Source organism: Callospermophilus lateralis, chromosome 15 (assembly GCF_048772815.1).
Source record: "Callospermophilus lateralis isolate mCalLat2 chromosome 15, mCalLat2.hap1, whole genome shotgun sequence".
Taxonomy (NCBI): Eukaryota; Metazoa; Chordata; class Mammalia; order Rodentia; family Sciuridae; genus Callospermophilus; species Callospermophilus lateralis.
This window is the reverse complement of record NC_135319.1, coordinates 65,382,871-66,500,000: the sequence shown is the minus strand read 5'-3', so window position 1 is coordinate 66,500,000 and position 1,117,130 is coordinate 65,382,871. Positions and strand designations below refer to the sequence as shown.

Below are 1,117,130 nucleotides of genomic sequence, written 5' to 3'. Positions count from 1 at the left end.
TGGTATATTATGCCTTCTTTGTCCCTTTAATAACAACAGTATCAACAAACTGGGAAATAATGAAATATTAGGGCAAAAGGGAAATGTGTAAAAATGCAAGGACAGTCTGTTAAGATATTAGAAGAGGAGAAAGTAGACAAAGCAGGCTTAAGATAAAACTTTAACAAGACACCTGCAAAATAAAGAACCAGAAGATTAATGGGATACAAGGTACTACAACTTTTCAATTTAGATCAGATCCAAGTTAAGCAAGACAACCCAAGGAGAACATCACCTAAAAAAAAGTATATATTTCAGCAAAAATGCTACTATTCTACATTAATCAGAAGTATCAAAACTTGGTCTTGAGTTTTCATTTTTTTTAATGGTGACTTTTTTTTATAACACCCTACAAAATCCTCACAAGTTTGACAGAAGCATATTACCCCAATGGCAAGACTCTGAAGCTAGCATTTAATGTAAAAGCTTAATTTTGGAGAAGTTTTTAAAAAACTTTGTTGTAGTTGTAGATGGACAGAATACCATTATTTTATTTGTTCATTTATATGTGGTGCTAAGAATCGAACTCAGTGTCTCACACATGCTAGGCAAGCACTCTGCCAGTGGGCTATAGCCCCAGCCCTGAAACATCCATTGCTACTTCCTACCCTAATTCTTAATTCCAGCTGAAATGAAGTTGTATCACATACCAGAGCAAAAAGGAAAATTTAGACACTAGTTCTGAACTAGTTTGAAAAGAAGTTTACCAGGGCTAGGGATGTGGCTCAAGTGGTAGCGCGCTCGCCTGGCATGCGTGCGGCCCGGGTTTGATCCTCAGCACCACATACAAACAAAGATGTTGTGTCCGCCAATAAGTAAATATTAAAATTTAAAAAAATGTGTATAATAAAATAAAAACCACCCAGCCCTATGTTCTTTGTTCCATAAGGAAGTCTGGAAACTGCCCAAGAATTACAACCAAGTTCTTAATGAGGTAGATTTGGTAGGCATTTATATCTTCATTTGGATTGTAATCATCATATTAAATGCTTGGATGATGTGGTTAACAAAATTGTGCAAAGTAATCAATTTTTTTAAAAGAAACATCTAAATTTTAAAATATTTAAAGAAAACTAAAAATATATGCAGTGGAAACTTGGCACTATTTCTTTGAAAGTATATTTCTGAGAGTGAGCAAAGAAGTAAAAAATGAGTATCAGAAGCCTTTATAAAGATCTGGCACAGTTAGTTGCAGCCAGCTGTACTAAAATAGGTTCTATTAAAATTCATTTGCAGAGGGCTGGGGATGCAGCTCAGTAGTAGAGCACTTGCCTAACACATGCAAGGCATTGTGCAAGGTGCCCAGAACCGGGGCAGCAGTAAGACCGACTGCTGAAAGATTCCATCAGTGAGCATTCTTTTGTACCTGTCAAAATGATTGGCAGAGAAAGAATGGAGAAACTTGGTATCTAAGAGGCTACACACTGTGACTTTACCCATGACTGTTGTGGGCCTCAATTTAATCATCAAAAAATCAACGGGGGTTGCCCAGAAGACCTCTGAAATCCCAGCTTCATCGTACTTATCATCTGATGCCTCTGCCATGTTATGATGCAACAAAAAAACAGCAGATGTTGGTACCATGCTCTTGTACTGCCCAGCTTCCAGAACTGTGAGCTAAGTAAATCTCTATTCTTTGTAAATTAAAAAACAAAAACAAAAAAGCCTTTCATCTGTCATTTATTTATAATGACTACTACTGGAAGTCCCATTCCCATCAACCTTAACGTCAGGGCTATGGGTAAAATGGGATGCTCTTTAGAACAGCCTGGTCCTCTAAACCAAAGGCCAAAATCCTCTTCCTGAAGTCATGTGACTTTTTTAAAGCCTTGTCTCCTGACTAGTTCTTTATCTTGTCACCTTGTTTTATGAATGAAAACTGAACCAGAGAAAGCAAGTGAAATTGCCTGGAGTAATCTGTGAAAGTAAACTAAAGATAGGAGTAGCATCCAAACTGGCTATTCATTAAATACAATGTTCCTTCCCTTAAATCACGCTGTCCATTTGTCTCTCACCCAACAGAAAACAAAACACAAAACTAGGAGACTGTGGGTTAGTGGGAGGCATCTGTTCAGGTAATACCAGTACGAAGCAAATATGGATGTGACAGCAAATGTTAATGTCATAGGTCAGTCATTTCAATAATTACTACCTAAGACTTAAACGTTAAAGGAAGCTCTTAGGGAACAGGGAGGGGTAGAATACTTCAGATGACATTTGGAGAAAATAGATATGTTAGTAGAAAGTGAATAAGATTTTCTAGGTCAAGGAAAAGCAATTCAAGGAGATGAAGTACAGAGAGAGGGTATAATTTGCCTTAGAGTTAACTGCAACTAAATGTAATGCCACAGAAGTGGGTATTAAACACATTTTCAATATGTTCTAATGACAATTCATGGAAAAGTGATGGGTTATTCCATCATAAGACAAATAAAACATCAATACAATAAGCCACTGACTCCAAAGTTGACATCTGTGACCTGTCTCAGTAATAACAAAAGTTCTAAAACAGCTCAAGTTCATTGTTGCTATTACAAAGAGCAACTGTAAGATTCAAAGGAAACACTGGAATATGAGGTTTATGACACCTTAATTATCTTCACAAGGAAACCACTCAAACATGCAGAAGTACAAATAAGAATCCTGAAAGAGTGCAGGTTAAAAGAAGATAAAGGGTATGTATGGCAAGATCAACTTCTGCTCCTATGAGCAAGAATATTTCACTGTGAGGAAGCAGTATATAAGTAATTGGCCTTCAGCAAAGAATAAATGGCTTCTGTTTCTAGCTAATGGATTTCATTTAAAATCTACTAATTGGGAGCAATGGAAGAAGAATAGGAACCAATACCAAAAGCAAATACTCAGTTCTTCTGAAGTATAATATAATAATTTTTTCTTCTTATTTTTGTACTATGGAATTTCAGGAAGTCTTACTCATGGTAATAAGGATAAGCCTAGATCCCATAATTTTAAAATAAAAAACAGGCTATAACGCACTGAACAAAACTAATAGAAATAAATTAAGAATAAGAAATATTTTTATATTCAAAAAAAGATAAATGTAGGTATCCTGAGATTCTCAACTATAAAAAGAATATAGTAATATCAATCTGTGAGGTTATGGTAATGATTAAAAAACATACATAAAATTTCTTAAGAGTGTCTTGTAATATTAAGTGCTTAATAAATGGCAGCTGCTTATTTTTACAACCAAGATGAAGAATAATCTCACTATTAAGAGCTTTAAGGGCTTGGGATGTGGCTCAAGCGGTAGCGCGCTCTCCTGGCATGTGTGCGACCCGGGTTTGATCCTTAGCACCACATACAAACAAAGATGTTGTGTCCACCGATAACTAAAAAATAAATATTAAATAAAAAAGAGCTTTAAAATCGGACTAGTCCCGATGTTCCTGTTTCAACTTCAGTTTGAGCACACAAATATGATTATTGTTCAATCGCATAGATTTTAAATATATCATTGACTAGATCTCCCAAGAAAACCAAAAGTAGTATTTGGAATCAAGGTGGAGTTACAGTTAACCTAAATAGGCACTGGCTAGCAAAAACATTTTGACATGATTTTTAAGGAGCATTCGTAAGGCAAGGGCTCATTCACAGGGCATAAAAATAAGAAATAAAGAAAATCAAGGCAATTAAGAATTCTTAAAAATTAAAGGAAATTGCTGTGACATAAGCCCAAATGAAAGGAAAAAGATATTTTCAAAGGAAATGGTCTTTGCTAGATTCATGTTTATCTAATTAGAAAACAATTCAAGACTTACCACCCTTTCACCTACCTATCAATCATAGTATACTTATTTGTAGGAGAATCTTAATTTCATCTTCTCTGTTCTGTGAAGCACCTAATTCCTTACTACTCCCAGTAGGGAATTTAGTTTAAGAGATCCATTTCCATTCTTTAAAGTCAGAGACCATTTTTTTTTTCTCTTCATTTAATTCTAGAAATCAAAGGCAATGAAAAGAAAGTTTCTTTAACCCCAGGAGCATATTTGTGGACTAGACACTTAACAGCTAAATATAGAAGGTAAAGCATAAAGAAGACTCAGTAGGGAAAGGCAGGAGGTGGTGAAAAAGAAATGTTCCTGCAACTGAAAGGCTAAACATGGAGGAGAAGCAAAGCTCCTAAAGGATAGTGGATGGAAATGGAATTGTATGGCTTTCCCTCTCACTAATGGAAATTTTATTTGTGACTGAGCTACTCTTAACAGAGGTTCTGCAAGCTGCCATGTGGCTTCTGAGCAGATTAATCTATTTTTCCCAAAGTGTAGAATTTGCTTTCTTTCAGATATTCTGAGTCAGGAATTGGGAAAATTTCTATTAAAAAAAAAAAAAAACAGTAAGAGCTTTGAGTTTATTGCCTTTGCCCACTCACATGATGACAACCTCAATACATTCCTTTCCAAACTAGATATTGATCTGAGTAATAAAATGAAGGAACTCTTGAATTCTCCCTATACATAAAAATATACCTAGGGGCAATGACTCATGAAACCAGTCAAATTCAGGTCCTCATACCCCACTAGTTTCTCCATCTTAGAAACACACTTAAGACTCAAAAAATAAAATTAATGCCCAAACAGCCTGTGAGGCACATAGACACAAGAAAAAAAAATTTCTATCCTGGTCAGACCAGCCATCAGATAAAATATTATAAAATCTTCAATGGGCCATCCATTTAGAAGAGGTTCCAACCCTTTAAAGTCATATTCTAACATCAGCAACATTGTCAGGAATCTTGGATCATATCCACAATGGCTTCTTTGTCAAGTAAGCAAGGAAGTTGTATCATTTTGGTTGCCTGGAAATTCATATCTGGTCCATTAAATTGCAAAGATCTTGGATCCATATTAAAGGTTGTGGATCTCCACATAAACAATATCTCTGTTACAGAGAAAGAAGGGGCTGCTGCACTTGCTAGAATGTCCCAGCTTTGTATCAGATGCTCCAAGTTTGGTTTCAACCAGGCTTCCAGTGTGCCCAATGCCAAACTCATGCTTTAGCAAGGGGAAAAATGGCTAGATCCAGGAACACACCAGACCTCTGAGAGCATGCTTGGTCCCCTTGTTAGCACCAATGTCTTGTCACTTAGTTCCTCACAGACTAAATAACAACTTCTCTCTGAGAAGAGGACCTGGGTACTAAGAAGGAATTAAAGTGGAAATTAAAGTAGAAATTCCAAGGTCAAAGCAGCATCTGAGACCAGTACAAAAAAAGTGAAGAAATTCAATGAGCAGCAACTCTGGGGTACTCAAGTTTCTCCAGTCCTGGTCCATCCTCATGGCCCCACCTGTACCCCAATCATCGGCACCACCTCTTCAATCCACAGCAAGTCCAATGGAGCTGAGGCTCGAGTTTGTCGGTGGTGAATTCGGCGGAGTCGTAGAAGGTACAGGATGATGGCCAGTAGCACCACCAAGATACAGGCAAAGAAGAGATAGTGATTATAGACAAAGGAGAGACGGAACCAGCTACCATGGGTTTGTCGGACACCTTCCTGCCGAAGATCCCTAAGGAAAGGTGGAAAAAACTGTTAGTTTCAAAGAAAAATGTTTGTTCTGATCTGAAGGTGTTACCCCATTTATTCCATCCACAGAAACATTCTAAGACAATCCAACCAAGGAACCAGAGTGTCTAGATCTTTTTTAAAAAAGTTGCTACATTTCCTTAGGAGCTAGCGTACCTAAAGAAAGCTGTTTCCTGACTATTATATTATAACCTGGGGGAAAAAAGAGATACGTAAGCCAAAGTACAGTAGTCTAGTGGCCTGGCCAGAATAGAAGCCACTCTTTGGTCATTCAGATACTAGATCCACTTTTTTTGTTTTGTTTACCCTGTAGTGTTCTTCTGTTTGTTTTGTCTTTTAATGTGAATCTCCAAACTGAAAGACTTCATATACAATATGGATATCTGCCTTTTATGGACAAAAGAGACCAGGCAAATGCTCAGGTAGCAATTCTGCATGACAGTCACCAGCACTTTAGTTGGAGCACAACATCTGGTTCCCACAACCCCCATGCAACCCTCTTCCTTCAATTCTATTAACTGCCTGGTTCTTCATGGCATTGAATTTAGAGGAACAAGCACCAAAGATTAAGAATTTATCTAAATAGTCCAAGGGAAAGAGTACCTAAAAATTGTCCTTACAGGACATAAAGGCAAGGCACTGAAATGCCTGCCACAGCTTGAAGAAAATATACCTCTTAAAGACACAGCATGTCCTTTGTTCTAATTCTGAACCACCAAATATCCAATAACACACTCTCTGGAGTGATTCTTACTCATTATGGAAGCTTGCTCTGGCCAGACAGCCTCCCCACCTTCTCTAGTCATATGTTTTTCAAAGTAACTCGAGTAACATTCTGGTTCATCAGTGAGCATCTTAGAAATGCTAAAGACTGATTTGTTATTGGTGAACTAATAAAGCTGACTTTCTGAAATGGCAAAGATAGGAACGGACTCTAGCCCAATAATTTCCAATCTTTCTGTTTCAAATGCCTGATTAGAATAAGAAAGTGGGGGGGTGTAGTTTTGGGGATGTGAAAGTTGGGGGAGGGTCACTGAAGAAATTTATCCTAAGCCAACAACAAACATTGTCTCTAAGCTCAAGGTACTAGCTTGGTTGGTCTCTTTACCTGAGTGGTAAGAATCGAGTTTTATACAGAATGGCTCCCAGTGTCCACTGAACCTCTCGGTCATATACCAGCTGGGCTGTCCGCAGGTTTGAGTAGTCGTAGGGAAAGTGGAATCCTTCATGCAGGACTTGGTACATCCAAGCTGACTTAAAACACTGGTATCTGAGTTGTGATAAAAAACATTAAATAAATAAATAAAAAGAATTCTAACGCTTTCCTTTACGATAAGCCATGTATGCCCACTGGATGTCAACAGATCTACCTCTCCCAGATCCACCTTCCTCACCTCTAGGTGAATCCAAATTTTAATTTATCTTACTACAAATGATGTTGTAGCTGGGTTTCTCTTTGTTTGTCTTCCTACCTTTCCTCCTTCCTTTCTTCCTTCTTCCCTTCCTCCCTTCCTTCCCACCTTCATTTTTTCTTTCCTTCCATTCCCATCTTCAGAGAAGATGTTGAAATATCTACAAATTTTACTGTATGCTCTCTAGGATTTGCTTCAAAATAATTCAGTTGTAAGAAGCAGGTAGAGGAAGGAAGACAACATTGGCCAGGAGTTAATAACTGTTAGTAAAGAAGTGGGATGATAGGTGCATGGGAATTCATTGTACTATTCTATTTTTGTTTGCATTTAAAAGTTTTGAACATTTATAAAATGGGAATACCAAATGAGTCAAATTGGCACAATGCTGAGAGTTATTAAAGCTGGGTGAAAGCAACATGTTACTATTCTAATTTTCTGCATGTTTGATAGTTTCTATGAAAAATGTTTAGAATAAAAAGAACTACCCTTTTTATATCAAATCACTTGGAGAAAACTCTTTATTTTTTACTTTTACTTACTTAGCTATTAATTAAGTTATTTAGCAGAACTGTGCATTAAACTGAGGGGTTCTCTACCACTGAGCTACTTCTCCATCCCTTTTTCTTTTTTATGTTGAGGGGCTCACTAATTTGCTGAGGCTGGCCTTGAACTTAAAATTCTCCTGCTTTCATCTCCCAAGTTGCTGGGATTATATACATGCACCACTACACACTGACAGAACTCTATTTAGTAACCCCTGGTTGCCTTTGGCTTTGCCCTAAAACCTCAGAAAATCAAAATCTGAAATAATCAAATTCTCCTTCAACATAAAATCCAATCTATACTATTGTTTGATAGCTCTCCATTATAATCTGCCATTCATATTCTAAGCCATATCTAAGATGAAATAAAAAATTACTTACTTGAGTCGATGCTCATCTGCATGTGAAGAAAAGAGGCCATTCTTGAACCTCTGAGTTAGTACTGACCAAGCCATGCCACAGTAATCCTGGAACAACCACAGAGAAACAGTATAGCATGAAATAGGAGGCAGACTCCCTAATGTCCCCAGGCACCATTGCTCTACTCCTGGAGTTACCTGTGAGCTACTAGCTGACCCAGGAAATGGCATATTCATTCACTGAACACTGTGCCAAACCTCTCTTTATTCCCATTGCCTCCAAGTCTAGTATAAAAACAGTTTGAACTGGATCCTGAGCCTCTTAGGCTTCATAGAGAGTTAAGGTTAGGAGAAGAAAGAGCAACATCAAAAGCCAAAGGGAGCTTCATTCTACTCTGCAGAGCTGACATGAGGAAGGAAGACAGCTGGAGCAGAATGGTCAGAAACCTATCACTGGCCTGCCTCCACATTGTGATTCTCACCAAAAGAATTATTTCTTTTGGTTTGTTCAGGGAACAAACATTTGCTGAATGTCTACTCTGTGTTATGTGCTATCCTAGGTGCCAAGGGATTGAGCAGTGAAAAAAAGAATTCCTGTCCTCATGAAGCTTACCTTTTAATAGTAAGAGACAAAAAACAAACATAAATATATACATGCACGCATACATACAGTATGTAAGATGACATAAATGCTCAGGGGACAAACAAAGCCGGAAAGGGCAGAGAGTCATATGGGAAGAGTTGTAATTTTGGAAAGGGTGGCCAGGAAATTTGGGACTGTAACATCTAAGAGTAAAAAATGTCAAGGAAAAAAACAAAAAACCCAATCAATAAATGGGCCAAGGAACTAACAAACATTTCTCAGAAGATGATACATAATCAATCAACAAATATATGAAAAAATGTTCAGCATCTCTAGCAATTAGAGAAATGCAAATAAATACAGAGTTACTCTAAGATTTCATCTCACTCCAGTCAGAATGGCAGCTATTAAGAATACAAACAAGAATAAGTGTTGGTGAGGATGTGGGGGAAAAGGCACACTCATGCATTGCTGGTGGGACTGTAAATTGGTGCAGCCAATATGGAAAGCAGTATGAGATTCCTTGGAAAACTGGGAATGGAACCACCATTTGACCCATCTATCCAACTCCTTGGTCTATACCCAAAGAACTTAAAAACAGCATACTACAGGGACACAGCCACATCAATGTTTATAGCAGCACAATTCACAATAGCTAAATTGTGGAAGCAACCTAAATGCCCTTCAGTAGATGAATGGATAAATATGTGGTATATATACACAATGGAATATTATTCAGCATTAAAAGAGAATAAAATCATGGCATTTACAGGTAAATTGATGGAGCTGGAGAATATAATGCTACGTGAAGTAAGCCAATCCCCAAAAAACAAATGCTGAATGTTTTCTCTGATATAAGGTTGTTGATTCATGTTGGGATTTCGGGGAGCACTGAAGGATTAGACAAACAGTAGATAGGGCAAAGGGGTGGGAGGGGAAGGGAAGGGGAATGGGAGTAGGAACGATAAAGGAATTAGATGGACATTATTACCCTAAATACATGTATGAAGAAACGAATGGTGTGACTCTACTTTGTGTACAACCTGAGATATGAAAAATTGTGCTCTATATGTGTAATATGAATTGTAATGCATTCTGCTGTCATATATAACAAATTAGAATAAATAAATTTTTTAAATGTCAAGGAAGCAAAATCTTCCCTTTTACCTTGGGAAGGTAACTTATTGACATTAGCAACTTGGGTAAGAAATGACTTGAGTCCTATGGTGTTCAAGAGAATAGGATTTGAAGAAGTTTTGAGATAAGAGAAAGACTTAGGTCATGGACAATCAGGGACTCTTTAGCTCTGGAAAGGGAAGGTAAAAGAGTGTAGTCACAGGGTCTAGAAAGGAAAGAGAAATACAAACCAAGTGTTCCACAATATTCCTTGGGAACTCTCTTTTGGGGATATAATAGCACAGATAACTGCAGATATTATTATTTTGGAAGTCTTTTACCAAGATAATCCTTGAGAATTTTAAGAAAGCAGAAAGAATACAATGTACAAGAAGATGGATTCTTCTCATATATTTCTCTGACAACAGAGATAAAGCAGAGTTATACAAAAATCAAAAATAGGATTCTACTAGTTTGGATGTAGAATGTCTCCCAAAGGTCTATATGTTAAAGGCTTGGCCCTCAGGGTGGCACTTCTGGGAGGTGTTGGAATCTTTAAGAGGTGGGGCCGAGTGGAGGTCTTTAGATCACTGGAGGAATGTCCTTAAAGGAGACTGTGGGACCCTGGATCCCTTCTTGCTCTCTCAGCTCCCTGGCTCATGATGCAAACAGTTCTACTCCTTCACATGTTCCTTCCATGATGTGCTATCTCACCCCAGGCTCAAAGCAAAGTGGCCAGTTGATCTTGGACTGGAACTTAGAAAACTGAGCCAAAACAAACCTGTTCTCTTTATAAATTATCTCAGGTAGTTAGTTATAATGAAGTTCACTAACAAAGACTCTAAACTAAGGCAGCGACCTACAGAAAGTTGGCTTTTACCTACCCACGTATCTAATGATTTAAGCCTATAAGATGCTTATTAAATCCTATATATGTGCATTTAAAATCTGAATAATACTTCTATCATCATTGCTTTTCACATCTTTCTAATAGTCTCTAAGTGACCCCATACCAATCTGTCCTCTTAATAATTCCAACCAAGAAAAAGAAAATGGACCTGCCCTGGATCCAGTATGACACCATCTCCGAAAGCACATTGTATCTGAGATACTCAGCAAAGGGAAAAATAAATACAATGAAACTTTCTGGTCACAGGCATTAACAAGACCATTAGAAAGTTGGAAGAAAAATCATTAGCAATCACAACAATTTTATATCTGGCTGATAAAATGTCCATGGAAACTCAAACTCAACTAATTAATTAATATTAATTTTACAGTGTTGCAGACTGAACGCAAGGCCTTCTGTATGCTAGACAAGTATTAGAAGGCTATTTAGCATAGCAGGTCCTTAACTTCTCTGAGTCTATCTTTTCCTCTAAAACAAGGGCTCATGGGGCCCCACCTAAGAATCAAATAAGCTTTCGCATACAAAGCCCTTTGCACAGTGCCTGGCACAAAGTTAGACGCCCAATGCATGGCTGCTGCCAACATGAGTCATTTTATCATTAATGATCTACCTGAGCAGCCTTGGCAAATGTTGGCCCATGGTAGCGGCCACCAATGCGCAACACATCCTCTGTACAGTAAAAAAATTCGGAGAAGCCGTAGAACTCGCTGTTGTTGAAATCAATTGGTGACTGGTAAATGCCATTCAGGGAGGCTTTGCTGGTGTTGGAGCGAGCCAGCAGGGGGCTCAGCATGGCCCCACAAGTGGCCCAGTCCCCTTTTCCTCGGATGTGTAGGACCTGGTTATTTCTTTCCACCACGTCAGTGAGTCCCACAGGCAGGCAGGGATCCAGAAATGGATTGTCAGGACTCAGGCCCGTCTTCTGGCCGAGCAGCCTGTCCACAAGACAAAAACAAAGCATAAGACTGCTGAGCTCAAACACTCTAAGAAACAACACATCACGTACATCTCAGGACTGTTTTTCATGCCATCCCTAGAAATAAGGATGCAGTGGACTATTACCATGCAGGAACATCATATGTAAATTTAATATAAACAAAGTAAATTCAGAAAAAGAAGAAGGAAAAAATATGCCAGTGATCAATTTTAGTCAAGCCTGTCATCAGCATGTCTCATTCCCAGTGCACAGAAAAACTGGAGATAGGAATCTGCTGTCCTCCAGCTGGACTTCATTTTCACATGCCTCCCCCAAATACAAGGATCTTTCCATGCTGAGTGTGGTTCTCATGTTTAAAAATACAACTACAAGGGGGAAAAGTGGGAAGAGCTGGGGAGGGTTTCTGAGGAGAGGAACACAGCAATGGGATCATGGCAATCCCTGGCTTGGAATGAGCAGTGCTGGAACAGAACAGAACACGGGCTCCGGAGAGCAACCTGCAGGTCTGGGAGCCTCTGTGTGAACAGTGGAGGGACAGGATTTGATTCCCTCCATAACCATTACATGGTTCTAGTTCTTTGATCTATGCTTATCTAGTAACTGTATTATCAATTACTATAGAGATTAACAGGCAGAGCTGTCCAAGGATGGAAATTTCATGGAGACCAAATAAATTTTCCCAGTGCAGTTAATTTTTCATTAGTTCCTAAACAGGCAGATGTGAAAGAATGAGTTTCCTGGAATGAAGATGCACCCACAAGTATAAAGATTGAAGGAGAGACTGGGAAGGCGGCAACATAACAGAATACTTAGGAACATATGGAATTTATTTTAAGACATATCACCAACTGAAATAAAACTCAGAAAATTTTTATTCAGAAGACAGAACCATTAAGTTTCACCATCCCAGGATGCATAGGTTTCTCTAGTAGATTGGCAGCCACAACAATATATACCTTTTACTCCTCAATCTCACATGACTTAAGACACTTGACCAGAAAATAACAATGCATGAAAAGAAGAGGCAGGCTGGCAAGAAGTTCTGAGGCAGCAGAGAACAGCAAACAGGAAAAAAGAACAACAAAGCAGGGGGTGGGGGCACAGTGGCTACTGAAGTAGGAACAAATCAAAATGGGTATGAAACCTTCATAACAAATATTCTTGAAATGTGATAGTGCCCAGAGGAGCAATCAGCACCACAACCTACGCAACACCTGTGTGGACCTAAGAGCACATTCAGAACAAAACACACTGCCTGATGTGACTGCAGTCATCAACCATCCTGGGCACCCCAAACTCTTGCTGACTGAAACGCAGAAAATTTAGAAAGACTTAGGAGACAATATTTTCTTCAACATGCTCTAAATATAAGATAATTGGTTGTTATGGATAAATTATTACAAATGGGATACTACAGTAGTTTTTCAAGCTAGTTTTTCTAGCTACATAAATTAGTGTAAATAATTTTATGGTGGAAAAGAACTCTGCTGTATGCTTTCCTTCAATATGCATAATAATAAGTAATTTTTAAATACTCCAAACAATCACTTCATAATTGTTTACTATGGTCTAATTGGTTCATCTGGTACTCAAAAGAAGAACTGGTGATCTGTCCAATGCTAAAAGAAAAACTGGCTATTTTGGGACTTAACAAGAAATCATTTAAAAGTTAATTGTAATTATATATGCTTTTTACATTTTGTGCACACTATAAACCTGACTCTCATATGAGATGACTTACTTCACTGTAAGTTAACAATCATGTTTTGAGCACCAGCATGTAAAAGGAACTGCTGGGAGGTACATTATACTACACATCTTAAATTAGACCTTTATTAGCCTCACTTATCCCATGATACCATGTCTGGATGTAGAATACAGCAAGAAACCATAACAAGCTATTGTACCTTTTTATGAGTTCTAATAACAAAGAACACAGTGCACCCTGGAACAGGCCAGGTGGGGCTGCTGATAAAAGGTGTCTTAGTGAGAGATCTAGCTCCCTGGCAGGTATGATTGGAAAGGAGAAGAAAGAAAGGATGTGAATATTCTTCCTGATATTTTTGGCCTGATGACATTGTTTTAGAAACTTGGATCTCATGTCCAGTGTACCTGTTTTTGCTAAGAGTTTCATTCAGCACAAGGTCTTCATAGCGCTGCCGGGCAAAGTTGCCTCCAAAACCCAGAAAGGTTGTGACATAAACCCTATACACATGTTCGGTGTGTTGTACATCACAGCCCAGGTTGAACTCAGCCAGCAGAATCTTGGCAGCTTCTTCCTATAATACAATGTTCAAAGAAAAAAGGGAATTTTAGTTTTCATTGCTTTCTAATTTAGACAAAGACATAAAATGATAAGACTGCACCAAAAAGTACAAATTAGAGGCCAAGTTGGAGACTAAACACCAAATTTAGAGATTAAAATACTATCTCCAGGAGATAGAATTATTACAGTGGATGTCATTTTCTGATATGTACTTTGTATTTTCTAATTCTCCACAATGGCAATGGGCTATTTTCATAATAAGAAAAAATCCTTTAATAAAAAAGGAATTTAGAGAATCATCATGAGATTTATTCTATGGTCTTTTCTAAACTATTCAAGAAGACCTAATATTCTTTGTGACAAGTTTAGGCACTGGAAAATTTCAATCTTATTTTACCTCCAAAGAAAAAGAGTACCCTTCTTCCTCTCCCTCCCCACAACCCCTCTCTCAACCTCAAGTGTAGAGGTTAACTTAATCACATACCTCAGCAGATGGCACATTATCATGGCAAAGCCTCTCTTCTGCTTTATTTGATCCCATTTATGCTCATATCCATTCCTATTCCTACTCCCTGTAATAGGCAACCATTCTAATGTGCTTAATGTGTAATTTTTGTTTGTGTATTATTGAAAAATGGAGATTAATGATTCTGATTGTATTTTATTGTGAAAATGCTACTATACCCAGCAATTCTGCTCCTAAATATATACTGAAGTGATCTGAAAAGTATGTCTACATAAAAATGTGTACATAAATGTTCACAGCAGTATTACTGATAATAACCAAAAAGTGGAAGCAACTCAATGTCCATCAGCTGATGAATGGATAAACAAAACACGGCATGGGTGTACAACAGAATGTTATTCAGCCACATAAAAGCAATAAAGCACTGACACATGCACAACATAGATGAACCTTGGAAACGTTCTGCTAAGTAAGAAGCAGACCCAAATGGCCATAGTGTGTGATATTATTTATATGAAAGACCCAGAATAGGCAGATCCACAGGACACAGGAAGTAGACTAGTGGTTGTTGGAGATAGGGAATAGGGAGAATGGAAAATGAGTGCTAAGGAATATGGGGTTTCTTTGTGGAATCCAAAATGATGATTGAACAACTTTGTGAATGTGAATAACTTTGTGAATTGAACTGTTATAGTTTGGATCTGAAATGTCCCCCAAAATCTCTTGTGCTTTTTCCTTCTTTTTTAACTAAGCACTACAATTCATCTTTAAGAGCCATTATATTTCTATGCATACATCTAATTCATTGCTTGCTATACTTTATGTACTAGTATTACTTTCTAAACATGCACAAGAAAAGTCATTTGTTTAAGACTTTGTTTCAGTGCCACTTGTTACCTATTCCTTAAATCAGAACAATGTATTCATTTTACCTATAGAATACATACTAACAAATACAGACTAAACAGTTTCTTAACCAAGTTAGTTCCCCAATCTCCAACCCTAGCAAAGAATATCTCCGTGGACTCACATTTCCAATAGTCCTATGGAAATTCTGACATGCATGTTTCTTGTATATCTCACACTCAACACACCCAGAAATAAACTCATTGGTCTTAGTACCAAATAGCTAGAAGACCAGACAGATGCTCTCACCCACACCTCTCCTGACTTTACTGTTGGTTCAGCATTGACCCTGCCCTTTCCACTTGTGCCTTCTCTCAGTAGTGGAGTTCCTCAGCCTTATTATTTATCTAGGACCCTCAGAATCACTGGCCTCCTTTAGTCACACACCACCACAACCCGTCACCCAATTACACTAGTTTTTCACTCCTTGAAATCCGTCTCCTCCCTTCCATTTCTACTTATACTGCTTAGTTCAACCACTTACCACTTCGCACTTAAGGGTCCCTGACCTACATTTCTTTCTCCTACTCACACCAAAATTATTTTCCTAAAAATCAGATCAAATCAGTCAACATGGTTGCAAAACTCAGAGCTCAGATGAACCCCCAGAATTTGTTTCATGATGAAACAGGCCTATATGACTGCTCTATTCAAAAGTCTTGCTAGTTCCCCACTATCTACAGAAATAAAAACCAAGTCCCTAGGATGACACCCAAGACTCCTCATGGTATAATCCATCTTATCTTCCCATTATCACACCTGAAATCCCATGCTGCAGCAGGCTAGTCACCATTCCCTGAACATTCTGGTTCTTTGCTGCCTTGTCTGCCTTTGTACATACTGTTCTATCCATGCAGATGGCCTTCCCTCAACCTCCATTATGCAAAAGCCTACTATCATGCTATACCCATCCCTCACCTTTCATGTGGCCAACATGGCTCCATTCAAGCCTTGAAAATGGGGCTGACCCTGCCAGTCCCCATATGGTCACAGCTCTGTTTAAACCAGCAGATCTCAACCAGGGGTAATTTCCACTTCACCCTCTCAAGTAGACATGTGGGAATGTTAGGAGACACTTCTGACGGTCACAACTGAAGGAGCAAGGGTTGTTACTGGCATTTGGTAGGGGCCATGAATGCTGCTAAACATTCTAGGACACACAGCCACCCACAACAAAGAATTATCAGCCCTAAATGTTAAATCGTGTCATGGATGAGAAGTCCTGGTTTGGCTGAGATCATTGGTTGTCTCCAATGACAAATTCAAAGTTTTAGAGGGAAGTATAACAAAGATATCCTATTTCTTACACATAATAGATGCTCAAAAAAAGAAACTGTGTTCTCTTTTCTATGATGAAACATCTCCCCAAAATACATTCTCTGCATTCTAAATTGGGTAAGGAATAAAAAAGGACAGGACTAGAATCATTAGTAAGAAGAAAGGAGATAGCATTTACTGAACAACAGACATGTATCAAATATTGTCTCTAGGATTTACATGCATTGCATTTACTCCTCAGGCAGCCTTGGAAGATGCTTAATGGTAATTGCTAAAATGTATCAAACACTTATCATAAGCTGGGCAGTTTGCTAAGTGCTTCACACATTCTTACAACTTTATGAGGGAGATACTATTTTCATGCCTTCTTATACATGAGGACACTGAGGCTCAGGGAGGTAACTTACTCAAGATAACCAAGCTAGCAAGTATATGAACAAGTATTTGGACCCAGGCAGGTTGGCTTAAGTCCAAAGACAGTGTTCTTCATTTTCAAATATTGGCATTTCTAACTGAATTTCCATTAAATGCAAAATACCTGTTTTGGAGGAAGGACAGAGGTTGAGGTAGGAACTTCATAAGCAATTTGAAGAGAGGCTCCTCCCATATCTAGTATCCCTACAGTCCTTCTGCGTCCTACTGCTGATTCCTGGGAAGCATCAGCATCTAATTCTGAAATAATAAGAGAACAGTTACAAAAACCCAAACTTAAGTTGAAAAGGAAGAGAACCCCTCAACATAGCATTCACTTAAAAATTTTAAAGCAAACTAAAATAAATTAATCTATCAACTACATATTACAAGAGAAGAGATATTTCAAGTGACTTAAAAATATTTGGACTCTTTTTACGTAGTAGATTATACCCTAAAAACAAGACATAAACATCTTAAACTGCATTCTAGTAGTCCTTATTATTGGTATTATTATTTGAAAACTATTAAATCCATACTATAGAATAAAGCAATATGTTACTATCATCAGGGACAAAAATTTAGCATATGAGAAAAAAAGAATACAAAGAAATTAAATACATTAAATATTTATTTTAAGTATAAAATCAAATGAAATAACCTTATAATTTTAAATATGAGTTGGAAATATCACTATGAATTCATGATTTATTTTTGTCTTTCTTAAAAAAATAGGTATTTCCTACCTCTATTCACTGAAAAGTTTATAAGTAATGATTAACCAAGAGCAATAAGCACTTCTGGTATCTAAACCAAAATCTTCAAATATCATTTTCTATCTAAAAGAAACCAGATTTCCTCAAAAAATTGCCAATGCCAGATCTAGGGTAGAAAGTATACAAAACAATCATGGAAAGCTTGTTAGTAAGGGAAATACTAGAGTGTTGGAATCATGTTAAAAGGATACAGGAGGTTGGGGATCTAGCTCAGTGGTACAGGCAAGTGCTAGCATAGGCAGGGTCCTAGGTTCAATCCCTGAAACCAAAAAAAAAAAAAAAAAGGAGATACGGGAACCTGGGTCCAGCAGTGCACAACTGTAACTGTAATCAGTGACAACGGAAGTCGAAACAGGAGGATCACAAGTCCAAGGTCAGCCTCGGCAATTTAGCAAGACTCTCAAAATTTAAAAAAAAAAAATTATAAAGGGTTGGGGATGGAACTCCATGGTAGATTGACCCTGGGTTTAATCCCTAGTAACTAACTAACACACACACACACACACACACACACACAACACACACCCCGTACAGAAGCCAACCTAAAGATGCTTTTAAGGAGAACAATGACGTGATGGGCTCTCTTTCTTCATTTATTTATTTTGGTGGTGCTGGGGACTGAACCCAGGGCCTCACATGGACTTCCATCACTGACCCACCACACTTCCAGATCTGAGGTGATGGGCTCTAATAGATCAGATACATTGAAATCCATAGTTTATGACAATTAAGACTAAGGATAGAGCTCAGTTGGTAGAGCTCTTGCTTAGCATGTGTGAAGCCCTGGGTTTAATCCCCAACACCAAAGAAAAATATGACAGTGAAAAAAAATTCATTGATTACCTTTAGAAGTTGATAGAACTCCAAATCATTATTCAAAAACTTTATAAATAAAGGAAAGGAATCAAAAATTTACTCTAACTTTCCCATAAAACTGTATTTCAAGATAATGAAAAGATATTGATGAAAAAAAGTTCATCATGTTAAAATCTCAAAATAAAACCACTATTTTGCAACCTCTAATGAAAACACTTATATAAGCAATGGATACAATTGGCTACAACAATCATTAGGTGAAAGGCAGACGAGGAATTTCTATAACAGATCAGGCTGACAATATCTCATCAGTCTGAATGAGATGAACGGTGGAAGAACCAGTCATGATGAAATTCCTGATGTGATGTTGTAGGAAGCACAGCACCATCTTTGATTTTTTTTTCTCTGATTTATTCTTAGTCTAATCAAGCTTCTGTACCTAACCACCAATAGACAGGACAGACATAGCAGGGGTGAGAAACATTTCACAAAGATGCAGTTAACCAATCCAGACGTGGAAATTCATTCCATCAAGTGATCCAATTTTGTTTTGTTTTTAATGAATGGTTTGCAAAAAGGTGGAGGAGTGGATGATAAGGTTAATTGTTATAGATTAAAAGAGACTACAGAAGCATATTAATCAAATGCAATATTTGACCCTTGATCAGATTCTGATTTAAGAGGTCAAATTACAAATAAACATTCTTGAGAAAATCAGTAAAATCTACCTGGGTATTAGATGGGTACTGCACCCTATCAGGAATTGTTACTTCTGTTATGTTTTAAAATGGCATTGTGGATATGTGTTTTTGTTTTGTTTTGAAACTTTTTCTGTTAGACATACTGACATATGTGAAGACAAAATGATGGCTAGGGTTTGCTTTTTAAAAACACAATGAGGGGGCTGGGGTTGTAGCTCAGTGGTAGAGCACTCGCCTAGCATGTATGAGGCACTGGGTTCGATCTTCAGCACCACATAAAAATAAGTAAATAAAATAAAGTAATTGTAGCCATCTACAACTAAAGAAAAATATTTTTTAAAAAATGAGGGAGAAAATGTGTTATGTGGAAGAAGAATGGAAACAACAAACGATAAAATTTTAGTAACTATTGTCTGGGTCATGGGTCCATGGAAGTTCATTTTATCATTCACTCTCCTTTTTATGAATATTTGAAACATTTTATATTAAAAATGTTTTACATGGGCTGTGGTTGTAGTTCAGTGGTAGAGCACTTGCTTCAAATGTGTGAAGCACTGGGTTTGATCCTCAGCACCACATAAAAATAAACAAATAAAATAAAGGTATTGTATCCATTTACAACTAAAAAATTTTTTTAAACATTTTACATTAAAAAGAAATGAAAGAAGGAAAATTAGGACTGGAAAATAAAGCACCTTAAGTTTTAAAAAAGAAACACAACTGAAAATTAGTACTTACAAACAACTGACAGATTATGACTTAAAACCTTCAGCCCTTAATGAATTATGCTAAGAAGAGAATTTTACTCACCATCCTCATGGTCAAATCTTCCCAAAACAAAGTTGATTCCAATCCATGCATAAACCCCTAAGTAAAAAATACAAAAACTTAATTCTCTACTGCTACATCATGTATACACCTCTCCTTAGGGCAGCTCTTTCCCCGTTTTCTTAGGAAAAAAAAGTAATCACAATATTTTATTCCATATTCTCAGTGCATGAATCTTAAACCTTTTGCTTTGTGATTTCCCCCACTTTTTAAAGTATCTTCCAAATTCCTATAATTAATAAGAATTAACTATAAAAATAAGTGTTGAAAATGTAAATCCTGGAGTTCTGAATCTGGGCAAGATGGAGTAAGCACACTTCATCCTATCTCTCCACTGGATGCAAATATACACTCTGGATGGAGTCGATGGAGCAGCTTTTTGAGAACTCTGAAGGTAAAAGATAGTGGGTACAATGAGAAAGAGACCAGAATTTAAAGTACCCCAAACCAGTAGTGGGTCTCCCATCTTTTTTCTCCTTAGATATTGCTTGACCTGGACTCAAAAGCAGCTTGAAACATGAAAGTATGTACCAGGTGTGGACAAAAAGAACTTTAAAAAGCAGAAAAGGGGATTCCATAGGTTCAGAGAAAGTAGGGAAAATCTGTTTTGTTTTTTTTTTTTTTTTCTTTTACTGTGTCTCTCCTAACTCAGGCAATTCCTAACTCATATTGCTTATTTTTCTCTCTGTGTCCTCCCATCACTTTGCCCTGGAAGCACATGCAATCACAGGAAGTGCTTCACAGAGTGGACAAATTAAAAGCCTGATTTTCTGACAGAGGATCATGAAAATGAGCTCCAACGAAGCATAAAGTGTCAGGGACATTGTGAGAGTAGCAAGTAAAGTTGTGTATGAAATCCCGGGCTCCCCTACAAGGTACATGTGCATGAATCTAACCCTAAACAATACACCAAAGGCTTTCAGAACTAAACCACAGGATAGGCCACTGCGCTAGACTGCTGCTGGCTGACAACCATGGGACAAATCCAAATAGCAGTGTCAAAGCTCTGAATATTGAACTAATTGGGTCACAGCCCATAGAAGGTAAAAAAAGAATTTGAGCTTGAACTTACCAAGTTGACTGCCTATTAAAATTAACAAAAAAAAATCAATGTTTTCATTAGGATTTAAACAGGACTCAGAGTCTCATAATATTCAAAATGCCCAAAATACAATTGAAAAATAAGTTGGCATAAAAAGACCCAAGAGGGCTGGGGTTGTAGTTCAGTGGTCAAGCGCTTTCCTCACATGCGTGAGGCGCTGGGTTTGATCCTAAGTACCACATACAAATAAGTAAATAAAATAAAGATATTGTGTCCATCTACAACTAAAAAAAAAAATAAAAATAAATAAAAAGATCCAAGAAAGTCTCAACTCTTAAGGGAAAGAAGAGTCCAACGATGCCAACCCTGACATGACATGTGCACTGGAATTATCAGCCAAAAGCATTAAGGCAGCTAGATAAACAAGAAATATGAGTAGTCTTACAATGAAGAGAAAGACAGAATGTCTCAGAAAATAATAGAATATTAAGAAGAAAATGTAAATTTTAGGACTGTAAAATGTCAACTCTGAATTTTAAAAAGGAAAATCTTTTCCCTCCTCCTTGTTAAGAAATGAAGACAATTCATCATACTGCCCACATCTGGACAATTTTGCCCCAAAGTACAAACCAAATAACATAAGTATATAGGGTAGTATAAAAATTGCACAGTAACTTCAAATAAGGGAAAGTCTATAACAAAACAAAAGTAACTCATCCTGATCTTTCTCTGAAATTAAAATCCTCCCTTACTTTAGTCTAATAATTTGCTTTCCATCTGGATTTGGAAAACTCAATACAACTCCCAGAACTATATATGTTTTCACAAGTACAGTTAGTTAACCAAAGATTCATTTGGAATTATCATTAAATACTAATAAAGTCTAAGCACAGTGCTTAGTACTAAATTAAAACCAGATATAAAGCCATGATTTTGAGAAACAGCGGTCTAAAACAGATACCGATGTAGAATATAAAAAAAACTGTATAGCACAATAAGAAAATTCTTGACAGGAAGATAAAAATCAGATATATAAAGCAGTCCTAAACACCATCAGGAGAGCCTTGGCTATGAGTGGCTGAGAAGTGACGCAGCTGTACTCCTTGAGGACCCTACCTTCCTGTTTCCCAGAGATCACTTCCGCCTGAGACTGCGAAAAGAGGAAGTCAAACTCCAGTGGTAAATCTTTCACTAGGTCAGCCAAGATAGCCAACTGCTTCCTGCAAAAAAGAACAAAAATCCAAAAGTTAATCATTAATTCTATTCTCATGAGGCTGAGGTAGGAGGATCACTTTAAGATTTCTGAGCCCAGGAGTTTGGGGTCAAGCCTGAGCAACATGAGAAGATTTCATCTCTTAAAGAAAAAACAAAACAATAAAATCTCTCTTCCACACATTGCCTCAACTTGTCCTTCTACTTAGTCTTGTATGATGTCGCTGTTCACCCATCTCATCCATAGCCCTGCTTCTTTTTGGTACCTCCTTGATTTCAAAAATTTAAACTGCATCCTAAGCTAGCCCTCACATTAAAGGCAATATAGAAATAGTAATACCTTCTCCTTATTTAACATTACATATAACATTAAATGGTGCTAAAAGATGAGACTATGGATCTCTGCCCTGGAGAGGGTGAGTATAAATAAGCTATAGGAAACTGTGGCAGTTTCATGTGGAACCAACTTAGATGCCTGCCAGTAGATGCATGAAGAAAGAAAATGTGGTATTTATACACAATGGAATATTACTCAGCAATAAAAGAATAAAATCCTGACATTTGCAGGTAAATGGATGGAGTTGGAGGAATATAATGCTAACTGAAGTTAGCCAATCCCAAAAAACTAAATGCTGAATGTTTTGTCTGATATAAGGAGGCTGATTCATAGTGAGGTTGGAAGGGGGAGCATGTGAAGATTAGACAAACTCTAGATAGGGCAAAGGGGAGGGAAGGGGAAGAGATGGGGCAAGGGTTGTAAAAAAAATGGTGAAATGATGGACATTATTTCCCTAAGTATCTGTATGAAGACACGAATAGTATGAATATACTTTGTGTACAACCAGAAATACAAAAAAGTGTGCTCTATAGGTGTAATATGAATTTTAATGCATTTTGCTGTCATATATAACAAATTAGAATAAAAAATAAAATTTTAAAAAATAGATGTAATTACATTATTCCTAACTATTATGAAATATATTAAGGACCAGCCTCAGATCTGACACAATACAGAAATAAGGCTCACACTACTACCCAAGAAGTACTGTTAGTTCCATAGGTTTTTATATAATCCTTAATATATTAACTTTTTAATCTCCTTTTCCATATTTCATCGATTTTTTTTTTCTTTATAAAAATCTAATCACTGGAAAACATAGATCAGGTTCAAAATACAAAGTTCATAATATTTCCAATTGGAGGATGACATTTGAAACAGTATCTATAAGGTTGTTTTTCCTCTCTTAAGAATGTTATCATTGTTATAAGGCAAAGAAAAGCAAAGAAACAAAGCAGATAATAATAATGTGAACATAGGGAAACTGCTAGTGAAAAAAATGAGACCAATATCTTGGGTTTTCAAAATTATTCATTACAAAAATATTCTAGACTCAGATAGTGAAGGATGCTGTGAGCACTGAAGTGTGCAGAATTATACTTGAGTTAATAATCATCTAATATAATTCATTTATAATTTCTTTAAAAAGTTCACTGTTAAAATATGTTAAATTCTTTTTTTAAAATTAATTAATTTTTTACATACATGACAATAGTGGAATGCATTACACTCATTATTACCCAAAATATGTTAAATTCTTATAAGAAATTCACATGGGAAACAAGAGGAATTATTTGTCCCTCCCTATTAAATATGTTTCTAAACTAACCAAGAGGGAGGACTTGCTGGGTTTGGTACTGATATGAAGAATAGGCACCAACCCACACTGCTGTTTGGAATGTAAATTACCAACACCACCTTTCTTTTTTTTTTTTTTTTAATGTGGTGCTGAGGATCGAACCCCATGCCTCATGCACAACCCAGTCCCCCAACACCACCTTTCTAAAGAGCAATCTAAGACTGTTCCAAAATTTTACATGTGCTTAACCTTTGATCCAGCTGTTACACTTTTAGAAATTTATCCCAAGAAATAAAGATAAGAATATAGCAGCATTATTTGTTTGTAGCAATGACTAACTGGAAATAGCATAATAACATAGGTGTTGGTTAAATAACTTATGGCACATCCTTACAATGTAATACTATACAAATGTTAGAAGAAATGAGATCAATATATATCTATACATATTAACATTAAAGGAAGTTCAATATATTTTGTTGAATTCTACTAGGGTACAAAATAGTACATATTATGTAATCCCATTTACATTAAAAACAAAAAACACTCTTCCTATATTGTATAGAAATAGAACTCTCATTTTCTAAAATTCAATATTGTGTTTGCTATTTAAAAAACTTAATAGCAAAATGTTGGTAACTGTTGAAGTTGGGTGATAGGTAAAATGGACTTATTGTACTGTTCTCTCTACTCTTATATGCATTTGAAATTTCCTATAATGTTTTTAGTAAGCCCTGTATTACCTTTGTAATTTTATTATGGGTATTTCTACTAGAAAATAAAAGGGAAGTAGAAAAAATTCTATTAGGTACTTAGCAAAGAAATAAAACCAAGTGCTAATAAATTTAAAATAGTCCTCGTGATTCAACTCCGCATTGAATATTACCCACAAATGCTAATAAAATAGCAAAACATTAATCATACAAAACAGGTTCTTGCAGTGATATCCATACTTGTGTCAACAACTAGCTTGACCTTACAGGCAGCAATGATCTCATTAATCCCAAAACAAATGTATGCATTATTGAGAAAAGTGATCAGAAAACAACAACAAACAAAAAGACAATTTTTTTTAAGTTCTTAAAAGAAAATAAATATTAAAATTCAGAACTTTCACACTGATAGCTAGACAGACGGTAAAGTTTAGCTACACTGTGAGTTTTGTCTCAAGGAAATTTCTTTGACCAAGGCAATGCTGATGCCAGGAGAAGAGGCAATTGTTTCCTTTGCTCCAGACTTACAAAAGGTGGCCAAACCACCCACTACTTTCCGCTACCTAGCCCTGCTGGCTCTGCCTTTTTGATCTCTGAGTCAGCATTTTTCTCTGGCTTTCCTCCTACTTCTTTGGTTGTGAGACCTCTGGTCATTTCAGATTCTGTGATGTGGCATTACCATTTTGTGTCACCTATACTCTTTTCACGGTTTCTAAATTTTTAAACAATGTTAATATTACCTGTGTCAAAAACAAACATTCTAAATTGCATGCACAGGATAATTACAGCTTCATAGGAATTACATATAGAAGTACAAAGAAATTGGGACAAAATGAAATAGTTTTGACAGTAAGATTGTAAAGTTTTTGTTTGGTTTGATTTACTTTAAAGATTTCCTTTAGTGATGTAAGGTTGTAGCTACAATATTTAAAGTTTATTTTTTTTCAGGCCTGGGGATATGGCTCAAGCGGTAGCGCGCTCGCCTGTCATGCGTGCGGCCCGGGTTCGATCCTCAGCACCACATACAAACAAAGATGTTGTGTCCACCAAAAACTAAAAATAAATATTAAAAATAATAAATATTAAAAAAAAAATTCTCTCTCTCTTTCTCTCCTCTCGCTCTCTCTTAAAAAAATAATAAAAATAAAAAAATAAAGTTTATTTTTATTTAAAATTAAATAAAATAAGATGAATCTTTTAAAAGACCAAGATATATGGTGAAATCTACAAGGAACCAGAAGATCTCTTGTGTTGACAAACAGTTATATAAATAATCTGCTTCTCAACAGTAAATCAGACAGCAAACCTCTTATTATGAGTCTAAACAAAAGGAAAGAAGTCTACCCCAAGGAGTATTGACACATGTTATGTAACCTGGCAGGTCCAACATAAGCAGCATGAGCCTTACATGTATGCTGAGGTTTTGTTGTTGTTGTTGTTTTTAGAAAAGAAAGGCCAAGTACAAAATTGAAATTTGTGGAAAAGGGAATCGCTATTTACAAACAGAAAATATTTAAGCTAATGATAAAAGTCTGCCATCCATGAGACTACAAATATTCTTGGACCCTGGGTCCTAAAGTTAAGACTGGCAATGATGGCATTAGTATGACACCAAAAGCACAGGCAACAAAGCCAAAATAAATAAGCAAGACTATGTCAAATTAAAAAGCTTTTGCACAACAAAGTAAACAATAAACAGAATGGAAAAATACTTGCAAACTACATATCTGGTAAGGGGTTAATCTTTATTAAAGTGCTCTTAAAACTCAATAGCAAACAAAACAAAACCAACTAATAACCTGATTTTAAAATGAGCTAAGGACCTGATCAGACATTTCCACAAAGACAAATGAATGAATAACTGGCATAAGAAAAAATGTTCCAAGTCACTACTCAGCAGGGAAACACAATTAATACCACAATATGACAATCACTTCACACCTGTCAGGACAGCTATTATCAAAAAGCAAGACAACAAGTGTTGGTGAGGACATAGAGAGACTGGAACCCTCGTACTGTTAGTGGGAATGCAAAGTGGTGCAATAGTCATGGGAAACAACATGAGGTTCCTCCAAAGATGTAAGAAGTGGGGGTGCTTCATGATTCCGATTTATCACCGTCACCACCACGCCCAACTCTCAATCCAAATTAAGAATCACTATGGCCCTCTCAGACACTGATCCCAAATAAGCAAATGACATGAAGATGTAAACAGCTGATCATCAACAACCCGCCTTTCATCAAAACTGGGTATAGGGTGGTTCTGTTCTATTTCTGAGCAATGAATCTTCTCGTGCCACCTGTCAATTCTGTGTGTGGTATCCACATCCATCTCCAAACCAGAAACCAAAGGGCAGTGAGTGGAACTGGCCTTTCATCCCTTTCATCACCCATTTTTCTGTGTCTCTCCAGACTCAGCATCGCACCTCTCAGGGAGAAGCCTCATGCCTGCTGTGCAGAGGATGTAAAGGGGGGTCTCCTTGTGCTTCGTCACAGGCACATGAGCAGCAGCAAAGCTCAGCAGAGGACGAAGGTAGTCACTGGCATGTTCTGGAGTGTCTGCCATTGCAGAGATTCCTTAAGTAAAAAAACAAAAACAAAAACAAAAACAAAAAAACACTTTCTTTAAAAAGCAGATCACATTAGCTTCAGAAAACTGATACCCCATAAGGTTCTGCTTAAGACCCCATGTTTTTATTTATTTGAAAGGAGGGCAACGATGACTCCCACAATAAAAGGGGGAGATTTTCTCCCCCTCTTCTCTTCTCTTTCATGCCTACAATAGATAAAAGAGATCAACAAAAGATATTCTGATTAGTACCTGGCTTGATTTTTTTAACCACAGGTTGGCTATTGCGGTCTCTCATCTGTTTGATATCCAGCAAGTCATGGGGGTTCCCATTATGTCTTGGCCAGAAATAAACAAAAATCCGGGAGCCACTGCTACCACAGTCCACCACAAGTCCATAATTCAGATTTGGATCTTCAGTATCTGTAGCTTCAAGTTCCCCTACCCGAGCCAAATACCTAAACAAGTCAAAAAGAGAGAGTAGCCAGGTCCATGAGAAGCATCACCATCTGTTCAAGAGTCTTCATTAATTGCCTAAATGAGCTAAGCACACAGGACTATAAGTCCTAATGAAACAATGAAACAATACTGGCCATATTTACTATTGCATATTCAGCGACAGCTGGTTGACTTGCCTAGAGGCCAATAAAATTAGATAACTAATGCTACTCCCCACCCCACATGTTTAGGGCAGTTCTACAATTGGCTGGGCTAACAAATCTTTTACCAAGCACTAAAGAATTTGTAGGTCAGAATAAACTATTGAGTTTTGTTGTTAAAAGCCACTAAATTTGGAGGTGATTTGTTGTACGCTTTAGATAACTATGTTAATCATTTCTTTTCTATTTATCTTTTGAATATATAACCACTATTTATCTTTTGAATTTATAACCATCTATAAAATAAGAAGAACTAAAAGGATCTATCAGGGGCTGGGAGTGTAGCTCAGTGGTACAGTGTATGCTTAGCAAGTGTGAGACCGTGTTTGATCCCCAGCACTGCAAAAGAAGAAAAAAAAAATAGCATCTATCTTCAGAACACATACCAAGCAGCTAGGCAGTGGTTTGCTGCACAGCTGCTGCTATTGTGACTGACTGGATAAATATTAGGAGAGCAAACAGCAGAAGACTCCCTGGAGAAAAGGGCTGAAAAGTCCAGAAAGAAAAGAAGAATTGATAAAATGCTTCTGAGCACTGAGGCTTTGATTAATACTAAAATTCCCTCAGAACCTGAATGCCTGAAAACTATAAGTATAGCTAACTCTCGTTCAAAGGCTTCAAATGACAAAGATGACATACTGTGCGGGTACACAGATCATAATTTTGAATAAGTATTACTATGCATTGAGCTAATAATTGTCTGAATACATCCCCTGAGAATTAGGCTGCATATTCTTCCAAGTATTATACCTAAACTCCCTTCCTTATCTATGCCCTGCTCATCTAACATTGTCTTTGGAGTTAACTCCAAATATATAGATCCCTAACAAATATATTTTGCAAAGCTTTAAGGGGAAAAAAAAAAAAGATTCAAAGTTATAAACACAAAAGGGGTCCATGCAAGTGACTGGCTTGAAGTGTAGGTATCATTAGCTTCATTGTAAATCCACTCCTAATCAGAACATATCACATCCCTCAGATCAATCTAGCTTGTGTTTATTGGTGAGTCCACATTGCTTTTCAGACCATATAGATTCCTTGTTGTTGAAATAAAGCAAACTTAAGGGGGAAAAAAGAGCATCTAGAGATAGTTCTATAATCAAAAATAGATACTGAGCACCTATTCTATCCTATAATGCAAAATACATATTTTAAAAATGAGAATGTACATTTGTGCTTTACGATAATGCCATAAATTACTGCATAAGGCAAGGCAAGGTAGAAGTTTTATCTGGATCTAAAATAGGAATTTCTGGAAATAAAGCAGGTGGTACAAATCTGTTACACACAAGAAAGTTTACAATCCTCAAGTTCCCATTTCACCAAGAACCTACCCAAACTAATCAAATTACTGGGCTTGTCCTAGGTTCAGAATCCAATGATCAGTTCACAACTCACTCCTGTCACATGAAAGCTGGTCGAAGTCTAGACTCAAGTTACAGAACTCCTGCAAGTGCTGACCGTAGAATTATTTTAGATTGAAATAAAAACAGAAAAGATAATGCACCTCCATCCCAAAGTAGCTTCTTATTTCCCATCACAGTGGTCTTTTTACTTCACATGTTTCACAGGTCTTTGCTTTCCTCCTATGAATACCACCCTCTCTATCTCCCTTTGCCAAGATTCTAGATCCTACCTCTTCCTGTTACTGAATTACTTTTCTGTAGAACATTGGTTCTCAAACTTTAGAGTATCAGGACTCCTTTATATTCTTAAAAATCATTGGACACCCAAGAGCTTTTGTGTACATCTATCTGCATTTGATATATTATAAAATAAAACAGAATTTTTTTAAACATTTGTTCATTTAGATAAAACAAAAACTTCATTACATATTAACACTTCTATGTAAATAGGCTACATTTTCTAAAAAAGCATTTGCAAGATTAGAAGAGTGTTATTATATCACAGTTTTACAAATGTATTAAAGCCTAGATTAAGAGATAATAGCTAGATTCTCATATTTGCTTCTGTATTCAATCTGCTAAAATATATTGTTTTGGTTAAGTATTTGAGAGAAAATCCAGCCTCCCATATGTTGTTGGAAAAGAGAGGAGTACTAAAAAAAAAAAAAAAAAGTTTAATGCTGGGGCCTTTAGGCAAGTACTCTACCATTAAGCTACATCCCAGACCAAGGAGGAGTATTTTAATATTTTAATATCACTGGGGATATTCTTTTGTTACTACCCTATAACTCAAAACAGGTAGAATTTCTTAAAGATTAGTTGCAGTGGGAATCTAAAACCCTATTCAAGAACTTTTCATTTGATTTTCAATCTCTTGGTTTATTGGGGCACAGTGTCTCAAGATTGCAAGTTCAAAGCCAGCCTCAGCAACTCAATGAAATTCTGTCTCAAAAAAAAAAAAAAAAAATTAAAATAAAAAGAACTGGAGATGGATCCCAGTGGCAAAGTGTCTCTAAGTTCAATCCTCAGTACCAGGGGGAAAAAAATCTACTGTTTTATTTTGCACTTTGTTTTTGTTTTAAATATTTATTTAGTTGCCAATGGACATAATACCTTTATTTACTTATTTATGTGGTACTGAGGATTGAACCCACATGCTAGGCAAATGCTCTACCACTGAGCCACAAACCCAGTCCCTTAACTTGCACCTTGCGTGGCTTTTCCCCAAGCATGATTTGTAACATCCTATACTGGAAAACATTAGTTCACCAAATTATGCAAATCTTCCTAATGTTGACACATAGCATTCTGTAGTATCATAAACTACATTTATTAATATAAGCACCAATCTTGCTCAAACATTTTTTTTAACTATTGGAAAGTTACCAAATTCAAAACTGCAGCCATAAGTTTTCCAAAATTCTAATTTTTCCTTGGAAGTTCAAATTTTATCATTGGCAATAAATTCTGACAGTTGTTTTCATTTCGATAAAAGATTTACTTCATATACGTTCTTTCCCTCCCCTTCCTCCCTCCCCCTCCCCACCTCTCTCTTTGGTACTAGGGTTTTAATTCAGGGGCAATTTACCACTGAGCTATATCCCCAGTCCTTTCTATTTTTTATATTGAGACAGGGTTTCACTAAGTTGCTGAGGCTGACCATCTCACTCCAGTAAGATTGGCAGCCATTATGAAGTCAAACAACAAGTGCTGGCGAGGATGTGGGGAAAAGGGTACTCTTGTACATTGCTGGTGGGACTGCAAATTGGTGCGGCCAATATGGAAAGCAGTATGGAGATTCCTGGGAAAGCTGGGAATGGAACCACCATTTGACCCAGCTATTGCCCTTCTCGGACTATTCCCTGAAGACCTTAAAAGAGCGTACTATAGGGATACTGCCACATCGATGTTCATAGCAACACAATTCACAATAGCTAGACTGTGGAACCAACCCCGATGCCCCTCAATAGATGAATGGATAAAAAAAAAAATGTGGCATTTATACACAATGGAGTACTACGCAGCACTAAGAAATGACAAAATCATTAAATTTGCAGGGAAATGGATGGCATTAGAGCAGATTATGCTAAGTGAAGCTAGCCAATCCCTAAAAAACAAATGCCAAATGTCTTCTTTGATATAATGAGAGCAACTAAGAACAGAGCAGGGAGGAAGAACAGGAGGAAAAGATTAACATTAAACAGAGACATGAGGTGGGAGGGAAAGGGAGAGAAAAGGGAAACTGCATGGAAATGGAGGGAGACCCTCATTGTTATACAAAATTACATATAAGAGGTTGTGAGGGGAATGGGAAAAAAATAAGGAGAGAAATGAATTACAGTAGATGGGGTAGAGAGAGAAGATGGGAGGGGAGGGGAGGGGGGATAGTAGAGGATAGGAAAGGTAGCAGGATACAACAGTTACTATTATGGCATTATGTAAAAATGTGGATGTGTAACCGATGTGATTCTGCAATCTTTGTAATGTTTTGAATAACCAATAAAAAATTTAAAAAATTAAAAAAAAGAACACCTAGGAAGAATGACGGGAGAGGACTTGCCTTACCTGATTTTAAGACATACTGTAGAGTTACAGAAAGTAAACCAACACAGACAATCCTGTCACTGGAATGAAACATCAATATAAAAAGCAGAAATATGAAAATTATTTGATAAAAGTGGCATTTCAAAGAAGTAGGTGCCACTATAACATTAAGTGTGTCTGGACAACTACGATCTCTGGACATGTGATTTGATTTTAATCTCCTCTACTTAATTCTGACTTCTAAATTCTGTAAGGTGAACTCATTTACTTTCATAATAATAAAAGTCATGAAAAGTTAAAAAAAAACAAATATCTGAGATAAATAATATTATAAAGTGAAAAAAAAAAAGTTGCTGAGGCTGACCTCAAACTTGCAATCTTCCTGCTCCAGCCCCTGAGTCACTAGGATTACAGGCATGCATGCACCCATGCCCAATTACTTCATTTTCAAGAAAATGTCTAGGAAACCTCCAAGTCTGAGAACTTTAATTTTTCTGACATTCCTTCTTTCAAGTATAAATTGTGTTCCATAATAAAAGCAACTAGGCTTAGCTCATAACCAATTGCATAAGTGATTTTCATCAAGACAACTATTGTATGCAAAACTGCTTAATACCTACTCTCATCTCATCCCAAAAAGTACTACATGGAAGTGGATTTTTCCATTATTATTGTATGACAATGAAGAATACAATAACTACTAGTATGATTTGGTGCCTCTACCTTGATTTTACTCACCACTGCTTTTATACCCTCAGAACAGATGCCAGTTGAAAAAGGCAAATATAATGGCAATGGTCAAGGGGTGGAAGCAACCCAAGTGTCCAGCAAAAGATGAACAGATAAATAAAATGTGGTATGAACATACAAAGGAATGTTATTCATCTTTAAAAAGGAAGGAAATCCTTTCATAAACCAACGGATGAAGCTTTAGGACATTATGCCAAGGGAAATATGCTAGTCATGAAAAGATAAATACTGTACGATTCCACTTACATGATGTATCTAAAGTAGTACAATTAATAGAAACAGAAAGTAAAATGGTAGAGACAAGTGGCTGGCAGGAAGGAGAAAAGGGAAGTTGTTTAATAGTGTAAAGTTCCAGATTTGCAAGATGAAAAAGTTCTGGGAACTGTTTCACCACAATGTAAACATACTTAACTCTGCTGAACTGCACACTTAAAAATGGTTAAGATGAGCAGGGCATGGTGGTGATTAAGAGGCTGAGGATGTGGTGCAGTGGTAAAGTGCCACTGCATTCAATCCTCAATACAAAAAAAAAAAAAAAAAGGTTAAGATGTTAAATTGTATGTTTTTTACCACAATAAAAAAGTAAATAAGATCTTAATATTATTATGGAAATAGTTTTGGCCTCACAAGCTCCTTGAAAGGGTCTCAAGTACCCCCAGGGGTCGATAAACACTTGGCAATTTTATTTTTCTCCTTAACATCCATCAGCTTTTCTACCTATTCCTTCCCCCTTTCCCAGTCCTAAGGCACTTCTGTTTAACAATGCTGACTCTTAATATCCACAACAATTTGAAAAGGCCTGTTTCTTCTGTTCAAAATGGTAGCATGTCATTATTCCCTTTTAGTAGTCAGTTTATATTGCTGTATGAGCCCCGAAGATTTCTTTCACATTTGTTAGACCCTCTCCTAGAGGTTTCTCAAGAGCAAGTACCTTATCTGCAGAATCTTGATATTTGCCACAGTGCTCCTCACATTTTTCTGCCTAAGACTTATCAATCAATACTCATTGTGTCCTAGAGCTCAGAACATGATGCTGTTGGTTTCTTGGTAACTCCTCCCTGTCTTTGTACAGCTGGTATATTCAAAATCAATTGGTCTTTTAGAACATTTCAGTGACTTTCCAAAGTATCCTGTTACACTTTCTGATTTTTGCCAAAATAAGCAACTTTATACCTCTAATTTTGGTGCAACTTAACTTTGCTTTCTCTTCCCTTAGAAGTCTTCAAGTATAATGGAAAAAAAAAATTCAGCTGACATTAGATCACAAGGTAAATAGAAAGGACCAGATGGCATTTCTGCTGTGTCTCAGATGATTCTTTTGATAAGTCACTGCAGGAAGCAGAAAGTCTCCATTTTTCTTGTTTTGTATACAAATGAATAACTGAAGAACAATTTTCCCCTTTGGGGAGTTAACAGAATTACTTCTTTCTGGAACTCTGCCCTCTTTAGACCCTCATCAGTCTTCATCTCTGTATGGATCACTTGTCCTTTCCTGGATTTTTCTATTTATGATTTGCAGCCCACAACTTGGCCATTATAGTCAATTATTTGAACTGCTGGACCCTCTTGCTTTCCTAATGCTGCACTAAACCAATCTATAAAGAAGACTTATAGCCCAGGAGAAAAGTTCCAAAAGCTTTGCAATCCCTCACATCCACTTTCCAAAGAAAGGTCTGATTCTCCATCATACACTCACCCTCCCCCATGTCATGTACATATACACACATGCACTCTTTCCCTTTGAGAAACACAATTTTCCATTAGTCACTGCTGAGTAAATTAAAAGAAAGTTATCCATCCACAAATAATCACCCCAAGTAGAACTGGAAAACAAAAGCTTTTCACTGCCATTATCCTAAAAACATTAACAGCATTAGTGTTGTAACTGACCAAACCATTATCTAGCTTACAAAATCAACATTAATTATATCACTTTCAGCGTTCCAATAGAACTCAGTGATGTACCAAAAGTCAATAAATGGGTACTCCATCAGTGTGGGTCTACCAGCTCTTTGTTAAATGTTATACTTTTCAACCACTATTCAGGACTTAGAACCAAATATAATGACATTATTACTAAAGTAACTGCACATGAATGATGACAGTAATACACATCCAGAAAAACATCTTGTAAGGTTACTGCTTACCTCCTAACAAGATTAATCAGAGCAGACAGGAACATTTATAATTTAAAGCCCTGCTTATAAACTCTAAAAACACCATTAAGATCAAGTAAATGAATGAATGTGAACAGATGCTTTCAGTCATGCCAGCAAAAATCTCTAAATTGCTCTACATAAGAACACTTCCAGGTGCAGTGGTGCATGCCTGGAATCTCAGCAACCCAGGAGGCCAAGGCAGGATTATCCAAGGCCAGCCTCAGCAACTTAGTGAGACCCTATCTCTAAATAGAAAAATAAAAAAGGCTGGGGATAGGGATGTAGCTTGGATGTTAGAGAACCCCTGGGTTCAATCTCCAGTACACACACACACCAAAAAAATCTTAATTTTATCTGCGTATCTTAAGCTTATCATTTTTATCCTAACCAAAAGTAATGCCCCTTTCTGACTTTTTTTTAAACAAAATTAAAGAAGGTTGGTACTGAGCCAATCACAGACATAGAACCTCTCACTCAGTTATTCTCAGATAGATAGCAAAGGAAGATGAAGGTACAATTTTTCCACAGCTACAAAAGAAAGTCTTCAGACCAATAGTTCAACCAGATAAAATTTTACTCTCTAATGAAGATAGTAGTGAGGCTACTGAAAAGTAAACAATATTAAACATTAAGGCTTAAAAAATGTGCTAAATATACAGAATATTTGGTAAGAATAATTTACTATTTATTTAATATATATTACATGTGTGTTGTATATAATATCACTATATATGTATGTAATATATATTTATACACACACTAAAAGTGCCCCTTACACTAAAAATAAATTTTAACAATTAACCCAGCACCTAGGGCAGTGCCTTAAATATGGTAGACCTAGCACTGTCCAACAGAACTTGCTGATATGATGGGAATATTACACTGTCCAATAGGATAGCCACTAGCTTCATGTAGTCACTGAGCACTTGAAATGTGTTTAATGCAAGTAAACTGAATTTTTTGTTTATTTCAAATTCAATAATCACTTGTAGGTAATGACTACTTATTAGATAACCACAGCATAGCTATTTAAGAATATCTGTTGATTAAGTGAATAAATGAATGAATGTACAAATATAAATACATATTAAGTCTGAATATATCATTGGATCATGTCTGGATTAATCTATGACACATGCTAAATAAATAATTGATTTAAATACACATTAACACAAGAAAATCTTTTTTTTTTAATTTTTTTCTTTTAATATTTTTTTAAGTGTCAATGGACCTTTATTTTATTTATTTATATGCAGTGCTGAGAATCGAACCCAGGGCCTCATACATGTTAGGCAAGCACTCTACCACTGATCCACAACCCCAGCCAACACACACACAAAAAATCTTAAAAACATAACACTCCTACTTATATGGGGGACAGGGCATGTATGAGAAATCTTTGTACTTTCAGCTTCAAGAAGCTGTAAAACTAAAACTGTTCTAAAAAGTAAAATCTATTAAAAATACAAAACAAAAAACAGCTTTAGATTTCCAGGCTTACTGATGCCCCACACTCTCTAAGTTTACCTTTTCCAAATTGCAATTCTGATGCAAATCTCTTGTTTTCTTCTTCAGAAGCAATGTGGCTTGCGTTCACAATTAAAAATATATATATATATATGATTTTGAAACTACTAAAGGAAAAAACACACAGGCTTCTAAAGTCATGAGTCATATTACCTGAGAAGAGATTTGCTAAATGTCACCAATATCTGAAAAGAATTCAAATAAAAATGTTTTTAATACAAAAATAATTAAATTAAAATATTTTTAAAACATTAACTTCTTTCACACATATTAAAATACAAAAATGCAATGTGCAAGAGAAACTATCACATCTAACTAAATAAATGCCTTATTTATCGAAACCACAGAAGAATGAATGCAAAATTCCTCTGGGCACATTTTCATGATCTAAGGTTTTCAAACTTGCGTCTGTGAAGATATTTGTAAGCGTGTTTCTGGAAGCATAGCACATTCCGTGCATCACCACAAAATACTGATAAAAATTTAATCATGTGAATTCAGAAACAGTTTAAGTAGGAAAAAATATGGTTATATTTGTAGTAATACAAAAATCAAAACTACAAGCACCTGCCTTAAAAATATTTTAAGCTGTTGAACTAAGGTGATAGGTATTTCCATTGATTCCTAGTTACCTGCTTGATCATTTGATCATAAGCTAGTGTTCCCAGTGCTTAAGCAATAGCAGATGCCACAAAAAATAAATTAGTCTATAGACAGTCCTAGATGTTATCCTCTTTTAAAAGTACAAATGACAGGAGTACGAAGCAGCTATTTTTACTCCAACTTCATACATAAAGAAAATGAGATTCCAGAACTTGTAAGGAGCCTGCCCCTGTCACCAGACTAGCAAATGTTAGGGCTAATTAGTTCTAAACCAATCTTCTTTCCCCTACACCACAATACCTCCTCCTTACAGCAAATGGTTCTCAACCTAGGCTGCATATTAGAATTCCCTCAACAAAATGCCCTATTATTTTCATTTGGTAATGGTCCCCAAATGATTTAGATATGCAAAGATTAAAAATCAATTATTTAATATCAATATTAACATAAATTATTAGACTATGTTTAACTGAATACATACAACTACTTACCGCTATAGAAAATGTCTGTAGAAATTGGGTTTCCTCACCCTCAGGATATCAGATATTACTAATTGTTACCATCATTGTGCCTACAGCTATTGACATACCTCACCTCACCTGCATATTCCAATGTGATATTATTCTGTTACATTGAGAGAACCATATGAATAAAACTGTGTGTACAAGAAAAGCAAGCAGGTTTTATGTAATATAGTCTATCTTATCAGTAAAATACATCACTTTTAGGACATGAGCTTAGTGATATCAAGTTTAGTTCCTCATGGGCCTCTTCTGACAAATTTCTGATTCTTAACTTTGTTCCCGATTCCTACCTATGTACAGTTTCTAATTCTTTGCTCCTGATTCTACACAGCTGCATATAAACTATTATCTCACTGGGAAATAATTATTCCTTCAAGTCTGTCTCTGTAATTAGATCATGAACTATGAGTTCAGAAGCCACGTTTTATTCATCTTTGTACCCCAGTGCCTAACAATTTCATGCATATCAAGCTGTCAGCAAATGTTTACCTCCTACATGATTCATGAGTGAAGTTTAATGAGATATGGTAATCTGTGACAATATGTACATGCTGGCTGCTGGCTGCTGTGCAAGAGCCTTACAGGATATTAACACTTGGATAACGTCTTTACAATGTGCAGTCTGTGTGCTCCTCAGCTCTGCAGCTGTTTCAGTTAATTCAACCTAATAAGTATTTATTGAATCTGGTCACTTGGCATACTGTGGAAAATAATAACTATTGGATCAGGGTCCAGTGGCATGGCTCAGCAGTGTAGTGTCAGCCTAGAATGCACAAGGCCCTGGGTTTGGTCCCCAGTACCACACACACAAAACAAACAAAAAAAACTACTGAATCACTCCTCCTCCCACTTGTGGTTCAAATGTTTTTACTTCTCTCAATCCATGTTTCTGCCACCCAAGTTCTGGCCACCATCATCTCTATTGAAGTACTCCAATTAGTCTCTCTGCTTTATCTTTTATTCCCCTCCAATTCATTCTTCACAATGCCACCAAAGTGAGCTTTCTTCAAAAAGCAAGTCAGATCCAAATACTCTCAAAAATCTTTTAGAGCCTCCCCTCTATCCTTAGGATGATATCTAACCCCCTAAAATGGCTTAGGAGACCCAGCCTGATCTACATCTCCATTTATACAGCTCACTACTCACTCCCTAATTGTCTCTCTGGCCATATAAACTAATCTATATGGAATTCCATAATTAGACCATGTTGTTTTCCTGTGAGAAAATGTACTTAGGTTTGTCAAGAAAATCCCAATAAGCATTAAAGAAACTAAACTTATGGATTTAGGTCTCCAATGTTAACAGGTTTCTTAAAGCCAACTGTAGAGTACTATAGTCACCCAAACAGTGCTTCCTCTTCAGGAAAGGAAGATTCAGACAATACAAATGAATAGAGCTGCTACAGAAGGAAAGGTGGGAAACATAAGCTTCTTGAGGAAAGGTACCAAAGTCTCCCTGTCCTCATGTCTATTATCACCTCCACATAGTGGCTGCTCAATAAAGTTTTATTTAATGAATTAATGACAAGAATTAATAGAAAACACATACTGGGGACAGATTCACCCAAAAATGAAAAGAAGAGTAGGCATGTGTCTCAATTCTGACCAAAAGAGATTCAAGGAAAGGGTTGCTCGAGGTTTACGGGAAGGTAGTTCATTCTCAGAAGAGGGCCATGGAGCACCTGTTCCTCTCTCCCACAGGACATGAAAGAGGATGCATGTTGCTTTGCTTGCTACTGACTGCTATTTTGCAACCATTAAACTAGCTGACTTTGTGGAAAATGGAGAGGAGACAGAGATTCCCATCTTGCTAGCCAGTGTTGAACTTGTGGTCCCTCTATCCCTGAACTTCTGGTTTTGTAAGCCAATAAACATTTTTATTATTTAAGTCAGTTTTGGCTGTTACTTGCTGCCTGAAGTCTCCTGATACATATCTGAGGAGCAATAAGGAAAAGAAAATTCTAAAATAAATTAGAAAATCATTTTGAAGATGATGAACACAACATGCCATCATTTAATTTTGTAGCTTCTGCAGAAACTAACCACACAAAAAAAGAAAAATAATCAAATGAATCACTGTAATAAAAGAATGCAGATCTTCTGTGCAATTAGTATGGCACTGAAAGAATGTCAAGTAACTCAGATGAGTTTTCCATGAAAAAAGGTTTTCAGTTTTCACCAGGTAGAATTAACAGTAGATTAGATACTACAGAAGAAAGTGCTAATGAACTTGAAAACACAGCAATAAAATATCCAAATCAAACACAAGGAAAAAAAAAAAACCTACTGGGGGGAAAAAAGATAATCAGTGAGCTGTGGAAAATATTACATGGCTCCATATATATGCAACTGGAGTCCCCAAAGGAGAACTGGGGAGGACAGAAAAATATATTTAGAAATAACTGGCAAACTTTTTCCAAATTTGATTAAAAACTGCAAATCCGTAGATCCAAAAACCCAAGGACCACACTATATCTTTGTATCGCCATGCTTATCACAATGTCATGCACACAGCAAGTTCTCAGCAAATGTTTCTCCCAAATAAGAATCACAAATTATTTAGGAAACTATAACAAAGCAAATCATGATCAAATTGCTTAAAACCAGTGATAAAAAGAAAATCTTAGCCGGTCACAGTGGTGTACACCTGTAATCCCAGCAGCTTGGGAAACTGAGACAAGAGGATCACAAGTTCTAGGTGAGCCTCGGCAACTTAGTGGGGCACTAAGCAATGTAGCGAGATCCTGTCTCAAAATAAAAAAGGGCTGAGGATATGGCTCAGTGGTTAAGTGCCTTGAGTTTAATCTCTGGTGCCTATAGAAAGAAAAGAAAATCTTAAAAGACTGGGCACAGTGGTGTACACACATGTATCCCAGTGACTTAGGAGGCTGGAGCAGGAGGATAGCAAGCTCAAGGCCAGTCTCAGCAACTTAGTGTCTCAATGTAAAAAAAATTAAAAGGACTGGGGATGTAGCTCAGTGGTAAAGCACCCCTGGGTTCAATCCCCAGTCAAAAGAAAGATGGAAAAGAAAGAAGAAATAAAGGGAAGGAAAAGAAAGAAAATCTAAAATGCTGTCAGAGGAAAAAAACACATTATATACAGAAAGATGAAAGATAAAAATGACAGCAGACTTCTCCACAAGAAGAATGCCAGCCAAAAGTCAAGAGAGCATCATCTTTAAAATAATCAAAGAAAAAAACCAATTGACCTAGAATTCTACAACCAATGAATATTTCTTTTAAAAGGAAAACAAAATAAGGATTTCTTCTGTCATACAAAAATTGAAGAAATTCATCACCTGCAGACTTGCTCTGCTAGAAATTGAGAAAATTCTTTAGAAAAAAAGGGAAATGACACCAGATGGAAATAAAGATCTGTACAAAAAAAAAATAAAGAACCCAGAAATAGTAAATACATGGGTAAATATACAAGTCTTTTTTTTTTCTTATTTTTAAAAATCTCTTTAAAAGATAATTGACTGTTTAAAGCAAAGATAATAACAACATTATGTGGAAGTTATATGTAAGAAATACAATGTATGACAACTATAGCACAGAGACCCAGGGGAATGGAGGAATGAAAGTATACTACTGTTAGGTTGTTATAATATTTGTGAAGAGGTGTGATATTACTTTAATAGACTCTGGTAAGTTCAAGATGTATACTATAAAACCTAAAGCAATCACTTTAAAAAAGAGTTATATCTTTTAAGCAAAGAAAAGAGATAAAATGTAATCAGAAAAAAAAAATATATACTCAATTTAAAAAAAAGAAAAGAGGAAAGGGCTGGGGCTGGGGCTCAGTGGTAGAGCATTTGCCTGGCATGTGTGAGGCCCTGGGTTGGTTCTCAGCACCACATATAAATAAATAAAATAAAGGTCTATCAACAACTAAAAGAAAATTGGAAAAAAAAAAAAAAAAAGAGGGAACATGAAAAAAATGTGACAAATAGAAACAAACAGCAATATAGATTAAACTCAATTAATAATTAAGTGTAAGTGGCCTAAACACCCCAATTAAAAAGCAGAGATTGGGGCTGGGGTTGTGGCTCAGTGGTACAGCGCTTGCCTAGCACATGTGAGGCCCTGGGTTCGATCCTCAGCATCATATAAAAATAAATAAATAAAATAAAGGTACTATGTCCAACTACAACTAATAAATAAATATTTTTTTAAAAAGCAGAGATTGTCAGACTGGATAAAAAGTGAGGCTTAACTAAACAGTAACTAGGAGCAGCCCACTTTAAATACTAAGACAAAAATAGGCTAAAACTAAGAGCACAAACTAAAGATCAATCATGCTAACGTTAATCAAAAGAAAGCTGAAGCAGTTGTAATAATACCAGATTAGTAGCTTTCAGAGCAAACAATATAATCAAGGACAAAGAGAATCATTTAACAGTACAGGGATCAATTCATCAAGGATGCACAAAAATCCTAAACATTTATGCACCCAGTAAGTCAGCCCACCAAAACAAGAAAATAGAAAGATGCCTTTCATGATTAAAAGGCAGTATCAGCATTTCTGAATCAAAATTGAACACAGCAAAATGGAGCTTAAGATTTTTCTTAAGTAATAAATAACATGCAATCTTTACTATTAAAAGTACAATATCCCCACAAAGGGCCAAAGGTAGTAGTACGTTAAACAACTTATCAAAATGTCAATGACAAAAAAAAAAAAAAAAAAGTCAATGACTTCAGTGCCAAAGCAGCTCAGTGATCTAAAGCTGACTCACCTTTCATACTGCCTATCTCTTGGTAATGATGCACCCCAATGTCGAAAGTCCATGATTAACATAAGTAAAATGAGACAGGATATGAAGAAGAGCCCCAGGAATGCTACCCGCTGACGGAGAAATGGGCTCACTGTGGGCACAGTGAAGTACCAGGAAGCTGGGCAGAGGTAGGAAAAACTGATCCTGAAATGAGACAAACATAAATTAAGCCTGAAAAGTCTCCAAGATTGAGTGCTTAAAGTGGGTTTTAAATTGGATAAAAGCCCTCCTAATAAAGACAAAAAAAAAAAAAATGCCAAGAAAAAGTCTATTGTTTTAATCTCAAATTTTAAAAAAGCACCTATATTGTTCATGGTGCTTCTATGCAAATCAAAAAAGTCTTATCTGCTCTTTCCAAACTCTGTACTTTTGTGTGCAATTCAAAGAATTAATCTCATATTAATGAAAAGATCACCAAGCTCCTGTAGGAACTTATAACACTGGAGAATCAGACCAACTACAACATTACCACCAGGAACGCTGACAAGAAACTGGATAGTCAGAAAAATTACTCAACTTACTTTTTAAAATGTTTTAATAAGTTATATATTCACGTGGTAAATAAATAAATAAAACAGTTCAAAATTTAGTGAAAAGTGCATTTTTTGATCTGACCCCACCACCTCTCTAAGAGGTAACCACTGCTACCAACTTTCAATGTATCTTTCCAGGAATAGTCTATGGCTATACAGGCATAAATACATAACAATACATGTGGTAATATCTGTGTGTGTGTGTGCCCATTCCCGTGGTCTTACAAAAATGGTAGCACAAAAAATGGTTCTGCTTCTTTCCTTCGCTCTCTTTTGCAACCGTCCCATATTGGGTTATGTAGATCTACATTTATCTTTAAAAAAAAAAAAAAAGTTTCAGAGAATTATAATATATGGATAACTGTATTCAATTGTGAAGTTCACTTTCTATAGTGATTCAAAAAATAATTCCAGTTTAACTTCCTCAAGGGACATTTAGCTTCACTCAGATGGAAATCTGAAAGAATATTACAATCTAGCACTTTTCAGAGCTGAGTGAACAAACTCCCTCTACAATCCTAGGGTCACTGGATGAAAAATTCTTTATTGCACCTGCCTTCAAAAAAACACAGCTTTGACCATCTTTGCATACTCCTGGACAGGAAGCAAAGTCCAGGTGCAGCCTTAGGGCAGACCTCATAGATAATAGTCTCAGGATCCCCTCCCCACGGTCCTCCTGCCATCCTCCATTGAAGTCCCCAATCTGGGAGAAAGTGTGCAGCCTTACCTAGCCATGGGTTCCCTTCAGTGGTCTGTCACCTCCTTTTTCTTTTGACCTGAGAAGGTGGATTCCTTGTCCCAGGCATCTCCTAAGTCTGCAGCCTGGAAAGAGTTGGCTGGGTTTCAGGCTTACCTCCAGCAGTGCCCACGAGACTAGACCTTCACGAGAATTCCACATCTCCCACCCATTCCCCGGCTCCCACTCCGTGTCTGTCCTCTCATTCCTCAGGCCCAGAGGACCCCCTATCCGGGTAGATCTGGAAGTGGAGCGTTCCCGTGGGCCAGCTCCGTCTTCGAGGAATCTGCAATCCCCAGGTAGAGAGGGTCCCCATTTCCTCTCCCGTCTCCCCCGGTCCCGCAGCTCTCCCGCATTCCCACTCACGGGATCGAGCGGCCCGCCGGTCCCTCTGCACCGCTCGGATCCGCCGTGTCCACAGCTGCTCCTACAGCCTCCAGCCCAGCCGGAAGGAGGGCCCGTGCCGGCGGCGGCGCCACGTCCCCAAGGAAACCGCACGGAGCCAATGAGTGACATGGGACCCGGGAGAGGGGCCCGCCCCCTACGCAGCCAGAGCGAAGGGCGAACCCGCTGCGCCGGCAGCACGTCCATCCGCCAGAATGGCCAATCCCCAAGAGCGCACAGCATCTAATGCCCGCCCCGGGATTTCCAGCCACGTCCAATCGGAAAGGCGTGGTGTCGAGTCTCCGCCTGGAAGGGAGGACGATGGGCGCACAGGTGAAAGATGCGCGGAGACGCTGTGTGGGCTGACCTCACGGTGGCGCGAGTTCACTACGGGTCACTCTCCGCAGCTGTTCCTAGGACTAGTGCTCGGGTTGATGGATCTCAGGGTGTTCGTGACAGAAGTGCATCCCATGCCCACAACCCATTGGAGGTTTCGTGCCCACCATCCTTCCCTGACAGAATGGCAGTTCTCTCAAACCTTCCCTATAGCCCACCAAAAGTGATGTCATGTCCCATGAGAAAAACATAAATCCTAGACGATGTCTTCATTAAAGTACTTATGGTCATCCATTCAAAATGCTTTGAATACGTGTGCCACCCATTACGAGCTTTTGGGTCTCTGCCCTCCTGGAGCTTAAGAATCTAAATGTTTTTAGTCTTCTTTGCTTTCCCCAGTCCTCTCTTATTTCCCCGAGGGAGTCGCTTGGACAACATAAAGGCTTAAGATTTTCGCAACCTGTCACGTTTATCATCGTTCCGTGACCCGCCCCTATCGCATCTTCTGCAACCCGTCGCCTACCTTCAATAACTCTCTCCACGCACCCCTTCTCTGCCTGTTAGCCAGACCAACTCAGCTTATCCCTTGTCATTTGTCTTAAGGGTCATCTTCTAAAAGACTTACCTGACCTACACTTCTTTTATACATCCCTATGGTTCCCCTTACCACTTTGAATTATATCTATGTGTCTGTTTGTCCCACTAGCCAGAATATCCTTAGGGGCAGGACTGTCTGCCTCTTCATGTTCCCAAAGCTGGCCACTGTCTGGCACATACAACAGGACTAATGTATGATAAATGAAGAAATGAATGTTTTGAGGGGTGAAGAGCACTCAAATGAGAACAAAGGGTATTTTACTCAAAATTGGCCATAATCAGGAGTCTGTCACTGTCACTTGCATTTGGCAGAGACTCAAAGGCTATCAGGAAAGTGAGGGAGCTTAATAGAGAAGGACAGGTGGAGGGAGGTGTTCATGTATAACCTGACTTGGGAGCATTAGTATGGGGAAGCTGAAAGCTAACTAGGAGCAGGCATCTTTGTGATTGGTTTGGGGGAGCATATTTGGCTGTCTCTAGTTGGTCCTAAGTTAGAGGTGAGAATGGCAAAAAAAAAAAAAAAAAAATAGAGAAGCTGACAGTCATTGATCAGGTTCTGCTGCCAAGTGTGTGGGGCAGGTTCTAGTTGCTATTTATAATCTGCCAGTTTTCTAATTTGTAGATTCAGTCTCTCATGACTATTGCTTTTTCCCTCCACTACTGTCTTAATATAAGTGGTTTGCTAACTTGTCACTTCTTCTTCTTCTATTCTCATTTCTGTTTTTTCTCTGTCTCTAAATCTTCACACTACTTCAAGTTGGGATTGACCACAAAATTATACAAATATCAGATATTTTTATTATTTGAGAGCCCTGCTCAATGATTAAAATAAGGTAGAAATGGAAAGAACTCAACAAACATTTTGGAATTTTTTAAAAAACTTCTTGAAGTTGTCTTCTGAGAGTTCTAAATCTATGTATATTTCAAACTTTGATGTTCTCCAAAAATGTGTGCTTTTGAGCAGAAATAGAATTACTACTATCACTATTTCATAAACTAATAGTTTATGAACTATATTACAACTTATAATTATAACTAATTATAACTTAAAACTCAAAGGTTCATTGAAATAATCTCTAAAATTAGAGGATGTAAATAACTACTGTCATAAAACAGAAAAGAAATCTACATTTTAACCCCCAAACTTTCTCATTGGTCTTTTCTTATAAAACTTTCTTTTGAATTGTGCCCAGCCAGACTGCGGCATTTGGTGGCCCGTACGGGGAGCGACTGAGGGTAAGTAAACCGCTCGCCCCTGAGGGCAGGGTGAGAGGATGGGGAGCCATTTTAAGATTCCTCTTTTGTTTTGCTTCATTTTTGTTTTAAGTTGCCTGTCCCTGGAGATGAGTGAGACGGAAGAAAAACCGCTCACTTCTGAGGAAAAACTATTTACGTCTGAGGAACAGATAGGGAGAAAGGACGGATGCACATGTAAGGAGGATAGAAAGGTTATAATGATTTTGTGTGGTTCCATTTTTATTTCATTCTGTCTCGGTTTTGTTTGGCGTCATCTTGTTGGGTTGTATTATAGTAGAAATACGGGATCAGAAACTAGTAAAAAACAAACTGAAAGAGTGTTAAGTAAATTGTTAGAGGAAGAAGGCATCCCAGTAAAATCAAGAGCAGTCAGGGCATACGTTGATACAATGCAAAAATGTAGCCCATGGCTTTTTAAGGAGGAGTTATTAAATATATCACAATGGAACCATCATGGTGAAGATTTAAAAAGAATAGAAAAGAACAGCCCAGGAACTCTGCCAGCTGGCACATTGGCATTGTGGGCGTTGGTATCTGGTTTTCTTAGTCCAAAACCTTCAATTCAGACAAAGGTAGAGGAAGGAGAAGACATATTGATTCAAGTAAATGAGGAGGTCTCTCAAGTTAGTCAGAAAGAGGAAAAGATTCAAGGAAAAGAGAAGGTCTTTCGAGCTAATCAGACAGAGAAAGAAAGTTTAGAGCAGAAAAAGCCATCAGGGGGAAAGTTACAAAAGGAGACTGCTACTAAAACCTTTCTATCACCAGAGGGCTTACGTGTCCAACCAACAGCACCACCTCTACAGGAGACTGCTACTAACACCTTTCTATCACCAGAGGACGTAAGTGTCCAACTGACAAGGCCACCTTCATATGCTGAGAGGCCCCCAACCCCCGCAGTGGATAGTTCAGATCCTGAGACAGGATCTCAAGTATTAACATGCCCTGTATTTGAGGTAGGAGGGCAGCGAGTTTACCATACTTTAAATTTCAAAACAGTGAAGCAGCTAAAAGAGGCTGTGACAACCTATGGTCCTCAAGCACCCTTCACTGTAAGCTTGGTCGAATCTATTACCAACTTGAACATGACGCCAGCAGATTGGGCTAATATGTGTAAAGCTGTGCTAAATGGAGGACAATACCTGTTATGGAAGGTTGCCAATGAGGAATTTTGCAAGGAGACAGCTAGGCGAAATGCAGCAGCTGGTTATCCTCAGAGAAATCTAGATATGTTGTTAGGAAAGGGACCTTATGAGGATCAGCAGCATCAAATTGCATATGATCCTGGTGTATATTTACAAATTGCTGTAGATGCAGTTAAGGCATGGAAGACTTTACAAGGACATGGAGGTTTACAAGGTCAATTATCTAAGATAATACAAGGAACTAATGAATCTTATGCTGAATTTGTAGATAGGCTTATTCAAATAGCTACCAGAGTTTTTGGGAATACAGAACAAGCAATGCCATTAATAAAACAACTGGCTTATGACCAAGCGAATCGTTGGTGCAGAGATATCATTAGACCATGGAAACATGAAGATTTAAACACATATATTAAATTATGTAGAGACATTAATGAACAAGAGCAAGTCATGGCAGCTGCAGTAAAACAGGCTTTAGATGCCAGAGACATTAATGAACAAGGGAAAATTGTGGCAGCTGCAGTAAAACAGGCTTTAGATGCCAGAGACATTAATGAACAAGGGCAAATTGTGGCAGCTGCAGTAAAACAGGCTTTAGATTCCAGGCCAAGAACATGCTACAATTGTGAACAAACAGGACATTTTAAAAGGAATTGCCCCATAGGAGGAGGGTTTAACAAAACTAGGTATCAAAGGAGTAGAATACCGGGTATTTGCCCACGATGCCGTAGAGGGAGACATTGGGCTAATGAATGCCGTTCTCAAACCACCATAGAGGGTACTCCATTATCAAAAAACGAACAAGGACCAAGTGTTTATCCACGATATCGTGGAGAAAGGTACTGGGCTCCATTGCCAAAAAATGGACAGGGGGGCCCAATGCTCCGGGGCCCAAAACCACAAATATACGGAGCACTGGAGGAACCCAGCAACCCCATCAGGGTAGTGCCCAGGACACATTGTCCATCAGATCCCTCATCAGACAAACCAGAGGGAGCGCAGGGTTGGACATCTGCGCCTCCGCCAGATCAGTACTAACTCCAGAGATGGGAGTTCAAATCATTCCCACAGGGGTGAAAGGACCTCTTCCCAAAGGAACAGTAGGCTTATTATTGGGACGCAGCTCTTCTACTCTAAAAGGACTTATGATAAGTCCTGGGGTAATTGATCCTGATTATGAAGGTGAAATAAAAATTATAGCCAGTTCTCCAAATGGTATATCAGTAATTTCACCAGGAGATAGAATAGCACAGTTACTAATAATACCAAGCCTACATGATAAATTTTCCAGTCGTGCTATAGAAAGAGGTTCCAAGGGATTAGGCTCCACAGGTGTAGATTGGGCTATGCTGTCTTTAAATTTAGATTCTCGCCCCATGCTAAAACTAAATATTCAAGGACATGAATTTAATGGGCTACTGGATACAGGTGCAGACCTTAGCATCATCTCTCGTCAAGAATGGCCAAAACATTGGCCATTACAACAAGCCACTCAAACGCTTCGAGGCCTAGGAGTGGCGACTAATCCCCATAGAAGTGCAATGGTATTAGATTGGAAGGATCCTGAAGGATGTGAAGGAACTATACAGCCATATGTATTGGATTATCTTCCTATAAATTTATGGGGACGAGATGTCCTAGATCAATTAGGTTTGACATTAACAAATAACATCAACCAAAATGCACCCACTATTATGACTAGACAAGGTTTTAGGAAAGGAAAAAGATTAGGAAAACAAGAACAAGGTATAGCAGCACCAATACAAATAGATCAAGGAACAGACAGACATGGGTTGGATTTTCAGAAAGGGCCACTGAGACAATAAAAATTACTTGGAAATCAGAAAGACCAGTATGGGTTCCTCAGTGGCCCCTGACTAAAGAAAAGATACTAGCAGCCCATGATCTGGTCAAACAACAATTAGCAGAAGGACATATACAACCTTCTGTATCTCCCCATAATACTCCCATTTTTGTCATCAAAAAGAAATCTGGTAAATGGAGATTATTGCAAGATTTAAGAGCCATTAATAATGAGATGGTTATTATGGGACCTGCTCAATCGGGGATTCCTCAATTGTCTGCTTTGCCAAAAACTTGGTATGTTTTAGTTATAGATATTAAAGATTGTTTTTTTTCAATTCCAATTCATCCTGAGGATAGTCCACGTTTTGCATTTACTATCCCTGCACTGAATCATGAAGGTCCTGATCAGAGATATGAATGGAAAGTACTCCCTCAAGGGATGGCTAACAGCCCAACTACGTGTCAAATTTATGTTGACAAAGCAATCCAGCCACTTAGAAATCAAAATCCTGAACTACAAATATTTCACTATATGGATGATGTATTATTAGCACACAAAGCTAAAAACACATTGCTAGACTGTTATGCCACACTTACAAACTTATTAAAAAATTATAATCTAGAGATAGCAATAGATAAAGTACAATTAAATTTTCCAATTAATTATTTAGGAGTTCTATTATCCTCAACCATGGTCTGTCCACCAAAAATTCAAATACGAGTAGATCAACTCAAATCACTTAATGACTTTCAAAAGTTATTAGGAGACATAAACTGGATAAGGCCTTATCTAGGTATACCAACAGGAGAGTTGGGACCTTTATTTGATATCCTAAAAGGTCCATCAGATCCAAATTCACCCCGAATGTTAACGCCTGAAGCAAGAAAGGCATTAAAAATCATTGAAACATATATGGAAAATATGCATTTGGATAGAATTGATATAAGTTTGCCTTTATTATTTATTGTACTACCAACAAAAAATATTCCTACAGGAGTATTTTGGCAAGAAGGCCCATTATTATGGATACATTTATCTTATTCTCCTAACACTATTCTTACTAGGTATCCTGAGGCTGTAGGACAATTAATACTCAAAGGAATAAAAGCAGCAAAGGGAGTGTTTGGAATTTCTCCCAATAAAATTATTACTCCATATACTATGAATCAAATTGATGAGTTAGCTAATGAGTTAAATACTTGGGCAATAATCATGTGCAAATCTAATGTTTCATTTGATAACCACTTACCATCTAATCCTTTATTGTCTTTTTGGTCATCGCATCCTGTAATTTTTCCAAAAATGACAAGAAAAACACCTATTGGGAATGCTCCAAATATATTCACTGATGGATCAAATAATGGTACAGCAGCAATAGTTACACCTGATCAAACTTTTACATTTTTAGTACCCAAACAATCAGCTCAAAAGGTAGAGCTTAAGGCAGTATTACAGGCTTTTGTGATGTTTAAAAATTATGTATTTAATTTATTTTCCGATAGTCAGTATATAGTTAATGCTATAGTATCCCTTGAAGATGCTGGTAGGATTTCCCCTTCCTCTACTATTTTCTTTTTGCTTTCCACTATACAAAGTCTAATCTGGGACAGAAAAGATCCATTCTTTATAGGACATATCAGGGCACATACAGGATTGCCTGGAGCCCTTAGTTTGGGCAATGATTTAGCAGATAAAACTACACATGACATACATATTTTCTCTACACTAGAAGAAGCTATAAATTTTCATAAAAAGTTCCATGTCAATGCTAATACTTTACAAAAGCGTTTTAAAATAACTAAGGAACAAGCTAGACAAATAATAAAACAATGTCAAAATTGTGTGACCTTTTTACCACAAGTTAATCTTGGAGTCAATCCTAAAGGATTGATACCTAACCATATTTGGCAGATGGACGTCACACACTTGCCAGAATTTGGAAAATTAAAATATTTGCATGTTACAGTTGATACTTCTTCTGGATTTTTGATGGGCTCCCTTCATGCCGGAGAAAAAACTAAAGATGTTATAGCTCATTGCTTACAAAATTTTGCCACTGTGGGCATTCCAAAACAGTTAAAAACAGATAATGCCCCTGGTTATACTTCTACCTCTTTTAAACAATTTTGCTCATCATTTGGCATTACTCATATAACAGGAATCCCATACAATCCACAGGGACAAGGCATAGTTGAAAGAGCTCATCAAACTATTAAAATGTACTTATTAAAGCAAAAAGAAGGAATTGGGAAGGGGTATATATTCCCCAAAGATAAACTTAAAATAACCCTTTTTACTCTAAACTTTTTAAATTTGGATTCATCAGGGCTTAGTGCTGCGGAAAGGCATATGTGTCCAAAAAATGTATATAAGCCCAAGGTACTTTGGAAGGATATTCTAACAGGACAATGGAAAGGTCCTGACCCAGTAATTGTCTGGAGTCGGGGGTCTGTTTGTGTGTTTCCACAGGGAGAACAGCAGCCGATTTGGATTCCAGAGAGATTAACTAAGGTCCTGACCCAGTGATTGCCTGGAGTCGGGGGTCTGTTTATGTGTTTCCACAGGGAGAACAGCAGCTAATTTGGATTCCAGACAGATTAACTAAAGCGATTTCTACAGACCAAAAAGAAGATGTGATATCCAGAACTCCAGTTTGGCTATTCTTACATCTGCGACAGAACCAGAATGCTTTTTTCAATATCTATTTTATTATTGCCCTTTCCCATATTTTTTTTTTTTGAGCTCATACAGACCTAGGTTAATGTTTTGCTGATCAGTCCTATTTTTTGACTATAGAGTTTTTAAACATTGCAATGGAGATTTCACCTGTAAAAAGTTATAAGGCCTTTACTATTATGTTATGTGTCGTATGTATTATGTGTGCACACTTGTGTTTTGTGTTTGAATGTACGTATGTCCATATGTCATATATGATGAGCGCTCATGAAAAAATGGATCCAAATAATTTTTTTTTTATTCACGTGATTTAAATGGTTTAATTTAAATTGGGTAAACAGCTGTTGAAGATTGTTTTAAAATGTGAACAAAAAAGGAGGTTAACAGATCTGTTTGTTTACTTTCACCTTTCCTTTTCATTATATTTAATAATTCTCTTAAAGATAATGTAAATTGTTAAGAAAATTGTTTTCTTTTAGTGTCTTCTGGAATGTTATATAATGTTATATAATTTTTCTTTAGCCATTATTGTCAGAATTCCTATCTTCATCCCAGTGCATGAAGACAAAGATAAAACCAATCTACAGCTTCTGCTATAGCCATCACTGAACTGCTTGCAGAACTTGCCTGGACTATGTATCACTTATATGCATTGTGAACTCACTTGTATGCATTGTGAACTATCTGTTGGTGCAGCAACTTCTGGTAGTGTTGGGGTATTTATGCTGATGGTGTCATCGGTGGTACAATTTTTCCAAAAGGAGCCGTCAGCTGGCTTGGTGTATCTTCCTCCCTTCTGTTTGTCATGATCGTTCAGCTAAAATTTGGGGGCCAACAGAGGTGAGGCAAAGAACCTCACCCCCCCGCTGGTACGAAGACCTCTACACAGGTGTGGCTGTATACTGGACTGGTAGTCAATGACGGGTAAGATCCAATTACTATGGTACCAACCTAAGACAGGAGTCTGACGCCTTGAGGTCAGCTCATCCAATAACGGGTAAGGACCATATGTACTATTGGACAACCTAAGGCAGACACGGTCCCTAAGCCACATGCTTCTTGTTTAAGCAGAGAGGGGGAGATGTTGAGAGCCACAGCCGAAGGGGCTCCAGCAAACTTTCAGACTGCCAGCTGATGATTGGCTCACAGCGGCCCCAGCAACACCTAGCTGATTGGCTCCTCTGTGGAGATGCTCATTGAGCTGTTTCCCTGCCCTTTCAGACTACCAGCTGATGATTGGCTCACAGCAGCCCCAGCAACATCTAGCAACATCTAGCTGATTGGCTCCTCTGCGGTGATGCTCATTGGGCTGTTTCCCTGCCCTTTCAGACCACGGAGCTGCTCATTGGGGGACTTTTTTGGCTCCGCCCATGCGACCCAGCCAATCGGCCTCAAGAGCAGGAGGATTGTGGGAGGAAGTTGTTGTTGGGTGTGTGTGGCTTGTGGGAAGCCGGTGGTGGCAGTTGGGCTCTGAGGGTTTTTTCCTGAGGAGCTGTTTTGTTTATCTTGTGTGGCTCTAAAAATAAAGTTAGTTTCTTTTGACAAGTGGCTCCTGAATTGTGCCCAGCCAGACTGCGGCATCCTTTAATAAACCCATATGCCCTCAGGCATTTGTTAAGCAGGATTCTTTACAAAAACTTGCAATGCTTATCTGATTAATAGCTCACAGGGCTAAGTTCTGAGGTTTTCAGTCAGCCGGTCAAATTGAGACCATTTCTCTCTTTTTATTTGCTATATCTCAATTTCATGTTGAAACAAATATAGAAGTCCATATTCCAAAAAACGTTTTAACTGCTCTTTAAATGCTGTCTACAATTACATTCAAATTTTTCTCCAGATGCACTTGATGCACAACCCTGAGCAAAATCAGCCAAACCTGTTCATACTAGGTTTCAGTAACATGCATTACTTCATTTCCCCTTATCAATGCTCCTTCCTCCTACACTTCAAGTAAGATGATCTTCACTCTTTCACGCTTACTTGTCTCCATGTGTTTTTAAGACATCTCATTATTTAAAACTAAACTTATTCTCTCTTCATTCCCACCACATCCATCCAAACCCCCTCCATCCATATTTCCATCTTTGACAAAATATCTTGTGATTCACCCAATCAGAAACCTGTTTGAGAGTTATTCTGGAATCCCTTCCTTCTACTTTCTTTCCCCATTTCCATCCAGTTGGTCACTAAGTGTTCTTAATCAAGTTCCTGAAATCTTTTTCAATGTCTTCTGATGAAGTCTTCCAACCCATGTCCCCCTAAGTGCCCCTCCATTCATGGAAATCCATTCATGCTGTTTCTTGACTAAAAATCCTTCAGTGGTTCCTTATTATAATAGGATATAGTCCAAATTCCTTAGAATGGTGTAATAGATTTTGCTGACTGCCTGCCCCCAAAACCAGTACTCTCCCTTCTACCCTGCTGATTTATCAAATAACTACTTTCTTATGCATGGCTGTGTGTTTGAAGAATGCTGAGGCTCAACTCCAGACCCAGGGAATAAGCTATGATGGATATAAGTCAATCATGGTGGGCCCATACCCTAATCAAATATTAGTTTAAACATGAGCATATGGTGGAATTTTAGCTATTGATACTGAATGGAAGTCATCTTTTGCAGGGAATGATGGAGGGGAAGGAAACTTTATAGGAAAGTTTTTTTCTATCTTAAAAAAGAGATACAAGTCAATAAAATTTCTACAAAATGAGAGAGAAATAGAGAAGTCTTCTTTTCTTTCTTCCTGGTATAATCTTAAGGATATTGGGCCTAAAGCTGCTATAACCATCTTACAATCGTGGGAAGACAAGCCCGGGAATAACAGAACACAAACACTGTACAGACTGAAAACTTAGGTCCTTGATTACATCATGGATTAAAGTTAGCAAAAGCTGAAGTGTTTAATAGTACAGCACACACTGCTAAAAGGTAAAAAGCACTTCATTCTTTCAGATGCTGAGGCCCAGAATCTTGGATTCATCCTCTCTTCCTCTCAGGCCCTCCTCACTTCCTCTCACACCCACATTCAGTCCATCAACAAAGCCTACTGGCATTAAAATGTATCCAGAATCCAGCTATTTCTCACTAACCTCATTGCTACCATCCTGGTCCAAACTGCTACCATTTCTTCCCTGGATTATTGCAGTAGCCTCTGAACTGGTCTTGTCCCCTCTGCAGTCTGTTCAGAATTTTGTGATCAATATGAATCTTTCAAGTCCAAGCCAGATCATGTTGTTCTTCCAAACCCTCCAGGAGTTTCTCATCTCACTCAAAGTAAAAGTCCTCATGATCTACAACCAGCAAGGTGCTATGTCATCTGCTGACCACATGAACTCTTACCTCTCTGACCTTATTTCCTACTGTTATTTCCTTCTCTCAATTTACTCCAGTCACACAGGCTTCCTTCCTCACTTACTTCCAGAACATGGCAGAACTTCTTGCCTGAAATCTTTTGTGCTTTTCTTTCCTTCCCCAGAGACTCTATGTGTCTGTTCTCCCTACTTGATTCCAGGTTCCTTGCCAAGAATGTGGTACCATGTGCTATCACATCATGAGGATGCTTAGGCAGCTCCCTGGAGAGATCAACATGGAGAGGAACAGAGACTTCCTGCCAATAACCAGCATCAACCGCCAGTCATGTGAGTGAGCCCCAGTTGAGCCTTCAGGTGACTGTAACCCCAATCAACTGTATCAAATTTTTCACCCACAGAAAGGATAAAAAATGTTTGTTGGTGGGGGTAGTGTTCATGATAATAAATATTAATATCTATTTTTAAGTCATCATGTTTTATGGTAATTTGTTATGGAACAATAGATAACAAATGTGCAATCATGCAGGATTAAACAGAATAATGTGTAAATGTGGCTGGCAATATAAAGCCCTTCAAAATAATTAGCCGTTAGTTACGGTTGTTGCATAATGCATGCGTGTCTTTTTTCACCAAAGATTGCAAGTCTCTTGAAAAGGAGGACTGCAACCCATTCCTTCCTTTTGTTGTACTCTCTGCCTCTTCTCATCCCTCTTTTCTACTTAGCACAGTGCTGGGCACACATAACTGAAGCCTCAATCGGTAATTCTTAAGTTGGCTGAATTAAATCTAAAGGTGATTTTTTTTTTTTTTGTCTTGTAACTGTGAGGATAACTTCCCACTTCCTAAAATATTTGATGATCTCTTTTTGTGTAATTGATGTGTTTCTGGGCTTTCATGTGCTAGTTTGTAATGAGGAAGCTGTAAAGGCAAGGAAGATGAAGTGGTAAATAGGAAAGAACTAGAGAAGGCAATGAAGAAGTGAACGGTGAACAGAACAGAAGACCAAGCAAGAGGGGCAGGGATGTGTCTGTAACTAAAACGTAGTAAAAAAATTGGAATGGGGGTTGGGAGTGTAGCTCATTGGTAGAACTCTTGCATATCATGCGTGTGGCCCTGACCACCACAGAGGGGTGAGGGGGTGGGGGAAGGACTGTGACCTGCAGAATAGCCAGAAAAATCACAGAGATAACATGGGGATTCAAGACTCATGGGTTTGAGACCCACATGTGCTGACATAATTAGTTTTTTGTTCAGATGGTGGTGTTGTGATTGTTGATGTCCATGACCCTGGCTAGTTGCTTTGATTATAAACATGTCCCATGTTTATAAAGGATTTAATACCACAAAGTATTAAAAGCATAACCAAACCAAACATCATCCCCTGCTGATAGCTTATCTTCTTTGTATGTCAAGGACAACAGACCATTACATTCTTTGATAACACTCTAGGAAAGATTTGTAATTCTAGCCTTTTTATTTAAGCATTTATTCTGTTCTTTATGATACAAATTTCATAGAATCATGAAGGCCCCACACAACATGGGCCTGGAGTTCAAGGATGTTATTGATAGGAGAAAAGTCCACTTATTTGTGAGATATTGAAAATTTGGAGTTCAGCAACAAGATAATTGTGTAAAAAAGCAGAGGACAGTAACCAGTCATGGTCATTTTGGTTTCTTGCTTGGGAATAAAATATGCTGACACCATTGATTTCTGTGATGGCAGATGAGCATTCAAAATGGAAAATAACTACAAATAATAATCAACATTAGTTGAGTTCTAACTATATGCTGGAATGTACTAAGCACTTAACATTCTTTTCCTAATTAATCCTCAAACAATCCAATTAGGTACCTGCTATTATTATTATAAACACCATTTTACAGGTCAAGCTAGGGAATCTCAGCTACCCTGGGCTATCCTCTTCACTCCCATTTTCTGATGGAGAGTCATGAACTCAAGCTAGGATGGAATGAGTTACATAAGGCTTTCTCCTTCTTTCTTTTCTTTAGTGTTTTTTTTTTTTAAATAATTTGGACTAACTCTCTTGGCAGTTGATTACAAACCTGATCCAAGAGATAAGAGACTGTGTATCAAAGAGTTCATCCTCTGGAGTCAGGCAGACCAGTGAGTGAAACCTGGCTCCATCACTTCCTAGCTATGTGACCTTGAGGAAGTTATGTTTCCTACAGCTCATTTTCTTATCTTAAAATAAGAATGATGGCCCAACTTGTAGGGTTGCTTTCCTCAATCTTTTTCCACAGGAACCTAAATGACCTTTTCAAAATGCGAAACTGACCAAGTTGCCCAACTCCAACTTAAAATTTCACCATGAGATCTCATTGTTCTTAAAGATATAAACTGATCCCCTTCAAGTGACTTTCAAAGCTTTTCCTGGTATGGCCCCTCTCACCTCCCAGAACTCATCTTCAGTGGTACTTCCCCTGGGCCCTAAACACTAGCCTATCCTGTCATTACAGGACTTTTGCCACATAGTGTTCTTTTTGTCCAAAAAGTTCTGCCTCCCTTCCTGGTCCACCACCCCTCCATCTCTCATAGCCTAAATACATGCTCCCTTCATTGCACACATCCCACTTATAATTTTACACGTTAATGTCTCTCTTCCCCAACAGACCCAAAGCCTCACCAGGGGAGAGACTATGGCTCTGATGGCTCATCTTTGTATCCCAGCTCCTAGATTAGGGCCTGGCACATAACATTTAGAACAATTAATGAATTGGCTACTAGCACTGTTAAGCTTTGCTGCTTCTACTGGGTCATAAATTTTAGCCTATGAAACAAGAAAGTGTTTGGACTATATGGAGATAACATAACAGAATTTCTCAATGACCACCATGTCAGAATAACCTACTATTTAAATGTAGTTTCCCATGCTTCACTCCCAGAGATAAGATTTGTTAGGTCTGGGATAGGTTCCAAAATTTTACATGTCTAATAATCTCACCTGAGTAATTTGAGAATCACTGGTAAGGAAAGAAGAGGAAGAAACCTATTTATAGTCTCACTACCGTTTAATAAGCTCTCACAGGTAGTGGTAGGGGCTCCATTTCCAGTGCTGGCTCCTGTACTCACTGTAGAGCCTATTGCTTCCAAGAGAATTTCTTAGAATTAAGGCCAAGATTAGGAAAGAAATGACTTTTTTCCCAGCTCTCTGCTGGGTGATGTTCCTGGCTACAACTATAAGATACCTAGGATGTTAGACCTAGGACTGAGGGGAGAGGGTAAAGAAACTGGAATTCAGTAGACAAGCTATTGAGCCACATGGTGTTCTCTTTTTCCAGAAGGTTCTGCCTCCTTTACCCCTTCCACCACCTCCCCAACCAAAATAGCTTAATTATGCCTAATTATGGAGGTCCAGGATCCAGGAGTGTCTCATTCATTATTTTTCAATTCAAATAAACTCTACTTCAAATATTTCAAGTACCATGCTCTTCTAAAGATACAATGGTGCAGGCGGAAAGAAAGAAAGTTAAATGGATGCTTCCAGGAGTTACCATCTATTGGCAAAATAGATATTAGCGAAATAATTTTATAAACATATGCACAATTTTAACTGTCTAAATCCTACAAAAGACAAGACCTGCCGGGCGCGGTGGTGCATGCCTGTAATCCTAGCAGCTCAGGAGGTTGCAGCAAGAGGATTGCAAGTTCAAAGCCAGCCTCAGCAAAAGCAAGGTGCTAAGTAACTCAGTGAGACCCTGTCTCTAAATAAAATAAAAAATAGGACTGGGGATATGGCTCAGTGCTTGAGTGCCCCTGAGTTAAACCCCCGGTATCCAAAAATAAAAAGGCCAGATCTGAGGCATGTGATAGGGGAACTGAACAATTGGGATATGAAGACAATGTAACTATAAATAAGATTTTGATAAAGAATTACCTACATAAAAAGTAAAATTGTGATACACTGCACTCTTAATATATGGGTGGAGCTTTTAAAAACATTTAAAATTATATACATCACAAATTATTAGATTATTATTATATTTTGCTAAAGTGATATAGAGTTCATCACCAGTTCTATTCCTATTTTTTGTTATAAATGTAAGTGTCAGGGCTTTTTCACAACTAAGTGAATAGATGAGATTTTTGTCAAATCATCATCACTCAATTTTTCCATCTCCTTACATTTTGTGAGAGGGTCAAAAACCCTCTCATTTGCCAAAAGATGTGCTACTCATGAAGTAATTACTTTATCTCTGAAAACATCACCACAAAGATTTTACCAAATTTATCAAGTGCTGATTAATTGTTCTTTTTACTTTTTCACTTAGACACATCTTTATTATGGAGCTAAATTAGATGAAATTGTATTTTAAAACTCCATAAAAGTTGAATTTATGCATTTCATTACAGTTTTTCTTTTTCCTTTTCTTTTCTCTGTGTGTGTTGCTGGGGACGGAGGGTGGGGTGTGTGCTGGGATTGAACCCAGAGGTGTTTTACCACTGGACTACATCCCCAGCTCCCTTTATTTTTATTTTTGAGACATGGTCCTGAAAACTTGCCCAGGCTAGCCTCAATCTTGCAACCCTCCTGCCTCAGCCTCCTAAATTGCTGGGATTACAGGTGTGTGCCACGACACCTGGCTACAATTTTTCTTCTTGATTGAAAACAAAGTCCTATTTCAATTATTTAGACCATTTTAAGTACCTTAAGAAAATATTACAGATAAGCGGAAACTGGTATTATAAAATATGCAAATTTGTAATTTCATTTCAAGATTAAGCAATAAATTTACAATTTTATGTTGTAAATTGATAGAATTAACTGAACCTATCAACATCTGAGAAAGAGAAATTAACTCTAATGAAAAGAAATGGTTTCCTAAAGTCCATAGCAATATATCTCAGATTACATTTTGGGAACACTTTGTTTTTCCAGGTACAAAAATGAATGTTTTTAAGACAGCAAATTTATCTTCTTTATAAAGCAAACAGCAAAAAGAAGATAATGTATTATATGATTAATAGTTGTAGGACTTACAAAGGTATAAAAATAACTGAGGGCATTATTTATAGAATTCATGATATAGTTCTATCAAGGCAACAAGGATATGATAGAAATGAAAAATGAACAAAATGAGTGTCAGTGAGATTCATGCCTAAAGAATGAACATGGATTTCCTATAGCATTATTGCTCCTAACTATATCTGTTTCAGCTTAACTTGAGTGTGGTTATGAAGTGAACTGAAACTTCCTACTGAACAACAACCAGCGAAACTAATTTTCCTGGATTTTTTATTCTGTGAGCCCAAGATAACATCAGACTTGTTTCTCAGACCAAAACTGATAATTTTTCTTGTGACTTTTTCTTTTTTGAAATAAGATCTTCTAGGAGAAAACTTTTAAAAAGAAGGTGGTGGTGGTGGTATGATTGCAGTAACCCTCTCCTCAGCAAAAAAAAAAAAAAAAAAAAAAAAAAAAAAAAAGATGTGCAAAAGGAAACAGTTTGTTGCTTAAAAAATAATGAAACTAATGTTTCAAGAGAGATACTTTCAACGTATCCCAAATAGACCTTTGCTTTAAAAAAAAAACAGCTTTATTTAATTTTAATTCGCATAACATAAAATTCATCCAATTCAATAGTTTTCTTTAGTATGTTCACAGGCTTGTACACTACAATATAACTTTAAAACATTTTCACCCACAAAAAAAAAAAAAAAAATTAGCAAATTTTTCCCAGTCTTTCACTTTTGTCCAGGGTAGATTTCCGTGGAGTCTATGTGAGGCAACCCTGAGCTATATAATGACTGGTTAGAGCTGTTCTTTGGAGTTACAGAGGCATCAATGTTTGAGAGGATAATGAGATTCTAGCCTATTCAGCTTATCTGTTTAGTGCTAGCCAATCTTTTCTTTTTTTAAATAGAGGTACAATTCACAAAGCATAAAATTAGCCATTCTAAAGTTGATAATTCAGTGGCATTTAGTACATCTATAATGTGCAACTATTATTGCTACCTAGTTCCAATATATTTCATCACCCCAGAAGGAAACCTTTTACCCATTCAACAGTTATTCTGTTGATGCCCTTGGATCACCAATCTGCAATCTTATAGAGCTACCTATTCTGGATATTTCTGATAAGTGGAATTATATGTAACCTTTTGTATCTGGCTTGCTTTACCTAACATAAGATTTTTCAGGTTCATTCACATTATAGTATATATCAGTACCTACTTTATTCTTTTTATAACTAAATTATTTCATATATATTCAACTTGTTTATCCATTTATCTGTTGATGTACTATTTCCATTCTCTCCCTCCTTTTCCTTACACACACTCAGCACTGAGAGCCTAGCACAGTTTCATGACCTATTTTTTTTAATTTTTTAATTTGTTATATATGACAGTAGAATGCATTACAATTCATATTACACATATAGAGCACATTTTTTCACATCTCTGGTTGTACACAAAATAGAGTCATACCATCAAGTCTTCATACAGGTACTTAGGGTAATAATGTCCATCTCATTCCACCATCTTTTTTACCCCCTTCCTCCCTTTCCTTCCCTTTGCCCTATCTAGAGTTTGTCTAATCTTCCCATGCTCCCCCTCCCAACCTCACTATGAATCAGCCTCCTTATATCAGAGAAAACACTCAGCATTTGTTTTTTGGGATTTTGGCTAACTTTATTTAGCATTATATTCTCCAACTCCATCCATTTACCTGCAAATGCCAAGATTTTATTCTCTTTTATTTATTGCTGAATAATATTCCATTGTGTATATATACAACATTTTATTTATTAATTCATCTACTGAAGGGCATCTAGGTTGCTTCCACAGCTTAGCTATTGTGAATTGTGCTGCAATAAACATTGATGTGCTGTGCCCTCTAGTATACTGTTTTTAAGTCCTTTGGGTATAGACCAAGGACTGGGATAGCTGGGTCAAATGGTGGTTCCATTCCCAGTATTCCAAGGAATCTCCATACTGCTTTCCATACTGGCTGCACCATTTTGCAGTCTACCAGCAATGTACGAGTGTACCTTTTCCCCAACATTCTCGCCAACTCTTGTTTGTATTCTTAATAGCTGCCATTCTGACTAGAGTGAGATGAAAAAGAGTAGTTTTGATTTACATTTTTCTAGTTGCTAGAGATGTTGAACATTTTTTCATATATTTGTTGATTGATTGTATATCACCTTCTGAGAAGTATCTGTTCAGTTCCTTGGCCCATTTGTTGATTGGGTTATTATTTTTTTGTTTGTTTTTGGTGTTTAGCTTTTTGAGTTCTTTATATACCCTAAAGATTAGTGCTCTATCTGATATACAAGTAGTAAAAATTTGCTCCCAAGCTGTAGGCTCTCCATTCACCTCACTGATTGTTTCTTTTGCTAAGACAGTTTCATGATCTATAATAGAGTGAAGGAAAAACAATTGAGAAGCCAGTCAGGAAACTTTTTTTTTTCTTTTGTACTGATGATTGAACCCATGGCAATCTACCACTGAGCTACATCCTCAGCTCTTTTTATTCTGAGACAAGTCTTGCTAAATTGCTGAGGCTGGCCTTGAACTTATGATCTTGATGCTTAGAGTTGCTGGACTACAGGCCTGTGCCATAGCACCTGGCTTATGATTAACTTTTTCATTATTTTTTTAAAATATAGATGGACACAATACCTTTATTTTATTTATTTATTTTAATGTAGTGCTCAGGATGAAACCCAGTGCCTCACATGTAAGGCAAGTGCTCTACCACTGAACTACAACCCCAGCCCCTTATGTTTAACTTTCTGAGGATGCACTAAACTGTTTTCTATAGTGGCTGAACAATTTTATATTACCATCAGCAATGTATGAGAGTTCCGATTTCTCTACATCCTCACTAATGGTTGTTATTTTCAACTATGATTGTGTTTTTTATTATAGCCATCCAAGTAGGTATGAAATGGTATAGTCAATAATCTTTTGGCAAAGGAAAAATGAAAATTTTTACAAGCCTGAATAAACCTTCATTAAAGCTAGGCACAGCAGTACACACCTATAATCCCAGCAACTTGGCTGGCTGAGGTAGCAAGATCTGAAGTTTGAGGCCAGCTCAGCAACTTAGTGAGACCGTCTCAAAATGAAAAATGAAAAGGGCCAGGGATATCTAGAGATAGAGTGCTCAAATACAAAATAAATATTCAATAAAATGTAAAATGCAAATTTTCTTTTGACATATTTTCTTGAAGGTGTGTTAATCTCTGAAAATATATAAACATGTGCTTTCCCTATGCTTTTCCTAGCAATAATACAAAATATAAAATTGAGACCTAAGGTGAAGTTTGAGTAGATGAAGAGTGCTACAGAACTCTTTCTGACCAAAGAAGAGCACTGACTTCTTGCCCATTATTATTTTACTCAAAAATAAAAATGATAAATATTTAATATCCTAGCCCAAAATAAGGTAAGCACAGAAATAATGAAATAAGGTACTACCACCTTTAATATTTCACATTGCACTCTTTGATTTCAGGGATTACAGCAATGGATTCTTTGACAATAAACAGAGATTGGAATAGGTGACATAGTTAAATTAAAAACCCATGGCTCTGCTGTATAAAGTATACAGAATATCCGACAAGGGCCAAAATAGCTATTCTTAAAGGCATGGCTTGCCTTTAACAGAAATATATGTAAACTAGGAAAGACAATCTACAAGTGCATCTTGATTAAAAGAGGCCTTGCCAATCAATACTAGGATTGTTTGACAACCTGGTTTTTATGCACCTGGGGAATGAATCATAGCAAGATGAAGGGTGGGTGAGGTCAGGAGTACAGATTGAGAAAAGAGGGGAAGAAAACTGCCTCAACTGTTTTTTTCAGGAAGGTAAGTTTTAAAAAAGAATACATGTAGATGAGAAATGATAATTGATTCCCTTGAAATTTCATTTTCCACATATTCCCTGGAAAATCTTCCTGTGTTCATTCTCCAATTTGAAAACTGCTGAAATATGTAATGCTAGTTCTTCATCCCTTTAATCCACTGATTGCCTATAAATCCCTACAGCTCTCATGGTCTGTTCTTCATTTAGGAATCAGTTTCTCCTTAAGTGACTACAAAGCAGTCAATTTTATTTTCATGTGTGGCTGCTGGAATTTATCTCATTTTATACTACTGCACTCATACTTCATGCCAGGTACAATAGCATTTCAGGAAAAGAGGGTAATGAAAATTTTAAACCATTAAGAATAAGAATTTTGATTTTTTAAAAAAGGAGAAGAGCATATGTTTTTAGGGAAGAGCATATGTTTATTAGGCTATAAGTTCAGCTGTTGTAACCAAAATTGTTTAAACAAGTCCCTTTGGCCTTCTTTCCCTTCCTTAACATGCTTACCTTGTTCTCACCTGAGGGTTGTTGTACCTGTTTCTTCTGCTGGAATGCTTTTCACCTGGTCTGTCCTGACTGGCTCCTGCTTGTCATTCAGAACTCACAAGGTCATCTCCTCAGGAAGGCTTTCCTTGACCAGGCAAAAGTAGCCACCCAGTCATATTTTACCACATAACAGTGCTTGTCTTAGCCTGCATGAAGCCCTAAGTCCCATTCCCAGCACAGCCAACAACAACAATAAAAAAGTATGCAGAAAGGAATAGGGTGCCAATGAGGAAACCAGGTTTGACATGGCAGAGTTCCTCAAAGTGGGGGGTAGAGACAGATAAGAAGCATCAAATCTTTATGAATGTCCCACCTAAGTGGTTAGAGAAGTGTAAAAGACCTTATAAGGAATCTAAAAGGTTCCTGATAGGAAAAAGTTTCAGTGAAGGATGGGTCATTGGGGAGCAAGTGTTCTCTCTCAGGAAAAATGGGAATAAGAAAAAGGCAATTGAATTTAGAAAGATTATTTGTGATCACTGAATAAAGGAGTGAAAATGTAAAGCTTAAGGAAAGGACACAGTATGTATAGGTCATTGCTGGAGGAATTTGGCAGTAAAGGGAATTTGTAAATATTCTAGTGGGATTGAATGTGTTTCTTTTTTTGAGACCTATTCATGTCTTAAGGGAAATGAGCTATAGAACAGAGAAGACTGAACCATGCTGTAGCTCGAAATTAATGGACCTCTAGGGAGTGCAAGAGTCACCTTCTGGGACTTTGAAACTCAGAAGTTATATGCAAAATTTTGTGCATGCATCAGGGGTTATAGAAACGGATTTGTAGCGTTACCATTTTCCAAAAGGTGGCGACCCAAAGGTTATTAACCACTACTGTACAGGAAGAGAACAGGCGAGTTGCGGGAGCGAGGGGGGCGCCCAGAGAAACCTAAGCTTTAAGAGAAAATGGAAAACCTCTTCCTGAACTAAGGAAATGCTATAAACAGATGGAAGGTTAGTTCATAATTACTTCATCATCTCATTAAAACAGGTAGTAAAGACTGAGCTGGAAACTGGGGAAACTTGTGCAAACACACTCCAGCAAAGGAATACTGAGGAAGCCGGGCAGACGGAGTGAAAACGGGGCCTGTGCTGCACTAAGGCGCAAGGAAACAACTCTGTGCAACTTTTTGGCGCTGGAGTAGTCCTGAGGGCTGGGCATCACTAACTTTGTTCTACAACCAGTACACGCCACTCTCAAGACTAGCCGACCCCGACTGGGAGCAAGAGCGGTCTTATCACAAAAGGCAATCAACACGGTCCCTGAGGTTTGTCAGTGAGTCAGCTCGAGGGCAAGAAGCTGATGTTTCATACTCGGTACAAGCTGTATGTCCGAACTTCATAATTGCCATACTTTCTTTGCTTTAAACGCTGCCTCCAGTCGACCTCTCCACCTGTCATCATCTCTGAATCATCCCGCCCTATTTCGACATCTCCTTCCCCAGCCTTCGGCTCTCGGCCTGGCGCAGAACCCAGCCACTGCCGAGGCCCTGGAGAATTCATTCATTCAACCACTGCAGGGTTTACTGAGACTGTGTGTAAGGCTCAGTGCTAGAGATTGGGGTCTCCGACCCAACGGGTTATCCAGACCCTTCACCCCCGCGGCCGGACAGTCCAGAATCGACCCAGGCCTAACGGGCCGCCGCGGTCTTCCCTGGCAGTGGGGAGGGCCCCTGTCCACATGTCGCAATAACTTCCCAGACTAGCACGCCGGCACTGCCAGGGTGATGCAGGGTACAGGCTGGCTCCGCCTCCCGCCCTGCACAAGATCCCGCGGGAACAGAGCTCTCGGTGCCGGGAACGCACGTCTAGGAGCTGCGCGTTGGGCACTCGGGTCGCGCGCTCCAGCGCCTACCGTAACGGCACCCGTCAGCGGTTGGACCTTGAAGGCCTGGCACCGCCCCCACCCTACGTTCCCGCCCGCAGTGCTTGCAGCCCCTTAGGTGCCAGTCTGGGCCCCAAAGTCGGTCCCTATCCTCTCCCAGCGCTTCGCTCTCTTTCTTTAGCCAATCGGAGACAGAAGTGGTGCGAGCCAATGGCCACAGCCAAAGTATCTAGAGTGGTGGAGCCTATCAAAGTTCTACCTTAAGTTTCTCCCGCCCCTAAAAAGTCAGAGGCGGGCTGATCTTACATATCGGCCAATCAGTGAGCAATAAACAAGAAGCTTCCAAGATCAAAGGGGAAGGGGTGGGAACTAGTCGGCAGCAACGCCTCGGGGAAGAGGAATGACAGGCAACTTCGCGAATACCGCAGACATATTTCCCCTACGTGAGGAAAGGGGTGGGGCTAGGGTGGCGCCTTCACCAATGGTTGGTTGGGGGGCGTATCCGCGGGCCAAGCGGGAGCCGGAGGCCCGGGGCTCTCTGGGCCGCGCCTGAGGCGGAGGCAACGGGGCCGGGGGGCGGCGGCAGTAGTGGCGGCAGCGGCGCGGGTGTGCGCCGCGGCTGGCCCGGGTGGATGGAGTTGGAGGGGCGGAGTGCAGGCGGTGTGGCTGGGGGGCCGGCGGCTGGGCCCGGGCGGAGCCCCGGGGAGTCTGCGCTGCTGGACGGGTGGCTGCAGCGGGGCGTGGGACGGGGGGCCGGCGGTGGGGAGGCCGGGGCCTGCAGGCCCCCGGTACGGCAGGATCCGGACTCCGGCCCGGACTACGAGGCGCTGCCGGCTGGAGCCACTGTCACCACGCACATGGTGGCGGGCGCCGTCGCAGGGATCCTGGAGCATTGCGTGATGTACCCCATCGACTGCGTCAAGGTGAGACCTGGACCGGGCTCGGAACCCGACCTGGGGCTGACCCACCTTAGACCGGTCTAGAGCCAGGATCCTAGCTGAGAGCTGGAGTCGACGGGGTTCCTTCTTGGCTCCAGGCACTTCACACGATTCGAACCGGTACTCCGTGCAAGCAAGGTCCGGGCTGGGAGTTGAGCCCACTCAGGAGCCAGGACTTATTTCTAACCGTCAGTGAGATCTGAATCGGGACTCATGATCAAAAATCTGTCAGCCAAAGTCGGAGATCCCACCTGGGACTAAACAGGAATAGGGTGGGATTGGGGATCCCGAAGCCCAGGTAAGTGCTACTAACTCGATTAAGGTGAAGCCAACTGGCGTGAATCAGGTGGTTAACTGGATCTGATGGCTTGAGATGTTCTTCGGGTAGGTGCTTTTACCAGCTTCGTGCTGTGTCTTTCCTTAGAAGTGACGAGGCAGGAACCGGAATCTGGGATCTCTCAGCTAGATAAAGGACGTATTAAATCTTATCCCGTGAGTGATTGGAAGTCGTTGTGCAGTCAGAAGTCAGAGTTTCAGACTGAAAGTAATATGGGAAAGATCGTGTTCAGGAAAAGGTTTCGATTTCTCTCTGAAGAAAGCATGATATCCCACCCATTTCCTGAACATGAAAATTGAACTGGGATTAAGATTGTGTATGTGCAGGGAGCACATCAGCCCCCACACAAGAGGGGAAACTTAGTGTATTTCTTTGGGAGCTTGAAGTTGACAAAAAGGGGAAAGTTGCCTAGAAGGGAAGTGTGATGGTATTAGTAAGTGGATGTAAGTGTGAAGAACATGGAACAAGATCGACATAATTAGTGTGAAAGTAAAACTAATTGCATCCACAACCAAGCAGGACGATTAATGGATCCAGAAGTGAGGTCCTTCTGAAGAAAGCTGAATCTCCCGTCTGAAGATGGGAAAGATTGTTTTTACAGTTTTTATTCTCCACCCTTAGTAAAGATGCAAACCACTAAACTTGAGGTCTAAATTGAGGGGGAAGTAAATCCGAGGAGACTGTTAAAAAATATGATCGAGCCTTGTGCTTCCTTTACATGTTAAGGTTAATAGTCAACAATATCCTGGCAGTTCTTTGTATGTTTTCTCCTCAAATTAGGAAAATGTTGTGTATTCAAAAGGAGGAGAGTGTCAATTTGGGCAATGCAAAGCAACCCTTTTCTGCTTGCTGCTGGTTCCAGTTACCATTTCATGTTTTCATAGTAATATGGGTGTTAACATGATTAGAATTTTAAATGCCCTTGTTGATTGAGAGAAATAAACCAGTAAATTCCATGAAAAAGAAATATAACCATTGAAATGTAAAATGAATAAATACTAATAAAAAAGATCCAACATTTATGTAGTGGACTGTAGGTTGAATGGGAGTTGACAAAAAGGGGAAAGTTGGATATGCTACATATCCAAAAGTTAATATGATCTGGCTGCAGAGTAACCTCATTCTACTCAATCATGAGTAGAGTGCAGGATTTATGTGCTATTTCAGGATGAGTATCAAATGGGAAACAGATAAGTGAAAGCAATGAAAATTATTTAATGGCTTGAAAAATACAGTGTAATAATGTGACAAAAATATTACTACAGCTTTCACCATTATGCCATTACAACATAATGGAAGACTGTCTCCTTACACTGTATATTTTCTTTTTTTTTTTTTTACACTGTATATTTTCATAATGCTATTGTTGCTTTGAACATTTTATAAATTCCCCTGTTAGAAATGCCTCCAGAATCTTTGTATGCATATCCTTAAAGATGGCAAATATTTTTTCTATACACACACACACACACACACACACACACACACACACATCTCAAAAGATTGATTTAGGGGCTGGGGCTGTAGCTCAGTGGCAGAGCACTTGCCTAGTGTGTGTGAGGCACTGAGTTTGATCCTTAGCACCACATGAAAATAAATAAAGGCATTCTGTCCATACACAACTACAATTTTTTTAAATAATTGATTTAGTAGAAACAGAGACCACTCAAAATCATATACTGTGAATAGGTGAGAGCTCACAATGGGAAGTACCTCTTGGGGTACTTAAAGATTAGGTGGAGCTGGAAAGCCAGGAGATTGATTTACTCCTTGAGACCTGTGTAAAAAACTGAAGGAACGGTTGTGAAAGAGGAGTTCGAGAAATGCTTTGCATAACCACAGCAATACTGGAATAAGTCATTTCTAGCCTTCCAAGGCAGCTATTTGGAAGAACAGTTTTTATTCATTTACATGAACTTTGGAATTTTTGTTTTTGAAAAATTAGTCATGCAGGGATGGGGATGTAGCTCAGTGGAAGAACCCTTGCCTAATTTGCACAAGGCCCAGGGTTCAATCCCTAACAACGCAAAAAAGAAAAAATTAGTCATGCAACATTATAGTCACGCCTCAAAACCATACATCAAGGAAGTAATAATTTAATCTGAATGAAAAATATTCAGGAGTCTTCAAAAATACCAAGTCTTGTCTTTGAAGAAGACAAGACTTGGTATTTTTTTTGCCATTAATGCTGGGATTTAAATGATTAGAGGGGAGACCAATATGAGTTAGTGTCCGTATGTCAAATGCTGTTGTGCTTGCATGAAAGTAAAATTCAAATCCCGGCCTGCCCGGTTCACTTGTCTCCTGGCAGTTTTTCTTTTTACCATAATGCATGGTGGAGAGGAAAAGCAGGTCAATTTTACCACAAGACTGGAGGCAGGTATCCATGTTGCAGTCAGGAGGGCAACCACAGTGTTTGCAAATGAAAGCTAGTGTTGCTTCTTGGCATGCAAACCTGTGTATCCCCACTCACTTATCAGGGTCAAGTTGACTTAAAATATCCTTGGGAGGGACTATGGGAAGTCAACACAGCCTTGCTAGACCATGGCTATCCACCCATCTATTTCTGTGGTCATAATAGGGAGGTTTGGGAACCCAGATAAATCCCAGTTTCCTTTTCTAGGCCTCAGAAGCAAGCATCAGACTTTTTCTATAGGGATAGGCTCTGCAACCCAAAGCAGTGAGAACCCTTCTCAGAACCATCTGGCTAAGTCCCCACCTGCTTCCAAGGTACTGTTTTTGGTTCTGCCGTGGTGAAACAAGTTATCAACTTACATAACTAAGAGGGAAAGAGCAGAGGGAGAGAAATCTTTTCCATTATAGATGTAAATTGATATCTATACACCAGTGAAAGGTTAGGAAATAGAAACAATGACATTTGATTTTCTTGCGTCTAATACTGATCAGTTAAGCGTTCAATAAATGCAAATTGCTTGTGCCAAGTACTATCTCTTGTGTCCCACATACATTTAATCTTTGAAACAACTTCATGAAGTAGACACCATTTTCATTATTTTATAGATGAAGAAAGGAGACTTAGAGGGCAGTTAAGTAACTTGTCCAACATGGTAGAATGTAAGAGGCAGGGACATCATTTGAATCCAGTCTGTGTGACTCACAAACCTCCCTTATAGCCTCTCAAAAGCAGATTTAAAGACCCAAGCAAAGCAAACAATCTCACAATAGAGCTCATCTCTGAATATGTGACCTTCAGATTAGCAGCTGAACACGTAAGTCATTATAGCCACATAAAAACTTTAAAATAAATTTTTAAAAATGCAGAATTAAACCAGACTTATTAGGTTTAGGACCAATTGTCAATGCCTATTTCTGAAAGCTTTATACAAGAAACAATGCTGCCATAATCTGTAAATTCTTGGGTATAAGTAAATATACCTTAGCATATTACTTTAAAATAATAAAAGCCTTTACAGCACATTGTGAAAATTACCAGTTGTTTACATGTCTTATTTTTTTTTAATTCCTCCAGCGGTCCCAAGAGCCAGCCATTCTTGACCTCATGTTACAAATGACAGTTTTGAAGCTCAGAAAAAAAGGTTAATACTTGGGACAACACATTTGGCAAACTGGGACTCAAACTCAGGCTTGCTTTTTTTTTTTTTTTGTACTAAGGATTGAACTCAGGGGTGCTTAACCACTGAGCCACATCCCCAGCCCTTTTTTGTTTGAGACAGGGTCTCACCAAGTTGCTTAGATCCTCAGTAAGTTGCTGAGGCTGGCTTTGAACTCTTTATTCTCCTGCCTCAGCCTCCCAAGCTGCTGGGATTCCAGATGTGCACCACCACACCCTGCCAAACTCAAGCTTTTGTCTTTTACCAAACCACTTAGCTCCCTACTAGTTTGTTTTTCTTCAAAGTAAAGCATTCATAAATTCTTAAGAGATTTTATCTTTCTAAGAAAAGTAGATTTACTGGCTCCCAAATTTGGGCATCCATATTCATTTTTATATTTAACATACCTTATACCCAGGTCCTCTCCTTAAGGGAGAAGCATTGAGTAGAACCATTGTGTTAGATCTAGATGTGTATGTAAAATGTTCAGTGTAACTTACCCACAGTCTAGTTTTCCTCTGTCTCTCACTGGGGATTGAACCCAGGGCCTAGCATGTGCTTAGCAAGAACTCTACTACTGAGCTACACTCCCAGTCTTTTAGGTTTTTTTTTTTTTTTTTAATCTTTATTTTTACTTATTTATTCTTATGTGGTGCTGAGGATCAAACCCAGGGCCTCACACATGCAAGATAGGTGCTCTACCATTGAGCTACAATCCCAGCCCCAGCATTTTAGTTTTGAGACAGAATCTAAATTGCCCAGACTGGCCTTGAACTTGTAATCCTCCTGCCTCAGTCTCAAAAGTGGCTGCATTTCCAGGCATTCACCTCCTGGCCTGGCCTAGGTTGTTTTTTTTTTTTTTCCTTCGGTGGGGGCGGGGGGTGTAAAGAGTTCCAGGTTTCTGAGATCAGACCTTTCAGGACTGGCTGCCAAATAAGCCAATGACTGAAGCAGAGCAATGTGATTTCTAAATGTCCCTCCTGTACAAGGTCAGTTTTACACAAATTTTTGGAAACACATAATTGTTAAGCTGCCAGGCCAATTTTAAAACACCCTTTGAATAAAGCACACCCTTTATTGGAGATTCATGGGGTCTTTTGGGGAAGTGGGAAAGAATGTGTCCTTTGTGATATCTGTATTTCTGATTGAACACCAGTAATTAGCCTTTTAAAAAAATATATTTTTAGTTGTTGATAGACCTTTATTTATTACTTTATATGTGGTGCTGAGAATTGAACCCAGTGCCCCACACATGCTAGGCAAGCGCTCTACCACTGAGCCACAACCCCAGCCCTAACCTTTGAAGTGTGAAGTTTTTTTGTTGTTTGTTTTGTTGTTGATGGTGATGACAATAGGAGGCAGGAAAAAATAACTCCAGGAATGTGGTTTACTTGTGGTTAACCAGGACCTGTTAATCTGGTTAATTTCTTTTTCCCATGCTCTTGAGAAAAGGCATTACTCTTGGATTCCAGATGACCAACAGGAAACTTCAAGCTTTTAAATCCAGACTGAATCTAGTGATTGGAATGAAGCAAGATTTTAAATTGTACTTGGATATCAGTTACACCTTGTTGGTTCACCAGTGGCTATACTCATTACTTTCTGACCTGGTGCAGACATGGCTATGTGACAAAAGATTCATTCAGCAAACAAATCTTAAGTGCATTCTGTATGTCAGGCACTAGACATTAATTTTATTAACTTATTTTGAGGTACTGGGAATTGAACCCAGAGGTATACACCAACCACTCAGTTATATTCTTAACCTTTTTAATTTCTTTCTTTCTTTCTTTCTTTCTTTTTTTAATTTTCAGCCAGGATCTCACTAAGTTGCCCAGGCTAGCATTGAACTTGGATCCTCCTGCCTCAGCCTCCTGAGTTACATACATGTGCCACCATACCCAGCTAGACTGATTTTAAACTGTTAGTCTCCATGCTACTTTAACCTGAAATGGTTCATAGACAAAAGAGATTTTTGTGGGAAGGCACACAATTCAGAGAAGGTCTGATTTGAGGGAGTGTTTCAGATGAGATTAATTGCCCAAATTTCAATAAAACTGTCCAAGAACATTATGCAAGTGTTTATAATACACTTTTCATGCCAATCATTGAATCTTTTTAGAAATTCCAACGATTGTGTCGCAGAAACTAATTTGTATTTGCTGATGCCGATTTGGGGATTCAGTCAATTTAGATCAGAAATCTGAAAGACTCTTGAGTTTTAGAGACTAGGTTGGCATCCAGCTGGAGTCTCCCCACTTTCATAGTTTCAGGGCAAACTCTTTCCCAGGGAGTTGCCGCAGCCTCTCTTAGGAATGCTCATTCTGCCAAAACTAACTTGTACACCCAGTTGCCCATGCCAAATAGTCTGAAAAGGTATCAAAAGATGAGCAGTGTGTTTGGGTCAATAAGCAGCACCAGGATAGGTCTTTAGAAATAAATGCAGTAAATACTGAATTTAGAATTCATTTGTAAAACTGTTAGCCTGAATTTATTAAGGCACAAAAACAACTTCTGAATCAGAGGCTTGATATTTATTGCTGGGGCAATGAATCACCTTGGAGTTCTGGGAAATTACCAAGTGACCATGTCCTTGGGGAAAGCCATGATGTTCCACTCTTGGGGTCATCAATGACTAGAAGAGGAAAGGTTCAAGACTTGGAGAGATGGGACACAGATTTGGAAAGAAGTAAAGCAGGGAGCTATGTATTGCCTCCACAAATTGGCATGGTTGCCTATAGAAGACCAGTTCAGTGCCCAAAGCCTGGGTGTTGATGTGGGGCAGGATGTTGGCCTCGCTGACATTGCACTTCTGCTTGCTGTAATTTCAGACCCGGATGCAGAGTCTACAGCCTGACCCAGCTGCCCGTTATCGCAATGTGTTGGAGGCCCTCAGGAGGATTATAAGAACGGAGGGCCTCTGGAGGCCCATGCGGGGGCTGAACGTCACAGCAACAGGCGCAGGCCCTGCTCACGCCCTCTATTTTGCCTGCTACGAAAAGTTGAAAAAGACATTGAGTGATATAATCCACCCAGGGGGCAATAGCCATATTGCCAATGGTATTGAGCCTTCATGTGCCGGTTCCCCCATTTTCCCAACTCTTTGCACTTTGCTGCTTCAATGCTTTCCAGAATCAGCTTGGTTTGGAGCTGCAGCTTTGGGCTGGGGTAGGCCAGATTATAGGGGAGGGACTTCTAAACCTGATGTTCTCAGACAACGGGCTGCTGCAACCCCACCCCTCCTCTGGGGCACCTCAACAAAGGGTTACAGCATCCTCCCTTACCTACCAGCTTGACTTTTTCCTCTCATCTTCTCCCTGGCATCAACTTCTAATGCCTGGTATGGAGACACACACTGAACTACCCCTACTGTATACTTCTTGATAGTTGGGTGGTGTATTGCTCCTCAGGACGGGATTGGAGGTGGAGGTGACCCAGCTACCCAAGGAAGACACTAATGGAGCCCCAGCTCTTCGCCTCACCTTTTCAAGATCCCAATTGACCACAGGCAGTTTGTGTCATTGAGGACACGACACAGCCTTGACAAGTGAAGGGGGGAAGGGCGAAGGGTCTGTGGAGAATCCAGAAGGTTGGAGATTGGGTGGAATTAAAGGAAGCGATAATAGCCCAGGGTTTCAAGATTGTCTGAAGACCAAGTTGAGTGTGGAGAGGGTGGGGGATATAGTAGTTCAGGAATGAAAGAGAGGTCTGGATGGACAAATGTTGGGATCTGGAGATGGGCGAGCGGCACAGGGGCAGCAGGATGGAAGGCAGGATTCTGTGGTGAAGATCTGACTACCTGGCACCACATCTCCCTGCACTGGTGGCAGTCAATATGCTGGCATCCCTTGGCAGCAGAGGGTTTGCTTCCTAGCTGGGGCATAAGCTGAGGTTTTTCTTTGGCCCATCTGTATTGATAAAAACTGGGCTGTTTTTGCCTTTCTGAGATAGATGTGGAATGTACATTGATGACCTTTCCTAAGTTCGTGGGAACAAATATCTTTGTTGAAGCTGAAGTTTAGGAGCAGCGGGTGCCCTTTTGGACTGGCTCCTAACATTCCCTTTCCTCACTGCTTTAGCACAGCCACTCGCCTTCACTTGGGCCTCAGTGAATTGGTCAGCCTCTCCTGGCCTTAAATGTGGCAGTTGTTCTCTAATTTGCAGGTGCAGCCGGGTGTGTGGCAACATTACTTCATGATGCAGCCATGAATCCGGTGGAAGGTAATGATTCCTCAACCTATCTCTCTGGGTAGCTGCAGCTGCCTGTCTGGGTTTTTTCTTTATTTCTGTTGGCAGAAAAAAGCAAGACAGCATTTCAATTTTGGTGGGAAGTCTTCCCATGTTACTTTATTTTACCACCAGAGGGCGCTAACTCCATATTTTTAGGAAACATTCATTGGGATTTAATCCATCTTTGGGGCTTCCCTGCAAAAGAGATACCTCTCTATATGCTTATCCCTGGGCTTTTCTGGAAGTCCCTTTTGTAGTAAATTTGATCTCTTCTGAAAGTTTAGCAGATTATTTAATTTTTCTTCAAAGAGGTGAAGATGGATTCTGACATTTAAAATTCTTACCTTCTTGGAAGGAAGAACATAGTTGAGATAAAAATGAAAGATTAAATTGTAGAGCTCAGTCTCTGCATTTCTACCTGGCTCTTGGCTTCTCAGTTTGAGGGAAATTCTCCAAAAACTGTGCACTGAGAGCAAGAGGTAATCAGATAAATAAGAGAGGATAGCATAGTCCAGTTCTTTGTTTGGGCAAGGCCATGCGTAGGTAAGGGCCAAACCTAAGCTGGAGACTGACAGAACTCATACCATGTTGTCCACTTGAGGAAGTGGAAGATGTCTGGAAACTAAATCCTGACTCTTTTTGGCTAAAAATCTTGGGTTTTTTGTTTGTTTGTTTGTTTGTTTTGTTTTTGTTTTTGTTTTTGTTGTTGTTTTTTAAGAGAGGGAGAGAGAGAGAGAATTTTAATATTTATTTTTTAGTTTTCGGCGGACATAACATCTTTGTTTGTATGTGGTGCTGAGGATCGAACCTGGGCCGCACGCATGCCAGGCGAGCGCGCTACTACTTGAGCCACATCCCCAGCCCTTGTTTTCTTTTTGGTAGTACTTTTCCTTCCTCCCCTCAGGGAGAGTAACCATTCTCATGTTTAAAGAGTAAGGTGCTCCTCATACCTGAGGATTAGTATTGTTGGTGTTCTGTGTTCATCATTACATCACTGCCACTGAGGTCAAGGTTCTGATAGATACATACCCATTCCAAGGAGACCCTCTAGAGGTATTAAGCCGTAGATATATCCTGTGTTCTAACTGGCTGGTTTTAAAGAAATCCTGCTGGGAGTGGGCTCATTATTTTTTGACCCTTTACCAAGGCTTTGCCTACCTCCTGGCCTCAAGAGGGAAATGTGAACTTATCCTGTTAACTGGTAGTTAGTTCATTTATACTGTCTTCTCTCTCCATTCCATTGGCTGATCTGCTGATTTGGGACCCTGAATCTGGATACTCTCGGTCATTGGCTGTTTGCTGTCTCCATTTTCCTCCTTGTTGATGGCACTCTCAGTGATCAAGCAGAGGATGCAGATGTACAACTCACCATACCACCGGGTGACAGACTGTGTACGGGCAGTGTGGCAAAATGAAGGGGCTGGAGCCTTTTACCGCAGCTACACCACCCAGCTAGCCATGAACGTTCCCTTCCAAGCCATCCACTTCATGACCTATGAATTCCTGCAGGAGCACTTTAACCCCCAGAGACGGTACAACCCCAGCTCCCATGTCCTTTCCGGAGCCTGTGCAGGAGCTGTAGCTGCCGCTGCCACAACCCCACTGGACGTTTGCAAAACACTGCTCAACACCCAGGAATCCCTGGCTTTGAACTCAAACATTACAGGACACATCACAGGCATGGCTAGTGCCTTCAGGACGGTATATCAAGTAGGCGGGGTGACCGCATACTTCCGAGGGGTGCAGGCACGAGTAATTTACCAGATCCCCTCCACGGCCATCGCATGGTCTGTGTATGAGTTCTTCAAATACCTGATCACTAAACGGCAAGAAGAGTGGAGAGCCAGCAAGTGAAGGAGCACTGTGTGCAGCCAGGGGTAGACGGCACCGCTGCGGCCTACCCCCTCCAGCCGTGTTCTGCCTCCTGGCACACTCCAGCCCTGAGTGGAGTTGGGAGGAAGGGAGAAGGCTCTCCCTGGGCTCTCAGTGTTGTGGCTAACACCAGTTCCCACCAGCCTTGTTGCCTCACCACCTCTCCTCCCAGGCCTTGGGCGAGTGCTGCAGAGCACCCCTCAGCACTTCTGTCAACCTCCATCATGGGCCTGGTGACCCGCTCTAGACTGTTACAGAGGGCTAAGCAGCACATTCCCCTGGGTCCTAATAAAAAGCCTTTAAATCAAATGGTTTTGTTGGGTTTGTCTTGCCAAAGGGGAAGTGAAATGCTGTCAGCTGTTCTTTACTTGGCTTGAAGCATAAATCAGGGAACGCAAAAGGTTTATTGAGGATGGCTGTAAGTTTTTGTTTCTGCTGATGTTCATGATGGTTTCAGTCTCCCCATCACCTTGAACACTGGGCCTCTGACAGACCCTAACTCGGCATGAGTGCCTCGTGTTCCCACCAGTGCCTCTTCCCTTGGGCAGCAGTGGGCACAGCAGAGTTGATTTTTCTGCTCCAATTCTGAGCTCTGCCTGAGCAGTGGAACTTTGCTTTCTGATGTAGATTTGAAATTAAAATTATTCAGTGAAACTGCAAGTCCTGAAGATTGTGTGAGCAATAACACATTTTGTTTGACTTTAAGGTTTTTACCAAGTACTAGAACACATGTGATTACATCTGGTTCTCACGAATTAGTGAAGCAGGTGGTGCAATTGTCATGTCTGCATTATGGGATGGAAGCACTGAAAAGCTGTGACTTCCCTGAGACCTCACAGTAAATGTAGAACAGAGGCCCTGGCCATTTTTTTTTTTTTTTTTTGGCCCCAGAATTGAACCCAACTGTGGAAGATAGGAAGTGAGCTGAGGCGTGATCCCCAACATGCAGGTTACTGAAGAAGCTTCCTGCTGATGTCCACCAGGGCTCTTCCTGGAGACCTTCAGAAGTGGGGCTTTCACAGTTACGTGAGTCAGGCTGTCCCTTTTCTGGCTACCATAGTTACTAGCAAGTTCTTCAGGACACAGAACAGGCATCTAGCCCCTGAAACTCCCACCTATCCTCCTTGTTATGTCATCTGCTCACTCATTCAGTAACTACTGAGGGTCTTTGGGTCAGGTACTAGAGTTGGGGATACAATGATAAATAAAGCAATCCTGGCCCCCAGGGAGCTTATTGTCTGGAAAGAAAGATACATGTATCGGGTGGGGATGTGGCTCAAGTGGTAGCGCGCTCGCCTGGCATGCGTGCGGCCTGGGTTTGGTCCTCAGCACCACATACAAACAAAGATGTTGTGTTCGCCGAAAACTAAAAAAAAATTAATATTAAAAAATTTTTAAAAAAAGAAATGCCCATAGGTGGAAAAGGGAAACTAAAAGAAAAAAGAAAGATACATGTAAACAGGCAGTTATAAGATCAAACGATGAGACAAATGATGGGATAGACCTAGGACACACTTAGAGGGGGATACTAACCCAGCCTTGGGTGACAGCTTTTGGAAGAGGTGACATTTCTGGTGACATCCAATGAGATGAAGAGGGGAGGAGAGATGTTCTAGTAAACGACCTAGAAGTGGGACAATAAGAAGTGTTCGAGGTTCTGTGGGCAAGTGGTTCAGTAAGACTGAAACAATGTGGGCAAGGCTTGCAGCAAGACAGCTAAGCAGGTGCTGGGTCTTAAAGCAATGCTAAGGAGTTCAGGGTTTATCCTGAAGGCAATGCAGAAGCATTACAGGGGTTTAAGCAGAGGCAGGGTGTGATCAGATTTGCCATTTAAACAGATCACTTAGGCTCTCTGGAGAAAGGATTAGAGGAGCAAGACTGGGCAGGCAGGTTAAGAGGCTGCTGCACTAATCCAGGCAACTGCATGGTGGTCTGGGCCAGGACTGGCAAGGAGACTGGAGCCGTGTTAGGGTTGTAGGAGCAATAGGATTTGGTTACAGAATAAATCTTGTCCTCCTTCCATCTGACAGCCCTTCAAGTATCTATGGAGAATCATGTCTGAAAGCACTTAAAAAAAAAAAAAAGTGTCAAGGAAACTGCAGGGGCTTCTATTCTCAACTTTATTCCAGTAAGCTAGGCTGCCCATCTGATTTGGTGATGGAAAGGAAAGACGTTAATAATGTTGAACGGTGATACTGGAGTTTGGATCCCTGTGGAGAAAAAAAAAAAAAAGTGTGATACCACTGTAGAGGCAATTTCAAAGGGTCTGCAAGTAAAAAATGTAAGTGGGAAGCTGCCTCCGGGTGTGGACTAGGCAGGAGAACAAAGGATGATTCTCCAGACCATGTTCTTGCAGTCGACTTCACAGAACTACTGTTTGGCTTAGTATCCAGCACAAAATAGGCACCATGGCAATAAAGTTCATTTTTCAAAAGGAGGATGGGGAGAAATTTTTTTTTTTTTTTGTACTAGGGATTAAACCCAGGGGCACTGAATCAATAAGCCACATCCCCAGCCTTTTTTGTATTTTATTAGATACAGGGTCTCACTGAGTTGCTTAGGGCCTCGCTAAATTGTTGAGGGTAGCTTTGAACTTGAGATCCTTCTGCCTCAGCCTCCCGAGCCTCTGGGATTACAGGCATGTACCACTGTGCCTAGCATGGGGTAATTTTTGAAAGAATGGTAGCTGTTGAAGACCCCCTCAGGCTCTGCACAGTAGTTCACACCTGTAATCCTAGCAACTCAGGAAGCTGAGGCAGGAGGATCAAAAGTTCAAGGCCAGTCCCCACAATTTAGCAAGGCCCTATGCGCCTTAGTGAGACTGTCTCAAAAAAAAAAAAAAAAAAAAAAGGCTGGGGATGAAGCTCAGTGGTAAAGCCCCCCTAGATTAAATTTACAGTACTAAATAAATAAATACCCACTCAGCCCTACCCCTGCTCACAAATGAGAAAAGACTCCAGAGTGACCTTCCAACCTCCAATTATGCTCTAGCCACCAGAGGACATCTAGTTTGGAATGGGGGTGAGGAAGGAGGAGGCATTAGGTTCTGCAGGTCTCTTAGTCCAAGTCATTAGAGGAGATAGATGCAGAACACTTGACAGGGCTGCAGTCTAGAGTGCCAGTGACTGGATACCTGGGTCACTTTGTGGGGGCTCACCATACCCAGGAGAGCTGTGGGTGTTTGGTGGCCTCCTAGAGCCAGAGCCTTTCCAGAAAGCCAGGTAGCTTGTTGTTACCTTGAGGATCCAGTACCAAGATACCAGCTTTTGGAAGAGGGCCAATTTAAAGAAAATGAGAAAATAACTTACGGTTTCCCAGGAGAAAGCTCTTTTTAGTGAATGAAACAATCTCATAACAACACAAGACAGTACCTGGCTGTATGCTGGATTATACAGAAACAACAATGAATTTTAGAGACAGAAAAGGAAAAGTGTAGATCAGATGAACAGAGAAGAGGGTGATTTTGATGAATAGCAGAATAAAAAATACCTTTGCAAAAGTAAAGTTGAATCATGTTAATTTTACAAAATTTCAGAAAATATAGATGAAAAGAAAACACTTCCAACCCCATCACCCAGAGAATATGACTTTTTTTTTTGCAGATTGCAGATTTTTTTTTTTTTTGAGATTGAACCCAGGAACTTGCACATATTAGACAAGTGCTCTACCACTGAGCCATATCCTCAGCCTAGACAGGACATTTTTGATGTACACATCATCTGGTATTTTTATGCATAAGTACTTTCTGTTAATTTTCAAAAATAAGATCTCACTGTAACCTGCTTTTTTCACATAATAAACTGTGGTGTTCATCTTTCCACATTGCTAAATTTCCTTCTACCACTTTAATTGTAAATGGCCATACCACATCCCATGATATGAATGTTTGATGATACATTATTCTCTCAAATTCCCTGGTGCACCTTTATAATAATTTATTATCAGACACATTGCTGTGGTAGGTAGGATCTGAATAATCAAAGAAGAGTATTAAATTTAGACAAAAGGTTCAGAGTAGGGAGATGATTTGGCTGAAGAGATCTTACCTGAGACCAGGATACAGGTAATAGGTTGGTGGGGCTGAGCCTGGCCAATGAGAATGTCAGGGCTGGGAGACACCTTAAATGTCATCTGGCTTCCCATGCTTTCTGGAGCCCTGCTTCGATTCTATAGCAACCCTGACAGGTTCACCAGCCCCTGCTCCAGCGTTTGGGAACCCACTGTTATGTAAGGCCATCTACATCATTGCTACCATCTCTTAGAAAGTCCATGGAGTCCTGCTTTACTCGGGGCTCATGCCACTAGCCTGCTTCTGTTGCCTTGGGGAAAAGAGCCAAATTCTTCATCATGGCCCAAAGGACTTTATATAAGGAGGCCGTAGCCTCTCCAACCCCAACCTGCCACCTAATGGTGAGGCATTAAACACAAACACCTATTTTCTCCAAGATCAAAGTCCTTCCTTCTGTTATCTTCATTCATTAATTTAGGAGACTTGCTAGGTCTGTCTAAACTGTCAGAAACTTCACACAAGACGTTTAGACTGGTCGTGCATTATCGTGCTATTTCCTACTACTTTAGACTATTCATGGAGAACACGTCTCACAGGAGCTGTACGGTATTTCAAGCATTGTCAGAGCCCCATAAACACAACCTGACACCCCCATCACCATCACCACCCCTGCCACCCACCTTCACTTCACACACTTAAAATCAAGGAGAATGTTTCTTTATAAATTGAGGCACTTAAGAGTGTCTGTAATTTCCATCTCTGATGGCACCTTCTGCCTGCCGGGGCAGTGCAGAAGCAGAGTAATCCTTCTTCTCTCTGACAGCCCTTCAAAAATATTAAGATGGCTGTCATGTCCCTAGGGAGGGGTCAGAGCACAGAGCACAGACAAAGGAGTTTAGACTTGACTTGGCAACTCATGAGAGCTCTCGTGGTTCCTGAGCAGGGAGAGACTTAATGTCTGAGGATGATTCAACCTACAGCCCAGACACAGGACAGTCGGAGACATTTACTCGTCTGAGGAGCTGTTGTCAACATCAAGACAAAGATGAACCTGAGGAAAAAATATTACAAGATAAAAGTCACTTGCTGATTTAGAAGCTACCAGTTGGTTGTCTAGCACTCATCTGGCTGTGTTTTGCCTTCTTGGTTAGACTGGGGCCCAGAATCCTGCCTTTCTGGTATGACCTTCAGATGGAATGGTCACAGTCTGGTATGACCACAGTCCTCACAACAGGTACTGATAACTACTTTCTCACCATGGACTGGTTGTGGCCAGACACCAAGATTTGTCTGCGAAAATGATGATACTGAGCTAGGCGTGAGCCATATCACTTCACAAACATGTATTGAACAGAGACGGCCATTGGGGTAAATGCTGGGCCTATGTCAATTTTATATGTTAACATGGAGAGGCTATTGTGAGGCTCTTATCTCCAGTTATTCAGACACAATCTAGGTGTTGTGTCACTTTGATGAAGAAACCCAAGCAGAAATGAGGGACACCTAAACAAGGACAGCGAGGATAAGAGGAGGAAGAGACAGAGTGGAGGGATATTTAGGAGATAGAATCAACCAAACTTGAAAGTCAGATGTATTCAGGGTTATAGAGAAGTAGGGTTTTTTTCTTGTAATTTTCTAGGAAAGAAAGCAAGTTTTCCAGGGGGGACTAATAAACATAGTTATGAACTGGGTTTGAAGCTGGGACAGATTTTCAGGATCTGCAATATGGATGTAGGAGTCAACCATGTAGAGGTTAAACCTAAACTGTACAGTGAATGGAAAAGGTTAGCATTTAGAATAAGTACTCTTTCTTTTTTTTAACCCCTTTAAAAAGTAACATGCATAACTGTACACCTAGGTGAAATCTTACACATATTTGTACCTGCAGAACTGCTATGCAGATACACAATGCTTTCAAAACTCCAGAAGGCTCCTTTTTGTCCTCTCATAGTTAATACCACCCCTGCAAAGGTAACCACTATTGTGACTTTTGCCATTATAGATTACTCTTGCCTGATTCTGAATTTCATAAAAATATATTAATAGAGTATGTACTCTTTGTCTCGGCATGACACCTATAAGATTGATTGATATTGAAGCATAGAGCAGTTGGTTGTTACTATGTATCAGTTATGTATTTATGGGTTATGTGTCAGTCATGCTTCTCTGGAGAAACAGAACCACTATCAATAAGATATATAGATAGGAGAGAGAGAGATCCTTCTTAAAAAGGAATTAGCTCATGTTATTGGGGGATGCTGGCAAGTTCGAAACCTGTAGGGTAGTCCAGCAGCCTGGAAACTCAGGCAGGGTTTCTGTGTTAGTCTTAAGGCAGGCTCCTTCTCTGGGGAACCTCGATTTTATTTTATTTTTTTAATGCTTTAAGCTGATTGGATGAGACCCACCTACGTTATGAATAACCCTGTTATGTGAAGTTAAATAATTTTAAATGTTAATCACTTCTACAAACTACCTTCACAGCAACATCTAGATTAGAGTTTGACAATAAAACCAAGTTGACATAAAATTAACTTTCACAGGTTGCTTCCAGTTTTATGTTATTGCCAGTTTTTAACAGAAGCACTCTTTTCTGTTGGGCAAATATAAAAGTAGACTTGCTAGGTCATAGGGATGTATGTGTTCAGTCTTAGTAGACATTACCAAAGTTCTAATATGGTTATATCAGCTTATACTCCTTCTGGTAATGTAATTACAGTTTAAAGTGAGCATTCTTTGTGCCACTTTTTTGTTTAATATTATTTTAGTTGTAGATGAACACACAGTATCTTTATTTATTTTTATACAGTGCTGAGGATCAAACCCAGTGCCTCACACATGTGAGGCAAGTGCTTTACCACCAAGCTACAGCCCCAGCCCCTTTGTGCCACTTTTTAAATTTTAATTTTTATATAATTTCACACTTGCAGAAAAGTTGCTGAAACAGTATAAAGAATCCCCATACATTATTTACTTAAATTCACTAATTGCCAACATTCTGCCCCATTTGGTCTATCATTTTATCCATCTATCCATCCATCTACACTCACATGTGGACACACACATGCACATATACATGTACATATACATCCTTTTTCTAAATTTTGCCTCTATATCCTTTTTCAGTGCATATTTCCTAAGGACAAGAACTTTCTCTTACATAATCACAACACATTCATCAAAACCAAGAGATGTAACATTGATACAAGATTCTTATCTGATCTATAGCCCATATTTAAATCTCACCAATAGCTCCAAGAATGCCTTTTATAGCTTTTTTTTTCTGACCCAGTATCTAGTCTAATATTATACATTATATTTGCTGTTTATTTTTCTGTACTCTTGATCAAGTACTAGCCTTCCCTTTTTTTTTTCTTATCTTACATGAACTTGTTTTTTTTTTTTTTTAGATGACAGGCCAATCATTACATCAAGTGCCCCTCAGTTTGGTCTGTTATGCAGTTGTTCATGAGAATGACATTGATTCCTTTACAGAGTCCTTCTGCCATAGCAGAAGGCACAGGGGTCAGTATCTTCCTCCCCGGGCCCCATGCTGGAGATTAAACCCAGACCTTACACATGTGAGCAAGGGCTCTACCACTGAGCTACATCTCTAGACCTTAAAAAAAATAAATAAATAAAATTGTATTTTGAGATGGAGTCTTGCTAAACTGCAGTGGCACATGCCTGTAATTCCAGCTACACAGGAGGCTGAAACAGGGTGATGGCAACTTCAAGGCCAATCTGGGCAACTTAGTGAGACCCTTCTTGAAATTAAAAACAGAACTCAGTGGTAGAGCATTTGTCTGGCATGTATGAGACCTTCCTTGGGTTCCATCCCCAGCATTTCCATTTGTTCCATCCTCCCAAAAAAGAAAGAAAGGAAGGAAGGAAGGAAGGAGGGAGGGAAGGAAGGAAGGAAGGAAGGAAGGAAAAAAGGAAGGAAGGAAGGAAGGACAAATGAACAAGATCTGGATGCTGGGTGTGCTTAATGCTCCTGCCAAGTCTACCTCTAAGCCCTTTAGTAAACAAAACTAAGGAATATGGATATTTGTATCTTCATTTCTTTCTATGTCTATTAGTATACATGCACACACACAGACACACCACACACACACACACACACACACACACACACACACAGATACATAGATACCTCCAATTCCAATCTAGCACCTTGAAATTCATTTTAGTCTTCCCTGTCTCCATATTCTGAAGCCTGTTTTCCAACAGCAAGAACTGGGCTCCCATTATTCCCTGCATATTTACTTATTTGCTCAGTTTTATAGCACATAGAAAAGTATTTCAGCTTGTTAACCCATCACTACAGGGAAAACTCCTTCTAACCAAAATTCAGTGTTTATTTGGTTCACTTGTTTGTTCTAACATTCACTTTGTTTGTTTATGAGTGATAATGCTACCTATTAGAACTAGAGTTAAATTTATTAGTTTCTATTTAAGGACTCCTCTATCCTTTTGACTTAAAAAAAAAAATCTATTCCTCTACTGGGGCCTATGTGTTTAGGGATAGGCTCCATGGTATTCATAACCATAATCCTCTGGAGTTTATGCCAAATATTAGGGATGTCTGCATGGGGGTGGTTATGGAGAATTCATAATTTTTACAAGATTCTCAGTGGTCTTTAACCTAAAACATTTAGTAGAACTAGAGAAAAGAGCAGGATCCAGGGACCCCTCCAGAGACCTAGGGATGGGAAGTTCTGCCAGACTGGAAGATTCTCAGAGCAGGCAGAATCTTATTTATTTTATATTTTCAGTGCTGAGTACAGTATTAATATGGAGGGGAAAGAAACCAATAAAGGGAAGAGAAACTTGGGAGCAAATCTGTACCCTGAAGCAAACTCAAGATAGCTTTCTTAAGCATCTCTCCACCAGTGACAATGTGGCATCTTAGATTCCAGGCCCCCTGGGGCAGGCCTAGAACTAAACTGAGCAGGTAGTGGGGGTGGGAGCAGAGTACTGGCTGGACATCTGTCTGCAGGTGCACACTGAAACTAGAGGAAAAAATCCAGTTTGCACAGGAGACACTGACCCGAGGCCTTGATTTAACCCCTCATAGGTTTTGTGAGGCAGCAAGGTCCCTCCCAGCCAAACTGGAGAACAGGCCAGAATAAGAAGGAAGCTGAGAGTGAAAAAAGGCTCTACCCCCTGTAGGCACCAACCGAGAAAACTTTCCCCCAGGCATAGGGAATTAGGGACCCACCAGGCAGCTGAAACAAACTGTTTCATCAAAGGGCAGCACTGCTCTCCAGGAACTCCGGTGCAGAAGGAAGACCTGGGAAGGCAGAAAATGAGGGGAGGGGCTCAAGGTCAAAGGACAGAGTTCCCTGAGTGCCTGCTCTGCAGGGTGCATTCTGCTAAGTGCAGGTGAGTAATCCAAAAGGAGTAGAGGACTGGATCCCTGCCACTGGCTTAAAGAATGTTTAGCAGATCAGGTGTGTGCCAAAGCGAAACCATACAAACAGAACCCATACTGGCCCAGGCCTCTGTGGCGCATGGTAAATCAAGAAGCTCCTTAAAGGAAAAGCTGATAAGAATTTTGAAGAAGGGTTGGGAATGAAGAAAGAAGAAAAGAGACAAGGTGTTCCATCTGTCAGTGATGGTTCGGAAATAAGCAGAGGTGTGGAGAGAAGATGGCTTAACCCCAAGAGCAGAGAAGGAAGGGTGTTTCAAAGACCCAGCTGGTGGGTGCTGAGGTTTCAGGCCCATAGGAAGCCCTGATCTGCAGGAAGGTCATGATGAAAACGGTGTTTGAGAAGAAGACTGAGTCCAGGGCTGAACTGGGGGTGGGGGGGTTGCCGAAAGCAAGGAGGATGGCAGAGGATAACTGAGGTCCCTTGGATGAAAGAAATTTGCCAGGCTGGAACAGCTGACAGTGGATCCTGGGTTAACCCTACGCACTAGCCAACAAAAGCAAAACTAAGAATTTTCATGTTACATTATTCTGCAACTTAAAATCACATTTGTACATGGAGAGTTTTATAAGCAATAATAATTATTTATGATTACCGTACTGAGCATCTATTGTGTGTCGATCATGTATATAACTCCTCAGAGAACCTCTCAGCCATCTCTGAGGGAGAGACATGTACTATCAGTTTTGATATCATACATTATAAATTTGCTCAAGCAAATGGGGGTCTCATGAGAACCCCGAGTAAAGTATAGCAGGAATTATTATCCCTATTTTATAGATGAAAAAACTGATAGTAAGAAAGCTAAGGCTCTTGCCCTCTGTCAAACAGCCACAGACTGTCAGCCAGCAATTTGGACCTTTAGCCTGGGGTCCTTGCACCCGACTTTCATTCTGATTTTCTGTGCACAGTGTTAATAGAGACCTCTGGGTTTTAGTACAGCACTACTTTGGCCTACATCTGTTGCCCACTTCAGTTACATGCTCTGAATTCCTGGCAATGACATACCAAAAGTTTGTTACTCTGTTCATTCAGGGTCACTCAGCTGAGTCTGGTTGGCTTGGACAAAGTGTGCAAGGAAAAAAAGTAGGGATGAGGACAAGGGGATTAGCCCTGTCATCTCTCCATCTTTCAGAAGTGAACACTTCCTTTTTCCTCAACTGCCAATTTAGGGACTAGATTGCCAGAAGGCAGAAGACATGTTGGATCTGTGGGGGTCAGGTTGTGCAACAAGATAAAGGCAGAGAGAATGAGGACAAGTTCTCAAGGTCACATTATTGCTGCATGCCACGGTTGGATTTCAAGAAAGCAAACAAAATACTGACAGGTGGTTGCTTAGAATCAGAGCAAGCAAGGAGACCCCCGGGAAGGTGCCTTCTCAATCTTGTCCGTCATAATCTTTCCCAATCCTGCCAGCCACATGGAATCCACTCCCCTCCCCTCCCCATCTGCTTCTGTCCCTGAGCCTACTGTCAGAATTATTTTGTAGCCAGGCAAGCACCAAGTTCTCTTGAAGAACTTTGAGGTGTCCGCCCCTTGTCCTTAACACTCCCCTTTGCCGGACTGTGAGTTTCTTGTCTCTACTTTTCTAACCCACACAATTAAATGGCCAAGAAGGTTCTCAGTGGTCTCACCTTCAGAACACATGAACTTCAGGTGTATTTTGTATCTGGCTACATCCTGAGATCCCCACTTTGTCTGCTACCCAGCTCACCCTGTTCTTTACACAACTGAGGTGGGGGCAAGGGAGTCCAAGGCCCACACACAGCTGGAGAGAGAGGGCTGGTGGGAGACCCTGTTCTCAGGAGCTGGAAGTCAGCCAAGCCTGGGCAGCTGGCTAGTGCACTGCTTCTTAGCTTCAGGCAAAGATCAGGCACTGTATTTGTGTATATCAAGTGAATGCCCTGACATGGCTTCCATCTGAGAACAAGACATTAAAACAGCTTGGGAGCAAGGAGTTAGATTAGGGATTTAGCTTGTCTCACAGGTGTTCCAAGACAGATGGCTCTATCCCTCTCAGGGGCATTCTCCAGGTAAGCTCATCTCTCCCCTTAGCATCAACTCTAGGTATGAAACACTCCAGCATTTTCTTACACCAGACTTCATATGTCACAAATTTGTTGAGCACTTACTCTCCACCAGGCATCCAGAATTTGGCTAGTGAGAATAATTTATACTCTTGATCCTACTAAGTGCTGGGCCCTGTTCTTTCTCACAACAGTCCCAGGAGTTAGCTCTGAAAATGCTCCTGTTTTACTGATGAAATAATGAAGCTCTAAAGGTAAGGAATGTACCTGAACTCACATGGCAAGAACTCAGCAGAACCAGAAGTCCAATTCAGGATTCCAGAGGCTGTGTGACTCATCACTGCCCCACAGGGACCCTGGGGAATGAGAGACAGTCCTGCCTTCAGAAGTCCATGACCCACGGGAAAGACTGTCCAAACAGGCCACAAATTGTAGGTGCTCCTGGCTCTGACAGAGGCATGAAGAAAGCGTCATTTTCTTTTTCTTTCTGCCTGCTCCCAACTAGTGCTCATAGGTGAGATCTGGGGACCTTTGGAAATGCCAAGTATCACACTTAAAAAAAAAATTCTAATTAATTACTTATTTATTTTTGGTACTGAAGATTGAATCCAGGGGCACTTAACCATTGAGCTATATTTCCAGTCTTTTTTATTTTGATTTTGATACAGGGTCTGGCTAAGTAGCTGAGGATGGCCTGGAACTTGTAACCCTCCAGCCTCAGGCTCCCCATTGCTGGCATTCCAGGCATGCACCACCACGCCCAGCTGCATACTTATCTTTCTGTAGCTGGTCACTTTGCTATCTGTCAGAAGATCAAGAACCTAGTGAGGGGTGGCTATCTGGGAGGGTCTTTCTGTTCAGATAGGACTGATCAGGGCTGTCACATCAACTATCTCACTTAAACTTCTCTCACTGCACTTGCTACTCCCCAGAGGCCACCTGGCTTACTCTCACTTTTTCCAGGTCTTGGCTCTGGTCTTGTCTCCCTAGAGAGGTTTTCCCAAATTCCTTATCTAATATAGCCTTCGCTATCCCTCCATCCCTTTCACTTGGCTTTATTGCTCCTATTGTATCCGTGTCCAAAGTTTTATCATACATTTATTGTTTATCATCTGTCTCCCCTCCATGAAGCTTAATGCCTTTTGGTCACAGCCCTATCCCCAGCACACAGAATGGGACTTGGAAGACAACAGATGCTCAATAGGCAATTTGTTGGGTAAGTAAATTAATTTAAACTTTACAATGGTCCTTCAAGGTAGATATTGTTAAACCGTTGGCCTCATCCCCAGTTTAGAAAAGGAAACAGGCTTAGAGGGGTCATCTGGCAAGTCCAGGTCACACAAAATGTGCACATCAGCCCGAATGCATGCCCGGGCCCCTCTCTTTCCCACACCACCCCCTTCACCCAGCACAGCGCCCTCTCCTCTGACTCAAACGTTCAATAGTCCTGTGGTCCAGAGACTGTTGGCTCATTGTAGAAAGGAAAGAAAGGAAAGAAAGTCAACAATACCCGGGAGAGCCATTTATAATCCCTGGGCAGGGCAGGGTCGTGTCCTCTGAGAAACATAACATAGCAAGGGTGTCACCAGCTCTTAAAGGACTGCCCTTCCAGTTTCTGCCTGGTGTCCAGCAGTGGGCCATTCCTCAAGAGCACTCCAGATTGCAAGAGCAGCTCAACTCACCCCTTTTGTAAGGGACGCTTGCCTTCTCGCACCCCCCCTTTCCCTAAGAGCCCTAGACCAGTGCCCCAGTACTATGTCTCAGCAGGCTCAGAACAGCAAAACTACACTCATGTCACACACGTGCATATACACATGGCCCATGTGGGCAGCACACACTGGCCCAACACAGAGCAGTCTTAGGACCCATGAAGACTGACCCTGGATTCCTTCGCGTGTGGGTGACCAGGACTGTGCTACCGAGAGGCCACGCAGAGAGAATGGCAAGGGAGAGTGAGGGCGAGGCTTCAGATGTGTAGGTGAGGGGTTGGCAAATGCTCCCCAGTACGCATGTGCATGTGCAAAGTCTTAAAGCGGGAAGAAACAGTCAGAAGACCTGGGTTTATGTCAAAGCCCACCTCATATAAACTGTTAGGGAAGTGATTTCCTCTGTTAAATGGGGATAATAAAGTAACACCTGCTCAGAGTACTTTCTATGATTTTTTTTGGTGGGGGGTGGGGTACTGGGGATTAAACCCAGGTGCATTTAACCACTGAGCTACATCGTCAGCTTTTTTTTAGAGACAGAGTCTCCCTGAGTTGCTTAATACCTCTATAAATTGCTGAGGCTGGCTTTGAACTCATGATCTTCCTTCCTTAGCCTCCTGAGCTGCTGGGATTACAGGTGTGTGCCACCATGCCCTGCTAGAGTACATTCTATGATTTAAGAATATAATCTAGTAACAAAAATGTGAAAACATCTTAGAAGTCATAAAGTATCTATAAGCACAGAGAAGTGTTACATGCATATCTTTTCTGATTAAGAAAAGATACATTATAGAAAATATAATCAATATATAAAAGGCTTAAAGAGAGTAAAAATATGTAGAATTACATATTTTTATGTAATTTATGCTCATAATTACTGTTGCCATTTTGTATATCTCCTCCCATCATATATCCAAAGCACATATGTGCAAAAAGACATATTACATATGCTCAGCTCACTTACCACAAGACTGGATTATACAGACCAACCCCAGGAATTTTCAGATTTTTTTTTTTTTTTTTCAGTTCTGGGGATGCAATCCAGGGCATTGCACATGTTAGGCAAGTGTTTTGCCACTAAGCCACACCCCTAGTGTAGAATTTTGCCATTAATTTCATTAGAGTGATGATAACCTCAGTCTACACGGGAACTTTTTCATTGCTCTAGATAAATATGAATTTTTAGAAACTTGCTGTTAATAATTCCTCAGTCCTTGAGTTTAATAAATCTGTAGTTAACTGCAACATGGCACAACAGGGAAAAGGGGATGTGAGCTCTTTTTCTGCATCTGCCAATAAAGAGCAGCAGATGCTCTGATGAGAAACTTCTGTGGCTCAGTTTCATCGTCTGCAAATGAGGGTGATAGTCTCTGCCTTGAGGGTCAGATGAGATCAGGCTTGGGAAAGTGCTTAGAAACAGTAAAGAAACACCCACAGATGGGTACAGATAGTATCCATCTGCACACAAGTACAGCTAGAGAGACATAACACCAGAATTAATCCCAATTCCATTCAACAAGTCCCAACAACCTAAGGCAACCTGAGACTGCTGGTTCCTAAAAATGCTAATATGCCATTCCCTTTACATCCAGCACTTAATAATGAGTCATTCCACCTAAACGGAGCTAAAGTGGCTCCCAAAGTGGTTTACTGTTAACTCAGCAACAGTAAATCCGACTTAGAAGGGTAGGATCTGTGGGCCAAGTGTCACATAGAGTGTTTCTATTTGCAGACTGGCCACATCCTTGGTTCAAGAACAGAATCCAGGCTGGGGAAGGAAGGAGATTCATCTTCCCTCTCAGAGCATCATTCAGCCAGCATGCTGGGAACACCAGAGAGTCAACACCTGGTATCCTTTGACAGCCTGGCAGCCTTAGTAGGACATGCAGAGCCATAAAACGTCATCTCCCTGGATTTTAATGAGGTTTTGAATGGGTTCCCACTTAAGTAGTCCTTGAGAAACTTGGAGAATCTGGCTGAGTGTGAATGTTTTATTAAGCAGGACGTTGGGGGAAATTGGTGGTGCCATTTAGCACCCCCCAAAATCTTTGCTGGCATTAATTGGCTTTGCCCTAGGTGGTCTACAAGCCTCCCTTATCTTATTTCCCTTCTGGTCTTTTCCTAATCTCAATTGCCCTTTAAAATCATATGCCATCCTTCAAAGCACTTGTACAACTTGAAACAGAGTTGTAAACCAGGGTTTGCGTAAAAACTGGGGTCAAGGGACCTATACCAGAATGATTTAAGCAAACAAAGCCCACTTTATGTTTCAACCTAAGTGTCTAAAACATAAAACAATTCTTCAATATATGCCAACTGAGTATGGAGAGAATAAAACTTCCCTTTGAAAATAAACTTTGTCTTCTACGGTCAGTTCATTTGTATATCACAGCAAAAGTGTGTGGGGGCAGAAGGAAGACATTGCAAAGGCAAATTTTCAAAGGCAGGAATTGTCCAGTGGGTTCAGAGTCCAGGAAAGCCATGGTGGCTGCATCTTAAGGATATGAGGTGGCCAAAAGCTGAGAAATTGCTGTTTCTCTTCCTGGACAGTGAACCCCGTAAATTCACAGCTATCCACTTGTAAGCCCATGATACAGAATGAAGAAAATAATAACTATAGGTATTTACAACCTCAGTTTACTGGGTATCTCTGAAAGGCAGAGGGCTGTGCTGAGATTTCTGCATGTGCTGTCACTTGACTTCTCCAGAAATTAAGCAAGGGAGGTATTATTCCCTACTTTACATGATCATCCAGCTAAGGTGGGATTAAACACAGCCTCAATACCACCACTCCAAAGTTCATATCTCTCTCTCCTTTTTTTTTTTTTTTTTTTTTAGTAAACTCCTTGATAGAGAAGATGCACATAAGGGCTGTAATGGTGTTGACCTCGGCATTTCTCATGGTTTCGCACATTTATTGGTGTATTTTGTTTTTTAAAAACCATTTTGTTAAAAATATTTTTTAGTTGTTGCTGGACCTTTATTTTATTTATTTGTATGTGGTGCTGAGAATTGAACCCAGTGCCATCCACATGCTAGGCAAGTGTACTACCACTGAGCCCCAGCCCCAGCCCCTGAAAAAACATTTTTTAAGAAAATATATAAGTAACACACATTCAGTGCATTCTTAGAAAAGCCAAACGATTCTGAGTGAACAGAATGAAAAGTAAGAATTCTCCTTAATGTTCTCTGCAATTACAAGTGTACTCATAGAGGCTAGGAATGTGACTCAGTGGTAGAGCATGTGCCTAACATGTACAAGGCCCTGGGTTCCATTCCCAGCACCAGAATTAAAGGGTAAAAAATCATATAATAAAAGCATATTGGAGAAAAAAAAATTTTAATGGGAAAAGAAGAAAAATCTATAGTCCCTCCAAAAACTACTTTCCTCTGATCATGTCATCTGCCTGCTCTTCTCAGTCTTTGGAGTTAATGACTGGGTAACAGTTAATTGACAACCACAGTGTGCTTAGTCACCCACCCCCCTATTGCTGGCCATTTAGATTGTTTCTAATATTTGCTGTTATAAAGTGTGTTGTGATTAAGATCTCCATGCATTTTTTTTTTCTTTCTCTAGTTTGGACGATTTCCCTAGCATTCCCAGAAGTGGAATTACTGGGTCAAAGGGCGTGACCATTCTTGAGGATCTCAATCCATAGTGCCAAATTGTTTTCCAAAATGATTGAAGCAATTTTCACTATTTGGAAGCTTGCAGCTTACTCTGTGTGAGATGTTCTGGGGAAAGGCTTTGTTTGGGGCTTATTGTTCTGCTGCTTAGCTGGAATCCTACACTTTAATTTTGCTTTTTCGTAGAGCCTCTGTCAAAGTCTGTTGATGATGTTTGGCCATCTGATTCCTGGGTGGAAGATTTATATTGGTCTCCCTGTCTCCAGGCTCTTCCTGCCTTCAGTCTGTTTTGCACATTTGGGCCACATTAGCTCTTTTTGAAGCATCCCTTGCCTCCTCTCACTGCTTCACTCAGAAGCTTTACTCTCTGTTCCCTTCAGGATTAAGTCCAGCTCCTCTGCTAGGCCTTGAAGACCCTCTACAACAGGGTCCCACCCTCTTCCCCATTCAATCTGATCTCCTACCACTGCCTCAGCCACTTCCCCTCTAGTCCCCAAATTGTGTTCCTTCTGCTTCCCCTTTGACTTATGTTTTCACCCACCTGGAATGCTTCCCCTTCCTTTCCACCTAATCCAAACTCTCTGCTTTCAGGGTGGTTCAGTCCCACCCAGGCAGTGTCAGAACTCTGCAAAGAGAGGAATGAAAGTGTGAAATCAGGAATGCAGACAGAGCTGAAACTTGCCAGGGAAAGCAGAGGGGATGCCGTGCATGTCACTGGGGCTGGAGGACACAGGTGACCCCCTACCAAACAAACATTAGAGGCCTGAATGGATTTGCAGCAGAGATCAGAACAAGGCAAGGCTCTTTGCCCTATTGGTGACATTCAGGTTGTTTCTAATGGGCGTAAAGATGGGATCTGGGAGAGAATAGGATTGTGGGCTAATAAGATAATGATGACAATAATAATTATAGTATATTAGATATGATTAGCTTCACTTTGAGAAATTAAGACCTGAAAAACAATGGCTTAAATAAAAGAAAAATTCATTTACAATTAATGAAAAAATATCTTCAGGAAGTCCAGAGCTGGAATAGCAGCTTCCTGCTTATCAAGAATCTGAGCTCTTTAGTTTTTTGTAATGCCATCCCTAAGGTGTGGCCCTCTTCCTCATGTTCCAAAATAGCAGCTGGGGCACAAGCCATCATATTTGGAATCCAAATCAATAACAGGCAGAAGGATGATAAAGAAAATGTCCTCAATTTGGGGAGACTTCTTGGAAATCCCATGTAACGACATGTTCAAAACCCATTGCCCTTCTACAAGGCTGCACCTTGTTCCAAGGAAGTGCCTATGTCCAAATAAAAATCTGGACTATATTACTGAAAAAAAGAAGGGAATAGATATCAGTATATACAGCTAACAGTCTCTACTTTCACTTATTGAGGTTCTCTGGGAATTGATTTATAATCTATCATATCTTTTAATTTTTATGCCAATTCTATAACCAAGTACTTAGTGGAAGGCAGTGTAAGACCTGGAGACTGGGCTTTTTTCTTTTTCTTTCTTTTTTTTTAGGCTGCATGGAAAATTACTTTTCATAATATAGAAACACAAGAATAATTGGTAAACATCTTTTTTTTTCATTGACCAAACACGCATAAATCCACCTTTCAGAAATTAAGTCTTACACTTGAATATCTTACTATGCAGAATTCACTCAGGGTGCTCCTTTAATATGTGCTTAATTATATTTTTGGCATATGGTGGATCTTATCTGTGAGAAATATACAAGACTTTTTCAAGCTGGAGGTGTAGTTCCGTGGAGAGCACTTGCCCAGCATGCATAAGGCCTGGCTTGGATACCTAGCACTAAAAAAAACCCAAAATCTTTCTTTCTAAGTTGTAAGACACAAGCAGTTCTCAATAATTAATATTAAAACAATATCCTAAAGAGAAAAATAACTTATTTTCCTTGAGAACAGTCTTCATAAGTGGGAGATTCACTAAAATAGTTATGAACATGAACAAGGATAAGACAGATGAAGCTCTAGCTGGGTGTGGTAGTGCATGCCTGTAATCATGGTGACCCAGGAAGCTGACGCAGGAGGACCGAAAGTTCGAGACTAACCTGGGCAACTCAGCAAGACCCTATCTCAAAATAATAAAATAAAATAAAAAGGGCTGGGATGTAGCTCAGTGGTAGAGCACCCTTGGGTTTGATCCCAGTTACTACGGGTGTTGGGAGAGATGAAGTTCTTCACACCTTGGTTTATGTTTAGATTGTTACCCCAGTTTTCCTGTAAAACAAATGACCAGGAAAAATCTCCACATACAGATTGGGCAGTGCTATGATGATAATTCTGTGATTGCCTGGACATCTGGATTCTCGGAAGGTTGGACAAGTATCTCGGACCCCACTGCAGAGGCATGGGAGCAAGGGGCAGTGTGGGAGTGAGGGGACAAAAGGCATATTCAAGTAGGAAAGGAAAACTGTTTAAAAAAGACAACCACAGCAGGAGCTGTGGTTGTAGCTCAGTGGCTGAGCACTTGCCTTGTGTGTGTGAGGCACTGGGTTCCATCCTCAGCACATAAAAATAAATAAATAGAATAAAGGTATTGGGTCCACCTACATCTTAAAAAAAGAAAGAAAGAAAAAGGCATTTAGGGCAAAGATTACAAACAGTGAACAAAACTGTTTTAGCAGAGAATAGTTATAAAAGTGTGTGTGGAATGGGAGGTGGGTGGCCTACTGGAGATGAAGTGTTTGCAGATAAGGCAGCTACAGCTTGGTACTACTGATACCTTAGAACCTCCCAAGGCCAAATTTTACCCAAAGACTACAGCAGAAGAATGATCAGGCCACCATAACTGCCAACCTCTTGTCCTTGTGCCCTGGTCTGTGACTGTGTGACCCTGAGTTATCTGCATACTGCAGGAAAGGGGTTTTTGTATCTGGAGGAATGAGTGAGCCTGGGGTTACAGAGCAGGAGGGAAGCTGGAGAAAACCACAGCGAAAGGCTAGTTCTCAGGATGTAAGCACTGAAGGGCCAGGACCGGTCATGGTTCCATGATGTTCCACACGTCAAGTGCAGTGCCTGCCCCACGGTTCCCTTTCCCCTCACCCACTGAAGAGCTGTTGGATGAATGAACAAAAAGAGGACTGTGGCCCCAAGGTTTCAAACTAAGTCATATCCATACCCTCCTGCAGTCCCTTAAGATAACCAGTTGGGAATGTCAGGAAGCCACCTAAGGGCGGCAGCCCTGGCCTATATCATCACAAGAACAACTGAAGGTCCAAGCCAGGGACTGTTTATGTCAGTGTGGTGAGTCTCTGGTGCAGGGTTAGGGACCCTCCATGGCAAAGACTGAGACATCACAGGGATTGGACAGAGGAGGATTTTGTCTTTTCTGTCTCTCTTTGTCCTCTTTCTACCATTTACGGAGACTTTACTATGTCCCAGGCATCGTCCCAAGTGCCAGACATGGATTACCTCATCTCATTTGATGTCCCATCCATCCTCCCCATTTTTCAGATGAAGAAACTAAATAACCTGTCCAAGTTATGAGAGCTCCTAAGTGGGAAAGCTAGATGCCAACCCAGCTCTCCCTGACTCTGCAGCCCTCCTCTTAACTACATCCTTCCTTCCCTCTCTCTGTTCCATGCTGTCCCTCAGGTCCTTAGTTACCTGGTTGTGAAACATATTGTATGTGTCTATGTAACATTTTATTTTGAGATATTTTCAGAATAACAGAAATTTTTCAGAGAACAAATCCCCATATGTCCTTCATCTACTTTCCCCAAATGTTGGCATTTTTCTGCTGGGAATAAACATTGATTACATTTTCTGACTGTGTTTTTATATTCCCTTGGATTTAAATTTTCATTTGTTTTTTCAACAACCACAGACCTTGCCAAGGGCAAGGAAAAGAAGCAACGTGGCGCTGGCTCGTGGGCAGCAGGCTCCACTCTCCACATGGGAATCCTGAGCTACTAGAACAGATGGGCTGACTCCCAGCATTCCCCTAAAGGACAGGAGGGTCATCCAGTGACTCGCCTCATGGGAAGGCTTCTAAGGAATGTCCCAGAGGCCAAGCCTTGAGAGATTCATTAGCTTCATAAGATGTCTAAGCAAGAGAAACATCATCCATGACAGTCCCTCCGAATAATTCTGCCTCTTCCTCCCTTGTGCTGTCAATTCAGAGCAGAAAGTCTTTCTGTGAACCTACTATGCGTTGGGCACTGGATTAAGTACTGAGGCAAATGATAGTAATGGTGCTGCCTGCATCAGAGAAAAAAACCAGGTGACTGACTAGAATAGAGATAAGAGAGCATCAGTAGGAATTTCCTTCAGGGATCCTGGGCTGGGAAAATACTTCACAAGTATTTTGGAAACAGAAATTAGGAGAGAGAGAGAAAGGGAGAGAGAGGAAGGCAGGAAAAGATACAACAAGTTCTTGCATGAGAACAACACTATCCAGATCTGCTTCCTGCCTGCCGCTGGTGGTCTTCGGAAGAGGTGGGGAGGGCTCCTGGGGAAGGAGGCCCTGAAGTGTGGCAAGAGAAACAGGGGGCCAGAGACTGCAGTTCTAAGTGTGAAGCCCATTCAGGACACAGGAAGAGCCCCCAAGCAAATCTATAAACCCTGCAGAGAAGCGGGGATCTGGTTAAAGTTTCTGGGATGATGTCTGCATATGCAGCAGAGGACAGAGCCAATGGAGAGTCAGAAAGAGGCTCTGTCCTCAGGATTAATCACTGTGCACATAAGCCTTCCTGGTCCTTTTTCCTGTGATGTCCTCTGTGCCTCCCTCACATCCAGTCTCATTCCAACTTTCATCAATCTGAAAAAGTCCAGTGGAGACCTATTGAGGCGCTCAAGTGAGACAGACCTGGATTCAAGTCCAGCTGTGTGGGGTGGGGGAGAGGGGGTCATTTAACCTCCTTGAGCCTCAGTCCATCATCTGTTAACCAGAGGTGCTAAAACTCTGCTCATGAGATTGATGCAAAGAATGGAGGAGACGAAGTACCCAACATAGCTCCAGAGGTCCTGTCTGGGATTTCACAGGCCACTCTTCCCAACCGCCTGCTTTCTCTTCATTTTTGCTACATTGGTGCCAGCCGGCTGCTCTCTCCTGTCCCATCTTTTCCACGTTACAGTAGGAAGCAGCACTAGACCAAGGAGCCTGAGGATCTTGGTTTGACCCCTCATCCTCCAATGAACCAATGGTGTGACCTTGGACAGGTCAGTTTACCTCTCTGCGTTTCACGTTCCCCACTTGCAAAGTGGAAATAACACCTACCTTGAATGAGATCGTATAGGGAAGTGCTTTGTGTTAAAACAATTTATGAGAGTCAGTTGAATTTTTGATACACTTCCCACCTCTCTCCCCAATAGTCCCCTCCATCCCCACCCACCTCCCCACCAAACCCAACCATGGTGGGAAGGAGCACCAGATAGGGAGTTAGGTGCTCTGATCGGAGATCCCAGTACCATCATCAATTTGGGATCCTTAGGCAAATTATGATCCTCCCAGGGCCTCCATTTCCTCATGCGTAAATTTAAAGTGTTTGCTCAGAATGTCTTTCATGGCCTTGTCTATTGTAAGGTTCCACACATAGTCATTGTTGAAGGGGTCAAGAGTTCATTTTCCAACAGGAATACAGTTGGGTTGTGAGGGCGTCACTACATCTGTGCTCAAATATGCTCCTATTGGATTCTTTCTATTAATATGGCCATCATGCACTTCTTGGTCGTGTGTGAGCCTGAGGGTGTCTCCAATACTCCGTTTAGGAAAATTAGTCTTTTTGACCCTTAGCAGGGGAAATGTTTCCAGTTGGGGGGGAAATGAAGTTGTCAAACATAGTCCTTAAGAAAAGGGAGATTTATAGGGGATCACATACAAAAGCACAGGAATTAAACAAACAAACAGGGAAAGAGCACTTAAGAGCTCAGACCAAACAATATATACAGCACGCTATGTTCAGGCGGGTCAAGCAGTGGACTGAGGTCTCCCCAAGCACCACCCAAGCATAACAGCCCAGACAATTGTTCATCTTCCAAGAAGCCCTTCCCAGAAGCCATAGGGTTGCAGGAAGGTAAAGCCAATGACTTCACTGAGGGGAAGAAACAGAGGCAGTCAGTACAACCCACTGGTGACCATTCTGTTTCCTAAAACTGGTTTTTGTGTAGCTCAAGCTTTGGGCCCTGCCATCTCTCCTAGGCCTCCTCATGGCACTCGGCTCCCTGTACCCTAGTCACACTGCCCCTTCTTGTGTCCTTCCAGCTCTGCTCCCCCATTTGATCCTCTTACAGGTAGGATCCAAATACAAAAAACAAAACATCTAGTTAAATCCAAATATCAGCTAAACCACAACATTATGCAATACTTGGGATATTTATATTAAAAAATGTCTATGGTTTCACTGAAATTTAAATATAAGTGGGCATTCCATATTTGTATTTGCTAAGGCTTTACTTTCTGTTACCTCTGTCCCCAATACCCTCACACCTTCTCTTGGCTGGTTCCATGTTATTCAAACTCCACTCAAGCATCCTTCCCTTAAGAGGCACTCTGACTCACCCCCCACCTTCCCAATATAAAGGGAAGGGGAAGGGCCATATGGAGCAGCCCAGGACACATTAACAACATAAAGTGGCTGTCCTGGCCCATGGTTCCTCTCTAGCACATTTCCCCATCTTACTGATATGCCAGTTATCGGTGACAGTTCTGCTCCCTCACCTGTTGAAGTATAACATTAGAGAAGCATGACGAGGCAAGCATAAAAAGCAGGATTTATTTAAAAGGGGTTGCATAGGCTTTTCCTGGGAGGGAGAAAAGGGACACTTTTGCTGGTATCCTGGTATCCTCAAAAGAGAGGGTGCTTTGCCTTTTTATATGTCCTAGGCCTCCTTTGTTCTCCTGCTCTCTTCCCCTTATCTTTCTCCTCCTTGCATACATGACTAGGTCCAGGAGATGCTCTGTGGGATGGTCAAAAGGTGAGAAGCAGATGGACAGAGGAAGGGGGGGGGCATATGGAGCAGCTCAGGACACATTAATTAACAACTTTTACAATTCCCTGTAGGGAGAGGCAATTCCTGGGACAGTTACCTTAGCAACAGTTTGGAGCAGGGACAGGTTATCTTGATAGGGTGGAAGAAGGGCTCTGAAGTCATTTCAATCCCTCAGGGACAGTCTCCAACTTCCCTCCTTAATCTGACCTGAGTTGATTTACTACCTATCCTGACTGTCTGTCTAATTCTGGCTTCATTGCTGCCTCTCTGAAATGAGTTTGTTTGTTTCTTGCTTACCATCTGTTCCCTCTAGCTAGAATGACAGACCTTGCCATTTTTTTTTTCTCTGACCCCTCTCCATCACCTGTGTATACCTGGCACACACCAGGCGTTTAATAATAGGTAAACGAATGACTCAACCAATCAATAGTCTATAAATTTTTTAGCAGGACTTCCCAAACTTTAATGAAAAACTGTATATATTTTGTTCAATTTTACTTAAATTCAGATTCTGGGTCTGACCCCCAGCACCACAAAACTAAAAGCACTTAATCCTTACAACAACCCCAACAGGTAGATACAAATATTATTCTCATTCTACCTATAGGGAAACTGACTGAAGACATAGAGGTTGAGTCACCTGCCCAAAGCCACACTTGGACAGTAGACACAGAGATACCTGGTGTTCATGCCTGCAATATATTGCCATTAAGGTGGGTAGGGGTGTAGCAGTATAGTACTTGCCTAGCACACGTGAGGCCCTGGGTTTCATTCCCAGTACCAGGAAACAAAAAAAGATACTGCCATTAAGACCATCCAAATAACACCCACTGTTCAAGCTCATGCTCTCCAAGTTTTCCTCAAAGGCAATGCTGGTCAAGAATCAGCCAACTGGAGTTCAAATCTTGGTTCTGTCCCAGTTAAGTTTCTTAACCTTTTCCTATGCCACTCTTTGAAATGGAGAGAATAACACCTGCCTTGCAGGGTGGTGAGAATAAAATGACAATATACTCAAAGCACATGGCAGAGAGCACTGTTTGGGAAACCCTCCTCGCTACTCATGATTACTGACCAGCTTAGTCTCCCCTCCCGTAAATCTTAAGAAGCCTCAGAGTAGCTATGGCTCCTGTTCCCTGCGGGCTTCCCCGAGCCACACATTTTGCTAAGAGGATATCCTCTCATTTACAAGGCAGGTAAGTGTTAGCATCCCAATTGAAAACATCTGACTTGTGGTTTATGCATTTGCTCCTTGTGAGTGTAACCATTTCCCCGGAAACAAATCTCTTCTGGGTAGAGAAACCAAACAGCACTTCGGAGCCTACAAAGAGGAGGCCCAGATACCAGAGGGCTCTGCGGGGGTGCCCCAGCTGGCCCCTTCAGGTACCAGCCATGGATTTAGGGAGCTGCTTTATACATTGCCACAGGATCTACCTTGGACACCGGATGTTACTAATTCTAATGTCGTTACTGCCTTTTTCCTTGACAGATTTTCTTTCCTTTAACAAAATTGGTACTGAATAATAGTTATGGATAATCACAAACTTTTAACATCAGTGTCTGTTCACTGTGTGGCCTTCTATATCTTTTCATATGTATATGTACATGTATTTTTTAAAAAAATTTTGTAGTTGTAGATGGACAGCATGCCTTTATTTTATTTGCTTATTTTATGTAGTGCTGAGGATCGAACTCAGTACTTCACATGTGCTAGACAAGTGCTCTGCCACTCAGCTACAGCCCCAGCCTGTACATGTTTTTTTAAAACAAAAAATGGGATCTTAGCTGGGCATGGTGGTGCAGTCTTATAATCCCAGTGACTCCAGAGGCCAAGACAAGTGGATCACAAGTTCCAGGTCAGCTTCAGCAATTTAGCAGACCCTAAGCAATTTAGTGAGACCCTGTCTCAAAATAAAAAATAAAAAGGGCTGGAGTGGAGTTCAATGGTAAAGCTCCACTGGGTTCAATCCCTAGTACAAAAAAAAAAAAAAAAAAAAATCTTATTTTAGGTACTGTTCTTGCTTTTTCACTTAACAAATGATATAAAACTTTCCATGTCAGAATAGATAGCTCTATATCATTTTGCCAGTGTTTTGTAATGCTTCAATCCTGAAAATACATTACCTAAGTTAAAAAGAGATCATAAAAAAATGCTTTTTAAAAATGAAATCAGTATTGCAAAGGTAAAACCATAAAAGTAAACAGTTTCATTTTTGTTAAATTTTTTTACAGTTCTTGTCCATATATAAAAATTAGAACAGACTTTTGTTCTTAATTTTTTTTTTTCCTGCAGTTCTGGGGATTGACTCCAGGGCCTTGTGCATGTGAGGCAAGCACTCTACCAACTGAGCTATATCTCCAGCCCCTTGTTTTTAATTTTTACCTAGCTTTAACTATGCTGAAAGACTCCCTTGTCACACTGCATTTGAAACGTCTGTCCATGTTTCTATAGAATTTCCTTAATGACCTATACAGAGTAGTGGAGAGCACAGGGGTGGGAAAGGTGATGGATTCTTCAGGGATGGATCCATCAGCAGTCAAGTGTGCCCCTGGACCCTTGTCAATGTGTAAAATGAAATATGTAGGGTTTCCTACATATTTTATATATCCCTTCTCACTACTTTGATTGCATAAAATAGACTATGTAAGATTAGAAAAGAAAACAATTCCACTGAAATATAATTATCAAAATAAAAATGTCTAACCAGGTATTATGGTGCATATCTGTAATCCCAACCAGTCAAGAAGCTAAAGTAGGAGCCCTGCAAGCTCAAAGGCAGCCTGGACAACTTAGCAAGATCCTGACTCAAAATAAAAAATAAGGTCTGAGGATGTAGTTTAGTAGTAGGATGCTCCTTTATTCAATCCCCAGTGTGCAAAAATCAAACAAATAAAAATAAAACGTGTGGGCTGGGGTTGTGGCTCAGTGGTAGAGCACTTGCCTGGCACATGTGAGGAACTAGGTTCGATCCTCAGCACCACATAAAAATGAATAAATAAAGGTATTCTGTCCATCTACAACTAAATATGTATATATAAAAATAAAATGTGTGATATGGTAATACTATATGTGCTTCTTTATGCATTAAGTAACTAGGTCTTGCAGTAGGTCTAATATCTATCATAATTTCAAAGTTGTCACATACATCTGATGATAGCTATTACACATGATTTGAAAATGTGTGATTTCTACTGGTGACAAGTCTCAGGTTCACTAATACAACTATGGTCCTGGCATTCACTGATAATTAAAGAAAACGCTACACTTCATCTGAAATTAGCGGAAATATCATTGCCCCCCATGCACTCTGACTCAAGTTCATAGACCTTCTAGATTCTAGCCTCACAGAAATATAGTCAGGAAGTTCTAGGTCAACAGAGCCCTGTGATGGAGAATTTCTACACAAATTAAGGTGAAGGGAGAGAATTATTTCCAAACTTTCTTTTCCCCTTCATTATTTTCCCCATTCTTTCCACCCAAGCCATCAGTCTCTCCCACAGCTCCCACAACTATGGATCATTCAGAGTTAATTCTGGGCGTTCTCCCAGCTCTCACCATCTGCCTGCTCCCCACCCACTGCACTCCCTGCACATACATAGGAAGAAACCTGGCTTGCCATCTTCCAGCGCAGTTCACATTTGCACTAGATCTAACATGCACTCACCACCTCCTTCCTTCCTGATGGTTATGAAGTTGTCCAACAAGTCCAGTCAGTTACGAACCAAGGAAGCTGGGTAATCCATCTACTTATTGGAGGCTGCCTAATCCAAATAGATGTTTTTCATCACTAAAGGTATTTCCCAGGACCCTGCAAATCCAGAGGATCAGTCTCCTTCCTTCACACAAGCATCGGCACTGGATTCATTTCTGAAATCATTGGCACCAACCAGACTGTGGTTCTTAGCCAATGTTTCAGAAATGATCTGAGATTGTGCTCTCTTTTCCTTTTGCAAATAATTATAAGAATATTGCACTTGTATGGCACCTTATGTTCCTCAGAAGTAAAAATACTCTTATCCCAAAGCCAGGATGTGAACCCAGAGCTCAGGATTCCTAACCCAGTGGATATCCCAATACACCATGATTCTATTATTACTCTTTCCATTAACACAGGATTCCCTACATGTGTTCCTTTTAGCTAAACACGAAAACCTCATGTTCTTAACTTAAAATTGGTTGAGGGCGTAGCTCAGGGGGTAGAGCCTGTGCTCAGCATGCCCAAGGCCCTGGATTTGACTTCCAGTAAATAATAACAATAACAATAATAATAATAATAATACTTAATATATTGTGGCTAGAACCATATCAAAATCAATGGGAATTGAAAGAAACACTCTTTGGTTGATTTTTAATAATGATATAATTTAACTTTCAATCATAAAATCCCAGAATAGTGAAGTTTTCTCAATTTGCCTGGACTGTTCCAGTTTTAAGACTGAAAATCCTATATTTCATAAACTTCATAGTCTCAGGAAATTCTCAGTCCTGGGCAAAAATGTCAGTCCCCGGTATTTTTAATAAAAAGAGCTGGGGATGTAGTTTAATGATAGTATGCCCCTTGGTTCAATTCCCAGTGTGGCAAAAATTAAACAAATAAAAATAAAACGTGTGATATAGTAATAATATATGTGCCTCTTTATGCATTAGGTAACAAAGTCTTGTGGTAGGTCTAACATCTATCATAATTTCAAAGGAGTCTTGAAATCAAATTTTGAGATTGCTTTTCTGACAAATTCTAATTCAGATCAAACACAGCACAACAGGGTTGATTTCTCTGCCATAGCTGTACTGCTTCACAAACATAAGAATATTTCTTTTTAACTAATTTTAAAAACATGAATTGAACGACTCTTTCATTTTGAGATAACCTGAGGACCTAACCACTATTTTCAATAAAATTTCTTTTTTTCTTCTTCTTTTTCTTTCTTTCTTTTTTTAGATGGTGTCTTGCTGTGTTGTTCTGGCTGTCCTTGAACTGCAGTTCCTCCTACCTCAGCCTCCTGAATAGCTGAGAGTATAGGTGTGTGCCACCATGCCTAGATACAAAGGAATTTCTATGAAAAAAATATATATTTAAATGCTAAAAAGTTAGGCTTCTCTAGTTGTAAACAATGGAAGCCAACTCACTCTAACTTAAGCAAAACAAGGAATTTCTCCAATTTAATAATTTATATCAATAGACTGAGGGAGCTTTGGCTATTAAATACATTAGTAATTAAATAACAAGATTTTTTTCTTCAAATTAAGTACAACTATGTACAAACTAAAAAAAAAATAAGAATTTCTTAGGAAAGTATAGAGTGGCTCAGAGAATCCAAGGAAACCTTGAAAAAATGACTTTGAAATAAATAGGAACAAGATGCCTTCTGGGATCAAAGCAGCAGAATTAATTTAATGGGTGATCCTTTTAGGGCAAAGACAAGCAAACTTTCTCTGTAAGGCCAAGATAGTAAAACATTTTAGGTTTGGTTGGGCAGATAGACTTTTTTTTTTTTTTTTTTTTTTTAGTTGTAGGTGGAAGCAATACCTTTATTTTAATTTTATGTGATGCTGAGGATTGAACCCAGTGCCTCATGCATGCTAGGCGACTGCTCTTCCCTTGAGCCCTAGCCCCAGCCCCATAACTACTTAACTTTGCCATTATAGCATGAGAGCAGCCATAGACAATACATGAACAAAAGATTGTGGCTATGTTTCCATAAAACTTTATTTACAAAAAGAGCCAGAGGGCCAGATTCCATCTGAGCCACAGTTTGCAACACCTGTTTTAGGGTATCTCCTTTGGCATGGATCTGCTCTATTTCCCATCTTCACATCACTTGGCTCAAAATTCAAATTTAAGGCAAAGAGCGTGTGATAGGAAGAAAGAACTTGGGTTGCTCACATGCTCTTTGGCCAGCGAGGGTGACCACTTTGCCTGGGCAGACTCTTAACCAATCTAGAATTTACTCTCCCAAATTCTGAAGAAGCGGGAGTGGGTGCAGGCCCCGTTGAAACGATGGGTGCTCCCCACATCGTCTGACTTCCTTCTGCATCTTGTTATTTCTCTACCACTATACTCTCTAAGGAAGGAATCAAAGAAACCCCTGGGGGCACGAGCATCAGAATGCAGTTTTCCCAACTACTTAACTACTCCCAGGTCAGTGACTAGAATTGCACCATAGAAATGTTAAGAATGGTAAAGGATATCATTACATTTAGTCCTTCATTTTACAGAGGAAGAGGTGGAGTGCCTGAGAGGAGGTGGCAGTCCCAATATTGTCAGCTGCAAGGGGAAGTGTTGGCACTTCACTGAATGACAGCTCTTAGAGTCACACGGAGAGGCTCTGGGAGAGGTGCCTGGCTTAGGGTTAATCCACAAAGGGATGGGATGAGAGTTTTGTTTTCTGACTTAATTCAGACCTCTTTCCATTGCAAGGTTACATCAAGTCTGAGTAAGCCCATGGCTTGATTTCTCCAACCCACACAATCTTCTCTCCCCTCCCCTCTAAGTGGCAAAGGCCTGGCATTTTTGTCCTTGTGGATTTGGAGCCTGCTCCACACCTCAGCAGAAGAAGCCCAGTTTCAGTGCCAGGGTTTGAGCCTTACCTCCCAAGCCATATATCCTCACTAGTCATTGAAGAGTCTAAAGTGAGAAGGATTAGTGGGTGAGGAAGGCAGGGCTCTTTTACATTCTAGCAAGAAAGTCCTGGAGAGATTGCTTTGTGGATTTTTGTTTTGTTTTAGTTCTAGAAGCAACTAACCCCAGACTCCAACGTCTTGGAGTCACTCTGCCTTCTGTTTTTGTGGGGCCCTATTCTGACCCCCACCCTTATGCCTCCTCCCCCAACACCTCCCCTGCTTGGGGATGGGGCTCTTTGATCCTGGCTCAGGGAGAAGCCAGAGGAAATCCTAGATTAGGCTCTGATGGCCAAAGAATGTCTCCCAGCCCTGGGGAAGGGCACTCTATTGGAATGAGATAACAGCATGGATTTTATGTTTATGAAAAAACATGTATTTTGTGATATTTCTGTAAAAGTTGAGTTAAGTAATGTAGGAACTGAGGTATGGTTTGTTGATTTGTTTTTGGTCCTGGGAATTGAACCTTTATCACTGAGTCACATCTCCAATTCTTTTTATTTTGAGACAGGGTCTCTCTAAGTTGCTAAGGCTGGGCTTGAACTTGCGATCCTCTGCCCCAGCCTCTGGTATTAGAGGTGTGTGAGTAGTATGGTTTTGATAGAGGAAAAACAAACACAGATTCTTTTTTTTCTCTCTCTTTTTAAAATATTTATTTATTTATTTATTTATTTTTAACTGTAGTTAGACACAAACCTTTATTTATTTATTCACTTTTTATGTGGTGCTGAGGATTGAACCCAGGGCCTCACACATGCTAGGTGAGTACTCTACCTCTGAGCCACAACTCCAGCTCCCAAACACAGATTCTTAATGATTGCACATGGCACCAAGGTTTAGGGTGACCAAATGCCCTGGTTTGCTCAGAACTGAGGAATTTCCCAGGACTTAGGGCTTTCAGTGATACAATGGGGAAAGTCCAGACAACAGGGATAAGTTGGTTACACTAGAATTAAATCATAATAGCAATGAATCAATAGCAGTCATTTATCATATATCAGGCACATTATAAGCACTTTGCAGTCATTTACTTCTCAATCCACTCATTGAGACAGGGTCTATATTTATTTCTGTTTTATGAAGAAACGGAAGATTGGGTAAGACAGCTCACTCACCCAAGGCCCCACAGCTGAGTGTGGATTTGAGACTGAAACCCAGGTCTGTCTGATTCCAAATCCATGTTCTTAACCATCATGATAATTTTCCCCCTCAGATATATGTAAAAGGATTTCAAGGATTATTGTATTGAATTTGTTGCTCTATACAAGTCATATCTATGACCATTTCCAAGTTGGGAAGAGGTTTAGAAAATCTTTTTCTTTTTTATACCCATGTTTAAACATTCTAATAAATGAAACAGACTGTTCAGAAACATAAATACACACATGAAATAGAATGTTCAGAAAAATAAATAGAATTTACTATCTGATAAAAATGGAACTTCAAATCAGTGGCGGAAGTGAATTATTTAATAAATATTTCTGGGACAATTAGGTAGCCAGTTTGGGAAAAAAATAAAGATAAATCTCTATTTCATACATTATGCTAAAATAAATTCCAAATGGAGCAAAGGTTTATGTGTGAGAATGAAATCAAGAAATTCTGTAAGGAAACATGGGAATGAATATCTTTCAGCCAAATTCAGAAGCCATAAGAGGAAAATTGATAAATTCAAATACATTAAAAAATATTCTATATGTCAAAATGAAGATAAGAAGAGGAAACATATTGGGGAGAATTGCAAAGATTAAAAAAAGGTGTGAAAATTCTGTATTGCTAGGGTTATAAATTAAGGCAATTGCCTTAGAGGGCAATTGGCAACTTCTATCAAAATTTATAACAAACTGTAACCTTTAACTTGACAGTTTCACAGAAATACTCTCACAAGCAGAAAAATGACCTGCTTGGATTTTTGTGGCAGCATTTTGGTAACTGGAAGAAATATCTATATCCACCAAAGGGAATTGGCAAAATAAATTGTGTTATGTCTGAACAGTGGCATGCTATGTAGCCATGGAAAAGAATAAGGGGACACTCTCTATTGGGATAAAGAATGATCTCCAAGACATATTGTTAAGAACAAAATGCAGAACAATTTGTAAAGTATGTTATTGTTATGTATATGTCCTGAAGGAAGGCAGATAATGCATTATATATGCATGGTCATTATTGAATGAAAATCTCTGGAAAGATACACAAGAAACTGGTAACAGTGGTTCTATAGAAAAGGAAGCTAAAGGGCTGGGATTGTGGCTCAGCAGTAGAGCGCTCCCCTAGCATGGGCAGGATCAGATTCCATCCTCAGCACCACATACAAATAAAGGCATTGTGTTGTGTCCATCTACACCTAATAAATAAATAAATAAATAAATAAATAAATAAATAAATAAAAGGAAGCTAAAGATTTATTTTTCAACCTTTTAAATTTTGGCCAGGCATGGTGGTGCATGACTATAATCCCAACGGCTCAGGAGGCTGAGTCAGGAGGATGGGCAAATTCAAAGTCTTCCTCAGCAATTCATCAAGGCTTGAGGCAACTTAGTGAAACCCTGTCTCAAAATAAAACATAAAAATGTGACTCAATGGTTAAGTGCTCCTGGGTTCAATCCCTGGTTGAAATCAATCAATCAATCAATCAATCAATCAATTTTGTAAGAGGTAAGCATCTTATTTCAATCAAGCAATACATAGGATAAAAAAAATTAAAACATAAGAGAGACCAGGGCCATCATGGGCATGAAAACTATGCACTTTCAAAGGGCCCTGCCCTTGCTTTAAATGCTCTGATGTTGTCATATTGAAATTTCTTTTCAATGCTAGGGATGGGACCCAGGGCCTCTGCATGCTAGGCAAGCACTCTACCATTGAGCCACTTCCCCAACCCTTTGAAAAGCTTAGCTTTTGAATAAGGGTCCCTTCACTTTCATCTTGTACTGGATCCTATAAATTACTCAGCCAGTCCAGGAGAGACCCCTGCTTTACAAATGCTGTGTGAGACTGAGTACTTATTCAAAAGGAGATACTTGTAAAATTCAAACCCATTTTCATTTTCTTGAGGTTACTAATGACAATAATTGGAAAATAAATATCCAAATAAATCTTTGCAATTGCAGTGCAAACAAGGAAAGTCATCAGTATTTACCTGATGGATGAAAGATACACATTTGCTGGCAGGAACATCTACTGGCAAATGATGGAGTACACTTGCCCCAACTAGAACAGCTAGTCACAGCTCTTCAAAAACTACCTGACTTTTTAGTTTTCTGTAAAAGGAAGCTCTACTCGATAACAATCTTGCATTGTTTCTGCCTGTCAAGCCGACTAAAGAAAAGCATGGTTCTGTTAAAAATATATTCATGAACTATTTTGCTTTTAGGAATTTTGTTATGATAATCTTGGGAGGCAAACAAACAGAGCAACACTGGCTCTTAGTTGGCCAGGACTGTGCTGATCTCAAATTCAAAGCACACTTCTAATTTGGGCAGTTTCAACTAAGGATGCTTATCCACAAATGAATGAATTATACATATATCTTATTCCAGGACTAGAACAACTCTCAAGGGATAAGGCAATAAAAAAGATACAGTCTAGACAACACTAATGTGCATTTCTTGTGCATTAGTCTCTGGGCTGTAAAGTAGATAAGATGCTACCTGCTTCACAAAAGCATGCCATGGATTAAATGAGATAATGCATGTGAGCATGCTATGCAAATTACTAGTTACTAAGTTACCATTATCCATATTATTCCAGGAGGACATTATTTGAGGTGAGTATCTGAGTTTTTACTGCTGGTGCCATTTTGAATGGGAGGAGATAGCCACATATAATATTTACATTAACAACAACACACACACAAATACTTTTCTAAGTTACAAAAGTAACACAGGATCTCACAGTATGCAATAAACAGCCCAGAAGTAAATAGAGAGGAAAATGAAAATCCCCTTTACCTTCTGACATAAACCCTACTCCTCTTCTGGCATAGTGTGAATTTTCCCAGGGGGTTCTTTTTAAAACATGCATCTGAATAATTTAAAATAAAACCTTGAGAATATTATGAGACATACAACAATAGCCTTCTCAACTTTAGAGCTCCATTGTGGGACAAGATCCTCACTGCTGAACTCTTTGCAGAAGCAGAAATGCCTGCGGAACCCCTAATCTTGCCTTGCTAAGCTAGTTGCCATTGAAAATATTCAGAAGTAATTATTTTAAAAAGCAGACTCTTCCATTAGAATAATCACTTGACTGATTACTGGAAATATACTTAGGGCATGAAGTCTGGGGGGAGCAGACCCTTGGGTAACCCTAACCATCCAGGAAAGTCATAATCTAGAATCGCCTGTTGGTATAAGAATTTAACATTTTACAAAGCACTTTAATATACTGCCTCTTCGATTTTCATGAAGACCCTATTAGGTGGAAAGCATGATCGATCCCATTGCAGAGATGAAGAATCTGAAGCACAGGTAGGTCCTGGGGCTTGTCACACGCTGGGAGTGGCAGTCTATACTTAAAGTTCCTGCCAGTGAAGGAGCCTCCTGTAGCAGGGCTTTTGGAAAGCATGAATAGCCCCCACCACAGAAGATCGATGTTTTTCTAAGACAACCTGCCCTCAAACCCCAGGGGCTTAAAAATGCAAATCATAGGTCTACATCTCAAACCTACGGAATCAGTAGTATGGGACCCAGGAAGTCACACTTGAGACTTTCTCTCTCTCTCTCTCTCTCTCTCTCTCTCTCTCTCTCTACTTTATTATGGTAAAATATACATAACATGAAAATTTACCACTTGTTTGATTCAGTGGTGGTAAGTACATTCACTTTGCCATCAACCATTGTCACCATCCAACTCAAAAAAAAAAAAAGATTTTTTTGAATCATCTTATTACCACCAACTTAAATAGTCTGAAGTTTAAGCCAATTGTCTTAGGTCTACCAAATGAGAAGTTGGTAGCTTAAGAAAGAGAAACAAGGGAGTTTTGTCTCTGATCTTGGGTAGCCACTCAGAGTTCCCCATAAATGGGGAACCTGGAGCTGTGACCTTGGGATTCCCTCTGCCTAAAGCTTCCCTGATGCTTAGGTTTGCATTCACACTCTGGAAAAAAAAAGAGGCAGGCTTTCAAGTGATGATAGTGTGCCCCCTAGTGGCTGCACTTTGAAACATTCAAGACATCTAAATTCCCAGACCCCTGCAGAGTAGACTGTGGAGAAGGTCGCAGGCTTAGTGGTAATTTATCTCAGTTGGTGGAATGGGGAGAATTTAGAAAACACTCTCCTCAACCCTGTTTCCTGTGGTAACTTGGATGCTGGCAGTACTGCCAAGCAGCGTGATATCAGCTGCATTCCTTCCCTCCCTCCCTCCCTCCCTCCCTTCCTTCCTTCCTTCCTCTCTCTCCTCGCTTGCTCCCACCTTCTTTCTTTCTTGTACCAGGGATTGAACCCAGGGGTGCTTAGCCACTGAGTAACAGCCAAAGCCCTTTTTATATTTTATTTAGAGACAGGGTCTCACTAAGTTGCTGAGGCTGGCTTTGAACTTGAAATCCTCCTGAGTTGCTGGGATTACAGGCGTATGCCACCACACATTGTACCAGGCTCCTCCGCACCACACCAAGGGGTGGATTTTATTACTACACCAGGGGTGGATTTTATTACTGTTGTTTTCATTCCTATTCTCACTTAACGGGTGAAGACATGGAGGCTCAGAGAGATTAATGGACTTTTCCAAGGCTCTGGGCTGTGCTTTTGAACTGCATAGCCCCTCTCCAAATGGAAGCACATAGTAACATATTGGAGAGGAAACTGTGAGATTACGGGAGGAAGATCACACCTCCTTACCTGAGTTCTCTGACAAAAGGAAAGCAGAGATATGCTTGAAAATAACTTTGTGCCCTTTGTCCTATACAGAAGTGTAACCACCTTGTGAAGAATTAAGCAACATATACCTAATCTCTAGAATCTGATGTAGCCCAGAATAACTCCTCTGTCCATTAGGTGTCCCTGGAGGCCACATCAGAGATGCTCAAAAGATGGACCACAGCCCAGCCCTGTCTGCCATTTCCGTGTCTACGGCACTTCTCTCTGGGGCCTTCAACCCTGCAGGGCCCAGCAGTGAGGTCTAGGGGCTGCCTGAGCTGTGCAGTCATTCCTCTTTCTCCCTGATACAACACTGCTTTGGGCTCTGAGTATAACCTTTAAATCTAAGGCCGTGTGTACTCTCTCCACGTCTAAAGGGCAGGACTCTCCCGCCTGCAATATACAATTTAATATTTTTCAACCAGGGGTTATCTTACAATCAATATCAACAGAAACCTGTCTGCTACCACTTCCCAGGGCCTGGCCCTCTGAAGTGCTATTATATTGGTAGCATCTTTGATTGAAGAAATCATTGAGCCCCTCAAGGCAGGGATAAGAAGAAAAAAGAATTGCTGGGGGAAGCAGCCGAGGCTTTCTAAATGATTTGGATCCTGTGACCCTGTGATTGGTGAAGTGATTAATCCTTGATTAAGGTACTGACCTCCCCTGGCACACAGTTTAAATGAACATCAACTCACTGTCACACCATAAACTACAGACATTCAAGAGCTGACTGCACTTCTCCAGGGCTCTGGTACCTCCAAATAAAAACTTAAAACAAAATATATATAGGAGCCAAACATCTAAATCCAGAGTCCACTAACATTACAGAAAACCTCTCATGAACCAGTCACTCCTTAAATCCTTCTGCTCATTTAAGTTCTCACAACAGGCCTTTGGGGTATGGATTATGACTCATTTTGTCCCGAGGAAACTGAGGTTCAGAGAGACTGTTACCCATCTCAGAGCCACAGAGCTGTAAGAAAGTAAAGAGAAAAAGAAATGCAGGTCTCCTATAACGTGCTGTCTCACTGTAGGTGAGGAGCAAAAAGAGACCAAGTATGGCCATTAAGCCGGACCCCGTCCCCTGTGGAGATCCTTCCCTTAGCAGAGTCGCTTATCCTCTCACATCATCCCAGCACATCTAATTTATCTCCATTTGAGCATTAATTTCATACTTTAAAATGACCACAGAGAGATGCACTCTCTTCCCGCGATCGGGCTGAGGACCTCTCGACCTGTGCATGCTGTCCCGTCCACGCCCAGCCCCAGACCACCTCCATCTAGTGTTGCAGCGAGCCGAGGGCTAGGGTTACTACACTTAGCACTGAAAGGCCCCTCACTCCAGCCTTTTAGAGCCAGGAGGCTAATCACTCATCGCTTGACAGTTGGCGGGTGTATTTTAGGCTTGTTTGTTTCTGCCAGGGCTGAAGACAAGCAAAGGGTGAGGGCCCACGGGGGCAGAACAGGCTGAGCAGGGCTGGAGGATGGGGAATTCAGAGAACCAGCATTCCCGGGTGTCAGGGCTGTGGACAGGTGCAAGGGTCTCCACAAGTGCATTGTGCCGTGAATTACTGAATGGCTCTTGTGCACTGTCCCCAACTGGGACTATGGGGGCGGGGCTACTAGGTGCTAGGCAGTTTAAATGTGAACTTCAACGCAGTCCCTGCCTTTGAAGGGAGCCTGGTAGTAGGGGATGTTAGGTGTCCTTCTAGTTTACTTCCAACACACCCAATCAACCTGTCCTCCCTTCTCCCCTCTTCTGCTTGGCTTCATGTATTTCTAATCTCCATGAAAGATACACTTGTTCTCCCTCTCACCTAGTCCAGGAACCTGGGGACCACCCTAGTGTGTGACCTCTCCTTCACCTGTTCTGATCAACTATCACATTCTACAAAGGTTACCTTTTTTTTTTTTTTTTTTTCAGTGCTGGGGATTGAACCCAGGGCCTTGTACATGTGAGGCAAACACTCTACCAACTGAGCTATATCCCCAGCCCCCCAAAAGGTTACCTCTTTTCCTTTCCCATTTCTATGACCCAGGCTCAACTTAATCATCTCTCACTTGGACTCCTGCAATAGCCTCCTCACCAATATCCCTGATCTAGGATCAGCCCCTCCAGCCACCCCTCTGCATCGCAGCGGAGGCGATCTCTCCTAAACGTATACTTGAGGGGCTGGGGATGTGGCTCAAGCGGTAGCGCGCTCGCCTGGCATGGGTGCAGCCCGGGTTCGATCCTCAGCACCACATACAAACAAAGATGTTGTGTCCGCCGAAAACTAAAATGTAAATAAAATATTAAAAAAAAAAGATTACAAAATAAAATAAAATGCATACTTGACCATGCTAGAAATCCTCCTGCACATGTCCGTCACCCACAGAACAAAGCCCAAGCCCCCCATTCATTCTGTCTCTCCAGTAAGTATTTGATGAGCACTTTATTCTCAGAGCAAGCCTACAGAACAAAAGACACATAATCACTGCCTTTGGGAAGTTTGTAGTGGAGCAGACAAACAGAACTGATTAAAAAAACATAATACAATATTAAATTAAGGTTAGAGCTGCCAAGTAAAGGCTCTGGGGGCTAGGATGGAGAAAAATGGGGTACCTGCCTAAGATCAGACATTCAGGGAAGAAATCTTTTGAGAACTTAAAAATGAGGAGGAGGTAGCCAGGTGAGGACTGGGCAGAGCATAACAGAGATTCATACAGTTTGAAGAAAGTAAAAAAAAGTGGTGAGAATGGGGAGGTATGGAGGGTTTGGGGAGGAAGATAGGGTCAGACCATGCCTTGCAGGCCCTGGGAAAGAGTTTGGATTTCTAAGCACATGCAGAAGTCACTGAAGGCTTCTAAGCAGATAACATGGTCTGACTTATTAGATCACTTGGCTGCATGAAGAATGGTTCAGAGGGATGCAAGAGTAGAAGTCAAGTTATATCCTAGATCATGTCCCTGAAAAAATCATATGTTGAAGTCCATGCCTAGAACCTCAGAATGGGATGGTATTTGGAGAAAGAGAGTCTTTAAAAAGCCAGCACACCTACAATGCCAGTAACTTTGGAGGCTAAGGTGGGAGGATTACAAGTTTAAGGCCAGCCTCAGCCACTTAGGAAGAATTGACTTATTTTTTTTTTTTAATTTTGTTTAAAGGTGTGGGTGGAACTAGGGATGTAGCTCAGTGGTAGAGTGCCCCTGGGTTCAAGACACAGTAAGAAGACAGCCACCTACAACCCAAGCAAGAGGCCTCAGAAGAGGCTGACATGGTACGGACGTCTTGATCTCAGACTTTCAGACTCCAGATTTGTGAAAATTTAAATTTCTGCTGTTCAAGTCACCCCACCATGGCACTTCACTGTGGTAGACCTAGCACACTAATATAAGTGGCATGTCCAGCTAAGGGGACTCTAAGAAACTGAGCTGGAGAAGACCATTGTTCTGGAAGGAGGCAAGGAGGTGGAGTCCAGGGGTACAGAAAGCACAAGCTACAGGACAGGGCAATGGACGAGACGTGGGGTGAGGGAGACAGAGGGATCCAGGATGACTTAGGTTTCTGACCTCTGCAAACAGGGGATAGTGTGCCCGTCACAGACACGGGAAGGATCAGGGGGATGCAGGTGGGAGTGAGAGCGGTCCCACGTCCTGACCTCCATGATGTCATGTTCTCAAGGACAACTGAGATAACTTTGGCTACTCTCCCAAAATAAATAACTTAACACCCCAACATAAGTTTTCTTAAAAATCAGTGTATTTTATTTTTAGAATTTTTAGAGATAGAAAACCGAGCTGATCACAATTCACAATAGCTAGACTGTGGAACCAACCCCGATGCCCCTCAATAGATGAATGGATAAAAAAAATGTGGCATTTATACACAATGGAGTACTACGCAGCACTAAGAAATGACAAAATCATGGAATTTGCAGGGAAATGGATGGCACTAGAGCAGATTATGCTAAGTGAAGCTAGCCAATCCCTAAAAAACAAATGCCAAATGTCTTCTTTGATATAATGAGAGCAACCAAGAACAGAGCAGGGAGGAAGAGCAGGAGGAAAAGATTAACATTAAGCAGAGTCATGAAGTGGGAGGGAAAGGGAGAGAAAAGGGAAATTGCTTGGAAATGAAAGGAGACCCTCATTGTTATGCAAAATTACATATAAGAGTTTGTGAGGGGAATGGGAAAAAAATAAGAAGAGAAATGAATTACAGTAGATGGGGTAGAGAGAGAAGATGGGAGGGGAGGGGAGGGGGGATAGTAGAGGATAGGAAAGGTAGCAGAATACAACAGTTACTATTATGGTATTATGTAAAAATGTGGATGTGTAACCGATGTGATTCTGAAATCTTTGTAATGTTTTGAATAAAAAAATAAAATAAAATAAAATAAAAATAAATAAAAAAAAAAAGAAAACCGAGCTGAAAGCATAGAGAGGTCTCCTGTGCTACTCTCCCTGGCAGCCCCCCTATTATTCTGACAAAAGGATCTTTTAAAATTATTGTTTTAATTGGCAAATAAAACTGCTTCTATTTATGGTGTGCAACATGATGTTTTCATGCATGTATAAATTGTGGAATAGCTAAATGATGCCAGTTAACAAATTCATTACCTCACATATCTTTTTTTGTGGTGAGAACATTTAAAATCCAAGCTCTTGGTAATTTTCAAGAGCATAGTATATTGTTAAAAACTATACTGTGGAGTAACAGACTCTCTAGAACTTACGCCTCTTGTCTGCTATTTTATGTCCTTTGACCGACAGACGTCAATGTGACTCTGACCTGTCCAATGACCCTCACCTGCTCTCCAGTAACCACCAGTCCACTCTCCACTCTGGGAGCTGGACTTTTTCAGAGACCACATATGAGTGAAATCACATATATATGTCTCTTTAATGTATGTTATAAAGTCAAAGGAAATTGTTTCTAGAGTAAGCACAAAACCTGTGCATCTCTACTTGCTTCTCCTCAACACAGAAATGGTGTCCACATGGAAAACTCAGCACTGGCCCAGCAAGTGAGCACAACTGCCTGAGCTCCCTCCTCTGCTTTCTCTCCTGCCAGCATTCTACCTTTCCTCTTACAGAACTAGTTTTCTTCTCTTCACTAGTCTGTGCATACTCCTTCCTTATTCCTCAAAATCTGGCTCAAATGTTACCTCCTCCCAGGAGTCTGTCCTGATCCACCCTATTGGGCCAACAGCACCCTGTGCAACCCACAGATCACCTCTTCCAATTGCAGAGGGAAGCAAATATTCTTTGTGACTCTGTCCTGTGCCCCCCTCTTGATTCCCAGTGACATTCTAACCCCCTGGAGTGCAGGGAGCCTGGCTTACTGCATCGGTATCCCCAGTGCCCAGCACAGTTCTTGGCTTTCATAAACACCCCATAAATATTTTTTTGCAACTGAACAAAAATGGACAGGTGCCATTGAACAACTACAAGAACAACCAAAGTGCTTTGGGAATCCGGAACTCAATAAATAAACTCAAAGCCACTGAGGAAGACTGCCTGCTAACTGCAGATCTACGCCTTCCCCGGGAAGAGGAATCACATGGCTTATTGCGGGAGAAGGTTCTTCGTGGGCATGGAGGGCACACAGTAACAGGACTATGAACTTGTGGAGAGCTGCTGTCAGGCACTTCAGTGAGCAAGACCCTGGGCATCCGTGAGAGTTGAAAGGAAAGCAGAACCTCCTCTGTATGGACGTGCATATCCCTGACCCTCCATTAGAGTGACCGATGGTGTGGATGTGAATTTGACATATAATCTATAGACTTTAGGGTTGAATCTGATTTTGTCCACCTGGTAAATGAGTGTGAGTTAAATGACCTACTTTCTCCCCAGAGGTCATAAATTGCCCTTAAGTGGTGACTGGGTCTGACTGAGCGAGTCCAGCTCTGTTAGCTCCTACAGAGGAGAGCATAACATACCCCATGTTGTGTATTTTGTTACATGAAGCCAATAGGTTCTTCGGAAGGTTTTACTGTGCCTTGGCTGGGTGAGTGGAGAAATCAGGTTACTCCTCTGGGCTTCCACTCTGTCTAGGGTAGGATGGAGGAAGAGCCCAGTTCCAACCTTGCATCACCTGCGTGGGCTCTCTCTCGTCCAGCGAGGAGGTCCACTGAACAGGGTAGAGGAGAGTGTGGCTGTGGAGTTGCTAACCAAGACCTCCAGAGACCAAGCAGGAAGCAGGTCTGATCTTATTGCACAGTTAGTGTATACACACACACACACACACACACACACCCACACTCAGGCAGTAGCTAAGCTACTTGCAGTCACCAGTGCAATTTTTGCTAACTGCTCTTCCAGCGACCAATCAAGGAGTGGGCCGTGGAGCAAGCACAGGGACTGCAACACATGGCCTCACACCTAGGGCTGTGCCTACGGGGTAAGCAGCCTGCTGCTCACTCGCCTAGCATGAAGGGAGAGGCCTGCCACTCAGACGTCCTTAATGTATGCCATGTATGCAGTACTCCATGTACATGTCCTCACAATCACCCTAAAACTGTCCTGATGCTGGCATCCTAGGGATCTTCCTTGGATACCATTAGATGAGTGCCTCCTTGTTAGCTTCCCTGTCTTCCTTTGTATCATACAAAACGTGGTGAGGAGCATTTCTCTACCAGAAATCATTAGCCAGGCGTGGTGTTGCATGCCAATAATCCCAGAAGCTTGGGAGGCTGAGGCAGGAGGATCACAAGTTCAAAGCCAGCAACATACCAAGACCCTAAGCAACTTAATAAGACCCTGTGTCAAAATACAAAATAAAAGGGCTAGGGATGTGGCTCAGTGGTTAAGCACCCCTGGGTTTAATCCCCAGTACAAAAAAAAAAAATTGATGTTCAGAAAAAAAGTGCTTGTGACTTATATATAAATAAAAGGTATTTAACATACCTGCCATTTTTATGAGAGAATTATGACTTAGTCAAGTTGTCCAACTTTTAAAACATAATTTATACAATTTATAAAACTGTTGAATATTCTTTCATTCCATCTGTGATAAGTAAGTTAGTGGATAAATAGAGAACCCATGGATGCTTTACCACTGGGCTACATCGCCAGTCCTTTTTATTTATTTATTTTTATTTTTGAGATAGGGCCTTGCTAAGTTGCTGAGACTGGCCTTGCACTTGCGATCCTCCTATCTGTCTCAGCCTCCAGAGTCACTGGCATTACAGGTGTGTGCCATCATGCCTAACTACATGGAGAGGCTTTAAGAGGAATGTAAATATTTAGAGAAGGTGGCAGAGAGGAAAGAGAGAGAAGAGATGGGGGACGAGTCACAAAGGGGAGGAAAGAGAGAAGTGGAAGAAGAGAGAGATGACACTAGGGGAGAGAAGAAAATAGAGTCTAACATGCCCCGTAGGCCTTGGCCCTCGCCAGGGCTGCCGTCTTTCCTGGGTGGTGGTGCTCTCACTCATCCTCAGACCTCGAATCCATCGCCGTCCACAGCCCACATCTTCATCTATAAGTCACTTATCTCGGTGACTAGGAATTATGGTCGGTTAAGAGAGAAACTCTTCTTTAGGCCACAGGACCAGTGACAGGAACAATATTTTTCCCATGACTGAGAAAACATCAAGCAAACCCAGTCAGAGGACTGGACTTTTCCTCTCCCTAAAGAGAGTCAAGCCACCTACTTATTGCTCAGTTTTTCCTAAAACAGTGTTTGTTTAGTGTCATGTCAATGTGATCAGCAAACCCATTTAGGGCTGTGTTAGGGAACTGAGAAAGGAATTTATAGAGGCATGTGACACCAAAACCACCATGTTCAGTCGTATGCATTGTTCACTGAATAAGAGGCTTTGCCCCAAAGAAACTCATATCTACCCACAAAGCCAAGCACCTGGCAAAAGCTGTGTCCATTTGGGGGAAGTGATGCTGTTTTCTAATTTCCCAAAGGTACCAGGAGTCCTATATGAGCCAGGGGCCCATCAGAGCTGTTGGTTTGTTTATCTGAAGGAAGACTGTGATCTTGTGGACAGCTCTGGAGGCTGGATCTGCAGTCGGGCTCTGTTTCCCCAAGACAGCAATGGAAGAGGAGGGCAAACCTCCTTAACCCTCACAACTGCTCCGTATTTTCCCTCTAGCTTGATCCTCATCATACCCCAATTGGGAGGATGAGGCAGGATTTGCATTCTGTTTTCAGATGAGGGCACTATTCCAGGTCTGACAATTAATTCTGGAACTTATCACAATGCTAGGCTTAGTGCATGTCCACAGAGGACTTGGGAGTTAAGAATAGACCTCAGCTACACAGATACCCTTGCTGACTCCTTAGATGGGAATTTGGGGCTGTTGCCAAGTTCCTTCCTTATCCGACTTTGGTCACTGTCAGGCATGGGTGGGTCTTCCTTAAGGGACTAGCAGAAGTGGGAACCCAGAGAATCTAGGACCTTCTTCAAAAAGGCCCTGGAGAGACTGGCCTCAGGTCCCTGGCTAACACCAGAGGGTGCTGACAGGTCCTCAGAGACAGTGCCTCGAAGAGCCAAGCATCCCCTTGTGACCACCAGAGGGCGCAGGCAAGGCACTGCCTCTGAGAACTTGGGGATCCTAAACAGAGGGGACTATTGATGGAACCAACGTATGGGAGCAGTTTTTAGCTGAGACAACACCAAGAGGAGCTATTGAGGAGGAAATGGGCATCCCATTGAAGTGACCAACAGAGTTTTGTGGAGAAAGCAAATAGATCAGTTCAATTTCCTGTTCTGATACTAGCTGGGTGACCTTGAGCAGGTTGCTTCACCTTTCTGATCCTCAGTTTTCCCAATTATAACATGAAACTACTGGGCTGGGGATGTGGCTCAAGCGGTAGCGCACTTGCCTGGTGTGCGTGCGGCCCAGGTTCGATCCTCAGTACCACATATAAACAAAGATGTTGTGTCCGCCGAAAACTAAAAATAAATAAATAAATAAATATTAAAAAAAAAATTGTTTAAAAAAAAAACACATGAAACTACTATGATTTGGGGTGTTGTAGAGTCGATGTAAGCCTTCTAGGATGCCTCCTATACTTCCTGGCATTTTAAGCAGTTGGACTATTGTTTATTATTATAAGAACCCCACTGTTTCTAGATAGAGGGAAATTCTGAGAGAGTATTTGAGTCCTGGAGGTAGCCCCTGAAAGAGATCCTGAATGGTAAATTCCTGGTGGAGGTTGTGTTCCTTCCAAAAATAGTCACATGTTATTAAAATGTGGATGTTCACAACCTCAAGGGTATTTTTTGCTTACATTCCCATCAGCACTGTGTACAACATTAAACACAAACTGGGGGTGTGTGGAATACAGAGCTGGGAGAGGGGATGTGGGAGAGGAAACTTTCCAGAGAGGAAGATGGGCTCGGGGTAGGTACAGGGACAGAAATTTGGAGGAAAAAAAGGCAGGTAGTGAAATGCAGTGGGGGAAACATTGGCTTGAACTTGTGAAGAAACAGGACTCTCAGGCCAGGTGGCCCAGGGACAGATGTTCTTCTCTCTCAGGTCATTTCCTCATCTTTAAAGGAAGGTTGGCCTGGTTCCTCCATCTCTGACACTCTCTCATTCCAAAGGGAAGAAGGAAGAGAACCCCAAAGGAATTGGAAACGTGGGACAAGGTCAACCTCTGCTCCAGGTCCTACCTCCAGTTCTTCTCATTCTTCCCTCAACACAAATCAAACATCCAGAAGGTGCAGGGCCCTGTACTAAGGTGCCTCTCCTTTCATATGTTCCGTCTGAGGGGGGCCGAGGGCACAGAGGAGGAGTAAATAGGAGGAGGAGGAACCCTGGCCTGTATTCTTTTCCTGTCCCTCCAGTTTCTGTGTTGGCTGAACCTGTACCTAATCCCAACCAAGACAAAAAGTTCTGCCAATGCTTAACACGTTAGTAATATTAAGACTGACACACTTTATTATTTATGTACTTTGCCAACATTATATTATACTGATATTTACTTTGCACTTGATTTTTTTCTAAAGCTTTTAATCCTAAATTATTTCACTTATATTCATCTCTGTATGACAAAGGAAGCATAAAGCAAGAGCCTAACCCTCAAGAAGTTTATTTCCTAACTAAGGATAGAAATATAAGATAATAAACAAAACTATTTGGATTAATTTTGCAGGTTAAGTCCATTTCATCTATATTCAGAGAACACAGAATTGCTGTGGACTGTGGTGGCTGGAAGACTTCATAATTGGAAGGAATAGACTTAAAGTCAGTAGGAGGTGTGTAGGGGTGGGTGGGTGGGTTTTGTTTTGGTCCTAGGGATTGAACCCAGGACCTCACACATGCTAGGCAAGCATTCTACCACTCACCTACATTCCTAGCCCCTTTTGTTTTATTTTGAGACAGGGCCTCACTAAGTCGCTCAGGCTGGCCTCAAATTTGAAATCCTCCTGCCTCAGTCTCCCAGTAACTGGTATTACAGGCAGGTGCCACCATGCTTAGCTGTTAGGAGGAATTTGACTAGAAAGAGCTGAGAGGCTCCTCCAGGAATAAGCATGGCAGGTGAAGATGTGAAGGTAAAGGAGCATTAAAGAGAGTATGTAAATCATCAAAAAATAAAGGAGAGAGAGAGAGAAATTTGATTGTGAGGCAAGGAAATAGAGGTTCACTAATGGTCTTAATGGATATTTGGTCTTGGGTGAGGACCACAGTACGGCTGAGAAAATATAAATGCCTTTAAGTAAGATGCATTTGGGGCCAGGTACAGTGGCACACACCTGTAATCCCAGTGATTTGAGAGTCTGAGGCAGGAGGATTGCAAGTTCAAAACTAGCCTCAGCAATTTAGTGAGACCCTGTCTCAAAATTAAAAAAATAAAAAGGGCTGGAGATGTAGCCCAGTGGTTCAGTGCCTCTGGGTTCAACCCCAGTGCCAAATTCAAACATATCTACATTTGGAGAAAGTGAATCTGGTGCCTGTGTGAGGCTGGGGCTTATGAGTGACATAGCCAATTCAAGGGAACAAGTGCTTAGAATTCAGAATCAGAAAGACCTGGATTTGAACCCTGGATTCTGTCATTTCAGGGCAGGGTGTCATTCACAAAGTGTTCATGTTCTCACATTTTGATTTCTTAATCCATAACATGTGAATAATGGCACTTACTTTTCAGGTGGGTCTAGCATGCAAAGGATCAGGCTATGCAGAGCCCCAGGGCTTGACAGGTATTAGGGTCTCTGCCAACTTTAGTTCTCCCACTCTTTCTGCTCAAGGGGCAGGGAGACTCTGGAGGAAAATATATGTTGACTGATTAGCTTCAGACAAAGGGAACAGAACAAGGAAAGGCCAGGCCATTGGCAGAAGTTGAGATGTGAGCAGTTTGGGGATGGTGATTGCCTCAAGATAACAATAGTATGTATGTGTAGGATTATCCCATGGGAATGCAGAAGTAGGACAACAGAGGGGGACCAAGGCCAAAGCTGTAGACAAAGGGACTCTTCATGTAGAAATGACAGCTGACACTGTGCAATGACAAGCTTTAGGACAAGGAGGGTGCAGAACATCTGCTAAGACTTGGAGAGTTCTAGTTAGAGGGGCGGAAGGAGGAAGAGTCAGGAAAATACAAGATGTCAAACTCGTGATACAACTTTCCAGAAAAAAAAAGTCATTATGCCAAACATTGGAAAGAAGTAACGAAGAAGCCAGGTATGGTTGCACACACCTGTGATCCCAGTGGCTCCGGAGGCTGAGGAAGGAGGAATGCAAGTTCAAAGCCAGCTTCAGCAAAAGCAAGGCACTAAGCAACTCAGTGAGACCCTGTCTCTAAATAAAATATAAAATAGGGCTGGGGATGTGGCTCAGTGGTCAAGTGTTCCTGAGTTCAATCCCTAGTACCCCACCCTTGAAAAAAAAATGGGAAACTTGACTAAGGCTGATATCAAAGGCTCAGACAATTAAAGACAATTAAAGTGGTAGGATACTAACTTCCCAGGGATACTGCAGAGGGAACCCAGGCACTGGGGAGAGAGTTCAACCACAAGACCATAAAGGTACCTTCCAACTGGGCATCAGTATTCACCACTTGGGGGGTGAGCCTTGTAAGGCTTAGAGAAAGAGGAGAGTTAATGAGCATATAAATCCTATAATCCAACAGAAAAGGCGAGGAAAGATACATGAGGAAGAAGCACCAATGTTAAGAGAAGATAACGGAGATACTGTTACATGTTCAACGGTGATAGTATACAGGTAGAGAATACTGAATTACAGGATGGTCTCAAATTCAAAATTAGAAGCATTATTCCTGGAAGTAGAAAAGAAATTCTATCTAGACGTTAAGGGTAGGTGTAACTTTGAGAGAGAATGGAAATATTCCTTTGAAGTCGAAGGAACAAGGACATAAAATGAGAGCTTGGGGTATAGTCCAGTGGTAAAGCCTTCACGTAGCATGTGCAAAGCCCTGGGTTTGATCTCAACCACCAAAAATAAAATAAATTGAGGAGAATTAGGACCTTGAGGCAGTCTCCCAGTTGGCCTCAGCCTTCTCAGAAAACTGGAATATAGCTTACGAAGGGGAAACTACTGTGGGACAGTTTCTTGTCTAGAAAGCTGCAGACATAATCTGGCATCAGAGAAGAGTTGGATTTTGGTGATTTCTTACTGAACTTCATAGCTGAATCTATAGGCATGTAACAAAAAAGTAATCTCAGGGTTGGAAGCAATCATAATGGTCATGTCATCTGATAATCTATTTGACTCTTGAGGTCCCTCTGTGAGAGCCTTGCCAAGTGACCAGAGATGAAGAAACACCGAAAATTAGTGGAGATCATTAATAGAGGTGGTCTCCACCACCAAAAATGATAAGGAAGATGATTCCTCATGTTTCTTAGTTGTGATGACAAAGTTTGTGCAGAATGTCTCCCAAGTAGGATGACCAGTCCTCCCAATTTTCTTGGAATATCCAGGTTTTAGAACTGAAAATCCAACCCAGGAAACCCCCAACAGTCAAACCAGGGCAGTTGGCACTGTACTCCAGATTTTTTTTTTTTTTTTTTTGTACCAGTGATTGAACTCAGAGGCACTCAACCACTGAGCCATATCCCCAGCCCTATTTTTGTATCTTATTTAGAGACAGGGTCTCGCTGAATTGCTTAGTGCCTTGCTTTTGCTGAGGCTGGCTTTGAACTTGCATTCTTCCTGCTTCAGCCTCCTGAGCCACTGGGATTACAGGCATGTGCCATCATGCCCAGATACTCCAGATCTTATCAGTTGTGATTGAAGAACTCTAAAATTCCATAAGCATAGAGGTCAATGTACACACATGACTAAAATTTTACCAGTCGGGCTATGTGGTTATGTTCTCATTTCTCATTTCTATGAGATGGCCAGCTCTGAGGTTCTCTCTATCACTGTTAAGCACACCCAATCTAAGTCTGAATCCACTAGTAGCCACTGGAGACAATGGGTTTCTAGTTAACTTATCATGGAGTTTGAGAACTAATCTGAGTACCTCCCTGAGAACTTACTCCCCAGATGGTCCAGGGGAAGTTTTCATAACCTTTCTCTGCAAACAAGGAAATACGTATGAGATGTTGATGAAATTTTTTTTAAAATTTTGAGTTGCTCAGTTGTTTATGACTTGGAACCCTAAACTTATAAAACACATGCTGACTTATTCATATTTCAAAGGGATCCATCACGTCACAAAATAATTCACTTTGGGACACTTTTAGTGACAAATTCCAGTAATAAGCTTAAAATATACTCAGTTTTCCTCTCTATCCCCAAGTGAAAAGCCCTTTGCTCAAAACTTTCCAAGAATTCATGTGCTGTACAAAGTGAATTCCACTGGTAACAAATTCATCTGCTTAATTGTCAATACACAATTAGTCAATGATCAGTCTAAGTCCATCCAAAGGCAGGCTTAGTAGAGAGCATCTGCTTTAATCTAGAATTTCAAGATCTCTTCCTGTAGGGCTGAGGCAGAAAATGAAGAGAAATAGAAAATGTCACTCATGTTCTCAATGGCATTGAATCAGAAGTAATACTGGGTCATTGTTATTACTTACTAGATGTGGGTGTTGGGAGGTGTAACTTACCCTCTTGGAGCCTCAGTTACTACATGTGCAAGCAAGAAATTCTTAACTCACATGTTCATTTTGATAGGAGAGGACATCTATAAAGCAACGCACCAACCTGACACTTGGTGGGACATCCCTCTGTTCCCTCCCCAGGTCTTACTTTGCTTTCCAATATGTCAGTGAGGTAGTGTACCCAAGGACTGTTAAACTGAAACTGCAGCCAGAACAAAGCCTGGCTTCTCTGCCCAACTGCAGCTTGTCGGCAATCTCACCATCTCCTCTGGTGAGATATTCTAATAGGTAGTAGTAAAGGAAGAGGGGGCACTGACGTTAGGAAAGCTGATGATGCCCTGGATTCCCTTCCTAGAGGAGAAGGCTGATGGGTGAAGGCCTAACTGCAGGGGTGTGGTGGTAGAAAGGATACACTTTAGAAGTGTAGAAGGTCTCTCAGCTTCCAAGAAACCCTCCAACCACCACCACCAACAACACCACCATCTTTACTATAGCTACATGGCAACTTCATTCATAAAAGTGAATGAATGAAAGCCTCTTTTAATTCCACGACAACCAAAATGACTAAAATGAAAGAGGAAGGAAAATGAAAATATTAAATATTAAAGACCACATGTGCTACTGGGAGTGCAAATTGATACAACCAACTGTAGAAATGGTGGACTCTACCAAAGCTGAGGTTCCCACTCTGTGACATAGCAGTTTCACTCCCAGGTATATTCTGAATAGAGATGTGTTTTACAATCACCAAAAGATGGACTAGAACTGTGCTGTCCAATACAGAAACCCTAACCACATGTAGCTATTTTAAATATAAATTTAATTAGAATTAAACTATAATTTTAGAAAATTAAAAATTCAATCTTCAGTCACACTTGTTACATTTCCAATGCTCAAAAGCCACACTGTGGCTAGAGAACATATTGAACAGCACGAATACAGAATATTTCCATTATCACAGAAAAGTCTATTAGACGTTGTTCTAGAATGTTCTGAGAATGTTCCAACCACAGCACAAACTATCCCAATGTCTAGCAACAGAAGGATGAATAAAAATGGCCTGGTGCTGAATGGATGGATCAGCACATCTCATTCCATTTTTTCAAAACTAAGGTAATGATTGGTATGTGAGTGCTTATACATACAAACATTCACACCATTAGTACCACATGGTGACTTCACTACACAATGGATACTGAAAATGAACTGCATCCAGCTGCACACAGCAATATGCAGGAATCTTCAAACGAAAGAAGCCAGGCATGTAAGAATAGATGCAATATGATTCCATTTATAGAATGTTCCTCAAACGCGTAAAACTAATCCATGGTTTTAGAAGCCGAGACAGTGATTACCCTGGGGGTGGGGGCTGTAGCAGTGACAATCGAGAAACGTGGACTGGGGTTGATAACGCTTTCTCCACCAGGATGTCGGTTGCACGGGAGTGTTCCGTTAGTGAAGACTGAGCGACCCTGATACGACTGTTACGCTTTTCTAGGTGTACTGCATACTTCAGAAAAATTATTTAGGCGCCCCTTAAGAAAACATTGCTATTATTAATCTCTTGCAACCTACAGTCCAGTTTGGGGGGACAGAGAGAAGGAGTTGAAATTTGCTATTTCAACATACCAAATGTGCTTTTGAGATCAGTGCTGGCTCCCCCAGACTTCCTACAGAGACCCTGTGGAGGCACCAAACCGCATCCCGGATGTCCTACCTCCGCGCAGTGCTGGGTCTGGCTCAGCGCCCAGGTTGGGATGGCCAGGACGGCTGGCTCTTCCAGTTCGGGAGCTCACGCCAGCAAAGGGTCAGGCTCTCCCGGGGCTAGCTGGTGCGCTCCTTGCCCAGCCGGCTTTGGCCGCCTGGGGCCTGCCTGGGAGGCGTTGCCTGGCGCCTGAGCCGCGCATCCGGCGGCACCTGCGCAGCCCCTGGAGGTCGCGAGGGTACTTCGGCTGCTCTCGGAGCCAGGCTGTGGCTGGTCACTGAACTTTGTCGACTCTCCGTCTCACCGACAGCTCGGGCCCCAGGAGTTGGGAGAAGGCGCCCGGAAAATCCGCTCTGGGACCCTGACCCTTTACAGCGGAGGAGGAGGAGGAATGAAACCTTGAACCACCCCGCCTCCCGCACGCGCATTTCTCCAGGGAAGCCCCCCGCCCACCCGACCCCACCCTGGAGGTGATGCGCGGCCCCAGATCAACCCGCGGTGCAGGTCCTGGAGAAACCCTTTCTGGGTCTGGTTTCCCTCCTGACCCTATGCTCGCTGCAGTTATGGGCTAGCGGGGATTCATGGCCCCGCCAGCAAGGCCTTTCACCTTTCCCTTCAGTCGAATTCCTGATGAATAGTCAAGGTCCAAGCCTCTGCTAAGCGTTCCTGGACCTGCAGGCAATCACGCTGAATGCCGCTAGCCCAGTTCTGCCAGTGTGACACTGCTGGGTCTCTGTCATGAGCATCTCTGCAGTGTTGGGGTTCTGAATCCTTAGGATTGGCCCACTGCTCCAGGGCATCACGCGGACTTGGCTTTCAACATACATACAGCGCCAGCCCGCCGGATGAGTACTAGACTGCCTAAGCTTGTATATGGATCATCTCATTAATATTTTCAAAGCCAAAGTAATTGGCACATGAGTATTTATATACCTAAACATTTGATTAATTGTACATTTAATATCTGTGCATTTTATTGTAGGTTTTAAAAAATCCTGAGATGCACTTAGAAGGATACCCATTTTATAGAGGGGGAAACTAATGTTCAGAATGCTCCTAAATTACTCCAGGCACATACTGCTGCAGCCGGTGGTGGTGTTGAGATTAGAATGGAGGCAGTTCCTAACCTCTCAAAATCAGTCTCTTCAGGAAAAAAAAAAAAAAACTCTTGCGATCTGGAACCTATTCCATCTCTCCCACCAGTCCAGCCTGCCCACCTCCTGAGCTGGTATGACACAAGTCAGCTTAATCTGAGAAGGAAGGAGGGCTTGAGCCAGAAGTGACCTCTGAAATCATAGACTTCACCCTTCCCCTCTGCCTTAAAGCTCAGAAAGCAGAGCCCAGAAAGGTGACTTACTTTACTTGCTCTAAATCTCATGGAATTTTAGAAGGACTGCTTGATTCTTGCTGGCTCAAAGGACAATCCCATGAAAAAAGCAGTTTGGACTTAGGAGGGGGTAACTAGGGAGGGAGCTCAGGGAAGATAGAGCTGTGCTGGTTAAAGGTTTCCACTCTATAATGTTCCTGGCCCTGGAACCCCAGCATTGACCAGTGCGGAAATCCTTGGACAAAGTGATGGGAGCTATTTATACCCAGAAACTGCAGGCTCCAGAGCAGAGTAGAGAACAGGGAGGGGGCTGGTCCAGGCTGGCTTTAAGTATCTTAAGACACGCAAACCACAAGGAAGCCAGTCCACAGAACCAGCTGTGTTTCCTCTATGAGGGTCACACGCTTCTTCCAGAACAGGAGAGGATGCAGAGTGAAGGAAGAACTAATGTGGGCCAGGAGGAAACCTGGCAGGGAAGGTGAGGGTCCGATGCTGGGAGCACTGAGAGGCCAAGGCCCTGCAGGATACAGGACTGGATTGGAGGAAAAAGTAGTTGCTTACTTACAAAAACCTAGGGTTGTCAGAGACTTCTGCTCCTATAGTTAAGGCACTGAAATTTGGCCTTGGGAATCATATGGCTGGGTACTGATGACCTCCTATTCTCAGCACCTAGTGAATGTAGAAGAAGCCCAGTTGGGTCCCAGACCCTATCTCCAAGTCCTCCCCAAACCCCAAACTGTGTGTCCTGGTATCAAGGTCTTAACCAAGGTCTTATTCAGCTTCTTTTCCTCGATTTTGAGCTGTAGGGTGAAGTGTAACATCTGTGGGAAGGGAGGAGAAACTATTTCATCTTGTGGATACAGAATGTAGGACCTGGTTCTGAGATTAGGATGGGTTGCCAAGAGTCCTGTTCAGCATCTCACTTATAGCTGGTGCCCAGTTCCACACCACTGGGGCCACCTAAAAGGCTCTGGAAAACCACTGAAGGGAACAACTGAAGGAGCCTGGAAGGAATCCCCCAACCCGCTTAGCTCCATGAGCTCCTACTGTGATATCTGTCTCAGAGGGAACAGATGCCAGCCAGGTCCTCCATGACTTTACATGGAGGGAAAGAGACAAATAAATCTTTGTATTACATTATGTCATGATATTGGAAAATACCTAAGGCTCCAGTGGTCCAAATGAAGGAGTGATTTCCTCTACTTGGGTGGTTCAGGAAAAAAGCTGGGCTTTGAAGCAGGAGCAGGAGTTCATCAGAAAGATGAAGGTAGAGGACATTCCAGACCACAGAAAGTTGTGCACAGACATGGAGACACAAAGAAAGCTGTTTTAGATTGGCTTCCTTTTTGTCATTCAGGTAGAACTTAAATGTCATCTTTTCAACAGGCTTTCCCTGACCACCTACCTACTCTCAAGGGTCCCCAGCTCTCAGCATTTGGTTCAATTTCCTTTTTAAAGTGTATCTAGATTTTTACACTTATTTAGTTGTCACACCTCACCCCACACACCTGAAAACAAGCTCCATGAATCTAGAAACACTAGATTTCCCCACTCTCCACCATTCCCAGCATCCAGAACAGTACAAAGAAATATGTGCCCAGTATATATCATTCAGTGAATTGATGGATGAATGACGTTCGCAGCCAGAGGCAATGAAGAGCCTCGCTAACGCTTACACTAAGCAACCCTTGGGAAGATGACTCCAGGAGAGGGAGCTTTGGAAGAGGGGGGGTTTGGGATATCTTGGGGTAGGATAGTGGGAGGCTCTGTCCCAGCTCCAGCGCGGAGTGAGGGAGGAGGAAAACTGGCCTCGAGGAGCTGTGGGACAGGCAGTCTGGTGCACTAACTCACGCCCAGTCCGAGGTCTTTCTGCCGCTGGAGAGAAGAGGGAAGGGAGGGTCTTCGCCCCCCAAACACCGCTTCTGCAGTCTCCCGCTAGGCTCTTTTGGACTTGTCCAAGTCGCATCCTGGGCGGTCAGAGGGTTTCGAAGGGCTCCCTAGCCTGCCTCCCGGTCTCCCTCCCTCCCCTCCTCCTTTTTCTTCCAGCTCCTCGCGTCTCTCCAGCTCCCCAGCCGGGCGGCCCCGCAGCAGCTAGCAGCCCCCACCCCCTCCTGTAAGGGCGAAATTGCTAAACTTGTAGCAATAATGACCCTGCATTCAAGCCGCCGACTCCCGCTGAAAGTCTCCGCGCCCTGGCCGGCGTGGCCTAATCAGCGCGCCCCTCCCTGCTGCCCGCCCAGCCCCCGTCCCCTTGCCGCCCCTTCCCCCAGCGCACAAAAAATGGGGAACAAAACCCCCACGCATTTCTCTGTCCCTCTGTTGAGCAGACTGCTGCACAAAGCCCCCGCTCTGAGAAGCAATGGGGAGCTCGGGGGGGACGTCAATCCGACGCGCTGGGGTTTTTGTTCGCGCAGGGGACCTCGCCTTCCTACCACACCTTTTGTTCGGGACTCCAATAAAAAGCCATTCTTTCCGCACCTTCCCGGCCCGGAGCCTCCTTTCAGCGAGGCCCGGCCCCACAATGGCGCGGCGCTCTGAGGCCTCCCCATTCACCCGCCTTGGCACGCTCACAATCGGCCGTGTGGCAGCACAGGCCTCGCACAGGCATTCTCCGCAAGTGACAAGGAGCCGCATAAAGCCGCGGCCGCCGGGGGAGAAGGGAGGGAGGCCGAGGGGGAGAGATCGGCCTCGGCGGGGCGCAGTGCAGCGCCCCCGGGCGCGCTGGAAGCCCTGGCGGCGGCCAAGGAAGGAGCCGCCTTCGCGCCGCCGGAGGCTGGGCCTGGAGTCGAGGTTTCCTCGTTCCTTGGCGACCCTCGGCGACCCTCGGCGACCCTCGAGGTGGGGCCGTCTAAACCTTGACCGAGGAGAGGAAGGTCCAGACAGTTATTTCAAGCATGTGGGTAAAACTGGGGGCAATACAAAGCAGGGACCTCAAAAGGCTCTGAGTCTGTGGCGGGTCCTAGCCACAACAGTAAAGATAAATTAATGAACAAAGCCCTGAAGAGAAACTTGCAGCCTGGGGCCTGGCTCGGAAGGGACCAGGCCTCCCATTGCCCAGGGTACTGCTTTCTTTACCACCTTTTCCTTCCCTTCCCTCCCGGTTTAAGAGATCCCTCCCCACATTTTTTGGCTAAAGAGTCTGTAGCCGGCCAATAGTTTGTAAGTATTGCACCTTGTTTATTGACTCCTGTAGTGTATGGCAGCGGGTGTGTACACGGCGTGTGGATATAGTTATATATAGAAATAATATGTGCTGAATACAGAATACGAAACAGAAAGGGAACCTGGTAACATCTCCAATGGGCCACCAGGTCCTGGATTAGCTCAGCGCCCCCTCCCCCAACTTTTGATCTCACTTGGCTGGTTTTCTTCGCGGAGTCCTGAGTCCCCTGACAATCTCTGGAGATCTGGGCCAAAGTCTCCGCTACGGAGGGGAGGCAGTTGGAAAACGAAAATTCACTGTAGTGTGGAGCTCTGAGCCCCGCAAAGGGGACAGAGGGTCGGTAAAGCCTGATGTTTCTCAAGCCACGATCCCCATTTTTCTCTTTCATGCCTTCCTGTTTTCTTTTTCTTTTAGGTCCAGGTTCCCCGCCAACGCTTTGCGGAGGCCACAAGAAGATGGAGGGAGAGAAACCCTTCTTGTTTTGGGGAGAACAAACGGCAGCCAGAGTCCCAGCCTCCTGCATTCCCCTCGGGGCCAGGGTAGGGGTTAGAGTCCTCCCTGGCGCCCAGGCAGGGAGTTTCTGACTCGAAAACGGTTTTGGCAACCGGACTCGGGCATCCTCCTTGCCCCTGAGTCGCCATCCCCAGGCCTCGAGTGGGCTGCGATTCTGAGCCCTGGGGAGCGAGACATATGTATACATATATATTTTAACGAGGGGACCTGGCCCTTGGGTCTGGCCTTTCTCGCGCTTCATTCCCGCGGCTCCAGGCTGCGGTAGGCGCCCGCCGCGTGATCCGACTGGTCCTTACCAGGCCCGTATGCCCTGTAAGGTACCCTGTGCACACGCGGTCCCGGCTGTAGCACCCTGGTGCAATGGCTGTGAGCCGCCACCGCCGCCGAAGCTTCCCAGGTTGCTCACGTTCATGAAGGGGCCGCCTCCGGTCGCGCTACAGGCGGGTTGCATGGTGGTGGCCGCGGCAGAAGCCCCCCCACCGCCACTGCCGCCTGCGGGGTAGGCACAGCCGTAGCTGCCGCTGTAGGCCGCGGCAGCGGCAGCCGCTGCGGCGGCGGCGGCGGCGGCCGCGGCGGCGGAGTTCCCATAGCCGTACGCAGGGAAGCTGTTGTACGAGTAAGCGCCAGCGCCCACACTGTACGGTGCACCGTAGGCCGGAGCGCTGGGCGTGACGCACGGTTTGCCATCCCGCACCAGCACCGGTACCGCCACACGGCGCGGCGGCTGCGGCGGAGCATGTGCTCCCAGCTCCAGAGACTTGTCCTGCCGCTGTCTCTTGCATTTGTACCTGCGATTCTGGAACCAGATTTTCACCTGCGTGGACGTAAGCTTCAGGCTGCTGGCGAGGTGCTCGCGCTCGGGCGCCGACAGGTACCTCTGCTGCTTGAACCTGCGTTCTAGCTCAAAGACTTGGGCTTGTGAGAAGAGGACTCGGGGCTTCCGGCGGCTGCGTGGCTTTGGCCTCTCGCTCTCCTCCGCCGTCTTACAGTCTCCGGTCGTCTCTAGAGGCTTCTTTAGCTGACAGTTTTCTGCGAGAGAAGCAAAACAACAGCATCCATTAGCTATTCCTGGTCTCTCCCGGGCTTCCCCTTATTTGGTGGCAGCTCAGAGCATATGGTAGTAAATGCCTGGACTTTTTAGAAAGTTTGTGGCTCCTGGTGCCATGACACACTGAGGCGACAACCCGAGTACCCAAAGAACACCCTCAGCGGGCGGGCGGAGGCACTTTTGGTGGGATAGAGTAGTTAGTGTGCATTTATTAAAACTTGAGCATCTGCAAAAGAAGAGATTACCCTGTATTAAGTGTGCGACTCAACATGCTAATGACTATTTTCAGAATGAAAGCTACAAATAATACAGTATTTGCAAACTCGTTTGCCTTCCACAACACCATGCATAGCTGAAGGTGTGAGACATGCTGGTATTAGGTGACCTAGGTGCATGGGTTGCCCGAAAATCTTTCTTTTGGGAAATGCATTGCTCAAGGACAGTTCTTTGCTTATAAAAGACTACATGCAAATGTGTGTTGTGTGTTACCTTAGAGAGAAAAAGAAGTTTGATTAACTGATTTTAGACAGTTTCATGTCTATTTTAGGCTAGGGTGAGCTGTCAGAGCACAGGCCGTGGCCTCAGCCACATCAAACTTCCTCTTGGAGAAAGAGATTCTTTAACTCTGTCCCCTCGGAAACAATTCTTTGGGAGCTTTGTTCAGTTATCTGATCACCCCTCCTAATTCTCTTCTGGTTAGATATGAACGGCTAGATCTGGCACTAAGTTCGGTGTGTTCTCTATTGGGCCTACAGTCTGAGACACAAAGCAAACGTTCCCAGGGGCCCCAGGGGTGTGAGAGCTACAGATCACACGGAATGAACTGTATTCCCATGAACTCTAAGACTATCCCCTTCTCTCTGCAGCCGTGAGAATGTTGATCTTCAAGCAGAGAAGTCAGAAAACCACCTAGGTGGTCTCTACCAAAATTCCTGCACCCTTAGGACACTTGAGACACAACCTGCTTGTTCTGTTTTTTTGGAGAAGGGTGGACACCTGGCCTCAGAGAATTCATGTTGGAGGGGAAGTGAAAAACTAGGTCAGGCTCCTTTTTTTTTTTTTTTTTTTTTTGAGAAGAGCCTTTGGGATGGGGGTCAGGGGTGGGAGGAGAGAAAAAATATTTCTAGATGTTGGGACTCAACAGTTAAGCCTGTGTTGCTTATCAACATCAGGGCAGCAATAACCACTTTCCCTTCCCTAGGGGCTGCATCGTTTCTGCCCCCATCTGTAATTGTCAGGGCCACCAAGTCCTTCTTCCTCCCCAGCGCGCTCGCTCTCTCTCTCTCTCTCTCTCTCTCTCTCTCTCTCTCTCAGGTATCTGTGCTTTATTGAGCTGCTGTTGACCAGGACCCCAGGCGTGACCCCAGCCAAAGGTTAAAGGGGCTCGTAACCTGCCTGGTAAGGTTTGTGGGCTGATTGTGGGCGCTGTGCCATTGCTTCAGGTGTGCCGGTGCGTTTCTTTTCCCCCTCTACTCACTTTGGTTCCGATCTCTCACGACCTCCTCTTCATGTTCCTTGGGCCGGCTGCACGAGTCTCGAAGGACCGAGTGGACATAGCCCTGGTGACAGAGACCCGAATCCCCCTGGCCGTCGGCTGTGGCTAGTGAGTTCAAATAGGACAGTTTCTCCCTTTCTTCTTCCTCGTCCTCCTCCCCTCCGTCAGAAAATTGCGTTCCCTCAGCTGCGGCCAGCATACAGGGCACGGAGTGGAAGTGGTGCTCCAAGTCTGTCTGCAAGTGCGCCCCGTGTAAGTGCTGCTGCTCCAGATTCAAAATGTCTTTGACTGAGAAAGGGGTGGAGGTGACCGGGCTTGGTAACATCATCAGGGCCACTTAATTGTCCAGTCCAAATACTCAATAAATCCCGGCGGGGGCGGGGAGGCAGCGCGGCGACTCCAGCTCTCCTTCTCGACTCTGCGGTTGCTGCCCAGTCGGGTTTTTGACAGACGCGGTCCCGCTCCAGTCTAAATCGCCTCCATTGGCCGGGATCTGGGGGTCTGGGTTTTGTTACAGCCACTGCAGGGACTGGGGCCGGGGCTGAGAAGCCTCTGTCCGAGGGCCTTGCGTCACGTCGGAGGCGGGGCCGGCACTCCGGCCTCCCTCCTCATTGGCTGTGGCTCACTCGGGCCACGCCCCCGCATTCACCAAGTGGATTCTGGCAGCGCTAACCAGAAATAGACTAGGACTGTATAGGGCCTTAAGTCCAAGTGGCTGCAGGAGAGGTTGCACCACCGACTCGAGTGTCCGAACCACCGATTCTCACTCCGCCCGACTGCACCTTCCCGACCTGGGCCAGTTGTGGGAGGCCTGCTGTCCACGGGAAGGATGCCACAACAGTGCGGTTTTTTCAGGTGCTGCGAGGACAAGAAGACTTCCTGGCTGGTAAATACCCGGCGCTGCATCAACAACCAGTGTTTCATCTATCTCTGAGCGACGTGTCAATTTCCTACTTCTTGTCTTTGCTCAAGAGATTCTTCCACATGGAACGTCTTTCCCGCCCTTGTCTCCAAGAGTGGAAAGCTGTTCTTCAAGGCTCTACTCAAATACTACCTCCTCCAAGGAAGCAGTCCCTGTTCGCCGGGCCGGAAGTCCTCTTTCCCGCCTCTGAACTTGCAGCTTCTGTTAGCAAAGGACATTCGTGTCACTTATCATTTTTCATTTAGTTTATAGCTTTATGTGTCTGGTTGCCACAGACTGTGAGCCTCCTGAGGGCCGGGTCCGGGTTGCACTTGCCCAGGGTCCAGGGTTGCCTTTGCCCTTGTAGCCCTTAGTTGCTGTACAGAGCAGGTATGTGAAAGATAGGATGATGGAGTTCTTGACTACATTTTGGTGTCCGAGTGCTCTTGCTTTGAATCTGGCCTCCATCAGTCTGTGGTCTTGGATATTTGTTTCATCAGTTTCTTCATCTTTAAAAGGAGACAGTAATACTCGCTTTGGGTTATTGTTCTGATTAAGTAAGGTAAAACATTCCAGGAGCTTAGTGCAGTTTCCCAATGTTAATTTCTCAGTATATGTCATTACCGCTATTCTGCATCCGAGGTCAGCGCAGTGTTTGTTGACTGCCTTAGTGGTGAGGTGGCTGGAGTGCTGTACACACTGGATGGCTTCATGTGGTTTTGAGAGCAGGATTTGTCCTCAGAAGGGAGTCTGAGTCTAGGCCTTGAATCTTGGACACTTGTTTCTATTCTCTATCCACGGAGCTTCTGGCGCCCTCCTGAGATTCTGTTGTTTTCTGGGTAAATCTGTAGACTCCCCAGAGATTTTGGATTGTTCCACTGGGTGGGAACCCCTCCCCCCATAGGCTTTCACCCATTGCCAGCACAGTCCAGTGAGTAGGCCCGGGTGCTGCTATGAGCCCACAGAAGCACGCGTGGGCAACGCTGGCCTTGAAAAAATTGGAACCGGTTCAATTCCAACCGTGGCGTCCTTCATCTGGTGGCTCCAAACTTTTTTTTCCCCCCTTTTTGGACCTGAATAGCTAAGTTGGGAGAAGCTGGCCTCAGCTAGAAGGAACAGGTGGAACGTGTGGGGGCTGTGGACAACGTTCCCGGGAAGGGGCAGGCACCGAGTTCGAGTGGGAGGAATGAGGATTGAAAGTTGCCTTGCCGGGAACCGGTAATGCAGAGGAGTCGGTGCCCTTGGCCGGGGAATGAAAGTACAGCCCGTTGGGAGGGGAGAGAGGCGGGGCTGTTCAGGAGAGAGCGGAAATGTTGAGGGGAGGCAGCCCCTGGGGGCGCCTGGGGAGTTGAGCTGCCGCCTGGGCCACAGCTCCGGGGAGTACCCTTAGGACCAGAGCGGTGGGCAGAGACCATCTGTGGGCAGGGCTCTCCTCCCCGAAGGCCATCCCTCAGCCGCAGGACAGCCGGTTAACTTTTGCTTAAATCCTGAAACTGTTGAAGCCTCAGGCGGAGGCTGGTGTCTCCTAAACCGGCCGCGAATCTGCAGAGGGAAGAAGGCGCCCGGTTTTGCAGCGGATCCCGAGCTCTTGGGCTCAAAGATACCGAGAGAGGTGGGGGTGAGTGCGCGGCACTGCAGGGTGGGGGACCTTGGTGTATGTGCGCCACCGCGGCAGGCTGGTAGAAAGAAGGACGCTGCGTTCCAGTCTAAGCCCTTTACTCCCACTCACCAAGGCAAAACCATTGAGGGGAAATGTTTCTGGTCCCTCTGTACCCACTTTTCTTAGCTTCTTAGGTGATTTCAAAATTTAGACAAAAGAAAAAAACAAAACCCACCGAAATGATTTTTCTTTCATCAGTTTCCCACAGAAATCTGCTTTTTTTTTTTTTTTCTTTTTCTACATTCCTTGCTTCTCAGCGCGCTTCCCTCCTAGGCTTTACCCAAACTTGGTCCCAAGAACCCGTGTCTTAGAACTGTGATCTGGACAAAGCGCAACTCCAGCGCCCAGAATACGGTGACACGCCCACACACCCGCTGCTGTCCCCCGAGCCCACCAGATCGCCCTCTCTCTGCACGTGCAGAAGACAGCCTCCTCCCCTCCCACGCGGGCGGGTCTCCACTGCCGCTCCTGACACCCTCCTATCAGGCCTCGGTTCTCTCTCGTGGATCCTAAACCAGTGTCTTCTAGGCAGACCGCTGCGGGACGCAGTCACACCCCTTGTTATTCAATTACCGATTAGGCCGAGTGAGTTAGAGGCCTGAGAGGCTCCCTGTGGAGAGCCACAACCCAGGGGCCTAGCCTGATGCTTCTATGACTATCCGGTTTTCTTTCTCCATCTTCAGACCTGAGCAGGGCTGATCCAAACCGTAGGAGGTTTGGACTCTCTATCCAGTCCTTAGGGTTGATCTTTGTTTTATGGCCAGAGCAGGGATTCCAGTTATCTCCAGCTACCCTTTCCGGATTGTCCAGGCTCCCTTTAGTCCGCCAGTAGCGGGGCTTCCCAGCATGGATCCCAGCCAGGCCAATCCCATCTAGGTGGCTTCCCTTTCCCGCTCAGGTAGCTTGTCCCCTGACGAAGGTGGGCCAGTGAGCAGCTGTCGGGGAGAAAAACTCAAGTGCGATGGATAGTTCTACAGCGGTGGTCGCTTCGCAGGAGTAGCTTATCAGCGTGTGGAATCTGGTTCGAACGCATATCCAGTTACTACCGTTCTGGGGCATTTACATTCTCTTGTCTGAAAAGGGAATCTTTGAAACCCCGGAGCTGTACTCAACTAATATTAGGTCTTCCTTCCAGACAGTTTAGCTAATTGCCGTCAGGTAAAGTAAATATGGCTGCATCCACAGAAGCGTTTCCTTTTATTTTAATCGGGTGTATCTGCACTGGTAGCTTTCGTCACATTATACATTTTATACACACACCCTATCACGTATTTGATTAAGGATCATAGTTAAATGGTGGCAAATTCCAGGAGGGGAATGAGCTATATAGGTGCATAAACAATAAATAAAATTATACCTTTAAGAAAATCCGTGTGCTCACCAATACAATAAATACATTATCAAGTGAAAATGTAATAACTATTCAAAAACTGTAACGTGGTCCTATGTTATTCTTTATACATTGCTTAATTAACGTTTTAAAATATAGGCAGTTAATAGTTTTAGTTCTGTATGCCACTGTTTATCTTGTTGCATAAATAGTCATTTAATTATGTAACCAAGGCCACAAAGAAGTTGAAAGTTATTGTGACCTCCTAATTTAAATATAGCACCACAGTCAGAAGTGATTTTCTATTAAAGCAGGAAAAATCATCCTGTGATGAACTCAACTATCCAAAATTATATCACATTTCAGGTGAATTTTTCACAGTTTCTTAAAGCTGTCCCAGAAATTTCATTTTCATTGTATCTAACCAAAAAAGAAAAAGAAAAAAGAAAGAAAGAAAAATATCCTTGTTAGCAACAGCACTAAATAGGTTTTTGTTAACGGCGGAGTGTGTATTTGTGGATTTTGTTCTTAATTGAGGGATGTCAGAAAACTATCCAGAAGTTCTGGGCAATCTGAGGCTATAGAGTTTTAATTGTGAGAAGGCTGAATACACTTCCTACTTTTAAAGACATGTCAACTGTGTTGGTCAGTTCTAGAAAGCATTAAACTGATCTAATTTCTTGGAAGTATTTTTTCTTTGTTGAAGTAATTTCCTCTGAGGGATTCTTAAATGCCGCCGGGAGCTCGTAGCTTGTTTTGCATATGTTTGCATACTTGCCAGATTTTTCTAGATTTTTGTTTGGAGTTGAGTCTGCTAAATGACCCACCGCTTCATTTTTCTGGAAGAAAAATCAGTCCAAATTCAGCGAATCTCATAGTTCTGAGTAAATTACAGGCCCTTCCTAAGAAAGCAAGTTTCGATTTCTCAGCGAGAGGACTTTTCACGTCTACCTACGCATGTCTGGTCCCTTCCAACGATTTTAAAGATAAAAATATAAATTTAAAATGTCTCACCAAACCAATTCTGTTGCCAATAAAGCACTTAACCCAGAAAGACTAACTATATGTTTGTTGAATGAACATCAATTCAATATTTTTTCCAAACATAAATGCCTAAATAAAGGATGCTTGTATTATACAGGCATGTATTTGTACTGATGTGTGTGCTATTTGGGAATGCAGCGAGAAGTTTTAACTAGGGGATTAAATTGGAATTCTGAACACATTCCTAACTTTTTAAAGAATAAGCGTCAGTTTAACTTCCTGTAGAGAATTTCAACGTCTGTAGACCTTTTAAAGTATAATCTTAACTTCAGAAGAACTGTTACAGTCTTCTGCAGAATTAATTCACTGAAACCAGAGCGCCTGCCTGCTCTGTGCGGGTGGCTGAGCAGAAGAGGGGAAAGAGAAATGTGTGTATCGTGTTCCAAGAAGCAGAGATTCTTCGTGTCTCTTCCTATCGCTATCTTCTCAGTGTTGTCTACTCAACCTCAAGCCAGCTCCGAGAGACCTCGGACTCCTGGAATGTAGAAATCTTTCCCTAAGTTTCTCTGGGGGTTACTTTGGAACGAATATCTTCAAACTATTTGAGAACGAAAAAGAACTTTCTTACTTGGAAATAAACGTTTGCCAGAGTTCTGTGGTCTAAATAATATTTTATCTGGCCCTCTCTGTGTTCAGGCTGGAGGTCCGGGACTTTGGTCTGCACCGGGAGAGAAATTGCCAAGGTTAGGCAATACTTTTGCTGTCAGTAGACAATGGACAACAGGGAGGGCATAGCCACCCACGGGCTCTCGGCTCCTGAAGTTTTAGGGGCACACAACACTTACTATTGCTCTGAGGCAGCCCCCGCTCGCCCGACAGGGCGCGGGTGTGTGGGGTGGAGTACAGCGGTGAGCTATGGGCTTCGCTAGGAATTGGCTGGGGACCCGACAAACAGAGGGCCGAGTCCCCAGTTGCGCACGGCGCAGCGCAGCCAAGGGCACGCTCCCAGGGGTTAAAAGGGGCAAAGCGGCCCAAGAACCAGGTTCAGACCTGCAACTCGGGGGCCATCCGCGTCCTACAGAGATTTCGGTATGTCAAGTCCAAGGACAGGGGTTTTCGGAGTACAGGCTTCGGGAACTGAAGGCCTTTCTCCCTGGAGCCGCTCACTAAGCCGGTGACTTTATCCACGCCGACTGGGGTTGCGAGTGCTGGACTTCCTGCCGGGCAGGTCTCTTTCCACTATCCGCCCAGGTCTAGCTAACAGGGCGGGGGAGACCTGGCTAGCCCGCGCGGGCAGCGTCTTTGTCCTTCCTTGAACATTCCTCTAGATTCCCGAACTCCCCTTCTCCCGACCTACCTGCGCCCGTGCCATCCCGTGGGAAGGATCTTACCTCTCCGAGGCTAGCTTCATCCAGAGACCTGGCACGGCATCTGAGCAGGTACCTCAGCACTTCAGTGGCTTTCCTCCTCACAGACCTCCTCCTCCTGCTCTGGGTCAATCTCAACCCTTTCAGCCCCCTCCTCTTTCACTGAGTCCATCTCTTTCCCGCCACCCCTTCCCTTCCTCACTCCCCCTTTTCCTCACTGCCCTACCCCCACTTCCTTTCTGTCTCACCTCCTCTCCCAACTCTCAGGCTTCCATTTTCACTTGGTCTCCTCCCTACCTGCTGCTTCTTCCTTTTCTCACCCCCACCCCATCTTTAGTTCATTCCCTCACTTCTTAACCTCCTGTACTCTGATGCTATCAGGTTTTTTGATCCTGGTCCCCACAGGTGTTGAATAAAAAGAATCTGGGGTTGCGGAGTAGGGCTGCATGGGTCACACTAGTTGAGCAAGGTCCCACTCCTGAGCCCATCATTCCTTTCTACCATCCTCCCTGTGCCCTTGAGGCTGCTCATGACCACACCAGTGCATCCTTGGACATGTGAAAGGAATGTTACTCTCTGCACTGCTTTAGCTCCTTAAACATTCCCTACCTCCCAGTCCCCTGACCCTCAGTAAGGGGCCCTAGCTGGTCTGTGGGGCTCCAGGTGGCAGGTTGGACCACTCTCCTCATGGAAATCCCCACTTCAGGCAGATCCTGAGGAGCCCTGTTTCCTCCTATTGTGGCAGTTTAGAGTAGACCAGAGCAGAGCTGGAGGTGAGCAGGAGGCCCTGGCCCCAGGCATCCCTTGAGAGCAAATGGGGGCTCCGATACCAGTGACCACCCTCCTCCCCTACCACACACAGTGAGAGCAGATTGACCTTCCCTTCTTTCCTGCCAGTCTTATTTTAGATTGAGTGTTGTTTAGCCTTGAGATTTTACTCCTGCTAGGAGGTGACTCCTTGAAATGCCTGGGCTAAATCAGGGAGAGGAGAGTGCAGTCCTCAGCTTCTTACTTCAGCCATGGGGAGTAAGAATTAAGCATTCTGTAGCTGTTCCAGGCCCAGCCACAATCTCCTATTTCTCATAGATGCCAGGGATGTGGCCACTGTGTCACTGGCCTCCACAGAGATTGGCTTCGGCTGTCCTTTCTTCACTGAGTGGGGCTCCCCAATTGCATGCTAGACCACTGGCCACCCACTACTCCACCCTTTTATCTTGCATCTGCAACAATGTTCCTGAGGTTGATGGCAGTTGCATCACTCTGAGAAATATGGGTTTCCAATAGATGCATACAAACCTGACATACCTGTTTCTACAGACTTGACTCTCTCTTCCTAGAATAAAAAGAAAGATCCTTTCCTGTGTGAACATAGTGTGTGCACATGTGGATATGTGTGGGGAAGCATATATTTAGAATTCATAAACATAGACTGTAATCTGGTGCCTTGTTCTTTCAGAGGGCATGGTCATTATAGGAAGGCTGAGCCAACACTCATTTTCAGCCCCCGTTCCTCCTTTTTATTCCCCCACAGTAATGTGAATTACTGGTAGTGACATGAGATTTGGAGGGAAATGTTTACATGATCTGGCTTTCATGGCTATCAGATGCACTATTTCCATATAGGCTATTGATGGGATCCTTACAATTAATCTCGAACAAAGTAATCACATAACCTGTCTAAGCTGTAGTTAGAGAAAAAGGAATAGGTTTTATTGCCAGAGTTGTAATGACTGTAGGTGTTCTTAAAAGTAATAAAATCACATTGAAATATTCTATTCCATGTGGCATGACCCAGCATTAGTATAGTAGAGAGGGTGGCCTGTGTTTTATCTATGCATTTATATTTAGTGCCCCTAACTGAATGAATATGTACCTGGACATGTATGAATATTTTACACCTCTTTCAATTCATGATCTAGTAAACATGTTTGTGGATGGATGCACAAAGACCTTAGGAGCATGCATGTGTAAAGGCTGAGCCCTGAGATACTCTCCCCTACATGCGGATCCCAGAGTGAGGAGGCTAAGTGTGGGATGGGGAGACTTGACATTCTCCAAACCATAATCAGAGCCCATGGGTCTGTATTGGGACAGAGCACTAGCTCTGGAGTCCACTAAACTTAGGTTTTAATTGGAATGCAGTCAGTTTTATAGTCTTGTGACCTTGATCCAGTTCCCCAACCTTACCAAGCAGCAGTTTTTTCATCTATTAAAAAAAAAAAAGATAATAATGGTGTGGATTTTATAGGCCTGCAGTAAGATTAAAGAAATGATGGTAGAAAGGCATTTACAGAATGCTTTACAGAAAAAACACTAGGAAATGGAGATGCTCTTGTGTGATGGCTGGGGTGAACATGAGGGGTGGTTGTTAGACACAGTCAGGGAAGCAATGAATCAGTCCTTGGTAGGGCAGAGAGCAGAAAGTAGGATTCCCAGGCCCTCCATTTCCCTCCCCGCCATAAAAAAGCATTATTTATCAATCACATTGTGTGCTTATGTGTGCTTTTATTATTATTTTTTTTTACTTGCTGAGATACCAGCAGCCTCCTTTGGTCTCTTCTCTCCCTATTCCTGTCACCCCCACCTTCCAAAGCCCCAGCAAACAAGTCCTGAACTCCCGACTGAGTTTCCAGCTCCCACAAATGCATCATCTTCAGCTGCTGTAAACACATCCCCAGAGTCTCATGTCATTGTTATCGTGTTTAGATAAAAATCTGACCAATTAGTGTTTTTGCTGGAATGCAAATAAATCAGCTGTCCTGGACCTACCCCAGAGGTGGGCATCTCTCTCCCACCAGGTCTCCAGCCTCCTGGTCTCATAAAGCATTCTGTTGCTTCTTTTCTCCTTTTAACTCTGATTTTGGACAAAAATGTCTGGTTTTGGATTCATTCTGTTTGCAATTTCTCCACCATGCCTCAGACTGACTGTGTGACTTTAGGCTGTCTCTTCCCTTCTCTGAGCCTGTTTCCTTTTCCACAAGAGACTTAATGATGACTATCTCTTAGGATTGGTAGAAATCATAGAGTAATAGAAATGATACAGCTGACAACAAGAACAACAATAATCCTTCCACCACCAGTGACCATATGGATAATACTAGCTACTGTTCATGGCCTTCCTACAAGCGCCATATGGCTCAGTGGTTAAGAGCCTCCCCTTCCCCCATCTCCCAGATAAACTGGGCTTGCTGCCTCCACAGAGCTAGGAGAATGAACTGACTCATGGGTATGAAGCTCCTAAGATACCACCAGGCTGCTGTAAACTCCTGCTAAGTGTCCACCATTGTTAGTGTTTCTGCTTCTTGCAACCGCTCTTGTCTTTGGCCCTATTAATATAACCATGTCACCGAGGAGGAAACAGGATTGGAGAGGCAAAGGTTGTTAAAATTCCTAGCTTTGCACACCCAGCTTCCTCTCTGCCCTTCCCTCCCTCCCCTCAGCAGCTCCCCAGGAACCAGGCTGTGCCCCACTCTGGGACTGCCTTCCAAGGCTACTGTTTTCTCTGCCTGCTTCTGTGATTCCTGCTCTGTACTGGAAGCCCTCCACTCCCTCAAATCATCCTGCCAGGACCAGACAGAGGTTCACAGCACCCAAGAAGAATGTGCTCTAGGGACAGGATTGACTGGAGTCTGCCTTGAAAATAAACACTGCGCAGGGTGGGTGAAGCCTCCTAAAGACCCCTCCAGGTCTTTGCCTTCCCCCAGCTGCTTCCTTCCTCCCCACCTGGTTCTCCTTCACTATCTTCAGTCTGCTTCTTGTCGTCTGAGGAGTCTACCATCAAGTTAATATTAATCATAATAATACATTTCCCACTAGCCAAGCATTTCAAATGTGTCATCTTTTCTGATTGTTACAACATCCTTATGAGACAAATATCATTGCCCCTCAGTAGTTTAGAGCCATGGAAATTTAGGCCCACAGAAGTGAAATTATTCTCTAAGATCAGGAAGCAAATGGGTTGGTGAAAGACTTGCAGGCCAGAGCAGCCACTCCACACCCGGGTGGTTGAAGAGAGCATCTTGCCCCAGCCAGATTCCATAAACCAGGTGTCCACTGTCAGCGGATCCCAGGGAGACCTTTCCCAGTGTGTGGACCTCTGCAGCTCCCACGATATGGCTTGGCCCAGAGAATTGTCTGCAAGCATCGCACAGCGGACTCTCTGGGAATAGGTCACGGGGCTTTTTGAGGCTGCTCCCCTCCTGCTTTACCTCTACCTCTCACACCACTCTGCCCATGCCCTCGGGAGAAGTGGGGACATTCCACCGGCGATCAAACCTTGGGAACCCGGCATGTCGGAACCTCCGCCAGTGCTTATATCTCAGGTATGCACCACGCGCTCCTTGGAGCAGAGTTATGAGTTCAAGTCCTGTCTCCAGTTGCTTTCCGGACAATTCCTTAAACTCTCTGAGCCCCGTTTTTCTAATTTGTAGAACTGGGAATACTAAAAGAACCTACCTCATAGGTTGCCTGAGGCTTAAAGGAGATTACCTCTGAAGCATTTAAGGCAATAGTTGCCACAATAAACGCACAATAAATATTAGTTTATTGTTATTAACTCCGGGACAAGTGGAGACTAACTTTTTCGTTTCAGGGTGTGAGCTCTGGATCCCTGTGCGCGCTGAAGCTGCGGATGGGACCAGGTGGCGCCCTTGGGAGGAAGTTTTTGAAGAGCGGGGTTAACCCGGGTTGGGCTGTGTTTTGGGCAGGCTCGAGCAGTTCCATTAAGTTGAGTTGCGGCCGCGTGGCGACCTCGGTGTGTGCGTCTGTCCTAAGCTGCGTGCGTGTCGCTGCCTGCGCGGGTCAGGAGCAGGGGCAACGCTGACGCGCTTGCGGGGTCCTCACCTGCGTTGGATTTAGATTTCGGCCTCGACAAGAATTTCTGTTTCACCTGACGGATGCGTGGTGTCCACGCTGTGTACACAAACCCGAGCGAGGCTGGGGTACCGGGTGCTCAGTCTCCGGCTCATCGAACAATTTGCGCTATTAATGGTTATTTTATTTATATCGTTAGAATTGTCCCTCTGGGTCTGTTTACACCAACGTCTGGCTGTCCGGGCCGCAGTGTTTGGACAGGGGATTACACTAATGGATGGCGAGCTGGGAGGGGAGAAAGAGGTGCGGCTGGAAACGGGGGCTCCTGGACTCCGCGCGGGGTGGGCCTGGGAAGGGGGAGCAGACCGCTCCCGGGCTCGACCTCTGACCTTAGAAGGGAAGGAAACGTGTCTGTTCGCGATAGGAAGCGAGGGTGGTGGTGGAGGCTGGAGATGGCTGCTCCCCGGGGCCCCTACCCCTCTTCTCAAAAGGCCGACGCCAAACTCTAGGCTGTCCAGTGTGGGAGCACACAGGTCAATAAGTAAACAAGACCCGGAGCTACAACGTTGGCGGGCGCTTTGATTCCCCCCTGTAGGTGGCGGCCGGCTTAGTGCTTCGGCCTCCAAATCCGGATTATGGCCGAGCCCCAGGCGCCTGGAGGCCGGCTGGGTTAGAGCCACCTTCAAAGGGAGGCTGTCCCGCGAGTTTGCAGCTTCCGAAATTGGGCAGGTCCTGTAGCGCCTGGCCCTAGGTGCGCACCCGCACACCCTTGCACACGCAGGAGTAAAATCTGGCTAGTGCAACCGATTAGACAATGGAAGGGCTGCCAGAGCAGGTGGCTCATTGGTGCCCAAGGCCAATGGAGGGAAGGTTGCCGGGTCTTGGCAGCTTGCAGCAGAAAAAGACTAGGCCTGATTTTTTTTTTTTTTCTGTTTTTGGAGGCAAGCATCTTTGCTTACAGGGCTAGGGGCTGATGGGGAAAAATAACTAACGTTTAATTAGCATTTATTACGTGTCATACACCTAGAACTGTATGTGAGTGTACTTTCCTCAAAGATCCTAGGAACTGTTTTTCTCTCCTTTTACAGAAGCGGAAACAGGACATCAGAAACTTGAACAACATCTCAGTTAGTCAGTGGCAGAGCAAGAACTCTAACCATGCACTATGAACTCGTTGTCTTGGATTTGGAGTACTGGTTTGGGATCTTGGCTATAAACCATGAACCCTCTCCTCCAAAGAATGAACACAGGAACATGCATCCTATGGCAACAATTCCAGGGGCTTCTTGGAACTCCCAAGACCTATCCACAGACCTCTGGTTAATAAATTTGGATTTGCAGGCTATATAAGTGGCCTTTGATTTAACGTTAATTTTAAACACAGAGTAGAAAAGTGGTATTTTTATATCGTATTAAACTATGATTCTTGAAGCTCAGGGAGGTAAAGTCACTTGCTGGAAATCACACAGCTGGGAAAGGTGGAAGAGGGCTTTGGACTCCAGTTTCCTGACTACCATTTCTCCAGGGTCCCAGATCCTGAATTCTCCTTTTCCTCCTCTTGGCTCCATCTCACCCCTCTTGCGGGAGGAGAGGGGCCAGTCCTTCTGAGGATCTGGAGGTTTCTTGGGGGAGGGGAGAATTTGAAGGTGATTTGTTGGCAGGAGCACAGCGCCAGGCCTGGGTTGCCCTGTGCTCTGAAGACCCCACTGCCAGGACGCACGCTTCGGTAAACCGTTTATCTAAAGACAACTTCTGTTTCTCGTTGGCTGTCTGGAGTTGCCCTGCAGCCAGCAATGAAAAATGCCTCTTTTCCCGAGACTCTGGCGCTGGTGATTTATGTGGGAACCTTGCTGGCCCGTGAGGCCTGGGCTGCTGAACCCTGCCTAGCGGTTGGAGGGCTGGGGCCTCCTGGAAGAGAACCTGGTACCTCCGCCCATCCAACGCCCGCTTTCAGGGCGCCCCCTTCCACTTCTAACCCCAGAACATTTTACAGGCGCTCCCCCAGGAAGCTGAGCGCTTTATCGCGGTCAAGTAAACACCATTATCCCAGGTCCATTAACACGGAGATTTTGGTGTTGTAAATAGACCTCGAAAGGGACAAGAGCAACCCTCGTGAACTCCTTGTAAATCGGTGAAGGGTCTCTAAGATTTATGGTCGCTGATTGGCCCCCCAACCTTCTAAGAAATCCCAGTCTTAGCCAAAGCCAGAGGTGGAGCATTAGCCCTAGCCTAGAAATCTTGCCCCCTGTCAGTACTGCAAGGGTGGGGAGTCCTCAGGTCGCGTCTGACCTAGTCATTAATTTTCTTTAAGTCACAACCCAGGAATGCTGATTCCTTTCCGGCTGTGGATGCCTAGATAAACTCTTAGCGGGGAGCAGGCAGTGTAGATGGTGCCCACACCCTCCCCCTGCCCCTGCGCTGGGACCAGGATGCCTGTGTTCCAGGCTCCTTCCTCATTTGTAAATTGGATAGTGCTTTCGGCAGCAGCTTAGGCATCTTTAAAGCGCAAGGGCTTGTAGTTGGTGAGCACCGCCCAAGTACCCTGTGACCTAGGGCAGGCATTTGGCCAGCTTGCATGCCCTTGCTTCTTTTGCTTCTCTTTCCGAAAGGATATGCCCAACCTATTTACTCTCAGGCCGCTCTATTAATATGAAATCAAGTAAGGATGATGGTGTTGGCTCTCAACAGAGTGGGCAGTTCTAGTTCACCTCTCTCAGTTTCTATTTCTGATGAATATTGAGCGATCTATTCCAGGAAGTTTCTGGTCATCTGGAGTGTGGTTTTCTTAACCCCTCAAATCAGTGTTCATATCAAAAAGTGGATTTTGAAGGGTGACTCAGTTTGACTGGTAAAACAAAGGCACATGTTCTCCAGGTCAAGGAAAGCAGGAGAACCCAGATTCTCCTAACCCTTGCCAAGGTTACTTTTAGGACACAGTTTACTAGGGAGGTAACTCAGTCTTTAGCCCTGAAAATTCAGCAATTCTTGGGGAAGAGGTGAACCACCAACAGGCAGAAAGGGTGCTTTTGGGATGGGACAAGAAAAACAGGGAGCAGAAGGGTGCTGGAAATTTTTTTTTATTATTCTTTGGCATACTCATTTTTCGAGAACAGTGTCTTTTAAACTGTGCATGCATGCTCACACATGTATGTACACACTCACCAAGGACCCCTTTGGCAGTTTGGTGAGGGCTATAGGCTCCCCTTTCAGGATAGAAGCAAGATCTGGTGGTAGATCTAACAACCATAATTTCAAAATATGGGGAGTGTAAATGGAATTTTGAGGTATTGTAGCAGCAATAATCACACTCATACAAAGCAGGTGGGTCTGTGCATGGAATTCAGAGTTTAGTGAAAATGTAGAGTGAAGAGTAGAAAGGGAGTAGGGCTTAGAGTCATATCTGGGTTTCAATTCTGTATCTATAACTGAAGAACTTTGTGACTGGAGCAGGTGTGTTGTTTGAGTTTGGTTTTTATTGATAATAAAGGCACAAATAGTATTAATAGTCCTGGGCTAGTTGCTTACATTCAGAAGGCATTCAAAATTATAAATTCACTCAAAATATGAGAATTACTGCATCTGGACTTCACAAATTAGCATCTGCATTTGAATGGGCTGCTTGGATGATGAAAGAAGGAAGACCCCCTTAAGAGCTGGGCAGTGGAGTGGGGAAGCAGGGATTCTGGACAGAAGCTCTTCTGCTGAGACTGCTTGGAAATGGTATACATGAACTTGGTGGGTGCAGCAGGGTGGAGCATGCAAGAATACCAGTAAAGAAAGCTGGAATAGGGCATCGTGGTAAAGTGTTCCATGGTACTGCAAGAAGCTTCAGAAATTAACTGGTTCCCCTATCCTCATCTATATTTGTACATAAGAAGGGAAACTTGTTGACTACCACATTGTTAGTGGCAGAGGTAGTCCACTTTACTGAAATGTCAAGTTTAATTCTCACACTTGCTGACGGTGAGTTCGGGACATAACCATGTGGTCAGTGGCAAGCCACATATGTAATTTCTCTCTATACTCTAAGTACCACTTTCTTTTTCACTCTCAGGTGCTTCTGGGTTCTAAGGTCTTTCTGATAAAAAGAGTTGGCACATTTGGGGATTTTATTCATTCATTCACTCAGTGAGTAACTGCTTGTAATTGACCCAGCTTGTCCCTTAATATTATGAAGGATAAAAGAAATGAATAAACTGGGCATAGTGGCACATGCCTCTAATTCTAGCAATTCAGGAGGTTGAGGCATAAGGATTGCACATTTGAAGCCAACCTCAGCAACTTAGAGAGGCCTTAAAGATTTAATGAGGCTCTGTCTCAAAATAAAACATAAAAAAGGGCTGGGGATGGGACTCAGTGGTTAAGCAACCTTGGATTCATTTCCTGGTACAAAAAAAGAAAGAAAGAAAAATAAATAAAGTGATCACTACCCTTAAGAATTTTCACCAATGTCTTTTCTCATTTCTACCAATTTTAAGTAATCCTGATATCCACCAAACTTTCCTTAACAAAGTTCTGATTTGATGTTTGTGCCTTTACCAAAAGGCACAGGCATCTTATTGGAAGGGAGGAAGAGTGTTTAGAATATTAATTGGGGACCTGTCTTTTCTAGTGTAAAAGGTAACTAGTTAGACACTTTGATAAGTATCATTATAATGTTAAGGTGCTAAGCAAAATAGGGCTTGTGCCAAATGTTAAGAAATGTGCAAGACACACCCAACATGAATTTGCTAGTCCTAGATTAAGCAAGTGATTATAATTGACAGTGCAGAGTAAACACGGCTCTAATAAATTTTCACCTGGCATGAGCCTCTAACTCTAGCATCACTGTTTGCCTTGCCTCCCAGGTGTCTTCATGGGGACTTAGATCACACTCATACAAAGCAGGTGGGTCTGTCTGTGGAATTCAGAGTTTAGTGAAAATGTAGAGTGAAGGGTGAAAAGGGAGTAGGGCTTAGAGTCATATCTGGGTTTCAATTCTGTTTCTATTACTGAAGAACTTTGTGACTTGAGCAGGTGTGTTGTTTGAGTTTGGTTTTCAGTACAACTAGTATAGTAATGCCTATTTCAAAAACTTATAGCTGGAGTAAGGTAATATATGATAAAAGTACTTTGTGGGGCTGGGGATGTGGCTCAAGGGGTAGCGCGCTCGCCTGGCATGCATGCGGCCCGGGTTCGATCCTCAGCACCACATACAAACGAAGATGTTGTGTCCGCCAAATACTAAAAAATAAATATTAAAATTCTCTCTCTCTCTCTCTCTCTCTCTCTCCCTCTTTTTAAAAAAAAAGTACTTTGTAAACTATATCGCTATATAATGTGCATAGTTATTACATGCTTTTGGAGCCAGACAGACCCTAGACTCTATGTCTACCAAGAACAACTTACTTGCCATTTGTTTAAATCATTTAACTTTATTTGCTTTAGTTTTATTGTTCATAAAATGGGACCCATTTCTCTGGATCATTGTTCTAATATTTAAATGAGATTATTGTGTATAAAAATATCCATCACATTGTAAGGCACTCAACAGCCATTCCTAGGCTATCAAGGTTGGGGTGGCAATGACCTTGTCCAGTTTACTGTTGTGTTCTTAGAACATGTCAGAGACTGCTGTACACAGTAGGTTCTCAATTTTGGTGAGTGAATGGCTAAGGAAGTTTGTATATGAATTCTCATGCACAGCATAAGTTATGCTTACAGAAAGTCCTCCTTGGCCAAGAAGAGCTACTCCCAGGTTTATTTCAACCTCCACTTTACCTGGTGGGCCTACTGCATGCATCCATCTCCTTGGAGGAAGATGGGGGTATGATGAGACTCAGTGTCTATAGTAGGAAAGAACTCCAGCATATGGCTTTGAGAAAAAGATACAAGTTCTAAAGTACCATTCATCAATCAAGCAGTCAATCAACAAATGTTCATTGAGCTACAACTGCATGTAGGAGGCACTATTCATCAAGATAGAGAAGATTTCTGTCACCGGTTCCTTTAGCCAGTACAAAGAATGATTCTAAAAATTTCTGTTTCTTTTGGAGATGAGTGGATTTGAAGATCTGAAGGGTGAATCATAGGGAATTTGCTGCAGTCACTGAGATGGCCTCTGTTTGAGAAATTCAAGGATGTATAAACAGCTGGAGTGTCAAACATACAGTAGTCACATACATTAGTTAGTAAGGACAGAATTCACACATGCAGAAAAGGAGAGAAGGAGGGAGAGTAGGAGAAGAAGAAGGAGAGAAAGGAAGTGGAGAAGGGAGAAAGGAGAAATGTTTGCCAGGTGTCTTTCCCAGAAAAATAGACTTCTAATAACTGCATGTTTAAGACTTAAAGGTTGACATTTGAACACAGCTAAAGGTTGACATTTCCTAGTAAATTACATTTTACTCTTTGCTACACACTCAGCAGTTGTAGACATAACATAAGACACTCGGGGCATAAGCCGATGCTATTAACTTCTGCCCTCTCTTCTCATCCAGGAGTCTCCTGCTACAGGCAAGTTATTTTTGAGTGTACAGGAAATCAGCTCCTTGTTAACGGCACTTTAATCTTTGTTATATTTTCAGGTTTCCAAATGATGCAAGATGAGCCCCAGGCCAAGCTGTGGAATAGCTGAAGTTTGTCTTTGGTGCTACATATGTCTTTACCTTACCACTGAGCAGACCCTTCTACTTTTACACCTTACACACATGCACACATATTCTTCTTTTCTCTTTAAAGTTACATATAGAGAAAGACTGGAGGAGAGTACTCTAAAATGACAATATTTGTTAGGTGGAAAAATTATGGATTTCTTTACTATTTCTCTTCAAATATTAATTAATGTTCTTTGGTATGTATCAATAAATATGTATACTCACAAGTGTTAGCTATTTGATGAAAAATTAGTTTTGCTGAGAGTTGGAGGTCAACACTTAGGTTTTTTACTTTTGTTTCTGAGGATGTAGGCTCGCTCAAAAAAAGTGAAGAATATAAGAATCAGGCACATCTGGGTTGGAATTCTAATTCCATATGCAACCTGATTGTCTCTGGGCAAATGACTTAGTTTTCCTTAGCTGTGAAGTGAGGAAATTAAATAATTTTTAATTCATAGTGTTATTGTGAGAATTAAAGTAGAGATGCATGTGAACTTCTTGGCAGACTGTAGGCCCTCAATACACATTATTTTTATAGCTTAAACATTCCTAAGACCATCCATTAAAATGATGTCAAATCTATTCTCAGAAATAGCAGGGTAGTCAGGTTTTCAATTTTTGAATGTGTCAATTATGCACAAATTGGGTGTTTTCATTTGAGAATCTTCAATTTGGATAAAAGCCTGATGTGACTTAGTCATACAGACAAACTATTTGTAATGAAGAATATTAAAGCAAAGAGTTAAAAAGTAGTCTTTCAAACTTATTTACCTATTACTTATGGAGAACTTGGAATTTTTTAGGTTCTTTAGAGACAAATCTCTTTCCCTAAGAACTTTAGCATAGGAAAGAAATGAACACACATAGCTCTAAATAGAGGCATAATAAGCTAGACAAAGTGGTGCACATCTATAATTCCAGCCTTTCGGGAGGCTGAGGCAGGAGGATTGCAAGTTCAAAGCCAGCTTCAGCTTTAGCAAGTTAGTGAGGCTCTGAGTAACTTAGCAAGACCTCATCTCAAAAAAAAAAAAAAAAAAAAAAAAAAAAAAGAAAGAAAGAAAGAAAGATTGGGCTGGAGATGTGGTTCAGTGGTTAAGTGTTCCTGGGTTCAGTCTCTGATAATAACTAACTAACCAACTAAATAAATAAATACAAAATAGAGCAAGTGCTCTGTAAGCCTGAAAAAGTTTTTTTATTAATTAATTTTGATTCATTGTACATAATTGCAGCACAACTTTTCATTTCTCTGGTTGTACACAATGTAGCATGGCACCACAGGTGGAGTCATACATGTACCTAGTGTAATGATGTTCATCTCATTCCACCATCTTTCCTGCCCCTATGCTCCCTCCCCAGCTCTCCCTCCCCTTTGCTCAATCAAAGTCCCCTCACTTCCCTCGTTATGGATCAGCATCCACTTATCAGAGAGAACATTCGGCCTTTGGTTTGGGGATTGGCTTACTTCACTTATCACGATATTCTCCAACTCTATCCATTTACCTGCAAATGCCATAATTTTACTGCCCCCGCTGACCTGCTGAAGAAGTTTTTTTTTTCTGAAGGTGGCCAGGGAAGGTGGTCATAGAGGAGATGGGGTTTGAGTGGACCTTGAAGGAAGGTGGGGTTTGGACAGGTGATGGGTGGTTGGAGGACATTCTGAATTATTTCACAAGCATCCTCAGATAAAAGCTTCTATCAGCACAAAGATTCAGTCCATACTGTTCTCAAGAGTTATGCCCTTTGAAACAGGAAAAATTTCAATGCAATCAGCTAGAGGTGGTGGCATGTGCTGCAGTCCCAACTATTCAGTTTGCTGAGGCAGAGGGATCACTTGAACCCCTAAGTTTGAAATCAGCCAGAGCAATGTAGCAAGACCCCGTCTCAAAAAAATTAAAGAGAAAGAAGGAACAAAAGACCAATGGAATCTTACAGGATTCTTAAATGATAAATATGTGAAGAATTCAATAAAAGATGCTTATGTTAAACAGGCTCTCAAAAAATAAGTATATCAAAAACGAATGCACAGTTTGACCTCGGTTCTATAAACTGCACAGAAAAAAGATGAAATGTTAACATTCATTCATTACTAGGTGTTAGAATTACAGACTTCTCCTTCTGTATAGTTGCTGTGTGTATGTGAAGTAAATACTCAGAAAGGAGTATATAAAACATATGCTCAGTTTTAACAATGATGGCAACAACAACAAACATAAAAACCTATGAACTCACCAACGAAGCAAAGAGATAAAACATTGTTGGGACTTAGCAGTCTCCTTCCCTCATTGTTATATCTTCCTTTCACTTTCCTCTAGATATTATTGTGTCAACTATTTCCTTATTTTTTCCCCCTAGGCACAACCTATGTGTGCCTCCCTAAACACCCTGTAGCTTAGTTTCATGGGAAAACTTAAGTAGGAAACACAAAACCAGTTGTGGAAATAAAGAACAATAGTTTCCAGCGACTCAGGAGGCTGAGACAGGAGGATTGCAAGTTCAAGGCCCAGTCTCAGTAACTTAGCAAGGCCCTAAGCAACTTTAGGAGACTCTGTCTCAAGATTAAAAAGTAAAAAAAAAATTTTAAAGGACTGGAAATGTAACTCAGTGGTAAAGCACCCCTGTGTTCCCCAGTACAAAAAGAAAAAAGATAAAGTCTCCCAGGAGGAGGTAAGGTGACCAGCTAGGATCTGGGTCATAGTTTAACTGCAGATTTTACCTGAACTATCTTGGAGATGTCAGTGGGCAAGCTCATAGCTGAGTTGAAGCTGAGGGTACTAGACCAAGGCAATCTAGTGTTTCTGTAGATTGGGATAAGATTTGTATGTTCAGTAGACATATAAGTATAGGGAGTAGACTGCTTTGCATGGTTTATTTCTGGGCATCCACAGACTCCCGCTAATCCCCAAATAAAATCAAAGAAGACTTCTGTAGGGTGAAATGAGTATCTCCAGCTGGCCCCGTTAACTGGCATGGAATAGAATGGCTAGAATCCGGTCCCTATATTATCAGGGCAAAATAAGAATAGACAAGATCTGAGCCAGGGTCACCTGTGTACTGTCTTCAGGTTAAAAGATGGTGCAAGGACAGAGGAAATTCTGGTGACAACAGTGCTCAGAACAACTAATCCTTGAATCCTACTGCCTCAGTGTCTACTGAACGTCCTCTTCAATGGGGGCAAACTGTTCTCTGGAGATCTCTATCACTGTCACAGGGATTGCCTTCACCCCTGAGTTGGCATGTTAGTTTCCTGTATCCCATGCCCTCTCGTGGTTACTGACTTATTTTGTAGGAATACCACTTCCAAGTTTTTGAAAAAAGAAGGTATATGGGAACAATTTGAGACCTTGAGTATCTGAAAATTTTGTTGACTTCTTTGTCTGGATCTAGAATTCTTGCTTGGAAAATAATTTTCCTTCAGAATTTAGGAAACATTGCTCCGTTTCCTTTTAGCTTTCCGTGTTAGTTTCAAGAAATCTTAATAATCTCTAAATCACATGTGTTTTCTCAGGAATTTTATAGAACAACCCCTTACCTCTCTGCACTTCCCTCCAATGGTGTGAATTTCCACAATAATATGCTTTATTGTGGGTCTGTTTTCATTCATATGTGCTAAACACTTGGTGGTCCCTTTCGGTCCTTCAATTCATGTCCTTTAGTTTTGTAATTTTCTTGGATTATTTCATTGATTTTTCCCTCTAGTTTCTTCTTTCTTCTGATATTAAATATTGGGGGATCTTTTGGACTATTATTTTTCTAATCTTTTTACCTGTGACCTTTTCTTTTTCTTCTTTCTTTCTTTCTTTTTCTTTTCTTTTCTTTTTCTTTTTTTTGGTACCAGGGATTGAACCCAGGATGCTTAACCATTGAGCCACATCCCCAGGGTTTTTTATTTTTTGTTTTGAGACAGGGTCTCACTAAGATTAGGGCTTTACTAAATTGCTGAGCCAGGATTAGAACTTGTGATCCTCCTTCCTCAGCCTCCCAAACAGCTGGGATTATAGATATGTGCCACCGTGTCCAGCTCCCTCTGACTTTTTGCTCAACTTTCTGGGAGATTTCCTGAACAGTAAACACTTAATCAAAAGCTGAATTTTTAAATTATTGTTTTCATAAGCTCCTTTTTATTTTGTTCTCTGAACGTTACTTTGTTGAAATTCAGCATTCTGTTCATTTCATGACTGTAATATCTTCTGTTACTTCTCTGAAAGTAATATTGGTAATTTTGTTTTGTTCTATCTGTAAATTTGTTGTATTATTTTTATCATAATTTTTTTTTTTTTGCCACACAGGAGACTGAACCCAGGAGTGCTCTTCCACTGAGCTACATCCCCAACCCATTTTGTTTTTTCATTTTGAGATGGGGTTTTGCTCAGTAGCCCAGGCTGGTCTTGAATTCATGATTCTCCTGCCTCAGCCTCTAGAGTTGCTGAGATTACAGGCTAGCACCAACATGCCTGGCTTATTTGCCCTATCTTCTAAGTTTTTTTTTTTTTTTTCTTTCAAGGCCTAGCACATACTAGGCAAACATTCTACTACTGAGCTACTCCCTCAGACCTGCAAATTTAATTCTCTCGGTGTAGGTGACTGTGTGTGTGAGTGTGGGGATTGAACACAGGGCTTGATTCGTGTTAAGCATATTCTATACCACTGAGCTACATTCCAGCCCCTCTTTCTCTTTTTAATAATTGTATTTTGTGATAATGGTTTTCCTCAGATGTCTGATGATAGTTTAAGATCAGATCTAAATAAATGCTGAGCTCAGGAGTGATCTGAGAGCAGGAGTGATGCTTTTGACTCTGAGCTTCACTGCATTATGATTTGAGTAAACTGTTGGTTTCAGAATCTTTGATGTCAGAACCTTTAGGTATTTCTGCTTATGCCAGTCAAATTCTCAGGGAAGAATCTTCTAGGTGCTGCTCCTTCTGAGCTTTAGGAGTCCGTGGTATAAATCTGAGTGGTTCTTAGCTTTCCCTTTTACTAGCTAATGATTCCGCTTTCTTCATTCTGCTACCACTCCCTATCCTATAGCTTGGAAGTGAAAGAACTAAACAACAAACAAACGAGTAAACCTTTGTTTAAAGGTAGGGCTACTGTGCAAGGTTAAATTCAGGATCCTAATGTCAAACCTTTATTTCAGAAAGGAGTCAGACCTAGATAAGAGTATCCAAAAACCAAGTCAATTGTGCGTATCATAGATTTTCAGCTAACTCTGTAATCCCTTGGGTAATGGAAGGAATCTGATTCCAAGAATATCAGAATGTAGGAATTGAAAGGCACATTAAACCTAATTCAAGCCTGATACACATGCAGAGAGCCCTCAAGACTTTGTCCTGTATCTTTTCCAGAAGGCCTTCTCTGTGCTCTGGGTTTGCTATCCTAATACACAGATCATTCCAGATCCCTAAGAATACATCCCACCCACCCAGGGAGGGGAGAGAGCTCGAAGTCTGGCTCTGGAGGGAAAGGAAACTTGTAAAGGCAATATTCCCAGCAAATTATATAATCAAAGATACACCAAAGCAAATTGTATAAGAGGTGCCTCCTTGGATTTTGCTATCTTTGACAAAGCTCTGAACACCTGGAAAAAGCATGGTCTTGGAGGAGAGAGTCAAAGAATGATGAAGAATGATGAAGGAACACCTCACCTCTTGTCCTACAAGGGGCAATGCAGGACTAGAACCCAAATTTCCAACCCCATTGTTTAAACCCTTGCCATGGGGCAAGTCAATAAAAAGCATTGTTCTTCGCAGCCTCAGTTGGCAGAATTGTAGTAAAAATCAAGAACCAGTGGTGTTTGAGGTGTTCTTAGATGTTATTCTGGTTGTTCTTTCTTTTGCAATTTCCAACTGTGATTCCATTTATTTGCTTGAATAGGTGTTACATTCACATTTTTCAAATTTCAAAGGGTGTAAATATTCTCCTCCCAGGTGTCCAGCCCTTATCTTTCTTTCAGAGGTAACCAATGTTATAAATTTTAAAATGTAACTTTCAGAAACATTTTATGCACATGCAAATAAATAAGTACATATTTTTCTTTTGGGGCAGATGGTAGCATTCTGTGCAAGGTTTCTGCACCTATCACAGGATAGCACTTGTTGATGTTGAGCACAGTGCTGCAGAGCCTGTATGGATGAACCATGAATTTAAACAATTCACTGTCCTGAACCCTTGGGTCATTTCACACTCCCTCCTTTTTTGGATGGTTTTATTTCCTAGTATTCTTTCTCCACTCTTTTTTTTATCCTAAAAAAATGGGGCATAAACATTTAGAATTTTAATAGATATTGCCAAATTTAGAGTAAAAGACTTTGACTTAAATAGGTATAATAGTGTTTGTTTGGGGGTAACTTTACTAATATATATTATTCTCACCTCTGAAATATTCATCCATCTAATAAGTATTTTAAAAATTTATTGGTGTGGGGATTGAACCCAGGGACCTTGCATGCTAAACTGTTCTACCACAGAGCTAAACCCTTACACAATTCACAGGCTTATATATTTAAGTAGCATTTTCCACAGTCTGATTACACAAAAGGTAAGTAATTTTCCTTGGTAAAATCATTGGCATTTGGTAAAATTTACAAAATACAGTAAAACAAAATAACATGATTTTTTTTTTTTTTTTTTGTTTTGTTGTGCTGGGGATTGAACCCATGGCCTTGTGCATGCAAGACAAGCACTCTACCAACTGAGCTATGTCCCCAGCCCAAAGTAACATAATTTTAAAAATAATCATAAGCATACACAGCAATAACCAATTTTACAATTTTGGGCATATTTACTGTCAATGTCAAATTTATATTCATTTTCTTCCTTTTTTGGGGAGTACAAATATAGTAACATCTCATATGTATTATTTCATAACTCACTTTTCTCACCTTTGAGGTTAATAACATGATGCACATTTTATATATTAGTCACTATTTCTTTAATATATTTAAATTCTTATTATAAAAATGTTGAAACATGTAAAAGTAGATAGAATTTCATAGTGAACATCCATATACAAACTGCATAGGTTTAAAAGTCATTAACATTTTCCACATCTCACTTCATCTATTTCTTTTTCTTTACTAAGTACATACTTTGGGGGCTATCATGACCTTTTACTCTAAATATATTTTTCTAGATTGTAGTAGAACCAGTCTCTTCAATCATCTCCTCATCTGGTATATATGGTGATCGTGTGTGTGTGTGTGTGTGTGTGTGTGTATGTGTGTGTGTGTATCAAATAAGCACTTATATGATAGAATTATATAAATGCTTATTTGATACATTTGTCCTGAGGCAAAAACAGAGGGAGCAGGTAGATATCCATTCATGTCCTTCAGTGTCTGGCATTGTTGCCTTTTCTCTTAAGAAACCTAAAAAAGGCATTCACATGTGCCGCAGTCTGGCTGGGCACAATTCACTAGCCACTTATCAAGCACAAACTTTATTTTTAGAACACATGCTGTACCAAGGGAGCTCTTCAGGAATTCCCTCAGAGCCCAACTGCCACCACAGGCTCTTGGAGGGAGCACCTCAATCGGCACTCTTCCTGCCCTTGAGGCCGATTGGCTGGGTCGAATGGGCAGAGCCAAAAGAATCCTCCAATGAGCAGCTCCGTGGTCTGAAAAGGCGGGGGAAACAGCCCAATGAGCCTCACCCACAGAGGAGCCAATCAGCTGGAAGTTTGCTGGGGCCTCTGGGGCTGCTTTGGCTGTGGCTCTCAACACACGTGAAGTTGCTGAGAATATAAAGCAATACTTACTGAAGAGCGCATAAGTTTATAAATTTCTCTTTAAAGCACCATTAGTTACAAGCTAGCTAAGGGAGAGTTGAATATCTTTGTTTCAAAGACTAGAAAACCAAATTAGGGACTTGCTATAGGTTATACACTAATGAATAGACTTGAGATTCAGACTTGTCTTCTTACTTTAAAACTAAGTATTCTTCCTCCCAGGAGTTTTGCATCTTAAAAAAGGATTGCAGGAGATAGTGATGCTTTACATGAAGTGATGAATTGGTGGTGTAGTATTCGGGCTTTGAAGGAAGGCATTCAGTGAACTACCTTTCCTTAGACTCTGGTCTCCTTGCCTGCTCTACTGGAAGTCTCAGATGAGCTGATGAGAGTCTGCCTTGGAGAAGGATTGAGTTGGGGGAGATTTTGCAAAGGAAGATATGATGAGACTTAGGGATTTATGGATGCTGGAAAAGAGGAAGAGACAGCAGGGAAGATGCCAATGTTTGAGCTTGGAGTTGATTATTGGGAAAGGATGACAAGATCCATCCAATTTAACATATAGCCTTTGGAAAAACTTCTAGGTAAAGATCTTAAGTGGTTATTTGGAGATTCAGGATCATAGTTTATAAAAGGAATCTGTAAGGCTGTAGAGTAAGGAATCGTTGAGGCAGAAGTGATGTTGGGTAAAGACTATGGGCAGGAAATGGAGACAGAGAATGGAGAGTTAGTTGTGAAGAGGGCCAGGGCCAGGGATGAGTTCTTGAAATTACTCCCATTCAAGGCCACCAGGAGAAGGAAATGACATAAATAAAGGAAAAAGAAAAGAGGAGAGAGGGAGAGGGAGAGAGAGAGGGAGGGGAGAGGGAGAGGAGAGGAGAGGAGAGAGAGAGAGAGAGAGAGAGAGAGAGAGAGAGAGAGAGATATGAATATTAGAATATTAGAGGAAGATAATGTCATACCAAAGACTAATGAAGAACCCCTCCAAAGGAGGCAGGGTTGCTCAACAGATAAGAGGTTGCAGGATGTCAAGAAGGATGATCACTGAGAAAAGACTATTGGATGTGATGAAAACTTAGAGCATGTTCTGAATTGAGAAGGTGGGGGAAAAATCAGGTTGAAGGAATGTGAATTGGGTGAAAAGGTAAAAAGAATGAGGTACACTCTCCTCTTTCCGTGCTGCTCCAAGTCCCAGCTTCCATTCTCTCACAAGTACACATTACATCAAATCTACTGTTGCTCATTTAAACCATATTCTTCCTAAATACTGTCAAGTGGGCGGGGTATGGTCCGGTAGTAGAGTGCATGCTGAGCATGTGCAAGACCCTGAGTTTGATCCCCAGCACCAAAAGAGAAAAAGATAACTGACAGGAGGTTATAATACAAGGTTCTTTGCCCTCAGTTCCCCTGTGCCTTACCTAGCTGTGATGCAAAACACTCATATTTAGGGTCCTGATAATAATGGTAGGGTCGGGGTGGGAGAGAGAGAGAGAGAGAGAGAGAGAGAGAGAGAGAGAGAGAGAGAGATAGATAGATAGATTAATATAAGGTAAGGAAGGTGTCCATATCTTAAGTGTACAGGATGATGGAGTTTTATACATCATAGGGTATGTAATCACTATCCTGCCCTGATGCAGAATATTTCCAGTATTCTAAAAAACTCCCTCAGTGGCTCTGGCTTGACTATAGAAAACAGATTGAAGTCCAGAAAGAGCTCATGATGGGAAAGGGAAAGGGGAAATCCTTCGGAATAGTAGAGGGAATGATTTTTTAAATATACATTTACCTTTCTGAATTGATAGTCCTGAATTCAATGTTTTGGTTGCTCCTAAGGTGTAGGGTAGTATGATGGTACACTGTGGACACTGGGTCACTACCTGAATTTGAATATCTGTTTTCATTTCCTGGCTCTGTGACTTTCTGTGGTTTACTTTACATTTCCCTACCCCCATTTCCTCATCTGCAAATTGGAGCAATAAAGGTACCTGCTTTACAGGATGGTGAAGATTAAATGAGGCACTGAGAACAGTGCCTGGCAAATAATAAGCACTCAATAAATGTCAGATCTTGTAAAGCAATTAGTGAGAATCCCAGTTGCACTACCAGAGCCAATGGAGCATATATTTGGGATGAATCATGTTAACCCTTTACATCCCATCCTCAGCTCTATCCATTTTGCTTACAAGAACCAGGCTTCCCATTACATCTCCCCTTTTCTTACATATATACTCCTTTCAGAATTCAGTTCCTCCACATTATCTCTGTCTGTCCCATCTCTAGTCCCTGCACACACAGCTGAGGGAGTAGAAAGGCCACACCTAGCTCTGGTGGTGATTTTATCGAGACTTTTCCACCACACTGGCTGGGTCATCGGAAACCCTTGCTTAGTGTACATGTCAGCCAGTTCCCAAGAAATTCATCAGTGAGCTGAAGCTGAGGTGTATGTGTGACCCTCAGCTGCTCCCAGGGTTTGTGCCTTCCTTCTCCCACCCTGAGCTCACCTCAGGAGTTGGATCAGTTCTCCATAATCACAGCCCGGAGTGACAGCAAGGTGTGATGGATGGATAAGGAGCCACGGAGTGACACGGTGCTTGGTCAGGAACCCAAGGCTGTGTTTATGAGAAGGAAGAGGCTGTTTCCTGGAGCAAGCATAATGCAGCTCTAAAAAAGGCAGGGGAAATACATCATGCAAGGGAGCACAACCCTGGGAGGGCCGCTGGGAATCCGAGTACCCCAGCAGCCCTGGCGGGTCAAGGTGCCTCCGACAAGGCCTTTTTTTATAGGCCATTTGCGTGAGGGTTTGCTGCTGTTCCCTGCCCAGCTGACAGCCACTCAAGGTCTCAGTGGGGAGCTGGGAAACTAATCTTAGCTATTGCTTTCCAGGTCTTCTCCACTGGTCCTGCTGAAGCATTCAGTAAAGAAAGAAACTCTATTGTTTAAAAAAAAAACTGCAAAAACGACAATTTTGGCTGTTGGCTCTTGAATTGATGCAAATAGATGGAGACCATCAGCTTCTTCCTTTCCCTCTGGACTCAGGGGGAAAACAGTTTAACTGGATTTTCCCAGTGGCACCAAAATGTGTTTTCTCCAGAGTATTAATATATCCGCTTAAAGCCTAGCTTGGTGGTACTTGCCAGTTATCCCATCAACTTGGAGGTTGAGGCAGGGGACTCTTAAGTTTGAGGCCAGCCTCAGCAACTTGGTAAGACTCTCAGCAACTTATTGAGGCATCATATAAAAAAATAAAACAAAAAGGACTGGGGATGTAACTCAGTGGATGCAATCCTTAGTACCTCTCAGGAATCTATATTTATATATCCATAACTATTTATCCCTAAGGATTCTTTTTCCTCTGACTTCTTGAAGGTCCTGCTATGCTATGAAGGGGACTCAGGATAAAATGAGCACTCAGTATTAGCTTCACATGGCTACAGTAATAAAAGACCACAAGCTTAGTGGCTCTTCACACAGAAATCTTCTTACAGTTTTGGAAACGAGAAGTCTAAGCTGAGTTTTATGAGGTTGAAGTCAAGGTGCTAGTTGGGCTAGTTCCTTCCAAAGGCTTTAGTCTGCTCCTTGACTCTTCTGGCTTCTGGTGGCTGCTGGCATTTCTTGGCTTGCAGACCCTACCTTCTTTTTCAAAGCCATTAATAGTGTCCTCTATCTCTAAATGTGCACCCCCCTGCTTCTGTCATGTGGTCTTCTTTTTTATAGTCCAATTTCCTTCTGCTTCCCTCTTATAGGACATTGTGGCTAATTTAGGGCCACCTGGATAATCCAGACTATTCTCTCCATCTCCTGGTGCTGCAAAGTCCCTTTTGCCATATAAGGTAACATCCACACGTTCCAGGGCTAGAACATGGATATCTTTGAGGGCTGTGTTGTTTAATTATATGTGTCAACTTGACTGCACTTAGGTATGACCAGATAACTGGTAAAAATTATTTCTGAATATGTCTGTGCAGATGATTCAGTAGACTGAATCAAGAAGATCTACCCTCACCCATGGTGGGGGCACATCATTCAATCTGTTGGGTGGCTGAATAGGACAAAAATGTGGAGGGAGGGGGAATTTGGTCTTTCTGCTTGAGCTGAGACACTCAGCTCCTGTCCTTGAACATTGGACATCAGCACTCCTGGTTCTGGACTTTAGGACTCAGATCAGTACTTATACCAGTGACCTTTGATTCACAGACCTTCATTCTTGGACTGATTTCATGCCAGTGGGTTTCCTAGGTCTCCAGCTTGCAAATGGCGAGTTATGGAACTACTTGCATAGTTGAATGAACAAATTCCTGTAATGTATCTCCGTGTGTACACAGAGTGTGTGTGTATGGAGAGAGATAGGAGAGAGAGAAAGAGAGAAGCAGGGTACTTCTCATTCTCAGACAATAACAAATAATGCTTATTTCATTCTTGATTTGTGCTGCCTTCTCATCTTGGACCTTAGATGCCTTAACTCTTTTAACTTTTACAGCAACCTACAAGATAGGTACCATTATTATCCCCATCTTAGAGCTGGAGAAATAGAAGCATAAATAGGTTAAGTAACTTGCTCAAGATTTCTAGCAAGAAGCAAAACTGGAATGTGAACCCAAACACATAGCTATGGAGCTTTCTGCCAGTTCCTCTCTGTTCTTCCTACATCCTAGCAGTAGAAGGTTTATATGGCTTGTGATAGTCCTTGTCTCACTGATAAGGTGAAAGCGATACTGTGAACTAAGGGTCATCTAGAAGGTCTGTTGGCCAAATATTAGTTGTTTTTTTGTTTTTTCATTGTCTAGGTGTGTTCTTTTGTGCTCAGTATTACTCTTTGAAACTGAACAATCTTGGAGGCATAAGTGCTGTTGCTGACACCATTGTGTGAATAGGTTGACTAAGTAGTTTTTGTAATAGAAAGAGAAGCATGAAATTGGAGAGTTAAGAAAGAGAAAGCTGAGATGTCAGGGTCAAAAATCATGAAGCAGGTAGAAGGTTAGGGAATTAAACACTCAGGTTCAGCTCTGGAAAAAAGAGGTCATGGTGAAAACAAGGGTGAGATAGGGGAGGAGAAATAGAAAGGAAAGGAGAGGGAGAGGGAGAAGAAGTGGGAGGAGAGAGAGAGAGAGAGAGGGAGAGAGAGAGAGAGAGAGATAGTAGGGCAGGTTTGAAAAGTGAGAACTGAGGGTTTCAAGCCCACTGAAGTTTACTTCGAAGTAACCAAGCTGTAAATGTGGGAATGAATGAACAGCCAGGCATTGGAGTGGGCACTTATTGGGATGCAAGGTGGGGAAATAAGATGATGAAAGGGACTTACTCCACTGATTTTTGAGCTCAATAAAACACCAGTCCTTTACCATAATCCATTGATTTAGGAAGTGGCCATTGAATTACTGTATGCTCAGAACTTTTCTAAGAGCCACTGCTGGAGAGACACTGACCATAAAGAGTACAATCAAACATGATGCCTGGGTCCCAAATTGGCAACCCAAGGTACTAATTCTGAAAGTAATACTTTTGCCAGCAAAACATTTAAAATCTTGAACTAGAATATTTATGTTTGTTTAAGCATGTACTTTCCAGTTCACCACACTTCTCACATTCTATATTGACATATTCCCAACCCACTTCATTATTGCTTATACAACTCCTGAATAAAAAATGTTTGCAAAATTGGAGGTAAGGTCTTTTGCCCTGGAGTGGAGGCTGCCAAACTTTCAGAATGAAAGCTGTTAAGCCAAGGAAAACCATACTTATAACCATCTTAGTAACTCTAGAAGGTCACATGCCCGACCTTTTAGCCTCATTTGCCCACTAAGTGTACCTCATTAGAAGATCTGTGTGTCATGAATTTTACTACCACAAATTATAGGGTCAGATCCTTCCCATTTTTCCCTATACCCCTGGCTCTCCTGGGAGCCTTGAGGCTTTTCTTATTTTGAGTAAATGGGAAGTATATGTCTCACTGGTTTTAACGGGTGTGCAAGACTAATCTTTTTGCCTCCACATGGATGTAGGTTGTATGGCAGAGAGGGTGGTTTAGATCAGGACTCACTGGGTCCTGGCAGGGGCTGAGGAACTAATATTAAATCAGATGATTCTTCCCCAGCCTGGGGAAGTAGCTCAGTGACAGAGCACTTGCCTAGTACTTGATAATTGAGACCTTGGGTTCAATCCCCAACACCAGGGTAAACAAACAAGCAAACAAACAAATAAAAGAAGCCAAAACAAAATCAAAAAACTGTCCATGTAGATGATTCTACCTCAAGTGATAGATAACAGGCATAGGAAAGAGCTTAAACTCATTTACTAATTCAACAAACATTTATTGAATGCTAATATTTTGGTAAATACTTGTGTCACAGCAGTAAAAGACAGTCTCTGCCTTTATGAAAGATCTAACAAAGCAGCTACTCAGAAATCGAGTACGTAGTTCAAGGCATTTATTACAAAGATAAGGAAACTAGGACCATATTGAGCACATAGAACTTGAAAATGATAAAACCAGGACTGAACATACTTCTGGCCTCACATCCTCCTGAGTGATTTTAAATATGTTTTCATCTTCCACGATGATCCATCCATCCTACTGAAGTTGATCTTATTGTGGTACCTTAGCCTTGATTGTCTATTGTTTCTCCTATTTTCAAGGATGAACAATTTATCCAGTATTTGTAGAGCAACTTCTCTCCCTCATTTCTACTCCTTCCTCTATTTACGTTACATCCAAAGTCTTCATCTTCGTTGCTTTCTATACTAATGGATTAAATCCATAGGTGATGGAAATATTCCATCTCTTGAATGTGGAGATTAAATAGGCATATAAATTTGTCAAACTTGTCAACCTGTACACTTAAAATGGGTGTGGGGAGTGCCTGTAATCTCTGCTACCTGAGAGACTGAGGCAGAAGAGTCTTTAGTTCAAGGGCAGTCCAGGCAACATAGTGAAAACCCATCTAAAAAAAAAGTGTGTCTAATTGTGGGTTATACATCAATAAAGTAATTTTTTGAAAAGGTATCTTTTGAAATAAAATTGCCTCTGCAAAGAGGCAGATAGGATCTAAATAGCACAAGTCAGGGCTTAAAATGCACAGACTTAATGCGTGAGAAGAATTGCAAAGGAAGATGGTCTCATTTGCCATGTGTCTGTTATGATTCTAGTGTTTAAATATTTGTTTTATTTTTGTGTATTTTCTGGAAGGAGGAGAAAGAGGGGGACAGGAAACAACATAGTCTTTAATATTAAAGCCCAATATTCTATTAATCTATAAACTAAGCACTGTTACTTTATAAACTAAGCACTGTTCTTGACCTGGAGGAAAAACTAGCTAGCATGACTTATGGAGGTGGCATCAGAGAGGCATGTAAATACAAGCACATCTATTCTATTTTATAGCTGATTTAAAGACTTTTCAAGCATAGCTTTAATTAAACATGATTTTCACAATCTGAGCTGACTTAAAACTTAATGATCCCAAATGAAAATCAACTCCACTATTTGCAGCATGATTGGGGTCTAAAGGACAGAAATGGAATTTTAGGTCCACCACAGTCTAATTTCGTTCTGGGACATTTGTTAAGATATTTTTCTGGGGTCCTGACTCAGTTTATCAACCTGCAAGTAAGTTTGGCACTTTCCACATCTCTGAATATGACATGTGTGTGCATGTGTGCCTGAAGTTGGCAGTCTCCTTATCTCTTCTGTCAACTAAGAAGCATCTTCAAACTCCTGGAAATGAGACATTACATTCATTTTTACAATAGTATAAGTATGTACCATGGCTTCTGTGGTTACCTGATAAATCTTATTTCCTTTTCCTTTTCTAACTTCAAATTATAATTGAAATTTTATGTATAAGGGGCTCAGTTAAATACCCTTGGTGTGCCCCCGTGGAAGCACCATAGAGCTGGTGAACTCTTGACAGGGGGTCCAAATAATAACTAGTTCACTGAAGTCACCCAGTTTTTCTCCAGCCTCACCCCAGTCTCAGGATGATGGACATTGCATTTTGGGGAATGATTCATACAGGACTTAATCCTAATAATACCCTAGATTTGCTGGGCACTTTATGCATTTCATGGTACTTTCACATACATTATCCTCATAACCAGTCTGGGAAGTATATTGGACAGATTTTTATCCCCATTTAATTGATAAAAAACCCAGACTCAGAGAATACTTGAGATTTGCCCAAGGTCATATAGTGAGTCAGCAGCAGAATTGGAACAAGGACCAGGAGCCATGGATGATTAACTAGACAAGAATGGAATAGAAAACCTTTATAATTATCTTATAAGGATTAAGCAGACAAACACCTAAGTAGGGAAGCCCAGTACCTACTCTGGGCCCAGCATTATAAGAGGTGCTTTATCAATGTTATCATATTTATGATCATAGAGAGTAGGTGGGGTTGTGGTTATGTAGGTAAAATGAATTTTTATTATTCCATTTTGCAGGAGAGGAAAATAAGGGTCCCAAAGGATGAGTAACTTGTTTAAGGTACTAGAAGGAAATCCACTCACTCTGCTCTTCCTTTTATTTTTTATTTATTTGACAATTAAAAATTATCTTATATTTGTATATATTTATGGTGTACAACATGATATATATATATATATATATATATATATATATATATATATATATATACATATATATATACACACACGCACACACATACATACATACATATATACACATACATGCATATGCACATTGTGGAATGACTAAATTAATCTAATTAACATATTCATTTACTCAGATGCTTGTTTTTTGGTGGGGAGATCACTTAAAAATCTACAAGCAGTCTTCAAGTATACAATGTGTTGTTAACTGTAGTCACCATGTTGTACAATAGATCTTTGTCCCTCCTATCTAACTGAAATTTTGTATCCTTTGACTGACATCTGCACCTCTTCACTCCAGCCCCTGGTTATACCATCATTCCATTCTCTGCTTCTGGTAAGACTTTTTAGATGACACATATAAATGAGATCATGTGGTATATGTCTTTCTGTGCCTGGAATGTTTCACTTAGCATAATGACCTCCAGGTTCATCCATGTTGTCACAAATGATAGGGTTTCCTTCTTCTTAAAGACTAAATAGTACTCTATTTTGTACATATACTATATCCATTTATCTGTTGATGAACACTTAGGATTCCATATCTTGACTATTGCAATGAACATGGAAATGCAAACATCTCTTTACACACTGAGTTGACTTCTTTTGGATATATACCCAGAGGTGGGATTGCTGGATCATCTGGTATTTTAATTTTCAAGTGTTTTGTTTGTTTGTTTGTTTTTGAGGAATGTCCCTACTGTTTTCCATAATGGTTGTACTAATTACATTTCCACCAACTATGGACAAGGATTTCCTTTTTTTCTACATTCTCTCCCATACTTATTTTTTATCTTTTTTATGATAATCATACTAACAGGTGTGAAGTGATTTCTCATTGTGGCTTTTATTTGCATTTCCCCAGTGATTAATAATGTTGAACATTTTTTTAAATGCCTTCTTTTGAGAAATGTCTATGCATATCCTTTGCCCATTTTAAAATTGGGTTTTGTTTTCTTGCTATTGAGTTGCTTAGGTTCTTTATGTCTTTGGGGTACTAATCCTTCATCAGATTTATAATTTGCAAATATTTTCTCAAATTCTGTTGGTGTTTCTTCACTCTGTTGATTATCATCCCTTTAATAAAAATATCCTCCAAATGCACAGATAACCAAGTCCTAGTCATTCCTTAAGCATAGCTTCAGCCTCTACTTCCTTCTCCTTAGCCTCTACCATCATTCTATATCTTCATGTTTACCTCATCTTCAACTTTATCCTCAATCTCAACCTCGCTCATAGTCTTCATTTTATCTACATGATCAGATAGAGTCAGTATCAATAAATAGTATTGGACAATAAGGAATTTTATGTTTTCTGCATAACCCCACCTATTCTCCAAAATGATAACACTGTTTCTGATACACCATCTTTCTCAGGCCAGTCTGTATATAATTGTTTTAAAACATTTTTGTTGAATAAACATGTGTGTTGTTTTCTTCATTAATTTTTAGGCTCCCTCAGTATTGGAATTATGGTTAGACTTTATTATCCAGCTAAGAAGCTATCATAGTTATTTTTGCATTGTGAAAGGTTAATCTATGTTTGTTCCTGATAATGACATGATTAAACTCAATTGGATACACAGGATTTCTTAATGACTATATTAATTTGCTTTTTGTATTGAATCCAGAAGTTTATCATCTTTTCTTATTTTCACAATATATTATGTACTATTTTAATTAGATTTCACTCAATGCATTTACTTACTCAAGAAACATTTACCATGCTGCATTACAGAAATACAAAAAGAACAAGACTCGATTTCAGATTTAAGTCTAAAGGCATTGACAAAACTTTTTCCATTTTAAGTGAATTTATTTATTTTGGTTTTGTAAGTAGTAATTTGACTTGAAAGAATAGCCATAATTCTGTGAAAAATTGTTCGATTCTTCTTGCAAGAACTGGTAGGTTTTTTTTGTTGTTGTTGCTGTTGTTGTTTGTTTTTTGGTGCTGGGGATTGAATCCAGGGTCTTGTGCATACGAGGCAAGCACTCTACCAACTGAGCTATATCCCCAACCTGAGAACAGCAACTTTTGAAGTCTTATATGATTCTTTTCAAATGGTCCTTTAATCGTGATATGGCTTAATTTTCTCCTATATTTGGTATGCTTTGCATTTCTCTAGCATTCAATTAGATTCCCCTACTTCTTTTTCATGAAGAGGAAGATTAGGTTAAAAAAAGTAGCCCATTAAAAGAGTAAGTTGCCAAAGAAAGATTAGGAACAACTACATAGAAAGAAAGAAAAAAAGAAAAAAGGAGAACCTTTCAGGATTCATGGTCTTTATCCTATAGAGAGACTGATTTCCTACCTTGGAATACCAAGGTAGACAGTTGCAAGGTGCCCATGGTAGGAGAAGAGTTGTGGTGTTCTGGCCAGAGTGAATCTTGGTAAAGGACTGTGTAGAGATGCGTGCTGCCCTTTCCTTTCAGTGTACTGATTTAGAACCAGGGTAGATCAGTGTGTGAAAGAAGAGAGGCTTTCTTTCCTAGAGTCTTCTAATTAGGAAAATGCTTTGTTGCATCTTTTAGAAAATATCCAACAGAATAAACATTGTTTTGTTTCTGAGAGCATAAAGACTAAATCTCAAAGTATCCTTGCCTACATATTGAATCTACCAATATAACTGATGATATTATTGTTACTGTAATTTCCATTGTTCCACATTGTTCACTATGGTGGTCTTACAGCATATAGACCACAGTGATTAATATTTTCAAAGAATGAAGGTATTGGATATATTCTGTGATAATGAGCAGATAAGATGTTGAAACATATCCTTTACCAAATATCTTATCCTGTCCTACACTTTTTTTCTAGATCCCTCATAATTAGGGGCTCCCTTATCTCCCTAAACTTATTTTCCATGTGGTTCCTCAATCAAAACTCCTCTCACAGGTTAGGTCAAGTTTCCTTACTTTTGTCCCTCCCCCACAGGATACAAATCCCTCTCTCAGTTCCCCTTGGGAGAAATGCCTTTTCTGCCTTTCCCAATCCTTTCCTTCCTCCAAGGTCCACTTTAGACCAACGTCCTCCATCAAGCCCTCCCTGACAGCTCCTGCCCAGTTCCCTCTTCCTTCTCTGGCCTCCTAGCACAATGGTATGTGATAATAATAGACTTCATTAGCCCAGTGGTTGACAAAACACTGTACTTACTTTTGACTTTTGCAAGCTCCTGAGATTGGTAAAGAGGATTTTCTTGTCCCCTCAGAGAGAAACAAAAAGCAGACCAAGGCCACATTGCAAGTAAATGGCCAGTTTGCAACTGGTCCTTGAAGCCCAGAGCTTTTTGACTACAGTCTTTTGCCTCCAGTCTTGTATCTTTATACTTCAACAGTGCCTAGTTCAGTGTTGGGAAAAATTAGATGCTCCAGTAACTATTTGTGGGTTGCTCTACTGACCTTGCAGATCTTTGTTTTCCTTCCTATGTGCTACCTACTCCTAACTCCAAGTGGCTGCTTCTACACGTCATGAACCATGAGTGCGTGTGAGTGAGAGTCTGCAAAGCACCAAAGGTGGAAGGTCTGCTTCTCCAGACAGCAGCTGTGAGGGAAACTGTCGTTGGGGTGGGACTGGCATCTGTTCTCCAGGGACGTTGTCTATGAGGGGCATCGTCTCCCTAAAGGGCTGAAGAGGAGCATCTCTCTAAAGCACAGCAGAATGCGGACATGATTTCACTTGTTTGTTATGAGGGTTTTTTTTTTTTTTTTTTTTTGAATTGAACCAAAGCAAAAGGATATTTTAAAAAAACCACTAGTAGAGAAAATCTCTTTCCTTTGACTGAGTGACATTTCATGTCTGTTCCTATCGTTATGTCAGTCTTTGAAAATGAAGAATTAAAACAGTCTCTTTTCTCACTAGACAAAAGTAAAAACTGGGTGTTTCCCTAGTAGGAGACCCAGATGTGATGAGTGAAGCGTTCAGATTGAAGCTGAGTCACTGGCAGTAGGAGGGGGTGGGTCCCAGCTTTCTCCAGAGCTTTCAAAGCCAGCAAATGCACTTAGGGCCCCGTTACACACATCTGCTGGCTGCAGCCAGTGCTGGTATTGTCAGCATTGGGGACATGGCTCAGGGAATATCTCTAGCTGCCTTTAGCTCTTTCAAAATGTGGGTTTTGTTGTTGTTTTTTAACTTAAAAACATTTAAAATTCACAAGAAGTTGTAAATTTTTTTATATTACAAAAGACATTAATGATGATATCGTTATAACTATATGATAACTATTGTTATATAGTTGTTTGTTTGGGGTGTGGCATGTAAGCACACATAATTTATTATTATTATCTCTTATGGTTCTGAGTGTTAATGGACTCCCTTGGGTCATTCTTACATGGGGTCTATCAGTTGGCATAGTTGCTATCAGATCTATCTCTACTCAGGTGAGGCTGGACTGGTCAAGCATCTCTTTTTCCATGTGGCCTGTCCAGGTGAGAAGCTCAAGCTTCCTAACAGCAAGGCAGTCTCAGAGTGATCAGATTTCTTACCTGGTAGCTGGCTTACTCAAAAGTGATTGCTCCGAAAGGCCTCAGTGGAAGCTTTAAAGCTCTAATGACCTAGTCTTGAAAGTCTCGAATCACTTCCACCACAATTCTATTGGTGAAGAAAGTCACTAAGGCCAGCCAGCCTCAAGGAAAGAGGAATTAGATGCCACATCAGAACAGGAGACATTAGGACTAAGGATTTAGCTCAGTGGTAGAGCCCTTGCCTAGCCTGCATGAGGCCCTGCATATCTCTGTCTCTGATTCTGTTTCTGTCTCTCTCTCTCTCTCTCTCTCTCTCTCTCTCTCTCACACACACACACACACACACACACACACAATGGATCCACAGAAGAAGTAAGAAAAAATCAACAACTATCTGCAGTCTACCACAATTTCCCTGCAGTTGGTTGGTTACCAAATGGGTTACCAAGAATGCTAAGGAAGAGATTAGAGCTGTTCAGGTCACTAGTAGGCTAATCCTTATGTCTGATTAGTCCTCTAAGAACTTTCATCCAGTCACAGTGTCACAATACTATGTCGTCTGGCAGAGCAATCAAATTACTTTCTCAACCTACATATAGTAAGTGGAAATAAGCAGGAAAGGAGTAATATCTCTGTGGACTTTAGGGTTCACCCTGGAATTGGCCTTGCACTGCCACAGCTCCCATTCTCTAAATAGGCTGGAATCCATTCTAAATATATATTTTGCTGTATTTGTGTCTGGTACAGAGGAATTTGCCTGGAATAGATAAGGCATGGTGCTATGTGGACTCCCCAAGATGACTTAAGTATGGTTCCTGCTTTCAGGAATGCTGATGACAAAGCTCCTCACCTTTTCACTAGGTTGTTCTTTTCTAGTCTAGACAATAAACATGACCAGAAAAAATAGAGGGACCCTAGGAGGTGAGGGGAAGTGGTTAGGATAACCAGTTGAGCAATTGCCACAGTTACAGTGGTTAAAAAACAACAACAACAACAGATGTGTAATTATTCCAAGAAGGAATCAGCAGCTTGTTCCTGAAGAGTAGCCACCACATGACCCGTCTGCAAAGAACTATCTTTTCTGGTTTGTTTATAGGTGGAGAGCAGGGTATGGGGTTGGCATGCTAGATCCTGAATTTTTTTTTTTCCTCCCCTGAGAGACTATCCTTGTCTCTGGTCCAGATATCAAATCATCTGGGGAACAATTCTTTGAACACGCATTGCCTGTGTGGAAGGAAATCTTCACTGAGAGGTGGGAAACATCCAGCCTATGGTGAGTGGAGTTGAGGAAGCCTTTTAGGCAGGAGCACAGTGAACTTCAGTGGGAGCTGGAAAAGCCAGGAGAGAGCCAAGAGGAACTGTGGGTTGCCTGGGGGAGGGAAGGACTCAAGGTGACCAACTAACAGGTTCGTGTATTGAACATGCTTCCTGTGATCCTTTTCCTCAGATTAAATATGATTCTAGATCCAGTCCTGAGGTTTGTGGGTGGAAATTCAGAGGAGAGGAAATTATGGAGGAAACATAAAATGGGCGTGTCTCACAATAGCTACAAAGAATTGGGTGAAAGGGCTCCACCTGCAGGCCCTTTCTGGCCGTGGGAGGGAAAGGGAACCCAGGTGTGTCTGGGCAGTGGTCTTCTAGCACCACCTATTTATTTTGGTCTTAGGTTTCTCTCAACATGGCTTTGCAGCTTAGTGTACAGTACTTTCACATTTTTGTCCAATTTTTGTCTGAGTACTTCATTTCTTTTGATGCTTTTGTAAATGGTATTTAAAAAAATCCTACTTTCCAATTATTCATTGCCATTGTATAGAAATACCATTTTTTTTTTTTTGCAGTTTTGTTCTTGTATCAGGCAGTCTTGCTGAACTTACTAGTTCTAGAATTTTGTGGTGTGTGTGTGTGTGTGTGTGTGTGTGCACACGCATGCACGCACAGTTGCTTTTTGTTTGTTTTGTAGATTCTGTAGGGATTTTCTACTTAGAGAACCATGTCATCTGTGAACAAAAATAGTTTCACTTCTTTCTTTCCGATTTGAATCCTTGTTGGATATGCTAGATCCTCAGTGCAGTGTTGAATAGGAGTGGTAAGAGTACATATTCTTGTCACATTCCTGATTGTAGGGAGAAAGCATTCAGCCTTTCATCATTAGTATAATGTTATTTGTAGATATTTCAGAAATGTTTAAAATATCAGGTTGATGATGTGCCTGACTATTCCTGGTTTGTTTAACTAAAAAAAACCAAACAAATCAGAAATGAACATTGGATTTTGTTCAATGATTTCTTTGCATTTCTGAGGATTGTATTTTCTTTCATTGTTTATTAATATGCTGAATTAAATTCATTTTTGAATGTTACAGCAATCTTGTATTCCTAGATTGAACAACTTGCTCATGATATATTATTCTTTTTATATATTGTTGGGTTCATTGATAAAAGTTTGTTCAGAATTTTTGTACCTATGTTTATAAGGAACAATGGTCTGTAATTTTTGTTTCACCCCTAATCTCTCTAATTTATCTATAAGGTCTATCTGGTTTTGGTATTAGGGTAATGCTGACCTCATAGAATGACTTGTGAGATGGTTCTAATGTTTCAATTTTCTGGAAGAGTCAGTGAAGAATTGGTATTATTTCTTCCTTAAATGATTTGTAGCATTCACCAGTAAGACCAATTAGGCCTGGGGTTTTCTTTGTGGAAAGGGTATTAACTACAAATTCAATTTATTTCATAGGTAAAGGCTGTTTAGATTGCCTATTTCTCTATCTTTTTCAATAGTGTTGGGAATCGAACTGGAGTCCTGTACACACTAGGGAAGCACTCTACCACTGAGCTATACCCCTAGCCCAGGTTGTCTTATTTCTTGTTGAATGAATTTTGATAGTTTATGTGCTTGTCTAGCTCATGAGAGCCATTGGGTTCAATATTTAGTACCACATAAAAATAAACAAATAAGGGCTGGGGTTGTGGCTCAGCGGTAGAGTGTTTGCCTACCATGTGCGAGGCCCTGGGTTTGATCCTCAGCATGGCATAAAAATAAATAAATAAAATAGAGGTATTGTGTCCTACTACAACTAAAAAATAAATATAAAAAAAAACAAATAAAATAAATGCATGCTGTCCATCTACAACTACAAAAAAATTTTAAAAGAAATTTGTCCATTTCATATAAGTTGTTACATTTATTTGCATTAAGTTTTCGTAAAATGCCTTTTTAAAAAATTTTTTAGTAGTACTGGGGATTGAACCCAGTGCCTCATGCCCCCTCCATCATTCTTTTAATATAGGTAAGATCTGTAGTAATGTCACCTGTTTCTTCATTACTTATATTAGCAATTTTATCTTCTCTTTCCCTGAATAGTTTATGTAGTTTTATTAATTTTATGACCATTTCAAAGAATCAGATTTTGTTTTTATTGATTTTCTCTATTGTTCTGTTTTCTATTTTCTGTTTATATGTAAATATATTTCTATTTTGTATTTTACATTTCTATAATATTTTATAGCTTCCACTTATTTTAAATTTAATTTGCTTTAATTTTTCTAGTTTCTCGAGGTAGAAGCTGATGTCCACTGATAATTCCATGCATTAAGACTTATTATTTTCTAATATAGACACTTTAGTGCTACAGCTTTCCACCTAAATGCTGCTTTGGCACCATCCAATTTTTTTTTAATCCAACAAATTCTGATATGTCTTCATTTTTTTTCAGTTAAGAATATTTTCTAATCTTTCTTTTCATTTCTTATTTAGTTCATGAGTTATTTAGAAGTTGCCATTTAATTTCCAAATGGTTTTCCAGAGATTTTTCTAGAGATCCTTTTTTTCTTTGTTTCTACCTTAATTCTAGTATGGTCAGTAAACCTAGTTTGTGTGATTTGAATTACGTTAAATTTATTTAGACTGGTATGTGGGTGAACAAACTTGGTAAATCATTCACGTTCACATGACAAGTGTATGAATTCTGCTGTTGTGTGGAGTATTTTGTGAATGTCAGTTAGGTCAGGTTGATTGATAGTGTTGTTGAACTTAACTATATTCTGATTTTCTTTCTCCTTATTCTATGAATTGTTGAGAGAGGGGTATTTAAACATCCGACAATATTGTGGATTATAAATTTCTTCTTGCAGTTCTAACAATTTTTGCTTCATGCATTTTGAGGTTCTGTTATTATATATATTAATATCTAGGATTATTATGTTCTTTTGATGACTTGATGCTTTGTCCCTGATAATAGCCTTTTCTCGGGAATCTATCCTGTCTTATATTAACAGAGCCACTCCAGCCTTCTTTTGCTGAATGTTAGCATGGCATATTTTTCTTATCTTTTTATTCTTAACCTATTTGTTTATATTTGAAGTGCATTTATTATAGACAGCGTATAGTTGGGTCTTGGGTTTTTTTTTTTAAGTCCAATCTGACAATTGAAGTAGTTAGACTATTTACATTTAATGTTGTTATTTATATAATTAGATTTAAGTCTACAATCTTGTTCTTTGTTATCTATTTGTCCCATCTGTCCTTCATATTCCTACCCTTTTTCCTGCCTTTTCTTTTTGATTTAATTTTTTAAAAAAATATTTATTTTTTAGTTTTAGGTGGACACAATATCTTTATTTTACATTTATGTGGTGCTGAGGATCGAACCCAGTGCCTCATGCATGCATGCTAGGCAGGCACTCTATCACTAAGCCACAATCCCAGCCCCTTGATTTAATTTTTTATGGTTCCATGTTGTCTCTCGTGCTGGCTCTTTTATTTTAGTGTTTGCTTTAGGCTTTTAATACACATCTCTAATATATTACAGTGTATTTTCAGGTGATGCTGGGCCACTTCATGTTCATTACAAGATCTTTAGAATGGTATACTTTCATTTCTCCCCTCCTGACTTTTGCACAGATGTTATATGCCTTATACTAGTGTTATTATATTTGTTTAGTCATTTAACTTTAAAGAGGCTCTAAAAATGACACAGTAAAACATATATTTACCCATGCAGTTACCATTTCCATCTTTTTAAATTTTTTTCTGTAGGTTTATATTTCCATTTGTCATTTTAAAAATAATTCTCTTAGTGTGGATCTGCTGGTGGTGAATTATTTCAGCCTTTTTTAAAAATTTTTTTATTTGTTCTAATTAGTTATACATGATAGCATAATGCATTTTGATTCATTATACACAAATGGAGCACAACTTTTCATTTCTCTGGTTGTACACAACGTAGAGTCGCAACACATGTGCAGTCCAACATGTACTTAGGGTAATGATGTTCATCTCATTCCACCATCATTCCTGTCCCCATGTCCTCTCTCATCTCTGCTCTACCCTTTGCACAAATTTCCTCCATTCTCCCCACCTCTCCCCCACATTATGGATCAGTATCTACTTATCAGAGAGAACTTTCAGCCTTTGGTTTTGGGGGATTGGCTTATTTCACTTAGCATGCTATCATCAACTCCATCCATTTACCTGCAAATGCCATAATTTTATTCTTTTTTAATGCTGAGTAATATTCCACTGTGTATATGTACCATAGTTTGTTTATCCATTCATCTGTTGAAAGGCATCTAGGTTGGTTCCACAGTTTACCTATTGTGAATTGAGCTGCTATGAACATTGATGTGTCTGCATCACTATATGCTGATTTAAAGTCCTTTGGGTATAAACCGAGGAGTGGGATAGCAGGGTCAAATGGTGGTACCATTCCAAGTTTTTTAAGGAATCTCCATACTGCTTTCCATAGTGGTTGACTAATTTTCAGTACCACCAGCAGTGTATGCGTGTATCTTTTTCTCCACACCCTTGATAACACTTATTATTGCTTGTGTTCTTGATAATTGACATTCTGACTAGAGTTTAGCTTTTATTTTTTAAAAAATTTCATAGTATATAGAATTCATGACTGATAACACCCCTGATAGTTTAGTGATAGTAATCCACTGTTTTCTCATTTGCATTATTTTTTTAAAAAAATCTGCTAGCAACTGTCTTTGTTCCTTGAATGCAGTGTCTGTCTGTCCATCCTTTGTTTCTTCTTTCTTTCCTTCCTCCCTCCTCTTGCTTCTCCCTACTTCCCTCTTTCCTTTTTCTGGCTACTTTTAACATTTTCTCTTTATTCTTGCTTTTAATTAATTTGTTTATAATGTGCTTTGGTGTAGTTTTCACTTTCTTTATGACTGGGATTCATTAAGATTCTTGGATCTCTGGGTTTTCACAATGTGGAATTTGGGGGCCATTATTAATTATGTGTTTTTTGGCCCTTCCTTTTCTCCTTTCTTTTGAAGATCCCAATTGCATGTATATTGGGTACCTTGATAATATCCTAGGTACCAATGATTCTCTGTGTTTGTTTTTAATTGCTATATTTTCTCTGGATTGTTTTATTGCTATATTTTCAAGATCATTAATATATTCTTCTTGTGTCTAATTTACCATTAATTTCATTCAGTGTATTTTTCATCTTACACATTGTTTTCACATCTACAAATGTGACTTGGATCTTTTAAAAAATATATATCTTCTCTCTACAACTCAACAACATAACTAGCCCCAGATAATCCAATTTTAAAGTGGGCAAAGGAGACCCTGGGTGTAGCTCAATGAGGCCCTTGGTTCAATCCTGCACCTCCCCCCACCAAAAACAAAAACAAAAACAAAAACAAAAGGGAAAAAACAAAAGTGGAAAAAAAGTTGGATGGACATTTCTCCAAAGATGTTATACACATAGCCAACAAGCACATGGAAAGAGGTAAATATCAATGATCATTAGGGAAATGCAAATCAAAACCAGTAAGGCAGCCAGGCATGGTGGTGCATGCCTGTAATCCCAGCAACTCTGAAGGCTGAGACAGGAGTTCAAAGCCAGCCTCAGCAACTTAGCAAGGTCCTAAGCAACTGAGACCCTGTATCAAAAGATAGTGTAAAAAAGGGCTGAGGATATGGCTTAGTGGTTAAGCACATCTGGGTTCAATCCCCAGTAACCCCCGCCCCCTGAAATAAAAAAACCCAATAAGGTATCATCACACAGCCATTAGGATGGGTACTAAAAAAATGAACAATACCAAGTGTTAGCAAGGATGTGGAGAAATTAGAATCTTTGTGTACTGTTGGTACAAATGTAACATGGTGCAGCTACTATGAAAAACAATATGGTGATTTCCCCAAAATTTGAAAATAGAAATATCATATAGTACAGAAATTCCACTTCATGGTGTACATCTTAAACAATTAAAATAAGGGTCTTAAAGACTCTTATTTATAGCAGCACTATTCACAACAAAGAGGTGGAAGTAATCCAAGTGTCCATTGAAGAATGAATAGATAGGCAAAAATGGATATATATATATCATTCATTCTTGAAATGAAATTATGACCCAGGGTGTAATATGGATGAACATTAAGAATATTATGTGAAGTGAAATAAGCCAGTTATAAAATATAAATAATGTATATTCAAAGTAGCCTGAATAGTCAAATTCATAGAAATAGAAAGTAAAATGATATTTTTCAGTGGTTGAGGAGAAAAGGGTATGAAGAGTTGTTATTTAATGGATAGAGTTTCAATTTTTCAAGATGAAAAAGTTCTGGAGATTGTGTCTGAAACCATGTGAATATATTTAACAATTCTGAATTGTACACTTAGAATTGTGAAGATGGTAAATTTTATGTTATGCATTTTTACCACAACCAAGAAATCCATAGCAAAACACAAAATACATTATAATACAAAAAGATAATAAACAAGAAATCTATTAACATAATTCCAAATATTTTTGGGAAAAGAAACACATTATTCTTCTAAGAAAGTCTGCTTTTCAAACATATTTTTTTCCTAATCATATAATCAGAAACAAAATGATATTTAAAAAAAATTCTATGTCTCTACTTAAATTTTACAACATATGTAATAGATGTAAAAAATATTTGAAGTTTTCCTCTGCCAAATCTAACATCTGTATCTGTTTGATGTCAGTTTCAATACATTGTTTTATCTCCTAGCTATGGATTGTACTTTACCTTTTTTTTTTTTGATGCTTGGTAATTTTTAAAACTTGATTCTAGGCATTTGAGTTTCATTTTGTTTGGTTCTTGGTGTTTCTGTGTTCTTATAAATATTCTAGAGCTTTGTCCTAAGCAATTTGCCTAAGCCACTTGGAAAGAATTTGAACACTTTGGGACTTTGTTTTTTAAGATTCATTAGGCAGGAGTAGAATAATTTTTGGTGGTGGGGGGGGAGTAGAATAATATTCAGTCTAGGACTCATTTGTCCTTATTACTGAGGCCACACTCTGTTGCATGTTCTACCTCTCATAAAGCTTGAGATCTCCAAGTCTGGCTGGTGGGAACAGAGACTATCCCCAGTCCATTATCATTTGGATCATTTTGGATGGTCTTTCCTTATAGGTAAATGCTGACCAATCCTCACCTGAATACTCAAGTAGAACCTCCCTGCATGCCTCTAGAATGTTCTCTCTCTATGCGGATCTCTCCTTTTTTTTTTTTTGTACTCTGCCCTAAGAATTCCAGCAGCCTTGGTCTCCCCACACTCTGTATTCTCAAATCATGGAATTTGCCTGGCTCTTTATGGGCTCCCTCTTTTTGTGCCTATGTCCTAGAAACTTTCTCAAAGCCATAAACCTGGGGAAATTGTGGTACTTGCTTAGTTTGTTTCACATATCTCAGGGAGCACTGTCTTTCTTCTGATATCCCGTGTCTTTCAAACTGTTTTTAAAATATGTTTTCTCAATTTTTTGATTTGTTTTAGGTGGGAGAGTAAAGCAATACCTGCTACTCCGTCTTGGCCTGAAATAGAAGTTTGTATTTAAACTTTAAATCATGCTTCTATCATAAAAGCTATTTATGTGTTTTATAAAATTAAAATAATCAATTTATGTTTTGAATAAAACCATCATCTGTTCACCTGAAAATTGTTTCTGACCCTGTGAATTGCCCTTTGCTTTAGTAGCAACCCCATCGCTTACTCTGAGATGTTAGAGCAGAACTGCATCTGAATGTAAACCAAGCTGCATTAAATCACTGTGTGTGTACTTCACCATGACTGCTAAAACACAACTGTAGTTCTAGGTATAGCCACTTAAACCAGAGCAGCAGCATTAAATCTTTGCCTCACTCAAGTGTGGCCATTCTGTGGTTTGGTTTACAACTGACACGTCAAAGACATTATGAGGAAGAAGATGAAACTCAAAGGTAAGATTTATAAACACATGCTCCCTGCTCTTAGATTAAGTGTCCCTGAAGACTTCAACCTAAAGTGGATCTCTCTAAGTCAAAATCCTGATATGCACATGCTGATGTCTTCTGCTTGGATCCCAGCGGGAACCATTAAGTGACTATGTAAATCTGACGACAGTGAAGCACAAGCATTTATTGGATAGTGTTGAGTGGAGGGAAGTACAAAATGTGAAGTAATAACAAATAGAAACTTCCTGTTAGACAGAGAGGAGTGATGAGGCGATTTCAGGCATGTCCTGCAAAAGTAATTTAGACTCTGGAGACTGGATTCAAATCCTGTGACAATAATTGGAGGAATCTTGGGGAGGTCATTTAGCTTTCCTGTCTTAGTTTCCAATGGATTACCTCACAGGGTTGTTGGAAGAATTAAATAAAATGATTTGTGTGAAACATGTAGAACATTAGCAAGAATTCAATAAGATGATGTATGTGGACATAGTGAGCTTGATGTAAATGGTGGTTATTCATATTTTCATATCACTCTTCTTATTATGGAGAATTACATGTACAAGGGCAAGAAGGGACATAGAATGTGTGGAGCATCAACAGGAAGGTCTCCCTGAGAAGGTAGAATTTGAGCTGGGTTTTGAAGCATAGAAAGGATTTCAGATGATGGAAATGGGCAGTGATTCAGTGTGGAGGAAATAGAATGAGCCAAGTCGGAAGGGGGAAAAAAAGTTTGAGATCTGCTTTTGGTAAAAGTAGGTAGTCTGGCTAGAGCATCTGATTTGCTGGGCAGTAGAGAGGGATACGGCTACAAGGGGGGAATTACAGGATTTGATATTGTGATACAGCAAATGAGAAGAAGGTGTTATGCATAACCCAAATATAAGCTGGCCATCCATGTGGCTCAGTCTCAATGCAGCAATGAACCAAAAAATGTCTAATGACCAAAGGTATTCTAAAATGAATTCAAAATTTTACTTGCCATTGTCCAAAACATTAAAAAAGTATTCAATTCTTAACTTTCCTTTACTCTCCTCATCAATTCTTAGATATCCTCAACTCTAGAGCTTTTCTCCCTTGACCTCTCACTTTCCAGTTCTCCTGCTTTGAAACTCTCCTGAAGCCTCACCCCCCACCCCAGGTCCTTGTGCTATTTCCCTCCTCCTTTCCATCTGCCTCTTCAGTCTTGTCTTTGTTTATTTATTCTCTTAATTTTGAATCATGAAGCCTAGGGATTGTCTTGAAATAGTCAGAACACTCCTAGGAGGGCAGGTTTAGTCAAGTCATTGAAGATGATATTCTCTTTATGGATGGGCGGTAGGGAGCTTGGGAACACTCTCATGCTGATACATTTTTTCTTTTTTTTTAATTGGTGCATTATAATTGCACATGTGGTGGGATTCTTTGATACCCTGCACTGAAAAGAAAAAGAAACAAGAAAAGAAAAAAGTTAAAGAGCTTCTGTTGCTGGCCTTGCTGGCAGAATCCTGAGGGAGCGCAGGGCATCACAGGCCCAGGGGCAGGAAGCATGTCCTCATGTGTCCAGTTTGGTCTCGCTCCCTATTCTTATAAATTTGCCAGTTCTAAATCATGGGGATTCTACCCTGATGACCTTACATAATCCAAATTACCATAATCTAAATACCATAGTCAGATTACGTTTTCACCCTTTCAAAAAATACTAATGGATATTCAACATGAGTTTTGTAGGAGATAAACCATACAGCTGTCTTTTCATTTCTCTTCTTTCACTCCACTCCTCTTTGCCCCAGCCCAAGACCTCTATTGCTCTTGTCCCAGGGCTTCCCTGCCTCATTTTCCAAAGCCATACAGTCCTTCCAAGGGACATAACTAGCCTAGAGTAGACTCTTAGAACTGGTCCTGATTCCACTCTCAAGTAAGCCCAGGAGTGCTGGGAGCCATCAGCCATGCCCAGCCAGAGACTGCGGCACAGGAGGAAGGGTAGCCTCTCCAAGAAAAAGGGAGGGGGCATCCTGTATTTTGAGGTGCTAGAGGTGATGATGTTCTGACTTCTAGCACAGCCCCTCCCAGGACTCCAGCAGCTCCCTCCATACTGTTTACAAAGTGGCGTCGAAGTCTGGGCTGTGGTGAAGAGTCCTGCCAGAGCTGACGGGGACACAGCATTTGTGGGAATTCTGTGACTCAAGAGGCGAAAGGTCAGTTTCTTTTCATTGACAGTATTCTTGCTGCCTGAGGGTTTATCTCTGGGAATCTTGACTGGTTTCCAGGGTCAGGCTTCACCTCCATTGTTATCGGGAAACACAGGAACAGCCCTTTTGTCGCGCCAGACCGGGTTAGACATTGGACCCCATTCCTCATGCCCTCCCCCCACAAGTAAATTTCTACACCCTTCAAAACATCTGGAAGAGTCTTTTTTTTTTTTTTTTAAACTTTTTCTTTTTTTTTTTTTTTTTTTAATTAAGGAAGAGTCTTTTTAAAAACACAACACTGCTCATACTCTCGCCTACACATGCATTTCTGCCTGATTTATCCTCCCTTCTGTATTTTATTTTCTCTCTGATGCCACAGAATTATCCTTGAATGTGATCTAACATTGGAATGCACCCTGGAGCTTGTGGACATGCCTGGAATCCCCTGCAAACACTTGTCTTTCACTCATTGCCATACACATAAAGGAAACACACATATCCCCCCTGAACCCACACAGGGCTCAGCCAGCCCGCAGTCACACACAGAGTGGGTTCAAGTGGCACATGTGCTGCTTATATGTTGGCTTTCACTCTCCCACCTGGAGGATTGTGTGCACAGGGCCTGTTCACTCCCAGCAGAGCCAGCGTGTGTACTCCCAGCTGCAGTAAACTCACACTTTTAGATTTCTAAGAAACAAATGGCATCATAGAAAGGAACTAAGGCAACTCAAAGAACGATGCTGTCTCTTTAATCCTGAAGCAAAGCAACCAGGATCTTTTGAGCTAACTTGGTATGCTGGGTTCTAGTGGAGACTCTTACAACAGGCTCTGATTCAACTCCAAGGCCAAGAACAGTAACCTCCTCCCCAACAGTGTCTGCTGGGTTCCTCCAGCTGTCTCCAGGGCAGTTCTCCCTAAATGCAAACTATTAGCATTTCCTGTTAAAACATTTCTAATAAATAAATGAATACATCATCTTCCTAACCCAAAGCAGGTCTGCAAGCAGCCTAGGAGCTACTCTGAACTGAGGACCGACATGGACCACCCAGCACCAGCCCACTGGACCGGAGCCAAGGCTGCTTTTGTTTGAATTCCTGTATGAGTAACTGCTCAAGCTGACGCCAGCCAAACTCAGTGAAATATTATTTTTAATATTAAATAAATAGATGGCGGGGTGTGTTGATCTTTTTCTTTCCTTGGTAAATTGCAGCATCACAATCCAGAAGCTGGCTCTTGTGTCCAGATTTCCTCAGATAGCAGAGGGAAGGTTGACATTCTCTTTGACCTTCCTCATGGAGCACTTATCCCCTTAGAGACAGAGAAGTCCCAGTTGGTGTTGACAGGACCCTATTTGGAGTAAGATGGAACTTCAAATGGTAACAAAACTTGTAAAGGATCACCAACCATTTTTTGTTAATTTTTCCTAACTGTTTCCTTTCAATATACAAAAAACACATGCTCTTTATATAAAAATCAGAAAGCACAGATAAACAAGAAGTTGAAATAAACTACCCAGTAAGAGATGATACTGCCAAATTTTGGTGAATACTCTTCCCAGCTTTTACATGTTTATATGAATATTTCATACTCAGTATATATTGGTTTGATGAAAATGCACTCATATTTTACATATGGTATTTTGGGGCATCTGTTGTGTGCCATTAAATACTCTATTAGAACTCTAATCTGAAGGGCTGCATAATACCCTGCCATCAGACTATGCCACAGTGTACTCCACCAATCTTCTCTTGTTGGACTCTAAGGTTGTTTCCAAGTTTTGGCATTATAAACAAAGACTCGAGGGGGGAAAATCCTGTAGCTAAATCTTTGCTTACCTCCTTAATTATTTTCTCCAGATGAGAAAGGCAGACACACACACACACACACACACACACACACACACACACATAATCTTCTTTAAAATTTTTGTTGTTGTTGTTCTTTTTAGACAGAGAAAGGCAGAATTTTAAGGCTTTGGTCACATAGTGCCAAATTGCCTTCTGGAATGATAATACCAATTCACATCACCACCAGTAGGGAATAAAAATATTTCCTATTGTACCTCTGCCACTCTGCACACTATTTTCAAGAACCATCTTTGATACTCTGTTAAGGAACAACAACAACAACAACCACAAAAAGATGGCTCAACTTCAAATATTTAACAGGAGACCCTTTAAAACCAGGTGAAACCAGTGCTACCATGGAATTTCCCAAAGTGCAACCTCAATGCCATTCATTTATCTGGAGGGAGAAGACACTGAGGTCAAGACAGTTTGGGGAACCCTGGAATAAGCCAAGTTTGACCAGTTTCTTCACTGAAGAATTTCTCAAACCCTGTGGAATGCTAATGGACATGCCACAGCTTCAGGAGGGGGGTGTGGTCTGCAATGTTTCCTGAGCTCACTTAAATCCAGTCCCCCTCCCCCATGTTCTTTATTTTCCACAAAACATCTCATGAATCTATTGCCGGGTGGAGCACTCTTTGCGAAATGTAGTCTGATGCCGTAAAGGAGAGATTTTTTTTATAGAAAGAGAAGAGAATGGAAGAGAGGACAGAAAAGAAGGGATAGGGGAAAGAAGAAAATAAGGGGTGGGGAGAAGCAGGAGAATGGAAGAGAAATTAGAAAAAAAAAGTCACAGGAAAAAAAAACACTAGGGGGAAAGGAAAGGAGAGAGATGCAAAGAGAGGGAGGAAAATTTTAAGACAACAAGGAAAAATATCCCTAGAGAGGCTGCTTATTATTTACCATATCCTCATTGCTTTTAGGAGAGGCCTGGGTCTTGCGATCTCTCCCATGCTCATCTCCCATGCTCCCCTGCAGGCCACCCCAAACCCCAACATGTCACTCTCCAAGGTGCCTTTGTTTGTTTGTTTTACTGAAATGTTCCCATTTCATGGTTGTTACTTAAAATGCAAGAATTCATTTGCAAGGGAAGCTCAGAACAGAGAAATAAATGATGGACCTTCAAGAAAACCCAGAATAACAAAACATAGAATAAGAAATTGCAAAATATTTAATCACCATGTCTTTTCTTGCTGTGTGTAGCTTTCTGTGGAGCACAATAGGATAAGACTGACATGACGAACTCGACACAAATACCCCCTCTCAGCCTGAGGACCGCCTGGCAAATGGTCAGTGTTTAAATGCCAGCTCTACCTTTCACCCACAAGGATCTGCTTTCCAGTAAACTGAAAGCACCAGAGTGATCAAATAAATTTAAATTTAAATGCAGCTTGCATACCCTTCAGAATTCCACAACAAAGTGACACTTAATTATTTAATAGAAGCTATTTGTTATTTTAGAAACATCTCAAGTAATGCATACTGCAGTCGAAGGAGGCATTTTTTTTAAAGTTAACTCATGTCACATTCATCGAAATCTGAAACCCCTAGAATTTTCAGAAATGTGGGGTGGGATTTGAAGCTTTTATATTAGGATTCACATCAGATTTCATTAGACCATTGATTTCCAACCTCTTAAGCCACCAAGATTCTTTTATTAAGTCTTGTTCCCTTACAGCTGGTCACTTATCATAGGTCATCGCTCTGTATTCACGTCCACAATTGTTCATGGATTCAATTGGCATACTGAACTGTCAAGTCAACCAATAACATTCCAGGGATTTCTGTGATTTCAACAAATATAAATCATAGTGACTAGCATGATACACCCAGGGTTAGTGACTAAAGTTGATAGTATTCAATCCAAAAGGAAAGAAACTTGACGTTTAGTTAACCTAGTCAACACTATAACAGATAAGAAGTTGGGCTTTCATATCACAAAACTAAGACCTAAGTTGTTATTAATTGACTTTGTGAATGTCATCAGGGTCCAAGATCTCAAGGATAGAAACCCCTGTGTTTGACATTTTCATGAAGACCTTCTTTAGCTTTCAATTATTGCTGCATTTTTCGAGTAGACTCATCTTGGTCCTCTAAACCAGGTAGCACAAGTGCTGCTGTTCTTATCCTGTGCCCGGGACAAACATCACTAACTGATCACTACAGTCTTTCCCATCAAGTGGGCTTTTGTTTTTGTTTTTGTTTTGGGGCACCAGGAATTGAATTCAGGGGCACTCAACCACTGAGCCACATCCCCAGCCCTATTTTTTTGTATTTTATTTAGAGATCTCACTTAGTTGCTTAGTGCCTTAACATTGCTGAGGCTGGCTTTGAACTCAGGATCCTCCTGTCTTAGCCTCCGGAGCCTCTGGGATTACAGGAGTGCACCACTGCGCCCAGCTCCCACCAAGTGGTTTTAACTTCCTAAAACAGTGCTATAAGCAACCAATGAATCTGTGCTGAAGATGAAGCCAACCTACTTTCTTGCTCTGCCTTTATTGTAGGTGTTTTGTTCATAAGGTTAGTATGAATAATAGGCTTGGATTCCCCTTAGTAGGCAGCTTGAGATCCCTAACAAAAATATAAGATGTTGAAATGAGGGGAATGAAAAGATGTAGAAATACATGAGACTAAGAACTTGGGTTCTCTCCCATTCTCATTGACAAGTGGTTGTTGATACAAATCCTCATTCTTTTGCCTCCTATCCTCCTCTTCCTAGCACAAGTACAGGGTTGGACAAAAAGGCATCAGAGTACCTAGGGTAGGTGAGTGCAAGCATGGATTATTTGGGCTGGAGAAACATCCAGTGATCTTGAGATAATACTGATGTCACCCTATATGGCCACAGGGTCAGGGTTTCCTGGTCTCCCAGGTTCTTTTTCTCACATTAGCCCCTTGGAGCTTGACAGCCCTATAAGAAAGACAGAGGAGTTGTCATTCTTCCTTAAAGAATAAGATAAAAGATAAGCTTAAAGAATGCAAGTAAGTTTTCAAGGTCAAACATCCAGGAAGGGATAGAATTGGAAAAAGAACCTGGATTTAAGACTGTGAGTCTAGTGCTCTTTCTGATGTGCTTCTGCTTCTTGTCTTGGAGTGTGACCACCCCAAGGCAGTCAAGGTGGGACTAAGAAATTATTTCAAAAGTTTGGAAAAGGCCAGGTGTGGCAGCACATGCCTATAATCTGAGCGGCTTGGGAAGCTGAGGCAGGAGGATCACAAGTTTAGAGCCAGCCTCAGCAACTCAGTGAGACACTGTCTCTAAATAAGACATAAAAAGAGCTGAGGATGTGGCTCAGTGGTAAGAGCTCAGTTGAACCCAGTTCAATCCCTGGAACAACAAAAAATAAAAAATTAAAAAAAAAAATAAGAGTTTGCGAAAAAAATGAACCTTCTCAAAGATTTTCAAGGAAAAAAGTCATGTGAAGGCACATTATGAAATTCAACACATAATTTGTATGACTTTTTACAATAAAATACAAGATCTCAAAGACCTTGGCACTAACAGCAGTGGCCTTTCTGGCCAGACTCCCAGCCTTTCAGATGTGTGCTTTCTCTTTTCCCCTGTTGCTCTGGTGAGAGTGGGTGACAGATACTGCTCTTCTCCATCCTACCTCTCACCTCTTCTTTCCTTCTCCTCGTTCTTTTTTGTCTTCATTTATTTAGATGGTGCTGTAATTCTCCCAGCACCCAAAGGCCACTTGTTTGTGCAATCTTTTCAGAGGCACGGAGCTGCTGTCAGGACTGCAGTTATGGGAGGAGCTGACTTTCCCAGGGGTGATGCAGACAGGGCTGGGGAGAGATTGAGTCATGCTCCAGGCTCAGTCACCCTCATTGGGTAAAGGTGGACCTTCATCTGAACCACTCTGCTGCACTATGTATCCTAAGATGTCTGTGTTATATATTAGTTAGTGCCAGCCACCATAACAAAATGCCATAGAAGCAGATGTAGAAATGAAGGGTGGCTCAAATGATGGAATTTGTTTTCTGTTATGAAGGATGAAAGTCTGAGATTAAGATGTTAGCATGATCAGATTCTGATGAGGGCTCGCTTCCTGGTTTGTAGACTGCTACTTTCTTGCTGTGTCTTGACCTGGCAGAGAGAGTTTTCTAGTGTCTCTTCTTTTTTAAAAAATTTATTTTAGTTGTAGATGGGCACAATACCTTTATTTATTTTTATGTAGTGCCGAGGACTGAACTCAGTGCCTCACACACACAAGGCAAGGCTCTACCACTGAGCCACAACCCCAGCCCCTAGTGCCTCTTATAAGGATACTAATCTCATCGTGAGGGCTGAATCCTCATGACTTCATCTAAACTTAATTACCTCCCAATGGCCCCCTCTCCAAATACCAACATATTGGGGTTAGAGCTTCGACATAAATTTTTTTGGGGGAGGGTCACAATTCAGAACATAGCAATTAGGATCATTTAAGTAATAAGTAACAGAAGACCCATCTCAAAGGGGATTAAATAAAAAAGGGCATCTTTTGGCCCAGATAACTAGAGGCAAATGAAGGTGGACCTTAGGATCTGTTGATCTTGAACAGGATCAGGAACAACCTGAATTATGTCTTCAAAGGACTCTGACATTCATAATATTGTTTTCATACTAAGACTACATACTCTTTAATGCAGATTTTGTGCTTCCTAGTTTACCTCCAAAGGACTTGTCCCATCAGTTGGAATTATGTGTGGGTCCATTCTCAAATCAGTCACTGTGGTCATGGTGATGAGCCTTACTGATTCATTTAAGACAATTGAAGTTTTAAACTAAAGGCTCAACCCCTCCAAATCTCATAGTTGCTTCATAATCTAGGAAAGAAAAGAATAGAGATGATGGGAAATGATTATGTTGTCCACTACAATTTCCTCTTTAAAACTCTCACTTTAAATTGTTGACTTTGTCTTTATTTATTTTTGAATCTGCACACAGCAGATTCTCAGGAAATATGAGTTTTCTAATTCCCTGCCTGCCTAAGTATTATGAGCTACTGTGAATGTTCTGGGAAGGGGAAATAATGGAGTGAGCCCTACAGAAAACATAAAGGGGAATGCTGTCAATCCTAAGGTCTATTATCTGGTGAACTCATGTTGTGGCAACACAAAGGAATTCAAGAACAGGGCAGAAGTCCCTGGTTCTGAAAGCTGCATTTAGTTTCTTGTTGGGACCATATTACATCCATACCCCTCCCTCTTTCAGATTTGGGAAAAGCCTTCTTCATTCTTCTTCCATGTGGAAATTGGCATTGGGTCATGCCAACCTGGTAGCATCTGGGTTTTCACTTTACTTAAAACATTTACTATGACTAATATCCATAAATCACTTTGCAAATGACTTTGGAATATATCTAGTTTAAAAGCTGGGAGTCCACAATGCTGAGTGAAATAAACCAGTCACAAAAAGATAAATACTGTATGAGTCCACTTATACGAAGCATCCAGAGTAGTTGAATTCATAGAGAAGGGAAGTAGAATGGTGGAACTGGGGCTGGGAGGCCTGAATGGGGAGTTACGGGTGGTTTCAGTTTAGCAAGAGAGATGGATGGATTGCAAAACAATGTGAATGTATTTAACTTAAAATACACTTAAAAATGGTTGAGATGGTAAGTTTTATGTCATGTGTAATTTACTACAATTTAAAAGGTATTAGAAGCCATGTGTGGTATTTCCTTTATTACCTTACTTTTACCATCATATTTTAAAAAGTTCTTTTCTATTCCTATTATAAACATCTTACTTTTGACACTCAGCAAACAAGATGATTTTTTTTTTCACCCCCGGGCACCAAGATTTTTTTTTTTTTTAAGATTAAATTTAGACTTTATGTTGAAGCCTTCTAGATTACTTCCCAGATTTGCTGTGTGTTGTTTTTCTTCTTAAATCTTCATTTCCATTTTTGCCTACTTTGATAATGGAATTCTTTTGTAGTTCCTCTTTCTTTTCCCCAAGTGGACTAACTTTAGTGGCTGTTAGAGTTATCATCACCACATATTTTCTATTCAGAGTAGCCCAGCCAAGTTTTGGGTAAGATACAGCAAAATCTAAATTCTAGCACCTAGTGGGCTGAGTGTCACATCCTTCCCCAGGTGTTCAGGCCACCTACTCTGCAAGGTCATTTATGAACAAGATTCTGTTGGCACAGCTTTCCTGCTAGGTGTGTATAGCATCCCCATCCCACCCCATCCCACAGGGGGACACTCAGAGAGGTTAAGAAACTTACTCAGATCTCACAGCTGGTGTTCTTGGTTCCAAAGCTTGGCCATGTCTTCCTATGCTACCTGCCTCCACCCAGTCCTTCAGAAGGCATGGCATCTTTGACCTCCCTGCACACTGCCTGCCTTTTGTGGGAAACTGGAAAACCTTCTGGGCAGAGCTGGTGGTGGGATCCCCTGTGGTGAGAGATGACTCTTCACAGCTTCCTGACTTGCTTTCACCTTCTCCTGCTCCATGCCTGGATCCTCTGCTTTCCCCAGTTCCCCAGCTGACACCACCGCACCTCACCCAAAGGCCCCGTTGGTCCTCCTCTTGAGCCAGTCTGGGTAAAGACAAACCCCTTCTTTTCTTTGCTTGGTAGAAACAAGGATTAGCACTACTCAAAAACAAAGTAATATTTACTACAAAAGTGAGATGAAACCAAACCACGCTGGAATCAGAAAAGACAAAGGCATCAGAGTAGAAGTCCTGACAGGGAGGATCCTCTTCATCATTGCACTGGAGTCCTGCCAGGGTGGCTACAGGTTGATTTGGCTGCATTTCTACCAACCATCTGCACCCCCAGATGCAGAGGGAAGCAGAATCCTCATTCCTTCATCCTTCCTGGGCACGAGTTTATCTGAGACCATTGTCCCTCAGGGGGTAAACTTTGTGTTTCTCCAGAGTTAAAGTGACTTGACTGATTTCCATAACTGAAACTTAGTTTCCTTCTCTCTCACTGAAGGGATTGAAGGGAACACATATTGAGCACTTAGTGTGAGAGGAACTTAACAGAAGTTTAGCTTTCAAAGCTTCTCTCTCTCTCTCTCTCTCTCTCTCTCTCTCTCTCTCTCTCACACACACACACACACACACACACACACACACACAAAAGGTCTTGTAAGGAAGTGCTAGGGATGTGTTCAAATTCCAGCACTGTCTGCACTAGCTGTGAGACCTCAGCCCCTCCAAATCCCACTTCCCTCCTATGTAGAATAGCAGAGAGATCAAGAATGTCAGCACACACAGCCCCTAAAAAGTTATTAGTGCCTCTCAGAGCGAGGTGGCAGCATCCATGAGGCAGGCTTTGAACCGGGTCTGACAAGGTCAAGGTTCATGTGCTTTCCATTTCCCTATTGCTGCAGCCCCCAACTGAACCCTTGTTCCCACACTGTCTTACACCGTTAGCAGGCTGGGCATCTGTGAAGGCCCTGATAGCCCTAAGTAAACAACTGTTTGAATTGAATGCATGAATGCTCATGTGAGCAAAAGGAAAGGAAAGGATTTGAATTTGAGAGACAGCAAAAGTACAATACCAGAGGCTAAGAGATTAATTCATTTAGAAAGTTAGTTAATATTTACTGAGTATTCCTAGAGTATTTGGCCTTATTCATATAGAGTTCACCATTTTGGATGCCTGGAGGGAGTGGGAAAGGCAAAGAAGGGGTACTGGAAGAATGGGGAAGTTGGTTTAAAAATTAAGTCTGAATTGTAACTTTTAATATATTTTATTATTTTTCTCATAATTATAATCCTCAAATTGGGCTAAAAAGTGTTGATAGATTAGGTAAAAATAATAATATAATTTTAACAACATATTAGTTGTTATTGTGTGAAAGCATTTCTATCCTCTTCTATCCCAAATCCTGGTTTTAAAAATAATATGCATCTCATAAAATTAATGATTTTAAATTCTAAGTTTTAGTGGACAGTCTAAGTGTCTAAGAGAAAGGTTTTTGTTTTGTTTTGTTTGGTACCAGGGAATGAACTCAGGGGCACTCAACCACTGAGCCACATCCCCAGTCCTATTTTGTATTTTATTTAGAGACAGGGTCTCACTGAGTTGCCAAGCACTCACCATTGCTGAGGCTAGCTTTGAACTTGCCATCCTCCTATCCCAGCTTCCTGAGCCACTGGGATTACAGTAGTGCGCCACCAAGTCTGGCTCAAGAGAAGGTTTTTATTGGATTATTGGTTTGGACAGAAAGTAGTTCAAAAGAAGATATTGTGCCTGAGATTGAAAGACAGTATTCCAGAGAGAAGAACTTCCTATCTCAAAGATGTTTTCTGCACCTTGACATAGCAATTCATTTGATTTAAGAAGGGGACAAACAAAACAGGTAGGAATCCCCAAAGTCAGGGGCATTTGCTATTAGTAGGGATAACATCACCATTGCTGGATAAAGCTTGATGTACAGTCAGGGCTGTAGATAGATTGGTAGAGAGAGGGGAAGAGAGGGGGAGGATCTCAGGGCCAAGAATCCCTTAGTGTGGGCATCTGCAGGTTGAGACAGGTAAGAGAACAGACAGGTTAAAGCAGGTTGGATCAAAGTTGACATGGTGAGAAAGAGCTCACAGGAGCAGCTCCTGAGCACTAGTTCTTAAAATCAATGTTAAAGCAGGAGTGAGATGAATCTGGGAATCTCATTCTTGAGTCATTTAATGGATTCAATCTTGCAGTCAGTCTTCAGTCATTAAGTGGATTCTGGTTGGTGCAGAGAGGGGACCTGTGAAGGAAGCCTAGTAGTAAGGTGCCTCCACACATATTTGAATCCCAGGCTGTCACAAACTGAGTGATCTTGGTAAAATATTTAAATTTGGGGCTTTCACTACCTCAGCTGCAAAGTGAGGATAAGATAACAGTATCTGGCTCATTGGGATGTTATGAGAATTATATAATTTGATGCCAGGCTTGTTTTTCTTATCCTCATTCCCTGGACATTAACATTCCCTTTACATTGTATCCAGCACCTAAAAGGTGCTCCATACCAGGTAGAGGTGATTATTATTGAACATGTAGCGTCTAGAACTGCCACATTTGGTTTGTGAGCTCAAGGACAGGTTCTATGGTCTTATCTTTAAGTACTCCTAAGTGACTTAGTTCATCATGGTTATTGTTGTTAATAAAATAACGCTCAGCTATTTTGAAATATGGCTTCTGTTTCCAGTGGTGACTAATGCCTGATGCCAAGCAACCTCTCTGTGGACCTGGAAACAACTCTTCCAGGTTTTTTCCATCAGCAAAGAGACAAGTCAGCCTTTAAGCTGTCACACGCATCATCCCTGTGCTCATCACATATAGTTACACTATTCCTTGGTCCTCAGACCCCAGTAAAGGAGTCAGCAAAGAAAGAAAGAAAATATAAATGTGAAGACAGATGTAGATAAATGTTGACTCAGAGGGTTGGAAGTGACCCTGAAGGTCCTTTAGACCCAAATACTCCACTGAAACAATAAAGGTAATACCAGGCTTGCAGAGAAGGAAAGGGAAGACAAAGGGGTCATCCAAGAAAAGGCAGGTGCGAAAGTCCAAGGTGGTTCATCAGAAGCTTTGCTTCTGACTACAATGTGGCCAAAGGGTCTCCTTCTGTTTGGATGGGTAGGAACCTGGCGAATAGATGGGATAGTCTCCAAGTACTAAGGTCTCTGACCCAGAATCTCTTTTGCAAAGAGGCAGCTATCATCTCTTGTATTCTTGTGAGATGACTTGTTGAATTACAAATTGCAGTTGACTTCCTTTTTGCACCCTAATTGCTCTTTCGTGGATCTTTCTTAGAAAGAAGTTAACTTCTTTCTTTGCAATCCTCTCCTTTTGTTTAAAGTCTCTCTGCATCTCTCTTGCATTGAGTATAAACTTTTTCTTAAAAAGTACCCTTCATTTTCTTTTCTCCCCTACGGCCTCTCCAGTTCTCCATCTTCTACCCTTTTGCTCTTCTGTTCTTTTTTATTATTTATTTCCTTTTCTGTCTTACTTGCCATTCATCTTGCTTCAGCACTGCATGAAGTTTCTAATTATAGTCAAGTCTCCATCTTTGGCCTAAGAGTACTTAATTTTTTCATAGGGAGGAGAAATCAGAGATTTCGCCCTGAAATGGAAACCACAGTTCTGGATTCTGGCCCTTCCCTTATTTGTGTGTCTCTTCTGTTCCTTTAGTGCTTTCAATCCTTAGGTCTCAGATTTGAAGAGAGAGGGAATTAGTGCATTGCTCAGTAATGCACTCCATGAATCACCTTTCGACTGAGGCTTAGAAGACGTAGCTTCACCATTTAAGGTGCAAGATGACTCGAGTTAAAATTATGCCATGATATTATGGCAGGCTGACATTATGCTCTTACAAGCCTAGGTGTTCTGGCCACAGTCCACTCTCTGATGTTCTATAGCCCACTATAGAACACTTTGCAATGCTGGGGACACTTTGCAATGCTGGCAAGGCTTTGCTTTGGATCAGAGGCTTTGGGAGAAAAATTCATCCTTTAAAGTCATGTGGTCCATCCAGCTATCTGACAACTGAATCTCTGAATCCATGGAAGGGAAACTCAGTGCTTGCCAAGGCAGCCCAAACCTTCCCATGGCCAAATAATAAGCTGAATTTCCAAAGAAAACACTCCTCTTTGGTCATGATGGTTGCTTGTTTAATAAACTCTCCTTCCATGAATGATAGTTACATTTACAATTTTTTGGGTTGACATGCTCATTCCTTTTCTATCAAGGTTTTTGCAAGAGAAAGGGCCTTAAAGTTACCAGAATACTGGATTACTTTTTAAAAATTTTTTTGTAGTTGTGTATGGACAGCAGGACTTCATTTTATTTGTTTATTTCCATGTGGTGCTGAGGATCGAACCCAGTGCCTCAGACATGCTAGGCAAGTGCTCTGCAACTGAGCTACAGCCCCAGCCCATTTCTTTTTTTAAACTGCCAGATATGGAGGTAAAAATATGTTGGTAGTGTATGGATCTATCCTTGTGACCTGTATCATCATGTCAATGATAATAATAGCTTGATTCTAATTAGGAGCACAGAATATGATGCACACCATGAAAGAAGGAATCTAGATGTCATCTTGTCCAATCCCCAACTTCCCAGATAAGTCCCAGAGAGGGTATGTACCTTACTGAAAGCCACACAGCTGTTAGTCATATCTCCTAGGCTCTGGCCCAGGAAACATCATGAGTACTTCAAATATCTTAACAAGAATAAACTGACCATTCATAGCTAGGATCACATAAGGTATTTTAGGAACCTGAAAATCATTTTGTTCTACATGAACACATTTCTTCCAGATATGCCAAGATTAAATTTTCAATTTTCCTACTTTTTTATCTTTAAAAGTAGGCCCTTCTTTGAATTTCCTTTTAGACACTTCCATCATCTCTCTTTCCATTTCCCAGGTTCATTTGTTTTCATTTTGACAGGGCCTTGCTATGTTGCCCAGGCTGGTCTGAAACTCCTGGGCTCAAGCAATCACACTATCTACACCTCCAGAGTAGCTGGGACCCCGGGTATGTGACACCATGCCTGGCTCCCAGCCTCTTTAAAACTTTCCTAATGCAGCCAAGTAAATACTCTTCATGTTGGAATGGGCTTTCTGGAGGAGGAAGTCATTTGAACTTCTCTGTCATTGACCCTCTTATTAGAACACTGACAAAGAGATTCAAACTCTTTGAGACCTGTTGAGTCTCACTCCTGTGTGGTTTGTGGTAAGGGATGTAAGAAGCAGAAGGAAGGAAAGTGCCAGGAGGAGGGGAACTCTGGGTGGAAGGGATGCAGACAGCTTCTTAGTTGGCTACAGGATAAACAGAACACCTCTCCAGCAGGTGAGAAGAGCTGGCTGCATGGTTGTTTGCTTCCAAGAAAATCCATCTGAATTCTGTTTCTGGGGTAGTCCCTAACCTATTCTGGTACTGAACGGATCTTCCCAAGAACCCTGTATCCCACCCACATTTGGAACTGGGTCTGACAACAAAAGAGGAAAGACTTTGGTCAGATGTTTGGGGAATAGATGGGATAGTCTCCAGATATTAAGGTCTCTGACCAAGAATATGCCCATGTTTCATAGGGAGGAAAAATCAGAGGTTCCACCCTGGATTGGAAACCACAGTTCTGGATTCTGGCCCTCCCTTATATGTGTGCCTCTTCTATTCCTTTAATGTTTTCAATCCTTAGGGCATATTATAAGTCAGTACATCTTTTCAGTAGGGATTTGGATTACATAGAATACTTGAAAAATTATATTTGCCTTTAAGCAGACAGATTCATAAACGGCACAGACATGGAAAAGCTGCATCAAATTTAACTTAACATGATGCTAACACAATAGCAAAACTAAATAAATAATGAAATTTTGTTCAGAATTTGTTAATTGGATTTGAGCTTTTTACAAAATTACAAAGAAATTATAGCTCTATTTGTGGGGAAAATTGTTGAAAAGAGATTGGTTTTTAAATTAAGTATTGGGTGAAAAGTATGTTTCCACTAATTGTCTGAACTTTCCTCCACATTAATAGCTAGAAATATGGGATTTATATGGGTTTTAGAGTTATACACACCTGGGCTCAATCTTTGGTATCACTTAGAATCGTGGGAGCTTGTTCACGCTATTTTACTCTCCCAGTTTCTGCTTCTTAACATGTGATGGCACTTATCTCACAAGCCCTGATAGGTTTCAAATAAGATGGTAAGTGTGGAATAAGTTTGAACAGTGCTAGGTATATAGACACTCAGTGAGTGTCAGTTGCCTTCTCTCTCTCTCTCTCTCTCTGTGTGTGTGTGTGTGTGTGTGTGTGTGTCTCCTTGGAGTGAAGAGGAGTTGAGTTGCTAAATATTGAAGCACTCTTCCAAAAAATAAAAGATCTGTAGACAATCATACTAAAAACCAAATACCAAGCCAGAAATGATCAGAGGAAAGAAATAGAAAAAGAACTTTAGAAAAAAATGTTATCAACAACAAATACTTATTAAACACTTCCTATTTGGTGAGCCCTGTCAGGTAACCAGTGTATGGGACTCTAGGACAGTTCTTGTCCTCAAAGAGCCTGCAGTCCATTTGAGGACACATTGTTATTGCTACAGTCAAGCAGAGAGAGAAATCTGTATTGTGTCTTTGGAGACCAAGCAGAAGTTCAGAGGTGCCGCAGGTAGGAGGAAAAGGCAGATGAGGACATCCTGAAATTGAAAGGTCAGCCATCTGAGCATGATGGCAGACTTGTAAGCATCCACATAAGGGAAGACTGTTGGCATTGTTCAAACAGCAGTGGTGAAAATTTATCTTAACATTCTCGGAAACAACAGAAAAATCCCCAAAGCTAAATGAGGACCAGTAGCCATGTTGTGTGTATGCCAAGGGGGAAGGGGATGGGTGAAAAGCCGAAGTCATCCAGCAGCATGCTTCTGAGTCCCTTATTGGGCCTAAGAGACACTGATACCCTTTGTGGAGTTACTTATCCAGATCCTGCTTAAGCTCCATTTCTTTCTTTCCCCAGCAGATCCCTAGGGAGATGCCCTTTCAACCCTTCCTCTCTGCTGAATGCCTGTTGGATCCCAGCAGCGGAGCAGAGCACATTGGATGGCTGGATTTACTTAGAACAGACTCTTAGGAAGGACTGAGAAGTATTGGCACAAAGAATTCTAGCCAGACCTTCCAGGTTAGAAGAGACTTGACAGCTCTTCCCAGAGGAATTCCCGTGACCAAGCACAGCAACCATCCTACACAGGGTTAATATCCCCCCCTGCACTGCCCCCCAACTTGCCGCCAGAGATCAGCTAATCTGATAATTACGGCAACAAACACAGTTTAGACAAACAAGACCTGACCCTGAAGGTTTGGAATGAAAACATTTACTCTCTCCCTCCCCAGAGAGACGGTGCCTGGAGCATACACACAGAGAGACACTGGGAAAATACCCTGTGCTGGAGCAACAGGGTGAAAACATCTGTGCTCCTGCTTGTGTAGAAGATAAAGCTAATGGGGAGAAGGCAGCGTGGGGGAGGGGGCGGGGCCAAGAACCCTGCCGTCCAAGGACGTGCATGTTTGGAGCAGATGGAAAATGTACCCATCCCCGGAGATGTAAGCGAATTGCAATTGATTTTGCAACAGAGACAAGAGTGAGAGGAAAGGTACAGAGGAGACCGATGCAGGATCCAAGTGAAAAACCTGTAAAGTGGCTAAAGGAGGAGAACCAGCTTAAAACACCAATGACAGATTTATTCCTGAGAGCCAGAGGTGGTTCGTGATTCGAAGAGAATTTAATATGCGCCTGCTGAGGGGAGACCCAAGTTCTAATAGTCTAAGTTGGTTGGTCACCCTTTTCCCCCAGTTTTGCTTGTAAACTAAACAACATGCTTCCCCCCACCCTGCCCACCTTGCCTGCCTAAGATTTGTTAAAACTATTTTCCTCCTTCACTTCTAAAGTGTGGTTTCCTAGATAAACCTTTTTTAGTTCCTTAAACCAGAGACTCTGAGTTGGGCCTGCCTCAACCTGGAATTCCAACACTTAACTTCGTTTCCACCAAGACCCTCAGGTTTTGCCCCAAGTATCCATATCCTAATGCCAAACATCTTTTCTTTTTCAAACACATGGCTGGTGGTGTGTCACCTAGTAAACACTCAGTGTCCTTTAGAACTCTGTAAATTTCCTCCAAGCAACCATACTCTTGGGGGTATTTGCAGATCATGTGTATGGATGGCACCAAGCTAAGAGGAATAACTGCTGTGATTGATGATAGGATCAAGGTTTAAAATGAATCCCATAAGCGGGAAGATGGTCTTAAATCAATAAGAGGATGCACGAGAAATTAACATAAAGCACTGCATTTAGGTCCAATAATCAATAGCATGAGTATGTTTTACATAAATAACAATTTATGTAAAAACAAAGCAGTTTGAGTTTAGCAATTGGTACAATATGAGGCAGCAATGAATCTGTGAATACGATCACAGTAGGTATTAATAAAAATATTATGATCACATTAATATCTCTTCTTAACAAGAGAAAGTTAGGGTAGAATTGAATAAATATATTCATAAAAAACTATCGACTGAACAAGCACATGGTCAAGTTGGCAATACAGAACAATTTTCTTTCTTTGTGTTTTAACTTAATTTCACATTCAAATTCTGTATTAGCTGAGGGCAGCTCTCTAACACCTTCTTCAGTTGGTTCCACTTGCCTCTGTGTTTTGAATCTCATTAGGACCACTTGGCTGCCCCTGGGCTGGTCTGTTAGTGTGTCCCACACTAAGGAAGGGAGGCACCTCTTCCCAAACAGACCAGTCTTCCCACTGTTCTCACTGCATGATCATTTGTTCTTTCATTCATTCAGCCACTGAATAGCCACTATGTGCAGGCATTGGTCAGGAACTGGGGATTCACTAGTGAACAGAATTGGTCTCTGCCCTCATCAAGCTTACCCTCCCATGGAGGTAGGCACACCCTAAAAAAAAATTTATATTTTTTAATGTCAGTTAATAAGAAGGTAAGAAAATCCTACCATAGTTACCAGGCACTTGCAATACATTCTGCATTCTGCCTACCCTTCTCAGAATGTTACCTCCTGCTTCCTAACCCAGCTCTAGTTCCACTTTCCCCTTGGAGGCAGAGCTCCTGTCTTCCCTCACTGTTGCCCAGGGGCTTGGAGCACATAATTGAGCACTCAACTGCTTTCTAATTGCTTCCCTAATGCTCATTTTGCCTCCCCAACAGACTGCGGGAGACTGTTAGCCCTTTGAGGCTATAGGATATGCCTTCAATTTACATATATTCAGTCAATCTCTAGCTAGGATGCTCTTTAAAGGGAAATGAAAAGCACAATTCAAACATGACTTGAGGTTTTTAAGCCGATTCCCAGATAACAAGAGAACTTCTTGCAGGGCCTCTGAAATCCTCTGAACTGAGAATATAAAGTTAGGACAATAGTTTGTTTATTTGCTGAGCTTACATCCTCCAAAGAGTCCTAGACTCTGTAAGAGGATCTTTAAAACAACAAACATAACTTAAACTGAATGGTGGCGAGATTAGAGGGAGCAGTAGCGAGGAAACAGCCAAGGAACTCAAAGAGGGAGGAAAGGTAAGGACAAACAACGGCAAATCCAGAAAGACGCTTAGGCCAAAATGTAGCCCAAACAACATTCTTTTGGACCCCTCATAATCTGCAGAATAAAAGCAGGCCAAGAAAACCCAGAAACAATACAGATGGGCCTCCATAGAGGATCCGTTAAAGAAATAATGGCTCATCTATACGTGGATTTATATGTGGAAAGAATAAAGTACATAAAGCCACATTCACCAAGGTAAAATGATAGGTCACCACAGAGCCAGGAAGCAAGCCTCAGAACAGCACAGATAATATGACCCGTTTCATTAAAAAACTTTATTTAGATATTTATATGAGGGCTAGGGATATAGCTCAGTTGGTAGAGTGTTTGTCTTGCATGCACAAAGCCCTAGGTTCAATCCCCAGCAGCACTATATATATATATTTATACGTGTAGAAAAATGTTTATAAGGGCTGGGGCTGTGGCTTAGTGGTAGCACACTTGCCGGGCATGTGTAAGGCATTGGGTTCGATTCTCAGCACCGCATATAAATAAATAAAATAAAGGTCTATCTATAACTAAAAAAAAAGAAAAAAGAAAAAGAAAAATGCATATGAGAAAATATTGTTAACAAGAAATATTTCTGGGGATGAGGTTATAAGTAATGAATGGGGTAGGGAGACTGAAAGAGGAATTTAATAATTTCTTTTTACTTAATACACTTCTGAAATGTTTTATATCCTGCATTTAATTATATATATACATTATTTTAGAAAGAATATTTATTGTTTTAATAAAATAACAAAAAATCAATAGAGCAACCAGTGGTCATTAATTTGCTTTATGGAGAAGACACTCTTTTTTTTTTTTTTTTTTTTTTTTTTTTTAAGGAGAAAGATCAATACGGTTGTTTGGTTTGCTCCTTGGAGAACTGTGGATACCCAAGAGTGGCTCCTGGATCTGCATAGATGTCCTTGTGCTATAGGGCAGGACTTCTGAAGATAAATTTTGAATATTTGTCCCTGGACTATATCCCCTGGGGGATGGTCCTCGATAAAGAGAGAACATATCCAAACTCAAGACATGGCAGAGGACACAAGGAGAGAGATGAGGTGGCAGTTGGAAGCACGGTTTCACAAATTTCTTCTTAATGCAACTCAAGAATGCACATAATAAATTCCTTGACAACTTTTAAAAAAATTGTACTGGAAAAATACATATAAGTAACATTTTTATGTTGGTCATGATTTTAGACACTAAGGAAAAACAATATTTATGAGATACTGAGAGGTCAAGAGTGTGGTTTTGGAATATCAGAGACATTTTGAATTTTATGTTTTCTACTCACTAGCTGTATGATCTTGGAGGATTTATATCACCTATCATTTCCTCCTCTCTTTTGGTCTCCTTCAGGGGCTCCTCCTTCCCTTTCCATCTCCAAAATGCTGATGCTCCTCAGGCTGTCTTCTGTCTTCTCTGGGTATTGCTATCTTCCCACTGCATGCCCATGACATACAAGTCTCTGGATCTTGGCTACATGCTTTGCCTAATTCTTAATAGCTCTCCACTGACCACACACTAAAGCTCTGGAACATGTTTTACAGGGTCCTTGGAAACCTGGTTCCAGTGTATCTTTCCAATTTTATTACTCACTCCTTTCCCTCTTCCCTCTCTTCTCCAGGCATAGCAAGCCACTATTCAGTTCTTAGACTAATATGCTATATATTTTCTTACTGCTTTTGATAGGATACGATGGTATCCTTAACTCTGAGCCCCTTTTCTCTTTCTCTTTCCTTGGCTAATTCACACACATCCTTAAGTTTCAGCTTAGACCTCACCAAACCTCTTGATCCTTGTTCAGGCTATCATGTTAGCACCAGACCTAGCATTTTCCTTCAACTGTGCCCTTGCTCTGCTTTGAATGGCTCACTTACACATTTGAATTGCTAACTATATCATGAGCCCCATGAAAACAGTATTTTCTTGTTTGCCACTGTACATTTAGAACAGAACCCCTAATATATTAAGCAAAAAAAAAAAAAAATCTCACAATAGATACTTGTTGAATGAAGTACTATTACTACTAATATGAGCAAGGTGACATAATGTTTAAGCATTGGGCACTGGGTTCATATCTTGCCCTGTTTAACAGCTGTATAAATCTTGGCAAGTAAATGAACTTCTCTGTGTCTCAGTTTCTTCATCTTAATCTGTCTAAAGCACTTATAAAATCAATAAAATTTTATTATAGTTTCTATAATTTTAATAATGATAAAATAGCTCTAATTAATTTTAAGAGTTTAGGTTTTTGAATATAGATTTTTTAAAAACCACTCAGCAGCATATTTGCACTGGGTAAGTCAGGTAGTCTAATGCCTTTTCCACCTCAAAAAGTGTAGGAATTCCAGGGTAGAAAACTATTGAGCAACTGAAGAGGGCAAATGATGGTGTTTAGTGTTAATAATGTTTTAGATTTTAGTTTTTTCAATACAGTGGTTGGGCTTTTAAAATGATATTGTTTCTTTGATATATGCTTTTGTTTTAGAAGGCAATTCTCAAACTTTGGTGTATATGAGCACCCTCTGGTAGCTTATAAAATTATTGATCAATAGCTTCTGTCTTGGAGGTGGTTCTGAGGTGGGGCTTGTATCTGTGGACATTTTACTCAACTCTCTTTGTGATTCTGACGCATACCAAGGTTTAAGAACTTAAGGGTTTTAATAAAAGATGATTGGTTAAAATTAGTAACAACTATGACAAAATCACATGGTGGCATCAGGCTTAGCAGGAACTTCATTTTGGTGGTTGCCTTTTAGAGGGGGCTCTGAGAGGTTGATACTGAGTGGTCTCTAGGAGGTCTCTGCTGCTGGGGTGGCCTCTGGGGACTGTTGTTACCTTCAGGGGAATCCAGGAGATGAAATGGCTCTACTTTAAGTGGGAACCAGCTCTGGGTTTGGCAGGTGAGGAAGAGAGAGAGAGACTCCTAGCTAAGAGGTGCTACTAGAAGTGTCACTAGGGGGTCCTGCTAGAAGTACTGCCCGGAGCAGCAGCAGGCAGGAGCAGTCCTTCTAGGAGGGCCCAGAAACCTCATCCAGAATCAGCTAGAGAGTCTGTTGAAATGCAGATTCCTTGGCCCTCCTCAAGACTTGAATCAGGATCTGCATTTTAAACAGCTTTCGCTGATTTTTCTGGTGTATGTTAAAGTTGAGAACGAGAGAAGGTTGAGTTGAGAAAACCTTGAGATACCAGTATGTCCCAACCTCTGCTCTCTGGAGTGGACAGGTGTTTTTATTTTTCTACATTCTGCTTTCTGGGAGTGTGGCAAAATTGGAGGCTCAGACCCTCTGTGTGGACCTCCAGATTGACTTCTTAGACCTTTAATAGTCACTAGTCCTCAAAAACAAGCTGGAGAGTATAACCTAGAAAATATTTTTTTGTAAATGAAAGTATCATTTTGTTCAAGTTATTCAGTGTGATAGGCACTTTTCTGAGGACAGCCAGAATGGACACTTGGTTTTCAGGAATTGCCTGGTTAAAGTTGATTTTCTTTTGCAAGAAATCTCATCTGTAGATGAGCTTTGGTCTGGATTCTTCCTGTTGAGTCCTGTGAGGGTGACAGGGTCATTCTGGCACACTTGGTTCCAGTGAGTGAAGCATTTTGTAGGTGACATGGACTCTCCTTATCTGTCAAACAAAGAGATGAGGCGGGGATTGGCCGTGCTGCAGGGAACGTCGCTGCCTTGGTTTTCCGTCAAACACTGTCAGACACTGTAACTTGAAGAAATAAAAGGGGAGCTGGAGAAGGACAGTTTCTAATGAGCTGTCGAACGTGGTGGGGGCTCCACCGTTGGCTGGAAGCCTCCCGCTGCCAGCCTGCCTCAGCCTTGACTGTTCCAATGCTATTAAGATAAAATCCTTGAGTTTCTCTCAGAGAAGAAGAAGTGGCCTGGGGCTGAGAGGCACAGACTCCTAAGTAATTTCTCTTATTATATACTTCCAGTGCTTAATCACCATTTCACAGAGGAAGAGCCATCACAGCAGACTCCAAAATTTTGCCCTAGACAGGACGCAGATCCCTGGCACTACAGCTTCATTAGTGCCTTTTCCTGGTTTGCCTAAGTCAAGGAGACCTGACTCAGCCAGACTGAGTGGTAGGTGGCCTTCTGTTCCCAGCGATGTTTAAGACTGAACCGAGGGAGACTTTACAAAGTACTAATGCAGAGATCCTTCTAGAAGTGGTCTGCTTGCATAGGTGAGTTATCTTGGGAACTAGAGAGGTTGGCGGAATTGATGCCAAGTATAAAGTTGCATGGGGGCGGGGAGACCTAGAAACCAGAGCACCCGCTTCCAGTGATCCCTGGTGGAGAAGCTGACAGGTTAATAACAACAGCCACGAGTGCCCTGCAGCTTTTGTTTAGAATAGATACAATAGATTTGTTTTATTTTTGTCAGCCTACCATGCTTTTCACTATAAAATTATGCATTTAAGATTATAATAATTAGTTTAAATAGTTGATTATTTAGGATTACAGATGGTATGACAGGCAAATGGTCCTGGAAACTTCCTTTGATGAGTTTCCCTATAGCTCATGAATATGTTCTTGTAGAATATTTAGAAGTTTATACAGCAAAATGTTCCTTTCCCTCCTATTCCTTTTCCCAGAGGTAACTAGTGTCAACAGTTTGGTGGCCATCCTTCAGTGATCTTTCTAAACATTTACATACTTATGTATGTATACAAATATAAACATACACACACTTTTTTTCCATAAATGAGATCATATATCATGTATTGTTATGTAACTGTGCTTTGTTTTGTTATGCTTCATAGTAAATATCTCAGAGATATTCCATGGCAGTATTTACAGGACTGCTTCACTCATTTTAACTCAGCACAGAATTGCATTGTATGGATGTGTCCTGGTTGTGAAATCACTCACTCATTGGTAGACAGTAAAAACATTCTCATTATGTTTGCTATCACAGTGTTGCAATGAGACTTCAGGATATACATCTTTGTAAACATACTTTGGAAGGATAGATTTTTAGAGCTAGAATTGCAGAGGCGATGGCAAAACTCAAGCCATTTTTTAGTTCATTACCATCTCTACATTTGTTTATTGCATGATGTGTCTAACTCGGCTCATCTCCCGATTGATCTCTATCAATGGATCTCAACCCTGGCAGTATGTTAGATTCACCTGAGGAACTTTCAAAATTACATATGCCCAAGCGGCACCCAAGCCATTGAATCAGAATATTTAGGAGTGGAAATAGCTCAGGTTTTTAGATGTTCAGAAAAAATTTCTAAAAATTTTAATATGCAGCAAGGATTGAGAATCATTGTCCTGAACATTAAATAAAACAGAACTCTAGAGCATTTCCAGATTTTAGTATAATTAATTATTGTGGAAAAAGAATCAGTTAATAGTTACTGGTTAATCGTTATTTGCTTACTCTGAAAATAGCTTGAGTAAATAAAATTGTGCAGGTGAAATTAAATGTGATGTTTAATAACTGCATAGCATTTCATCTTTTGAAAAAACTGTCCTTTTTATGCCCCTCCCTTTAAAAAAAAAATCTCAGATCATCTTCAAAGCTGTAAGGAAGGTGGACCAGGAATGACCTTGACCAGAAAGCTGATTGAGGATTTACTGTGTCTCAGAAAAATCTGAGGAGCTTCTTAAAATTCAGATTTTGATTTAGTAGGTCTGGGGAGGGACTTGAGATTTTTGCATTTCTAACGAGCCCATAGGTGGCATTATGCTGTTGGACTGTGATTAGTAAGCACCTAGATAAGAGGTAGTGAATTCAGTACAATGGAGATCCAAATTCCATAGGAAAAAAACTAGGTGTCATTGAAATGATAAACACTCTGTGTTTGAAATGATAAATACTTTGAGGAGCAAAAAAAGAAGATAATAAAGGGTAGGGAAGAAAGAGGCACTTCCTCTACATCAGCTACATGGGGATGCCCTTCATCCTCCAGACCCATGTCCTAAACTGGGGCACCTCCTAAAGGGCATGAACAGCATTGCAAGGCTGCTGACATTATACCCTCTCTATATAAACCTAGAGCTTCCCCAGGATTGTTTCTTGCTTTTGATTATAACCTTCCATTCTTGGGGGCCCCGATGGGAGCCCTTGGACCCCTTAAATTCATCCCACTGTCTTCTCTGCCTCAGCAACAATCTGGTTTCACCCTGGGGAACCAGTTTCCCACCCTGAACTTGACCTGTTTCTGCCCATCACCCCCTCCATTGGTACAGTGGTCTCCCAGAGAAGATTTTGTGGCCCAGCTTGGCTCCCATGTCATCACACACCGAGGAAATGCTGTCCTTTGTTGATGTCCACTTACCATCAATGGCAGGCTGTCCTCTTTGGGCAGTGGCAGTCACCAGATTTCCCTTCAAAATTGTATCATTTTTATCCATGTAGGGGTTCTTGTCCTACATGGATAAAAATAATACAAATAAATGTTTCCGGTTTCCTCTTTTGTTAATATTTGTATCTTTCTTTAACTTAGCAAATAACTTTGTTACACAGAGTATATCTCTTATTCTCTTCACATTTCTTAACTAGATAAAAATACCTATGTCTTACTAAATGCAAATTTAGATTTTTTTTAAAGTGAAGTTTTGCACTTTTGGAACAAAGAGTTACAAGCAATTATAGAGTAAAACAAAATAAGTTAAAGATATTATTTTTAATGGGCCAATTTCTCTTGAAAACATTGGCTGTCAAAATGGATTTCAGAAATTTAGAATTAACGCTTCTAATGAGAAGGGTCTAAGAGGTGTGGCTAGGGTAGAAATTAGAACTGCAATCCTATCCCTGCTGGAGGGAACATTCTAAGGGGAAAAGAACTGGCCTCAACTAGATTAATTCCTTGTAAAAAATGCTGCCCTAGACCTTAGTTATGAAGATTTGTAGCATGTAGCATGGCTGTATCTTAGTGATTTCATTTGTGCAATGTTCTTCTTATCTTATTCCCTATTAGATTATAGAATATGTTACTGTGTTATTCTTAGCACCTAGCATTCTTAGCACATGGTGATTGGTCAATAAATATTAATGGAATTAATGACTAAATCATAAAGATAAAGAAGCGCTGGTATTAATTTATGAGATGAAGTTAAACTAAGGTTAAAACTAAAATTGAACAAAAACCAAACAAAAAGCAACATAAGCTCTCAAGAATCTTTAAAGCTTAGGAACAGAAGAAAGAGACCTGATCGGAACAACTGGAGAATCATTGCTCTAGTTATATGGAAGATTAATACACACACACACACATACACACACACACACACACACACACACACACACACCACCTTACCTCTTTAAGCAAGTTTGTCATGTAATTCTCCATATGCCTTCACTCCTCTTCCATTTACAGAACAAGATGTTTCTCTGTTCCAAACATGGTTTCCATGACTGTTGTCATGGAAATTAACATGATATCATAAGAACATCATATGTATGTCATGGAAATTAATGTGACCTCATAGGAACAGGACCTCCGCATTATTTTTAAGCACAATTAGTAACTTGATGATTTACTCTAAAGTTTTTTTTTTTTTTTTGTAAATATGTTGTATCTGAAAAGGAGATTATGGGAATGATTGTCAAGCACAATTTGATATAAAATATTCTGAGTTCTCTGGGACAAAAGCAAAATATAAATTCATAAAACATTACCATCTCATTCGTTCTATATTTATTTTAATTTTTTTTTCTGGTACTGAGAATAGAACCCAGGGGTGCTTTTCCATTGAGCTACATCCATCCCGTTTTATTTTTCAGTTTGAGATAAGAGTCTGGCCAAGTAGCTGAGGCTGGCCTTCCTCAACCTCCTAGTAGCTGGAATTACGGGTGTGTACCACCAATCCCTGAACTCTTCATTTCTTTCATTCAATAAATTCTTGTCACATGGGAGGTACAGTGAAGAAGAGACTCTGGTGTCCGACCACCTGTGCTCCTATCCCTTTATTGAGTGTGTCACCTTAGCAAACTGCTTAACTGATTTTTGCCTCAGTTGCCTCATCTGTTAAATGAAATCACATGACTGCTGACTTTAGTTGTTACATAATTTGAATGAATTAGTGTTTGCAAAGCACTTAAAACAGTACCTGGAAGGTAGTAAGCACTGTATAAAAGGTGTTAAAATAAAGCCCAGTAATATTCAAGGCAGGTATTAAACACTAATAGTTTCCCAGAAAAATAGTGGACAGGTATCATTTGAACACTTGCTACATATTAAGCCTAATCATAGGCAGTTTTGCATCAACTCTGATATAGATGTCATCCTTATTAATTTCTGCAGTCAATATTTACTGAGTACTCGGTGTCAGGAGATATTTGAGGTCCTTGGAATTCATATTTTTAAAAATCACTATTTTACTAACAAGTGATTTTCAATAGATCCCTAAATTTCCAGATCAGCTCTTAACTGTAGCATTATTCGTATCAAAAACACCTTCTTATAACTTCTGAAGTTTTAAATTGCTACATGTACAGTGCTTTGAAAAACTAAGTTTTCCTTCCTTCTATTTATTGCTGTGAGCAGATATCTTAATTTTGTATTCTTGTGAAGTTTCTTTCAAATCTGTTTATTTTTAATAAAAACTTGATTTTTAGTTTATAAAAAGAATAGTTGTCTATTATTTTTCTATTAAAGCGATTCCACAATGCATAACTATATACCTATATATCTTTGTAAACTTGTACAAATTTCTTTAGGATGGATTCTTAGGGTAGAAATTCCTTGTTTAAATGGCATATGCATTTTGACTGATATTGTCAAAATGCACTCTAAGAAAAGGCTTTACCAATTGTCATTCTTCCCAAAAATGTGTATCAGTATTCTTTTCCTTAAATACAATTTTTATCAATATTTAAAATATTTGCCAGTCTGGTGGGAAAATTGATACATTGGTATGATTTCAATTTAATAATGAGGATGATTTTGAGCACATTTATTGCCCAGTTGTATTTATGATTGATTCATTTATATCCTTAATTCGTTTTTCTAACAATACAATGATGCTACTATATAACAGATGTGACTGATAAGAATGTTGAAAGTACTTTCCCAAATTATTGTTATTTGCAAATTTTTATTTATGATGTCTATCATAAAATACAAAGTCAATTCTTTTTCTTTATGGTTTCTGAGATTGAGTCATGATTAGAAAAGTCTATTCTAACTTAATACCATGTCTAAAAAAATCTCCATTACTTTCTGTATTTTGTTTGTAAGTTAAAGTATTTAAATCTTCTGTCCATCTAGAGTTTATTCTTGTGCTTGTTGCAAAGGACAAGCCAGTTTTTTAAAAATCTCAAATGAATTTGACATAATTCATAGTTATACTATTAGAAGAAGGCCTGTGTTGAAAAGGGACATTGTTTCTAAAAACACTTATTGAAAGTTAAATATGGTCATGCCATACTCAAAAAAATTCCAAAAACACATATATCTATAGCCAGTGCATCTTTTTTTGAGGCAAGGGAAGTTTCTCTCTGCAATCCAGTCCTCATACACACTAGCTAAATAAAAATACTGCTTTGATAGCAGTAATGATTTTTAAAAATCCATTGTTTTCAGTAATTAACAGAAGTCAGATATTATGAAAATCAAATGATTGGCAAGCAAGTTTATATTTCAAACCTAATGGTTTCCTTCTCATAAATGTTTAATTGTATGCTAGACATAAATAGTCCATGAAAGCATTTTATAGTGGCACCTCCTTTCCTGAGATCCCAAGAGTACTCTCTTCTCTGTAGTCTGGAGGTGGGCAGAACCTCTATGAAGGGAGAAGGAATTAAAAGAGTGAAAGTGTTTTGATGACCTAGCTCCACATATCCCCTGCTACCCAGTAAAAGTCCTATATTCTTTTCTTGTTTTGTTCCATCAGTGAAACTCTTTGGAAAGCAGGGACTAGTGATGTGGAAGGCAGTGGTCCAGTTACTGAAGAGTTAATTCTGGATGAAAAAGTTCTAGAGATCTGATACACAACAATGTGCATATGATTAACACTCCTATACTGTATACTTAAAGTGGGTACGATGGTAAATATGTGTTTTTTACTACAATTTTTAAAAAAAGTTAAATATGCATTATAGTGCTTTTTTGTTGTTGTTTGTTTTGTACTGGGGATTGAACCCAGGGGCACTTAAACACTGAGCCACATCGCCATCCTTTTTTTTTTTTTTTTTTTTTTTTTTTTTACTTTTGAGGTAGGGTCTAGCTAAGTTGCTCAGAGCCTTGCTAAGTTGCTGAGGTTGGCCTTGAGCTTGTGATACTCCTACCTCGGCCTCCAAGTTTCTGGGATTACAGGTGTGCACCATCATGCTGGGCTGCACTGTTGTCTGTTTTTAAATCAGTCCACAAATTTTTGAGTTCTATTATGTATCTTGTTACTGGATACCAAGAAATGTAGCTGATGATTTTAGGTCTTAAGAAACTAGCAATTAAGTTGAAAGAAAAGTTAAGTACACACAACAAGTAACTGACAACCGCAGGCAACATAATGATACCAAACAAGGGGGAATTTAGGAGTAGACAGGACTCTCTTTGGGCTATAATGATAGAAATATCTGTTAGTTATTTAAATGGCCTTTGAAGCATTTTAATATGCATTTTCTAAAGGGATCCTTTTAATACATTTAGGAGATATTATCTTTGTTTAACAGAGTAGCAAACAAAGGCTCAGAGATAGTCATTTATTCAAGTTTACACAGTAGAACCGGGAACTAGTCTCATTGTTTTTCAGCTCTTATTCCTGGTGATATTTGTTTAAATTGGCATTGAAGTTTTGCTGCCAGAAACATTTTCAGGGCTAGTATAGAACCCAAATGCACTGGGAATATTTCGTTATATATTTGCTACAATTAGAATAATTTATTCTTCTCTATCTTCCTGCCTTAGAGCATGGAGTGACTTTTAGTACAAAAATCACAAATTATTTTTTTTCTCCAATCACACTGTTATAGAGTGAGGACTAGCATAAAAGTATTCAATTCCACTGCTTTACACGTAGCCCTTTTGTTGTTAGATGTTCCTTACTCATAATGTCTGACATCATTTTTCAAAATCATAACATATGTGCTATTTTTGAGATAGTTCTGATCTGACCCAGGTATGTCAGAAAGGAACACATGGATCAGAATAAAGATAGTAGGAATTCAGAAGCAGTCATTGGGGCTAAGCCCACATGCCTTACACACATTTAAAAAAACCACATCCTGATACTTCATAGGTTGACTTCTATCCAGAAAGTACAGGAACATTAGGTGTGTTCACACAATAACCCTATCTGATTACCCAGGGTCAAGCTTCTGTTTACCTTTGTAGAAACCATATCCAGAGCTAGCGGGACAACTAAAACCTGTGCTTTTCACCAATTACCTTTTCTACCACTTCAAGGCAATATAAGCTCTGAAATTATTTCTACAATATCACCCAAACAATAAGAAAAAGCCTCTGTTCCTCCTCACTCCCAACCCTACCCCCAAAGTGTGTCCGGTTGAAGCTAACACACAGATACAGCTGTCAGGGGCTTAGCATTTTGAAAAAGATGGACAGTGCTGCCCTCTACTGCTGGATGTTAAAAGTGTTAGAAATAAATCCCGCTGGTTTGGGGCAAGATTGACACTATGCTATATTGTTCTAAACCATTTTTCACATGTTTTAAAGACAGTGTGATCTTGGCAAACACATTGAATTTGCTTCTTTCCTTAGTTCTTCATTTTTATTAATCTTGTACCAAATCCAGGGATTTCAGGACAGCCCTTCCCCTGCAAAGGACATCAAAACTTAGGGGGATAAAGCTTAAGACTTTGCTTTAGCACCAAGACACTATCTGTGATAGATGGTTTAAGGAGCAGGGTAAGGAGGGGAAGATATTTTCTGACTTTAAGATCCATAGTCTTCCCATTCTTTTGTGAATTGGAGTGTATTCATTTACTTTTTGCTCAGGTAATCCATTTCTTTCTTTTTTTTTTAATATTTATTTTTTAGTTGGACACAATATCTTTGTTTATTTATTTTTATGTGGTGCTGAGAATCAAACCCAGGGCCTCACATGTGCTAGGTGAGCTCTCTACCGCTGAGCCATAACCCCAGCCCTCCATTCTTTCTTTGTGTTTTTTGTTTGTTTTTATTTTTGAGTAGAGATGACAGCTACTCTGCTGTTCTGAGTGTAGTGGAATTGTGTTTCAAAAACACTTTTTCTCCCCCACTGGAAAACAACTTTTATTAAGATCCTGCTAACTGTACAACCTGTCCCTGACATTAAGCATCTTTCTTCCTTCTCAATCCTGTCTTTTTAAAGTGGTCCCATGAACACTTTTTTCCGCCTCCATTGTCTAGAATTGGCCATGGCCAAACTTGGAATTGGTGACCATGAACTTAAGGTTGATCTTCTTTAGCTTTGTGCCTTATCAGCAAGGACATGGAGAAGGTGAGCAACTGCTTCTTGGATCCCACCACACAGACTTTCAGGATGACAAAGTCATCGGGTCACTTCACCATTGTGGATAAAACCACCCAGAGGGTTGACGCTCTTTTCAGACAGGTATTGTCAGTGGAGGCATTGTTCTTGATCAGTTTGCTGTCCTTGATAAGGTAGCCTTGATCATTCTTGTAGATCTTGTTGATCTCAGTGTGGTGATGGTTGCCTTCTGTCCAACCTTTGCCATAGAGAAGGCCATATGGGCAGGGTGTCATGCTCCAATAAGGCAATCTTGCACAACCTTCAGTGGGTCTTATGGGGCAGTTTCTTGATGTGCCAGCGACTGGTGACTCCTTTGTAGCGTTTGCCTTTGGTCACCCCAGTGACTGATTATCTTATCCTGCCCAAGCACCTGGTTCATGGGGACATGCTGCTCCAGCCTCTCCTGAAATCAGTCAAGTTTATGGGCCACAATATCCCTTAATCACCTGGATCTCCATCAGGTGGGCCTTCTGGCATATAGTAAGCAGGTGCATCTGAGGGTGGGCAATAATGCAGATGATCTGGCAGTACTTCAAGCTGCTAAAGTCCTTCTTTAGCTGCTTCTTGTCCCTGTCATCCTGCCATTTCTTGCAGAATTTGGTGAAGGCCTTCTTCTTAGGTCTATGCCAGTTCTTATATAAGCGATCGTGTGCACTAATGTACTCTGCAAAGATGGGTCTTGAAGGTCCTGAGGCCTCCAGAGGTTTCCAAAGAACACACAGTTCCTACAATTGCCCCACATGGCATCTCCACAGTGGTCACAGCCTTTACAGCTTCCTTCTTGTTCACTTTGGATCCTGGCATACAATGTGAGTCATGCCAACCTTCTCTGCTTTCTTTTTCATTTAAAAAATATTTTGGAGTGCATGCCTGCAGGAGGCCAAACCAGATAGATTTCAAAGAGCGTTAGCCTATTACCCCACAGTTAGGCAGTAAATGTAATATCTGTGACAATAATCGTAGTTTCTACAACTATGTGTATATCCCCCTGTCTACAAATACATGTGTATTACACACACACACACACACACATGTATATACATATAAACAGGTGTATTTTATATATATATATATATGCATATATACATGTGTATTACATATATATACATATATATATATATATTACATATATATATACATACATATATTACAATTTACAGGTAGGAATACCAAAACTGACATATAAGTAATTTACTCAGAGTTTCAAAACTAGCAAGAAGCAAAGTTACAATTTTATTTCAGGCCCAACCCTATGTGGCTTATCATTCATTTAAAAAAATAAATAAGTATCAAAGCCAAGTGCTTGGAAACAATATCCATGATGATGATGAGGATAAGAAGGAAGAGAAGGAGGAGGAGAAGTGGGAAGCTCAAATACTTATTGAAGTTTTATTAAGTATCGGATACAATTTAAAGAGTTTTACATGAAATCATTTAATTATATGAATTCATTTAATCTTCATGACAAAACCATGGTGTAGAATTATTATCCTCATGTTATAGATGAGGAAACTGAGGCATACAGAAGAAATTCAGTTCCAGAGGCCATACTTTTAACCATTATGCTATACTGTTTCTAAAGTAAAGTACAAAAACTCTACAGCACAACACTTTCTAAATGATGCCCTGGAAATTAATTGCAATCGTCACTTAGGTGAAACCATCACAAGTTCTGAGTCCTGTTGATATCTGTTAAAAATCTCAGCACCTCCCCCTACCACCCATCCTTAGGAAATGTGAACCCAGAAACGCTTTACCACTGATTTAAATCCCGGTTCTTTTTATTTTGAGACAAGGTCTCACTAAGTTGTTGAGGCTGGCCTTTAATCTTGTGATCCTCCTGCCTCAGGCTCCCCAGTAGCTGGGAATTTATAGACACACATCACCATGCCCAGCTCAGTAGCTTTAAATAAAGTTATGCATAGGTGGGTTCCCAATTCAAGAACTAACCTTAGACTTCGTCCATTCCAGGACTCAGATATGCCTTTCTATGAGGCAGGAAGCAAGAATCCTCATTTGGTCCAGTCCATGTGTGTAGGTCGGGAAAGGGGTCATACATAAGGGAGGGAGGTAGAGAATCAAGGAGATAGGATTTCATCGGAACTCACCCAGGATATAAGCTAGTTAATTTTGGCATAGAGGTTGATCAGCAAACAGGTTCATCATCAAGAGAATCCTTATTAAGTGGGAGAAAAATAACCCCTGAGTGGGGCTCTTACCGCCCACTATTTAGCCACACTATGACTCTTCTTTTCTTTCCTTTTGATACCGGGGATTGAATCCAGGGGCACTTAACCACTGAGTTACATCCTAGCTCTTTTGTTATATCTTATATAGAGATGGGGTCTCATTGAGTTGCTTAGAGCCTTGCTAAGATGCTAAGGCTGGCTTTGAACTTGGCATCCTACTACCTTAGCCTCCTGAGCCAGTGGGATTAGAGGCATGTATCACCACACCTGGCCACATTATAACGCTTGAGTGGATTTCTTTCTTTTTTAAAAAAAATTTATATGTATTTTTAGTTATTGATGGGCCTTTATTTATTTATTTATATGCAGTGCTGAGAATTGGACCCAGTGCCTCACACATGCTAGGCAAGCACTCTACCACTGAGCCACAAATCCAGCCCCTTGAACAGATCTTTTATAGTATTTTTCCCCCAGAACTGAACTTGAACCCAGGACATCACACATGCAAGACAAGCATTCTACCGCTGAGCTACAACCCAGCCCCCCCCCTTTTTTTAGAAATTGACAGTCATTTATCAATTATATTACAAAGTTTGTTGGGAAAGACCTATTTTTCTCCAGAATTAAAATAATTCAGTAAAGAAAAGTGTTTTGTCCATAAGATTAATGTAAAAAGAAAATTCTACAAAAATGGAAAAATAATTATTTTTATTTTTAGACAGGGTCTCACTAAATCACCAAGGCTGACCTCCAATTTTTGATCCTCCTGCTTCAGCTTCCTGAGTAGCTGGGATTAGAGACATGGACCACCATACTCAGCCATAGCTTTATTTTTTAAAAGAAATATTTGTTCAGCCTACAACTCAGTTTCCAAATAATACCCTACCCTTAGTGACAGCATAGGCCCAAATATAACCATCCCCAAAGCATTATGTACTTGAGTGCAAAAAGAGTAAACTCCTCCCTCCCCTTACTTGTTCCTAAGTTTAGTAGACCTCCTGGGTATTCCTAGGGGCAAGACTGAGTAAAATAAGCTGGTGTGAATTTGCTTAGAGGACCAGGCAGTGCCCACTGCTGTCCTGCCTCTTATGTTCTGGAACAGCCCTGAAGGTTTCAGATTTCCAAGAGTGTATATCTAAGGAAATTCATTACAGATACAGCTGTTGCTATGTGGGCTCTTAGTTCCTGTTTTCCAGTTCTTGTGAGAAGAGGGAAACAAGTCAGAAGGAATATAGTAGGCAGAATGCTTGAACAGATCGTTTTAAGGAAGTCAGGAATCAATGAGAATGCCAGCCCCTTTCTCTTCTGACCCTTAACTGCCCATTCCCTAGCCACTTTACCAGGCTGCCTACCTGATTGTGTGGTATTAGACTCTGTGAGTCTTTTGTTTCAGCAAGGAGGCAGTGTTGAGTCAATTCTAAGTGTTAAATTTAGCCATGACCTAGAAGGCATTTTGTTTATTTTAAGATTGGTATTTTACTTAAGGGGGCAGTCTACAGGGCTCAAGACAGAACAGTACTAAACTTAATTTCTAAAATCCTTTCATTCCTGAGGAAAAGAGTTGGAGACTTGGATCCCATATGATATATAGGATTCTCTCCTTGTCCCTACCCATCCTCAGTTACTGTCCTTTCTAAAATTCAGAGTGGATATTATGGGGACATGAAAAAAAAAAAAAAAAAAAAAAAAACTTCATATGACACTTTGTCCTTATCAGCATTGGCTTGATTATGGAGTTGATTACTCTGTCAATAAGTTTTATTTAGTCTTAGCACAACTGATAGTATTTAGGCAAGCTCGGCTTGTTTTTCTTGCTGGGAATGACGCAGAGAGTGACCAGGATATTGTTGGCCAATACTGTGAAGATCATACTTATAAATCAAATTCTGGGAGGGCAAGGTTGTGGAACACCCCTCTCAGCAGTTGCCCTCTGCCTCTGCCTTTGGAGGCACCAAAAGTTCATTGTCATTTGACCTTCAGTGCTACCTTGCAATCTGTGGAGGAAACTGTTATTAATGAAACACTGAGGGCAGTTACCTTTAGAACCAGAGGCAAAGTTTCCAAAAGAGAAGTAGATGATATAAAAGGTCAGCAGGTGTTACACTAAGTACTTTGGCTTATATTTTGAATGGAAAATTCATTTTAAGATTTGTCATATTATCTGATGATTAGAGTCTATAACATTGTTTTCTTCAGAGACAACAAGAGAACTAACTCCAGCATTTGTTGTTAGTAAGTATAAGAAACGGAGGGGGACTTATACAGGTTAAATCCCTGGCCAAAAAGCATCTACATGGGGTGAGGCAGATGTGCAATAACAATAGTTAACATTTGTAGGGTGCTTATTATATGCAACTAAACACTTAATGTGTATTAACTCACATAATTCCCACAACAACCCTGAGGAAAATATTATTATTTCCACTTCACACAGCTGGAACAAAGAGGTTAAATAACTTGCCTAAACTTGCTTGAGTTAGTAAGAGATAACTAGAATGCAAACTCAGGCAGTCTGGCTCTGGAGCCAGGTTCCTCACCATAAGGATATTTCCTAAAATTGTAATATGGCCAACAAAGCACAGAAGCACAGGAAAACAATTTTGACTAGAATGAGGGTTAAGGGGAGGCTTGACATTTGGTGTTGGTCTTCAAGGTCACACAATAGGTGCAGAAGGAGACTGGCATGGAAAGACTCTCAGGGAAAGGAATAGCCTGACAAAATGACAGCAATATCTGGCCCAGTGCATGAGTGGGAATACAGCTGCCGAGGGAGGGTTTTTTTGGAAACATTTTTTTTTTTTTTAGTTGTAGATGGACACAACTGAGGATGGAACCCAGTGCCTCACGTGTGCTAGGCACGCCCTCTGCCGCTGAGCCAGGACTCCAGCCCCTTCCTTAGGGTTCCTGAAGGTCCTTGAGGACCAAGACCCTCTCTGTAAGGAACTGCGGAGCAAAATTCTCAAACTAGAAGAGCCGCAGAAAGGGATTCGTAATCATCGCTCATTTTTAGAAAGATCTTCCTGTCAGCAACCAAGGCAGGGAGCACGTCCACATTTCTTTCTGGGGGAAACACCCGGCGGGGACGGTCAAGGTCGCCCGCGTGGCCTCCCGAGCTGCACGTCTTGGCTGTAGACGCCCATCCCATGTACAAACGCCAGGGATTTGGCTGCCAGCCCGGCCCGGTCGGGTCAGGAACGTGCGCGCGGCCAGGCCTGGCAGTGACAACATCTGCCCAGCGGGTACAGAAGGACCCGTCCTTTGGAATTCCCGCTGGCCACCTCCCCCTCGTCTTCTGGTCCTGGAAGGTCAAGGAGGATGCCCCGTGGGGACTCGGGCCGCTGGGTTCCTCCTCTCAGCCCCCAAGGAATAAAAGCCTCAGTGATTGGAACACGCTCTGCCAATCAACCCTAGTCTCCCCCCCCCTTCTCCGTAGCGTAAATAGCATTGGTTGCATCATTACCGGCCTCCAATAAGATTCTCCTCTTGGATTGGCTAATAGCACCCCCTCCTTCCTCTCTGGTTTAGTCAGGAGCTTGTGATTGGTTATTCGCGTTGCCAAGCTCCGGACGCGGCTCGACTATTGGAGGCCGGGAGCCCGCCTCCGCCAGCTAGTGAAGGTGAGCGTCTCCTCCAGTCGCTGAATCGAGACCCAGTCGAGCTGCTAGCTCCAGGTGCCCTGTCAAGGCTCTCCGCAGATTCCTGCTCTGTGTCCATGGCGCCTCCGTCAGTCTTTGCCGAGGTTCCGCAGGCCCAGCCCGTCCTTGTCTTTAAGCTCACGGCTGACTTCCGGGAGGATCCAGACCCCCGCAAGGTCAATTTGGGAGTAGGAGGTAAGGATGCTGTGCCCTGGAATGTGAGCAGCGTGGGAGCGGACCCAACCCCGGCCTGGAGTCTAAGGCCCGGCTGGACACTGCCTGGAGAGAGGCACCCTGGAGAGGAGGCAGGATCACAGAGTTTCGTTCAACTTGCCCATTTTACAGATGGGGATATGGAGGCCCTGGAAATGGGAGATGTGTTCAAGGTCACTCAAAATAGGTATAGTAGCCAGAACACAAATGCATTCTTTCTGATTCCCCATCCTGTGTTCTTTATACTACATCAAAGGATTGTAAAGAGAGGGAGGAAAATAGGCTTGGAAAATAGGGGGTGGAAATAAGCTTCGTGGGCTTGGGGTCCTAGTAGCTGGAGAGTGTGTAAAGGAGAACTGTTAGCCTTAGGGAACTTTGGTCTGGTAAATATTTGAGTGATCACCAAGTGTTGAATATACCCTATTAAACTTTGTGGGGAAGACTGAGGCTTGGTTTTGTTTTCAAGTATTTCAAAATCAGCAAGTGTTGCACACCAGAGATCTGAAATGCTTCTGAGATGTGTTAATACTGCCTGGAGGGATCTAGGAAGATGGTTCTGACCCTCACAGATGTGGTAGGAATGGGTAGATACGGTGGAGTAGATCTTACTTTCCACACATCCTTGTCTTCATTTCTTTTTTCTTTTTGTTTTTAATTAGTGGATTATAGTTATACACAGCCATATTCATACACACACATAATTTGATCATTCTTATTCCCAAGTACCTTTCCTTCCCTTGTCTTCATTTTTTTATTGTATTTCTTGGGCCTTGAACAACTCAGAGCATTGGCCTCAGTTTACCCATCTGCCAAGAAAAATATTTGTATTTCAAAGCCTCTGAAATTCCTTTTAACTCTAACCTTTTCTGGTGAATTTGTTATTCCAATCATTCTCATTTGTATATTTGAAATGCCACAGACACTTTATTGATTTGTTTTTTTGCCACATAAAAAGGCCAGCCAGGAATATGAAAATGAGTAGGCTGATGTCCCGTGGGAGGAAATAGGCTTAGAATAAGAGGATTAGAAATTTTGGAAAGAAAAATTGAAATTATTTTGTAGTATAGGGTGACGTGAGGGATATTCAGAATTGTGCTTCCCATAGAGAGTGTTTGTGTCTGTACAGAGTACTTGTTTAAAAACGAAACAAACACAACAACAAAACTCCAAAGAGCAAAAGCTTCACCAAGGAGTAAAGGAGGAGGGGTGAGGGTAGAAAAATCATTAAAAAGTAATGGTTTTTTGAAGTTGGGTGGTAGGCACATGGCAGACATGATATTATTCTCTCAACTTTTGTATATGTTTGAAACCTTTCATAATAAAGCATTTTTTAAAAAGTCAATATTGCATTGTCTGCCCATAGAAGGAATGTGATGTTTTTAGCAGACTTCAGACTGGGAGAAATAGTACAAGATTGTTTCAAATTAAATTTGAATGGGTACCATTCAAGCTTTTAATCCTGAACCTACCAGTATTTCTTTACTGATTAGTATCAATCTAAATATGTCTTTTTAAAATCTCTGATTTTATTATCTTAATCTCCTTTGAACAATCTTACAGTTTTTCCCCCCTTTCCACATTTTTTTACTAGTGCATTATAGTTTTACATAATGATGGGATTCATTTACATATTTGTACATGCACACACTATAACAATATCATTTGGTCACTATCACTCTCCGTACTTTCCCTTTCCCTCCCCTCTTCCCACTCTCCTCCCTTTCTCCTATTGATCTCCCTTTGATTTTCATGAGATTCCCCACCCCTTCCCACCTTTCTTTTTCCTCTCTAGCTTCCATACATGAGAGAAAGCATATGACCCTTGACCTTTTTACAGGGTTTTTGTGAAGATTAAATGTATTTAAAGTATTTAGAACCATGTCTGGCACAGAAGTGAAGGTTATATAAATGTTCACTATTGTTGTTTTGGCATTTCTTTGAATGGATCTTATAAAAGATGTTGAGTAAATATTTTCAGCACAAGAATTGAAAAATGAAATATGACATTGGTTCAGAAATAAACTGCTTATGCAGAGAAAAAGCTCCCAGTTCAGCCAGAAGTGATTGGCTTGGAATCCATCTTTAGCTCAGATGGCCACCTCATCTATTATTTTCCAGGAACCCAGGAACTGTGAACAAATGAGTAATGCATGTGATGTCATTTAATGCTCATAGCAAACCTGGAAGGTTGTTTATAACCATTACTCCTTTTTTTTTTTTTTAACATTTAAAAAAATTTATTTATTTATTTTAATTAGGTATATATGAAAGCAGAATGCATTTTGATTCATTGTTCACAATTGCAGCACAACTTTTCATTTCTCTGGTTGTACACAATGTAGCGTTGCACCATATGTGCAGTCACAGTGTACTGAGGGTAATGATGTCCATCTCATTCTGCCATCTTCTTACCATTTACTCTTTAGAAGTAAGGAAGCTGAAGCCTAGAAAGAAGAAAAGATTTTCCTGAGGTCATGTGACCACTAAGTAGAAGAGCTGGAATTCCAGCCAGGTCTCTTAGGCCCAGTCCTCTATTTAGGTTCCTTTAGATGGTCTGGGGACAGCCAGTGGACTATAGTGGGAAAAGCCAGGAGACCTAGGCCCAGCTCTGTGGTCCAGTGACATGACCTTGGGAGGATTATTTAACATCCTTCCAATTCAGTCTGTAAAATGAGAAGCCAGAAGTGAATGAGCTGTCTCTAAAATTTTACTCTCAAGATTCAACTCTACCATAAGTCTACTCCAAGATCCACTGACATTCTGTGACTGTACTGTAAGATGTTAATTTTGGTGACCTCATCAGTTAGTTGAGAAGGAAATGAATGAGGTTAGGTGTGAAATTTGATATGTAAATGAAAGATGTTATATCTAAATGTTTTTAATCGTTACTGTGAACCATCTTTTTATGAATGGTAGGTGCTCAGATAAGGATCTAATTGAAATAGAGTAGAATAAAGTTCTCTTTCCAGCTTTGGTATGTCCCAGCTTTACTTACACACATCCCCAAGTATATCCTTTTTGAAGGAAATGTAATTAATTGCCGACTTTGGGAAAGATGCTCCCCTTCCTCCAAGTTAAGATGAAACCTAACAAAGGTTATTTAGCTGAGGTTCTAGCAATGTTGGACATTTTTGACAAAGTACAACTATAATCTCATTAGATAGTTCCTATTTGCAGATAGTTTCCCCAGGGAGTTTCTTCTTGCTGTGATGAGTTCAGTAGTTTCCTTATACTTAAACAGAGCAGAGTATCATATTTTCCACTGTAGCACAAGGCTTTCTTTCTGAGTGGATCATTTTAGTGCTTTGCAAAACTGAAGACTGAAGTAGCTTTAAGGGTAGGGAGACAAGGATCTAATCTGATGCAGCCTGCAGCAGAAAATTTCTTCGAAGACTCTAGTCCATTTTTTTCATGTAAATTTAGCTTCCTTTTGGCCCAGATAAACTGTGTTTGCTTTAATAGTTGTTTTCAGTGTGGTTGTCTTAGTATCTTCAAATAAAATTGTTGGAAAGATGTACTTCAAACAAAATTGCTGGAAAGAGGTACTATCTCAGGTGTTTCTTAGGATCCCTGGTCCCCTCCTAGTTGGAGAAGGGTCTTGGAGGTGTACTTGCATAGGCTCTTGGGTGGGGATGTGTGAGGGAAGTGGAGAACTGGGGAGGAGGATGAGGGTGGTAGTTGGATCATTTAGTTTTCTGTGTTCTTCTTTTCTTTCCTTCTGCAAAACAAGACTGCCAGGCCCACGTGTAAGCTGTGTGAAACCTCTGAAAGGCCAGGAAGAAGGGCATTAGTGCATGGAGCTGGGAAGTATGTTGATAAGAAGATTCCTGATACAGTTCCCTGGGGGCTGCTTGCTTCATCTCTTGCTCTTAAAAAAAAAAAGTTCTTATATGCCTTCTTGCTTCTTGGATACTATTGCAGTCTAATTTTTATTATCCTTATGATCTTGGGGAAATTAATTTTTTTGCCAAATAGATATTTTTGGGGTATTTTAAGAATTAAATGAGAGTCGAGAAATGCAAAGTATTAGTACCATGCCTAGTCTGTAGAAAGTAATTCGGAAGTCCTTGTTCTATTACTGTGGCTTCAGCCACATCAGTGTCTATAATGATGGTATCTTCCCGTCCCAGCCCTTTTCTCTGAATGACCTTCATCTTTTCTTTTTATTCCCCTGTGTTCTGTGTTCTAGATCTTCATTAACTCTATCACCACTATCTACTTGTTATCCAGACTACCTGGGGACTTTGGAACCATTAGCAACCCTTTCCCCAGTTCCACATTTATGTGTTTGGTCATCGGGTTCTGATTTTTCTACCTCATAAGTCTGTTTTGAATATCTTCCCTTCTCTTTGTCCCCCTCTGCCTCTACCTTAATTCAAGACTTCATGATTCCCCGTCCGGATTGTTGCAGGAGCCTTCTGACTTAGCTACCTGGCTCTGTCCTCTTCAGTTTGCTTTCTGTGGTGTCACTGAAGTGATCCTGTCAAAATAGACAGCTGTTCACATCACGGTCTTGCTTCACTGCCTTTAGTGGTTTCCCCATAGATAGAGAAGTTCCTTAGAAGTGACTCCTTGAGCCACTCCCTGCTGTTCCTCCATGGACACTACTTCCAAGCCATGAAAATGCACAACCTCAAAAACCCTGTGTTCTCCAAGCCTCTGGGACTTTGCACAGGTGTTCCCTTTGTCGGGAATACCCCTCTTCCCTTGCCTGTCTTTTAACCTGTCATCTTTCATACTTCATCTTCTGTAAAATCATCTCTGACCCTTCAAAGAAGAATTAAAGACTTAATGTACTGTACTTCTTGGAAGGCAGACAGTACCTTATTTTATCTTTTCCATCTCTGTGTAGCTTTTCCTGATGTGTCTGGCTTATGGTAGATTTAGTAATTCTTTGTCAAGTGAATGAGTAAAGGAAAGAATGAGAAACTCATGGGTTCAACAGGAACGAACCTCCCAGGAGAGGAAAATAGTGATTGTTGATAATATAATACAGGTGTTGGACCTCCCTGCTCCAGTCACCCCAGAGGAATCTGTGATTCTGTCTCCCTAGGGCAGTTAGGTGAGGAATTGGGAACATATCCAGAACTGAATCTGGGAGGAACTGGGCAATGACAAAGGATTGGAGGACTGAATTGGCTAATTTGTCTGTTGTCATGGTACAGAACCAATGCCTCTCCCCTCATCCCCACCCTCAGATGGTATTAGAGTTTTCTTGAGGATTTCACAGAGTGTATGGTGGTGCTGAGAACAGCAGTACTATGTTCTTTTCTTCCTCTTTCGTATCTTATTTATTTAGAATATATTATGTATGAATAATATTACCAAAACATATAGCATAATTGTATTACATAATGTATAAACAACCAAATACAGACCCTAATCATAATAGAACTGGTTTTTCTATGCACATTTAAAATTTTGTACATCAAAATAATATCCTTTCTAGGTAGTCCAGATGTGCAGCTATTGCTAAAGATTTCTGGAAATTCTCTTTTGGAATGGCCTTTGAAGCAGTAAGACTCCCACGAGAAACCATCTCTTCATTATATCAGGCAGTTTGTTCACCCACCCTCTATGCTGGAGATAATGCAAGTTTCACTTCCAAAAATTAAATCAATGTTCAAAGAATGATTTGGCACTACTGAGGGTGTTGCCAGTATTGAGATGCTGCCTCTAAAAACAATTCCACCAAAGAGCACCCAGAATACTTTGAACAGTGGTAACATTGTGTTCAGATAGGGCGATCTGCTTCAGGGACAGCTGTTACTGGAAGTAGTTATTTTGGTATGTATTTAAAGAAACCAGCTCAAATCCTACCTGGTAAAGGAGACTATGGGAACTTGTAGCAAGGGAGTTAGTTTGGTGGGTTGAGGGTAAATATGAGTGGTACGACAGTATTGTGAATTAGATTCATCAACCCAGGGACTGACTTTGGTTGTTTAGAGGTGTGTCAGTCTGGAGCTCTGCCCATGTTTTTATTGTTAGCTTGATATATTTCCCAGAGTTGCAGATGTCACAGTTCTGGAGGGTAGATTAGCTGAGAGAAGACAGACACAAGATTAAAATGATCCCACAAGGTCTTTCATGTGTTGTATACCTTCTGACCTAGTAGTTTTACGTTTAGAAATATTTTTCCTATGAAGCCACTTATGAGTATGCATAGTAACAGCATTCACCATGATGTTCATAATAGCAAATAATTAAAAGCAACATGATTAATTATGATGGAAAAGTACATTATCTTGCTACTAAAATATGTTGTAAATGGCTTATATGTATGAAAAATGTACAATTACATTCATAATAAGTAAAATGCTAATTACTCATGAGATATCATTTGCATTTTCATACTGGTAAAATTTCACTTAGTGGGTGAGGCTGTGGGGAAGCAGACACCTTTTTGTATTGCTGGTAGGAATGCAAACTGATATATTCCTATGGAGAATAATTCAGAAATAGCTGTTCCAATTACAAATATACTTACCTCTTAGCCAACTCTTCCATTTTCAATCCTGTAACTTATAGATAGGTTTGCATACATGTAAGATAGCATACCTACAGGGTTGTTCACTGAAGTATTGTTTTAATAGCCAACACTTATAACTCAATGTTTAACAAGAGACTGGCAAATAAAATATGATTCATCAGTTAAGGAGCTATAAAAAAGAAGCAAAATATAAAAAAGACCTTTAGGTGGAAAAAGTATGAATAAAACAGTGTACAGTATATTATACACTACCTTTGTATAAAAAGACAGATATAAGAAACTGTATTTGCTTGTGTATATGTAGGAAGATTCTGGAAGGATACATATGAAACTGACAACAGTTGTTATTTATGGAGGGAGGAACTAGGAGAAAAAGAAGGATGGGCTGGGCATGGTAGAATATGCCTGTAATCCCAGTGGCTCAAGAGGCTGAGGCAGGAGGAACGCAAGTTCAAAGCCAGCCTCAGAAAAAGTGAGGCACTAAGTAACCCTGTCTCTAAATAAAATACAAAATAGGGCTGGGGATGTGGCTCAGTGGTTGAGTGCCCCTGAGTTCAATTCCCGGTAACACCCCCTCTCCCCCCAAAAAGAAAAAGAAGGATGGCATGGGAGTATGCAAGCATATCGCCTTTCAGAATAGTTGGTGAAAGTTTTTTTTTTTTTTTTTTTAAAGAGAGAGAGAGAGAGAGAGAGAGAGAATTTTTAATATTTATTTTTTAGTTTTCGGCTGACACAACATCTTTGTTTGTATGTGGTGCTGAGGATCGAACCCGGCCGCACGCATGCCAGGAGAGCGCGCTACCACTTGAGCCACATCCCCAGCCCGAAAGATATTTATAATATAAATATAAATGGAAAAATGTATGGAAAATCCTGTGTACCGTAGGATTCGTATTTTTATAAAAGAATATATCCATGGGGGAGGGGGAAATCCAGGATGGTTTCATGCCACATTTGCATGCCTTTGTCTGAGTGCTGGGATTACATATTAATTTTTTTACTTTTGGATTTTTCTAAATTTATTACCATTAACATGTGTTGTTCAGTAAATATTAACAATACCTAAAATGTGATATTTTAAAAAGTCAGGGGTTAGTGTTGAACAGAAATCATCAAGATAAACTTCATCAGAATTACTCTAAAATTTTAGCCAGGTGGTGCATTCCTGTAATCCTAGCAACTCAGGAGGCTGAGACAGGAGGATCATGAGATTGAAGGCTACCCTAAGCAATTTAGTTTAGACCCTATCTCAAAAAGTATAAAGGGTCGGGGTTATAGCTCAGTGGTAAAGTGTTCTTGGCTTCAATGCCCTGTGCTGAAAAAACATTTATATAGTTATATATTATGTTTCAGTTTTCCAAATACCACACCTTCCATGTAGGTGTAGTATTGTTAGAGACATATACATCCAAGCAGAGAGGCAAATGATCTCTCAGGAATTCTACTCAGTCGATTTGCTTGATGCAAGGTCAGAGCAGCTGCCTCCTAAAGCTATAATCCCAGCACATCCATAGAATAGTGTAGGGTCAAAATCAGTGGATAGGATAACTCAAAGTGCCCTAAAAATACTTTCATTGTGGAGGAAATGTTTAGACATTTCCTATAAAATAAGATTAAATATTGTGAAATAGAGAAGTTTAGATCAATGGAAGGGTGAGGCAGATGACGTGGATAAACAGTCAAAATGCAGAGAGGGGACAAAGATGTGTTTGAGTGGGTCCTTGGGTGATTGTGTAACCGGTTATCAAACTTCAGTCCAGAGCATTTGTTCACTGTCCATCCTGTTTCTGCTTTTTTGAGACAAGAGGAAGAGATGGGCCTTCTCCCACCCTGTCTTTCTCCATGTTTAGGTTTGAAGGTGCATAGTTGTTGTGAAGCGTACTTTCCTGAAACTCTTTTAGGGATATGAAGAAGGAAGAAGATTGCAGGGCCAGTGTCTGTAGAGACCGCAGTGCGCTGGCAACAGGAACAGCATTTCCAAGACATTTTTTGCAAAGTGCTTTTTCCCTTCCACTTTCTCACTTGATCAGACTCTGTGTTGTCCCAGTTTAGTTCAGCATTCTACTTTTTGGAAGACACACATTTCCAAGAGTTGTAAGTTCTGTAAGGAGAACCACCATGATTGTCTTTCCATTTGCCCAGCACCTAGCCCAGGGCTTGGCCCAAAGCAGGTACTCAGCAAGTGAAGGTGCTTTACTTCAGTTTTGGTCACTCTTCTGACTGGAGGGTGCTGAATTCTGTTCACAGTTTTAGATTCTGACTTGAGTGAAGCCTGAAACTCCTCTGTCTGTATCTCTTTTCTGTGCTCAGCTTATCGCACAGATGATTGCCAGCCCTGGGTTTTGCCAGTAGTGAGGAAAGTGGAACAGAAGATCGCTAATGACAGTAGCCTCAACCACGAGTATCTGCCCATCCTGGGCCTGGCAGAGTTCCGGACCTGTGCTTCTCGTCTTGTCCTTGGAGATGACAGTCCAGCTCTCCAGGAGAAGCGGGTGAGTTTGGGGTGAGGATATATTTTCTCTTGAGAAATCATGAAAGTGAGAAGAGGTTGAAATTTTAATTTGTTGTAAAGTATTAGATATTATGCCTAGTGAGCTGTCAATAAGTGTCTAAGTAGTGTGAGTTCAGAAACCTGAGGGTGCAGATAACTTGGCCATATCCAAAGCACAGTTTTTTATTTGTTCAGTTTTGTCCAGTTGATCATCAGATTTCAGCTGCCAGGTTTGAGCCAGTCAATGAAGGTGCCAAGCAAAGGAAATTTAATGAAATCCTAAGAGACTGGAGTTCTAGACCCCCAACTCTGCCACTATTTTTGGCTACAGAAATATCATTTACCTCCTGGTCCCTACATCTATATGTTAGAAAAAAATTTATGGCTCCTGGTCTCATAAGGAGTACTTGAATAGGGGATCATTTAAAGGGCTTTTCCTGAAATTATATGCAGAATTTTTTTCTGTGTACTTATTTCTGGGGAGTAGGTTTACAAGCTTTTTTATAAGATTTTCAAAAGATATCTGTGGCTTCTAAAAGTTTAAGAACCACTAGTCTAGATGCTGTTTGAAGTCCCTGCCAGTTCTAATATTCCTTAATACTTCTAGTCTTGATCTCAGCATATCTCATTTAAGGGTTTATGTATATAACTAGAGACAGATGGAATGAGAACATGTTTGGAACCAGACACAGCAAAATAGGCTGTATGTAGCAGGAAGTGGTATGGGATAGGTACTTGATGTTGTAAGAAGCCAAGGGGAGAAGGAGACCCTTGAGGACCGCAGGTGGTTCTTGAACTGAGCCTTGGAGAATGTGTGAACATGGCTAGGACACCCACTCTCAACTCTGTCATTTAGTAACACCTGGAGAGTTTGTAACATGGACCCCGGGGACCTCACACCAAGGCAGTTAAATCAGAATCTTGGAGGGTACCACCTTCTACCTTTCTGTTTCTATTTCCTCTTTCCCTGCCCTCTATGGAAATATTTTTTTAAGTTCCCCAGATAATTCCAATTTGAGAACCACAAAATACAGAGAAGGGGAAAACTGAGGGGTATTCCTCGAGAGGGGGGAGTCCAGGGATAGAGGTGGATGATAATCAAGTCTAGGTTGTAAAGAGACCTGCCTGATTAGAACTGGGAACCTGCTGGACAGACAAGGCAGGCCAATTTTGGCAGCCAGGGCAGGGGAAGCTGACTGAAGGTTTGAACAGAGAAATCACCCAATGAAAGTGTTGTTTGAAGAAGATAAGCCTGGCTGAATGGGTGGGAAAGGGAAGAGATCAGGTTTTTGCAATAGTCCAGTTAGGTGTGGTGCAATTTAAACCAGCTGCCCTTGTTGTCCTCCCAGGCCATGTTGTAGTCCATCGTGCAGTTCATGCATTGAAGGGACCACATCTTGGAGGCCTTTGAAGTATTCTTCACATGTTGCTTACAGCAGGTTTTTTTCTTTTGTGTATCATGTTCCCCAGATGCTCTGCTAAGTGGAGAGGTAGGATAAAATAAAGGCTCTGGTGGAGAAACTGGAACTCAGGTCAGTGATTAGGCAAGTAACTAACTTAATTAGGGTTTTGAATGGATTGGTGTGCAAGACTGTCACTTATCTCGAGGAACTGAAGACATGTGGGTAGAAATATTAGAGATTAGGTGTCACATGGGGAAGTTGCTCTGAAAAATCCAGTGTTTCCCCAGAGAGAGAGAGATTGGAAAGTTGTAATGAAGTTGGAAGGTGGGGAACTTTGGTAACTGGGGACCTGTTTTCCCAGATACTAGATAAATTAGTTGGAATTAAGTTGTTGACAAATGAAAACAGATTCCATGTTGGGGAACTGCTTGCTTTAAGACTGTGCATTTCATACATAGTAACTATGTTGGCAGAGGCTTGTTTTTCTGCTCATTGATTCCTATTTTGACCTCTTCACATTATAAGACTTGGGGCTATTGCTTGTGTTCTTGACCTGGGAACCCAGCCCTCCTTCGAAGTCCTATTCATCCTGTGCAGCGTTTTTTGATCATAGGATGCCAGTCTTCACCAGTATTCACATGGATGCCAGTGAATATCTGAAGATCTTTGGACTGATTTAGGATACTCTGTATCTCCTTCTCCCGGGCACCAATTGCTCCTGAGCTCTGAGCCTTTCTTCTTTCCCTGGAAGTCCTTACTATTCCGAAACTACTTAGTTCAGCCCTCCATCATCTCATGTAGATCCTTCTATCAGCCTCCTCATTGATCTTCCTGTCTTTAGTCTCCTTCTCATTTTAGTATATTCTGCAAACTGCAGATAAGTGATCTTCCTTAGAAGAAAAGCTAATCGTGACACACGCCCTTTCTCCTGTAGTGGCTCTCCCATTTCCTGCAGGGTAGAATCCAGACTTTGAACTTGGCAGTGAATTTAATCAATAGTCTTTATCCTGTTCTTCCAGTTGCTTACTCCTCATCCCCACCTGTCATTCTAAGTGCCTTGCTGTTTTTCAGACCCACCCAGCCTTGTCATGACTTAGAGCCTTGTCATGATTAGAGTCTTATCATGACTTAGAGCCTTTGCCTGGCTTAGATTCCCCCTGCTCCAGATTCCCTCTCTCACTTCTCCAACTCCCTAGGCCCCATTTCCAAGTTCTTTAAGACCTGATCAAGTGTCAACTCTATGTTGAATCCTTAACTTTCTCAGGCAGGGCCAGTTGTGTGTGTCCTCTGACTTATTCCAGCTTGGAAATAACAGTACTTACCATGTATAATTATTATAATAATGTATAGTTTTATAAGACTTTCTCTCCCACAAGACCATAACTTCCCCCCAGGGTGAGGATAATGGCTTGCTCGTTTACCTGGCAGGTCTTCAGCATCTGGCTCCTATCCTGGGACCTTCCAAGATTCCTGGATGTTTGGATTCATCATTCTTCTGTTTAGTAAATGCTTGCCACAAGAGCCGGGCTCTCTGCTAGATTCTATAGTGAGCCTAGTAGAGATCAACATACAGAATCCCCTGCTCCTGCTCTTAGTTTTATGGAGACAGGCTATAAACACAACAAAGTGATCTATTATATTAAAATGAAAATGCTATTAAGAGAATCAGGATTGGGGTATGTGGGAATAAGAGTGGATTCAGTTTTAACTACGGTGGTTCAGGATAGAAATACAAATGATATTTGAGCCAAAACTTGGAGAGGAGGCATAAATGAAAGAATAAATGAACCAGAAGACAAACAATAATGATGTCTTCCCTTAGATCATTCTTCTCAAGGTTTTAACATTACCAGGTCCTTTATCCATTTTGAGGAGACCTATTTTCTAGATTCCTCACTGCTTCTTATACTTTCCCATTTTCAGACTTTGGAATCTAGATGAAGTTTCCATTCTTCATCTCTCACCTAGTCATTTTCAGGTTCTAAAGTTTTGGAGCCATTGTAGGTAGCCATTGTAGGGCTCATGGGCCATAAATCCTTGTCATGTAATGACAGGCCAGTCTCTTGCTTTGACCATTGCCTCTGGGAGACCTGGGCCTTGCTGTGGTTCCATTCCAGTCTTTTCCACATCACCTTTCTTCAGCTAGGTGAGCACATGTTTATGTAGTATGTAGTACCATATACCAGAAACTGCCACAGGCACCCAGATGAACACAGCATAGCCTTGGCCATGAGTAACCAGTCAACTCCCACAGTGAAGTCATAACATCAGCAAATTGTGATTCAGAAAAGGTTCTAGAGTCCAGCAGTTCTGTACTGTGTGTAGTAAACACAAAGTCCTGCCTTAGCTGGCTTCACACCAGGAAATCTGACTGGATTTCCCTTGTTCTTGTTACCCCTCTTTAGCCATTCAGTTCCAGTGGAGAAGTCTGGACTTATTTACTTTGATATTAATGATTTTAGGACTTTGTTGGGCTCTAGATTAATTTATCAAAATTAGTTCCTAGAATGACCAAATTGCTGCATTACTGATCCCAAACTTGTTTCTGTTAATTGCTGACATTTAGAGCAACTTGTATTTTGCTGAAACTAACCAGTGTTTAATACATTTTTAGGGAATGAGAATTTTTTTGAGAATTTGATATTTCATATGTCATATATGTTATAAATGTCAAGGAGTAATACTGTTAGTGGAGTATCTGTTTCAAGCACTTTTTCAATCTTGTCTACTGACTTTCTGGCTTTTAATGAATTTACTTTCTGGATTAGGCAGAAGGTGGGGTTAAACATAAGGAGCCAGGTCTCTCACTTTTTTCCTTTGTCAACTTTTGACATCAATGTTAGGTTTTCAAAAAGACTTGAGAAGCTTCTCTAGGAAGATTTTTAAAAACCTTTTTATTATGTAAAAATTCAAATTTTTTTCTTGTGAAAGTAAGAAAAACAGTGTAATAAACAAATCCCATGTGTCTCTCACCTAGCTTCAACATCATTTGTATGCATCAGTCTTGTATAAGACTGACCCACTGTCAAAGCTGGATTATTTTACAGCAAGTTCCAGAATGAATGGTTTTAAAAATTACTATAAAACTTTACAAATAGTACTTGCACATATTCTTCTCATTAAAAAGAAAAATTTATAGATTTGACTACTCTTCCTACATCCTAGACCCCTCTTAAGAGTTTCCCCTATTAGAAGATTGGTATATACCCCTCTTATTTAAAGGTTTTCATAGGATCTTTTCCATTCTCCTTATTCTCAGATACATTAGGTAACATGTCATTTATAACATTTGTCTACTGAGAGAATTATCCTGAAAATGAGAATTTTATTTTATTTTATTTTATTTTTTTTTTATGATTCCATTTATTTATTTTTTAAGAGATTTTAAGTATTATTTTAGTTGTAGACGGACACAATATCTTTATCTTATTCATTTATTTTTATGTGGTGCCGAGGATCAAACACAGTGCCTCATGCGTGAGAGACAAGTGCTCTACCACTGAGCAACAACCCCAACCCCATTATGATTCCATTTATATGAGGTACCTAGAATAGTCAAATTCAAAGATGGATGATGATAATTATACACTATGAAAGTACTCAATGCCACTGAATTGTACATTTTAAATTACTTAAATAATTCTATTTTATATACATATATATGTCTATATACACACATGTGTATGTGTGTAAACACCCAAATATATATATATATATACATAAATATATAAAATTTTAGTGTGTGGCACTGGGGGTTGAAGCCATTTCACAAAATGCTAACCAAGTGCTCTACCACTAAAATACATCCTCCGTCTCCCCATCCACTCTGGTGTTGAGAATTGAACACTGAGCTTCATCCCCAGTCCTTTTCATTTTATTTTTGAGACAGGATTTTGCTAAGTTGGTTAGGGCCTCACTAAATTGCTAAGGCTGTCCTCAAACTTGCAATCCGAAAATGAGAATTTTAAAGGGGCAGAATTAAAAGATAGATAGGCAGAATGACATACACAGGACATAGTGACCAGATGTGGAGGGTGGGTGGGAAGACCTGGATTTATTCTCAGTCCTGCCACTCACCACCTGTGTATCCTTTGGTAAACCATGTCTTTAGATCAGTCCTTATGTTTAAATGGGATATAGAATATACAGGGTGTGTGAGGATTAAATGTAAATGCCTGCAAAAACATTTAATAGTGGTAAAACAGGGCTTTTATTATTATCCATATTAGGTCACTTTTAAGATGAGAGAAGCTAAAGAGAGGAAAGTAGCATTCACATAGGGCCTTTGTTTCGTTAGAACGTATCTCTATGGATTCATAAGCCTGAGTTCTAGACATGAGAGGGAGCACTACAGACTATGTCAGTGGCAGCTAGAAACACTGTTTTACAGGCTTCTGCTGGAGGGAAATCTTGATCTTGAGATGGGTGCTGAAGACATGGGGTTTGCCATCCAAGGCACGCAGTAGCATGGCTTAAGTCTGCCCTTAGCCTCTGTGTTCAGAAGGGAAGCTCCCTCCTAGAGTCAGACCTTTGTGTAAAAGACATGGTCCTTCTGCTCAGTAGCTGGTGCCTTTGCACAAGGTGTTCCATCTCTTTTAGCCTCAAATTTCCTCATTTGCAAACACAGAGGACCTTCAAATAGTAGTTGTGAGATTTTGTTTTATCTGCCCCCACCTCCCATTCGGGGGATTTGACCCAGGGCCTTACACATGCTAGGTGATTGCTCTACCACTGTGCTACATTCCCAGCCCCCTGTTGTGAGGTTTTGATAAGACAATATAATTAAAGGATTAATTTAATTATAAGTGCTTATCATTACCTTATTTTGCTAATATTATTTGACCTCACCATTATCTGCTTTTTTTTTTCAGGTGGGAGGTGTCCAGTCTTTGGGGGGAACAGGTGCACTTCGAATTGGAGCTGAGTTCTTAGCGCGATGGTACAATGGAACGAACAACAAGGATACACCTGTCTATGTATCGTCACCAACCTGGGGTGAGTCTTTTAGTTGTGGTTAAGAGGAGAAGCTGAGAAGCCAGAGAGAATTATCCTCCTGATGCTCACTGGTTACAGAGAAATCATAATCCAGTCCTGGAATAGCTGACTTGGTAGTAGTTGAGCAGTGGATTATGGTAGGACTTGAGAAACCTGGTAAGCTCAAATTCAGATTAGGGACACTTTTTCCCAAGACTCTTGGTAGACTTGTATTTTAGTCTATGTTGAAACTTCCCAGAGGAGACATAAAATACAGATGTAAATGATATAAGTTTGGCATTCATGTAACTGGTTGAACTTGTTCTTGTTTACAATCATTTATGTCTTAATGCCTACTGTCCATGATGCCAACTGAGCATGAGCCTGGGAGGGCTCTGGAAGCTGATTTGTATTTTTTCTAATTATGTCTCCTAGTGTTTGTGAAAGCACTTAACATTTTACCCCTTTGCCTGCAGAGAACCATAATGCTGTATTTTCTGCTGCTGGTTTTAAAGACATTCGATCTTACCACTACTGGGATGCAGAGAAGAGAGGACTTGACCTTCAGGGTTTCCTGAATGATCTAGAGGTGGGTGATTTAGAACAAAAATTAAAGAGACTTATTGGTGTCAGGTATAGAGGGAAAAATCTTTGGATGGAATGATAAGTGAGAATCTGAGGCATTGTCCCCAAACCAGATAGTAGATTCTGAAAGAGCATGTAAGAGAGGGATTGCTCAAAAGAAAACCATGCATAGGGATATGGTTGCCTTTTGCTCTTCATTGCTGTGTCTCCTGATGTCACTGCTGGTGCCAAAGCTGATGTAGCTTCCTTTTCCTCAGAATGCTCCCGAGTTCTCCATCTTTGTCCTCCATGCCTGTGCACACAACCCAACTGGGACTGATCCAACTCCAGAGCAGTGGAAGCAGATCGCTTCTGTCATGAAGGTAAACTCCTCCTGCAGAGCATCTCTTTTAAAAAAAAGCATGTATAATTGAATGTATTCAAAAGCAAAATCTGTTTACTGAAGAATTTGGAAAATGGAGAAAATTTCAAAGAAGATGATAAATATTAATTGTAAATTCTATTACTCAAAAAAAGGTAGTATTAATGTTTTTGTAGTGGAATGCCAGACTTTGTGTGTGTTTTACAGGTGGGACCATTTGCCTGTAATGTTTTGTAACACATTTTGTTTTTCACTTGAAATTCTATTTTTATATTCCATTTAATGTTTTTACAGCATTATTTTTCATAGCTTTCATGGATATGTTGTCTTAGGGATTGGGTAAATGGGTCCATTTAAGGGATGGACATTTAGTTTCATTTCAGATTTCTTGGTATTATGAATAATAATGTAATAAAACTTCTTTTTATTTATTTGAGATAACTTTCTAAATTTGAATTTCTAGATCAAAGTGTAAATGTTCTCCATTAATGTGCTTATAGATTGCTTTTTGAGGAACTGTTAGTAACTGGTACCATGGGAATATAGTAGTGAACAAAACAGAAATGTTCCCAGCTGTCAAAGAGCATGTAGCCTACCTGAGGAGACTGATGAGTTCTAGGGCAGCTTCAATACTGTGAGATGCTGGGTTAATGGGGTAAAGAGCCCAAATTCTGGGCATTGTATGGAGGTGGTACTGGTGGTGGCAGAGTCTTCCTGAAGAAGTGGTTTCCATGTGAGTCTTGGGAGAGAAGGAGTTAACAAGGCATTGGTAGGTAGGGGCTTGCAGGAGCAGAGGGCAGACCATGGTCAGAAACCCGAGGCAGAGATCATGGCCTATTTAAGGAAGTGACCATTCTTGTTATGGTCTAAAGTCCTGGGGACGTAGGGGAGCACAAGTGATGCAGCTGGAGAGTAAGTTAGGCCTTTCCCTGTGCTGAAGGCTTGGACTTCATTCTGAGGCCAGCAGTGAGCCACTGAGATCTGTGATGTCGGGGAGTACTGTAAATGCCCATCATTGTCTTAAGTCACTCTGACTATACAGCAGGGAATGGATCAGAGGGAGGCAACATTAGATGGGCCAAAGAGCATTAGGAAGCTACTGTCACAATCCAGGTAAAAGATGGTGACCTGAACGTAGGTGGCAGTGGGGATAATGAGATGCAAAAGGATCCTTGAGCTCTCAAGAAGCAGGATGGAGTGGACTTGGGGTGTGGTTGGATGTGGGGTCGAGCTGCAGAGGTCAGAGTCAAGAAATACCCTGGTCTCTGATTTGGATATTTTGGGGGAGGGAAGTGGTGTCCACTCAGAGAACGCAGCTAACAGTAGGAGCAGATTCAGTGTTGGGAGCTGTTTGAGGCAATAAGGGTGCTTAAGGTAGAGACCAGTCTGCTTGTTTCATCTTGAGTACCTGTTAGCGTAGCCCTGAGGTTGATGCAGCCCTGGGGATGCTGAGCCTTACTTAACCCCAGGAATTCATGGAGAAGAATCCATTAACATAGGAGAGTACCTCCACACCTCAAAAATAAGCCTTGTTTACAAAGCTGCATCTTGACATTTCAGAATGGTATACTGTTAAAAAGTGAAGTTTACTCAAATCGTGATGTTTATTGGTTGGTGTATAGCTGAACAGAGGAACAGATATAAAACAGTGGGGATTGAGTGCATATAGACAATAAATAGGAGAAAGGTTAAGGGTCAGAAATTCCTTCCAGGCACCAGTTGAGAAAGGAAGGCCCGTGTCTGAGGTTGGCTCCAGAAGAATTTCCTGCCTTGACTTGCTTTCCTTCCTCGCAGCGCCGGTTTCTGTTCCCCTTCTTTGACTCAGCCTATCAGGGCTTTGCATCTGGAGATCTAGAGAAAGACGCCTGGGCCATTCGCTATTTTGTGTCTGAAGGCTTCGAGCTCTTCTGTGCCCAGTCCTTCTCCAAGAACTTCGGGCTCTACAGTGAGTGCTCTCCAGCGTTGTAGTCCTACTTCCCCTTCCTGCCTCCAACAGCAGCCAAGCCTGATTCTCGCCCACTCTCTCTTTAGATGAGCGAGTGGGTAATCTGACCGTGGTTGGAAAAGAATCTGAGAGCATCCTGCGAGTGCTTTCCCAGATGGAGAAGATTGTGCGGATTACATGGTCCAATCCCCCTGCTCAGGGAGCACGAATTGTGGCCTCTACCCTTTCTAACCCTGAACTCTTTAAAGAATGGTAAGGGGCTCAAAGCCTGATGGGTAAGGGTGGGAAGGCAGAAATTAACTGTCTTGTTACATCTAACTAGGTCTCTTCCTTTTAGTTTGGCAGAGCCAGGACGCAATTACCTCTTTGAAGCTCAGATATTTTGTAAAGTAGGGCTTATCCCTATTTACACGTGTGCAACACAACATCTGCAGCAGAGGAAGAGGAGGCATTCAATAAATGGCAGTTTTCCCACTTCTCTGCCACCCTGTCTTCTCCTTAAAGTTGGAAAACGCAGGATAGAATTCCTGACTGGATAAAATACCAAACTTCAGGAAGTCTGCCATTTTGGGGGTTCCTCATTCTTATCTGTAATTCATTTATACAGTCGTTCCCCTCTCCCCTCTTAGCCTAGTGGATGCTTGCAACCACATATAGCACCAAACCCTGTCTGTGCTGTTTTTCCTGACATACATGCCTGTGATTTAGTCTAATTTATAAATTAGGCATAGTGAAAGATTAATGATAATAACTAATAATAAAATAGAACAATTAAAACAAAGGTAATAAAGGTTTTTTATAACTTATGAATTAGTTCTAGAATGTCACATTTAATAGTTTCAGGCTCTTATTGACCATGGATAACAATCCCTAGATGGGGAGTGGAGAGTCCTCTGGACTTTATCTTATTTTAAAGCAGAGTAATTTTTTGTAGACCAAATCTGCAATCTCTACTTAATTAGGTCTGATAAACCATCTTATTCTAAATATATCAGCATCTCATTGAAGGCTGAGTTGAAACATTAGTGGCATTACAGCCGTGTACCTAAGTCTAGCACTAGACTCCATCAGTATATACAGTCCTTGCCTTCTGCCTGCTAAGTCTATCACTCTGGTCTGCTTATTTGCCCAAACATACTATATTAGGCAGGTTGTGATACCACTTTCTGCTTATAGCTTAAATTACAGTTTTTTAACCCTTGTGTTTTCATATACTATCTCCCCTTGATTGATGTTTATATCACTGTCTACACTTCAGGACAGGCAATGTGAAGACAATGGCTGACCGGATTCTGACCATGCGGTCTGAACTCAGGGCCCGATTAGAAGCCCTCAAGACTCCTGGGACCTGGACTCACATCACTGAGCAGATTGGCATGTTCAGCTTCACTGGGTTGAACCGTAAGTGGTACCTACTGCTTGGAGTACGCATGTGTGCATGTAGATGCAGCACTCCTCTTAGTTACCAGTCAGGAACTCACCTCTGTTAGCTGTTACCCAATTGGTCTGTCAGTGCTTTGGGCCAGGACAAGTTAGGTTTCCTCAGTGTGTCTCACCATCTCCTGAATCCCTTGGGACTCAGAAGAGCATTGTTGTGGTCTTTTGTACTGATCCATAACCAAGATATTTTCATTACTGTGGGCTGAGGCTCAGAGCCAGCTGGGAAGTAACAGGACTTGTAGCTTAGAGACTTGCTTTATGAAAGGTTTCTTATAAATCTTCAGGTAATTTTTGGCTTTACCTTAATCCTAAGTATAAATATTACATATAATTATTCATCCTTCTGTTACTGTAACAAATACTGAGACAGTCAGTTTATGAAGAGAAGAAGTTTATTTTAGCTCACAGCTTTGGGGGTTTCAGTCTGTGGTCAGTTGGCCCTGTTGCTTTCAGGCCTGTGGTAAGACAGCACATCATGGTGGGAAATGTGGTGGAGAAAAACCACTTACCTCATAACCAGGATTTGAAAGAGACAAAGGAAGAGACCAGGGTCCCTTCAAGTCCTCTTCAAGGGCATGTCTCCAGTGTCCAGAAGACTTCCCACTATTTCCTACCTCTTAAAATTTCTACCATCTCCCAACAATGCCAAGCTGCGGACTAAACTTTGACCATTGGGCCTTTGGGAGACATTCTGGATCCAAACTATAGCATTCAGGGGCCTAACTTCTTAACAGGTCTTTCCTGACTGCCAGGCATTTCTCTCAAGAGGTTACAAGCTGGGGGCTATGGTACGCGCCTATGGTCCCAGCTACTCAGGAAGCTGAGGTGGGTGTAACACTTGAGTCCACAAGTTTTGAGACTAACCTGGGCAACATAGTGAGATCCCACATCAAAAAAAAAAAAAAAAGAAGTAAGAAAGTTGTCTTTTTATTTCATAAATAAATAAGAATTTAGATTATGAATAGTTGAAATTAATAGCTGATTGCAAATCTTGTAGGTAAACATGCATGATTTTGATCAGCCATCAGTAGGGCATATCAGTGAGCAGCAGTTCCTCCTGAGGATTCATGTATTTAATTAAGTGATGCCAAGTACCTACTGGTCAAGCCACCAGTTGAATGATGCAGATGTGGCCATTTACTGGTGTCCTGGGGACTGTACAGGGATGTGCACTGGTTTGGGCTAGAGGTGGAACAGCAGAGGGGCCAGGAGGTATGATAGCAAGTGGCAGTTTGAAACAGGCTCAGAAAAAGCTAAAGGAAATAAATATAAATTAGAGAGGTGGTAAGAGATTATATTGTAGACCCCTCAGAATACTTTGGGTAAAATAAGGCTATTCAAGAAAGTAAAAGGAATAACTTAATTGTATGTGTCCCTGGGACTGTGGAATTTAGAATTAGTTCACTAGAATAAGAAAAGCCATCTTTATATAATTGTAAAAATATCAAGTGTAATAGAAATGGTCTTTAGTAGTAATATTCTAAAAGCTCACATGACGGGGATGTCTCCCCACAAAACAGCCTTGTCCTCCTGCTGTCCAGGATTGGAAACTAGTTTTGTCATGAATTGAGAGGTGATGAGAATAGACCTGTGCTGATAACATTGAAGTTAAATGGTTGGCACTTCTTGACATCATTTGTCCTTTTACAAAAACAGCATTTTCCCCCTCCTTCTCTTCCCAATCTTTTATTAGGAAAACATATAGAAAAATTAGAGGACTTATATAGTGAGTCCCCATGTGCCCACCCCAGTTTCTGCAGTTTTCATGGTATTCCTTTGTTACCCTTCACCTGTCAGAACAGGGCTTTGTACCTAGTCTGTGGATATACTTTAGGAGATCTTTGAAGCCCCTGGAATTACAGTATCCAAATTGCATGTGTGGATATTGGCTATTTTTTTTTTGGGAAAGAGCTTATTACTATTTATCAACTTCTCACAAAACAAACAAAACCAGGATGGGAGGAGCCCTGTAACAACACCTGCCTCCAGGGCTCTGGTTTTATAAACAGGGGTAAGCCTGTGGCTCTCTTTGCCCTGAGATTTGGCTTTATCTCCTTGGATGACTATCATTCACACGGTTAAAGTGAGTCAGATGACTTCTGAAGCTCGCTTTGTTTGTTCGTTTGGAGGGGCATGTGGCAACACTGAGTCCATGATTCCTCTTCTACAGAGAGGCAGTGGAGAGCCCAGACTCAGCCTTAAAGTCACACATCCACACTTACCAGCTGCCTTGAGAAGGACATTTAACTTCTCTGTGCCTCATCTATAAAATGGGGATGACCAAGTTATCAGAGTTGAAGTGCCTAGAAACTGCTTAGCACATAGTATTTGCCCTTTTGATTATCAGAGTTGAAGTGCCTAGAAACTGCTTAGCACATAGTATTTGCCCTTTTGATTATATTATGATTTTATTATTATTACCCTCTTCACTTAGATTGGTGGTGTCTTCAATGTGCTAATTAGGCAAAATGGCTAGGGTTTCTATCATGGATCTGCAGTAAAGGAAAACCATTCTAAGGCATCATAGCATCAAGGCTGTCCCTTCCTATTTCACACATGTGGCATTTCTACAAAATGGAACCCCCTTCTGCATCTGAGAGGAAGGACTGAGAAATGAGGAGCTGGGGGTGCCAGAGGTGTAGCTTTCCGGCTTGTTGGTTCCTTCACACAGCATTTATCAAGTACCCAATGCATGGTGCCTTGTCTAACGTACTGTAAAAATGAAATGTCAAAGAGAAGTTGCTGCTAGGTGCCCAGGAGCAGCCAGAGGTTAGGGAAGTGGTAAAGGGAGCACCATATAACCAGTTTTTCACGTCAGCGGAGTATTTTTAAGTCTGGTGGTTGTTTTAGTTTATGGGGGCTTGGTGGATGTTTGGTGGTGTAGTTCCAGGTTAAAATGCCATCAGTAGTAGTCATGTTGAACTTTCTGGGGACTAGGAAGTCAACTAATAGGAGTGTTTTCCAGAATCTGACAAGTATATTTTTGTTTGTGATTTGGACAAAATAGCTCCTTTTGTCTTGCTTCCTTATGTTAAGAGCAAAGAAGGAAAATTGTCCTATAGTTACCGAACCTCCACTGGGTAATGATCCCTATGACTCTGATTCTGTCTTCTTTTGGTTCTCAACAGCCAAGCAGGTTGAGTATCTAATCAACGAGAAGCACATTTATCTACTGCCAAGTGGTCGGATCAACATGTGCGGCTTAACCACCAAAAATATAGATTATGTGGCTACCTCCATCCATGAAGCAGTTACCAAAATCCAGTGAAGAAACACCATCCAGTCCACACCACCAAAGCTGCTGTGTCACGTGTGTTCCCTGCCTGCGCAAACCTAGTTGTACATATCATGGATTAGAGATGACTGAAGAACTGAAAGGTTGCCCTGGTGAGGCCACCTCGATTTAAGTTGGCCCCACGTGAAGAGAACATCCTTGAAAATAATTGGGGGCTTGAGATTAGAACCTTTTGAAGGCCAGAGAAAATTAAGGTTTTTATTTAAGAATAAATATTTTGATCATGAGACGTAGATACCTTGCCCCCTTGCTAGAAGTGGGAGTGCTGTTTGTGTGCTTCTGCTGCGTGTTATCTGACTCTGAACAAAGTCTAGTCCCAAAAGAACATGTTGTCTGAAGGAGCCACGTGTGATTGATGGCTGTGGCATTAAAACTCATCATCTCCACCCTGTGTCTTGTCTCCCTGCTCCTTCTGCATGGTCGTGTTGCTAATCTGCAACTAGTTCCATAGGATGACTATGGAAAGAAGTGTATTTACATCATGACACAGATACATACTTGCGCTTAACTGAAAAAAGTTTCACGACACAGTATCAACCCTTGCCATGTGTAGTGTATTCTAAGTTTTTCTATTCTATTCAATTGTGTTCTGTTTCATTGGAAAAATAAAAATGCTGATCAAGACCCATGGAATTGATTTTGTGATCCATTAATGGGTTGTGATGCACAGTTGAAAATGAAGACTTTAGAGGGATTCACTAGTGGTTAAAGGAAAAACGAAAATGTATTTTCAAAATACAAGTCCCTTTTGGGGCTGGGGCTATAGCTCAGTGGCAGAGCATTTGCCTAGCACATGTGAGTCACTGGGTTCGATCCTTAGCACCTCATAAAAATAAACAAAATAAAGGCATACTGTTCATCTACAACTACAAAGAAATTTTTTTAAAAATCCCTTTAGTGAAATCACCTTATCCTCAAAAGTCTGTGTTGGCATCATGTACAACCACTAAGATGAGAAGTTATATTTCATGTATATCTGATATGTCAAAATACATTCTACTGTCATGTATAACTAAAAAGAACAAATTAAAAAAAAAGTGTGTCAGTTTTGTGGGCTCGTCATTCAGAAACCAGCTGTCTTCTTGTATTAAGAAGTTGGACTTCATGGCTCATGGGAAGGATAGCTTCACTCTGGGTGATTCTAGAATACTAGCCCCTTCTATTGAAGTTGGAAGGATTATCTGCTCTATCAGAAGGATTACAGCCAGTTGAACATAGATCACAATTTCCATGTGCCAGAAATCTCCAACTGGTGGTTTTGTAGAATTTGGTGGGGTTGTTTCTTAAGAGGTTTAGTACTTAGGAGTTTCAAAATAGTATTTTAATAGGATCTGCTCCTTTCTAGGACTCCTATGAGTTATAAATTCCTAGCCTTGAAGGGTGATTGATATTTTAGGAGTCACCAAGTCTAGCCTTTGTTCCCCTGTGAAATATTCTCTTCTGTATTGTCCCTGACTCATCATTCCACCTGGGGGGGTGGATTCCTTCCATACTTGGTGAGGCATCCTGTTCTGTTGATGGAGCCCTTGGTTAAAAGGATCTTTTGCCTTGAACCAGAATTTGATTTATATTTGTCCTATTCCCCTGCTTTTAACCACAGTGAGTCTACTGGCATTTGTAATGGATGACGTTTCAAGTATGTGAAAGTAGCATTCATTCCTTGTTTCTGCTTTTACACATGAGCCCCCTCTCCCCTCATTCTTCGGCGTTTCTCAGCAGGCTATAGTTTCTGGATCCTTCAGCATCTGTCTGGCATCACCCTGCAGGTGTGTGACTGGCCTGGGGATATGGATGGACTGAAAGTGATCAGATGCTGTCATCTTCATGTGTTCAGTTCTCATTTCCCTTTTACCAACATTTGTTCTTCCACTTTAAAGATGCTTATCATTTGTAGGGGAAGGAGCCAAAATAGAAGTTGAATGAGTCTACCTTCTGTCAGTCTTCTATCATTTTCCCCAAATGTGGCTTTAACCCATCCTGCATGGGGATGACAGTACAGGCAGAACTTGGTTCTTGGGAGCAAGGAAAGTTGATATTAAAATCATTTGTGGCCCTCCAGAATACAGTCCTACCCAACCAAATCTTAGTGTTTAATTTCTCTTGTTCAAATCATTAAAAATCATTAAGAAACTGCTTTAAGCCTAAGTGTCTGTACCAAAGTGCTAAAATGTTATTATTAAAAAAAATTTTTTAAAAGCCCAGTCTCAATGGGAGTTTGGCTTTCTTAATTCTAACGTATATTTTGGTCAGTATATCCCCCACTCTGTCCAGGGCTCTGTGTAAGTCTGGGGAAAGCTGCGGCACTTCTCAGGGCTGTGTGTGGTGAGGGTCAGAGGCAGGACTACTAAGCAGATGGTCCCTGTACATGAGCAGGGCACTCAGACCTCTGAGTCATCCAATCTCTCAGGAGCACCATGGAGAAAGAAGTGAGGCAATGGATACCTAAAGCCCAAAGTGAAATAGTTGATACTGTAATTCATCATTACTCTTAATGAAATGAAGAGCCTTCATTAAGGTTCCTGGCGTAGGCCAAGCTTGTTCGGGCACAGGTCATCCATTGTCTTTTTGCTGGTTGAAAAAATGAACAGATTTCAGCTTTCCATTCAGTGCCCAGGGACATCTCTTCTGGCCTCTTGCCTTCCTGCACTGATTTACAACTCACTGACAGGTCTAGCCCGCTGCTCCCCTGGTCCTTCCCCCAGTCTTGGGCTGGAAATGGCTGGAGTTGTGCCACTTTGACTCCTTCCTGAAGGGTCTGCAGAGGCAAGCCAGGATGACCAGTGCATAGCCTGGAGGTTGTCTGCATCTGCACCCAGGACCTTGAATTTGGAGAGCTCCCACCACAATGCCTCACCACCACATGCCAGCTCTCCTCATCCTTTTAGTGCTCCTTTCTTGTCTGGGTTTTACTTCCTCTATCTGCCATTTGCTCCTGTAAAATCATCTACCTGCTTCTCAGAGTAGAGCACCAGGGCTTCCCAGTGACCTTCCTCAGCCTCACTCCTGGCCTTGAGAGGTGCCCTTGTCAGCAGGTAGCCAGAGGTAGAGTTAGTTACACTTGTGCACCATCCAACCTGCAGCTCAAGTGAAGCCACTTTGAACTCCACTTCCAGGGGCAAAGAAAACAGCCACATTCCAGGAAATGCATTTTCATTTTATTTAAAAATTATTTACAATTTATTGAGCCATTCATAAATGCTTTACTTTAAAATCTTCTTTTTTTTTTTTTAACCTGAAGAAAATACTTGGGGGTGGGGATAGGGAGAGGAGTGGTGACAAGCTCCTCAGGGGTTCTGCCAAGGGATAGGTACAAAGCAATAGGAGTGGGCTGAGCCTGGTGGAAGTCTGGCCAGGTAGGCCCCTGTGGGCCAGTGGCCAGCTGGGCAAGAAGATGGCAGTTCTTGCTCAAAACTCACTATAAACAGTCTGGGTCTGAGGCAGTACTGAGGGCTTACCCTCTCTGTTCCAACCAGGCAAGAGCAGGTGAGGAGTAGGTGGCTATGGAGTTAGCAAGAGAACACATGCATGTTGAGCCTCCAGCCAGGCCAGGCCAGGCAAGGGGTGTGTCAAAGTCAATAATGCTTTGCTGGAAGAGGCAACTCCAGCTCAATTCTTTACTCCCACATGCTGTGGTCCTCCTTCTGCAATACCTGTTCTGGTTTGGTGGGGAGTGATAGGCCAAAGTTAGTGGGATGGAGGTTGTATAATACTTTAGGGTGTGAATTTTTGAGGACTCTTGCTTCTTGGTAGATGCCAGCCTTTCCCATCAATTGAGGGACACTGGAGAAGACCACTTATAATTAAAAATGAACTGCCCAGTATTCACTCTGCATTGCAGAAAGGCTGGGCTGAAAGTTCCACTATTGAAAATAGTTTTTTAATTTTTATTTTTTAACCCTTGTGGGTTTGAGAACTTTGAGAAGTTTAAGCTTATGAAAACTTTCAACTCTCTGGAAAACACGAGAACACATACACTAAATTCTGACAGTTTTAAGACCTTCTGAAGGTTTCAGGAACCTTCTGAAGTCCAGCAATGGACCCCCCTGGGGTGATGGACCCCAGGTTAAGAACTCCTGAGTCAAAGGTTCCTGTGGGTAAGCATTTTCCTTTGAGATGCAAATAACCCAGAGGAATTGCTGGTCTCCTACTTCCCAGGAAACTGATTGACTGGGTATGGAGAGGGAGTGGTGGTTTGGAGAAAGGGGAGGGAGGCTTGAATGGTGTGCAACAGGGAAATGCTTGGGAATGGTTTGAATATTCATCAGGCAGCACAAGATCATTGGGCCCTAACTAAGGGCTTTCGAATGGGTGGGAAATAGATTGGAAAGGCAGACAGGTGCCCCACGGACAAACTGCACTTACTTCCAAGATTTTCCTAAGCTTGTGGTGGTTCCTGATCACAACTTGGAAGTGGGTATGTGCAGTCATTCTTTCACCTTGTGGTTCTCCTTAGAACTGCACGTGCCCCAACATTCAGGAGAAAACCCAGGTGTAGTTAAGTTCTTGGAATAAAGTACACTTAGCTGACCTGCCGGTGTTTAGTAAGGGGTGGGGGAAATGGATGAAGAAGAAAAGTGATTTTTCAACATTCCTGTGTAATGCACACTGAAGTCCCATGCGCACATACATCCTTCTTGGCTGACCTGGGCACTCTTTGGTTTGTCATGGCTAAACTTGCTTTAATAGCTTAGAACTTTTCCATATAAGTTTTCTGTTTCGTTTTTCTTTTTTTTCACTTAAAACCTGAAATTCCATCTCTGGCTCCCAATTGGCTTTCTCCATTCACTGCTCCTCCTCTTTCAGAGCAGATTCATTGATCGATTAATGCCTGTGGATTGGGAGCCAAAACAGATGTGTCCCTGGGAAAAACAGTGACTTGAGATTCCATCTTACATTCTTTCCAGTCCAGCTGAGACACATGTCTCCAGGCTGTGAAGCTGCTATCTAATAGGAACAGTCACTGACAATTTTCTGTGCTGTAACATTAATTACAGCCCAACACAGCTTAGTCCCATTCTCCAAAGTTCTGGAGAAATTCTTGGTCCATTCCCTGAACTAATCTTCATACTTGCTACTCCAGCCTCCTATGTGCCTATCTGCCAGTGGCACCTTCTGAGTTAAGCTAAGCATGAGATATGGCACGAAGTTATTTTTTTCTGGAGGAAAGAATGGTGAACCCCAAGACATAGGTCTGCTATGGCACAGGGGATCCCAAAGAACAAAGAAGAATGTCAGGGGTCCCAGAGTGGCATTGTCAGCTTGGAGGTCATCTCCCAGACTGTGCTATGGACAAGACCATTTCTAGCATGTTCCATTAGAGGCACCTTCTTCTGTCAAGGCTCTGAGTCAAACTGGAGGCAACAAGGAAAAATCTGCCCCCCCCCCCAAAAAAAAAAACAACAGCTGGAGTGAAGAGGTGGAAAGGAAGGCAGAAATGCTCTGTCACCTGCGGGAGGCCCTGGGGGAAGCAGATGATGGGCGGGGCCGGCCTTCCCCCAAAGCCCTGGAATCTCACGCATCCAGCAAACGCTCTTTGTCTGGTCATGTGATCAGAGGTGTTAAATTGGAGTTTTCCTCAGAGGTTCTCTCCCCATCTGCTGACCTCTTCCTTTTTCGACCACCTGAAAAACACAGTCTGTGAGTCTGAATCTGCAGGCCCGGAGGGCATTCGTTCTCCCTCAGTGGTCTGAGCTTTCTTCAAAATAGAAGCAGAAATGGAGATAAAGCCCTTGAAGTTTGGCTGACACTCATCTGCATTCCTGGTGCTGATATCAGTATATTTAAGTCTTGAAGAATTAGGATGTACCTTCCACATAAAGTGACATTTCTGAAAAGCCACAAGCCCACCTATTGTCCACAATGGACATTTCCTGGAGGGGACTGGGTGAATGAAGCCCATGTAACACCTTGACATTGTGCCTTTCTTCCCCAGAAACTCCAGCCCTAGTTACTGACAGACACCCGCTGAGAGAGGACTGGTCACACAGTAGGACATCCCAGGAGCCCTGGTTGGTGGGCACAACTGGGAGTCATCCCCCAGGAACTCTAGTTCAGCACTGGGGAAGGTGGGTGTAATTACATAATCAATCTCCCTCAAGGATGGACGAATCATCTGTTCCCAGCTCTGTTGTTTTTGGAAGGATTATTTTCACGTTGTTCTCTCTGCCTTGATGTTCACTTATGGAGGATAAGAAATTCTTGGTCAATTCCCTGAACTAATCTTCATACCTGCTACTCCTTTTATGGAATCTCTTGAACACAAAGTTTTTCTTTAAAGGATTACACGGTAATTATTATAGACTTTGTGAACCGAACCTTATAGACTCCTGTCACAGCTACTCAACCTTCAACCTTGCCACAGTGGCCACTAAAAACAATGGGTCTATGATCCAACGAGTCTTTTTTTTTTTTTTTTAAACAAATGAAAGCGGGAGGTCAGAATTGAACCCAGGGGCCTGGTCTGCAGACTCCTGACCTAGAGAACCACCAACTAAATGGGATGGATTCCTACACTACCAAGGTACAATACTGACCTGAGCCCTATTATGGATTTCCACAACTGTACTGCCTTGGAGTCAATGGCTTCTTTGGGAGGGAGATCCCAGTATGTTTTCCTACCAAACTGCAGCATGGTTTAGGTCTGGGGTGGAGATACTCACTTAAGGTTCTCAGCAGCTTCTTGCCCATGGTTTCCTCAAAGTCACTACTGCAAGGGCTGGTCTCTGTGTCCAGGTTGATATTACAACATTCATTATCTGATGCTGAGAGAAAAGAAAGGAGAGTGAACTCAAGTCAACCTCCACATTCAGGGATCAAGGCTGGGGGATTCTGGGTAATGTCCCTCAGCTTTAAGACAAGAACCAAGACCAGGTAGGTATGACAAAGGAGGGATCCCTAGAAAGGTACTGGCTCTGTTAGTTAGCAAGAGGCTTTTCAGTGCCACAAAGGGAGCAAAGAGATGGAGAATAGGCACAGGAATCCAACATTCCATGTCAAGTCAGAAATTATTCCCTCCTCAAACACATTTGAAGACAGGACAACCTCCTCCACTTGCACAAACCCTAAACAACTACAGAGCTCACTAACAACTGGACACATGCCCCTGGATTCTCCCTCATAACCAGTGGCTATTCAGAGAGCCACAGGATCCCAGAGCAGGGAAGAGGTCCAAGCCTTCCTATCAATGCAATAGGAATGGAGCTGGGGAAGTTGGGTGCTGTGTTGGCAACTGCACTGTACCCGAAGTTGTGGGGCTGATGGTGCAGCATGTGGACAGGTGTGAGTCATTCCCTTCACCTGGGCCTCAGGGGTTCTCATGTGTCACCCCAGGATGGTGGACTAGATGTTCTCCAAACCCTCCATTGCCTCCATACTTATTTCTTTGCTACGTTTTCTAGCTACATGCTTTAGCTAGTAAATTTGATGTTTGGGGGAGAAAAAGAACAACAGTTCTAAATTCAGGTCCTAGACTGGTAACTAGGTATGTCCCAGATTTTCCAGGTTAGTGTTCATGATCTCATTGACCTTAAAAACTGATATGCCTTTTCAGGTCATTGCTTTGGACTGATAGGTCTCTAGCACTGCAAACTGGGGTAGTCTCAAAGAGCAGGAGAGGAACGGTGGGCCTGGGGTAGGGAGGGGATGCTGCAAACTTGGTGAGGCAAGCACAGAAGGATCACAGGACTGCTGGGACACTGGGAGCTTGTCAAAGGGAGGTGGTAGGATCGGAAACCTCAGGGACAAAGGAAGGGAAGAGTCCGCTCAGCAAGGCTGATGACTAATGTCATTTCCTAATCTGTAAGACGGGTCTAATTACAACAACCTAATATTTATGGAAACACCCTGGTGTGCTCTTTAGATATGTTCATTATCTCATTTTTACAAAGCTACTTTATGAAATAGCTACTATAATTTATATCTACTATGATAAAAAAGGAATCTTTTATAACTTGCCTAAAATTGCAAAGTTCCAAAATGAAGGAGGCAGGGTCTGAGTCCAGGCAGAAACACAGCTCCTCACACCTGCCCTACGTGGTTTTCCTGGGAGAATGAATTAGGCCAGGCTGGCATGGCAGGTGCTCTGTGTTAGTGTTTCCTTCATGGTTGTGTAAGGAGGAGAGAGTTTGGCTCAGGGGCTGGGGTCCTAGAGCTCCCCTCACCCAGCTTGCCCCTGGTCATCCTAGTCCCCTGGGGGCAGAGGCAGCGATCCCCCTTGCTCCTGGGGGCCCCTCCCTGACCTGCTGTTGTGGGAACGGCTGCAGGAGACAGGGAGAGTTGCTGTGTCCTCTGCTCCTCGAAGTCAGTCATTTCTTCTTGGGTGAAGGACATCTCCTCCATCCTCAGGTACACCACCTCGCCAGGGCTTCTCAGCCCATCAGAGCGGCTGCCTGGGGAATACAGTGAGCATATCACCTCTCTGCCTTGGAGGGCACCTGGGGCTTCGGGAGGCAGAAGATGGCAGCCCTGAGCAGGCCTAAGGGATGGAAGGCAGGGCCATCCTCACCCCACAGAAGCCCGGGCCATCCGCCCGATTGACTTACATGGCAGGCTGGTCCTGTGGTTCAGGAGCGTGAGGGCAGGGTCATCCTTGGGGGTTTGGGGTGTGCCCCGGGTTGTGGGAGCCTTGGTGGAGTCTCCGTCAGTGAAGGCCTCCATGTCTGGAGACTGGGGCGAGCTGTCCATGTGGCAGGCTGTGAGCGCGTTCTGGTATTGCTGTCGTGTGACCTGGGAGGAAGCAAGCAGAAGCTCAGGAGAACTGAACAGAGTACTTCCTTGGATGCAGCCAGCTTTCCTGAGCTCACAAGTTACTCCTTTGGGGTACTTGGAACTCCTGAGATATGTGAACTAGGGGTCTTACCAAAGCTATACCAGCTGAGCAGCTGCAACATGGGGCTCTTTGTTTGCCACCAGTCCCCACTGTTCATTTTTATTAGCTTCACACTTTATAGTGCATCTGAAGAAGCCTGAGTTTATTTTGTGTTGCTATAATAGAATACCTAAGTCTGGATACTTTATAAAGAAAAGAGGTTTATTTAGTTCAGTGTTCTGGTGGTTGGAAAGTCCAAACAGCATGGTGCTGGCATCTAGCAAGGGATTCCCTGGCTATTTCACAATTTGGTAGAGAAGCAGAAAGGAAAATGGCTGAGTACACAAGGGGCCAAGCACATGTGTGTGACCTTGCCTTAATACAACAGAAAATAACCCAGTCCTGAGAGAGTCCTACATTAATCCCTTCCATGGGTGGTAACCCCATTTCCTGATCACTTTCCACTAGGCCCCACCTTTTAAAAAATCCACCATCTCTCAATACATTACACTGGGGACCAAGGTTCCAGCACATGAAGCTTTGAGGGATACCCCAAGCCATACCCAAATCATAGTACACAGTTTATGTAAAACTGTCCAAAATCAGTGACTCTCAAACTTCAGCATCAGAACCACTTGAAGGGCTTGTTAAATAAGATTGCTGTGCCTAACAGTTTCTAATTCCCTTGGGTCTGAGATAGAAACAGAATTTGCATTTCAAGCAAAGATCCCCGTGATGCTAATGCTGCTGGAGATAGAAACCATGGACTTGAGACCTACTTAAAATCAGACACAGGTCCCACTCAAGTTTTTTGTTTTTTCCCTCTGAGGAATTTAAAGGATAAAGTAGCAGAATATTAGTAACTGGTGTTGATATTTTTCAGTTCAAAACTGTAGGTTCTATGCTTTATAAACACTGGCATTTGTCCAAAGTCTTCAACAGGTTGGTTCAGTGTTCTTTTTTTTTTTTTTTTTTTTTTAGTTGTATATGGACACAATACCTTTATTTTATTTGTTTTGATTTTTATGTGGTGCTGGGGATCGAACCCAGTGCCTCACACATGCTAGGTAAGCGCTCTACCATTGAGCCACAATGCCAGCCCCCAGTGTTCTTTTTTAAAAAAATATGTATGTGTGTGTGTGTGTGTGTGTGTGTGTGTGTGTATTTTTAGTGGTAGGTGGACACAATACCTTTATTTAGTATTTTTCATGTGGCATGAGGGATCGAACCCAGTGCCTCACGTGAGTTAGGCAAGCGCTTTACCCCTGAGCCACAAACCCAGCCCAGTTCAGTGTTCTTGAGGACACCTCACATGTGTGAGGCACTGGTTTGATCCTCAGCACCACACAAAAATACATAAATATATAAATAAAGTAAAATTATGGTGTCCATCTACAACTAAAAAAAAATTTTTCTTGAAGCAAGCTCTAAATTACAAAGGAAAAGTAGGTCTGCTTATCTAGAAATTAACAAAAAATAAGGTTAACCTTTTTGAACATTTTGACTTGGCAGCCAAGTTGCTGGAGAAGTTAACCTTGAGGCTAGTGTGTGATGTCTCCTGACATTTTAGGATGTTTTGTTTGAACTTTCAACTTTCACGTGGTTTATTTCTCCCTCTAAATACACTCCTGCAATATAGGGATCCCGCCACCAGATGGTGATGGGGTATTTCGGTCAAATTACACAATCCAGACTGTAAGACAACTGCCAAATATTCTTAGTTTATAATAATACTTACACTATATTATATATATATATATATATATATATCCTCATAAGGTTTCTTTGGTACCTTCATAACTTCATCAACAGAGGCAGGACCACCACCCCAGATTAAAACACCAGACTGAAGCTTCTTTTTTTTGTTTTTGGCTGCCTGATTGGAAGGCCCCACTCACACACGGATGCCCAGACATTTGTTGCTGCCCCAGGCTTCCTACACTACCCTAACATTAGTCAACTCCAAAGAGTTGTTTTGAACCCAAGTAATTCTTTTGTTTTAAGGAACAAATACAGGACAAACTCAGCTTAACAAACACATTAGATCATCACATTATGGGAACAAGAAATTAAAATTGTACACTTTTGATTGAGTCAGAGAAAGAGAACAATCAACTCCCCAATGAAAGATTAGTTCCTCACCAAAACACTATAAAGCCCCCAGGCAGAAAGTCCCCAACAGTACTCTCAGAGGGACCTCTTCCATGCTGTGGGACCTTTCCTTGTTTGTTTCTAATAAATGTGCTACTGAATTCTCACCCTCAGACTTTTGCGTACTTCATTCTTTGAATGTATGAGGTAAGAACCCTCCATTGAGCAACGTCAGCTCATTAATTACTATTAGTCATGGTTGTGTTTAAAACTTTTCCCAGATAATCACTAGATGCACCTTTCTATTTAATTTTGTAACTTATCTTGAAATCAAATCACTCCTGGGATTTTGACACTTCTGGAATTTCAGTTCATTGGACTCAGAGAGGCCCCATGGACCCTTCCAGCAGGGGCTTGGGCAGGGAAAACACTTCTCAAAACTCTTCTTGGATTACAAAAGGAGGAAGCCTAAACAATGGCCCTGACAAAGCCAATTAAATCAGAGGAGGTGATTTGCATCTTTATATAAGGTATCTTTTATTAAAAATCAAAAGAGAAAAATCAAACCAAAACAAACACATGGTTAAAACAAGAGCTCTGAACTCACAAAGTTCCCCTATGTAGGACTACAATTATAGTCAAAGTTTTTAAGGGAAGGAAGCCACAAGTTTGAAGAGGTTTTTGAATATGCTTTAATTGGCTAATCTTCTCAACTTCAAGATGCCTGGGTAGGCTCAGATCACAGCAAGGCCCTTTGATCTAACAAAAGGACAAACACCTAATCGAGAAGGGCCCTCGATTTGAGGTTTCCCAATACTACTGCTGTCTCACATCCTTGTTATTTGTAGAATATTCCTTTTCTTATGTTCTAGGGTGGAAATACAAGGTCATTTGTAAGTGTTACGAAAATCCTTACAGCTTCTTGCAAGGTATTTGTTATAGCACATTCCTCCCTGAGGAGGGGCCAAATCCAACCTCCCCAAAGTACTCTCCAACCTATGCAAGTCTAGTAATGTCTTGGAAAATCATATAACTTTCTGAACTTAGGATGTAAATGATGTTATGGTCTGGATGTTTGTGTCTTCTCCTACTCCAAAAAGAAGGTCTCTGTTGAAACCCAATTTCCCATGGGAGAGTAGTTGGAAGTGGGGCCGTTGAGAGGTAACTAGGTCCTGAGGTGGAGCCTCATGGGTAGGATGAGTGCCCTCTAAGAAGAAGGTGGCTCCTTCCCTTTCTCTGCTTCCCATCACGTGAGGACACAGTGAGAAGGCTAGGTCTGCTGGCACCTTGGTCTGGGACTTCCCAGCCTCCAGAACAGTGAGACAAAAAAATTTTTTTGTTGTTCTTTAAGCATACTGACATGACTGTGTCAACTGGAAAGACTCAAGAAATAAAGTTAACAAAATTCCCAACGCACTTGCTCACCACGGGCCAGCTCTCAGATCTTCGACCTATGAAACTTCTCCCTGTCTCTTTTTTTTTTGTTTGTCTATTATTAATTATTGATTTTACAATGAATCTGTTTGAGACTGTGAGTACCTTAGCTTAGCTTAAGCCTGAAATATATACTAGGAAGGAGATGCATTATATATAATAATCAATAAACCCTAGCTATTATTACTATTATTATTTTTTTATTGGTTGTTCAAAACATTACAAAGCTCTTGACATATCATATTTCATACATTAGATTCAAGTGGGTTATGAACTCCCATTTTTCCCCCGTATACAGATTGCAGAATCACATCGGTTACACATCCACATTTTTACATAATGCCCTATTAGTAACTGTTGTATTCTGCTACCTTTCCTATCCTCTACTGTCCCCCCTCCCCTCCCCTCCCATCTTCTCTCTCTACCCCATCTACTGTAATTAATTTCTCTCCTTGTTTTTTCCCCCATTCCCCTCACAACCTCTTATATGTAATTTTGTATAACAATGAGGGTCTCCTTCCATTTCCATGCAATTTCCCTTTTCTCTCCCTTTCCCTCCCACCTCATGTCTCTGTTTAATGTTAATCTTTTCCTTCTGCTCTGTTCTTAGTTGCTCTCATTATATCAAAGAAGACATTTTCATCTTGAACATTCTCCTCACCTCCCTTGTCAAGTCCCAGCAAAAGTGTCCTTTTCTCAGCCTGCTCTGATAGCCATTTCAAAAGAGGCCTCCTCTGTTATCTGGTCTCCCCTGACGATCACTGTTTACCCACAACCCTATTTCCTTCATGGCTTTTATTATGACCTGAACTCCCCTAGGTTATTTATGGGGTCCCTGTCTATCATCTTCTTCCCCTATTGTCACATAAGCTCAAGAATGGCAGCCACTTGCTGTCTTTGCCAGTTTCTCAGTGATAAGTGCAGAGAGGACATTGATTAGATATTTATTGAATCACATCCTTATATTTGGCTTTCCCTTCCTTTTCCTACAAGCCATGTGCCCCATAGAAACCAATAAAAGCTGGCACATTAAGAATTCCCTTCTTCCATTTCCCCTACTTCACCTCCAAGGACTGTCTGCAGTAACTATGAAAAGCCTTCAAGCCTGGAAGCCACTGGGAGGAGAGTCAGGAGCTATGGCTTTTTAAGGTTTAACCTGCTAGTCTCATTAGACTGCACCTGAGAGTACTGCGCAGCTGGTTCTCCGTCACTTCTCTCTGCCTCTGATTTCCTATAATTCTCCTTAAAGCCATAGGATCTTATGCTCCTCAAGCCTCAACTTCCTCATCAGTAAGTGGGAGTGACAGGAGTCTCTACCTCATAGGATAATTCAAAGGACTCAGTGAAGTTTCTTGCACCCCCCCACCCCACACACAATAGTTAATATCCCAACCCCTTCTCCACTAGTCACTGCCCATGGGTACTTCTTTTCATGGCTATGTTTATCTGCTGATATGTTAGTTCAGGGTGTTGGCAGAGTTCCGGAACCCAGCTAGCCAGCCAGCACACACCATTCCAAATAATCAGGGTGGGTGTTCTGGACACTCGGAAAGGAACTTCTCCCACTCGTGTGACTTCAGTACCCTTCCCATCCAGCCCAACACTGGGACAACATTACCAAGTGGACTCACTGAGTGTTTTGTTGGACTGGGATAAGTGGGACTTTAGCCAAGATCTCAGTCCAAAGTTTGTAATTGTTTGCTGAATGCTAGAAAAACAAAACAATAAAACCTAGTGAAGCAAGAGAAAGGAGGATAATTTAAAAGACTTCTGTATAGTACCAACCCCCACGAAAGGTATGAAGAAATAGCTCCCTCCTCTTAACTGCACGGCAACGAGCATGACTGCCTCACCCCGCAGCCTGTGCAGAGGGGGGTTTCTTAATAGCTCAGTGAAGCTAAGCAGATGTTAATTGTTCTTACAAGGGATTTCCCGTTAACACACACTTTAAATATTTAGTTGCAAAAATATACTATCATACCTATAAATATATTATCATATAAAAACAGCACAGTTTCTTCTAAACACTTGGCTTATAAATCACCTAATTGATCTTGAAAAAAAAATGAGTGAAATTAACCTGGTGTCAGTGGTAGGGGATCCAAAGGAAATAAGATCTGTCTCAAGCAAAGCTAATTTCGCATCGCTTTGTGCCTCAGTTTCTCCATATGAAAAACAGGGATCAGGAGATCTTTCAAAAGTGACAACCACAATAAAGCTCCCTGAGAGCAGGGTCTTTATAAAGCCAAGGAGCTGCCACGCAGCATTATGCTGGAATAGGGAGACTGGAATGCATATTATGCCTGGGCCTGGGGGACTCCTGGTCCAGCTCCCCCAGCTGACCCCCTGCCCACTGGGAGAGGGACGGGTACTGCCCCCCCAGGGGAAGTTACCTTCACAAACTGCACATCGCTGAGGATGTGGACGGAGTAGTCGGGCGTGTACAGGTTGTTACTGCTGCTGTACAGCTGGGTGTTGCTCCCACCAAAGTCACTGCGCTCTCGATTTGGAGACTCAGAGCGATTCAAGCCGCTGCAGCGAGAAGGGGACCGGTTTACTGCAGATGGTGAGGAAGGAGGAGAGGAGAGAAAAGACAAGGAGGGGTGGGTGGGTGGGAAGAAAGGAGAAGGAATGGAAAGAGGGAGAGAGAGAAAGGTGCTGTTCACTGAGGTCCCATGGGACTATCAGGCAAATGGTAATTCCGGGTGGTGGGAAGGTGCTCTCACTTTCCCATCAGTCCAGGATGGAGCTGAGCTGCTTTGCTGGTGTGGGTTCCTGGGAGGAACAAATCCTACCCCTGTGACCTCTTGAATGAAGAGCTGGGACATTTGTTTCCCTGAGCAGCAGGCAGATGGGGGTCTACTGCCTTTCCTAGGTCTTGTTTTCAGGGCAGGGCCAGGAGGACCCCCAAATGCATGAAGTGCTGTAAGCATCATTTGCTGTCCCAGCCCATGAGCCCCTCTACTGTGGTGAGATCCTGTATGTAATCCCTTATTTAGGAAAGGCTGAGGCCTTAGATTTGCCCTCAAACCATCTGTCACAGCATGGACAGCCACTTCTTCTTGTGCGGATACATTTTATGGGGTTAACTCAAGGTCTGCCCCAACATTAGCAGGGCCTAGGACAAGAGTACAGAGGCCCACAAACAAATTATAAGACACATGACTAAACTGTTGAAATGTTGTATCCTTGTCCTTGACAAATGTTCATAGCAATCTGTAAGGCCAGTTTGTCTCCTTGGAGTTTTATAGTTGAATAGAGGGAGAGCCTGCCCCTGGCCCTAGGGCTTCTGGACCTACTCACTATCCCCAGGACTGTTTGGGTGGGGAATTCTGGGATCCTGGGTATCTGAAACTTGGAAGCAGGAAGAACATAGGCTCTGTGTGGCACATCCTTAGCCTGTGAACTCCTTGCCTCCCTAGAGGGACAAGATTGATAAGGGCCAAAGTGGGGCCCTTGAAAGTGTGGGTCTGGACAAGGCTTGTTGTTGCACAGGCCTGTGTGTGGATTGGGATAATCCACAGGCTTTCTAGCCAAGACCTTAATATTCAATCAGCTTGTTTTTACATTCTTAAGAAATACTTTTTGGGAAAGTTCAATGAATACCATGTCACTTGGTTTCAAAATGGACTCTGTGAGCTACCCTCCCCAGGATCAATGGAAGAGAATGCCGAAGGTGACCCTAGCATTACCTCAAACATGGAACAACCCCAGTGACAGACTGTGAAGCACCCGCCTCCACTTCCCAACTAATCACTGTGTACTTCTTTCAAAAATGGGGAACAGGAAGCTGTACGTCTCTTCTAAGATAGATTTAGTTCAGGGGGTCTCAAATGAAGAACCAAATTCTTCATAGATTTTGGTCCTAGCTATTTCAGGTAGAACTGGGGGATTTAATTCTGTCTCTTGAAACAATGCTGCTATCAATCAAAATACTTGATTAGAACCTATTTGGAGTGAGTCACGGCAGCTGACAATCTATTTAGCTGCTAAACTGTTATTGTCTGGCAAACTATGTAGCAGGAAGATTAAAATAACAATAGGTTGATCATTTTCTTGTTAGAACCATAATAATTACTGCCTTAGTATGACTTAGAATGAAGGATTCCACTTCCATCTTACAATTCTCAGTGAATGTCATTCACTTATGTGCTTTTGTTAACTCAGAAACCTGGGAGTCACCCCTGACTCCTGCCATCTTCATTTCCAAGTCCATCTCATTAATCTCTCTCCAGTAAAGCCCAGTTTCCAACACCTTCACCTGGACCACACTCTCATCTCCCCACTTATCATCTTTTACAGTCATCCCCCTTATCTGAGGGGGATACATCCCAAGACCTCCAGTGGATGCCTGAAACTACCAATGGTACCAAACCTGAAAAATGCCATGTTTTGTCCTATATATACACACTCATGATAAAGTTTAATTTATAAATTAGATTCAATAAGAGATTAGCAGTTATCTCCATTTATTAACCCATAAAATAGAACAATTATAATAATAGTCTATGATGAAAGTTATTTAAAACTTGTGAATTGTTTATTTCTAGAATTTTCCATTTAATATTTATGAACTGAGTAAACGAAATGGTGCACAAGGAAACTGCAGATGAAAGGGACCACTGGGTTCTGTTTTCACCTTAGCTGTCAGAATCATATTTTTTAAAACACAAATTAGCTTCCTATTTTATCTGAATAAACCCAAACTTCTCGCTGTGGCACCTGAAGACCCCAGACCTGGTCCTTGCTTTCCTGCCTGGTCTCCTCTCGGCAGCCCTTCCCCTTCCCTGCTTGGCTCTAGCCCCTGGTCTTTGGGCCGCTTCAACCATGCAAGCTTCTCCCACCTCTGCAGATCCCCCTGTCCCCCCACCCACTGCCAAGGCTGCTTGCTTCTCTGGCCCTGGCTGTCACTGAGACGCCGCCTTCTCTGAAGACCTTGTCTGGCCACCCTTTGAAGATTCCCGTTTTCTTCTTTCACTGCCCTGTCATTCCTTCAAGCATTTAGTTAATTACACATTTATACTTATACATCAGGTCTGCTTAGCTCTCGATTCTGTGAGTGCAGAGATCCTGTCCTTTCTGATCAGGAACAGTGTAGTACCTACCTAGCCCGGTGCCAGGCCTGGGGGAGATATTCAAGGAAAATTTATGGAATGAACAAATCTGTTTCTTTGAGGAGTCTTAATTTAGAATAAAAATTTTGCTTTGTTTTTAAAAAAGATTTCAGAGTTCTCAAGTCATCCTGGAGTCGGAAAGCCTTTTCTCTGAAGAATAGAGTCATTCTGGGGAAACTGACCTTTCCAGGAAGCTGGGGTGGGAGCAGGACACCAGGAACACAGCTGTACAGAGTTAAATTGTGTGTAACCAGAATCCAAGAAGCCTCAGGCGTTGGCCCAGTTACTTGAGGGGGAGGCAACAGGGGGAGGACTCTGTTTGTTTGTCTGTTTAAGAGCAGCTTGTAAATCAAGAGTCCTGAGTTGATGTAAAGGGCCTGCTTATCCACTGGGTGAGGGGCACCAGGCCCTCCTTCAGAGGGCCGGAGGACTGACAGGACAGACCCAGTGCCACAGCGTACACAGTGAAGCACCAAGAAGGATAGGTGGTGATAGTGTTAGGCAGACACTGGGGCACTCCATTCCTGGTCCTGGTGCCTTGAAAACAAATTGATGAGTTCTGGCTTGGCTAGACACATTTTTGGGTGTTCAGAGTGATGGCTGGCTAAGAAAGTCAGTGTTCTCTCCTCCAGGGTAGCTATGGAAGTGGGCAGGCAGCCTCCCAGGAGAGCAGTTTCTTTGGCTTATGAGTGGAGTCTGGAAAATTGGACCCTGACCCAGTGAATTTTGGCCTCAACTCAGTTTGGTCATGACCTAGGGGAGAGGACATGAGAAGGGCCTATGGTTTCAGTTATCTGAGAAAGCCCAATCTCACCTTCATCCTCCACTTTGCCTGGCTGGACACGGGACTCACATACACCACGCCTATTGCTCCATACCTATGTCCCTTCTGTCATGATTCAAGATGTACTCGGGGAGGATGGCGGGGAAACTGCCCTGTTTTATCTACTACGCTCTTTCCATCCACAGAAGCTTCTGCATGATCACTTCCACTTCTAGTTGGAAACCGAGGTGACAACTACATCCCAGTTCCCCATAAAGCTCTCATCGTCTCCTGGGCACCCTGAAAAGATAGGCCATTTTGCTGCCACTCATGGGAACTCATAAATCAAAAACACAAGCTACCTCCCTGTTGTGTTAGAAGGAGAAACCTCTCTCTCTCTCTCTCTCTCTCTCTCTCTCTCTCTCTCTCTCTCTCTCTCTTTTAAGTAAATACAAAATACACTATTGAAGATTCATTCATAAAATCCCAAAGGGTTTCCAATACAAAAAATACAACTGTCTTATGAAGGTCAGCTTTATATAAGAAAATTTTAAAAGAAAAAGGAATCTTCGTTCCATGACAAAGAACGTCTCGGCTCACCCGAGTGTTTTGCAAGATCAATGTTTCGTGTCCCAAAGCCTGACATTCCTCAATAGGTAGGATGCTGATGACTCGGCAGTTTGTAATTGTGCACATACACTCAGAGGTCTCTGAGCAAGGGAAATGGAAATGGAAATGCTTTTAATAAAAACAGAGAAGAAATCAGTAACAGACGAGTGTCCCAGCAGCATGGCAAACTAGTTCAAGTTGTATAATTCCCCTTGGCATTTTCGAAGAGCATGGAGGCACAGCTTGGGGAATGAAGTAACAAGGAAAATCCTAAGTACAGTGCAAGGATTTCTGAAAGAAGACGGATGGAACAGCAATGCATAAAACCCACCACAGGACCTTTCAATGGAAGGTAAGCCAGGCAGCCAACATGTCCCTGGCGTGCCCTTGCTCTTACAATATACCTTCAATATACACTCTGGTGTGACTGGATGGTAGGTGGGCAGGATTTTCTGCTCTGGACCCCCAACTGCTGTGGAGGTTTGGCAGATCACATTCTTGTAGCCTTTAAGTAGTTAGTCTTCAAGAGATAGGTGTCCAGGCTGGCAGCTTGAAGTTACTGAGGTTAGGTAAAGACACTGGGGTAAAATTGGGGGAGGAGAGGAGGTGGGATGGAAAAGGGTTTCACACTGGAATTGAGGCCAGATGGAATCTCACTCTGCACTAATATGCAGGGGCCCCAAAACTTAAAGCTCTTGGACTCTTGTTTTACTTGTGACACCTTATTCAGGGAGCCTTCACAACCCTCTCCAGGAAACAGGACCCAAGACACAGAATTAGAATGCCCGACTGTTCCTTTAGGTATGAGGATCTGAGGTGAAAGAAGGGCCCAATGGCTGCCTGTTTACTTCTTTTGAAACATCAGTGAGGGATCGGGGGCACAGCTTCCTTTGGTCATGGTCACTGTGCCATGGGCCATCTGTGTTCTCCGAATCGGAAGGGGTATTTAATTACATAGGCTTATAAGAGAACAAACTGTGATTATTAAAATTCATCATCCTGTGGTAGTATTCAACATCAGACAACCAAATGCCCAAAGCCAGGCCTCTGTCAAAGCTCAATGTGAACTCAGCAAGTCGGCCCAAGTTACGATCCAAGATGAACTCGCTCACGTTACACAGAGTTTAATGGTTCCCAAATGTTTACTATGCAAGAGCCAACCCAAAGGAATATTTCCACTTGCCACATTTTGAAAAGTAGAAAGATTATTTTTAGGAAGTCCCTGTATATTCATGAAGAAAACTCCATCATTTTTGATCTCAGAGTGTGTTATCGATGGACAACTGAACATTGAAAAAGAGCCCTTGGTTCCCACATCTCTTCTGTATCTGTGATTGTGAGTTTGAAAAGACTATAGTGGGGAACTCAACATTATCACTACTACCAGGAGAAGAAATAAGAAATAAATCTGGGGCTGGGGATGTGGCTCAGGCAGTGGTGCGCTCGCCTGGCATGCGTGCGGCCCGGGGTTCGATCCTCAGCACCACATACAAAACAGGGATGTTGTGTCCGCTGATTACTAAAAAATGAATATTAAAGTTCTCTCTCTCTCTCTCTCACTCTCTCTAAAAAGGGGGAAAAAAAAGAAATAAATCTGGGGAAAAGGAACAACAACCAATCAGAAGTTTCATTTTAAAATGAAAGCACTTTCAAAGTTGGCTAATTACACGACACTCTGGAGGTAATTCACAAACCACTTGGCTCTCCTTCTTCAAACTGAGACTCAAATAGAAAAGAATGCCCTATTGGTAATGATTTGCAATCATACACTCGTTAGTTTTGCAATATTTGGTGTGAGAACCCCTGGTCTCCATCCAGTGTGAGCAGCTTGTTCCTTAGCATAGCTAAAGCAAATACGTCACAGCCCTCCAGGGGGAGCAAAATGTCTACATTCAGAGGAGCAAGGGTCCCTGGCAATAGGAGTTCTGAGACTAGGGTTTCAGTCTTCACCCCTCTTTGTGCTTATTACACATACAAAACTAACTCAATGGCTTAATTTCTGAGTCTCTTTCCTTAGTTACTATTTTCCAGTAATAATTCTTGCATATCTCTCAAGGTGACTGTGGGGATCAAATAAAATAAAAATAGATTTTATTTTAAAAACTTTTAAATCTTACTAATTTCTAGGATATATTCTTTTTCCTGTGTAGATGGGGTTAAGGCCTTTCTTCTTCTTCTTCTTTTTTTTTTCCTGCTGCACCCAGCACCCTGCAGAGCTGAACCAAGAACAGAGAAAGGTTGACCTTGTTCTCATCTCTGTACCAGTGGGTTGCCTACTGGTTTGAATACCCACAGTTACAGAAAATGGGGGGAAGGTTGAAAGTCACAGAGGATGGGGGGAAAGTTTGACTTTGTCCCCAGCCAGAATCAAAGACGACTCAGTCCCTCCTGGGGGAGACTGCACAGCAAGAATGAGTCATTTTTAATCTCTTTCTGACTAGGTTGCCATGAAGTTCGTCATAATAAATATTGATGAATTTGAATTAACCTTTCTTAAACTGAGAAATTATAATTAACAGGATACTGGTTAACGGAATTTAATTTAAAAAGAAAATACAGACAGGTGGGGTGTAGCACACCTGTAATCCCAGCTACTCATGGGGCAGAGATAGGAAGATTATAAGTTTAAGGACAGCCTGTGCAATTTGGAGAGATCTTGTCTCAAACTAAAAAATAAAAGGTACTAGGGGATATACCTCAGTGGTTAAGTGCCCCTGGGTCCAAACCCCAGTGCCATGAAAAAAAAATGAGAAAAAAATGAGAAAATTTAAAAAAGGGAAATATGCCGCTGCTTTGATACTTTCAGTAGAAAATCTTTTAAAAATGTGTCCCCTGCAGAACATTCACAGCATACTCTTGGCATTCTCTGAGATTCACCGCATGTTAAGGATCTTGACGGTCCATGATGTGGTCATTTCTAATTTTGAGGCATGCAGGAATAGACCACTTAGCTGGTAAGGGTGCCAGACTGGCATCTCACATTGACTGTACTACCTGGTATTCATCATGAAGGCATGAGCATGGAAAACTTTATTTCTTAGTGGAAAATCACCATCAAGTGAGAGAGAAAACTTTGGTGAAATTTGAGAAGGTGGTTAACTTGTCTTGAACAGATAAACATGGGAACCAGATGGTTTTGGATGGAAAATGTGATTTAGGAGAAAAAAGAAGTCAACATAAATACTTCTGAAGTTGCAGACAGCGGGGTTTAAGGTCTCAGGACATAGCCCTTTTCAATGTTGAGGGTCTACGATCCAGACAGCAAAACACAACTGGATTCTTCATGATTGAGGGTCTGATGGCACATTGGGATAAGGGACACAGATGTAGAGGCTATAAGAAATTGGACTGCTTACTAACAGCAAGGCAATTGAACAAATAAATTCCTGCTTTGGTCATTACTTGCTCTGTGGGCCTAAGAGAATAACCTCTGGAGAAGAAAACAATACAAACAGCTATTTGTTCAGATTCATTACATTCTATTCAGCCACTAAGTTCCTGTGTAGCTCTATGAGGTTTTACTTGATTAAAAACAAATCAGCAATCTTAATTAACATGAGAGGTTAAACCTAATGAAAAAATGTTTTGTGATTTTTACATATAGCATCCTATGAGCAGAGTCTGAGGGAATATGACTATTCTATGGTACATTACTAGTAAAAGAGGGATGGGTTAGCTCAAGGCAGAGATCTATCCCTCCAATCTGCAATCAGAAAAATGATAAAGAAAAACTCTATCCTCACCTCCACCACTTCCCATATGTATACACAGATACATGCGGGGAGGGAAATTCATAAATAATGCCATTGAACCAGAAATGCCTGGACTGTGTGTGCACTATGCTGTAGACATGGGAGTGCCTGTTGGGAGAGACAAGATCTCATGCAGGACAGGGACAGAGACCAAAGGCCTCCTGCAAACTACATTGAATCTGAAGATCTGAGATGCCATGCATGTTTACCTGGGGAGCCTGCCAGAGAGTCCCCTCTGCTGAAGGCGAAGGTACGAGACACAGAGACGGGCACTAAAGAGTCAGGGGCCAAGGATGTGTGAGAGGTGAAGGGGAAGATAAACAAAAGGAGAGAGACAAAGAGCAAAGTGAGTGAGACAGTCAGTTCCTGGATCTTCACAACATCACATTTCTCTGCAAAAAGGAATCTTGCCTCTGAAAACATGGGATCTGCATCTGCTTACAAAGCCACTCTCCAGAAAGACAAGAAAATAAAATGGACTTTGCTAAAGTTCTTCTGAAAAAATGCACAATAATCTCAGAGAGAACCAGAGATGTCAATGACAAGCATTGACAGCCCCCGTGGGGAGTGCGTAGGCAGCATTCTCTCTCCGGTGCCCACCTTGCATTCCAGCACTGCATTCCCATGGGGCTTCCCAGCTGCCTTGTGTGTCCTGCACAGCATTCATAAGCCTGAAAGCCAAGTGCATACTCCTGCTAGGGCAGCCCTGGAGGAAGCTTCACACTCCCTCTGTGGTCATGGTGCAGATAAGCAATGGTGCATTGCTTGCTAGAGGATGGGGACAAGGGAAGGGCAGCATTCTACTGGTTTCAAAGTGAATCAACTTGATGAATTAAATCACAGTCACTTCTTAGCAAATAGAAGTGCTCTGAAACACCCGTCTATCTCTTTTTTCTTCTCTCTTTTCCTAGTTTCAGAAATGGTTCTTGCTGGCTATCATATCACATGGTCCTTGGGTGGGAGGTGGAGCTTGTAGCAACTTCTAGTCTTTTCCCCACCTTGAGAAGAAACTCCCCATCAAGAGGATCTGCCTTTACCTGTCTTATCTGATAGCTCCCAGAGTTCCTTCCAAGGAGCCAAACAAAGTCAGTCTGCAGGTGGAGGCACACAGAAACAGCTTCTGTGGCCTTATTTCCTGCACCACAGGATTTTATTTGAAATTACTTACCCATGCAGGGCAGTGGGAAATGGGGCTTTATGATCCCAGATAATCATTAATTCTAATGTGAAGTGTTAGTTAGACACACTGGAGTAAGAAACCCCATAGACTCAAGAAGTACCATAGTTCTTGAGTTAAATATATACACCACCAAATAGATAGGAGATGTGTTCTCTGCCCCCCACACCTGTCCTGCTGCCCTGAGCTCAGGTAAGATTCCTTCAGATTCAGGCTCACCATGGTCTCCTGGATTGTCAGAAATCAGAATGAAGATAAAGGAGACAGTGTGGGTTGTGTTCCCTTCACCCCACCCAGGAAAACCAGAGAGGCTTCCTTGTAATCTCAGTTCAACTTCAATGCATAGTCACAGGGCCAATGATCTGGCAAATTCTATTTTACTTCTCACCCTGAAAGGCTATTTAAGCTGCAAGTTTGCTAGGCCAAGACCTTGCAAGAGTTTACTGCTCTGCAGCTTAGGATCATGTTGTCCTTCAACCTATCAACTAAGGTTCTGGGCCAGCGAAAGATATTGCTGGTGGCTGGGAGAACAACCCTGGGCATGGGTAGCTTTTGCAATTATTTCACACACCATGCACCTAGTAGGGAGGTCTTGGGGGAGGATGGAAAAATCTCTCTCTTTACCCCTATTGGCTAATATAATATCTTTCTATCTTTCTTTTTGTGGTGCTGGGGATTGAACCCAGGGCCTTGTGTATAGGCAGTAAGCACTCTACCAACTGAGCTATATCCCCAGCCCTATCATTTGGTTTTTGCTCTGGAAGATTTATGAAGGTACTCAGAAGCATAGGGAGGGAGTTTAATGCTTCCCTTTAGTAAAGGAGGGAGCAGTGCGAGTTTACTCCTGTCTCACTGATAAGACTGAAGGATTTGACAGAAAGAATTAGAATCAGGAGGTAAGGAAATAAGGAAAAAAAGATAAGATCTTCCTATTAATTTTTTTCTTTTTCTTGGCAGTGTCAGAGGACTTTTTTTTTATTTGTTTTCTTAAAGACAGGTCATTTAAATTGGGTAGGTGGGTTGAGAAGCCCCATGAAACTCTTTTTTTCCTCAGAGTTCCTATCTCTTTTTTCTTATAGAAGAGCAAGAACAGGGCCAACATTTCTAGGAACATATTAGAGTTCCAAGAGCAGTCCCTAATGTGATGGATGGTAGAAATTGCCTTTTGAGAAAGCAACCTGTTCCTCACCCATCTGGTATTCTTATGTTGAGTACTTGCTTCCTTCATCAACCTTGATTGAGAGTTGTTGGCTTTCATAAGTATAATTATGTACCTTTTTTAAAAAAATAGATCTTTAATTCGAGTTCTTTGGTGTGGCAGATACATAGACTTCACTTTAGCCATCTGCTGGGCTGGAAAGTGAAATTACATGGCCAATTGTTCCACTGTTTCCACAATGCAATTACATTCTGGAACATGATAGATCTAAAATCTGTATTTCATCGTGCTTCATGAGCTAGTCTGGACACCAGGATGCATCTAGGTAAGTCACCAACTCGCTGGGTAATCTGGAGCCAGTCATTTCTTTAGTTTCTCTCATTCTAAAATGGCATTTACCTTTCTGTGTTCTGGGGACTATGATATCAAACTCTGGGACCCTCTAATAAATCCCAATAGAAGGCATATGCAAAATCTTTGTTATGATGAGAGAAAACAAACACCCCATTTTGTATTTAAGTGGCCATCGTAAACACTAACAGCTGAATGCAATGCAAAACTCAGACCAGTGAATCAAAAGGAAATCTAGAGAAAGAATTCTTTCTGAATCATTGCTATTACAATAAATGCCATGCTCTCTAAACACATGTGCAATAATTGTACACAGGAAACAGCAAGAAGATACAGCACAGAAGGTGCAGAGCAAACCAGCCATTAGCCCTGTGCCAGCTTCCCCCGCCTCCTGCCCCAGCAGCATGCATGGCCAGCTGGTAGCCATCTTGTCACCAGCTGAGAGGTGGTGAGCAAGGAGAGAGAAGCAGATAAGCAACATATTGCACCAGCCTGAGATTTACATCCCCAAATCTCACAGTCACTTTTTACTGAGGACAAATATCACAAGACACAACAATAGCACATGAGGGTTTTCAAGTAAAGGCCAGGGCGAATTATCATTGCGGAGAAGGAAAGATTGACCTCCACCAAAGCACACAAGTCACTCGCCTGCAATGCCTGGCAGGTGGCAATAAATGGTACCTCCATCACAAACCTATCCCCTACCACCATTCATTACTTGCATGTGAGCAGAGAAGCCACAGAAAACATTCCAGACACTCAGAACCTGAGCCCCTGTGGTCTGTGGGTACCTGGCAGGAGGCAGTGTTCCTGGCAGAGTATTACAAAGAGGCTGCCAGCATTTGTGTTAGCCCAGCCCAGGCTCAAAGTGCTTGGTCCAGGTCCCCAGAGTAGGCTGAGGCAGGACCACGATGGGAAGGACGAGGAAGGGGTTTGAGAGATACATACGAAAGACAGAGGATCCAGCCAGACTTCCAACCTTCCGCACGTCATTATCTAAGGACAGAAGGATGCAGTGGGTTTCAGAGGACATTCAGAAAACACACCTTCTTCTGGGAATCTCTACTTCCATTCCGCCCCCCACTACCAATTAACCCTGTAAAAACCAGGCAAGCAAAGGGAAGGTAGGAAACAAGTATAAAAAAGCAAAATAAACTTGTCTTTCACACTGAGAAATGCCACTCTCCATCCCCAACACTTGTTAATGTGATTGCCTTTTCCAACTTCATTTTTCCTTCCTTATTTTTTTAAGCATGAACAAAGTGAATGAAAAGTGATTTTTATGCCCATTTTTCAGAGAGGAAACTGAAGCCGAGGAAGTTGAGTGGCTTGTCCAGATTCCGAGACAGGAGTCAAAAGAGGAGTCAAGACTTGAGCCTAGATGATTTTTCTATGACATTCCATTGCTTCCCCAACAAGCCATGGCTTGGAAAATGGAATACCTGAGCAAGCAGTAGTCATGATGGCTGGGACACCATAGTAGGTAAAGGCTCCATTCTCAAAGCGAAGGCCTTCCTTACCGACCTCCACTTCCACTTTACCCTGGAGAAAGAAGGAGGGTACTGAGGGCGTTGTGTGTATAAGCAATTCCAGGTCTATTATCAATTATGACCCTAAGGACTTTGGCTTGGATGACAAGTAGATTTTTGTTTTTATCACAGGGCAATATTAATTCTATCCAGATCTAAGCTGCAAAAACAGCAGCTTCAGCTTTGGTAGTTCTTCACAGTAAACTCATTGCTTCATTACTCATAAAGCAGCACCCAGTCATGAATAACCAAGCTCTCCTTGCATACAGTAATGGTCCTCCCATGACACAGGATCAAGAACCAGCTAAAAGTCAGAGCCCCATAAATAAACATTCCCCCAACTGGGTTAGTCTGAGATTAGACCATTAAAAAAAAAAAAAAAAAAAAGGTCTGGCTGAGATAAAATCTAATCATGGGGCTGAGGTTGTGGCTCAGTGTTAGAGTGTTAGAGTGTTAGAGTGTTAGAGTGTAGAGAGGCACCGGGTTCGATCCTCAGCACCACATAAAAATAAATAAATAAAATAAAGGTATTTATTGTGTTCATCTACAACTAAAAAAATATAATCATGTGTAAAGCTTTTTGAATTATGTATGATAGTTATGGCTAGTGTACAGTGTGTTGATGGATCTGATACTGGTTATATGCAAACATGGATTCTTTTTCAACTGACCCCACAGTCCCATGGGATCTATACCATTTTTATCCCTAGTTTACATGCATCAATTTTGAGGCTCAGAGAAGTTAAGTAACAGTCAAGTTAGTTAGAAAATGGCAACATTGGAATTTTAAAGGCATATCTTTCCAATTTCTGAGCCTACCCTTTGGCTATAAATTTTGTTCCCTTCACATTTTATATGAGAACCAAGATTTTTTTGATTAGTATAAGGCAAAGGTTGTATGTGGTATTATGTTTTATAAATACTGTAACAGGACTCATCTCAATTGCCAACACTAAAGAATGTGACTCCATTTTTGAAGAAGAAAGGTCCTTTTTTTTTTTTTTTTGAGGCTATCTAGAAAGATATTTGTGAGGCAAATGACAGTGTCAGAGCAGAGAGGCTAAGGTGGACCACAACAAAGAGAGGTAATTTCTAAGTTCATTGAGCTTTATCAAGTTCTCAAGACCATCATTTTTTTAGGGTTCATATGATTCTGTTGGGAAGAGACAGAGAATCAGAGACTGAGCTCATGGTGGGGCCAGGACAGGGCACTAACAGTGTTCCAGTAGAACCACACTTGACACTTATTCAAGTCAGGCCTGCCCAGGGCAGAAAGTGATCATCCTTGAATGATACTGGGAAGATGCTGCACTTATTTTACTTAGTCATCTTCTCCCTTCCTGCTCCTCTGAAGGGGAGAAGATGCAAAGGTTGAATGTGGCATAGACAACAAATGCGTCCCATGTGCCTCCAGGGAGCACAATGAGGACCAATGTGGAAGTCAGAGACAGTGAGATATCAGCTTGACAGAGGAAAGGGTTTAAATAAGAATTGTCTAAAGTTTACGAGGCAGTGGACAGTTTCACTTTGGGGGATAAAGCAGAGATAAGGAGATCCCTGGGATTGTGCAGGGTAGCAGTTTCAGAAGTTCAGAAGCAAAGTCCCACCTGAAATATCACTGAGGGGTCAGACTAAAGGTCAAAGATCTCGCCTCTCTCAGGACACCAGTCTTCTCTGCCTTGGCCCCTCCTGTAGGTCACACAGAAATGACTTCCCCAGTGGCCTTGCTCTCATGGCAGCCAGCCAAGGCTTGGCACCTAGCATGGAGGAAGGCATGCCATTCCCCTTTGCTCTGCAGATGCCTTCCTCTTGTCCTTACAAGTTCCCTGATTTTGCTACTCACCTGTAGGAGCAGCACAAAGTAGTCCACAGGGCGGTTGCGCTGGTAGAGGTAGTGTTCTGGGGCCTTCTTGTTCTTCTCGTCAAATTTCAGCTCCTGGATCACGTTGGGATGTTTCAGGAGACGGAGTAGGATCTTCTCCGAAAGGTACACAGACTTAAAAGGCTCCACTTCTAGGAGACAGTGGGAGGTAGAGAGGAGTGAGCGCCTCCCATGCCCGGCCCACTTCAGCAATGGTAGCTGGGAGGAGTCAGAGTGGGTGCAGCTGAGTTCATGTAGAACACCCCTTTCAAACCCCTGTGTACTGGGCTGGTGGGCTTCTGTGATTCCTTGGGGATGAGGGATTCTAAATCCAAGTGTGCATTTTGGGGCCTTCCTCATGCCCTCTGGGGACTTGTGTCTCTGCAACAGCATCTCTGGAGAAGTAGGTCACCAGTCTGGAACTGTCAGTTTGTTATTAATTTTCTCTTTGATTTTTATTTAAAGTTGGTCATGAATAACTAAGCCATATAGAGAACAAAGACTTTAACACTATCATAGAATGAAATACAGAGAATTTTTTCTGACTTATCTGCATGACATTTGTCTGATGAATGCAATGTAACCCAAAGTTTATTGAGACAGGTACTTATTTAAATGATAAGTTGTCAATAATGTGAAGCATCATTGTATCACATTTATTTATTAATAGATATTATTATATATTTATACTTTAGCATATTATTAGATTACATTAAACAGGTAGAACTGCTTTGTTCTGGGAAATGAGCCTGTGGTTGAAAGAAATCTGTATTCAGAACTGGATCACATGTTGAAAACCTGACTTTAAAAAAGCTCTAATTTAAAATTTTCTACTTTTCAGCACATGGAATGGTGCTTCCTAGCACTCACTGTATACTCAATAAATACATGCTGTCTTAATAAAACACTGAATTTAAGAGATGGACATTCTCATTCTAGTTCAGCACATTGATTAAGTGTGGCTGAGAAGGTCAGAGCGTTCAAAGACAATTTTTACCTTCCTCATAAGGAGTTTATTTTTAGCTTCTCACCTCAGGACAGGGAGAGGCACTCTGTCACCCTGCAGAAGGCAACTTTCTTCCTAGAATAGTGGTTTCTTGGTGCCTCCACATGTGGAGGTGAAGTTGGAAGGTATTACAGTGGGTGGTGCCTGGTCCCATCCTAGATTCTGCTGGGGCTGCTCTAGGCTGGAGACCAGGGTGGGGTCTTACCTGTGGCCATGAATCGGTGCGTGGCCAGCAGAAGCTGTGGCGAGATCTTCACTCTGATTTCTGAGTCGGAAAGCTTAAATAAGGAGAAGTCATGCCGCTTCCTCTCCCGGTGTGGGACCCTCTGCTTTTTCCGATTGTCAGCTGCAGGGTCACAGGGGACAGATTTCAACTATCTCAGAATCATTATTGATCTTTAGAGATTTAACAAGAGTCACAGGGGACACAGACACATCCTTTGGGACCACGCACATTTCTTCAGGGCCAACTACTGTCTTCTGTTCTAGGACATCATAATGCCTCTTTGCCAGAAGAGAGGTGGCCAACATGGGGTAGCAGGTGGGAGATGGCTCTCAACTTCTCAGTGTGATCTACTCTTAGGTGTAGAAGTAGCAAAGGGGAAAAGGCTGGCGTGGGGTTCCCAAGTCTGGGATTCTGGCGCTGGCTCCTCTACTTACCAGGTGTGCAGCCTCTCTAAGCACCAGAGTTTCTGTTTGCTTTAATCTATACAAGGAGGCAAGCATATTCAAACATGGCACTTCTACTTATCTAATGTAGTTATTATGAAACATTAACAGGAGACCACACGTGAAAGGGCTTATACAGTCATACAAACCTGAAGGACTGACATTCTTGGGGTTGGTGGGGCCCTGGGCATTTCTGCTTCTGACCCCCTCCTTTCCCCCAAACTGAGTTCATCTTCCTGCTGATTTAAACCATGCTCTGAGCAATAGCAGAGGCATGCCACTTTCGTACCAGCCAGAGTTCTTATGCTTCAACCCCAGCCCCTCTACTGGGAAAAAATCAGGGAAAATACAATAAAAAAGAAAGGAGAAGAAACAGAGTGGATCCATAATCTATAAATGCAGGGGACTTAGGCAGGTCCTGGAGCCTCCAAAAGCCTGTATACTGGGCATGTGATTAGAGGTTGTGAAAATTTGCTTCCCCCAATTTACTTTTTTTTTTCTTAATTTTTAAGATTGTCTTTGAAAAAAAATAGAGCTGTACATTTAGTGGGGATGTTTTCTGGTCATTTCTCTTGCTTTCCCTGAGCTTTGAAAACATTTTGAAACTGCTAGTCTATCTCATCTGTGCTAAGGGGAACAGGAAAGGGACCTGGGTTCTCTCTCCAAATTTGACCTGAAAAACAACAAGGCTACAGGGAACTTATTGTGCAAGTGGACTGGAGGCAGTAGAAATGGAAGGGGGTGAACCCGGGCAGGAAACAGGACTCCAGAATCTGACTCCCTCTTCTTTTGGAGCCTGCTTCTTTTGGATCCTTTAAATTTCCTTCTAGAAGGGAGAAAGTGCCCTTCCACCCACTTTTGTGGGTCTTTGTAGTCATTGGGTCCCTTCTTTAACAATACTTCTTCTGTTTAGGTGTGGAGATGCAGGTGTCCAGATCACATAAGAAGTTAGGGTCATGTACGAAGAAACACAATATTCCTGGCTCATTGGTCTTTTCATAGTTCCTAAAGAATTGCACCAGAATTTTTATTTAAGGGTAGAAAATCCCTGACCCTCTTCTGTAGAAAGAGGATCATTCAACATATGAGTAGCAAGTCAAGGTTCAGGACCTTCTGATTTGTATGACACGTTTGCTTACGTATCACTCCCTCTCCCCCATCAAAATGGCACTCCATATTTAGTCATTAGAGAAACAATCCTCTGATCTCTCCCTTCATTTCTTTAATTAGAAATGAAACATTAAGGTTGTTTAAACAAATACACTGAGAGGACCTTACTCATTTAAACAACTCTTAGACACTAATACCCCAATGTGATGTTTTCACAATTGTCTCTAATGAGACACTTGGGAGTTCCAGAGCAAGGGTGTGGGCACAGGTGGAAAAGGGAGCTGGAATGGAGATGGAGAGGCCATTTCTGAGCTCAATCCCTGTTCAAAAAGTCTGGCCAGCACAGCACAGAAGAAAGCAGGTCCCTGGAGGGAGGCACTGTGACACTCCCCCTAGATTTTGTCAAGTCCTGGCCCAGCTTTCAGGTTTGATCTCATGTAGATCCAGAAGGGAGGCTCCTTTTCTGCACCATATGGAACCAATGCTTTTCCTCCCAGGAGCATTTCTCAAAGGCTACTTCTAGCAAACTAAGGACAGAGGTCTGAACTGAGATATCTGACGGGAGGGAAAGGGATGTCTGTCCCATGAGATGAAATTCTGAGGAGGAAACACTTCCTGGCCCAGTGACTTCTCTGGATTTAGAAAACATTTCCATCCCAGAGACAGCACGCCTTCGTAATGTTTGCAAGCAGAGCTTTGTTAAGGCTTGGAATTCAAAGAAGTGTCTGCAGAGAGGAGTCCATTTTGTTCCTGAGGTGGTAGGGTAGGAGGGTGAGGGGAGTAGGGGTAGGAGCCAGGCAGGCACTTGCTTCAGGGGCGAGCGGGGACAATGAGGAACCCAGGGTGGTGATGTCAAAAGGGGTAGGGGAGGAGAGCAGCATCCAAGAAGGGACAATTTAAGCTTTTGGCTTAGGTGTGGAGAGGGCAATGCCACGACAGTCCCCCTGCAGTCCCACTGGTGGTCTGGTGTAAGTGGAACTCCAAGGGGTCCTGGGATCTGCCTCCAAGTGTACAAAAAGGCAATTCAGGAACAACACGGGGAAGGACAGAAAGGTTCCAGCCACCCTGAAGTGTACACCATGTCTCTTTTTCATCCAAAGGCTGGGAGGTCTCCTTTCCCTAGTCTAGGCTTAGTTCCTGTGTCTCCTGATTCACACTTTGCTAGCACATGCCCAGTGACTCAGGTTGATTCAGGCCATGGCATCTTGCTGTGCCAGCACCAGGCAGAGGTGGCTGTCACACATCAGTGCATAGGGCTTGCCCTGACATTTTTACACTGTACACGTCAAGCTAATTGTGAGGAAAATAAGATGACCTCAGAGAGACAGCCGAGGCCCTGAACTTACTGTAGAGGTCAGTTTCATCCAGGATCTCTGACTTGATGATCTCCTCTATGATGTCCTCCAGTGTGACGATGCCCATCACCTCATAAAAAGGGTCCCCTTCTCCCTCGTTATTCACCCGCTGGACAATGGCCAGGTGAGATTTTCCTGGAGAACAAATGAAATCATAGTTCAGTTTCCAGGACATTTTCAGAGAATTTTCCTCATAAGAAAATGATGCCAAGTTGCTGCCTGAAGAATTCGAGGACTGAACTCATCCTTGGACTTCCTTAAAATATAAAATTTGTGTACAAGCTTTTATATGTACAAGCTTTTTTATGCAAACCTCATACTTTTTAAAGAAATATACACTTTGTGTGTTGCTTAAAGATAGGGGCATGTTCTGAGACATGCTTTGCTAGGCAATTCCAGACCTAGTGGGTATGTGAAAGGGTTTTGTAAATACTAATGTGTCATGGCCAGACAATTCATTTTTATTAGCTAGCAATGAAATAACAACTCTTTACATTTATTGAGCTCTTATTATGGTCCAGGCACTGTTTGGAGCACTTTCCATATGTCAATTTTTTTTAATCCTCATAACAATGCCTGAGGATAACTACTGTTACCCGTATCTTACAGATGAAAGAACTGAGGCACGGATTGCTTAAGTAACATGCCTAAGGTTGCACAGCTGATGAGAGGCACAGCTGGAGTGCAAATCTAGTAACTGATTTCAGTCCTAGCCTAGAGACTGAAGTCTTATCTAACTGTCCTGCTTCATGTCAATTCTACTTTCTTCTGTAATATAGACCCATTTCCTTGTCCTGTTCCTAAAATGTAAAACTGAGTGCTGGTTCTTTCTCTTGGCTATGAGATATTTAAGGAGAAAATCTGGCGTACTGACTCAGATGTTATTCTTGCAAAAAAATAAAAATAAAAAAGGAAGTTCATCCTTTATCAGCTCTTGCTGTTAAAAGTACAAGAGTAGAGAAGTAGTCAGTTTGACAGATGCAAAATTAACTATTAAAATTGAAACACATAGCCACTCCTTGGGATTTTTAAATGAAATAAAATTGGAAAGATGATATTTTCATCATCTAACAATGGTCTTTAATTCTTTCCCCCACCTTCAACTTAATCTTTGACCTCCTTCTATACTGGTCATGCCATAGTCCTACACAAAAATCCTCCATGGCTCCCTAGTGGTACAGAATCAAGTCCAAACTCATTAGTTAGACAATTTGAAGCTGCACACTGGTTTGATCCTGTCCTTCTTGCTGCATGCCCTACTACATTCCTTCCTCAGTTTCCCCTGCATACCTTCTCTGTGCTCACACGGTGGCCTTCCTGGACCCTATCTCTGCTGGCTCTTCAGGCTCCAGATCACATGCCAGCTCTTTGGGAAAACGCTTCCAGATTGGCCCCATTCGGAATCTGGACCAACCATTGCTTGCTTTGTGCTTCTAAGCCTTTGATAACTTCATGAGAGCAGGTATCAAAATTTACTGCTTCTTGTAACTAGCAATGTATGTGTCCTACACTGGCCACTGTCTCTCCTACAAATCATGAGCTCCTTCAGGACAAGGAATCACACCCTTGAACAGGGTGTGATCTTTCCGTGTATCTGGCAGCTGATACATGCCTGATGGACTGAACTAAGATGACAACTGAATGAAAATCCATAGCTGGTAGATAAATGACATAAAAATCAGATACATTAATTTTTGTACCAGAGATTGAACCCAGGAGCCCTTAATCATTGAGCCACGTCTCTAGCCCTTTTTATTTTTTTATTTTGAGACAGGGTCTCCCTAAGTTGACTAGGGCCTTACTAAGTTGCTGAGGCTGGTCTTGAACTTGAAATCCTCCTGCTTCAGCCTCCTGAGCCACTGGGATTACAGGTATGCACCACCATGTGTAGCAAAACCTTCATTTTTTTTTTGACAGAATACTATGTGTTTAAATTAAGATCTAAGCCCTGCATCAGCAGTTCTAAAATTATCCTTTAAAACAACTGCATCCTACCCAACCAGACTAAAGTGTTTTGTAGCTTAAATTAAATTATGTTAATTTTTAGAATGTGTGTGGTTTAAGGTTTCTTAAAAAATCTCCAACACATTTTTCTTAAACTTATGGCACCTGTTCTCACTTCTTTGCTAACATGTGCTAGAAGATGACAAAACAAATGACCAATATGGTAGAAAAACTATTTCTTAAAATCATCTTTTTGGGCTGGGGATGTAGCTCAGTTGTTAGAGTGCTTGCCTCACAAGCACAAGGCCCTAGGTTCAATCCCCAGCACCTCCCCCCCCCCCCAAATTATAATGGGTTATTTTTGGAATGTGGAGCCCAAATGCAATCTAGTAATACTTTCCACTATTAGTAATGATTGAGTCATATGATAGAATTATATAAATTAATACCTTTTGCTATTTTACAAAGAGTGCTATAATTTTTACATGAAAAAGTCACCTTTGCTCTATAATTTATGAGGTCAGTCATCAAGGAATAGAGATTTTTAGGACCGATTTATATGATATTCAAGACAAGACAACATACTTATGTAATCTATTTAGAAACATTTCATAATTTACAATTAGCCTTTACAATTCCCTTCAAAATCTGTACAGAGCTATGAACAAATAGAGGTGGATGTCCCTTCCTAGGTACAGAGTGGGACAGAAATCAACAATCACATAGCCAAGTTCTGATATGACACTCAACCAGGGCAAGAAAACCAACTGCTTACAAGATACACACACCTGAGGTCCATCCTCTCTCAAATGCCCTGCAACCCTCCTCTTCCTGGGCCCCAGAAGTGTTTGTGAGTGACACAATCTGAAGACATGGAAAAGTCAGTCACCCCTTCCTCCACAACACTTCGTGCATACTTCAGGATTAAAATTTATAATAATAATGGCCATTAATAACACTATTACCAGAGAAGGCACCATTTACTATACACACTCTAGGGGCCAAGCACAGGGCCAGAATCATACACACACTGTTTCATCATGTTATTTGCTATTTCTATTTAATTCCCCACACCACAAGGGTTAGATCTAAGAAGAGCAACAGCTATGAATTATTTATCTGTTTTCCCAGAATCAAGAATAGTACCTGGTATGTTATCATAAAAAAGTCAGCAAAGGGCCAGGCATGATGACAGGTACCTGTAGTCCCAGCTACTTGGGAGGCTAAGGTGGAAGGATCACTTGAGCTCAGGAGATTGAGACCAGCCTGGGAAACATAGCAAGACCTTGTCCTGACTCTCACAAAATATATGTGACCAAGTATTCAAAATGATATTTCTTCAGGAAAATATACAACTGGTCCATGCAAATGAAGGGATACTTAACACCATGAACTCAATAATAAATAGCTGGTAACTGAATAGCCACATGCAAAAGAATGAAGTTGAATAGAACCTGGAATCATACACAAAAATCATGTCAAAATGGATCAGACACGTAAAAGTGAAAATTATAGAACTCTCAGAAGAAAACACAGGAATAAGCTTTGTGACCATAGAGTAAACATGGGTTTCTTAGATAGGACATCAAAAGAACAATCAAAGAAAGGAAAAATAAAACAGACAAATATGATTTCACCAAAATTTTTGTCTATACCCCAAAGGATGCCATCAAGGAAGTGAAAAGAATGAAAAACTCATAGAACAGAAGAAAATATTTATAGATAAAGAACTTATATCCAGATTATACAAAGATACTACAACTCAGGAGAAAATAACTCAATTAAAAAGTTAACAAATAATTTGAAATGATGTTTCTCTAAGAAAGATATGTAATTAGAGAAGATGCTTAACATTATCATGATTAGGGAAATTCAATTTGAAATGTGAATGAGACACCACTTCATACCATGAAGATGGCTATAATAAAAAAGACACCCAATGACAAATGTTGGGGAACATGTGAAAAAATTGAAAGTCTCAGTCATTGCTGGTGATATTCTGGTAGTTTTTCAAAATGTCACACTCAAAAGTACCATATGATTCAGCCATTCCACTCCTACAGGAATGGAAACATACGTCCACACAAACACATGTAGTAGGGCATGCAGCAAGAAAGACAGGATCAAACAAATATTTTAGAGCAGCATTATTCCTATTTTAAAAAGTGCAAGCAACTCAAATGCTCCCAAATAAATGAAATTTGGTGTAGCCATACAATGGAACACAGTGGACTTTTATCTGGTCATAAAAAGGAATAAGGTAAGATTTTAACATAAGTGAACCTTGAAAACATTATGCTAAGTGAAGGAAGCCAGACACAAAAGGCCACATGTTATATGATTCAATTTATGTGCAATTTCCAAAATAGGCAAATCTACAAAGGAAGAAAGTAGATTAGTGGCTGTCAGGAATTGGGGAAAGAAGGGAATAGGGAGTGATGCTGATGATTTCAGGGTTTTCTGGGAGGTGAAGAAATGTCTGGAATTAGCTAGTAGTGATGGTTGCACAACTAAATGCAAATCAAAACTACTCTAAGATATCATTTCACTCCAGTCAGAAGGTCAGCTATTATGAAGACAACAATAAGTGTTGGAGAGGATGTGGGGAAAAAGGCACACTCATACATTGCTGGTGGGACTGCAAATTGATGCAGCCAATATGGAAAGCAGTATGGAGATTCCTTGGAAATCTGGGAATGGAACCACCATTTGACCCAACTATCCTATCTCTCTCCTGGGTCTATACCCAAAGGACTTAAAATCAGCATACTACAGGGACACAGTCACATTAATGTTTATAGCAGAACAATTCACAATAGCTAAACTGTGGAGCCAACCTAGAGGCCCTTCAGTAGATGAATGGATAAAAAAATGTGGCATATATACACAATGGAATTTTACTCAGCAATAAAAGAGAATAAAATCATGGCATTTGCAGGTAAATAGAAGGAGTTGGAGAAGATAATGCTAAGTGAAGTTAGCCAATCCCAAGAAAACAAATGCTGAATGTTTTCTCTGATATAAGGAATCTGACTCTTAGTGGGGTAGGGAGGGGGAGCATGGGAGGAATAGACAAACCCTAGACAGGGCAGAGGGGTGGAAGGGGAAGGGGAGGAGGCAGGGGGATAGCAAGGATGGTAGAATGTGATAGACATTATTATCCAAAGTACATGTATGAAGACATGAATTAGTGCCAACGTACTTAATATACAACCAGAGATATGAAAAATTGTGCTGTATATGTGTAATAAAAATTGTAATGCATTCTGCTGTCATTTTAAAAAAATCAATTAAAAAAGAATAGATTAAAAACATAAATTATGCATTTTAAAAGGTTAAATTTTATGGTGTGAGTTTTAGGACCTATTTATATGATATTCAAGACAACATGACTATGTAATCTACTTAGAAACATTTCATAATTTACAATTAGTCTTTACAGTTCCCTTCAGAGTCTGTAGGGAGCTATGGGACTGCTTCATAAGGGGAACAGGTTGAAATGAAAGAGCAGATCTGGTTTGATTAGGGATAATAGTATAGTATAAAATATTGCTTGAGAGCATACATCATTGTTTTGTGTTCTAGTATGTGGGGACCAAAAGGGGACACAGATTAGGCCATTGGGAGACCATAAATGGGGGAGGGGGCACATGTTTTCCTTTTCTGTGGAGGTGGAAGTGATGTACAGGGAAGAGGGCTTGGCCACAGAGGGGAGGGGGGAATTTGAGGACAAACAGCTGTAAGGCTGAGCATAGGAGTTTCCTATCTTTTATTAGAGGTCTCATCAGTTCTCAGGAATGCAGCATTTAAGATTCACAATCTGGGGCAAATTTGGAGCAGTAGGGGCTCTAATTTCCCCAGTGTTTCTATCTTTTTCTGATTTTCAAACTTTAGCCTGCATTAAAGCCACCTGTCAATGCTGGTTTCTAACCCGCATTCTTTCCCCTCCCATGGATGAGTGTGGTGCTTAGTTCCTAATGGCATACTTGAGTGAGTGGCTTAAGTTTCAGCTATTTCCCTCTTCTGCCTTCCTATGAGATTCTGCGAATGGGAACTGTGGTCTTTCCTGTTGAGCCATCCCTTTGTGGACTATCATAAATTTTGAAATGCCTCCATATTATTCCATTAATTTGTTTTCCTCCAACTTTCTAGACAAGTGAACATTTTAGGCCAATATTGATGAATATCATTACCATTAATATAGAACTTCACAATTTTCCAGGAGGCTTTATACAGAGTACAGAGGAAGAGTCATGGAATTTGTGAGAGGATGTTCTTGAGAACTTCCTGTATCCCTCATCGTGTGAATTAGAAATAATTCCCAGGCCCCCAGCTTGCTCTAGAATCTACTGAGACACATGCGTCTTATGCATATTCTTAAACAAGTTAACTTCTTTTTCAACTTAAATGGTCCTCTCTCATGTGGGGGCCATTTTCCTTGAGGGGGGATGTTCCTTTTGGCCCATCTCTGGGAGAAAGATGACATGTGCAGAACAGCAGAGCCACCCTAAGTTGCACATATGGAGCAGTAACCTAAGAGAAGTGGTTTGCTCTGCACACCATCAGCCAAGTCCAGAGCAACGGGACCCTGGCAGAATTAACCTTTCCAGTTCTAAAATAGTCAAGACTGCTAAGTCCATGGACCTTATGATCTCACTAAGATAGACCAGAGGCAAGAAATAATTATTTGGATAGAAACTTCTTGAATGCATTTTTCATGGGCATTTTTATATGTCCCTTGAGCATACTACTGTGGCACCAAACACCAATAGATGAGAAACATTGGGCTGAGTTGAAAGGTAAACAGTGGATTTTATGACAAGGCATTTCCTAAAAATGAAGGCTACATCTGTCTCTGAGTTGTAAAAAGCACCATTTCCTCTGGGATCACCCGTGTCCCAGTTCTAAACTAGCAACTACAGACTCTCTGACATCTAGTTGGAATCCCTGACATGCTCCTACTATCCAGCCTCCACAGAAGCCCAGCCCTGTCCTGATGGCTTGGCTTGCTGACAGCTGTCTTTTCCTGATTTCTAGCAGCTATTGACTCCTTAACCCTCCTTGAGAGTTTGCTTCCCTCAAGCCTTGACTACTTCCTCCCACTCTCTAATTTATAATTCAATGCTGCCCACATCCTAATGAGACACAAAGTGGAGAATATGCACCTATGGCTTGAACCTTGCTTAGAATATAGAGTTAGGATGGTTTCAGTTGGAACTGGAGAAGTAATCCTCAAGGAATCATCAGGGGTCTGAGTCATACCTCTCAAGGATTAAGCGATACTTACGTTGATCCATCTTTCCTCTATTAAATAGCACCATCTGGTAAGACTCTGCACTCCAAATGCTTTGGAATGTATTTCATGTAGCTCAGTGGTTCTCAATGCTGGCTGTACATTAGGATCATGTGTGTAGCTTTACATACATTTTACTGACTGAATCCCACACTCAGAAGTTCCTATTTCATTGGTTTGGAATGGGGTCATGGCGTGAGTGGTTTAAAAATTTCCCCCAAGTGATTCTGATATATAGTCAAAGTTGAGAACAATTATTTTGGTTTATGGAAATGGTTCTCAAAGTGTGGTCCTTGGACCAGCAGCAATAGCATCACTGAAGAACTAGCTAGAAATGAAAATTCCCAGGCCCCATCCGAGGCCTAGTGAATCAGAGTCTCTGGGGGTGCAGCCCAGTGATTTGTGGTTTAATAAGCTTTACAGCTAGTTTTGATGCAGGCTAAAGTTTAAAAACCACTGGCTTATGAGTAAGCTTCATGTCATTCTAGTTATTTGTCTTATGATCTATGAGAAAGGGAAATAAGTACTGAGATGTCTAGTAAATCCTAGCCCCTCAGGTGCACTGGTTAAGGCTCACAGGATGTTAAATATTCACAAAAAGACAGAAAAGAAACTTAAAGAAAAAAGGATAGCTATCACAGCAAAGTGATTAAATGCTTTCTCCCAAATGATGTGGGTGGTTATGGTATTTTTGTAGACATGGGCAGAAAGTAGTTGATATTAAAGCTGGGCTTTGGAAGGGGTCTCTTGTGACTTTTATACCAAGCACCTTTGAGATAGGCTTGAGGTACTGCACTGCAGTACTGCACTATTAGGCTTTGGAGTGTCTGAGGTTGGCCACATTTCTCAATTTCCCACTGCTAAAAGGTAAACTCTTTTTTTTTTTTTTTCCTGTTACCACAGAATCTTAGTACTGGTTACTGGTAACTGTCTATGTAAAGTTCTGTCACAGCTCCATCTAGCATCAACCTATCTAAAATTAGATTTCTTAGAAGGGTGATTACATTCTTAAAAATATTTTTTAAAAATTATTGATGGACCTTTATTTTTTATTTATGTAAATGCAGTGCTGAGAATTGAAGCCAGTGCCTCACACATGCTAGGGAAGCACTCTACCATTGAGCTACAACCCCAGCCCAAGGGTGACTACATTTTATTATTGCTTTTAAAGAGTAGTTCTCAACTGGGGGTGATTTTACCCCTCCAGGAAACATTTGGCAATGTCTGTAGACAATTTTGGTTGTCACAACTTGGGGCTAGTGTTTAGTTGGAAGAAACCAGGGTTGAGCTTAAACATCCTAAAATTATAGCCTCCCTCTATCCCAACAAGAACTTGTCCAGGCCCAGATGTTAATACTGCTGAGGTTGGAAAGCCTGTTTTAAAGATACAGAAAATCAGGCAGTGACAGCAACATCACACTGTATTTAAAATTGTATTTGGACAAATTGAAATATCCTTCAAGGCTCTTTAATAAATATAGCCTCATGTGCTCTAGATGGGTTAGGTATATCTCACAGAGAGCTCTCAAGGACCCTGTTGGCATATTTCTTATGCCTTGGGAAAAAAATCAAATAATTGATTTGATTCCTCTCTTTCAAAAATAGCTACAGCACTTTGGTAAGGTAATTGTTTCCAAGGTAAAATATAGAAGCAAGGAGGGCATATTGCCTAGAAATAGAGAACTAAGGAAAGCAGAAATCGTTTGATGGTATCTGCCTCACTTATGACCTTCACCTTATAAAGTGTAGTGGCTTTGCTATGCTCTTCCTGGTGTCTCTGCAGCATCTTTGATTCGTTTGGTGGATAGTACAAGTACCTTTTTTTTCTTACCTTGGATTTTGTGACTTGCTATCATTTCAAGCGTGTTCCTTGGAGCAGCAGCATGAACATCACCTGGGCACTTGTTCTGGGACCCCATTTCTGACCTACTGAATCAGGATCTTGGGGGTGAGGAGGTCACAGACAGGCTGAAATACTGAGTTCTCTAGGTGAGTCTTATGCACATTAAAGTTTGAGAAGCATTGCTCTTAACACTTGCTACTCAAAGCATGGTTGGACCACAAGCATTCTCATTACTGGGAGCTGTGAGAGATGCATCAGTTCAGGCCCTAACCTAACCCCCTGGACCAGAATCTGCATTTCATAAAGATCTCCAAGTGATTCTTATACAAATTTGAGGTTGAGATGAACTGGCTTAGACTACCTTCTTAATTTTCTTCCTATCCTTATAATAGCTACTTTTCTTTTTCCATTGTGGATTCTTTTATTTTATCCTCACTTACAGATAAATATATATATTAAAGACCCTACCTTAGTGACTCTCAATGCTGTTGCATTGAGAATCACCTGGGGAGCTTTCTAACCTATTAATAACCATCATCTGATCTTATTGATCTATACTTGGTGGGGGCATTGGTATGAGGTGTTCAAAACTTTAGGTGATTCCAATGAGATGTTGCAGTAAAAACCTCTGCTCCAGCTCTTGATCCCCTATTCTTCTCTTTCTTTTGATTAAAGCTCTCAGCAGAGCCCATCATTTTGAATTTCAACATCACCATTCCCCTAAGAACTAGATTTCTAACTCAACATCAGTGTCTATTTTGAACTCTCATCCTATTTTAGACATTTGCCTGAGCTGTCCCCTTATCTTGTCCAAATCACTTACCAACTAGGACCTGATGTTCGAGACTGTCTCTACTCTTCTTCCTCTTCACTACAGTAAATGACACCACCAACCTTCTATTTGCCCCCAGTCAGAACACAGGATCATCTTGTATCTTCTTTTCTTTTGCTTCAATTTTGCAAAAATCTCTACATTTTCCCAATTCTTCTTCTCTCACTCTCTTAGTAAGCATTTATCAGATGCTTAATACATGCCCAATACTCTTCTAGGTACTAAAAATGCACCCATGAACACAGTAGGTAATATAATTTTTCTCCTGCAACTAATACTCTTGCAAGTGGAGATGACAGATTATAAACCAGATAAACATGTAGGATAAACAGCCCAGTGCTAAGGGGAATGCAAAGCAGGGAAGAACAATGAGAGAGAGAGTGAAGGAGTATATGAGATCATCTTGGGTGTATGGGAGACCTGGACAAACTCCTAGAAAAGGTGATGTTTGAATAAAGATCTAAAGTTGCTGATATCTTTGTAGTACAAGATGCAAAGTCCCTGAGTTCAGAGTGTAACTGATGTGTTTATGGAAGGGCAAGGAGTGGGAAAGGACAGTGGTAGGTATCAAGGTCAAGAAGGATGGGCAGGTGTAGGTGTAACTGAGCCTGAGAGGCCTTTGTAAAGGTGTTGGTTTTTATCATGTCAGAAAAATCCACTGTGGACTTTGTGTTTTTATTTTTCTTTGCAAAAAAAAGTGACATGGTCTGACTTATGTTTTAAAAGAAACTCTTTAGCTTTTGTGTTAAAAATAAACACAATGTAGGCAGAGGAGGAAGGAGAGAGACCTGATAGATATAGCTCTGGCAATAATCCAAAAATGAGGTAACTGGTGACTTGGACTGAGATGGCTGCAGGGGCAATGGAGAGATGTCAGATTCTCTAGTCATGTTTAAAAGCAGAGCCTATACGAAGGGCTGGATAGGGGGTGAAATAGAAAAGAGAAGTTTTGACCTGAATAACCAGAAGAATGGAACTATAGCTAATGGAGTTCAGGAATACTGTATGAAGGGTAGGTATTATGATTTAGATCTGGAATGTTCTCCAAGGGCTCATGTGTTGAAGACTTGGTTCCCAAGGCAGCAATGTTCAGAGGTGGAATTCCTGGAAAGTAACTGGAGCTCAAGGACTCTGATGTCATCAATGGATTAACCCAGGGATAGATTAAAAATGTGATGATATTATTGAGAAGTGGTGGAAACTTTAGGAGATGAGATCTAGTTGCAGAAAGTAGGTCACTGAAGCCATGCCCTAGAAGGGTACATCTTGTCCTCAGCCCCTTTCTCCCTTTCTCTGCTTCCTGGCCACCTTGCAGTGAGCAGCTATTTTCCCTCTCTGCCAGGATGCTCTGCTCATCACAGGTCACTGCAGTGGAGCCACTGGATGATGGTCTGAAATCTCTGAAAGCATGAACCAAAATAAATATTTCTTCCTTTATGTCATTCTTTTTTCATTTTTAAAAAATATTTAGTTTTTAGTTGTAGGTGGACTCAATATCTTTATTTCATTTTTATGTGGTGCCGAGGATTGAACCCAGGGCCTCACACATGCTAAGTGAGCGCTCTACCACTGAGCCACAACCCCAGCCCCAGCCTGTGCGTGTTCTAATGTAATAGGGATTCCACATTTCAAGCCAAATCTCAGGTATGCTCATCTGATTTTTTAAGAGCAATGGGCACATATTCTGTAAATGCCCAGAGTGTACCGGAAAACATACAGACTAATGCCCAGCACTCACAAGTGAGTTTACAGTGATGAAAAGAGCTTTGAATGGGCAAAAGGAGTCAGAGTCCCACTTTCCAATGCTTTCAGGTCCAACCTTTCCCATGTTTAGACTGATATTTTATTTTAGTGGACTGCTTAGAGTTTTGAATGGTTTTATTTGTAAGGATATGATATTTATTTATATTGTCATTTTTTTAAGCTTAAAAGCTATCTGAGGAAGGATAGAGAGATGGGAGAGGAAACCTATTCTAACTGATGACAGGATAAAAGAAATATAAGGAACCCGCCACAATGCAATTGTGGTCTCCTGGGCCTTATCCAGAGTCAAGCTCTCAATTTTATTTTCTTCTTATATATTGTGAGTTTTACATGGGTTAGATCAGAAAAAGGATTCATTATACTCGTGACTAACTAGTTATAATTCAGTTAACTAGATCAGGGAGGTACAAGGCAAATGGTAGAGTGCTGTACCAGAATTCTCTTTCCCTTCACAGTGAACTTTCAATGTAGTATCATGATTCTCCTTTCAAGAAGAAATAAAAACAGCCTCTGTGGCAGAGGGTCCTGCCTTAATCACACAGCTAGGAAACAGAGAGACTGGGGCCAGAACTCAGGCCTCCAGGACTCTCCATCTGTGTCTGTGTCTCCATGGACCGGAGCAGCGAGTCACAGATGAGGGTGCTGATTCTATCTCCTCGACAGATGAACATCCGGCAGGACACTGGAGTCTGGATCCCAGGTGTCTCACATACAAAGTGGGGTGGAAAATGCTGCTCTTGCAGTCACACTGAGTACAAAATGAGTTACTCTTTTGAAAAGATATTTGAAAATGTGAGGGCTTTGTAACTATGAGGGGTAATTGTTGCTGTTTTGATTATTGGTCTTTTCAGGGCCTCAGTTTCCTCCTCCTTAGAAGTAAAGATTGGGACCAGATGCTTTCCAAAGTTCCTTTTCTGGTTCTAAAGTTCTACATTTTTATAAGTCTAAATAGTCCCAGGCTATAAAAACAGTTTGGCTTTATAGGGTGGGTTTTTTTTGTGTGTGTATGAAATATCATATATCAGAATTTTAACAGTGCCTCAGTGTTTATGGAAGAACTCCTCTGGAATAAGATGAGATAAAGCTAACCTAACAAGTTCTAGGTGTGTGTGTGTGTGTGTGTGTTTTAAATCTATATGACCATTTTCTACCAAATCAGGAGGAGAAACACAAAAATATTATCCTACCAATCCACCCTGACTTGGAAAAACAAAACTGTCTCTTTCTCTGGTTAAAAATAAAAAAAGAATGGCACGTTGTCATCACTGTCTCACTTTACTTTTTCGTAAATGGAGTAATTTACACCTTTATCACCAAAAAAAAAAAAAAAAAAAAAAAAATTCTTGAGCTACTAAAAAGCAATTATAAAAAAGCCAACTGTGTCAGCCAGAGAACCATGGTAACCAACATCACTAGGGCATGAAAATATGGTTGTTAGTCACTAGAATCTAAGCCAGTTGGCAATTTGGCTTGCTAAGCAACACTGCAAAAATAGCAGACTAACGACCCATTATCTGGAGGTCTGACTCTGCACCGCTTTGAATCTGGTCCCAGAAGGAACTGTCCCAGGTTCCTCCCTCAACTTCATGCCTTATGCTCCCAATCAAAGCCGAAGTAATCATTCATTCAATCACCATTTATTGAAGCTTACTGTATACCAGGTACATAATTCTCAACGTGTATGCTTACTTGGTTTCTCAGTAAAATAGAACTCATAAGTGAGATGGACAAAGTGGCCACTAAAGAGTATGGTGAGGCAAGGATTTGCCCGAGGCAAATGCAGACAGAACAGCTGATAGAGGACAGAAAAGGTTAAAAAGTGGACAGAGAACTGCTTTACAATACAGCATAAAATAAGTACATTCTCATGACCATGATCCTGTGTCATTAAGAAAAGAGGAAGTTATATTTAGGGTCCTTTATAAAGGAAAGCAGGAATGGGTATAAAACATTTTAGAAATAGCACTACCAAAAATGGTTAAAATATACTGCTTTGGCACTTGAAGGGAATAAAAATTATGTTCGAAAAGTACTTCATTCTGCTTGGTTCCACATTTTGCTGGAAGAAAAGCAACATTATGATAATTGCTTTACCAGCATTCAAATATAGTGTCGGCTCCACTCTGCCTTTATTTTTCCAGCTCAGACTCCTGCCTCAGCTGGATCGCTCTTTCCCTTCATAATTGCTGATCACGGTCCCTCTCCTTTAAAGGCCAAACTGAAATTCTACTTCCTCAGAGAAGTTATCCTAGGTCAACCAGGGAATGATTTCCCCTTTCTGGCTGTCCTTGTGTGTACCCCAGGCTGCTTTGGATCAGCCTTTTCACCAGGGCCTCTCCTCCCTTCATGTTCCCATATTTACATCCCTGTCTGTCTGCTAGAGACTAGGTGTGCAGTAATGTTACAGAACTGAACTGCCCAGAAGGTCACAGAGGGGAGAGGAAAGTTTGGTTGGTGGAGAAGACTATCCCTAATGGATATACCACAGCCCAGGAATCCAACATGGCACCCACACTGGCCTTCCTTCCTCAGAGCCTTTGCATGTCTGCTCTCTTTTGGAGAGCTCCTGATCTGACAAACTCCTTCTCACTACCCTTTCGAATTCAGACTTGGGGAGGGAGAATCAACCCTCACCCACAAGACCAGTTCAGTATCCCCATTATGTTCTCAGAGCTCCATATACTTTCTTCAAACTACGTATCACAGTTTGTTGGTTAGTGACACTCTCCCTCGTAGACTGCAAGCCCCAGGAAGGCAGGAAGGATATCTGTCTGGTCCACACTATCTCCCCAGTGCCAAGCACAGGCCTCACATAGAATATTGACCTGTCAATATACAGAAAGAAGGAAAAAAGGAAGGAAGGAAAGAAAGGGAGAATGAATGAGGACAGGAAGAATGGAAAAGATTCTCAAATTGGAAAGGAGCATGCAACAGAAAATAAAGAGCATTGAGAGTTGTTTATTGGAAGTTCAGATGTCCCTAAACACCAACCTGGAGATAAACCAGCTTAGGAAAGCAGGGACACTCCCAGACCCTCCCCCAGAAAAACCCAAATGCTTTAAGGAAGGTAGAAACACAGCTAAATGCACATGGGGGTTAAAACATGGAAACAAGGTGAGTGACAGTAGTCTTCAGATAAAAAGGAACCCAGGAAAGATGCTAAAAAGAGAAAATAGAATTTAACTACAGATTGCAGGATTTAGATTAGATAAAAAGAAAGTCTGGCAATGAAGGCTGGTACGCCTGAAAAGAAGGCTAAATCTAAAAATAAGGAAGCTTGAGTTACATATTTTCCCCCCCTGAGGTTTTTGTTCCCCTTCTATTTGCTCAGATTCTATTGTTATCTAGCATTTCTTTTGCCAGGCTAGAGAGGAGAAATAAAAAGATATTACATAACAACATTATAACAATCATAATGAAAAAATTTTAAAGAGAAGTAAACTTACAATTTTACCATCTTGTATAATTATTTTCATCTTTTGTTTCCTTTTGTTTTCTCCCTGTATATGAGAGACTATGCTTTGTCTACAGTTTGTCCTCCTGTGTAGAAGGTAAACATCTCATTCTAAATATTACTAATTACTTAGCAATGTTTCACACACCTTAAGGCATATTACATCTAATTTTACCAGTGAAATGTAACTTTGAGTAAAAACAACTTTTTATTTTCTTTTATGGGTGACAAAGAAGATAAATAGTTCGATCAGAATTTGGAGTATACAATAAAACACTGACTTTTTCAACCAGATTATTCTTTGGTGGAAAGGTTACAGTGTGCATCTGGGCCGGGAGCACTTATTGGCTGGTTTGATATACTTTAGGTAACAGATCCCTTGCAGGAAGATCTAACATGGAAGAGAGTACCTTTTAGCTCCAAAATGGCTGGCCAATGTCTGTCGGGCTGACTACTGTATTCCCAGGCTCAGGTTAGTGCCTAGTCCAAAGTGGAGTTTAAAAATATCTGAATGAATCAATAAATGAGCAAAGACTGAATATGAAAACTGCAATTGGCATTTTACAGCCAGCTAGTCTACAGGAAAGAGCAACCACGCACATGTGGGTTGAGCTGTGTTCAGTTTAGGAGGATGATACTAACTCAGCAGAGCTAGGTTATCTGAGTTACCTACCAGTTCTGTAGTTCCTTGGGCTTCAGAAAACAGACTATTCCTTTCCCCTGTTGTCTATACAGGGCTGTTTCTCCTAAAAATAATCTATTAAAAAAGTAAATTTTAGAAGTATAATAAGTCCCCAAAGGTTCCATTTTATAATTTAGGCTTCTCCAATTATAGAGCTCAACCCTGAGGAAACTGTAGTGAAAATAATCCTAACGTACAGGATGATTACTCCAGGGGTTAGAATGGGACATTCGATTTGTGGAGGATGATAGGATCATGAGTTTTCTTTTTACTTTCTTTTTAAGAATTTGATTAAGGTGGTTGTTCTATGTAATATATTTTTAATACAACAAATATTAAGGGTTATTATTTCATGATAGTGGTATGATTATTACTTCTTTTATCTACTGTTCTATATTTAAAACTTTTCTATATGAAGAATAGAAACTTATAAACTGCAATAAAAATTTTATAAAAGCAAAATATGTCACTTAAACATAGTTACTCTGTCCTCCACATTCCCACTGCATTTTACATTTCTTTTGTTTTAATGTGTAGGTACAGGTCTGTCTTACCCACAGGCTCAAACATTAAGATTTTGAATTGCCATATCATTGGAAGTCATGGAGAAAAATGAGTCCTGCTCTAGGGGAGCAGTTTTTTTTTGGGTCTCATATGCCCAACTTTAGCACAATGCTTTGAACACACACACAAAAAGAATTATTACAATATATGAATGTACCTAAAGAGGCAGAAAAATAATACATGCAGCACTTTTCTTCAAACATCTAAAGTTTGAAAGTTTGATTTGTTCTGCTGCATAGTCCAAAACAATTGGACTAGAGATAATAAATGATTCATTTACTGGAGCTCTGAAGATCCCTTTCAAGTTATTACAGTTTAACTCCTTCAGTTAGCTGTTCATAATTTATTGAAAATTCACTGAGTGTCATATTCATTAGGTGCTGGGGCTAGAGCTACAAAGAGATGGGACAGGCTTGCACTGCAGATGCTCATTACATGGGGGCGGGGACATTTGTAAACATACTGATAGAACAGCTTATTAGTTCAGTAATAGATACAAATATACTGAACAAGGAGGTTGGCCAAAATTGAGGTCTACAAAGAAGTTTCCCTGAGCTGAGCGTTAAAGGAGGGGCTAAGGATGGATTAGTCAGGCAAAGCATGTTCCTGACAGAGGGACAAAAACAAGAAAACAGCACTGTGCAGCTGCAGAATGGAGGGTTTCCGGAGCCTTACACTGGACAGGAGCACATCATGAAGGCATCGCCAACCCCATTCCCAGCTTAACTTTATCCTGTGGTTGGTGGAAGCTACACAAGGGTTTTAAACTGGGGACGTCATTACGAGAGATTATTTTAGTCGTACTGAAGAAGATGGATTTGAGGGAGATGAAGATTTGAAGAAGAATAACTTCTTAGGAGGCACTTGCACAAATGAGTAATAAAATTGTATTTATATTTAATAATCATGGCTAACATTTACTTAGCACTTAGAGGATGGCAGGTACTAAATATGCATTTTAATGTAATAGTCTTAATGAACAATCTTATGAGTAAATACTACTACTATCTTCATTTTACAGATAACAAGATACACATAGAGTTAAGTAATTTGTTCAACGCCAGTATCAATCCAGGTAAACTGCAACTAAAGCTTAGGCTCTTACTCACCATCCCATTTGTTTAATTACTTCTTTTTGTATTAGAATGAAACCTCCAGACAGACAGGAACCACACTAGTGTCTTTCCCTCTATGCTTACACAGGAGGTACCCAGTAACTATTTGTTGAATAAAATTATTGAATAACCCATGTGGAGAAAATAGTGTACTAAATTATGTATAGGTTCCAGAAACAGGTTGGATGCAATACTGATAATTGCTATGATTTGAATGCCAGGACTTTGGTGAGTATTATGGAGTGAAAGCTTGGGTTCCCAATGAATTCAAATGTAGAAGCCCTAACCCCCAGGGGAGCCTGTAAGGAAGCAATCAAGGTTAAATGAGGTAATAAATTGGCCCTAATCCAATAGGATGGATGGCTTTCTAAGAAGAGAGATCAGGGCTCTCTTGTTGTCTGCATATGCCCTCAGGGAAGGCCATGTGAGGATACAGAGAGAAGAAAGTCATTTGCAAGCCAGGAAAAAAGCCCTTACCAGAAACTGATTTGTCTAGAACCTCCATCTGTAACTTCTAGACTTTAAACTGTGAGAAAATACATTTCTGTTGTTAAGCCACCCAGTGCATGGTATTTTGTTACGGCAGCTTCAGCAGATGAAGACAATCATTAGGATGAGGGTGGGTAGTGAAGGAGAGGTTTCTAGCCCAGGGAACTGAAGGGACAATGACACCACTAACATAGATAGAAACCTTGGGAGAAGAAGAGGTGATATTTGCTGTAGTCAGCGAGACAAAACTAATTATTCTGTATCTAGGGTTTACTCACTCAAACAGAAATATAGAAGTTAGCTATTCAAGAAATATATTTATGAATGCATTCCCTCACCATGGTGAACCCTGTGCTTGTCCTAAGAACACAAACTAAATAAGATTCACTCTCGGGCTGGGGATGTGGCTCAAGTGGTAGCGCGCTCGCCTGGCATGCGTGCGGCCCGGGTTCGATCCTCAGCACCACATACAAACAAAGATGTTGTGTCCGCTGATAACTAAAAAATAAATATTAAAATTCTTTCTCTCCCTCTCTCACTCTCTCTTTAAAAAAAAAAAAAAGATTCATTCTCTGCCCTCAAGGAACTCACAGTCCCGTGGGGGAGAAATATAGTTCCCAACTTGAAAGGCCATTTTCCTTTTCCCTATTTCTAAAGACCTACAACTCATAAGACGTAGAGAAAATCCTATATGAGCAAAGAGCTTTGGAGTAATGTAATCTGGTTTAGAATCTGGGTCTTGAAATATACAGGCTGGGTGATTATCTCAGGCAGGCCAAATAACCCTCTGGGTCTTAGGGTCATCTGCTATTTTAAGGATCAGACAAGAAAAGGGAGATAGAAATATTTTGTAAAGTTCAATGTGCATATTAGCAATTACTGTAATTATTATTAAACTATTTGGTACTGAGGATTGAACCCAAGGGTGCTTTATCACCAAGCTACATCCCTGGTCCATTTTCCGAGGCAGGGTCTTGCTAAATTGTCAAGACTGATCTTGAATCTGTGATCCTCATGTCTCAGCCTCCCAAATTATGGGGACTACAGGTGTATGCCATCACATCTAGCAATTGTTGTAATTATTAAAGCTATATTTCTAACCCACAAATACTGAAGATGAATCAGCCATAGTCAGCAAGTCAGAGGCAAGGTCAGCTGAACCTTGTGGGTGGCAGGGATTCCAGATTGGAGGAATAAGACTGAAGTAGTCAGGAAAAAAGAACAGGCACTGGGGCTTTACAGACCTCGCTCAATCACAATCCAGTCAGTTATTAGTTACAGAAAGCTGAACAAGTCATATTATTGATCTGAGCTTTAGTTTCTTCATCTGTAAAATGGAGTTAATAATACCTACCCAGGAGAGTTGTTCTGAGTATGCAAAAGGCTTGGCATGGTGCCTGGCAGAGTGGTCCTTCAATTAATGTTAACTGTTGTTCCTATTAATATAATCATTTTCCTCTTCTGCCTCCTAAGGGGTTTGTGTAGGTGTTTAAGTTACTGAGATGCAAGGAAGTAAGCAAAATGGAAGAGCTATTAAAGACTTACTTTAAAAGTTATTTTTAAAGGCAAAGAAAACCAGTTCAACTCGGTTTTCCTCTCCTAATCTATGGTACAGACTCTTACAGAAATTGACCACTGTATTATATAGCTTGGAGCCTGACACAACTTGGTTCATTATTCCTTGTCTTCCATCCTAAATAGATCTACCAAGCACAATGAATAAAGGTCCTCTGAATGGAATGCTTCTCAAATTTTAATAGACACATGAGCCACCTGAGGGCTTGTTAAAATGCAGACTTTCATGCAATTGCTTTGGGGTGGGGCATGAAGTTCTGCATTTCTAATAAGTTCTCATTGAGATTAATGCTGGTTCATGGACCACACTGAAGAAACTGGCAAGGTCAGGCTCTGAAAGGATGTGGAAATATCTTCCTTGGCCTGGTATTCACCTTAATGGACAGCTACTCTACACTGATCCACTAACCATAGAGTACTAACAGACACTAACAAGCTTGTTTCACCAGATTCAGAAGGTTCTGCACAGCCACTCATTTCAGATCAATGTCAACCTTTCTTAACAGATTATTAAAATACAGGTACCGGGGATGCAGGGTTAATAAGATAACTCCTGCTTACAGAGATGGTTCTTATTGTCATTGTAAGTTCCACAGACTGTTAACTTACTGAGGGCAGTCTTGTCTCCATTGTTGTCTAAAATCATATAGATGCTCAATTAGTACTAACGGAAGGAATGAAGGGGTTCAAAAAGAACTGCATTAAAAAATGTCTTCTGGCAGTACTTTAACCACTATCTTACCTATCACAGTGGTTAAGTTAAAATGAGGCCATTAGATTGCATCCTAATCTAAACTAGTGAGAAGAGGAAACTTAGACACACAAGAAGACAACAAGGATGCAGTATACAGAGGAAAGACCAAGTCAAGAAGTAAGAAGGTGGCCAGCTGTCTGCAAACCAAGGAGAGAGGCCTCAGAAGAAACCAAACATAGTGATACCTTGGTCTTGGACTTCCAGACCCCTGATCTGTGAGAAAATAAATTTCTGTTGTTCAAGTCACCCAGTCTGTGGCATTTTGTTATGGCAGCTCTAGTAAATAAATACAGATTTTTTTCCATAGCTGTTATGCCCAGTTTCAAGACTCTACTTCTGCAGGAAATACAAAATGTAAGCATAGTTCTACAAACTGATGGATGGACCACAGTGTGCCGTGGAAGCCAGTACTGCAAGGATTCAGGGAGACAGATGGGAGAAAGGGAGGCATTAGCCCAGACTGGGCTAAAATAGCTGCCATATTCACATTTCCCTCCCCTTCTCCTAATAACAACACAAAGTCTAGGGCTCCCACCAAATCTGAGACTAAAAATAGCTTTTAGATTTTTTCCCCCTCCCTAGGATATGTTTTGATTTTTAACATAACTTAAAAATACTGTGGCAGGAGGAAGACCCCTGATTTTTCTTTATACTCAAAAGTCCTAGAGAATATACCTGTGATGATAAGGTTGAATTTTTGACAGAAAAAAATGTATAAAAAATACAATCAAATGAGAGATCTTCTAGCCACGGGAAAGCTACATTTGAAGTCTGATTCTAAAGTCAGGGGATTGACTTTTGTTTGTTTATTTTTAGTAAGTATTACAAATGAGTGTGTCCTTCAAAACAGTTATTCTGTAAGGTTCTAAATTTATTCTAACCATGTAACTGTTGTTAAACCATAGCTGGAGTTGTTTTCAGGGTCTGTGAGATAGGCTTAAATGCTCTCAATGTGAATCCTCCAGGTAGATTTGATTTTCAAAAACAACCAGGGGCTCTTCTGGGCCCAATCTGGTAAACTGGGGTGGGAGGAGGGGGGGCAGACAAACATAATCCCAAGGGGACTGACTCAAGTATCCAGGCTGACCTCTCTTGAGTGAACTGGTACTCAGTCTCAGATGGTAGTTTCTAAAGACAAACCCCAGCATGGAATCAACATGTCATATAGCTTGGTTTGACACCAAGCTTATGGTAAAGAGGTGAGGGAGGAATGGTGGCTGTGCTGAAGGAAACCCCTCTCATTTGGATATGCAAGTTTCTAAGGTCTCCTTTCTGCCGAATAATTCCTCAATTCAGATCTACTATGGGGCTGGAGTTTCCAGAAGTACAAGAATTCAACAGCTTTAGCCAACATCTAATTCCAACTCGAGTATTGTTTGGGTCCAATAAATGGTAGATGCTAAGTTAAATATGGAGGAAGAACGTTTAAGGTGCCTGAGGCTTACTCTACCCCATATAACTAGAAGACTTTGGAGGCAGACATTTCTGCTCTGTGTAAGGAAGACATTGTCAGCAACTGGAGCTGTCCAGCAATGGAGTTAGGTGAGCTTCCAGTGCTGAAGGGAGTTTAACGCAAAGGGTGTTTGCTATGGGAACCTGTAGAGGTGCCCCTGTTATGAGTGGGAAAATATGCAGTGACCTCCAATTCCAGGGGACACAATATCTGGCATTTGGTAGGCACTGAAAAAATACTGGTGGAATGGAAAGAATGAAGAATATGGTGCACCTGGTGAGCCTAGTAGAGGGGATGAGATCTGGGGCTCAGTGGGCTGCAAGGAAGGCTGGGAGAAGTGAGATGCAAACAGCCAGGGAAGTATGAGGTATGGCCTTCCTTGAGTTTGGGGATAGCGTTGAGTACCTGAAGCCCTTCATTTTTATGAAAGTGCAATACCTTTGAAGGGGAGAGGGATTAGGGGGAGGAGAAGATCACTGCTCACCCTTCTTAAACTCCTCCAGCACCGTGTCCAGCCGGGTATCATTGAAGACGCAGTGCAGAGGCCTGTTGTAGAAGCGGGTGACAGTGAGAAGTGGGGTGCAGTCGTCGGGGTCCACGAAGGCCAAGTCCTTGACAAATAGAATGTCCACAATATTGTGGCGCTGGTCGCCCTCGTACACCGGGATGCGAGTGTAGCCGCTTCGAAGTATCTCGGAGACAGTGGCAAAGTCCAGCACCGCGTCCGAGCGCAGCATGAAACAGTCCCCGAGGGGGGTCAACACCTCCTCCACCACCTTGGTGCGCAACTCCAGGGCGCCCTGGATGATGTTGAGTTCCTCTTTCACCAGGTCGTTGTAGGGGTCCGCTGCCCGCAGCGTTTCCAGCAGTTTCTCCCGCGTGTAGAAGGTGCTGATCTCCTGGCGCAGCGCCCAGTCCAGCAGGCGGCCCAACGGGTAGCACACTGGGAAGGCGGCCGCCATCAGGAGTCGGGTCAGGCACACGCTGTGCGAGGCGATGGCCAGCCCATGCCGCGAACACACAGAGTAGGGGCAGATCTCTGCCCCCAGGAACACCGCGCCAGTGCACACCAGCGCGGGCAGCCACGGGAAGTGAATGCCCGCCTCGCTGTAGTCTTCCCCCGACCCCCCGATGCCCGGCGGCAGCGAGGCATACAGCCAACCCGCCAGGGCGGCATTGGCTCCGGCTTGGCCCAGGAGCAGGGTGCAGAGCAGATGGGTCCCCCTGCCGCGCACGGCCTGCACGCGGCGCGCCTGCTCCTGCTCGGCGGCCGAGCCACTGTTCCGCAGCACCCGTAACTCCACCGGGTCCAGCGAGAGCAGGCTCAGGCGCAGGCCGCTGAACAGGGCGGACAGGGCCAGCAGCAGGAGCGCCCCGAGCGCCCGCAGCCAAGCGGGCGGCAGCAGGTCCCCACCTGGGCCATAGAGCCGCGGGCGGACGCGAAGCAGGAAGCCGCCGGCGGCGCCGTGGTGGTGCCAAGCGCGCCCGTCCCAGGCGCACAGCGAGAAGAGCTTCCCGCCACCGCCCGCGCCGCCCCGCTCTGCCTCGCCCTTGCGCAGCTCTCGCACCCGCACCTGGACCAGGGCCGAGCCCGCCACGCCCCCGGGGCGCAGGGGCCCCAAGACCTCCACATCTGACGCCCAGTCGCTCTGCTCGCGGCAGCGCTGCGGTCCCGGGGGACGCGTGGGGACTGCGCTGGGCGCCACGCCGCTCCCGCTCGGGGGCTCCTCAATAAACACAAGCCGTGGGGCCCAATCGCCCGTGCCGTTCTCCCCGGGAAAAAGGGTGGGTGCGGGCACCGGCGCAGCAGGGGTCGCGGCACCAGGCTGGAAATAGACTCGCAAGAGGAAGCTGGTGCCTTCAGCAGCGCGCAGGGTACCCCCCTCCAGGGACACACGGCCTCCAGCAGTGTCCTCAGGCCGCAGGCCAAGCAGCCAAGCGGCGGCGGCCGGGGGCCTTGGAGACAGAGAAAAGAAAAGCAGGAGTACAGCGCCCCGGCTGCAGCAGTCCCGGAGCCTGACACCCACCGCTGCTGCTGCTGCTGCCGCGGCCGCCGCCATCCTGCACCGGGCGAGGCTGCACGTGATACTGCAGAAAGCCGAGCGAGAGCTGGAGGGAGGAGGAGCTGGAGCTGGGAACCCGGCCCCAGGCAGGTCACCTCGTGTGCTGCCCTTGCGCGTGGGCCGGAGGCTGTGGGGGTTCAGAATCCGCCAGGGAGGAGGATCTCCGCGGGAGGGTGGAGGTGGCCAAGCATCACCGCACCCTGCATAGCGGGACACACTTTAGTAATGTCTGAGCTGCAGCCTGGGGAAGGTTTGGCTTGGAGTGGCCTTCTACTCAAGCAGTAAGACACCCCTCCTAGAACTGCTACCCGGCAGTAATTCCCTGCCGGCCTCACCACTTCCCTATTGGCTCAGGAATTTTCCCACTGTCTCCCTTGTCTTGCTGCCACTTGAATTTGTCTCTTTCGTGAGAAGATAACCTGGAAGCAAGCTACTTTTGAATCTGTGAAAACTTTTAAGATTTGTTCTCAACTCCAGCTGACCTTTGATATTGTAAAAATGTCCAAATTATTAAAGTTTAATTCCTTTTTAAGATACGAATATCCATCCTTAAGAAACTTGAAATACATTGATACCATTATGTAATGGAATACTATGCTGCAAGAAAAAAGAATGCAATGGATCCAATGTATTTGTGATATGAAAAAGTCTCTAAAGTAACAGCAGAAAAATATCAAGGTGCAGAATAATGCACGGAATTTGCTACCTTTTGTGTTCAACATCTTTATGAATAAATTTATATGTATACATATACACCCATGCATATATGTAAATATTAGATTTAAAATGTAGAGGATACACAAGAAATGGAATAGTGTTTACCTCTAGGGAGCAGGATTAGGCTCTGGAAGTTCCGTTGACAGAGACTTTTAAAAACTTATAGGACTAAGGTTATAGCTCCGTGGTAGAGTTCTTGCATAGCATATTGGAGGCAATGAGTTGGATTCCTAGAACTGAGAGGGGGGAGGTTTATCATCTCTTCTCCCCTATAGTTTCCCTCTCCATAAATTGAATAATACAATATGTAGTCTTTTTGGATCTGGCATCCCCTACTAAATTAGCATAATACATTTAAGATTCATCCCTATTGTTGTGCTTATCAGTACTTTTTAAAAAATATGGCTGTGTAGCATTCCATTTTATAATGTGTCACAGTTTATTAAAGGAAATTTGAGTTATTCTCCATTTTTGGCAATTATAAATCAAGCAGCTCTAAACAATTATGTGCAAGTTTTTGTGTGAACATGTGTTTTCATTTCTCTTGGGTGAATTTACTAGAGGTCATTATTTATTTATTTATAATGAAGTCATTTTTTAAAATTTATTATTTTTTTACTTGTTCCATTTAGTTGTACATGACAGCAGAATGCATTTCAATTCATTGTACACAAATGGAGTGCATCATTAAAGTCATGGTTTTTATAAGTTTCATTTTATTTTGGTGCTGGGGATTAAACCCAGGGCCTCATGCATGCTAAGCACTGCACTCTACCAGTGAGTTATAACTCCACCCCCTTATTTTTGACATAATAATTTTGTATATTTATGTGGTACAATGTGATGTTTTGTTCCATTGTGGAATGGTGAAATCAGGAAAATTGTCATATCACCTCACATATGTATCTTTTCTTTGTGATGAAAATATTTGAAATCCACTTTTTAGCTATTTTAAAATTCACAGTACATCATGATTAATGTCAACTTATTCCTCTCATCTAGCTGTAGCTTTATAGGCATTGGCCAGCTTCTCCCATTTCCCAGGCTACCCTACTCTCCAACCTGTGGTAAACATCAACCTACTCTACTTCCACCATTTCAACTTTTTAGATTCCACATATGATGTGAGGTGATATGGCATTTGTCTCTGTACCTGGCTTATTTCACTTAACATACTATACTCTGGGTTTATCCTTGCTATCACAAATAACAGTTATTTCCTGTGGTTTGAATTTTATTCATCTGTTGATGGACATAGCTTGGGTCCTTCTCTTGGCAATTGTGAGTAAGGCTGCAAGGAACCCAGGAATACAGGCATCTCTTTGGCATTCTGATTTCAAATCCTTTCAGTATATTCCCTGCGGTGAGATTGCTGGGTCATATGGCAATTCTGTTTTTAGTTTTCTATGGTACTTCCATTACAGTTTTCCAAGATGACCATACTAACTTACATGGATGACATTTAAATATGTAAAAGTAACAACACATACTACCTTTGGCACCTCTGGACAATGAAAATAATCATTGCTATGTGTTAAATTTTATTTTCTGTAGCATTTGTGAGCCTGCAAAAAATTGGCCAAGAAAGTTTTGCAAAGAATAAAGCCTAATACACACGATCCTTGAAAAGATTACCTCTTTTATTTTTTAGTTGTCAATGGACCTTTATTTATTTATTTTTTTTAGGGGTGCTGAGAACCAAACCCAGGGCCTCACATATGCTAGCAAGCGCTCTGCCACTGAGCCACCTCAGCCCAAGAGCAACCTCTTTTCATCACAAATTTTTATAACCCACAGTGGAAATAGCTTCTTCTCTGTTTGGCATTAGATAGGCCTTAGCAAGTGTTGGTCATATCCTATAGTTTGCCTTTCACATTCTGCAGGGAATGGGCCATAAACCTGCCATGACCTTTAAATACAGTAGATCCTGTCAGTTTTCTCAACTGTTGTGAAGATTAAAAGGAATAATGTATGTGGCATAGAGTAAGCCCTTCATATAGGAAAAAGGGGCAGAAGACACAAAATATAATATTTTTCATGTAATGGAATACTATAAGAACTTATACTATAAGTATAAGAACTTATATTTCCTAATGTATAAGTTCTTCTATCTTCATTGCATCTCATTTTGGGGGTTTTTCAGACCCTTCTCTCTAGATGGTCCCTAAGTTGTATATCCTCACTAAAAACTCCTACTTCTCTCCTGATCTTAGATTTCTCTTCCCTCCCAACCTAAACCCCTCAGCACAAAGACACTGGTTATGCTAAGGATTCTTGCCCCTCTTTTAGACCACAGGATTTTATCACCACAACAATAACATTTAACACTTTTATCAAAAATGAAGAGTTACAAAGAAATTTTACATTTTATTATCTTACACACATAAGGCCCTGAGTAGATGTTATTATGTCTACTATCCAGGTCAGGTTAAATGACTACTAAAATGTCCTTGAAACTTTAGGTTGATATTCCTTAAAACCCTGTAGGTACCAAAATAAAATATTTCAAAAATAACACAAAGAAAAAACATAAATGAATTATGAAACTATGAATTAGAGGTAAACACATATTTTGGTTTACTTCTTTTTATTTTCTACATAGATTAAATAATTAAGAAACCTACACAATGCTCTCCATATATTTATATATTTTATAATTGAATATATTTTGTGCACAATTCTAGTCTTCTGCCTCTTAACATGCCAAGAGTTTTACCCCTGGTGTAATAAAAACTTCTTTGATAAACATAATTTTATAATGAGAAGAGAAAGAGAACAGTAAAAATGGTCTGATTTATATTGGTTGTATTATTAAGTGTTAGATTTATGAACACCAATTTTCATTTCTAAGTCCAGTTCCTCACCTGTGAACTGAAAGACATTTTTTTTTTTTTTGTCTCTATTCCGTCATGATTAAGGACTTACGTACCCCGAGTGAAAATCATCTAGAGAGACAAGTACTTTTCCTTTTGCTGAACAGGAGGTACTGGAAAAGTACTGGGTTCCCAGAGCCCTGCTGCAACTGAAGGATTCCCAGGGACAGGTTCAGCCAGTCTGAATCTCCTAAGGAAGAGCTGCCAAAAATAGCTCCCCAGAATCTGAATGTTCTCTATTTTCCTAGTTTTATAAGATGAGCAATTTCTCAATTCTTAGATGGAGGAAATAATATTTGCCTCTACTATCATGAGTATGCTGTTTCAGAATGTATATGTTAAAATGCTTTTATTTCACTACTTATTCATCCATCCAATAAATATTTGTTAGTTGATAAAGTGCCAGCCCCTATGCTGGATTTTGGTGTATCTGATGCCATCCAGGATGAAGCTTAGATTTTATAGAGGAAGACAGATATGAACCCGAAATTGCTCGCTCCCTCCTGTGAAGGCTATGTTCAAAGTGCTATCAGGGGTGCATACCTGTAATCCCAGTGGCTCCACAGGCTGAGGCAGAAAGATTATGAGTTCAAAGCCAGCCTCAGCAATTTAGCTGAGGCCCTAAGCAAATCAGCAAGACCCTGTCTCTACATAAAATATAAACAAAGACTGGGGATGTGGCTCAGTGGTTAACTGCCCTGGGTTCAATTCCTGGTAGGAAAAAAAAAAAAAAGGTTTTTATCAGGTTGTATAACTTGGGACTCATCTAGATAGAGGGATCTGGATAAACTATTCCCCCAAATCAGTGTAATGAAAATAGTGTACACATTAGGAAGAACATGAAAAATGTGTTTTGTCTTCTATTCACTTTTTGTACTACCTTACAATTATTATAGTATGTTATTTTTCCTAATAGTATTACTTAACATGTATTGAGGGCTTACTACCCACCAAGTATGTTATCCCTTTAATCCTCACAATAGTTAGGAAAACTGAGGTTCTGATTGTGACTGTGAAAATCAATGATTAATGGGTAGTTGAGACCAAACAGATAAACAGTCTGAGTCAGACTATGATTTTAAAAGTTAGAAATATAACAATACCAGGTAGCCCTTACAGAAAGCTTATCAGGCATAAATGAACTCATTTAATTCTCAGAAAAACCTTTGGAAGTACGTATTATCATTTCCATTTTACACGAGGAAGCCAAACTACAAAGAGATTAAATACTTTGGTGGCCTGTAGCAGGGACACTGTCAATGAACGGCACTATTTTATATAAACACTACTTTAATAGATGCTTGCTGTACTTTTGATCATTTGTGTACATTCTTTTACATAATTGCACTTCCCATGTTCCTACACTTATAGTATTCTGTTTCTTTCTTTTCTTTTTTCATTTTTATAGTCCTAGAGATCTAACCCAGGACCTTGCACATGCCAAGTAAACTCTCTACCACTGAATACACCCCCAGCTATTTTTTTATTCATCATTGTAGCATAAATATTTTGCTTCATCAAAACAATTTATAAACATGTTTTTCCTCTTTCTTTTCCTCACCCCCATCCCCAGTTGATGTTGTTTACTTGTTGATTTTACCACAGGCACAGAAGATTGAGTTGGTTGCCTTTCTTGGTTGTGGGTTGGTGGTGTACTATCACTGTAGGCGGTTAAAGGCCTACTCCAGCCCATCATAATGCCCAATCTCATCTCTTCTCTTTTTTGGCAGCCACTCCAAATGTGAAATGACATATTAAGATATGTCCCCAAATGTGTATTTATCCTTGTAAAACCCAAGTATTGGTTTGTCTTTTAATTAGTAATTCTCAGACCATAAAATTCACCCCAACTTTTTTTTTGAAGTAATGGGGACTGAACCGAGGGCACTCCATCTCGTACTCTAATCCATCCCCTTTTTAAATTTAATTTTGAGATAGAGTCTTGGTAAGTTGCCCAGACTGGCCTTAAAATTGCCATCCTCCTGCCTCAGCCTCTTGAGCATCTAGGGTTACATGCATGCACCATTACACCCAGTAAAGTCCATCCCTTTAAAGTATACAATTCTGTGAATTTTGGTATATTGGCAAAATTGTGTAACCTTCATCGCTATCTAATTCTGGTACATTTCATCATCCCTAAAAGAAACCCTAGACCCATTGACAGTCACTTCCCATCTTTTGTCCCAGGCTCTAGCAAGAACTAATTTATTCTCTAGCTATATATGTTTTTATATTTTCACAAAATGTGCCATAGAACTTATTCTCTTTCTTACATGTTCACTCAACACCGTGTTTGTAAGATCTGTCCATGTTGCTAAATGTACTCTTGGTTTGGTGTTTCTAAACGCTGCATGGTATACCACTGTGATGGACACTTAGGTTACTATCAACTTCCCATTATTACCAACAGAGCCACAGTGAAGTCTTTCATGGTGATCCCAGTGGACTTTGGGGGAATTCTTCTAGGATGTACTCACTGAGGAACTGTTGGGTCATAATGTGTACATTCAGTACTACCAGATTACTCCCCACCTTTAGTGCCTCTTTTCCTACATCCTAGCCTACACTTGCCCAGGCAGATGGATAGCTATGATTCCTAGTAACTTTTCATCTCTTCACATTTGTTAGCCTTTCATATATGAAATCAGAGGCTAAAGTTTTGGGTTGGCATTTCAGATACATCTGGTTTCTTTTATAGGATATTCCACAAATTCATATTTTACTCAGCTTGAATGCCTGGACCAAATCAGAAAGAAGATGGAAGAGAGTTTTCATCCCATGGTGTAGAGATGGTTGCTTCTATACCTGTCAGCAGAGGAGGTGTAAAGCAGTCTAGACTTATTAATGTATACAACAAACAATTAATTCTGTGCACTATATTTTTGAGATACAGATATTTCTATCAGACAACAAGAAAAACTTCCAGTCTAGTATAGGAAGGAGTTTTGCTTTGCCCCAAAAGATCCAAGTTTGTTTTTTTTTAAACACCTGAATCAGGTAATCCAGTGTAGAAGCCCAGACTGGGTCACAGAGAGCTGGAAGCAGAGGTGATAACCTTTAGCCAAACAGAGAAAGAAGAAAAAAAGACGTTTTCTTTACTGAGAAGAGATGGAAAAGTTGAAAGTTATTCATATGTGATTGACTTGAGTCAATGTTTTTTAGGATAATTGGATTCTTAAAAGGGTGGTGGCGGGGGGAGTCACTTTGATTGAGGTAGCCTTTAATGCAAGTACTTATTCTTTTTCTTTATAGAACAATGATTACCATTTTTTTTTCTTTACAGATTCTAGAATAATACAGGGAAAACTGATAACAAAGTTTTCTTCTTTGAAGAGAAACTGATAGCTGGGGAACAGGGACAGAACAGTTTACTTTTCTGAACTTATAAGTTTGGTACAATTAGCACACATTACCTATTAAAATAACTAATATTTAATTGTAAAATACATAGTCCTATCTCCATTTCTGTCCATGTATCAGGAATAGGACCCCAAATCTGTATCTTAATAAGTAACTCATGTGATTCTAATAAAACTAATCATTGGTTCATTCTTTGAGAAATATGTTATCAAATGGTGATTGTTAATTGTGTAAACTTACTGGGTTTACACACTCCCATGAGATTCTAATGAGAATTATGGGCTTTTTCCCCAGAAAAATCTCACATTTACTCAAGGACACAATGATGTGAATATATTATAAATACAATTGCAGAAGGTTCAGGGGAACCTCAGTGGTATCATGTTTGCAATCCTCATGTTAGGGACTTCCAAAATAGAGGTTTTGCTTATGGCAAGAAGCTTTTTTGTTTTGGTTGTTTATTTTTTGTTTCATATTTTTAAAGAGAGAGGTTTAGAGAATTGAAAACAGTGTGTGTGTGTGTGTGTGTGTGTGTGTGTAAAAAGCAGAGGTGAAGTCTGTTTTTTTTTAAAATTTTTTTATATATGGTGCTGAGGCTCAAACCCAGTGCCTCACATGTGCGAGGCTAGCGCCCCACCACTGAGCCACAACCCCAGCCCGTGAATTCTGTTTTTGATGAAGGGGTTCCTTCTCCATTTCTACCAGTACCTAACTAATAAACAAACAGAAGATAGGTCCCTCAACAATTCCTGTCTAGCTACATCCTGTCCATAAACATGTTAATGAAATTTTCAGATGATACTAACAGAAGACATGCTGCAAACAGGAAAGCCAAAGAAATTATATAAAACATTAGCAATATGGCAAAGCGAATGACACTCAACTTGGAAAAAATTCAAGAGGTATCTGGGGGAAAGTAATTGGAAAGAAATTTTTTCATGCGGAGGGCAACACCTGGAAAATAATAATGGCTGTAAGAGGCCCAGGGGTGACACTAAACAGCAAATTAGCTACATGTCTGCTGTATAATATTTCAAGAAAAATATGACACTGGTCTCTTGTCATAAAGCAGGGAGATAATGGCTCTTTCTGTTTGGCCCTAGTGACAGATAGCACCTGGGATGCTGTTTTTAGTTTTGGACACTTCATTAGCAGAAAATCACTGATTAGCATTTGGGAATTTGAAGGCAAGAAACAAGAACAATTAAAAGCATTTATTTAACGTGACTCATCCATTCAAAACTGATGGTGCAGAGGGAAAAAGGAATAAGGAAGCTCTGTACTTTGTGTTGCTGTGAAATCAAAAATCTCTTCACTTCAGTTTCAGCAAAGAACCACTGATTGTTGAAGCTGGGAGGGACTTTGGTGATGAATTTTAATGACCTTTTTATGTTCCTAGGCAGAGCTAAAATTTTGTTATTTTGGGCAGTTTGCTTTTGGGCTGCATTGTACAGGGATTTAGAAAAGCTCTTCTTAAAATATAGATCTAGTAATATTATTGATCCACTTAAAAATCTTCAATGATTTCTTATGACATTTTGAATAAATCTAGTTTCTTATTAAAGGCCCACAAAGTTCTACAGGAACTGGCTCTCACCTTTAGCTTTTGTAACTCTCCCCGGAGCTCACCAATCTTCAGCCACACCACTCTCTAGAATCCTTCAAGCTTCTTCCCGTCTTGGTTTTTGCAACTGCTGTTTATTCCTCTGGTTCCTTGTGTTGTTGATTCCTTCTCACCTTTCTTCCTTTTGTGACCATCTTATCTGAAGTCTCTATCCTCAGCTCATCATCCTATTTATAGCATTATCACAATCTGTAATTATCTTTATTTACTTACTTCTTTATTACCTTTCCTCTTATTAGGTTATAAGATCCAGAAGAGCAAAGACCTTTTCTGTATCACTCATTCCTATGATTCCAGTGCTTAGCATGTAGTAATAGCTAACACACTGAGTTCTTACTATATTCCTGACGCTATTCAGTGTTTTACATATATTTAATCCTCATAGAAATCCTATGAGATAGAACAATCTTTTCCACCTTACATCAACTATATGGGTAAAGTGAAGTGCAAAGACACTAAATGTAACTAGCCCAAGGATATATAGGAAGTAAGTGGCAGAGCCAGGATTTAATCTTGACAGTTCAAGTTGCCCAGGTTATGGAGGACGGGCAATGGATCAATTACTTGAGTAGTTGTGTGTTGTCTTTTCCCCTTTGAGAAATTCTAGTAAAGAAGAATTTACCTCCATATTTGAGAATGTGTGATCTTAAGTCATTCCTTTTGGGGATAATCAGGAAAAGAAGAAAATTTAAGGAGAGTAATAGGAATAAAAACATGAGTTAGAACATATGGTAAGTCAAATTTTGAGTTTTTTGTGATACAATCTTGGGAGAGGCAAAAAAAAAAAAAAAGCTAAGAGGATCTATTAGGATACAAAGAATTTGGCTGTTGTTAGAGGTATCGAGGACACATGCCTTGGTATGAATTTATTTATCAAGGGTCAAAATATGACATATCTATAACTCTGTATTTTAAAAAGAGGTTTGAGAAATACCTGTTTAATTAGGCAACAGACTTAAGTGTGTCTAAGAGATTTTTTTCAGGGTGGGGGATTGGGGATTGAATCTGGAGTTTTGAGTATGCTAAGCATGTGCTCTACCACTGAGTTACAGTATCAGCCTCTCCAAGGTCTTCTTTATTGAGTATCCAAGTGACTGTGTCTGTGAATCTATGGAACCAAGGATATGGGAGTCAGTGACAACTCTGTATTATAAAATCTGAAACATCTATTTGGATAAAGGAGTCAACAGATATACCATCTTAGTTTGCATGTTATCTGCAGCCAAACAAATCAAATTTCCAAGTACCTTGTCAAAACTGAAAGGTTTTTTTTTTAGGAAGTAAAGGATGATAAATTGAAATTATTTGGACAAACCATTATTAGTCATGTAGGCAAATGCTAACATTACTGCCTTTGCTTTTTTATTAGATAAAATGAAAATGTATCTGTAAAGGACATTGTTAGTTCACTCATAGTGACCTTGATTTTTCAAGCCTATGTTTCCTGACTCCACTCTTGTTCTGTTCTTTCCTTTTTTTCCCAAGGCAGAGAGGATTTTTTTTAACATGATGCCAAGGAATTGAACCCAGTGCCACAGGCATTTCAGGCATGCTAGGCAAGCGCTCTACCCCTGAGCCATGACACCAGACCTGCAGAGAGGATCTTTATGAAACATAAATCCAGCTAGTTAATCCCCTGTTTAAGCCCTATCAAAGGTTTTCTATTGCAGGGATGAAGTGGGAACCTCTTAACATGGCTTATTAAAGTCCTTCTCAAGCTGCTTCCTTCAGCCTTTTGCTTCATTACTGTTTCTCAATGGTAGTAAGTGGCAGAGCTGGCTGCCCCCAGAGCCTTTATTCTTAACTACTTCCTTGCATTTTCCCAGCAGTCAGTCATCTTGAATTTCTTTTTGCATCTCCCATGAGTCACTCTGTTATGTCATTGGGTGTCACTACAGGATGCTGTCTCTGCCTGGAATTTTCTCTGCTCATTCTCCTGGCTTAGAAAATACCTCCGCATTTGTCTTGCAGACCTCAGCTTTGAAGTTTCTCCAAGAAGGTTCCATGGTCCTCCAAGTCTGGGTCAGAAGCCCCTGCTGTTAATGTTCCCACAGGTTCTTCACCTTCTGATATTTACTTCATCCGTTATACAGGTGGCCTCTGACTCACAATGGTTCAACTTACTTTCTTTGACCTTAGGATAATGAGAAAGCGATACATCTAGTGGAAACTGGACTTCGAAGGCCCTTGCTTGCTGGAGTATATGGGTATTTTGGCTGTGGGGCACAGCACCATACTCTTCCCACCCTCTTCACAGACCTGGAACCAAATTGTTGGTTCGCCTTCAGGCAGTTTCCCTGGGTCTCGGAGAGTTCGGGAACTTCCTCTGTAGGTCACAGGCTGGGCAGCAGTCCTGAATGTTGTCTTCCTCTGCCGTAACTTTCGCCGGCTAGAACCCAGGACCTGAGCTGACAGAGCCCTGTGACAGGATGGTGGTCTCCAGGGCGCAGCCCTGAGGGGAGGACCACCAGGGCACCCGCAGCGGCCTTGGGAGGAGGAAGGAGAACTGAAGACTGACCTGTGGAGGCGGGGGGGGGGGGGGGGGGGGGGAGCTGCTAACCAGACAACTGGGACCCAGAGGGCATCTTTACCCTGTTCTCAGGCCCTGGGCTGGGTGGATAGAGGAGGCTGCAGGCAGCGAGCAGCCATCATGTGAATCCTGAGTTCCCAGGGACCCGGAGCAGCAGGTGGTAGCTGAGAACGCAGGTGAGTACCACCCTACTCCGAGGATCCTTAGAGGACTAATCCGCAAGGACCAACCTCAGAAAATAAGCAGTCTGCTAATTAAGTGGCTGGGGACGAAGAGCACAGGATTTGGGATGTGGCTGTGAAAGTATCAAATTTATACTGGCCCTTGGGGAAGCTGGAGGGAAATACTGATTGTCTTTGGACCTGCAGGTGCTGCAACCTGGTGACCCTTTATGGAAATGAGGAAGAGAACGGAGTTGTTATAACCATAGAAATGCTGACCTCAGTGGTAATGAATCTCCAAGTTTTTTTTTTTTTTTTTTTTTTTTCCCCCTCTGAGCCTGAGCTCAGATTGAGATTCTTGATTGCCCTCATTCTATTCCTTCTTCTCCCTCTCCTCAGTGCCCCTCTCCTGGCTGCTTCTTTTCTTCCTCATTCCCCCCATCTTTCCATTAACCCAGGAGTTCCTAACCTGGAGTTCTGGTGGTCCCTGAACTAGGATGGAAAGAAATAACATTTAATACTATTTCACTTTAAATAAATAAATAAATTACAGACACACACACACACACACACACACACACACACGGAGGAAAGGGTGGGGGAGAGGGATGGGTTCTCACTGTGTTGCCCAGACTAGTGTTGAGTTCCTGGGCTCAGTCCTGATGAGGAAAAGACTGAAGGTTTGAGGTCTCTCAAGACCAGTTTTGGTTTCTCTGTTCTCTAGAAGTGACTTTCTAGCAAACCTGGATTCTCAACCTCCAACTCTGCCCATATTGGCAAATGCCACAAAGAAAAACGTGGTAGTTACCCTCCACATTTTTACCTCTCACTTGGTTCTTTTCTTTAGCTAGCTTTTGTTGCCTGAGTAGTCATAGATTCTAGGAAATTCTACTCTACTTTTCTGAAGTTTTGGCTTATCTTTAGTGAAAGAACCACCGGACAAGGCTCGTTGTGGGAGAAGTGCCCATTTATTGAGGAACAGCTCTGCATATTTATAGAGGGGGAGGGGCGGTTTGACAGTTATGACAGTTTAACGGTTTAACGGTTTGACAGTTGGCACAGGCGCTTTCTGATTGGAGGATAAGGATCACGTGAGTCAGCAGGGCTCACCATTGGATGGCTCTTCTGGGGGATGAGGAAGTTAGTAGTCTGATTGGTGGGTAAGGATCATGGGAGTCAGTGCAGCTCACCATTAGGAGGCTCTCTTGGGGGATGGGGAAGTTGGTCTTTGGAGCCTGGGAGACTCCCAACATTTAGAATTCAGAAAATACTTTGAGAAGGAAAATTTTATTTGAGGCTTTCCAAAGCTCCAATTTTGTCACTCAAACCCAGGTAACTGTCAAGTTTTATTCATTTTTCTGTCCTATAGTAGCACTCCTGTGCTTGCTTCAATTCCAGAACTCAATCACTAGCTTGTGTTCAGAAAGGCAAGTTACCCCCAAACACTGTGGACTCTTACCCTAACTCTGGAGGCTTCTCTACTCTCTAGAACTTTGTTCCTTGTATTTTTTTTAACTGACTTTGCAGATCTTTGAAGCCTTTAAACGTATGATTTTTGCCATCTATCCAGTTTTAGTTGTAAATGATGATGTTTTCCTGTGTCGGACTTCATCATTCTACATGGAAACATATATGTTGAGAGATGCCTGTTTTTAGAAAAAGTCTTTTGGAGGGTTGTGTGAGCCCCCTCCCCCAACAGAAAGCAGTTAAACAGACAATACCACAGTGTGGTCAAGTGTTGTGTTTAGTGGGGGTTAAAGACTATGAAAGCCAAGGTTAAAGAAACTAGATCTGGGAAGTTAGGGGGATGCTTTTTAGAGCAGTGTTATATAAGATGATAACTTAGAAGTTATTCTGGCCCACACTGGGAAATTGTTCTAAGTTGCTTTCCAATTTATTTTCACATGAATCATTTTATTTGATCTTCACAGTAATTGTGGGATTTGTTTGTATCCACATTTTACAGATAAGGATAGATCTTCCTTAAAGAGGTAAAGTTGTGTGTTTCAGGTTTTTCAGCCTTAGGTTTTCATTCCACAACCATAATATTTATCTGCTCTACCTTCTTGCCTTATTATTTTTTTCATAAATAAGTTTTTGAAAACAAAGTTTATCTTTGGGATTTATTGTTAGGAAAAGTATGGCTGTACTCTCCAGTTGTCTCTTGTGTAAAATAAAAGTTTAACTCAAGTATTATAAAGGTTTTGGAAAACGTGGAAAAGAAAAAGGAAAGGAAAATAATCATCTTTAATTCAGAATTTTCTTGTTAATTTGTTTTACATAGTTGAACTAATAACTGTATTTATGTCTAATTTGGGTTTTGCTTTTTTAAATTAAACTTTATATAAGCATTTTCAAAGTTTCATAAACCCAATTTAATGACTATTTAATAGTTTATTGTATAGTAAACCATACCCTAATTCTATTCTACTGAGAGGTGTTATAGTATGATGGCTAATAACACTGACTCTAAATTATTTGTATATTATTTGTGTTCTAATCCTGGTTTGAGCATCTCCTACCTGTATGATTTTTGAACAACAATTTCTCCATTTAAAAATTTTATAGTACCCTGTGATGATAGGATTAAATGAGTCAACATTTTACCTAATAGGAGCTAAATGCTGTTTAATTAAAGGCTATTATTACTGTTCATTTTTCCACTGATAAATGTTTAGTTTTTTTTTCACTTTATAATTTGATAAAATTCTTAGAAACATCTCTGTTATAGATTTTGTGGGGATTTGGTTGCTTACTTAAAATAGATTTCTAGGAATGAAATTGCTGAGTCAAAATATATTTATTAAAGTCCTGAAGCATCTCTCAAAATTGTTTTCCAAATGGGTTGTTAATTTACAACGTACCCTCCCACTTTGCTGGGAGCCATTAGCCAAGTAGGTATGACAATTTCCTTCCCAGCGTACCCCATGTTGCTTAGTGGAAGGACTCGTGGAAATAGGACATTTTGCAGTAACATTGCATGTAAGGTGACCTTGCTCAAGGACCAGGGTGGATCCGGGTTTAGGGCGGTTCCAGGTTTAAGATTATTCCTGCTGGGAATAGGGCGTATCCTGCTGCCTGAGTTCCCCTTGAGTCTCTCCCGGGATTCAGAGAGTTTTGGTGAGGCAGAGGAGGTGGATTTGGGCAGAGAACTTGGATTTCCCCAGAACGTGATTGTAGAGTGTCGGTGTGAGATCGGGAATAAAGAATTGCTGTTTGAATCTACAAGGCTGTGAGTGGCTCGTGATTTGGTGCCCAGCCAGACTGTGGCACCACTTACAGTATATAGAGTGATTATTGCTCTGTCCTGTGAGTGCTATTGGTAAAGTATAACAAATGCAGCGTAGCTTTTCATAAGTAAATAAATTATATATATAATTTATTTATTTGGGATGTGGCTGTGAAAATATCAAATATATATATATATATATATATATATATATATATATACATATATACACACACACACACACACACACATATATATATATATATATATATATATATATAAAATAATTTTAAATCAGAAGATTATGGGCAGGGGGTATAGCTCAGTGGTAGAGCATGTGCTTAGCATGCGCTTAGCCTGTGCAAGGCCCTGGTTTCAATCCCTAGCACCACAACAAAGCAAACAAAACCCAAAAAAACTTCATCAGAGTGGGGATTAAACCATGGCAGTCAAAGTATGCACTCTTTACCATACTCAGTTGTGGAAATGGTAAGCTGTTAGTTATGGTGCAGACTTATTGAATTTAATTTTTTTGGTACTGTGGATTAGATCCAGGGGTGCTCTACCACAGAGCTATATTCCCAGCCCTTTAAAATTTTTTTTAAATTGTCAATGGACCGTTTCAATTTTATTTATTTATATTTGGTGATGAGAATTGAATCCAGTGCTAGGCAGGTGCTCATACATGCTAGGCAAGTGCTCTACCACTGAGCTATAACCCCAGCCCCCTTTTTACTTTTATTTTTGAAACAGGGGCTTGTTGAGTTGCTGAGGCTAGCTTTGAATTGGTGATCTTCCTGCCTCAGCCTTCCTAGTTGCTGGGTTTATAGGTTTTGTTATCATACCCTGCTTCAATATAATTTAAAAAATTCTACTGATTGACTAGACAATACTGTGGTATTCACCCGAGATGAATATTTTGAGGAAGAGGTATTCTTGCCTTAAGTAGTTTTTGCCAGGAGGTGATAACTGAGGAGGAAACATGATCCTGGTTTGGAGTTTACGGTGTTAGGTTAGGCATGTCAATCAGCGCTGGACCCGGACAAGCCTTTGCCCAGGCATTTGCCAGGGATTCAGGCTGGTGGAAAGTCACAAAAGTAACCAGGATTTGGACTAAAAGAGACATTTATACTTTTATTTGTAGGTCTTGCTCTGTACATATTTTCTTTTCCTTTCCCTCTTCTATAATTGTCTATAATCTGAGATTGAAGTTTTGAAAAAGTATAATTGTTGTACTGTATTAAGTTGTAATATTGTTTTCTTCAATGATTTTTCAGTAACTTTCCTGTGGCTACATGCTATTTAAAATTGTTTTTAAGATTTTTCAGAAATCATACTTTTCTAGTGACCGTGTTTTCTTTTACAACTGACAAAGTTGTTTTTCACCTGAGCCTTCCTAGTTGCTGGGATTATAGGTTTGTGTTTCATACCCTGCTTCAATATAATTAAAAAAAATTCTACTGACTGACTAGACAATACTGCTTAACTGACTGCCCTCTCCATTTTTATAGGAAGTACAAGATGTTCCTATCCCCTTCCCTAAGACTTATTCTAGGACTGGGTGTACAGTCTTGTTAGACAAATTTAAAAATGTATTTTAAGCCATGACTCACGCAGGTTTCAAATTCTTATTTTTATATGACAAATGCAAAGTATTTTAAATTTTATTTCAATGTGCGTTATTCATCCTTCAAGATGCAGTTCAAGTCCCATTCGCATGATAAACGATGTAGTTAAATACATTTGTTGAAATAATATTTTGGATATATTGGGTTAAATAAAATATATTGGGTTAAATAAAATGCAGTTAAATAAAAAAAAAAATGCAGTTCAAGTCCTATTCCCTGACTGTTCTAGCCTGTCTAATATTTTTCAGTCCTAACCCAGAGCATTTGCTATATGATCATGACAGCTTTGTGAAATAGCTTATAGACGTGGCTTTTTTATTTTTGTTATTTACCTTCTATGTTACGATTTTATTTTATATTTTATTCATCTTTAGATTTAATGGAAATTCTCAAATAGGTATTTGTTTAGTTGTGGGGCTGGGGTAGTTAAATACATATTAGAACATACAGGAAAAGAGAGTCACGTGTGCCTTGGAAAAGAATAGAACTTGCACATGCCTGTAATCCCAATAGCTTTGTGTTAAGGTCTGTAAACAAGTCAGGATGGCAAGTGTGGAGATTCTTTATTGGTTGACTGCTGTATCTATTTTATGCTAATTAGATAAGCTGTGTAAAATGTATAAATATCGCTCAGATCCTACAATAAACGGCTCCTATTCCTGCTGCATCAACGTACACAAGTTATTCGTCACCCCCCCGGCTATTTTGCTGCAGCCGGACTGCGGCAGCTTTGGGGGCTGAGACAGGAGGATTGTGAGTTCAAAGTCAGCCTCAGCAAAGGCAAGGGCATTTAGCAATGGCAAGGCACTTAGCAACTCAGTCAGCCCCTGTCTCTAAATAAAATATAAAATAGGGCTGTGGATATGGCTCAGTGGTTGAGTACCCCTGGATTCAATTCCTGTTAAGTTCTAAAGCATAGAACTTTTGGCCCTCTGCAAAGTAAAGATTACCACCTGGGTGGGGATAGAATGGGAGAGGTGACAATGGAGGGGGAATTACTGCTTGAACAAAAGTTGAAGGGGGAGAAAGCTGGGAAAATATATACCAGAAATTTCAGAGGTGGGTAACATTTAGGTTTATCAAAAGAGATTTGAGAAGGTTTGCTCTAGATCTGTACTCTAGAGTAGGCAGCCACCAGCCAAGTGGGGATTTTAAACTCTTGAAATGTGACTAGAGTGAATTGAGATGTGCAAATACACACTGGGTTTCAAATTTATATGGAGAAAGAATGTAAAATATAAAATATCTCAATTACTTTTTTTAAAAAATATTTTGTTTTAGTTGTAGTTGGACACAATACCTTTGTTTGATTTTTATGTGGTGCTGAGGATTGAACCCTGAGCCCTGCATGCATTAGGCAAGCACTGTACCTATGAGTCACACCCCTAGCCCCTCAGTTACTTTTTATGTTAGTTACATGTTGAAATAATATTTTGGATATATTGGATTAAATAAAATATATTACTAAAATTAATCATATCCATTCTTTTTACCCTTTTTGATGTGGCTACTAGATAGAATTTTAAATTACCTGTGGTTCTTATTTGTGGTTCTCATATCTTTGTTGGTTAGTACTGCTCTAGAATTTGAGTTCCCTGAGGGTCTCATTCATTTCTGTAATACCAAGTATGGGGCTAAACACTCCATGAATGCTCATTTAATCATATGTCTTCTCCTCCAATTAGATTACAAGTTCCCAATTTCTTGGGACTTCATTTTAATGTTTTGAGTGTCTCCCCCTAGGCTTCATAGAGTGACAAACTCATAGTTAGAACATATTTATTAGATGAATGAATAAAAGAAGAATGCTTCTCATGGAAATTTTCATCTAACTTCCTAACTGTTTAATTCCTCTGTTATTATCCAGTTTCCAGCTAGTTTTCCAACATTTCCAGTGTGAAATGCCTGGATACTTGCCTCTTTCCTTTCTTTCCATCTCCTTTCTCTTTTCTCTTTCTCTAAACTTTTATTTCTTGGACACCTTCAAATCAATGTGATATGCAGGCCCTGACAACCTTTTATTTATTATTTCAAAGCCATTTTGTCAGCCTCCTCTGACTTCTAACATTTTGTTCATCCTTATAAATTTCAATTAAATTTCACTGAAGGGGAATGGAGCTTGCCAAGGGCTGAGTAGAAGAATCTAGATTTCCTCTCCTTACTTTGACACCTGCACAGGCCTTTCTCAGTGGAGCTCACTACAGTGTGATTTACTTGGCAGATTGGAACCCTCTATAGACCATTATCTTTTATAATTAAATAACTAAATGAGAGTGAGAACAAGAGAGAGATATGAGCCAAGGAAGAAAAAGTACACAGATCCACAGACAATCTAAAGATCTGGGCTATGGTCTCAGCCCTAACACTTACAAAGAGCGTGACTTGGGGCAAATCTCTTGAGGCCTCAGGTGGGGGAAAAGAAATAGGACACCATATGTTTTCTATGGTCACTTCCAGAAAGAACACTAAGTGATTCTATAAGCAATAACTAGAGAGGGCAAAAAGGAGAACCAAAGGAAGATCAGACCATTGTGAATTCAAGCTGGAAACTCCATTGGTTTTGATCTACCCCTTGTGACACTGTGTGCTAATTCATATTATTCTAACATTGGCCTTGTTAATTCTCGTACCCTTTAATCCTACTTGTGATTATTTCCTCCCTTCTATTACTTCTGGGAACAGAATACTCATAAACAAGAGCTCACTTAGTTCTAATTACTTTTGGTTGTTTAACAGTTGCTTTTAGCTTTTTCACTTACATCAGGCCCCAAACACTTTTTTTTTTTGATGATTGCTAAAAGCTGTAAGTATCTTCAAGACTTAATTTTTTTGATTAGGAATGTTGACTAAATCCCCAAATATCCTTAGAAAACTTCAGGTCTGTTGATTTGGCAGCTCAAGAAAGTTCTGGGACAACAGGGCATATGTCTACATTCTAACCCTAACTGGTCAGGATCATTGAGGGTCATGGAATGTTAGAGTTGGATGAGATCTTTGAAATTATTTGGTGGAAGAATGAATGGATATCAACACAAAGGCTTGGAGAAATTGTTTTTTCTTGACATACATAGTTTATGGGAGGTTCATAACTAGAAATCAACTGTTCTTTTCCTTAACAACTCAGTGCCCCAACCCACTGGGATAACAGACCATAAATGAAGCAGTGACTAGAGGGAAACACTGATTTGATGTGAGAACTTCATTCAGATTGGGTGCTTCACTGACAACTGTTATTTAAAAAATCCTTTATATGCAGATTCCTGGGAAAGCTGGGAATGGAACCACCATTTGACCCAGCTATTGCCCTTCTCGGACTATTCCCTGAAGACCTTAAAAGAGCGTACTACAGAGATACTGCCACATCGATGTTCATAGCAGCACAATTCACAATTGCTAGACTGTGGAACCAACCTAGATGCCCTTCAATAGATGAATGGATAAAAAAAAATGTGGCATTTATACACCATGAAGTATTATGCAGCACTAAAAAATGACAAAATCATGGAATTTGCAGGGAAATGGATGGCACTAGAGCAGATTATGCTAAGTGAAGCTAGCCAATCCCTAAAAAACAAATGCCAACTGTCTTCTTTGATATAATGAGAGCAACTAAGAACAGAGCAGGGAGGAAGAGCAGGAGGAAAAGATTAACATTAAACAGAGACATGGGGTGGGAGGGAAAGGGAGAGAAAAGGGAAATTCCATGGAAATGGAAGGAGACCCTCATTGTTACACAAAATTACATATAAGAGGTTGTGAGGGGAATGGGAAAATAAACAAGGAGAGAAATGAATTACAGTAGATGGAGTAGAGAGAGAAGATGGGAGGGGAGGGGAAGGGGGATAGTTGAGGATAGGAAAGGTAGCAGAATACAACAGTCACTAATATGGCATTATGTAAAAATGTGAATGTGTAACCGATGTGATTCTGCAATCTGTATTTGGGGTAAAAATGGGAGTTCCTAACCCACTTGAATCTAATGTATGAAATATGATATGTCAAGAGCTTTGTAATGTTTTGAACAACCAATAATAAAAAAAAGAAATAGATCAACAAATAAAAAAAAAAAGAAATCATTTAATCATCTCTTCAGTGAAGAGATGGATCCAGCAATAATGAGTTGCTCTGTTGTCATTTGAGCTTGAGTGGCAACTTCTGCCCAGGCAGGAGGAATGCCGAAAGAATTTTAAAATTCTTACAAGATATCAGGCATAGTGCTGAACAGTAGGGATGCGTAGATGAATGCCACAGAATCCTGAGGTCTCTGCTCTTGGGAGTTCAGAATCTTTTTCACTCTAGGATTTGAGTTACTTAATTGTTTTTGCTGTGAACCCAAATAAAGGAAACAAGGCTTTAAGATGACGGCCTTCCCCTGCTCTCTGCTCTTACACTGTTGTGTAAGATGTTAGCTCTGAGTTTTTCATATATGGCATTTATCATTTGAGGAATTTCTTCTATTTCTAGTTTATTGAGTTTTTTTTTTTTTTTTTTTGTAAATCATGAGAGGGTGTTAGATTTTGTCAGTTACTTTTGGGCATCAATTGAGGTGATTATAGGATTTTTTCTTCATTTCATTGATATCATTATAATATTTTATTTATATTATAACATGATTGACTTTTGTGTGTTGAAGCATACTTGCATTCCTGGGATAGATCTCCCTTTTATCATGGGGAGTAATCCTTTTAATATGCTGCTGAATTCAGCTTGCTTGTAGTTTGTTGAGGAGTTTTACATTTATTTTCTTAAGGGGTATTGGTCTGTGGTTTTCTTTTCTTATAGTGTGTTTGACTCTAGAAACAGGTTATTCCTGATTTTACAGAATAAGTAAGTATTTCTTCTTCAGGTTTTTGGAATTGTTTGAGAAGATTAGTGTTGATTCTTCTTTAAGTGGTAAGAGTTGGTAGAATTTACCAGTGAAGCCATCTGATTCTGCATTTTTCTTTGTTGAGAGTTTTTTGATTACTAATCAAATTTCCTTGCTTATTTCAGATCTATTTTGAAGTTCTATTTCTTTAGTTAATTTGATCCTTTGTATGTTTCTAGGGAATTATCCGTTTAATCTAGATTATCAAATTTGTTGGTGGTTTTATAGTATAAGCCTTTTTATTTATATTATAACATAATATTTTTTTTATTTTTGTAAAGCCAGTAGAAATGTCTCCTCTTTAGTTTCTGATTTGAGTAACTTGAGTCTTCTCTTTTCATAGTCAATCTAGCTAAAATTGAGTCAATTTTATTAATGTTTTCAAAGAACCAATTTTTAATTTGTCGACTTTCTCTTCTTATTTTTATTTCATTTACCTTTATCTTAATATTATTATTTTCTCCTTCAGATAGTTTCAGGTTTTATTTTACTCTTTTTAATTCTTTTTTTTTAGTATTTTTTAGTTATAGGTAGACACAATATTTTTATTTTATTTTTATGTGGTGCTGAGGATCGAACACGGTGCCTCACACACGGTAGGCCAGCGCTCCACCTCTGAGCCACAACCTCAGCCCTCTTTTTAATTCTTTAAGGTGTATTAGTAGATTATTGATTTGAAGCTACAGGAGACTGAACTGAGGGGCACTCCACTACTTAGCCACATCCCCATCCCTATTTGGTATTTTATTCAGAGACAGGGTCTCACTGAGTTGCTTAGTGCCTTGCCATTGCTGAGGCTGGCTTTGAACTCATGATCCTTCTGCCTAAACCTCCTGAGCTGAGACTGGAAGACTGCAAATTCAAGGTCAGCCTGGGCAACACTGTGAGACATTGTCTCAAAACAAAATAAAAAAAGGGCTGGCAATGTGTCTCAGAGTACTTGAGTAGTATGTATGAGGTCCTGAGTTCAATTCCCAGTACCACACATACACACACCCACACACAGCCACAAGTATGTGTCATTAGTGATTTAGCTCCTTAAGAATTTGTTTAGCAGGTTTTCTGGTTTTTGCTGGAAAATTCTCCTATAGGACAAAGAGAAGAGTACTACTTACTTTCCTCATATTTGTGAATTTCTAGTTTTCTTATGTTGTTGACTTCTGTTTTTTTTCTCTTGTGATTGGAAAGCATATTTGGTATAAATTCAATTTTTTTTTTTTGCAATTTGTTCTGTGCCTTAACATATGGTCTGTCCTGGAGAATGTTCCTGTGTACTTGAGGAGAATGTGTTCTGTTGTTGTTGGGGAAGATGTTCTGTATAATTTTATTAGTTTATAGTATTGTTCAAGTTCTTTTCTTCCTTATTGATCTTCTGTTTGGTTGTTTTATCCATTACCAAATGCAGGATATTGAAGTCTCCAATATTATCATAGAACTGTCTATTTTTTAAAAATGTTTATTTTTTAGTTGTAGTTGGACACAATACCTTTATTTTAGCTATTTGTATGAGCTACCGCTTGCTTTTCATTCTTTAGTCTCCTCACAGGCCTCAAATTCTGAAGGAAATGAAAGAATCGTGATTTTAATACTTAACACTGAAATGAAAAATTTATATGAATTAATACTTATAAAATGTTAATCTTTAAGAGAAGCAGAAATTTTTTAAAAAATGAAGTTTCTAAGCATTAATTTTTCCTTTTTTAAAAATATTAATCTGTCATATATAAGGTTTTAATATATAGTCAGTGCACATTGTAACAGTTTGTGTTAAATGTCAGTCAAGTTTATCTAAAATGTAAACCTGGCTTCATAGCACATTTGAAGTTAATGTTTACATGAAAGAAAAACAAATGGATTTACAATAACTTTTGGATGTTTGATTCTTAACATTTCCATATACCTGCTCTTTAAAACAAAATACATCTTAAAAACATGTTTTCAGAGCATTAGATGTTTTCAGCATCTAGTATTTACAAAGTACAGTCTTGTCTCTGCAGAGATATAAAATAAAATAATACTAATAGATATCACTGTTTGTTGAGCAAAGACAAGCATAATGTTAAGTCATTTCAAACGTCAGTTTAGTCATTACAAAAACCCTGTATGTTAAGTAGTGTTATTATTCTATTGTTCCCTGATTCCATCACCAATCTTCTTGGCTCCATTTCCAGAATATATATTACTTCAGATCACTTTTTGGCATGATTGCTTCTATTACTCTAGTTCAAACCCCATAATTTCTTGTGTGATATACTGATCTCCCCATTTGCATTCTTTTCTTCGAGTGATCTACTTTCCAAATATCACCAGCAAAAACTTAAAAAAAAAAAGGCAAAAAGATTATGCCATTTTTCTTCATAAAATCTGTAAGTAACTTTCTGGTACATTTAGAGTAAAGTCCAAACTCTTTACACAATCTGTTCCTTGCTTACCAATTTTAATTTAAATGTGGAAAGCCTTTTTTAAAAAAAAAAAATCAGTTTAAAGTTAGTGGATTTAAGAAGTTGATTATAATTTTGTGAACACTTAGAAAAGTAATAGCATCACATTTGCAAATACCGAGGTTCTGAACACAGAAGGATAACAAGACAGAAAAGTTTTACTATTTCTGATTGACTTGGTTTTTGTTGTTGTTGTTTTTGATATTTGGGGGGCGGGTACCAGAGATTTAACTCAGGGGCACTTGACCACTGAGCCACATCCCTAGCTTTAGTTTGTATTGTAGAGACAGGGTCTTCCTGAGTTGCTTATCACTTTGCTTTTGCTGAGGCTGGCTTTGAACTCGAGATTCTCCTGCCTCAGCCTCCTGAGCCACTGGGATTACAGACATGCACCACTGTGCCTGGTTGTAACTTGTTTCTTTTAAAATAAAAATAATTATTATAATTTTATTAATTATGGAAAATAGGTAATTTGGTGGGAGAGAGCAGGAAAACAAGAAAAAGTAAAATACTTTTGAGTACACATTATCAGGAATTTCTCTTCTGTTTGTCAACAGCTTACCATTGTGCAAGTAAGTATTTCATTAGTAACAAGGCAAATACTTGATTTCTAGAGTATTTTAATCATTGTGATGTTAAAGTCAATGGAAACAAAATGATCTTCACTAAGATTCTGCATTCGTATTCTATCTCTTCATTTTTCAACATGGAAGTAAAACTTTGATCTAACACTGGACAGTAATAACCAGATGAGATTCATTTACTCAGACTGAATTTTACCAATGGATTTGTTATTTGATGCAAACAGATAGTAGTAGAGATAGATTAAGCTTTGCTTTGTGCTTTCTAACCTTGGTCCTGAATTGGGGAAGGTGATGTTTCTTCACCTAGAACAGGCAGGCATCCCTACAATCTTGGTCAGCCATTGAATGTCTTGGTTTATTTGTGCTCATTAAAGAAAAACTGGACTGACTTTTATCTGAAAAATTCTTTTTCTTTCTTTTTATGAGTGCATTTCAATTCTGCAGAATAATGCGTTTCATTGTGATATATTCATACATGTGAATAACATACTTTGGCCATAATCACCTACATTATCCTCCCCTACCTTTCCTTCTCACTTCCCCTGATTCATTTACTCTTCTCTACTAATCTCCCTGCTACTTTCATGTCTTTTCCCCCACTAAACGTGCAGTACCTATATTCTCTGACTGACTTATTTCATTCATTGAACACTGTGATCTTCAATTCTATCTATTTTCCTGCAACTGACATGATTTCATTCTTCTTTGTGGCTGAATAATACTCCATTTTATACCACATTTTCTTTATCCATTCATCCATTAATGGATACCTGGGCTGATTCTATAGCTTGGATATTGTGAATTTTAGTGTGATAAATATGGGTATGCAGGTATCCCTAGAGTATGCTGACTTTAATTCTCTTGGATATGTATTGAGGAGTGATACAGCTGGATAATATAGTATTTCTATTTTTAGTCTTTTGAATAATCTCCATAGTGATTTCCATAGTGGTTTAAAAATTTACATTCTCTCTAGAAGTGTCTAAGGATTTTTTTCCTCTTGCATCCTTACCAGCATTTTGTTATTGTTGTTGCTGTAGAATTCTTGATGATAGGGGTGAGTTGGAATATCAGTGTAGTTTAGATTTATATTTCCCTGATGGCTTAACAGGTTAAACATTGTTTCCTATAACTGTTGGCCATTCCTGCTTCATCTCTTTAAATTTTTTTTAAGTTTTAGATGGACAAATACCTTTATTTTGTTGATTTCGTTTTATGTGGTGCTGAGGATTGAACCCAGTGCCTCACACGTGTGAGGCATGCGCTCTACCACTGAGGCACAATCCCAGGCCCTTCTGCTTCATCTTTGTAGAAATATCTGTTTTGTTCATTTGCCCATTTATTGATTGGGTTTTGTTGTTGTTGTTGTTGTTTGTTTGTTTTAGATTTTAAGATATTCTGGATATTAGTCTTCTTTGAGAAGATATGGCAAAGATTTTCTTCCGTTCTATAGGCTGTCTTTTCACTTTGTTAATTGTTTCTTTTGCTGTGCAGAAGCTTTTTAATTTGATGCAACTCTACTTGTTTCTTACTCTTATTTCCTGAACTCTTGAAATCCTATTCAGGAAATTGTTGCCTGTGCCTTTATTTTGAAGTATTTCTCCTATGTTTTCCTCTAGTTGTTTCAAAGTTTTGGGTCTTTTAGGTCTTTGATCCATTTTGAGTTGATTTTTGTGGTGGTTGAGAGATAGGGATCTAGTTTCAATCTTCTACACATGGATATGCAGTTTTTCCAGCACCATTTGTTAAAGAAGCTGTCCTTTTTCCATTGTTTGTTTTTGGCACCTTTGCCGAGAATCAGATGGCGGCATGGGTTTGTCTCTGTGTCCTCTATTCTATTCCATTGGTTTATGTGTCTGTTTTTAAGCCAGACCCATGATGATGTTGTTAGTTTGTTTCTGTGGTATAGTTTGAAAACTTCGCATTATTCATTTTGCTTGGGATTATTTTATTTATTCAGGGTCTGTGTTAGTTTTTTGTCACTGTGACCAAAATACCTGACAAGAACAATTTAGAGGAGGAAAAATTTATTTTGGCTCACAGTTTTAGAGGTTTCAGAGGTTCAGTCCATGGTGGTTCTGTTTTATGGGCCTGAGGTGAGGCAGAATACCATGGTGGAAGGGCAGTGGTGGAGAAGTTGCCCATCTCATAGTGGGTGGGAAGCAGATAGATGGAGGAGCCAGGGGGACACCATACAATCCCCAAGGGCATGCCCCTAGTGACCTGCTTCCTCTGGCTGTGCCCCACCTGCCCATAGTTACCACCCAACACAGTAATCCTTTCAAATTAAGATGGACCAATTAGCTTATAACTCTCATAATCTAATCATTTCACCTCTGAAAATTCTTGCATTGACATAGGAGCTTTTTTGGGATACCTCATATCCAAACCATAACAGGATCTTTTTCTGCTTCCATGAATTTTAGATTTCCCCTTGTTTTATGAAGAATGTCATTGTTATTTTGATGGGAATTGCATTGAATCTGTAGATTGGTTTTGGTAATATGGCCAAAATATTATGTTAATTTGTGAATATGGAAAGTCTTTCTAGCTTTTAGTATCTTCTTCAATTTCTTGACTGTTCTGTCATTTTCACTCTAGAAGTCTTTAACTTCCTTAATTGGGTTTATTCCTAGTTTTTTTACTTGAAGTTATTGCGAATTGAATTGTTTTCTTGATTTATTTCTCAGCAGGCTCATTATTAGTTTTGGTTTTTGTATAATTATTTTTTTATCTTATTACTTTGCTGAATTTGTTTATCAGATCCAAACATCTTCTGGTGTGTCTTTAGGGTCTTCTAAGGATAGGATTATATCATCTGCAAATAGGGATAATTTGTCTTCTTTTTTTAAGGTACTAAATGTTATTAATTTTGAAATTTTTCCCACATTTTAGGTGCATTATAGTTGTACATAATGATGGGATTCATTATTACATATTTGTTTGTGCACACAATATAACAATATAGTTTGGCCAAAATCATTCCCCAGTATTTCCCATTTTCCTCCCCTCCTCTTTTTCCCTGGTTGCTTTCCTCTACTCATACTCCTTCAATAATTTGACTTCTTCCTTTCCTATTTATATCCCTTTTATTTCTCTGTTGTTTAATTGCTCTGGCTAAAATTCAGATGGTGAAAGTGGACATACTTGTCTCAGAGAGACAGTCTCTTTTAATAAGGGATCCAATGGAATCTCAAGATTTATTATAAACATAACAATAGAGGGAAGGAAAATTTCAAAGATGGCTTTTCTTATTTAACAAAGAAACTTCCCCAGTATGATACTTTTCAAAGAATAGATAACAACTCAATTATTATAAGAGCAATAGTTATTAAGTGAAACAATCAATCATAAATAGAAAAATTTAGGAGTTATAGGTTCATAGGACAAAGCAATAAGTACTGATTTCTTGTGTTTTTACAAATAACACTTTTATAATAATAGAAAACAAATACTGTGTTTTCAAATGTCTTTACAGTAGGTAGCACAGTAAGTGGGATAGTTTTGAATCTTCTCAATCTAATGCTTTATTCAATATAGTGATTATAAAATTATAGGTAAACTTACATTATGTGGTATTATTCTGATTTCTTTCTCCCCCTCCTCCTCCTCCTCCTCCTCCTCCTCCTTCTTCTTCTTTTTGGTACCAGGGTCTAAACCCAGGAGTATTTTACCACTGAGCCACATCCCCAGTCCTTTTTAATTCTTATTTTGAGACAGGGTTTCATTAAGTTGCTTATAGCCTAGCTAAATTTCTGGGCTGGCTTTGAACCTGCAATCCTCCTGCCTCAGCTTCCTGAGCCACTGGAATTATAGGTGTGTGTCACCATGCCCAGCTTTATTTCTTTGTATTTATTAACTCTTAATTCTCTGTAAGTTCATGAGATAGGTATTATTATTATCATCATCATTTTACAGATGATGAACTGAGGTACAGAAAGGGTAAGTAATATGCCCTAAAACACATATTTTAAAGGGGCAGGGCAGGATTTGAATCCAGGCTGTTTGGTTCTAAAGTACACCTTTTTCACAATATAGTACATTGTTCTCCAAACATAGTACACTATATAGCTTTTTGTTTTAGAATAGAACCTTCTTTACTTGCAACTGTAAGGTTGAGACAATACTTTTCTTTGCACTGTGAAATTTCTTTTTCAAGTAGTTTTTTTTTTTTTTTTTAGGACTAGAGTTTTGAGGATGAACACTGTAATCCATTAGAATTTGGGGAAAAGGGGTTGGGGTTGTGGCTCAGCGGTAAAGTATTCACCTAGTACAGTGCAAGGCCCTGGTTCGATCCTCAGCATCACATAAAAATAAACAAACAAGTAAATAAATAAAATAAAGGTATTGTGTCCAATTACAACTAAAAATAAATAAATAAATATTTAAAAAAAGAATTGGGGGAAAAGAGCAGATCTGAGAATCTTAAATTTGATACAGAAAAGGATAGACTCATAAGAAATGGGAGTATGAGACATGCAATATTTTATTCTCTTTTCTAATCTCTCTTTGAATTCCTCAGCCTCTGGTATGGTGACCTTTTGGTTCTTTCCAGCACACCAAACGGTGACTGCCTTAAGGCCTTTGCACTTGTTCTGATGTTTCCATTTTTTTCCAGTTCTTCCAATTATGGACTTCTTGACATTTTGTTCTTTATTTGAATGTCACCTCGTTACCATCCCATCTAAAGTAGCTCTCTCTCCTTCACTCTATGTCACTTGGCTTTGTTTTGTTTTCCTTATATCATTGGTTTATTTGTTTATCTTTTTCTTGCTGGTCGCTTCAATATAGTACCACTTTCTTGAGGGCAGGGACTTTGTAGTTTTCATTATTTGCTATTGTACCATCAGTATATGGGACTTTACTTCTCACATATATGCTCTCGGTTAATATTTGTTGGGTGAATGAATGAAATTCCACTTAATAAAGAATCTGAGGCTCAGGGAATTTAAGTGTCTAGTTCAAAGTCACAGAGCTATTAAATGTAGAAGTCTGGATTTGAATTCAGAGCTAGAATTTTAAGAACTAGCTGTAGAGCCTTGCTTGTGAGACAAAGACATACTTAATGGGGAACTACAACATAGGGTGGCTGAAAGTGGGAGGCTATGTTACATTATGCAGGAAGGCAGTCATGATAGTGAATGTTTCTGAATTTGGCTAAAGGTGCTTTTATTGTGGTTGTTTCACTGTCCCCCAGAGTCTGGAAAAGGGAAGTAGAAAATTTGTGTTTATTTAATTGCTTCAGTGAAAGGTGTGAAAGAGAAGCTGATGTAATTATTTGGCAAATGGAGATTTGGGAACTCATATTAATATCAAACGTCCATTTTGATCCTTTTCTATATAGCTGAGGACGTTTGAGGCTTTATTGTACTTCTGTTGTTAGATAAGTATAGGTGTGTTTTAAAAGATGCCTTAGTGGGGTGGGGATGTGGCTCAAGCGGTAGTGCACTCGCCTGGCATGCACAGGGTGCTGGGTTCCATCCTCAGCAAAAACAAAATAAAGATGTTGTGTCCACCGAAAACTAAAAAATAAATATTAAAAAGTTCTCTCTCTCTTTCTCACTCTTTAAAAAAAAAAAAAGATGTGTTAGTGTTCCTATCCCTTCATTTTCTGGATAGACTTTCCCTTTCAACTTTTCCTCCCATACCAAGTCCTTCTTTAGATGATCTGATTCATTCATTGTCCCTTTAACAGACATTTCACTCTTCTTTTCCTCAGTGTTTGCCTAATGAGGCCTATACCTGTTCTTGTGATAAATCTGGGCTAGTCACAAATTAACCATTTTGGAGTTGGAAAAGACTTTGTAGAAGGTCTACTCCAGAAATCTGAAGAGACTTGGCTAAAGTCATACCACAGTTAGTGTCAAATTCAGTCAAGAACTCAGTTCTCCTGGATTTGTAGTTACAGGCTCTGTACACAGCCCCACTCTAGCCTTTACATTGCTAGAAGCAGTCTTTAAAGAATATGCTGAGAGGGCCTCTGGATCTCCTCTGACATCAACTTCAAAATATGTGCCAGCGTGAATTTTCATATACAGAGTGTGGGATTTTTCGAGAAAGTCACGTCTGTTTTATTTACTCTGTGTAGTCCCTGACAGAAATATGCAAATATAGAATTTATTTAGTCTGCCTCCTCTGGTGACTTGCCAGTGTCTGGGGGTGGGAGAGGAACACAATTTTTGTTTCCCATGGGTTTTGTTTGTCATAGTTTGATTTCCCCTAATGAAAAAGAGCCCTGGGTAGCACCATATGGGACAAAGCTGAAGGTTATTAAATGCTTCTGTCTTATGTACATTGGGCATTCATATGTACTTATGCATTAAATTTAAAACTTGCCAAAACCTACCACTCAAAAATTGGTTTCTTTCTTTTATTTATATGTTTTTTAAAATTTTTTATTTTTAGTTATAGATGGATACTGTATCTTTATTTTACTTTTTTACTATTTTAAAAGATATATTTATTTTTTAATTGTAGTTGGACACAATACCTTTATTTAATTTATTTATTTTTATGTGGAGCTGAGGATCAAACCTATGGCCTTCCCCATGCTAGATGAGTGCTCTACTGCTGAGCCACAATCCCAGCTCTTTACTATTATTTTTTATGTGGTGCTGAGGATTGAACCCAGTGCCTCACACGTGCTAGGCAAGCACTCTACCACTGAGCTATGACCCTAGCCCCAAAATTGGTTTCTTGAATATTCTGATGAAGCACAATATTTGACAAAGGAATGCTAGTCTTTTACTTACAGTTTAGAAATTGGAACCTAAATTTTATTTATAAATTCGAATCTCTTAGCTAAGTGTAATCTTTAATTAAAGAATTAAAGCCTTGATTCTTAGAACTGTAAACTTTTTTCAGCTTCCTTTTTCCTGTGCAACATGTTCTTTATCAGAATGGGTATTCTTGATCCAAGAATACAGCATCATATTGCTTTCCTGTATATCATTTTCTTATAGAATTTTTCTGCGTATAGCTTATTTATGTGCTATCATTTTCCAAAGAACAATGTAACTTTTTCAGGAAAAGAAGCTGTTTTCTTCTTCCTTCCTAATTGGTTCTGTCATCTATCAAAAAGAACAATTATAGGTCTATTGTTCTGAAATAATGTTTCTTTTTTTTCCTGATAATAAATGGAGATTAGGAAATTCATATGAGCTTAGTAACTAGGAGAGTAATATAGTTTTGTAAATTGCTATTTTGATGACTCAACAGTTATCTTTGGTAGTATGAAGTCTAGAATCTAAGCAGGTATTTACTCTTATAAGAATTTCACTATTACTCTTTTTTAAAAAATTATATATGACAGGAAAATGCATAAAATTCTTATTACACATATAGAGCACAATTTTTCATATCTCTGGTTTTGTACAAAGTATATTCACACCAATTTGTGTCTTTATGCACGTACTTTGGATAATAATGTCCATCACATTCCATCATCAATAACCCTGTGCCCCCTCCCTTCCCCTTCAATCCCTCTGCTCTACCTAGAGTTTCACTATTACTCTTATTCCATATTGCAGAATGCCCTCTTTGTACTTTCAGAAAAGGAATGAGCTGAATCTTTTATTTATTGGACATCTATTATGTGACAACTATTTTTCATACTTTAACTTATTTAATTGCCTTAAAAACTTTAAGAAGTGGCTATTTTAACACTAATTTTACTGATGGAGTGATAGAAGTTCAGAGATCCTAAGTAATTTGCCTAAGATCACATTTTTAGTGAAGTGGAGCTAGAATTTAAACTCAGATTTGGTGACTTCTATAGCTGTAAAGGCCAACTGCCTACCAAATGTTCATTCTATTTTCCTTCTTACATGTAGAACTCCAATTTTTTTTGAGACCGCAAAAGATGTACTTTCTAGCCTCCTTTTTGGCTAGGAGAGTACATAAAATATAAGTGGAAATTGTTCCTAGTGGAAAGTGGCTCCAAGTTAAACTTTTAAGAACCATTCTACATTTATTACACTAGCTCAATACTGTGGTCTACCTTCCTTTTTCTGAATGGTTAAGTGGCTAACTTTGTTTGTCTTGCTGGGAACTGAATCCAGGGCTTTGCACATGCTGAATAGGTGCTCGAGAGCTGAGCTACATCCAACTAGTTAAGTTCTTTATAATTAGTGTTCTTACTATTTTAAGTGTAGTGAGTAGACCAGAAGTATTAGCAACATCTGGGATTAGATCCTGCATTTTAATAAAATCCCCAGTGATTGTGTGACTACTGAAGTTTGAGAAGCACTGGTTACCTTATAGTCACAACAAGTTCTTGACTGAAGGTGATTGAATTCTACAAAGTGTACTTTAAGATATGCCTTGCTTTATGTAATAGCTGTATTTATGATAAATAGCAGAGCAAAGTTGTATAAATTAATTCATATTAAAAATACCAAGATAGAGGGACAGTTCCATTTTTTGGGGGGGAGGGTGACATCTATGTGCCAGGCATTGCACTGAGCATTGTATTTGCCTTATTTCTATTTACTTATTTTTGGTACTGGGTATTGAACCCAGGGGTACTTAACTTAGCAATATCCCAACCTTTTTTAGTTTTTATTTTGAGACAGGGTCTTGCTAAGTTGCTTAGGACCTCACTAAATTACCGAGGCTAGACTCAAACTTGCAATCCTCCTGCCTCAGCCTTCTGAGTCACTTGGATTCCCAATGCTCCTGGCTGCCTTATTTTTTATTTTATATATTTTTTAGTTATAGTTGGACACAATATCTTTATTTTGCTTATTTATGTGGTGCTGAGTATTGAACCCAGTGCCTCACACATGTGAGGCAAGCACTCCCACCACTGAGCTACAACCCCAGCTTCCTGGCTGCCTTATTTCTTAAAACAATCCAGTGGATAGATGTAAATTATTGTTGCTATTATCATTGCCATTTTATGAGTGAAGAAACTGGTAAAGGAATGACTTAATCTTTCATTTATTAAACACCTATTCTGTGACAACTACTTTTACATACTTTAACGTCTAATCTCCTGAACAAATTTATGAAGTGGTTATTTTAATACTAATTTTTACTAATGGAGTAATAGAAGGTCAGAGACTTCTTTGTAAGTAACTTGTACACTGTCAAACAGTTAGTGTATATCAGAGCTGGGACTTGACATCTGTCACACTCTAGAACCTACATTCTTAAGCATTTGAAGAACTCTTATGGGAGGAGTTAAGACAGCAAATTAGAGGAATGCTGCATTTCTAGTTCTGTGGCTCAGGATTCAAGCAGCAGGAGTACCACTTCTCAATAAGGTGGGTGAAAGAGGGAATTCACTGAAATTCAATATCAGAGTCAGAGTCTCTTAGAGAACTCAGAAATTTGGTTGAATTGAACAAAGAACAAGAAAGAGTACATTGGGGCTGGGGATATAGCTCAGTTGGTAGAGTGCTTGCCTAGCATGCACAAGACCCTGGGTTCAATCCCCAGCCCCACAAAAAAAAAAAAAAAAGAAAGAAAGAAAAAAAAAGAAAGAAAGAGTACATTGGAGCCCAGCTGGTTGTGACAGTGACTGCGGTAGCAGCAGTGGCATTGTTTGACCACAGAGGTGAAGGATAACACACAGAGAGAAAAACACAATTGACAAATTTGGCATGGAAGAACCTATAGATTAGAAAAACAGTATGAACTTAGCTGATCTGGAGGCTGTTCACTGAATTGGTATTTGAAAAGGGCTCTGAGTTTTGCAATCAGCAAGGGGAGAGCTGAGGCTGGGAGCCATCTTGAGGAGGCCACGCCATAGCCTGCTGCTTTGGAAGCCTGGGAGATCATAGGAAATACTGCCATACTATCCCAGGAAACATCTACTGTGTGGCCTAGAGTGTACTTACTAGAATGAGTGAAACTGGAACAAAAGAAGATTATACTCAAGGGTTTCAAGTCAGAAATATGGAGGGAAGTGCAACTTTCTTTCCCTTTCTCTGGAGGCATAGCTGAAGATGGTTGGGAAACTGAGCAGGTGGGCATGAATACATTCAGGGATTAAGCCTGGGAAGGCGTATTTGTGGGCATTGGAGTGTGTGAGACCTGTGAAGAATTGGTTCCTATGTCCCATGAGTACAATTCTTGGCAGGTTCCTGAGATCCTGACTCCATCAGAAATTGGCATCTTCCAGGCCCTAGGGGTATGTTGATTTAATCTCTCCAAAGCAGATACCACCCAACAAAAGTCCCTAAGGCTTAGATCTAAGTCCTAGCTGCTGGAACTCCCCTTTTAGAACCTGCAGCATCCTGGGAGTGCATTGATCTGGACTGTCTGGACAGAACTCCAATTGACAGTAATCCCCATTTTGTCCTACCTCAGTATGGTAACAAGTGAAGCTGAGAGCTGTTCCAACCAACTTCAGTTTGAGGCCACTCCAGCTAGCAGTTTGGTGAGGAACACAAAAAGAGGAATGTGTTAACAACCCCCAGCTCTTGCATGCACATGCACATGGTGCTCTGTCTCTTTCTCTGGGTACATAGCCCAAGAAGAAAATGGAAAGAAGGACAGTCAGGCATAGGCAGTGTATCCTTGTTGACAGTTTGAGCACCTCAGTGGCGAAGATTCTTTCATTTTTCATCAAGAATATTTTTTCCTCTTTTTAGTTTAATTTTTTATTGGTATTCTTGCTGTGATGATTTGTACACACACATATTTAGAGGAAAGCCAATCAGAATTACTTCTGATTTCTTAGCACAAACTCTAAAATACAGGAGGCTTGGAATGATGTGGTCCTAGGCCTGAAACAAAATAACTGTTAACTAAGATTGCTATATCCAGAAAAAGTATCCTTCATAATCAAAGAAAAAATAAAACCTTTCAAGATAAGCAGAAACTTAAAGAATTCATGACTACTAAGCTGGCATTGCAAAAAAATACTTAAATATTTAACACAGTAACACAGAATACAACAAAAACAAAACCCAAGAGTTCACAAATGAACAAATCTCATTTGAAGTGTAATTAGGCAATTGAGAAACAGAACCAAAAATTAAACATTAGAAATAATCAAAATGTCAAGAATCAATAAACATTTCCCTATAATATTGAATGTACACATCATCTCAATGCTCCTGTTAAAACACACAGACTGTAAGGCTTGATTAAAAAACATGACCCAAGGATACATTGTTTGCAAGAGACTCACCTTGTTGGCAAAGATAGACACAGGCAGAAAGTGAGAGGATAGAAATTGATATGCCAAGCAAACAGAGCCTAAAAACAAGAAGGCATAGCTTCAAGCCAAAATGGATCAGAAGAGACAAAGAAGGTCACTTCACACAGGAAAAGGGAACAATACAACAAGAAAATATAATGATAGTAAATACTTATGCCCCAAATGTTGGTGAACCTAATTTCATACACACAATACTCAAAAACTCATATAAATTCCATTACAATAATACTGGGTGATTTCAACACACCACTCTCACCAATAGATGGGTCTTCCAGACATAAATTCGGCAAGTACTCTTTGGACCTAAAATACTGTGAATCAAAGGGACTTAATAGACATCTAGAGAATATTTCATCCAACAACAGCTGAATACACTTTTTTTCTTAGCTACTCATGGAACCTTTTCCAAAATAGACCATATTTTAGGCCACAAAGCAAATCTTAGCAGATACAAAAAAGTTGATATGTTCCTTGCATCTTATCTGGTCATTATGGAATAAAATTAGAAAGCAACTCTGAAAAACACATACAGAAATATGGATATTGAAAATGCACTTTTGAATGATGACAGGGTAATACAAGAAACCAGGGGAGAAATGAAAAAGTTCTTAGAATCAAGTGAGAGTGTTGATATAGTATACCAAAACCTCTGGGACACTGTGAAGATGATTCTAAGAGCAAAATGTATAGCTATGAGTGCCTTACACGAGGAAATCCAAGTAAACAACTTAATGACACATCTCAAGGACTTTGAAAAACAAGAACAAACCAATTCCAAAACCATTAGAAGGAAGGAAATAATTAAGATCAGAGCAAAAAAGAAAAAGAAGACTGAAATTAATAAAATTAATGATGAAAAAGCAGAAATCACCACAGATACCACAGAAATCCAGAGGATCACTGGGGACCATTTTGAACAGTTATACTCTAATAAATTGGAAAATCTAGAAGAAATGGATACATTTCTGGACACATACAACCTGCCAAAATGGAATCAAGAGGACAGAAAACCTAAACAGACCAATAGCTAGCAGTGAAATAGAAGCAGTAATAAAAAGCCTTTCAATAAAGAAAAGCCCAGAACAAGATAGATTTTTAGCTGAATTCCACCAGACATTTAAAGAAGAACAAATGCAAGTGCTTCTCAAATTATTCCATGAAACAGAAAGGGATGGAACACTTGCAGATTTATCCTCTGAAGCTAGTATTACCCTTGTACTAAAACCAGATAAGGACACATCAATGAAAGAAAACTACTGACTAATACTCTAATGAAAATAGATGCAAAAATCCTTAATAAAATATTAGCAAGTATTAATAAGATTATATATCACGACAAAGTTGGTTTTAGTCCCAGATATACAAGGATGGTTTAACAGTTGCAAATCAATAAATTTATTCACTTCATAAATAAAATTAAGGACAAAAATCATTTAGTCATATCAATAAATGTGGTGAAAGCCTTTGAAAAAATTCAGCATGTATTTGTGATAAAAATACTGAAGAAACTACTGATGGAAGGAACTTTCTTCAATATCATTAAGGGTATATATGACAAATCTAAAACCAATATCATAGTGAATAGGGAAAAACTGAAAGTATTTCCTTTACAATCTGGAACAAGACAAGAATGACCACTTTTACCATTCCTATTGTATATAGTACTAGAAATTTGAGGCAGAACAATTGGGTAAGGGAAAGAAATAAAAGGGATAAAAGTAGGAAAGAAGAAGTCAAATTATCACTATTTGCAGATGATATGATCCCATACTTAGATGACCTAAAAAGCTCCATCAGAAGACTTCTAGAATTAATAAATAAATTCAGTGAATAAGCAAATTACAAAAAAAATCAACATACAAAAATCATAGCTTTCTAATACACCAGTAATGTATCTGCTAAGAATGAAATCAGGAAAATAGTCTCATTCACAATAACATAAAACAACAACAACAAACAACCTAGGAATAAATCTAAGCAAGGAGGTAAAAGACCTGTACAATGAAAACTATAGAACATTGAAGGAAGAAATTGAAGAAGATTAAAGATGAAAGACCACCCATGTTCATGGATAGGCAGAATTGATATTGTTAAAATGGCTAAACTACCAAAAATGATGTACATATTAAATGCAGTTCCCTTTAAAATACCAATGACATTTTTGCAGAACAAGAAAAACAGTCCTAAAATTTATTTGGAAGAATAATAGCCAAAGCAATTCTACTCCACAAAAGCAATGCTGGAGGCACCACAATACCTGACTTCAAATGATATTACAGAGGTATTAGTAACAACAATTGCTTGATACTGGCATAAAATAAGACACATAAGCCAATGGTACACTAGTAGACACAGAGACAAACCCACACAGATAGAGTCAGTTGATTCTAACAAAGGTGCAAAAACCATACATTGGAGAAAAGACAGCTTTTTAAACAAATGGTGCTGGAAAACTGGTTATCCATATGTAGAAGAATGAAACTAGATCCTTATCTCTCATCTTGCACAAAAGTCAACTCAAAATGGATCAAAGACCTAGGAATTAGACCATAAACATTCAACTCCTAGAAAAAAAATAGGGTTAACACTTCAACCTATAGGCACAGGCAAAGAGTTTCTTGGTAAGACCTAAAGGCTCAGAAAGTAATACAAAAGTTAATAAATGAGATGTCATTAAATTTAAAAGCTCCTGCACAACAAAGAAAACAATTAAGAATGTGAGGAGAAGAACCTATAGAATAGGAGAAAATCTTTGCTAGCTACTCTTCTGACAGAGGATTAATATCTAGAACATATAAAGAATTTTAAAAAACTGAACACCAAAAAACCCAAATAATCCAGTTAATAAATGGGAAAATGAACTAAAAAGAAATTTCTCAAAAGAGGAAATATAAATGGTCAACAAATATATGAAAAAATGTTCAACATTGTTAACAATTAGGGAAATGCAAATCAGAAGTACACTGATATTTCATCTCCAGTCAGAATGACAGTCATCAAGAATGCAAACAATAATAAATGCTGTAGAGATGTGGAGAAAAAGAAACACTCTTACACTGATGGTGGCATTGTAAATTAGTACAACCACTCTGGAAATCAGTATGGAGTTTCCTCAAAAGATTAGGAATGGAATCACCACATGACCCAGCTATACCACACAGCAGTATTTATCCTAAAGAAATAAAGTCAGTATACTACTTTATGTATAAGTTCTCTCTTCTTTTTAATAAAATGCCTCGTGGTCTTTTTATTTATTTATTTATTTTTGATAGAGTGAAACAACCTATATAATAGATGTAAGAATCTAATAATTCCAAGCTATTAAGTATGAAGCTATTGTCATTAATAGCATTATTACTAGTAGAACTCTAATTAAACTTACATAAAGTAATAATGATAATACTCAGAAAAATTTCATTTTGAAAGTTCCTAATTACCTTTCTTTGACCTTTTAATTTATTTTTTAAAAGTGTTACAGTACTTTTATGATTCTATAAGTAATGTTTTTATAGAACACATTGTAAATACAGAAAAGTGTAAAGATTACATAAAAAACACTTATAAACCTAGAAATAGCTATGTATATTTTAAATACTTTTTTCTTACTGGAGATGAAATATCAGTGTACTTTCATATTCATTGTCAAAGTATTGGGAAGAGTCCTCTGTCCCTAATTTATTAAGTTTGGAGTTTTGCATATTAGTTTTTATAAGTGAGGTGCACACTTATAAAACTGTTATGGCTACATAAAAGTGATCTTTATGTTTCCATCCTTTTTAAAGGCATTTGTGAATTTATATTTCATTATATTGGATATATGGCATTTATACTATTAAGAAATCCACCAGTGTTCACAAATACTATATAGTTCTATTATTAAAAGCCTTGTAATATGGAGGGCAGGAATGGTATCTAAATGAACCTCAGAGGTAGAAGGGCTCATAGACCTCTCACCTGGTGAAGAATCAAGCCTCTTCTGTCATACTTATCTTTTCATAGCTTCATCTAGTAGGACTGCACTCATTCATAAGGGATCCATTTCATCTTTGTCAAACAGCTTTATTTGGTAGATTTTTCCTTAAACAGAGTCCAAAACATCATTTTCCTTTTACTTTTTACTGTTGGTCCCAGCTTTGCTGTCTATAAAATCAAGCAAAATAAAATCAAGCAAAATACTTCAGCTCTTTTGGGTTTTCTCAAAGTGGAGTGCAAGCATTTCAGGAGACTAAATCAGGTAATCTTATTTTTTGACATTTTTGTGCATTAAGATGTTCATTATTTTGTGAAGTGGTAAATGTATGTAATCCACACAATATGATCTGTAAAAATGTTTGGGACCATTCTTATATGTGATAATCTTTCCAATTATTGAAAGACTCTCTTTTTATATTTCCTTTTCCAGCTAAGAAATCTGGATCTTTCTTCATGTGGCCTTTATTAGATATTTTCAGATTTCTATTAAATAAGGCCTTCATTAGATGTTTTCAAATTTTTCTCCTCCTAAGGCCTCTAGTTTATCAGTGTTCTTCTAGATATAGGCTACCCAAGCAGAGCAAAATTTTATGATGAAGATTCTGACATTATGGACACATACTATGAGTTATTTAACTCTCATTTTATTGTAAGACATACAAATAATGTCCCAGGCTCATGTTGGTGTGCGATCAATGATATACTTCATGTGTATCATTCTGATTGTTTCCTTAGAAAAACATCCTAATAGGAAGTTAATAAATATGAGTGTTTCTAAGGTTTCTCCCTGTCTCTGTCTCTCTCTGTCTCTGTCTCTGTCTCTCTTTCTCTCTCTCTCTCTCTCTCTCTCTCTCTTACACACACACACACACACACACACACACACATGCAAATGTATTACATTACTGTTTCCTCCTAGAAAGATTGTATGACTTTATTTTCTTATAAGAAATAGTATCCCTCTTATTATTTGCTTGGCAAAAATTAGTTATATTACTGGGCATTATTATTTTATTTTACTCCTTTGTAATTAGATGGACAAAAATGAAATTCATCATTGCCTTAATTTTGCTTTCTTTGATTCTTGATATTCTAATGTTGTATAATTCATTTATATGCACTGACTGTTGTCTACTCTGCATGTTACTGAAGTGTCCCCCTTTATCTACACTTTGACTTTCTGTGGTTTCAGTTACAGGTGGTCAAGCAAGGTACAAAAATACTAAGTGAAAAATTCCCAAAACCCTCTTTATAAGTTTTAAAGTGCATGCTGTTCTGAGTAGCACTGTGCCATCCAGCTGTATCCAGCATGGGATATGAATCATTCCTTGGTCTAGCATATCCATGCTGTATATGCTATGTGCCTGTTAATTACTTAGCTATTTGAGGTATCAGAGTTATTTCATGGTATCCTAGTGCTTATGTTCACCTTTATTTTACTTAACATGATCACAGAGTTCAAGTGTAGTGATGCTGACAATTCAGATATACCAAAGAGAAGCCATAAAGTGCTCCCTTTAATAAAATGAAAGTGCTCAACTTTCAAGAAAAAGAAAAAGAAAAAGAAACTTATATGCTGAGGCTGTTATGGTAGAACGAGTCTCCTGTCTCCCTATTTTTCCTTTCCTCCTTGTTCTCCCTATTCTCCTTCCTCTACTGATCTTCCATTCCTTCTTTTATTTATTTCTGATTGCTTTCCACATCTACATAAAGGTGAAATTTCCTGTGATATATTTATGCATATAATATGGTTTTATTAAATTCATTCTGCATTTTCTCCCCTTTCCAGTTTCTTCTACCTCCCACTGGAGTACCTTCCTCTACTCCACTGATCATCCCTATGGCTCTGTCCCTATAGCTTTATGATATTTGACTCCCCACTCCTTTCCTTTATTTTGCTCTAGCTTAATATGAGAGAAAGGACTGGACTCTTGATTTTTCTGTTATTTCACTTAACATGATGTTCTCTATTTTCATCCATTTGCTGGCAAATGCTGTAATTTCATTGTTCTTTACTTGCACATTCCTTTTAAATCAGTACCATTATCTTTGGTTTAAAATTATTTATTTTTAACTAACGGAATGTTTTTAACTCTATGACCATCGTTAAGTAAAAGAAAGTGTTTAATTTTAATTCATCTCTTAGCTTTGAACCTTAAACCTACCTTTCTGTAGTTTTTCAAAGTGGCTGCATCCTTAACCTTTCAGTTTATTAAGAAATGCATTGTAACATTTCCTATAAATTGAAAGAAACTTGAAACAATAGAATCCCTTTTAGCCCCCAAACTAAAAATACATATTTTTGTGTTAATGATCTTCTGTATTCGATAATTAGAATGGCAGCTTTGTTGACAAAAAATGAGTCTTCTACCCATTAATTTATGAAAGAGGAAAAAGAAATTTGTGCTAGTTTTACTGTTGCACCTCAGACTGTAAAAGCTATTGCAACAGTGGGTGATAAGTGATTTATTAAGATATAAAAATCATTAAATTTGTATGTGTATGTATAGGAGAAAATATAGTATACATAGGAGTTAGTATTCTCTCTGGGTACAGGTATCTGTTGGGAATCTTAGAACATATCCCTTGCAGATAACAAGGGGGCTCTGGATTAGTTATGAACATTATATGTTCACTGTTTGCTAAATAGCTTTATTCTTGATTTAATTTTGGGGCCAACAAATAAATAAATGGAAAAATATTAAGTAAGACCTTCCATAAGAGGTAGATTTTGTCTCTGGAGGAATAAGTTAAAGAAGTCTAATATTTATAAGTTTGAGTTAGTGTACTCATGCTTTTAAAATGCAGATCAGCATATTTTCTGAAGAGAAGTACAAAAACATTTTGATGGTTTAAAATTAAGGTCTAGATTCTTCCAGGATCCTAGCAAGATGTTTTTTCCCTCTGTCACAATATGTTGTTTCTCTCCCTCTCTCTTTTTAATGATTCAAGTTGCTCTGTACACCTTGGGGTAGGTGGATGTGTATGTGGACACGTGTGCACATTTGAACTTTATAAAGCCATAAAATGATGGAGCTGATTGTGTTTGTGTTATTTCGACCCCTGGGGAATATCTTGATGTATACTACATGAATGGAGATAAATGAACCCCCAGCAGTTTTCCAACATTTAAATATTTTCCCTGTAATTAGATAAAACCCCACAAGAGGGCAGTCTCTGCCCATTAGCTCCTCTTCATTCCATTGTTTCAGAATTTATCAGGTAATTTAAAAATTTGACTCCGTAATATAGCACCAAAATTTTTATTTTTATTCTGGGGGTGAGGCTGTAGCTCAGTGGCTGAGCGCTTACCTAGCACATGTGAAGCACTGGGTTTAATCCTTAGCACCACATAAAAATAAGTATTTAAAATAAAGGTATTCTGTCCATCTACAATTTTTTAAAATTTATATTTTAAATATGTTGTAGTCAAAGTTTTTGCTTTATTTTAAATTTACAAATTTTTTTGCTATTTATGGTAGGATTATATTTTTATGTTACAATATCCTTTCTAGTACCTAAGTCACTTCTCTGCTATCTAATTTAGTATTAAGATACTTCTACAGAACTAAATGACACTCCTGTGGCTTGAAAAAATGAATTTTTCTCTCGTACTTGTCTCACCATCCTGATTTAATAACCTCTGCAGAGAACAGAATTCAATATGGTTCTTGTCTGCCGTTACTAATAACAGCTTATCCTCTTTGCCAGTTATGGGATTTTCAAGACTCTAAGCACAGATTTGAAAAAAGATAACACCGAGTTTTTAAAAAACTCTGGAATGCATAAAACCATTATAAGTATAATTTGGATGAGGCTACAAAAGCTTGAAAGCATCAGAAAAAAATAAGGGGACAATAGGTTATCTCTGACATATATATGAAAGAGATCAGTGTGTAGTGAAAAACACTGGACTGGAAGCAAAATTAAAAAGTTACATATGTACCTGACTAGGCAATGTTAACACTTCTTAATTGGGCTTTGTTTTATAATGAAATAAAGATATTTAGTGACACATGGAGTATTTCTTGGGATGTAGGGTGAATAACCATTAATAGAGAACATATATATATATATGAAACACTGAATTTAGCATCTGGCTCAATGTACTTATTGCTAAATGAGCTATTAAGACTATTGTTCCAACTAATAATATTTTTCTATATGTGATAAATAGTTCAAAAATTAATTTTATTCATTTTAATGAATTTTTTTGGCACTTACTATAGGCAAAGTACTATTTGTGCCAATAAAATACTATTGTTTTGGGTATATAAGGTATCATTATTAAAGGTTACTAATAAAACAAAAACTATTAGTATCTATATTTTGCTGAATTTTTTCATACTTGCATCCAATGTACCATTAACTTTTCTTTTTCTTTTTTTTCCTGTTTTTGATGGTGCTCATGCACCATGCATGTTATGCAAGCACTCTATCACTGAGCCACATCCTCAATCCAATACCATGTACTTTTAATCAGTCATTAATATTACCAGGATTTCATCATACCTCATAATCATCATGTAATGGACTTTTCCCTTCACTCCTAGTAGAAAGATTCTATTATAGTTCCATGTCCTAGATATTTTGGTCTCAGGGAGCCTAGTCTGGATTGGTATCTGAGATTATGTTGACTGCCCTAGTGCCAATATCTTGCTGGAGAGAAAGGATGGAGAAGACCCAGTAAGGATGCTACCCTTGGAAAAAAGGAGGATTCAAAGAGAATGGGTTTTACATATGCCTGGAATGGAGCCTAGGATTGGGCAGATGCAATAAAATGGGTAAGGAGGGAGGATTGTTGCTGGGATTTTTCTGGCCCAGACAGCTGAAGCAGAGTGACCATAATAACATTCCAGTTTGTCTAGGAGAATCCAGGTTATTTCTTGGTCATTATGCACTTATTAATAACATTCCCTTGAGCTCTCAGAAGTGTCCCAGTTTGTATGATAAATTATATGATCACCCCTACTCTATGGTGCTAAGGTGTAGTGGTCAAGAAAGATTTCCTGGCTCTATGCCATTTACATGATTACCTACAGAGAGAACAGGGATGTGCTGAGGGGAAATGATAACAAAAAGGGTTAATGTTATACAGTAAAATGAATTTTAAAGATATCACCTCATCTTGTCTTAATTTTAATAGAGAAAAAGAGAAAAATTAGAAACGGAATAAAAAACTACTATAATTCTCTAAAGAGCCATTGCTTCCCAGACTTTTTTGAAGGGATTAATACTGGGTTTTGGAGGAACTGAATTCTAGATATACCTGAGTCACTAACTTGCTATATTACTTTTCCTCTTTTGCCCTGCAAGAGCCCAGGTGTCTACATCTATAAAAAGAAGGACAGAATTAAATTATTTCTTACGTCTTTTGCAGTTTTGGTATTAAATGGTTATTTTTTTCATGAGAAATGGATTGGTAGGGAGCACCCTTGCAGAATTTTGTTCTAGTAAGAAGTCATACCAATGTTAATAAGATATTGAAGTCTGTTACTGGTTTAGTATATTTTCCAGCTGAGTCTTGTGTGGTTTGATTTTATACTTTGTAAAAATTTGCTCAAGTTTTCTCAGTGGAAATTGAAAAAAAAAAGTTTTTCGGACAGTGGCAGTGCCATTCTTGTTAGAGAATCTCATTATCTGCATTTAGCCGCCTAAGAAATGAGACAGAATGAGAATCTCTGAAAGCATCCAGTTTTTTTCCTGCCATGAGAGATGTTATCTCTTACCTAGCAGTTCTGATGCAGGAGTTCAAAGTCCCCTTTCTGTTTCTGTCATTGATTGATAGATTGCAGTGAAAGAACTCCAAGCATAATTCTTACTTTTTGTTCCTGTCTGTCTGAACTCTTCCCTTAATAGGAATTTAGCTAGTTTTTATTTACGCAGATCTCATCAGAGAAGTTCTGTGTCAAGGGCTCGCTTCAGATTGTATTGTAGTGCACATATTCTCACTGGCCAGAGAACATCATGGCTTTTGTTGCTGTTCCCCACTGGGAAATTGGCTACTCCCTCCCTCCGGTAGGGCTCATTTTTTAAAGGGTTCTGTCAATCACTGGATCATATTATCTGTCCCTCCCTCCATCTGCCTGTCCATCCATCATCCATCCATCTGTCCATCTGCCCATTTTATATGTGCCTTCACTAAATCTCAGTATTAAGCAACTCTAGAAGTAACGCTTTTGTTTCTCTTGGTAATTAGTACCATAACTGTAGAGGGGTTTTTGTCTTGGAACTGATTCTTCCAAATTTTAGTGCCAAGATTTAGAACCCTGTTTTCTCAGATCCCATTTTCCTTGTCTGTCATTTGTCTGTTTTAACATTTAGGCTAAAAGCAGAGAAGGGAGGAAAACTCTCAAACCTTGATTGACTGACTGACTTTTGTTAGAAGCTCTCCATGGGTTGCATGTGGGTCACTGCACATGGAAGTCTCTTGGATGGAGACATCTGGTGTCTGGAAATGACCAGCGGACATTTCCTCTGGTCAGTTGCCCAGGGAGAATGTGAATCTCTATCCAGCTCTGTGGTGACCCACACAGCACCTGACATGGGCATGACCTGCCAAGATGTCAATCAACCTGCTGATTGCTAGACATCATGGAGTGAGACTCCACCTTTGAAATATTATCTCTGCTTTTGATGTACCTCCTTAAATAAACCACCAGAGCACTTTGTCTTTGTCTACTTCGAGAACCCTTGTGGACTAGGTCTAACAGGGGCTTCGCCTTTTGTAAATATACTTCTGAATGTTTGTGCTTTCTTATTCACTAATTATTTGAGATTTTAAGTTTTAGGGTGGTTTTACACCATCCTGGGCAGGAAAAAGAAGCCCCCCAATGAGATGCTGGCCATTGACCCTCCACCCCCATAGCCTTTCTTTCTTTCTTTCTTTCTTTCTTTCTTTCTTTCTTTTTTTTTTTTTTTGTGTGTGTGATACTGGAGATTAAACACAGGGGTGCTTTACAACTGAGCTCCATCCTTAGTCCTTTTAAATTTTTGAATTTTGAGATAAGGTCTCAAGTTACCAAGTTACCAAGGCTGGCCTTGAACTTGCCATCCTCCCACCCCAGCCTCTCAAGTCACAGGGATTACAGGCATGTGCAAATGCTCCCGACTAACCTTTCTTTTCTTTCTTTCTTTTTTAACCATTAAAAACCTTTGTATTTAATTATGAGTATTTTCAAAAGACACCCCCCCAAATAGAGTTGTCTACTAATCCCTGTGTATCTATCACCCATATTAAATAATTATAATTATTTTGAGAATCTTTTTTCACTTGTCCTACCTTCCTCTCACTTCTTTTTCCTAGAGTATTCTAAAGCAAATTCTAACATATGGATTAGAATAATTTATGAATAGTTTTGGATGAATCTCTTATCAAGTCTTTATTATTTTTTTTAAATAAGAACTATGACAGCATGAGTTTTGTTTCATCTTTGATGACTTAGTTTTTGCTTAAAGGGAATTTTCACGATAGGAAGATTTTAAGAAATGAAAGTTGAAGTGTGTAGATTGGAGCATGGGAACCTATTAATGAAGGTCAGTGTTGTTGTTAAAGGGAATTTTAGTCCTTTTAAAATCAGATATAGGTAATCAGATGATCAAAACTCTGATTACTCCTTATATTGCCATATTATGTTTAATTTCTCTTACATGTAAATAGTCTTCTGGGCCTCCCCATCATTGGTCTAGGGCTTGAGGACATTTTCATAAGACCTACTGGCCTGGTGATTGTTCCTAGGGTATTTCACTGCATAAAACTAGGAAATGTGATTTTATTATATATAATTATTATTATTATTATTATTATTACCAGGGATTGAACTCAGGAGCACTCAACCACTGAGCCACATCTTTAGTCCTTTTTTGAATTTTTGCTTAGCACCTCACTAAGTTGCTGAGGCTGGCTCAATATACTCCTGCCTCACCCTCCGGAACCCCTGGGATTACAGTTGTGTGCTACCCTACCCAGCTCAGGAATTTGATTTTTTAAAAAGTTAAATACATTTTGAATACTTAGTATTAGAATTTCTGAAGTCTTTGTTTTACTCCCCATTCAATTTCAGAACTATAGGATTTTAACTTGACCTCATCTGTCTGATCTTTTTTTTTTTTTTTTTTTTTTTTTTTGGTGGTACTGGAAATTGAACCCAGGGCCTCCCACATCCTAGGCAAGCCACTCTACCATTGAGCCACATCTCAAACCTGTTTGTTTGATTTGTTTTGTTTTTGTTTTTTGTTTTTTTTAGATGTAGATGGACACAATATCTTTATTTTATTTATTTTTATGCGGCGCTGAGGATCAAACCCAGTGCCTCAGGCGTATGAGGAAAGCGTTCTACCACTAAGCTCCAGCCCCAGCCCTATGTTTGTTTGATCTTTAATATTAGGTGTCGTTCTAATTATATTTCCTTTCTTATATGCTGAGGATCCTAGTTTTGTGAATGCTGAATATGATAGAATAAAATAGAATGTCTCAAGGCAGAGGTTGTGGCTCAGTGGTAGAGTGCTTGCCTCGCATTTGTGAGACCCTCAGTCAATCCTCAGCACCATATAAAAATACATATGTGAAATAAAGGTATTGTGTCCAACTACAACTACAAAATAGATATTAAAAAATAGAATGTTGCTTTAAAATTAATTTGCTTTATCCCACATTTTACATGTACATGTACCAGTTTAAGAATAATACCAATACTACCACTAACAATTTTGATTACTAGACATGTATAATACCGGGCTTCACAACCACTTGTAATAGTTCTTCTCTGTGTGGTTATACCCTACCTGCATACACATTTGGGTTGCTTTATTTCATTTTATTTTCAACTTTTAGGGCTTACTTTAAAATTTAGTTTTCTTTCATATTTAAGCAAAATATTTATATGGTTCTAAAGTCAGTAAAAAAGCTACATTTAAAATTTCAATATTTTTATTTAATTTCTTAGTCTACTTGTACTTTGCTTTTTCTCAGTTGGCTTCCTAATATAAGTAATATTAAATCAGCTGGTAACTTGCATTCTCTCATTTCTTTTCTCTCAGCATCTCATGTGAAGTACTGTCTTTTTGCTCCTGGTTAATGATTATGAGCCAGTCAGCAGATTTACTCTGTATTTTTTCACTCTCTTTTCATTTTTTGATAGTTGTTTTGGATCTTCATTATTAGAGCATATAGCTGTTATCTACTATGTTCTATCTCATAACCATTTTAATTCTCTAAAGTAGATATATAACTGATGCTTACAATCAGTTCTTAGAAGTCTGTAAAGTCATTTGAGTTGACTAGAGTTTATTTTCTAATATATTTCCCTGGAAGGGCTCATGGGAACATTCTCTGAGTTCTTACATGTCCCTAATAGTTTTTCTGTGGCCTTTATACTTGAAAGTCACTTTGGCTTTGATGTAAAATCCTTGACTTACTTTTTTTTTTTTTTTTTGGTCCTGGAGTATCTGTGTTATTTTATTATCTTCCAGAATAAAACATGTTTGTTGAGACCTGATGATGAATTTGATTTTTTCCCCTCAGAAGTAATTTGGTCTTTTTCCTATCCCTGAAGGACATTTTCTTTTTGTCTTTATCCAGTACTTTATTAGAATATATTTAGCTATTGGATATTTTGTGATATAGTGTCCTTTCTATCTGATGTTTAATTTTTTTGTGAGGAGTTTTATTTAATTATCATTTCCATATTTATTTTGTTCTTGGTTTTATATTTTAGCAACTTCCTTTATGCTTATGTTAGATCTTTTTAAATCTGTTTTCTTTACTTCTCTGAAATTCTTTTTTTTCAGAATCATAAGCTACTTTATCTCTTTTTATTGGTTCTTTTTAGTTATACATGACAGTAGAATCCATTTTAATACAATTATACAAGCATGGAATATATCTTGTTCTAATTAGGCCCCCAGTCTTGTGGATGTACATGATGCTGAGATTCACTGTATTCATATATGTACATAGAAAAATTATATCAGATTCATTGCACTGTCTTTCCTTTTCCTATTCCCCTCCCTTCCCTTCATTTGAAATTCTTTTTATCTTTTACTTTTCATTTTCATGTCTTTTTCTTTTTATCTATTTCTTTTAAGGCAATATATTTTTTATTGATTCAGTTCTTTTGAACTTCATTTCTGAAATGATGTTTTTCTTTTACTTCTAAATCTTTTCTGAGTAATTATGATTTATGCTTTTTCATATATTTCATAATTTTCTTTTGTGTTTTAAAATATTAGTTTTAAGTCTTCATAGTTTTCATGGGCATGTATTTTCTGACATGATTTTATAATTTTTGGGAGATTATAAACTTCTGTTTTCTTTTTCTTATTTTTTTTTATGAGACTGATTATGATTCTTTTTATTATTCATTTTTATGCAAAATTAGATTCTCTGAATAAAAATTTAGAGAATCTTCCTAAAAGGAAGGAGTGGTGGAGACCCGTTCTAGTTTTATAACTCTAGGGCTTCCTCATTTGTGTGTGTATGTTTAAAAAGTTTGGCCTTTGGCCTAATGATTTTGTTTCCCTTCTCCAGTTTTATCTGAGCTTTCTATTTCCTTTGCTTCAGTTCTCTATGTACTGCCCAATATAGACTCTATTCTTAAATGTTTCTCAGTATGTTTAATTTGTGGAAGTTTTAGCATAGAATACTTACTATGACAAAGACAAAAAATAACAAGTGCTGGTGAGCATATGGAGAAAAAGAAACCATTAAACACTGCTGGTGGAAATGTAAATTAGAATAGCTACTATGAAAACAGTATGGAAGTTCCTCAAAAAACTGAAAATGCAACTACCATATGATCCAGGTATATTACTCCATGGGTAAATATCTGAATGAAACAACAGACAAAGGAAATACTTGTATACCCATGTTTATTGCAGCACTATTCACAATAGCTATGATATAGCATCAGGATAGATGCCTGTCAACAGATGAATGGATAAAGAAGATATGAGATGTATACACAATGAAGTATTATGCAGTCATAAAGAAGTAGTGAAATCATGTCATTTTCGGGAAGACAGATGGAACTGGAGGACATCTTGTTAGGTGAAATAAGCCAGACACAGAACAAGTATCACATGTTCTCTCTCACATGTGGGGGAAAAAAGAATGCCTGAAAGTAGAAGAGAAATTACTAGGGGCTATAATGAGTGTTGGGGGGGTGGGACTGGTGGAAGGAAAAGGGGAAAAGGGGAAAGGGAAACAAGGTTAGAAGAAGGGAGGATTGATATCACCAATGCAAAAATGTATGCATGTATGGAAATCTCACAGTGAATCACATTATTTTGTACAATTAATATGTGTTGATAATTATAAAGAAGGGAAATAAAATTTGCTTTGTGCAGATGAGTCAAGTGTCATTTAGATATGGAAAGAAAGCTTAATAAAAATGTTAAAAAGTGAATTTCAACATTGTGTACATTGACAAGACTGGAATCCTAATTAGAATAAGGTATATAAGATATATTTTCATGTTTGTATAAATATATAAAAATAGAATCTAGTGTCAGGTACAACTGAAAAGAACAAATAAAAATTTTTAAAAATGTTGCTGGGTGCAGTGGCACATGCCTATAATCCCACCAGCTTGGGAGGCTGAAACAGGAGGATTGCAGTTTCAAAGCCAGCCTCAGCAACAGTGAGGCGCTAAGCATTTCGGTGAGACCTGTCTCTAAATAAAATACAAAATAGGGCTAGGGATGTGGCTCACTTGGTTGAATGTCCCTGAGTTCAATTCCCAGTAACCCCCCCCCCCCAATATTTTAAATGGTAAAAAGACATGCTACATTTATTTAAATGTTGATTAACTCTAAATATAATCAGAATATCCCAGTGATTAAGAGCCTAGCCCCTGAAATAACAGACCTTGATTTGAATCCCCAAGTTTCTACTTACTAATCATTGACTTTCATTGACTTAATTAATAGATCCAGTTAGTTCCTTTTTTTCCTTTTAAAATTAGGCAATTAGAACCCATTTATGTTTTTATAAGGATTAAATAAGGTAATGCATTAAAATGCTTTGCATAGTATCTATACTTAATATGTGCTTTAAAAAGTTGAATAAGATGGGCCAGGTGGTACATGCCTGTAATCCCAGCGGCTGAGGAGGCTGAGGCAGGAGAATTGGTGAGGTAGAAAAACTGCAAATTCAAAGCTAGCCTCAGCAATTTAGGGAGGCCCTAAGCAACTCAGTGAGACCCTGTCTCAAAATAAAATACAAAAAAGGGCTGGGGATGTGGCTTAGTGGTCAAGTGCCCCTGAATTCAATTCCTTATACCAAAAAATTAAAAAAATAAATAAATAATAAAATTGAATAAATATTATCATTAGTCTGTTGGCTGGAGATGTATTTCCTATCTGAGATGATGTAAGAAGGGCTTATAGTGACATCAACTTTATTTTCATGTTGAATTTTCCTTCAGCAATAATAGTTTTTTTGCCTGCTTGCATGGTATTATACATATGTACGCTTTCTTCCTTTCTTTTCTTCTTCTTCTTTTTTTTTTTTTTTTTTTTGTGTGTGTGTGTGTGGATACCGGGAATTGAACTCAGGGGCACTCAACCACTGAGCCCTATTTTGTAATTTATTTAGAGCCAGGGTCTCACTGAGTTGCTTAGTGCCTCGCTGTTGCTGAGTCTGACTTTGAACTTGAGATCCTCCTGTCTCAGCCTCCTGGTATGCTTTCTCTTTAATAATGACTTTGTTTTGATTTTATCATGCCTTGTACAGAGTAGGTACTAAATATTTGGTAAATGTTCTTTCTTTACAGAATATGAGTAGCACATTACATGTCTTAAAATAATTTTGTTCTGGTGAAAATTTGGTTCTGGTGGGCCGTGCCCAATATTGTCTTTGTGAAGCTCATGCTTTTTCATCACCATAACTTTAGGACTTTCAGCATCTAGGATGGCTACTGCTCAATTTGAGATTGCTGCTTCATCTACCAGTATGTTTCACAAAGACACATACGCACATCTGTAAGCCTTGATTTTCTTTTTATTTATATATGCAGCCGAATGCATTACAATTCTTATTACACATATAGAGCACAATTTTTCATAACTCTGGTTGTATACAAAGTATATTTACACCAATTCGTGTCTTCATACATGGACTTTGGATAATAATGATCATCACATTCCACCATCATTTGTAATCCCATGCCCCTCCCTTCCCCTCCAACTCCTCTGCCCTATCTAGAGTTCGTCTATTTCTCCCATGCTCCCTCTCCTTATCCCATTATGTATCAGCCTCCTTATATCAGAGAAAACATTTGGCATTCGTTTTTTTGGGGGGGATTGTGTAGGCCTTGATTTTTATATTTCTGGTTAATCTATTCTATATTTTACAAATGCTTATTTACCATCAGTAACAGAAACCCTGTAATTCCTTATTCTTAGAAGTCTTCATCAATTTCTTTTTTCTTTTGGCTTTGGAAGATCATCTTGTTGATATATTGGTATTGCATATTTCTGTCTTCTTTCTGTGGGGCTGTATTAAGTGCTGTGTGAAATAAAAAGATGAGTTTCAGTGGAATTTTAAAGAAATGAAGAAGTTACAGTACTTAATTACTAAAACTTAGTTAAATTTAGCTTAGAGAAGCAGAACAAAGATAGTTTTGTAAGGTCTTGTAAAATAATGGAGCTAGGTTCTGTTCAGCATCCGGATGATTCTGATTCTACTGGGTCTGTGGATGGAACTTAAATATGAAGACCTTAGAGCAAAATTATGATTTGCTGAGGTGTGTAATATGCTGTTAAAATACGTTTTGACTTCTACCAACACTTTTTATATGACTCACTTTTATAAAATGTCTCAGATCTGGCAAATTATTTGTATTAAATACAAAGATTAAAGAAATCTGGTATCGCTATACCACCTGATTCACACTTCCTGCTTAGAGTTGCTTTTGCTATTCTGGGTCTTTTATTTTTCCATATGAATTTCATGATTGCTTTATCTATTTCTACAAGAAATGCCATTGGGATTTTGATTGGCATTGCATTAAACCTATAGAGAACTTTTGGTAATATCGACATTTTGATGATGTTAGTTCTGCCTATCCATGAACAGGGTATATTTTTCCATCTTCTAAGATCTTCTTCTATTTCTCTCTTTAGGGTTCTGTAGTTTTCATTGTATAAATCTTTCACCTCTTCTGTTAGGTTGATTCCCAAGTATTTAATTTTTTTTGAGGATATTGTGAATGGGGTCTTTTTCCTCATTTCCATTGCAGAAGTTTTGTCACTGATATACAGGAATGCCTTTGATTTATGCATGTTGATTTTATATCCTGCCACTTTGATGAATTCTTTTATTAGTTCTAGTAGTTTCTTTGCAGACCCTTTTGGGTCTTCTAGTATAGAATCATATCATCCGCCAATAGTGATAATTTAAGTTCTTCTTTTCCTATATTTATGCCTTTAATTTCTTTTGTCTGTCTAATTGCTCTGGCCAGTACTTCGAGAACTATATTGAATAGAAGTGGTGATAGAGGGCATCCCTGTCTTGTTCCAGATTTTAGAGGGAATGCCTTCAATTTTTCTCAACTCAGAATGATGCTAGCCTGAGGCTTAGCATAGATAGCTTTTACAATGTTGAGGTAATTTCCTGTTATCCCTAGTTTTTCTAGTGTTTTGAACATAAAGGGATGCTGTACTTTGTGGAATGCTTTTTCTGCGTCTATCGAGATGATCATATGGTTCTTATCTTTAACTCTATTGATGTGGCGAATAACATTTATTGATTTCCGTGTATTGAACTATCCTTGCATCCCAGGGATTGCAAATTGTTGCAGCCAATTTGGAAAGCAGTACGGAGATTCCTTGGAAAGCTGGGAATGGAATCACCATTTGACCCAGCTATTCCCCTTCTTGGACTATTCCCTAAAGACCTTAAAAGAGCGTACTATAGGGATACTGCTACAACGATGTTCATAGCAGCACAATTCACAATAGCTAGACTGTGGAACCAACCTAGATGCCCTTCAGTAGATGAATGGATAAAAAAAATGTGGCATTTATACACAATGGAGTACTACTCAGCACTAAAAAATGACAAAATCATGGCATTTGCAGGGAAATGGATGGCACTAGAGCAGATTATGCTAAGTGAAGCTAGCCAATCCCTAAAAACAAATGCCAAATGTAATCTTTGATATAAGGAGAGCAACTAAGAACAGAGCAGGGAGGAAGAGCATGAGAAGAACACCATTAAACAGGGACCAGAGGGGGGAGGGAAAGGGAGAGAGAAGGGAAATTGCATGGTAAAGGAAGGAGACCCTCATTGTTATACACAATTATATATAAGAGGAAGTGAGGGGAAAGGGAAAAAAAAAACAAGAGAGAGAAATGAATTACAGTAGATGGGGTAGAGAGAGAAGATGGGGGGGAGGGGGGATAGTAGAGGATAGGAAAGGCAGCAGAATACAACATACACCAGTATGGCAGTATGTAAAAAAAGTGGATGTGTAACCGATGTGAATCTGCAATATGTATATGGGGTAAAAATGGGAGTTCATAATCCGCTTGAATCAAATGTATGAAATATGATATGTCAAGAGCTTTGTAATGTTTTGAACAACTAATATTAAAAAAAATTAAAAAAAAAAGATTAAAGAAAAATGAGAACAAGATTTATTTCCAGTTTTTAGCTTCATTGAGGATAGATTAGGAAGCATGTTTCAATTTCTTATTAAGGCTTTAGTTTATAATAACGATGTTCCTAAACATTTAAAGAATTTGGATTCAGAAAATTAAAAAATCAGAGCTTCTTAATACATAGGATGACTGAGATGAACTTATATCTGACCTGAGAGCTGCTTCTTTTTCACTGGAGTAAACTTCCTTCCAAGATTGTTTTCCTGATAAATGGTGTTTATTTAAAGGTTTTAAAATGCTTTCTGTAACCCTTTAAAGGAGTTCTTTGGTGCCTACAGTGGTGATTGAATGTAGCATGTGCAAGTGTGAGAGCATGTTCAGGTGTGCTTCCTTTCCTTAACTGAGACAAAATCTTATTAGGAAATATTTCCTAATCTCTAAGACCAGGGGTCTGAACTTGATGATTTATAAAATTCCTTCAAGTCAAAATATTCTTCTATGGATAATGTATTTAAAAAAAACAGATTGTGAAATAGGTGAAGAAGAACTCAAACTATCACTATTTGCTGATGACATGATTCTATATCTAGAAGATCCAAAAAATTCCACCAGAAAACTTCTAGAACTAATAAATGAATTCAAGTAGCAGGATATAAAATCAACACCATAAATCAAATGCATTCCTATACATCAGCGATGAATCTTCTGAAAGAGAAATTAGAAAAACTACCCAATTCACAATAGCCTCAAAAACAAAACAAAACAAAACAAAACAAAACCTGGGAACAAAAGAGGTAGAAGACCTCTACAATGAAAACTACAGAATTCTAAAGCAAGAAATTGAAGAAAACCTCAGAAGATGGAAAGATCTCCCATGTTCTTGGATAGGCAGAGTCAATATTTTCAAAATGGCCATACTACCAAAAGTGTTATACAGATTTAATGCAATTAATATTAGAATCCCATTGACATTTTTCATAGAACTAGAAAAAACAATCATGAAATTTATTTGGAAAAATGAGAGACCCAAAAAAGTCAAAGCAATCTTTAGCAAGAAAGTGAAGCAGGAGGCACCACAATACCAGACCTTAAACTATACAGAGCTATAGTAACAAAGATGGCATGGTATTGGCACCAAAATAGACTTGTAGACCAGTGGTATAGAATAGATGACACAGAGACAAACCCACATAAATACAGTTATCTCATACTAGACAAGGGTGCCAAAAATTCACTGGGGAAAAGATAGCTTATTCAACTAACGGTGCTGGGAAAACTAGAAATCCATATGTAGCAAAATGAAATTAAACCTCTTTCACCTTGCACAAAAATCAACTCAAAGTAGATCAAAGACTTAGGCACTAGAACAGAGACCCTGTGCCTAATAGAAGAAAAAGTAGACCCAAATGTTCATCATGTCAGCCTAGGATCTGATTTCCTTAACAAGACCCCTAAAGTGCAAGAAGTAAATTCAAGAATCAATAAATGGGATGAATTCAAGTTAAAAAGCTTCTTCTCAGCAAAGGAAACAATCAGTAATGTGTAGAGAGAGCCTACAGATTGGGAAAAAATCTTTACCACATGTACTTCTGATAAAGAATTAATCTCTAGGACTTATAAAGAACTCAAAAAACTTAACACAAAAAAACAAATAACTTAATCAATAAATGGACCAAGGAACTGAATAGATACTTCACAGAAGAAGAAATGCGATCAATCAACAAATATATAAAAAAGTGTTTAACACTTTAGCAGTTAGAGAAATGAAAATCAAAACTACACTAAGATTTCTTCTCATTCGGGTCAGAATGGCAATCATCAAGAATACAGGCAACAATAAATGTTGGTGAGGATGTGGTGAAAAAGGTACACTCATACATTGCTGGTGGGACTACAAATTGGTACAACCACTATGGAACTCAGTATGGAGATTCCTCAGAACACTTGGAATGAAACCATAGTTTGACCCAGCCATCTCAATCCTTGAGTTATATACCCAAAGGACTTAAAATTAACATCCTACAGTGATACAGCCTCATCAATGTTTATAGCAGCTCAATTCACAATAGCTAAGCTATGGAACCAAACTAGGTGCTCTTCAATAATGAATGTATAAAGAAAATGTGGTATATATACTCAATGGAATATTACTCAGCAATAAAAGAGAATAAAATCATGGCATTTGAAGGAAAATGGATGGAGTTGGAGAATGTCATGCTAAGCAAAATAAGCCAATCCCACAAAACCAAAGGCTTAATGTTTTCTCTAATATGTGGATGATAATTCACAATAAGTGGGGGAACTAGAGAGGAATAGAGTTACCTTATATTAGGTAGAGGGAAGTGAGGGGAGAGGAGGGAAGGAGATGTGGAGATAGGAAGAATAGTGGAACGAAAGAGACATTATTACTTTGTGTATATATATATGACTGCATGACTAATGTGATTCTACAATATATACCCTCAGAAAAATGAGAAATTATATCCCATATATGTATTATGCATCAAAGTGCATAAATGTATTCTAGTGTCATGTATAACTAATTAAAGCAAATTTAAAAAATAAAAAATTTAAAAAAAAGATTGTGAGGTTGATGGGTGGGGAAGAGATGGTGGTGGCAGAATGTAAAACATTTCGCCAGCAGATGGCACTCTAACATTTCTACAGCAGGCAATCCTTAACTAGTCCCAAATAAGAAAGTAGGCAAAACTGTACACAAAGCATGAAACACTCCAGCCATTATTGTATGCAGAATTACATATTTATCAATTAATAGACAAATTGATATTATTTCATAACCATATGTGATTCATACATTTTCCACCAAACCATTAATAGCACTTATTAAATGGATATATATTTTTTAACATGATCATTTTTCCATCCAAACTGTGAAGTTAAGAGAAAGAATGCTCTTATATATCTTTAGATCTTAATGGCAAAAGGGAAAAGACACAATATTTGGCTTACAGTTAGCACTCAATAAACATTTCTTTCCAGAAAATTTGTTAAGTATTGCCTTGAATGCAGAATAAAGTTTATGAACATTGGTCCATGAAAAGCATTTAAAAAATTGTTTCCGTCTCACAGTTACATCATAGGCATAAGCTCTAATATATTTGATGTATGTATGTCTTTTGATATTTTTGTTTCATTATAAAAGATGTTTTGTATGTGTATTTAATTTGCATTAACATTATTGTGCTGTAGATGCTGGGTTATTTTTGTGTTCCTCATGAATCATTGTATTTAAATCCTATCCATATTGTTGTATGTACATTAAGTTTATTGCTTTTAACAGCTACCATTCTCATTTTGCCTATCCATTTCTCTTATGCTATACAGCTAGGTACCTTCAGTTCTCAACTATTCAACTCAGTGCTTTACTGATCGTTCTCATTCAAGTCCTATACGAGCCTTTTGTGAGTTGCTTTGAGTTATGCACAGTAGTGGGATTTCTGGGTCTTACGGAGCACACATACTTAATTTCATGAAATACTGTAAAATCTCACTCTTCAGAATGGCCTAGCCAGTCTACATTCCCCTTAATCTTCCTTTATCCAGAATTAGGCTTTATCTGATATTTCAAATTTTACCAATCAGGTGTTGTAACATGAAATTCTTGGGTGAAAATTATCTGTTGAAAATCTATTAAAACTAAAGGGATATTTCACATTTACTTTCTTATTTCTTCCCCTTTGAGAATGGTTCCTCACTATCTAAGCTTTCACTGTGTAAATTTAGGAATGAAATAGATTTGAATATTTTTTAATACATTCCTTAGAATTTGAACTCTTTCTCTTCATTATCTTCTCAAAAACTAGGAATCAAATAGATTTAAATAACATGTATCCCTTGCCATCTAAATTTGCTGAAGGAAAGCAGAAACTAAATTGAGTTGAATAGTGAGGGATCTAGGATATGCTCAGGTCCCATTCAAATCAGCTTTAAGAAAACCTCAGGTGGGCTGGGGTTGTGGCTTAGTAGTAGAGCACTTGCCTAGCACAGGTGAGGCATTGGATTCAATCCTCAGCACCACATAAAAACCAAATAAGGTTAAAATAAATCTCCTCAGGTGATTTTAATGTGCAGCCAGGACCTCCTGACCTAGACTCTCACTTTATTTTCTTATCCACCTCAAAGGGAAAAAGATGATGATGATGTTGATGATGATGATGATGATTTTTGGATACTGGGGGTTGGATTCTCAGGGGTACTGAAACACTGAACCACATCCCCAGCCCTATTTTGTATTTTTATTTAGAGACAGGGTCTCACTGAGTTGCTTAGTGCCTTAGTTGTTGAGGCTGTCTTTGAACTTGAGATCCTCCAGTTTCAACCTCCCGAGGTGCTGGAATTACAGGCATGTGCCCCGGCGCCTGGCAAGATTATTTTTTAAGTAGCACATAAAATACTATTTTAATGTTTTGACTAGGCTTCACAAAATTAGAAGAGGAACTTAAAATTTAAGTGTGTGAAATTAAACATACTTTCTAAGAGTCATCAGCATGTCATTGTTTCTAGGTGACTGAAAGGCCTAGAAGAATTGGAAAATTTTGGTGAGAGTTAGGACTAGTAAGGTTTACTATAACTGGCATTGAATTAAGGAAAGATTTGGATCTGCTTATGTGAGGACCTAATGACTCCAAAGAATTAGGAATATAGATGTTAATTCAGGTAAATTAGTCAAAATGAGTAAGTATGTAACAGTAGAGTCTATCACCAGTTTTGATCATTGAGGAGAGGACAGGAGAAGTGGCAAGCCTGCTGTTATCAAAATTTGTTTAACTCTCATTATGAACATGGTGTTATAAAATGTCAAAGTATGCCATTTACCCAGGGAACCAAAGAAAATACAATCACAGCTAGTCAACACAATTATGTTCCTGGCAAACATTTTATTTATACGTCCAATTTCTAAATTTTGAGACTTGATATATATCTATATATCTTTATAAATATTCATGATTTATATATTTCACCTTCTTAGAAGTCATCTGTACCATTAATTAATACTTAATTGATTAGGAACGTGGTATGAATAAATAATGAAGCTATAAGAAATGTGAAAGACCATCTGAATTTGTTTCTCTGGGACATTAAATATAAAAATGCTCAAATATTTTCAATAATAAACATAACAAAAACAGTAGTCATCAGGAGAGCTGACTTTAGTTTTAAATTCTTCAAGAAATAGCCTGAACTTTTTGACTCTATTTTATTACCTGAATTATGAGGATTAAAACCTGTCCTAAGTACTATGAAAATAAAATTAAATAGTAGTCATGTAATAAATAAGTAGTATGCATGTAAGTTATTACAATAATTGGGGCTTAGCGAAGATAAATTACTTGTTTATAAAAGTCATGCTAGCAGATAGTAAATTGTGAAATAGATTTTAATCCAAGTCTGTCAGCCTCCACTTTCATGCTTTTTCCAGTATGTGATGCATTTTCAAAACTGAACGGGTTAAGAAGAATATGATTGACTCTTCAATGGTCTTGACCAAGACGTAAGTAATTTTAATCTGTATTCCTGTTTATTGGTTTTTATACATACAGCAGTCCTTCAAATAACTGTCATTCCTACCCTCAAACCTGTTAAGGGATTCCAAACAGAGCTTATTATTATTATTTTTTGCAGATGTCTTCCTTCACATATTTATTTTCATTTTCTTTTTTTAAAATTTTTATTTATTTTTTTTAGTCATACATGACAGTAGAATACATTTTGACATATAATACATACATGGAATATACATACATCAATCATATTGTCTATTCTATTCTGCTGCCCTTCCTATCCTCCCTACTCCTCCCCTCCTCTCCCATCCTTTCTCAAACAGAGCTTATTAGAGTCAACTACATTTATTATGGTTATGATCTTCCCTACAAAAGTTTACTGCTTAATGGCAGTGATGGGATGAAAGATCATACAGCCTATTGGCTTATATGATGAGGTGGAACAGCCGTGGAGTTATAAATTCCTTTCTCCTTCAACTTGCCATATGAAGCAAGTGGTGTCATTCCTTGCTCTTTCAGACAAGATGGAGGCAGTCTCTGATGATAACATAACACACTTTGTAACCAGTACTGTCCTTACCTATTCCTGTCCCTTTCTTAGTGGAAAATTGAAGAAGGCATGTAGAACCTATTTACCTTTTTTTTTTTTTTTTTTTTTTCCTTTTAGGTACAAATCATTGGAAGAGTCTGTGTGGTTAAAATGTGTGGTATTGTCTTGTTTTAACTGCTGCCTTCACTGACAATGAAAGTTGACCTTTCATTTTAAGCTTACCATTAAAGATACATACGTATTACTTTATTCTCACCCCAGTCATCAATTAAGGTGATATTTTTGTGGCAAGTGTGGGAAATAGGTAATAAGAACCAACAATCATCAAGTAGCACAATCGCATAACATATTAGAAATTATAAAGCACTTTCTTCCTACATAACCTTACTCCATTCTTATCCTGCTCTTGGATATTATATGAATTTTATGGAGCAGAGGGCTGAGGCTTAGAATGGTTTAAAAATTTACCCAAGACCACAAAGTCAGATTTGATAAAATCAGGACTTAAATTTAGGTTTTCCAACTCCTAGTTCAAGGCCCCCCCATACACTGATAAGTAGAGTGTGGTGATTATGAACACAATATAGGCTTTGGAGTGAGGCAACCTTGGCTTTCAATTCTTTGTTGCCACTTACTTGCTACCATGAGAACATTGCATAACATCTGAGTCTTGATTTCTTTGTATGTATTCTGTATGTAATAAGGAATTATATCGACCTCTCAGAGCTTTTGAAGAAGATTAACGAGATGGTAAATGTATAGGCCTGAGTGCCATGATTGACCCTAGGGTTCTGATAACAGTCATCATGGACATGTAGAAAGGCAGGTGAATGATGAGACACTGAACTGATGCTGTATCTTCATGCTTTCTAGTCCTGGTTACAGTGGCACATAATTTTTCTTGGTATTTAACAGCTAAGTACAATTCTTTCAGAAGGAGAAAATAGACAGAAATAACTAGGCTTTGATTGTTTAGAATGAAAGGGAGATGGCATATAGAATCAATTAGTGTGACAGGCTGAAATTGAGAAAAAGAGGAAAAAATCAGAAGAAATCATTTTAGTCAAGATGACCATTATTAAAAAGCACTTACATCTTGGAAAAACACTGGATGTTACCAAGTAGAATTAAGTCATAAACACAAGATACACTGGTAGTTCCAGTTACCAGTCCTATTACCCATGTTGGTCACTGTTTTAGTTCCGCTTGCCAGATAAAATGATAATATAGTGATTTTTTGAATAAAGCTAAATTTGTTTGGTTTTAACACTTGCTCTCTATTTGGATGTAGCTTTTCAGCTTTTTTTAAAAATATAAACTGTTTTTTTTTTTTGGAAAGTGATAGTGATAAGTAGTTGATAAATTTTTTTAAGGTCCTTACTAGACAAAATAAAAAGTTGGCAAACTAGTATGTTTCTCCCATTAACTAATACTTATTTTGAAGCCCCAGAATCTAGAAAACAGTGAAGCAGTTAATCTTAAAGTTTTCTTTCAGTTCTGAGAATCTAGTCTCCTAGATGTCAAAGCAACCTATACAAATCATTAAAAAATTAAGCAGACTGTCTCTAAGGAGATATCAACATATCTATTTCTTAACAGTTCATATTTTATACAGACATTATATTCTTGTCCCCTAGGAAATTATGTAAGATAGAACAGAGAAGCAGATTGTTGTTATCCAACACACAGAAGATAGGGTAAACACACTAATCTAATATATAGATGACTAACAATCATTAATTTAGGGCTAGATGACAGACAAAAACCATGATGGGGGAGAAGTAGATGCAAAGAGTAGCTGGGAGATCTATACCCAAAGTAGACTAAAGGCCCAATCAAATCATCTTGAAATCAACCAGGTTATCTGGAACTCCTTAAATCATCCCCTGATGTATTGAGGTTGGATATGACTATGGAATTTCAGTGGTTAGACTAGAGATGGTTTTCATCAGTAATTAAGAAAACAAACATTTTGTTTTGTTGGTTTTGACTTCAATCCCATATACAGGTTCTGATGTAAACATTAAATACAGGTTAAAATAACTAGGCACCAAAATATTCTAGAGTAGTTGAGTCAGTAAAATTGTGAATATTTGTAATTAAGCAGGTTCTTATATATTCAAGTTCATCCTTAGTCACAGAAGTAAGTATTTTTGAGAGGAGCATTTGTTATAGACATCTAGTGGGCAAGTGATTTATTTCATTCTAATGATCTCTGCTGGTCTCAATTAATGTGGCTTGTAAAATTGCATTCACTTGTAAGCCAGGGAGTGTTTTGGCCTTTGGAAAATCTGGCTCATTGTTAAAAATATGTAATTTGTTTCAATTCTGAACATAGCAAATGAACTAATGGCCTTACAAAATAAGTATTTCTGAAGTAGATGGCCAGGAAAATGCTAATAACTGGGAAAACAAATTACCAGAGTCCCAAAACAATTTACTGACTTAGTATTTTTTTTCATATTCTTAAGAGCAGTATATGACTTCAGTATGTTGAACATGAGTTGATTGCCCATTAATATATTTTACAGATATTCACTGAGTCCCTATTAAGTGCCCAGCTTTGTTTGATACAAAAATAAAGGTTATTTATTACTCATCAGGCTGTCACTGTCTCTGGGAGGTTCTCAATAATCATTTAAAAATTAGCAAGTTTCTACTGGAACTTACACCAAATACCACACCTACAGACACACACATACACATATCTTAAAGGATCTGAGCATGTTCGAAATTTTCAGGAACTGAAGGAAGCAGGCATTAGAACTGGAGCCAACATCTAATACATGTTGTTAAAGCTTGGTTTTAAAAATCATTTTTAAGTTATGACTTGGAGCTTCTTTCTCCTTTAACCTCATTTCATGTGGTCATGCTTCTGGAAGGTTCTCATGGCACAATAAAACATTAACTTCTAGATTTCGTGGTTACTTGGGTTGGTAGAGGTTTCTCGGGGAGTAAGCTGAAGGTCATCTACTTCAGCCCTTTTCAGGTTTGATTATACTATCTAGTTGAGGGAAAACGGAGACAGGTTGGTATTACAGTGTTTGCTGAACTCTGAGACTGCCCTTTGAACACCCACCTCTGGGGAAAACCTATCGAATTTGTTTGTGTGTTTGATACCAAGGAGACCCTGGGATGCTTCTGTGTACTCATAACTGCATAGAGTAATTCTCTTCATCTGCCAAGTAGAAGGCCTATTGTTTTCCAGAAAGAAGCTGAAAGTGGGGCCCACCTACCACAAACTCTGCCTGGCCTTTTGCCCACGTTGCAGGATGGACCTAGAGTGCAATCTGCTGTTGTGGATGGGAGTTCCGCGCTGAGGGGGAACCACGCTGTTCAGGGCTGGTCTCTGGCATCTGGGAGTTGCCTGTGGACCAGCTTTGACTAGGGGCTGAGTTGAAAGCCTCTGTAGCAGCGTCTTTCTGTTCCTCTCTGGCACCATACAGACTCACTTCCCTGCGAAAAGGCAAAACCCAAGGGTCGTCCTTAAGGAGGGGCAGATATGCCTGTGCAGCGAAATAGCATGGCGAGAGAGCGTCTCAAACGTATGCAGAGCTGCCCTGTTTTAGTGCAGTCCAGGTCGCTTTGACTTAATCAAAGCCAGAGTTTATTGAAGGCCTTAAAACCGTTAGTTCTTGGTGGCTGCAGGAAGAGCCCAGCAGAGCTATGGCACAGATTGGGCGTTTTTCTTTCTCTTTTTCCTTCCCTTCTCCGAACAGAGAATCCCTTTGACTTGGATATTCTGTTTTTACTCTCTGGCCATCCTTTGCTATATCAAGGTTAGAGGATGCTTCTGTGGGGCTGCCCCGTGCGTCGCGGAGGTCCCGGCTCCTAGTCACCGAGTTTCCCTCTGTGCTCTGTAATTTGACAGGAATCACAGTCGCCTCCCCCAAATCCTTGCAACTTAACAACCCTTGCGTTTGCTGCTTCAGCCCAGAGAGAAGGGCCCGATCGGATGCTATGCCTGATGCTGTCAGGACAAACAGACGTGCAGTCTGTGCGAACTCTTTGCGCGGTAGGAGCTTATGCTTAAACCGCTTTCTCCAAAGCCTCCCAGCAAGGGAAGTAAAGAGACGTCCCGGCCATGCCCAAGACGTACTACTGTAATGCATCGGTCCCACCGTCCTCTTTCCTGACCCTGGAGGGTTAAATCAGGAGGGTACAACGCCACCCCTTCCTCCTACTTCCCGCCTCCCCCCACCCCTCACCTTTAAAAAGTTAAAAAATGTCTGCAGTCGAAATCTCTTAAAGGGGCGGTGCTGGTGAACGAGTACTCTTGGCACGAGTTGCTGAGAAGGCTGGCTAGGGGCGTGAGTTCGCTCCACCAGCACCAAAACACTGAAGGAAAAAAAAAAAAAAAAAAAGAAAAAGAGAGAAAGAGAGAGAGAAAGCGCGAAAGAGAATGGGGGGGGGGGGAGGAAGGGAAAAGAGGGGGGAGGCAGACAGACACACACTTTAGATAAGGACAATTAGTCACCAGCGAGACCCAGTAGGGAGAGAGGTTTAAATCAGAGGGATTTAATGAGGGTGCTCTGTGCCTTCCCTGAAGACATGCCCTCCAGCAACTCCCGCCCCCCCTCGTGCCTAGCCCCGGTGGCTCTCTACTTGGCTCTGTTGCTCCATCTCTCTCTTTCCTCCCAAGCTGGAGACAGGAGACCCTTGCCTGTAGACAGAGCTCCAGGTTTGAAGGAAAAGACCCTGATTCTTCTTGATGTGAGCACCAAGAACCCAGTCAGGACAGTCAATGAAAACTTCCTCTCTCTCCAGCTGGATCCCTCCATCATTCATGATGGCTGGCTCGATTTCTTAAGGTAAGGCAGGGGCTTCGATGGATCATTTTTAAGTAACCCCCACCCCCATTCTCTTTCTATCCTCCACTTCAAAGGGGGAAGAAGAAGAAGAAAAAAAAAAAGAAGAAGAAGAAGAAGGAGAAAATAAGTCAAGCGGATCTCTCTCAGAAGAGAAAAAAGGAGGTTTTCCTCCTCCTGGAATATTTGCTGTGAGGCTGTAACTAGTGATTGAGAAAAGCAGTGTTTTCTATTAAGATGCACATGTTTGCAATGCAGAAGGCATTTCAGAAACTTATCAGTTATGACTGAAAAAATGTTGTGCTTACATATATCCACAATTAGCCTCCCCTTCTCCTTCTGAAAAAGAAACAAGAGGTTCAGGGCAGTTACAAAAGCGAGGAAAAGATCTGGAGTAACAAAGACCTGAGAGGAATGGGTGTGTGTGTGTGTGTGTGTGTGTGTGAGAGAGAGAGAGAGAGAGAGAGAGAGAGAGAGAGAGAGAGAGAGAGAGAGTTTTTTTTCCCCAAGCCGGAATTGCACGAAAGTGGAATTTTCCACGGAAAGATCTTCGTCAGTTGTCTCCCATTCCCAGAAAGAAAATGAATTTAAGGAGAGGCTTGAGCAATTGCAAGTTGGATAATAGCTTTAAAATTTTATTTTATATCCTTCACTGTCATCTCCAGACTTCAGGATTTTGCAAGGCGCTTTTTATAGACAGAATACACACCCCACCCCCGATACCCCTCCTTCAGTCTCCTGCAGTAACTTCATAGTTTAAAAAAAAATCCTCTCGTGGGTCCTAGCGTACATAAGAAGGGCGATAAGGGTCCTAGAAATACTCGGGGTAAGTTTCGGAGGTTTGAACCCGGCACCGGCACCAGCACCAGCGGGTTAGCCGACAAGGGAGAGTGTGATCCCCTTGGAATCTAACTGGGCTCTCCCTCTTCCCGGTTATTACTATTAAGCAGTTAGGCAACCGCAGTCGTTTCCCATCAGGGACAAAGTTGCAGTGTTAAAAAGAAAAGAAAAGAAAAATAGAATAAATAAATCATCTAAAATACCAAATCCAAGTGTTGATTTTTTAAAAAATTCCCTCCAAATTGGAGCCTCAGCTGTGGGCTCCACCAGAGTCCTGAGAGCTCTCCGTGCCATTCCTCTGCCTCAGGGCCGCGTCCGCTGCCGGTCTTTCGTGAGTATTTTTCACTCCTTCGGAAATTCGAGTTTTGTTTCTCCGGATGCGTCCGCCCCTCAGCTTTCGGGCGTCTTCCTCTGGCCTCGGCGGGGTCTGCGGACGCGGCAGGTAGCTGGAGCCGCCACGTGGAGCGCTCCTTTCACGTGGGGGGAGCTTAGCCAGATGACTGAGTGGATGTTGCCTCCGCAGCGGAGGCCGTTTCGGTCCTGCGGGTGCTTACGGTGGGAGGGCGGGAACAGCTCTGCCCCGCCAGGCTTCCTCCTCAAAAGCTCTTGTGCTGTAGAGCGTGTATCATCAGAATATGGGGTGCAGCAGGGTTTCCGAAATGCACGCCCCACTTGCATTGCGCTCCTCCAGCTGCGCAAACTCCTCCGGGTTTCCTTTTCTTCCTTCTTTTTTTCTTTAAAAAATATTAGCCCGTTCTCCCCAAGTACTTGCCCACTGTAGAAAAACTAGTGGAAGGCAGCTTTTCCGGGAAGAAACACGGACGGGAGGGGCGCGTTTGCATTGGTAGAACAGGCTTCTTAGTGGAAGGTGGTTGGAAATGCCGCGTTTCCTTGGGGCCGGACTGGCGCGTACTTCTGCTCTGCCCGCAGCGGGTTCACGCGACGCCCTAACTGCGCGCGCCCTGGAACTGGATCCTGGAGTCCACTGCCAAATCGTCCTTCTTGCCACCGAAACTCTCAGGCTAGTTACGTCTCTTCTCAAAAATTCTCTATAAGCCGACTCTCCGTTTAGTCTTTCCTGTGTCCACCTCCTTTATCATGCTCTTTAATTTCTGCATTTTGATTTGGAGTTTTCAGAACCGTAGCCAGCAAAGCGTTAAAAATAATTTACAGACCTGGAACTCTCGTTAATAGCATCTGCATGGTTCCTCACCTACTCTTTCTCAAAATAGCAGCGTTTAGTTTCTAAAAACCTGTTGGTGGAAATCCTGAACTTAAATAGATGTAAATGTTGATTTGGTGGTGCCCCACCGAATTCCCCCCACCGGCAGTTCCACTTTTCTGCAAACTTCTTTACTCAACACTCCCAAACTGACCAAGTGGGAAGGAAAAAAAGAGCCCAAATTAGGGTGTTTGAAGAAAAATGTTACCTTTCTTGCAGGCTGTGCTATCTCATGGACCAAAAAGACATTGCTTTTACTGTGTGTGCGCGCGCTCGTGTTCTGGAAAGGCAAGGATTTACTCAGAGAATCTCTCCGCCCCGGGATTTGGGAAACAATGAAGTTGTTATAATGTAAAAGGAAAATAAAAATTTTCACTTAAAAAAGTCGGAATCCTCTTGACCTCAGGTGCTAGGCCTTCTCCGAGAGAAAAAAGTCAAGGTTTCACCTTAAGAGATTCCCGTGCTCCAGGGGCCGGGGAGGCGACCCCAGGCTTGCTGTGTGAAAGTTTGGCAAAGGTCGGGGGCTGGCGTTTGGTGGGTTGCGCGTCTAGGTCTGGAGCGCTTTCCTGGCAGTGGCAGAAGCCAGGCGACTGCGCGTTGGCCCCATGTTCTCAGTACAGGCAAGTGTCCCTCTAGGCACATAAACACACTGTAAGCAAACGTAATCTAACCCTTTGGAAATCAGTACCGTGGGCATCCAGGTGTCGGGTGGGAAGGGACCATAGTGGACAGCCGGGCACCGGAGGCATAGCATGGGGAAGTTGTGAGGCCGAGGGCAAAGTGGACTAGGGCGCCTGGCGCATGCAAAAGACGCGGAGCAGCCCCTGGCCGTGTGACCCTGAGCTGGGGCGGGCAGAAAAAAACCGCCAGGTCTCCCTCAGGGAATGAGAAGAGGGCCTTGCTGGTGCCATGCCCGCTCTAGCCTTCTCCTGGGATCCTTTCCTTTCTTTCTCTACCCTTGCAGCTCCAAGCGTCTGGTGACCCTGGCCCGGGGACTTTCACCCGCCTTTCTGCGCTTCGGGGGCAAACGGACGGACTTCCTGCACTTCCAGAACCTGAGGAACCCGGCGAAAAGCCGCGGGGGCCCGGGCCCGGATTACTATCTCAAAAACTATGAGGATGGTGAGAAACTTGGTCCCCATTCTTGCAGGGTGGGAGAAATTTGGGAGTCGGAATTGAGCACCCGGGGTGTGTGTCTGTGGTGGGGAGGGATGTAGGGGGCATATTTGGAGGACGGCCTGTCCCCTGAAAAACTGGAAGTCGAAGGCCAGGGACACCCACAATGTGAGAATCCTAACTGTGCAAAGGAGGATCTCCAGGTCATCCTAGTACCAGCTGCCTAGCTTTTGCTGGGCGCAATCTCCAAGGCCAGGAGCTGATAAATAAAATTTAAGGCAGGCTCTGGATCTGGGGGGAGAAAGTGCAGCAGCCTTCTTAAGAAAATTCAGACAGGTTCACAGATTACTGAATCGTCAGAGTCATATTTCATTCCCTAAATTCTAGGCACACGTGCCTTTTTGTTTTTCTTATTTCTTGCCTTTCTGGAATGAGGATACAGAGATTTAGTCTTTTTAGAACGCACTCTAAAGTTTTCTGGAGCAATGCTTTGCCTTTTACACTCACCCCTTTTTGAGGAAGGTTTGAAAACCTCAGTACTGGATTATTCTCTGCCCTTCAAAGAGCCTAATCTTAGAGTCCTATTTTCTCCCTTAGCTGAAAAAAACCACACCGCAAATGTCAGCCTTCTTTCCTGCCAGAGTCAGATGAGTTAGGTGTTAGAAGGGCTTTGAAAACTACAAATTCTATTCCATCTGAGAGGCCGGTCTTTTTAGGTTTGAGCAGTCTCATTTTTTACTAAGGGAAAGATGAAAATGGTACTTAAATTTTTTGTTTAGAAGGTTTGGTGTTAATATCTATCAGCATTCTGTGTGACTAGTGGGACATTCTTTCAAAGAGGTGTGATGGGAATCCATGTGTCCAGCCACTGATGCTGTTAAAATTGGATGGAAGATGCATTAGTGTTGGTTCTTGGAGGGTTCTTTCCTGCTGTCCCTTCTCAAAATTATGTAAGCCACAGTTTTATTTTTTAAGGGTAGAGGATCAGGTTTTCAGTTTTGTAAAAATCTGTCCTTACACACCAGCTACAAGGAAATATCATTGTGTTTCTAGGATTTTACTGATTGGGACTTCTGGAGAAATATTGGAATCAATTTAAAGAGTGGCTGAGAAACATTTTATAAAAGTTCAGAATAGAGACAGAGCAAGGCTGAGGCTTCTTGAGTTTGAAGCATGAGTAGTACTTAGTGTATTTTTTTAAAAAAATAACATTTGCCAAAGAGTGGAGGTGTTTAAGGCTACATCTTTTCAAAGGAAAAAGTCATTGCCATAAAAATGTGGATTGCAAGTAGATTTTGCTGTCACTCAGCATAAAATTCTGAAAGGAAAAAAGATAACCCTGAACAGCAGCTCTAATGGTAATTTGACCCAGAGCCTTATAGCTCCCAGGGTCACTGTCAGCTCAATATCAGACAGACACAAGAAAGGCTATATTAATGATTTTCCTGATGGGATAGTTTTTCCTTGAATTCATTTAAACTACTTTCCCCTTTAGTTTGTGGAAAATCTTGTAAGAGCCTCTGGGATTGCTGTGGGGAAAAACAACTTCGTAAATTAGAAATTGGCCTTTTTCTCCCAACTTCATACCTAAGATTATATTACCAATTCATTGAGAACAATGAAATTTGCTTAAAATGAAGGATACAATTTATTTCCCTTTGTAGAAGTAGAAAGTGGGCATTATGAGGAGAAAAAAAAATTGGCAGTAGGCTGTGCCACAAAAAACTTCATGGAATTAAAGCAAGCAAACAAACCAGGAATAGAAAACATCTAATAGGCCATCTTCTGTCTTCTTGCAACTTCAAGGTCTAATGCAGGATCATTTCTTATTAAATCTTTTTTTAAATTTTTTTTTTTTTATCTAACCTCATATTAAATATCTCTAAGAATGTAGTTTTCACCACTCCTTGAGGAGAGAGTTCTGTCCCATAAATTTTTGCCTGGAATTTCTCCCGAATTTTCTTTTAATAAATATTCTCCCAAATATTTACAGTGATTCATTTGCATGTTTTAGACATCTATCTTCAAAATATTTTTTGTCTTTGGTGTGAATGTTAGCTTCAAATAAAGATTTCCTGTTAGCTGATTTTTAAAAAATCTAGACTACCTGGATTTAATTCTTAAAACTTTCTTTAAAGTCAGTCCTTCCAGACACTAATCTGTTTTATTGCTCCTTGCTGAACTCCTTTTGATTTATGTCTCCCTGGTAATAAGATGCTCTGAACTATATCAGTATTTGAGGCCTTAGCAGAGTTAAAGACTAGGAATGCCCTACTTCTGCCCTTTGATGCTCACATATCTTTAAGTCACCCATGTTGTCTTTGTTGTTGCATTGCAGAAATCAAGGCAAAAATGTTTTTGGTATAATCTCAACAATTTTGCAAGCATTATATTTTCTTTTGACTTTTTATCCACTGGTAATTCTCATCATGAGCATCTAAAAATAATTTGGTTGTCTTAGTAAGTGGCCCTGTAATAGGCACTTTGGGCATCAAGGCACCTTATTAAAAACGTGTGTACTTATACATAATACAGAATAACAGTGTACATTTTGAGTAGTAAGATACACCTGCTGGTACATTATGAAATTCAGTGATAGAACAAAGAGAATATGGAATTTGGGCTTAGTAAGTTTGCACTACAGGCCTGGCTCCATCATTTATGAATGTATGGCCCTCAGCTTGTTTGCTTCTCTGTAACATATGGATGATGATAATACCTGTTGTGCAGTGCTTCTGTGAGGGTTCCAAGAGATAATGTGTGTAATGTGTTGACTGCAAAACACAAGGTGAAGGATTCTTACTTAATTAAAGACAACTTCTGGAAATTTGTAACATATCATTAATGTTTTAAAGTGGGATTAAGAAGTGAAAAAGATTAGGTAAGACTGAAATTTATACAGAATGAAGCTGGTTGATTTAGTGAATCATTTGAGAAAATTAAGACAATAATAAATAGGAAGACTTTAAGGCATGGAGGTAAGAATATCAAGTGGCCTTTTTTGTGGAGATGAGAGAAGAGATTACTTTTTAATTTTATATATTGAAATTGAAAGGAAGTGATAGTTTTAGCTTGGGCAAAAACCATTTTTTTTCTCTCTTTAATTCATTCATATTGCTTTCCTAATGTGATTTTTTTTGTTGTTTTCTCCTGAATTAATAGTGCAATTAATGACATGTGGCTTCCATTTTCCAAATACTTTTTGAGCACATTAAAGCAATTGCATTTTCTCTAACTTTGTAAGGCCACTGTTTATATATCACTTTGGCAGTTTCTCTGGTTACACCTTTAATTCAATTACTTATTCCACTCTATGCTTAGGCACTTTGGATTTCATACAAACATGGTGATGATCATAAAGGAAGTAAAAATAGGGTAGTTCTTCATACCCTGGGAGTTGTGCCTTTGCCTGACTTTCTGTCTTTTCTGTGGTATGTTATGCTTTACTTTTTCCCAACAAAGAAATCTTGGGCTAATTTTTTGTTCTTAAGTTTATTTTGCTCCATCTGACCCTGCTTATAATATAATCAGTATGCTTCATTTGTATGCTTGTCTCTTTATGGCCATAACCACATACCTAATTAAGATGTATAGCATTTATTATATGCATCAACAACCAGCTTAATATTTCTAAAATTTTGTATCGTGTCACTCTTTTGCTCAAAAACCTTTTGGATTGCTTATAAAAAATTTTCAAATTCTTTTATGTGGCATTCACACCTTTCACATTTCACTCTTGGCTTACTTTGTTTTGCTCTATTTTTTCATTACTTTTTAATATAGGCCTCCATCATTAATCACTGTCTCCTTATAACACTTTCACTATCCCAACCCCCTACTTAGGATAGCCTATGTATTTCTGCGTTTAATGACATTCTCTTGACTCTTTTCAAATCTCAGCCTCAACCCACCAATTCTTAAAGGCCCATTGCAAATGTTTCTTATTTACATAAATTCTTTCATGAATAGGGTGCTCCAAGTAATCTTTTTCCCTCTGGACTGTTGAAGGATTTGCTCTGTGATATTCATTTGGACCTTTCTGTGTTGTTTTGATATTTAACTTCTCATATTTATATTTATTTTGCCTTTCTAAATAATGTAAATTCGTCATGGTAAGGGACCACAACTAATTATTTATAAGTGTCTGGCATTATATATGATACATGGTAGGTCTTCAGTAAATAGTCTTGGGTACATGGTAGTTTAAGAGTACAGTGGAAGGCCCTGGGAAAATGGAGGTAACCAATAAAGAAATGAAAGAAAATACATGAAGATCCCATTCATTTTTTGCATTGAGGGTATATTCCCATGAAGTCCATTGTTGATGTTTATTTTAATAACATTCTTTGTTCTTCTTTTTTAAAAAAATATTTATTTTTTAGTTGTAGTTGGACTCAATATCTTTATTTATTTATTTTTATGTGGTGCTGAGGATCGAACCCGGGGTTAGTAATGTGCTTGGCGAGTGCTCTACTGCTGAGCCACAACCCTAGCCCTGGCATTCTTCATTCTTTTAATCATATATTTTTATCTTTGATTGTCAAAGTTGTCTTCGTTTTGGGCTATACATTAAATCAACTTTACCATTCTATTTAAAGCTTTGCATTGGAACCACAGGCTTTAAAATTTTTTCTTTTATTTATTTATTTTATTAAAGCTTTATAGTTACACATAGTAGTTGGATTTGTCCTGACAGACTCATACATGCATGGAAATTGATTTAGTTCATGATCCTCCCTTTTCCCTCCCATCCTCCCTCCGAGGTCCCCTCCTTCCACCACTCTATAAGGCTTCCTTTCCTTCATGTATTAATTTGTATTTGATTGGTTCTTTTGTAATCTTATCCTTCCCTCTCCCTTTTCTTTATTTTACTCTAGCTTCTGCATATGAGAGAAAACTTCAGGTTTGTTTTTGATTGTATCTGTTTTTGTTTTTGCCTTTACTTTTGCTTTTCTCTGTTAGCCTTCTGTGCCAGATTTTCCAATTCTTGATGTAACAGTGCTTTCCCACAATTTTCTAGTTTTTAAAAATCTTCATCTGAAGACTTTGTCTTGAAAGAGCTTCTGAAATGCTGAATGATGAATGTGAGTATACTTTGCAAACTTTAAAGTTTAACAACCATTATTATCGTTCTCTTTTCTTCAGGAAGTTTTCATGAAGGTGAAGTAATTAACTTTTTCTTTCTATTCCCATTTTATCAATCAAGACACGTCACATAAGAATAGCACAACTGCTGTCTTACGTATTTGCTTTGAATTTATTCAACTTTCTTTATCTTATTTCATTTCACATGTTTCTTGAGATTCAGTTACATTTAAACATGTTTATATATCATCTATTCTTTATTTAGTTTTTATGCAGGACAGAGAATGGCAGAATATGAAATAAATAAAAGATATTGTCTCAAATCACCATTAGAACACAACAGTAATAATTATTTTAAACAAAATCTGCAAATCATTGTTGAAATTAGTATTTGAAATGTCAGAGAAGAACAGAATATTTGCATAATCTCAAAGCATATCCCCCGTGATATTTATTAATTAATTACTCTGATAGTTTTAGTACATGTTCATAAATTTTCTTCTTTGGTGAAGAAGAGTAACACAAAGAATGTATGGGATGAAAATAAGTGGAATACAATAGTTTATTACAGTATAACAAGAGATAAATCCTGTCAGATTAGGTGGAAGTTAGGTTAGGCTTATGAAAGATGAATAGATTTGAAGAGGTAGAGACTGAAAGAGAGGACATTTAACTCAAGAGAAAGCCTGGGGCAAAGCCTGATATGTGTTTGTGCAGCAAAATGCCCCCCCCTGCACGTGTTAGAAATCATCTTTAGTTCATGTGCTAGAACCACATTAAATTCTTTTCTGTGGAAGCCTATTTGCATATTTTTGTTCATTCAGAAATATTTGTAATTAAAGAAAAATATGGAAAGTAAACTACATGTTAAAATTTTCCCAAGCAAAATTCATATTGCTAAAATTATGTCTTAATTAGGTTTTAAAATGTTCTAATATATATTTTATATATATAATATATATTATATATATATTTAAAATACTTTGTTAGTTGTTAATGGACCTTTATTTATTTCTATGTGGTGCTGAGAATTGAACCCAGTGCCTCATACATGCTAGGCAAGCACTCTATCACTGACCCATAATTCCAGCCCCTCTAATATATTTTTGTTAGCTTTAAAATATGTAATTAAAAAAGGAGAGTCTGGCCTGGTGGCACAATCCTATAATCCCCTTGATGTGGGAGGCTGAGGTAAAAGGATCACAAGTTGGGGGCCAGACTTGGCAATTTAGCAAGACCCTGTCTCAAAAAAAAGAGTTGGGGAGCCTTGGGGTGAAGCTCTGTGGTAGAGCACCCCAGAGTTCAATTTGCAATACCCCTCAAAATGAGGTGGGTGAGAGAGGGAGGGGGAGGGGGAGGGGGGAGGGGGAGGGGGGAGGGGGGAGGGGGAGGGGGAGGGGGGAGGGGGGAGGGGGAGGGGGAGGGAGAGGGAGAGGGAGAGGGAGAGGGAGAGAAAGTAAGTACATGTGTGAGTGAAAAAAGTTGGTTGGGTAAATTCAAATCCAATTTTAGGAATCTAGATTTTAGGCATAGAAAAATAGAATTGATTCTACAGCAAAAAAATTGTGTTATGACTTATTTTACTTCACTGAAGAAGGGAAAGGCACATTTTCAACATGAGCTTTCAACGTTGCTTGCCTTCCCATATCTTCCCTTTCCCATTGCATGTCCTCTAGCTAAAGGGTGTTATAATAACTGTACTTGAAAAGATTTAAGTTATGAAGCAATCTTAAAATATAGATAATTTAAAATTGAATCATTAATTAGATTTTTATAATGCAGGGTTTATAAAATAAAGGTTTTGGAATTTACTTGATACTTTTAATGTTATGCTTCCTTCTTTTGTACAGTTAAAACAGATTTGTACCAGGTACAGTGGCACATGCCTGTAATCCTAGTGGCTTGGGAGGCTAAAGTAGGAGGATTGGGAGTTCAAAGCCAGCCTCAGCCAAAGCAAGGTACTAAGCAACTCAGTGAGACCCTGTCTCTGAATAAAATACAAAATAGGGCTGGGGATGTGGCTCAGTGGTCCAGTGCCCCTGAGTTCAATACTGGGCATCCCATATCAAAAAAAAAAAAACAAAACAAACAAACAAACAAAAAAAAAAACCCAAAAAAACAAAAAAACAAAAACACAAAAAACCCACCAAAAACCCAAAACCCCTGATTTGTGTTTTCTAATATTCATTCATTCACTCACTGAGTAAGCATCTATTTCTGAGCTTCTACTTGATACTGAGTCAGGCATGATAAATGAGGTCTGGGTATCATTGTCATATCATTTACTACCAACCTCTTATCACTTTATTTGGTACCAGCCAAAATTAGTTTTAGAGACTTTTAGACCTAAGAAAATCTTCAACTCCATTTGGCATTTCATGATTTTTCTGAGAGTAACTTTTAAAGAATTTGACATAATTCAATACTGTGTTTATGGGTGATAGTAATTACCTGAAGTTTTATTGTATGCTGGAAACAAGATGGATGCATTTTCTGAAATATCATTGAAATTTGGTACCTGGGTCCTGAATATGAGTTGCAGTTTATTGTGCTACTGTGAATCTGAATGTGGTATCTAACTTAATTATCATGTCATTTAGTTATGTCATTTACTCATAATTTAGTCATTGTGGTCATGTAGTGCTAGAAGTGGCAGGGACAAGGAAACATTAGGCTTTAGTTTTTTTGGGTGGCTTAATTTATTCCAATGAATCAAAAAAGCCAGCAAATAACCCTTCAAACACAAACTATGCTATTTTCATCAGTATCAATATCATTATTGATATTGATAAATAAATATCATTATTTCTCCTGCTAAATTCATTTAAATTCTCTCTCTTCCCAAGCACTACTGATGGTATGGGGATCTTTTGGTAAAAGCAGTTTCTTTCAAAATTTCCTGGGCCTATTTAGCCTGCTAGTCTCATGGTCTGGGCTCCTGGAGTCAGGCGGCTTTTCTGAGACTCTTTAATCAAAATAGATTAGATGTTAACAACCTTAGCTTCAGTCCTTCTTCATGCCTTAGTTAATCTCTCAGCTGTCTCAATGGATTGGAACTTTGTGCACTGTGTGTACATGTATTTGGTGACAGGGAGAGGGAGAGAAAGGGCAAGAGAGACAAAGCAGGCAGGGGAAGTATGGGAATGAGAGAATCTGGCATTTTATTCTTCTGTCCTTGTGTGTGGATGGTGACTTAGACAAAATGAATACAAATTTCCAGACAAGTGGCTAGTGTGTTTAAGGTATAAATATCCTGTACAAGTTTGTTGAATTCCTTTCTTCTTTCACTTTCATCATCTAATTGAACTGGGTCAAATTCTATTCAGTTTTCTTCACTTTAATACAGTGAAAAATAATAGTTTTGCTCAATTCAATAGAAGTTTTTTGATTATCAATGATATGCCAAGATTGTGCTAGATATTGGGGCTACCAACAGTAATAAAATGTGAACTGTATTCTTAAAGTGCTGTGGTCTTACATGCACAACCTAATTTCCTAGTACTTTCCAGGATCATCTTTCCACCTCACTCAGACTACTCTTGGCTTAGTCTGTTCACTCTGCACTTTGTAAATGCTGTATCCCTCACCTTGAAACATACATCTTCCCTTCTCGAATTCAATTTTATTTTTGTCTTTCACAGGTCTAAGTACCCTTTGTGAAAATATGTTAATCTCTTCCTTTTCCTCTGTATTTCTCTGGAGTTCTTCTATAAATATGCAATTTTTGAGTTCAAGTGCTCCAGAATTTATGTTTGACTCACTTAAGCACATGAATTTTGTCTTTAGAAATTTATAATGCAAACATGCTGGCATTGATAAACATGAAAATTCAGATAGACATAACCATCATCACACTGCCTGGAACAGATACAATAAGTCAAAAAAAGTATTTATGTTATTTACATAGTTAATCCATTTGTTTTGTTTTTTTTGTGGGGCAAATAATGAAGAGTGAAAGACAGGAGACTGCATATTTAGAAAAAATGAGGTGCATGTACCATGTGATAAGATGGTTTGAGAGAGAGACACAGTATTCACATAACTTTTATTATAATGTATTGTTATAATGGTTCTATTTTATTATTAGTTATTGTTGTTAATATCACTACTCCTAATTTATAAATAAAACTTTTTTGCTGGTGTATATGTGTAGGAAAAAAATAATATATGTAGAGTTCCATACTGCCCATAGTTTCATGCATCTGCTGGGGATCTTGTAATGTATCCCCTTCAGATAAGAGGGAATAAGAATGTGTCTAGTTTGTGTTAAGGGAATTGGGGATTAAACTAGCACTTTATTTTCACTGCGTCTGGAAAGACAAAAGTGCCTTAAAGGATGAAAAATGAGGTTGGAAGGTTGTGAAAAGGCAAATTATCTAAATTTATGGCATTATTTCTGAAATAGTGTGAAAGAATGGATATTTCTCAGCAGCTTAATAATAGTAATAGTATAATAATTATATTCAACTTTATGAGTGCTTATTTTGTGCTAGGTAGTCTTAATTTATATACATTAACACATCTACTCTTCCCTTCAGTCCTATAAGAAATATCTTGTTTATTTCATTTTACAGGTGGGGGAACTGAGGCACAGAGCAGTTAAGTAAATTGCCCAAGGCCACCTATCTAATGAGTTGTGGGGCAGGGATTCAATGGTGTTGGCCATTAAATAGCAGGCTTAAATGTTGCTTATGGTATGAGCTTTACAAGGAGACTTCAGTACTAATCTCGATTCAGCTGTATGTCATTGGGCTAGTTGTTAACTTTCCTAAATTCCTAAATGAAGAAAAATGATAACATTTTCTATACATAATGTCTAATTCTGATATTCTGTAAATTACAGATGTCAGAATCATAAGACACATAGGAAGTAATGGTGATGAGACCAACATAGGAGATATTCAAAGGCTAGAGGATGTAGAAAAAGCTATAATGGATGTGGAAATTCAGAGAAGGGGGCTAAGTGAGACCTATGCTAGTCAGGAGAGGAATCTTGGGAGAGGGATCTGGGCTGGCCTTAGGGAGGAATAATGATAATGCTAGTAATAGCTACTGTTTGTTGAGATATTCTTATTTTACATTTGTTTTCTCATTTCTCATTTCTCTTTTTTTTTTTGGGAGGGGGTACTGGGTTCAATAACTCAGGGGCACTCAACCACTGAGCAACACCCCCAGCTCTATTTTGTATTTTATTTAGAGATAGGGTCTCAGTGAGTTGCTTAGTGTGTCGCTGTTGCAGAGGCTGGGCTTTGAACTTGTGATCCTCCTGTCTCAGCCTCTTGAGCTGGGATTACAGGCATGTGTCACTGTGCCTGGCTCATTTAATGCTTAATCTATAGGAAATTTTTTTTTGTGTGTGTGTGTGTGTGAGAGAGAGAGAGAGAGAGAGAGAGAGAGAGAGAGAGAGAGAAAGAGAGAGTGAGACACGTACACAGACATAGAATAAACAGATACACAGAAAAGACATAGGATTTTGATAGATGAGTATATACTGTGCTTAGATAAGAGAGGGATCCAGTGTTTTATTCATGTATTGTTTGTATTGTTTAACTTATTCATCCACTCATTTATCTGGAACCCAAAAGTCGTGTGAAGCAAAAAAAGAAAAAAAAATAGTGCTTTAGTTTGGTTTTCCCTTCAATATATTCGAAGGTCTTACAGGATAGGACACAAAATCATTTTTAGATAAAACAGTGAAAGAATAATTATAAGGAGACACAAAAATAATTGAAAGAAGTGGCTGTCGCATTTTTAAACTTTATTAGAGTGGCATAATAACTGGCAATATGAGTTGAATAGAACTTATAGTTTCTTTTGGAAGGAGGTGTATTTTGGAAGTACACACATTGAAGGGGATTATAAAAATGGGTCAACAGTGTGATTGATGTAAGGAGATTGGTGGGAAAAAACAGAAATAAGAATTTTTGAAAAAATTTTGGGGAAACTGAAAATATTTAAAAAATTTCTGGGTAATTTTAGAATTAAGTTATCTTGTATTTACTTACTGGAACCATATTCTACTTTTCTATTCCTTCAATTTCTAAGCCTAGTGATGCCTTATGGAAGGATAGGGGAGCTGATAAAGGTGATATTTCAAGAAGGCCCTTCCTTCATACTTCCTCCAAGTTCTTGAAGTCTTTGTCTTAAGATTTTGTTAAATTTAAGCAAAGAAAATGAAGTAAATTAAAGAACAAAGAGGTTATATATTCTGCACCAAGTCTCAGGGGTTAAGTAAATGTGCTAGTAATCGACTGAGTTGTCAGTGAATCCAGGACCATCACATTCCTAAGTTTGTAATTTTCACAGTTTCTGTTATAGCACAGTAACACACTGTTCCTTATTTCTCTACTAAGACAGATTCAAAGGCCTTTACTTTAGGTGAAATGCTTTTGTGTTTGCCTCAGTTTGATTTGAATATCTCTTTTAAAAAAGGGCTAAATGATAATTATTGTTGATTTCCCTGTGGCTGTTTCCATGTGGTTTGGACACTTATCATCGCAAACCTATTCTGTAGCCTCTCATCTGGGTCTCTATCTTCATATTCTCTCCACCTTACTGTCCGGTTAGTCTCTGAAGCTCTGCTTTCCTTCTGTCATTGCCTAGAGTGAAAACTTCAGGGTCATACATTCCTTGTCTACTAGATCAAGGCCTCCTTAACTGTCCACCATCTTTCGAGGCTCTCTGCAGTCAAGCCCACCCTCCTTGACCAGCTTCTTCCTTCAGTTTTTCCATAGGAACCTGAGTCCATTCATAAGCTGATGGTGTTGCTTTGTGTTAGTGTTCCTACCTCTCTGCCATTCTCTTCATCTCTAACCTGCTGAATCCCCTGCCCAATCATCTCTATGCCACTTTCTAGCTATTTCTATATATCACCTACTTTCAAAATCCTGCTTAAGTTTGTCTTCTTTCTCTCTGATTCTTCATTATCTCAGTTCAAGTAATTCTAATTATTTTTTTTTAATTCTTAAAACTTTTTTGGGGGGCCTGAATGCTTAAAGCATTTATTGCATAAAAATAATTCCTGTAGTTATTATAATATTCTATCTTTTGCTCTCAGGTTTTTTTTTTTTTTGGTGTATTTTTATGTAGACTTGTCTCTGTCCCTGGTTTATTGACCATTTGAGCAAAACAATTATATCAATTTCAGCAGTTTCTACAACATCTATATATACCTTTTGCTTAGTAGCTATTCAGTGAATACTTATTGACTGGTTATTTCCCACTTACTTGGCAGCTTAACATACTGAAGGAAGCAACATCTCTTTCATTCATTGTTCCTGCTTTTATTTATTTATTTTTTAATTCATAGGATTTTTCTGGTTGATGTTTAACTTCTTTATTCATTTCTTTTTAAAGATTTATACTTTTTTATTCATTCTATTACTTACCAATGCAATGTATGCTCATTAATACAAACTCAAGAATACATACATCAAATAAAAAGTGAAAGTCTCTCTTTTGTATTCTACTCCCAGATCCACTTCAGAGATATAATCATTTTTAATAGTTTGGCATATTTATTTTCAGATCTTTTGTTCTTCATACAGAAGTATATAGATTTTTAAATATACACATGGTATCATATTGTGTTATCTAGAAAAAATTTTTAAAAAGTTTTATTGGCACATTATAATTATACAGAATAGTGGACTTCATGGTAACATATTCATACATGAACACAAGATAACAATATAATTTGGTTAATTTCCATCTTCAATACCTTCCCTTTTTTCTCCCCCTTCCCTTTTCTGGTCTCTTTGTTTATTCTACTGGTCTATCTTCCATTAGAAAACTCTTAGCTGGTAATTTTGGTCCATTTTTCATTGGCTAAAGAATAATCTGAATGTGAATGAGCTTTATTTAATTATTCTCTTTCATTGGCACTTTTTTGTTTTTAAGAATTTATCTGTTTGCTATTTGTAGTGTCTAACAAAACGATGCTGAAGTATTACATCTCTCTTCAAATTAGAACTTGATCTAAAAATTTCCCCCTAACATCTCTTCATATACCCTTATCCATCTTAATCCTTTTGCTATAATACATTCTTTGGGTAAATGAAAATGGCTAGAGCAAAACTAACCCTACCCATCAAAATATGTTTTCTTTTAATAAAACAAGTGCTTTGTAAAGTTATGGATGCAGATGGAAAGTGACACTAAAAATGTTTTGACCTCTTGTTCAAGTAGTATATCACTATGTGATTTGAAAGAAATCCTGGCTGGGGAGTTTTTGATTCTCTTTGAATGTCACTCATCTCATTAAAACTGTTTCATAAATTTGAATACTACTCAGCCCATGAAGAGAGATTTATAAAGAGCTGGCATGTTTAATTAGAAACAGACTAAAGAAGACAGAAGGCAACTATTTTTGAATAGTTCTGATCAGTCATTTGCATGAGAAAAATAATTATACTTTACATTTGTAATATTCCTTAAAGGTTAAAAAAAAGAACTCCTTACATCCTCACAGCAACTATATATGGTAATCTTATTTCACATAGACAGCTCCATTTAATAAATGAGAAAATAGACTCATTGAAGTTGTTCATAATAACATGGTTTTAAGTATCAGTGCTGGGATTAGAACTTCTACCTTCAGGCCTGACACTCTTTTAAGTATCACAGCTAAATCATCACAGAACACAAGTACCTATTCCCATTCAGTGGCCATAGGTATTTATGTTCTGTGGTGGTTGATCCAATGTGAAACAGCTTATCTGGAAGGCTAGAATGGGTCTGTGGTTTCTGTGAAAGGTCACGTCTGCTTGTAGGAAAGCTGGGGTTCATTTTAATCATGGCTTCTTGCATGGTTTTGAACTATTCTCCATTAACAAATTCCTAAACAGTTTGTAGAATGCTATTCCTGGAGACCTAGAACTTGAACCCCAGACCTTCTTTAGACTGGGGCCCAAACCTAAGATATTGTTAGAATCAGTCCACAGCATGTAACAGAGGAGAATTTGAGAGTACTCTGTGGGATGCCAATATCACTGCTGAGACCTCCAACAAAGAAAAGATGTAAATGTAGACATTCATTAGCTATTACAATGCACTCAGTGAAAGTATGGAATTGTCTGTTTGACTGCTACAAAGGAGGCCCATAGTGAGTAAGCAGAGGAGCTGGAAATAGATCTTGAGCTTTCTGGTGACAGTCACTAAACCATGCACACTTGTAAAAATGCATATAGTCACTATTGAGATAAGTCTGTATATTTTTTCAGTGATCTTGATAGGCATGCTATTCTTGGCTGGGTGTTTATTTCCTTGTAATTTTTTGGAAAACCATATTGTGGACTTATTTGCCTGACCATTGTGAACTGCCTGGGAAAAGTAGACTCAAGGTAAAATCAGTGAGATGTAGATTCAAAAGGAACTATGGTCCCAGGCTTAGCCAAGTTAAAATCCTTAGGTGAAATTAAACACGTAACCTAAAACCATTGAACAAATAAATGCTATTGTTTCATAGAACATTTGTAGACGCAAATGAATGGCACCCCAGTCCAAAGGTCAGGATTTTCAACAACTTGCAGCAGAAAACTTACACTTATTAAATGTCTTCACTAGGGGTTTTGTGTTAGTAGATGACTGAGGTCTTTTGTTTCTTATGTTTTCCTCATGGCAATTAAGTTGAAATTTAGCAAGCTTTCAAAATGAAATTTCTCATAGAAGTTATAACCACAAGTTTTAAGTTTTCATCACCTAAATGTGGAACACAACAATTGAAAACTTTGGGGGAGGGGAAAAGAGTTGATGACACATGTGGTGTGTATCAAGGACCAGTGTAAATCAGGAAGGTGTGGTAAGGGGGATTTCCTGTGTTACAGAACTGCTGAAATAAGGCTTGCCTACCCTCCACCAATAAATTCCAAATGAAGGTGTTGGCCTTTCAGACACCATGTAGACGTGGTTTGCCCCTTACCTGACACTCTGTTTCCTTGAAGCTGGGATCAACAGTTTGTAGCTAGGAAGAATTTGTCGTTGGGGATAATGTGTTCTTTGATTGTGGCAGGTACCTACCTGTAGGATGGAGCCAGACCAGTACATTGGAGCCTGTTTTAAAAATTATTTTTGTTCTTTTTTTTTTTTAAGTCCTTGCTATAGGAATATTCATTTCTAGATTTCCAGGCATGATAATAATAATTACCATTTATTGAGTACTTATATGTCTCTATTGCTAGACCTAGAGCTTTTTAAAGGTGATAGGATTTAGTTCCCAGAACCCCATTAAGTTGTACCATTTGATAGATGCTTAGAGTTGTTCCCAATTCTGGCCGCCCATTAGAATTAGCTAGGGGAATTTTAAAACATATTGGGTTCTATCCCAAAGCGCAGGAAATAATGCCAAGAGTTAATAAATAGAATAGCATCAAATTTAAAAACTTAGACATAGCAAAGGAAATAAGAATGTGGAGAAGCTACAGAATAGAAGAATCTTTGCTAACTACTCTTCTTACAGAGGATTAATACCCAAGATATATGAAGAACTCAAAAAAATACCTAAAAAATAAACAACCCAATTAATAAATAGGTGAATGAACTAAATAGACATTTCTCAAAAGAGAAATGCACATGGCCAACAAATAAAAGAAACAATGTTTAACATCATTAGCAATTAAAACTACACTGAGATTTTCTTATTCCTGTCAGAATCATAGCCATCAAGAATATGAACAATAATAAATGCTGGAGAGGACATGGAGAAAAAAGGAACATACTTACACTGTTGGTGGGATTGTAAATCAGTACAACTGCTATGAAAATCTGTACAGAGATTCCTCAGAAGGCTAGAGGAACCATATGACCCAGCTATACCACTTGTTGGGATTAATCCTAACAAATCAGATACATGGATACCTATGTTTACAGCAACACAATCCACAATAGTCAAACTATGAAACCAACATTGGTGTCCACCATTGGATGTATAGATAAAGAAAATGTGGTATATTTACCCAATGGAGTTTTATTCAGCCATAAAAGAATAATGACATTATGTCATTTGTAGGAAAATGAATGGAATTTGAGAATATTACGTTATGCAAAATAAGCTAAACTCAGAAAGTCAAGGGTCCTATGTTTTCTGTCATATATGAAATCTAGAGAGGAAAAGGAAAAGAATGGTGTGGGGAGATCTCATGAAAATTTAAGGGAAATCAGTAGACTAGATGAAAGGGACCAGGAGAAGGAAGAGGGGCGGGAAAGGGGAAATACTAGGGAATGATACTGACCAAATTATACTGTTATATTGTTTGCATATTAAGAATATGTAACAATAGATCCCACCATTATGTACAACTGTAATATACTAATAAAAATATGGAGAAAAAATATATTTGGGTCCTAGACTAGTTAAATATATCTCTAGTATCAGCATTTCAATTAAAAAAAACCTTCCCAGGTAACCCTAAAGTGCACACCAGAATAAGAACCTCTGGGTGAAGTGATTTGCCTGAGGCACCCTACCTGGTCTATGGTGGCATTTGGAGCTAGAGCCCAGGCATCAAGTATTTTAGTGATGCCTACACTTTTAATGTACATATGTATTATATGGTGATCTAGTAAAAATGAGATGCTGTATTTCTGACAAACTTCTAGGTGATGTCTATGTTGCTGGCAAAGAGGAGCAGCAAAGCTTTGCTACTGGTTACTAATATTAGCATTTATGGGAGCCCAAAGGAAAAAATGTTCACTGGAAGACATTAGCAAAATGGGGAGCTGGGAGAGAATTCTCATTCATTTGGCTTTAGTGATGATGGCAGGCCAATTAAATAAACATCCCAGCATTTTCCTAGGGCCATCCTAGACTTTTCTAGAGCTAAATAATCTGTTGCAGGTAGTTTTTGCGTTCTTGAAAACCCTTTTAAATGTCAAGACTGTAAGATTTCATTTTTTTTGCTAAGATTTCATTTGTTTATTTGTCAGGTAAGAGATGTGGTTGTAATTGTTAAATGGATCAGTTGTCAAACTTTTCCTCTTCTTGTTAAAGGGGGCTGAAACAGGAGTTCAGATGGATGAGAAATTTCAAGAAAGCCGTACATTTTCACAATTAAATGTTACTTTCCTTAATTGCCTACTATGTAATCAGCACTTTACTATGTTTCCCTTCTAAGGATACAAAAATGAATAAGACACAGTCCTTGTCCTGATACAACTTAGATTTTAGTGAGAAAATGACATAAAATAGATAATGATATTGTAGGAATATGAACAGACAAATTACTGAGGAAGAAGCAGTAATTGTAAGAAATATTTGAGGAATATTTTGTAGGTGTCCCAGATGAATTTATTGCTGATATTGTTTTTGATTATTGTAAACATTGGTTAGTGTTTAGATTATTAGAACATTGTTGATATTTCTAAAGCTTTCTTCTGTGTTTAGAATGGTTTTATAATTTTGAGATTAAAGATCCAGGTGATTCTTATAAGTTACATGCATAACTTTTTAAAAAATTAAATGTATTTCTTATGGAATATCAGTAACACCATCAGTTTGAATTTATTGAATAATTCCAAGGAGCTTGGCATTATGCTAAAAAATTTAAAAGCATTGGCTCATTTAAATTTTTTAACAAACAGCTTTATTGAGATATGATTCATATTCTATATAATTCACATGCCATTTAAAATTTACAGTTCAGTGAATTTTAGTATCTTAACAGAGTTGTGCAACAATATACCACAATTTTAGAGCATTTTCATCACCCTGAAAGGAAATTTTGTACCCCTTAGCCATTTTCTCATAATTTGTCTTTCCCTATGACAATAGACAATCACTAATCTACCTTTTGTCTGTCTGGATATTTCATGTGAATGTAATCATACAATATGTGGTCCTTTGTTTTTGACTTCTTTTACTTAGCATGATGTTTTCAAGGTGCATCCTAGTTGTAGTATGTACCAGTACTTAGGTTCCTTATTGCTGAATTACATTCCACCATATGGATACACCACATTTTGTTTATCCATTTATCAGTTTAATGAACATTTGGGTTTCTACTTTTTGGCTCTTATGAATAATGCTGTTATGAACATTTGTGTAAGCTTTTGTGTAGACATGTTTAACTTTCTCTTGAGTCTATACCAAAGAGTGGAAATATATGCAGGGTCTATGGTAATTCTGTGTTTTGAGGAACTGACAAACTTGTCCATTGCCTGTACCAGTTTATGTTTGAACCAGCGAGGTATGAGGATTCCAATTTTTCTACATCTTTCCAACACTTGTTATTGTCTCTTTTTGATTCTGACCATCTTAGAGGGGGACATGAAATAGTATCTCATTATGGTTTTCATTTATATTTCTAAAGATGGGTAATGTTGAGCATCTTTTCCTTTGCTTTTTGGTCATTTGTATGTCTTTGCCAAAATATTTATTTAAATTCTTTGCTTAAATTGTTATTTGTCTTTTTATTATTGAGTTGTTAGAGTATATATATATATATATATATATGTGTGTGTGTGTGTGTGTGTGTGTGTGTGTGTGTGTGTGTATTCCAGCTGTAAGTCCCTTATGAGATATATGACTTGCATACATTTATTTCCATTCCATGGGTTATTTTTCACTTTCTTGATTATGCCCTTTGAAGCATGATTTTTTAAAAACATTTTTTGATAATGTTTCATTTAGTTATTATGATATTCCCATTTTATAGAAGAGGAATTCAAGACTTGGGAATGTTAAGTCTCTGCCTAAAGCTCACGTAGAAGCCAAGTGAGTGATATATACATGTAATCCCAGGGCTGGGGAGGCCAAGGCAGGAGGATGGCAAATTCTAAGACAGCCTCAGCAATTTAGCAGTTACCCTGTCTCAAAATAAAATATAAAGAAAAGGCTGGGGATGTAGCTCAGTGATATAGCACTCCTGGGTTCAATCCCTAGTGAGGGAGAGGTGGGAAAAGCCCTTTATAGACAGTAGCAGAGCCAGGATATTATGTCCTCCCCTAACCCTGCCTATCCCAGCCATCTCAGGCAGTTTAACTTTAGCACTTAGTTCCTTATGCCTCCTTCAGATTACTTTTTCTAAAAATGTGAACCCAGGGGACAAATGCTCATGGGAAAACATAAGCCTTCTAGGCCTCTTTTATTGGCTTTGCTTGTTGACAATGACATTGAATACAACATTTACCTCAATTTGAAAGTTGTGTTTGTGAGTACCTCCAAGGGAATTTTTTTCTCTTGCTGAAACTCAGGGAAATATGATGTTTTCCTTTGACCATGGACTTCCTGTCTTGTGCAGCAGAAGACCAAGGCCAGAAGTGGTCTATTTCATCATTGTATGATTATTTATCAGAGATTATTTAAAAAGGAATTCAGTGCTAGAGACTTCTTTTTTTTTATTTTAAACATCAGAAATTTATTGGTTGCTCAAAGCATTACATTGATCTTGACATATCATATATTATACATTTGTTTCAAATGGGGTATGAATTCTTATTATTCCCCTGTGTACAGATTGCAGGATCACGTTGATTATACAGCCACGTTTATACATACTACCAAACAAGTGTCTGTTGTATTCTGCTGCCCTTCCTATCCCCTTCCTATACCCCCTCCCCTCCCCTCCCCTCCCCTCCCTCTACCCCATCTACCATAACTCATTTCTCTCACTCTCTCTTATTTTTTTCCTCCCCTTCACCTCACATCCTCTTATATGTATTTTTATATAACAATGCGGGTCTCCTTCCCTCTTCAGGGCAGTTCCCCCTCTCTTTCCCATTCCCTCCCACCTCTCGTTGTTGTTTGATGGTAATCTTCTCATACTCTTCCTCCCTGCTCTGTTTTGAGTCACCCCCCTTATATCAAAGAAGACATTCGGCATTTGTTTTTAAGGGATTGGCTCACTTCACTTAGCATAATCTGTTCTAATGCCATCCATTTCCCTGAAAATGCCGTGATTTTGTTGTTCTTTAGTGCTGAGTAATATTCCATTGTGTATATATGCCACATTTTTTTAATCCATTCATCTATTGCAGGGCATCTAGGTTGGTTCCACAGTCTAGCTATTGTGAATTGTGCTGCTATGAACATTGATGACGCTGTATCCCTGTAGTATGCTCTTTTTAGGTCTTTTGGGAATAGTCCGAGAAGGGGAATAGCTGGGTTGAATGGTGGTTCCATTCCCAGCTTTCCGAGGAATCTCCATTCTGATTTCCAAAATGGTTGCACCAGCTTGCAGTCCCACCAGCAATTCACAAGTGTACCCTTTTCCCCACATCCTCGCCAGCACTTGTTGTTGTTTGACTTCATAATTGCTGCCTTTCTTACTGGGGTGAGATGGTACCTTAGAGTGGTTTTAATTTGCATTTCTCTGATTGCTAAAGATGGTGAGCTTTTTTTCATGTATTTATTGATTGATTGTATATCCTCCTCTGAGAAGTGTCTTTCAGATCCTTGGCCCATTTGTTGATTGGGTTATTTGTTTTCTTATTGTTTATTTTTTTGAGTTCTTTGTATATTCTGGAGATTAGGGCTCTATCTGAAGTGTGAGGGGTAAAAATTTATTCCTAGGAAGTAGGCTCCCTATTTACCTCTCTTATTGTTTCTCTTGCTGAGAAAAAACTTTTTAGTTTGAGTAAGTCCCATTTGTTGATTCTTGATTTTAACTCTTGAGCTACAGGTGTCCTATTAAGGAATTTGGAGTCCGACCCCACGAGGTGGAGATTAGAGCCAACTTTTTCTTCTATTAGACGCAGAGTTTCTGGTTTGATTCCTAGCTCCTTGATCCATTTTGAATTAACTTTTGTGCATGATGAGAGACAGGGATTCAATTTCATTTTGTTGCATATGGCTTTCCAGTTCTCCCAGCATCATTTGTTGAAGATGCTATCCTTTCTCCATTGCATGCTTTTATCACCTTTGTCTAATATAAGGTAGTTGTAATTTTGTGGATTGGTTTTTGTGTCCTCTATTCTGTACCATTGGTCTACCCGCCTGTTTTGGTACCAGTACCATGCTGTTTTTGTTACTGTTGCTCTGTAGTATAGTTTAAAATCTGGTATCGCTATACCGCCTGTTTCACTCTTCCTGCTTAGGATTGCTTTTGCTATTCTGGGTCTCCTATTTCTCCAGATGAATTTCATGATTGCATTTTCTATTTCTGTGAGAAATACCATTGGGATTGGATTGGCATTGCATTAAACCTGTAGAGTACTTTTGGTAATATCACCATTTTAATGATGTTAGTTCTGCCTATCCATGAACAAGGTATATCTTTCCATCTTCTAAGGTCTTCTTCTATTTCTCTCTTTAGGGTTCTGTAGTTTTCATTGTATAGGTCCTTCACCTCTTTTGTTAGGTTGATTCCCAAGTATTTCATTTTTTTTTTGGAGGATATTGTGAATGGGGTGGTTGTCCTCATTTCCATTTCAGTGGAGAGACTTCTTCAGTGATTTTTTTTCTTTTTTCTTACTGAAGGCTAATGATATTTTACTTCAGGGTATCTTTTTCTCTTCTCTGCCTTTTGGATTTTCCTTAGAAGTCTCATTTTGCTTAAGGTGGGGGAAAAATCCTATTTTGATATCCAGTATTTTCCCTAAAAGAATGTTTCTTTTAGTTAGTTCATGAATATAATAAAGACTTTTTGATGCAGCACCAACTTTCTTTCCTGCTTCTTTAGCTCCTTTGTTATTTTCTACTTCGACTACCTGTTATTGTCCTGTTCCAGACTTACTAAAATGGTAACCTCCTAAAATGACTCAGTGGCACTAACTTCTTTGAAAGGAAAGGAATAAACACTTTTTGAGCATCTACCTCTGCAAGGAAATTTATATATTATTTTTAATTGGGCAATTAGAAATTGTTTGTATTTATCATATACAACATGATGTTTCAAGATGTACATTGTAGAATGTTTCATTTGAGCCAATTAACATATGGGTTACCTCACACACTTATTTTTTGTGGTGAGAACACTTAACATCTGCTCTCTCAGAGATTTTAAAGAGTATAATACATTGGTAGTGACTATAGTCATCTTGTATGATAGATATGTTGAATTTTTTCTTATTCTAATAAAAATTTTCTATCTTTTGATCAACATCTCTCCACCCTACTACCCTTCATGTCACTCCTGGTAACCAAATTCCTGCTTTCTGTTTCTATGAGTTCAACTATTTTTAGATTCCACTTGTAAATGAGATCATGTTGTATTTGTTTCCCTTGTCTCGCTCATTTCACTTATACCGTGTCCTCTAGGTTCATCCATGTTATCACAAATGACAGGATTTTCTTTTTTTTTAAGGCTGAAAAATATCCATGTATATGTATATGAGATATATTTATATATATATCTATATCTCTCTCTCACATTTTCTTTTATTTATCCATTGATGTATACTCAGGTTGAGTCTGTACCTTGACTATTATGAATAATGCTGTAATGAACATGAGTCAAGGTGTCTCTTCAAAATACTAATTTAATTTTCTTTCACTTTATACCCTGTTGTGGAATTACTGGCTCTTATGATAGTTCTATTTTTAATATTTTGAGGACATTTTATATTGTTTTATATATACGTCTGTGCTAATTTACATTCCCACCAACAACGTACAAGGGTTTCCTTGTCTCCATATCCTTGCTAACACTTATCTTTGTGTTTTTTTTTTTTTTTGGTGGTATTGGGAATTGAATCAGGGGCTTGCACATGCTAGACCAGTGTTTTACCACTGAGCTATACTCTTTTTGTTGTTGTTTTAGTACAGAAGTTGGTTCCTGTATCAATATGTTGGAGTGATAGGCCTACGTTTTCTTATAGTAGTTGTAGAGTTTCAGGTCTAATTCCTGTTTGATACATTTTAGGTTGACTTTTGTTCAGGATGAGAGATAGAAGTCAAGTTTCATTCTTGTACATATAGATTTCTAGTTTTCCCAGTACTATTAATTAAAAAGGTTATCTCTTCCCTAATGAATGTTTTTGGCACCTTTGTCTAGTATCAGATATTTGTATTTATGTGGATTTATTTCTGTGTCTTCTATTCTGTTCTATTGGTCATTGTGTCTGTTTCGGTGCCAGTACCATTCTGTGTGATGCCTAAAGCATCAATTTTTTTTTTTTTTTTTTGCTCAGGATTGCTTTGGCTAGTCTAGGTCTCTTATTTTTTCAAATGAATTTTAGAATTGCTTTTTTTAGTTCTGTAAAGAATGTCATTGGTAATTTGATGGGGATTACAGTGAATCTATATAATACTTTCGGTAGTATGGCCATTTTAATAATATTGGTTTGGCTTATCCAAGAACATGGGAGATCTTTTCATCTTCCAAGGTTTTCTTCAGTTTTTTTTTCTTTAGTGTTCTATAGTTTTCATTGTAGAGGTCCTTGACATCTTTCATTAGATTAATTCCCAAGTATTATACTTTTTTTGAGGTTACTGTTAATGGACTTAGTTTTCCTAATTTCTTTCTTTTAATATTTTTGGTTGAGGATGGACACAATGCCTTTATTTTATTTGTTTTTATGTGGTGCTGAGGACCGAACCCAGTGCCTCACACATGTGAGGCAAGTGCTCTACCACTGCGGTATGACCCCAGCCCTTCCTAATTTCTTTTTCAGCAGACTGTTGGAAAACTGGATGGCCATATGCAAAAGAATGGTATTATATCCTTATCTTAAACTATACACAAAAATCAACTCAAAATGTACTGAAGACTTACATCTAATACCTGAAACTGTATTATTTATAGAATAAAACATAGGGTAAAATCTCTGTGACATTGATTTTGGCAATGATTTCTTTGTTACACCACAGAAAGTATAAGCAACAAAAGGAAAATTAGACAAATGTGCCTACATCAAACAAAATTTCTTGCACAAAAATGATACAACATCATGAAGTGGCAACCTATGGAAGTGGAGAAAATATTTGTAAACCATATATCTGAGAAGGGAATAGTATCTGAAACATAAAAGAAACTCCTTAAACTCAAAAGCAAAAAACAAATAACCTGATTGAAAAAAATTGGTAGAAGGCGTGCATAGACATATTATCAAAGAAAACATACTTATGGCCAAGTACATGAAAAGATATTCAACATCAGGGAAGTGAAAATTAAACCATGATGAGCTATCACATCATACCTGTTATAATGACTACTATAAAAAGATGATAATAAGTGTTGGTAAGGATGTAGCAGAATTGTAACACTACACTGTTGGTGGGAATGTAAGATGGTGTAGTTCTTTAGGGGAAATAGGAAGACTCCTTAAAAAATTACAAATAAAACACCATATGATCCAGCAATCCTGGTTTTTTTATCCAGGGTATTTATCCAAAACATCCTTGGTACTTATCCAAGAAAATTGAAATCAAGATCTGAAGAAAAATTTGCAATATCATGTTCTTTGTAACAGTATTCACAATAGTCAAGATGTGGAAACAACCTTAGTATCCATTGATTGATGAGTTGGTAAAGAAAATGTAGTGTATACATATAATTAAATATTATTCAGTCTTAAAAAGGAGGAAGTTCTACCATATGTGATAACATGGATGAACATGGAGTATATTATGCTAAGAGTAATAAACCAGTCACTGAACAATATTTAAAGATTTTACTGACAAGGTATTTAAGATAGTTAAAGTCATAGAAGCAGGGTATCAGGGACTGGGAGGAAGGGGAAAATAGGAAGTGCTATTCAGAATAAAATTTTATTTATGCTCTCTGTTTCAAAGTTCTAGAGATCTGTTATACAACATTGTACATATAGCTAACAACATAGTATTCTATACTTAAATTTTTGTTTATAAGGTAGCTCTCATGTTAAGTGTTTTCACCACAATAATATAAAAAAGGTTTCAATTATAATAATATTATAAAATGCTAAATTTTATTAAATGTATATGTTAGGGATTGAAAGTGTTGTTCCCTGTAACTGTTTTTGGCCTCCTAAATTGTAAGCACTATGAAAATAGAGTCCACGTCTGTCGTTTCTTCCATACCCCATCTTCTAAAAATGGTGAACCATATAGTGGATAGTTGATACTTTTGATTAATAGATGGATCTATAATTTACGAAAAATAAGGACCTTAAAACTACACAGTGGAACTGATATTTTTAGTACTTTCTGTGTACCAGATACTGTGCTAAAGGTTTAATATCATTTGTTTCATTTAAATATTTATAGAACCCTGAAAGTTATTTCTCACCTTTTAATGATAAGGTATCTTTTTTCTTTTTATTTATTCTTTTTAGTTATACATGGCAGTAGAATGTATTCTGACATATCACACATACATGGAGTATAACTTCCCATTCTCGTGGTTGTACATGATGTGGAGTTACACTGGTTGTGTATTCATATATGAACATGGGAAAGTTATGTCTGATTCATTCCACTGTCTTTCCCATTCCCATCTCCTCTCACTTCTTCCCATTACCTTCCATCTCCCTTCTCAAATCTGGTGAGTGTCCATTTCCTCCCAACCCCCATCATGAGTCAGCATTCACAAAACAGAAAGAACATTTGGCCTTTATTTTTTTGGGATTGGCTTATTTCACTTAACATACTGGCAAATGCCATAATTTCATTCTTCTTTATGGCTGAGTATGCCCTTGTGTAGATATACCACATTTTCTTTATCCATTTATCTGCTGAAAAGTATGAATTGAGCTGCATTGAACATTGATGTGGCTGTGTCACGGTGGTATACTGATTTTAAGTCCTTTGTGTGTATGCTGAGACATGGTATAACTGGATCAAATGGTGATTCCATCCCAAGTTTTCTGAAGACTCTCCATACTGCTTGCCAGAGTGGTTGCAACAATTTGCTTTCCTACTGACAATGTATGAGTGTAACTTTTCCCCCACATTCTTGTCAAAATTAATTGTTACTTGTATTCTTATAATTGTCATTCTGCCTGGAGTGAGATGAAATCTGTGTAGTTTGAATTTGGATTTCTGTAATTGCTAGAGATTTGAACCTTTTTTTAAAAAAATATATTTGTTGACCATTTGTATTTCTGTGAAGTGCCTGTTCAGTTTTTTTGCTCACTATTTATTGGGTTATTTTTTTTTTTTTTGGTGTGAAGTTTATTGAGTTCTTTATATATCCTGGAGATAAATGTTTTATCTGAAGTGTAGATGGCAAAGATTTTCTCTCATTCTGTAGGCTTCTCTCTTCATGTTCTTGATTGTTTCCTTTGCTGTAAAGAAGCATTTTAGCATTTTAGTTTGATACAAATTCATTTTAGTTTGATACAATTCCATTTATTGATTCTTGATTTTACTTCTTGTACTTTAGGAGTCATGTTGAGGAATTTGGTTCCTATGCTGACATTATGGAGACCTGGGCCTACAATTTCTTCTAGTAGGTGCAGGGTCTCTGGTCTAATGCCTAGGTCCTTGATACTCTTTGAATTGAGTTTTTTGCAGAGTGAGAGAGAGGGATCTAATTTCATTCTACTACATTATGGATTTCCAGTTTTCCCAGCACCATTTGTTGACGAGCCTTTCTTTTTTGGCACTTTTGTCTAGTATGGGATAACTGAATTTGTGGGTTTGTCTCTGTGTCTTTTATTCTGTACCATTGGCCTTTGTGTCTATTTTGGTGCCAATGCCATGCCTTTTTTGTTACTGTAGCTCTATATATAATTTAAGGTCTGGTATTGTGATGCCTCCTTGCTTCACTTTTTATTTTTATTTTTTAGCTTTTTTAGCTTTATTTTTATATCTTCAATATATGTATTTAATTCCATACAGATTACTTTCAAACCTTTTTAAAAGAACTGAGGCTTATCTACTTGTTTCAACAGCATTGCCACCATTCTTTTCCCACTTGAATTATGGGATAATGATGATTTTACAATACTCTGCCTAGGATATTTGGGATTTAATTTCCTCAAGTAATTGACTTTAGGATCCAAAGAGGAGAAAACAAATAGCCAGAAGCAATATAAACAAAGCCTTATACTTTGGGTATAGATGGATCTGCGTGGTTCTCAAGTACTGACACTTCTCGAAACATCAGTGAGTTCAAATTAAATCATATCCATTCTTATTATCACATTCAGTAGTGCAAGCGTGGGATATGCTGATACCTAAGATAAAAAGAAAAATTAGGCCTTTTATACTTTTTGTCTTGTACTTACTTCCCACAGACCTAAAAAAAAAGTCCTATGAGTAAAGCAAAACCACAAAATTACTCTATGAGGCATTTCCAGTGACCACTGGCTCCAAGAGAAGCTCCATCGGGAGGAAGACCTCAACCTGTTTCACTTTTCTTGCTGAGGATTACTTTGGCTATTCTGGGTCTTTTATTTTTCCAAGTGAATCTCATGACTGCTTTTTCTATTTCTATGAAGAACGTCATCAGAATCTTAATAGGAATTGCATGAAGTCTGTATAGCACTTTTGGTAGTATGGTCATTTTGACAATATTAATTTTGTCTGTCCAAGAACAGGGGAGATCTTTCCAATTTCTAAGGTCTTCTTCAATTTCTTTCTTTGGTGATCTGTAGTTTTCATTGTACAGGTCCTTCACTTCTTTTGTTAGAATGATTCCCAAATATTTTATTTATTTGAGGTTATTGTGAATGGGATAGTTTTCCTAATTTCTCTTAGTTGATTCATCACTGACATGCAGGAATGCAATTGATTTATGGGTGTTAATTTTATATCCTGCTACTTTTAGGAATTCATTTATGAGTTCTAGAAGTTTTCTGGTCTTCTAAATATAGAATCATGCCATCAGCAAATAGAAATAGTTTGAGTTCTTCTTTTCCTATTTGTAATGATGAAGTATCTTAGTTTCAGAAATAAGTGAGTTGTATGAGGTGTCATTAGTAAGATTTGATTATTTTTTATTACTCCAGAAATATATTTCTTCAGCCTCCATAAATTGTTGTTAACCTGGAAAAAATTTACAATAGTGAGCATTTTAAATGTATAATTTAGTGGTGGCATGCCTAGGTAGTATTGAATCTAAGAAGAGGATATGTCCTATCTTTTTTTGCTTTTGTCAGATTAATACTTTACATTAGTATTTCTAAATTGTATTTACATGATATTTCACTGTTGGCTAAATACTTGGAATATACATCCATTCCTCTATATCCATGGGAATTGGTTTTAGGACCTTTTGCAGGTACCAAAATTTGAAGATGCTTAAATTCCTTATAGAAAAACAGGGTAATGTTTGCATATAACCTGTGAACATCATCCTGTATACTTTAAATCATCTCTAGATTACTTATAATACCTAATATAAGTATATAATTCTTATATTAAGAAACAATGGCAAGGGAGTGTGTATGTTTTCAGCACAGATACATTGTTTGAAAATATTTTCACTCAGAGGTTTGTTCAATCCGTGGATGTAGAGGTATGTGTCATCTAATCTTCAAAGAATTCTATTGTGTGGGTTCTCTTAGTATTTCAACAAAGAAGAAACCCACTTAGAAATCAAATGGCGTACCCAGGTTCACACTGCTATTAGTTCAGTCAGAGAGAAATTTGAACTTGTACTTTAAACACCATGTTTAGTACTCTTTCTCTTGTAAGGAAGATAGATTGTGCATAGACATGGAATGCAATGCTAATTAATGTTAACCAGAAAACATGAACATATTCTTGTGGTATAAAGTAGACTTGAAGAACTAACTCATTTTCAGCCAGAAAACAAATTTTCATCTCTTTTAATATATTTGTAGAGCAGTGTATCCCTAACTTTCTGATGACTCCTGCAGAATTGTGTGTGTGTGAATGTTTTTTTTTAATTGTCTAGGATTTTTTTTTTACTAGAATTTTATAACTGTGTGTTTCATTTTGGTAATAATCTAATGTTATACATTCTGATTCATCTGAATGAACACTTGTGTTATGGGATTTTATTATCTATATTATTGGCATTGGGATTGTGTTGGTGCCAAGTTATACTCCTTTAATTGTTTCGTGTTCATGGGAAAACAGCAGGGGCAGACTTAACACATGGACAGTATAATTAGATTGGAGCCTATGAAGGCAAAATCATGTCAGAGAAGGCTCTAGGAATGAAAGTTTAAAATAGTTCATATAAAGAAAAAAATAGTAGAGTAATTGAGTGATTCGTGCAGGTCACTCCAGATTGATGATGATGATGGTGATGATGATATGATTATGGTGAAGTTAATACTTATTGGTTACTTGCTTTGTTTTAGTTACTATTCTGTTCAGTTTATAAATATTAGCTCATTAAGTTATAATAGCCCTATGAACTAAGAAAAATAATTTTTGTTTCCCAATTTTCTATGAGGAAACAGGCATAACTTGTGTCACAAGTCTTAGTTATAGTTAGATTACAAGTGGTGATTTATTAATAAAATGGCACCATCTGCCATGTTAAATTGCTGCTGATAATTTAAATGTTATGAGTTTTTCCCTAACTTGTTTCTATTGAACTTACAAATTTGTTTGGTTTTTGGAGTTGCTTAAGAACTCTAGGTAAAGGCTGGATTTTATGTTTTTTAAATTCTTAAGAAATATGATGATGAGAATAATTTATTTCCATCTTCAGGGCAGTCCATGAGAATTTCTTTTTTCTTTATTCATCTTTAAAAAGGGGATCTGATTCTTTGGTTTGGAAGACATTGCTGGGGCATACCATAACTACTCTATTCTACTCTGCCCTCTGTTGTCCTCTATCATAGTGGCATGCTACTTCTTAGATCTAGAGACTGAAATAGTGGACTCTACACTTAAATTTTTTTTTTTAGTTATTGATGGACCTTTATTTTATTTGTTTATTTATATGTGGTGCTGGGAATCGAATGCAGTGCCTCACACAAACGAGACAAGTGCTGTACCTCTGAGTTACAACTCCAGGCCCTGGACTCTATACTTTTTGATAATGTCTTTCTGTTAGTGAAATCCTTTTGAGCATATTCATAAATTTTTATTTGTATATTTATTTGTAAATTGTGTACTTACATTAGAATACTAATTATAATGTATATTCAAAATCAGAAATTATAACATATTAAGCCATCTAAATAGATATTACATTTTTTCCTTTTCAGATTTCCCTGTGCACACATAATTCATTTTGGAGACTGCTACTATAGAAGACAGAGTTAGTTTAAGTCAGAAGATTAGATTTTGTTTCTGATGCCAGTGGATAGGCCAAGTCATTTCTTGTACCTGAGTCTGTCTATTTTTAAAATTTGAATTCCATAGGCTATTTTTTTTTTCTGGTAAACAACTTAAAAACTTTGCTCTTTCTTAAAATACTAGGATTTTAGGCAATGACTAGTGTAAATATTAATTGTAGAAATTAGGCACTTGGACATAATCCTAGCCAACACTACCCACATTTTACTTGTGATGGATTAACTCCTTGGAGTTTTTAGCAAATGATGTTTCTGCAATTCTGATTATCTATGGAATTGTCAAATTGTGAAACACTGGGATAAATGAAGTTAAATAGACTTCTTCAAGGAGGTTTTAATATATTAACATGTAGTGCAAATCTCCAAGGGAGAGATAAAAGTATGTAATTTCATGAAATCAGAGTTCTACAGAACATTTTTTGAGAAAGTCTTTTTCTTAGATTTTTTTTGGGGGGGTCATAGTGGTATAGCAGTTGAGGACTTTGACTTTAAGGTTAGGCCTGTATTTGAACTCTGCTGTATTTTAACTAGCTTGGACAAGTCATTTAAGCTTTCTAGGCCTTAATTTGTTTGTTTTTTTAACCTGTAAAGCAAAAATGATATATGCTGATATTTACTGAGTATTTCACTTCACCTTCAGAGAAAGTTTATGAAATAGATTTTCTCATTATTTTCATTTTATAGATAGATGTGGGAAGTAAGGAACAAAGATTATGCAGCTTTTCCAGTGTCATTCAGCTTATAAGTAGCAAAGTAAAAACTCTAATTCAGGCTGGGCGTGGTAGCACATGCCTGTAATCCCAGCGGTTCAGGAGGCTGAGGCAGGAGGATTGGGAGCTCAAAGCCAGCCTCAGCAACAGTGAGGTGCTAAGCAACTCAGTGAGACCTGTCTCTAAATAAAATACAACATAGGGCGGGGCTGTGGCTCAGTGTCTGAGGGCCCCCTGAGTTCAATTCTTGATGCTCCCCTCCCACCACCAAAAAACAATCCAGTTCAGGTAGTCTGACTCTAGAACCTGTGCTCGTAAGTATTGCTCTATAAAACTGTCATGTTGTGTTATTGTAGAGTTATGTCATGTAAGTATTAACACAGTGCCCAATGAATAGTAGGTACTTAATAAATGGTAGTTATTGTGTCCTTTTAGATGAGTCTCCACTTTTTTATCCTGTAAAGTGATCCTTGACACAAATGACTCTGTATTGAATAAAGTTGGAAAAACTTCACAGGGAGACAGACACTGGGGGAAGGGTAACAGAAGGATAGCAGAAGGTAGGGCAGCAGAAGCATCAACCCAGGCTAGTTCTCAGGATTGGAAGTACTCTTTCTGCTCCTGAAGCTGACCTCACTGACTCGTAGGCGCTGTTCTGTTAAGGAAGCAAGAACACTGTCAGGCAGAAGTGGCCAGTTATTCAAAGGAAGGTGATATGTTCTAGGATCTTTCTACTGTCTCAAAAATGATCCATGTGAGATGTACTGCCCCCTAGAACCAGTCAGAGCCCATTCAGAAGATAATATTCTACTTAAACAAAAACAGGCATACAGGCAAATAAAACAACAGAAAAGCCTTTGCCTAACATGGCATTGATTATCTGTGCCATGCAGTCAAGTAGGTTCTTTCAAGAACTTTGCTTTGGTACTTCCATAATTTAGGGTTAAGATATGGGTCTGATATCATTTTTGTATAGCTCACACAAGGGAATCATCAAACTTTGCAACAGAGAGCACTTTATTAAAATTTCCATACAACTACAAAATGACAAAAATTAAGTTTGTGCTTTTTAATGACGCCTTCTCCTATTCTCCCAAACTTACTCTTTTGCTCCTCTATTGTCTGCTCTGACATGTGGAAAAGGAAAAAGGTAGGTGCTTTTGCCATTTGCGGGAAGTGTGGGATCTTTCGTTTAAAATTGCTCTTATGTGTGTTTTGCTTTTTTGGCCTGTTTATATAACTGTAAGAAGCCAGAAGCCAGTGAAAACAAAAATCATGAAAATATCCATGAGACGTGCAGAAGCAGCCTCCTTGAACGATAAACAAGCTCAGCTGCAGGAAGATCTGTGGTCTGATACTCATTACTGAAAAACTTCCACTGGGTGGACAGTTTGTCCCTTTGAGTTAATTAACTTTAAGAGTTCTCTGTCCTCTTAGAAATATACCATTCCAGATTGGCTGAAAGCATGTTTATTTTGAACATTCATCAGTAATTCTGGGTCAGCTACATCACAGCTTGGTTTGCTTTGGTGCCAGCTGCATGTGGCAGAAGTTAATTAGATATCTTTGTGGTGTTAAAACGGGGAAAAGTCATGTGGTGGGAATAGGACTCTTGTAGAGAGAAGTGAGTGTGGAATTTCCAGCTTTCCTCAGGCCTGAGAAGTCATGAGCACACAAACTAGTCCATATGGGTCCACGAGAAATTCAAAGGCTTTTTCCAAAAATAAGTTTCTCATCTCTGCAAATGAATTTCCATTTCAATATTCTAAAAATATTTAAACAAATCATTTTTCTTGTCCTAAGATTCTTTTTCTAATCCAGAATGACTCTGTTTTTCAACTTCTATTTGAGTTCTACCTTTGCTCTAAAATGGTCTCTTTGCAGTGGCTCTGCTAAGCTTTCTCTTGTCTGGGGCTCCCCCATCCCCACCATGTATTATACTCTTTGTGCTTTTTCAAGTGTATTTGGTATGTGTCTCAATTAGATTTAGGTGAGAAATTACCTTGTGAGTAGATAGAACAGGTGACAGCTTTTGCAAATGATTTGAAAAAAAATTCTTCCTCCTCCTCACTTTTGGTCAGCATTATTCTGGTAAAATTTGCCTAATTTTAAGCATATACTTTGGTGAATTTTGACAGATATAGTCATTTGTTGACTCCTGCTCCAATCATGATGATACATGATTCAGGAAGATTTCTATTCCTCAAAAGTATCTTCTATGCTTTTCACAGTTATTCCTCTGCCTGACTCCTGGACTTTTTTTTTTTTTTCTTTTCCACTTTGTATGATGCTTTGGAGATTCATCAGTGTTGTTGCAGTTATCAGAAATTTGTTCCTTTTTATTGTTAAATAGTATTTCATTTGTTGGATATACTATAAATACTTATTCATTTACCACTTGATGAACATTTGAGTTCTTTCCAGTTTTTGACTATTTCAAATAGAACTGCTGTGAACTTCATATCTTTTCATGAACATGTGTTTTTTTTTTAATTTCTTTGGGATAAATACACAGGAGTGGAATTGTTAGATTCTGTGGTGGGGTTTATGTTTAACTTTTAAAGAAATTAACAAACTTTTCCCCAAAGTTCTTGGATTGTTTTGCATTTCCCCAACAACATTTGAGAGTTCTGATTGCTCCACATCCTAATCACAGTTTTTTTTTAATATTTATTTTTTAGTTGTAGTAGGACACAGTACTTTTATCTATTTATTTTTATGTGGTGCTGAGGTTTGAACCCAGATTGGGCTAGGAGAGTGATCTATCGCTGAGCCACAACCCCAGCCCTAATCACAGCTTTTTGTAGAGTCTTTTTAATTTTAAAAAGTACTCTAGTGAGTGTACAGTGGAACCTCATGTTTTCATTTGCATTTTTCTAATAATTGATGATGTTGAGCATTGAATTATTTACTCATTTCCCCCTACTTGTGTTCTTTGGTGAAATTGCTGTTCAAATCCTTTCTTAATTGTAAATTGGGTTGTTTATCTTATTATCGAGTTGTGAAAGTTTTTAATGGATTTCAGATACAAGTTCTTCATTAGATATTTATTTTATAACTTCTTCTTTTGTATCTATTTTGTCTTTTTGTTTTCTTAAAGAATTTTTTTTAGTTGTAGATGTACACAATACCTTTATTTTATTTATTTATTTTTTTATGTGGTGCTAAGGATCAAACCCAGTGCCTCACATATGCTAGGTGAGTGCCCTACCACTGAGTCACAACCCCAGTCGTCCTCGACCCCTGTAAAAGTTTTAAATTTTGATGATGTCCAATTCATCATTAAAAAATAATTTGTGCCTTTTGTATCCAAGGACTTATAAATAATCAGAGCCAACTTTCAAATACTGTTTTACTGCTTAATGCATAGTGTAAATTTATTTCTTTTTCTACCCCTCATGCTGTTGATATAATTTTACCTAAACATATGCTATATGTTTTTATTTTGTATTCAGTTATCTCTTAGAGTAATTAAAAAGAAGAAAAATTACTTTGTTTTACCTTAATTTATTCCCCTATGAGTCCTATTTTCTTTCATATTTAGGTTTTTGATATACATCATATTTCTTTTGCCTGAAGATCTTTTCTTTAATATTTCTGAAAGAGTCGGTATGTTGGCAAGGAATTTGTTTGGGGAAGCTTGTCTTCACTCTTGAAGGATAATGGAATTCTGGGCTAACATTTTTTTATTTTAATTTTTACTCCATTTCCGCACACTCCTTTTTTTCTGGATTTGACTATGATAGGCCTACGGGGTGTGTGTGTGTGTGTGTGTGTGTGTGTGTGTGTGTTGTAATTGTTTTTGTGGTATTTATCCTGCTTAGTGTTATTTGAGTTTATTGAATCTGGCTATGGCTTATTGTTTGTCATTAGTTTTAAAAAATTCTCTGCCATAATTTCTTTAGGACTGTTCCAGTTATGCATTTAACATCCCATTTAATATTGGTCTGTCCTTGGGATATTTTGTTCTGTTTTTGGACTTCTTTTTCTCTTTGCATTTTATTAATTAATCTCTATAGACCTATCTTCTCTTACTTGCATAGTTCTAATAAAATATCTACTCTTCTTATATATATTTTCTATACTTAATGTATACTTTGACTACTTTAAATATTTTCCTCTTTACCTCTAGTTTTTCAGCTGTTTGATTTTGAAGTGACTCAGTGTTGTTTTCTTTCTGTTTCTTCATCCTGGGACTCTCTGGGTTTATAGTTTCCACGTAATTTAGAAGGTTTTGACCATATTTTTTCAAGTATCCTTTCCTTCTATTCTCCCATCCCTTTTTTTTTTTTTGTTGTGGGCACCAATTATTTGTATGTTAGGCCCATTAGTTTTGGGCCTAACATACAAATAATTGTGATGCTCTATTAAAGATTTTCCAGTATTTATTTCTCTCTCATATTTTGGATAGTTTGTGTTGCTATGTCTTCAACACCATTGATATTTTCTTCTGTAATAGCTAAATTGTTGTTAATCCATTTAGCATACCTTTCATTTCTCTCATTTATGTTTGTTTTTGAAATTCAGTTTTTTATATCGTTTAGAATATTCATCTTTACTCTTGTATTTTATTTTCTTCTTGAGCATACATATTAAATATAATTTTAAAGCTTTTTTGTATATTTGTCTACCACTTCCATCATTTGTGTCATTTCTATGTCTGTTTATATTTCAATTTCTCTCCTCTGTGGCTAATATTTTCCTGCTGCTTTTATGGCTTGTAATTTTAAATTAAATATCACATTTGTACTTAATGTATTTAGATGCTGGATTTTCTGACAGTTCTTTTAAAATGTCTGTGGGTTATGAGGTCTTTTCAGTTGGCTGTTCAGACTGTGTACTGTGGTATGAACATGAACTATTCCTAGTCCTGTGTTAACTGTGATGATTGTTGTACTTAATCCTGCCTGGTATTTCTTTTCCTTAACTTGGCAGTTTTCTCACATACATGTATAGGTTACCTAAAGATGTGAAGGGACTCTTCTGCAGATCTCTGGAGGCTAGAAGTTCAAGATCAAGGTGTCAGTCAGTTTGGTTTCTTTTGAGCCTGTCTCTTTGGCTTGTAGATGGCTTCTACCTTTTCATTATCTTATTACATAGTCTTTCTTCTGTGTGTGCATGTGTCTTTGGCATGTGTCCTAATCTTTTCCTTCTTCTAAGGAAACCATTTGGATTGAATTGGATTAAGACTCACCCTAAGGGCCTCATTTAAACTTAATTAACTCTTTGTGGCTTGGTTTCCAAATACAACCATGTTCTTCTGAAGTACAAGGATTAGGGCTTCAATATATGAATTTGTCAGGAGGCACAGTTCTTCCTATAATAGCTAGTGTTTCCATAAACACAGCAATGACACACATCCATTTATTTACTACAAATATTAATTTCTGTGATTTGATTTATAAATGTTACCAATATGGGACTGGAGTTATTCTTGTTTTTGTGTGTTTCCATAAGAGGCTATGATTTCCATGGAGGAGGGACAAGTGTTTATTCAACTTTTTATTCCTCTGTCTAATATAGTACACTGTAGGAGCTGATATGTTTATTTGAATTGATCACTAGCATATATAACTAATATTTTCGCTTGAAAGCCTAGTCCAAGCTTGCCCTGTAGGTCCCCCGAGGCTGCCACTAGGAGGCTCCAAAACCATCCACATGAAGAAATTTGATTTGCCTCCAGGTTAGTCAAGGAACTGATAATGCTTGACAAATTTTATCAAAAGTTCAGATGTCTTATATCTACACCTGTTGTTTTAACTTTTTAGAATTCTGTTTTTTTTGGTTGACTTTGGCATTGGTAACTTTCAATGACAATATCCCTTTGTATAATTTACAACTAGATGTTGATAAAAAGTAATATGAACATTCTACTCCTAGCCAGTCTATTCATGCTATGGAATGAAATGCAATTCTCAAAGAGGCTAAGTGGGATATTTTTTCTGGCACAGAACAAAGACAAGGGATACTTATTTCATAATCCAGGACCTAAATATTTCTTGTCTTCTTCATCAAGAAGGATGTATTAAGGTTCTTTTCTATGCCTATCATTCATTTAACTTCCAAAGAATTTCAATATATAGAGTCCAACAGAAATTACCATCTAGGATTACTGCTTGCTCAGTCACCAGAGATGTCAAGCTGTTGTCTGTAAGTGGCATTCATGACTGCTGTTTTGGTGTAGCCAATTTTAAATCATTTTTAAAAAGATTGTCTATGTAGTATACGCAATGGAATATTACTCAGCATTAAAAGAGAATAAAATTATGGCATTTGCAGATAAATGAATGGAATTGGAGAATATCATGCTAAGTGAAATAAGCCAATCCCCCAAACCAGGAGCTGAGTGTTTTCTCTGATAAGTGGCTGCTAATTCGAAATGGAGGGATGGGGCATGGGATGAGTGGAGGAACTTTGGATTGGGCAAAGGGGATGGGGGAGGGGGTAAGGGGATAGGAACGATGATGGAATGAGATGGATGTCATTACCATAGGTACATGTATGATTGCATGAATGGTGTGACTATACTTCATGTACAACCAGAGAAATGAAAAATTCTGCTCCATTTGTGTACAAAGAATTGAAGAGCTTTCTACTGTCATGTATAACTGATTAGAACTAGTAAAATAAAAATATGTATTAGATGAATTAAAAAAAAGATTGTCTATGTAGGGTGCCATTGATATTGAGATAATTGAAAAACTTTTGAGTGATTTTTACTGTAGGAGGTGAACTTTCAGAGTTACAGCAATATCTTCACATACATTTGTTTTTTCTTTCCAGATCTAAATTAAAGACTTAATGGAGGAGCTCATCTTCCTTGAGGGTTTCCCCAGATTATAACAGCCACTCTTTTTTTTTTCTAAATTTATAATAAGTAAATCTTAGGATTGAAAGATCTTTAATTCATGTAGTTCAGTCTTCCACCCAATGTGTGAATTTTTCCAAATATGGTTTAAAATGGCCTGGGTACACTGAGTGAACCAGGAAATGTCTTGGTTTTGGCCTAAGCAGGTTATGTAAGGTATTCTTGTTTGAGCCCAGTATTCTTATAAGAACTAATTCTTTGCTTCAGGCTTTATATATCAGTGCTGACAGTAATTTATGGTTACTCTCAATTCTTTTATTTAACACTATTGTGAAGAATCAGTTAGGCCAAACAAAATAACTTTGTGGATGGAATCTCAGCAATTGCAGATGAAATAAATGAAGTAGATGTGATGCATACTGATCCTTTGCTTACATTAGTATTAGATTCAGTTCTGAAAAGACTTTCACTTGAAAACAGACTTCAAGTTGATTGGGTATAAGTTCTTGTATACAGATGAAAAAATCAGAGTTGTGGTCAATACTGTGAGGAGGGCCTTCAAAATATTTAGCAGATGAATGATTTATGCTGATTAGTTGTGGGAAGGCTCTGCTGCTGGGTTCAGCCTCAAACCCAATTGTATTATATGTTTTCATGAACATTCTTGAGATGTAACTGTGATGTCTTCATCTGGGAATGATGCAAAACTAGAGAAGTAATGCAGACCACAGAGGAGGGAGCTGGAGCAGAGACTTGAATATTCATGGACATCTGCCAAGTATCCATATATATTTGCATACATTTAGTTGAAGTGGATAAAAATACTTGCTGAGGCAGATCCTGCCAGAGTGTCATTTGTTCTTCTGGGTGATGTAATGGGAAGAGCACCAGCAGTCAGGAAGCCTGGGTTCCAATCTTTGGTACAAAAGCAATGAAACCTCAGGCAGAGCTCTTCATCCCTAGTCCCAGTTTTTTATTTGTGAAATTTAAATATATTTTACTACCTACTTTTTAGTCTAGTAGGGGAATCAGCAAAGTATAACTTGAAGACCAAATTTTGTCACCACCTGTTTGTAAAAAGCTTTATTAGAATGCAACCATGCCTATTTACTTATATATCATCTGTGGCTGCTTTTACATATCAATAGCAGAGCTCAGTTATTGTAAACAGAGAGTTGAGGGCCTAAAATATCTAAAATATCTACTGTCTGACTCTTGTAGAAAAATGTCTGCCTGCCTGTGTTCTAGAGAACATTTGAAAAAATTGGGGAGTTTTCAAACATTAAGACTGAGGATACTATTGGTATTGGGTTGGTGGGGGCTGTCTTGGTCAGCTTTTTTTGTCATGGTGACAAAATACTTGAGAAAAGCAACTTTAAAGAGGAATGTTTATTTTGGCTCATGGTTCCCTAGGTTCATATTTGACTGATTCCATTGCTTTTAGGCCTATGGCAGAATATCATGGTTTGGGTTGTGGTAGGGCATGGTGGAGAAAAGCAGTTCATCTCATAGAGCACACACTCAGATGTGTGAGCAAAAACATGTGAGCCACACAGACAGATTTGGGGATAAGATATATTCTTAAATGGCATGTCCCCAAAGAACCATTCCCTTCAATTAGGTCTCACTTCCTATAGTTTCCACCATCTCTCAATAATCCATTTAAGAGCCCTCATGATTCAATAACTTACTGAAAGCTGCACCTTTTGAACATTGCTGCTTTGGGGACCAAGTCTTCAACACATGGGCCTTCTTTGGGGGTCATTATAGATCTAAAGCATAACAGAGGCCAAGAATGTCAAATATCCTGTAGGACAGGGAATAATGAAGAGCTGAATTGCCTGAAATTCCAGTAAGTCCCTCATAAAGATTCCTTCTTCCATTTGATTCTAAGGAGAGGCACTTTGGAAAGCTACAACTCTTAGGCCACTAAAACAATTTATTATATCACTCTCAACCTGAGATAAGGTATCTACCTGGGAACTTAATAATTTAGTTGTAAAATGTTATAAGCATTACATTTATAATCAGGATGAAGCCAATGATGACTTCAGGTTATTTTTAGTTGGAGATTCTAGCCTGCACAAAAATGTTATCAATTGTGAAGGGTCTGAAATTTTACCTTACTTATAAGCTAACAGAGATAATTTGCCAGAATTTCATGTGTGTTGGCAAGAGAGATGAGACTCCTATGTCAGAGAAAAAATAATTTCTTTTTTTTTCTTTTTTTTATTGGTTGTTCAAAATATTACAAAGCTCTTGACATCTCATATTACATATATTAGATTCAAGTGGATTATGAACTCCCATTTTTACCCCCAATACAGATTGCAGAATCACATCGGTTACACATCCACATTTTTACATAATGCCATAATAGTAACTGTTGTATTCTGCTACCTTTCCTATCCTCTACTATCCTCCCTCCCCTCCCCTCCCCTCCCCTCCCATCTTCTCTCTCTACCCCATCGACTGTAATTCATTTCCCTCCTTGTTTATTTTCCCCTTCCCCTCACAACTTCTTATATGTAATTTTGTATAATATTGAGGGTCTCCCTCCATTTCCATGCAATTTCCCTTTTCTCTCCCTTTCCCTCTCACCTCATGTCTCTGATTAATGTTAATCTTTTCTTCCTGCTCTTCCTCCCTGCTCTGTTCTTAGTTGCTCTCATTATATCAAAGAAGACATTTGGTATTTGTATTTTCACAAGAGCAAAGATCAGAGTATCAGCATTTGTTGTGCACTGGTTTCTTGAGTTCCAATTCCCACAGTGCAACAAGAAGAGGCTAGGTGATTGTCTTAGTCCATTTTGTGCTGCTATAACAACACCATAAGCTTGGTAATTTTAATGAACAGAAATTTGTTTGTTAACAGATTTGGAGGCTGGGACATTCAAATCAATGTACCAGCCTCTGGTAAAGACCTTTTTGCTGTATGAGAACATGGTGGAAGTCATCCTATGGTGGAAGGGCAAATAGAGGGTTAGAGAGGGAGTAAACTCACTCCTGTGATAATACCATTAGTTGATTCACGAGGGTGGTGGCCTTTGTAACCTATATGTCTTTTAAAGGTCTCACTTCCAAATACCATCAGAATGGCAGTTGAATTTCATCATGAGTTGGGGGCATCAGATATTCAAATAATTGCTGCAATGGATTGTATTACAGGAGGAGAACCTGGGTTTAGAGAATACAAATCTTTCATAATGGGTAGTAAACAGACCTTTCCTTTAAGGGAAACTTATCTGTATTGTATTGGACAGTAAGCATGTCTACTACCATTTTCCTGGAGGGAGACACTATGTTTATCTTGCAAGGCTGTTTACTATGCAGATATACCTCAATAGATAATCTGAGACAAAAGTAGTTGGTGTCTCTGGTTGTAAGATTAGGGTTCTATGTCTTCCAAGAAATAAGAAAAGTAAATAAAATATATAAAAATATACGAGGAAAAAACCAAATTGTTATTGTTATCCAGATATATTGCCTGGATCATGCCTGTAATCCCAGCAATTTGGGAGGCTGAGAGAAGAAGATTGCAAGTTCAAGGCTAGTCTCAGCAACTTAATGAGGTCCTAAGCAACTTAGTGAGATCCTGTCTTAAAAAACAAAATAAAACAAAATAAAAACCAAAAAGGGCTGGGTATGTAGTTCAGTGGTAAAGTGCCCCTGGGTTAAATCTACAGTACCCCCAAACCCCCAGAAAACAACAAAAATTATGTTCCTTCCCCACAGTGAATTTATGAACATTTAGAGACAAATAGCTGGAAATCAGAGTTTACCAAGATTGCTGGATTCCATCTCTATATACCCAAATTAGTTGATTTTTTTGTAAAGTAGGGACAGAAATTTAGATCATATATTATAAAAGTTACACCATTTATAAAGGCAGCAAAAGCCAAAGTGCACATGAATAAATCTAACAAAAATTTCACCAAGTTTTAATAGAGGAAATTGCAAAACTTTGTTGAATAATATAAAAAGAACACTTACTTAGAGATACATCATGTCATGGATAGAAAGACTAAGTATCTTGAAATTCTCTCCAACTTAATTTATAAACTGAATACAGTTAAATCTCCTAAAAGCTAGGTGTATGTATGTTTGTGTGTTTGTAATGTATTTAATAAGCAGACCATCTTAATAGATATAGAGAAAGCATTTGATAAAATTCACCACATCGGAAGAGTAAGGAAGTTCCCTAACCTGATAGAAAGTCTCTACCAAAAGTTTACAGTTCTCTGTGCCTTCACTTTCCAAGTGGGCAACTAGGAATCCCTGCAGTTTACCTTTGTTTTTAATATTTCACTTTTTTCTTTTTCTTTTTTGTCTTATTATTGGTACACTGAGATTTTTAAATACCCCAGACCAAATTGCCACTTATAATCTACTTTTCACTTGATTTGTGGATACTCTGTGAGTCATTCTGGGTATAGGAGTGAGACTGCAACACAGACTGGGGAGAAACTCAGGGTGATCGTGGCAGTTGCCGTTCTTATCAGTCTTTAGAACTGAGATTAAAGTTGGACAGGACACTTTTATTGGAAAATGGTGATCTGATCTTTGGGATAAAGAGCATGGCTGTTGGAGTGGGGTGGAACTGGACAGATCAGAGTCAGGTGGAAAGCAGTGAACTTTGTGCATCACCTCCCCCATGCCCAGAAGAAGCTGGAGGATAGATTGATATGTTCCACAAACCTCCCTACAGCACACAGACTTGAGGTTCTCTGAAGACTTGATTCAGATTGGTCTACAGGTGGAGCCAGTGAAGGCTGACCAGCAGCCCTACCAAACTTATGCTCCAACCCCTACACACAATCACAAAGTCTTATAGAGGGTAGAGGCTACTTTGAATGAATCAACACTCCCTCACTAGAGGCTACCAGACAAGGACAGGGTAGAATTCATCATTCAGATTCCCCTAACAAGTTTGGCTAATTTGGGTCAGAGCTGAGAATAAATAGCATGATAATTTATACACAAACATTCTCACGGTTGAAAGATTTTAAAATTGCACTCTTGGGAAAAAAGGTCTGCATTTCAAAAACCCTCAGCAGGAAGAAAATGAAATCTCTGTAAGACAGCTAATGCATTAACTGCTTGATATTAACTACTTGACTTTCAGTGTCTGCCCAAAGTTTATCATAGTTTATCTAATTTTATGTTTGGTCAAGCAATTAATTCCTTTCTCAGTACCTCTTTTCTTCTCTTCCATCTCCTCTGTTCCCTTCTCATTCATCCTTTATACTTTTCTCATTTTAGCTTCTCTCTTCTTTCTCTGACCCTTTTCCTTTATTTTTTCTTTATTTTTATCCATTATTCCAATTCAATTTAGCATACTGTCATTAATCTTTCATTCCATATTATTTCTCACATATCTCTTTGGTTAATAGAGTTGTAAAGATCATTAGTGATAACTTTTATAGTACATGTTGATGTATGGTTGCTCTCAAATTATTATCGTTACTGGTGGTTAGTCATTCCTTTCAAAGTGACACTGATAGTCAAAATTGATTACATTGGTCAGATATGTTGAAGCTAATATATATCTTCATCCCAGGACTTATTGTAAGAGATAACTACTTATTAAGGGACCTCAATAGTTAGTAGGGTTAGGGTTAATGATTGTCAATGATACAACATGAAAATTCAGGGAATAGCCCTATGAGCATGTGTTATAGAAATGTACTACAAAATGCCTTCCTAAGCAATGTAATGAAATAAATACTTCCCAAATAAAAAAAAAAGAGGAGAAGAAATTCATCTCAACATACACACAGATATAGACCCTCTCCAAAATATGAGGAAACAGACCAACAAGACACCTCTAAAAATTTATAACCTCCTGTAAGTGAATCTACAGATATTCATGTGGATGAAACCTAAGAAAATTATAAAAGTTGATTTTTATGATGATCAGCCAACTAATAGAAGATCTAAGGAATGAACTAAGAATAAGAGAAAGTTGCAGGATGTGAAAGAATATTGCAATTAAGAGAGATTCTAAAAAAGAACCAAATAGAAATCCTGGAAATAAAAGACTGAATAAATAAAATAAAAATTCAGTTGAAAGTCTCACCAATATATTAGATCATGAAGAAGAGAGAATTTTAGTCCCTAAAGAAAAGTATATGAGCTTGAATGCTCAGCAATAAAGAAAAAAATCATTTTCAGAATGTACAGAAATTCTGGGGCAACATTAGGAAACTAAACATAAGAATCAATGGAATCTAGGAGGGAATTGATCTAATAACAATGATCACTTTTCATTGAAATAGTAGAAAAATTTCCCAACCTTGTGAATGAGATGGACATTTTATATACATAACTCAAGAAAATCATGAACAGTGAGCTAGCATTGCAAAGGATACTTAAGGGAATACTATACACAGAATATAAAAACAAAGAGCAGAGCTTGGGAAAGCATAAATCTCATTAGAAGAGTAGATAAGCAAATGAGATTTAGGATCAAATTAAATGTTAGAAATAAACCAAAATGACAGGAAATAAGAAACACCTCTAGAATACAATGATTATAAATGGTCTCAACTCTTCAATTAAAGAACATCAGCTGGCAGAATATACTAGGAAATAAGACAACTATATGTTGTCTTATATCTTCTCAGGCCAAGATATCCATAGACTGAAAGTGAACAACATATACCAAAGTCTGAAAGAAGATAGATGCCAATCAAGCATCTTATATCCAGCACAATTAAGCTTCAGATTTGATGATGAAATAAAAACCTTCCACGATAAACACAAATTAAAAGAATTTACAATGAGAAAGCCCACACTACAGAATATCCTCTGCAAAATATTCCATGAGGAGAAAATGAAGAACAACAATGAAAATTAGCAAAGAGAGGAGCTACACTAAAGGAGAATCCAATCAAAGGAGAAAATAAGTCAAGTTAAAAACCAAAAATAAATCAAAGATGACCAGGAATACAAACAATATCTCAATAATAATCATGGCATTTGCAGGTAAATGGATGGAGTTAGAGAAGATAATGCTAAGTGAAGTAAACTAATCCCAAAAAACCAAATGCCGAATGTTTTCTTTGATATAAGGGCTGATTCATAATGGGATAGGGAGAGGGAGCATGGGAGGAATAGACGAACTATAGATAGGGCGGAAGGGTTGGAGGGGAAGGGAGGGGGCATGGGGTAATTAATGATGGTGGAATGTGATGATCATTATTATCCAAAGTACAGGTATGAAGACGCAAATTGGTGTGAATATACTATGTATACAACCAGAGATATGAAAAATTGTGCTCTATATATGTAATAAGAATTGTAATGCATTCTGCTGTCATATATAAATTTAAAAAAATATGCTATATACACCGCCCCCCCCCAAAAAAAAAGAACTCAAAAAACTTAATGCCAAAAAAATCCAATCAATAAATGGGCTAAATGGGCTAAGGAACTGAACAGACACTTCTCAGAAGAAGATATATAAGCAATCAACAAATATGTTAAAAAGTGTTCAACATCATTAGTAATTGGATAAATGCAAATAAAAACTATGCTATTATTTCATCTTACCCTAGTCAGAATGGCAGTTATCAAGAATACAAGCAGTAATAAGTGTTGGAGAAGATGTGGGGAAAAAGGTACCCTCATACATTCCTGGTGGGACTACAAATTGGTTCAGCCAATATGGAAAGCAGTGTGGAGATTCCTCAGAAAACTTGGAATGGAACCAGCATTTGATCCAGCTATCCTACTCCTTGATCTATACCCAAAGGACTTAAAGTCAGCATACTATAGTGACATACCACACCAATGTTTATAGTAGCTGAATTCACAATAGCTAAACTGTGGAATCAACCTAGATGCCCATCAATAGATGGATGGATAAAGAAACTGTGGTATATATACACAATGGAATATTACTCAGCATTAAAAGAAAAGAAAATTATGGCATTTGCAGGTAAATGGATTGAGGTGGAAAATATTACGCTAAGTGAAGTAAGACAATCCTCAAAAACTGAAGGCCAAATATTTTCTCTGATTAAGAATGCTGATCTATGATGAGAGGGGATGGAAAGAATGGGGGAACTTTGGATTGGTAAAGGGGAGGGGAGGGAGGAGTTATGGGGGTAGGAAAGATGGTGGAATGAGATGGACATCATTACCCTAGGTACATGTATGATTGCACGAATGGTGTGTCTCTACATCCTGTACCAGAAGAGAATTGAAATGTTGTGTTCTATTTGCGTATGATGAATTGAAATGCGTTCTGATGTTATGTACAACTAAGTAGAACAAATAAAAAAAAGAAAAATATGATCTATAAAATAAGACATTGATAAATTAGACTTTGAAAAAATTGTTCTGCCAAAAAGACTTCTTAAGAGAATGAAAATTTGAAGTCACAGACTGGGAATGAATATTGAAAAATCACAAACTGATAAGGGATTTGTGTCTAGAACACATGAAGAACTTTTAAAATTGAAAAGATTAGAACATAAATAACAAAATAAAAATGAACAAGAGGTATGAACAGGTAATTTACCAAATAATGTATATGGATGGGAAAATATATACATGAAAATAATGCTTAACATTATTGTCATTAAGAACATGGTAATTAAATCCACACTGAGATACCACTACAAATCTATTAGAATGTCAAACAGATAAGCAAAACTGAAAATTCCAAATGCTTTTGTGGAAGTTGAGGAACCCAAAGTGAACTACATATTTGATAAATTAATCTAATCATATTGTGATCACCAACACAACCACATTAAAAGCTTGGAGAAGAAAGGATGTTACTTAAGTAACTATTTTGACTGGATATTTTATATTATACAAAAATTCTGTACTATAGTTGGTAAATTTATTTCTTGGGGAGTATGGGTTAGCAATTCTAAAACTATTTCCCATGTATACTGCTGTTGAATAAATAAGCAAATACAGTTGATGAGAACTAGGTCTCTCATTTCCAGAAGAAGAAATTACAAATAAGCTAATAGTAAGGCTTGAATGAACCTGTTACTAATGAATTGGAGTTCGAGGCATTATGTTTTTTTTTAATTTTAGTAGATATACAGATACATTGATTCAGAGGTACAGATACATACATCTGTGTATCAGCATACATAGATGCATGTACGTATCATTTAGTAAACATATAAACCTTTTTTAGCTGTCTCTATTTGAGAGTCCTAGAGGTAATTACAATTGTAATAGCAGTGAATACATGTTTTCCCTTGATCTTGTTTACTATATACCATTCTCCAACAAAAGAAACCATTCTTAGAGAAGTGGATGATTCTAGGGTGGACTGAGAAAATACAAGATAAGCCTGAGACATTTGTAGTGCCAGGAAGTGCTTTACAAATTAAAATGAAGGGCAGGCACAGTGGTGCATGGCTATAATTCCAGCTACTTGGAAGGTAGAGGCAGGAAGATTGCAAGTTTGAGGCCAACCTTGGCAACTTAGCAAGACTCTGTCTAAAATGAGATAAGATAAAATAAAATGAAATAGATTTGAGATGCACCGCTGTTGTCAAGTGCCTCTGGATTCAATCCCCAGTATACTAAAAAAAAAAAAAAAAAAAAAAAAAAAAAAAAAAAAAAAAAAAGATACATGTTAAAGGTCACAGAAACCAATCTGAAAGAACTCCGAGTAACTAAAGCTAGAAAGATAATGTAGATATATAAGTATACTATTTGATATATGAGTATACTAATTGAAGAACTTGGGATGGTGGTTATCTTTTTGAGTGAAGAGAAAGGAAGGTAGACTGTTATTGCAGAGGTAAGCAGAGTCGGGATGGGGGTGTAGCTTAGTAGTATAGCAGTTTGCCTAGCATGCATGAGGCCCTGTGTTTGATTCTCAGTTCTGCAACCAAACAAAAGAACAAAACTAGAGAGGTAAACAGAAGACTTCAAATGTTTCTGGACTACTTTATTTCTTTAAACAAACCTGAAGCATATATGGCAAAATATTTTGTAAGGGAATAGCTGAGTATGAGGGTATATGAATGTATTGGGCATTCTTTGTACATCACTCTGCTTGGAACACTTTGTAATTCAAACTATGTAAAAATGATTTTTTTCTAAAGATGTTATGATGAATGCCTCAGGGATCCATTGATCTGGGTTTATGGATACTGTGCTGGACTCTCTTAATCATCCAGATATGAAGTAGATAGTAATAATTGGAGCTGAAAGGAAGGAGACAAATTTAGAGAAATTTCAAAACCAAAGTAAGTAAACTTAGTGACCTAGAGAAAGAGAAAAGAATCAGAAATTATCAGGAATTAGAGACTGGGAAACTGGAGAAATTCAAAGACAGGGCAACTAGATGGAGGAGAATGGTATATAATGAGGACTTGAGTGTGGGCCTGCAGGAGCTCTGGATTCTTCCAGAATCTTTTAGTGGTCTGAGGCTTCCCCAGGATCTCCCACATCCTGCAGTTGTCAGAGTGGCTTCATTGAGGCCTGGAGAGAATGGAGTGGTTTTAGTCTCAACCTCTGTCAGTTTGTGTGAGGGCAGTCAACAAACACATTTTCTCTCAAGCCTGAATCTCATTTTTCTGGATTCAGTACTGCAATAGCAGCATAAAATATTATTTCAAAGTGGCAATAGTTAATTTCATATACTCTGAAGAGAAAACAGAATGTGCACTGTGTAACAATGGTATTGTGGTTCCAAGGTTGAAGATGATTTGTTTTATTTTATTTTTTTGAGGCAGTTTCTTGTTATGTTGCCCTGACTGGTCTTGAACTTCTGGGCTCAAGCAATACTACCTCAGCCTCCTGAGTAACTGAGACTCCAAATGCATGCCACCATATCTGACTTAACTGGGGATTGAACCCAGGAGTGCTTTACTCACTGAGCTGTATCCCCATTCTTTTTTATGTTTTATATTGAGACAGGATCTTGCTAAATTGCTGAGATTGGCCTTCAGTTTGTGATCAGCTTGCCTCAGCTTCTGGAATATCTGCGGTTCCAGGCATGCACCACTGTGTTGGGTTGCAGCTTGTTTTAATATTTGAAAAGTTCTATTATTTTTGTTATTTAATTTTTTAAAAATTATGGTAAAATGTATATAGTGAAATTTACTATCTTAACCATTTTTAGGTATATGGTTCAGTGTTATTAAATAGATTTATAACATTGTGTGATCATAACATCATCCATATTTAGAATTCTTTTTATCATGCAAAACTGAAACTCTGTACCCAATAACATAACACTCCTGTGCCCCACCCCAACCCCTGGCAACTACCATTTTACTTTTTGTATAAATTGAACCTCCTCTATGAAACTCATATAAGTAGAATCATAGTTTTTTTTTTTGTGGGTGTGTGTGCATGACTGGATTACTTAATTTAGCATAATGTTTTCAATGTCATTCATTCATGCTGCAGCATGTGTCAGAATGTCTTTCCATATAAGGCCGAATAATGTTCTGTTGACTATATATACCACGTTTGGTTTATCAGTTTTTTTGTTGATGGACTCTTGGGTTGTTTTTATTTTTTGACTATTGTGGATAGTGCTTATATGAATATATTATTTTATTTTTGTTTAAACAGTTTTTTGAGGTACAACATAATACCAAAAAGTTTACCCATCTTAAGTGTATAGTTGAATTGTTTCCATGAAACATATCGTTTTATAACATTCTTATGCCTGTTTGTAATCACTCCGTAGTCCTGTACTAATCCTAGGAAACTTCTGATATGATTCTGTCTTTAATGATTTGCCTTTTCTAGAAATTTTACATAAATGGATTCATATAATACATAATCCTTTGTGTTTGGCTTCTTTTACTTAGCCTAATGTTGAGGTTATCCCAATCTAGAATTTGTCAATAATTTGTTTCTTTTTATTGCTGAATATTATTCCATTTTGTGAATCTACCACTTTTGTTTATCCATTTACCAGTTGATGGACATTTAAATTGTTTCCAGTTTGGGCTATAATGCACAATGCCATTATGAGCATTCATGTATGAATCTTCATGTGGATATGTTTCATTTCTCCTGGGTGGGTTCCTAGGAGTGGATTTATTGAGTTGTACAGTAAGTTTTTTTTTTTTCCATAAAAAACTTCCAGAGTGCTTTCCAATGTAGTTGTTCCATTTTACATGTTTCTCAGCAGTGTATGAAGGCTTTACTTCTTAACACCCTTGACAGCACTTGGTATTGTCAGATTTTTGGATGATAGCCATTGTAGTGACTGTATAGTGGTACCTCATTGTGGTTTTAATTTGCATTTTCCTAATGATTAATAATGATGTGAATATTTTCATGTGTTTATTAACCATCTGCATATCTTTTTTCCTAAATGTCTATTCAGGTCTTTTGCCTTATTTTAATTATTGTCTTTTTATTACATTATAAAACTTTATATACTTTTGTGTTTACCACATAATATAATTTTCAAATATTTTCTCTCTGGGGCTTGTCTTTTCATTTTATTAATGATATCCTTATTTTGTTTTAATAATATATTTTATTTAACCAAATATCTCCAAAACAGTATCATTTTAACATATAAGGAATATAAAATTTATTAATTACATATTTTGCATTTTTTCATATGAAATCTCCTGAATTCGGTATGAATAAACTTGCAACATATTTTAATTCAAGCTACAAATTTAATCAGAAAAACTATATCTGTATTTATATTTCACACAATACATAGTTGAAAAAGTTGTTTCAAACCCAATTAATAAATGGGCAAAAGAACTAAATAGACATTTCTCAAAAGAAGAAACACAATGGCCTATAAATATAGGGAAAATATTCAATATCTCTAACAAGCAGAGACATGCAAATCAAAACTACACTGAAATTTCATCTAACTCTAGTCAGAATGGCAATGATCAAAAATATAAACAATAATAATGCTGGTGAGGTTGTGGGGGGAAAGGTACACTTGTATATTATTGGTGGAATTGCAGACTAGTACAATCACTCTGGATTATGGAGATTTCTTAAAAAACTGGGGATGGAACCACCATATGACCCAGCTATTCTACTCCTTGGTATTTTCCCCAAAGATCTAAAATTGCTATACTTGAAATAGTCATCTCAATGTTTATAGCAGCCCAGTTCACAATAGCTAAATTATGGAATCAACTCAGATGCTCGTCAGTAGATGAATGGATTAAGAAATTGTGACACACACACACACACACACACACACACACACACACACAATGAAGTTCTACTTAGCCATAAAAAAGAATGAAATTATGGTATTTTCTGGTAAATGGATGGAAATGAATAATATCATGCTAAGTGAAATAAGTCCAACACAGAAATTCAAAGATTGACTGTTTCTTTCATATGTAAAATAAAGGAAAGGGATGGGAAAGGAAAGGATAACATAAAGAACCAATGAAATATAAAGTAATAGATGATTGAAAGGAAGTCTAGTTGAGTAGAGGAAGGAGAATGGGAGAGGAGAGGGAAAATGGGGAGGGAAAATGGGGGAAATTAAGAACTTGAAATTGGTTTCCATGCATGTATGAGTTGTCGGGATGAACCCAACTACTATGTATAACTCTAAAACTCAAAAAAAAAAAAAAGAAAGAAAAATAAAAAGTAGTTTTACATACCCAATTTATTTCTGACATACTTTATAAAGTTTTCCAATAATTGAGTTGAGAGAACTACTTCTGAGTTGATAATTTTCTTTTCTTTTTAAAAATATTTACATCCACATTGTCAAATTTAGTTTTTACTTTATTTTAGAATTGATGTAACTTCAAAGCAAAACCCCATCAGTTTCAAAATTTTCAGTTTGAGTAATTCACTAGCTTTTGTATCAATTCAGTAATTTTTTTTTTTTTTTTTTGTAGTATTGGGGATTGAACCCAGGGCCTCACACACACTAGGGACAAATGCTAGTTTGTCTGAGTTATGCTTCCATCCCTTCTTTTTTATTTAGCTATTTATATTTATTTATTTTAACTTTTTGTTGGTACATTATTATGCATAATAATAGGATTTCATTGTGGTATATTTGTACATGCACAGAGCATAACTTGGTTTATTTCATCCCCTGTATCTCCCCTTTCCCTTGCTTTGTCCCTTTCTCTACTCTACTCATCTTCTATTTTCCTTAGTTAATTTTTCTTTCCTTTTTTTCCTCTCTAGTTTCCACATGTGAAAGAAAACATATGGCCTTTCACTTTCTGATTTTGGCTTATCTTACTTATCTTACTTATTTATCTCCAGTTCTGTCCATTTTTCCTGCAAATGCTATAGTTTCATTTTTTATGGCTGAGTAAAACTAATAAATGCTGGTGAGGATGTGGGGAGAAAGGAACATTTGTACCCTGTTACTGGGATTGTAAATTAGTACAACCACTAATTTACAGGCTAGTGTGGAGGTTCCTCACAATACTCAGAATGGAACCATCATATGACCCAGCTTTGGGTCAACTACTCTCCCAACCCCTAACAACCAATATTTTATTTTTCTGGTTGAATGAATTTCACTACCCTAGATGATTCATGTAAGTGGAATCACAATTTTTTTCTTTTATTTTGAGACTGGATTATTTCACTTAGTATAATGTCCTCAATGTTCATCCACTCTTATTGTGGCATGTGTCAGAATTTCCTTCCTTTTAAGGTTGAAAATATTCTATACTGAGTTTATACTCGACATTTGGATTCGTTTATCTGTCAATAGACCCTTTGGTTGTTTCTGTATCTTTTGACTGTTATGAATAGTGCTGCTAAAAAGAATTAAACTTGGCAAACTATACCAAGATATGCGTAGTTCATAATGGTCAAGTTATAGAACCAATGTCCATTAACTGTTGAATGAATAAAGAAAAAGAATATCTATCTCTCAATATACAAGATGGAATTTGTTTTATTTGTTCTTTTTAGTTGTACATAGCATTAGGATTCATTTTGAAATAATTATAAAAGCATGGAATATAATTTGCTTGAATTCAGTCCCTAGTACTTCTCCTTTCCCTCCTCTCCCTTCCTCTGTTCCCTTCTCTCTACTGATCTTTCTGCTATTTACATATAAATACATATTTATATTCATTTATTTATATATTATATATATTTAGGTAGTGTCTTGGGGATATACATGATGAAATTCACTGTGTTCTATTCATATATGTACATAAGAAAGTTAGATCAGATTTGATCCACTCTTCTTTCCTTATCCTATCTTTCCTCCCTCTTCCTCAAACCCCTTCCTCTACTACATTGATATTTCTTCTATTTTGATGGAATTGCTCCCCATTATCTTCTCTCTTTCTCTTTTTGGATTAGCTTCTACATGTCAGAGAAAACATTCAACCTGTGACTTTTTGGGGGGTGGCTTATTTTTATTAAGCATGTTAGTCTCTAGTTGCATCTATTTGCCAGCAAATGCCATACTTTCATTCCACAATGGAGTTTTTAATGGTATTTTTTAAAGAGTAAAACCTTTTACTTTTTAAGTTCACTTTCCTTTTCCCCCATTAGGACTTACATTTTTGTTTTCACAACTATGGAATATTTATCTAACTTTTAAGAATACAAAAGTTTTTCTCTTATGTTTTTTTTTCTAGAAAATTTATAGCCTTTGTTCTTGTATTTATCTTTCTGATTCTTTTTTTTTTTTTTTTTAAAGGACAGGGCAGAAAGCTTTTCAATAACTCAACAGGTGGAAGTTTATTTTTTTATTTATTTTATTTTATTTTTTTTTAAAGAGAGAGTGAGAGAGGAGAGAGAGGAGAGAGAGAGAATTTTAATATTTATTTTTTAGTTATCGGCAGGCACAACATCTTTGTTTGTATGTGGTGCTGAGGATCGAACCCGGGCCGCACGCATGCCAGGCAAGCGCGCTACCGCTTGAGCCACATCCTCAGCCCCTATCTTTCTGATTCTTTTTGAGTTAATTTTTTGTTTATATTATGAGATAAAGGTCTAAATTCTTTAAAAATATTCTGTTATTTAACAAAATATTTAATAAATATTTTGAAATTATATTAGATTATAATCTTATAAAACAGTTTTTACATGCACTAATTTCTTCTATGGGTATTCATATATATTTCTATGAAATTTTGTTGGATATATGAATTTGTATAACCAATATAACTCAGAATACAGAACTCTTCTACCACAAAAAAGCAACCTCTCCTATCTGTATTTTGAAAATCTTATGTAAATGGTATCATACCCTATTTTATATAATCTTGTGAAATTATTCTTTTCTCCTGGTTTTGATAATTTGAGATTTATTTGTCATTTTAACTCAAGATTTTTCAATTATTTTGAATTTCTCAAGAGAAAGAAAAATTTCATTTTTCCCCATTTTTTTCTGTTTTGTTTCACTGATTTCCAATCTGATCGTTATTATTTTCTTTCTTTGATTATTGTGTTTATTTCTCACAGTGTTCTAATTTATAATAGGAGCTTAGCTTATTAGTTGGTTAGATTGGTTATTGATATGAAAGCTTTATTCTTTTTTTTACTTATTTACCTTAATTTTACTTATCTATTTTTATGTGGTGCTGAGGATTGAACACAGTGTCTCACACATGCTAGGCAAGTGCTCTGCCACTGAGCCACAACCCCAGCCCAGCTTTCTTTTTTTCTAGTATAATGCTATAAATTTCTCTCATAGCACTATTTAAGCTGTGTCCCATACATTTTTTGAAATTACATATGACAATCTATGTTTTTTGATTAGAGTGTCTATTTTATTGACGTTTAATGCGATAATTGATACAGTAGGATTTTGTCTATAATTTTGATATTTTCTGCATGTCTTTTTATTGTTGCTTTGTTTCTATTAAATAAATGATTTAGATTTCCAAAAAGATTTTTAAAGATTACTTAATTATGCTGTTAATTTCTATCTGTATTATTTTTAGTTATTTTCTTATTGATTGCTCAGGATAACACCCTGCATCCTATCACAGTCAAATTTAGAAATTTATGTCTTAAGTATGTTGTATTTTTTTCATACTTAAACTATTTTTAAAACTATGTTTTAAACTATTTTTCAGTTGTTTGTTGATAATATATAGAAATATAAATGATTTTTACAGTTGACCTTTTGCAACTGATTATATGCAATTGATCTTAATAAATTGACTTATTAGTTCTAAAAAAAGATTAATATAATTTTATAAACTATAGCAATTTTGCTCCAATATAGCTGTCTCTTCTATTCCTCTATTGTGATACTTTTTTGGTATATTCCATCTGCATATACTACAGCATTATTTATTTCTAATATAATCTCTTCTCATATTTTAAAGAAATTGAGAGTATAAAAGATAAATGCTTTTTTATATTTGCCTACATGTTTACCATTTCTAGTGTATTTCATTTCTTCCTCTGATTACCTGGTATCATTTTGTTTCAGCCTGAAGATCTTCTTTCTTTATTTCTTGTTTTGTAGGACTTACTGGCAAAAAATTCTGTCAGTCTTTTTTATATAAGAATTATTTTATTTTGTCTTCCATTTTAAAATGATAGTTTTACTAGATATAGGATTCTTAGTTATCAGAATTATTTTCTTTAAGCACTTTGAACATGTCATTCTACTGCTTTTTGGCCTTCATTGTTTCACAGTAGAATTCAGTTGTGAATTTTATTGCTGGTACCTTTTATGTTTTTTTCCTTTCTGCTCTTAAGATTAACCTTTTTATGTTGGTCTTTCAACAGTTTTAATATAATGTGTCCTGGTGTGGCTCTCTTTGTGATGAAACTACTTGGGGTTTGTTTTACGTCTTGGATCTGTGAATTAATAATCTTCATCAAATTTGGGACATTTTGATCATTATTTCTCCCAGTGTTTCACTTTGTTGTCTCTGGGACTTTGTGTATATGTGTATGCATGTTCCCAGAGAGGACAAAAAAGAGTTATTTAAAGAAATAATACATATATGCATATACACACAATCTAATATATATGTATACATGTATGTATGTATAACACATGTATATACACAATCTCATGTATTTGTCATATATTTTAGTGAGACCTTAGCTTATTAGTTGATTAGATTGTTCATTGATTTGATTATACATGATTATTTAATTATTCATGTTGATTACATATGATGTATATATTAGATTGCTTCATATAGTTCCATAATTATCCAAGGCTCTGTTATTTTTTTACCTTGATCTTTTTATTCTGTGTTTTTTTTTAGGTTAGGTCACTTTAATTCATCTATCTTTGTCTATAGTCAAGTTCTCTGATTGTTTTTCTTTTTTTTAAAAAATTATTCTTTTTAGATATACATGACAGTAAAGAATATTTTTACATATTATACATACAAAGAGTTTAACTTATTCTAATTAGGATCCCATTCTTGAGGTTGTATGTGATGTGGAGTTTCACTGGTTGTGTATTCGTATATTAACATAGGAAAGTCAATTCCAATTCATTCTACTGTCTTTCCTATTTCCTTGCCTCTCCCTTCCCTTTATTTTCTTTTGTGTAATCTAATAAACTTCTGTTCTTCCCCCCCACCCATCTCTGAATCCACATGCAGAGAGAATATTGGCTTTTGTTCTTTTGGAATTGGCTTATTTTGCTTGGCATGATATTCTCCATTTTCACCCATTTACCAGCAAATGCAATAATCTCATTATTTATGGCCAAGTAATATTCCATTGTGTATATGTACCAAATTTTCTTATCCATTTATCTGTTGAAGGGCACCTAGATTGGTTCTCTATCTCAGCTGTTGTGAAATGAGCTGCTCTAAACATTTATGTGGCTGCCTCACTATAATTTTTTGATTTTTAAGTCCTTTGGGTATTTACTGAAGAGTGGGATACCTGGGTCAAATGGTGGTTCCATTCCATGTTTTCTGAGGAGTTTCCATACTGCTTTTCATAGTGGTTGCACCAGTTTGCATTCCTAGGAGCAATGGATGAGTGTATCTTTTTCTTCATATGCTCAACAACATTTATTGTTACTTGTATTATTGATAATTGCCATTCTGACTGAAATGAGATGGAATCTTAATGTAGTTTTAATTTGCAATTTTCTAATTGCAGAGATGTTGAACATTTTTTCATATGTTTGTTGGTCAATTGTATTTCTTCTTCTGTGAAGTACCTGTTCAGTTTTTTTAACCTATTATTGATTGGATTATTCATTTTTTTGGTGTGAAGTATTTTTTGCATTCTTTATATATCCTGGAGATTAATGCTGTATGTGTGGTGCAGGTGGTAAAGATTTTCTTCTGTTCTGTAGGCTTCTTTCTTCATGTTCATGATTGGTTTCCTCTGCTGTGAAGAAGCATCTTAGTTTGGTACCATCCCATTTATTAATTCTTGATTTTACTTCTTGTACTTTAGGAGCCTTGTTGAGGAATTCAGTTCCTAAGCTGACATGTTGGAGAGTTTGGCCTACAATTTCTTCTAGTATGTGCAGGATCTCTGGTCTAATGCCTAGGTCCTTGATCTACTTTGAGTTGAGTTTTCTGCAGAGTGAGAGATAGGGCTCTAATTTCATTCTACTTATATAGATTTCCAGTCTTCCCAGAACCACTTGTTGAAGAGACTATCTTTTCTCTAGCGTATGTTTATGGTGCCTTTGTCTAGTATGAGATAACTGTATTTTTGTGGGTTTGTCACTGTATCTTCTATTCTGTATCATTGGTCTTTGTGTTTGTTTTGATGCCAATGCCATGCCATTTTTGTTACTGTAGCTATGTAGTATAATTTAAGGTCTGGATTTGTGATGCCTCCTGCTTCACTTTTCTTGCTGAGAATTGCTTTGGCTGTTCTGGGTCTCATATTTTCCCAAGTGAATTTCATAACTGTTTTTTCTGTTTCTATGAAGGAATGTCATCAGAACCTTGATAGGAATTACATTGAGTCTGTATAGTACTTTTGGTAGTATGGCCATTTTGACAATATTAATTCTGCCTAACCAAGAACATGGGAGATCTTTCCACGTTCTAGGGTCTTCTTCAATTTCTTTATTTAGATTTCTGTAGTTTTCATTGTACAGGTCCTTCACTTCTTTTGTTAGATTGATTCCCAATTTTTTTTTCCAACAGCATTGTGAATGGGACAGTTTTCCTGATTTCTCTTTCAGCTGATTCATCCTTTGTGTATAGGAACATCATTGATTTATGGGTGTTAATTTTGTATCCTGCTACCTTGCTGTATTAGTTTATGAATTCTAGAATCTTTCTGGTAGAGTGTTTTGGGCTTATAAATATAGAATCATGCTGTTGGCAAATAGGGATATTTTCATAGTTTGAGCTTTTTTCTTTTCATATCCCTTTATTTTATTTCTCTCTCTCTCTCTCTCTCTCTCTCTCTCTCTCTCTCTCTCTTTTGTCTAATTGCTCTGACTAGAGTTTCAAGCGCTATGTGGAATAGAATTGGTGAAAGAGAGCATTCCTGTCCTGTTCCAGTTTTTAGAGAGAATGCTTTCATTTTTTCCCCATTTAGAATGATGTTGATTTTCCTATGTTGAACCAACCTTGCATCCTGGGAATGAACCCCACTTGATCATGGCACACTATATTTTTAATGTGCTTTGCATGTGATCTTTCAATATTTTGTTAAGAATTTTTGCATCTATGTTCATCATTGATATTTGTCTGAAGTTTTCTTTCCTTGATATGTCTTTGTCTGGTTTTGATATCAGGGTGATACTAACTTCATAGAATGAGTTTGGAAGGGTTCCTTTTCATTTCATGGAATAATTTGAGGAGGACTGTTGTTAGTTTTCCTTTGAAGGTCTGGTAGAACTCGGCTGAGAATTCATCTGGTCCTGGGATTTTCTTTTTGGAAGTATTTTGATTATGTCTTCAATATTTTTGCTTGAAATTTATCTGTTTAAATTTTCTATGTCCTCCTGATTTAATTTGCATAGGTCATATGTCTATAGACCTATAGAAATTTGTCTGTGTCTTCAAGATTTTCTATTTTACTGGAGTATAGATTTTCAAAATAGTTTCTGATTATCATCTGTATTTCAGTAGTGTTCATGGTGATATTTCCTTTTTCATCATGAATTTTAGTAATTTGAGTTTTTAAATTTTTTAAGTTGAAAATGGATTTTATTTTGTTTATTATCAATGGACTTTATTTGTTTATTGTCAATGGACTTTATTTTGTTTATTTGGCTGAGAATCGAACCCACTGCCACACCTGCTAGGCAAGGACTTTACGACTGAGTCACAATCCCTGCCCAGTAATTTGAGTTTTTCTCTTTTTCTTCATTAGCTTGACTAAAGGTTTATCAATTTTGTTTTTTCAAAGAACCAATTTTTTGTTTCACTGTTGTTTTGACTTATTTCTGGGTTTTGTTTCAACATCATCTTTGATTTAATTATTTCCTTTTTTCTACTGCTTTTGGTGTTGATTTGGTTTTCTTTTTAGGGCTTTGAGATGTAAAGTTAGGTTATTTATCTGGTGACTTTTTATTCTTTTAATGAATAAGTTAAATGCAAAGAACTTTTCTCTTAGAATTTTGATATGTCACTTTTCTCATGTACCTCTGAGTATTTTTAAATTTCATCCCTGATTTCTTCAGCTATCAATTAGTTATTCAGTAGCATATTACTAGTAACCAGGTATTAGAGTAGCTTCTATTTTTATTTTATCTTTCATTTCTAATGTTATTCCATTATGATCTGATAGAATGCAAGATATTATCTCTTTTTTTGTATTTGCTAAGTGTTGCTTTGTGGCCTAAGATGTGTTATATTTTATTTATTTATTTTAAAAAAATAAGTACTTTTATTTTTGACCTTTGTTTTATTTATTTATATGTGGTACTGAGAATAAAATCCACTGCCTCACATATTAGGCAAGTGCTCTACCACAGAGCTACAATCTTAGCTCATATATTGTCTATTTTAGAGAAGTATTCTTGTGCTGCTGAGTAGAAAGTGTATTCAGTCATTGGTGAATGAAATATTCTATATATGTCTGTTAATACTAAATTATTAATTGCATTTTAAAATTTTTTAGTCTTTATTTAATTTTTGTTTGGAAGATCTATCCAGTGATGAGAGGCATATTGAATTCACCCAGTATTACTATGTTGTGATCTATTTGATTCTTGAAAATATGAAAGGTTTTTTTTTAATGTATGTATATGTTCCATTGTTTGGGGCATAAATATTTAAGATTGTTTTGTTTTATTGATGTATAATTCTGTTAAGCAGTATGAAATGTCCTTCTCTGTCTCCTCTGATTAACTTTGCCTTGATATCCACTTTATCTGACATGAAGATAGAAAAACCCTTGCTTGTTTACGAGTTCCATGTGAATTATATATTTTTCCCCATCCTTTTACCTTCAGTCTCTTGATGTCTTTGCCTGTAAGGTGAGTCTCTTGGAGACAGCATATTATTGGGTCTGGTTATTTAATACAATTTGTCAGTTTTTGTGTTTTTTAGTTATGAGTTTAGGCCATTTACATTCAGTTTTATTATTGAGAAACGATTTTTATTCCATGTTGTTTTGACTTATATCTGGGTTTTAATTTGAATTTGTTTCTCCTTTGATGGGCATTTCTTCTAGTGTAGTTTCTCCCTTTTCTGGTTTTCATTTTTATTTTTCATTTCTTCTTCATGAAATATTTTATTGAGTCTGTTTTCTAGAGTAGGCTTCTAGTTGTGAATTCTTTTAACCTTTGCTTATCATGGAAGGTTTTTATTTCATTGTCAATTCTGAAGCTTAATTTTTTCAGGGTTTAGTATTCTTGGTTGGCATAAATTTTCTTTCTTTTGGTACTATTCCAAGAAGTCCTAGCTTTGAGGGTCTGGGTTATGAAATGATCTGAGATATGGATTGGTTTCCCTCTAAATGTGACCTGTCATTTTTCTCTGCATTTACTCTCTTATCTCTTTGTTGGAGTGATCAATTATTGCCTGTAATTGCTCTCTTATATTATTTAGTACTTTGCAGATCATTTTAATTATATACTTTCTGAACTCCTTCTCTGACATTTCTTCTACTGTACTGTCAATGAATTCTATTATTGTAGCATCTTGGTTTTGGGGGGGCATTTTCTTCCCTTGTTTTTTCAAGTTGTTCATGTGTCTTCATCTCTAGCAGTATGGATCTGAGGTATTAGTTTCTATACTATTATCTTGTAGTGTCCCTGTAGATTACCAATACCTCACCTGTGATGTAGTAAGACCTGCAGGGACCTTGGTGATGGTCTTCCCAGTCCTGGCTGTTGTCTCTAGATGGAAGTGGGCAGGGACAGCCACAAGTTGGTAAGTGGATGGCTGCAGCACTGTCGGTTTTCTCCTCCATGCTTAGGGCCAGGGTTGGTCTCCTCCACCTCCTCCACGCATTGGGCTGGGGTTGGTCTCTTGTCATCCTTTAAAATTCTGTACTTATGGGTTGAGGTTGTAGCTCAGTGGTTGAGCACTTGCCTTGCATGTGTGAGGCACTGGGTTTGATCCTCAGCACCACATTAAAAAAATAAATAAATAAAACAAAGATATCATGTCCATTTACAATTAAAAAAATGTTTAAAAAATTTTATTCTTATTCTATATGTTAGGTGTTTTCATAGTAACATGCCTTGGTGTAGGTTGCTGTAGTTTTGTATATTTGGGGTCCTGTATGCCTCCTATATTTGATTTTCCATTTCATTCTTAAGGTTTGGGAAATTTTCAGATATTATTTGTTTGAAAAGACTTTGCATTTCTTTGTTTTCTATCTATCTCCAAGACTTCATCTACCCTGATAAATCTTATGTTTGTTCTTTTCATGTTATCCCATATTTCTTGGAAGTTCTGTTTATGGTCTCTTAACATCTATCTCCATGGTCAACTTTATTCTTAAGATTATATATTTTGTAATCATTTTTTGAAAGTCTGTCTTCCAAGTGGTCTAGTCTGGTGGTGATACTTTCCAATGAGTTTTTAATTTGGTTTATTGATTCTTTCATTTTGAGGATTTCTGCTTGATTTTTTTTTTCAGAATCTCTATCTCTACTTCCTGTATTTTCTCCCTTACATATATATATTTTTTTACCTTGCAGATAAATTTAATTATGAACATTCTAAACTCCTCTCTGACAATTATTTCACTATGGTGTCAGTGTTAATGAAGTATTTTGGTTTGTTTGGGGTGATTTGTTCCCTTGCTTTTTCATGGCCTCAAAACCATCTAACAGTTGGTTTTGAGGCCATAGAGTTACTACCCTGTGGACTTACAGTGTCCTTGAAGATTTTCAGTATTTCATAGTTTAGGGGGAGAGAGATAATAACAACAACCAGCACAAACAGTTTACATCATTAAGCCAAATAGTTCTTGCTTTGACATCTACAACATTGATTATCACAATAATCAGAAATTATATGATCAGTTATTGCTCATGGTAAAAACAGTAAGTTTATAAAAGGGTTTACAATTTCCAGTGGTGAACAGGGATATAACCGAAGTGATGTAGGATGTGATAATTACGAGAGAGGAGAGAAAGTAGAAGTGAAAAGTTAAAGGAAGAGTGAAAGAGACATCAATAGATTGATTGTTAGCAGAGGAAAAGAGAGAAAGAGAGTTGAGGAAACATAAGTGAGAGAAAACAATGTATAAAATAAAAATTAAAAAATAAAAAATAAATAAAAGAATTTAAGAACAAAATTGATATAAATTTATATCTTAGTCTTAAAAATACTGATTCATGAAAAATAATTGCCTTCAAAAAATGTTATACATGGGAAAAAATAAACAGATCTGAATATGTATATGTATCCAGTTAAAGATAGACTTCATTAAAAGGATAGAAGAAGAGATCGGGGGATAGAAATGGGTTTGTAGATTCAAGAGGTGAGTAGGGCAAATGCAGAGGTGACATAGAATGTGTTTATGAGGGTAGAGAAGAAAAAATAGAAGTAAAAGAATTTAAAGGAGGAGTGTATGGGAGAACAATAGAGTTTGGCTGTTAGCAAGAAAAAAGAAAGACATAGAAGCAAAGGAAAACAGGGTTGTAAAAGAAACAAAACAATAGAAAAACAATCCAAAATATACTAATTAAAAACCCTAGGCCTCAAAAAACAGAGCTCAGAAAAATAAGTACCTTCAAAAAATGCTAAAAATGAAAAAGCAGAAACAAACATATATGTGTACAAATGTATAAGCGCCCATTACGTATCAATCAGTACATTCAAAAGCAAAACAAAACAAAATCAAATAACAGAATAGTCAATGAGAGTATGAGCATGTTGTCTGTGCCAAACCATCTTTCCATGTCTCAGCTTCCCTTCTCAGCAGGATGGTGTGAGGAGCTGTGGAAGATACTTCTGGCTTCACTTCCTGGGTATAGTTGTGGCGGGTTTGTAGGAGATGAGTTTCTGCAAATGAATCTTCCAGGGGTGGGGATTAGATCTGGTATTGCCCCTGGTGTTTTTATTGTGTGGGGAGTTTTCAGGCTGTTGTTGAATCAATGTACTTCTAGCCCTGGACCCCACTACTCTCCCCAGGGCATCATTTGTGGGAAGGAGGAGTTGGTCCTTCCCTGGTTCTGTTGTTTGGGAATACTGCCCTTTTTGCCCTCCCAAGGACTGTTTCCAAGCACTGAGCTCAGTCACTCCATCCATTCAGATTCTTCTCACAGAGTAGTAGTTTTCTCATTGTTTGAGTCCCAAGTCACAGAGCTGTAAGAAAAGCCATTTCCACCTAATCCACCAGCCTGCCCTGAATCTCTCTTTTTCTTGGCATCTCAAATCTACTTCTTAGCCCATCTGGTGCATTTTTCATTTCAGTTATTCTACTTTTCAACTATAGAATATCCATTTGATTCTTTTTAAAAAGTTTATATTTTTAAATTTTGGTTTTCTATTTATTGAATCATTTTTAATTTTTCCCCATTAGTTAGTTAAGCATGGTTTATTTTATTTTAAAAAATATTTTAGTTGTAGATGGGCACAATATCTTTATGTATTTTTCATTTAATTTTATGTGGTACTGAGAATTGAACCCAGTGCCTCACATGTGAGGCTAGTGCTCTACCACTGAGCTACAACCCCAGCCCTATTAGTTTTTAAAAATATATTTATAATATCTTCTTTGAAGTCTTTATCTACTGGACTCACCTAGAATTAGTTCTATTAAATGTATCTGTTCTTAAGCATGGGTCACCCCCTGACTTTAAAAAAATTTTTTTTGGCATGGATTGTAATATTTTAACTGAACATGTTGAAAATGTCATAGGCAACCCATTGTCTATTTTTTTCCTATCCCATTGTTGTTGTTTTGCTTTTTCTTTAGTGAATTACTTGGATTTAGTATGTCTTTTCCATATTTTTTTTTTTTTGTGGTTTTAGAATTGTAAGACTGAACAAGAGTTGTAAACTGTATTCTTTACATATTTTAAAAATTCTTAATTTTACTTTAAGCTTGGCTTCCTATGGTTTGTTACTGAGTCTACAAGCTTAGTGATAAACAAATGAGTGTTCATATATTCTATTTCAAACACTTTGAGCCCAGAAGGCTTCTACTCTCTACTGATGAATATCTGTGTGGTGAATACATTCAGTTTTATGGGGAATTTTATCTCTTCTTCAATTTTTACCTTAGTCCTGGCTTCTTGGGTTTCCCCTGTTTGTATAAAGTCTTTCTGTTAGTCAGTTATGTGTGAAAAACTTAGGTTAATCTTCCCAGTGTGCACATAGTCTTCTAATCATAGTCTTCTAATCATCCAAGGTTGTATGGAAAGTTTATATAGCTTCAATACCTTTCAGAAAGTCCCTATTAAAATGTTTGGCAGGCCTGCCAGTTTGTTGATTGTCCCAAGTAGAACTACAACCTTAGGCTTGCACAAGTGTGGGATACTAACTGTGGCATAACTCATGGAAAGATTTATGGAAGAAATAATAGAGAATGAAAATATAAATATTTTCATACTTATATGACCAGAAGTATTTATAGACACTAACTTGATTCTAGGACATCAACTTTGGTGCAAGATACTCTCTTCCTTGTTGTCTCCATCTGGGTATATGTCAAGTCTTTTGGCATCCTTGGATTATATATCAGGGGTGAGATCACAGAGAGAGAGGGAGAAAGGAGTATGGATAGCTTTATATTTGGGCCAAAATGTAGAAGTACTTTGATTACAACAAATAATATCAGCAAGAGGGGAGAAGTGGTAGGGCGAACTATTAGAAGGTTAGTGATAATCCTGGTAATCAGCTTCCCGGTTTGATAGGCCAGGAAAGGAACTGAGGCTCAGTTTTAAATGTTGAGTCTGTAGTTTTATTTCTATTTGGTAAATTGGTTAAATTCATACCTAGGTCTTCTGGTTTTGAGTCTTTATTCTTTATTTTATATCTAGTAAAGAACACAAGAAAAGCACAGATTTTCATGGAGACATAAAACAAGAGTTAAAAATGACCTATAAGAATAATCATATATACCAATAATTTTTGATATTATAATTATAGTAATATAGTATTGTTAACAACAACTAAAGCATGCTTAATATGTTTTTGCTACTATGATAAGTTTGCTACAAAAAGTCATTTAAATTTTTTAAAATCAGGAAAGGCATTGAGAGAGAGACTCAGCTCGTGTTGTACAACTGAGGTCCAAACTTTGTCTGAATTCAAAACTTTACCTTTTTAAATTTTTTTAAGTTGTAGATGCACATATACCTTTATTTAATTAATTTATTTTTATGTGGTGCCAAGGATCAAACCCAGAGCCTCACACTTGCTAGGCAATCACTCTGCCACTGGGCCACAACCCCAGCCCCAAAACCTTACCTTTAAACATCGTGCTATCTTGCCTCACATAATAGTACCTAACCCTATACCTGGCAGGCATGTATGCATGTATTTATTTACTTATTTATGGTACTAGGGATTGAACCCAGGGGCACTTCACCACTGAGATACACTCCCACCCCCTCTTATTTTTTATTTTGATACAGGGTCTTGCTAAGTTGCTTAGTCCCTTGCTAAGTTGCTGAGGCTGGTCTTGAACTTGTGATCTTTCTGCCTGAGCTTTCCGAATTGCTGGGAATATGGGCATGTGCCACCTTTCCTGGCCCTGGCAGGTTTTAATGTCTGTTGTAGAATCATTTTATTGTACTTGTGTTACCTAATCTCTGCTTGAATATCTCTGTGAATGGAAAACTCTCACGTAGCCCTTTTCCTTATCTGATTGTGTCTTTTATAAGATTTTCTCATGTGGAAATAAAGAGCCTGTTTATTCTTGTGTGTTTGGTTGTCTGGATATACAATCAATTGAATTACCCCTTCTGAATGAAACAAATTACCTTTCCCCCCCCTTGATCAGGATCAACACTTGGTTTTTTCACCATTTTAAAAATCAAATTTATTTCCCATGTTTATGATTTTCTTTCAGTGCACTTGAGATAATCATTCTCTTTTTGAGACTATACAGCTAGAAATAGATATAATTCCACAAGTAGAATTAAAAAATATTTTGTTTTAGTTGTAGTTGGACACAATACCTTTGTTTTATTTTTATGTGGTGCTGAGGATCAAACCCAGCCCCCGCATGTGCTAGGCAAGTGCTCTACTTCTGAGCCACAACCCCAGCCCCCCCTTCCACAAGTAGAATCATAATAACAAAAATAATAGCTACCCTTTATTGGTTCTTAATATATGGGATGAATAGTGCAAAATTCTTTGTGTTTTTACAGTAATTTATATGAAGAATTTGAGGCTTAGAGAGATGTTTTAATCTACCCTTTCTATGATAAATAAGTGACCACAAAGACAGAATCTGAAGCAAGTTCTGCTTGCAATTGAAACTCTTCACTATGTTGCAGTTGGCTTGCATTGAATGCAGTACCACTATGTTGCCTCTGGTATTCTGAATGTTCTATTAACTATTTCTATTAACTTATATTAAGACTGTGTCAATCATTTTGGTGATAGTACCATAGTACAGACATATTAAGCTCATATACAACTAAATCCTACAATCTTAATAAGATCCTAAATATATGAGCTTCTATTTTTTCTGACCTTCCCATCTTATCTTTATATTTAATTTTCAATATAAACACAGTGCTTTATTCCATATTTTTTATTGGTGGGATTTGTTGTTATGTGTTTGTACATACACATAATATAACAATATAATTTGGCCAATATCATTCCCCAGTATTTTCCCTTTTCCTCTCTTTCTTCCTTTCTCTGGTATCTACTCTACTAATCTCCCTTTTATTTTCAGAAGATTACCCCAACTTTCTTTTCCTTTTTTCTCTCTAGCTTCCACATATAAGAGAAAACATATAATCCTTGACTTTCTGAGTTTGACTTATTTGATTTAGCATAATGGTCTCAGTTTCACTTATTTTCCTGCAAATGACATAATGTCCTTTATGACTGAATAAAACTATATTGTATATATATACCACATTTTCTTTATCCATTCACCCATTGATGGACACAGCTGATTCCATAGCTTGGTTATTGTGAATTATGCTGCTAACATGGGTATGCATGTATCCTATAGTATGATGACTTTAATTCTTCAGGATAAAGACTAAGGGGTATTATAGCTAGATATATGTTGGTTCCATTCATAGTTTTTTGAAGAACTTCCATAATGATTTCCGTAGTGGTTATGCTAGTTTATAGTCCCACTAACAGTGTTAAAGTGGTCCTTTTTCTCCATGTCCTCTCCAGCATTTATTATTGTTCATATTCTTGATGACTGCCATTCTGACTAGAATAAGAAAGTCAGTTCCTGAATAAACAGCTAAATGATGCATCTCAAGGCCCTTGAAAAATAAGAACAAATTCCAAAACCAGTAGAAGGAAGGAAATAATTCAGATCAAAAACAAAAATCAATGAAATTGAGAATTTAAAAACCACGAAAGATCAAGGAAACAAAGAGTTGTTTCTTTGAAAAGATAAACCAAATTGAAAGCCCTTAGCCAAACTAACAAAATGAAAAGGAGAGACAGCTCAAATTAATAAATTTGAGTGTAGTTTTAATTTGCATTTCCCTAATTGCTCATGATCTATTGAATTTTGTTAGACTTTCTCTACATCTGTTGAGATGATTATGTGATTTTTGTCCTTAATTCTATTTATGAGATTAATTACCTATACTGATTTGCATATGTTAAACCATTCTTGCCCTCTTGTGATAAAACCAACTTGGTTGTGATGTAAAATATTCTTATATATTGTTGGATATGATTTGTTAATATTTTATTAAGGATTTTTACATCTAACTTCATCAGGGATATTTGTCTGTAATTTTCATTCATTGACGTGTCCTTATCTGGTTTTGGTTATTAGTTTGGTACTAGCTTCATAGAAGTGTTCCATCCCTTTCTATTTCATGGAATAATTTAAGGATAATTGGCATTATTTCTTCTTTAAAGGGCTGATAGAATTCAGCTGAGGATCCATCTGGTGTTGGATTTTTCTTTTTTGGAAAAAGAATTATTACTGCTTCTATGTTAGTGCTACTTGTTGGTCTGTCTAGGTTTTCTGTTCTCTTAATTCCATTTTAACAGATCATATGTGTTTATATATATCTATTTCTACTAGGTTTTCCAATTTGTTAGACTACGAGTTTTCAAAATAGTCCTCAATGATCTTTTAGATTTGTGTGATGTCTGTGGTGATTTTTTCATTTTCATCTCTAATTTTATTAACTTGAGCTCTTAGCAGTAGAAGAAAGGAGAAAAAGAGAAATAGAAGTCAAGCCAAACAAAAATATACAAACCCAAACTCCTAACCCTCCAGACAAGGAAGAAAATAATAACTTTTGTAAAAAAAGAAAAGCTAAAAATTAAAAAAGAAACATATATGTTTATATGTATTTATGAACAATTTAGCACAGCAAGAACACACACACACATACACACCAAAAAGAAAAGAAAAGGAAAAAAAAAAGATTATTAATGAAAAATTAAGAAATAGTCTCCACAGAGATGGTCAAAAACAGTCAGTGAGAATAGATGGTCACTATCTGTACCCAACTGTGTTTTCCATTTCTTGGGCTACTGCGAGAGAGAGAAAGAGAGAGAGAGAGAGAGAGAGAGAGAGAGAGAGAGAGAGAGAGAGAGAGCCCCCCCCCCCCACCAAGGGCTGGTGGTTGTTAAACTCTTCTTCTGTTTGTGTTGCTCACTGAGCTGCCAGCTGGAATAGCCCCCAAACTGAAGCTGGTTGAAATAATTATCAGGTTCTCTCTTACCAGTATAAAGTAGCATGGAATGGGAAATACTGTGGATTGAAGTTTTGTCTGCATGGATGAGATAGATGTACTCCCTTCGTGGGGTTGTTGCAGAATTCTATAAGGGGAGTTCTGGAGCCTGGAGCTTAGATCTAATCTGGCTTTAGGGACTTTGTTGGGTGGTATTTGCTCTGGAGAGACTATAGCAACACATTTCTAGGGACAGGTAGGTTCTGATCTTTGCTGGGAGTGTGAATCTAAGGGGTGTCCCAATAATTCTCCTTGAGGGGCAGGTGAATCAGTCTTTCACAAGCTCTGCTGTTGATGCATGCAGCCTCCCCAGACTTTGTCCCTCAGTGGATTCACACTTACCTCCTCATTTTTCCTACCCTTTTTGGGTGATCATGTGAACTGTCAAACTTTAGAGGGAAAACAAGTTATTCTTTTCTCTTATTTGAATCCGACTGGGTTCTCTGTGCCTGTTTCACTCATGTTTTCCTGGGTATACCCTAGGCCACATGGTATGCGCTTGCTGGGAGACTATGGCAATGTTTGCTATGACCTCCCAGGTTTTCTGCAGTAGTAGTCTGCAGTGTGGCTTCCTCAAGATGGCTCCTGCTGTTGTGGGATAATTGAGGCTGGACATTGAGGAATTAGCAGAAATCAGGTTTATTGGCTGCAGCCAGGTCCAGAGGGGAAAAAGGCTTTTGCTACAGTCAATCAGTCTCCCTGAACTCTGAGTTCAGAAAGTTTCAGAACTTTATATCCAGTGTACAGGGTGAAGGCCTCAGAGTCTCACAATCTACAGATGTTTACTCCAAAGCAGCTTTTTCCCCACTGTTCAGGGTATTGAACCCAGCCTGGAAACAAGAATGCAAATGCCTCTGTGGAAGCCTTGGGTTAGTCTTTCTTATCATGTCCTGCTTCAGCAATACACTTCCCACCTGAAAACTCTATTGCAGAAATTCTTGCTGACAGTCTAAGAACAACAGTTATGGTGAGGGTCTCTGGAGAAGCTTAATTAAGATTTTCTGGGGAGAAAGGGATGCCACTACACTTTCTTATCTGTTTGCTTGCCATTTGAGAAATAGAGGGCTTTTCAAACACCTGATTGCTATACAGCCCCTGGATCAGCTAAATTTTGGCTATTTTTCTGATCTACAGATTTTTCTGTACCAAATCTGTTCATTGTATTTCTCTCTCTGTGTTCTCTCTTCCCTCTGTGGTGAATGAGTACCACTCCTGCTGTCTCAGCTGCTGTTGCAGTGACTTAGCTCCAGAAACTCTTTAGTGTTCACTCAGTGCATCTGAATTTCTGAGTCTCTAAGGCACTCTGTCCAATATTGAATTTTAGTGAAATTCCTCTTTCATCCACTTTTCTGAGAAGCAGTAGTCCTGTTGCTTGAATTTGAAGCCACAGAACAACTGAAAATGCAGGCTTCCTCTAATCCACCATCTTGAATCTATAAATGCAGCAGTTTGTATTCATATCTTCACCTTCATTTTGAAGATTTCATCCCAAGGTTCAAGGTTACCAAGATAATTTTGAATTTTGAGTCTTTCATCTATGATATTAAGTCTTCTTTGATAAATATCCTTGCTTTGTGTTTATGTATTCTTTGATACAATTTCAAACAGGTAAGGTTTAATAAAGAATTTATACAGCATATCTGTTTTCTTCCCAAATGTTTTTGAAAGGTACTTTTCTTAGATCTAGAATATATCTTTGACCATTTTAGTAATTTTCTTTTCTTAATATTAATGGTATGATAATATTGGCACTTTATTCAAGATTCTGGTTGGAATGATGGTGAGATCAGTTACAATTGTTGCTTTCTATGTGCTCTGAGCAATACATTTTTTAGATGGGAAATAGAGTTTAGATTTCTATCAGAAGATACAAGGATAAATGATATTCTTCTTCACCCTTTATGATTTAGTGTAATTTTTGTACCTTTTCTAAGAAACATCATATACATTTCTTCCCAGATAGTCTGATATACTTTTATGATAATATAATTCAACTTTTCTTTTTAGTTCATCACTTTTGTTGTTTAATATGATTCCAATATTAAGCTCATGAACTATTAAAAAGGAGTAATTTCTTTTTTCCATTTTTTATTGGTATATTATAATCATGTACAATAGTGAGATTTATTATTTCATATTAAAAAATGTACATAACATAGTTAAGCAATTTTATTCCTTAAAGCCTTCCCTTTCCCTCTCCTCTATCTCCCCCATCTGCTTGCACTACTCTACCATTCTCCTATTGTTGTTGTTATTTTAATTTGTGTATTATAATCATATATATGTATGGTATGTTCATACATAGATACAGCATAATTTGGTAGATTTCATTCCCCAGTACTTCTCAATGCCCTCTCCTCTTCCCTCCCTCTTGTTCCCCTTCCTCTACTCTATTGGTCCTCAGAAAGGAGTTACTTCTAAAAGAGCACTGGACTTCTAAAATTCCCATATTTGGTTATTGACCAGACTGTGTGGATTTGAACAAGTTACTTAAGGTTTATGGATCTGTTTCCTCATATATAAAATAGGTCTATTATTATTATTATTTATTGTTCAGGATTACAAAAACAGGTGAGGATTTACAAAGCAGGTAACTGACTATTAGTGGCTTATGTGAATAGTGTTTGTCTCATATAAAAAGAAATCAAGAGATGTACAGTCTATTTAATATAGAGATTAAAGAATTTAGGCTCTTTTTAATGTATATATTTTTAGTTGTATATGGACACAATGCTTTTACTTTATTTATTTATTTTTATGTGGTGCTGAGGGTCGAACCCAGTGTCTCTCAAGTGCTAGACAAGAGCTCTACCACTTAGCTACAACTCTAGCCTCAACTGTAGGCTCTTTTAATTTTCCTGTTCAACATCTGTTTTAGTCAGCTTTTTTTTGAGTTTCTGGGGCCAATGAACCTGATGAAAACAATTTTAAGGAGAGAAAGTTTATTTTGAAACTTAAGGTTTTAGAGATTTCAGTTCAAAGACAGATGGCTCCATTCCATGGGTCTTGAGTTGAGGCATCATGGCAGAAGAGTGTGGTAGAGGAAAGTGGCTCAGGATATGATCAGGAAACAGAAAGATGGTCTGCTCAACTAAGATAACATATATACCTCTAAGGCATGCCTTCAGGACTACCTCCTCCAACCACCCTACCTGCTTATCGATTCCACTATCCCTATCAGGGGATTAATTCACTTATAGGGTTAAGGCTCTCATAACCCAATCATTTCAACTCTAAACATTCTTGCATTGTCTTACACATGAGCTTTTGGGGGATACCTCACATATAAGCCATAAAAACATCCTTAGCATGTAGTTTTTTGGGTTCTAGCTTCTTGAATCATGGGCACAAAATGTCTAGTAAAACCCTGGTCCTTATGTCTATGTTTCATGTATAAAGAATAGGAAGAACTAAAAAACTAAAAGACTTTTTCTTAGTGAGGCTCTGACTCTTAATTTGGCAAGGGGAGTTCCTCTTTAAGATGTCTTTCTATAACTCATTGGCCAGAACCATGTAGCATAGGCACACTTTATTTCAAGGAAAACTAGGAAATTGTACACTATACTTTTTAGTGTCTAGACTAGAAGAAGGCAAGGAAGAAGGGATTGTGTTTACAGTTTGGGTCAGACAATCAGCAATGTCTGTCACTTTCATAATATTTTGATGATGAATATGATGAGACAATCTAATTAAAAAGTTTTATAAAGGTATAATCTAAATACACTATTCCTTTTGCCTTCTGTTGGGAGGAAATGACCTTCATAGTCACTAGTATTCAAAGTTGTATTATTATTCTCCATGGAAAAAATGGGAAATGATATTAAGAAAAGGGCCCTGGAGATAAATAAGTCTTGGAGGTGAACTAAGAAGGAGAATATCTGAGTAGACTCTTTAATGAGGTCAGAGAGAGCTAAGAAACAGAAATCTCCAAAGAATTTGTAAATAACCAGAGGAACTTTGAGAATGTGTCATGGAGTTGAAAACCCTGCAGGGTTAATACTTCTGCATTTCTTTAGTTTGATGAAAACTCTTGTAGCTTACAAATTGTGTTATTTGGGGTAAAATAAACCTTTGATATATATATATATATATATATATATATATATATATATATATTTTTTTTTTTTTTGTTTGTTTTGTTTTGTTTTGTTTTGTTTTATTTTAGATTTTGCTTTTGTTGCCAGTCTTCTTTCTTTCTTTTTGTAGACATTGTTCGAAGTGATGTTGCTTTGGATAAACAGAAAGGCTGCAAAATTGCTCAGCACCCTGATATTATGCTGGAGCTCCAAAGAGAGAAGGCAGCTCAGATGCATCTAGTTCTTCTAAAGGAGCAATTCTCCAATACTTACAGTAATCTCATATTAACAGGTAAGGCAACTGGAATCAGCTAGAATCTTAGAGCTTTATATATTGATGATCTTCATCAGTTAGCAAGTTGATGCTTGGGGATACTAGTGTGGGATTCAGATGAGCCTACATCTGTCTCCACCCACTATATCACATTTTTAATTGTGGTGATTCTTGTCTTTCTAAAACAAATAGTTCTTATAGTTTTCAGATGTATTTTGGCTTGAAGTTATGGACGATTCAGCATGTGTTTTCTCAAAAGACAGAACCAATGACAACCTTGAAGCCTTATAAAAATATGACTTTCTAGATGTGTGCCAGTAGATTTGAGAGAATTACTAAATTTGGTATCTTATAAGAAGCAGTTATTTTCCTCTTTCTGTGCATGCCCTTTCTATGAACCCAGTGAATATAAAGATGAAATGTTAAAGAGATAATAATCTTTAGGCAGAGCTGGGAATGTTCTATTCCTGATGGTGTTTGAAAATATTTGGGGAATTTGATTTTTTTTTTTTTAACGAGTAAAGAGGCTATGAGACTGAGTCATATTCCCTTACTTCTTAGTTCTAGGACAGAAGTGCCTATGTATCAGAGCTGCAAGGAGAATCAACTTTTGGTAGGGTTGTCTGCAAACTTTGCTAGTAAAGAACATGCTTAGTTGCATGTCTTTATTAGGCTTTGGAGAAGACTATAGTAACATATTTGAATGTGAGAATCATTAAGAATTTGAGATAAACTAAGAAGAGCAGTCCAAGTTACCTCCATCTTTTTTTTTTTTTTTTTTTGAGAACATGCAAGGCAGATCTACATATTGATCTGAATGAACTTTAACAGGTCAAAGGCATGTGTTTTGCCTTGTTTATGAATAGTTTGAAAACAAAACAAAAATAGAATGTCTGATAGGCTATAAACATTCACACTTACTTGATTTGTGAACTCTAAGTTAGGAAAATTTTAACTTTTTTTACAGGCTTCCTGGCATTTCACCAGGAATTGCTGAGTGGCAACCAAATTGTTTTGCTTTTGAAAAAGCCCAAGACTCTTCCAACTTTTCATCTTGTACCTGGTGGAAAACCCAACAGCATGAGATGAAAGCCAGATTTAAATGTGGCTTTGGTGAGCAGAGAAGAGGATTATGGATTTCATAAGTATAGGCCCTGTTTTTGCTCGTTGATAAATCATTAAGGAGGGCAAACTTTAAAGTGATTTATGGCCAATGCATATATTTACCTAAATTGGTTAGTGAAACTGAGTTTAAGTTTAGATGTTTGGGAAGAACAGATTTTTCTCCAAGATTCTTTACTCTACCTCAAATGTATACATGTATATATATTTACTATTCACCAATTCAGGGATTGGAAATGACACATTTTATTCCACTCTCGTTTTAATATTTTTTGACATGTATTAGAGGGGTCATACCCTGTGTTCTTTAATGTGGCATATAAAGAGCTTAGGGTAATTCTAACCCTAAACTGTGGATCCAGAGTATGGCTTGAAGGCATATTATCTTTGAAAACACAAGTGTTCTATTGAGTTCAATGGAATCTTTTCTAATTCTCAGTAACATAATCCCTTTGGATGTTTATTCACAATTCAAACTGTTGGAATCAACATTGTCAACTTTTACCCTGACAACTTGCTTACTTTCTACTAAACAAACTTACCCTAGAGAAGAGCCTCTTTCCTGCTCTTACTTCTCCCAAGCTGCTTCAAAGAGTCCTCAGGCGTTTTCCACATTTTTCACCCAAATGCCTGTGCAGAGTGGTACCTTGCAGCAGACAGAGCATTTGGTATGCCCTGGTTTGTTTACATGAAAGTTCAAAAGGTTTTGTTTCCAGGTGTTGGGAAGACATGGAGTCATTTCAGTGCAGCACCAATGGTAAAACTATTTTAATGTCCTTTAACTAAGTCTTTGATTTTACACAGTGTGGTTTTCTAATTGTTATGAAGTTTAATCCTTGATTTCTTGTATAAATCTTGAGAACATGGTCTCCAGACAGCTAAACATAATATTTAAACATAACTAAACTAAGTTTTGTAAATATTTCCCTTTTCGGTGATGAATGTATATTGGTAAGGAGGGTGAGGTTGAAGGGGCAGGGACCTCAAACGAAGTGACTTTCTTTACCAACACATTTAGAACACCTATTCTAGGATTTCTACTTGGTGATGATCTACTTATTTTGTGTAAGTCTGGTATAATGTGTGAAATATTTGCAATGAAAGTATTTATATGGGAATATGATGAGGAAACTGGGCCACTAAAATCTAAGAAAATATGAGGTTTTCAAACTCTTCTTCCCCCCTAACCTAGGTATTTACGGAATTTCATATATATGAGGAGAAGTGTGTGATTGTTTCCTGGTCAGCTTGGGGCATATTCTTTATTTTTAAGATGGGCCAACCAAGATTCCAATATAGTAAAAAAATTAATAATGTGTTTGCAATGTCAGATGGTTAAAAGCATATCCTCCACCTCACAAGCAAGTCCTCACTGTTAGGTGTCCCACCCTCAGCTGACATGACTCTCAGCTGCTGAGGTCAGAAGCATGTGTTCAATTCTACATTTTAAGTAATAATTCCTTTTAAACAGATAAGGGCAAGTGATATTCCAGCTTTAAAATTCTTCTAACCACTTACAAAAAGGAGACAATTCTATAGTCCTTGGTGATAACCTAGTTAATAGAAAGTAATAAAAAAATCCCAAACTTTATCTTATTGAAATATTTCTTTTTACATCATATTTTTTTAGAAAAGTAGATTGTTTTTATGTGTTTCTACATGGTTTTAGATTTGTTTTAATGTTCTCATGTGAATTATTTACCTGGTTTTGAAAATAATATTAGATTCGCCTAACTTAGGGAGTTTTTGAAATAAACTCTAAGGTTATTGGAAGGTGATGGAACTACTGGAATTATTTTAAATGGCTATGAGCCATGTGCTGCACTTTTCACACTGACTTGATGGCATGGATTGTATGCTTGTCCTGTAGATCCCTGAGTATGAGAGTGTTGTCCCTGTGCATGTCATTAAAAGAGTGACTAATGAAAGGGAGAACTGGTGAAAGCCTTTAAGAAAGAGCAGGGATCAGATGTCACACACTTCTTCATGTTATCATGATTCTTAATATAGGAATGCTCTATAAATTTTCTGAATATGTTACATACATAATGAGTGAATTCACTTCTTTTTAAGGGATAGTGTTGATTTTTTTTATAACTTTTACAGATTCAGATTCAGTTATTTGACTCCCCTCCTCCTCCCTCTTTTTCCCTTTTTGAAGGTATACATTGATTTTTTTATGAGTGATCCCTGTACCATAATCAAAGGGAAAAGATAAAAGTTAAGTCAGCCTTAAGGGGAATTAAATTTTCTAGGATTTTTGCTTAGAAATTCTAGAAATTTAGAAATTATATTCCTGGAGGGCAAGGAATATCATATTCTTTAGTATTCTGGATAATATGTAGAGCATCTTAGTGAATTACCATGAAATGAGTTTTTTTTTTAAATATTTTTTTCTCTGTGAAGTTATCTAGTTAGCCTCTGTATCCAGGCAACTTGAAGCCAGTCATTATAAATGAGTGACATTATTCAAGACACATTTTATTTTGTCATGTTATTGGTTGCCACTTTTGGTTTTATACCTTTCTTCAGTCATTAAACCCTCAACTAAAGTGATATTCCGAAAGTTGGCTTTCTGTGTAACTGTAGCATATGAATTGAATAAGAGATTGCACTTCCCTGTTGTGGCCCATTCTGTTAACTTCAGTGAAGCAAAGGAGCTCTCATTGTGTAAAAACTGTTCTTTCAGTTTGCACAAAACAAATGCTCAGGGAACTAACTATTTCTAGCCATGCCTAAAGCTGCAGTAGCCAACCAAGGACAAAAACCTATTTTTTTACTTAAATTCCTTCTTGGTAGCATCTTGTGTGATTATCCCAAACTGAAGAGCTCTTTTCTTCATTTTCACTGCATTTACCAATTGTTTATGCCATTATGGGCAATTGGTAGAAGTGTAAAATAATTTGTCAATGCATTTTAATTATGTTTCAGAATTAATTTTGTTAATGGTTTGAAAAACATCACTTCCCTTCTTTGATTGACTCTTATTAAAATGAGTTCAGTTACTGTTCTTGAGATCTTGGGAGATCCATCTGCCTCTATATTTTACTAATTTCCCTACTTAAGTGAATCTACTGTAAACTTATCTGCCCAAATTATATCATTAAATATTCTCTATTTTTTTCCACTCTACCCCATATGCTTGGAGCAGTTTCATGTCTCCCATTTGCCAAGTTTTCTTTTAGGGTCATTGAAAGCCATTTTAAAATCCCTTCATATAGTAACATCACATCTTAAATTCACTTGAGAGGACAAGGAAAGAAAGTATATTTGCCTATCAACATGAAGCCAGGTGGGTGTGACTGGATGTGTAGCAAAACCAAAACCTGAGGATAGCAGAGTTTTTAATATGAGGTTTTTCCCCCCATGGCATTTACTGCCAACTTTATCAAATAAAATAAAATAATGTTTAAAAATGACCTTGAAAAGTGATTAGTCTGTAGCACTGTGGGCATTTATTTGCATGTTTATCAACATTTTATAGAGGGATGTGAAGTAAAGTACCAAAGAAAATCTTCTACAGGTATTATATGATATATATCATACATGTATATACATTATATATACCATATACACTGGGAACTATTGATGTAAGTTCTGAAGTTCAATGGTTGGAGAATCGGAGCTCTGATGTCCAAGGACAGGAAAAGAGGAATATCCCAGCTCCAGAAGAGTTAAAGAACAGAAATTGCCTTTCTCTGCTTTCTTCATTCTCTCGAGGCCCCCAGCTAATTAAATGGTGCCTGCCCACGTTGAGGGCAGACCTTCCCCACTTAGTCTAGTCATACTTACACACCAGTCTCCTCTGGAAACACCCTCAAAAACATACCTTTACGAGTTCTCTAGTTACTTCTTAATCCAGTCAAATTGACACATAAAACTTAACCATCACATCCTCTATAATGTGATATATTTTATAAGTAACTTAATAAACAAAATCTTTGTATTAACACATTCTTTATAAGAACTAAAAATAATCATCCTAACTCTTCAAGCACACTTGATGGGAATTTGTACTTTTGAAGTAATGTATACATATATTCAGTCTCTCTGAATTCCTGATTGTGGTTCTGATTTCACAATTCTTGAATAAAATTAGAGATTTCATTTTAAAGTCTGGTTAAATATAAGTGAATTTTCAGGATCTTTATCCAAAACAGTGATTCTCAGGTTTGGGAGGATAAAGGCTTCTTCATTAGGGATCAGGAGAAGGAGCTTATTTGTGTAATGAAGAGGCTTTTTTTGCTGCTCATTTTCTGCCTGGCTGGGGAATGAGTAATCAAAAAAACTGGATTTAATTTGCAACAGTATTTACTAAGTGCTTACTGTATACCACTATTTCCTGCTACCACTTACAAGTCAACCTTTGGGTACTTCCTCTTCAGACTTCCTAATGCTATTTCCAGGTCAGTTGTCCCCTTCCATCAGACCCAAGCCCCAGCAAGTCTACCCACTTTTGGATATTGGCTTATCTTCTCCAGGCCAAGCAGTTATAATCAGCGTGTCACTGGCTCTGACATCCAGATTCTTCTTTATCTTGATAATTTGTTTCTTTACTTACTTTTCTCATAAGTAGGAGTTGAAAGGAATGGAAAACTGAAAGGAATTCTCTTATCCAAACTCTTCTGTACTAAGTATTTAATTAAACCTGTAGAATTATAAGCATGAGACTGATTTTACAAAGCAAATGATCTTCCTGTTCTCTTTTTCTTTGTTATAGAAAAAAAATTCCCCCAAAGTATATGTCACTGAATTTACCTGAGAAGTGCCTTTGTCTTAGAAATTAACTTTTATCCCCAGTCATTAAAGTAATACATGCTCATTGATGAAAACTCTGAAATACTCAAACTTAGAGATAACAAATGATGTTCAATCCTCTATAGCAATAGGTTCCATATCCACAGATTTAACCAACTGTGAACTGAAAATATTTAAAAAAATTTTGTCTATACTGAAAAGGTGCAGATTTTTCTTGTCATTATTCTGGAAACAATATAATGTAATAATTATTTACATAGGGCTTGTGATGTATCAGGCATTAGAAATGTACTAATCAGCTTTCAGTTACTATAACAATATGCCTTACACAAGGTACTTAAAAGAACTTTATTTAGCTCATAGTTCTGGAAGTTTAAAATTTGGAATTTTGCAGGCACAATGGTAAGGGTTGCCCCTTGGCTGAGTGACCTCATGGTGGATAGCAATGGCAGGAGCATATGCAAAGCAATAATATTACATATCAAGTTAGGAAGCCAGGCAAGGGGTGGGGGAGAAGTGAGTGGGGCTACCCTTGCTTGCTTTATCATACTCCTCTCACAAGAACTACCTTTATTAGGGCAGGTCCCTCACTCCATGGCCTAAGAACCACTCACAAGACTCCACTTGTAAAGATTCTACTACTTCCCAACATTGTTTACTCTGGGGTACACTTGAATCATAGCAATAAGTAATACAGAGATGATTTAAAGTTTTTAGGATATTGTATATAGGGTATATTCCATTTTCTATAAAGGTCTTGGGTGTCTATGATTTTGGTATCCAAAAGATATCCTGAAAACCGATATCTCATGAATACTGAGGAATGAGTAAATATGTATTTTTATATATTTAAAATATAATTGAAATATTATATATCTAATTCCTAATTAAAATTCTGTGTTGAGAAATCCCCATCTTAGAATTCTTTATAAATGCTCTGAAGGCCATGTGATATTCTTTGTTATTATGCTAAGTGTATTTTTAAATGATATGGGTTTTTAATAGTTTACTTGTATGATATATAAAAGTTATGTAAATTCATTGCATAAATCAAAAAAATATAAATCATCCAAAATCCCATTACTGAGTATGACTGGCATACTTTATGTATCAATTTTAGCATACTATAACCTGTTTATTAAAGGATAACTAATTTACATGTATTTAAATTATATACAGTCATATACCACATAACAACATTTCAGCTGATGATGGATCACATATATGATGGCAGCTATACCACATAGCTGAGGTATTATAGGCTGAACCACCTAGATTTATGTAAGTACACTCTGATGTTTGTTCAATGTGAAATTACTTGATCCATTTCTCAGAAAATATTCTCCTCATAAATGATACAGGCCTGTACATATTTAAAATATAAATACAGTTTCAAAATTTAAATTATTCCATGTGGAGAGTTTTAAAAAAATTTATTATATAGTTATCCTAATTTGTTATACATGACAGTAGAATGCATTTCAATTAATAGTACATATATAGAGCATAATTTTCCATTTCTCTGGTTGTATACAAAAAGTAGTCACACCATTTGTGATGTGAATAGTTTTTGATGGTTAAATAGCATATACTGGGTCTTATTTTTACTTTATCAAATGTTTTAAAACTATTAAAGTCATAAATATTTAGTTTTAGTAGTTAAATAAATAATCAGAGATAGAGAAAGTAAAATAATTTCTTTCCCTAGACTTCAGTTTCTACTTCTAAAAGCCAACCATTTTTTGATGTTTATATGTCCACACTTTAAAAATATTATAATATCAATATAATATAATTATATTATGTTTTCATGTAATGATTTAAAATTGTTCTTAGTGAAAAGGATCCAAATATAACCATTATTTTATAATATTTTTCCCCACATATATCATGGCATATCATAGGCATCTATCTAGGTCAATTCATATAGTTCTAACTGCCCCCCACCTTTTATTTTGTAGTACTGGGGATTGGATCTATGGTTTCTCTGTCAGTGAGCTGTATCCCAGCTCTTTTAATAATATTTTGAGACATGTTATTGCTGAGTTTCCGAGGCTGATCTCAAACTTGCGATCCTGTTGCATCAGCCTCCTGAGTTGCTGGGGTTACAATCATGTACTGCCATGTCCAGCTAACTCATTATTTTTAATGATTTACATTATATTCTATATAGTTGAATATAACAATTTATTTAACCATTTACCTATTATATACATTAGTACATTATTCTCTTCCTTACTCTTCACACATTTATGTACATGCTTATTTTAGTAAATTTCTCACAGTGGGATGTTTGATTCAAAAAAGTGTATATTTGAAAATTTTATAAAGTCATATTTACTGAGGCATAATTCACATGCTGCAAAAAGTAATTTTGACATATGTATATCCTATATAGTTATGTAACCCACCACCACCACCATAAAGAAATAGATTTGTTACCCTAAAATGTTCTCATGTTTCTCTTTGCAGTCTCCTCTTCTCATCCCCAGTTCTTTCCTGCATCTGAACTAACATCTGTTCCTAAATGTTATGTAAATGGAATGAAAAAGCAATGGTCATGTGTCGCTGATTTCTTTCATTTAGCATGATATTTTTTGAGGTTCATTCATTTTTGCATATGTCAAGATTTCATTCCTCTTTTTTACTGAGTAATATTTTATTTTATGGATATTCTATAATTTGTTTATCCTTTTACCTACAATGAGCACATGGCTTGTGTCTAATTTTTAGCGATTATGAATAAAGACACTATAAACATTTTTCTCAGATCTTTGTGCTGGAATGTATTCATTTCTCTTGGGTAATACCTAGGAGTAGGATTGCTTGGTTTTATATTAAGTTGCTTTTTAACTTTTTAAAAAATTTGTTCTTATTGGTTATACATGACAGTCGAATGTATTTTGATATATTACACATATGTGGGATATAACATCTCATTCTTCTGGTTCTACATGATATAGAATTATATTGGTTGTGTAATCATATTTGCAAACAGGACAGTAATGGCCAATTCATTCTATTATCTTTCCTATTCCCATATCCCCTACTTTCCCTTCATTCCCCTTTGTCTAATCCATAGTACTTCTATTCTTCTCTAACCTTATTCTAAGTTAGTATCTGCATATCAGAGAGAACATTTAGACTTTGGGTTTTGAGGATTGACTTATTTCACTTAGCATGATAGTCTCCAGTTCCATCCAAATGCTGTGATTTCCAAATTATGACAAATGCCATAATTTGATTTCTCTTTATGGCTGAGTAGTATTCCATTGTGTATATCTATCACATTTTCTTTATCCGTTCATGTGTTGAAGGGCATCTAGGCTGATTCCATGGTTCAGCTATTGTGAATTGAGGCGTTATAAACATTGACTTGGCTGCCTCACTGTAGTATGATTTTAAGTCTTTTGGGCATAAACCAAGTCAAATGGTGGTTCTATTCCATATTTTCTGAGGAATCTCCATACTGCTTTCCATAGTGGTTGGACCAGTTTGCGTTCCTACCAGCTATGTTTGAGTGAATCTTTTCCCCCACATCCTCATCAACATTTATTGTTACTTGTATTCTTGATAATTGCCATTCTGACAGCAGTGAGATGGAATCTCAGTGTAGTTTTAATTTGCATTTCCCTAATTGCTAGAGATGTTGATGTTTTTCATATCTTCCTTGACCAGTTGTATTTCTTCTTTGAAGTGTGTTCAGTTCCTTTGCCCATTAATTGATTGGGCTATTTGTTCTTTTTTGGTGTTAAGTGTTTTGAGTCCTTTATATATCCTGGAGGTTAATGTTCTATCTGAGGTATAGGTAGCAAAGATTTTCCCATTCTGTAGGCTCTCTCTTCACATTCTGGCTTGTTTCCTTTGCTGTAAAGAAGCATTTTAGTTTGTTTCCATCCAATTTGTTGATTATTGACTTTCTTCTTGTGCTTTAGGAAGTCTTGTTGAGGAATTCAGTTTCTAAGCCAACATGATGGAGAGTTGGACCTACTTTTTCGTCTGGTAGGCAGGGTCTCTCGTCTAATGCCTAGGTCCTTGATCCACTTAGATTTGAGTTTTGGAAATCCATACGTAGCAAAATAAAATTAAACTTCTATCTCTCACATTTCACAAAACTTTTTAACTTTAAAAGTGTCAGCAGTATGTGTTAGTTCTAGTTCCTCCACATCCTGCTCATAGTTGGTATTGACTGTCTTTTGAATTTAATAGTTCTTTAGTGTAGGTAAAGGTATGTCCTTGTGATTTTAATTAATTAGCATTTCTCCCTTATGATTAATGAGATTGGGCATCTCTTCATGTCATTATGATCCGTGTGTCTTCTTTGTTGAATTGCTTGTTCATGTCTTTTATGCATTTTTTAAAAATTAATAATGAGTTTTGTTATTTCTGGGATAGAAGTCCTTTAACAAACATGTGATGTAGGGCTGGGGATGTTGTTCAAGCGGTAGCGCGCTCACCTGGCATGTGTGCGGCCCGGGTTTGATCCTCAGCACCACATACAAACAAAGATGTTGTGTATGCCAAAAACTGAAAAATAAATATTAAAATTCCTCTCTCTCTCCCTCCCTCTCTCTCCCTCTCTCGCTCTCTCTAAAAAAAATATGTGATGTATAAATGTTTTACCTGGTCTATGATTTGTATTTTTATTTTTTAACAGTTTCTTTGAATCAGCAAAGCTTTTAACAGTGCTCAAATATAAAATTATGAATTTTTCTTTAATGGTTCACAATTAAAATTTTAATTCCTCTTGCCAGTTTTCAGAAAAGATTGTGGCAATTCCTGTTCCCATTATTCGTGTGTGAGAGCAGTGGTTTCCCAGCATTCTCATTAGCACTGGATATTAGTGCTCTTTTTAATTTGTTCCAGTCCTACAAGTTAAAGCCATCTCAGTGTTGTGGTTTTATGACTATAGCTGGTGAATTTATTTTCACATATTTATCTGTGATTTACATTTCCTCTTTGGTGAGTTACCTATTCATTTTCTTTGCATTTTTTATTGGGTGTTGAATTTTTCTCATAGATTTATAATTGGTCTTAGTGAATTAAAAATGTTAATGTATTGCAAACCATTTTCTTCCCCTAGGTAATACTTATTTTTGTGTTCAATTTAGAACTTTCAATTTTTTTTCTATTACTGGAATTTGTTTGTATACAATGCAATGTAGATAACATAGTTTTCTTCCAAATGGCTATAACCACTTTTGTTTATACCATTTTGCTGATATTTTTTGAAACTGAATTGAAACACTATATATGTTACATATATATTTATACATAATTATGAACTTTCTTTTCAGTTATTTTGTATTCATTATTTCTGTGTTAATGCTATACTACTTTGATAAGGCTTATAAACCTTTTCTTTTTCAAGGTTTCTTGGCTATTCTCATATAATTATTTTTAAAAATGAATTTATGATTTTTCTCTAGCTCAAAAAAATTTATCACTGGATTTTGATTAGAATTTCCATCAGTTTATATCCTAATTTGGACCTTTGTTTTTTATTTATTTACTTATATGAGGTGCTGAGAATTAAACCCAGTGCCTCACACATGCTAGGTGAGTGCTCTACCACTGAGCTACAACCCCAGCTTTAATCCTAATTTGGAAAGATTAATATTTTAGAATGCTATATTCCATTTAACTACATGTTATTCTTTCTGTTTGTTCAGTTCTTGTTTTAGACCATGTGATAATAATCTGTAATTTTATTTGTATGCCTTTCTTATTAAATTTATTTATTCTTTAATGTATTATGGTTTTATTGATAGTAAGAGTGAATTTCTTTCTTTTTAGAATTTTTCCATATTATGTATTTATCTTATATATTTTCTTCACCACATTTTATTATTAGTTTAGGTATATGAGTCTTTTGTGTATTTTATTTTTGTTATTGTTTTTGGTTTTGGGTATTGAACCCAGGGCCTTGTGCATGCTAGGCAAGCACTCTACCAACTGAGCTACATCTCCAGCCCAAGTCTCTTGTGTTCTATAGGTACACAAAAGTAGTTCTATTTCTTTTCTAAATTTTAACCAATTATTTTCCTTTTAATATCTTAAAACCTCTAAAGCCTCTATTGAAAAATAGCACTTATGGTTGCTTTTCACATGATTTTAATGAAAATTGAATCATTATTTTGTTTGTATAGACTTCTGAATGTTTTCCCCTTAAACCCAATATGTTAAAGTCAAAATAAGTTTATATATTTATTTAAAAAATAGAAATGGTTTCTGTTACTTCTGATTATAATAGGTATAAAATATTTTATTAATATATTCCAGACTATGTTTATTCATACTTACATACAAATGCATATATAAGTCATAAACATAGAAACTCATGCGTACATGTACTTTTATACATATCAAAGTAATTAAATATGCCTGTTATTTTGTAACCATTTTCTCAGTAATATTTTGTGGATATCTTTCTGTCAATAATTATAGGTACATATTATTGTTATTTTTTTATTAGAGCATTATAGTTAAACATAATGGTTGGGTTTATTGTCACAAAATTATACATGCATTTACTGCATTTTAGTCCCCAGTGTTCCCTACTTTCCCTCTCACTCAATCCTCCTCCTGTTATCATTCCTTTCCTGATCTTTCTTTCACTAATTTATTTGATTGTTATTGGTGCTTTATACATATACATAAATGTAAAATTCACTGTGGTATATTTGTACATTCACATAGTGTGATTTTGTTAAATTCATTCCTCATGTCCTCCTCCCTCCCTCTTTTTTTTCTGGCTTTATTTATTTATCTTTAAAATAGTTTTTAGTTGTCAATGGACCTTTATTTTATTTATTTATGTGTGGTTCTAAGAATCAAACCCAGTACCTCACACATGATAGGCAAATGCTCCTCCATTGAGCCATAACCCCAGCTCTTGATCTTCTTCTACTCCACTGATCTTCTCTGTATCTTTTTTTTCTACTTTTACTTGAAAAATATTTTATTTTATTTTATTTTTTTTATTAGTTGTTCAAAACATTACTTAGCTCTTGACATATCATATTACATACATTTGATTCAAGTGGGTTATGAACTCCCATTTTTCCCCTGTATACAGATTGCAGAATCACATCGGTTACACATCCACGTTTTTAGATACTAGTGTCTGTTGTATTCTGCTGTCTTTCCTATCCTCTACTATCCCCCTCCCCTCCCCTCCCCTCCCATCTTCTTTCTCTACCCCATCTACTGTACTTCATTTCTCTCCCTTGTTTTTTTCCCCCTTTCCTTTCAGCTCCTCTTATATGTAATATTGTATAACGATGAAGGTCTCCTTCCATTTTCATGCAATTTCCCTTCTCTCTCCCTTTCCCTCCCACCTCTCGTCCCTGTTTAATGTTAATCTTCTTCTCATGCTCTTCCTCCCTGCCCTGTTCTTAGTTGCTCTCCTTATATCAAAAAGACATTTGGCATTTGTTTTTTAGGGATTGGCTAGCTTCACTTAGCATTATCTGCTCTAATGCCATCCATTTGTCATTTTTTTAGTGCTGAGTAGTACTCGATTGTGTATAAATGCCACATTTTTTTTAATCCATTCATCTATTGAAGGGCATCTAGGTTGGTTCCACAGTCTAGATATTGAAATTGTGCTGCTATGAACATTGATGTAGCAGTATCCCTATAGTTCGCTCTTTTAATGTCTTTAGGGAATAGTCCAAGAAGGGCAATAGCTGGGTCAAATGGTGGTTCTATTCCCAGCTTTCCAAGGAATCTCCATACTGCTTTCCAAACTGGCCGCACCAATTTGCAGCCCCACCAGCAATGTACAAGTGTGCCCTTTTCCCCACATCCTCGCCAGCACTTGTTGTTGTTTGACTTCATAATGGCTGCCAATCTTACTGGAGTGAGGTGGTATCTTAGGGTGGTTTTGATTTGCATTTCTCTGACTGCTAGAGATGGTGAACATTTTTTCATATACTTGTTGATTGATTGTATGTCCTCCTCTGAGAAGTTTCTGTTCAGGTCCTTGGCCCATTTGTTGATTGGGTTATTTGTTATCTTATTCTTTAATTTTTTTGAGTTCTTTGTATACTCTGGATATTAGGGCTCTATTTGAAGTGTGAGGAGTAAAAATTTGTTCCCAGGATGTAGGCTCCCTATTTACCTCTCTTATTGTTTCTCTTGCTGAGAAAAAACTTTTTAGTTTAAGTAAGTCCCATTTGTTGATTATTGTTATTATCTCTTGTGCTATGGGTGTCCTATTAAGGAATTTGGAGCCCGACCCCACAATATGTAGATCGGAGCCAACTTTTTCTTCTATCTGATGCAGAGTCTCTGATTTGATATCAAGCTTCTTGATCCATTTTGAGTTAACTTTTGTGCATGGTGAAAGAAAGGGATTCAGTTTCATTTTGTTGCATATGGATTTCCAGTTTTCCCAGCACCATTTGTTGAAGATGCTATCCTTCCTCCATTGCGTGCTTTTAGTCCCTTTATCAAATATAAGATAGTTGTAATTTTGTGGATTGGTCTCTGTGTCCTGTATTGTGTACCATTGGTCCACCCACCTGTTTTGGTACCAGTACCATGCTGTTTTTGTTACTATTGCTCTGTAGTATAGTTTGAAATCTGGTATCGCTATACCGCCTGATTCACACTTCCTGCTTAGAATTGCTTTTGCTATTCTGGGTCTTTTATTTTTCCATATGAATTTCATGATTGCTTTATCTATTTCTACAAGAAATGCCATTTGGATTTTGATTGGCATTGCATTAAACCTATAGAGAACTTTTGGTAATTTCGCCATTTTGATGATGTTAGTTCTGCCTATCCATGAACAGAGTACATTTTTCCATCTTCTAAGGTCTTCTTCTATTTCTCTCTTTAGGGTTCTGCAGTTTTCATTGTATAAATCTTTCACCTCTTTTGTTAGGTTGATTCCCAAGTATTTTATTTTTTTTGAGGATATCGTGAATGGTGTGGTTATCCTCATTTCCATTTCAGAAGATTTGTCGCTGATATACAGGAATGCCTTTGATTTATGTGTGTTGATTTTATATCCTGCCACTTTGCTGAATTCATTTATTAGTTCTAGTAGTTTCTTTGTAGACCCTTTTGGGTCTTCTAGGTATAGGATCATGTCGTCCGCAAATAGTGATATTTTAAGTTCTTCTTTTCCTATTTTTATGCCTTTAATTTCTTTTGTCTGTCTAATTGCTCTGGCTAGTATTTCAAGGACTAAATTAAATAGAAGTGGTGAGAGAGGGCATCCCTGTCTTGTTCCAGATTTTGGAGGGAATGCCTTCAGTCTTTCTCCATTTAGAATGATGCTAGCCTGAGGCTTAGCATAGATAGCTTTTACAATGTTGAGGTAAGTTCCTGTTATCCCTAGTTTTTCTAGTGTTTTGAACATAAAGGGATGCTGTACTTTGTCGAATGCTTTTTCTGCATCTATCAAGATGGATCATGTGGTTCTTATCTTTACGTCTACTGATGTGGTGAATAACATTTATTGATTTCCATATATTGAACCAGCTTTGCATCCCAGGGATGAATCCTACTTGATCATGGTACACAATTTTTTTTGATATGCTTTTGTATCCTATTTGCCAGAATTTTATTGCGGATTTTTGCATCTATGTTCATTAGAGATATTGGTCTGTAGTTTTCTTTCTTTGAAGTGTCTTTGTCTGGTTTCAGGATCAGGGTGATGTTGACCTCATAGAATGAATTTGGAAGAGCTCCTTTTTTTTTTCTATTTCCTGAAATAACTTGAAAAGTATTGGTATTAATTCCTCTTTAAAGGTTTTGTAAAACTCTGCTGTATACCCATCTGGTCCAGGGCTTTTCTTGGTTGGTAGTCTTTTGATGGCTTCTTCTATTTCCTCCTTTGTTATTGGTCTATTTAAATTGTGTGTATCTTCCTGACTCAATCTGGCAGATCATATGACTTAAGAAATTTATCGATATCTTCACTATCTTCTATTTTATTGGAATATAGGGTTTCAAAATAATTTCTAATTATCTTCTGTATTTCTGTAATTTCTGTTGTGATATTGTCTTTTTCATCCCGTGTATTAGTAATTTGAGTTCTCTCTCTTCTTCTCTTCATTAGCATGGCTTAGGGTCTGTCGATCTTATTTATTTTTTCAAAGAACCAACTTTTAGTTTTATCAATTTTTTCAGTGGTTTCTTTTGTTTCAATTTCGTTGATTTCTGCTCTGATTTTAATTATTTCTTGCCTTCTGCTACATTTGCTGTTGTTTTGCTCTTCTTTTTCTAGGGTTTGAGATGAAGTGTGAGCTCATTTTTTTTTTTTTTGAGGAATGAACTCCAGGCAATAAATTTCCCTCTTAAAACTGCTTTCATTGTGTCCCATAGATTCTGATATGTTGTGTCTTTATTTTCATTTATCTCTAAGAATTTTTTGATTTACTCCTTTATGTCTTCTGTAACCCATTGATCATTCAGTAACATATTGTTCATTTTCCAGGTGAAGCAGGATTTTTCCTTCCTTCTTTTATCATTGATTTCCAGTTTCATTCCATTATGATCAGATAAGATGCATGGTATTATCTCCACACCTTTATATTTACTAAGGGTTGCCCTATGGCATAATATATGGTCTTTCTTTGAGAAGGATCCATGTGCTGCTGAGAAGAATGTATATCCACTTGATGATGGTTGATATATTCTATATATATTGGTTAAGTCTAGTTTATTGATTGTCTTATTGAGTTCTATAGTTTCTTTATTTAGCTTTTGTCTGGAGGATCTGTCCAATGGTGAGAGCGGTGTGTTGAAGTCATCCATAATTATTGTGTTGTGGTCTATTTGATTCTTGAACTTGAGGAGAATTTGTTTTATGAACATTGCAGCACCATTATTTGGTGCATACTTATTGATAATTGTTATGTCTTGTTGGTGAATGGTTCCTTTTAACAGTATATAGTGTCCTTCTTTATCCCTTTTGATTAACTTAGGTTTGAAGTCGATTTTATTTGATATGAGTATGGCCACTCCTGCTTGCTTCCGAGGACCATATGAGTGGTATGATTTTTCCCAACCTTTCACCTTCAGCCTATGTATGTCTTTTCCTATCATATGAGTCTCCTGAAGGCAGCATAATGTTGGATCTGTTTTTTTAATCCAAGTTACTAGCCTGTGTCGCTTGATTGGTGAGTTTAAGCCATTAACGTTTAGGGTTACTACTGATATGTGGTTTGTACTTCAGTCATGTTTATTTATTTATTTATTTTAATTTGGCTTGTTTTTCCTCTTTGGTTATTTCCCCCCCCCTTTACTGAGTTACCTCCCACTGTTAGTTTTGGGCGCTGTTTTTCATTTCCTCTTCTTGTAGTGTTTTGCTCAAAATGCTTTGCAGTGCTGGTTTTCTGGCTGCGAATTCTTTTAACTTTTGTTTATCATGAAATATTTTAATTTCATTGTCAAACTTGAAGCTTAATTTTGCTGGATACAGTATTCTTGGTTGGAATTCATTATTTTTCAGTGTTTGAAATACGTTGTTCCAGGATCTTCTCACTTTCAAAGTCTGTGATGAAAAATCAGCCGTTAACCTAATTGGTTTACCCCTGAATGTAATCTGCCTCCTTTCTCTTGTAGCTTTTACTATTATCCTTGTTCTGTATGTTGGATATCTTCATAATAATGTGTTTTGGAGTTGGTCTATTATAGTTTTGTATGTTTGGGGTCCTGTAGGCTTCCAGGATTTGGCAATCCATTCCATCTTTCATATCTGGAAAGTTTTCTAAGATTATTTCATTCAACAGATTGTTCATTCCTTTGGTTAGACCTCTATACCTTCTTCTATCCCAATGACTCTTAAGTTTGGTTTTTTAATGACATTCCATATCTCTTGGATGTTTTGCTCATGGTTTCTTACCAGCCTTTCTGCATTGTCTATATTCTTTTTGAGTTGATAAACTTTGTCTTCATTATCTGATGTTCTGACTTCTATTTGATCTAGTCTATTTGTAATATTCTCATTTGAGTTTTTGATTTGGTTTATGGTTTCCTGCATTTCTAGGATTACTGTTTGATTTTTAAAAAAATCTCTATCTCCTGGTAAAGTTCATTTTTTGCTTCTTGAATCTGCTTATGCAATTCATTTTCAAAATATTCTTTCATTGTTTGGACTTGCTATCTAATGACTTCTTTAAGATTCCACTCCATCTGAGTCAGGTATGCCTTGAGTTCTTTCTCTGACCATTTTTCTGATGCCTCTAGGTTCTCCTGTAAATTTAAGTTGTCCTGCATTGTTTGTAATCCTTTTTTCCCTTGTTTTTTTTTTTATGTTGTTCACGTTAGTTTCCAACTCTGTTTAACTGCTGTGTTTCTCTTTTCTTCTATAAATTTGTTTTGTTTTGTATATTTCTTTGGTCTCTCCTTTGTGGTGGGAAACTATGCCTAGAGATGTTAGGCTTTATTGTAATTTAAAGCTGATTCATTCGATTCATAAAAGGCTTACGGATTCTGTAGGCATATAGTGATCTGTTGTTTGGTCTTAGGACTTTATGTTTAGGTTGGGTGCTATGATGGTATGAAGGTTAGTATATCTTGACTACTTGGAAGATTGCTCTACTGAAGGGGGATATTAACAGGCGAATGGATCAGGGTATTTGGTAATAGCTAGGTATTTAGGAGCCCTATAGACAGCCTCAAAACAATCACCTATTTGCATTTAGAAAATTATACGTAATGAAAGTCGTAATGCTTGGGATGAAAGTTAGGGCGAAGGGGAAGGAAGGAGTCCTTAAAGAGAAAGAGGGATAGAAAGATAGGTAGAATAGAGGAGAATGGAAAGAACAATAAAAATTGAAAAGGAAAAAGAAAGAAAGAAAGAAAAAGATAAACGAAGTTTTAGAATTCTATTTTCTTCTCTTCCAGTAGGCGAAGCTGTGCCCTCTGAGCCGAGCTTCTGCTCTCTGTGTGCCCGCAGCAATCCCCGTAAGGCGACTCCTCTTCCCCTACTGGTCGTCTCTCTAATCCTGTTAGTCCAGAGCTGTTTCTCTTCTCCATCCCCTCCCCACCTTCCTCCTGCCAGCCAGCCAGGCCCCACTCACCGGAGGCGATCTCCAAAGATCTGGTTACACTTGCAGCCCCACTGCATGCCCTATTTCCCGAACGACTGAGCACTCTCTCTGTCATTATCCAGAACCCAGGGTTATGGAGTGGTGATCTGGGAACCAACAGTTTAATTTGTTCGGACCCCTTTGGTGGCCACGCCTCTGGGAACTGGCGGCTAAGTCCTTGGGTGTCACCGCTGGTGGTAGGGTGAGTTGGGGATCAGGAGTCCCCTCTGCTTCCCTTGGCCCCTACAGTCATGTCCACACTGCTGGCGGTAGGAGGAGTTGGGGGTCGGGAGTCCCCTCTGCGTCCCTCGGCCCCTACAGTCATGCCCACGGAGCTCTGGGGCAAGATTTTTGAGGTTTCCCAGCTGTATGTATCTGGTGGGGGTGGGAGTCACACATCTGCTAAAGCCGATTCTGCTGGGAAGGGATCCCCTCCGCAGAACTCTGGTGACGTCAGCTCTTTGCTATGGCGGGCCCCGGACTCCTTGCTGGAGTGTCCATGGGAGGGGTGGGTCTGGCCTGTCTCTCGTCTGTCCCAGTCTCGGATTCAGTTCTGGTTCGCTTTTTCATGAAGGCTTGGTTAGCAACCTCTTCATAGGGTCTCTCCACCGCGCAGTGCTGAACCGCCTCCTACTGAGCTGGTCGCCAGGCAGCGGCGGTGCGGAGCGGCCCAGACCTCCCCGCTGTGTGGCCGAAATTCACCCGTCTGGGGCAAGCTGTCACCTCCAATAATCCCAAATTCCCCAGCAGGCCTTACTTCAGCAGAATTTTGCTGGGAGTTTCTCAGCAGGTAGAATCTAAACGTTCTAATGTGTCTCTCTGTCCACGTGGTTGAGGAGGTACTGAAAGCGCTGCTTCCCCGCCTGCTGTCATGTTGAGTCCCTCCTTCTCTGTATCTTTTTGATATCCAGTTCCCACTTTCTTTTCTCTTATTTTTCTCTAGATTCTGCATATGAGATAAAACATTTGACCCTTAATTTTCTGATTCTGGTTTGTTATTCAATGGCTAAATTTGAACTACATTATGTGTATGTATCATAATAATTTAATTGTTCTGTTGACATATACCATAACTGCCTTTAATTTTTTATGACTATAAATAATGTTATGATGTACATCATTGCAAATATGTCTTTGCACAATTCCTAAATGTGTGATAGCTTTGTCAAAGGAGTGTTCAATTAAAATTGTAATATATTTAGCGAGTGGACTTCCATAAAGGTCATGCCAGTTTATACTCAACCAGCAATGCACAAGAGAGATCATTTATTTTGTCTCTTGATAATATTGATTATTTTCCAGTCTTTCATTTATGTCAATATGGTAGACAATAATTTATCTGACATTATTGCTTTTGATTATATATCTTTCGATAGTAGTGAGATTAGCCGTCTTTTTACATTCTTTGTTATTTTTATTTCTTTTATGAATTTTCTATTTCTTTAGGTCACTTTTTTATTGAGGCATTTATCATGTCTTCCAGAATTATGAGATCTTTTTCTGTATTAAGGATAATAATTTTTTGTCATGTTATTACCAAAAAAATACTCTTGAATTTTAAATTTTGTTTTTGCTGTATGTACTCTATGTATCATTTCAAAGCCTTTATGTTCCCCCACCCACTGCCCTTTTCTTCTTTCTTTACCTTTGCCTTGCTGCAGTTTGGGGATGGTCCTGCCATGTCCTTTGTGTATGTGATCCAGAATTAGGTTTCACAGTGGTGTTTTGGGCTCCTGCTCTGTGGTGATCTTTGAGAGTTGCACACTTGTACACTGTCCCTGAGTCGCATGGCTCCTTGCCTTGTAGGTTGCAAGGCTATATATTTATCCTCCTGTCCTGCAGTTCTGCTCTCCCATTATCCCTGCCACTTCCTGTCAATGTCGACTTTGGAAGCAACCCAGCTGTACTTCCCCCTCCTCCATGTTTTCCAATTAGTGAGTCTGACTCTAGTTTTCCATTTCTCACAGGGAACTTTTATCTACATTATCTCTTAGCAGTCAAACTACTGGCTGTTACTGTGACAGTGATGAGTTTGGCAAGTCTGGAGAAGGGACAGGTTTAGTTATGGCAGTCAGGCAAGACCCTAAATGAGACTTTCCAGCTACATAATCATTAGTATATTTTGAATTTCAACATCTCCATCATTAATAGTTAGGGAGTAATATTTGCCTAACTTTTATCTTGGGGTTATTTTTGGGAATTATCATTTTAGAGGGTGTCAAAACTGAATGAATAGTGTACAATTTTATTTGAATAAAAAGATGATGAAAGTGAAAATACTTCATAAAAGGTAAAAATATGCTTCATCACTTTATAAATGAAAGAATCATAGTGGTTACTTGGTGAAGAAATGTGCAGGTGGTTGCTAGCTTTAATTCCACATAGCATGCTAGTTTAACATGTGAGTTTTGGAGTTAGACTGTCTTGACTTTGAATCTAAATCAGCCACTTATTAGCTCTGTAAGGAAAGCTATGGAAAATTTTTTTTTCAACCTCTCTGGCTTTAATTTCCTCAGGAGTGAAATGGTGATTGTATTAGTACCTACCTAGAAAATTTCTTGAGGATTAAATGGGGGTTATTTAATACATTTAGCACACTGTTTGGCACACAGTAAGTATTCAATACATGAGAGATTTTATTATGGTTAATCTTAACCATGCTTCCAAATGTAAGTATTGCCCTTGGGTAGCTTAGCTGTTTTTCTAGTGCTAAAATCTCTCTGCTTTTAAAATCACAGTTGACACTGTGTGCTCAAGTGGAGCCAGTCAGAAACATTTTGAGTTCTGCTATTATCTTGTAATTTCATGATAGATAAATCTCCCACTACTCTGAGCCTTGGGTTTCTCAGTAATCTGGGATGTTTGTAGGGATTCATGTAATAAAGCACGAAGAATCATCCAGTCTCCTGGAAAACAAAGATCTGAAAAATGTGTCATGTGGAAGCACTGTTTATCAATCTTTTGGCTAAGCATTTTGAATTTCATGAGGGCATAATACCAACTAGATGAACATGAGTACTGGAATTTTTTGGCTTACCTAAAATGAAGCTGAGAACAGAAATTAAGTGGTATTTTACAAATTTAGAATGAGCATATTGCTGTTATTAGCAAATGAAGTGTCTTCCCAAGTTAGTGGCCAGTCACAAATGCATAGTCATAAGTTAGAAATTACATGGTTAGAAGTTTCTATTTTCTGTATCCACTTTATTGTTTTTAGGTAAAAATATATACATTTTTGCTTGAAAGCCCTTTTACAAACCATCACATAACAATAATTTCAAAAAATATTTTTATTTATTTATTTATTTATTTTTTGAGTGGGGCTGAGGATTGAACCCAGTATCTCACAAGGGTGAAGCAAGTGCTCTACTGCTGAGCTATAACACCAGGCCCTGAATAATTTTTTAAAAGATCAAATTCTTATTAGATTTTAACCTTCATACAACTACATTTTATAAATATGTTCAGAAAAAAACAACTTAGGAGCAAAAGATATATAAGAACAATAACTGCAAGTTGTACATTAAAAGCATTGTGTGGGCAATTAATATAGAAAATCACTGAAGGATACATTTTTTTAAAAAGTGCTCTTGTTCTGCTTTTCTTAAAATTAAACTTGTGAGCATTGATTGATTTATCTCCTAAGTTGATATAAAAAAAGTTTGTCTTTATGAATTCCAGAATGAGCTTCTTTGTTTATAAGAGCATTGGTTTGTTGGAGATGTTTTACTTCTCCCTTTCTACCTTAGTTTGTAAAAGATGATGTAGGAGGGAAGGAGTCCTTTGAGTTCACTTTTAACCTTAGCTTTCATGTTCCCAGGCTGAGAAGCAGTTTCTTGCAGGTTTCTTCATTTAGTATGATGGCATTGTTTCAAAGCACCATTAAACAAAGTCAGCAAATTAAACGCAGACAGGTTTGGCTGAATCCAGAGGTGAATTTCAGAGTATTTAGGTCATTGCTTTCCAAGGTCAGGGTGTGGGTGGGAGAGGATTTAGAGGCACTCCACAAAATATGCAAGGAAGTTCACTGGGAATGGGAATTTTGTTAATAATTATGCAAATTTTCAGAATATTACTAGTTTTGTATATTTCTATTTTATTCTGAGAATAGAGTGGGAATTTCCTAAGTCTCTACTTTCCAATGTAGTTCAGCATACAGCAGTCCACATTGCCCAGCTAAATGGATTTAAAGGGATTTTTGAAAAGAAATTGGATTAAATGTAGTACTAATAATGTCAGCACAAGGAATAAGAAAATTGCAAATTTGATGGTTTGCTTTTTTATATGAACTCTATGTAAGTCACATAATTGAATAAAAATAATCTGACAAGGAGATGATCAAAAAATGTCTATATTATCAAAAAGACCATTTGAGATTTGGATTTACATAAGCTGCTTTTAATGAGTCTTCCTGAATGCTTTTATAATGCCCAGAACATAATTATTACTACTATTAAAATATAGGAACAAAAGAAGCTTTTGAACTTATTAAAATAAAACATGAAAAATGTAAAATATTGCATAATTTTAGCTGATTAATTTAAAATTTCTTTTTTTTAAAATTTTTATTATTAGTTGTTCAAAACATTACATAGTTCTTGACATATCATATTTCATACATTTGATTGAAGTGGGTTATGAACTCCCATTTTTATCCTGTATACAGATTGCAGAATCACATCGGATACACATTCACTTTTTTACATATTGCCATACTAGTGTCTGTTGTGTTCTGTTGCCTTTCCTATCCTCTACTATCCCCCCTCCCCTCCCCTCCCATCTTCTCTCTCTACCCCATCTGCTATACTTCATTTCTCTCCCTTGTTTTTTCCCCCTTTCCCTTCAGCTCCTCTTATATGTAATTTTGTATAACAATGAGGGTCTCCTTCCATTTCCATGTAATTTCCCTTCTCTCTCCCTTTCCCTCCCACCTCTTGTCCCTGTTTAATGTTAATCTTCTCATGCTCTCCCTCCCTGCTCTGTTCTTAGTTGCTCTCCTTATATCAAAGAAGGCATTTGGCATTTGTTTTTTAGGGATTGGCTAGCTTCACTTAGCATAATCTGCTCTAATGCCATCCATTTCCCCGCAAATGCCATGATTTTGTCATTTTTTAGTGCTGAGTAATACTCCATTGTGTATAAATGCCACATTTTTTTAATCCATTCATCTATTGAAGGCATCTAGGTTGGTTCCACAGTCTAGATATTGTGAATTGTGCTGCTATGAACATCGTTGTAGCAGTATCCCTATAGTACGCTCTTTTAAGGTTTTTACGGAATAGTCCGAGAAGGGGAATAGCTGGGTCAAATGGTGGTTCCATTCCCAGTTTTCCAAGGAATCTCCATATTGCTTTCCAAATTGGCCACACCAATTTGCAGTCCCACCAGCAATGTACAAGTGTACCCTTTTCCCCACATCCTCACCAGCACTTGTTGTTGTTTGACTTCATAATGGCTGCCAGTCTTACTGGAGTGAGTTGGTATCTTAGGGTGGTTTTGATTTGCATTTCTCTGACTTCTAGAGATGGTGAGCATTTTTTCATGTACTTGTTGATTGTATTTTGACTTGTTTATAATGTAATTATATAGTAACATAATTGGTGCCTGAATAGTGTGTGTTTATATGCCTGTTATATATGAATGATTTCTGCTCAAAAATATTTTACTGATAAGTATATGCAAGCAAACATATTAAGAGGCCCTCTAAACAATCTGTGAGGTCCTTTGTTTTTCAAAGCAACATAGGAGACTGACTATGAGCAAATTTGGGTTTGGATCCTGTACTTACCATGTACTAGTTGGGTGAGCCTTGGGCAAACTACTTAATCTCACTTCCATTTTTAAAATAGGGAAAATAATATAAGATTTTTAGGATGAGTTTAAGTAATATTATCTAGTGATTACTATAAAGCCATACACTCAATGAGTGGTAGTTGTTACTGTCATTATTATTATTAATATAATGTTTGCTCATACTTTAGGAAATCATCTATCATGTCTCAGATACTATCATAAAACAAAGTCAAAAAGAATTGATTGAATTCCAAAAGATGTTAAGTCCTTAAGTTTTGTGGTTGTCAGAGCTATTTATATGTATTCTGAATGGTGTGTGTGTCTCTCAGTGTCAGGATCTAGGCTTTATAGGAAATTTCATTATAGAGACTGTGTGACTCTGGGCACATGAACATAATGTTCTACACTTCTCCTGAGCAATTTTAGTCTCTGCTAAGGTTCTTAAGAAGAGAAATGCAGTCATTATACAATTGGCTTTTTTAGTATTTTTCCTGTTCCTTTTGAGTGTAATGGATTTAGCTGTTCTATTTTTCCTGTTCATTTTCTTAGTCTGAAGAAAATTTACAGATCTGCAGATAAATCTTCACATATAATCTGAGGGGAGAGTGGAAATTGATTGGAGTCAAAGTGATAAATTGTACTATGCAGCAGGGAAAAATAATTTTTCTTTATTTGGAATAGCCATCTTATACTTCTGTGGCTTATGTTATAAAATACTTTATTACAGTATTACTGTAGTAGGGAGAAATTGTTGGAATTGAGAGACCTGGATTTCAACTTTTTTGTTTGCTTCATGTGTATTCTGCAGCAAGCCTCAGCTTCCTCATTTATAAACTTGGAATAATAATATCTGCCTTTTGTGATGTTTATTCAACCCATGTTTGAGTACCTGACTTGTGCTAGCACTGTACCACTCACTAGGGACATATTAATAAGACTTGATCTAGTCCCTGTCCTAATGAAGGTGTAGTCCAATATGGAGATAAATGTGCAAATGGTTCAAGTTCACTGTAATTTTGGCTGTCTTGAAGGGCCAGGAGTGTGAGTTGGCCTAGAGGAATTTGAAGGAAGTAGTGCTTAAAATTTCCCACTGTTACAATGAAATATTCTGGTTGGTAGCCATTTTGAAAATTAAGAAAAGTTTTTGATAGTCTCTTATACCTTCAAATAAAAAAGTAGTTTACAGGTATTACATTTTTTTTTTTCAAAATTTTCAATTATTTAATTTGATTTTTTATAGCTTTTTTTTACCATACGATTTATTTTTATTTTTTTTAGTCATACATGACAGCAGAATGTATTTTGACATATAATACATACATGGAATGTACATACATCAATCATATTGTCTATTCTATTCTGCTGCCCTTCCTATCCCTCCTACTCCTCCCCTCTTCTCCCATCCTTTCTCTTTATCCAATCTAATGTATCACACTTTTTTTTTCTCATCACAACATCATATATGTATTCTGTATAATAATGAGGTTCTCCTTCCATCTTCCATGCAACTCCCCTTCTCCCTCTTTTTCTTCCCACCTCTCTTCCCTATTTAGTGGTAGTCTTTTTCTCATGCTCTTCCTCCCTATCCCATTTTGAGTTACCCCTCTTATATCAGAGAAGACATTCAGCATTTGTTTTTTAGGGATTGGGTAACTTCACTTAGCATAATCTGCTCTAATGCCATCCATTTGCCTGCAAATGCCATGATCTTGTTATTTTTTTAGTGTTGAGTCATATTCCATTGTGTATAAATGCCACGTTTTTAAAATTCATTCATCTATTGAAGGGCATCTAGGTTGGTTCCACATTCTAGCTATTGTGAATTGTGCTGCTATAAACATTGATGTGACTGTGTCCCTGTAGTATGCTCTTTTTAGGTCTTTTGGGTATAGTCCGAGAAGGGTAATAGCTGGGTCAAATGGTGGTTCCATTCCCAGCTTTCCAAGGAATCTCCATACTGCTTTCCAAATTGGCTGCACCAATTTGACGTCCCACCAGCAATATATGTGTGTACCCTTTTCCCCACTTTATTGTTTGACTTCATAATGGCTGCCATTCTTATTGGAGTTCGATGGTATCTTAGAGTAGTTTTAATTTGCATTTCTCTGATTGCTAGAGATGGTGAGCAGTTTTTCATGTATTTGTTGATTGATTGTATATCCTCTTCTGAGAAGTTTCTGTTCATGTCCTTGGCCCATTTGTTGATTGGGTTATTTGTTTTTTGTTGTTAACTTTTTGAGTTCTTTGTATACTCTAGAGATTAGAGCTCTATCTGATGTTTGAGGGGTAAAAATTTGTTCCCAGGATGTAGGCTCCCTATTCTCCTCACATATTATTTCTTTTGCTGAGAAAAAACTTTTTAGTTTGAATTCATCCCATTTGTTGATTCTACATTTTTTTATCACACTGAATTAGAAGTACTATATATATAAGTACCTTCAAATATGATTTGGAATTAGTGTTGTTGAACGACTATCTTTTCTTCTTCTTTGTGCTCCTTTGCTTCATTTTTAAACAAACTTATTTATTCTTTTTAGTTGTGCATGATATTATAATTTCTTTGATATATTTATACAAGCATGGAATATATATTATTGTAATTAGGATCCCAGGTGTGTGGATGCACACAATGTTGATATTCTCTGTGGTGTATTCATATATGTACATAAAAACTTATGTCAGGTTCATTCCATTGTCTTTTCTATTCTATGCCTCCCCCTTCCCTTCATTCTCCTTTGTCTAATCCACTGAACTTTTCTTCTCCCCCCTACTCTTACTGTATGTTAACATCCACACAAAAGGAGAAAGAACATTTGAATTTTGGTTGTTTGGGATGGGCTTATTTCACTTAGCCTAATAGTCTCTAGATCCATTCATTTGCTGGCAAATGTCATAAAGTCATTCTTCTTTATGGTTGAGTAATACTCCATTGTGTATATATATTCATTCATCTGTTGATAGCATCTGGGTTGGTTCCATAGCTTAGTCATTGTGAATCATGCTGCTATAAACATTGATGTGCTGCATCAATGTAGTATGTTGATTTTAATTCTTTTGGATATATACCAAGGAGTGGGATAGCTGGGCAAAATGGTGGTTCAACTTCAGGGATCCCCATATTGCTTTCTGGAGTGGTTGCACCAATTTTTAATCTCACCAACAATGTATGTGTGTACCCTTTTCCCCACATCTTTTCCAATGTTTATTGTTACTTTTATTCTTGATAATTGCCATTCTGTTGGATGAGGTGAAATCTCAGTATAGTTTTAATTTGCATTTCTCTAATTGCTAGATATGTTGAACATTTTTCCATATATTGTGGATTGTTCATATTTCTTCCTTTGAGAAGTGTTTGTTTAGTTCCTTTGCCCATTTATTGATTGGGTTATTTATTTATTTATTTTTGTTTGTTTGTTTTGGTGTTAAGCTTTTTGAGTTCTGTATATCCTAGAAATTAACACCTTATCTGAGATGCAGATGGTAAAGATTTTCTCCCATTCTGTAGGCTCTCTCTTCATGTTCTTAATTGTTTCCTTTTCTGTGAAAAAGCTTTTAGTTTTATACCATCCCATTTATTGACTCTTGATTTTACTTCTTGTGCTTTAGGAGTCTTGTTGAGCAAGTCTGCTCCTAAGCCAACATGTTGGAGTGTTGGGTCTATAATAGTCTCAAAAACAAAACAAAACATACACACATAAAACCTTGGGAATCAATATAACAAAAGAGGTGAAAGATTGCTACAGTGAGAACTACAGAACACTAAAGATAGAAATTGAAGAAGACCCTAGAACATGAACGATCTCCCATGTTCTTGGTTAGGCAGAATTAATATTGTCAAAATGGAAATACTACAAAAAATGCTATAGAGACTCAATGTAATTCCTATTAAGGTTCCGATAATATTTTTCATAGAAATAGAAAAAGACGTTATGAAATTCATTTGTCAAAATAGGAAACCCAGAATAGCCAAAGCAATCCTCAGCAAGAAAAGTAATGCAGGAGGCATCATAAGATAGGATCTTAAATTTTATCACAGAGCTATTATAACAAAAGCTAGCATTGTATTGGCACCAAAACAGACATGAAGACCAATGGTACAGAATAGAAGACACAGAGACAAACCCATATAAATACAGTTATGTCATACTAGATAAAGGTACCATAAGCATACATTTTAGAAAAGATTGCCTTTCAACAGATGATGCTGAGAAAACTGGAAATACATATATAGCAAAATGAAATTGAACCCTTATCTCTAGCCCTGCAAAAAACTCAAAGTGGATTAAAGACCTACATATTTTTCTTTATTTTTTTCTTTTGTCTCTGTGAGGAGATTCATTAGAGTCTCAGCCCTCATCCTTCTTAGATGTTAATCCATACTGTTATTCATTACTTGAAGTGTCATACAGAGGTGGTTCTGGTTTTGTGAGATCTGTAGCTTACAGAACTTTTGAGGTTCTCTGTAAGAAAAAGCATACAAAATAATGAAAAAAAATATGAAAGCATATAGAAAGATCTTGATTACTGTAAAACAATAGTAATCAAGATTGTGTGTTAATGTGTGAAAAAATAGACAAATGGACCAATGAATCAGAATGAAGAGGCCAGGAAAAAAAATTATAATTAGCTGATCTTTGACAAAGGAGCAAAAACAAATACATGAAGAAAGGATAGTCTTTTAAACAAATGGTCTTGGACAAGCAGGCATCCACTATGAAAAAAAAAAAAAAGTTCGGAAACAGATCCTGTAACTTTTGTAAAAGTAACTCAACACAGATCATAAACCAAGGTGTCAAAGGCTAAATTATGAAACTTTTAGAAAATAATATAGTAAAAAAATCTAGATGACCTTGTGTTTGATAATGAGTATTTAGACACTCGTGATTCATGATGGAAAAACATTGATAAGTTGGACTTCATCAAAAGTTAAATCCTCTGCTGTATGAAAGACACTGTTAAAGAGAATGACTAGTTAGGTCCAAAAATTCTTTATTTTTTGAATAAAGAATTCTGAATTCTATATTTTATTATTATTATTTTTATTGCTGTTGTTGTTTTAGTACTGGGGATTAAACCCAAGGACACTCTGCCTCTGAGCTAGACCATCAGCCCTTTTTACTTTTTATGTTGAGACAGGGGCTCACTAAGTTGCTGAGGCTAGCCTCAAACTTGTAATCCTCCTGCTTCAGCCTCCCCAGTTTCTGGGATCAATTATTTATTTTTAATTTGGAATAAAATAATATTTTATGTTTGACTTTATAAAAAATGATCTTTCCTTTCTTTAAACTATAGTATATATTTCAAAAGTGAATTTATTTATCTTTTGTAAACTTATCAGAAATTTGTTTTATGAAAGGGATAATGATCAATAATGATAATTTGAATGATGCTTTTGTGAATATTCTTGGTTCAATTTTTATATTTTCTAATTTTAGGTTTTCTAGTCAATTTTTGGATTTCCTAATCCATTTTGGATTTTTCTAATCTGTTTATAAAAAGAGATGACTTTATACATTCTCATATAGATGAATCTTCCTTTTCCTTGAATCTTTACCTTTCCAATGCATAGAAATCATAACTGAAGAGAGGAGGATGCTTATTATTCTGTTCTTCTAAGGCAAGGAGGACATGGTATACCTTTCAAGGGTGGGACATTTGCATATACCCTGAAGAACAATTTTCACATTTGTGATATGGCTGCTGCTCCATTCTCTTTAGAGGGCTCTTAGAACTGAAAAACCAAACAGGAGCTGAGAATGCAACCTCATTTTCAAGTGGACTGAGCCAAAGAAGAGTATATACTATGTAAGAAACAGTACAGTAAGCTAATGGTAATGAGCAGGCGTTCTTTTTAAAATAGCTTTAAATTTATATTCCCTTAGGAGAAAACACCCCCAGACTAACATCCTTATGTTCTGGAATCAGATAATCCTGTTTATGTCATAGACAGATGTTTATTTTGGATACAAATTTATTTCCTTTTATAATGATTTTTGGAAAACAAATTTATCTGTCTTTTCCTAAAAGAGTTTAAAATGTATGCTTTCATAAGCTTTATTGCATCACAGATTCCAGGCCTACACTTTTTGATCCTCCATTTGAGTAGATTCACAGAATCTGATTTTCATGGGACCTCACACAACTAAATAGTATCATACTCAATAGTGATGTTTACTGCTTTTATGTCTTCCAACTTAAATTTTGTATTTGTAATAACTCTTATGATTTTTCTTTATGAACTAGAAGTGCCTAACCTAGTGTTTCAGTTTTATTTTTAATTATTCATGGCATCTTCAAACTCTTTGTAGAAGGAAAAATGTAAAAGGAGAACAGGGCCCACATTGGTTATACAGCTAAAAAACAGTTTGAGATATTAGGTGGGTAGTGAATGCTGCCATTTTTGTTTTTGAGAAGAACACTTTTCATGGGAAAAGGCAGTAAAGGGACAACCCCATATAGCACAAGAGCTTCCTGTTTAGCATTATTATTCCATTATTGGAGTTGCCCCAGTTTCAGCTGGAAAATAATCTATTCCACCCCGTGTTGTTGGGAATGACCCTTGTTTGCCTGGATGAAGTTCTCATTTCAGCAGTTAGTACTTTGGGGAAGAATTTCAAGAAATTCATTAAAAAAAAAAAACTAAACAGATTAAAAAATCTTCCAAATTAAGTAAAATTTGTAGCTGAAAGAGTTATTAGAAATTAAGTCCAACAATGCCATATTATGGTAAATAAACTGAGACTCCTTGTTCAAGATCAAACAGCTAGTTGCTTAGGCCAGACTAAAATCCAGTCTTTGATTTCATGAGTTCATAATTCTTACTAGTATACTGCAAAATGCTTTCTCTTCTGCATATGAAATATTATTTTTTCCCAACTGAAAAAGAATTACAAACTTAATTTGTATATGTATTCTTAAAGTTTTGAGTCACCATTCTATTGGATGCAGAGGTACATACTCATAATACATACTCATAACATACTCTCTCATATGTTAGTGTTCAGCCTTAGATGAGCCTACTTTATGGACAGGCAGATTCAAGACAATACACATATTAAAAGTGTCTTATTTTCAAGAGTAGGGAAAATATGCTGTGGGACTCAAAGTAATTCATTCTGGAGGATATGGAAGAACTCCACTAAAAGGGTATCTAACCTATTGTAAAATTTATGAGAGGATACAGTTTAATTTTATTGAAAATGTGGCATACTTAATCTTTTAGGGCCTCTTGAAAATTTCAAATTTGTATAGTAAAAGTATCACTTATAAGAGTTTTTAGTAGAATTGTTCACCTAGGTGGTAATACATTTTACCCATGAAATCTTAGGTATAGGGATTGGAAGAAACAGATTTCCAAATATGAGGGATATACTGTATGTGTTAGCTTTTTGTCACTGTGAAAAATACCTGAGAAAGTCAAATTTCAGGAGGAAAGATTTATTTTTGACTCAGTTTCAGAGGTTTAAGTCCATGGTCCTTTGGCCTCATTATTTTCTGCCTTTCTTGAAGTAGAATGTGATGACTGGGAGCATGCAGTGGAGCAGAGCTGCTCACTTCATGGCAGCCAGGAAACAGGAGAGAGAAATCAAGGAAAGGTCTGGAGACAAAATATCCCCTTTCAGGGCATATCTTCAGTAACCTACTTCCTCCACCTAGGCCTTTCTGCTAAGGTTTCCACCACCTCCATTAGTCTATTCAATTATGAACCCAGTAATTCATTGATGAGGTGAGATCCCTCATGATTTAATCACTTTCCCAAAGCCCACCTCTGAACATTGCTGCATTAGGGACCAACCCTTTAATGAATGAGGCTTTGGGGAGTATTCAAGATCTAAACTAAGATACAGTGTTACTAAAATAAACTGTTTTTATTTGTCTGAATAATGTCTTTTCTCTCTTTTTAACCCAGCCCTCATAGGTAACTTAGTATGCCTTCTTGGTGTAGTTTATGCCTATTAGTTTGAAGTCACAGAATACCTGGTCAATACTTTTTTTTTTTTGTTATTGTTATCCTCTCAGAGTACACTAAGCTTTTTTTAAACTGATTTTTTAAAAAATAAATGATAGTGGAATGCATTACAATTCTTATTACACATATAGAACACAATTTTTCATATCTCTGGTTGTATATAAAGTATGTTGACACCAATTCGGGTCTTCATACATGTACTTTGGATAATGATGTCTATCACATTCCACCATCCTTGCTAATCCCCTGGCCCCTTCCTTTCCTTCCCACCCCTCTGCCCTATCTAGAATTAATTTATTCCTTCCATGGTCCTCATTCCTATCCCACGAAGAGTCAGCCTCCTTATATCAGAGAAAACATTCAGCATTTGTTTTTGGGGATTGGCTAACTTCACTTAGCATTATCTTCTCCGATGCCAGCCATTTACCTGCAAATGCTATAATTTTATTCTCTTTTATTGCTAAGTAAAATTTCATTGTGTATATATGCCACATTTTTTTTATCTGTTCATCCACTGAGGGGCATCTAGGTTGGCTCCACAGTTTAACTATTGTGAATTGTGCTGCTATAAACACTGATGTGGCTGTGTCTCTGTAGAATGCTGTTTTTGAGTCTTTTGATATAGACCAAGGAGAGGGATAGTAATCTTCATCATGTGGGATTAGGCCCCAATTTCCTGATTAAGACTCCTATAGCTCAAGAATTAAAACCAAGAATCAATAAAGGAAATGGAATCAAACTAAAAAGTTTCTTCTTAGCAAAAGAAACAATCTATGAGGTGAACAGAGAGCCTACATCCTGGGAGCAAGTTTTTACCCCTCACACATCAGATAGAGCACTAATCTTAGGGTATATAAAAAACTCAAAAATCTAAGTATCAAAAAACCAAATAATTCAATCAAAAATTGGCCAAGGACCTGAACAGACACTTCTTAGAAGAGGATATACAATCAGTCAACAAATATATGAAAAAAATGTTCATTATCTCTAGCAATTAGAGAAATGCAAATCAAAACTACTCTAAGATAGTATCTCACTCCAGTCAGAATGGCAGCTATTATGAAGACAAACAACAATAAGTGTTGGTGAGGATGTGGGGAAAAAGGCATACTCATACATTGCTGGTGGAACTGCAAATTGGTGCAACCAATATGGAAAGCAATATGGAGATCCCTGGGAAATCTAGGAATACATTAAGCTTTTAATGGATGCTAAAATTCATTTCAGGTAGGTTTCCAACTTCCTGTTTTTTTTTTTGTCTTTGTATTTCTTTGTTTTTATTTGTCTTCATTCTAGTAGCTAAAAATAGCATGTCTTTTTTTCTTTTTTTAAACTCTACAGTAACTCTGAACTTTCTTTGGAAAATCCTTCATCTAGAGAAAAAGATAGCCTGTTTTATTTTATAGGAGTTAGATCTGTGTTTTTTATATCCTGCTTGAAAAAGAGAAACAGATTTAAGCTGCTAAAAAGATCTCCTTACAGTTACTGTCCTCTCACTTCTCAGTGGAATGTTAATATTTACAGAAGACTAATAGGATGCTCTCTTAGAATGAAAAATCCAGGAGATACGTACTGTTTACTTTGTCCTCTTTCTTATTTAGAGAAAACCAAATATGCTAAATGAGCAAATCCTTGGGAGGTACATCTAGAAGTTTATGAGCTCCCATAAAAATTTCAATAATATGCGATTGTTATTTTGAATAGTTTTTTAAAAATCATCCATTTATTAACTGAAATGCAAAGTATGTAAAGTAAAATGCTAGGTGCCTTAGAGAAAAAGAAGTTGAATATATGTTCTTGATTTTCAGGGTAGCTACAATAAAGCATTAAATATTGATCTAAAAATAAATGCCCACTTAAAAATATTACTTAAGATTCAAAGTTAATAGATAAATGTGAAATTAAATTATAATTTTACTTAGGGTTGGTTAGCAAGCTTGTGAGTTTTCCTAGGACTATTGGTTTTAAAGAAATATTTAATGTCATTGATAAAAATGTTGGTCTGTAATCATATTTCTGAAGGATTATTAGCATAAAAAGAAAATATAGTAGCTTTTAGTGCTTTAAAATCCATAGTTAGGATAAAATCCAGTTCTTGATTTAGAAGATTATTTAGACCTAGGGAGAGCCCTGTGGAAAGGAGACATGGACAGAGATGGCTCTGGGGGGTTTGAGGACTGATGGACTAAAGCAATAGTTCGCAAACTTAAGTAAGAATCTCCTGGGGAACTCATTAGAAAAATGGAAATAAGTAGACCATGGTCTCAGAGTTCTTGATTGGAGGCAGAAAATTCCATTTTTACTAATAAGGACCTCAAATATTTGTGAATGCAGATAGGTCTTTGATAATATTGTGAAAAATTTGTGCTATAACCTATATAAAGTTAACATCATAATAATAGAATATGACATACAGAAGAAAGCATGTTTTTTAGAAAGTTTATTAATAATTTAAATACTTGGGTTGGGGCTATAGCTCATTAGCACTGGGTTTGATCCTTAGCACCACATAAAAATAAATAAAATAAAGGCATTCTGTCCATTTGCAACAACAACAACAAAAAATTAAAAAATATAATTTGAAATATTTTATCACTATGTTAAAAATATTCTTTAAAGTATCTTTCTTATTTATACATTTACTGATTGGCTTATATATTTCTCACTTGAACATTTACACTTCAATTTGACTTAGCATTTATAGATTAATATTAAATTTGTAAAAGTAGAGTATTCTGATTATGAATTGCTGCTCTCCAAAAGCTTTGTTGCAGAAGAATGTCCCTAATGCTCTATGTTCTTCTTAGGTGTATTCCCCTTATTTATCCTGAATGTATTTATTGAGGATCTGCTATGTGCCATGCAATGTTTTAAATGCTGTAGAATATAATAATGACCTTTTTAGAAGAAAAGAGAAAATGTACTAAACAAACAAAACACATATTCTGTTAAATGATGATGATTGCTTTGAAAAAGTAAAGTAGGAAGGAGAGCTAGGGAATGCTGGGTAATTGTTCAGTTTTAAATAGGCTGTTGAGGGAAGAGCTCACTGAGAAAGTGACATTTGAAGAATACCTAAAATAGTTGGGGAGCAGATCATAAAAGGTAATAGGGAGAAGTGTACCAGGATGATAGAGAATCATGGGCAAACACTCTGAGCCATGAGCATGTGTACTGTGTTCCAGGAACATATAAGAGCCCAATGTGCTTGGAGGGATGTAAACAAATAAAGTGTAGTTGGGGGATATGTTCAGAGAGTTAATGAGAAGAATTTGGGAATTTGGGAATGGGAGGGAACAGGTGGTTTATGGTCTTGGGAATTTTTCAAGTGAGAATAATGATCTTAAAAATCACCAGAAGGCATCACAGCATTCTGAGTTGAGTTTTAATAGCCTGGTTAAGAATTTCCATATAGGACTATTGATGTAATAAAATAGTTTTTGAGGGTAAAGGTCATATCTTATTCCTCTTTGAAAAAATCCAGGGCCTGCTGAGTAAGCATTTAATACACATCAGTTGAGCCACATTTCAAATGAACTGCCAGAAATAGGGTTTAAAGTTGAATCTCAATAAGAATTTTTAGAAGAAATTAAATTGATTTTGATAATAAATGCCATAGTTCAACCAAGTTTTGGTAATCCATTCTTGATATAAACTCCTGTCCTCAAATTAAAGTTCAAGGCCTAACTAGTCACAAAACATTCCTTTTGGATAAAAGATATGTCTTTTTGTTAGTAATTTTGAAAACTGAAATAGTGCATGTTTTAGTTTTTTATTTTGCACTGCACATATTGCATTAAATAGCATGTTTATTGTCATTAAGAGATGTCTATGCATTAAAAACTTACAAGGAATCAGGGCTTAATTTAGCACTTCTTAATCTTATTGAACTCGATGGATAGGTTGGTAGAGGGATATAGATAACTATTGAATTTGCAGTTTGGGTGAGATCAGATAATGGGTTATCAGGTATTTCCCGAAGACAATGAGAAGCACTTGCATTTTATTAATGAGAGTTTCATTATCAGATTTAGAGTTTAAAAGGATCACTCTGCCATGTGTATGGAGGCTGCAGAGTATTCAAGTTAGGGAGACAGAAGACCAGAGTAGTAAGAGACAATTGCAGCTGTCTAGGGAAAAATAAACAGATCTAAAAGATTGTTGAACTCAAGAATAAGGAAAGAACCCAAGATATATTAAGGAGATAGATATGAGAAGTCTTGGTAACTGAATGCATACATGTATTTGTGTATATGTATGTGGTCAAGATCAGATGGAGATCAGGCCAGGAAGAATGAAGAGCCTAGGATATGTCTCAGGTTTCTGAGCAGTTTCAGATTGCCATTCTATCTTTTTCTTCCATTTGTATTCAGGTGTACAAATGTCCTGGAATTACTAGAGTTTGCAGTAAAATTCAGAAAGTAATAAAAAACAAGAGAAAGCACAACAATTTAGTGGCTAAAGACTAACAGTCAAGTTTTAGAGTTGAGTATAGTTTTCATTCTAATACTATTAACTATTTTCAAGATTATCAACATCAATTGAAATATCAGTTTTATTTTTTCTTTAACTAGAAGATGGTTTTATATATTAAAAAATCTCATTTGGTGTTGGTCACTGGGAATATTAGCAGACCCAGGAACTTAAAAGACGTAAAATCTCATTCTTTGCTTAGATTGAAAGGCCACATGGGATGTTACTCAAAGTAGTTCTTCATTTAATCATAGCCTTCCTGCATCACTTCTAGTATTGTGTGCACATTTAAGAGAAAGAAAGCCAAAAATCAAACCAGTCTTAACAAATAGAATTTCAGCAGTCAGTTTAGGAATATGCAGAGGATGGTAGTCTGCCCTCACATGCATATCCAGAATTTCCATTGACGTCAATACTTATTGCTCACACGTATCCAAGGGCAAAATCTGGCCCTTAGAAATTAAATTAAATAATTCCCTCTGTGGGATGCCAGAAAGTATCACAGATCTGCTGAGAGGGACAAGCTACTAACCATGAAAGGGAAGTTTTTCTATGGTAATGTCAACAATGACAAATTAAAATGACCCAGGGATGCAAAATAATGGGCCCTCCCTATTACTGTGTAAGTTTACAAATATTATGATCTGCAAATGTGTTTTCAAGATACACAGAATTTTTCAAATATGCAGGAGATGGTTTCAGTGATGTTTTTATCCTTTGCCTGTTGTGTGTATTTAAATGTAATGATATTAAAATCTAACCCCTAAAATTCCCAAATCACTTTTGTTCTATAATTTTTGACTTGGAGTAATACAGAGAAGATCAAACATTCTCTAAACTAGTGCAGTATTTCATACACTGGTGGATGCATTTTACATTATGGATGTATCTGGAGTTTAAGAACGACTGGGGATCTTAAAATAAGAAAATAAAATTCTGCAAGATTTTCTGATTTGCTGGTTAGATGGAGGAAAGTGCTTGTTAATACTTAGAAGGACAGAAATGGTAAATGGGAGAGAGTCATCATTTATGTCACAAAATATGGCAAACACATTTGCTTTTTGATTGAAAGATGGAGTTAGGATAATATGTTTTATATATGAAATCCAATTAAAATATATTAAGAGGTCATCAGTTAAGTTCTTTAGATAAAGTACTCTTCTTTATTATCATATATAGGATTTCTAATGCTGATTAATAATTTGTCCTTTCCCCTAAACCTTCTATTAACAGTTACAGTCTAATGTCTAACTCTTTTAGGCTAGTTTTAGGGATGGCACCCTCAGCTAAAAACCAGTCCCTACTGGGAAGTCAGCATCTGTTGAGGAGTCAGACATACTATACTCTGTAAAGAAGACAGAGTATTGTAAGTTCTGTGAAAAGACATATAAACAAAATTCTGGGAAAGAATGAAGTGGGGAAAAGAGCTCAAATTTATCAACTGTTTTGCAAAGTTCTAAAGTAATCTGGATCATCTTTGAAGAGCTTTGGAAATGAATGAGGTTCTGATTGGTAACAGAGGTATAGCCCAGATAATCTAAACTTACCAGTATCTTGGGAGGCTGAGGCAAGGGGATCACAAGTTCAAAGCCAGCATCAGCAAGAGTGAGGTTCTAAGCAACTCAGTGAAATCGTGTCTCTAAATAAAATACAAAACAGGGCTGGGGATGTGGCTCAGTGGTTGAGTGCCCTTGAGTTCAATCCCCGGTCCCCTCCACAATATAAAAAAAATAAACTTAATCCATCAGGATGCAATTCCAGTCATTTTGTAAAAAAAATGGTCTCACAGATATTACCTCCAAGCCTCTTATACTCACACTTGATTTTTTTTTCATCTTCTATTTACACTTTTAGTTAATATGACCCTCCACCCATCAAGTAAACTGGTTTATGAACCATATGATGGATATCATAGAAGGGATTTATGTGAAAAGGCTGATATAAAAGTTCTTTGGATGAGAAAAAGACAAATGAAGGAGGAATAGCTTTCAGCTTGATCTTCTTGTTGGTGTTTTTTCTGCTTAGATATGATGTAGGTTTCTAGCACAGGCAAGTAGCTAGTTCCAATCTGGCAAACTTTAGTGCTGGGAAATAAGCTTGGGCCTTGGTGTTAGTCCCAAATACATAGTCTTGAACAAATTACTTCTTTGGACTTTATTTTCTCTACTTTGAAAATGAGGAGTTGGTGTAAATAAGTTCCAGACTCCCTTCCTCTTTCATGATTCAATACTGAGCAATCATGGCTATACCTAGGAAGAGGTTTTTTCTTTGCAGCTGCTGGGATGCATCTCACCATGCATCTACTGCTTGTGACATGCCCTCCTCCTTCCTTTTGTCTCACACCTCCCAGCCAAGTAAAGGCTGTTGGAGAAAGGTAGTAGAATTAAAGGGAATGAGAGTTGCTAGAGGTAGGGGGAAATTTGTTAGTCGAAGGTGTACTTTGAACTGGAGGTTTGATAGATAATAGGCCAGGAGAGGAAGAATGACAAAATAGGCAGGGCTGATCCTTCTCACTGCTGAGTTGCTTTTTCTTTCTTTATGTACATTACCTTTGTCAGGCAGTGTTGACCAGGGCGAGTTGGTCCATTGGTTTTGTGTGTGTGTGTGTGTGTGTGTGTGTGTGTGTGTGTTTCTACTCTATTAACTTCTTTAGATGCAATCACACTGCTGGCAACTAAAGGCACATATTTATTTATTTATTTTTATTTTTTTTATTGGTTGTTCAAAACATTACAAAGCTCATGACATATCATCTTCCATACATTTGATTCAAGTGGGTCATGAACTCCCATTTTTACCCCAAATACAAGTTGCAGAATCACATCGGTTACACATCCACATTTTTACATAATACCATATTAATGACTGTTGTATTCTGCTACCCTTCCTATCCCCCACTATCCCCCCTCCCCTTCCCTCTCATCTTCCCTCTCTACCCCATCTGCTATTGTTTAATTCTCTCCCTTGTTTTTGTTTTTTGTTTTTTTCCCTTTCCCCTCACAAACTCTTATATGTAATTTTGTGTAACATTGAGGGTCTCCTTCCATTTCCATATAGTTTCCCTTCTCTCTCCCTCTCTCCCACCCCACTCGTCTCTGTTAAATGTTAATCTTTTCCTCATGCTCTTCTTCCCTGTTCTGATCTTAGTTGCTCTCTTTATATCAAAGAAGACATTTGGCATTTGTTTTTAAGGATTGGCTAGCTTCACTTAGCATTATCTGCTCTAATGCCATCCATTTCCCTGAAAAATCCATGATTTTGTCGTTTTTTAGTGCTGCGTAATACTCCATTGTGTATAGATGAAAGGCACATATTTAGAAGGGGTGCTATCTCTGTTTTACTAGGTTTTTGCTTTTATTTTTTGTTTCTGTTTTTCAAAGTTTTGTCCCTTGAGAAGAAGAAATTTGAACTATTGACCTGTAAAAATCCATTTCTAACTAGTGAAGTCAACCTCTACAGTAGAAGTGGGTGGTGCCCAGAGAGGTTCAGCATTGGGGTTACTTGCTGAAGTGTCTAACTTTAAAAATAATCCTTTGAGTATAAGGGAAAACCCACATCCTGAGAAGGTTTGGATTCTTCCTCTGTGAGGAACTTTGATCTACCTAAGAACTAATGTGCACCTGGGGGTTGATTAGTGAAAGAAGCAATGCATAAACAAAAGGCCATTTTACATCTTAGTTTTTCTCCAGAACTTTTTGTAGGGGAATAAATGCATGACATCATTGTTTTTCCCTAAATTCTCTGAAACTGAAAATATGGACTTCAGTGCCCTTAAATACACTGGTTACCAAGAAAAGCAAATGCTTCTCTGTGGCATTCTGTTGACATTCTGAAGCATTACTCTGCTTAGCATTTATTTCAGGATGGGGAGGAATTGAATTTTATGATCTTCATTGCAAAGGGCACAACAAATAAATCCTAGACTTCTGACCTGGCTGTGAATGGCAGCCTTTTTTTCAATATCTGCATCTTTTTTTTTTTTTTTTTTTAGTCACAGGTTTATTTTTTTTTCTTTAATTTTTATTGTTGGTTGTTCAAAACATTACATAGTTCTTGACATATCATATTTCACACTTTGATTCAAGTGGGTTATGAACTCCCATTTTTACCCCGTATACAGATTGCAGCATCACATCGGTTACACATCCAATGTTTTACATATTGCTATACTAGTGTCTGTTGTATTCTGCTGCCTTTCCTATCCTCTACTATCCACCTCAATATCTGCATCTTTCATCACATTAAAAATGGGGTAACTAGGTCTGAAGTGACTCTTGGGAGAAAATATTTGAGCAGTTACTTAAAAAAAGACTTTCACACATTCCCATAAAGCTTTGTGGGTCTTTAGTTCAAATTTGCATATAAATAATGCTCTCTGGCTCATAGACATTTTCACCCTTTTTCAAAATTCACATTTGTCTTCTTTGATTTTTGTTCTTCTTTCAAGGTATTTTCTTTCTATTATTGACACCCAAAGCATATTTATTGGAGGAAAAGCATGTCTCTCTTAAACTTTTTTTCTTAGAAAAATAAATGAAAAGATAGTGGAAACAGGATGGATAACTTGGTTAATTTAAAACCACTTCTGATCTGTACTCCTCCTTTTTAATCCTTTAACCTTAGGCAGAAAATCTTGGGTATGGCATTACTTAAAAGAGGTAAAATACAGAAGGCTGGCTGCAAATTGTGAAATGCTATCTACCTGTAAGATTTTATAAAAATAAAAAGGGTAGGGCCTTAAAATACCTCCTAAACTTTCTATGTGATTTACTTTGGGTACTTGAAAATGCCCTATTTTTCACAGACATTTTTGATTTAAAAAATTGTGGTTTAGTGTCCTTGAGATATCTAGTTGACATTTTCCTTTGGGCAGAAATTCACTTAAATCATCTTAGAAAGATACTTCTGTTTTAATGAAAATCTGCTATTATTTTCTATGTAGTGTCTGTTCTCTAAAACATTATTCCTATAAATGTCTTCTAAATTCCCCAAATAATGTTTTAGTTGTAGAACTCAAAGTAGAAATTTCTATTTAAGGCTTGTTTTAGTGCTGTAAGTTGAATTTGTACCTCTTTGTTATTCTTTTCTTTTATGTATTTCTCTGTAATTTTTCTTGCTATCAAATGACATAATTTACTTTTAGACGTTCAGGTATTTTAAAATTTTGTATATTAAGGCCCTAGGACTTAAATTAGGATCTGGGTAAATATGAACTCCAAGGTTTTTAGAATGTGGGGTGAAAATAATAGCAGAACCAATAATATTTTTGTTCACTGTGAATCCATTTTTTAATTCATCCAACAAATAATGTGTTTATAGTATGTGCCAGGTACTAGAGAGTTAACAGTAAGCATAGAGAATAAAAACATCTGCCCTCCTCTAGCCAACATTCTAGTCAAGAATTTCTTATTTTCAAATGTTTTTGTTGAGACTTATGAGGTCTAAGATTATAAGTAAGGCTACATATGTAAGGTGGGTGATGATAGCATATCTGTGCAGCATACCTCTCTCAGTAATAGAGTTAAGTGGACCCTTAGCTATTAGTTTCAGAGAAAGCAATAGCAGCAGGCTGATTGCCCAATATTCAGGAGTTTGACTGTGTTGCTCAACCTCAGCAAAAACATGGAGCAGGCTGAGTGACAACTTTTTTCCCTTTATGTCTCATTTTTGTGTTCATGAATTATTCCATTGTAATTGTCTCTACTGTAATTGTCTTTTGGGAAGTTTCCAGGTGCTATACAAAATACTTGAAATCTATTTGATTTTCTAGTATGTGTGCATTTTATTTTTCTTTATTTATTTACTTTTTATTTTATTCATTTTTTTTTGTCACTGAAGATTGAACCCAGAGGCATTTAAATTCTGAGCCATATCCCCAGCCCATTTTTGTATTTTATTTAGAGAAGAGTCTCACTGAGTTGCTTAGGACCTCGCTAAGTTTTGTAGGTGAGGACTGAGACTTAGAGAGGTTTTGAGTTCTCAATTCAGCATCTAGACTAGATGACAGATGGTTATGTTGTAAGAGAAAGAAGCACTGCATGGAAGAAGTTGGGCTGCCATTAGTCTTTATCTTGTGTAATGCAAAGTTTTAAATACAAATAGAAGAGCATTAAACCTGTATGCAGAACCACAGGAATTAAATGACTTGTATTGTGGTTTGTGTATGCATATATATTTTGTTTCTTTACCGGGGATATGCTGTACAAGTTTTTTTTAAATCATTTGATTTTTTTTTTTTGATGTGTGCATACTTTTAGCTTACCAGTGAATAAGAGGCCTGAATGGATAAGAAACTTGGGGATATACTATCTTTCACCTTTTTATGTCATCGTTTTCATTGCAAGTGCTTGGCTAATACAGGGAAGGATTTTAAATAAAAAAGGATCTGATAGGGTTCCTTGATTGTTTATGTTTCTTAGAATGCCACTGCTTTCTTTCTGTGCTTGAAGAAAATTCCAGTTTGAATGAAAAGTGAGACCATTCATGCTTATTCAGTCATAGATGTTACATGTTTATTTTGGACTCTGATTCTTACTACATATCATCATATTGTGGATCTGTTGAGATTCAGTGCTCACAAAAGATCATGAAGACCATATGTGAAAGGGTTAGAAAGGAATGGCAGAATATATGCGTATTGTACATATCTCCTCTACTCATATTCATACTTTACTGTTGGATCTCACAAGACAAAAGTTCAAAGATACCATTATTAAGAATTTCAAGATGACAACAGCAGAGCATTAAACCAAGAATGGAGCCCATTTAAGCACAGGGCCTTGAGTATAAGGTAAGCATGTTATGGAAACTGCAGAGTGTATGGCATATGCTATATACTGATGGGCCAGCAAGAAAAAGTGGAAAACATACATATCATGTGCATCCATTCTGTTCACATGCATGTTCTGTTGTCATATCAGTCATCACTTACAAAAGCTTAAAATATAAAAATATTGTGAATTTTAAGATAGAAACAATAGAGAATTAAACAAAACATGAGGTATTTTTGAGATAAGTCCCTGTGTGACTGCACGTGTTGCACGACTATGAAAATTTTCCTAGTGTATTCATTAGCATTTCTGATGCTTGGAATGATATGACTCAAAGGTTGAATTTAGTTGGGACTATTGACTTGTGCACCTATACCTGGCCTTTCAGTGTGACTTGGGCTTTTTCAGTGTGGTGGTTTGGTTCCTTGTGATCTCTCCATTAAAGTGACCTTTCTGAGAGTAAGTATTCCAAACAACCAGGTGGAAGCTTTTTGGCTTTTAATTACCTAATTTTGATATTATACAACCTCATTTTTACTATACTGGAAGTATGGTGGCTAATAATCAACTCAGATTCATGATTATGCACATTTCAGATTTAAGAGAAAGAGACATGGAGCCCAATTATTGATGGAAGAATGTCAAAACATTTAGAATCATGTCAAAACATTAGGCACATAAGTTTAATGCCTAAACTTATTAGGTGCTCAGGTGACTTAACACTCCTCTTTATTCTTATTTCCATTCTAGTTTCTCTCATCTCTTCTTTCTTCCTCCTCCTCTTGGCATGCAACATTTTTTATGCATGTTGAATAGGAGAAAATATTTAGAGATTTGGAGAGAGACAGGAAGATGAGTAGACATTAAGAAAGGGAAAGAGAGGGCTGGGATTGTGGCTCAGTAGTAGAGTGCTCGCTTAGCATGGGCAGGATCCGGGTTTGATTCTCAGCACCACATTAAAAAAAAATAAAATAAAGGCCTCTCTCTCTCTCTCTCTCTCTCTCTCTCTCTCTGTCTCTCTCTCCTTTAAAAAAAAGAAAGGGAAAGAGAGAAAGGGTGAGATTGGTACTCATGTCCTTATTTTACTGTGTCAAGTTATGGCAGTAGTTAAGAACTCCCGACATGTAGATTATAGACATGACAACCCAACCTTCATTTTGTGACATATTCATGATTATTCACATTTCCATTTCTTCTTGTTTATTTTCATCTACATGTCTCTGAATATATAAATACTTCTATTAACTCTGTTCTTATGTTCTGTGCTCTTTCTTCACTTCTCTACCAACCCTACTACGTTTCCTGTCTTCTAGAATTTAAGCAACACACCTTCAGATATTATATAACCAACATTTTATAAGAGATAGAAACTTATTCAAAATAAACTAAACCAGGATGTGGCTGTAAGAAGAATTTTTGTCTATGTGAAAAAAATCTGATTGTATATGCTAAGAGAATGCATTTGGCAAAAGCATGGGCTTCAGGGGAAACTGATAGAGCTGATATGTATAAAGCATCTTTAACCCATCTGTTACTTGAATGATGACTTCTGACTCAGTCTCCTTATTTCAAAGGATATCATTTGAATGTTGCCCTGAATCTCAAATAACACTTACAAAACAGCACTTTGATTTCTTGAGTGGAACTAAATCAGAAATATGTAGACTTGGAATCACTCAGTTTACAAGATGACTGAGCATTGTCAGGGTTGATATGATGGATTCTAAATATTATTTTCCCACATACCTAAGACTACACAGTTCTAGGAATGTTACTGTCAATACCAAAGATGCCCCGACCCTAATAAGGCTTATGTCATTAAGAATCAATGTATACTGGTTTTGTATTCGAAGCAATTATTTCCCACATGCCATAGTCTCAGTTATATTATTTACTACATAGGAGGCAACAAACACATTTCATATTGCTGTTATTGGGGTTTTGGACAAGATAATTCAAACTAGTACATTAAAGAAGTTTCTCACAATGACTATTAAGCTAACAACTTAAAAAAATAAACAAAATCTCTTTAAAATAAAGAATTATTGATCAGTGGAAATGAAGGTTAGGAGGGTCTGGATTCTTTTTCTTTTTTTCTTTTTTTTCTTTTTTTGCTGTGAACACATCAATTCAATAACAAAAGATGAAGACATCCAGAAAGTAGTTGAGAGGCTATCATAACCTGTGAGAGCACGAAGCTAGCCACATTAAAATGGTAGAGAAATTCAGGAAACCCTCTTACCAAAACTCTATGATGGCAGAACACCAAACAATTGAAAGGAAATTAACCCTGCCCCTCAAATCCCAGTTTGTCCTTGAGGAAGGAAAAAGTTGGATGGTATGTTCAGTATCCAAGCTTGTCTAGGTCTGTCCAAAGCACTAGCTTCTGTCTTGAATTTCCCAGGACACTAATAGAATCTGGTATACTCTTGCTGCCCAAGGCCCAGTGTGAACAAAGACAGCATTTTGAACTAGCAGCCACCATATCCATTCACCTCATTCAGCACAGAGCAACAACCAAAAATACACATCCTAACTTCTCCCTGTAAAGGAAATAATTGGACAATCCATCCAATGATCTAGCTTTTATAGAGGCTGTGTAAGAGACTGGCTTCAATATTGAATGCTGACTGAACCCAACATACTCTTATTTGTGGTGTCTTCTAAGAACAAAGAAAGCAGTTTGGATTAGCACAAAGATTTGAAAATCCCCCAAATCTCTGGCTAAGCTGATTGGTGAGGCCATTCTCTATACAAGGTCAATTCATAATGACTGGGGAAGGTAACTGTTTCCTCTAATGCACAGATACCATTACCAAAAAATAAAACAAAGAAACAGGGATTATGTTCCAAACAAATAAGCTAGATAAGTCTTGTGAAACAAATCTCAAATATATATATATATATATATATATATATATATATACACACACACACACACACACACACACACATTCATTTTATATATATATATATATATATATAAAATTAGGATTTGTTATATATATTTGTGTATGTATATATGTGTATGTGTGTATATATATATAAAATCTGACAAAGAATTCAAGATAGTCATGAAGAAGATCAATGGAATAAAGAAAACAACACATAAACAAAGTGAGAATTTCAACAAAGAGATTCTACATACAGAGCTCTTGGAGCTGAAGAATACAATAAATAAACTGAAAAATACACTAGAGAGCTTTATCAGCAGATTGGATAATGCAGAAGAAAGGACAAGCAAACTTGAAGACAAAAAATTGGAAATTATCCAGTCAGAGAAACAAAAAAGAAAATTGAGTGGATAAGATTGGACAAAGCTTAAGAGACTTATGGGACATTATGAAGAGGACCAATATACACATTATGAGTGTCCTAGAAGGAGGGGAAGATGGAGAAAGAATGGGACAGAAAACTTATTCAGAGTAATAATGATCAGAAATTTCACAAATTAAGTGTAGAAAATGGATATCCAGATCCAAGACTCCCAGTGGGCCTCATATTAGATGCATGCAACCAAATCCATACTGCGACATAATTTATCCAAATTGTTGAAATTCAAAGACAAAGCATGAAGAAAAACAGCAAGATAAAAATAACATGGCACATAAAAAGGAATCAACAGAAGACTATTAAAGATTACCAGTATATTTTCTAACAGAAACCTTGCAGGCCAGAAGGGAGTGATAGAATACAAAGTGTGTGGCGGGGGTGGGGTCGGGGGGAAGCCACTGGGTTCCATGGTGCATGCCTATAATCCCAGTGGCTCAGGAGGCTGAGACAGGAGGACTGTAAATTCAAAGCCAGCCTCAGTAACTTAGTGAGGCCCTAAGCAACTCAGTAAGTCACTGTATTCTAAATAAAATACAAAATAAGGTTTGGGATGTGGCTCAGTGGGAGAGCCCCCCTGGGTTAAACCCCAGTCCAAAAAAAAAAAAAAAAAGACCAATTCTAAATAATGTAACTGATGAAACTATCCTTCAGAAATGAAACAAAGACTTTCCTGACAAAGAAAAGCTGAGAGTACATCACCACCAGAACTTCCCTTAAGAAATGTTAAGTGTTTTTTTATTCATCTTAAAACAAAAGAGTGCTAAACAGTAATAGGCATGCATATGAAAGTATAGAACCTGATGGAAAAGGTAAATGTAAGACAAACACAGAACAATGTAACACTATAATAGTACGGTTATAGTGCTTTTAATTCTGTAAAGATTAAAATATAAAAGCATGAAAAAAGTATAAATATAAAATCCATGAATAGTCATGCAAAATTAAAAGATATAAATTGGGTCATCAATAATGTAAAGTATGGAGGAAAGAGAAGAGAAAGTTGAGCTTTTTATATGTGATTGAAGTTAAATTATCAGCTTAAAACAATTATATGTATAAGATATTTTATGTGTGCACCATGGTAAGCACAAAGAAAACACCTATAGAATATTTATAAGAGAAAGAAAAAGAAAAGCAACCAAAGTGTATCAATAAAAAAAAAAAAGAAAAGAGGAAAAAAGAAAAACTAAGACAACAAGAAGAGGGACAAAAGAACTACATTCCAGAAAACAACAAACAGATTGGTAATAATAAGACATTTCATGTAAATAATATATATGCAAATGGATTAAATTTCCCAGTCAAAATATATAATGTAGTTGAATGGATTAAAAAAAACAGATCCAACTATATGTTATTTATAAGAGACCCACTTTAATTTAAGGATACATATAGGGTCCAAGTGAATAATCTATGTAAATGACAACTAAAAGAGCAGTGGTGGCTACACATATATCAGACAAAATAGACCATTAGTTATAAACCATATCAAGAAACAAAGGACATTATATAAAAATTAAAGGGTCAATTTACCAGGAAGTTATGAGAGTAATAAGTGTGTATGCACCCAACATTAGAACACCTAAGTATTTAAAGCAAGCATTGACAGAACTGAAGGGAGAAATAGATGGCATTATACTATACTATAATATAGGAGACTTCAATATCCTACTTCTAATAATTGATAGTGGAAGGAGAAAGGGAGATGGGGCGGGGTTGGGGGCCAAGTTTAAAAACACTATAGACCAAATGAATCTAATGTACATATATGGAACATTTGATCCAACAGCAGAATACACATTCTTGTTAAGTACACATTAAACATTCTCTAATAAGCATTTACAAATATAAGAATATTGAAATCATACCAGTATCTTTTCTTACCATTGTGGAACTAAACTGGAAATCAATAATAGATGGAAACTTTGTGATAATTAAACAACACACTCTTGAACTAGTATGTTGAAAAAGAAATCAAAAGTTAGAAAATACCTCCAGACAAATGCAACATGTCAAAACTTATAATTTGAAGAAAAAGTAGCAAAAAAGGGAAGTTTATGTCTACATTGAGGGAAAAGAATGATGTCAAATAAACAACCTAAATTACTTTTCAAGAACTAGAAAAAGAAGAATAACCTAAGCTAAAAGTTAGGAAAGGGGGAAATAAAGGCAGAGCAGAAGTAGAGAGTAGGAAAGCAATAGAAAAGATAATCAAAATTGACAAAACTTTGACTGGATTAACCAAGGAAAAAAGAAGACTCAAATGAAATTATGAAAAGACAACATTACAACTGATACCACAGAGATTATAAAGGATTGTAAGAGACCATTCTGAACAATTATATGATAACTAGTTTCATAATCTAGAAGAAATGGATAAATTCCTAGCAACATCAATGTATCGAGACTTATTCATGAAGAAATGGAAATGGAGCAATAATGAATCAGAGGATTGAACTATAATCAAAAGCCTCTCAATAAAGATCAGATGGTTTCACTTTTGAATTCTACCAAACATGTACAGAGAATTAATGTCAGTTTTTCTCAGACTCTTTCAAAAAATTGAAGAGGAGGGATCACTTCCAAGCCCATTTTCTGAGACTAGCATTACTTTGATACCAAAGAGATACAAGCACACTATAAAAAGCCTACAAGATAACATTCCTGATGAACATAGATGCAAAAAATCACCAACAAGCCAGGAGGGGTGGTGCATGCCTGTAATCACAATGGCTTGAGAGGCTGAGGGAGGAGGATCTTCAGTTCAAAGCCAGCCTCAGCAACAGCCAGGTGCTAAGTAACTCAGTGAGACTCTGTTTCTAAGTAAAATAGAAAAAAAAAGGGTTGGGATGTGACTCAGTGGTTGAGTGCCCCTGAGTTCATTCCCTGGTACCAAAAAAAATTATCAACAAAATACTAGCAAACCAAATTAAATAGCACATGAGTAATATCATACACTGTAAGCCAGTAGGTTTTGTATATGGACTCTATGGATGATTCATCATACAATAATCAATTTATGTGATCCGCTAGGTTAATAGAATGAAGGATAAAAATCACACAGTCATTTCAATAGATGCAGAGAAAGCATTTGACAAAAATCATCACCCTTTCATGATAAAAATTCTCAACAAACTAAAAAAGAAGGAAATTATCTTAACATTATAAATGACATGTATGAAAAGCCAACATCTAATATCTTGTTTAACGGTGAAAAAAAATGACTGCTTTTTCTCTAAGACTGGGGACAAGGTATAACCTCTGTTCTCATCACTTCAATTTCACACAGTACTGGAAATGCCAGCCAAAGTAATTAGGAGAAAGTCATAAAGGGCATCCAAATCAGAAAGGAAAAATTTACAATTATATGTTTTTATATTACATGCTCTTACACATTGAAAACCTGAGGGACTCCTCAGAAACTTTAGAATTAATAAGTGAATTCAGTAAAGTGGTAGGATGCAAAATCATTGTACTAAAATATGCTTTGTTTCTTATATTTTAACAATGAATTATATGACAAGGAAATTAAGAAAATAATTACATTTATGAAGCATCAGAAAGAATAAGAAATTTAGAAGTAGACTTCCCTAAGGAGAAGATTTTCACACTGCATATTAAAAACATTGATGGAATAAATTAGACACAAGTAAATGAAGATATCCCATGTTCATATACTGGAAGATTTAATATTGAAATGTCCCTATTACCCAAAGAAGTCTATAGATTCAATAACATCTCTACCAAAGTCCCAATGTCATTTTGACATTTTTTATAGAAATAGAAAAAAACAGTTCTAAAATATGTAATTTACCACAAAGGACCCTGAAGAGCAAAAACAATCTTAAGAAATACAAATAAAATTGGAGACATATCACTTCCCAATATCAAACTATATTACAATGCAGCTGTGATTAAAACACTATGGTAGGGCTGGGGACATAGCTCAGTTGGTAGTCCTTGCCTCACATGCACAAGGCCCTGGGCACTACAAAAACAACAAAACAAAACAAAACAAAAAACCCCACTATGGTATTGGCATAAAGGCAGACATATATGTCAGTGAAACACATTTAAGAACCCTGAAATAAACCCTGTCAACCCATACCCGATCATCTGAACTTCACCACCTATGCCAAGAATATATAAAAGGGATATAATATATAAATATAATATATATATTATATTTATATAATATATAATATATAAACCGTATATTAACCAATGGTGTTAGGAAAACTGTATAACCATATATGGAATAATGAAATTTAATCTTTTACTACATACACAAAAATCAACTCAGAAAGTAGATTGAAGATCTGAAACTGTGTAATAAATAGTAGAATACAGAAGGAAACCTTTGTGGCAATGGCCTTGTCATTGATATCATGGATAGCACACCAAAACACAGGCAACAAATGCAAAAAGAAATAAATGGGACTACATTAAGCTGAAAAACTTATGCACAACAAAGGAATTATAGAGTAAAATGTCAGCCTATGGGATGGGAGAAAATATTTGCAAACCTTATATTTTGATAAGTGGTTAATACCGAAAATATATAAAGAAGTCAACTTTGTAGCAAAACAAAAACAAGCAACAAAACTGGATTAAAAGATGAACAAAGGACATGATTACATTTCTGAAAAGAATACAAGTGACCCACAGATATATGAAAAGGTGCTCAATGTCACTAATCATCAAGGAAATGCAAATCAAACTACAATGAAGTGTCACCTCATTCCTGGTAGGATGGTCATTATAAAAGAAAGAAAACAAAAGATTAACAAATTTTGGTGAGGATATGTAGACATTGAAACTCTTATACTCTTTGGACAGGAATGCAAAATGATTGCAAGCCAATATTATATTTCCTCAGAATATTAAAAAATAGAAATATGTTATCCAGTAGTCCTGCTTCTGGGTATATATACAAAAATTGAAATCACGATATTAAAGAGATATTTTTACTGCCATATTTGTTGCAACATTATTTACAATAGTAAATAGGGAAACAATCTAAATACCCCAAAACTGTGGGGACAAATGCATGGAGTACTGCATACATGGCATACGTTAAGGGCGTCTGAGTGGCAAACCACTCCCCCGTGCTAGGCATGTGAGCAGCAGCCCCACTTCTCAATTGGTCTCTGCAAGGACAGTTAGCAGAAATTGTATTGGTGGCTCCCTGTAATCTGCGTAGCTACTTCCTGAGTATATATACATGGTAACTGCGCGATAAAATCAGACCCACTTCCTGCTTAGTCTCTGGAGGTCTTGATTAGTGACTCCACAGTCACACACTCCTCTACCTACTTCCGTGGACCTCCTTGCTGGATGAGAGAGTGCCCCCACCACAACAGATGAATGAATAAAGGAAATGTGGTAAATATATTCAATGGAATATTATTCTGCCTGAGAAAAGAATAAAGCACTGTAAGGTGCAACAATGTGGATGAACCTGGAGGACATTATGTGAAGTAAGCCAGTTATAGAAGGAAAAATACATACGATTCCACCTATATGAAGTATCTAAAATAGTTAAACTCATGGAAGTGAAAGAATAGAATGGTGTTTGGCAAGGAGTAGAAAAGAAAGGGAAATAAGGATCTACTTTACAATGAGTGTAAGATGTGATTTATGCAAGGTGAATAAGCTCTAGAGATCTGATATTTAATATTGTGTCTATAGTTAAAAATTCTATATTATGTGGCCCCTTCCAGTCAACTGATATTGAACAGATTTTTAAAAAGACTGAATTCATAGCAAATATTCTTATTACAATCAAAAAGAAATAATTTTTTTTATCTCAATAGCCTAAGGCAGTATTTTCATTTTTGTTCTTTTTAGTTAATTACAATATTAATACCATTTTATCTTTCACTTTTCCCACGGACTGTAACAGAGTGTGAAGAACATGGCTTTCAGAGCCAGAAAGGTGTGGAATTAAATCTTGGTACTATCATATGTAATTTCTGTGGTTTAGGTCAAGAAGGTTACCTAGCATGGCTTTCAGTTTTGATTGTCTGTAAAGTGAGAATGACAACCGACACCCAAATATCCTTATATCAGAGAAGACATTCAGCATTTGTTTTTTTTTGGGGGGGGGGGGATTGGCTTACTTCACTTAGCATTATATTCTCCAAATCCATCTATTTACCTGCAAATGCCATGATTTTATTCTCTTTTAATGCTGAGTAATATTCCATTGTGTATATATGCCACATTTTCTTTATCTGTTCACCTACTGAAGGGTATCTAGGTTGGACCCACAGTTTAGCTATTGTGAATTGTGCTGCTATAAACATTGATGTGGTTGTACCCTGTAGTATGCTGTTTTTAAGTCCTTCGGGTATAGAATGAGGAGTAGGATAGCTGGGTCAGATGGTGGTTCCATTCCCAGTTTTCCAGGAATCTCCATACTGATTTCCATATTGGCTGCACCAATTTGCAGTTCTACCAGCAATGTATGAGTGTGCCTTTTCTCCACATCTTCATCAATACTTATTATTGTTTGTGTTCTTAATAGCTGCCATTCTGACTGAATGAAATCTTAGAGTAGTTTTGATTTGCATATCTCTAATTGCTAGAGATGTTGAACATTTTTACATATATTTATTGATTGATTGTATAGCATCTTCTGTGAGGTGTCTGTTCAGTTCCTTGGCCCATTTATTAATTGGGTTGTTTGTTTTTTTGGTGTTAAGATTTTTGAGTTCTTTATATATCCTAGAGATTGGTGCTCTATCTGATGTGATGTGGTAAAAATTTGCTTCCATTCTGTAGGATCTCTGTTCACTTCACTGATTTTTTCTTTTGCTGAGAAGAAGTGTTTTAGTTTGAATCCATCCCATTTATTGATTCTTGATTTTAATTCTTGTTCTATAGAAGTCTTATTAAGGAAGTGGCATCTAATTTGACATGATGGATATTTGGGCCTACTTTTTCTTCTATTACGTGCAGGGTCTCTGGTTTAATTCCTAGGTCCTTGATTCACTTTGAGTTGAGTTTTGTGCATGGTGAGAGCTTGGGGTTTAATTTCATTTAGTTGCATATGGATTTCCAGTTTTCCCACCACCATTTGTTGAAGAGTCTGTCTTTTCTCCAATGTATTTTTTGGCACCTTTATCTAATATAAGATAATTTTAATTATGTGGGTTAGTCTCTGTGTCCTCTATTCTTTACCATTGGTCTACAAATCTATTTTGGTGCCAATACCATGCTCTTTTTGTTACTATTGTTCTGTAGTATAGTTTAAGGTCTGGTATAGTGATGCACCTGCTTCACTCTTCCTACTAAGGATTGCTTTAACTATTCTGGGTCTCTTATTTCTCCAGATAAATTTAATAAGTGATTTTTCTATTTCTTTGAGGAATGTCATTCGGATTTACTTGGAATTGCATTAAATCTGTATAGTGCTTTTGATAGTATGGTCATTTTGACAATATTAATTCTGCCTATTCTAGAACAAGGGAGATCTTTTCATATTCTAAGGTCTTCTTTAATTTCTTTCTTTAGTGTTCTACAGTTTTTGTTGTAGAGGTCTTTCACATCTTTCATTAGGTTGATTCCCAAGTATTTTATTTTTTTGAGGCTATTGTAAATGGGGCAGTCTTCCTTGTTTCCCTTTCAGAGGATTTGTCAGTGATACACAGAAATGCCTTTGATTTATGGGTGTTGATTTTGTATCCTGCTACTTTGCTGAATTCATTTACTAGTTCTAAAAGTTTTCTGGTGGAATTTTTTTTGAATCTTATAGGTGTAGAATCATGTCATTGGCAAATAATGCTAATTTGAGTTTTTCTTTTCCTATTTGTATCCCTTTAATTTCTTTCATCTGTCTAATTGCTCTGGCCAGTGTTTCATGAACTATGTTAAATAGAAGTGGTGAAAGAGGGCATCCCTGTCTTTTTCTGGTTTTTAGAGGGAATGCTTTCAACTTTTCTCCATTTAGAATGATGTTGTTCTGGGGCTTAGCATAGGGAGCTTTTATGATGTTGACATATGTTCTTGTTATTCCTAGTATTTCTAGTGTTTTGAACACGTATGGGTACTGTATTTTGTTGAATGCTTTTTCTGCATCAATTGAGATGATCATATGATTCATATCTTTAAGTCTATTGATGTGATGAATTATGTTTATTGATTTCCATGTGTTGAATCAAACTTGCATCCTTGGGATGAACCCCACTTGATTGTGGTGTACTATCTTTTTGATGTTTTTGTATTTGATTTGCCAGAATTTCATTGAAAATTTTTGCATCTATGTTCATTAGCAATATTGGTCTGAAGTTTTCTTTTTTTCATGTGTGTTGTCTGGTTTTGGAGTCAGGGTGATATTGGCCTCATAGAATGAGCTTGGAAGTTTTCCCTCTTTTTCTGTTTCACTAAATAATTTGTAGAATATAGGTATTAGTTCTTCTTTATAGGTCTTATAGAAATCAGCTATGTATCCATCTGGTTCTGGGCTTTTCTTGGTTGGTAAGCTTCTGATGGCATCTTCCTTGCTTGAAATTAATCTGTTTAAATTGTATATATCATCCTGATTCAATTTGGACAACTTATATACCTCTAGAAATTTGTTGATGTATTCAATATTCTTTATTTTATTAGAGTACAAGTTTTCAAAATAATTTCTAATTATTTTCTGTGTCTCTGTAGGGCCAGTTGTGATATTTCCTTTTTCATCATGTATGTTAGTGTCTGATTTTTCTCTCTCCTTGTCTTTATTAGCATGGCTAAGAGTTTGTCAATTTTGTTTATTTTTTTTCAAATAACCAACTTTTTGTTTTGTCAACTTTTTCAATTGTTTCTTTCATTTCAATTTCATTGATTTTAGCTCTGGTCTTAATTATTTTCTGCCTTCTACTGCTTTTGGTGTTGATTTGTTCTTCTTTTTTTAGGGCTTTGAGATGTAGTGTTAGGTCATTTATTTGTTGACCTTTTTCTTCTTTTAAGGGATGAACTCCATGTGATGAATTTTCCTCTTAGTACTGCCTTCATAGTGTCCCAGAGATTTTAATATGTTGTATCAGTGTTCTCATTTACCTCTAAGAATTTTTTAATCTCTTCTTTGATGTGTTTTACAACCCATTATTAATTCAATAGCATGCTATGTAGTCTCCAGATGTTGGAGTACCTTTTATTTTTTATTTTATCATTGATTTCTAATTTCATTCATTATGATCTGACAGAATGTAGGGTGGTATCTCTACATTTTTTGTATTTGATAAGAGTTTCTTTGTGGCATAATATATGGTCTATTTTAGAGAAGGATTCATGTGCTGCTGAGAAGAAAATGTATTCACTCGTTGATGGATGAAATATTGTATATTTGTTAGTTAAGTCTAAGTTATTGATTATATTATTGAGTTGTATAGTTTCTTTGTTCAGCTTTTATTTGGAAGATCTAACTGTTGGTGAAAGAGGTGTGTTAAAGTCACTCAGAGTTATTGTGTTTTGGTCTATTTGACTCTTAAAGTTGACCAGAGTTTGTTTGATGAATGTAGATGCTCCATTGTGTGGGGGTGAATCTATTTATAATTGTTATGTCTTGTTGATGTATGGTTCCCTTGAGCAGTATGAATGTCCTTCTTTATCCCTTTTGATTAACTTTTGATTGAAGTTTACTTTATTTTATATGAGGATGGAAATCCATGCTTATTTCTGCAGTCCATGTGATTGGTATGTTTTTTCCCAACCTTTCACCTTCAGTCTGTGTATGTCTTTTCCTGTGAGATGAGTCTCTTGGAGGCAGCATTTTGTTGGGTCTTTTTTTTTTTTTTTTTTTTTTAAATCCAATCTGCCAGTCTATGTCTTTAGATTTGTGAGTTTAGGCCATTAACATTCAGGGTTTGTACTTCCAGCCATTCTTTCTTATTTTTGGTATTTAACTGACTTGGTTTCTCCTTTGATTATTTTTCCCTTTAGTGTAACACCTCCCTCTGCTGATTTTCATTGTTGTTTTTCATTTCCTCCTCATGGAATATTTTGCTGAGGATGTTTTGTAGTGTAGGCTTTCTAGTTGTAAATTTTTTTTTAACCCATGTTTATCATGGAAGGTTTTTATTTCATCATCAAATCTAAAGTTTAATTTTGCTGGATATAAGATTCTTGGTTGATATCCATTTTCTTTCAGAGCTTGGAATATGTTTTTCCGGGATCTTCTAGCTTTCAGGGTCTGGGTTGAAAAATTTGCAGATATTCTAATTGGTTTCCCCCCTCTATGTAATCTAATTCCTTTTTCTCATGGCTTTTAAGATTCTTTCCTTATTCTGTATGTTGGACATTTTCAGTATAATGTGCCTTGGTGTGGATCTGTTGTGATTTTGTACATTTGGTGTCCTGTAAACCTTTTGAATTTGGTTTTCCAGTTCATTCTTCATGTTTGGAAAATTTTCTGATATTATTTCATTGAATAGATTGCTCATTCCTTTGGTTTGGAACTCTATGCCTTCCTCTATCCAAATAACTCTTAAAGTTGGTCTTTTTTTGTTATCCAATATTTCTTGAATATTCTGCTCATGGTTTCTTACCATCTTAACTGTGTGATCTATATTCTTTTCGAGATTATATATTTTGTCTTTATTGTCTGAGGTTCTGTCTTCCAAGTGCATTAATCTCTCAGTGATGCTTCAATTGAGCTTTTAATTTGATTTATTGTTTTTTTTCATTTGAAGGATTTCTGTTTGGTTCTTCTTTAGAATCCCTCTCCTTATTGAAATAATCTTTTGCTTCCTGTATTTGCTTATGTAGCTCTTTATTGAAATGATCTTTTGCTGCCTGTGTTTGTTCTATTATGTCATTCTTTAATTCACAGAAGATTCAAATTTTGTACATTCTGAACTCCTTCTCTGTAATTTCTTCTGTTGTGCTAGCCATAGATTCTAACAGTGTAATATCTTCATTTGTTAGGGGCACTTTTTTCCCTTGTTTTTAAATTTTGTTTGTATGTCTTTTCTTCTAGCACTGCAGATCCCGGAGTTATGATTTTTTAATGCTTTAACCTTATAGTGCCCCTGTAGGATTCCAATACCTCTCCTTTGAGGGGAAGTACAATGTTAACAGAGCCCAATACAACCTTAAAACAAATGGTGGCTATTAAGGTATTTACAGTTTTGTCACAATATACAGAAATATTGAGTTCAATTAATTTCTATAGTATAAACAGTAGGTTTGCAAAAGTTTTTTTTTATGCTATCCAATATTTCTTGAATATTCTGCTCATTGTTTCTTACTATCTTAACTATGTGATCTATATTCTTTTGCAGTAGGTTTCTGATGGTGGACAAAGAACTGAGGATGAGGTGTAAGATGAGATATTGAGGAGGTAGAAGGTGAGGATATAGAGTTGTTAGATCTTGGGAAGTGTTAAAAAGGAATCTAAAGAAGATGTTTAATAGTAGAGGAAGAGAGATGAAGTGATTTTGGGGAGACAAGTAAATGGGAGAATGATAGAGCACACAAAACAAACACACACAAATATTAAGAAAAATGTAAAAATAAGAGATAAAAGAATGTACAACACAACTGTATAAACTATTTAGACATTCCAATCCTCAGTATCCTAATTCATGCAAAGTACTTGGTTTCACAAATACTGGGGGTGTGAGTGCAGGAGAATAGAGAGGGAGGGAAAATATGTCTTGAAGGAAGAAATAAGGATTGTTTTGGCTGGAGTTCAGTATGTTTTCTGCTTTCCTTCTCATCCAATAGGTGATGTTTTCTGATATTTGCTGGTAACTCCACCCTCAGGATGTTGAAGGTTACCAAGGTGGGAGGGTTGGTCTTAGGTGCAGGGCATCTGGAAGTGGAGTATGGCATCAGCCAGTCCCCGATAAAAGACTGCACCCCAAGGATCTCCTTTAGGCCTGTTTGTGTAATATGGCCTTATCTACTTATATCGCCTATAGACCTCACCGTTCCTGGTCTCTAATTTAGTCTCTAAATTGTATCTCTCTCACTCTCTCCATTTCTGCTTCCTAATTGGGGACCCTTCTCTCAGGAGGTCTTGTGGATTATACTCTGGGGGCTGCAAACCTGTCTTGGAGAGCCATTTTGTATTGGGTAATCACTGTGCGGGGTTAGTGCCTGCTTGGAAGAGGAGGGAGTTGGGGATTATGGATACCTGCCCAACTGGTGTTCCAATCTGGGACTTGCCACAACTAATGATGGCCACGAAGGTGTCCCTAGATAGAGACTGCTACTTTCAGCGATGGAGTGTCAGGTTGGATTGTGAGGGGCAGGGCAGTAGCATTGGGTGATGTGTTCAAAGATGCACCTCAGACCCAGTGTAGGCTCTGCGGATGTAGGCAGGGCTGTCCTGGGCCTGCCTGAGCTCTGTGCTGGCTCAGTGGGGGCTCCCCAGCCTCTTTTTATATGTTATTTTTAGACAGAATCTTGCTAACTTGCTCAGGGCCTTATTCAGTTGCTGAGGCTGGCTTTGAATTTACAATTCTCCTGTCTCAGCCTCCCAAGCCACTAGGATTACAGGCATGTGCCACCACACCCTGCAATAGTTTCTTTTTATTGCTGAATAATAGTCTGTTGTATCAATGAATTACAATTGGTTTATTCATTTACCTGTTTATGAACACGTGGGTTGTTTCCAGTTTTTGATTATCAAAGATGAAATTGTAATGAATATTCTTATATAGATATTTGTATGAACATATGCTTTTATTTTTGGGCAAATATCTGGGATTGAGTTGACTAAGTTTTGGTCTAACTTTTTAAGAAACTGAGAAACTATTTTCTGAAGTGCTTGTAGTCATTTTACATTCTGCTAGTTCATATGGGAAATCTAGTTGTTTCACATTCCCACTAATACTTTATATGACCAGTCTTTGTAATTTTAGCCAGTCTAACAGATAAGTAGTGGTATCTCATTGTGGTTTTAATTTTCATTTCTCTAATAAGCAATTGTGGTGCACACTGTATCATTTTTTTACAGAGCTGGAGCCTTCTGAAAAATTGAGGCAGCGTGAAAACCTCCTCTTTAGATCCTGATTTTTGTGATCAAGTCAGAAAGATTCCAGATATGTTGCTCAGAGTAACAGGCATGAGCTTATTGACAGGATAGAAAAAAAAAGGGGGAAACTCTTAAGGGAGAGAATGGGTCCTCTTAGAGAGTAGAAGAACAGTGTGGTCCTCCTGCACTCTACTAATGGGAATCCCAGAGAAGTTGCAGAGAGCCTCACCCAGGAACACCTCTTGACTGAAAGCAGGATGACATCAGACTTTAACTGTCATGACAACTCTAGGTCACTTTGGTCGAGTGCTAGTATGATTCTTAACCATAAATTCTTCTAGATTTTATGATTAGGAGGAATAATCCTTATCTCTTTGAGTTTCAGGATCTGGTCTATGAAAAGGGCCACAAAAACTCCCCCTTGAGGATAACTTGGGTTCCTCTTATTTATCTATCTATTTATTTATTTATTTTAATGGATATTTGGGTACCTCTCATCAACATTATTTTGGACCTGCATTTCTCCTACAGATAACAGATAGTTTACTAAGGAATGTAACATATCCTGTCCACTTAGGCCAGGTAGGGTTGAAGGTAAATTTCTTCTTGGAAAAGAAAGCAAGTGGAGGTCAGTACAGTGGGCTCATTTATATATATATATATAACTTTATAGAATTATTCCCTTAACCTCATCCTTCTACCACTTGCATTTGTCTGTCCTTTGTCAACATTATTCACCATTAGTAAGCTTCTTTGGTTTAGTACATATTCTCAGTTTTGATGAAGTTCAGTTTTTAAATATTTTTTTTTGTGTGTGCATAATGCCTTTGGTGTTTTTACATTCTTAATTCTTAATTAGAGAGAGAGAGAGAGAATTTTTTAATATTTATTTTTTAGTTTTCGGCGGACACAGCATCTTTGTTTGTATGTGGTGCTGAGGATCGAACCCGGGCCGTACGCATGCCAGGCGAGCGCGCTACTGCTTGAGCCACATCCCCAGCCCCACATTCTTACTTCTTTTAAAAATATTTTTAGGCATCTTTCTCTAAATTGCTCTGGATAATAGTAATACAAAAACTTGCTGTACACTTTCCCCATATCTCCAATACCTAGATATACAGACTGTCCTTTCCCTACCTCTGTCCTACTTTTCCTCTTTGTTATAGACAAAATATCCCAATTTTGTTTCTTCAAGGAAGCATTTTTTTCAGGTTACTAAAAAAAAAAGCTGCTATACTGATAGTAGTTATAATGTCTATAGTAACCCTCTTTAAATGAGAATAGAAATGACCAGTGTGAGTATAAAATCAGATGATACATGAAAACACTAAATACTAAGTAAAGGCTGGATTTTGCTATGATCACCATTGCCATTTCATGCTGACTTAATCACTTTGTAGCATCACTCATATCTGAATAAAATTGAGCATTGGTGTTTTATAAACATAATTAAAATGAGGATATAATTAATGTAAGCATATAAGAGGGAAGAAGAGAGGGAAGAAAAAGTACCTTTATGTGATATACTCTTAAATATGTATTTTTTTAAAACTGGAAAATAACTTCTCTTCCATAGAGATAATAACCTAACATACGAGTCACCTAAACCAATAAGGATGTCCAAATGTCCAAAATATGTAAAATAACTTGAGAATTGAGAGATCTTTTATGATTTGATCCCAATATTGCCCTGTAAGCCAAAAAGTATCCCATCTTTTCAGACCTTATAGCCTTTTCAGGTATTTCTTCTTAATTTCCCTGTGAGATGGTCTTAAATAGATAAAGGACTTCTGAGATTAAGGTTGGTTTTACAAATTTCTTCTTTTTTTTCCATGTTTTTTTTTTTGTTGTTGGTGAATTGCATTTGTACATAATGGTGGGATTTGTTGTTACATATTTAGACACACACACATTATAACAATATAATTTGGCCAATATCATTCCCCAGTATTTCTTCTTTCCCTCCTGTCTTCCCTCCCTCTCTATTCTTATCTTCCTTGGATTTTATGAAATCCCTTTTATTTTTTTCTTCTTTAACTTTCACATATGAGAGAAAACCTATGATTCTTGACCTTCTGAGTTTGGCTTATTTCACTTACCACAGTATTCTCAAGTTACATCCATTTTCCTGCAAATGACATAATTTCATTTTTTTAGTGACTGAATAAAATTCCTGTGTGTGTGTGTGTGTGTGTGTGTGTGTGTATGTGTGTCTGTGTGTGTATATACACACACATACTATATATTCCATAGTAGCCAAACTATGGAACCAGCCTAGAATGAATCAATCTATCTATCTATCTATCTATCTATCTATCTATCTATCTACCTATGTAGATAGATAGATAGATAGATATATCACCTTTTAAAAAATCCATTCTAGGCTGGTTCCATAGTTTGGCTACTATGAATTGTGCTGCTGTAAACATGGCTATGCATGTATCCCTATAGTATGATGACTTCTTTAGGCTACACACCTAGGAGTGATATGTTCCATTCCTAGACTTTTGAGGAATCTCCATTCAGTTTTCATAATGGTTGTACTAATTTACAATCCCACCAACAGTATAAAAGTGTTCCTTTTCCTCTAAGTCCTCTCCAGCATTTATTAATGTTTGTATTCTTGATGTCTAGCATGTAAAACTTTCTTAAGATGTATTAGGACAACTTTTTAAGCTTCTTTGTTGGCCTTACTAATCCATTTGGAGCTGGGTATGGGGCACACTCCTGTAATCCCAGTGACTGAGGAGGCTGTAGCAGGAGAATCTCAAGTTCAAGACCAGCCTTGGCAATTTACCAAGACTCTGTTTTTTTTTTTTTTTTGAAAAAAGAAAGAAAGAAAGAAAGAAAAAAAAAAACGAAAGGGACTAGTGATATAGCTCAGTGATAAAATTACGCTGGGTTCAGTCCCCATTAATCTCCTCCCCATTAACTCACCAACCAACCAACAAACCAACCAACCAACCATCTGGAACCCTATGGTTCTAGATTTTGTTCAGAACAAGTATAGAGAGTATTCTCAGGGATCATAGAATGAGTAGGGATACATTTCCTCCTTCTCCATTTAGTGAAAGAGTTTATGAAGTATTGGCATTATTTCTACCTAAATGTTTAATAAAAGTTTGCCAGTAAAGCCAGTTGGGTCTGGGCTTTTCTTTAAATGAAGATTTTAATTACTAATTTAGGCTTTATTAAGTATTGGCCTGTTCAAATTTTCTGTATCTTCTTGAGTCAGTTTTGTTAATTTTTGTCTAAGGAATTTGTCCATTTCTTCCAAATTGTCTAACTTGTTTATATAAACTGTTCAAATATTCCCTTGTTATATTAATAATTCTGTAGGCTCAGTGGTGATGTGTTCTTTTTAATTCCCGATTCTGGTGCTTGCTTACTTGTTCTCCTCTGACCTGATCACTAGCTCTTGTCAAAAAACTGAAAAATTTTGGACCATTCAGCAGCATTTTTTGGTTTTATTTATTTTTTCGTTTCTGTCTTGTTTTCTGTTTAATTATTTTCCACTCCAGTCTTTATTATCTCCTTTCTCTGCTTTGGGTTGAATTTACTCCTCATTTTCTGGGTTCCTAAGGAGGAAACTTAGGTTAATTTTGTGAGATTATTTTCCTTTTCTAATAGTGGCACTTAAAGCCATAAATTCCCCTTTAAGTACTGCTTAGCTAAAAATGGATAAATTTACTGCTGATTATTTTTACCTCAGAAGATATAGTAGTAGTTTCTAATCTTGGTTTGGCAGAGACTATCCAGATATTTATTCTGTTTGGACACTGGTGTTGAATATTTACTGCCCTGCCAAAGCTACAATCTTCAGTGGCATACACACTGTTGCTAGGAATTCCATTTTGTCCCAAACATTTGTCCTCTAGAGGAAAATCTTAGAAAACCATTTCTCCAGCTGTCTGTTTATACTTATCCACTTTCTGACCTGCATTCAGGGTTTTCTATGACTTCTTATTTTAATAGTTGAATTATTTTCCATGATCACTTGAAGCTGAAGAGAAGTAAAGAAGTGAGGGAAATAATATTCCAAATGATGAAAGAAATGGAAGTTACAAAGGTTGGATTTTGTTTCCAACTTTACTACTCATTAGTTTTGTTAAATTTTGTCTAAGAAATTTATCATTCATCCAAATTATCTAATTTATTATTATATTATATTATATTGTATTATATTATATTAATTGGTGGGGAAGAGGTTAATGAGGATTAAGTTCAGAGGAACTTTACCACTAAGCTACATCCCTAGTCCTTTTATTTTTGTATTTTGAGACATGGTCTTGGTAAATTGCTAAGGCTGGCCTTGAACTTGAGATCCTCCTGCCTGACATTTGGATTAAGAGGGTAATGTGAATTCAGAGGTGTCTGGAAGTTATTTGTCATACTTCCTTCCTCCACCTCCCACACTTTTGTCTGGTTAATGCCCATTCAATTTTGAAGACTTGGCTTGTATAATTCTTCTAGAATTCTAAGAGCCTTTACACTTTACTAGAACTCCTCTCTTATAACACCCTTTCTTAAACCCATCATGGCAATTACCATACTTCATTATACTACTTGTTTTTTTATTTGTTCTCCATGTTCTTTGAGGACAGGGTCTATCAATTTGGTTTTCATTAAACCCAATATTGAGTATTAAATAAAATAATTTTCTAAAATTTAGCTTTATTCCTTTGTATATATTTTACTCATCAATGTAAATTTATTTTTTACAAGCTTTCCCCCAAGCAGATTTTGTTGGGAGGGAGTTAGGGGTACCAAATTGAACTGGGCACAGAAAGAGGAAATGGGCACACTGAAGGTAAACTTCACTCCCCTGAGTATGAACTAGTGCTGCTTCATTTACCTCCAAACTGAACATGATTTTTCATAATTCTTGTTCTTTGATAAAATTGTAACTTTTTTATTATTTTCAGTGACAAAGTTGAAATAATATATGTTTAATTTGCTGATTTCATAAAATTGAACTTGTAATTGAACTTGTATCTGAGAGAAATATGTTTAAATTTAATATGATGTCAAAGATGGGTTTATGTTCTAGGAATAACATTAATATCCATTATGTGCTTTAAAAATGATAATAATAATAGAAAAAAGGTTTATAAGGAAATTCTCTCATTATATTTGCTGTGTTTGGATCTGGAATATTCCTCCAAAGGCCCATATATCAAAGGCCTGGTTCCTAGTGTGTGTGGTGCTAGTGGAAGGTGAGGCCTAACAGATCTTCAGGTGAGTTTGGGCATGCTGTTGAGGGGATAATGGGATTCTGGCCTTTTTCTCTTTCATTTTTTGCTCTGGAAAATGAAGTGAGCAGTTTTGCTGTGCCACATACTTTTTCCATGATGTACTGCCTTGCCACAGGCCCCAAACAACTGAGCCAATCAATCATGGAATGAAATCTCCCAAACTATAAGCCAAGAGAAAAACTTTCTCTTTAAGTTGATTATCAAACTATTTGTTATAGTAATGGAAAGCTGACTAATATTCTTCCTAAAGAAAGCTGTAATTCTATCTTTTAGACTGGAATTACCATACCATATTCTTATGCAAAATGAAACATTGTAATAACATTTTTAAAAATTTTATGGACTCTTAAATAATTTAAGTAAGAAAATCTGGTGCAAAACAATACTTCACATTTGTATATCATCTTAAATTTATTTCAGTTGCTAGGTATAACTTTAGAATAATAACATCTGTAGTATGTTTTATAATCAGCAAACATTTTTTAATTTAAAAATTATGATAGAAATCTATGTTGGTTGGAGGAAACCATAGGACATACTGTATACATAGTATATCCTGATTGATTTTCCCCCTATTCTCTGCCTTTTTCCTCAGTTGTATTTACCTGGAATAGATGTCATTAAGAGTTGTATAAACATTTATACCTTTAACTTACCTGTTAACTTATAAACATATTTATGTGTATGTATGTATATGAATGTGTGTGTGTGTGTGTGTGTGTAATGTTATAGAAAAACTGACCATATATATATAAAGTTATAGGCAAACTTCCTACCTAAATGGTTTTTGCTCCCTCCCACTCTGAATGTATAATTTTCCCTTATATCCTTTATATTATTATTATTAGCTTTTCAACTTCTGCCAAGCCAAAGAATGGTATCTCCCTATCTCCCTGTTTAGTGAATCTTTTTTTCATATTGATCTGAAGAAGTTTTTGAATTGTTAGGTATAGGAAAGTTTTTGTTAAATATTTTCTCTCAGTCTAATATTTATCTTTTTACTTCTGTAGTATATTGTTCGAAAATCATTTTTATTTTTTCAGTTCTCTAAGATATTCACACATATTCTTTTATTCTTAAAGAAAATCTGTGAGAGTAAGAATTATCATAATCATCACAGGGTTGAAGGAGATGAGGTTCACAAAGTTTCAGTGACTTACCCAAGGAGGAATGGCTCACATCTAGACCTACATTGCTAGAAATGCACACTCCATCAGGTGAATAAGACTAGGTGAATAGAAATAAGAAGCCACAGAACTCAAAAGGCTTTAGTACCACCCTTGCTTCTTCCCAGATTGACTGCTCCTCTGGGCCCAGCCATTGGTCAGCAGTATTTAAGGACTGTGTGTCTAAAGCAGCAATAATAGTTTTACAGTGGCCTCTAGGTGATTCTGTTGATATTAGGTGTTTGTAACTCCTTTGGCTTCCATTTGACACCCATTTCCCTTCCTTGCCTCTTCCTGCCAACTTTGTTTTATGGCTCTTGGCACAGATCTTGGATATTAACTTTGCTTACTTCAAAACTTCTGGCTCTGACCATTGGCTATTCCTATGGACAGATTATTGGCTGAAATCTCAGTGGATCCTCTGATTCCAAATCTAAGGTTTTGGCACTGGTTGAAGGCCATAGTGCTGATACTGGTCTCTGAGGTCTTTGTATAAGTGGGTGACAGAGATGGAAAATTGGGAAAGAGAAAAATTAACTATTTTAAAATACTCTCAAAGTGTTCTAATGAGAAGATTTAGCTACTGGATACCAGATATCTATGAGCAAGTAGGTTAGGGCTGGAAGAGTCATATATTTCATTATTTTTTTGATTTAAAAGAACTAATTATAGGCAGTTTGTTTTCAACATGGATTGAAGTCATATAAATTCTCCTTAGTCATTCTGATACCTGTGGTTGAAGAGGAACAGGGAGACTAGAAGCCAATGTGAAATTTAGAAGGCAAAGTAAGGCCCATGTGATTATCATCAAATAAAAAGAAAAAGAAAAAGAAAAGGTAAGCTATTAGACATCATGGATGGTACAATACTATTGTTGTAAAATAAAAAACACTACCCTAGAATATTATATTTGTGAGGATTCTTACTTATAAGCAATAAAAACTAACTCTAGCTAATTGAAGGAGAAAACCTCTTTATAGGGATTTTGGAGGCAAATTTTTAGAGCAGTTGTATTTTGTTTGTTTGTTTGTTTTCCCTCTGCTCATTCCTCCCTCTTCCATATTCCCTCTTTTATATTCCCCATCTACCACCATGAGTTTATTGTTAGGCATATATTACTCACTGTCTCTTTCCAAAGTCAAAATGTTCTCCCCAATAGTGTTTAGGAACTTTTTTTTTTTTAATTATTACCAAACACTTGTATTTTAAAGCACATTATGCAAAATATCTCATTTAATTCTTAGGACAACCCTATTTGTGGATAGAAAACAAGACAGAGAGAACTTAAGTATGTTGTCTAAGCTCTGACAGTAAGCATCAGAGCAGGGGGTTCCAGAGCCTATGCTCTCAACCTTTTTAACCATTATTCTAGGTTGTCCCTTTTAGGTGAAAATATGGGAGAAAGTGGATGTTTTCTTCAACAATAGCTAGTTAACATGTATTATAGCTAATAGCTACTGAGTGTTTTTGTATTTCAGGACATGTACTATGTACTTTGCTTATAAAATGTTACTTAGTATTCATGATAGTTCTTTATGGGAGCCGCCATTATTATCTCTATTTTATATATGTAAAACGAGAGTTAGAGAGGTACAGTAGGTTACTCAAGCCCTTATACTCAGTACTGGCTGTGCTGGAATTCAAGCATACATCATTCTGATGCCTAGAACCTGTATTAATTATTCTGTGTGCTTATTTAAGAACAAAATTCAGCTGTATTTAGTCTTCCAAGTAAGCCTGTAGTTATAAATTCGGATGTAAAAAAGAACCTTTAAGATATTTCTGAGATAGTAAAAACAGGAATGAAAACATATCACTTGAAGACTTGGTGTGGAACTAGTGTGTTTCAGTGATCATCAAATTGGGCCATCTGGGAGACAATACACTAGGATAGAGTACTAGACCTGCCACCAATTCATTATGTGACCTTTTGCAAGTTAGCTCCCTCTCTGAACCAATATAAAATTAGTGCATAGGATTATATCTTCTTAAAGGAACTTTCTGATTGTAATGTTCATTGATTAATACCATAGAACAATTACATGAAGGAGATGTCCGCTATTTCAGAGTTTGACTTTGCCTGATTATCCAGTCTGACTTTGTGTTGTTGCTCTTTTTGGATTCTTTTTCCATTTGGTGGATTACCAAATGGATACACTTCCTGCCCAAGTTTTCCCTAACATCCTCATTCTGTCTCTGATATGTCATCCTTTTCTTTCAATATCTGGATTTCTTCTCTCTAGGCCTCTGTACATGGGACCATGCCATTTTGTAAACCACTACTCCAGTCTACAGCAGTCTTTGATTTCTTTGAATTGTTATCTATACCTGTCACTAGATACTTAGTTACCTTTATTCTTTATTGTTGCCCTTTTAAGTTTTTTTTCTGTAGAATTTTAAATACTATAAGTTTAACTTTTTAATACTCAGTTGACTTTAAACATAAAGATATATCCCTCAGTACATGCATCATGGGCATTCTTTATGGCTATATTATTTATTATATCCTTTGTGATTTAGTTCTCTTGTTTTCATATTTTTGTAATATCATTCTGCAATACACTTTTTTTTAAAAGATACTCTTATATCTGTATGCTTGTTTTGTTTTGTGGAGGGGGAGGAAAAGAGAGGGTGGCATTTCATTATATTATTGCTTTTTCTAACCTTTTCCCAATTTTCTTCTAATTAGACAGGAAATTAAGTTTTCTCACAAATTTCTCCAAGCTTTCATTTTTATTGTATTAATATGGGATTCCATATTGTCATAAATTTTATATATGTTGAATTATGTGAACAATTTGTAGTTATTCTGTTACTCTTTAATGTGTGTCTTATTCCTCCAAGACTGATAAGTAAGTTTGTTGAAGGCAGGATCATATCTATAGTAGCAGTTCCTGGTCTGGTGTCTTTATCTACGTATGGCTTCCTCAGGAAAAACTGAAAAGCATTTGCCTGCCATGGCAAAGGGAACCCACTAAATTGGAAAAGAATCCAAGAAGAGGCCAAACAGCATAACGTTAGACGGGAGAATCAGGCAAAGCCAGCAGTTACATCCAACTGTATTTTCTTTTAAAATGACATATGAGCCAAGGTGCCGTGGCACACACCAGAAATCCCGGTGGTTTGGGATGCTGAGGCAGGAGGATCACGAGTTCAAAGCCAGTTTAGCAACTTTACAAGGCCCTACGCAATTCAGCAAGGCCCTATCTCTAAATAAAATACAAAAAAGGGCTGAGGATGTGGCTCAATGGTTGAGTGCACCTGGGTTCAATTCCTGGTACCAAAAAAGAAAAAAAGACAAATGAATTCATTGTCCTGGAAAATAGGTCTATCAAGATAGAGATGCTCGTTTATTTTGGTGGATGTATTAGTTTTTTAATTAAAAAAGAGTGAGTGAGAGAATAGAAAGGTACTGATACCCGTATTATCCTTTATCATCACCAAAGTAAAGCATTTCCAAATACTTAAGAATGTTTATGCTCATCAAGAAACTACCCTTTCTTGATAACAATGAGAATATAAAAGATATATGAAAAGGATAGGCAAGTAGAAAATTCTTGAAAGTTTTAAAGTGAGAAAGGTATTTATTTCATATACATCTATTTATTTAGACCTCTGGGCATCTGTTGCTCCTGAGAATGAAGTTTACTAGTCCCTCACAGTTCAATGAAACACTTCAATTTTTTTTTTTTTTAAATCTATCCTGAGCAAGGTACCATGTGACTCTTGCTGCAACCATTGTGCAGTTCTGGAAGTGAAACTTGGATAATGGTCTTTGCTGGTATAAAACAGAGATTGGTAAACTATGACTCAATCTGATCCATTGTCTGTTATTGTACAGTCTGCAAGCTAAAACTGATTTTAACATTTTTTTTAAAAAAGAATATTTAACGACATGAAAATAATATGAAATTCAAATTTCAGTATCTGTAAATTGGCATACAGCTACACTCATTTATTTACATATTATCTATCATTGCTTTTATGCTACAACTACAGATTTGAGCAGTTGTAACAGCCTCTATGGGCCCACATAGCCTAAAGTAATTATTAACTGGCCTTTTAAATATAAAGAGAGGAGACAAAAAATAGGGAAAAAATGAAGAAGAAGGTAGGGGGCATAAATGTGGATAGAGGCTAAATTCCTTTCCTGGTATCTTTTATTTCTTCCCTTGCTCCTGTTACCCAGTAAACTTTGTCCTCTTTTCTTTGTCACCCACACCCACTCAACTCCACCTTCATGATCACAAACTTTTGATTTTAGGTTTTGTGAAAGAAAACCAAAGTCTTCATTATTATGCAGGTTTGTGCTTGCTCTTAATTTTTAAATTATATTTTCCTTTATTGCTTTAAATCTGGAATTTAGACCATCTGGGAAAGAAAACTGAGGATCTTCCTATATAGGTTCTTCATTTGGCAACAGCTAAAAGTAGCACTAAGCCTAGTTAAGAGAAGTGAGACTGAAAATGAAGTTTTGCTGGCCTGAACTGAGAATTTTGGATCAGCTCCGACAGTTTAGAGCCTTTTTGACTACCATGCTGGGAATCCTATTTTGTTCCACTGTAAGAAAACTTGTAGAGCTCAAACTCCAAACATGCAATTCTCTGTGAGAAAACAATACAAAACTAGAGACTCAGTTTAGAGGAGAAGCTGAAACTGATTCAAATAAGATTTCAGTAACTAATTTGGGGAGCATTTGAAGCTACTCTGAACTATACCTCCCCCTCCTTTTCTCATCTCCACTGGCACTCTGAGAATCAGATCACCTGGGGAAAGCAGATTTAAAAAATTCCAGATGGTGTGTGTGCTGCTCCAGCTGTGTAGAATCTCTCCCAGTCAGGCAATCTGCCTCTCTGCCGGAACCCTCTAAAACTGTGCTGCCCATTTGTCATGCTTCTCCAATTGCAGCCTTCTGGATAGCTTCTCTTTGCCTTGTCTGACTCTTCCTTTCCAGTTTTTATCATCCCCCTCCATGAGCTAATGTAGTAACATCTCTTCATCGGCTATAAATTCATAGAAGAACCTGATATAAAATATAGTTTCATGAAGCGAAATTGGAAAACATCTGTTTTTTTACCCATAAGATTCAGTGTTCACTTGTCTCATATGACGACGTGACTGTGCATGTGTGAAAAAGAAAAGAAACAGGAAGAGGGGAGGGAAAAGCTAGTATGAGTATGAGTAAGAAAGAATTCATGCAGGTTTTTACAGCCAGCTGGACAAAATAAGTTCATCTCTATGTCAGAGTCCTAGGTTAACATCAGAAGGTCAATTTTATTCGCTTGAATGAACTTGCTGGGACTATCAAAGAAACATTTGCTTCTGGGTAGGTCCTGGCCATTGCCTTGATGACAGGCTTTGTCTGGAGTTATTCCCAGCTTATGGTGCAAAAGCCTGAAAGGTTATAGTCTTTTTTTTTTCTGGTCTTCAGAGGATTCAGGTTGATGTTCCCTAGAAGCTAAGAACTGTGTAGATGAACAGGGAATAAGCGATTGGTAGATGAAACTCCCTGTGCTATTGGCTGCCTGCTGCCCTCATTGTGTCTTTCAGTTGTAAATATACCTTTCCTAATCTGTAGAAAAATAAATGAATTTTGGAAACTTTTGTTTAAATGAATGTTGGAATACTCCATTTTAGCTATGTTATGATCTATAATTAGGTTCAGGGAAGGCATATGGGTCACTAGAATTTTATTTAACTTAATACTTGGTATCTTTTGAAATTTAGATGGAAAATTACATAAATTGGTAGGAACTGAAATTTCTTTTCCCATATTTTCCCTTAAAAAATTGAAGTACAATTTATATGTACTAAAACAATATTAAAGATTGAAGTACAGTTTAAATAGGACAATTGGATATCTTGAATGTACAACTTGATCAATTTTGATAAAAGTATACACCTATGTTACTCACATCTCAATTAATATCTAAAACCTTTCTATCATCTAAAAAAGTTCCCTGTTATTCTATTCCAGTAAATTGTAAGCGTCCAAAGACAACCACAGTTCCACACATTATTTTGCCTGTACTTAAACTACATTTGTACTCTTTGTATCTGGCTTTTTAAGGTTATGATAATGTTCAATATTCATCCATTTTATTATGTGTATCAGCAGTTCGTTTAAAAATTTTTTCTAAGTTGTTTTTTATTGTATGAATATTCCAAAATAGTATATGTTTTTTTATGTTAATTTATAATGTGTTTTCAGTTTTGTAGAGTAAAGGTTTTCATTATGATAAAGAACAGTTTATCAAAATCTTCTTTTATGGTTCTGTGTCACATATAAGAAATCTTTGTCTACTACCCAAGGGCACAAAAGTTTTTCTCCTCTGTTTTCTTTGAGACAATTTTATAGGTTGAACTTTCACACTGAGGGCTATGATCCATTTCACATAAATTATACTGAGGTCTATGATTTAGATTAACTTTTCCAGGGAGAGATTAATGTTTATTTTTGCAAATGTTTATTCAGTTGTTCCAGCAATATTTGTTGAAAAGACTATTCTTTGCTGATTTAGTTATGTAGTTGAGGATTTAGGCTATTGGTCATTAGCATTTTTTCCCCTCTAATGTCCTTATCAAATTTTGGTAAGAACATAAGGTTTACAAATGAGATGTAAGCATTAGTTTTTTTCTTTATTTTCTCAAAACTATTTTTTAAAAATTGATGTTATGTTTTCTTTGAAGGCATAGAATTCAGTAGTGAACCCAATTGTGTCTTAACAGGTTTGTGGGAAATTTTTATATAATTTAGTTTCTTGAACACATATAGGGTTATTCAGTTTTCTACTTTTTTTAGTTAATTTTGTTAAGTTATACATTTTTAAAAGTAGTTTTCTCATTTTACTTAAGTTGCCAAATTTATTGGCAAAGAGTTGCTCATAGCCTACTCTTAGGATTCTCTTAATGTCTGTAGAATCTGTAGTGATGTTTAAAAGAAACCATTAAAAAATTATTTTTTTCAGGCACCAATCAAATACTCAAGTTTTTAAAAATTTTATAGACATTCAAATTGAGCATCAGGAGGTATTTTCAGTGCAATGGTGTTATTAAGAATACACACCTATTCAATTTGGTGGATTGAAAGACTTTGCTTTGAGAAGAGAGTATGAGGGTACTCTGCTCCCAGAGGGCTTCCTAGGGCATTGTTTTCCCAGGATTCCTTTCATCATATTCAGCCATCTAGGTACTGAGGTCATGCAGCTATGGTCTAATGGGGACTGGCTCCTGTTCCTGCTAGCAGCAGACCTTGGTATATTGCATATGGTGCTGGTATTGCGGCATGAGAAATTCACAGATATAGGGTTATAGAAATTTCTGCCAAGATTTCAGAGGAATCCCTAGGAGGATAGGAAATGTGTCAGGGTCTGAATCCTTGTATATAGTCCCTGGGAGGGCAGAGTGTGAAGTTTTAAGAGGGAAGCCAAGACTGGAATAATGACTCCTGAAATGTAGAGATGCCAGAAATATGGAACATCTACCAAGGAATGCATCAAGCAGGAAGAAGTACAAACCCAAGTGGTAAGACATGTGGGCTTCAACCAGCAAACCAATAATGGCAAGGCCACTCAAGCCCTTTGTATTTCACATTTTGCTATGTGCCCTTGTTGTAAGACATGGAACTACTACAGGATTTAAAGTTTTCCCACTGCTTTGGTTTGATCCTTCCTTCCTATCCCTCTATTCCTCTCTTTTGGATGAAAATGTTAACCCTGTTCCTGTCACACCTTGTATACTGGAAGTATGTAACTTGTTTTTGGCTTTTACAGGGGCTCACAACTTGTTTTGAGTCTTAGGAGACTTCAGACTTGGACTTTTGGATAATGTAGGAACTCTTGAGACTTATGAGACTATTGGAGATGGACCAAATGTATTCTGCATTGTGAGATGGACATAAGCCTTTGAGGATTGGAAGCTATTATGGTTTGAATCTGGAATGTCCCCCAAAGGCTCAGATGTTGAAGGCTTGGTCCTCATTGCAGCAATGTTCAGAGGTGGAGCTTTTAGGAAGTAATTGAATTACGAGGGCTCTGACTCATCAGTAGGTTAATCCATTGAGGGATTCATCATTTGAAGGTTTCATTGGGAAGGAGTGAAAACTGTAGGATGTGGGGCCTAGTTGGAGAAAATCAGTCACTTCGGGCATGCCCTGAAAGTGAATAGCTTGCACCTGGTCCCTCTCTGGTTCCCTACTTTCCTTTATTTCTTCCTTCCTTTTTTTCTGTTTCCTGGCCTCCATGAAGTGAGCAACTCTGCTCTGTAATGTGCTTTCTACCATGATGTTCTGTTTTAACACAGTTGCAGAATCAATCTAGTCAAGTGACCATGGACTGAAAACTATGAAACCATGAGCTGAAATGAGTCTTTTCTCCTCTAAGTTCATTTTATTAGATATGTTGTCACAATGATGGAAATCTGACTCACACAGTTGTAAATGTATGAATGCATTTCTGGGCTTTCGGTTCTCTTTCACGGGTCTGTGTGTCAAATTTTAAGCAAGTACCATACTACTGCTTTGTAGTATATTTTAAAGTAGTGTGACTCCTGTAGATCTCTCTCTCTCTCTTTTTTTTTTTTTGCTCAAGATTGCTATGGGTATTTTGGGTCTTTTGTGGTTTCATGAAAATATTAGGGTTTGAAATTTTTTTTTCTTATTTCTGTGAAACACATCATTAGTATTTTGATAAACTTTGCATTGAATCCATAGGTAGCTTTGATATGGACATTTTTAACAATATTCACTCTTCCATGAACATGAGATGTCTTTGCATTCTTTTGTTCTTCTTCAATTTCTTTGATCAGTGTTTAATAATTTTTACTGTATAGATTTTTTACCTCCATGGTTACATTTATTTTTAGGCATTTTCTTTGTTTCAATTTCATTAATTTGCCTCTGATTTTAATTTTTTTCCAGTCTTCTAATGCTTTTGTTCTTCTTTTTGAGCTCTGAGATATAATGTTAGGTTATTTATTTGTTGATTTTCTATTCATTTAATGAATGAACTCAATGCAATAAACTTTTCTCTTAGCACTGCCTTCATAGTGTCCCAGAGATTCTCATAGGTTGTCTTGTAAATGTCTTCTCATTTACCTCTAAGTATTTTTTAATTTCATCCCTGATTTCTTCTGCTATCCATTGGTCATTCAGTAGTGTAATATTTAGTTTTCAAGTGTTAGAGTAGCTTATACTTTTTATTTTATCATAGATTTCCAATTTCATTCCATTATGATCTGATAGAACTCAAGGTATTATCTGTGTGTGTGTGTGTGTGTGTGTGTGTGTGTGTGTGTGTTTGTATTTGCTATGAGTTGTTTTATGGCATAAGATATGGCCTATTGTGGAGATAGATTCATGTGCTTCTGAGAAGAAAGTGTATTTAATCATTGATGGATGAAATCTTCTATATATGTCTGTTAGGTCTGAATTATTTTATTTTTTATTTCTATGGCTTCTTTATTTATTTTTTGGTTGGAGGATCTATCCAGTTGTAAGAGTTGTGTTAAAGTCACCCAATATTATTGTGCTGTGGTCTACTTGATTATTGAAATTGAGAAGGGTTTGTTTGATGTATATAGATGCATACATTATTTGGGGGCATAAATGTATACTATTCTTATGTCTTGTTGATGTATAATTTCCTTAAGCATTTTGTAATTCCCTTCTCTTTCCCTTATGATTAATTTTGGCTTGAAGTCCACTTTATCTAATATGAGGATAGAAACCCCTGCATGTTTACGTGATCCATGTGATTGATATGTTCTTTTCAATTCCTTTTACTTTCAAACTGTAGATGTCTTTGTTTATTAGGTGACTCTCTTGGAAACAGCATATTGCTGGGTCTTATTTTTTAAATCCAGTCTGCCAATATATTTCTTTTTAGTGATGAGTTTAGATCATTTACATTCAATGTTATTATTAAATGATTTTTTTTATTCCCTGTCATTTTGATTTATTTCTGTTTTTAAATATCAATTAGATTCTTTTTTGATTGACTATTCTTCTAATGTTGTTTCTCCCTTTGCTGGTTTTTAGTTTTATTTTTTACTTCTTTTTTATGAAATATTTTGCTGAGAATGTTCTGTAGAGCAGGACTTTTAGATGCAAATTCTTTTAACTTTTGTGTATTATGGAAGATTTTTATTTCATCCTCAATTCTGAAGCTTAATTTTTCTGGGTGTAGTATTCTTGGTTGGCAACCATTTTCTTTCAGAGCTTGGTATATATTATTCCAAGATCTCCTAGTTTTGAGAATCTGAGTTGAGAAATCAGCTGAGATCTGGATTGGTTTCCCTCTAAATGTAACCTGTCATTTTTCTCTGGGAGGCTTTAAATTCTATTCTTATTCTGTATGCTGGATATTTTCATAATAATGTGCCTTGGTGTGGGTCTGATATAATTTTGTATGGTTGAGTTCTTGTTAGACTCCTGTATTTGATTTTCCATTTCATTCTTAAGTTTGGGAAATTATCTAATATTATTTATTTGAAAAGATTTTACATTTCTTTGGTTTATATCCCTGAACTTTCATCTATACCAATAAATCTTAAGTTTGGTCTTTTCATTTTGTCCTATATTTCATCGAAGTTCTGTTCATGGTCTCTTGACATCCTTTCTCCAAGAAAAGATGTCAAGATTTTATATATATACAGATATATATATATCTGTATATATATATATATTTTGTCTTCATTGCCTGAAATTCTGTCTTCTAAGGAGTCTAGTCTGCTGATGATGCTTTCCAATGAATTTTTAATTTGGTTCATTGATTCCTTCATTTTGAGTATTTCTGCTTCCCCCTCACCCCCGAATCTCCATGTCTTTGTTGAAGTGATCTTTTGTTTCATGTATTTTCTCCCTGAAGTCACCCCATACTTCTTTTTTTTTATCTTTTCAATCAACTTAACTATAATCATTCTAAACTCTTTCTCTGACATTTCTTCCACTGTAGTATTGTTGGATTCTATTATTGAATTATATTAGTTTGTTTGGGGTAATTTGTTCTCTTGCTTTTTCATCTTGTTTGTGTGTCTGCCCATTTAACAGTGTGGTTTTGAAGCAACAGAGTTTATATCCTGTGGATTTACAACGTCCCTGAGGTTTCTAGTACCTCACAGTTTAGTTTAGGGGGAGACAGATAATACCTACAACCAATGCGAACAGTTTACAGCTTTAAATCAAATAGTTCCTGCTTTGGCATCTACTATGTTAATTGTCACAATAAAACAGAAATGATATGATCAGTTATTGCCAATAGTAAAAACAGCAAGTTTACATATATTTTTTTTTAATTTTAAGTTTTGAACAGGGATAGAAAGAATTGATGTAGGATGTCATGGTTGTGAGGGAAGAGGAAAGAAAATAGAAGTAAAAAAATAAAGGAAGAGTAATAGGGAGATTAATAAAGATTGGCTTTTAGCAGAGGAAAAGAGAAAGAATCAAGGGAGACACATAAGTGTGATAAAAACTGTATAAAGTAAAAAGTTTTTAAATAATAAAAATAAAAGTAAAATAATACAAGAACCAAACTGATATTTTCTAATCAAACATCTTAGTTTTAAAATACTGATATCTGAGAAATAACTACCTTCAAAAAATGCTGGGAATGAGAAAAAAGAAACAGGTATAAATATTTATAAGTGTCCATGAACCGTTCAGATCACAATTGAACAGAGAGTAGAAAAAGAAAGAAAGGAAGAAAAAAGAAGAAGAAGAAGGATATTGATGAAAAGTTAAAGAATTGTTATTATTGAATTTCAAGAGATTCTCAGCTTCCTTTCTTAAGTGTTTTAGGTGGATTTGCTGGTGTGTGAAGGTAAATCCTGTAGGCAGGACTCCTGGGGTTGGGATTTAAGCTTAAGTGTCCTCCAGGATTTTCCTTGAATGGCAGATTGGGCTGTTTTTAAATCAGCACACCTCCTGGGCTGGGCAGTTGCTGGTCCACATTAGGAGATGTCCTGCAGGAAATCCCCTGGATTTCACTCATGCAATGGAGGGGCCAATTCTTTTTCCTCTTAGTCACTCATCAACTTGGTGTTTTGTGGACTCTTGGGTTCAGACTTCAAATGCAATCAATTTCTCCTCTGCTCTTTTGAATTTTCAGCCAGCTGCATCTCTCCCAGCTAGGCACAACTCTCTCAGCCAATCTTCCTAGTGGCCATTCTGGAGAGGGATGAGACAAGCCTGGTGTCTTTCCCTGACCAGTATTCCCCTTGTATAAACCCCTTTCCACATTTGATTTTCTCCTGGTCTCTTAGGCACACACTATGCTGTGTGGTGTGGGTTTGCCAAACCTGTTTTTTTTTTTTTTTTTTAGGTTAAGCACAGTTGTGAAGATTTGGTTCCCCATCTGTCATTTCCCTCTGGTGGCACTTCAGAATGGTTCCTTTGATTTTTCTGGTAGCTGGGAGAAATGCAGCTTATTTCCCACACAATAATGCTGTTCAGGACAAGTTTTGGATTTGTCAGGTGTCTTTTATCTCTGATCTCTTTGTATCCAGACAAAGCTCAGACCTCCTAAAAATGTGGGTTTCTGCCAGGCGTGGTGGTGCACACCAGTAATCCCAGTGGCTTGTGAGGCTGAGACAGGAGAATTGCAAATTCAAAGCCAGCCCCGGCAACATCGGCAACATCGAGGTGCTAAACAACTCAGTGAGACCCTGTCTCTAAATAAAATACAAGATAGGGCTGGGGATGTGGCTCAGTGGTGGAGTATCCCCTGAGTTCAATTCCCGGTACCAACCAAAAAAAAAAAAAAAAAATTGGGTTCCTTTAATTGACGTATTGCTCTACTATTTATCATAAGGGAGATCACATCTGCTGACACTATTTCAGATGGTGGCAGTGCTGAGTATCTCTTCTTTATTTTGTTATATACAACCTGAGTCTGAGATCTGCTTTGAATTTTCAAAACTAATTTCCAGAAAAGTTCCCCTTTCTCATCTTGCTGAGAAGCTGCATGTCTGAATTCTTGGTTCTGTGCCATGGAGCAATCAGGAAAGTGATCTTCTCTAATCCACCATTCTCAGTTGGATTTCTTAATTGCTTTTCATTTTTTTCCTTTTTACTCTTGGGGATAATTTCAAATGTCCCATATTTGAGATTATTTGAGTTTTTTTTTTTTTTAATAGAACCTCCTGTCTCCTGTGGAAACTTTCTATTGGATTTTTCATATTAGTCATTGTGTTCTTCCTCTCTAGAATTTAAAAATTGTTTTTTTTTGGTCATTTTTCTCTCTTGTTTGTATATTGCTTTTTAAATTTAATTTTATTCATATATTCTTGTAATTCATTGGACTTCTTTAATAGGATTCCTCTGAAAACATTGTCATTTCATAGATCTCCTTTTCCTTATTGTCCATTGTTATATCTTTACTAGTTTGTTTTGGAGATGTCATGCTTCCATGCTTCTTTTTATTCCTTGTGTCTTCTCATTGATGTCTGAATATTTGATGATACAATCACTTTTTCTGGTTTTTACAAGTGTTCTTTAGCAGGGAGGGACATTTACTAGTTTTACTTGTGATTCTGTATGGGCCAGCTGTTAATGACCTCTTGTATGAGAGGGCCTATGACTGAATTATTCTGCTCAGGAAGACCACTGGCCTATCTCTGTAATTGTGTAGAACTGCTGCTTTCTTGGGTACTGCAATCACCTATGATTGGTTCAGACTACAGGGTGTATTTCTGGCCAGGTGGTACCGTCATTTGAGTTCTTTGATTGGGTAGAGTAGTTGCAGGCTGGGTCCCACATTTAGGCAGTGTTGTTGTTTGTGGGGGATGGGACCAACTGCTATCTAGGTAGAAAGGGATGATTGTTGCCTCCCTGTGAAGGTGGAGAATTGTAGGTTTTTAGGTTGAGCTAAATGTTGTTTAAACTCCAGGATAGGCTGAACTAGCCCATACTCTTTGATGAAGTGTGTTGTGTTGGTTGTTCTGGGTAGAATGTCATTTTAACTCCTGGGAGTGGCAGAATTAGCTTCTGTTTTTTTTTATTTTCTTTTTTCCTTTTTTGCCAGATTGCACTGTGGTTGGTCTCTGTTTCTCCTGGTGAGAACCTAGGGTAGATTCTTAGAGTATGAGGCTAGGTAGGCCTGTAAGATGACTACTAGGGATTCAACCATTTAAAACTTCCAAACACTTCTGGGAGTGACCACCTTGACTTTGTAGTTGGGTTGTCCTGTTGGCTGATGCCTCTAATCAGGTGCCACTGTTGCCAAGTACAGAAAGTTATCACCAAGATTCGCATGCTGGTCATTGAGAGTTCCCCTTCCTTGGTGTTTCCATCTGACTTCAGGTGTTCTATCCATGCTTAACCTCCTGTGTTTCCTGTGAGATTAGATTAGATTTGGCTTCCTGAAAAGTATTCTAGAATGCTGGGAAACCTGGATTTCTGCCTCAAATTGTCTTTGCTCACTGTAGAAATCATGAGCCCTAAGATTGTCTTGGAATGGCATACTCACTTGAGGGAACTCTTCTAATGTGACTTTATTCCAGATTATGCAACTGGCATGCAGGTATCTGTCTTATTCTTAAGTTTTAGAGTTTTCACAGGGTATTCTTGTCTGTGGTTAGTTATTAGTTGAACTTTTTGTGGACACAGAGAAGCCTGGTACATTCTATTCCTCCATTTTATTCATGACACTTCTCCAGTTTTGACCTTTGGAATATATACATTTGTGTGTATCCATGTATGTGTGCACACATGTGTGCATGTGTATGTATACACTTAGAATGAATAAAAAGTTTATTCCTTACATTGTGCCTGTTTCTCAAGAACCACCCCTAGGACATCAAAATTCTCTGGAAACTTTATAGTAATGCTTATTTCAAGTGTACCAGTTCTACATCATGAACACTAGGAAAGTGACATTAGAGTTATTGAAATAACATTTGAAAATTAGGGCACCAGTTATAGACTGGTCAGAGATAGACTGATTTTAAAGTGAGAATTATGGCACCTGGTTAAGATGTGTTTGTTACTTTTATAAACATCTTCATTTTCCTTTTTTTTTTTTCTTTTTACATTCTCAGGTGTTTTGTCTCTGGTGTTCTCTGAGTTATAGCTATCCTAATAGGGTTTTTGGGAGAATACTATTTACTATAATGTAAGTTAAATAAGAATAGTTTTTGGAAAATCTGGAAATTTAATTACTACATATATTATTTATATGTGTGTGTGTGTGCATATAAACTATCTACTTACAAGTTGGAGTGACTCATTGTCATTAAATTTAGTCCACAAATTTTATGTCTATATAAAGTAGAATTATGTTGGGGGATTCTACATATGTCAATCTTGTATGATTATAAAAAGATACAAGTGTGTGCATGCACATACATCTATATAGGGGTACTATTTACCCTCATTTTATGGAGAAGAATTTGACAAATAAAAATTCATGAATATTCCTTAATAAAAGACTTAAATAAGATCTTTAGCACTTACATACTCTTTTGATATCTGACTTAAATATCAGCATTCATTTTTTAAACTTCCATTCCATCTGCCATAAAAATAAGAATTATAATAATCTTACCTTTATTATAATTATTTTAAGTAAAGTGATGCTGACTGACATTGTTTCTGACCAGCATTATCTAAGAGAACAACATTTATAGAAGTGGAAGATATAGATTCTCCTGTCAGAGGGATCTCAGTCTCGGTGAAAAAAAATAGTAATCTAGAAAACAGATAGTAACACAATACAGATAGCAACACAATTCAGAGTGCCTGATTTTGTTGTTGTTGTTCTTCAGTGTTATGACAGTACCTTTACCTAATTATTTTAAATTATTCTTAGTCCATATTTACTTTACTTATAGAATACCTCTTTTTTGGACTATACTCCAGTCAAACCCAAAGAAACCTTAATAGTAAATGAATGGGTAAACACATGAAAATAGCCTCCTCAGAAAACACCTGTAGCAAACAGCAGAGGAATAGTAGACAACTTAATTAGCCTATTCACCTGACTTCCAAGGTTTAGTGATTCTAGTAAGATAAAACTCAAAAATCCATTGATAAAACTCATCTCTGAATAAAACTCACAGACCTCTCTCAGAAATGACCTGTCAGTCTCCCAGCAGAACAAAATGCTCTTATCACTTTCTGTCTTTCTTTGAATCCTACTTTATGGATTGGATTGGGGCCAATTGATGTCCTTTTCTCAAATCAGAATCGGCTACTACACTTTTTGAAATTTCAAAGCTCAACTCTTAAAAAAAATGCTACTAATTTAAGTTTTAAAAATGTGCTTCTTGGGTGATCTCAGAAGTGTTTGCCAACAACTGAGTTATTAGATAAAATTGAGATAGTCATCAGGTGAGCAACAGCTTATTTTGTATATTTTTTGGTAAAAAAATTAATAGTTCCCAATTAATGGGACACACATAGGAAAAGAAGAACTCAAATTGGCTCTGTTTGCTGATGATATGATTCTATACCTGGAAGACCCTAAAACTTCCACCAGAAAATTCCTAGAACTAGTAAATGAATTCAACAAAGTAGCAGGATATAAAATCAACACCCATAAATCAAAGGCATTTCTGTATAACAGTGACAAATCATGAGAAAGGGAAATGAAGAAAACTACCCCATTCTCAATAGCCTCAAAAAAAAAAAAAAAAAACACCTTGGGAATCAACTTAACAAAAGACCACATTTCCAAAAGTACTATACAGATTTAATGCAATTCCAATCAAAATTCCAATGACATTCCTCATAGAAATAGAAAAAGCAATCATGAAATACATCTGGAAAAATAAGAGACCCAGAATAGCTAAAGCAATCCTTAACAGGAAGAGTGAAACAGGTGGCATCACTATACCAGACCTTAAACTGTATTACAGAGCAATAGTAACAAAAACAGCATGGTATTGGCACCAAAACAGACTGGTAGACCAATGGTACAGAATAGAGGACACAGAGACCAACCCACAAAACTCCAATTATCTTATATTAGACAAAGGCACCAAAAAACCTGCATTGGAGAAAAGATAGCCTTTTCAACAAATGGTGCTGGGAAAACTGGAAGTCTATATGCAACAAAATGAAATTAAACCCCTATCTCTCATCATGCACAAAACTCAACTCAAAATGGATCAAGGACTTATGAATACAACCAGAGACCCTTCGTGTAATAGAAGAAAAAGTAGGCCCTAATCTATCATTTGGGATTAGGCCCCAACTTCCTTAATAAGACTCCTGTGGCACAAGAATTAAAATCAAGAATCAATAAATGGGATGGACTCAAACTAAAAAGCTTCTCCTCAGCAAAAGAAACAATCTGTGAGGTGAATAGAGAGCCTACATCTTTGGAGCAAACCTTTACCCCTCACACATCAGATAGTGCACTAATCATTAGGGTATATAAAGAACTCAAAAAGCTAAGCAACAAAAAACCCAAATAATCCAATCAATAAATGGGCCAAGGACCCGAAGAGACACTTCTCAGAAGATGATGTACAATTAATCAACAAATACATGAAAAAATATTCATCATCACTAGCAATTAGAGAAATGCAAATCAAACCACTCTGAGATTTCATCTCACTCCAGTCAGAATGGCAGCTATTATGCATACAAACAACAATAAGTGTTGGCAAGGATGTGGGGGAAAAGGTACACTCATACACTGCTGGTGGGACTGCAAATTGGTGCAGCCAATATGGAAAGCCGTATGGAGATTTCTTGGAAATTTGGGAATGGAACCACCATTTGACCCAGCTCTCTCTCTGCTCGGTCTATACCAAAGGACTTAAAAACAGCATACTACAAGGCACAGCCACATCAATGTTTATAGTAGCACAATTCACAATAGATAAACTGTGTAACCAACCTAGATGCCCTTCAATTGATGAATGGATAAAAAAATGTGGCATATATACACAATGGAATATTACTCAGCAATAAAAGAGAATAAAATAATGGCATTTGCAGGTCAATGGATGGAGTTGGAGAAGATAATGCTAAGTGAAGTAAGCCAATCCCAAAAAACCAAATACTGAATGTTTTCTTTGATATAAGGAGGCTGATTCATAGCAGGATAGGGAGCGGGAGCATGGGAGGAATAGACAAACTCTATATAGGGCAGAGGGGTTCAAGGGGAAGGGAGGGGACATGGGGTAATTAATAATGGTGGAATGTGATGATTATTATTATCCAAAGTACACGTATAAAGACATGAACTGGTGTAAATATACTATGTATACAACCAGAGATAAGAAAAATTGTGCTTTATATATGTAATAAGAATTGTAATGCATTCTGCTGTCATATATAAATAAAAAATTACATAAAAATTAATAGTTTCCCACATTCTAATGTTGATTGGTGCCTTGACCTTTCCAAATATTTAACCCGTGAAGATATTTGAGAAGACTAGGACTTGCTTGCTCTTTCCCTTTCTTAAAAATGCTAGCTTCCACTTGAATTTACCAATGGAAACTCACAACTCTCCATAGCTGCAAAGGAGCAGCTGTCTTAGCAAGTCCACAAACTTTTGGGACTTCCTATTATCTGGATGTTTTTAAGGTCTTGAAATTTGTAGAGAAAATGAAATTTTTGTTTATTTGTTTTTAAATGAAGAGTCTATATTATGATAATTGGCTTCACCTGTTTGGAATCAGCCCTTCCCATTTTTCACTTAACATGTTGCTGCACATGTTTGTTTAATTCCTCACAGAAATGTGAATGTCATCAAATAAGAAATGTATAATATTACCATTTAAAAATAAATAAGCAGTTGGCATTTTCAGAAGAATCATTTCCATGAAATTCCAAACTTTATGAACTAATTTTAAATGTTTTCAAACCAATTGTTTCAAGGATTTGAAAAAAATATTGCTATTAAATCTTGGTTAGATGACTAATGGTAAAAGATTGTGTAGTTTCAAAAATTTTGTTTTGGATCATCAGAGATTAAGCACAGAAGAGTATTTTCTGTGAAATTGGAAGGAAGGCCAGCGCAGTATAATAAATGTATATAAATGTTAGCAGTTCTAAAAGAGGTTGGTGTTTTGGAAAGATCTCATCAGAAATAGGAGAACAGATAATACCACTAAAATAGTGTGAGGCAAGTATTTCCTCCAAATGACAATTATAGAATTCTGCCATTTATGACCATAAATTACCAAATAATGACCATTGATCTCTAGTCAACCAGCTCCTGGGTAAAGATATGGAAAGAAAGAGCCAAATTGTTCAGGTTTCCTTGAGAACTTGTCTGGAATTTCTAGCAGGGCAGCATAGCTACTCCTATACCCTTGAATGAAGAATAGTCCTCCTGTATCTGGGAAGGTCATCTTCTTCCACCAAGTGCATAGCTTCAGGAGGGGCGCTCATAGAGAGATGAGGGAGGAAGGGGACACCTGCCTACCCAGCCAGATCAACAAAATCAACACTGGCAATCAATGGGGTGACAGATGTCATAGACAGATCGCCCTTAATCTTGTCCAGGTTTCTTTAAAGCTGCTTCATATAATGATGATTCAGTAGAAGACCTGTCCTATGGACTCTTAGAATTATATGAAGATTTTTCATGAAAACTCTATAAGTAAGAATAACAACATGTTAAATTGGGGGTTGCTACTAAGGCAACAATATACAATACATATTGCATATTAAAGCAAAATACCAGTCCAAGATGCAGAAGGATATGCTTGGAAACCAGTCATAGAATCTTTCTCTTCACCCTTATGAAGGATATTATAGTTAAATATTTGAATAAAAATTTAAAGGAAGTTTTATTTGAAAAAAAGAGTATTGTGAATCTTTCTCCACATCTCTTTCCTAGGGGTGAGGTGAGAATGCTATTCTCTTCATGTAAGGTCAAGAGAGAAGGGCTGTTTGAAGTCATTGATATGAATTGCCTCCCATTGTGTGGGGGAGAGGGACTTAGTGAACTCACTTCTTGGTAGGAAATTTAGATAATAAAAACTAGGTAGGCTTTCTTTATTCATGGTGGGTTAAAGGAAAATTGTTAATGTATTGTGATTGGCTTGCATTCCCAGAGTATTTGTTGGGGAAGAATACAGAGTGTTTCTTGTGGATCCAATGTGTGGTTATAGGAACAGGAGCTAGTGTAGAGACATACAGTTCATCAGAAAGTCCCAGAGTGTCAAATAAGAGCAAATAGCAGAGGTGGACTACTGTTTTCCTAGAGCTTGAGGAGGGAGCAAAGGATTTCCAAGGTAGACTGCATTCTTCTAAGTCAAGGATATTTTGCAGGGGAGGAGAGAGAGGAAGTTTTAAGCCAAATAACAATGATGATGATAATAATAATAATAATAATTATTATTATTATTATTAGTATTATTAAACAAGAATTTTCTTTCTTACCCTACTTCTCCTTACCCTTGTGCAATTATTTGGACAGAAGATAGATATAATTTTGAGTGAAATTTAAAAGTTTCATTATTACCTGGGATCAGACATATTTGTAAATTTTGAGATTGTGATTGAATATTTAAAATGACCATAGATTATTTTATTACCTGAGAGTGAGAGTCAAAAGCCATGAAACATCTCAAGATTCTATCCAGGACATAGGAAATGCTTGTCCCATGAAATGTATTTGAAAGGGATATGAAAGACAAAAGTTAGGATATTATCCTATTATCTCTCAAGCCTGATTGTTCTGTTGGATGGTTTTAGAAAGTTTTTTTTTCTCCTTCAAAGTTTGAAAATCATGGCACAGAATCAATTTAGAAGAGAATAGTGTGATAACTAAGTGCATAGGTTCTTGAATTAGACTAGGTTCAAATCCTGGCTTTGTCACTCTTTAGCTTTGTGATTTTGGGTGAGTTACTTAACTTTCTTAGAACTGTTTTACTTGTGGGCAAAATGAGGATAGTAGTAGTAGCTACTGCAAAAGGTTGTTGCTAGATTTAGATTAGATAATGCAAGTGAAATCCATTCCCTGTTGTCTAGCTCAAAATGTTAGCAGTATAATAAGTTTAGACTTGGAAGAGATTAAATTTTGCAGTGAGGGCATTTGGTCTTATAGATTTTAAAGTAATAGCCAATTGTGGACTACACTATTTAAAAAACTTTTTGCTGTCAAAACTATTGTCAAGGGCCTGGGGTTGTGGCTCAGTGGTAGAGTGCTTGCCTAGCATGTGTGAGGCACTGGGTTCAATCCCCAGCACCACAAAAAACAAAACAAACTAAATAAACAAAATAAAGTTATTGTGTCCATCTACAACTAAAAATAAAAACAAACAAACAAAAAACTATTGTCAAAGTATTTTTTCAATATAAATTATGAAGGATTATTATTTGTATTATGTTTTTAAATTTGTCCATGAAAACCATTTGTGTGCATATACACATATATGTATATCCTTGTTTACTGATGCATTTATTTTTGTAGATTTCTCAAGTGGGATGTCTGGTTAAAAGGTTATATGTATTTTTAAGTGCTATCAATGTTATAAAGTCAGATTTATTTAGATATACTTTACATGCAGCAAAAATGATGTTGACAAATTATAATATAGTTAATAGTCATGTACTACATCCACCATCAAGATATACAAGATTTTATTACCCTGAAAAGTTCTCTTTTCTACCTTTGCAGCCACATTTGTAGCCATGTTGTTTTTTTGTGTGTAAGAATGACAACTTGGTTTGTTAAAAAAGCATTGTGGTAATAGTCATTTACCCTTAAATTCTATAATATGCAATTGTTTTTCATTTGGTATTATAGAGAAGAACTATGACTTTGTTCCTTTATATATAATTTTTTTTTGTTTCTTGAATGATTCAAAGTAATTTTGTCTAAAATTTAAATAAATTTAACCAGAAATACATGAAATCTAAACAAATTTTGTCTAAAATTTAAATAAATTTAACCAGAAAGACATGAAATCTAAACAAATCTCCTTAAACTAAATCTGAATAAATAGAGCAACATTTCATGTTTCTTGTGATAAAAACTATCATTTATTCCCAAATGCTATGTATTTCATCTTTTATCATATCACGAGAAATATACTTAGTTGCTGTAACATTAATAATACAATTCTAATTTGAATCCCAGAAAGTTTTCAGGGGATGAAATTTGGCAAGTTGATTTTAAAGTTCATTTTAAAAAATAAATACATGAGAGTAGCTAGAAAATGTTTAAAAAATAAAATGCTAAGGTCTTTAAAATACTAGAATACTTAAGATTGGTGGGATAGAATATGGAAAAGGAAGCATATGTAGGGATTTAATTTATAAAAATGGATTATAACATTTCAGATTCATGAGGAAATGTAAGTGCTAAATATTTGATTATGCAGCTTATATTTTATTTTCTACTTCACATCTTACACAAAAATCCCAGACATTTTCAACTCTAAATTGAACTGCTCTTCTAATTAAAGAAATGTAATAAAAACATGGAAGTATATTTTTAAACTTGTATAAATATGTACATCATAAAACTTAGAAATGATGAATGAAATGAGTAGCAGATTTGACTATATAAAACTGTTTTATAAAATGTTTATAAAAATGAATAAAAGATTAGAAAGAAAATGCATGCAAATATAGAATACAAAATATTGGTGAGGATGTGTAAAAATGGTCACTTCTGGTGGGAATAGGAATTGGCATAAAAAATTAAGATTTTTAATAATCCTTACTCTAGTACTCTATGGAAATACTATACCAGTTAACAGATACTAGAAATAATTATATATGCATTGATAGAGGAATGATTAGATAAATTTGTACATCCATTCAGTTGAAATAAATATAACTGTTAAAAGGAATGTGGTAGAAATCTATGTGCTGATATGGAAAGATACCTATGATGTACTTGAAAATAAGCCCATGCCTGCCACCGCTGTCCTCACCAGCAGCGTGCATGTGCTCTGGCCTTCCCAGAGCTGCTCCTGCCTGGATCCCTGGGTCCTTGTCCCAGGGTGTCCCAGGCCCCTGCCTTGCCAGCCCACTTTCCTGTCAGTGAGGTACAAGTGAGTTTCTTTTCATAAAGAGGGAGAAGAATTATCTCTTGGCTGTTGACTCTGTGTGGTAGCCCATTGTCCAGGTGATTGTGCTCAGCTTCATTGCTCATTGTTTCTATATGAAAGAAGATTTTTAACAAAGGGAAAAACAAAGGCATTTTCATTCATATCTATGGAGCAGCTAACCTGTCCCTACCCTGGCTTTGCTACAGAAATAGCCAGTGTAGAGCAGCTGACATGTAAATACTGTCTCATTTTACACCATTGTATTATACCCGTATATGGTGGATTCTTTTTCAGAAAATTTTCTTACCTGTTAGTTGTCTTATTTTCTGGGTTGTTTTTTATCTGAGGCAAAAAATGCTCATCTGCTAGCTTCTGCCTCTGGCCAGCTCTCCTGGCTCCCTGGGACCCAGGTCAATGGGGCTTTTGCCACCCACCCTCACCTCCTGGGTGGGGGAAGCACCCCTTCTCTCACTCTGTCAGGGTTCCCTTGTTTTTGATTAAGGAAGCAGACCCCACGTCTACCTTTATAACCTGTAACCCTCACCCCTGTGTCCTATGCTGCTGCTAATGACAATACAATGGCTTACTCTGCTATTGGAAAAACATTTTTTTAATGTAATTAATGTGTGCTTTCTTGTTTATAAATGCCTGATTTTAAAAGGAAAAAAAATGAAGTTTGGAGAAATATCTTTATGTCATGACCCAATTTTTAGAAAAAGGAAAACTATTTGTATGAAGATCTATGTATATATAGATGTATGTATATAATCTATAATCTACTTATATAATCATATAATTATGGAATCATACATATTAAAAAGTCAACAGCAGTTAGATCTAGTATATGGTTTTTAAGGTATAGAGATATTTGTGGTTGAAAATAATCTTTGAAGAAAAATTAAGGGTAAGTAAACATATAGTCCTGACTTAAGTTATTTTAGTTTGGCCAAGTCTAATGTGAGCTAGTCAGATCAAAGAGCTGATTTCTTGTCTTTCCCATCACTCTTAGCATTAATACTAATTAGTGTTAATACTAATTAATACTAATATTGCTTGATTCCACAACTTTCAGAGACTGTTTCCATTGAACTTTCTGCCTTTCACTTTTTCTTAGATTATCGTTCAATATTATTATTATTATTTTTTCTCAAATTGCCCCTGCTTTGATCTTTGGGAGCACCTTCAGGTTGACTCTTGCAACCTTTGACATGTCATTTTTTTTTTTTAGCACAAATTGTCTTTCTAGCAACATAAGATGCCCCAGGCTCATCTGTATTTCCCCTACTCTTATTTTGTTGGTATTAACTACAGTATATTTTTCTAATGTTTCCCTGGTTTCTTTTATTGAAGAATAGTATTTAGAGACCACTAACTGGATGCTAAGTGTGCTCATTGCTACTGGGATGTCACTGCTTCTAGTTCTGTTATTAAACAAAGCTTGGAAAATGTATGTCTGCCCACTAATGCATAAATGTGCACACATATACTCATATCTATGTTTATTTTTGTATCACATTCGTGTACACACACATGCACACACATACACATATAATTCCCTTGGAAGTATTTGTCACAGTTTACATTCGATCTTCCTCTGACATTCTGTTTTTTTTTTTTTTTAACGATTGGAATCAATAAAATTTACTCTTGATGGAATACAATTTTATGGATTTAGGTGAGGAATGCATACAGTCAGTATCCCACCATCACGACACAATTCAGAATAGTTCCATTACCCACTGAATTCCCTCATACTGCCTGTTTATAGTTAATCTCTCTTCTACTCTTAACCCCTCGCAATTACAGATCTGCTTTTTTATTCCTATAGTTTGACTTTTTCCAGAATGTCATATAAATAGAATCATGCAATTATATAGCCTTTTGGATCTGGTTTCTTTCACTCAACAACATGCATTTATGATTTATCCAGTCTGTTGCATTAATCATAGTTTGTTCCTTTTAATTGCTAAATAATGTTGTATTTTATAGAAGTATCATAGTTTGTGTATTCAGTTTATCTAGTGAAGAGTATTCAGGTCATTTCCAATTTGGGCAATGATGAATAAAGTTGTTATAACCATGCACATTTAGATATTTTGGTGAACATTTAAAAATTCATTGGCATTTGATTCAGTTAGTGGAGTAGGATTTATGGGTCAAATGATAAGTGTGTGTTTACCTATGTAGGAAATTGTTTTCTAATCTGATTATACTATTTGCCTTTATACCTGCAGTTTTGAGAATTCCATTTACTCTGTTTCCCTGCTAGCACTTTCTTTTTTTTTATTGGTTGTTCAAAACCTTACAAATCTCTTGACATATCATATTCATACATTAGCATACATTAGCTTCAAGTGATTCATGAACTCCCATTTTTACCCCAGATACAGATTGCAGAATCACATCGGTTACACATCCCCATTTTTACATAACGCCATACTAGTAATTGTAGTATTCTGCTACCTTTCCTATCCTCTACTATCCCCCCTTCCCTCCCCTCCCATCTTCTCTCTCTACCCCATCTACTGTAATTCATTTCTCACCTTGTTTATTTTCCCATTCCATTCACAACCTCTTATATGTAATTTAGTATAACAATGAGGGTCTCCCTCCATTTCCATGCAATTCCCCTTTTCTCTCCATTTCCCTCCCACCTCATGTCTCTGTTTAATATTAATCTTTTCTTCCTGCTCTTCCTCCCTGCTCTATTCTTAGTTGCTCTCATTATATCAAAGAAGACATTTGGTATTTGTTTTTTAGGGATTGGCTAGCTTCACTAAGCATAATCTGCTCTAGTGCCATCCATTTCCCTGAAAATTCCATGATTTTATCATTTTTTAGTGCTGCGTAATACTCCATGGTGTATAGATGCCACAATTTTTTAATCCATTCATCCATTGAAGGGCATCTGGGTTGGTTCCACACTCTAGCTATTGGGAATTGTGCTGCTATGAACATCGATGTGGCAGTATCCCTGTAGTACGCTCTTTTAAGGTCTTCAGGGAATAGTCCGAGAAGGGCAATAGCTGGATCAAATGGTGGTTCCATTCCCAGCTTTCCCAGGAATCTCCATACTGCTTTTCAAATTGGCCGAACCAATTTGCAGTCCCACCAGCAATGTACAAGAGTACCCTTTTCCCCACATCCTCGCCAGCACTTATTGTTGTTTGACTTCATAATGGCTGCCAATCTTACTGGAGTGAGATGGTATCTTAGGGTGGTTTTGATTTGTATTTCTCTGACTGATAGAGATGGTGAGCATTTTTTCATGTACTTGTTGATTGATTGTATGTCCTCCTCTGAGAAGTTTCTGTTCAGGTCCTTGGCCCATTTGTTGATTGGGTTATTTGTTATCTTATTGTCTACTTTTTTGAGTTCTTTGTATATTCTGAATATTAGGGCTCTATCTGAAGTGTGAGGAGTAAATATTTGTTCCCATGGTGTAGGCTCCCTATTTACCTCTCTTATTGTTTCTCTTGCTGTGAAAAAACTTTTTAGTTTAAGTAAGTCCCATTTGTTGATTCTTGCTATTAACTCTTGTGCTATGGGTGTCCTATTAAGGAATTTGGAGCCCGACCCCACTATATGTAGATCGGAGCCAACTTTTTCTTCTATCAGACGCAGAGTCTCTGATTTGATATCAAGGTCCTTGATCCATTTTGAGTTAACTTTTGTGCATGGTGAGAGGAGGGGGTTCAGTTTCATTTTGTTGCATATGGATTTCCAGTTTTCCCAGCACCATTTGTTGAAGATGCTATCCTTCCTCCATTGCATGCTTTTAGACCCTTTATCAAATATAAGATAGTTGTAACTTTGTGGATTGGTCTCTGTGTCCTCTATTCTGTACCATTGGTCCACCCGCCTGTTTTGGTACCAGTACCACGCTGTTTTTGTTACTATTGCTCTGTAATATAGTTTGAAATCTGGTATCGCTATACCGCCTGATTCACACTTCCTGCTTAGAATTGCTTTTGCTATTCTGGGTCTTTTATTTTTCCATATGAATTTCATGATTGCTTTTTCTATTTCTACAAGTAATGCCTTTGGGATTTTGATTGGCATTGCATTAAACCTATAGAGGACTTTTGGTAATATCGCCATTTTGATGATGTTAGTTCTGCCTATCCATGAACAGGGTATATTTTCCCATCTTCTAAGATCTTCTTCTACTTCTCTCTTTAGGGTTCTGTAGTTTTCATTGTATAAATCTTTCACCTCTTTTGTTAGGTTGATTCCCAAGTATTTTATTTTTTGGGGGGATATTGTGAATGGAGTGTTTTTCCTCATTTCTGTTTCAGAAGTTTTGTCGCTGATGTACAGGAATGCCTTTGATTTATACAGAATTCTTGGTTGGCATCCATTGTCTTTCAGTGTTTGAAATACGTTGTTCCAGGATCTTCTCGCTTTCAGCGTCTGTGATGAAAAATCCGTTGTTAACCTTATTGGTTTACCCCTGAATGTAATCTGCCTCCTTTCTCTTGTAGCTTTTAATATTTTCTCTTTGTTCTGTATATTGGCTATCTTCATAACAATGTGTCTTGGCGTTGGTCTACTTTGATTTTGTATGCTCGGTGTCCTGTATGCATCTACAATTTGTATATCCGTTTCCTTTTTTATTTCTGCAAAGTTTTCTGTAATTATTTCATGTAGCAAGTTACTCATTCCCTTGGTTTGAATCTCTGTACCTTCTTCTATCCCGATGACTCTTAAAGTTGGTTTTTTAATGTTATCACATATCTCTTGGATGTTTCTCTCGTGATTTTTAACCAGCCTATCAGAGTTGGCTCGACTCTTTTCAAGATGATATATTTTGTCTTCATTATCTGACGTTCTGGCTTCTATTTGCTCCACTCTATTAGTGATGCTCTCGTTTGAGTTTTTAATTTGGTTTATGATTTCCTTCATTTCTAGGATTATTGTTTGGTTCTTTTTAATAATCTCTATCTCCTGATAAAGATGCTTAACTTCTTCTTTTATCTGTTTTTGTAGTTCATTCTCAATGTGTTCTTTCGCTGCTTGAATTTGCTGTCTCGTATCCTCTTTAAGGTTCCATTCCATCTGTCTAAGGTATTCCTTGAGTTCTTTATATGACCATTTTTCTGATGAATCTATATCCTCCTGAATATTTAGACTGTCCTGCATTGTTTGTACACCTTTTCTTCCTTGCTTTTTCATGTTGCTCATATTGCTTCTTGTTCTGTTTGACTGCTGGGTTACTGTTTACTCCTATAAATTTATTTGATGCTTGGGAGGAAAGGTATTATAGGGGAAGGGAAGAAGTCACCAAAGAGAATGAGAGTGAGCAGGTAGAATTCAAGGGAAGGGGGAATACGAGAATTGAAAAGAAATGAAAAGACAGAAGAAAAGAAGAAGGAGAGAAAAGAAACAGAAAATTAAAAAGAATTAAAAAGAAATCATAATAGCAATAATAAAAATGAAAATTAGTATTAAAAAATAAAATAAAATAAAATGAATTAAAAAAAAAATTTGATAAATGCAGTCTTAGAGTTCGATTCACTATTCTTCCAGGAGGTGGAGCTGTGCCCACCAGGCCAAGCTTCTCCTTTCAGTAGGTGGGAGCCAGTCACTGTGCAGCAGCTCTTCCTCCCGGACTGGGCGGGTCTCTAATCCTGAGTGCACCTGTGATGCTCACCACAATATTGGCTACACGTCAAGTCTGCTGCTCCTGTGAGCCCTGTTTTCATGAATGCCTGGGCACATTCTCCCTGTCTGCCATTCCCTTGGACCCTAAGTTTGTAGAGCTTGAGGCTGAGAACCCCCAGCGAATTTGCTTGCCCTCTGGTAGCCACGTCCCTGGAAGCTGGTGCAAGAGACCTCAGTTTTCAGCACTGGTGGTAGCGGTAGCCGGGATTTCCGCGCAGCGGGTCCTGCGCCACTCCTGATTCCTTTCGTATGCTTGCTGCAATGTGTGTTCAGCTGCAGTTCGATGGCAGCCGGCGGGACTGTGTCTCCGGGGGAGCTGTTCACAGGAGCGCGGGGTGGGGGGTGTGGGGTGGTCCTTTGCAGCGCCGAACCACCCAAGGCGGTTCACAGGGCTGGGCAGGCAGGGCTCATCCAGTCAGCGGCCTTTCGTATGCTTGCTGCAATGTGTGAGCAGCTGCAGTTCGATGGCAGCCGGCAGGACAGTGTCTCCGCGGGAGCTGTTCACAGGAGCGCCGGGGTGTGGGGGTTGGGGTGGTCGTTTGAAGCGCCAAACCGCCAAAGGCGGTTCACAGGGCCGGGCAGGCAAGGCTCAGCCGGGCAGCGGCCTTTCGTATGCTCGCTGCAATGTGTGAGCAGCAGAAGTTCCGTGGCGGCAGGCGGGACTGTGCCCCCCCGGGAGCTGTTCACACAAGCACGGGGGTGGGGGGGTCGGGGTCGTCGTTCACAGTGCCGAGCTGGCGGGGGGGGGGGTGGGGCGCGGGGAGGTGGGCGTTTGCAGCGCCGAACCGCCTCTGAGCCAGGCCTGCCGGGGCCCAAGCAGGCTGGAGCCGTTTGTAAGTTCGCTGCAATGTGTGGGCAGCGGAGTTCGGCGTTGGCCGGCGGGATCCGCATTGCCGAGATTCACTCGTCTGGGACAACCTGATCCCTCCAATATACTTACTAATTCCCGGCAGGTCTCCTTTCAGTGGAATTTTGCTAGAAGTCCATCTGCAGGTCGCATGTAGGTGTATTAATGGGCCTCTCTGCTCCCGTTACTGCGGAGGAATTGAAAGTGCTGCCTCTTCGCCGGCGGCCATGTTGGGTCCCCCTGCTAGCACTTTCTATTGCCACTTGTTTTAAGATTTTAAAATACGTTTACAGTGATATATCATTGTTTTATTTTGCATATTTCTAATGACTAAAGATGCTGTCTTATCATGTATTTATTTATTATCTATATATTCTTTTTGGTGATGTGTCTATCAAGACTTGGGATTTTAAATTGGAAATAATATTTTTCTTTATTTAAAAGTAATAAAAATTTGTTGAATAAAAATTAGCGGATATATTTAACCCTCCAAAAGTAAATAGAAAGCACCATTCTACTACCTGGTAATAATCATATTTTTGCACTTTTCTGTAACTTTTGCTGTTCATATAGGTGCAATATATATGTATTTAATCAAATTCATACAGTGTCTATATGTCTATTGTTTTCTAATATGCCTTTTTGAAACTTAAGTGTTAAATAGGTTTAATAATGTCCCCCTCCCAGGATATCCATATCTCAATCCCCAGAAACCATAAATATGTCACCTTTCATGAAAAGGGGAATTTAGATTGTGAATGAATTAAGGTTTTAATAGTTGATCATAAAATAGGGGGATTGTTTTGGATCATGTAGGTAGACATAGTGTAATCACACAGATCCTTAAAAGTGGAAGACCAAAGCAGAAGTATAAATCAGAGAGATTTTATATGTCTCATGAAAAGGACTTTATTTGTTGCTGGCTTTGAAGATGAAGAAAGGAATTCATGGGCCAAGGCATGTAAACAGCTTCTAGATGCTGAAAAAGGCAAGGAAATGGATTCTTTCTTAGGGGTTCCAGAAAGGACTGAAATCATCACAATATCTTAATTTTAGTCCAGCAAAACTCACTTCACACTTTTTGTTTCCATTAAGGTAATAAAAAGTTCGTTTAAGCCACTCTTTAGGGGGGAGTGCCCCTCTACCATGGGTGCGGGGGGGAGCCCCCCCCCCGGCACCCAGGGTAGAGGGGCAATTTTTTTATAACAGTAATAGGAAGAAAATCAATATAAGTATCAGATAATTCTTCTACATCAATTTTTCACCTACTATTGATTTTTTTAAAATTGCAATATCAGAAGCACAACTAAATATTAAAATAGATAACATGAACTTGAAAGGAAATAGAGAAAGAGATTGTATGTGAGGATTCTGAGGTACTTCAGTGGAATCCTTAGAGTTCCATAGAATTCACTTTGAAAATGATTGATTTTTTAAATGATTGAATAGTAGTGTAATTTTCTACTTTTACGGACCAGTACTTTCATATGTGATGATGTTTTTCTCTATCTATTTCTTCAAGCAGTAGGTGTCAAGAGGGGGCCTCATGGTCTCAAGAAGTGATAGCACAGGTTGAAGACATTTTCTAAACATTGTGCCATGTGCAAATATGTGTATGCTAAACCTAGATACAACAGCTGTTTCTCACTTTCTTACAGATGTGCTCCAAACATTTAGCAGCATCTATGAAAAACACTTCTAAAATTTCATATTTATGATGTAGAAAGTGGAGATTAAGATTTTTGTGCCTATACTTGAGTGAGATATATGTGCTGTGATTCATTCAAACAAAAAGCAGAAACATAGATTGATTTGTGAATATTTTGTGAATGTTGTCATTGCTCTTTTATTTAATAAAACAGTGGGAATCCTGGGAACTGAAGTCAATAACAGCTTTCCATATTTGATCTCCTGGCATTTTCTATATAAGCCTAGAAAGTTCTGAGCCAGTTTTTTTCATTGCTAATGTGTCACATTTAGATGGACCTATCAACTTAGCTTAAAACTATTTATCATTGAATTGTAGGACTTTTATGGCCTTACCTGTTTGTTTCTCAATATTGCCCTGTAAATAATCCAGATATTATAAAAACCAGTTATTTTCCTGTTTCTATAGGTTTCCATGATTCTACTTAGAATTCTCTCCCATCCTACCTCCTTCTTAATATACTGAAGGCCTCAGCATTTTTTAAGTCCTAGTTCAAATTCTGTCTCTTTATATTAAACATCTTATTTTCTCTGAATAGGAAGGAAATTGTCTGTTTAATGGATAGGACAGTACCATGTATTATGGAACTTTGAGTATATATATACTCTTTGAGAGGAAACTTCTAAATTATTTATTTTCATTCTTTTAGGACCTAATATAAATTTTAGGTTCTGAAGAGATATTGCATAGGGTTACATGAGGTTAATATTGGAGTAGAAAAACTAGGACCATTTACATGGATCCTCACACAGAAAAGTTTTTACATTTGAAATATTTTGGCATCTTAGTTTCAGTTTTCATATATATGCCTTTTATTTTTATTAATATATTTTATATTTTTACCATACCAGTTTTAGTATTTCATATTGAAGTATAAATGCAGTAGACTGTGTAGAGAAAAATAGTACATCAGTCTCCTTGGTCAATTTAGAACAAAGAATGACAAAATTTAAATGTACCAGTTATGACCTCATTGTATAATTGAAGAACATCTCAAAAAATTATTGTTCTCTTAAGTCTTGAAAAGCTAAGGAAGAAATGAAGATTCTTCCAATGTTTCTTGTTATACTATGGACAAATTCTTTCTTGTTAAACACATTTCTGTTTCTCCCTTCAGCTGCTCAACATAAGCAAGAACTGACTTTCAAATGAAACCAGATGGGACTTTCACATATAACTTTCATCCCCACATTTCCACTTATTCATGGGGAATAAGGGATTGGCATTAGCTATATTCATTCATTAAGTCATTCAACAAATGTTTGTTGAGCACTCAGTATAATGTCTTATCCATATATCAGTAACTAATGCAAAATCCTTGTCTTCCCTGAGCAACCACTGTGTTGGGGACTTTTCCAGATCATTAATCTATTATTTTCTCATTGAAAGTTCGTGCTTTCTTGTCGACTCCGACCAGCAGAGTCGAACAAAAGAAAGACAAGGACCCGGCGGAACTGTGACAGGTTTTATTGAAGGCGCAACAAGAGGAACCCGGTACCAAGGAAGTGCGTAGTATATATAGGACATAGGAGCCAATCACAGAGGAGGTCACATCTCAACCTTGTGGACACATAATAGGAAAGACAGGAAGCATTTACTGGGCCCGAGCTCTTGTGGTTTCTACCGGCCAATGGGGTGGACTTCCTGGTACAGGCACAAACTTGTTTACGCCAAAGGCGGCTGATTTGGCCCAAAACCAAGCCCCATCTTTCCTTGGGCAGGGGACAGCCCTAGGCCACAGGAACTGTCCCTGACACGTTCTTATCTTCTTTTCTTCCCAAATCTTTGCTGACCTCAGCTACCATATTTTATTTACTTCTACCTTTCTTTGTAACTCCACCTCCTTTTTTCCTGTACATTGTACTTTAGAACCCATGTTTTCTGGATGCCTAACATTTTTGATTCATTCAAGTGTTATTCTTTGTCTCCATCTACGCATTGCCATTTCTCATCAGAATTTGGAGGTTGGTATCAAGAGATTGGAGACTTTTGATTCCATCCAAGATGGAGTAATATCTACAATACCAGAAACTACCTGAAGCATCCAGAATACCAGACAAAATACATGGGATAATGGTTTCAAAGATAGCACATCATGTAATATGGAATAATGACCTATGAGAGAGGGGTAAAAAATGAGATAAATCCTATAGTTGTGCTAGCTTATTGCTTGGAGAGTTTAAATTTCAGTGCAGGGAGCAGGAAACAAGGTTTAGTCCAGTGCTTCTCCTAAGGTGAGAAAATTACTCTAGAAGTCCAGGAAAACCAAGGTAGCTAAGTTCACAGGTGAAGAGAGAGAGAGAGAGAGAGAGAGAGAGAGAGAGAGAGAGAGAGAGAGAGAGAGAGAAGGGAAGGGAGAGAAGAGAAGAGAAGAGAAGAAAGAGAAATGATGGGGCGGGGGAGGGAGAGAGCTTCATAGATTTTGGAGAGTCCTCACTGTGTCTTTATCTAATTACTGACCAGTATGTGTGTGTGCTAAAACTGTCTGAAACCAGGGAATTTCCTCCCGAAGACGTAGAGGGAACAATCTTCAGGGTTTGAGATAATAATATTAATAACTAGTTTATATTCTCACCAGCTAGAGTTAAAAACCTCATAATTATTGAGACATGGAATATTACTCGGCAGGGTGTTCCCTCATTGGTGGGGAAAATCATTATTAGACCAAAGTTTGTTCTGATGCTTCTTAAAACTAAAACTCAAGTTTTGAAAGAATCAAACTGATTACAGCAAGAAGGAACTCATGAAAGTTGTTGAGTTATTTAAGCACTCTGGGGACTCATTTCTGAGCTAGGCATGCACGATCTAATTCTAAACACTATATGAAAAACTTCAAGAATCCAATTAAGTGATAGATTACTGATCTTTCTAATTCAACTAAGAGATAGACCATTGATCCAATATGATTGGTTGGGGGTACAACCCAGAAATATTAAAACAGCACTTAAATGTTTTGAAAGCAGAACTATCATTGAAACCCTATCAAAGGAGAGCTGGTTTGAATTTATGGCCTTAACTCACTTTTTTAGATTGTCTACTAAATCAAAAAATATCAATATTATCCATAAGATTAAATAAGATCCAGAATTTTCATACTATTCAAAATTTCCAGGATATTATCCAAAATTACATGGCATACAAATTACTAAAACAATCTCATCTTGTGTTGGAAAAAAAACCCAATCAATAGATGCAAATGACAAGATGTGAACACATGTTGCAATTATTTGGTAAAGACTCCAAGGTGGCTCTTACAATAACACTGTAACAAATAAAGTAATCATTCTTAAAACAAATGGAAATATAGATTGTCATAAAGTTTAAGAAATGTAAAATATAAAGTAGAGGCAAATAAAAAATTTCAGAATTAAAAAATACAGTAATTGAAAATTTAAAAACATACTGTTGAAGCTTATTAGAAGAGTGGAGATGACAAAAGTGTCAGTAAATGTTAAGATAAATCAAGAGAAACTGTCCAATTCAAACAATAGAGTAGAAGGACTGAAAAATAATTTGACAGAGCATCAGGAATGTGGGGGTCAATATAAAAACATCTATTATTTGTGTTATTGGAGTCCCAGAGGGAGAGGAGCCAAAGTGCAGTGTAAACAAATATTTAAAGTACTAGTGTCTGAACCTCATCATAAACCTGCAGATTCATAAAGCTCAGAGAACCCCAAACAGTATAAACTCAAAGAAATCTGCACCAGATACATCATATCAATCTGTTGAAAGCTTAAAGCAATAAGGAAATCTTGAAAGTAGTCAGAATAACATGATGTATTTTTATGAGGGAGCTACAATTTAAGTAACTGCAGATTTCTCATTTGAAACCATGGTGGTCAAAAGGAAGTAGAACACCATTTTTAAAGTACTGAGAGAGAACTGTCAACTGAAAATCCTATATCAAGTAAAAGTATCCTTCAGAACAAAGATAAAATAAAGATATTCCCAGACTAATGAATAATTCATTGTCAGGAGATAACTATATTTATGTGGGTATGTTTCTTTGCCTTCTATTCTGTTCCTTTGGTCTTCATGTCTTTTTTTTTTTTTTTTTGTAACAATACTATGCTGCTTTTCTTACCATAGCTTTGTTGTATAATTTAAAGTTTGGTATTGTAATGTTTCCTACTCTACTTTTCTTGCTGAGGATTGCTTTATCTATTATGGGCCTTTTATTTTTCCAAATGAATTTCCTAACTACTTTTTCTATTTCTATGAAGAATGTCATCAGAACATTAATAGGAATTGCACTAAATCTGTATAGCACTTTTGATAATATGGCTATTTTGACAATATTGATCCTGCTTATCCAAGAACTTGGGAGATCTTTCCATATTCTAAGATCTTCAATTTCTCTCTTTAGAGTTCTGTAGTTTTCATTGTAGAGGTCTTTCACCTCTTTTGTTAGATTGATTTCCAGGTATTTTATATTTTTTGACGCTCTTAATTGATTTATCACTGAGGCATAGGAATGATATTGATTTGTGGGTGTTAATTTTGTATCCTGCTACTTTGCTGAATTCATTTATTAGTTCTAGAAGTTTTCTAGTGAAGTTTTTTTAATCTTTAAAATATAGAATCACCAAATAGTGATAGTTTGAGTTCCTCTTTCCCTACTCATATTCCTTTAATTTCTGTCTTCTAATTGCTCTGGCTAGAGTTTCCAGGACTGGGTTGAACAGGAAGTAGTAAAAGAGGGCATCCCTGCCTTGTTCCAGTGTTTAGAGGGAATTCTTTCAATTTTTCTCCATTTAGGATGATGTTGGCCTTGGGTATATACAGCTTTTAAAATATTGAGGAATGTTTTCATCATCTCTAGTTTTTATAGTGTTTTGAAAATGAATGGATGCTGTATTTTGCCAAATACTTTTTCTGTATCTATGAGATACTCATGTGATTCTTGTATTTAAGTCTATTGATGTGATGAATTATGTTTGTGGATTTCTGCATGTTGAACCAACCTTGCATCCCTGGAATAAACACCACTTGATCATGGCATACTATATTTTAAATGTGTTTTTGTATGTAATTTTCCAGAATTTTATTAAGAATTTTTGCACCTTTGTTTAATAGAAATATTGCTTTGGAATTTTTTCATGTTTTCTTTGTGGTTGTGGTATCAGGGTGATACTAGCATCATAGAATGAGTTTTGATGGATTCTCTCCTTTTTTATTTCTTAGAATAATTTGAGGAGGATTGATGTTAGTTCTTCTTTGAAGGTCTGGAAGGACTCTGCTGAGAATATGTGTGGTCCTGGGCTTTTCTTTGTCCGTATCCTTTTAATGGCATCTTCTATTTCATTGCTTGAAATTGATCTGTTTAAATTTTCTATGTTCTCCTCATTCAATTCTGGTAGGTCATATGTCTTTAGAAATTTATTGATGTTTTCAAGCTTTTCTATTTTATTGGAGTATAAATTTTCAAAATAGCTTTGGAGTATCATCTGCATTTCAGTAGTGTCTATTGTGATATTTCCTTTTTCATCATGAACTTTAGTAATTTGAGTTTTCTTTATCTTTCTCTTCATTAGCTTGATTAAGGGTTTATCAATTTTATTTATGTTTTCAAAGAAACAACTTTTTCTTTGTTGATTTTTAAAATTTTTTTTGTTTCAATTTATTAATTTTGATTCTGATTTTAACTATTTCTTGTCTTATACTACTTTTGGTATTGATTTGTTCTTCTTTTTCTAGGGCTTTGAGATGTAATATTAGGTTCTTTCTTTTTTAAATATTTTTTTAGTTGTAGGTGGACACAATACCTTTTTATTTTATTTATGTGGTGCTTAGGATTGAACCCAGGGCCTCACACATGCGAGATGAGTACTCTACTGCTGAGCCCCAGCCCTAGCCCCTAGGTTATTTCTTTGGTGATTTTCTGTTATTTTAATGAATGAGCTCAGTGAACTTTCCTCTTAGAACTGCTTTCAAAGTGTCCCAGAGATTTTGATATGTTGTCTTGTTAATCTCATTTAACTCTAAGTATTTTTTAATTGCATCACTGATTTCTTCTGCTATCCATTGGTCATTAAATAGTATATTATTTAGTCTCCAGATGTTAGAGTAGCTTCTATTTTGTATTTTATTGTTTATTTCTAAATTTTATCCATTATGATACAATAGAATGCAAGATATTATCTCTAGTTTTTGTATTTGCCAAGAGTTGCTTTGTGGTGTAAGATATGGTCTCTTTTAGATGGATGGTGGTGATGGTTGTATGACAGTGAGCGTACTTAATACAACTAAACTGTATGCCAAAACATGGTTAAAATTATACATTTTATGCTATGTATATTTTATCACCATTTAAAAAAAACTTTGATCAAAACTGTTATGCTCTGAAATAGTTTTGGTAGGCCTAGCTCATTACCAGACTGTATTCTTTGAAATAATCTGATAATGAACTAGAAGTCTTTAATCCTTTGATTTGTACTGTGATGACCAATATATTTATTTCACAGCCAGGAAAAAAAATAGAGTTGGTCACAATTTGTGTTATGTCCAGATACCAAAAATAAAAAAATTACTTGGTTTCACATTAAAAAAAAAAAAGACATGGTCTCTTTTAAAGAAAGATCCATGTGCTTCTGGGAAGAATGTATATTCGCTCATTGATAGATGAAATATTCTATATATGTCTGTTAAGTCTAAATTATTAATTGTATTTTTTAATTCTGTAGGGTCTTTAATTTAGCTTTTGGTTGGAGGATTTATCCTATCATGAGAGAACCATGTTTAAGCTATCCAGTATTACGTTGTAGTCTGTTTTATTCTTGAAGTTGAGAAGGGTTTGTTTGATGTACATAGATGTTCCACTGTTTGGTGCATAAATATTCATTATTATTATGACTTATTGTTGTATGATTCCCTTAAGCAGTATGAAATGACCTTCTTTGTCCCTTCTGATTAACTTTGGTTTGAAAGTTAATCTGAAAGTTAATCTACTTTATCTGATATGAGGATAGGAACTCCTGCTTGATTTCCAAGATCCATGTGAATGAAATGCTTTTTCCCATTCTTTCCCTTTAGTCTGTAGATGTCTTTGCCTATGAGGTGAGTCTCTTAGAGAAAATATATTGTTGGGTTTTATTTTTTTGATCCAATTTGCCAGTATGTGTCTTTTGAGTGATGAGTTTTGACCATTTACATTCAGTGTTATTATTGAGATAGAATTTTTATTTCCCATCATTTTGATTTATCTGGTTTTTAATTTGAATTAGTTTCTCCTTTGACTGACTATTCTTCTAGTGTAGTTTCTCCCTTTGCTGATTTTCACTTTTATTTTTCACTTCTTCTTCATGAAATATTTTATTGAATGTTTTGTACAGCAGGCTTTCTCGATGCATATTCTTTTAACTTTTGTTTATATCGTGGAAGGTTTTTATTTCATTGTCATTCTAAAGCTTAATCATGCTGGGTATAATATTCTTGGTTGGCATGCATTTTCTTTCATTGCTTGATATATATTTTTTCAAACCACCTAGCTTTGAGGGTCTGGGTTGAGAAATTATCTGATATATGGATTGGTTTTCCTCTAAAAGTGACTTTTCCTCCCCTCTGCCACCCTTTAAAATCCCATCCTTATTCTGTATGTTAGGCATTTTCATTATAATGTGCCTTGGTGTGGGTCTGTTTTAATTTTGTATATTTGGAGTTCTGTAAGTCTCCTATATCTGATTTTCCATTTTATTCTTTAGGTTTGGGAAGTTTTCTGATATTATTTCATTGAAAAGATTATGCATTCCTTTGGTTTCTATTGCTGAGCCTTCATCTATCCCAGTAAATCTTAAATTTGGACTTTTCATGTTATTCCATATTTCTTGGAAGTTATGTTCATGGTCTCAACATATTTTCTCTGTGGTCAACTCTAGTTTTAAGATTATATATTTTGTCTTCATTGCCCAAGGTTCTGTCTTCCAAGTGGTCTAGTCTGTTGGTGTTGCTTTCCATTGAACTTTTAATTTGGTTGATTGATTTTTTCATTTTGAAGATTTCTGCTTTTTTTCTTCCCAGAATCTCTAGCTCTATATTGAAGTGATTTTTCACTTCCTGTATTTTCTTTCTGATATCACTCCTTACATTGTTCCTTACCTTGCAGATTATTTTAACTATGCACATTCTAAACTCCTCTCTGAAATGTCTCCACTGTGGTGGTGATGGATTCTGTTATTGGAGTATCTTGGTTTGTTTGGGGCAATTTGTTACCTTGTTTTATGTTATTTTTGAGTCTGCCTATCTAACAGTATGGATCTGAAACAGTAGAGTTTCTACCTTGTAGACTTATAGTCCCTGAAGTTTTCTAGTACCTCACTGTTTAGGAGGAGTCAAATAATAACAAAACCAATGCAAACAATTATACAGTATTATACCAAATAGTTCTTGCTGTGATGTCTACAAAATCGTCACAATAAACAGAAATGATATGTTCAGTTATTACAAACAATAAAAATAGTGAATTGTTTACAATTTTGAATGGTGAACTGGAAGAGAACAGAAGTAATGTAGGATGTCATAATTATGATCGGGGAGGAAAAATGATAGAAGTAAAAATTTAAAGAAGAGTGAAAAAGAGAACAATACAATTTAGCTGTTAGCAGAAGAAAAGAGAGAACAAGATTCAAGGGAAACTGATAATTGAGACAAAATATATATAAAGTAAAAAGTTTAAAAAATAAGAATAAAAAATAAAAGAATACAAAACAAAACTGAAATATACTAATTAAACTTCCTAGTCCTCAAAAAACTGATCCATGAAAAATAACTGGTTTCAAAAATGCTAGAAATGAGAAAAGGAAAAAAAACAAAAATGAACATGTATAAATTTCCATGAGCCATTAAGTTCACAATTAAGCAGAGAAAAAGAAAAGATCTTGATGAAAAGTTTAAAAATTGCTTCCTTTGGAGTTCAGAATATTCTCACCTTCCCTTCTCAGCAGTTGGGTGGGGTTGTCTGTAGTATGATGTTTTCTCTACCCTCTGGGTGGGGTTACTAGGGAGGTAATCCTATAGGTGGAACATTTGGAGGGGGTGTTTATGCTTAGGTAGGCTCTACTGTGGGGGTAATGGTCTGGAGATTCTAAATCATCGCACCTCCAGGGTTCAGCAATTGCCAGTCTATGCTGGAAGACTGCACTCCAGGATCTTGCCTGGGTTCCACTCATGTGAGAGGGGCCAGTTCTTAGTTCACTGTGTCACCTGCAGATCCCAAGTTTCCTAGTCTTGGCTTCAGTCTCCAAGCTGTCTTTCCTGCCCCCGTTCTTCCGAATTCCAGGCCTGGTGCCTCTCTCAATGCTAAGCAATTGGATTAGAGAGGGAAGGGGTGAGCTGAGCAGATTTCCTTGACCAGTTGTCCCCTGTTTAATTTTCTCTCCATGTTTAATTTTCTCCTGGTCACCTAAGTACACTCTATGTTGTGCAGTGTGGGTTTGCTAGGCCTGTATTTTGAGCCAGGTTCGGGTTTGCCAAGAATTGTCTCCTGCACAAGGGCTGCAAAATTGTTTCTTCCTCTGTCTTCAGCATGTCACAGGTAGAGATGCAGTTTCTTTCCCATACAAGGATATTGTGCAGCACACCTTTCATTTTAATCAAGCAGTATCTTTGATCTCTAAACTCTTCATACCCAGACATGCATTAGTACTACTACTACTGCTTCCTTTAATTTTGTTTTCCCTCCATTGTGCTGGTGGAGGGATCACTCTGGATGATGCCTCTGGCTGCGGCAGTGGCTGTGTTGCTGGAGATTTCTTCCTTATTTTATTATATACAGCCTCATGAGTCTCTAATCTGCTTGAGTGTCCAATATTAAATTCCAGAAAAGCCCCCCCCCCATAGCAACTTTATTTTTATTCACCCACCTTGCAAAAGAAGCTACCAGTCTGCTTTCTTGGTTTCACACCATGGAGAAGCCAGGAAAGCAACCTGCTCTATTCCGTCATCTTGAAACCGCCCCCTTCACCTTTGAAATCACCAGAATTTAAATTTTTTTCACTTAATGGTTTCCCATAAATCTCAGAGGCTGTCTTAATTCATTTTTTCCCTCTACTCCAATTGCTTCTTCTTTTTCCTTTTGTTCTGGTTTGTATATTTCGAAAGACTTGTCTTCAAGAAGTTCAGAAATTCTTTTTTTTCTGTTTTAGTCTGTTTTTCAGGATTTTAAGTATATTTTTACTTGACTTACTTTATTCCAACATTTATTATTCTTTATTTCAACATTTCTTTGTGATGATTTTGTCATACTCTCTCTCTGCTGAGTTTTTTATTTTTATCATGATTTGTTTTTCTAATCTCATCATATTATTTTTCTGTATTCTCTTGAATCTCATTGAGTTTTTTCATAACCATTATTCTGAATTCTTTATCAGGCAATTTCATCGGTATCATTTTCCTTGGCATCTCTTGCTAAGGAGTAATTGTGTTCTTTTGAAGGTGACATATTTTCTTGTTTCCTACATTGTGTTCCTACACTGAGATTTGCACATTGGTCAATTAGTTGTTTCTATGAGTTTCATAATGTGGATTTCATAGTAAATGCCTTTTGCCCTTAGGTCCAACTGGGAGTAGGGTTGATTGAGGGACACAGCCTAGTGTCACCCACTACACTGCAGCATTGAGCATTTTGGGCTTTAGAAGTTGGTGGCAGAACATATAAATTCCTTTTTTGAAGCAAAGCTACAGGGTAGAGCCTAACTGGGCTCCAAGCCTATGATAACTCAGAAACTCTCCTATCACTAGGCTGCTTGTCTAAAATGATGAGGTCCATTTAGAGTCTTGTCTTCACCCTTTCCCCTGCAATAGGGTGCCTCCTTGCCTGTGGAGCAGGGGTTTCAGTTTGCATTGTGCTTTACTACACTCTCTATGCTGCTATCCCAGGACTCTGTGTCTTAAAAGTTCTTGTCCTCCCCTTTCTGGATTCCAGTGCCCCTTTCCTCAAAATGAAACTATTCATTTGATGTTCTGGTTCTTCTTTGTAGAGGAGAAGGTGAGTTCTGGGCATCTGTATTCAGCCACCTTGCCAGTGCCTCCCTTAGAACTTTTGAAGTTCAAAACAAACACTTGTTCCCCCACCCCCAATCCTTTTAGCATAAAGAAACAATTATAAAGGAAATATTGTTTTGAAAGAGTGAAAATAATACTGAGCCAGACAACTTTGAGGCTTGGAAATGAGCCTTTCAGCATCTGAGGCATAGAGTTAGTGGAGAGACCATTGTGTGTACACCATAATGAACATAATATCAGATATAGAGATTTTGAGATAAAAAAGCTACTGGGGAACCATGAACTCATTTATATGAATGACGTGATACTCATATTCATTCTTTATGTAAACCTTAGGGGTTCTCAGCATATGTTTACTCATTAATAAGATAGAGAATAATGGTAATAGCTATCTCAAATAGCTTTTCTGAGGATGTAAAAAGATGATAATATAGATCACTATCAGACCTGATATAGTAAAGGAATTATAAATATTAGCTATTAAATTTAATACATTAAAGAAAGCGATTATGTATACTGGTAGCAGAAAATCTTTTAGAAAACATTTGGAAGTTGGGGCTGGGAAGGCAAAAAGTGTACCTTTAGGTGGATATAAAGGACTTGGGGAAAAGAAAGATTTACTCATGGAAATTTATATGAAATGATATTAGGACTGCCAGAAGCACAGTCTGGTCTGCACCAAAAGATAGGTCTTGGAAGAATGAGAGGAAATTTCTATATTCCTACATAATCATGAAAGTAATGAGGTAGAGTATTCCCTGGATTTGGGAACAGAGACATGAAATGGTAACCCTATGTCAACAACCTTTAGGGATCAATGGCAGGAATGGTTTCCACCTCTGAAACAGAAGTGAAATCTTGAGCCCTAGTTACAGCAAGCAGTTCTTTGTCTTCTGCTAATGGGCAGGGAGTTCTGGAGAATCACCTCTGTGTATTTCTGGGCTCTAGACTCATGGAGAAACCATGATTTTCTTCCTTTGATTTCAGATGAGTAGAAAATTGATTACTTTGGTTGCTTTAACAATGTACTCACTTCTAAAGTCTAGAAGATTGAAGATGATTATTCCTTTGCCTTTGAACGTAACTAGATTTGAAAGCATTTGTCAAATTCTATTTGGAAGTGGCTAGGCAATGCCTCAGTTGATACAGTTTCTAGTTTTACTTATGATTTTGTTAGGATGTGTGGCAGTTACTATTAGTTTTCTACTTAACAATTATTCCTGCCCTTCTTTATTTTATTTTTTGGTATTGTGGAATGAACCCAGGGGCACTTAACAACTAAGCCACATTCCCAGCCCCTTTTTTATATTTAGAAACAGGGTCTTGCTGAGTTGCTTAGGGCCTCACTAAGTTGCTGAGGCTGGCTTTGAACTTGAGGTCCTCCTGCTTCAGCCTCCTGAGCTGCTGGGTGTGAGCCACCATGTCCAGCCCCGCCCTTCTTTTCTTCTAAAATCACCTTAGTTTTGCTCAGGAACAGGCAGCTGTGAGTTTCAGAGGATGCTTATTCCTTTCTAACCTTAGGTAGGTAGATCTTGATCACTTTAAGTGAACCATGATTAGTTCTAATATCTTTATCAATGATTGGTTTGGAAACAGACAAAAATTTTTTAAAACAAAGAAGGATAGTGTAGGGCTTCTGGGAATGGGTTCTTTCTTTTAAAAATAAATACAAGGGGATATATAGTTCATATTCTGCATCTAGACACACTGTGTGAGGAGGTGATGACTGCAATTGTGGTAGGCATTCCGCTGTTATTAAGGGACAAGCCTGAGGACAAAAGTCAACACTCTAAGAACAGTACAACAAAAATTGGAAATTTGTAACATTGAAGATATCACTGAACTACTCAATAATGATCCCCAAAAGTGCCTTACCTCATCTTCTCTTTTTATATAAGACACTGCAATTTGTTATATCATTCTTCTCTGTTATTTTATTCTGAAAGTACACACATTACTTCAGAGTAGGACCCTTTAGTGAAATGCTCTACATCTTACCCTGTTTAGACCTCCAAGGAAGCAATAAATATGGTGCTCAGGAGTATGAGATTTGAAGTGAATCAGACCTATGTTTAAATCTTTGCTCTTGTCTTTTGTTAGCTGAATAAATTTAGATAAGTAACTAAATCTCTTTAAGCTTTTATTTTTCTCACCTAAGAAATGGAAATAATAATAATAGATATCTTACAATGTTATAGTGATTAAGTACAGGAATGTATTCACAGCCTTAATATATTATCTGTCACAAACTAAGTTCTTTAGAATTATCATTATTAATGTTCAAAGATGCAGATTGATGCTATAGTCCATGCCATTTTTGCATTCAGGAAATATTGATTAGGTATGTAATTTGTAGTTTGAATATTGAGAACAGCTTTCTTTTCTTGTCTTTTTTCCTGTAGGGACAGCAATCTGAGTTGTAAGTTGTCTTTATGGGAGAAAGTTTTACAGGAAGTTATAAAGCTTTTAGTGGAGGGATCAGGTAACTGACAGTTCTTTACTTCTGTCTCCTCCAAGATCTGTAGAGGAAAAAGGGTAATACCTGGTTCTGCAACTTTACTTTTGAGATAATGCTTAAGAGGCCCCTGACTCTACTCTTGAAGCCATCAATCATCCTTCTCTGCCATAAATGATTATTCTAGTTTGCCAAGTCATATCCTTGACCTCTGAATTCCCTAGCCCTTAAGCTATTGATTCATCATTTTAAACCAGTAGTACACACAAACACACAAAAATAAACACACCCTGTCTTTTTCTTAGGTATACTTCAGCAAAGAGCAAACAATTTATAGTTGTGATAGGAGGTAAAAAAAAAAACTTGGAAAGCCCTGTGTGGGGAAGCTTCTATAAGACCACCTTGGAAATAGAAAATCAGATCATTTTTCAGTCCAGGCAAAGCACACTGAAATGCACTAGAGAACACAGTAAAAGAGCTTGGCTGGGAGCCAGGTGACCAGTATTCTGTAATTGACTTACTCTAGAACCTTCGAAAGTCACTTTACATTTCTATGTCTACTTACTTATTCCTAATTAATGACTATACATTCATTGAAAAATTACTTGATTTATTTAACATTTTTGAACATTTAATGCATGGATTATATAGTCATTTGAATAATTATTTTAGTTAATATTTTGATTATTTAATTACATATTGCCAAGAGATCAGGGACTGTGTCTGGTTCTATTCACTATTGTTACTGCTTAGTGCAATGCCTAACAGAAAAAGTGCTCTAAAAATAATTATGGAAAAAAATTATGAAAAGTAATGAATCTGTAATATGATTTGGCTCTGGGAGAGGATTACTAAAGTCCTTTCTTGTTATATAAATAAAGAGAATGTTATATCTCCTCATGCCCTCCTTAGTGTAAAACTGAATAATATCTTTTTTTTTTCCTGATAAGGATACAAGTAACATTTTATTTGAGAAAGGGGCAGACCACCTCAAGATAGTAAGGCACTAAGCCTGGTGCAGTAACCTGTAATCTCAATGGCTTAGAAGGCTGAGTCAGGAGGATCTGGAATTTAAAGTAACTTCATCAATAGTGAGGTACTAAGCAGCTCAGCAACACCCTGTCTCTAAATAAAATACAAAATAGGGCTGGGGATGTGGCTCAGTGGTTGAGTGCCCCTGAGTTCAATCCCTGGTACCCACTCCGCCCCTTATATGTGTGTGTGTGTGTATGTGTGTGTGTGTGTGTGTGTGTCCGCCCGCACGTGTGCGTGTCTGCCCGCACATGTGTATATGTGTGTATATATAGAGAGACAGAGGGAGAGAAAGAGAGGATAAGGTACTAGAAAGAAATTTTGAGAAATCTGGCTATTTTAACCTGACAAGAATGAATTTGGCAAGGCTTGAAAGTACCTGCATACGTGCACTTATCTTAGACTAAAGTAGGATCATATAAAGAAAGGTGAGGCCATTAAACTGGACTATTTGTTCTCAACAAGGAGTAAGAAAACGTTCAATTCTTTATGTGTTGAAATAAATTTGGGGATTTCTGTAAAGGACTATAGGGAAACTGAAGGATTCTGTAGGAGAAATCAATTCCTATATGTGAGATGCCTCTGATGCAGAGTACATCTTGAAGTAATATGCAACTCTTGATGACACCTCTTCAACACTTAGTAAATCTGACCCTTCCTTTCATCTGTCATTATACTGAATCACATGGCCCAGCAAGCAACTAACACATTGCAACCAAACTTTAGAATTGCAGACTAGGAACATGTGCTCCCTCAAATTGATTAGTGATATTACCAGTGTTTAAACCCCATTTCCTGTCACCTTGGAGGAAGAAGGTTACTTGACAGAAAGTCATTCTGCTGTCATCCAGCCAGGCTGCCAATGCAACTCTTTAAACTTGCTGGTGAGTAGAGAGGCAGCCAGCTTTACTCTGGTCTAAAGCTTTTTACACATGTTGAGTATTGCAGATTTTAGTGTATCATGGAAGTACCTAATTTTGATACTAATGGAATGTGTATTTCCTTGTGATTTCTAAATTCCCAAAGGTTTTAGCAAATGTTGACATGGAAACTGCTTTAGTTAAAAATGAGCTTATTTTATACTTAAAGGGTCATTTTGCATTAGCTGTGTCTTCAAGTTGATTTTGAAAAATTACCACTTTGGGGAGTGGGCAAAAAGAAACCCCAAGAGGCAGCACATTTCCTCTAATAAATTCAAACAACTTTTTCTTTGTATTGAAGATATTATTTGTCATACATTTTCCTTGTCATATTGAGCATTCCCAGACCATCATTTAAAACAGATTGGTAATTTGGCCCTTAATTTTGGCACCTGTACATCTTTTAAAGCTCTGAGCTGTGTTTGGAGACTTTACTATTCTGTAAGTTAATACCCTTTTAGGGCCTAAACACCACCATTAACAGCAAATTGGCCTCTTAGGATGTTGGATAGAACCATTTTTTATATTTATTTGTTTAATCTTTATTAGCCAAAGGTTGTCCTGCAGCTCTAAGGGAATGATTTGCCCATGAGACTTAGAGGCATGTTTAAATCTTTCCTTATAACTTCAGGGTTAGGAGAGAGTTTGATCACTGTAAGTACTTTAGGCTGCTTGTGACTTCAACCTCTGTTTCTAGGCAGCCTTGAAAATCCAGCCTTAAACTGCTCCCATTCCTGGCCTACAGGCCTAATGAGTCCTAGATTTTCATAGCTAGAGAGGACCATAGAGATCATCTCATCAAAGCTACTTATTTTACAGGTGGGGAAACTGAAATCCAAAGAGAGGAAATGATTAATCTGCTAGAGTTTTAAGTTATTTCTCTTCCCAAAGGTTTATTTCCTCCTTTTTAAAAAAATAGTGCTAGGGATCAAACCCAAGGCCTTGTACATGTTAGGCAAATGATCTACCACTGAACTATACCCCCAGCTCAATATTTCTTCTTCTTCCTCCTCCTCCTCTTCTTCCTTCTGAGATTTAACCCAGAGGCATCCTTATCCCATTTTGTTTTTAGTTTGAGATAGGGCATCCATAAGTTGCTAAAACTGGCTTTGAACTTGTAATCCTACTGTCTCAGCCTCTAGAGCCACTAGGATTACAGGCATGCCCCACCAAGCCCAGCAATATTTGCTTCTTAATAGAAATCTTCCAACAAGTTTTAAGAACCAATAGAAAGAAGTCCTAAGAGAAAAGATTGCTATTTATGAGGTTTCATGAACTGTTAGTAGGGAGAAACTATTCATAGACAGGGAAGCTCTTAAGTAGGTACCTATTTTTTCTACTTTTCCTTCTTATTAGTATTAAGTATTCTTCTGATTATGTAGTTAGATTCCTTAATATTGAAGGTATTTCTTTTCACATAAGTCTGGTGTGTTTACTTCAGAACAACTCCTGAGCACATTGTCTGGCAAGAAGTAGATGCTCAAAATGTGTATCGAAATATGCACCAAAGTGGCTTTAAAGAAACATCCAATGAAAGGTAGTATTCTATTGAAAGAAGAAGGTTATACTGAGAAGTCTAGATTCTCAACTCCTGATAGTGACTCAGTCAAGCTTGATGCTTGCAAAGTTAGTTATCAGTATTCTGTAATTGTGCAACTAAGACTCATCCTCTGTGGGGTTAAAGGTACACTCATACATTGTTGGTCGGACTGCAAATTGGTGCAACCACTCTGGAAAGGAGTATGGAGATTCCTCAAAAAGCTAGGAATAGAACCACCATTTGACCCAGCTATCCTACTCCTCAGTATATATCCAAAGGATTTAAAACCAGCATATTACAATGATGCAGCCATATCAATGTTTATAGCAGCACAATTCACAATAGCTAAGCTATGGATCCAACCTGGGTGCCTTCCAGAAGAAGAATGGGTTAAGAAACTGTGGTATACATAAACAATGGGGTTTTATTTTGCCATAAAGAAGAATGACTTTATGGCATTGCCAGTAAATGGATGGACCTGGAGACTATCAAGTGAAATAAGCTTGTCTTCAAAAGTCAAAAGTCAAATATTTTCTCTGATATGCTGAAGCTAGTCCAAAATAATGTGTGGGGGGAGACATAAAAAAGAAAAGAATAGAAAAAAGATCAGTGGAGTTGACAAAGGGGAGGAAGGGAAGGGAGGAGGGATGGGATTGGTAAAGGCCGTGGAATGAATCTGACCTAACATTTCTCTGTACCTATATGAATATACCACGATGAATCTCACCATCTTGTACACATACAAGATCCTACAACTATACGTAAATAGTAGAAAGATCAGTAAATTAGAAGGAGGGGAACAGGTAGCGGGAGGAAAAGAAAGGAAAGGGAAATAGTGGGGACTGAATTAGAAAAAAATTCCATTCCATACTTCTATAACTATATCAAAATAAATCCTAAAAAGAACCAATAAAAATGAATAAACATTATCAGATAAGCAAACCGTTTGAGAAAGTAAAAAAAGAACAGGCCATAAAGCAAAGTAATATTTTAAAAGTATAAAATGCTATTTTACTTTTAAATATATACACAGTTGTACTTCACAGGGAAAATGCTACAAAATTTAAACTTTTGTGAATTTAACATAAAAGCCAATAAAAAATTAAAATCTTCCAATTTATCTAGGGAAAACATCAACTGAAAATAGTATAAAGTCCTTTGTATAGTCATTCTTTTAATTTCATCTTATGAAATCTATAGATCAATGATTTCTAAAATTTCACATGTAAAGTGTTGTAAGATCAGGGCTGGGTGTGGTAGTGCACAACTGTAATCCCAGCAGCTCAGGAGGCTGGGGCAGGAGGATCATGAGTTTAAAGTCACCCTCAGCAATTTAGAAAAGGATTAAGCAGCTCAGCAAGACCTTGTATCTAATAAAATACAAAATAGGGCTAGGGATGTGGCTCAGTGTTGCATGCCCATGAGTTCAAACCCCAGTACCCCCAAAAAGAAAAAAAAAGTGGTATAAGATCAATATAAATGAACCCCAAATTTTATATATTTAAAATTGAATTCAATATCTTCTCAAATTAAGTTCATATTTCTGCTGTCTCTTCTGAATATCTTTTCCTAGCCTGGTCAAACGTTGACCATCCTCCCAGTCCAGGTCAAATATTACCTTGTGTAACATGCTTTTGGTAGTCTCCAAAAATAAAACTCAGAGAGAGAAAAAAAGACTCATCCTCCTGAGGGCTTTGTTTCTATCCTGAACTATTTGACTAATCTTTTGCTGACTCCTGACTGACAGGGAATGGAATGGACTAGGAAAGGAATTCTACGATTCTTAGATGTAGATGTTTTTTTTTTTAAGAAGTAGTCTAGGCCCATCTACTCTTTGACCTTTTCTTGATTTCCTTTTGTAGTAAACCTACCAAACTGTTAGCCTGGCTTTGCTTAAACATTTCCATGCTAGTGTGGCTTCCCATAGGATGAAGTCGCCAACTCTTTTTTTTTTTTTTTTTTTTTATATAGGGTTTTGACATTGAACTTGCAATCCTGCCTCAGCCTCCTAAATAGCTGGAATTACAGGCATGCATCACAGTGTACAGCTGCCCAGTCATCTTTGAACTGACTTAGAAAGTTATGCCTTTAAAAGCGAGTTCTTATCTTTAGCTATGTACTGCTTCCTTTAACATTTCTACCCATTTTTGGTAGTTTTGATTTCTGGAATTATAGGAGTCATGTCTGAACCCTATTCTGAAATATTGCAAGTTAATGAGCCTGTTTTTTCCCAAGCTTGGTAGGGTTATTATTAACAGAATTACTGCTTCTAAGGGAAGATGATTTCTGAACAGGCTGATTCCATGTTCAATTTTCTTCCCAAGTATGTTTTATTTATCTCTTATAATGTTTTATGCTAAAAGATTTTTAAAAGAGGTAGCCAATAAATACATTTGGATTTCTTCCTGGTCTTTTGGCTTTTCAAAACAATAATTGCTTTATGTCTTGGTTTGTGACTTTGAATTACAGACAATTTTCATTTGATGTCCTCTTCTAGTAAAGAATCTCATTCCCTAAAGAATCTCACTTGAGTTTTGAATTTTTTTTTTATTGGATGACAGTTGTGGTCACAATAGAAAGGATTCTAAGGGTCTGTTACTAAAAATTGGTCTGTAGGTAATTCCACTTTTCAGTTCAAAATAATGAATAAATAGACAGTGATATAGAGTACAAATTCCCACCTGAACCTTTTTGGTGACCACAACTGGCTAAAATTCTTGTCTAAATGTTAGTAAAGGTTACAATGCTACTCAGAGTGTGGCACATAGATTGGTAGCATTAGTAGTATCATCTAGGAACTTGTTAGAAATGAATTCCCAGGGTCTACCCTAAACCTACTGGATCAGAATATTTGGAGAGAGGCCCAAAAATTTGTATTCTAATAACTTTTCAGGGGATTCTTAGTCACATGAAACATTGGAATGAATTAGTGTAAACTTTGTAGATCAACATTCAACATTCACTGAAATGCCCAACAATCATTTTTGTTCTTTCCTGATTATTCTTTAGCTTTGTCAAAATTCAAATACTTGATACTCCATCAGATGCTAAACTTAATTTTCTACTGAATTTTGCTCACAAAATTCACTGTATTATGAATACTACTTTTTTTCTGTAAGACTCAGCTCAAATGAGGCTTTTCTAAAGAAGACGTCATGAAGTCCTCTGCTGTAAGTGGCTCTTTCTTCCTCTGAAACTGTCATAATATTTGTATTTCCCTACATATTACATTCATTTTTACTTGTCTTTTCTATAAATCTATATCCACCTCCTTACATCCCTCATCTCAATAATATGTTTTTGTTTTGCTTTGCAGTGTTCGGGATCAAACCCAGGGACTTATAAATGCTAAGCAAACACTCTACCACTGAGCTACATCTCCAGCTTCTAACTATAGTTCTAAAGGAGAGATCTTTTCTATAAGTATGTAGTTAGAGATCAAGAAATGTTTGTAAATCAAATGAAATGAAATAATCTATATGGACGGCAACACAAAATTTAGAGATCTGGGTTTTGGTGTAAGCTCAGCCATAATTCAGTTTGATTTCTTTATGTTAGTCTCTTCATCTCTCAGGAAGTCAGTGTTTTATCAATAAAGTAAAAGAGTTGAACTAGTTGCTTGTTCTCAAACAATGGTCTATAAATGAATGCTAGTCTGTGGTGGAATTTTCAGCAACTTAGGATGAAATAAGAGTGAGGTTAAAGATATGTAATTTTCAAGTTTCAACTTTATGCTCTTTGTGTATGTTGTTGTTTTAAAATGTCATAACATTGTGATAATTGATGGTAGTTACCATTTTAAATGGCTTTACCTTACAAAAGTAAATGACAGAAATAGCAACCTTATTTTAGTTTCTCCCCAAATATCTGTATTTTAAAATATTACTGGTGCATGAAATCCATAGTATATGAATTTCTAGCTTCTGTGTTCTTCAAGTCTCCTCCCAAGGTTAACATAACCCCCATGTAGAACCAGCTACTATAGGAACTTAAGATGAAAATTCTTTAACAGACTGGCTGCCTCATTTCTCTGATCCACTGATGAATTTGTACTTCTGGGTGACAGAAAATCATGCAGCTGCCAGTAACTCTGCTCTGGGGGAGATTCAAAACTGGGCCTGATGCTTAATTTTCTAAGAGCGTTCAAAAGAGCTATAAAGGCTCATTTTCACTGGAAAATTACATAATTGAACCATAATGAATATTTTTCATAATTCCTTATAGTTTTTGGCTCATATTTAACAGGGCAATTGGAATTTTCAGGTGTAAATTAAGAAAGTGGTGTTAATAGTAAATGACAGTTCTAAAATGGTGCATGTTTTCAGATACAGGGCTGACTTCTATTGTAACAATAAAGGGATCATTTAAGAAATGCATATCAAACTCTCCTCAAGATTGCTTCATTCAGTTTCTATTTCAGTCCCTGTATTCATTCCAGTCTCCCAATATTGCTTTAGTATTCAAACAGCCTCAGGCTTTCAAGGAACTTTCTGTATCTAATTTTACAGTAGCATATCTCTCGGTTATTAACACATTAAAGGCAATATGCTTCTAACCTAGAAATCTGATGCTAATGGGCTTTGGAATATTTTATTTAAAAAACATTTTCCAAATGGGGCTGGGAATTTTTCAGTTTCTTTATTCAGAACTAAAGAAAACATTAATTCTTCCAGGAAAAGACTGTATGGTGTGGCAGAAACATTAGAGTTTTGGAGTTTACCTGTCAATCTTGTATTTTCATGTCTTTTGTCCAAACAAGCCTACAAACTAATTGACTTCTGTTCCTTTCCTCTTGGCCTCTTATTTTTCAGAACATAGAAACTCAAATTAAAACAAAGATAAAATTCCAGGAGAAGCTGGTATTGATCAAGGTTTGGATTAAATTAAATTAAGTGCTTTTTATTGAACTCAGCAGGATTAGTTATTAAATCCAGAAGGCTTTACCCTTGCTAGTGTAAAAAAAGAAAACAATGACTCATACTGTGGCACAGATTTTATTGGGAAATTAAAGCACTCGTTTTCTCTTATTCTATTAAAACTTTTGCAGACAAACTCATGTAAACAAGATTAGGAGATGTAAAGCAGTGAGGAGTCCTTCTGGGCTCTGGTGTTTCTTGGGTTCTACCTTTCCCTTGAGAGAATTTGGGGAAAACATATTATCTGGGAAGAAAACAGGAAGGTATACTAAGATTGTTTTTTCTTTGTTGTTGTTGTTGTTGTGTTGTTTTATTTTTTGTATTTTGAGGATGCAAGTTGCCAAAGTGCTTCTTTGTTTATGAAGGACTTTGTATTATGCATACAGAGAAAAGGAGGGAGCATCAGTATAGTGTAGTATAAAGAGCATTAGCCAGGAAGTTGGAATCTCAACTTTAGGCTCACCACTTAAACATTTGGCCTTGAAAAAGACACTTACCTTCATTGCTTCTGCTTTCTTGGCTGTAAAATAAGAGGCTAGACTAGATAGGCTTGAAAGGTTCTGCTCTCATTTTGTTATCTATTTCTGGTTCTGTTTTGTGCCTATGGGAAAACATCATGATCTCTAGTGTCTCTAGTAAATATGGCAGTTAACCCAGTTACCCAGACTGGAATGAGAAAACTATGATCTTTGGGTATCTTGAGATGTGTGTGTGTGTGTGTGTGTGTGTGTGTGTATGTGTGTGTGTGTGTGTGTGTACATACACATACACATATATATAAATAGATACATACATGTACACACATATATGTATGCATATTATATATAAGTACACATACATATATACATATTTTTTTTCAAAACTGAATTGAAGTCCAGGCTGATATCAACAACAGGACAGAATAGGACTTATCAGTGTTCATTCTTCCACAGAAACATCAATTTGAGTAACTATCCATGCATGAAAATACCTTCACAAGACTAAGGAAACCAGGTAAGAGATTACAGCACCTAGATATACCACAGAATAAGAAAAGATGCATTGAAGAGGATAGAAAGAACAGTTTTATATTACCTGTGTCTCCTCATCTCCAAATCCAGTCAATACAACATAAAGACAAATATCTTCCCTTTGAGGGAAGGACAGAAAAACGAGTACTAGATGATGCCTCAGACTCTAACATCAGGCCTCCCCAGTATAATTTGCCACACAGTTCCAGTCTCCATAGTAGTATTTACAGACTGAGCTTCTGGGCCCATCCTGGTGCTAAACTGGTACCTGTTGACCGAGCCTTTATGGATATCTGCTATGCTTCAAGCCTAAACTAGCACCGGGCCAGCCCCATGGAACCCTAAACATCAAGCTGGCACTTCTAGATCCAGTCTCCAAACTACCTATGGACACAGGCTCCAAGACCATTTATTAACAGGCCAGACTCTGAGGCTGATATCAGGCCAGTTCTCCCGGACTCAAATCAGATCATCACCTATGGACATAGGCTACAAGTCTGTCCATTGCCAGATCAGTCCCTGTAACCCCATTCTTCAGTTTAGCCCCTATGGTCCCATATTCCAGCAGACCCAGAGTTTAGGACTGCTCTAGCAAACCTTGGTGGCAGTCCATCTGCCACAAGGCACAAGGACCATCCCTGTAGACTCAGAACCTAGGAATGCCCCATGGATTTAGGCCTCAGCCTCACCCTGGTGCTAGGCCAGCTTCTATAGATTCTTATTCCAGGTTTATTCAAGTGGACCTATACTCTTCACAGTAACTTGCTGATTCCTGCTGACTTAGGCTTAAGGCCCATCCCAGTTGCCAGGATCCAGTTTTCAGGCCATCCCTCAAGAATAAAAGCTTCAGATCTACTCTTAAGGACCTAGGTTGTAGATCTATCCCTGAGGATCCAGGCCCAATCCCATGGATCTCTAAACCAAGCCTATCTAGAGGATGACTCAATTACTAGTCCAATCTGTCCAAAGACTTTAGCAGTAAGCCCACCCTTGGACTGATAAAGGATTTTCCCATACAAAGTCAGTCTGCAAAGAACAAGGGAACAAGTCCCTAGTTCTTCAAATGCACAGACATCAACATAAGATAACAAGAAACACAAAATACCAAGGAGGTATAACACAGCCAGAAGAATACAATCATCTTCCCATAGCTGACCCCAAGTAATGGTTTTAAACTGCCTGAAAAGGATTCAAAATAATCAAGTAAACTCAGCAAACTTTAAGAATATACAGAGAAGTATTTCAATAAAATCAGTAAAGCAATAACTAAAATGAGAAATTTAATAGATTAAAATTATTAAAAAATTAAGCAAAACTGCTAATATGATGAATAAAATGAAAAAATGCAATATAGAATATCAGTAGCAGGCATAATCAAGCAGAAGAGAGAGTATGAATGTGAAAAAAGGCTGTTTAAAGATAAATAGTCAAAGAAGAAAGAGAAAGGGAATTAAAAGAAATGAAGAAAGCTGGGATTTATAGGACAGCATCAAAAGAGCCATTTTTTTTTTTTGAGTTAAGGAGGTTTAAGAAGGAGAAGAGAGACACAAAGGAATAAACATTATTTAAAAAAATACAGAAAATTTTCCAAATTTGGCGGCAGATATAAATAATCAGATTCAACCCAAACAAGAATTCATCAAGACATTATAATTAGGGCTGGGGTTGTAGCACATTGGTAGAGCTCCTGCCTAGCATGTGTGAGGTACTGGGTTCAATCCTCAGAACCACATAAAAATAAATAAAATAAAATAAAATAAAATAAACAACTAAAAAAAAAAGGACATTATAATCAAACTGTTAAAACTCAGTGACAAAGAGGGGCTCCTGAAAGTAGCAAAAAGAGAAGCAGATGACATATAAGGGAATTTCAATAATGGACAGCAGACTTCTCAGCAAAATCCTTATAGTCTGGGAGAGACTGAAATGTTGTATTCAAAGTACCAGAGGGGTGGAGAGAAAACTGCAAACCAAGAATACTGTACCTGTTAAAGCTGTCCTCCAGAAATGAAGGACTAATAAAGACTTCCAAGCAAACAAAAGCTGAGGGAACTCATCACCAAGTTCCATCTTAAAAGAAATGCTTAAAGGAAGTTCTTCAATATGAAAGAAAAGCACTCTAATTAGTGATATAAAAAACAAATGAAGGTATAAAGTCCACTTGTAAAAGTAATATACAGATTCTGGATACTATGCTACTATAAAAGGGATGTATAAATCATATCTTTAATATGAGGCTTAAATGACAAAACTAATCAATAATAGAGTAATTTTAAAGGATACAAAATACAAAAGTTTGTGATATCTAGAACATTAAATAGGGCAGATAAAAGTGTTGAGTGTTTTTAAGTGATCAAAATTAAGTTATCAGGGGTTGGGGTTGTGGCTTAGTGGTAGAGCACTCGCCTAGCTCATGTGAGACCCTGGGTTCGATCCTCAGCACCACATAAAAATAAATAAATAAAGGTCTTGTGTCCAACTACAACTAAAAAATAAATATTTAAAAATTAAGTTATCAGTTTAACCTTACCTGTTATAACTATGAAATGTCTCATTTAAGCCTCAGGTTAGTCACAAAGCAAAACCTACAGTTTATATACAAATGACCAAAAGTAAGGAAACAAAGCACAGCACTAGAGAAAAATCACTTAATCACAAAGCAAGATAGAGAGGAAAGGAACAAGGAATCTCCAAAATAGCCAGAAAAAAACTAGCAAAATGGCAGTAGTAATTCTTTATCTATCAATAATTACCTTGAATGTAAATGGATTAGATTATTGAATCAAAAGACATAGGATGGATGAATGGATTAAAATGAATGAACAAAGCAACAACAACAACAACAACAAAAAAAAACAAGATCCAAGTATACGCTATCTGTATATCTGCAGATATCAAGTGTATCTGCAGGAGACTCACTTCACCTCAGAAAGTATATGGCTGAAAATGAAGGAATGGAAAGATATTCTGTGCAAATGGAAACCAAAAGAAGCAGAGGTCACATCAGATAAAATAGACTTTAACTCAAAAATTATAAAAAGAGAAAAAGTAATTAGATACAGGGGAAGGGGTCAGTTCACCAAGAGGTTATACTGGTAAAATATATGCAGTTAACACTGGAGCTGCTAAATATATAAAGCAATATTAAAGAATCTGAAGGGAGAGATAGACTACAAGTATAAACAGGGAACTTTAATATCCCTGTACTGCAATAAACAGATTAAGACAGAACATCAATAAGGAAGCATTGGACTTGAATAACATAATAAACCAAATATACCTAACATATAAATAACATTATCTTCACCAATAACAGAAAACACATTCTCAAGTTCACATGTATCCTTGTCCATTATAAATGATTGTTAGAGTACAAAGTAAGCTAGAGATTGAGTAAAAAGATTAAAATCATACCAAATATCTTTTCCAGCCACAATGATATTTAAGTAGAAATCAATTAACAAGAGAAATGTCAGGAAATTCACAAACACAAAAATTGATAGCATGTTTTTGAACAACCAATGGATCAATGAAAAAAATTGAGAAATTAGAAAATATCTTGAGTCCAATGAAAAAAGACACACCTAATATCAAAACTTATAGGATGAAACAAGTTAGTTGAGTGAAGGAAGTTTACAGCAATTAAAAAAAATATCTCAACCTAATACAACATTTAAAGAGAACAGAAAAGAAAAGATATGCCCAAAATTAATAGAAGGAAGGAAATAATAGTCTAGAGAAACAATAGAAAATATCAACCAAAAGTAAAAGTTGGTTTTTGGAAAGATAAATAGACAAACCCATAGCTAGACTAAGAAGAAAGAGAGAAGACTCAAATTAGTGAAAAAGAGACATTACAACTGATACCTCAGACATACTAAGCATTCTAAGAGGCTATTATAAACAATATACACCAAAAATATTGCATCACTTAGAAGAAATGGATAAATTTCTAGACAATACAACACACTAAGACTTAATTATGAAGAAGTAGGACATCCAAACAGACCAATAACTAGTAAGGATATCTGGTCAATAATAAAAAATAGACTCCTGTTAAAAAAATGCCCAGGACTTGATGATGTCACTAAGGAATTCTGTCACATTTAAAGGCCAACTAATACCAATACATTTCAAACTCTTCCAAAAAATTGCAAAAGAAGTAATACTTCCAAACTCATTTCAGGAGGCCAACCATTTCCCTGATATCAAAGGCAAACAAGGGTACCATAATAAAAGATAATTATAGGCCAATATCCTTTATAAAGATAGATGCAAATATCCTCAATGAAATAATAGCAAACCAAGTTGAACAGCACATTAAAAGGATCATTCTCCATAATCAAGTAGGATTTATCCCAGGGATGCAGGTTTTGTTTAATATATACAAATCTCTAAGTATGCCATGCCACATTATTTGAATGAAGATAAAAGATATAATTTCAATAGAGTCTGAAAGAGCATATTACAAGATTTCAACATCTTTCATGATAAAACTCTCAACATATTAGATATGGAAGGAATTTACCTCAACATAATAAATATATGATAAACCCACAGCTAACATCATAACCCATGGTGAAAAGTTCCTTTGAAAGCTAAGTAGATGAAGATGCCTACTCTTGTCTCTTCTATTCAGCAAAGTTTTGGAAGGCCTAGTCATATCAGTTAAACAAGAGGAAAAAAAAATGAAGGACATCCAAATTAGAAAGGAAGAGATTAAATTGTCCTGTTTGCAGATGACATGATCTTATATATAGAAACCCCTAATGATTCTATCAAAAAGTTATCAAAACCAATAAAGGAATTTAGTAAGGTTGCTGGATACAAAAATCAATATATAAAAATCTGGGCTACTTCAGTACTTCAACAAAGAAATCTGAAACAGAATCAAGAAAATAATTCCATTCATAATATTACCAAAAAATTAGAAATAAATTTTACCTTAGAGTTAAAAGACCTATACACTGAAAACTATAAAACATTGATAAAAGAAACAGAAGACACAAATAAATGGAAAGATAGAATTGATAGAATAAATATTGTCAAAATGTCCATATTACTCACAGTGATTCACAGATTCAATATGATCTCTGTTGAAATTTCAAGACCTTTTTCTGTTGTTTTTTGCTGAAATAGAAAAAGCAGTCCCAAAATTCATATGGAACCACAAAAAACCCTGAATTGCCAAAGTAATCTTGAGCAAAAAGACAAATTCTTCAGGCATCACACTATCTGACTGAAAAGACTATAAAGCTACAGTAATCAAAACATCATGGGGTTAGTATAAAAGCAGACCAATGGAATAAAATAAAGAGCTCAAAAATAAATCATGTAATTATGACTGATTGATTTTTGACTAAGGTGTCCAGAACATAATGAGGAAAGGACAGTTTTTTTCAATAAATAGTGTTGGGAAAACTAGATATCAACATGCAGAAGGATGAAATGAAACCCACTTCTCATACCATATTCAAAAAATCAATTCAAAATGGATTAAATAATTGACCTAGCTGGGCATGGTGGTGCATATTTGTGATCCCAGAGATTGGAAGGCTAAGGCAGGAGGATCTAAAGGAAGCCAACCTCAACAATTTAGAAATACCTTGTCTCAAAAATAAAAAAAAATAATAAAAATAAAAAGGGCTGGAGATGTAGCTCAGTGGTGAAGTATCCCTGGGTTCATTCCCCTGTATTAAAAAAATAATTATTAAACTAACTAATGATTTTAAAATGAGAAAAGGACCTGAATAAATAGTTCTTAAAAGAAGATGTAAGATGTCTCTAAGGTATACAAAACAGTGTTTAACATCACTAATCAGAAAAATGCACGTTAAAACCACATTGAGATATCACCTCAGACCTGTTAGAATGGATATTATTAAAAAAGTGAAAGGTAATGAGTGTTGGCAAGGATGCGGAGTCAGGGGAATTCTTGCATAGTGTTGGTGAGAATATAAATTAGTGTAGTAGAGCCATTTTGGAAAACAGTATGGAGGTTTATTAACAAATTAAAAGTAGAACTACCATTTGATTTAGCGATCTCACTACTGGGAATATATCCAAAGAAAATAAAATTAGTGTGTTAAGGAGGTGACTTCACACTCACTGCCATTGCAGCACTATTCACAATGGCCAGGATACAGAATTAACCTAAGTGTTTACCATTGGTTGAATGGATAAAGAAATTGTGTTAATATGAACAATGGAATCCTTTTTAGCCTTTAAAAAAAGAATATCCTGTCATTTGCAACTGCATGAACTTTTAAATTTATTTAATTACTTATTAATATCAGTATGGACTATGAGTATTTATTTATTTTGGGTACTGGGGATTAAACCCAGAGGTGCTTTACCACTGAGCCATATCACTAGTCCTTTTTATTTTGAGACAGGGTCTCTCCAAAGTTTCTCTAAGAGGCTGGTCTTCAGTTTCTCCTACCTTGGCCTCCAGAGTTGCTGGGATTACAAGTGTGTAGAGGTGTGCCCAACAGGATATTTATTTTATATTTTGAGTTTTTAATCACTATTAATTTACATATTTTATTGTCTAAATTGTTTCAGCTTTGATTATGTGATACTTTTCCAGTTAGTTTCTCTAATTGGAAGTTTTTGTTGTAGACCATATGGCCTGTAAAGTCTCAAATATTTTACTTATCTGATCCTTTACAGAAAAAGTTTATGAACTTTTTATCCAGACTCTTCTGTTTTTTAGGAAGACACTGTAGCTATAACTTGATACAGTATAAATTTCCAAGATTTTCATATTTAAATTCATGTTATGCTTTATCACTCAGACCTTGAACTTAACCCTGAATTATAATAACCAATGATACCTCAACAAGCCTTTCTTAAACAATCATGGATTTGGATGACTATGTTCCTTTGGTTGGCTGTTTCTTCACCTAAGTACTTGATTAGTTTTAAAGCACCTTTTCTGTCCACAGTTTTTTTTCATTGAAAGGAAACATTTTAAAATTTAGATGCATCTTGTCTTTATTTCTTTTACTAATTTGAACTAAAAGAATTTATACAATAACAGCCTAAGTTGTTTAAAAGTTATGTACTTGAGAAATTTTTTGTTGATAGCACCAGGTCCACCATATAGAAGGAATTAGGTAGAAAGTTTAACATGAAGCTAAACATGTTGTCTATAGAGTTCTGCACAAGTCCATCAAGCTTATTTCCTTGGTAAATTTAGTAAAATTGGAAATAAAGTTTCCAGTAGTGAAATGTGAGTACTTTAACCCTCTTCTCCTAAGTGTTTTCTAAGCCATATGTATGCTGTGACCTGCAGTGAGAGAAAATAAATATCAGGCTCCATGGTGGTTTCATATGTCTCAACATCTGGGTTTAGGCACAAATCTTATTTTAAAATGGTTTTCACACTCCAACATGATCATCCTACCAAATTAGTAAAATTGTCAATAGAGAGTGATTAGAGAAATGGAGTGATTTATTTCAAATAATAAACATATTAAAGTCCCAATGAAGCAACATTAGTTTTATAAGTTCAAATTGTAGTTCACCCCTATAATGTCACAGATAGGTGGTGTGGATAAGGCTGACACTCATATACTTTCTCTGGTATATTGAGACCAATATTCTATATAATGCCATGTGCACAGGGGACTGGATTTGACCCACAGTATAATCTAATTCATATTACAGCATAGTGGTGCTATATAATAGAATTTTACTATAAAATAAATTTTTAAATAATGGACTGAAAAGGTTAAGGTTCTCTCAGGTACATTAAGCTTAGCACATAATATAAAGTTTTATTTTTTTTTCTTGCATTGCCAATCTTTTCAAATGAGTAGTTTGTCCCTTGACTTGCCCTTTCGATCTACACTCTCATTAGCTCTCTAAAATATGCCTCCCCTGTCATTACTTGCATAAATCTGAACTTTGAAGTTACTACGAACTCCTAACTGCCAAATCCAGTTTTCTTTCCCTAGTTGCAGTTTTCTTGATTTGTCTACACCATTTGTTACTGTTTCACACCTCTGAGTGTGTATTTTGTTTTGTATTTACATCTTAAAGTATTTTTTATTTCTTAAGTTTGGTTCTTGTCTCCTTAATGTCTTACTTCTATTAAGGAGCCTATTATCATCAGGGTTAGTAGAGTCCAACATTTGATTCACCTTTTCTCCTATTTTCGATAGCCAGTAAGTGAAAAAGTTCTAATGATTCTTTTCTTCCACTGCGTTTTTATTGTGTGCTCTGTATTTTTGTAAGTATTAAGTGCTGTCCATTGTGTGTCAGGGATGTTTTATTTTTCTCTTCTCCTCCATTCTCTACTACTTTATTGTTCCGCATCTGCACTGCTACGACAACCACCTCAGACTCTTTTCTCTGCTTTATTCTTTCTCCATTAATCTATTTATCATAACCTAGGACAAATGAATTTTCTTTTTGGGGATGGGGTGAGGGTGGTACCAGGGATTGAACTCAGGAACACTCAACCATTGAGCCACATCCCAGCCATATGTGGCTCAAGCGGTAATGCGCTCGCCTGGCATGCGCGGGGCGCTGGGCTCAACCCTCAGCACCACATAAAAATAAAATAAAGATGTTGTGTCCACCGAAAACTAAAAAATAAATATTAAAAATTCTCTCTCTCTCTCTTAAAAAAAAAGAGAGAGGGTCTTACTGAGTTGCTTAGTGCCTTGCTTATGCTGAAGCTGACTTTGAACTCACAATCCTCCTGCCTCAGCCTTCAGAGCCACTGGGATTATAGGCTGTGCCACTGCACCCAGCCCTATATGACATTTCTTAAAAGTGAATTTCATGACATACAAGGAACTGTAGTGGCTCCCCTCTATTGAGAGAATAAAGTATAACTCGTAAACTTAACAGTGGAGTAATTCCATGATCTGGTCTAAGCCTGTCTTTAGTGTTAACTTTATCCTTCCTATTTAATTCCATTTTGTTCATAGAACTCACCTTTTGTTTGGCATTCTCTGATTGAAAATCATGGTAAAGTCTAGTTGAATTATTTAAAATGCCTTCCCTATTCCATTCCACTGCACATCCTTCAAGTCCCAGGTCACATCTCACTTCCAGTGAAATTGCTTCAGTAGAGAGTAGCCCATGAAAAGGCAGCACATTGTACAGGAAAAAAATTAAGAGATTTAGAGATTTGAACTCAGGGGACTTATCTCTGCTGGTCATCTTATGAGTGACTTTGAATGAATCACTTAAGACTATACAATTACCATCATATGGATGTTAGGAAGATTAAACAAATAGAAACATGTAAACTCGCCAGGTATTGCATCCTGGCACCTGGTAATTGCCCACAAATGTTTGTTACATCTGAATCTTTAAGAGTCAAATTGTTTGCATGATTGTTTGCATGTTTTTCCTTTGTATTTTTACTGCCTACTATGGTGAATGATCTCTTCATGATCTCTGCTTGCCTCACTCCAATCTCTATACTATAAAGAAGAGTACTTTGGTTACATCATGTGGCCAGTGATTGATAGACTTTTTTACATGATGACATAGGCTTTAAATATAACCATTTTTCTCCTTTTCCCTCAACTTTATCATCCTCAAAGGTCCCCATATATACACACCCATGTATTTAGAGTTGAGCAGTAATAGATAAATCTATTAACTTGCATTATCTGGAATTCTCTCTCTGACTTGTCTTGCCCTTTGGGCAGAACCGAAGGGAATAAAAACTTGTTCATCAGGCTGGGGATATAGCTCAGCTGGTAGTGCTTGTCTCACATGCATAAGGCCCTGGGTTCAATCCCCAGCACCACACACACAAAAAAATTGTTCACTGATAATGACAAAAGGGTTTTCAATGTTGGAATCACTCTAGTATTCTCTGGTATTCAGGAGATATCACTACAACCTTAAAGGCCTTGTGATTGGGTAGAGCTTACCTTTCACACGGGTTTTCTCTTACTGTGGTACAGAACTCTGAGTATTGGGTTATCCTTACTTGACCTTTCATATAATAAGTGCATGACTACCAAGGGAGAGGTATTGAAATTTAACACACAAAATCTTATGTAATTCTGAGACTGATGGGGGAATTAATGGAAGGCTGAGTGATCTCATTCAATTACTTTGTTCAGAAAAAAATGATTTGAGGTCTAGCATCCAGAAGAGTTTGGAGCTAAATGAGGGAGGATCTATGTTTTCAAGCAGTTAAAGCCAAGGTGTGATGATTATTTACAGGTGTGTTCATGCCTTTTTTATAAAAAGCTTTCACAGGCAGATAATACTGGCCCATATGTGAAGAATCTGTGGTGTTCTTTCATGTCTTCAACACTTAGAATTTCCCTCTAGGCTCAACAAAAACTAGGTGAGCCTCCATTAGGAAGATAATTTAGGGCAAAATTAAATAAAAACTCACTCAATTGTTCTTTTTTAATTTGGAAAAAAAGTTTTTAAAAATTACCTAGAAGGAGAGTGTTTGGATGACAGTGTGTTTATCTGTGGTCTCCTACCTCAAATCATAGATTTCTCTGTTCTATTTGCCTGTTATACAATGTATCCAACTAAGTGTTGGCATGACCTTCTGACATTAGAATAAAGACTTTGTCTAATTTCAGCACAGTTAACTTTGCATGTGGTGTAGTACCTGTAATGGAAACTTCAGGAAGGAATGGCTTGGGTGTGGCTAGGTAATACATTTTACCTACTGTATTATAAATAAACTACTGCCCCTGATGGAAGGGAAAGATCACTGTGCTGTGCGACATGCCTTCTGTGAGACAAGACTCTGACCACTAATGACACTTGTGCTTTTCATTACGACAGAGGTGTTAACCACATCATGCTGGCTGTGCTCCAGTCCCAGCCATTGCAGCCTTCTGCTTCTGCAGCCTTCCTCATCTTTGCCTCAGTTGGCTGTAGAATTCTTCACTTCCTGTCCTAAACTTTTGTGAGGTGTCATGACTGTTAAACAGCTGCCATGTTGCAGGCCAGATGTGGCTATACTTTAGTGTGCATGAAGTATTCCTCCTATAAAATATTAGATAGTTTTTAAAAATCTGTTTTGAAGGTTTGTAAAACACTTAGGATTCTTTCAGATAAGAGGGCTATTTGTATATTCTTAAATTGTGTGTAAAAAATGTACCAAAGTATAAAATACAAATGGTGGAAATACTGTAGTCCTTTTAATCTCCTGTTTATAAGTTGCCAGCTTCTTTGAGAGGAACAAGTGGATATAATTCAACTAGACTTTTAAAAAAAACTATAACAAGGGTTTTAATTCAAGGCCTCTAAAATGTAATAATTGCATTGAGTTTAGAGTGGGAAAAGTTTGTTTTGACTATAGTAGGGACATTATCTAGGGACAGGAAACAAAAGGAAGGATTAAATGTATACTTAGGTTATTATGAAGGTGTAATTTACACATAGTGAAGTACAAAGATGTTAAGTAAGCAATTTGATCAGTTTTCACAAGTGCATACCCTTGTTATCCTAACCCTACTGGCACCCTGTACATTGCCATCACAACTAGAAAGTTCACTTTTGCTCCTTTCCAATCAATGCACACCCATTCCCACCTTTAACCAACCACTGGTCTGATTTTTGCCACTATGGATTAAATTTGTGTCATGGTTTGGATGTAATGTGTCCCCTCAAAGCTCATGTGTGAGACAATGCAAGAAGGTTAAGAGAAGAAATGAATGGGCTATGAGAGTTTCAACCCAATCCGTGAATTAATCCCTTGATGGGATTAACTGAGTGGAAACTGAAGGCAGGAAGGGTGAGGCTACAGGAAGTAGGTGACTAGGGGGAGTGTGCCTTTGGGTTGTACATTTTGTGTCTGGAAAGTGGAATCTTTCTCTATTGCCTGATCATCATATGAGCCACTTCCTTCTGCCATGAGGTTCTTTTCTGCCTCACCTGGAGCCCTGTGGAATGGAGCCTGCTGTCTATGGATTAAGACCTGAAACTGTGAGCCCCCAAAGTAGCTTTTACTCCTCTAAAATTGTTCTTGTCAGGTCTTTTTGTCTGCAGCAGTGAAAAAGCTGACTAAAATAGAAATTCATACCAAGAAGTGGAGTTGTTGTTGTGACTAACCTAACCATGGGGTTCATAAGTTTTTGGAGCTTTTTGGAATTGGTGGGAGGAATTTTGAGATATTTAGTAGTGGAAGCTGGAAATGCTTTAGATTGTTGTCAGAAGAGCTTAATGGGCAATTCTGGTGTGAGCTCAGAAGACCAGAATGCCAATAAGACTGTGCACAGTAAAGATTGTTCATGAGGTTTTAGAGGAAAAGGAGGACACTATTGGTTATTGGAGTAGAGGCCATTCGTGTTATGTTTTGGGTGAGAAATTGTCTTTCAGTTTGCCTATGCCCTGAGACTTTCTCTGAGGCTTATTTTAAAAGTGATGGACTTTGTCATCTGGAAGAAGAAATTTCTAGGCCCCATAACATTCAGGCAGGGGCATGGATATTGCTGGTGACTTTTAGCCTAATTTATTGTGATATTCAGGAACAGAAAGCAGAGAAGAAAGATTTGAAAAACTTGGACTAGAAAAGCAGGAGTAAAGCTGGGGCTAAGGAATTTGCAGTTGTTAAAGACATTACTGCCATTAAAGAAATGCTTAAGGATTTGAGATTATAAGAAAGATGGCTTGAGGGCATCTTGGAAATTGGCAAGACAAAACCAATCTCAGGCTTAAGGGAGTAAAAGTAAAAATTCTCTTGAGAAGAGAACAGTGGGACACTCTTCTTGCACAAGGGGGCCTAGGAAGTTTTGTCAATGTGCTCAGCCACTCAAACACTCAAAGGCTGCTGTAGCCAGGGTCCCCAAGGCTTGTCTACTGCTCTAGATGGCAGCAGACCTTGACATCTAGGACTGGTTCAGAAGGAATGCATGAAGTTGGAGTTTGGGAGTCATGGAGACTTCCATCAAGATTTTAAAGGAAGGCCTGGGAGGCCAAGGCAATGCAGCAGGGTCTGACTCCCTGTGAGTGTCCCTGAGAATGCAATGTGTGGAGATTTGAAGAGGAAGCTGAAGTGTCAGTGGAGACCTCTGAGATTAAGATATGTCAATAATAAATGTGGGACATCATCAGGAAAGATGCAGGAATTGAGCAGAGACAAGCCAACAGAAAGGCCATTTGGGCTACAACCAGCAAAGCCACAGAGATGGAGCTACATAAGCCCTTTAGAGAGAATGTCACAATGCCATGTGCTCCAGATGCCAGTCATGGAACTATAGGACTTATTGCCCAGCTGGATTTCTGTCTTGCTTTGGTCCCATCACTTCTTTCTATGCCCTTATTTTTCTGAATGGAAATATTTACTCTGTATCTTTATATATTGGATTCTTGTAAATTGCTTTTGATTTTTACAGGTGCTCATGAGGGAAGTTTGCCCTGAGTCTTAGAGGAGACTTTGAACTTGAACTTTTGGGCAATCTTGGAACTGTAGACACTACAGGGATTCTTAGAAATGGATTAAATGTATTTTACATTGTGAGATAGTCATGAACTTTTGGGACCAGGGTCAGAATGTTATGGTTTGCATGTGAGGTGTCCCCCAAAAGTTCATGTGTGAGACTATGCAAGAAGATTTAGAGGAAAAATAATTGAGTTATAAAGCCTTAACCCAATCAGTGAATTAATATCCTGATAAGTATTAACTGAATGGTAACTGAAGGTGGGTAGGGTATGGCTGGAAGAGGTGGGTTATTGGGGGCTTGCCTTTGAGGTATATATTTGGTGTGTTGAGCCTAGTCTTTTTCTGCTGTTCAATCGTCATGTGAACTGCTTCTCTCCACCATACTCTTCTGTCATGATGTTCTGCCTCACCTCGCACCCAGAGGAATGAAGCCAGCTGTCTATGGACTGAGACCTCTGAAATTATAAGACCCGAAATAAACTTTTCCTCCTATACCATTGTTCTGGTTAGGTCTTTCAGTCATAGCAGTGAAAAAGCTGACTAAAAACAATTTGATAATTCTAGATCTTTACATAGAGTCATGTAACATGTACATTTTTTGTGTGTGTCTGGCTTCTTTTGGTACAATGTTTTTGAGATTCATCTGTATTGCTCTTTATATAAATACTTCATTTATTGTTTTTTGATACTATTTTTTTGATACTATTTCTTGATACTATTTTTGAACACTATTTCATTTTATGAATATGCCACAGTTTATTTATCCATTATCCTCTTATGAGCATCTGAATTGTTTATGATCTTTGCTACGCTGAATAAATCTTCTCTGCCATTCTTTTTTTGGGGGGAGTTACTGGAGGTTGAACCCAGGGGCACTTAACCACTGAGCCACATTCCAACCTTTTAAAATATATTTTATTTAGAAACAGGGTCTTTCTGAGTTACATAGGGCCTTGCTAAGTTGCTGAGGCTGGCCTGGAACTTGCCATCCTCCTGTCTCAGCCTCCTGAGTTGCTGGGATTACAGGTATGCACCACGATGCCTGACTCTGTGGCCATTCTTAAGGCTTTTTTAGGCATAGGTTTTAAAATTCTTTTAGCTTACCTCCCTTTGACCAACTTGTAGGGTTAGATGTTCTCTTGGCCTCTGAAAAACATCCTGGCTTTTGCTCTAAGCAGGTAGAATGCTCACAGCCAGTCAGCTATTCTTAAATAGGTCCATATACTTCTTTCAAGTTGAGCAGCATTCCAGCCAAGGCTTGGCTATTTTTATACCAATTCTGCGTCAATGTTGTGATTATTGCACTTACATACTTTGGTTAAATAGTATGTTAACAAACAAAACAAAATCCAAGGTTAGAATTGTGGAGTAATAGGGTAGTTAGACATAGGTTTAGTATTTTAGGAAACTGCCCAACCATTTTCTAAAGTGGTTCCATTTTATAATCTTACCAACAATGTCTGAGTATTATGATTGTTCCATATTCTCTTCAATACATATTAATTCCTTTTTATTTTGCTAATTCTAATTGGAGTATAGCTGTATCTCATTTTTTAAACTTTTATAATTTTGGATTTACAGAAAACTTACAAGTTCCAATCAACTCTTCACACAGCTTCTGCTAGTGTTAACATCTTACATTTGATCAAAATTACACAGTGAGACATTGATCAAAACAAAGAAATTAACACTGTTTCAATACTACTAATCAACCTATAGATTTTATTTGGATTTACCCAGTCTTTCTGTTTCATGATCCAATCCAGGGTACTGCATTTCATTTAACATCATTATGGTTTTAATTTGTACTTTCCTGGTGACTAATGATGATCATATTTTCATATGCTCATTGGCCACTTATAAAGTTTTTTGGTAAAGTGTCTGTCCAAATGTTTTGCATGATTTCATTTTGTTTTGATGGTTGTGGGTGTTATTTGCCTTTTTATTACTTACTTTTAAATATTTCTTTTGTGTTTTTTGTGTAGGTCCACTGTCAAATATACATGTTGTTTTGTGTATTTTATTTCTGGTCAATGATTTCTTTGTTTATTTTTTCATATTTTATTTGACTTATTTATTTTCTTTATGTTGTGTTTGAATAAGCAAAAGTGAACACTTAAGAAGAAAGTATAATATTAGAGTTTTCATGCATCAAAAATAAGACTCAGATTTGATATTTTTACAATTAATCTGGAGGGAAGAACATACAATGACTCCCCTCAAAGATCTTATTTGAACTAAGTTGGTCTGGACATTGAAATATAAATGTAGAATATATCAGGAGGAATAATAATAATAATAATAATAATAATAATGGTAATAGTAATTTGTGATTCTTTGTTGAGTACTTATTATGTAGCACATCCTTTGTACATTGCCTTATATACATAATTTCATTTTATTCTCACAACAACCCTATGAGGTAGGATTATTTAATTTGCATTTAATGAGGACAAACCAAGACTTAAAGAAGGTAAATAATGTGTTCAATTATTGCTAAAAAATGATGAATTCAGGATTTAAATACAGGCACTCAGATTCCACAGCTTGTATGCTTAATTTCTGTGCTATTCTGGCAAAAAAAAAAAAAAAGTAGTAATCAGTGAGCTTCAGTGTGGCTACAAATATGGAAACCAGGAGATAGGGAATGCTGTTCCTGCTGTCATTTCTGTGGAAAAAGGAGTATGTTGATAATTCTCCAGAATATACTCTTTCATGTTTGGGTAGACCTGGTTCCTCTCTATCTAGGACACCATATACAACTTTTTTTGTCACTATACTTCAAAACAATGGAATCAGAAAGGTCAGATAAATAATATAGCATGAGGAGGCATGATGGTGGTGAAGATGTTCCACACTTCCATGTCTACAGATTGGAAGTGATATGTGATGCTGAGAGGGATGAAAGGACCATCCTTGAAGCTTCTTTCTTGGATGGGAGCTCAAGTAAAAGGAAATAAGAACTTTTTAACACAAATTCTGGAACTTCTTAACTGAAGGAAAGATTGAAAAGTTTAATGAATGGCAGTTCCATGAGTTATTTAGGGAATCTAGGCGATGAGAGGAAGGAGAAATTCCTAAACTTTGAAATTGATGTTCATCAGGACAGCTATATGCAATTTTAACAATTTTATTATGAAAATTTAGGGAAGTTTATATATTTAAGCAACTTGTCTTTCCTGGAATACAAAGAAACTGTACATTTATATTTGTGGTTTTGTATATGCAGCTCTCTCTGCCTCAGATGTCCTAGCCCTCTTCATTCATTAAGACCTAGCTTGATACCTCTTTTAGTGTAAGTCTTACCCAACATTTCTAGCAGATAGTTATTCCCTATTCTATCCTTGCAGTTTTCTATTTTAGTACTAATCATAAAATTTAGGTAATCTTAAATGCCTGAATTTTCACTGGTAAATGACTGGATGGAGGAACCATCATTCTAACTCAATATGGTTCTAACTCAAATCTTTAAAGGGATTGAAAAGATCAGAGAAGGCTATTGTGATTGGAGGCTTGGAGAAATTAGAGTTTGTTCCAGGGCAAACAGCTATAAAGAAATATATCCAGGATTGGAAAACAATGTCATTTTATTTTAAACCCTGTGTTTCCAACCAGTAAAATACATAGACATTTTGATTCTCACATCACATTTCAATTTATTCCACACCTGATTACTATTAAGAATACCTGCAGGAAAGAGGGATACTACTTTTTTTCCCTCAACTGCTTTGTGCCTCCTCTATACGCATCATACTACTCTCCTAATACAGATACTAATTAAAATAGAATTATGTCCCCCCAAAACCATCACGAATAGAAAATGTTATCAGTTGAAAATGTGCTTAATACACCTAACCTATCAAACATCATATCTTCGCAGCACAGTATACTGTAGAGTATTGGCTGTCATGTGGCCAAGAACTGCAGTCTACTGTTGCTGCCCAGCATTGTGAGAAAGTATCGTATTGCATATTGTTAGCCCAGGAGAAGACCAAAATTCCAAATACAGTTTTTACTGGATGTGTATTGTTTTTGCATCATCATGAAGTTGAAAAATCATAAGTTGAACAATTGTGAGTCATGGGCCATCTATGTTTGTTTCTTACATCATAAGCTTTTGACTGGAAGGGTTTTCTGGTTTCTCTTTATTTTCTCCTTGAATCTAGCAGAATGAATTGCATAGTAGGTGCTCAATGATAAATTATTCAGTTGAATTAAATCTCATTTTGTGTTCTAATGATTTGACAAACAGGAAGGGCTATGGCTTGGAAATACAATCCTCATTGCCTCAGCTTCCTTATAGATTCTCCCAGTAAATGATTGGCAGTAACATGATTTCATGCTTGTCTTCTGGAATATATTAACATTTTCTATTTTAAAGTGTCTTATTTTTGGCCTGTTTAGAGGATTATTACTAAGAAGTTTTATAAAAAATAAAGAAAAGCACCAAGCTAGTTACTATAAAAAATGACTATTTAAATTATAAAATCAGTCCTAAAGAAAAAGAAGAAAGTTAAAAGGAAAAGATATACTACTTCCCCAAAGCCCAAGGGAACAATAAAATATTTTGTACAGTAAAATATATTTTTATAATTTATAACATTTCTTTTTGAAAAGTAAACTTGACTAATATATGAGTTTATTTTGAATTTAGGAAGATTTGGTAAAATACTGTATCTTTTAAGACAGTAAAATGTGATTGGGAATGAAGATAAAGATGAAAATGAGTCTGTTTTACATGGGTACAAAGGCATCAGTGGTATATCACTTTAGAGAAATATATGAGGAACTGATCAAACTAAAGAGATGGTTGAAGCCTGGAATGGTCAGGGAGTGTTTCAGATACAGTGGAGTCACTTGGGGTAGTCTGATTCTGAACTGTTCCCAAGCAGTTTAAGGATGTTGGAGAAAAATATACAACCTTGCTAAGTGGCCTCACTTTAATTTCATGAAGTTGAAAAGAATATATGAATGCAAGGATAAAATTAACTTTTTTTCTTTTTTAATGGTTCTTTTTAGTTATGCAAGTCAGTAGAATCCATTTTGATACATTGGACAAGCATGGGATATATCTTATTCTAGTTAGGATCCCATTCTTATGGTTGTGCCTAATGGTGGGATTCTCTATGATGTATTCATATAAATACACAGGAAAATTATTTGGAATTCATTCCACTGTCAATCCTTTTCCTGTTCCCTCTATTTCCATTTGTCTAGTCTACTGAATATCTCTTCTTTTCTTCTTCCTGCTTATTGTGGGTTAACATCCACATATTGGCAAAAACATTCAACATTTGTTTTTTTGGATTGGCTTATTTCACTTAGCATGATAGTCTCCAGGTCCATCCATTTACCTGCAAATGTCATAAAGTCATTCTTCTATATGGCTGAGTAGTATTCCATTGTATGTATGTGTGTATGTACACACACACACACACATACACACACACACACACACACACACACACACATCACAGTTTCTTTATCCATTTTTCTGTTGAAGAGCACCTAGATTTGTTCCCATAGCTTAGCTATTATGAATTGTGCTGCTATAAACATTGATGCAGCCATGTCACTAGAGTATGCTGATTTTAAATCATTTGGATATAAACTGAGGAGTGGGATAGTTGGGTCAAATGGTGGTTCCATCCCTAGTTTTTTGAGGAATCTCCATACTGCTTTCTATAATGGCTGCACCAATTTGCATTCCAAGCAGCAATGTATGAATGTACCTTTCCCCCCACATTCTCATCAACATTTATTGTTACTTGTATTCTTGATAATTGCCATTATGACTGGAATATGGTGAAATCTCAGTTTAATTTGCATTTCTCTAATTGGTAGAGATATTGAACATTTTTTTCATATATTTATTGACCATTTGTATTTCTTCTGAGAAGTGTCTGTTCAGTTCTTTTGCCCCTTCCTTAACAAGACTTCTAAAATGCAAGAAGTAAAATCAATAATCAATAAATGGGATGGCATCAAACTAAAAAATTTCTTCACAGCAAAGGAAACAATCAGGATCATGAAGAGAGAACCTATAGAATGGGAGAAAATCTCCACCTCAGAGTGTTAATTTCCAGGATATATAAAGAACTCAAAAAGCTTAGGAACAATAGCATTGACTTTTTAAAAAGAGTAGTGATGAGCACACAAAAATTTCTATAGAAATACATCACCCAGAAGGGCAATTAGTTTTAGATATATTGGCAATTGAGGGTTGGGGAAGGTCATAGAGAGATAAATAGCCACTAGACAGGTCATGAATTAGATGAGATGTTAACAAAAGTTATCAGTATTGGAAACAGAGTTTTTAACTTTCAGTAGTCTAGTGTTCTTTTACCTAAAAGCTAATTTGGATCTATTAGTAAGGCCAGAAAAGAGTAAATAGAAGAAATTAACATTTCTTAAACCTGTCATTAAATTAGACACTATGCTAGTTTTTCATAAATGTCATTCCAATAACTCTTACACTAAACTTGTGAGACTGTGAGCCCCACTTTCCAGATTAGGATGTTAAGGGTCTTGTTCCAGATCTTTCATTAATACATGGGTAGAGCCAGGGTTAAACATGCCTGCATCTGAAGCTCATGTTTTCCCCATTTATATCACACTGATTCTGACACCTAGAAAAGGGAATTTTGGACAGGAATTTTGATGATAGAAATTTAAAAAATACAGAGGTACAGGGCAAACGGAGAGCATAAAAGAATAAAGATATCTAAAAAGAAAAGGGAGGAGCTTGGGCAGTCTTAGAATCTGACCAGTTATATTTTATTCAAAACCAGGTTATGTAAGTGTGGAGTTGATTCTTCTTGAGTTTTTTGTTTTTGTTTTGTCTTGTGGCTTGTGTACTTGAGTTTTTCTCTAAATATTTCATATTCTCAATATTGGTAAATTACTATGTAGCATAAACATATTCCCATCATTGGCTATGAGGGATAGCTACTGAAATAGTTGGGATTTGGAATGGTTCTAATACATATACTTTTTTCCAGATTAGTAGCTAAACCACAGCAGGAATCAAAGCATAAAGGAAAAACATTTGACATGTCAACCATAATGTACAGTTACTAGACATAAATAAATGTTGTTCTTTTTATTTAACATTAAAAGTTGAACAGTGAAGTAATACTAGGTTTGATCATATCAAAGTGCCAATATTCTAGCACTGTTAAAAATTGAAACAACAAAACAATAATTTAGTGACAGTAAATCTTTATGGTGTGTTTCTATTAACATAATTTTCCCATTTAAGTGTTAAAGCAAAACTGAAAGAAACTTATCCTTTTAGAGATGAAGCTAAGAAATGTTGTGCTGTCCAATGGTGCTTAGGCTGCACAACAGCAGAGTTTAAGTCTGAGCTGGGAATCTTTCTGACTCAAAAAAATCTGCCTTTCAGAAGATGAGGATTATAGTTATGGAGAACTACAAAAAGAAAGTGCTTGTAGTGATAATTACCTGTCTGTGGTGTTCATCTCACATGGAATGTATTATTTTCATTTGAATTAAGCCATGCAAAAGGGGTATTTTACCTCCCTAGTTGCAGGTGACTTACTGGTTTAGAACAACCATCTTCATCTTTTCTGAGGCTAATCCATTTTAGCTTTCCCTCTTTCTACTTGCAGACTCCTTTTCTGGACATTTATGCTATTCAAATATTTTTTGGGGGTTGGGAAATAGGGAGAATGTTTGCAACACATTGTCAGTAATAAAGGATTTCTTTGTTTTCTATTGGCTATTCCTTTTTTAGTGATTTCCTATAGTAGTTATTATCAATAAAGCTGCACAAACACTGAATGAGTGGATACTGAACCACTACCACTGGGAAACAGGATTAGGTTTCTATGAACTTCCGATCACATCTTTAACAACCAGTTGATACATACCTTGTTTTATATATGTGTGTTTAAAGATAACATCTAATACACAGTAGTATGAGTAATTATATACATTATTTCCTTATAGTATTAGCTGAGAGAGGTGTCCTATTTTCTTGACTGAGAGATTTGGATAATATGATTGTAAATTCCTTTAGCTTTCAGCCTCACAACAATGCTGTCCAATAAGCTTTTAGATGGTAGGTCATCATCTCATGAATCCAGAAATATGGTTAAATTTTCTTTCTCAGGTATAAATCAGCAAATTGTTTTTTCCTTTTTCTGGTTGTATATTGTTAATTCCTTACCATTGCATTCATGGCCAACAGCACTCCAGCTCGTGACTGAAGGAAACTTCTCTTGCACACACATTTTTTCCATAAGGTTCATCATAGCTTTCTTGAACTTAGGAACACTATACAGCACTTAAGCACTATGATTTGGATCCATAAATAATGAAAAATCATGAAATGAAGCACAAAAATATGAAAAATGTGGCCCTAAATAGGCCAAGAAAAGGACACTTACTTATATTTTGAGAGTTGAAATAAGAAGGTACAGCTTCCCCTTGCTTGACATCAGTTGGGAACATGCATATCTCCAATTTTTTGCCATTCTACAAATGTCTGAAAATGACCAAGAAAGCTCAACTAGTATTCACATTGAGGTTACAAATAAATTTTAAGCAAGTAGACAAATTTGCAAGTATTGGTTCAGGGAAAACAAAGATCAGCTATAATAGGATTTATTGCAAACCACAGGTTTTTTTATGTTTTGCAATTCTCAGGCCTTTTATGAATCTTTGAATGACTCAGAAAGAATTAAAAAAAAGTCTTAAAGTGCTACATGCTTTATTACTATGTATTTCACATAATAGCCTGTAAATAAAACTTGGAAATTTATGATCAGGTTACTATTAAGTGAACAGAAGCTGAAGTTAGCAAAATATATTAATGAGAAGTGCAAATAATGCAAGAAGCTACTGGTTTTTTAAAATTTAACTGTGGCAAAACAGCACCAAATTGTCAGGTTAATTTCACCAGTTATCTTGCTACTACCCTATATGTCATTTTTTTTGAAGGCCTGCTGAAATAAGATGATTCATTTGAGACTATAGCTCTTTTTCCTTATGTTCACACAAAGGCACTTGTTTATTTTAAAAAATTATATAAAAATATACTTAATATTTGCAAATTTTAACATTTGCATAACAAATTTGGTGTAGTGGCTAAACCTCAGGTTGTGGAATTGTCTGATTAAAAATTGACCTTTAATTATCTCTGTGGATTTGGGCCTATTTACTGTCCTTGAGTCTATTTCTCCTTTGTAAAAGTGGTGAAATAATGGTATATTGTTTTATATATATTATAAATATATAAAATATGTAATTATATGCATAAAATTTACAAAATGTATGGAGTCTAAGTTTCATATATACTACAATACTTGACATATAATTCATATTCTTAAATAATTTTAGGTAATATGGATTAATTTGTAAAAATGCTTAGCTTAATACCAACTAAATATCAACATTTCAGAAAAAGTATATATATTTTTATTTTTATTTTTTGGTACCAGGGATCAAACTCAGGGGCAATCAACCACAGAGCCACATCCCCAGCCCTATTTTATATTTTATTAGAGATGGGGTCTCACTGAGTTGCTTAGTACCTCACTATTGCTGAAGCTGGCTTTGGACTCGCAATCCCAAGCCTCTGGGATTTCAGGCATGCACCACTGCACCTGGTAAGGTATATATTTTTATAAATAGCCTATTTTAAATGAGAATGCAACAGTTCTCTATGGAAGGAAAATGATTCATCCCTGTTTATTATTATTATAATTATTATTTGTTTTAGAGTAAAGTCACAGAGAAGTTGCTTGCTTCTCAAATTATACTGCCCATAAGTCTGGGTTAGGCATCCCTCTTATGAGTTTACAGTGAATCCTTTTTTGACAGTTCTGAAGGCCAAATTAAGGTGTCATCAAAGCTAGACTTTATTAGAAGGCTCTAGGGTAAATTCTACTCCTTACCTCTTATAGCTTCTGGTGACTTTAGGCATTCCTTGGTTCGTGACTGTTACTCCAGTCTCCACCTCTGGGGTCATACTGCCTCCTCTATTCTATTTATTTTCCTGTGTGTTTCTCTTATGAGCACACATGACATTGGACTGAGGGACCACTTATAATCCAGGATGATTTCATCTCAAATCTACAAGGACCCACTTTTCCAAATAAAGTAAGATTCAAAATTTTCAGAGATTTGAGGTGGATATTTTGAGCAGCCATTTTTAGCCAAGCACAGAGAGCAACAGCTGTCAAGTCCATTTTTATGATAGTACGAACAGTTCCTTACTTCAGGTGTGAGGAATGGTTATGTTGCCAACTTTCAACAGAGAAATGGCAGTGTGTACAAAAACAGTTCAGCTAAACTTAAGAAATTGTCATTTTAGAGTATATTACATTCTGAATATCTTCCCAGCCACCCAATTTTTCTTATTGAAAGAATTTAATATTCAGCTCTCACCCCTATCCTAGAAAGATAGAAGGCAGGCTCTGGAACCAGATTGCTTAGTGGAATGCAGGCTCGGCACCCCATTGTTTACTAGCCATATGACCTTAGGTAAGACTTACCTATAAAATGGAAATCATAACAGTACTTACCTCATTAGGTTGTTGTAAGGATTAAATGAGCTGAAACATGTAAAACATTAGAACAGAGCTGACACACAGCAAGTACTTAACATGCAATAACTATTATTAGTTATTGTTGTACTTCCTTTCTTGGAGATACAGACAAATATAAGACATTTTCTCTTTCCATGAGGTCTGTAATATCTTCTAAGAAAAAGGGACTAATATAGTTGAGTCTTGGTTGTAAGATGATAGAACAAAATTCTGTCCCAGAGGTTGTTGTCATAAATCTTTAATCAAATAAGGAATCCTGAACTTGGTAGGGGAATAAACTAGAAGGGTTAGGCAATTGAAGAGTTTTAAAGAAAAAAATGGACAAAATGTGGCAACTTTATTGTACCTTGTTATGATGGGAGAGAGGAAACCATCTTTTTCTTAGCTTCCCTCTATTTCTAAAACCTGCACTGGTTAACCTTTTTCTTTAAGGTGAATGAATTATAAGTACCTGTAAGGGCAAATTATTTACCTGAGAAGACAACAACAGAGACTGAAATTAGAATAGGCTTTTTCTAATGTGTTAAATTTGAAAAAGATTTTCTGAATCTGAACCTTCTAATTTTTGAAAAAGTATCCCAGGTTCAAGAGTTTCTTCTACTTATAATTGCTAACTGAAGACTGATTGCATAGATACTAATAACTTCTGCATAGACACCAGAAGCCTATTCTAATTTCAGTCTCTGTTGTTGTCTTCTTAGGTAAATAATTTGCCCTTACAGGTACTCTCCTGCTCTTCAATCTCTTGAAATACATGAATGAGATCTCAAACACCTCTGATATGAAAGGGGAATTTCTTGAATAAATTACATATAATGATAGTTTTCTATAAATATTTTTTCTCCTTCTCATTCCTCCATATTATGGAAATACAAGAAAAAGCCAAGAAAGAAGAGCAAAGCCTTATGAAAAGGTGGCTGTTGTTTCTTTGAACAGATAGTGTGATCTCACAGTGGTTTTTCTCCTTTTCATGTATGCTGGAGAGTGCACACTGATCAGCCAAATATATTAGCATTATAATCTAAGCAACTGTTTCAGTTTTTCCATCAAAGCTAAGAAAATTTTGTGAAAAGCAGTCACTCAAACACAAGTGAAACTGCAGTCCACTTAGGAAATAATGTTGAAGAAGATAAAATTGAAACTAAATTTGAAGAACACTCTTATTTTCAAAGTTCAGACTTCATCTAGTTGTTGTTCATTCAAAGAAGAGAAATCTAAAATTTCATCTCCTATATTGAACACTAAAATGCTAAAACTGATATGGTGAGGATCAGAATGACAACACGAATAGCATTAAGTTTCCCCACTAATACAGATTTGGTTTGTCCTTAGTCAACATTAGTTCTTGCTTCCAGAATATTAGTATCTATGCAATCAGTCTTCAGTTAGCAATTATAAGTAGATCTTTATTAACACCAAAGAGAACAAGGGAATATAATTTGTGTAATTAATAGATTGTGCTATTCATCAACATAATGGATATTCATGATAAATATATTTGTGCTTAAAGTTGAATTACTATGCCTAACATACAACTCAAAATTTTCTACAATTTTAAAATATAATCTATTTATATGATTACCAGGTTAATACTTTTCTCCAAAAAGATGCATCATTCTTTTAAAATCCCACATTAAAGATAAAGATAAAACTATTTGTTATTACAAATCATCCTATTTACTGGTTCAATTCCCCTTAAGTTTTGAATCCCTCTTTTGCCAGGGATTTTGTTATATTATCATGGGCATGGTGGTGTTAGTAGTAGCAGTAAGGAAGATAAAGTGATTGGATGTGTTTTTTAAAAATTATTTCATGTTTTCCACTTCATACATTATAGGTAATTTGAAAAGTAGAGGGGCTGGAGATGTGGCTCAAGCGGTAGCGCGCTCACCTGGCATGCGTGCGGCCCGGGTTCGATCCTCAGCACCACATACAAACAAAGATGTTGTGTCCGCCGAAAACTAAAAAATAAATATTAAAAAAAATTCTCTCTCTCTCTCTCTCTCTCTCTCTCTCTCTCTCTCTCTTAAAAAAAAAAGAAAAAAAAGAAAAGTAGAAAAATTAGAAAACATCACCCAAATATACTTTTGGAAAATTCCAACATAAAGCATAGGCTGCTTATTTTTCCCCCCTGAAAAAATGCTATATTCTTGTTCTTATAAGTTGTTCACATTTGGTAAATCTATAAACTATGAATTAAGAAAATGAATGGGCAAATTAATATGACTAAACAGTGATGGCAAAAACATAAAATGTTTGGAGGCAAGGAAGTATCAGTGAGAGGATATAGGGGTGTTCATGCACTGCTAGTGGGACTGTACACCAATATAACCATTTTGGAAAACAAATGGAGTGTGTTGACTTTGAAATTCCACTATGAATTTATTCCTGTATGGAAATTCTCATGTAAGTGTGTAAGGAGACACATACAAGGATATTTGTTGGAGTTTTATTAATGCAGGGAGTTGGAGCAATCTGCATGTTCATTACCAGGCGAATACATAGATTAAATGTAATTGCATAAATAAGAGTATTATGCAGCAGTTGCAGGCAACCTATTTGTTGTTATATGTAGCAATGGTGAATGGATCATAAAAGCATTGTGAAAGAGACAGTGGTATATCATATCATTTACATAAATTCAAAATACATGTTTTCACAGTAGTACAGATTTATAAAAATACATAAAAGGAAAATATATTAAAACATTTAAGTGGTTATCTTTGTTCAGGATGGGGGATTGAATGTGATATGGATATAAAAAGAAAAAAAATAAATGAAAGAAGAACTGGTCTTTGCAATGATCAGTGAAGATAATGTGCCATAAACAGAGTATAATTAATAAAATCTTCTGCATTTTAAATCATGAATGAAATAAAACAACAAAAGCAATGTTATAACAATTACCGAAAAAAATTAAAATATGTAAATACTCTACAAATTCTGAATTGTTTGAAAGAATAGATTTTGTTTTTCTTGTTAGTCTTTGTAACTCTTGTGCCTGGCTCATAATAGTAATGTTAAGATTTTTGTCAATTTAATTAGTAAAATGAATGGACAAATGAACATGACTAATTATTTTTCATGAATTCTGCATTTCTTATGGTTATTATTATCAAGTTTTAAACTGCTCTGAATCAGGAAAGCCTCTTAGTTTTGGTGGCTTTGTGCACTGTATCACAAACTGTGCAAATAGGATCAGAGGCTTCTTTCTGAAATACAGATTTGATTACACCATGACTAAATGCTTTATTGGTTCCATCTAAACTTTTAGTGGGAAAATGGCTTTTTAAAACTTAACAAGAGCATGATTGACTTCTGACTACACTTATTTTTTATTTTTTCAATATTTCCTTTTTTATTAGTTCATTTTAGTTCTATATAATATTAGGGTTTATTTTGACATAATTATACAAATGTGGAGTATAATTTGCCCTAATTCAGTCCCCAATACTTCCCCTTTCTCTTTTTCCTCCTTCCCCCTCTTTTCCTTTCCTCCACTGTACTGATCTTTCTTCTATTTGTCTTAAGTTGTTTAAAAATTAGTATCTGTGGACATACCTAAAGATGAGATTCACTGTGATAGATTCATATATGTACATAGGAAAGTTTGGTCAGATTCATACCACCATTCTTCCCTTTTCCAGTTCCTCCTCCCTTCTCCTAAACCCTCTTCCTCTACTCTTTTATTTTCATGCCCCTTTCCCTTTATTTCTTCCCTAATATTGGTCGACCTTCTGCATATCAGAGCAAACAATTAACCTTTGATTTTCCTGGTCTGGCTTATTTCACTCAGCATGAGGACCTCCAGTTCCATCCATATACTAGCAAATGCTCTAACTGCATTCTTCTTTATGACTTAATAATACTCCATCGTGTAAACAAAGCACATTTTCTTTATCCATCTGTTGATGGGCACCTAGGTTGGTTCCATAACTTGGCTATTATGAATTGTGCTGTTGTAAATGTGGCTGCATCCTTACAGTATGCTGATTTTAGGGTTTTGGGTAAATATTAAGGAGTGTGATTGTTGGGTCATATGGTGGTTTCATTTCTAGATTTTTGAGGAATCTCCAAACTGCTTTCCAGAGTGGTTGCACAGATTTGCAGTACCACCAACAATGTATGAGTGTATCTTTTTCTTATTCACATCCTCAACAACATTTATTATTATTTGTAATCTTGGGTAATTGTCATTCTTACTGGAGTGAGATGAAATCTTAATGTAGATTTGATTTACATTTTCCTGACTGCTAAAGATGTTGATCATTTTTTCATGTTTTTTATTGTCCATTTGCCTTTTTTCTTTTGAGAATTATCTGTTTAGGTTTTTTTACCCATTTATTGATTGTTATTTTTTTTTTGTGTGTGTGTGTATGTGTGTGTTAAGTTTTTTGAGTCCTTTATATATTCTTGATATTAATGTCCTATCTCAGAAGCAAGTGGCAAAGATCTTCTATCCTGTAGGCTCTCTCTTCATGTTCTTGTTTCCTTTGCTGTGAAGACACTTTTTAATTTGCTGTTGTCCCACTTATTGATTCTTGCTTTTATTTCTTGTGCTTTAGGAATCTTGTTAAGAAATTTGATGCCTGTGCCAATATGTTGGAGTGTTGACCTTAGGTTTTCTTCCAACAGTTGCAGAGTTTTTAGTTTTAGTTTTTAGAAAGACAGTTGTCTTCTGTCTTCAGTTCCTTGATCTAATAGTCTAATAGTTCTTTGATCCATTTTGAATTGACTCTTTGTGCAGGGTGAGAAATAGGGATCAAATTTCATTCTTCTATTTATGAATATCTAGTTTTTCCAGCACCATTTGTTAGAGACTATCTTTTCCCAAAGTATGTTTTTGAGACCTTTATTAAGTATCAGATGGCTTTTTAAAATTTAACATGCACTTAATTGGCTTTGACACTTTTTTTTTCCCTCATCACTTTCCTGAAGTACCCTGTCCTCCCTGCCAAAGGGAACTTCTTTAATTTCGCAATATATGACTTTTTGTTGGATGACTTCTTGCCTCTCCACATCTGATCTTGCAATAATTCTTTTTCACTCTCAAAATTATGGGATGATTGCAGGTACTTGGTACAATAAACAGAATCTATTTTAGGTGACTTATTTGTGATGAACAGTCATTATTCATGGGATACAGTGATAATAGAAAAGGGTAAATACTTAAGTCAATGGGCTCTTTAAGTATCACTGTGTCCTTCATTTTCACTGTCCCTAATTAACCCTTACCTTGATTTCACTACGTAGAGAGGCTTCAATAATTATAAAATGTCAAAGGTGACCTTTGAGGTCACTTTTGGTGTAAATTCCTAGGACACTAGTTGGGGACTTAAGGCAAGAGGGGAAGTAACTGGCTTAATGTCACAGTGTCTTCTGTCTTCAATTAAAGGTACTTTCTAGGAACTATATCCCACTGCTTCTTAATTAACCTGAAGTGAGAACCCAACACAAACACTTACCTAGGAAAAATTTTAAAAAGAAACACAAAGAAAAAGGGGTTAAAGAGCAAACTTAACCATTTGCTACTTTGTAGAATATTTCTTTTCCTACTGAATAGGGGAAGTCTGAACAAAAGTAGTTGGCATTGGGCATCAGAAAAAAGCAACTGGCTTATCTGGTCTAGAAATGAAATATGGACATTTTCTTTGTGATGCTGAAGAGCAGGTGGATAAAAGAAAATGTAACAATAGAAAATCCTTGGGTTACTAAGACTTGACTTAAATAAAATGGCTTTACATAGTTTTCTCTAAGCCAAGGTAAATTTTTCTTGGTGCATAAACATTTATGACATGCTTATTTTTGAGTAGTTTGTTGTATGAGGAATGAGAAGATCAGACAGGAGTCTCATTGGAATTTGTGCTCTCTCATTTTTAAAAATTACAGATAGCCATTTAATTATCCAGTAATGTAAAATGACTTTGATGCATGTAAAAACAGAAAACAAAAAACAAAACAACTTATCCCAGAGTTTCTACAATAGTAAGTTTAAGGAATTCAGGAAATAGTAATGGTAAGAAATCTGAACAATGTTGCTACAGAGATCCAGACAGTTCTAATTGCCCTCAAAGTAAACTAAGTATATACTTAGAGTGCCAGCAAAAATAAGGTCACCATATTTTTTTTAAAAGAAGTTTTTTGTTTTAAAAGGCATAAAAATGGCAACCATGGAAAAATCAGAAATTTGTTAGGCTTCCTTATTTTTCCTTTATAGCTTAGTATTGTTTTTATTTAATTACATGGTGGGGGATATGTAAGGAGAGAAAAGTTCATATTTTTCAGTGCTAAAAAGGTCTTAGTCCTTAATCTGAAAAATCCATAATTCAAGCCAGGGGTAAGTGAGTCATGTGTGATGCACTTTTTTCCAGTATTCTCCAGGGACTAAGAATTTAATCTTGACTGGATCAGATATTCCTTCCCTTCTTGCTTCTAGCCCCTGGTCAATTTGGAAAGACACCCACCATAATTGGGTTGTTTCTGAACTCTCCCAAGTTAAAATCTTATGAGGCATCTATTCATAACAAGTGGTAGTTTGGGGTCACTAGTTGTTGCTCAACTGAATCATCATCCAAGTATTTTACTTTATTTGCTTTACCAGTTCATTATTTAAATTATTCTTTTTCCTAAACTTAGCTTAGCGTCCATGCAAGGCTTGACCACATGTGAAGTTTGACATTTTAAAGGTCAGCTGGTTTGAGTTATTTGTATGTAAGAGTCAACAGTTTTAGTTTTTCTTTTTAAATGGGGAAATGTCTATTGTTTTTTCCACTTGAAAAATTAAATAAAGCATACAAATATCTCTTGAACTTTTCTCAGACTTTCCCAGAAAGAGTTTATATTTGTGCTGAGATAAATCACAGGGAATTTACAACCTCAGATGGTTTGGAGGCATTTAACATTTTATAGTTGACGGGTTAAATAAGAGAAAAACCTGTGGAAGGAAGACTTCCCTTGGTTAAATGCTGAGAAGAAAATATGACTAATTGGTGTCTGTGTTATAGCATCTACAGTATCGAACTCCAGAGAACCGACCACATTTGGGTTATGGCTGAGGTTGGACTAATATGGTTGTATATGCTAAGCTATTTCTGAGATGTTCTGTTCCATCTGAGCTTACTCTAAGCTCCAGCATCCATATCAGTTTTTAGCTAAACCTCTGTAGAAACTGCCAGCTAAATGCTCAGAAGAAAAATGATTGGATTCTACTACCTTCTAGTTCTCTCTTCTAAATGGTGCTTCTGATGCAAAGGGTAATCTTAGAATGTAAAGCAGATATAAGCTTCCTATCATGAAATCCTAACTTTTCACCATACCCTGGAAGAACTTTTCATGATCTGAACTCTGGCCTGGAAGGATTGTAATGTCAGCTGAGTTGAGGGGGATGGCCAGAGAAGGAGCAGGGAGCATCTCCATTGGTTGGTAGAAAGCAGTGATCAAAATATTGCACCACCATTTAACTCTCTTCCCCTTTTGTCACCCTGGTAGTTTCTTTTCTTTCTTTCTTTTTTATTTATTTTTTAGTTGTAGTTGGACACCACACCTTTATTTTGTTTATTTTTATGTGGTGCTGAGGATCGAACTCAGGGCCTCAAATGTGCTAGGCAAGTACTCTACAGCTGAGCCACAACCCCAGCCCACCCCAGTAGTTTCTGTGCTACTATGAAGTCTTTCATTATAGTAGCAACAGCTCACGTTCAATGCTATTATTGGTAACTTTAAAAAGAAGTTTGCCGTTAGGTAGAATGTATTCAGGAGAAGGAACTTCTTCTTCCCCTTCTCTGCCATTGGACCTAGTTTTTGTGGGGAAAAAGTATAAAGGCAGCCGAACCCCAGAAAAAAAACCCCAACATGGCGCCAATAGCTTCTCTTCCTGCTTTTCCCTTTCCCCACCAGCGCGAACTCTCCCTCAGGCGCCAATATTTCAAATCTCACTGGTGGGGAACCTTAGCCCCAATAAGAACTAATTCCGTGGGCTCTGGAACTGATATCTGGAAGAACTTGCCAATAAACAGGTGACCCGTCATTTATCTAAGCCCTGCCATCTCTCAGATCTATATAAGCCCACAGCCTTTTGCAATAAAGCAGAACTTTCTCCCGTGATTTGTCTCTCGCACTTCTTCTTTCAATTTTTGTCTATTCCCTTTCTTTCTGTCTACCTCATCACCTTTTTAAAGTTACTTTAATTTGCTGTTATTTCTGTCCTTAGAACCTTCACATAAGCTGTTCTTTCTGTTTGAAATTTCCTCCCTTCTTCTCTTTGCCTTGCCAGCTTCTCCTTATCCTTTGAAACTCAGTGTAACTCAGTCCTCATCAAAGAGGATATTGAATAAATAATGAATGAATGGGGAATAAAAAATGACAATGCAGAATAGCAGCCTTCAAGATATATTCTGAATATGTAAACAGTTCATAATGTAAGACAGCTAATATGTTAAGAGACTTGCGTGCGTAAGAGGAGGCAGTGACCACTTTTAGCTGAAAGTTGCTTTTTTTTTTTTTTGTTGTTGTTGTTTGTTTGTTTTATATATAGGCCTAACAAAGTAGGTGGGTTTTGAAGCAAACTTGTTGGTAGTCTTTGAACAGGCATAGAAGAAGGGTATATACAAATGGAAGAATGCTATTTCAGAGGAGTGAATGTGGGAGTTGGACTCGAGTTGGAGAGGCTGGAGAGAGTGATTGAACTTTAGAGATGGAAGATACCTTATATTCAGATTTCAATGGCCATTATTGAAAGATTAACCATCTGTTGCAGAGGTTAATTTTTAAATTTAGCGTATATTTATTTCAAATATATAAAAACATTATTATTTATCTTTATAGTCTATGAAAACAAATTGAGATTCATAGAGGTTAAGTAACTTTACTGAGATTCACACAAATAGCAAATAGTATAAACTAATATTTGAACCCTTTTTCTCCTTACTAAAAGTCTATTTCTCTTTATATTTTACCATACTATTTCTTGCAGATAGTCCCCAAGTAAGAATCTTGGATTGTAAATAGATTATAGAGAACTTGAGGTGAAAATTGGAGCTTCTCCTTGGGATGACATTATCTATTAAAAATCTTATTTCTGATCAGGGGAATTACATGTTAAAATATTTCTTTTTGATCAGGAAAATAATTTATGGTAGGCGTACATACCATAAATTAGAGGCAGAGTTTGTTGACAGAGAGACTAGTAAGAAAAGTATTTCAGTGGTCTCTGCATGAGACAATAAATGATCCTATCTGGAAAATGGAAATATGGGAAGCAGTTATGAATCTTAGGAAGAAGAGATAAGGGTAGCTCAGTAGTAGAGTGCTTGCCTAGGATGCAAGAGGCCCTGGGTTCAGTCCCACCAATACACACACACACACACACACACACACAGAGAAATATTAGGAAGATCAAAGTAGAGTTAATTCATAAGGAATAAGTATAATGTGCAGGAGAGGGAAGCCAAAGATGATATTGAGGTTTTGAGTGAGCAAGGGAAAGAAAGATAAACCAGGGAGTGGCATTGATTTGGAGGAAAATATAATAAAATTGGGTCATTCTTATGATGATAGCAAGACATGTAATTATAGATGTTCTGCAAGTGTGTTAGGATACTATTGGAGCTTGGAAGAGAAGTCAGTTCTTGAGAGATTCATTTAATAATTGATTAATAAAAGAGGTAGCACATGTCTTACACACAATTGAAATCACTGAGGAAAACAGGGTTCTGATATAGAAAAGAGCAGAAGACTGAGAATAGATACTTAGGGAATACTATCATCTACAGAGAAGGAGAGGATGAGATACTTAAAACATAAATTGAATGATTATAAGGTCTAAAAGTCAGACTAGAGGAATATTATGGAAAAGAAGGAAAAGCTTTAAGAAATCAAATGTATCAGTAGGGTAGCAGATCAGATGCTTGATATTTGCAGATAAAATGACTTCTAAATTATTTTAAAACAATAATCTATTAGCTAGGAAAAGAGCTAAAATGAAAGTAATGCCAATGAATACCAAGTAACTCAAATCAATTCCATTTCCAACAAACTCCTTTATTTATAATGTGTAATTGTTGTTTTCCTTCAAGGAATTTAGATCTGTATACAAAAAAAAAAACTTGAAATAGGAATTGCTTGTATTATACATTCATGAGAAAGAAAACAGAAAGTAACTTGAAATAAAATAAAATCTACATTAGGAAAGTATAGGCAGTTGAGAGAAGAGCAAAATCAAAATTCAGGAAGGTGACTGTCACAAGTCCTTGAATGGGCACTTTAGAGGAGAAAACCTTCTGTGTGGATTCATTGAGCTATGCGGGTATCCCTTGGTTTTTATTCCTTAAGTTGTGTGTACATTCACCTGTGTTTCCCATTGACTTACATTATGACATTAAATATTTTATCTCTACTTGACATTGTCTGGAATAGATCCTGATGAGAGTTCTTCCCTAGGTTAATAACTGTATCTTGACTTTCAGTCCCTAGCTTATAAAGGTATCTCTTAAGCCTTTTACAGTCTATACAGTTTATGGTTCTGTGACTAATTCTGTACTGGCAGTAGTCACCATTGATGTTCTTAAAGAAACATTTGGACACATCTTTTATGAAACTCTTTGTTTACTTTTAAGTTATGGAATGCTTCTACCTGGACAGAGTCTGTAAGGGGATGTTGATACACATATTTCTATATTTATCAATGTTTCTCCATTACTAGTAATTCATGTGGCTGATACATAGAAACCCAGTACAAAACAAGGTGGCAGAAGAATGATAGGATGAGTGAGAAGATGAAAGCCAGGGACATTATTCAATATACAAACATCCTCAGTGCTGAAAACAAACAGAAGAGACTGGAAAAAATATTGTACAATATTAGTGGCAATTTGGGGCTGGGGATGTGGCTCAAGTGGTAGTGTGCTCGCCTGGCATGCATGCAGCCCAGGTTTGATCCTCAGCACCACATACAAACAAAGATGTTGTGTCTGCCGAAAACTGAAAAATAAATATTGAAACACACACTCTCTCTCTCTAAAAAAAAAATTATTAGTGGCAATTATCTGAAAATGTGGGGACTGTGGAATTTTATAATTTTATTTTTTATACCTTTTTTCCTTCACTTTTTGTATTGTCTAAATTCTCTGCAACTATCATGATTTAACTTTTAAGATCAGAAGAAAAGTTTAAAAGAGCCTTGTTTATTTTATTACACATTCCCTAAAGTGCTTGAACATGATGGAATGTTAGGAAAGCACATCTTTATTGTCTATTATCTGATCTTAAACATTGAGTAATTAAAATTGGACTATAAAGAAATCTCATTGCTCTGCTTGTTGTGGAGGTGTTTAAAGTTATTACTAGTATTCCACAAATGGGATTGAATTATGCTTCTAATTGTTCCCATATCAAACATTCCCAGAGAATGCATTCTGTATAACCTAAAGGACATCTTCAAAACAAGACAAAGCAAGGTCTCTGTCTTCCAGGAGCTTACACTCTATTTAGGGAAAATGAGAAATGTAGGTAGATAACTATAATTCAGAGAAGATGAATTCATGCTATATTAGAGGTTCAAAGATAGCTTTGGGATTGCAGAGGAGGGAGAGATTAGTTCTGCATTGGGGTAATATAGAGATATATTTAAAATTTTCTGTTTTCAGATTATATAATAATTAGTATTTCCCAAATTTAATCATTCTTAACTCACTTTCATGTTTTTTACTTATTTTCATACCATTTTATACTTGATACATCTTCTTTAATAGTTCAAATAAATGAATTTAGAAAGTTAACTTTATTTTACTTCTATAAATGGAAAAACAGTTTGCTCACCATAAATAGACAGTAACTAAAAATAAAGACAGTATAAATAAAATAGTGTTGTTAAATTCTATCTAGGTAATGTTGCCTGTTCCTTGGCTCTGAGACTGAGTCCTTATAAAAAGAAAGCTTAGCAAGTGTTAGAGAGGTGCTAATGACATATTAGCATGGCACTGAGACATGCTTCTTAACAAAAGAGAAATTCAAAAAGATCTGAAAATGGAATGACTTTCTTCCTGTGTGATTCAATGTTATTTGATGCCTTGCCCTACTGCTGTGGTACCAGTCTCACTGTTTTGGAAATACTTTGGTGGATCCACAGACTATATTTTAGGTTTGATGGATATGATCTCAGAAGAAAAGAGGCAGAGTTCACAAAAGAAGTGACATCAGAGGCTATCTGTGGCAAGGATATCCCTGTGAAAAAACTGTGCAGAAACATACTGGCTTCTATGATGACAGTAGAAAGAGGAGAAAAGAAAAGAGGAGGAAGACTTGTATTTTGTGTTCTTATTTTCCTGCTCTTGTAGTTCCTTTTATTTAAGAAGAATGAATTGTGTCAGCTTTTCTGTATCACTAATGAATTCTCCCTAGTTGCCTCAATCTAGAAGAAGCCCTCTACCTCCACCCCTCTGTGTATCTGCTTTAGACTATAAATGCCTCTGCAGATATGACTAATGGTACCTTTTTGAATGCAGATAAAGTTTGTATACTGAAAATGGACTTTATTAGTGAGATTTGTTGGAGTTTATCAGTTCAGAAATGCAACCTCTCAAATGCAGATCATCAAACACATTGGTATCATTTCACAAAATATCTTGGGCACAAACAGTGCTTTGATGCTTTGTAACCCAGATAAAGCTGTCAGTCAAGACAGAAAGTGTTATTTACTTTTTATGGGATAGACCTTTCAAGAGATATGGGTGTTTGGATTTGGCAGGACATCAGCAGCCACTGGGATTCCTTTCCCACAGGACATTTCACCCACCAGAAATAATTTTGACAAGAGACTAGAGAGAATCTCTCTTAGTTCTGTGAAGAATGTGAAATTATTATATTTATAAGATCCATTTTGTTATTCTCAGAAGGACCCAGCTTTAAACTTGTTACACTTTAGAGCAAAGTAATAATGAAAGCACTCTTTTAGAAAGTATAAATTCACATCTCACATTACTGTTCATGAAACATGATCAGTATCCTAGTTGTCCTCTTCTTGGAGTGATAATAAATATTACCTTCCATGCTTGCTATATTAGACACTGTTTTCCACTTTATATACAATATCTGTAATCTTCACAACAACTCTGTAAAGTAGGTATTTTCCTCACTCTCTGATGAGGAAATTGAGGATCTTACAGAACTAGTTAGAGCTAGAAGTAGTGGGAGTCACTATTTTCTAACTCTAAGTCTGTGTCTTTAAATTTATTTACTAATTTGATATGATGTTTCAGGTTAAGCATGGCAAGAATATAGTACAATAGAAACATTATAAACTTGTAATATCAATGTAGCTTAAGTTTACATCTTCCTTTATCCTCCTTTCTACCCACTGTGGCATATAAGCATCACACAAATATAAAAAGCTGTTAGAGCACAGGGTTGAGTTCAGTAGATTTGATTTGAGTCCAGCTTCATCACTTATTAGTTCTCAGGCACTGGCAAGAAATTCTATTTCTCTAGTACTCAATTTCTTTAGCTATAAGTCAAGTACAAATAATGCCTGTCTTTTATGGTTGTTATTAAATGAGATAAGGTTAAGTAAAGTGCTTAGTACATTACCCAGCATATAGTAAGTACTCAATAATAAATAGCATAAATAATTATTGTCATCATTAATTTATTTAATCCATGTCTAACTTTTCTTTTCCATTAGATTCTTTTTTTTTTTTTATCCTCCACAGGTCTCAGTGTGTACTCTTGTGTTTTAAAAAATGTCTCAATATCTGTTCAAGTAATCTTTTTACAATTCCCTCCTAGGTTCTACATATATATTCAAAATGTTTTCACATGCAAATTACTTTACCTGTTTTACCTTTGTATATGCATATAAATAGGTGTATGTGTAATGTGTGTGTGGTGTTTGTGCAAGTGAGTGATGTATAGAGACAATGAAAGCCCTCTGAGACATTACCATCCTTATAGGGCATTATTTTTGTTACAAACCTGCTGATCTCTTGGGAATAAAGATCCATCTTTAAACAGATGAACTTTTTAGAAGTTCAGTCACTGGAAGATCAGTGAATCAGATTGTTAAAGCTTACAGAGAACAAATGCTGGATGGAGAGATAACCCTTCTAGCTGTTTCCTTTCTTTTCTTTGCCAATGTGAGCACTCCCCATAAACCCCTGTATGGAATCTAGAGGAAACAGGAGGGAAACTGTTGAGGTGCTTATTTTATTGCAAACAAAGGTTAATATAGTCTTTTCTGAATATTTTTCTTGGAAGCCACAAATGTAATCTTGACTGATATGTTTATTTCGAGGGAATTTAAGATGTAACTACCTTTAATTGTATTTCTATTTACGACAGGCTATATGATCTTCTTAGAGCCCAAATGCTTCAATGCAACAATTGGGAAAAGATGATAAGGAAGTTGGGAGAGGGGGAATGAGACTCAAGAACCAGAGCTGTTTTATTGATGGAGTGTGTGGAATCAGTAGACAACTATGTGGGCATGCATTCACAATGAAGAGACTTAGGTAAATTGAATGTTTGATGGTCTCAGGCTAAAATGACCTTATCCCAGTATGGATGACTCTTTCAAAGGGATTGGAAGAACTCTAATCTCTTACCATGACCTTTTATAAAATCTAACAAGGCAACTTACTGACAACAATCTGTGCCATTCTTTTCTTCATTCAATTTTTGCCAGTGCCCTTCTTTCTTTTGATTCCAAGGATACACAGAGTTTTTTCCCAGTATAGGGATTTTATACTTGTATTTGCTTTTACTGAAATCTTTCACCTCCAGATCTTTCCATGGCTCCCTCCCTCCTAATTGAAGTCTCAAAGAGCCCTTTCCTGACCTCCCTCAGCATAAATTATAGTTGCTTCCCAATGTCCTTCTCCTTTTCTTCTATTGTTTGGTATTGTCACACATTGAACACTATATTCTCCAGCCACCTGTGGAGCTTGGTGTTGCCCTGTGATTAAGTTCTGGTCAATGAAATGTGAATCAAAGTGTAATGGGCTTTTGAAAAGCATCCTTGAAGAAAAGGGTTCATTCTTTTCCTTTTTCTGTCCTGTTACTTGTAACATCTGTTGTGATGACTCTGCTCTAGCTGCCATGTTGGACCATGGGAGAAATGTCATTGACTATATATAGTAAGCCTGAGTCCCAATGAATTTTTAAGTCCCTAAAGTAGCCCTGGACTGTCTACCTCCAGAATTCTTTAAATGATAGAGAAATAAACTTTTTTTTTTTTTTACTTAAGCCATTGTTATTTTGCAGTCTTTTATATATTCAGACAAATTTACTGCAAACCAATTTAAGGTGTCCTTCACCTGACATAGCATTATTCTTTGATTTGGATTCTACATGGCACTTTCAATAATTTGAAATTCTTCCTTTCTTCCTTTCATTTGTTTCTTCTACCTTGAATGTAAGTTCTGTAAGGAGAGACCTCATCTTCCTTGTTTATTGTGGTGTCCTTAAGGAGAAAAAATGCATAATAAGTACTTAATAACATTTTTTTATGAGTGAATGAATACTGTAGGCTAAAATTCCTTCTATTTATGTCTCTACAAGCATTTGTCTCTGTGATTCTGTTTTTAAGTTGACCAGTGAATCACACCTTCTTTTTTAATAAAAATAAGTATTTCTAGTCTTAGAGTTTAGTTGCTACATATCACCAAGATTGTCTTAACCATCTCCCCTAATTACTCAAGCCCCCAAATAGTCCATGTCATCTACATGCTCATTATGAAGTTTTGTCCTTTTGCTTTCAACCAAGCAGGCTCAAAAACCTTTAGTTAGGCTAAGTGAATGATACACGGTACAACAATACAAAGACCTAGGCTAAGGGTAGGGAGGGCCAGACCTAGGCAGAATGAAATGTAAAGTAGCTGATAATATTCTTCACAGGTACCTGCCATGGTGGACAGAAGCAAGGCAAGGTAAGCCTACATTGATAAGGCTGAAGGGTCATAGAAAGAACTGGATTAGACATGTCTGATGTAGATAAGGCCAATCAACAAAGTGAAGAGTCTCCTATGCCAAGGACATCACTAATTGAATTATAGATTTCACCGAAATCTTAGAACTGAAGCCTTTTGGGGGCTCTCTCAGAATTGCCAGTCAGCCTTCTACCAAAAAGAGGCCCAGTTCTGATTGCTTAAAAAATATCCCTCTTGTCCATCAGGAGAAGACTTTGGCATCCCTCACCCCCACCCCATTAAGCAGCAGTTTCTTACACTTATCTGAAGCTCTGGTAGAATGTGGGGAGGAGAAGGTATGGGTGCAGTGTCATGAATAATTCTTCTTTGTTAGAGCTTATTACCACTACTGCTGTGGACTGAATTGTGTCCTTCCTGTCTCCCCAGATTCATATGCTGAAGCCCTAACTCCAATGTGACTGTATTGATGATAGGAATTTTAAGAAGTAATTAAGGCTCAATGCAGTTATGAGGGTAGAGTCCTAATCCATTAGTATTGGTGGCCTTAAAAGAACAAAGGGGAGGGTAGAGAGATAGAGATAGATTGATAGATCCATAGATACATAGATAGATAGAGAAGGAGGGAGGGAGAGAGAGAGGGGCAGAGAGAGACAGAGAGAGAGAGAGAGAGAGAGAGAGAGAGAGAGAGAGAGAGAGAGAGAGAACATGCTGGAGAGATCCATGAACATGCACCAAGGAAAGGCCATAGGAAGATATAGGAAGGAGGTGGATATCTATAAGCCAGGAACAGAGCCCTCACCAGGACCCCATCACACTGGTACCCTGATCTTTCTTTCTCCAGAAATTTCTGTTCTTGAAATCACCCAGTTTATGGTATTTTGTTATGGAAGCCCAATCTGTGACCACTTCTTTATCATCAGAGCCTTTGTCTCTGTGACTGATAATATTCTTTGGCCAGAGCAGTGGGAATTCTTTCTATCTCTAAAAGGAAAGCAAACATATCAAAGTAATTCACATTGAGTTATAAATGGCTGATAAGTTTAACCAAGAGAATGAAGGATTTATTATTTTAAAATGAGTTTTGTTGCAATCTATCTCCCACTGTTTTTCACCCTCCCAATACTGACCCATCCCCACCCCCCACACACTACAGATGTGTATAAACACACACATACTTGCAAATCCTTTTGATTAAGAAATACTTCCTCAATAGCCCTTGGCTTTCTTGAGCACTTTCTTTTACACACAGGGTAGTGGTGGGACAAAGGAAAAAGAGGTGATCTGCGTAGCACCTCACTTATCAAAGAGTGCCTACCTCTGAATAATAGATTATTCTTTTCTGATCACAAAAAGTGAAAAACAAATTTCTATAAAACAGAATCAGAAGGAAGTCACTCATCACCCCACTCTGAACCTTTATCAATCAAATAAGCAACATTTAGTGTAGGACAAAACATTTGGTGTAGTGCTTATAATGTTGGAATCGGCTACCTGGCTTGAATTTTGGTGTCATAATATGTCTGTATGAACTTGGGCAAACCATTTTACCTCTCCAAGGCTTTATTTCCTCATCTATAAGATGGGGCTTCTAATAATACCTCTTCAAAGGGCAGTGGGGATTTAGTTGTATAATGTGTGTTAAGTTTGTAGCAGAAAAATTTCACTTAAGTATGAATAAATGGTAGCTTTATTATATTTTTAAACTAAGCATCTCCTGTAGAGGACAGTATACTTGGAAATAAAAAGATAAATAATATTCTTTTCCTGTCCTCAGGGAGCTTACATGTATGAAAAACAGCATGCAGAATTCCTGTGAAATCAAGAGGCACTCAGAAACCAAATCTTTAAAGACATTTTCAAAATTCCTGTTTTCCAGTAAAGTTGCTGTCATGTTTTCCTGCACACACAGTTTATCTGTCTTCTTAAACCTTTTGAAGTCAGCTACACTAGGCTTTTTTGCATCTTTCCTCCTGGCCCTATAAAAATGTGGCCAAATATTATACTTCATGTATTATTTTTTGTCACTTCCCTGGTGTTTCTCCAAAATAGACCCTTTTCTTGCATACAAAGTGGGGAGACTTCTTTGGAAGAACATCCAGTCCAGAGGATTCATGTATCACACATGCCAACTTTGTCATTTCTTCATAAAGACAGTATTTTTTTATAAAATCAAAATGAAATAGTTCTGTAAGAATGATCAGAGAGTATTGTAATGGTACCAATAAAAATACTTTTTCTATTATTCTCCATTAGAATTGACTCTATAATATTTCTGAAGTCAAACTATTTCATCCTTTGGATAAACAGGATTATTGCAGTATGATTTTTGGTTTTAAGAAAGAAAAAGGGCCAGAGTTTGTTTCCTTAAACTGATAAAATGATACTTTCATCTTCTACCCCATCTCGCACCCCTGTTCCTTCTCTAATTAAACTTGCAGTATGAGAAAGGGGATAACCACAACTTCTTTTCACTTATACTTTCAGGCCTGACTTGGATAGCCATCACATGGACTTTTCTTCATTACAGTCTCTGACCTAAGGTGGCACAGAAAGGTAGACAGAGGTCAACATGTTTAAACAGTAATGCCAATAATTAGAACAAGTCAAGGGGGTTGGAATTATTTCTACTTCTTAATGGGCTCAATGGCACTTTGTAGTTTTTGGAAGAGATTTCATGTTATCAGGTAATGATTTAACATTTGAACTGTTCATCTCTTTGAATGAATTATTTGAGATAGGAATGTTGACTTGTTTGTTGAGGATACTTATGACAAAACTGCACTGAAAATAGAAAGGTGCTGTATTTTCTCACATCACATAATAACATAGTGAAATGCCAGGTTAATTAAATTGTCTCTGTGATTGCATCCTTTTTGAAAATCAATGTGAGTGAAGTTGGTACCATCAGATATGGTCAGAAACATTTAGAAACATTGATAACATAGCAGGAAAATTATATATGTGATTGTGTCAAAAAGGATAGGAACATTTTACCTTTTTAATTTTGATCATTTGATGAACATTTACTGAGCACCTCCTACTGTATTTAGGTGAATCTAAGATTTCAGTTGTGGCTGCACCATTACTTTGAGTATCACTAGTGTCTCAGGCAACATATTACATGGCTCCCACTGATTCCTGCATCCTAGTATTTGTGCCTTTTGGTACCCCTGAAGTGTAGGTTCAGCCCTAGTGATTTGCTTCCAAATAAAAAAAAATGGCAAAACAAAATATGGGAAAATATGGCAGAACAAAATATGGGAAGTAACTTCATGTAGATTACAAAAGACTATGGCGTTAATCTTGCTAGGTGTTTCAAATTTTTTCTCTGGTATGACCAAAACACCCATAAAGACAACTTAGAAGAGGAAAAGTTCATTTGGGGATCATGGTTTCAGAAGTTTTAGTTGGCAGCACATCATGGTAGAAAGATCCAGTGGAGGAAAACTGCTTCTCTCAAAGTAGCAAGGAAGCAGAGAGGGGTTGAGGCAGTGAAGGGGCCATAGGGAAGATATACCCTTCCAAGGCATAACCCTAGTGACTCACCTCCTCCAGCCATACCCCACCTGCTTAAAATTACCATCCAATTAGTCAATTCAAATCATGATGGACTGATTAGTTCACAGCTCTCATAATCTAATCATTTCACCTCTGAATATTCTTGCATTAATAGGATCTTTGGGGGACACTTCGTATCCAAACCACTACAAATTCTCCTCTCCTTCTTTCTGTGTGCTTCTCTCACTCTCTCTCTCTCTCTCTCTCTCTACCCCACTCCCTCCATCTCTTGCACTCTTCTTTGTCTTCTTGCATTTTTGTTCTGTTAAAGCAAGATACCATGTTGTGTCTTGCTTTCAGGCAGGAAAGGCCCATATGAGGGACCCAGAAGCAGAAGGCCCAGTTAACACTAAGATGGAATCAGTTATTACTGAAGAGTCTCAAGAGTTTTGTTTTCTAAAATAATATAGAAAACCTAATCTTTCTTTGGTTTCAATAGATAAAATATGGTTACAACCTATCAAGTATTTTTATAACTTTTTTCCTCCATTTGCTGCACTTTGGCTTTCTTGTTATTATTTTTCTACTTGATACCTGCTGGGGAGTGATATTGACCAAATTATATTGTTATATTGTACGCATGTATTAACATATAACAACAAATGCCATCATTATGTTCAACTATAATGCACCAATTTAAAAAATGTGAGAAAAAAAACGAAATGACCTTTTTATTTCAAGTGACAGAAATACAGCTCAGATCAACTTAGACAAACAAAGTAGAAACTTGTCTTCAGAAAGGGATGAAATTAAGGCTAAAGGATTACTAACACCAAGGACTATAGTGTCATAAAATTGTCATTTTTCATGTATAAACTCTGCTATTCTCTGATCTGCTTAATTTATTAAGACTGGCTTTTATATGGCTGGAAACTTGGTTACAGCAGCTCCTATTTCTTACATCTGTAACAGCTCTGCCACCAGAGTGGGACTGAATTTGTTTCCTGGCTCCTATTTAATAAATGCCAGGGAAAGACATTGAGTAACTCTGGATTCAGGAAGGGTCAGGGGTCCATATTTGGCAACTCTCAAGTAAAACTCCCTGGTTGGTAAGAGTGTTCTGGGAGGGGGGGAGTAGGGGTATTGCTCTCTCTCTCTTTTTTAAGGATTATTATTAAAGTTAGAAAAAAATTCATCTGAAGAACTTGGCTATATTATGTTGTTATTTTTTTCTATGGCTTTAAAAGGAAGTCTCACCTATATTATATCTAAAATAGAAACTATAATCCATCTTCTGTCTTTATCACTGGCCAATTTTGAGGATTGGACAGTAATGAAATATTGCAATGTAAATGATAATAAAAGCAAAGTAAGACAGTATTGCTTAATTGTTTCTCTTTCAGTATCTTTAAGTTTCCACTAACAAGAAAAAAAAGATTTAAGAAAAACTTTGAAAAGAGAAAGTTATTACCCCAAATTCCATTTATTTAATGTGTTTTTGCACATTCCGTTCTCAGTCTATTTTACAACCCCAAAATATGTATAGAGTTATAAACATATTTGCCTATCACTTTTTATTGTGCTTTTATTAGGATGCAAAAAATATTTTCTGACTTTTTAGATGGCAATTAGAATGATCATATAATGACTATTTATTATTCCATAATGTTAATAGTTTATAATTTATACTGCATTGTTGAATTGAGGGTAAAGGAAGAAAGCAATCTTTCTGCATCAACTATAAATGTGATAAGTAAGGAAAACTATCAGTCAATCAAATGTGAGTAAAAGATCATTTTTAAGGTAAAAAGAATGGATTCTGGAAACAACAGAGTGGTTTTTATGTTTCCATATCTGTAAAAACAATTTGAAGAATTATAAAGCTTGTGCTCTGTGATCATTTAGAACAAAAAAATGGGGATCACAAAGAACCAATTTTGTTCACTAAGGAGAAACCCTATCAAACTAAGTTTGCTTCTTTTTGGGGTGGGGTCAGTGCCTTGATTTATCTGGAAATTCCATAACCAAAGGATATATTGATTTCAGCAAAGCAATTTTAAAAGGCTTCCCTGTCATACATCTTGTGGCTAAAATGATGAATTTGCACCTAAGTGAGTTTGCAGTTGATTGAGCAACCATTGTAGTATGACAGCAAAACAATCTAAAGCAATCTTAGGCCCCATTAATAGATGTCTAATGTCCATAAAAAAAAAGGGCATAATGGTCCCTCGGTTGTTAAAATTAATAGTGCTTGGTAAGGTCCCTGGCTGTCAGGTACCTTTTTTCTGTTCAAAGTCAGCACTATGGGGAAGATAAAAGAACAGATTAACAAACTTAAGAGGTCAAGGTGAAGCAACTTGAAGCTAACTAAGGATTTCAGATATGAATGAAGAGTGGACTTTAAGCCAATTGACAGACATTGGTAAGAGTGTCAGACTAGATATAATTAGTATATTATGGTTTCTCTGAGGAATGGTATTGTATCTCATTGACTTTTTAAATTTCTTCTCATCCCTAAAGCCTAGAACAGAGAAAATACTCAGTAAACAATTAAGGAATAAATGGTAAAATGTATATCACAAATTGGATTGCCTTCCCAGGTGAGAAGATGCTCTATGAAATTCCTCTGTATAATTCCTCTGAATTAGTGTAAATGAATGCTACTACCTCTAGCATTCTGCAAAGAGAATGTTCCAATAGCGGAGTGTTTATAATTACCCTATCAAACTCTTCCCTTTTTTGATAAGAAACTGAAACCCTAGAGAAGCCAATATGCTTGTTAAGGATCCCACAGCTAGTTGGAAACATAATTGGTTAGGAAATACTGGTATCTTGGACCAGCAGCAGCAGAGCTCTTTCCTTACCTCGTTCCTGCTCTCTTGCTCCCTATATCAGCTGCTTTAGAGACCATTCTTTAATACATTTTCCATCTGATCACTTGATGTAAATGGACTCATGTAATCCTTATCATTACACTTTGCCTTCCAAATTAATCTGCATTCTTATTGTTATACCTATTTAGTCATCAACATTCTCCCTGGACCCTTCATTTATCTGAAATTTTGGTCCTCAACCATATTTCTAGTTTTTTTTCTCTTAAAAAGCCAAAGATAATGGTTTCATTAGTTATCTCTTATTGTATAACAGATTACTTTAAAACTAAGATGTTTTAACTACAAACATTTATAATCTCAGTTTCTATGGAGAAAGAATCTGAGAGCTACTTAGCTGAATACATCTGGTTTAAGCTCTCTCATGATGTTTCAATTAAGATATTGGATGGCTGCAGTCTCATCTGAAGGCTCAACATGAAACATCTATTACAAACTCATTAACACAGTTGTTGGCAGGCCTCAGTTCCTAAGTGACCATTGGCCAAAGACTTCAGTTCCTCACCACATGTTCCTTTCTGTAGGTTGCTGAGTGAGATGGAAGTCATTGTCTTTTATTACCCAGTCTTGGAAGTTACATACCATCTGCAGTACATTATTTGTCACACATACCTTCTTGGTACAGTGTGAGAGGATGTGAATATCAAGAGTTAGTGATGGGGCTGGGATTGTGGCTCAGCAGTAGAGTGCTCGTCTCACATGCGTGAGACCCTGGGTTCAATCCTCAGCACCACATAAAAAATAAATGAGTGAAATAAAGGTATTGTGTCCAACTACAACTAAAAAATAAATTTAAAAAAAAAAAGTTAGTGATAATTGGGACACATCTTGAAGTCTGGCTCCCACAAGGGTATAGGAATGCTCTTTGTAGAAAAATTAAAAATTTATTTTAAAAGGTAATACATTTATGAAATCCAAAAAGCAAAATAATATAAAAATATTTAATACAATTTCCCGTCTGACCCTCATCCTTTCCCGTTTCCCAGGTAATCATTTAATAAAGTTTCTTGTATATTGATTTAGAATAGATGCTGGAAAATTTTGTAAATAAAGAGTCAGTTATTTTAGGCTTTATGGACCATACAATCTCTCCTATAATTACTCAGCTCTATTCTTGTAGCATGAAGGCATTCATTCATTTGCAATAGTAAACAAGAGAACAAATAAAACATGACAAATAAAATATGACAATAAAACTTTATGTATTAACACTAACATTTGAATTATTAAAAATAACTTTCTAATTTCCTGTGTTGTAAAATATTATTCTTTAGAAAGCAAAAATATGAATAAATACAATAGGCTTTTCTCCTCTTGAGTTTTTTTTTGCATATAAAGCAAAACTTATAACAACTCTGATGAGATTCTAATGTAGGTAGAGAAAATATTTGAAACAAAACAGAGGAGGGTAAAGCGATGTAAAGTGAGTAAGATTTCTTTATTTCACTTGAACTGGTAAGATGATAACACCAGTAGACTAGGATAAGCCACATGTATGTATTTTAATACCTACAACAACCAATAAAAAGCTATAATGAAGAGATACATTCAAAATCACTGTAGATATGGGCTAGGCAGAGGGAGTGCTATGCCTGTGGAGGTCCCTGAGGCAGCCTCAGCAGAGGAGAAGTAGGAAATGGAAAATAAAATGACTAGTTTGGAGAAAACTGAAGAAGCAAAATTGAAAGCAAGGTATCCTCATCCGGGACAAAAGTCTGGAAGTTCAGATTTTTTTTAAGGAAATTATTGTAGAAAGGACAAAAAAATATTTTGACTCTGGGAATTGCAACATAGCAAAAGCAACGATGAAAAACAAGCAACTTCCCACTGTAGCCCCAGATAATACAGAGGTCACTGGTGACCACATTCCCTCTCCACAGGAGCTTCCTCAATGGAAACCATTCCTTGTTGCTAGCAAGCTGGCTGGCTGATTAAAAGAGCTGACCTGCATGAATTTTCTAATTCCCATTATTTCTCCTTCATATGTTATTTATTCACTTTTTATTTCCTTTCATTCACTAAATCATTTGAGACTGTTGGCTTTGCAGGTAGTGATAGTATATGCTGTGATTGTAAGGGAAAATACATGTGAAGAGGTTTTGATTAGTTTTAACAGTGCACTGATGAAAAGGATGCGTTAGAGCAGCATAAGTAATCTACTTGAAAATATATATCAATGTATAAATCCCTGAGGAAAACTAACATAAATACCTATACATGAAACTAAATCAACATTCAAGACATTGAAGAGGTGAAAATTACTGTATGATTAAGACCTGGCTTTTTGAATCTCAACACTTGGAAAAGGGAAACAAAGACTTTTCATATCATTAGAGAAAAACACAATCAATTTGGAGGAAAATAAATGTAAGAACAAGAACAACAACAACAAAATTGTATATATTACCTAAGTCCTAGTGTAGGACTGGTTCCAACAAGTAACAAGCAAATTTTACAATTTTAATGTTTGGGTCTTCTTCACTTCATCTTAATTATAGCTATGTATGTTTCTTTCATTTAATGTAACCATGTAACCTCTGTATTGATTTTGATTTTTTTTTTTTTTTTTTGGTACTGGGGATTGAACCCAGGGGTGCTTAACCACTGAGCCACATCCCCAACCTTTTTTAATATTTTATTTAGAGACAGGGCCTCTGTGAGTTGCTTAGGGTCTTGCTGAATTGTTGAGGTTGACCCTGAACTCGGGATCCTCTCACCACAGCCTCCTAAACCATTGGGATTACAGGCTTGTGCCACCATGCCTGACTGTATTGATTTCTTCTGTATTTTCTTTTTGGATTTTGTAAAGCAGAAGTTTAAGACCATAAGTTGGAAGAAAATTCACATAATTCAAACATAAATAGAAGGGACTCCAAAAGATTTGTATAATTGTGCTTGAACTTGAATGGCCTTAAGCCTGTTTGAGTTTTAATAATAGAATTTTGCTTGGGCAATATTTATTCATTCTGGTGTGATTTATGTGACTTCAGTACTTAACAGCTGCCCTTGAAGCTGGTATTCTTATTTAGTTTTTTAGTGTTAAAACCTTTTATTGTTGAAGATGTGAATGAAATATGCATGTGCATTGACTGTTGAATTCACTTTTGTGCCATTTTTGTACATACAGTAGTTTTACACAAAAATCACTATAAATAAAATAGAATTCTTTTTAAAAAAGTTTAAGTAGGGGCTGGGGTTGTGACTCAGAGGAAAAGCACTCATCTAGCAAGCGTGAGGCACTGGGTTCGATCTTTAGCATCCCATAAAAATTAAACGGAGGCATTGTGTCCACCTACAACTAAGTGTTTAAAAATGTTTAAAATGTTTTAAAACAAAAATGTTAATACATGTTTAAAACAAAAAGTTTAAGTAACTAAAAGAAGATAGGAAGAAAACCAAGAAACCAAAAATATAACAGGAAGTAAGAAATGAAATGGAAGGCTTTTAAGCCCTAAGATATCAATAAATATACTAATTAAAAGACAGAAACTGGAGCAATAGATTCTAAAACATGACCTAACAACGTGTTATCTCCAGGAAACTCATTCAAATGCAACAATATAGTCTGGTTGAAAGTAACAGAATGAAAAAACAAAGTATACCATGAAATATTTAATCAAAGGAAATCAGAACTAGTTATAATAATGAAACCAGAATTGAAGACAGGCAGTCAGAGCAGATAGGCAAAGGTTCCATCCACAGGATGGAGGTCAATTTGGGTCCAGGAGATGGGGACTGAGGAATTGAAATGTCAATGCCTTCAGAGGCCTTCCTCTACCCTTATCAAGATAACCTGCCCCTGCTCCAACCTATTGCTAAGATAACCTATTCCCCTACAGGGAGTTGTGAAAGTTGTTAATTAATGTGTCCTGGGTCCCCTTCCTGCCAGGATCACTCCACCTTGGCCCCTCCAGACCATCTGCTTCTCACGTTTTGGCCAACTCATCTGGGCCATCTCCTGGGCCTAGTCACATATGCAGAAAGGAGAGAGATAAGAGGAAGAGAGCAGGAGAACAAAGGAAGCCTAGGATATATAAAAAAGGAAAAATGCTCTCACTTCTTGGAATACCAGGATACCAGTTATGTCCCCCTTCTCTCTCCCAGAAGAAGTCTATGTTACCCCTTTTAAAATAAAACCTGCTTTATATGCTTGCCTCTGTGTACTCCTCTAATGTTACACTTCAACATGTGAGGAATCAGAACTTGTTACTGTTAACCGGCAGTATCAATAATATCAGACAAAATAGACTGAAGCAAAAAAAGAAAAATTACCAGAAACAGAGAATACAGAGTGATAAAGGTTCAATACACCAAGAAAACATAACAATTCCAAATGTATATGAACCAAATAATGGAGCTGCAAAGATATGAAGCAAAACCTTATAGCACTGAAAGGAGAAATAAATTAATCCACAATTATATTTGGATACTTCAACACCCTCCTCCCAAAAATTGGTGGAACAACTAGACGCAGAATCAACACTATATATATATATATATATACACACACACACACCTCAGCAGTACCTAACCAAGAGAATTTAATAGATTTTTAATAGAATTTATAGAGCATTTCACCCAACAATAGTAGAACACACATCCGTTTCCACAACCCACAGTCTAGATACTCAAATATCAAGGTAGACCATATCTTTGGCCATGAAACAAACTAAACAAATTTAAAAGAATTGAAATTATACAGATTGTGGTATTCAGCTGTAATGGAAAGAAACTAGATATCAATAGCAGAGGGATGGCAGGCAATTTCCCGAAATTTTGGAAAAAAATCAATAAACCACACACTTTTAACAATTCATGAGTCAAAACAATAAGTTCCATGAAGTTTAAGATAGTGCATTATTAAACTGCATAAAAAAGAAAATAAATCAACATGTGTTAGATGCAGCTGAAGCAGTACCTACAGGAAGACTTACAGCGCAAAAATGCATACATCAGAAGAGTCTCCAGTCAATAATAATAATAATAAAAAAACCTAGAGGGAGAGCAATATAAGCTAAAAGTTTAAGGAAGAAAATAATAAAATAAGAGCAGAAATAAGTAAATCTGAAAAAGAAAAACACTAAAGACAAATCAGTGAAATAAAAAGCCAGTTCTTTGAAAAGAACAATAAAATTGACAGACTAACAGAAAAAAAAGACAGATAAAACACAAACAACTCTATATACATAAATTTGACAAGTTAGACTAAGTGGACCAATTCCTCAAGAAACATAAATTACCACAACTCAACCAAAACAAAATAGCTAATTTGAGTATCTGCATAGCAATGGAGAGAATTGATTTTATAATTTCAAAACTCCAAGACAAACATTTCTATTATCTGATGATTTATTTGGAGAATTAAATTGAATTAACATCAATCTTACACAATTTTTCCAGAAAATGAAAGCATTTCATATTTTATTTTATGAACATTTTTATTAAAACCAAAAAGTACAAATAATTTACAGAACAAAGTCTAAAATTAATATAGATGAAAAGAACTCTTTAATAAAATATTAACAAATAAAATCCAGCAATATATTTTAAAAATATACTTCAGAGTCAAATGGGGTTTATTCCAGGGATGCGAGGCTCTTTCAACACTTGAAAAGCAATCAGTGTAACCCACTCTATTAACAGATCAAAGAAGAGATTAGATATATCAAGTGATACAAAATAGCATCTGACAAAATCCAATATTGCCTATGATAAAACTCAGAAAAATAGGAATAGAGTGCAACTTTATTAACTTGACAAAAGATATCTACCTAACCTATATTTAATATACTTAAATCCATACTTAACAAAACCTATACTTATATGCATTTAGTAATGAAAGACTATATGCTTTTACCCTGAGATTAGGAGCAAGTCAAAGATGCCTGTTTTTACCACTCTTATTAAACACAAAATGCTGGAAATTTAAAACTCTGCAATTAGGCAAGAGAAGGAAATAAAATCCATATAGAACATAAATTAAATAAATACTATTCCTATTTACAAATGACATGCTTGTCTACGTAGAAAATCTGAAGGAATTTACAAACCAAAATCAAAACAAGACCTGAAAAATGGGCTTATCAAGGTTGTAGGATACATAGTCAATGTATAAACTTTATTGTATTTATTTATATACACCCGCAATGAACATGTATACATTAAATTGAAAAAGTAGAGTATCATTTATAATTGTTTGAAAAAGTGAAATGCTTAGGTATAAACCTAACAAATATGTATAAGTTTTGTATATTGAAAATTATAAAATACAAATGAAAGAAATAAAAGAAGATCTAAGTAACAGAGACAGATACCATGTTCATTGATTGGAAAACTAGATATAGTAAAGATGTCAATTTCCCACAATTTGGTATACAAGTTTAACACAATTTCTATCAAAATTTCAGAAAAAATTTTGTAGATACAAAAGAATTATTCTAAAAGTTACATAAAAATGTAAATAAAGTAGAATAAATAAATGAATTTTGAAAAAGAAAATAAAGTAGAAAGACTGACTTACTAACTTCAAGATTCTTAGACAACTACATTAATAAAAAATGAGCAGTATTGGCAGAGGGAAGGACAATAAACCAGTGGACAACAACAGAACGTAGAAATAGCCCCATACAAATATGCCCAATAGATTTTTGACAAAGGTGTAAAAGCAATTCAATAGAGGATAGGTTTTTCAGCAAATGGTGTTGGAGCTCTTGAGCATCCTAGGGGAAAAAAAAAGGACCTCAAACTTCATCTCATACCTTATATAAGAATTAACTCAAAATTGATTACAGAATTAAAGTGCAAAACTTAGAACCATACACCTTCCAAAACAAACAAAAAATCTTCAGGATCCAATATTGACAAAATCCAGGATCTAGGGCTAGGCTGGAAGTTCTTAGACTCAACACCAGAAACCACACCTAGAAAAATTGATAAATTGTAGTTGGAGTTTGTTAAAATTAAATTTGTTCTGTGAAAGGTCTACTTAAGAGGAGAAAGAGACAAACTATAGGGAGATGTCTTTTTGTTTTTTCTTGCCTTCCTTTCTTTCTTCTTCCCCTTCTCCCTCCCTTTCTTCCTTTCACAGTACTGAAGTTTGAACCTAGACTCCCACATGCTAGATAAGTGCTCTACCACTGAGCTACATCTCCCAGTCTAAAGAAAAACTGTAGGTGGGAGAAAATATTTGTAAACCACATATCTGACAAAGACTAGATTCTAGAATACAGAAAGAACTCTCAAAACTCACCAAACTAAGTTAGAAAACTATCAAAAGACGGATATTTCAACAAAGAGGAGATACAGATGTCAAATAAGCATGTGATAGCTGATATTATTAGTCAGGAGGAAATGCCAATTAAAGCCACAATGAGATATTAATGAGATATCTGGGCCCATCAGACTGGCTAAAATTAAAAATAATGATAACAACAACTGTTTGTGAAAATGCAAAGAATTATTAATTGCTGATGGGAATGTAAAATACACAGTCACTCTGGAAAATAGTTTGGCAGTTTGTTAAAAGAAAATTAAGCATGTTTTTTAATTTGGCAGTTTGTTAAAAGAAAAATATAAGAAATTTGATCCAATAATTATATTCCTGGACATTATCCTGGAGAAATGGAAATATATTCACACAAAAACCTATGCAAAATTGTAATAGCTTATTTGTAATAGTTCAAAACTTTAAACAACCTAGATGTTATTCAGTAGATTAATCTTTGAACTACTGTGGTGCATTCAAACCACGGAATACTTTGCAGCCCTGGAAATGAATGGACTATTGACACACAACATCTTGGATGACTTTCTGGAAAATTATACCGAATGAAAAAAACAACTAATCCAGAGAGGTTAAGATATTGTGAGATTGCATTTACATAATCTTCTTGAAGCTAAATATTATAGAAATGGAGAACAGGTTAGTGGTTGCCAAGGGTGAAATTTTTGATGGAGAGCAAAGAAGAAAAATGGATGTGGCTATAAAAGAAGAACTTGAGGGATCCTTGAGATAATGGAAATGTTCTGTTTTATTTGTATCCATTGTCAGTGTTCTAGTTATGATGAAGTACTATAGTTATAAAATATATTATAATTGGGGAAATTGGGTAAAAGGCACATGGGATCCCTGTGCATCAATTATTTCAATTATAAGTTTAGTTAAAATGAATTTATAATTTAGTTAAACAAACAAAGTAGTTCAAGGTAAAGGAGACTGGGGATTCTGGACTTATTTGAAGAAAGAGGGTATGATTTTAGAATGTTCAAAGAATGTCTAATTCAAACAGTGACATATGAGCTAGGACCATCATAGTTCATTTTCTGTTGCTAGTAACACAATGTTACAGACTAGCAAAATTTAAAGAAAAGAGGTTTATTTTGGCTCATAGTTCTGAAGGGCTAAATTTGAGGGGCCACACTAACTAGTTTTCTTTATCAGTTTTCCATTACTATGACAAAATACTTGAGATGATCAAGGTTTCTGAAGAAAAGGTTTATTTTGGCTCACAGTTTGAAAGGTTTCAGTCCATGGTTGGTTGGTTCTGTTGATTTTGGGCCTGTGGCAAGACAGAACATCATGGTGGGAAATGTGTAGTGGAACAAAACTGCTCACTTCCTGGCAACTGGGAAGCAGTTCGGTATCTTATTATTCTCTTTTAAGAGCACATCCTCAGTGGCATAAGTTCCTTCCACTAGGTCCCACTTCCTAAAGTTTTCACCCTTCCCCATTGTGCCACAGACTGGAGATGAAGCTTTCAATACATGGGCTTTAGGGGAACCTTCCATATCTAGACCAAAGAACTAGAGTATAGAAAGAAAAAAAGGATAACAGGTAGCTCAGAGAGCCAGGTTTGGATTTTAATGGAAACATTATCCAAAATTGAAGTAGTTCCATAAGGCCCCACTTTCACTTCTACTAGCCATAGTTAAAGCAGAACATACCTGTATCCGTGGGTTCTGAGTATTAGACTTCAGATCACTCCTGCTGGTGCCCATTAAAACTACATGCCTTCACCACCACTTCTACGAGAACACCAGTTCCACATACACAGTGCCACTCTCTTCATGCTTTTCTCTATATAATTCAAATCTCATGTGGTTGTTTCTGATTGGCCATTATTTGAAGGAGAATCTGAGAAAGTAAGTTATTTCTACTATTTTCTTGAAATGATATTCATAATGTGGAATTTCCCTTAACATAGGAAGAATTTTCAAAAGATGCTAGGCAGCCCAAAATGACAAACAACCATAACGGTAACCTGGCGTTTTATATAACCCTACTCTTGCCCAGTCCAGTCCCCCGAAGTGCACTATCCAATTTAGTAGCTACTAGCAACATGAACTTAATAAGTACTTGAAAATATTTATTTTGAGAATAAAACTTAATAAGCACTTGGCTAGTGTGTATTGAGATATGCTATAAGTGTAAAATATACATGGGATTTTGAAACTTGGTATAAAAAATTAAAATTTCACTAAAAGTTTTATATTAATTACATGTTGAAACAAGTTTTAGTTATGTTGATAATTAATTTATATTGTTATTTAATGTAATAATTCTTATTTTTACTTCTTGTGTTTAATAGAAATTTTAAAATTACAAACCTAAGTTGCATTTGTGACTCACCGTTATAATTCTGTTGGACAGAGCAAGTCTGGAGTACAGATCTTGAATTTAGTGCTTCCTTATAGCTAAACACTTGCATGTAGTAAATTTTTGCTTTCTAGTTTATAATTACCAACTTTTACCTTAAAAGAGGAATAAAAGGGTAGATAATAGAACATCATGGAAGATATTCACTTAATAAATTTCCCTTCACTCAATGGAGAAGGTCTGTGACTGCACTGATTTCATAAAATTTCATCACAGGGCACTGGTCCCAACTCCTGAAGAATAGACTTTGAAAAAAGAATGTCTGTGCTGATAAGTGACATCACAGTTGGGCAAAGGAATATGTGCTAATGAACCATGCAAAGCTCCAGTCACTAAAGTTTGGGGTTTACAGATGTGTTTTTATGGATCCTTATTTACCATGAACATTTAAATGGTAATTGGAGCACAAATCGTCTGTTAAAATAGTTATTTCAGCTTTCCCCTGACCATCATAATCTTCTGGTAATCCCTCTTTTGGCCCTCTCCAGCTGTCTGTCCCTTATTCAGAGAGAGGCCAGCATCTCCTTTGCTATCGTGAGTGAAGGCTGAACCTTAATGTGTGGCCACTTACATAGCTTCTCAGCTTTCTCGTCAAAAAAGAGGCCAAACCATTTTATATGACCACTGGCTTCTCCAAGTGTGGATAAGCAACTCTGTCCACATCCAGAGCAGATGCTTCTGCTAACAACAATGACATAAATAAATAATTTCCAGTTACTGAGTACTCTGTCCATGCCAGGAACTGTACTAAATGCTTTATCTGCCTTGGCAGATAGCAATAATCCTCACAACAAACATGCAAGGAAGGTACTATTACTATACTCAATTTACACACAAGTAAACTGATGATCAGAGAGAAGAAGGGAACACGTTTCTGAAGTTACCCAGTTTGAGCACCTAATGGAGCCAGGATTTAAACCAAGTGTATAGGAGAAGTATACTTAACTACTATGCCAGACTGCCTCCCTTGACTAGAATTCTTATGTGTTGACTTGAGGCAATGTCATCCAAATATTCTACTGGCAGCTGGATGAAGCTGCTTGCAGCAGGAAAGGCAAATTCTCCTGAGAGGGTAGATGAATGTGTACTCCGGAGGAGACTATGTTGTCTGCCTGTATTGCCTGTGCCCCTGGGGCTCAAAGAGGAGACTATGATTATTTAAGTTGAGAATTCACTCAGTTCAAAATAAAATTCTTATGGATAGAGTTTTCACTATTTTTAGTTCAATCCAGCTTTTATGGGAAGTTTAATCTAATTTAATTTAATTATATGAAATGTTAGTAAAAGATGTTCTGGAAGTTAGAATAGAACATATGACCCAAGGGAAGTGGGTAAGTCAATAATAAAATGTCTAATTGTGAGGGCTATTGTAACACTGGGGTAGGATGTATCATCTTGGAAAACCCTAAGGATCAGTTAGATTTCTGTTTCCCAGGGGTGGTTTAGGTGTGAGAATCTCTGAGGAGGAACTCACATTTCCTTGTGATTCTTATTCTTAGTAAACTTACTTAAACTGTCAGTTCAGGTCTTTTGAGAAGCAGACACCAAAAAGGGTGTCTCTCTTGGACGTATATGAATTTTATTTTGAGAAACATCCTGGCAGAGTTAAGTTTGAAAGGTGTAGGAATAGACAGCAAGAACCTTCAACTGGTGATGCACGTCTGACACCTATGGAAGGAGAAGGAGGAAGAAAAAGAACTGAGCAGAAGGAGCCTCAAGCCACAGTGAAGTTCTGAGTCCTGGCCAGGCTGGTAGGGAGCTTTAAGCAAAAATTCCCCATTAGTGAAACCCCATATTGTAGGGGACTGGCCTAGCTCTACTGCACCTTCTGTGCTTAGTCATTGTCTGGGTTGGGGGGAGGGGTTGGGATGGAGAGCCTGGCTTCAGTGTGAATGCTGCCATGAATCTAAAGGTACAGCAGCTGGAGCCCATCAGAAAGCTATGCTTCTAGCAGCAGGTTCTCTTGAAGGGATCTGAGCAGAGCATCTCAATGTCTGCCCAGTTACACATTGCCTTGCCAAACGAACATTGTCTTAAAATTTACTATCAGTGTCAAGTGAATCAAGAAGCAGTCTTTTCATTTCAGTGGAATTTTCTTCTAAAAGTAAATGCCCTAAAATCTAAGTCATTATCTATAAAAATCCCTTTATCTCTTCCTTTCTAGACACCAGATCCAACTTTCTAGACCTTTTTTTTAATCTGTTAAAACTTTGCCATGTTTGTATCTAATAGTTTTTCTAAGTATTTCAAATGTCTATCCTTATGTGAGCAGAAAGAACACTCTTATACATACTTCTCAATTTTATTTTTCTATAAACATTGACTAATCTAAAATGATTGTTAACTTTGTCTCTTGAATATATTTAAAATTTATCTTTTCTCTGTTCCTTGTGCTGTTACGTTAGCTATTTCCTCATCTAACTTTCTTACATTTTTTAGCAGCTTTCTATCTATCCTCCTTGCCTCTAGTTTTGTTATTGTTTAGTTCGCCTTCCAAACAATTACCAAACACAGATCTAACCTTTTTAGAGAATTTCAATGACTTATTAGCATTTAGAAGGAAAAAAAAAAAAAAAACATCCAAGCTCCCCAGCATTAGAGGCCATTCACAAACTTATTTCTGCCTCCCTTACTAACTTTTATCTTCTATTCCAACTCCACTTTCTCTTTAGTGGTATGGAATCAATTGTATTTCTGCACACTGCCTGCCTATAAAAATTTCTTTCACAGGATATACTTATCTTGGTCCATTTGACACACTACTACCAAAAATCTGCTCAGATACCATATTCTTTTTGAAGTTTTTCCTGATTTCTGGTCATCCACTCCTCTGCAGTCTGTAATTAGAAGCTCCATATTTTGTATTATAGCTACTTATCTTGTTCTCTCAAAGGCCCAGGCTGAATTAGTTTTATTTACCACCCTTGCAAATAGTGTAGTGCTTAGCCCATGAGGAGTATTCAATAAATATTGGTCTAACAGAACCAAAATTTAATTACAGTATTTGTATTGCCCACAGTGTCCACCATAGAGTCGTATTGAACAGATATTTGTGAAATGAATAAAATGAAAATATACTTAAGGAATCATAAGAAACTCAGTTTCAATATTCAGTAAATGAATTTGTTGACATTGAGGTTTACATCTTTTTTTATTGGTGCATTTTAGTTATATAGACTAGGTTTATTGTGGCATATTTATATATATAATATCACACTTTGATATCCACCCAATATCACCCTTTCCATCATCTTTTCTCCCTTCTCCTGATCACAACCCTTCCCCTCTAATAGTTTCTCTGTAATAATCTCTGCCACCATCATGTCTTTTTTGTTTTTTTTTCATCTCTCTCTAGATTCCATGTGATACTTGTCTTTATGTATTTGTCTTCTTTTACCTAAATAATAATCTCTATTTTTCTGCAAATGTTCTTCTTCTTCTCCTTTTCTATTTTCCTCTTTCTTTCTTTCCTTCTTTCTTTCCTTCTTTCCTTCTTTCTTTCTTTCTTTCGATTGAACCCAGGGACACTTAATCACTTAGCCACATCCCCAGCCCCCTCTACTTTTGTTTTGATACAGAGTCTCACTAAGTTGCATAGGGCCTTGTTAAGCTGATGAGACTGGCTTTGAACTTGGGATCCTTCCTCTTCAGCCTTCCAAGTCATTAGGATTACAAAATGTTCTGCTGTCTATGTACCACACTTTCTTGATCCACTCATCTATTGTCAGGCATCTAGGCTAATTTCAGAACTTGGTTACTTTGAATTGTGTTTTGATAAACATGGGCATGCAGGTATCTCTATGCTGACTTTAATTCTTTTGGGTCTATATGAAACAGTGGAACAACTGGGTTATATGGTGATTCTATTTTTAGTGTTTTGAGGAAACTCCATAATGATTTCCACTGTGGTTGTACTAATTTACAATTTTACTAATAGTGTCTAAGGGTTTCTTTTTTCCTACATCTTGGTCAGCATTTATTATTTTTTTATATTCTTGTTGATAGCCCTTCTGACTGGAGTGAGATAGACTATCAACATAGTTTTGATTTGAGTTTCCCTGATGACTAAAGATGTTAAACATTTATTTATATAATGATTGACAATTTTCCATCTTCTTTTGAAAAATATCTATTCGGTTCACTTGGTTTATTGATTGAATTTTTTTCTGTTGGTATTAAGTTTTGAGTTCTTTATGTATTCTGGATAGTAATTCTCTGTAGGAAGAATAGCTGGAAAAGATATTCTTTCATTCTGTGGGCTGTCTCTTTACTCTTTAAATGTTTTCTTTGTGGGCAGAAGCTTTTAAATTTGATGCAGTCCCATTTGTCAACTCTTGCTATTATTTCCTGAGCTGTTGGAATCTTATTCAAGAAGTCATTGCCTGTGCCTATGTCTTGAACTATTCACCCTGTTTTCTTGTAATAGTTTCAAAATTTCTAGTATTATATTTACATCTTTGATCCATTTTGAGTTGATTTGGGTACAGGATGAGAAATAAGGATCTAGTTTCAATCTTCTAAATATGAATATCCAGTTTGTCCAGCACTATTTGTTAAAGAGGCTATGTCTTCTTCAATGTATGTTTTTAGCAATTTTTTTTTAAGAATAATATAGGTATATCTGCATGGGTTTGTCTCTGTCTTTTATTCCATTGATCTAAATGCCTGTTCTTATGTTAGTACCATGCTATTTTGTTACTATGGCTTACCATTTTCATTACTTGAGAGCATTTGCCTTATTTGCTTTACTGCTATGTCCACACCATTTATTTTTGTTATATATATATATATATATATATATATATATATATATATATATATATATAATATAATATATGTTATATTATATATAATATTACATAATATTATATAATTGAGGGCCTGAGCAATTTTGCAAGAATGGCTATCATTTTTGTTTCTATATAATCTATACTTGAACAGTTATACTGGGGTGTATCTGCAGAAAAATGTTCCTGGTGACGTTGGACTGTTCTTCATTAAAATACCTTATGGGTTTTGCTATCAGAAAGACTTAAAGAGGTCTGGGGATGCGGCTTAAGCGGTAACACGCTGGCCTGGCATGCGCGGGGCACTGGGTTCGATCCTCAGCACCACATAAAAATAAAATAGCGATGTTGTGTCCACCGAAAACTGAAAAATAAATATTAAAAAATTCTCTCTCTCTCTCTCTCTCTCTCAAAAAAAGAAAAAGAAAGAAAGACTTAAGGAAATCAAACTTCCTTGTTCCGTGCTTATCATTCTCTCTCTTATACAAATGTTGCTAGATGTTTATTTATTCATTAATTGTTCAGCTTATAGTGGTAAGTAAATAGTCCATGAAAAAATAATAAATAGTAATCATAAGAGTAGGTGCCTATTATTGTGGGTTTATGAAGACACCAAATTAGTTGACTTAATCTCATAACAACTCTATGAGGAAAAAATATTATTTTTCTTTTAAAGATGAAGAATTTGATACTCAGGGAAGTTAAGTGGTGGTGCTAGGATTTGAAGATAGACTTTTCCACAATTGAGTCTAGAATCATGTCTTTTAGAATAATTCCCACCTCACTCATCTGAATATTACTGATATAATTTATATTTGTTGAGTTTTTCTACTCAGTCTAGGAATATGATGATAAAAACTACTAAATTTGGGGCTGGGGATGTGGCTCAAGTGGTAGCGCGCTCACCTGGCATGCGTGCGGCCCGGGTTCGATTCTCAGCACCACGTACAAACAATGATGTTGTGTCCGCCGATAACTAAAAAATAAAATATCAACAAATTCTCTCTCTCTCTCTCTCTCTCTCTCTCTCTCTCCTCTCTCACTCTCTCTTTAAAAAAAAAAAAAAACTACTAAATTAGATAATACCATACAAAATAAAATTCTGGAATCAACATCATATTTACTGAATACCTAATACATATAGTTAGACCATATATAGAGCCGTTGTAGTTCTTCTCATTTTGCTCATGAGGATTATTACTATATATGCTAGTGTTTCTTTCTCAAATTCCTCCAATTTTCAACAAACTAATAGTGAATTGGTGTGGGCAGAATGGCTACATTTAAATTGACAGTGATAAAATAGTCTTGGGTAGATCTGTCTATTTGGATAACATTTATAAATGGATTCCTCCTTTTCTACTTCTCTTTCCGAAAAAAGCAAGAATCAAAAAGCCTGGCATAATCTGGAATAGTTGCCAAGTCCCCATGTGAGGCCTTTATTTTGCTTTTAATAAAGACAGACCACAACACAGCCCAAGGGGGACTTCAGCCAGACCTATAGCAACCTCATTTCCTCCCAGTATTAGGCATGGTGAGGAACAAATGGTTCTGAAGATATAAGCTCTAGAGATGACTGAAGAGAAATTTGGACAAGAGTAGGTGGGGCTGAGGTATGTGTGGTGGCAGGAGGTATGTGTGGTGGCAGGGGCCAAGTCTATGTGCTAAGGTTAATCAGAACATATGATCTGACTATCTCCTAGAATATAAACATCCCCAAACTTAATAGTTCTATTTATGTTGAAAGAAATCAAGAAACAAACTTTGTTATGTTATTTGGAATAAATTTGTGCAGATGGTAAGCAGAGCCAGACACTGTTTGAAGTTTTGTGACAAGCCAGGAGCATACATAAATATGATAACTTTTCCTTTTAGAAAGTACTTGATTTTATCAGCTTGTTTACCTATCTGTCACAATAGAGGATAAAACCAAAAAACACTTACATAGACTGATACCTGAGAAATGTGTTTCTGGTAGCTGAGAAGCAACAAGAGAATCATATATCAGTTTCCTGCTCTTTGTTAAGTGCAGTAATAAACTAGTTCTTTGAAAATCACCTAACTAGATGTCAAATATAATGTGACAGTGGACAGATTTATAGCAAAAAGTAGACATTGTCTGTGTAACAAATTGCTTTCTTGCACCAGTATTTCATGCTCTGTGCAGATAAATCAAAAGCAATTTGTCACATTCTCAAAATTCACTCCCATTAAGTTGTTAAACAAAGCAAGTAATTTCAGTACAGAGTTTTCCATTCTTTAATCTTCAGCCCAAGGACACCTCTTAGGCCTCTGACAAACCTGGATAGTTATCGCAGCCGGAGCAGAACTGGTTAAATCTTATTCTTCCTTCCAACAGGGAGCTAAAAGTAATTGCAAAATATTTCATCCCCCTTGGCTCTGTGTGTAGATTTAAAATTAAATTGGTTCTGGTTAGCAAGCTAGAACAGGGCAACTAAATTGAATTTTCTGAGGAATGTTGTGAATCCTATGTGAAAAGAAAAAAAATTTAAAGTTTGTATGTTTCCTGCTATCCTTTCGTTTTATTCTTTCTCCTATCCATTACATTCTTTCTGTACTCTTCTTCCTATTAGGACAGCCTCCATATTACCTCCTTTGGAGATTTTTTTTTTTAATTATAATTTGTTCTTTTTAGATATACATACAATAGAGTGTATTTTGACATACATACACGGAGTAAAACTTATTCTAATTGGGATCCCATTCTTATAGTTGTACATGATGTGGAGTTTCAGTGGTGTAAAACTTATTCTAATTGGGATCCCATTCTTATAGTTGTACATGATGTGGAGTTTCAGTGGTCATGTATTCATATATGAACATAAAAAAGTTATGTCCATTAGATTAGACAAGGGGGAATGAAGGGATGTGAGGGGGCATGGAAATAGGAAAGATAGTAGAATGAATCAGATGTAACTTTCCTTTGGAGTTTTATATGCATTTCTGCATATGCAAATTTCTGTGAAAGTTCCTCTCACTCTTTTTGGTCCCCCTTTCCAAATATTTATTCTTTCCACAACTGCAATTTTTCCCTTTCTCTTCTCATTCATACAGTTTCTATGGAATGAGATTATTGTGAACATTTTAGCAAGTTTGCAGAGAGGAAATGCAATGACAGAAAAGACCAGAGACTGGGGCATGTTAGACTGTTGTTAAAGCATAGTCGCATACTTTTGATGATATTAACAGTCAGTAGATCATGACATTCTGAAGAAAATTCTAGAATCATTCCCTTAAAACTGAATTTTTCCTTTTTTCCATTTTTTTTATTTTAAAATTTATTTTCTTACTGCTTGTTCATTGTATAACATGAAAACTTTAGAAAAGGATATAGAATAATGTAAAAATTGCATGTAAATTTGTTGAGGTACAAAGAAGAATTTAGAAGGCAAAATAATCTTGCCATCAAAAACAGAAGCTATTAGTGATTTGGCACATTTCCTTCAGTGCTTTCTGTTCTTTTCAGAACATATTACTTTGTAAATTGTTGAGATTATACTGTGTATACACTTTTGGATATTGCTTTATAAGTTCTATTAATTTTTTAAAGTTGATCTTTGACATAGAGTCTTAGTATGAAGCCTGTCACATTACCTCCCTGCCTTGATTCTCTGAATGCTTAGTTAGTAGGGCATATGGAATGTGCTAAAATTCAATCAAGTTTGACAGCAAATGGATGTCCATCTTCTATTTTCCTTTTGCCTTTGAGTATAGAGGGAAGGTATCTTTATGTTCCTATGGTTCAGATTTCTTGGCTTCAACTAGGGTGATTTTTCATAGGACTGGGTAACTTTTCTTATTAAGCATTCATTCCTTATGTAAGAAGATACTGGATCAGACATACATTTGATGTTACAGCAAGTTACTAAGTGTGGCTGTCCTGGATTAAGAAGTGCTTGCTATTTGGCCTCTGGGCAACATGTTGGAGCAATCTTAGTTTTTATTTTATGGTTCCTTCCAGCAACATAAATGCCCCAATTGATTCTAAATTGTGTTGGTTGGAGAATTCATAGTGATTTTTGTTTTGTGTTGCCTCTTATTTTTATTGAAGAAATATTACTAGTTTTCACAATGATTAAATCTTCAGTTTTCACTTTCTAAAATTTCATTTCCCTCAAAGATCCTACGGGAAAATGAAAAAAAAATAAATTGACTTTATTCCCCTCAATTATTTATGGATTTGAGCTCTACCAATCATTCAGTTGATTGTTTATTTTTATTGAAGAATCTTCTTCTTACATTTTAGTCCTTAGATACTTCCCTTTCCAAAGATCTGTTTAAAATTTTTTAAAAGACCCATCTAAGATGCCCCTAGTGACAGCTTTAATTTTATTTCTTTTGCTCTGATTCATGTGTCTTCAAACCATGGCGCTTAATCAGTATTCTACATTCCTGGGCATTTTGAGTGGCGTTTGAACTGCTCATTTGGGTATGTTTTAGACTATTTTTCCTCAACAATGGAGAGTTTTTAGGTTGGTGTTTTCTGGGTTTTCAGGAAGAACCCCAAAGCTAGTGTTATGATTTAGATACAGGTGTTCCCCAAAACCTCATGTGTGAGACAATGCAAGAAGGTTTAGAGGTGAAATTACTGGGTTGTGAGAACCTTGACCCTCTCAGTGAATTAATCCTTGATAGGGGTTAACTGAGTGGTAACTGAAGGCAGGTAGAGTGTGATTTGAGGAGGTAGGTCTTTGGGGATATTGCTTAGGGGAATATATTTTGTCTCTGGAGAGTGGAGTCTCTCTCTCTGCTTCATGGTGTCTTGTTCCCAGCTCCTCCACCTCACTCTTCCACCATGATGTTCTGCCTCACTTTGAGCCCTGAGGAATAAAGCCAGTCTTCTAAGGACTGAGACCTCTGATACTGTGAGCCCCCAAATAAACTTGTCCTCCTCTAATTGTTCTTGCCAATCACAGCAACATAAAAACTGACTAAAATGGATAGGAATATGTCAGTCTTCTTTGAGGCCAGTTCTGTTTCCAAGTATTGTTGGGCTCGGCTTCATCTCTGCTGTGCACTCATAAGATTTATACATAATTTACTTCACTACATGAAGAATAGTTTATGAGTGATTTCTGTCCTAAAAACTTATCTCAAAATTGCTTCCATTATAAAGATGAACTTGGGACTGGGGATGTGGCTCAAGCGGTAGCGCACTCGCCTGACATGCGTGCGGCCCGGGTTCGATTCTCAGCACCACATACAAACAAAGATGTTGTGTCCACCGAAAACTAAAAAATTTTAAAAAATTACAAAGAAACACTCTCTCTCTCTCTCTCTCTCTCTCTCTCTCTCTCTCTCTCTTTAAAAAAAATAAAAAGATGAACAAAATATAATTTTGTTTAAATTTTGGGGACAGAGGCTTTAGTCATCTCATTTTGGTTTGAGCGCTTCTCTGTGGGCTATTAAAAGTTTCCTTATAATGAGATAGGGTTATTTTATCATTTTTGCAACTGATGTTCTTGCTATTTATATTACAACTCTACATTAAATCTGAGTTACTTAATATAGTTCTTTAATATTTTTCTTTTGAGGATCTCAAATCTTTGAATGGAGAATCTTAACTGTAGAAGGAGATATAAAAAGGGAGAATGATCTAAACTCACCTGAAATCACATTGATAGAGGTTTCTATTCTATTTGTCATGATGCTTCAGAGATAGATGTTCACAGTTCAGTGGGTTGGCATTAGAGGTGTTTTTTGTAGAGAACAAAGTACTTGTTATATTTATAGGATTTTCCCTTCCTCTGCATCTTCCTTAAAATACCCATTCAATTAATCTTCAAATCCTGTTGATGGTAATTATCTCATGAGCACCCCTTGAATCTGTTTCTTTAGCCTCAGTGCCACTGCACTACCAATACATTTGTTACTAAAATTTATTAAATAATATCTAGTCCGATACCACAAAACATATTATCGGCTCTGAGTTATCGCCACTATGGTGAGTCAGTTGCAGGGAATCTAGGAGCTGTAGCAGTTGGAGAAGTGGGATCATGGAAAAGGTGTTCAAAGATCACCAAGTGAAACAACAGGTGGCTGCAGCCAACCAGAAAGCTCAGGCTGAAATTGAACAGTACCACCTGTGGAGGGAGAAAGAATTGAAGGCCAAGGAAGCCGCTTCACTGGAATCCATGGCAGTTTAATACTGAGGTGGAGAAGGAGACCCTTGAGAAGATGATCATCCTCCAGACAAGTTTTCAGCAGAACAAGTTGAAGTCTTAGATGACCTCTTGGCCTTTGCCTGCAAAGGTCAGAAATCCATGAAATCTATCACATATATGGATGGAAGAAAGAAGTACCTACTTCATGGATTGGTATTGTATGTGTCCTCATGTAATATGCATCTTTAGCAAAGCTCATGTTCTTTTCTGATCAAAAGACATTAAATTATTTATGTATGCAATATAGTGGGTCTCATCACTTTTTGGAGAGTAGCAAATCTAGCTTTCTTATACAGACTTAATACTCCAATATATCACCTTTTAATATATTTTTAGAGTTTTATTAATAGAGGCTGTCTGGTTTCCTATGACATTCAGCACAAATAACATATGTATTAAGTTGAGTTTTTCTTTCTTAGATTGAGGAGAAAAATTATTTTAAGAAAGAAAGGGATTAAATAATTATTTTTCCCTTATGCTTTCTTGAAGGTTAGGGGATTTATTTAGAATTAAGTGTTAAATAGTTGTTTATAACTTGTGTGAAGCAGTAGCAGCTTTAAGTTATCCATTCTGACTGATTTGAACAATGCATACTTGTTTTGCCTGCTTTTAGGTGTTCTTTTAATCAAAATAACTAGGAGATAGAATATAAGAACTTGCTAAACATTATTATTTGGTGTACTGATAATCCACTTAGAAGTAAAGACAGTCAAGTAAAAATAAAACAAAACCCACATTATCATATTCAATCCTCATAACAGTTCTGCAAAAAGTATATTATTATCTTTATTTTACAGAAGAAGAAACAGAGGTCTGGGAATTATTTAAGTTGAATACCCCCCACCAATTATTTAAATTAAATAAATTAAACACATTTAAGTGACAAAGCAGGTTTTAAATGCATATCCACTTGGCTTCACAACTACTTCAATATTGCCTTCTAATTTCCATAGCCTTCTAATTTTCCTGTTACCACCTCATTCCCATTTCTCTTTCCAGTCTTATTTTGCAGTGCTATTGTATATTAAAACATACAAACATCAGTGAGCCTATTATTGCTTTTACAATGAACTTCAGACCTCTTGTTCATTTCAGCCTGATTCTAGCTGGACCCCTACTGCATCTTTGACTACTTTCCTTTCCCATTCACTACCTTACTACCTCCCTGGTCCTTATGCTTTAGCTGCACCAAACTTGTTGGCATTATCTGAATGGTTAATTTTATCTGCTGTTTATGTTGCCTAAAACACATTCCACATGCCCATTATGATGTGGTAACTCCTATTCATCTCCCTAGACCAAGCCCCTATGTCACTTCCTTTATGAAACTAAAAGTTCCAGCTTTCCTAGCAGAATTAGTAACTCTGATCTCTGTACTTCCATTACACATGCAAAGAACTTTAGTTATCTATGTGTCTATTCTCCCTCACTAGACTGTGAGCACCTTAAGGGCAGGAGTTATCTTATTTTTGTACTTCTCGCAGCTTCAAACATATTCTGCAATGGGCACTGATTAATGTACCATCCCTAGAAAACTTGGAACCACATCATGTCTTGGTCAAAGAAATACAATTCAAAGGCTAGAACAATGTTTGTCAAGGTCTTCGTTCCCCTCCAAACTACTTCTATGCCCAACAACTTGTTTCTCATTGCCATCTGATTTTTTCTCCTCCTTCTTTTCCCTCCTTCTCTGCTAAACTTGTCTTGCTTTATTTTGGCCTTAATTCTGTCTTCCTATTCTAATTTTTTATATTCCTCATCATAAAACCTCAAAGAATATTTTTCCAGCAGAGGTAGAAAGTTCTTCAGTGATACAGTAGCAAGGTGAAGCTGAGCAGGCAAAAACTCAATGCCTTCAATTAGGCAAAGTCTTAAAGGAAGACTATGAATAATACACCTTCGTATCTGTAAAGATTTTTTCACCCCAGTTCACAATGTGTTTTGTGTTGAATTTGGTCTAGTGGAAGGGGGATATGACTGGCTGACTTCAGTTCTAGATCTTGTTCTGAGTCATCCAGAGCCTTAAATGAGGTATGTAATATAAAAAGTACTTTGTAAGATATAAAACAATACAAGAACATTGAATGATTACTGTTTCTCTGGGCCTGTTCTCAGTTGCATTGAGAATTCTCTCTTTCTACTCTGACTTCTTCTGTCTCATCTAGGAAGATGCTGCTGCAGAGATTTTTTTTTTTTTTTTAAAGAAAGAGTGAGAGAGAGTGAGAAAGAGGGAGAGAGAGAGAGAATTTTTTAATATTTATTCTTTAGTATTTGGCGGACACAACATCTTTGTCTGTATGTGGTGCTGAGGATCGAACCCGGGCCGCACGCATGCCAGGTGAGCGCGCTACCACTTGAGCCACATTCCCAGCCCTGCAGAGATTTTTTTAAGTTTACATTTTGTTTAGCATATAAGCTGAAAAGGGCATAAAACATGTACATATGATTTAGTAAATGAAACCATATAACTATCAAGAAATAGAACACTGCTGGCACTCCCCGAAGGCCTCCACATATCCTTTTGCTGATCTTTCAAACTTTTGGCACTGGCCTTTTTCTATTCCTTTCAGTCATAACTTCTCTTTCCTGATGACTCAGAATTCTTCTTGAGTCCAATGATGCATTGAGGTCAGTGAAGGTATCTGGCCAGGGAAAGTTTTGTCTAACAAAGTAGCTCTATCTCATTCCCCCTCCTCCTCCTGGGGTTCAGGGGCTACTCCTCTTTCCCTTCACAACTATCATCTATTTTCCTTGTGCTGGGGAAGGTAAGCAGACTGTGGCTCACTGCCCTCCTATTAGCCCCGTGGCATCAATACTATTATGGTGCCTTTCTTTCAACATAATTAGATACCATTTTTATGAGCACTTCTTGCTTCTCACAATAGCATTAGAGTCTCTTTTTTTTGAAAACTTGAAAAACAATAAGAAGTATAAATGAGTGTGTGAAGTGATTATAGTGAAATAGTTTATATTTCTGTGCTTTCCATATTTGAACATATTTTAATCTTGCTTTTTTCACATATATTATAAGCCTTTGCTTATGCCATTTAAATTCTTTACTAAAATTATTTTAATAGTTGCCTAATATCCTGTCACATGGATATAGTTTACTAAACATTTCTTTATAAATGACATTTGTGTTCTATTTTTTAATTTTATGAGTGGCCTCGAAGTAAATATCTTTGTGCTTAAGTTTTTCTTACACTTCAGTTTTTTGGCTTAGGTACATTACCCAAACTGAAATTATTGATTTAAAAGGTAAAAGTTTCAAAATTTTTTTAACCAATTGTAGAAGTATTAAATGTTCCTTATTGACATTCTGGAAAATAATAAAGAAAATTACAAAAGTTACCTTATCAATTTCTGAAGTAACAAATAAATCCTGAAATATCAGTGGCTTGACACACAAAAAAGGTTTATTTTTCTCTTGGAGAAATGAGGATCAAGCCTTATGATCCAGGGACACAAGATACTTCTGCACGGGGACCAGGATACTTCTCTTTGTGGCTCTACCATTTTGTGGCCTTAAAATGATCTTGCTGTCACAACTGATAGTAGGAAAATGTTGAAGATCACACGTGTAATGAGGCTTAGAAGTGGCACTGACTTGGAATATATATGGCATTGATTTTTAACATGTCACTCAATTTTGTTTACTGGAAGTAACTCCTGTTAATATGTTTCATTTTAATCTCTTTATATAATATATGGAATATTAAGCAAAGAAGTGATTACTTTGTATATACCTTCTTGTATCCACTATGTTGTCTATCATTTTAGAAATCATTGATCTTTTTGTTATCATTATAGCCTTGCCTTTTTCATAGCATTATGCATTTAGAATTCATTTATGCCTCTTGTATATTACTAACATATTTTAATCACTGAACAATATTCTACCATATGGATGTACTACGACTATTTATATATTCACCTATTGAAAGACAACTTGGCTGCTTCTAGTTTGGGTCAAATATGCATGAAGCTATTATAACATTTACATGAAGGTGTTTTGGGACAGAAATGTTCAAATTGGTTTAATATCTATGAATGTGATTTTCCCATTTTCTCCTAGAAGTCTTCATTTTTTCCTGTTTCTCCTAGAAGTTGTGTATTTTTGCATTTTACATTTAAATTTATGATCCATGTTGGGTTAACTTTTGTGTAAGGAATAAGAACTGTATCTGACTTCAGTTTTATTGCATATGGATGCCTAGTTGTTCAAGCATTATTCATTGGAAAGACTATCCTTTCTTCATAGATCTGCCTTTGCTTCTTCATTAAAGATTAGTTGACTATTTGTATGAGTATACTTCTGGACTCTATATTCTGTTCCACTATTTTATGTGTCTGTTCTTTTCCAGTACCATGCTTGTCTTGATTATGGTAGCTTTACTGGTCTTGAATATTGTAGGCTTATGCAGACATACTGCAGTCTTTAAAATGGATAGTGTGAATTTTTTGACGTTGTTCTTCAGTATTTTGGTGGCCAATATAAGTCTTTTGCCTTTGCATGTACATTTTAGAATCAGTTTGTTGGGATCTACAAAATTTCTTGGTAGAAATTTTATTGGGATTGCATTGAATCTATAAATTAAATTGGGAATCTTAACAATGTTGAATCTTCAATCCATGAATGTGGAATATCCTTTTATTTATTAAATCTTCAATGATTTTTTTCTTTAGATTTTTGTAATTTTCAGCATATATATCCTTTACATATTTTGTTGAAATTTTTCCTAAGTATTTAATTACTGATGCTTTTATAAGTGGTATTTTTTTAAATTTCAAATCCTGGCTATTCATTGCTGGCATAAAGCAATTGAATTTTTATAATTCACTTTTGAATCCTGTGTCCTTGGTATCCTCACTTGTTATTTCCAGGATTTTTGTTGTTGTTGACAACTTTGGGGATTATATACTTAGACAGTCATCTCATCTGGAAGCCTACATAGTTTTATTTCTTCCTTCCCCATATGTATGGCTTTTATTTCCCCTTCTCATCTTATTACAATGGCTTGGACTTTCACTATAATGCTAAATAGGAAAGCTAAGAAGGAACATTCTTGCCTTGTTCCTAATTTTAGCTACAGGAATTTTTTAGTAGATCAAATTGAGGAAGTTTTCTTTTATTCATACTTTGCTCAGGTTTTATAAAGAATCACAAGTCAATATTTATTTTTTTCTAAATACTTCTGTATAAATTAATATGATCATATGATGCTTTTTTTCCTTTTCAGCCTGTTGATGTGTTAGATTACAGTGTTTTCTGAATATTGAGCTAGCCCTGTACACTGAGGGTGAATTCTACTTTGTTGTGATGTATATTTCATTTTATGCACTTTTGTATCAATTTGCTAGTATTTTTGTTCGGAAGTTTTGCATTTATGTTCATAAAAGAGCTTGACCTTTAGTTTCCCCCCGCCTTATTTTGTCTTTATATGACTGATGTTAAGGTAATGGTGACCACATAGAATGAGTTAGGAAGTGTATCTCCTTCTACTGATTACAGCAAATTGGTATAATTTCTTCCTTACATGTTTGATAAGGCTTTACCAAGGAAATCATATCTATATGGTGCTTTATTTTTTTGAAGGACATTAATTATCAATTCAGTTTCTTTATTGGGAAATCTATTTCTCTATCTGTGTTGGTCACTTTTTCCTAACTTTAGCCAAAATATCCAACAAAAACAACGTAAAAGAAGAAGCATTTATTTTGGCTCATCATTTCAGAGATTCAGATCATAGTGGGCTAGTTCCATTGCTTTGGGCCCTCAGTAAGGCAGAGCATCATGATGGAAGCTAGAAGCCCCTGGCAGAGGAAAGCTACCTGTATTTCATTGCATATCATTGCTACTGGATTAATACATACTCATGAGTATTCCATGCATTCTAGTCTTTCACCAAAGACAGTTTAGTAATAAATGATTTTTAAGTAATGCCAGCACAGTTTTTTTAAAAAATAAATAACTTTACATAATGGTCACATCTCACATTTTTGCAAGTAAATACAGCATAAAATCTGCTACAATTATGTGGTAAAATATAGGACTGACCTTATTGTGTTAGAGAAAGAGAGAGAGAGAGAGAGAGAGAGAGAGAGAGAGAGAGAGAGAGAGAGAGAGAGAGGAAAAGAGGTTGTAAGGTAGATGAACCCTTCTAGAGCATGGCTCCAGTGACCCATCTCCCCCAGCCATGTACTACCTGCCTGAAGCTACCACCCAGTTAGTCATTCAAACTAGGATGAACTGATTAGTTTACAGCTCTCATATTCCTGCATTACCACTGGAGCTTTATGGGGAGATCTCAGATACAAACCATAACACCTTCCTTGTATGGATTTTGGTAATTTGAGTCTTCCAAGAAATTAGTTAATTTCATGTCAATTATCAAATTTTGGACATAAAGTTTCACCTAACTTTCCTTTATTATCTTTTTATTACTTATTGGTTTAGTAGATATACCCCCTTTTTCACTTTATTGGTAATTTTTGTCTTCTTTCTTTATTTCTTAGTTAGCCTAGCTAGAGGTTTATCAGTTACTGATAATCTCCAAGAACCAACTTTTGGTTTCATTAATTTTTCTTATTGCTTTCTTGATTTCAATTTAATTAATTTCTGCTCCAATTTTTATTTTTTCTTTTGTTTTCTTTAGACTAAAATTGTTCTTTATTCTCTAGTTTTATAAAATTGAAATTTGATTACTGATTTTAGATATTTTTCTCTTTTCTAATATATTTAAATTTCCCTTAAAGTAGTAGCACATTTTCTAAATCACCATTTTTTTCCAGATTTCAGACAACCATTTGAACATGATTAGAACTACTCCCTGTTACATTGGCTACTTCATTAAGTACAGCATTTCTGGTAGCATTCCCTATAGCCAAAAAATCAGCTGATTTTAAAAGTATTTTTCTTTCTCTCATCAAGCACCCTAAGGATCTTTCCCCCTACATAGTTCCCCAAAAGGCACAGTTAACAAGGCTTTTGGTGCACAAACCTTTTCCTTTTGGGTTCGACTTTTAATTAATTGACCACCTGGAAATAAACTCAGATGTATTGTGGGGAATGAGAGATATTTAGATGAGGCACAAGAAAAACTAATATCTCCTTTCAAGGAAATTCCTTTAGAAGAGATACTTTGGATGAGTGTTTAAGCAGTTTGGGTTGACACTCAACATTGGGGTAAAGCTCCTCTTGTTAACAGCATAGGCAGAATAGGTTTAGGAGAGATCCCGGTAAAATGAATTAAATGACAAAGAATTGAATTCAAATTTCAACTACATAGACCTTGTGGCTCTAGTGTGATTTTTGAAACCCCAGTTAACAACTGTATAAGTTTAAAACATTGAGCCTGTGTTGATAACCAACATTTTAAAATTTTGTTTAGCTTTCTCTATTATCTACATGTAATGATTTCTTACTTGAAAAATGAGTTTATTAAAAGCCTTGTATTTTTTTTTTTTGTACTGGGTGAACTCATGGGTGCTTAACCCTGAGCCACATCCCCAACATCTCCCCATCTTTTAAAAAATTTGAGACAGAGCCTTGCCAAGTTGCTTAGGACCCTGCTAAGTTGCTGAGGCTGGCCTCAAACTTGCAATCTTCCTGCCTCAGCTTCCTGAATTACTGGGATTTCAGGTATGTGCAACCACCCCCAGGCAAAGCAGTGTACTTTTAATATATGGAGTTTTAATATTTAACTTTTTGTTATTCATAATTTCAGTGTTTTACTGTAAGAAATTGTGATGGTCTATAGATGGTAAACTCTCCTAGTTTCTTTCTTTCTTTTTTTTTTGCCATCAAATTTATTTCATCCTTAGTTTTGAAAAAATTGTTTTATTTTGAGTATAATGCCAGGTCAGTAGTTATTGTCACTTTAAGGTATTATTTCACTATTTTGGGGTTTTTTTTTTTTGTTGTTGTTGTTGTTGTTTTCTGCATCTGAGAAAGCCAGATGACAATCTACTTGAAATTTCTATGTATTCTACCTTTTGGTTCTGCCAAACCTTTTCAGTCTAACCACAATGTTCTCACCATAGAAAACATGTTTATCGTATGTTCTTCCTGATAATTTCAATATCTGACATCTGGTTGGGTCTGATTCTGACATCTGTTGTTTTGCTCATTGCTTGTTGCTCATGCTGCCCTATATTATCTTGATACTTATTTGGGGAGATTCTTTCAGTCTTGAATTTTTTTTCCTCCAGAGAGCAAGTGTAATTTTGCCAGATATCTTTGGGCATTAGTAGTTCATGACTACTTAAAATAATTTCTAAAGATTGAGGAATTTTTTTTCATCCATACCACTAGTGTGAATTTAGTTTACATGCTCATGTGAAAGCAAGTCTGTGGCATGTGTTTTCAGAAAAGATATGTTTTCCTCCATCTATTCATTTCTTGTCAAGGTTACATTGTTTTGCTGTCGATTTGAGGGGAAGTATTATTTTCTGTTTTAATTTTTTTCTCATTAACAATTTACAATGGTATAACCCTTGAACACTCCAGTTTTAGGTTTTATGGAGGAATCTTCTGATTCTCTCCTTTGAGAAGCTCTAGTCATGTCCTCTGTGCTCTACTCAGCAATATCATATCAGGGCTCAAGGCTCAAGGTCTCAGACGTTGGTGGATGTCTCCAGGGTTTATGGCATTAGTGCTTGCTTGTCATATTGAATCCCCCAATTTCTGCCCCTTTTGTGACTGTGTTTGAATTACTTAACCTTTTTAACTGCATTCTAAAACTGAAGGTGATAATGATACTTCATTTTGGAAGAGTTAAATGAAATTTTATACATATACTCTCTTATACACACACACACACACACACACACACACACACAAGCTTCCCCCATCCCACCCTGTGCTAGTAGAGAACACAATTTTACAAAGGTTTAATGCTAAAAATAAAAGAGTGTTAATGGCTTTTTCAACAATGTACTATTCACTTCTGTCACAGAAGTTAGTCGCAATTTTTGGCTTCAGGGATAATTAAAATCATTCAGGAGAATGAGAGACTTGTCACAAGGCAATTTATTTTAGTTGTCAGTTAACCAGTTGATGAATTAATTTGTGGTTTTAGGAAGTTGGAACTGAAACACAACTCAGCAGAAGGGAATTGTCCCAGTTATGTCTTGTTTGTTCCACAAGATATCTCTAAAGGATAATGAAAAGCTCTTTCTTCGGAAGTTCGGAGACTGGAATGTCCAGAGAGAAAGGTTCATGTTTGCTCATTTTTAAATTGTTTTCTTTTAGCTACTCCCATCCCTTGCATTTGGTAAACACCCAGTAAATAGTTGTTGAATTAAGTAGAAGATGGACTGGGTGTGGTCAGGATACAATGAAGAGTTTTTATTCTAAATTCATTCTGAAGCTCATTTAGGATAATTAGGATTGCATGGGGGCCTTGGTTGTCATGCTAAGTGTTGGCAGTTAAGGATTTGGATAATACAACAGAGATATAGTGCAAGTAATCCTGAGGACACTCATCTTTTTGATGACATTCATTTATGTAATTTTTTTCCTCTTCCTTTCATTTAATTTTGAGAAGATTTTTCAGTTTTTTCTTATCTTTTTCTATTCAACATCCCCAGTTTTGTGCCTGAAATATCTGTGACATAATGCTGGAAATGTAAATAATATTTTTTAAACTCTCAATTTAAGAATGTAACTGTTAAGGATTAACAACTGCTGACCTAAGACACCCCTGCTGTGCCTGGAGCTTTTCCCTGTGCATGACCGCTGTTAACTCTGATATTACCTGTGAGGTCTCTGCTGCTGACGCCCAGAGGTCTCTTCTCCAATCCGTTGCCACCTACACTGCCACCACCAACATCACTGTCTCTGATATTGCTGCTCCCCCCAGGAAGTTGCCTAGAGGTTTTCTTTCTGGGCAGCAGCTGCCCTGCCGCCACAGACACTGTTGCCACCGCCCCCCACCCCAGAACACCTGAGTGACACTGCCCCCACAGCTGCAGTTGCAGCCACTGCTGCAGCTGCTGCTGATGCTCAGTCTGCTGCCACCAAACACCACGACCTTCTGCTACCACTGCCTAGAGGAATGCTATAGGGGAAACTCCAGGTCTGGTTGCGCGAGGCTGCACCCATCTTGGGACACTGGCCAGGTCCTGAGGCCAGAATGCCAGCAAGTTGACCACTACAAGAGCCTCTGTCTGTGGACTCTGGCTGCGACCGACCTGCAGGTTCAGTGTGGGGGTGCCTGCGGGTTTGGAGGTGCCTGAGGTCTTCCTGCTGGGAGTGCTGGTGGCCCCTGTCTTGCTGCTGCATCTCAGGGTTGCTCCTTTACACGAGCATATCCCTGGTCTCTCTGAAACTAGGAGCATCACTGAGATCTTGGGACTGCAGGGTGGCCAAGCCTGAGGTATCTGAAGCCCAGATCAGTGGGATAGTGACTGGGTCTGTGAGGGCTGATGACAGACCCATGAGACGTCAGAGACAGGATAAGAAACTTCTGAATACTAATGGAGAGAGTTTGATTTTCCATGGAGATTTATTTTATTTTTTGATTCATTTATATCTCTACCATAATTGGAACATGGTGTTTTTTATGCATCAGTATGTGGAGGATAATGATATATGAATAGAGATTTGCATTTTTGTTATATTCTTACGTCTTAATTTTTTTCTTTATTCATGTTCTTCCTCACACTTGTCTGTTTTTTTGGATTTTCTTCCCAACTTTTCTCCAACCAACAGCCAGTCTCTGTCAGCTCATCTTCTACTCTTCCTGTGAATTTTTGCTTTTAGCTTCTCTCTTCTACCCTTGCGAACATCGAGTACTTTCTTCTTCTATTCTCTCATCCACCATTTGAAATTGTAAACTGTTTTAGCAAATTTCTATTTATACCATAGATAGTTATTGAACTTATAATTTTGGTTTAATGTGAGAAAGCAGTAGACACCTTAGTGGAAGCAATTAGGTTTAAGGCTATATATTGTTTATACTGGGTTCTGTTGATATTGGTCTCACCATTAAAGGTCAGGTGCTGGAAACCTTCAGGAACACTATAGGTCTACAGAGTAGAATTTGTGCTGTCTTAGATCCATACTGCTAGATGGGAAAACACATGAACAACATGAAAGAACAAGGGAATAAATCACCTCAAACAAACCAAGATGCTCCAACAACAGAATCCACTAATAACACAGTAGAAGAAATGTTCAAGGAGAGTTTAGAATGTACATAGTTAAATTGATCTGTGAATTAATGATAGTATAAGGAGTGAAATCAAAGAAAAAATACAGGAAGTGAAAGAAAGATCACTTCAATAAAGAGTTAGAGATTATGAAAAAAAAAAACCCAGAAATCCTCAAAATGAAGGAATCAATAAACCAAAGTATAAATTCAATGGAAAGAATCACCAAAAGACTAGACCACTTGAAATACAGAACCTCAAACAATGAAGACAAAATATATAATCTTGAAACTAGAGTTGGCCATGCAGAGAAGGTGATAAGAAACCATGAATAGAACATCCAAGAATTATGGGATAACATGAAAAGACCAAATTTAAGAGTTATCAGAATAGATGAAGGAGCAGAGATATAAACCAAAGCAATGCACAATCTTTTCAATGATATAATAGCAGAAAGTTTCCCAAACCTAAAGAGTAGAATGGAAAATCAAATACAAGAGGCTTGCAGGACCCCAAATGTACAAAATTATAGCAGATCCACACCAAGACACATTATAATGAGAATGACTAACACAGAGAATAAAGATAAAATCTTAAAGGCTATTAGAGGGGAAAAAATCGAATTACATCTAAAGGGAAACCAATTCAAATCTCAACTAATTTCTCAACCTACACTCTCAAAGCTAGGAGGAAAAGCTCTGAAAGAAAATGGGATGCCAGCCAAGAATTTTATATACAACAAAATTGTTTCAGATTTGAAGATGAAAATAAAACCTTCCATGATAAACAGAAATTAAAAGAATTCACAACTAGAAAGCCTATACTACAGAACATTCTCAACAAAATATTTCATGAGGATGAAGTGAAAAAAAAAGTGAAAACCAGCAAAGAGATATTCTAAAGAATATCTAAAGAAATATTCAACCAAAGGAGAAAAAAAAACAGAAATAAAAATGACAGAGAATACAAATCATATCTCCATAATAACTTTGAATGTTAATGGCCTAAGCTCATCATTCAAAAGACATAGACTGGCAATTGGATTAAAAAGCGAGAACCAACAATATGCTGTCTTTAAGAGACTCACCTCATAGGCAAAAACATCCAAAGGCTGAAGGTGAAAGGATGGGAAAAAACATATCACTAATATGGATTGCTTAAACAAGCAGATGTTTCCATCCTCATCTCAGATAAAGTAGACTTCAAGCCAAAGTTAACCAGAAGAGACACAGAAGGACAGTTCATACTTCTTAAGGGAAGTATATATTAGCAGGACATAACAATTATAACAATTATATTTATGCCCCAAACAATGGAGCATCTATGTACATCAAACAGTCCCTTCTCAATTTCAAGAATCAGATAAACCACAACACAACACAGTAATACTGAGTGATGTTAATACATCTCTCTCATTGCTGGACAAATTTTCCAAACAAAAACTAAATAAACTATAGATCTAAATAATACAATCAATAATTAGACTTATCTAAATTTAGACTTCTTAATATATAGAATATTTCATCCATCAATAAGCAAATATACTTTCTTGTCAACAGCACATGGCTCCTTCTCTAAAATAGATCATATTTTATGCCACAAAATCTCTTAGTAAGTACAAAAAAATCAGAGATAATACCCTTCATTCTATCAAATCACTATGGAATGAAATTAGAAATCAATGATAAAATAAAAAAAATAGAAGGCTACTTTAACAAATGGAGACTAAATAATACACTATTGAATGATGAATGGATAGTAGAAGAAATCAAGGATGAAATGAAAAAATTCTTAGAGGTCAATAAGAACACTGAAACAACATATTAAAATCTCTGGGACACTAAGAAGGCAGTATGAAGAGGAAAGTTAATTACATGGAGTTCATTCCTTAAAAGAAGAAAAAGTCAACAAATAAATGACCTATCATTATATCTCAAAGCCCTAGAAAAAGAAGAACAAATCAATACCAAAAGCAGTAGAAGACAGGAAATAATTAAGTTCAGAGCTGAAATCAATGAAATCAAAACAATTGAAAAAGTGACAAAACAAAAAGTTGGTTCTTAGAAAAATAAATAAAATAGATAAACCCCTGTTCATGCTAATGAAGAGAAAAAGTGAGAAATTTCAAATTACTAAAATATCACAATGGACACATCTGAAATACAGAAGATAATTAGAAACTATTTTGAAAAATTGAACTCCAATAAAATAGAAAATATCAAAGATATCGACAAATTTCTAGAGACATCTGACCTACCCAAACTGAATAATTTCAACAGATCAATTTCAAGTAATGAAATAGAAAACACCATCAAAACCCTACCAACCAAAGAAATCCCAGGACCAGATGGATTCTCCACTGATTTCTACAAGACTGTCAAAGAAGAATTAACACCAATATTCCTCAAAACATTCTAAGAAATAGAAAAGGAGGGAACCCTTCCAAACTCATTCTATGAAGCTAATATCACCCTGATACCAATACCAGACAAAGACACATCAAGGAAAGAAAACTTCAGACCAATATTCCTGATGAACATAAATGCAAAAATTCTCAATAAAATTCTGGCAAATCACATAAAAAACATATTTTAAAGATAGTGCATTATGATCAAGTGGGGTTCATGCAGGGTTGCAGGGTTGGTTCAACATATGGAAATCAATAAATATAATTCATTATATTAATAGCTTAAAAGCAAGAATCATATGATCATCTCAATAGATGCAGAAAAGGCATTTGACAAAATATAGCACACATTCATGTTCAAAACACTAGAAAAACTAGGGATAGTAGGAACATATCTCAACATTGTAAAAGCTCTCGATGCTAAACCCAAGGTCAACATCCTTCTAAATGGAGGAAAAATTGAAACCATTTCCTCTAAAAACTGGAACAAGGGGCTGGAGGTTTAGCTCAGTGGTAGAGCATTTGCCTCGCAAATGTGAGGTACTGGTTCCATCCTAGCACCAAATAAAAACAAATAAAGCCATTGAGTCCATATACACTAAAAAATTAAAAAAAAATTAAAAAAAACTGGAACAAAACAAGGATGTTCTTTTTTACTGCCTTGATTCAAAATCATCCTTGAAATTATAGCCAGACAATTAGAAGAAATTAAACAGATACAAATAGGTAAAGAAGAACTCAAACTATCATTATTTTCTGGTGTCATGATTCTATATCTAGAATATCCAAAAAGTTCCACCAGAAAACTTACACAACTAATAAATATATTCAGCAAAATAGCAGGATCAAAACCTGTAAATCAAACACATTCCTATACACCAGCAATAATCCACTCCATTTACAAAAGCCTCAAAAATAAATAAATAAATAAATAAATGGAAAATATCTGGGAATCAATCTAACAATAGAGGAGAAAGACCTCTACAATAAAAAATACAGAACACTAACGAAAGAAATAGAAGAAAAACTCAGAAGATCTCCTATGCTCTGGGTTCAATCCTCAGCACCAAATACAAATAAATAAGTAAATAAAGTATTGTGTTCAACTACAAATAAAAAATAAATATTCAAAAAAATGCTCATACTGCCAAAAGCGTTATACAGATTTAATGCAATTCCTATTAAATTTCCAATGACATTCTTCAGAGAAATAGAAAAAGCAATCATAAAATTTATTTGGAAAAATAAGAGACCAGAATAGCCAAAGCAATCCTTAGCAAGAAAAGTGAAGCAGGAGGCACCACAATACCAGATCTTAAACTATTCTACAGAGCAATAGTAACAAAAACAGCATAGTATTGGCATCAAAATAGACTTGTAGACCAATGTTACAGAAGAGAGGACACAGAGACAAACCCACATAAATACGGTTATCTCATACTAGACAAGACTGCTCACCATCTCTAGCAGTCAGAGAAATGCAAATCAAAACCACCCTAAGATACCATCTCACTCCAGTAAGATTGGCAGCCATTATGAAGTCAAATAACAACAAGTGCTGGCGAGGATGTGGGGAAAAGGGTACTCTTGTACATTGCTGGTGGGACTGCAAATTGGTGCGGCCAATATGGAAAGCAGTATGGAGATTCCTGGGAAAGCTGGGAATGGAACCACCATTTGACCCAGCTATTGCCCTTCTCGGACTATTCCCTGAAGACCTTAAAAGAGCGTACTACAGGGATACTGCCACATTGATGTTCATAGCAGCACAATTCACAATAGCTAGACTGTGGAACCAACCCCAATGCCCCTCAATAGTTGAATGGATAAAAAAAAATGTGGCATTTATACACAATGGAGTACTACGCAGCACTAAGAAATGACAAAATCATGGAATTTGCAGAGAAATGGATGGCATTAGAGCAGATTATGCTAAGTGAAGCTAGCCAATCCCTAAAAAACAAATGCCAAATGTCTTCTTTGATATAATGAGAGCAACTAAGAACAGAACAGGAAGGAAGAGCAGGAGGAAAAGATTAACATTTAACAGAGACATGAGGTGGGAGGGAAAGGGAGAGAAAAGGGAAATTCCATGGAAATGGAAGGAGACCCTCATTGTTATACAAAATTACATATAAGAGGTTGTGAGGGGAATGGGAAAAAAATAAGGAGAGAAATGAATTACAGTAGATGGGGTAGAGAGAGAAGATGGGAAGGGAGGGGAGGGGGGATAGTAGAGGATAGGAAAGGTAGCAGAATACAACAGTTACTATTATGGTATTATGTGAAAATGTGGATGTGTAACCGATGTGATTCTGCAATCTTTGTAATGTTTTGAATAACCAATAAAAAAAAAGACTGCTAAAAACATTCACTGGAGAAAAGATAGCCTATTCAACAAATGGTGTTGGCAAAACTAGAAATCCATATGTAGCAAAATGAAATTAAACCTCTATCTCTCACCTGCATGAAAATCAACTCAAATTGGACCAAAGACTTAGGCACTAGAACAGAGACTCTGCACCTAATAGAAGAAAAAGTAGGCCCAAATCTTCACTTTGTCAGCCTAGGATCTGAATTCCTTAACAAGACCCCTAAAGTACAAGAAGTAACATCAAGAATCAATAAATGGGATGGATTTAAATTAAAAAGCTTCTCCTCAGCAAGGGAAACAATCAATAATGTGAAGAGAGAGCCTACAATAAGGAGAAAATCTTTACTACATGCACCTCTGATAAAGTAATAATATCTAGGATATATGAAGAACTCAAAAAACTTAACACCAAAAAACAAATAACCCAATCAATAAATGGGCTAAGGGACTGAACAGACACTTCACTGAAGAAGAAATACAACCAATCAACAAATATATGAAAGTGTTCAACATCTCTCGCAATTAGAGAAATGCAAATCAAAACTACACTAATACTTCATCTCACTCCAGTCAGAATGACAATCATCAAGAATATAGGCAACAATGAATGTTGGCGAGGATGTGAGGAAGAAGATACACTCATACATTTCTGGTGGGACTGCAAATTGTTATAACCACTATGGAAAGCAGTATGGAGATTCCTCGGAAAACTTGGAATGGAATCACCATTTGACCCAGCTATTCCACTCCTCAATTTATACCCAAAGGACTTAAAATCAGCATAGTACAGTAATGCAACCTTGTCAATGTTTATAGCAGCTTAATTCACAATAGCTAGACTATGGAAGCAACCCAGGTGTTCCTCAATAGATGAATGGATAAAGAAAATGTGGTATTCAATGGAATATTACTCAGCTTTAAAGAAGAAAATGAAATTACAGCATTTACCTGTAAATGGATGGAGTTGGAGAATATCATGCTAAGTGAAAGAAGCCAATTCCCCCAAACCAAAGGTCTAATGTTTTCGCTAATATGCAGATGCTAATTCACAATAAGGGGGGACACAAGAGAAGAATAGAGTTACCTTAGATTAGGTAGAGGGAAGTGAAGGGAGGGGAAGGAAGATGATGTGGAGATATGAAGGATAGTAGAATGAAATAGACATTATTACTTTATGTATATGTGTGACTGCATGACCAATTTGATTCTACAACATGTACACGCAGTAAAATGAGAAATTATATCTCATCTATGTATATCAAAATATACAAATGCACTATACTGTCATGTATCACTAATTAAAACAAATTTAATTTTTTTAAAAACTACTTAACAACTGCTAATATAATTTCTTTACATACTATGAATCAGTTAGAAATGAATGATCCATATCTGTCATCTTTAAACTGAATCTATTCTATATGATTTGCATTATTTATTTATTTTATTCTTAATTATTTCATGCTTATGGGATCATTTTGAGGTTTTGATGATTTGCTATTCAAATTATTTTTGTTAGTTATTGGTACTGATTTGGATATGGTTCTTGATATTGTATGGAAAGCTCTGAGAAATAAAACATTTGAATACACTCTAGAACTCAGATCATAAAAGCTTTGTCTGGAATTTTTGAAGTAATAAGATTTTATGAAACGGTAAGGTTTTTCTGATATTCATAAATTTTATTAATGTATCTATATGAGAAAGTAGAGTGACAGTAAAATTAAGGAAATATTATATGCATTGAATGTGCACGTGTGTGTTTATTGTAGTCAAATTACATCAAGAAAGTTACTAATTTTTATTTCTTTCTGAGTTCAGTTGACATTTGGAGTAAGTACTTTGGTGGATTGTCCAGAAACGTTTAAAATCTAGCCCTGTCACTAAAATAGCCATATCAAAAGCATCTCTTATAAAACTGTGTGCACCCAGTGAAGGGATGTATAAGGTTCTACCTAGGTATTAGACTTGGTTGCTTTTGTAACCCCAAAAGGAGTCAGAACTTTCAGTTATTAAATATCCTTTACCTAGAAAGTTTTGTGCTGTCCTTTCTTTTCCTTTCCTTTCCTTTCTTTATTTTTGTCTACTCAATTAATTTTAATTTTTTTGGTGGGGATGCATACAGGGGATTGAACTCAGGGGCACTCAACCACTGAGCCACATTCCCAGCCCTATTTTGTACTTTATTTAGAGACAGGATCTCACCAAGTTGCTTAGCACCTTGCTTTTGCTGCGGCTGTCCTTGAACTCAAGATCCTCCTGTCTCAACCTCCAGAGTCACTGGGATTACAGGCATGTACCCCTGTGCCCAGCTCACTCAATTAATTTTAAAATGCATTACATAACAATATCACACTAACCTTGAAACAATTTAAAAATAAAAACATGATAATTCAGTTTATTCAAATATCAGCTAATTTCATTTTTCTGTGCTCCTTTTTTTTTGCCCTCAAATATAAGAATGCATATTTATACACCAAAATGTACAGTTTAGGTGATGCTTTTTTCACTTATAATTGTATTATACATATTTTCCCATAATATCATCTACCCTTTATCATAATCATTTCAATGGCTTCTTAATTCCTTATCAGGATTTTACACTTTTTGGTTGAACATTCTGATTTTTTTGCAGTTTTTTCACCCACTACAATCAGTAGTATCACAAACTATCTCATTAAGTATCTTTGTTTCTTCTTTATAATTTATCTTAAAAATAAATTCCCCAAAGCAAGGTTATTGGGTCAAAACATAATAAAAAGTATAGCTTACACATTTTTGGAACTTTCCAGCTGTCAGGTTCTGAATAGGGAAGGTTTTAAACTGAATTTAATTTTCACAAAACCCCTTTGAATAGCTACATTATTATCTTTATTTTACAAACGGGATAACAATGTTAAACAACATAAGTAAATGGGCATTGGAACCATTCTACTCTGAAAACTAGAGATTGCATCTGGAACTACTGTGTGAATCTCGTGTTCTGGATATATTTTACAAAATTGTTCTTCTAAAGGGCTTTATTACTTTATAGCAGTTCTCTAACCTGTCTTGTCCACCCAAGCTGTGAAAGAGAGTACAGAATCTCATGAACCTTAGGAAGGGTTATACAGCCCCCTCACCCTACCACCCCCTGCCCTACATTCTGCCCAGTTTTGTTAATTTAATAGAAGCCAAAGGTATCCCATGGCTAGTAATGGAATTTCAGAACTGAACAAGAACTCCTTGAATGCCATCTTACCAGTTCATAAACAGGGTCAGAAAAGTGTAGCCATTTGTTCAAGACCAAACAAGATTGCTCAATTCCCAAAGCAAGTGCCTTCTGCAGTATGCTGTGCTGCCATCCAACTGTTTGTGTCTTATTACTTCTTGATCCTTGCCCACAAATACCAACCACAAATTTTGCTGAGTGAGCCCAAGAATAAAAGTTTAAAAGCCCAAACAAAACCTCATGTCTAAGACTGAATTGACCTCATTTACAGTTCATGTATAAAAGGAAACAAAACAAAAAACCTATTCATATTATTTTGAAAAGAGAATGTGGTTGATCTGACACTGATGAGACTGGCATGATTACTAATTCTGAGGATGTAAATAACTAGTTTTCACATATTTTTAAAGCAATTCCAGATTCAAAGAAGTCTCAAATTTAATTGGCTTCTCATAATTCCTTGTTTTTGTTGGAGAAATCTATTTCATAGTTAGCAAGAGATTTACTTAATAAGGCCATATGGACTATAAAGAGATACCTTTTGATAGATAGGTGAATTATGCATGTTCAGTGTGTTTATACCAATAGGCTTGAGGAGAAAATGGAAAGGTAAATGAGCACTTAGTATGTACTATGTTGGTGCTTAGCATATCTTCCTTTATATAATCCCCACATAGAACATATTATTATCCCCATTTTACAGACGAAGCCCACAGAAGTTAACTGACTTATTCAAGGTCACAACATATAATTAGGAAGTGAGTTGGTATCTATATGATTTCACTACAATTTTTTCTCCCATTGAAACTCACTGATATTTTTCCTTAATTTTCAAGTCTGAAACTTGAAAGTCAACTATAATTATAATTTTAAGTACATAGGCAAAAATATTTATCCTTTCCTCAGAAAAGGTATTTTTTGAATAATGTTCCTAAGAGTAATTCTGAAGCAATTTTCTTAAGTAGGAGGATATAAATTATCAATTATAACAACAGATTTTTATGGAAAATAAGTATAAATATAACAGAAGGTTCTGTTTACTGCATTCCTTATGATCTGATTACCAGGCACTGTTGAACTTTATTGAGATCATATTATCTTGGGGTAGGTTTGTATGTGTGTGTTTAAAGGCCTGTCCCTATTAATTTCTGTAATGGTTGTTTGTGTGTGTGTGTGTTCACACTTTCATTTTAAATTGCTTTAATTATATTTTCCTGTGTTACATTATTTTCACCATGGCTTAAATTTCCTGTTTTCCAAAGGATACATCTGACTAGGTTTGGTTAAAAAAAAAAAAAAAAAAAAAAAACAACTATTTTTTTAATCTCTTCCCCATGCAATTCCTCTTACTTTCCCCTTGCTGGGTTGTCCCTTTATGTCTCAATATTGCACCCCTTCTGCCCCTTCTCACTTTTTGCTATTTTTGTTAGTTTCTGATCTGCTGAATTGTTTTCTTTAAAGCACATCCTCATGAATATTTCTTAGATTAATTCCACTTTACTTTTGATACCTCTCATCCCCCCCTACACACACCTCAGTGTTCCTTCTTTCCTGATCCACGACTTTCATAATGTCTGTCTATTACCCTTCTCACTTCCTCATTTACTAGACTTGCTGATCCTGTGTTGTCCGCATGGTTCACATTTTTTAAACCAGAAACAACTGCATGGGGGAGGAGATGCTAATAATGACTAATTAAATTTAGCACTTTTTATGTCTTAGACCCCTTAACCAGGGGTCTAAGACATAAAACAATTGAGCTAGTAGGTAATATAAATTTTTCCCCACTGTAGAAACAGGGGCCTAATGATTTAAGGAAATGGAGGTAAACTGAGATTCAACTCTAGAATTCACTTGGCATTAAAACTGACATTATGATCCTTAGTCTTGCCCTGAAAAAATTAACATACTGTATGTTTTTGTTCTGAAGAGTATTTAATCAGAGGTGATAATGCAGATTTTATGATATAAGAAAACTCGTTATTTGGTATGTTAATTATTTGAAATTTGTGGTATTTTGACACTCACTATTGAGGCTCAGTACTTTGGTATCTCTATATACTTATAATCTGTTTACACTCAATTAATTGCTGCTGTCTTCAAAATTCAGTAGATTGAGAAAGATCTAATCCTATTTCTTGCTAATTGCAAATAAAAACCATTGAAGTGGATATTACTTTTGAATAGTTAATTATACTATTAAATGTACCAGATACTTGATTTATTCTATCACTGCCCTGTTCAAAAAATGTTCTGGCTTCTCATTCCCTGCTGATTGAAGGAAGCACTCATAGAACAGCACCTGGTGAACTCTGCATTAAAATACATGCACATCCATTCTGTTCATGACTTGGACTTCTTTGAGCTTCTCAAACTTTATCTTCTCTCCTATCTCCACTCATTTCCTCTTCATCCTCCTTTCAGTACTGAGGATGGAATTCAGGGCCTCTCTACCACAGAGCTATAACCCACCCCTTTTTAAATTATTATTTTAAAATTTTGAGACAGAGTCTCCCTAAGTAGCATAGGCTTGTCTTGAACTTAGGATCTTCCTGCCTCAGCCTTATTACAAGTGTGTACCACTCAGCCCAGTTCCTTATTACTAATTCTGATTAGCTTACTCCTCAGTTTATTCTTTTACCTATCACTAAACCTGTAATGTGATAGGACTTCATAACTTTGTTGAATGGATGAATCTTGATATCCCTCTTAATGAGTCCTTTGTTTTTCTCCTTTAAACTTTCCTCTTTGCATGAGCTTTCTCAAAAGACTTGGTAGGCTTTGTATGTGAGTCATTAATATGTCTCTCTTTTGTCCCTTAGTAAATCTTTAACTCATGGCTAGACATCATATGTGTTATAGTGTTAAGAATCTATATATAACATATAGAGTATAATTTATGTGATGATAGGTAAATGTTATAGTAATGAAATTATCTTTTAAAAGTTTTTTTATTAGGTTAGATTGACATGCCTTTTATTTAAGCAAATAAGGTAAAAGTGGTTTAACTTGTGTGTTTGGGATGTCTTGTATATAATGCATGTATATAATACATATATAATACGTGAATATCTATTCTGTTTCCTCCAATGAATGAAACAACATGTGGCAGGAGATTTATGATTAAGAAATATGAGAATTCATTGCAAAAGTAGTCGTGTTGGAAATAATATTTTATCCATAAACACCTTTCTAGAATTATTTTATGTATCTTTATGTCCATACATCATATGATACTTTTGAGTGTCTTTGTATCCTGAAGTTTTAACAAGATGCACATAGTTTGTTTACTCTTTTGTAAAAATTATGGCTACTAAGAATGTTTATTTTTCTATTGCAGGCCCTTCATTTAAAACTTTTATCATCTTTCAGGGTTTGTACTCTTGTCTCCAATTTCACCATGATTATAGAGGTCAAAGTAATTTGATAGTTTGAATGGACAAACAAAACCCAAACCAAAAAAACTGCAGGTAGCCTTCATTTCACATGCTCTGCAAAACTGAGTAGATGTTTTCCAATTCTCCTATCCATACCAAAGCACCTTTTTTTTTCTTTTTTTTATTGTTGGTTGTTCAAAACATTACATAGTTCTTGATATATCATATTTCACACTTTGATTCAAGTGGGTTATGAACTCCCATTTTTACCCCGTATACAAATTGCAGAATCACATCAGTTACACTTCCATTGATTTATATATTGCCATACTAGTGTCTGTTGTATTCTGCTGCCTTTCCTATCCTTTAGTCTCTCCTCTACTATTTTGATTATGTGCCTAGTTAATACTTTAGGGCTTATGAAAATGAAATCTATATCTATATCTACATCCCACATATGGAAAAATAAACCACCCCCTTTTGTCTACATCCCAGTATAAGTGATAGGAAAATCACTGGATTTCACATGGTACCAAAATAGAATCAGGTGCTTTCTCAAGCTATGGAACCAACCTAGGTGCCCTACAACAGATGAATGGATAAAGAAAATGTGGTATATATACCCAATGGAATATTACTTAGCCATAAAGAAGAATGAAATTATGGCATTTTCCAGTTAATGGATGGAACTGGAGACTATCATGCTAAGTGAAATAAGCCAGTCCTAAAAAACCAAAGGCAGAATGTTCTCTCTGATATATAGATTCTAACCTACAACAAAGGAGGGGAAGACTAGTAGTTCACTGGACTAGGCAAATGGGAATGAAGGGAAGTGAGGGGAGACGGGAATAGAAAATACAGTAGAATGAATTGGACATATCTTTCTGATTCTTATGTATAAATACATGACCAATTTATCTCCACATCATATACAACCACAATAATGGGATCCTAATTAGAACAAGTTACACTTATTCTATGTATGTATAGTATGTCAAAATACACTCTATTGTCATCTAGAAAGAACAAATTAAAAAAGCAAAGTTTAGTTTAAATTAAAATGATCTCTTCTTTGTTAGTGATGTTCCAAGATTTTAATATAAAGTATATTTATGAATATTTAGCCACATTGTTATTGCAGTGCCAGTTATTACATAAATATGAAATGTCCAAATTAACAAGCTCAAATATTTGGAAGGAAATCTCATAGTCAGAATGAGGAAGAATTAATATTATGGGAGTTTTCTTAATGCAAACTAATTCAATCTGTTTAATGAGCAGTACTAACTTTCCTATACCCTACACATGGTTGCTCAACACCTTGCCTATAGCAAACTCTAGGAAAAGAAGCCCTAGTTTATCTCTTCTGCCCGTCTCAAGAGGCAGTTCCTTTTGCTTCTTTGCTAAAAAGGACATCTGGCTCATTAATGACTCTGAAAAAAAAAACTGGCAAATGGTAAATCTAGATAAAAACTATAAAATCTTTTGTTTTCTGCCTATATTTTATCTTTGTGTACATGTCTAAATCATATTTTGTGTCCACATGGTACCAAATTGGGTCATAAATAAGTATGTACACATAAAATTAAAATGATGGATCCAAATGAGGAAAAAAATCAGGTGCTTTCTTTCCCTGACCTCCACAAAAATGTTCATATTACTGGGTTCTGGTCTGTAAAAAAAATTCTGTGTACTTTTTAGGTAAAATAACTTAGATTCGTAGGCAGGTTGCCATGTTGGTTGGCTTCTACAACACTGACCAATAATAACAATTTAGAACTGGGAAATTTTATTTGGTGCTCATGGTTTCAGAGTTCTCAGTATAGAGATGGCCAATTCCATAGCTTTGGGCCTGAGGTGAGGCAGCATATCATGGAGGAAGGACCCAACAGAGAACAACTCAGGGCAGCAAGGAAGCAGAGACAGTGCCCCCAGTGACCCACCTCCCCCAGCCATGCCCCACCTGCCTACAGTCCATTAGTCCATTCAAACTAGGATGGACTGATTAGGTTACAGCTCTCACAAGTCAATCATTTCACCTCTGGATATTCCTGCATGAAAAAAAACCTCAGAGCTACACTTAACAGTTGGTAATAGTTTAAAAGCACTTTATTTCTAATTTAATAGCATTTAATAGCAAACATTTTAAGTTAAGATAGTTATATTATGTATTTTATTTTTGTTTAAAATGATTTTCCCCTTGATTAAAAAATATTTTTTCACTTTGAAAACAAAATATTGTGGCATTTAATCAGAGCCTTGAAGAAGGATTTAGATATCAGATTTAGTAGGACATGCCATTCCAAGCAGAAAACAGCCTAAGCAAAGGATTCTGGAAAACCCTGCACTATAGGCAAGCAGGTAAAATGTTGGCTGTTTTTGATAGAGTTGACAATTCTGTGATCAGGAATCCACTGTGCCTTATTAATAAAATTGGAGACTTTCTATTGTAAAGACATCAATAATAAACAGAAACTCACTGAAGATGCAAAATAGTAAAAGCGAAAGGGTAAACTGTTGTCTAAACAATACAGTTCTACCAATGGACTTCTTTCTCTTTTTGTCTTACCTCTCTATTCAGGAGAGAAAAAATTAAATCTACAATGAATCATCTTCCCCTTCCATCACTGTTCTCAACTATTTGGGCATTTTGTTAAGTCTTTTCTGTAAACTAGGATTAAAGACTAGTTAGAAAAGAAGTATGTAGGTAGATAAGAAGTAGGACTGTTTTCTGTTGAGGCCTTTTCCATAACTAATAAATGTAATATAATCAAATACCTCTAAAAGGACTGGAACATAAGATCATCCTGTTCCACTGTCTCCTAATATCTGGGTAAAATAGAATGAAATTCCTCTTTTTCTTCTTACAATTATTAGGCCCATTTCTGGTGATCAGCACAAGATAAAATCACTGTTATAAATTTTAACTATTCTTAAAAATAAGAAAAGTGAAAAATGAGATTTAATTATTATGAAGAGTAAACTGATAAAGAACTAAAATAACCAAAAAATTAAATGTGCAATTTTTTGCAGTGCAAAGGATTGAAAATGCACTATTTTATATACTTCCAAAGTCAATGTTATCAATTTTTTAGGATTTTCAAAGGCCTATGACCTACTGTAGGTTAAGTAGCAAATATGCAATGATTGGGGATATTGTGGGGGCAGGTTTTATTCAACTTCTAATTTACACAGTGTCTACTGTATTCTCCACATGTTGCTCTGGGCACTGCATATACAGAATTAAACAAAACAAAGTCCTAGCCAATGGAAATTACCTTCTAAATTTAAGGGAGTTAAAGGGAAGAAGACTAACTTTAAGGAGAAGTAGAATCCAAACCACAGAGAATGCTAATATGTAATAATTCCAAGGGAAAGTATGTGAGTTCTAGTCTTTAAAATTGACCTGGAACTTTCACTTCCAGCCAAGATGGAATAATAGGAACCAGAATTGCTTTCCTCATTTAAACAACTAAAAAGCTGGACACAGGATAAAAGATAGGTTTCAGATCTTGGACAACAGGGAGCATAAGACTGTGATCACTAAGAAGAGGGAAACAAACTTCTTCCACTTGTTGCCTAGAAGTAGTTTTTAGGTTGCAGCCTACATATAGCATGCTATGGTAATACATAATGAAAAGATCTAATTTTTTCTTGTAGTCATTGAAAGCCTCCTGAAGGAAGCCATATTTTTGCTGAGATCCAAAAGATTCATTAATTCATTCAGTAAATATTTATTGAGAGTCTGTCATGTGCATGCATTGTTCTAGGTGCTAGGGTGGCCAAATAGAACAGAAAATTAGGTTCTTACTCTGAGGGAATGTATTTTCTGGTAGATGAATAAGATAAACAGGACAACGTGGTGAAGAGTAAAAGAATGTTCTAGTCTGAAGAAAGAAGTTCAGTGAACCAGAAGCTATTGAGATTCTAGTATATGCTGGTGATTAAATATTTAGTTTGATTAGAATGGAACTAGAAGGAATTAGTGGTTAAAGAGCTGCAGTGAACCTGAAGAATGATGCAAGGATCAAAGCATGCCACAGATTATAGGCCATATCCTAGTAGAAATGGGAATCTACCAATGCTTTCTAGGACAAAAATAGATTGGGTCTATTTTATATTATTAAAAGATCACTTGGAGTCATCCAAGTCTAGAATGAACTGGAATGGGCTAGAGGAAGGGAGTTTAGGAAACTAATACATATACCCCAGTGAGAGATTACAGAGACTGGGTTACAGTTGTCAGTGGGATGTAAAGACATAGACAATCGGGTGATATATTAAATATCTAGGGAGAGATGAAGAGGAGGCAGAAAAGTCAGGAATGACTTTCCTGTTCATGTCTTTTCAACTGGGAAAATGATGTTCTTTATCAAAAGAGATAAGTCTGAAGAAGAGCATATTTGGAAGGAGGAAAAATAAGTGTAACTTTGAACATACTACACTTGAGATACCTCTGAAATATCCAAGTAGAGTTGTCACAGTGGGGAATACATAGGTCTAGTGCTCATCCATCAACATATGGGAGGTTTCACCATATAGATGATAATAGATGTCATGGATGTAGATAAAATTAGCCCTGTCACTCATGGTATGTCTAAGTATACTCATTTTGTTGTTGTTGTTGGCTTCTCTATATGCTCAATAGTTCTTTTAAGGTGTTTCACACATGTCTGTATACTGTAAGAGATACTCCAACTCTTTGATTTCCTTCGGAGTACTTCTACTTTTTAACTTTTTGTATACATTTTTATACATAGTGCTGATATCATCAATATTTTTAATAGAGGAACCAGGAAGCATTATTCCTGTTCAAGCTGATGACTGGTTTCTCTAACAGGTATATCATTCCACATTTGAGGCAATGGGTTTCTTAGTAATTAGCAGGAATTCTGTAGGACTGTTGAAGTTTTTTTCCTGCTATGATGTGTATCCTGGCAAAATAAATATGCATTCTCTTATTGGAGGAGGCAGCCAAGAATGTAGAGATCTGGGAAATCCCTGAAGTAATGAGCTACGCAGTGTAAAGACCCATGTGAATCATTTTTAGGCACAAGTTGATTGAGCTTGTGCCTGGATTGGCAATGTTTATGGAGCAAACATCTATGACCTTGGTGAACCTCATGAAAATGGACTTATAGCTAACAGTTTTTGAGTTAATACTGGAAAACAACTGTAGCCAACCCCCCTTCTGTGTGTGTGTGTGTGTGTGTGTGTGTGTGTGTGTGTGTGTGTAAGATGCATTTCTGCAGAATTTGACTCCAACAGAGAACATGAGTTTTACATTACGGTTGTTTGCCTTTCTGTACATGACTTTGCCTTCAGTCTTGCTCTTGCTAAAGCTGCAGTGCTGGTCTACTCTGATGTTTCTTCAGTGCAGCTGGAGGCATGTCTTTTGGCAAGGTTCTGTGTTTATTATAATCTCTGTGATGTGCAAAAGTAAATTTCTTCTGTAACTTTCTCCTTAAATACTTAGAATTATGAATGTGGTTTTAATTAAGGATTTCAAATTGAAACATTTCCTTTTTCTTAGGACAGTTTTCAGTTAGAATATTTTAGGATTTTGAGAAATACCAGATCCCTGGCTCAAAAAGTGCAAAAATATACATATATGTATATCATCAGTCACTCTTTAAGCTGCCATAGTGTGGCTAAGGTCGTAGGGCATGGATTTAGATCATAGTTACAATTAAGTATTCTGTAAGTAATTTTTCCCCTTTAGTTTTTTTTAAATTATTCTAGTTTGTTATATATGATAGCAGAATACATTACAATGCATATTACACACATAAAAACAATTTTTCATATCTCTGGTTGTATACTAAGTTTATTCACACCATTCATGTCTTTATACATGTTCTTAAGGTAATGATATTCATCTCATTCCACCCTCATATCTACCCCCATACCCCCTACCTTCCCCTCCCACCCCTTTGCCCTATATAGAGTTCATCTAATCTTCCTTTGCTCCCCCTCCCAACCTCAATAGGAACTAGTCTCCTTATATCAGAGAAAACATTTGGCATTTGGTTTTTTGGGATTGGCTAACTTCGCTTAGTATTATCTTCTGCAACTCCATCCATTGACCTGCAAATGCCATGATTTTATTCTCTTTTATTGCTAAGTAATATTCCTTTGTGTATATATACCACATTTTATTTATCCATTCATCTACGGAAGGGCATCTAGGTTGCTTCCACAGTTTAGCTGTTGTTAATTATGCTGATATAAACATTGATGTGGCTGTGTCCCTGTAATATGCTGTTTTTAAGTCCTTTGGGTATAGACCTAGGAGTTGGATAGCTGGGTCAAATGGTGGTTCCATTCCCAGTTTTCCAAGGAATCGCCATACAGCTTTCCATATTGGCTGCACCAAGTTGCATTCCCACCCGCAATGTATGAGTGTGCCTTTCTCCCCACATCCTCACCAACATTTATTGTTGTTTGTATTCTTAATAGCTGCAATTCTGACTGGAGTAAGATGAAATCTTAGAGGAGTTTTGATTTGCATTTCTCTAATTGTTAGAGATGATGAACTTTTTTCATATATTTGTTGATTAATTATATATCATCTTCTGAGAAGTATCTGTTCAGGTTCTTGGCACATTTATTGATTGGGTTATTTGTTTTTATATATATATATATTTTTTTATTTTTTTGATGTTTAGCTTTTTGAGTTCTCTATATACCTTAGAGATTAGTGCTCTATCTGATGAGTGAGGGGTAAAAATTTGCTCCCAACATGTAGTCTCTCTGTTCACCTCACTAATTGCCGCAGTCTGGCTGGGCACAATTCATGAGCCACTTATCAAGCAGAAACAAACTTTATTTTTAGAACACACACGCTGCACCACACGAACTCTTCAGGAATTCCCTCAGAGCCCAACTGCCACTGGCTTCCCACAAGCCTCTCAACCCCCCACACTCCTCCTGTTCTTGAGGGCGATTGGCTGGGTCGCGTGGGCGGAGCCAAAAAAAGTCCCCCAATGAGCAGCTCCGTGGTCTGAAAGGGCGGGGAAACAGCCCAATGAGCATCACCGCAGAGGAGCCAATCAGCTGGCAGCTGGAAGTTTGCTGGGGCCGCTGTGAGCCAATCATCAGCTGGTAGCTGGAAGTTTGCTGGGGCCCCTTCTGCTGTGGCTCTCAACAACTGATTGTTTCTTTTGCTGAGAAGAAACTTTTTAGTTTGAATCCTTCCCATTTATTGATTCTTGATTTTAATTCTTTCATTACAGAGTCTTATTAAGGAAGTTGGGGCCTAATCCCACATGATCAAGGATTAGGGTCTACTTTTCCTTCTATTAGACACAGGGTCTCTGGTCTAATTCCTAGGTCCTTAATCCAATTTGAGTTGAATTTTGTGCATGGTTAGAGATAAGGTTTGATTTCATTTTGCTACATATGTATTTCCAGTTTTCCCAGCACCATTTGTTGAAGAGGCTATCCTTTCTCCAATGTATGTTTTGGGCGCCTTTGTCTAATGTAAGATAATTGTAATTTTGTGGATTAGTCCTGTGTCCTCTATTCTGTACCACTGGTCTACAAGTCTCTTTTGGTGCCAATACCATGCTGTATATGTTACAATTGCTCTGTAGTGTAGTTTAAGCTCTGGTCTGGTATAGCGATGCCACCTGCTTCACTCTTCTTGCTAAAGATTGCTTTAGCTGTTCTGGGTCTCTCGTTTTTCCAGATGAATTTCATGACTGCTTTCTCTATTTCTATGAGGAATGCCATTGGGATTTTGATTGGAATTGCATTAAATCTGTAGTGCTTTTAGGAGTATGGTCATTTTGATAATATTAATTCTGCCTATCCAAGAGCAAAGTAGATCTTTCCATCTTCTAAGGTCTTCTTTGATTTCTTTCTTTAGGGTTCTGTAATTTTCATTATATAGATCTTTCACCTCTTTTGTTGAATTGATTCCCAAGTATTTTATTTTATTTTTTTCTTAGGCTATTGTAAATGGGTAGTTTTCCTTGTTTCCCTTTCAGAGGATTTCTCACTTGATATACAGAAATGCCTTTGATTTATGGGTGTTCATTTTATATCCTGTTACTTTGCTGAATTAATTTACTAGTTTTCTGGTGGCACTTTTTGGGCCTTCCAGATATAGAATCATATCATCAGGAAATAGTGCTAATTTGAGTTCTTCTTTTCCTATCTGTTTCATTTTAATTTCTATTGTCTATTTAATTGCTCTGGCCAGTGTTTCAAGGACTATGTTAAGTAGAAGTAGTGAAAGAGGGCATCCCTGTCTTGTTCCAATTTTGAGAGGGAGTGCCTTTAATTTTTCTCCATTTAGAATGATGTTGGGCTGGGGCTTAGCATAGATAACCTTTATGATGTTGAGATACGTTCCTGTTATCCCTAATTTTTCTAGTGTTTTGAACATGAAGGGGTGCTATAGTTTGTCAAATGCTTTTTCTGCATCTATTGAGATGATCATATTATTCTTACCTTTAAGTCTATTGATGTGATGAATTACAATTTATTGATTTCCGTATGTTGAATCAAACTTGAGTCCCTGCAATGAATCATACTTGATCATGGTGCACTATCTTTTTGATATGCTTTTGTATTTGATTTGTCAGAATTTTATTGAGAATTTTTGCATCTATGTTCTTTAGAGATATTGGTCTGAAGTTTTCTTTTTTTGATGTGTCTTTGCCTGGTTTTGGAATCAGGGTGATATTGGTTTCACAGAATGAGTTTGGAAGTGCTCCCTCTTTTTCTGTTTCTTGAAATAAATTGAAAATATTTGTATTAATTTTTTTAAAGTCTTGTAGAACTTGGCTGTATATCCATTTAGTCATGGGCTTTTCTTGGTTGATAGGCTTCTGATGGCATCTTCTATTTCATTGCCTGATATTGATCTGTTTAAATTGTATATATCATCTTTATTCAATTTGGGCATATCATATGACTTAAGAAATTTGTCAATGCCTTTGATATTTTATATTTTATTGGAGTACAAGTTTTCAAAATAATTTCTAATTATCTTCTGTATCTCTGTAGTGTCTGTTGTGATATTACCTTTCTCATCACATATGTTAGTAATTTGAGATCTCTCTCTCCTCTTCAGTAGCACGCTAAGGGTCTGTCAATTTTATTCATTTTTCAAATGGCAGATTTTTTGTCAATTTTTTCAATTGTTTCTTTTGTTTCAATTTCATTGATTTCAGCTCTAATTTTAATTATTTCCTGTCTTCTGCTGCTTTTGGTGTTGATTTGTTCTTTTTTTTCTAGGGCTTTGAGATGTAATGTTAGGTCATTTATTTGTTGACTTTTTCTTCTTTTAAGGAGTTCTCCATGTAATGAACTTTCCTCTTAGTACTGCCTTCTTAGTGTCCCAGAGATTTTGATATGTTGTGTCATTATTCTCATTTACCTCTTAAGAGTTTTTAAAATTTCCTCCTTGATGTCTTTTGCAACCCATTGTTCAATCTGGTGCATATTATTTAGTCTCTAGGTATTGGAGTAATTTTTATTTTTTATTTTGACATTGATTTCTAATTTCATTCCATTATGATCTGATAAAATGCAGGGTAGTATCTCTACTTTTTATATTGCTAAGAGCTGCTTTGTGGCATATTATATGGTCTATTTTAGAGAAGGTTCCATGTGCTGCTGAGAAGAAAGTGCATTCACTTGTTGAAGGATGAAATAATCTATGTATGTCAGTTAAGTCTAAGTTTTTGATTATATTAATGAATTCTATAGTTTCTTTGTTCAGCTTTTGTTTAGAAGATGTGTCCAGTGGTGAGAGAGGTATGTTAAAGTCACCAAAGATTACTGTGTTGTGGTCTGTTTGACTCTTGAATTTGAGAAGAATTTGTTTGATGAACATAGCTGCTCCATTGTTTGGCGCATATATATTTATAATTGTTATGTCTTGTTGGTGTATGATTCCCATGAGCAGTATGTAGTGTCCTTCTTTATCATTTTTGCTTAACTTTAGCTTGAAGTCTACTTTATTTGATATGAGGATGGAAACCCCTGCTTGCTTCTGCAGTCCATGTGAGTGGCATGATTTTTTCTAACCTTTCACATTCAGCCTGTGTATGTGTTTTCCTGTCAGGTGAGTCTCTTGGAGGCAGTACATTGTTGGGTCTTTCTTTTATTTTTTTTTAAATACAATCTGCTAGACTATGTCTTTTGATTGGTGAGTTTAGGCCATTAACATTTAGGGTTATTATTGAGACATGATTTGTATTCCCAGCCATTTTTGTTATTTAACTCGACTTGGTTTCTCCTTTGATTGATCTTTCCTTTAGTTTAATACCTCTCTCAGCTGATTTTCATTATTGTTTTTTGTTTCCTCTTCATGGACTATTTCACCAAGAATGTGTTGTAGTGCTATTTTTCTAGCTGTAAATTCTTTTTTGTTTATCATGGAAAATTTTAATTTTGTCATCAAATCTAAAGCTTAATTTCTCTGGATACAAAATTCTTGGTTGGCATTCATTTTCTTTCAGAGCTTGATATATGTTGTTCCAGGATCTTCTAGCTTTCTGGGTCTGGGTTGAAAAATCTACAGTTATCCTAATTGGTTTCCCTCTATATGTAATTTGATTATTTTCTCTCATAGCTCTTAATATTCTCTTCTTATTTTGCATGTTGGGCATTTTCATTAAAAATTTGCCTTGGTGTGGATCTGTTGTGATTTTGTACATTTGGTGTCCTGTAAGCTTCTTGAATTTGGTTTTCCAATTCATTCTTCATGATTGTGAGGTTTTCTGATATTATTTATTTGCATAGATTGTTCATTTCTTTCGTTTGGAACTCTATGCCTTCCTCTATCCCAATTATTCTTAAACTTGGTCTTTTTATGCTCTCCCATATTTCTTGAACTTTCTGCTCATTGTTTCTTACCATTTTCACTATGTAATCTACATTCTTTTCAAGATTATATATTTTGTCTTCATTGTCTAATGTTCTATCTTCCAAGTGGTCTACTCTGTTGGTGATACTTTCAATTGAACTTTTAATTTGGTTTATTGTTTCTTTCATTTCAAGGATTTCTGTTTTTTTTTTTAAGAACCTCTATCTCCTTATTGAAGTAATCTTTTGCTTCCTGTATTTGTTTATGTAGCTTTGTTGAAATGATCTTTTTCTGCCTGTATTTGCTCTCTCATATCATCCTTTAATTCACAGAACATGTTATTCATCTACATCTCATTCTTCTCTGTCACTTCTTTTGCTGTGCTAGCCATGGATTCTAATCATGTGATATCTTGATTTATTTAGGGCACTTTCTTCCCTTGTCTTTTCATGTTGCTTGTGTGTCTTCCCTTCTAGTGCTGTGGGTCCAAGGCATTATTGTTTTTACCTATAGGTTTATAGTCCCCCTATAGGGATCCAATACTTCTCCTTTGTGGGAAAGGACAATGTTAGCAGATCCCAATATGAACAATGTACCACCTATAAAAAATCCATGCTATTAAGACATTTACAGTTTGGTCACAATGTACATAAATGTTGAATTTGATTATTATCTATAATAAAATCAATAGGTTTGTAAAAAGGTTTACAGTTTCTGACAGTGAACAATAAACTGGTAGTGAGGTATAGTATGATATGCTGAGGAGGTAGGATGTGAGGATATAGAGTTAGTATATCTTAGGAAGTGTGATAGGGAAATCTAATGAAGATGGTTAGTAACAGGAGAATAGACAGGAAGTAATTTTGTTTAGACAAGTACATGGGAAGACAGTAGAGTACATAAAACAAACACACATATGTATTTAGAAAAATAAAGGATGTTAAAATAGTAAAAATTGGTATGGCAATATGTAAATCAATGGATGTGCAACTGATGTGATTCTGCAATCTGTATACGGGGTAAAAATGGGAGTTCATATCCCACTTGAATCAAAGTGTGAAATATGATATATCAAGAACTATGTAATGTTTTGAACAACCAACAATAAAAATTAATTTAAAAAATAGTAAAAATTGGAGGAAAAAAGGGGCATATACAGCACCAGTATAATATAATATTCAGATGTCCCAGTCCTCAAAATCCTAGTTCATGCAAATATTTTGTTTCATATATGTTGGGATATGAGGGTGAGAGAATAGAGAGGGAGAAAAAAAAGAGAATAAATAAATAAATAAATAAATAAATAAATAAATAAATAAATAAAATCTCAAAGGAAGAAATCAAGATTGTTAATTGCTTTGGTTATAGATCAGTCTCTTTCCTATTTCCCTTCTCCTCCAATAGGTGGGGTTTTCTGTTGTTAGTAGGTATCTCTAACCTCAGGATGGTGCAGGTAACCAGGGTGGGAAGGCTGGTCCTGGTGCAGAGCACCTGGAAGTGAGGTATGGCACTCTCCAGTTCCTGAAAGGAGACTGCACCTCAATGGTCTCTTTTTGGGTCTGCTCCTATGCCTTGAGTGCCAGATCCTATTTTCCTATCTTGCCTGAAGATTTCCCAGATGGTGGTCTCTCTGTTAGTTTCCAAGCTGTTGCACCTTCTTCTTCTAGGGACCTCTTTCTCTGGGGCTACCATATGCAGCACCCAGGTTGCACTGTGCACCCGTCTCACTGAGACCTGTTTTGTGTTGGGTAGTTACTGTGCCAGGTTACCAGCCACTGGGAATAGTGGGGAGTTGGAAACTGGGTACCTGGCCAGCTGGAGTTCCGATCTGGGAGCTGCTTTCACCAAAGGTAGCAAGGAAGGTGACCCAAGATAGAGGTGGATCTATTCCTGTGCTGGGGTGTCAGGTCAGGTTGGGGGAGCCAGGCAATGGTGTGCCATGTGTTCAGAGATGAGTTCTGTGGCATGCAGAATTGGGGCTTTGGGTCATCTTCAGAGCCTGTGGGATGTCCCCAGGTGTAGGCAGACTACCACTCACAGGGGACTTGGCAGTAGCTGCAGAGTTGTAAGATGGAGGCAACCAGGGGAGCCCCACATTGGTAGATGAGGGTCCACATATGAGTGGCAGCTGGAGTTCCTGTGGGTGGGAAGCAGCTGATTGTGCTGCATTGGTGCAGAGCAGTGTCTGGAGCTTCTGCGCCAGTGCTGATGTGGTGATCCTGCTAATGCACCTGCTAGCTCTGCATAAGTTGGGAGTTGGGAGTCCTGCTCTAACACTGAGGCATGGAGCCCTGTGCACTAGCACAGTGCTGGTGATTTCTGCGTGACAGCAGCTGTGTAGGAGTCCTTTATCACTCTCAGAGAAGCAGTGTTCCCACTAGTTGATACCCTGGTCATAGAGCAACACAGAATGCCGCCTCCCTCTGGCCCACGATGTTGCATTCCCTTGCCCCTTTTCAATAACTACAACCTATTTGCAGATTTGGAAAACCTTTGCTAAATTATATGATGGGTGTTTTTCCTTTATGTAACCTCATGCCTATTAGGAATAGGTCTTACTATCCTAGCTTTTGGATCATATACTGTCTTTTCATCTTACAGCCTCTGAGAACCTCAGGAGCTTCATATATGTAAATCAGATGCCCTACTCTTACCAGGTGCAAAATGAATGTTGAGTATTAAATGACTCCATTTGCTTTGCTTCCTTCTGATTATTAAACGTATAAATAAATGTGCTTGTTTTCTACATTGAATTTACTGCAGAGTTTTCACAGAACTCTTCTGGAAGTTGACTGGAGGTAAGGAGACTTGTTTTTCAGTATATTGCCTTTTACACCATTAGATTCCCCCTTATGTTTAATTTAAAAAAACAACAAAGTTGTTGTTTAAAACAAAATCAATATGAATATAAGCATTTAGCTGGTGAATTATGAAAAATAGTTTCTCTCTTTGGAGTTTGTCTTTTTGGATATTCCTGGCATTGCTTTTTCAGCCCTAAGTGGTCAATTCTCTGTAACATCAATGAGAATAAAAAGAATTCAGTGTCAGAATTAATGCTGGAAAAAGATTTGTACCCACTGCTGTTTCTGCTCTCTCTATTCCATAGTGCTGCTCCCTTGAGAACAGCTCTTTTGACCCAGTGATTTTTTTCCCAGGAGCATAGCTTCCTCTGATTCCGGGTTTGGGCCTCCACTTCCCTCTCTCTGTAGTCTCATGACCTCAGCACAGGCTGCAAGCAGCTGCTCAGTAAGAACACATAAAGAATGATGAATTCATAGAATTGCCTGGGTTTTCAGGAGGTCTACTCTTGCTGGAAGCAGTCAGCTCTGTGTTTATGGATAGGGGTTCTATAGCTTCCCTTAGTGGATATGGTCCAGTCAAGTCATTACCTTTTGTACTGGGAGTATAACATTTCTGTCAATGACTTGGATGAAGGTAGATAATGTGTATGTAACAGAAAGGTGGGAGGGCTATACTGATTTTAAAAATCAATATTCCAATATTGTAACAATAGTTAACATTGCAACTAAATTCAGTATACCAAGATGGACTTAAATATACATATAACCAAATGACTCATTACTTGATGGAATAGATGATTTGAGTATGGTCTGTGTGGAAGAAAATGAGGGTTTTAGGTGGGATGATGAGACTTAGAATATTAATGTTTAGGCTGGTTTGAAGTAAGAATACATAGAATGGGACTATGATAATCCCAAACAACCATACCCTATGTGAACTGTTGATTTCTCTATTGACCTATTATTTTTGAGAGTAATACTAATAAACTACATTAATAGTAGGGTAGTAAAAGTTGAGAAGAACTTGAATCATTATGATGATGTTTAATTATGATAGTTGGTATTTATCAGTTTTTATATACCAAACATTCTATTGGGCACATGGATTAACTTTGTTATGTAAAGGTGATAAATTTTTGTTTAGTAAATATTCACTTCTCTCATCCCCTACATCCATTGGAAGATTCTGTTTCTCCAACCATTGATATTGAATGTGGCTACATGACCATGTGACTTTTTTGGACTACAGAGTTTACTTCCCCTCCTCTTGATTTTGAGCTTAGGCACACGGCTTTTTGACTTAACTTTCTGTTAAGCTGGCGATTGTGACAGAAAAAAACTCCACCTTTTTTGTGTTTTCTTAGTTATGTTTGCTTTCTTACACTTCTGCCTTTCACCAAGAGATGCATAAGCCTTGGGAAGTTGCTGGCTTGAGAAAGATGTTCCTTTTCCTCCACATACTCTCCAGCATTTATTTTTATTTATATTCTTGATGGCTGCTATTCTAATTTGAGTGATGAAATCTCATTCCTGGACCAGACTCAGACCTCAGACCCAATCTACAGCTTTTGGAGTATTTTCCAGCCTAAAGCACCCTACATCAGTTGAACTACAGCCAAACTATAGTCGAGGTGCTAGGAGTAAATGCTTATTGTTACATTGAGTTTTTTAGATGCTTTATTATGCAGCACTATTGTGGCAATAATTAATCGATCAGTATGGCAACAACTTCAATGTCTCAATGACTTATAGCATACACTGAATTGTTTATTTTTTTTCTCAAAAGTCTGAGCTTCAGTTGTAGCTTTGCTAGCTTTGGCTTCAGACTGAAGACTGGTTTCAAATCAGCTTTGTATATTTTATTATTTTCCTTGTTTTAATGACCATCTGAGATATAGTCCAGTATCATTACTCAGTACTTCCCCTTTCTTGCCTCAATTCCTTCCACCTGCACCTTTTTCTCTACTGATTTCCCTTTGATTTCCATGGGATCTCCACCACCATCTTTCTTTTTCTTTTTCCTCTCTAGCTTATATATATGAGAGAAAAATGTATGACCCTTGACTTTCTGCATTTGGATTATTTCACTTAATATAAGGCTGTCAAGTGGCATATATACATATATATGTGGCATATATACACATTAAAGATTTATTCAGTCACAAAGAAAAATGAAATCATGTCATTTTCAAGGAAATAGATAAATATATATAAATATATATATAGATAAATATAATAGATAAATATATATAATGCTAGCTTAAATTCTTTAAGATAAATACAGAGGAGCGGTATAACTGATTTCATTGCTAGTCTTTTGAGGAACTTGCATAATGATACCCATAATGTTTTGTATTAATTTATACTCCCACCAGCGTAAAAAAATGTTTCTTCTTCTCCATATGCTCTCTAGCATTTATTATTATTAGTATTCCTGATGGCTGCCCTTCTAACTGGTGAAGATGAAATCTCAGTGTAGTTTTAATTTGCATTTTCCTAATTGCTAACAATGTTGAACATTTTTTTTCATATATTTGATGACCTTTGTATTTCTTCTTTTGAGAAGTATCCCTTTTAGGTAATTTGCCCATTTGTTAATTGGGTTATATTTTTTGCTGTTGATTTTTTTAGTTCTTTATATATTCTGGATATTAATCCTCTGTCAGAATAGTAGTTAGCGAAGATTTTATCCTATTCTGTAGGTTCTCTCTTCATATTCTTATTTCCTTTGCTGTGCAGAATCTTTTTAATTTAATACCATCCTATTTATTCATTCTTGATATTATTTCCTGAGCTTTGGGAGTTCTATTCAGAAAGTCACTCTTTGTACCTATATGTTAGAATGTTTACCTATATGTTAGAATGTTTTCTTCCAGGAGTTGTATAGTTTATGGTCTAATTCTTAAGTCTTTTATTCATTTTGAGGGGTTTTTTTTCAGGGTGAGATATAAGGATCTAGGCTCATTCTTTTGCATATAGATAACCATTTTCCCCAGCACCATTTGTTTAAAAGTCTGTCTTTTCTCCATGCATGTGCACCTTTGTTAAGAATCAGATGACTGATTTTATATCCTGCCACTTTGCTGAATTCATTTATTAGTTCTAGTAGTTTCTTTGTAGACCCTTTTGGGTCTTCTAGTTATAGAATCGTGTCGTCTGCAAATAGTGATAATTTAAGTTCTTCTTTTCCTATTTTTATGCCTTTAATTTCTTTCATCTGTCTAATTGCTCTGGCCAGTGTTTCGAGAACTATATTGAATAGAAGTGGTGATAGAGGGCATCCCTGTCTTGTTCCAGATTTTAGAGGGAATGCCTTCAACTTTTCTCCATTCAGAATGATGCTAGCCTGAGGCTTAGCATAGATAGCTTTTACAATGTTGAGGTAAGTTCCTGTTATCCCTAGTTTTTCTAATGTTTTGAACATAAAGGGATGCTGTACTTTGTTGAATGCTTTTTCTGCATCTATCAAGATGGTCATATGGTTCTTATCTTTAAGTCTATTGATGTGGTGAATAACATTTATTGATTTCCATATATTGAACCATCCTTGCATCCCAGGGATGAATCCTACTTGATCATGGTGCACAATTTTTTTGATATGTTTTTGTATCCGATTCGCCAGAATTTTATTGAGGATTTTTGCATCTAGGTTCATTAGAGATATTGGTCTGTCATTTTCTTTCTTTGAGGTGTCTTTGGTTTTGGAATCAGGGTGATGTTGGCCTCATAGAATGAATTTGGAAGAGCTCCCTCTTTTTCTATTTCCTGAAATAACTTGAAAAGTATTGGTATTATTTCATCTTTAAAGGTTTTGTAAAATTCCGCTGTATACCCATCCGGTCCTGGGCTTTTCTTGGTTGGTAGTCTTTTGATTGCTTCTTCTATTTCATTCATTGATATTGGTCTGTTCAATTCAAAGGCATTTCTGTGTATCATTGACAAAACTTCTGAAACGGAAATAAGGAAAAACACCCCATTCACAATATCCTCAAAAAAAATAAAATACTTGGGAATCAACCGAACAAAAGAGGTGAAAGATTCATACAATGAAAACTACAGAACCCTAAAGAGAGAAATAGAAGAAGATCTTAGAAGATGGAAAAATATACCCTGTTCATGGATAGGCAAAACTAACATCATCAAAATGGCGATATTACCAAAAGTTATCTATAGGTTTAATGCAATGCCAATCAAAATCCCAAAGGCATTGCTTGTAGAAATAGATAAAGCAATCATGAAATTCATATGGAAAAATAAAAGACCCAGAATAGCAAAAGCAACTCTAAGCAGGAAGTGTGAATCAGGCAGTATAGCGATACCAGACTTCAAACTATACTACAGAGCAATAGTAACAAAAACAGCATGGTACTGGTACCAAAACAGGCAGGTGGACCAATGGTACAGAATAGACAACACAGAGACTAATCCACAAAGTTACAACTATCTTATATTTGATAAAGGTGCTAAAAGCATGCAATGGAGGAAGGATAGCATCTTCAACAAATGGTGCTGGGAAAACTGGAAATCCATATGCAACAAAATGAAACTGAATCCCTTTCTCTCACCATGCACAAAAGTTAACTCAAAATGGATCAAGGAGCTAGATATCAAATCAGAAACACGGCGTCTGATAGAAGAAAAAGTTGGCTACGATCTACATACTGTGGGGTCGGGCTCCAAATTCCTCAATAGGACACTCAAAGCACAAGAGTTAATAACTAGAATGAACAAATGGGACTTACTCAAACTAAAAAGTTTTTTCTCAGCAAAAGAAACAATAAGAGAGGTAAATAGGGAGCCTACATCCTGGGAACAAATCTTTACTCCTCACACTTCAGATAGAGCCCTAATATCCAGAGTATACAAAGAACTCAAAAAATTAAACAATAAGAAAACAAATAACCCAATCAACAAATGGGCCAAGGACCTGAACAGAAACTTCTCAGAGGAGGACATACAATCAATCAACAAGTACATGAAAAAATGCTCATCATCTCTAGCAGTCAGAGAAATGCAAATCAAAACCACCCTAAGATACCACCTCACTCCCAGTAAGATTGGCAGTCATTATGAAGTCAAACAACAACAAGTGCTGGCGAGGATGTGGGGAAAAGGGTACTCTTGTACATTGCTGGTGGGACTGCAAATTGGTGCGGCCAATTTGGAAAGCAGTATGGAGATTCCTGGGAAAGCTGGGAATGGAACCACCATTTGACCCAGCTATTGCCGTTCTCAGACTATTCCCTGTAGACCTTAAAAGAGCGTACTACAGGGATACTGACACATCGATGTTCATAGCAGCACAAATCACAATAGCTAGACTGTGGAACCAACCCAAATGCCCTTCAATAGATGAATGGATTAAAAAAATGTGGCATTTATACACAATGGAGTATTACTCTGCACTAAAAAATGACAAAATCATGGAATTTGCAGGGAAATGGATGGCATTAGAGCAGATTATGCTAAGTGAAGCTAGCCAATTTCTAAAAAACAAATGCCAAATGTCTTCTTTGATATAATGAGAGCAACTAAGAACTGAGCAGGGAGGAAGAGCAGGAGGAAAAGATTAACATTAAACAGAGACATGAGGTGGGAGGGAAAGGGAGAGAAAAGGGAAACTGCATGGAAATAGAAGGAGACCCTCATTGTTATACAAAATTACATATAAGAGGTTGTGAGGGGAATGGGAAAAAAAACAAGGAGAGAAATGAATTACAGTAGATGGGATAGAGAGAGAAGATAGGAGGGGAGGGGAGGGGGGATAGTAGAGGATAGAAAAGGTAGCAGAATACAACAGTTACTAATATGGCATTATGTAAAAATGTGGATGTGTAACCGATGTGATTCTGCAATCTGTATTTGGGGTAAAAATAGGAGTTTATAACCCACTTGAATCTAATGTATGAAATATGATATGTCAAGAGCTTTGTAATGTTTTGAACAACCAATAAAAAAAGGAAAAAAAGAATCAAATGACTGTATCTAAGTGGGTTTATCTCTCTTTTTTCTATTCTGTATTATTGGTCTATGTGTCTGTTTTTATGTCAGTACCATGCAGCATTTGTTATCATGGTTTTGTAGTATAATTTGAAGTCAGGTACTATGATGCCTCCAATATCCCAGTTTGGGCTTAGAATTTCTTTGGTTATTCTGGGCCTTTTATTTTTCCAAATAAACTTTAGAACTTTTTTTCTAGTTCTGTAAAAATATTATTGATACTGTAATGGGGAAAACCTTGATTTTGTATATTACTTTTAACAGTATGGCCATTTTAACAATATTAAGTCTACCTATCCATGAACATAGGAGGTCTTTCTATCTTCTGAGGTCTTCTTTTTTTTTTCTTCAGTGTTCTATAGTTTTTATTGTAGAGGTCATTCACCTTCTTTTTAGATTTATTCATGGGTTATATTTTTTGAGGCTACTTTGTGTGGGATTGTTTTCCTGATTTCTTTCTTAGAAGATCCATTATTGGTGTATAGGCAAGCTATGGATTTTCATTGATTTTGTATACCTGTTACTTTGTTGAATTTGCTTATTACTTCTACCAGTTTTCTTGTGGAGCCTTATAGATCTTCTAAGAATAGAATCATATTGCAAATAGTGAAAATTTGACTTCTTTATTTCCTATTTTTTATCCCTTTTACTTCCTTCTCTTGTCTAATTGTTCTGGCTAGGAATTCAAGTAGTATATTGAGTAAGAATGGTGAGATTGGACATTATTGTCTTATTCCAGATTTTAAAGCATATGATTTCACTTTTTTTTTTAATCATTTCACTATGGTTTTGGCTTAGGGTTTGTCACAATAATCTTTATGATGTAGAGATAAGTTCTTTCTATACCTACTTTCTTCAGTATCTTTATCATGAATGGGTACTGAATTTTATCAGACTTTCTCTGTATCTATAGAGAAGACTATATGAATTTTTGGCTGTAATTCTATTTATATTCTGAACTACGTTTAGTGATTTGTGTATGCTAAACCATTCTTGCAACACTGGGATAAACCCAACTCTGTCATGATTTACATTCTTCATAATAGGATATTGAATGAAATTTTCTAATATTTTGTTAAGAATTTTTGAATCTAAGATCAGGGATATTGGTCTGTAGTTTGTTTTTGTTTGTTTTTTTGTTTATTTTGGATGTGTCCTTATGTGATTTGGGTATAAGGGTGATACTGGCTTCATAGAATAAATTTGGAAGTGTTCCACTTCTTTCTGTTTCATGGAAAAATTTGAGGAAAATGGGCAATAGTTCTTGTTTAAAGGTCTAGTAGAATTTATCTGAGAATCTATCTGGCAATGGGCTTTTTTCTTGGATAGTTTTTATTACTGCTTCTATTTCATTGCTAGTTATTGGTCTGTTTAGGTTTTCTATGTCCTCTTGATTCCATTTTGGCAGGTCATATGTGTCCAGAAATATAACCATTTCTACTGTGTTTTTCAGTTTATTGGAGTATAAAATGTTCAAAATAGTCCCTAATGATCCTCTGGATTTCTGGGATATCGTTGGTAATTTCTCCCTTCTCATCTCTTATTTTATTAATTTGGGTCTTCTCTATTTCGCTTTTAGTTAGTTTGGTAAAGGGTTTATCAATCATTTATCTTTTCAAGGAACCAGCTCTTTGTTTCAATGCTATTTTTTTTCTATTTCATTGATTTTATCTCTGATGTTAATTATTTCCTTCCTTTTACTGGTTTTAGAATTGGTTTGTTGTTGGTTTTCAAGGGTCTTGAGATACATCATTAGGCTGTTTATTTGGGATCTTTCTGATTTTCTTATGTAGGCATTCATACCTTGAAACTTTCATCTTAAAACTGCCTTCACAGTGTCCCAGAGGTTCTGGTATGTTGTGTCAACATTTTTATTTGATTTTAAGAATTTATAAATTTATCCTCTGATTTATTTTATCACCCATTCACCATTCAAAACTGTATTATTTAATCTCTGCTTCCAAAATCTGCTTGGCTCCAATGTAGTCATTCTTGTTCTGTGTTCAGTGTACCTGAATTTGTGAGTCTCTAAGAGAGTCTGACTCTCTGAAATTGAATATCAGTAAACTCCCTCTTTCAGAAAGCTCATCTTGCTGAGAAGCAGTTTTCCCATGGAGAGCTGAATTTTGGACTACAGAGCAACTGGAAATGTAATATTCTTCTAACTTGCTATCTTCTGGGGATTATTTTTATAGAAGATCAAGATTAACCAAACTGTGCAAGTATTTTTAAGTCTCTGATAATATCACTTCTGCTAACATTTCACTGAGATAAAGCAAGTCATTTGACTAAACCTAATATTGTTAAGATAGAAAGGAATATTTCTTCCACACTGGTAGGCCCTGGACAGATGACAAAGAGCACACATGCATAATTCTAACCCAGACAGGGGATGAGAAGTTTGCATCAATGATCATTCTATCTAGCCTACTACTATACACAGATAATCTGAATCTTTAAAACAGAACCTTGGAATCAGTACCATTACTATTCCTTTTTTAGATATGGAAGAAACAAATACAGAGAAGATAATAAGTATCCAAATATCATACAGTCAGCAGGCTGACTATAGGATTTGAACCTTCAGAGTATGATGCCAAACACTGAATGCTTTCTCACTGTGATTCACCTCTTCCCAAATATGTTCTTTGAGCAACATCTAAAGCATTCAACTGTTTTGCTTGGAAAGGAGAAGCCATGTGTTGACCATCCTCCTACTTCTGAAAGGCTATCATGGCAGAGAGAGATAAGGTTTGTTTTATGTTTGCTAAAAATACAAGTACCCTTCGTAGGAGTAGTAGAGAGTGGGATCAAAGGGATATAAATCTGAGCACAATTTTTAAAAACTATAATAGTCAAAAATAAAAAAATTCATTGTTCCCAAGCAAACACATAGGTGACCACTAAACCTGAGTATTACAGAGATTTCAATATTGTATGAAGAATCAGGTTAGCTTATGAAAGGGTTAATGCTTTAAGGATCCTTTCAGTCAACAAATTTTTTAATTATGTGAAAATTTAAATTATTCTTAAAGTAGACATTCTCCCTCAGTTAATAAAAGCTTTTGTTATAGCAGCAATAAGCAGAGTTTTCTAGTATTCAAAAATGGTAAGAAATGTTTTAGAGCTAGTTAATAATTAAGAATCTTATCTTGTGCTCTGAGTCAGCCACGCCCCATTTCATAGTATTCCAGATGTGTGGAACAGACTTAGACATAGATTATTTATGATACTAAAGTACAAAGGCAGTTCTTTGAACTGGAAGCCACTAACTTACCTCCTTGTCTCACTATGGACACCAGTTTCCTCTTAGTGCAATGGGAGTATTAGACAAGATACTCTCCAAGGACTTCCAACTTGTCTGTGAGTCTGCATACTAAATATAAAGAGCTTAAGGATTTTTTTGATCACTTAAAAAATAAAAGTAACTTAATGCATCCAAAATTTACACTGTTGTTCTTTAAAAAAATAAAATAGCCTCATCCATACACAACCATCTGGTAGAACATCAAATGTGCAAAACAAAATATGATTTTATGTCTTCTAGATAATATATAGGAGTCTTTTTTCCCTTTCTTTATTACTTTTTCTGCTTATTCCTTCTCTCCACTGAATTTTGAGAAACTTTTCATTTTAAAGTTGATAATTGGAACAAAACTACAATAAAAAAAGCATTTAAAGATTCTACTAAATATTTCAAATTAAAGAAATTTTAACAAGAAAATATGCTAAAATATGTGTTTGAAGCAGATTCCATATTTTCATGAAATTCTAGCCCAGCAGAATAATCTGTTATGTGATCTTATCTTTTGTTGACAGGGTCACATGCTAATAACCCCCAGAGTTGCTATACATGACCTTTCCCTGTTACAGTCTTTTGCATTTACATATAACAGAAGCAGTCAGCTGAAAGCCAGAGGATGTCACAAGACAAAGAAATGTTTGGTAGCCAAAAAAGCATTACCCTCCAATTTATATTTTTCGGGAGAGAGATCTTGAGATCGCCAATGCAATGACATTTCAACCTTTTGTTGCTACTGAATGTGTTTATTGGAATAGAAATATTAATTTTTTTTGAGCAGATGTGTTGTAAGGTTTAAGTAGCATCCTTAATATAAAACACTTATTTGTTACAACAAATATGAAAGGGCTAGCCAGGCACAGTGGTGTACCAGGCTCAGGAGGATAGAGAATTCAAAGCCAGCCTCAGCAACTTAGTGACAGCCTGAGCAACTTACCAAGACCTTATCTCTAAATAAAATATAAGAAAGGTTGGGGATGTAGCTCAGTGGTTAAGTGCTCCTGGGTTTAATCCCCAGTACCTAATAATAATAATAGCAATAATTCCATTTACTGAAAGTATATTATGTGCCAGACACTAATATGTCCTATCATTTCATAGATGAGAAATCTGAGATCCAAAGAGGAAAAACTATGCCCTTAGTATCTTCTACACATAACTCATTCATTCAGCACAGCACACTGCAGAGTATCAGTTGTTCATCTTTTTGATGACATGGCTAACTGGGACCTGCTACTTGCTGCTACCACATCACATGTTGGAAGAGTTACTGCATGTTGCTAGCCTGGGAGAAAAGATCAAATTCAAAATTAAAAGTAGGGTATCTAATGAATGATTGGGTTTTCCTGACTTGTTTATCATGTTGTGTTCTCTTGTTTCCATGGTTGTAATAAACATCTTTAATTTCCATTTAGTCATAATTTTTAACATACAAATTAATTCAGTCAACTTCACCATTTCTGAGTATAACTTTTAAACACAGAGTTAAGAATTAATCTATTTTTGCAGAAGTGAGATTTTGGAAACTTCACTGCTTTGGTTTGAATATGGGTACCATCCTCCAAAGGACCTTATGGTAAGGTCCTTGGATCCCAGGATGGAGCTATTAGGAGGTGCTGTGAATCTCTGAGAGTTGGAGCCTACTAGGAGGTTCTTAAGTCATTAAGGGCAAGTTTTGAAGGAAATTGTGGGACCTTAGTCTATCATCCCTCTCTGCCTCCTAATTCAAGATGTAAGTGGTTTGCTCCAATATGTGCTTCTGCCATAGTGTATGGGCTCAAAGCAGTGGGACCACCTGATTTTGGACTGGAACCTCCAGAACCATGAGCCAAAATAAACTTTCTCTCATTATAAGTTAATTTCTTCAGGTATTTCATTATAGTACTACAAAGCTGACTAACAAGCACATATGTAAAATTTACACCTCTGAAAGAGGAGCCTCATCTTCTTTGCTAGAACTTCTTGTGAACTAGTGGCTCCAGTTACTAGAAACAGTTGGATAGATTATGGCAGGCTTCCTCTTGGGATAGTGGGATGCCATAAAATTATAGCTGTAAGTGACCTTACTGACTTTTTCATTTTGTAAATGTATAAACTTGGGCCCAGAGAAGTGACTTGCCCAAAGGAATGTACTGATTAGTACATCTACAAAATGAAATTGAGACTAAAATAACTTGTTTCTACTATGAAATCCTTCTTGTTAGTAACTATAGACTCTTAGAGGCTTTAGATAATGCAGTAAAGACAGAGACCAGGATGCTTTACAGAATCTTAGAAACATTCTTGTCGCACATCAAGAGTAATGAAGGTGATAACTTGAGGTTATAATAAAGGAGCTGTTTTGACAAATGCTTTTATACATTTTAAAATTATATGAATGAAAACTATCCCTTTGTAGCATTCAATAATCATCCCTAAGATTAGCCATTTTCTACCTTGTTTCCAACTCACATCCCATGAGTGGTGGCAACCCTGTTGTTGGAGTAATGGGAAGAGCAAGCTTGCTCTTAAGATCTACCCTATCAGTTTGGAAATATTTGCTTTTGTAGGGTAATGGGAAAAGCAAGCTTGCTCTTAAGATCTACCCTATCAGTTTGGAAATATTTGCTTTTGTAGGGTAATGGGAAGAGCAAGCTTGCTCTTAAGATCTACCCTATCAGTTTGGAAATATTTGCTTTTGTAGGGTCTACATAGTTAATCTTATTGTGAGGTCTTGGGAACTTGTGATACATCCATGTTTGGGAACTGAAGAGAGCCGTATTCACATATCGCAGTTCCTTGGCATTAAGGATGCCACATATGTAAGTCAGAAATATAGCAAAACTGCAAAAGTCCTACGTATCTACTAAATCAGAATCTCCAAAAATGTGTGCAAGGGAACTCTAACTCCACAGAATTCTCCACAGAAAGAGGTTGAGACTTGAGACTTGCTACAAATTATATTCTCCCCTTGGAAATTTTTAATTCTTGTTCACGTATTACGGGGTCTGAGAAGTCCTTTAATAAGAAATTTTAACTTTTTATTTACTGTTTTTCTCAACATGTTTTGATGTTTGAACTTACTTTTTTTATCTCCACACATTATCTTTAACATTCTGTGAAATTTAACATTCTGTGAAATAAGCATACTACAGAATATATTTTGGGAAATAGTGAACTAAAAGAAATGTAAAGGAAAATTACTCTAAGACACAAAGGAATTTATGTAATAACCATGGGCACTATCCATTGATGTGGAAGTTAAATATTGATCCCCAAATACATACATATCCTCATCACCAGATTCTATGACTTCTAACTTGTATGGACAAAGGGAGTTTGCAGATGTAATTAAGTGAAGGATTTTGAGAATATTATCCTGAATTATTTGGGTAAAACCTAAATGTCATCATAGGGCCCTTCTTTATAAGAAGGAAGGAGGTTTGACAGAGATTAGGAGGTAGGAGATGTGACAATAGGAGCAAAGTGTTGGAATGTTTTCAGGAAGGGATCATGAACCAAGGAATGCAAGTGACCTCCAGAAGCTAGAAAAGATAAGGAAAGAAAGTTCTGTTCAGAGCCTCCAGGAAGAACCAGCTCTGCCAATACCTTGATGTTAGCCCCAGAGAAACTGATTTCAGACTTCCAAACTGTGGAACCATTAGAGACTATCTTTGTTATTTTAAGCCTCTGGGTTTGTGTTAATTTGTTACAGCAACAATAGGAAACTAATATAACTGATAAAGAAAAGCAGTATATTAGAAAATTAGAACTAGTCTTAACCTGAAGAATGGTTAGCAAGGAATAGTAGATATTTTTGTTCCAAACACCATGCTTTAAATTGGGTGCCTGATATATCTTATCCCAATTCCAGTCTATTACCCCCTTTATAGACTCCTTTATAAAACCTCCTGATTTTTAGACTAGTTACTTCCTCCCAACATCAGATGGTAAATGGAAAATATATGTGCATAATAATAAATATTAACATGAGAAAAGTAATTTTATAACGATGTTTTTACATTCATTTGAGACCTCAGTCCCCCTATTACAAGATGTCCTCAAATATATATGGTTGATATTGGCTATGCACTAAACAAACAATATTCTTCTTACATAGATTTACTATTAAATTTTAAACATATATACATTTACTGTGAACATACTGAATTGTGAGAATCTTTTTATTTTATATGTTTCTTAATCAACAGACTTTAAAGTGTGATTGCCACACACACACACACACACACACACACACACACCCTCATCTATACTTAACATTAATAAAGCCGTTCTGAGTTTATGTCTTACCTTGGCCTTTTACTAGTTGTATGGTTCTTCAAGCTTCATATAACTCATTTGTAAAATAAGGAGGTTAGTAATACCTATCTCGTTGCTTTGTTAAGGGATTAAATGATAAAATAGGTACAAAATGTTGATTATGGGACCTATACTATTATAAGTTTTCAAACATATCAGTTATTGCTATTAACTAGTTAGTACTCAGTAAACACCCACTAGTATTCAGAGCTCTTTTTGTTGACATTCAACATATAATACTGATTTTTGATTAGAAGTCATGTGCCTTTGTACTTATTGTGTGGTTGTTTACTAAGAATGATCTATAATATCACTTTAGTCACGAGAAAGACGATACTTCTCTTTTATGTAATTATTTTTATAAAACTTTGACCTTCTACTAACAATAAATTAAAATGTGGCCTAAATAACAGATATAATGGATGATATGTTCCAAATTTATTCCCTTTGTGCATTTCAAATTAAAATTCCAGTTAAATTTTAATTCAATTTATGCATAAATCCAATTAAAACAGGGTGAGGTCTGCTGATCCTTTAGTTTTCTGAAATACCTCTTAGAAATAACTCCTTTGGCTCATTTTCTAGAATAGAAGCCAATTAGAATTTTTTTTTAAAAAGCATCAATGACAATTTAAAATATGGAATCTATTTTTTTACAGAAAGTAAAAACAAATATTATCCTGAAAGCTTAGTATCCCTCAATAAAGCTAAAGAAAATAAATTATTTATTTTCCTTTTTTTGCATAGTCATACTTTTTAAAATAAGGCAATATCCTCTATGAACATTATTAAACTGCTTTTTCAAATTTATTTTGATTGCCTTTATTAGAAAAACACATACAAAATGAACCCTTGTTACTTAACAAATTTCTACTACTATTCTCAAAGTGCCTCTAAGGAAAAAAATAGTGCATTTATAGTATCTTACCCATCAACAAAGTTTTCTGCTAAAATTGTTTATGTATTCTTTTACCCACCTTAAGTGCTATTTATTCACATTTGTCTTTTTTGAAAACAATCTTATTGAGTTACATTAATTAACATAAAATAAACATAAATATCTAATGTGTCCAATTGATAACTTTGGATATGTGCATACATTCATAAAACTATTACTATAATAAAAATAGGGAATATGTCTATCGCCCCCCAAAGGTTTCTCTGACCTCTTTTTCATCCTTCTGAATACTGGATGATCATGCCACCTTTGTCAAAGTCATTTTTCCATATATGTGCATTTATTTCTGGACTCATGCTGTCCCATTGATGTAGTTGTCTTTGTAACAAGACCATACTGCTGTTAGAGTTTAAAATCATTCTGTGCGTTGTCTAACCAGTTGTTAATCCCACCCACTGTGCTTTTCATCTCCCACATTGTAGATTTTATCTCTAGAAATTCAATTTGTCTTTAAAAAAAAATCCTTCATGTTTCTACTTAACTTTTTGAATACGTAGAATACAATTACAGTAATTGCTTTGATGTTCTTCTTTGCTAATTCTAAATCTGTTAATTCTGGATTGTTTTGAACTATTTTTCTTTATTTTGGGTCATGTTTTTCTGTCTCTTTACATACTGACTAATTTTGATTGAATGCCAAACATTATGAATTTTATCTGTCAAGAGGTGTATTTTTGCATTCTCATACCTCATTTTGAGTTTTGTTTAGGGATAATTGAGTGATTTAGAGTTGATGTGATCCTTTCATGCTTTGCTTTCATGATTTGTTAGGCAGTTCTAGAATGTTAAGTCTAATCCTGACGTTCTCTATAATGGAGGCAAGACTTTCTGAGTATTCTATCTAATGCCTTGTGAATAAGATAAAGCTTATTCACACCATTATAGCTGGTGTGAATAAGCTTTATCTTCAGTGTTGGCGAGCATCAGGCACTGTTCCCCTTAGCACTTTTGGATGGTTCTTTCCCTGCTCTCAGGTAGTTTTTTTTAATACCCATATGTTGATCTGTATTCTGAATATTTGAGGGCCTTCTGCAGATATCCAGTGTTCTTTTCTGTGTAGCTCTTCCTTTCCTAGTACTCTGAAGTGGGTCCCTTGTTCTCCCCAGACTCTCATCTCCATATCCTCAAGTCAAGAAGTCTATCAGACTCCCTCTTGCTCCTGCCTTGTACCATGAACTGTTTTAAGGCAGAATACTGAGAAATTATAGTACTTGCCTTATTTGGCTCTCATTTTTCAGAAGTCACTGTTCCTTTATTGCCTAATGCATATTGTTTTGGAAATCATTATTTCATATTTTGAATCTGGTCCTTATTATTCCATATTGGCTGGATTTAAAAGACTCACATTTTCTTTTTCTTTTTTTTTCTTTTGAGAGAGAGAGAGAGAGAGAGAATTGGTTTTTAATATTTATTTTTTTAGTTTTCAGTTGTCACAACATCTTTATTTTATTTTTATGTGGTGCTGAGGATCGAACCCAGCGCCCTGCACATGCCAGGCGAGCGTGCAACCGCTTGAGCCACATCCCTAGCCCTCACATTTTCTTTTAAAATACACTTAGAGACTTGGAAATTTGGAAATATTTTACGAATCATTTCATCTACCTCCTATTTTTAAAATCTATAATTTTATTTTATTTTTACCATCACTTTAATTATTTCTGGTTGAAAAGAAAAGCTTCACAATTATAATTCAATTCTTAGTTCTCTAATTAGGGATATGATTATTGTGTTTCAGTTGAAATTATTTCTTGAACAGTTTTTTAGTGTTAATGTTTCATGCATCTATCTCTTGTGACATTGATAAAAACACTGTACAAAAATTTAAATTATTTAACAATTAAATATCATTGCTACCTGCTAAAATTACCCAGGAGTAAAACCTGTTTTATACAGCCTCTTAGGAGTTAAAGAAGTAAATGGTCTGAGAATCATATATATCTTTAAATTATTTGGACTACTAAGAAATAAAAACTTTTAAAAGATTTTTTGTGGGGAGTGGGGAGGGACACTACCTGGAATTGAACTCAGGGACACTCGACCTCTGAGCTACATCCCCAGCCCTATTTTGTATTTTATTTAGAGACAGAGTCTCACTGAGTTGCTTAGTGCCTTATTTTTGCTGAGGCTGTCTTTGAACTCGAGTTCCTCCTGCCTAAGTCTCCTGAGCTACTGGGATTACAGGTGAATGCTACTGCATCAGGCTGAAGACTTTAAAACATTTTAAAATGTGAAGTTAAATAATTCATATTTATTCACAAATGTTGAAAAACTCTTTTACTGACAAGCCAACAAAGACTTTCCAGGCCTAATCAAATAATGAGTATCAGAGAGAAAACCCAGCACTACATATAGCAGATTCTCCTAAAGCAGAACTCATAGCTTTCATACTGTCATTCTTTAAGGGCAACTTGTATTTGTGCGTATCCTATTGGCTGGCATGGGAAATTTAACATGTGTACTGTTTCTATAGTCCTTGTGTAGCATTGGTGGATCTGACATACTGAAAAAATTTGTTTAGCCTTTTTATATTAGTCACCTACATATTACTACACCAAAATACCTGAGGCAATTAGATATAAAGAGAAAAGGTTTATTATCATGATTCTGAATGTTTCAGTCCAAGATCTGGTGGCCCCATTGCTTTAGGTCTTTGGTAAGAGTGCCTGATAGCAATAATAAGGAGTGCATGTCAGAGGATACTGCTTACCTTATAAGCCAAGAAGTAGAAAAAAGAAGAGGAGGCTGGGATCTCACAATCCTCTTCAAGGGCATGCCCCCACATACTGAAAGCCTCTCATGAGACCCTACCTCCTAAAGGTCTACAGCATCTTCCAGTAGTTCCACCCTGGGGACCAAACCTTTAAACATGGACCATTAGGGGACACTCATCTAAAGAAATCATAGCAGACTCTCTCAACTCGGTGTGTTTATCTATTAAATGTGCAAAACAAAAGTCATTATAGTGTAAGTGTTAAATAAAATAATGAATATAAAATTCCAATGAAAGCAATATAGCCCTCAAGTTGTAGGAGTGTGTATGTGAAATTGTGGGAGTGTGTATGTGAAAAGGCTTAGTTATTACAGTGACTCTGTAGCCCTCCAAAGGCTATGGTATAAACAGTATAAAAGATATTTGTAGTATATACATGGTATTAAAATTTATGGATAAGGGAGGATGATTAAGAAAAATAAATGTCCAAAGGGCTTTTTGGGTCAGTGGTGGGGGTGTAAATAATTTTTAAAATGTTGAGAAGCACTACTTTAGTCCAATGTTTAGCTATTATCATTATTAATTTATTGTTTGGTTGATCAGTTAGAACCAAGTACATTTTTATGTGAGATTAATGTTATAAATCAATAGTTTCAATGTAGACTACAGGTTTCTGGAGTCCTCAGAATTAGAGGAGGTCTTTGAATCCACTTACACAAAAATTCTTACCTATAGGCTAAGCAAATTTTATTTTTTATATAGTATGTATAATATATATTAATATATGCACATATTTTGTAATGTCAAATTTCAAGTGTATTTATTTCTATTATAACGACTAAAAACAAAATTCATTCAAAACTTTTGAGTTTATAGCAGCTTTCTTCATTGTGCATTTTCTTAAGAGATTTTTTAAAAATCTAGCTATCATCATTTGAGAGCTTAAATATAAGATGCTTTTCTATTAGAAAGGCCTCCTTATACTTGGTGTAAGTTTGGTAAGCACGAGAGTTTTTTAGGCCAGCCATTCAAGGATTACTTAACCCACAGGGTGGCTAAACTGTCCTACTAATTGTAGGCTTGAGCACTTCTGAGCTAAGCCCCTTCTAAACTTGAAACAGGAGGCTACAGAAGAAATGGAGGCTGGCTGTAGGTTTCCTCTATTCTCTGATGTTGAATAGGGTGAGTAGAAGAGCCAAGAAACAGCAAAGCAGCAGCTATATGTATGTTAATAGTTACAGGGCAAATGTTCCTAAATTGGGACATGCACACACACACATGCACGTGTGTTTTGTTGATTTTGTTCTTTGCCAGGTCTACTTCTATTCTCTAGCCACAGAATTACTGACAAGATCTATGGTTTGGTGTATTGGAATTTCCTATATCCTATTAACTGCTTTGCAATTTTCTTTTTCATATTTCTTCCAAGGCTTGAGTCTCATTGTCTGTGGTATTTGGGGAAATTTGGTCAACCAAAATTTCTCCTTTACTGTCTCTTTTCAACTAATGTCACATGTTGTGTTCCTAAAGGAATCAAGAATTTCCTTTCCACTTACGAATAGCATTGTTTCTATGCTGATCCCAAGAATCCTAGTCAGATCTTCTTGACAGTGGTCTCTTCCCTACTCTATTCTTTAGGGACTTCATTGCACAATTCCAGTGTTTTATTTCAAAATTTTCCATAGAGATTCTTCTCTGTTTGCTGAACTCTAGTATATCCTTCCATAATCGCTCTCCCTTAGGCAGAGAAGAGAATAACTGATGATTGATAGTAACCTTAAAAAGCTAAATAGTTAGAATTTATCATACATATTTTAATAACAAGTTATTATTAAAGAAGTTATTATTAAAATTTTTATAACAAGTTATTATTTGCTGTGCTCTGTGTCCTAGTTCTACTTTCATAGCATAAAAGTTAAATAACTGAACATAGATCTAGTAAGTACAAGTAAGTGCCAGGACTTCAAATCAGACTTTTTGAATCAAAAGTAGAAATATAAAAAAAAAAATTTCTGGTAATTGAAATTTGAAATGAAATGTATGAGACCTCCATTTGCTACCAATGTGAAGATCATACATAAAACCATTTAATTCTCTCCTATTTTTTCCCTCTGCCTCTCTTCTTGGACTTATACTGTGGGCCTGGGCTTATGGTATGCATGTGAGAGCCAGGGTACTGAAGAAGTCACCAAGTTCCACACAATGGTTATCTGTCTAAGTCTTGGCTTCAACCCAGCTAATATTCCTGTTATGGAGTATTTCTTGAACCAATATAAAATTAAGAACACATTTTTTTCAGTTGGAACATGTATTTTTCACCTTCATATTATAATGGACAATTTTCTATTCCTGCAAACACTGGAAAGCCTATGTTTCAAAGATCCACTCCCTCCAGGTGTTATTTGAATCATAAAACATCTTGCAGTAATAACTAAAAATTACCACATTCCTTTCCAGTGGTGATACAAGGTCAGCCTGCTGCCCTCTGAATCCTTCATTCTGTATCTCTTCTTGACAGTGCCTATGATTATTATCTTTTGACTGTCCAGTGACACTCTGGGGTGGCTGCCCTATTATGTCTGTTTTATCCCAGATTCCACTAGATCCTTTCTTGACCTCATAGCTATCAAATTTTATCTTTTACATTATGTTAACAGGCAGGGGTTGAATGCTGCTAAGGCCCTATCTTACTACAGGGATAACTGATGACATAGTAAGTAATAATAATGGATGAGTTACCATTTATTTCAAAATGGTTTTCAAGGCTTTGCTGTACTCTGTGTCCTAGAAGTCCTATGATAGAACTAGGGGTTTCTTAAAGATGAAAGAATTCTAGAGTCCCCTTCAAAAGGGATGGTTTCATATATTTTGTAAGTTGGATTTCCACGTAGGATTTCATTAAATAAAATATTCAGTGAATAAAATAAATGCTGGCTTATTCTCAAAGAAAGATGAAAGCTAGAGCTTCTGTTTCCCTGGCTAGATCTTGTGTGAATAAAAGAACTTTTCAAGCTCCCTATTTGTCTATAAGTAAGGCTTGTTTCATTTGGTTGAGAGGGTCAGGAAAGATTACCTTGATTATGTTTAACTCTGAACAGCAAATAAAATCCAGCTATCTTTCACAATAAGAACGTGTTAGTGTCGTTGTCAGCCGAGGAATTGTTTCCCTTGCAATGTTTCATTTAGGATCAGGAGCCAGCTGCCTCTTCATTTATCCCTCATCAGAATACATTTATCAAGAACCTATTATGTATGAAGAGTGAACCATATGCTTGCTGCCCTCAAAGAGCTTGAAATCTACGTTTTATTTGTGTATCTGCCTGGGGTGGGGTGATCAGACAAGCAAATTAGAATACAGAGTAAAATGAGCAGAGTGCTTTTATAGGTACACAGAGGGCTGGTAACATAATTAATGCAGTTATTTTGAATTTGTGGGTATAAGAAATCTGGGGAAAGACTTTCATCAGAATGTAGGCATTTGAACTGAGTCTTAAAAGTTGAAAAGTAAGTTGAAAAGGGGTTGCAGATGCTGCTTCATTTATATCCCAATAAGCTCACTGTAAGCTCAATGTATCCTACTTTGAAAATGCATCTAATTCACCTAGCCTATTGAACATCATAGCTTAGTCTAGCCTATCATAAACAGAATGCTTCCATTATCTTCAGTTGGACAGAATCATTTAATGAAAAGCCTATTTTATAATACAGTAGTGAATATCTCATGTAATTTATTGACTCCCCATATCCAAAACATACCACAACATAGTATGCTGTAACATATCAATGTTTAACTTCATGATTGTATAGCTGGTAGAGCTGCACTCACCCAGCACCATAAAAGAGTATTGTACCACAAGTTGCTAGCCTAGGAAAAGATAAAAATTCAAAATGTAAACAATGTTTTCTACTGTATGTGTATTCATTCAAAAAGTCAAACCATAGTAAGTTGGAAACCATCTGTATGTCCTTGTGCTTAGTGTCTAAAAGCAAAATGTCTGAAATGGGCTAGGTTGCCAGTATTTATATCCTAACGCTAGCACTTCTTAGAAGTGTAACTATAATAAATGATTTTACTTTTCTGGATCTCAGTCTTCAAATTTTTTAAGATTATAAATGTTAGTTCTTTTATTATTTTAATGTAGAGGAAGGGTATTTCAAATTGATTGAATAGCATAAGCGAATCCTTGGAAGGATTTGGTCTGATATTCAGAGCTTCCTCAACTGGAAGTGCTGCCAAAGTTCTCCAAAGAACTCAGAGCATGAACATGGGATTCTATTAACACCACAGCACAGTCACATTTTAAATGTTATAGGCTTTTGTCCATCAACCAGGGAATGTAATAATCCTTTATTATGAGAACGAGTATTTTAGAGTTCTCTACTCTAGAGGGAGAAAAATTTTGTATGGGAATTGTCTCACATGGTTATAGAGACTGAGAAGTCCCATTGATACACTGTCTGTAAGTTGGAAACCTGGGAAAACTAATGGTACAATTCAGTTTGACTCCAAAGGCTGAGAACTATGGAAGCCTATGGTTAACCCCTAGTCTGATTCTGGAAGCCTGAAAACCTGGAATGGTGAGGACAGATGGTATAAGTCCTGGAGCTGGGGAGCCAGGAGCTCCAGAGTCCAAGGGAAGGAGTATAAAGCTGTCCTACTTCAAGAAGAGAGAAAATTTACTCTGCCTTTGCTTTTTGTTCTATCTGGGTCTTCAAAAGACTATATGATATCCACTGACATGGTGAGAACAGATCTTTATTTAGTCTACTGATTTATATGCTAATCTGTTCCAGAAATACCCTCATAGACACACCCAGAAATAATGTTTTACCGGCTATCTGAGCATTCCTTAGCCCAGTCAAAATGACACATAAAATTAACCATCAAGATCAACAAATTTTTAATGTAAAGGGTCAGATAGAATGTAAATATATGTGTTTAGGCTTTGTGAGCCATATGGTCTCTGTTGAAGCTCCTCACTTCTGTTGTTATATGTGAAAGCAACCATAGACAATACACGAATGAGCATGGATGTAATTCAATGGGATTTTATCAGTGGGCACTAAAAATTAAATTCCAAGTTATTTTCATGTAACATGAAATATTAGTCATTTATACAATTTTCAGCTACTTAAAAATGTACAAGCGATTCTTAGCTTGTGGATTAAACAAACAAACAAATAAAACCCAAATAGGTGGTAGGCTTGTAAATCATACTGCTGATCCCTGTTTTGTAGCATGATTCCCAAGGTGAAATGAATTATGCATAGTGAATAATTGACTTTGAAACAGAATTTCAAAAAACAACCTGTTGGTAAGTTGGGATCTGTGTGGCCTCTACACTAACTTCTTCCTGCACAGTCCCCTCTGCTAGTTGATTTTTATATACAGTCATTCTATTATGAACATAGATTTCTTGGGAATCATTCCACTCAGAAATAATCTGCAATACCAACTCAAATTTACTAGTAACACTGAGTTTGGGATCCTTCTGTAGAATTGCAAAGAGGATTTTTCAGCAGCTTTGAATCTCCAGCTTTCAGCTTTTAATATGGAGCACTGTTTCTTCTCTAAATATACTTTAACTTCTTATTGATTTATTAATGAAATCTGTGGCTTTAAGTCTATGGAAGCCAAGCTACCAAATATAAGAATGCAGCTTGTTGCCAAACGTAACACAGATCTATAAAGTTGCCAAGGAACCAAAGTTTAATAATTATGCCTCAGGTTTTCTGTTTGTTTTTTTCTAGCTGCTAATTACCAGCACTTATTACTCTATTCCAGACTATTGGGCCCCAAAGCAGCAGAATTTAAAATTTTGGGGTCTCAATACTTGAAAAAATAGCTGAAAAAGTCTTTCTTTTGCCTTCATATTTTTTTAAAAAAATTCATTTGTTTTAATTAGTCATACATGACAGTAGAATGCACTTTGATACATCATATATAATGGAGTATAATTTCTCATTCTTCTGGTTATACATCATGTAGAATCATACTTGTCATATAATTATATATGTACATAGGATAACAATGTCTGATTCATTCTACTATCCTTCCTACCCTTATACCCCACTCCCTTCACTCCCCGCTACCTAATCTAAAGTTACTCTATTATTCCTTAGCCCCTGGTCCACTGTGAAATAGCATCTACATATCAGAGAGAACATTTGGCTTTTGTTTTTGGGGGATTGGCTTATTTCACTTAGCATGATATTCTCCAGCTCCATCCATTTACCGGTGAATGCCAGAAGAAGAAATACAATTGATGAACAAATATATGAAAAAATGTTCACCATCTTTAGCAATTAGAGAAATGCAAATCAAAACTACTCTATGATTTCATCTACTCCCAGTTAGAATGGCAATTATCAAGAACACAACAACAAGAAGTGTTGGTGAGGACGTGGAGGAAAAGGTACACTCATACATTGCTGGTGGGAATGCAAATTGGTACAACCATTATGGAAAGCAGTATGGAGATTCCTTAGAAGAGTTGGAATGAAACCACCATTTGACCTAGCTATCCCACTTCTCGGTTTATACCCAAAGGACTTAAAATCATCATATTACAATGATTCAGCCACACCAGTGTTTATAGCAGCTCAATTCACAAGAGCTAAACTATGGAACCAATATAGGTGCTCTCCTTCATAATTTTTTTTTAATATTTATTTTTTAGTATTTGGCGGACACAACATCTTTGTCTGTATGTGGTGCTGAGGATCGAACCCGGGCCGCACGCACTCCAGGCGAGCGCGCTACCGCTTGAGCCACAACCCTAGCCCCTCTCCTTCATAATTTTAGAGATAATTTTTATTATAGTAAAATAGTCATAACCTAAATTTCAATTTTAATAATTTTTAAGAGTACTGTTTAGTGGCCTTAAGTACAGGCACTTTGTTCTGCAACCATATATTTTGAAAGATGCTTTGCGTGTAGAATTTGAGGCTAACAATTCCCTTTTCATACTTTGTCTTCTGGTTTTCAGGGGTTCTGATAAATCTAACACTACCTTTGTTGTTATGTAATACAATCTCCCCACCCCATCTGGTGCCTTTAAGATTTCTTCTCTCTTTGGTTTTCAGAATTTTGACTATGATGTGAGTTTGAATAAATGTCTCTAGAGGTTTTTTGTTTGTTTGTTTTAATCCAATTTAATGATTTTTTAATCAATTTGTTCCTGCATTTATCCACCACTGTCACTGAAGCCTTTTATATGCTAATTATAATTGTTTAAAATTTCCTATCTGATAATCCCGATATCCGAATCATCTCTGAGACTGATTGTGTTGATTTGTTTCTTGATAGAGGATTGCTTTTCTTGCTTCTTTGTCTCATTTTTTTTAATTGAAAGCCAGGCAATCATATGTAGGACAGTGGAGGCTGAACAAAGTAGTGTTCATGCTTGAAAATGGGTACACTTCTCTTTCAGCTAGGCCTTTAATATGAGTAGGGAGTGTTTCAGTCACTTTCATGAGGAGTTTAGCTAGGTTTGGATTTTATCATTGATGAGGCTACCTCATTATAACACTAAGGTCAAATTCCTGTAAAGATCACCTGCTCTTGAGTGATGGCTGGCTTACCTGAGGGAGTTTCTTAATGTTCTTCTACCTTCAGCTTCAGTCTTTTCTTGTGAGCTGACACCTCAGAAAAGATCTTTCTGCCCATTCTTGCCTCCTCAAAAGTAGACTGTTGATATTTAGTAGTCAGTGTTTACTAGCTTAGTTGGGAAGGCAATGTGTAGGAAGTTCAGCCTGTTTCCCTGGTTCAACCTTAGTTTTGGATAGGCACTCTGTTTCTGGGTGTCACAGGCAGGATTTTCTCACTGAACACCTTGTTTCATTCCAGGTGATAGAAAATCTAATGGTCTAGATCCAGGATTGTTTTCCTGCTTCAGTGATGTGGGAGTGGGTATTTTCTATACTCTTTCCTCAGTTGCAATGAGTTTTCAGCTATGCCCTGAGAGTAATAGAGTATACTCCCCATCTCCTTGTAGCTGAGGACATTTGTACCTTTGAGAAGATAAGGCAGAAGAATATGAGCAGAGCTTTTTCAGAATATCTGTTATTCTCCCTTCACCTTCCAGGCCTGAACCACCAAGTAGGTCTCCTTTATCTCCTGCCCCATCTCCTTCCTCACAGCAGTTAATCCCCATGTACCCAATCATTTTGAACCATTCCCAGTGAGATACATTGAAGAAGAGCCCACAAATGAATGCAAAATTTCCTTTGTGTATGAGTCTCCCAGGGGGTTAATACTCTTCACCTTTTGCAATTTGTTGAACTTTAGTTTTTAATTGAGCTCTTACAAGCTTCACATTTCCTATTCCCATGCCCTGCCCCAGGTCAGTAAGTGTAGGCAATTCATCTCTCCTTGGAAATGCCTGTGTTTCTGTAGAATTTTCTCTGATAGGTTCAAGAAATAATTTTGTCTATCATATGGATTTGCTTATCATCAGAATGGGAGCAAAGCTCTTGTCCAGCTTCTTGTATCTAAGCTGACATTAGAAGTATAATGAGTGGATTACTAAACTTTTTAAAAAGATGTTTAATAACTTAAGTTCTCTCCCTGTTAGCTTTATTTGTTCCTATAAGTAAATATGATATATAAGAATGATTTAGAATTATTTCCTATAAAACTAAACCACAAGTAAAAAAGTCTGGCTTTATTTGCCCCTCAGCTGATAGTAAGTGTCCCTCCCTCTTAGTGTCTGTGGACACCGACACTAAGGAATGAATATATTCCTCATATGTTTCTTACAATCAGAGGCTCTCTTTTCTTCTCTCTAGTGAAATTTCAGCTCTTTAAGGGCATCAGTTGTGTATCTATTATTCATATTTGTTCTTCCTCACTTCCCCCTAACATAGTGTCTTATGTGTAGTAAAGATTCATACATGTTTGCTGAATTTCAATCAAAGAAATTTGTCCTCAATTATAGGTCACTGCACCACTGGGTCTTTTAGAGTGTCATTTTATTTTCTTAATGGAATGCTGAAAAGTCATGAGTTGGCCTTGACAGGCAAAGAAATGCTGACCTGCTATGGCTAATGATATATTTCAAAAAGTAACAGAAAAAATTGTATATCAGTCCTCTCTGTGTGAGCAGCACATTTAGCAATTCATAATTGAATTTCTTGTAAGTGAACCTTGAGACAGTTCTCTCCCTGCTTGATTATGCAGTAAACCATTTCTCATAAAACATCATCAATTCATAAAACAGTCTTTGTGATACAAAGTATGCACGAAACATGCAGCCTTGAGGAAATAAGAGGAAGAGCAGAGGCACTCCAGAAACCTTCACTTTTAGATTCTCATTCTTGTCTTTAAAACCTTTAATTCTCAGAATAAAGGAAGACAGGCATTTTTTTCTAGTTATATTATTCCAGAGCACTTTTCTTAATATAATTTTTAAATAGTTTTTTGAATTATTGAGATACATAAGTCTTGCCTAGTATCTTGGTATTATTGATTAGCTTACCTCAATAAATGAACAAAGGGAAGATAATAATCCCTTTCACTTGTCTAGCCCTTTGCAGTTTAAGAATTTCACATACCAGAACATGGAGTAATACATGAATAAGCCACTCATACATTGGTAAGAAGTATGATTTGGACCATCTCTTCTGGCTTAGCATCATAAATTCCCTCTTTCCAGTTGCTGTTTTTGTTGGGACTCATATATATTAATGTTTCAAATGTATAAAATAGTTGATGCTGAGGAAGAGATTACTATGGGCAGATAGATGGGTTCATGAGGAAGATAGAACTTTGTTATGGTTTAGACATGTGGTATCCCCTACGAGTTCATGTGTGAGAAAATACAAGAACATTCATAGGTGAAACAATTAGGTTATGAGTGTTGTAATCTAATCAGTGGATTAATTCATTGATATGGATTAACTGGGTGGTAATTGTAGGTAGGTAGGGTATGGCTAGAGGAGGCAGGTTACTGAGGGTGTATGTCCCTTTGGGGAATATATTTTGTCCCTGGTGAGCAGATTGCTCTCTCTGCTTCCTGGTCACCATGTCATGAGCAGCTTTCCTCCACTTCGCCTTTCTGCCATGCTGTTCAGCTTTACCTCTGGACCAGAGTTATGAAGTTGGCTGACCATAGACTGAACCTCCCAAAACAAACATAAGCCTCAAATAAACTTTCCTTCCTCTACATTATTCTTGTCAGGTATATTGGTCACAGCAGTGCAAAAACTGACTTAACATAAACTTACTTTTTATTTGCCATTTTAATCAAGACTATGCATTTCATTATACCAAAATATTTTTCCTAATGATATATGTGGAAAAGGGAGGAGGTGAGAGTAAAGGGGTAGTAATAAGAAAGTGAGAGGAAAAGAAAAGAAAATGAGAATAAGATAAAGATGGGAAGCTTTATTTCTGTTCACTGTCAATATTAAAAGTAATATGGGAGGGGAAGGGAAGAGGCATGGAAGTAGGAAAGATGGTGGAATGAGATAGACATCATTACCCTAAGTACATGTATGAAAACACAAATGGTGTGACTCTACTTTGTGAACAACCAGAGACATGAAAAAATTGTGCTGTATATGTGTACTATGAATTGAGATGCATTCTGTTGTTATGTATAACAAATTAGAATAAATAAATATTTTTTTTAAAAAGCAGTATGTTGGCTGGAGACCTGTAATCAGAACTGAAGTATTAGAGAGCTTTGTTTGAAGAAGCACCTTACTTCTCAGAGAGGAATGGAACAAATGGACTCAATGCTTTATTTTGCTTTATGGCAAACTAAGACAGGAAACTTTTCCCCTTTGAGTTTTCTTCAGAAGTCCTACACAAGTGCCCAGAACTTTGAGAGGAAACTTGGCTATTCCTTCTTGTTTAACAGTGAGAATAAAATGGCTTGGCCTTTCATCATTTGCCTTTTGCATAATAATTTTCAAAAAAGATTAATAACATAGATATTTTTGAAATTTTCTCTATGGATTACATTTCTAACTATTCAGATATGTGACTTTTACCATTTGTGCTTAATTTATATTTTAAAGCATTTGTTTTGGAGCTCAGCCAGATATACATATAGCCTAACAGAGGGCCTGAAATAGACAAACAAATAAATAAATGATAGGCAAATAAATGAGGCAGTGAATGTAATATGCATATGAGTGATTTCTCGGCTCTTTTTTAAGGAAATCAACAAGCCTCTACTTTCAGATGGTATAAGAGTTCATCTTACTTTTTACCAATTTACTTTTTCAGTTTCTTCCTTCAGTTTGTAAGATACTAAGGGGGAAAAAAGCAGTGCCATAAGGTTTACAAAACTGCCATTAAAGAGGGTTCGTTCTTTGAATGTAAATTTAAGTGGGGGATGTTGTAGCTGGGTATCAGTATTGTTTTCAAACTCAGTCCGATATGGATTCACAATAAATCCTAAATGTCAGAGTCATTTTTTTGTTGCTCCCCTTTGATTACCTTCTAAATTACAACATCTATTTCTCCCTGCTCTCTTGTAAGGCAATTTAAGGAAAAAGCATCATCTGATTGGTGCAGTTTAGCATTTGCTTTATTTGGACATAATTTGGCAGGCTTCAGCCTGGGATTGGCTGAGTGGTCAATTGCTGAGGTTCTCTGGGGCTCAGTTGCTTAGCTACAAGAATATATTCTTAGGTTGACTCATATATCCCTGGGTAAACCGCTTAATCATTCTCAGCGTCATCATATGCTGATATTGAATCTGAAGGTGAATGGTGAACTGAAGGGATGACTTTGCTAGACTATGCAAGAATGGGCTTGGCTAACTTGACCCATCAGTTCTCTTCTTCTATAATTTATATTTGCTTGAAATTTCTTGAAGATTTTGAGGTTGTTTTGCCTCTGTAGATTTACACTCTCTGACTTGCATAGATCAGTGTTATGGAATTCATCTCCTGGACTCATCAGTGTGAACTATGTCATTGAGAAAACAATGTGCCACTGTAATAATTGGCAACTGCCTTAACGAAACTCACTTAAAAGAAGCGTTTGTTTACTTTAATATGCTTCTTTGTTGGCTCAAGTTTCAGTAACTTTTTGACTTTGCAGGTCTTGCTGAAAGTTTTTTTTTTTTTTTATTAGCGTTGAAGCTATTCAAATTGTGCATTCGTTATTCCAGAGAGAGTTCTAGCAGATGCTACCCGACTCCTGGATTTCCTGGATAACAAGAAATGGCTGTGTGCAGGAGATATCGAAGCAAAGCATATCTTCATGGGTGGCATATTCACCTAAAGCCTTTTGCTTTATTTTCCCCCATGTTCCTTTTAATCTAATCACAAACTTCAAACTCAATTTTAATTTTCTTCATAGTCAAGTAATTGTGTGTTGGATCTACATGGAACATTTTGCATTTTTATTTTTATTTTTTGGTACCAGGGATTGAACTCAGGGCACTCAACCACTGAGCCACACCGCCAGTCCTATTTTGTATTTTATTTAGAGTCAGGGTCTCACTGAGTTGCTTAATGCCTTGATGTTGTGGAGGTTGGCTTTGAACTCTCAATCCTCCTGTCTCAGCCTCCTGAGCCACTTGGGATTCAAAATGCTTTTAGATAAATAGATCTGTGTAGTGATCCCAGGAAGTCGGCAGGCAAGGCATGACATAGTTATTAAAAATTTAAAGTTTGACTTCCTTCCCTTTAAAAATTAGCAAGTTGATATAAGCTTTTGACCCAGCTTATTTTCTTGTTAAGTTGTAGAAAGGCAAGTCAGTTAGTTTATAATAATATCATATTCTCCTACAGAATCAGCCATGACAAAAACCCATCTGATGGTGAATACACTCTAGCTGTACAAAGAATCTGTAAAGTTATCGTGCTTGATAGGAAACAGAAATCCCATACTACATGCCAGGCCCAAGGTCTCTTATTCTGCATCTGTTCAAGGGGAAAATACTCTGAATGGAAAAGAATTTCTATTGGTTGGGAAACACAACTATTGATAATTAAAAGCTTTCATTCCTCTACTGAGCAGTCCCAAGACAATCAGTAGGAGCTTGTGCTCCAAAGACTCCAGCTGCTTTCAGCCTGCAAATGAGCCAGTTCCCAACTTTATTTTAGTCCATAACACACCTGTGCACTAGCCAGGACACACTGGAGAGTAGACGGGAAGTCCCCTGTCCAGCCTGCTCCCAGTCACATCAGAGACAGACACCAGGTGTGACTGGAAAATAATGAGGCTAACTTATAAGCAAAACAAGATGATCAAACCTAAGATGGGATTTATTCATCCAATTGAGGACTGTTCCTCAAAGTGATCACCATGGAAAACATAAAAATAATGCCATTGCTCATAATACTTTTTGAATGTCTCATTGAGAATGGCCTTTAGAGATTATGGTCTTCTCATGAAAGTTTGCTCAATTTTATACTCAAATACCAATGAATAAAAAACATTGTGATTTATTCTGCAGATCTGGTGCTTAGAACAGAGGTAGACAGGAGGTACCACTAAAGACGTCATCACTGCCACCAACGACCTGTAATAAACAGTAAATGTAGTTGAGAAACTGATGATGAAGGACACTTTGGGGATACTTATCCACTCTTCAGCTCTAGTCTTGATTTGAGTGAAGAAAAAGGAGTAAAGGAATGAGCTCTCCTGCCCTGAGCCCATGCTCTTAACTCAGTTGTCAAGTTGCCTTTTACTTCCCTTTCTCTAAGTCTTTCTCATCCCTACTCAGGTCCAAGGCAGAGACAATTGCCCAGAATTATCCTCCCTGTCTTGTTCCTAGCTATCCCCTAACCTTTCCCTACTTAGTTACGACCCTGGAAGTTACCTTCACTTTACTTGTGTCACATTTGACAATGCTTTCAGCCAAGAAATTAGTCTTAATAGCATTTAGCAGCTGACTTATCTTGCATATAATTGAAATAAATATTTTTGATTTGATATAGTTTACTAATGGAGAAATATGCTTGAAAGAGGTTGGGATTTTCAGTCAGAACACCAGAGCGAGAATGTTGCTATTCTCAGCTAATGTCACTACTCTCAGCTTCAGAATTCTCACCTGTAAAATGGGAATAGTAATACCTACTTCTTAAGAACCATATAAATTTTATATAGTTCCCAAATGTCTCCAAACATAAGGATTAAATATTAAAAATATGAGTCAGATGTCATTATCCTAAGTACATGTATAAGATACAAATGGTGTGAAAATGCTTTGTGTACAATTAGTGACTTGAAAAATTGTGCTCTATATGTGTAATATGAAATGAATTGCATTCTGCCATCATGTATAATATAAATGAATAAAGAAGGAATAAAAATATGTTTTTTACATAAACCAACATAATGCCTGGAACATATTGTACATTTAATTAGCTAAATTAAAAGCAAGTTCTTCAGAGAGGCTAAGTAATTTTCTTAGTTTATATGACTGATTGATATCCTGCTATAGACATGGATTCAAGTGCATTAAATTTGTATGATAATTACTAATCCAGGTGCTGACTTTTTCATTTCATTAACTTTCCTATGAACAAGTCAAATACTGACAGAAGTCTAGATTCTCTATCTGTTGTTTAGTTCTAAGGATATTATTGTTGGAATACCAGTATCATTTAAATAATAACCAAAATCATATACAAAAATGAATACCATCATAAACTCAAGCATAGCCCACAATAAAATGCAAGAAGCTCTAAATGAAGATTCCTATAGTAGCGAGACTAGCCACTTCACATACATCTTCTTGTTCTTCTGGAAGCTTTAACCTTGCATGTGCCTTCTGAGGAGGCAGATCACGTCTGAGGCAACTCTCTCCCCCTCTTTTATTCTACTCAATCCAGAGAATATCAAAGCTGGAAGAGACCTCAGAAATCATCTATTCCATTTCCTTAGTTCACAAGTGAAGAAACTTAGGCCCAGAGTGGGCAAGTGACTTACCTAAAGCCACATAGTTTACAGGTGGAACCAGATCAATTAATGAGTGTTTTAAATGAGCCCCTGCCACTGCAGTCTTTAGAAGCACAAAGGAGTTCCAATTTTCTGATGAAACTACAATTCCTAGGATTGTAACCAGAATTAGACTTGAAGTAATAACACTTTCTAAAACTGGAAGATATATATGCATCTAAAATTAAGTCAGGAGACTTGGGGTTTTATTTGCTTTTCCTCACCAAGCAATAAGCTCGGCACTTGGAAGCTTTGGAATCGAAACATTCCAACACACTCTTCCCAACCTGGGAAAGGAGTAATGCACAAATACAGCCACTAGAGAAGGGGAGATTTGTTGGTAGTTTTGTTGTAGAATGCTAGTTTTTCATGAGAAATGTTGTTATGTCTACTTTCAACAGTGAATATTGGGATGGGAATAGCTTTTAGCAGGAAGTAGTTTAGGGAATTTGAAGAACTTTCCACTTCTTTTCCTGTTATTCTTTATGTTATGGTTTAATTTAATTATTGAAATGTTATATAGTTCCCAAACATCTCCATTTTCAAAAATAAGTGCCCAAATCCCAAAGCCAAATACAAATGCCTTTTGAATTAGCTATATCATTGTTTCACTCCAACTTTGTAAAATAATTGAGAATGTGTTGTGTTCTATCTTGGAGTGTCTTTTTTGGTAACATCCATTTACTATATCCCCCAATACAGTATTTTAACATACAACATGTCTTATTGACATGACTATAAAATAGTGAGGCAGAGTATTTGACAAGTCTATCAAAAACATTTCATCCAACTGGACATCGTTCCTTGTAAGAGTAGCCTTATGAATATAGAAACCATAGCCATTACAAGCTTGGCGGCTGTACTGTGTTGCCTCTTCTAGGTAAGCATGCACAGGAAAAGGTAGTATCTCCTGATTACCTGCTCCGTGTCTGCCTTTAGACCACACTGTTTCTGTATACTAGTTTCCATTGCTTTAATATATGCAAATATTTCGAGAAATCTGTAATGAGTCAGACAAGGAGATATAGTAGTGAACAAGGAAAATTAAATTCTGCCAACAATCATAAAATGTACATTCTAATAGGGGAAGACAATGTAATTTTTGCTATATCCTAAACAACTCTCATGATAGCATATTACATTAAAATTATTGCAAAGACATCCTTATTGAGAATATGCTTAGAGGAAGTGATTGTTAGTCCTATTTCACTCACTGCTACATTTCTGGAGGCAATGATTCTAAATGTGCACCCAGGGTGCATAGAAATTAGGATGAACCTTACCAATACTATCAAGGGCAAATGGTAAGTTCCAGAAGATTACTTATAGTATGACTATAAAAAGTCTGGATGTAAGCTGGGTGTGGTGGTGCATACCTGTAATCCCAGTGACTCTGGAGGCTGAGGCAAGAGGATTACAAACTCAAAGCCAGCCTCAGCAATTTAGCAAGGCCCTAAGCAACTTAGCAAGACCCTGTCTCAGAATAAAAAATGGGTGAGGATGTGGCTCAGTGGATAAGCAACCCCTAGTCAATCCCTTGTATAAAAAAAAGCCAGGATATCTATTTTTATATTAAAAAAAAAGTCCTGTGTAGTCTATTTCTGTCCATCTAACCCATCTAACCCATCTCCTCTGTTCCTACCAGAATAAACCCTACTTGGGCCCTTATTATATTTTTCCTAATTTTTCATATTAAAATAGTCCCCAACTGATATTTTTATTTCTAGGTCATTATATCTGCCATACGTTTTGTCCTGTGTTGTCAGATTAATTCTCCCTTTGTGTTTTAATATTTTATGGCATTCCTCTGCTTAATAATATACCCATAATATCTATGGGAATCCATAGATATTAAAAAGTTTAAACTCAATTGCTTGTTCTTTAGATATTTTGCCATCTGCCTCTCCACCTATTTCTAACTATATTTTCTACTCTTATTTTTCCATCCTATACTCCAGCCCAGCTGGAGTATAATTCACTTTCCTTTGTAAATATCCTGTGAATTGCTGCTCCATCCTGATAGTTAGGAGATTTTCTCAATTAAAAGATAGTTTATTTACTGGAATTATTAATAGACATGAAATAAGACAACTTGAGTTTAAGATCACCAGCTGTAGGATTTTGGATTAGTCACAACTATAACTCCCAATGACCTTATCTATGAAAAAGGAAATCCAACTAAAAAATTGTCATAAGGTTTTAATAAGAATGTACATATTTTTAAAATGCTTTAAAATATTTTTACATGTAATTAGTTTCTCCCATTTCTGCTTTTCATAGATCATCTTAACTGCTATTCCTGGAAGTTTTGTTTAATCATCACCACTTCTTCCTCCATCTGAATGTAGATCTTCTTTGTGAATTCTAGTAGCACTTTCACTATGCTTTAGTATATATGAGCTCCACAGATGGACCCATGTTGGGCATTGTCAAATCTCTGCCTCATAGAGGTCAGTAAGGGTTCAGGAGGCCAGTAGTGGATAAGATGGGGAAAGGACACCTTCCCAGATCCCCTTACAATTGTTTGAACTCTTATTTCTGTGAGGAATGCAAAAATGAATCAGGTCTGATCACTTAACCTATATATTTCTTATTTTACTATTTATGTGTATGTTGTTTTCCTAATAAATTATAAGGATTTGAAAGATTGGGTCCCAAGACCTGTGACCGACTGGCAGAACAGGCCCAGAGGCCCGCCGGTGTGGTAGACACATCACCCCAATTGGAGGAAGGACCCAGCTGCCACCCGCAAGGTAGGCAGACCGCGTCCCGGAGAAGGGACTCAGTGGCCCGCCGGCCTAGTTGGAAGATCACCCCAATTGGAGGAGGGGCACAGCCGCTGCCCGCCCCTGCAAGGTAGGCAGACCTGCAACCTGGAGAACAGGCCCAGCGGCCCACCATCGTGGTAGACAGATCACCCCTATTGGAGGAGGGGCCCAGCCGTTGCCCACAAGATAGGCAGACCACGCGACCTGGAGAAGAGGCCCAGCGGCCCGCCGGCGTGATAGACAGATCACCCCAATTGGAGGAGGAGCACAGCCGCAGCCCGCCCCTGCAAGGGAGACTTTGCAACTATACAAGAGCAATATAAATATATAGGGGGGAAATTCAATAACACAACAGTTTCACCAAGCAGAAAGAAACACGAGCAGTATGAAAAGACAAGGAAAGAAAGGATCACAAGCAATGCAGGTCAACTCAACTTTAGAAGAGGTAATAGCTGCAGCAGATGGAATGTCAGATAAAGAATTCAGGATTTACATGCTTTAGATGATCTGGAGTCTCAAGGAAGACATTAGACAGCAAAATCAGACAATGAAAGATCACTTCGACAATGAATTACATAAACAAATCCAAGAAGCAAAAGATCAACTATACAGGGAGATAAAGGTTATAAAAAACAAACAGAAATCCTAGAAATGCAAGAAGCAATAAACCAACTTAAAAACTCAAATGAGAATACTACCAGCAGAGTAGAACACTTAGAAGATAGAACATCAGACAATGAAGACAAAGTATTTCAACTTGAAAAGAACATAGTGAGACTCAGTGAGACTCTTAAGAAACCATGAGCAGAACATCCAAGAAATATGGGATAACATAAAGAGCCCAAACTTAAGAGTCATTGGGATACAGGAAGGTATAGAGGTCCAAACCAAAGGAATGAGCAATCTGTTCAACGAAATAATAAGAGAAAACTTCCCAGACTTGAAGAATAAGACAGAATCCCAAATCCTAGAAGCCTACAGGACGCCGAATGTGCAAAATCATAAGAGATCCACACCTAGACACATTATAATGAAGATGCCCAACATACAGAATAAGGAGAGAATTTTAAAAGCTTCAAGAGAAAGAAAGCAGATTACATTTAGGGGTAAACCAATCAGGATAACAGCTGATCTTTCATCACAGACTCTGAAAGCTAGAAGATCCTGGAACAATATATTTCAAACGCTGAAAGAAAATGGGTTCCAACCAAGAATTGTGTATCCAGCGAAATTAACTTCAGGATGGAAGATGAAATTAAAACCTTCCACGATAAACAAAAGTTAAAAGAATTTGCAGCTAGAAAACCATCTCTTCAAAAAATCCTCGGAAAAACATTACAGGAAGAGGAAATGGAAATAACAATGAAAACCAACAGTGGGAGGTAGTAGAGTAAATGGAAAAAATAATCAAAGAGGAAAACAAACCATGTTAAGTAACATAAATAAACAAATATGGCTGGAAGAACAATCCATATCTCAATAATAACCCTAAATGTTAATGGCTTAAACTCACCAATTAAGAGGCACAGGCTAGTAGAATGGATCAAAAAAAAAAAAAAGATCCAACAATATGCTGCCTACAGGAGACGCATTTGATAGGAAAAGACATACATAGACTGAAGGTGAAAGGTTGGGAAAAATCATATCACTCATATGGACTTCGGAAACAAGCAGGAGTCTCCATACTCATATCAAATAAAATAGATTTCAAGCCAAAGTTAATCAAAAGGGATAAAGAGGGACACTACATACTGCTCAAGGGAACTATACACCAACAAGACATAACAATCATAAATATATATATATGCTCCAAACAATGGTGCAGCTATGTTCATCAAACAAACTCTTCTCAAGTTCAAGAGTCTAATAGACAACCATACAATTATTATGGGAGACTTCAACACACCTCTCTCACCACTGGACAGATCTTCCAAACAAAAGTTGAATACAGAAACTAGAACTCAATAATACAATTAATAACCTAGACTTAATTGACATATATAGAATATATCACCCAACATCAAGCAGTTACACTTTTTTCTCAGCAGCACATGGATCCTTCTCAAAAATAGATCATATATTATGTCACAGGGCAACTCTTAGACATTATAAATGAGTAGAGATAATACCATGCATCTTATGTCATCATAATGGAATGAAACTGGAAATCAACGATAAAAGAAGAAAGGAAATATCACTTGGAGAATGAACAATAGGTTACTGAATGATCAATGGGTTATAGAAGACATCAAGGAGGAAATTAAAAAATTCTTAGAGATAAATGAAAACACAGACACAACATATCGGAATCTATGGGACACAATGAAAGCAGTTCTAAGAGGAAAATTCATTGCCTGGAGTTCATTCCTAAGAAAAAGGAAAAACCAACAAATAAATGATCTCACACTTCATCTCAAAATCCTAGAAAAAGAAGACCAAAACAACAGCAAAAGAAGTAGAAGGCAAGAAATAATTAAAATCAGAGATGAAATTAATGAAATCAAAACAAAAGAAACAATTGAAAAAATTGACAAAACTAAAAGTTGGTTCTTACAGGATGAAAAAGGCAATATCACATCAGACACTTCAGAAATACAGAAGATAACTAGAAATTATTGTGAATCCTTATACTCAAATAAAATAGAAGATAGTGAAGGCATTGATAAATTTCTTAAGTCATATGATCTACCCAGATTGAGTCAGAAGGATATAGACAACCTAAACAGACCAATATCAACTGAGGAAATAGAAGAAGCCATCAAAAGACTACCAACTAAGAAAAGCCCAGGACCAGATGGGTATACAGCAGAGTTTTACAAAACCTTTAAAGAAGAACTAATACCAATACTTTTCAAGCTATTCCAGGAAATAGAAAAAGAGGGAGAACTTCCAAATTCATTCTACGAGGCCAATATCACCCTGATTCCTAAACCAGACAAAGACACTTCAAAGAAAGAAAACTACAGACCAATATCTCTAATGAATCTAGATGCAAAAATTCTCAATAAAATTCTGATGAATCAGATACAAAAACATATCAAAAAAATTGTGCACCATGATCAAGTAGGATTCATCCCTGGGATGCAAGGCTGTTTCAATATACGGAAATCAATAAATGTTATTCACCACATCAATAGACTTAAAGATAAAAACCATATGATCATCTCCATAGATGCAGAAAAAGCATTCGACAAAGTACAGCATCCCTTTATGTTCAAAACTCTAGAAAAACTAGGGATAACAGGAACATACCTCAATATTGTAAAAGCTATCTATGCTAAGCCTCAGGCTAGCATCATTCTGAACGGAGAAAAATTGAAGGCATTCCTTCTAAAATCTGGAACAAGACAGGGATGCCCTCTCTCACCACTTCTGTTCAATATAGTTCTCGAAACACTGGCCAGAGCAATTAGACAGACGAAAGAAATTAAAGGCTAAAAATAGGAAAAGAAGAAATTAAATTATCACTATTTGCAGATGACATGGTTCTATACCTAGCAGACTCAAAAGGGTCTACAAAGAAACTATTAGAGCTAATAAATGAATTCAGCAAAGTGGCAGGATATAAAATCAACACGCATAAATCAAAGGCATTCCTGTATATCAGTGACAAATCCTCTGAAATGGAAATGAGGACAACCACTCCATTCATAATATCCTCAAAAAAAAAAAAAAAAAACAAATAAAATACTTGGGAATCAACCTAACAAAAGAGGTGAAAGACTTATACAATGAAAACTACAGAACCCTAAAGAGAGAAATAGAAGAAGATCTTAGAAGATGGAAAAATATACCCTGTTCATGGATAGGCAGAACTAACATCATCAAAATGGCGATATTACCAAAAGTTCTCTATAGGTTTAATGCAATGCCTATCAAAATCCCAACGGCATTTCTTGTAAAATAGATAAAGCAATTATGATATTCATATGGAAAAATAAAAGACCCAGAATAGCAAAACAACTCTAAGCAGGAAGTGTGAATCAGGCGGTATAGCGATACCAGACTTCAAACTATAATATAGAGCAATAATAACAAAAACAGCATGGTACTGGTACCAAAACAGGTGGGTGGACCAATGGTACAGAATAGAGGACACAGAAACCAATCCACAAAATTACAACTATCTTATATTTGATAAAGGTGCTAAAAGCATGCAATGGAGGAAGGATAGCATCTTCAACAAATGGTGCTGGGAAAACTGGAAATCCATATGCAACAAAATGAAACTGAATCCCTTTCTCTCGCCATGCACAAAAGTTAACTCAAAATGGATCAAGGAGCTAGATATCAAATCAGAGACACAGCGTCTGATAGAAGAAAAAGTTGGCTACGATCTACATACTGTGGGGTCGGGCTCCAAATTCCTTAATAGGACACTCATAGCACAAGAGTTAATAACTAGAATGAACAAATGGGACTTACTCAAACTAAAAAGTTTTTTCTCAGCAAAAGAAACAATAAGAGAGGTAAATAGGGAGCCTACATCCTGGGAACAAATCTTTACTCCTCACACTTCAGATAGAGCCCTAATATCCAGAGTATACAAAGAACTCAAAAAATTAAACAATAAGAAAACAAATAACCCAATCAACAAAGGGGCCAAGGACCTGAACAGACACTTCTCAGAGGAGGACATACAATCAATCAACAAGTACATGAAAAAATGCTCACCATCTCTAGCAGTCAGAGAAATGCAAATCAAAACTACCCTAAGATACCACCTCACTCCAGTAAGATTTGCAGCCATTATGAAGTCAAACAACAACAAGTGCTGGCGAGGATGTGGGGAAAAGGGTACTCTTGTACATTGCTGGTGGGACTGCAAATTGGTGCAGCCAATTTGGAAAGCAGTATGGAGATTTCTTGGAAAGCTGGGAATGGAACCACCATTTGACCCAGCTATTCCCCTTCTCGGTCTATTCCCTAAAGGCCTAAAAAGAGCATACTACAGGGACACTGCTACATCGATGTTCATAGCAGCACAATTCACAATAGCAAGACTGTTGAACCAACCTAGATGCCCTTCAATAGATGAATGGATAAAAAAAAAATGTGGCATTTATACACAATGGAGTTTTACTCTGCATTAAAAAATGACAAAATCATAGAATTTGCAGGGAAATGGATGGCATTAGAGCAGATTATGCTAAGTGAAGCTAGCCAATCCCTAATAAACAAATGCCAAATGTCTTCTTTGATATAAGGAGAGTAACTAAGAACAGAGTAGAGAGGAAGAGCATGAGAAGAAGATTAACATTAAACAGGGATGAGAGGTGGGAGGGAAAGGGAGAGAGAAGGGAAATTGCATGGAAATGGAAGGAGACCCTCAGGGTTATACAAAATTACATACAAGAGGGAGTGAGGGGAAAGGGGAAAAAAACAAGGGGGAGAAATGAATTACAGTAGATGGGGTAGAGAGAGAAGAGGAGAGGGGAGGGAAGGGGAGGGGGATATTAGAGGATAGGAAAGGCAGCAGAATACAACAGACACTAGTATGGCAATATGTAAATCAGTGGATGTGTAACCGATGTGATTCTGCAATCTGTATACGGGGTAAAAATGGGAGTTCATAACCCACTTGAATCAAAGTGTGAAGTATGATATGTCAAGAACTATGTAATGTTTTGAACAACCAACAATAAAAATTAAAAAAAAGAAAAGAAAAAGAAAGACTCGGTCCCTGGTGATTTCATCTTTGTTTCCCCCTTCTTCAATTTAGTATGGAATCTTGAACATTGTGAGTGTGCTTTTATACTTAATAAATGAATGATGAAGTCAAACTCATAATTACAAAAGTACTATTAGCTTTTTTATGCTCCATTTCTTTGTCTAATCTCCATCTTGTCTTTCAAAAACGGAATACTGGTGAGATTGTAGAAAGGGTTTGAATCTTATAAGATTCATAGTCTATATCAAATACAATAGCAGTGCTAGGTGAGTTGGACTGCCAGTCATCAATATTATGAGAAAAATATCTCTCCTAAATTCTGCATTTAAATTTTTAGCCTTAATGTTGCATGGATATAGGTTTCAGCTTTAGTTTATAAAGTTTCCATATTTTAATTATGTCTAGATGAATAAGTGAATGTTCTTTATATGGCTCATTTCCTACATTAGTAAAGACATATTGTAGCAAAATGTGGATCCCATATTTTTCACTGGCCTAGTTCTAGGGTTGATATATTACAGTTTTATATTAACTTTTCTAGATGGTTTATAAATTTTAAATATAATCTGTATCATAAGTTTTCAATGTCCTCTAACCTCATGAAGACTATATGGGATCCACAGGTGGACCCATATGTGTATTGTGGGGAGAGCTCTGCCTCATAGAGGTCAGCTGAAAGCTTAAGGACAGTAGTATGGATAAGATGAGGAAATGGGCATCTTGTCATATTTCTTTTTTTAATATTTATTTTTTAGTTGTACACAATACCTTTATTTTGTTTATTTATTTTTATGTGGTGCTGAGGATCGAACCCAGGGCCTCGCACGTGCTAGGCGAGCGCTCTACCACTGAGCCACAACCCCAGCCCCATCTTGTCATATTTCTTTACAATCATTGGAATTCTTAGCACTGTTTTAGATGTTGTGAGGAATAGGAAAATGAATCATGCCTGGATTCTTCTTTAAAAAAAGAGAACAAAACTGTAAAAAAGGTAATGATACTACAGAGGAGAAATAATACAGTGCATTCAGCTTTTATGTTCCCTATGCATATTATCATTATATTTTAGCGTAGTCAATCTTTACAATAAAAAGATGAAAGGCACACTACTATCTCCATTTTACAGAATGGAAAGCTGACACTCAGAGAAATCATTTGTCTATCGTTACACAACCAGTAATCTTTGGATCTGTAATTTAAACCTAGTTATATCTGATTTGAAAGTGAATTATATATAGCAGGATTTGAGCTGCAGGTGAGTAGTACCAACTACTTCAGGAAATACTCCCAACTTGTATTTTTAGAAACATTTTCTAAAGGAAAAATATCATATACTTTCTTAGCATCTTTTAAAAGTTATTAAATATTTCAAGCACACAGAATAACAAAGAATAATATAATAAATATTCATGTATCTGCCACACAGCTTTGTCATATATTAGTATTTTACCAAATTAGCTTCAATTAGGTTTCTTTGTGTTCTTCTTTGATCCATGCTTTTATCTCTCCCTTGGGGTATCTACTGTCCTGATTTTGGTATTTATTCTGAATTTGATATTTTTATTCCTATGGATAGAAAATAGAAAGCAATAGTATTGCCAAGGAATGGCATTGGATGGCAGTTTTATTACCTTCCATAATTTTTCAGTATCTGCCCTATTCTTTAAAACAGGCGATTGCTATTTTTTTTAACCCTATGTGAAGTTTAGCCCAAATGCTATTCAAGCTCCCATTCTAACAAGCTTCTGCTTCTAAGGCTCTCCCATACAAAAATTCTTGTAATCACTGACTGAAAATAATGCATCCATTTTTTTATGTTGATGTTTCCATACTATGAGTATTAAAGACTGCTGTCTTACACTGTGACAGTATTTAATGGATCAATTTAGTTAGGCAAAATTTTCCAGCTATTTAGTCACATACTAATCTATATATTTCTATAAAGGTATTTTGTAGTTATGATTAGAGTTCATAACCTACATAATCTGGGTTGGTGTCCTCAGAGATGAAATTTTGTTCATGGTCAGCAGCTTCAGTCTGCTCCTATGAGGTCCAGCCTACCTTTTCTAATGGTCTATCTCATATTTCAGACAGCTAGCCAGATCCCTTAATTATATGAATCTTGAAATAAACCTCTTAATATTCATCTCCTACTGGCTCTGTTTTTATGATAACTCTGATCGATACATGTACTGTACTGAAAATTTGGTAGGGTATGTTTTCTTCCTTTCATCTTTAATGTTAGTTATGCCATTATTATTTGTTAATAATTCAAAAATTATTATTTTGAGTTATTTGTCTCCTCTCTCACTTTCTTATCTTCTAATATTGAATAGTGTATTACTCGTAATAAGTACACAAACATTTGTTGAATTAATTGTCAAGAGCCATTTTTAATGTGTTAGTTCTAAAATACTAGAAGCTTATAAGCAAGAACCAAAGAGTTTGTAAGAAAATAGCATGAGATATAAGAATAGATACTCTCAAATGAGGTTTGAAGGGAAAGAGTTAAGTGCATTAGCTTCTTTATATCTGGCCCCAAAATCTGTGAATTCTTATCAGAAGCTCTTTGAAAGTTTTTAAGATTCATGAGGTTTCCCAAGAACCTGCCATGTGTGCCAATCTGCTGCAAAGAGGCAGATATACAGATAAATACAAGGTTTGGTGCTAGAAATTTGGATAGCAGACTTCAACAATCTGAAGAAGGGAGGAGATCACTTTATAACTCAGGTCCTTTTCAAAGGTGGGTTTCAGATTATGTTAAAGAACAAAATTTCAAAAATGTGTTTTAAAGTCTTAATTGACTTTTATTAGTGATTCATGAACTGTACTGCATTCCATCTGTGAAACAGAAAAGCACTTCACTGAACTTAGCAGAGGGCATGGACTTTAGAGGCAGAAAAAGGCTGAAGAAAGCAGAAAAGCAGAAACAAGGAACAGACAGCAGACTGGTCGTTTCAAAGTTACTGTCCTTATATGAGTTAGAGCAGAGGGACTTCTTTATGATACCAGCTCAGGTTGACTGGACTCTTTTTGAAGGTTTTCTGTGAATCTTTTTTTTTTTAAACTGACCTGTTTTTAGTTCTGTTTGATTATGTGCCACCTATCATGAACAACTGTTTGATCTGGTCTGTTGGGAGCTAGTGTAGACACAAGATCTAAAACAATGACCCCATAATTTTATTTAACAAATCCAAAGAAAAGATGTGAGAACCGATGATTAGAAAGTCACAGATAGGGGCTAGGATTGTGGCTCAGAGTGAGAGCGCTCGCCTCGCACTCATGAGGTACTGGGTTCAATCCTCAGCCCACATAAAAATAAAGATATTTTTTTAAAAAGCCAATGGAAACCTTTAAAAAAAAGTCACAGATATAGGAAACCAAGAGCTACATAACTGTTACCTAATCTTCTTTTAAATATGTCATTAAAGAGTAGTCTCTTCAAGTTCTAATACATCTATCATTATAGTATAGTGGCTAGCCATACAGGCTCTGGGTCACATTACTCTATTTCCAAATGACTAAATGACATGGTAACTTAACTTATTTTATTCATTGTAAGAAGGACTCTTTTGGCTTAATGTGTCATTATAAGGTAAACACCTTTAGGTCAAGTAGGAGAACCATTTAAGTCATCCTGAACCCCCCTCAGTGTTTTCTGCCCCAATTAACCTTCTCCTTACCTCTAACCACTTTCTTTTATTTCATTTTATTTTTATTACCCAAGTATTCATACCCACACACTATAGTTTGTCTTGCTTATTTTTAAAAATAAATTTCATGTTTTTGATGTCTTTTAAGACTTCTCTTCATTCTTTTCTGTTTCTTACAGTATGTCTATGGAAGAATCCAGGGCAGAATGAGCTTCCCATAGTCTGATTCTGCTGACTACATATTTATATTGTAGTTCACCATGATTTCTGTTCTCGGGATTTCCTGAAAATTGATAGCTTGATTTGGAAGATTGATCAGACAGATTTGATCTACTTGTCCAGATCAACAATTCTCAAACTTAGTTTCAGTATTCTCTCTTTGAAGACTCCCCAAAGCTTTTGTTTATGTGATTATATTTATCAATATTTGCCAAATTAGAAATTAAACAGATTTTAAAATATTTATGTAATCAGTCATTAAAAGTAACCAATAATAAACCATTACATACTAACAAATTATAATTATAAAATAATAAGTAATTTTGCAAAATGGGAAAAAGTGGCAAAAAGACTGACATTACTTTGCATTTTTTGTAAATTTCTTTAATGTCTGTTCTAATGGAAGACAGCTGGATTATCCTATCTACTTTTATATTTAATTTGTTATAGTATCTTATTTGAAGTATATGAAGAAAACCTGGCCTCACAGAGATGTGTACTGGAAATATAAGGACCCCAGAGATTTCTTAAAAGGGTTTCAGAGTCCTTAGACTTTATCTTGAGAACCTCTGAGAAAGTCTGTAGGTGGATTACAGTTTTTTCATCAAAGGAGATATGATGTCTGGTTGTCTCTCTTGTTTATGGTGAGAACAACTATTTATGCTCAGTGCCCAAATGCATTAATTCATATTCTCTGTCTCTGTCTCTCTCTCTCTCCCCACCCTTTCTGGCCCATGAACAGAGCAGTTTCCTCTACCAAGCCCTTCTGCCATGATGTTCTGCCTCACCTCAGGCCCAGAGCAATGGAGTTAGTCCATCATGGACTGAACCTCTGAAACCATGAGTCAAAACAAACTTTTCCTCTTCTAAGTTGTTCTTGTCAAGTATTTTCGTAACAGTGAGGCTAAGCTGACTAACACATGTTACACAAATAAAATTTATTTATTTTTTAAGTTTTCCTTAAAGCATGTTGGGAATCCCACTTTATCCTGTTAGATCATCTAAAACACTGGTCTCTAAGCTTACTTTTGCCAGGGCTATAAAAAAATCTGAGGATTGTACCAGATGTTTTAAAGGTCTTGGTTCAAAAGTGGTTTCTATCACTTCTATTTACATTTCCCATTAGATGAATTGAATTACATGATTACAATGAAAGTGCAAAAAATGCTGGGAAAAAGCAATCTTCCATTGATTCTACCAAAAGGTGCTGGGATGAATACAGCAGTGCCTTAACATCTGTGTCTCAGTTTCCTCATCTATAAAATAAGGATAATAACAAGACCTACTTTATAGGGTCATGTTAAGTATTAAATAAACTAGTATATGTGAAATGTTTCATACAGTACCTGGCATATTATAATTGCTCAATAAATGGTACCTATTAGTAACAATATCATTTCCATAGCAGTGTCTTAAAATTAATTCCTAATATGTTCCAGAAGTGTGAAGCATGGTTATTCCTTAAAAGGTATTCCTCAGAACATGCTCAGATTCAAGAAGCACAGAAGGTTTTGGCAGATACATCCATACTCTAAATGACGCCCATAATGAGGATGTCTCTTTTGAATTCACCTTCCATTGTCAGGTCAAATAATAAAGATATCTAGGAAGAAAACTAGTTGGTAGTCATCTTAGGTTCGCTTTTTCCCCAAGGAATGAAGTTCCATTTTTCTCTAAGAGCCTCATGAATTTTTAGGTGCTTGGAGAGCTGTCTGCTTCTTGACTATTTGAGAATGCTTTTAAAGTTTTCCAGAAACTGCTGTTTGTTGATAAATCAGAATAATCAGAAAGAAGAGTATTAGTGAAACTGTAAAAGTAAGAGCAAGACTTTATGCAGTGGTGCCAGCTGTCATCCCACTTAGGAACACACATCATAGATTTCAATGCTTTTCAGACATCTGCTCTCTTAGCCATATAAAACAGTCGTTCTGTCAGCAAAAGTTCTGGCAAAAGAGCTCCATTATTTCAAAAATCACATTCCCAGGCCTGGTGCCTGTATTCCTCTCCATAGTTGTGGATATGGAGAAGTCACATAATATTCTCTTGCAAAATTAGCTCATGACCTAGTACTTGTATGCACATTTTCTTACCCCATAGCTGAAATTCAAGCTTCTTTCTACATTAGCTAAATATGTAGCACCAGATCAATGGTATCTGAGCACCCTCTCTCCTACTCTAAAAAAGAGTAGCCACCTTCTAAATCCTTTCCCACATGGATCATGACCACAAGTTGTCTCTAATCATCTGGTACAGATTCTTAGCTACCTCACCTAGACTTTTAGAATCCTCCAAGCTGAACTCATTCCTCATGACAATTATCTAAACCCTTAACATTTCAAGATTGAACACAGATCTTGCAGTTTATTTCAAGCTGTTTGTCAGCTTTCACTTGAACCTAGAAACCATTGTTGTCATTTGAACTCTTTACCATCTGACGATTGAAACCAGACCCCAGGCTGGTCTTCCAAGCTTTTTAATGACAAGAGATTGAACCCAGACCTCATTCCTGACATCCAAAACTCTTACCATTTGAGAATTAAACTCATTCCCAAATATTGTCCAAGCTCCATGCCATTTGGGGACCAAACTTTAGGTCTTAGAACTTTTATTTAAGTTCTTCACAGTTTCTGGATTTAACCCATGATGCTCATATGTTATCAAAGCATTGTATCAATTGGATATTGACTACACACCACAAGGCAGACAGCCAGCTCTTTAGCAGTTAGATATTGAACCCAGACCTCACTGAGGATTGTCTTCCAATTTTTGTGCCAGCTGGATTTCCAGCCCAGTCTGTGGCTGCCTTCCAACCTCCTTATTGATGGGGGAGAAATAAAGGTCCCCAAACGATTTTAAGTATTCTATCCCAAGGGATCAAACGTATCTGTGGTCATTATCCAACCTCTTTACCAGCTGCGGATTGGACTCGGCTGTCAAAAACCAAGCGGAAAGATTGGTTGAAAGCCTATTTATCTTTTTCAGCTGCTAAAGATCCTGAATGATGATATTAGTAGCTCTGAGGAGCAGTACTTCTCAAAATGTGGTTTTCCACCACCTGCATCAGAATCACCTGAGGCTGCTTATTAAAAAGCAGATTTCTGGGTCCTATCCCAGATCTTCTGGCTCAGAATCGTCAGGCCTGTGGCCATGGAATCTGCATTTTTAGCACTCTATTTGATTCCCATGCATAGTAAAATTTGAGAACCACTGGCCTTTAGCAAGATCTCCCATATCTGTTGAAGAACAATCCCAGATCTCTCAGCTGCCATCCAGCTGCTCACCAGCTGGGTCTAAAATGCAGGTTCTTATTAATATACTCTATCAGTGCATTACTTTATTAGCTTGAATGTATAAGCCAAGTTTTTCCCAATGGTTACTCAGTTGCGCTAGTTTATAGGATGGGGCTCATTCCCCTGGTTCCATAAATATGGAGGGAGGGAAATATGTTGACTTTGGTACAGTACACCAACTCTACCACAGGGTTCTGTCCTGCTCATAGAGGACCACCAGTACTGCACTTTGCTTTGAGAGAAGCACACCAGCAGGCCAGAATGTGTGTCCCTCAGGAATATCCCCTTCCACAAATTAAAAAAGGCTAGTACAGCTGCTGTAAAATTGAAAACTATTTCTCCCTCAGCTTCCCTCCAGTAGACAAGTTGGTCAAATTGGCAGGTGGTACCTTAAACTTCTTGCCCATCCTGTTTCTTCCTGTTCTCTTGTTCTATCCCTCCCCCAATATAAAAAATCAGAACATTTATAAATGTACTATTTTATAAGGAAATGCAGAGGAGTAGAGAATGAAAAACAAACAATCGAGATGTTAACATCTGGAGCAGACCAAATTAAGACATAAGAACTCATTACTGTGGCAATTACTTACTAGGTCTGGGAAACTTAAACCTAAATCTGGGTTGAAATTTTTCAGGCATGCCTTAATATAAAAATAACTTGGGAAAAAATTTGCATGAACTATTGTGAATCAAATTGAATTTCATGTCCACTATTGAAAATGCATGGCCTGCTTTCCCATTGATTCTGAGGAGAGAATCATATTCTCCAGGGCCAAAATGTGTGTGTTTGCTTGTGACCAAGGGAGGTTAGATTCAAGAATACTTTAAATCATAGTCTTTTTCCCACACACAATATGGCTGTTTTTTTTTTAAATCTCTTGATTAAAGCACAGTTATAATTCTCATAATGTTAGGAGTTTTGTTAATAAATCTTGCATGAGTCTACACAATGACTTTTCCTATAGGATTCAATTTAGTAGGTGTCAAACATAATTCTTGTAAATTCCTTGCCCTCTGCCAGGAGGATGTAACCGCTGAGGCCCAGTGTTCTGTTATTGAACCCACTATTTTCAGGCTAAAGCTTTTTATTTCTAAATCATAGGTGTCCTTTTCTCAATAGGTATGATGGTCTAAAATAGTCCCCCTTAGGTCCTATTCCTTATTCTGGTTTCTTCTTTTTCTTCATTTTCCCTTGCTCTTTCACCCCTTCACAATCCCTCAATTGCATTTATTATTTTTTTCTATATTCCCCACTGGAGATATAATCTCCTTTATGACAAGGACTAAGTCTACCTCATTGATTGCCATTTCCTCAGGTCCTGGCACATAGTAGGCAATAATATTTATTAATAAACTTTCTGACAGCCTAATAAATTAATGAATGAATGAGAATAGTCAGAAAAAAGTAATTTTTAAATTCCTGGTAGTTATCAGAGAAAAATGAGAGGTAAAAATTTCACAAGCAAAGATCACATTACAGAAATCACTTTGCAATGCAATCCAATCCTTTTACCAAAATTATTAAACCTGAATCGGTTTTGTTTTTTCTATGAGAGTGTGTGTGTGTGTGTGTGTGTGCGTGTGTGTGCGTGTGTGTTTACTTTTTAAAATTTTTGCTTTTAACTGTGGTAAAAATATGCTAACATAAAACTTACCATTTTCATCATTTTAAGTCTTCAGTTCACTGATATTAAGTATATGTGATTGTTGTACAACCATCACCATTTCCCATTTTCAAAATCTTTTTCATCTTATGAAACTGAAATTTTATACCTATTGAAAAGTAACTCTCCATTCCTCCAGCCCTTGACAGCCACCATTCTACTTTCTGCTTCTATGAATTTGACTACTCTAAATACCTCATATAAGCAGAATCATACAATGGTTGTTCTTTTATTATTGGTGAATTTCAAGGAACATAATGTTTTTAAGGTTCATTCATGTTGTAGCATGAGTCAGAATGTCTATCCTTTTAAAAGCCAAATAATATTCACACACACACACACACACACATATATAACATACATATATATCACATTTTTCGATTCATTTATCCATTGATGGTAACTGGATTGCTTCTACTTCTAGTTATTGAATAATGCTGCTATAAAAGAGTGTAAAAATATTTAAATTAATAAATAATTTAAATCTTTGCTTTAAATTCTTTTGTGTAAATTATCAGAAATGGAATTGCTGGATCATATAGTAGGCAGAGGCAACATTCTACCACTGAGCTACATTCCATCACTGAGCTACATTCCTAGTCCCTAATTCTTCTCTACATCCTTTCCAGTTAACATTTGTTTTCTCCTTCTCCTTGTTCTTTTCTTTCTCCTTTTTTCTAACCCAACTCTCCTAATTGATATGAAATGGTATCTCACTGTGGTTTTGATTTTCATTTCCTAACGATTAGTGATATTGAACATCTTTTCCTGTGCTTACTGGCCAATTACATATCTTGAAAAAAAATGTATATTCAAGTCATTTGCCTATTTTTGGAATGAGTTGTTTTTGTTGTTGATTTAGCGGTGCATGAGGCTTATTCATGAAATTGTATCAAAGTTAATACAGAGGGCAGGATAATATAGCACAAATAATCTGTACGAGAAATCACATGGTTATGACTTCTAGCTCAGGCTCTACCACTTCCTTAGTTTTGCAACTTTGGAAAAATTCTTTATTCTTTCTAAGCTTCACATCCTTGAAGTTTTCACTCTGCTTGACTTTCAAGGTTGTGGCCATCCCAGAAGGCAATATATATGAAGATTCTTTGAAAACTACAAAGCTTTACCCAGAGAGGAAGTATTGTGTGTTAGGGTTCTTTAGAGAACTGGAACCAATAGAGTGTGTGTGTGTGTGTGTGAGAGAGAGAGAGAGAGAGAGAGAGAATATATATAAAATATATGACAGAGACAGAAAAAGTCAGAGAGAGACAGAGACAGATTTATGTTAAGGAACTGACTCGTGATTTTTAACTCCAAAATCTAGGATCAGACTAGTAGGCAGAACATGCAGGGAAGAGTTACAATTTAGGTCCAAAGGGAGTCTGCTAGCAAATTTCTATTTCTCTGGGAAGATCAGTCTTTTTAGCCTGTTGAGGCCTTCAACTTGCTGGGTGAGACCCATCCACATTATGGGAGGTAATCTATTTTACTTAAATTTGCTGATTATGTTAATCTCATTACCTTCATAGAAATTTCTGGACTGATGGCAGATATATTCCTTGGTGGTACCACTGCCCAGCAATCTTAAAGCAACTTATAACTGTTAATTTTTGCCACATGAAAAAAATCTGTAATTCACCTAGCCTTTCATTTCCCCAGTACTTGAATAACTGTCATTACTGTTTTCCCTTTTTAAGTATATTTAATCTGTCGTTTTCTTAGCAGCTTTCTGCCCTTTTCTGTTGAAGGTTGTTTCTTTTGCTGTATAACAAACCACTCTACTAAACCTAATAATTTCAAAGAATATAATAGTGAACAAGATAGACAAGGTCTTTGCATATTTTTTTTGGAGCATAGATTTTAGTTGGAAGATAAGTACATGAAATACTATAATAATATTTCAATGATTAAACTATAATGATGTGTTAAAAGACTGAAAATGAATGCATTCAGCTTTTAGGAACAGGTGAATTTAATTAAGCATAACAATTAATGAGGAGTTTGGAGTAAATAGTTCTGTATGGTTAATTTAGTGTTCAGGGACATCATCAAGAACACCAGGGCTTTCATCTTTTCCTTCTTATGATCATACAGTGGCTGTAGCTGTCTAGCACCACAAAGTGACTGAGTGAAATTTTTTTCAGAAATAGATTTTCCTCTTATTTCATTGATTACAATTGTGTTACATGCCCAGGGTTAAACTCATCCTGGCAATGGTAAAGAGCCACCTATAACTGACTTAGACCAATTAGGATTCATTGCCTGGGGCTGGAGCCGGTTTTCTCTCAAACACCAGTCTGCAAAGAAGGAAGATGAACTGGCTTCAATTTGAGAGATTAAACTTTAAATTGAAGATTAGAGAATGCCTTTTCTGAATAGGTTTTATTTAAACTAAAATATGAATGGCAGGAAGCAACTAGCCTTTCTCAAAAAAAAAAAAAAAAAAAAGAAAGAAAGAAAGAAAAAGAAACACTCAGGGTCCGGATAATTGTCTTCTTACCTAGTTCCCCAGCCTTTCCTTAAATCATTATCCACGTATCTATCCCAGATTCTGCCTTTGAGATTCCCTTTAGCTATTCACTCTTCTCTCTTCTTTCTTCTGAGAATCTTTTCCACCAAGAAAGCTTAGCTCGAGTATCACTTCTTTGGGAAAATTTTTACCTCTCCCCACCTCACAACCATCCAAGAATTAGGTCACGTTTGTTTGGATTTATTAACTCTAAAGAGCCATGCATCTCTCTTTCATTGTACTTATTACAGTAGCCGGGTTAGGGGTATGGTTACTTGTGTTGTATCTACTACTCCTGACACTGCTGGCTGCAAGAACACAGCTACCCTATCCAATTTTTTCTTTCCTCCAAATTATGTCCCTAATGGCTAGCACAGTGCCTGACACAGTCAGCGTTTTATAAGTGAACAACAAAGGGAGGAAGGGAAGAATAGAGGTAATCACTATTCTTAACAAACATACAGGCTTCTGAGAAGATAGAGAAATGAGTAAATAATTGCAATGAGGGTTGCTAAGTGCTATACTAGAAGTAAGTCATTAAGAGTTTTAAGAGTAGAAGCAACAATTAACTCTGCCTGAAAACCAAGCAGACTCATTGAGTAGAATTGATGTGGTAGCTCATATCGTTTAACTATGACCTCTGATGGCCCAAATTAATACTTTAGGGGAATAAAATAATTTTAGGAGAATAATTTAGGAGAAGCAGAATGTGACTAAACCGGTCTCCAGTTAATGGAATTATATAAAAAAAGATTTGAAATTAGATAGATTTCTGAATCATTTAAAGATTAGCTCCTCCATTTTAAAGATAAATGAAGTAACACTTTTTTAACCTAGACAGCTCTCTATGATAGTAAGAGACATCAATACACACACCCCAATCTTCAAGTACCATGAGAAACAAAAAAGAAGTTGTTTGAAGTTATTTTAATTAAATTTTAAGAAAATAAAATAAACATGCAGAAAAGTAAACATACCTGTGTAACAATAGCCCAGGGAGGAAACAGATCATTACTAGCACTAAGCACCCTTCATGACCACTCCCTCACAATGACCTTAATCTCCTGTTCAAAGACAGCCATTTTAAAAGCCACAGATTAGGGCTGGGGATGTAGTTTAGTGGTAAAGTACTTGCCTAGCATGTGTAAAGTCCTAGATTCCATCCCTAATACTGAGGGGGAAAAAGAAACACAATAATTTTAAACATTATACACATGAAACACTGAGTATGTGTTCTCTCTTGTTGGGCTCTTTTCACAACATTATTTTTGTGAGATTCATGCACATTGTACTATACAAATGTAGATCTTTATGCTTGCTATGTTGTATTCTGCTATTTGAATATATCAAGTTAATATATTCTATCATTGATGAACATTTGGGTTATTTCCAGGTTGAGCTATTAAAATTGTACTTCTATATAAGAAGGACTAGAGACATCTCTGGTTTTTGGTGAACATGTCTTCACATTTCTTTTGAGTAAATCCCTAGGAATGAAATTATCAAGGTATAATATGATATATCTACCAATCAGATATATAACCACTTTATCCATGGTTTTGCTTCCTGCAGTTTTAGTTAACCCACAATCAACCATGATTTAAAAATATGAAATGGAAAATTCCAGAAATAAACCATTTCATAACTTTTAAATTGAGTGCTTTTCTGAGCATTGTAATGAAATCAAATACCGTTCCATTTCCTCTGCCTAGGACATGAATCACCTCTGTAAGCATCCCATGAAGGCTGTACATGCTACCTGCTCATTCATCACTTAGTGGCCCTTTCAGTTATCAAATTGCCTGTCACAGTATTGCAGTGTTTGGGTTCAAGTAACCCTTATTTTACTTAGCAATGGCCTAAATTACAAGTGTTGGCATGCTGGCAATTTGCATATATCAAGGAGAGCTGTAAATTTCTTCCTTTCAATGAAAAGGTAGAAGATCTCAACTTAATAAGGAAAGAGGTTGGGGGGAGCATATACTGAGGTTTCAAAGATCTACTATAAAAATGAAACAGTATATCTATTGTTTAGAAATTTCTGCATTTTCAGACATCCACTGAATGGATGTCACCTGCTACTGCATTAGGTTTTAGATATTGCCGAGTAGTTTCCTAAAGTAGTTATCTAGCTTACACACACTACCTCATGGTTTTTCTGCATCTTCACCATTGTTGGGTATTCCTGGTCTTTCATTGCAGCCATTCTGGTTATGTGCTCTTAATATCACATGCTCTTAATTACTGTAGATTTATAAGTCTCCATATCCAGTAAAATATATTCTCCAACTTTGTTTTTCTCCTTTATGATTGCCTTGGCAATACTTGGTCCTTCATATTGCCATATAAATTTTAGCATTAGCTAATCAATTTCTACATAAAACCTGCTCATGATTTGATTTGGCATAAATTCAAAACATAAATCAGTTGGGGAGAATTAATATTGAGTTTTACAGCCCATGAAGTGATTTGTGCATTCATTTATCTGCAGTATTTCATAGTTTTTCTGCAATAATATTTAGAAACACTTTGTATGTTATTTTTGTAGATGTCTTCTATATCTTTAAATTTATTCAGGTAGTTTATATGCATTATTCTATTGGAAATAGTCTCATGTTTTTATAATTTCATTTTCTAATGGTTGGTGGAATTATAGAAATAACAATTGATTTTTAAATATCCAGTGATCCTCCTTAATTCACTTACTCTAAAAAATTTTCTATAGTTTTTTTTCTTTAAATGTATACAACAGTGTCACCTGGAAATAATGACAGAATTTAATACCAATGGGCATCTTCATTTTATTTCTAATCTCAGGAAGAAATCTTTTACTTTTTTATCATTAGTTTGAGATATCTATAGACACTCTTAATCATGTTAAATATTTTTTCTTCAGTTCTAGTTTGTTCAGAATTCTAATTATGAATGAGTATTGAATTTTAGCTATGTTTTTGCTTTAAGACAATCATGTAATTTTTATTCTCTATGGTGAATTACATGGATTGATTTTTGAATATTTAAAAGCTTGCATTCCTAGAATAAATTCAATTTAGTTTTGATGTATTATCATTATACAGTGCTAGATTTTTTGTGTTAAGCTTTTATTTGGGGTTTTTACATCTAGTTTCATGGGCCTGACCTTTATTTTTTCTTTCTTGTCATGTCTCTGTATAAGGATTTGTATCAAGGTTATGTGGGTTTAATAAAATATATTGGGAATAGTTTCTTCTTTATTTTATGCTCTGATAGAGTCTGTAATACTGGTATTATTTCTTCCTTAAATTAACAGAAGAATTTTACCAAGGAAGCAATCTAAATAGAAATATTCTTTGTGAATAATATTTTAAATTACAAATTAAACATATAAATGTAGAAGTATGAAAAAATAAACTAGAAAACAATCCCTTTTGCCATAAAATTTGAATTAGGACACATGTTAAGTTTCCAAATATAATTTTATGGATTAGAAGGCAAATATCAAAAAATTTAATAGAAGCCGGGTGCAATGGCACATGCCTATAATCCCAGCAGCTCGGGAGGCTGAAACAGGAAGATATCAAGTTCAAAGCCAGCCTCAGCAAAAGCAAGGCACAAAGCAACTCAGTGAGGCCCTGTCTCTAAATAAAATACAAAATAGGATTGGGGAGGTGTCTCAGTGTTAAGATTGTCCCTGAGTTTAATCCGCAGTATTCCCCCTAAAATTAATAGATAATAACTACTCATTTTATTTCTTTTTGTGTCTATTTTGATAAGTTCATTTTATAGGAATTTGATCACTCATTTCATCCATACTTTCAAATAATTGAGATTATTAAAATTTATTCTCATTATATTATTAATATATACAGGATCCACAGTGATGTGCCAATTTTAATACCTTATATTGATATTTGTGTGTTCTCTCTCTTTCTCTTGTTTAGTGTTGCCAAGAGTTCACCAATGTTATTAATCTTCTCAAAGAACTATCTTTTGGCCTTGTTTTTTATTTCATGTCTATTTTCTATACATTGATTTCTGCAACTGTGTTTATTACTTTCTTCATTGTACTTCCTTGGTTCTGATTTGCTTTTTATTTTTGTAACTTTTTAAAATAGAAGCTTAGAAATTTCTTTAGACCTTCTTCTTTTTTTGTTTTTGTTTTGTTTTGTTTTGTTTATTTGTTGTTTGTTTTTGCTGACTGGTGATCAAACTCAGGGCCCCATGCATGCTAAGTAAATGCTCTACCACTCCAACTCAACTTTCTTATTTTCTAATATTCCATTTAACACTAGAACTTTTCCATTTCCTTCTGTACACTGGTTTAACTGGACCTCCCAAGTCTTCATGTAATTTTTATTAATATTCAATTTAACTTTTGCCCTTTGAAATATTCCTTAACTTGTGGACTATTGAAAAGAATTTAGCTTAATTTATAGTTACCCTTTCCATTTAATTCTACTGTAGATAATAAACTCTTCAGTTTTTTCAGATTTGTTAAGACTTGTCTTGTAATCTAGCATATGCTTCGTTTTGTAAATATTTATTGAAAAGCATATATTTTTATGTTTGAAGTTCTATAAATATCAAAAATGTGAATTTTATTGATTTTGTCCCTTAAACCCTATGTTTTTTATTAGTACTTTATCTGTTTCTAAAGGTTTTGCCCACTCTCAATTTTGGACTTTATTTTATATCCTTTCAGGTTTATTAACTTTTGATTTATACATTTTAAGTCTATGTTTTTATTGACATGAACACTTAGAATTACTTAATCTTCTTGGTAGAAGATTAACTTTTTAATCTTTAGTTTTCTTTACTAATTATCCATTTTCTTTATTAATTATCCATTTTAACAAATCATCACAAATTTAGTAACTTTAAACAAAATAAATTTATTATTTTACACTTCTAGATATCATAAGTCTAAAGTGAATCCCCCAGAGCTGTGTTATTTCTGGAGTATCCAGGAATGAATCTGTTTCCTTGACATGTCCAGGTTCCTAGAGGCTGTCTATATTTTTTGGTTTGTGGCTTTCTTAAGCTATAAAGCCAATAGTATAAAATATTCAAGTCTGTTTCTTTTTGTGTTGCTGTTCTTTTGTGACATTGCCTCCTGACTTTGACTCTTCTTACATTCCTTTCATGGGAATCTATGATTACATCAGGACCATCTGGATGGATACTCCAGAATAATCTTCCCATCTCAAGATTCTCAATTTGATCACATATTCATAATTCCTTTTGCCATATAAAGTAACATTATATGTTCCAGGGATTAGCATGTGCATATTTTGGTGGGGAAAGAAGAGTCATTATTCATTCTACCACACCATCTTTAAGTTTTCATTATCTGATAGACATACACACATAACTTTCTTTTTGTTAGCATTTGCATGACATTTATTTTTCCATCCTGCTACTTGTATCTTTCCCTGTCCTTAAAATTTGTCTCCTTTTAGCAATCTATAATGAGTATTTTTTTTTTGTCTGCTGTCAGTGTTGGTCTTTTGATTTGAATTCCTATTCCATTTACATTAAATGTTGTTACTGATATATGTGGGTTTACAGCAATATTTTACTGTTTATTTTCTAATAATCCTGCCTTTTTAATATAAAATAAAATAACAAGTGCTGGTGAGCATGTAGAGAAAAAGAAACACTAATACACTGTTGATGGGAATATAAATTAGAAAGTATGGGGGTTCCTGAAAAACTAAAAATAGAACTACCCACATGATCCACTTATATCAATTCTGGGTATTTATCCAAAGGAAATGAAGTCACCATACAGTAGAGATACCTACATGTCCATGTTTATTATAGCATTATTAGCAATCATCAACATATGGAGCTAGCCTAGTTGCCTGTCAACAGATGAATGGTTAAATAAAATATGGCATGTATATACCATGGAGTGTTATTCATTCATAAAGGAGAATGAAATTATGACCTTTTTCAGGGAAATGGATTGAACTGAAAGACATTATGTTAAGTGACATATGTCAGACACAGAAAGACAAGTGTAGCATGTTTTTCTCTCTTATGTGGAAACTAAACTAAAAATGACCAGGAAGTAGAAGAGGTACTATCAGGGAAGTAGAAGAGGTACTATCAGGGAAGGGGAAGAGAACCAGGGGCAGTGGGTGGGAGGGAGGGCAAAAGTGGATAGAAAGAAGGCCAAACATGATCTAAACATGATATATGCAAGTATGGAAATGTCACAATGAAACCCATTAATTTGTACAATTAATATTTATGAATAATTATAATAACAGTTAACCAAATAACATTTACAACTACAGCTTAAATCATGAAATTATTATAGATGTAACAACACAATATGTATAAGATCTGTAAGCTGGAAACTATAAAATACTGATAAAATAAATCAAAGAATATTTGAGTAAATGGAAATATTTACTATGTTCTTGGTTTTCAGTAATCACTGTTAAGATGTCATCCTGATCTTTAGAGTGATCTGTAGAGCAATCACAATTCTAACCCAAATTCAACAGGATTTCTTGTAGATATCAACACACTTATTCTAACATTTACTTGCTTATGGAATTTTTCTGAGGATCAAATGAGATAACTGTACATAAACAGTTTACAGCCCAGCATTCATCAAGTAATAAAAATTATCTATTATAATGAAAGTTTTCATCATTTCCTTTGGCCAGTGGATGTGTTTGATCTTAATTCCCTGTAATACACAGAATTCTATCTTCTTGGGCATTAGTCCTCATTCATTTCTTTTTTTTCACTTTAAATTTTCTCCCTGTACATAATTAACAATGTCAAGTACAGTATTCTAACTACATTGTTTAACTTCAAGACTTGCATCATATTGTAGTTTCTTCTGTAGTGATAACCTTATTGTTTTTATAATGAATAGATGACTAGTATAAATAATTAAAACAACACAGAAAAGAATAAAAAAAATTGGTAATGATCATGAGTAATCCCTATCTATAAATAACCAATGAATTTGAAAAACAAGATTCCAGACATTTCTGTATGCATATACATAAATTCAATGCCATGTTGTAGGAGTTTTTATAAGCAGTGTTGTAGGAGTTTTAAGCAAGGTCAAATACTTGCCTTTCACTCTTACAGATATAATGTGCATACCTTGGACTGAAGTGAGTAACCAGAAAACACACCAGAGTATGTAGTGTTAGCCCTCATTCATTTATTTCTTCATTAATTCTACAAATATTAATCAGGTACCTACTATGTACAACATTGTGGTAGACTGAGAAAACAATTACTAAACACCTGTGAAAACTACCTTCATGGAATTTTCATTCCATTAGCAAAATAGGTATTAAACTACTTTTTACAAACTCTGTAATTACATTGTTGAAAAGCATATTGAAGAAGTAGGGAATACCATCAATGAGATGAGAAGGAGGTTTGACCTAGGCTATAAGTATTCCTTGAAAAAAACATTTGAAATAGATGTATGGGTGAAGTTGGGAGGGAAGAAGGATCTAGGAAAACAAAGGACCCAGGGATAGGTCCTGAAGCACTAAGAGAAAGGCAGTGTACTTGGAGTACAGGAAATGAAAAAGATGTCCTTGGAGAGAAAGGCAAAGGCTGGATTAAGCAGTGCCTTTGTTTTGTATCAGGGATTGCTAGCAGGGCACTTAACTACTCAGCCATATCCTCGTGCTTTTTTTTTTTTTTTTTTTGACTTTGAGACAAGTTCTCACTAAGTTGCTGAGGCTGACCTTGATTTTGGGATCCTCCTGCCTCAGTCTCCAGGGTTGCTGGGATTACAGGCATGTGCCACCAAACCGGCAGTGCTTTTGAGCATTCATTATTTAATGAGCAACGGGCAGCCATTAAAGGGCTTATAGCAGGTATTTGATAAAAGGAGGATTAACCCATCTATCCCTGCCTTCCTGCATCACAGCCATATTTTGAGGATCCAGTATGTATAAGGCACTCGGTTGAGTGGTGAAAATAAAGCAATGAAGTCTCACATACATTTATATGAAGCTAATGAAATTTAGACTTCTAGAACCATCACTTGCACAGGCTTTATAAATACTTGTATTGGGAAGAGAAAGCCTAGTTGCAAACCAGATACATTTCAGTGTGAACATTGCTGGTAAATTCTCTACAGACGCCTCAGAAGTGAGGGATCTTTGTCTCTGAATCATCAATGATCTGTTATGATTTATTTTCTCACTTAAGTGTATATACATGTTAATGTTATTTGTTTTTTTTTTTTTTTTAAAGAGAGAGTGAGAGAGGGAGAGAGAGAGAGAGAGAATTTTACTATTTATTTTTCAGTTATCGGCGGACACAACATCTTTGTTTTGTATGTGGTGCTGAGGATCGAACCCGGGCCGCACGCACGCCAGGCGAGCGTGCTACCGCTTGAGCCACATCCCCAGCCCTGTTATTTGGTATTTGTAATTTTACATTCTCTTTTAACTAGGCTTCCTAAGTTGTATTTGTTTGAGGATCCACAAAACATACATTTACCCTGATTCCAACCCTCTTGCTGTCTTATGAGGAAGGCCGATAAGTAAAGAACTTCAATATAGTTTGACAGTGCTATGATAGGGAAAGACAAATGATCCAGATATGGGCAGCTGTGGGGATGATGGAGGGAGGTAGCAAAATGCAGGGAACATTGGACCCAAAAAAAGAATCAGCATTAGAAAAGCAAAGAGAATTAGGATAATTGCAGATTCTACCTAGGGGAATAGTAGGCGCATCTTTGGGCCAAACAGAATGTAGCTCTTGGTTGCCATAGAAATAGAAATCAACTTCCATTACTATTTTACAGAAAATTATGAATCTGGACTAAACTAAAGGGCAAGAAAATCTTTTATGTTTTTTCTCCATCTGTTCTTCCTATAATGGGAAAGAACAAAGAATTAAGTAAAACCTTGCCAGGAAGTAACAGAAGGCAATCCTAGATAAGGCTGGTAGGAAAAGCACTTAGTTAAAGTCAGTGCCTTGAGAGAATAGGTTAGATGAGTGCATTGTGCCTTCAATATGTAGCATACTTTGAAATATGGACATATACTTTTTCTATTCCTTAGCATTTAATGCTCCCTATAATATAATTCTTCAAGTCCATGCAGTAGTAAATATTTTAGTTGTTAATATTATTTTTAAAAAATATTTTTTCAGGTTTTTACAGTATATTGAAGAGTAAGGCATGATTGTTTACTCTTGTTTCTCCTTGTTGCCAGGGTTAGACTTAGTTTGGTTGGCCTGTCCAGTCATATATGGATCTACAAACATGTATCCCTAAGTTCATAGACAAAAACAGCTTTCAAAACCCAGAAATGGAGTCTTATTATACTTATTGTTTATCATCTCACTTTATCTGTCTTATTTCTGTCAGTATAGGTTGATCAATCTTAATTGTTTCTATTGGTTACATATATCAATAGTGTGTTAATTTCCAAAAGCTTAGAAAACATTTTAAACATTTGCAAAAAAAAAAACAAAGAGAATTTGTACAACTCAGGTATCACACAATATAAACATTATCAGTTTATGACAGTTTTGTTTCTTCTATATTCTCATCCTCTATTCTGTCCATTTGAGAATAGACATTTAGGTTGTGACTAAGATTTTCCAAAACAAATGCAACAATAGTAAATATAGTTGTAAATTTGCCTTTAGAGGTTTATTACCAAAGCCTTGAGCCCCAGATCACTGGGATCAATTAGAGTATTCTCCAAAGAATCATCTGGGAAGGTAGGTGTCTTGTTTATATGAGATTACAAGAGAAAAACTTAACAAAAAACTAAAATCTGAAATTTAGCTGTTTTATGTTGCTGGGGGCTTGGTTTTAATGGAAACCAGTAATTAGAGATAAATGTTCTCAGTTAAGATAAGCTGTAGCTTACATGTTAAACTAGTAAACTAGAACTTCAGAGCTATGTAGCTAGGATACTAATTGGAGACTATCAAGACTGGAACTTTATGGCACCTTTGAAGGGTTCTCTAAATGTAATTATGGGAATATAAGTTTTTATATAGAGACTGTAAAAATTAGGTAAATGTGAGCTGTATTTGTGAGAGCGCAGATTGCATTCAGATTTTGTTAATGTGATTTCTCTGAAGATTATCAGATGTTTGCATTATTCAGACCTAGTTATAAAATCACATGCTTTACCAATAAAGAAAACTTTGTATTTTTCTGGCTCAGAAAAAGAATTTATGTCTTTTAAAACTTTGTTGTTAGTTGAAGACTTGTAAGGCATGGCTCTTAATTCCTAGAGGAGTTCAAAATTCTGATTAAACATTATAAGCTACAAAATATATTTTATTGACTAAGTGAGTTATCGCATTAATTAGGTTGTGAAGTTATAATGCTTCAATTAGTGAAGTTGGGAAAAGAGCAGAGCAAATAAAAGAGACATTTTTAAGGAAGAATTACTCTTCTTGGAATTGAGTTGAATGAAAAGAGAGCATTTAAAATATGGAAGAATGAGGCTATAGTTTAAGATAGATATCATCAACAGAAAAGAAGATTTCTGGGAGGGTTGATGATGAGTTAAGTTTTGAATATTCTCCTTTTGAGGCTCAGGAGATTCTTGGAGTCAGAGAATTGTTGGCTACAAATGTTGATTTTAGAGCACCTCATTTAGAGATGTAGGCTACAGTAATTTAAATAAGTCATCCATTGGAGCTTGTAAAAGTATTCAAGTCAGAGGAGTAGGTCTTGGAATATCTCCATGTGTAGGGCACAGAAAGTTAGGGTGAGTCTGAGAAGAAACTGTCATAGATGAGAGAGTCTAGTGAGAGCAGTGATGCTCAAGAGTGTCAGCCCTTTCCTGTGTTCTTTGCAATGACTTTGTCATTAAAGGGAAGTCAAAGGTATTTTTGATTTTCCCACTTGAATAAATAGTTGCAGTGACTGGAGAAAATCCCTATTTAGGATACTGAGGCTTATTTTATTGCTTTTGTAATTATTTTATAATTACAAAATACTATCACTACGATATAAAGAACTCTTCATTTTTTCTACAAAGACCATTATCATATTAGAAATTTAACTAAGTTTATATGTCTCACCTAGATAAAGTACAAGGGAGCAATAAAGAAATGTAAAGAAAATACTCCAAATAAAACTTCAGAGCCATCACATTCATAAAATGGAATCCATCAATGAGCACAAGTTCTAGGAACTATGTGAATACTGAGAGCAAGTGAACTAATATTTATTGAGTACTTGTGGCCTGATATTACAGAATGTTCTTTAAATTTTACAAAAGAGGAGTTATATGATACTCATTTTTCTGAGGAAACTGAAGCTTAGATGCAAAAGAGTCACATCCTACTTGGATGAAAATTGAGGTGTTAGATGTTTGATGTAAAAAGTAAGATTCTCATAATCATTGAATGTGAGGGTCAGAAGAAGTTTAGAAGATATAAGAACAGTAAATACAATAGTGTGAGTATACTGAATGCCATTGAACTATGCACTTAAAGTGGTTAAAGTGGTAAATTTTATTCATTTTTATTTTAAAACTCCCACAAAAAGAGTGGCATATTGAAATTGAAAAAAGAGTGAAAATATTGAAATTGAATGTGGAAATTTTGTATATTTTTATTCACTTTTATGTTTAAATTTACTTCCAAGTTTAAAAAATTTAATAATATTTGAAAGCAAACTTAAAGGTTTACAAAATCTTTTTCAAAGCAGAGAATTAGGGACATAAAATATCTATTGTACAATATCCATGTAATAGTATAGTTACTTGAGGAACTTCACCCCTCTAACCAAATACTGACCATGAGATCATCATCATAATAGATTCTAATAGTTTTAGTACTTTTTTACAAAGCACTTTTATATTGAGTACTGTATATATGTAATATTTTTATGAAGTAGGTCTTATCTCTCTCCTTTTACTGCAGTGAATTGCCCATGGTCTCCTGGGAGTTAAGAGGCAAAGCTAGGGTTCAAATACAAATTTCTTGACTCTCATATTCAATGCTCTGCTTCCTGCACTCCCTGCATGGTATTAATTTTGTAGTGACATCTTTATGATTTCTCTTCCAGTGTTCTGGAGCTCTAAGCCTAAACTGTTTGCTCATCAGTCGTGTCTCTGTCAAGTCAGTTAACTTTAATGAATTTTATTTTCCTCATTTGGAAACTGACGGCCCTAGACTAGATGAGAGTTTGGTTCTTCATTTCTAAATATGTGCAGACTTGATTTGATCATGATTTAGGCACTGTAGAGGTATCAGTTATCTTATGGGAAGCCGTAGTCCTGCTGCATGTTCTGGGCCACATGCAGAGAGTTTTGTTTTTATTTCTGAATACCCTATTTTAAGGGAGATAGAGATAAGACAATTTTACCAGAGAACAACCATAGTCCATGTCCTCAAGGCCATCATAATCTACTAGTTACATTCATGTTTTAGAAATTCATGCTCAATTCCTATCCCCTTTCATTCCTTACGTTTTCTATATGAATTTTTTTCCCTAATATTTACTTTTATACTATTCCTACTGACAAAATTTCCAACCAAACTTTTTTTGTTTGCCTCTTTTTTGCTTTTATTTTCATGACCAAATAAATTATACAACCATTGAAGAAAAATAATCTTTTAGGGACCTTGTGATTGCCACAAATGAATTTAAATTTCCTAAATGTTTAACGCTTTTTTTCACATTGCCTAAATAAAGGCAACTTATTTATTTACCTAATTATTCCATGCATTTTCTTAATGATATAGATTTATATTTTTGTTAGAAGTATTTAAACATAATTTTTTCCTTATCATTAATTACTCACAATCTGTTTTCCTTCTCTTTTGTTATTTTTTTTTTTTTTAGTAACTTGAGACTTTTTTCCCCCAAGGATGTATTCAGGATATTGAACAAATACGGAAATCCTTCCTGTATTTGTATTTAATTCATAGAAATTAGCTTACATTTACTCTTATTTTTTAAATTAAGATATTTTGTCTTCTAAAACATTAACATACATTGTTTATTCCTAGAAACATGGATTTTAAAATTCCATCCCTCTTAGTATATTAGTTATGGAACAAACTGACATTTTGTACTTCCTTATATGAAAAGGAGACTAAAGAGGCATGAAAATTAAATGGAACATGTGATCTTGGGTTTGATCAATAATATTTCTATAAAGGAGATTTTTGGAACTAATAGCAAAATTTAAGATCTATAACAGAATATAATATCTATTTTTTTCCTTGAGAATTATATTTATATTTAGAAAGTCTTTTATGGAGAAGCAGTATAAAAATCCAAATGTTTAACACAATTTTCTGATTTTGATCATTATATTATGGTTATGTTAGTGAAAACTTCCTGACTTTGACATTTGTACTCCAGTAATTCTCCTTGATCTTAGAAAAATACACTAAAATATTTTGGGGTTGGGGGGCAAAAAGCCATTCATTTCACCTCCTGAGATCCCCCACTTATAACTTTTTCATGATCTAGCAGCCTCAGCCTGCTTCTGTGATTTTTTTAGAACTCATGTCCTACTTCCCACTTTTTTTCATTAGGATTCAACAACCTTGGCCTTCTTTTTGTTTCTCAAGCATTCCAAGCTTGTTCTGCCTTAAAGTCTTTGTACTGCTATTTTTTTCTGCCTACAGCATTCTCCCAGATCTGTACTTGGCTGGCTTCTCTTCATCATTGGGCCTTGGCTCAAATGTGACACTTCAACACCTCACCTCAGGGCAGCATTCTCTGACTACTCAAACAAAAGCACTTCTCAATTACATTAACCTGCTTTCCTGTCTTCATGGGATTTATCCTTATCTGAATTTATCTTGTTTATTTATTGCCTGTCACCTCCCTCACTTCCCATTCTTCCATCCTTACCTACTTAGAAAATAGGTCAATACAAGCAGGACCTTGTCTGTCTTAATAACTGTTATATACTCACTGTTCAGAACCATTCCTGGCACACAGCAGGTGCTCAATAATATTTGCTGAATAAATTTACATGTACAAAGACTAGAAAAATAGCAGCAGAAAGTAATGTAGGGAGTGTTAAAAAAAAAATTGAACGCAATTAGCCAGCTGACTTCACAATGGAAAGTGCCATGACTCCAGAAGAGTTAATTCCTAAAGTGCTGTCTGCCATACTGATGGCAGCATCTTCTACCTAGAGGGAGGGCTGAAGGGATAAAGGCGTAAAAGGATTAGGGAGAATAGAATTTCCAAACTTAACCAGTGTGACAGTTAAAGGAGAACATCTAAAATCCAAACAATTCTGGGGTATATGGAGCAGTAGACAAAGGGATCTCCAGGTTTGAGGAAATGGGGCATTCACATACTTTGAGAACAACCCATTGGCCTGAGGGCTCATCCTAATGAAAAATTTCACATTCCAACTTATATTTTGTCTGTGAAGTAGGCATGTCATTATTACTTTGCCACATTTTGAGACGTGCTGGAGAAGAGCTAAGGCAAGCATTTGTTTAATAAAGGCACTAAGTAACAACATTCCTCATTTCATCTTCTTCCGACCTTTTCAAAGCCCTCCTTCAAAGCTGTTCTCTTTGAGGCTGTATTTACTCCATATTAAATGTCTCTCTGAGTAAATTCTTTGGGTAAGGGCCAGTCTTCATGGTGTTCTTGCTAATGCAAGACTTTGGAGCTATCTATAAATGACAGGTCTCCTTTGTAACAATTGGTTGGAGCAGTAACCACCACTCTGACCCCTGGGTGGCAGGAACCATTTCCCATTCTTCATTTTTTTTTTTTTTTTTTTGTAGGAATTTGTATGGAGCTGGGCTTCATTAGACTCTTTTTAATGCATAAAAATGCCAACCACACTTCGAAGGCATGATGTTTTCAGGCATTTGTAAGTTCAAAAATACCCTTTATTCTTTCCAATTCAGTAAGAAGGCTGTTCCCCATGGAGGCCTAGCCACAAAGCAAGTTTGAAGTTTTCTTTTGTTTGGTTTATGTGGAATTATTGATGAAGTAGCTATAGAAGCCCCTCCACCCTTTTTTCTATGTTTGGGGTCGGGGAAGTAAACAGGAACAAAGCTAAAATTGTCTTCATTTTATCTTTCCTTATGTTGAGAAGAATAAAACAAATTTTGCTTAGATTTATACAGATACAAAAACCAATACTATTTTCACCTTGATGACAAAAAGATACAAATGAATGGCTAAATATTAGATTTAGCTGGGAATGCAGCTCAGTGGTAAAGCCCTTCCCTAGCATGTGCAAGGCCCTGGATTCAATTCCCAGCACACCCCCACCCCCATAAAAGAAAGAAGAGATTAGATTTATTGGTTAAAAATAAAGTTGTATTGCATGTGATGAGATTGTATTCTAGCAGAAATATCTTTCTACTTGAAATAATAAGTATAGAATTTTGCCCATGTTTTCTTTTAACATTACATTATCTGAGATAGCATGGAAAATATTCAAACTAGTATAATTTCAAAGAGCCATTATCATTTTATACATGCTAGAAAAATAAAGTTTAAAAATAAGTAGAAAACTTAAACTAGAAATTACATAACAGAAAGAATAATTCCATCAGAGGAGTGTGGAAATAGACATCAGAAAACTTTGTTCCATGGGTCTGTTTCTGTGCAATGCTAGACATATCTTGTTATCTTTCTAGACCTTGAGTTAGACATCCACTCAATGGGCAAATAATATGAAAAAGAGGTATAGAAGTATTTTGGAAAGAAATAAGTGCTATAATACCAAGGGACTGAAGTGTTATTTAATTAAGTAGAAGTAGCTGTACCTCACAACTGCATTTGTTTTATAGAGGTAATTTTTCTGTGACAATATTGTTATTTAAATAATATTTTGATCAAATATTTTAAACTTATGTATAAGGCAAACAAACCCTTATTCACAAAATAATTCCTTAAAGAAAAAAGTCCACTTATTTTCCCTCCTTTTTTTCATAGTAGATGTACTAAACATATAGACTGTATTCACTGCTTTGTCTTTTGCAACACACTCAGTCCTAAACCTCAAACAGTCTGGCTTCCACTTCCATTATGGTTCCTAGTTTCCTTGGAGTTCATTAGTCATCATCTGATTGTCAAATCAAACAGCCCTGTTAAGGCTTTATACTGAGTGTCTGCAATAGTATTGCATTGACTCCTTCTCCCAGGTTCTCATGCTCCCACCCCCAACTCTTGTTAATTTGGCACTGATTATATTTTCATGTTCTAAAGGGAAAAACAATGATACATTGTGGGAAAACGATAAACCTGAAACACAATGCTATATATAATTTATGAAACATAAGATAGTCTCTTTGTTTTGTTTTTTAAATCTTTTTATCTTTTAGTTGTTTATGGATCTTTATTTTATTTACTTGTATATGGTGCTGAGAATCGAACCCAGTGCCTCACATGTGCTCGGCAAGCGCTCTTCCACTGAGCTACAATCCCAGCCCAATCTCTTTGTTTTATTTCAGTAAATAAAAATTTTAAAAAACAAAAAACCTTTCAGAACATTTGATAGAAACTCGAGAAAAAGAGGAACTATGAGTGCCATCTTGTGGCAAGGCATGCCCTACCACATTCAATTTGGCATACCTTGTCCTCTACCCCTAAAATTTCAGCAGTGTTCTTTCTGTCTCTGGGTCATCTGACACTAAAGACCACTAATTTTTAAAACTATTGTATCCCTAGTCTGTGACTAGTTCTCAGTCTTTATCTTCCATTTTGTTCTTTAGTTTTTCAAAATCCAATATTATATCACCTTGCTATTTTGAAAACCTTCTTCTTTAAATATCACTGTTATTACCTCAACTTGGTTCTTCATTCTGACGTCCTGTTATGTGTTCTTGATACTTCCACTTGTTTCACTGTTTGCCCATGTGGCTTTATACTGACTCGGCCTTTAGTAGAGTTGCTAGTTAAATACAGATGCCCAGTAATATTTGAATTTTAAATAAAGAAAAAACAATATTTTAACATAATTATGACCCAACTATTACATGTCATGTGTTTATATTAAGAAATTATTTGTTGCTTATCTGAAATTCAAATTTAACTGGGTATTTAGCCATTAGTCTTGTCTTCTTTTCCCATTTGTGGTAAACACAAAGCTATAGTGCTCAGATTCCTCTTCATAGAAGTACTTGCTGCCCCCAGCTCTCAGCTTCTTCAGGGTCTGCCTCAGCTGCAGAAAGCTGCCTTATCCCAGGTCAGCCCTTTTCCAGACACCCCACATCAGTGATTGAATGGGGTGGGGTCATGAAGTCCCAACTGTTGTGGCCTGATTCAGGACAACTCTGACAGGCTATATATACTTCAAAGTTCCCCACCAGGTTGGACATTTTCAGTTTGCCTTGCAGTCTGAATTCTTCCTATATCCAACTTACTTTCCTATATTCACTTCCTTTTTTTTTCTTGTGATGCTGGGGATATAACCCAAGGCCTCACACATACTGGGTAAACACTCTACCACTGAGCTATATTCCCAGCTTTTACCTTCATTTCAAAGGTATTGATCATTAATAAACATTCAGACTCAGAGTTTGCTCTGGAAGAACTCAATCTGCAATACTCATCATCTTCCTCTTTCTTATGACTGTGACCCCCTCCTTTTTATTCCTCATCCAACAAGTATCTATTGAGTTCCTACCATGTTCCAAGAACCAAGAACCGTATCACTTGGGTTATAACAGTGAGCAACACACACACACGCACACACACACACACACACACACACAAAAAAAAAAAGTCTAATAGAGTTCATGTTCTACTGGGGAAGACAAATAATAAAATAAACAGGTAAAATTTATTCTAAGTTGTATAGTGACAAGTGCTAAAGAAAAAAAGCAAGAGAAGGATAAAAAAATGTACATGTGTGATGTATGTGGGTATTTGTTTTCTGGGGTATCAGATGTGTGTGGACATTTTGGATATGGTATCAAAAGAAGATGTATTATTCAGAATAAGTTATGCTTTGCTATAACACTAAATCTAGGTATTAGTGGTTTCACCCAACACAAATTTAGCTTTTTTCATAAGAAGCCTGATGTAGGCAATTCATCACCTCATCTGGCAACTCAGGAACCCAGGCTTCCTCCATATTGTGATGCTACCACATAGACTGAAGGAAATGAAGATAGATCAGTATCCAATAAATGCCTTGGCCTGGGAATGATGCATCTCTCTCCTGCACACATTTCCATTTCCAAAACTAAGTCATGTGCTTCCAGACTAGCTATAGGGAAGTCAAAAAAAAGGAAATGGTACTATGATTATGCCATTTTTGTTTCCTGCCACAGAAGGCTTTGTTGAAAAAGTGACATTTGAGTAAAGACCTACAAGAATTTTCCCAGAATTTTTGCTTTATTTTAAGATCTATTTCTTTCAACTATATTATCACTCATGACCCCTATTCTATTGAATTCTTGCAGTGCAGTCACCTTGCATTTTTTTTTTTTTTCGGTTCATGATATTTATTATGGGGGGTTGTTTACAGTTGCATTCTTTTTTTCACATTTTCTATCTAACAATCAAAAGTCTATCTCATGTCTGTAATATTGCATTAACCTCCTATATTCTATTTCTATCTCAGGTCCTTTCCCACTCTTCATCCCCCTGTCTATCTTCTGTGCCGTAATTGTAGTGAAAGTTCTAGAGCAAAAATCCTGATTTATGGTTTTTCTTAAAATGTATTTATTTATTTATAACAATCCAATGTATCTGTGATTTACAACTAACTACTATTATTTTTACATGTCTTAAAAGAGCAAGATTGAAAAAATAGGAATAAATAACTTCCTAATTAAAGTTAGCTACTTATTAGTCCTTCCCAACACTGATAAAATTTCTCTAAGAATTAGAATTTTTTTTTTTTTGCTTGACTGTGGTTTGATTGTTAAATTTAAACACTTTGCAAATTTCCCTCAGCTCTTAAACTATCCGCCCATAATTTACCAGAGAAGACACTGCCTGCTTTCTGAGCACTCTGTAAATAGCTCTGAGAATCTCCTATCTTGCCTTTCTGTGTATACTTTCTTTCCCTTTCCCTCTCTATCCTATCCCTCCTTTTATTCTCATAGAGAAAACATTTTTAAAATATTTTTAATTGTAGTTGGACACAATACATTTATTTTATTTATTTATTTTTTAATGTGGTGCTGACAATTGAACCCAGAGCCTTGCATGTGATATTATTTCATTAAAAAATTGTGCATCCCTTTAGTTTGTGGTTCAGAGCCTTCTTCTAGCCTAATGAATCTCAAATTGGGCCTTTTAATATTGTCCCAGCTTTCTTGAATATTCTGTTCCTGGCCTTTTAAAATCTTTTTTCTCTATAAACCTCTTTTTAAGATCTTTGTCTTTTAAGGCCTAAAAATCTATCTTTAAAGTGGTCTAGTCTATTGGTGATGTTTTCCATTGAATTTTTAATTTATTTATTGATTCTTTCATTTCAAGGATTTTCATTTGGTTCTTTTTCAGAATTTCTCTTTATTGAAGCAATCTTTCAACTTCCTGTATTTTCTCTCTGATTTCACTCATTACATTGTCTTTTACCTGTCGAACAGTTTAACTATGAACTTTCTTAGACATTTCCTCCATTGTAGTGTCAATGAGTTCTATTTTTGAAGTTTTATGGATTGTTTGGAATGGTTTGTTCCCTTGGTTTTTTTTTTTTTTTTTTTTTTTTCATATCGCTTGTGTGTCTATCCATCTATTGGTATAGTTCTAACTTTTTCTTTTTAAGCAAAGAACTACTTTGTGAGCTTCTTTTTTAATAAGAGCCTTGGGTTGGGTGATTATCCAGATACTGATATTTTAATTCAGTGTTTGAACTCTGCTGATCCCAATATCAGCACCACTTTAAGAGATGCTACTGTGCCCTATTTACTATAATCACTTCTGAGCCAAGCCTTGTTCTCTTCAACATTATAAAAACAAAATCTTGTGATTGTTCTCTGTTGGTTCTCCAAATTCAGGTATAAATCTATAATAAAGTTCTGGAACAGGTCAAAAATTAGTTGTTAAATTTAGTTATCTTACTATAAACTTAAGTGAGGGCTAAAAGGAGGGAAGAAAATAATGGACAAATAGGAGAGGGAAATAGAAGGAAAGAATGGGGCAGGGAGGAAGGAAGGAAGGACGGACAGGAGGGAGAGAGAGAAAAACAGAAACTATAAAAGGGTAATTTACTCCAAGGTAGAAGGAGAAATAGAATTATCTAAGGTAGTAGTGGATAGTACAAGAGGATGAGTAGAGACTAAGAGAAGCAGGTAAAAACTAGAGTTAGGTAAACAAAGATAGGAAGATTGAGTACAATTAATGCTTTCAACCATTAGATGAAATACATTCAAATGGGTTGAGGATACAATGTTAGATATTGGGTTAACAATTATCTTTCAAGTTAAGGAGTTATTTATCTGATCAAAGTTGACAGAGTCCTTTATGGTATACCATGTCAAGGTGAAGAAAATTCTTGTTGAATCTGGGTTTGTAGTTCATTGGAGTTTGGACATTTAGCAGATGTCCATCAGTTTTTTGGCTACAGGTTTCTTCCAAGTTGCAGGGGCACAGGAGCCAGTTCCCTAGTTCCTATGAATCTCCTATGAACAGCTTAGGGTTTGTCAGCTCAGGGGCCTACAGCTGACTGCTCAGGGGGTGCAGTTTTGTGAGTTGGCTGTTGGATGCAGGCTCTGAAAGCCAAAGCTGCTTCATTGTTGTCTGAATCCTGCAAGTGTACACTGTCCAGGGCTTTCTGCCCTTATCTGGGTTGCAGAGGCTGAGCAGGGTCAGGTGCACTTCCCTGGCACAGGTTCCCACCAACCCATTCATTCCACTTCACGGTGTGTGGGAGGGTGGAGGGATTTCAGCAATTTATGGCTAGCAGAGGTCCTTCTAGAAGTTCTTTCTGGCTGGATTCTTAAGAGGTTCCACTACAGGGGACTTCCCACTGGTTTAATTTGCAGCTGTCTGGCCATGGAAAGATGCCATGCTGATTTAAGTGGGGGACTGGTGAGCTGAGAGCTCCACAAGATGTCTGTGGACCCCCGCTCAGCTTTCTTTTCACAATTTGGTTTTAAGCTGTTTGAGGAGCCTTCTGTTACCTTTGTGCTTTAAATTTTGTCTGTCTTTCCAACAGACAAAAGTGGATGAGCTTAAGAGAATGTCTGCTTCCCCTCTTTCTCTCTCTTTTTTCTTTTATCCCTTCCCATCCACAGGTTCAGGTTCAGGTTCAGGATTAGGGCACCCTGAGTTTGTTTTCTACTCTGGTAACCTATCTTCCAGTCTCTTTACATCTCAGACAAAATAATAGAAAACCTTAGAGCATTTGTTTTTTCACTCACCTCTCAATTCTGCTTTTCCTTCACTGCCTCCTTTCTGTGTCGAGAGGAGATCGGGACCCACTGCCTAGCTTGCGTCCATGATCTTCTTTACCCCAACAAGTTGTTTTGTTACGAGGAAGATGTCTCCTGGAAGAACAGTTTGGCAATGGTGACTGACTCCTCTCTCTCTCTTTCTCTTCTCTCTCATTCCCTCCAAAAATTTTTATTCTGAAAAATGTAAACCCTTGAGGAAAGTTGAAAGACTACATTAATCAACTGTGTACATTGTGCCACGGGTGCTTTCTCTCTGTAATTTTTCGCTTGAGAATAAGTTGCGGGCATGACGACAATTTTACTCCTACATACCTTAGCATGTGTCGCCTATCAGTAACCACAGTTTTACCTTACTACACCTAAGAAGCCTAACATTTATACTCAATATTATATAATACACAGTTTGTACCCTAATTTTTTCTATTTGTCCTAGTAGTGTCCATGGTAAATTTTCCCACCTCCTTCCCTGCCAATTCTAGTCCAGGATCATGCATGTATTTAATTTGCTTATCTCTTTAGTTGTCTTTCAGGCTAGAACAGTTCTTCCAATTTTATTTGTCTTTTGTGACACTGATATTTTTGAGAACATTTTTGAAGAGCCCCGCTCAGTTTTCTTGTAGAATGTGCCTAAATGTGGATTTGTCAGATTGTTTACTTATGGTTAGATTCTGTTTAAATATATTTCACAATACTGCATAGGTGATGTGTAGATGTGCTTTTTATAAAGCACCACAGGCAGCAGTGTGGAGAGAAGATTACTGGGTGCCCAATGGTGGGGGGCTACATGGAGTCTATTCAGGTGAATGATATAATGATTTGAATGAGAATAATGGTGGGGGAACTTAAGAAGGTCAAATTCTGGGGAAGATTTAGAAGACTTAAAGATCAGTTTTCACTGTGGTAGGTGATAGGGAGAAACCTATGATAATTTCAGGGTTACTAAGAAATGAATGCATCCATCAGTTCAGGAAATATCAGAAAATAAATAGGATTATAGGCATGGCTGATATGGGTTTTTTTTTTTTCCTTTTTCTTTTTTCACATGTACCATTGGAAATGCCCATGAGTCATTTGGATGAGGTCATTGATATGACCAGTCTGGAGTTCAGAAGAGCCCTAGACTAGAAATTTAAATTTGGTACTAAAACACTAACATATATGTAGGAGGTAAAGCCATAGAGATGGATCAGATTGCCACACTGTGGGTGACAAAACATTCTTAATTAAGATTTAGCAGTCCAATGCTCCTAGTCTAGTGCTGTTTCTCAGTAGTTGTTGCTTCATTTTTCAGACTTTTTAAGTTCTAAGGTTGTTCCATTAACTTGTGTTTTAGACATCAACTAAATCCAGATCTATTGGGCTTTGTTGTGGATTGCATTTGCCCCAACGACTAGATAATCACTGGCTTTGACCTCTTAATCACAGTGATCCATGTTTCATTCAGGTACCCTTAGGTAAGTGTGAGGCTGTTTCATCCATGGGAGTGACAGCTTGGTTAAAATGGAACTGCCAGACCTCCCCAATTTTGTTTGGTTCAGTCTCACAATGTGCTCAGGCACATTATGCAAATCAACCAAACACAATAAAGATGATCATACATTCCCCATGCATGTGCAGATGTGTTTCTGCAATCTGGATTGCAATTCTATGATGGAATAGTTCCAGACTGACCTAGCAGAAGAAAGGAAGACTGTTCTCTCAGCTCCATTCAATACTTTATCAAATCTGACTGCTGTGTTTTTGCCTGGAGCTTTTAGCAAATGGAGAAGAGTCAAGATTCAATTGTTTCTCTCTACTCCAAGAAATTTTCTGTACTCTCTTCACAGGTGAAAACATAAGTCACCAACAAGACTTGAGAGTGTTTTATTTGACACTCGTGGATTCTATTACCAAAAACTTTGCCATTTCTGACACACTTAGAATCGTGTTGGATGAATATATTCAAAATGGAAATAATAATTATTATTCTCTAAAGAGGAGATGAAGGAGACTGGGCAATGGAAGAGGAAAAGAGAAAGCCTAAAGACTTCTTGCAGCAAAAGAGGAGGCTGAGTGTAGAGGGGAAGGATGAGTGTTCAGCTGCCAATACCTGTAACTTAACAGCTGACATTTTCCAGATATCACTTCATGAAAGGCAACACCTGATTTCACTTAAAACTGCAACATCTGCCCTGATGCTTTCCCCTGACCAGCCCCATGCCTGACCCACCAGCACCACAAGGCTAAGAGAAAGGAGGATGCAATTATCGAGTGAATGGGGGTTGGGATGAGTGGGAACTTCTTGAGAGCCAACATTAGAATTCTGATCTTATTGTGCAGCTGACTTTGGAGGTTTCTCCCACATATTAACAATGCAGACAAGTGCCAAGAAGCAAGAAGAGCTGGAACAATCATTTCAACATAATTCGATTTTTTGTTTTGGTGGTATTGTTTAATAGCTGTGGCTCTCTCACTTCTGCTTTCTTGAATCATCAATACTGCTTGATAATGTGGAGCAGTTAAGCATTTTTCTCTTCAGTACTATATATCCTTGCCAAGTAGAACTGAAAAATATGATCAGGGCACTATTATTCAATCATTTTCTTCTTTCCTATTTTGGTCCTTACTATCTTCTCTGCTTTACACACATGCATAAACATAGCACATGCCTGTAGGAATATATATGTATACATACAAACATATAAAATATTAAAAGTTTACATATATATGTATACATACACACACACACACACACACACACACACACACACATATATATATATATATATATATATATATTTATTTATTTATCCAAAAGATGATCTGAATTTTCTGTTGATAGTTTTACTCTAAAAGATCTTCATTTTAAGGCTGGAATAAGACAAAAAGCCCAGAATTGCAGTCAATGCAGAAAACTTCAAAATCACAGAACTATTTGGTGATTTTTTTTACAACAAAAATATATTTTTTGTTTTTGCAGTCTGCTGTTTTTCACTCAGCAATACTATCAATATTTTTCTCATATCAAAATGTTTTTCTCTAGTGCCTTTATTGAGTTCCATTCTACAGATTTATTTATTCACTCCTCTATTATATACTTATATTATATACTCCACTACTTCCTCCTCCTCCTCCTCCTCCTCCTCCTCCTCTTCTTCTTCTTCTTCTTCTTCTTCTTCTTCTTTTCTCTCTCTCTCTCTCTCTCTCTCTCTCTTCCTCTTTATCATTAAACAAAGCTGTGATCAACATTCTTATGCATTCTTGAGTCTATTTCTTTATATTTCTTGTGACAAAATTTTTACAAGTTGTGTTTTTTAGACAAAGGGTCTGTACATTTTGAGAGCTTTTGGTACATATTGCCAACAATTCCTTCCCTGAGGAGTTCTTAAAGCCTTATTAGGATTATCCAATTTACAGTTTTCATATGTGGATCCATGTAGGAGCAGGGGATTACAAGTTACAAAGAAGATCATTATTATGTATCCTAAAAGTGTCTAAACTGGGGCAATTGGAGTAGCCATCACTGAAGACTATGTAAGAGTAATAACTGTTTAATCTTCTGGACTTGCTTAGAGAAAGAGAGCCCATCTAAGAATTAGGCCTCTGATTCTCTATTGCTGGCACACTAATTGGAGCATAGGTAGTGCTCATATCTAAATGAACCAACCCACAGGACATAAGATGCACAGTACTTAGATTCTCATTTGAAAAAAAAAATCAGGAAAATAACATGGAGATAATATTATAGTAGAAAATAATATACTATAATGAGATAAATTCTTTCATATGTCCCTACTGCGTTAAATATTTCCAACATATAGAATGTACTTGACTGCTAGGTAGTAGTTCACTTATCTCTGGTAAGAATCTTAGAAACAGACTACCATAAGTAAGTTTTTAAATGGAAGGCAGGCAAGTGAAAGTTAAGGACTTCCATAATAAGAGGAAATAGATCTTCTCTAACCAAAATCTTCTCTTAATCAAAACTTTTCTTGGACTCATGAACTTACTTCAGTCTAATGAAAGAACTATCCTTACAATCTTAGTCTTTCCTAGAAATCTCCAGTATTTAACAAATTCTGTGTTCAGAATTTCAATCTTCAAGCAATAATTCTCATATTCAGCACTCTTTGTTAATGATGTTTTGTCTTAAAAATTAGCACACACACATGTTCAAGTGATATAATATTCCTCTTCCTTTTCCACACCCATTCTTGTAATGAGTCAAATCAATTTACAAATAACAAGCATCTAGTTTGCATTACATAATTCTAGGATTCCACTTATCACCTGACCTCTAGAAGTTCTACTCTAATATGAGGACAATGATGGTGCTTTGGGTCTCAAGGTATTATTGTTCATTCAGACACTGTGTTAAATATTACTCAAAATGTCTGGATGTTCCCTTTTCCTCAGTTTAGTCACATGAATAAATGGGCACAGATCTGTTTGGGGAAGGAGAATTATTATAATATGTAATATTGCAGCATTCTTCATAGAGACATGGCTATGTCTTCAAAGGATTCTGTATATAAAAATTGGCTTTGGACCAGGAACTTAGCAAGAGATCAGGATTTTTCATTTGGGCAATGACACTCATATTCTTGCTCAACCATTTTTGACATTTTGTGATTGTGACATTAAGTCACACTCATGTTAGCTGCCCATCTTTTTGCTTCTATGGATATCATGCTCTGTTAACTATCTTCACTTCTCCTTGCAAGTCAAGCCCATTGGCGCCCCAACTAACCTTGCTAGCCGTTACAGTAATTGCAGCATTTTGGCTTCTAGAAGTTAAGTATCAACATCTGAGATCTTTTGCTCTTTTCCCCCTCAAAATCATCTCGTAGTTATTGATAAGCCTACACTTAGCCTGCAGATAGAAGCCATCACTGAACTTCTTAGTGATTTCATGCTCCTCTAACCAGCACAATCATAAAGGATGTTTTGGTGTGAATGGTATCCTTTGGGTTCTCTCCTCAGACATAAATCTCTATTGGGCCTTCTGGCCTTATTAATATATCCATTCTGACCTTCCATGAGTGTCTTTTATATCTCCCTCTACCATCTGTCAGGGTATCTGAGGCACTTCTCCTTTGCACAATGTAGCCATTCCTTTTTTCAGGCTTCTAAGTCATGCTAGCAGCAATTTCCCCATCTCCTGATATTCTTGCCAGGGTACTAGCTCCCATGTCCAAGAAAGCAGTCCAAACCCAGTCTTATATCCTGGGCCCCTTGATCAAACACCTTTGAAACCCAATTCTAGAAATACTTGCCTGGCTCCTATTGATGACTCTCACAACTGCATAATTTCTACATTTCATTAGTTGGGTTATTCTGGGCTTTAATCTTAATTATTATCCTGGTAGCCAGAAAGATATTCCTGGTCTTGTAGATGGAGGCAACTCCTGAGGTGTCACCTGTTGCCTTTCAGAGGAGAGGATTCTGCAGTGTCTTCTAGCACAGGGTGAGTCCTACCTCTTATAAGGGAAGTAGGAGCCACCTTGTAAGCTTTGAGAGTTTAAGGGGTCTTCAGCTTTGGTACCTGGAACATGTACCCAAACATCCCTGTCTCATATTTCAGGGTACCAAGCATTTCAATAGATACCTGATAGCATAACAAACCAGCTTCGGTTGAACATTTAAACACCTCTGATCCTATAACTTCATAATATGTCCAAGTGTCTGCTTAGCTGTGTGCATTCTTCTACCACATAATAAGGAGCCCTTAATGATTAGGGAAGTCCTCTAACTTTCACCTTTACCCATTTTTTACTTGTTAATTGCCCTCAGTTTTTTATTTTTCTTCATGGCCTCAACACAATTTTGTATAACCTGAAACTGCTCTCTGTACACATTTTTCACATATTTCAAATCCCTGAGTTATCTCAGTTGCATCCCTCTACCTGGCTGTTTTCTTTGATCATCACCAATAAAATCCTTAGCAAATAAAATGTCACCTTTTGTTAGGAACTATATTTATCTATCCTATTCAGGATAGCCTTATTTTTTGCCTGCTGGTTGGTAGAAGAGCCAGTACCAAATCTTCATCTTACTTCCTGTTTTCCTGGACCATTTTCACTATCATATGCAGTAGTTTGTGTCTTCTAAGAAGTGGACACCAAGAGAGGATTAGATATACCAAAAATTGGGGGCAGTGGAGAGTTGGTAATGATGAATAAAGCTTCAGACCAGTTTACTATTGTATGGAGAGAGGAAAGAAAGGTGCATATGATAAAATGAGTCTTACAACACAGTTCCAAAATTGTCTGTAGGAAGAGTTCTGCAACTACTAGCCTACCTAAGGATACCTACCTAAGGATCCTTGGTTATCATTCTCAATCATTGACTGAAAGCAGCTCATGGGAAGTGTGACATTATACAAACACAGTGGTAAAGGCAGAAGAGTAGCAAGTGGAACCATTAATCAATTATGAGCTCTGTAGAAGGAGATCTGAGTGGTACATTTTCATGGTGGCCCTATGCATGTGGGTACACACCACACATACATGCTCAGATTGTTATAGGGATAAGACTCCATCATACCATTACTACTATAATTTCTTATTCAGAATGGGTTTGAATAACCATTCTTAGCCAGTATAAATAAATGATCCCCTATTTGTGCCTTTGTTTCAAATGTGATGAGCGTCCAAAGTTTCCAATAGCTGACTGACAAGTGAATGTTTGGAATACAACAAAGATTGCCATTGTCATGAGAGACAACTTTGACTTTGACAATTTCTGGGCACTGTGAGATACAAATTACCAAGTGTGTGCACTACCACTATTTCAGTGTCTTGAGCAATGAGAACTTTTTAGGTCCTTTCTAGAGAGATACCCTTTAAGCTTAGCAACAATATTCTACTTTCACATCCAAAAGAAAAATATAAATGTGGCTTTCATAGATGACCAATATGACCAGAGCATATTTTTGTCTCATTATTCTATCCCATGTTGATAATCTGCTGGTTGTGTTCATGTTACTGTGACACAGCCTATAAATTCCTTGAAATTGAGGACCATGTCTTATTTTTTATTACACTTGGTATTCCAATAATCAATTCACTGCCCCAAACTATTTGGTGATCTCTTTCTTTAACCCTCTTCTTCCTTCCATGGGCCAGATTTTTATAGTTTTAGAACCACACTCTTTGGAGAAATGCCCCATATCTCTGTATAATCATTGCTCTTCCCTGCATTATTTATGACTCACTTTCCTTGCTCAAGGGAGGGCATAATCTGTCCTAGACCCTAAATGGTTTTAAGTAAAATAAGAAGTGTTGTACTTCTTATTGCTCTATGGTAAAAATATCACTGTCTCAGTGGGACCTCTGCCAAAAGACTGGTCAGTGTGTCATAATGACATCTTAAGAAATTTTGTCTTAAGAAAATATTTAAATTTTTTATCAGGCATTTCATCAATATAATTTTCTTTGGTATTTGTTGCTAGTGAATTATTGGGTTCTTTTGGAAGTATAATATTACCTTGTTTTTCATTTTATGTGTATATGTATGTGTGTGTGTTTAATCTTGTGTTGAAATTTGTACATTCGGTGAATCAGTTATCTCTATCACTTTTATGGGGTGAACTTCATAGTAAAGAGTTTTTTCTTGAAGATGTGTCTTGGGGTATCATATGGTATGCACTGTTGACTTTAGTTTCAGCTGGGCACCAAAATTTTGTCTCTCTATAGCATCTTTGACTGTAATTTATGATTATGAGCATAGTTCATGCCATGTCAGAGTTGAAGAGACCCACTATCACCAGAGGGTCCCCAGTGATAGTTACTCTAGTGACTCAGGCAAGTGTGGTACACACAGGAGTGGGAGTGGGATGCCCATTGCATAACCACTCGGACAAGGGGAGTGGTGGCACCAGTCAGATGGTGGACATTTCCTTAGGCACTGTTGAGGCAAGCTGTACTTCTGGCTTGGGTATCTGGCACTGGCAGCTCCAGCAGTGGTGAGGGACTTGAAGCACATGACTTCAAACCAGAGGGTTGCATTGGCATACAGACTGCATAAGGCGAAGTGCCAGGGGAATACACATGTCCACTCTGTGGTGTCTGTGGTCATCCCTGACACCAGTGTGCACCAAGACAGAGCATAAGGGGTGGGGCAATAAGAACTATGGTGCTGGCTCCCCACCCTGGCAAAATTATGCACTTAGATATATCATTATTTGTTTTGTCATTTAAATTATCTCAGCTTTGATCATTGGGGAAGGACTCCTTCAGACTAACTTCTATATCCTTTTGATATACTTCCATCATTTCTGAGCACCTCCTTAATTTTGGGTACCGTAAAATGTCTGAGGTACATCTTGTAATCTTTTCTCTGACCTAATACCCCTGGCATCAGCCATTTCCTTCTCTCTCTCTCTCTCTCTCTCTGTGTGTGTGTATGTGTGTGAGTGTGAACTGTTAGTTCTACTGATGCCTGCAATTCCAACCCAACAGTACAGAGTTTATGCTGGCCTTCTCCCTTTGTAACATCTTTCTGCAATATAGATTTTTTTCTAATTTATTTATTCGGTTCCCATTTGACAGAGATTGTTAAAATTATTAGCTGTTAAAGAGAGCACTGCAATGATGTTCTTTGTACATCTATTTTGGACAACTTTTGCAACTATTTATACTAGAAAAATGTCTAACACTGAGTGGCTTTTCTTGGTCTCAGACTGTCCATTTAAAATTCAGATAGATATTTCTAAACTATCCTCCTGAACTACTACTCATATTTTAAAAAAACTTGTTTCTTAAGGGTACATTTCATAAAAGCAGTATCAGTCTCTATTGTCTGTGTCTCCTATAATCTTCTCTTCTTGTTACTTGGATGGGTTTCTAATGGGATCCAAAGGTCCTACTATATTCACTGGCACTCAGTTTCCCTTTAATCTAGTTGATTAATGCAATAATTACTCTCAAGCACAGAGTCTTCTGATAATGTTGTAATTTTTATTCACACACATTTCCCAAATCTCATTCTCCTTCAAACAGCTTCAGTTAAATTATAGGCATTTATGCTGATTTCTTTATAACCTAGTTAAGGTTTTAGTGCCCTGACTAACTTGGAGACATTTTTCTTCCTATTAAAATTAGCTCTCAGTTTAGAGATATCTTCACTCTTTCTGAAATGTTTCTGTTTTCCTCCTAGGCAATTTTCAAGCTGTTCTGTCTTAATACCAACAATTAAAGTACTCCCTCCCTGCATTGGTTATACTCACTAACTCAAATGATTCCTTATTAACTGAGAGTTCCTCTCTGAATTACAAGAGGCTGAATCAGTTCAGTTTGCCACACTCTGCTTTCACTCTTGCATTTCTCTCACTTTTATGGCTTCCTTTGTTTTTACAGCCTTTTTAGATGTTCACTCATGCCTCACCAGTGTTATTCACTCTAAATTGAACACTTAAAGCAATGAGTATATTATTTTAGAGCATTTAACAGCATGAGGTAATAGATATAATCTAAAGAGAATTTGCTATAATGAATATTGATAATTGAGGTTGGATAGTTTAGGGTACAAATTTTAAGTGGCATTGAATGGGCCTAAATAACACCTGTCTTATTATATTTAATAAGGTTTATTAAGTAACAGACACTGAATTGGATGCTAAAGAGACAGAAGTGGTTCTTCTCTCTGGCAAAGGTTCCAGTTTGCCTTGAGACTGAAAAACAGGGCTGAACAATGGTAATATGTTTGGCTGTTGCTGTAATGTGAGCAGGCAACGAATTGGGAGAGATCAGAGGAAGAAGCCCCAAGGTCTCTGGCTTGGGGAGTCAGGGAAGCTCTCACAGAAGCCACTGATCTAGGTTATGAAGAGTGAAAAGAAGAAAGGCTATTCCAGGCAGAGATAACAAGCATGGAGTCAAGGAAAATGTGGTTTATCAAAGAATGACGAGGAACTCAAACATGTCCCAAATTTCCTCAGACTCTAATGTTTGAGAAACTCTTTGGACCAAGGGCAAGCATGAATCACACAAAATTTACTTAATTTGTTTTAAGGATTCAGTTCAATTTGGGTTTTTTGTTTTGTGGTGCTGAGGATTGAACCCAGGGCCTCATGCATGTTTGGCTGGCATTCTACCACTGATCTACTGACCTACATCCTCAGTTCATTTTTACATTTTTATTTTGAGACAGGATCTTGCTAAGTTGCCTAGGTTGACCTCAAACTTGTGATCCTCCTAAATCAGCCTCCCAAATAACTGGGATTACAGGCATGTGCGACTGAGCCACCAATCCTGTTCTTCTCTTAACTGGTAAAAAGAGTATAGTATCACTCTGTGACTTTGCTTCTCTCAAAACTTTCACATGAAGGGAGATAGCATTTTCTTTGTGATTAAGGACTTACGCAGCTGATCCTTAACCTTAACTCTGGGAAGACAGTGCTGGTGATTCCAAAAAGAGAAATGGTTGCAGTAGTGTCCCTTATTCTACTTATGAGCACATGAGAATCTGAACAGGTTATCAAACCACATGAACAACAACAGGTAGAGCTTAAGCAGTCCTAGATACTTTGCTTCAGCTGTCTCCTAACACCCAAGGGAAAAAAAATTATGTAATGGAAAAGGGCTTATTTGGAGTAGGTTTAATGCTGGGAACGACTTATAAGTATTGAGTTATGAAAAATGTTTAAATGCCTCTTTTTGATAGAACTCAGGAAACAAAATTGGAAGCAAAAATTACTGAAAAATTTACTATTAAATTCCCAAAGGATACCTATGGCTCCATAATTTCTATAGAAAACAACTTAGAGTTGGTCATGAGAAATGGGGCCATGTCTATAAGCTTTGCTTACATAAAAGTTTTTGTAAAATAAAAAATGTATGTTTTCTCTGTCAAAGTGGGGTTGGGAGCAGGTAGCCATTGCTTTAAGGAAAATAAAAACAGGATGAAAGTGTGAGAAGCTAATCCTAGATAGGGAGTCAGTGGAGGTGAGAATTAGGAAAGGTTTAAATGGTCTGCAGAAAGAAGAGCAGGGGGCACAGTGGGGGAAAGATGAAGCTCCCTTGAGTTTGCTGCATCTGTAAATTTAAGAAACCTTATGACAGCTATTTCCCTTCTTTACAATAAGAGTCTCCCTGCCTCTCCCAGTCTTTCAAAATTTTTTACTCAGTTTTATATCTTCAGTTGACACCTCTTCCCCTACCTCAGGATTTACATATTTTGTCCATACAAATTCTTTACTTATGTGTCTAAAAGCATCTCCAATTGATCATGTCCAAAGCCAAAATTCTGATCTCTTGGTTCTCCCAATCTTCCATATTTCCTTATAAATGTCAAGGTCATCTTTCTTTTGTCAAGCCAAAATCTTTTGGCCAAAAAGTTTGCCTTGACTCATTTTCTCCTCGCCTGATCCTACACACCCAACCCTTCAGGAAATTTTACTGGTTATGATTAAAATATCCCTGGAACCCAAACACTTCCACCACTCCTGCCATCACCTGGCCCAAGCCACTATAATCCCTTACTTGAATTATTGCTAGAGACTCCCAACTCATTTCCTTGCTTTCACCCTTACTCTCCCCACCTCTTCCAGTCTTTTAAATGTGAGTGGGTCATGCTCAAAAACACCTAGTGGTACTTGTGTTATTCAATATCAGAGCCAAAGTTTATACAGTAGCTAATAAGGCCCTTCATGATCTGGCCCTCCTACCACTGTGACCTCATCTCTTACTATTTTTCTTTTATTCATTCTGGGGCAGCCACACTGGACTCTGCTATTTTTAATATCCATCAGCCTCATATCTATCATTGGCCTTTTCCCATATGGAATTTTTTCCATAGTTATCCGCTTGATTTACCTGTCTTGGGTCTCTGCTTAAGTGTTACCTTGTCATGTGGTGTTTACTTAAAATAATATTGAAGCCTGTTCTGGCTCTACCAATCCCCTTCCCTCCCTTGCTCCCAGGCTAAATATGATCCCCATGTGGGTAGGGCCTGTTTTCTGTTTTGCTCATTGCTACAGTGCTTGGTGCATAGTAGGTGCTCAGTATATATTTGTCAAATAAATTGATGAGTTAATGAATGTCCTAATTTTGTTTGTTGAATTATCTGTCTCTCTTGTTTCTGAAGTTTGAGGTCCTGAGGAAGCTCGAAGAAATAATCTGTCACTCATATTTTAGTCTGAATTCATTTATCATTGTCTACTTTGTCTTAATATAAAGCCTCATTGAAGAAACGGCTTTTTGCCAAAATAGGGCCTTGGATATTGAATTTTTAAAAATCAGTTTCTGGTGCTTCTCTAGTTACTAGTTTGTTCTTTTCTTCCTTTTAATGCCATAGAACTCTGACAAGCAAGTTGAAGATACAGAGTCTATACCTGGTTCTCCCTCTAGTCATTCTTTAAGTTCTCATCTTCACCTCACATTAGTCTGTAATCTCACTGCTTGATTAATGTAGTAGACCCCATCCTTTTTCCCCTCTGTTTGTCACTAACACCTACTGTTATTGACCAGCACCTGCTTGTAACGCTCTTCTTTAGAGTTCTTAAAACTGGATTTCTGGATCTTCTTCTTTAATGTCTACCCCGCCATACACACCATTCTGACTCTTATGTGTGGACATTTCTTAAGGTTTTGGTTTTGGCCATCTTTCTACATGTCCTTCAGAAGTCTCAAGATCTTTCAGGAAATCAACTACCAGCACTATATAGATGGCCCCAGAACCTATGCTGTCTTGTATCTGGCTTGACTCCAGTTCTTCCCCTTCCCCTCCTTCTCCTCAAAAGTCTATCCTATGAAAGATAAAGGCAGCCTAACTAGAAGACGGGGAGGCACTGGCATCCTGGTGGAGAGAGTAGAAAATCATCTTTAAGTATCTACTTGTTTGGAGGGAATCTGCATATTTGTTGAGCATCTACTAAATTTTCTATCTTCAAATACTTGTACTTCTCTAATAAAGTCTAGATCACATCTCTTGCCCCAGCAATAGTTATTTCAGATCTCTCTTTCACTCCATTTAATTTTAAAATAGATCACTTTTATGCAAAAAAAGCTATAAGAACTCTTCAGCTTGACTTCAAGGCAGAAAATTGGCATGTGTGTTAGATTCTTTGAAAGATATGATGAGATATAGCACGAGACTTAAGGATTTATCAGTTTAATTGAAAGAACAAGCCAAATCACTCTTGAGAAGTGAATGAATCAAAAGGCTAATCCCAAGATAAGACAATGTCTGTCACAGGAGATGTCACAAGGCAGATACCAACAAGTGGTATAGACCCTGTGTTTGAGGTCACTTTAGGGGGTTCATTGTTTCTAAATGGTTTCACAGAAAAGGCAAAACATAAATTTATCCTTAACACAGTATTCCCCAAGCTTTTAGCATTCTAGTTGTTGATTTTTGTCTTGTTAACAAAACATTTAAATAATTTCTCCACATTGTTCATTACATTGACTTTAATTTTTTTTTAAATTACATTTTCCTTGCCTTAAACCATCAAGTCATGAATTCACAGGTTTGGTGTGCTTTTGTGTTTAATGTACATTCACTTTCCTAACACACATGCAGTAAATATAGGCACTATCATTATGGTTTTTAAAAATTAATTTATTTTTTATTTTTTTCTTTAGAAATACATGACAGTAGAGAGCATTTTGACATATTATACATTCGTGGAGTATAACATTCTAATAGGATCCCATTCTTGTGGTTGTACATGATGTGGAGTTATACTGTGCATGTATGCATATATGAACATAGAACACTTATGTCTGATTAATTCTACTATCTTTTCTATTTCCCTCCCCCCTGACTTCCCTTCATCCTCTTTTGTCTGATTCAATGAACTTCTATTCTTTTTTATTTATTTTTTATTTATATATGACAGCAGAATGCATTACAATTCTTATTACACATAGAGAGCACAATTTTTCATATCTCTGGTTGTATACAAAGTATATTCACACCAATTCATGTCTTCATACCTGTATATTGGATAACAATGATCATCATATTCCACAATCATTAATAACCTCATGCCCCCTCTCTTCCCCTCCAACCCTTTTCCCTATCTAGAGTTCGTCTATTCCTCCCATGCTCCTGCTCCTTATTCCACTATGAATCAGACTCCCTATATCAAAGAAAATATTGGCATTTGGTTTTTTGGGATTGGCTAACTTTACTTAGCATTATCTTCTCTAACTCCATCCATTTACCTGAAAATTCCATGATTTTATTTTCTTTTATTGCTGAGTAATATTCCATTGTGTATAAACTTCTATTCTTTCCCCCTCTCTCTTATTGTGTATTAGGATCTGGATATCAGAAAGGACACTCAGCCTTTGATTTTGGAGGATTGGCTTATTTCACTTAGCATGTTAGTCTTCAGGTCCATTCATTTTCCAGCAAATGTCATAATTTTATTATTCTTTATGGCTGAGTAACATTCCATTGTGTACAGATATACATTTTCTTTATTCATTTATCTGTTGAAGAGCCCCTAGGTTGGTTCCATAGCTTAGCTATTGTAAATTGTGCTGCTATAAACATCAATGTGGTTGCATCACTGGAGTATGCTGATTTTATGTCCTTTGGGTATATGATGAGGAGTGGGATAACTGGGTCAAATGGTGGTTCTAGTCCAAGTTTTCTGAGGAATCTCCATACTGCTTTCCAAATCAGTTGCACCAATTTCATTCCCATCAGCAAGGTATGAGTGAACCTTTTCCCCCCAACATTCTCACCAACATTTATTGTTGCTTGTATTCTTGATAATTGCCATTCTAACCAGAGTGAGATGGAATCTTAGTGTGATTTTAATTTGCATTTGTCTAATTGCTAGAGATGTGGGACATTTTTGCACATATTTGTTCACCATTCATATTTCTTTTTCTGTGAAGTGCCTGTTCAGTTCCTTTGACCATTTATTGGTTGGGTTATCTGGGTTTTTTTGGTGTTAACTATTTTGAGTGTTTTATATATCCTGGAGATTACTGCTCTATCTGAGGAGCAGCTGGCAAAGATTTTCTCCCTTTCTGTAGGCTCTCTCTTCATGTTATTGAGGGTTTTCTTTGCTGTGAAGAAGCTTTTTAGTTTGATATCATCCCATTTATTGATTCTTGATTTTATTTCTTGCACTCTAGGAGTCTTGTTGAGGGATTTGGTTCCTAAGCTGACATGATAGAGAGCTGGGCCTACATTTTCTTCTAGTAGGTACAGGATCTCTGGTCTAATGCTTACATCCTCCAACCACTTTGAGTTGAGTTTTATGTAGGTGAGAGTTAGGGGTTAAACTTCATCCTACCACAAACCGATTTCCAGTTTCCTCAGCACCATTTGTTGAAGAGGCTATCTTTTCTCCTATGCATGTTTATGATGCCCTTGTCTAGTATGAATAACTGAATTTATGTGGGTTTGTCCCTGTATCTTCTATTCTGTTCCATTGGTCTTCATGTCTTTTATTTTGTGCCAATACTAAGCCTTTTTTTTAACTATAGTTCTGTAATTTAATTTAAGGTCTGGTATTTCGATGCCTCCTGCTTCACTTTTTCATGTGAGGGATTGCTTTGGCTATTCTGGGCCTCTGTTTTTTCCAAATGAATTTCATGACTGATTTTCCTATTTCTATGAAGAATGTTATTGGAATTTTAACAGGAATTGCACTAAATCTGTATAGCACTTTGTATAATATGGCCATTTCTACAATAATTCGGCCTATCCAAGAACATGAGAAGTTTTTCCATCTTCTAAGGTCTTATTCATATTTTCTTATGTTCCATAGTTTTCATTGTAGAGGGCTTTTACCTCTTTTTTTTAGATTGATTCACAAGTTTGTTTGTTTTTTTTTTTTTTTTGAGGATACCGTGAATGGGGTAGTTTTACTAATTTCTCTTTCAGTTGATTCATCATTGGTATATAGGAATTCAATTGATATCTCTGTGTTAATTTTGTATCCTGCTAATTTGCTGAAATTGTTTATGAGTTCTAGAAGTTTTCCAATAGAGTTTTTTGGGTCTTCTAAATATAGAATCATGTCATTGGCAAATAAAGATAATTTATGCTCTTCTTTTTCTATTCATATCCCTTTAATTTCTTTCCTTTGCCTAATTGCTCTGGCTAGAGTTTCAAGGACTATGTTGAATAGAAGTGGTAAAAGATGGCGTTCCTGTCTTATTCCAGTTTTTAGAGGGAATGCATACAATTTTTCACCATTTAGAATGATGTTGGCTTTGGGTTTAACATATATAGCTTTTACAATGTTGTTGGTATGTTTCTACTATCCCTAGTTTTTCTAGTGTTTTTAACATGAATTTATGGTATATTTTGTCAAATGCTTTTTCTGCATCTGAGATAATCATGTGATTCTTGTCTTTGGGATTGGCTTACTGACTTGGAGTTGGCTTATTGATTATCTATTGATGTGATTAATTACACTTATTGATTTCTATACATTAAACCAACTTTCCCTTGGATGAACCCCATATGATAAGCACGGTGGTTTTACCCCTATGACCAATAGCCCTGATAAGAGCGATTTTAGAGAAAGCAAAGTTTTTTTGGTGCTTGTGGTTTCAGAGGTCTAGTTCATACACTGCCAGCTCCACTGCTCTGGGGCCAAGATGAGGCAGAAATTCATGGCAGAAAGGTGTGGTGGAGGAAAACAGCTCAGGACTTGTCCAACCAGAAGTAGAGAGCTCTGTCTGCTCAACAAGGACAAAATAAACCCAAAGGCACCCCTCAGTCATCCACCTCCTCCAGCCACACCCTACCTGACCATGATTACCACCCAGCTAATAGAGTAAAATGGATTCCTGCACCAATTAAGTTAGAGCTCTTGTAACCCAATCATTTCACCTCTGAACATTTTTGTATTGTCTCACACATGAGCTTTGAGAGGACACTTAATATCTAAACTATAACACATTATATAGAGATAATTGGTTCTGGAAAAAGCTACGTAAAGCAAATTAATCTCCCTAAAATTAATATCAGTCATTCATATCAAACAAATCTGCCAGAATTTTAGTTTATAATTAAAACTAAAAATTATAAAAATAAGACTGTTTCAACACAGCTAACACATTATAAGCTATTATTGAAATTATGAAAAATTTGAATAAGCAAGATGTGATTTAATTGAACATTGAGTAAAATAGCGAAAGTTCTGTGGCAAAAATATCAATGGACTTTAAAATGGACTTCTCCTGATCTTTAATATGAAAATTATGTTTGAGATCGTATTATAATAGTTATCAGGTATTAGGCAACTCCTATTTAAAAGTGATCATATCTAAATCTCATAGTATATTAATATGAGTATTTAGTTGTAGATATATTAATCCAATAATAATTACCAATTCTCTTTTATATAGAGAGTAATATTTTCCTGAGAATATGTTTAGTTTGGCCAATTTCTCAGCCTGTTCTTTTGTATGGTTTCACCACCTTCCTCTCCAATGGTCCCAACCTCATTGGTACAGATAGAAGAAAACTTTTTCTTTTTTTAAAAAAGAAAAGTCTTTCTTTTAAAAAAAAAAAGTTATAATTTTTTTTATATCTTACCCAAGTAGGCCTAAAAGTCTTATCAAAACTTTCCATTGTGCAAATGGTATTGAGGTATAATATGTAGTATATTAAAGTATAGGTATAGGTTTTTTCCCCTCTTCCTATTTAAATTTTTAAAAATTACTTTTTGTACAATTCTTGAAAAGAAAAAAAGTTGTTAACTTTATCTCTTGAAATTAGTCCAATTAGTTCCTTTCCATGAATTTGAGAATCTGATAAGGCAAATAAATATAAATAGTGTTTACTAAGTAATTTGTTTAAACCAATATGAGTCACAATTTTTGATAGGTAGGTTTTTAGGTTTAATTTTAATAAAGTTTATAAATTTTCTTTAATTAACATTATTTTGAATATGAAAAATTTATTAGTGGCATTTAAATTAAATTATAGCCTATGATACAGTTTACACAAGACTTTTAAAAATGCCATTTTCTTACTGAGTTGCATGTATATAATTATAAAATTATTATACACATGTGTTGGTTTTATGATGATTTTAATAGGCCTATAAATGCATTTTGCTTTTGCTGTTTTGGAACTAAAAATGAATAAGTTTGTCTCTTTAATCTGAAACCTATGCTCTTTGTTGTTTTGCCTAGTTGCTCAATTCTGGGTAGAATGTGAGATAGTTTGAATGGATTTTATTTTCAACTGAAATGAGACAATTTCAGTGCTTATTCCTAATGCTTCTTTAAAAATGCCTTCTTGCACATGTAAGAAAGTGAACGTCACAGCCTTACTTCATCTCACTTCAAATACTAATAATGAACTCAATCTAATGGCCATAGTTCTAGTTTAAAAGACTAAAAGACCTATTACAAAATTGCTTATAAAACAGCCTTATTCTCTATGCATCATCTTTTGCAAAACCCCTGGTGACCTCTTGTGGAATTTTTGTGTTTCATGAACCTCATTTGACAAACTGTGTTCTAGGAACTTGGATAATGAATATGAAGATAATGTGAATCCCTGTACATAATTATTAACCTAAAATATTTTTAACAATAACATATCACCCGAAGTCATGTTACCCATACCTTAGAAAACACTGCCTAAAAGAACAAGTAAAACCTGGATATGCTGCAAAACTGATTAAGGGCAAGCCAAATGAGGAAAATATTTAGAGCAAAAGTTAACAGGTCATAGAATTTTATAATACATTGAACTGATTGACATCAACAAAGAACCCTGAGAGAAATAGAAATGCCTAACATTGTAGGAAAAAAAATAAGGGTAATTCATAGAGGTCTTGAACTGAGGAAGAAAAGGGTTTTGAGAATATGCTAAGGTTTTGAGGGGTGAGTGAAACTGATAAGGGTGATTGAGAGAAGATTTATTGGCAAGATGGGAAGAATCTAGAAGGAGACAGGAAAATACAGACATAGTTGTAATTCATGTCATTGGAAACAAGGACCGGACAAGAATGATGGCAACAGAAATGAAATGAGATGGTTATGAGACACGTGGGGTTATAGAGTTGATGTTATTTGGGATCAGCTTGAAATGAGCATATCCTAGTAATGGTTAGGGTATTTCCATACTCAAAAATTTTAGAAACATGGACTTGACTGACATTTTTTGAAAGTCCTGGTAGGCTGAGTTTTTTCCTAAGACTCATCAGACACTATTCCTGCCATGTCATGCAGGATATGCAACAGAGGCAGATCTTCTGATTTTTCCTGAAAAAGTTAAAAATCCAGCTACTCTGGAATTGTCCCATTTTAAACATCAGCAATTCAATTGTTTGTTAATAAAATAAGATGACAATAAGAGTAGGTTAGACATGATTGCCAACTTGCAGCTTCTGGAATTCTCTGGGGGCTTTTTGATTGTTTTTACTTTTACTTTTTATTTTTATTTATTTATTTATTTTTGCTTGTGCTGGATATGGAACCCAGAGCCTCACACATGGTAGGCAAGCACTTTACCACTGAGCTACACCTCCAATCCCCTTTGTGCTTCTTTCTAAAATCACCTTAAACTGCATCTCACACCAAAAGGAAATTGTCCCTTTAAGAAGCCTGTCTGTGCAATTTCTTATTAGCAGGAAGCTCATAGAAAGGCCTTTTTTATAGCAGCTAATATTTTCCTTTTGTTGGATATTGATTTGAAAGTTATAAGCCTTTCTCTGCTTCTTCCCAGCCAGGTCTCTAGACAAACTTTATAACTTTGCTGATTGCTCTGGACTCCACCTGATATTTGCTCTAAATGCACTGCGTCGTAATCCCAATAACTCCTGGAACAGTTCTAGTGCCCTGAGTCTGTTGAAGTACAGCGCCAGCAAAAAGTACAACATTTCTTGGGAACTGGGTAATGGTAAGTAAGGATATTATTTCCTCTGAATTGACAAGATAAAGGAGAAGAAAATAAGTTGGTTTGGGATATAATCTCAATCATCAGACCGTCTCTAGTATACTAGTCCAGAAATTATTTGGGATATTTAGTCCACTGAGTTAAATATGCATATAGTAAAAGATCAAATAGTTAATAAGGACAGTAGACTTGATGAAGCCACACCATTTGCATTTACAGTTATCTTTCTAAAAGATAAGGAAAATGGCACAAAAATGGGGAAAATATGGTCAGTGACTTGTGACTAACAAGTTGATGTTAAACTAGATACAAACTCTCAGCACAGCCTGAGCTTCAATATACAATGTTCATTCTACAGAATATTGGCCTTACAAGATGATCCTTATAAAATCATAATTCAAAAGAGCTATGCTCAAATATATTTGAGGAATGCTGTATGGTACAAGAACCTCTTGAGGGTTCACAATGTACATTAGCATGTAAAGTCTCTGAGAAGTTCTGCTACACAGAAATCTGTTCAGCATTATTTAACCTAGCATTTTGTAAGCTGTTTAATCAAGGTAGGTTTTTCCCCTGATTGGTACCCAGGGGCTCGTAAATACTGAGCCACATCCCCAGATGTTTTTACTTTTTATTTTGAGACAGGGTCTCGCTAAGTTGTTTAGGGTCTTGCTAAGTTGCTGAGGCTGGCTTTGAACTCTCAATCCTCCTGCCTCAGCCTCCTGAGCTACCAGGATTATAGACGTGTACCACCTCAAGACTGTTTTCAGGTGTATGTAACCTGTGTAATCATATAGGACCCCTCAGTTAGAAGAGACTCATTCTTGGTTTACTGTTCTGCTGTTGCCATCTTGAAACTTTTGATAACTTTTTAAAAAGGGGATTCACACTTTTATTTTACATGGGGTCCTGAAAATAATGTAGCTATTCCTGATTAACCACTGAATTATTTGTATGTGTGTTCGTGTGCATGCTCTATGCTGTGTGTGTGTATGTGTAACATCTGTTATTGTTCTTCCCATGAAACAATAGTCCATAGCAGAGTTTGATATTTCCAAAATTATGTTTTCTCAATAATATATATTTGTGCATGATATATACACTATTCTGTAGATTCCATGACTCTCTAATATTGAGTCAATCGATATAAGTTAGTTAAAATTATGGACAGTTATAAATCTGAAAATTCTGTTTCTCTAATTTAAAAAAAAAAGACTTTTTGGCAAAACTTAGACAAAAACAATTTGGTCTAACAAAAGACTTTTCTTAAAATTACTATTACAAATTTATTTCAACATTTTTGCTCATGGCCTTGCATGTCTGTAGCTAATTCATATTTGTTTGTATGTATGTATGCACATGCACACATATGTGATTTATATTCACACATAAATTTACTGCATTCCAGAATGTGAAGTTCTCATAAGATGGTAAAGGAGAAGGGTCTTATAGGGATAGTGTCCTGTTTTCTTATCAGTAGCCATTAATTGGAATGCAGGGAATGTAGCTTTAATGTTTCCCCCCTCATTCTTTTTTCTTTCATCTTCCCTCAGAATGGGAGAAATCTGTGGAGAGTTCAGGTAGAGAGCTGTAGCCTCTGCTGAACAGCACAGTACATGGTCTGCCTTCAGTCTGTCTTTATTTGTTTGCTTTGTAAAAATCCTGTGATACCTAAATAAAACTGTTTTATAAAAAAATCTCAACTAGTTATAGATAAGTCTAAAGCAATTAAAACTTCTCTATGAGCAATTGATGGAAATGATTCCTCTAGATGTTTTGGGATCTCTGAGTGTGAGAGCTTGTTAAACTTGATATTCAGTTGACATACTTGGAGTGATTTGGTGTTAGGATGGGTTGAAGGACCCATCTTTCTATATATTTTTATCTCTTCTGAGATCTTGCCCTTACCCATTCACCTTCTTCCCTCAAACTATGCTAAACAGCTCAGAGATGGAGCTAATTACTTTAAAAGAATGTTAGTCACTAAGCCCTTCAATACTTGATTCCTATCTTCATGAAGGCCACTTCAGGCCCTTAACGAAGAGAATCATTTATGAGAAGGAAAGGCTCTGTCATAGATAAGACAATAGGAATATAAATAAGAATAAATAGGAATATAATCAAATCCATTCAATGAGGTGGAAAGAATGCAGTAATGCTATTGAGAGCATTCCTGTAGGTAATTTTCTGTCTGTAGTCAGGAAGTCTAGAGTTAAGCTGCATTGTCAAACCCCGCCCACCATCCCCACCACCTACTCTTTTAAAAACTCCATTTCTATTTTTTTATATGATTTTAATAAATTATCTGCCCATCTAAGCTTGCCTTTTAGGAACTGAACAATAATCATTTTGTTCTTTCTTTAATTAATTTATCAACTACTAATAGTTTTCCTTGTGCTAGAATCATATCCTTTCTGATATCCAGTGTATTCTGCCCACAATTATTCCTGTCAGAAATGATCTGCATGGTCATCCTCTGGCCTAAATGTATTTCCCCAGGCTTCTTTCCATTTCTTCTTTGTAATCATATTTTGTCTTGGACAGAGGTAATAGTGTAATCTTTATGTTCCAATCTCAAGAGGGGCAATAGAACTAATCATTCTTCATCACTCATTCTTTCCATATACTTATACCCTGTTAACAAGCATTTTATCTTTAGAGAATATCTGGTGTTGGAAAAGCCAAATAGACATTTCTTTGTTTGCTTCTCCTAGAGTGGCTAAATTTCAAGTGACTAACCTACTTTTTTAATCCTTTGAAATTAGTGAATATTAAAGCAAGGTATATGTAATATCAAGAGATAAAGCTTAAGAATATTTAGGATGTCAAAAATCTATGAAAGAATGACTTTCCTGATACAATATTTCATTCTGTGGTAAAAATGTTTCCTTAAATATCCATAAATTATAAACTTTGTAACTGATTAATAGTAGGTGATGATTATACTCTTTTGTATTTCTGTTAACCATCAATGAATCAAAAATAAGGAAAAACTGAGAAAAATTTGAAGTGGAGACCCAAACTGTGGACATATATAAGAATTTCAGTCAAACTCTGAGGAAATAGTGTTTTTCTTTAGAAGAGAGAAAATAATAAAAATTAGCTTAAGATAATGTGAAAACTTTAATTGAATGACCACCACAATACATTATGAACTATAAATGTGCTTCTCAAACAGATCTGCCCATTTCTATAAGAAAGTAGAAACTACCATAATTAATTACTCAATCAGTATCATATATTTGTACCTACATCTCACCTATATATATTTACCCATTATTCTCTGATTTAAATTTCATGACTTAGGTCCTTAGAGCCTGTCCTTTGAGTGATTTGATAAAGTCAAATTTATTACCCTAGCAATTTTAGCCCTTTAGAGATGATGATTCTGCTTATTCTGGAAGTCCAGTTTTATTTATTCAACTCAACATCTATTGAGCTTTTACTCTGCAATTATGTGGATAACTGTATAATATATTTATGCACATTTAAAATCAAATGTACATTTATACATTTTGACCACATGTACTTGTGTATATATAACAATAATAGCCTTGTAAAAGCCAAGGGTTGAACCACAGTCCTCAAATACATTGCCAACTATTTATGAGCCTAAGTCACAGATCAGAGCTTTAGAGAACTGTCTTTTTAGAGGTGATAGTTTGATGGTTAAAGAAGGAGAGGAAGGGAAAAGAGGCTTACTCTTCTCCTTCTCCTCTCCCTGTGGGCTTCTCACCCCCTTCACCTTCTTCCTCTCAGTTCCTTCCCATACACTCTTGTCCACATGCATACTCTCATGGCATTTAGTCATTCTTGTGTTTCATATATATGTATTGGATATGTGCTTTGCAAAATATTATGCCAAGCTGAGGTGGAAATTGGTAGGTATCCTTTTTTTTTTTTTTTTTTTTTTGGAAGATATCCTTGAGCTCCTGCTCTGCTCTCTGCTTGGCAGAGCACCCTAGGACAGAGTTAATAAACAGAATCAAGATTCTTGTCTCCTGAAGTTTATTACCTAAATGTAAAAGCAGGATAATTTTTAAAACTGTTCAATCAACTTTCTATAAACTTAAAATGGCTCTAAAAATAAAAATAAGTGCATTAGTTAAGAAAGTTGACTGTGAGCCATGATGAAAACCAACTTCTTGGAAATATGAACAGCATTTACTGTATTGGTTTCACTTTGTATTAAGGACAACAAAAGAAGCAGTTAAAAGAATATTATTGTTTAACAAAGGTTATAAATAGACATGCCTCTAAAGCAGGTATACATAAGACCAATAAACACATGAAAAGATGTTCAACATCAGTGAAAAAGTGTATCAAACCCACACTTAGATTTCACTTCATGCTTACTAGGATGACCAGATTTTTAAAAAATAGAAAATGACAAGTGTTGGAGACAAGAATGACAAGAATGTGGAGGAAGTAGAACCCTGACACATGGCTACTGGGAATGTAAAATGGTACAGCTGCTACGGAAAACAGTGTGGCAGTTCTTCCAAAAGTTCAACAGAGTTACCATATAACCCAGCAGTTCCACTCTTAGGTGTACTGCTTATCCAAGAGAAATGAAAATATATGTTCACACACAAAGAAAAACTACACGTGACTATTTAGAGCAGTATTATTTGTAATAGCAAAGAAACAGAAATGGCCTAAATTTCCATCAGTTGGAATGTAAATAAAATGTGGCATAGCCATCGAATGCAATATTATAACTCCATGTTCTAAAAGGGTCATAATATTATGCATCCATCATTACAAATAGGCATGTCTATTTATAACCTATAAAATGTAATGAATTATGGTTGGACATATTCTATAATATGGATGAATCTGGAAAAGATAACATTAAATAAAAAGGACAGTCATAAAAAAACACATATTGTATCATTCCCTTTATGTGACTTTCCTGGATGTTTGTATTTCCATGTAAATTTTAGAACTAGCTTGTTAATATCCTCGATAAACCTTGCTAGGGTTTTAATAGAGTATTGAATCTACAGATCAATTTGGGGAAACTTACCATCTTAATTTAGTGTCTTCCTATTCATGAACCTAAGCTATCTCCCCATTTATTTAATTTTGGGGGGAGTACTAGGGATTGAACTCAGAGGCACTCAACCACTAAGCCACATGTCCAGTCCTATTTGATATTTTATTTAGAGACAGGGTCTCACTGAATTGCTTAGCACCTTGCTTTTGCTGAGACTGGCTTTGAATTCATGGTCCTCCCATCTCAGCCTCCCGATTGATTAATTTTTAATTTCTCTAATCAATATTTTCTAGCTTTCAGCATATACAATTTGCATTGCTTTTGCTAGGTTTATTTTTAAGTATTATTTTTAATGCTAATATGAATGGAATCATTTTCTTAATTTCATTTTTGAACTGTGTATTGCTAGTATTTAAAAATAACAATTTTATAAATTGTTCTTATATTCTCCAACCTTGCTAAACTTGTTTTTATATATTTAAATTTTTCCCCACACGTGTGGATCCCTTAGGATTTTCTGCAAAAAGGATCATGTTGTTTGAGAGTAACGACAGCTTTATTTCTTCCTTTCCAGTTAGGATGCTTTTAATTTCTTTTCCTTGAGAAATTGCACTGGCTAGAACATCTAGTACAAATGTTGACTGTTAGTGGCAAGAGCACATTTTTGCCTTGTTCCCAATCTTAGTGGAAAACATTCAGTATCTCATCATTAGGTATGATGATATTAACTGTAGGTTTTTTCTAATATCCCTTATCAGGCTGAGGGTTCCTTCTATTCATGGTGCATTGAGAGTGCTTATTGGGAATGGTGGTGACTTTTTCCAGCTGCTTTTGTTCCCATCTATTGAGATGATAATGTGATGATATTGGTCTTTCATTCTATCAATATAGTAATTTATATTAATTGGGTTTTGATATTAAGTCAACCTTGCATTCTGGCATAAATCCTATTGGGTCATGGTTTATGATACTCTTTCTGTGTTGCTGGATTTGATTTGTAAATATTTTTTGAATGGGGATTTTTGCATCTATATTTAAGAGACATATTCATCTTTAGTTTTCTCATAATGGCTTTGGAATGGGAATAATATGAGTTGAGAAGTGTGACCTCTTTCTCTATATTCTGGAAGAGTTTATGAAGGATTGGTATTTCTTCTTTAAACATTTGATGGAATTCACCAATTAATGTACCTGGGTCTGGGCTTTCTTTATGAAAACATTTTTTTAATTACTAATTCATTGATTTTTATTGTTATATGTCTATTTATATTTCTTGAGTCAGTTTTAATAAATTGTGTCTTTCTTGAAATTTTTGCATTTTACCTAAGCTGTCTAAATTAGTGATATAAAGTTGTACATAGTATTTCCGTATCAATTTAATCACTACGAAGTTCTTTATGGTGTTTCCTCTTTTATTCCTAATTTTGGTAGTCAGTGGCCTCTTCTTTTTCCCTTGGTGGCTCTGTGCCTAATCGTGTGTCAATTGTGTTGTCATTTTAAAGAACCAATTTTGCTTTCATTGACTTGTCTCTATTTTTGAATACTATTGATTTCCACTCTAATTTTTTTATTATTATTTTATTCCTTCTTCTTATTTTGGATTTAGTTTTCTCTTATTTTTCTCATTCTTACAGTAGAATCCTTGGTTGTTGGTTTGAGATCATTCCTCATTTCTGACTATAATATTTTCCCTAGCCACTGCTTATGCTGCATCCCATATGTTCATATGTTATATTTTTATTTCACTCCAGTCTAAATATTTTTATTTCCTTGTGATTTCTTCTTTGACCCATGGATTATTTGTTTCGTTTTCAAATAAATTTCTCAAATTTCGGGTGTTGGATTCTAGTTTAATTCAGCTGTGGTCAGAGCATATACATTGCATGATTTTAATCCTTTAAAATTTATGAGATTTGTTTTATGGCTTAGCATGTGGTATATATGGAAGCATGTTCTACCCTACATTGGAAGAGTGTATCCTGCTGTTGTCCAGTAGAATGTTCTATAGATCAAGCAGTTCATTAGCCAATGATGATACTCAACTCTTTTATATCTTAGATGATTTTCTGTCCAGTTGTGTTATCCATTATAGAGAATGTAATACTAAGTATCCTTGTAATATTTTTGAATTTTCTATTTCTCCAATTTTTTCAATTTTGCTTCCTGTATTTTGGTGTTTTTGTTAGGTATGTCTATATCTTCCTGAAAAAATTGAGGTCTTTATTCTCATTACCAGATATTGTTTTATCATTATAAAATGTTCTACAATGTTTCTAGTAACATTTGTTCTTAAAGTCTATTTTGTCTGATATTCAGAAGTGTAGTTGTTCCCACTGTCTTGATAGTTACTGTTTGCATGATATTTCTTCTTTTCCATCCTTTTGCTTTCAATCTATTTGTTTATTTGAATCTGAAATGTGTCACTCTGTTAGGATTTTGTTTTTGTTTTAATTCGGCATGACAATTTCTAATTTTAATTATAGCATTAAATCAATTTGCATTCAATATTGTCTATATGGCTGATTTACATACGCCACCTTGCTATCTTTTTTCTATTTATCTCATGTTTTGTTTGTTTCTCTGTCTCTCTGTTACTGCTTTTCTTATGCAAAAGAAATATTATCTAAAGTACCACTTTCATTTTTTGTTTTGTTATTTTCCTAGTAGTTTCTTGGTATAATTCATCTTAACTCATTACCATCCACTTTAGAGAAATACTAACTTAATTTTAGGTTAATATAGAAACTTTGTTCAAGTATAGTTCCATTTATCCCCTCCTCTGTGCCATTATTATTCTAAATATTGCATCTTTGTATGATAAAGACCAACAACACTTTATCTATTTGTTTTGTGCAAGTGTCTTTTAAGTCACTCAAGAGAAGAACAAAGTCATGTATATTCTCAACTTTTATATTTACCTGTATAACTACCTATACTGATGTTGTCTATTTGTGTGGTTTTGAATTGCCATATGTGGCATTTCCTTTCAATCTGGACTTCCTTTTTATTTATTTATTTGTTTGTTTGTTTGATTATTTATTTATTGTGGTACTGGGGATTGAACCCAAGGCCTTGTGCATGCACGGCAAGCACTCTAACAACTGAGCTGTCCAGCCCTCCTTTTTAATTTCTTATAAGACAGATTTGCTCACATGTTTTTCCTGGAATATATAAATTTTGCATTCAGTTCTGAAGAATGCTTTGCTGCATGTAGAATTCTGGTTAACAGGGTTTTTTCTTTCAGTATTTTGAATGTGTCATCCCGCTCTCTTAAGGCCTCCATTGTTTCTGGCAAAAGCTCAGCCATTAATCTCATTGTGTTCTCTTGCTTATGATGAGTCAGTTCAATTCAAGAATCTGCCTTCTTTTCTATGGTTTATTTCTCTTATATTCCTATTTGATAAGTCAATAACATTATGCTTTCCTTTCATTCTTCATTATTCTCTTTAGTTCTTTGAATATATTTATAATAGAAATTTTGAAGTCCTTGTTTGCCGAGTGTAACAGTAAGACCTCTTAAGAAATAATTTCCTAGAACAGTCCTCCCCCTCCCAATATTTGGGTTACACTTTCCTATTTCTATGCATGTCATAATTTTTTGTTGAAAATACTATATTTTAGATAATATGTTGGAGAACCTCTAAATTATAAATCCTCCATACCAGAGATGTTTTTATTGTTTCTTTTTGTTTGTTTGTTTAGAAACTTACATGGACTAATTATATAGAGTCTGTCTCTCTCACATTATATAGCTACTGATAATTCTACATTTTTTAAATTTATAATTTAAAAACATTTTTAAGGCCAGTTTCTAGGTATTCCCTCTAGCCCACTCTAAATTGAGGACTCTTCATCAAACAATGGATGAAATTCTCATCTCTGCAGGCCTTCCAGAGTTAGAAGAGATGGTGTGAAGAAGGCATATCACAATATAGCTTAATTGTGGGTCAATGTTTGATCAGAGATTGTGCTTCCATCTTTTGCCAGTAGATTGTAGGTGGATTGTGGAGAGGGGGGAGTATAGTCAACATTTAGGCAGTTTACAGGTCTGACTGGTATACTTGTGTATGTGTGTGTGTGTGTAAACTTCCTTCTCCTTTCTGTTATAAAGATAGCAATCAGTGAATTTAGGGCCGACCCTAATCCAGTGAGACTGCATATTAATTGATTACATCTTCAAGGACCCTATTTCCAGATAATGTCATGTTCTGAAGTTCTGGTAGACATAAATTTTGGGGGACACTATTCAATCTGGTATACCATTCATTATGAAGTATTGCCTGAAAATCAGCATGGTCTCCTTTGTGGATTAGGTGATCTTTTGTGAAGATTGCTTTGAAATGAGTGAAACGGTAAGAGGACACTGATAAATTGACTTCTTTCCTGGGATAGTTCTTCAATTTATATATACCACACTTCCTTTCTTTGGTTATTTTATTCATTCTGTTAAGGAAAATGCAGAGGTCTGTGGACAGGAAAGGGTTGGCAGAGTCTGGCTCTTCTCAAAGCTAACTTACATGTCTATTTTTAACCTAGAGCCAAATAACTATCGGACCATGCATGGCCGGGCTGTGAATGGCAGCCAGTTGGGAAAAGATTACATCCAGCTGAAGAGCCTCTTGCAACCCATCCGGATTTACTCCAGAGCCAGCTTATATGGCCCTAATATTGGGCGTCCAAGGAAGAACGTCATTGCTCTCCTAGATGGGTATGACACATTATTTAGGTTTCCTTATGACATTGTTCATTAAATGTAATGATCTAAAGTATTTGTACTTTTTCCTGGTTATATTCAATCTTAAGAGTAAAGGAGATTTTTTTTTCCATAATGGCTTACTCCAGTCTAAACTAGGGATTATTCATCAAACAATGGAAGAACTTCCATGGTCAGAAGAGAGTGGTATGATGGGGGAGACACATCACAATCTCTAGGATGGATTGGAAGGGATGCATTGTTTGAAAATGACATTTAATTATAGCATTACATACCATCATTTTGAATTTTATAAAAAGCAAAGCAGAGCAAAACAAAACTTTATTCTAATGGCCTCTATAAAAAGTAAAGTTTGACAAGCAGAGCTAGGTTAAAAAAGTTGAAAAGCACTACAAATATTTGTAGATTAAAGAACAACTGAACTGGTAGATTTATTAGCAGATATTCTGGAGAATTGCTACCACTTGATTTCTTTGGTTTTGAATTAATCTTACAATCATTTTTTAAAGCTTCTTCCTCAATCCTGGTGGTGGACCAGACTTGATCTGGATAATCTGTGTACATTGGGACCAATCATTCAGGGTCAGAGGAAATGCCTGACCATGAATTTATTACCAATAAACATGTAGAATTACATTACAGGGAGCCACTGTGGTGTGAGGAAGGCTGAAGATAGATACAACTTTAATCAAGATCCAAATTAGAGACTAGAGCCGGAGGGGTGGGAGCAAAATGAGATTGGGGGATTTAGGAGTTCTTCTGGAACACAGTACCCTGTGTACCAAGGCACACATTGTAAATGGCATTTTGCAATAGTCGGGAATAGGATAGGTTATTCCTACAAATCAAAAATAAGTAAGACTTTTTCTAATGATGTGCACAGACCAAGTGAAGTTAGAGAAATGATATACAAGTAGAAACAGAGATATACAAGGAAAGGGAAAACTTTGTCTCCTGAATGGCACTTATAGCTTGACAGCCCTTGTGATTTCTCTTTTTTTGGTTCTTGATAGAAGCTTATAAAAAGATTAAACATTACTGAAGGTTTGAAAAGGCAAAAGGATTCATACTGTAGCAACATTAACAAATTGATATTTAATTTTAGGTGTTTTTCTCACCCAAGTCCCTGGGGCTGGTGGAATTTGGGTTTCCTCTACATGATGCAGGTTGGCTGTGAAATAAAGCTAAGAAAAGAAGGTGAAAAAAAAAAAAAGCACACAGAAAGTAATTTTGAAAAGGGAGGGTGGGACGACTCTTTGACCTTAGGGGTGGAGCTTCCACACTGGAAAGAGACAGCAAGACCCCACGTTTGCTTTTTTATATGAGAGAAGCATCAAAGGTTTTTCCATAGAATGTTCTTTGCCTTTTAAGTTAGGAGGCCCAATGGGTTACTCCCAACTCTGGAGCTACTGCAGCTCTCTCCCTGGCCCAGCAAAGACTGAGGTCATGTGCATTGTGTAATCCATTAAGTGGGAGGAGCCACTACTGGGAGCTAGCTGGGCCGGTGACCTGAGCTGGGTTCACAAGCGCTGGCTACATCAATAACTAGAAAATGGGAAAGAAGCTCCCAACACACAGAAATACCTTTTACTTGCAGGAATCAGGGACGGCTCTTGACCTTAAGGGTCTGTTGGAAAGAGAGAGACTATGCCACCATCCTATTTATTGAAGAAACCCAAATGAGGCAAGGGATTGGGTTTCAGGAGGGTGTATCCCATCTCATTGAGTGACACCCACTCCCAGAGCTTCATTCCCAGGCTGAGCGGAGGTGAGGTCCACCTGAAGCCAGTTCAACACCTCCATCGCTCAAGGCTAAGGGTGTGTGCTAATCTCCTTTGTGGCTACCCACAAGCTACAAAATAACTTGCAATGCCAAACCAAATCTCCTGGCTCAAGGCTGAGTGAAGACACTCAAATAGTTCAAGGGTAGCCACCCTTATTTCAATGCCCCTGTCTTCCCCACCCTTCTCTTCTTGCCTTCTGTTATGATTTAGATATGAGGTGTCCCTTAAAAGCTCATGTGTGAGAATGGACAAAGGCTTAGAGGTGAAACAAATGGGTTAGAAGAGCATTCACCTAATCAGTGTGTCAATCTATTGATATGAATTAGCTTGTAGGCATGTGGGGTGTGGCTGGAGGAAGTAGGTCACTGGGAGCATGCCTTTGGGGTTTATATTTTATCCCTTGTGAGAGGAGCATTCTCTCTTTCTCCCCCACCCATTCCTGATTTCCTGATTCTCCTGTCCTGCAGTGCTTTCTTCCTCCACACCCTTCCCCCATGATTTCTGCCTCCCCTCAGGCCCAGAGCAATGGAGTCAGCCATCTGTGGACTGAGACCTCTAAAACCACCTGTGCCAAATACAGTTTTCTTCCTCTAAAATTGTTCTTGTCAGGTCTTTTGGTCACAGCAGCAGCAACAACAACAACAAGAACAAAAAGCTGACTGAAACACCTTTCATCTCATGAGCAACTTCTACTTTTTTTGTAAAAAAAATTCGTGACCTTACCCACAGATCAGCTGAGCTTCCCTTTGCATACTTTCACTGAAGTTTGAAATTATTCTGTGTATGTGTGTAGTGGAGGAGATGGACAGGTTGGTTTCATTTTGCCTATTATAATTAGGGGTTAAGGATCACGAGTGTAGAATTTTACTCACATTTCTTAGATAAATAATCAAGCAAAGCTAATGACTCTATCATTAAGTTCACATGGTTATTCTTTTAGATTATCATTCTTTAATTATTAGATTAATATATTTTCACAGGACCTACAACATCCTTTCAGTAGCGTGACACTCTAGTACTCATACATTTGTTCTGCAGATGTTTCTTTTTTCTTTTTTTTAAAGAGAGAGAGAATATTTTAATATTTATTTTTCAGTTTTTGGTGGACACAACATCTTTATTTTATTTTATGTGGTTCTGAGGATCGAACCCGATGCCCAGCGCATGCCAGGCGAGCGCGCTAAGGCTTGAGCCACATCCCCAGCCCCCTGCAGATGTTTATTGAGAAGCTATATTCTGGGTACTATATTAGGAACTGGTAATAAAATAATAAAAACAAAAACATTCTCTACCTGCACAGAGTGATTTGCTGAGTTAAGGGAGACATAGACATTAATCAACTAAACTTAAAACTAAGCTAATACCAAGGAGAGATACATGGTTCTGTGAGTGAGTATAAGTGCTGTACTTAAGATAGGGAAGTCATGGAAGGGTTACCTCAAGTGACATATAAGGGGAGGATGAGAGGTATTTAAGGTCTAATTTAAAGGATGAATAGATGTTAACTACACAAAGTGAAAAGAATTAGTGTTTTTGTTAGAATGAAAAGCAAGTGCAAAGGCCCTGAAGATGAAAAAATGGCTAGGTTAGCTAACAAAAGATATAGCTAGAAAAGAAACTAGGACTTATGTTATATAGGAGCTAAAAGGCATAATGAAGGGCTCGCAATTTCTTCTAAGCACATTCAGAAAAATGCTGAATGTTTTTAAGCTGGGAAGGAAATCATCAGATTTATCCCATAACTAGTATGTTGTGCCTAGTATGTGGCAATTGGGTTGGACAGAAAGCAGGAAAATCAGTGAGAAGGTTTCTGCAGCAATGCAGAGAAAGAATGATGGGACCTAGACTAGGATGGTGGCAGTACAATATACTGTTAACAGTAGAATCCATGGGATGTGATAGTGTGATGGATAGGACCATAACGATGTGACAGAGATGTTGTTGGGGGTGGAGACTCAGACCCTGAGAAACAGATTCAAAGTCACAGCAGGGGGAGATGATGCAAGGTGCAGTTGGAATAGTAGGCCTTCTTTACTCATAAGGCAGCAGCAGCCCCCAGCCTCCAGCTCCAGCTTCATTAGCCCAGCCAGTTCCATTAGCTTCCTGAGCCATTTCCACAGACCTTTTCTATATGCAGGTCAGAGAAACAAGGCACATTGCCAACAGGTTACATAAGTGGGTACATGCTCAGAAGCAAATGTTTATGACCTTGAGCACATAAGCTGAATCAGGATGTTCATGACCTTGGCCTCATAGTAAGGCTCAGTGAGGGAGCTTAACTGTAGCCGTCTTGGGCTTGCCCGACAATCCACTCCTTTAGGATCCCTCACTGTATAATCTAAGCGTTTGAAGTCTTCTACAAGATCCCTTAGTGAGGAGGCCACAGCACTGCATCCATATGCATTAACAGCTATATAAGCTGCCACAGCATACAAACAGCAAACAAGCCCCATCACCTAGGATTACTAAAAACCGGTTTTATCCCATGTTGTTGAGGCAATAAAAGTCTTTCCCAGCCATGTCAGTTGTCAAGGGACATAGTCTGGATGTCCCTTGAGTAGTCTGGCAGTAGGACTCACAGGCGCTTCAAAGCATACCCAGCAGGCGGAGGTGTTTGCTACTCTGGCATAGGCATGTGCCCAGTTCACAATAGTGTTGGTGAGGACACACCTATAGACAAAAGGACAATGCAGTTAGGGGGACTAGTACAGATAATCCTATACATCTTGGAGAAGTCAGGCCAGCTTTTAGTCCCAGGAAAACCCAGGGGCTGCCTGCAGAGGCCTCCCTGGGTGGTGATACCATATACTCATACAGCTTGGTCCTGAATTTCAGCAGACTCTGTGTGCACCCAGTACTGGGTAGCTCATAATTAGTCAAAGGGAAATAACAAAGTTACCTTTTAAAATTTGTGTCCCATGTGCAGGATCTGGCCAAGATACATGTATGTGTGTCGGGAGGCATTCACTAGTCACCCATTGTGTCACAAGGAGATCACATTCTAAACCTTCTCCCCATGGGACTAACAGAGCTACCCAGGGAAGGTCAGGGGAGGACTCTATTGTCCAGGGCCACATTGAATCCACAGTTTCCTTCTATTCAATCCAGTGGGAGCAGGCAAAAGAACATCCTCTTGCTTTCCAAACCCAGACTTAAGTACAACATTCTTTGTTGTCACCTGAACCTGTATTGATGCTGCTGTGCAGTGCAGCAAGGCCTCCACAGGAGCTGGTCCTCTCATCAGGGATGGTTAATCAGAGCTCTCACAACTGTCCCCAGACACTGTGACCACTCCTTCCTAGCAGGTGAGTTGACTGCAGTCCTAAGTCCTCTCTTATGCAGGCCATTATGTCTTTCTATCATGCCTGCAGCCTGTGGGTGATATGGGAGGTGCAGCTTCCATTGAATCTGCAACTGAGTACAAGAGTCACCATGCACATCCTGACCCATGAAATGGGTGCCTTGATCACACTCTATTGTGATAGATTGACCATATAAAGGCCATCAAAACAATCAGGCCATGAACTATAATACTCAGATTTGATTGATTACTGGGCCAGGCAAACAACAGCCCTGTAGCCATATCCCCTGTGGTCAAGGCAAACATGGCCCCTTTCTGACTTTGGTAAAGGGCCAATGTGGTAAACCTGCCATTGTGTCAAGAGCACGCATCCATGCATTACCTGGCCATCTGTGACTTCAAGGCATCAGAGGTGTGGATATTCCTGGGCACAAACCACACATGCCTGGTAGGCCTCTACTAGGGTACTCTGCATTAAAGGCAGACCCCACTGTTTGGATAGGTTTCACATAGTTTTCACACCTGTATGCTGTAGGCAGTGATGCAACCAAGATGCCCAATTGGTGAGAGGTGCCTGCCCTAACCACCACATCCTAACCATCATTCCCTGGGCTAGTCAGGGAGCATGGCCGGTAACACAACCTACAGTCACCAGTTCCTGTTGGTTTAGCTCTCAGAGCTCTTGCCACAGAACTTGCCCCCAATACACCACACAACTGTCATACATACCACTATGGAGGATTCTTCATTTGCTATCACCAGTTAGTTCAGCTCACTGACTGTTTTATCTTGTACTGATATTAAACTAGACAGGGTCTGTCTCTGGTCCCACAGCTGCCAACATTCACACAGGCAGTTGTCCATGGCTGGCATCATCAGTGTACCAAACACTAGGCAGTGTAAGTGCTTCCAGGGTATTTGCTTCTTTCTGGTTCAGTTACATAAGTAATAAGACCTAGGCATCTCCTGAAGTCTCTTATCTCTGCCAGCTCCTAGAACATCTGGTCTTTTTCTTGGCTGCTGCTGGCTCCTGGCACACCTAGGCTCTCTCTTGGCCTCTGCTAAGTCACAAGGTTGTGACACTTCTAAGTCACAAGGTTGTGCAGGATCAATAATGTATAACACATAGGGTGTCTTGCCCCTGTCGGCTACCAGTGCCCCTAAATCTCACAGGTATAACGTCAAAGCAGCCAGGGGCTCTCTTGGCCTCTGTCCAAATTATTTTCCCAAGTCCACCAACTTTGTTTGACAGGCAGAATGTGGTGAACTTGGTTAACTGGGCTGGCACTGTCGGTGACTGCTCATTTGAGACATGGCTGCTGTTGTTTCACTTTCTGTATTACCATTGGCTGGGCTTATAGGTTAATCTTCTTCCTCCTCCTCCCCAGACTCCATCAGCTTTCTGGGGAGGCCAAGGGGTGTTTCCAAGGGACAGAGATCCTCCTCCAGTGATCTTACTCTGGTTTCAAGGCCTCTTCCATATCTCTACTCCCTCATCTTGGCAGTCTCTGGTAAAGCTGTGTCACTGTTTGCTCTCAGAGCTGTAAGAAACATTTATCTCATGGCTCCAGCGGCTGTGTACACAGCTCCTCAGGCAGTTTCTCCATTTTCTCCACACTGCTGCTGCCACCTTTCCACTTGGTTGTGGACTGTGCCTCAGCTCCATCACTTTATTCACAGTCCACTCTGCCAGGTCCATATTTACCACGGTCAATCAGAATCTCAATGCTCACAGGGAACCCTACACTGTATCCCATCTCTACACAGGAATCCATGCTAATGGGACCTTGGCAACTGAGTGCTGCTTGGTAGCCACAGGGCCCTCCTGTCCACTGAGATTGATGCATTTCTCACCTGTGGAATAGCCTGCCCACTACACCAAATTGTCAAGGTGGAGGCTCAGACCCAGGAAAACAGATTCAGGGTCACAGCAGGTGGAAGGTGATGCAAGGTGCAGTTGGAATAGTAGGCCTTCTTTATTCAGAGGCAGCAGCAGCCCCCAGGCTCCAGCTCCAGCTTCATTAGCCCAGCCAGTTCCATTAGCCTCCATAGACCTTTTTTATATGCAGGTCAGATAAATAAGGCATATTGCCAGCAGGTTACATAAGTGAATTCATGCTCACAAGCAAATGTTTATGACCTTGAGTACATAAGCTGAATCAGTGTGTTTGTGACCTTGGTTACATACTAAAAACATAACCTGCTGTAAGGGCTCAGTGAGGGAGCTTAACTGTAACCATCTTGGGCCTGCCCAACGGATGTGTAAATAATTGGGTAGATGGTGTTGTCATTCACTGGGATGAGAAGACTGGGGAGTGACAAGATTCTGGAAAGAAAATCATGATATTTGATTTTATGTCATATTATGCTTGAATCTAAATAGAGATATCAAGAATGTCATTGAATGAGTGAAGAAATCAAGATCTCTACGAGAAATACCAATCTGGGGAATCATTAGCATTGAAAACTGGATTTAAAGCCATAGGAATGGAGGAGATAAGTTAGAGAATTATAGAAAGAGCAGAGATAGTGGCTTAGGAGAGAACCCTGAAGAACTTGCATATTCAGAAATGAAAGAAAAGAGGAATGTTCTCAGTGTGAGATAAAAAGGGAGGATAATATGCATAAAGAAAAAAAAGAATTTTGAATATATAGAAAGTGCTTCTAGGAGGTCAGGAAGTCAACTCTTAGAAATATAGAAAAGGACCTTTTTGGTTTGGCAATATGCAGATAGTGGCTTTGAGAAATAGTTCAGAAGAGTGGTGGGAACTGAACTTGGGTTGCAATAGTTTGAAAAGTAAGTGGAGGGTAAGAATTTGAAACCAAAATGTAGACAACCCTAAGGAGATTCTTTTTTTACTGTGAAGAAAAATAGGAAAATAAAGGGAGAACTATAGTCAAGGAAGATGATGATGTTTTTCCTCTTTAATGTGGTAAATAGTAGAATAGGAATGTAGGTTAAAGAGATAAACACCTGTTCTGGTTTGGATATGAGGTATCCCCCATATTTCCTGTGTTAATGCAGGGATATTCAGAGATGAAATTATTATTATAGACTAATGAGTCTATCATATTTTGAACAGACTAACTGGGTGGTGACTGTAGGCAGGAGGGGGCATAGCTGGAAGAGATGGATCAGTGAGGATGTGCCCTGGAAGGGTGTGTCTTTTCTGCAGCCCATTCCCTTTCCTCACTCTGCTTCCTGGCTTCCATGAATAGAGCAGTGCTTCTCCACCATGATGTTTTGCACACCCCAGGCCCAGAGCAGTGGGTTTGACTCACTGTGGACTGAACTTTGAAACCATGTGCCAAAATAAATTTTCCTCCTATAAGTTGTCCTCATCAGGCATTTGGGTCACAGAGATGAAAACTGACTATTGCAACTTTAGAGAGGAGAAGAGCTAGATGATACAGGAAAAAGAGAATATAGCCAAAGTTAGAAGTCCTTTAGGATAGAAATGATGGAACCTAAAGGGACTGACTTTCATTAAATTAAGGGCAATTCCTCAAGGGTAAAAGAAATAGTTAAGAAACAAATGTTTCTTTATAATACAGATTTTTTAAGTCATAAGAGAAACCTATCACCACTACATTAATTGTAGTTAGTGCATCCAGTTTGTGTACATGGTACAAATGTGAACACACAGATATTGGTTTGTATGAATAAGTTAAGCAACTTGGATGCAATAATAAGCAAAGAGGAAAGAGATGAGCATGTGACTGGGGTGTCATGGTGGCAAAAAGTGGGCTCCACTTCCTTCATATCAAAAAAACTAAAGTAGGACCCAGAAGACTAGCAAAAATCTTCTAGGTCAAGAAAAAATATTGATAAATAAGTTTCTTTTTTTAATGCCAGAAAAAATGGAGAGCTATCTTTCTTGGTGTACATTACTAACTATATAGTGAAATATAACTAGAAACACATAAACATCCCCAGCAACTTGAACTAACAACAAAATGTTAGCACTCTAAATTACCATCTCTTTGGTCTTTTCCAATCCTCCTGGTTACACAGATATGAATTTACATAGTTTTAATCATTGTATACGCATCATTTTGAGTTCTGCATTTTTTACTCATTGCTTCATATGGCCCTTTCCTTATTTCTACATAATTCTCATATTTGTCATTCTTAATAGCAATAAAATATTCCATTGCATTAATGTATAAAAGTCTACATAAGCATTCCCTCACTGTTGGGCATTTGGGCTGTTTCCAGTTTTTGCCTGTAATATATAGTCCAACTATAAACATCTTTATACAAATAGTTTTTTATTTCTTTTGAATTATATCCTTGGGCTATGTTCCAAAAACTTGGGTTTCTGGGTTAAAATAGATGATAATTTTTATGGCTCTCATATTTACTGCCAAATTTCTTCATAATTTAACTAGGTTGTAGGTTAGCAAGGTATTAGTGGGTATGTTTTTCACCAATCTCCCACAGCAATGAGTATTTCCATTTTTATTAATTTATTCTTCTTTAAATCTGAGCTTTATTGTTGTATATAGTAGTTGGGTTTACCCTACAAACTCATACATGCATGGAATTTGATTTCAGTTTATGATCTCCCCTTTTCCCTCCCAAATTTTTCTCTCCATTCTCCTTACTCCACTCTACTTCCTTTTGCTCATTTATTTATATTTGATTGGTTCTTTTTACGTATGTATAAAGGTGAAATTCCCTATGGCATATTTATATAGGTACATAACCCAATTTTTTAAGAATTCATTCTTTTTTTTTTTTTGATACCAGGGATTGAACTCAGGGGCACTTGACTACTGAGCCACATCCCCAGCCCTGTTTTGTAATTTATTTAGAGACAGGGTCCCACTGAGTTGGTTAGTGCTTTACTTTTGCTGAGGCTGGCTTTAAACTCTCGATCCTCCTGCCTCAGCCTGCCCAGCCATTGGGATTACAGGCGTGTGCTACAATGGTTGGCTCATTCTTTTTTTTTTTCTTTTTTTTTTTAATTAATGAAAGATCATGCTGCATAGATGTTTAAATTTGAATTCTGTTAACAATGAAAAGAACTGAATATTCTCTAAATCTTTATATTGTCTTTTTTTTCATCCTATTTGTTTCATAACATGATAATGATTTTTTCCTGAGTCCCAGACCAGATTAATTTAGATTTAGTCCTCTTCTTGGTTCACATAATTAATTAATACTGTTATTTCTGAATTCTTAGTATCACTCATAAACCATTTTTTTCATTTTATTTTAAACTTTATCATTTTTCCTCTTAAACAATTTTTCTGTATCTAGTCTCAGATACTAATAAATTCCCCATATAGATTTATGAATATTTTTTTGTTTGTTTTGTAAGGCAACATCTGGTGAAGTCATTTTTGTCTGAAATCAAAACCCTTTCAGGTGCATTCCTGGCCTTCAGGGTCTCTGCCTGCCTACATTTGTATCTAATAAGCAGTTGCACCCCCTTGTACAACCTGCCTGCTGGCTACATCAACATGTATGTGAACGAGAAGACGCCATATTATTTTTACCTTTGCACCTTTTTATTTTCTGTCATTTAGTTTGGAATATCAGCCCATCCTTCTTTCATCTTTCCCTAAACTTCCCTGACATCTTCTGGCAGGATTTCTGTGGTCCCCTTTGGCCTTGCAGGACTTATAACATTTTATTTATTTATTTTTCTGAAATAGTATTTATCAAATTGATGATAATTTATATGTTTACATATTTGCCTTCTTTATAGACTGTGGACTAGGATCAGGACCCTGATACAATAGGCATTTTATAAATCTTATTGAATGAATAGTATTTATCTTATTCAACAACTGTCTCTAAGTTTATCTAACATGAAAAATAGTATGCATAATTGTGACTGAAAGGAATTGTTAGATAGTGATTCAATATATTATGGTGATTTGTATAATTCACAATGATTTGCTTTAGTTTATACAGCCAAGTCAACTTTTAAGCTGTTTTACTTGGAAAGTTGAGGACTAAACAGGTCTATCTTCTTCCCCGTAAGGATATGAACTCCATTAGGACAGAGAGAGAATCTTCATGTTTATATTTATAGGGAGCAGCATATTGCCTGGAAAATGGGGAGGGCTTAATAAAATGTTTGTTTTATTGTTTTCATTTCCTCATTCATGAACTGCCTATTCCTAGCTATTGTGTTTTATCTAAACACATAAGTAATTGTTCTTTAGGGTTACATCAGTTTCCTCTGTTTTTCTTTTGTAAACTTTTATGTATTATTATCCATATAATGACAATTTTATCTTAATTTATTACGCTCTCTCTGTCTTCTTTTTATTTTATTTTTTATTTTTTGGTACTAAAGATGGAATCCAGGGACTCAGACATGCTAGGCAAGCACTGCCACTGAAGTACATCCTCACCCACTTTTTTAAATTTTCTTTTAGTTTGAGTCAGAGACTCACTAAGTTGCCAGACTGGCCTGAAACTTTTGATCATCCTGCCTCAGCCTCCCAAATACCTGGGATTACAGTCACATGCCATCGTGTTTGGTGCTTTTCTTTTCACCTTGAAGCATTTTTTAAAATTGTTTCTGAAGTTTATTATAATTACTCCTATGTTGATCAGCAAGTCCTGTCCACAAAATAGAAATCCCAGTCAAAAAAGAGACTTATAAAAATCTTGCATATTCAACAACAGAGAAAAATCTGCATTTTCAGCCTAGAAATATATCCTTAGTTCTTCACAATTTTAAAATATGAATGGATAGACAAAGATCACAGGTCAAAGAAAGAAACAAATAGCTCAGATGAAAAAAGTAAACAGAGCTGGGTGCGGTGGTGCATGCCTACATCCCAGCAGCTCTGGAGGCTGAGGCAGTAGGATCACAAGTTCAAAGCCAGCCTCAGCAAAGCCGAGGTGCTGAGCAACTTGGTGAGACCCTGTCTCTAAATAAAATACAAAATAGGGCTAGGGATGTGGCTCAGTGGTTGAATCCCCAGTACCAATAAAAATAAACAAATTTAAGTAAATTAAACAATTGACCTGAGAAGAATTATAATTCAGAGTAGTACTTTAAAAATATATAATTCATAAGACATTGTAAGATATTGCACTTATAAAATAAAATTAGATTTATATGAAAAAGTACAATCAGAACAAAAGATATTTTGGAAACTAAACATATACTTGCTGCAATAGAGTCTAATACAAGTTAGGCAATGCTTTCTTAAATCCAACACTGTCTTGGTATGTTTTGTGCTTCTATAATTCAGTAATTTATGAAGAACAGAAACTTAGTTTCTCACAATTGTGGAGGGTGGGAAGATCATGGCACTGGCATCTGGTACAGATCTTCTTGTGTCATCCCATGGCAAAAGAGCAAAGAGAGGGATGAAGTCATCCTTATATAAAGAATCCACACATTTGTTGATAAACTTGTTCCCTCAATAATAACATTTTAATCTGTTCACCTCTTAAAGTCCCACCTCCAAAGATCCCTCACTGTTGCATTGAGAATTAAGTTTCTCAAGGTAAGGCTTTTGGGGTACACATCGAAAACATAATAAATACTTAAAAGCATCCAATAAGCATATCAATAGAATACTGATAAATTAGGTTTTATCAAAATTAAGAACTTTTGTGCATCAGACACTACCACTAAGTATCTGAACTGACAACTTAAAATATGGGAGAAAATATTTGCAAGTCATATATATGATAAGGGATCTGTACCCAGAATATGTATAAAGATCTTTTACAATTCAACAACAAAAAGACAAATAACCTAATTAAGGTATGGGCAGAAGTCATTTGAATAGACATTTTTTCCTAAGGAGAGGTAAATGATAAGCAAATAGATGCTTAACACTATTAGTTATTAGGAAAATGCAAATTATTTGTTTCTTCTTATTGTGATGAAATGCCACTTCACATCTATTAGTATGACTGTAACCAAAACAGCATCATATAACATGTATTAGACAGAAGGAAGAGAAATTGGAAGCCTCATACACTGCTGGTGGGAATATAATATGGTACAGCTGTCTTGGGAAACAGTCTGGTAGTTATTCAGAAGGTTAAATATAATTACCACATAAGTCAATAATTTCACTCCTAAGTACATATCTAGGAGAAATGAAAGCATATGTCCACATAAAAACCCTTGTACACAAATATTCTTAGTAGGATTATTTGGAATAGTAAAAAATGGAAACAATCTGAATATCCATCAGCTGTTGAATGGATAAGTAAAATGTGGTATATCTATACAATGGAATATTATTAGACAATTAAGAAGAAATGAAATTCCAAGACATGTTACAAGCATTATGTACGCTGAAAGAAGGTAGTCATTAAAGGCCTGACATTGTTGATTGTTTTTATATGAAATTTTAAGAATGGGCAAACAAATAGAGACTAAGAATAGATTACTAGTTGATTCTTATTAATAGGGATTGTAGGGAAATGAGGAGTGACTGCTAATGTGCATGCAGTTTCTTTTTAGAATGATGGATATCCTAGAATTAGAGTAGGTTTATGGCTGTACAACTCTGCAAATATAATAAAAACTATTGAATTGTACACTTATATAAGTGAATTGCATAGTATATAAAATATACCTCTAAAGGCTACTAAAATTTCAATAAAATAACTGGAAGATACAGCCAAGGATATATTCCAAACCAGAAGCTTTATACAAAGACAAAAAAACTTAACATAAAATGCTACTGATACAGAGGATTGATTCAGAATACTCAAAACTGTCTTGTAGGAATATCTCAAAACAGAAAGAAAAATAAGGTTACAGAAACAGTGAAAATCTTACCAGCCTTGAAAATGAAAAGTAAAGAGACAGTTGATAGGAAATAGAAGGTAGAAATAGAGAGAAGAAATAAAACATAGGAAGCTGATATTCTCATGTTAAATATGGGGACTCAGAAATTACTGTCTAAGCCACTGGAATAATAAAAGGAGAGGTAGAAAATATGAGGACCTGCATCTCAACACATGGAATTTGCTTAACTTTTGATTATAATGACTTATGGCATTACTTCCTTAAATGTGCCCTGGGGAATATTAGTTTTTCAAGATATTAATATTACCCAGAGGAGGGAAAATAAAAGGTTCTATGGTCAAGTAAGTTTGAGAAATACTGGGATCACACATTTACTGAAATACTTGATGGAACTTTAAATACATTAGTTTACATTGTGAATCTCCATGAAGCAGATTTAGGTTGCAGAATTTCCTAAATTTATCTGATCACAGAGTCATATTTTCAGAAGCCTTCTTGAGGGACTAGTATTCCACCAACATATTTGTACCACATCAATTTAGAATATGAGCTCTGGTTTGGGCGAGAGTTTGCAATAGAGCAGAATAAAAGAATTACAATTTGGAGCATTCAGAGAACTTAGATGACTTCAATAGTTTTATTATTTGTCTATTGGCTTCTATCCTTGTCCTCCTTCAATCTATTCATCAACTCAGTCTCCAAAAAAATATTTTACATACATAATTCATTTGATGTCATTAACTTGCTGAAGATTTTTTAATGACTTCTCCTTCTTAGAATAAAATTTAATCTCCTTATTATGCCCCATGAGGCTCTATTGTGAATAATCTGGCTGCTGCCCAGCTCTTCATTTTTATCTTCTACCACTAACCCTTTTTCTTATTTCACCCTGGCCTCACTGGCTTGGTACATGCTCAACTTCATCCTCAGATCTTCTGTCCATCTGATACATGGTTGGTTTCTTCTTATTAAGAGTCCTTCCTTAAGTATCCTAGCTAAATAATTCTGTATCAATATACATACACTGTTAGTCTTTTTATAGTCTTTATCACAACTTATAACTATATATTTACCATTTACTTGTGGGTTGTAAATTATAAGCTCTGTGAGGGCAAAAAGTACAGCTGTTGTATTTACCATTGTAGATTCAATACTGGCAAAAGGCCTAGTACATAGTAGGTGCTTATATTTGTTGAATGGATACATGAATGAAGAATGGAATTTATTCCCACAGTGTACAGAATTGCTAGCAGAACATTCTAATGTGAACCTATGTTAGAACAGAAGGCTAGATATAACTTTCTGCTCCTGTGGTGGCACAGAGAGCTCTGGAAAACATGCAAATTTGAGGAAAGTGTATAGAAGCAGAACAGGACTGGGAAGCAATAATGGTCTTTTTCAAAGTGCTGTATGTTAAATGGTCAGCAAACCAGAATAGAAAAATTATCTTTTTTAATCCAAAGTTTCTGTTTTTGGTTGTGTTTAATACCTCTGCTACGTGTTTAGTGCCATTTTATAAACTCCACGTTGTACTCAAAACACAAATTCTTCTGAAGGCTATACAGGTGGGCAAGGATGGAAATTTCACAGTCTTCCATTATGATTTTTGCAGGCCCAAGACACTTTGACTTCCTGCATACCTTTCTTCTTAAAGTCATACTAACATCTACATTTTTTTTTACTTCACTGGTATAAAATATAAATACTCAAAACTCTTTCTTCAACTTAAAACTTCATTTTATTTTTTTCTTCTGATTTTGACTAGGGGCCTCTAAAAGTATTGCAGGCCCTTGGCATTGTGCCTGCTGTACCTAATGGAGAAGTTGGCCTTCCCTGTGCCCATTGAGAAGAGATTGTAATAGAGACAAAATTGTGGATATTTATTTGCTATCACATCCACCCTGGACATCAGTCTCTTCATAGGGAGATAGTAACAAATTGTTTCTGAGGTACTTTTTCACTCCAACCATTTTAAATTCTCACATACTTAGTTTGGCGCACACACATACACACACACACACACAAAAAAAAAAACTTATAAAATTTTTCAGTTAATTTCTTACTATGTAACAACAGCCTTTTGTTTTCTCTTTGTTGAGTGTTCACTCACCAAAGTGTTCACTCACAACAGGATAGTGAATAGCATGTATTTTGGAACTAGATCAGATTTGGATTACCTACTATGTGGATCATTTTAAGGAATAAATTAATCTCTCTAAAACTTCTGATTCTTTGTCTGTAAAGTGGAACTAATGAAATGTGGTGGAAATAAATGAGGTAATGAATTTAAAGTGCTTAGCATAGTTCCTGGCTCACACTGACATCCAAAAAAATGATAGCCACAGTCGTTAAGAAAAACAGACATGTTTTTAAAGATGAAAAGGCAGGTTTTAGTCTGCTTTCCCCTATTTAACTCTGATGTAGGCTGCTAAGCAGTTCAGAGAATTGAGTGAGGAAGGAAACTAGGAAGATTAGCTACAATAACATGTCAGTAGAGTGAGAGTGATTGCAGCTCTACTTCCTGCCCAGAAACCCACTTATGCCACATTCTTGCCTGGAGTGAGAAGATGCACAGCTGGGGACAATTTGGTGCACACAGTAATTATCACAATGTTATTTCTAATAATTGTTCTGTTTTATTTCAACTGTGAAAGTGTTATACGACTTCATCACTACAGGAGGAGTGTAGTTCATAAGAAGAGAATTTACGTTGCTGCCTCAAGAGAGAGACCAAAGCTGTTTAGTGCTCGTTAACAGGAAACACTGGCTACTGCAAGGGTCTACTCCCTAGTCAAGAATTATGTTGTGAATAGTTACTTATAAATTTAATGTATTTTTTTTCTAGAAATGAGTTCTTTCCTAACTAGAGAAACAGACTAATTCCTTACCAACCTCAAGCTTATGAGTTTTTGCTATTATGAAGGATATTTCTCTCTGCCTCTAATATCAGAAAAGTCAGTCTGGAATGAAAGTTAGAACATTGGAGAAGGAGTATAGAGTCCTGGAACATACACTAACATTTGACATTTCACAAGTCAAAAATCTTGGGAAATATTCTTCCTTACTTCTTCTTTTCCTCATAACCATACATTCTCCTTTGAGAATGCTCTACCCTCACAGATGCTGCTAAAATCAGGATTTGTCAAAGTAGCAGTCCATGATTCTCCTGCACAAGAGGGACCTAGAAGGATTATTGAAAATGAAGCATTGATTTTTTAGTATCCAGTTCAGACTTGCTGAACCAGAATGTGTAGGGATGGGGCTCAAATTTTGGCATTTTGAACAAAGATTTGTGTACCAAAATATGAGAATGATTAGTCGGTATGATAAACAGAGTAGGTTTTCAATCTTTATTTTGCAGATCAAGAAGTAGAGGTATAAAAATATTAAGCTCACAAGCCAGAACCAGGAAGAGGAAATTCACATTTATTGAGTACCAGCAGTATACCATGCACTGCCCTTGTCCCTTCATGTATGTTTTCTGGTTAATCCTCACAGCATTTTGGGGAAGCAGGTGCTTTTCTTTCCATGTAAAATATTCTAGGGTGGTTAAAAAACTTACCCAAAGTTACTTGGCTAATGAGTTGTGGAGCCAGATCTCAAATCAGGTACCTATCATACCCCTGAGCCCAATTCTCTTTCTATTCTGTGATGTTGTTTTACTGAACTTTCATCTTTCACCTAAGCAGAACAGTGGAGAATACAAAGTAATAGAAAGTCCTCCTTTACCAGAAGCCCACAATGTTCATGCTCATAGAGTCAGCTTATTACCAGGGCTTTAACTTTTGGGAAGATTAGTTTTTCTCTGTGAAATTCATAATGACATCCTGATGCATTTTTCCTCCCTCCCACTGGGCTCCACAACCAGGGAAAATCATATCAAGTCAGTTGTAGCCCTCTTTGCTTGAATCCAGGTCTTTGCAACTTGCTTAGCAACAGTTTGGACTGTCAAGCCATGTCTGTCATGTTCTCTAACCAGCCTCTTACAGCTCCAGCTAGAGCCTTCCAGGTATGTTTCAGCATCTTCTCTCATCATTTCCCATTCACTGCCTTTTTCTTCATTCCAGTCAAGCAGACTTATTTAGTCCTCCTCTGTGTGTTTGTCTCTGACATCTGCCTCTGTCTTATTCCAGACATTATCCTATAGCCTTCTTCTTCCCAACCCCCACCCACACTGGAGCAAATTGGCTCATCTTGGGGGTCAGTTCCAAGTAACTGTGCCTGGCACCCTATCTTGAGAAGGATTCTTAGGCCAATTCTCAGACAAGGGAGAGAATATTGAAATCTACTTACTACCAATGTTTACCATGGACTCAGGAAAAGGAGCAGCCCCACACAGATCATAAATCTGACATCTCTGCATGGTTATAACAAGAACTTTAGAGTCAGAATTGGGTTTGAATTCCAGATCTTCAACATATTACCTAGATTTTCTTGAGGACAGTCTCTTTATCTATAAAATGAAAGTGGTAGTATCAACCTTATGGGGTTGTTAAATATGTAAATTGCTACCAAGTACCTGTCAGTCAGTAAATAGTAGTAACTTATTTTTTCCTTTCTTCATTCAGGATCCTCCTTAAATTAAACCTCCTGGATGTAATTTTTATCGATAAGAGATATTGGCTGAAGAATCTCAACATCTTTTGCACATTAGACTCCTATATTTATGAAATGAATGAAATATAAACTCCTAAAAATGAGCCTAAATAGAGATGAGCACTAGGCATCAAAGTCATCATAAATCTATGCCATTGATCAGTCTACTGCCAGTGTGATATTCTATATAAATAGGGTAGGAAGGGGAGAGAGAGATAGGAATGAGGAACAGAGAAAAGAAGGATTGAAGGGAGGAAGGGAAGGAGAGAGAGGGGGAAAAAAGACAGATGTCAATATTTCATTTCTTCTTTGCAGTACATAATATAGCTCAGAACATAATTAGCCATGGAAAAATAAGTGGACCAAATGGAAATGCCCATAAATTTACTATTTATCTAAAGTTCATTTCGGTTTACTCTAACCCAAGATGAATACTTTTCTTGCAAGCTTTTTCTAGACTTTTGTATAGAATGGCTGTCAGATGTTATATTCATGTTAGTTATGTAACCAAAACATTCTCTTTGTGGACAAGAAAGTTCAGGCTGCTGTCCTTTTATTGAGGTATGTACTCATTTAGATCTCCAGTTCCCTGTGAAGGATTTATCCTCTTTCCTGGGAGCAAAATTCAGAATCCAGTTTTTAGGGTTGTACTCTGTGGTGCAGGAATAGAAATCAGACCCCCAAGACCATGAATAAAGATGGTCCTTATTATAAGAGAGAGTTGTGATATGCCCTGGGAGAGAAGGCTCCACAATATTTCAGATACGTCATATGTGCAGGTGGAAAACAAAGGAAAGAATTTCTCCCAGATTTGGAGTCCTCTGGGGGAAGAAAGGAACTCTTGCAATGAAAGGGGATATTTTGTTCTTTTCTATAGCAGCAGATTGGCTCCAATAGGAAAGACCCCCAAATACTGAAATGTCTGCCTGGCACAGGTCAGTTTCTTTTGATACAGGTCCCTGTGTCCTTCCATCTGTTATCCTTCTTTTTATGACTAGAGGTCATCATAAGGGCACATACTCCTTCTCCTTTGGGATTATAATCCGGATTTCTGCCATAACAACTTAGATATGGAAACATTTAATCTTGGAAAACCACTTCCCTTCTTGTCAATATTCACATCCTAGATCATCTTTAGCTGGTATATTCATAGGTCTCCATCAAGAGATTAGACTGGAAATGGGTGGTTGAAAATCCTAAACTAACACCAGACCTTAAACAGAAATTCACTTTCCCAGTGGTATTTTTCTCCTGGCAGCATTGTTCGGTGTTCATGTTATTCTACCTCTAACATTACTGTTGCTGAGCATTTTGCAGCTGTGTTGAAGTTACTCGTTTTATGTAGCTTAGGCCTGTTTCTGAGAAATAGCAGAATTAGAGAGCGGAAGAATCCATCAGCATTTGATTTGAACAAAGAAAATTATGATTTCTTTTTTTTTTTACTTCGTGTCTTCCACAGTGCCAATGTAGATATAAAAATAAAGTATGGAAATGATATAGATACAGAGTTGATATCGAAAGCCATAATTTTCTCAGAAGGATCATAGAGATGGGAAGAATTCCACGAACTTGATTTTGTCTAATCTGTTTCCTTCATTTATTTTATTTCTATGATTGTTTTTCCTTTTTCTAGTTTAAAACATTATATATATATTTTAAGAGACTTTGGAAAACAGAATATTTGCACCTATGATGAGTTTTATACACTTCTCAAAAAACAAGCATTTAACTATCTTGGTAGTATTTGGAAGTATATATTTTGTTTGACATTATTTGCAAATTTGATTTTTCCTCCTCAAAATAAGTGTAGAAATGCTTCCAGATGTTTGGTCTCATCATTTTGCTAAAAAAGAAAAAGGAAGAGTATAGTTTATAGCAATTTTCACATGAACACATAATTAATAATGATGTTTCCTCAAAGTTAGCTGAAACAACTTTTTTACTGCTTCAATATACTACTGAAATTTAAAAACTAATATAACATATTAGTTTTAAATTAGTAAATATTTTTGCAATTAAAATATTTTTAAAACTATGTGAGGACATGACTTTAATTTCTTTTCTAAATAAACAACAACAAATCACATGGTACCATAAAAAAATGCCTCAGGTTTTTATATACTGAATCCCTTTTCATGCAATAAATTCTTAAATATAATTTCTTAAAAATCTACTCTGTTCCACAGATTTCCTTACTAATTACTAAAATAAAAATGTTTTAATCTTTACAACTTTTATAGCATATTTTAATAAATGATGGAGTAAATAAATATCCCTTTATTATTTTAGTTTTTCTGAATTTTCTCGGTTTTTTTCCATAGGAAGATTGGGATGATTTTGTAAAGTATCAAAAAGATCTGCTGAGGCCAGGCATGGTGGTACATGCCTGTAATCCTAGCAACTTGGGAGTCTGGGGCAAGAGAATCACAAGTTTGAAGCAAGTCTCAGCAACTTGGTGAGGCACTAAGTAACTTTGTGAGACGCTATGTCAAAATAAGACATAAAAAGGACTGTCAATGTTGCTTAGTGGTTAAGCCCTCCTGGGTTCAATTCCAAGTATGTGTATATATATATATATATATGCCGGTATTTTTTAATTATAATTTCATTAAGCCTATAATTTAGGAATAATAATTACTTTTCTTTTCAGGACCATGGTACACCTTCCCCTGTATTTAATTTTAAAACATTTCTCTATAAACTATTCAGTATTCTATTTATGAGTCAAACATTTCATATTAATTTATAGATGTTGTAGATTTTCCATAAAAGTTTTCTTCAAGGCATGTAAGGTATGGGTATAAAGAGAAATAATCAACATTACTTTACACTAATATGATAGTTTTCCCATTTGTTTTCTGTTATTTTTAAAGAGAAGGTTATTTATGAACTCGGTTAACATCTAGAGCTGAACAAACCATCTGATGATTATGAGGATCTCCAAATAATATTCTCTTGAGGAACTAGTTTCCAATTTCCAGCATGCCAAATTAGAAGCATTCTTAATTGCCAGTCCACAGCCTTTTAGCCAAGCAGGGCATGAATGATTTTTCTGTCCTAATTTTCTTGTGAATACATAGCTGTTACTATCAATGGCTATTTACTTCACGTTCTTTGAGGCATGCTAGAGAGGGTAGAATATATTCACCAAAAACAGCATCAGAAGTCCTCTCTGGATCCCCCATGTTGGGCAATTGCACTGCTGCCGTTAGAACTTGAACGTCATCTCTTTCTTTAGCACACCCACATGTTTCTCAATTGTCAATTTGTGTTGTGTGTTGTGTTCAAAGCCTCCCATCTCTCTGGAGTAATCTCTTGTCAGTTTATCTACACTAGTTCCTTTCATCTTACTTTTGCCAGAGTGATCTTTCTAAAACCCAAATTTGATCCTGATACTACTTTGGTTATGTTGTAAACATATGGATGCTAATCATACAAAGAGAAATAGAACTTGGACTTGCATCTTGTGATTAAGGGATAAAAGCCAGAACTATTAGAACTATAGCCCAACTTCCAGAGGCCTGATCAGCCTGAACTTTTGCCATTCTCTACCTATTCCCTGACATCCATTCACTCTGGACCCTGAGAACATGGCTCATCTGACTCTTCCTGCTTTGTTTATGCTGTTCTTTTTTTTTTTTTTTTTTTGGTGTGTGTCGGGGGTGGGGTTCTGGAGTTTGAACTCAGGATCACGGGACCATTAAGCCACATCCTCTATTTTGTATTTTATTTAGAGACAAGGTCTTATTGAATTATTTAGCACCTCACTTTAATTATTTAGCACCTCACTTTTGCTGAGGCAGACTTGGAACTCTCGATCCTCCCACCTCAGCCTCCCGAACCATTGCGATTGCAAGGGTGGGCCAGTGCACCCACTTTATTCTGTTCTTTGACTGGGCTTCTCCTCATGGCAAAACCCTCCTTTCAATGTCAAATTCAATACCATATATATGAAGCTTTTCTCAATCTGTATCCCAGTTTCTAATACCACAGTACTAACTGCTCTCTTGGCTGATCCCACAGCTGTTAGTTTGTCCCAGCCGTACAGCACACAGGAACTTTGATAGCCAAGTGTCTACATGTCTGTTTCTTGGGCTTCATTGTGGTTGTCTTATACCAGGGGCCCTGAGTCAATAATCTTTTGATAGTTGCATGTAGCACATTGCCTTAAAATAAGCACTGTAGTGCTCAAGTCTGTAAGAAAAGGCCAACAAGTGAAGAAAATAATCAGACCATTTATCTTTTTCTGATATTACCATGTTTCCTCAAGACAAAAATCAACTTCTTTTTGTGCATTTTAGAATTGTACTATTCCTCTTAGCCTCAGTGAATACAACTGAGGTAGCATAGGATGCTAGAAAGTAGGGAGGATTTGGAATCAGAACCTAGGTTTAATCTACACTAGCTCTATGAATTGAGCATGTCAGATAACCTATATGAGACTCAGTTTCCTCCACTGTAAAACAGGAATACCTTCCTAATGGGTTTTTGTGAAGATTGTTGAAATTATACATATAAGAAGGTGAAAAACATTTATAATGAGTAAGATCTATTAATATCATAATGAAAATGCATCTATTTTCACTCTGGTTATTTTATATGAATACAAAGACAGTTTTTAATAAAATATTTCTATTTCAGAGATTTGACAAATCATTTTAGAAGAGTAAATCTCATGTAAATTTATGTATATATTGAAATTTCTATTTGTTTTTCAAAATGATACTTGCATCTAAGATCATCTAGGTTTTCTAACTTTTATAATATCCTGGGACGAGGTACAAAATCTCATCTTCCTCTCTTTGTTTCTAGCTAACCTACTCTAAGAGCACTTTTGGGTTTCCACTGCTTAGCGTGCATGTGTGACAGGGATAATGTTTTGAATACAAATTTTTTTTTCTTTCTCCCAATTCCTTTTTTCTATTTCCTCTCTCTTTTTCCAGCAGGTATTGATTGTGTACTTAGTGATTCAGAATAGCACATGGCAGGATGGAAAAGACAAAGTGCACAAGCATGTCTGGCTGTTTAATTCCTAAGTGTAGGGGTAGAAGCAGTGAAGAGAGTGGAACTACTCTTCCAAACTAAAAAGAGATTTTTCTGAGCTGGGGAAGAGGAGATGAGGTGAAAAGAAAGAGAAGGGGGCTGGGGATGTGGCTCAAGCGGTAGCGCGCTGGCCTGGCATGCGTGCGGCCTGGGTTCAAACCTCAGCACCACATACAAACAAAGATGTTGTGTCCGCCGATAACTGAAAAATGAACATTAAAATTCTCTCTCTCTCTCTCCCCCTCTCTCACTCTCTCTTTAAAAAAAAAAAAAAGAAAGAAAGAAAGAAAGAAAGAAAGAAAGAAAGAAAGAGAAGGTCGCAAAGTAATGCCCCTGCTTCCCAAGGAGTGCTGCTAGGAGGGGTGGCATGACCCCGTAAAAACTGGCCCTGTGGGGTGTCTGGAAGTGTGTAAGGAAGCTAGTCATCTATATAATGGGATAATACCCACATCGCCAAGCAAAGCAATTTTGAGAAACATAAGGAATAACTCATACAAATGGGTGATCCTAACTAGATACTCAGTAAGTGTTGTATTCCCACCAACCCACATTGACATTTTAGTCCTGTCCACTACACCAATTCCATTCCTGGATTATTTTCATGCTCTATTATTTCCCACATTCTCATTCTTGGACTGCAGAATGATCCTGGAGAAAAAAGCAAAACCATGCAGAACAGAGCCCAGCCAGGGCCTTCATGGTAGCTGACTCTTGCTCCTCCTCTTCTTTGTCCTCCTACTGCTCCTCCCTTCCCAACCCCCCTCTTCTTCCCCTACTTTTATAAACTTTACTTTGTTGCTAACTAAAAGTCCCAGTATCTAACCCTTATGCCTTCTCTGCTTATACTACACAGAGATTCATTCCTTTCCACCAGCATAGCAAAGCAGAGCCTGGGAAGTGAGACAGTAACAACCCCTTTGCCCAGGCAACTGCCTGGCAAGATTATGCTGGGTTAGGGTAGCAATAGGGCCTTCCAGACAAAACACAATGTCCTTCCATGGTGGAAGAGTCCTTTGGTTATGAGGTACTATTAAAGATTGTTTCCTTTGAAGAAAAGCTCTCCTCTAGATCCTCAGGGCCAAGGAATTAAAATGTTCCTTTGATTTCCTGTGCCTGGGTAGTAAAGAGTAATAATAGCCATGACAGCACATGGCCTCAGAACATGTGGACCAGAGAAGGATAGGCAGATAATTGAGTTATTCACAGAGATGTGATTTATGATACTCTGTAGCATCTGTGAGTCCCAGATGCATCCTCCTGGCCTTCCTTCCACCACCAAGTACACAGGACACTGAGGAATTCCTAACAAGACTTTGCTGTGTGCTCAGATGCACAGAACCAGGTCTGGGTTTCCTTTTGAGCTGAGCATACACATCAGAGGACAGTCAGTGCTCTTCATAGCTGCTCCAGAAGTGGATAAGTTCTCTTGATTGGTTCAAGTTTCTACACTCAAACAAGTGTGGCAGTCCTTCATGGTGGTATATTTGATAGTGCCTTATAGTTACATAAATAAATTGGGGTTTCCCATGCTTTCTTCAGCAGTTTTTCAAGGGCATCTATTGTGATGTTATCCTTGGGAAATGTTATTATTTATTTGTTTTCTAGCAAACTATAAGAGTCCTTAGAGAATTGGAAATGGTATAGATAAGTTTTGATTATAGGAAAATCAATGTGAGAGCCAGCAGGCTTGGACATGGGAAGGTCGACACAGGTAGAATGCTATATTGAAGTCTTGATTTGTAGGTGGTGAGGGATATGTGGGGAGCCTTAACCTTCTTTATTTTGGCCTTTAATAGCAATGGTTAGGCCATAATTATGACTGTGGGTCTCTTCAGAGAGCATATCTGCTCAGGAATTGATCCAATCTATGTCTTGGTTTATCCTATTTTAACCTTGAGGATGTGATTTACTTTATGTTACACTATTCTCTTTTTCTCTATTCTTTACAGATTCATGAAAGTGGCAGGAAGCACGGTGGATGCAGTTACCTGGCAACAGTAGGTATTCATCATTTTTGCTCTTACTTACTATCACCTGTGTGAAATGAAAGATAATTAGTTGCAACCGAGTTCATGGCTGATGTTTAATAAACTTTTATCTTTTGAGAAAAAAAAATGAAATTAATTCCAAAACTGTTCTAGTACTATAATTTTGTTTTCAAAACACACATACACACAAAAAAAAATACTGACATATTTTGGGGAGCTTGGCTATTTTATGTACACTCTTAATCTGCTGTGAGTGAGAGGTAATGGAGATCTAAACGTGCTACTGTTTCCCCCATGGACTTTTCTTTTGGGAATAAATGTACTTGTTTAAGAGAGAAAAATAGTTTTAATTGTTCATTATGTCATGTGAAAATAAAAACACTTCATTATATTAACAGCTGTGGTGTTAATTAGTGCTAAGTGATTCACTAATATGAAGTAGGTTAAAATAAAAAGAATATAATGAGATTGCAGCAGCTTCAAGAGAGGAGATTAAACCCCGCATTACAGGAAGAAGCCAGTGGTAACAAGACTGCCTATCCCAAGAGTACCTGACTTGTAAGGATAATTGTCTGATATATAAATTTAAACAATCTTTAAATCTCTGTTACTTGTGACAGGATGTCCAGTATTGTGCTACAGTGTCTTGCCAATTTCATACTGGAATCCTGCTCCTCTCTGTTGAGAAATCTATCTGGCAACATCTCAGTCATCTCTGCCATGATTTGGTGCTCACAGCTCAGACATTTATGCTTCCATTCTGCTGGCATTGACTATGGCCATCTTTCTCCGTTACTCTAAATCTTCCTTCCCTCTTGTCTGTCCTTTGTTTTAAATGGGTCGCACTGTCCATTGAGGATTCATGACTGGTGTGAAAGAAAGAAAAGTAGATGAAATCTTTGTTAAATATTACCAAAAGGATTTGGGGTTTATTGGTAACTTCAGTCATAATGGGAAATATTTGTATCTATATTTATACTTTTAGTCTATATTTATACTTTCAGTTTACCTAAAGAACAAATTCCAAATGTTTTCAGAAATTCTTAGCCTTCTTCAATTTGTTTTTGTGAGTCATGGATTAAGTCTAAAGATCTTGTCATTCCCTTGCTTAAAATCCCACAGTGTCTTCCTTGCTTTGCACTTAGACCAAAAGCTGAATTCTCTACTCTGGCATTTTATGTTTGGTCTCTGTTTCTTTCTGATCTCATTTGTGCCACTCTGTCCTTATTTATTCTGACCCAACACACTAGTGGCTTTTCAGTCCTGTGACAGTTCCTATGCATGTCTACCTCAGGATCTTTGTGTATGCTCTTCCTTCCACCTGAGATTTTCTTCTCCCTCTATATAGCTGGCTTTTCCTCTGAAGTTTCATTTTATATGTCATCTCCTCAGAGACTCCTTCCCAACAATCCTAACCCAAAATAGGTCCCCATGTAATTCTTTTTTTTCCACATTACATAATAACTTACATTTTTTTCTCATAACTTGTTTTTCTCTTTCACTAGAGTTGTACTACTTCAGTTCACCAAGTGCCTATTCAGGAAATTCTTTATAAGGGATTTACTATGTAGAAAAATAACAATGACAATATACAATAAATGTGTCAGGAACTGTTGTAGAACTTTATATGCCTTACCATATTTAATCCTCACAACATTCAAGTAAAAGGGAGACACTTTTTTTTACCTCCATTTTCCTGTAGCAGAGGAAATTGTAGAAAATCCAAGGGTAATGAAGGAAGTGGCAGATTTTGAACTTGATGCCACGTCTGTGTCACTCCAAAGGTTCTTTCTTTTGTTGCTTTAACAAGACAATGCCTCTTACTGAAACCTGCTCAGCATCCTCACCAAAGGTATCTGGATAATGTAGCATAAAGGCTGAAACAAAGAATTTACAGGATTTGTAGGGAGAGATCAGAGTAAGAAAATTATTGACTAGAAATGTATGGCTTCAATTACCATGGCTGACAGGAAGGGATCAGAGAAAGCTTTCTTCTCTGTTCAAGCACTCCCCCTGGCACAAATGGAATGAAGCAAGCATGGTATATGTATATTTTTTAATAATGGAGAAATACATTTTTAAAATACATTTCATTTATTACTACTAAAAATAATTAACCTTGTGTCAAGATAAATATCACATATTTGCAACTATGCCAAAAATACCCTCCAAACAGGCAGAAAGTTGAATTTCTTTTAGCTTCAGATCAGCCCTTATTTGGGGACAGATTATACCTGGAATGTACCATTTACCCCTCTCAACCATATTTTTCGGTCTAGATTTGGAAATCATGGAAGAATCACAGGAAATCCTAACTAGGAATTAGAAAGCTTAGCAAGAATTAGTAAGATAAAGTTCTTCTTTCCCATACTTTTATTGGTGCATTATAATCATACATAATAGTGGAATTCATTATTACCTATTTGTATATGCACACAATATAAAATGTAACTAGTCAATATCATTCCCCAGTATTTCCCTTTCTTCACCTTCTTTCCTCCTCCTGGTCCTCTTCTTTTGGTTTCTTTTCAAATTTTGAGAGATCCTCATTCCCACCTTTCTTTTCCTTTTTCCTCTCTAGTTTACACATATGAGAAAAAACATATGCCCCTCATATCCTGAGTTTGGCATTTTTACTTGACTAATGCTCTTAAGTTCCATCCATTATTCTGCAAATGATATAATTTCATTCTTTTTATGGCTGAATAAAATTCCATTGTGTATATATGCCACATTTTCTTTATCCATTCTTCCATTGGCAGATACCTAGGCTAAACAATTGTAAGTTTGTCTGTTATGAATTGTGATAATAAAGATGGGCATGGAAAAAAATAAAGCTGGGCATGCATATGTCACTATGGTATGATGACTAATTCTTTAGGATAAATATTGAGGAGTGGTATAGCTAGAGATTACATTCGTGGTCTTTTGAGGAGCCCCCATACTAATTTCCATAGTGGTTGTATTTGTACACTCCCACCAACAATGTAGAAATGTTTCTTTTTCTCCACATCCTCTCCAGTTTTTATTATTGTCTGTATTCTTGATGGCTGCCAATCTAACTGCAGTGAGGTGAAATCTCAGCACAGTTTTGATCTGCATTTCCCTAATTGCTAAAGATGTTGAGCATTTTTTCAACTATTGATTGGCCATTTGTATTTCTTTTTTTGAAAAGTGACTCTTCAGTTTATTTTCCCATTTATTAACCAGACCATTTGTTCTTCTGGTAGTTTTTTCTTTTTTTTTTATTAGTTACACATGACAGTACAATGATCTTGACAGTTCATACATTTGAATCAAATGGGGTATAATTTCTCATTTTTCTGATTGTACAGGTTGCAGAATCACATTGTTCATACAGTCACCTATATACATACAGCCATAATAATGTCTATTTTATTCTGCTGCCCTCCCCTCCCATCACATCTCTCTACCCAATCGAATGTGACACACTTCTTTTTTTTTTCCTCCTCACAACATCATACATGTATTCTGTATAATGATGAGGGTCTCCTTCCATCTTCCATGTAATTCCCCTTCTCCCACCTTTTCCCTCCCACCTCTCTTCCCTATTTAGTGGTAATCTTCTTCTCATGATCTTCCTCCCTATCCCATTTTGAGTCACCCCCCTTATATCAGAGAAGACATCCGGCATTTGTTATTTAGGGATTGGCTAATTTCATTTAGCATAATCTGCTCTAATGCCATCCATTTCCCTGCAAATGCCATGATCTTGTTATTTTTTAGTGCTAAGTAATATTCCACTATGTATAAATGCCACATTTTTTTATCCATTCATTTATTGAAGGGAATCTTGGTATCGTGATACCAGATTTTCAACTATACTACAGAGCAATAGTAACAAAAATAGCAGGTTAGTGGCACCAAAACAGGCTGGTAGACCAATGGTACAGAATAGAGGAAACAGAGACCAATCCACAAAATTACAACTATCTTATATTAGACAAAGGTGCTAAAAGCATGCAATGGAGAAAGGAGAGCATCTTCATCAAATGGTCCTGGGAGAACTGGAAATCCATATGCAACAAAATGAAATTGAATCCCTTTCTCTCACCATGCACAAAAGTTAACTCAAAATGGATCAAGGAACTAGGAATGGAATCAGAGACTCTGCATCTAATAGAAGAAAAAGTTGGCCCTAATCTCCATCATGTGGGGGCAGGCCCCAAATTCCTTAATAAGACACCTATAGCACAAGAGTTAAAACCAAGAATCAACAAATGGGATGAATTCAAACTAAAAAGTTTTTTCTCAGCAATATAAATAATATGTGAGGTGAATAGGGAGCCTACATCCTGGGAACAAATTTTTACCCCTCACATATCAGATAGAGCTCTAATCTCTAGAGTATACAAAGAACTCAAAAAGTTAAACAACAAAAAATAAATAACCCAATCAACAAATGGGCCAGAACCTGAACAGACACTTCTCAGAAGAGGATATACAATCAATCAACAAGTACATGAAAAAATGCTCACCATCTCTAGCAATCAGAGAAATGCAAATTAAAACTACTCTAAGATACCATCTCATTCCAATAATAATGGCAGCACAAACAACAATAAGTGCTAGCAAGGATGTGGGAGGGGGGGAGGTACACTCATACATTGCTGGTAGGACTGCAAATTGGTGCAGCCAATTTGGAAAGCAGTATGGCGATTCCTTGGAAAGCTGGGAATGGAACCACCATTTGACCCAGCTAGTCCCCTTCTCGGACTATACCCAAAAGACCTAAAAAGAGTATACTACAGGGACACAGCCACATCAATGTTTATAGCAGCACAATTCACAATAGCTAGACTGTGGAACCAACCTAGATGTCCTTCAGTAGTTTTTTTATTTCTTCATATATTCTGTCAGAAGAGTAGCTAGCAAAGATTTTCTCCCATTCTGTAAGTTCTCTTTTCACATTCTTGTTTCTTTTGTTATGCAGAGGCTATTTAATTTTATGCCATTCTTTTTTTTTAAATATTTTTTTAAAAATATGGACGCAATATATTTATTTATTTTGTTTGTTTATTATGTGGTGCTGAGGATCGAACCCAGTGCCTCACATATGTGAGGCAAATGCTCTGCCGCTGAGCTATATCCCCAGCCCCTAATTTTATGCTATTCTATTTATTAACTCTTTGCATTATTTCCTGAGCTTTAGGAGTCCAATTTAGGAAGTTATTTCCTGTGCCTATATGTTGCTGACCCTACTTTTTTTATTTTTTAAGGAGTTGCAAAATTTCGGATCCAATTCCTAGATCTTTGATTCAATTTTAGTTGCCCTTTGTGCAGAGTGAGAGAGATGTATTCTCATTCTTCTGTATATGGATTACCAGTATTCCAGCAACATTTTTTGAAAAGGCCATCTTTTCTCAACATATATTTTTGGCTCCTTTTTCAAGTGTCAGATGACTGTATCTCTGTGGGTTTGTCTCTATGCCTTTTATTCTGTGTGTCTGTTTTTATACCAGTATCATTCAGTTTTTGTTACTATTGTATAATTTGAAGTTTCTGTTGTACAATTTGAAGTTAGATATTGTTATGCCCCCAGCATTGCTTTTTGGCTTAGAATTGCTTTGGCTATTCTGGGTCTTTTATTCTTTCAAATGAATCTTAGGACTGTTTTTTCTAGTACTGTGAAGAATGTCATTGATATTTTGATGGGGATTACCTTGAATTTGTACATTGCTTTTGGTAGTATGATCATTTTAACAATATTCATTCTGCCTATCCATGCACATGGGAGGTCTTTCTGTCTTCTAAGTTCTTATTCAATTTCTATCTTCAGCATTCATTGTTTTCATTGTATAGGCCCTTTATCTCCTTGGTCACATTTACTTCTGGGTATTTTATAAATTTTGAGGGTATTGTAAATGGGATTGTTTTCCTAATTTCTTTTTCAGCAGATTCATTATCAGGGTATAGAAAAGCTATTAATTTTTGTGTGTTGATTTTGTAACCTGCTACTTTTCTGAATTTATATATTAGCTTGAGTAGTCTTTGGTAAAGTTTTTTGGATCTTCTGGTTATTGGATCATACCATTTGCAAACAGTGAAAATTTGACTTCATCCTTTCCTGTTTTAGCCTATGCTGCCTTCTGATCTCACCTAGTACTATTCTGCCCTTATTCATTCTGTTGCAACACAGGGGTGTTTTCACTCATGTGACTGAAGGCAAATGTTTCCTTCTCTTGCCTAATTGCTCTGGCTAGAATTTCTAGTACTATATGCAATGGCAATGGTGAGAGTGGACATCCATGTCTTGTTCCTGATTTTAAAGGAAATTCTTTCAGTTCTCTCCCATTAACTATATTAGCTTTGGTTTGTTGTATGTAGCTTTTGTGATATTAAGGTAAATTACTACTATCTCTAGTTTCTTCAGTGTTTTTATGATGAATGCATGCTCAATTTTGTCAAAAGCTTTCTCTACATCAGTTAAGCTATGTGATCTTTTTTTCTTGAACTCTGTATGCGTTGAACTACATTTATTAATTTGCATTAAACTATACTTGCATCTCAGAAACGAACCAACTGTCTTCTTAATATATTGTTTAGTACAGTTTTCTAACATTTTTCTCAAGAACTGTTGCATGTACCTTCATTTGGGATATTTACCTGTCGTTTTCTTTTGTTGATGTGTCCTTAACTGGTTTTAGCCTTAGGGCAATACTGGATTCACAGAATGAACTTGAAAGTGTTCTTCCCCTTTCTATTTCATGGGAAAATTTGAGAAGCATTGGCATTCGTCTTCTATAAAGGTCTGGTAGAATTCAGCTGAGAATCCATCTGATCTTGGGATTTTCTTTGTTGGAAGCCTTTTTTGTTACTTTTTCTTTCTGATTGCTTGTTATTAATCTGTTTAGATGTTTTATATCCTCTAGATTCTGTATATCCAGGTCATAAATGTATAGAAATGTATTCATTTCTTCTATGTTTTCTAGTTTATTATGAGTATAAGTTTTTAAATGATCCTCTGGATTTCTGTGATGCCTGTGGTGCTTTTTCCTTTTTCATCAGTATAATGAAATTCTAATTATTAGTATAAGGGAGTATCTTATATCAGAATCCCCTTCCTATAGATAACAATGATAAAATCTACACACACATTTACAAAGACAAACAAACACTGGAGAGTGATCTCAAGGAGATGGAAACTAAAAGAAGTTATTCTATGACTTTTCCACTATGGGTCCTTAACAATTTATGGATCATAAAGTACCTAGAACTCACAGATTATACAAGGTTGTATTGACTAGAGGTGTCAGAAGGAGTGAGAAGCTGGAACTTCAGGGTGAAAAATCCCAGACTGAAGGAACTACAGGAGAATGATACTAAACACGCACATAAACTTCCTCAAATCTTTGTCTGCTACCTGATCTCCCTCCATATTTGTGGAGAATCCAAGGAGTTTGTTGGAAGGCAACAACTGGAAGCCTGAAAAAGTTGAGTAGAGATTTCAGCTGGTGTCACATGAGAGATAGAGATTGGAATTTAGACCTCACTAATTTAGAAGAAACTAACAAATGTCTTGTTCTTTCCAGTGAGACTAAAAGAGTTACAACTAGGAGTAAAGTCTATGTCCCAAGACTAAGGACTTTCCCTAAGACTAAAGTATAACAAACAAAACAGACTTGCCCAAAATGTAAATTGATGTCTCCACAAGAACAAGATGATTAGTCATTCTTCGATCTCCTACTAGGTCCAGAATCAATGCTCCTCTGTCTCTGCATATGTGTTCCAGTACACAATTTAAAAATATTACTACACATATAATAAAACAGAGAAATAGGACCCATGGCCAAGAGAATAAGTAACTAATAGAAATGCTGAAGTGACCCAGATGTTAGAATTAGCTGATAAAGGTTTTAAAGAAGCCACTGTAAGTATTCAGAATTAAGGGGCAAATGTTCACATTGGTGATTACATAGGGAAATATTGGCAGTGAAGTGGAAACTATATAAACATTAGTGACCACTATTCTATTGTCTAGTTTTTCAGAACAACTTTTTTAGCTTCTACATGAGAATATGCATTATTTGCCTCCTGTGACTGACTTAAGTTGCTTAACATATTGTCCTCCAGACTCATGTATGCTGCTACAGATGACATGATTTCATTGTTTTTATGGCTAAATAAAATTCCACCAGAAAAAATTCTTTAAAATGAATATGAAATAGAAATGTTTTTGATAAACAAAAGCTAAAAGCAATACTAAAGTTTTTCAGACAGAAAGGCAGTAAGCAACCCAGAAGGAAATTTGGATTTCTAAAAATAACAAAGAATATTGGAAATGGTAAATTTGTGGTTAAATATACAAGTCTATTTTTCTCTGACTTTATTTAAGAAACAAAAAAAAAAACCTCTAATACAAAAGTATAAGTTGTATTATTGGTTTTACAACAAATATAATAATATATGGCAAGAAAACCACAAAAGTTGGGAAAGGGAAAAGTCAATTAATGGACTCATATCATTCCAAGGGTTTTTGGGGTTTTAGTTTTTTTTTTTTTTTTTTACAGGAAATAGTATAATATTTACTTTAAGAAGATTACAAGAAGGTGAAAATTGAATTCCTAGAAGAATCACTGTAAAAGTATTCAAAAAAAGTATAGCTAAAAATCCATATTGGAATTCTAATGGAACACTGAGGAATAGTGAGTTAACCTCAAAAAAACAGCAAAAATGGAGTAACAAAGGAGCAAAAAATAACTGGAAAAAAATTAAAATACATTAATGGGAAAAAAATAGATATCAAAGAGCAGAATGGCAGACCTAATCAGAATCAATAATTACATTAAGTAATTATATTATTTTAATAATATTTAGTATAATCATTCTAAATAGTATAATAAAAGACAAAGATTATCAGATTGGATGCTATGGGAAACCCAAATGTGTCTACCGGAAACACATTTTAAATGTAAATACGCAGATAAATTGAATAGAAAATGATGCTAGGGATATCCATACATGCAATGATAATAAAAAGTGAAACTATATTGATATTAGACAAAACACACATCAAAAAAAGAGTGTTTTCAAAGAAAAAGAGTATTCATAGCGTTAAAAGGTCAGTTTATCAGAAACACAGAATAATCATAAATGTATTACCTGTGACAGCAGAATAATGGTCTCCCGCAAGATGTCTGTATGCTAATATGTAGAACCTAAGTATGTTACACTGCACAGCAAAGGGAATTAAGATTACTAATCTACTGATTTAAATTATGGAGCTGATGCTGTATTACCTGGATGGATCAAGCATAAACACAAGAATGGAAAAGGGAACAGAAAAGAGGATGTGTAGGGAGACTTAACTATGAAAAAGGAGAGTGTAACAATGCCATCCATGTAAGAGGCACTTGACCTACCAGACAGAGGAAGGGGGCTGTGAGTCAAGCAATGTATGTAACCTTGGAAGCTGGAAAGGCAAGGAATGGATTCTTCCTTAGCACTTCCAGAAGGAAAATAGCTCTCCCAAGCTCACTGAGTCCCAAACTGATGTCTAACCTAGAACAATACATTTATAAAGTTGGATGCTTTAAGCCACTGTGGTAGTTTGTTTGAAGCAGTAATAGAAAATTAATATGTTATTTAATAACAGAGATTAAAAAAAAAACAACTAACAACTAAAGAGGGAAAAGAGATTCCCTTTCATATTTGGGGATATACTTTTAGTAATAGGAAAACTAGATTAAAATAAAAATAGAAAAGAGAGAGTCAATTTGAACAGCACTATTAATCAGCTTGAATTAACAGACATTTGTAGAATACAATTGAACATAGTCTTTTCAAGTGTACGTGGAATATTCAACAAGATAAACCATATGCTTGCTGTTAAACAAGTCTCAGTAAATGCAAAAGATTGAAAACATACAGTATATTTTTTGATGACAAAGAAGTTATATGTTAATAATTTAAAAATCTGTAAAACATGTAAATGGGGGCTGGGGTTGTGGCTCAGTGGTAGAGCACTCACCTAGCACATGTGAGGCCCTAGGTTCGATCTTCAGCACCACATAAAAAAATAAATAAATAAAAATAAAGGTTAAAAAAAAAAAAAAACTAGTTTCCCTTCAAAAAAAAACAAACATGTAAATGTTGAGAAAATGACATTTAAAAAAGGTTCTATAGGCCAAGGATGAAATAAGAGAATGTAGAAAATATCTTGAAATTATTATGGATATACATTATGTTAGAATTGATATGTAGCCAAAGCAGAATCTAAAGAAAAATTTACATCTAATATGGTTATAGTAGAAAAAAAGAAACATTCTAGTTTCTATCTGAAGAAGCTAGAGAAAGAACAAATTAAATCCAAACTAAGCAGAGTAAAGGATTGCTTTGAGTTTTTCCTAAAAAAAAAGATTGGGGAAAAGCCTAAATTGTTAAAAGAATAATCTTACCAGTTATAAAACAAAATGTTGCTGTTAAATAGTTGAGAAAAACATAAATGGGAAAATGTTTTTGTTAAGTGATTAAAGTAAAATTTAAAATAAATCATATCTCAACAACATTAAAATTAAAATTTAAAATAAATAATATCTCAACAACATAAAAAATGAACATAAATATAAACCCAAAGAAAAGGCAACAATAGGCTAATAATATTAATCCCAAGATTTCGAGGCTATGCAGATTCTTTTTTCTCATTTTTACTTCTCTGCAGTTTCCAAATTTTTAATAATAAGCATATAATGCATTTTTGTTATAATAAAAAAAATCATTAGTGCCAAGCTCCATTCTTTACACCCTCAATTCCCTCATTCCACAAGCAACTTTCACAGTTTTGGCCACTTCTGCCATTGGTTCACATATTTCTAAATAACAATCTGAGGCAACTACTTCTTGATTTTTTTTCCAATTCAAATAACTATTCATTTCTCGCCAAAAGATGAGAATTTAGCTCTTGTAGCTCTCTAGGTCCTCATGCACCCCAATGTTCTTACTCACCTGCCCTTGTCCTTCAGTATCTTATATCTTAATTATTGGTTAGCTCAGAATTCAGTGTTTACATGTGTATTACCATGTAAATTTGAGTCACAGCAGAGACTTGTGGTGTGCAATGGTTACATTTTCTTTCTTTCACAACTTTTTGTTTCCCTTGGAGTTAATAATTCTTTTTTTTTTTTCTATTTCTTAGTGTCCTTTAATTTATACCTAATGCATCCCTAACTTTACAAAGTGGTAAATCTCCTTTCTCGATGCAGACACCTTGTGTAACCATCAGTTTTATCTCCTTGGAGAGCCCCTTCTGGAGCCATCCTCCTTCTGTTTCCATCTGGACCAGCTGATTTCTGTGCTTCCTGAACAGCTGTTGTCCTGGGATCCCCCTTCACCAGTGTCCTGGGGATTCTTTTCTACTTTCTTATTTATTGGATTCATGCCCTTCTTTGAGGTTCACTCTCTCATTGTGGTGGAGTGTTTCTCCCAGGAACATCCTGAGAGAAGATAAATGGGAGGTAAACATGTAGAGACTTTCTATTACAGTTTGATTTATATTTGGATGCGTATAGATTTCCCTCGGATTTTGACACCTGTGCTCCATTTTATTCTAGCTTTCCTTGTAACTATTGAAAAATCCAGTGCCTTTTAAAATCTCCAATCCTTTTTGCCCTTCTTTTTTCTCTCTTGACACGTTTAAGATATTCCTATCCTGTGATTCTTTGCGCCTCTCTTTTTATTCTGTCCATTAGGTATGTGGTAGACCTTCTTAGTCTGAAATTCATGACCATCAATTTAGGAAAAAATTTCCTCCCAATTTTTTCTTTGATGTTCTTCATTCCATTTTCTTGTGCTGTTTCTGGAACTGCTAGTAGACAAATATTAGTATTTCTCAAACAGTACTCTAATTTTTACGTATTTTCTCTCATTTATTATTGTTCTGTTTTCTGATAAATCTCCTTAATGACCTAAATTGTTAAAATCTACATTTCTGTTACTACCAATACTTTTTTTCATTACAAAGAGCAACCTTTTTTTGTTACTCCTTTCCTTGTTTCTGGAATGCAGTACCTGCTGTTTCCTCTCTAAGGATATCAGTTTTAATTTTGTTTCTTTTCCTTCTTTTCTTTTTTCCTTCACTCAGCCCTTTTGTTTTTCCAGTAGTTTTTAAATAGGCCTTTCATTACTGTTTCTCTATGTGCTTCCCTCCTCTCCCCATTTTTTTCCCTAAGGCTCTAGCTTTCAAACTAAAGCTTTTTACCCAAATGTTTAATGACATTTGAGTTTCAATTATTATTTAAAAGAGAGGCATAACAGGCTGATTGGGTGATTTGTTTCATGGACATTTCTTCTCAACTAATATATGGGATGATCTGGTTGGATCATGGGAACCCCCTAACTGGCTGTATCTTCTCCTTCGAGCAACTCAGCTGTTCTAGAGAAGAGCTCTCTGTCCTCTCCACTTAGTAGTGTAAATCTGCTGGCATCCTCACACTAGAGGGAAGGGGTGTTTGCTCACTGTATAGAAGTCCCTAGCTTTCAGTATAATTGTCCTCCACCTCCCTGTGCTTGGTGGCCTGACTGCAGCTCAACTTGCAGTACTTTGCTTTATTGGGGAAAAAATTAATACAGTATCTTATAAGGCAGTTTTCTAATTATTTAGGGCAATGGTTCATCAACTCTTTTCAATTAGAACTCTGTTCACTCTTCAAAAATGTTGAGGACCTCAAATCCTTTTTTTTTTTTTTTTTGTATATCACATTTACAGATAATTAGTGTATTAAAATTAAAACAATTTTTAAATTATTTATTTAATTAAAAATAAACCCATTATATTTTAACACAAAAAATTCCATAAAAAGTCAACTATATTTTCCAAAAACAAAAATAAGTGAGAAGAGTGGTGGGGAGTTTTTTGTTTGTTTGTTTGTTTGTTTTTTGTATTATTACAAATCTCTTAATATCTGACTTAACTGAAGTCATATGGATTCCCATATAATGTTCTGTATTTTGTAGAAATATATTGCTTGGTTTAAGAATATGAAGAAAATTTGGTCTCATAGAGAGATGTAGCTAGAAAAAGGAGGAGTATTTGAATGTCCTTTTCCAGATAATTTTATCCTTTCTTCCCAGATACTACAACAAAATTCAACAAATGATAGTTCCTTAAAAGTTATTTACACTGTGAATGACCTTCCCATACTCTGATGTATTAAACTTCATTGGTCTTATACTTCTTTTTTTTTTATTTTTTTTTTTTATTGGTTGTTCAAAACATTACAAAGCTCTTGACATATCATGTTTCATACATTAGATTCAAGTGGGTTATGGACTCCCATTTTTACCCCAAATACAGATTGCGAAATCACATCGGTTACACATCCATATTTTTACATAATACCATATTAGTAACTGTTGTATTCTGCTACCTTTCCTATCCTCTACTATCCCCCCTCCCCTCCCCTCCCATCTTCTTTCTCTACCCCATCTACTGTAACTAATTTCTCTCCTTGTTTTTTTCCCCATTCCCCTCACAGCCTCTTATATGTAATTTTGTTTAAAAATGAGGGTCTCTTTCCATTTCATTGCAATTTCCCTTTTCTCTCCCTTTCCCTCCCACCTCATGTCTCTGTTAAATGTTAATCTTTTCCTCTTGCTCTTCCTCCCTGTTCTGTTCTTAGTTGCTCTCATTATATCAAAGAAGACATTTGGCATTTGTTTTTTAGGGATTTGCTAGCTTCACTTAGCATAATCTGCTCTAGTGACATCCATTTCCCTGCAAATTCCACGATTTTGTCAGTTTTTAGTGCTGCGTAATACTCCGTGGTGTATAAATACCACATTTTTTTTTATCCATTCATCTATTGAAGGGCATCTGGGTTGGTTCCACAGTCTAGCTATTGTGAATTGTGCTGCTATGAACATCGATGTGGCAGTATCCCTGTAGTACGCTCTTTTAAGGTCTTCAGGGAATAGTCCGAGAAGGGCAATAACTGGGTCAAATGGTGGTTCCATTCCCAGCTTTCCCAGGAATCTCCATACTGCTTTCCAAGTTGGCCGCACCAATTTGCAGTCCCACCAGCAATGTACAAGAGTACCCTTTTCCCCACATCCTCGCCAGCACTTGTTGTTGTTTGACTTCCTAATGGCTGCCAATCTTACTGGACTTAGGGTGGTTTTGATTTGCATTTCTCTGACTGCTAGAGATGGTGAGCATTTTTTCATGTACTTATTGATTGATTGTATGTCCTCCTCTGAGAAGTTTCTGTTCAGGTCCTTGGCCCATTTGTTGATTGGGTTATTTGTTATCTTATCGTCTAATTTTTTGAGTTCTTTGTATACTCTGGATATTAGGGCTCTATCTGAAGTGTGAGGAGTAAAAATTTGTTCCCATGATGTAGGCTCCCTATTTACCTCTCTTATTGTTTCTCTTGCTGAGAAAAAACTTTTAAGTTTAAGTAAGTCCCATTTGTTGATTCTTGTTATTAACTCTTGTGCTATGGGTGTCCTATTAAGGAATTTGGAGACTGACCCCAAAATATGTAGATCGGAGCCAACTTTTTCTTCTATCAGACGCAGAGTCTCTGATTTGATATCAAGCTCCTTGATCCATTTTGAGTTAACTTTTGTGCATGGCGAGAGGAGGGGATTCAGTTTCATTTTGTTGCATATGAATTTCCAGTTTTCCCAACACCATTTGTTGAAGATGCTATCCTTCCTCCATTGCATGCTTTTAGCCCCTTTATCAAGTATAAGATAGTTGTAACTTTTTAGTCTCTGTGCCTCTATTCTGTACCATTGGTCCACCCGCCTGTTTTGGTACCAGTACCATGCTGTTTTTGTTACTATTGCTCTGTAATATAGTTTGAAATCTGGTATCGCTATACCGCCTGATTCACACTTCCTGCTTAGAGTTGCTTTTGCTATTCTGGGTCTTTTATTTTTCCATATGAATATCATGATTGCTTTATCTATTTCTACAAGAAATGTCTTTGGGATTTTGATTGGCATTGCATTAAACCTATAGAGAACTTTTGGTAATATCACCATTTTGATGATGTTAGTTCTGCCTATCCATGAACAGGGTATATTTTTCCATCTTCTAAGATCTTCTTCTATTTCTCTCTTTAGGGTTCTGTAGTTTTCATTGTATAAATCTTTCACCTCTTTTGTTAGGTTGATTCCCAAGTACTTTATTTTATTTTATTTTTTTTTGAGGATATTGTGAATGGAGTGTTTTTCCTCATTTCCGTTTCAGAAGTTTTGTCGCTGATATACAGAAATGCCTTTAATTTATGCATGTTGATTTTATATCCTGCCACTTTGCTGAATTCATTTATTAGTTCTAGTAGTTTCTTTGTAGACCCTTTTGGGTCTTCTAGGTATAGAATCATGTCGTCTGCAATTAGTGATAATTTTAGTCTTCTTTTCCTATTTTTATGCCTTTAATTTCTTTCATCTGTCTAATTGCTCTGGCCAGTGTTTCGAGAACTGTATTGAATAGATGTGGTGATAGAGCACATCCCTGTCTTGTTCCAGATTTTAGAGGGAATGCCTTCAATTTTTCTCCATTCAGAATGATGCTAGCCTGAGGCTTAGCATAGATAGCTTTTACAATGTTGAGGTAAGTTCCTGTTATCCCTAGTTTTTCTAATGTTTTGAACATAAAGGGATGCTGTACTTTGTCGAATGCTTTTTCTGCATCTATGGAGATGATCATATGGTTCTTATCTTTAACTCTATTGATGTGGTGAATAACATTTATTGATTTCCGTATATTGAACCATCCTTGCATCCCAGGGATGAATCCTACTTGATCATGGTACACAATTTTTTTGATGTGTTTTTGTATCCAATTCGCCAGAATTTTACTGAGGATTTTTGCATCTAGGTTCATTAGAGATATTGGTCTGTCGTTTTCTTTCTTTGAGGTGTCTTTGGTTTCGGAATCAGGGTGATGTTGGCCTCATAGAATGAATTTGGAAGAGCTCCCTCTTTTTCTATTTCCTGAAATAACTTGAAAAGTATTGGTATTATTTCATCTTTAAAGGTTTTGTAAAACTCCACTGTATACCCATCTGGTAGTGGGCTTTTCTTGGTTGGTAGTCTTTTGATTGCTTCTTCTATTTCATCCATTGATATTGGTCTGTTCAAATTGTGTGTATCCTTCTGACTCAGTCTGGGCAAATCATATGACTTAAGAAATTTATTGATGTCTTCACTATCTTCTATTTTATTGGAATTTAGGTTTTCAAAATAATTTCTAATTGTCTTCTGTATTTCTGTAGCATCTGTTGTGATATTGCCTCTTTCATCCCGTATGTTAGTAATTTGAGTTCTCTCTCTTCTTCTCTTCGTTAGCATGACTAAGGTTCTGTCGATCTTATTTATTTTTTTCGAAGAACCAATTTTTTAGTTTTGTTAATTTTTCCAATAGTTTCTTTTGTTTCAATTTCGTTGATTTCTGCTCTGATTTTAATTATTTCTTGCCTTCTGCTACATTTGCTGTTGTTTTGCTCTTCCTTTTCTAGGGCTTTGAGATGAAGTGTGAGCTCATTTATTTGTTGGTTTTTTCTTTTTTTTAGGAATGACCTCCAGGCGATGAATTTCCCTGTTAAAACTGCTTTCATTGTGTCCCATAGATTCCGATATGTTGTTTCTGTATTTTCATTTATCTCTAAGAATTTTTTGATTTCCTCCTTTATGTCTTCTGTAACCCATTGATCATTCAGTAACATATTGTTCATTTTCCATGTGATGTAGGATTTTTCCTTCCTTCTTTTATCATTGATTTCCAGTTTCATTCCATTATGATCAGATAAAATGCATGGTATTATCTCCACCCCTTTATATTTACTAAGGGTTGGCCTATGGCATAATATATGGTCTATTTTTGAGAAGGATCCATGTGCTGCTGAGAAAAAAGTATATCCACTTGATGATGGTTGATATATTCTATATATGTCAGTTAAGTCTAGGTTATTGATTGTGATATTGAGTTCTATAGTTTCTTTATTCAACTTTTGTTTGGAGGATCTGTCCAATGGTGAGAGAGGTGTGTTGAAGTCACCCATAATTATTGTGTTGTGGTCTATTTGATTCTTGAACTTGAGGAGAATTTGTTTTATGAATGTCGCAGCACCATTATTTGGTGCATAAATATTAATAATTGTTATGTCTTGTTGGTGAATGGTTCCTTTTAACAGTATATAATGTCCTTCCTTATCCCTTTTGATTAACTTAGTCTTGAAGTCGATTTTATTCGATATGAGGATGTCCACCCCTGCTTGCTTACGAGGACTGTGTGCGTGGTATATTTTTTCCCAACCTTTCACCTTCAGCCTATGTATGTCTTTTCCAATCAGATGTGTCTCCTGGAGGCAGCATATTGTTGGATTTGTTTTTTTAATCCATGTTACCAGCCTATGTTGCTTTATTGGAGAGTTTAAGCCATTAATGTTTAGAGTTACTATTGATATATGGTTTGTACTTCCAGCCATGTTTGATTATTTATCTTTTTTTTTTTAATTTAGTTTGTTTCTCCATGATTAGCTTTCCCCCCGCCCTCTGTCTTTACTGAGGCACTTCCCACTGATGGTTTTGGTTATTGTTTTTCATTTCTTCCTCGTGTAGTGTTTTGCTCAAGACGCTTTGCAATGCTGGTTTTCTGGCTGCAAATTCTTTTAACTTTTGTTTATCATGAAAGATTTTTATTTCGTTGTCGTACCTGAAGCTTAATTTTGCTGGATACAGAATTCTTGGTTGGTATCCATTGTCTTTCAGTGTTTGAAATACGTTGTTCCAGGATCTTCTCGCTTTCAGCATCTGTGATAAAAAATCCATTGTTAACCTTATTGGTTTACCCCTGAATGTAATCTGCCTCCTTTCTGTTGTAGCTTTTAATATTTTCTCTTTGTTCTGTATGTTGGATATCTTCATAACTATGTGTCTTGGCGTTGGTCTACTCTGATTTTGTATGCTCGGTGTCCTGTATGCATCTACAATTTGTATATCCGTTTCCTTTTTTATTTCTGGGAAATTTTCTGTAATTATTTCATTCAGCAGGTTACTCATTCCCTTGGTTTGAACCTCTGTACCTTCCTCTATCCCGATGACTCTTAAGTTTGGTTTTTTTATGTTATCCCATATCTTTTGGATGTTTTTCTCGTGATTTTTTACCAGCCTTTCTGAGTTGGCTAGACTTTTTTCAAGATGATATATCTTGTCTTCATTATCTGACATTCTGGCTTCTACTTGCTCCACTCTGTTAGTGATACTCTCATTTGAGTTTTTAATTTGGTTTATAGTTTCCTTCATTTCTAGAATTATTGTTTGATTTTTTTTATAATCTCTATCTCCTGATAAAGATGCTTAACTTCTTCTTTTTTCTGTTTATGTAATTCATTTTCAATGTGTTCTTTTACTGTTTGAATTTGCTGTCTCATATCCTCTTTAAGGTTCCATTCCATCTGTCTAAGGTATTCCTTGAGTTCTTTATTTGACCATTTTTCTGATGACTCTAGGTCCTCCTGAATTTTTAGGCTCCTGCATTGTTTGTACTCCTTTTCTTCCTTGCTTTTTCATGCTGCTCATGTTACTTCTTGTTCTGTTTGACTGCTGAGTTACTGTTTACTCCTATAAATTTATTTGATGCTTGGGAGGAAAGGTATTAGAAGGGAAGAGAAGAACTCACTAAAGAGAATGAGAGTAAGCAGGTAGAATTCAAGGAAGGGGGAATAAGAAAATTGAAAAAAAAAATGAAAAGACAAAAGAAAAAATAGAAAATAAAAAAAAATAATAAAAAAATTAAAATTAAAATTAAAAAAAATTTAAAATTTTTTTAAAAATTTAAAAAACAACAACAAAAAATGAAAAAAAAAACCCAAATTAAAAAAAAATTAATAAATGCAGTCTTAGAGTTTGATTAACTTCTCTTCCAGTAGGTGGAGCTGTGCCCACTGGGCCAAGCTTCTCCTCTCAATACGTGGGAACCAATCACTGTGCAGCAGCTCTTCCTCCCGGACTGGGCGGGTCTCCAATCCTGAGTGCCTAGGGCCTTCTCTTGTGTCTAGTCACTTCCCCACTTTTCCTCAAGCCAGACCCCGCTCACTGGTGATGCTCACCACAATACTGGCCACACGCCAGGTCTGCTGCTCCTGGGAGCCCCGTTTTCATGAACACCTGGGCACACTCTCCCTGTTTGCCATTCCCTCAGACCCTAAGTTTGTAGAGCTTGGGGCTGAGAACCCTCAGCGAATTTTGCTAGCCCTCCCGCAGCCACGCCCCCGGTAGCTGGTGCAAGAGACCTCAATTGTCAGCACTGGTGGGAGCGTTAGCCAGGAGTTCTGCTCCACGGTCCCGGCGCCACTCCTGATTCCCTCGGTCTGACTATCGCGCTCACGGGAGAGCTGGGAGGGGCCCTTAAGGTTTCCCTGCTGTGTGGAGAGGGAAGGCTAGGGGAATACACACCTGTCACCGCTGGTTTCAATGAAGTTATCTCCTCCGCCATGTTTTGGTGGTATCCCATGCAAATGGCGACAGTTCGTTCCCTTTGCCGGGTGACCAATGCAACGGGAGGGTCCTGACTGTCTCTCCCAAACCCCGTTTCAATCCTGTGGCCACTGCCTATGAAGGCTCAGTTGGCATTAACCTCCGTAGGATCAGAAGGGCGACCAGTTGTTTCAGCGGGATCGTTTTAGTGCTGAGTCACAGCAGTTTGTCTTCGAGAAGCAAGCGAACGGGAGCTTGAATTCAGCCGATCCGGGCTCGGTGTGTGTTCTGAGAGGCCCAGACTGTTCGCCCCAGATCCACGTCAGCTCAGCATTGCCTAGTGATCCTGAGAAAACAGCATTTAGATGGTTCACGACTCCCTATGCCCGTGCAGCTGAAGAGGTCAGAGACTTGATCTCTCCGCGCCCACCACCATATTGGATCTCTCATTGGTCTTATACTTCAAACAGATCTTTTACCCATGCATTATACTGTAACATAATTTAATCATTTGGAAAATATTGCTTCACTTAGTTATGAGTTATATGGATCCTTAACGCTACCACTGACCTAACTGCAAGTCTTTATATTTTGGAAAGCTGACAAACTAATGGTGGCAAATACAAATCTACTCAAATTTTAATTTTAACTTAGCTCCAATAACCAGCAACAAATTCCGTCAAATATTTTCCTTGATATGACAAGTTCACTTAGTTCATTTTTGAAAAAAAATGTTATCAAAATACTCAGTAAAAGTAACTTTAATTTTTCTTTCAAGTAAAAATTTTGTTCCATTAAAAAAACTATTTCTATTTCCACTTCAATCATAGAAGTTTTAATCTTTGTTTTGGATCAGGGTATGGGTATTTCGTATTACATGGAATATTTCTAAAATATGTATTCAAGGGTTGTAATTTAACAAGCCTAATTTTTATTACTTTATCAGGTACATGCTTAAGTGAAGCTTACAATTTTTGTTTCATCACAAACATGTGACAGTGACCAACAGTACAGTTTGATGCTCCTGACCTGATTTGTGCTAAGGTATCAGCAGTTTTACCCATTGTTGCATTAGACCATCAGTTAAAATATCAGCAGTTTTTCCAGTGAAAATAATGAGAGTCAATTTATGCTTTATTCATTTCATTATCATTTGTATTTATTTTCAAGCAATCATATAATGATCTTCATTGATGATAAGTTGCTGCTGATACTGGATAAATACAAGAAAAAAGCTATGTCTATACATATATACATTTCTGAGGCAAAAGTACTTTTAATAATGTGATATTAATGTTTTTCTTCATATTTCCAGCAAAATCTTTAATTTAACAAGTTACTGTATTATTGGGGAGTGCTTCTGGAATGATTTCCTTTACTGACCTTTCATCCAGTGGACACTCGGCAATGTCCACTGCCTGGCTTTATTAATCTTTATTAATCAGTTAACCTCTCTACTTTTTCAACCAATGTAGTTCAATAAAGTATCTCTAAGATGATTCCTAAACTTTTAATTTCAAAATTATTTTAAATCAAAACAAGATAACAAGGTGTTATTATTTCTCTGTAGACAAACCAAAAAACATTAGGTTTTACAATAACTTGTTGGATAATTATGAGGTTACAAATGTTATATCAGGTATAATGGAAAATAGCTTGTAAGAACAGAATGGGAAATATTGAAAACAAACTGATCTTTGAGAATATACATATGTGTACCCCCAAACCATGCCTCAGAAAAGTCTAGGAAGAATATACTAACAGACCTTCCATTAACTGTCAGAGAATTGACATTTTCATGTCATATAGACTCTGAAAAATGCCAATCTACATTTCTGAAATAATCAGAGTAAAAAAATGCAAATAATGACTTTGTGTTGTTATGAAAAATAATTTTGATCTTAAAGACAGCTGAAGGGGTGTTGGGAACACCCACGTATTCTTGACCATACCCTAAGAACTGATGATGTAGAGTGAAGATGGGAATCAGAGGGTCTAATTGTTCTCAGTTTTCCTGTTTCAGTCCATTTATCTCCTCCTTCTCAAAGGCACCTGGTATTTTCAGCTGCCGGGACTTCCTGGGGTTCTGCAGCCTGATTTGAGGTTCCCTTCACCACAGGTATAGAATTCAGTGTTCTCTTGTCACTTCTGTTTATAGTCTCACCATTGTACTTGCTATTTTTTCTTGTACTTACCTTGTGAGTTAACACCTTTATATTTTATTTTTCTATTCTGTTACTGTTTTTGTGGGATTTAGGGAAGGAGCTTTAGTAAATGCCTATACTTAAACTACCATGTTTAACCTGATATCCAGCTGTTTCCCCCGTCTAGATTTACTTTTTTTTTTTTTAAATATTTATTTATTTATTTTTAGTTTTCGGTGGACACAACATCTTTGTATGTGGTGCTGAGGATCGAACCCGGGCCGCACGCATACCAGGCGAGCGTGCTACCACTTGAGCCACATCCCCAGCCCTAGATTTACTTATAGGAAAGGTAGCAGAATACAACAGTTACTATTATGGTATTATGTAAAAATGTGGATGTGTAACCGATGTGATTCTACAATCTTTGTAATGTTTTGAATAACCAATAAAAAAAAAAAAAGAACAGGGAAAAAAAATAAATTAAAAAATAAATAAATAAAAAATAAATAAATAAATAAAATTCAAATTCCAAAAAATATGAAATTCATTTTTAATACTAATCAGGTTAAACCCAAGTGTTCCCAATGCCTACGTCCCACCAGAGACCATAATAATAATAATTTTTAAAATCTCTGATTGTTTCAGTATTCTTATGAAGTTTGTTGGGTAATTCTGAGGGTTGGTGAGGATTGAGAATTACCAGTTCCCTGGAGTTTCCTGATTGAGCACAATAATCCTGGGGTGCTGACATGCCATAGAGCCACTCAAAGTGTGGTTTCCAGACCAGCTGCATCAGCATCACTTGGGAGCTTTGTAGAAATGCAGGTTTTCAGGTCCCCTCCCAGACCAGTGAGTCAGAAACTTTGGAAATGGGACTCAGCAGCCTGTTTTTAACAAGACTTGCAGGTGATTCTCATGTGCTTGTGTGCTTGAGAACCACTGCCGTAGCAGATGTCTGCCTGTATCTGATTTCAAGAATTATCCATGATTCTAAGAATTCTAAGATTCTAAGAGTACATCCATCACCATATTTTTTAGCATAAAACTTGCTTCAGTACCTTCTTTTCTGACATGTGGATAGGGGAAAAGATGAAAGAAAAATTGTCCTGGGAATTGGCCTTTAGAAAATTCTTTCACCTTGTTGTCAAAACCATAACTTCAAGCCACTGACTTTTCAATAAGTTTTTCTCTTATATAAATCTCAGCACTTTTTTCTCTTTGGTCTCACTTCACGCTTGTATACATCATTCTTTGTTACAGAAAAACAAAATATGGTGGCTATACTACAGCTGGAAGCTTAAAGAGATCAATTTTATAAGTTAGATTTTTAAGCTACATTTAAATGCATAAAATGAACATTTTAAAAAGTAACTGCAAGAGCAACTATGAATTTGCCCATAATAAAAGTAAATGTGAATAAAATGACTCTGAGAATACATATCTATTGGAAATTCATGAACATTTCCAGAGGTAATGGGACATTAGAATGACTTCTTATGCAAAGATTCTGCAGAAAAGGGAAGGCTGAAGAATCTATCACATAAATAACAATTTTAAAGCAAAAATGCTAACAAAATGTAGACCTTATATAGAAAAAGAGTTAGGAAAAAAGGTTCGACAAAGTGATTCACAGGACTGTTAAAAGCTGCTTAAAACACTATTTTGGAAGCAAAGAATCAAGAAGCCTATAAGGCTGTACATCAGGGTTTGGTAGAAAGAACAAAGCCTTTGAAATCAAACCAGCCTGGATCAAATCCCTCTCACCCTTAGTAGATGTGTGGCCTTGAAATTCTTCAGAGCTCAGTTTTCTCATTTATAATGTGGGATCAATGCCTTCCTCACAAAACTACTGTGAAGACTAAATGAGGGAATAATATGAAAAGCACTTGCTCTTGGCTCAGTTCACACAATATACTAGTCCTCACAAAATGTGAGTTCCTTCTGTCCTTCTATGGTCCCTTATAATCTCTCTGTGTTTATGAAAGTAATCTCACTATGGAATGTATAGATGTTCAGCATATATTCTATTTCTGAGCATTTTTATAGCACTCTACAGAAGCCTCACAAATTTTGTCTGTAGTCCTTTCAGCCTAAGGAGGAAACTGAGTGATTCTCTGTGATGACTCTGTTATGTTTTATCAATTCATGCAAATAGTTTCTTGAGTCCCTACTATGTATAAGCACTGTGCTAGATGTTATGGATAGACAAGGGAACAAGTAAGAGATAATGTGCTTTTTTCTGGGGAACTTAGTGGGCTTCTAGATAGCAAGGAGTTTATCCCTCTAGTGACCACTTCTACAAGCAATTTCTTTCTTCTGGAAGAGAGGGTAGAAAGAGAGAGGTGTTACTGATCATGCAAATAAGGACCACAATAGAAAGAGTATTCTTCTGGGTCCCCAAGACAGCTATTCCTAGACAAATACCTGCTACAGAGGACTTAAAAAGGAGAGGATAAGGAGGAAAGGGAGCCATTAATGGCATATGGAGATTAGCTGGAGAGAGAGAGAGAGAGAGAGAGAGAGAGAGAGAGAGAGAGAGATATGCAGGGGAGAAAAAGAAAAAGAAATAAAGAAAAAACCCAGGAAAATAAAAAAGGGAGAGAAAGGAGAGACAGTTTTCTAAAAGGATATTAAAGTATTAAAGATCTATTTGTTTTAATAAAGGGAAGATTATACACATACACTCCTATATGTGTGTAGTTTATAGAATCTTTATGTATGATCCAGAACATGGCTTTTGCCATATAACAGACTTGAATTCAAGTCCTAAGCACCAACTACCTGTGTAAACTTAGCTAAGTTGCTTGACACCTCATTCAGCCTCCATGCCTTTGTAAATTTGCTATTATTAATACCAGTGGCCTAGGTACTGGTCCTCCTTATCATTGGCACAAAGGGTTCTTGTAGCTTTCCTGACAGCTTAATTTTGGAAGGCAATGGAGTCTTCATTGTTGCTCCCTTTACCTCAGTCATCTCCAAAGAAGCTAACTCAGGTATCTGCTGTTGATATGGGTGAAAAAAAGCTGAGCTCTTCTCATTTTAAAGTGCTTATACATACATAAAACTCCAAAGAAAACTCAATCTGGAATTACCTTCAAGTTCCCTGTAACAAAACTTTAAACCACATTGTTAAGGGAGTAAATATTGAACTTTGTGCCCTCTTCAAATTCCCTTGGACCCTAAGTTCTAGATAGAAAAATGGAATATCATGGCCCAAAATTATAACAGGTCTCCTATGGTGACTCCTTCAGTGAGTGAACAGTGTCCAACATTAACCAATCCACATCCTCTCAATCCTTTTACCTTTTTCTCCAGATTCTTGCCTTCTACTTCATGCAGATGTTCAGAAAGCCAAAAGAGAAAGATCCTACCTCATAAGCTAGTTGATCTTATTTATTTTTTTTTTCCTGGTTCATCAAGTAGCATAGTATCCTTAGGAAATTGTAATTATCCTTACAGAAGCGCCTGCCCAAGAGAACAGTATTTCATGGAGAACTAAATATTGGCCAGCAAGTATTCACAGATAAACAAGGTTGTATCTTCATGTAGATTATTTGAAGATGAAGAGTAAGTGAGCAGGGCCATCAGGCTATGTGAATGTCTAAAACTACAAAAGAGAGTTTGAGCAAGCTCCACCACTGTCCACAGGTATCTCCTGTCTAAAGAGAGAAAGTTTGAGAAATACTATTCTCATTGCACATAGCTAATAACACTTGCCATTCTTTAAGGCTTTCCAAGCACATTATACACATTTTAATATGGGCATCTTTTGAATGTATGGATATAAAAATGACTACTTCAGGAGGATTATTAGGTTTGAAATCCCCATCATCTCCCCTTATATCTCTATGCCAGGTCCTAATTGTCCTTGTCTCTATAACCATGAGCCCAGGTGAGAGATGCTGAGAGGTTCAATTTATCTGTCCTGAAACTTCATGGAAAATTAAGAGATACCAGTTTAGACTTAGAAATTACTAACTCTTTCTTTGTTCTTCTGTTAAACAAGTTTTGCACTTGTCTGGAGTCAGACTGTCTCGTTTTGAATCCTCTAACACTTGGACAAGTCATTTAACTTCACTGAATCTCAGATTTCACATCTATGAAAGATATTCGTTCACTCAAATAGTATTGATGGAGCATCTACTCTAGGTCAGGCACTGTTTCAAGTGCTCAGAATATGTTCATAAACAAAATAGAAGAATCCCTGCCTTTCAGGGCAGGGGGTTTGAGAGTGGGTAGGTAAAAAGACAATAAACAGTAAATATGATAAATAAATTATTAGTATATTAGAAGACCAAAGTCAGAATACAGGATTGCTTTAGGGAGGAAAATAGAATGCAGTATTAATAGATTAATCTTTTAGATGATAAGATGTGAGCCACGGTATAAGAGAAGTAAGTATGTTCCAGGCAGATGGGGCACCTAGATCAAAGGCTGTAAGATGGTAGAGGGTCTTAGGTGTCATAATACTTTCCACACCCAGGGTTGTTGAAGGGATAAATGAGATGGTGAATATTTAGCATGACACTTGTGATTATGAATGTTTCATAAGTGTTAGTTATGATGCTTATCATTATTATGGAAGTCATATTTCTAAATGTCAATTAGTTGTAGAATCTTTAAAAATTATACACATAACAAACTCATGCAGTGTTGCCTTTTTGAAGTTGCTCTCTGCTTCTATGTGTATTATTGACTTTTAAACAGAATATCTTGAGATTGAAAAATATATTTACTATATCTATTAATATCTATATTATATCTCTATCTATCTATCTATGAGTATATATTTTCTTCCTTGGCAAAAAATATACAAAGAACTGTTTTATATTAAGAATTTTTATGCTGCTAGATGGAAGCTGTGACTCATGTTCCTAGGTCTTTGGTTGCTTTTATCAAGCTCTCACTGATTTTTTTTTTTTTTTTTTGTACCAGGGATTGAACTTGGGGGGCAGTCGACTACCAAGCCACATACCAGCCCTATTTTGTATTTTATTTAGAGACAGGGTCTCATTGAGTTGCTTAGCACCTTACCATTGCTGAGGCTGGCTTTAAACTCCCAATCTTCCTCTTTCAGGCTCCTGAGCCTCTAGGATTATAGGCATGCACCACAATGCCCAGCTCTCACTGGATTTTGACAATCACAGTCAGTTTCCAGAGATGAGTTTCCAATATTTCCAACAAACCTAACCATAATTCCTTTCCATTTCTCTTTACACTTTAGAATAAAAGTGGGAGATTTTTTAAAATTGATTTTATTTTTTAAATGCATGACAGCGCAATGCATTACAATTCTTATTACACATATAGAGCACAATTTTTTATATCTCTGTTTATATATAAAGTATGTTCACACCAATTCATATCTTTATACATGTACTTTGGATAATGATGTCCATCACATTCCATCATCATTGCTAACCCCCTGCCCCCTCCCTTCCCCTCCCACCCTTTGCACTATCTAGAGTTCTTCTATTCCTCCCATGCTCCCCCTCCCCACCCCACTATTAGTCAGACTCCTTATATCAGAGAAAACATTCAGCATTTGTATTTTTGAGATTGGCTAACTTCACTTAGCATTATCTTCTCCAACTCTATCTATTGACCTGCAAATGCCATAATTTTATTCTCTTTTATTGCTGAATAATATTCCATTGTGTATATATGCCACATTTTTTTAATCCATTCATCTACTGAAGGGCATCTAGGTTGGTTCCATAGTTTAGCTGTTACGAATTGTGCTGCTATAAACATTGATGTGGCTGTGTCCCTGTAGTATGCTGTTTTTAAGTCCTTTGGGTATAGACCAAGGAGAGGGATAGCTGGATCAAATGGTGATTCCATTCCCAGTTTTCCAAGGAATATCCATACTGCTTTCCATATTGGCTGCATCAATTTGCAGTCCCATCAGCAATGTATGAATGAGCGTTTTTCCCCACATCCTCGCCAACACTTATTGTTGTCCTTCATAATATCTGCCATTCTGACTGGAGTGAGATGATATCCTAGAGTAGTTTTGATTTGCATTTCTCTAATTGCTAAAGATGATGAACATTTTTTCATATATTTGTTGATTGATTGTATATCCTCTTCTGAGAAGTGTCTGTTCGGGTTCTTGGCCCATTTGTTTTTTGGGTTATTTTTTGGTGCTTAGCTTTTTGGCTTCTTTATATACCCTAGAGATTAGTGTTCTATCTGATATGTGAGGGGTAAAAATTTGCTCCCAGGATGTAGTCTCTTTGTTCACCTCACAGATTGTTTCTTTTGCCGAGAAGAAATATTTTAGTTTGATTCCATCCCATTTATTGATTCTTGATTTTAATTCTTGTGCTTCAGGAAGTTGGGGCCTAATCCCACATGATGAAGATTAGGGTCTACTTTTTCTTCTATTAGACCGCAGAGTCTCTGGTTTAATTCCTAGTTCCTTGATCCACTTTGAGTTGAGTTTTGTGCATGGTGAGAGATAGGATTTTAATTTCATGTTTTTGTATATGGATTTCCAGTTTTCCCAGCACCATTTGTTGAAGAGCCTATCTTTTCTTCAGTGCATGTTTTTGGCACCTTTGTCTAATATAAGATAATTGTAATTGTGTAGGTTAATCTCTGTGTCCTCTATTCTGTACCATTGGTCTACCAGTCTGTTTTGGTGCCAATATCATGCTGTTTTTGTTACTATTACTCTGTGGTATAGTTTAAGGTCTGGTATAGTAATGCCACCTGCTTCACTTTTCCTATTAAGCATTGCTTTAGCTATTCTGGGTCTCCTATTTTTCCAGATGAATTTCATGATTGCTTTTTCTATTTCTATGAGGAATGCCATTGGGATTTTGATGGAATTGTATTAAATCTGTATAGTGCTTCTGATAGTATGGTCATTTTGATAATATTAATTCTGCCTATCCAAGAGCAAGGTAGATCTTTCCATCTTCTAAAGTCTTCTTTGATTTCTTTCTTTAGGGTTCTGTAGTTTTCATTGAATAGATATTTCACCTCTTTTGTTAAGTTGATTCCCAAGTATTTCATTTTTATTTGAGGCTATTTGTAAAAGGAGTAGTTTTCTTCATTTCCTTCTCTGAGGATTTGTCACTGATATACAGAAATGCCTTTGATTTATGGGTGTTGATTTTATATCCTGCTACTTTACTGAATTCATTTACTAGTTCTGGGAGTTTTCTGGTGGAGCTTTTTTTGGGCCTTCTGTATAGAATCATATTATCAGCAAATAGTGCTAATTTAAGTTCTTTTTTTCCTATTTATACTCCTTTAATTTCTTCTGTCTGTCTAATTGCTCTGGCCAGTGTTTCAAGAATTATGTTAAATAGAAGTGGTGAAAGAGGGCATCCCTGTCTTGTTTCAGTTTTTAGAGGGAATGCCTTCAGTTTTTCTCAATTTAGAAAGATGTTGGCCTGGGGCTTAGCATAGATAGCCTTTATGATGTTGAGATATGTTCCTGTTATCCCTAGTTTCTCTAGTGTTTTGAAAAACTGGGAGATTTTATGTTATTAGAATTCTGTTTTGTTATCTCAAAGTGCAAATCCTCAGAGGAACAGAAGCTCTTGCATGCACAGTGTTTTGTATGAGGATGAACAGATGAAAATAAAAATTAAAAATTAACGTAAACTGAAAACATTTCATGGGTCAAATATTGTTGTAGCTTTTTTATATAAAGTTAAATCCTGGAAAACCCTTTTGACCTTGATCAGCACCATCATCACCAGGGAGTTTTTAGAAAGGGAGACTCTAGGAATCCACTGAGTTAGAATATGCATGTTAATAAGACCCCCAGGTATTTAATATAAACATTAAGAACTGCCCTAATTGTTACATCATTACCACTATATTCTTCAGATGAGGTAAGTTTGTTTCAGGGAGAGTACATACATTGTTTAAGGACTCACAGCTAGTTAACAGTGGTCCAGGATTTAATTGCAGTCTGTTCACAAAGCAGAGTTCATGCTCTTTCCCCTACAACATTTTTCTTAGTAGGTCTTTTTAATAGGCATCCTTCACAATCTGTTTTATAGAAAAAAAATAAAATAAATAGCTCAGCTTCCACTTGAATGCATTTTGAAAGATCTGCCCAGACAGGCTGAGTATAGACACCTGGTCAAAAGAAGCAGGCTGGAAGACGACAATTGAATGGGTGAGTTGCTGTGGGTGGAGTCATGTGCTCCCCTGCTCTTCTAAGGGAAACTGCCTTTCTGTTGAATTAGGGAACCCAAGTGTAATTATTGGCAGGATTCTCCCAAAGTCCTACTCTGATGAGCATATGAGAAGAATGAATGGGAAGGGCATAGCCTAAGGAGATGAGCAGTCTGGCATAGGAGACAGGGAATGTCTTTTTATGAGCAAGGAGGTATTTTTATGGTTTTCCCTGAGTGAATAACCTCTGATGTTGGGGAAACACACGGGGGACAGCTGGACCACACTTGGATCAGTTGCCACAACAACTTGATATATTTGTCTCTGGTGTCATTTGATCCCTTTGAAAGCTGTGTTACCTCAGTGTGGATATTTGACTTTCAGCCTTACTCTGTGCAATGAGCATGTCTATTTGATTGTATTCCTCAAATTACGTGGAGTGTTGGTTATATTCATTTGGGAGTTTGGATTCTACAATACAGAAAACGTAAACCTCACAGGTGATTGGAACCCAGAATCCCATACAACTATCATTAAATGGGGCAAGCTGTACCTGATAGCAACTGTAAAAATCATAGATATATTAGAAGTCACCCCAATTTTCCAACTTTGGTAATATATTTTAATTTCTCATCTCGGGTAAACTTTGTAACACTTTTAAAATTTAATCTCAGGTTAAGTTATTTTTAGTAGTTACTGTTAGTAGTTCATTGGTATCAGTTCTCCATGTTTCTGACCATTGTCTTTGGAGTGGATCACAGAACTAAGCATCAATGCATACTGACACAATGACTTGTGTTTCAATAGAGATACATGAGCTTGGAATATTAACTGCTTTATAGAAAATGAATGTTATTTATCAATGTAGTTAGACTTATTTTACTATTTTATTGCAATTATTATTTTCTACTTGTGCTCTGTATTTTATATTCCTATGTTATTCACTTTTTATTTTGGGGAACATATTGATTGAATATTTTTTATAATTATGAATTTCATATTAACTTTTAAAAATATAATTTAACTTTTTCTTAGAAAAATTAAACAAGAGACACTCACCATTTGAAGTTTTATAAGGTTAAATAGAATGCAGGTATATGATAGCAACAGCAATTAAATTTTTTCTCCTGAGAAACTTTGTAGTGAACGTTGTCTTGATGACATGAGTGTAAGCCTACCTACTGTCTTTAGAGAAAGCGCTGAGTACACTCTGGGAATCATCTACCCTGACAGATATTTGTTCTCATTAGGAAAATTGTCCAATTTTTCATTTTTTTTGGCAATAAAAAAGTCATGCATCCACATGTCGTCTTCCAAATTTATGGTGGCTGAAACTGGAGGTCCCAACCAACTTGCATTGCCATGTCTCTCCCCACCATCTCTACCATCATCACCTCTGAAACTTATCACTCTTTTCTGAGGAACAAAATCTAACTCAAATTAAGTAGCTCTTGGAATTTGTCCTGAGGAAAGTTTTGCTGCCTTTAAACTTCAGAAAATTGTATAATTAATAAAAGATGATTTTTTATTAGTTGCTCAAGACAATACAATGATCTTGACATATCATATATTATTTTTAAAAGTAAAAAAAAAGAATAAAAGTGAAATAATCACAATGTCATTAGAAGATCTGGAGATGGTTTTGAGCACGTGCAGGATATAATTTCATTATTGTTCAGAGGAATCAGGCAGTTTCTTAAACAGAATATTTTATTGTTAGATGGCAGCATAACTCTGGTTTTCTTCTGGTATTTTGGTGAGGGGTGTATAGCTGTTTTTTTTTTCCCTTCCCACTTAATTTCATGTAAATAAAAGGAAATAAAGTTAAATGTAGCATAAGAGAACCATCACCAACGAACGTTTTTGTTAAAGATAGGTGCTTTCCTATAGAAGTCAAGAAATTCAAAATTTTTGTACTTTTTACAAAATAAGGCTGGGGATGTGGCATAGTGGTTGAGTGCCCCTGAGTTTAATCCCTGGTACCAAAAATAAAATAAAATTCACTTATATTATGGGTAATTATAGTTTTTCCAATACATATTCAACTTTCACATATGATATTTTAATATGAATCATTTGAAAAGTGTGGCCAAATATTATGAGCACTTTAACATTTGCATTTCCTATTCTATGTGGCTAGTTTTGTAAACTTGGAGTTAGCCAAATGGGCTTGGGGTGGGTAAGGGAGGGCCAGCTGGGTTTGGAAAGCACCTTCTCTTTTTGAGATTTACCATGAGCTGAGTGAAGGGATAGTTATTTCCACGTAGCATACAGGACATTTTCATTTCATAAAGAGCCAAGTTTTGCCATAAGGAAGGCACATAGCCTCTGTTCTACCCAGGGTACAACTGGGAGCATCCCCACAGCAGCAAACTTTCAATACTTGAGAAAACAAACTGACTCAGGCTAACAATGGACAGGCTGTGGATGGTGGCACTCAAAATCCCAAGATATCTTATCCCTTACCACAGGAGCCAAAAGTTCAGCACCACTTATTTGGGTTTAAAACATTCTCCAAGGTAATCAATCCTTTTCCAATTCTGATGAAAACTATTGATCTTAGAAAAATGCCTATATATGTGGGCAAAATTACACACACACACACACACACACACACACACACACACATAATTTTCCATAATTCTAAGGTTTTTATGGATTCCCTAGAGCCCATCCACAGATCTCATAAGGAATCCAAGGATCCTTATTAAGAGTTAGCGCGCGCGCGCACATACACACACACACACACACACACACACACACACACAAACACACATAATTTTCCATAATTCTAAGGTTTTTATGGATTCTCTAGAGCCCATCCACAGATCTCATAAGGAATCCAAGGATCCTTATTAAGAGTTAGGATTGAGCATGGCTTTTTCCTGCCCTCATTCCTTCACACCAAACTACTAACTCTCAGGCCCCCAAGTTCCTTTGACAATGCTTTTGAAGTAGAACAACAGAAATATCTTATAATATTATTATAACAATTTATTCCTGAATAATAAGAAATACAAAGAATGGGTTGTAGATGCCAGACAAAGAAGAATCTTTCTTATTTTACTCCTCCTTTGTTTTAATTTTATATATAATTAGTGCTCAAAAAATAACTTAGAAGTCTAATTAGCAATGACACACAGAAGAGACACTTAAGACTGCCTGAAGACCAACTTCTGTTAGATGCTTTATTTTGCCTGGGACTGATGTTTGCCAGAGTTTGGATGTGAGAGGGAAGAAAAGGCAGTGAGCTGTTTATATAATTTCATAATCTATAGTTTCTATGACTTTCTCCATCATAGGTTCTTGAAATATTGCAGGATGGCTTATTCATCATCCCATCACTTTGGGAAACATCTAGGGGACAAGCATTTTTACTACAATTATATTAAGCAGTTTAACTAACAGAAACTAATGCACAACCTATATAGACAGATTGCAAAAATAAAAAATAAAAACCACTGAGTATTCTGTCACAGCATCCTTTTACAGAATTTATCCAACAATTGCTTTCTGTTCAGTTGCTTCTGTGTTTAACAAGCTTTCCCAGACTGCACTGTGTAGGAGTTTTAGCAGATAGAAAAAGGAAATAACAAATATTACAGTTTTAGATTGAACCATGTGAAACTGCCAGTATTCAACTGTTTTGACCCACAAAAAGACAATTTCATATGCTTTAATCTAATACCAAACACTAACCATTGTAAGCAGGAAACAGTTCTGACAGTGCTAAATCTAAATCTATTTTATTTGGGGGGAAAATAGACCAATGATAATTAAAAAGGTTACATTTAAGAAAATGCCCTGATCATGGAATAAAATAAAATACATGCTTTATTCCTGAAGAACACTCTTAACACTAGTAGGAGATATTTCAAGGACTAACCTATATCATAACCTTCCCCTGATCATAAAATACAAAACGTTTCACAGTGTTATATAGTAAGAAGATTTTCAAGCCATTCTTAAAAAGAAAAAAAAGAAAGAAAACAAAAGAAAAAGAAAAAAAGACACTTAAATAAAACTTTAAATACAATAATTTTTAACTTTCCAACTGTTTAGACAAAATTAAATTATAACAAAAGTTATGTTTGTTATTAATCATGTTGCTTCTGGAACTTTGGATCAAAATATTATTTTTTCTATATTGTGCATGATGAAATAGAGGTTGAGAAAGATTAGATAATTTAATAATATGTTGTATTTGTCATAATAATCAATCAATATATTTGGTAGTAAAACCTTTACTAAAACCTAGTTTTCTAGAATTTAAAATTTTTTTTGTTTTAATTAGTTATACATGATGGTAGAATGCATTTTACACATCATACATAAACGGAGTATAATTTCTCATTCTTCTGGTTGTACATGATGTAGAGTTACACCAGGTGTGTAATAATATATGCATGCAGAGTAATAATGTCCAATTTATTCCTCTATCATTCCTACTCCTGAACCCCTGCCCCTCTCTTCACTGCCCTCTGTCTAATCTAAAGTACCTCTATTATTGTGAATTAGCATCCACATATCAGAGAAAAACTTTAACCTTTGATTCTTTGGGATTGGCTTATTTCACTTAGCATGATATTCTCCAGTTCCATCCATTTATGGACAATTGCCATAATTTCATTCTTCTTTAAGGCTGAGTAATATGCCATTGTGTACATATATCCTAACTTCTTTATCCATTCATCTGTTGACAGACACCTACATTGGTTCCACAGTTTAGCTATTATGAATTGAGCTGCTATAAGTTTTATAGAATTTCATGTCTTCTTCCATTTCTTTACTGATTGGACAGATACTTAATAAGCACCTGGTATGTAACAGTCTCTATGCATCCACTGTTCAGTCCCAAGGTATGATTTATTGGTTTGACCTGCCAATCCTGCTCTCCATCTGACCTTGAGCTCACCTTGGGCAAATCTCTCTCTTAGATTACTTCAAATTTGTAAAATTAGTTTATTTTTATTAAGTCATCTCTAGAGTCCATTTTTTTCTTGGTATAATTTTATTGTTTTAATCTTTTAATTGACATGTAATATTTGTACATATTTTTGAGATATGATATGTTAATTCAGTATTGCTATTCAATATATAATGATATAAACAATGTAATTAACATTTCCATCTCCTTAATCATTTTTCTTTGTATTGGGAACCTTCTAATTCCTCTCTTCTAATTTTTTACAAACTATATAATAAATCCATTTGAAATATATATTAAGTTAATCTTGTCACATTACTATGCTGTAGAATATTAGAACTTATCTTCCTACGTAACTGCATTTTGGTACCCAATTATCCAATTTTTCTCCATTCCTCACTCCTCTATACTTCTAACCTCTACTGATGACTAGTCCACTCTCTAATTCTATGAAATTAACTTCATTAGCTTCTACGTGTGAATGAGAACACACAGTGTTTGTCTTTCTTTGCTGGACTTATTGCATTTAACATAATGTCTTCCAGTTCCATTTTGCTGCAAAAGACAGGATTTCATTTTTTATGAAATTTTACATATTAGAAATAATTTAAAAGATAGACTTGACCAAGCTAAGCTCAAGGGTGGGTGGAGAGCAGGATTGGCAGATTAAACCAATAATATACCAGGGAACTGAATAGTGGATGCACAGATACTGTCACATACTATGTCCTTAATAAGTATGTGTCCATCAGTAAAGAAGTGAAAGAAGACATGAAATTCTAGAAAACTAGGTTTTACTAAAAGCTTTGTTATCAAATATATTAATCAATGAATTATGAAATAATAAAGATACATTGATTAAATTAACCTTTCTTAATCTCTATTTCATCATCTACAAAATAGAATAATAATATTGTTTTGATCAAAAACATATGGCTAAATAATATTCTATTGTGTATATATACTAAATTTTCTTTATCCATCATTGGTACTTTGATTGATTCCATGTTTTGATTATTATAAATGGCACTGCAATAGACATGGTAGAAGTATGGAAATTTTCTGGACATTACTGATTTTAATACCTTTAGATATATGCCCAATAGTGGAATAGTTGGATCATATGGTAGTTCTATTTTTATTTTTTTTTTTAGGACCCTCCATGCTTTTATCACTAGAGATTGTATTAATTTACATTCCCACTAACAGAGTATAAGAGTTCCCCTTTCTCCACATCCTTGCCAGCATTTTTTCCTTATCTTTTTGACTGTAGCCATTCTAACTGGGGTGAGATGATATCTCATTGTGGTTTTGTTTTGCACTTCCATGGTGATTAGTGATGTTGATCATTTTTTCATATATAAGATGATCATTGTGTTTTGTTTTTATTTTTTCAGAAATTTCTGTTCAGGTCATTTGCTAATTTTTAGTCAGATTGTTTATTTGCTTTTGAGCTGTTTGTTTTAGTTTCTTCTATGTTCTGGATTTTAATTGCTTATTGGATAAATAGTTTACAATTTTTTTGTCTCATTCTGTATGTTGTTTTGTCACTAAATTGAATGTTTATTTTGTTGTACACAAGCTTCTTTGATATAATTCCATTGGTATATTTTTGGTTTTATTGCCTATACTTTTAGGGTCCTATTACAAAGCACTTATGGGCTGATATTTTGAAGTATTTTCCCTATATTTTCTTCTAATAGTTTCATAGTTTCAAGTTTTACATTTATGTCCTTGATCCATTTTTAGTTGATTTTTGTACAGAGTGAGAAATAAGGGGTCTGGAGTGTTTGGTTTGGTTTGGTTTGGTTTGGTGGTGGTGTTGCTTTGGTATCAGGGATTGATCCCAGGGGCACTTAACTACTGCCCTTTGCTATTTTTTATTTAGAGAAGTGGTCTTGATAAGATGCTTAGGGCCTCACTAAGTTGCTGAGGGTGGCTTTGAAATTCCAATCCTTCTGCCTCAGCCTCCCAAGCCACTGGGATTACAGTTGTGCACCACTGTGGCCTGCTAAGAGTATATTCTCATTATTCTGCATATGAATGTCAAATTTCTCCACACCATTTGTTGAAGAGACTGTCCTTTCTCCAATGTATGCTTTTGATGCCTTTGTCAAAGATCAGTTGGCTACAGATGCATACATTTATTTCTGAGTTCTCTATTCTATTTCATTGGCCTATATGTCAAATTTTAAGCCAGTACCATGCTGTTTTTGTTAGTACAGCTTTGTACTATGTGTTGAGGTCAGGTATTGTGATGTCTTCAGCTTTGTTCTTTTGTTCAAGATTGATTTGGTTATTTGGAGTCTCTTATACTTCCACACGAATTTTAGAATTATTTTTTATATTTCTATGAAGAATGACATTGGTATTTTGATGGGGATTGCATTGAATCTGTTAATTATTTTGAGGAGTGTGAATATTTAAATAACATTGTTTCTTCCAATCCATGAGCATGGGATGTCTTTCCATTTTTTATGTATTCTTCCATTTCTTTCATCAGTGTTTCTTAATTTTCATTGTAGAGATCATTATTTTCTTGGTTAAATTTAATTCTCAGAATTTTTTTGTTTTGTAGCTCTCATCATTGAGGTTGCTATTTTGACTTCTTTCTCAAAAATTATCTTTTATTTCTTTCTCTTGCCTTATTGCTCTGGCTAAGACTTACAATATTATCTTGAATAATAGTAATGAAAATGGACACACTTGTTCCTGATCTTAAAGGAAATGATTTAACTTTCTCCATTTAATGTGATGTTGGATCTAGATTTGTCATAGTTTTTATTGTGTTGATGCATGTTCCTCCTATACTTAATTTGTTGAGGGTTTTTATTATGAAGTGATGTTGAATTTTTATAAATGTTTTTTCTACATCCATTGAGATGATCATATCATTTTTGTATTTTATTCTGTTGATGTGATTATATTACATATATTGATTTGCATATGTTGAACCATTCTTGCATTCTTGCAGTCAGTCTCAATTGATTGTGGTGTATAATCTTTTTGATGTGCCATTAAATTTAGTTTGCTAGTATTTTGTTGATATTTTTTCTGTCTATGTTCATCAGAGATATTAGTCTGTAGTTTTCTTTTTGGTTGTATCCCTGTTTGGGTTCTTTTTGGTTGTGTCCTTTTCAGGGTAATACTGGCCTCATAGAACAAGTTCAGAAGCGTTTCATCCCTTTCATTTGTTGGAATAGTTTGGAAAGAATTGGTTTAATTTTTTTTTGTTTTTAAGTCTGATAAAATTCAGCAGTAAGGCCATCTTATTCTGGCTTTTCTTTATTGGAATATGTTTATTATTGATTCAACCTCATTATTTTAGTGGTCTGCTAAAACTTTCTGTATATTAATATCTCAATTTTGGTAAATTTATATGTGTCTATAACTTTTTAAAATGTCTTCTGGGTTTCAAATTTGTTGTTATATAGTTGTTCACAATAGTCCCTAATGATTCTTTGTATTTCTATGGTAACAGTTGTAATGTCTCTTTTTTATTTGGGTCTTCTCTCTTTTATTTATGTTTCACCTAGTCAAAGACTATCAACTTTATTTATCTTTTCAAAGAACCAACTCTTTTTCATTGGTCCTTTGTGTTTTTTAGTCTCTGTTTCATTTATTTTTGCCCTAATATCTGTCATTTCTTCTCTTACGAATTTTGGGTTTGCTTTTCTTGTTTTTCTAGTTCCCTGAGTTGCATCATTAGGTTGTTTATTTCAAATCTTTCCTTTTCCTGGCTTTTTCTTCTTTTTTAAAAAAAAGTAGGCACTTTTTGCTGTAAAGTTCCTTCTGAGTGCTGCTTTTGTTTTATACAATATGTTTTGATTTGTTGTGTTTCCATTTTCATTTGTTATAAGAAATATTTTCCCTTTTGATTTCTTCAGTGACTCTATTGGTCATTTAGGACAATTAGGTCATTCAAATGCATGTTATTTAATTTTTTTCCTTAGTTGTTGGTTTTTTGTTTTATTCCAGTCTAGCCTGAGAAGATACATATGACTTTTTTTTTTATATAAATTTATGGAGCCTTGTTTTGTGGCCTAACATGATCTTTCTTGGAACATATTCCACATGCTGGTAAGAAGAAAAAATGTGTATAATGCAGCTGTTGTGTAAAATGTTTTGTAAATTTCTTCTTTAGTATAGTTTTATTTGTTTTTCTTTATTGATTTTTGTCTGGATGATCTGTCCATTGATGAAAGTTGGGTTTAGCAGTTCCCATTTATTACTGTATTGGAGTCTATCTCTCCCTTTAGATATAATAATAATTGGGTCCTCTTAAATTTGGTACATACATATTTATAGATTGTTTTTCCTCTTGTTGACTTTTTTGCTTGTGTGTGTGTGTGTGTGTATGTGTGTGTGTGTGTGTGTGTGTGTGTGTGTGTGTGTGGTTTTCAATGTAAAGCCTATGTTACCTAAAAGAAATATAACCACTCCTTCTTACTTTTGGTTTACATTAGCAGAGTATGTCTTTTCTCGTCACTTTCAGTCTCTGTGTGTCTTTACCAGTGAAGTGTGTTTTGTAGGAAGCATATTTTGAGTCTTTCTTTTTAAATACAGTCTGTCGTGAGCCTGGAATGTCCAAAAGTCTCATGAGTTGAAAGAATGATCCTCAATTTAGCAAGGCTCCAAAGGGGGCTTTGGGGAAATTATTAGATTATGAGGGTTCTCACTTAATCAATGGATTAATACATCAAATGGATTAATAATTTAAATGGATTATTGGCAGATGGTGGAAATATATGCATGTGAGGCCTAGATATAGGAAGTAGATCAATGGAGGCATGCCTTGGAAACATATATTTTGTCCTGCCTCTTCTCCTCTTCCTTCTCCTTGTCTTTCCCCCTCCTCCTTCTTCTGCCTCTTCCTCCCCTCCTCTGCTTCCTAATTTCCATGAGCTGAAAAGCTTTTATCCACTACACCCTTCTGACATGATGATCTGCCTTACTTCAGGCCCAGAACAATGGAACTGGTGGATCAGGGACTGAAACCTGTGAAATAATGAGCCAAACTAACCTTTCCTCTTCTAAGTTGTTTGTCAGATATTTTGGTTACAGTGACAAAAAGGTAACACAGAATCTAAATCTCTTCATGGATGAATTTTATCCATTTACATTCAAGATTATTGGTAAGAAATATTCATTATTTTGTTAATTTTTTTCTGGTTAGTTTGTATATCCTTGTCCCTTTATTCCTCTTTTTTTCCATTTTTATGGTTTGGCAATTTTCTTTGTTGATAAGGTTTAATTCTTTTTTATGTGTGTATCTGCTTTACTAGTGAAATATTTTCATAGTGGTAGTTATCATTCTTTTGTTTCTAGTATAGGGCTTCCTTAAGAATTTCTTATAAGCCCAGTCTGGTGGTGATGAATTTGTAAGTTTTTTCTTGTCTTAGAAATACTTTTTCTTCATTTCTGAAGGATGGCTTTGCTGTTAATTTTTGCTAGTTGGCAGGGTTGTGGATTTTTTCTCCTCCTCCTCCTCCTTCTCCTTCTCTTCCTCCTCCTCTTCCTCCTCCTCCTCCTCTTCCTCCTCTTCCTCTTCCATTGTAACTAACTCCTCCTCCTCCTCCTCCTTCTCCTGTCCTCATCCCATTCTCTTAAATCTGAAAAGGTTTTGCTAAGAAGTCTGCTCTTGGTCTAATGAGGATCATCCTTCATTGACCTTACACCTTTCTGTAGCTGTTTTTAGAATTTTCTTTTTATACTTTTGACAGAGACTTTTTATGGTCAAATCTATTAGAGGTCCTTTGAGTTTCCTGACCCGGATGTCTGTATCTTTTTCAAGATTTGGAAAGTATCCATCTATTATTTTGTTGAATAAATTTTCTCTACTTTTCCTCTTCTTTTCTATTTTTGGAACACCCTTTTATGTGTGTATCTGCTCTTCTCCTCTTGAGTTGAAAGAATGATCATATTCTTCAATATTAGAAGATTTGTTCATTTAATGATGTTTCATTACATCATTGTTGGCTTTCCTATTTTTTTTAAATCATCACCATCACCATCACCATCATCACCCTGGCTGCTTCACAGGATAGAATTGGATAGTCTCACCATCATGTAACTCATCATCTCATCATCTAACTGGGTTATTTCAAAAGACTTGTCTTCAAGCTCAGAAATTCTTCTGCTTGATCTAGTTTTTTACTTAGGCTTTCAACTATATATTTTTTATTTCATTTATTACTTCTTTAGTGCCAAAATTTGTTTGGTCTTTGTTTTATGATGTCTAACTCTGTGATGAATTTTTAATTTGAGATCACGAGTTGTTTTTCTAATTTCACTGAATTGTCTTTATTTTCTTTTATCTCATTGAGTTTCCATGAAAAAAAAATCATTGTTTTTGCATTGCTTTTTCTCGTTGATTTCCTTTTCTTTGGGCTCTTTTGCCAGATAATTATGGTGCTCCTTTAGATGCATATTATACCTTGCTTTTTCCTTATTCTTGCATCCCTACATTGATATTTGCATATTTGGTAGATTAGTGCTTTTACCTAATTTATAGGGCAGCTTTTATAGTAAAAGATTTATTTGCTCCTGGAAATGTGTCCTAGGATATTAATTGAAAAGGCTACGTTGGCTTGGTTCCAGGTGAGCTTGATAGGGTAATATCCGTGTAGCTTTTTCAGCTGTAATCAACATCAATTATGCCTGTGAGTGCCTCAGTAGCTTAGGCTTTAGGAATTTGCGAAATTTATATGCCACCCATGGTACAGCTCTTTAGGCAGGATAGGTTTACCAAGGGATCTGGGTATGGTGTGACTGACTGCAGGTACAGAGTGCCCATCAGTTGCCATGGTTCATGTGAGAGTAGGCACAGTACACTTACCCTGGCCTTGACAGGATAAACCATTCAGAACAGATTACCTGGCTGCTTCCAGGTTGTGGTCAGGTGGACAGAACCATCTGGCTACTTCTCAGAAGCATTGGCAAGCCAATCTAATCAGATCAGGCCTGCATATCTGCTTCCAAGGGCCGTGAGAAGGTGAAGAGAACAATCTGCTGGTTCACAGGTGCAGGCCACTAAGTTACTAGGAGTGGTCCCCTGGCTGCTTCACAGGATAGAAGTGGATAGTCTCAACATGGTATTGTGCAGCAAGAGCCTGGATGAAAGAGGGCACAAATTGGGTTGGGCTCCTTCTCTGGGGAAACTCAGAAGTGTGGGTTCCCCAGCAGTACCCCGAATTGGTCTCTAGTAGCCCTTCATGTGTCCATGGTATTAGTGGGGACTACTGAGGGCCTTCTGCTTACCCTTTCCCTACCAAGAGAAATCCATCCTGGTTGGGGATTGATTGTGACTAAAGAAACAGCATAGTAGATGCGGTGTACATAGTTTCCTTCTTTACCTTCACTTCTTAGCTTTTGCAATTTTATGACTTTGATATCATCTAGTAGACAAAATATATGTAAATCATACGCTGCTGCAGGATAGTGGTAACTGTCTTGCAAATATCAGAGAGAATATTATACTCTAAAGTAAAATAATTAGTTATAGCAATTTTGGTGTTATTATTATTGACCTCTCAGCAAACAGAGCTGATTAGAAATGTAGAATTGTATCTTTGTTACATTAATTTTACAAATGTCTATTTAATTCCCCTGGATATTAATTTTTTAAAAAAATTAGCATTCATTTATTTGAATTATATTCAACAATCCTATTGCTAATCATAAACATCACTGTAAACCTGGCCTGCTTAGTCTCATCTAGACTGTCAATAACCAGCCCACTGGTCTCCTTGTCTAATCTGTCACACTTCTCAATCCCTTCTCATCACTGCCACTAGTTACTTTTCTAAGATACTTATTTGATTATATCATTCTCCTGTTTTAATATAGTGACTCATTCAATAGAAATTTTTTCAACACATATCATTACCAGGCCATATAATAGACACTAGCATACACTGGAGAATAAGGCTGACATAAAGACCTACTATTGAAGAGGTTGTATTCTAGAAATAACTTCTTTTTTTACTGACAAGATTAACATGTAAAACCTGTCTGTCAGAATCTGGAATCATTTACCTTCACAGCTTTATCTGTCTCCATTCTACTTCCTTCACCCTTGACATGCTGTGCTTCAATTGAGGCAGTCATTCTTTTCCCACAGTGTGCACTTTCATACTGATGCTAGGTTTTTTCCTCCTTGGAATGCTTTTCATTCCCTTTTCCATGTTACGAAGTATCACCTCTCCTATATCAAACTTTCAACTTCTTTACTTAAGCCTTTCTTAACTAGTCTATGTACTTCAACACAGCAGCTATTCAACTGGAATTTTTTTGTTTTATTCCCTTACCTTTCTTGCTCTTTGAAACTGAAGGTTATTCTTAAGCACTTGATTTAAATATATATATGAAAAGAAGTAGTGTGGGGGTGAAGAATTGCAAAATTCATTTACAAATTGAATTCAGCACTAAAATTCCCCTAGATGTATTATTTGAGGATTCACCATCAGTTGTTCACCATCAGTTGATAAACATTGGATATGTGTAAGAATGTGAGATAAGATCTCATTTTCCAAGGGGTTCATAATACAGTGGGGAAGATGCAGTTCATTACATGAAACTGTAATGAACAATACAAAAGACTAAGTAATGGAGTGCTCATTTTTAGGCACAGACAAAACCAAATATATACTGAAGACACATAAAAAGATCATTTAACTTGGCTCCTAACCCCAAGCAAGGGGACTTCCTTTTATACATTGGTCAATAAGAACCAATATCACATGACCAAACTGTAACAGAGGATACCAGAACTCAGGATTTAGCCCTCCTTTGGCAGAACTTTATTCTACAGTGCCATCTGATAATCCATCATCAAATCTTGTTAATTCTACCTTTGAAATAGATCAGATTCCAAACACTTCTATTTCTACTACTGTCACTAAAATTTAAAATGATTTTCATTCTTTCACAAACTATTACAATAGACTCCTAAATGATTTCCTGGCTTTCACCTATTTCATGAGGGAAACTGGAATGACCCTATCATTCCTCTACTCAAAGTCCTTCAGTGTTTCTTCATTGACTTCAAGTAAGAACCAAAGCCCTTAAGATGGCCTATATAAGTCCCTAGATTAACTGGTTCCCTGAGCCCTTCTTCTGCTACCACCTTCCTACCACTGCTCAGCTCCACTCTGACCTATTCCTCATTCCTTAAAACATGAAGTCATGTTCTTACCTTAGATTTTTGCATTTGCTTCTCCCTTTGCCTAGAATACTCTTCCTCCAGAAATCTGATGATGCTCCACTTTTTTCAGGGTTCAGCTCCAATGTCACCTTATGAATGTGGCCTTCCCTGGCTGCCTTTTGTAAAATATCAGTCTTTTCCATCAGCTCAACACTCTCTGTAACCTTTATCCTCCTTTATTTTTTTTTCTTCTTTGCACTTACCCCATTGTGAAACTGTATATTTTTCACTCTTCTAGAATATAAATTCTATAATATATGAAAAGCTGACTTTTTCATTGCCATATCCCCAGTATCTAGAATTCTCCTGGTACATAGCAGTGTTTAATGATGACTATTGAGTGAGGGAACTAAAGAAAGAAAGATTGGTAAAGACTAGAGACCTAGTCAAACTCATTTCCAGACCATGTTGTGTGTTTTCTTGTAATGTCTAACCCTCACACCTCTGTACTTTGGGGACTTATTTTAAGTCTTACTTTTTCTATAAATGTTAGGTTATTTAAACCTTTTAAATAAATGGATAAGACTGAGTTCAGAGACAGATAAGTGGTCTTATCATGTCCTAACTCAGTCTTATCCATTTTTTTCTTTATTGTTATTTCAATCTTTCCAAATGTATTTTACAGGTTTGTTTTCTCTCCCTAGATAGTTTTCTCACTGATTAAAGAAAGTCAAATAGTATTTATTGAGCTATTCAGTTCAAACATGTTTTATGTACTGAATCTCTAAGACCTCTCTGAGTCCATAGCTATAAAATAAGAGGATGTTGGAGTTTCTTAAAGTATATTCTAAGGAACGTTACTTCAATAGTATGTTAATAGTTGGGCCCTGAAAACAATGAGTCTACTATTAAATAAATTTGTGAAATTCTGAATTAAATCATGTTGTGTGGTCTTTTCAGTCTAATATTTGCTGTCAATTTCCAGAAGGCATAGTTTGGGAAGAGTATTCCATGCACATGCTATGAGAAAATACTATTACAAATAGTTATTAGAATTCTTTCCATTTCTAAAAGGCCAAAATGCTAACTCACTTGCCCAAGGCCACATGGCTACACAGTATGAGAACTTATACTGAAATTTGGTTCTCATAGACAACCATACACAAGGTTATTTATTGCAGTTTTGTTTATAGTAGCAAAATATTTAAAATAATGAGGGTCTGGGGTTGTGGCTCAGTGGTAGAACACTCATCTAGCACTTGTGAGGTGCTGGGTCAATTCTCAGCACCATAAATAAATAAATGTATTGTGTCTAACTACCACTAAAAAATTTTAAAAAAACAAATTAATGATTTAGTTAGAGGTCCATGTCTAAATAAAAATCATGGTATATGCATGTAATAATGCAGATTACAAGGATAGGAAGCTTTGTGTACACTAATATGAAATGATCTCAAAGATATTGTTTAGGGGAAAAAGGAAAATCAAGAATGATGTGTATAAAATGTTGCCTTTGTATAAAAATATATGTAGGAAAAATATATGCTCTGCTTATATGTGGTTAAAATCATGATAGACAAGAAACTGATAACATTTGTTTCCTCCAAGAAGGAGGAAATGAAGTCACCAGGACTTAGAAGTGGGAGGGAGAGTTCTCACCATACATCCTTGGTTCTTTTTGATTTTCTGAGCCTTGTGAATCTATTAGCTACTCAAGAACTAAAATTAAGAAAATGAAAAGCAGTCCTGGGCAATTCTGATGCAACAGGGATTTGGAAACCACTAGACTATATTTTTTTCTTCTAGACCAGAATCCTTTGAGACTTCATTAGTTCAAGTTTTATCATACTGCCTCCACTGACTTTCTTCATGCATCCTTTGAAGAATATAATCATTTTCCACTCCCTTCACTGCTCCCCATACTTCTCAGCCTGCATTCAGGCTTGCAACTCCCAGAGGAACATTAGTGTAGGTTAGTCTGTGCCAGACAAGCTCATTTAACCTGTGAGGAGGCTATGTCAGGGCAAGGAGGGACTAAGGAATGGCTAGAAGCCCAGATTCAAGGTGGGTGTCCTGAGATTAGCTCTTGCTTTAGTACCAATTTAGCCTACTCTCTTCTTACATTCTAGTTTTCTTTTCTGGAAAACTGGGATAATGGAGCCTGATTTAGGGAGTTCTGAGGGTCATTGAAACTGTAGATGTAAAGTTATTTGCCAAATACAGTGGGTTCCATATAGATGGAAGAGAAGGATTCTGTGTGGAAAGAACACATCTCAAGAATCATCCAATGATACTACCATACACCATATGAGAGCATTGCAGCCTCTCTGATTGTACCACCATCCATCCTAAAGGAAGCAGAAGGTGCTTCTGTATCTTTTTCAAACTCTGGAACCTAATCATGAGGGTTTAAGGGACATTATAAAAAATCTGGAATGCAGAGACATAGCTGATGCCAAGAACTGCATTCCCAGTTCAAACTGGCTCCTTTTGCCAAGAGCTTTCCTATGACCAAGAGGGACGGTGGCATGCCAAGGTATGTATTTAAGCTGCCCTTTTGATAGTGGTGGACTACTTTAGAAATGGAACTTAGAATTATTTTCAGAAGCATTGGAAGGAGGTTTAGTAATGAGTTGTATGGCTGTAGTAATGAGTTGTATTTACCTCTTTGGGTCTCAGTTTCCATGTCTGTCATTGAGGGTACCCTTAGGGTCATGTAGTCCCTTCCAGTTCTAAAATAAGAAAACTACCCAGCACAATTGGAAAAAGGAAAGAAAGAAAGAAATCCCAGGCATTTGTGCAACTCTGCACATATACTGTCATCAAATTTAGAAAATAAATTTGTGGTGAGAAGACTGTGCTGAGAATCCCTCCAGCATCAGCTTCCTCTTACTCATTAACACGTGACTATTCTTTTCCCCTCAGGTGTATTTCAGTTTGATTATCTCCATCAGCAGTACTTCTTGTCTTTATTCAGACAGACACACAACCTGGTAGCCAAAGATGAAATCAATATCAGGCAGAGCAGCTTAGTTTCAATGATGCTGCAACCAAATTATAATTGAACAAGGACTCTGACTTTCCTTGTTCTCAGCCCATTTAATGCCTCACAAGTACTCAGTGAACTTTAGCCATACTTCTGTCCCCCAGGGAGGAAAATACAAACCTCTTGGCCTCTATATTGCCAGGTCTCCTTTCCACCTGTACAAATGGACATGTTGTGCTATATGATTTCATTTCATTTTAGCCCAGATTCTGTTTGCTAGTTTTTATCTTTCAAAATTTTTGCATAGAATGTGCTCAAAAAGGACTCTACTTACTTTTCCTGAGGTGAGAGGGTGGTTTCCATCCATAAGACTCTCCCATTATAATCTTCTAATTAAGTCAGAAATGGAAGAAGAATTATATGAAAACACCTGTGTATCCACATGCATAAATTACAAGTTTAATATTTTCTTTCAGTTTTTCATATATTTTCATGTAAAACAGAACATTATAAATATAAAATTGAAGTTCACTTGTTTCCCTGCCTAGTCCCATCATTTTTAAGAGGCAACTACTTTTATAATTTTAGTTTGTATCCTTCTAACCCACATTTCATATTTTTGCCACATATGTAAGACTCTATAAACCATATATAGTCTCCTTTTATGTTTGAAAAACTACATAAATTACATGAATATAGAGTGATAGCACTTTACATAATTGGCAAATTACTGTTTCAATCCACATGTTTTTAAGATCTAGCTATTGTTACATATAAACTTATTATGTCTGTTTTATAATATAATTAAAAATAATTTCTGCCAGGCACGGTGGCACACACCTATAATCCCAGCAGCTGGGAGGCTGAGGCAGGAGGATTATGAGTTCAAAGCCAGCCTCAGTAACTTAGCAAGATGCTAAGCACCTCAGTGAGATCCTGTCTCTGCGTAAAATACAAAAAAGGGCTGGGTTAAGTGCCCCTGAGTTCACTCCCAGGTACCCCACCCCTCCCAAAAAATTTTCTTCCATTACAAAATAATAGAGAATTCTCTCACTTGTTTTCCTTAGAGTCTTAATTTTTAATATTTGGGTCTAATTCCATCTGGGATATAGTTTTATATGAATATGAATTAGGAATCTGATTTAGTAATTTTTTCTGTATTTTTCTTGTGCGTTTGAATAGATTTGTTCCAAAGATCTTATAGTTTTGCTACTATAGTAAATGCAAATGCATCTTTTAAATACATTTTATAATTAGTTATTTTTATTATTTTGGACCACTAAGAATGTTATATGTTCATTTATTATTTAACTACTATAAATTTCCTCTTGAGTTTCAAAATTTATAGTGTTTTTTAGTTTTTCTATAGGCTGTCATATTACTTTAAATCATAATGCTAGTTTCTTTCCAATAGTTACGTTTCTTCTTTTTCAAATTAGTTAGGACATTTAGTACAGTGTTAAATAGGAAAGGTGACAAAGGGCATTCTCATCTGTTCTTGACTGGAATCAGAATGACTTAATTTTTTACCATAAAGTACAATTTTTGCTTTAGGTCTTTGGTAGTTAACTTTTACGAGGTTAAGGAGATCTTAACTTCTCAGCCTGTAAGGAGTTGTTTTATCAATTTTTTAGTAATGAAAGTGTCATAGTGGATCCAATTCCTTTTCTGTGTCTATTGAGATCAACAGTTTTCTTCTTTAATATGTTGAAATAGTATATTGCATGGAAAGAGTTTCTGATGTTGCACTGTTTTTTGTTTTTTGGTTTTTTTTAATGGAATAAAACCTACCTCAACTATAGTAATTTTAGTACGTGGTTGAATTCTATTTTCTGATATTTGAAGAATTTTGCTACCATATTCATCAGTGAGATGATTTGGTAATTTTGCTTTCTGATTTTGTTATTTGCTGCTTTTAGAATAGGATTCTATCACCGTGACATGGTGGCATAATATCTCTCTGTTCTTTGCATATATATAAAGGCAGGCTTCACCTAATTGCACTTTGCTTGATTCACTTTGCTTTACTGCATTCATAGGTATTGCAATTTTTACAAATTGAAAGTTTGTAGAAACCTTGAATCAAAGAAGTCTTTTGTAACAGCATGTGTATGTGTCCTATCTGTGTGTCACATTATGATAATTTTCACATTTCAAACTTTTAAATTATTATTATGGTTTGGATACAGAATATTCCCACACGCTCATTTGTTGAAGGCTTTGTCCCAGTGCCACAGTGTTCAGAAGTCTAATGTTTAGGAAGTGACTGGATCATAAGGGCTCTGATTTCATCTATAGGTTAATCCATTAATGGACTCATAATTGAATTGACTATTGGGAGGTGGCAGAGACTGAAGAAACAGGGGACTAGGTGGAGGAAGCAAGTCGCTGAGAGCAGGCTCTGGAAGAGCTCATCTTTTCTCTAGACCCTTTGTCTTTTTCTCTTTTTCTGCTTCCCCATCACCAAGAAGTGAGTATATAGTGAACACACAAGTAATTAAGAAAGCAAAACAGCCTTATTGCAGATATGGAGAAAAATTTAGTGACCTGGATAGAAGATCAAATCAGCTACAACACTGCATTAAACCAAAGCCTATTCCAGAGCAAAGTCCTTTAGTTCTGTGAAGATTGAGAGAGGTGAAAAAACTGCAGAAGTTCATGAGGTTTAAATATTGGGGTCATTTCCATAAACTAAAAGTTCAAGGCATACCATCAAGTGCTGTTATAGAAACTGCCACAAGTTATCCAAAAGATGTAGTTAAATAAGTGATGGAGATGGCTACTCTAAATAACAGATTTTTAATGTAGATGAAAGTCTTATATTGAAATATAAGGACTTTCACAGAGGAGAAGTCAATGCCTAGCCCTAAAACTTCAAAGATAGGCTGATTCTTTTGTTAGGGGCTAATGCAGCTGGTGACTTGAAGTTGAAGCTAGTGCTCATTTAGCATTCTGAAAATCATAAGGCCCTTAAGAATTATGCTAAATCAACTCTGCCTGTGCTCTATAAATGGAACTAAGCCCAGATGACAGCACATCTTTTACAACATGTTTTAGTGAACATGTTAAACTCATTGTTGAGAATCCTGCTTGGGGGAAAAAAAAAAAACATTGTTTTTTGTTTTGTTTTGTTTTCAAAATATTACTGCTCACTGACAATGCACCTGGTCAAACAAGAGCACCAGTGGAGATGTACAGGGAGATTAATTATTTCATACCTGCTAACACAACATCTATTCTGTAGCCCATGTTTTAAGGAGTCAATTTGACTTTTAAATCTTATTATTTAAGAAATATATTTCATGATTTTGTGGATAGTCACTAAATAGATAGTGATTCCTCTGATGGATCCTGGCACAGTACATTGAAAAGCTTCCGAAAAAGACTCACCATTCTAGATGCCATTAAGAACATCTGTAATTCATAGGAGGAGATCAATATTAACAAGAGTTTGGAAGAAGTTGATTCCAACTCTCATGGATGATTTTGAGAGGTTCCAGACTTCCGTGAAGGATGTAACCACATATGAGGTAGAAATAGCAAAAGAACTAGAATTAGAAGGAGAGACTGAAGATGTGATTTAATTCCTTTAATCTCTTGACAAAAGTTTAAAAGATGAAGAACTGAATCTTTTAATCTTTTTTAGATGAGCAAAAAAAAAAGTGGTTTCTTGGGATGGAATCTATTCTTGGTGAAGATATTCTCATTATTAAAATGACAACAAAGGATTTAGAATATTACATAAATTTAGCTGATAAAACAATGGCAGGCTTTGAGAATATTGACTCCAACTTCAAGAGAAGTTCTCCTGTGGGTAAAATACCATCAAACAGCATTGCATGTTTCAGAGAAATTTGCGGCAAACTTTGTTGATATCTTATTTTAGGAAATTGCCACAGGTGCTCTAACCTTCATCCTCCACCACCCATCAGTAATAGCCATCAACAGGAAGGCAAGACCCTTCACCAACAAAAAGATAATGACTTACTAAAGATGCAAATGATTGTTGGCGCTTTTTAGCAATAAAGTGTTTTTAATTCAGATATGCATATTTCTTTCTGAGACATAATGCTACTACACATCTAATAGACTATAGTATAGCATAAGCATGACTTTTATATGCACTGGGAAACCAGAAACTTCATTTGACTGGTTTTATTGTGGTGATTTGAAGACAATCCCATAATATCTCTGAAGTACACCTGTATAAGGATTATTTGTTCTTTAAATATTTGTTAAATCTGTTTGAGAGTGGAGCTGTTTGGGGCCATATATCAACTGGCCCTCCCACAAAAAAAACAGTTCTAAAGCTGATTGAATATAGGAAACAACCTTTTGAAGGCACTGAAGTACAACTAATACAAGTACACCTGAGAAAATGGAAGTTCAGAAAGTAAGATCCAAACTTCCCCCACAACCACCCACCCTAGACTTCTCCATGAGAAAATGAAAAAGTGTATTTTCTAGGTTATAACCAAGGGCAAAAATGATCTGGGAGGACAGACTCGGTATTTAGGGCTGCCAAAAATGACTAAGTGTTAAAGAGGAAAATCCCAGAGAGAAAGAGCCCCCAAAATTTGAATACAAATTATCCACAAGTTATTGGCCAACTCCTCAACATGTGTTATTGGCATATATACATGATGTGACCCCAAGAAACCAAGCTGAAAACAGCAGATGGAAGACTAAAGTGTGATACTAAGATATCAGTGGTCACATAGTGATAGACAGAGTCTTCTCAAGGAGGGGGGTCTTTTTATACATGTTCCTGTCTTTGAGTTGAGATTCCAGAAGGCTCACACTTTTAAAAGTGACCAGACCCTAGAAGTATGGACAATTTCTCAGGAGTAAGGTCAAATCTAAAATAGACCAAAATGATTAAAGTCATCCTTGCAGTCACCTACTTCTCCATGAAATAGATCCAGAACAACAGATGTGTGGCTACATGTTAAGGTAGGAGGACTTCAGAGAACACTGGCTTTCAACAGTAGAGAATAAATAACCAAGTGAAACCCAGAACTTGTGGACATCAGGATAATAAAAGAAAGAGAACACCCAGCACCAAGTGCTCAGGGGCTCTGCATGGAAACGAAGTACCCTCTCAGAAGGGGTAGAGGTAAAAGAGAGAATCCTGGCAATTTCAAGAGCACCTTACAAACAGATAGTCTAAACAGACAAGAGACCTAGGATCTGCACTATTGCTATAGAAGTATTCTCTGCATTTCCCTGCATCTTCATACTATGTCATAACCAAAGTCATTTTGAAAAGGGTTCTATTTCCTACGCTTATTGCTAAAAGGAATCAGGAGCACCTGCAATTTTTCTGACCAAATAGCCTCTTTTTTCCACTGTCTCGGCTGACTCCCTAAGAGAGAGTTGGGGATTTTTTTTGTTGTTGTTGTTTGTTTGTTTGTTTGTTTTGCTACAGGAGTGACTCTGACACAAATCCACTGAGAAATTTATGTGGTGGGAAGCATGAACCGTGAAAGGTCCTTCCCTTTAAAATCAGTGTTTTGAGGGGGTTGGGGGTGGGGCTCAGTGGTAGAGCGCTCCCCTAGCATGTGCAAGGCCCTGGGTTTGATCCTCAGCACCACATAAAAATAAATAAATAAAGGCTTTGTTTCTGACTACAACTAAAAAATATTTATATTAAAAATAATTTTTTTTTCTATTTTTTTTCCTTTTTTTTATTGTTGGTTGTTCAAAACATTACATAGTTCTTGATATATCATATTTCACACTTTGATTCAAGTGGGTTATGAACTCCCATTTTTACCCCGTATACAAATTGCAGAATCACATCAGTTACACTTCCATTGATTTATATATTGCCATACTAGTGTCTGTTGTATTCTGCTGCCTTTCCTATCCTTTACTATGCCCCTCCCCTCCCCTCCCCTCCCCTCTTCTCTCTCTACCCCGTCTACTGCAGTTCATATCTCCCCCTTGTATTATTTTTCCCTTTCCCCTCACTACCTCTTGTATGTAATTTTGTATAACCCTGAGGGTCTCCTTCCATTTCCATGCAATTTCCCTTCTCCCTCCCTTTCCCTCCCACCTCTCGTCCCTGTTTAATGTTAATCTTCTTCTCATGCTCTTTGTCCCTACTCTGTTCTTAGTTACTCTCCTTATATCAAAGAAGACATTTGGCATTTGTTTTTTAGGGATTGGCTGGCTTCACTTAGCATAATCTGCTCTAATGCCATCCATTTCCCTCCAAATTCTATGATTTTGTCATTTTTTAATGCAGAGTAATACTCCATTGTGTATAAATGCCACATTTTTTTTATCCATTCGTCTATTGAAGGGCATCTAGGTTGGTTCCACAGTCTTGCTATTGTGAATTGTGCTGCTATGAACATCGATGTAGCAGTGTCCCTGTAGCATGCTCTATTTAGGTCTTTAGGGAATAGACCGAGAAGGGGAATAGCTGGGTCAAATGGTGGTTCCATTCCCAGCTTTCCAAGAAATCTCCATACTGCTTTCCAGACTGGCTGCACCAATTTGCAGTCCCACCAACAATGAACAAGTGTACCCTTTTCCCCACATCCTCGCCAGCACTTGTTGTTGTTTGACTTCATAATGGCTGCCAATCTTACTGGAGTGAGATGGTATCTTAGGGTGGTTTTGATTTGCATTTCAAACACTGAAAGAAAATGGGTTCCAACCAAGAATCTTCCAAAAAATAATTTTTTTTAAATCAGTGTTTTGGGAGACATGCTGTCAGAGCCCAGAAGAGAAAACAACCCTATGAGATTTTATGTGGGATCCAAGGTTGGAGGCTTCAAGATAATACGTGGCAGATCACAGAACCTGCCACACATACCCCCCCACCAGCACAAATATTTTCAGTTTGGGTCTCACCCTATTGGGGAGGCATACCTGGGGAGCACCCCAGGGTTTGTGCTGTCCTTGGAACATACAGCGTAGGGAGCTCCAGAAGAAAACTCTTTTAGGTGACCTCAGCATTCTCACTGGCTTGTTAACTGCAATGCCAGTGTTAGCTCTGCCTTTAGAGTGCAAAACCCAGAAAGTTCTAGAGAGAATCTTAGCTAAGTGAGATCTGCATTCTGAGCTGGCTCCTGAATGCACTGCAGCACAGGCATTGATCCCCTTGGAGAGCACAGCCCTCTGGATTAAGGAGACAACTTTGCCAAGCAAGTTCCACACACCTTGCTAGCTCTATTAGCAATGCAGAGCAGCTGAAAGGGACTCCAAATAGCTTCAGCCACAATTCACTCCCACCCATCACCTTGGCAAGCACAACAGAAGGAACCTGGTGGGCTGGGGGGTAAATCCTAGCCTTCATTCTATTTTGGTTTTCTTTTTCATTTTTCTTTGTAATTGCTTTGCTCCTGCTTTCTCTGTCCCTTTTAAATCTTTTTATTTTCTTTTACTTATCTTTTTATTTTGCCCTATATTTTACTCTTCCTTTTCTATTATTGTTTTATCTTTAAAATTTTTCTTATGCTTTCTTTTGTCATTTTATTTAATTCTTTATTTTCTTACCCTTTCTTTTCTATTGTTGTTGCTGATATTTTTGTTTTTGTCTCTTTTTTCCTCTTGTAGTGATTGAGACTGGATTTTTTGTGTGTTAGAGAGGTGCTCTACTACTGAACTTTGCACCTCGCTCAGCTGAGAGGAATCGCAATAGCACCAGCTCTGACCTAGACCCAACCACATCTTAGCAGATATTTCAACTTAAAGAACAGGGCGGGGGCTGGGGATGTGGCTCAAGCTGTAGTGCGTTTGCCTGGTATGCATGTAGCCTGGGTTCGATCCTCAGCACCACATACAAACAAAGATGTTGTGTCCACCAAGAACTGAAAAATAAATATTTTTTTAAAAAATTCTCTCTCTCTCTCTCTTTAAAAAAAAAAAAAAAAAAAGAACAGGGTGGATGAAAGCCCCCAACTTATATACCCTCAAGTGTTCATAGTTAGGGGACTCTGACATTCTACTGCTGGAGAGTTGTTACCATGGTAATAGCAAAAAAAAAAAAAAAAAAAAAAAAACCCACAATTTCCATGGGCACCACACCCATGAGGGTCCTTGGCATCATTTGTTTCAACACCCTGTTAGGTAACACATCATTAACAATCATGAGTATCATAGCTCTGATCCTGGCCCTTGCCTCTCCACATGAATCACCAGGAACTGCACTAGTGTCTAAACCTGTAATAAGAAGCTTGGTCTCTGTCCCCAATGCCAATCAATACCAATTTAATAATGAGGACACAGTTTTGAGAAAAAGGAAAAAGTAGGTTTTTTGCTTTGCTAGCAAAGAAGAAACACAAGGGGACTCCTGTCCCATAGGCTGTGACTCTTTAGATCAGGAGGGACAGGGAGGTTTTAAAGGAACTCTTCAAGGGTTACATTCCAGGTGTACTCTTGTAAGGGGTCCCAGGGCACCCTGATTCACTTGTTCATCTAGGAGATATTCACTTCCAAGATCCTTAGCAGGCCTCTTCTTCCTGTAGTGGTGAGTTCAAGGGCAGTTAACTAGAGAAGAAAAGGTAACACTGTCTCCCGAATCTTGTTAGGGACTGGGAGATAATAATCCTGAATATAAATGGTCTTAATTCTCCAAATAAAAGATGCAGACTGGCTGAATGGATTTTTTTAAAAAGATCTAACAATATGCTGCCTACAAAAAACTCACCTCACCTTCAAATCCATACACAGGACTTAAAGTAAAAGGATGGAAAATTATATTCCAAGCAAATGGAATCCTAAAGCAAGCAGGAGTAACTATATTTATATCTGACAAAATAAGACTTTAAAACAAAATCAGAAAAAAAGTAATACTATATATTGATTAAAGGAACAATTTATCAAGAAGACATAATGATTATAAATATACCAAATAAGTACCAATTATATAAAATAAACACTACTGAACATGAAGGGAGCGATAACACCCCCATACAATAATAGTGGGAAACCTGAGTATCCCACTCTCACTAATAAGTACATCATTCAGACCAAAAAAGAAAAAAAAAAGAAACATCAGAATAAGTTATATTATAGGTCAAATTGACTTAATATATATGTAGAATATTCTCTTTAATAACTGCAGAATACATATTCTTTTCATAGAACTGTTTCCAAAATATACCATGTATTAACTCCTCGTCCAGATGAATATCTAATAAGTGAAAGTTCTGTTTGAGGAACTATTACTTTAGTTAGTACAAATGCAGATAGGATTAAGAACTACTGGGTAAGGGATGAAACCCAGGTGACATTTTAGCTAAGACACCATTCACACAAAGCTTTGTGTGGAAAAGATTGATCAGGCAAAAGCCTCCGAAGATCAATCATGTGGACCTTGCAGTTTTGCTTAGAAGGGACTCACTGTCTAGGAAATGGAATTGGAGGTTGAGGTTGGTATTCTGACCAAGGCATAGATCATTCAGGAAGTAGGAGTAGAAGATAGGTAGTGGGAGACTGGGAGTTCGGGTTAAACATGAATTTATTGTAGTTTATTGATGGAGGTAGGATTAGGCAGGTGGTAGTATAGAATTAGCAGAGTATGGGAAGTTAAGGATTTGGGGACAAGAAGAAGCAGATACCTGGAAGGCTGTATATGGGCTAACTGTTCAATGGTGAAGCTTAGTGGGGTGCACAGATATAAAGAAGAGAGGCAGTGAGGGTGAACTGGGGGGAATGAAAATATGAGCAAAAAATACAATGTTAGTGTTCCTTCATTTGGCTCTTGCTTTCTTATTCTGTATTTGCCTTTTATCCTTCTTTTCTTTTTTTGCCTTTTCTTTTGCTTAAGTTATCCAAAACATGGAACCAGAATGTATTAAATGCAGTTCTATACGTATTAAATGCAGTTTTTTTAAATCTTAATTTAGAAAGTAAGCTATCATTTTCTCTCTCAAAGAAAAAGAAACTGAATTTGTTTGCTTTTTATTTCTGTCTTTAGTTAACATTCTTAAATGGAAATAATTCTTTAAAAGGAGGCTATTCTTCTGCCTAAAATACTGCAAAATGATAGTAGTCAGCTTGCTTTCTCTTTGTGTTCAAACAAAACCTGTCCTTAATCCTAGAAAAGAAGACAATGTGCTGATATGTTCTCTAATTCTCAGACCCTTTTGGGTTCTGTAAACAAAGATTTGTAGGGTGTTAGAAGAAAATAATGGGAACTTTAGGGTACCACTATTTTAAATTCTTTGAGATTTTTCTCTAAAGGGAAGAAAGGTAAGGGAATGGAAACATTCTATTCTGAAGGGATGTGAAATTTGACTTTGAAATTGTGACATTGAAATTCCTGATAGCTGAATAAATCTGATTATTTCTATCAGCTAGAAATAATATACATTCCAAACACTAGTCCAAGGAATTTAAACTCTATGTCCTGGTCCTGATGCAATTTGCCATATTTATTCATCTAGAAAAGCAGTGCATGTTATGATTAAGGATTGTTAGATCTGAATTCAAATATTGGCCTGTGATATTTACTTTTTTATTTTTATTTACTTATTTTTAAAATTTTTTAGATGTAGATGGACACAATACCTATTTGTTTATTTTTAATGTAGGTCTGGGGATCGAACTCAGTGCCTCATGCATGCTAGGCAAGTGCTTTAGCGCTGAGCCACAGTCCCGGCCCTGGTCTGTGATATTTGTTAGCAAGGTATTTAACTTCTATGAGATCCAGATTCTCTACATATAAAACATACACACTAATAGACCCTACCTATAATCCAGAACATACCTGGCTTATATTAAACACTCTATAAGTATTTGTTGAAAAAATTATTATTATATAACATTGTGAGGATTATATATGTGGTATCTGATACTTAAGCATTCAATGTATATTAGCTTCTTCACATCATCATAATAATCCTTATCATTTACATCCTTATTTAAAAAGGAACATTTACTAAAATGAAAGAGAGGGTTTTATTTGTTTCTAGGATAGTGACAACGTCTAAACCTTTCTTCTAAGTAATCAGAACTGTCTATCTAATGTATACTTAAAACCTTTAATGTAATCATAAGTACTTAAAATTTTAAATCTGATACTTAATATTTCTCATTTACACAAACAACTATTGTTTCAATCAGTTATATACATCTCACTTGTTTTTCATGTATAGAGACAGCAGCAGAAAGAAGTTTTTAAGCACACAAAAGATTAGGGAGAATTTAATTAATACACAAGGTATATAAACCATTTTGTGAAACAATTTAGGATGAAACAGTCAACCATAAAATAGATCAAAACAGGAATCATGATGGAGAAATGGGGGTAAAAGGATTTACTATAAATATAAAAGGAATGTAAAATTTCTATATTTAAAGATAAAGGTTAAATAGCTATAATTATAGTTTAAAATAAATATTAAAACTTTTGTTTAGGAAATATGGGGTATAAGTACACCAACATAAAAAGACTGAAAGATGGAAAGAATAAGGCAGACTAAGACCCGGGGAACAACATGTGTAGTGAGTTCCATGGTTGCTGGCTTCTCATTGTTTTTTTTTTTTTTTTCTCATATATCCTGTATTTGGTGTTAGAGAGGTGGTCACCTATAAGCACAGAATACCCTGACAAAAGTCAGCCCTTTCTAGTTAAAGGATCAGAAATAGGAACAGTCAAGTAAAACAGAAAACTTTTGAACAATAACTATACTATTCTAGTCAAATACCACAGAAAAACTGTGATCCCACCCCAATCCTAACCCCTATCAGCAAAGATTTCTACCCTCACAACACAATAAGCCACTTCAGTGTTGGCCAAATGAGGAGGACTGAGACTTTTATTCCTGCCAAATAGAAACATAGAATGACCCCCCACACTCCCCACTCAGGTGTCAGAGGGGACCAAGTGGGGAGCCTGGACTTCTACTCCCAGCTGATGGTAATGAGGTGTCTTCTTCCCCACCCCAACCTAGGACAATGTCAGAAGAGGCCTAATAGAAAATCAGGACTCTCATTATCACAGTGGGAATGAGGTCATTCCCTGGCCTCTTCCCTGTGACAGTGGAAGGCAGGTGGGGAGCAGTAACGAGACAGTGAGGGCCTAGTAGGAAGCTGCAACTCTCATGCCCATCCACCAGTAATGAGGTTTCCAGACCCCTGAGTGTCAGTGGAGGCCAATTGGGAACCTGGAGGCAGTCTCTCTTCTTGACCTGCCAGAGTAGTATCAGAGGAGGCCAGCTGAAACAGAAGATGTCACAAGATCTTCAGACTCATAGCATAATACCTGAAATGTCCAGGTGTTATCTAGAAATCATTTGTCATACTAAGAACCAGAAAAATATAAACTAATGTGAGAAAAGACAATCAATATATGCCAATATTGAGAAAAGAAATATGTTCATGTTACCTGAAGATTTCAAAACAGTCATCATAAAAATATTTTAATGGCAACTACAAATACTCATAAAACAAATTAAAAAATAGGAAGACTCTGCAAAGAAGTAGGAAGTCTCAACAAAGAAATAACAGATATAAAGAACCAAATGGAAATTTAAATTTTTAGTACTGAAAAACACAAAAAGTGAAATAGAAAACTTGGTGGATGGCTTCAACGGCAGATTAGAAGAGATAGAGCAAAGAAATCAGTGAACTTGAAGATCAAATAACAGAAATCATTCATCTGAACAACAAAGAGAATGTAGACTGGGGGAAACCATGAACAGACTCAGGGATATGTAGGACTAAAAGGAGCTAATATTTATATCATAGGGGTCTCAGAACAGGAGGAGAAATAGGGTAAGACTGAAAAAAGTACTCCTCCAGGAAATAATGGCTGAAAACTTCCAAATTTGGCAAACAATATAAACCTATAAATTCAAGTAATTGAGCAAACCCCAAACAGATAAATTCAAAGAAATCCAAACCAATGCACATCAAACCTGTGAAAACTAAAGATAAGGAAAAATCATGAAAGGCTCTCTCTCTCTCTGACAACAAAAACAATTAAAGGATGCCTGCTCTCAAAACTTATAGACAAACAGCAAGAGGGGTACTACCAGGGAAACCAGGAAGAAAAACACAGTATTCCAGACCTCAGAGCAAGCTCACACAGCCCCAGACATTGAGGCAAAATCAAGGACTCTACCAAGCAGATACAAGTGGGCACAGAGAGGAAAAATATCACTATCTCTATCGGCAAAAAAAAATAATAATAATAATAGTAATGATAATAATAATTATAATAATAATATTGATGAAAATCAATTCAAACAAAATCAGGCTTTTCTGTAAGAAACTATGGGCTAGAAGGAAATGACCGAACATCTCTTAAATGACAAAGGAAAAGAATTGTTGATCTAGAATCCTACATCCAGTGAAAATATCCTTCAGTAAGGATGAAGAAATCATGACTTTTCAGATGAAGAAAAACTAAAGGAACTTGTTAGCAGAAGAATGACTAAAGTAAGTTTTCTAAAAAGAAAGGAAATGGCAAAAGAAGGAAACCTGGAACATCAGATGGAAAGAAAGAAAAACAGAAAGGTAAAAGATGAATTGACACAATGGACTACTTCTCTTTTTATCAAAAAAAATTATGTTTTAGTGTTAAGGTCTGTAAACAAGTCAGATTGGCACCTGTTATTTTGCCAGAGAAATGTTAGAGTCTGTAAACAAGTCTGGATGGCGCCTGGCAAAATGCCAGAGGGAGTGGTTTGTGAAGTAACAAAAGTGAGCCATTAAGTGTGGAGATTCCTTATTGGTTGACTGCTGTATCTATTTTATGCTAATTAGATAAGCTGTATAAAATATATAAATATCGCTCAGATCCTACAATAAACGGCTCTCATTCCTGCTGCATCAACGTACACAAGTCATTCGTCACCCCCCGGATATTTGGCTGCAGCCGGACTGCGGCATTTTAGTTGTAGTTGGACACAATATCTTTATTTAATTTATATAGTGCTGAGGACCGAACCCAGGATCTCGCATGTGCTAGGCGAGGCTCTACTTCTGAGCCACAACCTCAGGACTACTTCTCTTGAGTTTTCTAAATTATGTTTGATGGCTGAAGCAAAAATTTTAACACCCACTGGTGGGTTGCCAGTGTGTAGAGAAAGGGAAATAATACCATTATCTTTCACAACAGGCAGTTGGAATTTATAGTCTGAAGTTGAATATAATTAAACCAAAAGCTAGTGACTCCATCCTTTAAATATTTTCACTAAAAAAAAAAAAAAATGCTTTCAGGAACTAATATCTGATATTCATCAATTAATTTTGAAACTACTTCTTTTCTTATTTTCAAATACTGTTACATTTTATTGCAAAAACAGCATCTATGGTATCATTACATTGTTCTAAAATTATTTATATCTTTTCATTGTGCATATATAAGTGTGTATATATAGCTATATGTATTTATACAAACAGATGTCTGTCATGGTTTTACTAAGTGTTGGTAAAAGCATATTGGTGTGATTATTAAACTTTGTATTTTTTGTTATATGGTAAAGTTTCAAAATGCATATATATTTTTGTTACAGGATCATGAAGTTATTCTATTTTAAATCATAAGTTAAAAGAGTACAGCAATTAATCTAAAGGAAAATGTAATTTATTTTATAATATTAATGATTCTCAAATTAACACAAAATTACAAATTCTGAAATATAAAATTCTAGCTATCTTACCAGAAATGGTTTCTTTGAAGGTCCATTCACATTCCAGGTCAATTCACATTCCATACAACATAAAACCCAACTTTATATTTATCCTAGTCTTGAAACCTAACTGGTAAATGAATCTCTCACTCTTTCAGTCCCTCTCTCTCTTAGCATGTGTATAAGCACATGCATGTGTGATATACACATATATTCATAGCAAATTGTTCCTTAAAAGGTTTCATATAGTGAGAGCTAGGTTTTCTTTAAAAGCAGAGAAGTGGAAATTGTAATGAAATAATATTTATATAAGATTTTCTTTTGATTCAATATTCCACATAATGAGCATCCATCAAGAAGGTATAGCTGTATAACCTTGAGTTTTCTTGGGGAAAAAGTTATGTGCAGGAACTAAAATATGCAGGGTGTTGGTGAGTATAGCTAGAAAAGGGGGGCGGGTTGTGCCTTTATGAATACTGAGTGTCTAGATATAAGCATCAGAATGCAGAATGAACCTCTGGTTTTCCTGCATATATGATGCATGCAGGTTAGCACATGTGATTTATGTCCTCACTGAGAAACTGAAACAACCACAATGTCTCAATAAATCTACCTCAAACAGGAGATGTCCTGAGAGTAAAAACTGAGGTATTTAGAAGCCTAGTAGAGACTACTAGATGTAGAGTCAAAAATCTGTACTGGTATGTGACCTTTATTAATTGACCTCCCTTCCAACATTCTGGATCTCATGTCCTCTTTGGTCATTGGTAATCACCTGGTCAGTGTGTTTTTACCAAGGCTCAGTTTGTCTCTTTGTAGAATAAGAATGATCTTTCCCCTCAGTTAATTGTTCTTGTGTGGTATTGGAATGAATATTGTTATTATTCAGCTAATCTCTGACAGACACTTATTCAGTTTGAACAAGAATTAGAAGTGAGTTCTCCAGATTAACCTTTTTAATTTTCATACCAATAACCATATCCTCTCAAAGGAAAACCTCTTTATTATAAACTCTTGGCAAAATAGTGTAATGGAATTTTGCTGTAATGAATACTTATGTAGTACTTAATATAACATGAATTGCTTTCACAAATAAGTCCCCATCTTGTGGCTTCTCCTCAGACTTTTCCATTCATCAGGCAAAACAGTGAGGCACTGTTAAAGAAGTGATAGCTTCTTTATCTCTGCTGAGAATGTCACACATCTCCAGCTAACTTGGGCCCTGAAGGGACACATGACTTCTTCTCACATTACTTTGGCCTGTGAGAGGGGCAGAAAAATACAGGTTCAGACCAGGAAGCTTCTTTTTTAGCAATAGCTCTACACCATGGAAAGGAAGCACAAATCATTGATAGTCAGTAAACTATCTCCAACCTAGTCAAGGGAGCAAGCCCAGATAAATATGGAAGAACCTCATGTGCTTCCCCAACCTCAAAATCCCAGTTGGTTGCTGTATAATTCTTACCAACAGTTTATATACACATTTTGTCTTAGGTTTTTGGTTGTTTGTGCCAGATGGTAATTCCAATACCAGCTATTCTGTCATGAGTGGACAGAAAGTACTTCTTAATTTGGTTTTAACCCAGAATTTTCTAAACTTACTTGACCACAGAGCCCCCTTTTCTTCACATAACAATAACTAAAATACATTGAACAATATTTGTGGGGGAAAAAAAAGTAGAGATACACTGCCTCCATGCCTTTACTTAAGTTCCCCACATTTTTTATTCTGTCATTGTTTTGGTTTTGCTTTTATTGTGTTAAAATTGTTCTGCTTTCTTGAGAAATTTGAATTTAGTCCAATATTGTTTAGGGGTCAAGATGGTTGAAATAGGCAAGGCTAAAGGCAGTTGAAAAGCAATTATACTTGATTTTAGGACAGAGTAAGCACAATGCTCAGATGTGCTCAGACACTTGGCAGCTCAGAGTGCAGGGAGGGATTTAGAGTATTTGTTACTTAGCGTCAACCTTATCTCTGGTTACCTACTGGTTACTGAATCTCTATGAGCCAGAGTTGATACTATATGTAAAATAGCTAGCAAATAAAAAGAAACTTGATACATTAAATGTTCCTCTCTCCAAGTTCTTCTAGTTAGTACTGCACTAATTTAATTATAGTTAAATTGTGCTATTCTGCCACAAACAATGACAATTATATGAAAAGAGGTCAGGGAAAGGATGTGGATGGTAACTGTATAAACAATATCAATTTACAAACACTGTTAAGCCCAAATTCGGGACCCCCAAAGACCACCAGAGACCCAAGATCGATGTAAGCAGCAAAGAGGTGTTTATTGCGAGCTAGCTTGGTCCTCCGCGCGCACACACAGCAACTGCTGACGCTGAGAGGCCCCGAGCCCAGGGTTTGCAGCAGTTTTATACATTCTTTGGAGAAGGCAGGGACTTCACATACATCATAGCAAATCATCACACACTTCAGGAAAATCAAATAACAACTCTAAAACATGATTAGCACATTCACTGGTGGGAACAAGTTGGGTAGGGGTGATTGGTCAGTGCAAAAGGGGTATTCATTTGAACTGATTGGTTTAAGCCAAGAGGGGTGTACGTGCTGAACTACATGGTTTCCCAACTTGTTATCAACCACCATAAACCACTGGGAGGGTTATCTGGCATCCCAGGTATTTCCCTGTCTCATGCTGATTGGTGGCTGCTAGGGGGCTGCTATGGATCCCCACCTAGACTGACTGAGTCAGGGACACCTGGCGCAGCAGATCTTTCCTGTTATTTGTAGATAAACAACTTAGCAGGGTGGAAATGTGCTTAGGAGTGCTCTGTGGGTTTTTCCAAGGACAAAGGTATGTCCCTTCCTTGGACAGGCTTTGCTCTGAGATAGAGGCTGGTTTTTCAACACTGAATTTTTAAAAAAGTACTACACATAGATGGTTGGATTCTGGCAACGTAGAACCCTGTTATTCCTATTATTGATACCCCACAGTTAAATTTACCAGAAAGTTAATGAATTAAGCTTCAGGCACCTCTCTTGCTTTGATTCCTGAGTGCTGGCAGTTGCTAAGAATTATAGACTATTCTAGGGTGGGGGGAGAGATTGCTATCAGGAAGCATTTCTATGTACATATTTCTGGTAAGTTACCTAAAGGGCTCCCAGAAAGAAGAGATTTGATTCTTTAAGTTTCAGGGAGTTTGTTGATTTATTTTGTCATTCTATGTAAATATTTACTTTTAAGCCTAAGTTTGTATTCTGTACATCTTATCTCTTCTTAAAAAGGACCCCACAAGTAAAAGTGGGAGTTCATAACCCACTTGAATCTAATGTATGAAATATGATATGTCAAGAGCTTTGTAATGATTTGAACAACCAATAAAAAAAAAAAAAAAGAAAAAGGACCCCACAAATTGTGTTTTAGACCCAAAACATATGATCTGCTCCTGTCTGCAACTCTGGTGCCATTACCTGCTGCTACACTGAAAAACCCCAGAGGTGCCCTCCTCAGCGCCCACTCCCATGACAGGACTTCCCCACCCTGTTCTGTTCTCAACTTCCTGTACAGCTCTCCTCAGTACTGTTGGGATCAAGGTCCAGCTGTTTGAACCTCTGCCAAGACATAGCCTCTCTTCAGACACAACCCTGGATACGTGAGGAGAAACAATCTGGACTTTAGGGTCAGCACCCAAAGTGTACAAGGAGTTGAGGGAGAGAAGATTGGGAATGGGGCCCTCAGCACCGCACTTGAGCTTCAGAGCCATCCCTTTGGCTCCTGTGGCTTAAATCATTCAGGCACTCATTGTTTCATTAAGTACAGTTTTGAGTACCCATTATTTGCATGTGGGATTGCCCATAACCCTGACCTTTACTTGTACCATTTGCCTACAACATTTTTCCAGAATACAAACTCTTTCAAATTCCTGAACTCCAACATTCTAGCCTGCTGTATGACTCCTGCATGGATTTACACATAGCGATTCAAGCAAGTCACAGAACACATCTATATTGTCTAGGATCTTTCTTTGTAACTGCATCATTTCATTTAAATTTCCAGCCCAAATAGTTCTCAATACAAGGTAGGAATTTTCACCCATTGAAGAAAAAATGAAGAATAATGTAGCCTAAGAAGGAAAGCCCCATGGCCAGCTGGCCCATGAAGAATGTGCTCAGTAGGAGCCCAGGGTGATGCTTTTGGAGGAGGGGCAAGGGCAATTTATAAAGCTTTATAGAGACTTAAATCAGCCTTCTCCAGTGTTGGACTTCGAGGTGTCAGAATAGGTTTTATAGGTCAACAGGGTTGTTCTAATGATTATCCAAGCTTCTCCCCCTTCAGTGGGGAAAGCCCTGATTTTTATGGAATAACCTGCCCAGTCAGCAGGCTTGGTGTTAAAATTCTAAGCAAACTGCCCCCCCCTCCCTCATCCTTGAAAGCAGCAGGCAGCAAAATAAGTCCGGAAATTCCTAAGCATTGGGAAGCCAGCACTAATGTAATTACCTGAAATAAAAGAAGGGGTCAGAAAATAAGGGGCAAAGGTTTTTCCTCTTAAAGTAAAAGGCCAGGTAAACAAAACCAGCTGCCCTTGGAGCCAACAAACTTCCCTCATTAAATGTTTTAAGAGGCTAATGGGCATAAGTGGCTAATTGTAGCACAATTCTGAAGTCTGCATGTAGGGGATAGGGAAGGGGGTGGGTAAGGTGGCATTGGGGTTAAAGCCTGGCTGACAGAGTCAAAAAGAAGGTAAGACCTGAACCTGGTAGAGGATCCATAAGTGTCCAGAATGGCATTAAAACAAAGAGTAAGATGCTTTGACCTTTCGTTCTTTCAGTGTCCCTCTAGATGGTTTTGGATATCTCAGTTGGGGCAGTTTTAAGTTTATATGCTAATTGAAATAGGATCTGGAATAGATTTTTAAATAGCTAATTAGAGGAAATTTTATGTGTATTAACTTTGAAAGCTCTGGAAGGTTTTATAGAAAATTTTGACAGTGGTTGTGCTTATTTTCTAACTGGTGCACAATGAGCATTCATTTCTTTTATAATAAAAAATAAAGGGCACTATTTCAAATAAACCAAAATGAAGTGTGTTATACAAGGAATAAAATTTAAATTTCAAATGGACAATAGAGTTGGTAAATAAATTGGTAAGTGGTTAAACTTACTTTGTATACTCTGCTGTCCTTGCCACCTCCATGATGTATGCTTGATAAAACCTGCCAATCTGGAGACAGAAATGAAGGTTGCTGTCATGAGCAAGACAAATTACTTGATCATGCATGAAGGTTTCAACCTTATTGCATTTGTAATAGTTGCCAAAAAGGTTATTACAGCACTGCCTTTCTTGGCTTCAGCTTTTAGTTGAACAGCTTAGTCACTAGTGGTGTGACTGTAAGAGATGCTGAAGTTTCAAGAAAACTTGAAGGAGAACTGTGATTTACCTAAAAGTAGCAGTTTAGGTGATTCTAAAACCATTCTGTCAGGATTTATGTGGAAGTTGTCAGAACACCTCTAATTGATCATTCGTTTCCCTCTTCCTCCCCCCAATTTTTTTTTCCCTCTAATTTATTTGGTCTTCAGAGTCCTTTGTAGCCATTACTAAATTAGTTAATTAACTCTTAGGGGAAACTGGTGAGATAAAGGTGAAAATCATGTTTATCTTCCTAATGAGAAAGAAAAGCAGAGAGAGTTGGTCCCAGATCACTGGATGTTCAGTCGTAATTTAGCTCTACTTCCTTTTACACAGACTTTGTTAGAAATCACCATCATTGGAACTAGGCATTTAGCTCTGTGATAGAGTATTTCTCTAGCATGTACTAGGACCTGGGTTCAATCCTCTGTACTCCCCCACCAAAAAAAAAAAAGAGAGAAAAGAAAGAAATCACCAATATTATATATTTTAGCAATCTGTTACCAAATGGCCACCACAGACTACTTCACCTCCTTCATGCCCAAATCTAAGTGATATATTGGGTCCTCACTACAGGGAGCCACCATCAAAACCAAACCTCTGAAACAGGAAGGAATTTTTTCATAGCCACAGATTGCCCATACTGAATGTTTTCTTAGAAGCTTCACCATTACAAAGGATAAATTCAGAAAGCTAATTGTTCAAGAGTCAAAAAAGAGGCTTAGGAATTTATTAGATGCATACTCAATGCTTAAATCATCCCCCTCTGTTAAAAGCAATACCAAATTCTGGTGACCAAAGTTCCTATTTCCATACAATATAAATGTAAGTACGAAGTTGTAAAGAAAAGTTGCTGAATCTTATCAATATAATATGAGGTTTCCTTTGACACCCAAATGTGAATTGAACTCAGATCAAGTTTATTTAAAAGATGCTATGAGGGGCTGGGGTTGTGGCTCAGCAGTAGAGCGCTCACCTAGCACATGCAAGGCCCTGGGTTCCATCCTCAGCACCACATAAAAAATAAATAAATAAAGGTATGTGTTCAACTACAACTAAAAAAATTTTTTAAATTTTTTTTTTTTTAAGATGCTGTGATGGGAAGGGATCCTTAACTGGGTAAAGGTGACAGCAATCCCCTGGGCTATACTTCAGAAGCATTTCAAAGGGTCTCTGACACCCCTGTTAACTTCCCTTATTTGCTTGGAGAGCGCCTCTGTAACCATGGCTTATGCATTACATATAAGCTGGAGAAGAGCTCCCGGTAAACATTTCATGTCTCAACTTTTCTGTGTAACTCCTCAAAAATGCAGCTACTTGGTCCTACTTGATATTCTGCATTATCTTTGATATCTCAAACAGAATCCTATTTGTCACCTCTGAAAATCTGTACCCCAGACTGACTAGCCACATGTCCTTGGCATCTGTATTCTTCAGAACATTCTCTCTCATGAACATATACCCTTGAGTCCTTTCCTTGCCCTCACCCTCACTAGGCAATGAGTTCTTCCTTCATAGCCTCTCACTTTTACTACTTTTGTGACCTCTTATTGAGACCCAGATCACTACTTACTTGCATTATTAAGATAACTTTGTCCACTGGTTTCCATACCTGTAGCTTTTCCTGCTGTTAATCTAATTCACAGCATTCAGGAGTAGCTCAAAACCGACTGAGAATCATTGAATTCAGCTTGGTAGGTTAAAAATTAGGTCAAGAATAGGCTCTAAAACCTCAAGTCAAAGTTTTTATTGGTGCTCTTCTCTGAGGTGTATATAAAGGACAAATTGGACTTTTTCTGGGTCCAGAAAAACCGAATATTAGTCATTGAGTACACAGTACCAGGCAATAGACTTCCCTCTGCCTCCCACCTGCTGGAAATCCTGCTCTGTTCTTTTCTCCTTCAAATCCTACAGTGGATAATTATGCTCCTCTCTGGAGAGAGGCTTCCCCTGCACACCCCACCCATTGCCTCTCTGAGTTTCTGCTACATTAATTGGTAAGGAACCTGACAGAGGAGATTTAGTTATTTGCTATTCATCTTTGATATGCCAGGCCCTGTGGCCAGCATTTTTCCTTATTTGGTCAGTAAAGTAACCCTGTGGAAATAATATAGGTCTGGATTCTTTTTAAACCCCTCTTAAAGAAAGGGAAATCCAGTATCACATAGGTAATAAGTAAGTGGCAAAAACATTGAGCCAGGATTTTTTAATTCTAGAGTCTGTGTACTTGAGAAAAGTGATAAAAGAAAGGTGGAAAAAAGTGAAGGAAGCTGCACATTGGGCCATGTATTAGGTGGACTAGTGAGGGAATCCCACATACTGAAAAGCTACATCTGGCATTTTTTATCTCAATATATATTAAACTATATGTGTTGCTGGTAAAAATTATGAATTTTGACCCTTAATATTATTTACTGGGGAACTAACAAAAGGAAAAGAGGAAATTATATGTTTCATTAAATAATAAAAGAATAATTACAGTGTTTGGCATATGCCTACTCACTGTATGATAGATAACAAGTATTCATGTCTTCAACCATGTGTTAAATTAGTATTGCAGAAACTATTATTAATTTACACTGTCACAATATGCCTAGCTTTCATGTAATACACCATCTATCTCAACTTTAAAAAAAAATCAAATGTGCTAATATTGAAGACTAACAGGAAGAGGTTGTAAGAGATCTTAAGGAAGTGGCCATGCCTGGCACTGTGCGTTGCATATAATAAATGTGTGTTGAATCTGAATCTTAGCTTACCATGGATGAGGCGAAATACCATATCATTGTTTGTTTTAGTCCCTAAGTAACCATTAAAAGTTTAGAAATATGTACCCTTTAGGACAGCATTTCCACTTTTTTAAAACTCTATACTTACACATAATCTCATTAATCAGTTCTCTATTCCTTATAACCCCATATTTGTGAGCTGAAAACTAGAAAAAGTAGAAAAGAACTAAAAGCATTTGGGTATCTATTGTATGCCAGGTATTTTAGTCTTGTTTTATCCTTAATTTGCAATTGATCCAGAGAAATAGATGTGTTAACCCTTTTTAAAAATTAAGAAAACTGAGTTGGGCATGATTCGGCACACCTATAATCTCATCTATGGGAGGTTAAGGCAGAAGAATGACAACTTAGTGAGACCCCCATCTCAAAATAAAAATGTAAAAGGGCTGCAGATGTAGCTCAGTGTTAGAATGTTTGCCTAACATGTGTGAGGCTCTGGGTTTAGTCCCCAACACCACACACACACATACACACACACACACACACAGGAAGAAGCTAAGGAAGAAGAGGAGGAAGAAGAAGAAAAGAAGAAAACTGAGGCCCATAGAGACTATGTAACTGTGTAAGGTCTTCTTACCAATGATTTAAACATTGAATACTGTGGAAATGTCTTGAAGTGGTAAAGGAGGCCTAGGGGATCTCAGTAAGTGGGACTTACCCAAACACCTATTTTAGCAAAAAAAAAAAAAAAAAAAAAGGTTTAAAAATCTAACCATTCCAATATACCACATGTTGTTTGGGAATTTAACATTAAAAACAATTTTCACAAAGTTCTATAATATGTACTGATGAGTGGATCTCCTATTAAAGGTGAAAAAAAATCTATCACTAGTCATCAACCAAGGAGACCTAGTGGGTCATAAAAGGCACCCAGGAATTATAAGTGTTTAGAAACTGACTCAATTCAGTTCAATTCAATTTTGCAAAGATGAGGATGAGGGAAGGTTTGAGGTAATGAAGGTCACCATATCCTGGGCCAGTCTCAGTTTAGTTTTCAGAAAAAGAGACTCACAAAGGAGGCCCCCATAAAACTGCATAGTCCTGTTTTGGTCAACTGTTCACAATATCATGTCAGCATTTAGCTAATAAAAACCCAATGGGTACCAACTGTTTACTATTTTAGAAGGGGGCTCTTGGGCTTTAATTTGTATTATTTATTTCTATACTTGTTCATTTATTCACTCATTCATTCATCCCAGAGGTAGTAGGAGAAGGTTGACTAAGGTATTTTGCCAGGGAAGCAAGCTGGAGATGTTTGAGATGCTCCTTGCTGCACTGAGTCAGATTGCTACTTTGGTGTTTATTTTATTTAAAGGTTTGAAAACCTATCAATATGTGTGAGTATTCCTTGGAAAGTCTTCACATATTTTATCACTTTAAGGTAGGGATAGGGATGGGCAAAGAGATGAGTAGAAAGTCACTTTCCCAAAGGAAAAAATGCAGCTTTTTCATGTATCCAAGTTGTATTATGGAATTCCTGTCAGTTCTCACAGAGCCAGCAAGGGACTTTCACATGACAAAGGTTGGGAAAAATATCACAGTATAGCCTACAAATGAAAATGGAAATAGAGAAGATAAAAAGCCTGTGATTGGTTTGAAAAGCACTCCGGATCAAAACCTTTTAGGATAAGAGCCAGGTAGGTGCCTGGGCTGTTTCCGCAGCATCCTCAGCAACAGAGACTTCTGACTAGAGAAGTACACTTGTAACCCCCCCGCTCAAGATTTTATCTGATTCTTATTTTATTTTTATTCCAGTTGCTACATTGATGGCCGGGTGGTCAAGGTGATGGACTTCCTGAAAACTCGCCTGTTAGACACACTCTCTGACCAGATTAGGAAAATTCAGAAAGTGAGTAAAAGTATCCTGGGAAGAAGAGTGAGTTTGGGGATAAAGCAAGGAAAAGATAACAGGGTCTGAGCTGTATTTCAGCACTTTGGGAACAGTACAATCTAGGGGCAAGAGCTCCCTCTCACAGTTGATGATTACTGTTTATTGTTTTTCAAATTCAGAAGGGTTTGTACATGCTACATCAAGGTTTTGAAACTTCTTTCTTTTAACAAATGTTGGTAAGGATATGAAGAAAAGGGAATTTTTACACATTGCTAGTGGGAATGAAAATTAGTATAGACATTTTGAACATGAATGTGAGGTTCCTCAAAAACTAGAAATACAGCTACCTTATGATACAGCTAGCCCAATTTTGGGTATATATCCAAAGGAAATGAGATCAGCATATCAAAAAATTACCTGCACTTCCTATTTATTATAGCACTATTGACAGTAGCCAAAATAGGAAATCAACATAGTGTCCATTTATCCACCAACAGATGAATAGATAGAGAAATTTTGTAGCATTCCATACACAACAGAATATCATTTAGCTATAAAAAAAATAATGAAATCCTGTCATGTATGGCAAAGTGGATGGAACTAAAGGACATTAAGTGAAATATGCCAGACCCAGAGAGAAAAGGGCTGCATGTTCCCTCTTATTTGTAAAAGTTAAAAAGTTTATCTTCAACTAGAAAAGTATAGAATGATAACTACTAGAGGTTAGGAAAAGTGGAAAAGAAGGGGGATAGGGGAAGCTGCATAACAGGTACCAAAACACAGTTAAATAAGAAGAATAAGTTCTAATGTTCTACAGTACAGTGGGGTGAGCATAATATATAACAATCTGTTATATGTTTTATGAAGACAGGATCTTGAAAGCTCCAAACATAAAACAATGATAAAAAAAATAGAAATGTTAATTACTCTAATTTAATCAGTACAGGTTTTATACATGTACTGAAATATCACACAGCACACAGTAAATATGTATGTACAATTATTAAAAGTTAATTAAACAAAAATAAAATTAAGAAATAAATTGTCCACATGGGAAATATTTCAAAGTTAAAAAAATTAAAGTTTTTTGCATCCCTCCAATTAATACTTCTTTAAAAATTAAATGCAATTATAAATTGTTTTTAAAAGTTCTCTATTTTAATAATACATATTTTAATAGTTTGTTTCTAAATTGTGAGTTTTGCAAGGGAAGAATAGGTTTACTATGTTATTTTCTTCTTCTCAGGAATTTGTATGTACATCTCATATTTGTATCTATATCTCATTTGTATCTATATCTCATCTATACTAAAAATAGAGATCACAAAGATCTGTCTTTAATAATGGTCTAGTAATTCTACATGCATGTTGTTCTAGGGTCACATTTTGAGATACATTGGATTAGTTAATTCTGACTTGTGAGGATTTTACGCTATAATTTCCACAAGTCTCTATAAGATAGCATATCTTTTGTTGCTCAGTCAGTTTATTTTTTAGGAAATGGAGATTCTATGAATGCTCCACTGTCTTTTAAGCTAATAAAACAAATCTCAACAGGTAGAACTCAGTAAAGATGGAATGAATGAATAAATAAATGGATAAATGAATTAATAGCTCATGTCTAAAATTAGCTCTGAAAGAAAATCCTATTTGAAGCAATCATAGACAATCACCTTTGAAAGCTAAAGTGGAAGTCTGTACCTTGTTTTCCTATTCACACCAATAAATATCACACTTAGATTACAAACAGTCTCTTGAGTCTTCTTGTTCTCATGAGATTTTAGAGGCTGAGAACCCCAGGACTTCTGATTTCTAGTCTAACTCCTCCTGGGACCACGTACATTGGCCAGCATCCTTTTTTGTCACTGCCTCCTGCCATTTACTAAGCAAGAGGAAATAAATCATTTAAAATATTTCTACCAGTCTCTGTTTGACATTCAATTAGTGAAAATATGTACTAAACACTTAGCAAGTGCCAGGCAAAGTGGCAGATGCTAGGGATACAAAATTGAATAAAATGTGGCCTCTGCCCTTAAAGAACTCCAGTTCTAAGTTTTAATATTTACTTTGAGCAACATGAAACATATTACCTACTGTAACTGAATGTCAACTTATTGAATATAGCAGCTTCCTAATCTCACTGTGCTAATCTAATATTGTATATTGCTCTCTAGAAGGAGGGAAAGATTTTCTTTCATTTGTTCATTAATTTGTCCTTTTTTAAATTCAACAAATATTTATTGGGTATGTACCATGTTTCAGGCACTATTCTAAGTGTTTAGAGTACAAAAATATACAAGATAGTCAATTCCCTTTATCTTGGCTTTTAAAATTCTGAGTCAAAGAGTTGTGATTAAGAAGTGATATCACAGTGCTAGAGTGAAGGTTTTACTGTGCTCATGTTATTAGGTAAGTATGGCTTTAGGTCCTAAGTAAGTCAGAAGTGCTGGGAGTTAGATTCTTCTCTTTTTCCCCACTTTCCCCACTGCATATTCCTTAATGGTTACAGAACATTCAAACCCCAAAATTGTGACTAAGCTTACCTCCTGATTTATCTAAGGCTTGCTTTATCTAGAGGCTGAGAACCCTCAAGACCAAAGAAAAAAGGCTAAATCCTGCACAATTGAGATTCAGACCTTTAAAAACATATCTGATGAACTTGAAGTGGGAAAGCCCAGTGCCATTGCAAGTATCTAATTAAAACAAATAAAAATTTTTTTAAAAAAAATGGAGCCCCTGAAAGATATGACCTATAGAAGACACCTGGAAGGGGAGGGCTTAGCAGAAGGCCCAAGTAACGTTTTGACTATTACTAAAGGAACGTGCCCAGAGATCCCCTCAAGCCAAGGTTCATGTTGTAGTTACTTCTTGCTTGCAACAAATTAACTAAAAACTTAGTGGCATAAAACAAACATTTATTATGCCGATGGGTTACATGGGCCAGGAATTCCCAGCACAGGAATAGTTTGTCTCTACTCCACAATGTCTGAAGCCTCAGCTGGAAGACTTGAAGGCTGGCGTGAGGCAAAGGTTGAATCAGAATGGCCAGAAAGCTCAGCCAGGCCACTCATCTAGCAGGTAATGCCAGCTAACAGCTAGTACCTCAGCTAAGGCTGACAGCCAGAGAACTTGCATTTGAATTCTCTATGTAGCTTAGTCTTCCTCCCAAGGTTCTAAATTCAGATGTTCAAGAGAGAGGGCCAAAAATAAATATATATATATATATATATATATATATATATATATATATATATTTTTTTTTTTTTTTCCTTTTATTGATTGATTGATCTAGTTACTTGATCTCCCTGTTTGTGTATACACACACACACACACACACACACACACACACACACACATATATATAACTAAAATAAATAGTAACTTGTGCTACATGCTATGTAAGTAAGTTTTGCCTTGAAAATGTATATAAAATGTAAAGATAAAATTTTACATTATCCCAACAATAGAATGGAGACTCAGGGGTTGTAGGGAAATAAATTGAATATATTTCAAAAAGAGAGAGAGAGAGAGAGAGGGCCAGGTGGTAACTCTATGACCTTTTCTAACTCAACCTCAGAGGTCACAGGACATCACTTCAGCCACATCCTTAAAGGAGTTGCCAAGATCCACAAAGTTCAGACAAGAAAAGAAATAAATTCCTCTTGATGAGCAAGTGGCAAGATTCTTGAAAAGCATATAGGACCAGAAATATTTTTGCAGTAATTTTTGCAAAATACTTTCTGCCACGGTCCCATCCTCCCTGTTTCATTTGCAAGCTTTAAATCATTCCCCTGACACGTTTTAATTTCTCAATTCTCTTTTTCAAAGCTTTTGCCAGATATTACCTTAAATGGATATCTGCGGGAAATGCTGCTGGGTCACAGATTCTCTGAGATTTGACTCCTTAGGTAACCCCCCCACTGGCCACAGCAGCCTGGACTCAGTTGTCAGAGCCTCCAGGATGAGAGTCTCACTCTCACATTCCATAATGTGCCTGTCCTCAGGAGATAAGAGCTGGGACCAAAGCAGGGTCACCAAGCTTTTACTGATGAAAAATTATGTTGATTGTTTCTGACATCCTTGGGGTAGGGAAGTTGGGGAGGAGGTCTGGAGAATGGGAACCCAAAGTGAAAACTTGGGCAGACTGGCTCAATGTTTTTCTTGAAAACTCACAAACCAGCTCAGAGATGGGCCAAGTAAGTTTTTAATGTCTGCATACCTGACACCCCCACCCCAAAAGTAGAAGTGGAATCTTTGTTTCTTCTCTATTAATAGAAGTTAAGAGAAGTCTTAATGACCATCCCGGCCCCACCCACCGGGCCATTGAGGAGGAAGCAGTTTGATAAATCTGTGCTGAAGCTGTTTAAATGGGAGGTAGAGAACAGAATTTCAAGTCTGATGACCTGAGCTAGAACACAGACTTAGCTGTGTGGTCTTGGGCTAGTTACTTGATCTACCTGTTTGTTTGTATGGGGTTTTTTGTCTGTTTTCTTTCTCTGTAAGATTAAGAGGCTAAGAATCTTGTGTTCCCTCCCTCTTAGGGAGATTAAGAAGGTCACAAGAAGCTGTTCTGTTAATTCCTGTTGAATGCTAGTTCTTATAACTGTTATAGATATTCTTACAGTTCTAATAGTTATTTTAAATAATAATTTCTGTGACTAAAGAAACTTCATGGTACCTTTATCCTTTACTTGTTCTTTTTTTCTCTCTTCCCTCCTACTTGAACCCTGGAGAATATGATAGGTGATATTTTTGGCACCTGAAACACAATGACTCAATTGCTAAAAACATCTGTGGTTTCCAAATTTGGACTGCCACTTAGAGAAGAATTCTCAGTGTTCTGAGCAGTGAACAAATTATCTGGTTATATGAAAATCTGCATGATACTTTTGGAAGCCAAACAGAGACATGTTTGGACAATGTTTGGACAACCCACTCCTTTGGATGTCTCCCTTCCGTTAGACTAAGGATAATCATCTGGACATGGGGATATGAGTCAAAGAAAGGCAGTGAGCATCTAACAATGAAGGGAAGAGTCAGGTGGGAAAGTGAGATATTTAGGACACAGTGCAGATGGTACAGTGTGGAAAGCTGGGCAGACTCCAAAATAATGATGTAAGAGCCAAGAAGAACCACTTTGGCTTAAGTCATTTGGACTCTATGATTTGTGTCTTCATCTCCTAGAGGAATCAGAAGAGGAAGTAACACTTTTTGATATTATTTTCAGCAATTCAATAAGCACAGAAAAGAGTTGGTGAAATCCCAGTCACAAGGGAAATATTTCCAAAAGTCCTGTCCATGTGATTGCATTTTGAATACTTAATAAACTAGAGTTGGCTTCCTGGATATTTGAAAAGTTCTTTCCTTCCTCTTTTTCTTCTTCCTTTCTTCCCTTCATTTATCAACTGTTCATAATGTTGTTAGAATTTCTTTGGCCCCTGGGAATAAAATGGTGAGCAAGACTGATGTGATGCTTATCCTCATAGACTTTATGATCTAGTAGGAAAAATAGTTAATGAAATAAGCAATGATAATAAAATGTGATGACTCCTATCATAGGGTGCTATGAGAGCCCATGAAAGGAAGTGTCCATCTTACTTTGTGAAGTCAGGAAAGCCCTCCCAAAGGAAGTGACACATGGGTTAACACCTAAAGGATAGATGCCTTCTCATTTACACAGTTCTTAGGGTGTGATCAGAGGATCACTGATGTGGATGTGCATTGGGAAGGGGGATGATTTATGTGATTCATAATCTGACCATTATTGTTTTGTTAACATCATCATTGCTTCTGGTCACTTATGATGTTAATGAAAGTCAACTCTTTTGAAGTCTCCATAAATGCAGTAATATTATGCTGCTTCTTCCAATATGTTAGTTGCAGGACCATGGAAGTAGGCAGAAAGATATGCAATTCTTTAAAAGTAACTAATACATTCAAAAAGAAACCTTTTTCCTCATTCAAACTTTCAGTTTACCCTTGTATTTGAGCCTCTTAGCTTATCAAAAGGCAGGGATAAATAACTGTTATTCTTGAAGATCATAGAATAACTAGGGGTGGCAATTAAAGAGCAACTGAGGACTATGATAACATCAATCTTCTCTAATTGAAGAAAACTGGAAAATGAAAGCACATTATTCGGGTAAGAACAGTAGTATCACCAAAAATTCAGTGTTTGACTTATTCATTTATTCACTCACTTATTCAATACTGTTGAATGCTAATTTTGATATGCCAGTGCCTATCATATCCCCTATCAATTGACATGCTAGAGGGAGGGGGCACAAATGAAGAGGCAGTGAATTGGCAGAATAAAATAGTAGAAGTAGTAAAGAAGCCATGTCTCATTCACATTGTATGGGCTCTCTGGTGTTCTTTCTGAAGAAGAACCTCACGATGTTCCTAACTTTATACTATAGTGTTAAATAGCCCTGTAGGCTATTTCTACACAAGCATGGTAGGAGAATGTCTTCTATGTTTGTGTTTAGGGGAAAGGAAAGGTCTCTTCATGGCCCCAAATAACAATTCAGTCTGTTTGTAAATGCCAGATATTTCCCTGTAAAAAAAACATTCTCTACATTAGGAAAATGCTCTAAACTATAAACAGAGGTTTAGGACGCTGGCTGAAATTCACACTAAGTTATTAATGTCAATAGAGGATCCTTTCCCAAGAGCAGATTTCAATGGAGGGGAAGAAGAACACAAGCCAAGGAAGTACTCAGAGTAGGCAGAGGACTTCAAATACAAACTGTATCACATTAATACGTGGGGATGACATCCATGAGCGATTCTAAATTTTATAGGGCACAAGGCTTATACAATAGGGACCTCTATAAGAAAAAGAAGACAAAGCAAATTTTCAAATTTTAAAGGTATCTAATCATACAGTTACATTAATAGAGACCTTCCCAGGATATTGATAAAAGCCTGTGGGAGTGGGAGCTAAAACTTTAAGCCGACCTAAAGGAAAATCTGGCTAAAGGAAAGTCTGGCTCTTTATTTTCATATTAAGACACTGATATTGGGGCTGGGGATGTGGCTCAAGCTGTAGCGCACTAGCCTGGCATGCGCGGGGCGCTGGGTTTGATCCTCAGCACCACATAAAACTAAAATAAAGATGTTGTGTCCACTAAAAATAAATATTAAAAAATTCTCTCTCTCTCTCTCTCTCTCTCTCTCTCTCTCTCTCTCTCTCTCTCTCTCTCTCTCTCTCTCTCTTTAAAAAAAAAAAGACACTGATATTACAGGGGATCTACCCTAAAAGTATGTTTATCACAAGAGATCCAGAGTTTTAATCATGAACTCTGATGTCCTTAATTCTTGGAAATAAATATTCTCTTGATTCTTTTTTTAAAATTCTTTTGGTAGTTATAGATGGGCAGCATGCCTTTATTTTGTTTATTTTTTTTAATGCAGTGCTAAGGATCGAACCCAGTGTCTCACACATGCTAGGCAAGTGCTCTGCCCCAGTCTTCCCTTGATTCTTAATCCACAAAAAATTATGAATTGCACCATCAATTGAATAACATCTAGGAAGAAACAGCAAGCAAGTTTTGATTGATAGTGATGACAAAAACCATTCTGATTTCAATAGCATTAAAATGGAAAAATGTGTCATCAACATACAAAAACATAGTAGACCTATTATTTGAGGGGGGGGGGTGTTTTTTATTGAGTGCATAGATGTTATTAATTCATTGAAGAAACCAATAATTTACACAAGGTTGCAGAGCTTACTAAGTAGTAAAATTAGAATCCAAACCAAGGCCCATTTAACCCCAGAACCTACCTTCATCCCTTACACTATTCTATGTCTCCCACCCTTATTAACCATTTCTTTTATAACTCATATAATATTTATTTTTCTAACCACTCAGGATTAGAAAAGCTTTCAAAGAAGAATGCTAGCCATGTGTGGTGGTGCACTCCTGTAATCCCAGCAGCTCGGGAGGCTGAGGCAGGAGGATCATGAGTTCAAAGCCAGACTCAGCAAAAGTGAGGTGCTAAGCAACTCAGTGACCCTGTCTCTAAATAAAATACAAAATAGGGCTGAGGATGTGGCTCAGTGGTCGAGAGCCCCTGAATTCAATTCCCAGTATCCTCCCTCCCCCCAAAATAGAAGAATGCTGAATTTTCTTGATGAGAGAACATAAATTTGACCCCACAATCAGTTGATAATCTGAGATGATTGGTCTAGAGGTGAGGATTGAAGGAAAATTGGGTATCAAGATATTAGGCAAGTAAGGGTGGAAGAGGACAAGGCTTCTCAAAGTACAACTCTCATCCATTGAACTCCATCCATGTTTTAGGAACACAGGCTCTTGGTCAGTATGTCACAAGGTCCTGCTATACTGCAAGAGAAGGACAATGAGAAGGAATGTGCTACTTAAAGCAATGGCCCTGGGAACCAATAGCTACTTGAGGGAAAATGCTTCTTCAGAAGGGAGAGGCAACCTGGAAGTGGGAGGATTCTAGGGTTTGTCCTGAGCAAGAGCAAAATTACCACTGAGGCTGGTGGACACTGTGACTTACAAGTGGGCTAAGTGTGCAGTAAACCTGAGGAATTGATTAGTCACCAAAAAGAAAAGGGAGAGGGAGGAAGAATGATTTAAATGCAAATAGCTCTTTCCACTAGCACTTATCCCTTTGAGCGCAGTCATTGCTTTGGGCCTCTGAAACTTTCTTCTTCTTTTCTTGCATCTGTTCATAATTTCCTTACCTCCCTAGTGACTTTATCTTGTTTATGTATGTTCTTATTTTAATTTTATGTTTTGTTGCAATTACATTCAATTGCTTTTCTGTGGTTTGAGATAACAAGAGCAGAGAGTACAGTTTTAAATCTTAAAAGTGTCGTAGAAACAGAAGCCACAAATTAAAAATTGATCTGATACCAAAAGAAAATGGACAAATATGGCACAGCAGAACACAAAGATGATAAAAAGAAATTACACAGAAAAAAATTAATGAAACTGACAGAAAGTACATTAGACAGAAGAAATAAATCAAGTGAAATGTGATGAGATATTGGAATGACTGTGCTCAGAATAGCCTGGCTGTCTAACCGAAGAAGGACATGTTAAATATGAAGGCAATTCAGTGAGCCAGACGCTTGTGGGTCTTCTAAAACAGGAAAATTCAATTAGAAAGTATCAGAACCCTGAACTGGAACTGTGAGCATTTGGTGTTTCTTTTTGTTATAGAGGTTATTAGTTACCTTTTCTGAAACTTAGCTTTTTCAGCAATAAAATGCTGCTTCTTGTATGTTCTCATTTATTTAACAAATATTTAATAAGCAAAGTAATCCAAAATGTCCATTAGATGTGACAAAATTTAAAAAATAGAAAATTACAATTAAATCTGATAAGGTCAAGATCAGATATAAGTTCAAAGAATTTTGGAACCCAGAGAAAAGAATGAATAATTTCCTGAAGGTTTGAGGAATGTTTCACAGAGGAAATAGCTTTTAAAATAATCCTTGAAAAAAAAATATCAGATAGTGTTGGTGAGAGGAGGGGAAGGGAGAACATAACCAGTAAAGACTTAAAATAACATTGCAGAGTTGAAAGGTGGTAAGTTTACTCTGTGTAGTGAACCATAGGCCATGTGGGAAGGGATGGGAGAAGGGGTAGCTAAGAGGTAGTTCTGAAGGGTCTTAGATACCAAGTTAAATTAAGTAGTTGGCATCTTAATATGCGGGTCACTGAACATGGCTTTCAGTAAGACCACAAACTACTTGTAGCACATCTGCCAACTCATCAACCAGATCTTTCAGTGGGCAGGAAGAATTGAGTACTGTTACTTTTCTTAAACTGGGGAGGGATTTCTGTTAGCTTAATGGCATCAGTGTGGAAGAAAGGCTGGAGGAGAAAGAGTATAGGCAGGAAGACCAAGGAATAAATGATAAGCTGCAAATCACAGGAAGGAGCAGTGAGGAAGGAAAGGACAGATGAATATGAGCCCCTCCTGGTCTAAGATTGTAGATAAGCACAGAGTCAAAACCTACACAAGAAGGCTGGAAAGAAACAACATAGAAACAGTAATAAATTTTTTCCTGGACCGTTTTTAAATATGATAAGGGAACAAGACTGCCAGAGGCAAGAAACAGCTGTGTGGGTAAGGTTTAAGAAGCTTCCTGAAGCTATCCAGCTCTTTGTAACCAGCTACATCAAGGACCACTCTGGTTATGTAAAGAGCTATTGCTCTTCTGAGGTCCTGAGGAAGGTCGACTTCCAAGTGGATGAGATGCTGGAATTAATGGACTCCAGCTTCTTTTGGAGGATGGGCCTCCTGCCAGGGCTGATTAGCCCAGCTGGCTTGTCCACTACTTCTGTTTTATTGCTTCCTTTCTCATTAAGGAAGGTGTTGGTGTGGATAACCGTAAACAACATGCCTGCTGTTACAGTGCTACCATCTCTCACACAGCCAGTGGCTGGAGCCAGGCTCTCAGGAGTCTTTTAAAAGACTTAGGTCACAGTATTGGAGGCAGGAAAACAAGGAAATGCAGGAAAAGGAAGCCCAGTTTTGAAAAGGTGTCACATAAATGGTTATTTTCCTGTTTTTCCTTCCCTTTTTAAAATTTGAAGTCATAGGGAAAATTAAACTTTTTTTTTTTTTTGAAAAATCAAGGATGTTTTGCCTAAGTGCTCTCTTTTTCTTCTCTTACCCTCCTCCCTCAGTGTATCCACATGAAACAGTTTTGACAGTCCCTGACCCTAAAATCTGAGGGAAGGGAGCTGGAAGAGATTGTCTTTATGCCATTCTACCTCAAGCAGGCCCAGGGGTTCTGAGCAGCCATTGGCCATTTACTGAACAGTTCTGTGGGTGCCTCAAAGCTCCTTTTACCACATGGGGCCAAGGACTGAAGTATTTAGCAACAAAAGGACTGAAAAGGAACTAAAAGCCCCACTTCCCTCCACCCTCACTTAAATAATCTCCCCAGACAATGTATACCTTAAAATAATCTTCACTGGCACATCATTTCTCACCAGGAACGCTTTTTCTTTCCAAAGTCCTCTAATTTTCTCTCTTCCAGCGTAGGGAGAATCATATTCTCTCAGAAAACCACAGTGGTGAATTATGGCCTTTGGTTTCTTACAGTTTCACTTTCTAAGGGAATTTTGCAGCTGGTTCCATCTGGTTTTCCTAATTTGTTCTCTCTTCTTCTGCCCATACAGATTTCCTCCCCAGGCCCAACCAGCACCCAACGTCAGTCTATGTAGCTCTACCACACGTCACCATGCTGGTCTTCTCTGCTCACGGAAGACACAGCTCATCAAGCCTCCCACTATGTCCCAAACAGAAAATACTCTGAAAATAGTTTTTGATTTGCACTGACTGCTCCTAGAACCAGTCACATTAATGCTTTCTAGGACTGTTTTACCCACAAGGTATTTCATATAACTGATGTAGATTCTGTATCAAAGTTCTACCTCACTGTGATTTTTGTTTGTGTGGCTTGACAGGAGTTGTCTGTATTGAGAGTAGATAAGTGAACTACTCTGAATGTTAATTACGTTGATGTGAAAGCTATATGCATTTTATATTCTAAAGTGGCCTTTTCTGCAGCTTAGCGTACATCTGGGACATTCCCCATCATCCCTTATGGTGTGTGAAGGAAAACAACCATAGCTGATGTTAGATTCATGTAGACACAGTTACATGTGCCTTGGGCAAGGAGAGTGATCTAGATAACATTTTGGTTTATATTTCTAAGTACTTACTATATACCAGACACTATTTCAAGTGCTTTGCAAATATTAAGTAGTTTAAATAACATAAAATCCTCTGAGGCAGGTAGTCTTATTATTCTAATTTTACAGCCAAGGAAACAGAAATGCAGAGTAGGTACTGTGCTATACTCAAAGGCACACAATGAATGGACAGTAGAACCAGGGTTCAAATGCAGGTGATCTGTCTCCAAAGACTATTCCCCTAACTACAACCGTGTTGCCTCCCCACTAATAATTTGAGGAGGATGAGGCAACTGGGATTAAGCCCAGTTCACTCAGGTCTCAGCTCAGAGATCACCTTCAGGGGGCTTTCCCTGACCACTATTTAAAGAATTATACCCCACCACCACCACCACCACCAAGTCCCCTTGACCACAGTGTAAGCCAATGAGAGCAGAGACCTATTTTCATTGCTATATACCTGCTTGGCATTGAGCAGGTGCTTAATCAATATTTGTTGAATAAATATATTAGTGCATTTGGTAACGCCTTAATATAGTTGGATAGAAATCCTGATTCCTTTCCTAGCCTCATTTTTATATGTTCTCTCTAGACAATTTCATATTCTCCTCCGGCTTTTTCTACCATTCTGTGGACCTTCCTCTGATCTAGATCTTTGATTCAGAGGTGACCAGTTTTCACCTATATTTGACTTTTTTTCCTTTTATTGTTATTTGATTTTAACTTCCATAATCAAAGATTCTCTTAATCTTTGGGTGATAGGAGCCAAAGGGACTTATATTCATACCATAGAAACTAATATATTTTAACATTTTATATTTAGAATGGACTCCTAGACTCTACCTCTTTTTGCTAGAGTGTATATATATATATATATATATATATATATATATATATATATATATTAGATACAATACACGTAACATTCACCCTTTCAAAGTATGAAATTTAGTGGATTTTACTGTATTCATAGAATTTTGATATCATTACCAACTAATTTTAAAACATGCTCAATTCCAATTCCCAAAGAAACCTCACACTCATTAGTAGTCACTCCCTGTGCTCACATACCCCCAAACTCCCTTCTTTTCAATCCTGTTATTATTTAGATGTGGTGTCCCCCAAAATCTCACATGTGAGATAATGCAAGAAAGTTTGGAGGAGAAATGATTGGGCTATAGCCTTAACCTAATCAGTGACTAATCCCTGCTAGGATTAACTGAGAGGTAACTGGAGGAAGGCAGAGGTGGCTGAAGGAAGTGGCTCAATGGGTGCGTGGCTATGGGGTATATATTTTGTATTTGGAGAGTGGAATTTCTTTCTCTCTCTGCTTTCTGATCAACCTGTGACCTGCTTCCTTCTGCCACACTTTTCCACCATGATATTCTGCCTCACCTCGAGCCTCAAGGAATGGAGCCAGCCTTTTATAGACTAAGACCTTTGAAACTGTGAGCCCTCATATAAACCTTTCCTCCTTTACAGTTGTTCTTTAGTTACAACAGCAAAAAAAAAGCTGACTAAAACACTAAAAAACCACTAATCTACTTTCTCTCTCTCTGGATTTGCCTGTTCTGGATATTTTATATAAATGGAATCAGATAGTGTTTTGCCTTTTATGCCTCGCATCCTTCACTCAGCTTAGTTTTTTCAAGGTTTAATCATATTGTAGTGTTTATAGTTTTGTTTAGTTCAACAAAATCCTCTTTCTCCAACTATCTCACTTTAATATCTGTCTTTGAACACAAAACTAAATTGTGAATACCCTGGAAGCCAAAGGCAAAAAGTTAAAAACAAATCTATTATTCAGTTATAGTTAATTATAAAGGAAGCATGAAGTTTATCATATGCACAGATGCATTCCTAGCACTGCATTTTAAGGGAACTCACAGATATAGTCCTTTAATTTTACCTTGTGATCATTTAAGGTATTTTTCTTACTTTTCCATCATTATGATTTCCAGCTTCCCCTGGGTGGGGCACTCTGAGCAGTGTTGAAAAGGGTGAGAGGACTGCCTTGTGGCATCCTCAAATGACTTATTTTTCTGTGTGAAGGGGTTTTCCCCCTGTAGGTTTGGGGATTGAACTCATGGCTTTACACATACTAAGCATATGCTTTACCACGGAGCTTCAAACCCAGGCCCAAGGGTGAATTTTAACAATATTTCAAATCAACCTCCACTGTTCATCCTCAAGATCTTTCTACCAGTTGCAATCCTTACTTCCATCTCAAACTTGTAGATCAGAGATTGAGCCACTTTAAAATTTTAGAGGGCAACATTTTGACAAGAGGCTTTGCCTCTGCTAGGAAGGCATGCAGCTGTGGTTGCTCCCTGAGTAGGATCTGACCTGTGGGTCAGTGACTTTTCTTTTTACACTTACTACAGTTATTTTCAAACTGTGGCTACAATATCCAAGCCATTGCTATTATAAAATAATTCTCTAAAACATCACCTTCTACTCTCTCATGATTAATGAATTCTAACATGTGGATAGTGCATAAAGGATACTGAAAACTTTGCTTCTCAATACTTGTTAATATGGAAACATAATATGATTTCTATTTTGGGACCTGTACTGACAATGGAAAGTGTTTTCATCCCTAAAGTCACCTCACATCCTAGAATATGCATTTGTTCTATCACATTGTCACTTAGGTCTTCCTGAGGAAAAACCATAATTTCTTTGAGGGGACATGTGTCAATGTTAATGCTTTGGTGTGTTGTATGACAACACAATTGTGTGTGTCATCAGGGGAAAACGTAACTGGGAGCAGGGAATCAGAGAAACTTCCTTTAGGGAATGTGTGTTGCTTCTCATCTGGGAATAGATTTTAAAAACTGATTATCCCCTTCTGCTTTGTTGTTTGACCAGGTGGTTAATACATACACTCCAGGAAAGAAGATTTGGCTTGAAGGTGTGGTGACTACCTCAGCTGGAGGCACAAACAATCTGTCAGACTCCTATGCCGCAGGATTCTTGTAAGTAACACAATTGCATTCCCAGGGACTTTCAGGAAAGAAGGACAGTGATGCTGCACATGCTTGTTATTCTGCCCATTGCTGGGTAAAGCTTGCTCCCCTTTGAAAGTTCTTCATCTGTTCATCTGTGAATACTTTTAACCAATTAACAGTTATTAGTGCCTTATCTAAATACTAAAATGTCAGACTAAGGTATCAGAGCAAGAATGAGAGAAGCAGGAGGAGGAGTAACAGTAACATAATAATGAGAAGAACTTTATTAATAAGTTTACAGGTTTTGGGGGGAGGTACCGGGGATTGAACTCAGGGGCATTCAATGAGCCACATCCCCAGCCCTATTTTGTATTTTATTTAGACAGGGTCTCACTGAGTTACTTAACCCCTCACTTTTACTGAGGCTGGCTTTGAACTCAGGATCCACCTGTCTCTGCCTCCCAAGCTGCTGGGATTACAGGCATGGCCCACCATTCCTGGCTATAAGTTTACAGTTCTAACCACAGAACAGGCAATGTACATTTTCTCATCCAATTTTTACCATAATTCTGGGAGATAGTTAATAGAAGTTGTGGTTTTTGCCCTTCAGAAGCATATTATTGGATGTACTAGGATTAGAGATAACTATATCATAAAGTTATCAGAGATAAGTGCAACAATAATAGTAGCTTTAATTTGCCATGTGCCAAGCACTTTATAAAGTATTTTATATATATTTAATAATTTAGCAACCAGTGAAATTGATGTTATGGTTTCCATAATGAGACAGTAAAATAGGAACTATTATTATCCTTAAATTACAGATGAAGAAATTGAGTGACAGTTGAAGTAACACCCAACCAAGGTCACTCGCTTTAACAGCAGAGCTCAGACTTAAATCCAGGTGGTCTGCTCCAGAGTTCAGCCTCTTCGCCACTCTCTTTTTGCATCACATGGTCTTTCCAAGAAAGTGACAGGCCTGTAAAGAAATAGAGAATTTCTCTGACTGGGAGTTTCAGGAAGGGTTTCATGCAGAAAGTGGTATTTGAGTGGGACATAAGAATTGTCCAATGCAGTTCTCCTCTATTGAGCTAGCTTCTTTAATATGTCCATGAGGGACAAATCAGGCCAGCCAACAGGATTGCCTTTATAGATGGAATCCTGTTCAATGTAGATGAGGATAATAAGTCAGTATGATTCATGGTGATACCTGGGGTCTTTCATCTCTGTATCCTTCGCATCTAGCATTGTGTGGCATAAAGTTATCAAGAAGCATGTTCAAGTGAATAAAATGGAATGAATCTGCATTTAATACAGACTTGCTGAGATTTTTCTTTCCTATCAACACTGGTTTGATAGGAGCCGTGTTGCAAGTGAGCACCAGGTTGGCAGTCATTGGTGCAGGGTACTTCTTGGAGTGCGCAGAGGTAGGGCCATTGTTCAGCCATCACCAAATGACTCTGCTTTGGGGTCCATCAAGCAGCCCAGTTGTGCTGATGGTTTATATGATCATTCTTCCCTTTAAGGAATGCTGTGAAATGAGAAATACAACAAACCTTTATGGAGGCATAAAGAACTGCCTTATCATGAGCATCAGCCAAATATCCATAGATGTTTCTGTATTCACTGCACAGCACATAGATAAACATTGTTGTTTAGATTTGAGTTACCTTTCAGATAATAAATGCTTGATTGATGCAGAGCAGATTAAACTAGTCCATTCTGCTCCTAGTCTTCTCTCCTATCTCTTTGTTACCTTTTTGATCTCAGCTCTATCCACACCCAGCAATATATCATTTGAATCTAGTTCTCCAAGTGGCATAAATTAGAGAAAGGGGAAAAAAGGAAAGGATTCTAGGGAGGGGAGCTCCAAGGAACTAACAAGAAATTGAATAGATGGTATTTTCTCAGTAATTTTTCAGTATATCACATAACTATGAGTTCAGTAGGACACATACAAATGCATGCATGAATCAGAATTTTCTGCTAATAAGTATTCAAAGGTAGCGTTTCCAGTCAGGGATTTGAGATTCTGTGGCATATGCAGATATATCTTTGGCATGGTACTGTGTTTCTAGCACCTAGTGTTGTCTGGCACATAATAGATAGTCAATAAACATTTGTGGAATGGAAAATAGTGGTTGGGACAGCATCCTTGTTGGGATATGCAGTCATTTTACCATGTTTCTCTACCTGAGCATAGAAGGAAGACTAACAAAAAGCCCCTCTCCTGGGGCTTATCATTACATTATTATTATCATCTTCAGAAAGATGAAGATAACTTCAGTACACAATTCTACTGTGAAAGCCATAAGGCAGCAGTGGTCTTGACCATAATCATTTTCTTCAAGAACTACCCATACACTAGCAAACATTAGATTTAGTTATTGATAGTTATTTGCTTAGTACCTATTCTGTGCAAGTCCTGTGTTGTTGACCTCTGAAGAGGTCACAAATAAGAATGTGATACTGTTCCTGTAAACGTGTATGCACGGGTATTTACACACCCAGTGCTTTACCAATGATACACATGATCACACAAGTATAAGTAGGTATCCTCAATAGTTGAAAATAATTCCCAGGGTTTATAGTTCATTAATTAACACTATTGAATAAACAGTGAATAAGGGAATAAATGGGATCTTTTCACAAATAAAATCACCAAGATACAACCCTGTATGATACATAGATGCTGCTGGATGGAGGGGCTCTCACATCTGTGATTACCTGTTTACTCATTGTTTTGTTTCTTCTTTCATCCAACAAGCATAAGGCTAGAAAGGCTAGAGAGACATACTTCTTCTTATAGATAACTACTTGCTCCATAGAGACCCCATTACATGTGTGCTGTTCCAACATGGAAAGAGCACTGGTTAAGAGGCACTTGCTCAAAATTCCACTATAACTCTAACACAGGACATGTTTGACAAGTTAACTAACTGCCATCCCTCTATGCCAAGGGAAAAGCTCGACTTGTTATCCCGATTTCATAGGATGATAATAAGGCAAGTGACTTAGCCACGTGACATTCCAAAAGTAATTTCAGGTGTCTGGGTCACATCCCAATTTGAACAAAAATAAACACAAAGAGGATTCTGTTGTATTATAGTCAGATTTTCCTTTTGATTTAAAGTTTTTGTTTTTGTGTTTTGCTTTGCTTTACTTTTTATTTTGTGTTGTAATTCTATCAGTAAATATGTGTTAGTTTTTATGAGAATAAAATTAAATTAAAAATCTGAAAAAGAATATAAAGTGTGCATAATATTTAGAATATAAAAATTAGCAGCACTTTTTATTTCAGCAAGGAAAAATTTTAATTCTTATACAAGTCATCGGTTTGGGGCTCCATAGGATTTCAGATTTGGGAAATTATAACTGTGTAATTTCCCCCATGTGATGGATGGTCATTCTTAAGGTTCCTAGAATCTAATTTTATCCAGATTAAAAAAAAAAAAAAGAAAGAAAAAAACATCAACCTAAAGAGTACTGAGCACTTACAGTGTTCCAGGAACTGTGATGAGTGTGGGTATAAGTTTAAGTATTGTGTCTATGCTTGATAAGCTCACAACTGGTGGGGGAAGAGGTGATAAGTGGTGATGATCCAGTGGGTTAGCAGAGGGCATGGCAGAAGTAAGAGTTCTGGAGAAGTCTAGAGGAAGGTGCTATTTTGGGGCAGCAGGGTTTAGAAGAGGAAACCAGATTTGGAGATTAATAAATGGGAAGAAATTTGCCAAATGAAAAGACATGGGTTGGAGGAGGACAGGAAGAGAATTCTAAGCAGAAGTAAACACATGGATAAGGACTTGAGTAAGTACAAGAAATCGTGGTGCATTTTGGGTAATCAAGAGTAGTTTTATGTGGTTTAGAGCCTTAAGGAATAGGGTTTAGGGTGAGAGAAGAGGGGAGATGAAGCCAGACACACATGTGCTTGGGACAGCCTGTGAAATGCCTCATCTTTCATCTGAAGATTGAAGTTTGAAGTCACGTTTATTACATATGCACTTTGTTGTTACAGTTAAATGTTTCCCCGAGTTTCAGAAGAATGCAGAGTGAGAAAGGAAAAATGAATGCATGAGAGGATGAATGAATTGAATATATAAATAAATGCAAAGTCAGTGGTGACTGTTGGAGGAATCAAGAGGGCAGTATTTTTGAAGGATGACAGCCCCTGGAAAGTGGGTATAAGATAAGTGTGTGAGCAACACAGGTCTTCCATTATAACACATGTGGAATAATAGTATACTTGCATCCCTCAATAGTTGATTATAGTGCCAAATAAAATGTTATTGAATTGGCTATTGGTGGGGATATATTAAAGATGAAAATGGCTGAACAACTGTTGTGTAGGTCATAGGTCTATGTAGGATAGAGTCCCATGAAAGGTACATGTACAGTGACAGATGCAAGCAGGGGAGTTTGAGGATGTTCTCCTATGACTGCAATAGCCTGTGGCCATGGAAGATGACATCAGGTTCACAAGTGGCTAGGTTGTTCATTTTTTTTAGTATTCTAGGAATAAAAGTCATTATCAACAGTGACTTTATGACCAAGGGGGATTCATCTTACTTCCCAGGACCTCAGTTTCTTTTCTTATAAAATAAAGAGATTAAATTTGGTCATCTTTGAAATCTCTTACAGCTGTGTATTCAATGCATAGAATATTTTTCTCCTTTATAGTACTAGGTAAATTTGATGAAGGAATATTAGTGTATATGTGTGTCATAGTTAATCTGTATAGATCTGTTGCATGCCATTTTAGAAATGTACTGATGTAGCTTTTTTCCTCTACCTTATAGATGGCTCAACACTTTAGGAATGCTGGCCAATCAGGGCATTGATGTTGTGATACGACACTCATTTTTTGATCATGGATACAATCATTTGGTGGACCAGAATTTTAACCCACTACCAGTAAGTGTGGCATAAAGATTCCCACTTTCTTTTCCATATCATTCAGTTCTTTGTAGAGAATATTTCTCCTTTTGCTGTTGCCAGTTAATTTCATAAATCAGACAGAAACATTCTTGTCTCTATTCCCCTGACCTATTTCATAGACTTTGGGCTTCACCACACACACACACACACACACACACACACCCCTCTACCTCTATATAGAGACTCATGCATACACATACATATGCATGGATGCATATCTACATATATATTTACATTATATTTATTAACATTTATTAAATATTTATGTATTGATTACATTATTTTAACAAACCTAGTGCAGTTGAGATTCCACATCTACTTGTGGCCTGTTTGAACTCTGCTTGAGAGTGAATTTTTCCAGATTGTTTTCTTTTAATGCTAATACGAGACATTAGTTAATGTCAGATGCAACATGTTGAAAGCAGATGGGGGAGTGTTAGCCAAGATTAGATACAGTAGGAGCCCATCTCTTAGGGAACGGCTGAAGTACGCTTACAGTTAGATGTCAATCTCTAGATGACAATGAGGGAATTTACCCAGAGCACCATCTTCTCTAGGAAAGTAAGTAGAAGAATAAAGTGAAATGGCAAAAGCAGAGTTCCGGATTTGTCTGGTGAACTCATTGATCAGTCAGAGAAATCCTACAAAAGCTGCTTTTCATAAATATTTCGTAGGTTATTCTTTTACGCAGATATCATGGCTATGATGAAATATCAGACTCCTCTCATCAACTCAAAGAATTTCCAAGCAGGGTCTCCCCTTCAAGATGATCAAGTTCTGCCTTATCAGGGACTGATAAGCTGGGGTGAGGAAGAGAAAGAATATAGAGCAGCCCTAGACCCTGTACCTGTGCCTGGTCCAGTGTTCTTCCTACCACATTACTGTTGCCCTAGCATCCACAGGAAACAAACCCAAACTGGAAGTGATCCTGCCATTTGCCTCCCTGGTTCTAGCCCATTCCCTCCACCTTCTAAATCCTGAGCCAGGAGGTTTCCAGGTCAAGAACAGGGAACAAACTGGCACCCAACAGCACCATTTCCATGTCTCCAAAGAATCATTCTGGGTTAGAGTACTGAGAAATTATTGTGTCACTGGATGCACATGACTCCAAGACTTCAGATAAATCACAAATACTAAAACTAACTGGTACAGTTCCTTTTATTCACAGAACAGGGATACCTCTTCCAAAATATGTGTGAGGAGTTGGAATGGGAAAAGATGGAGAGGAAATTTTCGGTTTGGAACCAGAGGGGTCTGTTCTGTTTTCTTTTAGCTCATATGTTTGTAGAAGTAATACAAAATAATTAGAAAAGTGTCTATGAAATGTAAGCATTAAACACATATAAGACCACATGTTCTACTTGAAATAAATATCTATTGAACATCAGGAGCTGGGGCACTAGTAATGGATAAATGAATAAATAAATTATAATAAAGTCCTGTGGAGGCTCCTCTAGAGTACATGTGCAGGAAGGGCCCAAGTACAGTAAGAAGCCTGCTTTGCAGGTTTCACAGAAGAACCTTCCAGGCAGAGCAAGACTCTAACACAAGGCTCCAGGGCAAGAACAAAGTTGGCATGTTTACAGAAAGACAAACACCAGAGTGACTGGGGCCCGGCAGGGAAGGGGAAGGCTGACTGGAAAGAAGTAGGTAGGTAAGGGTCAGATTATGCAGGGCAGTTTGGCTTCAATTATAAGTAGTAAAGAAAGCCATTGGAGGGCTTTAATTATGGAAGTAACAAGATCCAACGTACATTTTTACAACCTAGCATAATTAATGAATCAAATATTAGTTACTTTAATAATATATTTTAAAAACATTTACATTTAAAAATACTTACAGATCACTTTTATAAATTGTGGATCAATAACGTTCTAAAATTCTGTCACCCCTTTCAATCTATCTTTCCTTTTTCCTTTCTATTCTTTCCTTCCTTCATTCTAATTTCATTCTCTCTTCTTGATCATATACTATGTGCTGATTGTTATTTCTGGCAATCGGTCACAGTGGTAAACCAAAAAGACAAGGTCCCTGAACTCTTGGAGCTTATAATTTAATGCTGTACTGAGAAGTGGAAAATACATAAACATATGAAAAAGATAATTGCAGTTTTCCAAAACTTCTCTGAAGAAAGCCTGGTAAGTTAAATATAACTTTCAAATTTACTTTTCTGAAGAGAAACTAAGGTCCTAGGGGGTTATTAAGTGAATATACCAGGCCAAACAAGTAGCCAGAGCTGGAAATCTCAGGATTTTCCAGCTTTAAATTTCCTTTTCTTTTCACTGAGCCATACTGTTTCTTGCAGCATTCTCTTAGGTGTCTTTGCAAGGGTCTAGAGAGAATTTTGCCTTTGAATTAAATCAGAAGATAAAAACAGGCCTATTGGGAAATTGAAAAGAAGAAACAGTCTAGAAAAAAGTCTTTGGATGACTAGACAAGCTTCATTTCCAGAGTTGGACAATCCTGGATTCCTAATCAACCCTCCATCTACTTTTATACTGCCATATATACATTAAAGATGCAAGTTCCCATGACTTTGTTCTCCCATAAGAGTTATTGCCAGTGACTTCCTTTAAAAGCCTGGCACAAAAGACCTCCAGTGATACATGATGGCAGCAGAGCTCATAGAAAACCATAGGAAACTAAAACAGGTTCCATGGATTCAGCACAGAGTCTCAAATGAACTGAGCAGCTGTATTTCTGGAAACACTGAGCTCTAATAGAGAAACCACATATAAAAAGCACTCTTAAAAGGTAGCAGTCTTTCTTTTCTTTCTTTCTTTCTTTGTTATAATAAATTCTGTACCTTATAAGTATAGAACTTGGCATCTGGGAGTGTGTCCTAAGTCTCGCCTGGACAGAATTTAGAAGGCTAGGCCCTGGGCACCAATCTGACAGACAGAGCCAGCAGTCCCCTGAAATGTGTAATGAACACAAAGCTGGGAACCCTATTGGTTGCCACTTCAGAGAGTTGCGCAGTTGATAATGCATACTGCCAATATAAACTTGTGGATTTTGTATTGTGATTAAATCTTAAAGAGAGCTTAAGGAATTAGTGAGTTGTGTTTTGGTTGTCTCCCAGAAAAATAAGTTAATTTCTATTCTGGTTCTTTAAACCCAGCTCAGTACATTTCAGGAAAGGATCTTATTAACAAAAAAAAAAAGTCTTGTTTTTGTTTTTGTTTTTATTAGAGCTCTTGGGTAAATTCAGAAAAAAAAAAATGAGCATCTTAGCCTTATGGCTCCTCAAGCCATATCCTTACTGTCCCTCCCTAGTCAAGTCTGATCCCAGTTCATGGTAGTTCAGCACAACTCTGGCGTAGCCCTTCCAATAGCACCAGTCCAAGGTAAGAGAGGATGTGAGAACAGCCCTTTAAAAGAGAAACAAAAATGATGAGTGGTAGCCAGGAGTTAATGGGGAGGGAGGGCAGAGCACAGAGGAGTTTTAAGGCAGTGAAACTACACTAATGATAGTATCTCGGTGGATACATATTTTTATACATTTATCCAAACCTGTGGAATGCACACTATGGGTGAACCCTACTGGAAACCATGGATTTTCAGTGTTAGTGATTTGGCCATGCTGGTCCATCAAATATAATAAATATACCATTCAGGTGGAGAATGTTGATATGGAGGAGAATGTGCACCTGTGGGGACAGGGTTATGTGGGACATCTCTGTACCTTCAGCTCAATTTTGTTGTAAGTCTAAAACGTTTTTAAGAAAAAGTCTTAAAAGGAAAAAGAGAAAGGAAAAAAAAAAACTTTTGCTTAGAAAAGACAATTTTCACCTACAATTCCTGCTCCTCAGGGTTGTTCCTCTAGAAAAGTGGCAGCCCTCCCCCTGTTGTGAGACTTTATTTTGCCTGGGAAGAGGAGAACATTTAGTTCAGCCATGCTTCATCACTCAACTCCCACCCGTTTCCCCTGACCCCCCTGCCATTGGGAAAGAGGGAACGCCTGAGTCTCCACAGCCAGCCAGCCAGTCACGGGCTCCCCTGGGAGCAGGCGATGTTTGTGCAGAAGAGATCTGCACATTCAGTGGACATAGTCCAGACCCCACCAGCCATGGGCATTTCTCCTCAGAGAGGGTTTTGGAATTTTGCTTGCTGCTTTTTTTAAAAGCTTGATTTACAGAGCCTTCAGGGAAAGGAATGGTGAGTTACTAGACAACATCTTCCTAACTCCCACGCCAGGCTTGCAAATGCGGTCTTCACACAAATATAATTCAATTCAGAAAACATCAACACCTGAAATCTATCTGGCTCCGTGTTGGGCATTATACGAATACACACTTAAGTAAGATATAGTTCCTCCATCTGCAGAGCTAATGACTGGTGTGTGTGTGTGTGTGTGTGTGTGTGTGTGTGTGTGTGTGTGTGTGATTACAATTAAATCCTATATTTAGAGTGAGATAAAAGCTAGACAGACCATATTGTACTGCCTCTTCTATGCTGGCATACTGGTGTGGATATTCGCTGTTGGGGGTTTTTTTTGTGGGGTTTTTTTTTTTTTTGCCTACTATTCTTGCTGAATAATAAATATTTAATTCAGCACCTTTTATGTACATTGCTCTGGAATACAGTCATTGGTCATGGATGGAGCACAACTCACTAGTCTACAATGAGATTGAACCTATTGTTGCAGTTTCTGTGGCATGGAAACATGTCCTGAGCCAAATTATCACTATTGAGATGTCATTTGGCCATTGGAAAGAAACTCTAACTCTTGCTGCTATTGCCTGCTTGGCTCCCTTGGTTAGCTTCTCATGAGATTCTAGCCCAAGATCCTACATGCTCCATCCTTGCTTCCTTTCAAAATGTTAGAAACAGTAACCCTGCTGCCCTGCATAGCTCCTGTGTGGACAAAGGGTCAGCTTAAATCTGTCCTTTTCCTCAGGAAGAACAACAAGTAACAAATGGAGTCCCACTTATGCTCTATTGATGTGAGAAAGCCAGCTAATTAGGAAGCATCAGAGGGAACAGCAAGAATTTAGTACTATGACTAGATTTGTGGATTCTAAACCTAACTCTGCCATTAATTATATGTATTATATGGGTATTTGGTTCCAGTTTTCCATGGGTTAAATTGAAATAAAAATGTCTTCTCTATCTGCCTCCAAAAGTTACTGGTGCTGTCTTTGAGAAAATTAACTATGGCAGTAAGTTTCTGATTTTTTATATACATATACATGTAGAAAAGCATTGGAAGGGTCTATAGCTAAATGTTAAACATGGTTTTCTTTGAATAGTGGGATTACAGGCAGTTTTTATTTTTGTATGTAAAATTGCTGCAATCAGCAATATTTCTTTAAAAATCTAAAAGAATAAAGGCTAGTTTTAGAAGACAATGTAATGTTTTGAAAGGATTGTTTTACATAGCTAAATAAATATGATATCAGACTCATTCATTGATCATTCATGTTTCATTCATTCATAAGCAGTTATTAACTCATCCTATGTGCTGAGATACTCTGCTAGACACTAGAGTCTCTGTCCCTACCCTCCAGAAGCTTACAGCATAGATGGGGAGACAGGTGAGTTAGCAGGGAAGATGAAAGATATATTTTAAAAGGATGGAAAAGGAACACAGTGGCCAGAATGGGTGGAGGGCAACATGGGCTTCCAGAAAGATTTCTGGAGCAGACAATGCCTGTGCTGGAGCCTGAAGAAGGTCAAGTTATCCAGAGGAAGAAGAGTTTGGGTCTGGAGAGTCTTCCCAGCAGAGGCAGTAACTTGTGGAAAGACATGGAGACATTACTTTTCTAGTGAGTCATGGTGGATGAATTATGAAAAATTATTTAGGGAAGCTTTTCACATTGCTAAGCAATGGCCACACAGGGTGGGCAAAAGTTAAAGAATTCCCAAACTACAAACCTGGAGGTGGTATGGCAGGGGAAGTACAAAACCCAGCCAAACTAGCCTGTGTCCTGTTTCTTGGTGTACCCTTTTCTCTCTTTCTTGTCTTTCCCGTGGGAGCCATCAGGAAGATGAAAGAAGCAAAGTGTACCTGCTTAAGGGGAACTGTGATGTGAAACCCAATCCTCTCATTAGGGGCCCTGACAAAGACTTCTCCATGTGCAGCCTTCCTTTGTGGGAACCTGCGGCTGCTGAGAGAAGGGCATCTTTGGCTGCAGGATCAATCACTGAGACTCAGGCTGGCTCCATGTCAGTGGCCAAAGCACCTGGGCTGAATGCCCAGTGGACATGATTTGCTTCTTTTCTCCTCTGTGCCTCTAACACCTGGCTTCTCCTCAGAGCACCTTCTGACCAGGCAAACAGCTCTTTTACCCCTAATGCTTTTACATAGAAGTGCCTCTGATATTTTTACTACTAATTCTCATCCTTTGTTTATTTATCAATCTGAGCAATGTGCACAGTGTGTCAGCAACCACACCTGCTGTCTAACAACTCACCCCAATTATGACTGCCTTGGGAAGTGGAGGAGCTCTGTACCTGAAATCAGAAGCTGCAGGCTCATAATTCAGCGTGATAATTTTCTAGTCATAGGAGTCTTTGTTTTCTTCTCTGCAAAAAGGGGGAAGGGTGGTTGGAGAGCAGGGAGTATTTGAATGTGCTGCTGGCTTGGACTCAGACTGACCAGCATTTCAAACCCAGCTCTACCACTTACTACTTACTAACTACATGGCCATCGATTTACTACTAGACCTCAATAAACATCAATTTCCTCTCATATATTGGAGATAATAATAAGGTCTATCCCAGAGGGTTCTCAGAAAGGATTAAATGAGTCAATGCAGTGTATCTTTTACCACAGAGTAAATATTCAGTAAATGTTAACTTCTGTCATTTATGAAATCACTTTGTAAAATGTAAAATTATGTAAGTCATAATAATAATTATCATTAATAACTTGAACATAACTGTGGTGAGACAAATATGCATTTGAGTATTTGTGCAGATATCTGGAAATCAAATAATGACTAAAATATGAAAAGTAGATTTTTTTAGTGAAAGTTAAATTGCTAGAAAATTAGAAGAACCAAAAGGTACAATGGTGATTCCTGAACTTTAGAGGAATTGACTGCAACTAGTTAAAGGCAAACTAAAAATTACATTTTCTTTCCCTCCAGAAAATATGCTGCCAACCTTTCCCAGTGAAAGCAATTAAGGCAGTAACAAAGCTGCAATACTAGCTCTAACACCTTCATTTGGTATTTATAAATGGCCCAGTAAGCTCTGGAAACCATGATATGGCACATCAAAGTGGTAATGATAGCACATTATGTGAATCACTGAGAAGCAACAATTGAAAATCTTACTCTGCCATCAACCATTTATATTATTCCCAGACTGCAATACTGAGAAATCACAGCTACAGCAAATTGTGCACAAGCTAAATAAATCAGTGAGAAGAAACAACTACAGCCTCACTGTGCCTGAACTTAGGAGCATAGTTCACCATTCTTGAAGCAACCTGCAGGTGAAGAGGAACAAGGTCAGAATGAGAAGAGCTGCACCTCACCTACCTACCAAACCAATACAATTAATCAGACAAGAGAGGGAAGTACTATAAACATATGAACGCATGTATCATTACAATATTCTGATTTTAGTTCTTTTGACTATATACCAATAAGTAGGGTAGCAATTGGTTCATATGATGGTTCCATTCCTATTTTTTTGAGGAATTTCCATACTGCTTTCCAAAATAGTTGTGGAAATCTATTTCCAAATCATTGCATTTTCATCAACAATATAATTGTACCTTTCCTTCACATTCTCACCAGCATTTATTGTTATTTTTATTCTTGATGATTGCTTCTAACTGGAGTGAGATTAAATCTCAGTGTAGTTTTGATTTGCACTTGCACCTAATTGCTAAGGATATTGAACATGTTTTTACATATTTTTGGCCATTTGCATTTATTCTTTTGAGAAATGCCACTTAGTTCATTTGCCCATTTATTGATTAGGTTATTTGTTTAGTGGTTTTACTCACCCATAAAAAGCAAAATTATGTAATTTGCTGGTAAATGGACGAAGCTAGAGAATATCATGCTAAGTGAAATAAGCCAAACACAGAAAGTCTAATATTGAATGTTTTCTCTCATATGCAGAAGCTAGGAAGTAAAAAAAAAAGGAATAAAAATATGGGAACCTCATGAAAATAGAAGGGAGATCAATAGAGTAGAGGAAGGAGATCAAGAGGAGAGAAGTAGGAGAGGAGGGGAGGTCACACAGGAAGTACTGGGGAGCAAAATCTACCAAATTATGCTATGTCCATGTAAAAATATACCACCTTGAGTCATATACATATGTATATATGTATATATATACATAAATATATGTATATATGGATACATTCCATACCAAAAACATGATACTTTGTATTATGTTAGAATGTATCCTAACTCCATTAAATTTTTCTTGCTGCTTGTTTAAATAAGAGCATATATATATAAAATGAAAGTACACTAGTTAAAATAATGATGATGATGATAGAAGGGAGATCAGTGGAGGAGAGAAAGTGGATCATGGGGAGGGAAGAGGGAAGAAAAAGGGAAGGTACTATGCAAATTATGTACATGTACAAATGTGACATAATGAACCTCACTATTATGTATAATCATAATGCACTGTTATGGCTTGGATATGTGGTATCTTCCAAAAGCTCATGTATGAGACAATAAAAGAAGGTTCAGAGTCAAAATGATCAGGTTATGAGAGGTGTAACCTTATCAATGACTTAATCCACTTGAATAGATTAACTGAATAGTATCTATAGACAAGTGGGGTGTGGCTGGAAGAGGTAGGTCACTGGGGTCATGCCTTTGGTGCTTATATTTTGTCCCTAGTGAGCAAAGCTCTCTCTGCTTCTCGTTGTCAGTGTTCTGAGCTGTTTTCCTTCTGCCATGATGTTCTGTCTCACCTTGGGCTGAAAACAATGAAGTTAGACTTCTGAAATTGTGAGGGCCAAATAAACTTTTCCTCTACTATGTTTTTCTTGCCAGGTCTTTTGGTCTCTTTTGGTGGAAAAGAACTGACTAAAACATGCACCAATAAAAATAAATTTTAAAACTTTTAAAAAGAAAGAGGGAGGGAGGAAAATAGAGGAAGGGAGGGAGGGAGGAAGGAAGGAAAGAAGGAAGAGAGGGAGGGAGGGAAGCCAGGAGAGGGAAAAAAATAGAATGCCCTCTTATGGATTCAAAGGCTCTAATTATGAATGCCACAGTATGACAAATCTAAGGTTACTTTATCTTTTTTATTATATTTGAAAATATTAAGAGCACAATGATTCTGTATGACCTTCAGGAACCAACAAATAACCATCTGATAAGTGATCATGAGAACCAAAGTATTATGGTTTTGGTATGGAATGTATCCACAAGGCTCATGTGTTGAAGACTTGTATCTGATGCAGCAATTTTCAGAGGTGGGTCTTTTAAATGATTGAATCATGAGGGCTCTGATCTCATCAATGAATTAGTCCATTAGTTGGTTCATAATTGAATGAACTGTTTATTGAAAGGTGGTGGAAAATATAGGAGGTAGGGCCTAGTTGGAGGAAGTAGGTCACTGGTGAGGGGTGGGTACCTTATCCCTGGCCCCTTCCTTGCCTTTCTCTCCTTCCCATCTGCAATGAGGTGAGCAACTCTGCTCCATCATTCCTTCTCCACCACAATGCTCTGCCTCACCACAGGCCCATAGCCATGGAACCAATCAAGGACTAAGACCTCTGAAACCATGAGCCCAAATAAATCTTTCCTCCTTTAAGTTGTTTGTCTTAGGTATTTTGTCATAGCAATAGAAAGATATCACACAAAAATAATTTTTCCTAACTCCATTAAATTTTTCTTACTGCTTGTTTAAATAAGAGCAAAAGTATTTTTAAAATAAAACTAGAACAAATAAATTGAAATTGGTTTAAAATTCTTATTAAATGCACTACACTATCTATAAACTTAAGAAAAATCTATCAGTCATTAGGTACCTCAGTCACTTTTAACTATTATCAATCTCTGCTTATTTTATCTTTGACTGGTTTTAAGTATTGAATGGATTGAAGCAGAGTATACCACTTTCACTTATTCCAAACTTGACTTGAGAAGATTTGCTGTCTACTCTAGAATTCATTGCCCTCATCTGAATATTGAAATCTTTATCTTTTCTGTATTAAAGCACTGGTTCTCAAGCCTGGCTACACATTGTAGTCACCTAGGGAGCTTTTTAAAAATAACTGTGTCCAGGCACCAGGTCCAGAGATCCCAATTCATTTGGACCATAGAGGATTCCAGGTGTTGGTATTTTTTTAAAGCTCCCCAAGTGATTCTAATGTGCAGCCAGGCATGAGAACCACTGAGTTAGAAGCTTTTATTTACCCTGGTTAAATTAGAAGTTACCTTTTCTCTTCTCTTTTGTACTCAACTCTTGGTTCAATTACTGAGATATTAACAAAATATTTAGTACTATCCTATCATTTATTTATTTGAAAAATATTTATTGAATATCTGTTATGTGTCAGTAATCTCTAGTTTTAGTGGAAATAAAGGTGAAAGAGAAAGGCAAGATCCCTGCCCTCACTGGAGATTATAATCTAGAAGGAAAGACTACAAATAAACTAAAAAGTAATTTATTACAAAATTCAGAATGCTATTCAGGAAACAAAAAGGTTGCTAAGTTGATAACAAAGAGGGGAGACTTAAAAGTGGAGTGAGGACAACATACATATGCCATCAGTTTGAGAGTGGATTTAATTACAGTCATAATACTGGAAAAGCGGGATAAGAGTAACAACTGCATTCAGCTGGGGACAATCCACCATAGGTCTCCAGTTCCAGTTCTTCTGGACATGTAGGGCCGTGGACTGAGATAAATGCACCCCTTACTATCTCTCTTTTAGAACTTAACCAGTGCTGTGATTTCTCTTTCTCTTCTGGAACCATTTGGGAAAGGCTTTGGAGGCTGATTCAGGAGTGATTTACATACCCTAGTAACATGTGGTATCTGCCACATGTCCCATTACTCCCCCACATGAGACTTTTCTCAATCAGGAGAATCTTTTCTGGATGTTATGAGCATTCACAGCACATCCTGTAAAATAGCAGTAAAACCCACAACAGGACACTGAATTGGTTCAAAGCCCTTACCCACAAAGTCACATTCAATTTATTTTTCCTTCTGGAAAAGTTGCTTAAGCTTTATCAATTGGATTCAAGAGCACTCCTCACCAACAAAACTGGTAGGATAGTGGCTTGGATACCTTTATCCAATAGAGCCATAAAAGTTTTAGTTTCTTCATCCCAAAGTTTTCCTACATACTTAAACAGATGTACATTGCTTTTGGTCCTTCTTAGAGATAGGGAAACCTCAGCTTCACACCTAGTCATCTTTCTCCCTGAAACAGGTAGTGAGGGTAGCAGGAAGAGAAGGCTGTTGGCACTAAGAGAAAGCACAGCTCCAGGCCAGGAGACAAGGCTCTGCATTGACCTTAGTTTCTTCTTTTAATAATAGTTTTATTGAGATATAATTCATATACTGAAAATTTCACCCTTTAAAAATGGATCATTTTAGTGTATCCATGGAGATGTATAACTGCCATCACAATCTATTTTAGAATATCATCTGAAAAGTAAACCTTATGCCTATCAGCAGTTATTCCTATTCTTCCTTTTCCCCAGCCTCTGAAAACTATGAATTGACTTTCTGTCTCTACATTTCATGTGAATAGAATCATAAAACATGTGGCCCTTTGTGTGTGGACTCAGCTTAATGTTTTCCAGGCTCATCCAAGTATCAATACTTCTTTCCTTTTATTGCTGAATAATATTCTATCATAGGGATATGCCACATCTTATTTGTCTATTCATCTATTGGTAGATATTAGGACTGTCCTAGCTTTTGGCTATCATGAAGAATGTTTCATTTAAACACTGTGTACAATGCATAATGTATGTCTTCATTTCTGTTGGGCATGTATCTAGTGTTATGGTTGGAATAATGGTGTCCCCTCCAAAATACCTGCTGAAACTTAGGCCCCAATACAGCAGTATTAAGTAATGTGGTCTCTGGGCCTGGCATTGTGGTACACACCTGAAATCCTAGCTACTCAAAAATCAATTGATTATATCTATTTATCTGTTCTGTCCCATTGATTTATTTGTCTATTCTTTCACTAGTATCAAACTGCCTAGATTACTATAGCTTATAGTAAGTCTTAAAGATGAATATTGCCAGTTCTCCAACTTCAATATTGTGTAGGGTAATTTTCGTCTTTTGCCACTCTATATTAAACTTTAAAATCAGTATGTTGATATGCACAGAAAAAAATTGCTGGGATTGGGATTGTATTAAATATTATATCAAACTTAGAATAACTGATGTCTCTCCATTTGTTTACATTTTTTTCTTCATCAGAATTTTGTAGTTTTCCTCATATAGCTCTTGTACATATTTTGTTAGACTTATACCTGAGTATTTCATTTTTGGGGTGCTAATGTAAATAGCAGCATTGCATTTTAATTTCAAATTCCACTTAGTCACTACTGGGATATAAGCAAGCAATTGGCTTTTGCATATTAACCATTTATTCTAAAACCCTGCTACTATTGCTTATTAGTACCAGGAGTTTTTTGTTGATTCTTTTGACTTTTTAATATAGATAATCATGTCATCAACAAACACAGAGTTTTATTTCTTCCTTTCCAATCTCTGTACGTTTTATTTTCATTTCTCATTCTAGTGCACTAGTTAGGACTGTGGTAGGATGTTGAAAAGTAGTGGTGATGGGGGATATCCTTGCCTTCTTCCTAATCTTAATGAGAAAGCTTCCAGTGTTTCACTATTAAATATGATGTTTTTGTAGACATTCTCTATCAAGTTGAGGAAATTCCCCTCAATTCCTAGTTCACTGAAAGTTTTATATATATATATATATATATATATATATATATATATATATATAAAATGCATGGGTGTTGAATATTGCCAAATGCCTTTCTCTTCTGAATCTTCTGGAGACTTACTTTTTATGTGTTAATGTGACAGATAAGATTAAATGATTTTCAAGTGATCTGCATTCCTACAATATATCCCACTTGCTTGTGTTAATAGTTCTTTTCATATATTGATGGATTTAACTTAAGTGAGGATTTTTGTATCTGTGTTACTCATTCCATGAGTACATAACTAATACCTGTCCTTCTATCCTCTGACAAAGACTATAAGGAATTGGTACAATTTCTTCCTTAAATGTGTGATAGGATTTGCCAAAGCTGCTTTCTGTTTGGAAATGTTATTAATTATTGATTTAATTTCTTTGATAGATTTAGGCCTATTCGTGTTGCCTATTCCTGTGTAGTTTTTGGCAGATTGTATCTTTCAAGGAAATGGTCCATTCAATCTAGGTTATAAATTGAGTTGTTTGTAATTTTCCTTAATTATATTTTTAATGTCCACCAGATCTGCAGTGATGTCCCCTCTTTCATTTCTGATACTAATAATTCGTGTCCTAATTCTTTTTTCCTAGTTAACCTGGCTATAGCTTATTGATTTTATTAATCTTTTCAAAGAATCAGCTTTTGTTTTATTGATTTTTTTCTATTGATTTCCTGTTCTTACTTCCATTGATTTTTTTAAAAAAATTCATTCATTTCTACTGTAATTACCATTATTTCTTTTCTTCTACTTACTTTGGATTTAATTTAATCTTCTTTTTCTGGTTTCCTAAGATGGAACTTTAGATTATTGATTTTAGGATCTCTCATTTTCTAATCTATGCATTCAGTGCTACATATTTTTCTCTCAGCACTGTTTTCACTGTATCCCATAATTTTTGATAAGTTGTGCTTTAATTTTTGTTTAGTTCAAAATATTTTTAATTACTCAAGATTTCTTCTTAAGTTATGTATTATCTAGAAGTGTGTTGTTTAATCTCTACATATTTTAGGATTTTCAAGTTATCATTCTGTTATTGATTTCTATTTTAATTCCTTTGTAGCTTGAGAGCAGACATTGATTGTATGATTTCTGTTTTTAAATTTGTAAAGATGTGTGTTATGTCTCTGAATTTGATTTATCTTGATGAGTGTTTCATGTGAGTTTTAAAAAGAATGTGTATTCTGTTGTCAGATGAAATAGTCTATAGATGTAATTTATATTCAGTTGATTGATGATGGTGTTGATTTCAACTATGTCCTACTGATTTTCTGCCTGCTAGATCTGTCCCTTTTGAGCAGAAGATATTTAAAAGTCTCCCTCTATAATATTGGACTTACTTTTTTCTCCTTACAGTTCTGTCAGTTTTTGCCTCCTGTAATTCGACACTCTATTATTAAATGTATACAAATGGAGGGTTGTTGTCTTCTTAGATAATTTAACCTTTATTATTATGTAATGCTTTTCTTTATGCCTGATAACTTTCCATGCTGTGTCTGAAATTAACATAACTACTCCTAAATGCTTTTTAAAAAAATTAAAGCTTTAGAGTTATACATAGTAGTTGGGTTCATCCTGACAAACTCATACATGCATGAGTTTATATAAATCCAAGTCTCAGTTCTTCATTCTTTGCCCTCTTTTCCTTCTCATACCTCTCCCCCATTCTCCTTCCTCTACTAGACTTCTTTTCACCTATTTCTTTATATTTGACTGGTTCTTTTTACTTATGTATAAAGATAAGGGCCTTGTTGTATATTTGTGTAGGCACATAACATGATTTTCTAAGAATTCATTCTGCATTGCCCCTCTTGCCCATTCCTCCACCCTTGAGTCTTGGTCTCCTTCTTCTACACTACTGATCTTCCCTTTACCTTTATGTTATGCTATCCTTCCCTCTCCCTTTCTTTTATTATACTCTAGCTTCCACATAATGAGAGAAAACTTTCAATCTTTGAGCTTCCGAATATGGTTTATTTCACTTAGCATGGTATTCTCAATTTCTATCCATTTACTGGCAAATGCCCTGATTTCATTTTTTTTATGTCCTGATGATTTCTTTTGGTTAGTGTTAGTCTGGCATATTTTTCTCCTTACCCTTATTTTTAATCTATATGTGTCTTGTATTTAAATTGAGTTTCTGATAGACAGCTATAGTTAGGCCTTGTTTTTTGATCAACTCTGACTGTTCTGACAATCTGTCTTCAATTGGTGCATTTTGACTATTGACATTCAAAATCATTTATATAGTTGGATTAATATCTATTACTTCTGTTTTCTATTTGTTGCCGTTGTTCTTTGTTTCTATATGTTCACTCTTTTTCTTGTGGTTTTGAGCATTTTGTATGATTCCATTTTTTTCTACTTTCTTACAGTATGAAATATATATTTTTAATCATTGCCCTAGAGTTTACAATATATATATATTTACAACTAATATAACCCCACTCTCAAGAACATCAAACTTCTTCATGGTAATCTGAATGCCTTATAATAAAATAATTTTCATTCCCCTCTCTTGTTCCCTGTATCATTGCTATTATTCATTTCACTTACTTTTAGTATGCATAAGCTTATATGCATATACGTACCTAATCACATACATTATTGCTATTATTACTTTGAATGAAGTATTATCTGTAGACAATTAAGAATAAGAAAAATAATGTTTTCATTTTACCTTCACTTATTTCTTTATTAATACTCTTCCTTTGTTTATATAAATCCAAGTCTCTGGCCTATCTTGTTTTCCTTGTCTCTAAAGAAAAAGAACTTCTTTTATCATTTCTTGCAGGGAAGATCTACTGGCAAGAATTCCTTCAATTTTTGTTTGTCTGAGACAATACTTCTTAACTTTTGAAGGTTTCTTTCTCTCTCCCCACACCCACCCTCTCATTTAAATATTTTGCTACACTCCCTTCTTGGTTTCTGAGAAAAGCTCAGATATAATACTTATCTTTGTTCTTCTATAGATGAGATGGATTCTTTTAGAACATTTTAATATTTCATTTTCAATAGTTTGGAAATGATATGCGTTTTTGTGGGGAAGGTATGTCCATTTAACCTCTTTAGTGTTCTCGGAATTTACTGAATCTGCAGTTTGGTTTCTAACATGAATTTGGAGAAATTCTCAGTCACTATTATTTAATTATTTCTTCTGTTCCTTTCTCTCTTTCTTCACCTTCTAGTATTCCCATTACTTACATGTTATACCCCTTTTTAATTATTCCATAATCCTTGGATATTCTGTTTTATTTTTTCAGTCTTTATTTTCTTTAATTTTCTGTTTTAAAGGTTTCTATTGATATATCCTCAACTAAGAGATTCCTCAGCCATTCCAGTCTACTCATCAGTCTACCAAAGCATTCTTTATTTCTTCATTTGATTACAGTGTTTCTGACTTTAGCACTTCTTTTTTGTTCTTTCTGAAGACTTAACATCTCTCTATTTACTCAATTTTTTTATGCTGCCCGATTTAGCCATTTGAGCCCTTAGCAGATTAATTAGTTGTCTTAAATTCCTAGTCTGATAATTCCAACATCCTTGTTATGTCTAATGTTTCTTCTGTTTCTTAAAATGTAATTTTTGCATTTGTCATGCCTTCTAATTTTTCTTTATAGCTGTGGAATGATGTACTAAGCAAGAGGAACAGTTGTAAATAGGACTTTAGTAACATGGTGGAGTATGGGAGGGAAAGGTTTCTATAGTCTTATGATTAGGTCTCAGATTTTCAGTGAGCCTCTGCCTCTGGCTTGTGAACTTCACAACTACTACTCAGTACTATTCGTCCCACTTAGCTGTGACAGGATGATCTGAGTTAGCTGAAGTTGGGTATTTTCATCCTCCTATATGGAAGGCTGGAACTGACTAGAGTTGGGTATTTCCCTTCTATCAAGTCAGTTAGGCTCTGACAATACCCCATCAGGATCGACTCTGGTTCAATAGTTTCTCCTATGGGCAAGCCTTGTTAAGAAGAGAGTGTTGGTATATTTTTAAATGATCCATTTCCTCTTCCCCTTCCAGAAGCAGGAAGGAATTTTTTTTTTTTTCAGTATTGGCCATGAGAACCTGGTAGAGCTCCTGGAGATAAAACTCACAAAGGTGTAGGATCCCCCTTATTACTGAATCCCCTGGAGTGTTTCACTCTCAGACTTGCCCATAGTGAGCCTCCAGCATTTCATCAGTTGTAGTTCAGGCTGTCTACTCTGGTAAGCTGCAGCTCCTGTATCTACCTGTCCCTCTGTCCAATCCTGAAGGCAGCAATTTACACTGTGTTCTCACCTCTCTTATGAGTCCAAGAAGAATTATTGCTTTTGGGCCAGTTCAGCTTTATATTTGTTAGGAAGTGATGGTGACTTCCAAGCTTTGAACATATGGAACTAGAAGCTAGAAGTTCAATAATCTGTGTGTTGTCTTTTCATTAGCTTTATAGTGTCCTTTTAAGCACAAAATGTTTTAATTTTGATGAAATCCAATTTATTTAGTTTTTCTTTTGTCCTTTGTGTTTATGGTATCCAATTGAAACCCTTAAAGATTTACCCCTATGTTTTCTCCTAAGAGTTTTATAGGTGTGGCTCTTATATTTAAGTCTTCAGCCCATTTTGAATAAATTTTTACAAACTTCCTTCTTTATACATGGATGGTTGTCCCAGTACCATTTGTCAAAAAGACTGTTCTTTTTCCATTGAATTGTTCTGGTACTCTTATTGAAAGCTATTTGACCATAAATGTAAGTGTTTATTTCTGGACTCTCAATTCTATTCCATTGATCTGTATATCTCTTTGTTGTTTTTTTTTTTTTAAAGAGAAAGAGAAAGAGAGAGAATTTTAATATTTATTTATTTATTTTAGTTTTCTGCGGACACAACATCTTTGTTTGTATGTGGTGCTGAGGATCGAACCCGGGCCTCACACGTGCCAGGCGAGCGCGCTACCGCTTGAGCCACATCCCCAACCCTGTATATCTGTTTTTATGAAAGCATCATACTCAATTACTGTAGCTTTGTAGTAAATTTCTTAATTTAAAAATGTGAGTCTAATAATGAAGTTGTTCCTTTTCAGGATAGATTTAGCAAGTATTTTTCAGATTTGAGAGGTGTGGCAGCTGTTTCCAATTCAACCAAATGAACTTCCAATGTTTTCAGTCCATCCAAAGCCCCATATCAAGTAATAAGTTCATAATTACTCCCACCATCTATTTTATCTTGGGGAACCCTGGGGCTATATTGACTTGTTCTAATATAAAGTCAAAGAAGGACACAAGGAGGAGGAGGAGGAAATTAAGAGGAAGAAGAAGAGGAGGAGGAGGAGAAGGAAATTACAGATAAATATCCCTAATGAACATAAATGTAAAAATTCTCAACAAAATACTATCAAACAAAATTAAACAGAACATTAAACGTATCATTTATTTTGAACAAGTCGGATTTATACATGAATACAAGAATAGCTCACCATATGCAAATCTGTAAAAGTGACATGTCATATTAACAGAATGAAGGACCAAAATCATATGATAATTTCTGTATACACAGAAAAGAATTTTGACAGATGTCAACATCCCTTTTTGTAAAAAAAAAAAAAAAAATCTTTAAAAATTGAGTATTAAAGTAATGTATTTCAGTATGATAAAGGGGCTGGGATATAGCTTATTGGTAGAGTACTTACCTAGCACATGCAAGACCCCAGATTTAATCCTCAAAACACACACACACACACACACACACACACACACACACACACATTAATACAATACAAGCTGTGTATGACGAACCCACATCTAACATTATTCTCAGAAGTGAAACATTGAAAACTTTTCCTCTTAAGACCAGGAACAAGAAAAAGATACCTACCTACTCTTACTATTTCCATTCAATATAGAACTGAAAGTCCTAGCCAGAAACTTAGGCAAGATAAAGAAATCAAAACATCCAAATTAGAAAAGAATAAGTTAAATTGTCCTTGTTTTAAGATAACATGATCTTATATATAGAAAACCCTAAGGACTTACCAAAAAACTATCAGAATTAATAAATGAATGAAGTAAATTTACAGGACATAAAATTTACAAAATCAGTAGTGTTTCTAAACCCTAGCAATGAACTACCTGAAAAAGAAATTAAGTGAAGTCATTTGTAACATCATCAAAACAAATAAAATACTTAGATAAGTCTAAACAAGGTGGTAAAAGGTCCATACACTAAAAATAATCATTAATGCAATAAATCGAAAGAAACATAAATAGAAAGATGTTCCATGTTCATGGATTGGAATAATGAATATTTTTTAAATATCCACATTACCCAAAGTGATATACAGATCCAGTGCAACTCCTATCAATCCAATGACAGTTTTCAAAGAAGTAGAAAAAAAAAATCTTGAGCAAAAGAACAATGCTGGAAGTCTCACACTACCTGACTTCAAAATGTACTATAAAACTGTAATAATCAAACAGCATTATACTGGCATAAAATAGACACATGGATCAATGGAAAAAAATAATGTGCCCAGAAATAAATGCATGCATTTATAGTCAATTGATTTTCAACAAAATTGCCAAGAATACACATAGAGAAAGGACAATCTTTACCATAAGTGATATTGAGAAACTAGATTTCCATGTGCAAAAGAATTAAAATAGATTTCTATCTCACACTACATATAAAAATAAATTCAGGGGCTGGGGCTGGGGCTCAGTGGCAGAGCACAGGATCACATAAAAATAGACAAATAAAATAAAGGCATTCTGTCCATATACATCTACAAAAAAAATTTTAAATGAATTCAAAATGGATTAAAAAATTTAAATGTAATATCAAAAAATATATAATTTCTAGATGAGAACATAGAGGAAAATCTCTATGACATTGGTCTTGGCAATGATTTTCTGGATATGGCTCCATAAGCATAGGCAACAAAAGCAAAAATAGATAAATGGGACTGCATCAAGTTAAAAACCTTTTGTACAGCCAAGGGAAAAATTGGCAGAGTCAAGGACAACCTATAGAAATGGAGAAAATATTTGCAAACTGTACATCTGATGAGGGGTGAATACCCAAAATATATAAGGAACTCAGTTCAATTAAAAGTAACAAGTAACCCAATTTTAAAATGATCGAAGTATCCTAATAGACATTTCTCAAAAAAAGATATCCAAATGATGAACAAGTGTATGAAAAAAATGGTCAATATTGCTAATCATCAGAGAAATTCAAGTTAAAACCAAATGAGATATTACCTTAAACATACTAGAATGGGCATCAGCAAAAAGATAATAATGAAAAGAATATGGAGAAAAAGGAACATTTCTATACTCTTAATGAGAATTTAAATTAGCTCAACCATTATGAAACACAGTTTGGAGTTTCCTCAAAAGATAAAAATAGGACTATCATATGATCCTGTATACCACTACTGTAAGATGCATATCCAAGGGAAGTGGAATCTACATGTCCAGGAGCTATCTGCAGTCCCATGTTCATTGTAGCATTATGTAGAATGGCCAAGATATGGGATTGACCTAAATGTCCCTCAGTAAATGAATAGAAAAAGAAAATGTGGTATGTGTCATAATGGAATTACAATTGAAACTCATAAAAGAGGAAATCCTGCCATTTGTGACAACATGGATGAACCTAGAGGACATTTTGTTAAGAGAAATAAGCCGGCATCAGAAAGATAAAAGTCACATGATACCCTTATATGTGGAATCTAAATAGAATCAGAGAATAATTGATACCAGGGGCTGCTGCTGCAGTTTCTGGTAGAGGTGAGATTTTAGTCAAAGGATACAATATTACAGTTAGCTGTAAGAAATCTTTTCAAGAAAGATCTATTGTGAAACATGGTGACTATAATTAATATAAACATTCTTAAAAATTGCTAAGAGCCAATTTTAAGTATTCTCACCACAAAAAAAAATATGTATGTAAGGTAATGTATTAGTGCATGTGTTAATTCCCTTGATTTAGACATTGCACAATGTATGCATATTTCAAAACATGTTGTAGATAATAAATGTATACAATTTTGATCAATCAAAAAATTTGAGACTAGGATATAGTTTGGTGGGCAAGTGCTAGACTAGCCTAGTATACATGAGACCCTGTGTTCAATCTCCAGTGCCACAGAAATTTTTTTTAAAATGTGAAATGAGCCAATAACTAGACATTTATAGAGACATATATGAAAGACCTTTGAGTAAATACACCAAAGGTTCAAAGACCCAAGTAGCATGAATATTGAATTGTTCTAAAAATCCTAGTTTATGAATTTCATTATCATCCTTTTCTTCTAAACTACTATGAAAGGAAAATGTAGGAAGGAAGTGGGTAATTTTATACAATGTTTTTAACTCCTTAAATCAGGTAGAAATATTATATTCTATCTACTGTTAAGGGACTTTATTCTATCACTTTACCCAGAGATCACTCACAGCCTATAATCTTCATATCTGGCTCATCTCTGAACAGAGTAGAGCCCATCTCAGTGATACATCTCAAACTCAAGTCGCCCACTGTCATAACTCTAGTCTCTGTCATCATTCAGAGCCTTTCTAGCTCTTGTCTGGATCTTCACAGCAGTCTCCTAAAAGTTCCTCTACCTGTATTTTCTCCCATTTCCAATCTTTCTCCCACAATATCAGAATTAGAGATATGATCATGTCATTCCACTCTTGTTATATCCCTTCTGTCTATATAGAAACCCAAACTCCAAGGCCCTGCTCCATGGCCACCTTCTCTAATGTCCCCTGTAGAGATCTCTTAGCTTCTTTCTCTCATAGCACTTTGATTCCTTGTCACTTTTGCTTCTTGCTATACAGAGTTGGCTATCACAACTATACAAAATAGTCTTTCCTTTTAAACAATGAGAAAATTGAAAGCAGGAAATATTTATGACTAATTGTACCCAGCACATAATAGGTACAGAATGAAAGATTATTAATTTGGCTGGAATTAAATTGAATTTGAACTTTGGGTAAATCAGGCATTAGAAGCTAGATTCCACTCTAAGAACAGTTACAGCTGCTGCCTGAAGGGACACTGAAAATAAATTTTTAATCACCCTCTCTTCTGTAAGACATCTATTATGTAGACAGTTGTGTATCAATTATAATGTGGACAGAATGTCATCTCAGATATTCAGGACTACTTTTCTACGTGTTTTGCCACTTCTGAAAAGCACCTGGGTGCAGTTTTATACCAACTCAAATAAGAGTTTGGAGGGGACTTGAAGGGTGAGAGAGAAGTAACTTGCCAAATGAAATGTCTTAGAAACACCAATTTAATGACTTATATATAAATTAATCATAAACACATGGATTAAATTTCCCCAGAAAAGGCATGTTTGGGCTCTCTCTGGACCACAAATGATTGAAAAATGATTGGAGATATTTCCTGAGCCCAAAGACTGAGGAGGAGTGGGTCTATAGTTCTTTAACTACAAATATTAGTGCAATAGATAAATTATCCAGGGGGTCTGGGGAAGTTAGAAATATGGACAGGAAATAAGAAAATGAGATTTGGCTTGAAAATATGCTCCAGGTACATCTGAGGCAAAATAATCAGAAACAGAGATTTTGTTTGAGAAAGAACTCAATGAAATTATAAAGATTATAAGATTTTAAAAGTGATCTCTAGTTTGCATGGCCCATGTATAGAAGCTGGTAGTTGTTATTCCTGGAGATACATGAGCAAAGGTCCCAGACTATGAAATACAAAATGGTACTCGTCACCTACAGAGTGTAAACAAGATCTTTCATTTCTGATTTTATCAAGATTTACCTGAGATGAGAAAGGTTTATCTAAAATTGGATTAATTTTTTTATGGAAAACTCAAGGAAATAAATGACCAAAGTCAAGAGCATGGATTCCAGAGGCAAAATGGAATCTGAGATCCAAAGTAAGAGAAATCAAAGCTCAAGTTCAAACAGTTACAGCTGCTTCCTAAAGGGACACTGATAATAAATTTTTAATCACTGTCTCTTCTGTAAGACATCCACTGTGCAGACAGTTGTGTATCAACTATAATGTGGACAGGATGTCATCTCAGATATTCAGGACTACTTTTCCACGTGTTTTGCCACTACTGAAAAGCACCTGGGTGCAGTTGTATACCAATTCAAATAAGAGTTGGGAGGGGATTTGAAGGATGAGAGAGAAGTAACTTGCCAAATGAAATACTTTCTCTAGGAAAGGACACAATCTGTGTTTTAAAGCCCCAACCACATTATGGGCCATTCACAGGAGACCTTCCTAGAAGTGTTTTGACCTCCTTTATCATTTGGAAACACTTATTGAAGAGATCAAATATTCACCCAAAAAGGCCAAAGGGAAGTTGAGTCATTACAGGTAAGCTGTCTGGAAACTGGGCCATGCTATGCAGTGTGGAACAGGCAGACACCCTGCCCTGCTTTCTTATTTTTCTATTCTTGCTTTATAAAGAAGTAGCAACCAGGGGACTTGGGCTCGATAGCTAATTAACTCATCCCTTTGTTTAAATCTACCAACTTAATGGAGATAAGACAAGGAAAATTGTAAGTCTGTATAGTAGACTCAGTTTCCAAAAGGCCTTTTTTCCTGACAGGCTGGCTCAATTCTTCAGTAAGTCTATAAAGAGTTTAAGCAAAGATGAAGATTTAAGGGGAATGAAAAGAAAACTATTCCAACTGTGGATCAATGTGAAAGTGCAGTCTCATGAAGCAGTGATGTACGTCAGTATGGAATTAGTGTGAAGGGAATACAGGTGACTTTCAAACACCTTTAGAGAGAGCAATCTGTATGGTGAAGAGCTGTGGATCATATGATCTGATGATGGACTGGAAGTTCTAGAAAATAGTCTACGAAAAGGCAAGTTCAGGATATGCAGAGAAAGGCTGTCATGAACAGAGGTTTAGATTTCTTCTGAAAGACGTAAATTTCTTATAAGGCATAGAACTGCAACTCTGGGTAGAAACTAAAAGGATGATTTTTAAATTCCTGTTAAAAAGTGCTGAACCAGGATTTAAAGCGTGAAGTCTGTCTCTAAAAGCCCTTCATGTCCACTACTATTTTATCTTAACAGGAGTACTTGAATTCATACTCTACAGGTCAGATACTTTAAAAATTTTTATTTTATAAACTGGTCTTTTTTGAACCTTGGTTGGGAGTAACAAAATCACAACAACAAAGATCAACTTTATGGATAAAAGCAACTCTATCTTTTCTTCATGGTAATTTCTTAGACTTTGTTAAATTTTCATCTCTTTCTTCTTTTTTCATTCCTACATACCATCTGGGCACAACGAGGTGCTTATACCATGTTCTAGCACTGGGGAGGGGTCTCTGGCTCATGTGCTGTCATCTGATGCCCAGCGGACCTCACTCAGCCATCCCATCTCCTGATAACTTGACACATTACCCTAATATTTAACCAGATGAAATGGGTACTTCCAGGTCTTTTGGTGTTGTATTGAGCACAGGCGTTACCATTGCTACATGCTAAGCTTCCCACACTCTGGGACTTCCTCATGCTGTCATCAGAATTCTTCCAGAACTCTTCCCAAACTCTCCTAGGCAGTTCTCTGGCCTCACAGAGCACATGGGGACTTGTGGATCTCTTGCAGTCAAGCACAGGTCATGACAGATGGGAAATACTGACTCAGGCCTTCCGTACTTAGAATCACACCAAGCCACCCTTTCTATGCCCCTGTAGCTGCCCTCAGTTGGTATAGGAAGTCTCCCCACAAGCTCCAGATGAGAAGTAGGGCACTTGTGTCCTCTTCTTTCAGTTTCTCATTCTCCCTAGCCTGAGTGCTGGTGGGTATTGGGGTAGCGGGTTGAACACTGGATCTCTTTCTATGATGCAGGCAACTGCCTAACCTTGGTCTAATCCCCTACAAGCCTTCTCTATATTGAATCCTCTGTCCTCTCTACAATACATTTCCCAAATGAAACTTTATATTCAGACCTCTAAGCTTTGCCATGTTAAGAAAAGCTTTAAGAATTTCAGTGGGGGGCTGGGGATGTGGCTCAAGTGGTAGCGCGCTTGCCTGGCATGCATGCGGCCCAGGTTTGATCCTCAGCACCACATACAAACAAAGATGTGTGTCTGCCGAAAACTAAAAAATAAAAATTAAAAATTCTCTCTCTCTCTCTCTCTCTCTCTCTCTCTCTTAAAAAAAAAAAAAAAAAAAAAAAGAATTTCAGTGGGGGAAGGGGGCAAGGAAGAATTAACAAAATCTGTTTTCCAATACTTGTCCTTAATAAGTTTTTCTAGGCTAATTTGAAACTAAAAGTTGAGCACTGACTCTTTTGTTCTTAGTAGTATCTGACCAGCAGAAACTTGAATGTCTTTGATTTACTATATAAAGACTGGAGGGCAGCAAGATTTATAGAGAATGAAAACTAGATTCATTATAAAGAATGAAAACTAAATGGCTTATTTCATGTATTCTTTTATTTCAATGAAATGTTTGTAATACATTTTTAAAATATTAGTTTATTAAGATACCCAAATATTATTCTCATTACATTTAACTCCCTTATGTGATAAAAAATAAATCAACTACAGTCTGTTGGCATAAATTTTTAATAAAAAATGCCAGGCAAGAGAAGGTTCTGAGGAGCATTCTAACTTGGGAAAGGAAGGCAGAAGTTGTTACAGGACTTGAGCAGGAGAGGTTAGCTGAAGTTCAGCTGATTTCGGGAATTGTTGGATCAGGACAGTTCTCAGAAGAAGGAGGAATTGTACTTGAGAATTAGCAGCCATTGTTTGGGAAATTTGCATTTTATTAAGAGGAGTAGGAAGGAACAGCTGTGGGAGACAAGGACTTGCTGGGGACATAGTGGAAAATTCTCTGGCTTCAAGTGTCTCTTAATTTACAAAGTAGAAAAATATCCCAGTTGCTCTCTTCAGCATGTATGAGGCTATTTCCTGAGCAGTAGTTCCAATAACCATATTGGAACCATAACCAGCCTAAGTATTCAATCTCTTGATAGCTAAATTTGTGTTTTTTTTCCAAATTATGATATGGCTCACAAAGCTTTGAATTCAAGGCTTTCACTCAGTGTCTGCTTTCCTGGGCTGAGAAGAGGCTCTGGCTTTGAAGAATTCACCAAACACTAGTAAGATGGATATAAGCAAATTATTCTATCAAAACAAAGGTGTGTTCAGAGTATTGTGAAATTTCAAGGGAAGAAGTTGCATTTTTGCAAAGGGGATGCTTGATCCACACCTTGAAAGATGATGACGGCGATGATAATGATGATGATGATGATGATGATGATATTAAAGATCCTATAAGCTACTATTCATTGAGTCTTATCATTTGTCAGCTATTTTATAAATATAGTATATTGAATCCTCCAAATATCCCACTGAGACAGAACTTACTCAATAAGCAAAAAGGGAAGCTCACAGGGTATGTGACCTGTCTGAAGCCAAATTTGTAAATGTAAAGTCTCAAATTTGACCCCAGAACTATGTGACTCCAAAGCTCACCATTGTTCTCTGCATCAGTATTTCCCAAAGTGTGAGATGTACACTACTGATTGAGGGGAGAAAATCTAGGCATGCTGACTGCAATCAGGAGAAATACACTGGAGTATTATGTAGCATTGAAACCCACACGGAGAATTCTTCTGTTTTCATTGTTCTAATGAAGTCAAAGAGGAAGTTTCAACTTGATAAGTATAGTCTTACCTCTTTAATCTTGCCAGTTTCTCATCTTACAAAGGGATTCAGATTCAGAGCAGTTGGTGACTTTCAGCTAGAACTTTTTCTAGCTAGTATTTTTTCATAATATTTATTTTATGATTATTTTCCAATGATGGAAAATGATGCTTCTTGTGTTCTTACAAAATTTGATATGAATTTTCCCATTTATATACTTATTTACATTAAAAACTATATATTTACCTAAATATTAGGAAAATACTTGTGAAAACGGCTGATGGAGGTGTAAGAGCAACCCAAGTGAATGGCACTTAGGACACTAAAGAACTGTGCCTAGTGAATAGGAGTCACTACATGAGCAGTGAGGAGAGGAAGTAGTCATTGGATACAAGAGAAGAAAAGAGTACTCCAAGGAAGGAAAATAACTCAGAAAGCCAGAAACATATCACAATGCTGTGCATTTGGAAACAATGAGTAGTTTGGGGAGCTAAGATGCCCGAGGTGGCGATTGAGGCAGGAACCTAGCAACATCACCATTACATGCGAAGACTGCTTGCAGTTTTATAGGAGACATTTGATATTCAGTAGTGTCTCTTTCTGTAATCCACTGCAAGCCCTCCTTCCCTTGCTTGTAAAAAGTTGCCATCACCTTGGTTAAATATTAGGGAAGCCTCATTCTGGGCATGTAGGTAAGAGATGAAGGCCTTTTAAGCAAATAAGCCCCCTGTCTCAGATTTCTGAAAGGGAATGTGCTTTAGCTTTAAAAAATATGAGATATGCTATGTCTCCTTGAAAATATCTATTTTTAGGAAATTTTCTATTTTAAATCTTCTACCTCCAGTTGTTTCAAGGAAAACAATAGAGAAAAAAAAATGTGAAAATGTAAAGTAAGTTACGTTCATTTCCTATCTGAGAAATACAGTATAAAAAGGTGTTTGGTGACACTTAAACCTTTGTAGATGGCAAAGCCTGACAGAGCACTGTGCTTCCTGGAGCACACTGTTATCTCATGCTTTATTTCTCTCTGTGATACACATAGAAAAGGAGGATCTTTGAAAGAATGAAGACAGGAAGGGAACTGAGAGGCTTCTCATGATTTAATTCAAACTTGTTAGACAAGAAATAAGCAAACAGCAAACACCATGAATAAAGATATCCCTACGTGTTGACAATGAGCCAGCCTAAAGGTGAGGACAAAAAAGAAGTAAAGCTATGTGCCGGTATGAATATATCTCAGTTCATTCCAATTTCATATATTACTATAATGCACCAATTAAAAAATAAATAGAAGGAAGGCAGTAGAGTAGAGGAAGGGGCTGGAGGAGGGAGGAAGGAAGGGAGAGAGGAAGCACTGGGGGTTGAATTGGAGCAAACTACATTACAGGCATTTATGAATATGTCAGAGTGAACCCCACTAACAGGTATGATAGAATGCACCAAAAATATGTAAAAATGAACTGAAAAAAATAAGTAAAGCTTCAGGTCTTCAAGATTATGTCTTAACTCCAGGGTTGCTGCAGCTCCCACTCTCATGATGTAATTATTAATAAATTTTCACTAACTAAATCAAGCAAAATATTACCTTTTTAATATAAAACATTTAGCATCAAATAAATATCAGGCAACCTTTGAAAAGATACCACATTGGAACAAATTTTAAAATAAAGAGGAATTAATGGTATGATTTGGCACCTTTCTTACTGATGATAATTTTTTACATAGTGACTAACCCCAGGTTTAGGGTAAACCATATGACTTAAGCCACCCTATCACCATCTGGTAGCAACAGACCTAACTGCAACTTTTTTTAAGGGATTGAGTGATTAAATCATTGGAAACCTCTCAGAGAACCTATATCTTATAGAAAATTTTAAATTATGGTTTCTACCTTTATTTTTTTCATTTTACTACAATATTTTGTGACAATTTTTAACACCCTCATTAGTAATACAGGATACTACTCATTCCTAGGTAGTCTGATCTTCCAGATAGGGAGGCAAGACACCTGCTGGCTTTTTACAATGATCCACTGTCAAATACTAGCAGCCCAGAATCTCTCCAAAGCAACCTGCTGATAAGATAAAACTGAATTTTGTTTAGTTTTTATTAGTAGAGGAGACACTGCCTAAGCAGTCTTGGGGGACATCTCATAGCAGAAAGGGTAAAGTCAGAATATTTGTGAGATTTTTGAAATCTGTAAAGGTGAGTCGTTCATTGTGGGGGATTGGTTAGGACTTCGTAAGGATAATGATGCAATAGTTTAGTACTGATGGCCAGCCAAGTAGGGATTTTGAAGTGAGAGCTTCAAAGGAGCCTATTGTTTACTGCTTTCTGTTGAAGAATCAGTGGATTCTTCAGGAAGTTCCTGGAATGCACACTTAAATTATTTAAATTAATTTAAATGGGTGAATTTTATGATACATGAATTATATCTCAATAAAGCTGTGTTTTTTTAAGTCTCCTACAAAATGCAAATGTTTTGTGAAAGCCTTACTTTGAAGAAATGTGTCAGTTGACTGTTGAAAGCAAAATATTGAATTTGTGAAGGCTGAGAAGGGTGCTCAGAAAGGGAGGAGCCTGAGAGGGGAGGCACAGGAGGAGTGATATGCTGGTACCACCCTCACCTGTTCCCTGCACCCCCTGGCCTTGCAACCAGCCAAGTCACACCAGGCATGATTGGTGTGATCCAGAGGGACACCCAGAGGGGAATCATATTTTAACATCCCTTTCCTCAATATGAAAAAGTTATTTGTAGTGATAGTAATAGCATTATTTTTTTTATTCCTTTTACAGTATTAAAACAGTTGACAATTTGAAAGAGTGAATGCATTCCTATTTTAAACATAGTTCTATTTAAACATTGTTCAAATTCAGTAAAATTATTTTAGTGTAAACTAAAATTTGCACTTGTGAAACAGAAATAGTATACCTCACAGCTCGTATTCTGTTTTACTGTGTGCTTTCTCAGCACAGAGTTCAGGTAGTCACATAAGAAGACAGAATCAACTCCAGTCCTGAAACAACTCTGGTTCTGTTTCCTCATCTTCAGGATCACCACACAACCGCTTTGTTCAGACCCCTTTGTTTACATGTAGGAACACAGAGCCCTGTAGGGGTTGGAGATGTGAGGTGCAGCTGGGAGAGGGCCTGCACAGTGCCAAACTGATCACACCATCACAGCTTATGCTCACAGGGAACAGTGAGGAGGGGACAGCTGACTACTTGGGAGTTCAAGGAATTAACTTTCATGTAGAATATGGTGTTTTCTAAAGGATAAGTTATTAAAATGTGCTAATTCGAAGCTTACACATGTATTATTAAAACTCAACAGTAACCACAGGGACTGTTCAGAAGTTAGACCAACAAAAGCCTTTTTCCAGGAGGAGTAGTGTATCACCGGCCGTGTTTAGAATTGTTGGCACATGGTGATAATAAAAAGCAGACTGATTCTTAGTCAGTTTTATTATTGTTTGGAAATCTCAGTGCCTGCTCTCAGGGTGGGTTGTTCCCACCACCTTACACATGGGACACCTAAGATTGGAGATTCAATGGTATCCATGGTGAGTGGTTGCTTACTTAATCTAGCAGCTGTAATGACTATGATTTGAACATTTTAACTTAATAATAAGGAAAAGTTGTATCATTTAAATCTAAATTTGCTGTTAGCAAGTTATATGATCCTATTCCTGGAATTAATTTTTGATCAAATCTCTGAGCTTACTGAGGTTCTAATGCCCACACTAAGTCACAATAGATTTATCAAGGTAAAAATTGTTTGTTTTTTTTCCATTAAGAAGAAACGATTGATGGGCTGAGGTTGTGGCTTAGTGGTAGAGAGCTTGCCTGGCACGTGTGAGGCACTAGGTTCAATTTTCAGCACCACATATAAATAAATAAAGTCCATTGACAACTAAAAAAAAAAAAAAGAAAATATTGACTTTTACAAACTACTTATAGTCAGATGTTGAGCTTTTGGGACACCCAACACACACACACACACACACACACACACACACACACACATACACACACACACACACATTTTGGACAGGTCTTGCTCTGTTGCCCAGTCTTGCCTCAAACTCCTGGGTTCAAGCGATCCTCCTGCCTCAGCCTCCTGGCTAGCTGTGACTACCAGCATGCTCCATAGTCTTCAGCTCACAAATATTATTTTTAAATGTTGAATATTTCAATATAAAAAGTACATGAAAGGAGGTGATTTTATCTATTCCATTTCATAAAAGCATTTGAAACTGTAGTTTATAATGATATACTGAGCTCTTTTCAACAGAAATGTGTAAAATATAAGACAAACTTTTGTAAGGAAATTAAGATCAGTTGACTCTATAACATGAATCCTGAGAGTTCTTAGAGACTTCTTATACAATTTACTCATATTTTAGAGGTCTAAAACTTTGGAGAACTAAAATGTTCCATCATCCCATCCACCCATTCCTGGTCTATTCTCTCGCCGGCCTGCCTTTCTGCCTTCTCTCCTTCCATTTTTTGTCTGGTTCTCTTACACTCCAGGCACTGTGCAAAGTGTGGGTTACAAATAAGAATAAGTCATTTCTGCCCCCAAAAGTCTCTCTGTCTCATTGGCAAAGACAGACACATAAACAACTTGTTGTAACTCAGGGTGATTAGTGCTGTAACGTAAGAATGTACAAAGCACTGCAGAAACATCAAGGCAGGAGTAATTAGCTCTGTATGGGCAGGAAGAAACTCTAGATGGGAGCTGACATCCAAGCTGAGTTTTGAGGGCTGGGAAGGAGTTCTCCAGCAGGCGCTGCATGGGGGTGGAGGGGGAGGTGACAGTGGAGCAGAGAAGTCATTCTATGGTCAGAGGGCAAGACATGCTTTTCTTACTTCTTTTATTGATTCTCAATCTTAAGTTGAGGTAATTTTAAAATTATCATGGATTCAGTATTTTCATTGGCACATCATAAATGAATAGGAAATTTCCAAATTGTCATTAGCTCACCATCATTAACTGAATTTTGTAGCACAGATTGTCATTCTCACTTAATAGGATCTTCACAAATTTGAAATTTTACCCTAAAATGTCCCTTTATATCTTCTTGGCTCTATATAAAAGAGTGAGTTTGGATAAGCATTCTTTTTTTTTTTTTTTTTAGTGTTTTAGAATTTTTCTTTATTAAAAATCATTTTTATTTCTGGTACACACAAAGGGCATATCAATTCTTTTGAACTATCCTATAATAGAGATAATACAGTTCTGTGAGTTTTAACAAATAGAGTGTGTAATCCCACCACCAACAATCTGCATATGGAACAGTTTCACTACTCTGAAATATTTCCTCCTAGTCTACCTTAGTAGGGAGCCCTTTCCTGCAACTTCACCCCAGGCAGCAACTGATCTGGTTTCTGTCATTATAGATTGCATTTTTTAGAATTTTATAGAAGAATACATATATACTCTTTGGTTTCTTTTGCTTAGCATGGATAAGCATTCTTAATTTTTCTCCATCTTCATCTTCCAGGTTTAAGGAGTCCTATTAATTCTAATAGTCTACAACTTATGTGTGAAACCTGCTTTACTTTGGTTGAGTAGCCCCTACAAAGCAATGTTAGGGAAGTCAGTAGTCCCCATAGCACTTCCTTTCCTCAGAAAGCTGTTTAAGGGACCTATTCACCGCATTGTAAGAAGCACCACAGGCCCATCCTAGAGGTACTTTCCCCACTCTGAAGTTCCCAATCAGAGCAAAATGGGTCAGTTAAGGAAGGGAAAGCTGCTTCTTAGAGTTATACTCAACTGGACTTAGAACATTAAACATTTGCTCAGAAATGTTTGCTAATGCCTTACTGTTTTCTAAATGACCACATATCTTCCATCTCACATGCCCTTCTTACACCCTCTCAGAGAGAGGAGGGCTCTGCCCCCATCCCTAGCCTTCGAATCTGGGCCGACATTGGCTGCCTCCACTGAGAGTCAGTGGAATATCTACTGTGTGGCTTTCAAGGGGAGATCATAAAATGCTGGGCACTTCTGCCTGTTCTTTCGGGATACTTGTTCTTGTATAACAACTTCCATGCTGCAAGGAAGCCCAAAGTAAGCCACACAGACCACATGGAGAGGTCTCAGACAAGGGTTCCAACCAATAGCCCAGCTGAGGTCACAGCCAATAGCCAACGACTACCAGACACAAGAGTAACAGTGCTTCCAGATGGTTCTAGCACCCAGTCTGTAATTATTTTATTCATTTTGTTTTCTAAATTAATCTGATACTCTTAATCTATAAATCCATATGGCTTAGTGTGCTAAAAAAGCTTAGAGGATGAATCTACCATGAAAAATATTTTGCTTCTGTGTTTGTATTGGGTGAATTTAAGAACTCACTGAAACAGAAAATATCACCTGAATATCTTTTTAAGGAAAATCCCTGCCTTCATATCTTCCCTGTTCACATCTGAAGAGAAGGGCAGGCAGGATAAACCCTAGTCTAGTCATTCTGCCCCCTCCTGAAATTATAGTGCTTTCATTATGGCTGGGCATCTGGGAACTGCAGATGGAACCCAGGAATGATTTAAGGTAACTCCATCCATCATACTATCAGCCCAAGATTGGAATTGGACACTACTCCATATCCCCACTTCCTGATTCTACTCAGCAGGCCATGTCATGCCATTATCTACCTGACTTCAACGTAACCACAAAGTCATTCTGTTTTTCCTGATGGTCAGCCTAAGAGAATGGCCTAATGGATAGACATTTCAGGAGCTTAAAAGAAAGAGAAAAACTGGCCTTTCTATGGTTTTGAGGAAAATAATAACTAATACTTTGCCTGTCTTTAAATTGATATTTCAAATGGCTTATAGTGCTGGTGAGGATGCAAAGAAATTCAACCTCTTATACAATGTTGATGGGATTGTGAGATAGCACAGCCACTATGGAAAAAAAAATGGCAATTTCTTAAAACTAAACACACACTTACTTAACCATAACAATCCAACAATCATACTCCTAGGTATTTGTACCAAAGAAATTAAAATATCCACATGAAAACACATACACTATTGTTCATAACATCTTTATTAGTAATAGCAAAAACTGTTAACAAACAAAATGTCTCTCAACAGGTAAATTAGTTTAAACTGCAATACATCCATACCATGGAATACCAGCAATAGAAAGGGATGACCATTGGAACATTCAACCATCTAGGTAAATCTCATTTTAGTCTGTTTTGTGTTACTATAAGAGAATGCCAAGGACAAGGTAGTTTATAAAGAACAAAAATATATTTATCATAGCTCTGGAGACTGAAGTGCTCCAGCAGATTTATTGCCTGCTTAAGGCTGCATCCTCAAGCATGGGTGTGAATGTGTGGATACTGGGTCCTTACATGGCAGAAGATAGAAGAGCAAGTGAGCAGACTGCTGCATGGAAATGAAACCCAGGGCCTCACACATGCTAGGCAGGCACTCCCCTTCTGAGCCATATCTCCAGCCTCTAGTCACTTCTTAAAGGCCAACATCAGAAAGTCAGATAATTTATAATTAGATTTAGATAACAATCTTGAAATGAAAAAATTACAGAGATGGAGAATAGAGTCCCAGATTCCAAGGATTAGGGATGGTGGAAGTTTATAAGGCGGGAGTGACTATTAAGAGAATAGTTCTGTTCTTGATTGTAGTGGATACACAGATGTACATAGGTGACAAAATGGCATTTAGCTATATATATAATGTGCTACTGTCAAATTTCTGGTTTTATTAAATATTTATTTTTTAGTTTTATCTTTATTTTATTTTTATGTGGTGCTGAGAAACAAACCCAATGCCTCACATATGCTAGGTGAGCACGCTACCACTTGAGCCACATCCCCAGCCCCAAAATTTCTGACTTTTATGTTGTATTTAGCTATATTAAGATGTAACCGCATTAAGATAAAAACTAGGTAAACAGTATTTAGAAAGCGTGAACTGAAGGGAGAGGGTGAGAACTAGGTAAGAAAGTCAGGACTCAATGTGAACAAACTAAATAAGATTGACAGACCCTTAGCCATGCTAACGAAGAGAAGAAGAGAGAGAACTCAAATTACTAACATACGGGATGAAAAAGGCAATATCACAACAGATGCTACAGAAATACAGAAGACAATTAGAAATTATTTTGAAAACCTATATTCCAATAAAATAGAAGATAGTGAAGACATCGATAAATTTCTTAAGACAAATGATTTGCCCAGACTGAGTCAGGAGGATACACGCAATTTGAACAGACCAATATCAATGGATGAAATTGAAGAAGCAATCAAAAGACTACCAACCAAGAAAAGCCCAGGACCGGATGGGTATACAGCGGAGTTTTACAAAACCTTTAAAGAAGAATTAAAACCAATACTTTTCAAGTTATTTCAGGAAATAGAAAAAGAGGGAGCTCTTCCAAATTCATTCTATGAGGCCAACATCACGTTGATTCCGAAGCCAGACAAAGACACCTCAAAGAAAGAAAACTACAGACCAATATCCCTGATGAACCTAGATGCAAAAATCCTCAATAAAATTCTGGCGAATCGGATACAAAGGCACATCAAAAAAATTGTGCACCATGATCAAGTAGGATTCATCCCTGGGATGCAAGGATGGTTCAATATATGGAAATCAATAAATGTTATTCACCACATCAATAGACTTAAAGATAAGAACCATATGATCATCTCCATAGACGCAAAAAAAGCATTCGACAAAGTACAGCATCCCTTTATATTCAAAACATTAGAAAAACTAGGGATAACAGGAAATTACCTTGACATTGTAAAAGCTATCTATGCTAAGCCTCAGGCTAGCATCATTCTGAATGGAGAAAAATTGAAGGCATTCCCTCTAAAATCTGGAACAAGACAGGGATGCCCTCTATCACCACTTCTATTCAATATAGTTCTCGAAACACTGGCCAGAGCAATTAGACAGACGAAAGAAATTAAAGGCATAAAAATTGGAAAAGAAGAACTTAAATTATCACTAATTGCAGACGACATGATTCTATACCTACAAAAAAACTACTAGAACTAATAAATGAATTCAGCAAAGTGGCAGGATATAAAATCAACACGTATAAATCAAAGGCATTCCTGTATATCAGCGACAAAACTTCTGAAACGGAAATGAGGAAAAACACTCCATTCACAATATCCTCAAAAAAAAAATAAAATACTTGGGAATCAACCTAACAAAAGAGGTGAAAGATTTATACAATGAAAACTACAGAACCCTAAAGAGAGAAATAGAAGAAGATCTTAGAAGATGGAAAAATATACCCTGTTCATGGATAGGCAGAACTAACATCATCAAAATGGTGATATTACCAAAAGTTCTCTATAGGTTTAATGCAATGCCAATCAAAATCCCAAAGGTATTGCTTGTAGAAATAGATAAAGCAATCATGAAATTCATATGGAAAAATAAAAGACCCAGAATAGCAAAAGCAATTCTAAGCAGGAAGTGTGAATCAGGCGGTATAGCGATACCAGATTTCAAACTATATTACAGAGCAATAGTAACAAAAACAGCGTGGTACTGGTACCAAAACAGGCGGGTGGACCAATGGTACAGAATAGAGGACACAGAGACCAATCCACAAAGTTACAACTATCTTATATTTGATAAAGGGGCTAAAAGCATGCAATGGAGGAAGGATAGCATCTTCAACAAATGGTGTTGGGAAAACTGGAAATCCATATGCAACAAAATGAAACTGAACCCCCTCCTCTCACCATGCACAAAAGTTAACTCAAAATGGATCAAGGACCTTGATATCAAATCAGAGACTCTGTGTCTGATAGAAGAAAAAGTTGGCTCCAATCTACATATAGTGGGGTCGGGCTCCAAATTCCTTAATAGGACACCCATAGCACAAGAGTTAATAGCAAGAATCAACAAATGGGACTTACTTAAACTAAAAAGTTTTTTTCTCAGCAAGAGAAACAATAAGAGAGGTAAATAGGGAGCCTACATCATGGGAACAAATATTTACTCCTCACACTTCAGATAGAGCCCTAATATCCAGAATATACAAAGAACTCAAAAAAGTAGACAATAAGATAATAAATAACCCAATCAACAAATGGGCCAAGGACCTGAACAGAAACTTCTCAGAGGAGGACATACAATCAATCAACAAGTACATGAAAAAATGCTCACCATCTCTAGCAGTCAGAGAAATGCAAATCAAAACCACCCTAAGATACGATCTCACTCCAGTAAGATTGGCAGCCATTATGAAGTCAAACAACAAGTGCTGGCGAGGATGTGGGGAAAAGAGTACTCTTGTACATTGCTGGTGGGACTGCAAATTGGTTTGGCCAATTTGGAAAGCAGTATGGAGATTCCTGGGAAAGCTGGGAATGGAACCACCATTTGATCCAACTATTGCCCTTCTCGGACTATTCCCTGAAGACCTTAAAAGAGCGTATTACAGGGATACTGCCACATCGATGTTCATAGCAGCACAATTCACAATAGCTAGACTGTGGAACCAACCCAGATGCCCTTCAATGGATGAATGGATTAAAAAAATGTGGCATCTATACACCATGGAGTATTACGCAGCACTAAAAAATGACAAAATCATGGAATTTGCAGGGAAATGGATGGCACTAGAGCAGATTATGCTTAGTGAAGCTAGCCAATCCCTAAAAAACAAATACCAAATGTCTTCTTTGATATAATGAGAGCAACTAAGAATAGAGCAGGGAGGAAGAGCAGGAAGAAAAGATTAACATTAAACAGAGACAAGAGGTGGGAGGGAAAGGGAGAGAAAAGGGAAATTGCATGGAAACGGAGGGAGACCCTCATTGTTATACTAAATTACATATAAGAGGTTGTGAGGGGAATGGGAAAATAAACAAGGTGAGAAATGAATTACAGTAGATGGGGTAGAGAGAGAAGATAGGAGGGGAGGGGAGGGGGGATAGTAGAGGATAGGAAAGGTAGCAGAATACAACGGTTACTAATATGGCATTATGTAAAAATGTGGATGTGTAACCCAAATGATTCTGCAATCTGTATTTGGGGTAAAAATGGGAGTTCATAACTCACTTGAAACTAATGTATGCTAATGTATGAAATATGATATGTCAAGCAAGAGCTTTGTAAGGTTTTGAACAACCAATAAAAAAATGTGAACAAACTAAAAGTTGATCCGATTTTCAGTAGGTGGTTTTCAATATGCAGAATATGCCTTTTGAATAGGAGTGGAAGATAGTCATCATTACAGAATAGATCATAATATTATTCAGCCTTAGAAAAATAGGAAAGTAAATGCAGTTCACAGAGTCTGGGAGGTTAGGAGGTTAAACATAGGAGGAGAAGTAGAAGAAAAGATGGAAAAAAAAAACTACTAAATGACCTTTTTTCACAAAGTGGAATTGAGTGGCAGCTTCCTGAAAATACCACCACAATAACCCAGCAATAAGGCAAAGCTGAGTGGCTTGCTTACCACAATTAACAGAGAACACTGCCGTGGCAATTCTTACTCTGTTTTTGTTCTAAGGCTCTTGTGAGATGGGGACTTCCGGCAATAGGACTCTTCCCCATTCTAGATTTTGCTTGCCCATTAATTCCCATATTTCTGGTTTATGGCCATGCATAAAAAGTGAGGAGAGAACTGGAGGCTCCCCTGCTTCCGGATCTACTCCTGAACGCTGTCTAACAGTGCTAAAGAACTTACCCTGAAAGTCTTAAATGGATTCATACTTTCCTTGCTTGTAGAACTGAATCAGTTTCCAATGCAATTCCAAGGCTTTGAAATCATCCTCAAGATCTTCTGCTTTGCCTTCGCTATCCATTTTTTTTTTTTTAAATCTGAGGTTCTCACCCCCATATGAACTAATGGTTATAGATCTAGGAGTCCTAAATGATGCATGATTAAGACTATTCTAAAGACCTCTACAGTTTTCACAATAGCTTGCATAGGCTTTAGAAAGTCCTTTCAATGGCTCTCAGCTCAAATTAAAATACAGAGTCTTAGCCAGGCATGGTGGTGCACACCTACAGTCCTAGCAGTTTAGAAACCTGAGGTAAAAGGATCAAAAGTTCAAAACCAGCCTCATCAACTTAGTGAGGTCCTAAGCAACATAGCGAGACCATGTCTCAAAATATAAAAGGGGTGGGAATGTGGCTCAGTGGTTAAGTGCCCCTGGGTTCAATCCCTGGGACTCCCCACACACAAAACAAAAAAACAGGTTGTTGCCTATTCCGAGAGGTGTTTAACTTTCAGGGGTGGTTGAGTTTTGAGAGCTTCTGACCATCTAGGAGAGAAGGGAGAGTATCCAAAGAAGAAAGAGGCAGAAAAACATGAAGAGCATAGAATGGGGAAAGAGGAACAGCAGGTAAAGTCCATTTGATTCAAGTTATGAGGTGTTGGAAGCATCAAAAGATTTTTTTTTTTTTTCCAATTCCAGGCATTGAACTCAGGACCCCTCACATGTGCTAGGCAAGTGCTCTACCATTGAGCTACCGCCTCAGCCCTTTTTATTTTAATTTTGAGAAGTACAGTTTGTTCAAAAATTGCCAGTGAAGAACTTTCTGGACTTCTAAGTCCTGGGGACTAGCCTAAGGAACAGATTTTGGGTCTCTGTCTTCTCCCCTTTGAACTTTCTCTTAAAGATGTACGACAGGAAATGGCAAGGGCAGACAGAAATAAAGAGTAGTGTTAATAATGAGGCAGGTTTCTATCAAGGAATAAAGTTTTCCCAAACTGATCAGATAATGAGAGTATTCTTAAAGAGTTTCTTAATCCTGGGGTACAAAATAAACTCAGCTTTTGGAGAGCTCAAAGAAGTGAAATAAAGTAATCAGAGCCTGGCCTGATACTGGTGTGGGATGGAAACTTTAATGCGAGGTCAGAGAGCTCCCAGCAGGAGTCTGCAGAGCTCAGTAAACTGAGATCTTAGTTAGTGATGCCCAGGAGTTCTCTTACTACCTCCAAATTACCACTAAACTAACCTCTTGATAAGGCAAAACTAAGTTTATTGCCTACTGTGGAAAGAGGAAAAATACCTTTACAAATGTTAGTAGCCTCTCAGACCAGCAAGAACAAAGGCCGGTTTTTGAGGACTGATTTAAAGTGGGTGTTTCATTGTGGGAACGTGATTAGGAAGGAGTAAGAGTGATATACTAGTTTAGGATTAGTGGACACAGCAAAACAAAAATTTAGAGGTGAGGGTTTCAAAGAGGCTTAGAGAGCCAACAGTCATTTGATACTAATATTGAAAACGAGAGTCGTCTGATATTCATTTAAGTGGGGTTTCAGGAAATCCCTGAAACAAGCAATAAAGATAGTCTCAGGTTGAGCCCTTCTGGGTAATGCCTTCTTGGAATAGTACTCATGTTGATGAAGACAGAGAAACAACAGACATCAGTAAGCTGTTGGCCTGTGGATGATTTCTGCACCCAGTGGACTATCATACATAATTGCATGGTTGCTGGCAAAAGAATCATAGGTTCAAGTATGTTGCTTGAAATTGCAGAGGTTTGAAAGAAAAAGTGAGAATATAATTTTATCATATTGGGAAAAGGAAAGAGGGAGTAGATGGTGAACACTTTTAAAAAGTTAAATCCTCAGCTTTCTGAATTCAGAGATAGTTTCTAAAGGTGATAATCAAGAAATAGTAACATCTTTGGTGTGGGAGGCAGGACTCTTCAGGATAAGGCTTTTGGTTTTTTATCCATGTGAATGTATTACTTTGGCAAAAATTAAATATAGAAAAAGAGAGAAGGAATGATGGAAGGAAGGGAGAGAGGGAGGGGGAAGGCAAGACAGGTATGCTGATAAGCAATTGAAAATTCAGTAGAATGTCTATAGGGAATAAGGGCTGTGAATCCAGATGACAGGGTTTTGTTGCTGACCTGTTTTCTCTGAGTGGTAGGGGGAGTGATGAGAGAGATTTTGGTGGGATCTGGGGTGGGGTATGGAAGCAAAGGGCACAGGAGATGTTTAGGCCTCAAGGAGGCAGAGAAATAGGATAGCTGAGGAGGGCACTCTGGAAAGGGAGGGCTCTGACAGTGACAGATGCAGAAAAGTGCCTGGGACCCTGCTGAGCTTCCTCTCTTCTCTCTCCGGCCCTCCCTCCTTCTCTGCTGCTTTTCCTCTTTCACTCTCTGTAACATGGGCCTGAAGTAGTTTTTATTACAGTTTTTGGTGCATTTATTGAATATAGTTTTATGTTTCCTGTTCATAATTGAAAAAGCAGATGAGTTCAACATTTTTTGTTTCTCATGAAAAAAAAAAATATATATATATATATATACACACACACACACATACATACACACCAAATTGAGTTGCTTTTTATTTCTCTGTGGTCTTCGTTCTGTGGGTGAGTGGCCTTTCAAGACTCACCCCTCCCACTCCCCAGCCTACACAGTTCCCTGTGGTAAATGCAATCCACCTTCTCATATGCCAGAATTTTTATGGTTTCCCTGGTGATTTGTGCTTTTCTGTGACATCTTAGATTTTTTTAATCTACTGTAGGTTTTACCTGTGATAGCATAAATTGATCACTAAGTAGTTTAATATATATTAGTCACATTATTTCTGATCTCATTTTTTATCTTTACCTATATTTCTTCCAGTAAAGAGTGAAGCAGAAGCTTTATTCCACTTAGAAATTAAGGAATCAATTTCAATTTTTAGCTAACTAGTAACAGTAAATACCTGAATTATAACTTTCCACGTATGAAAATACTAACTTGGTGAAATTTTATATTATTATTTACTCTTGTCTTTATCAGATGAATTTAGTTGAAATATACAATTAATGACAAGAAAAGATTAAGCAGTCTTCCTCAAATTGGAAATGCACCATTTTAGAGGAATAGAAAGATGTTCTATGTGCTGGTCTCAAAAATGAGGCTCACCAATTTTTTCTCATAAGTACTAAAGATCTCTCTAAAAGCTTTTCTTAACAAAAATGAGCTTCAGATTTTGTATAACTGACTCTAGGGTCCTAACTATAAATGCTGCTATTATGCTTCTCTCCCCTTTTGGAGGTCTTCACTTTGATAATTTGGTGTATATTCTTTCAGATTTCATATTTATATACATATTTTAGAGAATTTTATTAAGATATACATATAGATATATACCCTTTTCTATTTTTTATTTTTTTGTAATGAGGATTAAACCTAGGTTACTCTACGACTGAGCTACACCCTTATCCCTCTTTATTTTTTTATTTTGAAACAGGGTTTGCCCAGACCAGCCTTGAACTTGCAGTCTTCTTCCCTGAGCCTGCAAAGTAGCTGGGATTATAGGTGTGCACCAGTTCAGTCAGTTTAGATTTTCCTAATTTTTAAAAATTCTCTATTAATCCACAGTTTGGTTGCACTTTGCTTCATTTAGCAATTCTTCTTTTGACAAACATTTAATATTGAAGTACTAAGTGAAAGAAGCCAGTCACAAAGGACCATGTGTTATATGATTCCATTTATATGAAATGTCAGAGCAAGAGTCAAACAGAAAACAATGTCACCCTGTTTTACCTGTGGTTCTAGAATGGAGGTCAGTAAACCCATCCTTGTCTTCATCCTAAAGCAATAAGCAGTCCAGAGTGGTTCTCCAAAGGGTCCTCCCTCAGTTGCCCCATTGTAAAAATGCACCCTTTTAGAGAAATAGAAAGATGTTCTATGTGCTGGTCTCAAAAATGAGACTCACCAATTTTTTCTCATAAGAACTGAAGATGTCTTTAAAAGTCTTTCTTAACAAAAAATGAGCTTCAGATTTTGTATAACTGACTCGAGGGTCCTAACTGTAAATGCTGCTATTATTTTTTAAAAGAATAGTAACAATAAATAATGAAAAGCCATTTATTGAATGTCTTGTATATACCATCACACTGGTGAATCCTTACAAGAACCTCTGTGAGATAGGTATCATTACCTTTTGCTGTTGAGAAACAGGAGGTTAAGTGACTAGCCCAAGGTCAGGCACATCCCCTTGCCCAAAGCCAGTACCCTTTCAGCTACACCCTACACCATGCTGTCTTCTGCATAGTCAGCCTTGAATATCACTAAGGACCATCAAGCTCTTTTTTCAGGTTAAGATCCATTGGTTCCTGTCCCATTCTGTACTCCTATCAGGGTGGTCACTTGGTCCTTGAGAGTCCTTCTCATTGTACCACCTGAGGTGTCTGAGCCCTGTGGGGGGAGTTCACATAGCAGGCCGTGTGGAACCTCTGAGTAACTCCAAGAAGAGATTTTCTTTTTAAAAAGAGGATGTTAGGAAGAGTCTAAAGGGAAATGTTAGGAAATTAAAATCTGTGGAATCAGCATGAAGTCGGCTTACGGATTGCATTAGTCATGGAAGGTGAGTTCACTCTCAAGAAAGCGGGAAAGTGGAGAGATGGAGAGAATGCAGTTGGAAGGATGCAAATAACAGGTACAAGAGTTCATAAAGTACCTTCAGAAGAAAGAACTCCACTCCAGGCATCCCAATGCACATGAGCATGTGTGGATCAGATTAGGAAAGAAAAAATTAGAGCAAGTGGCCAAAGCAGAAGGATGCACTTTGAGATACGATTATATGTTCATAAAAAGAAATAAAATTGACCTCTGGAACATGCAGATGCTATCTCTAGAGGAAAAAATAAATCATTAACTATATAGCATGTTGCCTCAGTGGAATAAATATACTATGTGTAGAAAGGCAGTTTTGTTTTGCAATTAGATGTAAGGTTCGATAAGAAAGAAAAAGAAAAAGGGAATTCTTTTATTCTGAATTAGAACTCCAAGGATTTAGTGTCCCAGAGTTGACAGTATAGTAGTTCTAGTAAGCCTCACAGCTATGAAAATAAGACTGGCCTAGCTACCAATGCCTGAAATGAATCGGGCTCTCCCTCTTGCCTAACAATTATTTTGTGTGAGATTTTCATGGAATTTTGTCTTGGAGGTATCTTTGAATGCCCTCATTTCTGAACAGAATTTCATAATCTCATGAACTACATCAGCAATTCATGAAAGCTGTAACTTCAAAATTGGAAAATCTTCAGAGTGAAAAATGAATTAGGTCCTGAGTCTGGTAGGGACATCTTGGAAACAGGAGATAGTTCCTTCATTTTTCTGTTTCTCAGTTTCTCTTGTTATAATAGAGAGAATGTGGTTTTATTGGCCAGTTATCTCAAGGTAAATGCTTTTTTAAAACATAAAATTATTTTACTCTTTTGAAACTGGGTCAACAATCGTTCATTAAATATTGGCCTCCTTTGTGCAGGGAACAGGGTTAGTCTGTGCAATATGATCCCCATGCTTAATCCACAGGATTATTGTACCAGGCAGTAAATGGACCAAGCGCTGATATACATTAGGTCTTTCTACTTTCTTTTCTAGAAATATCTCTCCTGGAATCTGGCTCTGGAATTTCCTGACTTTTCAAAGTTTAGATAATAAATCTTCCATTGCACTAGTATAACTTAATGCCTTTATTTGCCTGAATTATATTTTAAAAAGAAAGCTGTATAGTCCCACTGCCCTTGGTGAGATCACAACAAGCTTATGTCATTAGATTTATACACTTGAGATTGTACACAGTACAGTACTAAAAACTATAAACATGCAATAATTAACACTATGTGGTTGAAAACAGAGGCTGGGAGGAATATTACTTTTTAAATTGGACAGGACAGAGCATTTCAAACTTTGAACTTATAGTCAGAAGATACAAAGTACAGTTTTAAAGAAGGGATTCCAATTCACCTAACCTAGTTGGTTGTTCACCACTAAACCCTTCATCTGTGGCCATGGCCAGGATCATATTGTGCAAAATGTCTGCTTCTGTGGTCACCATCTGGCTTGCTCTGCTTTAAGTGAAAAGTTAAGGAAATCAGTAGGTGGGGACTGAGCAGGCATAACAATGTATCCAACTACCAAGGCACCATAACTGCTGGTTTTCCTATTCTAACAACCTGGTAAAAAGTTAAAAAATAAAAATAAAAAAGAGAAAATAAAATAAAGAGTGTGGGTCGTGGGGTGGGGGAGAAAAGAAATAGTTTCCACATTGCCTAGCATATGGATAATTCAGAGCTAATTAAGTATTAATTTATTGGTAGGAAAAAAAAAAACTTTCCCTTTAGTCAAAAGGGAGAACTCTGAAGCGGTATATAGTGTTTCTTAAAGGATAAAAGTCAAGGGGTTGAGGATGTAGCTCAGTGCTAGCATGCTTGAGGCTCTAGGTTCGATCCTCGGTGCCACAAAAAATAAAATTAAATTAAAAATCAAGTCAGCAAACACCATTTGCATACCTGTTGGGAACAAAGCATCATACTGTATAGGTATAAAAGCCTTGCAATGCAGATAGTACTGGTGAGGGGAAAATAACAGACTATGAGCTGAACAGAAATATCAGCTAATTATCAGGTAAATGGAATGAGGCTCCTTAGGGGAGGACTTCCTGCAGGAAGAAGGAGTGTTCAGATCTGACTTTGGGAAGAGACCAGGGGCAAGGAAGGAGTAGCTTGGGGTAAGGATTCCACCTTCCAGGAAATACCCTTGCAGAGATCCCCCTTCCTAGAGTACAGGGGGTAACATGTTAGAAGCCAGAAATAAAACAGATTACTTAACACTTAGATGCACCCCACGAGAAATTGATGTTATATTGGGTTCCTAATTAGAACAACAAAGCAAATGGAAACGTTTGTATGAGGAAACTTCTTTCATGGAAGCTTTTTGGAAGTCACTGGGGTGGGAGGATCCAGAAGGCAGGGAGGCTGCCTCGGCCTCAGTCCTGGTCTAAGATGGAGACTGGGAAGCTGTCCTGAAGAGTTGAATGAGAGAACTGAGCAGAGGAGAAGTTAAGAGTGGCATTGTTAACATCCTCCTCTACCTCTTCATCCCTGCTCCCAAGAGCATGTGGGACATACAGGAATAACTTAGCACAGACTTGATAAGTGATTCAAGAGGAGAGACCAGGAAATGTTTCATAAGATAAATCTAGAGATATAAGTTGGATTTTGATAGATGGAGTAGTGCTTGAAAGGGAGAGGAATAGAGAAGGAGAGTGAATACGGACCTGGATAAATAAGAGTGTTATTTAATCTTAGTTTGAAATGCTGCGTGGTATGTTATGGTCCTTTATATTTTAATTAAATTATATTTTATATTTTAATTAAATTATAATTTGCATTTTAATTAGAACTGGAGAAGGACAGAAGAATAGAAAGCTAACTAAATAGTCTGACCTGTTTTTTGTAACAGCTTTCTTGCGATATAACTCACATCCCATAAAATTCACCCTTTAAAAAAAAAAAAGCTACACAATTCAGTAGGTTTTGGTATATTCACAGAGCTATGGAACCATCACCACTATCTAATTTTAGGATGTTTTCATCACTCCCAAAAGAAGCCCCATGCCCATTGGTCTGACCTATTATTAATTTAAAATTCACACACGCAGTGAACGCAAGGCTCTGACTGCCAGGAATTCTGTCTCCTTTCACTGGATGGAAACCTTGAACAATCCTCATTAATCTTCAAGTCCCACATCACCTGCTGCTCTAAGGAAAAACATCCTGGTGTGGCTACGCTCTGGGGGTGGGAGTGAGATAAAGGACCTGGAGCCTAGAAAGGAAGGTTATATAAGAGAGGCCAAGGGAGAGAACAGAGCTGTTGTGCCCACAAAGAAAGAGAAGTCCACCAGTGTAGCAGAGAGGGCAACAAGGCAGCATGCTCCCAGCAGCCCCAGTAACCAGACAGTCTTCCACTGTCCTGCATCTCTGCAGACCCTGGGCCCTGGCTAAACAGGAGGTTACTTTTCTTTTCCGATCCTTCCCTGGAGCAGTATGCATTGCCTTCCTTTCTGCCAAGGCTCTTTGTACCAGGCCCTGATCTAGGGGCTTTCTCTGTGGTGTCTCATTGAATCCCCACAGCAGACCACTGAATAGATGTAGCTGTACCCTGTTTTCATAGATAACAAACTTAAGTTCATAGAAATTAAAGTAACTTGCTCAGGATGATACAAGTGCCAGAATTGACTTTGAACCAAGGACTTCAACCAGGATTCATTTTGCTTCTGGATGTCACTGTCATTGCCTCAGTTAAGATCAACATGCTTTCTTTAAGAGTCCAATCCTTTTGCATTTTTATTGACACTCCAGGGCAGAGAACCAGGGCCCAGAGAAAGCCAACTGCCCTAGTCTGATAAAAGCAGCATGGCAACTAAGTGTATAAAAAGCTTTGAGTCCTGCACTAATGTTTTTGAGAGCTATGTGGCCTTCCAGCAGTGTCTTTTCTATGTTAGCCCTTTGCACATCTGGCATGCTTGATCCCAGATGTGTGATTTTCATCCCATTGTGGGGGGGGGGGGGATAGTACTGGGGATCCTGCCGGCTCAGCTGTGTTCTCAAAGGCCTGTTTCTTTGACAGGACCTGCAGGAGGTGGCTAGTGGTGGTTTTGTAACCCCTGATTTATTACTGTCTCCAGCCAGAGACAAGTGCTGCACAATTTGGCACTTACACACACACACACACATACACACACACTCACACAGGCACACACCATCTATTTGGAGAGGAGCACAAAGAAGGAAGCATTCACAAAGCATCACTGTTGATTTCTCTTTTCTCTCAGATCAACTGGTCTGACTTCTCCCTGTTGCCTCCTTTGCCTGTGGTCTGTCAGCTGGAGGTGATGACAAGGAATATTTCAGACTCTTTCCCCATCTGCTCCAAACACCAGGAAGCTGCAGGCCTGCTTCCCTCCAGGCCAGCTTAGAAATCCTGGTGTCAGGATAGAGCAGACTTCCAAAAGCCAACCACAGAACATTTAATACCTGTGCAAACCCCACGTAGAATTCATATGCCATGGGGTCATAGCTTTATGAGTGTTTCCATGACATGGTATTATTATACCCCAGATCTCTCACCTCATATGTCACTCAAGCATTCTCTGTCAGGAAACCAAGGAATAAACATCCAAAAAGAAGATTAATATTAGAAAGACTAAGAGAGTAAAGTTCACCCAACCATATGGTTCAGCTCAGAAGGGATGCATGTGAGCCTTTCTCCCTATCCCTTCGACCCTGCCTTACACCTCATCCTGTCTCACACTCCAACTGGAATCCCTTTACAGCAGTGTTGCTTGAGCTACCTGCATCAGAGGCTGCAGAGAAGCTTGTAAGAAATGCAGATTCCTAGGGATCATGCTTTCTGGACTATGGCTTAGGAATCTGAAATTCACTTGCTCCCCAAGAGATTTTTGTGCACTGCAGATGACCTAATTCCCTCCCTGAGAAGCAAAGTGTGCTGCTTGAGTACATTCAGTCATGTAGAACTCACTACTTTCTTGGGCAAAGTCTAATGAGAGACGATGGTAATGAGGTAATTGTGTAGCACTTGTCTCTGACTGGATTTATTGAACTGAATTTTTCTTTCTATACTTTTATCCTTTTCTCTTTCCATTTTTCCTCTTCCCTCTGGAGCCACAGGGACTAAGTCACCTCCCCTTCCACGGGAGAGCCTTGTGTGTTCTACTTCAGGAAACAGGAAATTGAACTCCCCTGCTGGACATAAACACCAGGTCTCCAGGAGCAAGCTTTCCCATAGCTCACTGGCTCATGCTCTCTTCAGTCTCCCTAACCACATAGACAGGTCACTGATGGCCTGATGCACTGCCTTTTCACAAAGGCCTGGAGAAAATGAGCAGAGGAACCATCTACTATGGAAAATAAACTGGACTTAAAAAAATACAAGTGTGGTTGCTCCTAAGTACCTAGATTTTTCGCACGGCCTCATAGAAAACAGGTAAGGACATGATAAGAGACTTGGTTTGAAGGCTACTGGAAAGACTCTGCATCCTCAAATGCCTTCCATGCATGTGCATGGGAACTAAAAGATCATCCTTCATGGTATGCTTTGCTTTTCCAAGGCATCTCAGTTAAAATAGAAATACCCACCAGGATGATCACAGAGAAGAACATTGCCTGTTGGTGAAAAGAGCAGTATGAGTTGAGCCGTAGGTCATAGTGTTACCCCGCTGTTGGCCGGTGACGAGTCCTTGCTTCCCCAATGTTGAAGAATAACACCAGAGAAGCACGCCAGGCAAGGTCAGAGTGGAAATTAGAAGTTTATTAAAGGACAGCAGAAAAGACTTCTCCCTGAGGAAGAAGGGGACCCAAGAGGTAGAATCCGTGGAAGTGCGTTGTCTCCCCTTTTTATAGTTCTTTCAGTGATGGAATGTAGGTGGGAAGGCCCGAGGGGTGGGACACAGGTGGGTCAAAGAAGTAACCTGGGCAGGAAGGACTTCATTAACACTTCTTTGGGATGGGCTATCTTCAAATCTGCTGGGGCTGCTCATTAACATTTCTTTGGGATGGACTTTGGGCCTAGGGGCTTTTCCGGGACTTCATTAACATTCCATGAGTGGTCCTGTTTCCGGGAATCATTGTCAACATGGCCTCCATTTTAGATTTCACTCCATATTAGACCCAATTTACCTAACTACACTGACTACCTAACTTTAAATCTGGCTTCAATAGGGCCACTTGCTCTCTGTAGAGTTTGAGTTTTTCTTCTGAGCCTTGATTTTCTTCATTTATTAAATGGGAAGAATGATAACCTTCATTGACCACCTCACAGAGTTACAAGGATTAAAGAAGATAATGTACATTTTATACTTTAAAACATTCTGAAGTGTTCTCATTATAACACAGTATTATAGGGATAGCAAGGCTGGGCAGGGCACTGCAGCAAAAGGTTTTTACTGCTAGGATCATCCTGAAGGCTGGAGGTGAGCACCTTCACTAAGAGCTTGGCCTTCAGACCTTTCTTAGGGAAAATCCTAAACTCTGTTGCCTTAGGTGAAACGTGCTTTCTCTCTGTCTCTCTCTCCCCCTCTTTCTTCATCCATAACACAAGGTTATATGATGATGATTGAACAGGTTTTGGTGAAGATTCAATGAAATAATACATGTGAAACACTCCCCACATGTCTGGTATGTATTAGTGCTCCATAAGTATCATCATCATCATCATCATCATCATCATCATCACCACCACCACCAAGTAGAAAGAAGACAAAAAATTTCTTCAGTTTTGCCTGGTTGAGTTTCGGCTTCTTTTTCCTCCATTTCACAAATTGACAATAAAAAGTGTTTAAGAATGTAAAATTGCTATGTAGACCATTGGAACCAGGAGAGTGGCATAAGTTCCTGTTTGACCAGAACTGTCCCACCTTATTTCAGTGGTAATTATTAAATGTCCTGGTTTGGATGACAAATTGTAGAGTCACTCTAAACATTAGATTTTCAGAAGAACTTTCATAGGGTTTAGAAATATTAAGACAGGTTACTGAGAGAGCTTGTGAAATGTTCTTCTTTGGAAATATTTAAAACATGCCCATCTGGATGAGATGATTTAGAACCACTGCAAATAAGCACTCATTTATAAACTTCTAAAATGCTTTGTTTGGTTTGGTTTAACTAAACTGCCTTGCCCTGCCTCCAGGAGTACATAGGTAATAAAATTAATGGAAACAACATTCTTAACTACTCAATTTGCCAAACAAAAATTGCTTTGAGCTGTGGGTTAGAGGATGTGGATGAGCAACAGTTATGCATTTCAAGCCAGTAAAATTCTGCTTCAGATTGTAGGAAAGAAATATTGTCCTACAATTTCCTAGGTTTGGAAGTTAACAAATACTTGGACAATTGTATGTTTGAAAGAATAAAATATAGAGTACTACATAAAGAAGTTTTAACAATAGTCAACAAGGTGCCAGGTTGTGTAAATACATGAATATACTTCATCTCCAAAAAAAAATCTTATAAATTTAGTTCTATAATTAGGCTTATTTACAGATGAGAAAACTGAGTCACAGAGTTAAGGAACTTGTTCAAGTTAATGACAAAGTCAGAATTTGTCTCCGGCAGTTTGGATCTAGAGAACAATCTTAACTACTGTGCTCTGTTCTCTTAGGAAAGAGAGAACACTTGAGTCTAAATGAAAGGTCAAGAGATATAGCAGTACCCACTAGTTTTTGTTCCTTTTTTTTTTTTTTTTTTTTTGTTGGCTACTGCTGAGAGTAGTCTGCCTCGCAACTGAGGAGAACTAGCTGATCTTCACTAAGAAAAAAAAAAGAAAAACAGTGTTTGTTAAATTTCATATTTAATCCTCATGGTATCTATGGAAGGTAGGTGTCATTATTTCCATCAAACAGTTAAAGAAAGGGGAGCTTAGGGAGGTTAAGGAGTTAGTCTAAACCTCACATAAGTCAGGAACAAAAACAAGATTCACACCAAGGAATTCTGTCTGGCCAGTACCCCTACTCTTAGCATCTCTGGAAAGCATCTATGATTAATATTAAGTCAAACAAACATGTTTTAGAATTGAACATAGGAAATGACCCTAATTATGTGTGTACGTGTGCATGTGGATACACAAAAAAAGGATAAGAAGGCAAAGCAGCTAGAATATCAACAGTGATTGTCTCTGGGAGTAGAACAATGGGTTATTTGTTTCTTCTCTATGTCTTCATTTTCTAAGTTTTGCTTAGTGAATGTGTCATTTTTATAATAGCTTTATTTGATATTTTCATGACATACAACTCACCCATTTAAAGTATACAATTAATGGTTTTAGTATATTTACAGAATTGTGCAATAATTGCTTTTAGAACATTTTTATCACCCCAAAAGAAACCTCATAATCACTATCACTCACTGTTGTCTCTTTACCCCCAACCATCCCTAGCTAGGTAACACTAATATATGTTCTGCCTCTATAGAATTACTTGTATGGCCAGTTCATATTAAGTAAATCATACAACATGTAATATTCTGTTAATGGCCTCTTTATTACTTAGAATAATATTTTCAACATTTATCCAAGTTGTAACATTGGCTCTTATTTCATTTTTGTTGCAGAATAACATTCCATTACATAGATATATACATTTTTTTTATCGATTCGTCAGTTGATGGACCTTTGAGTTGTATCTACTTTTAGCTGTTGTAAACACTCATAAAGGTTTTGTGTGGACATATATTGTCCTTTCTCTTGGGCATTCATTTAAGTATGAAATTTCTGGATCATGTGGCAACTTCCTGTGTAACCTTTTGAGGAACACGGGTGTTGTTTTTAAAGTTATTTTCTTAAAGTCATGTCCCAGGAACCCCTTATATGATAATTGGATGAGGGAAGGTTATCTTAAAATTAGAGGCTCCATATCAAGCCTCATATAAAATAAAATCATCCAAATAAGAAAAAAACAGAATAAAGAATAAGAAACTATTCCTCAAAAAAAAAAAAGAAATTGGAATGCACATTGAAACATTTTTTGTTGTTGTTCAAACTAGAAATATTATATACAAGAATAGACAAATGGATTTTAAGTCAAAAGACCTGCTCACTGCTTTTCATTTTTGAAGGGTGTCTGTGAGAATTAGGCAGGATCAAATACTTTGTACACTGAAAATGCTGTTCAACTCTGAAGAAGTTATAGTAGGAGATCTAAGCAAAAAGGGAGGAAGCATCCTCTTGAGATGTGCTAGGAAAGTATGCTCAGCAAAAGAAAAAAAAAGAAAAAGAAAAAAAAATGACCTGATTGTTCTCAGGTTATTCAGGGTTCATCAGGACATCCTAAGGACAACAGGGCAGAGGACCTTCTGTGAGGTGCGTCTTAGGAGAAGAACATGTTCTGTGTGGCTTTGCCCCCTCCTCCAAGTCACACTCTAAGAAGAACCATGGCTTATCAGCAAAGGTGTAGGAAGAAAGCAGGAGATGGTGACCATCATTCCCAGGAGCTAGAATTTGCTGTGCTGATTGGAGGAGGAGATTTTCTATGAGACTTGGGGATGATATTTTGGAGTTCTGGCAGGAAGGGCTTAAGGAAGTCAAATGTATGAAATATGATATGTCAAGAGCTTTGTAATGTTTTGAACAACCAATAATAAAAAAGAGAGAGAGAGAGAGAGAGAGAGAGAGAGAGAGAGAGACTGGATAGATGAGCATGGATGAAGCAGATTCTTCATCCTCCCAGCTCTGTGTCTTCATTGTCTGTGTACAATGAAATCCTTAGTGAGACATCCACGGCCCTCCATGGTCTGACCACAGTTTAACTTTGCAACCTTACTTCTGCTCCCCTTTAGCACATGCAGCCACGCCAACACATTTTTTCCCATGTGAAACAGAATCCAGCCTTTGTCTTGAATAAACTCCTTTACTCTCTGCGTATCCAAATCCAAATAACGTCCAGTTCTTCAAAGGGCACTCACAACCATCTTGCACAAGGACTCTTCAAAACCCCAAGTCTCCTTCCTGACAGAATTAATCTAAGAATTAATCTGAGTTCTTATAATGCTTTATCTGTATAGTGACTCTAACAGTTTTTCTTTACTTCTCATCAGAGGGTAAGCCCTTTGGGGATAAAGATGGCTTCTTAATTCACCTGCCCTCGATACAGAATCTGTTACCTAATACGTACTCAGTAAATGCTTGCCGAATCAGGGGGCAAATGAATTAATAGAATAGGGACGTGAATAGAAGAAAGAGAAAAAGAGTTGAGGGATATGAGGATAGATGTAGTTAAATGAGTGCCACAGCAGGCCAGGAGAGTGGAGTTGGGTAATGGGAGGGGGTAATGGACAAAGGAAGGAGTATGCATGCAAAGAGCAAGCTCCATCCAAGGGACTCAGATGTGAGCTGGAGAACCAGTAGACAGACTGCTTTGTTTCCCAGGGACACAACTCAAATGCCTATAGGGTCTAAGTAGGGAACACTAATGAGCAAAGCTGGTAGAGAATGCTGCATCCTATCGGAAGGGTACAACTTTTGCTCAGCTCTAAAGGATTCTTGGAGGTAAGCCACCATGAACAGAGCTTCAAGATTTTTTAAGAAAAGTCAAAAGTATATTTTGGGTGAAATCTTCCATTTGTAAAATATTGGAAACAACTAAGATTTTAAAACTTTTAACTGAAATATCATATACAAACAAATGTATTTAATCCTAAGTAAATTTTCACAAATTGAACATGCCCACATAACCAGTATCTTATTATCTGTCTACTGGTCCTCCAGCTCACATCTGAGTCCCTTGGATGGAGCTTGCTCTTTGCATGCATACTCCTTCCTTTGTCCATTACCCCCTCCCATTACCCAACTCCACTCTCCTGGCCTGCTGTGGCACTCATTTAACTACATCTATCCTCATATCCCCCAACTCTTTTTCTCTTTCTTCTATTCACGTCCCTATTCAATTATCAGAAGATAATCAGCAGCCAAGAAACCCCCAACCAAGAACATAGAACAATTTTGTCAGTTTTATGCTCTATATAAATGGAAGAGTATTTAATTTTTTGTGTGCCTGGGATTCTTTATTCAGTATTATATTTGTGTGACACATCCTTCTGGCTGGGTATAGCTGTGGATTGCTTGTTCTCACTGCTGTACAGCATCCCACTGTGTGAATACCACAATCTATATATCCATTTTACTGTCTGTGGACATTTAAGAGTTTCAGTGTTTTAATTATTGCAGAGTGCTGCTCAGAACATCTAGTAGATGTCTTTTGATAAACTTATGCACCTTTCTATTGAGTATGCACCTAAAAATAGAGTGGGATCATACAATAGGTATATGTTCAGCTGTCACAGATGCCCAAGCCCACCAGCAGGCTATGAAAGTTCCAGTTTCTCCACTCAGCTGGAGAAAATGCCTGGGAATTTGGCATTTTTTTTTTCATTTTAGCCATTTTTTTCATTTTAGCCATTCTCATAGATGTGCAGAGTGACATTGGTTTTGATTGTTATTGCCCTTATGACTAATGAACTTGAGCACCTTTTCCTATGTCTTATTGGCCATTTGGATAGCCACTTTTAGAAGTGTTGGTTCAAATTTTTTGCTTACGTTTCTATCCGTTTGTCATCCTGTCTATCAGTTTGTATATTCTGGTATGGATCTTTTGACAGATGCCTATGCTCTGAATATCTTTCCCTCAGCCATTTGCCTTTTCATTCCTTCAGTGGTACCTATTGATTCACAGTCTTAATTTTAACATCATCCAATTTATCAATTTTCTCTTCATGAATTGTCTTATTTAAGAAATATTTGTACACTCTACTGTCACAAAGATATTCTTCTGTGTTGCCTATAAGAACTTTTTTGTTTTGCCCTTTATATTTATATCTGCAATGAATCTGGAACTGTCTTGTTGACCTGTATAAGATAGGAATCAATAAACATTTTCCCCTATGAATATTCAGATGACTCAACACTGTTTCTTGAAGAAGATCATCTTTTCCACAAAGTTCTAAATTAGTGCCTTTGTCATAAATCAGATTATTATCAATGAGGAGCTGCTTCTGCACTCTGCATTACATTTAACTTGTCAGTTTATCATTTCTTACACCAAAACCTCAATGTCTTAAAGACTGACTTTATAATAAATGTTCATATCTGGTGGTATAAGTCTCTCCCAGCTTTGTTTTTCGTCTTCAAGAAAATGTTTGTATGTTTGGTTATTTACATTTCCTCATAAATTTTAGAATCAGTATGTCCTTTTCTGCAAAAGAATCTGCTGAAATTTTAAAAAGGATTGCAATAAACCTGTAAATTAATTTAAGGTGTATTAATGCCTTTATAATATTGTCTTCCATTCAGTGAACACAATAAATCCTTTCATTCAGTTAGATTTCTCAGTTCCTCTCACTGAGTTTTATAATTTTCAGGGTAGAGGTCTTATCCACTTTTTGTTAGATGTCTTCCTAGGTATTTGATATTTCTTGAAGTGTATCTTTTTTTTTCCTTGATACTAGGGATTGAACCCAGGGGTGCTTAATCATTGAGCCACATTCCCAGGCATTTTTAATATTTCATTTAGAGATGGGGTCTCACCGAGTTACTTAGTGAACTAAGTTGCTGAGGCTGGCTTTGAACTCACAATCCTCCTTCCTCGGTCTCCCCAGCTTCTGGGATTAGAGATGTATGTCACTGCACCCAGCTAAAGTTGTATCTTTCTTGAGCTTTTATTTTCTATGTAGTTGTTTCTAACGTATAATAGTCAAATTGATTTTTGTATATTGACCTTATATCCAGTGACCTTGCTAGGTTCAATTATTAATTCTAGTAGTTTGTAAATTCTTTTGAATTCTCTATATACATGATAATATTGTCTGCTGATTCTGACAGTTGTGTTTCTCCTGATGATTATTATTCTGATGATTATTCATCTTTGACTGGGGCCATCTATTTGCTAAAGAGAAGTGTATATGGGAGCGGTGTTCCATTTGTATTAGAATTCCATGTCATAGCTCCTTCCACTAAGTTCATACTTCTTGTGCTCTAGGAGTGAGTCCCTTCTTCTGTTCACTGCATTCTAGAGGTCAGTGTAGCTGTCAGCAATTTTCCTCAGATGGACTGATAGGGAGCTGTTGCTGTCTGGTGAGTTCACTCCTCTCTATGACCACTGGTCTTTCTTGGCTAGAAAAGCATGTGGTAAGCAATGCAAGTGGGAGAGCACTGTGTTCCCTCTTCAACTCAGTCTTTTTGGTGGGGAGGAACTAAATATCTAGGGATGCTACCGACTTCTCTGGTGGTTCACCTATGCCCTCAGATTTCTCAGTGCTAGCATGAGTCTGCTCTCAAGGCTGTGACACTTTCTGGGACTCCTTATTCTTCCTCAAGCCAAGATGCCTAACACTTAGTAAGCGTGCTTTTTGTTTATGGTGCTTGGTATTGTGGCTATTTCCTTATTCCATCAATAATGAGCCTTCTTCTTAATACTGCTTTTTGTTCTTTTTCTTCTTGTCAAATGGGTTGGAGAGAGGAAAATAAAGTTAAAATGCCTTTATTCCATCATCTTGGATCAGTTGTCCTCTTTACATTTTTTTAACTAAAATTTATGAGCTTTTTTATTATAAACTTTATTCATGTTCGTTATAGAAAATCTAGGAACTAAATGGAAATACACAGAAGAATCATTCAGAACAAAATAGTGTGGACCGACTTGCTGGAGGCAAGAGTGCAAAGACTTTGGTATAACTGCAAGACAGAGGTGTTAATGGAGGAAAGAATCCCCTAGAGAGCCAGACTATGCCAGAATATACAGCCTCAAAGGGGAGTTTAGTTAGAGAAGTCCACAGGACAAGCAGAGTGCGCAAACACAAACAGCCCTCAGTGGAGAGATCTGGGCAGCAAACACATCCATGGCCCTGCAGGAAAACGGAGACTGCAAAAAAGACAGAATGCGCAAACAGCTTCAGACTCAGAGGGGAAGCATAAAGAAGGTGGGATCCTAGTCATTAGAGGTGCTAGAAGGCCTGTTAAGTGCCACTCTGAACCCTGGGGCTAATGCTTGGATCATTCTCTGTTAAAGATTCATTTAATGTATTTTGTCAAATGGCTCAAGAGGGGGCATACCTTCCCCATGGGAGGCTTCAGGGTCCTTGGGACTGGAAGGGACCTCAGGGAAGTCTAGGTTGGCAGTGTCTCCTAAATCATGATTGGTGTGCCGTTAGTAACAGAGCAAGTTATTTTAATGATACATAAGTTTTTTATCAGTATATTAGTTATATTTATTTTAACTTGTGTTAACAGAAAAAAAATCCTAGCTACCACAATGAACCATAATTTTGTGGATATTCTGATATGTAAGATGTGGCTATAGGGTAGAAATGTAAGGCCTGGGGTGATTTAAAGAAATCTGTTAGCAAATAAAGCACAGGTATTGTTCAAATATTTCAGAAATTAAGTTATGGGAAATACTGGTCTAGAGCAACTCCCTCATTCAGCTATGTGGAAACTATGCCAGAGAGAAAACATGACCTGCCCCAGGCTGGACCAAGACAAACACCCAAGCCTGTTATTTCCCAGACCAGTGTGCTTTCTTCTACAACTGAGAGGCTTCCCTGTTAATTTCAGAGAATTCAAAATTGTAAGGTTTCTAGATATTCAACTTTTTTGACTGCTTACCTTTTTAGACTGCTGCTTATAACAATGATACTTGTATCTTTGTAAACAAACTCTCTGCCTTAATGTAATCACTCATTTAATAAATATTCCAAAGCACTGTTGGGGTGATATAAGGATTAAGATAGGGTCACTGATCACAAAGAACTTATGATATTATGGAGAAGTGGATATTTAAGTACAAAGGATTATTCAAGACACAATAAAGTAAGTATAGATATAGCAATGTGAGAAAATTATTGTAGAAAACCAGAAAATTATTTTCAGGGGGAGACTGAGAAATTTCATAAAGAAGGTGCTATTTGAGTCAGGTTTGGGTGAATGAACTGGATTTCAATGGGCTAAAAGGAGGGAAGAAAATTTCAGCCTGAGATTCTAGAGTCTGTGGGGAGTTTAGTGAAGAGTCAGACCTGGCTGGAGTCCTTGGGAGAGGGAGCAGTGTGTAGGATGCTGAGAGAGGAAAGGCTTGGAGAGTAGGTGGAGCCTGAATCTTGGTGGGCACAGCAAGAGAGACTGAGGAACCACAGATCTCCATGGTGATGACTACATGCTCATATCCTTATTTAATTAGCACTAAGATGATTCAAAGTACCCTAGGATCCTTCGTTAGTTCTGAGGAGGAGAAAGTATTAAATGAATAAGACCATGATGCCAGTTGAACAATAAAGATACATGAGCTGCAGGCCTGACTACACTGAGACTACCCCAACCATCCCACTGGAGAAAAGAAGTCCCAATGGAGATGAAAATCAGCTTCCCGACCAAGCATGCAAAGAGCCCTAGGGAGAAAAGAGAAACAAAATAGCAGTCATCAGTGACAACAGTAAATTCCTCTTTCCTATTGTGACACTGGAGAGACTTCAGCAAGCTGTAGCCTGGAAAAAATGGTGAGGCTAATGACTTTGTGTGATCTGAGGATCAGGTGAGAGTGAAATCAGGTCTTGAAACAACAGGATGGCAAGGCCAGATAGGAAGGAGAGAATAGAGGTAAGAAGTTCAGCTGGGACAGACCAAGAAGGTCTACCTGGCCGTGGCTAAACCTTGAGGTATGTTCTGTGCAGTGGGTAGGCTTGGGGAGGAAGTGAGCTCTTTACTTCAATTTATGATGTGCTTCTGAGCATGTAGTTGACCCCTGGGGCTCCTGGGAAACTGAATACACAGGTAATAGCCACACGTAAACCAGGGAAAGGACTAGAGCTTCATTAGCAGGTAAAAAGAACCCACAGTGCAAACTGAGATCGCTCAGAAAGAATCTGCATCTACTGCAATTACACAGTTAATCAATAATATGTAATATTCATACACTAATATGTGTATGAATGTTGTTCTCTATTCTCCATGTAATTTTGTGGTAAGACTTTTGGGCCTATCTTAAATATCCCCTTAAATAAAGTATTCTTGAAATAGCTTAGATAATCAACTACCTTGGGAATTCACATGACAGACAATTTCTTTGAATCATGTGTAAAGTTAGTAACCTGAAAACAAGTGTGCATTCATGCATGTCAAATTAACTAAGAGATGGCAATAGCACTAGAGCTAATTGCAAAATATCAGAATTTTTTTTAAAAAATTAAGATCCTGCTTGGAATTCAGTTTAATCTGAACAATTTGATTGAGGTATCTCTGCAGACAGAACTATGTAATGTTTTCTTAGGGAAACAAACAAAGTCAGGGATTTCTTGACCCTCAGGGACCTTTCAGTCTAGTACTCCATAGACAACTTTAATATAGGGTAGACTAAAATAAATATTAAGGGATGACTCATACAGGGTGTCTTGGAGATTCAAAGAAAAGAGATCACACTCTCATATGTCTCATCAAATATAAGATCTAAGATGCTATGAATTGAAAGAAACACCATTGTATCATGGCCACTAAAAAAGAAAAAAAAGAACTCTGATAATGAAACTATTACATGCTTGGAATGTCATTTATGATAAGAGGCATCCCTTCTTCAGAGATATTAAAAATGTGGGGAAAATCATTGTAGAATCGTTGAAATATGGCAATTGAAGGATTTTGACAGGTTGAAATAGGAGAAAAGCCCACAAAGTAGGGGTCCTTTTGTTTTTTATATACCACACACATTCTTTGATTTTTCTTGTACATGACTTCAAACACTCCCTCTAGGATCCTAACTCACAAGTCCTTACCTCCCTCCAGAATGTCTTTCCTAAAATGTGAACTCTTATATCCAACTTTGCTTCACTTATTTCCTTAACACTTACGTAGTAGCTATCAGATGCCAGGCACAGTGTTTTATATTATGCATCATAAGAAATCCTGCCAGTATGTATTGTTGTTGTTGTTGTTAAGCTAAGCAACATGCCTTATGTCACATATCTAATAAGTTAAAGCACAACTTACTAGTTAAAATTGTCTCTCAAATGTCCTGTAATATATAAAAATCAACATACCCCCAATCCAAATTCACTGTCCCTCCATAAACATGCTTCTCTTCAGCTTTCACAGCATGTTCTCCTAACAATCCCTCATTCAACATCCAAATTTATCATAATGTCTGTCAGTTTATTCCTTTTTCTTTCCCCACACCTTTGCCCTAGTTTAGTGTTGGATGAATTCTCCTTTTATTAAAACTTACTTAAGGCTGGGCACAGTGGTGCACACCTATAATCCCAGCAGCTCGGGAGGCTGAGACAGGAGGATCTTGAGTTCAAAGCCAGCCTCAGCAATAGCGAGGCTCTAAGCAACTCAGCAAGACCTGGTCTCTAATAAAATACAAATATTGGACTGGGGATGTAGCTCAATGGTTGAATTCAACCACTGAGTGTTTGAAGTCAGTGGTTGAATTCAATCTCTGATACCCTCCCCCCCGCCAAAAAAAAAAAAAAAACTTAAGAAAAAATTTCTTAAGTGTAAAAATTCCAAGGTTCTTCCCCTGGAGTTTTTGATTCAGTGGTTTGGGTTGGGTGAGATCCAGAAATATGCATTTATTTATTTTTAAATAGTTTGATTTTTAGTGTAATCGCCATTTTTTAATTTGTTTTGATTAGTTACACATGATAGTACAATGACCTTGACATATCATACATTTGAATCAGATGGGATATAATTTCTCATTTTCCTGAGTATACAGGTTGCAGAATCACATTGGTCATGCATTCACATATATACACACAGTAATAATAATGTCTGTTACATTCTACTCTCCTTCCTATCTCCCCAACCCCTTCCCTCCCCTCCCATCACTTCTTTCTACCTAATCTAGGGTAACGCTATTTTTTTTCTCACATCTTCATACATATATTTTGTATAACAATGAGGGTCTCCTTCCACCATCCATGTAATTCCCTTTCTCCTTTTCTTTCCCTCCCACCCCTCTTCCCTATGTAGAGGTAATCTTCTTCCCATGCTCTTCCTCTCTTCCCCATTTTGAGTCACCGCCCCCCTTATATCAGAGAAGACATTCGGCATTTGTTTTGGGGGGATTGGCTAACTTCACTTAGCATAATCTACTCTAATGCCATCCATTTCCCTACCAATGCCATGATCTTGTTATTTTTCAGTGCTGAGTAATATTCCATTGTGTATATATGCCACGGTTTTTTTGTTTGTTTGTTTGGTTGGTTTTTTATCCATTCATCCATTGAAGAGCATCTAGGTTGGCTCCACAGTCTAGCTATTATAAATTGTGCTGCTATAAACATTGATGTGGCTGTGTCCCTCTAGTATGCTGTTTTTATGTCTTTTGGGTGTAGTCCAAGAAGAGGAATAGCTGGGTCAATTGGTGGTTCCATTCCCAGCTTTCCAAGGAATCTCCATACTGCTTTCTAAATTGGCTGCACCAATTTGCAGTTCCACCAACTATGTATGAGTATACCTTTTTCCCCCACATCCTCGCCAGCACTTGTTGTTGTTTGACTTCATAATGGTTGCCATTCTTACTGGAGTGAGATGTTATCTTAGAGTAGTTTTAATTTGCATTTCTCTGATTTCTAGAGATGGTGAGCATTTATATTTGTTGATTGATTGTATATCTTCTTCTGAGAAGTGTCTGTTCGGATTGGGTATTTGTTTTTTACTTGTAGTTGGCATTTTTAACAAGCACCTTAGATGATGTTTATATCACCTAAGTTTGGGATCTAGTGCTGTATCCATTTATGGTTCCTTAGCAGTGGGCATCAGAAACCAACTCTGGCTAACTTAAGTGAAAAAAAATGAGCACATTGGAAAAATATAGATAACACACAGTTTTAAAAGCTAAACAACCAAAAAAGGGTAGGAAATTAGATATCTGTGAGGACCTAGGGAGCAGTCACTAATGAACAGTCTCCTCAGAGGCCATAATTGAGATAAATTAGCTTCATTCTTTATGTCATTCAGTTCAAATCTCAGATTCCAGAGGAGAATATTTGATTGGATTAACTTGGATCATACTCCCGCCCCTTGGTGGAAGGGCAGGACATCTCTAAGGACCGTCCAAAAAATGGCATCCACTGAGAAGAAGGCACTCTTCCAAAAGGAAAATGGAGATGCTATTGCCAGAAGAAATGGGAGTTCATATTGGGCAGGCAAAACCAGCAGATGTTCATGACTAACAACCCAAACGTGTAGATGGAGAATTCATTCTCTGTCTCACCTGGGGAGATATACACCTCTCCGATATCTCTCTTCTGTAGCACCGTCAGTGTCATCTTCCTTAAGCATAACTCTAATTGGCTTACTTTCCTGATTAAAACTTAGTGGACCCACTCCCTCCAGCAGGATCTCATAACAAGGCATATAAGGCCTGCAGTGAGCTGAGGGCACCTGCGTAACCTCTTCAGGTTGTCTTTCACGATTCCCCTTTCCCATCTCTTACTTGTTTCCCAGATACACTTCAGTCATAGTCACCACTCAGTATCCTTCCACAGAAACCAAAATCTACAGATGTTTCAAGTCCCTTCTATATAATGGTATAGTATTTGCATTTCCTCCTGTATACATTGAATCATCTCTAGATTACTGTAACACCTAGTGCAGTAGAAATAATGTGTAAATAGTTGTTATACCATATTTTTGAGGTCATAATAATGAGAGAATTTTTTGTTCAGTACAGATGGATTTTTTTTTTCTCAAATATTTCTAACCTGCAGTTTGTTGAATCTGTAGGTGTGGAACCTCTCACTAGAGAGGGTCCACCATATTTGTAGTTCTTCAAAAATACTATACTGTTTCATGCCTTTGAATTTGTTTATTACTTTGTTCATCAGTGGATAGTCAATGAAGACTCACCAGTAGACAAGTACTGGAGGGACAGCTGGGAGCCAACATACTAGCCCTGCATCACAGAGCTTATATTTGGGGGATTAGATAGATGTTAAGCAAATAATCACAGAAAAAAATACGATAACCAGTTGTTTTATGTGCTTTGAAAGAAATGTAAATGTTATCATGAGAAAGCATTAATAAAAATGGGGGAATATTGAGGGTTACCCTTAGAAAATGACATTTTAAAAAAAGATCTCACAAAAATAAAAGGGAGAACAATAGAGCAGAGGAAGGGAGAGAAAAAGGAAGCATGGGGGAATGAAATAGAGCAAATTCTATTCTGTTCCTGTGTAATATGTTCCAATGACTCACTATTATGTGTAACTAAAATACTCTAACAAAAACAACAAAAAGTAAAGTGAAATTTTAGCTGAAGAAGTCGACTGGGCAGGAAAAAGAGGATGTTTCCAATAAAGGGAACACAGGCTGGAAAGCGACACTTTAAAGGAATGAGAAGGCCAGCATGGCCGGACCTTAGAGAGAGGGGATGCTACAAGAAAAAGTTGCTCCAACAGGAACAAGTAATTAAATAAGAAAATCTCCTTTCAAAGGAGGATGTTTAAACTTGGACACATTTTTTTTAAATATATATTTTTTTTATTGGTTATTCAAAACATTACAAAGATTGCAGAATCACATCGGTTACACATCCCCATTTTTACATAATGCCATAATAGTAACTGTTGTATCCTGCTACCTTTCCTATCCTCTACTATCCCCCCTCCCCTCCCCTCCCATCTTCTCTCTCTACCCCATCTACTGTAATTCATTTCTCTCCTTATTTTTTTCCCATTCCCCTCACAAACTCTTATATGTAATTTTGTATGACAATGAGGGTCTCCTTCCATTTCCATGCAATTTCCCTTTTCTCTCCCTTTCCCTTCCACCTCATGACTCTGCTTAATGTTAATCTTTTCCTCCTGCTCTTCCTCCCTGCTCTGTTCTTAGTTGCTCTCATTATATCAAAGAAGACATTTGGCATTTGTTTTTTAGGGATTGGCTAGCTTCACTTAGCATAATCTGCTCTAATGCCATCCATTTCCCTGCAAATTGGACACATTTTTTAAAAGAAAAATAGATAATTTAATAATCATAATTAGAGACTTCAATCAATACCCCCCTTTCAATAACTAGATAAAAAACTAGTAAAAATATAGAAACCTTGGATAACATCATCAACCAAATTGACCAACTGATATTAATAGAGCACTCCAACCAACAACCTAAGACTATATATTATTTATAGATATACATAGAATATTCTCCATAGACCATATGATAGGCTATAAAATAAGTATCAAACAATTAAAAGATTTTATGTCATCCAATTATGTTTATTAGCCAAAGCAAAATTAAATTAGAAATCAACAACAGAGAAATAACTTGAGATATCTTTCTAATATTATAAAAATAAACAACATACTTCTTTTTTTAACAATGGAAGAAAATTTATTTATTAAATATATTTACCAATTTGTCTTTAATTTCTGAGGGATACAGAATAGTAAAACCTTCTGTATTTGTGTTTTTCCCCAGTATTTTTTTTATTTTGATTTGTTATACATGATGGCAGAATGCAATTCATTTCATATTACACATATAGAGCACAATTTTTCAAGACACTGGTTGTAAACAAAGTATTTTCACACCATTCGTGTCTGATACATGTACTTAGGGTAATAATGTTGAACTCATCCCACCATCTTTCCTACCCTCTTGCCCCTTCCTTTCCCCTCCCTCCCCTTTGCCCTATCTAAAGTTCCTCCATTTCTCCCATGCTTCCCCCACAATCGCCATTATGCATCTGCATCCTTATATCAAAGAAAACATTAGCCTTTGGTTTTATATAATATATTAGCATTATATTCTCCAGCTTCATCCATTTACCTGCAAATGCCATGATTTTATTCTCTTTTAATGCTGAGTAATATTCCAGTTACTTTTGTTGTGGAATATCAACATTAATATTCCTAATATTAATATCAATATTAATATTCCTTTACTTTTTGTTGTGTATATATACCAAAGTTTCCCTATCCATTCATCTACTGAAGGGCCTCTAGGTTGGTTCCATAATTTAGCTATTGTGAATTGTGCTGCTACAAACATTGATGTGGCTGACTTGGACACATTTTTAAGCAAGAAAGACATGCAGGGGCAAATGACCTCTATTCAACTAGAAAGACTAGTGTGTAGATTTCATCAGCTATCATGCCAAGGATATTAATTCAGGAGTCAGAAGCAGAGCTGACTGTGGGAGTAGATGATATTGCTGAGGAGTACATTGGGTAGAAGCAAACTGAAGACACCTTGAGAGAAGACCGAAGATGAGAGAGAGAGAGAGAGAGAGAGAGAGAGAGAGAGAGAGAGAGAGAAAAGAAGAAGAAGAAGAAGAAGAAGAAGAAGAAGAAGAAGAAGAAGAAGAAGAAGAAGAAGAAGAAGAAGGAGAAGAAGAAGGAGGAGGAGGAGGAGGAGGAGGAGAAGAAGAAGAAGAAGAAGAAGAAGAAGAAGAAGAAGAGGAGGAGGAGGAGGAGGAGGAGGAGGAGGAGGAAGAGGAGGAGGAAGAGGAGGAGGAAGAAGAAGAAGAGGGGGAGGGGGAGGGGAGAGGGCACAGTTTGAGAAGTAAGAAGGGAACTCCCAACATTGTAAATATTTTTTTCAAGATGTCTGTCAGTTCTCACAGGAATAGCCACAGGACAATAACAGGAATGAGAAAACAGGGTTTTTAAAGGGAATTTTCAAGTAATGAGAGAAGAGATAATGGAAATAAGTCAAGATATAAAGTGCAGATAATTAGAAGAGTCAACTTAAAAATGAGACAAGAGGAAAGAGGACCCTTAACAAGTATGATATTTCTCTTCATTCTCAATAATGAAGAGAAATATGCTGTTAAGAAACAGCAATGAAAGAATAATAAAAATATTTATTAGTTTACATCTTTGTCAAGTATCTGGAACTATTCTAAGTGGTTTAAAAGTATTTAATCTTATAACAATTCTGTAAGGTAAAAAAGTTCCTAATTTTACAGATGAAAAACATGCTCAGAGTTTCAAACAACTTGCCCAGGGTTTCAAAGGAAGTAAGTTGTACATAAATAAGGTTTAATTCCAGGTAACTTGAATTCAGTATACGTAATCGTAGAGATTTTGAGATTGCTAACATGGAGGTTTAGGATACTCATATCAGATGTTCTAAAACTGTAGGAAAATAGAATTTGAGAGCATCTACTGTAAGTGGGGGAAAAAAAAGAAAAGGAGGCTTTGTGAAAATAGGGATGACTTGGGAATCTGCTATGTGAGAAACTCAATAGCAACCAATAAAAGATGAATCAGAAGATTGAATCTGTGGATCTTCCTGCCCCCGGGAGAGAAATGTGGGTATCCTGGTATAATTAATGTGCCGATTTTTCTTGACTCTTTCAGAATGAACAGGTGCGTAAGCACTTGCAAATAGAATTAAAGGCCAGGAATGGACCTAGCATCTCAACTTCCCACTGTACTCAAGTGGGATTCCCACCACGATATGCCTATGTCAAAGGAGTTCTTGTTCTCCTTTCCCAAAGGTTGAAAATAATAAATATCCACCTCTGTTTCTCTGAAATTATGCAAGGAAGTAGAGGAGAAAGGAAGTTTACCAATCTATTGTTAACAATATATTTTTTTCTAACATTATTCACTAAGTCATCAAAGAATCAAGATTACAGCTGAAGTATTATAAGAGTGATTAGAAGTGAATAATACATTCTTCTTCTCTGTAGACATAGGGTTTTGTCCTCTTATTAAATATATAACTGGCCTTTTAGTAGTTATTTGTGGGCATTTTCCGTCCCCTGTGAGATAATAACTTTGGAAGACAGGGCTATGTGTTGTTTGTAACTATATTTCTAATGCCCAGCACAATGCCTAGAATCTCAGAAGTTTATAAGTCTTTAAATTGGATTACTGTGGGGGAGAAAGACCTCTTGCCTAACTTCTTGGGAATTGTGCATAATTTGATAGTTCCAAATTTAAACGAATGCTTGTACATGGACAAATCAGTTTCAATAACTTCACTTTGGTTTTTATTTTAGTAATTTGTGGAGACAGTTGCAATGTTTTAGTAAATTTAATACTTCTGTATAATTCAGATTTTGACGTATGCAACATATTTCAGAGTAGCAAACTTAAGCTTTGAAAAACTGAATTTTAACAATTAAATTCTAGTAATATACTGTAAGGATATCCTAGTGTTAAATGTTAAAGCCTTTTAAATTATAATTGAAAATTGGAAAACTACTACAAGGATTCTAACACCCAAGTTAAATTATTACATTATTATACTGTGTTTTTTAATTATGTGAAAGGGAACTAATGAATAATTTTTTATTTAATGAGTCATCTGAGTCTTAAATAAAGACTATTTCTTAAAAAACAGCTATTTCTCTTCCTTATTATACTTGTTTCTCCCTTTTAATTTGATACAGTTTATAGTATAGTTCTTAAGTTCATATAACCTTAAATTTAATTATCTTGATTTTTCCTTTTTACATCTTGAATCCAATTATATCATGGTGAATGCATGTGAAACGACTATGTATTTCAAACTTGCCATTTCCTAACTGGATTATAAGTCTTAATGTGCTGGGGATTCGTTGCTTTTGTTTACTTAATTTTCTTGCTGTTTAACTTTCTCTCCATCTTGCAAAGTATATTTTCAGAGACCAGACATTATCTATTTAAGTTATTTATATGCTTTTGAAGGAGTTTATGTTTTATATCTTTGGTTTATTGCTCCAAGACCTTTTGGATTCTGTTGTCTATTCATGCAGTCTTTTTTAAAATGATTCTTTTTCTTTGTTCATATGCTCTTCATTTTCTCAAAAATGTGTTTAAGGCACACTTGTAAGTGGTTTTAGAGAATGGTCAAGCCAACCATAATTGCATTTGGTCTACTACCTCTTTACGGTCCAGTGATGGTCAAGGTCATAAGCCCTTTACCACATGGGCCAATTTATGTCACACCATTTACAGATGACAGACCTTACTTATGACCTTGTTCAAAATTCACACAAATGTATATTTTTATGCACCAGAGAAACTAGGAGAAAACACATGTATGAATAAATTCAAATCCAACCCCACTGATTAGAAAAAGAGTAGTTTGATGTATGTACTCTGCCACTGATGACTTAAACAAGCAACAAATTTATTCATTTATTCCAAAAAAAATTGACTTCCTCCTATGTTCCTGGCACTTTTTTAGTTGCTAGGGACACATACTAAACAGAAGAAACTATTCTAGTCCTCATGGAATTTTTACTATTGTAGACCTCTCTACCGCCATCGTACATAATTAACGTGCCAAGTAAGATATTAGTAAATTACACAGAGATAGATACTAAAGATAAAAAATCAAGTAGGGTGGTTAGGAAATATTTGAGGAAATGGTAAATGTTTTAGCACAGTGGCTAGGGAAGACATCTGTGAGGATTGCTATGGGACACCTGCTCTGTTCCCCAGATCCAGTATGAGGAAAAGGCAGACACAGTTCCTTCCTTCAGGAAACTCACAGCCCAGTAGGGAAGACAGATAATGAACACGCAATCACCAGCCCAATGAGTGTCCTAAAAAGGGGAGAGTCTAGTAAAACCAGGTATTACAAGGAGTGCTAATCTAAGGGTTTGGGAAAAGAAGCAACTTTTAAAATGAGAACCAGAAGATGATGAGTTAGGAAGGTGAAAATGAGGGACAGCATTTCTGGTGACTCATTAGGATTATCTCCTGAAACCAAGTCAAATGTATAGCATCAAAGAATTCAGAGAGCTCCCAGACATCACTCTTCCCAAAGGACTCATTTTATGTATGGAAAAATCAAGCTCTAGGAAGAGTAAATGCTTTACCCAAGTTACACAACCAGGTAGGGCCAGGATTAGGGCTAGAACATCAACCCCTAGAAAGAAAGCTCAACAGGGTGGGGATTTTTATCTATTCTCTTAACTGCCATATTCTTAGTGCCTTAAAAAGTAAATATTTAGTAAATCAAATAATAAATGAGTTTCCTGACTGGCTTCTTAGTATTTCTTTTTTTTTTCTTTTCTTCACTCTGTCATAAAGCTCATATATATTATGAAGCTGTACTAGGTCCTCGGGGCTGATTGTGATATGTGAGATTAAACAGAGATACTCCCCTTGTTCTCTCTATTATACTAGAGCAGTGAGTCTCCAACCTTTTAGTCTCAGGTCCCCTTTACATTTTGTTGAAGTGTAATAATAAGAATTATTGAAGAACCCAAAGATATGGCAATATTTATCTTACAAAAATTAAAACAATTCATAAATATTTATGTATAGATTCATTCAAAAATAACAATAATAAACCCCATTACATGTTAATATAAATAATACATCTTATAAAAAGTAACTACATTTTCAAAAATTAAAAAAAAGTAAAAAGAGAGACATTGTTTTGCATTTTTATAAATCTCTTTAGTGACTGGCTTAACAGATGACAGCTGAATTTTCATCTGCTTCTGTATTCAATTTGTTGCAATGTGTTGTTTTGTTTGAAACATATGAAGAAAATCTGTACTTACACAGATATGTAATTGGAAAAGGGAGGAGTACTTAAAAGTCCATTCAGATATTCTTGTTTGATACTACACCAAAACTCAATAGTGATTTTTCAAAAATTAATTGCAATGTGAAATCCAAAACCCATATCAATGAACTTTCAATACTCTTAGGTTAAAATTCACTGTTTGTCTTGTCATTTGAATGGCTCTTTTATCCACACTGTAACATCATTCGTCAGTAATTTGGAAAATATTGGCTCCGTGAGTTATGTGGATCTTCTAAATGTTGTACAATTTTATTATAAAATATTTTAAAATGACTTCATCAAAATCACCCCAAATCTCTTCAGAAAAAAACAAAACAAAAAAAAACATTAATTACTGGGAAGTTGTGAAACTTACAGAGGTAGATACCCATTTTCCAAAGTTCTAATTTTCACTTTGAAAGCTCAATTTTTTATTATTGGCCACAACTACTAGCTGTTGTTTCCCTTAAAGTGACAAGATGACTTCATTAATTTTGGGGAAAATGTCTGCCAAAATACCCAAACCTGAAAATCATAGTTTGTCAATAATTTTTATCCATGAAAAATAAAAACAAGAGATGTTCCATGCAGAAAGCAGCTATTTAGCTTACCACTCAGATGTCACATCAGTGCTTCCCAAGAAAACCACTGTTCCTCTGAAGGCACTGTAAAGCCTGCATGTGCTTCCTATTTTGTCACAAGGAATAGTAAAAAGATGTGTGCCCAGGAAGTCAAAATTAAGAAAATAAAATTTTGTTACCACTTCACCAACAACATTGTGAAGCGACACTCGCTTTGTTGTTTCCTTCGAGTGTGAGGCACTGAAGACCATGGGAGGCTGGTGCGTCTGGGTGGCACTGCCTCAGCCTGGGCCCCAGCAGTTTCACCCCCCATCGTCGCTTTTCCACCATCAGCCCAAATGCCAACAGAGTAAATGAATCAAGTAGCCTCCTAGAATCGCTGTGAAAATAGTTTTGAGTTTAAAGAACCCTAGAAAGGGTCTTGAGGACCCCAGGGATCTGTGGACTGTCCTTTGAAACCTTCTGAATTAGTCTAGTTGATCCCTAGCAGCTCTTCTCTATATCAGTAGTTCTATAAACCTGAGATTGTGGGGGTTTATTCAACATTGTTAGCTTTTTATCCTTTTTATTCTATTTATTTTATTCTGGTTAGCCCTTACAGAGGTGTACATGTATTCCTTCCTGTGTGTCATTTGCCCTGTGCAAGTCATTATTAATGTGATTTAATTAAATGTGATTTCCAGCTGATTCTTTCAGATTCCTTCTCTGTATCCTTAGTGCCATTTGTCCATTCCCCTTATTTACACTCATCCTTAAAAACCAAGAACCTTGAAACTATGAAATTGGGAAGCTTCTCTAAAGTAGAGCCAAACTTAATATGTACAGAAGAAGATGGGATTGAATTTTGGAGTTTCTGAGCATAGTCTCCCTATACCTCACTAGCCAGAGAAATGGGACCTGGCCTTGGTTCCATCACCATGTATTCTGATTTTACTGATCTATAATGAGCTCCTTCCATTGGTGTTTTTTAAAATTCTCTGTGCAGTCAGGATTGAAAACCACTGATCCACACCAACTTTATTTTCTTATGGAGAGGCCAAGGCCTGGATTGTATAAGTGGCTTATCGCAGGTAATACAGCTGTCATTGGCAGGGCAGAGCCTGAAACCTGTGTTTCATACTTCTCGACTCAATGGCCTTTCTCTCATAATGACTTTCCTTAAAGATGAAGGAAGAATGTTGAAGGGTACAGAAAGACGGTGGAAGACAGAGCTATGAAAGATGTGCCTCTGGGTGGGTAAAACCAGTAATGAGTATGGAGGTTACAAGAGGAAGAAAAAAAAAAAAAGTGGCAGTGTGCTTAGGGCAAAGTGCCAAGAAACTGAAAGAAAAGAAAAAGAAAAAGAAAAGCAAGTAGAAGGAAAGAATGAAGCAGGGAGGCATGGGGCAGAGTGAACCAGGAAAGAAGAAAGAAAATACAGACGAGATAAAAAAGAGGTCAGTGGGAAAGTCACTGGAGTAGAATGCCACCCACATGCTTTTCTAATAATATGAGTAAAACGTTAAAAATAGGATCATACAAACAGCTTTCTTAACACGCCTTTTAAGGAAGAGTAAGCATCAAGCCTTGCAGTTACCAGACTGTTAAATATTGTGGAGTTGATTTGTTGATAAAATGGCTTGACAAGAGAGAGCCAAAACCAGATTTCAACTTCTTCACCACTCTCCTGAGCTTAATATTAAGCTGCCACCTATTGGTTTACCCCATGGAATAGCTCAATGACTCTGGAGAACAGTATTCCGATTCTCTGTTTGGTGCTATTGCTAATAGGCAAGCCTATGCGGCTGGCCACCTGTACATAATTTAGACATAATGTGTCAAAGTACTTGACAATACTCATGAACCCATCTTCTACAGCTCTGAGTGTCCATAGTGTCCCCCAAATGAGAATGCTCATGCATCCACTCACTCACATCTCTCAAGAGCCTGCATAAACTTTTCACTTTTCACTTAATGGTAAGCTAAACAAATAGTTCTTAAGAGATTAATGTGTCCTTTATCAGGAAGCACTAATGCAAAATCAAAAACTACCTCAATTAAACAAGATCTAGGTCAGTTCTTCTGAAGCTTGGCTACACATTGAGGATCATCTGGGGAACTTCTTTAAAAAAATCCAATCTCCAAGCAGCATTCTAAGACCAATTAAATCATAATTTGGAAAGGATAAAGATCCAATTATGAGTATTTTTAAAGCTCTCCAGATGATTCCATTGTATAACCAAGGTTAAAAACCACTGACCTAGACCTTCTTAATGAGAGATATGCCTGGGGACATTACATAACCTTAGGGAATAAATAATGTGCTTTGTTTGCTCCCAGCTGCCCCAAGAAACTAACATAAAATATTCATAAGCCCATTCTCATAATAATTCCAGATTCACAGGAAGATGAAGAAAGCCCATTGGAAGAAGGGGCTAATAAGTTCTTGACTTTGAGCCCACCATTATTTCTTGTCTTTGTGCCTAACTCTCTGTCCACTCTTCATTTCCCTTTGTAAATTCTTCTTTCTCTACCCATCCTTAAATACCAATATTCTTTGGAGTTCTTTTGTAGACCTACTTCTTTTCTCATTCTACATATTCCTCATCCACTCACAAATCTCCAAATGTCATACATTTGCAGTTACTCACAAATACACTTCTTGGCCATTTCTCTTCTAACCTTGCTTCCTACTTCATATATCTGATTAAGTGCTTCACAGGCATATCTAATGTAACGTCTTCATTCCCCAACCCTTCCATGTCCTTTCTTTTAGTTTGAATCTCCTCTAGTATCCCATTTCTAAACAAATGGCACCATGTTCACCAAATTGCTTGACCTCAATGCATCCCTTTCTTACTCTCCAAGCCTCCTTAATTTCTGCCCTTCTGCTGTGACTCTCTTCAATCTATTTTTTTTTACTGCAGTCAAATTGGTTTTCTAAGACATAGTGCTTATTAACACCTGCTTAAAACTCTTAATTCATTTCCTCTGAAATAAAATTCAAATTCCTTAAAATGGTCTCAGAGACCTATATGATTTCGCCTTTACCCACATCTCCACTCTCATCTCTTGTCATCTTTCTTGTACTCTGTTCTCTAGCCAAACTGAATTTATTCCAGTCCCTTGAATGTGGTTTATTTTTCTCTGGGTAAACTCATCATGTTAATTGATATAACCCCAGTGCCTACTGCAGACCATGGTACAGAGTCAGCAACCAAGAAGTGCTTGTGAATGTGTGTGAGCAAATTCCTGTTAGTGAGCAAATTCCTCAGCATTAATCTACTGATTCAGATCTATAATGCTTTTCTTGCCTCTTCTGACTATTTTTCTTGACCTTGGAGAGCAAACCTGACTCTGGACCCCTGTGCTAATCTTCGCTTCCTAATGTTTCACCGCCAGTCCTTATCCCCCTTTTCCCATCTCTGGTTTTCAGATTCATCTCTACTTAACTCTGCCTTAGTAGGTCAATGAGAAGGATCGCCAATATTCTATGCTCACATCAGAAATGTCTCATCCAGCATCACCCCATTGGTTTCCACCTCACCTGCTTTTAAAGTAGTTTTCTTTGGATTCACCACCAGTTCAAAACAAATCAATAAAGGAGTAATTATATCTGAAATGATTTTTTCTAATGATAAACTAAGATTGTCTTTCAGCTCTGCCTTGGCTTTGATTCTCATTGAGTCTTTGCTTTTGTAACAATTGGAACTTCCTTTGCCCACTTCTGTTGAGCCTCCAAAGCTGAGGTCAATGAGCATAAAGTGCTTGTTCATCTTAAAGAAATATTAGAGTTAGAGCATGCTTCCAGAACTTCCTGGATTTCCTTTCCATTTGGGTCCATTGCAATCTGGACCCAAATGAGAAGGAAATCTATTGACCATCTACTGCTTACATGTAAGACACAGCTGGACAGCTGATGAGAGAGAAGACTGTATCTATTTCTAAAGAGAGCCCTGTTATTCTGACACAGGGACAAGAGGAAGGCTTTTGATCTCCACCCCTGGCCCAGTGATAGTTTCTTTGGCCTTAGAAGCACCACAGGAGTATAAGGAAAGTTCTTGGCATGTGTCCCCTGGAGTTTGGTAGTTCAATGCCTAAAGAAGAGGCAGGCTGGGATCTTTCAATTGTCCCCAATAATTGAATGAGGTAAGAGTATTGTGTTATCAAGTTATAGCTCTGCTGAGGACAGAGCAAGCATCCTATTTCTCTTGGGCTAGAATGGAACCATACAAGCAAGCAAGCTTCAGTTGTCATAAAAGAATCACACCCCCACAGAAAGAACATGTGGGATACAGAGCATCAGTATAAGCCTAGAGGGGTGTAAGTGGTCAGCAATAGAGTGTATTGCCCACATAAGAGAACAGCATAGGGAAGGGAGTGTAGCTCAGCGGTAGACCATTTGCCTATCATACAGAGGCCCTGGGTTTGATTCCTAGAACTGGGGGGAAAAAGCAGTATAACAGAGATTCCCAGAAGGAATCCCACAAAAGAAGCATCCATGATTTGGCAGAGAATGCCACAAAGCCAGTCAGTAAGGCATTTTTTGTACCCATTTTACCTTTCTTGTTTCCCTTTGCTCCTTCCTGAATAGGCTAGGAAGAGGATTAAAGAAAAGACAAACAAAAGTATGTATCTCCTTCCCCACTACAATTTTATGATATTTATTAAGACTGAACTAGCCAAGATATGAATTGAATTAGATTTTTAAAAAACTCAAGTCTTGATATAAGATTGGCCAGACTTTTTATACTTGAAAATAAAACTGTTCACTGGTATAGGAAAAGTTAGAAATTTACATTGAGATGACATTAGGGATAGGGAAGTGGAGTTGAAAGGCAGTAGGTTTTTAAAGACTGTAAAATTGTTTTCTGGGGATTCCCACCAAGTTGGATCCTTTCAATAAACTGCTGCACTTATACTCTTACATCTAAGAATGGACAGGGTGTCAGCAGGTACAGATGACCTCACATGTAAGCTGAGGAGGTAACATGCTAGATTTTTATAAAACATTCTGGATTTATATACCCCAAAACAGGAGTTCAGTTAAAAAAAAAACACTCCAGAAGACTGCAGTTCTTGTATTGGTGTTGTGTTTGCTCAAAATATCTGGGAATTTTTTTTTTAATTGCTTTGCACATTCATGACATGTTCTTTGGTACCCTATCCATCACTAATCTTTATCCCTTAGAGGTGAGGTGGATTTTTTTTTTTTTTTTGAAATGTCCAAAAGTTATCTGAAGCCAAAATTAATGAATATAATGGATCATTAAACTGGAAAACTTTACTTGGGGTTAAAAATAAATCCAAGGTTATGACTATGAAGTGGATTTCTTCCATGACTTTTACTGGCTCAAAAGGTAGTTCCAATTTAAATATCTCCTGGTAGATAAACAGATGGTAGTTGTCAGATCTTCAGAGCAGATGCCCCATCCCTCAAGGACCATGGCCTTTGCTAGTTCTTCTGCTTGTGATGCCCTGGCATTTAAAGCCTTAAGTCTAGCCCTTATTTATGTTATTTTTTAAACCATAAATTTCTTCTTCTCCTGAAAGACTAAGTCATCTTCCAGCCTCCTTTTCTTCAGACAAAACAACAAGCACAATTGTTGGACACCAACAAAAAATCTGGTTAATTGCTCTCTGAGGACCAAGTGAAACTGTTTCACATCATTAGAAAAAAATGAAAATGGTCATTTTGAAATTCAAAATGACTATTAATGACCAACAAAATCAGTATGTTCTCCATCTGCATTTAAAGTCCCCACGAAAGGGTTCTCACATTGGCGTTCATTGTTCTATCCAATTTTCAAATTTCCAGATCCTACCAAAGTCTGCTGGACAGCTTCCTAACTCTCTCCATTCCTCAGAGTGATCAGTATTCACTGAGCTGTCCCAGGCCTTCATTCCTTGCTTTGGGAAGTAGCCTTGCAATTTTTCTGCTGACCCCATTGCTGGAGTGATCTAAGAATCTCTCCCCATCTTGAATACCAATTAGAACCACCCCTGGAAAAAACCAGACCCAAATTTCATCAAAGAGTTAACTGGTGTTTGGAATCACACAGGTCTATTCAATATAAAAAACATATGTTTAAAATTGACATTTGGACCAATTTTTGCATCCATTAGATCCCAGATTTAGAAGAATTGCATGTGATTAACATTACGAAACATAAACACTGTGTTCCAGTGAGTCAAAAGAAAGCCAGGAAATTTTGTATTAAGGTATTATTATATCTTCAGAATGTCCCATTGTGACTCCAATAAATACCTCTGAAAGTCTATCTTTTATAAAATTCTGTTTTATGCTTTTTGAACCTAAAAATGTGATGATGCTTCTTGACATCACAGATGCTTAATTTGCAGTCCTAACCTATTGGCTGAAATCTTTCTTACCCACACTGCCCTTGAATGCATCCAGCTTTGTAGCAGTTAAGCCAAACATCAGCTGGAAAGGGTACCAGTTAAGATCCAGAGACTCATAGAATGCTGGAATTAGAAGGGACCTTAGATATCACACAGTCCCTTCAACTGAGAATATTGAAGCTCCAAGAAGTGGCATACCTGGTCCTAGTAGATGTCAAGATATCAAGGAATCAGAGTAAGTCCAGAGCATCTGCTGAAATGGAAATGAACTCAGGTCCATTAAAAAATGAATCTCTACCCGTCAATAAGGCCAGAAGCAATGAAGTTCAAAATAGACAGATGTGAGGAAGGTTTTCCAGAGTCTACAGTCCATTTTCTGATTCAAAGAGCAAAGACAGATCTGAAAAGATAGATCACAGCAACAACTACCAAGTTAGGAAGCTGGCAAATGCCCTGGAAAGTAGGGCTGCATCTTGAAAGACACGATGCTCTTGATGGCACTATGTAAAAGCTTGGAGACATACTAATGTTCTTTCCCCACCCCTTCCCCTACTCTAATATCATAGAAGGGCACATACTGATGGGAAAATCAGCATTTTCTATTCCCTCAGAAGCATAGACTCCCATTTTCCTCTGCGGCCACTGAAACGGCACCCTTTTTTGAAGTATTCCCTAATTTCTTCATGCAGAATTCACTGTTCCTACCCCTGTGCCCCCTGTACTTCCAAGTATTTGTGTCTTAGTACCTATTTGCTTTTGATCTTCTGCTTAGCTATCTGTCAACAGTATAAAACCACATAAACAGAGGGTGGGGACTGAGTTTTCCACTTTATTTTCTATTTGTTTTTCCTAACTCGCACAGTATAGTGCCTGGCATTGAGCATATGCTCAGTTAATACTGGAGGAATAAAGGGAAGGAGCAAGTGGGGTAGGGGACAAGAAAGAGCAGAAGCGAAGGGTTGACATATCAAGGCCCTTAACAGGGCCCAGACCCCTTTCTTCAGTAATTCATTCCACATTATAGTCCCTTTGCTCACTCCCAGCCTTCTCCACGGGGTCACCTTTGGGACAGGAGACATGATGCTGGTGAGGGAATGAGGATGCAGGGACTCCCCTCCCACATCTGACATCTAAGTCCTGCCAGAGGTAGGCATGGAATGCTGCACGAACAGGGTTGGGGGCTGGAACCCTGGAGACTCTCTGAAGCAGAGACATTCCCCACAGCCACCTCTGCCCACCTTTCTAAAGCAGTGATTGCCGGGAGCTCCTAAGGCAGGGAAATCAAAGGCTTTTGGACTGAAAGCCAACAAAAGGGATGGATGCTGTCCTGTATGACCTCACAACACTTGCCACTTGTGCTTAGAGAAAAGAAAGACAAGGTTACTCCACTGAAGCAACATTTCCAAGTACAGCCCCAGACCTGGAAATTTGTTAGAAGTACAAATTCTCAGGATCTCTCCAGTTGTACAGAATTGGTGAGGATGGGACCCCAAATTCTGAGTTTTAACAAGCCCTCTAACTGATCCTTTATGCATGCTAAGTTTGAGAGCCACTAAAGGACTTAAAGGTCAAGTGTACTAAAGTAAATCTGGCTTAGTACCTCAGAGCAAGAAAGAGCATAAACCCCATCCCACCCTTGTCCCCATACTTACACTCTGCATCGTGTTTGTCTATAAATACAAATGAAGCAGCCAGAGGGAAACCAAAAGGAGCCAGTGGGCACCAATTTGGGCTGCAGATTTTTCCAATCAAAGCCCTGGCAGTTGGTGGGGATCCAGGAAATCTGTGCCAGAGGCACCAGGGATGACTCCAATCATCCATGCACTCTAACAAAATATTATATAACTATTTTTGTATGGCATACACCTTTTTTAAATATTATGTTCTGCAGTTTGCTTTTTTCACTTGATGTATCTTTGTCAGCTTTCCATACCTGTGCAAGTAGATCCACCTCTTAGTATTCCAAGGGTATGCCACGATTTACATAACCTTTCACTTATTAATAAACATTTTAGTTGTTTATATTGTTTGCTGTTATAACAATGCTATAACAAACATTTTTTTTTTGCATTCGCTTACTCATTTACTTACTCAAAATATTCCTCAATATATATTGATCTCCTTTTACATGTGATATATTATGAGCAGGGCTTGGTATACATATCAGATCCTTGCCTTGTATAATTTACAGTCTATCAGCAGAAATATATACAAAAAAATGAGGAAGTAAACGTATGATTATAAGAGAGTGTTTTAAGAAGTGGATCAAAATGATGGTAGGACATTCTCAGCATGTGGAACAACAATTGCAAACCCCCAGATGGGAAAGCACTGGGCACTTTCAGGGAACTAAAAAAATCCAATGTGGCTGAATGGTGACAGATGAGGGAAAGTAGCATGAAATGACATTGGAGAGATGCAGAGACCAATCATACAAGATCTTGTAAGGAGTTTGAGTTTTATCTGAATGCTCTGGGAAACCACTGGGGAATTTTAATCAAAGGGGTAATATGCACTACAGATTACTCAGCTATTTTTTTAAAGAGAGAGAGAGAGAATTTTTTAATATTTATTTTTCAGTTTTCGGTGGACACAACATCTTTATTTTATTTTATGTGGTGCTGAGGATCGAACCCAGCGCATGCCAAGCGAGCTCGTTACTGCTTGAACCATATCCCCAGCCCCAAATCTTTTTTTTTTTTTTTGTAGATGTACACAACACAATGCCTTTATTTTTTTGAGAATCAAACCCGGGTCCCGCTCAACTATTATTACAGGTGGGAAAGGAGCACGGGTAGGTGTGAGGCCAAGCAGGAAACTATTTCAGAAGTCCACTCAAGATGATAATGGAAGGTTTGGACATGACAGTCAGTTTCAAAATATATTTAGAGGGGAAAACCTAACATGCATGACAGGAATAGATGTGGGGATTGAAGAAGAAAGACATAGAAAATTAATGAATGGGGAGCCATTCACTGTCATGGGGAAGTCTCGGAGGACAAATAGTTTGTAGGAGGAAGGATGACTTAGGTTAACTTTGAACATGTTAAGTTTGAGATGTTTATGGATGTCCATGCAGAATATCAAGCATGCACAGGTCTGGGGCTCAAAGGAGATGTTTGAAATGAAGATATAAAAGTGTCAGTGTATCTAAAGCTCAGTGAAAGTAAGAGGAGTGACAATTCAGGGGAGACCACAGACACAGAACCTAACCGGGCTTGGAAGAAATAGCATGTACAACTTGTATAAGAAGAAAGAGAAGGGTAAAGAGGCAGCCATGCAAGGTTGGGCAGTGGGCAGAAAAGGGAGCTCCCAAACCATGGTTTATGGTGCTGCATAAGGCAGCCATTGACTAAGAGGAAGAGAAACAAATGAAAATGGGGAGGAAAGAACAAAATAATTATCTCGGAGATTAGAAAAGCAAGCAGGATAAAGCACTAGAGAAACATCATAGGATTACTGGCAAAATGGGAAGCACATTTGAAGTTTAAGACCATGTTAAAGTTTAAAATCTGTCTGCTTGAATGTGTGCTTTTCTCCAGCTACATTCAGGGGCTTGAGTACAAAAAAGGAGAAAATGAATTAATAACAATACCTTTGTGTATTTTTACAAGTCTTCAGTAAAAATATTTAAAAATGGAATTCTAAACATACTAAAAGGGTATGAACTCATCCATTTTGTGTTGCTGTAGCAAAATACCTAAGGACAGGTAGCATATAAAATAAAGAGATTTATTTGTCTCACAATTCTGGTGACCAGAGTCTAAATAGCCTGGCATCAGTGTCCTGGTGAGGAGCCCCCTGGCTGCATCACAACATGTCAGAGAAATAGAAAAAATACCAGGTATATGCAAAAGGGGCCAGGTAGTGGGTTGGCCTCCCTTTATAACAACCTACTCTCTTGAAAACTAATCCAGTCGCAGGAGACCTAACTCACTTCAGAGACCCAGCATTAATCCATTCATAGAGGTGGGGCTCCTATGACCTCTTTCTGACCTTTCATTAGATCCATCTCTTAAAGGTGTTACCTCCTCAAGATCACAACACTGGGGACCAGGCCTCTAGCACATGAACTTCTGGGGGACAAGCTGTATCCAAATCATAGCATAATATGTTTATATAAAATATTGATAGGGATCACTAGAATATTTGCAGATTTAGCTGGAAAATTATCAAAAATACTATTTTCATCCCTGTTAGCCTATTTCAGCACAACAAATATTGACTGGATAATAGTATTATTAAGACTAATAACTCAGAAATTTCAAAACAGAAAGGTTTGATGCAATTTAAAGGAGGGAAACAGATTTTTATATGATCCATCTTGTGTGAAGCTGCTGCTACATGTGTGTTGCTTGAGTACTGGGCTGTGAGTGTGTGTGTGTGTGTGTGTGTGTGTGTGTGTGTGCGCGTGTGTGTTTGAAAAATTTGGTTGACCTACCTTGCCCTGAATGAACGAACCCAAAAACATCATGATTAAGACCAGGGTGCACCATAAGTGGTTTGCGGTTGTTACCACTGATTTTTCACAGTGCCTTCCCACTGTGCAAGTCTCTGTCAGGAAAATAGAGTGGTTTGGCTGGAGATGACTGGGATTTGCTATGAGTGGGGTGGAGCTGTCAGATTTATATGGCTTTTTCTCTTAAAAATATATGGCTTTCCTTTTTCATTTACAGTAACTGTAAAGCCCATTTGGAGCCATGACTTCCCAACTGGTTGGCTCCCTGTGTTCTGATGAATGCACAGCACATCTCTCAGGAGGGCTGCCCTTCCGGCTGATGCATCAGATAGGAAATTCAGAGTGGTTCAGTCCTGAAATTCACTCTGGGTGTCCATGTTTCCATAGTTCTTTCCTTTCACTTACCAGTCAAAGGTTATTACAACTAATTGGGTGTCTGTTCTCCACTGGCTCTTATGGTTTGATCTGCACACACTTTGCTTCACTGATGGAATCACCATGTGGCCTGGGAAATGAGTGTTGATCAAAGTACAAGCCATCCTCTCGCTCTCTACTCTTCTCTGGAATTCCAGCTCTGCCTCCGGAAATGCCCTTTAAAACTTGCATCATGTGTTTTTTGATACCATAACACGACTCAGAATGTAAGCATCTTGAATTATAAATCTCGGCTTTCAAAACTTAAGTGTGCTTGAATCTAAGCCAGTCAAATGAACTGAAAGCTGGCTGGGGAAGGCACGGGACAATGGTGACTGAGTGCCTCTGGACTGAGCCGGGATGCCTGCTGGGAGGCTGTTGGGGATGAGGAACCCTTTAATTGTTGTTTCTGTCATCATCATTGGGGATCTAGAAAACAGATGTTAAAGCCACTTTACAAAAAAGTAAATGATATGAAATTTAGAGGCATTCCCAAGGCATAGAAAATGTAGGTGGGAAATATACAAAAGAAAAACCTTGTCTTTTCAAAACTACCACTGCTACAACAGAAAGCTCTGGGATCACACGACCATGCACAATACCCACCTCTCCCACCTCTAAAGAGCCTTACAGAAGAAACTTGGGAGTTAAAAATATAATTTTACTATCCAGGTACATTCATCAGCTTTGTGGTTTCAGATATAGGAATGACCATAGGATTCAGAGGTCCAGTTTTTAAATATTCTGGGCACTGCAGTGATCTTGTAACAGGAGACAGATTTAGTTATGCCACAAATATTTGCTGAGTGCCAGCCTTGTGCCAGCACTATGCTGGGTTCTGGGAACATAGCTATGAAGAAAATAGACATGGGCTCCTGCTCTCAAGGAGCTCAGAGTTGACCTAGGGCAGCAACAAGGAATAATAAGTAACTGAGTCAGTAAGGCATTGGTCCAGATAGTAGGAAATGTAATAGAGAGGAGATTCTGGGCAAGTGGCCATTTTAGGTAAAGTGGTAAAGATAAATCTCTGAGGAAGGAGATGACTAAGGGAGATGACTGAAGGATGAGAGTGAAGTGTCCTGGAGAGGAGCCAGGGGAAGCACTGTCCTGTCCCTTAGGAGATAGGGGTCTGAGGAGTCACGGAACAAAGCAGAGGAGAGCTAGATATTGTGAGGCAGTGGAGTGATCTGAAATGGTGTTGGAGAGCTAAATAGGGGCCAGATCATAAAGAGCATGCAGATCACCCTAAGGAGCCTGGAGTTCAATCTAAGGGCAGCCAGTGAAGGTATGAAAAAGGAACCACCATGGTTGGATCTAAGTTTTGGAAAGATGACTCTCCTGGTCTACAGAGAACAAATCATATGGAGTCAAGGGTGGCGGCAGAGAACCTAGATGGAAGGCGTGGCTCTACTACGGTAATGGCAATGAAGAGGGCAGAGGGGAAAATGCAAGATACCTTAGGAGATAAAGATAAAAGGACATGGAGAAAGATTGGATGAGGGAGGGTAAAGGTAAGAGGGAGCCCAAAGATTTTTCATTCTGCTCCCTTTTGTGTGGCCCCCAGCAGACTGTTACCATAAATCACATCAGTACTACACAAGTCCCAGAATGGGTTTAAGCCTGTGGCAGGGGGAGTCATTACCTCTACCCAAGCAAGAGAGGACTGGCTAAAGATCTTTGCAAGGGATTTGAACTGGACTCAGAATGTTATGTCCCAGAAATATATACTAGCTTAATTTCCCCAACCCCAGTAGGTCCTGATCCTAATCTGGTCATGAACACAAAAAAAGCCATCTATTTTATGATTAGGATGTTCTCTCCAGGCCTTTACCCTGTATTTATCCCTGTTTGGAATTCCTTCCCCACCCTTCTTCCCATTAGTTTCATCTGTAAACATGATAATGACCAGGCTTGTGTATTAGCCTCGGGTCCTTAAAAGCAGTGTTCTCTGTATTTATTTTTGAAGTCATGAGCAGATGGCCACGCTGCATAAGTACAAGCATTGAAATTTGAACCAAAGAAATGTGACTTTTGGAATGAGACTGGTTACCCATGACTATTGCTAAATTTTATATTATAGGATTTGAGTTTAATATAGGCGTTGCTGTCATAATCCAAACAAAATGTATATCCAAGTTGATCTGATACATCTAACAATATGTTTGCTGTTACGCTGTGAGAGAAATGACATTTGTGTAAAATGACTTATACACATTTCTGTTTTACAGCTACAACAAAATTGTAGTTTCCTCTATAATTATGCAAATGCCAACTCATAGTAAAAGACAAAGATTCTATCTAGACTATTTCTAACAATTGTATACCCAGGGCTCACTTTCCATTGCTGGCCCAGACTTCTATGTATTCTTCCTGCATCCAGGTCCGTAAGCAGCACATATTACTGTTTGCCACATCTGACCATCCTAAGAACCTAGAAGTAGCAGCAACCCTAGATACTGGGGCTACGGGCTTTTTGTCTGGGGAACAATAACCTTTGTCATATCCCTGTTCTGTGGGATAACTGAAGTGTGTGTAATGTTGGGAAATGTATCTTAGACAATGCATTCTTAGATAACTCTAAGTTTTGGGAAGATGACATAAGTTGGCTTTGCACTTATAAAAGCATCTAATATACAGGATAGATTCTGTTTCTAAAGCATGACATCATTTGTAGTTGATGTTAAAAGGTACCAACATGGGCTGGGGCTGGAGCTCAGTGGTAGAGCACGTGCCTAGCATGGGTTCGATCCTCAGCACCACATAAAAATAAATAAATAGAATAAAGGTATTGTGAAAAAAAATTCTTAAAAAAAAAAAGGTTCCAACACTACTTTCCTTGTGCTGCCAAATTTCTGAAATCTCTTGGGGTAAAATATTGAAGCGTTTTTCTCACAATCTCACCTTTCTGAATCCATGTGCCACCAACCATCCCACTCCTACGTTTCACTTTCTGCTCCTCTGAGCTCCAGAGGTCACATGAGTAGACATTGGTCACTACAGAAGCCCATGGGCCTGCTTTGCTTTCTCTGGAACTTGTGGGTCTTACCCATCAAATTCTATTTTCCTTAATTACCAGCTGCCATCGTCCCCTGAACCAAAGGCCTTTCCTCTATTGTCAGAAAGCCATTTGAATCTCTCTTAGCCCTGTCTTCCCTGGAGGCAGTCCATAATTCTCTCTTCTGGTTTTTGGCATATTCCATTTGACAGTATATGGCTGGAAAATATATAGCAAGAAGAAGGGACGCACCATGATGGCATGGAGTTAAGAAAAGTGAGGACTGAACAGGAGATGACAATGTGGAAACTCCACTTCAAAAAAGGGCCATTAGAGATACTAAAATGTAGAGCTTTGTTTTTTCAGTATCTCTCTCGATTTGTCATGGCATCTTTTTCTTTTTTAAATTATTTTTAGTTGTCAATAGATCTTCATTTTATTTATTTATATGCAATGCTGAGAATTGAACCTCAATTCTCACAAGTGCTAGGCAAGCACTCTACCACTGAGCCACAACCCCAGCCCTGTCATGGTTTCTTTTATTTGCCATTTAATGCTATGCTAAGTAAAGAAAAATGAAGATTTTAAATAATTACTATGAATTTTTACCACTCATCTTTATAATGTGACTTAAAGATTTAAATTTTAATATAAGAGCATTTAATTCTGCATTGTTAAAACACAGAACTACCAAAATTATATAACTTATATTTCACAGCTCTCATGTACATCTGTATTTTGTTCCACCAGACCAGTGGAAACACTGCACAAAACTAATTCAGCTGTTTTTACTTCGCTTCTTGATATGTGCACTTTCTGCCAACACTCCCTACCAACACGCCCTACCATCCCATCCGATTATTAAGTAAGAAAGTACTGGAAAAAAAGGATTGATGTGTGGCCCTAGCTTGCCTTTTCCTTCCCTGTTATTATTTTCAGCAAAGTGTGCAACTAATACAGAGAAGTAACACTAGTAAGAAAGGATTTGATAAGATTCTTTGGTTATTTGTTTTTCTTAGAATGCCATTGCCTTCTTCCTGTATTCTTAAAAAATTCTGGCATGAACAGAAAGAGTGGCCTCTTGGGATGTCAGCCCCTCCATTCCCACTTGCACACCTTCCCTTACATTCACTTGAGTCTCATGGAACTCCTGTGCATTGTGGCTCCACTGGAACTCTGTGCTTCTGAGGCATGGCAAATGCTGCATATTAACTGGGTAGCAAGAAGCTCCAGACAGTTTGTGCCCATCTCTACTCATATGCATATTCCATTGCCCCATTGGACCTCACTTATCAACTACAAATTCAACCATAGAATGAGTGAGAATTTCACAGTGGCAACAGTAAAGCGTAAGCCAAGGGCAGCGCTCTTTTGAGCACAGCCTTTCTGAGTTTGCAACTGCACAGGTTGGTAGCATGCCATCAAGCTGGACCTGGGACTGAGAAAGGGTTATAATTGGGTGGCTGGGAGGAAAAAAAAAAACAGGTAGAGCAGAAACCTTGGCTCTGGCAAAATAATAACAATAATAATAACAATGATAATAATAAGTATTATTTTTAATTTTCTTATTAAGAAAGGGCCCTAATCTGTTAGGTTTTCTGGTCTGATTTCTCCCAAAAACATCTGAAAGTATTGTTTATATCTTGGGCAAACAGAGTAGGGAAGATTGGAGGTGTCTTTGCCATTTTTTTCATTATAATTGTTAAGGAAACTTCTCTGAAGTAGAAGCAAGAGACCTAATGAACCTACACTATATAGACTTAAATTCCGTATCATACAGGAAAATTTAAAATGCATTTTCAGTACCCTGCTTATACTTTTTAAACAACTATTGGAACTTAAAACTATAGAATGGTTATGAGAGTAAAACTAGAATAATATTTTCCATCCCACTTATTTTATGTAGAAAGTTTGAGAAATTCAAGACTTCTGCCATTATGCTTTTGTAAATGTCAGGATAATCAAGTTATATTATGAGATTTATAGTAATGTCTTCATTCAGAATTAGTAAGCTATTTTCCAGCTTGCAGTTTACTGAAATTGGACTCTCCTTTGAATTTTGAAAATTTCACACATTTAAAAGAGCTCATATTATATTTCATACTGGGTTTCTATGGCAAGATTGTTATTCTTTTTAACTTTTCCATCAACTACTAGTTCTTTATGCAAAGTCTGTGAAACCACATAAGTGAAGTTCTGTAGACTAATAATGATTGATTTTCAATATTGAGTAATTTATGAAAGTATCAAAGGTAGTTACTAAATTAGCACTGTGACTTCCTGTTTGCAGTTATTAAGAATAAGAATTTATATTGTCAGAGTACCTGCTCCAAAGTGTTCCACAATTATGTCCAGAATGGTAAAAACAAAATGAAGACTGAAAATTTTTAAAACCCTTTCAATGGGGTATGTCATGCCCAACCAAGAGAATTACCTGTTGTCCCTGGCCATAGGTCCATATACATATTGGAAAAAATGAACCACAACCCAGAGAAATCCTGCTTTGACAGGATTTGGTTAATTTTGTTTCTAGTACATATTCCGTTAGAAATGATTCAGTTTGATAGAATGTGTTTGCCAGTTAACTAGCAGTCCTCCTCACTCGGTGTCAATAACGGGTCAGTTATACTCAAGGCCCAGAACGAAAGCCAAGCTTTCTGCCTTTTCCCTCCACTGCTGCTGTCCCCTCCTGTCAAGATCCCCTGATGGAGGCAGGCTCTACTCCATAGGCCTGTTTTCTCTCACCCAGCAACTACTTGAGCTTGAGCCTTGTAGAGCAGGGTCTGGAGTCCAGATAATCTTAGTGGACCCTAAAAAATCACAGGCAGCAAATTCTACATTTAAGAAGTGAAATGTGAAATAATTTGGGAACATTTACTGAAAATCTAGTTTTTAAATCTTTTGTAGGTGGCCATAGGTTCTATAAGCTGCAATATATATTCTGCTCAGGAGCAAAGGGAGAGATGGAGGGACTGGCCTAGTTATCTGTACCTAGCATTTCTTTTCCTCAGGAAAGAACTTAGACGTGCCTCAAGTATAAAAACTCCTTCTTTGGTGTTCAGAAAAAAATGAAGGGATATGGCCCTGTCTCCTTGACCCCAGTGAGTTTTGGGCGTATTTGTCCAACAGAGGGTGAATTGATAGGCAGAGCTCCTCTGGTCATGCTTTCCCACCAGTTACACATTGTAGCCATTTCAGGGTCAGCCATGCGTGCCAGATTGAATTAAATGCTTTTTAAAAGTCTCCGAAGCAGGAAAACATCTTTCCCCAACTGGTATTTTTTTTAACATATTTGTTAATGAATGTCTGCACAATAAAGATGTGGTCTGTAGCTTGTTTTCCAAGGAAGAATCCAATTTGGCTCTTGTAGATGTTGCTGCTACTCAGATATAGTTTAATTCTTTAATTGAAGCAGCTGCAAAATAGCTCGTGGACAATGCAACGTTCCCCAGGTTTTCCTGGAGCTGTCTGGGTGAAGGCCACCTTCACTTGTGCGTTCTGAATCCCTGATTTTGTCAGAGAAGCTGTCAAGAAAATATCTCCTCTGGGGCCATTGAGCCTGATGTTGGCCTACTAAAACTGTGGTTAAGTCTGTGGCTGATTTCACAGGCTTAATTCTACTTTTTGTACTCAGAAAGATGCTATCTTGATGCCAACCTGGACGAAGGAGTCAGTCAACTTCTCTCCAACTTCCCTTCCAGGGATTTCTCCCTGACTCAGTTTCTATAGCCTATTCAGAAGGCAGTGTGTGACATAAAATCTATTCTCCAAGCAACTTAAATGCATCTTAAGTTTTCTAACTTATACAAGTACTTTTGGTGCAGCAAAGCTTAGATGGTAAGAGAGAAAAGGTGTCCAGGGAGAGAAAGGACCCATTATAGAGGCTTGCCCTTTTCTGTCCATGAACATCAAAAGGATGAGTCAGTTAAGGAAAGAAACATGGAACCTCAGAATTAGCTCAGAAACATCACTGGCCTTTGAAACCAAATTCTGAGCTCTTCAAAGTATGAGAATGTGTCTTAGCTGGTTCGGTGCATCACAAGTGCTCAGCAATGGTGGATGATGATGACAGTGATGGTGTTGTTGGTGGTGGTGATGGTATCTAGCCAGAAAATCCTTCTAAAATATTATCTGTTTGTTTCTAGTCAAGGACTTTGTGGCACACAAACACACTGGTGCCTAGCTATCATATTGAAGTTCCACTATTCACTTTTAATCTTTGTCTTTCTTCCCCATTTTCTCTCTCCTTTTCCTGCATATGCCCCCTTGGATACTTTATCCTCTGCTTACTATCTTTTCATTAGTTAGCTGTTTGAGTTATCGCTTATCTGCCTTGAACTTTGTTTTCCCCACTGTTCAGCATTTCAAGAATACACTCAGATACAATACACATGTACACTGGCAGTTATAGAAATGACTGTTAATGATGACATCAGTGAGTATTTCACAGTGGCACCTGCTCAGAGGCATTAGGTTGTTCCCTTTACACACATTATTTTGTTAATCTTCAGCCAACCTTATTAGGTAGGCCCATATATTATCCTGTATGAGAGATGAGAACTCCAAGGCTTAGAGAAAAATATTTGCCAGGGTGGCAGTCTCACATAAAAAGTGCTAAAGTTGAACTAGAATGGAAGTCTAACTTCAGTTACTACCTACCTGCATGACAACATTCACAATGACTTGAAAACAAAACCTTGACACCAGCTGCCCTCTGACATGCCTGAGGACTCTCTCCCTGAGAAGCTCTGCCCACTCAGGCTCAGTCTTTCATTTCTGCTTTCCATGTTGCTTCTGAGCAACTATGAGGAAATCTGTGAGTCATGAAATTCAAGAGCTTTCCCTGATTAGCTGATTTCCCTGATTTTCTAGCTATCTTTCCTCACTGTGTTTTGAGAAAGGCTAAAGGAGTATTCTGGGGCACTAGACACTGGGAGGGAAGCTTTCCCTCACTCCTACTTCGGGAGTAATAATCTAGCACCAAAGGTAGAAAACACTGATGGCAGAAACTGGTTATACCTGCCAGGCCTGGGCCAGGTATTTTCCCAGGCCTCTTTTCTTCCATTGCTTAACATGATCAAGTAAAGAACTTGCAACTTAGAGCAACTGAGTGACTCTTGATGAACACAAGTAAAAAAAGAGTTTAATTAACTTAATTTCAAATCCAGGTTTTCTGACTCCAGAGTTTATGCTTTTCTGCCTTTAGTAGGAAAGAGCACAAGCATCCAGAAATCCAAAGTGGTCCAGGAAGACAACTCCATTGCAAAGGCAAGATTGTCATGCAGGCATTCCATGCTTAGAAACTTTAGTTGGCTAGAATGAATGGAAGGCAAAATTCTTATATGAACATTAACAAAATATTAAACATTCTCACATATCACCATTAAATATAAAATGCAAGTATGTCTGTATGTATATTTTTGAGAGCCTCTGTGATTTGTTTGCGAGGGGATACCCCAGTGTTTTCCATTTCCCACACTCTAGGTCAGTGGCTCTCCAAATCCAAATGAGAAGATAGAGAGTGCTGTAACCAGAGGAGGAAGAACTAATATCAGAGCACAAAACTGACCGTGTCCACTCTAACCATCCTACAGATAAATCTTTGCATGTATCTATGATTATTTCTTTGGAATATGTTATGAGAAGTAGAATTATTGAGTCAAAGAGTAAGCAGCAATATAAGGCTTGGGATATATATTGCTAAGTTACTCTCAAATACATTGATATCTGGTAATTTCTTCATTCTTTTCTTTTTTAATTGTTGTAAAATATATGTAACACAAAATTCGCTCCTGACAATTTTCAAGTCTATAAGTCAGTGACATTATACAATGTTTCACATCAGCTCCATTATTTATTTCCAAAATTTTTCATCTCTCCAAATTAGTACTGTGTAACCAGGAAACAGTAACTCTCTACTCTTGCCTTTTCCAGCTTCTGGTAATGTTATTTTACTTTCTGTCTCTATGAATTTGCATATTCTATGTAGTTCATATAAGTGGAATCATACAATATCTGTCTATGTGTGTCTATCTTATTTCACTATTCAATATATTATTGTTGAACCACATATCAGAACTTTATTCCTTTATGTGACTAGATAATATATACTTTGTTATCCTAAGTGGGCATTTCAGTAAATTTCTATCTTTTGACTTTTATGAATAATGCTACTGTGAATATTCACATACAAGTATCTAAGTCCCTGTTTTCCTTTTTATTTTTTTCTTTATATACCTAGAAGTCGAATAGCTGGGTCATATGCTAATTCTGTGACTAACTTTTTGAGGAGTGGCAAGTTTTTCCACATCGGTTACACTATTTGGCAATTCATGCTGGATACTAAACACCAAGGCTAAGAATATGGCTTAGTGATAGAGTACTTGCCTAGCATGCCTGAGGCCCTGGGTTTGATCCCTAGTGCCACCCCAAAAAAGAAAAACATTAGGGGGTAGGACATACTACACACCAGGAAATGTTTCATTGGCATTCTAAACCTCCATGTCTGCTATTCAAGTTGCTGAAACAAGAATAGTTTAGATGCATTTTTTTTTTTTGCCTGAAATAACTTTTCACTGAAATCTTTGGCATTTTTTACATGATATTCCCCAGTTCTGCCCTGACCTTTTGAGCCCAGACAGCATTGCCTGACTTTTCCCAGTGAGCAGATGAAGGCACATCTTTATGCAAGCTCATGACTGTTTTCAGTCACAGACGCCTGTAATTCTGACTTCATGTCCTGGTACTGCTGATGCCCCTGTGTAAGGACCCTTTGGACTGTGGTTCTGGGTTGGAGGCTGCATGGATCTCCATATCACTCAATTCTCTGTCTTGGGCATCGTATTGGGTTAGAAATTCATCATCACTACCTCTGGCTGCTCCAAAGAGCCCCCAGCAGAACCAATCTCCAACCCTTACTAAGGCCTAGAATTTATGAGTCTGAGTAAAGAAAATATCTGTAAATTTTTTTCAAAGTAAATTACCTGATGTCCAATTATAGATTAGATTGTATGAAAGAAGCAGGGGATGAGATTAAAGGGAAAATGGGTACCTTTGGGTCCTCCTAATTTCACCCATTTATTGAGTACCTTTATGTTCTAGGTGCTGTGTTAGGCTCCAGGGATTTAGCTGTAAAAATATATATTATGGTCCAATTATCATGGAATTAATAGTCCAGAAGAAAAGAGACATACGAGTCAGATAATCCTAGCAATACATTCTAAATACAAACTGAGTCAGGTGTCCTAAATGAAGGGAACGGTTCTTTAAGAACATGTAACACAGAATTGAAATGGCAGGGTGGCTCAGGGGGGATTCCTTGGAAAAGTAGCCCCAAAGGCAATTATCTGAGTTAACAAAGTATGTGTGAATTGAGGGGATTGGAATAGGAAGTAATTAGAGAAACAGACTCCATCAGTCCTGGGAAGAAAAAAATCCCCATCCTTGAGCATAAAAAGCCAGATAAAGAAAGATGAAGTAGGAAGGGGCAGTTTGGACTAAAACCTCTGGTTTTTCTTCTGTGGTCTACAAGCAGTGGGAAGTAGAATAATCAAACAATGTACCAGAGGGAAATTTTTTTTCCCTAAATAGCAAAGGAAGCAGAAAATTGTAGCTTTAGAATTTCCGAAGATGCCTCCCTTACATGGAAACTTTCTGGATCTGGCTGGCAGCTTTCTCTCTGTGGAGGAAGATGGAGCTATGGGGTTGTTTCCCCTACATGTTAGCTCTGGCAGCCCACCACATCTGGTATAAAACCAACAGTAATATTCCTCTCATTTCTTCTTGGCTCTCCACGGCCAAATATCTAGATGAAGGGTGGCTACTGGTGTTGCATCTGTGCCCACTTAGGATGAACTTGGTTTTTGTGACTTTGGAAGTAACACAAGAGGCTCCACGAGGAAAAATATTTGTAATTTTGCTCTCAAATGTCAGAAACAGAAAATACTGAGATTAAACAAGCTGAGGCACCTGCAACAGGGCCTGTCAGAGCTCAGGAAAACCAGGTTCTCTGAACTTTCTCAAGTTATCGTTTCACTCTTACTCAACCCTGGAAACCTGCCATCAGCTCCAGGTGAATCCTATTTGATTTTCCACTCAAAGAATACCAGCATCTAGGGCAATGGGGATGCAGGAGATCCCAGATCTCAAGGAGCTTCTTTCCAGCTGTACTTTACCTTCCCAACACACACACACACACACACACACACACACACACACACACACACACAATGTCTTAGGGGCAACCTGAAATGTAACCGTGTACGTGGAATATTTTCATGAAGCTAAAAAGTCTTTAAAGGAATAAAGAGAAGAAGAAGCAACATTTATTAAATACTCTTTTAAATCAGGCAAAATGATAGATGTTTTCAGGTACATTCTCTCATTTAGTCCCTAAGAGGACACTGAAGTTTAAGGGCAATCAATAGCTTTCCAGGATTTGAGTGTATATCTTTCAGCTCTAAGTAAATTAATTTTCTACTTTTGTTTCTCTGTGAAGCCTTCCCTGAATTTCCCAAGTCATTAAAAAAAAAAAAAAAAAAAGTTTCCCCTTCTGAATTCCCAAAATGCTGCAAGCGGTTTCTGCTCACATGATGTTTACTTTAGTCAACTTAATTTTACAGAGAGTTGTTTACATGTGGGTTGGCTCTTAAGTCCCCAGAGGACAGAAAGATGTTTCATCATCTTTGCACCCCTCAGGCTGAACAAAACACCTTGTACACCACTCGTATGTACTCATAAAATGCTTTAGTATAAAAGAATCAACTAATGTATTTACAGATCTCACTGGATTGGTCAGAGCATAGGGCCACAGACCAGCCCACTCTTTTTCAACCCCAGCTCTGTAGTATATCATCAGAGGTCTCATGAGTACACAGTACAGGCAACCCCTCCACAAACCCAAGCCCTGATCACGTTTCAATATGCAGGTTCCCTTGCCACCTTTCGACCTATTGGAACACACCCCAGAGCGATGATCCACCAGAACTCACGTTCCAGGTCTGAAAGCCAGACTACAGTTAGCAGCCAATGCATGCTCTCGAAACATGAAAGAGGTTATCTGAGCAGAGAACACTTCGGGTTCTGGATACTTAGAACATGGTCTAGAACAAAGGGGCTCTAGCTGAGGGAAGGGGGTTGCACCCTTGAACTTGTGGGTCTCTCATCCCATAGAGAGGGCCTCATAGAAGGAGGGCCAGAGCTTGGCCTTCTGAAGCAAGGGTCCCCTTGTCTAGCTCTAGTTTATTGGAAATAGTAAATGTCAGAAATTCTGAGTGAAGTACATAGATATGTATTAAAAGTATGTATTAGATTAAGATGCACTAATAATAATAAAACAAACCCAGAACCAAATCGTACACACTAGTTCATCATTGTTATTGTTCTGTTTGACCCTTTTTTCCCTTTTTGGTGTTTACTTTCTGGCAGAATTTGCCATCACTAATTTTTAGTGAGCTAGGCTGGGTGAGGAGGAGGTGGGACTGAGGGTAGAAGGGAAACCCACAATTGCTGCTGGGCAACCAATCGCCATCCCATCCTGCAGAACCAGCATGTGAGCATTCAGAAGCTACGAATCCTGGCCCATGCTCATTCTCTTAACCAAATCAATCACCAGTCCCATCATTGTTATCTCCTAAGTATATTTCAAATCCTTTTTCACTTCAATTTAACTTCCTCAACCAAAACTATCATCATTCTTTTAAATTAACCTCCTAAGTTTCCTCCAATCCATTTTCTGCGCAGTTGTGAAAGTCAACTTGCTAAATGTTAAGTGGAATAATCTCACTATTTCCCTTCAAATTTCAGTATGGTTTCCCATTTATTTTAAGATGAATTCTAAAATCCTTAGTTCCACATGAACTGATCTGAGTCTCATCTTGTGTCACTCTTTGCCTTTGCTTGCTGAATGCCAGCTGAATTGGTCTGTGTTCATATTCCCAGACATGTCAAACTCTTTCCCAGGGCCTTTGTAAATTTTCTTTATCTTGCCCAGATAACCTTCTGTCCCCTCCCCTCTTTTCCTCAAATCTTAAAAATCACTCTATGAGAGATACCATCCCCAACCTCCTGAACTGGATCCCTTTTGTTACGGGATCTCTTGGAATCTATCATTAGCACCATTGGCATTAATTAACTGAAGCCAACCAAGCCAATATGGTTTCATGCACCTATAGTCCCAGCTATGCAGGAGGTTGAGGCAGGAGGATACTTGAACCCATAAGTTTTAGGCTAGCTTGGGCAACATAGTAAGACCTTGTCTCAAAAAAAAAACATTATATATATATATATATATATATATATACACACACACACACACACACATATATATACATATGTATATATGTATATATATATATATATGTATATATATATATATATATATAAATTATCTAACTCATTGGCTTTAAGGACTGTCTTTCCTGCTAGGTTATAAGCTTACTAGTGGCAAGAACTGTATTTGACATGTCCAGTACAGTATCCTGAGTGCCTAACACGGAGCCTTGAACATAGTAGGCATTCTGTGATTGAATTACAGCACCTCCTATAGCAACTAGGCTACAGGAATTGACCCATTAGTTTCAGACCTCAAGGAATGAAGAACTCAGCAGTTAATCCAGTCAGCCCTGTAACCCTCTGTCAGTTCCTGTTTTCCTAGTTATTTTGGTTTTACTCACTTCATGTACTCTCTTGTCTAGCTTCCAGACAGCAATTGAATTTTTGACAAATATTGAAGAAAAAGAAAAGATTAAAAACCTCCATCTTTTTAGTGTCATATGCTATTAGTTTTTCCCCTCCAACTAATAAATGGACTCTGTTTTTCTTCAGCTTCTCATGTCTGATGCATTTAAGGAATGTCTGTCTTTGTCTCTCTTTGTCCCTTGAAAATTGCAATACATTTTCATTGGATAATTTTTTATTATAATATAAAAAGTCATTATATTTACATTTCTTATTAATAACTCATATTATCTGGTAACATCTCATTATGTTCTTTCATTCAAGGTCTTTTTTTATACATGTATGTGTGTTTATTTTTCTCCTTTTTGTTTTAGGCATAAAGATATTCTTCCCACTTTTTCGTGTCTTTCCCTTAAAAAATATTCAGAAGTCATTTCATTTATTTAATTTTATTTATGATTATATAAATGACATATATAAGTAATTAAAATAAAAAATTGAAGGATGGGAAAAAGGGGAAGAAAGAAGACAAAGGGAGAGAAGGAAGCAGAAAGGAAACAATTCGATTCTGCTGAGAGCTAGTTTTCATGAGAGAGAGTTGAGAATAGAAAGAGAAGATGGAGTTTTTAAAAAGAGGCAGGATAAATGAGAAACTGAGGCAAGAGCAAGGATGAAAGGGGGTACAAAAATGGTCTCTGGCACTAAGTAAAAGTAACACTCTTCCATGAACTGGATCACCAATAGTCCATTCTCCTGAGGAAGAGATGATAAACTAAGAGCAAATGACCACTAACCCATCTCTCTTGTGCAAAACAGTTAAAAGAGGTGCCAGCCAATGGGCAGGTCATCAGTATCATTTGCCCAAAGGAATGTCTAATAAACAAATCATACAAAATGTTCTATTATTTATCTTTTTAATGTATTGTCTGGCACATACAAAAGATTAACTGTGCCAATATGTTATTTTTAAAGCAAAATGATACAATCAGAATTGTGAATCCATCATGCAACCCCAAAACTACAACATTAGCAATAACTCCCCTCAATCTATGAATCCCTTCTCCATCCCTTCACCATTCCTGATTCTCCTGTCACATCCTCAGTAACCATTGTCCTAAAATTTGTTTATTCATATATAGCACACACAATTTGATTACAGCTTATGTGTACTTTAAAAATATATTTGAGCTAATTGTGAACTGATGTTTTCAAAAACATAAAGCAAGTATTTGCCTTCCAAATGTGAGAAATGCAATCATTGCCAGATCATAGGCTTCACCTGGGTACAGACCTTTGAATTGGAGGTAGGATGTAGGCAATGAGGGTTTTTGCACAGTGATGCACACTCTGGAAATGGAAGTGAAGAGATCCTGAACAGTTTTCATAGACTATCGAATGGATAAACAGGGAGAAGAGGAATGTAGAAGCACTTTGAAAGTATTTTCTCTAGAGATGGAAAATCAGCAAATCTGCCAACAGAGCAAGTTTAAGGCTTAACACTGGGTTCTCTGTTTTGCTATGCTTACTACCAAATAGTTACCAGAAAACTCCTAAAAATAAACTTTTCTGGGTTTCATTCACTGAGATAAAAAAGGTTTACATGGCTTTTGTTTTGTTACAGATTTATTTTCTTTATAACATATCTATGATAATTTCTTAAGAGAAATTACATGATTGTGAACTTTTACCTTCAAGTAGAGGAAGTTTTTGTTAGTTCTTTTTATATTATGCATAAGAAGTTTTAATAGCCTAAAAATGTAAATTCTTTTCATCTGAGTTTTAAATGTAATGTGATTCCAAAGTCCCAATAGATTTTGTTAAGACACTGAATAATCTGATTCTGAAATGTCTTTGACTGAGCAAAGGCCCAAGATTAGCAAAGCCATTCCTAAATAGGATAGGAGGACGTGCTCTACCAGGTTTCATGATACAGAATAAAGCAGTAAGGAATAGTGCAGGGCAGTACTGCATTAGAGAACTCAGAAACAAACCAATGAATTTATGGGCATTATGTATCACTAAATAACATAGAGACTAATTAATAGATGATGCTGGTATATGGAAAACATGAAATTATATACCTATCTCACACTATACCCCAGATCAATTCTAGACTGATTAAAAACTTAACCATGAAAGAAAAAAAATAAAGTTTTAAATGAAAATATAGATTATCTTTCTGAGCTAGACATAAGAAAGAACTTCTTTTTAAAAAAATACTTTTTAGCTACACATGTACACAATATCTTTATTTTGTTTATTCATTTTTATGTGGTGCTGAGGATCAAACCCAGTGCCTCACATGAGGCAAGTGCTTTGCCACCAAGCCTCAACCCCAGCCCCAAGAAAGGACGTCTTAACACACAAAAAGACAGTGATAACAAGTACACAGATACTTCTGGAAGTGGTTTGGAATAATTGATATCACTTTGAAAGGCTGTTAGGAATTACCCTGTAAAGTTGAATATTTGTATACCTATAATGGCACAATTCCACTCTTAGGTATAAATATAAAATAAAGATTCTCAAACTTTAATGAGCATCACAATTACCAAGAGAGCCACACTATTTGGGAGCCCCACCCCTGGAGATTCTAACTCAGTAGACCAAGAATGATTTATTTCTGTGGATTGGTATTTCTTCGAAGTCCTAGGTGTTGAGGTTTCTGCTGGTCTCTAACACAGTTGCAATAATACTCCCCTAGGTTTTTTCATCTGTTTATTAAGAAATAGGAACAATAATTGTAAAGCCATGTTGCTTATACTAGCAAAAATTTGTACACAACTCAAATATCCATCAGCAAATGAATGAACAAATAAGTTATGGAATGTTCACACAATGAAATAATACACAACATTGAAAATGAATGAACTATACATGCATATAACAACCTGGCTGAGTCTCAAAACATTAAATGAAAAAAAAAGACAAAATTACGCACATCGTGTTATCATTTTTAAAACATTAATATCAAGTACATGGGATATATATCATCTATAAACTTGTTGTATGATAAAGATGGACTTAATGATAGCTTATTCACTATATGATTCTATAGTAACCATTTATTAAGTTATTAAAAAATAATAAAGTTGCTATATATCAAACCATTTCTAATGAATTAAAGGTTATATTTTTAAATTAAATAAAAAAAAGAACCAGAGGAAATTTAAATGAAGATGTATCTGATCCTTGCATGCAGAAGATTTTCTAAGAATAAAAGCAGAAGAAATCAAAAGAAAAACATTGATACGTTTCTGTAAATTTTTTTTAATTCTTCATGAAAAATTATAAAAAGTAAACTAAAAATTTGACAAGCATGCTACACAGGGTGATGCACATCTGTAATCCCAGTGACTCAGGAGGCAAAGGCAGGAGGATTCAAGATGGACCTGTGCAATTTAGCAAGACCCTGTCTCAAAATAACAAATGTAAAGACTGAAGATATAACTCAATGTAAAGCACCCCTGGGCTCAATCCCCAGTACCAAAAATAATTGAATTTGATATGTGTATCATATACAACTAAAGGATTCTTACTACTAATATTAAAAAATATTTTGTAGAGGATTCTGGAAGATGATGGAATAGGAAACTCTAAATCAATCTATCTACCTAGATGACAACTGCACTGGCAGAATCTGTCTGATCTAACTATTTTGGTACTCTGAAAGCTTACAGTTCCAAGAGAAGGCTTGGATGATGAATTGCAGTTAATTTTGTCCAATTTCAGCTCTGAGTTCATCAGTGACACTACCCATTCCTTATCCCTTAGCCCTGTGGCAGGCATCTGTGCACAGTTCCTGAAGCAGCTGAGACACAGCTTGCAGACACAAGAAGAGGCCAAAAAGACACTGTCCCCCAAGTATCAGGGATATCTCTGTCACAGGCATATGAGTGAGCCAAAGTTCCAAGCCTCGGTTCTTGTGTCCCAACGAAATCAAATTTAGAGTTAGACATGAAAAGCCAAGCAAGAGAATTTTATTATAAGTCATATTAAGGTTCAAACAAAAAACACCCTCAAGAGGGAAAAAGAGTGGGTCATCTCTGAGTAGAAAACGACAAATGAAATTTAATGCTACTTCCAAATTTATTACCATTTGACATTCACCAGGAGAACTGGAGTTCACCTTCTGCATTCTTCACCAATTCAGTGTTTAACTCCTGCTTCATGTTGGGCGTGGGAGTTTTGGATCCTAGTTGGTCCTGTCATGTCAACCATCCCACTCAAGAGGCTTCATCTACAAGTCAATCCTATGCTAATGTGGGTGCTGGGGTCAATTACCAGGCAAACTTTATCTTATGGTGCCTGTACTGATAAAGAAATTTCCCTTTAGATATACACTGATAAAAACTCAGCCATAAATTCTAACTTTACAATGATTCTTGTTGACCCTATCAGGAGTTAGCCCTGTAGGTCTTTTCCTTCTTGATGTATTTCTTAATTGGCTCCCTTTGTTTCCATCTATTTATTCTCAGGGTTAGTATACCTGTTGTTTTCCTACAAGTTACTCAATTATTCATTAGGCAATTTAAAGAAATCCCAGGTCCCTGGTACATTATTGGATCACATTCCACTACTCATTACAAACTACTACCTAATATCTCCTCTGGTTGTTGATTGCTGCTTCAGATCTCTCCTCTGATGGCTGATTGCTGCTTCTGATTACAGAGGTATAGACAGAGAAACAGGCAGTCATTGTTTTTGTACCATTTTTGTAAACCCCTCCCTCCCAACTGAAGTGACTACAAAGGATTTAAAAGATCTGTGCTTTTTTTATTTACCACCTTCATATTTTTTTATTTTTCCCTTTTGAGTAGCCAGACATTCAAAAAACAACTGCATATGCAGAGAAAATTAGAAATTAACTAACATGCCTAGGGAAAGGTACAGGATCAGATAAAAAAACAAGAAAACCTTAAGTTTATATTTCAGGCTGATCCTTGGCACAGAGAAAGTCTACAACAATTTAAAGAAATAATGAAAACAGTAAAACAACACACTGTGGGGAAGAGGAGAATGTGATTTCTAGAATTACCACATTATTAGATTCAAATGTCTGATTTTCAATAACAAGAAAAATCACAAGGCATACAATGAAACACAGAAATTGGCCCATTTAAAGAATAAATAAATACAAACTGTTCCTGGAAAATATCTGATGGAAGATTCACTAGACAAGGACTTTAAAATAATAGCTTAAGGTTCCTAAGAATGTGAAGAAAGTAAAGAAAATCATGTAAGAAAAAAATAGAAATAACAATAAAGAGCCTAAAAACAAACCAAAAAGAAATTCTGGAGCCAAATAATACAATATCTGAAATGAAAAAAATCAGTGGAGAAATTCAAAGGCAGATTTGAGCAAGCAGAAGAAAGAAAAGCAAACTTGAAGATAGTATATTGGAAATTATCAATTCTGAGGAACAGAAAAAAAAAGATTGGAGAAATGTGAACAGGTATCTATCTAAGGTATCTATCTGTGAGATACCATCAAATGTACCAACATATGCATTATGGGAGTTCCAGAAGAAGAAAGTAAGTGATAGAATATTCAACAAAGTGATGACAGAAAACTTTCCATATTTGATGAAAGACATGAACATAAACATCCAAGAAGCTCCATAAACTACAAGTAATAAATCTAAAGAGACCCATACCAATACACATTATAATGAAACTTTGGAAGCCAAAGAGAGAATCTTTTTTTTTTTTTTTTTTGTACCAGGGATTGAACTTGGGGATGCTTAGCCACTAAGCCACCATTTATATTTATTTTATATTTATTTTGGGACAGGGTCTTGCTAAGTTGCTTAGGGCCTCACTAAGTTGATGAGGCTGGCTTTGAACTTACAATCCTCCTGACTCAAAGAGAGAATCTTGAAAACAGCGAAAAGCAATTCATAATATACAGAGATTATCAGAAGATTTCTTATCAGAAACTTTGAAAGCCAGGCTGATCTATTCAGAGTACCAAAAGAAAAGAACTGTCAACCCATATTCATCAATTTTTTTTTTCAAAATTAAGGAAGAAGTGAAGACTTTCCCAGATAAGCAAAAGTTGAGGAAGTTTGTTACCACTAAACCTGCCATGCAAGAAATGTTCAAAGGAGTACTGCAGGTTGAAATGGAAGTACACTAGACAATAGCTAGAAGTCATACAAAAAATAAATATCTCAACAAAGGTACATACTTGGGCAATGCTAAAAGTTAGTATTATTGTAACAACAGTTTGTAACTCTGTTTTTTATTTTCTACATGATTTTAGAGACTAAAACATTTTTAAAAAATAATTATTAGTTGCAAAATTTGCATTATTATAATTTTGATTTGTAACCTATATTTGTTTCTACATAATTTTAAAAAAAACTAGTTTTTAAAAGAATCATTAGCTTATGTTTTGGAGAACACAATGTATAGAATGGTAATTTTGTGATATAAGCCATTGAGAGGTAGGGACAAAGCAGGAAGGAGCACTGTTTTGTTTGTTTGTTTGTTTTGTTTTGTTTTTTGTGTTGCTGAAGTTAAACTGGTTTAAATGGAAATTAAAGTGTTATAATTATGATATTATTTGTAATACCAATAGTGACCACACACACACACACACACATGTTATAGAATACACATGAAAAGCAATGAGAAAGGAATTTAAATATTCCCTACAAAAAGTCAGCAAAAACACAAAAGAAGACAGTAATGCAGGAAATGAAAGACAAAAAGCTAAAAGACCTATAGAAAAGATTAACAAAATGGTAAAAGCCATTCTTCATCAATGATTATTGTATATATAAGCGGGTTAAATTCTCCAGTCAAAAGACAGATTGGCCAAAAGGATTCTACAAAAAACACAATCCAGCTTTATGCCATATATAAGCGACTTTAGTCCAAAGACAAACAGATTGAAAGAATGGAAAAAGAAAATTCCATGCAAATGGTAACCAAGAGAAAATAGGGTGGCTACAGTAATATTAGACAAAATGATTTTAAATCAAAAAAGTTTATAGCAGACAAGGAAGGCCATTGTGTAGTAATAGAAGTTTGAATACAGCAAGAGAATTTAGCAATCATAAATATTCACACATTTAATAACATCAAAATTTATGAAGCAAAACCTGACAGAAATAGGAAGAGAAATATACACAGTTCTACAATAGTAGTTGAATACTGTAATCCCCACTCTCAGTAGTGGTTAGAACAACCAGCAAGAAAATAATTAAGGACACAGAGAATGTTAAGCAACACAATAGACCACTAGATCAAACAGAACATTCTACCCAACAACAGTAGAGTAACATTCTTCTTGTTGCACATGGAATATTTTCTTCAAGATAGACCACATGTGAGGTCACAAATAAAGCCAAAACATGGAACATAAAGAGTGGAAATTTTGACCTAGGGTACAACATAGATGAACCTTGAGGATATTATGCTACATGACATAAGCAAGTCATGAAAAAGTAAAATAAGGTATGATTCCACTTATATGAGGTACGTAGAAAGTAGGATAGTGTTTTCTAGGAGATTAGGAGAGAAAGGAATTGGGGAGTTTAAGTTTAGTGGGTATAGAGTTTGAGTTTTAAAATTGGTCAAGTTGGTCAAGATAGTAAATTTAATTTAATGTGAATTTTAAAAATTCACAAGGAGAAAAGCAGGGGGGAAATACTGGTCATTAAGAATTAATTCCATCAACTGGTTTTATGTGTCAATTCAAAACCTCTTTAGGATTTTGTACAAGAATCCTCAACTCTTCTTAGAGAATATTCTGACACTTAGCTGTCCCATAGTTTGAAGTTAATAAACCTGAGTGAAAATTCAACCCTATCACTTAATAATGGCAAAGAGTATTCATGTTGATTTCTCTAAAATATATATCTTTACAAAATTATTGAGAATTAAACATAATATCTCTTTTTCCTAAATGTGAGTGGCTTGCTATAAATGTGTCTTATCTTAAGTGAAAATCACCATGATGCAAAAATCATAGCCATTCCAAAATGCAAAGTTTGAGAGCAAGCCTTTATAGCTTTTTAATATTTCCTAAATAAAAACCAGGTGTTTGTGATAAGACATTGAAATGAAGGATAAGAAAAAGAAACATGCTGCAAGTGAGTTGAAATTGGAGAAATAGACGAGTTTTGTACTTTCACCTTTCTTGTCTTCGGAATGCTCTGAGAATGCAGGAATCAGAAATTGAATCACAGTAACTCCATATACTACAAATAACTGTCCCCTCCAGAGTACATAAATGTATTGTACAGCCATGGGGGGCAAATAAATCTCTGTTTGCTTTCACGGGTTAGCAACTGACTAGTTTTGTGGCCTGAGATACACCTTTAAACATTCTGAGCCCATTATCATATCTATTGAACAGGAATAATAATCCTTAAGAACCTTTATTATTTTTTCCAAAAGGCATGTTGTGAATCAGTAAGAAAAAGGTGGAAATTCCATTGGAATGTAATAGATATTTCACAAAGTAATTTGAAAAACAAAGAAACTATAACCAAATAAGAGTAAATTAAACCAATGATATTTTCTCCCTCTATGTGATTGACAATAATTGAATATTTGTCATTTTAGATATTAGGAGACCATATTTAACAGCCATCCAAGGGCCACTTAAAATTAATTAAGGTAAATAGTTGTGCAGGGCTTAGATCCTGCTACTCGGAGAAGATTTGGAGCTATTCTGGTGACAAATGGAGCTTTGAGAAGTTGTTCTCATTTATACAATTCACCAGAAATTTTGGGGCAACTAATGTTATAGATGACCACACAAGAAAAAAAACAAAGATGTAAAGATGAGGGCAGAGAAGATGAGGATGATGTCTTGAACACTCTAGAGTATGCACTGAATAATGTTCACTGAATTCCAAGGTAGGTGGGGCAAATGAATTAGGAAGCCTTATTTACATGAAGAGTTACAAACAGTGAAGTCATTACTCCATAGTAGTTGTTAAGAGCTTACACAATAAAAATATAAATTTTATATGAAATATAAATTTTATATGTGATAATAGCAACAACTGAAATTAAGGTGGTGATAGGCTTTTCTAAATTCACACACGCCCAAGTTATAGAAAGAATATTTATTAAGCAGTTACATATGGAACCTGGAATGGTAAAATTATCACATTCTTTTTAGTTGAGAATTATTCTTTTTATTGTATAATACAAAGGATAACCAAGAATGGCATGCAAACATGATGTTTGCCTATCTGGCTCTAGAATCAAGGACTCTTGAGTTCCTTGCTGGAGAAGCTTCATCTCCCTTCCCCTAGGCTAGTGGGTCCCCATTGATGATATTTGGAGAATACTATTTTGGATTTTCATAATTGGTAGCAATCCTAAGGTTAGAATGCTTCCATTCTTCAGTTAAACCAAAGCCATAAACCACTTAAAGCCATAGGAAACAAAATTGAAAATAGAAGGCCCTAACTGGTTATTTCATATATGAAAAGCTTTGATTCATCTGTTGGTGTGCAGCTGTGGGTCCACTCCACTTCCCTTCCTCATTTAGTCAGTGAAAAAGGCCACTTTAGACAGAACCCAGTTCATTAGCAACCCAGAGCAAGCATTTCAGTGGTGACCATGCTGGACCCCTGGTAGGAAGTGGTTTCTGATGTGTTTTTCATGTTCACTCAGAACACCTAAACCTGAGGTCTCTCCCTGACTCTCCTCCACCTCTCTGTTCTCCTCAGGACTACTGGCTCTCTCTCCTTTACAAGCGTCTGATCGGCCCCAAAGTTTTGGCCGTGCATGTGGCTGGGCTCCAGCGGAAGCCAAGGCCAGGCCGAGTGATCCGGGACAAACTAAGGATTTATGCTCACTGCACAAACCACCACAAGTAAGTCTTAACAGAGAGGGAACAGAAAGGCCACCATGGCTCTGCCCCCATTTGGTATACCTTCAAGGAATATTTATGTTCATTATTCGTAGTTAAAAACTGCCTCTAGAATCTCCATACTCTGCAGGTTTCAAATGATTTTTGATAAGTAGATTTTTCTCCAAGTCAACTCCCCTTCTCATATTTACAGGTTTTATTCATTAAAGGTTAATAAAATACATGCTATTCATTCATTTGCTTATTCATCCAATAAATTTTTATTGGCCATTTTCTCTGTGCCAGGTGATATAATACCCACAAGGTTTTTTCTGTGTGCGTAAGACTCAGGCAAGGTAAGTGGCCAAATCTCACCCTATGATCCACCAACAGAATTTGAGAAAATAAGTCTCCATTTCTAAGATGTATGCTGGAGAGCTACACCACTAGAATCCTAGCCCTAGACCAGACTTTCTCAAACTGGAGTCCCTAGAACTAAAAGAGTACCCAAAGGTAGTCATGCCAGCTTTAGAGCCATTTCAGTATTTCAAAAATCTTCTTCATTATTTTAAGTGTTAAAAGACTAAATAAAATGTAGGCTTCTTTTTCGGGGGGATGGGGGTGATGTAACATGGTGTTATCATTAGAGTTGTCTTTAAAATAAATAGGAAAATTAATTATCAGTAAATAAAGTTTGCCAGGTAAAAATTTTAAAACATTTAGACCATAAGGGAAAAACATAAAACTGGGCCTAAAGCAAAACTCATCTGGCCAAGTAGGTCTTTCTGACATAACTTCCTGTTTAAGGCAAAGTAAGCTGCTCTGGACAAGAGAATTCTTTCTCTTACTGCAGAAAAAAACCTTTGGGCAGGGACAGGTAGCTAGTGCCTCCTGCTAGACCTCCGTTCCTGGGCCTATCAGGACTGATCAAGTGGAGGGGAAGCCAAAGAGCTGCCATGGTCAGATTACACCAGATGCTACTTCTCTGTCCTTGATGAGACAGGAGCCAAGCCAGTTAATTCCTCATGATAAGCTATTTCAAAGAAGCACTCTGAGCAGTGGGGGTTGGGGGCAGTTGTCATGCCTGTAGATACAAGTGCCTATTGTAGGTGAGGGGAGGCTGTTTGGGCAGAGGCCAGAAGCTTTCAACATCCCTTTTGCTCAGCAGGAAGTTCGATCCCATACCTGACAGAGAGTGACTGCTTTATGGCCTTGGCCTGAAGTTATCTGATCATCACACAAGGCAGCATTGTATTTCTTGTCTCTGCCTAGCCCTGAGGTAACCACCCAAAGGTGGACCCCCAGCCTCAAGACAGAAAAATTGATCTTTGCACCTTCCGTCCCTGTTGGAAAACACACCAGGCTGTGGCCTTTTCCCTGAGGACCCAGGGAAAAACTGTCAGTAGCCTTATGGATTTAGCAGGAGTTGTATGTCCTCAGGGAGGGCCACTCACATGGTCTCAAGTCAATGTTCATTCCAGTGTTCTTTGACATTCTCATGGAAGTTGTTACAGTATTCTCGGGATGCCATGAACCCTGAGCCAGTGCCTCATTCATTTTTATAAACTTGATGTCAAATATAGTGACTGGCATGAAAAAGGTCTTATAAATATTTGATAAATGAAAGAATGACTGGACAAATGTAGAAATAGGGCTTTGAGAGGTTACTGCTGGTTAATGGCTCTTTTCCCTGTGGTGTCATCACATTAGCCAAGGAAGGTGGTGTGGTAGAATGGTTAGGAGTTCTCCCATTTACTACCATGAGACCTAGAACAAGTGAGTAAAATCATCAGGATTGGATCCTCTCTCTCTCTAACCTGGCTGATCTCCACTTTCTATGGGAAGTCACTGAGGAACCTTTCTGGGGAAAAGGTGCCACCAGGTTTCTATCGATACCTCTTCCATTCCCTGTTAAAAAGAAAGAAAAAAAAAGCTTTCATAATCCATGTCACACGTGATGCTAAGGATAAAAAAAAAATGAGGCAAAGATCTTCTTGTTCCTATTAGGTCTGGAAGGAAAGACCACAGTGGACCCACTGAGCCACAGAGGTTGCAGGTCTCCTCCCTGTGGTGGGTGCAGGTGCCTGGAGAGGTTTGTGCCCCCACATCCATTCTCCACAATCATCATTAGGAAGCTCTACTGACTCATTTAGTTCAGGTGTGGCCAAAAAAGCCAAAGTCACAGAATTATCCCAAAGTGAGCATGTTCCTTTCATGCAAATCAGCCTTGACCAATACTCTGAAAATGAATGTCCTGGGACAAAACAGGAATTGGATGAAAAAGTATAAACTTACTAGTAAAGCAATCCAAAGAAAGTGTCTATTAGAACAACAACTCCTACACTCCAGGGTGTATTGGACACTTGCTCTGTGACAAGCATCCTGCCAGATGTTTGCATTTACATTATCTTCTTGAGTTCTTAGGATTCTGTGGTATCACCCCAGTATGTGAATAACAGCATTAATGATGCAAAGAAGAGAATTCTTAAAGGCCATTTGTCCCAATGCTCTATTGAACATAGGAGTCCTTTGTCTCCTTGAAATTCAGACATAAAACACTGACTTGGACACCTCACCACCTCTGAGGGAAGCCTGTTGCATTGAGGATCATTTCTGACCTAGCAGAACCTTGTCCCATAATTGATTTAGGGAACAAAGCTGCTCATATCAACACCAGCAGGTGCTTTTCTGCTTTCTGTTCTGGAACTAACAAATTAGGACATGGGCAGAATGGCAGATCTTGTTCAGAGAACAACAAAGTTTTGACAGAGAAATCTTTTTATGAGCCATTCTGCTGAGACAATGTATGTTTCTGGGGTGGAATTGAGGTCCTTAGCCAAGTTTAGAACCAGTTGGAACCTGGTGGATGTTGAAGCAAACTTGAGCCTTTTGGGGTTCAAGTTCGTTTATTATTGGCAAAACACAACTTCCTGTTTTTCAGAAGAAATTTTTTTAAAGGCTCATAAAAAAGGTTCCTGAGGCTTCTTGGACATCAAATGACTGTTACAAAACAATATTTTGATGAGTTAAGTGTAAATGAATCAGAAACATGTGGATTAAATTTCCCTTAAAATACACAGGGGCTTTGAAATTAAGGGGAAAAATGTTTTGCAAAACAGGACCTGACTTTTACCGAACCCAAAACCTTTGAATTAGATTTGGAGACAATGGAGCAACCCAGTTTTCAAGCACATTGCCTTTCACTGGGAATGCCCATGGACTGCAGAGCATCATTCTCTCTTCCTTTTCCCAGACTCCTAGCTTCACTGGAGATGTTTCTAGAACACAACTGTTTTCTATCTGGAACTCAAGATGCACTTCCCATATGACATCTCCCACCTCTTACTTTCAAGATATTCTGAGTACAGCCTCCTTTCCCTGACTCCCTTCCTCCTCCTCCCATGGTAACACAGAGAAGATGTCAGGCAGGAAAGGAGCAGCCAGAAAAGATGAACTCCAGATACATGGATTGGCTGCTGGCGAAAAAGTTTCACCATGAGTGAGACATGGAATAAGAGAGAAGTTCAGTAGAGACAGTTTCTCTCCGGAAAGGGGCATTTACTAAGAAAACCAAAAGCCAGCTAGACCTGACAACATCAGGAGTCAAAATGGCCTGCTGACCAAGCCTTCAGACACCAATTTCTTAAGAAACAGATACTCTCCAGGGTTAGTTTTCTATAGCAGAGAATATGCATTCTTCAAGAATCTGCATTCTCCACACATACTGTCAGGTTGGTGTCATCTCCAGCCAAGCATGTGTCTTTGTAGCCACAAGTCCTCTGCTTCATATGTCTTTGACCCTCAGCCAGGCAGGGCGAGGGATGGCTGAGGCATTGCCAAATCCTACCTGAGGAGGCTCCGAGTTCTGTGAGAGCCTGTGCACTTTAGTCCCCCTGGGCTGTATGGGTTTGTCTCCCCCAGGGGATCTATGTAAATGGAAATCAGACCACTGCCAAGCAGCTTGAAAAGACAACTTTCCCTGCAGCAATGCTGTGATTTCAGGTCTCCCTCCCACCCACCACTTCCCCACATTCCCACCCTTCTTTCTGAAGTCTCCAAGGGCTCATTCTGCCCCAGCTCTGCAGAGGAGAAACTCATAAATGCAAGCATGTGGCTCTCTCCTCCTCCAGTGCTGGCTTTTGAGAGTGTTGTTTGATAGTTTGCAAAAAGGAATTACTGCAGTCTGGCAAAACTGGTGCCCACCCATGCATATTTTGCTCACACTTTAAAGCCCAGAGCACCTGCAGCTAATGGTATCTTCCTCAAGTTTCCATGTTAGCTAAGCTAAGTTGGAAGCCCAAGAGGAATCTAGTTGGTATTCTTCTTTAGTGATGATCAGCACCAACACAGACCACCAATATCTTTCTTTAGAGCTCCGGTGACACAAGTCTGCTCACATCATTGATATTCTCTTCTGACTCATGTAGCTACAAAAGCTAGTTCATGTACTCCAGGGGATTCCAAAAGACTGGCAGAGGAGGTATTACTGCATAGGAGAATCATTTAATAGCTTATCAGAACATAAATGCAGTCATCCAGAAAGCTTTGAACACAATAATGTTCCCTCCTAAGAATGCAAAAAGGATCATCTGATGCACAGCCAGCAGAATATTCTGGGAATTCTCCTCATAATTTTAAATGGAGTGTTCTAAGTGAGTGTAAGCGCATGGCACACAAATGACAGAGGCAGGAAGCAGATCCCAGATCAGCAAGCATCTCTTTATTCAGCGGAAAGGTCTATTTGACAAACACCTGGTGTGGCTCATTTTCAGGGATAAAATGGCTGCTGGCCATGAGGTTCTGGGCTTTATATACAGCCTTAGCAGAGCCAGGCCATGGGACGAGTTTTGGTGGCAGAATCATTTAGGCTAGGGTGGAAAGACAGGTAGGTAACCTTATCCTTCGGTAAGAGGTTATCAAACCCAAATCATTGACCAAATATCTCAGAAAGACTTTTTAAAATACAGGTTCACAGGCCACAAACCTAAATGGATTGAATCCGAATCTCTAGGGAATAGCCTTGGAATCTTGCATGTCTTTTAAAAATTCCAAGTTATCATACTGACCTGCCCTTGGCTGCTCAACTCTTAATTAGCACCTTTAGAAGCAGAGATGAGTGACCCAGGGAACCAGGGGTGCTATGTTGGCAAGGAACAATGTTCTCCTCTGGGCAAAGTTGACTTAGAGTTTCTCTGAACTCCTTCTTTGAAGATGGGACTGGGTCATTTTTCTCTGTTTCCTCTCATTAACCCATCCAGATGGGGCCCTCAGGGACCCCTGAGAAACAAGGCTTTTTTTTTTTTCTTCTTCTTTTTCTGCTGAGAGAAGGAAATCATTATAGTGTCATCAGTGCTTGCTGAAAAGTTCTTACACATAAGCATATAGCTCTTTTAGGCTTCTGGACATCCTGTGCTGGTTTAAAAGAAATCCAAAATGGTGAATAGTTTATAATCTTGAAGCAGGTAAAATAGCAAAAGCAGGAGTCAACAAAGATAAATAAATTCAACTACACAAAATTTCTTAACTTTTATATATCAGAATACAATGTAGACAAACTGAAATGCTCAAAGAAAACTGGGTTAATCTGTGCAATACACTTGTATACAAAGGTTTGCTGTGTTTAATAAGTACATAGTTTTCATAAATGAATAGGAAAATGGGCAAAAGACATGAACAGACAGTTTACAAAAGAAGAAATGCGATGGAAATGAGCAAATGAAGAAATGCTGCACCTTAGTATGAATTGGAAAAAATACAAATTAATAAAACATCAAGATCCAATTTTCACCTCTCAGGTTGACAGGGTATTTTAAAAGGTTAATATTTGATACTCTTAAAGTATGAGAAAATGGGTGCTCTCATTCAGAGGCTGGTAGAAACAAATGGTTGCAAAATTTCTAGAGAGTTAACATTACCAAAATGTGTGTACCCATCAGGATAAGTGAGGTTATGCTGTGATAACAAAGAACCCCCAAAATCTCCACAGCTTTCAGTAAGGATGGTTATTTCTGATTCATACTATTTGTCCATCATGGCCCCCCTGTAGCTCTGTTTTGCATAATCTTTATTCCAACACCCAGGCATAGACTCTGTCAAAATATTGTCAGTCTTCTGGCAGAGAAAAAAAATTAAGGGCAAAAACATAGGCTGGCCTCTAAAGCTTCTGCCCAGAGGTCTTAGCATCCACTCGCATTTCACTGGACAAGACAAATCATGTGATCACTTTGGGGTTCAGCAGATCAAGGACGTAAAATCTTCTCATGGGGAGAGCACCATTAGAAATAGACTGGAACGTTTGGTGACAAAACATACAATGTGCTTTCCCTTGGCCTAATATTACAACTTCTAAGAGTTTATCTATCAGAAATAATAATGATGTCCAAAAAGTTTATGTACAATTAAGCTTTTCATGACATAATTTATAATGGCAAAAAATTGAAAGCAACAGAAGTTCACAAAAGTAGGGGATTAGCTAAATAAATGATGTTACATTTCTATGGTTGAAAAATTTACAAGTAGAAGAATATATAATAGCATGAGAACATGTTTAAGATTGTTGTTAACTGAAAAAAGCTGTGTGAATAATGTGATCCCAATTACATAAAAACTGAGTAATATATTTGTATGTGTCAATGTACTTAATAAATATTTTTCAAACTAAAAAAATACTGCAAGAATATTTTCCAAAATGTTGTCATATCTCAAGATTAAATGATTATGGGGAATTTTCATTGTATTTTTATATATTTTTCCTAGGTTTGTTTGTTTGCAATAATCATGTTTTACTTCCATACTTAGAAAATATATGTATTTCTATATACATATATCTATATATCTGTTTTTTTTTCTAAAATCATTGCAATACATTTTTTAAAATACAAGAAATGTGGTGGGAAGCAGGTATCTTCTCAGGAAACCACAATATCAAGGCCTTCCTGTCTTGAAGGTCTGTTGTGACAAAGAGCCATAAAACCAGTGTCCTTTTCTGGGGTGGTCCTCTTTTGTGTAGCATATAAATAATTTAGGAGCATCTAACTGAACACTTTGTTTCCATCTTTTCCCTTCTGTCTTTTCTGGATCTCAGCCACAACTATGTTCGTGGCTCCATTACACTGTTTATTATCAACCTGCATCGATCAAGAAAGAAAATCAAACTGGCTGGAACTCTCAGGGACAAGCTCGTGCACCAGTATCTGCTGCAGCCCTATGGGAAGGAGGGCCTGAAGTCCAAGTAAGTGCCAACCTGGAAATAACTTAGGAGTAAGTGTGGCAGGAGCTAAGAGGGGAGGAAGTTGGAGTCAACCCATTGCTGATGGTAGTGGTTTGCTCTGGGCTTCAGTGGCATAGAGTAGAACAAAGAGTAGTCTGGAGTCAGAAAACTGCGACTTTCAGTGGCGTGGTCAAGCCCGTCTTTGTCTCTAGGTTTATTACAGTCAAGGCAAGTGGTGGACAAAATATTTATCAACAAGGGTACTCTTGAAATTTGAGCAAGGCAGTTCTTCATCACGCCAGGTTATCACACCGCCAGCTATTTAGCATCCTTGGCACCTGCCCACTACATGCCAATGGTGCCCCTGGTCACGTGACCACCCAAAGTCCTGGTAGTTGATTACAGTGTCCCCTCCAGCTGTAACATTCTGTAATGTTATGACCCCTTTCCATCACCATCTACAAGCCTCATGAGTATTAAAGGAAGAAGCATGGAAAAGGGGTCAAACGGTTATGTCCCCCACTTTACAACTTTGGGCACATCACAGCTCAATCTCAGTTTCTCCATCTAAACAAAAGCAGGGAGATTATATTCTGGAGACTCTGTGGCCCTTTCAAACTGTAAGATTCCATGAGACCTCCTACCTCCCTCAGTCTCAGCTACAGCATATTGACAACACTACTCTACCAACAGAAAGCAGTTCCCCCCGAGCGAGAAGGACCTGGTCAAGGGCAAGGCTATCCCCAGCTCCCCGAGCAAGGCCTCTCAGGAAAGGCATGGGATGCTCTGCAGACTGGGGGCGTTCCTGTTCCATTTTTAATGTTTACCAAGTTTAACAAAGCTGTAAACTTGGAGCAGGTGGCTTGCACTCCCACAGCTGCCCACAAATATTTGTGCTATAATTGTTCACTGTTTCACTGCAACCTTGGTGGCTTGCATTTGGCTTCCAACTGTATGTGCAATGGGAACAAAACACAATCTGGGAAGTCACTTACTAAGTCTCTTTAGCCCACCCTAGATCTGTATTTTCACATACTGGCTTTTTTCCCCTGGCTACACGTCCATGGCCTCCACTTTTCTTTCTTCCAAATTCTACCCATACTAGCAGGATTTTTGAGTAATTTTGTCCCTTCTCTCTCAACTTCCCAGTAGTTCATGAATGGTATGCGAATTTCCAGTCTTTATTCTAGGCAGGAGACCCAGTTCTAGTCCCAGTTTCACCACAAAATAATTGTATGACCTGAGCAAATCCTCATCTCTTGGCCTCAGTTTCCACACCTGCAAAATTCAAAGATTACTGTATATTTGGAAACATCCCTCATAGCCCTAAAACTCTCATCCTGGGCCTGATTTTCTGAGGACCATGAATGCATTAAAGTCTCCTGCTACCATTCAATAATGTCCTGCAAAGCCATTTCTGGCAGAACGACTGATCATCTGCAGTGATTGTAACAGGTTAAGGCTCCCAGAAACCAAAGAGCTTAGGAACTGAGCCTGCCCAGTGTCAGAAAGACCATGTACACTATATGGAGGCAACTGGCCAAGTGTTTTGGTCTAACAGGTCAAGAGTCCTAAACACATCTCTAAGTCTGTTCCTCTCCTACAAACTACTAATATATCACCTCTCCTAGTCTAGAATGCAGTGGCTTTACCCTGTGATATGCCATTTTGGGCTTTAAGCTTCTGGGCAGAGACTGTCAGGTGCATGTCCAACACCACGTCCAGTGTTCTGCTCAGTAACTACTGAAGAGCCCAAGTCTTCAGTGGTTCTGGCTGGGGTCTCTAGAAAGGGTCTGTGAAACAGACATGCAGAGAAAAATGAAAGGAAACAAAATAAAGTGTTTCAGTCTTGGGTGTCTCTTGCTTTTATAAGCCTCTGGGGCCAAACTCTTTGTTCTATGTCTGCTAGTTCCTTGAATCCTGAAGCCACATTAGTTCAGAAGTGGATGGAAAGTTCTGGAAGTGAGGGAACATGCAATTGCTCCTATCTGGAGGCACCAGGAAAAGGATATAGACCAAGTAATGCCTTCTTCAAGCCACCAGTTACGCATTTTGGACTAGAATTTCAGAAGAAGAAAGATGCCTGAAAATGTTTTTGATTGGTTGAGGTAGAGTGATTCCCATTTTCTTAGAATTGCCATCCCAGGGTGTAAAGATTTGAAGTCTCTGAAAGGGTTTCTCCATGTGAACTCAGAACTAAGGTATGTCAGCTCTCACAGGAAGCACCCTAGGCCACTAATCAGACACAGGCTAGGCATCTGGATTCACAAAGAAGGTTCCTGCTTCCTGTCTCAGTGGTAAGCCAGTCGTAAGACCTCACACACAAGTCTCAACTCCTTACATAAGAGATTTTTCTCCTTCTAGAAACCAGACAAAAGATGGGTGCTCTTTACCCTAGAGGATAGAGGTTTTAGAAACTGCAATAATGTGTGCAAGAGAAGGGTATTCTGCATCTGGAAAACATATTTGTCAAGGAATGGCTGAAGGCAATGGGGATATTTTGTTCAGAGAAGAAAAGTAAGGTGACTCGTGAGGACTTTTTTTCAGATACTCACAGAACTTCCAAGCAAAAGTAAACAGATTTGGCCTAGAATACTCCAAAATGGCACAAAAACAAGGAGTTCAATTTAAAAGAGAGATTTTGCTAAAAAAAAAAAAAAATTCATTTTCCAAAGCTCACCTTGTCTGACCAAGGGCAGAGAAGGCTTTGGGAAGGTGAGAAAGAGGGCAGTATCTCCAGAGATGCTCTGATTCCTTCCTGGGTGGGAGGTTGGGTAGGAGTGCCACTCCCTTCCAGCTCTAGAATTCTATAATCTTCTCTTCTATTCCCCTCTACACCTGCTCCCAGAGGAGAAGTCTCTCTGGTCACTAGCAAAGGAGCTTCTTCAAGCCACTAAAGGACCACACAAAGAGGTTGTGCTACAAGAGCAAATTGTGGTAATATCTGGCTAATTGTTTTTCCAGAAAATCCCCAGCTGTGAGTTCCTCCCTGGCCATGTTCCCTGGTTTCTCACCTTTCTGGAAGATGGCCCCATTTGCACCAGGAAATGCTTTCATTATGGATAAGTCAGAGGAGAGGAGTATCTTTGGGGAAGCTCTATTATGTACAAAAAAGAAAAATCATGTGATCACAAATCAAGAAACATTACCTCTAGGGAATCAGTTCTACCTGAGACATAAATATCCCCTGTGTTGTTCAACAAATAGAAGCAATATGAATCTGTACCCCCCAAAAAGCCAACTTATATCCAAAAATAGAACACCTCATGGTGCTCACTTTCCCAGGGAAAAGTCAAACCCAGAATAGATGGTAGGTCAGATCCTAGGGTTCTTCCCTGTGTGTCTTGCTCAATCCCATTTGGTGGGAAAAATAATCCAAAAGATAAGGAAAAAAAGGAAACAACATTCATCACATTGGCTGTTCTAACACACTGACCTTAGTGGATGCTAAGTATTCTGAAGTGAAATGACATTTTGAAGTAATTGGTTCAATCCCCTGCCCTCAGACAATCTGTGAGAAGCTATCTGGACCAGAGGATGCTCTGTGTGTAGAGAATCTAGGGAATGGAGTGGCCATAATTTCAATCTATTTAAGTGCTTCATCATATAATAACACAGGGGCCCACTATACCTATGGCTGTGACTCTATGGATATTAACTTTAATAGCCAGTATCTCACTGAACCTCTGAACAATACCATGAAGCATGTAGAATAATTCTTGTCTCCCTTCCAGTTAAAGAAACTTAATCTTAGATCATTAAGAGACATATTCAAGCATCCATTTCTCCTTACTTCTAATCCAGAGCACTTTCTTCAACAGTGTGCTACTCCAACAGTCCAGTAACAAAATTATAATTACAGAGGACACATAATTTGGATAACTGAGCTCTGTCACAACGTTGTCTGGGTTCATTTCATTGTAAGCTCCTTAGAGAATGAGTACATTGGAAGAGTATAAGGTTGCCTCTCTTTTCTCTCCTCCAGGCTAATTCATTCTAGTTTCATTAAACTTTCTTCTCAGGTCCTGGTTTCTGACCTTTCTTAGAAGTTCTCTGAGCTGTTTCTAAAACTACCTTCCTGTCATGGAATTCTAATAAAAGCAATTTTTCCCCTCAGCAAAACTGGGGAAGTCCCTTCTGTTTCTTCTATTCTGTTAGACAAAGGGATTATTAAGTCCTGGGACTCACTATAAAGCAGTTTAATATGAGGTCCATAAAAATCAATCTCAGTGTATTATATTCCAACCCCATACATACAGGTATTGCCAGCTCCCCTATACCTAATGGAACCACCCTCAGAGGTATATTTCTGAGAGAAATACACCAATAGGGGAGACTTTGGGGGAAACTGGAAGGAAAAATCATGTGATAACAAATCATATATCTTTGTCCAATTATCAATTTTATATTGAGATCCTATCTTATGCTAGAATAGTTTGGTTTTGCAGCAATCTAACTTGAAGTGACAGTTACTCTGACTGCAATTTTAAAAGAATGGTGGTCTTATAACTTGAAATGCTCAGGAATTATAGGTAGACAAATTGGGAGAAAAGTCTGAATGTCAAGTTCAATGTGAATGCTCCAGATCAGTATGTCCCTTGATCTTCCTAATGCTAAATCACACCATCACCTGATCTGCAAGAGTTATTTAATGTGTAGTGCTTAGGGGTGAGGCTGGGTGAGTGAATTCTGAGGTCCCTACCTTCAAAGAACTTATCCCTATTATTAGAAACAAACATCTAACAGGAATCAACTTGTGGGTGGTGCCATAACAGAGGCTCAGAATTTCTGCTTTTGGGCTAATAGGTTCCATATTAAGGCTTGAACTTGCTACTTGCTTGAGCCTCCTCTTGAGCCACCAAGAGTTTGGCTGAAAGACTCTCAAGGCCTCTATAAAGCCAGAGCCTACTCTGTGAAGAAATGAAAATTTTCTTTTTCTTCTTTTTCCACATACTGCTCATTTTTTCCATCTCTCTGAGATATATAACTTTTGCTTTGATTTCACCCTCATTAAATTCTATATCAAAGAAAAACATTGGCATCTAACTACATGCCATTAGAGAGGTGTCATATGATGTTAGCCAAACAGAATGGTTCTGAAAATACTCAAGTAATTCCCAGGTGCTAAGACTAAAAATATCTTTGTGTCCCTGTTGGAACAGACTATATTGTGATATTTCATTTTTGGATTCAAAACTTGGCTATTATGAAAAGTCCTGAGAGCTGAACTGGTCACCACCTGACCCACCATAATTGCTCACTAGTAAAAGGAAGCACCATCTTTAATTTTTGGACATGGACAGACCTGGCAAAAGGAGCTTGGCCTTTAGTCCATTTAATTCTGCAGATCCAAGACATCTATGTGCCTGCATTCTGTACTGCTGGTAGTAGTTGGTATCTGGGTGATTTGAACTGTGGTCAACCAGATGTCCTCCCTGCAGGTTTCCATTATCTTCACTTGTCTGGGATCATTCAAATGAGTTTCTTTTAAAAATAAACCTCTCTATTAAAGTTCTTTAGTTGTTAAGAGGCAGCTTTCTAGAGGAAAAATTTCAAAGGATGCCTACAGGTCAAGAAGTTTCTTCTACAATGTCCCTGCCAAAAAGCTTTTCAGCTTCTGTCTGATGTTTCAGAGCTGGCCCACTTTAGGACTAGACAGCTCTGATTGTAGGGAATATCCTCCTTACATAAGGCCAAAGGGTGTTTTCTTGCCATTTCTACCCCTCCTTTAGAAAAATTAAGCAGAGAAAATTTGTTCTTTTTTATAATAAGTTTTCAATATGTCTCCCCCTAGATTGCTAGTCTCCACACTAACTACTCCAAGATCCTTCAACCATTCCTCAAATAGTCTAGTTTCCAGCCTACTCACCTTGGATTCCTGATCACCCAGGAATCCATCACCTTATAGGATCTGATCTCACAGGATTAAGGTTTCAATTGTTTTATCTCATCCAGGCTAGTTTGAAAAGGTCAGAGAAGGAATAGGAAATTTAGTATAAACAAAAAGAACATTTTAGTATAATTCCCTTCAGTGACCAACACAGTAGAGAAACATTTTAACATCTCTGCCAATTTCATAATCAAGAATGGTATTCTTATTTTAATTTATAGACTTTGAGTATTTGTGAGATTCAAAGTTTTTTCATGTCCATTAGTATTGTGTTGCTTTTATGAATTTTCTATGTCCTTTGATTATTTTTCTATGGGAGTGTTCATCTGTTTTATTAATAATGTATAACTTTGACTATTATCAGGTGATTTTCCCCTTTGATCATTTGTATTGAACTTTTTTGCCAAGATTTTATTTGCTACTTTTCCAACTATTTTAATTTTCAGGTATTATCTTGACATTTAAAAAAAAAAAAAATGTTCCCTTGAGCCAGGGATATAGCTCTGCATGAGAGCACTTACCTAACTGGTACAAGGCCCTGGGTTCAATCCAAACTTTTGTTTTTGAAAAACTTTTTTTTAAAATTAAATTTATTTATCTTTGGCTTTGTGGTTTCATCCATTCCACTTATATGTGTATGCATTTGTATTCCTGAAATCAGATAAATATTCATCTCTCTCCTTTTTTAACTTCTTTTTGTTTCATTTTTTATATCTATTTCTTTTGTCCATTTGGAATTTGTAAGATTGAGGTAAGGAACCTCAATAGTTCAATAGTACTGATGTTCAAGCTGAGAGTGTGTGAAGAAACTTATTAACCCACACGGTGCTTCAGGTATTTGTTTTAAAATATCAGGAAAAATAAAAGAATCCATTATAAAAAGCAAGGCTTAGATTAAAGACTTTTTTTACGTTGGGAGAAAAAGTCCTGCTAGGGCAGATGCAACCCTGTCAGCTGCAGCCCTTTTGAGCCCTCTGGAAGAAATACAAGCCTCAGAGACAGGGCAGCACTGAATGGCAAGAAAAGACTGGAGATTTACAAGCTGGCTGTAAGTGAACAGGAAAGTGGTACTTATTCTAAACACTAACATTTCAGTTCATGTTCCAGTTCAGAGAGCCTGAAATAGACACTATAAAAACCAGAAATGTAAATATATGTGAGCATATATATTTCTAAAAATGCTTACACTTAAGGTTCTGAGGCAGTCTATAGAAAAAAAAGAGAAGTAAATATGTAAAGAAATGATCCTTAAACATCTTCAGATAATGCAAGCTTACTCATTGGAACGTAGAGGAGTCCAGATCTTGTGCTAATTTGGGGGTGGGGGGGTTGGGCTCACTAAGAGATAGTGGTTATAATAGTGTATATGATGTTATCTAAGTAAATGATTATATGTATAGCTGAAAAATATATTGAGGGTACCAAGGAATAGATTCTTCTCTGCCTAAAGAAAACTTGAACCACTCTCTATACACTCTCTGACACATCCCAGAATTTGGGAGAAATCTAAGAGAATTTTATAGAACTTGCCTGTCCAAAAAGAAAAGTTTTTATTTTCAGTGTTCAGAGTTTGTTATCAGTGCTAATCCTTCATCTGATTGGGTTCTTAATTCATCCTGTGATGTGCTGCCCAGGTACTTCCCTTGTACATACTGAGGAGCAAATTCATCTCATGGTGGTGTGGTGGGGGGGCGGGGGTAGTGATTAAATGAAGTAGTTCTACTACAACAGCGAAAATTCTCATTTCAGTCAATTCAACCCAAACCAAAAACCCTTGCCTTGAAAAATTCATGTCTTTCTTCTGGGTTAAAATATGTGGCCTCCTAATATGGTACTCTTGAAAGAGTAAGAAAAGCATTTTTTTCTTCAAAATAAATTCAGAAGGTAATGGTTAGAAAGTTATTTGATTCCCTCCCACCCCAGCTGCAAATATATTCCCACCCCTTCTTCCACCAGTGCTGCTCAACCTTGGCTGCACTTTGAATCACCTGGGGGCTTTAAAACCCCAATGCCCACGCTGCACCCCAGACCAATTAAACCAGAATCTCTGGGCTGGGACCCAGGCACCAATATTTCTTAAAGCTCCCCAGGTGATTCAAATATGTGGCCAAGGTCAAGAACCACTGTCCCTCTATAAACCTCTGGAACAAGGTCCCAGATGATTTGCATCTTTGATTTTCCCCAGATTTTGTTCTTCATTCAGGCACCAAGCCATTTTGCCAAAGGTGTGAACATGCCATGAGCCCCTAGAGTTTTCTGTGGCTGAGTGGAAGGATGAGTGCTGGCTTCCCAGAGGTTTTATTGTTTGTTTGGTTTTAACTTCCAGATTAGTAATGTGCAGATCACTGTGAAGATTAGAGGATTATAAAATGCTTTTATATTTTACAGAGACTTGACATCTTAAACCAAGATGTTTAGGAATTCAGAGTTTTTACTCTTTTTGTTTTTCCTGAGTTTTCCATTTGTTCCCAGCTCCAGAATATATTTCCTTCTAGCTCGCTCCACCAGCTTGAAACTCTCTGCATAGCTGTCCATCAAGGTTGTGATCTCTCATCCTCAACCCCCACTCATTTGGGGACCCTCTTTGGAGGCAGGATTTCCATTCTGTCCTAGATGACCCAGATGAACACTGGCAAATGAGCATTTTGGGGCACAGCTAGCATGTTTCTGCACAGTTGATTCTAATCTGAAGGATAGGGAAGCAGAAAATATAGGCAGTTCTTGGGGACTGAGAAGTGGCCCTTATCTTCTTTCTCTTCACCTTCCAGAAGCTGTGGTTTAGTGGTGGACAAATGCAAACCTCAAGGAACTACAAAGTTCTGATGCAGCTCACCCCTATAGCAAGGCCTGGGCCCCGAACCAATGTTTTTTGGCTGCCAGGGCAGGATGTGGCTCATTCCAGACAGGGGGCCTGGAGCACAAAACTGTAGACCAACTGCCAAACATCAGCAATCACTTTGCAGACCACCCCTTCCCTGCTAATCTTTGCAAGAATGGTCCAGAGTCACCACACACTTTGATCTTTGATAGCTGTGAACCCTGGAACAGAGCCTGTGCCACCTGAGACATCTTATTTTTTACTTTGGAGAGTATACCAAAGCCCCTGATGTTATAGGGAACACTTTGTCAAAAGCCAATAATACCAAGGTATTTATCTCCTTTAACTGATTAGAGTAGGTATCCTGGGAGCCATGGCCATAGAGTAATGGAACTGGTTTGGGACGTAGCTTATGGACTACCTCATATGCTTTTCATGTGGAAAACCTATCTGCACAATGTACACAAATCTTCCCTCCTCTCTTCACACCACCTGCAGACTGCCTGTAAAGCAATGCTGCTTCCCCCACCCTGCCTCTTCCTGCTCCCTGCAAATAGAGCTGGGGAAACCAGGTCCCTCCCCAGGAACGCACATTTACTCTTACCCCCATGAGGGTCAGTACAAGAGACTGAGAACAAGGGAGGGAGAGACAATTCTGACTTGGGAAATGGGAAGTTCTCAGTGCTGAAGGCCCTGATGGAGCTGAAAGGATGCACCAAGCTCCTAGGAAATGCTGTAGGGAAGGTCATTTGAGGCAGTAGGATAAGCTTACTCCAAGTTTGGAAGTACACATGTTCAAGGCTCATTTTGTCTTGGAAGTAGAAAATCATCTCATATGACTGGAATATAGGATGTTTTGTGGGGTGAGAAAAAAGCCACAAAGATACACTGGGGCCACACTGCTAAAGGCCTTGAAATCTAGGCTAAATTTGATTTTCCTTCTCTTCCTGCTTTTTGTGTAATGTTTTTATTATGGTGTGTTTGGCCGTGCATCTGTATGTTTCAGTGTTTTCTGTCTTAGAGAGCAAGGCTAAGTCTGTTATAATTGAATTTGTACAACACAAAGAACAGTGGGATATGAGTAATGGCCCTTAAACACTGTTTGTGAATGCTGGTGATCATGGCACCAGTTCTTTACAATGGGAAGGGGACAGAGTTAACCACATACTAAAGTCTCCATGGTTTTTATAGCTGGTTCAGATTGTGTACTGTGGTTTGAGCATGATATGCCTATGACATGGAGCTTTGAGATGGTTGCTGAATCAGATTTCTTCCCAAACTGTCCCCAGATGATTCCTTCATCTGTTGGGAGTTAACAGTATCAGTATAAATCTAGGTTTCTTAACTAGGCTCTCATCTTGTCTGCCAAGTGTGCTAAGTTATTTTAAGCCATTAGAAGCACATGGTGGAATCCCATTATGGCTTGGACCATTATTACACAAACTTGGATAGAACGCAGATCAAATCATGACCCCTAACCTAACTACATACAAGAAAACCCTATATCCCTAACAACTTGCCTATAAACCCCCCAGCTCTGCTTGAACAAAGAAGTCCTAGTGTTTGCTCTGGTCAGTGATATAGAAGATAGATCAAAACTCTTCATTGTCTTGGTATGCCACTCAGAAGGTAGAATGCAGGGCATTTGATTTCATCAGCTCAAAAATATCTCAGTGGCCAAGAACTTCACATAGGGTGTGGGCCACTGGAGGGGTCAGGGGAACAAGAAGCTTTCTTTCCTCCCTCAGACAGTCTCCTCTCCCAACAGTGGTAGGAGATTGGAATGTCTTGCCAGCCAAGTTCCCTAGGGTGAACTCAAGTGTTAATTGAACTACTGTGGTAGGCAACAAGGCAATGAGCCAAGTACTATTGAAAATTAAGAAATGAAAACAAGTCAATCTGGCAGACAAAATGACTCAAGCACACAAATATAAAAAGGCTGAGGGGGACCTGTAGGTGCAGAGGATGTGCCCCTCTCTCTCCCAGCTTGGCTACCAGATAGGCCCCGTGGAGGAGGTTGCATGTGATGGCCCTGGAGGAAAGAAGCGGCTTTTTGGTAGATTATTAAGGACAAAAAAATACACAGGGCATACTTGAACGGAGGTAATTCTCCCCGTGACTGTTGAGGAGTGGGAGCGCCCAGAGAGGATCAGGCCTTTGCCCCAGCAGGGCCTGTGTGACCAGCCGGCGGTCTTGCGCGGCTCTCCTCAGCATGGTAGCCTTGGCTTAGGGCAGTTTCTAATGAACTTCCTCCCTAAGCTGCCCCAGATGCGCAGCCTCCCCCAGAACCCAGCGGAGAGGGGAGCAGAGCTCTCTGTCCGGAGACCTGGCTGGGCCCCCCGGGCTCTAACCTGCCCCTGACCCGGGGAGGGCAGGGCAGCTGCGCATACCAGCTTCCTCGCTCAGCGAGGGGCCGAGGCCTCGCGGGCCTGCAAAGCACAACCAGGTGCGGACCGGCGGCCGCGGGGCCCGGAGAGCCTGGCGCGGAGTCGCGCGGACGCCGACCCCGCACCTGCGCCGGGACCCCCTCTCGACCCCGGCCGGGAAGCCGCACCCCGGCAGGAATCGCAGACGGCTCCCATGTTTCCTTAGCTCTAAGGCCCCATTCCAGGAAGGGGCCCTGCCAAGCGGCCCGCAGTGAAGCTGCGGTTGGGATTTGACGGACTCTGTGATTTGCTCCCGAGAGGCCAGGCGCAGGCTCGCTCGGGCCTGGCCGGGACCGCAGCGAGGACAGAAGGACGCCTTCCAGCTTCCTGGATGCCGCCGCGAAGGCTCGCTCTCCAGGCACTTGTTAAGTAGAACAAGAGTGACCTCTGGTGGCTCACAAGAAAGGGCGCTGGGACTAGGAGGGTGTGCGACCCTCAGTCCTCTCCATGCACATATTTATTCATATCTTCATCCTGTGGCTGGTAACCAATCTAGACCAGCACATTTTTGTCCCGAGTCTGAACTAAAATTCAGCTTCTGGCCTTCTGGTCAGTTTCTTTTCCTTCTAGGTTGTAGTTCTTCCACCCACATATTTATTTCCAGTATGTCTTTTATTGACTTCCACCGTGTAAGTGGGTGGACAAGAGATGGAAGGGAAGACAGTCACTTGCTCTCCTACCTAGGGGACAGTCTGACGAGCAGTCACAATATTGGTGATGGGTAATAGGAAAACACTTTGGAGGAGCACTTAGTCCTGATTTGAAGAACAAGTAAGGGATAGCCAGGAAAAGGAAGCTAACACACAGGGCCAGAATATGGAGGAGGTTCAGGGAAGTGGGAACAAGTCAGACAAAACCCTGAGACTAGAGGCTCTGACTGGAGGAGCTACAGAATGGGACAAAGGAGTGATGAGTGATAGGGAGCTGGAGTGGGTGGAAGAACTTCTAGAGGCAGCCAGAAGTGGACAAAAGGTCCTGCTCAGGGGCACTTTGGACAATGTTCTAAGAACAACCCAAAGCCACTGAACATCATGATCAGATTTGTTTGTTCAGGATCATTGGTTTTAAACTCTGCCATAGCCTACCTATTAGGTATAAGCCCCCTGAATGAAAAACAGTCAAGCAAGAAGGGACCTTAGGATTCTACTGATGGCACCTTTCCTCTTACAGATAGAGAAACCTAGGCTCAGAGAAGGCAAATTGTACATGGCTGAGGTAGAACTAGTTTTCTTCATCTCCCACTCAAGTCCTCCAAATCTTCCAGCATGTACAGACATCACCTACCAATAAAACACACACTTTCTTACAAAAGTCATCCTGGGCCAGTCCAGAGGCCAGCAAATTATCTTCAAGATTGAGAAAGGACCTGATTATTAGACTTGTACCCCTGAGACTCAGAACAACCCCTGAGACTCAGAACAGTTAAATCCTTGCTTAAATGTTCCTGGCTATTGAGAACCATGATAAAACATGAAAACCAGAGATTATAGACAGGTTAGTGGTGGGTGGAAGGAGAATGGCCTGGCCAAGAGGCTCCCATGGAGACCTGGAGAGCAGAGGTCTTGACTCCAGATAGACCCATCGAATCCTCTTTCAAATAGCATGAAAAATTAAGAAAACAAGTTTAGAAATTGGAAAGTAACTTAAACTTTGTAAAAACAGATGGTGATAAAATGCAGTTGTCCTAATATTTGGGTAATTTAATTGCCCTCAGCAGTTCAGGCAAGCTAGGGAATTAAGAGAAATAGTTCAACGTGGGCTGGATCATTTAGCATTTGGTTTGAAAAGCCATAAGCCAATAAGGAGATCCAGGCATATGATGAAAATGTGATAAGAAATGTTTTCAAAGAAAGAAACATGATCCTGGTGAATACCACCTGGAACTGGAGAAACAACATGAAATAATAGCAGGAGGTGGTCAGGAGGCCAAAACTGAGACCTAGCTTAGCCACTTATTAGCTATGTGACCTTTCCTAGGCCACTTAACCTTTCTGATCTCATCTCAATAGTGAAGTTACAAAAATAGTAGTAGTGCCCTACAAATCACACAGGACTCTTAGCAATTACATGTGGCAATGGAGGCCAGATAGGACTGCACTTAAGGCATCAGTGCAGATCTCAGCCCTACCACCTCCTGGCTGTGTGACTCAGGCAAGATCTAGACACCTCTGAACTTTGATGTGCTCATCTGCAATCTAGGAATACTAACACCTGGACTGAATGAGACAAAATCATAACATATAGTGCCTTTCACATAAATGGTGCTCCATAATCAGTGATTTTTTTTACCACTAATGTGATTGTGTGCAAGCTTACAAACTGTTCAATGTATACCAAGAATTATTGGTATATTTAGTATGATTTGATTTCACTGAGTAATCAGATAAATAGTGAAAGAAAACTATAAACAGGAAGAATAGAATGGAGACCATAAAGCACATTGTCTATCTTTAAAATAAATGTATTTGTAGATAAGGACATATAAAGACTTAAGGTCTCCCAAAACCTTACTCATAAAATTAACTCACATTGGTTTAGCTAAGAGATGATTGTATGGATCGTTTTAAGAATGAAAAACACTAGCCATGACCAATGGTCTTGTGTCAGGTTGGGATAAGGTATCTAGTGAGTGATTGTGAGAATTGGTGATAATTCAGATTTTATCTAACACCTCCACTGAGAGCAAGAGTAATTGGTCTATTAGTGAAATCTGTAAAGTCACTCAGTGAGCCTCCAGGGAGCCTCTTCAGAACTGGAGATATTAACTCAGGAAGACTAGAAATAATGCAAAAAGATTCCAAAGTTCATTCACTTATTCAGAAAATATTAAGCCCCTTCTCTGTTCTTTTGGACACTAAGGAGTCACAGCCCAGTGCAGAGTAGAGCAAGCAAATCACTACAAAGCAGTGAGAGAAGGGCCCTGGGTATAGGTAAGTGTTGGGCACCAAGACAGCCCAGATGTGGGGCTCCTGACCCAACCCAGGGGTCAGAGGAGGTTTTCCAGAGGAGGAAACACCTGGGCAGACTCTGAAGACCCATTGCACCTAGTCTGACAGAGGAGGACTAGCAAGTCATTCCTTTGGGCTGGCATAAGGGTGCCAGCCTCTCCCAGTGTGAGGGTTCCTTTGAAATGTTAGTGTGTGCCATGGCCTTCCCACTTCACAGTAATTGTCCTTTTAAAATATTTATTTTTCTTTATTTTAGAAGTACTGGGAATTGAACTCCGGGGTGCTCTATCACTTAGCTACATCTCACCTTTTTTATTTTTTGAGAAAGTTCTCAGTGAGTTGCTGAGGCTAGCACAAATTTACAATCCTCCTGTCTCAGCCTCCCATATTGCTGGGATTACAAGTGTTTGCCACTGCTCACAGCAAAATCTTTTTTTTTTTTTTTTTTAAGATATGATATTTTTTCCTCCCCACCAAAAAAAATCTATCAGTAATTTCATAACAGTTTTAAAAGAACTCATGTTTTGTTAGTCCCAGTGTCAACTGATATTTATGCTAGAAAAATATTTACTGCACTTAAATGATGCATGTATTTTAATCCCCACAGTATATAGCTATTTAACATTTTCACTTGAGAAATAATTATCTCATGTGAAAGACTTTTTTCCATTCTAATCTTTGCATATGGAAATCTTTACGGTTTCCTCAATATAACCATATGCAAAGATTAGAATGGAAAAAAGTCTTTCAGCAACTCTGGAGACTGAAGTAGGAGGATCGAAAGTTTTAAGGCCAGCCTCAGCAATTTAGCAAGATCTTCAGGAACTTAGCAAGACCCTGTCTCAAAGTAAAAAATAAAAAAGAGCTGGGATGGGTAATTGAATAAATGGTGGTACTATCACAAAGGTGTTTTTACATGCAGAGTTAAAGACAAGGCTTGAGGAGAAGATTTTGGATTTGGATTGCATGGAATCCAAATGGAACCCATGGAACTGCAAAGTAGAAATACTCAAGTCTGAAAGGAGGATGTAGACTAGAGAAATGGCAGTCAACAGCTGGATAATAGGCAGAATCACTGCACCCTGGGAGGAGTAAACAGTGTAAGAAGAGGGTCCAAGAACAACGTTCTGGAAACCCCCACATCTAAGAGTCAGGTAAAGGGGAACAACATCCAGAAATGAAGGATGAAAACCTAGAGAGAAAGATCATGGGAACTAAGGGGGAGAAGATTTTCAGAAGGAAGCCAGGAAAAGGGTCAGTTCTACAGAGCAGTCAAGTATGATAAGGACCAAAAAGTGTATCTGTCTATAAAGTGAAAAGAATAACAACAGAAACACATCTCTTACTTACCTAGCTCTTTATGCTCGCAAAGCGCTTCCGTATTTTTTTATTTCATTTCATCTGCACTATAGTCCATAGAACATGCTTACAGATGCTAACGCTGCAGGGCCATGAGGTTAAGGGATTTGCCAAAGCCATCTAGCAAGTTAGTGACTTGGCTTCTGGAATTAGAGATTTCAGTCCAGGGTCTTGAAGGTGCTCCCCAGTCACCCACACTCAGGGACTTTTTAATCACCCAGGGAAGAAGTCAGAATAGGGCCTGTTCCAGAATAACTACTGGTTAATAGTTATTAGATTTTTAAAGACTTGCTTGTCACATTGTTTTGCTCTTCCCAGAACTCAAAGATGTCAGTGTTCTGGGACCTTCTGGATCTAAAAGGGCATTACCTAATTTCTTGCACCTAATTCTGTATGTGAGAAACCATTGAAGGTTTGCAAGCAGAGAAGTGATACACATTGGAATGTGTTTGGGAAAGGTTAATCAGCATTATTGAACTTGCATTTGACTGGGCTTATGCCTGGTTGTTGGATATTCACTTCACCTGAAATACACTATGAAGACGCAACCTGTCTGGGCTTTTTTGCAAGTGAACCCTTCTCTTCACCCTGCTTCCCACTTCAGTGACAAGAAGATAGCAAGAGCTGTCTCATATTTGGAAGAAAAAGCTCCTTGCATATCTGATGATGCCAGTGCTGACCGTCAGCTCTCAATTCTCCCACACCATCCTGTCTGGAGGCAGCCCAGGAGTCCCCTGCTCACTCATTCATTCCTTAGTCATTCCATCAAGGGGTGGGGATGCTGCTCCCTCTGGCTTGGCAGGTCTGGACCCAGTCCAAAGTTATCCAGGTGGGACGAGGCCTGAACCTCTTCTCTGCCTAGCTCTTCATTGGGAGAAATTTAGAAACGCACTTATCTCTGGGAATTCACTGCTCTCTTGGGCATGGGGATGATTATCTCTCTGTAAACCTGTCTATCATTTATAGCACAGAAGGAATACCAAACAAAGGCCTTTATATTAATCTATAATGTTTTATTCTCCTTACGACTCAGATGATATCACTATAGTACTACCACCTTGGAGGCTGGGCAAGGCCCAGAGACAGACATCACTATGCAATGTCAATTTTCTGGGGATGACTCACAACCTTTTTTCCAGCTGCTGGCCTGAGTCTGGCCTTTTCGACTAATCCATAAAACTGAGATACCACCTGGGTGCATGGCTGTCAGGAATTTCTGGGAAATTGTCTGGAGTCTGCATCATAGGCATGACAGGTGGCATTTCTCTCCCATCCAGCCTAAGATTAGCTGTTTCTCTTTTCTCCCCAAGTTTGAAATGGATATGATCTCCTTTCTCTGACTTGAACAAAAAGCAAGCAGGATAGGTGAATTGTGACCATAGATGCCTACTTTATTGCCTACTTTTTTGTGGTGCTAAAATGAAAACACCTGCCCCATCCTGTTAAATATCAAATATAAAACTCAGATTAGAGAAAGTAGAGTTGCTAGGTGTATCTCTGACCCCCTTAAGAATAACCTCTGGGGGCTGCAGTTTGTGGCTCCAGGGTGAAGCACTTGCCTAGCATGTGTGAGGCACTGGGTTCGATCCTCAGCACCACATAAATATAAATAAATAAAACAAACGTATATAAAAAGAGAATAACCCTACGCCAGTAACACGTATAAGTAACACGATGCCAGTTATCTAACCTGTCAAATTAATGAAAGATGAAGTAAATGGAAGATTTCTGAAATCATCTTGATCTTGTGCATCATTCCACCAGGGAAAACTCTTAGAAGTTTTAGAAGTGACAGGCTGAGCTGCAATTATGATTTTAAGACAAAAAGGCATGAAACATTTCCACATTTCCAGCTTCTGTATCAGAGACTTTTTTTTTTTTTTTTTTTGTACTGAGGATTGAACTCAGGGGCATTCAGACACTGACCCACATCCCTAGCCCTATTTTGTATTTTATTTAGAGACAGGGTCTCACTGGTTGCTTAGCACCTCACCATTGCCAAGGCTGGCTTTGAACTCGTGATCCTCCTGCCTCAGCCTCCTGAACTGCTGGGATTTCAGGCGTCCGCCACCACACCCAGCCTGTATCAGAGACTTTTTACTGATCTAAATGATACATCTCTGGAGTTAGATTCCTTGGGTTCAAATCTTGGCTCCTGAACCTACAAGCTGTATGACCTTGGACAGGTCACTTGCTGCCCGAGATAAGTAGGGATGATGAGAGTTACTTATCTCAGAGGGCTGTCAGATTGTTTGACAAGTCATTATGGTACAACATCTAGGTCAGCACCTGGGCATAACCAGCATCATGTAAGGGCTGGCAAAGCATGCACCAGACTGATTGGCAGGCAAGCTGGGCTGCAAGGCTTTGTTGAGAAGTCTCCTTGATAATCCAGTAATGAGGTCCGTGCTGTTTCCCCACTGCAGGTCAGTGCAGCTGAATGGCCAGCCCTTAGTGATGGTGGACGACGGGACCCTCCCAGAATTGAAACCCCGCCCCCTGCGGGCCGGCCGGACATTGGTCATCCCTCCAGTCACCATGGGCTTTTATGTGGTCAAGAACGTCAACGCTTTGGCCTGCCGCTACAGATAAACCAGCCCCAACTCAGGAGCTGCGGGGGGGGGGAGGGGGGGGGGCCTGCTGGGCTGCTTTCTCCCTTCCACTCTAGTATCTGCCTCTGCTGCCCCATCCTGCTGGAATCAACATAGATTTTTCTCTCCAAAGAGACTAAATGTCATAGTTTGAGCTTAGCCTAGGTAGGTTGCATCCATCCCTAATGACATCCTCTGTACCCATGTAAGAACAAAGGTATGTGTCTAGAGCTGTATGTTTTCATTTACATGCACCATGAAAGCAGGCTGACTCCCCACTCCCAGGACAAATGTTTCCAAACAACTCCCCATGATTCTGGTCACACTACAGCATAACTACAAACCCCCAAGCTGAGCCTATGGCTACTGCCCGCAGCAGATGAGGAAGGAAAATACTAGGAGGACCTGCAAGAACCCATTCCTCTTCTAACCCCTTCTCTCTTGTCTGTTTCCTGCTGCTGCCCTGGGTTTCCTGATACCTCTCTTCCTGTAGGAGAGCAAATGGTGAGTCAGCTCTGGCCTGCTGGGTGAGCTGTTTATGTAATTTCCTGGCTGATGTATGAGTGTGTGCATCTGGGTTTCTGACAGTGGCATCCATCACTGGCCATTCCTCCGGGAAGCGGGTACTTCAAAAGTGGAATTATAATCATACTCCAGATTCTGTAAGAAGGTTCTTTCTATTCCTTTGTGAATCCAGATTCCCCCAGGCTTGGAACGGGAGTCAGGTAACAATATTCATTGAGTAGAGAGCAATGTATCAGGCACCACAAAAAGCAATCATCATCCTTCATGTTGCCAGGAGGAGAGAGTTGTAGTGCAAAGGAGAAAGCACGAGGAGACATCACACATACCCTGGCTAAGCAAAGCCAATCAGACCTGCCCCCAAACTGAAGACCGGCAGGGCCTGAGAGGGTAAGCCCTTAGTTGTTTGGTTAACCAAAAACCGTTCAGAAGGTGTGAATCAAAGCTTAGCACTGTAAAACACGAGACATAGCCTTTCTGCCTCTTGCCACATAGAGGAGCCTCTCCATGGCACTGGCCAGGTGGAAATTCCAACAAATGTGCCTCCTATCCTAGGCCCGCTTATTTGAGCAGAAAACAAAGCTTTGAGTAGCCATATGGAGGAGAACAAGAGAGCTGGAGACAGGTCTGATGGCAACACTGCGGAATGTCGGTGGGAAGCTTCTGAGTGAAGTGATATAAAGTCACGGTAAGGACCTCTATGATTCAGGAAGCACACGAGTCTTTGCAAAAAGTTGCAGAGACTTTCTTTTATGTGGATGTGATTGTCCTCAGGATAAATGACATAAATGATGCTTCTTTTAAAGGAGAAGATACTTGACGCTATCCTAGGGTGCTGACAGCCATACAGCTCTGCTGTTGTGAAAGGCTAGAAATGGGGTGGGGATGGGGTTGCTGAGGAAGCACCAGGGAGGCTACCTAAGACAGCCGAGGAGTAAGGATTGGGGCCAAGTCTGCAAAGTGAGAGATGGAAGATTCAACAAGCAAAGTGGTAGTGGATTCTCAGCTTGGAGAATCGAGAATTTGGGAAACTTAGAAAGCCAACTAGCTAATTTTATGTAGGAAAGTAGTGGACTTGGTTTTTGACACACTTATTATTAGGCGTGGGATAACAGCACACTGGTGTACTAGAGCAAGCAGGAAAGGGAGAGCCCAAGGATGCACTGGACCTGCTCAGTGCAGATATTAGCATGGAAACCTCTGGAGAGAGCAGAGCAGACCCTGAGATTGCCCCCTGCCCCAGAGCTCCCCAGGGTGCTTCCCTTAGCAGGAACAGGCACCTCCTGCTGAAGCTTCAGCTCTTAGAGGACAGGAGAGAGAAGTGCCCAGACTAGAGGTAGGAAGGAGACAGGTGGACAGGCCAAAGTAGGGAAGAGCAAAGAAAGGAGAAATGAGACAAAAAGTTGTTTCCCCAGACTCTGGGGAAGACATCCGAATCTCCTCGAGATGCCAGTGCAGATGCCGCCTCAGGGCTTTCTGATAATAACAGGTAACCACAAGTCCCTAATAGCCAGGCCCTGGCCTGGTTTGCTTTGCATATATAAAGCCCCAAGATGGAGTTATTATTGTCATCCCCATTTTTCTTGAGGTCCTTAGCTTGCCCAGGGTCACCCAGGGAATGGTAGCTAATCCAGAGCCTGTTCACTTAACCAGCAAGTTCAGTGGTACCCAAGTCACAGACTCACCCCTTTCACCTCCTGGTATGTTCTCACTCAATACATCCAGGACTTTCAGAGCTCCATTCAGACACACTTGCTGTAAATATGTGTTGATTCTTCACTAAGCCTTGCAGAATATAGGTAATTTCTGCTTCTTTTGTCTTTCTCTGTATATTAAATGCTGCACCCAAGAAGTTTAAGTTTTGTTTATTTCTTAGTTAATAAAAGGGGAAGAGGGAAGCACTGAAATTTATCTTTGGAATATTGCAGTTCTAATTCTGCAACTATCTCATGAAGAAGTACTTACATTGTTCAAAGGATACCAAGAAACCCACTCTGTCATCACATTCCATTTTAGCACAGGGCATCTGTCCTGGTGCCCTTGAGGAGTGGGAGGAGCAGTTAGTAAGCCAGTGGGGGTTGCTCCATTTAGGAATCCCCATCACACACACCCCTAAAGATTGCCTGTGGCAAACAGCATCACAACCCATATCAAGAGAACCATTTTCTAGGCCAGCCAGAGACAAAAGAGCAAAGTGCGTGTCCCCCAGACTCTCCTCTTCCTCAAGCAGGACACTGTGGAGATCATCTGAGACTTAAGAACTACTTTATTTTAAAGCAAATAATGGGCTGGTGGACATACTGATTTGAAAGAGTAATGATGCAGAATGAGAATCCGTGCCTTTTGTTGAGATGGTTTTGTGTTCCTTCTGCCTCTAGGAATGATTTCCTTTCTCATTTCTTATCACAAAGGCTCAGAATAAATTCTCATTATTATTTGGAAAGAAAGTCCCAATTCTTCTAATGCCCTGTAAAAAAAAACTGCAACTGTGGGATATTAGTATTATCTCTGGCTGGAGAAAAGCTTGAAAATACCAGTGGAGAGGGAGGGGGCTCCAGTGGGACTAAGGCCTGGACCTCCTAGAATCATGATTCCAGCCCCAGTTCCTCTCCAGCAGGAGTGTGGGCAGTCCCCAGGCAGGGAGGCCCAAAGTCACACACTCTCAGGTAGGACAGAGAAGGCTGATAGATTCTACTGTTACCCATTCCCAGAATCAGGGGCCAGCACTCAGTGGGCTGTTAGCCACCGAGCTTCCTGCAGGCGGCATGGTTGGGGCTGGGCCCAGCATCCATGCACTGAGGCCCGGTGCCTGGAATGGATGTAGCTACAAGATTCACCTTGGAAACCCACTGAGAGTGTCTTTATTTCTGAAAACAAAATGTCAGCAATTAATCTCTGCAGAAGCAAAGGCAAACCAGGTGGATCCCTCTGATGGTAAAAACACTAGGACAAGGAAGGACTTTCATATTTTGAAATATCAATGGAGCAACCAAAAAGAATCAAGATATGGCTCTGGGGAAGCCAGAGAAGGAAGGGCAGAGTCTTGTACCTAATAGTTTCCTCCACACCCCTGTTCAGCCGGGCACCATTGGGCTGCTCTGGACACTGACTTGCTCTTCCCACACTCACTCTCCTGTTCCACAGCCCCTCCCCTGACAGCCTCTCTATCCCCAACTCTTAAACTTTAATTTTAGATTTGTATGTACTTTTTCCTTAGCATGTACCTGAGTTGTAAAGAAGATAGTAAGAAGTACTCCCAAGACAGCCAATGCTAAAATACAGAATTTTATTGTACTATGAGGCCCAAACAATCGGAGCACTTGGAATCCCTCCCTCTGAGTTCCACTAACAATGAAATGATTTCTTCCGTAGCTGTCCTTCCTTTATTGAATGCCTTCTTCTCATCAGACATTTATTCTTCATTTTGGGTGGTGTGGTGAGTATTTTGACTCTATTAGAGATGGGGAGGATTAGAGAAGGAGCCTGTCCATAGCCATCCAGGTGAAGAGTGGCCGAGCTGAGGTTTGGACCCAGGTCTTTTGGGTTCCAAAGTTGGCTCTCACTACACTGTGTTGCCTCTCCTCTGTCTGACAATAGACAACCTTTTCTCATCTCTGTTTGCCCATAGCTAGCCTTCTTAATACCCTGTGCATGTCCCACAGAGAACCCTAGCATGACTTCCTCCAATGCCTTCCCCTTGATCTCTGGTTTAAGGAAGCCAACTAACAGCCTTGGCCAAGTCCAGACTCATCTTGGCCCACCAGTGACTCTTCTGGTATCCCCCTCTATATTTTTCTGTGGAACAATCTAAGGACAATTCCTGCCAGCCACCACCATAGGTAATGAATGGTTCTTGTACTTCTAGGTCCTAGGAGGTAAGTGACTGAGCTAATCAGAAACTACACACGCTTTGTCCTCCTCAGAGGACACCACTCAGAGCTTAAGAAGTATCTCCTCACTTTCCAAGACTAAATAATAAATCCACGGGCCATTGACCAAGGGGGAGTATTTTCAAATACCACCCTACAAAAGAGAATAAAAATACAAAAAAGAACTACTTGGCACCATTCCTTCTATAGGCCAGAGCAGCCCATGTAAGCACTGGGAGCATTTGGTGGGAGCTGAGAAAGTTCCATACGACTGGCTCGTATGAATGTGTGAATCAATCGCACAGTCCCATGACCCAGCAGAGAAAAGAAGGCACTTCCAACAGCCCACATCAGGAATATTACTCTTCTAATTATTATTCATGAAAATATTCTAGGATTCTTTTTCAAGTTGTAAATATTATGCAATAAATTATAATTTTGGAAGAAGCAAAAAGAAATCTTAGTTTTATTCATCTGGAAGTTGGCAAAATGAGTACAGGACACCTCACAGGAAAAGCTTTGTCTCTATGGGAAGGATTTTAACAGGTGTTAATATTTCCTTCTGGAAAGCAGATTATGTTATGGTATATATGAGCCTGGTGATCGCAGGGATTTGGGTCCATGAGGTAGTTTATATTTGGAGGTAATGTTTTGTGAGTAATAAAATGTGACTACTCTAATTTTCTGTTCTCAGGGTTTTCTGTGGGGAGAGGGAGGCACCTGTTGTCCACGTTACACCTTGACCTTAAGACCTATTGCTTGATGAACCAGCATATGCTGGGAACCTTTGATTGAATGGTGTGTTGCCCTCCCCCATCCCCCACAAGCTCTGTTTCAACTAGTCTGGGTAGAAATTAAGTTCTATAATTCAAGTTAGATGTCTTTGATTATATTATTTAACAGTTAACTATAATAATAAGTAAACCCTAGAATCTCCATGGCTTAACATAATCAAAGTTTATTTCTTGCTTATAACCCACATTCAGTTCATTTGGCGGTAACAGGGAAGGGGGTCAGTAGCTCTATCTTCCCAAGTCCTCACTTAGAGATCTGGACTGACACAGGCCGTCTGCCATCTGTGGACTTCCCTCCAAGGCTACTCTGGCATCAACACGCAGTTGATAGATGAGAGAAAGGATCACATGGGGGCAATTAGGGGCCTCACCTGGAAATGGCACATGTCCCTTCCCCTCAGTTCTATGGGCCAAAAGTTAATCACATAGGCCCATCTAAATACTAAGGCTTCAGGAAATGAAGTCCTTAGCTAGCAGCTACTTCCCAAGTACATTTCATGGGAAAGGAGCATAGAACTTAGATGTTGGGAGGCCAGAGAATGAGTCAATGGTTTTAGGTCCCTGCAGTTGATTTGCTATCAAGTAACTGTTGCATTTGTGTGTGGTAATATCTAGATCAGCAGTACGTTTTTGCAGACTCCAAAATAACCTTTTTAGGTTAGAAGCTTTCTTCTACTCCCCCTGAACCCCCTCTTTAGGTCCTGCCTTTTCTAGTATTTGGCTGATTTTTATCAAAAATCTGTCTCTGAGGCTGGAATTGTAGCTGGGTGGAACGCTCATCTAGCACGTGTGAGATACTGGGTTCGATCCTAAACATCACATAAAAATAAATAAATAAAGTAAAGGTGTATCCATCTACAACTAAAAAGAATATTAGAAAAAAAAAAAAAAAAAAACTTGTTCCACTACTATCCAGTTAGGATACAGGTAGTACTAGGTGCTGCGCCCTCTACTGGACACATCAAAAATAAAATTTGAAAACTCAAATAGCAAAGCAGGTTATAAGATCACTTGTAGAATCAGAGGCCAGACTCCAGACCAAATAAACACCCACATCCAGAGATCACAGCAATGCTATTCCACTGATTCTGTGCATCTCAAAAGAAAATTCACTCAGCCTCTATGGCTCTCAGTGTCCTTATCTATAAAATGAGGACTTCAAATTAAGTGAAACCCACAGTTACCTACTTCCCTGTTGTCCAATTCTATGTGAGATGGTCCCTATTTGATCTGCTGCTGTTTTTCCAGTTCTTCTCCATGTTGTCTTTAGATATATAAGATACAAAGTTAAGTCACTGTAAACAATAACAACAACAACAAACAGACATAGACTGCCAAAAGAGGAAAAAAAGAAAATACCTGATAAAGTGGCTTATACCCAAATATATTAAAACGTCAAATAAACAATAAGAAAAAGAATTAAAATTTTATTTTTTTCTTAGTTGTAGTTGGACATAATACCGTTATTTTATTTGTTTATTTATCTATCTTTTTATGTGGTGCTGAGGGTCGAACCCAGCGCCTTGCATGTACTAGGCAAGTGCTCTACTGCTGAGCCACAACCCCAGGCCCAAGAATTAAAATTTTAAATGGTCAAAGGATTTGAACACTTTACCAAGGAACAGATAAAGGTAGCATACACACACATGGAAAGAAGTCATTAGTCATTAAGACAATGATTAATTAAAACTACAATTAATTAATTAATTAAAACTACAACGCCAGCACATCCCTAGCATGGTTTAAGTTTAAAAAGGACCATATGCAATGCTATCAAGGGTACAGAGCATCTTGAGGGAACATAAAATGGTACATACACCTTGGAAAATGGCTTAGCAGTTCAACATAAAGTTCAGCATGGACTTACTATACAGCCCAGCAACCCCACTCCTAGGTGTTCACCCACGTGAAATAAAAACTTCTGGTGAACCACCTCATACCCATTAGGATGCCTGCTGTCAAAGAAGAAAAATAAATGACAAGTGTTGACAGGATGTGGAGAAATTTGAACTTCATGCCTTTTTGGTGGGAAAGTAAAATCATGCACCCACTGTGGAATACAGTATGTACCTCAAAAAATTAAATAGAATTACCATATGATCAAGCAATTTCTGAATATATTCCCAAAAGAATTGAAAGCAGGATTTCAAAGAGATACATGTTCATATTCACAACAGACTTATTAATAAAAGCTAAAATGTGGAAGCAACCCAAGTGACCATGGACAGATGAATGAATAAGCAAAAAGATGATTATACACATATAAAGGAAATTATTTGAGTTTTTAAAGGAAGGAAATTTGCTGACCACTGTGGCACAGGCCTGTAATCCCAGCGGCTTGGGAGGCTGAGGCAGGAGGATAATGAGTTCAAAGCCAGCCTCAGCAAAAGCAAGGCGCTAAGCAACTCAGTGAGACCCTGTCTCTAAATAAAATACAAAATAGGGCTGGGGATGTGGCTCATGAGGTTGAGTGCCCCTGAGTTCAATCCCTGGTACAAAGGGGGAAAAAAAAAAAAAAAAAAAAAGGAAGGACGTTTCAATGTACACTACAATATGAATGAACCTCTAGGACATTATGCCTAGTGAACTAAGCAGTGCGGGATGTACAGAAGTGCCTCGACCACAGACGCGTGCGTGGGCCCAGCGCCCTCCTGGATGCCGGGAGAAACGCGGCTCGGCACCACAGGACTCAGCTCGGCGAGCAGAGGCAGCGGCCGCCCGCGGGCCAGGCAGGACCAGGCACGGCCAGGCAGGGCGGGGCTCGAACCCGCGGAACACAGCTCCCGCCTCCCGCGCAGGCGATCACGTGGCGGGTCACGCGGTCCCACCCGGAAGCGCGCCCGGGTGCTAACGCCGGCTGGGCCGTGGGGTCTGCTATCCGGTACGTGGGCCTAGCGACAGCCCTTGTGCCGCCCTGGGTGGATCCCCCCACGGGCGGCGGAGCTTCCTCCGGACCCGGCGCAGCCCTCTCGGAGGGGATTCCGTGGGGGTCCCCGAGAGCGGGCCCCACCTCCCCGTGGGCCGGGGACCACAGCCCGGCCTCCTAACCAGGGTCGCCGTAAAGTTCGGGGGGAACCTGGGGTCTTGTGGGTGAAACCAGTAAGTAAACTGAAGTGCCTGGCGGGCAGGAAGGCCCGGCGGCGGCAGGGGACTGGCTCAGGCTCTGTCCCCACACAGTGCAGGTTCTTTGCCCGGGTAGGGGCAAGGCCCGGCCCCAAGTTAGCTGACAGGACAAAAGTCACAGGGGTAGTTTGCTGGAGAGGACCCCTGGTCCAGATGATGAAAGCGCGCTGGCGCCATCTGGAACTCCCATTGCCAGAAAGCCCCCTCCTCTGAGTTCCTCTATAGAGCAGGATAGCAAGGAGAAAAAGGAAATTCCAAAATGAGATGGGTGAAGTTCATTTCCAAACAAGCTCATCCTAAGGGGAAGAGAGTAGAATCTAATGCCCACTGAAAAGCATTCCCATGTTTCTAGACTGGCGTTAAGACCAACCATGCTGGAATGCAGCCCTTAGTCCCCAAGAGCCCTGCTGCTTCCAGTGGTTTCCTGTGTAGCTTTATATTGTTCCTGTCTTTTGTCAAAAATTGAATGATTCTGAAACCTGCTTAGTTCATCCTGTTACTTGAAGAAGGACAACTGGAAAACAATAATGATCCCTTCCCCATTTATATAAGAAAGCTGAGTTTGCTGAGCTTTTTTAGCAATCTAGCTGGTTACTTCCAAGACTCTTTGTAACCCTGTAGGCAAATTCAGCAGAGGGTTGTTCCCTCCTTTCCCAGTGGGAGTTTGAGGCTCAGAGTTTAACTGACCTGGCAAAGACAAAGCCAGAACCAGATCTCATGCCTTTTCAATTAATTTACTGCCCTTTTTGGCTTCCCCCAGGATAGCCACTTTCCATCCTTCACAAGGGACTGCTCACCTGCCAGCCTGGGATGTACTGTGCTATCTCCACTTAGTTACTCAGCCAGCTCCCTGGGGCTGCTCAGGATTTGCTGACCACACCTCCTCTCTGAGTGACCCATAGTGAAATGAGAGCTCTCAGGAGGGACCAATGTTTGTGGGCCCTGCTCTGCACAAAGTGCTCTGCTGGCTAGGCTCACATTCTTCATTAAAGGGGGAAGAGGGGAGACCTCTGACCTTTCAAGCCATCCTTAGCTTGTCCACTCCTAGGATCAGGCAGCTAGTGGGACCAGAACCTCTGCTTGCCCTTATTTTTTTTTTTTTTTTTTTTTTTTGGTATTAAGCATTTGCAGGACTGAGAATGCTGCTGTTGTTCCATGAGCTGGTCATCGAGTCTGCCTACCACTACCCCTTCTGAGCCTCTGGCTGCCTAGAAGCTCCACTGCTACTTAAAAAGGTAGATGACCTTGCCCTCCGGGCATACAGGGAGGCTGGAGGCACCCACCCTGGGACTGTGGGAAGCAAACCGAAGATAGACAGTAGACTGAGCGGCTCTGCAAACCCTCCCCACTCCACGCCCCTTCCCCAGGTCTGCATCCTTATGTCACCTTTGCCCAATCTTCTTTATCCCCCACATCCTGGCAGTCATCCGAGCCTGCTAAATCTCTAAGCTACACCTCCTTAATTGGCTCCTTCCTCTCCACAATCCTGGCCTCCACCAAGGAGCAGGCCCTTGTTACCCCACACTCAGATGGCTGGCCTTCATGACCTTAGAGTAGCCCATCTCCAGCCAGCCTGCCACAGCCTAAAGGGCCCTCCTGCTGTCAACCATTAGACTCTGATCATAGCTCACTTCCTTCTGGTCAGACCAACCCCACACAGTTCCAGAGTCCCTGAGCAGCCTCTTACAGGTCTCCTGCCCTCTCCCAGCAGCCTCTTCTTCACACCCCGTTGCTCTCCCAGTTTCTGTGGTAGTGTTTGGCAATCCCATCTCCCGACTCTAACCTGTAAACATCCTGGGGCCAAGTGCTCCAGAGTTGATAAACCAGCAGGAGATTTGAGATGAACACAGTGAGGACCGCTGAGCTGCACAGGCAGCAGATCCTGGAGACTACAGCAGAGGCCAGGACTCAGGATGCTGTGAGCCTCCTGGGAAACTGGATACCTTCTCCTACAAGAGTCGAAGCAAAGTTTTCTAAGCGTCATCACAGCTTAGCACTGTACAGCACAGTCACATCTGTGTAGCACACTGAGGTCCACGAGGGAATTTGAAGCCTAAACTAAAGTAGCTGCGAACACTGGCCCAGAGCTCTGGCCTTGCCGATCTTGGTCAGGTTACCCTACAGGTTAGGATCCGGGTCACTCTGAACTCCAGGGCCAGGGTATCAAGCTCTCTGTTAAGAATCTTGTTGGTAACAAGAAGTGTTTCTTATTCTCAAGCATTAAAACTTGTGGCACAGAAGGTGCAAGTGTGGGCAATGGGGAAGAGTTTAGAAGGGCTATAGACCCTGGAGGCAGGTGGCTGAGCAGTTCAAGTAGGAACTGTGGACAGGGTCCTTAGGCAGTCCACTGGGTCCAGGCCAATGTTAGGGACCCTTCCTGGTTTTTCAGTAGGCCCCTTGGTGAGTCTGATGCTATGGGGACAGGGGTTTAGCATCAGACACACCTGGGTTGGTCCTGCTCTTCCACTCAGGCTGTGCCCCCCCCCCCATAAAATGGCAGTAACTGGAGAGTCTTATATCAAGGTACAACAAAATACACCAAGAAGGCCCTCATGATAGTGGCTAGCATGCAGAAAGGGCTCAGTTAATGTTTGCTGGGGTTAGGATTCTCTTCATTCCTCAGGCTGAGCTCATGGATATCAGAGCCGGGGTCGACCTTGACTTGCATATTCCTGGCAGATGAAGTGTGTCTTGGTGGCCACTGAGGGTGCAGAGGTCCTCTTCTACTGGACAGATGAAGAGTTTAAAGAAAGTCTCCGGCTGAAGTTCGGGCAATCAGAGAATGAGGAAGAAGAGGTGAGTGCAGTATAGGTGGTCCCAGGAGCTGGGGTGGCAGGGAGCAGCGTGGATTTCCCAGAATGCAAGGATACAGGAGGACCCAAGGAATTAGCAGGGTGTGTGCATGTCCAGTGTCCTTCACAGCCAGGTGCATATCCCTGGAAGTCAGCCTGTTGTTCCTGTGGGTACAGAGACCTCAGTGCCTGCTTTTTCCAGGGCTTGCTGGGAGTGAGGGCAAGAGGAGATAGGATTTTAACCATGTGACAGAGAAACTTAGTGTTATTAGTTTCTGTACCAAAAATCTTTAGAATAAATCATGCATTATTTTTTCATAGCTGCCTTAAGTTATAATCAACACAACATTATCTGTACATAATTAAGTATTCAGTTTGATCTGCTTCAGTGTGTGTGTGTGTTTGTGTGTATACCTATGACTCCATCACAATCAATTGAAAAAAGTAATCTCCTGTCCCACCTCCTCCCCTAGCAACCACTGATCTGCCGTCCATCATGAATAGTTTGTATTTGATACAGTGTATATCTGAGTTTAGTTTTGTATGTTTTTTTTTCAGTCTCGCCTCTTTTGTTCAGCATAATTCTTTATCAGTTCATCCACATTGTAGCATATATCATTCGTTTATTTTCATTGCTGAGTAGTTGTCTATTATATCATATTCCACAGTTTACTCATTTACCTCTTGATGGACATTTGGATTGTTTCCAGTTTTTGACTAATATAAATAAAGCAACTGTGAACATTCATGTACAAATCTTTGGACAAATGCTTTCATTTTTATGTGTGTGTGGGAGGTTAATACCTAGGATAGAATTACTTGCTCACATAGGTATATGTTTAACTCTTTAAGGAACTACTAAAGTCTTCCAAATGGTCGAATAGTTTCAAGTTTTGGAAGTTTCTGATATGTTTTGGATATAAGTCTTTTTATTAGATATGTTTTTCAAATATTTTCTTCCAGTCTGTGGTTTATCTTTGCATTCTCTTGAGAGTATTTTTCATAGAGCAGAAGTTCTTCATTCTGATAACTCTAATTTTCCACTTTTGCTTTTATAAATCATGCTTTCTATGTCATGTGTAAGACATCTTTGCCTAACCCAAGAGTTTTCCCATGTTTTATTCTGGAAGTTTTAGAGTTTGGTGCTTCATATTTGGCCTAATGACCCATTTTGCACTTCTGAATATGGTGTGAGGTATGTATTAAAGTTTTGGGGTTTCTGTTATTACTCATGAACATCCAGTTTACTACTTTAATATCAGAAATTATTGTCATTTTCACTTATATAATTCTGGTCTGCATTTTGAACAAGCGATTTATGTTAAGTGTTTTCTTCATTAATTTTGAGTTCAAAAAAATTTAATTGGGGATGCAGTAGTGGGAGTTCTTGAACTTCCACAGCAGCAGAGAGAGAGCCTACCTCTCTGCCCTCACTGCTATGAAGGGCTTGTCCTCCAGCTGAGCCCACTCCACTCCAGTAGGCTGGTTCACCAAACAGCACTGATATTCTTATTAGTTGCTAAGAGAAAATAAGGTTTTGGAGCTCAGGTACATTAGAGTGATTTTATTAGGGGAGCTTAGCCACAGAGCCACATCCCCAGCCCTTCTTTATTTTATTTATTTATTTTTTTGTATTCTGAGACAGAGTCTTGCTAAGGTGCTGTGGCTGCCTTTCAGCTTTTGATCCTACTGCTTCAGCCTTTAAGTGATTAGGATTATAGGCACCACGCCTGGCAGGACATCTAATTTTTAAATTACGAATTTGTCTTAAGTCTAGAACTACTATTTCAACTAGATCAATTTAAGAAGCAAACTATTTTGTGCCCCCCGCTTTATTAAAAACCTGGACTGAAACAAATTCCTGGTATTTCAGTTCCTAAGTATATTTCAGTTCCTAAGACTAGTGTAAAGGAAAAAAGTCTTTTTTGTATGCTATACTCATTTGTTCTGATCATATAAATAACATGAGTTAATTGAAGGAAATTTGGAAAGCAAAGAGATAGTTTTTAAATGACCCATAATTCTGCTACCCAGAGCTATTAGCTCTTTAATATACTTGCTTTGAGTCAGTATCTTTTATATAGTAGGAATCATACCACATTTACAGTTTTATTTCCTGTTTTTTTTTCATTTCCCATTATATCAAAATCATTCTTCCATTTTGTTGAATGTTCCCAAAAGCATAATTCTTAATGGCATCATTATATTCCAGTACATGAACAAATATATCATCATTTATTTAACCATTTTCTAATGCTGGACATATATATTCCGTCTAGTTAGCTATCACTTGCTGTATGGGGCATTTGTGCTTGAATTTCATCCCATTTCCGATTATTTGATATTATGATTATTCCTAAAATAGAAATGAGTCAAAAGCTATTCAAATATATTGTAGCACTTTATAATCCCACCAAATAGTATATAAGAGTGCCCCTTCCAACTCTACATATACCAAAAATTTTCCTTTCCCAATCATAAAAAGATTGTTCCTATGTCTGTAGAGAAAGCTATTCTTCACAGTGAGTTGCTGTATAGAATCAGATTTTAAGTGGCTTTTCTATTAGTAGAATTGGTGACAATTTAAGAAAATCATAGAATGTGAATAACTCAACAAGCATTTGTTCCTGTCTATGTGGGAGACTATCCATTCAGCAAATACTAACTGAGAACCTACTGTGTGCTGGCCTACAGGGATAAAGCAGTGACCATAGCCATGTGATCCTTTCTGTTAGGGAACTTAGGGTCTAAAGATGGGTGATGTGCAGTGAACCAGACTGCAAAGAAATACTCCAGTTCAGGCTGTGGTAAATGGAGAGAAGACATTGAACAGGGTGTGGGATGGGGAGTAGCTGGGGTCAGGTGGCCGCCAGGAATGGAGCCCTCTGGGCTGGGATGGGAGTGATGTGAAGGAGCCACCATGAAAGCCCGCAGGACACACTGTTGGGCTGGGTGCCTGCATGTTGAGAATGTCTGCAGAAAATGTGCACCGTCCTGCTGCACCCAGGCCCATTCAGGGCTGCACAGGACTCCTCGCCAGCCGCCTGGTTCTTTTTTCAAGGCGAGCACTTACTTAGCTCTTTGTAGGACGTGCCAGCTCCAAGTGAGGCTACAACTTTCCCCTTATTCCATTCCAGTCCCCTGAAGTCCCCTGGGGGACATCAGCTGTTTCCTCCTTTATTTCACTGCAGTTTTGGGAACTGGAGGTACCCAGCTCAGCTGGCTTCCTCCCACATTCATTCACAGGTTCTCAACAAATTTGCCTCAATCCTTTTTGCTTTTGTTTAGTTGTTTTGTTCCTTCTTTTGGCGGCGGGGAGAATGGATAGGGAGAGCGCTTATCAAAGCAAATACATGCTTGTTATGGAAAGCACAGAAACAAAAAGTAGAGGAAAAAATCACTTATAATTCCTCTATCTAGAAGTAGTGACTTAACGGTGTTGGCTTTCTTAATATTTTTCAGTACTTTGTTCTAAGTATTTTTAAATACAGAGCATTCACATTCACATCTTTTAAAAATATATGCATAACCTTGTATAAGAGAAATTTTTCTTGTCATCGAAACATTAATATTTTAAGTGGTTCTGTAGACTCTCCCATCACTTAGACATACTGTTATTTATTTAACTCTTTCCCTAGTACTGGGCATTTATGTTTTTTACACTGTTTGCATCTGCAAATTGTGCTATAATGAACATCTGTGTGCACATCTCCTATCACCAGTCATTTTCCTTAGGATAAATCCCCAATGCCAATAAACAGCATGGACTTTGGTAGGTGTTGTAGACTTCCTTAGAGTTGACAAGTTCTCAGTTAAATGCCTCAGACATTGTACTGTGGAAATGTGGCCAGTTCCTTGGTATTTCCTTCCAGATTCAGAGTCTGATCAGCACAGATATTGGGCTGACTCCCCACCTTCCTACCTATCACCCAAGGTGGTGGGGGAAGTTCTCTTTGTCCCCTCCCCATCAGGACAGTGATCCCCTCCCAGACAGGTCTAGTCTTGTTTACTCCTTTGTCCTCAGCATCTGGCACACACCAAGCAGTGCTGTTTCCCTGACCCCTTGCAGCTTCCTGCCCTGGAAGACCAGCTCAGCACCCTCTTGGCCCCAGTCATCATCTCCTCCATGACAATGTTGGAGAAACTCTCAGACACATACACATGCTTCTCAACAGAAAATGACAACTCCCTGTATGTCCTTCACCTGGTGAGTGTGAGGCCCTGTGGCCCATGTTCCTGTTCCCTCAGCTCCATGGGGAATCCACATACCCTTCCTCATCTTGGACTGTAGACTTCCTTGGAAGGGCAGAAACAGCATATTATCAAAATCCCCTGGGGCTCAGGCCTCCCCTCCCTTGTCTGCTCTGAGATCATGGCAGATAAAAGGTGGTCCCCAGGGACTAGCTGACATTGCCTGGCTGTCCCTACAGTTTGGAGAATGCCTATTCATCGCCATCAATGGGGACCACACTGAGAACGAGGGAGATCTTCGGCGGAAGCTCTGCGTGCTCAAGTACCTGTTCGAGGTGCACTTTGGACTGGTTACTATGGATGGACAGCTCATCCGAAAGGAGTGAGTCCTTGAGTCTGGTCCCTTCCTTGTCCTCTGCTAAGCACCCTCATGGAGCCAGGCAGCCATATGCCTAGCCTCTGAAGTTGTGCTTCCATATTCTGCCCCACCTGTGGCCCTCAGAGGAGCAGAGCTCAAAAGAGCCTTGGAGATTAGCTGGTCTGATTGTTTCATTTACATATGGGGCAGAGAACATGAATATTTACTCAGAACCATCCAGCTGGTTGGTGACAGCATCAGCCTGGAAATCTGACTTTAGTACTCTCACTCCCTACTTTGTCATTTCCACCCTGGTTTGAGCTGGTCCTCTCTCCCCTCTCATGAGCTTCATGCTCATTTTCCAGAAAAATGCATGCCTTCATATACCCAATCCTGTGTTATCTGAGGGGTCAGGCCCCCAAACCCACCTCTGGGCCTGCAACGAACTTGGCAAAATAGATTATTAGTTCAGAGTGTACACTGAGGTGAGAAGGACCCCAGAAAAGGGACTTAGTTGAAACATGGACCCAGAAGAGCAAGGTTCAGAGTGGAATCATCCCAATTCCCTAACACGGGGGAAACCCTGGAATCTTTTGGTTTTGAAGTGATGTAAGCAAGTAGCCAATTGAGGCATTTACCAAAATGTCAAACATGATCTCATGAGTCATTTGCCCAGGTGGTCACAGTGTCGGCAGCAAGTGCTCCAGGCAGCAGCTACCATTACACAAACCATCATTACCTGTGCAGCATTGAAGAGGGCTGCACCCCCGTGTTCTGCCCTGAGGATAGACCAGAGTTGTCTGTTTCCAGGGCCTGTGGGAGGTGTGAGAAGCTTAGAAACTGCAGACACCTTCCTGGTTGCTTCTAGCTGCCTAAGGAGTGAAGTCATTTGTTCAAGGGCCTGTCTTCTGGTTCCCTGCCCATGTCACACCACAATGTAGCCAGGGCACAGTCTGAAACATGGCCTCTGTTCTCGGTGTGTGTCCCACTTAGATGGTCAAATCTCCTGAGCTTGCTGACTCTCATGCTGACCTGAGATGGTGGTCCTAAGCTTGAATTGAAAATACTACCTTTCTCATGGGCTTCCACTCTCCCTGGTTCTACCCCCAGGTTACGGCCCCCTGACCTGGAGCAGCGCGTCCAGGTGTGGGAGCACTTCCAGAGCCTGCTGTGGACCTATAGCCGCCTACGGGAGCAGGAGCAGAGCTTTGCTGTAGAGGTGACTATGGGGCATGGACACTTTGGGCCTCAGAGGTGTTGAGTCAGAGGGGGCATCATGTAAGACCTTGTTTTGGACACAGGAAGACCCTGAAATTTACTCGTTTATGTTGAGTCATTCTTTCTGGCCATGTGGAGGGCTGGGTACTCTGATGGACCACTGGATTCTGGGTAAGAATTTTCCCAGTGCAGGTTTGGGACTCACTATGTATTACTGAAATTCCTGAAGATAACCTTTTGACCTTATCCCCACCCCACAAAAAGAGTGGGAGGCAGTGAACAAGTAGTAAACAAGAGTGGTAAGAAGTGGCAAGAGGCCCTGAGAGCGGATGATACCAACACCATAGCCAGAAAATAGCATCCAGCCAGCAGGATGTTGGGAACTGAACCTGCCTCTTCCAGGCTGAGCCCAGGCCTGGGGGTTAGGGTAGTTTTGGTCAATAGCACTTCTTGGTTGTTCATGGCAACAAACACACATTCTCTCACACTCTGGTATGCACCAGAATCATCTGTCTCTGTCTGTCCTGCCTCAGCCTCAGCTCCACTTCTCTTGTCCTCGCTCACTTTGCACTGGTTACCTGGGACTTCTTTCAGTTTCAGGAATATTGGATGAGTATAGGTTGCTGGGCCTTACCACCAGTTTCTCATTCATTGGGCCAAGGATCAAGGCTCTACAGTTTGCATTTTTCAGAAGTTTCTGGGTGATCTTGAGTGTGCTGACCCAGGAATCATATCTGGGAAAACACTGCCTTAAAGGACAGACTAAGATCAAATAGAATTGAAGTCTCAGTTAAAGGAAGTCAGATACACAGGAAAATAAGCCATTATAACTTGAGAGTCACGAGAAGTCAAGGAATCAGTTACCAACAAAGAAGCTTGCTATATTAGAATTATTAGGTTACAGAATATAAAATAACTAAAGTATACAAAGATATAACAATTAAAATTCCAAAAATGAACAAATAGCAAGAGTCTAAAAAATGGCCAGGCAGATTTGAAAAAGAACCCATGTGGACATTTAGAAACAAAAGCATAATTAGTAAAATGAAAACCTTAATGGATGAGTTAAGAATCCTGGGTGTCATCTTAGATTTCTCATCAAAATATATGAGACATAGCTAAAGAGAGAATTAGTGAACTAGATGATGAAAGGAATTCATTCGCACATCCCTACTTATCCATTCCTCCAGTAAACGTATAATACCTGCTGTACACTAAGAGGGGGTCAGGCCCTGATGAATGAAGACACTTTTCCTGCCCTTGGGAGAAAGTCATTCAGAATGTGTATTAAAAATACAAGTATCTTGAGTATCATATTAGGTTTCTTATCAAAATTCATGGTGGCACAATGAATAGGGTAGTCATTTGTTTCCAGGGATCAAGAAAGACTTCTTAGAGTAAATGACCCAATGGAGGTGAGAGAAAATCAAGACTCCTCCCCAGTTCCACCAGCCCCGTCACCATCTGTCTCTGCTTGTCCCACCTAGACCTCTCTTGCCTTATTCACACAGGATTTCTTTCAGTTTCAGGAGTACTTTATGTTTAGCTCTGTCCAATTATTAGTGATTAAGTAACTACATGTGGTTTTGAACACTTGAAACACAGCTGTGAGTCATGCTGTACATGCCAGACTTTTATGTGTTAGCACACACACACAAAAAAAGAATGTTAAGCATCCGATTCATGTCTTTACGTTATACATTGGTAATATTTTAGGTATGGAGTAAAATATGCTGGTAAGATTAATTTCATCTCTTTATTTTTACAAAAAAAAAAAAACTTAATTATGCCTAGGACTTGCTTTCCATTTCAGCTGGACAGCCCTGCTCTGAACATCACCCCGCAGGGCCTTTGGATTTGCTTGGTCTTTGACTTGTTGTGTTCCACCTCCCGCTCTCTCTAGCAGGCTTTCCAGTTCTTTAGGTGGCAGTTTAAAGGTCACCTCCATAGGACACTTCTTTGAACACACTACTCAAATAGGCCTCTGTTCACTTTCTCTGGCTCAGCCCTCTGTGTTTCCTACTCAGAATATATTACAATTGACACTTATGTCTTCTATTTCCTGTGAATTATTGGCCTCATCCACCGGAGTCTGGGGACCAGCCTGTGAGCCCCAGGGAGGCTGGGGTCATGTCAGTCCGTCTCCCCATTCCCAAATATCTGGCACCTAGTATGAACTTAGTTTGGACTGAGTGAACGTGCCCACCAGCCCTGGGCCCAGAGCAGGAGAGGTGGTGAGTGACATGGCTCCCTCTCCTGCCCACCCTGGCCAGGCTGTGGAGCGGCTGATTCACCCCCAGCTCTGTGAGCTGAGCATAGAGGCGCTGGAGCGGCATGTCATCCAGGCTGTCAACTCCAGCCCTGAGCGGGGCAGTGAGGAGGCCCTGCACGCCTTCCTGCTCGTTCACTGCAAGCTGCTGGCCTTCTACTCCAGGTGAGCCCGAGGCCCTGGTGCGGGGGCCTCCACATCGTCCTTCTTATTCCCTCCACCTGGAGAGTGCAGCTGCTCAGCAAGCAAAGCTTCCAGGCCTGTCTCTTCCTGAAGCCCCAGGCTCAGCTCTTCCTCCCTCAGCCCACTCGCTTCTCTGTTATTTCTCCCTGGAACAGTCTGGAAGCCTGCATCTAGGAGAGCTCCTTTTATAATGTTATTAGCTTCCTCATTGCTAATTTTTGTTTTTCTACACAGCCACGTTTTATTTTAAAATTAGAAGAGTTAGTTTTATTTGTACCTTGCCTGTCTCCAGGAAAGATTAAGTCAGCCAGCAGGTAGTCATGCTCCTTGAGGGCAGAGCTGCCCCCGCTGCCTCTGGGCATGTGTTGATGAGATGCCCTTCTCCTGTCCCTACAGCCATGGTGCGAGTTCCCTGCGCCCAGCTGACCTCCTCGCCCTCATCCTCATGGTTCAGGACCTCCACCCAAGTGAGAGCACAGTAGAGGACGACGATGATGGCCAGGTCTCATGGCAGTGGAAGGGAGGCCATCAGGGAGATGGTGTAGAAAACCTGCCTTGAGAGTGGCAGGCAGGCCAAAGGGAGGCTGTGCAGTTGGCTAGACAGCTGGCCGTGTGGTTGGGCGTGACTGTTTTCCTGCTCCTTTCAGATGAATGTGGGGTTCTAGAATGCATGTGGGTTGAAAATGCAGATTTGTGGAGCCAGTCCTGGTTTGAAATCTAGCTTCACCACTTAGTTGTATGAGCTGGGCAGGTGCCTGTCCCCTCTAAGCTGGGTGGAGGGATGGCGGGCTTCTCTGTGAGGTGCTGGGATGCAGAGGATGGTGGGGAAGAGCTGGGTCAGATGCATGCTAACCAGCAGCTCCCCTGCCCTCTCACAGCCTTCCCCAGGGAGGAGGCCCCACAGAAGCCAGATCATCCCTGTGCAGCAGGCCCGGATCCCACGTGTCTCGGGCCCAACCAAGGGGAGTTCTGCAGAGACGGTGTGTATAGGGCACTGCATGAAGGAGACAGGGTGGCCCTGTCTCATCCTGGGACCAGGCCTTTCCTGGCTCTCCCAGGAGAGCAGGGTGGGGGTGGAGCCCTCTGGGAGAGTCCCCTGTGCCCTGGGTCTGAGCTGCCTTCTTCCCCACCCAGGATACAGACAGCTTCTCTCTCCCTGAAGAGTACTTCACACCAGCTCCTTCCCCTGGCCAGCAGAGCTCAGGTGAGCCCTGGGGAGGAGCCTGGGTAGCAGCACAGGTGCTAGGCTGCAACCCTGGGGATCTGTCATAGGGTTCAGTGGATCTCCACACTGAAGGGACTGAGGGCCGGGGGCAGATATTCAGATTCCCAGAGCACAGGCTGTGGGATACAGTCAGTGTTGGCGCTAGTGTTGTTCACGGACTGCTGAGACCACTCAAATGCACCTTAAAGCATTTTGTGACAAGTTGATTTCATTTTAAAATTCTTATGTGTATCAACCTCATTTTTCTTTTTTGTAGTGAATAATTGTCATTAAGTAAAATTATGTAAATTTTTGATGTTAAGTACATTTTAAAATATAAATAGTCTCTATAATTTATACTTTCCCTGTTTTTCCAGAACATGTGGGGAAACAATAAAAAGTTTATCTTAACATTCAAAATGTTATTAACAAAAAATAATACACATTGCTTAGGAAAGAAGATAAACTGAAATCTGTATTGTCATTGTTACCGCAAATGAGCATCACATTTATCTATGAAGTTTGTAGGATAAAAGGAAGGATCCTGTGGCTTACACCATTTCATAGAATAAAGAAGGCCAGTGTTGCAGGAGGAGGAACTTGTTGGAGTCTGTTTTGAGGGATTCACTGTTTGGTTTCTTTAAGCCAGTGGCTCCCAGCTCTGGCTGCACATAGCATACCTGTGCCTCAAGTGGGACTGGCTGCTGTGGGCAGTTAAGACTGCATAACTGGACTCATCTTTCACAACTACTGAGGCTGAACCTGTTCCTGGCAATTCTGACTTAATTGGTCTGAGCAATGGCCAGGGTGCCAAATGAAATTCATATGCGGCCAAGGTTGAACACCGCTGGGTTAAATGTTCTCAACTTTCAGTCCTTGGACCAGCTTCAAGGAGCTTAGGAGCCCCTGAGATTGTGTGACAACTCATGCTTGGGCCTTTTTCTGAGACAAGGGTCCATAACCATCTGCAGATTCTTTAAGCACCCCTTGAGCCCAGGGCACGATGAGAGGTGTGGCTTTTGGATGAACTTCCAAATTCCTTCTTATCACTCCCTTTCCTCAGTCATCAGAATCCTCCTTATGGTCTTTCTCTCTCGGTGGCTAGGTATTTTTATGCCTCAGAGGTGTAAATGTTCATCCACTGAGAACAGAACTCAAGCCTTACAAACTATTGAGTTGTGCTATCCATTTGTAAATCGGGCATTTGAAACCTAGGAGCACACTTCCTACCCCCAAAGAAGCATGATTACAGATGAAGACTATTTGCAATTAAATACAAGAGAGAACAATTATTACTTATTGCAAACATGTAATATTTCAAATATGTAGTGGGTTCCATATGTTGTGAGTTCTGCTAGGAAGAAAATCTACTCAATTCCTGGCACATAGTAGTGTTAAGTAAAAGACTGGTGATTGGAGAACTGGATGTCAGCTGTGTGCTGACAGAAACAAGGAGAAGATTAAGGGTTCAAGGAAGAGGTGCTAAGGAAAATGCACCCCCCCACACACTGCCAGGTACATGCTAAGGAGCTCCAGTCCCAACAGCCAGCTCTTTGGGAAGCTTTTCTTCCCATCCCAGGCTGCTTTAGCCCTGGTAAAGCAGAGTTCACCCGGCACTGGTCAGCTTGGGAGAAGGTGGCTAATCTGGAGCTACAACCTGTGCTCCTGCCTAGGGCTTAGAGATGACTGTCAATGGACAGAGCCCTCTGGGCTCCAGTCCTTCTGATATGCTAAGGTGACATCATTCTGTTCTCACAGTATTTATGTTGTTTATTCTTACCTGTGGCCCACAGGTAGCACCATCTGGCTAGAAGGGGGCACCCCGCCAACTGATGTTCCCCAGGTGAGTCTCTGGAGGTCTACATGGGTATAGCTCCTCTGCAGTGCTGGGGATGCTGAGTGACCTCATGACTCCACCAGCACTAACCCCACGCTGACCCTCAGGCTGGTCAGTCCCAGCTCAGCCCAGAGGCAGACCCACCTGGGGAAGGGAGGGGGTATGAGGGTGGCTTCCTCCAGGCACCGGACCTCAGGCCTGATGAATTTTCTTTCCCTCCTCATTTTCTTGGGAGGGAAAGTTGAACATAAGTTTTATATTTTTAAAAAAAGAACTTAAGTTTTGATATTTAGGGAAAAAAGAAACCTAAGCATATTTATTCTAGAAAAACAAGAAATTCAAAATTCAAGTATGGAAGAGAGACCAAAAATCACTCAATCCTATCCACAAAGTGAAATTAACATTTTTACATGTTTCCTTAAAGTATTTTATTCCTTTGATTTTACAAAGACACATTCTTTGTCTCTCTGTCTCTCTGTGTATCTCTCTCTCTCTCTCTCTCTCTCTCTCTCTCTGTGAACATACTATATATATTTTCCTTACATTTGGATCCTAATGTAGTTCATTATACTTTCTTGCTTAAGTATTTTCCGTTTACCAAGCACTCTTCAACAGTATGATTTTTAAGAATTGCTGAGGGTCCACCCACGCATATGTTACTATTTATTTAGCAAATCCCTGGAACAAGCCGTACATTGTTTCCAGTTTTTTGCTGTTATATATAACTGAAGTGACATCCTTACAGAGAAATTTTTTTGGCATCTCTAATGATTTCCTTAATTCTCCGTAATTTTTCCAACTAAAGACTTTCCTTATTCAGAGCCTCCACTAAGGTGCAAGTCTTGCTCATTTAGTCGTCTTATGCCTAGTTACCCAGTTTGGAAGGTTGTCAGGAGATTCTGGGGGAGTTTGAAATGACGAGCATAGTGAACTTTAGACACTTTCCTCTAAGGGATGCAGGAGAGGGAGCCTCTCCCCATCCACTAGCGTCCATCCATCCTGCCTTCTCTGCTCCTTCTTGCCTGCGCCCTTTCCCTCTGCCTTGCTTGGCATCCTGTCCCGACAGTGGGCAGAAAGGCCCAGAAGAAGCTGAGAGCAGAAAACTGGAGTTGCTGGGGCAATGCAGGGATTTAAGAACCAGCATTTCCTGCAGCTAAAATTTTTTATTCTTCATACACAGATGGGGGAGGGAAGGGACAACTGCCAGTGGATCCAACTTGGGGAGGAGGCCAGATTTCCTACTCACCTCACTAATAATCTCCTCCCTCCACAGATAGCTGAGGACACCCTCCAGACCAGGGTTCCTCACTCCCCAGTGCTTTCCAGCCCCAGAAGAATCTTCCTGGATGCCAGTATAAAAGAAATTTATTGCCCTTTGGTGCCCCACACCATGTACTGCCTACCCCTGTGGCCGGGCATCAACATGGTGCTCCTGACCAAGGTACAGGATCTCCCACCTTACCCTGGTGACACTTAGACCCTGAACAGCTTCTCACTGTGACCCCTTTGCTCCTTCCCATAGAGCCCCAGCACCCCACTGGCCTTGGTCCTGTTCCAGCTGCTGGATGGTCTTTCCCTGGTGGAGAAGAAGCTGAAGGAGGGCCAGGAGGCTGGCAGTGGCCTGCGGTCCCAGCCCCTCCTGGGAGAACTGCGCCAGAGGATGGACAAGTTCATCAAGAATCGAGGGGGACAGGAGATTCAGGTGGGACCCAAAGCCTGCATTCACCCAGCCTCAGAGGAGATGAGAAGGCTTAGCGACAGGGCCATCTCGTCCCAGTAGAGCAGGGGCCAGTGGTGCTGGTTCCTGTGCCTGCTCCCCACAGATCCATCTTCCTTGTTTTCCCCATTACGAAATGGGAATAGAAAGCAAACAGCCACACTTTACGTAAGTGTGGCGGAACACGAATTGTAATGCCCACACGTGGCCTGTGGAAATGGCTCTTAAGTAAGGCCTACTGTGTGAATGGGACGCGTGGGCCGTGGTGCTCGGAGTGCTGGTGGGGGCTGCCAGAGAAGCCCACCTGGGCGGTATAAGGGCGGAGCTTGTGTCCTCCCAGAGCCGCTCTTCTGGACCTCACTGTGGGACATGTTTTGGAGGCTGATCTGCCACCATCCTCCTTACAGAGCACCTGGCTGGAGTTTAAGACCAAGGCCTTCTCCAAAAGCGAACCGGGATCATCCTGGGAGTAAGTGGTGGACCCAGAGGACAAGGGGAGTCTTTGGAACAGGGAGATGTTCCCCAGAGAGACTGCCATCCCTGCAGGCTCAGAGGGAGAAAAGGCTCTAGGGTCTTTGGGAAGCTGAGGGCCAGCCCACAGGAGGCCACAGGAAGCAGAGCTGGAAGTGGAGGGCCAGGGCATGAGGACCCGAAACCAGGCACCTCAAGACCTGAGCCAGCTGCAGCACTGACTGGGTGCCATCTTGGGCAAGTCCTTCCCCACATTAGTCAGCAAAATAATGAGGTTGGTGAGGTGCACAGTGGCAAGGAGCACCTTGTAGGGGAAGCGGGGAAGCTGTCTCCTGGCGCAGTGAGGAACATGTAGTGCTGCGCTCCCAGTCCCACTGTGACACACTCGTCTCTGTGCCCAGGCTGCTCCAGGTGTGTGGGAAGTTGAAGCGGCAGCTCTGCTCCATCTACCGGCTCAGCTTCCTGACCACAGCGCCCAGCAGGGGAGGCCCACACCTGCCCCAGCACCTTCAGGACAAAGTTCAGAAGCTTATGCGGTAAGTGGGGCAGAGGCCCTCACCAGCAGGAGTGGAGCCAGAGCAGGAGCGCAGGGCGCCCCTCTCAGCAGCCCTCGCTTCCCCCACAGGGAGAGGCTGATGGACTGGAAGGACTTTCTGTTGGTGAAGAGCAGAAGGAACATTACCATGGTGTCATATCCTGACATACGGGCAGCCAGCCCAGGGAGGCCTCTCTGGGGAAGAGAGGATGTGTATTCCACCACGTCAGCTGCTTCTCTCTGAAGAAAAATAATAGGGGATTGTGTCGCAGTTGCCTCATCTGTAGGACACCCCCAGGCTGAAGTTTCAGAAATGCCACTGTCCCAAAGGTAAATAATAACAGCCTTAAAGCTCCTTATGCCAGCAAAATGGTAATGGCTATTGGGGCAGGGACAGGGGTTGCCATGAGCTGGTTGGTTCACAAGGCCCCTGTCACCTTCCTTGGATACCAGGCACAGTGGCATGTGAAGATCCTGGGAAGGCCTGTGGTGAATGTGTATCTCTGTTTAAAGAGCCATTCCCAAGTTTTATTTGTCTCTTGTATTATGGAACACTAGTTTTAGAATACCAATTTTACAGGGAACTTCAAACACTTTTTCTGTATTAAAATTTCCTAAGTGTCAGACCTCCATCTCATGGGACTTTGGTCTTCAGTAGGCAGGACAGAGGGATGCCTGGGGGCCTCTTATCCACCAGCTACTGCCCTTCCATGGGGGTCAGTTTCCGTCATTGGGAACCTTCCCAACCTCTTAGGTGAATGGTGAAGAAGAACAAGATCACTGTGCACTTGAGCGGTCAGCCAGGTTCTGCTCACACATAGCTTTAAGGTGTGTATAATTTAAATTCACTCCCAAAGTGACCAACTGTGAAACTGCAGTGTTTCCATAGAGTCCAGAAGTGCCCGTGTTACTATGCTACCTGTGCAGGTATCCAGGATCTTGAGGGAGGTGGGACAGGTGGAGAGATCTCTGGGACAGCAGGGATACTGGGGGCTAGGCTGAAATGGAAGCCTATGGGGAAGGCCATCCTGGGCACTGCTTCGCAGAACCAGAAGCCCAGGAGCCAGACAGGGAGGCTTATAATCCCTGGCTCTGTAAGCACCTTAACTCACCCTTCACCTACCTGGAGGACTTCCCAGGCTTGGTGCATTTCATCTATGTGGACCGAACAACTGGGCAGATGGTGGCACCTTCTCTTAGCAGCAGTGAAAAGACTTCATCAGAATTGGGCAAGGGGCCCCTGGCCGCCTTCGTCAAAGCCAAGGTAACTTATGCTCCTCTGGTCCAGGCACTCTGCACTGCCCATTGGGTAGGATGTGCTGAGGTCTGACTCCCACCCAGGAAGAATGGACCCTTTTGTCCTCTGGGCTCCAGGAACTCTGATCACCCCCACCTTAACCCTTACTGTACCTGTCTGCCAGGTATACCTGCTGCAAGCTCCTCGGGACAGCACCTTGTCTTCCAGAGCTGAGAGGCCCAGCACCTGGGACCATGTCGGCCTCCATCCGTGTCAGGCAGCACCTCCTAGCATATCAATGCACCTGGCATTAGCAGAGTGCTCTTTGCTGTTAGGTCAGAGGAGGAAATGACCGGTGTCTGGCATAAGTAAATGCTCAGTAAGACTTTGTTGAATTAGCTGAAATGGAAAGAACTCTAGGGAAATCAGTTTAGGAGTCAGAATTTTTGTACATGTTTAATTTTTGTAGTGCTGGGGATGGAACCCAGGCAGGGCCTCACACATGCTAGGCAAGTACTCCATCTCTGAACTACACCCTCAGCCCCACCAGAATTTAAAATTAGGTGGAACCATTTCTACTAAGGAACCATTCTTCTAATTTAACTGATTCTTTTTCATGACAAACTTGTTTGTTTGTTTTGTTTTTATGGTGCTTAAGGGCCTCTGCCACTTTCTAAAAACAATTTTTTGTGTTGTTCAAATAAAGTATACCTACCAGTTAAAATAAGCAGGATGGCAGAAGGCTATGTTGGAAACCCATCTTGCCTCCCACTAGCTCTGTGGCCTTGGGCATGACTTAGTTAAGTGTCAGTTTCAACTAAGGAGATATTAATAGTTACATCATTGGATCATTGTAAAGATGACTTGAGATGATGCATGTAAAATATTTAGCATAGCATGTGGCACAAAATATAGATATAAGCCATAGAGTGTTGGCCAGTGGCCCAATTCCACCATCTTCATGGCTGTCCCTCTCTGGACAGCCAGGGATCCTTGGCATGTGGCTTTTTATTGTTTCCTCTGCATACTTTGTTGCAGTTGAGCTCACTCTGCATGTGCAGTTTGTTTGACACGTTTTCACTTCACATTATGTTAGATGCATTTCCTTGTGCCATTAATTCTTCATATGTGTGATTTTTAGCAACTCTATAATAGTCCATTATGTGAATGCAACATAGTTCACATAACCATGTCCCAATGTTTGAAGTTCTAGACTGTCTCCAGGCTTGCCCTGTTCTAAATAATTCTGCAGAACACACCGTTTGTGCATACATCTGGGTCCTCATCTCTGATTATTTCTTCAATATGGATTCCCAGAAACAGAATTACTAAGTCAGATGGCAGGAATGTTTTTAAGGATATTGATGCACATTATCAAGTTGCTTTCCTGGAAAGTAGAGCCAACCTGTGTATCTGTGGATTTAATTTGACAGTAAATTGTGATCAGCTATGGAGTGAATCCTCCATCCCCCCACCCCGGCTTTTAATAAGAGAGTTCACAGGGCTTTTCCCAGCCCTGGTAGTACGGGGAAAGCTGAGTAGTTGGCCACCTTCCCTCTGGTAGCTCTCAGGAAGCTCCATGACAGTCCCTGCTTTAAGCAAGAGAACATCCCTGGAGGACAGGGACCTAAGGCAGGTGATCTCCCAGGTCCACTGTTTATGTCCACCCCAAGGTGAATCCTCACTTGGATCTTAACCCAGTAGCAGAGGACACGCCTGGCTTCCACGTGTTGTGTGTTCAAACACGCTCCCCCCAGCTCCTGGTGCAGAGCTGAGCCATCACCTCCTAGCCCATGGGGGCCCCTGTACAGAGGAATTTTCTAAGTGGCCACACCTCAATCTCCTGTCATGCACATGACACTGTCCTTCGCCATTTTCTGGCCTGAAGTATGGGTTTACTAATTTACGACTTACGTGTGTAGTAGTCCTATAAAGTCCTTAATCCTCACCACAGCTGGAGAGGTGGCTGGGCAATCCCTCTGACAGGAATTGCTTCCAAAGCTCCTTCTCTGAGCCAAGACAGTGCCCCTGGCCTTGGAGCTCCTCAGCCCAGCACTTCTGCTTCCTCTTCCTTCACCTGAGCCACGTGCTGAACGCTCTTCCCTCCCCAGGTCTGGGCCCTGGTCCGGCTGGCACGCCGATACCTGCAGAAGGGCTACACCACTCTGCTGTTCCACGAGGGGGACTTCTGCTGCTCCTACTTCCTGTGGTTTGAGAACGATATGGTGGGTGTGCCAGGGCCCTGGCAGCAAAGTCCTGAAGTGCTGTCCATTGCTGTCACCCTCGGATTCCTTTCTTCTGAACTGTGTTCAGTCTATCTGTCCCTCATCTCTTCTTGTCCCTGGTGGAATGACAGGTAAGTATAGCGATGGGGTCCCAGAACCATGGTCACATTGTCACACCAGCATTTAAGTTTGCTTCGTGATCACCTGCTGCCCGGCCAACTTTTGCCATTGCTCAGGCAGTGTCCTGATGAACACACGAAGAGATAGACTCCGGGTCCCTCTGAGATGGGCCTCAGATCACAGCTGGTACCTCTGTAGTGCTTCACATTCTCGCTTCTGTATAAAGTGGGGTGCCGTCACTCCCATTTGGTAGGTGGAGGTTCAAAGGGGTTAACAGCCTGCCTGAGGCGAAGCTGCCACAGCGTGGCGTGGGTCACAGACTCTGCTGTCCACAGCGCCTCTCTCCCCGTTCCTTTCCCTCTCTTTCTCTTAATGTTTTCTCCTTTCTTGTCACTTGGCATCATTATTCCAGCTCCAAGGATCGTCCCTTCCACCCCACGGCCCCTGGGTTTCTTGTCCTCATGCTCCAGTCTCCTCCCTGCTCAGGTTGCCCACCCACCCCTTCTGTAACTCAGTGTACTTTGGGGGCCTCCACCCCTGTTCTCTCCTTCAACCCTCACAGCCCCATGTAGTGGGTGGGGCAAGCTTCCTTGACCTCATTGTGTGATGCTCATGCTTCAGGGATCAAAAGCCATGGCCAAGGCCATCGAGGCCTCAGTGATGAAGCCAGAACCAGAAGCTACTCTCCAACCTGCAGGCTCTCAGCTTAGCTCTCTGCCCTCAGGAGTGCTGGAGAGCTCCTTGACTTTACCTGAGCTTCGAGAGAGACAAGGAAGCGTGTGCTGAGGGGGCCTCAGGAGTGATAGAAAGCAGCAGAGCTGTGGGGTGGGAAGCCCAGGTGAGGCCACTGGCCACAGCACTCAACCTGGGCAGAGTGGACGGTCCCTTAACACTGCTGGGTCCGATTCCTCACCACAGGGTAGGACTCTCATGCCAGGTGAGCATCACGTGAGAGCTGCTGTAAGAACATGGTGGTGCCTCGCATGCTGTCCGTGTCTAGGGATCCCAGTTTCCTACCTTATCCCAGCATGGAATTCCTAGTTCCTTCAAAGCAGAGACTTGAGCCTCAAAACCCTGCCCAACACCCCCGCCCCCACCTTGCCCTCCCTCGGCCTGCTGGGTCCTGCTGGTGCAGGTGCCACACTGAGAACTCCACGAACATTCTCTCCGAGGTTCATGCAGGGACTGTTCCTGCACCTCACAGGGCAGGAAACCAGGTAGAGAGGTGCATTCTGCAGCACTGAGCACAGCAGGGCCACGCCAGGCTCCCTCGAGCCAGGTTCCTCACCCAGCCCACCACCTTCTGTCCTCAAGACCCTCCTTTTCCTTCCACAGGGCTACAAGCTGCAGATGATTGAGGTGCCTGTCCTCTCTGATGACTCAGTCCCCATTGGTGTGCTGGGAGGTGACTACTACAGGTGACGCTGACTCAGGGTGCAGGATGTCCATGTTCCCAGATGTCAATTATTTAGGGTACCCCCGTGGGGACAGTTCCTCCAGAATTGCCCCATTCCACCCCAAGAAGCTAAAATTTTGGGCTGGGGCCCCTTGCAGGCTGGCACAGCAACCTGTGAGGGAGGAAGCACCAGGAGAGCCCCCTCGAGCCCACCCACCCTGATGCGGCACAGTCTTGGTAGCACAGGGAGACCTCCATGTGGACCCAGAACTTCCCTGCGGACACCTCTTAATTAGAATGCGACCAGCTGAGGAGGGAGGACCTTGAAGAAGGTCCCATGACCCGGGGCTAAGCCTAGAAGCTTAGGTCATGAGGAGCAGGAGACAGAATCACCAGCCTGGTGCTGGGGCCTAGTGAGAGGACCAAGGGTGGGTGTCTGGGTGCTTGTGTGGCCCAGAGAGGCCCCTGGCCTGGGAGGACTGTCGTCACTCACTCCTGAGTCCTTGTCCTCCTTTTCCCTCTTAGGAAGCTCCTGCGCTACTACAGCAAGAGCCACCCAACGGAGTCCATCAGGTGCTACGAGCTGCTGGCCCTGCACCTGTCAGTCATCCCCACCAACCTGCTGGTGCAACAGGCCAGCCAGCTCGCCCGGCGCCTGGGGGAGGCCTCCCGTGTGCCCCTGCCCTAGGCCAGGTTGCAGGCTGCCAGGGCACCTGTTCTCCAGCCATCCCTGCTTGCAAAAGTGCCCCCCCCATAGCAGAAACTTTTCTTCTGTCCCCAGTAGCCTCCTGAGGATGCGAGGAGGCCCCAAGGTTTATCACACCCCACTTGGACCACCTCCACACGGGGTGGTGAACAAACCCCTAAATCCTGCCCTCTGAGGCAGAGGCTTTGGGCTTCCTCTTTAAAACAGTGGTGAGCTGCATCCCCACTTGTCCCCAGAAGAGAGGGAGGAAGACCCTAATGCTCAGGCTGTCTGAAGACCCCCCTCTGCCTCTGCTGTTCTGAGCAGAAAAGCCTGTTTTCTGCCCCAGATAAAAGGTGCACCATTGGCTGGTTGAGTTCCAGCTCTGCAGCCTCGTCTGCAACTCGGGGCATTTTCAACGCTGTTCCCCCTCATTTCAAGTAATGACACCCCCCCCTCAGGTGGCTGGGAGGGTCACCCAGCACATGATAGGTGCTTAATAAATGTCGGTTGTTGTCATCCTCCAAGCCCAGCATGTCTGTGCTTCAGGACCCTTTTGTCAATACTGAGAAACCCTTGCTAGGGTCTGGCCCCTCCATGCCAGGCTTGCTTCTCCCCTAGGGCTGTAGTTCTTGGCTCCAGACCCTGGCCCAGAGATTCAGATTCATGTGCTCGGTGTAAAGCCAAGACTGATGTTTCTAGAAGCTCCTCAGGTAATCTGGTGTTCCCCAGACTGAACCCACTTCCCAGGGGTACAGCCCCTCTCTTCTAGCCAAGAGATTCTTACCACAGGACAGACACCAGGATGAACACTGGGACACAGGTGTGGGCTCCTCAGGCCAAGAGGAGGCACTGGATTGAGAGAGGTGGCAGGACAGAAATAAGCATCCACCCCAGAAGCAATGGACACCCTGATGAGCGGGCAGGAGCCCAGCCTTCTGCATCTCAGTCTTGGGCAGAAACTCTGTGAAGGACACTGGTCTTTCCCTTGCAGGGAGCTGCTTTGGGGAGGACAGAGGCACTGAGGGTTAGAGTCCTTATGAGGAGGCGTGAGGACAGTGTCCCCAGAGACAACCTGATCTGAATTCCTTAATATCGTGATTTTATGGGTGAGAATTAAAAAAATATATATCAAATGTGGAAAATACAGAAGAGCACAAAGGAAAAAGAACTTAACCTATAAGCCCACCACTGTATAAGATACCTACTTTAAAAAAATTAATGTTTTCCCTTGATTTTTAGCCTGTACATGATGTAAAGTATCTGGTTGAGCCAATCTGTGGACTGTTCTGTACAGTCATCCACAGGGGATTGGCTCCAGGACTCCCTGACAACAGGTGCACAGGCAGCCTATCAAAATCTGCAGACGTTCAAGTTCGTAAATAAAATGATGCAGTATTGGCTGGTAACCTTCGTTCTCCCCTACACTTCAGATCATCTCTGGATTACTTACAATAGCCAATACCATGTAAATGCAATGTAAATAGTTATACTTTATTGCTTAGGGAATAGTAACAAAAACGTCTGACATGTTTAGTACAGATGCAGTTTTTTTCAAATATTTTCAATCTGCAGCTGATTGAATCTATAGATGTGGAACCTACAAATGGGGAGGGGAAAACTATTATTAAAACACTGGGGCTCATATCCTGAATCAGATTTTAGCAGATTCACACAGTGTGAACCTTGGTTGTGTGTGGAGGGGTACCTGTGCTGAGAGGAGGGTTTCTTAGAAAGCCTACTTACTGGGACGGACTTTCCTCATCTGGTTCTGAGAGTCATTTAGTAGCAGGTTCCTGTGACACAGGGTGAGACTAGCGCAGGAGCCTTTTGCCTACAGGGGACCATCTGGGGAGGAGTGGCCAAGGAAGAAAGGGGCTCCTGACTGAAGACAGCCCAAAGGAACAGTAAGAAAGCACTTCAGCTGAGGATATTTGCAAATGTGAACTTTAACCCTTGAGGATTCTTGGGAAATGGGAAAGATGCCAACAGAAATGTGCAGACCTTAGGAAGAAAAAGGCAAACCCCAGGAATTACAGTGAACCTGGCCCTAAGTGGAGCAGACCGCAGCAGCCTGTTGGGTGGCCGGTGTTAGGAGACCTGTAGCCTTCTGTGCAGCCGGCTGACGGCCTCCTGCTAAAGGTAGCCCGAGGCTCTCCTGGGTGGGAACTGTCACTGCCTCCGACTGTGACTCCACCCTGAAGCCTGAGGACCAGGCGCCGGGTGGACTGACTTGACGGTCCCTCTCCCACTTGCTGTGCCATCCCCACAATCCCGACAGGGCACAGCGGTGAAGCGAGGCAGCCGGGGAAGCGGGGTCCGCCCCGTCCAGCCCAGCGCCCCGCCCACGGGAGCCCTCGGGACTGTCGCCGGGTCCTCGCTTTCTGAGTCTCGGCACCGACTCCGCGGGGTTCCCAGGCAACGCCCCGGGGCTGCCTTGCGCAGACGCAGCGCGAGGAGGACCTGCGGGCCGAGGCCGGGCCAGCGGCGCTCCTCCCCTCCGCCTCCCCACTGCCCCCGCTGCCTGGGGCGGCGCGAAGGGCTGGCCGCCAGCGGGTTCCTGGAGGCAGAAATGGCTGCGAGCGGCCGGGGTCTCGGTAGGGCCTGGGGTGCCTCTCGCTGCCCCGCTTGGAGACGTGCTCACTGGGAAGCTGGCGGACGCCCGAAGCCTGAGTACGATGCGGTGGTGATAGGAGCAGGTAAAGAAGGCGGGAAGGCAGCGCTGCCCAGAGGCCCAGAGAGGCCCTTTTGCAGAACCCCACTTCTCCCTTCACTCTGGGCACAACCTGGTCACGAGTTTGGGTGAGAGCCAGGGCTGTGAGGGAAGACCTTCTGGTCTCTGAGTAAGGCGCCCCTCCCTTCTAGTGCTGACTCTGCCCATAGCTTGCTGTGCGGTCTAGGAAAAATTCTTGCCCTCTCTGAGCTTGAGTCTTGCCACTTAGAGTGGCATTAGGTGAGTGCAGAGGCTTCCCTTGTCTCCAGCTAAATGAACTAATGAGGTAGCTCTCACCACTTCTTGGAAATCATGGTTCATTGAATAGAAAGAGCCCTGGGGCAACAGCAGATGTCACCACTATCTCACCATTGAGGTCACCCATCCCCAAAGGAAACCAGTTTTCCCTTGATTTTTAGCCTCTACATGATGTGAAGTTTCTGGTTGAGCCAATCTGCTGACTATTCTGTACAGTCATCCACAGGTGATTGGCTCCACAAAGGAAAGTTAAGAGAAAAATAGAACTGAATCCCAGAGACCCTACTGCATGTCCACAGAGGATGACAGCCATGTTTTCCTCTGAAACACTTGGGGACATGCTGTTTGGTCCTGTGACACTTTGCTGACCCCTAGCCTCAGAGTACTCAAGTCTGCCGGGTGACTGGTTACCCGTTCACTCTCTCAGAAGGCCTGAAGGCATTATTGCCAACCGGGCTCATTTCAATTCAATGCCTAAAAAAAGAGGATGCCCAGGCTCAGTGCTGAGCACAGTCCCAAGGTGCCCTCTGTTTGGGCCTGGTCTCTGTGTTACCAAGAGCAGCCATGAGCTGGTGAAAGCCTCCGTCCGCTCTCCAGGGAACGAGTGTTCACATACACACATTTACTGTAAATACTGAATTAAACAATATGTAGCACACAGTTTTAAAAATCAAGAAGACAGTGCTCTTAATTAAAAGTCCATGTGGCCAATTGATTCTGATCCAGTACTCTCTGATTTTTGCCAAACTCAATTGCCAAGCTGTGGTCTCAGTTCCAGAGTGGTCATAGCTTGGAAAGGGATGCTTGGTCTTTTCATTCACTTTGAAGAGTAGAACAAAAATGGGGGGAAAAAGTGAAACAGTGAAGATTTATGTCCCAGCTTCATTCCTTCTTCAATAACAGGAATGACTTTGCTCCGTGAGATAATATTTTTTTCTGATACTGGAAGAATATCTTCTCCATGTTTGGTGCTGTTTATTCACAATGTAATGCTACCGACAAGCATCCCATTAAATTTCATCTGCGTTGTTAGCATTTTCCCATCTCTTTCCTGAGCCTGCCAGTCCACAGCACAGTAGATCAAGCCCTGCCGTGTCCCGTGTGTAAGTCCTCCCATGTGGCCCCACCCTTGGGAGGTCACTGAATGTGACTTAGGGGAGACATACAGTAGCAGGCCACATCCAGGCATGTAGAGGCAGGTGACCTCAAGAGCATGGTTATAGGCCAGTGTAGCAAAATGAAAATGGTGATTTTAAGTAGTTTTGCGATCGCTTTTAGTATATTTAATAGGAAGTTTATAGGATTTAATTTTTAGCAATGGTCTGTTTGATAGCGGGCTCACAAACTTCCTGGAGTCCAGCACCCACGGGAAGCGCTCCGTCCTCTGAGCCTCCCAAAAGCCCCTCCTCCCCTCAGCTCTTGGTCACAGCCCCTCTGACTCCCATGGGCTAGCTGCCTTGGTGACTCTCCCACAGTGTGACTGCCTCAGTGAAGTGGCTTCAGTTATCTGATTTAGGGGCGTTCCAGCCTGAGTGAGGAGCAGAGTGGCATCTTCTGAGATGAGGGTTATATCTGAGTCCCTGAAGTCATGCCTGGCAGCCACCTCAAAGAGACCCTGATTTTGTCATTTGGCTACCTGTAGCTAAGAATGCCCTGAGGAGCTTGTTACATGCAGATACCTGCGCTTTGTAGCTGGTGATTAGGGCTGGCAGACGGGGGAGGGGTTCCCTGAGCCTGCAGCAAAAGACCCTTCAAGGGGACAGGTCATCTGAAGCCATAGGAGAATGCATCCAGGATGGGGGAGGGGCAATTCTGGAACGCTGGATCCTGGGCCTTCATCCTTCTGGGTCTGTGCCCTTGGGGGTTTACACGCCATCGCTGGACTGGACTCTGTTGCCAGGAAGACTTGATTAGTTTTCCAGAATTGATGAGTACCACTAATTAAAGGCGAACAGCTGCTGTGTTTGTTGTGGGCCTGAGAAGGGCCAGGTGCTTTATGGATATTATTGGTCATCCTGCCCACACTGCGGCAAGATCCCCAGCACCCTTTCTGCCTCACCTCCTGGCTGCTAAATGCCTCTCTGTCTATGGCGAGCTGGGCTGAGCCCCGGACAGCCTGCCTTCTTGAATTTGCTTTGTGTATTAAGAGAAGGGCTTCTCAAACTGCAGGTTCAGGCAATATTTATAAGTCCCAGCATATTTTTTAAACTTTCTTATGGCAATTTTCCAGTGCTTTTTTAAATGAAATGTAGTCAAATAGATCATCACACGCTTATCACACAGTGAGAGTTAGTATTAGTACATGAAAGCTTTTTCCTGTGAAATGCATTTACTCACGTGGCATGCGCCAGATCATGTTGTCAGATTCTTCCTGTGGATCATAGTCAAAGGGGGTTGAAAAGCCCAGGTTCCATTAGGAACGGTAAGAATGCAGTTGTGACCTCTCACATCCTGGGAGGCCTCCATAAAGCAACTGACTCAGCCATGAGGAGCTGCATCACACGGGCCATCGCTGCCCCTGGTTAGGGACATTTGCCAGGCTAACAGCTGAGCAGTTCATTTGAGTCAACACTGGATTCAGGTCGGTGCTCGGGATCATGGTCATCCACTGACATCTAAGACTCAGAGTGGTGACTGTCACCAAGGAGAGAGTAGACTGGGGGTCACAGGAGCTGGCCGACAACCACTGGGGCCTGTTCTCTGCCTGCAGTGATTCCTCACCAACAGCCTCATTTCCTCCTAAGAGTGGGGAAAGGAGGAGGCAGGCCATGCCCAGCTCCAGGCCTGTGTGCTCAACATGTGGATCTGAGGTCACCTGGGTGGGAATTACCTGGGATCGAAGGAGGAATCAGCTCTAGCACACACACACGTGCCCTCCCTGACCTGCTGAAGGATGCTCTGAGGAGGGGAGGTCTGGGAATCCACACTTTTGCCCAGGGTGATTCCAAGCTACTTAGAGCTGCACTCACTACCCACTTGGTGGGGAACATGAAATCCCAAAGCCAAATTCAGGGCTCATGGCCAGGGGCAGCCCTCCTAAAATTTTAGAAATCTTTTTAGAAAAAAACTAAGGTAACAAATTCTCCCAGCCAGCTAGCACTGAGGCACACGCCCGTAGTAGCTGAGTGTGTTTGATTACTTCATTTTTAACTATTCAAACTTCATTTTTAGAGCATGAGACTGACAGGGACATCCTGTGTGGATAAAGCCTTCTTAGGCCAAAATTAACAGCAACTCTGCCCCTGAGCAGTGCTCACCTGGGTGGCTGGTCGGTTATTCCAGGTGCAAAAGTGTGCTGGCCACCTTTCTTTTGCTTCCGGTCCCCACCATGTGAACTGTGATGCTCCCTCGGTCACCTGCTCCTTGCCTAGTGATGGAAGCCCTTGTGACTGTGACTCTCTCCTTGACCCTCACTCCAGCATGGAGCCATTGACAGAGCCAGGGGCCAGCACTTCTTTCAAGTCAAGGCAAATGGCTCCTCCCAGTGTGGTGGGTGGGGCCACCAGGGATCTACCTGGGTGGGGCAGAGATGGGCCCCTCTCCCTCAAGGGATGTACATCTGCCAGCTGACCAGTGATCTGTCCTCCCCTCCCCCCTCTCATTGCAGGACACAATGGGCTGGTGGCTGTGAGTACCTTCCCTGAGTCCCACTGCACTGACCTCAGAGCCTGTGGCTCTCAGCAGCCACAGGGAGAAGTGAGCAAGTGGCAGGAGAGAGGAAAGAAGCGTGCTCCGGTGCCGACCAGGAGCTGGGTTGAATGTGTATCTGCAGCCACTCAGGGAGGATATCATGGGCTCCCTTTCCTGTCCTTTCCATGATACTTGGGACCCTACCCGTGGCCTGTGGAAGAGTCAGGGAGCTTCAGAAGCAGGCTGGTGAAAATGTGGGGAAACGTCTATCTGGCATAGAGAGAGCAGGTGGGACCCTGGGGATCAGGAGCATGAAGCAGGTGGGGCCTCTGACTCCAGGTTAGGGGGCAGTCCTTGCTGGGACAGGTTCAGGTGACCCACAACCTGAAGCACACTGCTACTGCATCTCCAATTGCTCACATGACAGCAAGAGCTCCCTAGCAGAGAGGCCAGGGCTCATGTACACAGCAGGTGTCTTCTAGATCCCAAGCTCAGCCAGGCCAGAGTCACTCTGGGGCTGTGCTTCTAAACCCTGAGTCCAGGTACTTCCAAGAGGCCTTTGAGAGTCTTCAAGGCCATAAAACAAATATGGAACCTCTTCTTTAAGCAGTGGCAGCTCTAAAGTATCAACAAAGTGGGTGCCCAGGGACTACGGTAAGACCTTAATACCTTAAACAACGTATCAGTTTTACCTGAACATTCTACAGGGGACCCTTTGGAGCTCAACTGATTGGTAGTTTAAACACTGATTTGATATTAATGTAAGTGCAGGTTTGTCTCCCAGCTCTGTCACTTTCTATCTGTCAAGGTTTAAGTGAGTCACTCAGCCTCTCTGAGCCACATGAAATGAGAACAGCAGTGCCTACCCTCAAGAAGCCATTTGTGAAGGCAATAGTTAGTGTGCTGCCGGGACCTGGCACATAAAACTCGACCTGAATGCTGGCTCTTACCATCACAAGTTTCCAGCCCAGGGAGGGCTAATGTCAATGCCCTTCAGCCAAAGACCACCAGAAATGCACCTGTGCTTAATCAAGTCGTCTTGATTACTCTTGGCAGTGAGGGAGAACCGTGGGGTGTCTCAGCAAGGTGTTAGAAAGAACCTAATAGAGGATTTGAGCTTTGGTTGGATGACTTGGGAAAAGGCCTGAGAAAATAAGGGTTTGGAGTCAGAGGCCCCATCTTGTAGGTTAGACACTGTCAGAAAGTAAGGACAGCCTTCCGGCTGGGAACTCCAGTACCTCTTATCTATAGGGAGCAGAGAATGAGATGAGGACATTTAAATTTGGTAAGGAAGTAGCAGTCACTCGGTCTGGCCAAGAGAGGGGCATTTCATGTTTTGTGGATGACACAGAGACCTTGGATTTGTTTGTGCTTAAACAAAATTGTCCAGAGAGCTTGCTCCATCTCATTTTATCACAGTCTCCCAGTAATTATTTCAGGCCATTCTGTGAAGTAGCTTATGTCTAATTGGAGAATAACATGGCTTACCCTTGCATGTTAAGGCAGCTTCCAGATGTCATGCTCTGGGAGCTGGATTCAAGCTTAACCACACAGAGCCTCAGTTTTCTGATCTGTAAAACAGGGAGAACCATTGTGCCTACCTCCAAGATGGTGGACTGTAATAAGGTGCATCTGATGTCTGGCACATAGTTGCCCAGTGAACCAAGGATGGTGACTTCTGAACTTCACCATTCCTTGGTGTTAGAGGTAGTGGGAAGACCAGCACTGTAGGATTGTAGGCTCAGGACTAGCTCAGTTCAGCAAATATTTATTGATTTCCCCCTAAATGTGAGAAGAAAAGTAACAGAAACCCTTGCATCATTTGCTGCCCCCAATAAAGTTCTGCTGTAGACACAGCTTCAGTTATTGTGTGTCTCCTGTGCCAGGGACCAGCTCAGGGAATCCTCGCAGCAGCCCTATGAGATAGGTAGAGTCAGTCCTATAATATCAACCCCACTTTTGCACATGCGGAAACTGAGGATGGATCAGGTACTGAGGCTGAGCCAGCAGAAAGGGATGCAGAGTTGAACCTGGAGTTTGGTTTCACATTCTCGAGTTCAACTTCACTGTGCCACCTCTCACTGGGCTTGTAAGGAGAAGGAGGATTTCTCTGGCCTGGAGGAGAGGGACATCTGGGACGGGGTAAGTAGGATGTGACGAGAATTCCTAGGGCACCAGCCTTCTAAGGAGAGAAGGTCACCTTCAGCTGGGATGTGGAGGGGCAGGAGCAAGCAAGCGGGCCTTGGAAGACATCTAAAAAGCATGAGCCAAGGGGTAATACGTTGGCTCTGCACTGAGGACCCCAAGACCATGGGTCAGCCCCCAGGGATCTTGGGTGTTCCAGAGGGATGAGAGAGGGCCTTATGTGACCCCCAGGCGGCGTACCTGCAGAGACTGGGGGTGAACACGGCGGTCTTCGAAAGGCGCCATGTGATTGGGGGTGCAGCAGTCACTGAGGAGATCATTCCAGGTGAGCCCCAAGAGGTGGGAGGGGCTGAGGAGTGATCGCTGATGACTGGTTTTTCTGATTTTGTTCCAGGGTTTAAGTTCTCCCGTGCATCCTACCTCCTCAGCCTTCTGAGGCCACAGATCTACACAGACCTGGAGCTGAAGGTAGAGCAGCCCCGTGGCCGTGGTGGGAGGGTGGTTGTGCTCACCTCTCATCTCCCTGACCTGAGGCAGGGGCTCCCTACCTTGTACCCAGGGTGATTCCCAGTGCCTGAGGTTCCTTCCATCCCAGGGTTGGGCCACCCCCAGGATCTCCTGCTGCATGCCATAGATTGTGTCACCCACACTACGTCTTAAAAACTCAGAAATCTCACACAAAACTCAGACCTCATTTGAAGACTGAGCTTTGTCAGCATCGGGCCCTTGTTTTACATGGTGGCACTTTCAGCCTGGTCCCTGTCATCTTCTGGCATCACCTGCCTAAAGCTTTGGGCTCCTGAGTTTGCAAAGCCACCTTAGACTGGGCCGTGTTTCCACCCTTATTAAACTTTGGAGCCTGGCAGCGTGAACAGGACGTTGAACCTGGACTTTCACCCCTTTCAGTTCCTGGGCTATCTGGAGGAGATTCTGAGAACTCTCCCCTGGCTTGTCCAGCTCTGCCCCCTACCCTTCACAGGCTCCACCTCTCATGGCCTGTTTCATAAGCCACCAAGTTCCTGAGACTGACTTGGCTTCCACCTGCTAGTGCCTCTGTCACCCACCCCTCAGGAAAAAGATCCTTGGTGTCATGTGTACGAGCAGCTGCCGTGTACTTCAGTGCCAACTTTGCTCTGAATTCAAAGTTCAAAAGTAATTAGATGCTCAGCCACTGTTTACACCCCTTGGCTTCTGTAACTGGTTCATGTAGAGGAGTTCTGTGAATTCAGTGACTATAGAAACCCAAATGAAGAAATTATTACTTGAGAGAAAGAACGTAAACACCCTCAAGCCAGCAGTGGATAAATTTAACCAAGGCCCAAGGGTGTGTCTGGGATCCTCAGCCCACACCACACTACAACTGGAGGCAGTTTGTAACTGTACCCATAGTTGATGGAGGCAGATGTTGGGCACCAGAGGCAACTTCTGACCTCCCTTCCTCCCTTCCATAGGTCTCAGCTATGTTCCCTCTGCTGGTGCTTTACTCTGGGAAATCTCCCTAAAGTGGGACTCTTGGACCTACATGTCCAGAAGAATGACCGGGGGAACTAAAGGGGAAACAGAGATGCCCAGGGTTTCTTGCTCAGAGGCTTGGTGCTGTAGGAGTCGTGGGGCCTGGGAACTGGCATTTTATAGCATTCTAGGGGTGTTGTGAAACAGGAAGCCACCAGACACCCCTTTGAGAAACAAACCTATAAGTCCCCCTTGTCCATGATCTCTCAGACATATCTTGACCTCCCCAACAGTTCCCACCTGGGACAGCTGGCCTGCTGAGAAAACTCATGGGTAAACCAGAGGAAGTAGTCTAGTTTTTAAAGAAAACTGGGTACTCTGAAAAAATCTCATGGAGATAATCTCATGGCTGTTTAATGCTCCCCTTCTTATTTCAACTCCATGTAATTAAAACCATCAAGAACAACAAAGATACCATTTTTAAAAATACTTTTTAGTTGTAATGGACACAATACACAATATTTATTTTTATGTGGTGCTGAGGATTGAACCCAGGGCCTCCTCACACGTGCAAGGCACGTGCTCTACCACTGAGCCACAGCCCCAGGCCCCCAAAGATACCATTTTTTAAGAGCGTCCTAGAGGCAGTCAACAAAATGTTCATTTTTGACTAGTTATACTTGAAATAACTCCTGGGCTCCTCTCGGGTCCCTTATGTGGAGGGTTGATCGATTCCTTCATCCAGTCAGTGTTCTGAGCCACACCCTGGGAGAAGCCCTGGGAGATGTGGGCTGGGTGGGGTGAACGAGGGAGGGAGGCAAGGACCCAAGAGAATTTCAGGTAGAGGTAAGTGGCAGGAAGAAAGTGAAGCCACGTGATAGGGACAGGCTGGAGCTCGCAGCCTAGACTGGTGACCGGGGAACTGACATTCTAATGTCGAGTCACCGGCTTTGTGCCTTGTGGACACGTGACCAGAGAGAGTTCTAGGCAGAGGGAAGTGGGGGTGGACAGGCCAAGGCAGACTTGAGAGGAAGGCAGGTGTGTGGCTACCGCGGCCGTGACAAGGTGACTGCATTTAACCCAGGTGCAGGGGGAAACCAGTGGAGGCATTTAATTAGGAAGGAGAGTATGGGATTTGTGACCCTGTGAAAGATCAGTCCCCTGGATCATGGCGGAGGCAGGTTGCAGGTTGATTGTTGAGGCACCTTCTACAGTGATTCACAAGATGGCGACTTGGGCCAGGGGCAACAGACAAAGAGGGAAGTGGACAACTTCTGCAGATGGAGCTGATGAGACCTGGCTGTGGATAGGAAGTCAAGGGGGAGGGAAGAAGAGGAACTCAGGATGCCCTCTGGGGTCAAGAGTTCTCTATATTAAGAGGAACCAAGCTGGAAGTTCCTCCAACTTGGAATCAAATTTCTCTGTCTTAATGTTAGAAAGGACCCAAAGGTGTCCCAACCCAAACTCCTAGCCATGTTTAGAGTCTCCTGGGCAGCATGCTCAATGCCTGGGGATCTTGTCCTTCTAGAATGTCTCTGGTTTGAAGCCATTCCAGCTGTAGTGGTCAGGAAGGTCTGTTCTAGTTTCCATGTACTGTCCTAATACTTCTACTCACAGATCTCATTTCTGTCCCCTGGAGCTACACCTTGCCTGCAAGACGTAGTATTCATCCACTCAAGTCAACAGCACACTTAGTGACTACACTGAATCTATACCTGGTGGACATAATAGTGAGCAAGACAGATAATGCCCCTGACCTCATTCTACTCTGGGAGGTGAAGAAAAAATTGAATGTATAATTACCATGTGCTGACAAGTGCTTTGGAGATGGGACAGGGAGTGCTGACATGGTTAGGGGAGGCCTTGCTCATAAGGGTCACTTGAGCAGAGATCTTCAAAGAAGTGAGAAAACAGGCCGTGGATCTAGAGAAAGAAGTCTGTAGATGGTGGCCAGGGTAAGCCTGTATAGTAGCCCAGGCCCCTTTGTTGTATCTGTGGAGAAGTAGATGTGCTCTTAGAAAGTTCTGTGTGCTGGTCAGGCCCCTCTAAATCAAGTCATATTTTAACTGCATCAAGGCAACTTCCATTTAAAGTGACCCTGGAGTAAATGAGTCTGTAAAGTAAATAAAAATTTTTGGTGTAAATAATTTATCTACCTTGTGCCTATGGATTTTCACATAACCATTGCTTTATTGTGTCTTTCTAAATTTTAATTATTTATTTCTGAAGTGGGACAGTTATAGATTACGGCTGAGAGCCAGGGCCTGGGAGTCACAGAGATGTGGTTTGGAAACCCAGATCTGCCTCCTACAGGGACCTGAGGCAAGTTATTTAACTTCTCTGAGCCTCGGTTATGGCATTCGTACCAAAGAGGATAAGAATACTGCCAGAGTTGTTGTGAGGTAGTAATTGTAGACCCCAGCACTGCCTCTGGCACAGGGTAAGCATGATATGCTGCAGCTTGGTGCAGCAAGGTATGGCATAGTGTGACGGGCACTGTGCTCTGCTGTGGTATAGTTGGTGAGGTGTGCTGTGCTCTGGTGTGGTATAGTATGGCAAGATGGTGCATGAGCGATACCGTACGGTCTTCTTGAGTGCCTGAGCAAGAGGGCTTTTATAAACCTATATTTTTTTTAAAAAAAATGGGATCCAGGATCACATACCTTGGGAACCCGCCCACAGGCACCTAAATGGTCTCACAAACACAGTTGGAGAAAGGAGACTGGGGACGGAGACCACAGACCTCTAAAATGTTGCCTGCGTTGTTTGTATTCTGCAGAAACATGGACTGAGGCTTCATCTCCGAAATCCCTACTCCTTCACCCCCATGTTGGAAGAGGGCACAGGGGGCAACGTGCCCAGATCCCTTCTTCTGGGAACAGACATGACACAAAACCAGAAGCAAATTGCCCAGTTCTCACAGAAGGATGCCCAGGTAAGGACGGTGTCCAGAGACCCGGCTCCTCCCCCCTCGCCAGCCTGGAGGGGGCTTTAGAAAGGAAATGGGTCTGGTTGGAGCCATCCTAGAGCAATGTCCAAGTAGATGGGCTGCCTTGCCTTCCCTGTAGAGGGCTTCAGTCTGCACTTGCCTGTGATCTTAGGCTGTGAAGGAAAGGGACGGAGGATGGCATTTAAGACCAGTGGACACTGCCAGCTCTTGAACCTGCCTGTGCTCAGTATGGGATCAGACCGTCTCCACCTGCTGTGTGAGGGTGTACCTTGTATCCCTGCTGCTTTCCAAAAGGATCCCAAGTGGTCAGCCATGTTAAAGTCGCGATGGAGGCTGACGGGCAGATCAGAGATCACTCAACTGACTGGACTGCGTCAGAAGGGCTGGGGTCAATATCATTCAATTTGGCTTCATCCCGGGCGCTCCAGGCAGAAAGCGTCAATGAGGGTGCGCAGGTCTGGGGAAGGAAGCACACACACCAGAGAATGTGCAGTCCCTTGGGATTACTGCCCGGGAATTCTTGGGCAGCCTTGTCCACGTGAGTCACTAGATGATGGGACGGCCTGGTGTGACAGGTTCTGTGGACACAGAAAGGAACTCTGGCCGCTTTTGTACCCATCCTGCATCCAAGCTAAAAGTGTATCATTAAATCACATCTTGGTGGAGGCGTTTTTATAAGAAGCTAGGTGAATGCCATCCATGTGCGTTGCTTCCTGTGGCTTTCATGTAACACAGGGTAAAATCTAGAGAACCACGGGCCACAGGCCCAGTGCACATCTCTCCAACCAGTGTTTTCCAAACCTGGTGGAGGAGCAAGATCTCCTGGGGACTTAGCTTTTTCAGAGTATTTCTCTTGTGATCTTTTTGTGCAATGGGCTCAGGACCACGGCTTCTACCCTCCAAATCCTGCTCGCCTCGGGTGCACTAGGCGGGAGTCAGCACAAGGCCTGGTCCCTGGGCCTACAGGACACTGGTGATGGCTCTGCCTTCTAATGACCACATAAGCAGGAGGCCAGGGCCTGTTTCCCATTGTGGAACATAAGGAGCCTGATTTCTGATTTTACAACTTGTCATCTTAAAGGTCTGTCCTAGAGAAAGGTGTTTATTTTCATTTTTACCAAGACTTCTCAAATGTTCCTCAACACGGAACCTTTCTTTATGTGACACTTAAAGTCCATGTGTGTGCCCATGGGTACAGCTGAGCCCAAATTAAAAGTTCTGGGCTGAGAATCAAGAGAAGGCCTCTGGTGGCTCCTGCATCTGCCCCTCCCCTGTTGCCTGTCCAGCGAAGGGAGTGTGGGAGTTAGAAACTGGCCATGGACAATGGGTTCCGTGTGGGAGCTTGAGGAAAGAGGACGCAGGCCTGATTGCCGCAGGTGAGGGGGCAACATGTCAGACTGATGGGCCAGGAGGAGCAGACGGCGTGCTGAGATTCTGGGGAAGAGGTCTAACTTCTACCAGTCACATGTGGAAGGACAGAAGGACAGAGAGCAAAGCTTCAATGGGTTTTATCACAGAGCCCAGACCCTGAGCATCTTGCCAGCTTCCTGTAGCTGGTGTTGGCCCACGCTGACCCTGTCCTCGGTGGCTCTCCTACTGCCCACCTGGCACTGACCTCAACTCTCAGACCTAGAAGTGGGAGGACCCAGCAGAGCCAAGCTGAGCCGCAGCAGGGGATGAGGCCTGTGGAAGCATCCGGGCTCCTCTGTGGAGTGAAGCATCAATGTGGGGGTGGCGTGGGGCAGAGCGTGAGAACCACATCCTCGTGGGATTCCTCACGGTGGAGCCTTGACCTACATCTCTGTTCCAGGCCTTTCCCAGATACGAGGAGTTCATGAATCGCTTGGTATCAGCCATTGACCCTCTGTTGGACGCAGCCCCAGTGGACACCGCAGCCTTCCAGCGCGGCTCCATGCTGCAGAGACTCAAGTCACTGTCCACCCTCAAGCCCCTGCTGAAGGCTGGTGAGTCCCAAGTGCAGGCATCAGGGCAGGAGGAGTAGCCTTCATGGAGGAGAGGTCATGTTCTTGATGCCTGGACAGAAGGTTGAACTGCCATGGCAGCCTGCCAGTGGTGACCAGTTAAGGCCATTAGGACTGCCCCGAGCACTTTACTGAGATCTCGGGCTGATGTGCCCTTAGAACCTGAGACAAAGGCCTAAATACAAGTAGCTGATTTAGAAAGGTGGCCCCAGGGCCCCAAACTAGGGGAAAGGAGGAATGAAACTGGACCAAGGGAGAGCCACTTCCAGGGTGTGTCATTGCCCTGGCCACCACAATGGGCAACGAGGCACTGGACCTGCCTGGACCCTCTGCGAAATGCATTTGAGGACCATTCCTGGAGAAGGAAGAGAGATTTATCCAGCAGGCTCTGTCCCCCAAGGTCCAGGGTTGCCCCATAGGATGTCCAGGTCAGTGGGTGACCTGGCATAGTACCAAAGAAGCCCAGGGAATAAGTGAAGCAGCACACTTTATAGGACTGAGGTGAGATTGCTGCTGGGGTTCCAGTGTGTGAAGCTGATCAAAGCTACACGGTGCTTACCCTGCCGTGGCTGGAGTAAGATTGAGGGGCCAAGAGAATGTAAAGAAGTCTCCACATAAGATGGATACTAGATTTGAGTGCAGCCAGGAGAAGTCTGTGATGAGTCAGTAATGTCTGCCATGGGTATGAGAAGGGACGGTCCACAGAGTGTGCTGTTATTTACTGTGACCCTGTAGGACACACAGACCAAGTTAGCGTCAGTGTCCTAGAATCAGTTAGTTATGATCACAAGGGGAAAAAGCCCATAAACCTCCATGGCATGCATATAAAAAATAAACCTTTTTTTCTCCCTGGCATGTGTGGTTCAGCTCATCCCAGCTGGGTCAGCTGATCCAGTCTGATTTCATGCATGTGCTTGTGGCTAGGATAGGCCATCATGGGCAGCTGGGCCTCAGGTGTCTCATCCTCCTTATGGAAGCAGCATGCTAGTCTGGGTATGCACTTCTTATATCAATGGAAGACCACATGGGGCTGATTCCTGGTTCCCAGGCCTGTTATAAGCCTCTGTGTCACATCTACAGACATGCCATAGGCCAAGCAAATCACATGAATAAGTCTGGAGTCAAGGCTCAGGTCAAACCAGCTTGTGGGTAGAAGGAATGCAGTTATACATCAGAGTGTAGATACAGGGACAATCTACCCTACATGCCCCCAAAGTAGATGTTCCTTTCAGACTTCCAGCCCAAGGAGTTTTGAACAATAAACATTTGTGTAATAAGCATTTATTGAGCAACTACTATCGTCAGACACCAAGCGGCACACAGGGACCACAATGGCTAAGACCATGATCTCCACCTTCAAGGACTATTGGCTAGTGGCTCTCTGAATTGGTCATAGGAATGGTCCTCTCCCAGGGTATGGGCCTTACAGAGTTCAAAGTAAGAGAATAAGGTACAGGTTAATTTTTTTTTTAAGTAGTACTAAGTGCTAAATAAAATCAGTGCCCCTGAACTTGCCAATGCTTTGCCTGTCTCGTTGAATCCTCAGCTAGCCTTTTGGGGTGTGAGACATGACTCCCATTTTACAGATGGAGGAACAGGTTCAGAGATGTTAACCTGTGTCCAAGGCCGTGCAGTTGGTAAGGGAGGAAATCATAGCCGGCATCCACCCCGCTGCACTGCCCGCCGTTGGCAGAGCTCAGTCTCCTGCCATCCGTTCATCGCCTGGGACCAGATCAGAGAGCTTCCTCACAGCCGTCTCTGTTGACGTTTTGGGGTTCCTCTCTTTCAGGTCGCACCCTGGGAGCTCAGCTTCCCCAGTACTACCAGGTGCTCACAGCTCCCATCACCAAGGTGAGCAGCTCCCAGCCTCAGGCCCCGCCCTCCGGGGACCTCTCCTGCAGCCAGGCCCTGAGCGCTTCTCCCGCGGTTCTTCATCCAGGTGCTGGATCAGTGGTTTGAGTCTGAGCCCCTGAAAGCCACTCTAGCAACGGATGCTGTTATTGGAGCCATGACAAGTCCTCGCACGCCGGGCAGTGGGTGAGGGAGAGGGAGGAGGGCTGTGGGAGGAAGCGGAGGCTCTGCTGAGAGCCAGAAGAAAGGACAAGGGCAGAACAGCAGAGCTGTCATTTATGGAGCTACCAGGAACCAGGCACTTAGCCAAGCACCTCACACACGGTGAACCTCATAGCTCCATCCGAGATCTGTGGTTCAGAGAAGGGAAGTGCCGTACACAAAGTCACACAGCTAGTAACTAGCAGAGCCCACTCTGTGCTCCCCTAGGAAAAGCCTCCCAAGGATATCAACATACTTCCTGCCTCCAGCCCTTCCCTTCCTCTCCCTCCTTCTCTTTCTCCCTCTCTCCCATGCTCTCCACCATGCTCTTTTCCCTGGGCTCTAAGACATTTACAGTTACCTTCTATGGACAGGAAGCTGCCTCTCTGAGCAGGGCACATGCCTACAGCCCAGTCCAAGGGGGGCATCACACACAGTGAGGGCTGTGGTCATGGTTTGACCTAAGGATCCCCTTGTAGGAGTAGGAATGGAGGAGCGTGCACATGCGCACGGGTTGGAATGGAGGATTTGCCTAGTATGGCCTTTCAAATGTACCAGAAGACGCAGCTAAAAGCTGTCAAGGTGGCTTTTCTCTCAAGGGTTGAGAGCATCCCTCGGAAGTAGCTTTTCAACACATATTGAGCCAGCCCCAACTCCCCCCGGGCCGGGGAGAAGAGGGCTGGCAGAGCTGCTGCACCCTGGCCCAGCTCTGCGATCTGCCAGCCCATCCGTCTCCAGCTGGATTCCTGTCCTTTTCTCCGGGGAGGTGGGGAGACTGCTTAGAGGCTGCTCAGTGGGCCTTGAAGTTACTGGTTCCTTCTTTCTTTCAACAACTGCTGACAGGGCGCATGCCTGTGCGAGGTGCTGGGGAAGTGAACAACCAGAAACCCCGATGGCAGAGAGAGACCCAGGGCTAGTGATGAGGATGAGGGTTAAGATAGGAGGCCCCCAGGGAAACTCCAGCTGATCCAAATGAGAGCCTGATCCAGACCTGGGGGACAAGGAGGAATTAGCCAAACAAACCAGGAGGCAGGAAAGGCTCCAGGCCAGCCACAGCAGCGGACAGGTGAGCAGAGTGCTCCATTCCAGGAACCGGAGGAGCTCGAGGCTCCGTTCAGTGGGGGTGTGGGTCACAGGGCCTTGGTGAAGGATGAAGATGGGAGGCCTGAGGCCACCTATGAGGCGGGTGTTCCCCTAAGGGCAACAATGAGCCAGTGAAGCTTAAAAGGAGAGGAGTGGTCGGAACCAGCTGGTTCTGAGGTTGCCTGCATAGAGAAGACTGCAGTGAGCAAATGTGGGGAGAAGGCGATCCCCCTGGGGGCCCTCCTGTGGCAGTTTCAGGAAGACAAGAGCCAGACACCGGGGACAGTTGCCTCTAGAGTTGCTTGGAAGGAAGAGTTGACAGAGGTGGAATTGGATATAGAGGGTGAGGGACTGGCAAGGGTCAAGGTTGACATCAGGGTTTACTGGGTGGGGGATGTCAGGGAGAAACAGCTTGAGGAATGGGGAGAGGCGATGCCTGCCAAGGAAGCAGGGGGTAGCTACTCACAGTACGGAGCTCAGGAGCTGGGGCGGCAGGTTTGGGCATTGCTGCCATGCCGGCAGCATAAAGCTCTGCTGCAGACACAATTGCATGGAGAGGGACATAGATGAGAAGGCAAAGGGCTTTCCCAAACTCATTTGAAGTTTCATGGAAAGGGCTGGATGGGGGCAGGAGAGGCTGAAGGTATGGAAAGATATTTGCATCTAAAAATTGGGAGATGAAACCTCACCTCCAGCGCTGATCCTGTGCTCTGCTCTCAGGTACGTGTTGCTGCATCATGTGATGGGTGGCCTGGAGGGGATTCAGGGTGCCTGGGGCTACGTCCAGGGTGGCATGGGTGCCCTCTCTGAGGCCATTGCAAGATCGGCCATTGCACATGGAGCAAGTATCTTCACTGAGAAGGTGAGGGTCCCTCTCCCCCTCCTCTGATTGGCCTTGGATTCAGATAGTCCCTAATGAACAGCTGGGCTCAGAGTCAAGAGACTCTGTAGTTCTGTAGCCTATCAGTGGCTGAGCTATTGTCACAGAGGTCCCAGTTCCTCTGACCATCCTTTGGATTCACCAGTCAATAACCACATTCAGCAAAGCTGGAGGGTTGAGGGGGTGGAGACTCCCTGAGTAGCTGCAGACTTGGAGGGTGGGACAGGGATGAGGAAGCTGGGAGCTCCCAGGAGCGGTGCAGACAGTGGAAATCCCACCTGATCCTACGCCGTTTCCTTCTGGGGGTTTCTGGGACATCTTGCTGGTGGGCTCCAGACAGTGGCTAGGGTGCAGGTGAATGGTGAAGGCCACATTCGAGGAGTGGTGCTGCAGGACGGTCTGGAGGTGAGGAGCAGAGTGGTGCTGTCCAGCGCGTCCCCGCAGATCACCTTCCTGAAGCTGACCCCACAGGTGAGGCAGGGTGCTGGGTGGACAGGAGTGGAGATCTCTGCTAAGACAGGGACAGGAAATTGTAGGGGGTGGGGCTGCCTAGGGCAGGAGGTGCACGTGCCAAGTCTCCTTATTTGGAGAAATGGGAAGGTAATGGGCAGGTAGCAAGCAGGGAGGGCCTCACAGGTGAGGAGGAAGAGCAGAGAGGTGAGGTGACCTAGGTCATGCAGCTGGAAATTGGAGGAGCCAGTGCTGGAACCCAGATCTGACTTCCTAACTAAAGTTATTTCTACAACTTTCCTATTCTCTGAATTCCTCCCCTCTTACCAACTCTAATTTCACTATCTTGTGTCAGAGATCTGTTACCATATTAATGCTGGGCATATAAGAAGAAATATTAGCTTGCAGATCTGGAGAATTCAATCTCTTGGTTGAATCTGGGCTTGCTTGTGCACCCGCCGTCAGCTGCGGGGCAGTCAGTCAGCCCTGTTGATCTGGGGCTGGACGTGTTCATGTGCCTGGGAGCTGGCTGGCTGTGGCTAGTCCAGGATGGTTTCTGCTGGAATGACCAGGGTGACTGAGCTCTGTTTCATGTGTCTTTCAAACTCCAGCACAGCAGTCCTGGCATGTTCTCAGGGTCTGGCCAAGGACAAAAGCAAGCAAGCTCAATCATGCTCATGGTGTTGTTGGATAACTTTGTATCTTATTTGATAACTTTGTTTAAAACAAGTCTCAAGGTTCAGCCCAGAGTCAGAGTGGAATGCTACAAAGTTAGATAGAAAAGGGTGTGCACACAGCAGGGGCTGAGGATGTAGGGAAGGTATTGAAATTGGCCACACTTCCCTTATCCCAAAAGAGAAGATAATGTGTTTATGAGCTTGGAGCTCCCAACCATTACTGGGCTGTTCCTGGGGGCAGCACCACTTTTTTTAAAAGTGTTTTCACTAAAAGCATTCCACCAAGATCAGTGCAACACATCTTAAGGCAATTCTGAGGTATCAAGACTTCCAAGAGCTTATAGACCAAAAAGAAAAGAGGCATGCATACCCTGGCCCTGGCCCATGTCGTCCAGGTGTGAGCTATGTACCCAGGACAGCTGGCAGAGCGCAGAGGCAAGGTGGTGAGCGTGAGTGGAAGGGGATCCAGGAAGGCTTTGCAGAGGAGGTGGTTTTGACTGAATGCTGAGGAATAAAGAGGGTTTCTAGAGGCAGAAGTTGAAAGACCAGTCTGAGCAGGAAAGACAGCCGCTCTCTGAGGCCTTTCACAGACTTCCCCTTCCAGGAGTGGCTTCCAGAGGGGTTCGCAGAGAGAATCGCTCAGCTGGACACCCAGTCTCCTGTTACCAAGATCAATGGTAAGAGGCACCAGTTTGCAGAACTGTGTTTTTTCACGCTCTCTGGGTGGGAAATCCTCAAGTCTAGGAAAATCCACCCACACCATCACCTCCATGCCCTGCCCTCCAGCCCGGCCCCCTAGTTTGAAGGTGAAACACTTTCAGACTCCCCATCCACCACCCGGGGAAGCATGGCGATGCTCTAGAGAAAGGACCCTGGAGTGGGTGGGCCTGAGCCTCTCTTTGGTCCCTCAGTGGCTGTGGACAGGCTGCCCAACTTCCTGGCAGCACCCAATACTCCCACGGGCCAGCCGCTGCCCCATCACCAGTGCTCCATCCACCTGAACTGTGAAGACACCCTCCTCCTCCATCAGGCCTTTGAAGATGCCATGGATGGCCTGCCGTCTCTCAGGTGGGTGGCCCCCGGGACTTTACATCCCCTGGAGGTTCTGACACAGGGACCTGGGGTAAGGGTGACTGTTCAGATGCAGCAGGGATCAACCTCTTCCACCTGGGGCTGAACCTTCCCAGTGACCCGGAATCTGCCTCAACCCATACATGAGTTCCAAGGACAGGAAGTGCACCCCGGGCAAGAAAGTGTGGCCCCGGGCAGGTGGGGTGAAGAGTGGGCCATGTCCAAGAGTGTCACGGGTTAAAGGGCATAGCCCTCCAGAGGACTGCATTTGTGCTGGGAGAAGAGAAGGAAACGCTTTCTGGGAGAGAAAAGGAGGATTTCTGATTCCGTCCAATAGAGGGCACCCATTTGCCGAAACCCGTTCCATGTCCTGTGTTGTGTCTTATAAGGTGCCTTCATGCAAAACCCTAAAAGTGTTCCCATCTCCTGCCCTGGCTGAGTCTCCATCCTACCAGAGCAGGTGGGCCCACCTTTCCATCCTGTCCACTGTGCAATGGACGCTTGCTGAAATCTGTGGGTGTCAGGCTCAGTACTTGGCACACATGGTGGGGAGTGGGGTGTGAAGCAGACACAAACCTTATGATGAGTGGCCACACAAACATTTGTGGCATAAGGTAAAGAAGACATGGGGCTACAAAGAAAGGTGCAGGGCAAAGTTTACCCATTCGTAAATGTTTTGAGGCCCCTTTTCTGTATCAGGTTTGGTTCAGGGACCTGGGCACAGAGCAGCAAACAAAGTCAACAAGGCCTCTGCCTGAGTTGCTGACCTTTCACTGGAGGGAGACAAGACAGTCAGCATCACATGCTGGTGATAAGTGCTAGGGAGAAAATAAAGGCAGGGGAGAGAAACGTTTGCTATATAAAAGGCTTATTCCTGTGATATTGGAGCAGAGACCTGAAAGAAGTGAGAGTACCAGTTTTTCAGGTATCTGGAGAAGAGCATTCACATGGTGGGGTGCAAAGGCCCTTGGGTAGGAGTGTACTGCTGTGTTAGTTAGAGACAGAGGTATAAGGCCAGAGTGACTGGAGAAAGAACCTGGGAGGGAAGGGGCTGAAAACCACAGCAACTCCATCCTGTTGAGTTTTGTCACAGCTCCTGGCTTTCACGCCAGGAAAGTTTATGCTGAGCCTGACTTATAACCTCTGTCCTGGCCACTGTGTGGAGAAAAAGGGAGGGCATCTGTTGCAACTGATTACTGGTGCAGAATCCAAGGGAAAGGGGACAGTGGCTTGGACCAGGTGGGAACAAAGGAAATGATGAGAAGTGGCCAGATTCTGGGCATATTTTGAAGGTTCAATGATGAGACTTGCTATTGAACAGAAGTAGGGTGTGAGTGAAAAGAAGGGCAATTAGAAAATTATGGTTGCATTTATTGAAAAGGGGGAGAGGCTTGGGGGGAGGGTGGTTAAGAGGATATCAGACGTTAAGGTTGGGACAAGGTCACTGAATGCTGGTAGATGTCCAAGTTCAGAGGGAAAGTTGAGGGATACGGAGGAGGGGCATTTCAGATGGCCTGAAGGATGCTCAGAAGGTTGGTATGCATGGGCACCTGGTTCTGGGACTTCCCTTCCTCATCCTCGGGTACTGAACTCTCCAGAGGCTCAAGTCCCTATATACTATGATGTAATATTTTCATATAACCTATGCACATTCTGCGTACTTTAAATCATCTCTAGATGTTTTTTGTGGGGGGTTACCGGGAATTGAACTCAGGGGCACTTGACCACTAAGCCACATCCCCAGCCCTTTTTTGTACTTTAAAGATTTAGAGACAGGGTCTCACTGAGTTGCTTAGTGTCTTGTCATTGCTGAGGCTGGTTTTGAACTCGCCATCCTCCTGCCTCAGCCTCCCGAGCCACTGGGATTACAGGCATGTACCACTGTACCAGCTAGATGTCTTATAATACATAATACAGTGAAATGCTATCCAAGTAGTTGTTATACTGTATTGGGGGAAAGCCTGTGTGTGTGTTCAGTACAGACACGAGTCTTGTTTGTTGTTAATATTTTCAACTTATGTTTGGTCAGTCCATGGAACCCTCAGATATGGAGGCCTGATGTTTTGGGAGGTCAGAGGGAAAATGTGCTCCGGGTAGAAAAGGTGTTGATTGCAGGCAAAGGCACTGGGGCTGGACGTGGCTCACAGTCCACGGTTGGGTGCTGGAGCAGCCTCAGCAGCTCTGTTTGTTGGGCCGACTCAGGAACAGGTTCTGGTCAGGTAGGGTTTGCCTGGTTGAAACCAGGCCACCTGGGCACCTGCTGTCTGGGTCCTGGCACCTTCTTGTTCTCTCTGTATGTCCAGACCCTGGAGACATTGAGTTGGGGGGCCCTGGTTAGAGTTCAAGGTGTCTGGGAAAGGAAGGGGCTGGGTCAGACCAGCAACTCGGGGGCCTGAGGCCTGGCAGGGGCTGGGGCTGGGGCTGGGTCTAGGGCTGGAGGTGCTCCCCTGGGGTGGTCTGGCTGCCCTGGGGTTGGATAAATAAGCCTCTGGCCTTCCAGTGACAATGGGCCCCACAGTGGTGACATCTCAGGGCCTTCATTTTGTCCCAGTTCGTCTCACTGTGGCTCCCCAGCCCCTTCTCTTCAGCCTGACCATCTCCTCCCCTGCATCGCAGGCCCATGATTGAGCTCTGCATCCCTTCCTCACTGGACCCCACCCTGGCTCCCCCCGGCTGCCATGTCGTCTCCCTCTTCACGCAGTACACGCCCTACACGCTGGCTGGAGGCAAGGTCTGGGATGAGCAGGAGAGAAATGCCTATGCAGACAAAGGTAAAGAGGGCTACACCAGCCAGCCTCCAGGTGACAGCTGGTCCTGTGACCAAGTATACCCCTCCCCTCCTGACCGCCTCATTCAAGATGAACACCTGCAGGTGCTGTCCCATGAGGAGAGAGGGTTGCCCAAGGGAGACTCACGTCAGCATGGTGACCGTCTGCTGGGTTGGGTGCTAGGCTAAGCCAAGGGATGTGGTTCCTGCCTCAAGTGCTGGAAGTCTAGTGGGGAGACCATTAAGAAACCGACTGTGAGGCTGGGATTGTGACTCAGTGGTAGAGCGCTCGCCTAGCACGGGCGGGATCCGGGTTCAATCCTCAGCACCTCATAAAAATAAAATAAAAATAAAAGATGTTGTGTCCACCAAAAACTAAAAATAAATATAAAGAAACTCTCTCTCTCTCTTTAAAAAAAAAAGGAAAAGAAACCAACTGCCATCGTTCAATATATTTTATTGAACAAAATGAGGAAACTCTGAGCCAGAATGAAAACTTGCTAAGGAAGGGACTTTTGAATTGGGCTTTAAAGGATGAATAGGAGTTAGCCAGAGAGCAAAGAGCGTTGCAAGCAAAAGAAACAGCTTGAGCAGAGCAAAGAGGTGAAAAACAGGAGACAAGCAGCTTAGCCTCTGGGGTTGGATAAGGAGTGGGGAAAGAGTAGGGCCTGGGCCTTTATGATGAATTTTTTTAATTTACCTGTGGACTGTTTCTTGTTTTGCTTTGATTTTTACGTATTAGGTATAATTTGTGTAGGATAAAATGAACCCTTTTAAGCATACAATTTAATGAGTTTTGTAGATTTTCCAAGCTGTATAACTCTAATGCCTCCCTCCTCTTCTTCCTACACCATCTCATTCCCCTGCCGCTGGACACCCAGTGTTGGACTGCATCGAGGCCTATGCGCCTGGCTTCAAGGGCTCTGTGGTGGGCAGAGACATCCTCACACCTCCTGATCTGGAGAGAATCTTTGGGCTTCCTGGAGGGGTGAGTCTAAGCCTGGGTCTCTCATCATATTCCTCTTCCTGCACCCCACTTTGTGGCTCTGTCCCCTGGGCCTTACGTGGCCTTCTTCATATGGGAGGACAGTGGCAGAGACCCTGGTTGAGAGGGGACAGAGAAGTGGTCAGACCTAGAGAATGGTGGGGGATGGGGACATGGAGACATAGGTGCCACCTGAGAAGGCCACCAGGGTCATGGCCCTTCTGCCTCCTTATCCACATCATCCTCTCCCATCTGACTTTCTTCAGAAGGAGCTCCCTCCTTAAAGAAGCCCGTCCTTGCACTTCCCTTCAATTTATCAAGTGCCAGAGGCCAGAGGCAGGGAGCCCAATTAGGAGATCAGCTTCAATATGGCAGCCACCAGCCCCAGGTGGCTATTGAACACAGAATGGCGGTGAGGCCAAAGTGAGATCTGCTGCAGGTGTGCAATGCAGAGACGGCATGGAAAAACCATGCTACTGTCTCATTAGTGCCTAATGTTGATTGCACAATAAAATGGTGATATTTGGGATTAGGCTAAATAAAATTATCATTGTTATTATTTAGTTACTGAGGATTGAACCCAGGGCTTCCCACATGCTAGGCAAGCACTCTACCGCTGTGCCACACCGCACCTCCTTCTACTTTGTTTTAGGACAGGGTCTTGCTGAGTTGCTGAGGTTGGCCTTGAACTTGTGATCCTCCTGTCTCAGCAGTTGGAGTAGCCAGGATTACAGGTGTACGCCACAGTACTCAGATCAATAAGATAATTATCAACATTACTATTATGAACCAGTTTGCTTTTACCTCTTAAATGTGGCTACTAGTAAATCTAAAATTACCCGTGTGGCCCTCGTCAGGTTTTTCCTGGGCAGCGCTGGTCCAGATGCAGAGTGGAGATGGCCAGGCAGTGGGAAGGAAGCAAATGGGAGGGAGAGCACACCGTGGGGCAAGTAGGGCTCTGTGGCCTTGGTGACAGTGCACTTGAGGAGGTGCAGGCAGAGGGCAGAGGTGATGCCAAAGGTCCAGCCTGGCAGCTGAGGAGAGGAGCAGACTTGGGGGACAGCATGGCTCAGCTTGGGGCATGGTGAGGGGGCAGCAGGAGCAGCATCTCCAGCAGGGGTTGGTGTCCTTGTCCAGGACTGACACATATCTAACCTTGCCTTGTCCACTTCTAGCCCAGGGATGGTCTGACCCAGGCAGGTGGAGCAGAACCTCACTAGGTCCCATTGACCCTTGTCTGTCTTTGACAGTGATCCTGATGGAGCCCGGACCCCAGGCTAAGAAACGAGGTCCCACAGAAGCAGCCAGCAGTCAGGCAAATCAAACGCTCCTATTTTTCAGACATACTGAGGGAGATTCATGGTCTAAGGAAAATCCCTTACAACCCCCCATTTTCTTTCCCATTCAGTTTCCTCGCCCTCTGACGATGCCCCCCTCCTGGCCTTCTTTTATCCTGAAAAATGGAAAACCTCAGCCCCAGCCCTAGGACATGTGCTTTTCCTCTCTCATCTTCATCCCTTTCTGTACTTTTAAGAACCCAAGAAAATATCTTGGAAGAAGGACTTTCCTTTCAGAACAGGGGAAGGGAAGAAACCTCGCCAGGGCAATAAAGACCGCAGCACTCGGAAGTTAATGGCCACGGCCCTGCCTCCACAGAACATATTCCACTGTGCCATGACCCTGGACCAGCTCTACTTCGCCCGCCCGGTGCCCCTGCACTCCAGCTACCGCTGCCCTCTCCAAGGCCTGTATCTGTGCGGAAGTGGGGCCCATCCTGGTGAGTGATCCTGCTTCCCTGTGTGAGCTGTGAGGGATTGCAGGAAGAGGAGGAGGCTGCAGGATGAGGGCCAGAGGGGGTGTGGACCCCCACCCCCCACCCCAGCAAGCCAGGCCCGTGTTCAGAATTCTCTGCGCAGGGTGAGCACACAGGGTGCCTCTGCATGACTGTCCACGACCCTCCGTTCAGCGCACACCGCCCGCTCCTTGGGTTTAGAATGTGTCCCACCGAAGGCATCTTGCCCAATTCCAGTTTTGTATTAAGGGAGACCCTTGTCCCTAAATTCCCACCCCATATATGAGACCAGAAAAGCTGACTAAAGTTCTTCAACTTTAAAATTCTTTCCTGTGCCACTTCAAGCTAACTGGTTGGGATGAGGCTGCTGCTTCCTACTGACACTTCCTCTGAGCTCGGGCCTCAGCCTCTTAGAAAGGGCTCTACTCACATGTCTTCCCCCTCCAACCTCATGCTGCTATTTTTTATTTGCTTGCTAAGGGTCTCACCAGGTAGCATTCAGACTGCAGAGCAGACTGAGGGAGGTGGTGGGAGCTGTGGCCTGCCCCTCCCCTGCTGTGGCCAGAAGCCTGGAGGGAGCCCAGAGTCTCTTGGAGCAGTTGTCCCAGGGTCTCTGTAAGCCCTGCCTCATCCCTCCCTGCTGGGTTTTTTGAGAAAAGCTTTGGTTCCAGGAGGAGGTGTCATGGGAGCCGCTGGACGAAATGCAGCGCATGTAGTCTTGCAGGACCTCAAGAGCGCGGGACGCTGAACCAACTCTGACGCAGGACGAAAATTTAGCCCTGAGCCTCTCTGTCAGACCTGGGCTCAGCTGCCCAGGAAGCTGTGTTCCAGTGGACACTGCTTGAGGCAGCCAAGTTCACAAGACTCAAGCCATTATTTTAGAAGAAGTGTGCAAGTTACATGGAGCACAAGTTAACCCGTGCCCCATGCCTCCATGAATGAGCTGGATTGTTTTATTAAAAAAACAATGTTTTATACAAATTGTTGGCTGTGCTTTGTTTCTCTGTGATAGCAGAACTGTATCATAAGAGGTGGGATGAGCTCATCTGAGACACGCAGTGTTCTCACACCTGTTCACATCAGAAGAGTGTGATCCCGGCATCCTCTTCTGCATGGCTGGGTCCCCTGACCAGCGGATGGAGGTTTGCCTTGCAGAGACCCAATCAATGGCTACCACATTCCTGGCACTACAGGAAGGGTCCACATCCCCAGTGACCCACTAAGTCACCCACAGGGGCATGGGCCTGAGCTATGCTTGTCATCTCAAGTCATCAAAACTTCCAGTCAGGCAAATGGTAATCAAGGGTGACTTTGAAGTGGGTTCAGCCGAGGCCACCGCTGCTGAGGCCACCGCTCCCGATTCCAAAGCACCCAGGCTTCTGCTTCCCATGACTTAGGCCTGAGCAGCACCAAAGCCTCTCAACATAAAACTATGTTGTCCTAAAGCAAGTTGTTGTCAGAAAGACTCATACAGATATCCCCCTGGCAATGCACCCCTCCCAGCCACCTCTCAGATGTCTGCAGACAAGGCCACCATCCAGAGCACCCGCCTCTGCAGAGGAGACACAAGCTTCCCGAGCATCTCCTCCCTTCTGTCCCCAGGCAACTTCACACAGGTGGAGTCATCCTCGTCCTTACTTAATGATGATAAACCCAGACTTCTCAAGTGTAAAGCGTTGTTTTACAGATCCAGTAAGACAGTAGATCATGTTTTAGTTCAGCACCTGGAGCATAATGAGCTTTCAGTACAGAGCAGAGGGATTGCTGCTGATCTTAATGGTGAAGATGTCACGGTGGTTTCTGTCACCTTTTCCATCCAGCCTTGAAACTAGCCCATGGCACGTACTGTCACCAAGACAGTGCACAGCACTTTTTGGGTTCACCAAGCTTTCTCCAAATTTCCTTGCATTTAAAATAGGTGCAACGGACTTGAGTTTATTGAAAATTCAGTTTGGGTCAGGATTGCTGGCTTGTTGAGATTTACTTTTCTCAAAAGATCTCTTGGGGCCCAAATGGGGGGGAAGATATAGATATAGATATAGATATATGCTTGGAAAGAAAGAAAGGCTGGAAAGGGGAAATGAAATAGCCTCCCTTTAAAACCAGAAGCAACTTTGTAATAACAGTTTGTTTTTGTTTTTTTTTTGTTTTTTGGTACTGGGGATTGAACTCAGGGGTGCTCTACCTCTGAGCTACATCCCAAGCCCTTTATTTTTTTTTAATTTTGAAATAGGGTCTTGCTGAATAGCTTAGGGCCTCACTAAGTTGCTGAAGTTGGCCTTGAACTTGTGATCCTCCTGCCTCAGCCTCCTAAGTTGCTGGGATTACAGGCCTGGGCCACTGTGCCTTTTTTACATCCAGTCCTTTGTATTTCCTCCTGCTGAGGACAGACACCAAAGAAACTGAAACTGACTAAATCTACATTAGTATACTTCCTGCCCTTTGTTCCGCTGAGCCTCCTCTTATGTCATAATAACTTTTCACACACCCCCGCACACTTCCCCTCAAGATGGAGATTTAAGACAGAAAAGTCTTTATCTTCCTCAAAGTGGGGCTTTGAATAAACCCATTTTCCTCCCCAACCTGTCTCCCAAGTTTGGAGTGACAGTAACGCTTTCCCCCACGGTGAAGGAGGGATGGGAGGAAGGGAGGGAGGAAGCAAGGTCCAAAGCTGACTAGTATCTTACGTAAGACGTGTTTTTCACCCTCCAGCAGAGCACTTATACGTCACCCTGGGCCCCCACAGCAGATGGTCCTGGACGTGCCCTAACAGAGAAGAGAACAGAAGTGAGTAACAAACAGGAGCTTGGGAAATTCTCAGAGGCCTGGGGTGGATCACATCAGACTTGGTCTTTAAAAACACTAGTGATTATTTCTCTGTAAAAAAAAAAAAACTCACCGCAACTTAATGTGGGAACTTTTAAAAGTATAATAAAAAAGAAATATAAAACTCACACAGGATCTGACCTGCAGAGAGAATCATGGCTCCCATTTTATAATATTTCCAACTAGTCTTTCACACAATAGGGATCATATTCTCTATTCTATCTGTGGGCTTTACATGTCTTTCTTCCATTTTATTTCATGTTGGAACCACTTTTCAGAATCACAAAAAGTCTTTGAAAACATTTTTTTTTAAAACTGCTGAATATTCTCTAATAAGGATGAATCGTAATTTATGATGAGTTCAGCCTTGGGCTTGATTGCTAATTACCACCAGCCAAAGGCTGGCCAGCTACTCTTTTATGGTCTTAATTCTCTTTTATTGACTCTGATCACAAGGATGCAGCTGCTGTCCAGCCGAACATTCCTTCTAAAAGAGGAGAACCTTGGAGGAGGTCGGGGGAGAGGGAAAGAGCTGTTTTAGCACTGTGACGAAGAACTTCCCACTGTTTGGTGATTTCCCATTCTGAATGATAACATTTGGTCCAGATGGAGAGACAGGATCAGGCCTTCGCACTATAGGGGGCCTCATCTCCTACAAGCTCCAGCTCATGCCAACCCGCTGAGCAGGGTGGGTTCGTCTTACCCAAAGTGATGGTTCGGCAAATTGGCTATGAATCAAGCAAAGGGGTCCCTTGCTGACTGCAGCACATAAAACCCTTACAAGGATAAATAAGTCAGGGCCATATCATTTCCTGATTTATGGTTGCCTGTTTCCCTGGAGCAGGAGGAACCCTTCTTTGGAGGCCCTCCTATAAGAGCCTGAGTGCTCAGGAAGCTCACCTGGCTAAATCATTATGCCTCAGAGTATGGCCCCAGGAGATGGTGACCAAAAGCTCAGGGACATGCAAGGTTTACAGCTCTGGGAGGGGTTCAGCTGTCCTAGTGGGAGGAATGAGAGATGTGTCTGACCAGCTGTGGGCTTGAGTTGGCAAAGCTGTTGACATCCGCTGAGTTCTGAGGGATGCTGACTTCACTCCCATGGTAAAGGCTGGCATGCAGAGGCCAGCAGGGCACAGGATGGCATTCACTGGGGGAGAGGGGCACATGGGAAATTAATAGAAACACAAAGGAGAGAGAGAGAGAGAGAGAGAGAGAGAGAGAGAGAGAGAGAGAGAGAAATGCACATGGGCAGCAAACCTGAAAAAATATTTAACTTCACCTGCAATCAATGAACTGAGATTAAAGCCAATCATGTTTTACCTACAAGATTATTTGTATTAGAAAATTACCATGGGAGGGGGGGACACTCTTGTATGCTGTTAGCAGTGGAGTAAATTTGTATTTGAGACTCAAAATTTGAGACATCCATGTACTTTGATGGGTTATTCCATATCTTATCACTTTGCCTAAAGAAAATATCATTGATGTCCCCAAGGATTTAGGTACAAGGATATTCAAGCAGTTTTATTTGCAGTGCTAAAATATTAGGGATAGCCTAAATGTCCCTAAATAGAGAATTAAATCAAATGTGATAACTGCATGTGACAGGATAGCAATCAGCAATTTAAAATTTACATTTTGGAAGAAACTTTTTGTGATCAAATGGAAAAATGTTAGTAAAAAGTAAGATGCACCAAGATGCTAATTTTGCTGATTGGTTGGTAGATCTAGATAGAAATAGAGATAGATGTTTTATACATTTGTAATTTTTGCATATACATATACATACAGAAAGAACAAAAACAAGGAAGGAGAGACAGGAAAAGATGGAGAAGAACAGAAATGAGGGAAACTGAGGTGGGGGCAAGGTACAGCCCAGTGTTAGCACTAGCTCCAAGTCTTTCCAGCCTCTTGGAGGCAGTTTGCCATGGTCTGTCCTACCCGCATTTAACCTGTTTTATCTCAAAAACAAGCCCCAAGTAAATGGATGGGGCTTTGGAACTTGGTCTAAAATGATGATCGAGACCTGTTCCAAATGGTTTGTGCATTACTTGTGCTTTGATGTATATTAATTGGTCAGAAATCAGAGGATTTCAGACATGGTGAGATCTTGGAGACCCTCTGTGGAGGCATGGGTCCTTAATCACCTCCTGTAACGTCATCAAGGGGAAGTCTGGGATGGTGTTTCAACAGCCCACCAGGGATCCTGTGTTGCTGGAAGGTGATTGGAGAGGTGAACCCATGCCTGGATTTTCCTCTGGTTTTATCTGAATCTTGTCAGTTCTGTAATGCAAGTTGTCCCATCAGTGGCTCCTCAGTTAGTTAAATATATCTTTGAGTAATAAGAGAACTGGAAGATGAATTAAATGATCCCAAGCAATGGACCTTTCTTCAGTATGCAGAAATCTTCCAAAGCAATGCTCATCTTAAGAAAAAGCAATAGTTAGAAGGTATCTGAGCCAGACCTCCCCTTTGTCTTCTGTATCAGTTGGCCTTTCTTCCTGTTTGCTCTTTCAGGACCTGCAGAAAACATGTAGTTGGTTCAAATGCTGTTTTATATATAAAGATGGTGCCTTCCTCACAGAGAAGATGTGAGGGTCATCTGTTAAACTTAGCTCACCCAAATTTTGCATGCCATGTGACCGTAGGCCCCAGAAATTCCACACCCAGGTGAGCAGCCACCAGAGTTATGCTTATGCGCTCACCAAGAGCTATGCACAGGTTAATTATCCCTCATGGGAAGTGCATGGTACTAAAGAACTTCAGATTTTGGAGTTTTCTAGATTTTGAAATATTTTCATTAACCATATTGGTTGTGCATCCTCACTCTGAAAATAAAAAATCGGAAATCTCCAAAAATCTGAAACTCTGAGTATTCTCACTCAAAAAGTGTAGAATTTCAGAGCATTTTGGATTTCAGATTAGGAATTCTCAACCTATGACTAGTCTGTTGATAGCTGCAGCATTGTTTGCAATACCACCAAACCAGACACTACCCAAATGGCCACCAATAGTGGAATGGATAAGAAGACTGTGGTACATTGAATGATGAGATGCCTTTCAGCATTGGGAACTGGCTCTCCAGAACCAAGCCACAGTACTGTGTTGAGGCAGAGGCCAGATGCAGAGCAATTCATGCTGCAAGATCCATTTATAAAATGGACAAAAACAGGCTGAAGTAATCTTTCCTGTAAGAGGTTCCCTTTTGAGGGTGTTGGGGTCTAGAAGGGGGCCTAGGGAGGGCTTCTGGGTGCTAGTAATGTCTGCAATCTCATCTCTCTGATGGTTACACTGCTATATTCAGTTTCTGAAAACTTGATCAGGCTCTACACTTGGCATAGTGCAGCTTTCTGTATGTATGTTTTAAAAACCCTGCTCGATGCCTGGAACATAGTGAGGTTACTTATTAGCGTCATTACTACACAGCTCTCATTTACCAGCAAAGCTCTGTGCTGAGTCTAGACTCAGAGGGAGAATGAAGGAGGAGAGTAAGAGGAGAAAGAAAAAAGGGAAGTGGAGAACAGACAGAACAGACCCACAGTGCCTCATCCATGATCCCCACTTGCTAGAATCCCTGTCCTCGTGTGAACCCCTGCCCCAAGTGTGGGTGAGATCCATGACTGTCTAACCAACAGGATACAACCAGGTGACGGAATGGAGATGATTATGTCACATAAGAGGACAGCACCCATCTTATAGGACTCTGGCTCTTACAGGACTCCTGGCTCTCTGTGAGGAAGCAAACGGCCACACTGGGAAACCCCATGTGACAAGAACTGAGTGGCCTCCAGATGACCAAGGCTCTTGGGCATTGGCCTCAGAGAACTGGATTCTGCCCACAACCACGTGAGCAGAGGCGTGGACGCTTCCCCAGTTGAGTTTTCAGATGAGAACACAGACCAGCCAACCCTGGAGGACAGGCTTCTGAGACCCTCAACAAGGGATTCCTGACCTCTGGAAACTCTGGGATAGTAAATGTGTGCTGCTTGACACCACTAAGTCTGTAGCAATCTTACACAGCAGCCAGTGCCTCATCTAAGGAGAAGGCCACACAGCCAAGCACAGGGTGGATGCCAGAGATGTCTGACAACATGAATCAAAATTGTGCCCCTAGATTTCAAAGTATTCCCACTCACAATGGCCCTGTGTTCTGGAATTTGCTCCCTTGGTCCCTGGGCTCCATCCTGCAGAAGGGTGAAGCCTGGAGTCAGCCGTCACTGAGGCCATGGAGTTGGACGGCCAGGGTTGACTTACGGCCCTGCACCACTTGCCCTCAGGCTCGTCCCTCACTCTTCAGCGTCCCCACTTCTTCGGTGACTCAGGGGGGTGGTGCTCTTTTGCTGGCATGGGATACATAACAGAAACTAGGGCTCTTCCTTTCTGAAAAAAAACAAAAACGATTTGTTACTACACTCAAAAACAGACAGATCAGACAGAATGAGAGGCCTTTGGAATATTCTGGGACCACCTGATGCACCTGAAATGAAAGCCATCACAAAAAGAGAATGGGTAAGATTCCCTTCCACTGCAGACACCGAACGTGCCTCTGTGTGAGGGCCCCAAAGTTGGGAGCTTCCATTCTGTGCACGCGCGCACACACACACACACACACACACACACCCCTCTACAGTCAACTACCAGCTCACACATACAGATCAATATACCAGGGCAAGAGGGAAGGAAGCAGGCAGGGCACTTTGCCAAAGGCAGAGATCTGTGTGGGCTGCTGTGCTGTATTTCTGGTCCAATAAATCAATCTGCTTGAAAGAGCTCCTCCAACTCTGTGACTGTAATTGGAACTACCTTCCTCAGAGGCTGTTTATTGTATACAAGGTCAAGAGACAAGCACTGGTTTTCAGAGTCAAACACAGTTGCTCTTCACAGGCCTCTAGGGAAAGCTATGTGCTGCCTGGAGGCCCGTGAACACATCGGTCTTCAGGCTGCTGTGAGGCTGGAGGAGTGGGATGTGTAGCCTCTGATTTCTCTCCTTGTTGGATTTTCTAAAACTAATGTCAACATTCTCTCTTGAATGCCTCCCCTAAAACCAGCATCTCCATTACTTTGTTTTTGGTTGACTCTCAATGTAGCAGATACAAGCCCCCCATCCCCCAAAAAATCATACTAATAATGATCACTGTTTCATGAGCCCTGATTTCGTGTACCAGACCCACATGTCACATGCATTACTTCACTTAAATCTGCACGACCCCAGGTTCTTAACCATGGGTCTTCATTGTACAGATGAGGTATAAAGCATATTGATGTCACACGGTGTGTCCATAGCCACAGAGCTGACATGTGACATAGTTAAGATTTGAACCTTGGCTGGGGTTGTGGCTCAGTGGTAGAGCACTTGCCTAGCATGTGTGAGGCACTGGGTTCAATCACTAGCACCACATAAAAAAATTAAATAAGCAAAATAAAGGTATTTTTAAAAAATAAAGATTTAAACCTTGGTCTTTCTGATATCAAAAGTCACAGTCTAAGCAGGAAGCTACAGCCCGGATCCAATGAGGACACAGCTGGTTTGTGGCGTTAAGTCCCATGATTGCTCGCCACCTTCTGTGAAGGGTGGTCCATGAATCAGAAGCCATGGTCCTGGGCCCCAGTGTTTACAGTCTAGTGGGGAAGACGAGGACACCCATGAGAATCATGAACAGCTCCAGGCCCTGACTGTTCACACACACTGGAGAGACAGGGAAGGAGGGTGGGCTGCCTGTGAACTGCGGGGCTGGAGGTAGTTCTCACAGCAGAGAAGGTGGAGCTGGAGGGAGCCCAGGAGGGCGAGTTGGTGAGTGTGAGGGCGAGGGTGTTGGTGCTCTGCCAACTCCACTGGGGCAGGGGCCTCGGTGACAAAGACAAGGAGGTAGGAATGGGCACACAGCAGGTGGGGTCAGGAGCTCACAGCGGGATGGAGGAGGATGTGTGAAGAGCAACAGCAGAACCAGGACAGGCCACAGTGCACTTCCCGAGCACCTGACACCTGGCTGAAGGCAGGCTTCGTCTCCAGCCAACGTGGGGTTTTGGGGGGATGTTGGAGATTTTACACATTGCCAATCCCTTGACCAGTTTAAGTGACTACTCATGATCAGACTACTGAATGTGACTGGCCAAGAGGCAAACTCCTGGCACCCCCCCATGGCTCTCCCAAGAACCCAAATGAGCTCTCCAGAGGTGGAAGTGACTTAGGCATGGGACCTTGTCATCAGGACACTAGAGCAAGATCTTCAGCACATCACACCCCACTGTCTGTCCTGGCCAGGAGCCCAATGAAAGGATGTCACCGGGAGGCCAGCATGGTCCACTGTCATCCCTGGACAAGAGCCCTGCCCCCAGCAGCCTCATTGCAAATGCAGTTTGCCTCTGAGAGACCCTGGCCGTGGGGCCTGGATTTGGGAAACTGTAATTGCAGCTCCTGGGAGCTTTTAAAGGTGTCTGCAAAACCTTGAAAGTAACAAACCCTGGGGCAACACACATCTCTCCACCAGAGCCTTCTTGGGGACTGTGAGAATGACCTGCATTTTGTCAAGGGCTGGGAGCAGATGGAACCCAGGGGCTGGGTTTGTACTAGAAAAGTCAGAGACTCATCTGCACTCTGCAGAAACTGGGGCAGCCCATATTTGGAGTTGGGAAGAAGTTTAATAATAGTATGCAGAGTTCCTCGGACAGGGATGGCCTAAAGAGGAACTGGTTATTAGGAGGGGAAAAAAGCCAGCACTGTTTTTATACTAACCCTCCTCCGTCTATAAGGAGAAAACCTCTCTTCTGTCTAGGGCAACGTCTTAATGTGAGTCACCCCAAGACTCAGCTTCCAACCTCTGTCCCTCAGCCCAGGAAGTGGGGACATAATGGTGCAGTCAGGTGTGAATTATAGGAACCCATCAGGACAGGAAGCAGGGTGAGTTATAACAGTGGAGTAAAGTCATTCCACCATAGTGGGATTAGCAGGTAAATAAATAGTGGTCCCAACACTAACACTAACTGGAATGCTATGTCTGTCCCCTGCCAGGGAACAGAAAAAGCTCTGGGCCGAGCAGGAATCAGGTCACAATATGGTCACCTACCCACTGTTAAGGACAATTCCTCCAAAAAAGATATGGTAGAAATTCTCCTGTGTTAAACAGATACATAAGTTAGGAGAAGGAGATGGTATGCGAAGGGAAACCTGCCCCCCGCTGATGTTCCGCAGCCTCTTATGGTGGCTGGCATGCTCTGTCCCCAAGAGCAGCCTCAGCAGTGGGCTTGGGGTCACCCAGGGTTTGAGGTAAATTGGGAGCAATGAATTCTAAGGATGGACCCGTGAGGAGCTTCCATTCCAGGCTGGATTCATGTTGGTTTTATTTTTAAATTGTCAACCTCTGGTAGGTTGGTTTGTTTGGGCTTTTTAAGGCTCTGTGCCTTTCTGGTTTGAAAGTGACCTCTGCTCAGGTGAGTGGAGTCCTGGGTTCCCTGGGACCACAGAGGCGGCTGATCCAGGAGGAGAGACCAGGGCTTGAGGAGAGCTGTGTGGAGGAGGCAAGAAGGCCTGAATTTCAGTTCAGGTCCTGACCATCACCAGGGTGGACAGCAATATGTCACAGCGTTCTTCCGAGGACTAAGTTAAATTAGGTCAAAAGCAAAAACCCCTCACCCAAGGTCTGACACACTGAAGATACACATGTAAAAAAGGGAAGCTCTTTTGCCTCCATCCCCTCCTTCCTATGACCCCACGGAGCCTGGTAAGACCACCACAGTGGACACATCCCAAGGAAGCTGTGCTGGAAATCTTCCCAAGGCAGTGAGCTGCCTACCCTTCAGGCACATCTTAGCAGGGACCTTGGGAGATGCTTCTTGAGGCTGATTCCTAGGTCAAGGTGTAAGCTGTGGGGTGGGGGGGTAGAGAGGGAGGAGCACTCCAAGTCCTTTCACCAGTGGTTCCTAAGCTTTTTGACGAGGCCTATCACATGGAGTCAAAGGACACCAATATCCCCACACCCCCTGACCCGTTCCACTTCTCTCCTGAGTGTGGGAATTGGGTGGAGTGGGGCTGAGAATTGCAGAGGAATCAAAGGAAGATGTCACCCTAAACCTGTCGATCATGCAATTCACATGACTCACTTTCTGTGTATGCTGAAGGAGAAGAGTCAGCCACTGGGCACTTGATTTACATTATAGGTGAATTCCCTCTGATGGCAAAAATAACCCTACTCATTTTATTATGCTAACCTTGATTGTAAGGTGAGAGTGATTAAAATAGTTCAAATCCACAGGTAAGCAAGCCATCGTTGTGATGCCCCTATTAATAGAGTGACAAAACGTGGCACTGATGCTCTGGATCCTGGCAAATCCTTCAGCCCTGGGAAAACTGAGACAAATGGTCACCCTGCCATACAAGCAAACTGTAAGTGGGTTATGTATCTATTTCCTTTATCAATAGGGACACAGAAAAGATTAATTATTGAGCAGTGATTCATTTACATATCACATCTAAGTACTGGACAATTTTACAGACCAAAAACTCTCTAGAAGTAAACATTCATTATTACCCACTCTAGGACAGACCAAAAACTTTCATCAGGCTACATGGTTAATGAGGGCTCAAGACCAATGGTAATTTATAAATAAAAATATGAGTAACAGCGACCAAAACCCACAGTAGCTCAAAACAACTGCCAAAGAGCCCATTAAAAAAAAAAAAAAATGCCTATGTAAAGTATAGTATAGAAAAAAACAAATCTGAGTCCTCAGTAAACTCTGGGAACTGCATTTTTAGTTTATGAATAGCAAATTCTTGTGGGTTGCTGGCTAGAAGCCCTTCATTGTACATAAGAGGAAGAGTCTGTGGGACACGTGTGAGCCACCTGTAGGAACTACAGTTTCCCAGTGTAGCCTGGGAAAATATTCCCGATGGAAGAACAGCGTGCTATGAGTAATACCACGGGAAAGATTTGTGTCCTGGGGTCAGTTTCTAGTCGTCAGATTGATGCTCAGTTCCAAGGCCAACATCTTGAAGGTCACTGCTTTAGTTTGGTTAATAAATTAGAAAACGGAGTCCAGAGAAGTCAAGTGACTTTTCTAAAGTTATAGTTGTCATGGTCCCACTCCCACCCCCCACCCCCACCACGGCTTCCAGAAAAAAGAAACTTTCTGAGGTGCTGGGCATGGTGGCATGCGGTTCTAGTCCCAGAGGCTCGGGAGGCTGAGGCGGTTGGATCTCAAGTTGGAGGCCAGCCTGGGGGACTGAGTGAGTGCCTGTCTCAAAATAATCAACTTTAAAAAGGGTCAGGGATATAACTCAGTGGTGGAACACTTGCTGGGTGTGTGCAGAGCCCTGGATTCAAGCTGCAATACCTCTAAATAAATAAATAGAACAAAAAGAAAGAAAAGACTTTCTGAGGGCTCTGGAAGTGTGTTAGGGAAATTTATAGAATTTTCAGATATTTAATCTGTTCGATTTAGTTAATCCCTCCAGATACAGCTGAAGTGGCAAAAGAGGCTTCCTACTGTAGTCCTTTACGGGTTGAATTGTGGCCCCCCAAATGGAAATTGTCGTCCCTAGTACCTAGGAATGTGACCTTATTGGGAAATAAGGCCTTTGCCCAGGTAATCAATCAGATGGACTCATGAGAGTGGATCCTACCCATATGACTGGTGTCCTGAAAAAATGGAAATTGGGACACAGGCATACACACAGGTGTGCGCACACACAGACACACACCCTGCCATGCGGAGACAGACTCAGAGAAGATGACCATTGACCACAGAGGCACAAGCTGAGGTCACCTGGGGCCACCAGAAATGGAAAAGGCAGGAGGGACCTTCCCCTGGAGGTTTCAGAGGAAACATGGATCAAGTGGACTTTGGACTTCTGGCTTTCAGAACTGGAAGAAAATACATTTTTGTTGTTTTAAGCACACCCCTCCCCCCGCCCATCTTGGGCCCTTTGTTACAAAGCCCAGGGAAACGATGCAGGGCCTCAGTGGCTGGCAGCTCTCTGGGCTGGAGTCCCCCTCTTCCAGTCTCTACACCCAGCTGGGAACAGAAAGAGGCTTCAGGGGAGGAGCAGCCCTCACCACGTCTCTCCAGGTGTCCCTCCTGTCCCAGCTGCAGCAGCATCAGGGAGCTGAGGGTCTCCCTTCCCTTTCCTGAGAGGGCTCCCAGCTTGAGCCCAAAGCCGGGGACATGGTGTGGCTCCTGTGTTATGCACCAGCAGAGCCTCTGGGAGCCTGGCTGACACCCCCTTCTCAGCGAGGTGCTGGAAAGATGCAGGCCTGCTCCCGGTCAAGTGCCTCTGCAGGGCCACTTGACATTGGGCAAGGACAAGGGCTTCCCTGAGCCAGGTTGCCCTTCACTGCTTTGTTGTGGGACAAAAGTGAAGAGCTCATCAGATTCTAGGGGAAGGGGCTGCCTCTGGGAAGCGGAGCAGGTCGCCCATCACATTGCTTTCTCCTCTTAACATCTGCTTTTGCAGCATAGAGACCAGGTCGGGTTATAGACCGCTCTGTGATCTGACCGCCCATGAACTTCCACCCAGAGGACAGGACGGTGCTTATAAATATTCATCAGCTACACAGTACAATCACAATCGAATAAAGTAAGTGAGCTGACATGTCTTTCCTCATATTAAAATGTCAGGACAGAAAACATCAAGACAGTATCTCTCCAGGGTAGAATTATGAATGTTATTTTATTTTACTTTGGTTGATCTTTTTTCTAATATTGCTACAATAAAGAAGGACTGATGTAATAGAAACTAGCAAAAGAAAAAAAAATTACCCAAGGTTATATCTCTTGAGCATGAATGTTATCGATATTTTGATACCTGATAGTTAAATAAAAACATCTAGAGAGACCTGACTACGTATGAACATAGCATCTACCCTCAGCCCAGAAAGAAAGAAAGATGGCTTTTTCCTGTGAGACACTCTGTCCCCTGGTTTTGATCATCCTGTAGCACATCCCTCCTTTCTATAAGGAGGGCAGATAGATGGCCTATGCCAGGAACTCCTCATCCCTTGCTAGTGGCCAACGTCACCAGATGATCATTGTATTCTTTCTGGAAAAATCTGAATACAGCATTGATTGGTGCTGGCCCCTGAGATAGAAAACAATAGTCCCTGGACTCAATTATGTTTAATATATCTTTTAACTCTACTATTCTATGACCTGTTGTCCAAATCATTCCATTTTCATCTTTTTAATTTAAAATCTGAATTATGTATGAGTGCAAACAGGACCTAAGAAGGTCTTGCGATTGCTAACAGAAGGATCCTGGTAGGAGGAGCTGAACATTCCAGTACCGACCAGTGTGGGGCAGAAACAGCCTGGAAGGTGGGATCCAGGGGCCAGCAACACATACAGGATCAATCCAAACCAGGTGGAAACAGAGTCACTTCCTTAACCGCACTGAGCTAAAGATTTTCATCAATCTTTGGGTGAGGAGTGACTGGGAATTAATATCAGAATCCCACTGTGTATCTTTAGTTCACAGCATATAATTATGCTTAAGTTTATAGTAAACCGTATATGATTCTCTCTGTAGAGTAGGTTTAGACAGTCTCAAACAAGTCTGCTATTGTCTATAGAAACTTATGGCAAAAACCTCACTGGCTATCATTATAATTATAAATCTGTACTGGAAATTTTCCCAGGGAACTTGGGGAAAAAAGATTGCTATTCCCCCAGTGAGAAGGCAGGTAAATAAGATGTCTTCCAGAATGTTGATTTAATAATGCTTAGTTTTGACTGGGGGTGCTGTATGTTACAGCAGCATAGGAGGACTTGTCCATGCAGCCATCATTCATTTCCCAAGCATGTACTGAGAGACTACCATGTGGCAGGTACAATGTGTGCTAGGTGCGAGGGGCAGAGCAGAAAATAACATGAAGTCCCTAACCTCGAGAAGATTCCGGAAAGCAAATAAGCAATGGAGATCTGTGGGACTAGGCCTGGAGCAGTCACTGAAAGACATGGATGAGGAGGATCATGAGAAATTAGTAAAGGACTGGTGTAGGCCACACCCACATTGTTCCAGGTCCCCAGGTTCCATTTCAAACTTTTGGAATAAAGAGAGGAGGGGGCCGTTTTTCCCGTTTTGTGCTCCAGCACCATAAATAAGACAAATGGCGAGATTCTGGAGGATTTGGGTTGATTTGGACGTCAAGGGGTTAGATGGCAAGTGTGCTGTAGCAGGTACAGATGGCTGGGAGTGGGGCACATGATCCAGGAGAGGAATTCACGTGTACTGGGATGGGGGGAGTGATGGAGTATTGGGGAGTCATTTCTGCATCACCTTGAAGCAAGGAGAAGCAGCGGGTAGAGGGGTGCATTTCGTCAATTCCTCTTCCCCGTGCACTGCCACCCTGTGCAAGGGCAGAGGACAGTTTGGAGACAGCCCACCCTGCAAGTGCTCAGTCTCGAGAGGCTTAATTGCTAGGAAGGGCTGAGCCACTGGGCTATCAGTAAAGAAGACAAAATTTAGATAGGACTAATCAGGGCCTTGAAGACTACTGGTTGAATTTTTAGTTCTTCCCATGCGCCACTTGGCCTTAGAGTGTGTGAAGGGATGTGGGGGAGCCTCGTTTCTTCCCAAGGCTCTAAGTGAAGAATAGTCCAGATGACTGCATTGCCCGGACTCCAGACCTGCACTCCTGTTACCGACATTGGCCTCCGGCCTCTATTTCCTTTGTTCTCTTTCTTCTCTATCGTTCTTTTAATGGGAATAGGCAGTAGAAAGGAAAGAGCCCTGGATTGAAGCCCAAATTCTGCTAGATTCCAGACTTTGCTGCCTTGTAGCTGAGGAATATCCGATGAGCTGATTAACCTTTCTGAAAACTCCATCTCTTCACCAGCAAGCATGGAAAACAGTAAGAATGTCATCTGTTTGTTGTCATCTGTGTGTTGTCATCTGTTTGTTGAAAGGATTACATAAGAAAACACGCAGAGACTCTGGGGTGGGACGTGACACGTGGATATTTCTCTCATTTTCTTCATTCAGTTCTAGTCCCTGGCCATCTCCCTGCTTGTTCCTCCACCTCCACCTCCTCCTTCTCAGCCTTCTCTCCTCTCCTCTTTCATCTTCTGTGTCTCCTTCCTCTGCTAAAGCCAAGCCCGTCTTCTACCTCCTGCTCCCCGTCCCTCCCCCCTCTTGCTCTCATCAGTAGCCAGCACACGGGTGACACTCAGGGCAAGGCCACGACTCAACAATTGACGGTGAGTTCTATACACATGGGACACTTTTAGTGGTGCTTTGATGGACAGATCATGAGGTACAGGTCAATTAAAAATAGCTCCTAAGACCAGTAAGACCAAGGAAGGAATTCATAAAGCTGAGGGCAGCTGTGTATCCCGGGGGCAGAAGAGGGAACTAGAGAAGGATCTCTGAGCCTCCCTTGGCCTGTAAAGGGGCATTGTTCTAGTTACTTTGTGAAGAGGGAAAAAAAAAAAAAAGGACACACCCAGAAATACGCTCTTCAAAGAAGGGTAAACAAGGGGCACCTGGGCCCCAAGCGAGAAAACCATCCCCTTTCATTTGGGGATAAAGAGGGCACTGAGTTTGTGACCAGGCTGAGGGTGGGTTGAGGTGAAGTCGGAAACCCTGGCTACACCAGGCTGGCTCCAAGTCAGCTGGCGAGTTCGGGGCTGAACAAGCCTCCCCTGTTGTGCATCTGCCCCAAGCTGTGTGTGCAAAGAAGGGTCACCACGGCCATGCACAGGCCACTGAGCCTTCCCCAGAGGGACCTGTTGGTCCCTGGCCTGTGATCAGGCCTCAGGATGTCAACAGGCAGCTCTAAGACCAGGGCCTGGCTCTGGCTTAAAACGTGGAGCAAAGCCCAAAGCCAGACTGGACTGGGTCCTAGCACCTGGGTTGCTGTGAGCAGATTGTGCTCAGTGCTCTCCACCTCCACCCGCTTCTGCCCGCATCCCTTTCCACTGAACTTGAAAACAGCATTTTTATGGGGGCTAGGATGATAATTAACCATTGACTCACCCCCCACTGCTTCCAGCAGGCTTTCAGGCAGGAGCCTTTTCTGCCGGCCCCCAGAGGTTCTGATGGGGAGGGGGCTCCTCCTCCTGTGTTCTCAGCCAGAATTTCACTCCGATAACTCTTCCTAGATGATATTTAAAGTCCTTTTGATCTCTAATAGTCCATGACTAATGGCATTTGTTTTTAGATACAGTCGAGAGCCTGGAGTCCATGTTACTTGGGGTGGTTCAGAGGAGGAGAGAGGCAGGTACTATCCATTTTTGTCTGAATTTCTCACCCAGAAAACTGAGAAGTTTTGTTAGTCTGGTCTAGAATCCTCCCAAATACAAATATGCTGGCCACTATGAGCAAACAAACAAGCAAACACCCAGAAGACTCTGAAAACAATGATACAGAGGAATGTAAGGACTGCTTAACATAAAATTCAGAATTACCTTTGGAAGGAAGAAGGGGTATTCAGCTAGTGAGGGCTTACAAGAGAAGCTAAAGTACTGGCAATAATCTGGTTTCTGAGCTGGCTGGTAGGCACTAGGTGTTTATTTTATTATGATTTGTTTGGATTGGACATACACTTTTAAATGCATGATATATTTTTATCTGCATAGGCACATATGCACGCATACACACAGAAAGTATCAGGTCAAGTGAGAGAAATAATAGACTGGGCACAAAGCACAATGTTTTGCACTGTTAAGATCAAGCATTTTCCTCCAGAGCCTCCCCCATCTACTTACTAGTTTAACAGTCCGTTTCCTACACGAATCTGTCACTTCCAGTGTTGTGTGGTGGTAAAAACCCGACTTGGAGATGCAAGAGCCTCTCTGCTGCTCATTAGTTATACCACATTTTATTTATGTTGGTATTATTGTATTCTCATCTGTAAAACAGGGATAGCAGTCTCCTACATTAAATGGTTGGCTCAGGGTAAAAGGGGATGAGGAACGCCAATGTTCTAGAAAGTTCTGTATTTTATCAGTGGCTTCCCACATGGGTATGAACACCATCTCCTGTGACACTTGTGCATTCTTCAAGCCTCCTGATGTCCCAGTTTACCTCAAAGCTTTGGTATTGGAGTCATCAGACCAAGGTTGATATTTTTCTTCTGATCAAGCTGGGGAGCTTCTGTCTCAACAAAAGCTTTGTCTTCTGCAGCTCCAGGCTGTCAGAGAAGGGAACTTCTTCTCTGAATATTGTTTCCACATCTTTTGTTCCTATGTGAATGGTCAACCCTGGGCTTAGAGTGCCCAGAAACCAGGCATTTGTGACTTTTCTGGGTGACACCCTGATCCCTTTGGAAGATGCTCATCTCAGGCTCTGCATGCTTTCAAACCCCTTAGGAAAGCACATAGTGATGGTTGTGAACTTAGAACCACTTCCCAGGGCTCCAAAGATACCTACCATCCCAATGGACTTAATTTACTCCCAAGAAGCTCTGGGGCATGGGGGGCAAAGACTCACTCAGCGCACCCAAGGTCACCCAGCCAGGAATGGTAGTCAACTTAAAAACCCTGGTTCAGCAGTCCTCAGAGTCTTTCTCCTTCCCAACTGCTGTATAATGGCTTCTGGACGTGAACGCCAGGCTGGGCCTCCTCTGCTTCTCTGCTTTTCTCTGTTCTCTGCTCTCTGTGCCACCTCCACCTGATCTCTCCCCACCCCCAAGGTACTAGGGACTGAAACCAGGGTCCCCCCTCTGAGCTACATCCCCAGTCCTTTTATTTTTTTAATTTGAGAAAGGTCTTGCTAAGTTGCCCAGACTGACCTTGAACTTGCAATCCTCCTGCCTCAGCCTCTGGGGTAGCTAGGATTACAGCTGTGTGCCACCACACCCAGCTAGCCTGGTCATTTTAAAAATGAGCTTTCTTAAAACACTCAGAAACACATACAAAGGTGTCACCAGCATTAGTTTGCAGTAGATCCAGCTGTAGGACTTGGGTTGTAGATGCCTATAGCAGACAGGCCCAGCGGGATCTCTGTGGCTCAGTAATCGTTGTTGCTAAAGCACATCTCTAAGGCAATGAGCCGAAATTCAAAATATAACCCAATACATTTTTATTTGCATTTTATAGTTTATTTTGAATAGTTGAGCTCTTTAATAGTTCTCCAAATATATTATTTTCTTTTAAAAACACACTTCAAAATATTTCACAGCATCGAATATGATTTTATTACATCTTGGACTCAAAATGCTTTCTAAAATTAATGTCTAATCTTATGACTCAAGACTATTAGAAAATAAGTCTAGTTACACATTCAAAAATTACATTACTGGATACTTTTATGCGTACTCATTCCAAAAAGAGGTGTCATCCACCTCTCCCTCTCTTCCCCTGCTGGATTTCAAAAACAGAAACTAACTAGCTAATGGGCAAAGAGACAAGGCCAATATTTTTGGCTCTTAAAGAAAATTAAAACCATTTTCAAACATTTGGTTCCTTGTACCTTTTGGAGAGGGAGAGATTTTGAAATCTGGGGCTTTTTCACTATTTTAGCATTGGCCATTCAAAACAGCTACCGTTTTTCTCTTTTAAAACACACATACCAAACCCTAGGGCCAGGGGTTGGGGCTCTGTGCTGTAGTCACCTCCATCCCACCTCCTAACCCCTGAGCATGTTATGTTTCTAGGGAGGACCAACATATTGAAACCCAATTTACCTAGCAAAGCTTCGGGCAGACACAGAAAAGCAAATGGATCCAAGGCAGAGTGCCTCGTTTATTTTGCTGCATTTAGCTACTTCCTGGACCCATGTGGCTGACAAGTGCCTCCAGGACACAAGCTTTGGCTTAGAGAGATGCCTGCATCTCTGGTGGCCTTCTACAGAGGCAGGCACACCAGCATCCCTTGCTTACACAGGCTAATTGGTGAGCCTGGAGGCAGCAGCTGTCCTAGACCAGACACCTTCCTGCCACCGGGTCTCCCTGCCTCCATTTAGACTCCACAGCATACACAGAACTTTCTGGAATGCCCACACTTCTTTTCCCAGCTTAAATCACTCTGATGGCAACAAAGGGAGGCGATCAGATGTTATGAACCTCCTGAAGTAATCTTAGGAGAAAAAAAGGGTGAAGAATCAAACGTGAATCGGATGACATCCGTAGTTCAAACTCCCAATCTACAGGAAATAGATAGAGCGGTGTGTTAAATGATACCACGAACACACATCCCCCAAGATCCAGACTGTGTGAATGGCAGCACAAATGAGCAGGTTTTTTCAACAACAACAACAACAACAAAAAAAAAATGACAAGGAGAGAGAGAAAGAAGAGAGGAGATGGGCCCCTATGAATTAAAAGGGATTTTAAAAAGCAATGTTTGGGTTTCACATGGATTCTAAATCAAATTAACCAACTATTTTTTTTTTTTAAAGTCATGAGACAATTAGGGAAATGTGAATACTTTTTGCTGGATATTTGGAAACACACCGACTATTTCCAGTTGGAATTATGACACCTAAGATAAGCATCAAATTAGGGGTGATAAAGAGGTGAACTGACAGGTGAAATGAGACTGGCTCTGGTTTGATCACCATTGACAGTGAGACCCTGATGGGTCTCCCATGGTCTCCATCAGCAGTGAAGGCTCTGGATCTCATTGAGACCCTGATGAAATATACACTGGACATTTGCACACCATTGGAGTCACAGATCCTTGACTCCCCCCAGCCCAACTTGGACCTTGGCCTTCAGATTCAGGTAGGAGTCAATACCCTTTGTGTCTAGGCCAGCCATCTCCCCAGCCCGTCCTCCCTGCCTGCCACAGGCTCTGCCCAGACCTGCTCCTCCATGCCCCTCCCATGAGGTCCCCTCTGTCTGAAGACCTTTTCTCTGTTCACATCAAATCCCAGCTCCTTCTGTAGTTCTCCCTAGACAGCTGCACACCCACAGTCCTGGCTCCTGGCTCCTGGCTCCAAAGAGTGAGTCTCCTCCCCATCCCCCATGCCCCCCTCTAGCATGCTGCTCGTTCGCCATCCTGGGGTGGCCCACACCTACCAAAAGCCTGGCTCACAGGTCTGCTCCTGATGCACCACGAGCTCAGGCTCCCATGAGACCAGTTCTCTGCTTTCTCTGCTTTCTCTGCTGAGCTGGTAACTTTATACACAGCCCAATAAATGTTGGTTAAAATGAATTCAGTGGAAAATTTAAAGCCCCAGGGTCAGGGGAGAGCTAATGGGATCTCACAGCTCAAATGCCAATATTACCAATATGTCAGAACAAGGGAATAAAGCGCTGAGCTCACCACAGCCAAGTCTTTGGTCACATTTGTCAGAAAAGGAATCTGTGCCCCCCGGGAGCAGGGCTGGAGGTGGGGCCTCTGACAGGTTGATGACCTACCTGCATGGCCTCAGCCCACAGGAACTTTGTCCTTGACCTGAGCTGAAAAGTGGAGGCTACCAGAGGGGGCCCCTTGACTCCCACATCTGGTATTTCATCTTCTCGTGACAGCCCCAGAGTATGTATCTGTGGGGTTGGGGGTGCAGGTCCCCTAGGGAGAGAGGCAAAGCTATTGCTCCCGAAGATGTGAGCTGGCCTGCACACACCGCACACCTACACACACCTCACACCCTACACACCTCCACACACACCTTCTGGGCTCCTGGGCTGCACACACTTTCCCGGGGTGAAGCCTCCTCAATGGAGGAGCTGGCCCTCGTTGTGAATCAGCACAACCTCCCTGGAGATGGAGGAAATGGATATCCAGGAGGGACCCAAGGCTTCTGGGGCGGCTAAAGCAGGATGGGGAAGAAGGGCGCAAAAAGAAAGGGTCCCGCCAGGAGAGCTGGGCAAATGTTACATAAAGGGCAGAAGCCACCAAGGCCCCGAGAGGATGCAGGCAGTGTCAGGAACAGATGGGGCCAGGGACAGGGCCTGAAGAGGCTGCTAAGTCCTCTGCACACCCACCTCGGCATTTTCCTGGCACTTGGTATTTCCTTAGAGGGGTTTGGCCTTTCCTGTTTTGTAAAAGGCACCAAAGGCACCCTTGGACTTGACAAAATGAGAGTAAGAGAGAGGGGAACGAGGCAGTGCATTTTTTTTTTTTTTTTTTTTGCCTTGATGTCTAAGTGACAATGTCAGGGACAGTCTAGGTAGCTGTGAACTAGATTCTATCTGCCTCTCATCTTGGTGGCCCTTCATGCACTGGAAAAGAAAAGCTTATGGAGGCATCTTGAATGTGACCCTGGGCACGTCACCTGCTCTCTCAGGTGACATTCATTATCATCCTCCAAGCAGGGGCAACACCATTCCCAGTTTATGGTTGAGACTGGCATAGTTTGTTGGAGAAGGCAAGTACCCTGTCCATGGAGGTGCGGTTGGTAGGCAGTGGCTCTGGGCTCAGAAGTTCAGGCCTGACTTGATGAGAAGCCCTGGGCCTGGTCAACCGTCACATCTCACTGGGGCTTCTTTGAGGCCTTGGGCCTCCAGCCTTCTCCCTGCAACATACTGGTACCTGAAATCATTCCATTGGCTCCCACCACTAACAGTAATGCAGCCTAATTAGACATCTGTCCTGCTCTCAAGTAAAACTTCTTATCAATATAATATGGTATCATCAGGGGAAGTGGGCCCACTCCAGCAGGGGAGTGTGGGGTCACCTACCACTGCCACTTGGCCCGCATCTGCTCTCTCTCTTCTGCTCTGCTCCTCTTCAGACAATGAGGCAATCACCAGCAAAAAATTCTTTAATAAGCTTATCCATTCTGGAAGTGGCACTTCCCCCCGCAGGGCTTCTGTGTCCCTGGGTGATATTTCTGCTTCTAAAACCCCCATTTCCTCTTCTATCAGCAGCTTCTTAGAGGCCACCCCTAAATTGGGTTCTAGTTTTGGTCATGCCCGTGTTTGTTGACAGATCTGGAAATTGCTCCCATTAACTTCTTATTAGCTCCTCAATGGCTTGGTTTCAACTTGCCCCACTTTGTCAGTCCGTGTTCCCGGCTCTTCCTTCCTAATGACCTCCGCCTCTCGTGTGGCACCGTGGCAACGTTAACAAACATTCGAGAGGGCAATACAATTTTCAAAACCTGGCTGTTCCCAGGGAATCCTCCCAGCCACCCCAGGAAGGAGGTTTTGTTATTACCACCCCTATTTCTCAACCAGGGAAACTGAGGTTCCGAGACTCCCCCAGGCTTCCCGCTGGTGAGGAGCATGGTGGGAAGCACAGGGCAGGCACCTGCAGTGTGGAGGTGCCTGCTCCTTTCATCAGTCATCACCAGCAAATGCCAAGAGAGATGTGAGACGCAATCCTACCCCGTGGAACTTGTTGTAGACTTGTGCAGATCTGCCAAACTGAATTCCTGAAGCATTGCTCCTTGTGCGTCGCCACCCCTGCAGCGGGAGGGCCTGCAAGGGTAGACTTTTGGCCAACTGTTTGTTACTCATGAAAAGGAGGAGTATCTTCCTTCTTTAGCCTACGTTTCTGGGCTCCAGTTCTTCTTTTCTTTGCAGGGGACAAATGGGAGAAGAAATGGGACCACAGCCTCTCTATATGCTTGTCTGTAGCCAAAGTTCTCCTCTAATGGGGGTGTCCTCTTACAGTTGCCTGCAATTCTGCTCTGCCCTTTCCTCCAACCATAGCAAAATCTGGAGGTGTCTCCTCTGCAGACAGCAGACCCCCTGACCTTTGCAAGCTGCCACAGGCAAGTCCATCTTCAAACACTTCATCTCAGATCGAAATGGACGTTTCTTGTGTGACCTGACTTGCCTGTGAACACCTCTGAGTAACGTTGCCCCACCTGACCCCTCCCCACTCCTTCCTAAGCCTACATGCTTCTCCTGGCTGCCGTACTCCCTGGAATCTCACCCTGGTTCTTAGCACCCTGGTTTGGCGTGATGTGTTTGGCTATGTGATGGAGACACCAGGACTGCTGATCAAGCTCTCTGCCACTTACCAACTGAGACACGGTGAGAAATGAGACCATCTGGAGTCCTATCTTCTGAGGTGTGAAGTGGTGACAGTTATGGACCCGATTTGGTAGAACAAGATCACACTTAGTATTGTACCTGGAACACCCTGAGGACCCAATAAAAGGAGCGACTGTATTCTTTGTAGTGGCAGGATATGCTCACAGTGGTGGCTACACAGATCTACGTATGTTAGGAAATGGCCCAGGACACACACTGACCCAGTGTCCATGTCCTGGTTCTGATTTTGTCCTGGAGTTGTACCGTTAGCCATTGGGTGAGGCATACAAGGGACATCTTGATCATTGCAGTTTTCTGCAAATCTGATAAACTCTTCATAACTGACGGTTTCTCTCTGGATTTGGACAGACATGGGCATTTTCTCCTCACTGGAAGAGATTCCCATGGCTCACACTACATCTTTTAAGACATGACTTTCATGGGGGGGTTATACTCATGAGCTCAGTCCCTCCCCACAAGTCACAGCCTGTGGCCACCAACAACAACCAAACTCCTCTGCTACCTCCCAGGGCTAGGCCTGTAGACACAGGGAGAGCTGTAATCACTCCGTAAATAACCTGATGGCATGGGACTCTTCCTGAGTGACTTTCCTCTTCCCTGGATCTTGCTGAAGGCGTTGAGACACACAGTGCATGTGTGTTGGGGAGGGCAGGGTGGAGCAGCTGTCGGTAGGAGTGACACACGGGAGCCTGGAACGTGTGCACAGGAAGGGGCAGTTCGATGCGTGTAGCTGCTGCGAGTCTCAGTCTCCTCTGAACACCACAGCAGTGATGCTGCTCAGAACAGGCTCTTGGGATGCCTCCCTCAGTTCCCCCTCACTCTCTAAAGAACTTTCTATTTGCAGGAGATTTTGCCTCCAAGATATCAAACCTGCCTGCTGTGTTTCATGCCTTCTGATTCTAACCGGGTCTGAGAAAGGACCATAGATTGTAAACAACAATAGCACATTGGACCTAAAGGAAGATTCTCTTGAACAGTGAAAAAAGGAGCTTATTTGAACTCATCATGGGTGGACTTATGCATTCATAGTAGGGACTTATGGATTCATTCCACCCTACCCAGGCTGTAGGCTTGAATCCTTAGTTAACATGACCACATAAACTCTCCTCTCAGGAACAGAAAATCCCCAGACTCTTTGCCACCCCAAGCCACTTGTGGGTCTCTTCCCTGGGGCAGGTTCCCTCACAAGGCACAAGGTGAGCAAGGGATCCTGGCTTGCTGGTCGCTCACTGTTGCTGTCTTTGTTCTTTAACAATTTCTTTCTCTCCCACTCGGAACATCACTTGAGAATACAAGTGAGATGATGTTTACTGGAGGAATAATGTCCAATATGTTTTCCTTTTTGTTTTTCCTCTTTCCTTCACAGCACGATTTCTTTACCTTGGAAACAAATTAGTTGTAACACCTCACACCTGATCATGACCCTGCCGAGGAGCGCCAACCCCTGACATTCTCCCTGCAGGGTGTATTGCATTTTTTAAAGTCAAATGCAAGGATGTTTGAGACTGTGGTCAGGATTTCTAGTGAAGTCGCTTAGTGCGGCTCCGGGCAGAATGTCACTAATTTTGAAATGTTGTTTGTCTGTGGAGCAAGATGACTGCCGTTTAGTGAGATGGGGCTCTGGGAGGTAGCTTGATGTGGCCATTCATGCAGCCATTACTTATGCATAACTTCTCTCCCTTCTTTTTTTTATGGCTGCAACATTTTATAGTTACATGTTAATCACATTTCCTGCTTCCTTCTCCCCTAAGCTCAGGCCAGGCAGTGATATGTTTAAAGTCTCCTCTCAGCACGAGGCAAGGAGGCCGGAATGCTTAACTGACAGCAGCGTACAGACTTTCCCTTCTGTTCTGCTGGAGAATGTGGCTTGTTTGAGGTCAGGATACAGGAAGTGTCTATGTTGGCCCAACCTGCAGGGTCCCCCGGGAGCCATATTTCAACAGCAAGAAAAATGTAGACCTGTCCCTCTTTAGTTGCAAGTCCAGATGTGCACACACTGGAGGGGCTGCACGCTGAGAAGTGCTCCAGGCGAACACCCAGGGCAGCTGCTCTTCAGAAGCAAGACCTGTAATTTGGCACGGAGGCCCCTCTCCTGCTGTTTGTCTGGAACTGACATTGCCAGTCAGGATGTTTGGAGATAAGCTCTAAATCTCTGCCCGCCGCTGATTGGATCTAACGGGCTGGCAACTTTGGCTCATGGGACTTGCAGGTAGGTTGGCTCCTCTGTGGGAGACCTCCAGCTTCCCTTCACAGAGAAGTCTCAGGGTGTGAATTATGGCCCCTGAGGAACCATTGGTAATTGGGATTTTGCATGTGGAATTGTCACCTGTGTCTGCCAATCCCAGGAGGGCAGAAGGACTCAAATGTTCATCAGACTGGTTGATTCCCTTAGCTGTGATCCCAAAATTCCATGGAGAAGAGCAGAGACTTTGTTCTTGGATGTGACACAGGAGACTTAGCAGATGCTGATGCTGGCGGGAGATCAGTGTTCTGCTACCAACCTGAAAGGTAATTGAAAAACAAGTGGGACCTTCAAGTTCAATGTCCAGAGGAAGCGGCCTTCATGGGGGACGGGGTTTACCTTAAGGCTGTTACTGTTTGTTTGTTTGTTTCAAGTGATCACACAGAGAGAGATAGTCTTGCCTCCTTAAATCCTACATTTCATAGGTGTCTTACTGTGCTGCAGACATCCCAAACTTCTCATTTGATTCTTATAATAGCTGTCAGGCTCTAAGAGGAGAAATAACCTGTCCGAGCCTCCTCGGTTAGTCAGCAGCAGAATGGACCTTCAAAGCATGTCTCCTCCTGCTAGAGGGGGTCTTCATCCAAATGGGCTGCCATAGCAGAATACCATCACTTTCTCGCAATTCTGGAGGCTGGTTGAGCCAGCTCCTGGCGTGGGCTGCCCTCGTGGCTCACAGCGGCTGCCTTCTCCCCGTGTTCTCACATGGCCTTTCCTTAGTGTGTGCTTGGGAGAAAGGGAGAGAGAGATGGATGTCTCTTCTTATAAGGACACAGTGCTACCAGGTTAGGTCCCCACACTTATGACCTCACTTAACCTTAATTACTTCCTTACAGCCCCCCTTCCTACACACAGCCACACTTAGGGTAGGGTTTCAGTGAACTGGTACGGGGGGAGACAGAGACAAAAGCCCAGTCCTTAACGGAGGGCTACCGATTCCTACTCCACATATGCATCCTGAGGTCATGCATGAAGAGCCCCTAGCAACCAGTGTCTTCCCTACACCAAAGAACACCTTACTGAAGGCTGGGGTGATGAGCTGAGGGCTAACCCCAGGCCATGTGTCCAGGGAGAAGCCTAGGTCTGACTGAAGGAGCATGTAGGTCAGGAGCTGTCCTGAGATGGGTGCGGAACATGACTGAGGTCCTCTGAGGGGGCCTTGAACTGAGAGTGGAAAGGATCTTTAAGGAAGCAAAATGGCAGAGCTTTCCAAATCCTCCCTCTCCTTTTCCTACCATTTCATATTCATACTTATTGATTTATTTTGGACTTTGCCTCCAGAACCCTGCAGGTTATGGTTAGATGGGACCATGGGACCATCTACCTTGTGCAACACCATAGTTCTTCAGTCTGTGTACAACATTAGCACAACAAATTCATCCCATCTCTTCTTGAACATCTCTCCCGTCAAGGAACTCACCTCCTCCTGAGGCAGCCTATTTTATTTTTAAAATATCTTTGACTGACATAAACCCCAGCTTCTGTAGGTCCCAGTTCCACATTCTGAGGTAACACAAATGGAGTCAGTTCTTTAGAAGACATTGAGAATGAATCTTCTCTCCATGCTCAAAATTCACAGAGTCCCTTACCTGTTATTCATGCCCAGTGTTCCCTTCCACATTTCAGTCTCTAAGGAGCTAGTCACTTTCTAAGATACAGTTTATTTCTATACCAGCAGATTCTAATTAAACAGATTGCACCCACCAGAACTAGGCCCATATTAACTGTTCCTGACATTGCTTTCTTCTGAGTCATAAATCTCCCATCCATTTCCTCAAAACCACTGAATGAGCATTTCTTTATGCCAAAACTCCTCAAGGTACAAGGAATATAGTTCTGAGTACCACGGACAGTTCCTGATCTCATAGGGCTTATAGTCTAATGGAAGAGGTGGGTATTTATTAGGCAAATAAATATGAATACCAAGTAGGAAATGCTATGAAATAATAGCATTTCACAATCCGTCTGCAGCTCTGAAGTCTAGTGAGCACTTATTTTGAACAAGACAATTTCCAATTATGGAACTGATAGTCTTGTATGCAAGTATAATTTTTCAAGAAATAAGATTTTTAGGGCTTTGTGTTCTCTGAGGCACACAGGGACCTTGTAAAGCAAATTGGATGTGCATTATTTTGACTATTAAGCCTGTTTTGCAAATGAGGAAACTGAGAATCCCCCCCCTCCCGTGAACATGGGGAACACAGTTCTCTGACATCAGCAGTCTGTTCACAGAGCCTTGCTGTGCAAATTAACGAGATTGCCGGTGGCTTGTCCTCATTTCCCAGGCCTGCTCTAGTTCCGTCACCAGCAGTGATGTCTGCTGGTGTGTAACATATGTACGCTCTTTGTGGTTTGAAAAACATACCTTGCAACTTACTGTCATCTCCCGCCTCCTAGGAAGGACCCCACCTTGACGGCAGGGAGGCAGGAAGAGCCCGGCCAGCATCAGGAGACTCTGCCACAGCGCAGGGGCCGTTTTCCATGTGAGAAGTGCAGAGGTGACATCTGGGAAGGGCAGGTCACCCCTCGGTTAATAGCCAGGATTTGGTGGTGGAAAGACAAGGCCAGTGCAGGTGGGAAGCCCCATGCAGGGGGTCGCAGGGCACAGCTGTGGGAGAGCAACCACACTGAGCAGTAGGTCATGAGGGCTTTGGGGACCTGCAGAACGAGGCTTCTCCCAGCAGTTAAGGAGGGGCAGTGTGGGGAAGTCTGCTCAACGAGGTGGCAAAGAATGAGCCCTCCCCTGGCTGCTCAGTCCTCCTTAGGACTCTCAGCAGCTTTGTTCCTCCTCTGTTCGCTCATGAAAGGACAACCCCAAAAAGAGTGTACCCATCTTTTGTAGGGTTTCTTAGTCATCCCTAATGAGTCCTTTCATCATTCCACGGTGTCACCTCCTTATGTGTATGTGCCCATCCCTGGTGCTTGTAGGCACTATCCAGTTACCTAGATCAAGGCCAAGCAGGAAAGCTCGAGGGGCTGCAAGCCTTGGTCAAAGACAGCAGAGTAAACAGAGGAGTGGCAGGAAGCAGACTGCCTACAAGTAACCACATAAAATTGAAGGAAATTAACTTTGCATAGGAGAGTCATTTGATGCTGCTCCACAGAAGAGAGCTGAGGCTATTCATCTCTCTCCCTCCCACCCTGGCCTGCAGAAGGTCATCCTTTCCAAAATAGCCTGGTTGCAACAGCAGAGATTCAAGGGGTCTGAGCCATGGTAATCCTTATTATAAGGGCCCAGAGGCAGTTGAGTGAGCGTCTTTCCATGTCCTCAATACTTACACAGAACTTTCAACAGTGACCAGCATGACTTGTCCTCAAAATGAAAGTGAAATAAAAACCAGAGAAGTAAAAGAACAAAGTAAAAATAGAAGCCAGGTTGTCCAATTCAGACAACCTTTGATGTGTTGGATGGTGCTTTAGTCAGCTTTTTCATTGCTGTGACTAAAAGACCCGATCAGCACAATTATAGAGGAGGAAGTTTATTGGAGGGCTCACAGTTTCAGAGATCTAAGTCCACAGAAGGCTGGCTCCATTCCTCAGGGCTGGAGGTGAGGCAGAACTTCAAGGCAGAGGGAACCAACTCACATGGTGATCAGGAAGCACAGAGAGAGGTCTCCACTTGCCTGATACAAATATATACCCTAAAGCCTCACCCCAGTTCCCATCTTCTCCACCCACACACTATCACTTCAATTACCACTCAGTTAATCTCTATCTGGGGATTAATTCACTAATTGGATTAAGATTCTCACATCCTAATAATTTCTCCACTGAACCTTCTCTCATTGTCTCACATGCGAGCTTTTGGGGGACACCTTACATCCAAACTGTAACAGATGGCACTTGATTTGTTCTTCAGTCATGTGTGACTTTAGCCCTCTGAGCCAGTTTTCTAGTCTATAGCATGACAGGAATCGTCCAAATGAACCCTATGATCCCATCAAGTGTGAAGATACTGAGAAGGCTGAAGAATACTTGTAAGGAATTCTTTAATTTGCACTGCTCTCTCAAATATTAGCTCCCTCATTTAATTCTCAAAATAACTATGAGCCACCTTGCTTCTCCACTGATGATGTGGCTCGGTGGAACAAAGTGAATTGTCCAAAGTGGCATCCGCCACAACACCAGGACGCAAGCCCAGGATGGCTGACTTGGCCGCCATGATTGTTTACCAGCTTGGTCTTGAACCCATCATGCCATCCTGCTTTGTTCTTCTCTTTCTTATCCCATACACCTTCAACCTCTTACCTTGGCTTCCTGCCTCTGGCTCATATTTGTCCCCCATTCACATGAAACTGGTTTTATTCTCTTTTTACCACCTCTGGGCTCCTCTCCCCACTGCAATCTCTACTCAGTCTTGGGTTGCCTCTGTTTTTGTTGACTCAGGTAATGCTCAGCTCAGAACCTGAGACTTTCCCCGTGCTGGCTGATGGGACCAGGACCCACGAGATAGGAATTCAAAAATAGCTGTGTAAAAGAATTATGCACAGAAATCAGGAGGGTCTTTCTGCCATGTCTATGAACAGGAAAATCAATTCAACAAATATTTATTGGCACTTACTCTGTGCAAGGCATGGTCTGTATATTAAAAAGAGAAATGGTCTGGCCTTGAGGTGGTGGAAAAAATAAAAACATGCTTCAACCAATTTGTAAACGTCTGAGAGAGTGCGGGGAACAAGGTGGGCTCCATAAAGCGCTTGTCCAATCAGACCAATATCTCTATTTATTCCACGATAAGAATAATGACGGCTTGGAGGATATGTCATCCCTTGGGACAGTGGTGTGATTTCCCTTCAGAAGTCAAACAATGAGCTACTTCAGGAAGTGGCACCGTGCCTGAGGGAGAGAAAGCAAGCCACCTCTGAAAAGTGGACACACAAGCATGTCCCGGAGTCGAGCTCCACATGAAGTGGCCCTAGGGGTAAAGACTGGAGGTCAAGTTTAGCTGGAAAGGCCTGTGCTGACGGTCCCTGTATGTCTGGCCACTTTCCCTGGAGACTCATCCTCCTTCTACTCTTTTTTTTTTTAAATAAGATTCTAATTTTTTAAATTTTTTGGTAGTTATAGATGTACAGCATGCCTTTATTTTATTTGTTTATTTTTATGTGGTGCTGAGGATCGGACCCAGTGCCTCACACGTGCGAGGCAAGTGCTCTACCACTGAGCCCCAGCCCCAGCCCCTCCTTCTACTCTTAATATCTAATCAGACTGCATGTGGAATTCCATAGCTGCTGTTCCTACCTTCTGGGACTGTATTTGCCTGATGAAGGTTAAAGGTGGGAAAGGGGGAAGCAAAGAGTGACTAGGTCCCTTGGGGAATATCCCCTGAGCAATTAGGCTGAAAACATGTTCCTGGCAGGATATCACATCAGTCACAGAACTGCAAGCACGTCCCCTCCCTGACACCCTGCATCCCTGCCACCACTTCCCACCCCAGTCTAGACCCTGCGCTGACCATTGGTCCCTGCCAATGCAGCCCACCCTGCCATCTCCAGGTATCTAGGCTCACCAGCACCTCTCCTTGAATGTTCCTTTCTCTAGTAATTTCCGCTTAGTGACCATAACCTCTGCTCCTCGATGCTAAAATGAACAGATGTAATCCCTAGAATTTTTAGCACCTGGGACCCTACTGCAAGATTAAGAGTTCCTGGAGGGTAAGGACCACATTATACATTTGGGATTCTTTTTAAATTATGAAAGAAACACAAGCTCACTGTATAGAATTCAAAACCACATGGAAGCAGGCGTGGTCAAAACATTCAGGTCTCTGTTCACCCCTCCCCAGAGACTCTATTAACAGTTTCCAGGCTCTTTAAGATACATCTATATATTAATCAGGCTGTGGTTCAGCCCTATCGGCACTTTTAAAAGTCTCTCTCTGGCTGCGAGGGTGGAGGATGCACTGGAGGAGCCCAGGTGAAAACGGGAAGTCCCCCTGGCCAAGGTGGAAAACAAGGGCAGACGAGATAAGGGGACAGAGCCAAGTGGGCAGATTCCGTGTATTTTGGGGCAGTAGGGCTAGTAAATAATTGCTGAGTGACTCACTGGACCCATGTGTGGGGCCACCTTCCCATGGCCGCGCTGCTGCTGTCTTCCCCACACTCTCCTTGGCAACCATCAGAAAACCAGAAAGCTTTAAAAATAAACCCGCGCTCCCCTCACCTGCTGTCTAAACCCGGTCCCTGGTGGCCGAGCAGGACGCACAGGGAGCAGCCCCCAGACACAGCGGAGACGTTGCCTTTTAAATCCCTATTTTTAAACCCTGAGCACTTACTAGAAAGTGACCCTCCAACGTCCATGGATATTTATTTCTTGATGGTTTCCAACCCATGTGTGGAAATTTGAAGAGGCCAGATATTTGGGGAACGAATGGACTCTCACCACCTTTTCAATTGCCCCAGATTTATCCCTGGGGTGAGAGCCTATTTGCAGATTTCTTTTCTCTTCCCACTTGTGTTTAAATTGCCCGAGCCATCCCTATACATAGCCAGGGAAGCGGCTAACTGAAAATAGCTTTTTAGAGAAACAGAGCAATTTGGAATAAGCAAAAATAGCTCTTTGTGGTAACTCGAGTGTCTCATTTTCGATATTGATTTCCGGGCCCCCTTGAGTGTGGTTTTCTGGAACCGTGTGTGCGGGCAGGTGATGGCACGCCCTTGTGTATTTCCTGATGCCCAACACGAAGTGGCTCTCTGGCCATTTGTGTTTAGAAGACTGAAATAAACCCAGGAAGAAGCCTTGTTTGCATGTGAGATCATTAAACCTGTAGACACAGGTTGAGCGTCCCTAATCCAAAGTGCTTGGGACCAAATATGAATTTCAGAATATTTTCAGATTTGGGAATATGTGTATATGCATAATAAAATACCTTGGATGGAGACAGGACCCAAGTCTGAACATGAAATTCGTGTGTGTTTTTTTGCATATATCTTAGAGACATATCCTGAAGGAAATTTTGTACAATATTTTTAGCATGCCTGTAACCAGTCACATGAGGTCAGGTGTGGAATTTTCCATTGGTGGTTCATTTGTGCTCAGAAAGTTTCAGATTTGGAGGCATTTTGGATTTTGGATTTTAGATTTGGGATTTGGGATTAGAGATGCTCAACCTGTACCATAATCACACTACGGACCTCAATTGTCTTACAGGGTATTTCAGGCCACACTGAGCAGCCCACTCCTGCCAGGAATGTGACTCTGACCATCAGGTGCTGTCTGACTCCCTTATTTTGCTTTAGTGTCCACTACAAAGGTTATTTTTTTAAAATTTGAGGTACTAAGGTATTAATTGTTTTCAACGAGGTCACACCTCAGACCTGTGAAGCCCTGGGGATGGGGTCTGGGCAGGGGCAATGAGGAAAAGCTGTTGCAAGATCCTGTGATGCTCCCTGGTAAGTACTGTGGCTTTGGAACCATCTATGGGAGTATCAAAGTGCTCAAAATGCATGTCAGGAACCCCAGGCAGCTGCAAGCCTATAACTAGTAACACCAGCCACGACCCTGAAGAAGAACCCCCTTGGCCCGAGACTCTCTCAAGGAAATGCTTTGTCCATCATGTGTTGGAAAAGAATATTTTAAAAGGCCAGGTCAGTAACAGATAGGATAGATGAATCTCAAAATAATTATGCTGAGTCAAAGAAGCCAGACCAAAACCAAGTGCATGTGGCATTTATAAAAATTCTGGAAAATACAAGCCAATCTACAGTGACAGAAAGTCAATCAGCATTCATGAGGGGACAAGAAGGGGATATGAAGGATGGAGTACAAAGGACACAAGGACACTTGTGTGTGTGGAGGTGGGAATCTGTTCATTGTCCTGATTGTGATGATGGTTTCACAGGTGTGTGCCCAGGTCAAAATCCATCAAATTGCACAATTCAGTGGGGGTGGTATCAGGCACACCAGTTATATCTCAACAAATCTGGTTGGGGGAGCCTATTCCAAAAGAATAATATGGAGGAGCCATATTATTCCTGAGTCACAGAAAGAGCAGCAGTTGCAGGATCAGCTCATCTGCAGCATCACGCCAGCCAAGCCAGGTGACGCTTGCATTATCTCAGCTCATCCTCATTCAGCCTAGGAGGAAAGGAGGTGTCTAGGCAATCAGTCCTTTCCACTTTCCCTCAGTGAGTGGGTGGTGGAGTTGGGACGGGACCCACTTCAAAACAAACCCACAGCCCAAGCTCCTAAATCCAAAGAGGCATTTAGTCCTGGCTTTGTGGCTAAATGGCCATGTGACTGAGCTGGGAGTGTCCCTGGGCAAATATTCTTTGGAGGGCCCAGATATTCCCCCAAAGAATATCTCTTTATAAGACACTCATTTTTAGGGGATCACTGGATTGTTCCAAGAATTAGTCAAAACCTGTGGGTCTTAAATTATAAGACAGTTGATGCCACTTAATTATAATGTAGCCATTAGAATTTGGAAGCCACTGCTGTGCTTCAAACATAGAAGTGCATTTGGCTACCAGCCGCATCCTGTTGGAGGATGGTGGATTATTTGTGCCCCTCTCTGGGGTCACTTCTCTGGGGAAATTGAGGTCGCCAAACATCCACACACTGGTGCTGCCTTCTGAGCTCATGCACGGTACTCCACTTCCTGCCCCCCAAAAAGTGCATCTCAGAGCCCTGCACCTGTCTGGTCCCCTGGCCCCCGCCCTGCCCAAGGAGGAGCGAGAAGCTTTTCTTCCTTTTCCTGGACCAGAGGCTTGGGCCACCCACACTCAAGAAGTCACCAAGTTTTCTCCAACTCTGCTCCCTGCCTTAGTGGGAAAAAAAACTTGCAGCAAATTTCTCCAAACAAGTATCCCTTAATCAGAAGGACGCCATGACCTTGGGTGAGGCACTGCTGTCCTCCAGTGTCTTCTAACAAAAATACTGATTCATTCGTTAAGCGACATTGGGGAAATCACCTAGACTCTCGGGTTAGCCTCATTTTCCTCGACTGTAAAATGAAACAAAAATAGTGCCTGACTCAGATGGTGGCAAGGACTGAGAGAGCATGAGCCCCATGCATACTGTCAGCTGCTGTTGCGTTGTTGTATTTGCCATTTACAAAGAGCTTTAGGTGTTGATTTTGCATCCATTTTACAGAAGAGGGACCCAGTGTTTAGGAAAGTTAGGTAACTCGCTTAGAGTTAGAATTTAAGCCAGGAACTGTCTCGACAGTGAAAAGATCCTCCAGCACTCCACACTCCCACTCTGTGATTTTTTTTTTTTTTTTTTTTTTTTTTTTTTGGTACCAGAGATTGAGCCCATGGGCACTCAGCCACTGAGCCACATCCCCAGCTCTTTTTATTTTTGATTTTGAGACCGGGTCTTGCTAAAATTGCTTAGGGCCTCACTAAGTTGCTGAGGCTGGCTTTGACTTGCCATCCTTCTGCCTCAGCCTCCCAAACCACTGGGAGTACAGGCGTGTGCCGCCATCCCTAGCCGATTTTTCTTCTTTTTTGACATCAGTCATGGGTAATAGCCTTCAGAAAAAGTCTCCAAATCACTTACAACTCTTGGATTATCAAGGCAGCAGGGAGAGGGGGAGTATGCAGGAGCCCTCCCTCTGCGACCCTGCCATGTTAGCAAGAATGAGGAAGTGGGTGGGCAGGGGGATGATCTCCAGCTTACACTGCCCCCTGTTGGCAAACCGGTCACCCTCTCATTAGCAGTCGACTAGTACCCTGGGGTCCATCGCCTCCTGCAGAAGGGGTTAACTTTCACTTCTACAAAAAACGCGTCTGCTGCTGGTGGATGTGCAAACTTTTTCTGGTTTGGACTCCACAGTTCTTTGGAACTGCATGTAAAGCACCCCAGTAATCTTGAACTAACAGCAATGCTGAAGGACACCCAGACACTTGATTTAGAGGGCATCTGTGTGAATCAGACAAAAAGAACCTAGAATAGCAATGCCAAAACTATAACTTCTGATTCTTCTTTATTTATGGCTGCAAAATCCCAAACCGTATCTGGCAATTCAGTGGTCTGCTTAAGAGGAACATTTTTCAGGGACAAAAATGTTGAAAGGAGTTAGCCTTCAGAATCGAGAGGAAAAAAAGCAGCCAGTTCGTTCCTCATGGGTGCCCTGTGCTCAGAGGGCTGACTTCTTGGTGCAGGAAGTGGAAAGCTTCTTGGGCTCATTTCAATACAACAGTTACGGAAAGGGCAAGGGACATCTAAAGTCTGTGGGCTTATAGACCCATTGTTGTGGCATGAGTGTCCCCAGTGAAATGCAAGTTGAAATTTAATCCCTGTTGTGAAGTGTTAAGACATGGTGGGAACTCGAAGAGCTGATTAGGTCACGATTAGGTTATTCATGGATTAATGGATTATTTTGAGAGTGGGTCTGCTATTCTAGTTTCTTTTTGTCTGAGGCTGGGTCTTTTGCCATGAGACACCTTGCAGAGACTCTGCAGAGTCCCCACCAGCATCATTGGATGCAGTCCCTCAAAATCCTGGCCTCCAGAAACATATGCTGAATAAACCTTTATTCTTTATAAATTACCCAGCCTGTGGTGTTCAGTTATAGCAATAGAAAATGAACTAGACACTCGCTTTTCCATTATTTTTCTTCAAAAGGATCCCCAAGATGTATAAGCTTCAGGTCCTGCAAAAGCTGGATCCATCCTGTGCTCTTTGCCTCAGTTCTCTCTGCAGATGGGCCCCTGCTGGATCACCCACCAGTGTGCTGAAGGGCTTCTCAGGCCAGGCTCTCTGCTCAAGCCCCTGCTTCACTGCCTTAAGTCTCTGCCACCCCCAGCTCAAACTCTTACTAGAAAAGATCAAAATGGTTGCTGGTCAACCCATGCTCTGGCTGTCCCCCTTCCAACGACCTGCAAGTATGGAGCAGTAGGAGCCCTTCGGAATAAAAAGTAGTTCATCATTTTATCATTGTCTGAGAATGAGCCTGGTGGCCTGAAATGGTGACTTCAGATTGTGTTAACTACAGAGGAAACCAAGACAGAAAGGCCCCGCAGAAGGCCGTCAATCCCCAGGTCACTCTGCTTCGCTTTTCCTGCTTCCCCTTTCTTCCCTTCCGTTGTAGGTAGCAATGGCCTCGGGCTCAGAGGCAGCAAGGCCAAGGAGCTGGCTGGTGGCCAGGGCCCAGGAAGCCTCAATGGGCTGAGATGGGTGTGGCGGGGCGGGACCTGGGCATCAGTGGGCATTGTCAGGATGTTTGTGACAAAGTGGGGCTGAGCAGAAAAGTCAATAAATCCAGGCCGACTGGAGCCAGTGATTTTATCATTGAGAATGGAAAGAGAGAATCCAGAGGTGACAGGATGCGATGGGCGGGTCAGTGACAGGCAGCGCGTGTGTTTACTATGCACACACAGATATGTAACACACACACGTGATTCCTAGCTCTGTCTGGCAAGAGGCCCTGAAAACAGCCACACCCCAGGGTGTATTTGGTTTTAAACACCCTTCACCAAAAGGAACCAGAGCTCCTCGGAGAAGTGGCTGCTTCCCGAGGCAAAGTACAAAATGAGGGTAAAACACCATGTTGTTCCAGAAAACTCGTTGACATTCTTTGTGTCAAAGGATGACAGACAGCTGTCAAAAGGACACAGGAGCCAGCATGAATGGACTCACCAAGCCAAATCGGGAACAAGTGAGCACCAAAACAGAGGGTATGAGTGGACGGCAACCCCACTGTCTGCACTGATAGGATAGGTGGGAGGTGGCTAGAAGACGAGCAAGTCATAGGTAGCTCCTCTTTACCACGGTGTCCGTGAAGAATTGCGGAAGGAATGATGGGAATCAGTTGTCACCACGTGGCCACCCTTATTGGGTTGTGGGTGTTGGGTTGTGGATGCTCAGGCTGGGAGTTGGAATAGGATGTCGCACAGCCTCAGAAGACCTCCAGCAGAGGGCTTGTCAGTCACCAAGGGGGAATTGGTGAGTTCCCCGTAGAGACACCTGGCAGACTCTTTGTCCAGACAGATGATCAGGTTTACATCATGAGGGGCAGAAACTGCCGGGTCGACCCCATACGCCCCTGGTGAGAGGCACTGACAAGAGCCCAGCCTTTTTTCCTGTCCAAATCCCTGGCCTGAGGCTAGGCCTGAGGAAGCCCTAGACAAACCCACTGAGAAACTGTGCCCCGTACAGTGGTGCATACCGACAATTCCAGCGACTCAGGAGGCTGAGGCAGGAGGATTCCGGCTTCAAGTCTGGCCTCAGCAACTTGGGGCAACCTTCAGCAACTGAGAAAGGCCCTTACTCCAAATAAAAAAATCAGAAGGGCTAAGGATGTAGCTCAGTGGTAAAGATTCCCCTGGGTTTAATCCTCAGGACCCAAATAAATAAATAATAAATAAAAACTGTCAAAGTCAAGAAACATGGGGAAAGACTGAGGGACTGTTCCATATTGAGAGAAAACAGAGAAACATGACACGCAAAAGCAAAATATGATCCCAGATTGGATCTTGAACAAGAAAAGGTGGGGAGAAGGGAGGAGGGGGAGGAGCAAGGCAGGCAGATGTTGATGAGGATGTGGCAAGGGTTGAATAAGTCTGAGTTGGATGGTCCTGTGTCCTTGTCACTTCCTGATGTGGAGGCTTTGCAGCTGTCCGCTAGGAGAGTGCCCTTGGTTTAGGGAAGCACACACTCTGGGATATCCAGCCTGCGAACTGCTCTCAAATTTTTCAGAAAAAGAATAATGATCGTGGATGGAAGGTAAACCACTGACCTTTGGGGATGTGAGCAAGGGACAAGGGAGCTCTTGAACCTCTTCTTGCAACATTCCTGTAAGTTTGAAAGTATTTCAAAATAAATTATTTTTAAAGTTTGTTTATAAAACAACCACTTCCTGAAGTTGCTCTCAGTGCCCCCCCAGACCCTTGACACCGGGGAGGGAGTTCTTCACCATCATAGCAGAGGCTCTGGAAAATTCCTTCCATTATCCATTTCAGTGAACCAAGTATGTCCCCCTCTTCTGCTGAGTGTTGCAAAAAAAAGGCAAAATAAAATGCATTTTTAAATCTCTCACAAGAATGAGAATCTAGTACTGCTTCAGTCAGACACTAGGAAGTAACCCTTTGCTTACAATCTCAAAAGCAAACAACTGGTCCATGCCTGAAATAGAAAGCACTTAAAATTTTTAAATTAAGTGCCTCTGGCAAAGAGTTGGGGGTCTTTGACAGTGCCAAGGCAAAAGCACTGTCCTGATAATTTTCATAATTTATTAATAACAAATATTGGCACTGGAGGAGATCATCATGGTGGAATATTCAGGGGTCATTTTTGGAAATCAGAGTTCTGGGCTCAGATTCTGTCTCCTTTATGTTCTAGCTGTGTGGTTTAAGGAAAATTACTCCACTCTTCTGAACTTTGGTCTCTTCTGTAGATTGTGGATAAGCATAGGTACTTCCTATGGTGCATAAGGCTTGGTGAGCTATGCAAAACATCCTGCATCTGGGAGACCTCAATCTATCCTTGTTTCCTTTGCTTTCTGTAAAACACATGGAGAACGGGGCATGGTGGTGCATGCCTATAATCCCAGCAACTCAGGAGAAAGAAGCAGGAAGATTGCTATTCCAAGGCCAGCCTTAGCAACTTATTGAAGGCCTAAGCAACTTAGTGAGACCCTGACTCAAAATAAAAAGTAAAAAGGGCTGGGGATGTGACGCAGTGGTTAAATGCCTCTGGGTTTACTTCCAGGTATCAAAAAACAGGAAAAACAATTGCATAGAGAAATTTTTCAGTCCCACCTGCATCCCTGGGCTGTATTTTAAGAACTATCCTAACAGACAATGAACCATTTGGCCAGCTTGATTCGGGCCTCTCCAATAGCCTGTCATTTCTTTCCTTCAGTCAAATGATATTTTTTTTCTGCCTGTCTTTATTTCAGCCAGACATCCCTAATCTCACAGCACAAAGTCCAGGCAACATTTGTGATGTGCCAAAATGTATTCTTCTCCCTTGAAGACACGTCCCTTCACATCTCAGAGCTCATAAGCTAGAGAAACCAAGAGGAAAAATGTCCCCATGTCTTAGCCTGTCTGCAAAGAGGAGCAACATGGTAAGAAATTGGACTGAGATGAATTTTCCAAGGGCTGAACTTGATAGCAAAAAGCCAAATAAATCTCATGGAGTGTATACACTAGACACAGGGGCACTGCTTGGGGTCCTTGTCTCTTAGAAACTGCTTTATCCTGAGAAGAAAGTGTCATTTTTTAAAAGCCAGCCTGATGTCAGGGGCGGCAATTGTTCTTGTTCTTGCCTCCTGTCATTTTTCACATCCGGGTAGGGTGCATCACCCAGGAGCCAGTGTCTCAGAATGAGCCCCATAATCATCCCGCAGCTAATCCTTCACGATCATGTCTGTGAGCCGGGGAGAGCGAGGGGAGAAGGATGGATAGGGGGACTCTGTGCTCTCATACCAATTGCTTCTAACTCAGGAAGGGACCAAAGAGAAAGGGCTTAGGAGACAAATGACCTGGAGATGCCCTCATTCAACCCAGCTCCTAAAACCAGGGCAAGTCTCTTTCCAGTATGCTCCCTGAAGATCCCCAACACTATCGGTGTCCCTCCAGTTTTCCTCCAGGACACAGAACTGCGGGGTTTTTTTCTTTTTTTCTTAGTATCAAAGAAATACATAGTCCATACTAGAAACTTCGGTAAACACAGAGAAGACCGGAAGAAGGAGTAGGAACAAAGTCGCCTGTAATCCTAATGATAGATGCATTTTTTTTTCTTTTTTCAAAAAATAGAACAGTCCTGTGCACAAACTTTTCAACCTGCACTTTTTGTCAACAGGCCATAAAGCAGGAGCCTGGCCCTGGAGCCCTTCCAAGCCGTCCCTTCGTGATGGAGGCACTTCCTTCCCAGAGACCAGTGTGTGCATCTAGATGGCCAGTGGTGAATATTTAGGTGGTTCCCACATTTTCCCATTTAGATGATGCTGTGAGCAATGTGTTACAGCCCAGGCTTCACGTGGAGCTGTGATTATTTCTTTAGAATGAATTCCCGTATGGAGAAGGAATGTAGCGGGAGGCTGCAGGCTTTCAAGGCTTTTGCCACCAGAGGAGAGGTGCCAGGGAGGCAAGGCGTTCTTACGTTCAGCAGGCCCCCGCTGCCGTGAAATGAATGGCATGTGATCAATTGACACAATTCAGAAAGGCGGGGTTAGATGGGGAAGCATGTGAGGGAGGCAGATACAGGAACGAAAATGGGGCTCCCGTCCTCCAAGTCTGATCCCCATCCTCCAAGTCTGATTCCTGTCGGCTTGGAAAGGGTCAAGAACCATGGATTGCATTCTCAGGATGGCATAAGAACCTCTTTTTTTTCTTTTTTTTTTTTTTCTATTTTAAAATTTTACCAAGTCACTGCAGAAGATATGAAAAGTTAAGGCAAAAACAACAACAACAAAAACCCCTTCCAAATCCCCACCGCCCCGAGATCACCACCGTGAACTTTGGTGACACGTTTTCTTTCCTTCTTTCTTGGCACATGTTTTATTCATATAAATGAAATCATATGGTCATACTCCACTTGGCAGACTAGCTCTTCCTCTATGGAGGGCTTTCCCACCCTCCACCCACCCAGGAGGCTGCCTCACCTGGCTCTCAGGCTTCCAGGAGGACACAGTCACGTGGTCTCTGGCCCCAGAGTCCTTTCTCGGCCTGGATCCCAGGAAGAGAGCCACGTATCTCTCCAAGGCTTTCACGGCCGGCGCCAGCGCTGGACTCCTGAACACTTTGAAGGCGGCCTGCCGCTGTAACAATCCATAAGCCATTAGCTGGGGCTGTATTAAATCTAGCAGGGTTCATCCCTAAGTCCGCAGCTCTTATCCAGGGTCGATATAATAAACGACTGTCTGAGGAATGTTTCTGCATCTTCTGCAAAAGTCTTTAAAGAAAGCGTCTATTATGTGCCTTCTCTGTCCCTTCTATTGAGATTCTAATGATAAATTTGTGCTCACAGAGAGTGTCAGAGAAAAGTTTGGCCCTCCTGACAAATGGCTATCCTTTCTTTTATCCAATAACTCATCATATTTCCCCTTTCGCTTTAGCTCAATTTAATGCGCAATTGCAGTAACTATCTTCTGCTAGGTTTCTGGTTTAATCATTTCCTCCCTTCATCCATATGACTTTGGATATTTTGTCTTTAATCTTGCTGTCCTGGGGCTTACATTTTTAATTGTCAGTCATCTCAAATTTGTTTGGAAGTTAGGAGGAATACAAATAGTAAATAACTATCGCCTTGACCCCAAGTCATCTCTTTAAAGTCATGCCTGCCTGAACACTTAATAATTCCCTTCATTAATCCCAGATTCCCTCCTGGTATTTCCAGGCAACTGCACCCAAGAAGCTATTATAAGATGCACTTGGGAACATTAGGCTTGTCAGAGAGGAATAGGGTTTTTTAAAGAATAGATTGCCATGTATTGGTGTCATTTAGTCATTTTCCTGTGCAAGTGAGTCCTGGTAAGTGTCTCTGATCAAATGCACCCTCTTTCTGAGGTAACAGTGGTTCGTTTCCCTGCAAGGGCGA

General features: G+C 38.5%; 8 protein-coding genes, 3 non-coding genes and 3 pseudogenes across 22 annotated transcripts; 8 read left to right on the top strand and 6 right to left on the bottom strand.

Annotated features, from left to right (window-relative positions):
- Positions 1 to 4,435: 4,435 nt before the first annotated feature.
- On the bottom strand, positions 4,436 to 43,722 carry Entpd7 (ectonucleoside triphosphate diphosphohydrolase 7). The gene is made up of 13 exons (XM_076834580.1): positions 43,649 to 43,722; positions 43,274 to 43,368; positions 41,975 to 42,157; positions 27,317 to 27,522; positions 26,922 to 27,072; positions 22,050 to 22,153; positions 19,874 to 19,930; positions 16,898 to 17,031; positions 13,556 to 13,722; positions 11,117 to 11,441; positions 7,920 to 8,005; positions 6,693 to 6,854; positions 4,436 to 5,567 (listed from the first exon to the last, which is right to left on the bottom strand). The coding sequence occupies exons 2-13, from the start codon at positions 43,279 to 43,281 to the stop codon at positions 5,336 to 5,338; spliced, it is 1,815 nt and encodes a 604-aa protein (XP_076690695.1). The 5' UTR covers positions 43,282 to 43,368; positions 43,649 to 43,722; the 3' UTR covers positions 4,436 to 5,335.
- A 22,792-nt stretch (positions 43,723 to 66,514) lies between these two features.
- On the top strand, positions 66,515 to 77,253 carry Slc25a28 (solute carrier family 25 member 28). 5 transcript variants are annotated; one of them, XM_077105386.1, is made up of 6 exons: positions 66,837 to 66,918; positions 67,032 to 67,231; positions 69,894 to 70,000; positions 73,674 to 73,902; positions 75,007 to 75,063; positions 76,409 to 77,253. In XM_077105386.1, exons 4-6 carry the CDS (start codon positions 73,680 to 73,682, stop codon positions 76,924 to 76,926), a joined length of 798 nt encoding a protein of 265 aa, XP_076961501.1. In that variant the 5' UTR covers positions 66,837 to 66,918; positions 67,032 to 67,231; positions 69,894 to 70,000; positions 73,674 to 73,679; the 3' UTR covers positions 76,927 to 77,253. The 5 variants fall into 5 exon arrangements, with proteins under 5 accessions (XP_076690598.1, XP_076961501.1, XP_076961502.1 ...); XM_077105387.1 differs by lacking the exon at positions 69,894 to 70,000; XM_077105388.1 differs by lacking the exon at positions 67,032 to 67,231 and having other exon boundaries at positions 66,842 to 66,918.
- A 56,926-nt stretch (positions 77,254 to 134,179) lies between these two features.
- Positions 134,180 to 136,758, bottom strand: Nkx2-3 (NK2 homeobox 3). The gene is made up of 2 exons (XM_076835113.1): positions 136,413 to 136,758; positions 134,180 to 134,916 (listed from the first exon to the last, which is right to left on the bottom strand). Exons 1-2 carry the CDS (start codon positions 136,756 to 136,758, stop codon positions 134,180 to 134,182), a joined length of 1,083 nt encoding a protein of 360 aa, XP_076691228.1.
- Positions 136,759 to 216,289: 79,531 nt separating this feature from the next.
- On the bottom strand, positions 216,290 to 217,429 carry LOC143381076 (large ribosomal subunit protein uL3 pseudogene; annotated as a pseudogene).
- Positions 217,430 to 222,412: 4,983 nt separating this feature from the next.
- Positions 222,413 to 246,274, top strand: Got1 (glutamic-oxaloacetic transaminase 1). Its single transcript, XM_076834252.1, has 9 exons — positions 222,413 to 222,644; positions 231,463 to 231,644; positions 237,918 to 238,041; positions 238,497 to 238,609; positions 238,863 to 238,967; positions 240,761 to 240,911; positions 240,998 to 241,163; positions 242,170 to 242,312; positions 245,480 to 246,274. The coding sequence occupies exons 1-9, from the start codon at positions 222,527 to 222,529 to the stop codon at positions 245,617 to 245,619; spliced, it is 1,242 nt and encodes a 413-aa protein (XP_076690367.1). The 5' UTR covers positions 222,413 to 222,526; the 3' UTR covers positions 245,620 to 246,274.
- A 4,913-nt stretch (positions 246,275 to 251,187) lies between these two features.
- On the bottom strand, positions 251,188 to 302,257 carry Cnnm1 (cyclin and CBS domain divalent metal cation transport mediator 1). Its single transcript, XM_076834346.1, has 12 exons — positions 300,682 to 302,257; positions 278,427 to 278,570; positions 275,507 to 275,647; positions 274,278 to 274,447; positions 272,348 to 272,447; positions 271,854 to 271,901; positions 268,425 to 268,487; positions 260,371 to 260,534; positions 254,187 to 254,370; positions 253,884 to 254,033; positions 252,306 to 252,407; positions 251,188 to 251,267 (listed from the first exon to the last, which is right to left on the bottom strand). Exons 1-12 carry the CDS (start codon positions 302,255 to 302,257, stop codon positions 251,188 to 251,190), a joined length of 2,922 nt encoding a protein of 973 aa, XP_076690461.1.
- A 22,015-nt stretch (positions 302,258 to 324,272) lies between these two features.
- On the top strand, positions 324,273 to 324,334 carry LOC143381721 (U7 small nuclear RNA). Its single transcript, XR_013088885.1, has one exon. It is a non-coding gene; the product is annotated as a U7 small nuclear RNA (small nuclear RNA).
- Positions 324,335 to 367,612: 43,278 nt separating this feature from the next.
- On the top strand, positions 367,613 to 1,017,060 carry Hpse2 (heparanase 2 (inactive)). Of its 3 annotated transcripts, XM_076834899.1 has the most exons (12): positions 367,613 to 367,902; positions 370,926 to 371,083; positions 444,117 to 444,278; positions 760,911 to 761,084; positions 770,617 to 770,788; positions 796,215 to 796,262; positions 867,560 to 867,653; positions 882,197 to 882,303; positions 887,073 to 887,187; positions 991,696 to 991,841; positions 998,902 to 999,048; positions 1,016,895 to 1,017,060. In XM_076834899.1, exons 1-12 carry the CDS (start codon positions 367,613 to 367,615, stop codon positions 1,017,058 to 1,017,060), a joined length of 1,779 nt encoding a protein of 592 aa, XP_076691014.1. The 3 variants fall into 3 exon arrangements, with proteins under 3 accessions (XP_076691014.1, XP_076691016.1, XP_076691017.1); XM_076834901.1 differs by lacking the exon at positions 760,911 to 761,084; XM_076834902.1 differs by lacking the exons at positions 444,117 to 444,278; positions 760,911 to 761,084.
- On the bottom strand, positions 398,229 to 398,363 carry LOC143381666 (small nucleolar RNA SNORA18). Its single transcript, XR_013088841.1, has one exon. It is a non-coding gene; the product is annotated as a small nucleolar RNA SNORA18 (small nucleolar RNA).
- Positions 612,832 to 613,174, top strand: LOC143381378 (cAMP-regulated phosphoprotein 19 pseudogene; annotated as a pseudogene).
- Positions 631,648 to 632,046, top strand: LOC143381496 (V-type proton ATPase subunit G 1 pseudogene; annotated as a pseudogene).
- Positions 709,423 to 709,495, bottom strand: Trnaa-agc (transfer RNA alanine (anticodon AGC)). The gene has a single exon. It is a non-coding gene; the product is annotated as a tRNA-Ala (tRNA).
- Positions 1,017,061 to 1,025,061: 8,001 nt separating the features above from the next.
- Positions 1,025,062 to 1,048,032, top strand: Hps1 (HPS1 biogenesis of lysosomal organelles complex 3 subunit 1). Of its 5 annotated transcripts, none has more exons than XR_013088834.1 (20): positions 1,025,062 to 1,025,125; positions 1,026,490 to 1,026,602; positions 1,027,991 to 1,028,163; positions 1,032,229 to 1,032,366; positions 1,032,590 to 1,032,732; positions 1,033,819 to 1,033,927; positions 1,036,200 to 1,036,360; positions 1,036,775 to 1,036,880; positions 1,037,257 to 1,037,358; positions 1,037,513 to 1,037,582; positions 1,039,376 to 1,039,425; positions 1,040,693 to 1,040,860; positions 1,040,942 to 1,041,121; positions 1,041,544 to 1,041,605; positions 1,042,009 to 1,042,143; positions 1,042,233 to 1,042,298; positions 1,043,262 to 1,043,406; positions 1,045,491 to 1,045,735; positions 1,047,060 to 1,047,142; positions 1,047,646 to 1,047,734. XR_013088834.1 is itself a non-coding variant. In XM_076835372.1 (20 exons), the coding sequence occupies exons 3-20, from the start codon at positions 1,028,047 to 1,028,049 to the stop codon at positions 1,047,806 to 1,047,808; spliced, it is 2,112 nt and encodes a 703-aa protein (XP_076691487.1). In that variant the 5' UTR covers positions 1,025,062 to 1,025,125; positions 1,026,490 to 1,026,602; the 3' UTR covers positions 1,047,809 to 1,048,032. The 5 variants fall into 5 exon arrangements, 4 of the variants coding, with proteins under 4 accessions (XP_076691487.1, XP_076691486.1, XP_076691488.1 ...); XM_076835372.1 differs by having other exon boundaries at positions 1,028,047 to 1,028,163; positions 1,045,491 to 1,045,604; positions 1,047,646 to 1,048,032; XM_076835371.1 differs by having other exon boundaries at positions 1,045,491 to 1,045,604; positions 1,047,646 to 1,048,032.
- A 2,243-nt stretch (positions 1,048,033 to 1,050,275) lies between these two features.
- On the top strand, positions 1,050,276 to 1,075,631 carry Pyroxd2 (pyridine nucleotide-disulphide oxidoreductase domain 2). 2 transcript variants are annotated; one of them, XM_076834881.1, is made up of 16 exons: positions 1,050,276 to 1,050,504; positions 1,054,384 to 1,054,403; positions 1,056,783 to 1,056,876; positions 1,056,946 to 1,057,019; positions 1,060,783 to 1,060,938; positions 1,062,764 to 1,062,917; positions 1,064,725 to 1,064,786; positions 1,064,875 to 1,064,972; positions 1,066,791 to 1,066,932; positions 1,067,287 to 1,067,421; positions 1,068,682 to 1,068,754; positions 1,068,989 to 1,069,145; positions 1,071,765 to 1,071,919; positions 1,072,797 to 1,072,903; positions 1,074,557 to 1,074,677; positions 1,075,364 to 1,075,631. In XM_076834881.1, exons 1-16 carry the CDS (start codon positions 1,050,378 to 1,050,380, stop codon positions 1,075,438 to 1,075,440), a joined length of 1,752 nt encoding a protein of 583 aa, XP_076690996.1. In that variant the 5' UTR covers positions 1,050,276 to 1,050,377; the 3' UTR covers positions 1,075,441 to 1,075,631. The 2 variants fall into 2 exon arrangements, with proteins under 2 accessions (XP_076690996.1, XP_076690997.1); XM_076834882.1 differs by lacking the exon at positions 1,075,364 to 1,075,631 and having other exon boundaries at positions 1,074,151 to 1,074,638.
- Positions 1,075,632 to 1,117,130: the final 41,499 nt, after the last annotated feature.

Coding starts and splice junctions, on each gene's coding strand:
- Cnnm1 (XM_076834346.1), bottom strand. CDS start 302,257: ATGGCGGCGGCCGCGGCAGCAGCAGCAGCAGCGGTGGGTGTCAGGCTC. Junction 271,902..272,347: donor CATGACTACTGCTTGCTCAG/GTATTCCATTTT, acceptor TTCTGTCCTTAG/ATAATGACGTGCGGAAGGTT. Junction 254,034..254,186: donor CCACAGGACCAGCCTGCCAT/GTAAGTCAATCG, acceptor TGTATTCCCCAG/GCAGCCGCTCTGATGGGCTG.
- Got1 (XM_076834252.1), top strand. CDS start 222,527: ATGGCGCCTCCGTCAGTCTTTGCCGAGGTTCCGCAGGCCCAGCCCGTC. Junction 238,610..238,862: donor GTTTCCTGAATGATCTAGAG/GTGGGTGATTTA, acceptor CCTTTTCCTCAG/AATGCTCCCGAGTTCTCCAT. Junction 242,313..245,479: donor CAGCTTCACTGGGTTGAACC/GTAAGTGGTACC, acceptor GGTTCTCAACAG/CCAAGCAGGTTGAGTATCTA.
- Slc25a28 (XM_076834483.1), top strand. CDS start 66,628: ATGGAGTTGGAGGGGCGGAGTGCAGGCGGTGTGGCTGGGGGGCCGGCG. Junction 66,919..73,673: donor ACCCCATCGACTGCGTCAAG/GTGAGACCTGGA, acceptor CTGTAATTTCAG/ACCCGGATGCAGAGTCTACA. Junction 73,903..75,006: donor CAATAGCCATATTGCCAATG/GTATTGAGCCTT, acceptor TCTAATTTGCAG/GTGCAGCCGGGTGTGTGGCA.
- Hpse2 (XM_076834899.1), top strand. CDS start 367,613: ATGAGGGTGCTCTGTGCCTTCCCTGAAGACATGCCCTCCAGCAACTCC. Junction 761,085..770,616: donor TTCTTGGGAACTGGGTAATG/GTAAGTAAGGAT, acceptor TTTTTAACCTAG/AGCCAAATAACTATCGGACC. Junction 882,304..887,072: donor TCCTATGCCGCAGGATTCTT/GTAAGTAACACA, acceptor TCTACCTTATAG/ATGGCTCAACACTTTAGGAA.
- Entpd7 (XM_076834580.1), bottom strand. Junction 22,154..26,921: donor ATGAGGCTTCTCCCTGAGAG/GTGCGATGCTGA, acceptor TCTTTTTTGCAG/GAAGCAGTTGGCTATCTTGG. Junction 5,568..6,692: donor ACTCGATTCTTACCACTCAG/GTAAAGAGACCA, acceptor ACCTTTCCTTAG/GGATCTTCGGCAGGAAGGTG.
- Pyroxd2 (XM_076834881.1), top strand. CDS start 1,050,378: ATGGCTGCGAGCGGCCGGGGTCTCGGTAGGGCCTGGGGTGCCTCTCGC. Junction 1,060,939..1,062,763: donor TCTCACAGAAGGATGCCCAG/GTAAGGACGGTG, acceptor TCTCTGTTCCAG/GCCTTTCCCAGATACGAGGA. Junction 1,071,920..1,072,796: donor AAATGCCTATGCAGACAAAG/GTAAAGAGGGCT, acceptor CTGGACACCCAG/TGTTGGACTGCATCGAGGCC.
- Nkx2-3 (XM_076835113.1), bottom strand. CDS start 136,758: ATGATGTTACCAAGCCCGGTCACCTCCACCCCTTTCTCAGTCAAAGAC. Junction 134,917..136,412: donor CGTGAGAGATCGGAACCAAA/GTGAGTAGAGGG, acceptor CTTCTCTCGCAG/AAAACTGTCAGCTAAAGAAG.
- Hps1 (XM_076835372.1), top strand. CDS start 1,028,047: ATGAAGTGTGTCTTGGTGGCCACTGAGGGTGCAGAGGTCCTCTTCTAC. Junction 1,039,426..1,040,692: donor CGCCAACTGATGTTCCCCAG/GTGAGTCTCTGG, acceptor CTCCCTCCACAG/ATAGCTGAGGACACCCTCCA. Junction 1,041,606..1,042,008: donor GAACCGGGATCATCCTGGGA/GTAAGTGGTGGA, acceptor CTCTGTGCCCAG/GCTGCTCCAGGTGTGTGGGA.